A 1,153,433-nucleotide genomic window follows, 5' to 3' on the forward strand; every position below is an offset into this window, starting at 1 on the left:
AAAGATAACTCATAACTTCCCCAAATTTGTAGTTTCAAATTGGTCAATTTTAAAATCGTAGATCATGGGCATAGATTTATTTCATCATGAGCTGATTAACTATAAACACAAAAATCATGTTAAAAAACTAATGCTATCTGATGATAGCAAACGGTGGAAAGCTTATAATCGTAACCACCAAGATCAATGCAGTATTTTTTGAAGTTACTGAAATCAGTAAATATTTTCGTTATTCGTTATACTTATTATTTAAATAATAATATGGAAACATTGTGAAACAACTAAACGGTAAAGGAACTAACTAAATGAAATGATCAGACTATTTTTTGTTTTTAATTTTATTTTTATTAAACAGTGTGGTCGTCAAATTCCTTCTAATATGAATTTCTATATAATATATACAAAGTCAAAAATTAGAAATTAGAAATATTGTAAATTTTACCCCTAAAGTTTTGTTTAATTTGGGTAAAATAAATTAAGAAAAAAAAATTAAAAATAAAAAAGGAATAACTTAGACACATAATACATTTCAAATACAGTCTGATATGTAGTTTAGATAGTTGATTCCATTTTTTTAACACACTTTTTACTTTCTCTCTTTTTTTTTTTATTGTAATAATTAGAACTGTTATATTGTGCACGTTTTATAAATTTTATTGCAATCATTAAAAAATATATAGATTATAGAAAAAGATTTTTTTTTTTATATATAAATTAATAAGCGACAAGTCAATGCTTCTTTTTAGTCATTTTTTTTGAAACCTTTAAAATAGGAAAAATATTTGTACATTTCTTTTTTAATAACTTTCAAAGATTTTTTTTATTTATTTATTAATGTATTTTTTTTTTTTGGTTTTTGTGCACAATAACATTAGAACAATAATTTATCTTTTGTGTGTAATAATGAATGTTATTTGTGTTTCTCAGTGCCAAACTACTTAAATAATAGCCAATTATATTAATTGTATGTATATTAGACTTAATCCAGATATTACACAATTATTATTTATATATCTTATAAATAATATTCCATTTTCATTTATGAATCTTTTCTTTTTTTTTGCAGTACAAATACAAGTTATTAACTAATTATATATACATAACATTACATGTACAGTTGTTCCATGTTCTTATTATTATTATTTAATTTTATTATAGTCCACATTTAACTACTACAAGACCTATTCATTTATGACTAGTTTTAGATAACTTAAAAAAAAAAAGTTATTAAGTAAAAAATACATAAATTTTTCACTTTCTTACAAGATTTAATTTTAATTAATAATTTTTTTTTTTATTTATAGTAACATATATGTTTTATTATTTTTTTTTCTTCCTCCAATAATAAGTTACTAAACAGACATGGTCCTAGTTGTAACAATGTATTCACCTTTTCACCATATGAAATCATAAACACAGTTCTATATATTATATTCATAAGAATTCTCATTTTATTATTTTTTGATTTTTATGTACACTTAATAGGCTTACGGAAACCATAACCAAACTGAGGTTGGTTTTGCTATATATCACATAATGAATAAAAAATAAAAAAAAAAATTGCAAAAGTAATTAATTTTTATAAACAAAAAACTAAATATTTCTAAAATATTTACAATTTTTATGTATAAATTGTTGATATAAATTACAAAGCAAAAAAAAGCCTAAATTACAAATGCAATTATTCAAAGATCTAAAAAATAAACGTTAGAAATTATTACATAAAGTTCTATACGAAGTATTAACAATTATTGACAATTTTGTTTAATTTTCCTCTTTTATTTTGTTAAAAATGTGACAGTGATAGATACATTTTTTCTTTTTTTATATATTTATTTCAATTACATATATATATATATTTTTTTGTTTACGAAATCCTACATTATATCTCAAGTTTTAAAAAAGAGGGTACACTTTAGTATGTTTTGTGAAATGCATGGTATGAATTTTATTTTTTGTTTAATTTGTTCTTTTTTGTTTATAACTTTTTTTTTACAATGAGGTATATTTTGTTGTAAAAACCTTTTCAAAAAGTTTTTTTATTCTTTTTTATAGTATGTCGCCTTTTCTTTTCTTTTTCTCTTTCAACAAAATTAGAAGCGATTCTACTTTTTACCGTAAATATCAAGCTGCAATGAGGTGGACATCTAGGAATTTAACATTTAGAGAGAAATCTTATACATTTCTGTGCCGTCAATTACTTAAGAAATGTAATTTATGTGAAAGAAATATATATTATATAATAAATAATACATAAAAGAATTTTGGAAAAAAAAGGATTCTGAAGCACTATGCGATTGCGCTTAAAATCCTGGTTACAAAATAAATTTTTGTAGAATTTAAAATTATTTAGAAGCTTATAGAATTCAAGCCAACAATGTTTTTTTTAAATAAATAATAATATTGTCCAAATGAATTCACTTGTTGCAGATTCACGATAGTTTGTTTGAATAACTTTTTCTCTATAAGTTTATTATCCCAAAACGAGAAAGACTAGTCTTAAGGCAGAATCCTTAAACATAGGAAATACTCAGAATCCTTAAGAAAAGGCAGCGGTATTTCCTCAAAAGAAATTAAAAGAGTGCTATCCACATTTTGTACAAGATTTAGAAGGTATAAGTGTTGTAAGATTTCTTTTTTAAATAATGGTCATGTTGGCCAATGCTAACATAAAAACTCTTCTCCAAAAAAGATGTTTTCAAACAATTCATAAATCCATTCTCTAGAAAATAATGACGGCTTTCTAAATTAATATTCTGGATTTTTACAAATTTATTGAACTTCCAAGGGATCGCTACTTTAAGTTATAGTCTAGAACATCTTTTATCTAAACCGGATTTAGTTCATTCAAGTTAATTTCTATAAAATTCATAAAACAACCGTAAATTTAATTTTTCAAAAAAAGTGAAAGAAAACGCAATATTGTTCAAGTTAAGTGGATTGATTAATCAATTGAAATCAAATTTTTAAGAATACAAATTAAGATGAAAACATTTTGTACTAGTTAATTTTAACAAAAAAACTTTGTTGAAGTCTTACTTGAAGTTGAAGAAAAAATAAAGAAAATGAAATGATCATAAAGATGAACAAACATTTAGAAGTAATAATTTTAATGAAGTCATGCGATTCCAAGTCATGAGTTTAAATTCGCGAAGGATTACAAAATGACCTTTGTCAAATTGGATTAGGATAAAATAACATAATTAGGATTGAGTCTAACTTTCTTGAATATACCCTTGAGATTGGATTGATGGGCTATTTTTCAAAGGTATGTAGACGAGGAGACTAAATCCTAATCGATCTACCAAACTGGACAGGTTGGAGTCCCACAGAATGGCCAATAGATTTCTTTTAAAAAAAAGAGTAGTTAGTACTAAAGATGTAACTATACTTCTGCATGCGATGCCCACTTGGAGATATGTTTGTTATATTCATTATTTAGTTTATTGGTTGGCAAAAATAATTAGAAAAATTTAAGTAGGTGTTATATCTTAACATCCAAAGACCATCTTACAGCCGGACAAATGCGGTATTTTTTTTTTTTGTTCCAATCAATTCTTTTATTGTACACTTTCTTCTCTTCACAGTTTTTTGTTTTAAATTTATATGATTAATTCAAATAAAGTGTACGATGCAAAATGTTAACGATATTTTATTATTGTTAACATTTTATTTAATTAAACAGGAAAATAGGTGATAGCAGATAGTGACAGTTATTGTATGAGTGTAGTCAAAAATTACAATTGACTTTTAAAAATAAAGATTCACAGAAAAGAAACTAGTCAAAGAAATTCTATTTTTTGAAGAAAGATATTTACTATTATAATTATTAATAGACTTTTTAAATAAATATTTTTGTTTTTTTCATCTAGCAGTCAGTATGATTGTCGCCACAATGCATCGCTTTTATCAGCCAATGAATAAAATTAAAAACTTAAATAAATTACAATTTTATTTTATTTCTTAAAGAAAAAACCTATACAATATAAATTTAAAAAATATTTCTAAATTTATTTTTGAAGAGAAAACACTCATTATTATTTGTATTATTAATAGTTTTCTTTTTTTTACAACTAGTGTTCTAAAAAGCTTCTTTATTTTCCCAAAAGAATGTGTTTAAAATTACTCTTTATTTTTGGATTTATGATTATTTTAAATTATTCGATTGAAAAAAAATTAATTACTCATTAATCTTTTTATAAAAACTGTAATAAAGTGCATTTACAATATAATATATTGTTATTTATTAATATTTATGTTATTGTCATATTTTACTTCAATTTTTTTCCGCTCTTTTTTATTTTAAATAAATTTTTTAATATTAAAATATTCTTTTTTCATTTTAATTATTTCTTTTTTTAAATAATATTCTGATCCCTGTCTGAATGTATAGCTTTTCAAATAGATATGTTTTCATTATTTCCTTCACAACAATATTTTAACACTTGATTTTTTTGTTTCGGTTTTTATATTTACATTAAAAAAGAAAAAATAAATGGTTTAATTAATTCCAACGCCTGAAATTTATACGTTCGTTTAGGTTACCATTTTTGTTTTGTTAAACACGATTGTAAAATAATTTGCACATTATTCTTTTGTAAAAGTGAATACAATAAATAGATTTTTTACGTTTATCATTTTTATCTTCTATAAAAGTGCATTATATATTTATATAATATGTACAATTTCTTTATAAATATATTACTACAAGTTACATAGCATCTATGTAGGCTAAAGGAAATTTAAAAAAAAAAAAAAGTTTTAATAAATTAATTCAACTTGGTCATTCAATTCCTTAAAAATTACAACATATATGTATACAATATAGATGCTAACACTCACAAGTTGTTTGGAAGTTTATGTCATTCAGATTAGTTGATTACAGAAGGTTCTAGTAGTGAGGGCTAAAGAATATTTATGTATATATAATTTTTGTTATTTCTGTTTATACACATAAGCTCAATTTATTATTAGTTTACCTAAGCGAAATTTTTATTAATAGTTCTTAATTTCAGTATTTAATTCTAGAAAGTACAAAAATAGGTGGTGCTTAATTCGATGAAATTGTTGCCTTTTATAATTAAATTTTAATTAAGAATTATGTTAAGTTTTTATTAGAAATAAGTAATAAAAATATAACATAAATCTTGCAAAAAAACCTAATTATAAGAAGAAATGAAGCGGGTGTTTTTTACATATTATAAAATACGTTGAAGAAGGTAGCATTTATATAGAAAATATTTTTGTTTTTTTAAATTTCATTTATACATTCATTTTCTTAAATAGATTTACCATATTTTCCAAGTATTTTTAAAAATAATTCGAAAAATGCAATTATTTAAATCATATCATTTTAGCAGTACCTCTTTTCGAAATCAACAATTCTAATTACGTTACGATAAAGTTAAGGTATATATATTTTTGTTAACTATTCCAAAGTATATTAGCTGTACTTTAAGTTCGTTAGATTGTACCTTTTATTTAATTAAACAACTTTTTTTTTGCTGCCCTCAGACCAAGAGAATAGTGTATTCTTTTTTCTTTTAATCTTAAAGAAATAAAACAAAATTTTCGATGTTTATGCGCAAATATGTTTTTGATTTCTTGTTTAACATATTTTCCTAAATAAAAATGAAATTATAAAAAAAGTAATTACGTACAAGTTTTGGATCTTACAACGGGCGCTGCGTAGATAACGCCCGGATCCCTTTCTCACGTAGCCATGGGCGCATAACCGAGATTTTTTCTTTGTAAAAATAAATGTATTTGCGTGAATGTAGGTCGATGATGATCCGCTGGCCGCCAACATTCAGCCATTAAGTCTGCTATATCTTGTGTGCATGGTGGTGGAGGTCTGGGTAGTGATACAAAGGAGTTTTCGTCCTCTTCTTGTAGCCTGCCTAGATTCTCTACTACTTCTGAATCAGTTAGGTTTTCAAATGGCCTTCGTCTACATAAATTCAATACTTCCCATAATGTTACGCCGAACGACCATACATCACTTTTTGTCGTATATTTTCCCTGAAAATTAAATTAGATATAATCAATTTTATTTTATGTATTTTATAAAGAACTAATTATGAATAATAAAGTAATTAAAGTGACTAAATTCAGCACATATCGATCACATCCTATTTAGAGGGATGCCGAATTCTCCATTTCTAAAGTGACTATTGATGGCAGAATCACTCGATTGTTTCGGGTGCTTTTTAGTAGTTTTGAAGAAAACAAGAACGATTACTATTGGACAAGGGGCGGGCCCTGTTTCCAACGCCCTACAGCCAAGAAATAACCATCCCTCAGATAATCTAGCAGGTAGGTAAATCCTACACCCAGGTCCAGGTTCTTTCATAACTAATCTTTGTTGTAATATGATCCTCACTGGCAGCAGGGAGCCAAATATATCATGACCTCGCGATAATTATGCAATCAAACAGGGTATTCAAGGGGACAGCTGTTCCCTTTCTTCTCCTGGCTAAGGATGCACTAAAATTCTTAGGTTAAAAACCAATGCCTCCATTTCTCGGCCAACTGATAACAATTTCGTACCTCTGAAGCCAGCAAGGCCCGGTACGCACTCAAGAACTACCTTAATGTTCCGAGTAAACTGTACCAGCAAATCCTGTATTCCCAAACAAAGATTAGTTAGTTTGCAAGCCACTAGCTAGTGAGCTCTGTAAACGCAGCAATGGAATACAGAGCCTGGACCTTCCCCTTGGACAAAAATAATAATATTTGAGGAAAAATCGTTGTTACAAGACAAAATGTTCATTCCTAATTATTTTTATTTTACTCGCAGTTTGGTGTTTTTCAACGATACGTTTTTTGTGCAGTTTTTGACGATCAACCCTTATACAAGTAACCTACCTGACAGTTTTAATAAACATTTAAAGCAAATTTCATTATTATTTTTTTTTACAAACTTACAAGGAACACTGATTCACAGGCCATCCAACGTACTGGTAACGCCATACTTCCATTAACTTTATAGTAATCACTGGAGTACGCTTCATTGTCAGTTCCAAAATCTGAAATTTTTATTTGATACCCTTTACCAACTAAACAGTTTCTGTAACAAACAAAAATAACGAAAATGATTAACAGACATTTACATAAACGCATATAATATGATGAGAAAGATAACGCACGCTTTCCTTTAGATACTTTTGTATTTTTTGGAGCCTCTTTAGTGTTTAAAGATCCCATATTATATAACCAGATTTTCTGATTACAATAGAAAAAGTAAAGTTACGTACGAGATCATGTCCTTAAATTTAGTTCAAAACATAATTTGAAATTTCATTTTTTCAGCAATTTAATAGAAATTTATATATTTAACAAAAAGAAGAATAATTAATAAATAAATTTAAATGCCCACAATTGATTTAAATAATTAATTTGAAACAAATCTGTGGTCAGAAATACTCATGTTTTTTTACCCCACAGCTCTTTTTACTGTGCCAAAGTCACCTTTACTGACTAGCAGGAACTATGAGGTCAGGGAGGAAGAGGTAAATGATGATTTTCTAAAATTATTGGGTAAAAGAAAATTATGGCGGAAATGACATATTATTAAATATATACGCAATTTTATTTCTACTGCTTGATTACAAAATCAATGTGTTGTGGAAGAAATATAAGAATTCAAAATATACATTCTCTTGAAAATATAAAAAGAAAATCAGAACTTTATTAAATGAAAACAAATTGCTGAAATTACCTACTTAATTTTAATTACCATATTTCTGTTCTAAAAACGTGGCCAAATCAAATAATATTTTTTGTAAGAAAATTATGAATTAAGGCACTGACCAAATGAACTACCTAAATAAATTTAAATAAACGTTATGGATAATATGACTAGATAAGACTATGTGACGCAGTAATATAATGAATGAACATTCTTAGAGCAGAAAGCGATATTAAGAATTATTAAGCGGAATCTTAAAAAATATTAAGAAGAATGAAAAACAAAAATAATGAAACTTCTCTACAGAAATATTATAATACAATCATAATTTTAGATGAACTTTTATGGTGGTAATAGTTGCTTAAAATAGTACAATGCCAGTTAGGTATACAGTTCGGAGAGCGTAAGCGAAAGCTGCTAATGAGTCAGAGGTGTACGCGCGAGTAGTTAAAAGGCTGTGGTCAGACAGAGGGCCTGAAGACAGAAGGCAACGAAGGAGAAAGGGCTTGAAGAGACGAAGTACTGCAAATATTTGGCCACCACTATGGCTGACCAAGCATCTCACTAACACCGTACCACTAAAGTACCATACACTCCGTAAGATAAGTAAGGTAACAAACAGAAAGAGGGACTGACGAGTAGTGTTGTACACAGTAAGAGAGAAGGGAGAAACGTTACTAAGTAAACAAAACTTCCTTTGCCATTCTAGCTCCAAGCAGCCGCCTTTCCGCTGCTTTACTCTTGCTGACCAACAATAACAGTATGAATACAAAGTTAGTTATTTTATTTAAGTAGCAAAACCTGGATTTGGTTGTGCATAAATTATTACGTCAGAATAACAGTAACCCTGTATTATCGCAATTACAAGTAGCAACTTGACTTATGAATAAGAAATATTTTAATATTCGTTTTTCATCAAAGAATAATAAAATGAATAGTCTTAAAACATAATTATCAAAATAAATTCTCATAAGTTCAGTTAGTTATTGCAAACAATGAAAAAACTATTAATGAAATAAACGGTTTTTAGGAATAAAATGAAGGAAAGTAATGTAATGTATTTAATAAAGTAGTTGAATCACAGCTAGTAACATAAACAACGGACCAATATAAAATATTAAATTCAGCCAGAACTAGATATGTTCAAAGAGATCAACCAAAAACACCACACCATAACCATAACCCTCATCATGTCTTGATAACTTGGTTAATTTCTTTAACAATGCTAAATATGATTTCCATTTCAAGTGCAATTTCTCCGTTGATCTGAGCTAAACTTACTCAATAATCTTTACTCAAATTGAAATATTACCAAGGTTTTCGAGCCAAAAACCTTGGTAAGAACAATGGAAATGAGAATGGAAAGAAAGATGACTCCGCTCCTGTGAGTGAAGAGGAAATAGGTAATTAACTTTACAATCACCTGGCGTTGCCAATTGGAAGAGAAATGCGACTGTCTTGAACAGCATAAATTTTTATCTGTTTATATTTGGAAGCCAGAAATTAAAAAGATAACACAGTCAACTTTCTGTGATTTTCAGTGTAAATTAGAAAAATTATTTGAAACTAATTAAGAAAATAACGTACTCCGTGCACGAGTAGAAAACCCTACATTTTGTAAGCATGTATTTAAAAGCGTGCACAAAAACTAGATCAATAAAATAAAAAACTAAATTTATCATAAGAAGCCTTAGATAACATTCATCAAAGTTTAAACATTTCTTTAAACTGATTTTATGTTAGATGTTTTCCTAATGTGAGCAAATAATTATATACTCGTGGTAAATTAAGGGAGCGGCGAATTATATTATTAACCAACAATGGAGTTTTATTAAACTGACTATCCCAAAATGAGACAATTTACTAACCATTAATCCAAAACTGAATAAAATCTTTTCACTTTTTTATGTATGTATTCTTTATGTAAAAGAATTGTCTAAATTTGCTTATGCAAATAGATTTTTTAATGTACCAGAATTGTGACATCTCTTAATTTATCTTTATTTTTAAATATTTTCTTGCTAACATTTCAAAAAATGAAATAAAATTGATTATATCTCGAAAGATTAAGGAACTAAAATTTATCACAGCTACAATAGTCTATGTGTGCCTTAAGGATAGTACTAAACTGCAGTTTAAACTGCATCCACAAAAACAGCTAATTGAAAAACAAATAAATAAACTAATAGAAGAATTACCTTGTTGCGAGATCACGATGTACGAAATTTAAAGACTCTAAGTATCTCATGCCAGATGCTATTTGTGTCGCCATATACAGTAAACAGTTGAAGCTAAAAACATTAACATTGATCATAAACATTGAAATTATAAGAAGTATTTGTGACAACATGAATTATTGCAGGTCAAAACAATGAAATAAATATCTATCTAAAAAAAAATCTTAAGCTTAAAATAAGATGCTGTTGTTTTGTTTGTTTGGTTTTTTTAAATCATATAATTATTATTCAATAAATTTTATCTAAATCAGTCTCGTACAGCAAGTTCTAAAAGAAGAAATATAAATAAATAATTTAAATAAATTCTTAAAACAATGTCTTAATTGAAATTTATAAACATAAAGCAGAATGTGTTCACATTTCAAATGATTTTCTGGTTTCAAAGACTTACAAAAGTAGTAATGTATTCTTATTGAATAATAAATTATATTTTTATGCAAAATAATTAAATCAACGCCTTACAATTATATAATTATCATTATGAGATGTGTTATAATTAACTAGAAGTGAGATATATGATATTACCTTAATGTTTTAACACCTAGAGGTAATGATCTTGAAGTTTCAGCTGGTACATGAGTCTTTAGAAATTGTGTGAGATCTCCATGATCTAAATACTCCATGACTACACACAAAGGTTCATCTCTACTGCAAACGCCGAGCACTCTAGCGATATTCAAATCTTCTAAGGCTCCAAGTATTCTGACATCTCGATGGAAATCCAGCCTAATAAATTAAATTAAATTTAAATTTTTAGGATCAACCAAAAAATACATTAAAACTACAATTTTATAGGAAGAAAAAGAATAATTCCAACTTCATTCATGATTTTTTATTTTGCCGAGCTTTCGACCTAGAGAATAGGGCATCTTCAGAGTGTGGAATATATTTTATAATGTAGTTATTATAAAATAATTGTATTGACTGAAATTGGCATTTTTTTTTCATCCTACTGCATTAATGAATCAATCACCAATGAACAATAATTAGAATTTTATGTTTGATCTCTATTTTTATTTAAAAATATTAATCCTAACTTGTGAAGTATTATTCATTAAATTATTGTATTCTGTACTAATGGTCCCTGAAAAGAAAATAGACTGCTTTTAGGCTTCAATGAGCCTTGGCTTTCATGTTTCCATCTTATCACAACGATCCCTTTGTGGTTAATATTAAACAAATGTCCAGGATTCAATTATGAGAGGCTAAACAGAGGTTCGCCAAATTTCAAAATAGCTGGTAAAAATTTAAAAACCGTTCAGAGAATCAAACTATTTCTACCATCAGCCAGAATTTGCAAAAAATAATCTTTCATGCACAAGAATTACTAAATACATGAAAATGATTATTATTTTGTTTTTGAAATTACTTTTTATATGATGTTTCTTTCTTTTTTTAAATCAAGGAATTTTATAAAAATAAATTACTGAATCACACTGCTTCAGAAATTATTTCTAGAATGGCATGCTTTATTTGGTAGATACTTCCGTACGGGATTTCATTTTCCCTTAGTATTTTGACAATTGATAAAATACTCGCCCCTGAAGAACGAGTCTTAAGCCAGACGATAAAGAGTGTCTTAAAATTATATGAAAAACACTAAACGGTGGAAACACCTAAAATAGTTAACAAGAAAATGTACGTATTACAAATTGCAATGCTAGATAGATTGTAAAAATTGTTGCAAAATTTAAACATTTAACGCTTTATAAATTATCAAATGACTCAACTCAAAAAAAAATCTACAACCAGATGTAAGATAGTAATCAACAATACCTAACACCTAAAATGCTACAGTTAGAAATGTCTAACCAACCATTATGGAAACTGCGTTTTAAGAACTTAGTAAATTATTACCTACACTACTGGAGGAATAGTTTGGCGATCGGCTTAGCAAATAAATAAATAAATAAATCGGCTATAATGTCATTGCTGCTTTAGAGTCGATTTCACCAGTCATTTTCATTCCAGATTCACTTGGTAATTTATTCTACTTACAAATCAAAAGCTACTTATCTAAGACCAATCAAAATATGAATTTAAACAAGTATAACTTTCCGTTAGCTTAGTAACAAGGGCTTCTGAAATATAATAGCATTTGCCTCAAAATATAAGAACCAACAGTTTGTTGGTTTCTTCAGATAACAGTGTAAATATTACTCTATTTCGTAGTTAAAAGAAAATAAATGAAAAGAATTTAAAATTAACTCTAAAATTATTTTCAAACTAGTTACTTATATTTATGCATGCAAAACTTATAACTTACTAAAAATTATACCATAAATTTAAAGAAAACACAAGTCTTTGGTAAAATCAAGTATTACTTGATTCTACCACATGATTAAAGTTGTCAAAGCTGATTCCAGGATAGAACTCAAAATTTACAGATTTTTAAAAAAAATAAAAATAATAAAAAAAATTAATAACTTACTTTTCTTTTTCACTTGCACTGTGTAACAGGAATTTTACAGCAACCAGCCTTTTCCCTAGACTTGTGTTCATACCATATTCAGGAATGCCATCAGCTTCAGCGACGTACACCTTTAAGAAAGAATAAGAATAAATTGAAAATGTAATTAGGATCGCAGTGCTCGATAAAATCAACAATAAGAATAACTTTTATTATAAGTTGAATTTGCAAGCATAAATAAATTCTATAAAAAAAACAAAAATTAATGAAGAAACTCAGTCTACAAGAATAGTTTATATGTTTCTGAATATATATGCACACTCAACTGCTAGTCTTAAGCAATCAGGATACACTACTTCCTATGTCAGTAAGGACATTGGACACCCGGATTTTTTGTTCTTTTCTGCGCTCTGTCTACCTCTTTACAGACAACAGTATGAATAATCGGGCAGCAAACATTATGTACTATTAAATGTAACTTTTTTAATTATTCTAGAAACATGGCCATAGAAAAGATTGAATAATGCGAAAATTATACAAAATTGATTCTGGAATATTGGAGAATCAAAGATTGGAAAATTGTTAGGGTGAGCTTCAAACTGGAGGAAGTTCTGGAGTACTGGGGGACAGGGGCGGCTTAACCTATAGTGCAGGGTGTGCAATGCACACGGGCGCCCCCTGAGACAGCTAAGAGCATCGTCTTGGACCATCATGGTACAACAATGATATGACAGAAGCGGCCAGCCAGCGCGGTGGCGGCAGTTATCAAACGCGATAACTTAGTTAATAGTTATAGCCGCGTGGGGGGGGGGGGGGGTCAGGCCAGGGTTTCATTGCACACGGGCGCTACACGAGCTAGAGCCGCCCCTGCTGGGGGACCCAACATAATTGGTAGAAGAAGTTCAGGTGTATTGGAGATTTCATCGATGACAATAGTGTTACTATGTATCAAAGTTCCAAACTAGTCTAACTTGGGATAGTCTACCTTACTCCTAATAAGATATATCTTTGGCATAAAAATGACACATCATGAAATACGTTAAAGGTAAACAAAAAAAAAAAGTTCAACGAGAGTTCCCTCCATAACTTTAAAAAATTACAAAATATTTTTTTTAACGAGGAATAACGCCATTCAAAATAGTAATATTTAAAAACTCATTATCACATAATTCTACATAAAGATAAATAATAATTCATTTTAATATGTTGCTGTTATATTGACTAAAATACTAAGTTCCACTTTGTAAATAATTTCACCAGTGGATTAGAAAACTAAAAAAAAAAAATCCATTCAAATAAGATTTTTACCTATTTATAAGATTCTGTGCAAAGAATCAAAAAGGTTTTCTAATCTTTACAGATAAAAGGAGAGCTAAATAATAAAAAAGCAATAAATGAAAATGTAAAAATCTCCAACTTTCGATCATCAAAGAAAGAGGATTACAATAAAAGTCGAATGAATTTTAAATTATGTGTACTTACCGTGCCAAAAGCACCTTCGCCAAGCTGTGTAATCATTCTTAATCTATGCCTTGGAAATTCAGTTACTGCTGTCTGCTCTAATCTCCTTTTCAAAGCAGTCAATACATCTTGCTGGCTTCCAGGCTGTTAGAAATGAAAAAAAAAAGAGAAAAATGCATTAATAAAATACTTAAGGACTTGTTTTGAAAAAATCAAAATGTAAGGTTTTCTCCATGATGTCATTCTGCAGAAAAAAATAAATGTCCCTGCTTGTTAAAAAGATTTAGTAGCGTGCAAATGGAACATAAACTACAAATAAATTCTTAACTTACAAAATCTTATGTTCGTAAGGGTAGTTAAAATTACTTGAGACATTTGTAACCTCTGGACAATGGAAAAACAGTGTTGCACGATTGCTAATGCTGTACTGGCTCACACACATTGCAGTAATCAACTAAATCTGGCAGAAAAATTTAGAATAATCTTAATAGTGTTATACGAGGGTCGTTTGAAAAGTCCGTGCAAAAATAGAAACTACTTAATTTTTTGGGGTAAACCTTTTTTATTTTTCAACATAGTCTCCTTTTAGGCTTATACACTTCGCCCAACGCTGCTCTAGTTTGTTGATCCCTTCCGAATAATAGGATTTGTCCAAGTCTGAAAAATAGCCATTCGTTTCTGCAATCACCTCCTCGTTTGAATAAAATCTTTTTCCCGCCAGCCATTTCTTCATATTGAGGAACAAATAGTAGTCCGAGGGAACCAAGTCTGGAGAATAGGGGGGATGTGAAACGAGTTGGAACCCTATTTCCATTAATTTTGCGACCACAACTGCTGAGGTGTGAGCTGGTGCGTTGTCGTGATGGACTATTTTGTGGGCCAATCGTGGGCGTTTTTCTTGCAGCTCGGTTTTTAAACGGTCCAATAACGATGAATAATATGCACCTGTAATAGTTTTACCCTTTTCCAGATAGTCGATGAGGATTATTCCTTGCGAATCCCAAAAGACAGTCGTCATAATCTTTCCGGCCGAAAGAACGGTCTTCGCCTTTTTTGGCGCAGATTCCCCCTTGGTAACCCATTGTTTAGATTGTTCTTTGGTCTCAGGAGTGTAGTGATGTATCCATGTTTCATCCACAGTGACGAAACGACGCTTAAAGTCCTGCGGATTCTTCTGGAACAGCTGCAAACCGTCCTTGCAACACTTCACACGATTTCGTTTTTGGTCAAGCGTGAGCAATCGCGGCACCCATCTTGCGGATAGCTTTGTCATGTCCAAATGTTGATGCAAAATATTATGTAACCGTTCATTCGAAATGCCCACAGCACTAGCAATCTCACGCACCTTCACTCTTCTGTCATCCATCACCACATCATGGATTTTATCAATGATTTCTGGAGTAGTAACCTCAACAGGGCGTCCAGAACGTTCAGCGTCACTTGTGCCCATATGGCCACTCCGAAAATTTTGAAACCACTTATAAACTGTTCTAATCGAAGGTGCAGAGTCACCATAATGTTTATCAAGCTTCTCTTTAGTCTCCTGAGGCGTTTTGCCTTTCATAAAGTAGTGTTTAATCAACACACGAAATTCTTTTTCGTCCATTTTTTGAAAATCACTCGACTTCCTCGATTCAAACGAATGCCAAACACAAAGAAATACACCGATCTGGCTGAAACTTGGTGTGTGTTCTTCCAAGAGATGCTACTAACTAAACATAACCTCGATACGCGCCAGTAGTGCTATCTCTCTGACTTTGCACGGACTTTTCAAACGACCCTCGTAACTTCATGGAATAGAATAAAATTTTTACAAAGCTGTTTGAGTTCACGCAGTTAATCTCGTAACAGCAGTATTTCCTAACCTGTAAAAGGCTTTGAGCTTTGAGTGGTAAAGTTTAAGGGTACTTTCTTTTTGGAGGTAGCACATAAAGATACGATATGACAAGTAGGCCGTTCAGAAGGTGCGTCGGGTGTTAGATGTAGGAGTCCTACCCGGTGATAAAGAACCCATCTCGACAGAAACTTTATCCTGGGAAAGGTGGAAAATTTATAATAGAACAGGGTTGCTGGAGAGCCAAATCCTCGAGCCAAAGCTACTGGAAGGTAGTGACAACAGACTAGATCTCCGTATCACAACAGAAGTGGACTATTTAAATGATTAGTATAAATATAAATCTATTTTCACTAAAATTGAATTAGTTATTTTTACTTTAATAGTTTATTATTATTAATGTAAAATAAAAATGGACAGTTTGAGCATACGTGTGAATACCATTGAAACTCAGTATTAACCTAGAGTTGAGGTTTCTTAATTAAAAAAGAAAGTAATTTTGGTAAGCGATATTTTTCTCTCTTCACCTCTCACAAACTAAGGAAGATAAAGGCACCAACAAATCTACATTTTTAGGTTTGTAAGAGAACTACCAAGTTCAAAAACTACAAAAAACCGAAACTTCAATTTTTGATAACCGCAAGATAATTGCTTAATTTCGGCATCGAAACTCATCCAATTCTTTATTGTTCATGACTTTCTTAAAATAAAACTATATTTTCATTTCAGAGTGACGATTTGCACTTTTAATGTGAGTTATATATTATTTTTATGAAACTCTTTACCCGATTTAATATTAAATTTCGCAACTAATTATATTCAAATTATATTGATAGGTTTTTTTGGGATTGAGTTACTTACGACAACTAGAGTTCTACGTTAATTAAACACTGCAAACGCAGGTATTGCTGCATAGTTCTTAGGTTTTATAGTCATTTTAATAAACTAAATAAATTGATATGTTTTCAGTCAATGTAAAAATAACATTTACAATTATATATGTGACTAAAAGTTCTTTAAAATTATTTATTTATTTTTTTTAATGTTGCAAACAACAAACTAATAAGCTTTTGAACAGGTAACTCGGCAGTTCTTTTACATTCCATACTGATTGCTCGTTGTTGAAGTAAAAAGAAAAGTAATGCTACATTTTAAGTCCAACACTATCAGTTGTGGTAAACGGAGGCGAATATTTTTACAGTAAATGTTTCGTAACACATCGAATTGAATCAAACTACTAGAGAATTGGCCCTGACCTCTATCTAAGCAATCAGCTTTGTCGAGTCTAAAGTGCTTTTTACTTATTAAAATTTTTGAATAAAAACTTAACTTTGAAAGAACATTTTTCTAACAAATCTATTTGCATACGAACATTATAAAAATAAAACAATAAATTAATAGATACAATTATTACTAAAAATTAGACTAAATAGTTCAATAATGTAATTAAGGTAAACATGAAATTTTTGTTCTTCTTTTATAATGTATTTTTCAGCAGAATTGAAAAATTGTTCTGATCTTGTTATATGAACAATTGTTATAAGAACAATTGAAACTGAATAAATCTACAAAGATCTGTCATTTATTCAATTCATTTAGCATTTGGATCTCCTTTGCTTCAATTACTGGTTAAAAATAAAAATCCTCTCTTAATTACGAATGGCCAAATTCAATCTTTTTTAGATTTATATGAACATATGATTGATTCAAAATAGTTAGCAAAGTACATGTGTTTTACAATAGAAATGGAACAGAGTTGTGTGTACACTAAACAAGCACTATTTCAGCCAACAATAACAATAGAGAATATGCACCCCATTGTTTATCCTGCTATTCTTGTAGGTTTCTTATTGTTCACTATTCTATCCTCTTCTATCGAGAATATTCTTCCCCTTTTTTATGCACACCGGAAGGTTAGGTTTATTCTGCCAGTATCCTACCAGTTTTGTACTTCTAGCCTTTTCCCTTCTTCCTTCTTCTTCCACTACACTGATTTACGCGGCTACCAAGTGACATCCTCAGACCTCCATTTCCCGCCACAGGTTTCCTGAAGTCGCTTTTCTTGAAAATAATTCTCTCTACGTTGTTTGTTTTTTTTTTTTATTATTATTTCTTTCTTTCTAGTACAAAGAAAATAAGGCAACCATTGTCTAGAATCGATTTATGAATTTAAATAATTAAACGTATTAAACACGCCATACACAAAAATAATTAGGAAGGATAATTTCTGTTCTTCTATCCTTTCATTCTTAAAACGAAATCAGTTAAGTTTGCTAAAATCATAAAATTTGAAAAACAAAACAGAAGCGAGAGTAATACAAACATTCCAATTTTTCTGCAGAACAAATTCTCAATTACTTAATAATTCATTTTAACAATTAATGTCCCAAATAGTTAATTAATTAACACCAAGTGATGTATTTAAATAATACCATTTACCTAAATTGTTTGTTCATTTTTTACAAAGAGAAACTAACTAAACTAACTTACGTCTTGCACTACATTTGCTAAAGTGAAGTGGAAATTCCTACACCAAACTGATTAGATTACCTCTGATCATGAATGGTATTCCGATTCCAATCAGGAATACAATAAACAAGCATACTAAGCAAATCAAAGATAACATCCAGTACCGCGGACTGAACCATATTTTCAATTTATTAATTTTTTAATTATATTATATATATATATCTAATAAAGTTAAGTATACCTTTTTATTTTTATCTTCTTTAGAACGGTTGGTACTAGCGGTGTTCCTAAGATATAGACTGTCCTTGTCTTGTATGAGCGGTACTGTCGGGGGAGCATCGCTGGATAGCAACGGTAATGTACCTCCGGTGTTTACGTCAGGCACGGCATAGTCGTAGGAGGTATCTGCAAATCAAGAAATTGCAAGTTAAATGTGTGAAAATTAATTAACATTTAATGACTTGATCATTTCATTAGATTGATTTAGTTTAGCTTGATTGATTGGGTCAATTAAATATCTAAATATCAACTTCTCTGGAAGTCTAAATGATGATTTGATGCCTTCAAGTATTTGGATATTAGAGATAGGAGCCGGATGGTCACTAAACACACGCGTATCTCTCTCGATGGGATGGAAATATTGGCCACACGAACCTCAATGAAAAATTTGGGTGTACAATTTTATGATAATTATTTTTGTAAACGCTGTGTATCACAGAAATAGAATTCTGGAATTAAAAATCCATTAGGTTTTGACTTATAAAACTTCTAGCGATATTCGCTTGGAATTATTTAAAATTCTAGATCACTCTCCAAAGAAGCGACTACGATTCGTGCCTTATATACTGTAAGAGACTTGGAGGTGTAGTCAATTGGCGCTATACACCTTACTTCGTAAAATCGGTGTAGAAATAGTTATTGAAAGCTGTAAAGCTAAAAAGTCTGTAAAAAATTACGATGAGGTTTTACTTAACTTTTTTTAAGAGCCCTACCTGATGAGACATAGAATTAGAATCTAGACTAAAAAAAGACAACATTGGGAGAACCAATAATCTCTTTGAAGATCATGGGAAGCAAGTTCAGAAGTTCTATGTTCATTATTGGAAGTGTCTAGAAAATTTACGATGCATTTTTATCTATTGGACTTTTAGCAAAATTTTGTGTTAAATCCAAATAATACGGCCGTAATCAATTTGTTAAAATCTACATCCATCGCAGATGTTGAGTAATAGAAATTTGAGCAGGAAAGTATCGATTGAATGGTGATTACAAGTGGCAAAATACTATTAAGAACCTCATTCGCCCCTTGAATGTCGAGGACCTTTGATTTTTCTTAGTTTTGATCCATACCACTGGCTAATTAGTTCATATCCTGCAAATAAAACAACGTTCAAAATATAGACATGAATTTCGTTTATACTTTCTTACTGATGAAATCTTTCTTATTTGGTAAGCATGGTGTACCTGGTTACGTGTTAGTAAGCATAAAATTTAATTTTTTGTTCGGTACGTAAACCTGTTTCTTTATTTTTAAATTCTTTAAGTAAATAACTTTTTTCAAATTTCTTTTTTTACTGTTAGATTCTGAAAAGGGGAATGTCGCCCAACTTCGGACAGGCTTGAGGAGGACCAGGTTCGAAGCCATACATAGGATATGTATTCCTTGAGGGCCTTTACTGCTCAATGTCGATAGTGTTTGTATGCTCGTCTCTGCGTTGCAAGAAGGCCATTGAATACCACTAGGCGATTCATGATTAAAACAAGAGATTGTTGAATTGTGAACAACTTTTGACGACTATGATTCACACTGGATCGCAGATGTTTAATTGAAAAGGTTTAAATAACCAGCCCAACTTTTAAAGCACTAAATAAATAATTGAATTTTCTCAATTGACTCTATAATGTTAATAAAATACCAGAAAATTTAATCTATTAATTACCTGAAGGATGTGGAGTCTGTTTATTCAATTGGTCCCTCATTTCCATAACGACTGTGCTGTAGCTGTAGTAGGGAGCATATTTTAATGCTTGATAAGGTTCTTGATATTCGTCGCCCTTAATATCCATTAAGAGAGCAGTATCTGCGCCACCAGCAGCCATAGGTAATGTTCCTTTAGAGCTGTAGGCTTTCTCCGCTGTACCACAAGACGAATCAGAGCTTAAACCTCCTCCAGGACCAGTTGCACTGCCAAGCGCGGTTTTAGCTGCCAAAGGTGATGCAAAACATTTACGCTGTCGATGACGCGATATCATCACAAACATACAAACCGCTAGCGAGATAGACACAGCCATCAGTATCCCAATAATTACAGCCATGTACGTATGGTCGTCTTGCTTGGCCACTGTAAACAATGTACAGAATTAAGGTCTGAATAAATAACTATGAATTTTGAATAACGAAACTTTGGCAGGCAAACCAACCAGCTGGAACTTTTCTTTTTTATATTTAAAAATTCATATTCATAAATGCATTCTGCGTTACGTAAGTGGAAAATAAACAAATGCAAATAAGAGTTAGTACCTGGTATTTCCGACTGGGGACGGTTCTGCTCTTTATCCACGAACACATCGCTTTGTACCGGCAGATCTGGGTTGGGTGGTGATTCAACTGTGAAGTTACCATGGGCTACGTCTGGGGGAACAAAAAAATGTAAATTTTAGATTAACCGCATCAGAAATAAGTTGGGAATACTCATCGATATTAGCCTCAGGCTATTGGCTAATATACCTCAGGCAAGGTAACATTAAAATCTTTAGTATAAAAATAAATGATTTTTGGATTCCCCCTCCTTAAAAATTCATATAAATAGAATAAAGTATTTTGTTTGTTGGCAGATTTTTTTTTAGAATCTTTATTTCATAAATTTTGAAGATTTGACAATTGTTTGTTGCATTGCACTTTTTAGAATAGAATAGAATAGACAAGAAATTTATTATTCTGGGATGGGACCATTGTTCCCTAAGAATAAATACAGGTACAAATAGAGGCCTTAACAGTTTGGCCGTGTTTAAAAGAAAATAAATAAATAAATATTTACAAAAAGTGAAAATAAAAATAACAGCAGAAATTAAGGAAATAAATTAAAACAATTAGAATTTCGGAGGAAGCTGAATAGAAAGGAGATAACTGAATAGACGGGATTTAAAGATACGTAGATAGGGTAGGAGCATGGCGGACAGATGATGGTAAGGAGTTCCAGAGAGAGGTAGCACGTAATAGAAAGGATTTGTCAAAGGAAGAGGTACGGTGAGAAGGAATATAGAGATCAGATGAGCGAGATCTGGTATTACGGGAATGTATCAAGGATTTAAACTTAAGGAGTTGAAAATATAGGAAGGCCTTTGAGACTGGATGACTTGAAAAAGGAAAGAAGCCAAAAGATATTGGCGGCGATAGACAGGAAAAAGCCACTTCAACTCATCGTAGCAATGTGAAATGCGAGAGTCTCTGGAAATGCTGAAAATAAATCTTATGAAGCAGTTCATGAGGCGCTTGAGCTTAGCTTCAATATCACCAGAAAGACCGCCATGCACTAAACAACCGTAATTTTTACTGAAGAGATCACATCTTTGTTTCTTCACTTCTTTAAAGGAAAGGCTAAAAAAAGGCTAAAGGCAGTTTCAAATTTTCTAAATCTAGATTTATAGGGAAATTTAATTTTGTATTCTCTTGGGATATTTTTTTTTCAACAGGAATAACTACAAAAAAAAAAAAGAAAATGTCGTATTTAGTTTAAAAAACTGCAGGTCTCTAAGAGAAATTGAAATTGATTCCAGAAAATTTACTATTAGTTCTTGGAGCTCGAAACAGATCCCTGCCAGCTAACACTTCAATATATTCGGATAAAGGGAATTCCAGCTTGAATCACGGGGTTTATTGTGGAACTCGATGAAAACTAACTACCTAAAAAAATTGGTATCTAGTTGGATCAAAGTAGACTGGAATCTAAGCGTTATTCTGGTAATTTTGAATGAGAATTGTAGCAAGATTAAGATAATATTTATATCTTCACGTGACGATCCCATGATGGTCTTGAATTATATTATATATTGAACTGACTTGATGTGTTAGATCAGTGCGCGCTACTATATTTTCACCAGAATATTATTAAACACAGTTTTTTTCTTTTCATTAATTTTAATTAAAATTACAATCACTAACAGATAACAACATTATTACTAGTTCACGTTCAATTGCGAATACCATAGGTAAAGCTAAATAGACCTAGGATTGTATAAACTTTAAAAGAAATTAATCTTAACGAACGAGTTGCAGAAATGCTTAACATGAAAAAATCAATAAAGTTTGATAAACCAGCCAACAATTGTCTGCCTTTATCAGACGGCACATACCATCTTACCTGGTATGCCGTTTAATAGGTTTGCCAAGCAGGGAATGCCAATATTGCATGCACCTACAGGGAATACACGAGGATGGTATACAACGGAGTGGAATTGTATTGTTTTCATCTCCCTTATGGACATCATACACACATGAACAGAATGCCTGCATGATGGACCCCGAAATACCCTCTACGTAATATCAGGGTTTTTTTTCCTCCCATCTACTTTCATAACACAACCCTGTTCCTTCCGCCTACTCCCTGAACTACATCAGTTGTGGTGCAAAGGAGGAGAGGCAATGACCCTCCTCACTCAGAGAGCTCATCACTTTCTCTACTGATGTTCCACTCTTTTATACTTGCAAACACAAACGAATTTAAGAGCACGTATTTACAAGGACTTAGAGAATTCCAAAACTGACACATACTTCGAGTTCCTTCTAGTCGTTCGTTAACAAAAGAGATTATGCCCAACCGACCTTAACGAACCTTTTGTGAAGCTTCTTGGTGAACAACACAGAGCGCCATTGTGGAAGTGATGTGGGAACATTAATCGAAAAATATGCAAATTATTTTTTCTTTTCTTAGTCCCTTTTAATCTGTTAGTCGAGTTAGGTTAGGTTATATCAGAAGGTTAGGTTAGGTTATATCAGAAGGTTATTGTTTCAACATTTCACCTTCCGCTAAACTGAATTCTTTAGCATTTTCTTTCTTACTGCAGTTTTACCATTTCTTTCTTTTTCTCTTTATAAACCCTTTTAGGAATTTTAGACTGGTTTATTTAAAAAAACTTTAACGTTGAATGCTAATCTCATTTCTATATTGTATCTTTACTTTATTTTAACTCTAATCAGGGCCGGATTTTCCTATAAGGCTAACTAGGCTTCAGCCTACGGCCTCATTCATATTGTTAGCAAAATTAAACTTACACTACTCTAAAAACGGTGAATACTAAAACACTGAACCGAAAATAAGGAGAAATCCTACGCATATGATCAATAAACTAACATAAAAATGTATTGATTAAGATCAACGCGTTTGGCTCATTTGGTCTGTTCGTTTGTATATACTAAATTGCACCAAAGTATATAGTTCATATGTTCACTGATCGTTATGGCAAATATTATCTCTCATGTAATTTACAAACTTAAAAATGGGAGGTGAAAGGGCCTCATAAGTGGAATAGCCTAGGGCCTCTTTTCATCTAAATCCGGCCCTGTCTCTAATAAGAGAATGCAAAAAAAAATTGAAAAATCTATCAATAAAAGTAAAACAAAAACCAATAAATGTCACGAAATGTTTTTGATCTATAAAAATTTACTATATTTAGACAATTATAAGGTCTCCTTCAAAATTATCAATTCAAGACTATTAAAAACTACGAATTTCGTATTTTAGGCTGTTCTAGAAGGAATCTCTTAGGAAGAGAATTGGCGCTCCTAGGATCCTTATTTTTACTGTAACATTTATTTTAAGAAATAATTATATCGGTATGTTGATTTAGAGTAGTCATCCAGTGACTTCATGAACACTCTTAGCACAAGGAGTAATGAAGTCACGGAAAAAGTAGATCACGAGAAAAGCAAAGATTACCTGGAGAAAATAATATATTCTGTTTCTTCAAAAAATCTGAACGCGATTTGTTGTAAAGGAAGAAAAGTTGGCGAAAAAAGCGAATTAAATCTAGAATAAGGTGAGAGCAAAGTGAGATTGGATTTAACAAGAAAAAAGTCCAACTGTGGACTATATCTAGATGTTTTTCTTTTTCTGGGCTTAAAAATCCAGAAGAGATAGAAGGCAGATCAGATTTATATTTACTGCTAAGAAGAACAAGATCCCATAATAACATTACATCGAATAATTAGCTGAGAAATTCAATACGAATAAAAGATAAACAGCTCAACTACTAAAAAAAAAAAATCAATTTCTTAAACCAAAGGACGTCTATCGAAGGAGAAGAGTGCCGTGGGTCAAGTTGGTGTCAGTGAGGCGTTATCTTTACAACAACTGTATTAGACCTCAAATCAACACCAACGAATAATGAATAATTCATATGATAAAGGCTCTCCAAATGGCAGTAAGAGGGATAGAAAGTGCAAATTTAATACAACACAAGATAATTCTGAAGTTCTTGTTATTGTTGTTGATGAAGACATCTTCAAGATGTTACTATTAATTTACTTCGCAAAATCTCATGAATATTTCATTATATCTACTTTACTATGATTTATATTATATCATTTAGATATTCATTTTTCTTAAATTCTTCATTCCGGCTAAGTTAAACATCTCTATATCGACAAGATTTAAACACACTTTTGTGGCAAATAAAGTAATCATTTTTCAAATTTCCAAGACAATGTGAGTTTTTGTTTAATTCTTAATTATTTCCCAAAGAATTATCCAAGCAATTCTTTAGATACAGCAAATCTATCTATCTACCTATCTAATTGGCGTTACGACCCTTGGTGGGTCCTAGCCTCCCCAATGAGTCCATTCCATAGTTCCCGGACATTTGCAGCCGCTTTCCGATTTCTCACCTTTAGCAGGTTTCTCGTGTCACTGATGACACCATCCTCCTATCTCAACTTTGGTCTGCCTACTCCTCTCTTTCCGCCTATATCCATCTCGAGCGATCTTCTGGGAATCAATCCGCCATCCATTCTCGCAACATGCCCCGCCCAGCTCAGCCTTCCCAACCTTATCACACGTACCACATCCACCTCTCCGAACAGTTGATATAGCTCCCTATTTCGTCTCCTTCTCCACACATCTCCCTCCTTCACAGGACCGAAAATCCTTCGAAGGATTTTTCTTTCTAAGATCAGGAGCCTGTCCTCATCGACTCTGGGAATTGTCCATGTCTGAGAGGCGTACGTCAAAACTGGGCGAATCAATGTTTTATATAGCCTCACTTTCGTGTTCCTAGAGATCAGGCTACTCTGGTTTGCCTAGAGATACAGCTAAAGTTAATGTAATTAACTGAATTGTAATCGTATTTCCAAGAGATATTAACAGTTATTCAAATGGACAAAGATTCATGAAGTTAGTTACAAAGGTTTTACCCAAATTTCTTTACTATAGTAGTTCAAATATCTCTTTCTTATTCTTAATCTCCTTTTAATCCTTATTTGTTTAATTCTATTAGTTTAATTCGATTAAGAATTAAACTAATCCAATTGATTGATTGTATGATCTATAAGCTAAGAAATAAAGCGGTTCTACATTTAATGCCAATGTCAATAATGGAGGGTATGTGAAATAAAATGGACGATATGTCGATGAATGAAATTGCTGATATAAAGAAACTAATATCTAAACATGATGATTAAGTTGCTATTAGTTAACCTGAGTTACTTTTTATCATCGTACAAGAAATGGAAGCATGGACACTAGACATTGGACATGACCAAAACATATTACCTAAGAGTAATTAAGTATAACTCATTTGAATAAAAACCTTTAGCTTTCATAAATAGTGGTAAAGTTCTTTTTTTTTAAGAATTTGCAAATTTCGCACTTGAAAATAAGCGAGACTTTCGCCAATTCCTGTTTTTCAAACCAAAATATCCTAACAACTTGGTACCAGCAATAGAAAAGAGATGGGAAACTAACATGAGATGCGCAAATGATTGCTTCAGTATGTCACAAAGTCCAAGAACTAGCAGTAGAAAGTAAGGAAACGCCGTGTCTGGTCTATCAATCAAAGTTCAGCTAATATTTAATTCTGTAGTTATAAAAGTGTTCCCAGAAATTGCAATGAAGTTAACAATTAATAGTTAAGGATGGATTTTTTATACAAATGCAAGTTTTATAATCTTAAATTGTTGCGATTATTTGGATGTCAAATGAGAATCTCCTTTGAGAAATACTTTTTATGATTCCTAGCGGGAGAAAAAAACAAGTTAAATTTTGTTTTGCTGGCGCTTATCTGCCTAACCTGTAACTAGCTACAGCTAACATTATTAATCCATTCTGGATTGAGAAATTTGGACTCCTATAGCTAAGAAGTTTGGGTAAAATCTTTGTAACTAACTGGCGCTCTTGATGAATCTTCGTCCATTTGAATAAATGTTAATATCTCTTGCAAATACGATTACAATTCAGTTAATTACATAACTTTTGCTGTATCTAAAGAATTGCTCGGGGTAATCCCTTGGGAAAACGTACAATTAAAAAATTAAAGCAGGAAAGGAGAAATATACGACCTAAGTAATATTTATAATAATGGGCTGCTGTTAAATTATGTGATGTGAGTTTTTAATGAGGCATCCAGGGAGAAAATTGCGAACAAGTTCACGTTGTATGTGCGTATGTTGAGAAGCGTTAACGCGCTATGTGCTTTTGTTTTAGTCTGGGGTATAAGGGGTGCCGAGGGAGAGAAAGGGAATCAGGAAGAAGAGTGGCTATTGCCCATGCTTGGGTGGCTGCAAAGCTCTAGGTAGGTAGATATTCAAAAAAAAAAAGAAAAAAAAAGTGGCTATACAGCGGACGGTCATATCCTATTATACGGTGGCGGACAATCCCTAGGGACTGTCCAGGCTTATTCACTATTCATTAAAAACAAAACTCCATTCGCTACAATTACGCACACGAGGAAACACAGAAGCTTATTCGCTCAGAAGTTGACAGCTTCAATGTTTTATTTAATAAGCTTCACCCACTCATACTTGCTCGTCATACCAACGCACACTGTTGCGTTTAGATAAGGCCGCGATGCATTACCTTTTTTTTTTATTTTTACGGCATGGCCCTTCTCAAATCCCTCGGCGACTTTAGGTCAAATTTTTGCTACAGAAGTTCCAATTTTTTCTGATAGTTTTGTTTTATTACTTGTTGTTGTTGATGATGATGATAAGGGGGAAAAGTAAGGGAAGGGTTGAAACGCAGTCTGCAAGGGTGCCCGAGGGGAGTGCAAATTAGTGTTATTAATATTTCCTGTCCAGACGTAAAAGAGGAGACCACTTACTGGTCAAATATGTTTAGAGAGTGGCAAGGGGGGCCACTGCAAGGCAGATGTCGGTCCTTTTTATTCAACAAACAGCCCAACTGTGCCTCATCTACTGAAGCCACAAAGCACCACTTCCGGTAGCGTTCCTAGCAGGGAGAGTGTAGAAAAAAAAAAACTTTTGCGAGAATTATTTTGATAAATGAAAACAGGAATGGCTACTGATAAATAGAGCCATCTTAGCCATGGGTATAATTCCTTCTAATAGTTGCCTCCCATTACGAATCCTAGATTAAACTTAAATGCCAGAACAAGACAAAAAACTTATGCTCCCAGCCGAATGTATATTTGAGCCGTTTATTTTGAAATCGGGGCAAGTCCATTTTTGAAAAAATTGAAGATAATGGTAATTATAGATAAAACTTAGTATGATCTTTTTATCTGTAAACAATTTAAAGTCAAAAAAATTTAGAATCCTAATATTTGGGAGATGGAAGTTTTAGCTCTTAACAATATTGTAAATATGTTTAATTTGAAAATGGTGCAAGACCATCTTAGGTTGAAATTATTTAACCCTACAGCAAAATTTAACTCCGGTTGCTGTAAGGTGAAGCAAAAGTGATGGTTTAACATCATGTCTGTTTTTATCTATCTATCTTTGATATTAGTAACCAGTGATTGTACAATATTTCATAAAATTAATTATTATTTCATAATAATAAGTACATCTTAATTTTGTGTTTCGATAATACCAACACAGGGAAATTTGAGTACTATTTATTGGCTCTGAAAAACTGTAAATTGTATAACATTCGACTTATACTATCGGCTATCAAGTAAGTTGTGTTGTTTTGTGCTCGGTGTACGAAAAAAGTTTCATTATTTGAAAATTAATAACGGATTGTGGTTTATTTTATAAAAAGAAAAAAATGGCTGAAACCGATCACAACGGTAATTATAACTCTGATGCATCTGAAATTGAATTTGGTAGGTAACAAAAATAAAATAGAAATACTTTTTTGGGTAATAACGCCATTTCAATAAAATCCTCATTTGCAAGTAATTTTATTATGTTTGTAGAAATAAGACCCATGACAATCGGTAATAAAAGAAGAATCTTGGAATCAGAATCTGAATACGAAGGCAATTCGGACCAAAATGATTCAAAGAATTCAAAAAAAGAAGAATAGTTGAACTATTGATTAGTATTTCGTTTTTATTGTTAAAAAAATACTGATCCGACTGAAACACTATCCATTTAAATCAACGATTACAATAATTCATTAATTTTGAAAGCGAGGCAAGTCCATTTAGTTATAATAAAATCTTTATTTTTCTTAGCCAGCACTATAAACACTATTGGATTATAAACTTACATTATCTAACACCACAAAATACAAAAAATATGTCCATTAATATTTACCAATATTTTTAAATTTATTGAAACGCAAAACCTTAAATTTTTTCGAAATAACAAAAAAATGGACTTGCCCCACTTTCAAAATAAACGGCTCATTTGATAGTTACAAATATTAGTATTGATAAACTAGAATCACCTAAAACTAGGTTCTACGTATATTTCCTACTTATGCAAATTAATTTAGTTTTACAACCTAATTTGAAATTAATGAACTTATTTAACGACAAAATATGTATATTAGTTGCAGAAACATTAGCAGTGTGTTTGGTGAGCTCTAAAGATCTAAAGATAAGCTATATACTGATTAAGTAAGCTAAGCAGAGAGGCAATGCTTGCATACCAAAAGCAGAAGGAAGACCAGACAGTAGATGAAGAAGTGTGGAGGAGTGGTAGCATTCACTTCCTATATGATTAATTCAAAGCGCATTTACATTCGACAGGAATCAGCACTATGGTACCTTGAGAGCTGCGGTGGGTTCTCCTGCTCACCTCTTATTCCACGTGTGTCCGAATGGAAAACAGCCCTCAGAGGATATCTGCTGCTTCTACAGTAGAAAGGTAGTGGGAATTGAAATGGTATATATATACAGATATACCTGGCACTTCTGGCTTCAGCCCTTCTACTCTGGGCTTCGCATCATCCTCTACCGCCATCTCTATCTCTCGCTTACTTTCTGAAGAGATAAACTGCCTCGTATTTTCCTCTTACTGAAGGTTTTTCTTTTTAAACCTGCCCCCCAAAGAAAACCTCTACTAACACGTAGATACTGACGCTATATCCTGCGTACCACCACCAACTTATACATTCTCACTCAAAACAGTCCCAAACACACACTTTTTTTTATAAAAATAATCTTCAACATTCATTGAACGGTGCACTTTTATGGTAAATGCCCTTACTTATTTATCTAAAAGAAATTATAAAATAATATTGGTGAATTAAGTTTTTTATAAGTTTGGATGTAGAGGTTAGGATATGAACAAATATAAGTGTAATACCCAAAGCAAAAATCTTGACGCTTAAAAAGCTGACTTACGACATTTGGTGCCATATTTTTGCTACAGACGCTTTCCTTTGCCACCTGAACTATGTCATGGAAATAAGCAAAAGAAAGTAAAGTAAAACCCATTTTTTCGGGTAAGGCGGGCTTTACGTCCTCCTACCTAAATTATGTATGATGAACGGAGACGAATAGCAAACGTACTTTACTAAAAATGTTCTCCTATTAACCATTAAGTGACATCCAGCAACAGATCCCAATGCTGCAATAATCATAGATTTGTGGTCCTACGATAGAATTAATTAGTCAAGTTAATTCCAGTAAAAAATAACTGGTATATGGCAGGGCTTATTAAATTTTCGCACTGTTTTATCAAATGTTCCTGACAAACTTTTGTATCAACACATTTGTCTTGAGTTTACTTTAAATCTTAGTCTCTTTAAGCTTATTGAATTTTCACGAAGAAATAAAATTACTGACATTAATTTACTGTAGACATCGAAATACTGTACCATTAATTTTGACCGTTGTAAAAAATTGAATCATCTCGCAATATAAAAATGTTCTTCTTTTGATTATTTACTTAATTAAATTTAAAAAGGGGATTTCATTAAATTCAACTATTGCATATATAATAATAGTTTCGGAGATAAAAATAAACCTTGTTACTTATTTACTCAATACATCTGTTCATTTCTACATCTTAGAGCAGAAGTTTGCCAAACGGTTTAAAATTATATAAATGAACAGAACTTCCGTTCCTATTTCACTCTGCTGTAATATTTGTTACAAATTTAGAATACGCATTCAGATTTGACTGATCGCAGAAGGATGTGTTTAATCTCTCTAAAATATAGCAGGAAATGTCAGATGTATCAATTTTTATTGATAACTCCTCTCTTGAATTCTTTCTGTGACACTTCCTTAGATAATTAACACTATAAGCTATGAGCGAGCCAACTCCCAGCCAAATATCGCATTAAATAAGTTTACAATTTAGTTATTATATTTTGCCTCCATGCTTGTAACTCATAGGCAGCCAATCCGGATACGAATTTGTTTCGAGTTAATAATTTCCTAGTTTTTTAATTCTTTATTTTTACTCCAAGTTCATGTGTTTTCTCCCAAACTGCTTTCTTGCCGATCAAACCGAAGCTACATTTTGGCCAGCAAAACTGTTTCAAGATACATGTCCAATGCTCATTTACATAATCTCATAATCATTATCCACAGCCTATGCCAGTGATGGCGAACCTATGACCCGCGCAAGCTTTTTCACTGACCCACAATAGCTTGGCAACCATTTGTTTGTTTACGCGGATTGATTTAGATTTTCTAATTGTGTGGATAATTTATATTCTAACTGTATTTTTTTCAATCACGCGTATTGACACAAAAGCAATTTAAATGCTATCTATAACATTTAGTTTGATCATTACAGTTCTAAAACGCAAATGACGACAAATGCTTTTGTAGTATTTGAAATAAAGCAAAAGTGTTTACAAAATATCAAATAAAATGTATAATTTTACTCATATTTTGTTTGTTAAAAAAAAAATCGACAACCCAAAGCAAATAACCATATTTAGATTTTTCTTCAGATAAAACACACTTTTTGTAAGGTTTTGTTCAGTTATGTTTGTAAAAAGAGACTTCCATAGCACTTGTTTCGTCCCGTTTTACCCGTTAAGCCAACTGAATTTTAAAGATTTTTAGATTTGAAAATATTCAGTTTAAAAATTTTTAAACATAACTCTTTTGCAAATGGGCATTAGTGACCCAAGAGCTAGTACTAAAAAAAAAAAATGAACAAAATTTGACCCTCGTCTAAAAAAGGTTCGCCATCCCTGGCCTATGCAATCTATTGAGATAAGAACAAGAGACACTATCCAGCTTTACCTTGTGAAGATTTCCACTAAGTTTTTCTTATTAATTGATTGTTCAAGACAGTATTAAAATGATTACAAAATGTGCCAGTGGTAAAATTCTGTAAGTGATTATCATTTAAAACTCAAGAGAACATAACAATGCTGAAATTCACCGTCAATTTTGTAAAAACGAATCTTTATCATAAAGCGACGATTACTTCATTCTAGTGAAACCATATTTTATGTTTCGCATGATTTACAGTTAACTTAGTAGTCCATTTGCGTTTTGAAACCTAAACACACACTGAATCTCACAAAAGCAGGATTTTTTTTTTTGTTTTTATAACTACACACATTTTACCACAATCGTTTTAAGAACAATGGACTGAAGGCAATATTAAGTTAAGATTCTCAACAAACCAGTTAAACGCTAAGCATGCGCGAATCAAATCAGTAATGACAATAGCTTTTTAACCGTAATCGGTACTTGTTTTTCAACCGCGCCTTGCATTTAATATTCTTTTAGCAACAGTGATTCATTTGTTTATTTTATTTTTTTAAACCCGTATAATTCTAAATTTAGCAAATAATTGCCCATTTGAGCAATTTGTTGAATACATCAGATGTTAATTTATAGTTAAGAACAAAGAGCTTTAATGAATTTAATAAGGGAACGTAAACGCCAATCCAAGCAAAATTACCTACCTATATAGCACTAGCGTAATTTCCATAAAGCTTTGTTTGTACAAAGTTAGTATAATGTGAAAATGTTTAAAGACATGATAGTTTGTGAGTGATGATGCAAGTGAAGCAGCTATAAGCCTGAACTAAAGTTGAACCACAATGCGGAAGTATGATGAAACGCTCGTCTACCGTTTGTGTATTATAATTTAGAATAAGTGTTGGTTTCTAAACTAAAGGCTTTATTCCACAATAAGTTCAATGTGCATTTACTAAACACATATTAATTTAGAAAATTACTATTAAACTCAAACTTAATAATATCTAGCTAGATTAATATTGTGCTCTTCCTTCGGAAGTTTAAACTTTGTGCTAACCTTTTAAAAGTACTTTGGCCGCACTTTACACTCTTATTGACAGCGATAAGTTACAAAATTTTAAAACGTTTGAATTTAGGCTAAAGGCTTCGGTGATCGGATGAGAACCGGTGTATGGCTGTTGGCATAGGTTGCGCTACTACCTCCTTTGGAACCTTGAGGACCAAAGGAGGTAGTGGCGCAAAAAGAACTAGTAGGGAAGGTTTCGTCTAATAGATCCATAAAAGGGGTAGACATAATAAGTCTCTTACGGCTGCGGTGCCTTGGGGCATAGGTCCCGTCCCGTTTCTAATTCTAATTCTAGACTAAAGGCTATAGAATCTCTTGCATATTTTCACAATGCTTGCATCTTCTAAATGCATTCTAAGTTGAATGCTTTATTGAACTGTAGCATTGAATGTCCTAGTCCAAAAGCTCTTCTATTGCCTATCTTATTGAAATAACAGGGCCAAAGATTTTCAAGGTTTGTTTAAAATAATAAGATTGGTTGCAAAGTCAACTTAATCGTCAAGTGAAAATATGGAGATGATGCAGCAAAAATTGCAGCTAAAAATGTATTATTTATTAACTATTAGTCCAGAGCATGCTTGTCTTTTTTACATTTTGATAGATTTCGGATTTTCATCTACTCTCAGAGATTGAATCGTCAAGTTTGGTGTAGAGAAATTTTACTTATTCGTGTATTTAGAGTTGTCTCTTCATTACCTACCTAACAATCTAGTCCCAATACTTTAAGGCAGCCATTAAAGCCTCTCAGTAGATTGAGAGGCGAATCGTTATCGAGCTATGATATAGAATCCCCTCCGAATATGTAGCTGGACGAGGTCGAGGTAACGTATACAAGTCGAAAAAAATTGATTACATTTTGGTACTTAGCGCCTTGGTGGATCTGACTGGAGGAGAATCTTTTAGGGGACAATGATCCCAAAATCTGGTACCACAGCAAGGAGTAGAATAAATAAAAAGGGAATTTGGATTCATCACATACTCAGTGACAATCAAATTTTATATTCCGTAGCATCAAAATATAAATGAACTGACTTAAAAAAGATCTCGTTCATAAATATTACAGAGGAAGATGTTGTTAAAACAATTATTAAAATACAGTGCTCTTATATTATATGCACTAATTAGATCGCAGTCTTCAGATCTAACACCGAGTAACTCCTTTATGTTCACATTATTGTTGCCAACTTCTAATAAAATATGGCCAACACGGAAATTATGGCAGAAGGAGCAACAGTTCATTTAATTAAAATTCTTTTATTAATTGAACAAAATATATGTTTAAAAAAATTGGAAGAAAAGGATCTACTCAATTAAAAAAAAAAAAAAAAAAAAAATACAAGTTCCTAAATTAAAGAATGAAATGACAAAAACTCCGGCCCATTTTCAAACCGGTCTAAACCAATATATAGTAACTACTTTCTAGTCCAATTATCCCTTTTACGAAGGCTTTACTGCCTAGCCAGTGGTCAAGGGCTCGTAACAAGTTGGGAGTTCCCATGGGCTGGTCGTCATGTGCGCGCAAATGACTTCATTTAAGTGGACCCCAGGTGACCGCCTCTATTTCCAGCTGGCCACAAACTAACCGATACCCAGTCTCTGGGTCAAATCCCCAGCTTTTATCTCAATCACTCGCCAAACATGTGTTCCTACAAGATCTATTCTATATTCTTTTTCTTATATGCTTGTTAACAAATTATCATCATTATATATGTAATCATTTTAATGGATTCAAAGTTTTTATTAAAAAAGAAAAAAATTATATTTAACAATGAAAAATTGACTAAGAAAAGAGAAAATAAAATACAGCATAGTTAAAATTTGATTATATGTTAATTTTAATCTTTATTTTTATTTCAAATACTTTTATGGGTGTAGTTTTAAAGATATGGAACCTCCCCTGAAGCTCCTGTTTCGAAACTGCTAAAATTTTGTAGATGGTTTACTGGTACCAAAGGATAACTTAACATTTCATAAAAAAATCTAAACTCGAAGAAAATTGTCTACCAAAATTGTTAAGAGAATTACAGTGTATTTTTATCGGATGAAATTAGATTTTATATGTTTACCCTTATTTATCATTAATTCTAATTTAAGAATTTCTTCACAGAAATATTCATTACTTCAACTCCTTGTTGTATAGTTGAAATTATACCCCTAATACCTCTAGGCGCACGTCATGTCAGAAACAAATAACTCACGACGACACCCTGCCATCAAAAAAAAAAAAAAAAAAAAACGGTGACATCCTACTGATTTCAGTTCATGGGTGCCCCTATTGACTTCACCGAGCATTCTTCTTTCCCAGCCATCTTCACCACCATCGATCAGAAGAAGACCCCATGCCGGCCGGCCATACGAAAGGATCACGTGATGTGCACCCGACATTCAGAAAGATATGCCACAAGACAGTTTGTGCGTTGTAAAAAAAAAAAGAAGTAAATTAATAAAATTGAGCAGGAGTGTAAGGGGAACGAGAGATAGGTTTCCAGGTAGGGCTGGGATGGATGAGCGGCACATCGCTGCTGACAGTTTCAATATCAGCTCTACCAAACTGCCTCCCAGTGCAAGACCGCAATGCTGCCCAAGCAACGAGCTTCATATGAATGCATCCATATTGACTGAAAGCTTGAGCTTGGGTATATATACTTTCAAACCCTCCAAAACATTCAACTCCAGCCTGTATTACTGAACTGACTGATTTATTCTTCATAGATTGGAAAAAAAAAAAACAACCTTATAATTAACCGTCTATTACGAGGAGAGAGTGGTAAATAGAATCATTTTGAACCGGACTAAGTAAAAAGATTCTTGGTATAAATGGAAAAGTCCACATTATATACTTCCGATTTGACAGACAAAGAACTCCTTCCTCTCTACTCCTCTCTCACCCCAGTTCCTCCTTCTCTTTGCTAAATTAAGACCAGCTTTCTGATTTCTTTTTTTTTTTCTCCAGGGCAACCAAGTGAGTTAATTCACTCTGATCCACATCTGGCTGGGAATTCATTATTATGCAACAGTATAATAAAATTCCTCTCGAGTAAGACCCTCCCACTTCCTTCGTTCAATTTGAGTTCAATTTGAAAGGAACTCATTTTCTGAAGGTAGCAAGAAAATGAAATATTTACCTGAAGTGCCAATTATGGATTCCCCAATGAGCGGCGCCTCAATTTTATGAAAGTGTACGACTTGAATTGAATTTTTTAATAAAAATGGTATTAATGTTTCGCTTATTACAAAATACTAAATACTACAAATAAAAAAATTAACTGTAAATAGCCCAGATTCTATACAGGAGAACTAAATACTTTGTTATCCAAAATCTTTGGATCTTTTGGTCAATTTCGCTACTTGGAAAAAAGGTTTTATTAACACTACACAGGTGAATCTTACAATACACTGAAATGGACTGTGGATTAAAACCGAAAGATACTTTCCTACCACCTAAATATACTGGATTTTGGTTGAAAATTAAAATAGAAAGAAACAAGATAGATCTAGATGTACCTGTCTAACGTAAGAATGTTAAAGCAAATCGGCGCAATCGATTCTGAGACAAACAAAAAAATCGAACAAAAAATATATCAGCGACATGCTGAATATCAATTCGCATCAAACTCGGAATTGTGAAATAAAACATTTCATTTGGGGCTTGGAACCTACTTCAGTGTACTCTTGTTACATACAACAGTGTCCAACACCTGGTAAGCTGAAAGTAGAAGTCTAAGGGAAGACTTGGCTAGAACCGTGATCTCCACTTTGCACCAAACACTAAGCTAATTTCTTCTTTTTAAACAAAGTTAATTTGCGGTGATTGAGTAAATTAATGCATTTTTTGGTCAGATCGCCAATTGGTTCAAAACCAATTGGCGATCTGATATCGTGCATGTAGGCGCATCGCTTAAGTATTTAACTTAAATTTCTCACGTTATTACATGATGGAAACTGCAAGAGTTAAACGAGGGAATCGAACCCAGAAACTCATTAATATATCAGCAGCCTCACTTTGTCTTTGGGAAGACGATTCTTATTTTGTAAACAAGAAACGTTGAATTTCGCACTAATGGAACAAATTTAATCAGAAATATAGATATTTAAAGGAGCAAACTAAGTTTCAGTACTATATTAATTTAGTTTGTATTGAAGTTGTTTATATTTAAAATTTGATTTGCTTTATTTTAAGTAGTTATATATGTATCTGTTCGAGACTCAAACTTTGTTATAAAAAATAATATAACGTACTCAATCAAAAAGAAACAAACAAATTCATTGTAGGGTCGAAGATCACTTTATTGGGTCATTAAATAATTTGGAGGATGTAATGCATTTTTTCAATGGAGGATTTCATGACAACGAAATAAATGAAGAATATCACTTTCAAGCAATTTACGCTTATAAAAAAAAACCTTACCTGAATCAAATATCACGCTCGGCTACCGTGGCACATAATGTGCAATGCTTAATATATATTGCATAAATTATTTGACAGCCTTTCAAGGAAAGAAGTCAACAAAGTATTTTTGGTACAAAAACAGGAACAACTAGCTATTCTAACCCTATTTGATCTTGTAAATTCTAATCAACGTTGAAAATTTATTTTCCCTGTTTAATTTTTTGAGACAATCATTGTTTCACGAAAACACATTTACTAATTAAATAGCAGAAGAATAGAAGTTAAAGTAATCGCCTATTTTTCCACGGCGGTGCTTAACGTTCAACTATAGAGTTTAATAAGTTAGAACAAGTTTTGTTTGAACTAAAATACTAGAAGAAGTTTGTGGTTACTAACTCTCGGAGGAAATATTTATTTAAATGAAAGTTAGAGAGGGAATGAAACATGTTGTTAAGTAGCTTTGGTATTAACCAAGAGATCGTGATCACTGAAAGGCAAGTCTTAGTCCATAAGCGAGATAGTCAGCGGGAGATAAGAAATCTCAAGACAGGAATATCTTCCTAGCATTCAGTAGGCACTCTGAGAGCCGCTTACTTAGTAAGCTGTGTATGATATGAGACAACTACCGCTGCGCCACACTGTAACTTCCATACAACGCGCACTAAACACGGGAGTAAAAGCTAGCTTACAGCCACAGCCTCACAAATAATAAGACATACAGAATTAAATAAAAGTCTGGCCATCTTGTTAAAGGTGCAGCTAAAAAAAAACAAACAAAAAAAAGAACTCATTTATAGTTCTACAGTCTAAAAAGTCACGAAAATGAGATAATTCCTTTACTCCAAAAATTAATATACCCAAATCGTCTGCAAGAATATCCTACATAGTTATGATAGCCCATATTCCAGCCATATAAACACATGGTTGGAAGTTTATTTTTACAAGAAATAAACACGTAGCTATAAAGATAAGATTTATGGATCACGACTGTAGATCTAAGATGTGAGTTTTTTTGAGCTTAAAGATAAGTAACTTAATCCGGATGTTATATTTTTACGTAAAATAAAAGAAAAACGCAAGATGAATTCATAAGTGATGTACCAGGTCATTCATTAGTTCTTTCATAAATAAAATATCACCATATAATTTAAAAACAAATCAAGACGTAAAAGATGAAATTTAATATTTTGAAGTATCTTCAACAGAGTTAAATGTATTCATAATATTAAATTATAGCAATAATTTCAAACTAAATGTTTAGCTTACTTAGGTCATTTAATCAGGAATTTTTAATACACATATCAGGATTTATTTTTCTATCTTATAAGAAGAGTTAAAACAGAAATTAGGATGAAATTGTTTGAGCTAAATTACATTTTTTCGTAATTTGAAAATGCGAACGCAAGGAGATAGTTTATTTCAGTTTTGTGATTAATTGTGGAAGATGTATTAAGGCCAAACAAAAACAACACTCTTTGTACGACCTTCCAACATACTTGCCCCTACTTCCACAAATCCGTTGTTTTTATCATTTAAGTGAAGCTCCCATAATGCAGGACGTTTTCGACAGTAGAGTTAGACATGTTACTGTTACAATTGACCTGAACCAGTTGACATATAACAGTAAAATTTCGTATTTTTCCAGTACACATGTGCCAAATTTCAAGAAAATCCAAGATTGTGAGGTCAAAAATAGTCCTTTTTTGGGTTGATTTGACATGGAATGGCTCAACAGATTATTGGCATGAAATTTTGTTCACTTATATACTACACTTTACTTAGTTGTAAGTTATATACTGTAGTTTTCTTGAATACAGATCCGTTAGTTGAAAAGATATTGGGAGTTGAAATTTTTTTGGGTCATGGTTTTGCTGTGAAATGGAGCCCTTAAAACACCCACACTAAACAACAGATTATTTCTATGAAATTTTGTACTCTTACACACTCTGTTTTACTGAGTAGTATGATATAGTTTTCTTGAGTACAGATCCGTTAGTTGAGAAGATATTGAGAGTTGAAATTTTTTTGGGTCATGGTTTGGCTGTGAAATGGGTAACTTATAACTCCCACAGTAAACAACAGATTATTCGTATGAAATTTTGTGCTCTTACACACTCTGTTTTACTGAGTAGTATGCTATAGTTTTCTTGAGTACAGATCCGTTAGCTGAGAAGATATTGAGAGTTGAAATTTTTTTGGGTCATGGTTTTGCTGTGAAATTGGCCTTTATAACTCCCACAGTAAACAACAAATTATGCGTGTGAAATTTTGTGCTCTTACACACTCTGTTTTACTAAGTAGTATGCTATAGTTTTCTTGAGTACAGATCCATTACTTGAGAAGATATTGAGAGTTGAAATTTTTTTGGGTCATGGTTTTGCTGAGAAATGGGGCCCTTATAACTCGCACAGTAAACAACAGATTATTCGTATGAAATTTTGGGTTCTTACACACTCTGTTTTACTGAGTAGTATGCTATAGTTTTCTTCAGTACAGATCCATTAGTTGAGAAGATATTGAGAGTTGAAATTTTTTTGGGTCATGGTTTTGATGTGAAATGGGGCCCTTATAACTCCCACAGTAAACAACAGATTATTCGTATGAAATTTTGTGCTCTTACACACTCTGTTTTACTGAGTAGTATGCTATAGTTTTATTGAGTACAGATCCGTTAGCTGAGAAGATATTGAGAGTTGAAATTTTTTTGGGTCATGATTTTGCTGTGAAATGGGGCCCTTATAACTCCCACAGTAAACAACAGATTATTCGTATGAAATTTTGTGCTCTTACACATTCTGTTTTACTGAGTAGTATGCTATAGTTTTCTTCCATACAGATCCGTTAGTTGAGAAGATAATGGGAGTTGAAATTTTTTTGGGTCATGGTTTTGCTGTGAAATTGGCCTTTATAACTCCCACAGTAAACAACAAAATATGCGTGTGAAATTTTGTGCTCTTACACATTCTGTTTTACTGAGTAGTATGCTATAGTTTTCTTCAGTACCGATCTGTTAGTTGAGAAGATATTGTGAGTTGAAATTTTTTTGGGTCATGGTTTTGCTGTGAAATGGGGCCTTTATAACTCGCACAGTAAACAACAGATTTTTCGTATGAAATTTTGTGCTCTTACACACTTTGTTTTACTGAGTAGTATGCTATAGTTTTCTTGTATACAGATCCATTAGTTGACAAGATATTGAGAGTTGAAATTTTTTTGGGTCATGATTTTGCAGTGCAATGGGGACCTTATAACTCCCACAGTAAACAACAGATTATTCGTATGAAATTTTGTGCTATTACACACTCTGTTTTACTGAGTAGTATACTATAGTTTTCTTGAGTACAGATCCGTTAGCTGAGAAGATATTGAGAGTTGAAATTTTTTTGGGTCATGGTTTTGCTGAGAAATGGGGCCCTTATAACCCCCACAGTAAACAACAGATTATTCGTATGAAATTTTGGGTTCTTACACACTCTGTTTTACTGAGTAGTATGCTATAGTTTTCTTGTATACAGATCCATTAGTTGACAAGATATTGAGAGTTGAAATTTTTTTGGGTCATGATTTTGCAGTGCAATGGGGACCTTATAACTCCCACAGTAAACAACAGATTATTCGTATGAAATTTTGTGCTCTTACACACTCTGTTTTACTGAGTAGTATACTATAGTTTTCTTGAGTACAGATCCGTTAGCTGAGAAGATATTGAGAGGTGAAATTTTTTTGGGTCATGATTTTGCTGTGCAATGGGGCCTTTATAACTCGCACAGTAAACAACAGATTATTCGTATGAAATTTTGGGTTCCTACACACTCTGTTTTACTGAGTAGTATGCTATAGTTTTCTTCAGTACAGATCCATTAGTTGAGAAGATATTGAGAGTTGAAATTTTTTTGGGTCATGGTTTTGATGTGAAATGGGGCCCTTATAACTCCCACAGTAAACAACAGATTATTCGTATGAAATTTTGTGCTCTTACACACTCTGTTTTACTGAGTAGTATGCTATAGTTTTCTTGAGTACAGATCCGTTAGCTGAGAAGATATTGAGAGTTGAAATTTTTTTGGGTCATGGTTTGGCTGTGAAATGGGTAACTTATAACTCCCACAGTAAACAACAGATTATTCGTATGAAATTTTGTGCTCTTACACACTCTGTTTTACTGAGTAGTATGCTATAGTTTTCTTGAGTACAGATCCGTTAGCTGAGAAGATATTGAGAGTTAAAATTTTTTTGGGTCATGGTTTTGCTGTGAAATTGGCCTTTATAACTCCCACAGTAAACAACAAATTATGCGTGTGAAATTTTGTGCTCTTACACACTCTGTTTTACTAAGTAGTATGCTATAGTTTTCTTGAGTACAGATCCATTACTTGAGAAGATATTGAGAGTTGAAATTTTTTTGGGTCATGGATTTGCTGAGAAATGGGGCCCTTATAACTCGCACAGTAAACAACAGATTATTCGTATGAAATTTTGGGTTCTTACACACTCTGTTTTACTGAGTAGTATGCTATAGTTTTCTTCAGTACAGATCCATTAGTTGAGAAGATATTGAGAGTTGAAATTTTTTTGGGTCATGGTTTTGATGTGAAATGGGGCCCTTATAACTCCCACAGTAAACAACAGATTATTCGTATGAAATTTTGTGCTCTTACACACTCTGTTTTACTGAGTAGTATGCTATAGTTTTATTGAGTACAGATCCGTTAGCTGAGAAGATATTGAGAGTTGAAATTTTTTTGGGTCATGATTTTGCTGTGAAATGGGGCCCTTATAACTCCCACAGTAAACAACAGATTATTCGTATGAAATTTTGTGCTCTTACACATTCTGTTTTACTGAGTAGTATGCTATAGTTTTCTTCAGTACCGATCTGTTAGTTGAGAAGATATTGTGAGTTGAAATTTTTTTGGGTCATGGTTTTGCTGTGAAATGGGGCCTTTATAACTCCCACAGTAAACAACAGATTATTCGTATGAAATTTTGTGCTCTTACACACTCTGTTTTACTGAGTAGTATGCTATAGTTTTCTTGAGTACAGATCCGTTAGCTGAGAAGATATTGAGAGTTGAAATTTTTTTGGGTCATGATTTTGCTGTGCAATGGGGCCTTTATAACTCGCACAGTAAACAACAGATTATTCGTATGAAATTTTGGGTACTTACACACTCTGTTTTACTGAGTAGTATGCTATAGTTTTCTTCAGTACAGATCCATTAGTTGAGAAGATATTGAGAGTTGAAATTTTTTTGGGTCATGGTTTTGCTAAGAAATGGGGCCCTTATAACTCCCACAGTAAACAACAGATTATTCGTATGAAATTTTGTGCTCTTACACACTCTGTTTTACTGAGTAGTATGCTATAGTTTTCTTGAGTACAGATCCGTTAGCTGAGAAGATATTGAGAGTTGAAATTTTTTTGGGTCATGATTTTGCTGTGCAATGGGGCCTTTATAACTCGCACAGTAAACAACAGATTATTCGTATGAAATTTTGGGTACTTACACACTCTGTTTTACTGAGTAGTATGCTATAGTTTTCTTCAGTACAGATCCATTAGTTGAGAAGATATTGAGAGTTGAAATTTTTTTGGGTCATGGTTTTGCTAAGAAATGGGGCCCTTATAACTCCCACAGTAAACAACAGATTATTCGTATGAAATTTTGTGCTCTTACACACTCTGTTTTACTGAGTAGTATGCTATAGTTTTCCTAAGTACAGATCCGTTAGCTGAGAAGATATTGAGAGTTGAAATTTTTTTGGGTCATGATTTTGCTGTGCAATGGGGCCTTTATAACTCGCACAGTAAACAGTAGATTATTCGTATGAAATTTTGTGCTCTTACACACTCTGTTTTACTGAGTAGTATGCTATAGTTTTCCTAAGTACAGATCCGTTAGCTGAGAAGATATTGAGAGTTGAAATTTTTTTGGGTCATGATTTTGCTGTGCAATGGGGCCTTTATAACTCCCACAGTAAACAACAAAATATGCGTGTGAAATTTTGTGCTCTTACACATTCTGTTTTACTGAGTAGTATGCTATAGTTTTCTTCAGTACCGATCTGTTAGTTGAGAAGATATTGTGAGTTGAAATTTTTTTGGGTCATGGTTTTGCTGTGAAATGGGGCCTTTATAACTCGCACAGTAAACAACAGATTTTTCGTATGAAATTTTGTGCTCTTACACACTTTGTTTTACTGAGTAGTATGCTATAGTTTTCTTGTATACAGATCCATTAGTTGACAAGATATTGAGAGTTGAAATTTTTTTGGGTCATGATTTTGCAGTGCAATGGGGACCTTATAACTCCCACAGTAAACAACAGATTATTCGTATGAAATTTTGTGCTCTTACACACTCTGTTTTACTGAGTAGTATACTATAGTTTTCTTGAGTACAGATCCGTTAGCTGAGAAGATATTGAGAGTTGAAATTTTTTTGGGTCATGGTTTTGCTGAGAAATGGGGCCCTTATAACCCCCACAGTAAACAACAGATTATTCGTATGAAATTTTGGGTTCTTACACACTCTGTTTTACTGAGTAGTATGCTATAGTTTTCTTGTATACAGATCCATTAGTTGACAAGATATTGAGAGTTGAAATTTTTTTGGGTCATGATTTTGCAGTGCAATGGGGACCTTATAACTCCCACAGTAAACAACAGATTATTCGTATGAAATTTTGTGCTCTTACACACTCTGTTTTACTGAGTAGTATACTATAGTTTTCTTGAGTACAGATCCGTTAGCTGAGAAGATATTGAGAGGTGAAATTTTTTTGGGTCATGATTTTGCTGTGCAATGGGGCCTTTATAACTCGCACAGTAAACAACAGATTATTCGTATGAAATTTTGGGTTCCTACACACTCTGTTTTACTGAGTAGTATGCTATAGTTTTCTTCAGTACAGATCCATTAGTTGAGAAGATATTGAGAGTTGAAATTTTTTTGGGTCATGGTTTTGATGTGAAATGGGGCCCTTATAACTCCCACAGTAAACAACAGATTATTCGTATGAAATTTTGTGCTCTTACACACTCTGTTTTACTGAGTAGTATGCTATAGTTTTCTTGAGTACAGATCCGTTAGCTGAGAAGATATTGAGAGTTGAAATTTTTTTGGGTCATGATTTTGCTGTGCAATGGGGCCTTTATAACTCGCACAGTAAACAACAGATTATTCGTATGAAATTTTGGGTACTTACACACTCTGTTTTACTGAGTAGTATGCTATAGTTTTCTTCAGTACAGATCCATTAGTTGAGAAGATATTGAGAGTTGAAATTTTTTTGGGTCATGGTTTTGCTAAGAAATGGGGCCCTTATAACTCCCACAGTAAACAACAGATTATTCGTATGAAATTTTGTGCTCTTACACACTCTGTTTTACTGAGTAGTATGTTATAGTTTTCTTGAGTACAGATCCGTTAGCTGAGAAGATATTGAGAGTTGAAATTTTTTTGGGTCATGATTTTGCTGTGCAATGGGGCCTTTATAACTCGCACAGTAAACAACAGATTATTCGTATGAAATTTTGGGTACTTACACACTCTGTTTTACTGAGTAGTATGCTATAGTTTTCTTCAGTACAGATCCATTAGTTGAGAAGATATTGAGAGTTGAAATTTTTTTGGGTCATGGTTTTGCTAAGAAATGGGGCCCTTATAACTCCCACAGTAAACAACAGATTATTCGTATGAAATTTTGTGCTCTTACACACTCTGTTTTACTGAGTAGTATGCTATAGTTTTCCTAAGTACAGATCCGTTAGCTGAGAAGATATTGAGAGTTGAAATTTTTTTGGGTCATGATTTTGCTGTGCAATGGGGCCTTTATAACTCGCACAGTAAACAGTAGATTATTCGTATGAAATTTTGGGTTCTTACACACTCTGTTTTACTGAGTAGTATGCTATAGTTTTCTTCAGTACAGATCCATTAGTTGAGAAGATATTGAGAGTTGAAATTTTTTTGGGTCATGGTTTTGATGTGAAATGGGGCCCTTATAACTCCCACAGTAAACAACAGATTATTCGTATGTAATTTTGTGCTCTTACACATTCTGTTTTACTGAGTAGTATGCTATAGTTTTCTTCCGTACAGATCCGTTAGTTGAGAAGATAATGGGAGTTGAAATTTTTTTGGGTCATGGTTTTGCTGTGAAATTGGCCTTTATAACTCCCACAGTAAACAACAAAATATGCGTGTGAAATTTTGTGCTCTTACACACTCGGTTTTACTGAGTAGTATGCAATAGTTTTCTTGAGTACAGATCCGTTAGCTGAGAAGATATTAAGAGTTGAAATTTTTTTGGGTCATGGTTTTGCTGAGAAATGGGGCCCTTATAACCCCCACAGTAAACAACAGATTATTCGTATGAAATTTTGGGTTCTTACACACTCTGTTTTACTGAGTAGTATGCTGTAGTTTTCTTCCGTACAGATCCGTTAGTTGAGAAGATATTGAGAGTTGAAATTTTTTTGGGTCATGGTTTTGGTGTGAAATGGGGCCATTATATCTCCCACAGTAAACAACATATTATTCGTATGAAATTTTGTGCGCTTACACACTCTGTTTTACTGAGTAGTATGCTATAGTTTTCTTGAGTACAGATCCGTTAGCTGAGAAGATATTGAGAGTTGAAATTTTTTTGGGTCATGATTTTGCTGTGCAATGGGGCCTTTATAACTCGCACAATAAACAACAGATTATTCGTATGAAATTTTGGGTTCTTACACACTCTGTTTTACTGAGTAGTATGCTATAGTTTTCTTCAGTACAGATCCATTAGTTGAGAAGATATTGAGAGTTGAAATTTTTTTGGGTCATGGTTTTGATGTGAAATGGGGCCCTTATAACTCCCACAGTAAACAACAAAATATGCGTGTGAAATTTTGTGCTCTTACACATTCTGTTTTACTGAGTAGTATGCAATAGTTTTCTTGAGAACCGATCCATTAGTTGAGAAGATATTAAGAGTTGAAATTTTTTTGGGTCATGATTTTGCTGTGCAATGGGGACCTTATAACTCCCACTGTAAACAACAGATTATTCGTATGAAATTTTGTGCTCTTACACATTCTGTTTTACTGAGTAGTATGCAATAGTTTTCTTGAGAACAGATCCATTAGTTGAGAAGATATTAAGAGTTGAAATTTTTTTGGGTCATGATTTTGCTGTGCAATGGGGACCTTATAACTCCCACTGTAAACAACAGATTATTCGTATGAAATTTTGTGCTCTTACACATTCTGTTTTACTGAGTAGTATGCTATAGTTTTCTTCAGTACAGATCCGTTAGTTGAGAAGATATTGTGAGTTGAAATTTTTTTGGGTCATGGTTTTGCTGTGAAATGGGGCCATTATATCTCCCACAGTAAACAACATATTATTCGTATGAAATTTTGTGCTCTTACACACTCTGTTTTACTGAGTAGTATGCAATAGTTTTCTTGAGTACAGATCCGTTAGCTGAGAAGATATTAAGAGTTGAAATTTTTTTGGGTCATGGTTTTGCTGAGAAATGGGGCCCTTATAACCCCCACAGTAAACAACAGATTATTCGTATGAAATTTTGGGTTCTTACACACTCTGTTTTACTGAGTAGTATGCTGTAGTTTTCTTCCGTACAGATCCGTTAGTTGAGAAGATATTGAGAGTTGAAATTTTTTTGGGTCATGGTTTTGGTGTGAAATGGGGCCATTATATCTCCCACAGTAAACAACATATTATTCGTATGAAATTTTGTGCGCTTACACACTCTGTTTTACTGAGTAGTATGCTATAGTTTTCTTGAGTACAGATCCGTTAGCTGAGAAGATATTGAGAGTTGAAATTTTTTTGGGTCATGGTTTTGCTGTGAAATGGGGCCATTATATCTCCCACAGTAAACAACATATTATTCGTATGAAATTTTGTGCTCTTACACACTCTGTTTTACTGAGTAGTATGCTATAGTTTTCTTGAGTACAGATCCATTAGTTGAGAAGATATTGAGAGTTGAAATTTTTTTGGGTCATGGTTTTGCTAAGAAATGGGGCCCTTATAACTCCCACAGTAAACAACAGATTATTCGTATGAAATTTTGTGCTCTTACACACTCTGTTTTACTGAGTAGTATGCTATAGTTTTCTTGAGTACAGATCCGTTAGCTGAGAAGATATTGAGAGTTGAAATTTTTTTGGGTCATGATTTTGATGTGAAATGGGGCCCTTATAACTCCCACAGTAAACAACAGATTATTCGTATGTAATTTTGTGCTCTTACACATTCTGTTTTACTGAGTAGTATGCTATAGTTTTCTTCCGTACAGATCCGTTAGTTGAGAAGATAATGGGAGTTGAAATTTTTTTGGGTCATGGTTTTGCTGTGAAATTGGCCTTTATAACTCCCACAGTAAACAACAAAATATGCGTGTGAAATTTTGTGCTCTTACACACTCGGTTTTACTGAGTAGTATGCAATAGTTTTCTTGAGAACAGATCCATTAGTTGAGAAGATATTAAGAGTTGAAATTTTTTGGGGTCATGATTTTGCTGTGCAATAGGGACCTTATAACTCCCACTGTAAACAACAGATTATTCGTATGAAATTTTGTGCTCTTACACATTCTGTTTTACTGAGTAGTATGCTATAGTTTTCTTCAGTACCGATCTGTTAGTTGAGAAGATATTGTGAGTTGAAATTTTTTTGGGTCATGGTTTTGCTGTGAAATGGGGCCTTTATAACTCGCACAGTAAACAACAGATTTTTCGTATGAAATTTTGTGCTCTTACACACTTTGTTTTACTGAGTAGTATGCTATAGTTTTCTTGTATACAGATCCATTAGTTGACAAGATATTGAGAGTTGAAATTTTTTTGGGTCATGGTTTTTCAGTGCAATGGGGACCTTATAACTCCCACAGTAAACAACAGATTATTCGTATGAAATTTTGTGCTCTTACACACTCTGTTTTACTGAGTAGTATACTATAGTTTTCTTGAGTACAGATCCGTTAGTTGAGAAGAAATTGAGAGTTGAAATTGTTTTGGGTCATGTTTTTACTCTGAAATGGGCCCCTTATAACTCGCACAGTAAACAACAGATTTTTCGTATGAAATTTTGTGCTCTTACACACTATGTTTTACTGAGTAGTATGCTGTAGTTTTCTTCAGTACAGATCCGTTAGTTGAGAAGATATTGAGAGTTGAAATTTTTTTGGGTCATGGTTTTGGTGTGAAATGGGGCCATTATATCTCCCACAGTAAACAACATATTATTCGTATGAAATTTTGTGCGCTTACACACTCTGTTTTACTGAGTAGTATGCTATAGTTTTCTTGAGTACAGATCCGTTAGCTGAGAAGATATTGAGAGTTGAAATTTTTTTGGGTCATGATTTTGCTGTGCAATGGGGCCTTTATAACTCGCACAATAAACAACAGATTATTCGTATGAAATTTTGGGTTCTTACACACTCTGTTTTACTGAGTAGTATGCTATAGTTTTCTTCAGTACAGATCCATTAGTTGAGAAGATATTGAGAGTTGAAATTTTTTTGGGTCATGGTTTTGATGTGAAATGGGGCCCTTATAACTCCCACAGTAAACAACAGATTATTCGTATGAAATTTTGTGCTCTTACACATTCTGTTTTACTGAGTAGTATGCTATAGTTTTCTTCAGTACAGATGCATTAGTTGAGAAGATATTGAGAGTTGAAATTTTTTTGGGTCATGGTTTTGATGTGAAATGGGGCCCTTATAACTCCCACAGTAAACAACAGATTATTCGTATGAAATTTTGTGCTCTTACACACTCTGTTTTACTGAGTAGTATGCTGTAGTTTTCTTCCGTACAGATCCGTTAGTTGAGAAGATAATGCGAGTTGAAATTTTTTTGGGTCATGGTTTTGCTGTGAAATTGGCCTTTATAACTCCCACAGTAAACAACAAAATATGCGTGTGAAATTTTGTGCTCTTACACACTCGGATTTACTGAGTAGTATGCAATAGTTTTCTTGAGAACAGATCCATTAGTTGAGAAGATATTAAGAGTTGAAATTTTTTTGGGTCATGATTTTGCTGTGCAATGGGGACCTTATAACTCCCACTGTAAACAACAGATTATTCGTATGAAATTTTGTGCTCTTACACATTCTGTTTTACTGAGTACTATGCTATAGTTTTCATCAGTACAGATCCGTTAGTTGAGAAGATATTGTGAGTTGAAATTTTTTTGGGTCATGGTTTTGCTGTGAAATAGGGCCATTATATCTCCCACAGTAAACAACATATTATTCGTATGAAATTTTGTGCTCTTACACACTCTGTTTTACTGAGTAGTATGCTATAGTTTTCTTGAGTACAGATCCGTTAGCTGAGAAGATATTGAGAGTTGAAATTTTTTTGGGTCATGATTTTGCAGTGCAATGGGGACCTAATAACTCCCACAGTAAACAACAGATTATTCGTATGAAATTTTGTGCTCTTACACACTCTGTTTTACTGAGTAGTATGCTGTTGTTTTCTTCAGTACAGATCCGTTAGTTGAAAAGATATTGAGAGTTGAAATTTTTTTGGGTTATGGTTTTGCTGTGAAATGGGCCCCTTATAACTCCCACAGTAAACAACAGATTGTTCGTAAGAAATTTTGTGCTCTTACACACTCGGTTTTACTGAGTAGTATGCAATAGTTTTCTTGAGTACAGATCTGTTAGTTGAGAAGATATTGAGAGTTGAAATTTTTTTGGGTCATGGTTTTGCTGTGAAATGGGGCCTTTATAACTCGCACAGTAAACAACAGATTTTTCGTATGAAATTTTGTGCTCTTACACACTATGTTTTACTGAGTAGTATGCTATAGTTTTCTTCAGTACAGATCCATTAGTTGAGAAGATATTGAGAGTTGAAATTTTTTTGGGTCATGGTTTTGCTGTGAAATGGGGCCTTTATAACTCCCTCAGTAAACAACAAATTATGCGTGTGAAATTTTGTGCTCTTACACACTCTGTTTTACTGAGTAGTATGCTATAGTTTTCTTCAGTACAGATCCATTAGTTGAGAAGATATTGAGAGTTGAAATTTTTTTGGATCATGGTTTTGCTGTGAAATGGGGCCTTTATAACTCCCTCAGTAAACAACAAATTATGCGTGTGAAATTTTGTGCTCTTACATACTCTGTTTTACTGAGTAGTATGCTATAGTTTTCTTGAGTACAGATCCATTAGTTGAGAAGATATTGAGAGTTGAAATTTTTTTGGGTTATGGTTTTGCTTTGAAATGGGCCCCTTATAACTCCCACAGTAAACAACAGATTGTTCGTAAGAAATTTTGTGCTCTTACACACTCGGTTTTACTGAGTAGTATGCAATAGTTTTCTTGAGTACAGATCTGTTAGTTGAGAAGATATTGAGAGTTGAAATTTTTTTGGGTCATGGTTTTGCTGTGAAATGGGGCCTTTATAACTCGCACAGTAAACAACAGATTTTTCGTATGAAATTTTGTGCTCTTACACACTATGTTTTACTGAGTAGTATGCTATAGTTTTCTTCAGTACAGATCCATTAGTTGAGAAGATATTGAGAGTTGAAATTTTTTTGGGTCATGGTTTTGCTGTGAAATGGGGCCTTTATAACTCCCTCAGTAAACAACAAATTATGCGTGTGAAATTTTGTGCTCTTACACACTCTGTTTTACTGAGTAGTATGCTATAGTTTTCTTCAGTACAGATCCATTAGTTGAGAAGATATTGAGAGTTGAAATTATTTTGGGTCATGGTTTTGCTGTGAAATGGGGCCTTTATAACTCCCTCAGTAAACAACAAATTATGCGTGTGAAATTTTGTGCTCTTACACACTCTGTTTTACTGAGTAGTATGCTATAGTTTTCTTCAGTACAGATCCATTAGTTGAGAAGATATTGAGAGTTGAAATTTTTTTGGGTCATGGTTTTGATGTGAAATGGGGCCCTTATAACTCCCACAGTAAACAACAGATTATTCGTATGAAATTTTGTGCTCTTACACACTATGTTTTACTGAGTAGTATGCTATAGTTTTCTTCAGTACAGATCCATTAGTTGAAAAGATATTGAGAGTTGAAATTTTTTTGGGTCATGGTTTTGCTGTGAAATGGGGCCTTTATTACTCCCTCAGTAAACAACAAATTATGCGTGTGAAATTTTGTGCTCTTACACCCTCTGTTTTACTGAGTAGTATGCTATAGTTTTCTTCAGTACAGATCCATTAGTTGAGAAGATATTGAGAGTTGAAATTTTTTTGGGTCATGGTTTTGCTGTGAAATGGGGCCTTTATAACTCCCTCAGTAAACAACAAATTATGCGTGTGAAATTTTGTGCTCTTACACACTCTGTTTTACTGAGTAGTATGCTATAGTTTTCTTGAGTACAGATCCATTAGTTGAGAAGATATTGAGAGTTGAAATTTTTTTGGGTTATGGTTTTGCTGTGAAATGGGCCCCTTATAACTCCCACAGTAAACAACAGATTGTTCGTAAGAAATTTTGTGCTCTTACACACTCGGTTTTACTGAGTAGTATGCAATAGTTTTCTTGAGTACAGATCTGTTAGTTGAGAAGATATTGAGAGTTGAAATTTTTTTGGGTCATGGTTTTGCTGTGAAATGGGGCCTTTATAACTCGCACAGTAAACAACAGATTTTTCGTATGAAATTTTGTGCTCTTACACACTATGTTTTACTGAGTAGTATGCTATAGTTTTCTTCAGTACAGATCCATTAGTTGAGAAGATATTGAGAGTTGAAATTTTTTTGGGTCATGGTTTTGCTGTGAAATGGGGCCTTTATAACTCCCTCAGTAAACAACAAATTATGCGTGGGAAATTTTGTGCTCTTACACACTGTTTTACTGAGTAGTATGCTATAGTTTTCTTCAGTACAGATCCATTAGTTGAGAAGATATTGAGAGTTGAAATTTTTTTGGGTCATGGTTTTGCTGTGAAATGGGGCCTTTATAACTCCCTCAGTAAACAACAAATTATGCGTGTGAAATTTTGTGCTCTTACACACTCTGTTTTACTGAGTAGTATGCTATAGTTTTCTTGAGTACAGATCCATTAGTTGAGAAGATATTGAGAGTTGAAATTTTTTTGGGTCACGGTTTTGCTGTGAAATGGGGCCATTATATCTCCCACAGTAAACAACATATTATTCGTATGAAATTTTGTGCTCTTACACATTCTGTTTTACTGAGTAGTATACTATAGTTTTCTTGAGTACAGATCTGTTAGTTGAGAAGATATTGAGAGTTGAAATTTTTTTGGGTCATGTTTTTACTCTGAAATGGGCCCCTTATAACTCCCACAGTAAACAACAGATTGTTCGTAAGAAATTTTGTGCTCTTACACACTCGGTTTTACAGAGTAGTATGCAATAGTTTTCTTGAGTACAGATCTGTTAGTTGAGAAGATATTGAGAATCGAAATTTTTTTGGGTCATGACTTTGCAGTGCAATGGGGACCTAATAACTCCCACAGTAAACAACAGATTATTCGTATGAAATTTTGTGCTCTTACACACTCTGTTTTACTGAGTAGTATGCTGTAGTTTTCTTCAGTACAGATCCGTTAGTTGAAAAGATATTGAGAGTTGAAATTTTTTTGGGTTATGGTTTTGCTGTGAAATGGGCCCCTTATAACTCCCACAGTAAACAACAGATTGTTCGTAAGAAATTTTGTGCTCTTACACACTCGGTTTTACTGAGTAGTATGCAATAGTTTTCTTGAGTACAGATCTGTTAGTTGAGAAGATATTGAGAGTTGAAATTTTTTTGGGTCATGGTTTTGCTGTGAAATGGGGCCTTTATAACTCGCACAGTAAACAACAGATTTTTCGTATGAAATTTTGTGCTCTTACACACTATGTTTTACTGAGTAGTATGCTATAGTTTTCTTCAGTACAGATCCATTAGTTGAGAAGATATTGAGAGTTGAAATTTTTTTGGGTCCTGGTTTTGCTGTGAAATGGGGCCTTTATAACTCCCTCAGTAAACAACAAATTATGCGTGGGAAATTTTGTGCTCTTACACACTCTGTTTTACTGAGTAGTATGCTATAGTTTTCTTCAGTACAGATCCATTTGTTGAGAAGATATTGAGAGTTGAAATTTTTTTGGGTCATGGTTTTGCTGTGAAATGGGGCCTTTATAACTCCCTCAGTAAACAACAAATTATGCGTGTGAAATTTTGTGCTCTTACACACTCTGTTTTACTGAGTAGTATGCTATAGTTTTCTTGAGTACAGATCCATTAGTTGAGAAGATATTGAGAGTTGAAATTTTTTTGGGTCATGGTTTTGCTGTGAAATGGGGCCATTATATCTCCCACAGTAAACAACATATTATTCGTATGAAATTTTGTGCTCTTACACACTCTGTTTTACTGAGTAGTATACTATAGTTTTCTTGAGTACAGATCTGTTAGTTGAGAAGATATTGAGAGTTGAAATTTTTTTGGGTCATGTTTTTACTCTGAAATGGGCCCCTTATAACTCCCACAGTAAACAACAGATTGTTCGTAAGAAATTTTGTGCTCTTACACACTCGGTTTTACTGAGTAGTATGCAATAGTTTTCTTGAGTACAGATCTGTTAGTTGAGAAGATATTGAGAATTGAAATTTTTTTGGGTCATGGTTTTGCTGTGAAATGGGGCCCTTATAACTCCCACAGTAAACAACAGATTATTCGTATGAAATTTCGTACACTTACACACTCTGTTTTACTGAGTAGTATACTATAGTTTTCTTGACTACAGATCCGTTAGTTGAGAAGATATTGAGAGTTGAAATTTTTTTGGGTCATGGTTTTGCTGTGAAATGGGGCCCTTATAACTCCCACAGTAAACAACAGATTATTCGTATGAAATTTCGTACACTTACACACTCTGTTTTACTGAGTAGTATACTATAGTTTTCTTGACTACAGATCCGTTAGTTGAGAAGATATTGAGAGTTGAAATTTTTTTGGGTCGTGGTTTTGCTGTGAAATAGGGCCCTTAAAACTCCCACAGGAAACAACAGATTATTCGTATGAAATTTTATGCTCTTACACACTCTGATTTACTGAGTAGTATGCAATAGTTTTCTTGAGTACAGATCTGTTAGTTGAGAAGATATTGAGAGTTGAAATTTTTTTGGGTCATGGTTTTGCTGTGAAATGGGGCCTTTATAACTCCCTCAGTAAACAACAAATTATGCGTGTGAAATTTTGTGCTCTTACACACTCTGTTTTACTGAGTAGTATGCTATAGTTTTCTTGAGTACAGATCCATTAGTTGAGAAGATATTGAGAGTTGAAATTTTTTTGGGTCATGGTTTTGCTGTGAAATGGGGCCATTATATCTCCCACAGTAAACAACATATTATTCGTATGAAATTTTGTGCTCTTACACACTCTGTTTTACTGAGTAGTATACTATAGTTTTCTTGAGTACAGATCTGTTAGTTGAGAAGATATTGAGAGTTGAAATTTTTTTGGGTCATGGTTTTGCTGTGAAATGGGGCCATTATATCTCCCACAGTAAACAACATATTATTCGTATGAAATTTTGTGCTCTTACACACTCTGTTTTACTGAGTAGTATACTATAGTTTTCTTGAGTACAGATCTGTTAGTTGAGAAGATATTGAGAATTGAAATTTTTTTGGGTCATGTTTTTACTCTGAAATGGGCCCCTTATAACTCCCACAGTAAACAACAGATTGTTCGTAAGAAATTTTGTGCTCTTATACACTCGGTTTTACTGAGTAGTATGCAATAGTTTTCTTGAGTACAGATCTGTTAGTTGAGAAGATATTGAGAATTGAAATTTTTTTGGGTCATGGTTTTGCTGTGAAATGGGGCCTTTATAACTCGCACAGTAAACAACAGATTTTTCGTATGAAATTTTGTGCCCTTACACACTATGTTTTACTGAGTAGTATGCTATAGTTTTCTTCAGTACAGATCCATTAGTTGAGAAGATATTGAGAGTTGAAATTTTTTTGGGTCATGATTTTGCAGTGCAATGGGGACCTTATAATTCCCACAGTAAACAACAGATTATTCGTATGAAATTTTGTGCTCTTACACACTCTGTTTTACTGAGTAGTATGCTATAGTTTTTTTCAGTACAGATCCGTTAGTTAAGAAGATATTGAGAGTTGAAATTTTTTTGGGTCATGGTTTTGCTGTGAAATGGGGCCTTAATAACTCGCTCAGTAAACAACAAATTATTCGTGTGAAATTTTGTACTCTTACACACTCTGTTTTACTGAGTAGTATGCTATAATTTTTTTGTGTACCGATCCGTTAGTTAAGAAGATATTGAGAGTGGAAATTTTTTTGGGTCATGGTTTTGCTGTGAAATGGGGCCATTATATCTCCCACAGTAAACAACATATTATTCGTATGAAATTTTGTGCTCTTACACATTCTGTTTTACTGAGTAGTATACTATAGTTTTCTTGAGTACAGATCTGTTAGTTGAGAAGATATTGAGAGTTGAAATTTTTTTGGGTCATGTTTTTACTCTGAAATGGGCCCCTTATAACTCCCACAGTAAACAACAGATTGTTCGTATGAAATTTTGTGCTCTTACACACTATGTTTTACTGAGTAGTATGCTATAGTTTTCTTTAGTACAGATCCATTAGTTGAGAAGATATTGAGAGTTGAAATTTTTTTGGGTCATGGTTTTGCTGAGAAATGGGGCCCTTATTACTCCCACAGCAAAAACCATGACTATGAATTTTGCACTAATGGAACAAATTTACATTAAATCAGAAATATAGATATTTATAAGTTCTGTACTATATTAATTTAGTTTGTATTGAAGTTGTTTATATGTAAAATTTGATTTGCTTTATTTTAAGTGGTTATATATGTATCTGTTCGAGACTCAAACTTTGTTATAAAAAATAATATAACGTACTCAATCAAAAAGAAACAAACAAATTCATTGTAGGGTCGAAGATCACTTTATTGGGTCTTTAAATAATTTGGAGGATGTAATGCATTTTTTCAATGGTGGATTTCATGACAACGAAATAAATGAAGAATATCACTTTCAAGCAATTTACGCTTATAAAAAAAAAGCTTACCTGAATCAAATATCACTTCAGATATCATAATCCATCTGGCGGCAAAATGGAGTTGTAATTTAACATATTTTCCAACCCTACGATGCAGTTTAATGCTCACATTTCGTGAATGTTCAAATATTCTATCTTCCATATATGTGTAAGTTATAGGTCCTCCATAATAATACACTCCGCCCACGCTGAACATGATGTCCACCTCGGAGAATACCTAAAATTAAAGAAATAACACTGAAATCATTTTTACCTATATTCGGACATCGCACAGATAAGAATTATGAAAATTGTTATAACAATCTAACCGAAGTATTTTACAAATAATAAACAAATGGTTGGCCAGAAATAACATGAAATAATAAAATAAAGCTAGGAAAAAAAAATAGAAGTTCAAAGACAATTTCCAAAATAACGGTACTTACGAGTACTTCAAACATCTCATTTTGGTCTAACTTATAGATCAATACCTAATTTAGTATACTATCCGTTTTACTGGATTGGATGTAAATATTTAAATCGAAGACCGAATTGTATTGAGAAGGTTACATTACTATCGATACTCAGTTACATCGTAGGTTTTAGTGCTTCACTTTCTGAGAATATATAAAATCTGGATTGATAACTTATACGACTTTTTAATTACAATTCTTTGATGTTCGTTGGTGGTCTCAAGATCAATTTAGGGGAGTTATTTAAAATAAAGAGACGGTGAAAATATTAGAAAATATCCAAGAAACCAAATTGAAAACTTTCGTAGCTAAAAATCTGTGATCTCTCTAATCAGGCATTACAGTATGAAATCAAGATTATTAACAAGTCAAAAGCATTTTGATAAAATTAGGGAATACAATATTGGTTGTTGTTCTTTACTGAAGATCTTTAGTTAATGTGGGTTATAAAATTGATTTTAAGCGCTCTTCGATCCGAGTATAGAGCTCTTGGAATCGAAGACGATGGCTTACGAGATTATTTGATTAACTCAAACAATAAATAAATGAAATAAAGTAGCATTTAACAAATTTTACGAACAAATCTGCTGTTGCTGATAGAAGAAAAAAAAATAAAACAAAAATTGTGTGTTTCCTTTGTGACAAGACTTATTCTGTGTAAACAAAATTTAGTACCTTAGAGAATTCAGCCAGTTACTAAATTTATTAATGTTTGAAATACATGATGTAATTTCCAGCTTTTGGATAATTTTATTTAGACTTCAATCAAACGTAAAATTTAAAAAGGAACTTGACTAGTCAAACTCGTTTCTACGGAAACATTTTGACAAGGATTTAACTTTTTAGTCCTACGAAGTTTGCATCTATTTTTATAGGACTTAAGAATTTATAACCCGAATTCATCTGTAATAAAGAGCTTTGTAAAAAGCTGTTTAGCAAAAAGTTTTCGTATTTTAGAGAAAAAAAACACCAGTTTTTCAACACTTAAGTTCAATTTTCTTTTTGAACCTTTTTTGGGCGTTAAAACTTTAGCGAAATGTCTAAAAAGTAAAACGGAAAAGAAAATAAGGAACTTACATTACATTGTGATTTATTTTTTTAAATATTTATTTCAGATAAAATTTATATGTCGACAGATGTGTGCAATGTGCTTATGGAATTTAAAGGAAATGTTTGAAGCTTGTTTTTGAGCCAATCCCAAAAAACTTAAAATTAAAAATCTATTAAGTAGCACTTGGCTTGCAATGCCAAAAAGTTTTCCATTTTTAAGTTATGCTGATGACAATCCATACATTCACGCACATTGAGGTTAATTTATAAAATCGATTTTTAGTATAAGGATGTAAAATATTCTTATTAATATAACTAAAGAAAATAATAAATAATATAAATTTTTAATAAAATTTAAGAAAAAGATCTTATTTTTTTGGATGTCCAATAATTCGGGACGATTCAACAATTACTTCTAGTAGTTAACTTTTGTACCTGATCAAGGTATGAAAATTATAGAGGCGTAATTGTTCAACGGATCACACGTACAGATCGATAAAGCTATTAGTATCGACATATTGTAATAAAAAAATCAATTAATTTTCAAATCATTACTGTTATTAAATGGGAGTTGCACAGGACTCCCTCAATGGATCTCATTCTCCCTTTTTCAATTACATTATTGTAATAACTGTTATTAGGGTAGTAGGACGAAACTGGATGTCGCAGGTGGGGCATATCTACAGGCCCTTCATCCATATTGAAGGGTTTATTTCCATCTTTCATCTGCCCTTTTTTTTGGCACCACTCTTTGGCAAGCAAAGCTAACAAGGAGGGCTAGTTTTTTCTTTCACGAAATTCCTTGTTAGTTTTTTACCCACATCAACTGTGTCAGCTATCTCTACATTCATCAGCTCTTTTTTTGTATCATCGAATTAAACCATATTACGGATTAGTCCTGCCCATTATTCTCTCTGATAATATTACAAAATGGTATTAGCGCCATAATTTGGTTGATTTTAATTTCATTCTAACTAATATCTGAATTCTTTATTAAATTAGATGAAAGATTTAAAAATATACAGTCAAATTTTGGTTTCAAAACCATTAGATATGTTTTTACCGTTCACAAGAAAATAAATGCTTCTTTCTGAAATACTTTCTTTGAAACAAGAGTAAGGAAAACTCCTCCACTTTCATATTCCAAAAAGGACACAGATAAATTCCATTGGAGATCTACGGATTTATAATTTAAATCTAATAATTTCGCTCTTGCTCCGAATGAAGTCCTAATAAAATGTATTTTATTATTGTTTTTAATATAACGATAATTAATTTGGATTGTCTTCTTACAACCGTTGGTACCAGCTTTTAATCAGTTTATTCTTACGACTATCTTCATTATTTCTATTGCTTTTGTCGATTACATCTTAAGCTATCAGCTGCAGCAAAGGTACTGTCACTTCACAATTTTACCTATCTTCTAAATTAGGCAACTATCTACTCCTGGGGTCTTCAACCTTTTACACTTTTTAGGAACCCTGCTAGCTCGTGGTTTTCTTGAATCTCATGTTTAAGTAGCAGATAAAATAGTTTATCAAAGCTTTTTTCTACTCAAATTTGCCAAATTATTCTTGTATCTTTATTTCATCTTAATAGAAACATCTTAATGAAAAGTGAAGTAGCGAATCCCGTTTATTTCATTTATTTTCTAGAATACATTTTATGAATAATTAACTTTTAAATTTTATAATAATTAATGCGTTTTGATTGTTGTATCTGAAGCACGTGACTTTTACCGAATTTTAAGATTATTTTCTTCGTAAAACATTTATTTATATTAATTTTTTAAGATCAACTGCCTTTTTATATCCAATTTATATTAAAATTGTATTTTTTTTACGTAAATATACTTATTATATTAATATAATATTTTAATAAGACAGTCCAATATTCCGTTCCTCCATGAAATGTTCCTTGTACAGATGATTTCCATTTCACGTGAGTTCTGGCTGAGCAAATAGTGATCACTTGCTGAACTCCTGTCAACGTTCCAGGGGACTGTAGGGTTCCACGGAACCCAGGTTGAGGACCCCTGCTCTACACCATATTACTTTACTAGCAACAATCTTTAGTAGCCTGTTATTTATTTATTTTAATGGCGCGTCAACATCTGAGGTTATTGGCTTAGACGAAACCCACTTTCATTTTCTCTTTTAATTTATGTTTTCTTTCTACAAAATCTCTTCCAACCCTCTCTTCGACTTTGACTTTTACTCTTTCTTTTTTGAGATTTTTTTCTACAAATTAATTTTCATTGTTCTTCAGGAATTTCGTTAGTGCAATGTTGCGGATCTCATCAAAGAAAAAGATTACTCCTTGTTCTTGTTTACATTGAGCGTATGAATGAAACTATTCCTTAAAATGAGATTAGAATAAATTTATTTTAAACGAGAAAACAATTGGGCACCAAACACTAACTTGAATCCTTCTAGCTTCACTATTATGCTAAACCTTAGGTAGGCTTTTTGAAAGCTCTACGTAAGTAAACTACTTTCATTTAGGTTCAAACATGAGCAGTAGTTTTACTTTTAAGGCAAGCCTCGACAGTCAAAAAAGTGTTAAATATGAATGGCTAGTGCGATTAAATACAAAGTCTAGAAAGTACAAGTAAGCAAGTTGAAAGTCCCTTTTACTAAACTATAAATGCTTAAAGTAAGTATTAGGTTAAGAGCTTCTTATTTCCGGCGGAGAGAAAAAGGGAGAGGAGGAGGAAAAAGGTACATTTTCTGGTGTGGCTTCACACGAAGGAAGAAGTAGAGGAAGCTAAAAAATTTTGTTCCTGAAAAATATGTAATATCTATATGTAGGTTTAAGAGAGAAGTTATCCTACGGGTTTTAGTAGTAAGTAGACACTTATATACACTCCTAACAACACCTTGAATATTTTAGTTGCAAAGTTTGGTATTAGGCTGCCATTATCCCTTCCAAACTGTGTAGGAACCCTGTTGCTGCTGGGGAAAGAGCTGAACCATGAAGGAGACAAGCTGGCGGACTTGTTACTCGGCGCTCCTCTATAACAAGGGCAGCATCAGTTCCAGTGTATTCACTCCGCAGACAATATTCGCACGAAGGATGGAGAAGAAAGCCCAGGTAGATCCTGTCTTCATAACATGAGTCACACAGTTATGTTAATGTACAAGTCCTTCCTTAAAACACCAAACTGTCGTAATACCGGCTCCTATCTCTGAAGAGAACTCCTCCTATACCCCACTGGTGTACTTTAACTGTCCAACATGCTCCCTCTCGCTACATACACCACCCTTACCCTGCCCCTTTTCCTATTTCTCCCTAACCTCTCTTTCCCCTATCCTTCGTCCAGATATACTTTAATAAAGAAAGACAACACCTGGGACACTTTATAAACTTCTTTTTCGTTGCCAAAACTATTCTGAATAAGAAAAGTGAAGGAGAAAATAGAAAAAAACTTTTCCCATTCCAAAACAATTTACAAACGAATGACTTGAGTAGGGGCAGTCACAACTAGGAAGTAATTCCCTACAATTATTCCAAATATTTTAACAAGATGATCATAAAAATTCAAGAAGCATTCATAAATTTATTCAGAATAAAAAGTAATAAAAAGAAATTGGTAGATAAAGAAAGTAATTTTAGGCGAATGGAAGTATTTTATGTTTGTTCTTTAACTGTTTTTACAACTGTTTTCACTCAAGCTAGACAATACTTTAGAGACAAATTATCTTTTTGAAACTAAAGTCCACACAAACATCCATGAACGTAAAATTTATTTAAGAGGAATAAATTTATTTTTTAATAAAGTACGAAGTGAATATCGAGCGAAAAGAAATATTAAAATCGATTTTTCAGTCATGGACGATTACATTATTTCGCATGTGTTTATGCACTCAGCACAAAACTTAATTAGTGTGATCCTACTTCAGTATTATTAGTGCAAAAAATCCATAAATTTGATTCGCCTAAGGTAAGCTATCAAACGTAAGATAAACGCAGGTAATTTCCTTCAGTACAAAAGGTTTAAATTAGGGATTCGGCAGTAAAGAAAATATTCAAAATTACAATGTCCTTCAAGAAGTGGCGTCAGTTCTGCAAAAAGTCAATGTAAAAAGAAGCTATACCTCTTTTTAACCAGTTAAGCGTGTTTGACATGTATAATACACGTTAAATTTCCATTACGTGAAATTTCTATTACGGTGCGTTCGACGTGTTTACTCGTTGTGAAAAATATAAAATTACCATTAACTTTAAAAACTCGAAATTTTAATAAAATACAATAAGAATATTATTTGGTGGGATGTTTCCTTTATCTTACCAATAGAACTGCGGTAGGAGTCAGCTAAAAGATAAGTGGTTGGTACATGTTTGGTCTCCGCATTAGAGATTGGGGTATTATGCACACAAATAGAAGCTCTCAACCCTTGTGCAATGCCGTTTATACCTCAGATAGAGGTTCAGATCTCAGTACGAGCATGATTTCATTTTGCACAGAATTCAAAGCTCTTTTCTTCCTTGTAAAAGCTCTAGCGTCCCTAGTTAACTAGAGAAATGCATACGTGAAGCGATGGAAAATTTTGAAATGCACAGAATGCTCTATAATCTCAAGCCCCCAGAGATTGCAGAAAAAGTGCTTGCAGTGACTATTATGACGTTGTAAACTTTTGGTTGTTTTGCCCTGCGTTCGACGTGTATACACGTCAATGTCTGATTTTAATTCCGCATACTGCGGGTATTTCTTAAAATTTAATTCCACGCTTAACTGGTTAATGTCAGCTATAAAAGGTTGGACAATCAGCATTCTTTCGTCCGAGGAAGAACACGTATCCTGAATAAAAGCCTAAATAAAATCTAAGAGTAGCACCTTCAGGACTGAAAGTAAGGAGCCTGGCTGCTGTACCTGAACAATCTCATTCCACTTCTCAAGTTCACATCTTTTTGAACCAGAGAAGACTAAAATTTATCGATGTCTCTTATCCGGCAATCCGAAAGATCATCAAGCTAACCCTGTTGGTAACAGTGGTAACGGCTAATACTGACTTCTTCATACATCCTATCCACTTTTGGACCGCTAAAGAGCCCACAGTTGCCAGCACTGTTTGACAAAACATCCATTTCTTTGCGTACTTGCTGTAAGTGACCTTCAATAGAGTAACATTCGACGTTAGACCTCTCGTAAAGCCCCTAAAGACACCGATCATCTTAGCACAGACCCCTCAGTGAAACTTCAATCCTGGACAGGCCAGAATTCTGCTAATTAAAACTGGTAGCGTATCTATCAATCAACAAATAAAACGTCTTTTAAGACTAATGAACATTATATCTATGAAAGCCCAATGTATATAATTAGTACGATTAGTACCTTTGAGTTAAAAATCAGAGTAAGTCATAGTTTTGAGGTGAGACTTCCGGGTTAAACAGTGAATACGTTTCATTGGCGTACAATGGAGGGAAGTAGATGGAAAGAGCGCATTTTGAAATGAACGAATGAAACACTAGCACGAAATTTGAAAATCACTCACCACTTTTGGAACATATGTGACAATGTACGAACATAAACAAACATATTTAATGTGTTAATTAAAGTTTCAATGTGTTTAAGGAGCAGGACAGGGCGGAAAACGTATTACAATACGTTAGTTAACAAGACTAAGCTAGGCCTAACTTCGACTAGTGTACTGCACTAGTTGGATTTGTAACTAAGTGATTAGCCACTGGCTTGATTGACATTACTTCACTGATGCCTCTGCGTGCAGCCTCAGCGGACCGCACTGTTTACGAGCTTTCTACGTAGAGGTGTTTAATTAGAATATGTCCATCAACGCGTCAAGAGCACGTTTCAAACATCTATTTAGACCAGTCGCTGTCTTAAATATGTTCTTTATTTATTTTTCATGTCAGTCTTTAGTTTTCTTTTTTTATTCGTTCGTTCTTTCGGTACTTGTAACGGCTGACATTTTTAATTTTGAGTCTAGATAATGAGCTGATGAAAGCTAATATGAAGCTCTTTACTAAGAGCATAATGCATTTTACAACTGCAATATAACTAGTTACAAAAACAAGTTCATGAACAATATATTAATTAGACTGTCACATTTATTTCTTGTCGGCCACAAAGATTTATTACTAAAATGTCAGGACTCTCAAGTTTCAAGTTTCTTTGTTTAAAAAAGTAAATAAATTAGAAAATTTATCACTTAACAACTTAATAATAATAGTATCTTTGAGAAAAAAAAGTAAATAAATACAACGGGCAAGATTAGGGCAGAAAGTATGGCTACTGACTTTGAAGAAACAAAAGAGTCATCTCTAAGATATAATGATTAGAAGTTTGTGGTACTATGTGACATCTTACTCTAATTTCACCAATTAAAACCGAAGATTATGAGCTTCGATACAACAAAGAGACTTTTTCTACTGATCTGACAATTCTATTCACATTCCAAGTTTACGGCTCAATTTTTCCATCTGCTTTTAAATGTAACACGAGAGAGAAGTACTTTGATGCAGTAAATTGAAGGAAAGTCCTACGATTCCAAAAATTATTTTTTAGAAAATAAAATTTGTGAGTAACAAAAATATTACGCCCAAATCCCGAATAGGAAATAAACTAGATGATTGTTTGGGAGCTATTAATTTATTATTCAATAAATTTAATTTCTATGTAACAGAGGTGATAAGCCAACTCATTTTGGGTGACCAGCGTCGACCGAGAAAAAAATTTATTTTATAATTTAAATAATACACCGATTTTTAGAGTACTTTGAAGAAATTACGGTGTTCATTGAGAATAAGGATCTGGCCAGCTTTCCTCAGATTAATAAATGGGTTGTTTAATAAACCTTTTTTGTATTTACTACAGTTGCAAACATCAAAAAATTGTGAATATTTCTATATGTGACACGGCACCAGAGTTAAGGTAAAGTTTTCCCAAAATTTTGACAAACCGAACTCAAAAAGTTAGCAATCACTAGGACTGTACTTTACTCAGATGTTCGCAATGAATTCTTGTGTACAGATCCATAAGTTGTGAAGATATTGAGAGTTGATTAATATTGATTGATTGAGTATTGATTTTTTGGGTCATGACACTCTGAAATTGGGTCTGGCCCACTATATCTCTCTTTCGAATAAAGATATTAGTATGAAATTCTGTTCTCTTATACACTACAGTTTTCTCAGTTATAAGCTATAGTTTTTTCGTGTACAGATCTGTTAGTTGTGAAGATATTGAGAGTTCAGAGACGCTGTGAAATTGCTCCGGCTATATCTCCCCTAGTAAACAACATAACAGTATGAAATTTTATCTTCTATACATTATAATTTATTCAGTTAAAAGCTATAGTTTTTTTGAGTACTGATCCATATGTTGTGAAGATATTGAGTGTTGATTTTTTTGGGGGTAATAATTTGTTCTGAAATGGCGTCACCATATGGAATGAACATATTGGTAAGAAATTTTGTTTTGAAATATTTAGTGTTTACGTTCTTCTCGAATTTGGAATCCTTCTGTCTCGTATTGTAATACGCCGAATACACAAGCTATTCCATTCAATTAAACATAACTTCTAACTGAACAATTGTGCTTAGTATCAACACTAGAAATGGTATAGTCTAGTAATCTAGAATAAATCAATAACAATATGAATTAAGCAAAAAATAAAATTAAAAAAGAGAGCTAGAAGGAAACAGTATTAAATATTTAGAAATAATAATAAAAAGCATATTTAATAAACGAAATTAAACCACGTTATATATGTGCTGTCCAATTACTTGTGCAAACATTGGCAAAATCAATGGCTAGAGAGTTATTCTAACTGATTAAATTAATTAAATGAATACCAAATATTTCATTTTTGTGGGCGCTTTCAGTATGAAATGTTTTTTACTTTCAAATTTTATTTTATTTATTTTTAGAATTTGTTATATTTTACACAATTTAGATTGAATTTTGAATAGAAAATTTTACTCCCGGTTTGGCCGGGACTGTCCCAATTTTAAGCACTTGTCCCAGGGTCCCAGCAGGTTATTAAATACGTCCCGGTTTTAGGTTAAAAAAAAAGATTTAATATTTGTTAAATTTAATGAAATCGTTTGCTTGGGTGTAACACTGGTGCCTTATTATTTTTTAAAACGTATATAAATTTGAAATGTACTGAATTTTATGGCTTAATTAGAAATGACGAAAACTTTCTAAAAGAAAAAAACCTTCCGAGTAAAATTCTTCAACAAGTAAATAATTACTGCAATGAATATACACGAGTACAAGTGCAATTTATTATATTTTTATAAATAATAATAACATTTTTTGCAATGATTTTACCTTTACTTTTGTGACACTCAACAATGTTAATAATTTGTAATAGTAAAATATTCATAAAAGCATAAGTTAATAAGTACGAGGGTCGTTTGAAAAGTCCGTGCAAAAATAAAAACTACTTAATTTTTTGGGGTAAACCTTTTTTATTTTTCAACATAGTCTCCTTTTAGGCTTATACACTTCGTCCAACGCTGCTCTAGTTTGTTGATCCCTTCCGAATAATAGGATTTGTCCAAGTCTGAAAAATAGCCATTCGTTTCTGCAATCACCTCCTCGTTTGAAAAAAATCTTTTTCCCGCCAGCCATTTCTTCATATTGGGCAACAAATAGTAGTCCGAGGGAGCCAATTCTGGAGAATAGGGGGGATGCGAAACGAGTTGGAACCCTATTTCCATTAATTTTGCGACCACAACTGCTGAGGTGTGAGCTGGTGCGTTGTCGTGATGGAAAAGGACTTTTTTGTGGGCCAATCGTGGGCGTTTTTCTTGCAGCTCGGTTTTCAAACGGTCCAATAACGATGAATAATATGCACCTGTAATAGTTTTACCCTTTTCCAGATAGTCGATGAGGATTATTCCTTGCGAATCTCAAAAGACAGTCGCCATAATCTTTCCCGCCGAAGGAACGGTCTTCGCCTTTTTTTGGCGCAGATTCCCCCTTGGTAACCCATTGTTTAGATTGTTCTTTGGTCTCAGGAGTGTAGTGATATATCCATGTTTCATCCTCAGTGACGAAACGACGCTTAAAGTCCTGCGGATTCTTCTGGAACAGCTGCAAACTGAAACACTTCACACGATTTCGTTTTTGGTCAAGCGTGAGCAATCGCGGCACCCATCTTGCGGATAGCTTTGTCATGTCCAAATGTTGATGCAAAATATTATGTACCCGTTCATTCGAGATGCCCACAGCACTAGCAATCTCACGCACCTTTACTCTTCTGTCATCCATCACCATATCATGGATTTTATCAATGATTTCTGGAGTAGTAACCTCAACAGGGCGTCCAGAACGTTCAGCGTCACTTGTGCCCATATGGCCACTCCGAAAATTTTGAAACCACTTATAAACTGTTCTAATCGAAGGTGCAGAGTCACCATAATGTTTATCAAGCTTCTCTTTAGTCTCCTGAGGCGTTTTGCCTTTCATAAAGTAGTGTTTAATCAACACACGAAATTCTTTTTCGTCCATTTTTTGAAAATCACTCGACTTCCTCGATTCAAACGAATGCCAAACACAAAGAAATAGACCGATCTGGCTGAAACTTGGTGTGTGTTCTTCCAAGAGATGCTACTAACTAAACATAACCTCGATACGCGCCAGTGGTGCTATCTCTCTGACTTTGCACGGACTTTTCAAACGACCCTCGTATAACAACGAAAAAATCAAACAAATTAAGTTATTTATTTATTTATTTTTACCTGGCTGTCCCGGTTTGGCGTAAAAAATATTTGGTAACCCTAATTGTGCGTTTCATTTTTGTTAGTTCTATTGCTGTCGTAGCGTCTATCAAAAAGAACCCATAAAAATGTACATTGGTTGGAGGGAAATATTATTTTTCTGTAAATTTTGTAGTCCAACTTATGCTCTGGGATTCTTAGACCAATGGAAATGTACTATTGAGCTTTAGGAACGTAAAGTTTAGAATAAGAAAGTGAACACTATTTTTAGCGTATTGATAATACATTATACTTTTCGCAAATGCTTATCAACAACTGGTAGCTTTAGTTGTATTGACCACTTGGACGCCTCAAACGAACGGGGGTCGTCATGAAACAGGTGATTGATTGATGGCTACTGCGACCAGTGTTATACTGATTAAGCTTCTTCATGTAATTGCAAATAGCAAGAAAAACAACATGATGGCCCTCTTCAAATTTAAAACCTTTAAATGAAAGTGGTAAGTTTCCTTTTAATCTTCAATATTTTATAGCGCCACAGGGTGTATGTGGCTATAAGATGTTGAATTTACTTGTTGAGAAAGATAGGAACACAGTATAATGAATTTTAGTTTTAACAATGGGTTCGAAGCGGAGTGATATATTTCTAAACCCACAGGAATATTTGTTAGCTAATTTATTAGACTCTAGATACCACACTGAACTCTTATTGATTAGGCTTACTAGTGTTACATAAAGACAAGTGGTAAGCTTCATTGTACTGCAGGATGAGCCAAGAGATCGATTTTATTCTCATGTTACCAATGGGTACAATTATTGCACTTCTCCAAGCTTTAGAAACCTTTTGGTCTCTCAGCTGCAATTAAATTCTTTTTTAAAAAAAACTGTGGCAATTGACAGACAGGTTTTGATTTTAAATGATCTTTGTTTATTTCGGAAGGGGGAGCTTTCAAGAACAGTTTTCATTCTTTAATTTATTTTTGCTTGTAAGTATAAAAATACAAAAGGAACTGCTAAAATACTTGTAGACAAAACGTTTTCACTGACGACGGTATAAACGAGGCGTTGAGAGATATTACACCTGATTTAGTGTATCCTTCCTGTTTCTTTTACTTTGGGGAACCTTCTTCAGAATATCTTGGGAAGAGAAGCGTCTTTTGGTGATCCCTGATTACCGGCTCATCGTTACAAAAACTGAACTTGAAACAAATTCTAACTATTGTACTGAACTAAGCACACTTTAATTGGTCAGTGCACACTTTGTATCAATGAATTCTTTTTTTAAGCTACAAAAACTTCTAGAATTTTTTTTATTTAAAATTTTTAAATGGTGGATTTTTAAATTCTAATGCAGTGATTATCAACCACTGTTTTGCAGCACTTTTGCGTGCCGCGAAAGTTTTGAAGTGTGCCGCCAAATTTTAGAAATGCATACAATAAAAATTATATAGGGAAGGGATTAGCTATGAGGTTAGCGTGCTGGACTCCCACGTGGAGGTCCTGGGTTCGAATTCAGCTGATGACCCTAAGATTTTCTCTTCCTAGAAAGCACACTGTCTGGTGATGGGCAGTGTTGTCTCTAACGAGAGAACACTGTCCGGAGGCCTGAAAAAAGCTCCGTGCGCCAATAACCTTAGATGGTGACGCGCCTTAAATCATTTAAAAAAATAATAAAAATTGTAACGCCTTCTTTATTATTACGAGTAAAGTTTAAATTAAAGAAAAATATATCTATGGATATGTTAAAATTATTTTTCAAGTTGGTTGGTACGTACAAAAGCAGGTTGTTTTAATGACAGTTGATGGATAAGTAAAATACTATTAAACTTATCTTATTGTTAGTGTATCGCCAAATTTTGAAATTGTGAAAAGTGTGCCGCCGCACCAAAAAAAAATGTTGCAAATCACTGTGGTAATGTTTTGTTGTAGTTGTTGGGTGTTTTTTGAAAATTCTTATTGAAGCAAAATCCGGATGCAATTCTGTTTTCTTTGACCACGTTGCATTTAAGTGAATCATCTTCATGCTTCTCAAGTCGTTCTGGTGCTAATTTACCTTACTTAGTAACTGAATCTTTACTTCTTATTTGTCGCAAATACAATATCTATGTATTTTAGAGGAAGAGCAACTTTAAAATGGTTTTCCGCTTTCATGAATGTTTCTTTAAGATGGTTTAAACTTTTTTTTTCCAGTTTAAAAACTACACTTGCATCACTTGTTGAGCTACGGGGGGGAGTTATATTCCATAACTCATTCTGGAATGGAACAGTACGTATAAGCTATTCGCAGTATTTCTAAAGAAACCTTATCCCTTAATTTTCTCAATGAAGTTAGACCTGAGAGAGTTAATGGTCTAATGGATATATGCGACTTATAGACTAGGAAGTCGAATATTGATTCCTTGAGAAATAAGCTCTCTGAGCAAGCAAGTCCAACTCTCAGTCGACGGTTTCAAGAAGTATTAAAACATTTTTTAAATAAAGCTCACTTCATTTCCCAAACTGCAAACCAAAGTTACACTTTAATAGTTGGACGTTAGGTCCGCTTGAAAAAATGTATAATTTCACTTTATTTAATATTTAAATTTGTGTTATTAGAGCGCAAGTGAATGTGATAATGTTTTAAACATTAGTGGAGTAATGTTGCTAACCAAATAGTGTTGCACACAAGTTAGTTAAGTGTTATACTTGGCCAGAGTCTGAACAACATATAGAAAGACATAACTACTCCAAGAGCCCCCTTTAGTCGTAAGACTTTATAGTTGGGCTTCCCAAGGAGGTAAGCGAAAGCTCCTATATTATTCAAGACTAGTGCCTAACAACCTAGAGTAGTAGTAAATTGTTTATTCTTGGGCAGTAAAGGCAGCCAGCCGCCAACATGGAGTCTACGATGCAATACTCTTCTATCTCACACAACACATACAAGCTCTCTCATCTCATTCCACCGGTAAGTTGAGTGGTAACACCTGGGCACGCCAACAGAGACGCTACTAAACTCCCTAGAGTACGATTGGCGTCTCAACCAACACACGTAACACACTACAGTAAACGTTCGAAGATCGGAGAGCGGTATTGCAATTTCTGGCGGTGCCCCTTAGTACTAAAACAGGAAAAAACTTACAACAACCAGTGGTGGTCCGCTGCTAGCTATCTCCTTCTAAAATGTAACAAACCAGAAGGTTGTAAATGCCTAGGAATATCTCGAGGGGACGGTTGGTATACAGGCATGAGTATAACTAGTCTACATCCTGGTTTTTTTTATTTTTGAGGGGAAAGGCTCATATAGTTCATACATGGTAGGAGCTTAGCGGTAACACCCTTTGGGAAATTTCAAGGTAGGTGGATTTGTTACCAAATTTACGAATGTTATAAAAAAGAAGTAAAAATTGAATAGAAAAAGTCCTTGGGTAACGAGAAGAGATATTACAGAAGTGAAGTTTCGTACCGTAGACGGGACCTTTTTACTACCGACTGCTCTTCCTCATGTATGCAAAAACATACAGAATATCCAAAAAGGTAACACGCTAAGAAGGTGCTACCTTTGAATATAGAAAATATTATAGTATAAGGTAAGTACCATTACTTCGGCCCAGGATGAACAGCTAACATAATAAACTTACATTTCTTTTATGGTACATTACTTATTAAAGGGTAGACAAATAAAAATACCCAAAGAAATGTAAAAACCGTCTTATAAATGTGCTGAACAACTTTATACATACTTTGACATGTGTCAGAGCTGGTATATACGAGGTGTGTTCAAAAAATAAGGTGAATTTTCATTTTTCTTAAAAAATATTTATTTATTCATCGATTTTTATTTTGTCTCCTTCAAAGTAGTCCCCCTCAGATATAATACATATGTGCCAGCGTTTTTTCCAATCCTCGGAACAGTTCTGATATGCACTTTTTGGTATGTCCTTGAGCTCTCTCAGCGATTCGGTTTTTATCTCCTCAATCGTCGCAAATCTCCGTCCTTTCATGGGTCTCTTCAATCATGGGAACAGGAAAAAGTCGCAGGGCGCCAAATCTGGTGAATACGGTGGCTGAGACATGATAATGTCATTCAACAATTCCTGAGCGATGCTCATGCGACGGTTTTTTTGATCAAAATTCAGCAATTTTGGAACGAACTTCGCTACTACATGCTTCATGCCCAAAATTTCCGAAAAAATTGCAGGACATGTGCCAACCGATATGCCGACAACCTCAGCAACTTCTCTAATTGTGATTCGACGATTCTTCTCAACATTTTCATCGGTTGTTGATGTGCTGGGGCGTTTAGGGCGAGCGTCGTCATTCACATCTCGACCTTCTGTGAAAAGCTTGTACCACTTGTAAACATTTTTTTGACACAGAGTACTCTCACCGTACGCCACTCTCAACATTTCAAGTGTTTTTGAGCACTTAATTCCATTTTTTACACAAAATTTGATTCAAATTCGTTGATCCATTTTTTTCGACAGAAGAAAATCGCCGAACTCGCAAAACACTTGTCTTATTTATGCCTCTAACATACAAACTAAACATGCTATATAGCTACAACTTTGGAAATATGTTCGAGACAAGTGTACCAACATAAAAAAAAAAGACAATCGAAATTCGAATGTACGTAGCCCGCGAAATTTGAAAATTCACCTTATTTTTTGAACATACCTCGTACATAAGAACTCCAAGAAAAAATTTAGAATAGCAATTTTAGAGGATTTACTATGCAACAATAAATTAATAATAATTAAAACTGTCCGGTAGGACAGTTGTATAAGGGTTGATCGTCAAAAAGTGCACGAAAAAGTGTAACGGTGAAAATAATAATAATAAATCAAGAATTTTTATAATTATCGCAGATAATGTTGGACGCCTCAAATCATACAAATAATACGTAATCAAATTCAAAAATAAACAACGGTAACCAAACACTCATATTAAGGACGATGTTACAGATATGTTCATGTATGCACTCTAGCGTAGAGCTAGCGAACTTATCAATTTTAGCGAGAATAAAGGTTACACTTAGGTCGAGGCATTGAAAATGCACTTAATAAGATAATAGGATGAAAAAATAAATGCCATTTCAGTCGAGTAAAATTTATTCTGCCGAGCTTTCGACCTAGGGACTAGGTCATCTTCAGGGCTGTGGAACATATTTACAGTTTGTTAACAATGATTCTATTGAAAGTAATATTTTTACATTACAAGGTTGGTGTGTCTTCTGTCTTGTCTGTTCATGGACTGAGTGTGATCGGTCTGTGTGTGATATGTGTTAGGTTGTGTGGAAGTCAGTGTTGCCAATTGTCAAGTATTTCGTAGTAAGTTTGCGTATATGTTGTTTAAATTGTTCGTGTCTGTTTTCTGTCTTAGATATGTATATCATTTCTATGCCCTGAAGATGACCTAGGTCGAAAGCTCGGCAAAATAAATTTTACTCGACTGAAATGGCATTTATTTTTTCATCCTATTGAAACTACAAATCAGTCACCAAAAAGAATGAACAACAATTAATAAGATAAGTTATCCAACCATGGCACACAATGCGTTAGCATTCCACTTTGTATTTTAATAAATTTTGGGCGATATTATTTTGTATTCCCTCCATAAATTTGTATTCAAACAATAGGAATTCCAAATAAAAGTAATAGGCACTTCAGATCAACCAATTTTTTTTTCAAATTTGGAATTCTTTATCATTTCAATTAACATAAATATTATACAAGTGATAATATAAAGCAAAGTCTGCTCCTTTCCCAAAAGTTCTCTAAACGAGTTTTATAAGATGCAAATGTTTAAAATTAATACATAACTTTATGTTCTCATTATATGTAATATATAAAACGAGTGGCCGTCCAAAACACCTAATTGGCAGTTGGACAATTAGCCTAGCGATTACTTTACTTTAATATTATACATGTGTTCGAGAAAAAACTTCAAAAAAATTAATTAATTAATTAAAACTGTCCGGTAGGACAGTTGTATAAGGGTTGATCATCAAAAACTGCAGGAAAAAGCGTAACGTTGAAAAACACCCAACTTTGACAATTTTTTTCTCTTTTTCTATAAAAGATAAAATTCCCAAATTTTCTTTAAATTATAGGACAAACCCTCCTTTATAACTGAAATTTTTTTGCAACAACATAGATCTAATAGATTTCGAGAAAAAAGTTGCCGAAAATGAGCAAAAACGGCTTTTTCAAAAATTGTTGTTGTTCTTCTTCTTCTTCTTCTTGTTGTCGTTGTTGTTGTTGTTGTTGTTGTTGTTACCTTTTTTGTAAACCGCGTACCGCCTAAACGCGTGAACCGATTTTCATGAATGAGGTGTCATTCGATTCGGAATTTTTTGTAGATGTGCCTTTTGGGGGTCTCGACGCTGTACATCGAATGGGAGAGGAGTTAGCCCCCTTTATGTAAGGCCCCCTCCAAAATTATTATTTCTAATTTCTCTGTAAATCTTGGCCCGATTTTGATAAAATTTGGTAGGATGATAGGGTTAGGGCTCCCCTACGTAACATTAAAGCGGCGATCAGCTCTTACACTTGTTAAGGGGAAGTATAGCAATCTTTCAAATTATCGAGACGTGAACCGATTTTCTTGAATAAAGTGTCATTCGAATCAAAATTTTGTACAGATTTGTACTTTAAAAGTCTCGACGCCATGCCTCATAAGGAGGGGAGTTTGCCCTACCCAAATAAGGCCCTTTCTAAAACTATTATTACCAATATTTCTATAAAGCTTAGTCCGATTTTGATAAAATTTAGCACGAAGAAGTGATTAAAGCTCCTCTACGTGGCTGTGAAGTGCCATCATGCTCTTACGCCTACCAACAGGAAGTACTGCAATCGTTAAAATTATCAATGAGTGAACCGATTTACATCAATGAATTGTCGTTTGATTCAAAATCTTTGCCTTTTAGGGAGAAGTCCAGTAATCGCAGTTTATTTTTCTTGCTCCTCTTAAAAGGAATTACTGAAATCGCAGTTTAATTTTGCTATTTACGTACAAATACCTTCCTATTTTATTCAAAACGCTTTCTCAAAAAAATTGTTATTGAGGATGGTTTGGGGACCGCAATTATAATCGTTCTTTAAAAAGATCTCTACAGTAGTTACGGTTCCGACTTAACGCCTTATCAGGTTATAATGATAGAATTGCTTATACCAAATTTTAAAAAAATCTGTAAAGCAGATATGTAACTTTGCAAAATAGACAAAAAGAAAAATCTATCCAAAAGGTACAAAAATCTCCTTAACAAAAACTTACAGTTTAAAATGTTAAGTATAAGGGTTGATTAAACGCCAAAAGGTACACAAATCAGCAAGTACCCATCATTTCATTTATACTTCATTGATATGATTTAAGTAATTTTACTGCATTAACTTTTCCTTCACATTTTTAGAATTTATTAGATGTCACAGACCCTTATGCTGGCCAGTTCATTCATAATATTTTTTTGTTATAATTATGATAAAATGAGTTCTGAATTATTCTGAGTAGTCACATATACATGCATGTTAAAGTAGAAAAAGACAAAGTCAGAGTCAGCCACTGTTTAAATTTGAATCACGGATTTAACAGAATATTTCAGTCTTGAATTCGTCTTACCGAAATATTCGTGAGCACAAATAACTCACAGTTAATAACAAGTAGATTATTCAACAATTATTCATTTCTCAATAAATTGTAATTTAATTTAGTCTCCCTAATTTTACTTATAGTAAAATACTGGAATAATTAGCTGCCCTAAAAATATGCATATCTTATTTATTTTATATTACATATATTCAACATTGTGAGAAGAACAGCTACATTGAGAATGTAATTGAAGAAAACTATATTATTTGCGATAAAGCCAGGTAATTATTACCTATTATTATAAACGTTTGACTACTACATAAAATAACAATTACTTTAATCGAAGAATGAACTTAAACCGACGATTTAAAAAAATAAATAAAATAAAATAAACAAAATCATTGATGTATGTTGATATAAGCATTTTTTAAAAAAAGGTTTTGAATTTTTTAGCCTCATAATTTTTTTTTATTTTTTATAACGTTTTTCTTTTTCACCTGTAATTAATAGTTTGATTACTATAAATAACTAGATATTACAGTCAATCTACAGTGCTACTTGAACAAATATTTTGTAGATGAAAATGGCCAGCATAAGGGTCTGTGACATCTAATAATTTCTAAAAAAATGTGAAGAAAAAGTTAATGCAGCAAAATTACTTAAATTATATCAGCTAAGCATGAATGAAATGTTGGGTACTTGCTGATTTGTGTACCTTTTGGCGTTTAATCAACCCTTATACTTAACATTTTAAACTGTAAGTTTTTGTTAAAGAGATATAAGTGAGTACTTTATTAATATTCAAGTTGCAAAGAAAAAGAGAGTAAAGAACATGGAAAATAAGAAGAGATTAAAGTCCAAAATACAAAGAAATAATTGAATTCCTAAGTCTTTAATTTAATTTGATATTGGAGAGATTTTAAGAGGGAAAAACGTAGTTGCTTTAACTGTACTTTTAAAATTCAATTTTAGATTCATTGTAAATTCAACTTTTACAAACCTTTTCTCATTTAAAACAACTCAGTGAAACTTATTTTTAAAGTTTTCCAGATTTTTTTTTTTTTTTTTTAATTAATTTGATTTTGTTTTATGATATAACCTACGTTCAGTAACACTTTTCCCATTGTCTTTGCCGAGTCTTTGTTATAGTTTGAAATCTCATATGAATTTTAGGTTGTTTGTGGTTAATTACCTAATTTCGGTTACCTACTCTGCATTAAACTATCTGAATCGTTTTCATTGTGTAAAATTACACTCGCAAGTTTATTCTAAAAATAGATTGCATTGGGAAGATAGGAGCTTTAATTTAATATCCTGACAAGACCACCGAATTTTTGATACTTTCCTGCTTCGTATTATCATTTAGGTTAATACTAAATTTTCTATTTTGCCTTCATCTATAAGAAAATGTTGATTCTTGAAGATAACTTCATAAATTTATTCAAATAACAAGAATAAAAAGAATATAAGTAGGGGTTAGTGAAATACATCAAGTTAATTTAATATTCAGGACATTTATATAAATAAATTTATAAATAAGCCTGTTGCTGACGCTTCTAAGGAAGACCACGTACTTGCCTGATCCCCAAATTGTTCTAGAGTGAGTAAATTGTCGTAGAACATCTTGTCTGGCTGGATCGTAGATGGGTATTCCATGGAAGAGAGTGGGTGATACAAGAGCTAAATAATGGAGCTGCCTGGAACCGAGCGCTCAGCTGGTGGCTGCAAGAGTGGCAGTGGCAGGCGACATTGTAAGTGTTAAAATGAGATAAGCCCCTCCCTATCCATTGCATTTTGTGTAGACACTGTGTTGGAAGTGGGAACGTTCTACGTGCGCTGAATACGTTAGCCAGTCGCCAGATCAACAGGGAAGCGCCCTGCAACTTCTTTAGCTCTAGTGGTAAGGGCAACAGTATTGAATATTTAGCCAACTACTTCACTACTAGCGGCACCACCACTATTCTTGGCATTCCGCAACAACACTTATCTCTTCTTCTTCTCCTCTACTTCACAACCGTGGAAATTCTCTTACAAAATTATTCAAATGAATGTGAATGAAGATTTCAGAACGCTTTATTGTTTTCCTCTTGTTCATTAGAATATCAAGGAATCAGGGCTGTCCACTCCTAATGAATTAAATAGTTTACTTTCCTCACTTTGCACAGATAAACTTTGTATCTCTCTTATTTGAAAAAGTAAGGTAGTTTATTGATTTCTTATTAAATGAACAGATTGTTTTATTAAAATATACATCTTTCACTTATTTATTTCGTAATTTATTCTGCAAGAAGAAGCCCCGTTAAGTAACAGTAACGATAGCGCGTCTTAACAGAATACCTAGGTTCCGTCTATCAAGATGTTAAAGTGGTACACAGCTGATGATGCCCTAGATTTATGTCATACATATCTTTTACAAAAACCGCTTAAAACAACCTTCTGACGGTGTTGCGTGTGTCAGAAAATTTACAATAAAGTCAACGTTATAACACGAATTCGATGAACAAAAATTAATTAAAAGAAGCAGGCTAATATCGAAACTAAATTTCACATTATTCATTTTGAGTTTGTAAAGGTAATGCCACGAACATTGGAAATATTTTTATAATGTGCTGATAAACGAGGAGGAGTTAATTGTTCTCTGAATGGTTAGAAATGGAGATGCCATTATGTAATTGCAGAATATATTTTGCATAGATGAGGTATTCTTACAAACCTGGCATTCCATCTAAACGTTTACCTATATGAGAAGGAAAATCCATAACAAATAAGCGTCCATTACCATTCAAGAAACTGCTCGATGCTTCCAAAAGCTTATCACTCTTTATAGACTTCTATTTTCTAATGGTAATAAAACTTTTCAACTTCTTATCCGAATAAAATGTAGAAGCACAGGTCTTGAGAACAGTCCAGAAGAAATTATGGGAAAACTTACTGAATATTCTGTGTTATTCTGTGTACAAATTTATGGAATTATAAAAATATCAGTTTTTTAAAATAGTTTTTCATTCAATCATTTTTTATTTCTCATTTCGACAATTTTCGAACTCGAAACTGGATATTTCCGACCGAATTAGAATTAGGCACTGAAGAAACGGTGGCAGTTTACGCATTGCTGGATAATATCGCTGACTGTATCCCTCGTACCACTCATGGTTTTTTCCTTCGTATCCCTAACCGGTTTCGGACTTGTAATGGATGAAAGTACGTGTGAGTTACGAAAGATGAAATCAGTGATATAAATAAAGATTATTACAATTTATTGTGGTCTAAATTTAAATTGTTTCTTAAATAATGCAATTTTGATGATAAAGGAAGACAAACCCCGTGGAGTTAGCCAATCGTTTCTGCAATATTAAGAACTCAAATTGTACAAATATTTATAGAAAAAATTTTGAATATTTGAGTTTTTCTTTATCATCAAGAGATTTGTATTTGAGAATAAAATAACTTGGTTATGTCAGGATGTTGATCATCAAGAATTGCCCTAGCCCCAGCACTTTCATTCAAAAAGGAAAAGGGAAAGGGCACAGCCATATAGATTGCCAGCGGCAAGACCTTGTGCGCTGACCGGGAAAACTCAATCCTGCGTTCCGCTCCAACGGTCCAAGTCCAGATTTGAAACACCTCCTACCTCTATTCTCCGTTCGGCCCAGTATTCCCGCTAACACAAGCCACTAAGTTACAAATTAATATTCCCATCCCCCTTTTAACTAATGAGGTTCAGAGAGCGTAACAGTAACTTGGGAAGAGGGAATTACCCAGAAGGATTCTAGAAGGCAGGTTAGGCGGTGTGTTTTAAGAGAAACTGTACCAAGTTGGTGGTAATGTAGGCAGTAGCAGCAACTCTGGCTTGCCAGTACAGAGGAGCTCCCCAATTAGCTGAGAAATGATATCATCAGACGGACTAAGACAAAAGGATTTCTATGTACCATCTTTCTCATTTTCATTCGTTCTACAATTTCCCTTCATCATCCATCACATTCTATTCTCCCCAACACAATAAGCTTACAATACAATGCAATTACACAAACCAGCTCACCAACCACACACATAAGCAGACCATATCAAAAGAGTTACTGTCAGGAAGGTTTTACATCAGCAGGTTCAGCCGCGTTCTCCGTATTGTTGTTTTAATTAAATAATTAATGTAATGTCAGCAAGGAGTTATTATTAAAATTTAGAATAGTAATAAAAGGGAGCAATAGATCTACTCTTGTTTCCAAGTTGCTAAGTTTTTTTCTACCTCTGAAGCTACAGCAGAGTTTAGACTCCAATAACCAGGAACTCAGAAAATGCTTCAGGGCGGATTGATTATATATAAGCGTTACTTCATTTTCTTGTTATTGGATAAAAAGGGATGCGTTCCTTTCTGATGCGCTGATAACCACTGGTTTACTGGTCTCTCTTTTTTTATTTTTGTTTTCTTTACATTTTCCTTAAGGAAACTTAAATTTCGGCCTAGAGTCTCATCTAGAGACTTTTTATTGTAAGATATGTTTGAATGTCGAACAAGACCTGGCCTTACACCAGTGGATCACTCAACAAAGACAAAATATATTAGCAAAAAAACTAATTAACAATAATAGTATAAAAGGAAAAATCATTTTATAAAAAAGATGCCTACAGGAAATGGCACAAAATACAATAATTTGACGATTCATGAATATTAAAATGAAGTAAAGTTTTAATAATAATTTTCAATAAAAAACTTTTAAAGGTAGCCAAGGTGCGATGAAATGTAAGATAAAAATAAAGGAAATAAACAACGATACTGGTTATCAAAAAAGCATAGAATAAGAAAAAGATGGAGAATATACAGGGTGTTCATTTTAAGACGGCTCAAATGCATTTCATGCTTAAACGGTTGTTCTGAGCAAAACATGGTAGAATAAAAAATTTATAGCCCGTCACCTCTAGTTTTAGAATATGTGACTTGATTTTAGATTTCTGCCCGCATACGCGGCTGACGTGCGACCAAAAGTGAGGGTTTGCAGTTGACCCCAATTTTCATATACACACGTTTTAAAGAGTATAAAAAGTTATGGAAGAAAAAGGAAACCGCAATTCGATATCTTCAAAATTAAAGGTGCTAGGCCATTTCAAAATCTGGTATTTATTAATCATATTTCAATTTTTTTAACTTGTTATCAAAGAGAAAGAAGAGCACGCGATAGGTCATTTTTATGTATTTTTTCATCCCCTGTCTTTTGAAAATATTTCCAAGGCAGTAAAGCTAGAATTTTTCTTAATATCGGGAAATAAGTAGTTTTCCGAGTGATTTTTCTAAGAAAAATTAAATGTTAAGAGCTTTAGATGTTCTCAAGAATACACAAAATGGCTAAAAATTAATTTTACATCTGTTACAAACAAGAAGGTTTAATAAATTATTTGGTAATTTTTGGAGTGTTGCGTTTAATTACCAAAAAAATTGGAAACCTCCTGCACACATTTATAAATGATCAATATCTTTCATGTAAAGGATCAAACTTATTCCTTAGTTTATCAAATAATGCACTTTACTCAACTTGTGAAGCATATATTGAGCCTTCAAAGGTACCTCCTCTGGCTCGCAAGCCTGGTTACCTAGGAGGTTATCAACTGCTCTCTGTATCTGAGGTACCCTGTATATCTAAATGTGTACACTGACTGTTTAAAATCCCCAACAAGCACTCTAGTCGAAATAAAAGTAAGGAGGTCGAACGCTACCGATGCTACTAAACTGGCTCTATCAGCTGAATCCAGATTAAGCAGTGGTCAGGGAACATTAGTTAGAATTTCCACTACGACGAGATTCTAATAATTGTTTTCTTTTGGCTCAGCTTTTCGAGAACTTACAATGTTTCCAAGGTAGAGAGTTATCTAATAGTAATGTAAGCGCTACAAGATGTTGAGCTTTTACTGTATTTTAAACATTATTACATTTCACATTTGAGTGAACAAACCTAATTTAGTTTCCTACTCACCAATTTCTGAGGATAATAAACATCATAAAAACAAAATAAATCGTTGTAAACTAATTATATAAACCATAAATTCTAACCTGTACTTCTTTAGTGAACTGATTATTGCAGAATATATGAACCGAATTGAATTCTCTGACTCTATCAAATTCAAATTTTATTTCAATTGGTCCAACTCTAGACTCATTTTTCCAGCCAACCCATCCTTGGCCTGTCAGGAAAAAGAATTCTACAGTTAACTTCAATAATTGAATGAATCATTAATAAATATTTTATTTTTTACCAAAATATATATGTGGGAAACACACCTCTTTCATAATAGCCCATTTTAAAATTTTCTGGCCCAGTCTTGCCATCTGTCAATTGTCCTAAACCTCTTTGCAATTCACCATCCCAGTGTCCATCATATGTAACGTCGAAAAATTCCCAAACACCTCTTTTATCACCCTGCGGCATTGAATAGCTGACTATACCATCTGAAAACAAATAAAAATGGTAAATAATATTGTTCTGTTGAATTATTGTATAAAACAATCGGAGAACGGTTAGTATATTTGTACAGATAGATAAAAAGCTCCCCTTTATCAAAAGCATCACTGAATTAGGGTCTTAATAATAAACCGGATGTGCGGTGCATAATATTGAAAAAACAAAGCGTTCGTCTGGAACGAAACCTGAGATTGAGGACCTCTTTCTATTCTTTTATTTTTATTTTTTGATAAAATGAAGACAATAGGTAAGTTTTATTAATAAACATACTCCATCTAAGACAACTCGTCAACCTTCGGAGTGCTGTCATCTACAATAGTGGGCTTAGATAGGCAGCGGAAATGAGACAACAACCAGGGTAAATGAGGCGACCGAACAAGAAACTGGATCAATGGATTTCCGATTAATTTTATATTAAGCTTGGGTGAGTTCAGAAAGCAGTACTTAATGATGGATTATCGGGAAAGACTTATTGTTAATAGCGTAAGCCCTGAAGATAACCTAGTCCCTAAACTTGGTATAAATAAAAATAACTGAAATTGGCAGTATTCTTTGTTCCCATTGGATTAATATGAATCAGTCACCAAAAACGATGAACCATACTCTACAATTGGAACCTTTATACTTCCATTTTTCTACTTAGGTCGCGATTGTCTTTCAAACTTTCAGCTTCTTAATCATTCTTTTAGCATATGTTTTTTTTTAGAACTCACATTCTATTTTAGAAAGGCATTAAGGAAATTAAATTCACGTAATAATATTTGTGTTAATTCCTGTTTGATACTTGACATAGAATATATAATCTGGGTGTAAAGAAGGAATTCAGAGCACTGAATACTTACTTCTTGATGAGTGAACTGGCAGAGTACGATTGAATGAACAGAATGATTTTCAAAACCTACTGTTATAAATTAAGCATTTTCTTTCTATGGCATTACTCTATGTGGTAATGGAGGCGGCTTCCTTAGCAAGAGAATGTGAGTGAGACGGTACGAGCGTGGATGTGTGTATGAGAAAACAAGAGAGCACAGTCTACAAAGATACGGCAAGAAGAAGGAACAGTTTGTCGTGTGTTCGTGACGCTCGTTCCAAATAAGCTTAACTCGAACACAGGAAAAGCGGTCTACTCAAACCTTTACCGCCTCCGGCGCCGCTATACACCGTCGTCTCCATTCTCTCTTTGAAACCACCTTCCTCCTCCTGCTTAAAGGCCACCCCCACACGCGCCCCAGTAACTTTCCCTATTCCTTCTGTACAAGGAATTCTCTACCAACCTTGAGACGTAAATATTCACACATGTGTTTGTCAGCCGGAGACTGTACTATGTTTCTGGATTTACTTCTAGAATTGAAATACGAGCACTAAGTGTACTCTTGTCTGAAAGGGGTATGGAGAGAGGGAGAACTTGTTTTGCAAGGAGATATAGTCCCTACCTTCTAATTCGACTTAAACTGTGCAAATATTATGATCCGGATTGCCAAATGCTAATTATTACTGAACTAGTAATTGCTAAAGCTAATAGTCGCTCTTAATCAAATAAATTCCCCATTTTGAAAATTTATTTGTACTTAAATACATAGATTACTGCTTATTTAAGCACTAGTTTTGTAAATTAAACTATACTGTTGTCACAAATTTTATTAATACTACGTAGTTAATCGCAAACCTTACCTCCAATAAATGAGCCGTTCACTACACAAATTCACTTTTTTAAATATCTTAAATTTAAATGTCAAAGCACTTGGTTCAGTCAGCTTTTCATATTTATAATAAATTTTCCAATTAATGAAGATTAATACCATTAAACGGCAAAGAAAATCTTTTTGGCCATTGAATAATAAACAATTTATTTCAGAAGCCATTTTGTGTAACTCCTTGTTCTAATGTAAATCTTTGCAATTATTCAACTCAAATTTAATAGCACGCGCTGAATGTTAGCAATAAATTTATTTGAGTAGATATTATAAACGGAATTTTAAAAAATATTATAGGGGAGAGGGTGGCACCTTTGAACAATTTTAATTACTCACCAAATATTTAAAACATTTATGATTGGTAATTTTCTCCATATTTTGTGGTAGACCTGTTCTATAATTGACAGAGTTCCCCTTCGATTTCATTGTTAGTAAAGTCAGAATTGAGGAATGTTATATTTTGTAAGGTGGAAGTAAACTCGATCGAGTTGTGCATTGAACGGCTCAAATAAAGATCATCTTTTAACAGTGTAGAAATAATATTATAATTGAAATAAATTCAAAAAATGCTGAGCACGAAAATGAGAAATACCTAAGAAGCAACCAATCTATCGATAAGTTCACCTTGTAACCACTATTGAATTTCTAGCACATCGATGTCACAAACTTATTTCCAATTTTTTTTTGGAATTCAACAAACCGAGTACAAACAGATGAAAACAGGAACACATACAGAAGAGTAGGAATATGTTTAGCAATAACGCTGGCAAATAACCAATATGCTCGCTTTATACAGTAGCAGCTTGTAGGATTAACTACGTTTGTATTATGATCACATGCTTGTAGATATATATATAGTATATAGTACTTACCTTTCCAATAACATCCGTAGATTTCCACTCTCATGCATACAGTTCGTCGATGGTAACTGTATGGATAGAAGCGTATCTTGCTGGCCCATATCGGTGGGTCTAGATCCCGCTTAGCACCCAAATAAGTGTTTGTATTGCCTTCTATAACCTGCAACATTCCAACATATAACATTATCATAAACATATTATACAAAATTGCTAATAAAATGTAGAGGCTCTCCTAATAATGGAAATGACAAAATTATACGAATTGTGGAAATAGTATTTTTTTTTGCAATTTAATTGCTACAGAAATTTTCTTTATTTTGAATGAATGAGACAATGATCTAGTAATGATTTCCAAGATAAGATTTGTATAATCGAAAAATAAAATCAATTAGAATCGCCAATAGATCTCCTGAGGTCCCTTGAGGCCCGAATTTGTTTATAGGATGTAGGCGGCTGTAAATATACATTGTGGGTGTGATGAAACCAAGTTTTCAAGAGGAGGCTGCGCGCAAGGATAGCTCAAAACTAGCTACATAATAATTAGAGATGCAAGTTTTACCAGATAAAAATAACTGGACTTAATTTAATTGAAGTTATGTCTTCTTAACCAATATTTGTTGTAAATAATAAATGAACTTATTGCAAAATTGTGCAGGATATTTTCCATCAGAATTTATGCAAGTTCATTTTAATCCAAAATTGTTTATTATTTATTTATTTCTATTTTATAGTTTTAAATATTAGTTGTATCTAACAACCATCAACCTGCTATCGCACTCAAAAAACCATTGGTTCCTGCATCTCAACAACATACTTGGGACAATAGGGCTCCCGGATATATATAATTTCAATAGTGTCGAGGTTTTGCTTCAATTCAAAGCAGACATTATTGAAAGGTGGACGAATCATCTGAGAAGTCAAGATGTTAATCGTATACTGAACTCCAAATACAATCCGTTTTTTAGACAATTAACAGCGTTTGGAGAAGGTGAACGTTACATCACGGAAAGAATGCCGATTAAACAGCAAAGAGTCTTATGCCAGTTGAGATTGTCCAATATTAATCTAATAAGGATATTTCTAAATGGAGAAAGGGTTTCCATCAATGCAAGCACAATATGTGATCTCTGCAATACAAAAGAGCCTTTAACATTGGTACATTTTTTGCTGAAATGTCCAATCTACAGGTCATACAGGAAGGAATTCCTTGCTCAGTATATAGATCGCAGCGGCAATGAAGAGGACTCACTCGCGAGATTACTAAATATAATCGATGGGAATCAGTTGAAGAATGTGTTTAAATTTGTTGAGTGTGCTATTAAAATGAGAAATTTTATTTTGGACTTGTATGAGACTTGATTGATGGTTTTGAGTGCTAATTGTGTTTGTTTTTTGTTTACTTTGAAATGTTGGGCCAGACCCCCTGTATCATGTAGCTTACATAAAATACAGTATGTTTCTATTCTATTCTATTCTATTAGTTTTTTTTTTTATATTGATTGAAGTACTTGTCACAGACTGTAATTCAGTATATTATTAATATGCCATTTATAGATTAATGACGGTCTTTATGACCAAGTAATTTGTCTTTAAATGCAATATTTATTAGGGAATGGTTAAGACGTTTATTCATATTTCTTTGAGTTTTTCTACATCAATTTAAATTAAAAAGTTTTTGTTTTGATATTAAATTAATCCGTAGATGGTATAAAATCCGTAGATATGGTATAAAACTGTAACTTTTATCTTCAAATAAAGACTTCTTCTTCTTCATCTACTGTTGAATTAGGAACCTAACGAACTTCGCACGTAAACACAGTTTGCAACAGATCACACCAACTAGACGCCAGCATAGTGCTGCTATCTTGAGAACTGTTTGCAATTCACAGTTTTTAAAATGCATTCTTCCATTTCTTTGCGCCCTTAGCTTTCGTTAAAGACCAACGGAGAGGTGACCACACAATTGTTGAGTATACAGTGGCGATAAGCGAGTTTTTTTTTTTATCTCGTTTTTACTCTAGTTAAATGAATAGAAAGATCTAGCTATATTTTCTAGTTGTAAAAGTTACAAAATGAACTTTGTGAAGAAAATATATTTTACTAATTCGCCCAAAATTAATAAAATCTAATAAACAAGAATTACAAGCAATCATGGAGAAAACGCCCCTGAATATACTCTTCAATTATTTATGCTGCAGCATATTGGCAAACTGGTAAAGCAAGATAACAATACTGTTAGCTTTGCATATTCTGAATAGGCAGTACGTGCCCAGGATGGATCAACCCGGATGGTACTTAACTTTAGTGACTCACACAAAGTAAAACAAACTCTTAACGCACAAGATAAGATGGGAACTTACCCTAACTAGTATAGTAAAGCCAATAATGTGGAGGTTGCTATCGGAGAGGAACTTTCTAGATAACTATTAAGAGAAAAGAGAAACCAAAGCGGAAGAGCGACTAGTGGTTGGAAAAAGTAAAAGAACCAAGATTTAAGTTTGAGATTTTAGGCATTTACCACGTCGAGAAATAGGAAAATTGCAAAATGGTGGGAAAGATGATCCTTGGGCATATCCTGTCTTTTAACCTTAGAGGCCTGGACTTTGATTTATCCATCAAGTGAAGATTTATTTGTTGGGTTTGTTCAATATATTTAAAAAATTAGGAGTAGATGAATCTCGAAAATGCAATCAAAATTAAAATGGACTCGCCTAGTCAATTACCTTTATTTTTTTTTAAATTTCGCTTAACATTTTTCAGAAATCGATTCAGTGAAGTGGCCTTTCCAGTCAGCTTCTTCAAATTTACCATTAATCATGCTGTGCATGATCTCCGCCGTTAGAGAGAACGTGAGAAGATTTTTCCCCATATGAACAACAGATTTCAGATCATGAAACAGTCGCTCTCGAAAGATCATATAAACTACCATTTATTAAAAACCAAAAGAAACTATTTGTTCTTTCTCAGACTTTAACTTAAATAAAACTTTGTGCATAAATTTTATTTGTAGTTGAATCAAAATTACTATATTTTTTAGAAATTAAACGAGGTCATAATTTTTTTGCAGATTATCTATTATCAGATTATATTTACAGTTTTCGCAGACGAAACACACTCATCTAAGCTGCCAATCAACTCTTCATTTCATACAAAAAGTTTTTCAGATTTTAATTTATTTATTTAGATTTAGAAACAAGTAGAAAACAGAGGGTGCCGAATGTGGTGGATGATCCAATAATAACATTTCAATGCGATACACTTATTGGACACAGTATTGTGTATTAAAGTATGTTCGCATCTACGATATTGAGAATTAAAGTATGTTTGTTTACACCTATTGAGAATTAAAGTACATATGTTTACACCTATAGAGAATTAAAGTATGTTTACACCTATTGAGAATTAAAGTATGTTTACACCTATTGAGAATTAAAAGTATGTTCGCATCTATTACGAATTAAAGTATGTTTACACCAATTGAGAATTAAAGTATGTTTACACCTATTGAGAATTAAAATATGTTCGCACATATTGTGAATTAAAGTATTTTTAGTTGTTTAAAGTATTATTATTAAATTAAAGTATTATTATTGTGTACAGTTATTAATATTTACAATTTTTTTCCTTTTATTATTTTTTAAAAATCAATATCCGTAAAATACATTTAATATTAGATAAATAATATAAGAACTTCTGAAGTGGAATCCATATCTTTATATCATCGCCGCTCTGCAGGTTTTCATCCAGTAATCCCTTTCAATGAAATATTCAGCCTACCCCTTCTACCAATTTTTTTTTTTTTTTTTACTCATAATGACTGGGGTGCCAGGTTTTTTAATAACACCGATTATGAATTATGCATTCCAAGCGTTAGCCAGGAATAAAAAGTACTGGGCGAGGATTAGCGGGAATTCTCATTAAAAAAGATATGGATGGAAAGGCTGGTCGAGTATTGGTATATTTCGTTTGAACGTGAAACTCGCTATTCAATTCTCACTTTATAAAAATATCAATAAATTTAAATTATGAATAAATTCGAAGAAAAAATAATATTGATGCTTATTTATACTAAACGTATCTCTAGGGCTTCAATAATTGATAATAAAAAATATTTTTTCAAAATAAAAAATGCGACTCTTCTTATTTTTCACACAATTTTTCTCGAAAAGCTGAAAATTATTGTCGAGATTATTATCTTACTGAACGTTTTGTCATCACAATACACTCTTAACTGGAAGCAAGGAGGTGTTTAATGATCTTTGCAGCATCAGGCTTCTTAATTCCGGGACTAATTTCCAAACTTAATATCAGAAGGAACCCGAGGAAGACGTCATATACTGGCTCTCTATCGTATGTCAGAGACATTTTATATACGAGGGTCGTTTGAAAAGTCCGTGCAAAAATAAAAACTACTTAATTTTTTGGGGTAAACCTTTTTTATTTTTCAACATAGTCTCCTTTTAGGCTTATACACTTCGTCCAACGCTGCTCTAGTTTGTTGATCCCTTCCGAATAATAGGATTTGTCCAAGTCTGAAAAATAGCCATTCGTTTCTGCAATCACCTCCTCGTTTGAATAAAATCTTTTTCCCGCCAGCCATTTCTTCATATTGGGAAACAAATAGTAGTCCGAGGGAGCCAAGTCTGGAGAATAGGGGGGATGTGAAACGAGTTGGAACTCTGTTTCCATTAATTTTGCGACCACAACTGCTGAGGTGTGAGCTGGTGCGTTGTCGTGATGGAAAAGGACTTTTTTGTGGGCCAATCGTGGGCGTTTTTCTTGCAGCTCGGTTTTCAAACGGTCCAATAACGATGAATAATATGCACCTGTAATAGTTTTACCCTATTCCAGATAGTCGATGAGGATTATTCCTTGCGAATCCCAAAAGACAGTCGCCATAATCTTTCCGGCCGAAGGAACGGTCTTCGCCTTTTTTGACGCAGATTCCCCCTTGGTAACCCATTGTTTAGATTGTTCTTTGGTCTCAGGAGTCTCTCTGTGGTCTCAGGAGAAATACACAGAACATACTGTAAAAATAATTTTTTATCATTTAAAAAAATTTAAATTCATTTATTATAAATAATCCTTTCAATAACTCCTTGGTGAAATTATCTATAAAATCTTACTTAAATTTTATTAATCTTTAATGGTATAAAAATAAGAATATGCACAACTTATAGCATTTGAAAAATGAAGAAAATGGAAAAAAGGTTTCTGAGGAAATTGTATTCATTTGTTGTGATCACGCAATGTGACCGCCTTGTCAGACAGGGCACGAAGATTTCATCTGTTTCATTTCTTCGAGCTCTGTGTGTGTGCTAGAGAGACAGAGATGATAGGAGGGGAATATGAGAGAAACGACCTGAATAGGAAGGAAGATGGACAGAGGAGGGTGGTGGTCGAGCATTCTGAGAGGGAACAAACATTCATCAGAACAGTGCGTGCCGCAAGATCGGTTATCATAACTCTATGATCGCCAGACAGAAGTAATGCCAGCATTATCTGAAGAAGAGGTATGCAATCAATAGGATCTAGTGTGTCTCCGACTTTTCATTTTATAATACATAAATATGGCCATACTTCAAAACGGTGGACGATAGCGATAGGACATAACTAATTTAATTAAAGTATAATGCATAGAAATCTTTTTTCTTTTTTTTCCAAATTAACAATTTCTGGTCCAAATTAACTCTAAATTATATGGAGACGAGTTAAAAAGGGGCTGGAGCCGATCTCTGTAAGCTGCTTGCTGTAAACTATTCCTTAAGCTACTGATGCTGTACAACATCTGACATTCACATATCTGCCAAAAACGTTAGTTAATGCTGTACCACTGGGCGGTTCCACTACGACACCCACTTCATAAAGTTGCTCTCGTATCTAAGGGTATGAAGGACTTAGTTTAAACGATGTTGTGCAAGAAAGAAGTTGTATTAAAAATAATTAAGTATAAATAAGCAGTCTTTTTGTTAAACTAGGACAAAGGACGAACACAAGTATCTGGTTTACAGCTTGAAGTTCGCTCATTTTTGTTTACGCTGCGTAATTTTAAACATGTTTAAACATGCAGCTTCCGTTCCATATGTTCTTGAAATCAATTGTAACAGTTGTAAAGTGCCAAATACAACATTATGTGAAGTTTGCAGTATAAGTCACTTAACTTGCTCTTATTGTCGCTCGGCAAAACTGAGCTCGATTCCCTAATTAGCAAATTCTAAATTGGTTTTTATTCAATCCAAATTGTGATCACTATTTACTAATATTAAATACACAAACATCCTCGAAGACTTAGGCACCGACGGCTCCACCATGTTCTAATAGCTTAACGTCTGCCAGCTAGGATGTCTGATGGCTAGACTAACTAACGGCTACTAACACTGGATGGTTGCCGTTCATACTTGCATGCCACTACATGCACGTGTATGAATTTATAAATATATATTGTTTACGTGTGCAGCTATTTCTCTAAATAATTTTCGCTTATAATTATTTTTTTCCCCGGCGCATCGACGTCTACGGACATTAGCGCCTTTTCGCTTTTTTTTATTTTTTTTTTCATTTAAGGCGCGTCAACATCTGAGGGTTTTGACACCCAGAGCTTCTTCCAATATACTGCCGGCCTCTGGTCTCGTTACAGACAACACTGTTGCATCAGCGGACAGTGAGCTGTAAGAAGCTCCTAGAAAGAGAAAAATCTAAGGGCCAGCAGCTGGATTCGAACCCGGGACCTTCGCGTGGGAATCCAATACGCTAACCACATAGCTAATCCTTTCTCTGTTCGCTTATTGTATCTACTATTATTAATATTTCTTACACGAAATCAAAGAATAGCGGAAAAAACATGCTCATGTTCTGTGACGTGTATTTTATTTGATTAAGGTATTGTTCTATTCGTTTAGCTGTATTTTATTTGTTCAAAGTATGAAGATGTGATTTAAACATCAAATTTAACGCTCATTTTATCACCTAAGCAATTGTAAATCTTATCAAGTTAGTATGTTTTTCTTTAAATTGAGAAATACCATTTTTAAATTTGAATATTTAGGTAAATATCGTTCTTCAACTTAAAAAATATTTTGTGCATAAATTAAGGATTATATATTTATTAGCCTAACTCCTGGCAAGAAATAAAAAGTTTATATGCTATCAAATAAAAATAAAGTCCTTGTTCACAGCATAATAATAACAGCAGACAACATGCTATCTACATTTAATATATAAGTTATATTTACTTTTGTTCGGTTGCTTAACTACGCAATCTAGACATAGCAGAAAATCTGACGACAAATAAGCTGTTGCAGTACGCATTTTTTTTTTTAAATACTAATCAAGCTTTAAATTCGATTCATCAAAACATCTTAATATACTTGCAACAGCTCAATTCTAGAAGGCGAGGGGATACAACAGAATCGCTGAAATAACTAATTTAAGGCAAATAAAAAAATTATAACTTATCGCTATGGAAAATAGCACGACTACTATTTCTCATTAATGTACAGTTCGAATTTATTACCTAACAGAACAAAAATCATTGTTATTTACGATTTTATGATTTAGAAAACTTTAAAAAATGTCAAATTACAAATTTATATGGATATAAAAATCAGAACCAGGATGCATCTATGCGGTCAAAATGAATAGTATAACTAAACAATATGTCGGCCGGTGAACATAAAACTTTTCCTTCAAATTGCTAATAAAACTTTTGATGACTTTGTGCGGTTAACTTGAGTGTCTTCACTGTTATTAAGAACGTGATGATAATTTACAATTGACTTGAAGGGAAATGGGGGAACAGTGACCGGCTACAATTTCGACGGTCTAGAAGTAGTAAAACTTTGGCGACAAAATAATATTTAATAAATACATTAAGTAGAGCTAGCAGAGGATAGCTTTAGTACGAACTGGAGAAGAAACTGAAAGGAGTAATATAGTGTAGAATATTTCCTTTATTGGAATGTTAATCACAAAATGTAGTTTTTTAACATCCTGTTCAAAATTAAGATGAATTAGTTTAAAAGTAGTCGGCGGCAGAAATAAAGATTCCCAGTCTAGCCGGCGTTACTGGCTAGGAGCACAGAGGGGGCAGTTAAATTCCCGATTCAAGGCATAAAACCCTCCCCGCAGAGGGCAGTTAATAGTGTACTAAAACTAAAGATGAGGTAGGGAAAGAAATGTAGACGTTACAAGAAGCGGTTTCGTTCAAACAGACAGATGGTTATTTCTTGGGCATCAAAATCTGCGATATATATTATTACAATTTTCATAACAATGTATAACTAAGAATGAATAAATAACGTTAAGAAATAGTCGGTGATTATTTATCAAAACAGTAATCGTTTTAAGCATAGTTTCAGTTTTATGTTGCGATTATTTTATGAAACATTTTGAAAATTTTACTTCACAAGGCTCTGCTTCTATCTATAAAAATGAAATTACGATTATGTGTGAAATAAGCCAAATATTAAAAAAAAACTGTGGCTGTGTCATGGACGCGGCCGTGTGTTGTACGTGAATACGTTTACGTAACGGGTTATATTTTTCATATAAAATATTTTTATTTATGTATTTAGGATGAAACAATATGTCTTCATAATCGACGACCGAACACAATCTATGCCTATACAGTCCGTTGTCGATGTAGAAGCGATTTCATCATCCACTTGTATAATTTCAACTGCCCCAGCTGCAGATGTACTGACCGCCGTTGATCCGCTCGGCCGCATTCATTCTTTTACGTTCCCGGCACAGCTTGACTCGGTCATATGGTGTTTTATTATTACCATTCGATTGTTCTCGAGAAGCCCTTTCCAACCGTATACGATCTCTGTATTTAGTTTTGGCTTTTCGACGTGTATAGGCCGACATTATATATTTTTGATAATATTTTTTTGTTCTAACACCTTATTATTATATTCACTGTCACTATTTTACACTTATGTTTTATATACAATCGATAGATTGTGACGTCAGCTGACGATTAAAACTTAAACGAACATCATTGCTTCTCCGAGTCAAAAGTTATAATAATTGCAAATTTCGATACGCAGCAAAATGATCTCAAAATGGCGGCGCTTCCCCCTCCACCGCGCGCGATGCGTCACAGTCCTCGCTTATTGTAATGAATTCTTTGATCCTTTAGCTATCCAGTGGTCTAATTTAATTTTGGATGTAGATTATAGATTCGAAACTATAATGCCAAACTGTATCCCCCGATTTTGTTATCATTAGGTTTTACGAATTGCCTCCATGTGATTGCAAATTTAAAGAAGTATTCACGTCAATATAATAATAACTAATAATATTCTTCAGGGTTTATTCTTAGGTCTTTAAAATTACTACGAGAACGAAATGTTTTCGTTAACATTAATATTTTTAAATAAAAAGGCAAGTTGAAAAAGTGAAGAGTGACTTTCTTCAATTTCCAACGGTATATTTTACATTATTTATTTATCCCTGATGGAACATTAAGAAAAGAAATGGCAAGAAGTGTCATATCTCATTTCTTTTCTCTCTTTCTTGGTATAAGAAGAAAACAAGATAAATGAGAGACAGATTTCCATCGGCTAGCTAGAAGACATTAAGTATACAGTTTAGAAGAGAAAAACCATCCTATGAAATTTATCATGACTGTTCCCTTATTTATCAAGGATATGATGAACGACCATTTTTTGGCTTTCAATAATAATTGGACAGCAGCAGCACGTCTTTCCATTAAATGTTAGCATTTGATTCCTTGGCAACAATATCTATTTTAAATAAGTTTATCTACTTAATTTATTAGTTATCTTAATGAATGGGCTAATTTTTAGTAATGCAATAAAAACAAATCTATGAAAATAGCAAAACATTTCCTAATAATGATGCACGAAAAAGACAATATCACTTTGCAGTAATTTTAATTAGAGGAGAAGAGGGTGGATCACTAAATGGCAAACTAGCCGGAAATAGGGACAGAAATAGAAATTAATGACATCTACAATGTCCACTATTTGTGTAGCAATACTATATTTCGGTGCATCACTGGAAGATTGCCTGGCAGGGCTAAACCTGAGGAAACGCCTAGCGGGGTGAAGGCTACAATGGGATGATGTATCTTTCAATCGACTTTCCCATCTTCAGTCTGCAGAGCTAACTTGGGGGGCAGGATTGCATTATGGGGTTGATACTACATTATATTACACGATTGAATCAATTAATACATTATACGAAGAATTTCTTTTGTAATCGTATGCTTGTACCGTCGCTCTTTTATTACTCAGGAAAAGTAAATAATAATAATAATAATAATAATAAAATGTTTATTCATTCAAAAAATAATGCAGTAATATAAAACATAAAAAACAAAACACAAATAATGCATGGATTTTACTCCGTCTGCATGAATTGCAATAAAATTAAAAATGTTAACCAAAAAATTATAATGTTTAAAAAAAAAAATTTAAAATTCTTTTTTGCTATTGAAAAAATAAATTTTATAACTAATATAATGTGGTATAAATGAAGAAACAAAAAATTGAAATTTTGCCAAATTAAATTTTTAAGATTTTACAAAACAAAATGGCGAAAAAAATAAAATTATTTTTCTTTTAAATTAATACAAAGAAAAGAGGTCAATAATCCCATTGTTCCAACAGCCAAGTTCTATACCTGGATGCATCTCTTAGAAATGAACACAGATTATTCCAGTTTTTTCCATTTAAGAACTCACAAAGTTCTACCTCTGTGAGCACCTTTCTATTAAAATATTTAAGTCTATAAGAAGACAAAATAGGGCAGACTGCGATAAAATGCATAATATTTTCAATTTCTCGCAAATTGCACATGGAGCAAAGCTGACACTCGTCATTATTAAAATGTTTATATTTTAAGTTTAGCGCTTCACATCTAGACTTTAAAATGAGCTTGGCATCACTAAATGAAAGTGTGCTGATATAATTACACTCATAGCTCAACTTCGAATAAAACCTATGATGTACAGCTTGTCTGGCTTTACATTCGGCACTTAATTTATCATTTTGTTCTATTTGAGAAACTAAACTATTTAAACTGGACCGCCAAACCTCCAAACAGTTAGAATCAATATTTTCCGCAGGAAATTGAAACTGTGCACACAATAGCTTCCAATCATTAAACCAATAAAAATTTTTAGAGATTACTTTCGCGGCTATTATTCTAGGCAATCTACACTCTGGCAACTTAAATAACTTTAAAATATAATTGAAATGTAACTTCAGAGTGTAGATAAACATACTAGACATGCCAATCTCTAAATTTAGCACATAGTTAGGCGTATTGGGAGGTAAAGAGAATAACTTTTTGAGGAAAAACCTCTGAAGTTTCTCAACAGTTTCATATCGGGTAAACCCCCAGACCTGGACTGCATAGCACATAACGGCTCTAGAAGTGGCATAAAAAATCTTGAACTTAGAGTCTAGAGGTATATTTGAATTTGACAGCATCCCGCTCCATGTGCAATTTAAACCAAATTTAGCAGTTCCCAATTTATCTTTTAAATGCTTATCGAAAGACAATGAAGGCGACAGATTTATCCCCAAGTATTTATAACTTTTCACAATCTCTATATTCTGACCATCAAAATGCCATTTTTCAGATACAGCATGTCTTCCCCCTCTTTTTTTACAGATCATAATTTTTGATTTTTCTAAGTTGACCGCCGCCCCCACATCTTACAGTAGCAATCTAACGAGTTAATCATCTCTTGTAATACCGCCGGTTTATCAGCAATCAACACAATATCATCTGCATATAACAATGCACGAACAATTAAACCTCCGATATTTACACCACCTCCGATTGCATCCGTAATATCATTTATGTAAATGGAGAAGAGGGTAGGAGAAAGTAGGCAGCCTTGCTTGACTCCCGAGGCCGTACAAAACCATTCAGAAATACCTTCTCCGCACCAAACAGCAGCCCGTGTATCACAATACAAACGTTTAATTATATTAATGAATTTAGTTGACAAGCCGATTTGAGAAAGCTTAAAAAACAATAGATGTCGCGAAATAGAGTCGAAAGCAGATTTGAGGTCAACAAAAAACAAATACACTTTTTTCGTAGAACCCTCTTCTAATTTCAGTGTTACCAAATTTACTAAGCTAAAAATGTGGTCAATGGTTGAATAATCTTTCCGAAAGCCTGCCTGGAATTCTGTAATTACATTATGAAAATCGAGCCAGAGAATTAGTCTATTAAGAAGTAAACCAGTAAACAACTTGGCCTCTACATCAATAAAAGAGATGGCTCTGTAGTTTGTTACCAGCTTCTCGTATGCTAATCGTATGCTTGTACCGTCGCTCTTTTATTACTCAGGAAAAGTAAATATTTATTGAAGAAAATCTTTAACGAAAAACAAAAATTGTGAAATATTATTAGTTGTAACAATAATAATAAATCGTTGTACATTTTGTAATAAAATTTATACTACTTAATACTTACACGCCCCTGTAATTAAAGAGAATATAATATAATGTTATTAATACTAAAATGAAAGATCTGATAACAATTTTAAGCAGCTATTGGCATAAAATTGTCACCAGTATCCGCTAGCATTTTAATTTAAAATCATCGCAAGCAGAGACAATTTGATAAAAACACCAAAGATGGCAAATTTCATTAACAGAAGGCATTTTTAGAAGCATTGTAATTATTTATTTAATTTATTATAACAGTAATAATAAAAAGAAGTTTTATTTAAACTTTTTTAAACATTTTTACAAAAAAAATAATAATAATACGATTTTAACTTGTTTTCGTTCCAATTTTGGAATATGAACCGCCGAAGCGAGTACAACGACATTAAAGGAAGAGAACGATTGTGAAGGGCTGTTCTAAGGACTGGATGTCCCTTACCTGCCAATTTGTACACTATACTTGCATCTGATGATGGCAGCATTTACATAGAACTCTTTGAATTTATAAAACACAACAGAATAACTCTGTAAGTAATCAAAATACTAAAGACGCTCATCATGTATAGAGTTTATAGACTAGACAATTAAGAAATCAAAAACCAAAACTCAATATAACTTAAACAATGGATGTAAAGAAGACAACAAAGTAAACATTTATAAGAAGATAATCATTGATTTTATTTTGGATATATTAACACTCAAAGATATTTGTTCGAACACCCAACATTTAAATGGCTGATTTGCTAAGTGCAAGAGGCCAAAAAAACAAGTGGAAAAAATTTGTTTCCATTAAATAATGTACAGAACAGATTGTAGAGAGCCTGCCTATTTCTTTATCTCTTATAGATCTATTTTCAAATTTACTTATCTATAGAAGTACTTAGCAGGGAATCTTAAGTTAGTACTTCTCTTAATCAATTTTCTGGGAAACGTTTCAAATAAAAGTGATAGGCACTTGGCTAGGTAAGTAATGCACTATGTTCAAAGGAAATCATTTCATCTATTTATGGGAAGAGAGAGTAGAGGAACAAGTTTTCTTGTTCCTTACAAGAACAATCCAGAGCACTCTCAATGCCAAAAATTTGACACAAAACTACAAAATTTCTTCTAAAGGGAGTAATGTAAAAAGAGAAACCTGATAATTCACCAGGTACAGCATAAAACAAAAAAAAATACCTCATACGTACTTCATAGAACTTGTACGATATAATAAACTCCACCTACCGTCAAAAAATAGAAAAAGTCTCAAACATTTACTTTTATTTCTAAAGAGTTTGCCTGAAAATATAGCCAAAACATATAAGATAGCCGTTTTGTAAGAAAAGTTTAACATGACGTCACAGTAGCTTCCGGTATTGTTAACTAAGTTTACACGAAGCTTGAAAGCAAACAAGCGTCTCAAAAGCTAGGCACATTGTTGTAAAGTTTAGCTAGCAAGTTAGCTAAAAGATAACGTTGAACTCAGCTTTCAAGTCCTGAGCCTGAACTGATGAAAGCCGCCCTTTACTTTTGGACATTCACGTAAGGTGTCACAGAAAAAGTATCACGTACCCTTCCAGTAAGCTCGTGAAAGGGCTAGTCACGTCTAGACTGCCTGCTCAGAGCCCACGGGACCGCCCACACTCGCACTGTCAACACTTTACTCACATACTCTTCTCATTTCCAACCCACTATTCCAACTACTTTTACCTTTTTTTTTTATTTTCTCTTTTCTTTTCTCCTTACTTTGTGTAATCTCTCAATATATAAGCACCCTGGCTGGCACTATTTTCCAACGCCCTGAAGAATAGTAATGCTTAAAAGAATGAAATAAACGTGTACTGATCAAAAATTAAAGAGATAAAATCCTGTAATTCTTATTGAATACATCTTAATGAAGGAAGGAATAAAATTTAAACACGAATTTAAGGTTAAAAGTTAAAAAAAAAAGCATGCTTTTGAGCTTCAGTACTTATAGAAAGTGGTTTGTTTGCAATTCAATAATCCATCATTCTACTTGGTCTCAATAAATCAAGTGATGACCAAGTGGAAGTACCCTAGAAGTGCAAAATAGTTGCACAGAAAAATAAGTTGCTTCCAGAAGGTAGGTTTAGTGTATGGTTATAAGTTTGGAATAGTACTGCACTCTATAGTGCAAATATAGGTATCCCCAGTTGGAATGCAGCGTGGAGCTAAGTATTACTTCATTGGTAAAATTATATTAGTACATTATTACAAATAGCTACCGCCTCCTGTCAAGAAATTTGATTGATTACAGCATAAAAACGGCGACAGATCTTTCCCGTTCAACTATACCAAAAAGTGGCACCGGAGCTTTAATTAGAAGTCCATCCAACTAGTGGAAGCAAAAGGTTGAAGTATAACATATACCGCAAACTGGTGAGAAGGCGGATACATTAGTCTCCCCGTGCTTTGACTGAACTTGCGAGATTTTGTTTAATTTACCAGACGCAATAACTTCAGGAAGTGAAATTATTTACCTTCCCGAAGATATGAAATCTAGTTTTAACATAACCGTGACAATCCTCAACAAAGTGACCCACACTTTCATTGGGCTCACCATAAGCAATTCTTATTAGGTGATTAGATGCAGTTGCCATTGCATAAATGGTATACTAAGTTAGCGAATCCACTAAACAAAAGTTGGCGGATTGTAGTCCGCTAAAATAAACCAAGGATTTCTTCCAGGACTTCAAACCTTTTCCGCTGCTCTTTAAAAATCCACTTATTCACCTAAAAACTTCGATAGAATTTTTCAAGAATAATATGTTAGAGAGTCATTTTGACCAAGAAAGCTGCCATCTTGTGCCGCTTTATCAGCGTTCTCGTGCCGATACGAACAGGAAACCGAGATAGTATTCATTGCACCCAGAGAATTAAGAGAAGAATAGCAAGTGTTAACCGTAAGTTAGTTTCTTAGTAGGAGGGCTTACGCCTAATGCATGCGGAGTTACACAATGTCGTAATTGTTCATGCAATGCAAATAATAGATAAACTGATTTGTCTTGAGGAACAAATGAACTGACGAGGAAGTAGTTTAAGAAATCCTGTGTTATCCTGATTACAGTGCTTGTCTTAAGAGGCTAATAATGGTAGAACAAGTACAGTTTTAATTAAAAATATTTAAAATTAGGTTTTTATATCATTTAAAAAAAAATTGATTAAAACTTCTTGTTTTAATGTCCTGAATACCATTGCACAATTGGCAACTACAATATTCAACGAAGTAAATAAGCTAAAACATTCAATTACTAAGTTGGAAACATCCAACACCTACAGTGGGAATAAATTCATGAATAATTCCATTATGTGGTTAACAAGAGTAGAAATTCTGATATTCAGTAGGCAACAGTGACCATGTTCGACGGCCGTGGAAATGCCATGGAAACGACCATAGAAATGCTAGCCACCGTCATCCTCTCCCTACCTAGCTAAACTACTGGGTTACCAGGCGTCCTCTATACTCGTGGCCATAAAATTATGCGGCTAATCATATTGTACAAGACCTGATGTTGGGGGATACCAGCGACCTCCTGGGTAACAATGTTGACGTTTTGGAACAAGAAGAAGGGGCAAGAGTAGAACAATTGAAACAGGTCCCTAGTTAATTGAACGACTATACCAATAAATATACCCTTACCTTCATGTACCAACAACAAGCTGGTCCCGACCAATCAACCACTATCTCTCTCGCCTCACAACTTCCATTGTTTCTGGTAATAACCGTATTCGGCGTAGATAGGGGTCACCAACCATTGACACTCATATTTGGCAGGTCTACAAGTATTGTGACAAATATTTTTCCAAATAGTTTTGTGATTAGTTTAATTTTAGAAATAATCTCGTCTTAATGTGAGGAAAACCTACTTTAATGGTCATTAGGAGAGAATTTTCTGGCCTTTCCCATTCTGAACATTCTCTAGCCGTCTACTGTTGCCTTCCTTGTCACAGAACATTCAAGAATTTTATTACAGACTACTGTTCATCGTTTTTGGAGACTGATTCCTTTATCCATGAGGGAAAAAAATGTTTACCATGACTGAAACTGACTATATTCTTTCTTTCTTATGAGTTTTCTTTCTTATGTTCTTGAACAAAACAATAAATAGAACAGGCAGAAGCGGAAGAAGAAGTCAGAACTATGAACTGTTTCTACCTGAAGAAAGGTCCAGGATTTTGACCATAAAGGTTCCTTTATTCCGTCCATCTTAAACATTTTTAATCATTTTACTCGCGTAAAAGTAACAAAATCAGAATCTAAATACTTCCTTATAATTATATATTATGAAATAATTACTTTAAATTGTTAAGTCCATAGAGTTCATATGCACCCATTAAAATATTTCTCTTATGATTGTTGTTAATCAATAAAAATGTTTTTTTATTCAGTTGTCTTGAAAAGAGATTACAACAAAATAACTTTACGTAAGAAACAAGTTTAGTAACGTGAGCAGCTAAACCTAGTGTCAACAAGGAGAGTGGTAACAAAAAAGACAATCTGTTGGCTAAAGACAGAATTGAGTGGCTATTATTTTTCGCCAGTGATGATGTAAGCTTCCAGCTGTCTGCACAAAAACGGGTATAAATGATAACTGTGAGGCAGATAAAAAAAAGTAGCCAAATCTGATTGGTCTCGCCACGTCAATCTACCACCATGCCTGATAAGTTATCTTTCTACGTTACTGGTTAAAATTTTGTGGCTATGGTAATTAAATATTTACTACTACTTACTATTGTAAGCGAGGGGCAGGTGTTGGTCTAGTGGTCATGAACGGGGCTTTGTAAGTGGGAGATCCCCAGTTCGAATCCCCCCGCGTATGATTTACTTTTTAATTGTTAGAACAAATTGTTTATAATAAAGTATGAGCTTCCGCCCCCGTCCACGTAGTAAGTCCGATAGGCGATTACTTTACTCTACTACTGTATCGCAATCGCATCGAATCACAGTATCGAATTTTCACAGGAAATGTAGACGTACAGTATGGACCAAATAACCTACAAAAAATAAGTATGTATGACCAGGGAACAGAACAACCCCCCACATCAAAACAAAAACAAAAAAAACATCGACTAACTTTGAAATTTCAAATTTTCTTAAATTCTCTACAGCAGTTTATAATTTTATTTTATACTCGTAGATGTTCGTCCCAACATAATTTGAAAAAAGTATTTACACTTGAAAGAAGATTTTTTGAAATGTTTTCAAAAATGAATCCTACACATATATTGCACTAAAAATAATGTATTATACATGTATAAATAAAAATGATTATGAAGAAATGTAAATAATTGTTTTCTCATAGTTTTTAATGAAGGCAGGGATTTTGGGAAATAAATAATTCCATAAAATATGCTTTACAAGTGGCGATAAACCTGATAAAATTGAACTTTAAAAAAAGAAGTTTGGTTTGACAATAAAACCTTTTCTGTAAGAGTACAGCAAATTTTAATACAACCTAAGTGCATTTCTTTAAGTGCATTTTTGGCCACTAAAATCATTACACAAAATTATCTTTGGTTTTCTTCGTCCCCGCTTAAACCTTTCTCCTTTACCAAAAACAGTTAAAAACCACTTCTAATGTTTTGGTAAAGCTGCTGCAGCAACTCGGTTCTACTTATATCTGCCACCCACAATATTATAACCAAACTAATCAACTTCTTACTATAAGAAAGCGAATTACTACGCAAACAGATTCCACAAATAGGTAACCAAACTTATTCGGGTAGATCGCTAAAAATCAATAATCAAAATTTCTAAATTCTCTAGAAAACTTGAAAGAATAACGAATTGAAGGAGTTTAATGTATTTAAACTTTATATATCTATAAGTTTAACTACAGATAATGAAAAATTTCTGTAAAAAAGCGTACAAGGAAACGCAGAAGCAAAGAGTTGCTGTCCATCGCTAGAAAAATTTATTAATTTTTTTACTTTAAATTATTCATATATTTATAGGGGGGCTCTTCTAGTTCCTTTATTTAGTGGAGGTAAAGTAGTTTTTTTTAATCTTAGAGGTAAGCCATGTAACTCTGTAAATGGTTATTTATTTGATTACATTATTTGAGGCTGAAATTTATACGGAGTTGTTACAAGCCTTTAGAAGAAATAATACCATTCTTACAATTTAATAGAATGTGTATCACATATTTCCTTCACTTTGTAACAGATAGAAAAGAAAAGAAAAATGAAATAAAATATATAGCGTTATACAGAATTTACTGCACATTGCGAATGGTACTAAATTTATCACGGAATACAAGTAAAAAATAGTTACAGGACATTGTAATAAAATAAAAAGGTAAGAAAAATACGAAGGAATACAGAGCGCCGCGGTGGAGCTCTGGAGAGGAGGGAAAGAAATTTATTCGGGTCACGTCCAGTTCGGTATTATCTTGGGTCCATACTTAAATTACTTGCAAAAAAAAAAAGAAAAATCCAATTATTATAGAATTGTGAATCAGTAAGAGCTGATTTATTTCATTGACTGAACTTATAATAATATTTATTTACTTTACATTACTTGAGAAAAGGGCAGAGAATTTTGTACTCCCTCCAAACCCTTCCTCCCTTAAAGTTTTCTTCTGTGGTGTCCCAGCATTTCTCCAGAAACTTCCTTGACTCTCAATATCATCCCAGAACCTGCGTTTAAAGAGAGATAGGCCTGCAAAATCGCTTACTCATTTATTTTTATCAAAAAAAACAAATCTTGTTCAGAGAAAAGGAAGATTTTTGCAATGTTTTTGTCCTGTTTTTAATTTAAGGCACGTCAACATCTGAGGTTATTGGCGCTCGGAGCTTTTTTCAGTACACTACCAGCCTTTAGAAAGTGTCCATTCTTTATAAACACCGTCCATCACCGGACAGTGAGCTGTAAGAAACTCCTAGGAAGAGAAAATATAAAGGCCAGCCACTGATTTCGAAACCGGGATCTCCGAGTTGGAATCCAATAGGCTAATCACATAACTAATCCCTTCCCTATTTTTGCCACTACTTGGCCCATTATTTCTTTCATCGACAAGAAAGTTAGAGAATGATGTTGCATACGATGTTGAATAGCGATCATTATGTCATAGCTACTCGTATGAATAGTTCATAGCGATTCCCAAAACTAGATGCCCAAACTTCAGTAATTTCGAAGTGGTTTGACTTGAAATTTCCGACTAGAAATGCAGTGAAGTTTACAAAGTGCACTATTTGAGGTTGTTTATATTTAGCAAGGACAGACGCCTCTGCGAAAAGCTCTGCGCCTCAACTGCGCTCAGGTAGCATTACTATTCATCAGTAGAGTGGGAAACCCTACGCTATTTAAAGCTACTCTTAGTCCACAGCAAACCTAAAGAAAAAACAACAGCATACGACCTAAGATGAAAATGTAATCCCAGCTAGCTAAGCTTCACATCATTTCGAACAAATCTAGTAAATCTTCTTTCTTAATGGACACAGCCTAAACTTTTCAGGTATCTATTTGTAAAAGATATTTCCGGTTTCACAACGAGTGAGAACACACATCTTTTAACGACGATCTAAAGGTACCAAAAGCACAAAAAAAAAACTTCTCGGGAGGTACTAATTTCATAAATGATTTACTAATTGAAGCTCAAAGATAAGTAACAATTAGAGGCGTAATACGCAGAAAGCCTTACGGTTTCCAAAATTAAAAATATAATAGTGTTTAGTACAATTTGACAAGAAGAAGAAAGGTTATTGCCCATTTTTAGTCACATTTTTCTTTTATTTATATTAACTGCAAGCTTTTTACTTAGAGTCATCTTCAGGGCTAATACTAATAAACAATAGTAATGTGTTTTACATTATGCGAGTTCGCCATAAAGATGCGATTGTCTTTGGTTCTGAGTTTAAGGTAATGCCGGGAAAATGAAACTCGTAAGTCTTGAAACTATATTTCCTCGAAACTTGAGAACTTAGTGAAGAAAAAGGGTTTAAATAGAGAAGAAAAATAGTAAGTAAAAAAAATGAAAAGCTAATTGAGGTAATAATTAATTTATTTTTGCTTGCATCAAGAATGGATAAAATTGAACTGAATTTATTTTTACTTTTTAGATCATAAAGTTAAGCTTTTTAGATTATATTGTATATTATATAAAGATTAGATTCAATTGAAGTTGGAAAAAAAAAGGATGAAGTAAATTAGGTAGTGATAAATTCTCCGCTTTTTCAGTCGTTAAATGGGTAGGCTACATAAATTCATGACATGATGCATAATGGTAATTAATGGTGGAAGGCCCTTTAAACGATGATTAATACATACATGGTGTATGTGGAGAGGGTGAAGCTGAAGAGGAGAGGGCAACCATTAGCTGGAGCGAAGTGTTTTTAGAAATACATTTACCATAAAAACTGTATAAAACCACCTTTTTAGATAGGTTCGCGATTAACTACTCAGCTGAAGTTACCAACACACGTTAATTATTAACTACTGTAAAATAATGTTAGTTTGGGGGCAATATCATTGCTTTTCTTGCTCTTCTCTTGAGAACAGATTTATGTTTTATCTTCGTGAAGACTCTCGAATACAAAGAACCCAAAATTTTCTCAAAAATTGTAACACCAGTTCTTTTTTTAAATCTCATTCAACTCTTATCGATTATCAATTTTCAATTCTGCTCTCTCTTTCCTACTTAAAGTACATAAACAAAAATGCATATAGTTTGTATTTACTCCAAATTACAATTTCACACACAACTGCTCTGTTGAAAAAGATAAGGATGTTAATAAGTCTTAACAATCCTTTGAACCCACAAACAGACAATCCTTGTATCTGAATTAGATATTAACCAATACAACTAGCTGTCTTATATATAAACTTCCCTGATCTGTTAGACTTGGTTTTACAAAATTTTCTATTGTACCCTATTTGAAACTAAGCAAATTAACCTTCAATTATAAAAATAGCAATTGTTTAAAATATTTCCTAATATTTTCTCAAATATTTCAGAGAGATCAGAAGTAAATGTTTAAAGAGCAATTTTTAACCTTTGACTTCCTTATTTTAAGACAATCTACTTTAAAAATTGACTACTGGTCCATCTAAAAGAGTTTCAACTTGATAAACTAACACTGTTAAGTGCTCGTGAACACGTTTTCTTGCAAAACAAACGTAATTTCTCATACGAAGATAAAAGGAATCCTGGAAAATGATATACCGTTTGAAAGCCCATTATACAAGGAAACCTTTATAAAAAGTGCCAGCACCAAGGTCTGATAATGATCACATAAGAGCCTAATGAGTTTTCTTAAAAGTTTCGATTACTTTTTATTTTTCCAGTATCCAGGAGGAAGATTGAGGCTGTTTGGAGAATAATTTATGCTTCGAAATGGTGTAAGTTTTTTAGAAAATTTATCTGTCTTTCTAACCGTATCATCAGAACTGAATTCGGACTAAAACTTTCTGAGTAATAACATTTTTATTGCAAAAAAGTAATGATTTAGAAAAAAAAAATTAAAGTGACGTCACTCAAGAACAGTGGAAAATATAAGGTGACCAATACGTCTTTGGAGTCCACTTCAGATGTACTACACTCGGTAGACCTGTGGACAATACTTACAGGTTCACCCTGTATTTTATGATATTTAAAAAATAAAAAAAATAAAATAAACCGCGATTTATTATTATTTCCTTAAAATAATCAGGAACTGCGCACTCACTCGAAGAATAAAATAAAGTAATTGAAGTAACAGTAACAAAGTTTCTGAGAGCTTGGAATTTCCCCTCCTTCTAACTTTCTTCCCCTATTTTATTTTATTTTTTTAATTTTTTCTTTTTCCTCCTGTTTCTCTTCGTAGAAGCATACAATTACACATTCCCAACTAGACGCAGCAGCGAGACCATCCACGTGGCCGGAAAGGGCCCAAAAAGAAAACGAGCTACTGACACGCCATCGTCCTATCATCAATAAACAGTCGTAATTTAGTTTCTTTAAAAAGTAATATGTTTTTCTTATCTTTGTTATTCACTGTTTTTTGAATCTGCATTTATTTTAATCAACTAATTCTGCTTTAATTTATTCCTCTATTTTCTCGCATTCTTTACCTTTTTATTTACAATCGTATACTCTTAATTTTGTTTTAAACTGAAATGAAATCAAATTTTTCCAATTCTAATTACCACAACTTCAAGTGGCAATACGCTTAAGCTTATATTTTAAGTGAAGCACTTAACTTTTAAAACGATTGATATTAAAACATTTTTAATTAACTAAATCCTTCAAAATTAATCAACTTTAGATTAAGGTTGTTAACTTAAAGTTTTGATACATAAAACATATAAAGTATGATTATGGAATCTAATTTGGCAAGATGGAATACTTAATGTTAGGAGTTAGATGGGCGGTGACAAGTCCTGTCTGAAACAAGCTACTGTTATACATACGTCTAGTGTGTCACTATTACTCTAAGCGCGACAAAGGCTCCATATATGGTGGATATTAATTAATGCCTTCGTTATTAATATGTCACAAAGACCTTCTCCTCTCTCTCTCGGCTCAGTGATATTAGCTTAACCGATGCGACAGCTGTTGTAATTACCGACATTCCAGTGCCTGTTAAACTTAGTAATATTCCCCTAGTTAGATACGATATGGAAGAAATGCTACTCTTATTTCATCTCCAATGATCTCAGCAATTTTTCAAAATTTACAGCTAGTTCTTAAGCTTAAACTGAATATTTCATTAATGGATGATGGTACTTTTCAAAGTGAAAAATAGATAAAATAGATTTGAAAATTAAAATATAAATTATCGTCATTGAAATATGGAAAACACGTTCGAGGATGCCTAGTTGATCTTCAAAATTAGCAAAATTAGCTCTTTTTTGTCTTATTTCTTCGATTAGGTCATCTTTACTGAAGCAGTCATGCCCAAGCCGTCATGTCAGAAACGTTTTTCTTTATAAAATCACTTTGGTCAATCAAATAAAAAAAGCCACTTATACTACCTGTACGGCCTGTATTTCTCTACATTTTGGTGAAGAAATCATGGCAATCTGATGAATACAAAAAGAGATATATAAACGTTTGAAATTTCAACGAATTTGAAAACCTCCAAAATTTAATCTTTAATATCTCACGATTTATTATCATTTTCTAAAGAGCACATTGCTACTAGTGCTTCTTAAACAGCTAATTTTTCTCTACAATCCGGTAGAGAAATCATTAAATTCTGATAAATACAAAAAGAGATATAATCGTTTGAAATTTTGAACGAATTCGAAACATATTTGAATAACGCCACAATTAAATCTTAAATAACTCACGTACTATTATAACTAAAACAATGCCACATGCACTACCTGTACAGCTGTCTTTTCTTTACATTTTGGAGAAGAAATCATGGAAATCTGATGAATACAAAAAGAGATATAAACGTTTGAAATTTCAACGAATTTGAAAACCTCCAAAATTTAATCTTTAATATCTCATGGACTATTATCATTAGAACATTGCCATTTGTGCTACTTATACAGCTATCTTTTCTCTACAATACGGTAATGAAATCATTCAATTCTGATAATTACGAAAAGAGATATAATCGTTTGAAATTTTGAACGAATTCGAAACGTATTTGAATAAGACCAAAATTGTTTTGAGTTTGGGAGCCATCTCTTTTTGTAATAAATTGAATCTCATCGAATTGCGGTGGATTTTTTAAGCTCTATGTGGAACTTTTGTTAACAAAATAAATCAAAGGCCCTGGAACAGATAATGAATGATGATGAACAAAGTTGCCTTTGTAATTATCACAGCGTTGAGGTAATCAATTACCTCATTACCAGGGAGATTGTCCACTTCTGGTGGTGTATCGTCAGATTTACTTCAGAAAAACTACTTCCTCCTGGGAGGTGATCATTGGGTATTTGTGTAGGACAAGTCCATCCTCGACTTCTGTTACTACGCTCGACATGCTTGGAAGTTTATTGATTGATTAATCTCTCCAGATTGAGACCTGGAATTAACTGATCAAACTTTTCACTTTTTTGTTTTGTTTCGAAATATAATCTTTTCTACAAGCATGCCTTGTAGATCTCCATTAGTTTTACAATCAACGCCACAACATGGAAAACTCAAATTAAGCGAGACCAAATAGCACCATATGTAGATTACCCGTGTGAAGGTTAAATATGTAACCATTAAATTAAAAATTGATACTTTTTTTATAACCCACCGTCATGGCAAAAGTAGAGCATTCTGAAATGGTTTCGACCAATCAATTTTGACAGATCCTATTTTTTTTAAATAATTTAAAAACTTTCAATTTGTTCATTCTTTCTCAAAAGAATTATAAGGTTAAAGATGTAAAACTATTGAATATGTAATTAATATACAAAAAATCCACGTGAAATAAGAGTGAATTTTTAATTAATTTCCTGCAAGGGATGTTGATAGAAAACGATTACACATCAACTTGAGGAACAGCAACGATGATTTAATACTGTTCCAGCCAAGATTCTGAAATAATGGCAGCAATTTGTCATCAATGATTCACAGCATCGATGTTGCTATGGTAACTATATAAGCAATTTCAAGGCAAAAAGCTTTTCATAAAATGTATTACCCTCTTGTTGACTGTGCACTGTTTAAACTAAATCACCGTGTAAATGGTTTCTCAGAGTCAGAAATGTCAAATTTCAAGAGGTTAAAATGAAATAAATGTGATTTTAAATACAACAAATGTGTACAGTTCAGTTTCACTAAGTGTGCTGCAAAAGGTAACTGAACATTACTAATAAAACTAACATCCTGTAGTAAACACTTAATTATTAGAGTGCGTGTATAAGTGAATGAACATGCACTTTTGGTTTGGAACCAGCTTTAATAATACGGCCGCAGAATGGGATGCTGTGTGTAGTTCTCTGGTAGCAACGAGCCACAAGCGTACAGCCTGCCGATCATTAGCCCATGCTTGTTAGGCGACTCCGTTCTCACTCGTACACAGAAATATACCTCCATTCCCCCATACGACCCTCTGTCTAAACCACTGTGATCACTAATTGAAACCGAATACCATGACGAATCTGCTCTCCAATCCTGTTATTTGTTTATTTTTTTGTTTGTTACACAGTAGATGTATGGAGCATTATTAGGCGAACTTCAAACCAGTAACGCGGAAGAATCACTTGTACGTAAACTAATTTGTGTAAATCAACATGTACAATTGTGAAAGTTCAAAACAGAAAATAGACTTCTCTAATGCGCATTTTTGCTCGATAGTTAGCTTTTAATAGTGAATATAATTGAACAATTTGTCTACTTATTGCCCATATTATTACTAATACTGCAATAAATAATCCGATATTATTTGGTATGATTGTAATAGAGGCTAGATTTAGAATTTAAAAATGTCAGCGATGAGGATTTTTTTTTGGTTTAAATACATTTATGAAAAAGGTAAAAGAAACTAGCGCATTACACACTTTAATTGCATAATCGCGTAGTTCTTTACATTACAAGCGCAATCGTAGCTGTTTTGATGCAATGAAAAACTGTAAATCATCGAGTCTACTCTGCAAAAAATGCTAATTCGTTTTTGGATCCCACATCTACTAGTTTCTTTTGTTTCATTCTTGGCATAACAGCCCATGGAGGGCCATAGCCTTTTCAATTTTTCTATTGAGATTTCGAGAAGTATTATGGTTTTGCAGGCGGCCCAACGCCTAACCCACGATGCAATAGGGGAGCTTGGATTTGAAGGATACTTCCTTAAGTTCTAGTTCTCGTTAAATATATTTTGTTTTATCGAAGTGAGAAAACATACTTCCTTTATATGCCAAAAGATTTAAATATGTACTTCTCTACGGAAATGTTAACTAACATACAAAAAGAAATTCAAGAGGCAGCTTAATAATACAAAACATTTCATGGCCAGTTCTGAGCAAGAATCGTTGAAATGTTGGTTAGTCTCTAGTGAAGAAAGGAGAGCTTTAGAATGAGGAGGCAACCTGACATTTGCAAAGAAATGCCAAGTAGTTTACCAACAGACTTCTTGCAGAACAGAAGTAGATGCTGTGCACTTACAGAAACTCCTCAAAACCATTCGCAGAACTGGCTAAAACAACATAGTTGGCCATGAGGCAGGAGTTTGATGAACGCACCATCAATTGGGACACGTGGGCTAGGAGATGTAAAACTATCTTTACTGGAGTCGGACGATGCTCTGCGAAAAGAAACGAGGCAGTAAGAGGTCTGAATTGATATAACATTGCAAGAAGAAAAAACTGAAGACTTTAAAGTATAAATAGGGTGTACCACTGCAGGTGGTCATTTCTTCGCTTGATAGTAACGTAGGAATTAAGTCAAACCGTTGGCAGCAGCAGTTGTCAGATAGCATCACTTCTACATTGTATTGTATAGCTGTACATTGTCCCTAAGTGCGTACCTTCGTTGGAGTTGAATATCTGAATGAAGAGCGACAAGATAAAATATTACTAAATAAGATATGCACTTTGCTAAAAAATCATGCATATCCTGCAAGTAAAACTGCAAAAAAAATAAAATAAAATCAACAATACGATAGATTCTAAAAATAAATTGAAACAATTTTAAATTGTAAACAGTTCCAGTTTAGAATGAAATAGAACGGAAAATTTCGAAAACAGAGTTATTACTCTTGGTACATACCACTGTTGAATGAAACAACAACAGCAAATAAAAGCACAGCGTGAGTAAAAGCGAGCAAATAGCAATTTACCGTCTGTCAGACAGGAACGTCGCCAAGTAAGCTGGAGATAGACAAATGGATGTAGAGAGTCCACTCGGAACTTGCTGCAGAAGCCTAAGGGAAACTCCTTAATCCTCGTCGACGGCCGAAGTAGGGTGTACACAAGCTTTCCTCCTACACACACACACACCCAGCAACAAGCCTTCACTCGCACGGACGCACATAGGATATCAATCTAGAACGTGTCCAGAACAAGAACGCAGTTCAGAAGGGAAGAATCGACGTCCACGAAATGGAACAGGTGTCCGGTATTACTATTTTTTATTTCTTGTTTATCCTCTTTTGACAGGAGAAACTAGGATAGTTTTATTAATAGTTGCGAGGTTATTTTCAGTTGTAATATGTAATAAAGGAAATTGAAAAACAGATACTGGATAACAACTTGGTTTTCATAAATCTTGTACTAATTTTGAAACATTAACAAAAAGAGAGTTTAATAAAGTGATAAAATGTTTACATCTTGAACTGGTCGTAGTTATAAAGATATTTAATGGCCAACTTAATGATTTGAAATAGTCTTTCTCGAATACTGCACTACTAAATCAAACCAAAAGATGAGGAAAAAATATTTTTTAACATTTATTGATCAATTCAGCTGTTTAGATCTTCAAGATTGCTAGTTAAACTTCACAAATGTTAAAAGCAAAAACAAAAAAAGTGCTAAGCATGGTAAGAAGAAATCATGTAGGATGATGGTAATAAAATTGGAACTCATAAAGTGAAAAGATGTGTATTGTCTGAAAGTGTAGTATTATAGAAGAAGACAAAAAAGAAAGTTTGATATAGCAGTCATAGAGAAGATATTGAAAAACCATGAATGTGTTTCAATGCCTTAAAGTAAAACTTTAAATGCTAGTTTAATGTTCAAGTAATGCCACACTATTATGAAACTACCCTATCTACTTACTACGAGTAAGGTTTCATAGGCCTCCATGTGCTTGAGTCAACTGCTACCTTTCGCTTCAACCCATTTCTCGTCTTTCTTATTGCTTCATCCGACTGGAGCCCCAGATCTAAGAATTGCTACTAAAATGCTTCGTGCTAAATTCTCGTTGTATGCTGGTCGCTGATTTTTGACCTATTCTTCGACTGTTCTACAAAACTCCCAAGTTGGCCTACGAGTAACGTTCAGTCAGGAAATTTACCCTTAAGATTAATGAGAAACCAAGGTTCCTTTGCATGTGGTAGGGCAGGAAGAAATGTTTTTTTTATGGAGGGTAATCGAATTCTGCCGCCTCTATAAGTTAAGGCAAAATGAGAACGTTCTATCACTCAAAGAGGGGCAACTTTGGATGAATTTTCGTTTCAGGCAATTAACTGAGAAGAAATTTCATCAGTAAAGCAAAGCACATGCAGATCTGAAAGTTTTTAGAAGCCTACGTCTCCATTCAGGCTGTAGGAGCAGCGTAATCTCGCTAAATCATTCCTCCCAAAATTTAATTTAATTATTAATCAAAATTCTAACATGATACCCAATAATTGGGAAAAAATAATTATATTTATAATTTTCTCTTACCATACTAGGACGAGAATGTATCGATATCGTGCCTATTTTCCATTTTCAGTTTTCCAAAAGGAAATAGCAATTTTGAGGCCCTTGATTCCGAAAAAAATAATTTTTTACAAATTGATCAGTGTGAGTCTATTCATAATTCAAAAACGAAAAAAGCTAGCCACTAGAAAGTTGATATTTAGAATAAAAGTCACCATAGGTGATCCAAATTACACACTTTGGGCAAAATCAGTGAATTAATTTTTCAGTTTTAATTTCTCTTTTTTTAAAAAAACATAAAACAGCGAATTTTTTCATGTATGTTAGATCTATACCCTTTTAACATTTCTCTCAGAAAATACTTAAGAAATTAAGGCAAGGGAGGTTTAGCAAATTTTTTTTAAAAAAATTACTTAAGGGGAAATGTTAGATTATTAATTTTTGTTTTTGTTTTTTAGGGATTATTTTTTTGGACACACAATATGAGATAGATAGCCTTCCTAAGTTAACTTTTTTAGAAAAGTAAACAAATATTTATAGAGAAAATCGCGGACGGAGAAGTGAGTGTTTTATCACAGAAATCTCATTTTTAACACGCAAAATAGCGGATAACAAAAACATAAAATAATTTTAACATGAAATTTAAAATTAAATTTACTGTCTTCAATATACTGCACGTACTAACACAGAATGTATTGTGAATTAATGGAATTTCTCGTTATCAGTTGATATCACAATTTTAGACTTTAATGGTAGAAGATTTAGTGGAAGGGTCATTGCATTAACATGTCACCCTTTGAACTTTGTAATTCTGATTCAAATTTGGTTAATAGGCATAATCCATATTGGCCATTTGTAGTAATAATGAGCTGGCAACATCAATCGATTCCCATTCTAGCCAATATGATAATTAATGTAAATGCAGATTGAAATTCTCTTACCTATGGATTGTCCAACATAAACAATATTCGGTAAATTGAAAATAATTGTTTTATTTGTTCGTTTAATTGGTTTCTAGGTGCATTTGGATTAAGTCCAAATTACTCAAAATGACCATCGTACAAAGGATAGGCTATTCATAAAAGACTTGTTACGAGAGTAAGCAGGCTGAGATCTAATTACTCAGTTAGTGGCTCATAAACCGTACAGAATCAGTAAGAGATCTTTACAACTATGGGTATAGTGCAATGAAGAAGAAGATCTCAAATCTATAACAATAATATGCCCAAGTTACCCAAGATAAAGGAACGATATGCTCAAATATTTTGTATTTAAAAATGGGCAGCATAAAACTCTGTGAAATCTAATAAATTCTAAACAGTATTACTGAAAATTTAATGCAGTGATTACTTTTTAGTACACGTTTCTAAATGGCTGAAATTACAAGCTGAAGTATGAATGATATGTTGGGTACTAGCCAGGGCCGGATTTTCCTATAGGCAACTAGGCTTCAGCCTAGGGCCTCAAGTTCAGGAGGGGGCCTACATTCAAATTGTTAGCAAAATTAAAATTACACTATTCTAAAAACAGTGAACACTAAAACATTGTTTTAGTAATGTATCGATGTAGTGATGTACGAGGGTCGTTTGAAAAGTCCGTGCAAAGTCAGAGAGATAGCACTACTGGCGCGTATCGAGGTTATGTTTAGTTAGTAGCATCTCTTGGAAGAACACACACCAAGTTTCAGCCAGATCGGCCTATTTCTTTGTGTTTGGTATTCGTTTGAATCGAGAAAGTCGAGTGATTTTCAAAAAATGGACGAAAAAGAATTTCGTGTGTTGATTAAACACTACTTTATGAAAGGCAAAACGCCTCAGGAGACTAAAGAGAAGCTTGATAAACATTACGGTGACTCTGCACCTTCGATTAGAACAGTTTATAAGTGGTTTCAAAATTTTCGGAGTGGCCATATGGGCACAAGTGACGCTGAACGTTCTGGACGCCCTGTTGAGGTTACTACTCCAGAAATCATTGATAAAATCCATGATATGGTGATGGATGACAGAAGAGTGAAGGTGCGTGAGATTGCTAGTGCTGTGGGCATCTCGAATGAAAGGGTACATAATATTTTGCATCAACATTTGGACATGACAAAGCTATCCGCAAGATGGGTGCCGCGATTGCTCACGCTTGACCAAAAACGAAATCGTGTGAAGTGTTGCAAGGACGGTTTGCAGCTGTTCCAGAAGAATCCGCAGGACTTAAAGTCGTTTCGTCACTGTGGATGAAACATGGATACATCACTACACTCCTGAGACCAAAGAACCATCTAAACAATGTGTTACCAAGGGGGAATCTGCGCCAAAAAAGGCGAAGACCGTTCCTTCGGCCGGAAAGATTATGGCGACTGTCTTTTGGGATTCGTAAGGAATAATCCTCATCGACTATCTGGAAAAGGGTAAAACTATTACAGGTGCATATTATTCATCGTTATTGGACCGTTTGAAAACCGAGCTGCAAGAAAAACGCCCACGATTGGCCCACAAAAAAGTCCTTTTCCATCACGACAACGCACCAGCTCACACCTCAGCAGTTGTGGTCGCAAAATTAATGGAAATAGGGTTCCAACTCGTTTCACATCCCCCCTATTCTCCAGACTTGGCTCCCTCGGACTACTATTTGTTCCCCAATATGAAGAAATGGCTGGCGGGAAAAAGATTTTATTCAAACGAGGAGGTGATTGCAGGAGGAGGCAATTTTTCAGACTTGGACAAATCCTATTATTCGGAAGGGATCAACAAACTAGAGCAGCGTTGGACGAAGTGTATCAGCCTAAAAGGAGACTATGTTAAAAAATAAAAAAGGTTTACCCCAAAAAATTAAGTAGTTTTTATTTTTGCACGGACTTTTCAAACGACCCTCGTTTTTTATTATCTCTCATGTAATTTATAAACTTAAAAATGGGAGGTGAAAGGGCCTCATAAGTGGAATAGCCTAGGGCCTCTTTTCATCTAAATCCGGCCCTGGTACTAGTTGATTTGTGTACATTTTGGCGTTTAATCAACCCTTACACTTAACTTTTTAAACTGTAAGTTTTTGTTGAGGAATTATTTATTAAAACTGAGTTGATTTTTGTGTCTGATAAAAGCTGCCGTTATTAGAGGCCGTTTAGTTAAATACTTCTTTAAAAATATTTAGAGCCACCCTTTCGGTAAGAGAACATTATCTTCTCCAGCACAAAATTTACTGTAATCCTTAGTAGACGTTACGAGTATTCTTAGATCGGTGAGACCTCTTTAGGTCCTTTGAAGAATGCGGATAAAAGTCACGAAAGGAAGAATTTTAAGGACTGCCACCGTGAGTACATCCTATGTTGTAATAGGTTTATAAATAGCAGGGACTTATATGTAATTAGGAGGTGGTTAGAATTTAGATTACACTAATCATAGTAGTACATTAAAAGAATGGGAAAAACAACAAATTTATAGAAGCTTTTGCAAATGTTTTAATAAATATTAGTAAAGCCTACTGCCATTTTTGAACTATCAGAAAAGCAGAAACTATCAGCGAATAAAAAAGCATTTTTACTGATTTCCGCTCCGCTTCAGATAGATCGCTCTCTCCCAATAAAATGTCACTTTACCATTCCAACCGATTCCAGTTTATCTATCAAGGTTACACGAGAATCCATAAGCCCTTCACCCTATTTCAGTAGAAAAAAATAAGAATAAATAAAATAATATAAAAAACACAAGTAGCAACAAAACATATTTCCCATGTTACAGAACGTTGTAGCTCACCCCCAGCTGGATTTACAGAAGACATCCAAAACTCTGGATAACTGTATGACACCATCACAACCACACCCTGGAGGACACCGCCCTAAATTTTTTGTCCTTTTCTTTTTTTTATTTTATTTTATTATAACCCACCACAGGGAGTAGTGGAAGTGAGGAGGTACAAGGATAAGCCCTACAGTGGATTATCTAAATAATAAAGGAGACTGTCTGGTAAGTGAGGTTGTAAAACCTGCGAGAGTGTTTGGCATGAAGATGGTGGAGGAAACGGCAGTGGTAAGGCTCAGGATTAGGTTGGTATCTCTTCTTCCCCTTGCTCTTCCTGTTGCCTATTTCGATGTACACCTTGGCCCTGTACAATGTTCTGGGTGTTGCTCTTCAGATTCTATTTCAAGCTGCCACTGTTTTTATAGGTATAAGCTGAAATGGAAAAGTATATTTCCCACCCTTATTCACGTAATGCGTAAGCGAAAATAGGAACAGAAATTAAGCAGACCAAGAAACGGGTCATAATATTTTTTTGGGCTGAGGAGGGGAGAAACATTTATGGTTGAAACGTAAAATAATTTTTACTGTAGAAAAATATGAATTTTCTGTAAGCCACATTACAATGATGTTTTTCATGCCTTCTGTAAGAAGAGTTGGAACCGCCATTTTTCTTTCTATTACTTTCTTCTTTGTTATTCAACAACCTTACGTGAAAATCAACTTATAAATTGCTCACAGTTAATGTGAATAAAATTTTTTTAAACATGTAAATTTTGACTTTTTCCTTGAATCGCGTTTTTTTGTTACGAAAATAAATATACAGGGTACTCCATTTAAAACGCATCAATCGCTAATAACTTTTTAGGAAAGCGGAATTTCGAAAAAACTCACGAAGTAAACTATATGTTTCTTTTTTGTCTAGTTTTCAAATTTTCCACCCCCGATGCTGTATCTTCATTTTTGGCGGAGTTACAGCTAAAAACCTTATTGAGGTTTCATAAGGACCACTGGTTTTGACAATGGTTATGAAAACTACATAAAAAAACTGTGAAAAATGACGTTAACCCCGTTTCGATATCCCTAATATTAGTCCGAGATATTTAATATCAAAGTTACAATTTTATCTATTCGTGAACGGTTTTCAATATTAATTTTCCACCATAAATACACGTTTTGGGAGCTCCTCTGACTGCAAAAAATGTTATTTGCGACGCAAAGAACAAAAATAATAATAATTGAAGATTTTAAAACATGTAGTATAGTGTAATGGTTGTGGGTGAATCAGGATAAATTTGTTTTATCATCAAATAAAAGCAACCATCACATCACTTTAATGAACCCTGTATGCAAGACTTCATGACCTATGATTACGGTAAGAATATCTTGCCAGGGAGGGGCGGGTGTTGGTCTAATGGTCAAGAGCGTGGCTTTGTAAGTGGGAGATCCCCAGTTCGAATCCCAGAATCGCTTTTATTTGATGATAAAACAAATTTATCCTGATTTCTTTTATTGTTGGATCATTCCGCTCTCCGTGGCTTTGTTCATTCTGCGTGAATCAAGATTCACTTAAAGACATTCGCAGTAGTTAATTTTAGTAAGCCTGCAAGCACATTAATCGCCATCTTATAGCTCATCTGCAGGGAACAAGCTATTTTCATTAATGGTCTGCCTTTAGTTGTTACTTAGAGTGTAGAGCAAAGATGTTGACAGAAGTGTCCGACGGTTGGTTGGAGGATACAGCTGTGAGAGAGTTCTGTAGGCCTTGATTTAAGTGTGATGCATGGAGACCAGGTTAGTCTCGTTTCGAGTTTAAGATTAACTAAAGATTATTACAAAATTGTTGCGTTTAGGTTAAACTAAACCGCTGAAAGGCATTTTCAATTATAGCCATATAGGAGGTATCACTTTTTAATTTGAAGTAACTCTCATAATTGCCCAGGAAAATAAATATATTGTTCTTATATTGAAAATGTGGTGTGTTCCGCAATGCTACGAATATCATTGATTTTATCCGTCGAAGTATGCATATTTCTTTTTATCCTGACAGGTTTCGGATTTGATCCAACATCAGAGGGTCCATTAAGTCCATCACCACGTAAATTTCCTTTGAAAAAGAGTTACAATTAAAAAATAGAGATTTTTATTCCATTTTTTTAAATAACTGGCTGTTTCGAAAAAAACAAGTAAACCTAAAAATCAATTTATTTAGAAAATAAATTGACGCCATTATCAAAGAAGATTGTCTTGTCCATTTCCTACCAGGAATTAAGATTTGTTTAAAGTAAGAATGTGCAAAAAATTAATTCCTACAACCCAATAAAAAACAGAACCCAAAACCAAAATAAGTCTAAAAAAAGGGCTTGTTTGTTCTCAAGTGAGTAAAAGTTGACTGAGCTGAATCAGAAGAAAAGAACAATTTCCTACTATTCCCGCCTTAAATATATCAAATTGATGAAATAATTTTAAAAATGGCGGCGTAATTTAATTGCAGGGTGCCTAATTAAAAAAATTAGAGCAAAAATCTGCAATTTAGTTTATCTAGAAAAAGTAAAGTTAAACAAAGTTCAGTCAAAATGGGTAATCAAACGGGGACTTTTCGGGAAGAAATATTATGACAAGGAACATAATAACCGGGTAGAAAGAGATGGAGAATACTGCAAGGATCGGCGGCGGAGTGGAGTAATGCTAGAGATAAAATCCTTGCAAGAAGCAACCGTTTGGATTGGGTTTATCTGTTTGCGCTTGGCGAGGAGGGTGGAATCACACGAAGCACGCACACTGTTTAGATCGATCTTAAACTAGGAACCATGGTATTCGTTCCTTCACTATGTTAGTCGTTCCAATCCCCTCCTTTAGTGCGGATAATCATTCCCCATTACCCTTTTACCTTAAAGGAAATAACAAAAAAAGGAAAACTGAGATCTTAGGTTAACATATATTAACATACATTCTAAGAAAGTACTACCAAATTACCTTTTATATTTTTAAAGAAATATAATTCCGTTTAATGTAGCCAACAAGATATTTTACAGGATAGTTTCTTCAACAGATTTAACATGAAAAACTAAACTCTACATGATCCAATCAATCTTTCTAGTTTGAAAATAATATAATTTAATGTAAATTACGTAACTAAAGCGTAGAATCTGAAATATTGAACTATTGAGTCGAAAAAAACGCTGTGTATATTAATATTATCTGTTATAATATACATATTATCTGTCAAATAGAAAATACTGTGAAAATACCCTGGTTTTAATGGCTGTTTTTACCTAAATAGAAAACGGTAATTTCCAATTCGAATGAAAGTTTAAACAATCAACAATGTTTGAACAAAATAATTAATTTTTCAATAATTAAACAAATATATTGTTAATTAATAAAAATAAAATATGTTGCTCATATTTCCAAAGTGAACAACAAGAATGGAAACTGCTATTTACAATATTTTGATAAGCAAAATGAAATAACCCGCTTTTATGAAACAATCATAAACTATCATCAAATATCATTTAGTTTTGTATTAAAACTATCCGGTAGGGTTAGAGTTCCCCTACGTAAAATTGAAGCAACGTAATCGCTCTTACACCAATTAACTGGAAATGTGGCAATTGTTTTAAATGATCGCCGCATGACCGATTTTCATGAATTAAGTGCCATTCGAATCAAAATTATGTACAAATTTGTATTTTAGAAGTCTCTACGTTGTGTGTCTTTAAGAGGGGAGTTTGCCCCAAGCAGTGTTCTAGTGATAATATGTAGTTTATGAGATACAGAAGGTTAAGTTTTGGAGGTTTTCAAATTTTCCAAATTTCAAACCTTTTATCTCTCTTCATATTGTTCAGATTTTCATGATTTCTTTACTGAATTTTAGAGAAAAGTTTGCTCTATAACTGGTATAAATTGCAATATTCTACTGACCGTAGTTTACGAGATATAAGAGGTTAAGTGTTGGAGGTGTTCAAATTTCAAACTATTATATCTCCCTTCGCATTATGTGAATTTTAACGAATTCTTTACCGAATTTTAGAGAAAACTTTGCTCTATGTCTGGTATAAATTGCAATATTCTAGTTACCATAGTTTATAAGGTATAGAAGGTTAAATTTTAAAAAAGCGATATGGCTGCTGTCGGTTTTGACGCTGAACGCAGTAATGGAGAGATGTTAGCCCTACGTAAGTATGTCCCCCTGTAAAACTATTAATGTTAATTACTCTGTAAATCTTAGCCCGATTTCGATAAAGTTTGGCAGGAAGTTAGGCCTGCTCTACGTGAAATAAGTTATGAACGAAAATGGCCAGGATAAGGGTCTTTGTCACCCCTAATAAGTTCCAAAAAATATTAGTGAAAAGTTAATGCAGTAAATTTACTTAAATAATATCAATGAAGTATTCATGAAATGTTGGGTCCTTGCTGATTTGTGTACCTTTTTTAGTGTTTAATCAACCCTTATATTTAACTTTTTTTAACCTGTTAAGTTTTTGTTAAAGAGATTTATATTTATAAGTTGCTGTTATAGTGCTCCATTAAACAAGTCGTTGGCCCCTTCGGAATCTGCACTGTTCTGTATGTAATACTGCTGACATCTCGGGAATCACAGAACGAAAGCAATGAATTTTAGAAATTCAAGACACCTCACCAACCAAACCCAAAATTAGTTATTTGAAAGAGTTCTTACAATCTATATTCTTCTATAGTTTTTAATTATACTCCTTAATCTTTTAAATCTATATATTTAATCTTTTTAAGTCATTGTTAGTAGACAGAGTAAGTGAGAAGTAACACCTAAGTTCGTTGCGACCAAAAAATCTGCCATCTTTAGGCAATGACGTAAATTAAAATTTCACAATGCAAGCAAAAGGAATGTCTAGAATATAAAAGACTTTTGCAAAACCTTATATTATAATCAATTTTTATGTAAAAGTGGTTACTAAAAGTAACTAATTTAAGTATGGTCAACTGATTATTATTTACCTAATTTTAAAACAAAATTATAATGGGACAGGCAGAGTGGAAGAGTTATGATCGCCAATTTTTGCAACCAAATCTCCATTTCGTGCACTAATTTTGGAATCTCCAGTGATTTACTAAACACTAACTTTCTACTGGATTCCAAGAGGGACCTGCTGCTCTAAACAGAAAACACCATTTACTAGCAAACACAACAAAAGAGTGGTCTGAGGGTAGAATTTATTCAGCTACTCTGGGCTAACTTTTAGCAGTTCCCAGCGGACTTTAAGGGGCTGATTCTCTCCCTGTCCCTATAGGCTGAAACGTAAATCAGCCCAGCTAAATATAGGAAGGAAAGCAGGAAAGCGCATGGCAGGAAATACTCGTAGAACACCTACCAGTTAGCAGAACCACTTCTATTACCTTCTTCACATCAGGGCCATTCCTGGTAGTAACGCCTCTACAAAAACCTGGGGCCTTACCTTTTCACCTGTTTTAGTGTTTTTAATTACCCATACTATATACCCAGTGGTTCTATGGGGGGGTGTAGTAGAGGGCAAATGAGTGCGCCTGGTAAGTGGCGCAGAGCGAACGGTCCAGACCATCCAGATGAGCAATACGATGGGCGAACAAGGTTCCCTGCCATTGTACAAGCGAATACAGGTGCGCTAATGGCCACTCAGCGGTTTCATTCCCCCTCCTCCTACTAGCTGCTAATTAATTTGAATACGCCACTCATGCTCGGAAGTGGGGGGTACGCATCAAAGCTCTGAATATGCTCGTGTCTACATTATTACACAAATGTAACTTAAATTATTAAATACTGAATAAAATTTAAAAGTATAACTCATTAATTCTGTTTCCATGTATCCAAATTTAGTTAATTGTCTTCTTTGTCTTCCTTACAGCTTCTCTTTTAGTCCTTGTACTCTAGTATATTAAAATGTGTTGTTTTGTAATTCCTAGCAATGTTCACCAATTAGAGCGTTCAGTCAGCACCACGAAAAACATCTTTGAGCGCCTAGAAGAGCACGCTCTTACAAGCGATTAATCTAAAGTAATGTATTGTTTACGCTTCGTTTACGATAGAGAACGTATCGTATCGTCACAATGTACTAGCATTTTGATAGTTTGAATGTTCTGCCAAAAAAAAGTTACAAAAGTGTGTTTAGACGTCACGAAAAATAACAGTTTTTTTTTTTCGTGATTATCATTTATCGACTATACTTTGTCCTCCGTACATAGCCAGAGTTTTAGAAATAGTTATTAGTGCAGTTATCGTAACTTTTGTTCGGCAATTTTAATAACTAACCGATATTTTCAAATATCTTATACTTAAAATACGAGAATAAAATCAGATTAGACTTTGATAAAATAGAGATCGATTCATTACTAATTATCAACTTTCAAAAATTTTCAAATTGTAATAGTTAAACAGGGTGATCCATTTAAAACGCACAAATCGCTAATAACTTTTTAGGAAAGCGGAATTTCGAAAAACCCATGAAGTAAACTATATGTTTTTTTTTGGTCTAGTTTTCAAATTTTTCACCCCCGATGTTGTATCTTAATTTTTGGCGGAGTTACGGCCAAAAACCAGATTGGAATTCCATTAGGACCACTGGTTTTGACAATGATTGTGAAAACTACATAAAAAATTGTGAAAAATGACGTTAACCTCGTTTCGATATCCCTAATATTTGTCGAGATATTTAAGATCAAAGTTACAATTTTATCTATTCGTGATCATTTTTCAATATTAATTTTCCATCAGAAATACACGTTTTGGGAGGTTCTCTGACTGCAAAAAAATGTTATTTGGGACGCAAAGAACAACAATAATAATAATTGAAGATTTTAAAAATGTAGTGCAATGCAGTGGTTATGAGTGAGTCAGAATAAATTTGTTTTATCATCAAATAAAAGCAATCATTTTACACATCATTTTAATGTAACCCGTATGCAAGCCTTCTTGAGCTATATGGGATTTATGATATTTTGTATTGGCGGGAAGGTGATTTAGGGATGATATTGATTTTGAATTTTACAAAATCTATAAAATGGTGCAAAATGGTAAAATAGAAAGAATGAAATCCATTAAATAGGGTTGAATATGTTCAAATCATACCTCAAATAAGATTTAATGAACTATAACAGGACAATTATAAAACTTTCCAATATTAAGAGAATCTCTATTCATTTTCGAATGACGTCATAATTTAAAATAGGTAATTTCAATCCCACAAAACAGTGCTGCGTATTAAGTTTCAGAAATGGCAGTAAAATAAGCAAATATGAAATCAATAAATGGACAGGTTGGTCAAAATTTGATTGAGAGAACGTTGAAAGATCATTCTAAAAATAGTTCACTCAGCCTCCTTACAGATCTTTCAATATATGACACTATTTGTATCCTGCTCACACGTACGCACCCTATACTCGCACAAATAAAGGCATTATCACATTTGTGGGTTACAGCATTTGTCTAACGCATTATGTTGCCACTGTGTTGTACACAAACATGTTCCTGCTGGCTACCAACTATTGATGTAAAGCTACTATACTACAAAACCTTCACCCACACATTTTGATAAAGTAATTGGTAATCTCACTGACAGGACAGTTGCAACTACCCACACAGAGAAATCCTACTATTAGATTTGCGCTGCATCCTTCTAAACTCTCGCTCCCTAGGGCCTAAAATGGAATTAGTGCATTGTTAGGGATGGTAAAAAGCTACCCTTAGGGGAGAAGTTATTGTTGTTAATGTCTAACTCAACTTCAACAAAAATAAATTCAGAATACAAAACGGAAACAAATGAAAATTTGTTTTGTTAACAAGAAAAACCAAACTAAATTTTCCAATAATTATTATTTGCTTAAATTCTTCGCGGAAAAGGTTTAAGAGATTTTGAAAAATAATAATCTTTTAGACCTTAAACCTACAATAAATTCATTACGGCAATATTAAGTGTTACAGTAACTTTTTGCAAAATTATTTGATAAAGCCTCTTTCATATTTATTTAAAGGTTAGCAAACCCATGCAAAAGATTCGGTTACAAGGGACTGGACAAATCCAAATGATCCCTTAAACAGAAACTAATGTACTATCCAGGACATAGATCTATTCAAAATCCCATTATAATTACCTAAAATATTCTCCTTAAGAAATTAAAAAACTATCACAAATTTCTGCAAAATAAAACTTGTACCGCTATTAAGATTTTGAATTTTGTTAAACTTAATAGTTGAAATTACAGATATTTAGATCCCCCATTTCGCTACGAAGGCATAATATTCTCCACCAACATCAATGTGCTTAAATCTATAGCAGAGCTAGCAATGAAATATGAATGTATTTAAAAGTTATAGAATGAATGCAAGAAAATGATTACAGAAGGATTACGTGATTTTTATTTTGGTTAAGCTATAAGGATGGCAGGAGCACAGAGTGCTGCTCCATCCATTAGCAGTAGTTTATGTAAATAGTTGTATATAGTAGAGGGATGAATGTGTGAAGCGAATGTATTTATAAGTAAGAATGGAGAGTGAGTGATATTCTAGTGATAAGCACCTGATGCTGGCTGTATGGCGGAAGCCAATGCCCCCCAAAAAAGGCAACAGTTGAAATATAATTTCTAATTAATTATTTTTTGGGGGGGCATTGAGAGAGGAGTGATAATAAATTTGAAGAATTTTTTTTTTATCGACGTTTCGGCGAATTGTTTGCCTTCTTCAGGTTAAAATTGTTTGCGATTTTTGGCGTTGTGACTGCTAATCATTCCATTATTACAGTCTGGCTGAATTATCGATCAGTTATCGCTGATCGAACAGTCTAGCTAACATACTTTACTCTAAATTTATTTTTATACCATTAAATAATTAAACTAACCAGAAATCAAGCCCAGTTCCGTGCTAGATCTTCGCTTTGCAGTCCGCGCTTCTACACGTTCACATAGCTTTTATTTTTTAACTACTTTTTCATACTTTCGAGGGCCTCAAAATGTGTATTTTAGGAGAAAATTTCAAATAGATAAAACTGCACGATTGCATCACTTCCTCTGACAATATTGCACGTCTTCCATTGCATTAGTTAAGTAGTTATATTTCAAATGAACAAAGAAACTAATTCGGGTTTAACTAATTTAACGGCATGCAAGTACTTAATGGTTATTTTTGGATTTATCCCAAATTTAAATATTATGAAAGAATACAAAATTAATTGTTACGTCTTCATAAAATGTATAAGTTGATTTAACGGTCTTCAAACTTAAATAAAAAGTCTTAGTTTTTCAAAAATTTGATGCAAACTTCCTATAAATTGAATAAAATTGATTTATTTTTGTCTTAAACAGAGTTGGTGTTATAGAAGTTAAATCAGTTAAACTTATAGCTACGTTTTGAAATTTAACAGCACTTAGTTACGTGTTTGAAAACTTGAAGTTCCAGTAATGATGAACACATTGAACAATTAAAAATTTTGATTGAATAATTCGTTTCCTCTAAACATCTTGCGTAAAGCAAAACCGAACGAGTCGTACCCTGTCATTCTCTCAAAAAGCAAATCTTTGTTGGAATAATAACTTCAGTAATACTGACCTTGAAAGCTAGACAAAACAATCCATTGCAATAAAAATAAAACAAAATAATCAACATCGTACATATGATACGATTTAATGAGACATAAGTGTCGTAGAATAACGAACACTAACAGTGTTACAAATGTGGAACAATATGATCCCTATGACAGTAATAATACAATAACAGATTATATTAATATGACAGCATAACTGGGCGTTGCATAAATGTGATGTCAGTATTTAGCTTTATCTCTGTCAGCTGTCAACGAGCATATAACCAGCTATTTCCATACATTTCTTGTTACTTATTGGACAAACATTTGCTTAAAATTGTCACCCTGCCATTCTAGTTCTGAATAAATTGTTATTTATAGGAATACTCTTTTTTAATTCTTTTTCCGCCAATAATGTTATTAGTTTAGCCTTTCGATTTTGGATTTATCCCAGCAATAAACTTAAAGAATGCAACTAGATTAGGGAAAAAAGTTTTTGAAAATTAGTCTGAGTGTCTGAGTTGCATAACTTAAGAAGCGAAAAATCGTGGTAATTTCTTGTATAGACAAGGTCTGCAGAAGATCGCGACAATACAGTTTTTGGTCCACGAAGGTCATCCGCTACTGAAGGATTTCTTAGTTTTTTTGAGGTTTACACTCAAAAATGCCACCATTACTTTATTTTCACTTTGAATGTACACATGTGGACAATAAACTCTTATTCATAACTTTTCCAAAGGAGAATCAAAACCTTTTTAAAATGACGGGCGGTAAACATCTCATAATCTTTTTCTGTTGTTGTTTTCCTTCTAACAGTACTGCCAACAGAAGGAAGTTTGTTTAAAAAAAATCACATGCTCCATTAATACACCACAGGTATTATCGATATAAAATATTTAGTTTTCATAGTTTACGTTGAACTGTTGGTAATTCTTAATTGTGGCAGTTAATGACAAGATCAGTCTTTTATTTGATTCCATAGTCAATTCGCGAAGTAAATCTGTGAAAGCGCGAGTATAATCTATCTATTAAGTCAGGTTTTGGTTAGTGGTTAATTGAGTGCAGTCTACAGTCTCAGATGGTCCAGTAAGGTGCATTCAAAAACTAAGATGCCCCAGAATCTGGGACAATTGTCATATCGATATATTTGGGTATATTTTTGTTAGAAAACTTTGTATTTAGTATTCACTAGGTTATCACGCACTCCCATGACAATCTTGTAGTGACCTTGTAGGCATTTATCAGCCCCTTAGAGCAGCCTGAGAGAATAATGATCCAGGAGTAGTGGTGACTTGAAGGTTTGATGAGTGGAGAAGTTAGTGTACGGACAAGACTAAGCCGCCGTTGGTCACAAATATTGATCAATTTCTTACGTTTACATCACAATCATTTGCTTGCATTATGTGATTGTGAGAATAATTCTTGGTGGGTCTTTCAGAATGCACTAAACTTCTCATTGAGAAATTTGTAAACTATTCGCCGCCACTCTCTGATCATGTCCGATCGATAGTTGATTAATCGAGATGATATTTATTATTAAGTCTGTTACTTCAATAAATTGCAATAAAAATGGTTACTCCAGAATGAGCAACTATTCCCAGGACTTCCATTACTTGGTAATCTTGTTGAGTGAAGGTAATGAACAGTGCTGTGATGGGCAACAAGCAGAAAGGAAATAAATAAAGGTAATCGAACAGATTTCTCTCTGCCAATGTAGTTAATGTGCTATATCTAGTTTGTCGAATTAGATAAAGTAGTACTGTAGTTTCCATCCTTCAGGTCTATATCGCACTCTATAGTTTCCTCTCCTAAAGCCTCGCACCTACAGTACATAACTGATGATAGATGCTTTCTTCTAATGTTTAAACCATTTTCGTTATGCTGATTGACTAATTGGAGACACGAATATCAAGTTTTATAAAAGTACATAATGTAGCAATTCCAAAACAAGGTACGGTAGCTAATTCCCTTCTTAAAACACAATCTAAAACATTGCCACTAGGGTTGTTTATCAGAAATGCATTACATGTGTCTTATAAATGAACATTCTATAAAAGTAAACATAACGTTCCACTTTAATGTTTAATTATAATCATTATTCAATATTTCGTATTCTTTAATTCTTTTTTTATCAATCACAAAATTAAGGCAAAAAATAAACATCATAAAATTAATAGGATGAAAAAATTTCAGTCATTATAAAATTTATTCTAGGGACTACGTCATCTTCAGGGCTGTGGAACAAATGTACTACATTTCTATGATATACATATCTAAGACAGAAAACAGTCTAAATTTCAAAACTGACACCAACAATTTAAACAACATGTACGCCAACTTACTGCAAAATACTTGACAATTGGCAACACTGACTTCCTTACAACCAAACACCATCATCATACACAGACCGATCACATTCAGTCCATGAACAGACAAGATAGAAGACACACCAACCCTCTAATGATGTAAAACAGTATATTGTAAATTAGGTAAATATTTTTGTAAATTTTCGTTACATTATACATATTCATTGTAATATAATTAATTGGTAATATAACTGTTAACACACAGTAAATATGTTCCACAGCGCTGAAGATGACCTAGTCCCTAGGTCGAAAGCTCGGCAGAATAAAGTTTATAATGACTGAAACTGGCATTAATTTTTTGATCCTATTGAAACTATGATTCAGTCACCAAAAATAATGATCAATAATCATAAAACTACCTAAATAAAGAACACAAAGCAAATGAAAAATCTTTAATTAGATAAAGGGGTAGAATTAATTTGATAGAAATAAAATGCAGTTATTTTTAAATGAAGTTCATTGAGGCAATCTGTACTAAAGCGCACACGAAAATATTAAGAATAAGGAAAAACCAGCCAAAAATGCAGTGCATTGACGAAATTCAATCAAAATGTGCTTGGACGTTAGCGTAAATATACATAACTTACTTTTCTAAGACTTAGAAGATTTAATGTAAGAAATGTAACTCATAGAATGCCAAAGAATAAAAAAAAAAACTATATTAAACTTTATAAAAAATTGAGAGAATAAAGAAGAATTGAAGTAGCAAAAAATTGTTGGAGGTTTCTTTTTAAGTTATAAGTTTTGTAAGCTTCTTAGCAAGGAGATTCAAAGATTTGTTTTAACTTATCCCAACGAGATGGAAAACGTTAGAGAAAATAATTTTTGTTATTTCTTTCTTTGGAGGATAATAATGCTGAAAAAAAAAAAATTTTTAGAAAAGGATTATCCAAATAACTTTTAAGTTAAAGAAGTCCACAGTAAAAGATTAAAACAATTTTATTGGTTATATAGAACAGAGCTATTCACAAAATGAATGACCAACAGGTGCATTCTCTTTGCTCAACTGGAATCCATGGTATTTAGATAACATCTTCACCGCGCCACATAAAGCAGGAGAAAAACCAACAACATACATGAGTTGCTTTAGAATAAAAAGTTGTATACGAATATATAAAGAAAAGGAGAAGTATTTTTTTATTCAAATACTTAATAATGTAGTTGGGAATATGAGTGTTGGAGAAGAAGAGTTTCAGAATGAAAAGAACTTTGTTCGCTTCTGTAAGAAGAAATATTTTTGAAATACAGAAGTTGAGGAAGACGTTGAAGAGAAGACATGGAAGAAGTTGCGGTAGTGGTGGCTGAAAAACACACTCACAAAAAGAGAAAGAGTTGTTGAAAATTGCGTGGGTGCCCTTTACTTTGTGGAATGGTTGTAGGAATGCTATGTATTTTCCAGGCCACATTCTAGGTTGGTCCGCAAACTTTACTTGGCCACAGTAAAAATTTCAGCAATCTTAGCCAAGAGTCGCCCCAACTCTCCCGGGTCGAACTTCACCAAACCTTTCTAAATAATTTCCTCACTAATTAAAGTAAACTTCTTTTACTATAATATATAAATAAGATGGAAATTTCTTTTAGGGGAAAACAGATTGTTGAAAAATATTTCCTTTAAGAAATAGTTTTTATATAATGTTTTGGATAGTTCTGACATTTCTTACTTTGAAAATTTGTCTTAAATGTAACAGTTTAATTAATAATTTCCAGTAAATCCTTAAGATTTCGTAGAATAATTTCACGAGGTTCTGGTTTTATTTTCCGATACCCAGCCCAGACAGCATGGAAAAAGAGAAATCCAGTTGAATTCCCCTAGGGTCACTCATTACAAACAACAATGATATAACCGCAGAAATCAAGGCGAGAATAACGCCAGTGACTCTTCGCTGTTCAAAAAACTTTTGCGGTTGAAGGATTTGTCCCGCAAGGCTAAGTTAATAGCCTATAAAAGACCATTATCTTAGACTTATCGTCACATACGCCAGCGTAACGTGGGTGCAGTGAAAAGAACATCGGAGCTGGGAAAATAAAAACATTCAGAAAGATATTTGGCCTGCCTGAAGTGCGTGAATGGCGTGACTGGAAAATAAGCAAGAATCAAGAACTGAATAAAGAAGGGGAGATTGGAGATGGTTGAGACTCGTGGAGAGGACGGGGTACCCCAAAAACTATTAAATTAATACCCAGGAAGCAGAAGAATTCGAGGGCGCCTTCGACATAGATGGGTGGGTGATGTAGAGGAAGATCTCCGTCGGATCGGAGTGACTAGATGGCGGCGCCTTAGGGCCGCCGACAGTGACGAATGGGGAAAACTTGTTGAGGAGGTCCTAGTCCTACTTTAATGGCTGTTGCACCTTCTGCGCAAGGTCACTCGAAGTGCAATATGCGACCAAATTACTTGCATATTTTTTAGAACAATCGCTAGAGAAAGCACAAAATTTATTCGATTAAATTGGCACTTCCGCTTAATTGATGTTCCATAAATTTAGAATTTAAATTACATATTTAATCCCTATTAATAATTTTAATGAAAAATTTGGGAAACATATTTTTTTTAAAATGGTCAAAGTTCGGTGTTTAACTTACTTATTTTTTCAAGCAGTTTATGACGAACAAGGATATGTAATTGCCAATGTTGCAGAAGTTTTAATTATATGACTGGTCATTGCACTTAAGCGATGCAAAGAGCTTATCACCACCTTTCTAGCAGAACTGCTTAAAGATTTTCATGAAAAAACTTAACTTGATTAACCCCATCTGATTATCAAAAGTAAATTATTAACTAAAGCAAAGGCGAAATTAAGCTGTTTGGTTCAGAATCTCTCTAGGCACTTTCAAACTGTGGCCCGCTTCATTTCGACATTCCTTATCCGCCCCACGGTAAAAAAAAATATTCCCTACTTTGGTCTAACAATGAATTTATATCCACTTCCATCACGATCTCACATTTATTTCGTAATAAATTAGTGCAATTACATCTGTATTTATTGAATACCTTCTCTCATTTAAATAATTAAAACTGCTATAATTATCTCGGTAGGTTTTCTTGTGCTCTCTATTAATTCCGTTGACCTGCGACCATCTCTGAAATCCTCTTCCACAACTCCGGCGTCTTTAAAATGTTAATTATCGTTGCTTTAAATGAATTTAAACTTAATTGAAAGCAACTTCAGTCTTGCTTTTAATGTGATTAATCTGTTCAATAGTTGTTACTTGTTGCCAACTTTTCTAAAATGAGAGATTTTATTTTTTTGTGCCCATACTTAGGAGGTTTATTTTTAATTTACTTTTACTTTTAGAAATTATTGGAACACTGACAGGAAATTTAATTAAGAAATGTTTACGATTTAAAAGAAAAAGAAAAGAAAAAAGTCTTCTAACTTTACAGAAAATTTAATAAAACTTTGAAAAGCTCATTATATTTTATAATCTAACTTGTATTGAAATTGGACACTAAAATTTTACCTTCTTCAGCGATTTTTTTTAATCAATTTTAATTAAGGGGAAGATTTCTTTTGAATTCTCAGATATTAGTTCCCTCAGAGGATGTTTCCTCTGGGTATAATAAGGTAGTATCATTTGAGATTAAATGATAAATGATTCTAGCAAATAAATACTCGAGTTTTGAACTTTTTCGTCGTAGTAGAAGTGTATTATTGTCAAGGAATACCGAAGAATATTTTAAAACTCTTTTCCTTATTTAAAAAGCGATGCTGGATCCTTTTGGGCCAATTAAAGAGAGCTCCTGGAGAAGAATTAAAGAAATCTGGAGAAGAACAACTCTAGAGGAGTTCGTATTAAGGAGCCAGACTTAATTAAAATGAATAAGCTGGATGGACAGAACTTGTAGTCAGAAAGGATGAAGGCCAAGTGCCAAAGAAGTTGAAGAAAGGGAAGGAAACTGAAGATGGATGAAGAATTGCTGTTATTTTAATAATTTTAATAAAAAAATAAACTACGCCAAAAAAAAATTTGCTTACCTCTTTAGCTTTAATGTCACGATATCTGACCCATTTGCCCAGTCTGGGTCGCCAATATTCCAACATGTAAGCTTCTGCAAATTCTTGTCCTTCGCCATTACCAAATCTACCCTGGGTTTCTGTGGCCGTGATCACGTGAACAGTATGCAAATCTATTTCCAACCATTCCTTCGGCTCGGTGGTGATTTCATGTTTAGGACACCATGCGCCACCGTGACTTTCTTGTCGTACTCTGCGCAAAAAAACAATAGAATCAACATTATTATGGGCATTTTAGTTATATGAATTATTAGTGATGAACAATATTAAAATCTTCAGTTTAGTTATTATTCTAAACTGGGGCGAGGTGTTTTGTACTCCAAGTGCTCCAACTAAGAAAAATGTTTCGTAGTGGTCGAGGATTTGGAAAGGATGATGATTGTAGGGATGGCTGGGTTATCTTTGATATTAGCCATCTGCTCGTCCTCTCTATAACTCTTGTATAGAGACTCCTTAGGGAGAAACAATTTTAAGGGGAACCCATCTGGTCTTGGATCTGAGACTTCCAGCTTATAGTCCACGGCGCTATAAACTAATCAAATCACTTCAGCTTCAACGACCGGATGGTGTTCTCTCGTTACAGGCAACACTTCCTTATCGCCATATATTAAGCTGTGAGTGAATAGGCCACCTTTTCAGATTTCCTGGCTCCGGGTTTAATTATTACTTCTCCGAGTTGTGCAAGTAAAATTGAATACGTACAAAATTATATGCACCGTTGCGTGTATCTTGTGTACCGTTTACGGAATAGCTAGCGCGGTGTACGGTGGCTAAACGACTCAACATCTACAACTAAATTGTTAAGTTTGTTTATTATTAGCTCTATGAACAGTAACTACTCGCCATCATTAGAATGGTATTTAATTTGTTGAGATGTGAGTTTTGAATTTGTTAATTTATATAAATAAGAAAAATTGCATATGAATGCATCTGTTTTTTGTTTTTTTTAGTCATCGTCTCCGGGCGAGAGTTAGTTCTGTGGTGGGGCAACCCTAGCTGTAAATGGAAGAGATGCTGTAGAGGCAAAATCTAAGAACAAACTGGAACAGTAATCTCTTTTATAAAACTGTATATTGCTATTAGTTCCAAACATTTACCTACGCCCATTCGAATGCATGCAAGCATGAATCCTAAAAGGACGATCGATTAAAACAATTATGAAAAAACACAATTTGTTGAAGCCCAGACTGATAGAAGTTTTATCAAAACAATTCCTCTATTGCCATTATTATTGTGCCGAGAGTAAATAAATATCTGTTCATCTGCAATAATAAAAGCAATAAAATGATGCTTGATAAAATCAATGTAAAATAATTTCTATATAATTTAGCATTAAAATAATAAAAAGGTCGGAGAACATCGACAATAATCCTACGCTATCTTGCTGCAGAGCCCTACTGTAATTGTTTTGCTAACAGTCTCTTTTATTGCGGTGTGGATTAAATAAATGAATTAAAATTAAAAGCTTTAGATAAAACAGTTTGATTAAATAGAGAATGTGAATTTAAATGTTCAATATTTAACTGAATAAATTCAGGATATTTTCCCAGTAAACATTAGGTTGCATCAACAAAATTAGTTCTAAATTCGGTTGTGAGTTCAAAATAGAAAATGATGCCAGACCGCGAAAAAACTTTCCATTTAAAACTAAATTCAAATAACTCAACGAGAATTCATAGATTTTCTAGTAAATAGGCAATATCTACAGATAGGACATAATCATTAGTTTGATGTAGAGATTTCAAATTCACTTACATCTCGCATTGAGTTAAAATATTTATTTAATATATATTATTTTTATTAAGGAGATTATGGAATGAAGCAACACCTACATATGTTACGCTTTGGTAAAACAGTAATAGAATTCCACAATAACGACAAATAACTGCTTAATTTCGTAAAAATATATGCCCCTAAATTTTTGAAAATGCATGTACTGTAATAAAATAGAAATTTATTGTTTCGTCTCAGTTTTAACTCCTTTCTGTCCCCCAATGTATGTTAATCGCATCGCACGCATCGACCTCGGCAGTTGTCGTACTTACGACAACCTCCGACGGCTCATTGCTCCGTTTCAACCGTCAGTCCAAGTTTTGTCGTCCGAATCGCTCTCCGCAGTCTGTTCGTAACGTTTGTTCTCTGGCACTCGTACGGAAGTGTTTTCCGTTTTCCGCTATTTTCGCTACACCGCACGTTCACTGCTAGTGTACGAGTGTTCAGTTTACTACTCTTTCTATCACTCCGCATATTCAAGTGTTAACCCGTGTTCACTTCTATTCGTAACACCGCATGTTCACGGGTACGCAGTTTTCCGCTATTCTCGCTACACCGCATGTTCACCGCTCTAAAGAATATTTACGCCTATTTGGCCTTCAATCAGCTCGCCTTTAGTCAAGAGGACACAATCTACGCTCATAAAGGTATCTGGGGCCAGGGGGTGGGGGAGTCGACTCTCTTTTCCCTTTGGGGTTTCCATTTCCTTAGAACTTTGTCACGCCAGTGTCCACATCTTGGAAGGTAAGCTTTATTATTTCATTTTATTTGTATAATTTCATTTGATTGCCCGCATTAAGAACTACACCCTATTCTATACAGTCCACTTACCGCGTTTGTTTGCAAAGATCAAACATTTATGGTGAGCCAGACGGAGTGTTATATTATAGAATTGTATGTGCTGAAAAAGTTAATGAAAACCCGTTTTGAAATATGGCAATACTTTCAAAGTTTCCCCCCCCCCCGTTTATAAAAACGGGTTTTTACATCTACTTGTATAATAATTTCATTTTAAAGGCTTCTGTGGTGCCTAGATTCTTGGTTTTTCGGAATAAGTGCATAGATATATCATAAGGCTACCACTCGAACCTTCTTTCCACTGCAGATTAAGACTCTAGTTTGCAGATAATGGATAATACGTTAGGTAAATGAATGCAACACTCGGTTCAACCAAACTTTGTTAACAATTCGATCCTGGTAGTTATCTTTTTGTTTTTATTTTCGGTTCAGAAATGATTTTTGTTTTTAAACGATACTTGTATGTTTAATCTCAGGTAACAAACTCAGACCATTCAATCACCAATATGCAAAACCCTTTTTGGAAACAAATTATGTTTACAATAGCAATAATCCCGCAGGAATATGTCATTGTTATGTTGTTATTTGATCCTTTCATTTATTTAGTTGATATTTAGAAGGGCAAAAAGAAAGTACTTCTTTCTCACATATAACGATGTAGTGTGTATTCACAAAGGGCCTGGTATAGCTCACTCTCACAGTGCTTTTTCCTTTTTGCTCATGTGCTAGCTTTAAAAGCAAGCATAGGACAAAAGGGCTATGTAGTCGGGGAATGATGGTAGTCTTTCCATTCTTGAACCTAACTCATCCCTCCACCAACTCATCCAGTCCTCTAACTCATACACATATACGTATGTACAATCTTACTCATTATATATTTACGCTTCTGTTAACTCACATTTACTGACTACGTTTTCAAATAATGAACTAAATTTTATACATCATTATAATTGAAATTATTTGAGTTAACTCTAAAAATACAGCCATTCTCTTAGTGTAGCATTTTTCCAAGTTTAAACATGATTTAATAAAAGAAAAAACGCTATGTGGGGAAATTTGAGATAATGTTAGTATTTCTCTATTGATTTTCTTATTATTGTATAAATAGATTATTGATTTCCATATTATATTATTAAATGTATTAACAATAAAGAAAATTTTATATGTAGTGTTGCCAATCATAACTAAGACTATTTACAATTAACGGGTCTAATATTTTTCAAGTATTGACGTTTTTTTTTTCTTTTGAAACCGGCCTTCTTCGGAGAATTTGTTCTTATTACAGATAAGTTAGATGTAGAAGCTTCGAGCAATGGAAACATCAAAAGGTACGTTTACAACGGAGCTGTGAGCATAGATGATAGCGGAGATGGTAGCAGTGAGGCATCAACGCTTATAGAAAAACATAATACATTCAAATGTGAGCGTGCACAACGAAGCTGCGACTAGTGACTCATACGCGCTGGTATAAACGAGCATAGAAGATAGAATTAAATTTTTCATTTTTCTGCTAGCTGAACTCCAGTATCGGAGCTTCAAAATGGACGTAGAAAAATTATTTAGTGCTGTCTTTACTCATTATTTTTGGTTATTATTTTATTATTTACTTTTAAACAATATTTTGTTTTTTAAATCGTGCTTATATTTATTTTCATGTGTATTTATTTGTTTTTTCTCAATAAAACCATTACTTACCAGAGTAATCACTAGTTTTTCTTCTGTGGTTATAGGATTTCCATGACAATTTTGCAATGTTTTCTTAATTTTGACCTTATTTTTTCTAAAATATAGTCGAATGTGGGTGGACCCATCCTCACATATTCAAAAAAACGATCCGGATAATTTCTAAGTTCCTTATATAAATAGTGAAATTCACCCAAAGTACTTCGTTTTTTATTTATGGGATGTACATGATATTTTCTAAAGCGTTTTTTCTTTAAAATATACCATTTCGTTGCTGCTAAACATAAAAACTCTTCTTCACTACTCGACATGTTGCATGTATCACAGCTCCGTTGTGCACACTAATCAGCGATTATATTTTACTCTATCAGTTATCATCTCTGCTATCATCTATACTCACAGCTCCGTTGTAAACGTACCCTAAGATCATTAATGCTCTTGTAACACGGTATAGGGTACGCGAAGGTTATTATTACTCCGTAATAACATAATCGCCATAACACATAATGTTTTTAAAAAATTAGGAGCTTTAAAGAACAATTATCGGTAGCACTCTTCATTTCAAATAGGTTTATTTTTAGTTGTAAATATATCGCGCTGAGTTATTGTCAGAAATATTATATTAGCGCATAACAGTGGTTTTAATAAATGTAAATTTGCTCCCAGTGTGTTGGTGTAAGGTAATAAAGTTACAGGGCGCCACGGTAGCCGAGCGGTTAGAGGCGAGACATGCGAAGCTAAGGTGTATTGTGGTACTAGGTTCGATTCCCGGTCTTGTAGGCCTTGGATTTTATTTAATGGTTAATAAAAGAAATTTACAGTAAAGTATGTTTGCTAGTCGCCTCCGTCCGCGACACCTAATTGGTAGTTGGACGTTAAGCCCCGCCTGAAAAAATAGGCGATTACCTTACTTTTACTTTACTAATAAAGTTACAAAAATAAATATTATTATTGGAAAGGAAAAGTTTCTTAATTAATTTGTATTTTGAAATAAAAATCATGAAATTTAAAAAAATAAAATTAAAAGTTTTAAATAAAAGCGTCTACAGGAGGAGCTCCAGTAACTTGATGCTAATTACTCTGGCACTAGGATAGTTGGAACAACAGTTCATGAGGCCATGGCCACCCTAAATCATACTTCCCACTTTGTCCAGGGTCTTCGCCTCTATTCCTCGTTCAATATCCCAGTCAAAAACTGTTCATCACCCATCCTTAAGGTGTCCAAAACATTTCAATTGCTTCAATTCTATTGCCTGAAGGATGTTGTCATTTCTAATGTCCTACGTTCCTGCTCCTTACTTTATCTTTTTTTTGGATTTCCTCGCTGATCTTCTCCAGTTGTCCATTTCGGCGGTCAAAAAAATCTTCTTTTTTATGCTCATTAAGAGTCTGGTTCTGCACTGTTCAGAACTATAGTTTCAAAACTGGTGCATGAACACTGAGTGTTCAATGAAACACTTTTACTCCTCATCACTTTAAGAGTAATGCCCATTACCCTTTTTACCTTCCTCTAGTCTCGAACATCTCCGTTTTCGAGTATTAATTTTTGTACTTCTCTTATTATTATTGGATAAAATAAAATATATCTAAGAAAAGGTGATTGCTTGAGGTCCTAAGGCCTCAAAGGAGGTTCTAGTATTGTAATAAAATTACACTAGGATGTAACACTTCAAAATATAATTAAATAAATTGATTTATATGAAATTATTTACATAAAATGAACGAGAATCAATATAATTTACCTAAAAACGATTTTGAGAAGGAAGAATAGTTATTGTTAATTGTCTCGAGTCAGAGAACTTTTTTTTTCTATCAGTGTAATAGATGGGTGGCAATAGAATGGTTAGTGAGGTAAAGGTGGGATTTGTTAGAAGTGTTGCAATAGTAAACGGGATCATTGATTTTCATTGGCTATCCGGCTGTAACTAAAGGGCGAAGGCCAACTGATAGATTGTGAACCTACAGCACCTCTTCTCAGAGTAACGATGTAGACACAAATCTATTTCTCAATATGTTTTAGCGATAATTGAGTCACTAACCTCTAGTAAATAATCTTGAGGAACAGAAAGTGTGGACCTAACATTTCTTTTATTTTCTACCTCGCTGAAAGAAAGTATAATTTATTAATGTCTTAAGTAGAATTAAGCAATAATTTATAAATAATGCAATAATTATTTGCAGTTTTCAGTCAAACTAAAAAGGGTTAAATTTATTCCAAAAGCTCAAATCTACCTTTAAAAAAATACCTACCTTTAATAGGTATTAGGCCACATAATCTTGCGGGTCTTTATTATAATAATCAGCATTCAGAAATTATTCCAACTCTTTCATTACTTTTTAATAACGTGAAAGTAAAATATCGATTTCGGGTGTACAAACAGAAAATATTAACAATTCACCAAAATGTCTACCTGGAAACCAATTCAGCAAAATGGACGGCCATGTCCATTAGTTTGATTGCCAGTTAGTGCAACAGTCCAGGATGGGTTGTTTAGTGGTCAAAAGTGCTGGGCAAATAGAAGTGGCGTTCACACATATAGTAAAGAATAGGTTCTCTCGTAGTGTTGGGTCCAGCTTTAGTGTAGAGTACGTATTTAAGCACATGCTTATGTTGGAAGCTTTTATAATCATTATTTTCTTTAGTTGCAGGGTGTATTTTGCTTGTCCAACTGGGGAGTTGATTCATCATCGTTTCTAATAATAGTGACAGATGTGAAATCGACTCGGAAACTCAATTCAGTTGCATAAAATTTCCAACAATTATGTATTTCTTATTCATCACTCTCTCCGCAATGTAATCAGCAACAATGTTATTTCAGCGGTGTGCATCATCGGACAATGCACTACCATAGTGGAGCCTCTAAAGAACTCTTAGTCAAGCACTAATATTAAAATGTTTAATAAATCAATTATGATGGGGAAATCCTGTCAATCCACCCAATCTTTTCCAGCGACCATCAGCAAAGAAAAACCAATTCCAAAAACAACCAAATGGTCACTATTTACTTAAATCAGAAAAGCTTTATTGTTATTTTCATCCGCCATATTGTAATATATGTATAAATAATAAATTTAACTAAAACTCTATAATGTGCGACAATTTGCTGTGGCCAAAAAAATAATCCCTTTTCTTAAATTATTTGACTTTTCGGAAAATTTTATGTCCTACATCAGAAACTGCAGGGAATCAATTCCTTTTAGTCATATTTAATGAAAACTTGAAAGAGTTCTGTGTTTTGTGTGCATCTAACGTTTTGGAATCGTATAAAACGAATTTCTTTCAACTAATGCTTCCGTTGTCTTCTACAATCAAAGCGCTAGGCCACACTTCTCAACAAAGAAACTAATTTATAGTATTTCATCTCACAGAACTGCTTAACGATCCAATCTCAACAAATTTCCAGATATTGCCTAGTATTTAGAAGTAAAAATGCCACTGATATAACACGTAAAACTTTTATTTTAGTAAAATAAATAAGTTTATAGAATTATATAATTTGTAAGCTTAAAAGAAATGTTCAAATATTAATTAAAGAGATAAAAATAAGATCTAATTAATTCAGAAAATGAGAAAGGGTTAAAATAAAGAATGCTTGTTAAAAACACCCAAATCAAAAATTACACAATTCACAAAAACACACACAAAAATAGTAAGAAATGTCAAAATCACTTAAGCAGTTTGGTGGCTGCCAAGCGCATCATCTTATAAGTGGCACTCCAACCAACAGGACATCTTCTTATCGACCATGACGTCAAAAGTTCTTTTCATTGCAAACTTCTTCGAGTGCTGTGTCGCGAAATAATCCCTTTCTAAAAAAAGGGCTGTCCCTAAGGATTTAACTTAGGGACGACTTAGCCAGCTTTTCCTTTAGATCGTAGTCCATTAGATTCTGCTGGCTTGCTTCTAAGGACCATCTTTTTCTTCCTCTATCTTTTCCTTTTTCCTCTTTTTTTTTTTTTCTTGCTTGGAAGAGGTAAGCGTAAATAAAATTGACGGGATGATTGGAAGATTTGGAGGATGAGGTTAAAAGGAAATAGAAGTTGGTAAGAGAATTGTTAAAAGGGAAAGATGGTTTGATATTGAGGTGTAGTTTAGTTTGGCTTCGTTCCAAATAAGAACAGACCGAAGGCATCCTACTATAATCTGAAAACAGGTGAACCTTACAGGAGTGTGGAGCGTAAAATTAACCCTAAATAAGTAAAGAGAAGTATGTGAACAGAAAGAGAAAAAAGATACTGCTGAAGGCGAAATATTGGTGAAAGATGTTCAAGAGGGTGTGGGTGAAAGAAACAGTTAGCTCAGTCCAGACCAATTGGACTGGAGATATCACCAGTGGACAGACTCGGATATACTGGTCCAACTTTGATCCGCAGGATTATAACTTGGTTCTCGTTTCTTGGACTTAACGTCACCCTTCTACTAGGCGGTATTCCCTACACATGTCTTCAATACTAAAGCTTAGCTTGAAGACTCCAAACTCAATATTTCTTCAGAGTAACTTTGATATATCTTACAATATTACTAAATATTTGCCAGCTAACATGTCCAAAACGCAGTTTGTCCATCGAAATGTGGTTGAAAAAATGAATACAAATCAATACTAGTAAATTATTGCTTTTTTTTCACCCAGTTTCATCCGAAACAGGTCAAAAATATAACAAAAAAAAGAAACCATCTACGAATAGTAAAAGATTTTTGCGCGGAAATATCGCTAAGAACAAAAAGTAAAAATCGAATCAGAATGTGGAACACAATCTCGGTTGATTTAATCCAAAATTGAAGTATTGTCAACAAACGCCCCTAAAACCATTGACAAACTGCCCGTGCTACCTGGATCGCGTGCTTGTCCCATCCCTACCCAGCCTTCTCCTGATGTAAACAGCTATCATATAATTAGTTCTAATAATATTATAATTGACGCTAAACATTTAAATTATTAATAAAAATTTAGATTGACAATCTTTTAAAGAAAATTAAGTAAAACGATAAATTTTTATCTATCCCAGGCCTATAAATGTTTGGCTTCACTAAATGATTACCCTACTACCATTATGGCGCAGTTAGAAAAGGCCGGCTAGACAAATAAAACATTTTATGACGGGGACACGCTTGACCAAAATTATTGACTGGCGACACACTAAGTCCCGGAACTAACTGTTGGACGACAATTAAACCACTCTAGAGCCATAACATGAACGGAACTATGCATCTGTCGCAGTAATGCGAACTGATTCTCTACTTGGTTCAAACAAATAGTTCACTCCTTCATTATTAAACAGCTTTAACGTAAATGTGAAGACATACAATCGCAATTTTCTAAATATCTTGCCAAAAATATCTACGCAATTTCATAGATTACGGAATTAACAATTCATTTTATTTTTTTTTGTTCCCTTTTTATTACTTCCGAGGCATATGGTGAAAGCAGACTGGGTACTGCAGGCTCAAAAGACATGAACATGCTGATGGGTATGTTAGATAGATAGATTAAACTAGGGCGGCCTCAAGGCCAACAACACTGCGACCTCTTTGGATCTATTGTGGCTCCCCTCACTCTAAAGCTCACAGGCCTTGGTTTTTCCTTCCCGAGAAGTAACATACTTAGCCATACGTGCCCCTCGCACTGACACAACACGTGCAGTGCCGTTTCCTCCTCTTCCTGACAGAACCTACCGAGGCTATCGTCTGCTAGGCCCATGCGATGCATATGTTTCCTGAGCCTGCAGTGGCCAGTTAATAGGCCTACAATCATCCTTATAGCCCCACGGCCTTGACGAATTAATTCTGCCGTCAGCCTCGGCGAATAGCCTTTAATGAACTCCTTCGCCTGTCTCTGCCAAGTGGTGGCAAGCCACCACTCTATGTTCGTGGGTATGGTAGATGTTGGTCATTGTAGATATAAGGGAGAAACACTGCTCTAATTAGCACTGGTCAACTAAGAGAAGAGCTCTTAAACTAGACGCAGAAACGCCCACAAAATAGAGCTGGTATGAGGGCCAAATGTTCCTCAAACAGCTTTGGAGATTTCTTGCAAATATTTTTTTCCTTTCAAAGTTTTCATTCGTACAAAATTTAAAACAATATACTTAATCGAAGGAAGTTGCTACCAATTCCAAGATAAACAAATAAATAATCTACGACAATGCAAGGAGCATTAGTGTTATTTGATTTAAGCAGTAAAATCAAAATGCATTTCTTCCGCTTGAATGTATTTTGTATACCCAGTGTTTTACGCCAGAATCAACTCCCTAACATTCTACGAACTCCTTCCTGAAAAAGAAATATTGTTGGATTTTCTAGCTCATTATTGATCTTGGCTGAATAAATAAGTAATTCTAGAAACTGATTTATATGAGGTAATCTCATTTATATGTACTCCTTCTCATTTCCTTCTTCCCTTTTTTATTTCACATCCTCACAGGAAATAGAAATGATCAAGTTAAGGTCCAATTAATGTGACAAAAATAATAAGTAATACTTCCTGCCTGTTAGAGGAAGAATTCTTAACTTTTCTGATATTTTTCTAAATTAAATAGCCACCAGAAAAATAAACATAATTCCAATTTCCAAACAGAGGGAAGGGAAAGAGTGATGCTTTCAGAATGCGCAGGAGGAGCCTATTTGGTAAACAGTATGGATACCCAGCATCGCTACCGATTCCAGAGATTCGATTCATCCATCCAGATGCACCTTATTATTTTGATACTGCACAGCAATCTCTTTGTTGCTATAAGAGCACTTTTAAAAAATGCGAGTTGGAAGAGATTGATTCCTTACGTACAATTTAGTAGAACAAAGACGGCAACCTAGATGGATTAGATAGCCACTTTTTGTCACCAAATTCAGGTCGCCAGGCGTATGGTTACCCCCAAAGTATTAGTTGTTTACAAAAATTGTGTAATAGCTTGTAAAATTAAGAACATTAATTGTAATGTAACTTGCGAATTAGTTTGGTAATAATCTTCTTATAAAAGTTATTTATTCAGAATTAATAGCTTAATTTAAATTTACTGCAACGAATTTAAACTTTAATTTAACCGTAAAGATAATAATGAAAATATTTGTAGCGAAAATGAGAACTTCACTGCAAGAAGTACTGTTCCAACGATTTTTTAAATGTAGAAATGTATTTTTGTTTTAAGAAACGAAACATACAAAATGTTTAATTAGACTGGAGGACGTTCTATTCAGCAGAACAAAAGAAAGACACTTATTTGCAATTGCTTAACGAATAACCTTGCATGGCAATGATTGAAGCATCAGACAAGCACTCTTAAAATGCTGATGAAGGTACTTAAAAACAAAAATAGAAAAGAAATGCAGACGCAGCAGCTCTGCTGCAGTGATTGGAAATTGTTTGATTTTTGAAACAATGTGAAGCTAAGTGCATTGTCTGTGTGTATGTGTGTGTGATTGAGAAGAGAAGCAATGAATCTTGTGGATGTCGTACCGACCGCAAAATCGATTCAACACAGACATCTGTCAGTTCCGCTACGTTGGACACAGTTCCGTTCGACAGGGTATCCTTGCGTCTTCGCTGTTCACTTTTCTGACTACAACGAACAAGGTGAGGAGAGTAATCTGATTGGATTACACAGATTTGCGGTGGTAGTATGGGTAAAAGCTTAATGGAGAACTGATACTAGGTTACAGCTGATAAAAATGTGGTCGCGCGTTTCTCTTTCTTTTTTACTTTTAAGTTTAAAACTAAATTGAGGAAATACTTGGTAAAAGGAATTCAGGTTCAGGAAGACCCAGAAGAAAAAAAAATGGACAATCTTAGCGCTTACGCTTCCGTCTTTCGTAATAATATTATTTTTGATTAAATATGTAAAATAAAATAAAATTGGTAGAGCTAATATGGTTTTTCCTAGCAAATTTTAAGTTTCAGGACATTTCCATTCGGTAAATTGTGGTGAGATAAAATCATATGAGTTTCAAATTTTTCACAGAACCAATTATAAAACAAATTTATTATCAACTAATGCTACGAGGTGTGGCTATTAAATAACGAGACTATTGCTGTAAAACATTTTATTTTAAATTTATACATATTTAGTTATTATCACCTTCAATATACACCCCACCCCTATCCCTACAACGCTCCATGCGAATTTACCATTGATCGAAACAGTGCTGGAAGTCTTTTTCTGTGAGCTCCTGCATGACGCTTGCCGCTTTTTCTTTCACAACTTCAACGGGCTGAAATCGTATTCCTTTTAATGCAGATTTGATTTTGGGGAACAGATAAAAGTCGCATGGGGCCAGGTTAGGCGAATAAGGCGGATGGCCTAGAAACTGGGATGTTGTACTTGGCTTGTAACGTCTTGACAGACAATGCAGAGTGAGCCTAGTCTTGATGGAGAACCCATGACTTGTTCTTCCACAAATCGGGTCGTTTTTTTCCTTACTCTTTCACGGAGTTAAGCAAACACCTCACCGGTAGTAATTTTATTTTTTATTTATTTATTTTACATCTATACAATACACACTGGTACATGATAGATGGAGAGTGGTTTGACATACAAACTATTAACATGTAGTAATTAGCAGAAAAACAAATGGAAGAGAAAAAAATGAATGAACAAAATAAACAGTAAAATAAAAATGAATAAAATAAACAACCCTAATTTGACAATATCCATAAAGATAAAAGCCAAATAAAACAAATATAAATTAATAGGTATCCATTAAAAGTCTAAAAGAAACTTTCTCATTTTTAAACTGTTAATTGTAAATTTATAAACATCAAATAAATGATTCTTATTCTTTATAGAGAAAATACTTATTGCAGTTAATGGGTAATATTTACATAAATATCTCTCTCTATACAAAGACAATGCAGGACAGTCAATAAACATGTGAGCCAAGGTTTCCTGACTATAGTTACAGAGAGCACAAGTTGACTCCAAATTTACCTCATACTTAACACCCTTACTGTACACAATTAACCTTTTTTCAGATGACATTCGTACTTGACTCACAACCCTAATTACATCTAGTGGTACGCTATATGATAAATAGCCCTGACTTCCATGCTTGTTAACGAGCATAGAGTACATAGTACTATAGGAAGACTTGGCAATCCTCTCCAAGTCCAGACGGATCAACCTATCCCTTAAACAATGCAGAATGGCGGCTTTTTCTTTTTCAATCAATCCAGCATCTTGCTCTATCCACAGCCAGCTAAATCCGAGGTCAGCAAAGTACTCCTTCATTTGCGAAACCCAGTTGAATTTAGTATTATTACCAACTAAACCGTCCATTGTTAACATCCTGTTGTAACAAACTTTAGGAATGCGATTATTGGGCATATTCAAAATCTTTATTATCACCGGTAGTAATGTTGATTAATTATAATCGATATTTTCATCCGTTTTGGTCGTGGAAGGACGACCCAGGCGGAGAGATCATCTCCGACGTCTTCACGGCCATCTTGGAAACGCTTGAACCACTCAAAAACTTGCGCACGTGATAAACATTTATCGCCATAAACTCCTTTTAATAAAAGATAAGTTTCATTAGCGGTTTTACCCAGTTTCATGTGAAATTTCACAATTCGTTGCTGTACTACATGTTTACGGCAAAACAAAACTAACACCTCTTACAAAAACGACGGTTCCGGTCAGACTGATTACTCTACAAACACGTGAGACGCTGCAATCGAAAGAGAAGGCTTTAAAGACGCTGCACAGCTGTCGGTCGTTAGGATTTGGCGCATGCATAGTTCTTCTGTAGCAGCATCAGTCTCGTTATTTAATAGCCACACCTCGTATAAGCTGCGAGTATAAAAAAAAAGAAACTAAATCATCATAATTGCCTGTAAATGAAGTAATTGTAATTATTCTTTGATCATCAGCAAAAATGGAGAAATAAATGGTCATTAATTGAAAAGAAAGCCGAAAGTAAAAACTAAAATAGAAACACAAATCATAGATCAAAAGCGGCTTTTCGTATAAATTGAATCAGGAAAAAATAGAAACCGAAAGAATATACTCGTATATTCATTTTAAACGATTATCGTAGATTTTCCTTTTTTATCCAGGGCATATGAAACCAGTAAATCTGTTAAACATGTGCAATAAATCTCAATTAGTGTCCCATCCAATTTAATGGCTCACCCATTAAATGTAATTTTCCTGTAGTGTCAGCCTGTTACAGAATGAGAGAAGAGATTAAAAAAAAGAAGTGGAATAAACCAGAAAAAGACCCAACAAAAACGCAGGGTAGAAGGTAGAAGATGGAGAATTATCTATCTGTGATTAGTGAGCGTGTGTAGTAAATATGTGAATGAAAAAGGAGTTTGTAGTGTGTTGTAAGAGGAGATAATAAAATAGTTAATTCTATACGGATTAAAAAACAGTAAATGAAAGTGGACCCAGGTGTGCTAACGTAGCCCACAATACCCACCCACTACATACAAACTCTTTTGCAGACTTGTATGAACGGTAATGATGGGGGAAACATTCTATAGCAACAGCACTTATATCAAGTCGCCATAGCGACTAGCAAAACAGTAAGGGCCGGCCGGCCATGTTACATCGCCAAAGAGAGTATTTACTACGTCAGCCAAATTGGCTGGAGAGTACAAATGTGTGTGATACAGTAAACAAATAATAAATTCACTTCCTATAATGTTCCGTATTTTACAGTCAAGAAGGGAGACGTTGGAGGAAACAAAGAAAGCTCTATTAGCCCAAAGATTAATCTAGAAGAAAACAAAGTGTGCTGATTCAACATTCTAGTATAGTGCAGAAAGAAGTTGGAATTGTATTCTATTAAACTATAACAGGGGGATAATTCTTTGTAATAAAGATGTAATGGAAATTATACAGAAAACAACGGCAGGGAACTTATTTATTGCGCACCTCACAGGCTCGAAATATCTACCGAGCAAAAATACCAAAACAGTTCTGTGCAATGTATCTTCTTAAACATGTAATCAAGATAAGATCAAAGTATTTTCTATTATACCATACCTATATTACGAAACAATTTTGTAAGTACTGACTAGAAATCCTTAGCGATCTAAAAGATGAGTTTCTTCAATAAGTTTGTGCTAAAATTGTAAACATCATAAGTGAGGGAATGTTATGATAAGCTGAAGATATCTTTACCGTACATTATTCCCAAAAACTTATCCCTCAGTAATTATCTTTGAATTTGATTAATTTCATTTTCAGAATGTATTTTTTAAAACTATGTAATAATTTATCCTTTTTAATTTTAATTAATACACCTACATTTTTTTTGAAAATTATATTTGATTTTTTATTATTCATTAATTTTAAGTTCTTGCTAAATTCCGAATTTCAAATTTTTTAATGTTACGTGTTCCGCGAGAAAAATATATACATAATTGTGTTCCGCGTCTTTGAAAAGTTTAAGAACCACTGGCCTAAAGTATTCAGCGTTTCAGTGTAAGTTTTATAATTAATTTTCTTGGCAAAAAAAAAAATTTATTTTGCAAAAGAAAAAAGTAAAGAAAATGCTAATAAATCGCTGAAAACCACAAAAATTTATTTAGCAAAGTGGTTTTCCGATACACATTTATTTTCTTCAGAGAAGTAACTTTTCATTCCTACTAATACGATATCTTACTGCTAGTGCGACTCCTCATTTCCCTTGAATGCCACGTTGGAGGTTAGCTTAATCTACCTCTCCACCGAAACTGCTTTAAGAAGCAGTTTCCTGAGGGAATAAAATACTACAAATAAAAGTTATAGATCACATGTATGCAGGGCCGGATTTAGATGAAAAGAAGCCCTCATACAAACGAATAGACAGACCAAATGAGCCGAACGCGTTGATCTTAATCAATACATTTTTATGTTTGTTTATTAGTCATATGCGTAGAATTTCTCCTTATCTTCGGTTCAGTGTTTTTGGAATAGTCTTATTTTAATTTTGCTAACAATTTGAATGTAGGCCCCTCTTGATCTTGAGGCCCTAGGCTTATAGGAAAATCCGGCCCTGCAAGTATGCAATGAGCAGATGAAGATTATATAAAATGTAACGATGAAAATATTGAAAACATTCAATATTCACTAAAACTGGAAATCTATTCAGCAAACCAGCGATTAGCTGATTCAGTCAAAGCTTATTTGGCCGCGAGAAATCTAATTAAAATATGTAATGAGGAAGAGTTACTCGAAATTGGTTCCAGTGGTTCTAAATTTATGAAGCAAATAATTTAAAAATTGTCTGTTAATCAAATTGGAAGAAATTAAAGTCGATTTGTGTGAGTTATCCGACTTTATCATTTAGTGTTGTAAAAAGTAAAGTTGAACAATTCTTTTAATACTTTTTTTAGAATTAATTTTCTTCTACTATTGTCTTATTCACTAAAAACCAAAAGAACAAAAAAGATACGACCCCAAAATAAGTACTTTAAAAAATTCTAAACAGAAATAATGAAATCCCACAGGACTGCGTATTAAATGTCATTAATGTAGACCCTCACGTAGGAGAAAGATGCATCTGGATGCACACCCTTCTTAAAGAATTGATACAAAATAGGGAGCGCTTGTAAAAGTAGGGATTAATTTTTTTCCTTTTTTTTTCTACTTGGAATAAAAAGAAAATTGTGGAGTTGGGAACAAGATTTCATTAGGGACAAAGTTGTAACGGCAGGGGTGGGTGCAGGAGACGCTGCAGAAATCCATGCATAAAAATTACAGCTATGGAATATGTAATTTATCGTTATTTCCATTGTATAACAGAATATAAATTTTTTCATGGCATTTTTAATTCATTTATTGTTGCTGGGCCTTTTTTCACCCAAAAAAATTTCTAAATATTCCCGAATTGTAGAGGAATAAACAACAGTTAATCTAGAAACAGCAATAAATTTCCCCAAAAACACTAAAAGCAATAACTTGTTAGTTACGAAATTTGCCAAAGATTAAAAGCCGGAAATCGTAAGGTAAGTATCAACATTCAAATAATGATTACCATTAAAAAGGCATAAATAAGGAACCAGCCGGATATTAATTTTTTTATTTTGATGAAAAACTGTAAGGCCAATCGGAATTACATATTTTCTTTAATATGGAAGCAAAATCTGATCTTTAGTAATTTAAGGCGCTACCAGACAACTGCACCTGCAAGTAGAAGAACAGATTCAGTTGCCGCATAGCCTGAATTACGATAATTTCAGTATTTCGATGAAAAAACGGGAGACAACTCAGAACATTTAAAGAAAACGGCACTAAGAGCAGCGGAATCAAACTGAGATTGCTAGACGGATGCTCATCATTTCATTAGCTCAATCCAAGGCGTCTTGCAAGCCGTGCCGAAAGATACACGGTACGCGAGTAACTGTCAAAAACGGGGGTCTCCGATGTACGGGGGTCCTTTGGAATATGTAGCCTTTCCCAGTTAACGCGAGCTTTGAGAGATCCTTTGATCTCTGCAGAAAGCTTTTATAAATGTAGATTGGTAGAAAAATACCTTTTATAATAGCAAAGGCTTTTACGTAAGTGTTCATCCCGATCTTTCGGCTCTCCTCTCTCCCTGAGGGTTTCTCAGATATTCTAGTTGGTTATCAGGTGTTATGAGGACGGAATAATTCTCCAGCGAATCGTTATGTCTTCCAGATCCTTGGCGATTACCAGTGGGATGATTTTTTAGAACAATTCCAACCTTGTAGTTTTGGGCCATTTTTTGAAATATCTGGGGACGGCTTAGCTGCCTACAAGTTTCTAAAATTTACTGTACCTCTTATCCTTAATTTTACCTGGAAAGGTTGATTCCCTTATGATCTACGAGAGCCATTCTCAGAACATTTGGGCACTGAAATTGTTAAAAAGGCACTGAAATCCTCTAAAAGAAGGTTTCTTCACAATAATGACTTAGGAAGGAAGGAAGTGGCTTCAACCATGCCACTTTTCTTTCTCGAATTTCCCTCCCTGCGAGAACCTCCTTAAGTTTTTTGATCACCTGGGCGTGATGCAAGCTCTTACCAGGTACTGGGGCGGACACAATACATCTAATTAAAGGTCGCACTACAGAATATTCCGAAAAAATCAAATCAAGTTTGTCTAGCTGGAAACTTTAATGAGAGCATAGACAATTGATAAGCAAAGACAATTCATTAAAGTGAAAATATCTTCTCTTAATGGAGACAAAGAAATCAATTTAAATAAGCAATGAATCATTCTGAATTATATCTATAAGCCGGCTTGATTTCATGACTGATCAAAAGAAATATACTAGGGGCATCAGATGATGCATTGAAGGGCATAGGTCGCAAGTGGTAAGACTGAAAGAAAAAGAATTTGGCTGTGAACTCGACTACGGATGACCACTCGAAAAGTGATGCTGGACTGAAATAATTACATTCCCAAAAATTGTTTTTAGGATTAAAAATTTGGCATCTGAATCTGGAAATACCTATGGCATTTTTAATAACTGATAATCAAGAATAATTAAGAACGTGGATGAATAGTTTGTTTGGGAACAACGACTAAAAGAATTCATCATAATAATGAATCAAATTAATATCTTGTTTTCAATAAAAGATGTAATCACGAGATATTAAATATGGCCAATGAAGAAAGATATTGAGTTTATTTCTGCCTTCCACTTATTGGAATGGCCAGTTAAAGCAATAATAACGTCTTTATATCTATAATAAAGATTACGGCCGGTCTAGCTTTGGGTATATCGTAACTGGTGGCATATGTGCCACAGATACAGTCACTTATTATATGGTGCCGAAGAAGGTGTGGGTTAGGAGCCAGTTGGGACAGAATGGCAGCGTTGAAGCCGATGAAGGCAGTTTCTGACTGCACCCTCCCCAGCGTCGTCATCTTTCTACTCCCAATCTAAAGGCATCTGCTTCTTCTTCGTAATAAATGAGAGCTCTTTATTTGAGGTTACCAACAATACTTTTCCATCCCTCTAACTGAGATCCTCTTTCTTGTCTTGTACATCGTGCCCCTCTTCTCCTTTCCAACACTATAGAGTTCTACTCCTTACTTCGACGGTGTCTCTTTCCTAGATCTTTTATTGTTTTCTACGAAACTACTTCATCGTGTCTCGGCTAAAAATCGATAAAGCTCTCCGTTGTGCCAGTGCATTTCAAGTGAAATCCCTCTTCCTATTTCTTAGTTCAGAGAAAAGTAGAGAAAGTTTTCTAAAGTGAGAAAGGGCGAGTGAAGAGGGGCGGCGAACAAAGGTAATGGAGCTAGCGAGGGTGGAGAGAAGAAAAAGGCAGAAAGCACTAATAATCTGCCATTATTCTGAAGTACTGGTCCCCAGGGGTGGCCCCTTACTGCTGGGGGTGTGATCGGGCTGGCTAAACAAAATGACCATGACCCCTTCCTTGGTTCCCACTTCCACTAAATAAACGCACCACTTCTTAAATGAGAACTGGCAATCTCTTAAGGTAAGGAATGGGGAAATCAGTAAATTAAAGGCCTAAACTTTCTACGTGACCCTCCTATCAATGGCGCCCAATATAAATAAAGGAGAGCCAGACGCCTTCCAACTACCAAATTATTCAAAACTTATAGGAAACCAACACTAAAACTAGTTCACTAATCGCACGAAATATTAAAATAATGGAAACCACTTTATCAATAAATATTTTTTTGAAAATCACATAGCAAAAATGGGACATTTTCGGCAGCTCAAAGTTTAAAGAGAGAAGGAACAAATGTTTAATTTATCCAGATTTACTTCACAGCAAAATACTATAATTGTTCTGCAGAAAAAAAAACTCAGTTTTTTAAATGATTTAAGGCGCATCAACATCTGAGGTTATTGGCGCCCGGATCTTTTTTCAGTGTTCTCTCGTTACAAAAAAAACACGTCCGTCACTGGACAGTCAGCTGCAAGAAGCTCCTAGGAAGAGAAAATCTAAGGGCCAGCAGATGGATTTGAACCCGGGACCTCCGCATGGGAATCCAATACGCTAACCGTATAGTTAAACCCTTCCCTATAACTTTTTAACTTGATATTTATTTGATAATTACAATGGCAGGAAATTGCCATAAGTAATATTCTTCCTTTGTGCAACATGACTGACAAACGAGCCACCCAGTGTTGCAGTGGTATCCTTCCAGCTAATCATAAAAGACGTCTTGCAGGATTGTCAGGATTCGTTCGGGAAGAGAAAGAGAGAGAGAGAGAGAGAGAGGTGACGAACTAAGGGATTATTATGTGATGAGCTAATGTGCAATTTCATGTGGCGGAATGAGGAAATGGCGGATATGAAAGGAATTTTGAGCTCTTTAAGTAGGTTCGGTTTAAAGGGGCATTGAAAGTTTTACGGGAGTTTCGCGATTGTAACGATTGGATCCTTTGGATGGTGGAACGCTTGCCAGAACCCCATAGTTCGACTCCGCAGGTCCATATTGGGATTTTTTAGCGTTGTATACGTTGTATAGCTTGGCTACCGTGGCGCCTAACATATGATTTAGTAGTACTTACTACTAATTTTTTTTATTAAATGAATGCGAATGTATGTGTTTGAAAAAAAAATCGAATAATTGCGGATACCGGGGAAACCCAAATTGTACCTCAGAGATTTTACATCAAATGGCTCTAGTGAGTCTCGTCTTAGAAATGAAAATAATATATACAAAAGAAAATATGTTCTGTCTCCGAGAACAAACAAACAATACAAAAAATAAATGAAACACAAAATAACATTTGACTTTGTAACAGTTTGTTGTCATTAATGAAAAAGTTCATTTTGGGATGCAAGAGGAGTAAAATAGTGTAGGAGAGATATTGGGCGATGAAAATAACCGAAGGCCCTCTCAAGGTGAGCACATATCCCCAGGAAGTCCAGCAACCACTGCATCCTCAGTATTAGCTTTTATGATACTCGTCCTTATATTGATCACGTGACGAAACTTGACAAAGATAACTGCCGCAAGGCATGTAGACATGGCAATGGGTCTCTGAGATAGTGAATGTTCAGTTAGAAAGGGGAAATCTAGCAAGAGAGACAGGGAATCGTGCTGATGAGGGCAGTGCCGACAATCGTCAAATATTGCAGTCGGACTCCCCTACAAGCAGAACAGAGGAATGCGAAACCTTCTCTGCTGCCATCCACAATCACATATTTAAATGATGTCTAACAATCCCTTTTCTAGAACTGCAACTCACACAGTTCGTCCGCCCTGCTTCATGAATAAATCTGTTAATAAACGGTCCGGCTATTGCGTCACAACACAACCTTCCTCATTTCCAGATAGCAATTTGAATTTATCAACAAACTTTAAAATAATATTCTACTTTAACAATTATAATCATAAAAACAGAAACAATGTTTAACAATCAAAACTCAAAGTCCTAACCAAAATAATTTCGAATATCGTAAATTTAAAAATTTAATTTTTGAAAGGTAATCTACGTTACATTGGTCTTCTCGATTCAAGCTCACTTCTCCATCAGTTCCCATCTTGAGCATACGATTCTGTGAAACCGTACCCGGCCTCCTCAACTTCTTCTTCCCCACCGTGAGCTAGGCCTTCCCTTTTCCTTCTATATCCCGGACAAAACCCACCTTGGGTATTCGGCATTCAACCATCTTACAAACCATTTCAATTGCTTTAATTCTATACCACGTATAAATGTGGCTGTTAACCTGCAGCTCATTTATAATGCCCACGTTCTTTACGTGAATAAGTGAAGCTGATACAACATGATATCAGTAATAGACATGAGTAACGTGAGAGGAGAATTCACCCATTGGTGGAACTCCCAAAGAAGTACAGTTCACTATTCTGCACCGGCAGTTACTTCATTGAGAAGATCGCGTGGCCACCTGTGCTTCCAACCGTCTTTTCCAGTATTACCAGTATTATTTCCAGGCAATGCAGTAAGTTGGGATACTAGCGGATTAGGATTTGAGGTGATTGAAATGTGGAATAGACTACCTTTTAATAAGTAACTGGATTTCCCTGTCCATCTTCTCCAGTAGTCTAGTTCGGTGCTCAAAATTCTTCCTCTTTCATGCTTATTAAGGATTCCAAGTTTCTGGACCGTACAATACTATTATTTTTATACAATTTATTTTTTTGTTTAATTATTTTATATATTCTTTTTACTTTTTGGTTCAATACTATTAACGTTCAATTTTCATGAAAAGTGTCGCAAATTTTCATGATTTGATATCCTCTAAAATCAAATTTTTACTGAAAAGAAGGAAATTGAAGGTCACATTTCCTTAAAAACTCTAAAATGACTGTTTCCAGATAAATGTTTCGCTTCCTAGGTACGAGGGTCATTCAATAAGTAACGAGACAAATTACTACTGCTCAAAAACAGCTAAACTGATCCGTATGAAACTTTCAGGACATAAAGTTGGCAACCTTGCGATGACATCTGATCAGCTGTTCAATTATATTTTGTAAACATAACCTCAAATTTACTCAGTTAACGATGGCGAGTCCGCTCGAGAATTGCACCGTGGAAGAACAACGTGCCGTGATCAGATTTTTAGTCGCGGAAGGTGAGAAAGGTAGTAAAATCCACAAAATAATGTTAAAAATGTACGGAGACAATTGTTTGAATCGTTCGAACTTTTACAAATGGGTAGAACAGTTTCAAAGTGGCCGTACAAAAGTTTCTGACGAGCAACGCAGTGGACGACCGATCAAAGTTGGGACTTCCTCTCTCGAATCTCGGATTGACGCGTTAATTCGGGACAATAGGCGTATCACCGTTGAACTGATAAGTGAAAAAGTAAACGCGAGTGTTGGAACTGTCCATAACATTATTCACAACAAGCTGCAGCACAAGAAAACCTGTGCGAGATGGGTGACCAGACAACTCACGGACGCTCACAAAGAAACCCGGCTTCAAGTCAGTCAACAGTTGAAAAATCGATATTCGACTGAAGGAGAAGGTTTTTTCAAAAGAATTGTAACGTGTGATGAAACATGGATCCACCACTATGAGCCAGAGTCAAAACGAGCCTTGAGTGGAAGCATACGTCTTCTCCCATTCGGAAAAAATTCAGGACCCAGCCATCTGCCGGTAAAGTCATGCTTACAGTATTCTGGGATTTTCAGGGGCCAATTTATTGTGATTTTCTTAAAGGCCAAAGAACAATCAACAGCCAGTACTACAGTGACATGCTGGAAAACAAGATAAGACCTGCAATTCGAACGAAACGCCGTGGGCTCTTGACTGAAGACGTGATTTTGCTTCATGACAACGCCCGTCCACATAGTTAAGTTCCTTAATTACTCTTAATTTGTTTTCGGTTACTGACGTCCACTCGCGCTGCCAGCTACGCTTTACATACTCTTTGTTGCTAGGGACTATGTTGAAAAGTAACCAAAGTTTTGTACTGATTCAATAAACCGTTTTTGAGCAATAATAATTTGTCTCGTTACTTATTGAATGACCCTCGTATCTCTTCAGCTGTCAGATGATGGATAATTTTGTCTGTTAAGAGAGAACACTTCCGAAGACTGGCAGAGCTTTGAAAAGACAACTAGCGCCTTTTGAATCCCTTCATTGTAGCATTAACATTATTATTTATTTAAAAAATATATAGTCTCCAACTCAGAATAAATTTAATATTGAAAAAAAAAATATTAACAATAAATAACACAGGAACAATAAATTTAACCTAACTCAATTTTGACTTCTTTTCGAAGGAAAAATTGACCTCTTAAATCCTTTTATTTGCTATTTTTCTGGAGAGCCATGATACGAGTTTGGAAATTTATGGAGATGAGGTTTGTTGGAACGAGTATGGGAGGAAAAAAAAAGAAAGCATTTCCTGAAGAAATGATGGTGTGGACTGAGAGAGACAGCGTTAGAAAGAGAAAGGGTGAAGTATGTTAGAAACTGGGATATACTGGAAACGCGAGAACGCCTTTCGAAAAGTCGTTGGGGACACCCATGGGAAACGACGTGTCCCAGTGTTTACTGCCTACACTACTTTATATATATATATATATATTTGGCTACGAGGACACACGCACGGTCAACTAACATACACACACGCGCGCGCGTACTCTGACAGACTTTAGCAGACTCCACTCGCCTTCTCACTAAGGAAAGGAAACTTTTTATCACTTAGTTTCTAGTCGTGGTTTACAACCCTATTTGGTACAACCGACGCCACCTTATTTTCACGTTTTACGTACCCAGACGCACAATACATACACCTCAACCAGGCTGGGCAAGCTGTACAACGCCAGTCATCCCATTTTATGTTGAGACTTCAAGGGATTTTGGATGAGAAAATACTATTAGTATTTTAAAAGCTAAGCCAACTTTTTCTTTTACATTTATGCATCATTATTAACTTATGTCAAGAGATCATTTATGCGAATTTTGTGAATAAATTGTAATTGTATCTTTACTGAAAGATATAAATCTTTATATATTATAATAAACTCTAGTTACAAAGTTTGCACAACTGCTGGCTAACAGGTCATACTTTGGTTTGCAACATCATTTTAAAAGTCAATTACTCTCCAGGTAGCCTAAGATAAGTCTTTATAAGACCCTTATTCGACCCGTCTTAACGTACGCCTCAGAGTGCTGGGTCACCACCAGAAATGACGAGCTTATTCTCCTTAGGTTCGAAAGAAAAATTCTTCGAAGAATTTTGGATGGCAAAACATGGAGACGGAGAAGTAACGCAGAACTAAGAAGTTTGTACAGGAACGTCGACGTGGTGAGTTTAGTGAAGCTAGAACGCTTTCGTTGGGCAGGGGCAGGATACGTAGGCAGAATGAATCCCGAGGAAATACCATATAAGATAATTAAAGAAAATATATATGGTACCATATAAGGTGGCTACTTAGAAGAAGTCTGAGTTAAGGTGACAATCTAGAAAGCAGTTTCAGTATATGAAATTTCAAATTCTGCACGTCTATAAACTCTTCTCTTCTTGGTAGAGCTGGAGGAAGTAAAAAAAGACCTCGGTTTACATATTCTTCTTTACAGATTCTGTGCACGTAATTATGTGGATGTGGGATCAAAAGTTTCAGATTATTAAACAAGATGGGTGTTTGTAGAATATAATTTTCTGTCATTTTATTCATCACTCACACCTTTTTTAAACTGACATTCCAAGTTAGATCTATCGCGGCGCCTGAAAAGTGTGTATTCCTACGGCGATTTTATTGGTTCTTTAAGTGTTCAAGTTTAATTACATGAAAGAGATATTTGCAACCCAATTTCGCCCTTGTTACTCTCCATAATATTCCAATAATTAATCGATGTTTTGCCCATATTTCATTTTCTTATGTCACAAACGTTTCCTTCGTGACCATTGGTTACCGCAGCCGAGCTGAACATCTAACTCCCAAGTACCCGGAGCTTTTTTGGGTTAAGCACACTCCTAGGCAAATTCTTGCTTTATTTCACCACACAAACCCATTAAAAGTTACTCATCTACTCTTTATAACTGCCCTTCTCACACGACCATATATTCTGTACTATTTGTGGCTCTATGGAAGTCAATTTAGTCCTACTTGCTTACTTTAGGTTTCCGTGCTCCACTTTTACGATAATAATATTAACTAGAGTAATTATTACTTCTCTTTGAAACTGCCCTATGCTTAATTTTTATTTCATATGTTATCTCTAGCGTTTTATTTACTTTTATCCGTACGAAACCGACAGAATCTGACAGAAACCATTTCTCAGATATACACATATTCAAATTAGCGAATAAAGAGATCTCTAAGATTTCTGCATTCTGAGGACACTGCATTTTATGGCTGCATATCTTAGGAGGCATCAACTAGGATAGTTGTAAGATAAATGATATGCTTTTAATGTTCAGCAATGCAGCCATTCTGCTTGGGTCTGCTTCTTGAAATTCGACGCAAATTTCAAATTGAAATAGTGTTTTTAAAAAAAATCACTAAACCATGAGCGCATTATTGTATTAAATTTAGTGAGGGAAGTTCAATTTTTAATCGCTTTATAATGGCGCTATTCCTGCGCGTGTTTAATTAATTAATACGAATTAAAAAATTTAAAAGTTAAACAGAGTATTAATTAAAGCAATTTAAAGTTGACCATTATTCAATATATAATTTCAATTATTTCAATTTAAAATTTATTCTTGTGAAAATTAAAAAAAAAAAGAACTGTAAAAAATTAAATTAAAATATATCATAGCAATTTTGATGGGTGCTTTTTTTTAAATTTTTAGACTCGTAAAGCTTAAGTTAATCCAATATTCTGAACTCAATAACGTTCTCACCTTTAGTGAGTAGCTTTATTTTCGTAAGTTTGGAGTTTTTCTCCCAAATTATTGAAACGATTGCAGAAAATTCAATACTTAATAATTCGGGAGGTGTTTTCATGTATCAAACTCCAGATGAGCGCCATGGATTTTGAACTAGGAGAGTATAAAGTAAACTTTCTTCGCTTGTACAATCAATAAACTATTTTCCTATTTTTATTATTGATCTTAGAACGAATCCTTAGATTTATTTCTATGATCTATGATTTTTATTGAGCGTACAATCTTATTAAATATAAAACACGTAATAAGGCAAATGAAAAAAGGAGGGTCGTTTTATAACAAAGGAAATAACAATAAACGCATTTTTTTGTTCCTGTTTTTAAATCCTGCTCTGTAACCACAACCTGTTATTAATAAAGTTATTGAATGGCCTCGAGAGAAATTGTGGTGGCTGTTTTTCGGGAAAACAGTGGATGGTAGCCGATATTTAATATCCTTTTATTACCCGGCAAACGGGTATAGATAAAGAGAGCGAAGGGCCGAGGGACGAGGTTTTTGTTTCCGCATTAAAACAGAGCCACTAGGTAGTACTGCTAAGTCCTGTTTGCCACTGAGAACCGGTGTGAGGAAATCGATGAACAGCCGGAGAGGGTATATGCCACTACAGTAATGTATTCAGCCAGAGTAATGCTCTAGGTCCCTGTTGGCTGGAAGAAAGGTATGAATACAAAATCTCTTCTCCTTCAGCACTCATCCTGCAGAACGTCTAATGGTGGTGTTGCCAGAATTATACCACTGGTATCAAGTGACAACTTCAACAAGTAGCGCTGCTTTCAAATACTTAAATCTATTCTGTCCCTCCTGAGAGCCTTCTACCAGCTTTATTATCATGTTTTATGGACTTATCATTAATTCGACTATTTTATTTATTCTCAAATTAGAAAATTGCAAATATCTTGAATTATTGCTTTCCCAAAACATAACTAACCACCCAGCCGTTATTCTCGGTCAATATTTCAGCAATAATATAGTAACTATAATGAGGTTTACCCATTCAGCATTCAGGTAGTGCATAAAGTTACCGTAAGAATGCATAGAGATCCTGGGACTATCTGGTTCCGTTAGGATCTGCTAGTTGCACAGAAGTCGTACCTCCTTGACTTATGAGGGAAACTTTTATAATACCACATAGATTACTAAGCGGGTGTTGCAAGGCTGTTACACTCACCTAGAACTACTGTTTCCGTAACCGAGAAGAACATAGGTTTGGTTCATGTTAAGAAACTCGACCATGTACAGACAATTATGAAGATATCTCAATGATCGCCAATGCAAGGCAGATGCTAACTAGTACCAGCCGTGCATTGAAACCAGGAGACAGAGAGGAGGCATTTGCTGAGGTTACCTGTAGGATTGAGGTCTGGAAAAGCAGGTCGATACACGACGAATGTTTGGCTAACATGAGGAGATTTGTTCGCCAAAATGGAGGGTTTCATGAAAGCTAACCAGGAACAAATTAACCGCACCATTCATATATTCAGAGCCAGCACCCGACCTAGACTTAAACGGAAAGAAAACTAAACAGACGATTCAAACTTCTCTCTAGGCTTCTCGACAAACAATCGAAACTTTCATTAAGGTTTCAAACGACTTATCTACACAATGATACTGAAACCTGTATGGACATACAGAAGGGAAGCTCAGCGAAAGCTTCCATATCTACAGAAATCATTGACGACAATGGGGCGGAAATGCAAAAAGGTTGAGCAACATGCGTTAAGATAATTAATATAGGTAGATAACATGCTTAATTTAGTGTAATGCACGTTCTGTGCTTAACAACTGATAGTTCAGTGTATTCAATTAAAAATAGTTACATCAAAAATCAAAGCGTTCTGCTGAATATTTCCAAGTTTCCATCAAATCCAATCAAATACTCTTGCTTTTCAAGCCGATGCCAAAAGTAAAGCTTCAGTTGAAAAGAACTATTTGAAGCTAATAAAAACTGATCAATTCGGAAATCCGAAATAAAATATTATTCATCGAATGACTGTTTTCTAATAACCAATATAATTAATACCTAAGGAGCAGTGGAGCCATAATTGAGGAAAAGATATCCGTCGAAATCTTCAATGATTAATGTACGCTATTTCTCGGAAATAACCTTATTAACTATAAGAAATTGTTAGCTCAGTATGTTTGTAACAGTTAACTGAATGTATTAAGTATAGTTAATAAATGATAAAGTTCCGGCTTAAAGTATTAAGTACCATTTTGTAGGTTACTTAATTAAAGAGAAACGATTCCGACAAAAGAACCTCCAATTAACTCAGGTTTCAATAATCTTCCACTCTCCTCCAGTCTTTAATATATTATATAAAACACGCGCAGCTTATTGTGTGTAAGGTAACTGCAAATAGTATGCAGGTTTTATAAATATATATCGGGCACCCTTTTATATCTAACCTATAGATACAATGATGCAGCAGCAAGTTCGTTCATTCGTGAGTGAAATAGCGCCATAGTGACTACAATCATTGGCTATCATTGGATGGCCTCGTTTAGATATCTCTTTAACTGGAACGATTACTAGACTTTTATCTTAATAGTATCTCACCTTTATATTATTCTTTGGGGGCAAGGGACGGATTGGTTCTTGCTCGTTTATATTTGATTTGAGATGAATCTGAGATATGTCTGCCAAGTTTTTCAGAAATTTATTAAAATCCCTTTTAATGAAACGATTTGTTCGCAACAATTTGCTTAAAATACTTCTAAAATGCATTGTGCAGTCAAAAATAATGTAAAATAATTTAAAGGTTCTTTATCTAACGACCACTTCCAAACTAGATGCCCTGAGCTGAGGAAACGCATTAAAAATTTTCAAAATAAAGAATAACAGCAGCTACTCGCGAATTTTGAACTCCCAGTTCGAGTTCTCATTGCCCTAGATGTTCTTATACAGTCACTAACTTCAACATTAAATTTCTAAATATTTTTAATTTAAGGAAATTTACGGTTTTTAACGAGTAAAACGTTCGAAATTAACCTTTATCAGGAAGTAAATGCTTTGAAGTTAGCAGAAAGAAGAAAAATTGCTTTCAGCGATTTACACACTACAGGTACGTTTGTATATATGGCTGTATTTAGGAACGAAATATTTAAAATTCAAAAACTTCCATGGATGTACCATTAGTTCCAGAATGCAAACCCAGATGAACTGAAAGAAAAAAAAAACTACCCAACACAATCTACACTATAAACGTTCATTAAATAGCTCTGGTGACGTATATATCCACATGCAGTAATAAAAACTTCATACGCAGGCTATATAACTAGTAATAAAAAAAATATAATGCGAACTCACCGTCCGTACTGAGGTCCAACGTTGCCGCTATCGAACGAAGAACTGGCTGTGATATCGTCGTCCGGTATCGCTCCTGATTCCATTCCCAAAGGTGCTATACATTGGGCTGTAAAAGAATTATAATTAGTTTACTTTAATTGCAAATAATAAGTTATATGAGTGATTGGTGCTGGAAAATGGTTATTTTTCTGACAAATTGGAGATATTGTAACCAATGCTGCAGCCTCTCTTTAAGCTCCAAGGCTAAGCCTACCTAAAATATTTTAGGAATAAAGAAAACGAGACTTTTTTTCATTTATTGTAACTACTGAAATACAATATTCCAGATTTGGAAAAAAAAAATTATTACGTGGTTTACGAATAATCGAATAAGTTACTATAATTATTACAGCCAGCACCAACTGCGCAGTTCTTACATCAGTTGCGATTACTGTTTGATAGTTTTGTGGGTTTGAAGGCTAACCTTTTTGGATCTCTAGAAATTGTCGAACCATACTGTCATTTTGGACTGAAAGACTATTGCACTACTTTATTACATTCTTTATTACTGAGTCAAGCAGTGAATAAGCGTAATTAATAAGAAATGACTCAGTAGTGCAGTAAGTGTAGTGCTGGGTCAGCAAGTGTTTACGCAAGATGTTTTTTTTAAGTGAAGTCAAAATCTCTAGACCAAACTGATTAATTTGACTCTGATGGTGAATGAAAGTCCGATCAGGGATACAATAAATATTCGTGCTACGACGGAGACTCAAATGATATTATCCAGTACTGTGAACCTAACCACATTTTCAATTAGATGGATTAGGTAATGGATTTAAGAAGGGAGATAGACATACGAGTACTATACAGGGTGTTCATTTTAAGACGGCTCAAATGCATTTCATGCTTAAACGGTTAATCTGAGCAAAAATGGTAGAGGTAAAATTTGTTGCCCGTCACCTCTAGTTTCAGAATATGTGACTTGATTTTTGATTCCTGCCTGCATACGCGGCTGACGCGCGACCAAAAGTGAGGGTTCGCAGTTGAAACATTTTCATATACACCGTTTTAAAGAGTATGAAAGTTATGAAAGAAACCGGAAACCGCAATTCGATATCTTCAAAACTAAAGGTGCTAAAATTAATCATATTTACATTTTTTAACTTGTTATCAAAGAGAAAGAAGAGCACGCGATAGGTCATTTTTATGTATTTTTTCATCCCCTTTCTACTAAAAATATTGCCAAGGCAGTAAAGCTAGTACTTTTCTTAATATCGGGAAATAAGTTGTTTTCCAAGTGATTTTTCTAAGAAAAATCAAATGTTAATAGATGATCTCAAGCATACACAAAATGGCTAAAAATTAATTTTACCTCTGTTACAAACAAGAAGGTTTAATAATTATTTGATAATTTTAGGAGAGTGGCGTTTAATTACCAAAAACATTGGAAACCTCCTGCCACATATTTAAGTGATCAATATCTTTCATGTAAAGGATCAAACTTATTCCTTAATTTATCAAATAATGCCTGTTCAGATATAGAGAGCAGTTGATAACCACCTGGCTAACCTGCCTTGCGAGCCAGAGGAGGCACCTTTGAAGGCACAGTACATGCTTCACAAGTTGAGTAAAGTGCATTATGTCAGCCGCGTATGCGGGCAGAAATCTAAAATCAAGTCACATATTCTGAAACTAGAGGTGACGGGCGACAAATTTTTCCTCCACCATTTTTCGCTCAGATTAACCGTTTAAGCATGAAATGCATTTGAGCCGTCTTAAAATGAACACCCTGTTATATATAATTTTCAAATTGTATATTTAAAAAAAAATACCTTCATGCATCCAAAAAATTAATAAATTAAATTTATATTCTTGGTTTACGTTCGGACTAGTCTTGAAATGAAACATCTAAACACCGTGAAGCAGTATATAATGTAAGATTTTTTATTGTTTTTTTCTTTTTTACTCGTTCTTCACACTTTATGGATATAACAACTTTGCCAAGTTGGTTTGATGATAGGGGTAAAAGTCAGGTTGGCGAGGTCTATAGGGGTTTGCAGAGAGAGTAGGCGATGCTGTAGGCGGAAGAGGTGGGTTCATTTTCCGCCCATTAACCACACTCCAGTATAGGAAAAGGGATTCAGCTGAAGACCAAGAAGGTTCTAGTGGATTCGTAATGAGGGTATCTTTGAAATTTGGAAAGGTCGAAGAGAGAAGAGGATGGCAGGCTCCACAGAGAGCGCTTATGCTTCTGAATGAGATAGCGCGAGGGTGCGGAACATCTGATATTAAAGGGGCCAAACAATACCTTGGCAAAGACAATTGAACTGAAGGGAGTCGGAGAGAGAAATACGAGATGGAAAAGCAGAAGGCGCCTTGCCATCCAGATGAAACTTTGATATTAATAACAAGTTTGCTGAGGGCCATGGTATGTATATTGAATTCAAAAGGGTTTGCTTCTTCTCATTCACATATGATGTTACTAATTTACGCTGAGGCTACTATGCCATCAAACAGCAATCATTGATGATAATTCCGCTATTAAGCTTTGACAACGTAAATACCATTATATAATACGCTGACAGTTTTATACTAATTTCTATTCCATTACACGTCGTTTTTCCTGAAATGAAAAGTTATTTTCTATTTGTTTCATAAGTCTAAACATCTTTTGTCTCCCTAGCTTCTATTGATAAAATCTCAAAGAGAAATTAACAAAAACAAACTTGATTGAAACCACTCTACAAATGAGGTTGTTTCTATCGCTATAAGAAACACAAAAGATACAATTTTCTCTGTTGAAACAAAAGGAATTCACCATGCATTTCAAAAACAATGCCATTCTGTTTCCATTTGAACAGAACTATTAGGGATTGAAATATTAGCACGAACTCATATAAAAACGTTACTTTACAAACTTAAGCATTTATTAATTCTAATCTAAATAAATGTAGACTTTTGTTAGCAACTTTACATAGTAAAGCAGGCGATCACAGAGTAAGTATGTCTGGAATGAAATTGTCGGACTGTACACCATCAAAATAGTTAGTCGTATCAGGTTTCGAAACGGAAATCGAGCGATTGAAGATAGTAAACATCTTGGAAGACTTATATTAAGGATTCAATTGGCAAGGAATCAGTCCAAAAACAGAAAAAAAAACTTTTTGCCAACGTTTCGACAAATTTATTGCCTTCTTCAGAGCGTGGCTATGCGGGTTGGTGGAGTTATATAGAAAAACTGGGACATTCGATAATCTAAAACGAGTGTAACTTTATTGTGTCAATCACATCATATTTAGTCATCTCCAAAATAGTATCGGATTGAAGGGAGAGGTGAATATAGCTAAATGTGAGTTTAAACAGAGGATCTTTGCATTTTTGCCCGCAATTACAGTGGAATTGTAAAGTTGCGGTCGGAATTATTGGCTAGAAAGAGGGGATGCTAAGTGTTAATTTGAATTTAATTTTTTCTAATTTAACTGGAAGCTCTTGAGCAGTTTTTAGAATAGCTCCTTAAACCATGATATCCAGAGAATGGGATTCCATCAATTTCTTAAAAGAAGTCAGCAACTTAACAAACCTGAAATCAGAATTAAGGACTTACGACAATCGGAATCCATCCAAAGAAGAAAACTGTGAATGATAGGTACTGCCCATGAAGTTACCCAGCTGTTTCTAGACACCCGTAACGTAAGTAAAGAGTATTGTACGTATATAATATTGGCTTTCGAATGCACAAACAATAAGTGCTTAATTTGACTTAAGCAAACATTAATCACCTGCTTTTTTTTTTAATTCAACATGGTGATACATGAGTTTAATCATCTAGATGTCAAACGGAATAATTTTTCACAGTTTCGAGAACGTTCTAGCTACAATTGAAACAAGACTTTACCAATATTATATTTTGAAAATATTTGTTAAAAAAACAAAACCCTGATGGGCTTTTCTATTCCATTTAGCGTATTTGACATTTAAAAGATCAACACACATCGAAAACAAAGGTGCACTAGAGAAACCTAATCTGCGGTTAGAATATAATAGAAATATATTTGAGACACCAAAATCCCATTGTTCAACTATTTATTGTGGAACAAAATTATATTCAAGGAATAAAAAATAATGTATAAAACACAAACAAACGAATAGGTATCAACAAACTTTTAGTAAAACGCAGTAGTCTGCCTGTGCCATTTCTCTTCGTGTTTACGGGAACAAGAATCAACTATCGTATAGTTTAAAGGACCAAGCAATAGATAGGGCGATAGAAGGGAGTTTGGAAGTGGCCCTTTCACAATCAATATAGGTCACTGAATAAAAAATAACATTCGCCCCCACTGGCACAAACGTACACTTTGGTTCTGAGCGAGCAAACTAACAAGCCATAGTCAGATGCAGCTGACAATTACAAACGTGTGAATTGAATAATTAGATTTGCATATCACAAATTTAACTGTTTGGGGTAGCGCAATACTTGCGTCTGTAGATTTCCCAATGAAACTAAAAAATTACGAGGGTTTTGTAGACTTTTTTTTTAATAAAGGAAATATTCTATAACTCGTTGCAAAATTATTTGCTTTAACGTTTTTCCTGAACTTAAAGCGGAAATATGATTGGCGCTTGCACCAGTGTTGATTTACATTTACTACAAATAATCGAACGAAGATAATTGCACAATTTTTTAAGGAGCTTTTCCGCATTTTCACAATGGCAAAGATAAGAAGTTAACTCCTCACATTAAATTCACGCACGTTTTATTGTTTATAAAACTGGAATGAACATTTATGTTATTTTCTCTTACTACGATTTTTAAGATGATAAACCCCAAATTTTCTTCAAAATCTGATAATTTTTTTTTTTTTTCTAAAACAGATAAAAAATTATATATCTATATGTACGCAAAGATCAGAACGCTTAGCAGCCATATTCAAGAGAATGAACTTAAGACACACAATACAAAACTAGAACTGTTAAAATTAAACAAGGATCGATGAAAAAGCTTAAAGGTTGTGGTTCTGCAGTCATCAAAGACAGTTGGAGGTATAAATCGCCCTCAAGCAGTTCTTATTTTACTAACTATTCGCTCTACATATGTCGTTTTGTCGGAGAGATTCTGGGTTTAATACTAAATATAGCTCTGATTCTTCTACTTCATTACTATCCACCCAGTAATCTAAGATATGAGAGTACACAGCCGACTATTTTTTCAAAAAAAGAACTCATATCTCATTTATTTGAGCACTCGGTCGCCATGGAATTGAAAGAAACGCCGCAAATTCTGCAGTAAAATAAGACACAAGCATGACAGTAGCAATGGAGAGGGACTTACCCAGCGAAGTACCACACGATGAACGATATTACAAATCAAAGATGGCTGCTGAATGACAACTATCTCAGCTAATGGGATGAGAGCCATCAAAGCCTCTGTGCAAGCCTATTCTAGATGATAATAACTCACTTTAGAATTAGGCATACCCGGAAAACACATTGTTACCTTACTGTTAACAATCCCATTCGCTTATGTAACAGTGCAACGTCAGAATATAAGTTCCAACCTCTTAAAGGACACCCAGGAAAAATGGCTCTTCTCCCTAGATCGAGTGATTGATTCTGTTTTAAAAGTTAAGATATTGCTAAATAAACGGGATTTTGAGTATTTTATACCCTAGCTTTAAATTTAAAGAATTCAATCCCTACCAATTGTTGGATCTAATTTTTAAGAAGTGCATTTAGATGTGATAGAATAATTGAGTTGGTATTACTTTGTAAAAGTAAACTTTATCAACAATGTGATTTAATGAAAAACAATGTGAAAACAATATAGAAAGTTCTTAGGGAAGTAAGTTGCCGTCGGAAGAATGTAGATCTGGTGAGGTGAGTTGTTGATACTGCAGCGGTTGACGTGTGTTAGCGTTTGAATAAAGCATGAGCTGACGGCTTCTCCCTATGCGAACTCAACGTCGGCTCTTCTATTCTTCCATCCTACATCCCTCAACTGAACTGGACAGCCGAGCAATCTATGAGAGGTTAACTTTTCACACCTTACAAACATTTTTTTGCTCTGACAGCCTCTCGTATGTCTTCAATGAATCAAAAGTGCGTTAATGAAATAAAATAAAAAAGTTAAAATGCAGTAATAGGAAATTCTTCTTCTTTTTTTTATTCCTTTCCAGTTCTTCAAGTATTGACCGGAAACCTTAATAATCCTCTAAATAAAACCACATCAATCAATCTGCCGAGGATGGGTTAAGACTGTATTGAGGAGTAATTTAAAAGATTTTAGACCCTGGTAAGTGCTTTTTTAAAGATCGCTGGACTTGAAGGCCCATTAGTTTGTGGTTATCAACGCCTAGTTTTCTTATTTTTAACTGTAACATTAAACTTAAGAGAAACCGACCAAAATGGCAAAATCTTGATGTTCCATGTTGTAGAACAAAATATTGTTCAATAAAATGTTTATTTTCTCTTACTAGGTAGAGCAAGAGCTGTGTTCATGGCCAATTTTCAATTTCGATTTTGTTTTTATACCAGAAATTACCATTTTGTGATCCTTTCAATACAAAAAAATTTGATTTTATAAAAATGCTAGAGCGTATGGGGAATAAAACGCCTCACAGTTTATTTGAGTTGACTGCAGTGCTTGTTTGATTGACAGACTTATCAATTTTACTTCAGTAAAATCTTCTCCTTACGTGCTCTTCTGAATAGAATATGTATTTAGTCACAAGATTCAGGAAATGACAGCTAAGTTGGAAGATGGCTTATTGCAGAGAACAACCTGTAAAATGTATACAGAAAACGGAGATTTTTAAGCTCCTGTTTGAAATACGTGCGCAAATGTGGAAATGACGTGAATTTTCTATTAAAACTACCTTATAGACTAATTTTTTATTAAAGTATATGTTATCATCTTTCAATTAAAGCAATCATATCTATGATACACTGATAAAGCAATGATAAGAACTAATTCTCACTTGCTTCCACACATTAATCCTTAAATTTGAATTTTAAACGTTTAAAAAAAAAGAGTAAAAATTACTCAAAAATAAGCTTTTGTCCAAAATTATAAAACTGAAGACTTTTTTCTGACTCGAAATTTAACAGAAAATTTAATTAAGTTTATCGATGCGAGCTAGTCTTTTTTTCAAGAATTTCCGAAGGAAGTCTTTGAAATCTTATCAATCAGTCTTATCAACTGGAAGAAAGGAAATGCGCAAGCGCAGGAGGCTAAGAAAACCAACAATTTGAACGTTCAAGCTTTGTTTATCCGCAGAGCATTAAATTCATGATTTGTTAAACTAATTTCATTTAAAAGGCGAAATACCGGTAGTTTTAAAAGAATAATGAAAGCGATATTTTATTTATTTATTTATTTTTAATTTTTAGGATAGGCTCGTCTTGGAGCCTCAAAAATCAACGCCACTTTTATTGATTGACTATGATTGATAAGTAGCGTAAGAATTTATCATTATTGAGCAGAAATAATTTTGAAGTATTATTTCAGCGAATTATAATTTTAAGAGGATTGCTAACAAAATGTAATTGAAAACTTAAAATGGCATAACCAGTTACTTTCAGCAACTGCAAAATTCCGCTTAACTGCACTATCAATTAATACTTTTAATTAAATTTCCATTAATTAAAGAAAACCCAAAGTTAATGTAGGAGGCAAAGACCAAGAAAAGTTCCAAGTATAGTAGAAAGTTAAAAAAAAAAAAAGGCGAATAAGAAAAGTTTACCTAACTCAAACAAGTAAAAAATTTATTGGAAATTGTTTTGTAAGAAAAAGGAACTCTTGGGAAAGAGTGAAGCAGGAAAAAGGAAAAAGGAGGAAAACGAAGTGAAGTGAGGGAAGAATAAAAGGGAAACATAGTTTATAAGGCAAATCACCTGGAGAGGGGCTCGCCGGGAAAGGTGTACAGGGGCAGGAGAGAAGAATTGACGTTAGGGCGGTGAGTTAATACCCCTCGGGAGATGGACGGAGACGGATATGCCAATACAACAGCCCTTCAGTAGGCAAACCGAATTAAGGTGAGTCTTGAAATGGATAAGGGTGTTTTGGACTTGGCGCAGCCCTCAATCCTCACTGATAGTCAACTTTATCAAAGTTGAAGAGCCAACTGTGTATCTTACATAATGTCCTACCAAAATATTTGTACACATTCAGTTAGTCCATTGAATTCTTGAGTCAAAGGGGGGGAAAAAAAATACATCAAAGAAGTAAATAATTTAGGTAAGTGATCTTTTCAAACTTAGTCCAGACTCAACTACGTGTACACCGAAACATGACGAGGCCCGTTCAGCATCACAGAATATTTTGATTATATTTTTATCCTAGCCTAGATCAGTCCAACTTTCTCTTCAGTTGCAACTATATACAGGGTGATCCATTTAAAACGCACCAATCGCTAATAACATTTTAGGAAAGCGAAATTTCGAAAAAACCTACCAAGTAAACTATATGTTTTTTTCGGTCTAGTTTTCAAATTTTCCACTCCCGATGCTGTATCTTCATTTTTGGCGGAGTTACGGCTAAAAACCGGTTTGGGGTTTCATAAGGACCACTGGTTTTGACAATGATTATGAAAACTACATAAAAAACTGTGAAAAATGACGTTAATCCCGTTTTGATATCCCTAATATTAGTAGAGATATTTAAGATCAAAGTTACAAATTTATCTATTCGTGATCAGTTTTCAATATTAATTTTCCACCAGAAATACACGTTTTGGGAGGTCCTCTGACTGCAAAAAGGTCAAGAAATCTTGCATCATACGGGGTACATTGTTCTGATGTGACGGTTGCTTTTATTTGATGATAAAACAAATTTATCCTGATTCACCCACAACCATTACACTATACTACATTTTTAAAAACTTCAATTATTATTATTTTTGTTCTTTGCGTCACAAATAACATTTTTTGCAGTCAAAGGACCTCCCAAAACGTATATTTCTGGTAGAAAATTAATATTGAAAACCGTTCACGAATAGATAAAATAGTAACTTTGATCTTAAATATCTCGACAAATATTAGGGGTGTCGAATCGGGATTAACGTCATTTTTCACAGTTTTTTATGTAGTTTTCATAAACATTGTCAAAACCAGTGGTCCTTATGCAATCCCAAACCGGTTTTTGAAGATACAGCATCGGGGGTGGAAAATTTGAAAACTAGACCGAAAAGAACATATAGTTTACTTGGTGAGTTTTTTCGAAATTCCGCTTTCCTAAAAAGTTATTAGCGATTGGTGCGTTTTAAATGGATCACCCTGTATATATTAATGACCTCATAGTATATATTTCGTGATCAATCTGAAGTCAACTCATAATCAGTCGTAATTTTATTAAACATTTTAGGTACACGCACCACAAACTACACTAAAATATGTGCCAAAAAGATTAGATTGGAGGATTAGCAAATATGAAGTTGGTAGAATGCTCAATTTCAGCCTTGACAAAGGCGATGGTAAGCTTGAGCAACATCGTGAAAAATTCCCAGGTAATACTCTTGTCTATTCTCAAGAGAGTTTCGAGATTACGAGATGCCATAACGTTGATGGACATTGAAGGAATGTAGAATGATGGGAAGGAAGTTTTTCCTGTGATTTTAGGGGAGGATAAATTCGTTTTAGGAGTTATTATTTCTCGATGAGTTTCCCTAAGATTGGAAATCACATCCTGCAGCAGGTGGTGGTTAGACTATCCTGCTGCTAATTATAATTTTACAGGCTTACCATTCATGTAATATGAGAATCAAATATGGAATTGAATTCCCAAATTTGAATCAAAAATCTACAACTTTATGAATCTTAGATTTTTCCAAATTTAAGATTTTCTCGCAAACGGCTACTAAAATTTTATTTAAACATTGCATAGTGATTACAAAAACTGCAAATATGGTAAGAATTCTTTTTTCTTCAAATGTTTAGAATTTGAAGAAAATTTTTGAGCTGGACTTTTTAAAAAATAGTATTCAGAAAAAGTCATCTGTGTGTGTGTGCATACCAGATTCTTTTTCACAATGGAAACACGTGTCATGTCGTCGGTAAGTAGTTGTTCTATCTCTGAGCAAAAATTTTTAATAAAAAGACAACGTTATCTCCACCAATCAGTATATGGAAAAGGTAATTTTAATGTTTTGATGTAATTAAACAATTGAGCTCCACGAAAAAGGAAGGTTTAAAATTGCTTTTAACGGATGCAAAGAATATACTATCATCTAACATTGCAGACTATTAAGTAAATATTCCGGAAGTTTTCTAAACAAACACGGAAATAAAGTTACTGAATTCATAAATAGTTTTTTAAGCTTTTAATAGTCCAACAGTGCGAGCCAGTACTTCTTTTTGAAGTGTTACAATGAAGATTGATGGTAACTTACTATAGCTTTCTTTAAAAAAAAAAAAGAAAAAAGAAAGTCATACCTTTTTCTCAAAACAAGGTTCCTAATAGAAAAAGAGAGCTTGCACGTGCGAGCTAGAGAGAAATGAAAGCTCGGACATTCTGGGAACAAAATAATCCGGGTAGCGCAAACCTAACTTTATAATCCTCGTTATTGTTAAGATTCCATTAATGGATCAAAATGAATCGTTTAAGAAGATTAATACTCAGTCTAGAATTGTGAAGAAAAGTTAGGGAGACAAGAAGTAGAAGAAGCCGCTACTACATTTCACTTCCTCCGCGCACTTCTGATTATTAACGCTATGGGCTGGGTATACCTTTAATAAATGCTCGTATTATACATGGTGATCCATTTAAAACGCACCAATCGCTAATAACTTTTTAGGAAAGCGGAATTTCGAAAAAACCCATGATGTAAACTGTGGTTTTTTTTTTTTGTCTAGTTTTCAAATTTTTTACCCCCGATGCTGTATCTTCATTTTTGGCGGAGTTACGGCTAAAAACCCAATTGATATTCAATGGTATGGATATGGCAAGATATCCTTACCGTAATCACAGTTCAAGAAGTCTTGCATACGGAGTATCCTGATTCACCAACAGCCGTTACATTGCACTTCATATTTTAAAATCTTCAATTATTATTATTTTTGTTCTTTGCGTCGCAAATAACATTTTTTGCAGTCAGAGGACCTCCCAAAACGTGTATTTCTGGTGGAAAATTAATATCGAAAACCGTTCACAAATAGATAAAATTGTAATTTTAATCTTAAATATCTCGACTAATATTAGGGATATTGAAACGGGGTTAACTTCATTTTTCACAATTTTATATGTAGTTTTCAGAATCATTGTCAAAACCAGTGGTCCTTATGAAACCATAATTGGATTTTTGGCCGTAACTCCGCCAAAAATAAAGATACAGCATGGGGGGTGGAAAATTTGAAAACTAGACAAAAAAAAAAACATATAGTTTACTTCATGGATTTTTTCGAAATTCCGCTTTTTTAAAAAGTTATTAGCGATTGGTGCGTTTTAAATGGATCACCCTGTTTATTTTTTGAGGTTTCAATAGTCACAGCGTTAACAATTTCTTGTTATTATTAAGTCCTGTTTCGGAAGGATCATCTTCAAATGCTATTTTTCATTTTTAAGTTTTTTTTTTTTTTTTTTAACTCAAACCGATTTCAGCTGCGAAAACACGGCACCAAAAATTTAATGCGATCGTGAATATTCCTGCCTAATCTAGCCGGAACCGAAGAGAAAGTAAACAAAGGAATTAGGAGCCTATTTTTTTTTAAGGAAGAAAGAAAAAAAAAAACATTTTTCTTAATTAGAGAAAAATTACGGCAACAATAACCTGAATAGAAGTTTATGCAAGATTATCAAAACGATTAGCCAGCCAAAACCCAGTTTATGAAAGCAAAGCCAAAGCTGGTCTTCAAACAAAGGGGGATTAAATACGGTATTTAGACTTGAATGGGGCTATATAGTGATGCGACTAGTCTGGCGGCTCCACCAGCCATGGTGGCGGAGGGGAGAGATCCTGCCTTGCCGAGCGAGTAAGAGAGGGACGATTGAATGAATAGTAGCGCGATTGTGGCACAGCCAGTCAGCTGGGGAGGTGCCAATTGACATGACACAAACCCGTTCTGTCCCATACAATCCACACTACACGATTGTAACACAATCGGATGCCTAATTCGATCACCTTCATTTTACACTCACTGCTAAGATTTCTATTCAATATTATAACTACAATCATTTCACACGTAACAAGAATAATATTACAGAATTTATAATACAGTACATGATCTTTAATTTTTTTATCTCATCAACAGTTCGTTTTTTTGACAGATTTTGAGAATAAATCTCAACCCCCACAACTGTCTCACCGCGCACAGTTTTAATTAAATTTAATTATAAACATTAATTAAAAATAATTAATTATTACACCAAGTCAGTGGTTGTTGTATAAGGGCAGTTTTTACCCTGTTCATTACTTTGGACAATGAACTCTTTAATTATAAACTCCAAAAGATCGCCAAGTATAAAATAATTAGGATTCTTCCCTTCAAATATGAATTAATTAATTTTACTTCTTTTTTTTTGTTCAAATAGTTATCCATTATTTTCAATAAATTATACTTTTGTTTTAGATTATATTAAAGGGGCGGGTGTAGTAGCCTAGTGGTCAAAAGCGTGGCTTTGTACGATGGAGATCCCAGTTCGAATCCTGCGTATGGATACTTTTTATTTGTTACAAAAAAAAAAATTATTTATAGTAAAGTAAGAGCTTCCGCCCCATCCTCGAAACCTAATTGGTAGTTAGATGTTAAGCCCTGCCTGAAAGGGCATAAGTAAGGCAATTGAAGAGCTTGGTGCAAAAAGGAGTTATCTACAGTTTTTTAAAATTTTTAGTAGGGACAAAAAGCTAAATATGCTTAAAGATGTATTCCTTATGTTGTGTCTGCTGTAAGGATTAGTTAATATATTGTGATGGGGGTCATTTGGGGCTCAGTTTGAACTTTCTAGGGCATTTTTTAGGCTTGCTATAAGCACAATTTATTTTGCAGCTAACTCTTTTTTCACCAAAATCATGATTTTCAGTAAAAGTTGAGTACATATTAAGTACTTTAGTCAACAGATTTCTTGTTTTTGAGCTTTTAAGTGGCATTTTGTGTCTTGTCGAAGCAAATGTTAAGATATTTTATTATGCCTGTCAAAAAAAATATATATATATATATAATAATATCTACCTAATATAAACATTAAATAAACCTAATCAAAAAATTTTTGTTTGATTGTTGGCGTCATCTTTTCTGTTTGGAGCAAAAGAAAGTTATCTGCAGTAGAAAACTCATTTTCGCTCCAAATCTAACCTAGGTTAGAGAATAAGTAATAATAAACGAGTCTGCATAAAGACATATTATGCACCAAAAGATGTAGAATTGAACACACAATAGGGGGCGCCACTAAACACATTTTCTGAAAAAAATGTGGATAACTCCTTTTTGCACCAAGTTCATCAATTACTTAGCTTTAGTTTTGTTTGGGAATACTTTTTTGACAATTTTAAAGATTCTTTCAATTACTCTACATATTAAAAAACTTGAAATGTGTTGAACTCAATTCTCTGAAATCCTCAAATCACTTCAAATCACTAGAAGCAGCATGAGAGTAATATTCTACTCCATATTCGAAATTATGGTCCTGTAATGGCTCCGAGTTATAGACAATTTATCAAGGAAAGGAGAACACTGTTTATTAGCTGAAAATAGACTTGCGGAGAAGCGAGGATGCCTAGAAAAGGGTTTAGTGAAATTGAAATCGGGGTTATAATGGAAGGAAGTAGAATAGAACAACCAGCAAACCATTGAGATATAACGTCATCGATGGTTCGTTCACTAGAAAAGTATGGTCGATTTTGGCGTTGCTAGCTTAAATAATAATAATATACCCGCTTAACTTTAATTTTAACAAAACACTGTCTATCACCAGAAGTATGAGAAACTGATAAGAAGAGAAATTGTATTATTATTATTATTATTTCTATAAGTATACATGGCACAGACGGAACCTAAAAGTAATAACATTTACAACCTTCAAAACATCTTCCATCTCTTTACGACTGCCCCTTTCCCTAACTTGTAGTCCATACCCTTATCTTTGCAACATCTGTCCATACGCGTTCTCTGTACATAATTGAATGTGTAAGTATGAATTGAAGAGGCAGAGGTCCGGGGTTGAAGTTAATTCTGGTAATGCATGGCCAGTATGATACAGAGCCGACACTAATCAAAGTTGAGTGATTCCCAACTATTGCTCAAGTTGAACAGCTTCACTCAGAAATAGAAAATAATTAATTATTAATTAAAACATGGCACAGGGAGACCTTAAAACACAGACTCATCGTGCGGATAAGTTTGGCAATTAAATAACAACTCGAGCTATATCCTGCAAACATAAAGAAGAAAAAGAGCCTTGCAATAAACAAAGTATAGTACTTGTATATTCTATCAACATTCTAAAATATCAATAACGTAAGTGTTGTTCAACAGCTGAGCCATAAGGTTCGAGCTTTAAGCGCTCTCAGGGGTCAGAGCTCGAGCTGAAGCCTCACAGAAAGTCGGTGAGCCTCCAAAGCTCAAAAGGCTCGAGCTTTTTTTTTTTATATGAAACATTTTATTTGTACTCATTAAAAAATTCATTTCTTAAAATAAAATCAAGTTATAGCAGCTAATGAATTTTTCAAACATATTTTTGTATAAATGAATACAATAATTTCTAAAATGTTCGTTGCTCATTGTAACTGATTACTTGTCATTCCTTAAGAATGTTAAAAGGCTCGCACTTTATGAGATTTATGAGTCTACCAGGTTTGTGAGCCTCCAACTTGGGCTATAAGGCTCGAGCTCTGAAGGCTCGGACTTCAACTGAACAACACTAGTAGTTTACGTAATATGTGAAAAATGGTCGTTTGAGTGCGGAGCCTCTTCTTTAGGAAATTACCGGCTCCAGAAGGAGTTCTCATATTATAAGACCATAAATCCATCTCATTCAGTAGAGCGTACGATGAGCCATCATTACTAATAATAATAAAACCCTTGATTTGCGAAAAGTTTTAGTTAAATGAGGTTGAATACTTCAAATTGAAATATGTATTAAGGACGACTATTAGATCCATAACGAAAGCAGGTCTATTTCCTAAAACTATGACATCTGATTCAATGTTACATTTTATTCGTATTTCCTACAATTCAACTGCAGATTCAATTTTAAAAGAAATTTAATAAATAATGAAGTCCTATGTCTTCGTCATCTTATTATATCCAATGAAGACATACGAGTACTCTCTTCTAAAAAAGAGCAAGAACAGTAGACTACAACAGTATTTTGAGGATGTTACAGTAGGTAACTCTTCGCCTCTCTGACAGTAAAAGAGAAGTGCGAACTGTCAAGATTATTTGTAGTGCAGCTAGCACCAGTTTACCATTCTAATCAAACAAAATCAATGAAACAAGCCAGATAAATACAATTTGTGTACAAAAGCAGGATAATATTTAACTGGAGTATAAGTAGATAGAGGTAATGGTGCTATAAAATATGCGCCCGAATATTAGCTACTAAATTCATTACAAAGTTTTATTTTAATTATATTTCTTCCAAAAAAGAAAAACTCTCCATTTACAATAAAAATTGAAAAGCCAAAGATAGAAAATAGTTTATTTTTTAAATAATAATGCAGTGAACTGAGTTAATAACTGAGTTATAATTGAGTTGAGGATGTTAAATGAGTTAGAAAATAAGATTTCCTTTATCTGCTCTCGCTCATTACATAGTAGTTAGATTCATATATTAGAGAGAGAGAGAAAAAACTGAATAACCCGTGAGAGAGGAGGAACATGGCGGGAAGTTGGAGAGAGGAAGTAACTATCAAGATTTATATGGCATGGAAGTATGGCGGCGGTTAAAGGTGTACCGTTCGATATCGAGTAGTACACTGGTGCTTGAGTGCTCGTTTATATTTAATGAGTTATAAAATAAGGTAGGGAACGATAAAATTTCAATGTTCCAGAGACACCGTATACGGGGTGACAGGAGGCTGCAGGAGAAGCGAAGAAGAAGAACTAGTAGGCGACGGTTTGGATATAGGACTGGAGAAGAGGCACGTATGTTAGTATAATAAAGGCCTATAACAAATGTGGTCTAGGATGGGTAGCGCAATGGGAAGAGGGACATTTCACCCAGCGCCCCCCTTTATGGGCTTTGCAACTCCTCACAACATTTCCCTCCCATCACTGGAGCAATGGGGAAGGCTTATTCTCATATCCAACCGCCGTGCCTACACCAAAAAGACACCCTCTAAGGTAAGCGAACTACCCCTGGCTCTACAACCAAAACACCACAATCTTCCACCTCCAAAACCCCATTTATACAAACTTACCAACCAAATATTCAAATTTTTTTCCCCCAACTACGAGGCTTCGACTTTTCCCTATTTACACGGTAAACATCTACAAAATATTTCCAGTACATTTAATATTTTTGACTTCTATCTCACTCACACACATATATTTCTTAGATTTTTTTTTTTTAATTATCGAAGATTCACAATTGCACAGCCTTAATAGAGAGAGGCCTTCAACAAATAAATTAACTGAGGCGAGTAGAATCATCGTCAAGTGGTCACTCTATAAGACTATTTACGTAGTCAGTAATTTTAACAGAAATTGTGCTTCCAATGCTGCATTAGACGTCGGTGGTCGGAAGATTCAAACATGAGAGCTGTTCAGTTATTGGGTTTAAGATGACCATCTAGACAACAGTTAAAGATGCCACGTTACTGGACGATGATAAGTACGAAATTATTCTGCCCTATGACTGGAAAAGTTATCTTAGATCAAAGATTATGTCTAAACAAGAGTTTAGCTTATGCGAATACTCTGAGCGCAGATCAGGTGGTGATTCTATCAGACAGTAAAAGTGCCCTCCAAAAAATCAGGCATCCCGGAACTAACGCATCCCATTTAATCTTAGACACAAGGGAACTATTAGAAGAAATTACTTCAGCCAAGAAGGTAACCCTTATCTGGATTAAGGGGCACTTCGGCTTAAAAGGGAACGAGATGGCTGATGCCAAAGCGAAAGACGCGATAAACCTACCACACCTTTCCATAAATTCAATAGTCCATTCAGACCTAAAAAACCATACAAAAAAATCTTGTTACAACATCTGGAACTCAGAATACATAAGCTCTCAGCAGTACAAGGGAAAATTCTACGGGTCTATAGAGCCTAGAATCCCTACTAGACCGTGGTATCACCTCCATACTGAGGATAGACCCTTTTATGGAGTCATCTCCAGGTTAAGGTTCAACCACAATTATTCTCCACATCATCTTGGCAGAATTGGCATTAACACCGAACCAATATGTCCCTGCGATAGGGAATCCATAGCGGATGCTAATCACCTATCCCTAGCATGCCCACAGTATACGCATTGTAGAGATATCCTCTGGCAACGTATCGTCGAAGCTAAATTTCCACTTCCGCCACATCTCTCCACAATTCTAAACCGCCAAACTAACGATCTGTATGTAGATATAGTCAAATTTATCAGAGACAACAATATAAAAATTTAATGTTACCCCATCAATATTAATATGGCTAATTTGTTAACCACAAAAGGCCAAAAAAAAAAAAAAAAGATTATGTCCCAGTGGATAAGAGACTGGAAATCATCCTCTAACGAACAAATTGAGGAATATTAAGTCAACACCAATAAAGTGGTTAACACCATGAAAGAAACACTCGTCGTGAGGAGGTTGTGTTAGCCAGGTTGAGGATTGGCCACACGTTATTAACCCATGGTCACATCTTCAGAAAAGAAGAGCCACCTATTTGCTCTGGGTGTAACGTTCCTTTAATTGTACGCCACATCCTGCTTGAAAGTTCCAAGCATTCCAGAGCTGGGCAAAAGTTTAACGTTTCCTCACAACTGGAAGAAGTGTTGAATGACAACGAAAACAGCGTACAAAACACTCTGCAATTCCTTAAAGATATTAAGGTTTTTAATTCAATGTAACTATGTATTTATTAGGATGAATGTATCTATTAGGATGAGTGTATGAGTACGTATATAAATTTTATGTAAATAGGTGATTTTAAAATTTAGGCTACATCTCTATGGAATGCGAGGAATATCGAGTGCTCCACCCCAACATTAGTCAGTTAGGTTAAAAGGAAAGAGTTGGGGCAACCAATAGGTTAGTTTCGACAAGATTAGATGTTAAAGCAAGATGTTAATAGGGTTCTTTGATTCATTTTTTTTGCGCAGAATTTTGGTCTTTAATGATTAGGAGGCAATGATCAGCAGTAGATGGTTTATGGTACGATTGGCTGGCCTCCATATATCGGAGTCCTTAAGTCTGTCAAGAAGTGGAGCTGCCAAGTACTTAATTCTTTTTGTAAAAGTCTTGTATGGGTTTGTCCATCTGAATCGTTTGCCAGTTATTTGACAAGCACAAAGAAGTGCACTGTCAGGTTTGGATAACAGGAGAATAAGCTGTAAGTCTGAAAGTGAAAACTTATATTCTGGCATTTTTTTAGTATTCACTTAGATTTTCCATCTCTCAACAGGCTCTCAATACATTTAGGTGCTACTACAAGATGCGAGTTGCTTGCACTGCGCCAGAATGAGGAGAGGGAGAGATTAGCTATGAAAAGGTTAATGTGTTAGGATGTAATGGAAAATACTAAGTGTATGTAACGAAGAATGCAACTTCGAAAAACACCAAACTTGAAAGGTACCAAAGTACATAGGATAGCACCAAAACGAAAAAAGGCACTTTTGATTAATAATCTCATTGCTTGGAAGGAGAGTGACTTAATTCGACACCAATTCGCTGGATCTAAAAGATATTCCATTGCTAATATAAATCAGAAACGAACAATAACTAGACTTCATCTTACCTACAGTTCGCTGTAGATTCACTTCGAACTTTTAATTTGCACTAGATCTTAGTTGGCTTCATTACAGTAAAACTTACAACAATCCTTTACAACAAAAGCGAAAGGGTTAACCTATTAGGCTAACTCTGTCCGGTAGCCGGCAGGAGACTAAAAAAAGCTTAGGGTGCTAAGAACCCTGAATGTTTGCCGAGACTTGAATTTTTAAGAAATTAAAAGAAAAACTACAATAAAAGAAGTTTTAAGTGAAATGGTCGTGACGTAAATCCTGTTTAAAATTAATTTTCATGTAGGGAATGAAATTAAAGGTATTTTTGTCTTTTATTGGCAATAAACCAACAATAACTGGTCATTGCTAAAAATAGAAACAACTGTTACGAACGATTTAAAGGAAAAACAAAGAAAAATAAACATGCTCATAACAAGAATGCAAGTGAAAAGGAAATAAGATAAAATTCAGATTAAGTGCAGCGAAAATGAAGCAATTAATAATTTGTTATCTGCTGTTGGCAGAACGTACGAAGTTTCAGACATAACTGTTTCAAGATACTGATGCTCGTTACTGCATTCAATGTTGTATAGAAGGCAGTTGGAGCAGTAAAATTGAAAAAGTTAACAACCAGACCTTAAAAAAAAATATGTACATTCCCTGAAGGCGTATGAATGAAGAAGGGAGCGAGGCAATGAAGGCAGAAAAAGAGCAAGATGGAATAATGGCAGGGAGAAAGAGAAAGTGGCGGAGAAAGTGAGAGAAAAACGCGACATCGAGGAAAAAAAAAGACGCGCGGCTGCCTCGTTATCTACGCGAGGACAGGCCGTGATGCCTAAAGGCCAAGTGGGTAGAGAAAGGATGCTGTCCTCTGCTCTAGCCCTCTCATTTTCGGGCCCATTTCCTTGCGACAGATAAGGTCTACGCAATGGTTCAGTAGGGAAAAGATGTTATAGAAGCTCTAGGGTAAAACTGGAAAAAGCTGGATGATGCTGAGGAGGGGAAAGCAGTAAATGAACCTCCCGCCCTTCTTACATTACTACAGTATCTCAAGGTGGCAGAGATAAAACGCGAATAAGTGTGATAAATGAGTACGATGGGCGAAGGAGCTGCAAAAATTGTTTCTTTTTTTGTCTCTCGCTAATGCCACAGTCATTTTCAAAACGCACTAGAGTGCATGCTTATTAAAATATTTTGTTAAATAATGGCAACTGTGTATTGCAGTGCGCCTTGAATGGAAAAGAAATGCATTAATTTGAGTGAAACTGACGAATATCATTATTAAATCTGCCGCACAAATGCAGGCGAGTTTCTTTTGCAGTAACTAATTAATATTTGATAAGTTTTCTTCCAGCTTGAATTCTTAAACGTTTATTAAAAGCGAAATACATGCGCAAATTATCTTTGAATCACAAAATTAAAATCAGAATTTAGTATCGGATTAAGTTATAAATCTGTAGATCTTCCTTAAGTCGATAATATAATTAGTTAATATAATTAATATATTATATTAATTATATATTATATTATAATAATTAATATAATTAATAATAAATATAATATAATTAGGGGACGAAGAATACCAATGCTATTCAATCGCGACTTTGTTGACAGCAACGCAGTGTATGCGATTTTTGTTTGAAATGCCATTTCTTATTGCAATACAGTAAGTTAAGTTTAGATGACATAACCTCATTCTGGTTTCAGTCATGCTAGTTCTATCTTAACCAAGCAGAGGATTACAATGAATGTGCAGCTTCGAGGTCATTTATGACTGAAACTGCCAAATTTCGAACCAAGCATTGCTAATCTTGTCAAACGTCATCAAGCACATCCTTCTCATTAATTGATGTAAACATTTTTTATAGACGGGATGGATAGCAAATCAAAAACGTTTGGTGGCCCCTGGACAATTTTCAGGTTTGGAACGAAATTCCCAATCTGACAGTTAAAGATCCAAAACACAAAATGTACAAGTTAGTGCAGCCATTCCTCAAAAATTAAAAATGTTATGGCGAATAAAATAAATAAATCTAATACATGTTTACATTATAGGTACATATATCTGACGTTTTAATCTAAATAGGGAATAATAAAGAGTGGAATGTCTCCCCTAGGTCTTACGAGGCAGTAAACAAAGAGAGTTCACATTGTCAGGCTATGAAGTGAAGTTTAACACCAGCACGGAGCCAAGAAGACTGTCTTCAAGACGATGAAGAACTTCCTTCTGAACATTCTAGGTTTGGATGCTGAGGGATTGAACTGTACTAGAAGGGGAGCGACAATGTTTGTCAAACTCCTTATTTAATACTGACTGAAAGAAATGGCTAAATATAGTATTATTTGTATTGCAACTTGGACTTATTATTTTTGTTTATTTTTTCCAAAATTATCTCAAACAATACGAATATGTTAAATATACATTTTCAACAGCTAAAACGAATGGAAAACTTTCACCAGCTTAATTCTTGGGAAGCTCTTTGAGTAATGGATAATTTGGTAACCATTGGAGAGCTTTTGTTATAATTCAATCAGAGAAGTAGTAGCAGGAAGAAATAGGAACAAAAATAAATAAAAAAGTTTCAGCTGAGAGGGGTCACTGACTCTAAAGTGCATTCAGTTGCACTGAATCTGCTGCATCATCTATGTAGAGTGTTACGAGAGCTCACTTAGATGGTATGAATTAATAGTAGAGGAATATATGCCACTAAATGTCAAATATCAGTAGGATGAAAAAAAAATAAATGCCAGTTTCATTCATTACAAAATTTATTTTGCCGAGCTTTCGACCTAGGGACTAGGACATCTTCAGGGCTAGTTTAGAAAGTAATACTATTACATTACAAGGTTGGTGTGTCTTCTGTCTTGTCTGTTCATGGACTGAGTGTGATCGGTCTATGTGTAATATGTGTGTATACAAGACATAAGACACACCAACCCTGAAATGTAATAGTATTACTTTCTAAACTAGCCTTAAAGATGACCTAGTCCCTGGGTCGAAAGCTCGGCAAAATAAATTTTGTAATGAATGAAATGGCATTTATTTTTTCATCCTATTGAAACTATGATTCAGTCACCAAAAATAATGAACAACAAGTCAAATATCAGTTTTTAAAAGTATCAAGTCCGTAAAGAAAGTTAACAGCAAGCAATCAAGGTAGATCTCAATCATCATGTGGCGTAGATTGTGAATTTAATTATTGTGCCCCTGCTTTGTTATGATCAATTTTACATAAATTTTGCTATGCTAAAAAAAGGTGTTGGTTTATCTATTATTACTTTAAAAAAATTTGGAAGCACTAACTTGTTTAAACAAAAAATTGAAATGAGTTTTGTAACACATCATTGTGCTACAAAATAACTTGTCTTTGAACTTTATTAACGGATAATGGATAATATCCGTAATTTTCGCTGAAGAATTACTCAGAATTGAAGACAAGTTCTGAAAGGCGGTGAAAACCGTCGTTATATTGAAGAGTAACCTCAGCACAATCAAATTATTTTGGAATGTGTAGATTCTATTTTAGATCTAGCTAAAATGTGTCGTAATTTAGGCTTAATTCCTGTAGAACTTCTGGAGGTTCTATGATGTTTCTACTTCCTAGGCCAAGAGCAAGAATTGCATAAGTATAAAGGCTTAAATAGTTTGGAAAAAATACTCATTTAATTCTAAATGAAAATAAAAAAACACTTTTGGAAAACTACAGCTGTAATCACTTCTTTTTTTATTATTATAAAGATCTAAACAGATCTAAACTTAAGGGAAGGGATTAGCTATGAGGTTAGCATACTGGACTCCCACGCGGAGGTCCCGGGTTCGAATCCAGCAGCTGACCCTTAGATTTTCTCTCCCTAGGAGCTTCTTACAGCTCACTGTCCGGTGATGGACAGTGTTGTCTGTAACGAGAGAACACTGTCCGGAGGCCGGCAGTGCACTGGAAAAAGCTCCGGGCGCTAATGACCTCAGCTGTTGATGCGCAAAAAAAAAAAAAAAAAGATCTAAACTTGAACATTATTCCGTTACACATACGGACAAGTTGGAAGGTAAAGGCTTTCACCGCTAAAACTTCAGCGCGAAGCCCATGTGCATTTTGTCTTTTCAGCTGCCTTTAAGATTATTTGCTAAAGAAAAACAAAAAAAAAATCTCTATCTCCTTGCACCACTGAAAATAAAATTTAAATTGAAATAAATTAATAAAATGTACTCACATGAGTCTAGAGAATTTGCGAGAGCTGCAGTCAAAACAAGAACGGTCAGCCTGATTATCATCCTGATCGATACTTCAGCACCATCTGATGTTCAAGGCATCAGACCTACACACACAGAAATGGTAATTAAATCTTTTGATAAGGTACTGAGATTAAACAGAATCATGAGGAAATATTACAATGCTAAATAGACTAATGGATACCTAACGTATATTTCGACATTTAGAGCGAATTCTTTTTATTTACAAAGAAGGTTTTGGTAGAACCATTCTGCTTTACCGGAAGTAACGACCGATGTTTTGTGGTTATTCTTTATCTCTATTGGGGAGAAACGTTGATAATAGTAATTTTCTTGTTTTACAGTTGTAATATGAATGGTAAACTCGTAAATAGTGTAAAAAAAGGCTGATAAAATAAATTGCATTCAGTTCGAATGTAGTTGCTACAGCTTTATTTATAAGAAAAAAATATTAATAGTAAAAATATGTACTTCCAACCCTATCCATGACACCTAATTTAGTAGTTAAGTTTAAAGAAATGTGTAATCGAAAAAACCTAAAGTTACACTTACGTTTAATCGATTTCGCCGAAAGTAGTGACTAAGATCGATAATAGAGTCGAAAGAGAATAATAGAGCTTTCTAGGCTAATTGTTTTTTCGCTTTCAAGAACATTACAAAATTCGGGGTCTTAAAATTATCTATTTCAATAAAATTGATCGCAGTGAAGTTTAGGTTTATTTCTCTCAATAAGTCTAATGAGTGATTATTGCTTGTACAAATGCTTTTAGTTGATAATATCTTTGTTTTGTAAACCAAGCCACTTTTAAAATACTTCAAGAGATTAATATACAGTAAATGAAATTTACAATCTGTGTAATTAAGAACACAATAAGTAAATAAGTGAAAAATGGAATCATTCGTTGTGAGGAATTGTAACTAACCATTCAACGCGATACCCACTCTAGGACGTGATACCCACGTCTATAGTTCTGTGAGTAGTTTAGTAACTAGCTAAACACTTAAATAATTTCATGGGATTTACCAATATCGACAAATTAAGTTTTCGAGTTGTAGGATTTAAAATGGATTGAAGCTATAATTTCAATTTACTGACGAAATTCCTGATAATATTATTATAAACTGGTTGTTAGCAAGACATATTGCTAATGTAGCACATTTCTGCGGGAGTTTGTTGACTAGGATATGGCCAGCTAGTGGTTAAAATTACAAACTATGTAAACTATTTCACCGCACCTTAGATATTATAGGAGATTTTGCTATAGTTAGCACAAAATAACCAACTATAGCAATCCACTAGGAATTTGTTAAATTTTGTACCTTCAGATTATATTGGCCATTGGTACAATCGCCCTTAAAGATTAATTTCTGATATTTGTAAGTTCAACAATGGCCAAGCTTTAGTTGAATCTGAAGGCGCTATATATTTATAGATGGGTTCAACTGAATAGTTGACCGAAAGCGTTAATTACAAGAAATTGAACACAGGGGCTGATCATAGACGGTAGGCAACACTGAGAATGGAGAGAGGCTTCAAGCGATATAATTTAGGAAGGATGAAGGATATAGAAGCGTAGGGAGCTCTAGAGAGCGTGGGACACGTTAGAGAAGCCGGGGTAATCACAGGTAATAATATGGGAGGGTGGAATTCAGGGAGCGGGCTGCCCGTCAAACTGGGTTTGATGGACTGCTGAGAGGCCATTGTGGCCCGCTCGCCAAGCTGCAAGCTCTAGCATAATTCATTCTAGGAGCGGAGGCAGAGCGGAGACCAATCGTGCAGCAGGATGTGGAATCCACGATAGCCAAAGCACGCAACATGCGTACGCACGCACACCACTCGGCTATGCTTACGCTCTTGTGAACTTAGCGTGCAGTTTTGTGTGTATAAACGTTATAATCAAGTAGAGTCTCTACATAACTCAATACAAATATGAACTTTGTACTGGAGATACACTTTGTTTAACAAATACCACTTCCTAATTGAAGATATTTTGTTATTATAATCGGATAAATTTAAGAAATAATCTTTTAAATCATTAGTTTTCTGTCTTTGCATTTTTGAACAAGATGGAAATTCGTTTCTTCTTAGACTGATTTGATTTCAACTTTAATAAATTAGATTTTTCTCTCTCATTGTACGAGGTGTGGCTATTAAATAACGAGACTATTGCTATAAAACATTTTATTTTAAATTTAAACATATTTAGTTATTATCACCTTCAATATACACCACTCCCCTATCCCTACAACGCTCCATGCGAATTTACCATTGTTCGAAACAGTGCTGGAAGTCTTTTTCTCTGAGCACCTGCATGACGCGTGCCGCTTTTTCTTTCACAGTTTCAACGTACTGAAATCGTGTTCCTTTTAATGCAGATTTTGACTTTGGGGAACAGATAAAAGTCACAAGGGGCCAGGTCAGGCGAATAAGGCGAATGACTTTGTTGTACTTGAGATGTTGTACTTGGCTATAAACCGTCTTGACAGACAATGCAGTGTGAGCCGGCGCGTTGTCTTGATGGAGAACCCGTGACTTGTTCTTCCACAAATCGGGTCGTTTTTTCCTTACTCTTTCACGGAGTTGAGCAAGCACCTCACTATTAGTAATGTTGATTAATTATAATCGATATTTTCATCCATTTTGGACGTGGAAGGGCGTCATCATCTCCGACGTCTTCTTGGCCATCTTGGAAACGCTTGAACCACTCAAAAACTCGCGCACATGATTAACATTCATCATAAACTTCTTTTAATAAAAGATAAGTTTCTGTAGCGCTTTTACCCAGTTTCATGTGAAATTTCACGACAATTCGTTGCTCTACTTCGGCAAAACGAAACTAACACCTCTTACCCAAACGACGGTTCCGGTCAGACAGATTTCTCTACAAACACGTGAGACGCTACAATCGAAAGAGAAGGCTTTACGCTGCACAGCTGTCGGTCGTTAGGATTTGGCGCATGCATATGTAGCAGCATCAGTCTCGTTATTTAATAGCCACACCTCGTATGCAGTACGAACAGTTGCATAATAATAATTGAATTTTGAATAATTGAATAATTACCAAAATTTTAGTTTTTACCACTAGTGAATTCAGTAAACATGCTTATTTCGTACTATTGGAAAATTATTGGTGAAACAATCACAATTTACTCATGAGAAATACCTTTAGGAGGAAAAAAAACCTCTCCTATTTTACTCAATATCTTTAATCCTTAATCTAATTCTAAATACAGATCGGGATTTGATGCTCTAATTCTGGATATCGTTTCAAAACTTTCAAAAATGTCCAAGTTAATCTTTTCTAAATCAGCAGTAATCAAAAAGAAAAATTCTTCAATAATATAAAATGAATAAAAGTAAAATTTAAAATAAATATAAGAAAATAGCATGTTTTAATTCATTTGAAGAAGATTCAGAGCCGTAGTTGGTGCCTTACAGTAAAACGCTGTTACTAGACTTCACCGAGCTTGGAAACAGTTCATAATTTCATTAGAGCTAATTAACTTAAAACCAACTTAACGGGCAATTTTATTACTGAGACGAACTTAAACGGCGATTTATCATGCGGCGACACCAATTAATTTCTTCCCTTCTCCCGTTTAAGGAAGATTCCTCTGTAATAAATAAAAGGAAAGAATAGAGTAAATGTGTTATTATATTTAATTTCTCTGTTATTTATGATAGTTTACGATTGCTAATGATTACAATCTCCTTTAATTTGTAATTTTCATTTCATCACTTTACGTAAACTTCGTTTAACAATATTGTTTAGAATGATTGCTAGAATCGTCTGTCTAATTACTTATATTCAATCACGGATAGTAACTAGCCTGGAAATATTACATACTTTTTTTTTACTCTCACATATTTGTCAAATACAAAACAAAACAAAAATAGCGAGATGATGAATCTAACATCAGACCTTTAAAAAGTCAAAAGATTTTGATGACAATAATTTCAATTGCAATTACAAACATCTAATTCAGGCTAGTCAGTGAACAATTTCATGGCTTATAATAGATTTGGAAGCTTACGAATTGCTAAGCTGTAGTAAACATGTCTACAGTTACATTCAAATTAACATAGAAAATGGTGGACTTAAAAAGAACATCGTCCGTTATTCTCTTTTAATCATTTATCGAATTATATCGGGTCAAACGAGTTCTCGTTTAGAAGTGTTTCCAGAATCATTTGAATTCTGAAGACTAATTTTACGTCGTAAAAGATAATTGAAAAAGAGCAGAGCAATCTTTATTTCAATCTTTTACTGTAATTTTTAAAAGAATAATTTTGCCACAGAGAAGGGAATCACTTTTTTAATAATTAGTTTTTACACTCAAAGAATTAAGACGTCTAAAAAATACATGGTATGTCATTAAATAAATTTACAAATAAGGTTACTGACAAAGTCCTATCTCTAGAAAGTTTGATATTACCCTAGAACTGCTTACTAAGTACACAATATGGAATCTAATTATTGTTAAGCAGTTAATACTGTATCATAGGAGAGAGCCATTGTGTGCAAAATACATAACAAGGCCTCCTCTGGACCAGTTAATATAAACAGCAGAATGGACAATGGACAGTGTTAGTTGTATATACGGTGGCCAGAACGGTACGGCTAACGCTATTGCATATACCGGCAACCATAACAGACCACTATGTCCGTCCGCACCGCAACAAATCCTTATACATTTATGTTATCAATCGGTATTGTTTCATTCAAACAATAAATATTGCACTAAAATAAAACTCGATAAATTTTATTAAATTTACCATGTTTAGATTTCGTAATTGTACTTTTCCTTTATTGTTTGCTAATTATAATTAAATATGTACAGTTACTGCAATACAAGATTCGACTCTGATTATTACAGTTATGTTTTCAGTGGAATAAACAATTTAATATTTACAAGAGAAGGAATTTTTAGAAATCATGTACAACCAAACATCATAATCTACAATTTTACATGAAGTACAATTACGAAATATAAACATGATACATTAAATAAAATTTATCTGCATTATTTTAGTGCAATATTTATTGTTAGAATAAAACAATAAAATCTTATAAAGAAAAGACGGAAGAAAATTCTAAGCTTCATATTAAAAGTCGAGAGTAATGGCTATAATTACTTCCGGCGAGCTTTACGTCCGGCTAGCGGTCAGGTGATGGCGGTTAGCTAACAAACTTTACTAATTTCTCTTAAATATACCTTTAATCAAGTTCAATGCCATGATTTACAATCGAACTGTGGTATCCACAATAGGTCTCAGAGCTTTAGGTCTTCGCCTCTTAACACTCAGCCAACGTGGCTCGGCGCCTTCTACATAATATTGAAAGGTAACTAAATATTTAGTTGAAATTCTATTCTGCAAGAAAATTTTCTTTTTGAATCACTGTGGCAAAATATACGAGGGTCGTTTGAAAAGTCCGTGCAAAGTCAGAGAGATAGCACTACTGGCGCGTATCGAGGTTATGTTTAGTTAGTAGCATCTCTTGGAAGAACACACACCAAGTTTCAGCTAGATCGGTCTATTTCTTTGTGTTTGGCATTCGTTTGAATCGAGGAAGTCGAGTGATTTTCAGAAAATGGACGAAAAAGAATTTCGTGTGTTGATTAAACACTACTTTATGAAAGGCAAAACGCCTCAGGAGACTAAAGAGAAGCTTGATAAACATTATGGTGACTCTGCACCTTCGATTAGAACAGTTTATTAGTGGTTTCAAAATTTTCGGAGTGGCCATATGGGCACAAGTGACGCTGAACGTTCTGGACGCCCTGTTGAGGTTACTACTCCAGAAATCATTGATAAAATCCATGATATGGTGATGGATGACAGAAGAGTGAAGGTGCGTGAGATTGCTAGTGATGTGGGCATCTCGAATGAACGGGTACATAATATTTTGCATCAACATTTGGACATGACAAAGCTATCCGCAAGATGGGTGCCGCGATTGTTCACGCTTGACCAAAAACGAAATCGTGTGAAGTGTTGCAAGGACGGTTTGCAGCTGTTCCAGAAGAATCCGCAGGACTTTAAGCGTCGTTTCGTCACTGTGGATGAAACATGGATACATCACTACACTCCTGAGACCAAAGAACAATCTAAACAATGGGTTACCAAGGGGGAATCTGCGCCAAAAAAGGCGAAGACCGTTCCTTCGGCCGGAAAGATTATGGCGACTGTCTTTTGGGATTTGCAAGGAATAATCCTCATCGACTATCTGGAAAAGGGTAAAACTATTACAGGTGCATATTATTCATCGTTATTGGACCGTTTGAAAACCGAGCTGCAAGAAAAACGCCCACGATTGGCCCACAAAAAAGTCCTTTTCCATTACGACAACGCACCAGCTCACACCTCAGAAGTTGTGGTCGCAAAATTAATGGAAATAGGGTTCCAACTCGTTTCACATTCCCCCTATTCTCCAGACTTGGCTCCCTCGGACTACTATTTGTTCCCCAATATGAAGAAATGGCTGGCGGGAAAAAGATTTTATTCAAACGAGGAGGTGATTGCAGAAACGAATGGCTATTTTTCAGACTTGGACAAATCCTATTATTCGGAAGGGATCAACAAACTAGAGCAGCGTTGGACGAAGTGTATAAGCCTAAAAGGAGACTATGTTGAAAAATAAAAAAGGTTTACCCCAAAAAATTAAGTAGTTTTTATTTTTGCACTGACTTTTCAAACGACCCTCGTAATATGTAAAGTTTGTGCCGTTTTTGAACGAGTGTAAAATGAAAAATTGATTTTAGTAAAATTTCACTTCTTATTTTTCTCAAAAATAAAAGAAAATATCAAAAAATTAAGGTTCGACCCCACTTAAAGAAATCAAATCAAATTCGGATGGAAACACATAATCGAAAATATCCATGAATGTAAAACCAAAAATTTATAAATTAATAAAAAAAAAATTTAACTAGAAGACCATTTTTAAAATAATTATTATATATAAAGTACGTTTTCGGCGTAAGGCACGGGGCCAAATCAAAAACATTGTCCTTCTTTTATTTTGCTTCTATTATATTTACTTATATATTTTTTAATATATATTTTTCGTATATACTTCTTACATACTGCTAACATATGTAATAAAAATCTTCATTACATAAATCAATGAATCTGTAAACTTCGTATTATGTACGTATATTCTTAATTTCACCTTCAAGAATCCAGAGAATAAATTATGTGTTGAAAGACAAAATTAATATTATTGACTAGTTTGTACAACTTCAGATCGTTTGAATCATCAGTTTATGTTTTAATTAAAAAAACGATTTGATTTTTCTAGTTTTATTATTTAAATATTAAAAAAAAATAGTTTGGAATTGCTATTGGATGGAAAAGAACTAGTAAATTTAAAAATGAATCTTGGAAATTTCAATAATTCTTTTAAATAACGAAATCAATTTAAGAGGCAATCAAATTCAAAGAATCATTTAGCATTAAAGATCAACTTCCGGAACTGTCGTTCCAGATCGTTTTGATAAGTAATCTAAGGAATTTTTTTGCCTATATTTATAGAATATTGGGGGCGAAGGGTATTTTAGTAAAAGTGAATACTGTCTATGAGTGAAAAAGATAGGGCTGAAAAGAAGTTAGGGTCAAAGGGCTCTCTAAAGATCTGCCCATCGTCTGCCAGATTGATGACAAAGAAGGCAGCCACAAAAACATGTCTATGCAAACATTCCTATCTGGTTTACCAGGGTTTTTTCTTATTTATTTATTATTTGAAGTTCGACTAAAAGCTCCACATATCTCTTGTCTGACTAATAGATAAGTAGAGGCTTCTAACAAGGAGAGAAAGAAATATTGAACATTCTTTACAAAAGAATAAATTATATTTTTTACCTGAAGTGTCCATTTCAATTTAAGATAAAAATAATGTTGGCCCCCAGTTTACATAATGGGTTATCTATAAATAAAAATACGATTACTTTTATCTAAGTAACTGTGCCCACCTCATCTTGAAATTCGATGATTTTCTGGCTCAAATCTTTTTGAAACCAGGTGTGGGTGAGGATTTTTGAAGAAGATGAGTTATTTAAACTCCAAAATCCAAGTAAAAAAAATAACCAAGACCGCACAAATTTAAGTTACGACAGCTTTGCACTAGCGAAATGAAAAGATACAAACGTTAATGTCTCCCCCCCTTATATATAGCGACATGTTTCAGAACATTTTTTAAGACTCTTTTGTTCGAAATGATTTTTTAAAAATCGCTACATTATATAGAGGAAGAAAAAAGTTTTCATCGGAACAATACCAGGAAAAAAGGGCGGAAATCGAAACTTGAGCCCAAGCAGACGCCTAAGTATTCTTCAGTAAAGTTTTTCTTTTCATTGTGGAGTGCCCTTTAAAAAATATAGCTTGCAAGGGTCAATCACATTCACAAAGAATTTCGAATAAGAAAGACTGAAAAGGTACTTAAAGGTGCACCATTTAGAAGGGAAATGCATTGTTGTATTAAACTGCATACGGACTTCTAGGCAATCGATCTATCTGCCAATCCTTCTCGCAGATTATCTCCGTGTGTGTTTCTGGTTTCACTAATTTAAGGAAGTGTACTGGTCTTTTACTTTTCTAGTTCAAATGCTTTTACTTTCTAGAGACAATAAAGCATTTGGTGCAGTTTCTCATCCCTTACCCACGGACCGGTGAAACTTCGGAATTCTCGGGGACCGTCCCATCTGAAGTGAAATATTGGTTAGGGATGCTGTCATTCATAAAAAAAAAAAATCTTGTGTGCATTGCCCACAATCTTTTGGCCATGGCAATTCTGAAAATCATAAATCTTCTTTAAGGTTACGAAGTAATCTTAAAAGGGTCCACTTCAGGCACACTTTTTAGTCTTAAAAACAGCTAACGAGTACCTCAGACTGAGAAATCGAACATTTATTGTACAAGTTGTGGAGATTGAATTTGTAATCTTGATAAGACTTATTTTCAACAGTAGTTCTCCCGGCCTTTCCTTTCCTCGTTCGAATTTTGTATCGTCTTATTATACATACAATTCAAAATCTTTTCTTAGTGCGATAAAGAAACCTGATTTAGAGGGCAATGTGCACACAGGTCTTTAGCAATAACTACTTATCTGATGATTCGCAACATTTACACCATTTTATGAGGGCATCTTTGTAACGTTACAGCGATATTCCGTAACAAAAGAAAAATTTGTAATTGGCTTTTCAGTAGTTGAAGCTTTCATGTTTAATTTTAGATATTTCAAAATAAAGGTTAGATCAGTTTCCATATGGGTTAACCGATCAATCTATTTACCCAGACCTAAAACATATTAACCTGGGCATAGTTAAAAGTTATTTCTAATATTTTGTGGTATTTAGATATCTTAAGGGATTCGAGCGCAAAGCTAGAATACGTCTAAGAAAGATTTACAAGTTAAGAATGAAAGTTTCTAAAAGAGATTCTCATGTAAAGCATGAAGGCTTCTAAGAGACTGGTATGTATCCCTAGAAGCTCTAAGACAAGTCCGTGGGTAAACAAAAAGAAGTCGAAGAGAGGTTCATATGTATAGCTTGAAATCTTCAGCTTTCCTTCTTCAAGGAGTTGAATTCTCTTACTGAAATTTCAGCTTTTCTTTTTCAAGGAGCCGAACTCCTTCACTGGAACACTTCCTCAACACTTGCTGCTGATGTTGTCCCCTCAATCATGACGAAACCATCACAGTTATCGATCTAGTTAGAGTCATGCAATTGCCAAGCAATTGCTAAGTCTGAGGAACTCTTTCAGGAGACTCTTTCAGGCCTTGAACGAATAATTTTGTGGCAAACTTAGAGATTAGTTATGGAATTTTAGCCCTGCCTCTCGCCTAGAGTTTTTCATCCAACGTGACTGCGACTTTCTACTCACCCGTGCCATATAAGGATTCAGGTATTAGAGCGTTCTGCAGGATATCCTCAGGTTCAACCAGCTTCTAATGAAAGCTTCTTCAAGAACTCCAAGAAGTCGCATGGAAAAATATCATTAATTTGGAAGGAAATTAATAGTTGATTTCAATATAATCATTCTTAATGCACAATTCTTTAATTCAAAGGAATTAAGTACTGTTCACAAAACCATACATTCAAATAGATTAGGCTCAACTTTCAGAACTAATGAAGAGCAGCAGAGGAAACGTTTCAAAATCACCTAATCGTTGTCTCTAAGGATTAAATCGAACCTATAATTCGCAACTACTCTAATAATCCAAAAACAAATAAATCTTCACATAATCATTGATATTGTGTCTAAATATAAATCCTCTACACCCAATTACGCGATGCACTGCCCATCAAAACCTAATGAATTCAGAAATGTATATACGCACTAAATTTAAACATTTAATTTTGGTTCATTAAAAAAAAAAGTATATTTATAAGAGGACGTTATTTTATAAAAAAATGAAATGAATACGAGAATGCAATTTGCAAACAAATAATTTTTGACAGAATTAATTTTAAACATGTCATAAACAGCAGCCTGCAGTTGGCAACTGTGTAATAAGCTGAAAATATTTCACAAAGGAAACTACAGCTTTCAACTGACGTGCTCCGATATTGAATAATTCTAACCAATAATTTCAGCTAGTTATATCCTGATAGAGAAAAAATAATTATATTCCTAAAATGCATTAATATTTAACTAGTTAAATTACGGCAAATTTATATATTTATTAAATTTTAAAACTCTTCGGATTATCTCAGTCGATATTTTCTTGTTCCTTTTACTTCTGACTTTACAATATTTGGATTCCTTCTTTCTATCTTCGTAATTCGTCCAATACTTTCCATCCTACAAGTTAGTTTCTGCGAGGATTTGCCAGGAAGCCTCTAAAAGCCTTTACAGGTGAAGGAAAGTATGTATATGAACATTCAATCTAAAAAACAAATGTAACCCAAAAAGCTCAAACTTTATATTAAGTAAGGGACCAGGCAATAAATTAGTGATTTAGAACCGGAAGTACACCTTTGCAGATTTCTTTTTGGTGGAAAAAAAATACAAAATGAACCTTCCCTTTAGTACACCAAAGGTAACAACACTCTAATGAATTCAAGTCTGGCTGGCCTAAATCGATATTACAACGCATGCAACATTAAACAACCCTCTGTTGAAAGTAAAATATAAAACAATCAATGGAGCCCACAATGTATATGTTCTAATAATTACATAAAAGTAAACATTTTATGTAATTATAAATTTTAAGTAGTTCTTAAAAATGTTAACTTTGACAAGAATTCTGGCAGATTGTCTTTTTGTATATACACATTTCTTCTGTTCAAGAAAAGAATTGTTACTTTATTTTCTATTTTTAATATAAATATTTTAGCGTAGCCATTGGGAATGTATTCCCAATACATTGTGTGCAGAAATCTTTCTAAGTTTCTTTTGGTACTTTTTAAACAGAATTTGTGTAATTATATTTAGTGAAATTTTAACTTTTTCAAATCTTTATTTTCTATACATTTTATCATTTAAAAAATACTTGTATTTTTTGTCAGAAAACATACAATATTTTTTTAGAAGGGTTGGATGCATTCTTCTTAAATTTCTTTTGGATTTTCTCCTATAAAATTCTTGTCAAAGTATATATTTATAAAAAATATATATATCAAATAAAATGTTACTTTTTTTTAAGCATGAGGAACGCAGTTTGTTCCAAACATCTTGGAAATATATTTATTATTTTTTTTATTAATGTTTAAGGCGCGTCAACATCTAAGGTTATTGGCGCCCGGAGCTTTTTTCAGTGCACTGCCGGCCTCCAGACAGTGTTCTCTCGTTACAGACAACACTGTCCATCACCGGACAGTGAGCTGTAAGAAGCTCCTAGGAAGAGAAAATCTAAGGGTCAGCTGCTGGATTCGAACCCGGGACCTCCGCGTGGGAGTCCAGTACGCTAACCGCATAGCTAATCCCTTCCCTATCTTGGAAATATGTAAAGAATATAATAAAATTAAATTTTAAACAAGAATTTTTATTGCAAGATAGAAAAAGCGTTTTTTGTTCATCATAGAATCCTGTTTTTCTCTTAAAAAAAAAAGGAAACTCTTTATTAATTAACTAAAGAAAATTGATTCTCATCTACGTTTAATTCCAAATCAGCCAATAAGTTTACAGATACTTCCATTTTAATAAATATAATTAAAATGAATATGCCCAAATGCTTGCAGCCATTTCAAAATGTTTTGAAAGCAATAGGAGCGAGATAAAACAAGTTTGGAAATGAACAGAGATCCTCTAGTACGATGTTATTCTATTGGAATAACCCAGATTGTAATAAAATAAAGTTTTAAAATATTTCTTCTCAGAGGATTCTATTGCATTTTTCAATAAATGAGGTTAAAGATACAGGATTCAATAAAGTAATACGTCTTAAAGGATATAAGAAGTAATGATAGTAATAGTAAACAAAAAAGAAAAAAGATCTATTTTGGCCGAATTATTTACATCATTAGTAAAATTACAAGAACCAAGCGATAAGTAGAAATAATATAATGTGGAACGAGGAAAAAGAATGGAAGGGAAGCTAGTTGTTAAGTAGTAATCATGTAAGCCAAAGTAATAATAGTACAAGATGGATCTAGTAAGAGGAACAGTGGGGCACTTTTCTTCATTCTCTTGGCAATCAGGTGTGTGAAGAAAGAAGGTGGATGGAGTACACAGCGAGAGAGAAGCAGATGGAATAGAGAGAGAGGAGATCGAGTGTGTAGATACAAGAAGAGGAAGAAGAAGAAACTAAGGATTGTTTCCTGAGGCGAGCGGTTAGTCTCTATAATCAAGGTAGAGGCTAGTTGGCCCAAACAGCTCAGGTGTGAACTGGTCCACTGGGCCACGCTCCTCTTCCAAGAACTATTTATACCTTAAAAACTATACTTCACCTAATTGGAAGTATTAATTCTAACTTATTGGTAAATATAAAACAAAAAATTAAGCCTTTGAAGCAGACAAAATAGAATATAAATTACCAGTTGATTGGATAATTAACTAGAGGTAATCAATTTTGGGAAGCTCGCCTCTATATCAATTTGAGGAAAATATATTTAATATATAATAGTAAATAAAAATCCTATAATTGCAGAAAACCCAACAGGGGTATTAGCGAAAATTAAGGACTTGGTTAGAAAAATAACATTGTCTTATTTTAAAGACAATTCTTTTAAGAAGGTTGAAGGTCTTATTTGATAGTTGGGGCACTTACAACTTGGGTCTTTGTCAATAAAAACAATTATCGTATGATAAATAATCTACTAAAATTTAAATAATCCTAGTAAATCAAATAATCAAGGAAATATTTCTCATTTTAGAAGCCATGATAGCTAAGAGGTTAAAGATGAGGCCCAAAGCAAAGCTAATGGTTCAAATGAGAAAATGATAGTCAAATAGTATGCTAGTTGCCGTTTACTATGATTCCTAAATTAGAAATTGGACGTAAAGCCCGCCCGAAAAAATAGGCATTACCTCAGTTTTTATACTTAACATCAGAATACAAATCTGTGCTAACGCAGTTGAAGTACATACGAGTATGTTTATAGGCAAAGATATGTTTAACCAACCTCTCATACAGATGTTCAATAAACTGAATAGGGAAAATAAATAAAAAAGGGATCATAAAATAAATGATATTAAAAGAAAATACAAGAAATAGCTTTTGAAACTAGTACAATCTTGGTTTTGAACTAAATAATGTAAACAAAAATGGTACCTGAAAAGAATTGAAGAATTACGATAGATAATTATGCATATTTACAAATTTAAAATCTTTAAATCATCTTGGTTACACTCCTAGCAACTAAAATTAAAATAAAATCTCAGGCAATGCCGGTCCTCGTGCACACAATTATCTAGCGAAAAATTTAAGAAAAATATTTAGTTTTGTTTTTTATATCAACAATATTTGGAAACCTAAGACAAAGTTAACGCACTATATGGAAGCAACAATGTCACCCAAAACATATAAATCGAATGGTTGGTCCTTATCGCCATACTTCAGAATGCCTAAATTGAGGATTAAAGTTGTTCCATGCGAATGGTAAAATGTTACTAAGCCTTAGCGCACTCTAGGCTGCAGAATTGCGCCGTAATTACAGATACAAGGGAAGAATAAAATTAATATTACCAACAGCTCGAATCGCAAACAAAAACTGCTGAAATTTTCAAACTACAGCGCAGTTAGCAATGCAAAATAAATGGAGTATTTAATACGAGGTCATATAAATTATAACGTGGAGCCTTTGACAGTAAAGTTAAACACTTACAGCCTGTAACTTCATCATATCAAACTACTTAAGGAAGGCATCTAATTTTCCTCTTAAATAGATTACGTATTGTTGAGACCAATGCATTAATTAAACACCTCCGTACATGTTGCAAAAATAATGCTTCAACTGTAAGGCATCAATTAAGAGGTAAAAGACAATTATCCAATTGAGCAAATTTACTGGTTCACGATTCTTGGTATTGGGTTATTGTCATTAACTTGGTTCGTCTATCAATCAGACGAGAACTCTTCGGAAAAATAACAAGCCTTTTGGAAGGCAGTTTCTACAGTGCAATAGTCAGCTGTTAAACTGTATTTAAAATTAATTTGAGATGGTCTACTCCAGCCTCCTTCAACAATCTCTGGGTCTCTTCTTTCTAACATTTACACAGTTCACTGAGGTATAAAGCAGAAAGTATGTGAAAGCATAGTAATCGCCTATTTTTTTTCAGAAATGGCTGGCTGTACATCCAACTACCAATTAGTTATCGCAAACGGGGGCCCGAAGCACACATACATTACAATCACTTTTCTTATTTCTAGCAAAAATAAAGTAGCTAAACGTGCGATTCGAACTAGGGATCTCCCACTTACAAATGTGGTATTTCGTGACCACTACACCAACAGCACCCGCTAAATTCACCGAAATATACAAGTTCAAATTCAGCGATTTTCATCCAAACATTGGCTTAAAACTGTTTTAACTTTATTGCATTAAAACCTTACATATAAATTTACTATAAATTGAATTCCAAAATTAACAAATAAAGAATAAATCAATTTTGACACCTTGGTGCACGATTTGGAGTACTGGTACCAACTTAGTAACTACTTTGGAATGGATGTAGGTGTAGCGGTTATGAAGCGTGGATTTGTAAGCCAGAGATTGCCACTTCGAATGTCGCCCTGTAAAAACTAGATGCTTTTTATTTATTAGAAAATATATAACCGCTCATATTACTGTTCATTATTTCACTCAGTCCATGAACAGACAAGACAGAAGACACACCAACCCTGTAATGTAAAATATTACTTTGTAAACTAGCCCTGAAGATGACCTGGTCCCTAGGTCGAAAGCTCGGCAGAATAAATATATCACAACTGGCATTTATTTTTTCACCCTATTGTAACCGCTCATATTATATGAACACTTCGCTTACATTTTGACTAAGTTAAGGCAATTTAAAGACTCTTTTTATTTTAGTTTTTAAGGAAATGAATTGTTTTGTTCTTAAAGAAAAAAAAAGAAACATAAGATATCAATTCTTTGACTGTTATTACTGAAGAAGATCTTGAAATAAATTTTAAAAGAGAAAAAGAGGGAATTTTTGATGTATGTCGTTACGATTCATGAATTTATTAAAATATTTACCAGCGCGATGAGAAAGATAAGAGATTTCTAACATTGTTAAAGAGTTTAAAAGGAAGAAATTTATGTAAATTACTTTATTTAATTAACTCAAGTATAAGATTTAACGTGATTTGTGCTTTAATGTAGTTTACAAGTTATTAGTTTAAGAATAGATATATAAAAAATTAACTAAGAATAAAGAATTCAGAAAATTTAAGTTGTAAAATGTCACGCCATATGTTTAACAAATAAATCCTTAAAGCTGTCAATTAATTCATCCTGTAAGGATTCTTTTTTATAAACTATTTATTATTCAAAATAAAGTGTAATAAATCACTAACTATTAACAAGTTGCTTAATTTTACATCTCACATAATCTAAGTTACATCTTCCCAAAGTTATAATCTTTATCAATAACACGCGCTTGATGAATTTTTTTAAATTTAAACCAAAAAAAAGGAACTTGTGTGAACACGGTCTTTTTTCCTGCCACTTTGCTTCGAACTTCTAACGTTTGTGTCATACTTAATTCTCATTCATTTAAAAGAAAAATCTATCCTTCCCATCTCTCAGGAGTTTCCTTAATTGATTTTCAAGAAAAATGTTTCAAATATATGTTTTTCAAAGATTTAATGGGCTTTAAGTTAACAAATATGGTAATAAAATAAAAATTTGTTTTACTAGAATTAAAGTTTAATGGCCAATAAAAATATTATTGTATTGATGCGCTTAATTGATATTTTACATTAAAAGGATAAAATGAACAAAATTATTAGCAACTTGTTTTCATAAATTTAATATATATATAAAAAGAATTCTTCACTTTTTATAGATGTTTTCCTTGCACGATCATAGTTATTTACTTTGGAAGAGTTAGGAGCAGAATAGGGTGATAAATCTCTTGGAAAAACTATAGGAAAAAGGGGGTCAAAATAACTGCCGCTGGAAAACTAGGGGATCGTACAAATTGAAGACGAGGATGAGTTGGAAGGAATGCTGGGTATCAGAGACCGGGACCAGCCTAACAATTCATACCATTCTTGCATGGTGTCAACCAATCAACACCAAATAAATCAAAAAAAGGCCAACAGTTAGATAATATCTTTAAAAAAATGAGAAGAGGGTTCTTATCTATGAGAGGGAGAGTGGAAGAAGATTTATGTAGGAGATGGTCAGTTATCTAGATATCAATAACTTTAACTTTAAAGGCAGTGAAAAAAAAAAGACAACGAATTAAATACTCTGGTCTAGTGGTTATGAGGTAGCATTGTAAAAAGGAGATCTCCAGTTCGAATCCTGCGTGTAGCTACTTTTTTATTTGTTAAACAAAATAAGTTATTTGGTAAAATATGTGCTTACGCCACCGTTTTCTTTCACCTTGGAGTAGTTGGACGTTAAGATCCGCCTTAAGAAGAAGAAAACCTTTAAAATCTTGTGCCCAGAAATGTTTTTAATTTTGATTCATTGATTTGCTGAATCTATCTTCGTGGTACTGTAACACGTCTAAATTCTTGGCTGTAACACTGAGTCGTTTAGCTAGTCGACTTTTATTAGTTGCAGCTTTTCTTCAATGGTGAGTACCCAGATTTTGAATCACCTGGATCTAGATCAACCAAAAATTCCTGGTTTTGGCCCAGCTCTTCTTCTAGAAACCATAACTTTCTCCATTCTAAGTACATGATGAGCTCAATTAGCCCATCACCAAAACTAATCTGCCTAAACATATTTTAAGACTAATACATAGAGTGTATTGCAAAGCCTATTAGCTATTGGCTTACTATTCAATCGCTTACTTAAATTAGTAGCATCTATTTGGAGCCATGATTCTTTTAGTGACTTCCTGGGAGATGTTATTTGTGGGTGATTAACCTGATAAGGAAGGTGACTAGATTCTTGTCACTATCACTATTAGAAGGCACTGGAACCTATTTTCTCTCCCTGGGATTTTGAGCCTCTTCTAAGATGCAGCACTTTGTCTTATCTTTTATTCACAATTAGACCCATTAAAGCTGCTAGATGCAAAAGAAATTAAGGCGGAAATAGGAACTAATGGAATAGAAAGCAATATTTTTAACCCCCTCTCTTAACCTAAGGCCATTTATGAATAGATATCATGGATATTACGTAAGTTAATTAAGATCGAAAAGTATCCCAATCAGTAATTAAAAACCAAGTTATCTTTCTATTAATTCCCCTCACTATCTCTCATTCTGCTTCTAATTTCCATCCAAGCGGTTGAAAGTGTTATGGAGTAGCACTTGTGAAGGTGTTACAAGGAGCAATAGACCGCTTCATCTATTGAAGTGTAGACAGTTTAATATGGAGAAAAAAAACGAAGACTAACCTTTCATTATGTAAAGCTCCGAAGTGTTCGAAATTGGGGCAACCAACAAGATTTAATGTGTTGAAGCCTTTAGATCAGTTACTACATAAAAAAAACTAAGTTTTCTATATTAAAATGTTACTTTTTGTAATAATATCTTATTTATTATAATTTAAATTTTATAATTACTATGAATTTTAATTAAATTATAAAAGATTTTATTTTAATCTAGTGAAATAAAGTTAAAAAATATTGTGAAATATTGAATAAAATTAACATTATTTAACTTCTTTTTCTTTTTTTTCATAGTAAAAAGAATATATCATTTTATCTTTTAGATTAACCAATAAGAATCACTAAAAAAAGTTATTTTTGGTGAAACGAAAAATTGCTTCAATTACAGCTGTTATTATTGGTTAATTATTTAAATAATTCTGCCAATACATCAACTTATTCTAGTTATTTTTTGTGAGTATCTCAGTCCAAAATGGGAGAGCGCGGTGAATCCCCCCCCCCAAATTGATTATTCTCTTAATTCTAAAAATGTAGTATTCTCTAAATATATTTTTTTTTTTTACTTTTTTTAATAGTTATTCTAGGTCAAAAATATATCGACCTTATCAAGACCATTTTTATTAATGGACCTCAAAGAAAGTTTTAAACATTTTGAGACCGAAAAGTGACAAACAAAAATGGCTTTCACGAAATACGAGGGTCGTTTGAAAAGTCCGTGCAAAGTCTGGGAGATAGCACTACTGGCGCGTATCGAGGTTATGTTTAGTTAGTAGCATCTCTTGATAAAATCCATGATATGGTGATGGATGACAGAAGAGTGAAGGTGCGTGAGATTGCTAGTGCTGTGAGCATCTCGAATGAACGGGTACATAATATTTTGCATCAACATTTGGACATGACAAAGCTATCCGCAAGATGGGTGCCGCGATTGCTCACGCTTGACCAAAAACGAAATCGTGTGAAGTGTTGCAAGGACGGTTTGCAGCTGTTCCAGAAGAATCCGCAGAACTTTAAGCGTCGTCTCGTCACTGTGGATGAAACATGGATACATCACTACACTCCTGAGACCAAAGAACAATCTAAACAATGTGTTACCAAGGGGGAATCTGAGCCAAAAAAAGGCGAAGACCGTTCCTTCGGCCGGAAAGATTATGGCGACTGTCTTTTGGGATTCGCAAGGAATAATCCTCATCGACTATCTGGAAAAGGGTAAAACTATTACAGGTGCATATTATTCATCGTTATTGGACCGTTTGAAAACCGAGCTGCAAGAAAACCGCCCACGATTGGCCCACAAAAAAGTCCTTTTCCATCACGTACCAGCTCACACCTCAGCAGTTGTGGTCGCAAAATTAATGGAAATAGGGTTCCAACTCGTTTCACATCCCCCCTATTCTCCAGACTTGGCTCCCTCGGACTACTATTTGTTCCCCAATATGAAGAAATGGCTGGCGGGAAAAAGATTTTATTCAAACGAGGAGGTGATTGCAGAAACGAATGGCTATTTTTCAGACTTGGACAAATCCTATTATTCGGAAGGGATCAACAAACTAGAGCAGCGTTGGACGAAGTGTATAAGCCTAAAAGGAGACTATGTTGAAAAATAAAAAAGGTTTACCCCAAAAAATTAAGTATTTTTTATTTTTGCACGGACTTTTCAAACGACCCTCGTAGCTACACTTTCTTTCATATTAGAAACGGTGAAACTTCTTCACAAATTATCCTTCACCAAGCCAATCCACCTAATATGGATCAAGGCCCACTCAGGGCTAAAAGGCAACGAAGTTGCTGATGCTGGGGCCAAAGAGGCGGTCACATCGACTAGCTGTCCGAAACTAAAAATATTATTTCACAGCGATATAAAAAATAATTACAAAGTGAAATGTTATTCAGCCTGGCAAGGTGAATACAAAATTCATGTTCAGGGAAAAGGAAATTTTTACGCGTCAATTGAACCATTCATCCCCCAAAAAGCCATGGTTCCATGGCTTTAGCGAGGAGAGAAGGTTTTATGGTACAATAACACGGTTGAGACTAAACCACAATTACACCCCACATCATCTGGCAAGAATAGGCGTCAACATCAACGGTACCTGTTCCTGCGATTCAGAATCGGATGCTGACAACAATCATTTAATTCTGGCATGCCCACTATTCTCAAAAAACAGAGACGAATTATGGAAGGCAATTATAGCCTCAGACTGCAAACTTAAATTCCATCTTGGTGACAAAGGACCCCATAGTATACATGGAACTATTTGAGTATATTAAATCCCATCAAATACCAATATAATGGTTTATAACGATAATATCTCTCTGGCTAATTAGCAAGAACTAAAGGCCATAAAAAAAAAAAAAGCTACACTGCCCTTACGTCCCTGAAATCAACTAATCGTAATTTTTAAGTAAAATAATTTATAAAGGTTTTTCCCCCAAAAGACCAGATTAAAGTAACAAAAATTGCGCTAAGTCAAGTTGGTTTTAGCAGGATTTGAGACAAAGTGTTAGTTCAAATAGCTTTCTATACGAAATTGTTAAAACAGTTTTTGGAGTTACTGCATACAAAATATATTTATTTTGTTTGTCTTTCCAAGTCAAATCAGTCTGGTAAAAGTATCCTAAAGGTTATGTAAAGCTAATCTATCATATAATCAACTGATTTCTTCCAAATTAATTCTGGTCAACGGAAAACATTATCAAGGAGGCTGTTTAGTAAAATAACTACTATAACGGAAGAACTTAAAGCAAAATACCAAAGCGCCTTCAACAGTATCGGGAAAACACTATTATCACTGTCACGAAAACTTATTCTACATTTTGTTTCTGACAGATTTTCACCCATTTTGAATAGAAAATCTAACTTCCATTATGTTTCTGTCTAACATTACACTTGCTGATTGTTGGTTAAACTTGATTGAATCACCAATAAATAGTAAAGTAAAGTAGCTTAAGCGAGGCTTGACGTCCAACTACCAATTGCCGTACACGTGGGCGGAAGCTCATACTTGACTATAAACAATATTTACTACCAAATAAAATGTAGTCAAACGCGGGATTCGAACCGGGGGATCTACCACTCACAAAGCCACGCTCTTGACCACTAGACCAACACCTGCCTCTCGGATCACCAATATCATCAATAGATTTGTAGACTTAAGTTGCAAGCTTCTGATGGTGGACCTTTTAAAAAGTAATGCTAGACTAAGCTGAATAAGCTCCTCCCAAAAATTGCGAATAAACAGCAAGAAATAAAAGAAAAATTATCCCAATATTTTAAAGGAATGAAACGAAAAGAAAACGGAACTAAGCTTTCTAACGATTTAAATTGGCCAATTTAAACTTAAACTAGTATTGATTGGTGTATTCAAGTAATATTAACAATACTTTTCATCATCACAAAAGCTCCTAAAAGATAGGGTTACCATATATATTTTACGCCAAACCGGGACAGACAGGTAGAAATAAAAAAATAGTTTAATTTGTTATGATTTTTTCATTGTTAATAAAGTATAACTTACACTTTTATGAATATTTTGCTATTACAAATTATTAATATTATCGAGTGTCACAAAACTAAACGTATATCGTAAAAAATCACAAAAAATGTAGCTATTAAATATAAAAATATAATAATGCACTTGCATATTAATAGTAGTAGTATATGTATATTATTTACTTGTACAAGAGTATTTCTCAGAAGATTGTACTTTTTTTAGAAAGTTTTCGAATTAAATCATAAAATTTACTACATTTCAAATTTAGATTAGTTTTACAAAATAATAAGGCCCAACGTTACGTTACACTCAAGCAAACGATTTCTTTATATTTGATAAATATTAAATCTCTTTTTTTTTAACCTTTAAAAACCGGGACACATTTAACAACCTGCTGGGACACTGACAAGTGCTTAAAATCGGGACAGTCCCGGCCAAACCGGGACGTATGGTAACCCTACTAAAAGATAATAATATCTGAATAACAAAAGATATAATGATGGGCACAGTGAACTATTGATACCACAATCCCTATTTTGTATTTATTTATTTTTTTCGAATCGGAAATGGAATGAAAGGGATGCTTCGCCAGGGACAACAGCCTAACGGGCCATAGATCTCATTGTAATAATGATTGATGTGTTTGATTTGTAACATCTGCGGGGGTTACATAGGCCCTACTTTAGCAAGATCCTGGTCGATGCGTTCCTTAATGTACTTATAATACTATATGGAGCCGAGGGTGTTACAGATCTTTCAAAATAATGTGCGCCTGCTAGTTCTTCAGTAGTATATCCCCTTGCGCCATGATCACGAACTGAACACCCAACCGCTGAGGCTTATCCCAAGCACAGACAGACACACACGCATGGAAGCCTATGAAAGATTGATGCTGTAGATATACAAGTTACAAGTAAATCTAAGTCGACAACTCAATCACTTCCAGCACAAATATTCTGTCACTTTTATTTTCTTTCCTCTTCTAACTTTTGTGATATCTTATTAAGTTTTATTAAAATTTTTTCAAATACTAAGAGTCGTGACATATTTTTTAGATTGATCAAATGACTGAATTATTTTTTTTAATTTTAATATTTCGTCAACATTTTAGGTTAATGGCGCCCTGTGTATTTTTCAGCACTCTGCCAGCCTCCGGACAATGAACTGGAAGAAGTTACTATGAAGGGAAAATCTAAGGGCCAAACTGCTGGATTCTGGAATCACTTAGCTAAGATCGCAAAGGTACTTCTATATGTTCAAGATTTTTCAAAAAAAAACAGCTCATTACCTCGAACAAAGGAAATTTTAGAAAAAGAAAGTAGAAACAGTGGTTGGCATGTTTATTTTTATAATTTATCCCGTGACTCTAACAGCAAGTCGATAGCGCGAGTCGATAACGTCGAAATCTCTACACCAAACAGATTTATCTATCTCTAATGGTGGATGAAAGATCGAAATCAGGAAGGGATACAATAAACATGCGTGCGTTCGATGAACAATATCGAAGATAAAAAAGTAGAAATATTGATATTTTCAACGCTAATGTTGGAACAGATATTCTGTTCTAGTAATCGTCAAGAATAACACTTCTCTAAATTTGAAATTATTTCCAGTTTTCTGGGAAAAAAAAGTACATAATACGCTGATGATTCTACAAAAGGCAAAAAACAGTTGTCTAATCCTAAGCATTTAAAGCACAAGATTAAAAATAAAACAAAACACTATTAGTTTAAAGAGTCATCTCGAGATCAGAACTTTTTGCTCTGAACAAAATGAAGAACATGCTCGGACATAAATAAAAGAACATCGTTTTGCTTGACTAGATTTCAGTAATGGTAGAACCAATCCTGTTCTAATGAAATCTTTTCTCTATTCATTCAATTTCTTTAAAATTTTCTAGTTTCTTAAATAGATACGGTAAGTTTAACCACAATTTTTGGAATTACCTCATTTCTTTTTTATTATTATTATTTTTTTAATTGTAATAATATCTAGCAACTTTCTGTAAATGAGAGAAAGGTGATCTAGCCTATGAAATTTTAACATTTTTATAACCTATAAAAATTAATCTAAAATATTTAACATTTCTCTATTTTTTTTGTCACTACTGTTGTCTACCGAAGGCACAAAACCCTAAATATTTTCTTAAACTAACGCAGAAACTAATTTTGCACCTGTTTATTGTTAAACCAAAACAAACTATAGCTCAAAGTCTTTGTCGCTGCCACATGAAAGTAAGTATAAAAATAAAATGACAAGAAGAAAAAGAAACGTAGAAAGACACCCATAACCGAGACTTTAAAAGACAAAAAAAAGAGATCAAAGTTAAAAAACAAACTTTAAACTTTTCAAAAGTGAAACAACAAACAGTGATGAATATAGGATAATATATTCCCCCTATTTTGACATATTTTCTGGTTTTCAAAATGATTTTAAAACATAAATAGGCGCCAACCATTTTTTTTCTACCCACTAAAAATGAGCTGTTCAATGACACCTAGCTCTATTATTTAGTAACAACATTTTGTGTATTTCTATCAATCTAACGAATCACTTTAAATGCTTACATCATAATAAGTATCTAATTATAATATAGTTTCATTGATCATGATGGTACAATCCTCAGAACATCTGTAAAGCGCGGTGTAGGCAGTACAGGAAGTGGACATCGCTAACTGTCGAATCACCCCCCCACAATCTGGGGCTTCCTGGAGAGCCCAGGTAAGTGTAGGCAAGGGGATATACTATACTTAGAACCCTCTAAGGCAAGCTTTCTTCAGAATACACTTACTCTAAGAGGGTGTCTAGAAGAGCCGAGGAGACTCCATTCCTGACACACACAGACATCCTTGTGACATTCATCCTTCGGTGTAGATGATGCTGTAGGGTAGGGATGAGATGGGAAGTTAATGGTTAAGAGAGGCGGGTTGGCACCAAGGATTGATGATACCAAACTACCAGCTCCCATTTCTCTTCCAATAACCTGGGTGATTTCTTTCAAATTCAACATTTTTAATTTAAAATAATTAAAAAAGAATTAGTGTAACGTTTGTTCCGATGGTTAGAATTCTCTTAATAAGTCCAAACACACTCCAATAATACTTGTATTTCACTGTCATCTTCAGTGATTAAAAAAATTAAAAATCAAAACGAGAGATCTACAAAAACAAATGGAATAAAAATCAACTTATCAAAATTCTCTTTACTTTACGTAATCTTCGACTTAATTAAAATGGAGATTAAAATATAGAAGTTTAGAGGTCTGGCTATTCTGCACTGTAGGGGAGCAAAAATAAAAAAAAAAAAAACATTTAGAGAATCTAATGACGAGTTGCGAGGAGAAGACTAAGTACATGGTCACAACTCGGCGAGCAAGATGTTTCAGAGAATCGATCGCGGATCAGCACCGGTTTGAGGGCGTTAGTGAATTTTTAAATATCTAGGAGCTGTTCTCACTAACAAAAATGAGCTAAGCCGAGACATAGAAAGTAGAATAGTGGCCGGAAATAGGTGTCTGGGAGCGCTAAAGCGGACATTCTATAATAGATCCCTTTCAAGAAAGTCCAAATTGACGATCTACAAGTTAGTCCTTAGACTCGTAGTAACGTACGGCTCGGAATCGTGGACGTTGAGGCATGCAGACGAATCGAAATTGAACCGCTGGGAAAGAAAGGTATTAAGGGCGGTCTATGGACCAGTGGGCCAAGATGGGGTCTGGAGGTGCCGAAAAAACCGCGGAGTTAAGAGAGTTGTACGGGGAAGAGGATTTAGTGTCCGTCGTCAAGCAGGGAAGGTTGCGTTGGGTGGGATGGAGAGTGAGAGAGCACCACGAAGAGCGCTGGAGGTTCGCACTGGAGGCAGTATAGACCGAGAGGGATGGAGACCTAGGCTGCGTTGGGTGTGCGATGTGGAACAGGATCTCCGGGAACTAAATGTAAGACAGTGGAGAAGGAAAGCTGGATAGAGAGGCGTGGGGTCAGGTATTGGTGGAGGCCAAGATCCTACACAGGCCGCAAGTGCCAAAGTTGAGTTGAGTTGAATGACGAGTGGCAAAAGTCCCACAATAAGCACAATCACAATAACCAGTCAGAAGTTACCAAGACAGAATCTGAAGAGTACAAGACAAAGGGTTCATTTCCAAGACCTGGAAACCAGCATGAGTATAATAAATTATATTAAATATATAATAAATTGTATTATTTTTGGAAAGCAAACTAACAATTAACAGTTTGAAGTAGGTAAAAACCGAGAGAAAACCCAAATTCTCCTAAGAGAACGTAGTATTATGTGTTTCCAACCAAAGTTTGATTGTGCTCTCGCTATTATTATTTAAGTATTGATACATATATTTTTATAGTTAAAAAAATTCTCTTGTACAAACTAGAGTTCAACATTTTGTTGTTACAAATATGTCATCTGGAACTAATTTCGTAAAAGTAAGGTCAGAAGGGTAAGAGATTAAAATCGAATTAGTCAGCCAGTTTGTTTGTACGCTGGAGTAAGTAGTTGTACTTATATACGTATATATATATATATATAAATATTATTTAAGTGTGAGCACATGTGTGTGTGAACGAGCTGTGCGGTTAATCAATCATGAACACGAGGCTGTGACTAGTCGTACAACCAATGAAAAATGAGTCTATCCAACTCAACTTTGACCCACTGTGGCCCGTCAACTTTTCAGTTTTATATACAAGTTAGTGTGTATTCTAAGTGGCTACATACACAGCATCTTTCTTCTACTTCTTCTCTCTTCACAACTCCACATTTCGTCCAAGATTAATGGGATTATATTTTGACCTCGTGATTTTGTTGCAAAAAAAAAAAACAAACATCGGAAGCTGATTGGTCAAAATTTTGTAAAATACTTGGAATATTTCTTAAATCTCCATTGTTTTTTCAAGAGTGCTCATCGTTTTGATTATTCAGGTTCATGAGTAACAATAACAGTTTCATTCTTCTATTTTTGGGGTAATCTGACACAAAATTAAAAAGAAAAAAAAGACTATACTCGCACTAGTGTTTCTACTACTATTTTTAATAGTTCTAACGAAAACGTTTTCTTCACTCAACGGAAATTTCACTTTAAAGTTGACCTTGAGAGCACAGGAAATGATGAACTACTCACAATTGGGAGTGTCCCCAGAGCTGTGGAAACAGGTAGATCAATCAGCCTGCCTTTGCTGGACCTCCCAATCAAGTCCAGTTATTCTAGACTCTAGGAATGGGCAAAGGAAGCCTACCCGCCTCATAAATTAGAACATATTCTGAAAAATTCTTGGTGAAAAAAAAGCCAAATCTTACCCTCGTCAAGAATATTCTCTAACTCAAGAATAAAAGATACAAGTTATATTCTAACAGTATATTACAATAATTATTTGTTATGCTAGTAGTGAAGTAAAGGCGTTTAATATCATTATCAGCTGATGCATTAAATAAATAATTTAAAGACAGAAACATAGATGTTTCGAAGCTTACTTTGCATTACTAACATCGAATTAACATTTAAAATATCTTCCAAAAATAATTACATTTGCTCCACAGCCTCCTCCTACTTGAATACAAATTTCAAATCAAAAGAGATAAAAGAAAGATTATAAAATGCACTTAGCATTCGAAACAAAAACTAAAAAAAATCACTTCAACGCTAAATCCTTGACAATTTCTTAATGGCCATTCATTTTACAAGTAAATGTGTAAGGTAAAACCGTTTTTAAATCAAAAAACTGCAAGTAACGTTGCAGCGATGTTATTCTAATGCATAAAATGGAAAAGTTTATTTTAATAGGAACCGAAATAGGTTCAGTTCGTCATTAAAATATAAAAGAAGAAATGCGTACTTCTTACATTGCGGGAAAATTGAAAATGGTAGGGCATATTATGCACTATATATGTATTTAATACATATGTATTTGTAGAATCAGTACATTAAATATACAAAGAAAAAAAAAAAGATTATTTTTAGAATTAAAAGAAGAGAATCAAGACATAGTTTTAACAGCACATCATCAATCATTAATTTGGTTCATAAGATTACTTTAGTAAATTGCAGCTTGAGGTCAATGCACACAGATGTATATGGCATAAAATTTGATAAATTTAGCCTGAAATGTGGGAGAAGAGAGAAAATATGAACAAAATTTTAAAAAAAATGCAACATATTTTAAGGCTGAACTTCCTTAACAGAAGATAAGAAATTCAAATAATAAAAAAAAATTTGTTGGTTCAAACAATTATTGATTCCACAAAAATCCAACTATACTTTCAATATTGTCAAAAAATAAAAAATAAAAGAGACAAATACCATGTAATTAAGATAGAGCTGACGGAAAGGAGAAAACTATCCATATTATGTCCATCAGAGTTGCACTGAAAGAAAATCCTTCACCACACCAATTGTTCACGCGGCAGAGAGCTGAACAAGTAAGACCGGCCACTAGCAACACACTTTCCCAGTCCCTTACCGAATGTTGACTGAGTGGAACATCTGCGGCTCCAACCAATGGACGAAAACAAATGTAGGTGTAAGAGGGGAGATACACTACACTCTCCCCACCACCGTTCGCCTTACTTCTCCTACTGGGAGAACAAAAAAAAAAAAAATCAATACTAAAAAATGAAATTATTATTATTATTATTATTATTTTGTAACAAATTGGTGGTGCATGTAGGGACGTCACTTATTTCAGCGATTTATTAACATCACAAAATTTTAATGACTCGTCAGTGAGGGCAAGATTATAGTAGTCCATACTTTTTTGTAGACTGCATCATTCTAGGATGAAGTCAAGTTAACGATAATCAATAATAGAAAAGAAACTTTATTTTCCGATTTTTAAGATATGTAAGTTTCTTTGGGTTAAAAAATAATGATAATAAAGCAGGCAAGAATTTATATCAAACGTAAGATTACTAGAGTTTAAGATCAATTACTACGTCAATTTAGTAAATTGAAATACTTCATTTTAGTTAATTTATTAGTTGTATAAGGGTATATCGTCAAAAACTGCACGAAAAAGCGTAACGTTGAAAAACACCCAACTTTGACAATTTTTTTCTCTTTTTCTTTTTCCTTTTCCCAGATTTTCTTTTTGTATAAAATATTTCTACAACTGCACGCCTTTGGTACAAAAATGGGTCATACTTCTGTAGCTATGCCTGTAATGTAGCAGTTAACCTGGGAACTAGCAAAGCACTGAAAAAGGTTCTAGGTGCCAATAATATCAATTGTTTAAATTTGACAGGGCGTGTTAAATTTAGGGCATCTAGTTTGGTTCAGTGAAATGCTTCACGGTTGGCCTTCAGATTTCTTCTACAAAAAAGCTTCTTTACAGCTCACTGTCTGGTGATGGACTGGTGTTCTCTGTAAACATAGAATATTGAATTCCAAGTTTATAGAAAGTTGAGAAAGATTTCCCAAAATTTCAAACAGTTTCCGATTCTTAACATTCAAAAAGTTAGTATTAGAATCCACAAAAATTGATTAGATTCCTGGAGTATTATCGCATTACTCAGGGATTACAATATAACTCTCTGATTTTGTTTGTTTGAGGGAGCATCGACTCCCATTGGCCAATAGCGCCCCAATATGATAATAGCTATTAATATCTACTGATATTATTGGCTATTGTCAGCTGATTAACAATATTAGAAGTTTGGCACACCCCCACTGTAATCTAAAATAAGCTTTTTTACTGTAATTAGTTTTCTGAGTAAAAAATAATAATATTCACAAAATTAACGTTTTTAGCATTATCTTTCAAACTTTGTTAAATGGACCCTCGCTTGAGGATAGTTACTCTGATTTCTTTTACAGCTTATTAACAAATTTTAATATATAAAAAGTATAATTAAAAATAAAGGAACATATCGAATAAAATAATGGCTGCTTTAATGGTTATTCAACACATAACACATTAAATATACACATGTGTTGTAGCAAAATGTAACGAACTTTCTTCTAACAGATATCTATTAGCAACCCCTAGAATATCTATTAGCAATCCAGTAACTAGTAATAGAAGTTACTTAGTAAACAAACTTTTGTTTTAGTAAACACTATCCTAATGGAGTTCGTATTACTAAAGTAAAGCAAACATGTTTCTAGTGCAAATAATGAGGCCGGTAATGTTCTTAACATTAATATTTTATTATTTTAATTTTATTTCTGGTAATATAAAATATAAATGAAAAGCACCAATTGAAAGATTCACAAATAATTCCAGAATAGACAGGAAGTCAAATGTATCAATTACTAATTTGTTAGATTTAAATAAGGTTTGGCGATGAAATCAATAAAAAAAATGATCAAATGCATTATGGCTCCCCAGGATGAAGATTTATGTAAGTTATTGCCTAGCGCTGAGCCTGAGGAAGTTACGGTCGGAGCCGGAAAATGGAGGCTTCAAAAAGGAACTTCATTATGTTTTAGGGATGGTTAAAATAATTGCAAGTAATGTTTCTAAGCCATTCTGTCCTACTTGTTGCTTTCCAGTCTGCTGGCTCGAGGGTCCCATTATTCAGCCACCAACCTTTTAGAGATGTCATTAATAAATTTTCATACTTTAATTTTAAAAATAATCTTAATTTTTGATTCAAATATTCGGGAAAATAGCACAAAATTAAGAAAATAAAAAAATATCCAACTTTTGTTAATATAGTTTTTTGTTTTTTCCAAATTCGCATTTCAGTTAGCCTATGTTTTTTTTGGTTTCATAAAACAATCTTTCACGTTTCTTTTATGTAGACCCTTTGGGCGGGTACATCCTTCTCCCAAAGATTCTGCTACTATCCTTTTCTTTAGCGTCCAACTCAGTGGTCGGCATTCTGCATGATGTACTCTCTGGGATTGAAATCTGATCCTATTCAGGGATATTTTCAGCTTGGGAAAAATAGCTCCGGGCGCAAATGACCTTACTTTTTGGTGCGTTTTAAATTGAAAAAATAATAATAATAATAATAATAATAAATTGGAAATATTGAAAGAATGACGGTCGGTGGAATATTTATTTTAAAAATAAAATATCTTGTGAACCCAATTTAGTAACCAGAAAAGATACTAGTGTTTACAGACTTGGCCGATATATCACATTCGGTGTAAGGCTTGAACATACCCGGGCGTCAACCATTGATAAAAAAAGAAAGAAAGAAGAAGAAGCCAGAAGACCTTCCAGAAGAATGTAAACAAGGCGTAAATAAGACGGAGCGGTGCGGTAAGGGGGTATGTTTATAGAAATGGTGAAAGAAAGGAGCGTACCAAGAGCTCCTCACTGAGGGGTGAGGCCCAAGACACCGCTCTGTCGCCTCTATTTACTTCTTCTTCAATACTCTCCTTCTTATTTAAGCAGGAAGCAATAATTCTTTAAATAAAGTATATACGAGATAAACTGGGAGGGAGCTTTATTCCAGATATTTTTCTTAGAAATCCTTTGAGGTTGTGTGAAGCGGTTGGTACGAGTGAGTAACAGTGTCACAAGTGTAACGTCATCATTTTATTCCATACACCACGTCATAACACCATAAATTAGCGTCATCCTCTGATGTCTGAAGCGCTCTCTTTTTCTTTATTTCAAATCTTTATAGGCAAAAATAAATTACTCTACAATATGACAACTCTTTATAGATAGCTCAATTTGTAGGAGAAATTACGTATCCGTTTCCGGGCTTTGAAATGTTATAGCAAACCGAGAGCTATGTAGCTTATTAAAAAACGAGAAGCTTAAGAATTTCAGATTACACAGTCATAACAGACTGCTATCATAGTAAGAAGCTCCTAAGAATAAAAAAATCTAAAGACAGTCTACTAGATTCGAACCAGAATATCTTTGAGTTCTACATCATTTACACATTCTTTCCAAAAACTTTTCCAAATAGAAATCTAAGGAAAAACCAAATCACGTTAAACTAATAATTAACAAATTGCAGAGAAATAAAAATCATAAATAAATAATCTCCTGCAAATTTAAAAAAAAAAAACTGAAACGCCGACACGACGTTAGCTTACAGAATTAAAGTGGTACAATTAGCTGTCCACAGTCTGGAGAGGTAGTAAGAAATACCACTTAAAAAGAATCCTCCACCTAAAGAGACTTGGGAGGCAGACATTTAATTAGCAATTCACAATTAACAACCACTGCTTAAGCCAATATTAACATGATTATTAATATTAATAATAATAATAATAAATTTATTGTTTTCAAGTTTTTCACCATAGCAAGGGGGTGAGCATACAAAGCTGATAACATAAGAAACATTACAAAATATTAATCTGACAGTGCTGGGTTCTTTGAAATCCTGTACGAGCGAATCCTGTAAAATAGCGAAATTTACATAAAAAATACAATGGGTATAAGAAACCTTATTTAGACAATATAATAGAAATCTTCAGCAAATGAATGTTATGTCGGAGAATAATTCAAACACAAAAGTACAAAAGAGCCTACAATAGTACATGTTTAAGCCCTACAATAATATTGATCTTATTCTTAATCCCTCGATAGTAAATTTACAAATATTGTTTGCTTTGATATCATCTAAGCACCATAATTTTTCAAATTGGACTAAATTAGAAACCTGCTCCTCTTGAAAATGAAATAGTAAGAATTTATTTCTCAGCCAATCTAAAATTTTACATTCTGCAAAGAAATGACAAAGATCGTCCTTAGAACTAGGCTCATTACACAATTTACATTGGGTTTCAGGAAAAAATGTGTGTTTCAGTCCATTAATAAATAATCGAACAGATTTTTTAGAAGCTAGCCTAATCTGAGAAATAATTCTGATTTGAGGAATTGAATTCAGGTAGTTTCTTGGCCACCCAATGAACTAATCTAATCAGTCTAATCAGTCTAATACAGTGCCTTAAACATGATTATTATTAACTATAAGTTCTAAATTTAGTAAGTTCGTTAATTGTAAATTATTATAAGAGTACAGAATATAGTATAAGGTTTCGCAACATAAAATGTTTTCATCCTTCACTACAGAACAGTTCTTAAGACCCAAATTTCCAAACAAGGTTGCTATTTTAACAAACAAAGCACCATCATATAAAGGTATGATTATAATAAGTTGATAATGTTTCATTATAATAATGATTTGTGGTCCAGAAATTACGCTCAACACTCCATTTGAAATATGACACATATTCCCCATAATCTCTTTGAAAACCTATTCTTCCCCAAGAGTAGTTTCAAATAAAAAGAGTTTTAAAAATTAACATTCGCAATTTAGACAAAATTGGAAGAAGCAAAATCGAAAAAAAAAAAAATCAGTAAGGCTGCTTTTTGTATAATTGCAACTTATGTTATCGAATTTTCTGTTAGAATGTTTTTTTTTTTAAGGAAGTGGTTTTATTGATTTAATGAGATTATTAACTTCGGGCAAATCTCAGGTTGAAATGTAGATCTTATTGTCTAATATACGAGTTAGGTTATTTAATGTACGGTGCTGAGAAATGTTACTGTTTACAGCAAATATTCTTTATTTATTTTTCATTATAAATGAGACTACTGTAGCTCATTATTCAAAATGAACGGAGCCAATTAAATATTTATTGCAGATCAGATCTTTAGGGGCAAACTTCAAGGATGCTGCCTTGAACCACTTATCTGAAAGGTGTCTGTAAAAATAAATACGCAAAACACGAGGAACTGCACACAATACGTATATAGCTTTTTCAGTATTCTGTTTAAAAACTAAACATTCATCAATTGTGCAGCAGTGTATATAATTTAGAAAACAATAATAAAGCAGGCTCGCTTAAAAAATAATAAATAAAAAATTCTTTTAAATATAAAAGTTAAAAAGAACAAACAAGAAATAATAGATATGTCGAAAAGCAGAGGAGTATGGGTCGCCAGTGTCAATGAGATACTGTCTCCGGAAATACATTAGATAACAGACATCAGATAACATCTTTTTTTTTATTCTCTTTCTTTTCTGTCGCATTCGCTTCATCATAGTTTTCGTCTTTTTTACTTCAACAAGTTTGGTGCAACATTCTAAACATTAGATGCACAAAGCTGGGGCATTCTAAAATTATCAATAATATTTATTGCAGTTACTCATGTTTGACTATCTTACCCACCTCTCTCAACAAGAAAGCATGGTCAATGTGCAAACAAGACAAAAAAGATCAATAAACTGATACGATGTTTGACTTATCTACAAATGGAAAATATTAGTTCCTTTTAATATCGTCATAAAGAGGAAAGTTTTATTATATTTAATATATAATCAGTTTATTTAACATTTCTTTCAGGTTCGGCAACCTACAGCAGCTATCTATTAATAATAAAAAGTACTGGAATCGATATTTTCTGTTTAACCCTAATATTAATTTAATATCTTCAAGGCGGTGTAAGTGAAGGGCCGTCCCTTCTAGTTTATAAATAATTTAAGTACGAATACATCAAAGAGCCAGAGCTAAACCATTTATATCAACTAGAGTTATCATTTTAATGACAAAAGCAAAACTTTGAAATCAAAATTCCTTATCGCTCCGTGTTACAAACTCGCAATTACAACATAAATTACACACTAATTTTCAATATTTATAAAGTTTCCTACAAGTTAAGTAAAATTACAGCTTAGAAATGACCCGTATTTGTTTCTAAAGTACGATTTATACCATTGTAATTATACAGCTATTCCTTTACGAAAAATTATATTTCCTAACTTTATATTTTTATTATATATACAGGGTGAACCAGTAAGTATTGTCCATAGGCCTACTGTGAGTAGTACATCTAAAGTGGAGTTCAATGACGTATTGGCCAACTTCATATTTCCCACTGTTCTTGAGTGACGTCACTTTAATTTTTTTTTCTAAAATCATGACTTTTTTCCAATAAAAATGTTATTACTCAGAAAGTTTTAGTCTAAATTCGATTCTGATGACACGGTTAGAAAGACAGATAAATTTTCTAAAAATTGATACCATTTCGGAGCATAAGTCATTCTCCAACACTAACAACTCCAAACTAACACTGTTGTGGGCTCGTGAACACGTTTTCTTGTAAAACAAACGTAATTTTTCATACGAAGATAAAAGGAATCCTGGAAAATGATATACCGTTTGAAAGCCCATTAAAAAAGGAAACTTTTATAAAAAGTGCCAGCACCTAGGTAGAATAATGATCACATAAAAGCCTAATGAGTTTTCTTAAAAATTTCGATTACTTTTATTTTTCCAGCATCCGGAGGAAGATTGAGGCTGTTTGGAGAATAACTTATGCTCCGAAATGGTATCAATTTTTAGAAAATTTATGTCTCACTTAAGAACAGTGGAAAATATGAAGTTGTCCAATACGTCATTGAACTCCACTTTAGATGTAATACACACAGTAGGCCTATGGACAATACTTACTGGTTCACCCTGTATATATTTTTTTTAAAATTTCATTTCAACGTAAAATTAGAAATCTTTTTTGAATACTTCCAATTGATAAAATTTTCGAAATTTAAACTTAAAATTTTATAAACATGTTCCCCTAATCAAGTAGACAAGTCGAATTGTGATATTCGAAGAGGCAATTTATGAAACAAATCTCAAAAAGTAGTTCTTTTGTTTGGGGAATTTTCTTTGAACGCCAAATTTTCATCAAAACATTTAACCATCCTCAACTGTGCATTATGATTGCACATAATAATTACTTATGCAGTTTAGAGAGTAGCCAATCTACCCAAACGTGCTCTTAATCCTGAACAAATGTTTAAATTAAATGTTCGTAGATTTAAACGAGTCGCCGTGTGAGTCAACGTAATGCAGTTTAACGTAAATCAATTTTTGGCGAGAAAATTTGAAAATACCTATTCAAGTATCTCTATGAATAGTACGAGGGTCGTTTGAAAAGTCCGTGCGAAAATAAAAACTACTTAATTTTTTGGGGTAAACCTTTTTTATTTTTCAACATAGTCTCCTTTTAGGATTATACACTTCGTCCAACGCTGCTCTAGTTTGTTGATCCCTTCCCAATAATAGGATTTGTCCAAGTCTGAAAAATAGCCATTCGTTTCTGCAATCACCTCCTCGTTTGAATAAAATCTTTTTCCCGCCAGCCATTTCTTCATATTGGGGAACAAATAGTAGTCCGAGGAGCCAAGTCTGGAGAATAGGGGGGATGTGAAACGAGTTGGAACCGTATTTCCATTAATTTTGCGACCACAACTGCTGAGGTGTGAGCTGGTGCGTTGTCGTGATGGAAAAGGACTTTTTTGTGGGCCAATCGTGGGCGTTTTTCTTGCAGCTCGGTTTTCAAACGGTCCAATAACGATGAATAATATGCACCTGTAATAGTTTTACCCTTTTTCAGATAGTCGATGAGGATTATTCCTTGCGAATCCCAAAAGACAGTCGCCATAATCTTTCCGGCCGAAGGAACGGTCTTCGCCTTTTTTGACGCAGATTCCCCCTTGGTAACTTATTGTTTAGATTGTTCTTTGGTCTCAGGAGTGTAGTGATGTATCCATGTTTCATCCACAGTGACGAAACGACGCTTAAAGTTCTGCGGATTCTTCTGGAACAGCTGCAAACCGTCCTTGCAACACTTCACACGATTTCGTTTTTGGTCAAGCGTGAGCAATCGCGGCACCCATCTTGCGGATAGCTTTGTCATGTCCAAATGTTGATGCAAAATATTATGTACCCGTTCATTCTAGATGCCCACAGCACTAGCAATCTCACGCACCTTTACTCTTCTGTCATCCATCACCATATCATGGATTTTATCAATGATTTCTGGAGTAGTAACCACAACAGGGCGTCCAGTACGTTCAGCGTCACTTGTGCCCATATGGCCACTCCGAAAATTTTGAAACCACTTATAAACTGTTCTAATCGAAGGTGCAGAGTCACCATAATGTTTATCAAGCTTCTCTTTAGTCTCCTGAGGCGTTTTGTCTTTCATAAAGTAGTGTTTAATCAACACACGAAATTCTTTTTCGTCCATTTTTTGAAAATCACTCGACTTCCTCGATTCAAACGAATGCCAAACACAAAAAAATAGACTGATCTGGCTAAAACTTGGTGTGTGTTCTTCCAAGAGATGCTACTAACTAAACATAACCTCGATACGCGCCAGTGGTGCTATCTCTCTGACTTTGCACGGACTTTTCAAACGACCCTCGTACGTATGAGTAGGTATGTATTTATGTAATTGCATACATATATGTAAAAATTATTGACAACTTACGATTAAATTGCCCTGTACAAAAAAAAAATTAATAAATGAAATAAAAAAATTGAATATACTAAGCAGAAAGTAATAAATTAGGAATCGGCAATGCTTTATTCTAAACTAATTGCCAATTTAAACAGATGTTCTGTAAATTACTTTTTCTATTTTTAGGATTACGATTGTTGTAGAGAATATCAGTGATATAAAGAGAGTTAGACATACGAGACTGTTCATGTTGTTAATCTAGATATTAAATCAACTGCTATACAACTGCATATTATTCTAAATACATCACAATGAATGTTATTATAATGTATGCGACATACTTTCAGACAAATTAAAAAATAAAATATAAAAACAAGTTTTTACTTAAAAAGAAACAAACAAACCCCCCAAAAAACAAGAAGAAACATTTATAGAAATTGTCCATCTAATTTACATTATTTGAAATCTTTCAGTCTGATGTATAGATCACTACCGTATTGTTATTTATTGATTGTTATTTTTAAGGGACTGCGTACTCTCAAAGAACAATATTCTTATCTCTATTGGTCCATCAACATAAACTAATTCCGTCTCTTGTTAATTCTTATGTTTCTCATTTCTTTTCTTTTTAGACCTCTGCAACCAATTGGGTCGTATTTTGATTTGTTTTTTATTTCTCTCCCTCCTTCTCATCACACAAACACTTTTTTTCTCCCACCAAAAATTGATTATCTGAACTTATTATTGTAAATTATGACACACCGCCGATATATTTTAATCAATAAAAGCGCGATTGTAAGATTTTTTTTTTGTAATGAAACGGGGTCAACAGATTTATCATGAAATTAATAAAAATTAATTATCTATGTATACAAAAAAATTATTTAATCTTTTGTTTATAGCTAACAAGCCAATTTAGTTGTGGCCATACACGCAGTTAATTTATATACAAACTAAAAAAATAGATTTATTTTGAACTGATAACAATCATATTTCTGATAATATTCCAATTTCCTTCTGACGAAGCAAAAATTAAGATAAAATAAATATTATTTCCTCTTCCTAGGATCTTCTCACAGTTTTCTGCCTGGTTAATGGACAGTGTAACATTATCTGGTAATCGGCAATGAACTGAAGAAGCACTGGGCGCTAAATAACTTCCTGATGTTGAAGCGCCTCAATTAAAATAAATAATAAAATTATTCTTCAAATTTTTATTTGTTTCTAAAACTATCGCTCGTTTGGTTCTAAAAAGTAATTTTACAAAGATTAGAATGGATATTTTTTTAAAAAAAACTTAGGACATTAAGAAAGTTGATACGTATTTGGAATAGGGTTCTATTTGGACCTCCCATCCAAATTTTAAAATACAGAATACTGAAGAGTGATTTAATTATTATATTTTCTAATAAATTTGAGATAATTGCAAAAGATGATCTTTACAACCTCCTAACTAACAAAGCGATACATTGCTCTGAACATCAGGAACAATAACATGTCGAATAATTGAGAATTGCAAATAAAAACTACTAATGAACTCAGCTCTTGAAGCTTGTTAAATAAATAAATAAATAAATAAATAATGATAATAATAATAATGTTAGCGTACTGGACTCCCACGCGGAGGTCCCGGGTTCGAATCCAGCTGCTGACCCTTAGATTTTCTCTTCCTAGGAGCTTCTTACACCTCACTGCCGTTGATAGACAGTGTTGCCTGTAACGAGAGAACACTGTCCGGAGGCCGGCAGAGCACTGAAAAAAGCTCCGGGCGCCAATAACCTTAGATGTTGACGCGCCTTAAATCATTAAATAATAATAATAACGCAATAGCAAACCCCGTGACATTCTTCCCTTGAAAAGGTTAGCGCACGCAATTGATACCCACGAGTAGATTCAGTTTTCGATTGTAGCTTCTGGCCCTTAAATATTTTCTTTATAGCAACCCAATAGTCCGGAAATGGGCAGTGTTTTTGTAAGAGAGAACATTTAGCCTGGAACCCTGAAGTGTATTTAAAGAGGCGACAAGCGCTAATCGCCTTAAGATGTTGACGAAACTTAAATTAAAAAAAAAAAAATCAAGAGACTAAAGCAACGTCAAACCATAAAATTAACTCTGCAATTAGCGGATACTGGATTTCAACGTGGAGATCACGGGTTCGAATATAGCTGCTGGTTTCGTTAGATTTTTTCTGCCTAGTTGCATTTTACTGCCTTTGCTCATTGTGCCGGTAATGGACAGTGTTATCCAATGATCTCAGATGTTGACGAGTCTTAAATTATGATTAAAATTAAAACACGATTTAGTTTTTAATTTTTTTTGGTGACTAATATTAATTTAGATTATTAATAAACCGCAAGAATATAATGTCAATAGCGTGCACTAAGCAAGAACTAGAGCAGGCCTGAAGGGTTGCTTGCAGAAGGGCTGTCTGGGTTTACACCATCTTTAAAGTTCCATTAATGGTAAAGAGGCATTTAGGCATGCCATTAGCCTCTGGTGTAGCCGTTATTATACAGTAATTAACAATATTAACTGTTCAAAGATAGGTGTAACTAATTTGTGTCACAACCCTATCAACCGCACCCTATTTAATATACATACTACATGTAATACATTAAATTAATTATACACCTGGACTCATTAAAAAAGATGAAATAATTTTTTTTTTAAAAAATTAACTTTTCATTTTTTTCTAAAATGAAGAATAAAAAAATATTACATTCCTATAAATTATTAACTAATAAAAGAGAACGAAAACGAATTCAGATAAATATAGATACATTCATACTGGTGATTAGCGTCATAAGAATACCATGTAATTTATATTGATTGACTGATTTATGGCCAGCCAGTCATGATAATAATCTTGGTCTTAAATTCAAGATTCGTCGGTTTTACAAAGCTGTTACAACAACAGCAGGTTAATATACAACTGGTTTTCATTTATTTCTATATATTTAAATTAGTATTATAGTTTCTTTAAGCGATTTTTAAGTATATACTTCAGGGCATTATTAGAGCACGCGATATTTTAGAATTCTTTTCATTTGAATACAATTTTAAATGTGTTTTCTGTTTTGATTTTAATATGAAGCTCAATCAGTCGAACTAAAATCAGAAACTGTCCTAAAGATTTACTTCAAACTCTTCTCTCTTTTTTTTGTAATTTTTTTTAATTTAAGGTGTAAAAGCCTAGTTTCAAGTGGGTCTGCATTCATTATCGCGTACTCGAAACTTATAATTCCTAATTATCGAAAATTAATTAACAATTAATTATTGGAAATCCATTTCAAAAAAATCCACAATGTTTATGATACTTCAAATTCTTACACTTTAATAGAAAATGAAAAGTTGATACCGAAAATCAAGCAAATACATGAAGCAAAAAACAAACTTTGTGCCTCTATACTTGGAGTTAGCAAACCCAGGATCGCAAGAAATTTTTACTTCAAATAAAGATATTATAAATTAACTTTGGTTTTACGTGAATTGGCAGACTTGGTATTATAATTTAAAATATTATTTTAATTAAGGAGGGTCAACATTAAATTGAGATTATTTCGCCCAGAGCATTTTTTTAAGGCACTGACGGCCTTCGGACAGTGTTCTTTACAGACAACACTATCTACTTATGCTATGCGCTGAAAAAAGCTCCTAGTAAGAGAAAAATTAATGGGACCTACAGCTGGATTCGAACCTGTGATCTCCGCGTTTGAATCCAGTATTCACTAATCATTGAGCTAATCCCTTCCCTTATTATTATTAGATCGTAAGATGTCCTAACCCTACGCTACCTAAAGCTCTTTGGGAGCCACATATCTATCTACCTTTCAGGAGGAAAAACAAAAGCACTACGGGTACATCGTAATCTTAGTAGAAATAGTCTAATCTCTTTTACAGAATGGATTCTAATCACCTCATGAAATGAGTGGATGTTTTGTTTATGTCGCAATGGCCGCATCCAATCCTGAGGATGAAAGACTTCCGAGACAAATTTACAATCAACAAAGTTTGGATCAGCATTTTGGACTGCGGAACCATTCATGCTAGGGAGAGAGGTAGACGGTTGTTTACCAACAGTCGGTTTGGGCCCAATACAGGAAAGAGAAGCGCCTAATTTGGACAACCTATTCCAAAAATGTTAATTGTAAAGTAGGAGCATCCTCGTGGATGCCGTTCCGTGGCATCCGTCTGATACAAACATTCGGCACTTTGCAATAAAAAATTTTATAGACTACATCCAGCAAAATTGGATTTAAAAATTTAAAAAAAAAAATATTTTTGTCAAATAAAAGGTATAAAAAATGGTAAGCTACAATGGAGAAAATGATGAAGGGCACCAAAAGCTGCAAAACAAACCACTTGTCAAAATTTAGGGAAAGAAAGGATGAATTCTGTCTATTAGGAAAATGGAAGAGCTAGTGAAGCTGGCGGAGATAATCGTTAAGGCGGGGCCGAGGCCGATGTGATGTAGTGGAGCGAACACTACGGTTATGAAATATTAAAAGGATCTAAGGAGTCATAACTATAAAATACTGTAGCAGTTCTTCTTGAAGAATAAGGAGGTATAAAAGGGAGTCTCTAAGATGGAATGTGTGCAGGCCAAGCGAGTAAGAGATGTTAGACTGGGTAAGGGGGAAATAAAGGGTGTAGAAAACTAGATACACAAAGAGAGAAGATGTTAAATGGCGAAGGAGGTCTACTTTAAGGAAGAAGATGCACCAGCATCATGGGTTTGGAGACAGGCAAGGGGCTCCGAGCTGCTGGAAATATTACCACTTCAAAATTTGTTAACAATTTCCTTATAGCAATATTCTCCTTCTCTTAAAATACAAATGGGCACCAAAAAAGAAAGAATACTCTTATATTCCATTGAAGAGTTAATTTAGGAAGGCAATAATAATTCTTTATATAGTTTATAGTATAGCATGCAATAAATTTCATATTTTATAAATACAGTATTATTTAAAAGCATATTTTATAGCTCTAACTTTATATAATACCCAATAAAGAGGCATATGCTCGAAAGTCAAACATTTTATCGACAAAATTCGAGTTAATTAGTATCAATCACAGAAGATTGACAGCCTTTACTGCACAGGTCGAAAATCCTACTTTCAATCAAGAAAATAAATATTGCAAAGCACAGGAAAGTTTAACCAGCAACTCCTTCAAGAAAACAGTAAGTCAGCTAACCCTAAGAATCAGAATTAAAGAAGGAATCAGATAAAACTTTAATTATTAATGTTATTCTTATTAAAATAGCATAAAGGGTTTAATATTAATAGCATAAACGATTTAGCACATTGGTTAGGGTCCAGCGTCAGATTTTCCTTTGCTAAGAGCTCCTGGGTTGTCTGTGACGAGAGTACACTGCCCGAAGGCTGGTAGTACTGAAATAAGCTCCAGATGACTATGTCGTCAGACGCTGACGCGACTTAATAATAATAATAATAATAATAAATCAAAATCAATACTGAAACCATACTTTGATTTAATCAGAAGATTTCAAGGAAAATGTAATAAAGGACGAAAAAAGAAGTTGTGAAATTGGATTTTGAAGGAGTTCTAAGCATTTACAAAATTTAAAATCCTTCAATGCTGTCAGGAAACGGAGGATAACGGAGGAACGGAGGATAAGGATAGTTTTAAATCAATTTTGGCTTGAAATCATTAACGCGACGAAAGGTGGATTCTGAGTAGTAGTTAGAAATAGAGATACGATCATTAGTTAGAAATTACTACATTTCAATTAGTAATCTTGCTTATTACAATATTTTTTTCCCTCAAATTTGAGGTTCTAGTTTGATACCATTTTATAAATAAAATTACAATCAATAAAAACAAATAAGCGGATTCTGTATAGTGCTGCACGAGACCGAAACGAGGCGAGACTTTATGCAGTCTCGATCTCGGTCTCGGTCGCTTAAATCTCGGTCTCGGTCTCGTCGAGATATCTCGGTCTCGGTCTCGGACTAGTCGATATATCTCGGTTTTTTGAATTTTTGTTTAAGTATTAAAAATGGTTTGCTATTAATAATCTTTTCAAAAAATGTTATTATTTTCTAATAATTATTTTAATTTATAAGAATATTGTTATTGATATAAAGAAAAAAAAATGTGTGTAAAAGAAGACAACTACTTACACTTCAATGCATCATATGTTACTATTACTGTTATATATCTTTATATAATTTCAAAAAGATGTTAAAAACGCGCCAAATGAAAGACCCAGATAACATATCTGCCTCCTATAACAAGTCGATTCGTGAAATGAAAAATACACCTCCCAACAAACTTCCCGCTCTATTAGTTATGGCTGTTGGTGAAGATAAAGAATCTGATGATTCACCTTTTGACGACGACGACGACTGCATCAATATTTTTGCACCATTTGCTCAAAAAATCGGCAAATATCACCGAAGCATGGAAGACAGAAATAATTAATTATACCAAATTAGACCAAGCACCAGTAGATGTTGACATTTTAGAATGGTGGAAAACACTTGAGAATTCCTTCAAAAATTTGTCTAGAATGGCGAAAGATATTTTTAGTATCTGTGCAACTTCAGTGCCATCGGAAAGATTATTTTCGCAAGCTGCGTTGATAATGACTAATAAAAGATCTTCTCTAACTACTGACTCAGTAAAAGCTCTTTTATGTATCAATGCTTGGGCAAAGAGTATCTTAAAAACGAAAATTTGTGGCAATATTTTTTAGATGCATAGATAGTCTTTTTTTTCAAATTCACTAATTCTAAAATTCTAAAATATAATTCAAATAATATCTAAGTTCAAAGTATTAGATTATTAATTGTGAAATTTATGAAATTGAATGAATGAATGATATGAATAGTGAAATTTAGTGAATTTATGTAAAAATTAGGTAATTCGAAGGGGGCCGCCACGGTAGCCGAGCGGTGCGAGACCTGCGAAGCTAATGTGCATTGTGGTACTGGATTCGATTCCCGGTCTTAGGCCTTGGATTTTATTTAATGGTTGATAAAAGAAATTCACAGTAAAGTTTGTTTGCTAGTCGCCTCCGTCCAAGACACCTAATTTAAAACCCCGCCTGAAAAAATAGGCGATTACTTTACTTTGCTTACTTTACTTATGTAATTCGAAGTCAAATAGATCTAGTAATATTGAACGTATATAATAAAGTCGTATCTTTTAATAATTAATTCAATACCCGTAATGATTATTTATTGATAAAGTACACAATTTTATAATTTTGTAGCTAAAAATTAATATTTGAAAAACCGAGACGAGACCGAGATTTCTCGACGAGATATATATCATGTCTCGATCTCGGTCTCGGACTCGGTTGCTCAAGTCTCGTCTCGGTCTCGGTCTCGGTGCCGAGACCGAGACCGAGATTTGTCTCGTTTCTCGTGCAGCACTAATTCTGTACAATTTAAAGAGGCAAACAGTGATGTAAAATATGATTTTTTATTTAGATGGATGTCAGCGTATGGAATCGAATGTCTCGAGATTTCACGAATTTTGAAATTAATTGTGTATTTCAGTAAGAATTGCTCTCGGTACAAATTTATGAACATAATTAAAAATTACGCCTTTAATATCAGTGAATATTCCATTTATAAGTGACCTTACAGGCTAGACCAAATCTCTGGATGTGAGCTCAGTGAAACTATTCTAGAGCTTCAGTGTCGCACTTCACCGTCTTTACCGCTTCAGGCTTCGTAAACTTTGTTTAATCTTTTCAATATCTAAACTGAATCTATATTCAAGTAAATTTTTCTCTGTACATAAGTCCCAATTGACATTCATTATTGTCTCCTGTATTGAAAAATGAGAACTTTTGGTTTCTCTTACTTTTCGTAATAGAAAGAATCGATATCTGCTGATTTTCGAGTGTGATTTTTATCTGGAAATAATCGATTTTTAGATCAGGATTTATCGATTAAATATGTTATAACATTTCCAAATTAGAGAACAAAATCGGCAGGCCGAAAGTCTGGTTTTTATGTTGCAATTAGATTCTAGGTTAAAGAATACTTACAACATAAGAAAAAGTCATGCAAGTGCTTATATCAGATTTTAAAAGTTAATTTTGTCAGTCATCTATATATTTCTGGAACTATTTTATGAGCGCGAAAGTAAAATTAAATGCTCACATAAAAACCGCTTCCTCCAACATGAAGGGACTTAAAAATATAATCCATTGATATAGAAAGCCGCTCCTATAAAATGTAGAGCCAACAAACATATCGCATTTCCTTCTTTACCATATTAACTTCACAAAAGTATGTTATATCTTAGTAGAACTCCTCTCAGCGGATATAAGAGAGTCCTAAGTCTATTTATTTTATAAAGGAAGTTGCTTACTTTTAATTCTTAATAAGAGTAAGCTGAGTGACAGCTGGATGACACATCAATTTCCGCTGTAACCCTTATAGCTATAATTCAACGCCTTGTCGTCTTTTAAGAAAATAAAATTTGGATTAATCAAACTGCTACGTAGTTTATTTCTAAGCTATAAATAATTTCTTCTTTAAACAGTGAATTATTATTAAAAAAAAAAAACTGAAACTAACATGAAATATGATGGACAATGTTTTGAAACCAAAGAGATGATTTGGCAATTTCAAAAAGGAATCTTTTCTTAAAATTATTTTTTCTGCAACCATGTAGGGAAGTTCTCATTACTCAATTAAAATCAGCTGTGTAATGCCCAACTTCCCACACTAGTGGGGGGAAATTCCCATTAGTGTCACTTTCCGCACAAGTGAGTGGAAAAACTTTATTGTGCTTCCTTGATATAAGAAGTTTTGTTATTAACATAAATATTTTCTGTAAAACTCTAATAAGCTTATTTAAATTTATTTTATTTAAATAATTAAAAAACGAATATTAAAAAATAAAATAAAAATTGAAAGGAATATAGAAATAAAAATAATACTTTAATAAATAATTAGATATTTTTAATTATAACAGTTAAAAAGGTTATAGTGTTACCTTATAGAAATTTAAAATGGATTCTAGTGATTCCTGTTTAGAAAACACTCCTCCATCAATAAAAGAAACAGCAGAAAATGTAATAAGTAATGTAAATACGTAAGTAATGTAAATAATTGTAATATAACAATAAATGTTTATAATAAATAAATTACTTTTTGTAGACTGTAAAAATGAAATTTTTAATTTTTTTAGTTAATAAATCTAATGGTTGCAGAAAAAATATAATATTTAACTCGAGTGTTAAGTATTTTCCACACACTCGGCAATTTGCACTTGCACTCGCCTCGCTTCGCTCGCTCGTGCGTGCAAACCCTGCCTCGCGTGAGGAAAAGTACTACTTTCCACACTTGTTAAATAAATAACTATAATTTAATTTTAATCTCATTTATTCTTCCAGAAATAAAGATTTTTAGAAAAATGTTTTAATTAAAAATGCACTCGTATTAAAATTTAAAAGATTACCGTTAGTTATTCACTTATTTATTTTATAATATCTAATATTTATTTATAAGTGATACAAACGGATTAGCATACAGTTTGCGCGATAATGAGCTAAGAACTAAAGAGTTAACTGAACATATTTAAATAAATGTATTCTTCACACTGTTATTCTTATTACATTCTGTATTAGTCTGGATTTTAACCTTCTTTGGACTGTTTTAGCGAAAGATGGAAGCTGTAGGGTTGGTGGAATTCCCAAAATTTAGAGCAACCTAATGGAAATGGTTCTTAAAAAATCTTCTACTGTTGGTATATTAGTCTATGAAGTTGTTACAGAGGTGCGGTAGTAATTGCTTTAAATTTTTAAATACAAGGTTTTGCTTTTTTGGATGCAGTTTTTGCCCACACTAGACAGGAATATAATTAATTTTATCCTTCGCAGTTAGTGCTTGTTTATCGGGGTGACCTTCCCCTAGCTTTTTATTCGTAAAGCCAGGTTGGGAATTAAGAATAAGATAGGAATGGAAAGGGGATTAGAACAAAAATTGGGATTAAGTTATTGGGATGGAATCTGGGGTAAGGTCAACGGACAGTTGCTCCTTTAGTCGCCTCTTACGACAAGCGGAAGACACTGTGGCCCAATTCTACAACCCCGGAACCGCAGGGGTGAACTTCGTAGAGGTGGAATTGCAAGATAGACTGAGTAATAAATCGCGTACAGGATTAGCTAACTTTCTGAAGGCGGTCGTACTTGGGAAATAATGGAAATAGCCAGGAAAGTAATATCATAGGAAAATCCCATAATATCATTTTCCATTTACTCTTATTAGATTTTAGATTTGTTATTATTACTATGTTCAATAGTAGACAATCAGGCTCTGTATGATTACTTTTTTACATATTTGTGTGTACAATTTCTTTAGAATACTCCAAAGTATTATAATGATCAGTGAGTTCTTAGAGGAAAATATTGGGAAATTACATACATACAAATATTCGAAATGTACAAATATTTCAGTTTTGGGAAATATGCCCAGGAATTGTCTCAGACAAAGTTAGCAACCCTAATCGCAATACTTGTTTCTAGTCGCATGTTTTTAATCGGTTTTTGATTCATCAGTTTGGAGCAGAAAATTTGACTTTCACTATGTTTCTGTTTTTGAAAACCTTCGCTGATCCAGTACTGAGTGAACATACACAAAAAAACCATCCCGTACAGTTTGCCATTAAGGTAACCAACCAGATATAACCAGAAATAGTTTGGTTATTTTATCGAATATTTAAAACAGAAAAAAGGTAAAACATGCTCTCGGTTAAATAAGTATAAATTTAAAACAGCCTTTGAAGCGGCCGACATGTTATTAATCTAAAATACTGAGTTAGGAATTACAGAAGGGAAAGAATATTTTTTTACTCATTTGAAATGACATTCAAAGGGCATTTATTCAGTTTTCTCCCCCTGCCTTCTTTTTTTTTGCAGAATAAGCGGGAAAAACTGAGTATAAAGGAAAAGCTTTGTGATTATGATTTTAAAATTAATACCGGTATCTGGCGAAATGAAACCTCCAAATTAAGAAAAACTTCAAAAGGGAAATTCCTAAAGACTAAAGTTTTTTCCATTTCTTTTTATAATCAATTACAATATTTATGTAAATATCTTTTAATATAAAAGACTAACATTAAATTAAAGGAGCGCATTACTGAAAATTAAGACTACTTTTGTCTGTATTGTAGGAACAACTGAAGTGTGATTATTGATTAAGATTAAAGAGAATAAGTAATCGAAGCCGAAAGTGTTTTAAGTGTACACTTTTTTTTTGAAATAATTTTAAACTTATAACTTGATTAGTGAACAAGTTTTGGAAATCGGTTTCGATCATGGACTTGATGGATTCAAATCCAAAAGCGGACTAGTTTTGTCCATTACTAAGTGGTCTCAAGTTTACTTTTCAGTTGTGATCTGTTGAAATATGTAATTTTAATTTTCTTAGACTCTAGAAGTAAATATTGCTGGCATCAGCACTGTGAATTACATTTGCCTATGCATCTTTTATGCTTTCCAAGAAATGTTGGACTCATTGAATGTTAAGTGACGGAAACTGAACATCTTCGTTAATGCGATACCACTTTTAGGCCTTGAAGTAATGGACTTTATGCTTAACAAAATAAAAAAAAAGGATTCTGAGCCTTAAATTAGAGAAAGGATGTTTGAGAGAAATGCCAGGACAATCGGAATTGAGTACCATCTCAATGTCTGAAATTTTGTCCGGGCGGGACTAAAGTTTTCCTTAACAACTTGTCAGATAACAATGACTATAAATTATTTTCCTAGTCTTGGAACTATTAAAATAGCCAGAAAAGAATGATTTAGAAAAAGACTGCAGCAGAAAAAAAAGCTCATTTCAGTGCTCAGTGCTGAAATTACCTAATATGTTACACGTCTTATAAGTTTAAAAAAAAAACTGCAATTAAAAACAAGAATCAAACAAAAACAAGATGAATCACAAACAGTGATTTACAAAATGGTAAACATTGTATTTAATATTCCGTTCCGTGTTCGTCAAAAGTCTAAGCGTCTGGAACGTACAGAATGTTCTTAATGAATTAGCTCAGTTTTGTAAAACTGGAAAGATACAACGAGAAGGATTTTTTGGAATGTCTAGAAATGCAAGACAGCCTAAGGAAAATCAATATTTAGAGAACAGTTCGGGGATTAAGTTTAGGTGAACTTTTTAAGACAGGAGCTAGAGATGGCTGGGATAGATGCTCAGAAAATCAGCGACAAGAGGCACGAAGTTATATTAGCAACATAAATGAAATAGGCCCTGAGTAAGATCCAAAATGATTTGGAATGAAAGAAAGCAAATGAATAAAAATGAACTGATTTGTGTTATCTGAGGTGCTAGTCCTTTAATCGCCTTTAGCTAATGTGTAACAATTTTACAACTAATTATCTTTAATCGAAAAAGAAGACCAATATGTAAAATTTGAGATATGAATGCCTATCTCTTAAATACTAACTCCTTGGATTGTACAACAAATTTGTACTTCGCTTTATCGACAAAAACTGAAGGGAGTTGAGAATGTAGGAATGTAGCTTCTTTAACTTTAAACAAAATTAAAAGTATTGATTTTAATGTTGAATGCAATATAAGATATTTTTAAAATTTTTAAAAAGTTAAATCTTAATGGGCCAGAAATTTTCAAGACCACAATGTTTCATAGCGTGTTATGCGATACAGGAAGTCTTATGTTCAAGGCTACACATATGTCGCTATGAGACTAATTCACTGTTACACTGGTACAGAATTTCTAGACGGCAAAAATATCTGGACATAATATCTGGTGTGCGGGCAATCACTGCATTTTAACTAAACTTAGTTCTACTTAAAGAATGGCAATGACTAAGAAAATTTGAAAATAAATAATTTATTAATTTGGAGATTTGAAATAAATGATTTGAATAGGTTGGGCAATAATTGGAATGGATATTCTGAAGGAAAATCAAGTTCTAAAATTTAATAGAGGACCAGTTCTTCCTCCACACGCCTGAGTAATTAATAGAAAGTAAATTTACATAAAAGAATTACAAGAACCTAAGAATAATTAATTCAGATAGTATCCATATGAGGAATGTCATCCAGTTTCAAGTCTTCTTTCGTAGCTCTAAGCAAATTGTTAAAAACACGGAAATATACCAACGAAGATCAAATTAAAATATTTTTTTAAAATCCAACATTTGCTAGAAGTGTCTAAAAAATATGCGTAAATTAATCTTTACTGTATAAAATTCCAGTACGTGTCTTTTAAAAATCTTAATATATGACGTTTCAGTGGACTTCCTTGTTTTTAAACTGGTGAAATGATTGAATTCCAATGGTTAGGTCCCATTAGGGTAATAGCGTTGATTTTAACTGTCGTTTCTATGGAGCCGTAAGGACTTTGAACCTTCTTATTTTTGTGTTGGCTGAAATTTTACAGGCAGAACAGGCGAAACATTTCATAGTAATGCTACTCCCTTAAGCTTTGTTCAGATTTATTTTTAACTAAGTCGAACGGCCATTCTGTACTTTCGTATAACTTTGCGCTGGCCACTGAAAGGATTTAAAGGCCTGAAAAAAGTTAGCATGCGCAGGTTAATCAGGCCAAATAAGAAGTGGCACCTTACGTTCTGTGTTAGTGTTTCGGGATTGAGAATTCAACACTTCACATTCTATGTTAGTGTTACGGATTTAGGCGCCACGGTAGCCGAGCGGTTAGAGACGAGACCTGCGAAGCTAATATGTATTGTGGTACTGGGTTCGATTCCCGGTCTTTAGGCCTTGGATTTTATTTAATGGTTAATAAAAGAAATTTACAGTAAAGTATGTTTGCTAGCCGCCTCCGTCCACGACACCTAATTGGTAGTTTGTCGTTAAGCCCCGCCTGAAAAAAATAGGCTATTACTTTACTTTTAGAGTTACGGGATTGAGAATTCCACACTTCACGATCTATGTTAGTGTTACGGGATTGAGAATTCAATATACTTAAAGAAGAAAAACTCGTTTCTTGAAGCCTACCCAGAATCACCTCACCAGTCTCTTTAGAACTAAACAAATCAGACTCAACAGACTCAATAAAGGGATTCTACAACGGACATATCGGTCGCAGTGCAGTAGACTCTATAGACAATTCTAATCTAAATGTAAGATGTACTTATCTACAATTATCTTTGCTAATTCTAAATCACCGCAAGCAGAAAACTCAAAAACTATTTAATGAAAAAGCACTTCTGTTAATCAATAATTGTCTTTCTACTGAATGATTTATTATGCAAGTGGAAAAACAGAAGATCATCTGAAAGGGTACTTTTAAAGAAATCATTACGCGACATTTTTTCGAGATCACCCAAAAGAGATGGATCATAAAATGATTAAAACATATTAAAAAATAGATAGGATTTGTAACATGTTTCTAAAGAAAGTGGTTGGATTTAATAAATAATTACCAATATAGAGGAAGTCGAGCCAATTTTAGAGAAAAATCTAAAAAATTATTCAGTAGAATTGTTAATTTACGAATTTCAGTCAAAACCGTGTGAAGCTTGAGTTGGTAGCCACACAAAAAATTACATTTTAAGCTTCCAGATAAGTCGGACACCGAAATTTGATAAAAACTCATTTACACTCAATCACAAATTTACCTTTAAATATAGGAAAGTAGATCTAAAAAAAATTATTAGTTTTGAATAGAATTAAATTGAAAATTGTAAGTTATGAAAGAAGTTCACCGAATTGAACGCAGTCGATAATAATAACTGGTGATGTTTAGCAATAAGCGGACATCTGGTCAACAATAATTATCAACTGAACCGTGAAGGAATAGAAAATTGGTAGATCTAATGCTATTCCAGTGTAGGACTATATCGCAATCTCATGGAAATCTGTTTCAGAAAACCAATTAGAAGTGAACTGTATACAGACAGCTCTAAAAGCACTTAGTTTTAAAATGAGCTTTGGTACAGGTGCGAACTAGTGGGCCGCAGTTAGAAGATGTTCATTCATTTGTATGCAAACAAGACATTTCAAGGAATGTAAAGTTTTTTTCTTTTTTTTACCTCTCTCGCCACCTTTCTCGCCTTTATTACCTTTTTTCCATTTCACTCATTCCTTCGGCACGGTGGAAGAAGCCCTTATAAAATTAGCCCCCAGCGAGCGACAGTGGCGCCTTGATGTTCTATTTTGTAATATAAAGGTCGCCCCTTGATATTTCATTCTGACCTCCAAACAACTTGATTATTATAATAAAGAGTAAATTAACTTTATTTTTCATCCCTAAATTAAAATAAAATATCAACATAACTTTATTGGAAAGCATATCTCTTGAGAGGAGCCCAACTCATTTAAATTCTTTTCTTGTTTATTGACGTTATTATGATTTAAGAAGTGCCATTTAAAATTACAGTTAAATTGCATATAAATAACAGCTTTTTAAAACTTCGAATTTTAAACATATTTATCTTTTATTTTGTTTCTTGTCTTGGTGCATCGAGTGCTCAGATCATAAGCGTCCAATCATCAAATACTACCATTCATCCAAAAAATGAAAGAACATTCAATAAATTCCAGCATAAGAATTTTGACGCTACGTTACGTTCGAGTTCCTTGACGGGAGTAAATTAACCTTCCAGCGGGCGCGAGTATCTCACAGATACAGACTAAGACTAAAATAATCGCAGTTTAGTGACGGAGCGGCGAAGGGTGCTGTCCTTTAAGCAATGCTACACCCTCACGACTAGTTTCCTTCATCTTGTTTGGGGTTGTACATTTCTTTGCAATTGCCGATCCGTGCATGACATAAACTCGCGACCAATCGAGTAAGTTTCCAGATTTACCAATTATTTATATTTTTTCTTCTACGTGTCCATCAAATTGAACTATTTTCAACATTCTTTAAAAGAATATTGTTTTCTACTGACAGAAAAAGACATTGTATATCTTAGATAAGAGGAGGAAATATCTGCGAAAGCTTTCAGACAGTCTCGTGGCTGAACATGCTGATTGTAATTATTACACTTACCTATTGGATTGAAAAAATAAAAAGTACTGTCGTTTTCTGAGTCTTTTTTTATTTGTTATTTCATTATTAATAATTACAGGTGTTATTTAATTAATTTCATTTTTCTGCAACCATGTAGAGAAGTTCTCATTACTCAATTAAAATCAGCTGTGTAATGCCCAACTTCCCACACTAGTGGGGAAAAATTCCCATTAGTGTCACTTTCCGCACTAGTGTGTGGAAAAACTTTATTGTGCTTCCTTGATATAAGAAGTTTTGTTATTAACATAAATATTTTCTGTAAAACTTTAATAAGCTTATTTAAATTTATTTTATCTAAATAATTAAAAAACGAATATTAAAAAATAAAATAAAAATTGAAAGGAATATAGAAATAAAAATAATACTTTAATAAATAATTAGATATTTTTAATTATAACAGTTAAAAAGGTTATAGTATAGTGTTACCTTATAGAAATTTAAAATGGATTCTAGTGATTCCTGTTTAGAAAACACTCCTCCATCAATCAAAGAAACAGCAGATAATGTAATAAGTAATGTAAATACGTAAGTAATGTAAATAATTGTAATATAACAATAAATGTTTATAATAAATAAATTACTTTTTGTAGACTGTAAAAATGAAATTTTTAATTTTTTTAGTTAATAAATGGTTGCAGAAAAAATATAATATTTAACTCTAGTGTAAAGTATTTTCCTCACACTCGGCAATTTGCACTTGCACTCGCATCGCTTCGCTCGCTCGTGCGTGCAAACCCTGCCTCGCGTGAGGAAAAGTACTACTTTCCACACTTGTTAAATAAATAACTATTCTTCTATTGATAGATAAAATTAAAAATACCAAAGTTTATCTGTAAGATACGCGCGCCCGTTTCTGTAACTTATTAGGCGCGCCCGCTGGAAGGTTAAAATTCAAAGTAACATGTTCCTGCATTTTTTGTCTTGAAGATTTTTCGTGAATTCACAACACAAACCACGAACAGATCACTTTCTAAAAAAAAGAAACAATATCTTGGACTAACTGAGAACCTTTTTTTGTTGATAAAAAGTAAAAGTGACAATAAAAAAAAAAAAAAAAAAATTATTAAATATCTGTACGAAACTCATTAAATTAAACTATAGAACACAACCGAACTATAAAGCCCCAAATTTTCCGGTCAACAAAGTTACGACAACTAATTACGATATCTTGTAGAGACATGGCTGGCTGTGTACAGGCTGTAGTTGAAGTCACTGTAGTTGACGGTAAATTGCCTCAGAATAAACAGTGTTTTACATCAAGATCAGGCAGGTTCTGTACCATGACATTTTATTGATATAAATTACAACATAATCTACAAACCATTTAATGATTTTTTTTTTTTTTAATTGAGTATATTTCTGGTAAAAAATCTAAATAGAAAATATGCTAAATTGGAAAAAAATGTTTGTAAGTGAGGTAAGGAAAAATAAAAAGTTATACTTAGGAAGAAAAACTGACTTATTTTTCTTCAACAATACAAAATGGAAAGTCCAATTTGACCATCAAGATTAGTGCTGCACGAGACCGAGACGAGGCGAGACTTTATGCAGATCTCGGTCTCGGTCTCGTATGACAAGTGCTTGTCTCGGTCTCGGTCTCGTCGAGATATCTCGTTTTTTTTGGAATTTTTGTTTAAGTATTAAAAATAAAAAAAAAAAGAACCCAATATCTGAGGCAATCAAAATGAATAAAAAAAATGGTTTGTTATTAATAATCTTTTCAAAAATTGTCATAATTAAAACTGTCCGGTAGGAGAGTTGTATAAGGGTTGATCGTCAAAAACTGTACGCAATCAGTTTGCAGCACTAATCAAGATTCAAAAATTAATCTTTTTTTCCAGCGTTACAAAAAATATCACTGAAAATCTAAGACACCATTCTAAAATACTTTAGATCATTCCTTTATCAGGTAAATCTAGATAATAAATTCTACTTTTTCCACTTATAAGAAAAAGAATAAATTTTCAGCTGCAAACTGATTGCGCTCGTTATGTGAACAGTAAAACGTTCTAAAAGCAGGCGACATGTGATTCTTTGATATTACTTTTTCGTGACAAGCAGTGCCAGTTTGATCCCTTGAATTCGGTAGCAAATCAATTTTATGGTCGAGCCAGCCAGTGAACACCTCTAGTTATCTATCGTTTACTGTAAGCAATAAATGCTGTAAAAATTGTTCTTAATAAATAAAAAAAAATTCGAATTCTGTTGGGTTAGTGTTAATTTCATCTGAAGAAAACATCTGAGTAATTACTCGCTCGACTTCTATCCACAACATCTACTAATTTGGTTATTGGACGTAAAGCCCTCCTGAAAAAATGGGTATTACTTTACTTACTCACACGACCTGCTCTTACAATTCTTAAAGTTCTAACTCACAAAATTTTGTTTAACTTCCGAACGTTTCATATTTAATTTCTTATTACTTCATAAGGAATCTACAATCTACCCACCTTTCTCCCTTAATAAAGAAGCACCCTTAATAGGCTTTCCAACAAATATATTGGCAGTAAAATTTGTAGATTTACACGGTTGCAATCTACTAAACAAATTTTCAACAAAAATTATAGGCGTTGTTCACGAGAAAAGCTTAAAATACAAAAAAAAAAAAAATCATCCAATACTTATAAATATTATAAAAGTGGCCTGCCAAACAGTAATGGCACGTTATAGGAAAGCTCTTTCCCAGAAATTCCAGCAATGAAATAATTATAACAATAATAATAAAAAGATCCATACTCACAATTAGAGCACCAATTTTAATGATCGTAGAAGCCACATTTTCGTGACAATTACAAAAAACCAGAAAAACCTATTCAGACCAAAAACCCAGATGCAGGCCAATTTGAAAAATCCACTTTTTCAGACTTGAGGAACCCCAAAACGGATTTCAAGATCCTAAAAATCTGCACGATTACAATTTCTTCTTTCAATTTAGTTGAGTAAGTAAAAGTAATTTGTCTTAAATAGAATATTCTTGTAAATATTCATAAGTACTTGCAGAACAGACAATTGATTAACTGAAATTTGATTTTTAAAAATACTACTCTAATACGGTTCTGGAACTCTTTATTTTCTAACTTACCATAATAAATAGGATATTTTTTTGCTAATAAATAGAGGGCTATATCTTTCTTACGTATTGAAGTTATGTGAGATTAATTCAAACTAACATTTGGAAGCTTCATGATTTTAATAGATTCTTCTTGGACTCGTTTCAAAATTTACTCATTCTTTTTGACTCTCTATTTCCTCAGTGTTCGAACTATTGCCGAGAATTTACCCTAAATCGTATTTACGCTAAGAACGCTTGTTCACTGTGTTGAATTGTTACTTTATTAAATTATGTCGTTTTCATATTACACCGTATGTAACGAAATTGTTTCAGAATGGTGCAGAATTATTTTATAGAAATAACAGCACGAACAAACATACCCACAAGATCGAAATCTTAATTTTTTTTTTTTGTCCTTTACCCCTCTCACTGCTTGGAAAAACTGAAAGAAATCCTTAAGGTGGAAGTAAAAACCCCGGTGTTTTCCACGTGACACGAATAGTGGGCCACTATGGAGCCGAGGTCCATCGATTGGGCCGGTAGCAACTGTTACCACTGAATCTGTATGTTTCTATTCCAGGTTGACTATTTAATAAAACCAATTTCCTCATATTTAAGCCCTGCATTAGCATTTCTTGTATTTATTATTACAATATTTAAGATAATCTAGTTAAATTTATTAAAATGTTTAATTAGCAAAATAAAAAAGCTGGTGTGAACTTTTTCTAACTTCAAAAATTACAATAACAACTTTCCTTTAAACGTCTCAAATAAATGATCATAAAATGGGATAGAGAAGGAAATTTCGCAGACACAAATGAAGGGTTTACTTCATTGCACATCACTTCTGTAGCATAATTCCACGTCCCAAAACACTAAGTATCATAAATACTAAAAACAGATGAGCCACTTTAGCAATACTTCCCCCTTAATTGTTTAAGCACAAAAAGTAAAACTAATCGAATTAAGTAAGAACAGTATCAGCTAAAAATGGAATCAACGATAGCAGCAACATTCTTTTAGCACTTTGCTCCAAGAAAATATATATAAACTTTTGAAGGAACACCTGCATAGGCTGTAACTATCTGTGAAATCTCTATGCAGGAAATATGCCGATCCATCTCCTTGGAGGATGTGTGCACATCACGCTCGCAAACGATTACTGAGGTTTGATAGCCAGTAATCAGGAGTCGAATTGGGAGTCCTCGCATTCTGCATTGCTAGCGGGATGTGGAAAACACCATGAATGACCATTTCCTTATAGATTAGGGCCCAGATTAGATTAGATTGGTAAAAAATTATGAAATAAGGTGTAAACATTCTCCAATCTTAATTAAACTGAAGTATAATTCATAATTCAATATCAAATGCTCGCCTAGAAGTGTAATAAATTCAATATATTTCCTAAGTAATAGGTAACGTTAAAAACAAGCTATAGGAAATCAAAAACAAAACAACGTTTCTATATGAAACAGAAGGCAGCATTAGGCCACACAACTTCCTTTCATCATATGACCGGAAATGACGTCACTACTCTGAAACCCAGCAATGAAGAGAACTCTTTGTATCCATTATAAACACACAGAGGCTAGACCAGCCTACTCCGCTCATCTTCATTAGAACCAATGGGTGTACTGTTGGGCGACCCAAGAACACAGCAGCAGACCGTAATAAAGCAGCATTACTACTCTTGCTAGCACTTGGAGAGTCAAAACTCTGCGCTAGTTAGAAGGAAAGCTAGTTGTTAAGTCAAAACTTTAGTGACTTGATGGAAGACCAAGGTCTGGTAATTAACATTGGTGGATAGAAATGATAGTGCGCAGTACTCCTTGATTGGAAGTGGAGAACCAAGGCAGAAGAAAGGATAATTCCCAGCTATTAAGTGGAAAGTAAAAGCGTCCTTCCAAAGGAATAGTTAACCTACCAAGTCAATTAGGACACCTTTATCCATTCATGTTTGTTGCTACAGCTTAAATTTGTTTTGTAAGTTAACATCTACTAGTTCAGAGAAGTCCCTCGACAGAAAAATTATTTATTTATTTTAGAACTATTATTCGGGCAGACTAATAAAATGCCAAAATTCTGCTACATTGTAATAACAGAATATCAACAGATAATTTGTGGTTTTAATTTTTCAATTCTGTTTTTAAGTTCAGTTTTAAATTGATGTTTGTCAGTTACTTTCAACATAAGATCAGTCAGTCTTTATTCTTACTTTAATTCTAACTTTAAAAGTATTAGTACTTTAGCGATAGAGGGGAAGCAATATTTATATGAAAGAGAACGCCTGTTTCCAAGCTCAGAATTGTTAACCAATTACAGTCGAGTCAGCCTAGAGAGGCCTAGAAAGAGCCTAAAGACTCTACTTCAGAATCATTTACGATGGTAGACTTTATAAATTTCAAAGCGACATTGAATACCCAGTAATGTACTCGTAATACCTGCGACCAGGATCGCCTAAATCACTTTCTGATTGTGTGCCCCAATTATATGCTCTGAAGAAATAGATATATTTAGAAGTACATCAATGCAGATAAAATGTAAGTAGAAAATGTTAACAATTTACTGCAAATTTCAGAAGATTAAAAACAGTAGAAATTAATATGAATTATACAATTTTGAAATAAAGATATTTAAACTAGAGTAATAAGTAGAAATTAAGACAAAATATAGTAGACATGGGAAGGTAAGTCTAGAACAAATTTTTACGACGCAATAAATTTTAAAAGGGAGAAAAATAAACAATTTATGAAAAATACTTAAAAGTAATAATGTGTATGTAAAGGCATCGTTAATGAGATTGTTTATTTATATGGTGAAGTCGTAATTATCCAGAACAATGGACAGTTGTAAATTCCACTATATGAGTGGATACTTGTGTTTACGGTCTACTTGATTGAAATATGTGCTTACAGTTAAAACGAGCCTTGGAAATTATAGCATAATTTATTGCGAATATAAAACCAGCATCTTCTGCAAGGAAACTCACTTCTTGTATTATCACAGTATTAATTGGATTTTATGATTTTCCCATACTTGAACTCTTTGTGTTTATAATACCGGAAGTCAAATTGCAATAAATGTTCAAGTAATTAAAATCATACTTGGGTTTTAATTATTTATCAAGTTGGTTAAATTAAATTGAATCACACAATGGTTATTAAAAAGAAATATACTATGGATTTACTGCAAGGAGAGTGTTATTGACGCAGACTGCTGAAACTTGGACCTATCCGAGATGGGCTACTCCTTCAAAAAAGGAAGTGGTACTCTTAAGAAGACCTGAGTCTATCAATGATTTTTTACTTGTTAATTTTGTTTCTAACTTTAGGCCAGAACGATTAAACTACACGTTCAGCTTCTATGAGGAAGTCAGATTAGTGGTGAATGTACAGCTTAGGAGTTTACTTGAAAACAGCCTCCACTTGCACTGACACCTCATCTTCAAATTGAAAAAACAGATTTATTTTGTCTAGAAAAATGGTTCAAGTACCAGAGTTGAGTTGAAGAGATATTCTGGAGTTATTCAAAATTAAGACCATCTAATGGCAGCCAGGATATTTTAGCCAGATAGCTAAAATATGATACTAAACAGCCCACATTTTAATTTTGGAGAAAATTAATTTTTATGAAGCGGATTTTATTGACTTTTTTTGCACTTTATTTGAATGCGGTTTGATACATTCCAATATTGCGCGGTTCCTTTTGAATTGAATTCGAATTTTCTACTGAAGGATAAAGTAATAGCTCTTATTTTTGGTTGCCCAGCTCGAGACCCAGTACATTATAATTTATTTTAATGCTTAGTTAATAATTTTTAATACTTAAAAAATTTCGGGTAGCGTCAAGGCAATCAGCTGATGAGACAAGTATTCGCTGTAGGCAGGGCTCAGTTATTTCTTTTTTAAATTTGTTTTCCGGCGCATCGACGTCTGTGGCCTTTAGCGCCTACTACTCATTTTCTTTTCTCATACAAAGGCCACTAGAACTGGGATGGTACCGTATTGGCCTATCGGGGCTGCCACACACATATCTTGCTTGAAGGCAGAGTGTAAGACTTAGTTATTCTGCGAAGAATTTTTAACTTTAAGGATTAGAGACAGCAAATTTCTCACAACCCCATATTTTGAGTTTTTAAATCCAAATTGGTATCGTGCTTTGTATAAATCAGTGTTAGTTTTGGTAAAATGCAAATGAAAACTGCACTTTCTTTAACTAGCCACTTTATTTTTCTTCTCTAGATGTTTTGAGTTAACAATAAAATAAAAGTGAGAAACTAACACGACCTTCTCTCATTACTATTCCAACTCATTAAAATTGTTGACCCATATTAATTCTCGAAAACATTATAATTGATCTCCTTAACAAAAACTTACAGTTTAAAATGTTAAGTATAAGGGTTGATTAAACGCCAAAAGGTACATAAATCAGCAAGTACCCAACATTTCATTAATACTTCATTAATATTTAAGTAATTTTACTGCATTAAATTTCATTAATATTTTTTTGAATTTATTAGAGGTCACAGACCCTTATGCTGGCCATTTTAATCTACAAAATATTTGTTCAAATAGAACACCATTTAACTTAGATTGACTGTAATATCTAATCAACAAACTATTAATCACAGGTTAAAAAAAAAAAACTTTATAAAAAAAAAATATGAGGCTAAAAAATTCAAAACTTTTTTCAAAAATGCTTGCACCAACATTCATCAATGATTTTGTTTATTTTATTTATTTATTTTTATTTTTAAATAAAAATCTTCGGTTTAAGTTCATTCTTCGATTAAAGTAATTGTTATTTTATGAAGTAGTCAAACGTTTATAATAATAGGTAATAATTATCTGGCTTTATAGTAAATAATAGTTTTCTTCAATTCTCAATCTAGGTATTCTTACCACAGTGTTATATATTTGGAATATAAGATATGCATATTTTTAGGACAGCTAATTATTCCAGTATTTTACCTACTATAAGTAAAATTAGAGGGACTACATTAAATTACAATTGAGAAATGAATAATTATTGTTGAATAATTTACTGGATATTACCTATGCGTTATTTGTACTCACAAATACTTCGGTAAGAAGAATTCTAGACTGAAATATTGTTTTAAATCCGTGATTCAAATTTAAACAGTAGCCGACTCTAACTTTGTCTTTTTCTATTTTAACATGCATGTATATGTGACTATTCAGAATAAAGGGCCTAATAAAGATAAATCAGAAGAATAATTTGGAATAAAGCTATAATAAAGTACCTATTTAATTACGAAGATATAATATACATTTTATCATAATTATAACAAAAAATAAAATATTATGAATGAACTAAGGGAAGGGATTAGCTATGCGGTTAGCGTATTGGATTCCCACGTGGAGGTTCCGGGTTCGAATCCAGCTGCTGACCCTTAGATTTTCTCTTCCTAAGAGCTTCTTACAGCTCACTGGCCGGTGATGGACAGTGTTGTCTGTAACGAGAGAACACTGTCCGGAGGCCGGCAGTGCACTGAAAAAAGCTCCGGGCGCCAATAACCTCAGATGTTGACGCGATTTAAATCAATAAAAAAAAAATTATGAATGAACTGGCCAGCATTAGGGTCTGTGACCTCTAATAAATTCAAAAAAATATTAATGAAATTTAATGCAGTAAAATTACTTAAATATTAATGAAGTATTAATGAAATGTTGGGTACTTGCTGATTTGTGTACCTTTTGGCGTTTAATCAACCCTTATACTTAACATTTTAAACTGTAAGTTTTTGTTAAGGAGATTTTTGTACTTTTTGGATAGATTTTCCTTTTTATCTGTTTTGCAAAGTTACATATCTGCTTTACAGATTTTATTAAAATTTGGAATAATAAATTCTGTCATTATAACCTAAAAAGGTGTTAAGTCGGAACCGTAACTACCACTGGAGAGATCTTTTTAAAGAATGATTATAGTTGCGGTCCCCCAAACCATCCTCAATAACAATTTTTTAGAGAAAGCGTTTTGAATAAAATAGGAAGGTATTTGTACGTAAATAGCAAAATTAAAAAGCGATTTCAGTACTTCCTTTTAAGAGGAGTAAGAAAAATAAACTGCGATTACAGTACTTCTCCCTAAAAGGCAAATATTTTGAATCGAATTCATTGATGTAAATAGGTTCACTCATTGATAATTTTAACGATTGCAGTACTTCCTCTTAGTAGGTGTAAGAGCATGATGGCACTTCACAGCCACGTAGAGGAGCTTTAACCACTTCTTCGTGGTAAATTTTATCCAAATCGAACTAAGCGTAATAGAAATATTGGTAATAATAGTATTAGAAAAGGCCTTATTTGGGTGGGGCAAACTCCCCTCCTTATGAGTCATAGCGACGAGACTTTTAAAGTGCAAATCTGTACAAAATTTCGATTCGAATGACACTTCATTCATGAAAATCGGTTCACGTTTCGATAATTTGAAACGATTACCATACTTCCCCCTAATAAGGGTAAGAGCAGTACGTCGTTTAAATGTTACGTAGGAGTGCCCTAAACCTTTCATCCTGCCAAATTTTATTAAAATCGGGTTAACATTTACAGAGTTATTAGTAATAATAATTTTGAGAAGGGGCCTCACATATATGGGGCTAACTCCTCCCCCATTCGATGTACAGCGTGGAGACCCCCAAAAGGCACATCTACATAAAATTCCGAATCAAATGACACCTCATTCATGAAAATCGGTTCGCGCGTTTAGGCGCTACGTTGTTTACAAAAAAGGTAACAACAACAAGAAGAAGAACAAGAAGAACAAGAACAAGAACATTTTCTGAAAATGCCGTTTTTGGTCATTTTCGGCAACTTTTTTCTCAAAATCTACTTAATCTGGGTTGTTGCAAAAAATTACAGTTATAAAGGAGGGTTTGCCCTTTATTTTAAAGAAAATTTGGGAATTTTATCTTTTATAGAAAAAGAGGAAAAAAATGTCAAAGTTGGGTGTTTTTCAACATTACGCTTTTTCGTGCAGTTTTTGACGATCAACCCTTATACAACTGTCCTACCGGACAGTTTTAATAAAACCGTACACTGCAATGAAATATAACTTTACAGAGAAATCCTATCTAATCCATACGAAGTTTACAAAATAGCCTAAGAACCATTTTCAAACTTGAACTATATGAGCAGTTCTTCGTGAAAAATATGCTGAAGCTACCTAGATTAAATATCAAGCGCAATTTTTTATTAATTAAAAAAAAAATAATTGAACATATAAAAGACCAATTTCTGTATTCTGTTCATAGTTAGAGGACCTACCACTCAAAACGAGAGCGCAAGTTCTGGAGAAAGAAACATTTTCTGAAAGTTTATAATAATTGGTAACACCATTTTTGCTTTAACAGCTTAATTTTAATTTTAATTTGGTAACACAGTTGGTTTCTTTGTAATATTTAAAAAAATATTAATTAACTCTACAAAAGTGGAAAAACATACATATCAAGAGTGTGTGTGTGTAAGGGTGGCTAGTGAAGTCCGAGCCGTATGTTAAAAACGATTTTCCGGATGGCGGAATCACAAAGTTTCTATCCTTATTGTTTTTCTCTTCAATATGTAACAAAAAGAAGTTACAGTTAAAGAGAAGAATACAGAAAAAAGAAAAGATAAAACGAACGAAGAAAACCTACAGAAATTAAACTTTTAAAAATCAGCTACGGCCTGTTGGCATTGGATGAAGGCTCTGAGCTTGAATGGTAGACAGGAACAATAAAGAGGTCCCCATTGACAACAAAGGGGCCAGTACTGAAACGACGGACCAACACAAGAGGGTGAATGAAAGCGAAAGGGTTGGAGGTGCTTTCACTCTAGCCCCTTTTCGTGAAAGCTTTAGAAACTAGAAGTAGAGTTTTAGAGGATGGGGGAGGAGGATTCAATGTTGTTCTTTTGGCGGCCCTGAAAAGTATACATATATATATATATATAAATACACAGCAGAAGTAGGAGCCAACTGAAAATAATAGCAGCCAGTGAACAAACTGAACGAGGAAGATTTAGGGGAAAGGAAAAGCTAGTTGACTGAACGATAGGGTGGAGACATCGGCAATAACAAGAACGAAGAGTGAATGAACTTGGACAGTCTTCTTGCGACCCCTGTTGATTTTACAACTAGTACGGGAATAACACGTTGGAGGTAGGTTTCCTAATTGGAAAAGACTAGTATAAACATTAGCGAAAGAGCTCTCATTCACCGTTAGTGAACTAAACCACATTCAGTCTTACAATAAAAACTCATCGTTTCTTACTTACTTGGAAGGACTTATCTCTGCCACAATATTTTCAAGATCTTTACCTGGAACAAAAAGAAAGACAAAATTAATAATAAATAAAATAAAATCTGGCCATTTTCTGTTACCAAAAAGAGAACACATCACTTCAACATTGTAGATTCACTTAACAGGGAATCTATTTTCTTTAAAACCCTAAAAATGCAATCAGGAAATCGACAATTTTCCTAAAATTTGGAATTTTGGTATCAAATTCAATCCTAATTAATATTTAAGAGGTGTTTAGTACAAAAATTAATCTAAAATTTCACTTTTGTGAAAAGCCTAACATTATCTCTCTTTTAGCAATGCTCTTAATTAAATGTTTTCGGTTAGACGATTAATACAATTGATACAATTAATAATTGTTTTTCTTAGGATCGATCCCTCAGAATACCAAGTTTAAAGAAAATCATTGACGTCGCATTCGAGAAAATCTATTGGATTAGAATTTTCCGGTAGATTTTAGTCTCAAAACTTACTGACAGGTCCAATGGTCGTACCTAAACTAGGTATCGAATTTGAACTCTCCGCGGTTTTAGATTTTTTGAGTCACTCATTAAACTTACACAGACTAATTTAGCTGAAAAGCTCGCTACAAGTCTATCTTTTAAGCAGGCAAATCTGTTTTTGCTAAATACAAAGAAAGTTGGAACAGAATAAAGAAGATTGGGGAGTGCCCAACAAAAGGGTTATCCCTCACATTATTAACCCTCAGTGTGCTGCCAATATAGGATGTACGATGACACAAAGTTTGAATGGTAATGGCAAACACCGGGCATATTTGCACAAATTTGCTCTAACGGAGAGTGCTGTTTTGTAAAGTCTGCTGCCCAAACATGGGGACTACTTTAAAATAGAACGGAGCAAACTCATTAGGTAGGTAGTGACCACACTGAATTTATTTAGTAATTTACGATCTGGATATAAATATGTGCAATAAGTAAAACAGAATATAGTGCAGGTATATAAGGTACGTGAAGAAGCACTGTCTACAGGAAATCGATGATGTCGATGATCTTGAGATCTGAAGAAAGTGGTCCCAGGGTCACTGGCGATTCAGTCGTCTTGGAGCTTTGTCAGGAATAACAGTAGAGGCTAGAGACTGCAAAAATGGTTTAGAGCAATTAGTGGGAGCAGTATGGAACCTGTGACATGTCGTGTTGGCGAGTTGTTTGTACGAATGGGATGTTGAGGTCGCTGTGAAGAGTGAGGTTAGTCACGTAGAAAGGAGCGTCAACTATCTGAGAGTAGTTTTGATTGGATTGTCCGACCTGTCCGTATGTTTGTAGGTTTGGCTAAACTTTACAGTTCTCGTCATCATATCCACATAGAGTTGGGGATAGTGTTGTACACGAATTACCAATCGTTTAAGTTCTATAGGCAATTAGGAGCGTCATCCTTCAGTTTGTGAAGGTGTAAACAGTTTTCTACATTTATCAATAAAATTTCAATAAATAATTAAACGTAATTTTTCAGTAAAAAAAAAAAAAAATTATACAGGCAGAAGTGAGGCGATACCTGTAAAGCTAATAAGTATTGTGGTACTGGGTTCGATTCCCCAGTTTTAGGCCTTGGATTTTATTTAATGGTTGATAAAAGAAATTTACAATAAAGTATGTTTGCTAGTCGCCTCGTCACCTAATTGGTAGTTGGACGTAAAGCCCGCCTGAAGAAATAGGCAATTACTTTACTTACTTACCTAACTTACAGGCAGAAGTGATTATAAAGTTTTATTTCGATGTATGCGTAATAATAAGTTGTATTATATATTTTGTATAAATGCATATCCGTAAATGTATATTTAACTAAAATGCATGTAAAATTTTAAAATGAAATATGTAAAATAAATTTGGGTCTCTGGGGAATTCAAAAGGATATTTCTGGTAAAAACTGGATATCCAAATTTACAAGAAGATCGCAATACTTATCGCCTGGTGGGTACAGAAAGTAACCAGAGAATACAACACGAACATACAAATATAAAAGGGGGAAAAAAACACACTTTTTATAAATAGTCCACTATAATTTTTTATAATCTTTTTCTTAAGTACATATGTTACATGTTAAGAGTAACAAACATATACTGAAGGGCATGAATGCGGCAGTCTAAGTACTAAGGACCAGGGTGGCCGCCACATGTTCTGTCGACCTTACAAGACATTTTTTGAAGAGGGCAAAAATGAATACATTATCACATACATAACAACTCCATACTCTAATCATTACAGTTATCATAAACTATAATCAAATCATTTCGAAAAAAGGGAGCTTTAGATTATCGAAACAAGAGTGTCTACTACATTGGAGACATAGATGCGACACAGAGATTAAAATGGGGAGAGAAAAAATGCACAACACATGTCTCTCCTTTTACAGCGAGCATTAATGAAGCACAAAAGAAAGTAACTTACTATGTACGTAAAAACACATGTAGATACATTATAATCAGATGTAAGATTAAATTTATATGTAATATTTTTAAACCCATAAAGGCTTCATTAAGGTTGTTTTAGATGGCCATCAAAGGTGGAAAGGCAGTGTCGCCTGCTTTTTAATTACTGTTCAATTTAGAACTGCCGAAGGTATCGTTTCATTATGAGAAAATTTACGGCTGCTAATTAAAAATAAAAAAAGTTATGTTCAAAACGCAGCACGATAAAAAATTGGAGAAGGCAAAGAAATAAAGAGAATGAATGCAGACTTTATACTCAAACTTCTAAAAAAATCCCTATAAAAGCATTATCATGTAGCATTTTAATTAATAATTAAATAAATAGACGAAAATAAAAACCTTATAAATAAAGTTACTTTATAAGTGAAATAAAGTGAATACATAGAAAACCTTTCAGGAAAATGAAAAGCGACCAAATATTGACGATAAACTAAAGAAATATAAGTATAAAACATATTTTCTAACTTGAACAGGCAACAGATCCCGGGAATTTACAGTCCCATATTTTTCGCTAAAAATAACTTTGATAATATTAAAATGTTATAAATATACAAAAACAAAAACAAGGAATCACTGATGTATTCGGTCTAACACAGCAGATGGGTTCCCTATATACCCTATACATTCCCTATACTTGCAATGTTATCTCCTTTACAGTCCTACGAAGTCCATCATCGAACAGAAAATACTAGAATCAAGAACTTAAAATACAATCTAATCTATCTTGTCCAGTTTTACACCAATTTTATTGGATTCCTTTTGTTTTTGATTATAAAATTATTGTAAATAATTCGAGAAACAACAATTTAAACAACCTGTACGCTAACTTACTACAAAACACTTGACAATTGACAACACTGGCTTCCTCACAACCAAACACATATCACATACAGACCGATCACATTCAGTCCATGAACAGACAAGACAGAAAACAAACCAACCCTTTAATGATGTAAAATAGTACATTGTAAATTAGGTAAATATTCATTGTACATTATACATATTCATTGTAATATAATTATTGTTAACACACTGTAAATATATGTTCCACATCCCTGAAGATGACCTAGTCCCTAGGTCGAAAGCTCCGGCATAATAAAGTTTATCATGACTGATTTATTTATTTTATTTTTTATCCTATATTTATTTTATGTAGTTCTAACATCTGACTTCTTAGCGTCCCCGCAGCACCGCCATTTTTCAGTGCTCTGTCGTTCATCTCACTGTGCTCTGCTGTTGAGACAACTCTGACCGGGCAGAGATTTAAGAGAAGTAGGAGGCTTCTAGCAAGAGATTCTCGGCATGGAAATCAGGATCTACACGAGCGAATCTTTCGCACTTATTATTGATTTAATTTTGTCCTTAAAATAATTAATTTCACCCCCCAAAAAATCGAGTCTATTGGATGATTTAAAATTAAACTTTCGAATTAAATTAACTGAATTCTCCTTCATGTTTTAAAAAGACAGAAATTTTGCCAGCATTTCAGACATCTTTAGACCCCAGTTTCTGAGTCCAACAAGATGATGCACAAATTTTTTAAGCAAGATATAAACGTTCCAAGAATGACAAACCATCAGTGTCCACAAAATTGAGGAATCTCCTAGGTAATAATCCCTGAATCCTCTATGAAAATAGAAAATTTCTATTGTTATAATACTTTATAGGAAATGTAGGAAAATTGTTGTTAAATCTTTATTTAAACGTAAACATTTCTGTCAAAGCAAGTGAAAGGAATCGTCAGTAATATGATACGTACTCAAGAATATTTAATATCAGGACAGCGATAGAGAAAACGGCCATTTAATTAACAGCACAAGACCATTCGATACCCTTGTTTAAACAATCGACTCTTTTTTTTTCTTTTTTTAATATGATGGACTTATGAAAAAAGGGTATCTATTCTAACGGTAATTAAATTTGACCAACAAATATTTAGACTCTCCTGGTTGGGTACATATTTGTATTCCACTCCAATAAGCATCCCTACCTTTTCATTTGCTGGCAGATACTTGATTCCTTACATCACAGGGAAAGCAGGATAAAAAAAATTTATTCATTTTGTTTAAAAGTATCTGTCTTGAATATATAAATAATAGATATTAATGGATAGTGCAGGAGTTGGTCTAGTGGTCAAGAGCGTGGTTTTTTAAGTGGGAGATCCCCAGTTCAAATCACGCATATGACTACTTTTTATTTGCTAGGAACAGTTATTTATAGCAAAGTATGAGCTTCCGCCCCCGTCCACTACACCTAATTGGACGTTAATGCCCGCCTGAAAAAATAGGCGATTACTTCAGATAATATTGATAAACGTTCGGATAAACAATAGGAAATTTCCGACAAAAGAAGGCAAAATGTATGTAATTACTTTTATACGTCTTTCCTTTACCATTAACATAAATCATAAAAACGAATATTTGAACCAAAGAAAGATATAACATAGGTACTTTCCTCATAAGTTTATGGTTTCAATATTTTTCCGAAGTTTACATTTAATGCAAAACTAAAATATATGTTAAACTGCAAACAAAACAGAGTGTTTCTGTAATAAGTCCTATCTTCAAAGATCCTATTGCAAAGATTAACGAAGAATAAATCTACTTTAAGTATTATCAAAAGTAAGTTAACTCCTTCTAATTAAAATTTATTTACTTATTTATATAAAAAATAAAAATAAATGAGAAGTAAAAACAAATTAAAAATGATTCAATATTTCAAAGGACCAACATTAATCAACCTAAATCCTCACAAAAACGAATAACGGTAAAAAGGTTTTTCTTCACTTTCCTTTAAGAAACTGAAATATGATCTAATATTTAAAAATAAAATCGCTGTAATCGTGAATAATTTCTTATTTGTCTGTTGTCTGGCCAGAATTGGATCAATTCCAATCTAAAAACTTAAGGTAAATAATATCATTTATTTAATTACAAATTCACTTAAAAAATGCAATCTCTATTTCATCGAAGGGATATTTTAAAAAGTTAGAACGAGTTAGAAAATTCATGGAAAAAAAAAGATTTGTAAATGTACGGATTTTTAAAACATACAAAGCGGTCATTCGCTTTAATGACCAAGAAAATCGCGTGCACTTACTTATTCCTGTGCTTTTAAGACACGCATGTGTTGTACAGAAATAACAGAGCAGTTTCTTCAGAAATAATTAATTACTTTACCTGCTCATTCATTTTCTTTATTACAAAAAGAAAACTAGCACAGGATGTAAACAAATCCTAGACAATTTCACAAAGCCAATTGAACGAAGGTAAACCTAGTAGATCGTAAAACTCTATCACATTTAATTACTAACTGGATCTCGTTAAATATAGCACCGTAACTGTGCAAACATAAATTCTATTTTTCATTTCCTCACAACTATAAAACTGTTATTGTATTCATTTAAAAAATTACTTCCTTCATTCGCCTAAATTGACGAGCAATAGCAAAACTGATGAAAATTCTTTAAAATGCAATAGTTTTTCTTTATAATCCTTTTATTTCAGAACAGGAACATTAAAAATTTTTGTAAGATTTTATGAGGTCCCTTTTGGGTAACTGAAAGAAAATAAAAAAGGACGAGGGCGAATAAATGAAAGGCGAAGGGAAATAAGGAAAAGAAAAAAAAGTTTTAAATACAAAGTAAAGGATAGTTTTCTCTATAGACAATTGAAATACGGAAATTTAAGCGGGTGTCTCAACCACACTAGTGCAAATTAAATACTCAATAGCTCAGTTGGAACCATGAACTAGGTACTCACGTAAGTGCAATCACTTTACCGCCACCTCCGAAGGCACCCTGACCAGAAACACCAAGAAAGAACCCATCTACAGAGAAGCATCAAGAAAGCGATCACATAAGCCGCTCAAGACGGTACAGATTGCCAAAATGTGAAAAATATTTACTGTTTCGACAGGACTTAACCACCAAATCAAGTCCAAGAGACATCTCACACTTAGAAATAATAATTGATAGAGACATCTTCACACCTTAGTCAGAACGCAATCATCTCAGCTTTTCCCCCTGCTTGATAGCCAAAGGTAGCGGAGCGGTTAAAGGCGAAAACCGCAAAGCTAACATATATTTTGGTACTGGGTTCGATTCCCGGTCTAGGCCTCGTATTTTATTTATTAGTTAATATGAGAATTTAATAGTAAAGTATGTTTGCTACCCGCCTTTGCCCACCATACCTGATTAGATGGACGTAGAGCTCGCATGGAAAAGTAGGTATTTCTATACTTAATTTTTTACCTCAAAGACAACCCCATCCACCAAACTGAAGATCTGCCAATTAATAACCAACAATTTGTAGAACTGAATCCTCTTTCATACTTCAAACTCTTTTGCAAATTAATCTCCATATGGTGCGCAACAATAGCGTTGCAACACCATCCACTTTCCACCATACAAATACAACTTCTTAATGATAATTATGCTGAAACCAAAAACTGTTTGTTATCGTTTGAACTCGAAAATCAGAAGACCATGGAATAGAAATAAATAAACTTGCTGCGAACTACATTACATTATTATAAATAACAAAGCTCAGAATAAATAAAATGCACTGATATTGATATGTTTAAATGTACCTTTTTTTAGGCTTATAAATAAAGAGGAACGTTCTACCTTTGATCCTTAGAACGATTTAGTCTGAACGAAATCACCAGTGTTCATTATTGAGTGTAGTGATGTTTGGCCCAAATATTTACTCTCCGAACGACTATTTTATTTTCTTCTTTTTTTTTTTAAACCTTTTTATTGAAAGTTCACCAATTTCTTATCCAATAACCTTTTTATGGTGGCCTGTTTAGTGGGCTGGTTATATTGCTTTATTAAAATTTATTTGTTATTTACTTAAACTTTATTTTATTAAATGAAAACAGGGTTAATTTCAAGATTTATAGATTCACATACTTATATGAAAATATTCTTTAAAAAATTAGAGGAGAATAGCAAAAGCAGATCTATTACGGTTCAGCATTTTGATGCAAAACATTATAAGCAATTTTTTAGCTTTAAAAACAAAAAATTATAAGGTGTCCTGCTGGACAACTAACGCATTCATGTCAAAACCATTGGTATCCAGAAAAAAATATTTTATTTAGAATACATAATTTACAAAGTGGAGGCTGCTAAGATAAGTTAAGTTGCTAAATGACACAGATAACTGACCTGAGCTTAGATATTACTAATTAATAGCAAAACATAAATGCAATAAATAAAGCAGAAATTTAGCAGTAATGCAGTACGCAATATACGCAAAAACAATCTCTTATCGTCCATATACAATATACATCATTGGTTTTGCTGTAGCGTTGGTAAAAGTGGGAAATCTCCAGTTTAAGTCTTGCGTAGCTATTTTTCATTTCAAGTAGCTACGCAAGATTCAAACTGGGGTTTCCTATATTCATTAAAACTAGAGCTACACCATCGACATGTCTGGACGATAAGAAATTATTTTTATTTCAAAAAATGTGCTTCAAGTCCGCAGTGCTTGACTATCTTTATTTTTTTATACGTCTTAATGCGCCCTATGTTTCTGTGACCGATTACGGCGTTGATATGGTTGAAAAATGAGAGGTGATCGTTCGAAACCAGTCAGGGATACAATAAACAACATGGGTGCAATGACGAATAAAATCAAAGATTTTTTTTTTGGCATTGGCTTTCGCCATACAGCCAGCATCGTCTAGGTGCTTATCACTAGAATATCACTCACTCTCCATTCTTACTTATAAATACATTCGCTTCACTCATTCATCCCTCTACTATATACAACTATTTACATAAACTACAGCTAATGGATGGATCAGTACTCTATATTCCTGCCATCCTTATAGTATAACCGAAATTAAAATCACGTATTCCTTCTGTAATCATTTTCTTGCATTCATTCTATAACTTTTAAATACATTCATATTTCATTGCTAGCTCTGCTACAGATTTAAGCACATATATGTTGGTGGAGAATATTATGTCTTCGTAGCAAAATGGTGCACCTAAATACCTGTATAAGTCGTCAAACATTCGTTTCCTTCCTACCACATAACGTGGACATATCATTATTATATGTTTGAAATCCTCCTCTTCAGTGCAATCTACGCAAAGAAGAGAGGACCTTTTGTTGACCCTGTGAAGATACGATCCGCACACCGCGTGGTTCGCCCTCAGCCTTTTTACTTAGTAAAAGATACTTTTTAATTTGTTTTATTTATTTTTTTAAGAATTTCAATAGTCGAAGTGTGTGCTTCTTGAGCCAGGTCTAAAAAAAAAAGGGCGGTTATTAATTTTATGTTTTTTATATGAATGTGTCAAAAATTTTAGATTATAGATTAATAAGGAATCTGTAATTAAAGATTCAATTAGGGAAGTCAAGTATTTCAGTTCAAGAAACCTCCATTCAGCCTCTAAGTTCAGTCTCTTACAACAACGATCCTAAGACCACAGAATTGCCAACTGCTTAATGCCAGAACATGGCTGAATTGTTAACATGATTAACATCAACATGGCTGATGTGGATAGATTAAACTCGCCAAATTCTTGAAGAAGTAACAAGGAATAAATCTATTAATTTGAAATATTGATAAATGACTAATATTTTGAAAATTAAACAAGTAAAATATAGGATGAAAAAATAATTGCCAGTATCAGTCGTGATACATTTATTCGGCCGAGCTCTCGACGTAGGGACTAGGTCATCTTCAGGGCTGTGGAACACATTTACAGTTTGTTAACAATGATTCTATTGAAATGAATATGTATAATAAAACGAAAATTATTTACCTAGTTTACAAAGTAATACTTTTACATTTCAGGGTTGGTGTGTCTTCTGTCTTGTCTGTTCATGGACTGAGTGTGATCGGTCTGTGTGTAATATGGAAGTCAGTGTTGCCAATTGTCAAGTATTTTGTAGTAAGTTTGCGTATATGTTGTTTAAATTGTGCGTGTCTGTTTAGAAATTTAGACTGTTTTCTGTCTTAGATATGTATATCATTTCTAGCACTTTCCTTTTTTGTGTGTTGGTTTCTGATTTAAGTATTCGGCAGAATAAATGTATCACGACTGAAATGGCAATCATTTTTTCATCCTATTGAAACTATGAATCAGTCACCAAGAATAATGAACAACAAGTAAAATATGTTAAATTTAAATAATTAAAAAAAAAAAATATATTTTACATTAAAGAAATAAAGATAATAAATAACTTAATAAGTGTCTAAAAAAAAAAAAAAAATGAATAACAGTAAAAACAGAAAAAGAAATATTGGTTTGCTGAGAAGGAATCCCCCCACTCTACATATGAAGGAGATGTTTAGAAGGAATGGCTTGTACTGCTATTTTTATAGCGAGCATAAATCTTACTTAACCCCAAACTGGGAAACATTGCGAGTTTAACTAATTATAAGATCGTCTTATATAAACGCTAGGATGCGTAAATTGTCGAGGTGTAATCTAAAGGGAAGCAGCATGTAGCGGATATCCCGCAAATCTTCTCTCTCCTTTAAAAAATAGTAAATTTTTTCGTTTATTTCTAGGTTGTTTTTTCTCTTCAACTTTGAGTTAACAGGTCTTCCCGTCTTGTCTAACCGTGTGGATCTGGTTAAAAGAAGAAGAACAAGTGCTTCGGGTTTCCGTCTTTGATCTCTATACAATCCTTAACCTCACTTTGTGTAACTTTTTTGTCCTTCTGCCTTCTTTTTCTTTCCTGTCTTCTAAAAGACTTCTTCTTCTTCTTCTTTTCGTCAGTAATCACAACTATAATTGGTAAGCATGCGTTTAATTTGTATGGCAGCACCTTTCAAAAAATGTTTTTTTAAAAAAAAGAAAGTCTTAAGTTTCCAGACGCCATGTGGAATGTAAGAGTCGTTATTTAAGCAAAAGAAGTTGCTCTGCTTCTTTTGCTTTATTAATGAGCAATTAACAAACTTTTTTTTTCAAGAGTTCCTTTTAAACGAACCACATTTATTAAATGTTTTTTAATTTGCTCTTTTTCAGTTCTAAAAATGTATTGGATGTATTTTGAATAGCCAATTAGGAAAGCTGCGTCACACTATATAATTAAAAACTAGTGAATAAATATGAATTACTCTTAAAGTTCCTTACTTTCATTGACTAGAATAACTTTACACTAAATCTTAAGAAACATATAACTACATCTTTAGTCAACTTTACTTTATCTTGTCTATTCGATTAAAAGAGCTTATAAAGCTTATAATTTAAAAGTACTTCATCAGTATATTCATCTCCCTGTGTCTCAAATATCGTATGGAGAGTTAAATATGTTTTTAAAATTCTGAGTTCGAAAAAAATTGATCGACTGGGAAATTAAAAACAAAAATTTGAATTTAAAAAAATTCTATTTCCTGAGATATTTTTTCTGAAATGTTTCCGATAATATATTCTCTAAAAATTATATTAGACCACTTCTATAACATTCAGTAGGTTCAAACAGAAGCCGGCGTACGAGTAAAGGATGTAGACGTTGGCTTAAAATGAGTGACGACTGATTTTTCAAGAGGTCACGGCAATAGTTGCGTATTTAGTTTGCAGGAAAGATGTACAAGCAACAGTAATATGATAAGAGTATTCTCAGGCACCCAGGTTGCTTTTAAAGCCCCTGGATAAGCTAGATGCTCGTCAAAAAAAAAAACTGGTAAGGGAACTTATAAAAAGTCAAGGAAATAGGGTCAGGAGCATTGAGCCTTTTAGGTTTCTGGATACCAAAGTAATCTTCGGTATCTAGAAAAAGTGATAATCTGGCAATGGTGGGCTCTTAGATTAGATTAGGGCGGCCTCAAGGCCTAAGGCCATTGCGACCCCTTTGGATCTATTGTGGCTCCCCAACTTTAGTGCTCGCCCTCCAGACCTGTCCGTTTGATCAGACTCTTAATTCCGGGGAGCGACGCCTGAGTAAAGCTCACCGGCCTTTGGTTTTCCTCCCCGAGAAGTAATATCCTTAGCCATACCAGCCCCTCACACAGACACAGCACGCGCGGCGCCGTTTCCTCCTCTTCCTGACAGAACCTACAAAGGCTATCATCTGCCAGGCCCATGCGATGCATGTGTTTTCTGTGCCTGCAGTGGCCGGTTAATAGACCTACAATTATCCTTATAGCCCCACTGCCTTGACGGATTAATTCTGCAGTCAGTCTCGGCGAATAGCCCTCTAATGAACCTGTCTCTGCCCAGTGGCATGGCGTGTTCTTAGTCCATACTCCCTACTCCCTTCCCACAGTTATTAGGCTGCCAGTTAATCAGGGTGGATATTAAGAAAAAGAACTGGACCAGCGATGGTGCCAACTTAAATCTTACGCCCAGCCAAAGAAAATCACTCAAAATGCTAAGCTAAAGGATTCTACTAAGATTACTAAATGTAGTTGTAGGAATGAACTAAAGATTCGTTCACTTGTTCAACAACATTTGACAGGCATAGTATCTACAGTATAAGACTGAGGAGTCTACAGAGTACGTGGCACATTACTCCAGATTACACTCGCGTTTTGGGAGCATCGCATACTGAAGATCTTTGGAATGGATGTGATTCTAAGGGACGATTTTATAAACCGATTGGTTTTGAAAAGATACTCTAACGAGACTGTTAAGACGTAATAACCAGTACCCAGGGTGAAGGTTTTTCTATAGGGTAGGATAAGGCCCATCTAAGGACTAGGTCCAGAACCGTAGGGAACCCACATTGAAATAAGAAAACATCAACCAAACAATTATTCATTCAGACAGTCATTATTGTTATAACAGAACAGTTTAAAAAAAGGGAATTATTCTCTTAACGTCCAAGACATTACAAATAGCAATCACGAGCCAAAAATCAAGAGGATCTTTAGTTGCAGAGATGTGAATAATTCTTGATGGAATATTTATTTTGAGGAATTTTAGGGAATGTTCTGTCGTCAGAAATCAAGTTACAAAATTTTAATAGGGAAAATTGCTAATTACGAGTATTTATTTAATGCTACATTACTGCGCTAATTCTAAATTAATTTCCACGCTAACGTACGTAATACCCGAGGCTTCTTAAAGACAGGTTCTTATTGTCACGAATTTTAAACAATGTTTTCAAGTTGTAGAAATAATTAGGTACTTATTAAGGTGGCAAAACGTGTGTCTAGCTGGTCGGCTAGGGTTTACTTATCATTCCAACATCTAGTAATGCTTTCTCCACTTCAGTTATAATAACGACAGAGATTCCCACGAGGGATAAATTAGCAAAGAGGGTGGAGGTATACTACGTGCCACTCAGGGATCCCTCCCATTATACTAGTGACGAAGTGAGTGTGAGGAAATGAGAGAGGAGAGATAGAGAGGTGTTCACAGACTCACCTCGTCTACACTTATTATCATCACATTGTTAATTAACACCTTCCAATGATTCCAAAACTCACGTATCTATTTAATGCAACATTTTCTTGTAGTTAACATGCTGTTTCTTGTTATTTGTGCATTTCTATTACTCATTTGAAAAATTAAAAAGTTAAATGATGATTCATGTTTTTGGAGATCACCAGCACCTTTCTTGGCCGAATAAATTTAAAATTACTGCATGAAACAGTAACTCAATTAGCTGTGATAATTCAGAAGAGATTACAGCTAAAAAAGTTTAGCACATCAAATCCTTTCGAAACATAGTTATAGGTAAAAAATTTCTAAAAATTTGTTCGGTTGTTCGGTAATAACTAGGTGTAAAACAGATTATAGAAAAGAGATTTCTGTTTCAATAATTACACTTTAAAAGCTAAATTAAAGAGAGAGCATCGTAGTGTAGAAACGTTGAGGATGACATAGCTATGATGTTGACAATCACACCTAAATATGTTGGGTAAACAGCCTAAGGTTTAAGAACCGAGCGGAAATCTGATATTAAATAGATATGTGATAGAAAAGCCCTAAAAGAATAAAAGATAGAAGAACCGTTTAATAGCTAAACTTGATTGGATATTTGAATAAATTAAACTAGGTGAACTAGCTATACGATTAATTCCAGAAAATAGCAAAGCATTGTGATTGAATATGATTCGTAATGAATGCTACGTTCTAATGACGCCAGATGTTCGTATACCTTACATGGAGTCCGGAAAATACTTTTCTATGCCTTTAAATACTATCAACATTTCCAGTCACTTCAGCACGACTCCCATTTCCTCTGGTTCATGACGCCCAGGATATGAACAAGGAAGAAAAAGATCTCTCTACATGTAAAGCATCTTTGCAGCCTCCATTTTAAGCACTGCCCATTGTTTCACATTGACTGAACTTGTTTTAAATCTTGAGGAAGTAAACGGCTATAAGCATGAGAGGTCGTAAGTAAGCCGATAAGCTACAGCTTGCTTGCATCCCCTAAACCAAATCTGTGCTCATTTCTTCACGGTTTTATAAGCGTTCATCTGGCCAATTGGCTGAGATGCAAAGTTCCAAGAACTTCAGTTGTTTAATCGCTCTCAGGAAGGATAACGGGACCATCATGGTATAAACAAGGAGCTTCTGTAAACATTAGTCTATAGGGTAACTGCCTGACTGTGTAGATATGTTACAAGATATGAAAGAATAACTACTATAAAAAGAGTGACTTCACAACAAAGGTAGACATACGTATATATTTCGTTACAACGAACGGAAAGCAGTGAATAGAAAGAAATAAGTAAAATTATGGGAGTGAATCTATTCACCCGATATGGAGTGTTTTGTGCACAGTTAATGTCACGACAGAAAATTGTAAAACGTGCTTTTTTAGCCTTGTTGCTTTTTCCCCCTTTATACTAAAGAGTTCTTACTACCTTACACGGTGCCTTACTCTCGCTAGAGTATCTGCGACCTTAGTGCTTTGTACAAACCCTAGATGCTCACTAGCATACCTGAATACAAGTTATTCTACTGTTGCTCTAAAAGGAATTCCAGGAGGGTCGATACTGTTTATGTTAAGTAGGGAATAACAATAATACAGATCTTAAAAATCTTATAATATCCTATAAAAGCACTATTTTAAGGTTTTAGAAAAGTTTTGATATTATTTCAAAATTAATTATACGAAAACAATAATTTAATGCAATTAGAATTCTTTAAATGACTTTTATAGATTTCTAACTGTTAACTGTGGGTTATATTAAAGCCATATTTCAGTCTATTTTTTCATTTTTTATTTTAATAAGAAGTTTCAGACCACTTTATGTCCAACTTAAGAATTATTTATAGGACATGCCACAATTTTATTGGTTATTAACTGTTCTTATTTTTAAATTTGTATACTATTTTTCAATTATATTAAGTTTAACATCTCAAGCTGTTATTAATTAACATTTAAAAACTTTATATTTTATTTGAATATTTGTTAATTTCTTTTGGCCTAGAATTGTCAGTTTTTTTTAACAAAATTAATTAAACAATTTCTTAATTAAAAACTGTGGACAAAGTACGCTACCTTGGACTGCACCTAGACAAACGGTTGACATGGAATCCCCATACTACGAGGGGGTACCCAAAAAAAACCGGAATTATTTTTTAAAAGCTATTTATTTACAAATTTTTTACAGAACAACCTTATCCCCTTCAAAATACTCTCCATTACAACTAATACATTTGTCCCACCGGTGCTTCCACTGTTCGAAACATTTTTTGTAGTCATCTTTAGAAATGGCTGACAGCTCCTTCTTCGTTTTTTTCTTGACCTCTTCAATGTTGTTAAATCGGTGACCTTTCATGCCCTTTTTCATGCGTGGAAATAAGAAAAAGTCGCACGGAGCCAGGTCAGGCGAGTAAGGTGCGTGGGGCAGCGGAACCATGCCATTTTTAGCCAAAAACTGTGTAACAGAGATGGCCGTGTGTGCAGGTGCATTGTCGTGGTGGAAGAACCAGTCTCCTGTTTGCCACAAATCGGGCCTTTTTTGGCGAACACTATTGCGCAATCTTTTCAAAACTTCCAAATACAAGGTTTGATTGACGGTCTGACCTGGGGGGACAAACTCTGAATGGACTACGCCTTTGGCATCAAAAAAGCAAATCAGCATTGTTTTGATGTTTGACTTGACTTGACGACATTTTTTTGGTCGGGGTGAAGATGACGTCTTCCATTGGCTCGACTGTTGCTTTGTTTCTGGGTCATAACCATAGCACCATGACTCATCACCAGTAATGACCTTTGACAGAAAGTCTGGATCAGTTTCAAGCTGATGTTTCAAAGCACGACATGTTTCAACTCGATGTTCTTTTTGATTGTCAGTCAGAACTCGAGGAACAAACTTGGCAGCAACCCTTTTCATCCCCAAATCTTCCGTTAAAATTCGCTGAACCGAGCTCCAAGATAACCCACTACTCTCTGACAGTTGATCAATTGTCTGTCGACGGTCTGTGAACACCAGCTCTCGAATTTTTTCAACATTTTCGTCTATGTTTGGCAGTCAAACAGTACGCGTGTTTTTTCTGTGCTCTAGTTATTTTGTCTGTTTGAACGGTTATTAAGTGAGTTTTCATTTAAATTTTATACCATTTTTTTGTGTTTATTTTGATACATTTGATTCTGAACTTAATTTAGTTTTTTTGTCGAGAAAATTTAGAGAAAAATCAGTTTATTTGTTACTTCAAGGTCATCTGAAACAAAGTTTGCAGTAGAACTTAATCAGTAGAGGGGATTGTTTATATTTTTTGAGTTCAAGAATTTAATATACTTGAGTGTTTTGTTAACAAGTGGAGTGGATAGTTGTAACCTGCAAGTTGTGGTGGGGGATATAGCTCTATCTCACTCGCACCAATCCCACTGGCCCTGCCGCGGTTGATTAAGGTATCGGCCGTATTAATTTATATATATATATATTCATGCCATATTATGAGTGATGGTTTAAAAAAAGAAGCTAATAGTGTAATTTACAAGAAGAATAGTACGCCGGAAATTGATAAATCTGAAAGAAAAAGAACGCGTAGTTCACCTGATCAGTTAGAAAGCGGCCCTTTTATGAAGAAAATTAGTGCCAACGTTAATAAAGAAAAGTGCGAAATGGGAGAAAATTTAATATTAAAAAAACTGAACGAAATGGATTTGAAGCTTTCTCAGGTTGCAACTAAAGCGGACCTAAAAGAAACAAATGAAAAGTTAGAAAATCTTATAACTGAAAATAAAAATTTAAAAGAAGAAATTGTTGATTTAAAAAAAGAAAATAAGCAAGTTAAGGAGAGTTTAGAGTTTGCTTTAAGAAAACTGAAGTCGAAAAGTTTGGTAATCGCCGGTTTGCAAGACCTAAAAGAAAATAATGATTATACTCAAGAGGTGAAAGAATTATGTGTAAAATCTTTAGGAATGCATGAACCCATGATTGACAGAGCCCACAGTGTCGCACAAGGTCGATTATTATTAGTTGAGCTAGTTAGGCAGGCGGATGTGCAGGCTATGTTGATAAATGCTAAAAAGCTGAAAGGCTCTGGTATCTGGATTAACCGAGATCTTACTTATCAAGACAGGCAAAAGAAAAAGAAACTGTTGGAAATAAGGAAGAAAATAATGGCGGTAGACAAAGTTGAAAAAGTGCTAGTTAGAGATGGTTACTTGCTTTATAAGAAGAAAAAATTTTACTGGGATGAAGAAAAAGGCATTACCGCGAGCAAGGAGGATGACTTATCGCTGATCAATGAGTGTTTCGGGAGGAGAGAGCAGGCCATGGCTGTTCAATCAAAAAACTTAATTGCATAAGTACAAATTCTTTTGATAATGTTATAATTAATGAAAATTTATGTTCAATCTTAAGTTATAATGTTTCGGGATTAAAGAACAAAATAGGAAATTTAGATTTTTTTAGTTTCATTAACAGTTTTGATATGTTTTTTCTTTTTGAAACCCATGTAGAAGACAAGGATGTTGTTTATTTTCATAAATTTTTCGAAGGATTTAATTTGAAATGGGTAGGGGCAATTAGAACTAGTAAATTTGGCAGAGCCATGGGAGGTTGTTTATTTGGGATTAAATTGAGTAGCCTTGGCTCTTATTCGTTTCATTTTGTTAATATAGATAATTGTACACTAATTAAAGGTTTAGTTAATAATCAAGTATTTTACGTGTTGCCAGCTTATATCAGAGGTTCTAATTGGTGTGGCGATTTTGAAAATATATGTGATGTTATTAACAGCAATTTAATTAAATTAATTCTTATCGGGGATCTCAATGTCAGAATTGGGGATTCCCAGGTGATACCTGAGGAATCGATGGAAGGTAAATTTAAATTTAATTTAAAAAGAGAATCTAAAGATGTTATTGTGAATGGTAATGGGAGAAGATTTTTGGAAAGTTGCGAAGATCACAATTTAATTATTTTAAATGGCAGAACGCCGGGTGATGAGCAAGGGGAATTTACTTTCGTGGGTGGCACCGGATGCTCAGTCAATGATATATGTAGTGTGTCATTTGATTTAATAAATGTTATTAAGGATTTTAGAGTTATTCCCCGGGATTGGTCTGACCATTTACCCACCAATTTGATTCTTAATTTGAATATTGCGAGAAATGAAAATAAAGTTATGCCACTTTTGCCGAAACTGAAATGGACTGCTGACGACAGTAGAAATTTTAAAAATAAATTGGAAATTGCTGTTAATAACATTAAAAGTATTCCTGTTAAAAGTCAAACTGTAATCGATAGGTTTGTACAAGTAATAAAAGATTCGTCCAGTCTAGGTAGTTGTAGGAACAATATTCGTTGCTCGTCAAGTAATGCAAAGGTCCGTCAAAAGTGGCATGATGTGCAATGTACAAAACTAAGAGTTAAATCTTTTGCTTTATTAAATTTGTTTAGAACCACGAATATTGACCTTATCAGACGTATGTATGTTATAACTAATAAAAAATATAAACAACTTTGTAAAAACAAAAAAAGAGAATATTATGAAGAGATAAATAAAAAATTTTGCGATGTAAGGGATTCAAAAAGTTTTTGGAGTTTAGTTAGGCAATTGAAAAAAGTTGATTTTCTGGGAACAGTAGAGATTGAAAGTGAGGAATGGTTTAGGCATTTTAAAGAGTTATTGAATCCGCCACTCGGAGGAGAAAGCATTAGTTATGCGCCGCCCCTAATATCAGTCCCATCAATTGATAAAAAGTTTTCATTTAGTGAATTAATATGTGTATTACAAAAAGCAAAAAATGGTAAAGCGCCAGGGCCAGATCGTGTTCCCTATGAGTTTTTTAAAAATTGCCCTAGAAACTTCTTGGATAATTTATTAAATGTTTTCAACTATATCTATGAGTATGTGGAAATTCCGGCCAGTTTTGCCAAATCTATAATTTTTCCCCTATTTAAAAAGGGAGATAAGAGAGATGTTGGTAATTACAGGGGAATAGCCTTCTCTGATTCTATTGCTAAACTGTTTACAGGTATGTTGTTGTCAAGATTGAGTAGGTGGGTGAGTAACAATAGTGTACTTAACGAATTTCAAGCCGGCTTCAGAGAGGGCTATTCCACTGTTGATAATATCTTCAATTTAGCTAACATTATTAAAATTAAAACATCAATGGATGGGGGTAAATTATTTTGTTTCTTTATTGATTTGAAGTCGGCCTTTGACTCGCTAGACAGGAATGCCCTCTATTATAAATTGCATAACCTTGGGATATCTACAAAATTTATTGAGGTTGTTAAGGCATTATATAACAAAACAGAATCCTGTGTATGGACACCGCGAGGTACAACAAGTAGCTTTCAAAATGAGATGGGGCTTAAACAGGGATGTCTCTTGTCACCTTTGTTATTCTGTATGTTTATCAATGATATGCATGATGCCTTAGAAGGGGGTATTAGGGTAGCGGGAATGAATGTCAGATGCTTGATGTACGCTGACGACATAGTGATAATTGCCGATCATCCATCAATTTTGCAACATATGATAAACAGATTAGCCAATTATTGCAAACTATGGAATTTAATAATAAATTTGAAAAAATCACAAATTGTAGTTTTTAAAAAAGGTGGCAGGAAGGCACGAAATGAATGCTGGTTTTACGATGGCAATAGAATTGATGTGGTTAGCAGGTATAAATACTTAGGGGTCATTTTAACTCCGGGACTGTCCTTCGTGAAGCATTTGGATGAAAGACTTGGTACCGCAAAATTTGGAATACACTCCACGTACGATAAGCTTTTTAAAAATAATATCATTCCGTTGTCCTCTAAGTTGGAAGTGTTTAACAGCGTTTGTAGATCCGTGCTTTGTTACGCTACACAGGTTTGGGGTTTCATGCGTTTTGAGAAGGCTGAAAAGTTGTACACTTATTTCATAAAGAAGATGTTAGCGCTGCCCCTAGGTACGCCAAACTATATAGTCTATTTAGAAACAGGAGCCTACCCCCTCTTCCTATACACATTACAGTTGCACCTCAGTTATATTCAAAAAGTCCTGTTACTCCCCAATAACAGATTGCCAAAGATCCTGGCTGAGGAAATTATTATGAAAAACTGTTTTTGGCATAAAGAGTTTAAGATTACTTGCCAGAAATATGACTGGGAAAACAGTGACTACTTGATTAGTGGAAACAAACAAAGTTTTGATGGGTTATTTGAAAATATTAAAACTAAGTTTAGAAATGATTTAATTTCGAAGGCCCAAAACTCTACTTATCACACATTGTATAAAAAACTTAATATTAACTTAGAGCAGAACAATTACTTTTCTGATAAATTTAAAATAAATTTTATTAAAGTTATTTTCAAATTAAGAGGACAATTGCTGAATCTGAATTTTAATGTTGCCAGAGATGAAGCTGTACATTTATGTTCCATGTGTAACCAGTTTGCGGTTGAGGATACCTTTCATTATGTAAGCGTCTGTCCTGTACTGTCTGAATTCAGAGTAAGATGGTTAGGAAAGAAAGCACTATCTGAATCAGAGTGTATAGAATATTTAAATGGAAGCGACTGGGATAAACTATATAACTATCACATGAGAGCATGGAAGTACAGAAGTTTCCTCATACAGGAATATAACACTTAGTGTATATTAGAATGTAATGTAAATTGTGCGATAAGTTCTGGCTGCTATTTTTATATTGTAAATTTTTAAATAGAATTTGGTCAAGCAGATGGACTGCTGTCCATGCTTTTGTGTAAATATGTTTTGTTGTTTATAAGATTATGTATATAGTAATTAAAAATAAAACACTTAATTATTATTATTATTATTACTGGACCAGCGATGGTGCCAACTTAAATCTTACGCCCAGCCAAAGAAAATCACTCAAAATGCTAAGCTAAAGGATTCTACTAAGATTACTAAATGTAGTTGTAGGAATGAACTAAAGATTCGTTCACTTGTTCAACAACATTTGACAGGCATAGTATCTACAGTATAAGACTGAGGAGTCTACAGAGTACGTGGCACATTACTCCAGATTACACTCGCGTTTTGGGAGCATCGCATACTGAAGATCTTTGGAATGGATGTGATTCTAAGGGACGATTTTATAAACCGATTGGTTTTGAAAAGATACTCTAACGAGACTGTTAAGACGTAATAACCAGTACCCAGGGTGAAGGTTTTTCTATAGGGTAGGATAAGGCCCATCTAAGGACTAGGTCCAGAACCGTAGGGAACCCACATTGAAATAAGAAAACATCAACCAAACAATTATTCATTCAGACAGTCATTATTGTTATAACAGAACAGTTTAAAAAAAGGGAATTATTCTCTTAACGTCCAAGACATTACAAATAGCAATCACGAGCCAAAAATCAAGAGGATCTTTAGTTGCAGAGATGTGAATAATTCTTGATGGAATATTTATTTTGAGGAATTTTAGGGAATGTTCTGTCGTCAGAAATCAAGTTACAAAATTTTAATAGGGAAAATTGCTAATTACGAGTATTTATTTAATGCTACATTACTGCGCTAATTCTAAATTAATTTCCACGCTAACGTACGTAATACCCGAGGCTTCTTAAAGACAGGTTCTTATTGTCACGAATTTTAAACAATGTTTTCAAGTTGTAGAAATAATTAGGTACTTATTAAGGTGGCAAAACGTGTGTCTAGCTGGTCGGCTAGGGTTTACTTATCATTCCAACATCTAGTAATGCTTTCTCCACTTCAGTTATAATAACGACAGAGATTCCCACGAGGGATAAATTAGCAAAGAGGGTGGAGGTATACTACGTGCCACTCAGGGATCCCTCCCATTATACTAGTGACGAAGTGAGTGTGAGGAAATGAGAGAGGAGAGATAGAGAGGTGTTCACAGACTCACCTCGTCTACACTTATTATCATCACATTGTTAATTAACACCTTCCAATGATTCCAAAACTCACGTATCTATTTAATGCAACATTTTCTTGTAGTTAACATGCTGTTTCTTGTTATTTGTGCATTTCTATTACTCATTTGAAAAATTAAAAAGTTAAATGATGATTCATGTTTTTGGAGATCACCAGCACCTTTCTTGGCCGAATAAATTTAAAATTACTGCATGAAACAGTAACTCAATTAGCTGTGATAATTCAGAAGAGATTACAGCTAAAAAAGTTTAGCACATCAAATCCTTTCGAAACATAGTTATAGGTAAAAAATTTCTAAAAATTTGTTCGGTTGTTCGGTAATAACTAGGTGTAAAACAGATTATAGAAAAGAGATTTCTGTTTCAATAATTACACTTTAAAAGCTAAATTAAAGAGAGAGCATCGTAGTGTAGAAACGTTGAGGATGACATAGCTATGATGTTGACAATCACACCTAAATATGTTGGGTAAACAGCCTAAGGTTTAAGAACCGAGCGGAAATCTGATATTAAATAGATATGTGATAGAAAAGCCCTAAAAGAATAAAAGATAGAAGAACCGTTTAATAGCTAAACTTGATTGGATATTTGAATAAATTAAACTAGGTGAACTAGCTATACGATTAATTCCAGAAAATAGCAAAGCATTGTGATTGAATATGATTCGTAATGAATGCTACGTTCTAATGACGCCAGATGTTCGTATACCTTACATGGAGTCCGGAAAATACTTTTCTATGCCTTTAAATACTATCAACATTTCCAGTCACTTCAGCACGACTCCCATTTCCTCTGGTTCATGACGCCCAGGATATGAACAAGGAAGAAAAAGATCTCTCTACATGTAAAGCATCTTTGCAGCCTCCATTTTAAGCACTGCCCATTGTTTCACATTGACTGAACTTGTTTTAAATCTTGAGGAAGTAAACGGCTATAAGCATGAGAGGTCGTAAGTAAGCCGATAAGCTACAGCTTGCTTGCATCCCCTAAACCAAATCTGTGCTCATTTCTTCACGGTTTTATAAGCGTTCATCTGGCCAATTGGCTGAGATGCAAAGTTCCAAGAACTTCAGTTGTTTAATCGCTCTCAGGAAGGATAACGGGACCATCATGGTATAAACAAGGAGCTTCTGTAAACATTAGTCTATAGGGTAACTGCCTGACTGTGTAGATATGTTACAAGATATGAAAGAATAACTACTATAAAAAGAGTGACTTCACAACAAAGGTAGACATACGTATATATTTCGTTACAACGAACGGAAAGCAGTGAATAGAAAGAAATAAGTAAAATTATGGGAGTGAATCTATTCACCCGATATGGAGTGTTTTGTGCACAGTTAATGTCACGACAGAAAATTGTAAAACGTGCTTTTTTAGCCTTGTTGCTTTTTCCCCCTTTATACTAAAGAGTTCTTACTACCTTACACGGTGCCTTACTCTCGCTAGAGTATCTGCGACCTTAGTGCTTTGTACAAACCCTAGATGCTCACTAGCATACCTGAATACAAGTTATTCTACTGTTGCTCTAAAAGGAATTCCAGGAGGGTCGATACTGTTTATGTTAAGTAGGGAATAACAATAATACAGATCTTAAAAATCTTATAATATCCTATAAAAGCACTATTTTAAGGTTTTAGAAAAGTTTTGATATTATTTCAAAATTAATTATACGAAAACAATAATTTAATGCAATTAGAATTCTTTAAATGACTTTTATAGATTTCTAACTGTTAACTGTGGGTTATATTAAAGCCATATTTCAGTCTATTTTTTCATTTTTTATTTTAATAAGAAGTTTCAGACCACTTTATGTCCAACTTAAGAATTATTTATAGGACATGCCACAATTTTATTGGTTATTAACTGTTCTTATTTTTAAATTTGTATACTATTTTTCAATTATATTAAGTTTAACATCTCAAGCTGTTATTAATTAACATTTAAAAACTTTATATTTTATTTGAATATTTGTTAATTTCTTTTGGCCTAGAATTGTCAGTTTTTTTTAACAAAATTAATTAAACAATTTCTTAATTAAAAACTGTGGACAAAGTACGCTACCTTGGACTGCACCTAGACAAACGGTTGACATGGAATCCCCATACTACGAGGGGGTACCCAAAAAAAACCGGAATTATTTTTTAAAAGCTATTTATTTACAAATTTTTTACAGAACAACCTTATCCCCTTCAAAATACTCTCCATTACAACTAATACATTTGTCCCACCGGTGCTTCCACTGTTCGAAACATTTTTTGTAGTCATCTTTAGAAATGGCTGACAGCTCCTTCTTCGTTTTTTTCTTGACCTCTTCAATGTTGTTAAATCGGTGACCTTTCATGCCCTTTTTCATGCGTGGAAATAAGAAAAAGTCGCACGGAGCCAGGTCAGGCGAGTAAGGTGCGTGGGGCAGCGGAACCATGCCATTTTTAGCCAAAAACTGTGTAACAGAGATGGCCGTGTGTGCAGGTGCATTGTCGTGGTGGAAGAACCAGTCTCCTGTTTGCCACAAATCGGGCCTTTTTTGGCGAACACTATTGCGCAATCTTTTCAAAACTTCCAAATACAAGGTTTGATTGACGGTCTGACCTGGGGGGACAAACTCTGAATGGACTACGCCTTTGGCATCAAAAAAGCAAATCAGCATTGTTTTGATGTTTGACTTGACTTGACGACATTTTTTTGGTCGGGGTGAAGATGACGTCTTCCATTGGCTCGACTGTTGCTTTGTTTCTGGGTCATAACCATAGCACCATGACTCATCACCAGTAATGACCTTTGACAGAAAGTCTGGATCAGTTTCAAGCTGATGTTTCAAAGCACGACATGTTTCAACTCGATGTTCTTTTTGATTGTCAGTCAGAACTCGAGGAACAAACTTGGCAGCAACCCTTTTCATCCCCAAATCTTCCGTTAAAATTCGCTGAACCGAGCTCCAAGATAACCCACTACTCTCTGACAGTTGATCAATTGTCTGTCGACGGTCTGTGAACACCAGCTCTCGAATTTTTTCAACATTTTCGTCGATTCGGGCAGTTGATGGACGTCCAGAACGAGGTTTGTCATCAATCGACATGTCGCCATTTTTAAACCGAGTAAACCACTCGTATACTTGAGTTTTTCCCATAGCGTCATCTTTGTAAGCTGTTTTCAACATTAAAACACTTTCAGCAGCATTTTTTCCGAGTAGAAAACAAAATTTCAGAGCTGCACGTTGTTCACTTAAACTTGCCATCATAAAAAACGAAAAAAGAACAAAACAGCGCTGGTAAAAACAATCACTGCAGATGAACAGAACAAGCCAGGCAGACAACACAGGCAGGACTGAACTGGCAAGGAATTGCGCTATACACGTCTAGCGGCAAAAATGCGTACTACATAAGCTCCATGCGCGGCAACGCAATTCCGGTTATTTTTGGGTACCCCCTCGTAGACTGAAAAGACAAGAAACTAACCAACGCTACAAAACTTCTCGCCAGACTACTTGACGAACGTTCGAAACTTAACCTACATAACAAAAGACTACTGTTACTGCGACCTATTTGGTCATACGGCATCGAAGTATGGGGAACCAAGCGTTCCAACTCACTACGCCTTCAGACATTACAGTCAAAAACACTTCGAAAACTTCTTAACGCTCCGTTCTATGTATCTAACCTCACTATCCATAATGACCTCAAAATCCCTTTCATTATAGATCTTGCTTCTTCGAATTTCATTCCTCTACTGCAGCTCATCCTAACCCTCTCATAGAACACCTATCTTCCTCCACATTACCAGGTAATCCTCTAAGGAGATTGAAGAGAAGATGGCCTCGTGATCTTCTCTTATCGTGAGAGCAAAGCACGTTACTGGAGTGGTACCACTGGGTGCCTTCTCCACTCATGATTTCCTGTTATTTCTTTTCTCTTTCACCATATTTGCTTGTTGCAACAACTGTTGCAGTGGTAAATTACAATAAAAGATTATAAAAAAAAAATAGCATGTTAGTTTTAACATGTTGAGGGCACAGTATATCGTACTCTCCATCGATCTCTTACTACAGGCCAATAATGATATCAGGGAAGGGATTAGCTATGCGGTTAGCGTATTGGATTTCCAAGCGGAGATCCCGGGTTCGAATCCAGCTGCTAGCCCTTAGATTTTTCTCTCCCTAGGAGCTTTTTTCAGTTGACTGTCCGGTGATGGGACAGTATTGTCTGTATCATGAGAACACTGTCCGGAGGCCTGAAAGTGCACTGAAATAAGCTCTGGGCGCCAATAAGCTCAGATGTTGAGGCGCCTTAAATTATTAAAAAAAGTAAAATGAAATAATAGTACCTTAGTTTAAGTCCGTAAGTCCGGATTGGGGTTAGTAGGCCTGTGTAGAGTCAATTTGGATCGTTTGTCGAGTAGTGTTTTGGTTGTTTGGTAACGTAAGTTAAGTTAATGTATTTTGAGTCGAGTATTGTGGGTTCTCCGTGAGGCGTTTGTCGAGATAGTCCGATATATCGCATATTATTAAGGAATCTGGCACAGATAGATTTGAGGGAGTACTTTATGAATGAGGGTATGGTGTCACGTAGTGTGAGTTAGCCTAGTTGAATTTTATTCTCCATTTACGAAAGCAGGGTTGGAGAGCTAGACAGGTGGAAACTGAACCAATTAGATTTGGAATTAAGTAATAAAAAGTTGATTAATTATTATTCTTCTAAGCGTTTTTGTTTTTTTAAATTTTATTTAAGTAATTCTAGAAATATTTGCCAGCAATAAACTAGCTACTCTCCGCACGAATTCTCAGGTAACGCCTTGGGGAAAAAATAATTGAAATATTTTTTTTTCCCTTCCGTCTTCCAGCTAAAAAGCCCTAGTTAGGCCATAGAGAAAAGGGCGAAAGAAGGTAGGCCGCATGTTTTTACCCTTCGTAGGCTCCTTCTGGGACGAGGATCCAGACTTTTAATTAAATTCATAATTAATAACTATGAGGGGAAGGTTGGCGAGTCTCACCATCCCTCCACCAATTGGGTTCGTTTCTAATTTGGCCTCAGTCAGCACACTTCTTTTACCCTCCCTTCAATGCTAATTATATAGCAGCAATTATATACGGCACTCTGTAGATGATATTCTTTTGTAAACATTATTTATTTTGATGCTCTTCCATTTTTTTCATTTTATTTTTTTTTAATTTAGATAAATCATCATAATTTCGTATCTTCATTTTTCATACGTGTCCAGTAAAAAAAAAAAAAAAAAAAAAAAAAAACCTTTGAGAAATGATAGCAGCCATGGCAATTTAACGTCGTGCAGCCCAATACAATTATAATAAACTTTTACAGTTATAGAGCTCACTAAACTCTGAGGAATAACTTTCAAATTTGGACCAAAAATCCGGTTACTTAGCTACAATCGCTCCACGCACATGCTGTTTCCTATGATTCCTGTTCTGAACAAATGATCGTCTCCTTTTCTTGCAATGGAACAAAACAACAACTGTTCAACAAGAGAAGGTCATTTACATTCAATTAATCCAGTAGCGACTTGTTTGCGCCAAATCGCTTTTACGTGAAAATATCCTTTATTCATCCCACGAACCTTTCACAGTCGCAAAAACGCTAGAATAGCATTTCCCAGTTATTAACAACATCCATTAATGTCAATCTTATTCAAGAAATACCCCACTAACTTCTCACGGCTTCCTTGAGGTTTCTTTTTTAAAAATGTTTTGAAGAAATAAGACCCCATGTTTTTTGTGTAGGTAATAGAATTTTCTTTTGTTCTGCGTTGTACTGTCCTCTAACCGCTAACGTAGAAGCACTTCCCTTCTTAAGCAATGAGTCATCTACGGAAACTACAGGCCACGTTTCCCACATCCATATCCATTGGACACCCTCTCTCTTGTCATTAAGCCTCACCTTTTCCACTTGATCTCCTTCTTTGTTTCCTTATTTTTCCATCACACTATCTCACTCGCTCTCACTGAAACACACTTCCGAACCTTCCAAAACCCTCTTGTCTGGAATTATTTACAACGTAAGAACCTTTCTACTAATTTGAAATTTAAACCAGCATCAACCAGCTCTTTAATACCTTGTGAAAGTCGTCTTTGTCACAACTCGTTTACTTTAAACTCGACTACCTTTACAACAAACCTCTTTGAGCAAAGAGCAAGTAATTAAGAACTCATCTTTTGAATTTAAATTACAACTGCATTCTCATTCATTGCTTTTCACCAATAAGTTGTTATTTATCAACGAGCAAAATCTGATATGTTATGGAAGCATTAGATACTCTGCAGGAATACTTTGAAGCTATTCTGCTAGCTTCCAAAGTGAAGTGGAGTAATGTCGCCATGTTTACAGCGTCCGTAAAACCACCGTAGAATTACGTTTCTATAGGTAAAAGCCTTTTTTAATCGCTAAAGCTACGAAATTATTCTGCAAAATGGCGAAGGTATGACCACCAAAAAGTGGAAGGAACGCAGGCAATCCAGAATGCCCATTGTTCCCCGCCCAAACATCATCTCATAAGAGACATCAGGGCTTCAAGACCAACAAAACTGGCTAAAAATTGCCAAACAATAAAGTAATAAACTAAAAAAGAACACTAGGGAGCATGGCGACTCAATCGCCCAGTGCACTGAATAAACCTAGAAAGTTCGTAAAGATTACCAGATGCTACAATCTCCGGTAGGGAAACATTCAACCTCTCGAAGACGAGAAATCTAGTTTTAGAATAAACTGGACACACCTCAACAAAGCGCCGCACTGTCTCTCATTGGACTCCCCACAGCCAGCGCAGATTGGCGAATGGGTAAGCCGTATTTGAAAAGAATAATACGAAATCCCGGAAGCAACCGAAACAGAGAAGGCATCACTTAGTTGGGAGGGTGGAGACTAAGAGGGCTTGTACTAAAGTATTCGTGTGTAAGGATAGTTGGGAATGGAATTTTAGGCGATGACCGAGACGAAGGGAATTTTAAGGTCATCGTAATAGTGTGGTTAGACACTTAGAAAGGAGCACTTCTAGGATGCGTAGGATTTTCGATTGAAGGGATTGGATGCGATAAAGGTTCGAGTATTGGGCTGTACCGTAGTCAGCGAAATCATTTATGTCATACTTATTATGATGAAAAAGTCACACCAAATCCATCCATTTGTTCCATTACTTGTCTATATTATATCTTGAATTCTCCGGAAAACAAAGATGATTAATTTTTATCAATTGCGGACCATTCTACAGTGTTTAATGCTATAAACTTATACATTGCGAAAGATTTGATTTATTGAGGAGATGTTTATTACAGAACAAAAACGGAAAAGAGATCAAGATTTGATCCTTTAGACAAAACCACCTTTTGGTTTCCAATCCGGATGCAGCATGGTGCTATCAGATAATTTAGCAAACTAAAGAATACCTGGCACAAACCAGGGCACAAACTAAATTCGAACTAAATGACTGAAACTTAACTTCTACCAGGAGATGATATTAAACTACTTCACTTAAAGTAAAATTTATCTTTTAAAAAAAAAAATGAAGGAACTAGTGGGGGTGTCAAAATACATTATAGAGCCGACTGCCAGCGGGCAGGTTCGGTTCGTGAATACAGTCTTCATATTTCCGAGCTACTATATGGAAGTACGTGCCTAGACTAGACAAGCTGTGATATGATTGAAGGATGCAGCTCGTTCTTTCCATTTAAATATATATCCGCCGTCACTCTCCTGAATTTTATTATATTTGCATTCTTCGCAAGTTTAATCAAGCGTGCTGCCAATATAAGATCTCAGATTTTATGCATAAACCCTATCTACTTGAAATCCTTACATGAGTCTCGATAGGTGATTTCATTGTGGGCACACTTTCCTAAAAATCGTTGTTTTTTTTGTTTTTTTTTGCTGAAACTCGTTTTAAAGATCATTCTTTCTCACTACATCTTATTGACACATCGTAATTTTTCTCACTTTTGTCACAATTCATCATTGATTAGTAAGTAAGTAAGTAATGCTTATTCATTCAGGCGGGCTTTACGTCCAACTACCAATTAGGTGTCATGGACGGAGACGACTAGCTAACATCCTTTACTGTAAATTTCTTTTATTAACCATTAAATAAAATCCAAGGCCTAAGACCGGGAATCGAACCCAGTACCACAAAGCATATTAGCTTTACAGGTCTCGCCTTTTAACCGCTCGGCTACCGTGGCGTCTTCATCATTGATTATCGAGGATACTAAAACCCCTTCTTTGTTTTAGGTGGGTGTAGTGGAGACTGAGCTTGCTGTGGTTAGCGCTCCTGATTTTCTGACTCTTATTTTCCAATACTGTCAGAATGGTTGAGGAAAACAGAAAAAAAATGCTGAAAAGTTAAAATTAAACAAAACCCCCCAAAAAAGAACGGAAATAATGTTACTCTTAAACAAACTTTTTATGCCACATCTTGGCCTTTGTGATGACACTAGCTAATTAGATATAACAGTAAGATAAAAGAGAAGGTTATGAAATGTCGCAATTATTGTTAAATTTTATTTGGTAGGAGCACTAGGTAGATAATTATTTTATTAATAATCAGAGTTGGGCAGAGCCAGAAAGCGGAGGAAGAAATTAAAAACAAGAGAGACAAAAGAAGGTTGAAATTAAAAATAAAATTAAAAGAGAGGCAATTACATGCGAAATAAAAGTAAATGCAAAAAAATAAAAAGTCGCCTGCAGTAATTAAACAGGCATAGAAAGTTTCTCTTCAGAAGCTGTTTGTTTCTGACTGTTCTTAATTCTTTTTTTCTGTTCCATTTTATGGTCCAAAAGTATTTATTAAATGTTTATTAGCGAAATTATTATTTTACTCAACGTACAATCGCAGTAGAAACAGTTTGCTTGGAAATATTTCAATATAATTAATATCCTAAATCGTTAGTTCGCTATGAGACAATTTTAGCTATCAATCAAAGCTGTCACATGATTTGCAAAAAATGCCTTTCAAAAGCAGGGTATGCATATAAATAGTTAAGCACATTTAGGGACATTGTCTTACAGGGTTTAGAGCACAATACTACACACTATTTATAGAACATCAAATTACATAAAGAACTAATTAAGTTTAAGCTTTATAGGTGCGAAGCTTTAATAATTTCTTTTATTTAAATAAGTTATTTAAGCAAATAGTTATTCTAGCATGCAATATGTGAACAAATAAATTAGCAAAACTGTCCTTTATAAAGGAAAAAAATGATCCAATCAGGTGCCTCTATAGACCAGTCCCTTTTTATTAGTTTTTTTTTTAAGCCATAAGAAATTAATTTATATTTTTCAGGCGAGCTTTTGCGACAAACTACCGAGCAGGTGTGGTTGATGGAAAAGTGAGAAAATCCAAGTTGACCCTAAAGTCCATATTAATACAATAAATAAATGCCACAAAATATTAAGGAGGAATAATGGATTCAAAAACAACAAGAAGCTTGAATATAGCACCGACAGCAGAATATAGAGCTGTCCAAGAGTGAAACAAGGTACCTTGGTCCCTTGGTTTACCAAGAAAACAGAAGCTAACGTTCATCGAAATGGTTTTCTTGTCACCAGTCTTCAAGAAAATCTAAACTAGAGAGAATCAGAAATGAAAATGTTCAGGAATGGAAACCACCAGAAATTGTATGGGAGGGTATTGCTGGTAGAAGGTCTTCCACAGTGCGGGCATGTGAGGAGGATGCAGAATGAAAGATAGAAAGATAGATTTTGGAAAATGGAAGAGAGGTTGACTAAGACTATCCTTGGAAAAGAGCCATCCTGGAAGATGTGGCTTGTGGCAGGATGTTAACTGGCGGAGGAGGATATTTTAGACTGGGAAAATGGAGAATATCAATTTTTTTTTAAATTTTTGAATTTTGGATTGTCAAATTTTTGTCCCATTTTAATATAACATTCAAGTTATTTATATGTGTAAAATTTTATTACTTTTAATTATATTGTTGGCCTCATTTTCATTCAGATATAATTGAGTTAATTATTATATTATGGAGTGATTTTTAAGAACCATTTTTCTGATAGACGAATGAGTGGTAATTTTTTCATCTAGATATTAGACTCTAACTTCTACCGGTTTAACGAGAAAAAACTAATTTTTGGTCCCAAAATACATAAAAAAATTTCTATCTTGAACGAATACAGATTTATCTTGTACGCGTCAGCACCAAGATAAGACCAAAAACAATAGAAATATATTCCTTAGGTAGAGAGATGCACCAGAAACAAATTATTCCCTACAAAATAGAGCCACGTCACCCTTTTGAGGAGCCTCTATTTATATTAATTGCCCAAATATGTGTAACTTAAAAGCTAGTCACACTAATCAAAATCTCCTAAAAAATTTCTCAAATAAGAAACCTCTAACAAATAATTTAGAAAAATGCGCAAGTTCCTATTGAACAAATTATTACAAAATAATTATTTTTTATGTCAGTCATTTTCATTTTGTTTTCAAAATGTTGTCAGTCATTTTTGTAGTGTGAACAAAGAATGGTTTGTTTTGCCCTCCTGGGAAATCTCACTATAATAAGAAACCTCCCTTAGAAAAATCTTCCTTCTGGGGGAAATTCCCTTCCCCCCCAATAGAGGAAACGTAAAAACTGCTTTAAATCCACCCACAAATCCATTTAGAAGGAGCTGAGAAAATGGTTTCTTTTTTTTGTTTAGTTTTTCCTTTATTTGTCCAGGGTGATGTACTAGCCCCGATGGATAGAAGACAGAGGGGTTGCGGATAGAAGTGGGCAACTAAAGGAACATTGTCTGTGGACAAAAGAGTAGAGCAAAGGCGCCGAAATTCTTATCTCAGCTTATATGTCTATTGCTATGAGGCAATTACTAGAGCTACAGAAGGGCTGCCTGCACCAATCAGAAAGATGTTGGTGAGTTAGATGAATGGGGAAATGGCTGGAAACGCAACCAGCTGTTTCTCATTTGTAGTAATTTACTATTTTGGATAATAAATAAAAAGTAGAAAGATTGTCTGAAGATGATACGTTCAAAACAAAGAATGATTATCTTCTTTCCGCTTCGAGATTGTATCAGCTTCACGGTATAGATAGTTATCACTGGTAACTATCACTCTAAAGTATTTTTAGATTTATACCTAGAGGTTTCTATGTGAAAGGAGGTAACTTTTCATCTTAAAATTTGTTTATTTATTAGAACAACTTTCCTTAGAATGCCACGAAGATCAAATGAAAATTTAGAATATGAATTATCTGAAATTAAATTCTAAATTGTTTCATATTCTTCAAAAAGTAAGGAATGTATTTTATAAAAATCATATAAAATTACTTAATTTATAGTTTTACGCTATTTCGAATTTCCAAAAAATTTACTACATTTTTTTTGAAGAATTTACTAAATTTTTCTCTATTTTCTGGAAAAAAAAAAATCCAGAATCATTTCTCCTTTCTAAAATTATTTAGTCAATTTCTAAATAATGAAAAATATAACCCAGATTTAGCAGCTCTAAGCAGTATAGTGTAAGAAAACCAACCAAAATTACTAACGTAAGCGTGTGAGAAGAGCTGATAACAGGTGAATAGGAATGTTTAAAGAATGAGAAATCAACAGTTATGATGACATTTACACTCCACAAATTTGACAATACCCTGAAGAAGGTAATAATAATAAATTTATTGCTTTCAAGTTATAATTATAGCAAAGGGGTGAGCATAAAAAGCTGATAACGTAATAAACATTATAAAAAATATTAATTTGTTAATTTGACATTAGTGCTGGGTTCTTTGAAATCCTCTAAAATAGTGAAATTTACATAAAAAATACATATGGGTATAAGAAACCTTATTTAGACAATAAAATGGAAATCTTCAGCGTATTAAGATATAGTTGAAGAAGGTAATATATCTACCGAAACGTTGGTTTGAAGAAACAAAAAATTTTGTATTTGAATTTATTGATTGACCGCACCTCAATAATCCCCAAAACTTGCCAGTTTTCTAAATTATTTAACTAAAGATCCAAATCGTTTATCTCTCCTTCTATCCGACTCTAGCTTGTTATACGATATATAATTCTCGCTCCAACCATTACAGCAACTATTTCAAAGTATGAAGGAGCAAATTTCCACTGGAATCAACAAAATAGTCAAACTGATTTTGGAAAAATTTTACAGCCACTCAAGAACATCAAACATAAAAACTATAACAGTCATTTGGAATATCTATTTTATAGAAGTTACAAGACATTGAATTCTCCTCTAAGTTCCGTTTCAGTATAATTTACGATTCTATTACCAATTTAACCATTTATTGGTGAATATTTTTGCAAAATTAACGATAATGGCACTAACGGTTTCCTTTTGAGTTTTGTGGAATCATTTCAAGTTTGTATTTAACATCCTAAAACTTATTTAAAGTTTATCGATGAATTTTGATTCTAAATTTTCGGAGAGCTGGTCCCTCAATTGTTTAAACTAAACTACTCATTTAAGTCTGGCTTATTATGGTATTTATGAAAAAATATTTGATTTCTTAATTATTTATTGGTTCACTTATTAATAAAAGAGATTTTGAAAAGTTTTTATGAACATTCTTAAATGTCAAAGAAAAAAAGAAAAAACCTGCAATATGTCATTATGTCATTGTTGTACAAGAATAACAATAAGTTCCAGAACAAAAGGAAATATATTTACTTAAAATAAAACAACGGGCAAAAGGTTGAATCGTGATATATAAAACATTGGGAATCACAATTAAAATCATTTCAAGGGCAAATTAGCGAGAATGTACTTAAAGAAATGTTAACGAGTCATTGATTGATCTGATTCGGCGCCACATAAATAACAATGTAATTTATAAATGAGAGAAAAATGAGAGAGAAAAATAGAGCTCATTAAAGGTTAGAGTTTATTTTAAATACCAGAAAAAAAAACAAACAAAAAATACCGTTATTAAATACCAAAAGGGGCTGAATATATACTGGTATAATGTTCATAAAACTCTATCGATACTGCGATGTGGAAGTTAATTTGTCGATTTATTGTGAGACTAATGTAAAAATTCCATACCATGTTGAGTGGACGGAAGGTCGGTTGTCCTGAATACGCTCTTATGTCAATAGTTCAACAAATCGATATTCCCTCACTTTCATTACCAATTTACTCGACAAGGCTAGTACTGTTTACTTTCTATGCAATTTTAATCGCCAAATGCCACACTATCGAGAAAGTGTTTTTCATATCATTTTATATAGTTTTGTTAAAATCTCATTCACACTTGCAGTAAAACACTAAGTGAGGAATGATAAATTAGATATGTTTAAAAAAATCAAGTTGCATAAATCTGAAATTCCGTAGATATAAAACATATTATCACGAACAAAATATATCTCCATATGTAATGTACGCTAACAGATCGGACCCTTAAAACGTTAAATATGGCGCTACAAAGCTAAGATGTACTGTGGTTCTAGGATCAATTCCTGTTACAGGCCTTGTATTTTAAGTAATGTTTAATATGAGAACTTTTTAGCAAAGAATGTTTGTGCTAGTCGCCTCCGTCCTGATACCTAAATAATTAGGCAAATGGACGTAATGTCCGACTGAAAAAATAGACATTACTTTTTCATTTTATCGAATTTATCTAATAGCGGCAATCCTTCCGCAACTTCCGCGAACCAATTGGCTCTGCTTCATCTAGTTGATCGAGCCTTCAGTGGCCCCCCTACCAGCGGCACAAGATATATTGGCTTATAAGGTCTTTCTTAGCGGCCTAAAATCTTGGGGCAGCCCATGTTGTAGCAGCTTGGAAGACTTATTCAAGCGGCTGTTAAGGCTCACAAAGTAATAGCCTTGTAAAGCATGATATTGAAAGGCTTCTATTGAAAGCCTGCGATGCAGTACTTTGCATTGTTTGCTCCAAGCTGTGGTTAATACCTTCTTCTTCTTACTTCTAGGCAGTACAGCCCATGAAGGGCCCTAGCGTCCTCATTTTTCCAAATGAGGTTTCGAATCGTATTAAGATTTAGCAGGGTAGGGTTGTCGATCCCTACGCCAAACCCCCGATACAATGGAGGACCTTTGATTTAAAGGGTTTACTCCCTTTATCGAAGCCCTTGGGTCTGCAGTAGTGAATGTAGTGTAAGAAGTATTGTGTCCCTTCTGTACAGTGAAAGTGCATGGAGTATAGTGCTAGGAACCCGTGGCATTGCAACACGAAAGAAGCTGCATGCAACAGCGACCCACTGCAGGAAATACCATAACAACTTAGAAATAATACGTGCCTTGCTCTGAAGTTAGTTCATTTGCAGAAACAGGCTGATTCACAATCAATGCAATGCCCTAGTGGAGAGAACCAAAAATATTTTAAACAATAACGTAACTAGCAGATCCAGTGTCCCAATAAAAGATATACTTAAAATTCTTCTTTACTTACAAATAATAGATAAAGTCTGAAATATAAGTATAATGCGTACTTATAATGTTGCTAAGAAGTATCTAGACACCTTGTGTTTGTATCAAGTAACACAGCTCGTAACTTTACTTTAAGGTTTCATTTCGTGTCAGCTTCTAACTGCAAGGCTTCAGGTGGCACTTTCTGAAGATTGACCTTTAGTCATTTATTGTCCATATGTTTGTACAAGTATTACAATAAATTAACCTCATCCCCCAAAAAAATATTTTGTATTCTACAAGAAAATAAGCAAAAGTAAACAGTTTCTTGTTTGGACGAACTTCTCAAATCGATGAATTTAAGACTGGAGACTTGAAGCTTTTATTAAATACTTAACTATTATTTGCAACCATAAATGGTGGCCAGAATTGATATGAAACTTGACATGCGCTAAGTATTTGATCTGAATTTAAGATGAATTGCTTCTTTTTTGTTTTATTTAGTAAATAATAAAACCTGTAAACGTGGTTCCATTTTTCCGGACTTACTTTGGAATTAACGGGAAATCTGGTGAAATAACACAATTTTCACTTACCAACTCAAATTTTCACAATTATAATTACATCTTTCGATCTAACAATTTTATATTAATTATATTATATTATTAATACTTAATATAACGCTGAATTTTACTGGACGTGTATAATTATAACTATGTATCGGTCATAAATGACAAGCAAGTAAAAGCTTCACTTCCGTTTTTTTAATTTGAAATGCTTCGAATATTTTAAATATTGAAAATGTATTTACATCCGCATTGCTTGATAATATGATGCTTTTATCCGACTTAGAACGGATGTTTATTTATTTTATTTTTTTTTGTGATAGTACAAAAATAGTGGAACAAACTTTAAAAAATATTCAAAATTAATTTTAAAATATATTCAAGTAATTGTGATAATTTACATATTAGTTGATTGTTGCAGGGATTTATTAACACTTTTAGAAATCTCATTAAAATGTAATCAGGCTTGCATTTTTCTAATTAAAAGAAAAGAGAGAAGGAAGTAGAACAAGTTTGCCTTGTTCCTGAACAATGGTGCAGTGTGTTCATGTGATTGAATATTTTTTTTGTTTTTCTATTAAAACAAAAACAAAAAAAACAAGAAAACTAATAAATTTTCAAATTATATAAATAAATTACAAACTTTTAATTGGAAAAGTTCTAAATTTGAAACAGCCGCCAAAGGAAAGTGTACAAATACAATTATGTGGTGGAAAAGTTGCGAACAATATAAATACGTAATCATTTGCAAAATTATAGTAGCTCACTCAGTAATATCCTTTTACATTTATTTGGTTAATAATTTTATACTCGTACGTAAATTATTGCAAAAAAAAAAAGTGTTATTAGTTATAAATAATTGTATAATTATTAATTTGCTGAGTTTTTTTAGCTAACGACAATTAAGTGTAATTAAGGAATACAGTAATTATAAAATTTTTAATGCCAAAGTGAATTAGTATAAAAATAATGTTCTGTATTGCAGCTAGACGAAGCTATTATTGATATTGAGGTAAGAGGTGTATTCCATGATTCTTGATTGTATATTGCGCGTGAAATTTCATAAAAATGTTAATTTATTTAATAATTCTTTAAAGCATAATAATCGAAAACAATGATTGAAATGTTGACAGAGTCGGACGGACGCTTCTGAATTAGCTTATAAGGAACTGCTGGAGTTTGGAAGCAACGGGAGCTAAAGTTAGTAAATTCTTTTGAAATATTAGAACAACTGGGTATTTTTCTTGATTCTTTAAATATCGGATTTGTATAGACTAAACCAGCCAGTAAGGAGACCAATTAAGACTACCCAAAACGGAACCAATGAATTATTTTTTTCCCTACTGGTAAAGATCACTTCTAAAACTAAAGAAAACACTTTGTGTCTTTTACGAGGGTCGTTTGAAAAGTCCGTGCAAAGTCAGAGAGATAGCACTACTGGCGCGTATCGAGGTTATGTTTAGTTAGTAGCATCTCTTGGAAGAACACACACCAAGTTTCAGCCAGATCGGTCTATTTCTTTGTGTTTGGCATACGTTTGAATCGAGGAAGTCGAGTGATTTTCAAAAAATGGACGAAAAAGAATTTCGTGTGTTGATTAAACACTACTTTATTAAAGGCAAAACGCCTCAGGAGACTAAAGAGAAGCTTGATAAACATTATGGTGACTCTGCACCTTCGATTAGAACAGTTTATAAGTGGTTTCAAAATTTTCGGAGTGGCCATATGGGCACAAGTGACGCTGAACGTTCTGGACGCCCTGTTGAGGTTACTACTCCAGAAATCATTGATAAAATCCATGATATGGTGATGGATGACAGAAGAGTTAAGGTGCGTGAGATTGCTAGTGCTGTGGGCATCTCGAATGAACGGGTACATAATATTTTGCATCAACATTTGGACATGACAAAGCTATTCGCAAGATGGGGGTGCCGCGCTTGACCAAAAACGAAATCGTGTCAAGTGTTGCAAGGACGGTTTGCAGCTGTTCCAAAAGAATCCGCAGGACTTTAAGCGTCGTTTCGTCACTGTGGATGAAACATGGATACATCACTACACTCCTGAGACCAAAGAACAATCTAAACAATGGGTTACCAAGGGGGAATCTGCGCCAAAAAAGGAGAAGACCGTTCCTTCGGCCGGAAAGATTATGGCGACTGTCTTTTGGGATTCGCAAGGAATAATCCTCATCGCCTATCTGGAAAAGGGTAAAACTATTACAGGTGCATATTATTCATCGTTATTGGACCGTTTGAAAACCGAGCTGTAAGAAAAACGCCCACGATTGGCCCACAAAATAGTCCTTTTCCATCACGACAACGCACGTATCCCCACATAACGGTCGCTGATCATCGGAGGGTATGAGAATCTTCTAATCTGAAGTTAAAATTATCAATATATTTTCTCAACGGAAATACGGTTTTTAATTTTAATGGTACATAAATAACTGTCAAAACTCTATAAACAAAATGAGCTCTTTTAAAAAAAATCTTTTGTTGGGTGCACCCTCTCACAAAATATATTACACGAACCGTAATTATCATCAATGAAACAAAATACTAATCAAGTTGTTACATGATTTTTGCTTACATTTATCAACTTTTACAGTCCATACACAATCTCTTTTATTTTACCAATTGTTTTTTTATTATGTATTCGTTTTTAGATTCAAAAAAATATTTATTTAGTAAATAACATGATTTTCACAGCACAGTTTTGGATACGAATTGAACACATGAGTGAACAGTAAGCCTCCTAAAATTCATTCGTAACAAGCGTTGTTTAAATTTAATATTAAAAAACTACCAAAAACTGCGGTGATTTAACTTACAACTTGTGCGTCTTCATTTAAATTTTACCGTTGATTTTTCCCGTCAAAATATGTATTCAACTATACCGCATTTTAGACCGGTTTATAGACTCTAATCCACCATCACAGGTTAATTTATTAGTAATTATAGAGTAATAATCTGTGTCTAGTGATTCAAGTAAATGATGTACAGTGACTCCCATTAATATTGGGACAGTACATACAGAAGTTAAAAATTGACGAAAATTAAAAGTGGCACCCATTTATTCAAATTTTTATAAATTCATTTCATTTTATAATTACTATTAATTAAATAAAAACTATTTAAATAAGTACATAAAAATGTTTTGGTAGATTAAAAAAAATAAATATAATAATAAGTGCAAATTCTACCTCTCATAAGTGTTGGGACACTATTATAATTTATAGTTTGTCCAAGGTTTTGCCCGAATATTTATACAATTTGTAAATATATACCTTAAGCATATATTCAATATGAAATTAATAATTATATTAGTTTATATAAATCAAGCCAGGTATAACATGTCGCGCAAAAATACAAATACAACGATTGAACAAAGAAAAATTGTAATTTCTTTGCACAAAGACAATAAAAAGTGTTAGAGGGACAGAAAAACTGATCGGACCTAAAACATCTACTGCGTGGAACATCATTCAGCGTTACCAAAAAGAAAAAAGAATTGTTTCAACCCCACAAAAAGGCCGTCCTCAACTGCTCTCTGAGAGAGAGCAGCGTTATATATTAAAAGAATTAAAAAAGATCACCGACTTAGTGCTCCAAAACTTCTATGTGAAATTTTTGACATGTTCAGAGAGCAAAAAAGGAGCAGAAACAGTTCGGAGAGTGCTAAGAAAACTCGACTATCATGGTAGAGTAGCCTGGAAGAATCCTTTTGTCAGTAAGATAAATCGTGTTAAGAGAGTGAAATTTGCCGAAAAATATTTCAATGTAAATAGTGACTTTTGGAATGATATACTCTAGCGATGAATCAAAATTTAATGTTTTTCAGTCAGATGGAAGGGTTGTGGTCTGGAGGAAAGCGAATGCTGAACTCGAAAAGAAGAATTTACAGCCAACTTTAAAGGGTTTTAAAGCTGCACCTCCGGGTGGTGGTGGGTCAGTTCTGGTTTGGAGCTGAATGTGCATCAGGATTTGGAGAATTAGTGTTTATTGATGGAATGATGCACAAAATGGTTTATAGTAATATATTAAAACATAATTTGAAAAAAGTGCCCAAACATTTGGTATTTTAGGGTCTTCTAAATTCTACCAAGACAACGACCCCAAACCTACGGCTTGGGTGATACGTCAGTGACTGTTATATAATTGCCCAAAGTTTTCCAAACCTCTCCGCAGTCATCGGATCTTAATCCCATTGAACATTTATGGCAATATTTAGCCAGTGCTTTAAGTAAACGAGTAATATCTAACAAAAATGAATTAAAACGATGTTTCCTGGAAGAATAGGAAAAAAACACCACCTGAATTAACCAAAAACTTGTTTCACCTATGCCTGATCGTTTGAGGGCTCTTGTAAGTCAAAAAGCAATTATTAAATTATTACCAACCAAATATTAAATAGTAGGAGATTTTAAATATTGAACATTTAAACTCTAGCACTTCTGGTGTCCCAATATTTTTGAGTGCCTTATTTTACACTTTTTCAAAAAGTGCTACCTAACAGTTTGGAATTTCATCGATTTATACTTATATATAATTTCTACAGATGTTGCTAATGTAATTTAAAAAAAAAAAAATTCCAAACTTTTGTATGTTGTTTTCATTTTCCTTTTAAATCATTTTGTAATAGGTGTCCCAATATTAATGGGAGTCACTGTATTTAGTCTGTGGATATGATAAGAATATTTTCGTGAAATTGAGAATAAAATGAACGATATTATCAAGCACTGCGGGCCTAAAAAATATTTTCAACATGTAGTATGGAATTTGATCTACAGTTTTTGATACTCTGATCTATAGAATGTTGCAAATTGCAGTAGAACTGTTTTCTTAGTTAAATTTAATGATCGGGGTTAGCATAGTTAGTAGATGTATCAAAACATTTTATTGAATGCTTACAATTATATTTTTATCCAGGCATTCGCAACTATACAAAGAAGTATTGTAAATGAATCTGCGATCGAACTTAGAACTGATCAAACGTTGAACAAACTATAAATGTAGTTTAAATTATTTGCATAACTAGATTCAACCAAAAAAAAAAAATAAACAAAAATGAATCCTTAGATAAATCTTTTCTAAGAACATTCCAAAGTATCTTCCTCCATCTTTGGAAACAAAAAAAAAACAACTCTAACGATCTATCTTCATTGTAGAAATTATAGTAATAATATTATTATACAGCGGTTACATTGAAACTATACATAATCTATACGAAATATAAAGACAAAATCGTCTGAAGAGGATTACGAAACCATATGTTTAGTTCTACGTGAGATCATAGTCGAGCTAAACATACTGCCTACATTGGAATGGTGATTATAACGATATCTGCGCATGATTTTGAATATATACTGCAATATTAACTACTACCACGTACTAGATCCGCTCGTTATAAAATACAGTAATTCTAACTAATATAACCAAAAATATTCATATAAATGATTTATATTTTTATTAAATAAATTTTATAAAACTAGTATTCAATTCAGCTCCCAAAATATCCAATCATAAATTCAGAAAAAAGGGAAGGGATTAGCTGAAGCGTTTACTGGATTCCAACTCTGGGTTCGTATCCAGCTGCTGGCCCTTAGATTTTCTGTACCCTAAACAACTTCTTCGCGTTGAAGATGTTCTTTAAGAAGAATCATTTCTGTAGGGGAGCTTTTCTGATTGGTACTTGATCAGATATGGGTTACTGTCGTCATTCAAAGACATCATCTTCGCCCATTGCCTCATCCTTAAATCTAAACAAGAGTGACCGGTTTTGCTTAATCACTCAAGAATAGTTTCATTTCCCCACTACTTGCACGTGAGAAAGCAGAAGTGGACAGTAAAACGAGTTAAGGAAAACAAGGAGTACTCAATTTATTCTAAGATATTCCTCTGTATCATAGAACAGTAACAAAGACTGTCGCTAATGATTCTGCTATTCTCTTCCGCAACGAACCTATGGCAGCGTCTAGATGTCTGCCTTTGATAATAAAGAAACAAGTATTGGAAATATAGAAATGGATGATAAAGATGAAAGAGAAAAAATTTAATCGTCCCACTTTGACACTTCGACATTCCATCTATCCTGATGTTAAATTAGATATAATTTCCTTCCTAAAAGCTAAGCTACCTCCGCGGATTGCACATACACAAAGCAATGCTTGCACCAGCATGGGAAGAATAGGAACCAACAGGCGATTTTGCATGCTATCAAGTCTAATCGCCAAACGATCTAAACTTACACTGCAAATCAAACTTAACTTTCAGCAAAACTTTTGCTAAGACTTTCGGAGGACCAGAGATATGGATTTTAGCGCTTAGCATTCTTGTATTCGGTTGAAATGGAAGACCTTAAAGTACCATTTTTTGGGCGGCCGTTTACGCGAACTATCTTTAAAGTATATGAATATACAATATTCGGGGGATTTAACAAGCAGATGCAAGTAATGACAGCAATAACAGATTACCGAATCCAATTCTTACGATCCAAAATCCTGCCTTATCCAATCAAAAGTGTTTTTCCACCACCCAAAAAAAAAGGGTCACAAATATTTCTAAAAGCATATTTATGCCCAAGAAAGATGTCAAGTCTAGGAAAAAAAGGCAGTTTCAGTTTTGTTTTTTTAATTTTAAGCGCGTCAAAGTCTAAGGTCAAGGGCGCCCAGAGCTTTTTCCGGTGCACTGCCGACCTCCATGCAGTGTTCTCCCCTTCTGTCAAAGAGTATTACCATTATATTTCTTACGACGCGTAGTGCAACCTTTTTTTTCTTATCCCGCTGTGTACAACAATAAGTTTAATAATGCAAATATTTTTTGAATTAATAAATTCGAAATAAAAATTAAATAAGTGTAGGAGCATTCGGAGGAGTTAGAATTAGGATTGACAAGCGAATGAGACGTCAGAAGTAGAAATACGAAATATTGTATAATCGTGTTTCGAGCATAGAGATTGATATTATGTCCGTAACATAGAAAATAGGATTTACATAAAAAAGTTATTTAAAATATTTATTTTTACTACTCAACAACTAACCTTGTCCATATGTTCGTAATCAACCTACATAATTTCTAGTTGTTCGAACGTTATACTTTTTATATATCGGGAAATGAAAAAAGAGAAGACTTTCCTAAAATAGCAGTTGTTTTCTAATAGAAAAAGGAAATAATTTGTTCATTTATTTATTTTAAACAGGATGCCCTAAGGCATAAGACTTCCGCAGGAAGCAATATTATTACATTGTGTTTAATGTTTTTCCTTTAAATTAAACGAAAAAACTCACAGTACAATATAAAAAAAAACAGTTAATTTAGATTTATCAAAAGTTCAAGATTTGTTTAACTGAATGATGGCATGTTTTTGATAGTTACTAATCTTTTTCAGATTAAAAAACTTTTTTACTTTCAAGAGATTGAAAGTACCTAGATTACCTAATTTTAGTGAAACAATATTCACATTATTCCATTGTAGACGAAAAAGAAATGTACAATTTCTTTTGGAACTTCCAGAAGTTGCAAGATTTTGCAAATGGCAGATTATAAATTTATTATAACTATTATCATTATTATCAAAAGAGTAATTTGTAATTGCTGACGTTACTTGCCTTTGCTTGTTAAGTCCCCCAAATCTTGTATAATCATGTACTTTAAAGATAGTTCGCGTAAATGGTCGCCCGAAAAATGATACTTAAAGATCTCCTATTTCAAACGGTCCCGGAGATCGCAGTGGATCTAGATCTGAGCCACCGCGTCCATTATATGGATTAAAGCCTCTTAGAAAGAGTAGACAAAAAAATTGGTGCCTCATGATGCAATAAATCTTTAAAAAAAACTGTCATATCGAGATGTTAGTTCATGACTGCATGCATTTCTGTTACAAACACGTCTCCTTTTTGCTTTAATCAATGTCCAGCAGAGAACGTGATACAAAAAAACCAAATTTATAGATTTAAATAAATCTATTCCCAATAAATACGTAGTTTTATAATTGTTAAGGTTCCATGTTTTCTTTTCCATCCTGGGCATCCCCAGAGGTTACTATAAACATGTAAGGTTTCCTTTGTAGCTTGAACAACCGCCAGCCACGCGCCCTGCATCCTCCACATTCCAGCATCAAGGCTGTTCTTGACAAAGTTAAATTCTCCAAACTGTCTCCTCAGTGCTTGTCACAATACAAGTACTCTCTTTGAATATTCTACAGGAATGTGACGTATAATATATGTATATATATTGTATGTATGTATTATTATAATACACTTATTCAAATATTTTACGCATTTACAATTTCTTGTTTCAAGGAGGCCCAGTACTGTAAACTATTTTTATACCTTTATCTTGTCAAAACAATTCGTCTGATAGTGCTTTATGAACATGTACACTACGAACCGAAGAAAACCTTATGGTTTAAGGAGATTTATATCTCTCTTAAATATCTCTTCAACTGGTTTGTCTGTCATATTGATAGAATCTATTAAGACATTTGTTTTATTCCTTCCTGAAGAATTCTTCTATAAAAACGAAGGTAACATTTTTAAGATAAAAAGATGAGAATTATAATTTCGCCTAACAAATAAAAGTGATAAATCTAAATTTGCTGAGCAATTTTTAAAGTAAAAGTGGCTATTTTTGGATAAATCGCAAAAAAATGAATAAAAAAAAAAAAAATATGATAGAGAAAATTGGAGCTTTATGATTTTTGATCATTAGAGATATTTTTGCTTCACATAGAGACAAGTTTCAAAGCAACGGGAGCCTCAAACATTTATTCCTGATAACACTAAGTTCCAAAAATTTAGAAATTAAAAATCAAGAGATGTAGTCACCCAGACAAGTCCCTCTATAAGATGTTCTTCAAGGAAGAACATGAAACTCACAAATCCGATTCAAAAAGACAAGAACTGAATTGAAGTTTCAGTTAACTGTGATGGTTACTTGGATAGAATTCCACAGTGAACTCGAGTACAAAACTGACAAATTCCATTGACAGATCTAGAGAATACAATTCTTTCAATTCAAAGTTCTAAGACGAATAGTCAACGATTCTTTTCTGTGTTTACATTGATACTTTCCATAAAATCTTCAACACTCCTTATCCTATCCTTCCACCGTAATATACATATTTCCTGTCATCCTAATCCTGTATCTCAAGTCCTTTCTTCCGCTTTTTCATCCCGATCACCAACCCGATGCTTAAAACGATAATGGACACTTGATTAACTAATGGATCAATTTAGATCCTAACTCCTGGAGTTTTCTAGCAAGTAATGTCTGGTGTAGACGCCAGATGTTTGTATTTTGTACAGGATGCAATAAATAAATAATACATTAATCAATTCTACAACCGGAAGTATCTATTTCTTGAATGAATTTGAACTTATACATTTATAAATTTAATTTCAGGGCGCTAATGACCACAAATGCACTCAATATGCACAAAAAAAAGAAGAGATTTTGATGTTTCATAAAATCTGATAATGGAGAATCTTATAATTAAAAGTTGTGTGTAACTTTTTATAGAATTTAAATCTCAGCATTCAAAGTTTTGTAAAGTCTCTTAGTACACTTAAAACACTTAGTATTTAAAGGGATGTAATCAGCGATTACTTTAAGCAAGCTAATTCTTCGAGAAAAAGATTAGAGAAAAAAAATGATAGAAAACTAGATTAAAGGGTGATGATGATGACTGTTCATTGATTTATCGGCAATTCGTGATAGATGTTCTATTATTGTGTAGATATCTGCACAAAGAACAGAAATGGGCATGTTGCACAAGGTAATCAACATTAGGTAAGAATTGGTTGCAGGTGTGAAGAAAATAAATTATATTGCTCGTATGAGCCTAGGAAAAGCATGGGTTTCCCTAGGCTGTAGGTAGGTTGGAGATTCATTCTAGGTAACGCACCCTTCTTATAAAACGCGAGGCTGCGAAGAGGAGTTATGTCCCATTTATCATAAAAGCATGGGAGTAACTCACACTCTAGGTCCGCACCAAACCAGCTCACCCTCTTAAACTACCCCCCATTATAGGTACCACAAAAGAAAATATATTACTTTTTCACTGAAGACTGAGAGGGAATGAATGTACGATATATATAGGTCTTCTCAAAATCCACCCAACATATATGCCGTTATAAGATCATTTTTTGAACTTATTATAGTGTGCAGGTATATAATGTATACATTAATATAATGAAATTCAATATGACCCCTTTTTTATTAAATAATAAAGAGAAGAAAATGAATAAAATAAGAAATTTAATAAAAAATAAAATAAAAATAAGTTATTTTAATAGCATTAAATGAAGACAAAATGCGGAGTTTATTCATATTTTTATGTAACGAAATAATTACCAGTTCTGAATGGAAAAATTTGATTAGAAAAGGAAAAACCTTTCATTCTGAAATTACTATAAAAAGTTCATTCGAAATGCGGGCACAGTTCCCCGTGTGTTAATGCAAAAATTTTCCAGCCGCCAAAACAGTCTTCAATTATTACCTCCCAATATTCTACAACATTAAAGACGCAATTTAGAAAATAGTCGATAACTCGCAAATTACGAAGAAAAAAAAATCGATTGCAATTTTTCTGAAAAAAATAACGTGTTATTGGAAATGATGAAATTTTATTTATTTTCCTATTTCTGCAACAAGTGAAACTGATAAGTAGAGCATGAGGATAGAATTCACCCATTGACTCAAACTCTCAAAGAAGAAGTGCATTAAATTGCAATGCATTGGGCATGACAGAGCAAGTGGCCCTCCCGGTGCTTCAGATGTCTTAGTGGATTTTTTTTCTGACAAGGCAATAATTTGGGAAACTATAGAATATGAGGAATTTGGGGCGTGGAGTTTGGCAGCTTCGAGAATAGGGATCAAGGAAATTTCGGTGCAAAGTAGAAACTACGTTTAAGGGGACATTAGCGATTCGGCTGAGTTTCTTCGATTGGAAGTATTGGAAGGAAGAACACGATTTATTGTTTGACACAATTGCTTCTTAATTAATTAATAACACAATGAAAGAGGCGTTAGCTCAAATAAAATCGTGTTTTCTTAAACTAAACACGTTTCATAAATATTATAATACATTCTAAAATAAATCCTTACCAAATAAATTATTACTTCCAAACAAACTAAAGAAATAATCGTAAACTTTATCGACTCAGCAAAAATTTAACATGCAGACCAAACCACTAGTGAATATTTAAATCCATAAAAATAAATAATTTATGTAAGCACATAAAACTCCAATTATAGTTACATCCAAAAATAGAAAGCAATAAGTCAAAAATAAAAATTCAACATTAATGTAAATTTGATGGAGATCTTGTTTTGTAACATAATAAATAAAATAATTGTCGCGTTTTACTGTGGGTTTTTGAGTTACGTAGAAATACCAACTAAAAGGATTCTTAAAAATAATAAATATATAACATAAAATGGTGAACCTTTTTTGCTATTTAAGAGATCTCAAAATGGGTATTTCGGGTTACAACTAAAAATTGAAAATCTGCACGAATCACTTATTTCCTTACAATGAGTAAAAGAAAAAAAGCATTGGTAAAGTGCTCAAGATAACAATTTAATTACATCTTTAATAATAATATGTTTTAACACATTAAAGTGTAATAGAACACACAAGAACGCTATGATGGTCAAAGCTTTAGAAATGCAACAAAAAATTTCAAATAGTTGCATGATTAAAGCATGAAGTTAAGTTTGTTACTTTACTGAAATCGATGGTAAAGTGCTACTCCCATAGCTACTTCTACTTGCACGCTTAAGTGGGCCTTATATATTACATATATATTTATTATTTATAGGCTTATAAATTTTGTGGGAAAACAAATTGCTGGCCAACCTAATCTCTATACACATAAAAACTTATATAACATGATCCTCCCTATAAGGAGAACTTGTTATTTTTCTAATCCATATAAAATGACTAGAGGTATGAAAACTCAAGGAAAATCAATAATAATAACGATATCGATACAACATTGTCTCATTTGTGTGAATCAAAGGCGTCAAAAGTGTCGACGAATTTGCCCAATTTTTAGGATTTATAAAAATAAATTAGTATTCTTGCTTGAACCGCTGAAGAGAGTAATGCTTTATTATTATTTAATTCAATCTAAAAGTTTGTAATTTAATTTGCCTTAAATTCACTTAAGTAATGAGTCATTTTTAGTTTCACTTTATACTTTATTTTGCATTCTTTTTAAAAGGTTATTAATAAAGAACATGAGGGAAGGGATTAGCTTTGAGGTTAGCGTACTGGACTCCCACGCGGAGGTCCCGGGTTCGAATCCAGCAGCTGACCCTTGGATTTTCTCTTCTTAGGAGCTTCTTACAGCTCACTGTCCGGTGATGGACAGTGTTGTGTGTAACGAGAGAACACTGTCCGGAGGCCGGCAGTGCACTGAAAAAAGCTCCGGGCGCCAATAACCTTAGATGTTGACGCGCCTTAAATCATTAAAAAAAATAAATAAATAAATAAAGAACATCTCACAGGAGAGAAATTAGTGGAAGATAAAACAAGATTTTGTCTAAAGAGTGCAACTTGGCGATCCAAATATCCCCAACAGCAAGAGCCACTTTTTCCAGATTTTTCTCTTAAATCGCTCCATCCATTTCTTGTATACATTGTAATCATTCATCTGCAATTATTTTAAAAGAAAACTTTGTTGAGGGCACTTTTGGCAGAGAGTGCTTTCAATTTAAAGTTTCATTTTCATCTTCATTTTCTGATACGGAGCGACATCGAATTGTTTAGCTTCTTCTACCCTATCCGACTATCTGTTTTGTAGGTAATTTATTGATATAATACAATATAAATTTGTGACTAATAAAGGTGCAGACAATGGCTAACCTACTTCATATAATTGACCAAAACTGGTATCAGAGATATCTCAAATAAATTAAAATCTTTCTTAACTAAATGGCGCCAAGATCAGATTTCCAAAAAAGATCCTTATAAAAGTTCAGAAAGATCAAATGGTGAGAGTGAATTCCAAACGGTGTCTACTAGGAGCAAAACATCTTGTCTCTTATCTTACTAACTAGCTACACGTGTGGGTACGGTAACAACTTGGTACTGTCACTGATTTACAGCATCTGCCACAGGGACAGTCGCATACTACTACGGCAATGGCAAGGGTGAAAACACGCTGGGTTTAGCCAAATTTGTGTGAAACGAACTGGCCGACCTAATAGGCGACGATTTGTAACTGGGCATTTTTAAATCTAATTAATGATTTCTTTCAATAAATCTGGGGCAAAAACTGTCTTGTGATACTTAGTAAAGTTTAAATTTCATTTATTTGAACTTAAATGAAAGTTTTATCTTCAACTTAGAGCAATTAAGATTTATTGGTATGCCCAAATTTATTGGTCTTTAGCCAAGATTAGAGCATTGTTCTATTGCACCTTTTTTTAGGGGAGCAACATGAAAAAATGGGGAGGGGGGACTAGAAATTAAATTGTAAAAAAATAAATAAAATCCGATGACTGGTGCTAGACTTGAACAGCCTAATGCATCTAATGGTATATATCCTATCAGGATGAAATTACATTAGAGTCCTCTCTGTTGCTGTTCTAGCTCTAACAAGCAGCAAGCTGCTGGCAAGGTTCAGCGTAAACTCAATAACTTCAAACCGTCTAACCAACCATGTAAAACCTCACGCTAAACCGTCATTATTAATGATTAGAACAGCTTATCGCACCACCCTCAGTCTATCTTCCCTTATAATTTTATTTTACTTTTTTTACCCCTTTTAACTATCATTTTATCAAAAATCGTCCTTCATATTTAACTGCATATTATTCAAAATTCATTATAAATACAAGAAAGAAAAATATATATTAAGACCGCATAAACGTTTTTGTCATTCTTTTGTTTTTCATAAACCTTTGAACACAAAATAGAATCTGATATTAGTGTAAAACGCAATCCAACAAAAACATGAATAATTTAAAAAAAAAATTGTTTCTAATAAAAAAACTCTAAGTAATTTCATCATGCAATCGTATTTATATTAAAAAAAGAAAAAAACAACTATGAGGCACAAAGTTAAATGTCCACCTTTTATTCTGTTTTATAAAGATCTAGAAGGCTAACGGCTAAATGAATCATTTACTTTGAATATTAATTTGTGCACGAGTATTGTTTAGAATGAGGTCACAAATGGTGGTAAGCAGTTTATAGTTTAATCAATGATCGTTATGAATGTTTTTTCCTTATCGACCATTAAATAATGCTTTAATTATGGCCAAGTTCCGTTCAAAATTAGTTTATTTAAACTAATCTAATATATTTACGGCATATTATTAATTTCTGATATTTCATACAGTATCTATTGTTCATTATTCTTGGTGACTGATTCATAGTTCCAATAGGATGAAAAAGTAATTGCCATTTCAGTCGTGATACATTTATTCTGCCGAGCTTTCGACCTAGGGACTAGGTCATCTTCAGGGCTAGTTTACAAAGTAATATTTTACATTACAGGGTTGGTGTGTCTTCTGTCTTGTCTGTTCATGGACTGAGTGTAATGCACTAGTAGAATGTAAACTAGTCCCTAGGTCGAAAGCTCGGCATAATAAATGTATCACGAGTGAAATGGCAATTATTTTTTCATCCTATTAAAACTGTCCGGTAGGACAGTTGTATAAGGGTTGATCGTCAAAAACTGCACGAAAAAGCGTAACGCTGAAAAACACCCAACTTTGACAATTTTTTTTCTCTTTTTTCTATAAAAGATAAAATTCACAAATTTTCTTTATAATGTAGAGCAAATCCTCGTTTATAACTGTAATTTTTTCGTAATAACATAGATTTATTAGTTTTCGAGAAAAACGATGCGAAAAATGAGCAAAAACAACATTTTCAAAAATTGTTGTTGTACAATATCTATTTACTTTTGTAAAATGTCTTACGGACTTTGGCTGTTCATCCAGTTTATATACATATACGCATTAAAATATATATAATTATACAAAAGTGAGTTGTTTCTTTAAAGTTCGTATTTTTTTTATGCAAATTTTACATTTTCAAAGTATAATTTTTATTGTAGAGTATTGTTCATCGTTTTTGGTGATTGGTTCATTAATCCAAAAGGAATAAAGAATATTGCCAATTTCAGACACAATATTTTTATTTGTTTTTGCCAAGCTTTCGACCTAGAGACTAGGTCATCTTCAACACAGGTTTTGGTACTTAATTTACAGTAACAGATTATAATTTACATTAAATTGATATACAAAAAAATACTGATCACACTCAGTAAGTAAACAAGACAGAAGACACACCGACCTTAGTTGCAAAAATGTAAAAAATATCATTTTCAAACAGCATAAGTTAAAAAATAATTTTTCTAAACTATTTTTTAATATCAAATTAATGTAAATTATAATCTGCTACTGTAAAATACGTTCCACAGTCCTGAAAATGTCCGAGTCTCTTGATCGGAAGGTTGGCAAAAAATAAATAAAAACCGTATGACTTTCTTCCTATTAAATCAATTAGAAAGAGACAAACTGGTCGCCTGAGCCATCACCGGCGATTAGGAGAGTAAATTTTCTTGAAATTCATACATGAAATTTTGACTTCAAATTTTTATATTTTCAATTTAAAGGTACGTATTTGGATAAAAAAAATTATAAAAATCTATTTCAGTAAAGAAGCACACTTCAAGTCAGTCATTTTTTTGAAATTGATAATCTTCATGTACATATTTAACTCTTATTTATATGTTTTATGGTAATAAGTTTTTACATCCAACTGAAATGGAACTTTAGAACAAAGCCCAATTGCCATCTTCCCCAAAAGTGCTTTTTAACAAAATGTTCTTGAAAAAAATGTTTAAAATAAATGTTATAGAACTATTTGAGCGGCTAAGTGTACGAAATTAAAAGAAAACCAAAAGGATGCGCTGACCACGCTCTCCACAGACATACAGACAGACCAATTTGGATTTGGCGGACCTCAGAATGTATAATACGGTAAATACTTGCTAAAGACAATTTATAGTGAGATATTATACACGCTATAACAAGAGGAAATGAAATTTATGAATAAAATTAACAAGTATATTCATGTAGTGGTAAATGTTGGATCAATCAAGCTAGAGTGAGAGAAGCTGTGGTGTCAAAGATCTGTCTAGAGGATGAGTAATAAATACGTGTCTTCCTATAACGTGAGATGAATCTGTTTTTTGTTCCTTTTTCTTCTAATTATTGTAAACGCTCGTATCGTCCGAATGAGTTAAGGCCGGATCTGTTAACTATATATAGTCGAAAATTCAAAATGGGGCAATTTAGATGAATTAGATTATTTCTATGAGATATGATTTCCTTAGAATCTTTGTCATTTACTGTGGGAGCAAAGTATTGCTGGCTAACTCTTGCATTTTGAAACATTCTAAAGTAATATATAAATAGTTCTAGGAAATTATAGAAAGATCAGCTATGGCGTATTCATGTTTGGAATAAATAATTCGACAATTAATTGGAGTTAAAGAGAATTATTGTTAATATATTGGTTGGTCAATAGAAATGTGTAGAAACAGCAATTAGAGTCAATCTTTGTTTGTAATTGCAAATATTTTTCAAAATGTTAGGAATTACGAAAAACAGAAAAGCTATGACGTTCGAAATCACTGATTCATTATTTCTTTCAATAAATATTATCTATTTTAATTAATTACACGAGCTATTTGAGTATTAGGCAAATAATTCTGTAAAGTGACTTTGTGGCAACTTTACCGAACTAGCAAAAGGGAAGTCAAAAAAAGGAAATAACTTGCTCTAGGGAGAAAGCACAGATATTTGTGCCATTTTGGTAGATTTTAGTCACTCCGCATTGTAGATTTATGCTTTGGTAAGTATACTTATTTGTAAGATGAATAAATGATTAAATAAACTGGTTTGCTAACGGTCGGCTAGTTTTAGTAATTATACTTTATTCTTTCACGTGCTCTCAAAATGACCTGCGAAGACTTTTTTATACAATTCTTTCATTCTGCCAATGACACATGAGAAATCCAAAAACTAATCAATACTCTCTGAAAAAATACAACATTTGGGTAGAGTCAAGAAGTTAGACGAAAGAAAGCCAATAATATTTTTCGTTTAAAAATAATATCTATGAAAAAACTGCTACTTTTAAGTAAGCAAATGTTTTTTTTTTTTTTTGTAATTTACCACTGCAACAGTTGTTGCAACAAGCAAATATGGTGAAAGAGAAAAGAAATAACAGGAAATCTTGAGTGGAGAAGGCACCCAGTGGTGCCACTCCAGTAACGTGCTTTGCTCTCACGATAAGAGAAGATCACGAGGCCATCTTCTCTTCAATCTCCTTAGAGGATTACCTAGTAATGTGGAGGAAGATAGGTGTTCTATGAGAGGGTTAGGATGAGCTGCTGTAGAGGAATAGTGTTAGCAAGATCTGTAATGAAAGGAATTTTGAGGTCATTATGGATAGTGAGATTACGAGGGTCGTTTGAAAAGTCCGTGCAAAGTCAGAGAGATAGCACCACTGGCGCGTATTGAGGTTATGTTTAGTTGGTAGCATCTCTTGGAAGAACACACACCAAGTTTCAGCCAGATCGGTCTATTTCTTTGTGTTTGGCATTCGTTTGACTCGAGGAAGTCGAGTGATTTTCAAAAAATGGACGAAAAAGAATTTCGTGTGTTGAATACTACTACTTTATGAAAAGCAAAACGCCTCAGGAGACTAAAGAGAAGCTTGATAAACATTATGGTGACTCTGCACCTTCGATTAGAACAGTTTATAAGTGGTTTCAAAATTTTCGGAGTGGCCATATGGGCACAAGTGACGCTGAACGTTCTGGACGCCCTGTTGAGGTTACTACTCCAGAAATCATTGATAAAATCCATGATATGGTGATGGATGACAGAAGAGTGAAGGTGCGTGAGATTGCTAGTGCTGTGGGCATCTCGAATGAAAGGGTACATAATATTTTGCATCAACATTTGGACATGACAAAGCTATCCGCAAGATGGGGGTGCCGCGATTGCTCACGCTTGACCAAAAACGAAATCGTGTGAAGTGTTGCAAGGACGGTTTGCAGCTGTTCCAGAAGAATCCGCAGGACTTTAAGCGTCGTTTCGTCACTGTGAATGAAACATGGATACATCACTACACTCCTGAGACCAAAGAACAATCTAAACAATGGGTTACCAAGGGGGAATCTGCGCCAAAAAAGGCGAAGACCGTTCCTTCGGCCGGAAAGATTATGGCGACTGTCTTTTGGGATTCGCAAGGAATAATCCTCATCGACTATCTGGAAAAGGGTAAAACTATTACAGGTGCATATTATTCATCGTTATTGGACCGTTTGAAAACCGAGCTGCAAGAAAAACGCCCACGATTGGCCCACAAAAAAGTCCTTTTCCATCACAACAACGCACCAGCTCACACCTCAGCAGTTGTGGTCGCAAAATTAATGGAAATAGGGTTCCAACTCGTTTCACATCCCCCCTATTCTCCAGACTTGGCTCCCTCGGACTACTATTTGTTCCCCAATATGAAGAAATGGCTGGCGGGAAAAAGATTTTATTCAAACGAGGAGGTGATTGCAGAAACGAATGGCTATTTGTCAGACTTGGACAAATCCTATTATTCGGAAGGGATCAACAAACTAGAGCAGCGTTGGACGAAGTGTATAAGCCTAAAAGGAGACTATGTTGAAAAATAAAAAAGGTTTACCCCAAAAAATTAAGTAGTTTTTATCTTTGCACGGACTTTTCAAACGACCCTCGTAGATACATAGAACGGAGCGTTAAGAAGTATATTTGACTGTAATGCCTGGAGGCGTAGTGAGTTGGAACGCTTAGTCGATCCCCATACTTCGATGCCGTATGACCAAGTAGGTTGCAGTAACAGTAGATGCAAATAATGTAATAAATAAAAATGAAATTGTATAGAAAGATACTCTACAATTATCTTCAAGAAAACAACCTAAAATGTTTTAATACACTTAAAACAATTGAAGGAGCAATATAACATTTGAAAATGGTAAGCACTCAGCGCCACCTAATTCTCTCACTTTATATTTTTCCAAGGGATAGCCTCAGGGGATAAGGAGGAAATCCTTCCAAAACAGTGTGCTGTATAAACAAGCAAGAAGCACTCAGAGGCCGTCCATTAAGTTGTTTTAGAATTCACCCAACCCACCCTAGGACTCGCCACAGCCTCACAAACACAAGACACTAGGAAATATAAGCTAGACTAGTGTGGGGCTACTGCTGGCTAGCACAAATAGGATTGTGTTCTGTACATTTATGAATGAATGGAAAGTATGTAGTAGAGGGAGGAAGATATTACTCTCGCTCTGCCTCCCACTCAATCCATCTTTCCTTGTGGTCAAAGATAGAACCGTAAGTGAATCAAGTAACTATGTCAAAACCACACTGCCATTGTAAGGCTTGGCCTTCTCTGATTACATTTAACGAACAAGCGATATATTTTTCACGTGGTTAGTGCCCTATGGTGCAGTGTCACCTTACAGTATGCACACATGCAGTATGTGTACGAACACCCGCATGAGGGAAAGGAATGTTAATTATATAGTTATAAAGTCAGTCACTGACTTACAAATTAAGCATTTAAATATTTAAGACTAACCTTAACCAAAATGTTACTACGAGTTTTAGTTGGGTGAACGAGAATAAGGAAAAATGAAACCAATAGTTGAACTACGAGTATAACAAGAAACAGCTGACCAAGAAGAGGATCTACTTTTTCTTTTGTAAATGAACTCATTTTGCAAAAGAGTTGAAGGAATCAAGAAATGGTGCAAATTTTGTAATTAGCCACCCAGAGAGTAGAATAAACGACCACCCTCAGTGATGAAAGTTCTTAGGTCGCCAAAACGGAAGCAAACACAACAACTAACCCACTGTTGTTGATATGGTCACGATGCCTACGCTGCTTTAACATCAGTTATTTGAACAGATTATTCTGGTGGACAATTTGCGAAACAGAAGGTTTGTTTAACTCTTTGCGGCTAGGTGGGTTAAAAATTGTCCCACCTTTTGCTTAGCTTTTGATGTTACTCTCGATAAATCGAATTCCAAGGGACTACAAGAAAAATTCGAATTATCGAGACTTCGAATTATCAAGAAGTTTGAATTATCAAGAAGAGGGGAAAAAATTCGAATTATTAAGAGTTTTTATTATGTATATATGTATGTACATACGTATATTGAAAATACGTAGGAGCTTACCTAAGTTTTGGACATATATAGCCTCAAGTAAAATAGTAAAAATAATGAAAACGACAAAAAAGAACAAAAAAATTACATATGTATTAACATTTCAATAAATAATAATATACATATGTACCTAATTAAAAAAATGAACAGTTTTTTGATTCAATGTGGCTTGACTTAGTCAAGTGACTTAGAATTGTAGAAAGCGTTGATGGTGGAATATTGAAAGTTTTGGCGATATCTTTTCTTTTCGAACCACTTTTCACGGCCACGATACTGTTTTCTTTGTGGGACACAGTAAGGGAGACGTACTTCCCATCGTGACAAACTAAGAAAGAGAATTGGAAAGTTAAACTGGGCTGAAAGGAGAGGGAAAACATTACGCAGGAAATGAACAATAAGCGGAAAATGAGAAGTAAACATTACTAGGGAAAATTCGAATTATAAGGAACGAAAGCGGCCTCGTTCGAATTTAGAGCCTTCTCTCCCCTTGTTGTTAAGAAAAGGATTTCGAGTTATCGAGCGCATCTAAATACACTGCATTTTTTCGATTTACCGAAGTTAACAGCTGTAGAGTTCGAATTATCGAAAAATTCGAATTATCGAGTTTCGAATTATCGAGAGTCGACTGTATATCTACTTTCCTTTTTAGTAAATTAAAAAATATATTAATTTTTTGTTAAACTAAGTTCCAAATAGTATCATCCGAGCATTTATTTTTTCAGAGAAAATTGTAAAATATTGAATGTATGGCCGTTCTTTAATGCTGTTACACGCCAATTAGCAGCTAGGGAATGTCAAAGAGACTTTTGAAATATTCACAAAAATCTTCAAAACACTAATCGTAACGAAATTATAAAAAAAATATATATATCTTTACTACCAAAATATTATGAAGGAAGCAAAATCTGAGAATAATTGAAGAAATAATTAAAATGAAGAAGAAACAATAAATAATCAAATGATACAAAAGAGAAAAGATAAATCATTTATAAAAGAAAAATCATAATACGATTGTAATATTTCAAAATATTTGTATCCCGAGAGAGATAGACTGACAGAGAAAGTGAGAGAGAGTTCTTAGATCGAAGCTGAACAGTCTAATGCAATATTCTTTTTAAGATGAAGTGAAAGATATATTGCCTTTTATTTCGTTTAAATCAAGACAACCGATTCATTTATTACATTTCATGATCCTTACAACAGCGCTACACAATCATGGAGGTGGAAACAAAAGAATATTGGAAATGTAGGACATCAATATTTTGGATGATAAACAAACAAATATAACTTGTTCAACCAACTATATTCTTACATCATTCACATTATTTGAACTGCTTTTACTTATTGCTTCTCTTTTTTGCAGCGACTGAATATTTGGGCTCCAGTTCTTCCCGAATTCCCTAAGTAGGACATGGTACTTTATTAATTCAATAAATTACTCAATGGCTTTCCTATTCAGTATTATCTTCATTCATTTTTTTTCTGTCCATTTTTCGCTAATGGAAAAACACCAATTGATTCACAAACTTAGAAAATAAGATTTAATAACACCAAATTATTATTATTTACAAGGAAATGGTGAAAACTGACTTTAAACAGAAATGGAAATTTGTAAAGCCTCTTTTTACGGTTTAATATCATTTTTTTCAAATTCGAAACTATTTCTTCAATTGCCATTATGTGGTAGATTTCGGAAATCTGACGAGAGAGCCTTCCCAAATAGAATAAAAAATCAGTTATGAATATACATGATATTCTATAAGAACCAAATTTCAGGATAAATATTCTTTCAAATCCAAATGTATTAAAAATATGACTAATATTGCCTAGATCAGTGGTTCTTAACCAGTGAACCGCGAATATGGTCCAAGTTTTCCGCGAAATTTAAATTTTAAATGTATTGAAATTTAGAAACTTAGGAAAGATAGGAAAACAAAAAATCGTTCCTTTTTTTAAATTTGAATTTTCTACTACCAAAGCTGGCCTATCTTTTTAAGTCATAGTCTTTTACAGCATTTTTCCAGTGGAAGTGAATTAGTGATAGGCAAAATCGTTCATTTCAATGAACGAGTCTGAACGAGTTTTTAATTTTTTAATGTTAGTGTTCCGCGAGAAAAATATATACATAATTGTGTTCCGCGTCTTTGAAAAGTAAAGAACCACTGACCTAGATTATAAAACTGCTCAATAAAATGAAATGACTGTTTATGTGATAATCACTACATCAGTCCTCAGATTGTACTAAACAAGTATTTCGCTTGAAACAAAATTATTTAAAAGTTATTGGATTCACAAGTATGGAATGCTATCTTTTAGTTAATCATTTCCGGAATAATAAAAGTAAAAAAGTAATCTCCTACTTTTTTAGGCGGGGCTTTACGTCCAGCTACCAATTAGGTGTCGTGGACGGAGGTGACTAGCAAACATACGAGGTGTGTTCAAAAAGTAACGGGAATTTTTAAATTTCGCGGGTTTGGAGAGTCTGATTGTAAAATTTTTTTTTTTATTATGTTGGTACACATGCCCCTGAAGTACGATAAAATTTTCAGTAATATTCATTGTTTACTTCTTAAGTGGCAGCCGTTAAGGTTAGACGTGTTTTTCGAACTTGGCGATTTTTGTTTGTTAAAAAAAATGGATCAAAGAATTTGTATTAAATTTTGCGTAAAAAATGAAATAAAGTGTAATAAAGTGTGTGAAATGTTAATAAAGGCATATGGTGAGTCTGCTATGAGTAAAACAAGGATTTACGAGTGGTATAAGCGTTTCCAAGATGGCCGCGAAAACGTTGAAGATGACGAACGACCTGGACGTCCAAGCACATCAACAACCGATGAAAACGTGAAAAAAGTGAAAGAAATGGTTATGAACGATCGCCGAATCACAATCAGAGAAGTCGCTGATGATGTTGCCATATCAATTGGCTCATGCCATGAAATTTTTTCGGATGTTTTGGGTATGAAACGTGTGGCAGCAAAATTTGTTCCAAAATTGTTGAATTTCGAACAAAAACAGCGGAGAATGGAAGTTGCTCAAGAGTCACTCAATGAAGTCGACAACGATGCGGATCTACTGAAACGTGTTATAACAGGTGACGAAACATGGGTTTACGGATATGATGTCGAAACTAAGGCTCAATCGTCCCAGTGGAGGCATTCTGGATCGCCAACACCGAAAAAGGCTCGACAAGTGCGGTCGAATGTGAAGGTTATGCTCACTGTGTTCTTCGATTTTAATGGCATAGTGCATCATGAATTCTTGCCACAAGGTCAAACAATCAATAAGGAGTACTACCTACAAGTTCAACGCCGTTTGCGTGAAGCAATCCGAAAAAAACGCCCGGATTTGTGGCAAAACAATTCATGGATTTTGCACCACGATAATGCACCTGCTCACACTTCATTGCTTGTTCGTGAATTTTTGGCCAAAAACAAAACTTTAACGATGCCCCAGCCTCCATATTCGCCAGACATGGCTCCATATGACTTTTTTCTATTTCCAAACATAAAGAGAACATTAAAAGGCCGTCGTTTTACAAGCATAGATGACATTAAAAGCGAATCGCTGAAAGAGCTGAAAGCTATCACAAAGATCGAGTTTCAGAAGTGTTTCGAGGATTTGAAAAAGCGCTGGCACAAGTGTATTGTATGCGAAGGGGACTACTTTGAAGGCGACAATATTAATGTAGATGAATAAATAAATATTTTTTTCAAAAAACGAAAATTCCCGTTACTTTTTGAACACACCTCGTACTTTACTGTAAATTTCTGTAATTAACCATTAAATAAAATTCAAGGCCTAAGACCGGGAATCGAACCCAGTACCAACAATACATATTAGCTTTACAGGTCTCGCCTCTTAACCCGCTCGGCTACCGTGGCGCCTTTTCCAGAATAATATTAGAATAGTTGGAAAATCCATTCCGAGCTCAGAATTTCACAACAAACTTAACTCTCCTTAAAGAAACAATAGAATTTGACATCATTTTACCAGAATAAATTGTACCAAACTAAAGCTTGTGGCCACCTTGACGCAAAGTTTACTGAAAATCTGATGCAATTTTCGAGAAATCATCTCAATTAAGTGAACAATAATCTATTTAGTAAATTGGTTACCAATGGGGTTAATACCATGCGTGAATCTAGAGTTAGATGACTCTGTGGGTTACAGGTTATTGTCTCGTACAGCGTTAATAGAACTGCTTAACGGCACAAACTGGGAATGGTTTGTGTAATTTTCATTTAACGGCGAATAAATAATAAATTAATAAGGGAATACAATATCTAATTTTACTGGATGTTTAAAAAAATGAATTTAATGTTCTGTGTTCCACAATCTTGTGTATTAACTTACAATGATAATATAATGTCAATTATTGATGATTTTTGGTGAATATCGAGGTGCGGTCTTAAATAAAAACAACTTTGTTCTGCAACCATGTAGGGAAGTTCTCATTACTCAATTAAAATCAGCTGTGTAATGCCCAACTTCCCACACTAGTGGGGGGAAATTCCCATTAGTGTCACTTTCCGCACAAGTGAGTGGAAAAACTTTATTGTGCTTCCTTGATATAAGAAGTTTTGTTATTAACATAAATATTTTCTGTAAAACTCTAATAAGCTTATTTAAATTTATTTTATTTAAATAATTAAAAAACGAATATTAAAAAATAAAATAAAAATTGAAAGGAATATAGAAATAAAAATAATACTTTAATAAATAATTAGATATTTTTAATTATAACAGATAAAAAGGTTATAGTGTTACCTTATAGAAATTTAAAATGGATTCTAGTGATGCCTGTTTAGAAAACACTCCTCCATCAATAAAAGAAACAGCAGAAAATGTAATAAGTAATGTAAATACGTAAGTAATGTAAATAATTGTAATATAACAATAAATGTTTATAATAAATAAATTACTTTTTGTAGACTGTAAAAATGAAATTTTTAATTTTATTAGTTAATAAATGGTTGCAGAAAAAATATAATATTTAACTCTAGTGTAAAGTATTTTCCTCACACTCGGCAATTTGCACTTGCACTCGCATCGCTTCGCTCGCTCGAGCGTGCAAACCCTGCCTCGCGTGAGGAAAAGTACTACTTTCCACACTTGTTAAATAAATAACTATTTTTGCTTAATACCAAAGTTTCGGTAATTTTTACTACCTTCTTCAGGGCTATACAAAAGGAATATTACACTAATATAGATACAGTTGAAAACCAAAAAAATAAAAAATAAATAAATAAAAAGTATTATTTTTGTACAGACCCTGAAGAAGGTAGTAAAATTTACCGAAACGTTGGTATAAAGCAAAAAAGTTGTTTTTATTTAAGACCGCACCTCGATATTCACCAAAAATCATCTATCAACAGCGGTCGAAATAAACCAAAACCATCAATGTCAATTATGTTTTAGAAATTAAGAATCTTCCCAAAAATGTAACTGCGAAGAAGTAAATATTTAGTTAATTTAAAGCAATTCGTAACGGAATGGTTTTTACACTATCTACACCTCATCTTCTAGAAGAACAAGAATATTGTTCATTACTTTATTTAATAGTAGAACAAAGCTTTCCCATCTATCGATCTTCTTCTACTGGAAGAGAAATTTTGATCACTAATTCAAAATTTTGGTTCAATTGGTTTGGTTCAAGCAAATCAAAATATTTTAAAATTTTCCGTAAGCCCAGGAGATTATTTTGACTTTAATTAAATAAATTCACTTTATTTATCTAATCGAGTAATATACTCAGTTAATGATTCAATAGTAGGCGTCCATGTTTTTTTGAAATATTCTATAAAAATCAAGAAAGATCTTTAAAAAAAAAAAAAACTATTTTGGGTACATGAAAATGGTGATTTTCAGTAAAAATTTGTCATCACCAAAACGCTTTCCTTACCGAGTAAGAGAAACTAATTAGGTTAAACGTTTTATTTTAAGCCAAAGAGTTCCAGAGTCAGCTGATAATTAATAAGATACAAGAACTTCATCTTTTCACAATATTAAATGTGTAACAGAATGGCCGTTTGTAATAAAATAGTAAATAAATAAAATAAACTGTTGAGAGGATATCAAAGCAATGGAATCAGACTAAACAATATTCCGGTTGGACAAGGTCTTAGCACTTCCTCTTGTACACCGGAAGAGTAGATAAAGTCAGAATTACAGTAAGGATTTTACAGGATAAATTAGCCGGAAATAACAGCCTATTATTGTATAAACATGCCATCACTTCTAAATGTTTAATTAATTCGATATAATGGTAAGAAATAAATTACTGACTAATAATTTAAGATCATTATATTCTTCTATTAATTTAGTCTCCATGAGTTAATTGGCTTTGTCAGCCAGTAGTATTAAAGACGCTTATTGCTAACTACCTCCATCTAGTGACGTCTCTGTTGTTTGTCACTCCATTACTATCGTCTCTATTTAACCCTTTCAACTTCTAATAGATGGTATTTATACATTTGATTAAAAACTGTAAAACATCTCAATTAAAAAAAAAAAAAAACAACTGCGGGCAGTTGAGCGCCGCCCTTAGATATCGTAATTTGGTGTCCGGGCAATTGAGTCGCCACGTAGAAGAATTAATTAAATACCAACAAAGATTAGTACAAAGTGGCCCGTATCCAATGTAGCAGTGGGTAATAGTAAGATATAGAGGAATGAATGGGAAGCCTGCTAGTTACTGTGAGCGCCAATTTAAAGGGTCAGAAGTAAGGATAAAAGGGTGTCAAAGAGGGTGTTAGCTGTCTAATCTTAATCAACACTTCTTTGTCAAAGGAAAGCTCCTGCTGAAAGGATCCTACTGAAATATGGTTTGGGCATGGATGGAAATGGACATGAGCTTTAAAGGGTTTCCCAAACCCATCTTACTTGGGCCCTTATGCTCTTCTAACAGTAGCTAGACTGTTTAAGTTTGATGTGGGTGAGTTGTATTGGATAGGCAAACAAAGTAACCATTTCCGGTTTATCAAAAGAGATAAAGGGTAAGTATTAGCAGTCTAAGATTACAAATACTTTACAATAACAATGGACCAGTCTGACACATGATGTTACAACTTCTCAGCAATAATAAACCTTCACGATAATCGTCTATAATAATAATTAAGTTTAATCAATGAACATGAACAAACAAAAACAATTTAGATCTTAACAGTGGAATATTTAATCAGAGGCTCTGGTTCAAGTGACAGGAAGTAATAAGCCTCCACTACAGCATCCACATTGCTGATCATTAGGTTCTATTCCTCACCAACTGGTCCGCGTCTCAAGTTATTCAGAGATTCTAAACACTGCATTCTAAGTGAACATACTTCAACATACTAGGCAAGATGAAATCAAAGAAACAGACGTCACAAATCATGCAGAGACAAACATAGTAGAATGAAAATCTCCTGGTAAAAGAATAACCTAATCGGATCCAAAAATAATCTGATTTCTCAAAAATTACTGAAAACCTAAGCTAATAACAATTTTCTCAGAATTTTTATAAAACTACCTTTAATCTACCTTCAAACAAAATTATTTTAGATTTAACAAAAAAACTTTTATGTTGCTAATGACAAATTAGGAATATGACACTCCACATCAACAATATTGTCTGAAATATTTAAGCAACTTGAACGTGTGTTCCACAATTGACGAAAGAATTCGTTGTAACATTTTACGCACGTTAGGTAGATCATTTACAACTCATATTCAAACTAGATCTAGACATATGTAAATTATTTTCTTACCTAAACAGATATCGCCATATCAATTTCACACGAGAATTTGTGAACGAGAAAAGTCCCTGGATCTTAGAAAACTACACCTCTTGTACTCGTACTCACCAACTATGAGTGAGAACTCAACATCATTCGCACAATAGCCACCAATAACAGCAATACCATCAACATTATTAATTAATTACTAAGTTCAAACATTGCCCAAACTAAGGCCAAAACAATAACCCAACATATTCGCCACTTATAGTTACATCGGAAACGGTACATACAAACTATGAACCTTTCAAAGAAACTACACCACAAACCGCGCTTAGGACCAACATCGAACTCGGGAACAGTTCGTACACAAGTCGAAACTAGCTACCTTTATGACAACAGCGATATTTACCAACTAGTTTGACCAGACTATGATAGTACCTATATTGGACCAGAGCGGGAGAAAAATCCAAGACAGATACAAAGAACACATCCGCTCGTACAAACACAACTTACGTAAACCTTATCAAACACAGATCCAACAACACAATTACTCTGTCACATTCAGGAAAAAAGGAAGACTTAAGGACATCTTAGCAAGAGTAGAAATATACAACCAGAAATCCATTCACCAAAATATCATGAAAGCCCAAATTAACTATAATTAACTGATAATTTTGTATCAGTTGACTGATACACTCTTTAAAGTCATTCCGGACCAAACACACCGACACAGCTGAGCAAACCACACAACAAAAAGCATGAATGTAACAGAGTGTAGTATGTTCTCAACTATTAAAAGGGTTCTTTCTATTAAATATTTATTTACAAATTCATCCAATTTCGTTTTTTATGAAACAAAAATACTGTCTTCTAAGAAACTGATATAAATTGGTAACTTGGTTAGCAGAAAATTGCTTGATTGACTTGTTAGTATTTACTTTTTCTTGTGAAGTTTAAGAGATACACTTGATTAGATTTCTCGACTTGTTACTTATGACTATATTACATCAACAAGGACTAGAAATTAATTCCAAAATACTTTGATGAAAAAATAGATGCTAATTTTCAACTTAAACTCGATTAAGAAGGAAAGAAAAAAGATACGAGGATTTATAAAAAGGTATAGAAATCTATACCAAAAAACAATTTGGGGAAACAAAGAACAGTAATTTTGAAGGTTTAGAAATAAATTTCAAAAAAACTACTTGGGGAAAACCATGAATGCTAATTTCAAACTTTCAGTGGATTAAAGAATGCTTATACTCGATTGAAAAGGAAAGAGAAGAAAGAATTCATTTAAAAAAATATAGAAAACCATTTAAAAAAATGGGAAACCAAAGAATAATAGTACAGAACATTTATTCGATTAAAATGAAATTTGTAAAGAATACTATAAAAAGGTCAATCCGATTAAACAACTTGAGAAAATAAAAATGCTAATTTTGAATTCATTGCCCATCAAAATCAAAAGATAGAAGAATACATCAAACAGGATAAGAAGACAATTTGGGGAAATAAAACGCTAATTTACAACTTATAGTAGATTAGAAAGAAAAGATTATAGAATACATTAAAAACGTTTAGAAAACAATTCTAAAAATTACATTGGCAAACCAGTATTGCTAATTTTGAACTCATAGTCGATTAAAAACAATAGATCATAGAATACATCAAATAGAGTTGGAAATCAATTCTAAAAGCAAGGTGGGCAAAACAAGAATGTAAATTTTGAACTTATTCTAGATCAAAATGGAAAGAGGAAAGAAAGAATACACGGAAAATGAATCAATCCCAAAAAGACAATTAGTGGAAACAAAAACGCTAATTTATAGTTGATTAACAGAAAAGGTTAAAGAATATATTAAAAAGGTTTAAAAATCAAGAGAAGTGTTCAAAATTAAAGAATTAACCTACACTGAACGTAGGGAAAACGTAGCATTAATATTAATTTGTAAGTAATAAGTAAATGATAACATGCTATTTTCATGCAAGAATAATAAAAATACAATTGATACTAAATTAAATAGTTAATAATAAAGCCTTACCTTGTTTAAGGAATATCCATCAGCACATCAATAGATCACCAGTCCAATAGCACTTGACACTTGACACTAGTTGAAATAATTCACAACACTAATCGCACTAAAACTGTATATCACGCACAAAGTATAACTTAAACAATTTATAAAACCGAATTTCACTTTTACACATACTAAAATTCATTTAAAAAATCACGTTAAGAAAGAGACAACACTAACGAGTTAAAGATGGCCGCCGGAAACTGGCCAGGCAGATCAGAAGGTAAATTAAGGTTATCTCAGCTGGGTGACCAATTTTATTATTTTTTTTTACTTATTTTCATTCACAATCTACAAAAATAAAATCTAATTAGAATTAGGGGATTTATTTCATAGATATTTTTGGAAGTCCACTTTAAAATTATTAAATTTTTATTTAGTAATAGTTATTATTATTATTATTATTAAATGTTATTTTAAATTATATTTCTTTGTAACTGGGTGATTGCCCGTATTGTAAATAAATAAATACGGTAAATCTTAAGAATAGCTCCCCGGAGGTGTGGCCTAATTCGAAGTGATTCTGATTCGCTGTTACTATAGAACCCGCCATATTCAAATATAAATATAAAACTATTTCTTTATTTTATATTTACACTTAAATCTAGCGGGTTATATGGTAACAGCGAATCAGAATCACTTCGAATTATTTATTTAGGATTGATATTTCTATTTAAACACCCCCTGATTTATTTATTTCTTAATGGGGGGCTTAAAATATCTAAGAAGAATTAATTAAATCAATGCAAATAAAGTGTGAAAAGTCACATTTTCTTTCAGCTTAAAATTTTGTTCTAAAAAGTCACTCATTTTATTTGATATTTGTAGATTAAAAAGGAAAATAAATAGATAAATAAAAAATTGGTCTCACAACTGAGATAACCTTAATTTACCAGCTGATCTGCCTGGCCAGTTACAGGCGGCTAGCTTTAACTCTTCAGTTATGTCTCTTTGTAGACGCGATTTTATAAGTGAATATTAGGGAGTGTTAAGATGAATTTTTTTTTAAAGAAAAATTGTGTTTAGGTTATATGTTTATAAAATTACTTAAGATGCTAAGTTTATACAAGGTACAGAACAATTTCTTTCATTGATTATTAATTGTTAGAAGCTTCATAACCTTTCACTTACAAAGATGGGGAATACAATTTGTACAGTCACAGATTTGCTGTGAGTAGTTAGAGATCGTGTTGTCTTAAATCGGTGTTAGTATTGTTTGAAACAGTGCGTATTGTGTGAAGTGTAGTTTTATTTCTACGGCCGGCTGTAACAGATTGCTTCCATGCTTGAATTGTAACTGGAAACTGTAACTACAACAGATGGCTTGCCACAATTTATCCTATTTTTTCGGCTATTGTTTCTAAAAATGTTGTGAAAAGGTTCCTATTGAATTTTAGAGGGAAATCTCATCCTTAGCTTTGTACTTTACTTTTCTGCCGGCTGATATGTTCCCTGGAAATGCTCAACGTTCTTGGGCTTTTTCATGACTCAATTCCAGACATCTTTTAGATTCTTTAATTAGGCGAGACTTACTTTAAGTACAGTTTAGCGTTTATTCACAGTAAGCACGTTCTTAGTTCACGCACTGAAAATCCCTTAGTGTTTATTTCAACCTAATCACATTGACTTCAAAAAGGCACATTACAGTTTTGCCAACTGACCGGTCCATGGCCCGTATAAATTGTATTTATTAGACAATTCCAAAAAATAGAAGGGAAGCATAAACAATCTTGCCCATCTCCTTTGTTATTAAACCTGATCAACCAAAAAAAATTAATTTTCGGATCTCTGAGGCAAATGAAAGTATCTCACTAAAGTGAATTTAAAAACAACGCGCAGTTCTAACAGCAACATAATCTCCAGTATCTGATTTTGACCAAGATATCAGATATTGACATCTGATAGTGTACCTAGGTTAAAAAATTGTGGTTAACCAGATTTGCTGTTAAAATATAAAAGGTTTCTAAAAGTCTTTCCATTTAATTCATTTATTTTTGGATAATCAGCAATACAGCATCTCTACACATCTCGACACTAATCGCACCGGAATAAACAGGTTATTTTTTTATTTTTTAAACTTTTAATTGGGATAATAATTTTTTGGGAGTGCAAAGGTATCTAAAAATGTGACTCAGATAGATTAAGGAAAGCAAGATTTGTTGAAGGATTGGAGCAGTAGGAGACTGCCTGATGAGGACCCTATCAAAGATCTTAGCCAGATTGCAACTTCTCTCAAATATTATGTTTTGCATTTTTAAATTTAGTTTTAAGGAAATTATCACTTAATGAAAGTAACAGAAATTCGATTATTTTACTATCGATGGTTTATTACAGATCAAATCCGACCCATTCCATGCTCTTATAGTTTAATGGCGGATGACACAGCCAAACAACGTTCTCATCCGAAAATATACTAAGTTCTGAAATGCGGATTCCAATCACTGGTTCTCAGACATGTCACAGATTTAAGCAGTAAGCTGGTGATACTGTCAAATGTTCAATATTTGGGAGTCACATTACGATTATACGAGGTGTGGCTATTAAATAATGAGACTGATGCTGCTACAGAAAAACTAAGCAAAATCTTAACGACCGACAGCTGTGCAGCATAAAGCCTTCTCTTTCGATTGCAGCATCTGACGTGTCTGATAAAACCGCTAATAAAACTTATCTTTTATTAAAAGAAGTTTATGGTGATGAATGTTAATTACGTGCGCGAGTTTTTGAGTGGTTCAAGCGTTTCCAAGATGGCCGAGAAGATGTCGGAGATGATGACCGCCCGAGTCGCCCTTCCACGTCCAAAACGGATGAAAATATCGATTGCAATTAATCAACATTACTACCGTGAGGTGCTTGCTCAACTCCGTGAAAGAGTAAGGAAAAAACGACCCGATTTGTAGAAGAACAAGTCATAAGTTCTCCATCAAGACAACGCGCCGGCTCACACTGCATTGCCTGTCAAGACGTTTCTAGCTAAGTACAACATCCCAGTTTTAGGCTATCCGCCTTATTCGCCTGAGCTGACCCCCATATGACTTTTATCTGTTCCCTAAAGTCAAATCTGCATTAAAAGGAACACGATTTCAGTCCGGTGAAGCTGTGAAAGAAAAAGCAGCACGCGTCATGCAGGAGCTCACAGAAAAAGACTTCCAGCACTGTTTCGAACAATGGTAAATTCGCAAGGAGGTTGTAGGGTTAGGGGAGGGGTGATAATAACTAAATATGTATAAATTTAAAATAAAATTTTTTACAGCAATAGTCCCGTTATTTAATAGCCACACCTCGTATTATGTAGTTACGGCACCTTAAAGTTTAGTATTTCATGACAAATTTTAAGCAACTGTAAAATCAAAATCATTAGACCAGATATTTGCCATTCATACATGAAATGCACTATAATTTGCCACCAAAATATTAAATATTCTATTTGGACGCCAACATACTCAATAGATTAGGTCAAGCTACGACAGAAATCTCCGCTGTAAGGTACCCTCTTTTGTTTGATTCTATTTGGTGTGGATTTACTACACTAAAAAGTGGACTCTTGGTAATTTACTAAAAGGAAATACTGTTCATCTTCTTTTGGTAACTGATTTACCTAAGAGTTAAGAGAAAATATTGTCTTAAAGATCAACACATGGCTTTACACTAGCGTAAGGAACACTTAAGAACAGTTTAAGCATAGTTTAAGCTACGTAATTTTTTTTTGTTTTTGCCGGCGCATCGACGTCTGTGGCCATTAGCGCCCAGCTACGTAATTAAAAGCTAAAAATCAGTTTAGGCTGTGAAGATGATCCAGTTTTTGGATCGAAAGCTTGGCAAAAAGTAGGATTGAAATTGGTTAAAATTTCTGTTCACTGTTTGCTTTACAATTAAATAGAGTTCTTTTAAATTGAATTAGAAATTAAATTAAATATATTTATAAGATATTAACTTTGTGATATTCAAAGCAAACAGTACCATTAGGATCAATATTTATTGTTATATCTAAGCAATATTTGAAGAGAGAAATAACTCTTGTAACGACCATTCGTGTTTCCTCTACGAAGACCCTCACTACACAATGATTTTATTCATGGAGCATCGTACGAGCTGATGGATAAGATTGTTGTTTAGCTGCACCATCCACCAGTAAACTAGAGACCATGGAATGGGTGAGATGAGGATTGTAGTATACCACGGATACAGGATTGAATCTTGCAAGGTAGGAATCTTGAAAAGATGGCGTACTGAAGGGTATGGTGGTTGTATCTACTGAGAAAATGTCATCTATGTTCCGCCCGTGCCAGAGTCGTCTACTCCACCGCCTCCTCTTCACTTCTCCTTCTCTAAACTAAAGTAAAAGAGTAGTATTTTGTTCTTCTTGTAGTCGGGCAAAAGGTTGGTGAAAGGAAGGGGGGGGGGGAAATTGCCCTGTAGGAAGGTCTTTTTTGAGATGTTGAGCTGGCATGGATGTAGCCTCTTTGATTTGCATTCATGTGTATGTATTGCAAGAGAGTACTGCTCAATGGGGTATTGAGTAACTATGTATATATAAAAGGGAAGGCTGTCTACAGGAGGTCTTTTCTCTCTCGCAAGGATCTAGCGAGGCAGTTTGGCCAGGAAATGGCCTACAAACAAGTTTCCACCCCTCTCAGACTTTGTTTATGTGAAGACACAGTCTGTTAGCAAGACAGAGACGGTAGCTACAGAATCTTTTTTGAACTTCACCTTTCGTTATTTGATTCAAATTACTTTTAAATTACACTGCTTTACATACAAATTTTTTTTTTTTATAACTATTTAATGATCAATGTCAGCCAGGTAAAGCACTGTTTGTCAGACAGTTTCCATGCATGAGCAGACGGTGAACATTGAGAACAGCAAATAAAATAACGCAGTGACAGAATAGTGTTAATTTAGACAGCGCCATCTTCGAATTATGCAAGTAAAAGAGTATAACTACAGCTGGTGTCAATTTGCAATGAGCAGGAATTAATGAGATGCGTTATTATGAAGGTGACAGGATTTCAGCAATAGCTAGGTTTGTGATAATATACTAGAATATAGTATAATATCGATAGCTCTATCCCTTTCATAATCATCATCTCTTCCATTCCAGCTCGGTACAAGAGTATAACAAAGCCACTCAAAAGAAGAACATATTATTGCTTGTTTCAATCATAATTATAATTTGTTTTACATAGTTAACCTAAAAGGTTAGTGTGTCTTCTGTCCTGAATGTTTACGTATTTCTACCTGTTAACAATGAAAACAAATTAGAATAGTTAATGAGTATAAGCCCTGAAGATGACCTAGTCGCTAGTTCAAAAGCTTGGCTAAGTAAATCAAAAATTATGCCTGAAATTGGATGAATGAATCAGCCACTAAAAATGATTAACAATTCTCTATACAATTGTATTCAAGTTGCAGTGGACTCAAAATGTATACCTAAGGCTGGCAATTGATGCTTCCTCGTTACATGAAATTACTTTGAGAGAAACCAAAGACCAATTGTTTGATCCTTATCACCTGCTTTTAATTCTAGTATTCGCTATATTGAACCGATAATACTTTAAATTTTTTATTAGGAGCTGCCAGTAGCTGAGCAAATATTACTTGCAGTTAGGATGCTGCTTAATGTAGTTAGGATGGAGATTCCTGAAGAACAGGCCGGAAAACTCAGTAATTCAGATTCTAAATAAACTTGATCATTAGTCAAAGGATCTGGCCGCCTGCATTGAACGATTGAATGGTAATGTTAATTTATTTAATTCAAACACTTTGGAACCTTCAGTTAGTCAAACACGTAAGGCTATCTTTTCCTTTGTATATTAATCAGACAGACTTCTTAATTCTTACAGATGTCTTCTTAATTCAAGATTTCATTGCATATTTAATTTAATATATACCACTAAAACCTTTTTAAATTTACGGAGTTTCAAATTAAACCATATTTGTCGCAATAGAATACACTTAATAGAAATAACTAGTCTAAATTGCATCCTGCTTAGAGCGAGTCTGCAAAACAACTTTCTAGAAAACTCTTTTCTATCCTAATAATACTAGAAATGACACATTCTAATTCTAAAACAAATTAAGACAGTATTATCCAAAAAGAGCACGTAAACAAAGTTTGTTTTTTTAAATCATTAATAATCCAAATTAAACTTTCCTGTTTCTTACAAAATTCATTAGTTTGATGGACAGACGTAATGACTTTAAATTAAATAATTTGGAATGGTGATGGTGATAAATAATCATTAAAGCAGACACGGAGATCATGTCTAATTTTCGATTTCAAAACCTGATATATTCGTTTTGAGTTCCGCTAAGTTCGAAAAAAAAAAAAATGGTTATCACAAAATGTGCGTATTTGCAAATATCCCCAAACGAAGCATGGTGTGTAAATTGAGCGATCAAAATCCCTCTAGCGGAAATGGATTTATTTTACTTTTTAAAGATTTTTGAGGAAAATAACTCCAAAAATATTTGTTTTAAACTTTATGCATTCATTTCACCAACAATTCGGAGCACAACTTGTGTTAGAAACATTTGTCCAAGTAAATCTGAGACTATTGGATTGGCTTCATCTAAACCACTATTTCTGTATAATCTGGACATTATTAAGAAAAATTAAATGGATTGCAAAAATTACAAATTTGAAAAGAAAATCCGTCTACCGAGTAGATTTTCTATTTTCTTAAAAAAATAGGTCCTACAATTTTCTCTAAATATCGTATTTAAATTTCTTCTTACATCATACACCTATCCCACCATGTGCGTTACCTTGGAATGTACCTAGACAAGAGACTTACCTGGAACCCCCAGACGAGACTTAAACGTACCGAACTAAACAAACGATACAAACTTCTAGCCAGACTACTCGACAAACGCTCAAAACTCTCACTACAGAACAAACGACGACTCAATACAGCTCTTCTCACACCAATATGGACTTACGGACTCGAACTTTACCGGAACAGCTAAAAAATCCAACATCAATAGACTGCAAACACTCCAATCCAAAATACTCCGCCGCATAGTAGAGGCTCAATTCTGTGTTAGCAACCATACAGATCTCCAAATTCCACTCATCTCCGAACTTGCCAAAATCCGATATACAAATTTTCACCAAAAACTCTCACTTCATCCCAACCCTTTATCTGCAAACTTGTCGTCAATTACGCTACCCTCCAATCCTTGAAGACGCCTGAGGCGCCGTTGGCCCCGTGACCAACTGGGTGACTAATGGCGGCCATCACTGGATGACCGTCATTCACGTCTGCCAAGCTATTTATATACACTTAACGCATTTACCTATTGTACCCTGTAGGTACAGGTGTAAATCTCAATAAAAGGATAAATATAAAAAATAAAAAAAATTTCATCCTTATAGATTTTCAGTAACTTTCATTTGATTAATTTTTTCTAGAATCTGTTTTAGGCAGAAAAGGGATTTGAAATAGAGTTCGTTACAGTGTTCTTTGTAACGCCCGATTTTACTGTCATACTATTCCACCAGACTTTTTATAATAGTTAAGCTGGCATTTCTGATTTAAATTTAAACACAAGATACCATTTGATCTACAAATCGGAATCTAAATATATCATTAAATAAATTATTGCTAATCGTCTGCTCTAATTAGCTTTTATTTGATCAGAGTTTAAAAAGCTACAACAACCAACCAACTAGTTTACACAAGATATAAATTAAATTAGAACAAAAATTTGTATATTGTCTTTTTAATGGCTTGTAAGTCGTCATGTCCAACATTGCCCATTGATCAGAAGAGAATTCGCTTCTTTTTTTTTAAAAAAAACCATTAATAGTTTGGGACAGAGATTTCTTGGAACTATACCAAGTGTTCCTTTCTATTCAGAACGTTATGTTCTCGGCTCATGTTGTATGCGAGGAATTTACGTAGCATCTCTTCTATTACCAGTAGGGTGAACATAACATCCGACGGTATCTGGATTTAGATACTTACACATATGCCAATACTGTCCCGTGGCCTTCTTGTTTTTATCCCCTGTATTCTTAATGTGTGTGTTAGAATATACATACTTTATATACATTTAATTACGATGGAATATTTCCCTCACTTCTTTGAAAAAAAATGGGTTTTATATATGTTTTAGGAATTCGAATTTAGGAGTTTATAACATTTGTATTTAGTAGTAGAAAAACTTGCGACGTATTTTGTCAAAGAGAAACTCATTAAAACATAAACAAAAGCAATGTAGGTTTAAACTAAAGCTATTTAATATTAAATCTTTATTTAATGTAGAAATTAAATAAGGTATGAAATTAAAATTATTTATATTCTTTAAAAAAAGAAATTCTAGAAAGCAAACAACGCATTTTTTATATATTTTCCATTGCTACTTAAAAAAGAATTGAAATAGCGAAAGAAAAGGCTGGTCTTCCCATTTTACCGACAACGAATTGTGGTGGCATCCCTCTCTCCACTTAGAGAGTCGCAATTTCATCAAAAACATAAAGGATAATTTTCCATATCTCTCTAAACGCCCTTATTTTCTGCTTAATTAAACCGTTTCCGTCTTTTTAGCAGAGGGAAATTCCAAAGTTTTTAATTATCAAATAATTGGCCATAAATTACTGAACGCCCGCCGTGTTGTTGAAGAAGAGGAGCAAAGGGTGGTAATATAAACGACGAGACGAGCTAACAAGGGCGAGAGGACGACTAGTAGACTAGGGAAGGAGGTAAGAACTAAAGCATGGTGGTCGTACAGAACAGTTTGTGACTTGGTTTCCTACAAGAGCTGCAGGAGGAAGCGCGGTGGGCCAGAGGAACTTGAAGATAAAGAGAAATGGGTGGAGAAGGCAAACTGAAATTATATGAGAAGTCCACAGCCAGCGATGAATTAATTTCTCACAAAGGAATTAAGAATATTTGTTATTTCAGAGTATTCTATAAAAGTAATTGTACTAAGATCACATTTTAATTTGGCAAAAATTTCGTAATTTATGATGATAAAAATGTATTTTTTGATTTTTTTTTTAATCTAAAAAAAATTGTTTTTAGAATCTTTTTTTGTAGCAGCACTTCCGGTGGCGAAGTCAAGATCTAGGCAGGCTAGAGTTATTCGACGTTCAGGTTGTTTTTTCTACAAACGTTTGGTGTGGAGTGTTAGGAAATCTACCAATCGGCCCATACTTCTACAGAGAGAACTTAACTGGTGCAAGGTATCTAACTTTTTTGAAGAGACATTTTGCCAGTTCTGCTTAAAGATGTTCATCTACAACGTCGGCTAGATATGTATTTTCAACAAGATGGTTGCCCGGCACATAATGCGAGAGTGGTTCGAGGTTACCTGGACAGAAATTTCCATGAAAAGTGCTTAGGGACTCATTGTCCCATCCGATGGCCACCTCGATCTCCGGACTTAACCCAAATGGACTATTTTTTGTGGGGATATCTAAAAAATAAAGTGTACAGTAACCTTAATCCCGTGGCTTCAGTCGATGATCTGAAACGTCGAATAACTCTAGCCTGCCTAGATCTTGACTTCGCCACCATAAGTGCTGCTACAGGCAAAGCATGGGAGTCCAGAGTTTTGGCTTGCCTATCCGTAGATTGTGCCCAGTATGAACAGATTCTTTAAAAAAAATAACCTAATTTTAACAATAAACTGACATTTTTTTTTCATATTTTAAATTACCATAACTTTTGAAAAACCTAACCGATTTTATAATATTTTTTTGTTTTTTTTTTTTAGAAGCTCAAATACTATAAAAATATGCAACAAAAAATATAACGTTCCATTTGGAAAACAAAAGTTGGATGCTGTATCTCGAGATAGAGGGGTTTAAAAAAATGGGACAATCACTGAAAATAAACTAGACTAAAAATGATTAAATAGGTACGTGATTTTTATTTTTTCGAAATTTCCCGCAGTTAAAAAAAAAGTGGGTGGAGCATATAACTCCGGTCACCCTGTATATATGCACGCACATGCACGTGCGCCAAGAGGCCAAGAGAGTGAACGACGTCTATCCAGTGATGGAAGCCGTTGTCAAGAGGCAAGTAATCATCCTAGGAGATCAGCGTTATGTGTTGAGTCTGCACTGTGGATTTGAAGGAAGTGTTGTAGTGGACATGTTGTGGATCAGAGGGTTGTAATGACTGTGTAGATTTGAGTGGAGTTTTGGGTACCGAGATTGGGTTATTTCAGGAACGAGAGGAATATTTAGATCAGCGTGCATTGTGTGATTGGAGACGTAGAAGGGAGCGTTAACTATTGTTCTTAGAATTTTAGATTGTAAGGTTTGAAGTCGTTTGATGTTCGATTTTTTAGCACTTCCGTAGAGTTGTATTCAATACGTCCATATTGGGGCAAGAAGGACGGTTTATAGTTTTCTTTTGTTCGTCAGGGTCAGTTTAGAACGTTTTTCGAGTAGTCGTGAATAGAACGAGAGTCAAGAGAGAATAGATCATTGTACTAAATATAAAATTCTTCTTTAGAATAAATTTGGAAGGAACGAGCACCACTAAAAATGATTATGAACGCTCAGGGCAATTATTTTTCGTAAAAGATATAATTTCGTAGTTAGCTTAACTTTGGACAACAAACTGACCTTCTATACCAGTTAATTCCGGTTAATCGACTACACTACTTTTCCTTCTATTCTCACGAGACTCGAAGAAAACTGTTCAGAACAAACTCCTCTTCTACAAAGTGGTCACCAGGCCGCCTGGAGTCTCACCTATAATAGTAACATCAACCAAATCCTGACCAACACAGAACAAATATCACAGAATCACCACTAATTACTGGAATGGACTGCATCCATTAAGATATCCTTCATAAACCTAGACACTCCTCTATCCAAAACTCCCTCACTACTCAAGATTGTCATACTAACCAACTCTGCCGTCAAATAGGCACCTACGATTCTTCCCTCCCTTACTTCTTCCAGTAGCTGCATGTTTGTCTCTCTTTTTCCCCAGAACACAATCTCCTTGTCCCATCTTATACGACAATAAACTTCGTAAAAAGAATGAATTGTTAAAACATTAGAACTCCTTTGTAAGTTATGTAGATATTTTCAAATAAAGTTTTTATCTATTTTATTCGATCCAATGAAAATAAAAACCTAAAATTTACACGTTTACAATATTTTCTCTCACTTAAGAGAGAGTTAGAGAAAACAAATAAATAAATATGGCCACAAATACTGGACAGTTTTGCAAACAGCAGAATTGATCTACAGCAGAAATAAAATAAAAAGTGTGAGAAAAACTTTCATATTTTAGTAGTAATATTTTGAAAGCCACACAGACACAAAAAAACAACTGCAGAATTGAATAAAACTTCTGGGTCAGGTGAGACCGTACAACATACCGCACTTCCTGAACACGAATATATTTCAAAGTACGATACGAAGTGACCACGCATGCTCCACGGACCCACTAGATAGGTAACGCCACAACTTTACGGCCCAATAAATTCTCTACGCTACCATGATAAAAAAAAAAAAAAAATAGATAAATAAATAAAAAACAAACAAAAAAGGGCGTAACTGTAGTAGCTTTGCTCTTATTGAAATTTATCCGGCCAGAATTTACACATCCAAGAAGGCTGAAAGTAAGCGCCCTACTCAGCCCTTTGCTCGGGCCTCTGTTTCCCACATATTTCCTTATCCAGGCCATCATTTGGTCGTTTGTACTGCTCGCTCTACATTTGCCCTTCTATTCGACAAAGTGTTTTTCCCTATTCCACCTTGATAATATTATTATATTTTCTATTATTTCATTTTTTTTTATAACGTTTAATATTTTGTAATAAAACATTTGCCACTAATTCTTATTAAAAATTTCCTTAATTATTATTATTTTGAGTTTATTATTTTTTTTGAAAGAGGACAATTAATAGAACTTGTTTTCTAAAGGCCTTTTTTATTTTTTTTATTTACTATTATTTTTTTATTTTATTTTCACAACTGCAGTATAATTCTGCAACAAGTGAAGCTGATACATAGAACAAATACATGAATACATGAGGGAACTCATGAGAATCAAACTAATGAGAACCCATTAGTGAAACTCCCAAAGAGGTACAGTTCACTACTGTACACTGGCACTTACTGCATTTAGAAGATCGCGTGGCCACCTGCGCTTCAACCGCCTGGGTGGATTTTTCTGGTAGAGTAGTAAGTTGGGATACTAGTGGATTAGGATGTGAGGTGATTAATGTGTGAAATTTAATATAACGGGATCTTACAGCTTCCGAAACATAGAGGAACAAGGAAATCTCGGTGCAAGGTAGAGTTAGAGACATAGTAAGAAACATTAGCGATTCTACGGAGTGTTTTTGACTGGAAGGGCTGGATTCTGTAGATATTGGAAGCTTTGGCTGAGCCCCAAAGTTCCATTCCATAAGTCCAGACAGGTTTCAGTATCGTAGTGTAGATAAGTCGTTTATTCTGTAGTGAGAGTTTAGATCGCTTGACAAGAAGTCTAGAGAGAAGTTTGAATCGTCTGTTCAGTTCTTTCCGTTTGAGTCTAGTATTTGGATTCCAGGTTAGGCTTTGTTCATGTAGAGTCCTAGGTACTTAACACAATCTGTAGTAAATGCCAATATTAAATATTTTTTTCCCACTTCTTCAGGGTGTATCAATCAGATTTGAAACTAGAAGCTCGCCTCTTAGTTAAAAACTAATGTATTTTTATAGCGAATATTTAGTACATTTCTAAAAACAGCTTGGGAATGTTATAACTTGGTAGAAATTAGTGCCAAAGACAAATCAATAATTTGGCGATCCCACCGGATTCTTTTAACATCATCTAAAAATTTAGGAGTGACCACTCAGACGAATTTACCTAACTACTATTCTCAAGCAGAAAACTACTAAATATACTAATGTACTAAACATTAGATAGACAAGACAGCATACCAACGGGAATCCCTAATTCAAAACGTTCCTTCAAATTACCAGATTGGAAACCCACACGATGATAATCTTAGTTCCTCGCTGCCGAAGTTCAGTATAACTACAGTGACCATTATTTTTGTATCAAAAAACAGGACAAGGAGCAAAAAAAACCTATAAAAAATATTAATACGTTTATTAACTCGAGATCGGTTACTACAAAACAATGGCCATATAATATGGCCCATATTCAGCCGAAACTGAGCGACTACTTGCACTATACACTTATTAATTAGTAACAAAATGTAAATAGTAACTCTTGTAAATAGAAAAAATAGTCAGTCTTTTAAAATTACAGCAAATTTTGTTTTAATGTCACTTTCTTTAAAACTATACTAACGACAATAATATACAAATATATCTAATTTTCACAATATGAAGATCAGATCTTAACAAAATCATACATAAATCTTCGAAAAAATATTCATATTTTCATTAATTTCATTGAGTATAATTAAAATTTCATTGAAAAACAGTAAAAAACAGTACAAATGAATAAAAAACAGGACATTTATGCTTAAAAAAAAAAAGAAGGACAGCGTCTTAAAAAACAGTACTGTCCTGCCAAAAACAGTACGAATGGTCACCGTAAGTATAACTGAAGACTGCACCGCTAACTCCCTACAATCGTAAGGCCTAATCTCAAGATTTACCCCGCAAGAACACACGTCCTCTACAATGTAACGCTTTCATTAGGCATCGGTAATTTAACTCTTTAAAGTAGGATAGAAGATGGGATCAAGGCCAATATAAAATGGAGGGTGCAGTGCAATTAGAGAATAATGAATAATTTATCGCTTATTTTTTATTAAAAAAGAAGTAGCGAAGAATTATTTAAACCAGGCAAATATCAGGAGCAATGGTGGCCTTAATTAAATATTCAGCCGTGTCCGTCCTCAACAGTTGCTTCTTGAATTGTCCAACTTTTCTGCTCGATACCCTTAATGAGTCTGAACAAAAAAGAGCTTCTTATTCTTTTTTGCCTACAGCAGCTTTTTCACGTACATTTAACAATCGAAGAGAGAGTAAGCTTTAATCTTATCGCTTCTTTTGAAATTTATACCTCCAGCTGAATCTTCCGTCGGTGGTCTTCTTGGTCTCAGCGAACAAATTGGCAGCTAACACACATCATGAATTTCAAATTATGCACTCTTTTGTTTGTTGTAACAGGAATGGAAATCAGTTTAAAAAAACTAAAATGGTGAAACCAATTCGTGGCGGTCACCGACAGCAGGAGTGTGAGAGATATCAGATTCAGAGTGTCAGACAGGACAAAGGAATGGGGTGTGACCAGACGAACACCTGAGGCATTGCCTTTTTACACGGACGTTGAAATGTTCTGGCGGCTTGTTTTTGCTCTGGTCACCCATACCACTGTTAGTTAGCCTGTTCTTTTTAATTGAAAGAATGGCTAATGCTTTTTGATGGATGCCGCTTTTAAATATAATTTTTTTTTTGCTTGCTTTCAGAAACTTTTTTACAAAACTTTTATTTTTATACTTTTTTTTTTTTGTAATTTATTTTTGGAACATTCGTTTTAGTTTTCCACTTTCCAAGTTGAACAATGTTTTTTGTTCGAAATACACAAGCTACGCGAGTGTTGAAACGTGAGGGAATGTTCTGCAAGGACACACCTTATCTTTTGCAGAATTGTTTTTTGAGTTAGCATTGTCATTTACTAATTTATACCACGTTCATACTGATGCAAACTCTTTTTTCTTTTTTGCAAGGAAGAACCATCAATGTTCAATTGTTATTCTCACTAAATGGTTTAAAAAAATAAAATAATGAAGTTCAGAAGAATAGAAAAGTAAATCCTCTCGTTATTCACGTAACTTTTATAGTAATTTGAGAAATGATACTCGCTACAAATATTTAAATTTGCATTTCACAGTTATTTTTTAAATCTTTTCATAGCTGTTGGTTGTTATTAGAGGATGTTTTCATTGGGGAATAAAATATTCTTGTAGTCACAGACGTAGGAGATAACTTTTCAACTCTTGCAACTTTTTAAAACCCATTATTGTAACTTGATCAGCATCTTGTTACAGAATTACAAGAAAAAAAAAGAAAACCTTGTTAATAATCCTGATCTTATCAACTATTGACATAATTTTGTTATTCGAACGATTTGGTCTTCTGCTTACAGATCTATTAAAACATATATTAAATATATTGTTTTCTTTAATTTAGGTATAAAACGGAATGTCATCTTTAAGACATGAATTTACACTAAAAACTATTAAAATACAAAAACCCTAAATATATACGATATTTTTTAAAATTAAATTACAGTTTTAACAATTATTAGCATTTTCTTTTTTAAATATATAACATGAAAATACGTGCAAAACATGCCATCATGGGTCTAACTTCCACAAAAACTTTTAACATTTCTTTGGAGATTTGTGAAATTAAAACTAGACATTATTAATCTTTATTATCATTTTCTGACGTATAGTACTTTTTATAACATCTTCACTCTTCTCTACACCACTAACTAGTTCCTGAAGGGAGGACCAGAAGTATCCAAAACGTCGAACACTTACAGGAACTTTTTCTTCATGGTCCCAGCTAACCATTGAAGTTTGTACTTAATTTTTTATGAGTAAAGAATCTGTGTCTACTTTATAGGAAACTACATACCTTGAATTGGCTTGATGACGACGAATTTACACGTCATAACTATATAAGGGGTTAATTACGTGAATATAATCAACGTGTGATCGCTAGGTTCTGTAGCGCAAGCTGGCGATAGCCGCTATGATTAGGTCGCCCACAATTTTTGTTTTTGTACGAAAAATACCATGATAGGTGCTAAGCATCACTTTTATACATTTTCCAGGGGTAGCGGCACAAGCTCTAATTTTTCTGGTGCTTGGAACAAACCATGGTTTCACTTCGCCATGGTAGAGCTAGCGTTAACTTAGCACTCTCTGAGGCAAAACAAAACAAAAAACTGTCAATATTTCGACCACGAATGTAGCCCTAGCCATGATTTTTTGAGGAGATAGCTCTAGTGATTTTGACGTTGGTTTTTGAAAATCCACTAAGTAAAGTGGTTTTTCCCAGGCTTGAAATATAGAGATTTTCGTTGGAACGATAAGATTTTAGTGATATTCAATTTAAATTTAGAGTTTAAGCTTGCTGTTTCTTTGTTTTTTTGAGATAAAGACCATTTTATAAAAACCACTTTTTGGGATTCTGGGCAACTCAAAGTGCATATTTCTGGTTATACTCGAAACGAAAAACATGGAAGTAAGCCGCCGACACTTTCTTTACGTATCAAGAGTAAGTAAAAATTGGAAGCTGTGAAAGTTACACTGTACAAACAGTTCTTGGTATAACATCACCAACATTAACCATCTAAGTAACAAAATCTAGATACCCATTCGGTAAGATTGTAATCCTGCAAGTAATTTAAGTAGGTTAACTGATAATTGTGTTTTATTAGTAATAAAAGAACAATAAATTTATCTCGAGTTAAGTGGACATTATTTTAAAAGGAAGTGATCATTAACACGAACAGACTAATGAACAGCAGTCGAATGAACGTAACATTTATTAAGGGCTAAAAACTACCTTGATTAACTGCCAAAGCTTACTAAATCTGCAATGAAGATTATTTGCGACTTATCAATCGATGCGTGTATATAATAGGCCGCTTAATATTATCTTACAGAGTTTGCTCGCATTTACTCCGCGCACATAAATTTAGTACATACCCCCTCTCCTCTCACACATTTGCTCCTTTTTTTTCTCACACACTAACACATTCACATGACATTCTGTGAAAGTGAATCTAAACCTCTGGCCGTCAGGGGGGGAGTGGCACTAACCTTTATATACAGTCTCCTCCAGTGCTGTTAATTACCGACAGCCCCGTTATCTCTAAGCCACTTCATCATTCGAGATACAATCTCGCTTGCCAATTCCCCTAACTACCTCATCAACGCCCTTGTCCCTGGGGTTTAGCCTATGACCACTTCACCACCATCCTTTCATTCCTTGGGATAGGAAAAAAAAAAGAAATGTGTATATATATATATAAAATTATTTCCCTGTTTCATTAAGAATAAAATGAACAGAAAGAAAATCTTCCTAGAATGAGAGAAAGAAGTGGAAGCTGGGCGAATAGAAGTATCAGCCCATTTATACCACTATCTACTTTGAATACTTAATAAGAAAATTAAATTAGGTAAAAAAAGAAAAAGAATTGCGATTGAAGAGAAAATGAACGCAAAAGTAGACAAAAAAGTGAGAGAGTAATATTTAATTAAATCTGAGCATCTCTTGAGAAAGTATACAATAAGACCCACAAGCAATTTAGGAACTTACTTCATGAAGAAGACCATTAAAAAACAATTTAAAACCGGGTGATTCCAATTAGAAGCTGCCACTATTTGTTGAATTATCAATCTTGAATTAGATAAATCTTGAATTATTTATTGTTTGTTAAATACAAGACCCAATTGTCGGCGAGATTATAACGCTGTTTCAACATTAGGAAATCTTGGTAAGCGTACAAGCTACTTGAGGATATAATAGTCTGAACTGACATAATCTGAATGGTACTCTAAAAGACTAGCTGCTGAAATACATTCTCACTTTTAGTTAAACATCATTTAAATTAAAACCAAGCTTCTAATTCAATTCGTTGATAAATTACGAGTTAAAGTAAAACAAAAAAAATTCACAGCTAAAAGTAGCATTTAACCGCATAAATTGTTCACTTTTTAGAGTTGTTTTTGCGTCAGCAGTTCTACAGAATTTATTTAACTTTTTTCTTTAACTTTATAAACAATGATTTCCCGGAAAATGAATGAAAAATGGTGATGGAAAATATTCCATTTTTATTAATTTTAACTCGCTACAATCATATTTTTGTTTATTTTTTTTTAAATTTCAACTTAAATTGTAATTAATGGGAATTGCAAATTAAGTGAAATTCCATAAATATACTGTTCTGCCTTTTTTTACTTTCCCTTACTGGACAAGGAAAATATTCCAATCGTGCTAAATTTTTTTTAATTTGACTTTCATTGGAAATATCCTTGGTATCTCAGGTGTGTTTTTAAAAAATATCTCAAACAGAAAAGTAGAATATTAAGGATTCAATTAGCGAGGAATGGGTCCAGAACAGAAAACAACCATTAGTTTCCAGTTTTCTGTAACTCAACCAACCCGCAAAGCCACGTCCTGAAGAAGGCAATAAATTTGTCGAAACGTTGACAAAAAGACGAAGTTATTTCTTCTGTTATGGACCGATTCCTAGCTAAATTGAAGCCTTAATATAAATATTTTACGGCCACTAAAAGCTGATACAAATTCATGCAGAAAACTAGAAGATAGATGAAGCATTAATACAAATTCATGCAGAAAACTAGAAGATAGATGAAGCATTAAACATTGATTTAGGCCCACTAGAGGGAAAGGGGATCCGTCGATAATTAAGGAAACACAATCCCTTCAACCAAAATTGGGGATACTTTAACGAGATTTTTCACTTTATTTTACAGTATTGGCGACATGGTCAGCCCCCATGTGGGCTCTGTGCTAAGAAGAGGACTTGAGGAACGAGTAGGTTTTGAAGCTATAAAATGAATCGAATAAAAAAAAACACATACCTTACCCAATAACAAGTCTGGAACCCTCTTACCTTTTTGTTTTGACAATGATCAGTAAAAATTGTTATAAAACGGCTGACGTACAAACCTGCAAAAGAGAAAAAGAAGATACGTTATTAGTTTATGAACTGACATATGGTTCAGGAGGAATGAAAATGGATAACTTGACCAGCTGATGTACTCGTGAGTTTCATGAACGAGCTTCTAAAATGGAACTCACGAGTAAATACAGGTAATTTCAAGCACATGGCCGCAAAACAGACAAATAGAAATATAATTTAGATTTACTAGATCAACGTCCAACGCTGTAAAAAGAGATTGTTAAAAAAGAGAAATATTAAACAAAAAAAAACTATGTTCCGCAAAAAATATGAACAGCCGAATGACTCCCGTCACCAGATGTACATGTCGCTCTGGGTAAATATTACATACTCTGGTTATATCTGTGAGAGAGAATAAGGATTGCTTTAATAACAGAAAGCTGGCAAAAATGGAGAATTTGAAGAGAAGAGAACTGGCTGCATGTTGGAGGTGAACACATGCACAGACAGACATGCTTTGTAACTTAGACACACTTAAAAAAAAAATCCTCTTAAGGGAATAAAGTGCAACTGTATGATGCGACTAGAGGATTGCATGCACCGCTGCCATGCAGCTATAATTGAGTTTAGCACACAGTTTGTATGTCCATATTGACACAAAAAAATAAATTAAATTCAAATATAAAAACTACTTCATAAAAGTGCTACAATATATTTACAAAATAGAGTACAGCAGACTGTGTATCCATTCTCTACTATTAGAAAACGCTACAATATTACTTCCGTCCAATTTTCATTATGCCATTAAATTCAATAAAAGTTTCATTATATTGCGATCTGTCGGTTTTGTTTATATATCTTCTGTGATAAGTTTAAACCAAAAGATAATCTGTTTTTAAAAAACCACTGAAAACTGTGATAACCTGAAGTACCGCAAAAACGAAATTTCCTAGATAACTCAAACTATATTCGTTTTTTTTTTGCTATTGTCACTTTAGATTGGCCGAAAGAAATCGACAAAAAGTCTTCGGTGAAGTGATTTTCCTCTTCTCTAAGTATTTTTTTTCAAAAATAGCTCCGACATTTTTATTTATACTTCGTATACTCGTTACACTTCTAAATACCTGCCACTTTTATTGCTTAAGACTCCTCTAAAAAGGTATTCAATTATCATACTTAATGTTTCCATGAAGCCACTGGGCAATTTCCCAACTAAGTTAGTAAAGATTAAAATATAAGAAGAAATGATTATCAAATGAGAGAGCTAGGCCTAACCATTATTTCATCTAAGGAGCAAGAGTATAGAAATATTAGCGGGTCACAATAAATGAATATTCGTACGTAAACAATGGTTACAAGAGAATAGATAAAAAATTAAATAACATTTGACGAAATCGCACAGTTGAGAACAAAGAGATTAAAAAATCTGAAAATTATCAAAATAATGAATTGTTTTTACAAAAATAAGTAACAAAATAAAAAAAATAATAATGTGCGCGTACTACAATTACTAGGATCTTTAGTTTTATAGTATTCTTGGTGCAAAATCGTAATTTTTATTTAAAAAAATCAATTTAATATTCGAAATTTTCTCGATTGATTCATTTTCTTTTGCTACGCTACCCCAATCCCAGAATGACATTCTACACTTTTAGTTCTGATGTGGTTTTAAGATTTCCAGCTACATTGTTAATATAACTTAAATCAGAAAATACTTTATTAATTGTTGATTTACAATTTTTAATTAATTTGGTGGCCCTTTTCATTGATGACTTAAAGCAAGAGCCGTAATTTCGATCTGGCTCTATTCAAATCCATATTTTACAATGTTTGGCAGCTAGAAGGAGAAAATGGATGTTTAAAAAACATTCCAGTTTTTACGACAGGATTAGTTCACATCTGCCAGCTCTAGGGACTTTACAGACGCCCTAAAGGGAAATGAGAAAGAAAAAAAAAAAAGAATTTTATTTTCTTTGGAGCAAACATAAACTACAATTACCTGCTCTAGATCTGTTTATCCTTCAACTAGGATTAAGGAGGTTATTTATTTCTTAGACCTGGCCGCTAACAATTATGTTACACCATGTCTCAAACTCATCTCAAAATATAATGTAGCTTTTAAAAGATTTAGTTAAAAAGAAAAAATAACAGAAATAGGATCGTGATTAGCATATAAAAATGGAACACTCTAAATGTTAAGGCAGGATGTTTTTTGTGAAAAACATGTTTTAACTAGGGCTAAAATATACTCTTGTTTGTGGCAATACGTCAAAAAATAACTAAATTTATGTCTATTACTTCAAGCAGGCGTTACGTCCAACAACCAAATTAGGTTTCTTGGATGGAGACGACAAGCTAAGCTTATTTATAAAAAAAAAATTCATATTAACCATTAAAAATTCAAGGCTAAGGACCAGGAATCGATCCCAGTACAACAATAAATCTTAGTTTGGCGACCTCAGCTCTGACCGCTGCTCGGCTATTGTGATGTTCGCGAAAACTTTAACCTGTTGAAACTGAAGAAAAATTCGAGCATACATTAACACGAAATTAAATCGTAAGTCTAGCGTAAATGTATGCAGAATGTTGTTTGATTTCTTTTGCTTAAGATAGAAATATATTTTAAAATAGTATATCAGAAATAAATCGGTGTAAGCTAATTTTCTGTGTCATAGAATCAATATAAAGGCAATCTAAAACCAATTCTAAAGTATCTAAATTCTATTTAATTCAAATGTAGCCTGAATAAAACTAAAATAGAACGGAGAATGTTGAACGTACAAGAGTAAGGTTTAATTTTGAAACTACCCCAAGGGTATATAGGGCAAGTGGACTAACGGAAATTTAACACGTTCGTAATGGTTGTTAACGTGGTTAGTATGGGAAGCCCAGAGTTGTATATAGACGACAGTAATACAGAGAGCGTTCCCTTACATGAACGCAAGGTGCGGTCTAATCAGGCGCAGGCCAGTAGCCTCTTGATTAAGTCCAGCCCTTCTCTAACCTAATCAGTAGGCAATCCTTTGTCCTTTCCACTAGTTCTACAGAAACAAGAACTGTTGTATATGCTTTGTCGAATGTACAGCTATTATTTGTTAATCTATTTTAATTATGTAACAAATTTAGTCTTCGCAATGTGAATACATTACTAACATTTATTATAGTTTTATAAGTTGTATTGTTATAGGTAATCAGGTAAATAAAAAACCTTGGCATAGTGATGGCATATAATAACTAGCAGGTTAGATGTTGGAATACAATAAACATGACTAACAATTCTGTCACCATAAAACTGGCCAGAACTCCCCACAATTCGAACTAAATCTAGTCAAAAGTCGGGAGTGGAAAACCAATTATTATAGACCTCTTGACACTTATAATGATTAGAGTTAGGTTTCGATAGATAACGCCAGTATAATTGAAGTTATTTTCAAGTTAAGAATCCATAGAACACTGAGAGATGGAGTAACTAACAATTTTTGATAGATTTAAACACTTTTTTTGTTTTTAAAAATTTTATTCGCTGCCTACCACATAAAACATTTGGCGAAATGCATCGCAGAATAGCGAAATATCAGAGATGGTCATAGACGAACGGGCTTCGCCTTACTGAAGGGAGAAGAGCAGAAGTCAGAACTCTATAATCTAGAGGAAATAATGGAACGTCATCGGAGTAGGTCGCTAGGCCAACGCAGCTTTAGTCGGCATGGAGTCGTAGGAGTGCATTGAGGAAGAGTTCACTTGCAGATGGTTTGTACCTTAGAACATTTCGTGAGGCCCCACAGTTCAAAGCCATGTGTCCAGATAGGTTACAGTACAGTTTTGCTTATCCGATTAAGTTCACACGCTCCAATTGTGCACCAGGATTTGAGTCACTTATGACTGCGTTACTAGGGAATTGTCGCGACTACATCGTAAACAATTCTATCATGTACCGGTTCAATTGACTCTTTTTTTTATCAGCATACAAAAAATTACAGTAATAAAATTCATTTTCCATCTTAAAATTGTGAAATGGAAAAAATCTACATATCCAGATGCCAGTAACTCTATTAGCTTTTTTAGTTCTTACTTCACTTGCTTGGCCAAATTCGTAAAGCTTAATTATATGTTTTTTTTCGTTAGACTTAAATTGCAATAATGCACTTGGCACATTCGTGCAATTTTCACAGAAACAAGGCAGTTGTTTAAATCTACTTAAAATTATCAGCTTTTGTGATATAATCGTTATTATTATTTTTATACTTACAAATGTATCAGATAATTCAATTAGTTCGCTAAAAACCTTTAAATCATTATGATCTGAACTTGCTCGGAAAAAGATGGTAAAAGTAGTTTTCATTTTAAGAACGCTCCTGGACGACTAATTATATAAAATAGTTGATAAAAAATTATGTCACTTGCGAACCTTAGAGGTAGAAACAAAGAACTTTAAACCAATTAAATAATATTTCGTTCAATTCAATCGAAAAAACAATTCTTTCTCGTCAAATAGATTTTTGCAATTTTCTTGTCTAACAAGTTAAAACGGGTAAGTAATTATATTTTCTCTAGATAAGGATGAGTCAGTAAAAAGCGCCGAAATTTAAGAAATGAAATATTGTACGAGTACTTAGTAGAATGTGTTGCCAATCTGACAATGAGATCACGTCACTGTAGAACGTCCGGTCGAAACACAAAGAAGCTAATTGAATACAAAGTAACTTTCAAAAAATTGCCGACATTAAAACCAAAAAATAATTACTTACGTAAACAAAAAAGGTCGCTTTTAGTGATTTTCTGTTCATCAAGTTTTGGTGACCTAAATATATACTTAAATGCAAATTTGAAATTTTTAGAAAGACCAGTTTTTGTATAGTTAAAGACTTTTTCGAACTTAGAGGATCTCAAAAAATGGATGTTTTCAAAATAGAAGATTCTTAATACTTCCCTCTTACAGGAGTAAGAGTAAATCAGAATATACTATACAAGATTAACACCTTGATGAACTAGTTTAACACAAAGCTGTGGTGCGTCCTAATTAGTGGTTAATCAACGTTCTGTTAACATTGGACCATTAAACAAAACAGTCGTGCATAATTATGGCTAAACTGCCATAATCATCCTTTCCATTGCTAATGCGTACCTGCTACTCTGTATTGATTTGTTACCAGATTATTTCCATTTGTTCTTTCCACGTGTATTATGGCGCTATTTTCAATAAAAAAAAAAACGCTCGCAATGTCTCTTATAGTAACTCCCTAACTCTGAGTTTGGGCGAGCAAATGGGGGATACCCAGTTCGAATCCCTGGTGTAACTACTTTTCATTTGATGGAATAAGTGATAATAGTAAAGCACGTGCTCCCTGTTGAAGTCCAACTACCAAATTAGATGACGCGTCGGGGGTGGAATCAAATACTTTTGACACTGCTATCTTCTCCTCTGATCCAGAGTCAGTAATCTCCCGCAGAGATATGCAGAATCACGTTACAAGTTTAGAGAAATGGCTTCGAAGGCGGAGAATAAAAATAGATGGAGGTAAGTGTCTGCATATTTCTTTTACTCTTCGAAAAGTAGCACTGCCTCCTCTATATTATAACCAACCAACCTCTGATGTCACCCGCGCTATCTTGGGCTGTTCATCGATAAAAGACTAACATGGAACCTTTACATTCGACTTAAGAGTTAAGGAAGACAGATCAAGACTATCACTAGAGAACAAACGTCTCTTAAGTAACAGTTTACTTAAACCAATATGGACCAACGGCATCGAACTATGGGGTACACACAGTCTGAGAATTCAAACCCTACGTACAATTGTCAGTGCTCTGTTTTATGTAACCAGCAGAACCATTCATAATGTCCTCAATATTCCTTTTCTGTCCGATCAAACCTCGATCTGCTATAAAAAAAAAAAATTCAATAACACCTTATCTGCTTATCCGAATCCTTTAGCCTGTCGCCTCTCTTCCCGAACAATTCCTAACTAACCTCCAAGACGTCTTAAATGCCAATGGCCTTATGATTTGCTCAAATGAATATGCATCTAATACTAAAGCTATCAGATTCCTTATGTGGAGTGCTAATACTGGGTATTTCTTCCCCTCATTAATTATTTATTGTACATAACCATATCTGAAAAAGACTAGTGTTACATTATCCAGGAATACCCGGTTTGAGTTTCCCTGACTGCGAATAAGAATTCTTATTATTGTTTGTTTTATGTGTGGTACGTCATAAGTGAGGTACAATCTGATTTATGGAGAGACTGTTTACAGCTAAGTAAATGTTGTTACTGGGACGCAAACCCATTAAATAAATTCAATTCCAAATACAATTTAGGTAATTATTTTTTCCTTATTTATATTATTATACCTTCTGTTACTGCAAACTATTTGGTCACACGGCATTGAAGTATGGGGATCGACTATGCGTTCCAATTCTTTACGCGTTCAGACCTTACAGCCAAAAATACTTCGAAAACTTCTAAACACTCCATTCTTTGTATCTAACTTCACTATCCATAATGACCACAAAATCCCTTTCATTAAAGATCTTGATAAAACTCGTTTTCTCAAATTTCATTCCTCTACAGCAGCTCATCCTAACCCTCTAATCGAAAAACTATCCTCTTCTGCAATACCAGGTGATCCTCCAAGAAGATTGAAGAGAAGAGATGGCTCGCGATCTACTGTCATAAGAGCATACATATGTCCAAGATAATGGAGTGACACTACAGGGTGCCTTCTCCACCCGTATATTTTCACGTGATATTTTTTTAATCATGTACTACATTTTGCTTGTTGCAACAATCGTTGCAGTTGTAAATTCAATAAGAGAAAAAAAAAATGTTTAATAATTTAAAAAACAAAAATGAAAGGAATTCAGCACAATTCTAGGCCAGCTCATCTACCACAGTAGACATCTTACCATCATTTTTTGTTGTATACCTACCATATGGCATAAGTTTAAACTTGGTGTAAAGTTACTCTCTGTTTACACAACACACCAAAGTAAAAGAACGTATTATCGTCAATATTGCTGGCTAGGAGCAAAAAAAAAAGCAGAACATGAACAGTCCAAACTCTATGACAGATGCATACTGTGTATGCTGTCGGCCGTATAGCTATGTTGATGTAACTATTGCGTGTCTGGTGTCTACATACCTAGCTGGAGAACAAGAAGTTGCTGGGTGTCTACTCTAAACAAGACACATTATGATGGATGTCTAATCTATGGTAGTTCCATGTTCTTCCAACACTCTGTGCACACTGTACGTCATTTAGTGTTTTATAATTTCATTTGGAAAGTATTCTGATTTAATCAAAGTATCCAAAATTATGAAATCTTAGTCCTCTTAATAATTATTAAATTAGTTGTGTAAAACCACCTTACTAGTTTCTAAAAAAAATTAATTGTTTAACTCGGAAAGAAACAATCCGTTTTAACTCATTTGAGAATGTTTTCAGAGATTCTGATCATGAATATTGGGAGTAACGTGGAGCCATCGCAAGACAATGAATCATGAAAAAGAACACAACTCTGATAATAAGAGAGAAAAAAAAGGCAATAACCTATCCATATTCAAGCATAGAAATAATGCAGCTTCGATTTATTCAAAATATTTGGGCAGTTCAACATGACTGAGCTAAATTGAAGGGATGAATTTAGCTGGTCTTGAAATTTGAGCTAACCATAGAACGTTTCAATTTTAATCCCATCAATTACAATGAAATACAAATTCTCGTAAAGCTATTTCTGTTCGATTGTAAACAAGTAAAAGAAATGGAAACAGATCTTGCCAATACCAGCCGCAATATAATACTCTTGACAGTTTGAGCAGTCCCCAGCGAGTCTGTAAATGTGACTTTAATAAAAATAAAAATAAAGTTATAGTTTCCCATTGGGGCCATATTGTGTAACAATATATTCTCTAAACAGATAGATAGAAAAAAATAAATCCGTCATGATTAGTAAGAAGTAACTCAAGACTCCAGGAAAACCACTCAATATTCAATTTTCTGTTCGATTTTATTTTTTTGTAACCCCATAAATCAAGTTCCATTTTAGTTCGGAATTTTGCTAGAGTATTCTCATCGCTCCCTTTATGTTCAAGCGAAGCAGACAATGACTAAATTCGTCAAATTGTAATTTATTTTCTAATAAGCTGAAAATTATGTAACAGTTATCTAAATAATTTACTTTTTTTAAACAAATAGTGTCATTTATCGCCAATTCACAACTTCACATCAACTCCACCGTATTTTTATAAGGATCGCGTTACAAAATTGAATAAAAAAAAACAATTAACTTGACCAAAATAAATTCCTTAAAATAATCGACTGAACATTGTTTCTTCATGTGTCTCTCCTTGCTTAGATAAGGATGTGGTGCGATTCCTGTGGAAGTATTGATGTACTTACGATATTTTAATTCAAATAAATCGATAACAGGACATTTTATTTATTTAGTGCGCTCCCAATGAATTTGAATATTTTTAGTAAATTGCCGGACACCCACAGTGTTCTCTCTTAAAAAGACTATACACAAAAAGTCTCATACTTCTAAGTATTTGATCAAAAAACAGTTTTTTCGAGTGAGCAATAATATGGAAAACGGGTTTCTAATTTGAAACAATTCATTAATTCTTAAAGAAAAAAAAGTAAAGGTACAGGTCCTTTGGCTGAATAAGTTTTTATATTATTCCCTTTTAGACCTAGAATGAGGTCATGAAATTATTTAATGAGCGACATTATTTTTTACTTTATTTATTTTCACAACTGCAGTATATTTCTGCAGTAAAAGAAGCTGGCACAACGTGGCTCAAGTATAAACATGAGTAACATGAGGGAAGAATTCACCCGTTGGAGAAAACCCCTCCCAAAGAAGAACAGTTCACTACTGTACACAGGCAGTTACTTCATTGAGAAGATCGCGTGGCCACCTGCGCTTCAACCGTCTTGGAGTATTTCCAGGCAATGCAGTAAGTTGGGATACTAGCGGATTAGGATGTGAGGTAATTGAAGTGTGGAATTTAATGTAACGGGATCTTACAGCTTCTGAAACATAGGGAAAAAAGAAATCTCGGTGCAAGATAGAGTTTGATACAAAGTAAGGGGCAATCGCGATTCGACGGAGTGTTTTTGACTGGAAGGATTGGATTTTGTAGATATTGGAAGCTTCGGCTGAGCCCCAAAGTTCCATTCCGTAAGTCCAGGCTGGTTTCAGTATCATAGTGTAGATAAGTCGTTTGATGTTTAGTAAAAGCTTAGATCGTTTGTCAAGAAATCTAAAGAGAAGTTTGAATCTGTCTGTTTGGTTCTTTCCGTTTGAGTCTAGTAAGTGCGACATAAAATTAAAGACAGTAAAATACCTGAAAAGTTACAGCAATGTATTGGGTATTCGATTGCAAGGGTAGCATCTTTACAGTAGTGTAACGAGAATAACCAACAAAGACTTTGAAACCATTTTAATAATAAACTCCAAGAACATGGAGTACAAATAACAGCTGGATTGGTAGTGAAATAAGTGTTAATTTATTTACGTTTTCAGAAACAATTAACTTCTACTCCCTCTGAAAACATGTTTCAGAAAAAGAAAAAAATATTTTTTTTTGAATCAGAGAGGGGTGATTACGGAGTACACCACTGGTGCGGCCTGTCAACATTTCAAAAAAAAGGTTGCACAGACCTGCTTTATAGTACTGCTTCAATCAGTTAACATGGTATAGCCGTCCATTTGCGCAGAGTTATGTGAGAGAACGGTTCACTGTTAGATAAACCAACGGGTACTCACTCAGCTGTACTGTATAGTTTCATGTACATTCAGTGCGTAAGGGGCTGTGTTTAGAATGTTCCCTGCACACGTGAAAAAAGGGTGCATTAATTATAAATATATTATGTCCTACCGGTCTGTCCTGTACAAGGACCTTTTTTTTTCAGGTGAACTCTTCTATCTTTTATACTATAAAAATTAATAATTCTGTTATTTATAGCAAGGAATTCGAGGGGTTTTAACTTGAAATGCTGGAGAAGCAGTCTATCAAGAATATGAGCTGATGGCTGCCAATGATCTGAGTTACGAGGATTGGCACGATATAGAGTGAAGAGACGAGTATGATCTAAAGACAACCCAGAAAAAGCGAAAGGCCGCATCAGTAAATATATAAAAGAACTACTGAAGTAAACTATGTGACCTTTTAAGAAAACAATAAAATAATTCTGTCCGGTGATGGACAGTGTTGTCTGTAACGAGAGAACACTGTCCGGAGGCCGGCAGTGCACTGGAAAAAGCTCCGGGCGCTAATAACCTCAGCTGTTGATGCGCCAAAAAAAAAAAAAAAAAAAAAAAAAAAATAAAATAAAATAATTGGAAAGTGGGTAATATTAGAATTAAAATAAGGGGCCAATTATTACACTTAATTGTGTGGAACCTTAAAATAACGATCTGGGTAATACAACAGTTCGAAAGAAATATATTAAAAATTATACTACTTAACAAGAGAGTTAATAGTACAGAATATTTATGAAGAATTAAGCAGCCTAGAGCTGTCTTACTATTATTTTAGTACTAATAAGAACTAATACAATAGACATCAGAGATAATTACTGGCCCTTATTTTCTACTACTAACTACTAACCATTTTATTGCTTTAATCACCACACACAGACGTAAAGAAGAATTGTGTAAAGAGAAGAAAGAAACTGGTCGGGCGTTTAAGAGAGCGAGGCAACGGAATGGGTGAAGCAAGAAGAAGGATTATATTTGATTTATAAATACGATTGTAAATATATCCTATGGGTGTGCGGTTAGTTTGATGTATCGTTCCCATTGCTCGGGACATAAGTCAGGTCTAGTCCAAGCCAACGTTATTACCATAGAAGAGATTAACCTTGGAGGCCAACTTTAAATGCATCGCTCTCAATCTGGATACGCGTACAACTCTACTACACTTATCCCAGATATGAATAGAAATAAATACACTGTTTCCTTTAATTCTTAATAATGAATGCTACCGATTTTGTTTATTAAATAAGAAAATTCAGCGAGTTGGAACAAAGTGCCAGCGACAATACTATAATAATTAATTCAGGCTGATTAAAGTATGAAAGTTAAAGAATTCTGTTATTAGCAGAGAGTTGAAGAATGAGACAACCTTAGGAGCTGTATTTCATAGCCTGGTTTACTTCGATTTGTAGTCTGATTTAATACCCACGTTAAAACATATAAATTAACTAAAAAGTAAAAAAAAAGTAAAGTAATTGCTTATTTTTTTCAGGCGGGGCTTAACGTCCAACTACTAATTATTAGGTGTCGTGGACGGAGGCGGCTAGCAAACATACTTTACTGTAAATTTCTTTTATAAACCATTAAATAAAATCCAAGGCCTGAGACCGGGAATCGAACCCAGTACCACAATGCATATTAGCTTGGCAGGTCTCGCCTCTTAACCCGCTCGGCTACTGTGGCGACTTATATATAAATTAACTAATTGAAACTGAAACCAAATTTATCCATACAAAGGCCGAGAATAATGGTTTCAGAAGAAAGACTTAGGAACCTCTCCGAAAGAAAAATCGTATGATTCACGACCTTTTCTTTAAGATCGATTAGATTATTTCACAATTTGTTTACAAACTACGAACGTTTGAGACCTGTTAATTTCTTACCACTTTAGTAGGAATCTGCCCATAGTATTATTATTTATGTAAAAGTATAGATCGATGGTAGAATCAATTGCAGGAATATTTTATCGAAATTGTTCATCAATTATCGCAAGAATAAGTACATTAATTAAGAACAGAACAGATATTACGATCGTAAGTTTTATAAATAAATCACAATAGAGGCATAATAAAAAGAGGAAAAAAGTTAAACAATAAAGTAGTATGCAATGTTTATTGAAGCGAAACGAACAGGTTTTCCAATCCATCAATGGCAACGGAGTAGGTCTACCATCAAGCAGTAGTACTCAAATGGAAATATAGCATAGGTCATTTAATCCAAATAACCGACTGAAAGGGAGTTTAAGTAGAGAATGCTGAAATGTTGCAGGGGGGAAAGAATAATCAATAGCAAATAGCTGATTGGTCCAAGCACTAGGAAGGCATATATTTCTCTTTATCTCATGGAGCGCTAAATCTATGGTGAAATTACATAGATTATTTGGATTTTAATATCATGAATTATGTTTTTAAATTGAGAATTAAGAACTAAATTATTTGCTAATTGATTAATAAAACAAATGAGATCACTCTCGCAAGTGTATTCGTTCAGAGAAGCCTCCATTTATTTTACTTTTTGAAAGTTTAGTGATTATTTTTTTTTATTTTAGATATTTTTTTAAGTTGAAGTTTCTATCCTTTTACAATGGTAAAACTAGCAAAGTACCGAGAGGATAATTTTGTTTATTTTCATGTTATTAACGTTATTTGACTCGACTCTGAAATTCACTTGTTTTATTGTATTGCACGGACTGCTGAACTTTTATTCTTGAGTAGTTGTGTGTGACATTGTATGCTAATTTGGAGTAAGTACATATGAATTTTTGTTTATATGTATTTGTACTTGTTTAAAATATTTCCTAACATTTTCTCAAATATTTCAGAGAGAACAGATTTTTTCTTTTTTTTAAGTGCAATTTGTAACTTTTGACTTTCTTATTTTAAGACAATCTACTTTAAAAATTGGACTACTGGTCCATCTAAAAGAGTTTTCAATGAATTAAACAACTTGATAAACTAACACTGTTGAGTGCTCGTAAGCACGTTTTCTTGTAAAACAAACGTAATTTCTCATACGAAGATAAAAGGAATCCTGGAAAATGATATACCGTTTAAAAGCCCATTAAACAAGGAAACTTTTATAAAAAGTGCCAGCGCCTAGGTCTGATAATGATCACATAAGGGCCTAATGAGTTTTCTTAAAAATTTCGATTACTTTTATTTTTCCAGTATTCGGAGGAAGATTGAGGCTGTTTTTGGAGAATAACTTATGCTTCGAAATGGTATCAATTTTTTTTAGAAAATTTATCTGTCTTTCTAACCGTGTCATCAGAATCGAATTCGGACTAAAACTTTCTGAGTAATAAAATTTTTATTGGGAAAAAGTAATGGTTTTTTTTAAAAAAAAAAATAAAGTGACGTCACTCAAGAACAGTGGAAAATATGAAGTTAGCCAATAAACGTCATTGAACTCCACTTTAGTTGCACTACACACAGTAGGCCTTTGGACATTACCTACTGGTTCACCCTGTATAATAAGTTAGCAATATTCTACGATCCAGAGTTTATTTATTTGTTGAGGGAATCACCTTGGCAGAATGAATAAGATAATTATGAACTATTGTTCGACTATTATAAACATTTACTCTAAAGAAATAACTATAAAGAACTTTAAGAATCGTTTAGAGGTTAGCTAACTTAGAGTTTTACGCAGAAATGCCGAATTCGAATTCAGTTGGCAGTCATTAGATTTTCTCTATATAGAAGCTTATAAAAACACACTGTACATAAATATACAGTATATAAACAGTGTTTGTAACGAGAAAACAAATTGACGCAGGCCGTCAATACGCACGTGAAAAGAGCTTCGGGTATCAATTACCTTAGCTTTTGACGCAAGTTAGCCCTAATAAATAAATAAATAAATAATGAATATCTAATAAATATGAAGAAAATGCTATTCATATTTTAGCAAACTTAACGGTAGCAGAGCCAAGTTATGACAAGGCCAGCAAAGCTAAGATGTATGGTGGTATGTCAGTAATAATTAGGCATCATACTACATTATATATTTATTTACTATTACATTTTGAATTGAACAAAAAAAGTAAATTATAATACAGACAAAAAAGTTCATTTTAATGCATAGACCTAGAAAGGAAACAGTGTTCTTTAAAGGAAACGTCTAGATGATACAAAGGGTGCATATCTTCATGTCGGTTTGTATCAGTTTTATTTTAGAAACTAATCCCCAAGCAATATCTAAACCCTCTCACCTCCACAACCCTACCTGGAGGCCAGACTTCTCAACTAGATATACTCCAGCCTACTAGCCCCCCTGATACCCTAAGGTGCCCTACAGAAAAATATATCTTCTTTTGATGATGTATCATCCAACGGCCACCTTACATGATATTACCTCCGCCGCGCCCCATCAGTAGCTATTCCTATCTCGGGTTGTTAGTTACTATATGAAGTAGGGAAAAGTATTACATGTAAGGTGTACTATGCGCCTGTGTTTTCCAGCTGAAGTAGAGAGATTGCAGAAGACCGAATGGGTTTGTCAGCAACAATTTGATGGATGACACCAAGTTACTTGAATAACACTTTTTCTACTTCTACCGAACTGTGATTTTTATTATTATTATTATTTTATTGAGTTACCAGTAAATATTTAAACTTTTTATTACCTAATTATTAAAAAAAAAAAGAATTTCATAAATAATTATTGAGGTCCAGCAATCAGAAGCACCATGTTTAAAAAACCCTAATCAATTGAGTTTTTGTTTTTAACCGGGAATCTATATTTTCTCGAATTCCTTCTAAAAGAAGTATTGGGTATCAATTTTTACGGAAAGACAAGTTTCGAATCTTAAAAAGAAAATTAAACAGCAAAAACTTTTTTAAATAAAAAGATTTTTGTTTGGAGTAAGCTTTAACACATAAAAGGAAAATTAAAAAAATATATGTAAAATTCGAGTCGGGGGGCTCAAGGTACTGGACCTAGGCAGGTGAGCCCCCAACTTAACCGACAGAAAATTCTAACATTCCAATTCGCTCTTATATTCAATCTTCGCACTACTTTATCTTGAACCTACAACTGTTGCTACGGTACCATTTTGGAATCCGTAAAAGGACACGTTTATAATCTCTTAGTATAACCACCACTTCAAGTACCCTCAATCTGCATTGTACAAAGCGCGGGCAGGACCCAATGGTAGTGCTCCACCGACCGATGTATACTGTTCGGTTCCTCTGTCTTCAAAGTAAACCAGCAGAATTTTACTGGTGCAAGTCCAATAGTCTAGTGCTACTTTGTTTTATCTCCATTTAATAATCTCAGGGGGATCGATAGCCATAACATTCTTTATAAATCGAATGGACGCAAGAGGTCCATTAATTGTAATTCCCATTCTCGGATTCTGGCAGCCACATTGCTGCCAAAAAAGGATTGGAAACACACACCCAAATAAAAAATCTTATAAAGGGCATTTAATAAGGCCTACCAAGTACAAGCAATTGCCTTAACCTTAAGAGTTTGAGGATATTCAACTTTATAATGAATGTAGAAAGGAAACGAAAGTTTGACGACATATACAGGTATTTTAGATGCACCATTTCGCTACGAAGACATAATATTCTCCACCAACATCTATATGCTTAAATCTATAGAAGAGCTAGCAATGAAATACGAATGTATTTAAAAGTTATAGACGATTAGAATGAATGCAAGAAAATGATTAGAGAAGGATTACGTGATTTTAATTTCGGTTAAGCTATAAGGATGGCAGGAATATAGAGTACTGATCTATCTAGTTGTAACTTTGTATGTAAATAGCTGTATATAGTAGAGGGATGAATGTGTGAAGCGAATGTATTTGTAGGTAAGAATGGAGAGTGAGTGATATTCTAGTGATAAGCACCTAGACGATGCTGGCTGTATGTCGAAAGCCAATGCCAAAAAAAAGAAAGAAAAACGCAACATAAATTGACCCAACATAAATTTAAAGTTTTTTTTAGAGTTCCTAAAACCAAACAAATTTGCAATTAGTTTTCTAGCTGCAGTAAAATGTCTAGACACCATTAAACGTTTTAATCCATCGCTCCTTTCGACAATATTATTTTATCAAAACATCTCCTTTTTTTAGGTGAAGTTGATTAGGGTGAAAGGTAGTAGAAGAGTATTCAGAAGTAACAGAAAGATATAGATCAAGGAAGCCGCGGAAAGACTGTAGAATTATTTCTCGAAGTTGGAGAGCCTGTTGATGGCCGAAACATGATAAATGCACTATTTAAAGAAATAAGTTCACTTTTATTACTTTTACTGAATGAGGTAAAGGAAAATAAAATGTTACGATATTTTCCATGCCTTACAATGCATCGACTACATGCACCATAGAAGGCACAAAAACCAAAACAAAAGTTAAATAAACTCATAAAAGAAATTGTGGACAAGTGTTCTTTGCAACTGGTTCAGCGTTTGTACTACATAAAGGGAAACCATTTTTATATTTACGATTCCGGTGTATTATTTACAAATATGTGTGCGCAGGCTGTTGTAACTTGTTGAAATGAAAGCATTGAGAATGTAAATATCAATTGTGCATTAGGCTATTTTGAACTAACTTTCAGTTCAATAACTACGATAGTAAAATAACAAGCTATAGGAGTAGTTAGTAGTTTCCTCTTAAGACTAGCATTGTAGTAGAATGCACGCTACCATCTAGGTAGCATTTGTTCAGTACAGACATAAACGTGGTAGATTTTATTAGCGTAACATAGACGTGTACACACTAAAATACAGGCACGCAGATATTATTTATACTGTACTAATACTATGAAAGGAGTCATTGGTCTTTGGCGCACATGTATGTATGTGCAAGCATATACACATTATTCAATAAATCAATTTCATTCTACCAACAGTAAATCAGCAACTTTATGGTCCGAAAGCCGGACCAGTCAATTGCAGAGAGCTAGAGGTAATAGGAATGGTTCAAGCTAGCAGCAAAACTAGTGCTTCGCTAAAAAAAATTTAGCGACAATTCTCAAAGCACAAAAATTAAAAAATAAAATAATGATTAGTAAATAGAATAATAGCATAGAGCTAATTCAGCCAGATAATTAGATAGAAATAATCTGTATTCAACAAGAGTAGATCGTATAATTAGTTACAATTAGAAGAGAAACTCGTACCAAAAATATTATCGAATAATTATTCGAAGTTGTAGCTGAAGGAGCTAAAAAATCAGTGAACAGTAATCTAATTAACAAAGGAATGAATAGTGGCTTTTTAGATTTAGAGTTGCGTAGGGATTGGAAATAAAGAAAAACCCACTTTGGCCTAAAATAATCTAAGCTTGAGTGCATTATGCAACTTTAAAGGTACAGCCATGCATCAGAGGTGTGTGTTTGCGTAAAAGTAATAGAAGATATGAGCTACAACAGCTCGCTGTGGTTACACTTACTGCAAATAAATACAGTTAGCGGTCGAAGAGCTCAGGAGATCCACAAAATGGACACTGCTGGTGAAAGTTCGAAATCTGCACGATTAGAATATCTTCTAGCCCCAAGAGGGTGTAGTAGTGGCTAGCAGTCTGAGGACTGAGTATAACTTTAGGACATTAGGCTTGGTGGAAGATGGCTAAAAGGTGCCAAGTTGTAAGATCCGTAGAGTTCTTTTTAAGAACGGCCAAGCAGTATCAGCAAAGACTGAAGTTGCAATCTCATTTAAATTAGAATAGTTTCGTTAATTTACAATTACCAGTGAATAATATTAAGCGCTACTTCATGGCAATGACATCCCTATTAAGACCATTACTGAAACAAACAGACGTTGCAAAACTTTTTGAGATAAAGTTTAAGGGGTAAGTTAGATGCATATCTTTGCTAAAATTATATATTAAATTTACTACCCTTTACAGAATCCATCTTGAGATTATCTCATACTATAATATGGAAGAGCTCAAACTGCTTAGTGACTGCTACCGACTAAAATGTTTGCGTTTTAACTTTAACAGATAGTAATTTATACTTGAAAGGGGTGCTTGTAAACTTTCACGAATTAGTAAATACAAAATAACTAACGGAGTAGAAGTAGATAAGAAGTGTAAAAGAGCTGGCTGAGTGGATCAATAAAATGTTATGAATCAACATCATCCTTCATCAACAATCCTCCTAGGTCATAGCAACGGTAGAGAAGAGTGGTGTTTGTGATGACGTTCATCATACAGTAGATATATATATACTTTATGAAAGAGAGAGTACGTTTGGAGGTGTGATTTCACGGTGAAGATCTTATAAATAACTACCCTCTTGCCGAATAGCTTGGGTCATGGTAACAAGAGTTGCTGCTTGTATTTTGGGGTACGTCACCACAGCTAACGAATGTTTTCATTTCCCCCTTACAGATATCCCGTATTTCGTCTTGCACATCATCTAAAGGTTTTCTATATTCCATTCCCACAACTACAGGGTGCGTACCAGTTTGTCTGTCTGTTCACTAACCACATGGTTGCAACGATTGCCGGCTCTCACACATGTGCATTATAGATGACCATATATATCTAAGTAAGGTTCCCTTCCTGCAGTCCAGGATATCTTTCGTTCTACGAGGGCTGTACGGAGTAACTTTACTGTAGAAAGAAATGGCCGAATAGAAACTTGAAAAAAAAAAATAATAATCTTTTATAAAACACTTTATAAAAGTTTGTTTTGTGGCAGTTATAATTGACAACTTTTTTGAACTTCAAATCAATCAATCGATTAAAAAGAACTTCAAATTTTTATGAAGTTTATCTGATTAAGATGAAGGTCGATCGGAAATTAGATATACCCGGCCAATTCAGCAGCGCTTACAGAGCAACTAACTTTCAATTTCACCAGTACCACAGTGAAGTAAAATTATCTGCAAAAATATTTTAAATACAACAGTTAATTCAACAGGTTCGCTTGGAACCTAAATCCCTATCAACATCTACTATGTTACCGCAAATGAGCCGTTCACTGCACAAATTGTTGTAACTCCATTTTTTGAAACTACAAGTTAAGAATCAACATCATCCTTCATCAAATTTAAATTTAAATTAAGTGTCAAAGCACTTGCTTCATTTTTTTATACTTAAAATTTATTTCCCCAAAATAATAAAGATTAACTGGCGCAAGACGAGCTCCTACAGCCTCCTACGGTCTTAAATGTCTAGGAAAAAAGTAAAAGGTAAAGTAATTACCTATTTTTTCAGGCGGGCTTTACGTCCAGCCACCCAAATTAGGTGTCGTAGACGGAGGCGACTAGCAAACAAACTTTACTGTGAAATTCCTTTTATTAACCATTACAAAAAATTGAAGGCCTAGACTAGTACCGCAATACATCTCAGCTTTACTGGGTCTCGCCTCTAACCGCTCGGCTACCGTGGCGCCTAGATATCTGTGAAATCCAGGTTTAACTGCTCTGGGCAGCATCTCAGAATCTTCTTTGACCTGTGCCGTCAGTTAGAAGATATATTGTAATTTTTTAGCATCTCCAAGTGCCATCGCTTTTCAAACCCGACTACCTCAGGCGTACTCTACGTCGACAGTGTCTTATGAGGAAAACAGTCAGCTTGTGTAATTTTCGCGTGCTCAGGCAGAATCACGCCCCAAATCCGTTCGTTTTTTTTTTTTAATTGATTTGCATGAAAATTGATTTTAAGGGGAGTTCTAGGATGTCAACTTCCTAATAAGTCTTAATATTACAATCTTAATTGTAAGTTTGAAAAAAATATTAATTAAGAAATTAACTCATGTGAAGATTCACCTTTGTTGTTAATGTAATTTTTTCTTTTAAAATATTAAAACAAAAATATTATTAACGAGTATTTAACAATAAATACAAATTGTAAATATTTAATTAAGGACAAGGGATTTATAAAAGGATTAGATAGCTCAGCGCTCTTTGTGAAAATATTCTCTAAAAACAGGAATTTATTCTTTTATTCTTTGCCCTGGCCTGGTTCATTCTATGCTAAGAGTGTTTGCATACGCCTTCATTACACAAAGGTTAGCGGTGTGTGCTGGAAAGGTTGTTGAAAGAGGCAAGTAGGCGGGATACTACAGAGAATGAAAGAGAGTGCAAAGAGTGATTGGAGAGTGTGATGGAGCTGGATGGAGGCGGCAGCAGTGCAGGGCGGCGGTTCTCGGGTGCGGATCCGTAAAAAGAGAGACTTCCTTTTCCAGTCCAATCTCTTCTCCTGCATAATGCTTCCGTTTTCTTTAGGATTGATTTACTGGACGAAGGGAACTAGAAAGAACGTTACTGGACTGTTTGGGCGAAAAGAGAAGTGTAGGCGAGGAGGTTACGATCTTTAGCTACAGGCTACTCGCAAAGGCCGTCCAGATGGTAGATACCGAGCAAAGCTTTTTGTGCTCTTTACTTCCCTTACTGGCAGCCTTTTTACTTCCACTGAGCACCCGCTGCCTTGCTTGGAATTGGACGTGTTATTGCGTCTCGCAATCCTCAGAAATAAAAACCTTTTTCTCCGGGCCACTTTAAATATTCTACTTTGCAATCGATATTTTATTTATGTCTTCATTCTATTTTATTTTTTAAAATTATCTTTTTTAACCATCACAGGTCTGATTCTTAACAAATACTCTCAAAGCTCGAACACATTTCTTTCAAAATCCGAAATTTGAGTTATATTCAAATTCTTTGGGAGGATTTTTTATTTTTGCCAAGTTTTCGACCAAGTAACTACTAGGTCATCTTCAGGTCATACTGTCTATAAATTTTTACATGGTTGTTATTAAGTTGGTGTATCCTCTGTCTTGTTATGATTATAAACTGAGTATGATCGGTTTTCATTTATTGTCACTACAGGGTCATTCCATGTCAAATCAACACAAAAAAAGACCATTTTTTACCGCACCATCTCGGATTTTCTTGAAATTTAGCACATGTGTACTATTGGTATAGACTTGGAAAAATATGAAATTTTACTGTGATAAGTCAACTGGTTTAGGAGTTAAAGGGCTGTAAAGTTGCCAAAAATGGGCTGAAAAACAGGGAACCCTGTGTTTTTGAATTACAGAAGCTTTCCTAATTGAGCTACAGACTTGGGATTGGTGTCATTTTATAGCATATATAATGCCCTTTCCTGTGATGTGCGACACCATATAGGTTAGGATAAATAAAGTTTGTTAAATTTAAATTTTAAATTTTTTAAAAAGTACATATTTTAAAATTTTAAAATTAATTCTATAAATAGCTAGTAGTGTTATGAATCACCGGGCAAAATATTAATTTGGGACGACAATGGCTTCATTGTTAAAAAAATTTAAGACTAAAGCTCCTTTTCATGGAAAATATATTTTAATAAAATTAAAGTAATAAATAAATTGAAAATATTAATAATGAATCAATGAATCATAATTAATATTTATTAAGATTTAAAATATTGATTTTGAAATCATTTTTAGAATTAATAATTATGATTACAGTAATTATTCATATTAATTATAATATATTATTTTAATGAAATTATGCAGTTAATCAAATTATACAAAAATAATTCAATTCAACATCTTTGTTCAAGAACAGTCTTCTTTGGCTGAGATAACAGCCTCTTTAAGTTGGTTTAAGTCGGCAAAGGGCCTTGTGATGGCGTAGGGGGTTCGGTAAAGAGACTGGCAGCTCGTGCCAGTTTGCAACGACCCTATGGAAATCAAATCCAAACTTCACTACAACTTTTTGAGTGGGCAGTAGAAAACATCACCAACATAGACTTTGCATATTCAATCCAGGAAGACTATGTTGAATCTGAGTGTTTTTTAAAAAATCGGTTTGCTCAAGCATTGGCTATTAAAGGAACACAGCAATACCATGCTTTCATTCCCAGAAGTAAATCCAAAATATTGGTTAAAAACTTTTCTATGAACTCAGAAGCTTGCGAAATGGAAGTTTCAAAATTCCCTGATAGTCTAAAATTAGCCGTCATATCAGGTTGTATATCAGTGTAGTCTATAAAGAAACTGGTGGCTTGGCTTAGATATGTTTTAGAGAAAATTGAAGAACTTGATGAAGTAAAAGTAACTTTTCTTCATCCAGCTGGACCCTCTAAATCATCTCGCATCCAAGAAATGCCGATATTCTTTGGGTCTCAGTAGTGGATGTTTTGATAAAAATTGATCCTGTGACTCTGACTGGAAGAACTTACATATGTCCTACTAGAAAGTGATGCATGACAAACAAATGACGCCTTTTCAAGCTTAAAATATTAAAGAGATCCTATTACTTAACAGTATGTTTTACTTTGGACTTATTAGTGGAATTATTATTAGCATTATTGTATTAACATGAATTCAGAGTTGAATTAATCGGATTGGAGCTTTAGTCTTAATTTTTTTTAACAATGAAGCCATTGTGGTCCCAAATTAATATTTTGCCCAGTGATTCATAACACTACTAGCTATTCATGGAATTAATTTTAAAATTTTAAAATATGTACTTTTTAAAAAATTTAAAATTTAAATTTTAAATTTAAATTTAACAAACTTTATTTATCCTAACCTATGGTGTCGCATATCACAGGAAAGGGCATTATATATGCCATAAAATGACACCAATCCCAAGTCTGTAGCTCAATTAGGAAAGCATCTACAGTAATTCAAAAACACGGGGTTCCCTGTTTTTTAGCCCATTTTTGGCAACTTTACAGCCCTGTAACTCATAAACCAGTTGACATATCACAGTAAAATTTCATATTTTTCCAAGTCTATACCAATAGTACACATGTGCCAAATTTCAAGAAAATCCGAGATGGTGAGGTTCAGACTCCGTGTTGATTTGACATGGAATGACCCCTACATTGCTACTATTGTAACTACTCTGCAAGGATAATATGAGAGCTATTACTTATTTTATAATATCAGTTTGGATGTTGTCAGGGGTGTACAGCCAACTCAGGATTAGTTGTGCTAAAAAAATGTATTATTTATACAAAAAAGGTAAGCTGTAGCGTTAAATGCTCCTATTACAATTGATATAGAAACAAAGATCTTAATAGTCCTCTGGATACTTCTTTAAAAAAACATACTTGCATATGAAAACAAAGTTCAAGTATTTAATGTGTATAACTTTTTTACTAAAGCAATGAGACTAAGTAGTGCTTTGCAGCAAGAGTAATGTCCAGTCTGTGCTCACTAGATCTAAAATGTTATTTTAGTCAGTAACGCGAATGAATAATTTGTGAATTTGTACTGCCTTGGTTCCTGTTTATTATTATAGGCTGATGTCGTTTCGCTGGGCTTGTTTTCTTTCGTATACGAGCCTAAGAAAAGAACAGTATGTGTATTATAGAGCTAAATTTTCCTTTTCCTTTTTAAATTCACCTGCAGTTTTGTTATGTTTAATTACAGTTTAAGTTTGTTTATTTCAAATATTTTTGTATCTTGTATTAATTATTTTAGTGCAGTAAAAGGCTAACTCTTTCTGTAACATGCAACTTAGTTTAAATACAGAAAATAAATAAATAGATAAAAACTCAATATAAAATATGTTCCACAGTCCTGAAGATGACCTAATCCGTAGATCGAAAGCTCCGCAAAATAAATAACAAATCCTGACTGAAATTGGCATTATTCTTTCTTTTCTTCTGGATTAATGAATCAGTCACCAAAAACAATGAACAACGATTACTAAAAATTCTTTGCAACTTTAGAAAGAATCTACCTAACTCTTCCTCAGCGATGAGCCCTTAATAATCGGGTAAAATGTTATGAGTAAAAGTAGAAGATTTATTTGCTAGTAATCACTGTACAAGCGAGAAAATCCTAAAATACGAAAAATTCTAGACAAAATAGTGGCACTTTCAGTCAGTTGATTGCCTTCAAATTTAGAAATTCACTTCCATATTAGGTTATAATTAATACAGGGGGCTATAAGTAGTAATATCACTGTAAAGAATAGCGCAGCCTCAAAATCAATAGAATTTTCCTAGTTTCAAATAAAGTTAGAGAATTATTTTTTGGACTAAATTTGAAAATTTGATTTTAATTAGGCAACTCTAGTTTCTATATCAATACCCCCCCCTGAGGTACACAACACTAAGTCCATTTTTTCAAAATTTATTTTTTTAATCTTTCTAATACAATATTTCTTTTTTTATTACCCAACCATCACTTATGGTGCTTCTATTTTACTTATTATCGACCAAAGATTTAAGCAAAATAACTCCCATTGGCTTTCAAGTAAGAAAAAACCGCGAAAAAAACTCTTTCATTCGCTCTCCTGTAAAAAAATTTAAATTGGACATAGTGTTGTGTATCTCCGGGGTACTGAAATATTTATGCTTATTTCTCTGAAGGATAAATACATAAACAATTGAAACGTCGGCAATCTGATACGAAGTTCTGATTATTTCCTAACCTAGGCTCCTAAGCCTAACAAAACAAAAACACTACCTAGTTCTATATTTTTATTTGTAAGTGGCTCGGATTATTCTATACATTAAATTAGTTTTTTTTTTTTTTTTAAAGAATTCTTGAAGTGCTTGGTTAATAATTCTATTTCTTTAAATATATTATCCAGTCACCCAGTCAACGTACCTAGAAACATGAAATATTAAACTGGCAGAGCTAGAGACTACAGAGAATTTCCAAAAAGTTGCAAGCAATACGGAAGCTCTGTCTTAATCACAGTGGTAGGCTAAGAAAAGGTCCAAGATAAATATAACCACACGGGGAAGAAAAAAACTACATGTGGCTAAATGCCAGAGATATAAATGGTGCGAATATCCTTAAAAAAAAAAAAGGGTTCACCTGCTGTCAGCGACAATTTCAGTGACAACTGCTAAACACTGTATCTGATGATGACTATATTGATGCACTATCTCCCCTAGTTAACTGCACTACTAAATCAAAATAATAACTGCACTTCCTCTTGATAAAAACAAAATGCATTCACAAACTATAAATTGACATTCACTATTGCCAAATGCTCATTCTACAAGCTATGATGCAACCAGAGATTCTAGTACTCGTTCTAGTATAATTGCCAATGTTCGCGTGTGTTGGTAAGTTCGTGTTGTTATTTACGGTCTAAAATTGACCACACGCCAAACAGTCTGCCTACTGATAACAATGTTATTATTAGTTTGTTCTAATATTAAACCAAGAATACAATGAATTTATATTTTACGTAAGACTATATTTGTGGGATAAAAATTCAAAATTAAATATCTGTCGTGAAATGACTAAAACGACTTCCTTTTATCGCAATCATTTCAAACTTATTTTGTAAGAAAAAAATCGCTAAAAATTACAACATTTATTCGGAAAATTTTCTAAACTAAATTTCATAAAATTTGAAATTGTAATATATTTAGATCCTATCAATATTACACGTTTGAAAGTAAGGGAAGCCTAGAAATAAAAAAAAAAAGATCAGGGCTACGAATAAGGCTTTTTCCGGCCTAATAAGGCACATTATTTTCACTTTATTAGTACATTTACAACTGCAACAAATGCCATTAAAATTGCCATTAGTGTGCAATTCTTGGCGATTGTTTTAAATAGGGGGACGAAATTAGGCGAAGGGACGAAATTTGGGCACTTTACCCTAAATTTGATGAAGCTGGTTAAGTTCTCATGAATGTCATGTAAGAGCAACCACCCATTGATGGAACTTAAGGCACTTTAACAGTTAACTCACCAATCGTAACTGGAAGACACATCTGTACCAAACGCCCTTTGACCAGTTCTACTTACAGCTCCGAAGACTAAACTACAATGAAAATAAGATGAACGGGCTCTGAAGATATTTGAACGGAAGGTGCTTCGTAGAATCTATGGACCTATTCGCGTTGGGAACAATGGGAGAATCAGGCATAATCGAGTAGTTTAAGACTCTGTTCAAGGTGCCGCGGATATCTGTAAAAATCATATAACTCCGGAAGACTGCGGTGGGCTGGGCACTTAGGAGAATGTTTGTGATGAAGGAAGAATTCCAAGCAAAATAATGGAGAAAGTTGTAAAAGTTGGGCAGGCGATTAGGCAGAAACAAGGTTGCGATGGTAAGGATTATGTGGCGGGAGACGTACTGGCAATGCATGGATTCTGCAACTGGAGGGCAGCAGCCTGGAGCGCTTGTCTTGCAGAAGGCGAAGATTCTTCACAAGTTGTAGCACCATAGGTGCGCGAATTTAAGCTGAAGACACAGAATTACCCAGCACAGCGGAATCGAGACAAATTCATGGAATTTTTATCATCTATGACCCATTTATTGATAGAAACTTAGTAGCAATCAAATTCTCTTCACTAAACTGAATAATCAACCTCTGATGTGGATGAACGCGCTACGACGGATAAAGTTAGCTAAACAGCAAAAATACTTCACGTTGGTTGATTTTGACTAAAATAATTTGTCAGATCCTTTTATTGTAGTATAAAATTCCAACTTATCATTGTTTAAACTTTGTACTTGAACTTACGAGGTAGGCCATGGCCTAAAAAGTTATTTTAGATTTAGGTTTTGATTTTGGTATCTTTAAAAGATCACAGAAAAAGTCTTTAAAATTTAAGTATTCTTATAAATCTTTCTTTAACTTTGAATCTAGCCAAAGAACAATGCTGACTGAATTTAATATGCTTTCTAATTTTGAATTTTTATGGACTTGTGTTTACTCGTGTTTAAATATAACACAGTAATCATTACTCACGCAATTCGGGCGGAAAACAGATGTTCAGACCACCCGTAAAATCCTGAACTTTGAATGAATTGTTTTGGAATTATAGAAGTTTAGCGGTTCTCCAGATGTCCTAATGTAGGAAATCTAAAAATAAAAAAAGTGATAAAACAACTTTTGAGGAATTTTTGTTTTATGCGGTTTTTAATTTAACTGAGTATTGCAATAATTAGCGGTTTCTGCTTTAAGCTGATGTTATGGGCGATCGGAAATTTATGTATAATACATTATTTAAAAAGTTGTAGACTGAAATAACTCCTTGAAATGAATAAACCTGCTCGTTTTAGATCATTATCTTCTTCTATCCTTCTACTTTGTTTTTTTTTTTTTTAAACTGTTCCATTCTTAAAGGAATCCAAATATAAATCTTAAGGTGATGTCTAACATTTAAAGTTTTTATTGTGTTTATACATATCCTTGGATATGTCATGATACCAGGGTGGTATCTCATCAAGTAAGAGTTGATTGCCCAGCCAGGACATAACTCCAGTAGCCGAACTACCTGGGACAAGAGCCATGTTTATCTGATCGGAAAGTCTTTTCAACATCATGTTATCATCTATCTTCCTTATTATTATTTTGTTTTATTGCATCATCATTACAATGCTGATGATCATCATCAGCGATAGGTCGACTTTACTTTACAACACTGAACTTACTAATAATGTCAGTGAATGCGTATAGGACAGGGTTGTGACATTATGTGAGGGGATGATGCACCTTACTCCGTTCGACCTCTCCTACATAACATTATTGAATATTGTTAGCTTAATATGCCTGATTATCTCTCTGCCCTTTTGTGTTGATTTTTTGTTGTTGTAAAAGAAACCGTTCACCTACAAGATTCATTGCGACCATACAATGAGTGCGTTCCACTAAGCGCTCACAACGATCAAAATGTACCTTCTGCCGTTCCACTTGACGACCGCCGTCGTTGTGGTCGTGGCGAAAACGTCACTAATGATGTCATTATTTTCGCTCACGCGAAGCTCACAACGCCCCACCTTAAGAGCTGGGTCGAAGTGGTCGTTCAGTAATTTGGCGCAATTTTTAAAAGCAAAGATGGCGACCGAAAAAATTGTATCATGTAAATGAAAGTATTATCTCGATGAAAGTATTAGGTTCGATGTCGCACTATTTGGATGACCGTTCACTATCTTGACGAAAATAGAAATATTCCCAATTCAATTATCGATAGGGAAAACATTTACGCAGAAAAAGTATTGATATTGCATTAAATAAAAAAAGAAAAGAAGATGGCACCAGAGACGGCCCAGATTTTACGATGTTTATGAAGCCAATTTTAGGACAATTGAAGAATGGGTTTTAAATTATATTTCAGGCTTAGCCATCGTCGAAGAAGACCAAAATTATCTATTAATTATTATTATGAAATAATAAATGAACTTAAGAGAATTCATTTGATTACCTTTATGTGGAAGGCGATCCACAATTAACTGTTTTAGAAAAAGTATTATTGCTACAATAATTTACCTTTATGGAGAAAACAAAATTGTTTATCTTTAAAGCAGAGCTAGAAAAGACGGGAAGGCAGGATTATATGAAGGAATAATAAAACAGTATTATTTATATACGCCACCATAACTGTTGCATTCCCTATTGTTATCAAAAGATTTGAGGAAGGATATAAAAGCTTAAGGGAGAAAAAGGAATCTAAATAAAAAAGTTTAGAAATTGAAATAGTCGGCGAAGAAGGGTTAGTCCTTAGACGGGCTGGCTGGTGGACCACCTTGTATAACAACTATTGGAACAACGGGCATTAATCAACCGAGTACATCTACTAGGAGGACCCCGTCGTCCTATTCAAAGCAATTACCCTGCTGCAGTCCAGTACAACCGGCAGAGGAGAGCCACTACAATAATCTACAGCCATATTGTTAAAGAGTCTGCAACAAACAATGGCCATTAATGTAACTAATGTTATTTGCTATTACTGAAAAGATTTTATTACACTTCTAATATCCAAATGGTTACACTTAAAAAAATTTTTCGAATGCTCTGTCCAATAAACTGATACAAAAAATAATGTAGTAATAATCTCGCTTATCAGAAACTGACTTTGTTCATCTGAATTCTGAATAGGTGGCCACTGACATTTACAGCCCTAATTACTAAACAGTATTAAGGACAATTTCAGTCATAATTTTTAATTACTTTTACTTGGCGCCTAAACAGTCAGGACGCTGGACACATCAACCTTTAATGTTAACAGTGTAAAGCAAATAATATAATTGTAAATAAGAATACGCCCTTAAGATGTCCTAGTCCTTAAATAGAAAACTTGATTAAAACATTTTGAGTGATATTGACAATATGTTTCTCCCCTTACATTTAATGATTCAGTTACCCCAAAAAAGATGAACAACACTCCACAACTTTGGCAAGGTAGGTCTTTTTCAGTAGAATATATTTACTTGGCGGGCGCCACAGTAGCCGAGCGGTTAGAGGCGAGACCTGCGAAGCTAATATGCAATATGGTACTGGATTCGATTCCCAGTTTTAGACCTTGGATTTTATTTAATGGTTAATAAAAGAAATTTACAATAAAGTATACGAGGGTCGTTTGAAAAGTCCGTGCAAAGTCAGAGAGATAGCACCACTGGCGCGTATCGAGGTTATGTTTAGTTAGTAGCATCTCTTGGAAGAACACACACCAGTTTCAGCCAGATCGGTCTATTTCTTTGTGTTTGGCATTCGTTTGAATCGAGAAAGTCGAGTGATTTTCAAAAAATGGACGAAAAAGAATTTCGTGTGTTGATTAAACACTACTTTATGAAAGGCAAAACGCCTCAAGAGACTAAAGAGAAGCTTGATAAACATTATGGTGACTCTGCACCTTCGATTAGAACAGTTTATAAGAGGTTTCAAAATTTTCGGAGTGGCCATATGGGCACAAGAGACGCTGAACGTTCTGGACGCCCTGTTGAGGTTACTACTCCAGAAATCATTGATAAAATCCATGATATGGTGATGGATGACAGAAGAGTGAAGGTGCGTGAGATTGCTAGTGCTGTGGGCATCTCGAATGAACGGGTACATAATATTTTGCATCAACATTTGGACATGACAAAGCTATCCGCAAGATGGGTGCCGCGATTGCTCACGCTTGACCAAAAACGAAATCGAGTGAAGTGCAGTTTAAGAGAAATTTGAACATCTTCTCGCTATTTCCTGCTTTAAACAACCAACTGATAATTCTAGTTTCTGTTGCCAAGCGGTAACAGTGAGGAGTATAATTCTCTTAGAATATTAAAAGAATTATTAAAAGTAACAATTTCATTAAGTTTTCCATTCCAATTTTAATGATTAATTTTACTAGTACAGAACCATATTTAATTACGTTCTCTTTCGTATTAAATTTCAATGATTTTATTCCATTTTCTGTTTTATATCAGGTAACTTTTTTTTTTTATATTATTATTATTAAATATTATTAGTTTATTAATATAAAAGTTAAAACAATATATACGTATTTGTAATCAAGGCAAACTCGTCAAAGGAATGATCATTATCCTGTGCAGTAAATAAATATTTCCATTAAAATCACTTATTTTCATACGTTTCAAAGAAGAAATCAAAAGGGAAGAATTATTAGTGTTAGGTAGTTACGCTAAACTTGGCATTCTTCACAAATTTAAAGATATTTGGCGCGCCAATTTGAAACATATACCTAATTGAATTTGAATGCAATAAGTAGTATAATTTTAAGCTCAAGTTTTTAACAAGGTACACCCGAGACCCGCAAAGCTAATATGCATTGTGGTACTGGGTTCGATTCTCGGTCTTGGCCTTGGATTTTATTTAATGGTTAAATGAGAAATAGTAAAGTACGTTTGCTAGTCGCCTCCGTCCACGACATCTAGGTAAATGGTAGTTGGACGTTAAGCCCCGCCTGAAAAAGTAGGTGATTACTTTACTTCACTTTGCTTTTTAACAAACCTTGAATGGAAAACATCAATGTATTTAGGCATTTATGAGATAGGAGCACCATCGTCGTTTCGGATTTTGCGGAAATATATGTAATATCTTCCAAGCCATAAAGGTCTCAGCTCCTTTCGTGTTATGAATCCTAATAACTAAATTTTTAACTTTATGGAAACTTCGACCATCATAACGTAGAAATAACTTCAACTATTTAACATTTTAATAATTTTCGAACTTATGTAACATAATTTTCAGTAATAGTTTACACATTTCTGTTGTATGTAACAATATATTTACAGTTTACATGACTATAGATATATGTGCACTGTAAGTAAGATAGGCGCCACTGCCATCTATAAAATCTTGCTGTTATGGCCCATTTAACTTGAAGTTAATTATCTAAGAGTGAAAATAATTAGTGGAGGCTAGTGAAGACAGAGGAAAAGGGTAGCAGAGAGTGCTGTTGACACTTTGGGGCAAATGGGGCGTAATGGGGCAACTTGCCCCTCCGTAAACCCACAAACGCACAGCCACACTAGTGCTTGGCTTTACAGGGAAGTCTGTAAAACTTGCGCTGCTCGCTCGTATGTGCATGGCTAGCGAAAGGGCAGTGGACTGCTCTAGAATGTTAACATCCTCATACGCACTTTGACTCTATACATCCTTGGAAATATTTAGGCCCAACTACCATTAAAACAAACCACATTCTAAGCACACAATAGCGAATTCTCAACACGGCGTTAATATAAATTTTAAATGAAAAAAATAAATAAACAGTTATAAATTAGAGAAAATCTATGCGCACCAAATAAATAAATAGAAATTTCGGAAAATGAGATCAAAATAAAATGAAAGAATACCAGCATTTTGGTTTTATAACATAGACGAAACCATAATCAATAAAGTCCAACAGTTTTTTATATAATTAATAAATTTTATAATATTTTATTATAATTTTTATTAAGTGCAAGCCCTGAAAATGGCCAAGTCTATATGGCAAAAGAAAACCAAAAAATAAATAATAATTGTAATTTAAATTGGCAACAATCTTTCACCAAAAAAGATGAACAATATCCTGCAATGTCGGAAGGACTTTCTAAGTTGTCTCAATCCTTCCATAATTTATACAAATTTAGAGCATGTCTAAATTTTATTTTATTTTTAAGTTCATCCTTCCAAATATTGATGAGTCTCTTTCAATCAAAATTAAGTTAATATTATTTATGACCCAAATTCCCAACCACTTAGGCTAAATCAAAATACCATTACCATTATCTTTTAGAAAAAAGAAATGCAGTATGTTTACAGAAGGGCTGAAAGTAATTTAAATTATCTGATAAGGGACAGTAACAATGTGAGTAAGAAACAGAAATAAGAGAACTGCCCTTTCTTTAATTGGCCCATTAATTTACTTTGGAGGGCGACAATATGTCTAACCTAAACCTTTTTCTGTAATAAGCTGATCTCTAAAGAATATTCAGCAGTTTTTTTGTGAGAGTTAATTAATATATGAGCGGGGATACACTAAACAAGTGTATTTAGTATTGCCCTCTAGTCTTCTCTGAAGACACTCAAACAGAAGTAATCCAATAATTATAAAGCTATTAAGGTGGAACTAAGGATAAATGAGCCTGGATTTTCCCTCTCCTCTTTGCGTAGATTGCAATGAGGAGGAGGATTTCAAACATATAATAATGATATGTCCACGTTATGTAGCAGAAAGGAAACGAGTGTTTGACGACATATACAGGTATTTAGATGCACCATTTCGCTACGAAGACATAATATTCTCCACCAACATCTATGTGCTTAAATCTGTAGTAGAGCTTGCAATGAAATATGAATGTACTTAAAAGTTACGAATGATTAGGATGAATGGAAGAAAATGATTAGAGAAGGATTACGTGATTTTAATTTCGGTTAAGCTATAAGGATGGCAGGAATATAGAGTACTAGACCATCCATTAGCTGTAGTTTATGTAAATAGTTGTATACAGGGTGAACCAGTAAGTATTGTCCATAGGCCTACTGTAGTCCATCTAAAGTGGAGTTCAATGACGTATTGGCCAAATTCATATTTCCCACTTTTCTTGAGTGACGTCACTTTAATTTTTTTTTCTAAAATCATTACTTTTTTCTAATAAAAAGGTTATTACTCAGAACGTTTTAGTCCGAATTCGATTCTGATGACACGGTTAGAAAGATAGATAAATTTTCGAAAAATTGATACCATTTCGAAGCATAAGTTATTCTTCAAACAACCTCAATCTCCCTCCGAATGCTGGAAAAATAAAAGTAATCGATATTTTTTAGAAAACTCATTAGGCCCTTTCCTACCCAAATTTTCTTTCAGAACTTAAACTTTCAATGGAAAAATTTGGAAGAAGTAGATAAATAAGTATTCGCTTCCGACCCAAGTAATAAATTATTTAAGTTCTAGAGTGTATAATTTAGTACTGACAACAAATATTGCCAATATGCCTGGGAAGATCTAATAAAATATTTCGTAAACTGAAAATATCTCTGCAATTTCCAGCGGAATAATGCAGCAAGAATTAGTATAAAAGCCACAATTTGGTTGCAACGCGACACTGATGTTGTCAACCGTTATCGTCTCCTGAGGGCATATTTAAGGAAGAGCAGCGGTAGCAGAATTAATCAAGAGATCAATCAAGCGCTTTTGAAGCCACCAGAGTATGGGTACAGCCGCAGGGAAGTACAAACGCACGCACACTAACACACAACACATTCAGGGGATGACTTTGGGAGGGAAGGTTGCAGTTGGTCTCATCAGGGATACCTTGAATTCTCTACTTAATTACCAAGTGCTTGGTTTTCTACCAGAGCCGGAAATTTTTACTCTCCTACCAAGCACGGCTTAAAGCCCGGAACTCCACTGCTCTACCCTTAAACACGGACGAACCTTACCCATACCAGGATTCAGGATGGAATGTTAATAACAAGGGGGTGGAAAATCCATCCTCTGTTGAATGCAAACCCTCATTCTCTGTTCTCATCCTCATCAAAAACAGTAGGCGCACACCAGATTCCTGTTAATGTAATGGGAAACACAAAATTTACACCCCCCCTAACAGTTACAGTTTGGTTTAGGTATTCATACTGGCGTAACCAGTATTTGGGAGAAATACCAGAAAATCGGGTGGCTAATGCAAGCAGCCAACCTTGCTGCCACATCCGGGACACTATAGTCCCTGTTATCTATCATATAGCTCTCCCTCTTGCACTCGTTTAATAATGGAATTTAATGATTAGATCCTTTACTAATTAATTACAACCTTAATATAAAGTAATCATTAAATTAATAACGCCTAAAAATAGCCAATTAATAAGCTCTAAACACTAAAATGGAGAAATACTAACATAAAATCACTAATAAGTGATCCAGTACAGAAACTTCAAGGAAGAAAAATGTAAATATTTTTTAATTTAGCAGAAAAATAGTCTTTTCTACTTCAAGATAATTTCTAATTCGCCTTTAAAAAGTTAAATTACTTATAAAAAAAAGTCACTTTACAAATTTAATTTACCTAAATAAGTGTGGATCAAGTTCACGAATTTTTTTTCAATTTTACAATTAGTTAACAAAACTTTTGTTTTATTTGTTAAAATTCCCTTGCGAAAACTAGTTTCTTAAAATTTCATTCCTCTACCCCAGTTCATCCTAGCCCTTTCATAGAGCACCTATCTTCTTCCATATTACCAGGTAATCCTCTAAGGAGATTGAGGAGAAGATGACCCCGCGATCTAACATACTCTCATCATAAGAGCAGTGTAGTCGTATATTCACGATAATGGAGTGACACCACTGGGCGCCTTCTCCGTTCATATTCAAGATATTGTTATCTTATATCGCATTTGCTTGATGCTACAGTTGTTGCAGTTGCAAATTTCAATAAAAGATAAAGGAAAAAAAAAAGTTGAAGCGTATCTATTGATACAAATAGTTAATTATAACTAAAAGAGTTCTTAAAATATAAAAAACTAAACAGAAATAAAAATTATGACAGAAAATGAAATAATTTAAATGAAAAATAAAATAATTGAATGATTATTAATATTTCTATCTGCTATTAATATTTTTGAAACGAGGCGCATTTTTGGACAAGAGTCTTTTCCAACCGTTCTAAAGATATTTTAAACATTAGAATTGAGATTGATTAATTGACCGATTTGATAATGCAATTGAAAAATATCACTCTCCCAAAAATAAGAGTAACTTTAATCAAATTTTCTTGGGAAAATGTTTAAATAAAAGTTGGAAATCTACATATTTACAATCAGTTACACCAAGTTTAATGGAAATCCTTAGAGTCGTTTTCGAGAAAATTAAAAAAAAAAAAAAATATAGAATAAAGTGGCACTTTTGACTGACCGCATTCGATCATACACTTTTAAGTAACAGCGGAAACACAAACCATTCTGTAAAAACTACTTGTTCAGGTTTTCAGGGAATCTCAAAACGGACATAACCAGTGACAATGGGAAATCGATAATCTGCTAGATTACAATATTTTCACTTACTAGATTATGAATAAGATAAAGTAAGAATCAAATTAAACAATAATGATTACTGTAAAATCAATTTTTGTCCAGTGAAATATTTAATCGAATCTTTTAAAGGAGCCAATCAGATTCAAATAAGAGTTTACCACAATTTCTTGTCTTTCTGTTACTTTGTTTATATCCACAGACCAACATATCTTTGCTAACTTAAATTTGCTCGTTCTCATATAATTTGAAATTTATAACCAATAAAAACTAAAAGTAAAAAACATTATCCAGATGCGAATTCCCAAGCTTCAGCAGTTTGTGAAAGTAGAAATATATATAGATTTGTAGTGAGCACATTATGGTAGAAAAAGGAACACTTCAGCCAGTTGCCATTACCGAGTTCCATGGTAGTGGTCAAGAAAAATAAGTGCTTGGTGGAGAGAACTGCAATGAAAGCGCTGGTGCAGCAAAGGGGAAGTGGAAGGCGCTGAAAACCATCATTATCCGGCGGTGCTGGGTCCCAGTAGAGTTTCCTTTAGCCACTATTACAGCACCACTTATAGAGAACAAAAGACCTTTGTGTCTGTGACCAAGGATACCGCTTTTCCCTTTCAATATTTCCAGCCACACTTTCTATATAAAGTAGTGAACTTGGTCCATATAAATTATAACTTCCCTATATCATATTAGTATCATATAAAGTTATTATCTAATCTCCCCTCAATTATATACAGCCATTTCTTTTTTTAACAAACTTATTTAAGCAAACTTTCGTAATTAGTAATTGAAGAGCTTGGTGCAAAAAGGAGTTCTCTACAGTAGGGACAAAAAACTAAATATGCTTTAAGATGTTTTCCTTATGTTGTGTCTGCTGTAAGGATTAGTTAATATATTGTGATGGGTTCATTTGGGGCTCAATTTGAACTTTCTAGGGCATTTTTTAAGCTTGCTATAAGCAAAAGTTATTTTGCAGCTAACTCTTTTTAGCACCAAAATCATAATTTTCAGTAAAACTTGAGTACATATTAAGTACTTTAGTCAACAGATTTCTTGTTTTTGAGCTTTTAGGTGGCATTTTGTGTCTTGCCGGAGCGAATGTTAGATATATTATTATGTCTGTCAAAAAGAAAAATAATAATATCTACCTAATATAAACATTAAATAAACCTAATAAACAATTTTTTTTCCAAGGAATGTAAAAGAAAGTTATCTGCAGTAGAAAACTCATTTTTGCTCCAAATCTAACCTAAGTTAGAGAATAAGTGATAATAAACGAGTCTGCTTAAAGACTCGTTTATGCACCAAAAGTTGTAGAATTGAACATACAATAGGGGGCGCCACTCTGTAATTTTACTTGCAGTTTGTGCAATCTTTAAATATTTTTCAAAGAAAAGTTCAACCCTACCAAAATATAACTATGCATTCTTATTCTGTGGCAAGGGTATCGTATGATATTGATCGCATGTTCGTGATGACCCTGCCGTCATCTAAACAATCAATAGTGCACCAACCTGAATGGGTCATTTCAACGGTCGAACTAAGAAAGTTGAGATTTAGTTACCTATAGTTGCCTTAAGATGCACAGGACAAGAATGGAAGACTAAAGGAGGCAGTTCCTCTAATTCTCCAAGCGATTGAACGCCAATTTTCAACCTCTTTGAAATTACACGGATTAAAACAAGAAGAACAATATCGGGTTATACTTTATGGCAAAGATCTATCCTCAAAGATTAGAGATTTTTTTCTATAATGAATTGAAGAAATTATGAATGTTCGTCCAGCATGTGTGTTCATCAGAGTATGAGTATCAGAGAAAAGGACGTCGAAATCATCACACTGGATGATGACCAACATGATGACGAACTAAACGCTTTTGTAGAACTTATTGCTATTCTAATTATTCTGATTACCAATGTCATTGTTGGTAAATGGCAGGAAAGAAATAGAGAAGGAGCGATAAAAGCGCTGAAAGAATACGAGGTAGAAATAATTACTTGACGAAGTGATAAAGCAAAGTAGAAGTGGCCTTCAACCAATGTATTCTATAGGAACCTGCAGCCAATAACATTTTCCGCTTTTGCGTTTGTGGAGGAGGTGGAAAAGAACATAGAGAAGTTTCATGTAAACTTGAATATTCAGGGCAAAGAAGCTTTCGACCCCCAGTAAGAACTATCAAAGTTTAATGATTAGTGAAATAAGAAGGTTTAAGGAAGTATTAATGCTAAAGTGACCTCCGCTGGTAGAGAGAGTCAATCAAAGAAACGAAAATGACATCTATCGTTTCTCTGCTGTCCCTAATCTCACACGTAGTCAAAACTTTCAGATCTTAGTCGACTTAAAGTGGCTAGGATGAGGTTCCTTTTAGAAGAGTAGACCATGAACGAGCTACTAGAAAAGTGCGAGCAGAGTCACATTAGAATGCCAAATGGTAGTCCAAATTAGTTCAGAAAGAAACAGGGCACAACACAGGAGAATCGGCCTTGTAATAGAATGGAATTACTAACAAGTAAGGCTATTGAGCTAAAATCTGGATGTAAAAAGAGAATAATATTAAAAGAAGAACCAACAAACGAGGAATAAGATAATCTGAGCCCGAAAAATTGGCCTCATATCTCCGAGATCGATATGGATGGGACTAAGTACCTAAGTAAGCGTTCATTAAAAAAAATGGTTAGTTTTAAAAAACAAGATTATTTCAGTTATTAGTCGTGTTCCTTCACTTTTCATAATTCTTTTGATTCCTTAATTCTCTTTGTTCAGATTGTTTTTTTTTTTTTTCTATTACAAAAAGAAAAACCGCCAGCGAACAAATGTTACAGTTAATCTTAAATACTTCGCATAATTAATGTTAATAACTTTTGATTCTGATGTATTTTTTTTTTTGTTCTGTTTGAAAGGCCTAACAAAAGTAATAATAAAAACATTGTTTCAACAATTTAATAATTAAAAAGGCCTAAAAGAACAGCATAAACAATGGGCAGAAAAAAAAATGTAATGCCTGGACCGACAAGCTGGACAGAGTGAAAAGAGATTTTTAAATTCCTTTATTCATAAACAATATGTACAAGGTGAGTGGTAAAGAGAGGAGGCAAAGGGAAAAACGGAACGATTAAAAAAGTTTCCTTTGTCGAAAGAGAAACTCGTTAGGGGTTGGTTGAATAATTCTAGAGGGCGGAAGTTGTGTTAACCCTAAAAACTCCACCATCTAAAACCGCTACGCATTCTACCTTCAAATATTTGACTTCAGTTTGGCAAAAATATCGTGTGAGTTTTACATTATATATATATATGTCAGTGAACTTTACTTGTTACAGTAAAAGTGGGTGCCTACCACGAGTTTAAAATGTTCCTTCCTGTTTTAAAACTAGGCTTTAATAATAATACCGAGTTTAGCACAGTAAAAACAGAGGCATCTGGTTTAAGAGAAATGGTAAAATGTAGAAGTCGAGCAGAGAAAAAGGGGTCGCCAAGGATGAGGCTTTGTTGAGGAATATGGACAAGGGAGCTAACTGAGTATTGAATTATTCACACAGCAATTTAAAGTTTGAGCTTAACGCCCATATACCATGTTCGTCTTACTGCGACTCCAAAAGTCTTTAGGAAGCGGATGTATATATCTCCAGCACTAGTAGAGAAGTAGGGTGCAGAAGTTTTCTAAATGAGAGTAAGATTTCGATTTACTTCCAGTTAGCTTTATTTTATCCTAATTAATCCTAAAAAGCGAGGAGATTAAATTAATCCTTGAACTCAAGAAACAAGGACGCACGATATTGAGTTATTACTTTAAATAAATTAACCTACAATAATTTAAATAATCGGCCAATTATTGTGGTTATAACTTAATCGAGGGCTTTATAAATGAAGCATAAAGTTTGGTAATCAAAAGTGAAAATATAATAATGGCCAAGGATTTGGTAGTGGAAGGAAAATCAATAAATCTGTATAAATAAAATTGCTTTAGCGGCGTTATTTACCGATAACGTCAGCAGAAAAATTTAGAATAAACAATACAAATTATTGAGAAGAAATAAATGAACGAATAAAATCAAAAGTTAGATAAATACTCTCTCATTTTATTCAATTTATTTAAAGCGGGTTTAGAGAAAGGTGAATGCAAACTGTCTTTAAAAGATTTAATTCTCTAATCGTCTATTACAATTAAGGCGATGTGCTTGTTCTCTCTTTCTCCGCGAATTGACTATTCATGAGTGTACTACCCAGCTTCTCTTGTGACATCCCATCAAATGAATGAGCTCCTCCTTTAATTAGGAGACTTCAGCACTCATCCTGATCTCTCTCGAAACCGCCGCTTTTTCCCTCTTTTCGCAACATTCATCATCAGATGTCTACCTACCTCAGTTACAAAATACGCCTTCCAAAATATTTAATAATTTCCACTTAAATGGCTACGGGAATTCACTTGTAACCTTTTTATATTTATCCTTTTATTGAAATTTACACCTGTACCTACAGAGGACAATAAGTAAATGAGATAAATGTATAAATAAATAACGTAGCAGACGTGAATGACGGTCATCCAGTGATGGCCGCCATTACACACGGGGCCAACGGCGCCTCAGCCGTCTTCGAGGATTGGAGGGTAGCGTAGTTGAAGATAAGTTTGCAGCTAAAGGGTTGGGAAGAAATGAGGGTTTTTGATGAAAGTTTTTATATCGAATTTTGGCAAGTTCGGAGATGAATAGAATTTGGAGATCTGTATGTATTGTGTGGTTGCTAACATAGAATGGAGCCTCTACTATGCGGCGGAGTATTTTGGATTGGAGTGTTTGCAGTCTATTGATGTTTGATGTTTTTTTTAGCTGTTCCGTAAAGTTCGAGTCGGTAAGTCCATACAGGTGTGAGAAGAGCTGTATAGAGTCGTCGTTTGTCCTGTAGTGAGAGTTTTGAGCGTTTGTCAAGTATTCTGGCTAGAAGTTTGTATCGTTTGTTTAGTTCGGTACGTTTAAGTCTCGTATGGAGGTTCCAGGTAAGTCTCTTGTCTAGGTACATTCCAAGGTACCGCACGTGGTCGGCTGGTGGGATAGGTGTATGATGTAAGAAGACAGGTGGTGGAGTTTGACGTTTGAGTTTGAAGACTATGTATTTAGTCTTAGTTGGGTTAATTTTTATACGCCAGTTTTCTAACCAAGGTTCTATTGAGTGAAGGTGGGACTGTAATGAGCGTACTGCGAGAATAGGGTCAGAGTGTGTGGAGAGAATGGCAGTGTCATCAGCGAAGGTGTAAATAGAGGTATTAAGGTTAGAAGGTAAGTCGGCAGTGTAGATTATGTAAAGTAGAGGAGCTAAGACACTTCCTTGAGGCACACAAGCAAGGACAGGATAGATGGAAGAGTGAGTAGTGCCTTGGAGAACTTGAAAGAATCTGTCAGAGAGATAAGAGCTGAGTATGAGGTAATAAGTGCTAGGAAGGTTGCGTTTGAGTTTCCACAGTAGACCTTCGTGCCAGACTCGGTCAAAGGCTTGCGATACATCGAGGAATACTCCAGCGCAGTATTGCTTTCACTCGAGTGAAGAAGCGATGGTGTCTACAACACGATGGGCCTGCTGGATCGTCGAGTGGCAGCTTCTGAACCCAAACTGATGGTCCGGAATAATTTCGAGAAATCCTATAATTTCGTGGAGGCGTGGTAACAGAAGTCTCTCGAATATTTTGCTTAAGAGAGGCAGTAGGTTATCGGACTTGTAACCTTAAAATACATATTTTGTTTAACCACTAAACATGGCAACCGCCTTGAGAACTTGTTTGTACATAACCTTTTCTTTGCAGGCGCACTCCTTTATATCGTGACTAATTTAAAGAAACTAAGATATATAACTTGGCTAAAGCTAATACGAAATATATAAGTTTACTAAAAGTTATTAGTACAAAATTAAATGAGAAAAGGCACAAGAATTTTACTAAGTTACAACTCGCCCAGTTTGTAATAAAATCACTTGGAATGCGATATGAAATTTGAAGCCCAACATAGGGGCGGTAATAATTAGAACTAGGAGGACTCATTAAGAAGTTTGCTGTCACTAAACAGTGTGAATGTCGTCCGGGCCAGCCGGCTAGAGAGGGAGCGAAGGTTTACTGTTCTATATAACAGTCTAACTTTAGAGTTTAGAGTCTCTAGAGATAGCGACTGAACAGTCGAGTGATTCAATATTTAGTTGGAATATAGAGATAATCAACCCCTATCTAGTTCACGTACGCTGTTATGTGTCACAGTGTTGGTTCTAGGCAAGCCAATTTTGTTCTCCGCTGCAATAAATATTTGCACTCAATTCCATAAAGTTAAATACTGTACACGCTAAGCTCGTAATGTTAAATATTTCGGTTAATTCCCATAATTTTAAAAATGTCATCTAATTTCAAATCTTCAATATGCACAACACTGAATCGTTAATAAGTTGATGAAATGAAGTCTTCAAGGCTTTTGCCCACATTAGACAAAGAAACTTTTACTAAAAAGTGCCAGCACCTAGGTCTGATAATGATCCCTATAAGGGCCTAATGAGTTTTCTTAAAAATTTCGATTACTTTCATTTTTCCAGTATTCGGAGGAAGATTGAGGCTGTTTGGAGGATAACTTATGCTTTGAAATGGTGTCAATTTTTAGAAAATTTATCTGTCTTTCTAACCGTGTTATCAGAATCGAATTCGGACTAAAACTTTCTGAGTAATAACATTTTTTTTGCAAAAAAAAAAGTAATGATTTTATAAAAAAAAATTAAAGTGACGTCACTCAAGAACAGTGGTGAATATGAAGCTGGCCAATACGTCATTGAACTACACTTCAGATGTAATACACACAAAAGGCCTATGGACAATACTTACTGGTTCACCCTGTATATCACAGAGTGATGTATTTCATTATCTCTCATGTAATTTACAAACTTAAAAATGGGAGGTGAAAGGGCCTCATAAGTGGAATAGCCTAGGGCCTCTTTTCATCTAAATCCGGCCCTGTCTATAACTGAGGCCGAATGGCTTTATTCCAATATAATTTTTGAGATAAAGGGAGGAATCTCATTTAGTATTATAACCAATCGCTGGTTAATGTAAGGTTATGTTCAGGGTTTTGTCCGGAACAGAATTAATTATATGTATTGCGGATTTGTTTGGACTAGTACCCTTAAAATATTTTACTCTTTGGTGTTCAACTGCTGATCTAAATTTTTGTATTTAACCTGTTGTCAGTACTCTTTGAGGAGTGTTATATTGACCCAAAAAAGGTATGAAAAAATAAGACTTACACCTGTTTTAGTCGAATAATAATTAACCCGCAAACAATTAAACTAAAAACTGACACGTTTTTAGAAAATAAAATAGAATAATCTACACTTATATCTTTGAAAATATGTCCTATAATATTACTTAAAAGGAATTCAAGTCTTAAATTATTTTATCATAAAATACACACTTACATTAGTGTAATTATATTCTTCAAGTACAAAATACAATATTTATAATATATAGAATAAACGTTAAAGTTTATTTAACCAAAAATTTATATAATCGAACGATTGCCCTGTTGAACTTTATGACCTTTCGACCTAAACAATTCAGCAACCCTTGTCATTGTAGATTATCCATTATAAATGGACGTTCGCTGTCAAATTTAAGTTGGTAGTTTACAACCACAAGTCACAAGTTACCGAGTAAAAATGTCTGCCTAATGTGGCAATGACAGAGCGTACCTGACATATATATAAATAGAAATAAATATTAAATGCAGAAACCCGTAGAAAATTATCATTTTTCATTTTTCTTTGAAATTTTAAAATAATTTGTTCATTTTTCTTTTATTTTCGAATATAGACTATTATTATTTCTCTTTTATTAAATTATACTTTAGATAACTTTTTTATTGTTTTTAACAAATATGGTAAATTGAAATAGCAATTATGTTTTCAATCAAAGCAATTATTTAATTTGTTATTTCAAATTATCCAACATAAGGGAATAATTTGGAGATTTAAGCTTACTTTAAGCTACAACGGAGTCGATTTTCAGCTGCCCAAAAGTCTAACCATCTTTCTTGCAGAAGTCTCCTCTAGTAGAATCAACATGAAAACTAACAAAAGCGCACAGAATCTCCTGAGAGAATGCTTATACATAAATATGTATTTATGAGATAGGAAATTCATAGATAGTAGGGCGGATAGCCAAGTAAGTCTCGTGACTGGGAATGCAGCGACGGTTCAGACTAAGAGATGGTGATAACATCGCCGGAGTTCATCTTCCTTGTTTATGTTACTTAGCAGTAATTCTACGAGGTTACTAACTATGGAGTTTTATTAAGACGACAAGAACGTTAACAATATTAAAATGTTTATGACGGTCGATATTATCTGCCAGCCTAGTCTATTATACCGAGATATTTTTAAATTACACGGTATTTACTTTAGTGAACTGCATTTAAAAAACGATACAGGCATAAAAAAATAGATATGCACTTTAAATATATAAAATAATTGACTTCTAAAAAGATACTTAGTCTCAGCATACTTAATAAGATCTGCTTTGAACACTGCACTCTTACGATTCTCAAGATTTCAACTTAATACATCTTTTGAACTTCGAATTTTTAAACATATTTCAATTATAAATAACAATAAGGCGCCACGGTAGCCAAGCGGTCTGAGGCGGCACCTGCCAAGCTAATATGTATGTTTCGTCGGTTCAATTCAAGTCTTTCCAGTCTAGTGTGCGCATTTCACGTTACTCATTTGACGATCTAAATTGGAAGGTAGCGAATTAAGTTAGCAGGAGAAAGTGGAAATGACTTTAGACCTAATGGAAGATTTGTCGGTTATGCGTACAGAAAATTAATCTGTAGGCATTTTTCGATTAGATTCGATTCTCCACACTTTTAGCCAATGATTCTAGATTGTTTAAATTAGTATACTGAGAAGAGGAGGCTATTGTGGCGTCCTAGATTATGGAAGAATCGTCAGCGTAATTGCTGAACAGTATCTGAGCTAGTTGGTATATCAGAGGCGTGTACAGTACAAACAAACGCTCCGAGTACTTCACCTAGCGGTACACCAGTCCGTGCTATTGTTAAATAGAAGTTATAATCCAAAATGAATGAAATTATTAAACAAACCTTGGATTAATACGACAAATACAATTTCTAGTAAAACATTCAACTACAACAAACTGGTACCAACCTTATCTAATTACATAATAATAATTTTTAACTTCAAGCTTTATTATTTTAAGCAGTTTTTAAAAGAAAAAATTGGTACATACTAGCCATAAGTCCATATTAAATTAGCAGTAAATATGACTCTGAAGGAGTAGAACTATAGATCTTTGCAAGGGTGCATTTTCATCTTAATGGAGAAAAAGAAGATTTAGGCTCATCTCTCTCCATTTTGTATCTACTACCTTGATAAGCAAGAAAAAAAGAAGATAAACCCGAGTAAGCCTTGAAAAGGAAGCCGCAACAAAGATCTGGAGCAGTTCTTGAATAATATGCTGGACTTTCATTCACTTAAGGAATGGAAATTTTGAAGTTGTTAGTGCTTTCAAGTATTTAGGTTTTCTTAAATTACAATCAAGTGGAGGAATAAAAAAGTTATAATCTTGAATTGAATTTTTAAAATATATATATATTGATGCAGGAAATAAGGTTAGTGTATTTCTCAATAAAACAAGAAGCAAGTGTTGTGGTAGGAGAAAATCTTTAACACGGCTACTCTGTAGTAACAATGGATAAAGTTTCTGATGAACAGATTTAGGGCGGCCTTGTTTATTTGTATTTTTAGTAATATTTGTGTAGAAGACGTAAAGCTCATTAGGGATGCCCAGCGGCAAGTTCGAAAGACAAAAGAAATGATGCCTATAGTCGTCTCATTCTTTCACTTAGGCCCTTTCACTTGTTCCTGCTCTTTAGTACCTTAATGTATTCCTACTGGAAGGGCGATACTCTGGAGGGGATTTCGGACTCCCTTCCTTATTTCTACCGCAGCAGTACCGGAGACCTTGTTAGCGAGGCCCCCTAATAAATGCAGATCCTATTGCCTTTTCTCTCCAACAAACAGGGGTAGAGAACTAAGAAGCTGCTGCCAGTGCTGCATAACTAAGGCCGAATGGGATCGAAAAGGTAAAAGAAAAGATCGATCCTACAAGGGCAGAGGAGATTCCTTGCATTGTGGGAACGTTTGGTTTCCCCTACCTTCGGAATAAAGAGAAAGGAGCTTATCCGTTTTGCGGAAAATAAACAAAGTGATTTAAAGCGTTCTTCCTCGACCTTAATCTTTTTTTCTTCACCATTGTGTATAGATGAATGCGTGTGTGTTTTTATGTAGTTACATGCCTGCAGGCAAGTGTGAAGGGGGAACTAAGTCCCCCTTGCTTAGTTCTTCCACGTCAATTGTGTCCCTCTATTGAAAGAAAGTGGAATATAGTTGGAACGAATATTTACTATAAAATGCACTTTGCTACCGCACGTTTTAGCACCAAGGTAACAATCTAGACTTAGCATTCTTCAACACACAAATCTTATAACTCAAATGAAGTCTAGTATATAAATGAACAAATTTTGGGGAATCTAATTTAATTTTAAAAAAGAGTTCAGTCAGTTTTCCAGGCTTACTGTTAGATTTTGATCTCAAAGCAAGGAAGTTGTCAGAAATGGAAGTCCAAGCGCAAAATTAAACTATTAAGAATTAGTCGTGGCAGTAACTATTCGTAACACTTATTGTTTGATGAATAGAATGTCCTTGAATTCGGTGAGTTTTGTGACGTAGGGCGAAATATCTTCTCACTACTAGAAGTAGTTTCCATTTAAATGTCTCGAGTAGTTGGATCTGAAAAGCACGAGTTTTCAGCTAGTATTATATATGTAATATATAAAGCAATAGTACTTTATTATAAATCAAAAGAAATACGTAAAATAAAAATAAAAAAATGATAGACGAATTACTTAATAATATAAATAAATTTTGTTTCAGTAATCGAACTCCAGGACTAATTGGTACCGATAGCGCCATGCAGAGCGAGGAAAACAATAAGCCCTTTGAAATCCAAATAACTGAGAAGGTTATGCATGTAGAAAAGAGTTAAAGAGATCCAACTCTGAGATAAAGCACTAGAAAATCCGCCAGACTTAGACAAATTGCACGGAAATGAACAAATATCCTCCTAAGCGTACATCTGCGTTATCACCCTGTACGTATTTTCTAGTTTTTATTCTTTAATTTTTTATTTTATTACCATTTTTTTCTTCTTTCTTTTTGTTTCAAATATATTTCTCAAAAAGCCAATTCTGGATGGCTTTGTGCTGAATTACAAAAAAAAAGCAAAAAATAGAACTTTATTATCTATATATCAAATTAACATAGCGATTTTATAAACTGGTAGATTTTTACTTCTCACACATTATTATCCGCAAGTTTCAGCTTTGGCCAGTTTAGAAATAAAAATCCTTTATGACAACTTTTCTAAATGAATATAGTCCAACTGCACTGCTACAAAACCAAGGACAAGAGATGAGGGTGTTTTTTTTTTGCTTTCTAGCCTCGAAGAAGAACTAAATATAGTTTCGAAACTTGGGCGTAAAGGTTTTTTTTTTTTTGTTATTTCTAAATTCGCCAAAACTCAAGATTCCTCAGATAGAATGTCTTATCAAAGGCTGGGAAATAACTGCCACCATTTTTTTTTTATAAAATCAAGTATCGTAAAAACTATATAAATAATATTGTAATCTTCTATTTTTTCAGGTGATGCTTAATTTGCAACTACTAAATTACGTATCGCAGACGAGGGCGATATTATACTTTACTGTTAATATAATTCCAACAAATAAAAAGTAGCTAAGCCGTGAAGTTGGACTTAAGAATCTTCTACTAACAGACATAAACATCACAGAATCCAAGAGAACAAGTGGCATGACCACAATACATTCAAACTCCATTTTTTCCTTGTGTTTTAGAGTTAGGAAAAGGAAGAAAATTAAAAGAAGCATGATTTTAAGTGTAGGTGAAGTTAATAATATTAATAATTCTGGTGAAATGGCGTTACGAACAAATAATGATAAAATTTATGATTGACAAAATATTGTATTTATAATATTCACTTTAGTAAAGGGAAGATACCAGCTTTAAAAGGTTTAAAATGTATCCAGAGTAAGGGACCAGACCAGGGTAACAAGAGATAATGTCGGATAGAGTGCGGTATAAGTAGTTTGGTGTAAGCCCTAGGTAATTATAAGTTGTTTACCGACCTTAAGGGTCTAGCCATTAACCCTAGGGAACACCTGGGCACAGTCTAGTCGCCTAGGAAACCTAAGGTTGTACGTTGACTTTGCCCTAATGACAGTTCGTTTGAACTAAGTCAAGAACAGCCCTTTAAGTAAGAAGATTGCTACCGAAATGACAAAAGCTGTAACAAAACTAATCAACCATTTACTATATTTGGCCATCAAGATTATGCTTGAGGACACTACGAATCCAAAATTCTGCTTAATGTACCATCTTGAAGACCTCAATCAATTGCCGCCTGTTCCACATTAATATAAGGATAAAGTAACCAAAAATATATTGCGAAGGTGGTATTTCTAGAAAAAGAGAAAGGTTTGTAAAATATATAGTAATTTCAAACGAAAAGTGGATCTACAGTCAGTGGAGAGTTCTTCTCAATATAGCGCTTACACTTTACATATAAAGCAATAGCTGTCGTGGTACTTACTGAAAAGTGAATATGGCGCCTAGAAGGAGATTCTATACAGAATTTGGAAAACTAAGACCATCCTAACCTTGTACGCAATTATTGGCAATTAAACCAAAAATATATATTCATAGGACTTAAGAATCTTTCCTAGACTGGTAATATTTTGCTTACATGATGATACTAAGATTAGAAGACGTCTTAAGTAAACTGGAGCATTGTCATTACTGAGTAGAACTTCCATAAATCGAAATTACTTAATTCGAAGGAGTAAATGATCTTTTCACATTCTGTCATTTAGTATCGCCTTTGCTGCGGATTTGTGGTCATATTAGAAGCGTTTAAGCGCAAATATTATCAATCGCGTAGCAATAATTTGTTGCTAACATGACAGTTCATGAAATTATTATTCTTTAATTAGAACTGGGGCCCTTACTTGAAATACTCTGACCACACACAACCTAGAAATCTAGTGGATACATAATCTTAATATAACTTCATATATTTAGACTCAGTCCTTTCAAAATCATTTCATGTAATGTAAAAGAGGCTATTTCTCTAATATTTAGAGTTTGGTCGTTTGGGTATATTAACCACTGCATCCTCTGCAATCTTTCTCAAACTAGAGCTAATTACACGTCTTAAATGTTCCCTAAAATCTAGATCACATCACCAATAAAGAAGTTACTTTTGCTTTGGCTTGGCGTCATGTTGATCACCGACGGAATGTAGACTTAGGAGCGATTAGCACCCTAGACTGGTCTGAGTAACTATTATTCCAATTAATTATTTAATTTTACTTAAGAAGTTTAGGGTTCCTACAAGATTAGGCCCTTCAATTCGAATAGATACGAGGGTCGTTTGAAAAGTCCGTGCAAAGTCAGAGAGATAGCACTACTGGCGCGTATCGAGGTTATGTTTAGTTAGTAGCATCTCTTGGAAGAACACACACCAAGTTTCAGCTAGATCGGTCTATTTCTTTGTGTTTGGCATTCGTTTGAATCGAGGAAGTCGAGTGATTTTCAAAAAATGGACGAAAAAGAATTTCGTGTGTTGATTAAACACTACTTTATGAAAGGCAAAACGCCTCAGGAGACTAAAGAGAAGCTTGATAAACATTATGGTGACTCTGCACCTTCGATTAAAACAGTTTATAAGTGGTTTCAAAATTTTCGGAGTGGCCATATGGGCACAAGTGACGTTGAACGTACTGGACGCCCTGTTGTGGTTACTACTCCAGAAATCATTGATAAAATCCATGATATGGTGATGGATGACAGAAGAGTGAAGGTGCGTGAGATTGCTAGTGCTGTGGGCATCTCGAATGAACGGGTACATAATATTTTCCATCAACATTTGGACATGACAAAGCTATCCGCAAGATGGGTGCCGCGATTGCTCACGCTTGACCAAAAACGAAATCGTGTGAAGTGTTGCAAGGACGGTTTGCAGCTGTTCCAGAAGAATCCGCAGGACTTTAAGCGTCGTATCGTCACTGTGGATGAAACATGGATACATCACTACGATTGGCCCACAAAAAAGTCCTTTTCCATCACGACAACGCACCAGCTCACACCTCAGCAGTTGTGGTCGCAAAATTAATGGAAATAGGGTTCTAACTCGTTTCACATCTCCCCCTATTCTCCAGACTTGGCTCCCTCGGACTACTATTGGTTCCCCAATATGAAGAAATGGCTGGCGGGAAAAAGATTTTATTCAAACGAGGAGGTGATTGCAGAAACGAATGGCTATTTTTCAGACTTGGACAAATCCTATTATTCGGAAGGGATCAACAAACTAAAGCAGCGTTGGACGAAGTGTATAAGCCTAAAAGGAGACTATGTTGAAAAATAAAAAAGGTTTACCCCAAAAAATTAAGTAGTTTTTATTTTTGCACGGACTTTTCAAACGACCCTCGTAGTTAAAATATCCAAGTGATAATGCCCAGACGTTTGGGACAATAATTACGATAAATATATTTTTGATTATTATTCTATAGCTACCTTTCTAACAAATATTAGTTACCAGCGGATATTATACTAATAGCACTGCAGAGCAAATTTACAGTACTGTAGAAAACGTTTACTACATAAAACAAGGGTTCAAAAATATAGTTTAAAAAATTATAAACAAATTTTGTTTTGGAAGAATATTATCTAGCCGAAATTAAAATTTAAGAATGGTTTTGTCGGATAATGACCCTTAAGAATTTTTTTCAGTCTACGTATGTCTTCTTATTTTACGTTTATTTGCAATTGTACAGAGTTATACATCAGAAAATGAGTGTGTGTACAGGATGTATAATTCATGATGTGTCACCAAGGTAGCTCAGCGTCAAAACCGGGAGAACGTGATAAGAGTAACCATTCAGCGCTGGCACGCTCCTCTAGGATTGTAATGTTACCATATTTGAATAGTTTTCGTTTGATAAGAGTGATTTTGAAGGATTCTGGGGGAAGCTAAAACCAATATTTTTTTTAAAACAAATCATTTATAATTTACAACTGCAGAGCCATAATAAAGACTTGCAATAAAGTAAATCAGCTGATACTCTTATCATAGACGTGAGAGGAGTTAAGTGCCCAGTGGTGATTCTCTAACAGTAACTTTTTGTTACTGACCTCCATGGTCGAAGAAACCGAGCGGCCAGCGCCGCTACAAAATGTCGAACAAGATTGTTGGGAAGAGTATGAGAAGAGAGTTGATGGATCGATTAGGTTGTCCACGGAAATAGGAAAACATTTTCTTACCGAGATGATAGGAACTCCATAATGAACGGTATGTTTAGATCATTATTGATGGTCAGTAAAGCACATATTCTTCATGACTTTAAAAGGAAATTAAACATACCATACAATAAACATTTTGAATTTCATTATATTGAATGGTCCACCTAATAAAAGAAGGTTTAATATTGAAATAAGAGGAAGCTGTAACAGATTTTGATTTTAATTCATTACAGAAGCGAAATAATTTGATAGTTAATTACCATCTTTAACTAAATTCTTTTTAATTCCAATCTCGAGTGTTCCAGACAGACCAAATTGAGAACGTATGCTTTTCGAATAAGCAAACTATAATTTATTTTTTTGCGTTAAGAAAGTAATATGATTATAAAATTAGTGACCAAATCTAAATTAACCGTCACAATTAACAAAACTGGATTAAGTTCATAAATCTGTTAATAATCTAGTCGGTGAGAAGAGTTATACAAATGATCGACACAATCCGGGCACTGTAACAGAATTACAAACGTGAAATGAATTACAACTGTATCCAGCTTATATAGAGAGTCAGAGTGGACACAACATGAAATGGATGAAGTGGGTAGAGGGTATAAGGGTGGTGGGTTAGAGCCAGAGTATCAATCCATTAGAACATCAAAGAGACTACCGGTGTTGGGATGGCAGCCGCTATGGATTAACTTTGATCGTACTATGGTGACAATACGCTCACGAGGCCACATTTACAGTTGGAACAAGGATTTACATATCAATTGATTAGAATAGAGAACTAGGTAGAGGAGGGAACCTGGGCACTTATCAATGGAGTAGGTTTACGGCAATATATATATATATATATATATATATAAAGATGCGAGAGTTTCAGTCGTAGGTTTGTTTGTAGTGATTATGTACACGTCACTATGTGTTAGTTATATTTGAAGAAGCTACAACTGTCGTCTCTTTTGGTCCAGCTCATGTAGGAGTGGTCCAATATGTTTGCCTTCGGCCTTCTAATGGGCCCATAGTGTCATATTAGGCGTCAAGGGCCACATGAGTGGATGCCCCCTTCTGCAAACAAAGCGGAACGCTTTTAATGTACCCATAGACAAACCCTTGTTTATTTAATAATATAACAAAAGAAAAATGAATTATTATTAATTTTAGATAATCAATAATGTATATGGTTTCAAATTCTGCTCTACAATATTTCGTTAGCTGCCACAAATTTGTCACTTTAAAGAATTTAAATAACAAGTGCTCGGGAGGATTTATTTTTATTTCGTAAACAATTTTTCCATATTAAAAAGATTTATTATTGAAACTTAAAACTCCATCAAGGCAGTCTATCACATAAGACAATCAATATACTCGACGTGACATTTACTAGAGAGAATTGAGTAATGACCAAAGATTATGGACATGCTCTAAATACATGGGAGAGAAAACTATAAAAAAATTTACGGTCTTAATGTGTGAAGGAAATGCTTGAAGAATCAGAAAAAAATGCAGAACTTCGAGAACCCTTAGTTGCAGCCATCATTTAATGAAGAGACTTTAATGAATGGCAGACCAAAATTAAGGAGGCTAGATGAAGTCAAGAAAGATCTGGGAAAAACGAGAGTACGGAGATGGGAGCTTAAAAGTACAAGAGCGTGCAGATTGGAGGTAGCTAATTGAGGCGGCTTAGGACGTTTGAGGGCCACAGCGCCATATTATATATTTAAATCATTAAAGCTCATATTTTTTACTTTTTTTTGGTTAAAAAATAATAATAATGAAATCTAAGGAAATTCAAATTTAAAGACCCTTTTATTAATTGACTTATTTTAATAAAATTAGTCTTAATAATTTGTTCGAAAATCTTCTATAAGCTTATCTTATTTTGCGATACTAGTCGCGTTAGCCACAATACTCAAGTTCACTTTTCTATGTGTAAGGAAGTGACAGACAGCTATGTGGTTATTAATATGCAAAATATTTATTTTTTGATGCAGAAGATCCTAAGTTTTGGTTTCATCTCAATGAGGTTTCTAAACTCCTTAAGAAAAAAGGAGGTTTCTAAATTCCCTTACAGCCTCTTGACTTAACCGAAACAACGAGAAGACAACAAAAAATAAATCGGTATGCACGCAAAAAAAAAAAAAAATAAACAAAAATTGCGTATATATCGAAATAAAATATGGTTGCGTTTCAATAAAATGTAATTAGCATTCTATACATAAAGATCCGTCAAATTACGAGGGTCGTTTGAAAAGTCCGTGCAAAGTCAGAGAGATAGCACTACTGGCGCGTATCGAGGTTATGTTTAGTTAGTAGCATCTCTTGGAAGAACACACACCAAGTTTCAGCCAGATCGGTCTATTTCTTTGTGTTTGGCATTCGTTTGAATCGAGGAAGTCGAGTGATTTTCAAAAAATGGACGAAAAAGAATTTCGTGTGTTGATTAAACACTACTTTATGAAAGGCAAAACGCCTCAAGAGACTAAAGAGAAGCTTGATAAACATTATGGTGACTCTGCACCTTCGATTAGAACAGTTTATAAGAGGTTCCAAAATTTTCGGAGTGGCCATATGGGCACAAGTGACGCTGAACGTTCTGTACGCCCTGTTGAGGTTACTACTCCAGAAATCATTGATAAAATCCATGATATGGTGATGGATGACAGAAGAGTGAAGGTGCGTGAGATTGCTAGTGCTGTGGGCATCTCGAATTTTTGCATCAACATTTGGACATGACAAAGCTATCCGCAAGATGGGTGCCGCGATTGCTCACGCTTGACCAAAAACGAAATCGTGTGAAGTGTTGCAAGGACGGTTTACAGCTGTTCCAGAAGAATCCGCAGGACTTTAAGCGTTGTTTCGTCACTGTGGATGAAACATGGATACATCACTACACTCCTGAGACCAAAGAACAATCTAAACAATGTGTTACCAAGGGGGAATCTGCGCCAAAAAAGGCGAAAACTGTTCCTTCGGCCGGAAAGATTATGGCGACTGTCTTTTGGGATTCGCAAGGAATAATCCTCATCGACTATCTGGAAAAGGGTAAAACTATTACAGGTGCATATTATTCATCGTTATTGGACCGTTTGAAAACCGAGCTGCAAGAAAAACGCCCACGATTGGCCCACAAAAAAGTCCTTTTCCATCACGACAACGCACCAGCTCACACCTCAGCAGTTGTGGTCGCAAAATTAATTGGAATAGGGTTCCAACTCGTTTCACATCCCCCCTATTCTCCAGACTTGGCTCCCTCGGACTACTATTTCTTCCCCAATATGAAGAAATGGCTGGCGGGAAAAAGATTTTATTCAAACGAGGAGGTGATTGCAGAAACGAATGGCTATTTTTCAGACTTGGACAAATCCTATTATTCGGAAGGGATCAACAAACTAGAGCAGCGTTGGACGAAGTGTATAAGCCTAAAAGGAGACTATGTTGAAAAATAAAAAAGGTTTACCCCAAAAAATTAAGTTGTTTTTATTTTTGCACGGACTTTTCAAACGACCCTCGTATATTGAGTGCTTTTGGCGTGAATGGGATAAAAAAGGATACAGATGAAAAGTGTTTCGCTTAAAAATTTTAAACGTAACACTTTCCATATTTTTGAAATATTAGTGAAAAGTAGTTTTGTTTTTCCCTTGTTGGCGTTAGATTATTTGAAAGAACAAAATCTGAGAGAAAATTAGCTTCACTGACTTCCCCATTTACGAGTATATTAACATCTTTGGAACACAACCGAAAAAAACGTCAACAGTTAACCTTCAAGGTTAACACAGTATTTATGCTAGCAACCAAGAAAAAAATAAAATGTTAAAGTTAAAATTATGTAATAAAAACTAATGTAGAGCGTTAATTAATCAGAATAAGCCCTGGGAATGTAAAATTAAAAAATAATACTTAAATTAGCAATAAATTGTGTACTCTTTTTGAAAATCTGTACGCGATTTTATATTTATTGAGAGTACCTAAACTCTGACGAAATTAAGTTGACAGATCTTAAACTATTATTCAAATGTTTTGTTACCATTTGCAGAACCTAGGTCTTGACGTTGGTTTTATATTGTTAATAACAAAATACAAGAGTGCAAAATAAATGGTTTTACACGTAAATTGTTTATAAAAAGTGTTCCCGTTTTGAAAGAGTTGAAGTAAAACAAGAGATTGAATTTTCAACATCAGTATTTACTTGACAAGTCAGACCGGGAAATGGCATGTACTTAATAGAGAAAACGATCACAGACCCGGGACAAAAAGCAGCCAGAACCTAACTGTTGTCTCAACAAGCGATGTAATTAATCCCTTAGGCTTTAAGTAGTTTAAAACAGAGAGTGATGCTGTTGGGTGCTTGATGTCGGGCGGTTCTGTAGCTTGCCTGAAGGTGGCACTGCAGGCTCTTCCTCTGGGAGACTTCTCTAAAGTCGAGTGGTTTACACTGATTACCCACTAGCTTCTAATCCTTTGGATTATTGTATTACCAGCCTGACTACCCACTTAGCAACCTACCTTCTCATCTACATTGCGTCCTTTCGCTAACTCTACAATTCACCAAATGTTCCCCTTCGCTAGCACTATTTGTGTAATTTGATCAAACGGACGACAGATGTCACCAAGCATAAATACCCCTCGCCAAACTCTTCTCTACCGTTGGAATACTCTAATTTTCTCTGAACACCCAGCCACTTTAACCACTCCAGACCTAAAGGCGCAAATCAGCCTTTGATTCTTTACTCCAAGTAATTCACCCAAGTTACTCGCACCATTTAAATTTATAAAAGCTATTTAACACTTCTTTGTGTTTTAAAAATTAGTATTACATCTGATTTTCATTTACACATTCAAAAATTCTTAAAATTTAACCGACCAATTATCTTCTAATTTAGTGTAAATCCGGAATTTCAGAAAACCCCACTTCATTATTCCTATCTCTCTGAAATGGTAGCAGGTAGCACTTCAGAGAAAAGTCCACCATCTCTGGCCAAATAGACTTTGCTGAGAAAAATGCTTCAAATAATAGTCACAGGTCTCTTACTAACCACGAACTTAAAATTAGAATGCTGATAAATGTGCTTTAGAAAGCAGCTGAATACAGAAATTCTCAGAAAGTTGAGGTTAATTTACTTTGTAATCAGTTATATGATATTCAATGACAAGGTATTTACAATTTTAGATTCAAATTTTATTTTAAACTAACCCCCTGACATGAACTACTCAGAAAAGATATTTACCAGAAGTCATAATTAGTAGTAGAATAATGGGCCGACCCCTTAGGTACAATGAAATATAATTTAGTAGAAACAAGTGGCATCCACTAGAAGAGAACTATTCGGTTAATTAGTGCTGTAAAATATTGTTTAAATTAATAATTTTGGTCTAGCCTGGAAGAGGAGAATAAAACAGTACTACAGCATCTGGAGGATGGCTTTGACTATTTTTACCTCACGTTGTTAGCGATGAAAATAAAACTATTAGTTACAACTAATTAATCAAAAGTTGTGTCAGCCATTTTGTCACCGGCTCCATTCTGGTACAAAAATAATTACCATTCAACTTTTATGACGGTAATAAAGCCAGACAATTTTGGATGATAACATCATTTCAGGCTCATATTAAATGATTGTTTAAAATTAATAACTTTAAAAGCTTTTTTAAATTGAAAAAATTAAATTAAAAAAGTGAGTTTCTGAAGAACCATTTGCTGTTTCCATATTTATTGATGAGTCAAAGATTGTTTAATTTTAATGGCAGCATACAAGGAACAAAAATTGGAACAAGAATGTGCATGTACATGTTGAGAAAGATGAGGCACCTGGTATTGATTTTTTGTTCTGTTAACTTTTAAAGCCAGTAGAACAAAATTGAAAACTAAACTAATAAATACGATCTAATAAATTCTATTGGCCATCAATAATCTACAAGAGATATGTCTATACAAAAAAAAAAAAAAGTGTCTAAAAAGCTATATTTGAATTCATATTATCTTAACTGTTACGTTGAAACTGGGCACGCTTTAAGATAGAGCAGTTATTTACAGCCACAAGACATAAAATATGCTCACCAGACTGTTGAATATAGAGAAACCACACATAAAATGAAAAGTAGACATCTGCACTCATTGTTGCAAGACGAACGCATATTCTGTGCGTTCTAAGACCACCAAGAAGTTTCTCGGCGAATAATAAGGTCTAATATAGAAGACAAGTCGTTCATTCATTTTCATCACCCTACCCAACCACTAGATGATCTGTACTGCGATCTTGTACCAAGCAAAGATATAAAACTTTTACTACATATTTCATAAACGATGCATTAAATTTCAACAAGTTGGGTGATAAAGTGCTGGCAATACAGGACTTATATATGAAAAAGGAAATGTTCATTTACATGTTATAATTTTTCCCATTGAAACTAAATTTAATAATTCTAGAACTCTATCATAAAAGGCTATGATTTACCTTTAGCATCCTATTTTTTTTTTTTTTTTTGCTTCTAAAAACGAACAAGGATTTGTTCTTTGCTGTAGGGCAGGGATCCTGTATCCTGCGCGTAACATTGAACAAGTGAAAAAACAAAGGTTAGATCGCAACGCTGTACAAAATAACCAAAAGATTCTATCTAAATAGCATGCTTGTTCTCAGACATTTAGAGACCGGTTTCGTAATTGTTTTCTATCATTAAAGATAATCAGTTTTCCTGCAGAAAGTTTTGATTTTAACTTAAAAAATTTCAGAATTCCTCCAAAAGCAAGCTACAAGGATAAATTTCTGACATATTACATGGACTTTCTAACAAAAGTTTATGTTATTCAAAACGACAAATAGAAGATGGAGGTGTGTTCTAACTTTAAAGGTTGTTACCCAACATACTTTGACGCAGTGACAGATTATAGACCGAAAGTGTAATCTGCTATCTTACAATTCTAACATACTGTGTTATGATATCTTCCGTCTTCATTCTACGAGTACGTAGAATAAAATAACTTTATATCCCCTGACTTGACTTAGTGGTTAAATTTCTTACTAGAAAATTTAAAAGTAGTTTTATTTTAGTTATTTTATTTTTAGTAAAGTATTTTTAAAAGTAAAGACATTTACACATTTTCAATGCAAAAGGTACGAACAAAAAACAATAATTTTAGGTAATAAGTAATTGGTAAGAGCTTATATTCCCATCTGGTCACTTGGACCAGAGCTGAGGGGTTCAACCAAGCGCACCAATCTTCAAAGAATCCAATCTCTATAATCTAAAATACTTAATTAACCCTCCCTTTTACGTCTCTTACCACCTTATATATTCAGATCTTAACATTCCTTTTATCACTTACGCTGCTAAAGCCGATACAGATTACAAAACCTACAATCACAAGCGAATCCTCTAGGTCAAAATCTTTCTTCTAGAACTCTTCTTGACAACCCAACAAAGACGACTTGAAAGACAGTGGCCTCTTCTTTAGTGAAGAGAGTGACTAATAAGTTCAGTGTTTTGGTTTGTTACCACTGGGTAACTTCTCCACTCGTTTACTTGTACCGTTCACGTTATCATTGTTACTTATAGCGTCAACGCGCTGATTGCAGCACAAATAAAGAAGAAAGTTCATACGTTATCAAAATAAAATTTATACATCTAACCGAGTGGACAGCGTATTGACCCGAACACAAGAGTAGAGAAAAGAGTTTTATATTCGGACCTTTCTATTGTAGGGCATGTTCATACATGATCGCCTACCTGTGCTTGGCGCATGGCTAGTTCTGTTTTTGATGTCGAGCAATGAATTAAGTTCAATTATTTGAAAATTTCAAACGACAAATTATTAATTTGTTATTACCCATTAATAAGCGATAATGTTGGACTGCGAGGAAGAAAACAATTCTATTTACCAAGAAATTTAAAAGAAGCTATGATGCCAATTAATAGTAAATAAAGAAAAACAGAATCACTGATCTCTTTGTCATTTAATTAAGAAGTTTAGCGCAACAAAATAAATGGCGAAAACAGAAACAAAACAAAAAAATAAATTTAAAAATGCACTAAAAGATAATAGGGAGACCTAAAGCGCCAGGTATCCAAGTTGCCCGAAATATTGATGAAATGCGATATGTGAAATGGCCTGAAAAAATAGGCTATAGATTTTAATATAAAAAATAGGAACAGACTTTACTTTTACATAACTTTGAAACGATAAACTACACCAGTCCGTTTCTCCTATGGCACAATATTTTGGAGTTCAAGAAAAAGGATGGATGTATGATCCTCTGATGATAGAGGTTGGATGAAAACGGGTAAAAACATTTAGGATCTGGACCAATATTTATTTTAATGCCTTTAATCGATTTGTGTACCTTTTTTCGATAATTAAACCTTTATTACTTTACTTTTTAAACTGTAAGTTTTTGATGAGATTACTTATAGCACATTATCGTATTTGGGCACCTCTGAATCATTTAAAACTATTGCTTAATAATTCCGCTGTTAAGGGGTAAACATTTCATTACCTACTTAATAATTATAATAAATAATTATTTTCAATCATATTAACATCATTTAAAGCCACTTAAACTACTTTTACTCCAGTTCGAGTGTGGTGGAAGGGCTAAAAAAGCGCCGACAAACAGAAGCTGTATGCCGACGCCGGAAGTAGAAAACAGTTGCTACAGTAGAAGGATCAGATTAGGGTATAGTCGTGGAGGGGATATATTATAGGAGAAATAATCTTAAGCCATATGGGCGGTGTTTCCCATGACCGAGTATTTACTAGACACCTGTAAACTTACACCAGTCCCTGGTCCTGAAACACTGAACAGTACTAGCAAGACAAACTAACCCAAGTTCTTATAGCCAACCAAATTTTGTTACAACGTCGAACCTTAATTATTGTGGTTAAAGAAAGCTAGAAGGAAGTGAAGGGGAAAAAAATGTTTATATTTAAATCAAGAGGTAACAGTAGGAGCAACGGCAACATCCGCCAGTTGTTTCTTATCATAAACACCTTCTTGGTGTGAGAACTTATTTTACTAGATACGAGGCGCCAGTCACTCTCAAATTAAGTTGCTTAAAATTAAAGGAATTATTAACTTCTAAATTCTATACGGAATTTAAATTAGTCATTATTTTTTATTGGAGCTTTGAAAAATTGGAACGTTAAAGCAGATTAAAGTTATTTATGGGTATCTACACAGGATCTACAAAAGGTCCTCTCCTCTTTGCGTAGATTGCAATGAGGAGCAGGATTTCAAACATATAATAATGATATGTCCACGTTATGTGTGTAGAAAGGAAACTAATGTTTGACGACATATACAGGTATTTAGATGCACCATTTCGCTACGAAGACATAATATTCTCCACCAACATCTATGTGCTTAAGTCTATAGCAAAGCTAGCAATGAAATATGAATGTATTTAAAAGTTATAGAATGAATGGAAGAAAATGATTAGAGAAGGATTACGTGATTTTAATTTCGGTTAAGCTATAAGGATGGCAGGAATATAGAGTACTGATCTATCCATTAGTTGTGAGTTTGTATGTAAATAGTTGTACATACTCGTAGGGGGATGAATGTGTGAAGCGAATGTATTTATAAGTAAGAATGGAGAGTGAATGATATTCTAGTGATAAGCACCTAGACGATGCTGGCTGTATGGCGACAGCCAATGCCAAAAAAAAGGCAAAAAAAAAAAAAGAAGTTATTTATTGCGGGTAGTTAAGTATTCACTCTCCTGAGGCCAAATTTTGCTCACACGGGGGTGGTGGGCGATCAAGTGGACAAGGGGGTGAAAAAAAACTTTTCTCAAATGCGCAATATTCAACTATTTCTGCAATAATAAAATGTAAAATCTGGATTGCATAGAACTACTGGTAAAGTGCAGAGGATTTGCTACTTCTTCAGCATTTTCAACTTCTTGAGGGTAATCCCACGGTAAAAACAAAAGGAACATCCACTCTGACACCTCTAACCCTCTTAAAAAGCCTACTAAGGTTATATAGTTGATGCAAGAAGCTGAGATTGGGTTAGCTACCAATTCTGGCTCACGCACGCTCACCAAATATACGCAGTACACCTGACTAAAAACACGAACAGCTAGGAGGGAAATCATTAGCCAATAGCGAATTTACGAAAGTTTCAAACACCCAGCTTTAACACCCTTGTAAGATTTGATACTCTCCAATAATTAGTGCATATATTTCCTACTTTAAATTGGTTAAACAAAAAAAACTGAATACTTAAACCTGATAAAACAGAAATATATTATCAATTAGAACAATTCTAACTACTTAAACTAAATAGACAAACCAGAACAATGACATTTTTCAGTTGTTTATTTAAAAATATAGCATGAATAATTCATATCTAACCGAGCAGTTGTATATAAAGACAAATTACCAACAGTTATTCAATAAGCCGTACAAGATTCATTGTATTCAATTAACCAACTAAATACTAGGACTGTAGAAAAGAATATAAGAGACTCTTGTATTAATTTTGCATAAAATCAATACCAATCATTATTACAGTTTTAATATGTGGTGGGGATGTGACACAAAATAAATTTAAATTTATTCCAATTGAATTAATGGCATGATCATCTAATTGAACATTTAGTACTTTCAATTAACCCTAGTCTGCTTTTTACATCAGCTCTCTCATCTTCTATTCATTAATAATTAGGAAAAAAATAAATAATGATTAACTTTACCAACTGACCTTGTGCAGTTGGCAGTAAATTTTTTTGTATAATTTAGTTTTTATTTGCAAAGAAATAGATTTTAGATTTTGATTTTCTACCAAAAATACTGTTTTGAGGTTCCCTGGGGACAAAAAGTGGTAGCGTATTCGGAAGGGCTAAAATTTTAGTGATATTTGGATTTCGCTCAAAGACCGTGATTTTCTTAAAAATTTAATATACTAAATATACCGAAACTTATTATTTATTGCTTATAACGACGCAACTCCTTTTTAGTAAGGAGTTTGCGTTTGTGCAGTTTATAAACAAAATCCATTACTATTTCATAACTGAAAATACAAAACGTTTAAAAGAAAATAGGTTTACGGCATTTCTAACAATAATACGAGGGTCGTTTGAAAAGTCCGTGCAAAGTCAGAGAGAGAGCACCACTGGCGCGTATCGAGGTTATGTTTAGTTAGTAGCATCTCTTGGAAGAACACACACCAAGTTTCAGCTAGATCGGTCTATTTCTTTGTGTTTGGCATTCGTTTGAATCGAGGAAGTCGAGTGATTTTCAAAAAATGGACGAAAAAGAATTTCGTGTGTTGATTAAACACTACTTTATGAAAGGCAAAACGCCTCAGGAGACTAAAGAGAAGCTTGATAAACATTATGGTGACTCTGCACCTTCTATTAAAACAGTTTATAAGTGGTTTCAAAATTTTCGGAGTGGCCATATGGGCACAAGTGACGCTGAACGTACTGGACGCCCTGTTGAGGTTACTACTCCAGAAATCATTGATAAAATCCATGATATGGTGATGGATGACAGAAGAGTGAAGGTGCGTGAGATTGCTAGTGCTGTGGGCATCTCGAATGAACGGGTACATAATATTTTGCATCAACATTTGGACATGACAAAGCTATCCGCAAGATGGGTGCCGCGATTGCTCACGCTTGACCAAAAACGAAATCGTGTGAAGTGTTGCAAGGACGGTTTGCAGCTGTTCCAGAAGAATCCGCAGGACTTTAAACGTCGTTTCGTCACTGTGGATGAAACATGGATACATCACTACACTCCTGAGACTAAAGAACAATCTAAACAATGGGTTACCAAGGGGGAATCTGCGCCAAAAAAAGGAGAAGACCGTTCCTTCGGCCGGAAAGATTATGGCGACTGTCTTTTGGGATTCGCAAGGAATAATCTTCATCGACTATCTGGAAAAGGGTAAAACTATTACAGGTGCATATTATTCATCGTTATTGGACCGTTTGAAAACCGAGCTGCAAGAAAAACGCCCACGATTGGCCCACAAAAAAGTCCTTTTCCATCACGACAACGCACCAGCTCACACCTCAGCAGTTGTGGTCGCAAAATTAATGGAATTAGGGTTCCAACTCGTTTCACATCTCCCCCTATTCTCCAGACTTGGCTCCCTCGGACTACTATTGGTTCCCCAATATGAAGAAATGGCTGGCGGGAAAAAGATTTTATTCAAACGAGGAGGTGATTGCAGAAACGAATGGCTATTTTTCAGACTTGGACAAATCCTATTATTCGGAAGGGATCAACAAACTAAAGCAGCGTTGGACGAAGTGTATAAGCCTAAAAGGAGACTATGTTGAAAAATAAAAAAGGTTTACCCCAAAAAATTAAGTAGTTTTTATTTTTGCACTGACTTTTCAAACGACCCTCTATAAATAAAAAATGAACTCTGTTAAAACTCTTTCTTTATCTTTTACATAAAATAAAATAGAAAAGGATTGCTTCTGATCCTACCCATTCAAAAATAAATTATAATTTGAAAGCAACTATTGAATAATAAATTTGCCCATAGTGCTGACGCAAGAACTTCTCAAGATCATAGTTTTCACCTTATACACAGTTATCAGTATAGTCAACTGTAAGTAGGACAAACAAAATAAAAGTATCCCAAATCTTTCGTTAAATTTGATACACGGCATGAATTTGAGTAATTCAAATAATAATAGAACTTTATTAAGTTGAACTAGCCATTACATATTGCAACCAAAAGTTCAAAGTTGAAGAAATATGTTAATAAGTACACCTCAATAATTAATTTCACTTATTGCTGGTAGGATATGAAATGGTAAAACTGGACTGACGCTCTATCTAAACTAACATTAATGAATAAAAAACGACAATTGTAACAATGCCTTACTAGTACCCATATGGAACGTACGGATTCGAACTGTAAGGGACAGCTAAACGATCCAATCTCCTGCGAATTCAAACTCTCTACACCAGAATCCAATTTTGTTACTTAAACTTATACTCGATTAAAAAGGAAAGAAGTATACTCGTACATTAAAAAAAAATAAAAATCCATTCCAAAAAACAATTTAAGGAAACACAGTAAAGTAATTTTGAAGTAATAGCCGATTTAAAAGAAATATCGAATTCATTAAAATGGTTTAGAAATCATTTTTTTTTTTTAAAAAAACGAGAAACAAATATATTAATTTTTAACTTACAATTGATTAGAAACAAAACATCAAAGAAAATATAAAAAATATTTAGGACTCAGTTCCTAAAACAAATTTGGGGAAATAAAGAATTTTGAACATACAGTTGATTAAAAAGAAAAAATTATAGAATACATCAAAAAGGCTTAGAAAATACTTAAGAGAAACAAAATGAAAATTTAGAACTTATAGTTTATCAAAAATATTTTTTAGTACTTATAGTCGATTAAAAAGATAAGATTGAAGAATACGTTATAAAGATATAGAAATCAATGTAAATAATTTTTTTAGAATTCAAAATTAAATAATTAACAAACACTGAACGTACGGAATATTAATTTGTAAGAAATAAGTAAATGATAACATGCTATTTCCATGCAAGAATAATAAAAATACAATTGATACTAAATTAAATAATTAATAATGAAGTCTTACCTTGTTTAAATAATAAAAAAATTCATCTGCCAGTCTGAATAGATCACCAGTCCTATAGCACTTGACACTTGACACTAGTTAAAATAATTCACAACACTATTCGCACTAAAACTGTACATCGCGCACTAAGAATAACTAAAACAATTTATAAAATACTATTTCATTTTAAAACGCACTGAAATTCACTTAAAAAATCATGTTAATAAACAAACACGACTAACGAATTGTAGATGGCCGCCGGTAACTGGCCAGGCAGATCAGCTGGTAAGAGAAGGTTATCTAAACAGGGTGACCAACTTTTTTTTATTTATGAATGAAATAAAATCCCTAATTTGCTAATTACACATTCACAATTTAAATTTTATTTTTGTAGATTACCAATGAAAATAAATGAAAAAAAAAAGTTGGTCACACCGCTGAGATAATCTTCACTTACCAGCTGATCTCCCTGGCCAGTTAGTGGCGGTAATTTTAACTCGTTACTGTTATCTCTTTGTTAACTTGAATTTTAATAGGTGTATATAAGTGATTGTTAACGTGAAGTAGTATTTTATAAAATGTATGTAAATTATACTTAGTGCGTGATATATAGTTTTAATGCGAATTGTGTTTTAAATTAATGTAACAAGTGCTATTGGGCTGGTGATCTAGTTATTGAGATGCTGATGAACTTCTATATTCTTTAAACACTTAAAAGTCGTTCAGCAAATTAGTTTTCGTAATGTAATGTTTTTTTTCTTTCTTTCTTTTGTTTACTTTGTCTCAACCTTCAATGAGGAAGTATTAGAATCGTGTAGATTTTTGAAATGCTTGGAATGAATAATTTCCGGTCCTTGAACATAACGGAAGTAGTTGGTACAAATCCTTCTATTTGAACGTCGTTTTTTTTTTCTTTTTGTACAAATGCTGAAATGAAATTGAAGAATCCTAGCAGATATTTAAGGGATATGCTGGTTTTGTGCACAGGTAATGTTTTAGAATTGTAAAACGGAAGTTATGAGAAGGTTAGCTGGTTCACGCGTCGATAATTTGAAACGATTTCAGTACTTCCTGCTAGTAGGAAAAGCAGGACGGCTTTTTAATGTTACTCAGAGGAATCTTAACCCCATCATTCTGCCAAATTTTATCAAAATCAGAGTAACATTTATACAGTTATTAAGTTATTAGTAATAATTATTTAAGAGGGGCCTTAATTAAGTAGGGCTAATTCCTCTTCTATTACATGCACTACTTTGTAATCCCATAAGGCTCAGCTAAGTGAAATTCTAAATCGAATGACACCTTATTCATGAAAATCGGTTCACTCGTTTAGGCGCTACCTTGTTTACCAAAATGGTTACAAGAAGGAGATTTTCTGAAAATGCCGTTTTTGCTCATTTTTTACATCTAATTTCGAAATTTAAAATCTACGCTGTTGGGGAAAAAATTCAATTTTAAACGAGGACTTGCTTTGTATTAAAAAAAAAAGGGGGGGAATTTTATCTATTATAGAAATAGAGACAAATATTGTTAAATTTCGATGTTTTTCAACGTTACGCTTTTTCGTGCCGTTTTTGACGATTAACCCTTATACAACTGCCCTGCCGGACAGTTTTAGTATAGAAATCATGGTAATACAAGAGTAGCATATTTAAAGGCACGAAGCAAAGAGGTTGGAGGTGACCCATCTGTGAGGAGAGATGCAGATATCAGTCAGTGACTAGAAGTCCACTGGGGCCCCATTCTTCAAGTCCTTATTTCTGGCGCGATGGATCACTTGCCGCCTGTTCCTCTCCTTCATGCTTTCTTTCTTCCTCATTCGCCTGATTAAAGGCAACTTGCTACAGCCCATTTGTACACGTTTACAAATAACATCCGACGAAGTACACTGTATGCCATGCTACACTTTTAAATAAAAACTAACATTTATAATGTGGGTATTATGAGATAAAATTTTATTATTTAAAATATGAAAGACAAAATTCGGTTAATTTGCTATTTTGATTGATACAATACGATAAATTCACGAGTTTCACTGCAGGGGATGTCAATTTATTGCATTCGGTGAAAAATATTTTCTGCGAAAAATGGTAAGCGATTGCTCTGCAAGAGCCATCTAAATGATGACTATATTCGTCCCAAATTTCCATTAAGGGGACGTAACAACAGAACGTAGTTCTTTTTAATTTTCCTTTAATAAGCAAATAAATTAGCTTCCAAAAATCTGTGTATTACAAAATATGTATAGATAAGCAAAAAAATATTGCAGGAAAAGTTATAGTAAAGTAATGCCTATTTTTTCTCAGGCGAGCTTAACGACCAACTTCTCATATCAAACATTATATAAAATCCACGGTCTAGACTGGAAATCGCGCCCGGACAATACACTTTAGCTTTGCAGGTCTCTCCTCCAACCAGTCGGCTACCGTGGCGCCTAAAGCTGGAAACATAATGGAGCGGCGAGCAAAGCGGCGATGATAGCGAAGAGCAAAGCGGCGAAATCAAACACAAGTAAACATATGGGACCGCGCATAGTGGAGAGCAAAGCGAAGATAGAGCAACGCTATCTATAGAGAGCGATTAGAGCAACGCGTTGAGACATGCTTAATTTCTTCGCTTTCATCGCGCTCAATTTTTAAAGGTTATTGCTCAAAGGTTATGGATATTGATACATTTATTGGTTTAGTTTGTTTAAAGAAACCTCTGAGGGACCATAGTATTTGCGAAGCTGCAATAGTTTTTAACAATTAATAATTAATAGTTAAAATTAATTAACAATTAGTAGTTAATGGAGAATTCAGGTAATTTTTGCTACATTTAATTTGGTTCTCAATCCCTTAATGCTAACTTTCATCTAAATACTAGGCAAAATTAAATTACATTTTCTCGTTCTACTACTTCTGATCAGAACGAATTCTCCAATCCTACTTCTGTAGCGTCGTATTACTCCAGTTTTTCAGACGAACAACATTAATTTACGACAAATCATGGAGTAGTGATTTAATAAAATAGTTTTTTTTAATTGACTAATTTCTTTTTATCTGTATACAGGGTGTATACGGAGGAGTGGTCGAAACTTGGGGAGTGATTTTACAGCTCAGATGCAACAAAAAATATTCTCGTCAGTTTGGCCCGATTCTCAATAGTGTCCAAGTAGCAATAAAACACAGAAGTGAAAAAGTACAATAGGCAGGTGCCTAGTTAAAATTGCTACAAAAATCGGAAGTGGGAAAGAATTGTGGCAAATTTTTAGTTTCTTGACTGCAATTGTTTGAGCAACATATTTAAACGACAAAATGGAGGTTTTTTTTTCATCAAAGTTAATTAATAATAATTCAAAACTAATCAGTTTTTGGAGAAGGAACAAAAAGAATATAACCATTTTATTTTTGAATTATTATTAATTAACTTTGATAAAAAAAAACCTCCATTATGTCATTCAAATAAGTTGCACCAACAATTGTAGTCAACTACTGCGTTTTATTGCTACTTTATTTTTTACTTCCGTTTTATTAAATAATAATTGTTAAAAACTAAAATGGTTACTTTTCTTTTTGTCCCTTCTCCAAAAATTGACATTTGAGTAAATTAGTAATGAAAAGTCGGTTACGCAAAATCCCAGTTTTCTGCATTTACACCCCTCTGTTCGGGGTAGGGTTTTATTAAAAACCAAAAAAATCCATATGATCTTGAAGCTCAATAAATGCGCAACTTTTTCTGAAATTATGTGATTCCTTGATTCATTAATCATTGCAAAAATTGCAGTTGAAAATTTTAACACAAATCATCGAGAACGAAATGTTTAGACATTAAAGTAAAAATTTCATTGTTATAAGAATAGTTTTGAGGCTCTGTACTAAGCGAATTTATAGGAAATTTAATGCTCTTTCGTTTGGAATAAGCAGATTTGTTATAGGATAAAGGATAGAAAAGTTAAGGCCGTTTTTATGGCGAAAAACGCGAATATCGACGGAAAAGTTAAAAATGTAAATATCTTGGACACTATTGAGAATCGGGCCAAAGTGAAGAGAATATTTTTTGTTGCATTTGAGCAGCTGAATCACCTCCCCAAGTTTCGACCACTCCTCCGTATACACCCTGTATATTTCTTATTTTCTATCTATTTTATTTATTCTTTTCTAACCTTGAAGTAACTGCTAGGATTAATGGGGTGTTTACACAGATTTGTATTTAGTTAATTTTTCTATATTGTGCCTAACTTTTGTTGTGAGTTGTATTATTCAAAAACAATAAAATTTGATTTTGATTAATGGGGTTACACTGGGCTAGTATGTAATCAAATATTGATATAGACATTCGAAAATACGCATCAAACTTGCCAGGATGCTCCCGAAGTTGTTGGTACAAGTGATGAAATTCACCAAGTTCATTTCTAGACTTATTTATGTCATGTACACTGCAACTCCTACTACTAAGCTGCTGCAAATACCAAAGTTTCAACGAATAATTTTCATATAAAAATAGTTCCTCCATCTTGTTTTGCCAAAAAGAGAACGCGACTAAACTCGTCACTATGTGCATGCGAATCTTTGCTCGCTGCTCGTCGCTCTCTTTGATTTGAAGCAGCTATCAGCGCCGCTTAGCTCGCCGCTCCACTATGTTTCCAGCCTAAAGTAAAGCAGGTTAAACTTGCAACACAACATTTTATGAAGTTATTGCTATTCTAAAAGTAAGTTTGCCCGTTGAGGTGCAAGTATATTAACCATTTCTTCAATTCCTTTGCGGATAGCCTAACAACCCAATCTACACTAACACTTAACCGTTAAGCAATCATATGTAAACTCTTGCTCATCGTGCACACACAGAGCAAAAAACCATTCACATTTAGTAGGCCTACTGACAATGTGTTAGGCTGACAGTTAAGAGGCGGTTCGGTGTGATAAGCCTAGAGTGTAACTAAGTTTTACTCGTTAGAAAAAGATTAATATTTAATGTACAAGCTTCTGCCAGCTACCAAGGCACACCTAATTTGGTAGGTGGACTTCATGTATCACCTTAATAACGACCAAGGCCATTACTTCTTCATTTTTAAAATTGTAAATTAACGCGTGTCAACAACTTCAGGTCATTGGCGTCAGAAGTCTTTTTCAGAGCAGGGCCAGCCTGAGGATGGTGTTCTCAAAGATTTACTTAGACTTAGATTGACTTTTAAGAACGCCAAAAAATATTTGGCCATTGTTTTACACCACTACCTCTTCAATCTACAACCAATATAAGTGAAATTATCGGCATGTAGTATGCCAATATTATTTTAAATAATTTTTTCGATTATTTTAAGTAAAGTAAACGACTCCTTGTTTCCAAGATGATTGCACAATACGGTGCAGTACCCGATTGTGATTGCCAAATTGTCTAATGAAAAGAAAGCAAGACTTAATAATCTACTGAAAATTACCGAAGACAAATTATTTGCACAGATAGTATGTAATTGGATAATTTCACTGAATGATTGGAGTAATATTTTAATTAGATTAGCATTGTTTAGCAAATCAATATTGTTCAAAATAAATAGTATGTTACTTATTATTAGCAAATTTTACTTATTTGGAGTAATTACAGTATTTCAAATTCAATTCAATTATTAAGAATTACAGGAGGCGGGTGTTGGTCTAGTGGTCAAGAGCGAGGCTTTGTAAATGGGAGGTCCCCAGTTCGAATCCCGCGTAATACTACTTTTTATTTGTTAGAAAAAATGGTTTATAGTAAAGTATGAGCTTCCGCCCCCGTCCAACCTAATTGGTAGTTGGACGTTAAGTCCCGCCTAAAAAAATAGGCGTTTATAGCTACTATGGTAGAAGTAAATGTAAATTAGCACCAGCTACTAGTGTAACTGGTCGAAGATGTTCTATAGCGATAATTTAGTATTAAGGTGTTATCTAGCACTGATAATACGCATCTGGTTCGTTGAAATAATTGAAATAATGCTTATATGTAGATAGGCGATCGAATTTGTGAATTATCGCTTAGTGATAATAGTGTTTTTGAGAAGTTCAAAGACGTGAAATGAGTAGCTTGAGAACTGTAAGGGAGAACAACGAATATACCCTTGGGAGAGAAGCATATCAAGGATGATATAAGAGGATCCTCAGAGATGGGAGACCAACAATGTTGAGGATAAAATAATAATTAATTTGAAAAGAGCTAAACGAGGAAAAAATATGACTAAAGACAAAAAAGATTTATTTTTTTTCTGGATAATTTAAAGCAAAATACAAAAACCGACCGAAGAGGTTATTTCATGGTCGCTTGGTGTGTGTTATGCAAAATCTGTACCTCCAACCTCCAGGATCAAGTATGCGTAAGGTGCGTAAAAGGAACAAGGCAATGGCGAGGGTGGATAAATTAAAATTCAACAGTGAATACACCCTTAATTCACTTTGAGTGACAAAACTTCATGGTAATTTCTGGTTACGGTATGGGTAGAAATTTTGACACAGTAAAATAAGAGAGCAAAGCCGACGTCGTCATGGGGTAGGAGAAATATGTGTTGAGTTATGAAGAAGATGAGGAAAAGATAGAACAGTGGTATCCTCTGGAAGAAGTGTATGGGATGCGGAAGGTCCTACTATGAAGTACGCGGCCCATAATCTAATATGTACAGGAAGAAGGACTTGGCAGGCGGCGCTGCTATCCCACTACTGGATCTGACTCCAACTCACGTAGGCTGCCTCCTAACTTCCCAACTTGTGACCCTCCACCTCCACACACTCACACTATCTCTCGGAGCTTCACACTAAGCCCTTTCCTTGACAGAAAAACACTAACGCAATCATGTGGTCATCGTAGTGAGTTAGCCGAAGTGGAATGTTGCTCTTTCAACTACACCCAAAAGGATGCAGGGAAGGCTATGTATCCAGGAGTACGATGAGAGTCATTACTTTATTGGGTGGTTTTGGGTGGAGGATGATAGAAGCGTTGCATCAAAGGAAGACCGACCACCAGCAGCCGGCTTTGTAAGGAGGCTCCCCCAATCAAATGATGTGGAGTCAATTTGTGGAGACCAAAGTACATTAGGCTACCCCCATCTAACTTCTAAAATTCCTTAATAATAAATAAAGCGAACTTTTTTTTTCACATAAAATCTCTCTTATCAATTTCTAAAGCCCATCATCATTAGTTAAATAGAACCATATTGCTTATCAGTTATTTTTAAAAATATTATTTTTTCCAACTTCTTTTCCAGATTATTTGATTATTATTATTATTTTTATTTATTTTCCTAGCTGCAGCACTTTTCTGCTAAAGGTGAAGCTGCTGCATGTCGTATATTTTGCATATATGTATTGTATACGCAGATTGAGGGGAAAAATACACGTTCTAAAAAATGCACTAACTCGAAATTACATCCACGATGGCTTCGTTAGGCTGTAAAGTAATGATCGCGAAAATCAAATTGCAGAAAGGGAATTATTTCCTGTAATTCTAGGAGAGGAAATTCGCAATTTCTCAAGGAGATTCCCTAAAAGTGGAAGAAGACTTTTAGGATGATAGGATGAACGCTGTTTATTTAGTTCGCTACGTTTAGCAATAATTATTATTTTCAATTAGGTCGAGTAATATTGTTCGAAGTGCTGAATAATACAAGAAGATTAGAAAAAACAAAAGACGTTTTGGTCTGACGGAGTAAACCATCACTTTTTCACTAGCCAACTTTCTGAAAAGAATTATGAGAGACATTCATTTTGTAATTTTTCTGGCGTCTCTTTCATGACTTAAAATGGGGGAAAAAACTTGACAATGGACCCAATACAATTAATTTTCTAAAAAAATTGGTGTCCTATTTTTAAAATTTCTCTAGTTTCGTACAATTTTCATTAAACTAATTCATATTTTTTGGTGACTGAATCGTTGATCCAATCTATTGCCACGTTCATTTATAATTTATTCATTTATTTTTAGCCGAGCTTACGACCCAGGGACTAGATTACCTTCAGGGCTGTGCAACATATTTAACATTGATAGGTTATAATTTACATTAATTTAGTATAAAACAAACAGTTTACACAAATTACAATATTTTTTACACAATTATGACCTAAAGTAGCAGCAATTAAATCCTTTTAATGTTATTTAAATTGCAATGTAGACGAACAATGTTTTTATACCGTTTTAATCTTAAAAAAATCATTTTCGGGTAGTTCTGAGGTGATTTGTTACGTTCTAAAAACTAGATAATGTTAGTAACAAGTAGTTCTGAGGTGATTTGTTACGTTCTAAAAACTAGATAATGTTAGTAACAAGTAGTTCTGAGGTTTAAAAAAAAGTTAATAAACTAGAACCCTCAGAATTGTAATTACAGAATCCGTGGGATTGTTCACATAATTATTTTTGTTTTCTTTAAATATCCAAAACTCGAACATATTGCGTTGTGTCATCATGTTGTCGAGTTAGTTGAGACAGTACATACCCCCACAAGGAATACGAAAAAATTGACTATTTTTTTTCATCTACAACTGTCAGTCAAAATTGTATCAAACTGAGGGAGAGTTAATGGACAAAGGGAGTTAAAGGAAGGAGGTTTGTTTAGACTACGGATAAAGAGTGTTCGTCACTTTTTGAAGAGGGTGGATCTGTGAAGACCTACAACTGTTGTGACGTGACAATCTCAAATATGTGTATATACTACATGTGTATCAGTATATTGCTTAAACGTGATGTGGAACTACCCAGTGCTTCGTTATAAACTCGTTTTAGGGGTGGCTACGATAAACAATTGATTATAAAAAGAGGGTAAACAAAAAAAGAAAGACAAAATCAATTTATCTCAAATATGGTAGAAAACTAAATCCAGAGATATTAAAATCAATTTTGTATGGATATCAAATACATATTTATTTCAAATAGTTTTAAATTATATTTGTAATGTTATCTTCGTTGTTTCCCTAATAACGGCACGAAGCAAAGATTGCTTCTCTCAATTTACTCCTTTTCTCATGTCTTCATTAATGTAATACTACTGGCATCGATTGTATATTTCTATTTAAGACTCTTTCGCCAATTAGTAAGTTTTGATATGTCTTTCTTTTAATACAGATCTCTGTTTCACTAAAAAACGAACTGGTCTAGTGGAAAATATAGGAGGACTTAAGAATAAGCTGAATTACTGGAATAGTGGGCAAGTTCTTTAAAATATACCTTTGAGAAATTTCTATTTAACTGGCGGATCAAGGCGCATCTTTCAACTTTGGTATTCACATAATTTAAACAATTTTACGTTTATAATGTATTTTTCTAAATTAATGCCTACATGAAAATATTATTGCTTAATCAATAGTTTTTCATTTTTTAATGAAAACTAAATGGAAAAACACATCTGTATATTACTGTTTAATGCCAACACTGAGTCTTTTGAAATAAAAGCAACATAAATTTGATGTTTTATTCAAACTTTTCGTACAAGCTTTGCTAGATTTGTCTTTAATAGAGTTCTTTCTTATCATTCGAAAGTGTTTTATCTTGGATGGGAGCGAATCGATACACGTTGAGACCGCTAGCGTTTTAATCACCTAGGACAGGGGTCGGCAACCCGCGGCTCGCGAACCGCTTGCGGCTCTTTTATACAAATTGTGTGGCTCTTCAGCCTGCCCAAAATATATTGTGTATTTCAATTGTATTGAAACCAATGAAAATTTCATTTATTAAAGTATTTTAAATGTGATAGGTTTGAAATTGAATAGTATTATCTTAAAATACAGTACGTAATATATAGGAGCCGCCATTTTCATTCAAATACAGGTTTAGTTATTATTTATTTGTTTATTTACTTTGCAATATGTGAAAATAAATCTGTACCTCGGAGGGAAAAGGCACCATGTCCATTTTTTTCGATTTTCAGATTTTGGCATCATTTTACAAATTTTTTGTTGCTCTTTCTACAGGTGTAAAGCACTATGTCCTATGTTTACTATTAAGCGATTTATGTATTTTTAAAAAGCGCTTTGATACTTTATTACTTAAGGGTAAAAGGCACTACATGGGCATAAATTTTTTTCACAATGGAGATCAAAATAAAATATTTTAAAATATGGGAGGTTAAGTGGCCATACCAACTGTAATAATTATGGTGAAAAGTACTGGAAAGAGTACAACCGGAAAAGTGGAACAAAAAATGAATTTGGAAAAATATCTTCATTTGGCTCCCCTGTAAAATTTAATTTTTGTGACATGGTGCCTTTTCCCTCCGAGGTACAGAAATATATAAAACATTTAAATGTTATTTGAATATCATAAAATAATAATTTGTGAATACAAATGATCTACTAAATTAAAATTATTTAAGGAGAAATGGCTCTCTACTTAAAATAGGTTGCCGACCCCTGACCTAGGAGGATGATCTGGAATGAGATGAGATGATAACAAGCGGACAAGAAGATTGGAATGAGACTGTAAGTTCTTATAGTGAATTCGAGCACAAATTAATTTGGAATTTTTTAAGTCTGAGTGGATGGTTAGATTTGAAACATAAAATGGAGCGAGCCTTAACGATATTGCGGAGAACTTTCGATTAATGAGATTGAATTCGTCAAAGATTGGAGCTTTAGTTGAACCCCACAGTTGAATTTTGTACGTCCAGGTGGGTTTTAGTATAGAAGTGTATATCAGTCGTTTGTTATTAAGTGGTCTTTTGAGTATAAGATAGCGCCTGATAAACTTCAGTTCGTTTAAGTCGTATTTACAGGGATAAAAATACTGGAAAACGTATTCAGTAAAGTTGCGATAAAACATTGGAAAACCTTCTCGATCTTTAGCAATCTAAGGGAAAGTGAAATTATTGTGACAGTTAATATTTGCTGTAGTGAAATCCAACGGAACATTTTAAAACATTAAAAAATTTAGTTGAATTTCAAAACAAAAAGCCATTCGAAGAACAATTTATTTCAAATAAATTTTTGTTTTACAAGCGCTTAGAGTTCAGTTAGTTTGGTAGTCTCAATTATTTGTATACAAAAAGCCCTCGGGGGTGGTTGTTTTAAAAGTCGTTAATGTCAGCAGAGTATGTGTGGGAACATCTACGGCCTACCACAACACTGCACCAACTAACAACAGTCCTCTCTATTTATTGCCACAACACTGGCTGCACTTCACTGTAAACACTGGCGGTCCTTTCACCATACAACAAACCTCCTCTCCAACTTGTTTTTAAAATAATAAAAGTCTAATAATAGTTACAGCGAGACAATTTCGAATTAGAAACCACATTCTATTAAACTAAATACCGGTACTATAAAACTAGAAGTAGAAAAACAAGAACAATTTTTTAAAATTCCATTTTTGCTCAATTCAGCAACTGTTTTTCTCGAAATCTATAAGATCTGGGTTGTTACAAAAAATAACAGTTATAAAGGAGGATTTGCCCTACATTATAAAGAAAATTTGAGAATTTTATCTTTTATAGAAAAAGAGAAAAAAATTGTCAAAGTTGGGTGTTTTTCAACGTTACGCTTTTTCGTGCACTCTTTGACGATCAACCCTTATACAACTGTAGTCCCGGAAAGTTTTAATTATGTGAATTATTATGCGGAAGTATTTGTATTTTCAGATGTTTTTCTTTTTTTTTAAATATTCTTGGGAAGGTACAGCCTTGGGTCCAAAGAAAAGTTACACCACTAATTGCTAGGCCAAGATATACATATAAGACACGAAATTCTTGAAGATGCAACTACTGCACTTCCCTAAACGTAAAAGCAAACACTCCTTGGAAGAGAAGAATCTAAATGAAGCTCTCTGCTTGGAATTAGACTCGAAACTATGGTCTAAAATGTTAGTCTAGTGCTCTATCAGCTACTTAAAACTGTTGTAAAAAATAAATGTTTCAGTTGATAAACAAAAATGTTATAGAAAATAACTTATTCACTGAAAATTCAAGGATATTAATATTTAACTAGTCACTATAACTTAATACAGTTGGAGATCAATTATTCTTGAGTGTTCCTGATGTTATTTGATAACTTTATGATAGTTAAACTCCATTATTTTTTAGCGCAAGTACAAACTCCCTGCAAAGCTCATGAATACATTAACAACTTGTGGTTACTCATACTGGCTGTAGTGGGAAGAAGAAGACTGTCCCTTCTGGGCAATAACTTTCAGCTGTGTGAGATTTGTTGTCCTTTAAAAGCTACTTGCTTGGTCACTTCAAGCCAGCTGTCACTTATTAAGGGACGCTTTTAGGGTAGTAGCCCTTTACACTATTGCTGTACTACTGTCCCCTTGCTACCTTGGCCACTGTTATTGTTCGTAAACTCTTCAAGCCGCTTTATTGTTTTGCTATTCCAGTCCAATTAGAATTTTTCAAAAAGGGTGCTAGCCTAAAATTGGCATTAACCTTCAGCTGTCAAAATATTATCATATCTAAGAATAATTTTTTTTAACAGAGAACCAAAGATAAGCTCTTCTAGAGTTACGTTTTCGCTGTTAAAACTACATTTAAACTGAAACTACATCAAATATTAATTGTATACTTTGTAATTATTTTTAATTTTATTAAAAACATATACATGGTGATCCATTTAAAACGCACCAATCGCTAATAACTTTTTAGGGAAGCGGAATTTCGGAAAAACCCACGAAGTAAACTATATGTTTTTTTGGGTCTAGTTTTCAAATTTTCTAACCTCGATGCTGTATCTTCATTTTTGGCTGAGTTACGGACGAAAACATGATCGGGGTTTCATAAGGACCACTGATTTTGACAATGATTATGAAAACTACATAAAAAACTGTGAAAAATGCCGCTAACCCCGTTTTGATATCCCTAATATTAGTCGAGATATTTAAGATCAAAGTTACAATTATATCTATTCATGATCGCTTTTCAATATTAACTTTCCACCAGTAATTCACGTTTAGGGAGGTCCTCTGACTGCGAAAAACTTTATTTGTGGCGCAAAGAACAATAATAATAATAATTTTTCAAAGTGTAGTGTAATGTAATGGTTATGGGTGAGTCAGAATAAATTTGTTTTATCATCAAATAAAAGCAATCATCACATCATTTTAATGCACCCAGTAGGTAAGACTTCTTGACCTAACATTACGGTAAGAATCTCTTGCCAGGGTGTTAGTTTTAGTGGTCAAGAAGGTGGCTTAGTAAGTGGGAGGTCCTCAGGTCGAATCCCGCCTATGACTACATTTTATTTAAAAAAGTATTATGATTATTTTAAGTACAGTAAAAGCTCTTTTATCCGGCATTCCAACATCCGGAACGTTCTATAAACCGGCAAATTTTCAACTAGCTACGTACTCATAAAAAAAATGTGTTGAAATGGCTTTTGTTATACAGTAATTGTTATTACACGATTTGATTGTTTGGAAATACAGAAATGTAGACTATTTTAGTGATTGTTTTTGAATTGGCTCTGTTATTAAGTAGGCTATCGAATATTTGTTTGTTTACATCACCCGGCACGTAGAAGAAGTAGACACAAGTGAAATAAATCCAATAGAAGAGATGGTTAGCTGCATTAAAAATCTTCCAACTTCAAATCATTTAAGGGATGTTTCTCAAAACGATATTGAAGAGTGGGTACATGCGTGTGAAAACACAGACGTATCACACAATGTTACTGATGAAGATTTAATAAGGGCAATCACAGAAGAAAAAACAGCTGACAGTGAATCATCAGATGAAGAAATAGTTCAAGAAAAATTAAACGTTTCATGGAGTAGTGCTGCAGATGCTTTTATAACGCTGCTAACGTTTGTTGAAGGTGAGAAATGTTAATCGGCTCAGGAAGTTTTGCAACTGCATATACTTCATTCAAAATTTGTTGAAAAACGATCATCGCGTATCAAACAGTCAGATATCCGCGATTATTTTAAAAATCATTAAAACATAACTCTTAATGTACTATTATATTTAATTAATTTATATTAATTTCTTGTACACTCAGTTTTAATGTAGTACTGTATCTATATGGTAGGGCCTACTTTATTAGAACATAAAACCCATGTACAGTTCTGTATTTCACTGAGAAATGTTAAAGAATCATATTTTACATCTAATTTACGTGCGCCGAAATTAGCGTTCTATTATCCGGAGATTTTCGATATCCGGCAACATTTCGACCCCGAGGGTGCCGGATATTAGAGCTTTTACTGTAATAAGTAGGGAACGGATTCGTATGTATTTACATATTTTTTTCTAGGCAATTTACAGACGTTTTTCAACTAGAAGTATTCATAATGACACTTTTTAAGCCGTTTGAGTCTACTTTTATTTCACATATTTCCACATATTTGGATGTTATCGCATATTTATACATATTTGATTAAAATAAATAAATATTTCTACATATTTAATCAAAATATGTACATATTTTTTCATATTTTTCATTTTGGGCATATTTTCATAATTGGGAGGTGGTTGACAGGAAATGTGAACCACAGACTGCAGGGCTGTGAATCACAGTGCGTACAATGGTTATTGTAATTTACACAGAATGCTGCTAAACAGTGACGGGCACTTGTTAGTTCTTTGAAGTTGTCTGACGTTGTCTGTTCTTTCAGCTCGTTCGTTGAAGTGTCCAATTCATTTCGTTCGATCACTTAGTGTATTCTTTTTTTGGGTGAAATGCCACGAACATCGGCCTCAAACAAACAACTGGTTGCTAAATATCTTCGCGAGTTTCCAGCAGAACTTTTTCGAAGTGATGGAGACATTTTGTACTGCACAGCTTGTGACAAACGCGTTTCTTGCTCTCAACGTTTCCAAGTCACCCAACATATTGCCACCGGATCGCACATAGAGAATAAAAACAGAAAGAAAGAGAGGACGTCCTATCAAGCCTTCCTTACATCTCCATCATCAAATAAGTCTACTCTGAGTACAGATCTGTGTCGGGCTTTGGTTAGAGCAGATATCCCTTTCCACAAACTTATTTATAATTGTAAAAATGTTCTTTTCTTGTATAAATAATTATAACTTGCCCCCCCCCAAAAAAAAATCCATTTTCATAAAAAAAATGTCCATTTTACTTAAATATTCCAGAAAATATTTTAAGAAAATCACATATTTTCCACATAATTGACGAAAATAAATGCATATTTTAATTAAATATTTGGCATTTTTAAATACATAAAAATCCGTTCCTTAGTAATAAGAATGAATGCATACGCGGGATTCGAACTGGGGATCCACTAGACCAACACCCATCTCAATATTCATTCATTTTACTGTAGTTTTGTTATTTAAAAATCACGTGGTGCGATGTTTATGTGTATATTCTTTTATTTATTTCGCAATAATTTCAAATCTTAAGCTAGAGAAACTCAAGTGAATAAATAAAGACAATAAAAGGTGTTATACCAAGGTTTCAAATGATTAAATTACAGTGAAAATAACCTGCTTCTAGATTAACAAAAATTAATGAAAATTAAAATATTGAGAAGATATGTATAAAAGAAGATGAAAAGTACAAGATTTTAAAAAGAATTAAGATAAAAAAAAAATAAGTTAGGTGGACAGATATACAAATAATTAATTAATATTCTACGGAGTTTTAGGGCTGAAGAGGAATGTAGTAACTGCTAAACTAACCTGTACTACTTTTAAGTATATCATGACTATCTATGGTCATCTCTTATTAAGGATAATTTCACTCATAAGAGACAAAGAAAGACGGTTTATGATACGAAGAAAATGTATCAATATTGCAGGAGATTTTTTATAAAATGTTGGAAATGAATGTACATTTTCAGGGCACAGAGTTCAAAATAAAACTCGATTAAAGGCGAGTAAAGACTAATTTTTGTAAGATGTGAGAACTTATAATTAAAAAGCGTTAACTTTCAAGCCAGAAATTTAAATATAATCCTGTGAATTTCATATCCTTCTAAAATGTTAACTTAAATTAATACATTGGTGTGTTAAATACTTATTACACAGGGGGATACTTTAGAGATTATCCACAGCAACACTATTCCTCTACCCTAAAAATCTAGTTTAATTTTTTAGAAAGCATAAATTATTTTGGTGCCAACGTGCATGACACATTCAACGGGGCTGAGAAGCAATTTCTCTGGTAAAGTCACTTTGGTAATATCCAACTTGGCCTGTTGGATAAAAAAAACATCGCACTCTAAGCACGACATGATCCTTTTTCAATGGATTTATGGCAGACGATGGTTGTAATTTCCTTACCGTTTTCAATTATAGCAGAGCGTACACACACCCTAAGCTAAACAGCGGTAGTGCATGACATTCGCCCAAGAGTCGACTAAGAGGGGAGGTTCAGAGTGAAGGGGAGGTAAAAGAAAAACATTGAAGCAAGAGGTACACCTTCTTCTACACCGCCCTAGGTCCCGGGCCTTCCTTCGACAATGTCTTCGTTCGTTCTTGTTGCATTCTCCTAGCAGTTCGCCGGTTCACAACCCACAGAAACGTACATTCTAGTAGAGGATTTTCATAATAGCAGCTTATTCATTTTAGCGCTGAATGGATGGTAGTGACGAGGTAGGGCTTGCTAGTATAGAAAGTTAGGATTGAGTTTGCCAGAATAATGGGCAACCTTCCTCCTCCACACGAACGCACAGTCTTTATGAAAACCTAACCACTCATTCATAATAAATCATATATATAGATACGTATACTATTAATCAAATTTTAGTGTTTATTTTCCTTTAGATTTGATTTCATAATAAATAACTCCTTTCTATAATACCAAGCAAACTTGTTTGTTTAACAATTTAAAAAACAACTTTGCCAATTAACTGCGGTAAAAATCACAATCACAAATTGCAAATCACAAATAAGTACAAAGATGAACTTACTTCGTATTAGTTCGTCATCTAAACTAAAGATCTAATACGAATACTCTCAACCCTAACTCTAATTATTACACTATGAATTATATCTTCCAAAATAACTATGTTATACTGAAGTTTATTAAGCTGGGATGATAATAAACTACAAGCAGCTAAAACTACTAAACCCTACTCAATTTAGAATGTTTTCAAATTCTATTGCCTTCAAAATACGAGAAAAGAACTTGTCCCGTTATTTAAAAGTTAAAATTAAATTAAATTTAAGAAAAATAGTAATCCCCCTGTAACAAATAATGGAGCAATTTTGTAAAATTATCCAAATAAATTTGAAATCTTTAAAGTTGGTTAACCGATTTGTTGTTTTTTCGTTTAAAATTTTAGTCACCATTTAATAATAATTGATGGGCTATTAGGCACTGCGACATCCGAACGGTTAAAGCGAGGCTCGTAAAGGTAAAATGTATTGTGGTAATGGGTTCGAGTTTCAATATAGGCCTTAGATTTTATTCAATGGTTAATATGAGAAATTTATAGTAAAGTATCTATGCTAGCCGTCTCGTCCAGAATACCTAATTTGAAAAGTCCGGGTAGAAATATAGAGATATTTTACCTGATGTTCTAGTTAAGCCAGGCTAATGGTGTACCGCACTTGTCATGAGAAAGTTGTGATCTATCAATAAATATTCTGTTTGGTTAAATTGCTCGTTCTAAGTACCGCGAAGTATTTTCTTTAAACAGTTATAACCATTTACGTCCTGGATAAAACTGACAGAAAGGAATCAGGGTGTTGAGCCAACTGTTATTTTATGCGTAAACATAAAATGGAAAATGTCCTAAAATGGATCATTGCAGGTGGGTTGCTAAAAACAATTTAAATTCGGATTTTAGTCTGGTTAACTATTCCACCTACTGTTGGCAAACTACTCCTTGGACTGTGCTTATATCACCGGTTGGCAACTAAACAGGAGGCCTTTCTTTAAGGCTTAGAATATCTAGTCCTTCCGACTTCTTCGGCGTTAATTATAACAATGCGAACCCATGGCAATGCCATAGGGAGCTCCAAATTCGGGTTTCTCGGGAAAACATTAAAAATAAAAATGGAGGTATTTTAGGCGTTTCCCTATAGATGGGGCTTTAGAATACATCTTCAGTACTCCCTCATTGTCGTAAGAGGCGACTAAAAGGGTACACCTACAACTCTAAACACCCTCACATTTACAGACCACACTTATATTTCATATGCACCCCTACTTAAACCAGTAAAGCATTCTCAGCACACATTCTAGGGCTACCTTCCCTAAGAAAAAGCCCCTGATGGGGAGGAGGTAGCCCCTCCAGTCTCGGGCGTTGAAGGCTAATCACCCGCACGCCTTAATTTTTAATATCACGGGACCTTAAAGGGAAGAAAATAATTACGGATTGATACCTTGCAACAGACCCAGGAAACATCTTACTGACTTAAAAATAGGATTTTGGAATATTTCATCTCTTTAAAGACTAACTGGAGTTCAAGTCCTTCTTAATGAGATTGACCTTGCTGAAATCCAGGATAAGCTGTCCACCACACCACCACAGAATCTTATATCTGAATGATTTCTATGAAGTCTTCGAGAAAGCATTTGATGAGTGCCCTAAAATTAGCAGAAAGGTTCTTTTCGGAGACTTCAACGCTAAAATTGGAAAGGTGGTACGCTCTAGACTAGACCAATTACTGTTCTGCACAGCTAGCATGAGGTGAGAAATGAATGACAGCGGCCATAGTCTAGTTAGTCTCACGTGGTCTGGTTATAGGAAGTACAATTTCTTTCAGGGAAAAGATACATGAGCCATGTGGAGGACAATAGACGGAAACATCTTTAATCAAATTGAATATTTTATTAATTAGCGCTCGTCACAAATCCAGTCTGATAAACACAAGATTTTACAGTGGAGGTAACCATTATCTAGCAACAGCTACAATTAGAACTAGAATATCTCAGGCTAGGAAGTTTAGAAGCGAAAAGATTTACTTTCGAAAAGCTAAAGAATAATGAATTAACAAATTGCAGGAGTGATGGAAGCGCCAGAACCAGGTGAAAAGTTAATTACTCGTCCAAACATACTGCGCCACTACTCCGGCAAGAACTGGTGGCCATTAGTCTTATTCTCTGGCCATTACAGATTGAATAAACATATGCATTGCATGGGCCAGGTGGAAGACAGCCTGTGGAGGTTCTATCAGAAAGAAAAAGCAACAGCACTGCAAGTTCAGCTTTTCAGAAGAGAAAAATCTACGCCTTAATACTTTACCCAGGAGCCTCTCATCAGTTTTCTAAGTCTAATTTACCCGACAGGATATGAGAAATGTTTTAATTAGTGGTTGATACACTAATGCGTCGCTATTGAAAAGGTAACGATACTATACGCGCCAATATGTAACTGCAGATTATTACTTGGTGATTTTGCACCGTTTATAGGCCAGGATTTGGCGAGTTTGTCCTGAATATCGGGAGCAAGGGTCACAGACGCTACTGCAAAGACAATGCACCGGCTCACAAGAATAAGATTGTACGTGATTTCCTAGCCGAAAAAAGTATTGTGGTGTTAGATAACCCCCTCCACCATATTCGCCTGATTTAACAACGTGCGACTTCTGGATATTTCCAAAGTTGAAGCTGGCGATGAATGGAAGCAGTTTTGGCTCCATTTTGGGTACCCAGAAGGCTTCGACGACGATTTTGGATAGTATACCAAGAAATAACTGTACAGAGAGCTTTAAAACATTCTACAAAAGGTTGCAGCGATGTATTGACTCAGAAGGAGTATATTTTAGATAAAATTGATTAAAGATTAATATAATCCTGTTTTTATTTTATATCAGTCACCTTTTCCATGGGACACAGCATCTGCCTGGATTCGAAAAGTACGAGGGTCGTTTGAAAAGTCCGTGCAAAAATAAAAATTACTTAATTTTTTGGGGTAAACCTTTTTTATTTTTCAACATAGTCTCCTTTTAGGCTTATGCACTTCGTCCAACGCTGCTCTAGTTTGTTGATCCCTTCCGAATAATAGGATTTGTCCAAGTCTGAAAAATAGCCATTCGTTTCTGCAATCACCTTCTCGTTTGAATAAAATCTTTTTCCCGCCAGCCATTTCTTCATATTGGGGAACAAATAGTAGTCCGAGGGAGCCAATTCTGGAGAATAGGGGGGGATGTGAAACGAGTTGGAACCCTATTTCCATTAATTTTGCGACCACAACTGCTGAGCTGTGAGCTGGTGCGTTGTCGTGATGGAAAAGGACTTTTTTGTGGGCCAATCGTGGGCGTTTTTCTTGCAGCTCGGTTTTCAAACGGTCCAATAACGATGAATAATATGCACCTGTAATAGTTTTACCCTTTTCCAGATAGTCGATGAGGATTATTCCTTGCGAATCCCAAAAGACAGTCGCCATAATCTTTCCGGCCGAAGGAACGGTCTTCGCCTTTTTTGGCGCAGATTCCCCCTTGGTAACCCATTCTTTAGATTGTTCTTTGGTCTCAGGAGTGTAGTGATGTATCCATGTTTCATCCACAGTGACGAAACGACGCTTAAAGTCCTGCGGATTCTTCTGGAACAGCTGCAAACCGTCCTTGCAACACTTCACACGATTTCGTTTTTGGTCAAACGTGAGCAATCGCGGCACCCATCTTGCGGATAGCTTTGTCATGTCCAAATGTTGATGGAAAATATTATGTACCCGTTCATTCGAGATGCCCACAGCACTAGCAATCTCACGCACCTTCACTCTTCTGTCATCCATCACCATATCATGGATTTTATCAATGATTTCTGGAGTAGTAACCTCAACAGGGCGTCCAGAACGTTCAGCGTCACTTGTGCCCATATGGCCACTCCGAAAATTTTGAAACCACTTATAAACTGTTCTAATCGAAGGTGCAGAGTCACCATAAAGTTTATCAAGCTTCTCTTTAGTCTTCTGAGGCGTTTTGCCTTTCATAAAGTAGTGTTTAATCAACACACGAAATTCTTTTTCGTCCATTTTTTGAAAATCACTCGACTTCCTCGATTCAAACGAATGCCAAACACAAAGAAATAGACCGATCTGGCTGAAACTTGGTGTGTGTTCTTCCAAGAGATGCTACTAACTAAACATATCCTCGATACGCGCCAGTAGTGCTATCTCTCTGACTTTGCACGGACTTTTCAAACGACCCTCGTAGATACTTCAAAGTGGAATATCATCAAATTCAACTCAATCTGCACGAATTAAAACTGCAATTCCAAACTATAATATTATAAACAAACTTACGGAGAAATATTTGTAGTTTTTTAATTTTTTGTAAAAGCATCAAACCATTATTAGAAATAAAAGTTAACATGTAGAAACAAACTATAAAAAGAAAAAAGTGACGTTATATGTATTTTGAGTAAATCAATATAAAAACTTATGTCCATTTCGTTTGGTAATACTATGGCTGTTTGTATTAAATAAAAGCCCAGGATGAAAGTACGAAAAAGCTGGCGTTATGGCGCAAGTGAGAGCATGTTGATGTTTGATCAAGCCATCTTGGGCCCGTTTGTGCTACTCACAAACACACACACAAACTATAAAACCTTGTGCAGCAATATTTGCTCAAGCAATCTCAGCCGTCCATACGGCCTGACTACGTGACCCAGCATTCATGAACATCTCCGCTGATTTATTTGCGTTCAATTCAAGAAGCTTCCAAGGAAATATTTGGTAAAATTGCCGTTTACAAAATTCACCATACAGAGAATCTATAAAACCAATTGTTATACTTCTCTATACAAAATTAAATCCATAACAACGAAAATATTTTTGATTTGTTTTCAATTATCAATAAAAATATTAGGAGAAATCAGATGAAAATTAAATGATAATTCGGTAATTAATAATGTAAAGAATAATGAAATGAATTTAAGGAAAATTATTAAACTAAGTTCACTTTGTTTGTGCATCTATTTACCAATATGCGTAATAAATTATTCATACGCAATAGCACTTGAAAGTATCCGAAAATGTAATCCGGAAATCCGTAAGTGAAACGAAATATACAATCAAATTTTTCAGAATATGGAATGCCATTTTTTCTTAGCTGCTAATTACAGAAACTACAGCCATGGATTTATAAAAAGTTTAAAATTATTCAATGCTCTCACCACGAAAATATTTTATTGTTTTAAAATAACGCTTATTATTTCAGACGGGATTTATGATCACGTGCACTGGACGGAAGCCACAGTTTCCCGCTTTACTTGAATTTCTTGTTTACCACATTAAACAAAATCTAAGGCCAAGACCTAAAATCCTACCTAGCAATACCATACACTCGGCTACTGTGGCGCGTCACTAGATTCTCTGAAAAAGTGAAAACTCTCGTAGTCGGACAGTAATAGAGGGAGAAATTAGCTCAGTGGGGGTAGGTGTTGGTCTAGTGGTTATGAGCAAAGGTTTACAAGTGGGAGAGTATGTGATTCCGCCCCCATCCACTACACCTGATTCGTTAGTTGGACATTAAGCTCCGCCTGAAAAAATAGGCGATTACTTTACTTTTTTGATTAGCTCACTGGATTTCAACTGGATTCGATTCTAGAGCCGCTTTACCAAACCTCACTCTTTGATTTCTCTCTTTCCAAAAGGTTCTTTACAGTTCACAGGCGATGATCAGTATTGCCAATAGCTAGAAATCACTGCTAATATGCCGACAATGCACTAAAAAAAAGTTGCGTGGCAGCAATTAGTCTCAAATGTGACCGGCTCTGCAGTGTGCGTCAACTAAGGTATAATATACTATATAATAAAACTAACCAATCTTCTTGTTGTATAATACTTTGGCAAATTCGTAAAATAACTTGGTGTAAGGTCTACGTATTATCGCACTCTTACACTTCCGAGAGTGAATATGTATTAAGAATTGAAGGGATCTGATGAGTGGTGATAAAAGATGGCACTCCACAATTAAAATCTTAACTAAAAAATAGTCAATTAAATAAAATGTTTTATTTCTAGCTATACTGATACAAATATTCTTGTACGAACTAAATCATATAATTGATGCTTTCTAAGGTATTAATTGATTTTAGTATCATCAATTTCTTTATATTTAAATTAAATTTTGTATTTCGATGTATATTCTTAATTTCAGAGTGCGAACAGCAAGTGAATTTTATTTGCAAGTAAATACTTACAACTGCAAAAAATTGGTGAATCTGAACTTGAAAAATACATGAAAACTTTAGGATTAAACAAGAGCAAGATTAAAATTTGGTAGATTTAACAATAAAAATTTTAGAAGTACAATAATTTGGCTACATTAACATTCAGAGATCTTTTGCGATTGCTATGTGAATAGTATGCTAAATAATTCATCTTTAATTAGAACTAACTTAGTATAGTGTGGTTCGTAGTTAATTGAAATTTCGGAGTTGTTGAAAAGAAAAAAATACGGGATAATTGGTTGGAAGGTTGCTCAATTTTACTTGGTTGCATTTTATACTTCATGTGCCTAAATGTAATGCACATGTACAAGCCTTACATAAACCTCGTTTTGTATAGAAATAGGTACAGCAAATTAATTGAAGATTTTAGAAAATCGATTACTTTAATCTTACATTTAAAATATATCAAATTTTATAATTTAAATTAAAATTTAAAGAGCCAACCTTTCAATTCTGCGTTATTTGGTTTTCCGTTTGTAGAGAAGTTCAGCGAAATCTGTAACAAAATAAATGCATGAATTAGGTTAGGGTACGTCAAAAACCTTTAACAATCCGATATGGATTCAATAAGAGTTGAGATTTGGAGAGAGACTATATTTTATTATTTTCAGTTAAAATGCAAAAAATTTACAGAAACACTATCGGCTACGATGAAGTAAAATGCAGCTTTTTTAAAAGAGCAATTCTTAAGAAAACAAAAGACGTAATCCAAATGACAACTTTAGGACTCTTGAAATAATTTTTTTTTTTTTTATCAATTTATTAAGTTATCTTCAATCTGTATTACATATATACAATAAGTAAATCTGGAAGTGCTATGATTAATTGGTACGTGAAGAGCAGGAGGAGAGGAAACTACCCAGTGGCAGCACGCTCTACGGGATGTAATGATCTTTAGGTCTTCAGACCTCAAGGAAGTCGCGGAGCCACTGGCGATTTAGTCTGCGAGGTTGATTATTAGGAGGATTGTCAGAGGAGGCGAGGGACAGTTCAAGAGGATTGGAGCAAGTGGAGAAAGCAGTATAGAATTTTTGATATTTAATCTTGGCGAGTTGGTGTACGAAGGGAATGTTGAGATCGTTGTGAAGAGTAAGGTTAGTCACGTAGAAAGGAGCGTCAACTATCTTTCGGAGGAGTTTTGACTAAAATGTTTGTACTGTCCGTAAGTAGGTTTGGCTGGCCCCCCCCCCCACAGCACTAGTCCGTAAGTCCACATAGGTTTGAGGATAGTACTGTAATACGTTTGAGTTCAATGGGTAATTTGGAGCGTCTTCCAAGAAGACTGTAAAGCTGTTTCGCACGTTTCGTCATTAATTGTCTTTTAAGTCTAGTATGTGGATTCCACGTGAGTCGTTTGTCTAAGTAGAGCCCAAGGTAGCGCACCACAAGGAAGAGGATTGTTGTTGAAGAGGACCAGGTGGACAGGAGCCCCGCCGGAGAGTAAACGTGGCATGCTGGCATTTCTGTGGGTTCATTTTAATCATCCACTTCTTGGCCCAGGATTCTATTTTATGTAAGTGTGTCTGTAACTTGTATGAAGCTGATAAAGAATGTGTACTTGAGGCTAATATGGCTGTGTTGAAATAATTAGATTCATATTCTAATAACGATATCAGTTCAGGACATGACGTTATTTAAAAAATGTAGGTGTTTTAAAATAAATATGTGACTGCCGTGGCAAAGTAATTACTGTATTATTATTATTTTTCTTGAACTAGAGTAGCGCTATTATTCTCAATGTAAGAATAGTGGTGAAAAATAAATGAAAAAACCATCCAGTACATTCCAAGATCCACAGTTAATAATACTAACTGCAGGATCCTGGAGAGAGACAGAGAGGCGCCATTTAGGATACCTTCCACCTGATGTGGAGAGAAAAGAAGAGAAACGAGGCCTAGAGTTCATTACAGTCGGAGGCGGTGTTAATGATCAGACATTGTTCAGTCGGGGGCAGAACTGAAACAGCCGTCCAACACTCTTTCCAGAGATAACCTTTTTACAAAGACTAATCACCAGCAAGAAGCACACCTACTTGGCCATTCCATTACACAAAACATAGATCTATAGTCTAACAAAAGCAACAAAACATGGCTCCGCACTTTTCTCCTCGGCAACATTAAAAGGATAAACTAGAAGCTTTTCCTTCTAAAGAAAATATTTAGGAAAATTATACTCTTTGTTAGTTTATATACATTTCTTGAGTAGAATATATTTTTTTTTTTGCTTTAAAAAATTGCGTGATATTTAGCAGTTCTAACAAATTTCAGTTTGTACTCCATACTTTGCACTATTATTACGGAAACAGAGTAATAATGAACTTTAACTTTAAAGTAGTGCTGCACGAGACCGAGACGAGGCGAGACTTTATGCAGTCTCGATCTCGGTCTCGGTCTCGGTCGCTCAAGTCTCGGTCTCGGTCTCGGTCTCGGTCTCGGTCTCGGTCTCGGTCTCGGTCTCGTCGAGATATCTCGGTCTCGGTTTTTTTGAATTTTTGCTTAAGCATTAAAAGCGGTTTGCTATTAATAATCTTTTCAAAAAATGTTACTATTTTCTAATAATTATTTTAATTTATATATTGGTACTGAAAATGTGTGTAAAAGAAGACAACTACTTACACCTCAATGCATCATATATTACTATTACTGTTATATATCTTTATATAATTTCAAGGAGATGTTAAAAACGCGCCAAATGAAAGACTCAAATAACATATCTGCCTCCTATAACAAGTCGATTCGTGAAATAAAAAATACAAACTTCCTGGCTGTTGGTGAAGATAAAGAATCTGATGACCTTCACCTTTTGACGACGGCGACGACGACTGCATCAATATTTTTGCACCATTTGCTCAAAAATCAGCAAATATCACCGAAGCATGGAAGACAGAAATAATTAATTACACCAAATTAGACCAAGCACCAGTAGACGTTGGCATTTTAGAATGGTGGAAAACACTTGAGAATTCCTTCAAAAATTTGTCTAGAATGGCAAAAGATATTTTTAGTATCTGTGCAACTTCAGGGCCATCGGAAAGATTATTTTCGCAAGCTGCGATGATAATGACCAATAGAAGATCTTCTCTAACTTTTGACTCAGTAAAAGCTCTTTTATGTATCAATGCTTGGGCAAGGTGTATCTTAAAAACGAAAATTTGTGGCAATATTTTTTAGGTGCATAGATAGTCTTTTTTTTCAAATTCACTAATTCCAAAATTCTAAAATATAATTCAAATAATATCAAAGTTCAAAGTATTAGATTATTAATAGTGAAATTTATGAAATTGAATGAATGAATGATATGAATAGTGAAATTTAGTGAATTTATGTAAAAATTATGTAATTCGAAGGGGGCCGCCACGGTAGCCGAGCGGTGCGAGACCTGCGAAGCTAATGTGTATTGTGGTACTGGGTTCGATTCCCGGTCTTAGGCCTTGGATTTTATTTAATGGTTAATATGAGAAATTTACAGTAAAGTATGTTTGCTAGTCGCCTCCGTCCGCGACACCTATTTGGTAGTTGGACGTAAAGCCCCGCCTGAAAAAATAGGCGATTACTTTACTTTGCTTACTTTACTTATGTAATTCGAAATCAAATAGATGTAGTAATATTGAACATATATAATAAAATCGTATCTTTTAATAATTAATTCAATACCCGTAATGATTATTTATTAATAAAGAACACAATTTTATAATTTTGTAGCTAAAAATTAATATTTGAAAAACCGAGACGAGACCGAGATTTCTCGACGAGATATATATCATGTCTCGATCTCGGTTTCGGTCTCGGTTGCTCAAGTCTCGTCTCGGTCTCGGTACCGAGACCGAGACCGAGACCGAGATTTGTCTCGTTTCTCGTGCAGCACTTTAAAGTATTGTATAATAGTACAATTTCTAGCAAAAAAGTTCATAATTATGCTAAACATATACTTAAGACTTTAAGCACGTTAAGAAAAGTTTTTTCAGAGCACATCCAGATTCCAGTCCGAGTTCACACGTTACAATATCAATCACCAGACAGTGAGGCTGTACGATGCTCCTGAAAAGAAAAATATAAGGGGCCAACAGTAGGATAAGAATTCGGTATCTCTGCGTTAGGAATCCAGAATGCTAACTAATCCCTTCCCTATGGATAAAAATTATTATTAAACCGTGATCCCTTAATACCTAAGCAACTTTTTCAATGCTGTTATGAAACGACCGTTTTCCCTCTTTACAGTTCCGGGAATATTTCTGAGATTTTTGGTCAGCGTCCAAAAAAACGAAACAAACAAACAATTAAAAAACTTAGACGTTATTTTGAAACAATTAACAGGTTCTTATAAACATTAGTTATCGAGATAACTTTTATTCTGAGTATAATGGATCTTTTCAGTTGCAGATCAGCTTCATTATTTGGTCGTCGACTTGAATTGGACGGAAGTGCAACTTTAGAATGTCTCGTCAGAGAGATATCCTAAAGATGACGAAACACGACAAATATCGATTGTCAAAAAATTATCTCTGATCCAATTGAGTGATTTTGGAAGTTTTTGAATTTAACAGAATTCCTTTTTAAAACTTCCCCAAAAAAATAAGACAAAATTTAAATAAATAAATTATTAATAATTTCCGTAAAGTGGGACTTCCGTTTGATCGGTTTCTTTCCCCAAATTTAGAATTTTGTTAACACATTTTGTCCGGAGCTCTCTTAAGAAGCAGTTCCTGGAGATATGTTGCAAATAATAGTTATATGTGTGCAATAAGAATGCTACAACAAATACATGCTAATTACTTAGTTTAATATTAGTAGGTATCTTGTATGGAATATACTTTTTTTTACATGAATTTTGTTTTATGAGAAAGAAAAAAAATATAAAGATATATATTGAAACACTATATTCTTATTATGGGAATAAGTACGTAGGGTACAAGCTCTTCAAAAAGCTATAGGGGAAAATTTCATGCGCTTCCAACACTGTTGCAATATTCATCAGCGCACAGTGTGCCATAGAATGGCAAAGGGAACGCGTAGTCGTATGGTAGTATCCGAGGTTATAGCCTGTACTAAATCAGTTTAATATCTTAATCCAGGAAGGTCTTCTGGAGCTGGAGATTTGGTGGATGAGATGGTAAGGAAACTGGTAGGCCCTCAATAGGGTGGGTCGTTACAGACATCTGGCCATATAGCTGCCCGCATGTCTCCCACTGACTTACAGTGCTTGCATAAGTGGGCTCTATTGCTAGAGCCAATGTGCTGACTATCCCAACGGTTACTCCAATTTTTTTTTTTTGGATGATTTACTCAAGAGGGGAAGAAAATCTATAAATAATTCTTTAATAAAATGAAATAATAAATAAGCTAATTTCGAAATAAATGGACACATTTTTGAATTGTTAATGGTTTCTTCTTTCGACTCCTTTCTTCTTCAGAAAAAGTATTAGGAGAAAAAGAATTAGTAAAATCCAATTATTAGACACTCTTAAGCGTTTCAAAGGAAAACTAATCATTTCCACTTCACGTAAAACTGAGATATCTGAGGACAAAGTTGAAATGAAAAAAATGAAAAAAAAAAGGTATATTTAAAAATCTGCTGTGACCACTCTCATGACTTTATCTTTCTTCTGTTCACAACGTTCCAACAAGACTCACTGGCCATCCGGCCCTAGACATTCACTAAAGCATCATGAAAAGCGAAAGATAACTCTTCAGTGAAAGGCGGACGAATTAATAAATAAGATTTTTAAGGGGGAAATGTAGCAGGTTACAGATTATAAATGTTAGTATTTCTCTTTCAAACTATTTCATAATATTAACAAACATGAGGCCTGGAAAAGTATGTTTTTTAAAAATTAATTTGTTAAGTTAAACCAGCGCTAGATGCACTATTTGTAACAGTGACAATAGCTGACAACACTACAAACTCACTAATTGAGGGGAGAAGTTACCCAGTGATAACACTCCCTAAGTCGTCTCTAGGATTAGCTACTCTCTTCAGAAGATAGAAAATCGCGACGCCACTGGAGGATGATCTGGAACGTGATGAGATGATAACTGGCGGACAAGAGGATTGAAATGAGACTGCAAGTTCTGATGAAAACTTTTGTAGCGAGTTCGTGCCTATAAACGGAATTTCCAGATCTGTTAGGTTAGTTAGATTTGAAACGTAAAATGGAGTGTTAACGCTTGTGCGGAGTATTTTAGACTGAAAAGATTGAATTCGTTGAAGATTTGAAGCCTTTCGTTGAACCTCACAGTTCAATACCGTATGTCCAGGCGAGTTTTAGTATAGAATTGTAAATCAGTCGTTTGATATTAAGTGAAAGATTTGAACGTTGGTATAGTAGTCTTTTAAGTAGTCGATAACGCCTGTTAACTTCAGTTCGTTTAAGTCGAGTGTGAGGGTTCCAAGTCAATCTTTTGTCTAAATACAGCCCAAGATAACGGACAACATAGGCAGGAGGAATTGGAATTGAGTCATAGAAGATCGGAGGAAGAGTGATGCGGCGGAGAGTAAAAGTAATATTTTGAGATTTGGTTTCATTCAACTTGATTTCTCCATGTTTTAAACCATTCCTCAAGAGAAAAGAGATGAGTTTGAAGATTTCTGTGTGAAGTTACCGGATCAATGTGAGGAGAAAGTATAGCTGTGTCATCTGCATAAGTTAGGAGGACAGTTTCAGGATGGATTGGTATGTCTGCTGTGTATATTACATATAGGATCGGTCCTAAGATACTTCCTTGCGGAACGCCCGCTTCAATACGATGTTCAGCTGAATACGAGGTTCCGATTTGAGCTTGAAAGCAGCGTTCAGACAAATAGGACTTCAAGATGAGGAAGTGATTGAACGGAAGTATGACCTTGAGTCTCCAGAGCAAGCCCGGGTGCTACACCTGATCAAAGGCTTGCTTCACATCGAAAAAAACACTCTTTCTTCTCAAGGGAGAATGAAATACCATTCGATGGCACTGTTGTACAGTAGAGTTTTGTCGCTTGAAACCAAACTGATGGTCTAGAATAATATTAGAGGATAGGAGTATGGGATGAATTTGTTTAAAAAGATGTGTCTCAAGAATTTTGCTAAGAATTGGCAACAGACTTATGAGAGGAAGAAAGATGAAGTGTTTTGTTAGGTTAGGAATAGGGTTGAAAAGAAGGGTAGAGAAAATCTAGTTTGGAAGTAGAAATACATTAAGTATAAATCACAATCGCAATTAAATACATGAGCAGAAAATAGCGAAGCTTGTATTAAGTACTGGCTCTGAATGTAAGACACCATTAGTTTAAGTAAATGGCGAGTATGTAGGTAGGTAGCGTATGGGGGTCGAATCCTTTCAGAACTGGCAACAATGCCTGTGTAATTCTAACAGGGTGCCCATTCAATAACAAGTGCAAAGAAATAGGACGTTCTTGGGTGAACACTAGGGTTTATTTTTATAGCTGGCTCCATTATGTTGCCGTGGGAATTAGAGCACGTGCTCAGATTATTACACTAAGTACATAATACCTTCTTCACCGCGCGCTATCCATGGCAACTTGTAATTATAGAAATATTCACGAAAGAAGCTAAGAAGGCAGACATATTAATAAAATAATTTTTATTTTTTAATTATTATATTAGAATTGAGTCGCCTAAGTGGTACCGATGCTTAAATCGTACCTCAATGATTTCAAAAGGACTTCTCCCGACATGGTAACAGTATATAGTTATACTACAGTAGGCAGTGGCATCTGCGTTTCAATGAATTAAGACTGTTTTTGGTAAACAAATTCATTTATAGCCATTTGAGTGTAATTTCCATCTGGTGTATGGAAGCTCCTGAAGTAAGAAAACACTAGTTAAATACATTTTGCTTTCTTAGTACAAATTATACATCAATTAGTGATTTGTTTGCATCTTGATTTTTCAAAATAGTTTTGGGGCTTTATTAAGTGATATGCACACTTATGACTTATCTCGTACCTACTTCGCTTACCACGGCCGCAAGGAGATTCAAGCTAGTTTTCTGGGGTATTTGTTGAAATTCATTTTCAATAACTACGCGGGTTAGTTAGATCGACTTCAACCGTTAGAACGTTCTTTTTTTTAATCACTTAAGAATTATAATGAAGCCTCATCAATTTGATAAGAGCAAATCCTGGTGATACAATTAAGTTCGTACTGATATCGCCATAAACGGCTTTAAATCTACAGAATTGTGGCCATGTAATAGACATGTCTTTCGCAATGAAGACTTCTCTGCTTCAATGATAAATAATGAGGACTCATTGTCCAAATACCAACTCCAGAAGAGAATATTGAAACCGAAGAAACTAAAAGTCCGTCAGCCGACATGCTTCTATCGACTCTAGGGCAGTAGCCAAGTAAAAGAAACCTATTAGTCAACAGAGAAGAAAGGTAGTGAATAGGACACACTAATAATGGAGGCCAAGGATTTTAATGCCCAAAGAAGAAGAAGAAGAATCCACATACAGCAACTTTTTGAAGGAATCATTCTTTAAAGTTGGGTCATCTAGTTAATTTAAAAAAATATTTATATACTTGAATTTTATGAATTTAATTCTGCTCTTCCATAGACCTAACACGGCAATATTTCTCTTTTTAGATTGCTTTAGGAGTTGATCCACTTCTACCTTAAGGTATGCAAACCCATTTTGTGCAAGGCAGTCTTATGGCAGTCATACAAGACGCACATAAGTAGTAATTGTAGCTGTCTCATCCAAATTAAAGGGGTAAAAAGAGGCAATTATATTACCAAAATCAAGGTTGTTTTAAAGATACGCAATGTGTCAACGCTTCTTTAGCAGTTTTGCTGACGTCGCAGATATGAACAAGCCTGAAAATGCTAACAAACTTCCACTTCTAATAAATTTATCTAATTTTGAAAGATTATCTCTGCTTCAATTTACGCAAATTAGACGCACACTATTTAGAAGAGAATAATACAAAATTTACACATAACCGTGGCAAATAAAATTGTCTAATCACAGCGTTTTGAACACTTAGCTTAGGCGAGTGGAGGTATAAAGACGCAGTACGTACGAGTAATTTCTCACCCGATGTTTCGCGCAAACATTGCAATTTGGAAATATAGAGCTGAGTCTCTGAAAATGCTTACTTGAGTAACTTGCTTTTCAGCGATTTTGAATCCACAGTTTCTAGTAAAATGCTTGTTAAAGTTTCTCAGAAAATTGTCTGTTTGCATGCCAAGGAAATCATGCCTGCTCTTAATTACAGAGAATAGATTTAATAATAATTAATTAGTATGTTGCAATTAGATTTTAATGATTAATTTTTTGGGTGATTCTGTAAATAATTTATTACCTACAGTTTTTCATTTGAGAAAACTAAATTCAATGGATTTACGCACGAGCAAATCATTAAAGAGAAGTATGGGCATTTCACAAATACTGAAAGGCACAGTTCAAATTATTATAAAAATGTTTTAAATTCTACGTAAAATATAATAAAAATAAATGAATAAAATAAAAAATTACGGCGCAAATAAAATATAATCAACATTTGCCAATTTTTGTTTTCATAACTAGGTCTTAAATATCACATGGAAATTTTCGGTATATCTGTACTTCCTGCAGGAATCGATACCTGTAAGCCTTTATAAATGGGACAGTTGGTTTCCTTCCCACGCTCAACCGCACAACTCATACAATTTATTGCTTTGTGTGTGTATTTGATGGGACTAACTTTGAAAGACTATCCACGAGACATGACAAGCAAACAAAAAATTTCTGTTACGACATAATAAAACAATTAAGCGAATTAAATTACTGAATTCAATTATATATAATTTTTTTAATGATATAAAATTGAAGAAGTAGCAGAAGGAGAATCATTATTTAATTTGAAGTGAAGAAATAATGGAATGTTCCAATGACGATATATTGCTTAATGCTAGGCTATTCTTGGAGCAAGGAGTTCGCTAAGTCATTCTAATCGAATGTCTGTGGCAAGTGCAATTGCAGTTTCACAATTTATTAATGTTAATTATTGAACACATTAGATTTCCCAGATGAATGAATGAAAGGCTTAATTATAAGGAACAGTTCGTGGGCTGTGAGCGCAAATTAAAAATGAAACTCCTACGCATTGCTCGAATCCATAAAAATCAAGGACTCAAACTGTTCGGAACTTTAAATGCTTCTCTTTTTCAATAATTTTACATGTAGGATTTGGTAACATTACTTAGCAATCATACATACTTCTTTAATGTTTACAATTTTGTAAGCTCTTTACAGAGTCAAGAGTCGCTTCTTTAGATTCGACTACAAAAACTTTTTTATCACTCACTTAATTTGAACTTTATTTGATTTAAAATAATAACTTTTTTTCTTTAGTGTGGCAAAAAAGTTCATGTAGAAAGTACTTAATACGGCAGATAATGCAAACATTAAATAGCAAAAATTGTTTTGTTTAACATTTAACGTTGCCCTGGCGATGTTGAATGGAGCCATAATGTCGATTTCATCAGAAGAAATATTTAGCTTTTAGCTCAAGGCGCGCCAAAGCTGAGGTTATTGGCGCCCTGGAGCTTACGGAGCACAAACATATTTCTCTCGCTACAAACAACACTGTCCATCAGTGGGCAGTAAGCTGTAAGAAGCTCCTATAAAGAGAAAATTTAGCGGCCAGCAGATGGATTCGAACCTTTAAACTCCGCGTTGGAATCCAATACACACTAACCATTTTAAATTTATTTTTAATAAATTTTAAACAAAAGTACAAAACTTCCGAATTACAATTGGAATTCAAGACAAAATCGCTTTTTGGGTGGATACAACCTTTTTATTATTAACAATTTTAATACCTAAAAGATAAAAAAAAAATCTCGACTGAAATCAATTTAATAAAAGAAATAAATATCCTGCAAAAAAAGGCAATCCAAAGTTGTGACTGACGTGTAAAATAATATATCAAAAACGATTATGTGATTGCCTGCACAGTCTGAAGTACAGGGGATTTAAAAACTCAATGAACATTGAGCCGAACAAACTAATAGCACTAAATCTGCTGGTATTTCTCTAAAAGTCAAATGCGATTAAAGTTTCCTTTTATAAAGTCTACATATCCATATAATCCAATAGACAATGAATGTGACAAGTCACGAGGCTTCATATGAAGAAAAAAAAGAAAGACGTAAAGCATATTACCGAGGGGTTACTGTAGGATGTTTCTCGCGGTGATTGGAGGAAACAGCTGTCGTAGCGTTTAAATGGAATAGAGTTGGGTGGATGGAAGCCGCGCGTGTCTACGCCAGTTATATGGAAGCATAGAGAATAACTTAGTGCAGAGTGGGTGTCTTTATAGCGGCGGACAATATAGCAGAGCATTCGTATGTTAATGGGGGCGTCACCATTGGGCTAGACAGGAGAGAATGGTGGGTACGCTTAGGGTAGTATTCGGGAACAATAGAGCAGCTGTGAGCCAGGTCTAGCCCATGCTTCTGCCACCTTGATAACACCAACCTAATATAGGACCCAAATGGACCATTTCTATGCTGCCAAGATTCATCACTTTGCGGTAGGAAGTAATTTATCATGCTCACTACACAATACCGCAACAAATTATTTTATTCTTAAAGAATACGATACTTTTGAAAGCCAGTTCAAATGTCGCTCCTTCTATTGTTGCGTCTACAAATAAAACGCTACAGAAATAAAAACTAATTAAAAAATCTTGAAAAATCAGACTTTTAATTTCTCTTACTCCACTAAAAAAACTGAAGGCATTGGAAATTCCGGATTCCGTGCAGATTTAAAGTTACACGGGAAATATTCATTACGAAGGCGCCACGGTAGCCGAGCTGGTTAAGAGACGAGACCTGCAAAGCTAATATGCATTGTGTGGTACTGGGTTCGATTCCCGGTCTTGGCCTTGGATTTTATTTAATGGTTAAATGAGAAATAGTAAAGTATGTTTGCTAGTCGCCTCCGTCCACGATACCTAGGTAAATGGTAGTTGGACGTTAAGCCCCGCCTGATAAAATAGGCAATTACTTTACTTTTATTCATTACGAGGTTTCCTGAAAACCAAAATGTGTTTTTTACAAATTGGTAAATACCAAATGTGGGTGAATTTTTTATTATGTTTTTTTTTATGTTGTAAGGCGCGTCAACAGCTAAGGTTATTAGCTTCCGAAGCATTTTTCAGTGCACTACCGGCCTCTGGACAGTGTTCTCTCGTTAAAGACAACAGGACGGTGAGCTGCAAGTAGCTGCTAGGAAAAGAAAATCTAAGGATAAGCAGCTGGATTCGTACCCGGGACCTCCGCGTTGTAATCTAATACTCTAACCGTACAGCTAGTCCCTTCACTCGAAAAATCATATTAACTTTCACTTTAATATTTAGCTTAGGTGCTAATAGAGAATAACCAGTAATGTTTTGGACAACATCGGTTAACCGGAGGTAGGTAACACTGCTAAATCAATTATTTAATTTTTTAAGATTTCTTTCAAATACAAATCCTACAATTTTTTCTTTAAACTGTGCTATTACATACAATGCATGTACATACAATGCATGTACATTCATGTCATGTAGATTTCAATCACTTTTTCCCAAAGTAAAAGGAATTCCACTGACCGAAACTGCTCCTTTGCTATTTGGATTTTCGATTGCCGAGCGGTTAGAGGCCGGTCTAGGCCTTCGATTTTATTTAATGGTTAATAAAAGGAATTTCACAGTAAAGTTGCTAATCGCCTCCGTCCAAGACAACTAATTTGGTAGTTGAACGTAAAGACGGCCTGAAAAATTAGGAGTTACTTTACTTAATTAATATTACGGTCACTGTTCTAATCTATTTAATGTTACAAATTAATTGAAAAAATATCTTATTAATTACTTTCCATAAGAATAAGCTTAAACAAATTAACTTGTTTAGTAGCTTTTTTGAGAAGAATATTTAAGTTAGCTACTAAGGGTGTGCAAACAATTCGAACAAATAAAGGAAATGACTTCAATTTATATTTGTAACTTATAGTACGCATGTGCAACTGTTATTTATGATGTTAAATTGAACAAGAAACATTAAACTAAATGTAGGGTACACTATTTAAGTGAAGAATCGCTCTATATAAAGTGTACACAATATGGGACACATGTCGTTAGAATTTGGGGAGATACTTTAAACATTCTAGAGGGTCTTAGTCCGGCTCACAAAAGCCGACCGAGAATACTTTGGCTAGGTAATTATCAGAAATGTTACTCACGAGGGTGTGTGAAAATGTGCACATATTCACCATTGTTATCTAACGGAGCATTACTTGCAGCATTATGGTGGAAATATTTTACGACTTAGTTGTAATCAACTAATTTATTTTTAAAAAAGGAAGGAAACAGTTAATATTAAATTGAAGCGCAATCTGTGCCTTTATAAAAGTGAAAAATGTTAATTTTCAGAACCAAGTTAAGGGGATGGGAGAAGTAAGAGGGAGAGAATTAATCTGAATTGGTCAGAAGATAAGATTTGAAGCGTTCGGTTAGCTACAACAAAAGTTTTGTTTAAAATTGACTATAATTTTGACTTTAGATCACTAATAACTTAAAACACTGTTTTTACCACATTACTAAGAAGATCAACCGATTGAAAAAAACGAGAAAAAACAAAACTCTATTGAGAAAACTGACTTAACGTAACTTTGCACTAAAAAATTAGTTCCATCCGATACAAGAACTCCTTAGAAGTACAATTTTAGAGCAAATACATACAGGGTGTTCATTTTAAGACGGCTCAAACGCATTTCATGCTTAAACGGTTGATCTGAGCAAAAAATGGTGGAGGAAAATTTGTTGCCCCTCGCCTCTAGTTTCAGAATATGTGACTTGATTTTAGATTCCTGCCCGCATACGCGGCTGACGCGCGACCAAATGTGAGTTTGCAGTTGACCCCCATTTTCATGTACACAGTTTTAAAGAGTATAAGAAGTTATGAAAGAAACCGGAAACTGCAATTCGATATCTCCAAAATTAAAAGTGCTAGGCCATTTCAAAATCTGGTATTTATTAATCATATTTTAATTTTTTAACTTGTTATCAAAGAAAAAGAAGAGCACGCGATAGGTCATTTTTATGTATTTTTTCATCCCCTCTCTACTAAAAATATTGCCAAGGCAGTAAAGCTAGTATTTTTCTTAATATCGGGAAATAAGTCGTTTTCCGAGTGATTTTTCTAAGAAAAATCAAATGTTAAAAGCTTTAGATGTTCTCAAGCATACACAAAATGGCTAAAAATTAATTTTACATCTGCTTCAAACAAGAAGGTTTAATAATTATTTGGTAATTTTGGGAGAATTGCGTTTAATTACAAAAAAAAAAAATGGAAACCACCTGTCTCATATTTAAAGGTGCCTCCTCTGGCTCGCAAGCCAGGTTAACCAGGAGGTTATCAACTACTCTCTGTATCTGAGGAGGCACCTTTGAAAGCACAGTACCTGCTTCACAAGTTGAGTCAAGTGCATTATTTGCTAAATTAAGGAATAAGTTTCAACCTTTGAATGAAAGATATTGCTCACTTAAATATTTGGCAGGAGGTTTCCAATTTCACAGTTAATCTTTATTAATATTTAATAGGCCATAAGTCCGTACATATTATGAATACTTTTTATTGATAGAAAAATAGTAAAGTATGAGCTTCCGCCCCCGTCCACGACATCTAATTGGAAGTTGGACGTTAAGTCCCGCCTGAAAAAATAGGCGATTACTCTCCATACATATCTTTTGCTTTTGGTGCTTTGACATTTACTTTTTTACTTAATTAGAAATTATTTAAAGCTGCATTAATTAATAATTATTTAAACTTAAATTATTTGCAGTATTAATAGAATGATACAATGAGAAATCTTTCTTAAACATTTATCATTGATTAAGAAGATTTAGAAGTAACCAAATAAAGTCTCTTTTGTTTCGTAACAATGCAATATAAGGCCTAATCAAAAACATGTGCCTTTTACAAGAGTAGGAGGAAAAGAAGAAGGGGGTTGTGTCCTGTGTAACCAAGAGGGTTAGTAGTTTGCCTAAAGGAGGAGGAAAGCCAAAGAAGAAACGGAGGCAATCGGGAGGTAGAGGAGTGTAGAGAGAAGTAGCATATAGCGGGTACACGACCATCGCAGGCCCCCAGGGGCTGTGTAATTATTAAACTTTGCTCCTGACTTTTCATTATAAGTTGAGTTGGCGGCAGAGTGCGCCGCCGGCTGACTTGTGATCGACCGGCACACAACTTTTGCATCTTATATACCTTTCTTCGCTCCTCAAGGCTTTTCTAAACCGACACACCACCGCCAGCTAGCAGTTGCGTTCCTTTGCTAAGTAGACTACCGTAGTTTAGTTGACTTAAATCCAACCAACCATCCAAAGTAATATACAACTTTCAAGTACACTTCACTGAAAAACAGGAAAATAAGCAAACTTAGATAATGAATTTACCAAAAATGTTTCTAATTATATGCAGAGGTTTTGTGGAAACGGTGAGGCATCATTAGCCGCTAAATAATTATTGTAAAGCATTAAACTTTAGCTTATCTTCTAAATTAATCAGTAAAGAAGTATTTCCTCAAAATACTGATATTCTTCGCTTATACACTTATACACCAGTTTAACTAAAATTTTACTAAACTTCCAAATCATTTCGAAGGAAGTTCCTGTTTCTAGCTCTCTTCTAATGCTACAAGAATGTCAAATTTTCTAAACCATTGAAAATGATTTTTCAAGGTGCTCAGAGTAAGAAAATCCTATGTGAAATTTAAATATTACGGTAATTATTTATAATAAAGTATTTACAATAAATTATTTATACTTTATTAGGCACAATTTATCTCATCAAATTTACGAGTATCTACTTATGAACCGTTTATTTCTTTTCAATATGGATGGAACAAAAGGATCTGGATTCATGAATCAAAGCTTCCATGCATGTTTTTATAATCTACAAAAGCAGAACAATATCACTGACTTGGAGTGAAAGCATACTAACATCGAATATTACCAAAACTACAACACAAAGTACTGAACAAATACAGAACATAAACTTATAGATTTAATACGGTAATGTTATTATTATAAATTTGTGAACCAGAAATAAGCTGCCGATCGAATAAAAATGTCTTCCCATTTCATTGAACAATAGTGTGTCACTAAATACAGTCAGTGTTAACACCTTCATGTACACAAGAATTTTCCCAAATTCAAATGTTTTCTCCAAATTTATACTAATTTATTTATATAATATTATTTATACTACATAATTGCAATGTATTTATATGTTTGTTTCCTTCAATATAGTTAAAAAGGCTATTGAAGGAATTTCCTTCTTCGCCAACCTTTCATTTGTAGCCAATTTTGGAATATCCGGGGAGATTTTTGCAGAGAAGGGTGTACACGACTCCAGCGAGATCATATCTGAGACTTCCAGTTCCTCTTTCCTTCCTGAAGAGCTTGGCTCTCTTTTGGATTTTGAAAGCAATACTTAGAAAATAACTAATTTACTCACGGGGCATTATCCAGATAAATCTTTAATAACCTAATCTATTCAGTCAACTGTCATTTCCGGTAGATTTTTTTTCTAAAAGCTAACCGTCACTTCCGATGGTTGGCAACTAAACTAGATAAATTTCAAAGATTAACTTCCAACAGTTTTAATTTTTGAATTATTCTGTACTAAAAACAACTTTTACTTTGTTCATCACAAAACAGAAAATTTGCAGTAAAATTTCGAAATGGGAAATTATTTACAGTTCACGTAGAAGTCAATGATGGTGCGCCTAAAATTAAATCAAAATATAAACTCTAATCATTATGAATTACTAACTCTAATTAATGGGACAATTGTAAATTTGTTTAAATAAAATGTATTCAAGAAAATGTTAGAAGTTGTCAGTTCTTTGATTCCGTGTCTATAGAAGCTACTGGCTATACTCAACTTGGAAGAATTTATTCACAAATGTTAATATTATTAAAATCACAACCAGAAGGAACTTGTAGAATTAACAACGTAAAGACAACAGCTGTTACATGCCGCTGTTATACATCTAGAGAACAAGTTACAAGTGTTAGAATTGTATTAGCCGCATTGAAGTGACAATAGAACGCAGAAGTAGGTTCATGCGTATTCAAAACTCTTTTAATCAACTTATGTCGTCAAGTAAGGAAATTTTCAATGGCGGTTTCACTCCTTTATCATTCTTTCCCTGGGAAGAAAGTGGAAGATAAGGAAACGTGGAAGTTTTCACCGAATTACAAATTGAATCCCTTGGCTTGTAAGGATGAAACCAATATTTGCCAGAACTTTTCAAAAATTCAATTGAAATTTTCATAAACTTTGAAATTATTTTTTATTAAATTTCCGCTATTTGAATTAATTAGAATTGGAAACTATATCATAAGTATCTTCCCACATAAATTTACTTAATGCCATTCTAACAGTACAATTTTAAAATCTACACCAATGAAATTAAGAACAAAGAACAAAGAAAATCGAAAGGTGGTACCTTTTCTTTAACTACTTTTAATGTTGTTTCGATTGTATGGCAATTATTCTCAAAATTCTGCAATTTTTCTCTTTTAATCCCAAATTAAATAAGTTCAAAAGATGGCTTACAGATAACTGTAAGAAAGACTTTCCACTGGAAGCTGTAGTTAATCAAGAGCACATAGTCATGTTTGTATCTCTGTGTCAGTTTAATTTGTCCTGCACTGTACAGTTGTCAGTTAATGAACGAGTGAAAAAAAAGTGACTGAATCGATATCAGCATTCAGCATTAATTAAGCGTATTTTCAAAGGAATTAATCAAGCCCTCTCTTAAATGCATTAACGTTACTCATCTGAGGACATAACACCAGCTAGGCCAATGAATTCTAGATATTTCTTCATTTGAGAAAGCCAATTGAAAAGCATATTAGCAAGTTTAGCTAATCTGAAGTAGATATTCCACGGAGATTGTAATCAGACACTTCTATTTTATGATTAATTGTATTTTTAGCAAAATTCTTTCAAAATATCTAGCACTCCTGGGCCGAATCAGAGTTTCATTTGAACTTGAAGAGTCCTGCGTTAGAATTCAGCAAATGACCCTTAGATTTTCTCTTTTAGGAACACCTACAGCTCACTGTCCACTGATACTGTTACCGTCGCGTACCCAACAGGGATGGAGCTTGGCAACACCAAAATATATTTTAGGAATTTCATCCCACCCTTTTGAAGTATATTGGACTAATCACCACCCCAGAGACTTTCAAGCTGAAGAACATTTTTTTGAATGAACTCAATGCTAGTCTAAAAATTACTATAATTGAAGACTACACGGAAAAAAAAAAGGGTTAAGTCCAATTTTGACTAAAATGAATTTTTGGCATCATTATGTGGTTCAATCACACAAACTTTTCTGATGAGACAACTTAGTTGAATGTAATGGTTTTAGTCTCAGAGTCATTTTAGCCAGATAAATATAGGGTATACACTGAGAAATCAGGTGAAGTCCATCCAAAAGACGGACAGAAAGAGTGCTTAGAAAGAGAAGTCCTGCAGGTGTGGATTTCTAAGCTGTATTAATTTTTTTGTCCGGTTTTATGAAAGTTTCATTGTTGACATTTATTTTATTTTATTTCTTTATTTTTGTTGAAGTTCATTATTTTATGCTAACACAGAGCAGATATTAGGTTATATTAGATTCTTCTTGATATTAGGTTCTTTGCTTCGTGGTGTGGTGGAATATACTTTTGTGTAATATCCAATTGCAGTGAACATAATCTCTACGAGGGTCGTTTGAAAAGTCCGTGCAAAAATAAAAACTACTTAATTTTTTAGGGTAAACCTTTTTTATTTTTCAACATAGTCTCCTTTTAGGCTTATACACTTCGTCCAACGCTGCTCTAGTTTGTTGATCCCTTCCGAATAATAGGATTTGTCCAAGTCTGAAAAATAGCCATTCGTTTCTGCAATCACCTCCTCGTTTGAATAAAATCTTTTTCCCGCCAGCCATTTCTTCATATTGGGGAACAAATAGTAGTCCGAGGGAGCCAAGTCTGGAGAATAGGGGGGATGTGAAACGAGTTGGAACCCTATTTCCATTAATTTTGCGACCACAACTGCTGAGGTGTGAGCTAGTTCGTTGTCGTGATGGAAAAGGACTTTTTTGTGGGCCAATCGTGGGCGTTTCTCTTGCAGCTCGGTTTTCAAACGGTCCAATAACGATGAATAATATGCACCTGTAATAGTTTTACCCTTTTCCAGATAGTCGATGAGGATTATTCCTTGCGAATCCCAAAAGACAGTCGCCATAATCTTTCCGGCCGAAGGAACGGTCTTCGCCTTTTTTGGCGCAGATTCCCCCTTGGTAACCCATTGTTTAGATTGTTCTTTGGTCTCAGGAGTGTAGTGATGTATCCATGTTTCATCCACAGTGACGATACGACGCTTAAAGTCCTGCGGATTCTTCTGGAACAGCAGCAAACCGTCCTTGCAACACTTTACACGATTTCGTTTTTGGTCAAGCGTGAGCAATCGCGACACCCATCTTGCGGATAGCTTTGTCATGTCCAAATGTTGATGCAAAATATTATGCTAAGAAATTGGAAAAATAGACATACGTACAGACAAATAGACACAGAAGTCCCAATTTTTAAAAATATTTGTTTGATACTTTTAAGGAATACTAAAGAATGGTCATTCAATGCACTGCATAAATTACAAAAGCCTAATTCAATAAACACTGAAACTGTAACGTTTCAAACTTTTAAGTTGCTCTCCTGAAAAATCTACAAAATGGACTTGAACCCGAGTAGTCTTCAATTTAAAATCATTTATAGATTTATGATGATCCATTGACATGTGATGATTCGAAACGTTTTACTTGTATTAACGTTATTATTTAAAACAAAAAAATATCCGAGGCAGTTTTCAGGCTGTATTAATGATGCCACAAATTTTGTTTTAAACGTCATAAATAGTAAATTTGAAAAGTGCAGTTAGAGGAAGTAATGTGATCGCTAAAACCAGATTACGTTACTTCTTTTCTTAAGATTCTTTCAATTTTTATTCTGGTTTAACAGTAATCTTACAGAAAAAAAAAAAAACAATTTAAACCAAATAATACAAAAACTAAAGTATCCTACCTCAACTTTAGAGATCGCTAAGGACAAAAGCTATTCCTTCTGATAAATCACGATTCACAGATCACTGAGAATTATGACTCACTCGGACTCACAGATATCTACGAGTAGTAGTATCTCGTAGTATTCACTTACACTGCACTGGACGAACCAAACAACTAAACCTAGCAGGTACTACGATATATATTCAGAGTTAAATGTTGTTAAAGTATTTTTCTCCCTCCACGACGACTACTACTAAACCATTTAGTAGTAGCCCTCCAACTATATTCTATTGTACAGCTTTACTAATTCCTCCAGTGTGTATGCATTGGGCGGCCCTTCCACTTTTACATGTACAAGCCCCCATATGATGATGCTAAGTGACCTCCTACCACCACTTTAAATCACACGAGACACATACAAAAACATCCGAGTTCGAACCTTCACTAACAGGAGCAATAACGGATGCGCATAGTGTTACTATATAACCCTCCTGAAACTGGGATAGCATGAACTAAAGAAGGGATGGTATTTCATTACCGACGGTAACAATGGACAGACCCTGTGTGTGTCCACCTAAAACTCCTGGTCGTTTTCATTGATTTACAACGTGTTAAATAGTTTCAGTATCGGCGGGGATATTTTGTCGTTATTGTTGGCAGATGTGCCAGCAGCCTGTTTGTTATATTCTTCCACAATAATGTTGTATTATCATTGACCGTGGGGAAGGGAACATCGTAAAACATGTTTATTCTTGACATTATAAATCATCCGGGAGCTTGTGCACTTTTTTTTGAGAAGTTAGCTTTTACATTTTAAAAGAAACTACGGTTCGAGAAATATGACCTTCTTCATTATTTATTATAAAAATTTAGTACATTTTACCAGTAATTTGATCGGCCCAATATCTTTGAAAACCTCATTTTGAGAGACAGAAAGCTTATCTTTATCTTTATCTTTTCAGTACAACATTTTATTAAAACATTTTTCCATATAACATTTAATTTAATCAAAATTTAACTCAGAAAATGAAAACATAATCTTGCTTGAACTAATTTCTGAAACAAACAGCGATCTATTTTTGTTGAATTTAAAATAACTATACTTTCAAGATTTGATGATTGGGTCTGTTCAAAACTCCAATTATTATATTACTGACTTCAAATTCAGCGCAACAGTTCAAAATAAATTCACTTTAAAAAAATAAAAAATACAGAGAATTCAATTCATTTACTTCAATAAAAACTTAGAATTAGAAAATTGCATAGCTGCAGCTCAGTTGAATTAAGCGTAGTTGCAGATAGAATTAACGCAGCCAGTACGTAATTTCACCAGCTAAATGTAAAGCAGTTATAAAAACATCAAACATTTATTACTTTGCTTTTAAATCGCTCGTAACTTTAACTGATTAAAATCGTTGAAGGGAAAAAGTCTAGATCCTACAAAATCCGCTATTCATGATGAAGTTCATCCATCATGGCAGATTACTGAATCATAAATAGTTAAGAGGACAACTACTCTCGGTAGAAAGTATGTAATATGATGCACATGACGTCAGTGACCAAGATGGACATTATAATTATCGGTTTAAATAGTCATTTTTAGTGGTAATAAAGTTTACATCTTTCACTTTTATATTCAAATTTATATTGCTATCTAGTACAGCATGGAGTTGCCAGGTCTCTGAAAGCTACTGGTGCTTCAGCCTATCGCCAACGATTTACTAGGACGTGAGGGTAGTTTAGTTGCACGATAAGAAGATTTGTGTGGCATGATTTTTGTAGAAATATTTGAAAAATAAAAAGTACTAGATTAATATTAGGAAAAGGTTTTTTTATAGGTTACAGTCGTGTTATTTTTGCTTTATGTGGCGGATCTGTTCCTTTATTCCAGGCGCTTTATTTTTTTTTTAAGAATTAGATATAAAACAGAAATTATGTTTCACTTTTTCAAGACATTATTATTTAAAAAGCGTGTTATAAACTAAACGGTATACTCTCACCGAGAGCTTATTAAAAACCGTTTGTCCATGCTTTTTTTTTCTTTGAAGAGTCACGAAATCTAAGCTCAGGTCGGCAGAGAAGAACTTAGTGCTAAAACTAATCACACATGTTAGATCGCATGACGAACACTCCTTGCTACAAACTCTTAAAGTTGCTATTATAAAACTTAGTTTTAGTTGTTTAATGTATATTCAGTCTAATCCTTACATAGTCCATATGATAGCTTTTTTTTTTGTCTATATCTTTGTTTCTTTTTTTGTTGATTCTTAAATAAATATATACCTGTCAAGTTGGGGATAGATATCATAATTTAGGTATTGTGTTTGAAGGATTTCACATCGCAGATTTTACCAGCTTTCATTCCTTCTTATTCTAGTTTTACTTAATTTTTACTATATTTTAGTTTCAGTAAGAAATAATAAGCCTGCATCGTGCTATAAAATGAAAAGATTATTAAACTGATTAAAATGTATGCTCTCCTTTGAACGACAGAAAAAAAGCAATTCAAAAAAAGAAGAACCGCCACTGCAGAATCACAGCATGAAACATTAATCATTATTTTTGGAGAGTGATTCATTGTTTCAATAGGATGAAAAAAATAACTGCCAATTTCAGTCATATTTTGAATGAGCTCAGTCATATTATGAAATTGGCAGTTATTTTTTCATGCTAATAAAAAATTAAGGACTTAGAATACGTCGTCGCGACCAAATCTTGATTCCACGGTGAATTTTAGCACTTCTCTAAAGATATTCTCTGACAATAATGCTAAGTAGAATAATTTTTAAATTATTCACAATATTCTAAGTTTTGTTTCAAGCAAAAATAAAATGTATTAAAATAAAAAATTATTTAACCTTTACGTGCAATATTCACAAAATTACTTCACTTGTGACTTTTGATTTCTTGATCTTAAACAATAAAAGAAAAGAAAAAAAAACGAATTTGAAATGAAGAAAAGTGGTTTCCAAAGAAGGCATAATTACCAATGAATGGGCTGAATACCTCCGGTGGTAGAGGCAGGAAATAAGAAAGTGGGCTAAAACATGGCTTGTCACGTAACGGCCATCAGAATAAAGTGTGTGGTGCACCATCATTATCAGCACCCTCGTAGTGTACACAACCGCAAATTGTCACTTGAATACATCGTCGCATTTCAACTCTGAGAATCATAATGATTTAGAAGGATATAAAACCTACCAGTAAACTGCTATCGAGATTAGTAATAAAAACACTTTTAATTTCTTTATAGCAGAAAAGGAGTAGATGAACACGCGGTGGAGAGACCAGGTAACTTGGAATAGATTATAGGAAATAACTACTGTCAAGCCCCGTCAAGGTGTTAACTTTAATTATAAACATTCATCTTTAATTACGATGGCATTTTATTTATTTCTTTTTGCTTCAACTTTAAGGTTCATGCATCATTCACCAAGAGATGTATAATCCATTCAATATCACTTTACCCACGCATTAAAGTTTCTCTTTTAGATGTAGACGCTTCGAATTCTAGTTTGTTTAATGTATTCACAAACAGTGAACAAAATCAATTGCGATTAAAAAAAAGCTCTTTAGTTCATTACACAAAACGGTTGGGCTTCAGTTATTAAATTAGCCAGAATTAAAATTGTATTTTTTTAGACTTCTCCATTACTTAATCACTAAAACTCGAAGTAACATTCTATGACTTTCTCTCAGTAGAATTTTCGAAGTTGTTTCTCATAGATTCTTTTTTTTTCACCCCAAATTTCAATTTAAAAGAAACTTTATTTTTAATAACATCGACATTTTATATTTTAAATCAGTTGATTAATATATAAAATTATGGACATTATAAAACTGAAAATTACATCGAATTAACTTTAATTGAACCCATATTAATTTTGAGAATGTTCTAAAACAAATTTCCAAGCAAAATGATTGATGATGATGATGATGATTTTTTAAGGGAGGATGATTTGGTAAAAAAGATAAGGTAACGTAACGAAATGACACGTCTCTGTTGATTTGGTGTGGAACATAATGTAGTTCTTAACTAAGATACAGATGAAAAACAAAATTGAAATTCGTCATTAGGAGGACTTGAGGGGTTGTGGGGGAGAAAGAAACCTGTAAAAGAAGTATTGACTTTTTCAGTGCTTTTGACAGAAAATGAATGTTTTTCTAAATTTTTGTTACCAAGTTTAGTCAAAATCTTAGAAAGTTATGTATGTCAAGAAAAAATTAATTTCAGTAAAATGGTATGAAATTTTATAGAATTTAAGTAATTTTGTAATAAAAATACGATAGATTTTTAAAAATAACCTTAAAAGAGATAAATTGATCGAGAATGTTAAGGCATTAAATAAAATAACATGTAAAACAAACTAAAAAGAAATGCAATCACTTTATTCTAAAAACTAAAACGAATAATTAAATTTAACTATAAAAATAAAGAAAGATTTTTATTGTTTTAAATAATGACATAAAAAGTTACCTTACCTTTGAAAGAAAGAAACATTAAAATGCTTAAAAAGATAAAAGCCTTACAGTAAGTCCCTATTATCGTACTTAATTCCATGTTACAAGCTTTTGAGAAATAGAATGTACCAGAAGAATTTCAGGCGGCGTATACCAAAGAATAAATCAGAACTTAGAAACCGGGATATTCAGGCCGAAACCTAATTTCAATTTAGTTACCACAAAGCCCTTTAAACACAGAAGTAGATTTTTTTTTTTTTTGGTTGCCTTTGAAAATAAATCTAGCATAAATAGATCGGGCCTCAAAGTAAAGTTCGCCATCAATGATACTTATAAATATTAAGAATAACCATCGCCGTCGGCGGATAAGTGAACCTCGATGGCCTCAACTTTTCAATTAAGACTAATTTACAGAAAAATGAAACAGAAACAGATGGCCGCAAAGCTATGATGCATTGTGATACTGAGTTCAATCTTAGTTCATCCACAACACCAGATCAGTAGTTTAATGCAAAGCTCGCCTAAAAGTTAGGCATTGCTTTACTTTTTTAATAACAAAAGAGATGAATATATTTTTTGTTGTAATTTTCTTTAATGATTTTCTAAAAGTTGAACTGTGTGTCGAGTACTGTCCAGACAAGATGCTCAGAAACCGTAATATGATTAAGTTATTTGTGCCTGAGAATAGAAAAAATTACCTGCAAGATATTAATGAATCTACCACCTATTAAAATGGGCCACCCGCTGTTAATATTCCTCCCCCCTCCAGAGGGTGCCAAAGATGGCTTTAGGTACTGGATAAAAAAAAATTAAATAACTAACTTCAAACTTTTTAATGGAACAATCGTTTAATGGTGTCCCTGAGGAAGGACATAAAGGTGGCAATAAAAAATAATCCTAGAATACCTCCAAAACGATGTTTCTAACAAATGGTCTAGTTAGCTCAATCTTCTGAGCAATTACGAGCAGTTGTTTTATCTGAAACCTAATTTAGAATTGAATTAAAATTGAATATGAAATTTCATTTGTATGCCTACGTCACGAAAAGTGTCCATCAGTATCTTATAACAAAACCTTTATCTCATCAGTTGACACCGTTAAATACTTAAGAATATACGTACATAAACTGGAATCCCCATACTAGACTTAGAAGGCAAGAAAAGAAACAAACAGACGATATAAACTTCTCTTAAGTTTACAGGGTGGTCGATCCAAAGTACGAATACTTCGTACTTCGTATGAATACTTCTCAAAATTCTGATGTACAAGGCTCGTACAACGTTAAACTCATAAAACGAACAAAACTGGCTTTAACCACACGCTCCAATTTCCAAAAGAATCCTGACTCTTCAGTCCTAAATTAGCCAAACACCCTAGTTATATATCAATAATGACCCTCCACCTACGTCCTAAAATCCTAAGAAAACCCTAAGCAGTGGAGAGGTTATTTCGAAAGTTCAATTAGAGAAAAGATTTTAAGAAACCCAAGAAGCAGCATGAAGTATCATTTTATTTTTTGTACCTAAAATACTGCGAAAAAGAAAACAATATCATATCTTTGAAAGTTCGTGCAGATAATTTAGGTAGGAACAGTCAGCTTGAGGAAACTGAGCGCTGTAGATGTGAAGGAACGGTACAAACTCTTCCTCTGATTGTAAAGAGTATTAAATTGCAGTCAAAAACAAAGTACATCATTATGCTTGATGTGAATGCGTGGAATGTAAGTCATTAGGTTAATGAAGAGAATGGAAGATGAGATTAGCGAAAATTCCGAATTGCAGATAATAAATTAAATGAATTAAAGGATCAATCCATAAGGTAACCGGAAACATGACGCTAAGAAGTTGCTCTGATTGGATACGAAATCGGCCCCAAATTCACCAATAATATAAATGATTTTGCGAATGAGTCGCACGGTCATATTTTTAGGAATGGAACAAATAACAAACAGCATGGGCGATCTAAGAGACGGCGGAATAAATAGTTGATATTTATGCTGGTAAGAAGTACAGGAGTTCTATATGAAGGAATTTATTGTAATTTGGGTGGTTGTCCAGTGTATTCCACCTATGAATATTCGAAAGAAAGACTGGAAGGTAGAATGTGAGGAGAAAGAGCTTTGTGATTAAGAGGGCACATAACTTTGATGAGGCAAAATGATATTATAGCAGCAAACTCCAAGAACATAAAGGCAAGAGTTTTGCTTGCTAAACGTGGCCAGCAATGAGTTCTGCCCTCTTAAGCCTCACTTATTACTGGACATTGACAAATAGCCGGTCTTAATGGATGGGGCGTTCCCAAGAAATGTGTCCTCTACAGCCCCACATCACATGCTAACTTATACCAATAACTTTAACATAATCTCTGCAGATTATATATATTATTATTAATTGAAATTTTTAGAAGATTATGCATTTATGCCATTTATTTTGTGTATTGGAATACATATATTTTAATTTACTTGTAAATAAATCATTGAATACATTAACGAAGTCTGACAAGGTCGTCCATTGGTATCTGAAAGTAATTACAAATTCAAATAAGCCATTCAATACATAAATCATCTATTTATTAATTATCACAGCGGAATATGGCGGACAGACGCAATATTGTATTTTCAAAAATATGAAAACAGATTTCATTGAAGGTATAAATTAATAAAACAGTTTTCTGATGGAATACTGAGATACTAATTTATTCAAAGCTATAACAAGTGAATCAGCGGCAGATTAGATCAAAATGGGATTCTGGCACAATAAAATTGCACAATAATATCTTCGGCTGGATGTTGTGTGATTTTATCGACTACATATTGATTCTACTGACGAACCAATATGTTATTCTTCTACAATCAATAGAATATGTTATAATAATTTTATTTCAAGTTTGTTATGATCATATTGTAATTACTGGACTAGGATAAGTTGCAAGATAAGCTGTGCTTTGTATCTAGTTGTTGATATGGAAAGAGAAATATCAGAGTTTAATTATTGAATTATTGTCGATCTGAACAGATATTTTCTTTTAACAACCTACAATGGCTTATTAACTTAGGATTGAAGGTAGCAAAAAATAGCCCCGAATACTAATTTTCATTACATTTAGGTATACGCGAAGTCTATAGACTTTAATCTAAAGTTGGTTGAGCCTGTTTAATTGCTTACCAAATAGATGTCCTATTGGAGTATCATAAAAGAATAAAATTTAAGAAAAATAAATACTCTCAACTTGTAGGTGAAAACTAAAAGAACCAAGATCATGGCCGAGGTAAAATAGCAACCAGAGTGTAACTATCTTTTGTATTCAAGTGACGTCCTAAAACATTGTCTACAAGAATCTTGATAGGCATTTTCTAGACTAAATTCATGGACAAAACTTAAATTGATATTTACCATATTTATGCATTAAGAGGATGGGCAGAGCCCATCTTACTTGTAGTTGAGTAAGCAACAATTTGTGCAGGCAAACCCCAAGGTAATCACAGTCTTCAGTTTACCCTCTCATTCTGTTTTCACAGTGTACACTTTACAGTCGAATGCATTTCAAGAAGAAGCGCGGTTACACTGGGGAGTAACTGCAGATCATCTAGGTTTCAGTGGATTTGGTTTTGTACAGAATAACTGCACTTCTAACATTTTCTCGAATCTGTTTAAAAAAAAAAACTTTAGAATCAGTAGCTTAGGCTCAGGGAACATAACTATTAGATAGACAAGTCTAGTGGGAAAATTACTATTAAGTTACAAAAATTTAAGTAGGGAAACATTACTAGAAAGACTGGTCTAGTGAGAACATTACTAGATAGACTGATCTACTGGGAACATCACTATTAAATAGACTAGGCTAGTAGGATCATTACTAATAGACAGTGGCAGTACCAGTAGCTACGTATTAAGAAGCTACCAATGACAAGTTTTCTGGCGCCTCTTTGGCATATTGCGAGGGGACTGCCAGTCTAAGGTGTTATGTAATGCAAGGATCGATTCTATTCCTACCCAGGGAATAACGTTAAGTGTAATATGGAGAATTCTATAATCCTTATCGACTTCTTTCATCCTAAGGATCTTCACCGTACGGTTGAAGCATCAATCGCTTCAAGGTAAATATGTGCGTTGAAGCGTTTCCCTCCCTCAAACAAGGAATTTCATCAAGATATTTCATTTTCACTAATTTTCACCCAAATGTAACACGGCTTATTTCAGTAATTTATGTGTCCAACCACCAAATTAGGTATCGTAGACGGAGGCCTATTGGAAACATTCTTCACGGTTAAACTCTTGTATTAACCACTAAAAAATCTAAGGCCTAGGACCGGGAAACGATCCCAGTACCATAATAAGTAATAGCTCTGCAGGACTCGCCTCTAATCGCTCAGCTACTGTGGCGCCTGACTTATTTCTGTGTCAGGTCACTCAAGGGACAAGTGTCTCCTCTACCCTACCTCATACCTATGAAACTACCCTATAATGAACCTTCTTTGAAAAACTTTTCAAACAAAAGTTATAAAACTGGTATTATATAAAGTTCAAAGACAATCAGCTGCCATACTTTTTGAAACACTAAAAGAACGCTAAGAACTTCCAATAATTTTTATTCAAATTCAGAATTTCAGTGACTGAGTAATATTATGTAAGATCTAGATATCACAGCACACCCAAATAGCGTATTAAAGGGAAACATATATAACATGACAGATAACAATCCGTCCTTATAAAAGTGCCCTAAAATGAATGCTCCTGAGCAAATGTTATAGTTAAAATTTATAGTTGCATAACAAGTGTAAATTAAGGACTAAAAAACAAAGCAAAAAAATTGGTCTAATTTTCGAAAATCAGTTCATAAACTAAAAATCGATTAAAGTAGAATTGACCAATTTTCCAGATGATCGATTAAGTCTTAACCGCATTATCAAGTTTGAACTTTCAAGTGACTTTACCTAAATAACAGGATTTCCAACAAATACTGAAGAAAAAAGGAAAACTAAGGGAATTTTCTGCGCTTAATCTTACAAAAGGTAAAAGAAAGCAAACTGTGTACGCTACTGAAAACTAGGAAAAAAATTAATGTCTTCAGGGAGCTTCCCTTTATATCACTACAATACACCTGAATATATTTCAACGAAAACCTCACGAAGTTTTATCTTAAACTTACATTCTTGGGCTAACTTAGAGCTTTACCTTCTATCTAATGTAAATTTCATTGGATATATTTCCGATAAATATAAAACTTCTTTTTTTTTATTTTTCTAAGCCATACATGTAAGCACTTTTCTAAATACACTCTCCATGACAACTTTTTATCTATGCAATAGTTTTATAAGTAATTCGTATTCATATATTCCAAACGTCACAGAAGTATAAAGAACATCTACAGCAGCGAAATAATAGAAGGAAAAAGGAAATGCTTCTATAGCTAGTGGTTATAAAAATATGAAGCTGTTCCAAGGACTTGCATGTTAGAAACTATGTACAAAGGGGTTGCCAGTCAGCTGAACTTAAAATCCTCAAGGGATCATTCTGCTATGAAAGCCCTAGTTATACTGAACGTGTATGCATATAACAAGAACATACTGGAGTTGAGTATGTATTTACAGTCTAACTGTTATAGAAATGCAATTTTTATACAATTTTTCCATAGTATTCAGTAAAAAAAGATGGTTACAATAATTATTTATACCATTATCTAAAGAAAGTTTTTACGGAACAATGATTACACCGTTGATGTTGTTGATTTGCATTAAGAATGAATTCCATTTTGGGCTAGTAGGCAAAGATCTCGCAGGAATGTAAGGTCATAGCACCTGGTGACATTCAAAGGCTAGCTTGCAAGAGTGTTACTAAAGCCACAGAGGTTCATCTAAATCTACCATCACTACATATCTCTAACTACTTACAGGATGTAGTTAGAACGAAGAGGGCAAGACTGTTGAAGTGCCAAACAGCTCCTTATAAGAGGTTTAGCAAGAAGCTAGAAGCAGACAAGAGTTATATACAACTTCGGCAAACCTTACAATGTTCTTGTTCCTGGTAGACAAGCGTGGATATCGAGTCAGACGACTTCGAGAGGTACACTGACGGCTCCAAGATGAAGGAAGTGAGCCTACGCGCTGTCTATTGATCTGCAGACGGTGTTACTCCTAATATACTTTTCTTTAAAAATTAATTCCGAGGACTGCAAGGACTACAGGCTAGCAGGTCCAATGAAGTTTGCTGAAGGCATCAGATCACTCTTAGACCCATCAAAGAATGGATATTCAACAAGTCGCAGGAATGGTGGAGGTAATCGTGGCCAGTAGCAAACGATAAAGTATGAACAGCTACTCGTCAAACTTATTACGACATTACGAGGTCGTTGATGATAATAATTGACTGTAATGATATGCGTGATACGAGTTATTTTTTAAAATGAAATTTAAGCATGTATTATTTTCAATATATCAAAATATGAATGTTCTGGGCAAACTATTCTTAAAATATTAAATGGTGGTATCCAAAGAGGCGCCATAAACCGGGCCTTATGACAATTTGCATTGGTTAACTAACAAACTGAACATCGAGTGCAAGTGATTAGTATGATCAGGACTCTGAATTTCAACTTACTTCTGTTAGTAAAAACTTTCAGAACTAAAACTTTACTTCAGTTGAATGGCCACTTTTTCTGGTTGCTTCAAGGATGGAGAACGGCCCATGGAAGGCATTCAGAACCATCGATCTGGAAGAAAACTTGTAGAAAGAGCTAACCAACCAAGGAGCTCGTGGACTGCGTTAAAAGCTTTTAAGAGAGGGGGCGGTTCTACCGCACATTCCAGAATTGAATGTATTGAGAATTCGACTTGGGACAAGGGGCGTACACTCGTAAAGTATAATGACGTAGAGAGGAGTCTTACCCTCAATTCTGTATCGTACATTGATGGCTAAAAATATTCAATAACAAAACTGAAACGATTATAAAATCTTTAAAGAAATTAGTGAATCCATTATTAAGAAAATTAAGAAAAATTTAATAAAAATACATAAAAAATGATGTAAACAAATATGCAATTATATGCATTCCAGCTAATTGATATTTACTTTGTCTTACACCTCGTAAAAGGAAGCAAAACAATCAGACAGATATTGGATTCTGAGTTTTTTACTGCAAATGTTCATTTCACCGTATCTAGGGTACGAAAAAATGGTTTTTACAAAGTGGTAAGTTTTGTCCACTGTAACTCACAAACGAAAAATTACATTTTAAATCTAATTTCTTCACGTACCAATAAAATTTTGGAAAAATATTCTATCATTTTCTTCAAAAAAACAAACTAAGTAACCATACTTTTAACCCAAAATATTAGTGAGGAAGTTTTACAAGTTGTGACCTGTTAAGTTTTGAAAATAATGACGAATATTCACTTAATATCTTGTTTTCTTACTATTAGACCTCTTTTATAGCAAAGGTTCTATTTCGTAAGACTACAACCTCCGTTTTCTGTACCTAACTTTTATTGTTAAGTAAAACAATAAAGACTCCTAAAAACAGTTACAAAAAATTACATCTTTTGGTGGAACCCTTCGAGTAAGAACTTTGTTTAAGTGATTAATACTTGAAATTTAAACTCGGGCGACTTATGACCAAAATTTTAGTGTCAAATGTAAAATTACAATCTTAAAATATACAGATAAGTAAAATTTCAACTTAAAAGATTAAGCGCATTTTTTCCAACAAGAATTAGCAGCACAAACAATTAATATCTACACCAATTTAATTAACAGTTATACGAGTATATATTAATGACCTCATAGTAGAAAGGAAATATATTTCGTGATCAATCTGAAGTCAACTCATAATCAGTCGTAATTTTATTAAACATTTTAGGTACACGCACCACAAACTACACTAAAATATGTGCCAAAAAGATTAGATTGGCGGATTAGCAAATATGAAGTTGGTAGACTGCTCAATTTCAGCCTTGACAAAGGCGATGGTAAGCTTGAGCAACATCGTGAAAAATTCCCAGGTAATACTCTTGTCTATTCTCAAGAGAGTTTCGAGATTATATGCCATATTGTTGATGGACATTGATGGACTGTAGAATGATGGGAAGGAAGTTTTTCCTGTGATTTTAGGAGAGAATAAATTCGTTTTAGGAGTTATTATTTCTCGATGAGTTTCCCTAAGAGTGGAAAGCACATCCTGCTGCTAATTATAATTTTACAGGCTTACCATTCATGTAATATGAGAATCAAATATGGAATTGAATTCCCAAATTTGAATCAAAAATCTACAACTTTATGAATCTTAGATTTTTCCAAATTTAAGATTTTCTCGCAAACGGCTACTAAAATTTTATTTAAACATTGCATAGTGATTACAAAATCTGCAAATATGGTTAAGAATTCTTTTTTCTTCAAATGTTTAGAATTAATAAGATGCAATTACGAGTAAATCCTCATTACTGCTCACAAACAAACAGGCCCGTATCAACAGGTTTACGTCATAATTAAAGCAATTAATTATATTAAAATTTATTTATTTTTATGGCAGTTCCAGCAAGAAATACTTCCTTAATTCGATGAGTTTAACGGATTCGACTTCCTGTCAATTTTTCGTATTTTTTTTTTTTTTTTTTTTAATTTATTTATTTTCAAAACTGCAGAATAATTCTGCATCAAGTGAAGCTGATACAACATGATACATAGAATACATACATGAATACATGAGGGGAGAATTCACCCATTGGTGAAACTCCCAAAGTGGTACACTTCACTATTGTACATTGGCTCTTACTTCATTTAGAAGATCGCGTGGCCACCTGCGCTTCAACCGCCTGGGAGGATTTCCTGGTAGAGTGGTAAGTTGAGCTACTAGAGGATTGGGATGTGAGGTGATTGATGTGTGGAATTTAAAGTATCGGAATCTTACAGCTTCAGAAACATAGGGAACAAGGAAATCTCGGTGCAAGGTATGATTGGAAACAAAGTAAGGAGCATTAGCGATTCTACGGAGAGTTTTTGACTGGAAGGATTGGATTCTGTAGATATTGGAAGCTTTGGCTGAGCCCCAAAGTTCCATTCCGTAAGTCCAGGCAGGTTTTAGTATCATAGTATAGATAAGTCGTTTATTCTGTAGAGAGAGTTTAGATCGCTTGTCAAGAAGTCTAGAGAGAAGTTGGTATCGTCTGTTCAGTTCTTTCCGTTTGAGTCTAGTATGTGGATTCCAGGTTAGGCGTTTGTCCATGAAGAGTCCTAGATACTTAACACAATCTGTTGTGGGAAGAGGAGTGAGGTTTAGGTAAACGGGTGGAAGGATAGTTCGCCTTAGGGAGAATGTAATGTAATTACATTTATTTTCATTAATTTTAATTCTCCATTTCTTTAGCCAAGGCTCAAGAGATTCTATATGGGATTGGAGGAAGCGGTAGGCAAGGACCGGGTCTTCATGAGGAGAGAGGATGGCCGTATCATCGGCATAAGTAAAAAGGAAGGTACGAGGATTGGTAGGAATATCAGCAGTGTATATGGTGTAGAGTACAGGCCCAAGGACACTTCCCTGGGGAACACCTGCTCGAACTGGGTAACAAGGAGAGTAGGAATTTCCACAGACGACACTAAATAAGCGTCCAGTAAGGTAAGATTGAAGGATGAGAAAATATGTAGTTGGTAGGATGCTCTTGAGTTTGGCAAGCAATCCCCGGTGCCAGACGCGTATTTTTTTTAAAGCACAATTTTATAAAGACTATTTTTCGGACTTACGGGACCACAAAACCGACTCTTACCAAAAATAAAGACTAAGTAAAAACAAATTAATATTTGTTAAACTTAAAATTTTTTAAAAACTTACATTTGTCCGTAGAAAGGTGAACACCTGTGAACACAAAAAATAACATTCTATTAATAAATCATTATCATTTATTGAATATCATTAAATAAAAACTTTATTTACTATTTTTAAAACAAAACAAAATTTATAAAATATATGAGCGTAGCAGGGTAATTAAGCAAAAATGAAAGTTGTGAAATATATACACAGTAGCTGAAAATTAGGATTTATCAGTTTGTAAACAATTTAAAGCGCTGTAAATTTTGTGAACATGTCTAACAGGGTGGAAAGGTAAGGGGGGTAGTGAGGAGAAACTTTCTCATTATGTGCCGGAGGGTGGCTTCTGATTGGCTGTCCTCTTCAATGATTTATTACTTCACTGGGCGGAATTTTTACCACAGTTAGAGTTCAACTATTTCCTTCTAGTTGCCAATTTCTAATCTAGGATTTTGTTTTTCAAAAACTGGTCCCTTCACTGTCTGTAACTCTGTAAACAATATTCAATTTATTGGTGACATTTTAAAATTAATTTAAACTTCGAATAATATTAATGATTATCCACAAACAAATTGGGGATTGTAAATTTGATATAATTTTTTCATGGGGGCTTTACGTCCAAATACCACGAGGCAACTAACAGACGATCTTTATTAAAAATTTCTTATATTATCCATTAAATAAAATCCAAGGCCTAGACCTAGAAAAAGTACCGAGACCTATAAGATTCTAATAGGGCTGCCCAAGGCCTTCGCTACCACGACCCCATGGATCTATTGTGACTCCCACTACTCTAGAGGTCGCTCTATAGTCCATTTAATTAGACTCTTAATTCCGGAGAGCGACTCCTGGGTAAAGCTCACAGGCCTTGGTTTTTCCTCCCCAAGGATAGTTTTTCCTCTTAGCAAGGCAAGCCCCTAGCACTGACTCAACACGTGTAGTGCCGTATCCTCCTCTTCCTCCTCCTCCTGACAGAACCTACAAAGGTTATCATCTGTCAGGCCCTTGAGCATCCTGAGCCTGCAGTGGCCAGTTAATAGGCCTACAACCGAGTACTACAAAATACATCTTAGCTATGCGGACATGTTTTTCCGCAAAGTTCAAACATTGTCTGAAACAGTGAAAATTGTCCAATTTTTTTTTCCCCCCCAAATTTGAACTCCATCCTCCAGAAATCAAATAACCGACTATAGTATAATGTCCATCCAGTTCTGACATCCTTGTTACAAGAAATAACAAAGGTATAAATAACAGCATTCTTCCTTTGCAGCATTTCTTCTACTTCTTTCTTTTCCTCTTTTAACATCCCGGAGCTAGATATGGTAAGCAGGCCATCCATCAATCTGAACGAAGAAGAAGAGCTTGCTGTACAGAGAAAATTTTCGTATATGTGTCTACGGCGGTGGTTATCCCCTACCAGCGATCATACATCATATCAATATTCCAGCCGATCGGTACCAGCATGTAACTTGCAGCACCTTCCATCTACCGCTCCTCACCTCCACGTACGGCCCTCTACTCACTATCTACCACTCTTTTATTTGTTCCAACTCTACAACAGTTACTTGTAACAATCTTCAAAACTCACAGTTCTATTTGTTAACTATAAATATGATTCCATTTGAATAACTAATGACTTTATGGCCAGATATTAGCATAAATAAATGAAACCTGTACTACATCATTGTTGTTTAAAGAGATTATATATGATACACGTACACTACATATATTTATACATAGTTCATAGGTCTAGAAAAATATTATACCATAAAAAAACAGATAGACACAAAAATTATCTACATAAATAAAATTAAGGGTAAACTCCATGCTTATTCTTCTCCCTTTAAACCAACATCTCACAAATACTCTCCTATTCAATTATTTGAATTACTTGGTGTAATTCTCGTCTCCGCCAAAGTAAACTATTAATGGATTACATCACGCCATGCTCTGAATAGCTAATCGCAAAAGATTTGCTACCAGACGATCGTAGAAGCACGTTTCCAGAGGGGTACTCCTTGGACGGATGTACTTCTTCTATTTGTTAGGTCCTATAACCTATTTCCATCCCAAGTAGCGCTTCAATAATTTAATAACCAATTATTTTCTAAGGTGCAAGTTGACTAAACGTTAAGTTTTCTTTTATTTAAACGCAGGAACATACATCGTGCTGAATAATTATTTGAATCAAATCTTTTTAAAGACTCCTCTAAGAATTTTGGAACTCAAAAACTTTGTTTTCCCATTTTTATTGAAGGCAGTTTCGAGATAAAATAGAAATCAACGAGTTTCCCTAATAATCTTCGACTCTACTCGGTGCAGAACGTGTAAAGTACATCAAAATTATTAAAATAAGTAAAAAATATTTTGTAAATTTGACTATTAAATTTGTAGTTGCCGACTATAGTTGGTGGTGGATAGTAAATTAAATCAAGACGATCTTTTATGCCTAACGTCGCAAAATATTCAGAATGTTTTAAAATGCATATTTTTCTGAGTTTTTGGTGGGAGAATCAATAGTAATTTTGGTGGGAGAATCAATAGTAATTTTGGTGGGAGAATCAATAGTAATTTTGGTGGGAGAATCAATAGTAATTTTGGTGGGAGAATCAATAGTAATTTTGGTGGGAGAATCAATAGTAATTTTGGTGGGAGAATCAATAGTAATTTTGGTGGGAGAATCAATAGTAATTTTGGTGGGAGAATCAATAGTAATTTTGGTGGGAGAATCAATAGTAATTTTGGTGGGAGAATCAATAGTAATTTTGGTGGGAGAATCAATAGTAATTTTGGTGGGAGAATCAATAGTAATTTTGGTGGGAGAATCAATAGTAATTTTGGTGGGAGAATCAATAGTAATTTTGGTGGGAGAATCAATAGTAATTTTGGTGGGAGAATCAATAGTAATTTTGGTGGGAGAATCAATAGTAATTTTGGTGGGAGAATCAATAGTAATTTTAGTCCAAAAATTCAGATATGTTCTGAATCACTGGAACTTTGAAAATCTAAAATTTGTTCAACGCCATTTGCATTTTTCTTTTGTAAGTTTGCTTTTTTTCTTACTCTCTATTTAACTCATACAAAGTATTTTTTGTATTTTATGATTTTTCTGAACGCCCAAAAGTTTACAAATTAATATTAAAATAATAAGTTTATTTTACTGCTTAGGAAACTCATCGATAAATGCAATTGTAGAAGGGCTTAAAATTTACTGAAGTGCATCCTATTTGTTTGTACGGCTTCTCGGATCAGTGTCACTTCTCGGGACATGGAGAAGCACTAATAATAGCATTATAAGCCAGTAATTAAAAAAATGAAATAAAAATAAAAAGCACAGATAAAAAGGAAAATAAATAAAATAATAATAAATAAGGGGGCCATTAACGGTTGAAATCATTACATCAATAATCTTTTGTTCACCAAAACGATGATTTAAATACTGTTCCGACTGATATGTAACACTTTTTCTTTCTTTTATAACCTTATATACCAAGGTAGTATTTATTTTGTATTTTTTATAATTTTTAATTTAAGGACAGAATGAATAAGGTAGACTGTTTATGGCGGTGTCAAAATAAAGGAGAAACACAATAAATATTCTGTACAGGTAAATTGAGACTCACCTTGTCGACACCCTTCTTCCAATTTATCCAGTTTAATTTATACGAAATGATTATACTATAAATCTTTGGCTACCAAATATTTTTCTAGGTTGATTATATAGGTGGAGAATGTAAGAAGTTTGTTTTTCTTTATCAGAAGTGAACAAAAATAAATAAATATTAAAAAAAAAAGGTGATGAAAAGAAGCATAATTCGGTTGGCAAGCCCCTGCTGTCATCGGTGGGTCTGAGGATAGAGGTACCCACACAACGGGGTCCCTCTTGGAACAATAGAAGCAAAAAGGACAAGTGGTTCCTGTATAGAGGCGCGTCCTGCACGATGATTTAGAGTCTAGAGCCCTTAACGCCCAGTGACTCAGTAAATTATTAGAGACATGGGTGGTGACCATTAGTCTTACAGGTGTAGCACACCTGTATAATATAGATTCTTCTTTTCTTTTTTTTTCAAGAAATAGAGATTCGTATCTAAAACTTTTACCACTTGTACTTTTGTAAACGAATGGGATATTGAAAAAGAGGAACATAACATTAGAAGAATAGTGTTCTAGAACTAATGAAACGGTCATGTTGCTGACTTGCAAGCGCAACGAAGCGGGGGTTGATTCATGCTTGACTGGATGGCCAAGCAAAAGGATTATATTCGCTTGAATCTGGTCCAATTAGAGTTCCTAGCTTTGTGCAGACTCTCCGGGTAGAGTGTTTCTTATTTTAGAGGGCTACTGAGAGGCGGTGAGGTGATTGGTTAAGAAAATTAATTAGAAATAATAAAACATCAGAAATTCATTAGCTGATTTACTCAGCGAATTGATGAGTATTTGTAATTAAATGTGTATTAAGCGCGAAGTTTAGTTTACCGTTCTAGTCTCGAAAAATACATGGGATCATACGATGCAAAAGTTTCACAAAATGTAGCAGAGATTATTGGAGGCGCGGTATTCAAAAAGGATCAGGATGAGAAAATGAGGAATGAGGATTTAAGGAGGGTACAAGAAACCATGAAATAAAGCTTATGCTGGCACTAGAGAAGAATTAAAAAATATTTTTGTACATTAATCGTCATTTAAATGGTTATAATATAATAAAATGGTTGCCATTTAACAATATAAAAAAACAATAATACACGTTTACCAAGAATAAAAGGCAACAAAATGGATACAATACAGCTTCTAAATTAAATAATTTTATGATCAATATGGACAATTTTTTGTTACTAAAAATAGTTTTGTAATCACACATAAAAACATAGATATAAGTGTTTAATATTTATAATATTACTGGTGCAATGTCATGTACAATGTTCAGCAGGGAGATTAAGCCGTAGAGGAATAACGAGTTTAAGGGAACCAACAACAGGGAATATTGTAGTACATTCTCAATTTGCATAATCATACAACAAATAGAGACGCACATACTTGTAATAAAAACAATTTATTCTACAAAATAAAATTATTCTTTATTCCATACTCTGCGATCGTGAGGTTGGATTGTTTATTTTTATTCTCTTATAATTTCATATTTGTATGACTAAAATGGAATGAAAGTTATTTCATTATTCTTTAAAGGAATTAAAAATGTATATTCAAAATGGCATTAAAATTTAAACTAATAAACTTTGGTATTGTCAAATAAATGTTAAAAGAGGCAGGTAAATAAATATCTTCTTAAAAAAAGAAAAATCGACTTAATACCAAAGCAAAGTTACAAAAAAATTCGATCTCCCGTAATCCCTAGCAATGTGTACATTTACGAAGATATTTCAAACTACGAGTAGCTATATCTTGGAAATACAATAAATGAAAAAATAAAAATCATTTCATCTCAAAAATTGGTCATAAATGTAAGCATACATGACTTTAATAGTTTTCCTTATTCAATTATCAATTTTCTTATAACATCTAAGGTTATTGGCGCCCGGAGCTTTTTCCAGTGCACTGCCGGCCTTCAGACTGTGTTCTCTGTCCATCACAGGACAGTGAGCTGTAAGAAGCTCCTAGGAAGAGAAAATCTAAGGGTTATAATAATAATAATAATATAAAGGGAAGGGATTAGCTATGAGGTTAGCATACTGGACTCCCGGGTTCGAATCCAGCAGCTAGCCCTTAGATTTTCTCTTCCTAGGAGCTTCTTACAGCTCACTGTCCGGTGATGGACAATGTTGTCTGTAACGAGAGAACACTGTCCGGAGGCCGGCAGTGCACTGGAAAAAGCTCCGGGCGCTAATAACCTCAGCTGTTGATGCGCAAAAAAAAATAATAATAATAATTATTATTATTATTATTTAGGAGAAAAATTGTTTAATACCCATTACTACTACCCGGTTTTCTTAAGGTGCTCGAACATCTGTGAAACTAGAACCAAACCCAGAGTATTTACAAGTGAAACAACAATCCTTTTCCGCAGACAAAATCGGGCGCAGAAAGCGGTAAGCTAGAACCCAAAAATCTCTTGAGTAATTATGTTTAAATTCAGTTTAAACTGGCAATTAAATAGATTATCCGCTTAGAAGTCCATCGAATTTAAATTTATTGGTAAAATAGTGTGCTTCCGTTATCATAGTGAACATCATCTTAATTTGCCAGTTGAATGCGAAGCCTGTCTGAAAAATAGAAAAATGTTGGACTTTCTCGTCTTAAATTAAAACTTTATTAATTCTAGCTAATTACAAAAGTGAAAAAGTAAAGTTTCCCATGAAAAATTTTAATGAAAAACTAATATGGCAGCCCGCATTTGGTAATATTCCTTTGGTAATTCATTAAATGAAGTTAGTCAACTGAAAGTTTCAGTAAACGAAACACTTAAGACCTATTTCAAAACATTTATCAAACAAATAGCAGTAAAATAACCATTTTAATTGATGAATGATCACCTAACCAATATATTGGTGATAAAAGCTGCGAAGTCGTTCATCTAAACGGGATATCACATTTTCTTTCTTTGTTTTTTATTTGATACACAATACGCATGCGCAAAGTATTCAGCAATAAACCATTTTTTTTATTGTGTGAATAAGGCAAAACTTTACTTTTAAATTTGATAAGAGTAATACTTCCTTACATCAAAGAGAAAAGAAAAGCCATTTAAATAAAGCTGAACCAAAACGGAAAACATTTTCATCCAGTTTGAAATGTAATAAGAAAAGTTAACGTCCCCTAACGATTAACGAAAGTCCTTATCCAAATTAAAACTTCAAGAATGGTAACTGTAACAGATTTACCTGATCTAATTCTTTATAAAATCTGTAAACTTACAATAAATTTAGAAAAGATAAGTTATATTTATTATAGGTTGCTTAAAGAACTAAAGAGATAAGAGAAGCGACTTGAAGAAGAAACAGGACCGGAGGTTGGCAGAGCTTGTTAGTCTAACGTCAGCTTCTTTTTACCTGCTTTCTTAGAGCAGCCCTTTACCTTTCACAAGAACTCTAGACAGAAGTACAAAATAAACAGATGGCTAAATTCTCTTCCAATGTTTTCCTTCTTCATTAAACTTTATACTAAAAAAAGTAATAAAAACTTAAATTTATAAAGCTCACTTTTTACCATCCTTTCCACCAAAATTTCATTAGGGCCACCAGAAATAAACAATGCGATCTATTGAAATCAGTTGTTATCCATCCTAGGCTAAGCAAACCAGTGCAGTATTCCACCACTCAATAGTAGAGTATTAGGGAATTACGAGCGATGGAAATACAAATTCAATTCTTTCGGCCAGTTGAAGGGATTTATACGGAATGTGTATACAGAAATCTTGCCTTAGAATGCACCTGTGACACATGAAGATAGTTCGGCAGGCACAGTGTCAACTTAAATGTAAGTTTGAGATGCGTAGGGATTATGTTGGACATTACCTAGACGCTGGGATGGCCAACCTGCGGCTCACTTTGGCATTGTGTGGAGTTTTAACAGTGGCACGCTAAGACTTATTGTCAAATTTTTAAAAAAATAATAATATCGTCTTCAGAGGGAGGGGATTAGCTACGCGGTTAGCGTATTGCATTCCCACGTGGTGGTCCCAGGTTGGAATCCAGCTGCAGACCCTTAGATTTTTTCTTCCTAAGAGCTTCTTAAAGCTCACAGTCCGATGTAATGAGAGAACACTGTCCGGAGGCCGACAGTGCACTGAAAAAAAGTTCCGGGCGCCAATTATCTCAGAAGCTGACGCGCCTTAAATCATTTAAAAGAATAAAAATATCGTCTTCAGGCACTTTGTCAAAATCAGCATGATTAATCTGTACCAAAAAGGAATAATAATCCAAATTTACACGATTTGGCTGTCACAGATATTGCTGTAGATTTGGATGCACATGTTTGTGAACAAATGTTTTCTACTATGGACATAATAAAATCAAAATATCGTTCAAGAACTGCCTAATTATGTTAGCATCCCCAAGAACTAATCTTAATATTGTTGACTTGGTACAGAAAAACTTCGATTCAAAAGTCACATTAATTAAGTAATAACTGTTTCATAATTATTTAGAATTAAATATTTCAAGTTATTCATTTTTATTTTGTACCTAATTTAAATCTCCATCTCTAAGAATAAAGTGGAAAAAAAATATTCTATTTGCATAAAAACCCAATAATCAGCGTAAAATTAACATTTTTTCACCTTTTTATATCTTTTAGCATGTTAGAAAAGTTGGTAACGGACGCATAATCATTTTCTTCAGATAGTGTCACTATTCACAAAAAGGTTGGGCACTCCTTAACCTAGAAGACCATACTTTGAGTAATGCACAGGTGAGAACGTTTTAGAGTGGACATTCAGCAGGAGATGTTTATAAAGTTAAATATTTGAAAAGATAATGTGACGAAATTTGGCAGGGTTGAGGGTAACCAGGGATAAAGTTTGAGGTGAGAATTGGATGACAGTTATAAGGTGTTCTTAAGGCATTCGTCTCAAATATATCGCGATATAGGCGCCACAGTAGCCGAGCGGTTAGAGGCGAGACCTGTAGAGCTAATATGTATTGTGGTACTTGGGTTCGATTCCCGGTCTAGACCTTGGATTTTATCTAATGGTTAATAAAAGAAATTTACAGTGAAGTATGTTTGCTAGACGCCTCCGTCCATGACACCAAACTGATAGTTGGACGGTAAAGCCCCGCCTGAAAAAATAGGCGATTACTTTTTCACTTTACTTTTTATATCGCGATATAGTCATGAAGGCCGATACAATTTTAGTGTAAACTTTTGTTCTAGTATAACTAATCTGTGTAACTAATCCCTAACAAATTACTACAGAATGTATTCGACATAAAAATTAATTGAAGCCCTGGAGATATAAAGGAGGTAAATAAAATTTATATTTTTTTTTTTTTTTTTTTTTTTTTTTTTTTTCTTTATTTCTGCAACTGTACATATATACAACAAGCAAAATTGATGTGTGAATAATGTACATATAAATAAATATATATACAAATTGGCATGAGCGATGTGAACGGCGACCATCCAGTGATGGGAGCCGCTAGTTCGCCAATAAGGCAATCTTACACAGCAGCCATCCTAGGAGGCCGCCGTTCTGCACTTAAATGATCGCGCGGCCACCTCCGCTTTAGTCTTCGATGAGGATTTGAAGGAAGTGTTCTTGAGGATAGGTCACGGATTAGGGGATTAAAATGGAAGGATAGTTTGGAATGAAATTTTGTGTAGCGGGATTGAAAATTTATATTCATTATTAAAATCAATAAATTGCTTAAAAATATATCTGTTTACAGTTAGACTATCTCAACAGCGTTAAACTCTGGGACACCAAATACATACATATGTAGCAAGAGAAATCAATAATACAATTGGTCTAGGCATATTGTAGCTTACAATGAGAGAGTGTGTGGTTGTATTGTGGCATGCACTTAATATAATGGAAGCATTACTAGCTGTATGGCGACGCAATGTCGGTGATTAGTAACGGGGCGAGTCAAATCTTGATACACAGTGTGTTTCGCTCAAGAAATATCAATATAACGTGCAAAACATTAATTTGAGGTAGTTGGGACATTCTGTACGCCGCCCTTAATCATAGTAATGTGCTATTACATTATTCCCAGTTAGTCAGCATTTTCTTAGCAAAATAAAAACTAACTGGTATTTCGTTTCATAGAAAAAAAGAAGAAAGTTGCCTAGAGATAGTTTTTTTAGCAAATAAAATTTTTACAGCCGTAGACATTATTTTAATACTACTCGAGAAGCAAATATTAAAATTAGTTTTAACAGTATACATTACCATAATCCATGTTCGATAATCTTTTTTAAAATGATGCAAATTTTTATGACATTCTCTAATTAATTTTTAGAGTGGTAGTACAAGGTATCCGCGTTTTTAAACAACTGTAGCAGTTTAAAAGCTATGGTTTTTCTTAACGATGTTATTAAAGTACCGTAAATCGAAAAGATTCAATATAAAACAGAAGAAAGATTTTTTTTTTTATCTCCTAATTTAATGTTATCCCTAGTTTTACTACCAACTCAAATAGTTGAGTTTGCAACATAACCCGCAAACCTATACACTTTCTTAGCAAACGCCAATTTACTTCATTTTTTACATTCACATGGAAATTAGGGCTTTCTTTTGCGCTCAGCGAGAAAATAACTTGTCGACTAGATCCATTATTTACACTGAAAGCTGTAGGTGATTCATCATTAGATTGTTTTATAACGGGAAAAATTTCTACACTTTCGAAGCAAAGTTGGAAAACTGAAGGTAGCAAGCAGGGGATTAGTTAATATGAAAATGCGTTTCTAAAGGCAAAAGAGTTATTTAATAATTTACAGCTTTTACGCCTTTTTAAAACGCTTAAAAGCGCGCCATTTTATAAATAAACGACGTTTTTGGTTTGAGTAGACTTTTTTTTTTTTTTTCAACGCAAAATTCACTCCACTATACATTTATTATTTATACGATTATTTAGATTTGTAGCTGCTCTGGTATTAAGCCACCACAAATTTTCCTCAAGTTTTAGTTTTAAAACAAAAAGTAATGAAAAATGAGAATAACAACTAAAATAAAATATTAAGATAAAAATTCCGTTCATTAATAAAAGAATTTATTGCAATCTTTTTAGTGCAGTGCGACCACTGAGATTTGCTTTCTAGTTTCGTCATGGATAATTTGTGTACGTCAAAAATGTTTCAAATGAATTCTCCAGTTAGGTAATTTGTCATAGCTTGCTAAGGCCACGCAACACAAAAAATATAATATATTATAATAAAAATACAAAATATTAATTTTGTATTAATATTTCTTGATCATGACAGCTTTTTTATTAAAGCTACTTTATTAAATGTTTGTTATTATTAGTTATTTTTATTTTTTCTATATAAACAACTGTATTGCCAGTACAGTAAACCACAGGCTAAGAATTTCATAATAAGTATGGTTTTTGGGGGAAGGAATTAATCGAGTGGTCGAGTGGATTCCAACGTTTCTAATCCAGCAGATGGCCCTTAGATTTTCTCTTCCTAGGAGCTTCTTACAGCTCACTGTCGTGTGATGAACGCTGTTGATTGTAACGAGAGAACACTGTCCAAAAGCCGGAAGTGCACTTAAAAAAAAAACTGCTGCGGGCGCTACTTAACCTCATAATAAAAATACGAGGGTCGTTTGAAAAGTCCGTGCAAAGTCAGAGAGATAGCACCACTGGCGCGTATCGAGGTTATGTTTAGTTAGTAGCATCTCTTGGAAGAACACACACCAAGTTTCAGCCAGATCGGTCTATTTCTTTGTGTTTGGCATTCGTTTGAATCGAGGAAGTCGAGTGATTTTCAAAAAATGGACGAAAAAGAATTTCGTATGTTGATTAAACACTACTTTATGAAGGGCAAAACGGCTCAGGAGACTAAAGAGAAGCTTGATAAACATTATGGTGACACCGCACCTTCGATTAGAACAGTTTATAAGTGGTTTCAAAATTTTCAGAGTGGCCATATGGGCACAAGTGACGCTGAACGTTCTGGACGCCCTGTTGAGGTTACTACTCCAGAAATCATTGATAAAATCCATGATATGGTGATGGATGACAGAAGAGTGAAGGTGCGTGAGATTGCGTCGTTTCGTCACTGTGGATGAAACATGGATACATCACTACACTCCTGAGACCAAAGAACAATCTAAACAATGGGTTACCAAGGGGGAATCTGCGCCAAAAAAGGCGAAGACCGTTCCTTCGGCCGGAAAAATTATGGCGACTGTCTTTTGGGATTCGCAAGGAATAATCCTCATCGACTATCTGGAAAAGGGTAAAACTATTACAGGTTCATATTATTCATCGTTATTGGACCGTTTGAAAACCGAGCTGCAAGAAAAACGCCCACGATTGGCCCACAAAAAAGTCCTTTTCCATCACGACAACGCACCAGCTCACGCCTTAGCAAAATTAATGGAAATAGGGTTCCAACTCGTTTCACATCCCCCCTATTCTCCAGACTTGGCTCCCTCGGACTACTATTTGTTCCCCAATATGAAGAAATGGCTGGCGGGAAAAAGATTTTATTCAAACGAGGAGGTGATTGCAGAAACGAATGGCTATTTTTCAGACTTGGACAAATCCTATTATTCGGAAGGGATCAACAAACTAGAGCCGCGTTGGACGAAGTGTATAAGCCTAAAAGGAGACTATGTTGAAAAATAAAAAAGGTTTACCCCAAAAAATTAAGTAGTTTTTATTTTTGCACGGACTTTTCAAACGACCCTCGTAAGTATGGTTGGGTCAGTTTCGAAAAAGGAAAAGTTACTTTTTGCTTCACAAAGAAAATTAGTGATTTTAAATTTTCACATTTACGACCAGCTGGATGAGGTTATTAAGATATATATGTCACTAAAAATCTGCATTAAAACTTACGAAGTTTCCAGTAATCGAAGATATTTTTGATAATGTCGAAAACGTTAAGGATATAGAATGAAAGAGGTGGGAATTTAATTTCATTTAGTGAACAGCGCATAGCCACTTTCCAACCAAATCATCAAAACCCAGCCTTGTTCTCAAATTTGTTTCTCCGCAATTTTTGAACTTACGCACACAAAATATATTATAATTCTTATATTAAGAAAAAAACTCGCTCAAACCACAGACTTCAAGTATTAAGCTCATTTTCCACCATAAGGCACATTAGCAAAACGTTCTCTGCTGCAGTCATGGAAAGAGCTAATAGTCCGATTTAAGACGAATGGCAAGTTAGTTAATATCGAGTACCTAAGAAGAAGTGATTTATACATTTATATAATTATTTTAAAGTGGAATTCAAATTCAGAAATCACTTATCTAACAAAGAACCATTCAGCCATTTTTTTTTTTTTTGGGTTGTGAACAAACAAAAATAAACTTCGCTTCCCTCAGAGTAGATTGGTGGCCATTTTCAGAAACAAATCTACTGAACAAACCAAAACGACAAACAAACATGGCTTTTTCCACTACTACTTGTAGTGACATCACGCACCAGACGTCATTCTCTGACTCACTTTAGATGGAAAATAATACTATAAAAAAAATAAATATGGAAAATTTTCGAGGATTTTTCCTGTCAATACCAGAATATTCTACTTTTCACCTGCTTTGTGAATTTCACCCAAAAGCCTGTGTGAACAATTGGGATTTTGTTATATACTCGTACACAAATGACGTAACACTTACATTTTGTTTTTTTTTTTGCTATATCGAGATAGATACCAAGTGCTACTTTTGTATTTATTAAATAAAAATATAATAAAACTTAGAAGTGTCCTCTGACGAAACTATTTTGATCATTGATTTAATTTCAATCGCTGGTTGACCTAGTTTTTGGTCTAACAACACCTGACTTTGAATTGTTATTTGCCAGAGAGGGACTTTTATTTATTATTAGAGCGTTTTATTAAAAGAAATCTCACGGCGTCAGGAGCCTTCAACTGTACTGCCGTCTGCGGTAGCGTTTACCCCAGAAAATATGTCAAAATACTGCTGTAACTGACGTAAGCTGGAATCAAAGAGCTCTAAGTGCGTAGAAGAACCACCACTTGTGTAATCCTTTCTAATTAGGGAGACTTTCAAATTAATCTTTTAATTTTTTAGTCCAGCAAGCATTAATCGTGTGTATTAAAGGCTACTTCTTTTTATTTTAAGTGAATAAATATTCAATTAAGTGGTGTTAATATTAGTTGATAATGAAAATCTGTTCTCGCGTGGAAAGTTGTCTACTAGGTGCAAGAACAGGATACTACGAGGGTCGTTTGAAAAGTCCGTGCAAAGTCAGAGAGATAGCACCACTGGCGCGTATCGAGGTTATGTTTAGTTAGTAGCATCTCTTGGAAGAACACACACCAAGTTTCAGCCAGATCGGTCTATTTCTTTGTGTTTGGCATTCGTTTGAATCGAGGAAGTCGAGTGATTTTCAAAAAATGGACGAAAAAGAATTTCGTGTGTTGATTAAACACTACTTTATGAAAGGCAAAACGCCTCAGGAGACTAAAGAGAAGCTTGATAAACATTATGGTGACTGCACCTTCGATTAGAACAGTTTATAAGTGGTTTCAAAATTTTCGGAGTGGCCATATGGGCACAAGTAACGCTGAACGTTCTGGACGCCCTGTTGAGGTTACTACTCCGGAAATCATTCATCCATGATATGGTGATGGATGACAGAAGAGTGAAGGTGCGTGAGATTGCTAGTGCTGTGGGCATCTCGAATGAACGGGTACATAATATTTTGCATCAACATTTGGACATGACAAAGCTATCCGCAAGATGGGTGCCGCGATTGCTCACGCTTGACCAAAAACGAAATCGTGTGAAGTGTTGCAAGGACGGTTTGCAGCTGTTCCAGAAGAATCCGCAGGACTTTAAGCGTCGATTCGTCATTGTGGATGAAACATGGATACATCACTACACTCCTGAGACCAAAGAACAATCTAAACAATGGGTTACCAAGGGGGAATCTGCGCCAAAAAAGGCGAAGACCGTTCCTTCGGCCGGAAAGATTATGGCGACTGTCTTTTGGGATTCACAAGGAATAATCCTCATCGACTATCTGGAAAAGGGTAAAACTATTACAGGTGCATATTATTCATCGTTATTGGACCGTTTGAAAACCGAGCTGCGAGAAAATCGCCCACGATTGGCCCACAAAAAATTCCTTTTCCATCACGACAACGCACCAGCTCACACCTCAGCAGTTGTGGTCGCAAAATTAATGGAAATAGGGTTCCAACTCGTTTCACATCCCCCCTATTCTCCAGACTTGGCTCCCTCGGACTACTATTTGTTCCCCAATATGAAGAAATGGCTGGCGGGAAAAAGATTTTATTCAAACGAGGAGGTGATTGCAGAAACGAATGGCTATTTTTCAGACTTGGACAAATCCTATTATTCGGAAGGGATCAACAAACTAGAGAAGCGTTGGACGAAGTGTATAAGCCTAAAAGGAGACTATGTTGAAAAATAAAAAAGGTTTACCCCAAAAAATTAAGTAGTTTTTATTTTTGCATGGACTTTTCAAACGACCCTCGTATGTTTTTTATCCTGCCAAATGTAATAAGTATAGGGCTATGTCTTACAGCTTATTTTTATTGGCAATTTTATTAATTCAATGTTATTTGAAATAACCTTCTTCTTTTTTTTGAACTCAGAGAACTACAAAACAAATATATCGTGTAAAAAACTAGGAAATTATTATTGTTTTACTAGGTCGCAATACTTTTTCTTACCTAGTATAATAAGAAAAAGAAATGCAGGAAAAATTTAATATTTTTCTCATGAGAAACTTTGATTTTACTAACTCGTTCCAGCGAGCACGTATGTATGTAAATATAAACTTGAATAAGGGTAGCACACTCTATTGTCAAATAAAAAACGATTCTTGCCGTAGATACAAGAAGTAATATGGCTATCAATATTCTCTGAGCATTTATTTATTTATTTATTTTTTAAAAAAAACAATAATACTTTGTGATTAAATGGCACGATAATATTAGGCTCACTATAAGAGGCCTCGTATATCTGTCCATCTGTATCATAGTTCCCTAAATGTGGCTTTAAGTATGTTTATTTTTCAATTAATTGTTGCCTCATTATTTGTATTTTGTATAATGATTCAAAATTGCTTATTTACTGATATCAGTAATTTGTTGGAATTAATGATAATAATGAGTTCGTCTAAACCACTGGCGGTGCCTTTTTAGATTAAATGATATGTAACTAAAATACATGGTCTGTCTACTGCATACATAGTTCGTTCTTTTTCTTTTCTAGATTGAAATCTTCTCCTTTCTGTCTCAGTCAGTTCCCCCTAATTTATTACTACTATGTATCTCTAATAACCTTGAAGCTGCAACTCCTCCCATTTAACTAAAAAAGGATTTTGGCAATTACTTTTAAGCTCTTGAGTCGTTTTACCTTCTAGTGCTAATAGCAGGGCATCAGAATCTAGGAAACCTATGAACGATGTGGAGGCTGATTGGAAATCCAGCTCCTGCTAATCTACTTGGTTTACACACTCTCTACCTATTATTATATTATAATATGGGGTTTGTGGACATTTGATTCCGAATTGTCCCTCGTGCATAACTATTTTCTCGAACGAAGTAATGCAATCGAGTTCAATTTCAAATTTCGGGTTTTCTCGAATCCTTTTTTTTTTTTTAAGGATTCTGTGAAGATTAAAAAGTGTTTCTTCGAATAATTAGTTGTGGGAAGACAAATATCTGTAAAATAGAAAACCAAGGACTCTGTAACCTTATATTTCGATTCGATTCCATCAGCAATTTTGGCCGTAATTTAAAATCAACGCTTCATTTTTTGGATCCACGTACCGGTAAAATTCAATTAAGGGCACATTAAAAACGTTAAAATTGAATTTTTCTGGAAATAAAATGTTTTAAATAAAATATTGAACTCCACTTTAGATGTACTACACACAGTAGGCCTATGGACAATACTTACTGGTTCACCCTGTATAAGGCATAAAACCGGACATGAGACAGCTAAAAATGTGAATTTTTCACCCAACATGCGTAAAATTGTCTATATTGTGGAGCGAACCAGGTTAAAGGAATTTTAGAGTAAATCTCCGAGAAGTAAAAAATCCAGTGAAGTGGTTAGATTGGATTGTGAGAAAAAGGTCTCCGTTCCGGAATGAAAGCTAGCAAATACTGTCCAAGTAAAATGTCACTGTCGATAGATTAACTTTTTTCTTTTAACTTTTAATTTTAACATTTAAAAAAATAATAAAACCTAGACCGTATATTGTACTAAAATTGTAATTTTAGAGGGATATCTACTTGCCTCTCTCCTGTATTTTCTGAACTTGGAAAAACTAGATTAATAAATAGGATTAATATGAGCCTTTTTTTAAGTTTCAGATAAGAATACTATATCTTAATGAGTACTGAATGAGAATGGATACACACAGTTCAAAAAGGAAACAGTTGAAACCATTTCAAAGAAAAGAAAAAACTGATAATCGCTTCAGAAACTTTCCGGTACACGGTACACAGATTTTAATAATAATAATAATAATAATAATTATAAGGGAAGGGATTAGCTAAGAGGTTAGCATACTGGACTCCCACGCGGAGGTCCCGGGTTCGAATCCAGCAGCTGACCTTTAGATTTTCTCTTCCTAGGAGCTTCTTACAGCTCACTGTCCGGTGATGGACAGTGTTGTCTGTAACGAGAGAACGCTGTCCGGAGGCCGGCAATGCACTGGAAAAAGCTCCGGGCGCTAATAACCTCAGCAGTTGATGCGCAAAAAAAAAAAAAAAAATAATAATAATAATAATAATAATAATATGATAATTTTTTTTTTTTTTTTTTTTTTTTTTTAGAGGGGGTGAAATGCTACTTACGCACACTGTGCCGGACTCCCTCGCGGCCTACCGGCTAAAACACCCCCCCTACTGCCGGACCTAGCCTGGATTCACTGTGATGTCAGCATTACATCAGGCTAGGCCTCAATCCTGCCCCTAGTTAGGGGACCCTGCCCAAATGGTGTTCCATGTCTCTTTTTTTGGAGACGAGTACTTCTCTTGCAAAACCAGCCACTAGCGACCAATTAGTTCTGCAAGAGAGCATCGCCTCCACCAACACCTCAGGAGTCAACCGCCTGACCATCGACTCCAAATCTCTTCGGAGGCGACTCCACCTTTCACACACAAAAAAGGTGTGGTAGGCGTCGTCTCTCACTTCTGGACAATATATGCAATCTTCTTGACTCTCCTTACCAATAATAATAATAATAATAATAATAATAATAATAATAATAATAATAATAATAATAATAATAATAATAATAATAATAATAATAATAATAATAATAATAATAATAATAATAATAATAATCCAGTTAGAACCGTAATACCACAGGTAATACCAAAGAAAACAGGTTCCTCCCTTGCCTGCGGGCCGCGAGGAATTTGAAAAAAAAGGAAAAATAAAAAAAAAAAATATAATAATAATAATAATAATAATAATAATAATAATAATAATAAAGGAATTTTAGAGTAAATCTCCGAGAAGTAAAAAATCCAGTGAAGTGGTTAGATTGGATTGTGAGAAAAAGGTCTCCGTTCCGGAATGAAAGCTAGCAAATACTGTCCAAGTAAAATGTCACTGTCGATAGATTAACTTTTTTCTCTTTATCATAGGACAACTGTCCGGTTCCAGTAAGAACCGTAATACCAGATACAGAAAACAGGTTCCTCCCTTGCCTGCGGGCCGCGAGGGATTAAAAAAAGAGAAAAGAAAAGGATAATAATAATAATAATAATAATAATAATAATAATAATAAACAGAATCGTGGAAATGTTTCAAGCGAGGCAAACATCTGTGAGTGCAGTTATGTTGTACTCGTACATCTTTAGAAACACGGCCACATGCAAACTAGTAACCAGACTTGTCGGGCAAAGGTTAGCCTAGTAAGAGAGCGATTATCTGTAGAGAGAGTAAGAGACTGCAGTAATCCCAGACTACCACGGCCAAAGATTTACTGGAAGATCCTACTTTCAGGGCGAACGTCAGACGAAGATACAACTACTCTTAATTCAGGTAACAAACTGCTTGCTAAGAGTAGAAAACAAATGGAATGTTTTATAATTAACTATGGCGTATTGTTTAAACGTTTAAGGTAAAAGCTGTTCATGTACAATAGCCGAGGAATTAAATAAGAAAATCTAAATCTAAAAATCTAAAAAAAAAATTGTAATCTGAACACTCAAACGACTTATCTTAAAGCAATTAATTTTTCTTGAAAATTATAATCAGTATTTGAAAAATGTGACTTCAATTTTATCTCTACATATTCATAGTAACTTTGTAAGTCCTAGAAATATTACGAGGGTCGTTTGAAAAGTCCGTGCAAAAATAAAAACTACTTAATTTTTTGGGGTAAACCTTTTTTATTTTTCAACATAGTCTCCTTTTAGGCTTATACACTTCGTCCAACGCTGCTCTAGTTTGTTGATCCCTTCCGAATAATAGGATTTGTCCAAGTCTGAAAAATAGCCATTCGTTTCTGCAATCACCTCCTTGTTTGAATAAAATCTTTTTCCCGCCAGCCATTTCTTCATATTGGGGAACAAATAGTAGTCCGAGGGAGCCAAGTCTGGAGAATAGGGGGGATGTGAAACGAGTTGGAACCCTATTTCCATTAATTTTGCGACCACAACTGCTAAGGTGTGAGCTGGTGCGTTGTCGTGATGGAAAAGGACTTTTTTGTGGGCCAATCGTGGGCGTTTTTCTTGCAGCTCGGTTTTCAAACGGTCCAATAACGATGAATAATATGCACCTGTAATAGTTTTACCCTTTTCCAGATAGTCGATGAGGATCATTCCTTGTGAATCCCAAAAGACAGTCGCCATAATCTTTCCGGCCGAAGGAACGGTCTTCGCCTTTTTTGGCGCAGATTCCCCCTTGGTAACCCATTGTTTAGATTGTTCTTTGGTCTCAGGAGTGTAGTTATGTATCCATGTTTCATCCACAGTGACGAAACGACGCTTAAAGTCCTGCGGATTCTTCTGGAACAGCTGCAAACCGTCCTTGCAACACTTCACACGATTTCGTTTTTGGTCAAGCGTGAGCAATCGCGGCACCCATCTTGCGGATAGCTTTGTCATGTCCAAATTTTGATGCAAAATATTATGTACCCGTTCATTCGAGATGCCCACAGCACTAGCAATCTCACGCACCTTCACTCTTCTGTCATCCATCACCATATCATGGATTTTATCAATGATTTCTGGAGTAGTAACCTCAACAGGGCGTCCAGAACGTTCAGCGTCACTTGTGCCCATATGGCCACTCCGAAAATTTTGAAACCACTTATAAACTGTTCTAATCGAAGGTGCAGAGTCACCATAATGTTTATCAAGCTTCTCTTTAGTCTCCTGAGGCGTTTTGCCTTTCATAAAGTAGTGTTTAATCAACACACGAAATTCTTTTTCGTCCATTTTTTGAAAATCACTCGACTTCCTCGATTCAAACGAATGCCAAACACAAAGAAATAGACCGATCTGGCTGAAACTTGGTGTGTGTTCTTCCAAGAGATGCTAGTAACTAAACATAACCTCGATACGCGCCAGTAGTGCTATTTCTCTGACATTGCACGGACTTTTCAAAGACCCTCGTACTTATACATTATACTGAGATGACAGTTAAAAGTGTAGCCTGCTCCATTCTTGCAACACAAGTGCCAATAAATGATTTTTATAAAATGAAAATGTCACAAATAAACGTTATTGAATTAAATTAGTTTAATTAAAATCGTTGAAGGCGTTCTAGAGAAAAATGAAAAAATAAAAATCTATCGATTTGTAATAATATAGTACTTCCGATCGATTAATTTTAATCAAAAGCTTATAATGAGTTCTGGTGGCAAAAATACAAATATCAAATTTGAAACTTCTATAATTTTCCGCTTTTAAAGTTTATGCTGATCACAATGATTAGTAAAAGTCTTTTTTTACGGATTAAGGAGCCTCAAAACGTGAATTCAATTCGGAAATTTAAACGATTGCATAAATAGCTATTAGATTAAAGAAAACAGATTTGAAAAACATTATATTGGCTAAACTCAAATAAATATGACTACAAAACCGACAGCATTTCAAAAAAGAAATTCCAAGCTGTAGTAAAGTATTTAATATTTATCTGGTACGACAACAATTTTGTTATATTAAGATTCTAGAAAGATGATGTTATGTACTGCCAGGAGCAGTAGCAGCAACAGCAAACAACCCCAATATGCACGCCTCAGGTGCATTGTGGCACCCTCGGAAATACCTTAACGTGAGCTTATATCCCTGAAAAGGAAGGGCAGTAATACCGTCTTTTACTTTGGTAAAATGTCATAGGTGTATTGATTCTTCTTGGACTTAAGGTGGCGAGGAAGAGAACTTTATAGCAAAAGGGCGGTTGTGTTTAGTCAACCGTTTTAAGGATTTTTGGCGCATAAAAGATGAACTTTGCAAAATGCAGAAACGAAAAAAAAAAGCGGTTTTACCCGAGAATGATTAACAGATCTACCTGGAGGCAATTTTGCTTTATTACTTTTGTAAAATAATTGTTTTAATAAAAGCGGTAAAAGTTTGAAGAAAATCTATTGAATTAAAGTGAGAGTTTTCCATTGATGTGAATTATGTTCTTTATCTTACTAATTTTAAGAGACAATATTACAATCGTGAAAAAGATTTCCGATTTTGAGTTTCTATAAAAATCACATGTTTTTGAGCACCAGAATCAATACATATTTGCTACCCCTACATATTGAAATATTCCAGTAAGTCTTAGAATTTCACAAAAAAGCGATGGAAAAACTCCCAGAGATGATGATGAGGTTTCTTAGATGTATAAAAGGGGAAAACCAGAAAAAAAACCAGGTGAGTAACACTAAAATTAGAGTTACCCCAAATTAGGGCTTGCAGAAGAAAGAATCAGGTCTGGGTCGCCAAATACATTAGGAAATAGATAGGTCCAAGACGGTTTACAAGGTTTAGCCAAAGAGTTAACAAGTTAACGAGAGGTGGCCAAGGAGAAATTAGGATGATGATCGGAGAAAAAGTGGCAATAGCCAGAGGAGAACTGGATCAGAAAAGACCTGTTCACCTGTCTGGGAGAGACCAATTTGTAAAAAATACTTTTCCATCCTCAGGAGTCATTTAAACCGATATTACCACTGGAAACTCAAATTCGAAGATCAGATTACAGTAGAGTAGAATGAAGTACCAAAAAAAGGGACTGAAATTGGCTACGATTTCTGCACCCTCTTTGATAATTTTCAAAATTGTATTGAAAAATTAAAAAAAAAATATCACTATTTTTGGGTAACCATTTTTCCCTAAAGTTTTTCCTCAGTGGAAAATAGCCGTGCTAATGCTACTTTGAAAATCCTTTTCCATTAGAAGCATTAGAAGAGAGATCACAGGAGAAAGCAACATATGCTGAGTATGTAAGGTCTTGGGGAGATTAGACGAGTTATAGTCCGAGATTTACTGTAGTACATCTAATGGCCGCTACACTTACAACTCACAAACCCCATTATCAGAGATGCCCTCCAAGATCTGAGCAAACTTGTCCTCTTAGAGCAGAGAGCCATGTTAATATTTAGTTAATACTATAACGGAAGGGGCACTAGCTTGTCTATCTTAAAGATAATTCCATTTCTGTTAATCAGCTTTGAATATAATTTTTTTTTAATTTATAGTTTTTGCCATAAAGTTTTTTGCTTTATAGCAAAAAACTTTATGGCTTACTTCGGGACTCTGTATTCTCCTGTCCAGAGTTACTTATTTGTACTGAGAACCCGAAGAATGCCGCTGTCCCATTTCGGAAAGAAATACATTCAACGTTGCTTAATCTTTCTCAAACAGTATCTTTCTCTAAAAAGGTTAATAAACACGTCTTAAGTTCAAATGAATGGTACATTTACTACTTTAATACAACTTATGAGAAATGATGTGTAGTACAGCATTTTATGTAATGGCGGTGAATGTAAATTTTTTAAAATGTTAACACCAAACTGCGCTGATGGTTACTTAAATACAATAAGCATATAAAGCTTAAAAACGTAGTCAAAGCTTCTTCTTGCTCTAGTAGGAGAGACACAACACGGTTTAAAGGTTTATAACTAGCCGCCAGGCATTGTAAGAGTCGTGTAGTTCACTAACTGCTGTTTAGTGGCAACAGCTTCACTAAAGGGAATATAATATTACCTCGGCTATTTTCCTATATCGTGTTTTAGTACTGCGCAAAGTCAATTTATGTATAAGCTGAGATGTCTAAGAGTTTCTTGAATAGAGAAGCACATAAATTGTTTTTTGTTATACTACAGGCAATTCTGCAACTATAAACTTAAATATCTTTTACTTTAGCCATAAATAGCTTCTGGGGCAAACAAAATAAAACTGCATGTTGTGAAACGACATACAGTTTTTGAAAACTGTAATTTAATCACAATAAAAGTGGAATATAACTCCATTAGAAGTACTTGGTTATTTAACTATCTAGCAAGCATTTAAAGCTAATATAATTACTTCACATTTACAATTACTTATTAATATTTACCAAAAGATATTATAGTTTTTGTTCATTTTTGGTTTGAATGGTTGATTTTTTAAATAATTTTGAGGAATATTATTTAACCTTTTAGAGAAAAATCTTTCAGCCATTTAAAATTTCGCTACTTTCTATTTGGATGCAAGTCCCTTTAAGAAGAACTGAAGTATATTCGAGCTCACTAACAGGGGACATCAAAGTATTCAACACAATATTTTGCTTATCAGAGGCGCATCGATAATTTTATTATTTGGTGAATTTTTAAAAAGAGAATTAAATCGATTATTTTCTTTTTAAAACTCTTCTTTCACCCAGGATTCTACACAGTCAATTTCATAATTCAGTCGTATTGAATCTGTTTACTAAATAATTTAAGCAGCTTGAACTCTTTAAGCTATGAAATATACACAATTGATGGAAAAAGCCATTAATAATTGATTAATTATATTAAACTTATGACGCTGTGAGTATCTTGGACGACTCCACGACTGATGGACGGGGTCCGAGGAATTACTATCTTGCTAAGCCAGGGAAAACTGGAGCCAAATCTTTCTGAAAGAGTTACGAGTTTGTAGTTTTTCAATATAATGATTAATTGAATAATTTTTGCAATGAGGATTCCTCATAAAATAAATATGTTCATAGCGGACATCTTTGTGACTTAACTCGGTTCCTTTGAGTGGGAGCTTATAAGAGAGGGTTAATTCATACTAGGGTCGCCACAGACATCATATTGGCTTCATTGGCAAGTCCTACTAAGAAGTTAACCTAAGACACGAAAAGACTATTTGGACAAGATAAGACATTCTGATCATAATATAGTCTGGGATGCCTGGTCATTTAGCACAATTGAGACAACCGTCTGCCTTGCTCAGGAACCCTCCTCCTCAGTGCCCACAAAGGAACTTAGCCATTTACGGCGAAAGAAAATGCCACAGTATTGAAGCCAAGAAAGCGTTGGAATTACAGAAATAGTTGCAGCAACCTTGAGGGTGAAAACCTTAGGTCGGAGAAAGGCTAGTTCATTATTAGCCACTCAGTAGGGCAACAGTATTATTGCCACATTGCTGGAAGGCAATTCGGATGATTGTAGGCTTCTTGATGAGCCACAGCAGAATAAACCAGATGAATCGCAAAGGTCTGTCTACGAATACCCCTTTTATGTTTGATAGAAAGAGTTGCTGTATTAGATTAAATAGCACAGCGGTTCTAACTGCGTTTTTCTATTATGTTTAGATTGCCGACAATTCATGTTTGATGAGAACAACCTTGGGATAAAAGTGTCATAATTCATCGCCAGACATTATCACACAACACAGACTATCACTGGGCCTTTTGCGCGTGATGTTAACTCCGATCTCCGATCATGAAGGGAGTTCCAATAGACCTTTTGCGGCTGGACTTCGCCTTACTGCCTCTCTCTATAATAGCTGCAGAATTCGTCGCATTACATTAATAAATTTACCTTACATTTAAAAGAAAACTTTAAAAGAGTAGATGACTTTCTCATTAACTAAGTTCTAATTTTTCTCAACACATTGACTCCATAGTGACCTGCTCATCTGCACAGAGGTAACCTGCAACTTTGTTAGAGACATCCTTCTAATCCAAGGCCTTTGGCCAAATAGTTACATTATCTTAGTTACCTGCACCATTCTCACCCGCAATCTGACCTTAATGTACCTATGACTCTGAACTAATCTGCGAACAGAATTCTGTCTATCATTCTTTCTATCTCAACCAATCAGTATCCACAACCCACCAATTCTTCATCCGCATCGTAAGTATCGTCCTTACACCCTCCCTCATCGCCTCTCAACCTAGAGAGGCTCTAAAAACTGACTCGTTTCCCTCATCATGTTCACCTAGCTGTGCTACTGAGCGAGCAGAGATTTAACGGTAGTAGAGTACATTTTGTAAATACATTTTTACTGAGCATGCAATGTGTAATAAGGAGATATAAAATGTGATTAGGCCCACAGTGCTAAACAAAAATATAACATCAGCAAATAATGAGTTCATTTTATTAAATTTTATCGTTAGAAATTTTAAAGTTAGTTCAGGGTATATTAGGATATTAATTTAAACATTTGCCTGTTACAATATGCCAGACTGATAAGTAGTTCCGATTTGAACAAAGTTAGAAGTTCATAACTCAATTCGTTGGTCCACAAGCGATTGCATAACAGATGTACCTAATCGGCTCGGGTCACACCTCCTTCATCAATCATCACTAAACACAAAGACACACACAAACATGCATTAAACATGACCATCATGCGTTAGAACAAGCGATGCTAACATACACGGTCACAAATATATACCTCTAACACAACAAAGTTACCATAACATACACAGAGAACGTGTTTATGGACGATGAATCAGGATTATTCCCCTCCTCATTCTCTTACACAGAGAGACAGAGAGACACCCTCACTAGCTGACCAGGTCGACATATATCCCGATTTAATATATGTGTGCACCGCGCCGCACTGTGGGTCTCATTTCGACCATTCCACTACGGCACAGGAGAATAACTCTACGCAAACTTTACTAATATAACCAGTTTAATCAAAATTTCGACGGTAAAATTGACCAAAATAGGCGGACAAAAGTTTGTGGACACTTTATTAGGCTATGAATTATGTTTTTTTTTGTTTTTTGATTTTTTGTTATTAAAAGTTATTTCTATTAATAGTTGTAACTAGAGGTGAACCTTCTCCAGTGAGAATCAGTTTTGTAAAATTTGAAATGACAATTTTAGTTAAACTTCGTGTCAAAGTACAGCTGTCTCACTCTGGGGGAGCTACACGACTCCGTAGGGGCTTAGGATTCAGAGCAGCTAGCTCATCCTCAAACGAATGAATAACCATAACAATAAGGGCCTACTTGTAAGCTCTCACTTGCAAGTCGAAGTCGTCCTCTTCTATGAACATATGCTAATCCCTATCTTGAGTAGTCTGCAACCTTGAGAACAGTTCTATAGACCCATCAGAGGACTTACAGTGCTCCGGGCGCCAATCTGGCTTTAACCGCCCGCCCAAAAATTTTTTGAAGTTCAAAAAGCTAAAAAATTAACCTCGGTCAAATCGCGCTGCCAAAACAGAATATGAAGCACCAATTCTATCAAAATGGAATACTAAATCTGAGTTATCTACCACATATTCTGTTAACAAAGACGAAAACACAGATAGGCCGTCTACTGAACTTTTTGTCGCAGTGATCAGGGAACCTTATGATATAAATTTCAAGTTTTGATCGCATTTACTTTCATTATCAGCAGAAACATTGGCGTCTCTAGTAATTTCAGTCGACCCCACTCTTCCTGCTTCAAGCTTTAATAGTATATTTTTTTTTTCCTCAACATTCTCACTACATTGCGTGCAATACTTACCGCGTCTTCTTCCTCCAATCATATAGCACTTCTTCGAGTCCACATGGTATTGCTCATTATGCTCAAAACATTATTAATCATATGGACTTTCAACGTGCTTTATTCATCAACTTTTGTTCTTGTGGTAGCATTTCTGGCTTCTGGTAAATGCTTACCACAAAAAAACCAACTCAGGAGCACTTAAAATGATCAATCTACATTCAATAGATTGATTTTATATGACGAGATGATGCAGTAAAACAGTTATGAAGACCCCTGTTTGAACGGTTTTCAGCCTCAATTTATCCATCTAAATGTTTATTAAGATCAAGTATTTTTGAAGGCTGTTACATAAGTCTTCGTTCACTTAATAACGAAACCAGAAGGTAGATAGGTTTTCATGTCCTTATCTGCGAACAGATACTAGTCAGATTTCTGTTGAAGCCAGCTGGAGAAAGGCAAATAAATGGGCAACAAGATCGAAGACCACAGCGCAGGACAAAACGCATACGAACTGCAAAAACGAAGTTATTTTAAATGCTAAAACCTTAATAGGCTGTCGTATAATGCAGTTGATCACAATTCTAAATAGCTGTAAATTAAAGTAAGTAAAGTAAAAGAAAGTAAGAAATTTTAGTTGAGAAAAACAAAAATTGAGCTGGCCACATTATGCAAAATAACTAACCATCGTTGCAATAATAATCAAGCTTATTATTGTGGTAGACAAGAGGATAGGGCTACAGTCTATTAAAAGTGCTAGTCTATAATTTGCTGAGACGCCTTGAACTAGGTATTATTAATGCATAAATTGAACCCTGGTTATAGCGACGATACATCAAAGATGATTCAGGAATAAAATAAAAAAAAAATCAAGATTAAAAACAAAAAGGTATATAATTCTAGCTCCTCACCTAATCAACATGATTGGGCGCCTCACATAAACCTTGGCTCATTATTGAAGGTTATTCTCTCCTTCTCTCAAATTTTCTCTCTCTTTCTTCCACATACAACACAAACACACTTACATACAAGGAAAAGAACTTAACAAGCCGACGGTGTTTTTTTTTTTAAATATTTTAGAAGGTGTAAAACACCAGATATCTTAACTAAGTACGCTCATTAAGTGCCATTAAGGACGACATAGTTGTTTGTGTAGATGGTGTTTTTTTGAAATATTATTTGTGGGTGGATTCGAATTCAGAGATATGAAATAAAAAAAAACCTTTGAAGTCGATTAATTATTTCTTCATTGTTATAATCATAGGAATGAATCAATTTTCTGTTTGTCATCATATGAAAAGGGACTTATTTGTGTTTTTGATTATTTTTTGAATACGTTAGATTTTTTAGACTTTGATTCGACGATAAACATATTATTATTTTAACTTTATTCAACTTTTGCATGTATTTACCTATGATACAGATCGGCATTAATTATTAAAAAATCATATCCGTTCATGTTATGTTCCAAAAATTCGGTTCTATTTCAAATTTTAATCGGCTGAACAAAGCTTTACTTTGACTTCCTCCGTTTGACGCAAAAATAGAATAAATTTAGTTTTTATATCTCAGTTTAGCCTTAAGACGGAGTGTTTTTGTTTTTTGTTCTGGACCGATTCCTCGCTCGTTGGATCCTTAATAAAAAAATTGCACAGTCACTAAAAGCTAATACAAATTCATAGCTGTAAAAAAAAAAGTAAGGTTTAATGTCCTAATTGGTTGTGGTATTTTTTTGTGCATTAAAATTTTAAAATCTTATTAAATTGCAAAAAAAAAAAAAAAAAATAGTTACTTAGTCCCCACCTCACCAATTTTTCAGTGAAAAGGTCAAGTAAGTATTTTTTGTAATCTGTTTGATTTCGGAGATATGGGGGGATTGGCCCCACAGTCCCCTAGTGCAATGAAGGGATTGTCTCCTTTAGGCCTTTACACTTGTCCTGAGCGCCTTCAGAGTTTTGTTTGGAGGTTAAACTCCTACTTCCTGAGACGGTCAGATGGCCTAGACCCAGGGGTCGGCAACCCGCGGCTCGCGAGCCGTATGCGGCTCTTTAAACCAAATTTTGTGGCTCTTCAGCCTGTCCAAAGTAAATTGTATATTTCAATTTTATTGAAACAAGTGAAAATTTCATTTATTAAAGTAAAGATATTTTTTCAAAAATAGTTTTAAATGTGATAGGTTTGAAATTGAATAGAATTATATTAAAATGCAGTACGTAATATAAAGGACTGCCGCCATTTTCATTCAAACACAGGTTTAGTTATTATTTAATTGTTTATTTACTTTGCAATATGTGAAAATAAGTATATAAAACGTTTAAATGTTATTGGATATCATAAAATAATAATTTGTGAATACCAATGATCTGCAGAGTTTGTGTACACTATCATCCTTTCGGCTCTTAGTAAGGTTTATTAAAATTATTTAAGGAGAAATGGCTCTCTACTTAAAATAGGTAGCCGACCCCTGGCCTAGACCCATTCAGGTTGGTGCTCTGTTGATCGTTTAGATTAGTTTACGCAGAGGGCACCACGAGCAGGCGATCAACTTCATACCTCGCAAAAAATAAATAACCTCTTTGCAATCATCTCATTTAGGGAGATATCAACTTTTTTTGTTTCAAATAATGGAAAATGGCGCGACATATTTGTAGAAGCCAAATATTTTTTTTTCATTTAGAACTAAGTAAAAGGCTTAGAGATGAAATAACTTTTAATTCATTGAGAAAATATTCTCCCTGAAAATTTATTTCAGAAAACAAAACCATAGAATATTCAGTGTCAGTAAGCAGGGGGTTGTTTGTTTTTTAAAGTTTTTTTCTTAATTCGCCGCTGTTGCGACCTTTCAACGTTTCTAAAAATGAGCATCTGGTCCACTGGCTTAAAAGCAACTTTCACAGTTCTGGTCTAGAGTAATTCTCTTTTACGCGACTAGGATTTTTTTATTTATTTTATTTTAAAACAGCGATTTTTAGAACTTTTGTTTTATTGTTGGCATCCTTTTAAATAATGTATAAACTTGGGGAGTTAAAGGTGATAGGTTTGTAGAATGTTAAGAATGTGTTGAAAGAAAGTTCTTCCTTTAAAAAAGAAGAAGAAGAAGAAGAAGGAGTAAAAGGAAAAACTAGGAGTGAAACTCGAAGCATGGAAGTTCTTAAAAATAAATTCACGTGGGCACCACCTCTTCGGGAGGGTTGGAGCCTGCCACAAAAACTTACTTCTTCGTCGGCTGACACTGGTGGGTACACTTCATGGAAAAGTCTGTGAAAGTTTTAAATGAAAAAGTAGAGAGTGACAAGTTCGAACCCAACACGAGAAAACCGTGATTAAAATTCATCACTGCCTTTGCTATCAGCCCTTTTGTTTAATACTCTTCTGAATATTACAAAAGGTTCTGGAAATTTATTCATACACGATTGGCTAGCTAACTATAAATTTATAATCTTATCTATAATATTGAATAATAAGTGAGAATATTCATTTACATGAATAGTAATAATTATGATGCACAAAGTATGATGAACTCGATAAAGAAAATACAAATAAATAAATAAAATTAGTTGCAAACTTTGTGCAACATCTCAATTTATTACCTCCCAGAAAGACATTCACTTTAAAGAGAATTCCAGCTAGTTCTTACAGGAAATACCCATTTTAACGAACCCTGAGTCTTCCTCACCTACACTGAACAATACGTCTATTAGCGTATGCGCAATTTTACCGAAATGATCTTTCAGTATTTTAAAATCTCATTGAAAACGACTTCTATGATTCTAGTAAAACTTCACATAATGATTGCAAAACATATAAATCTACTACTTATATGTATTTGAACGATTTTTACATTATAATTTGACGAAGGGTAGTTCAATAAGAGGGAGCGGATAGGTTCCATTAAAAAGGCCATTTTTCGGGAAGGTACGGTAAGGATCAATCAATTGTGAACTGTTAAGAGGGGTGAAATGTATCCTTAAATATGGGTTTAGTTTGAAGAAAATTCTTTAAAGTACCTCTATTTTAAATGGATAGTTTACTTTCTGAAAATGCAAAGCAAGTGTGGCATATCCGTCAGTCCATGTTTTGTTCTTCCTCAAAAAATGTTTCTACTAAAAGAGCGCTGTTCTCTTAGGTGCAGCAGTTCTTTGATAGAAGTGTGAGATAATAAACAAAATTAAATATGATATTTATATTAATTTGATAAGCAATGTTACAAATAGTATTTGTTTGGAGACAGAAAAATCGTTACTCTTAACACTTCTTCAGGGTATTTGGCGTCCCTGCGGGTGACTAGTTTCACGACATTAACAAAGCTATAACCCTAAACCTATACCCTAAACATTCACAATATTTTTTTAGAAATCCTGCAGAGATATTTTAATGGGAGCAACAATTTAGGTAAAGCAAAATTATGTAGCGGAAAAAAATGTAGTTGAGTGATACTTCAATTATAGTTTTACGAAGAACCTTAGTTTTAACCTTATCTAATTAGTATATCTTATCTTCTAAAAAATCTACAAACCTTCCTATAGCTCATAAATCTCCCTTGCAACCACAACATTTATCTCAACTACATAAACACGATTTTGCTCAAGGAAATCAACAGAGTATGATAGAGCTTGATAGCCTGAAATCAAGAGGATTTACCCAATACAGCTAAACAAGAATCAGTGACAATAGGCTCATTTTAAGGGGTTTGGCCTTCTGTTCGGCCCCACTTATGGGGAATCCGAGCGATCTACAGGTGTTCTCCTCTTACAGATAGAAAAAATTGAATTTATAATCTTTTAAATTAGATCGGAAGTTACGGGACAATTGTTCACCTTCCAAGAAGCAATTAGAAGAATTTTTAGGAAATTACTGACTTCCGAAGATCAAAGAAACTGATCAAATTGAACTTTTGGAAAAGCGCGCTTACGCTACAAATTTTATGTGACATCAGAACGAGGCTGGCCTTAAGCGTTTTTGAATAATACTTAAATGAAGATTGCGTTTCTAATGAATTAATAAGACCAACATTGTTTGGAATTTAGCAGGGAATTCAATCCTGGAGAAAATCAGAGGCTTCCGCCTTCTAATAAATTACTTCTAACTCTTCTTTAATATTTATTTCTCTTCCATCATTCAACCGTCATATCTCAAATAATAATTATTTTTTAAAATGGGAAAATAAATTTTAAAAATAAAATCATTAAGAATAAAAATGTCAACCAAAAAAATAAATAAAATTGAAATGGGAAATACTTAGCTTTGATCGTACCGAACTGATGCACTTTCAAGACAAACTTAGATGATTACATTGTGACTAAACAGAATATATACAGTTTAGACATGAGTCTAGGGCGGTTCTGGTTTGTATATGGAGAGTACAGTGTGTATATGGTGTAAACTGAGTGGCTAAGAATGTCCGACAAACTGCTGGGACTTCAACTGCAATTTGTAAACATCTCCTATACTCTTCAGTTTATATTCCACTAAGCCCTATATGCCTTAGGGTTCTATTTTACGTATTTATTTATTATTGTCAAATAATGCTTTTAATTTAATCTCTTTTTTTAGAAAAAAAAAAAAAACTTTGTGGTTAAAATAGAATGTTTCAGCAATGGATTGTTTAAGCTCAAAACTCAATTCTCTGGTGTACAGGTCCTGTCGCAGACGACAGTACAATAAGAACATCCGAAAAGTGTTGTCTCAGTTAGTACGTACATTCTAAATTTCCCTTTACTTCTTAATTAGACTTCTCAATACTTCATAATTAGACTGGTGCTGGATGTCACATACTTAAATGAATGCTTGCTAGAAGAATTATGTTTAAGAGAATTCGCATATTATTACTTTAGACTGATGAGCATTGCCCATAAAACCATAATAGAACCCGGATGAAGCGAATTTACAACACTATCGATCTCTATCAAAGGGTTTCTACAGATGTAAGTACTTTGCACATTATTTAACGCAAGCAAATGTGATGCGAGTGATATTTGAATAAGACTTCATAGCGTTGGAAGATGATTTCGAGACCAGTGGCGCTTCAATCGTTTAACGGGAGTATTAGTTACTCTTGAAAAGTGATGTGATAAGAAGAGGAGTGTTATGATAAGAAGTGGAATCTTTGATAGCGGAGTTTTATCAGATCGGATACTTGCAATCAAAAAAGTAAAGTAATCGCCTATTTTTTCAGGCGGGGCTTAACGTCCAACTACCATTTACTAGGTGTCGTGGACGGAGGCGACTAGCAAACTTACTTTACTATTTCTCATTTAACCATTAAATAAAATCCAAGGCCAAGACCGGGAATCGAACCCAGTACCACAATGCATATTAGCTTTGCAGGTCTCGCCTCTTAACCAGCTCGGCTACCGTGGCGCCTTACTTGCAATCATTATGTAGGGTTTTATTAGAGACATAATTAGCATTAGTATTTTTTTGGGCGTTGGTACTTTTGGATTTTGGATTGTAAGGATTGGATTCGGTAAAGATTGGAAGTATTAGCGCGTAACAGTCCGTAAATATACATACGTCGCATCAGAGTTTTGTATAACGTAACCTTACATCTTTTTGTTCTGATCAAGGTTCCCACCGGACACTTTAAAGAAGTTTCATAAACTGAGATCTGAAATCCAATTCGCACAACTTAAAATGAGCTTTTACGAGGGTCGTTTGAAAAGTCCGTGCAAAGTCAGAGAGATAGCACCACTGGCGCGTATCGAGGTTAGGTTTAGTTAGTAGCATCTCTTGGAAGAACTCACACCAAGTTTCAGCCAGATCGGTCTATTTCTTTGTGTTTGGCATTCGTTTGAATCGAGGAAGTCGAGTGATTTTCAAAAAAATGGACGAAAAAGAATTTCGTGTGTTGATTAAACACTACTTTATGAAAGGCAAAACGCCTGAGGAGACTAAAGAGAAGCTTGATAAACATTATGGTGACTCTGCACCTTCGATTAGAACAGTTTATAAGTGGTTTCAAAATTTTCGGAGAGGCCATAAGGGCACAAGTGACGCTGAACGTTCTGGACGCCCTGATGAGGTTACTACTCCAGAAATCATTGATAAAATCCATGATATGGTGATGGATGACAGAAGAGTGAAGGTGCGTGAGATTGCTAGTGCTGTGGGCATCTCGAATGAACGGGTACATAATATTTTGCATCAACATTTGGACATGACAAAGCTATCCGCAAGATGGGTGCCGCGATTGCTCACGCTTGACCAAAAACGAAATTGTGTGAAGTGTTGCAAGGACGGTTTGCAGCTGTTCCAGAAGAATCCGCAGGACTTTAAGCGTCGTTTCGTCACTGTGGATGAAACATGGATACATCACTACACTCCTGAGACTAAAGAACTATCTAAACAATGTGTTACCAAGGGGGAATCTGCGCCAAAAAAGGCGAAGACCGTTCCTTCGGCCGGAAAAATTATGGCGACTGTCTTTTGGGATTCGCAAGGAATAATCCTCATCGACTATCTGGAAAAGGGTAAAACTATTACAGGTGCATATTATTCATCGTTATTGGACCGTTTGAAAACCGAGCTGCTAGAAAAACGCCCACGATTGGCCCACAAAAAAGTCCTTTTCCATCACGACAACGCACCAGCTCACACCTCAGCAGTTGTGGTCGCAAAATTAATGGAAATAGGGTTCCAACTCGTTTCACATCCCCTCTATTCTCGAGACTTGGCTCCCTCGGACTACTATTTGTTCTCCAATATGAAGAAATGGCTGGCGGGAAAAAGATTTTATTCAAACGAGGAGGTGATTGCAGAAACGAATGGCTATTTTTCAGACTTGGACAAATCCTATTATTCGGAAGGGATCAACAAACTAGAGCAGCGTTGGACGAAGTGTATAAGCCTAAAAGGAGACTATGTTGAAAAATAAAAAAGGTTTACCCCAAAAAATTAAGTAGTTTTTATTTTTGCACGGACTTTTCAAACGACCCTCGTATAGCACTGCAATTTTTCAAGTGAACTTTTAATAGAAGAAAAATATCCATGCAGACTGTCGTTTAAACAAAAGATCCGTAAAGGATAAGGCTTTGCATTACTTCTTACATACAACAATACCTTCGCGATAGTAGGTTGAAATTATTTATCGGTATTTATGAGGTACTAGAGACTAATTATTTTTCTGCGGTATAATTTAGTTAATATAATAAATTAATTGGACTGCTTACTGATTTTATAATATCTACGGTAAATAAGGTAAAGATGGTTAAGTACCTACATAAATCTGGAATCTTTATTGGAGCAATATTGGTGCTAGATAATTCAGTATGAAGGTGAGCATAATTTGGTGCTAATCATACGCTTCAGAAAATATGGCCCAAGGGACCATACCAGCTGGCTAGCAGACCCATAGCTTATAAATAATTACATTTAAACTACGGTGCCTTGTAAACATCTATACACACACCACCCGTGCTTATAAATTGAAAGTAAGCAGCGAATAGCTTCCGTTGTAAATCCAATTTCTACTGAGAAGTGGATTTTTATTTTTTTTCTTTTCGTCAATTTTATTTTGCAATTGCATACAATAGGACAATAAGAAACAAAAATGGTGAAAAATTAGAATATATATGACGAGTTTAATAAATAATAAATATTCAATAATTTCGTGGCTTCTTGACTTCTGAAGTACACTTTACCATTTTTACGTTAGACTCCTTAGAGAATTACTTTACTGGGCCCAAATTAAAGAGAACTCGTTATCAATAGCAAATACCCATCTTTATGATAAGAGAGATAGAGATTAAAAAAAAAAAAATCCGTCGTACCCTAGCAATTGGCGTAGGTTCTTGGTCCGGTATAAAGGGCCTATTAGCATACCGAAATTACGACAAGAGGGGAGATGGTCTCTCCTATACAGCTAATGATCACTTGAAAAGTTTAAAGACTGTCCCTCCATCATGTGACCACTACTTGCTGTAATGATCTTTGGGGGGTTATCATCCCCCAACCGCCAGCCGTGTTCTGTATCCAATGTTAGCCTTCATCGTTGAATTGGGTTATTGAATATAAGTGTGGAAATAAGAAGATTCTATTCTGAAGAAATGCTCCACAAATTGAGTTGGATGTAAAACGATTAAAGAAAAAATCAAGCTAGTACATGGTATGTTCTCCATATTTCTTCGTAAAAATTAATATTAATGTTAAAAGCTTTATTTACACCCCCTTTATAGAGCAAAAACCTCTCTTTTTGCAGGTTTACCAATTAGAATTGTATATTCTAAATTACTTTATTAACAAATATACAAGGTGACCAGAGTTATATGCTCCACCCACTTTTTTTTTAACGGCGGGAAATTTCGAAAAAATAAAAAACACGTATTTAATCATTTTTAGTCTAGTTTATTTTCAGTGATTGGCCCATTTTTTTAAACCCCTGTATCTCGAGATACAGCATCCACAACATTGTTTTTTCAAATGGAACGTTATATATTTTTTTTTTTGCATGTTTTTATATTATTTGAGCTCCTAAAAAAACTAAAAATATTTTTTTGAAATCGGTTAGGTTTTAATCGGTTTGAAGAGATTCTTTAAAAAAAAAAAATAACGTAATTTTGACAGTAAACTGAAATTTGTTTTTCATATTTTAAATTATCATAACTTTTGAAAAACCTAACCGATTTCAAAAAAATTTTGTTTGTTTTTTTTATGAGCTCAAATACTACAAAAATATGCAACAAAAAATATAACGTTCTATTTGAAAAAACAAAGTTTGATGCTGTATCTCGAGATACAAGGGTTTAAAAAAATGGGTCAGTCACTGAAAATAAACTAGACTAAAAATGATTAAATACGTGTTTTTTATTTTTTCGAAATTTCCCGCCGTTAAATAAAAAAGTGGGTGGAGCATATAACTCTGGTCACCCTGTATATACGTACAAATTAAGAATAGAACCGATAACAATTAATATAAATTCACTAAACCAGAAGATTACCGTACGAGAACAAAAAATATAAAATAATTAAGCGAACTGTTAATTAAATAATATTAATTAACAGTTAAAATAAAATATACAAAGTGAACAAATATTTATCAAAATTATACAATTTTAATTTATTTTGTTAGTATGTGTAAAATAAACATAAACATTCAATATGAATTGGCGTCCATTCACTGACGCCAAGAGTGGCGCCATTCACTGACGCCTAAAGTGGCGCCATTCACTGACTCCAAGAGCCTCCGGACAGAGCTCTCTTGACAAAACACTCCATTATCAAAATCGTAAGACGTGAGTGTCTTCTAAGAAGAGCATTTCTTTTATGGAAATTACTACAATTCTAATAAACAAATCTTCTCCTAACGTAGATTTAATAAAAATATTTTTTTAAAAAAAATTTTCTGACTTTCAAGACTTTTTTTTATAAGCTATCTTAATAATATTGCTTTCACGTATGTAATTATTATAATAATTGTATGTAATTCACGTAACTATATTTACTTAGATATTTCCTAACGAATTTATGTTTTATTTATGAAAATTTTATCTTTTGTGAAAGCCATTTCTAATAATTATTGTATTTAAGTAGGTTTAGTAAATGTTAAAATAAATTATCAATTCTGAAAAAGCACATATAGATAATTAGATAAAGACAATAAAAGTTCGAAAGCTTCTTCTGTAGAAAGTTTAGAAATATTGAAAAATAAACATTAAAAATACACAAGACTAGAAGATAATTATTTTTAGTTAATTAAAGAAATAATACAAGACATTAAAAAAAATAATAATGGTGCTTGGAGCTTTAGTGAAGCAGTAAAATTTATTTAAGTAAATGACTTATTACTAGTGTATTTATTTACTTAATACCAGGGAAACACGTTTTGAAATTAAACAAGAAAATTTGTTAAGTATAAAAATAATTGCAGGAATATTGAGTACTGCTATTGTGAGGCTATAAAGATGGGGAGTGCTTCCTACGAGTATATTGCCATGGATTTAGGATGAGTAGATGAAAATAGTCGCAGAATAGAATTTAAAATGGGAATTGAGTCAAATGGTCCTCAGTCACAGCGAGTAAAGATCTATCTTAGTCGTATGTTAACGAGTGTTAGAGTTAGATTGGTGCTATTCAAATTAGTGATTGGACATAAATAAAATTAATATTGTCCATTGTTTTTGGTCGCTGATTCATTAATCTAGTAGAAAGAATAGAATAACGCCAATTTCAGCCATTATTTCTTCACTTTGCTGAGCTTTCGACCCAGGTACTGGGTCATCTTCAGAGCTGTGGAACAATTTAGAAGACGATTTTCAGTCTAAATTTCAAAACTGACAAGAACAATCTGAACAAAATATGGGACAAAATACAAAAAAAAAAAAATCATTTAATAGTTGGGAACACTGACTAAAATCTCATCCAAACACATAAAAACCTATTACAAAAGCGATTAGTGAGAAGGCATACCAACTTTATAATAATGTATTGTCAATAAGCCCTGAAGATGACCTAGTCCCTAGCTCTGCAAAATAAGACTGAAACTCGCATTATTCTTTTCTTTCTAAAATTAATTGGCCGGATATTGAAACCCGATGGAAGTAAAGAAAAAGAACGGTAGGAGAGAAGGTACTAGTACACTGAATTCCCAGATTTTGGGTTCGAGTATATCCGCTGCTCTTCTTTGGATTTTATACAATCACAATAAACGGTGATGGACAGTTTATATGGTACGGAGAACATTGTCTGGTGGCCGACAGTGCGCTGAGAAGGCTACGGGCAGGCGTCAATGTCATTAGAAGTTTATATGCCACAAAAAGATATATATTCATTTGAAACTCAAATCTTTTACAAACAGAAAGCTTAAAACAAAAGCGACTCTACCGCTATGTTCTTTCAAATAGTCAGAATGTATCAATTACAACTGATAATCATTTTAAGTAAAAGTTAGAAGAGAGTGTTTACACCTTTGTTAGTCCAAGTTCAGTCTATATTTAAAACACAATTTTTCTTTCTCACAACTTTATTCAAAAAGAAATACTGTAATTACCCCCCCAAAAAAAAGAATTGTCGCTTTAAAGTTTATTTACTCACATCGGCCCGGTGTTTGTTAGTTTGGGCCGTTCTATTTAGTAAAGCCAGAAGAGGAAACCAGTGCCAAGAATGGCCGACATAGTACGAACATTAAACACTGGGAGATATCGTGCCGACCAGCACTTCCGGCCAGACAAGGGACACTCTGGAATTAGTTTGATTTTTTATTTATTAATCGTTTTCTTTCTCTATTTTTAAATCATTGACTGGATGGATTTGAGTTAGGTTTATTTATAGAAATTAATGAAGCCTCACCAATATGACCAAATGTTTTACGTCGGGGAGGATGTGATTATATACGCGAGCTGAAAGGGACTCTGCACCAGTTTATAACCCTGTCCGAATATTAATAATTCTTAAAAAAAAGAAATCCTTAGATACCCTGGCAATGCGACAAGAAACATGACTTATTTTTTATGCTTCTTTTTTTAAATACTGCTTTGTAAGTGTTTATAAATCAAAGGAAATGAACAAATTTGAAAAAACTAAATTTCATTTCCTTATATCTAACAGAGAAGGGTTCAATGATTCACATCTTCAGAGATAAATAAAACTAGTACACATTCTTTCGAACTGTAGTCAATTTTAAATTTTGGAACATACAATCTTGTCCAATTTTTGTATGGACATTATTTGATTATCGAAACATGTAAACTTAATCTCAAAATCTATTAATGTTACCTATTTAAGTTTAAATAGGTAGCGCTTCAAAATCTAAGATTAATGACTTCCGGAGCCGCATACCTTTTCCTATTATTTATATTTGATTTCTAGGGGTGCAGTTCATGAGGTTCTCAGAGATTGGATCTGGAGAGAACATGAAAAGTACTGGGTGATGCTTCCTGGGGTCAAACACAGCAAGAGGGTTATGCCCTTGTTCGGCAAACAAAGAACCAAAGTGACTCTAAGTTTGGGCAGGAAGGTCTATTCATAGGGTCTTTTGGGTTTGGACAGGCCTATTCATAGGGCACGGAAGGTTCAGGAAACACCTGCACAAGGTAGGACTTATTAGTTCGGAACCGATGTGTAGATTGTGCCAGGAAGAGGAAGAAACGGCCTCTCACCTGTTATTCGATTGCTTTGCAATCGAGAGACTGCGCTACGAAATCTTTGGTACCTTGAGACCAGAGGAGATTGTAGCTCAGAAGGAACTGGTAGGGAAAGCCCTCAACCTTCATAGAAGGGGAGGTTTCATCTACTAGACTTTAGGGAAGGCACAATAAGCCTCTTGGTGGCTGCAGTGCCGTGGGGCATGGGTCCCGTCCCGCCATGCAAAATCTTAAATCTTAATCTTATATTTGATTCTATGCTGGTTAAACTTAAACGGAAAAAAATACCATATCTTTGATACAGAGCAATAAAGAGCTTTTAGTAATTTTTGGAAGTTTTGAAAAAGCTATGCTTGTGGTATTTCGTGTCCTTGAGTAGTTGGCCTGTTAATTTGATTCCTCAGGAGTGCAAGAGGAGACTTCAGCCCAGGCAGCGATAAAATAAATAAATTCAAGGATAGTCATCTTGAAATGAGATTAATTATAACTTGAGATGATTAATGGTATTAATGACGATGACTTTTACTTGGATGTAAAGTACATAATGTGATAAATAAATCATGGCTAACCTTAATTCAGAATTTTAATAAGTATTAAATCAGGCGCAGTTTAATGCAGTTTAAAATTTGAAGAAGTAGGGTAAAGTCGGGTGAGATGGCCAATCGGGAGAGATGGCCAACAGCCGAAATTTAACCGAAATGTCGTCCGACGGCGCTGAGTGACCTCTCCAGCGATTAACGTTCATATTTGACTACAGAGAGTATATTTTGGTCTGCGTCAAAGTGTTATTAATTAACTCAGAGAATAAAAACATTATCGTCTCAACAAAAAATTTTATTATAGTCCTACATAAAACATAAGAAGAAATAGAATTTAACATAATAAAGGTATGTAGTCTTAAATGCAGGGTGATATTAGTTCCTGAATCGTGAATCTTCAATCCATCATCCCAACCAAGCCTTTTATAAAGCTACTAATGCCACAAAACCCTAGGCCTCATCAAAGATTTTGGCCATACCCTATTGTGCTTCTCTCTCACAACAAAGTCGCCCTGCTTTTTTTTAAGAATTGATCGAACCATCACGTAGATTACCAACGCCAGGAGCTTCATTAGTCTCAGCGTTCTCTCATTTTCCTGCCTTTCCAGGCATTTATCTGAGAGGGCCTTTCCTGATCGATTATAAATCTGGAGATCTGGCTCTACAAATAATTCTTACTCGCTCTCCATTCACCTCTATTCTTTCCAAGAGCGCCAACTTTCTTGTAATTTTCCAGATTCTGGGTAATTTTTTAAGGAAGTGGACTAAATTTTGATATTATTGATTTGTTTAAGCTAGCATTGTACAGTAATGAATTAACTTTTACTGCCTTTTTCTGCTGTTATTCGCTCTCATAGATGAGTTGATACCATTAATCATCTCAAGGTATAATTAATCTCATTTCAAGATGACTATCCTTGAATTTATTTATTTTATCGCTGCCTGGGCTGAAGTCTCCTCTTGCACTCCTGAGGAATCAAATTAACAGGCCAACTACTCAAGGACACGAAATACCACAAGCATAGCTTTTTCAAAAGTTCAGAAAGGTGCAAGCAAAATTTAGCTTTCAAATGTTGTAAAGCCTTAAAACGACTAAACTAAATTCTATTTTTGACGTACTTCTAAACTGAATCTGATCTAAGCTACGTAAAAAAAAAAAAAAAAATCTCAATAGCCAATCATTGGCGATAATGGTTTAAGCAATCATTTAGCAATTATCCCTTGGGAAAAAAGATAAAATAAATTCTTTGCACTTATTGAACAAAGTCCGTTTAAATTAAACGATTGGCAACATTCTAGAGCTACAATACGATATTCTAAAATGGTAAATTTACCTTCTCCAAAAAAAAAATCAAAGCTATAATTAATAACTTTTGACGTCAATTAATTCAAATTGTGAGAAAATTTCGCACAATTCAAAATATTGTAAACAGAATAGATTGGGCTAATTTAAATAAAGTGAATGTTTTATATAAATGTTTTTCACATTAATTAACTATATAATCAGTGCTGAACTCAGACGGCTACATAAATTTAATAAGTACAACCAATTATTAGTGCATCAAACATTAACAACCACCAATAACAAGAACAAAAAAAAAGAAAAGAGAAAAGAGTATAACATAAATTTTGTTTTTCAAACATGTATTAAAGTGTTTGAACAGTTGAAGGTTAAACGGTGAAACCATACAATTACCTCTCGTTGGAGGTGATATTGTTTTTGTTTTATGGGCCATGTTATGTCTCGTTCAACTGCTTGCCGGCTTTAACTTCTTATGACTTGTATAAAACTACTATAATCTTCACGTAGCGATGAAGAGGGGGCCTGTATCTTGAAATGTTATTTGCGTATATTTCTTCTTTTTTTTTTTTTTTTTGCCCTTTAAAATGGAATTTAAGAATCATGATTTTTACCGCTCTTGCCTTCCTCCAAACTACATTTATGTACGACTATAACATATTTAATTATATTAATCTTGTACACATACTCGTATATACCAGTATGTATTTACGAACATAATCGGAATTTCATAAATTTGGAAATGTTAAAGAAGAATATGATTTAATTCATTTCAAATTAAATTCATAATTTAAACAAAAATATTTCTGAAGGCCGCCATTGCAGTGGGAAAACTCAGGGCACCAATCAGTTTAAATTTTAAAAAATTAATTAATGAAAGTTTAATTTCTTATAATTATAATTTTTTTTTTGCATTGTGACAAGATTGAAATTTTAAATAGTTGAACAAATAAATAAATGAACATACACTGGGCCAAAAAAGTCTGTGAACACTAACCTAAATTTTATTACTTTTATTATTATCTTAGTAGAAACTTCTTTTATTTCCAAATGAAATATACTATTCGGTAGAGGGGAACCAGAGTTTTCATTTTATATTCAATCTTTTATTTTTATTCAACAGGAATATCACAATTAGATGTTTAACAAAACAACACCTCACACGAATGCAAAAAAAGTCTGTGAACACTTTGCAGATAATAAATCATTCTTACACATTGTATGTGTATTATAAATTTTAAATACTTGTAGGACCTCCTTTGTTCCCTATCACTTCCAACAAGCGAGCTTTCATCGATCCAACTAATTTTGTGGTCGTCAACATTGGAATTTTATCCCATTCTTCTAAAATGGCGTTTTATAGTTGTTCACGGTTTCTTATTTCTCTTTTATTTATTTGGCGGCTGATTTCATCCCACAAATGTTCAATTGGGTTAAGGTCTGGCAATTGTGGAGGGGTGTTTAGGTGCCGGGGTGTATTATATAAAAGCCATTCCCGAGTTTTTAGTGCGGTATATTTCGGGTCATTGTCTTGTTGGAAGACAAACGTTCCCTCCAACCCTAATTTTTTTGAACTTTCTCTTAAATTGCGTCTTAATATATCCACATACACATATTGGTCCATCATACCATTAATTAGATCTAACTTGCCCACTCCTTTAGCACTCATGCACCCCACACCAGAATGTTGCCTCCCCCATGCTTAAAAGTAGGCTTCATATTTTTCATTTTCATAGCTTCATTTCTTTTTCGCCACACTTTTTGTCGTCAATCAGACCCACATACATTGAATTTCGACTGATCTGAAAAGATTACGGTTTCCCAGAAACTAGAAGGCTTAGAAACATATTCTTTCGCGAAATCCAATCGGCGCTTACGATTTATTTTATTGATAAAAGGTTTTTTCCTTGGGACTCGACCGCAATAATCGTATTCATGTAATTTATTTCTAATTGTCTGCGGTGTAACGCTTACACCGTAATCATTTGATAATTCTTGACTGATTTTTTGAGCGCTTGTCCTGGGTTATTCTCGTAATGAATCGTTTATGAAAGGAATTAAGTTTTGGTGGCCGTCCACTGCGTGGCCTACTAATCACATTTTCGTACTTTTCGTACTTTTTAATTATATTATGCACCGTTGAAGGGTTTTTTTTGAACTATCTTCCCTATTTCTCGAATACTTTTTCTTTCATTTCGCAACCTCACAATAAGTTCACGAATTGGTTTGGGAACCTCCATATTAGTGGTTAAATGTATACTAATTAGATTATTTATTCACAAAACTGACTGTTGTGGTTTCTACAATACAATAGAGAACTTTGAAACTTTATTCAATCGTTTTTCTGTTTGTTATTTTAATGTTTTTACACATTTATACAGCTGTTCACAGACTTTTTTTTGCATTCGTTTGGGGTGTTGTTTTGTTAAACATTTAATTGTGATATTCCTGTTGAACAAAAATAAAAGATAGAATATAAAATGAAAACTCTGGTTTCCCTCTATCGAATAGTATATTTCATTTGAAAATAAAAGAAGTTTCTACTCAGATAATAATAAAAGTAATAAAATTTAGGTTAGTGTTCACAGACTTTTTTTGCCCAGTGTAAGTTTAATAATCATCTAATAAATTACTCGGATTCCGATAAATTATCTTATTCACACCATATTTGCCAATTTGTTGATGATTCACTTAAGAATATCTCACAACCAAATCAATAATCTTGAGGAAAACAAAATGTAATTCACTGAGTGATTAATAATTTATACATATTTTTAAATTTGTCTATTTTTCCATTTTTAATTTTAGTTCTAATGATAAGCTTCAAATGAGTCAGGCAAAGCAAAGGTCAATGAATTACAACATATTGCTTCACTTGATTAGCGCAATTTTAACTATGCAATTTAGAATTTCTTTTGCTATTAGCAAGAGAATATACTGCAAATATTGCAGATTTTTTTACTATAAGTTTTAAAAATTGTGGTCTCTGAGTGGTTGAATTAACAAAAACGGCATACAGTTTTTTATTTTGAATTTTGGAACTTCGGTAAGAGATTGTAAATCACCCAATCTGATTTACATTCCTCGCTCCCTGTTTTAAACTTTAACTCATTTATTTACCTCTAAGCTCGAAATCAAGCAAAAGTTTATTCACTACTAACACGAAGAATAAGAAGAAAAATCTTTAAAATGGTATTTACCTAAACAGCCTAGGACAGGAAATAAATTTTAAAAAGCCTTACCTTGGGACTATTATCGCAATCAAGGGAGTAAAGATGTTATAGAAATCTCTGGAGACGTAATTTGACAGTTAAAAATACAAGTTTTGACTCTCAGTTCCCTTTATACGCGTCATAATTCAAATAAGGACTCGTTAGCAAAGCTGAAAATCTGGAGGGGTTATAATGTGGAACTTTACTCTGGAAGCGGGAGAGGTTAGTCGACCCATGAAATATAGACCTTCAGGGAGGCGGCCCTACTGTTTGGTAACAGGGTGCCTTTTCCTCACTGTACGCTTTTCTAAACTTTTCCTTACGGAAAAACCATAAGGGTTGTGTAATCATGGGAAATAGAGACAAACGAGCCGAGCACGGGTACTGTTTGCCAGAGAAAATGAAATTTTATGGTCCCCGAGCGGCTACAACCTTGCTTCTCCTCTTTCCAAGCCCCACCTAGCTTCCATCGCATAGTCTACCTTCTTCTTACCAACAGCATCCCCACCACAATCTTGCCTATATATATATCGAGGATCATATTATAAGTAAAAACACGTGAGAATGATGACTTTTTTCTTTGAAACAATTCAGCCGAAGCCCTCTCTTCTCTGTCTGTTCAGTTCTCTAACAGAAATATCTACTCATTCAATTAGGAGTGGAGTTCAGGAGCTGAGCCTAGCAGCCACCCTGAGGCAATGTTTACTCAGCGATTAGCCAATTAAGGGTAGAAGCAACCTTCGTTATCTTTCCATAGTACTTTCTATTTGTCCAACTCCAACTGCAGAATACGATCAATGTATGTTATTCTTTATACAAACACTTCATACGCCCTCTCTAAGAAAAATAACAATGACAAGTTTTGGCCACGTAGTTATTCAATTTAATCAAGATTATTATAATGAATCTTCTTAAGTTAGACTAACTTCATTTAAGTAGGCTACAGACTTAGCCACCCAGCCGTTAGTGGTTAGGACTAAATCCTACAACTTAGTGACCCTTCAGATGTGCGTTGCTTTGGCCGGAGAACAGTTTCCTCGCCTCAAAATGCCGACTCTTGCTAATATGTTCTAGTCTACTTTATTAACTATTAGGTTCCTCTAAAGGAACTTACGACAAATTTAAGGGTAAATCACAGATTTTTAAGTTATATTTTGCTATTTTTAGGGCATAAAGAAGATGCGAACCATCATTTTATTAAGAAACGTGGAGTAATCGCCTATTTTTTTTCAGGGCGGAGCTTAACGTCCAATTACCAATTAGGTGTCTTGGTCGGGGGCGGAAGGCACATACTTCATGATTAACAATTTTTTCTAACAAATACCGAGGATCTATAAGCGGGATTAGAACTGGGCATCCCTCACTTATAAAGCCAAGTTTTCGTAACCACTAGACCAACAACCACCCTTAAATATTTTTATTTTACTTAATGCACTCTGATTAGACCTAAAATTGTACCCTGCTTGCGTAAATTATTATTTAATATATAGTTAATAACTGTATAAGATTCACTTATGTGAGTATGACTCCAGGCTCCGCAGGTAAAACACTATCCTCTATCGTTCAATAATCCATTTCTACAACCCTCATCCTTAATAAGCACTTTTAGGTCATAAACTAGTCCTCGACACCATGAGCTAGAACAGGGATGGCGAACCTTTGTGGGTCAAATTTTGTTCATTTTTTTTTGTTTAGTACTAGCTCTTGGGTCACTAATGCCCATTTGCACAATAGTTAAGTTTAAAAATTTTAAACTGAATATTTTCAAAACTAAACATCTTTTAAATATAGATAGAATATAAATTATTAGAAAATCTAAATCAATCCGCGTAAACAAACAAATGGTTGCCAAGCTATTGTGGGTCAGTGAAAAAGCTTGCGCGGGTCAGTGTCTGACCCGCGGGTCACAGGTTCGCCATCAGTGATCTAGAACACCCTCGATGATGTAAAAATTTCTTCAGTAAACTTGTTTAAGTTCGAATCCTCTATTTTGGATATCATCCCTTCATCATTTTACAGCAAGAATTGTCTTCAGGGATAAACAATAAATTGTTTCGAGCTCTGAATCTCCAATAGAAACTTAATTTCGGAAACGCAGCAGCACAAACTGGTGTTTTTCCCTAAGAGCACTAGAAGAAAGAGCATACGATAGTAGATTAACCATCCAGACAAACTACAGAGATGGTTCTTTAAATTGCTTAACAATCCTTTCCCTAATAGACCAAGGGCTAATGCTCCATATTATTAAACTAAGTTTAAACGTTTATTAAAAGGTTTCTTGTTTTTCTAAGTACATTACTTCTGTATAGACAGTTAACAATCAGACAAAACATAGATAATTAATGTTGCCTGCCAGAGGACTGGGCGTGGTTACGAATAGAAAATTGATTCTAAACAGACAATGCTGTAGGGCAGTCACGCCCATCTGTTAGACAGATATTTCTAACAGAATGAATTGTAATTAAAATATAAAAAAGACTAAATAAATTTCAGCCTGCACTATACAGGTACAATCGTGTGTGTTCGGATGTAAAACATCATTCAGATTTTAAATCTATTTAATATAAAGCATTATTACTGTTTTTAAGTAAGCATTTGGCTTATTTATTGCGCAAAAAGTGGTTAAAGAGTAAATTATCACTTTAATCTGTAAGTAACAAGTGACAAATAGACTCAAAATGACCTGTTCCCTATTTTCACATTCTCGATCGTATTTTGTTTGTTTTGGGGTTTTGTAAGGTGCGCAACAACAAGGGTCCTTTGCACCTAAACTATACTGTAGAATAGTCACTTTACTACACAGCCTAACCTACACCTAGTCAATCTGATCGATACAAACCTAACGGTTGGCCTAACTCCTATTTTCTTCTAACCTGACTAACTAATGTTGGGGTGGAGTACTCGATATTCCTCGCACCCCATAGAGATCTAACCTAAATTTAAAAAAAAAACTATTTACACAAAATTTATATGTACACTCATATACTCATCTTATTAATTACATTCATCCTAATAAATACAATCATCCTAATAAATACAATCATCCTAATAAATACAATCATCCTAATAAATACATTCATTCTAATAAATACATTCATCCTAATAGTTATATTCCTATATATACATTGAGTGGAGTACTCTATATTCCTCTCACTCATTTACAATCCTAAATCTATTTACATTTACGCAGCCCATTCATACGCGTGCCAGGGTGCCAATCCCGACACAGACCCACCCGTCCTAGAAAGCAGTGGCTCCCGAGAAAGTGCAGGAAGACGTCCTGCGAGACAAGAAGACGATCGTATTTTAACGCTTATCCCACACAAACTATTAATTAAAGCAATAAATACATAACTAGCTAGCACATATAAAAGTGTATAAATGCTATAAAAACGAAGTTAATCATAGTTATAGCTAATTTAAGATAAGGTTAAACTACAGAGAATAGCATTTTAAGATTTGATAAATCTAAAAAAAAGAAGTATAACTATGATTTAATTATAGTTTGGCTATTATAAACCATTATAATGTGCTCTAAAACTTTATGAGAATGTTACTTTCCTCACAGAGATAATATTTAATCGAATATAATTCAGTTAATGTTTTTTTTGAAAGATTCATCTAATTAAATGGCGATTATTTTTTGAAATGGTGGCCGTAAAAGTAAAAATACTTCATAAATTTATAATGAATTTCAATACTTAATTGCATTAAACGTCCGTTCGTAGGATCATTCCAATTTGGAGCCGGATCGCTCAACTTCTGTTGATGAATCTGTATTCGTATTCAAACGTCCTTATCAAAGAAAGTAAAGATATTTCAAGAAGCGAGTCCCCATGGCTTGACCAGGGGATTTGTATCCCCCTCAAATTTTGGTTGATTTGATTGACTTCCAAAGAGTTACAAGATTGTGCTAATTATGTGGAACAAGGGATCAGATAGAAATACAGAAAAAAAAAAAAAAAAAAAACTGCAGATGTTGGTGACCTCATGTGTTGACGCGACTTTCATAAAAAAATTAAATACAAAAGAAATATTCAATAAAATAATAATAATAATAATGTGAAAAAAAAATGCTTTACAATCGTCGGGATTAACCCTAAGCTTAATGTCAAATATCTATAGAGACGCTGCCACAAGTATGCGCATTCTTAGACTTTTAGCAATGAGATTTCTGTTCGTTTTTCGTAATAATAATCAATAATAATAATAAATAGTAATAATAATAATAGCTGCTAACCCTTAGATTTTCCCTTCCTAGGAGCTTCTTACTGCTCACTGTCTGGTGATAGACAGTGTTGTCTGTAACGAGAGAACACTGTCCGGAGGCCGGCAGTGCACTGAAAAAAGCTCCGGGCGCCAATAACCTTAGATGTTGATGCGCCTTACATGATTAAAAAATAATAATAATAATAGCTGCTGACCCTTAGATTTTCCCTTCCTAGGAGCTTCTTACTGCTCACTGTCCGGTGATGGACAGGGTTGTCTGTAACGAGAGAACACTGTCCGGAGGCCGGCAGTGCACTGAAAAAAGCTCCGGGCGCCAATAACCTTAGATGTTGATGCGCCTAAAATTAAAACGAAAAATAATTATAAAGAGAAAAAATTTGTAAGTATATTTATTATACAATGTTTACCAAATCAGCCCAACCTATAAAATAATTACGATAGTCTGTTTAAAAGAAGAAGAAAAGTAGGATTTTTATGACATCATAATTTCTCTAAAGCTTTTAAAGTGATGATGTAGATGCCGCCAGTTGGTCGGTTTACGATAAGTAACTACGCTTATCTTCGGTATGTATAAAAAGAAGAAGATATGAAAGGACAAGCAGGACTGAACATGATCAACTTTATCTCAGGAATTCATACTTGCACAATGTTCTCTATTTTCCTGCTCAATCTGACAGCTCTTTTTACTCTTATCAATCCAGACAGATAAACTGGCATGTTCACACCATAACATGTTCGCACTTGTTCATCTTGTTCTGTGCAAACTATGATGCGCTTGCAATACATAATTTAAAAAAAGAAATTATCAACTATTTAGCGTGCCTAAATCTACTGTATAATTTTAAAAAATATCGTCTTATCTTCGTGGGGCAACATTTTGAAATATTTTTTCCCCGCAGTACCACTGAGATATACGGGTCCTAATCTACATGATTAAACGGTTTATATTGTGAAAATTTGTTCAAAAGTTGCTCTAAAAATTATTACGCCTGCTGAAACTTTGTCAGACTCGCCGTCTTTTTCGAATGACAATTAATTGAAACGTCCAACAAACAACAGACTGGTGTTTTTTTCTAACTTTGCTCTTAGAAACAAAGATTCCTATTAAACACTAAAAGTTTTGCTATCATATACGTTTGTTAATTAAATTAAAAATACCCTGCTTCCATAAATTTGACAATTCGGCTGCCAATACTTGCTTGGATACGATGCAATAACTGCCTATTGGATATAATTTACGCTGATGATGGTAATCGACTTAAATGAAGCTTTTTTTTTTTTTTGATAATATTAGCAATACGCCAGTAATTGCATACATCAATGCAAAAATGATAACTTGAATAATGCATTAATATATGCAGTTTGTAAAGTGGAATGGAGAAAAATGGGATATGAACGGAATATTTAAGTCAGTATGAATGGAATGGTGGGTGACTGAAAATGGAGTATTACGATTCTGGATTGGAGAGTTTAAATTCGAAGGAGATTGGATTTTTTAGCTGCTCTTAGAGATCAAACCAGCTTTTTTTTTTCTTTTTTTTTTAATATAAATAAACTTTTTGGGCTTAATATTAAAAATTGATAGAATATTATTCTAAGGGAAGGGATTAGCTATGCGGTTAGCGTACTGGACTCCCACGCGGAGGTCCCGGGTTCGAATCCAGCTGCTGACCCTTAGATTTTCTCTTCCCAGGAGCTTCTTACAGCTCACTGTCCGGCGATGGACAGTGTTGTCTGTAACGAGAGAACACTGTCCGGAGGTCGGCAGTGCACAGAAAAAAGCTCCGGGCGCCAATAATTCTAGATGTTGACGCGCCTTAAATCATCATTAAAAAAAAATATATATTCTAAATTTTTAACAACAAATAAAAAAAAATTGTAAAACCATCCATGAAAATATTTCTACCATGTTTAGGCACGAATCGCATGACACCTTGGATAGGGTGAGAGAAATACTAGGAAGAAAGAGGAACTGCAAATCTGGAATATCTCGCTTTCTAGCTCCGTTAGCTCTCTCTCACTTTTTTGTCAAACATCTTCCCCAGACGTTCTGAAAGGAACTTGCACTGAAAGTGCTCACATCGCCTCTTCCCAGTTGTGGAGTGCATCTTGAAGTGTTAGAAATCGGACTTTAGAACCGGAAATCGGCCCCTAAAATTGTAATATGAGTAAAGGAAGACAGAATATTGCCAATTTCAATCATTAATTTTTATTTTTGCCTCTTCAGAGCTACTGTTATTTATGCACTCTAATCAAACATGGCGTATAAAAACGTAGGGCAGAAGATTTACCGACCTAAAATACAAAAAGAAATATTATAATCTTCAATAAAATAATCACTGAAGTTGACCTAGTCCTTAGGTAGGCCGAAAGCTTGGCAAAAATAAAAATTAAGACTGAAATTGACAAATTGATTTCTCCCTTTTGGATGAATGAATCAGCCATCAAGAACAATGAAAAATACACTACAATAAAACGTACGTAGTATGAATTGATTAATGTATATCGTTTGAGCTTTTTTACGATGAAAGAGAAAAACATCTGCTTTCTGAGGCACCGTTAACAAATATTTACTTCGTTTCTGTATAAATTTTGAATTTCCATTATGAACTCTGAAAATCCTTTAAAAAGCTTTCTCTAATCGATTTCGTTTATATTGATCCTATTCTTTGTGCACGCACTTCTGTAACGGGGTGATATTAAACTGAATTTAATATGAAAGAATGTTAACCAGTTCGTTCTTATTCACTCAAAATAAAATCCTTAATATTAGAAATAAATCAAGTAAGTTCTTATCAATTTCAATCTGAAACGATTTCAAAAACAAGTATCTATTGTAAATATTAAAATTTTATTTTTTCTAAACGTCAAGAATATAATCAAACTAATCTTCGTTATGTAAATAAACAATGAGCTAATATATAAAAGGAATTAATAGAGTTACAGAGTGGATGAATGGCAAGCAGGAGCCTGAGCCTGCTGTTCTATTCACGTAACACATACATCCATCTTCAGATATATGAGTGGAATGCGTATGAATGTAATTTTAACAAGTATGTATATACGTGTATAAAGCTATATATGTATACTGGGTGCATATCACTAGCAGCCTACTTGACATTCGTGACAAGCGGTTTTTAATACGCCAACAGAAGAAGCCGCCATGTTCGTCTTTTAAATATTATTAGTTGACTTACCACTTCAAAGACGCATGTATATCTTTTATAGTTAAAATACGTATCTATTGGGAAAGTAAAATTTCTTCTTCCAGCCAAAATGACTTTATTTCTTGATGTATGTTAGTGAGAACCAAGTTCTTTCATTGATGTTTTGGGATGGTAATAATAGTTTTTTCCTACGCCCATGGGCTATGTTCGTTCATGTATTAACTAAGTGATAATTTAAGACAAAAGAGCTGTCTCTCAATAGCCAGGAAGCGAGAGAGGAGTTTAAGGAGTGAAATTCATGCAACTACAGGGATGTTTGGGATGTTGACCCAAAATATAAATTTTCTGCATAACAAAAAACAAAATGTAATCATGAATAGAAAAAAACTACTGCCTAAACTTGCTTCTAAAATAAATGACAAGATACGTGTGGATATTCCTTATTTTTTAGCTAAGGGATAGATTCCAAGTTATTCCACAATCTGACGTCAGCCGGCATAAAGTATTAAGGGAAGAAACACCAAATCGATAAGTAAGAAAGCTGAACCCCCTTAAGACGATTCCGGTTGATTTAGCCAGAGCACCGTGCGTCTGATAGTGGTCAAATGAGGTGGGGATAATGCTAACCCCCTGGGTCTATAGAGGATGCTCTCAACTTCATCCAGTCCTAAAACATCATCCCAGTAAAGACTACTTGCAGCATCTCCGTTAGAAATTGAAAGAAGGGTTGCACAAAAGGGTTCTTGCAATCATTTGAAACAAAAGAGGGTACTACCCGTTTGTGACTCTTTTTTTTTTAATTAGTAGTTGCTGAGAGTGATTGGAAATCTAATGAAGTCTGAAATAGCATCAGCTTATCTTGCATTCATTCCGCTTTACTTAGTTAACAAAATAAACAAAGCTTATAAACAAATTCGATGCAAGAAGAATATCGTACTGGTTATCAAACTTCAGTTATCAGGAAATTGATAACTCACTTTACACTCATTGCAACTCTTAAAAAACAAAAAGAATTCATAAAAATTTCAAGAGTCCCAGATATTAAAATAAGAAACGAACAGAAATACAAAAATAACGAAATTCAGTAATCGTTTGTATGCATCAATTTACAATCTAGACGTGCACATTGCATTGTATTGCGTAAAGATTTCAATTATTTGCAATTTTGCATAAAACAAACCCAATTTTCTCATACTTTTAAGTTCAAATAAAACAATTATTGTTGGTTAATGATGTTTTTAACTTTTATAAGAACAACTAATGATGGAATGATGTATTATGTGAGAACTAGTCCATGAAATAAATTGTTTTGAAATAATTGTTTAAATAATGACAGATATAAATATTTTTAGTTAGAGTGTTGTGTCATCCAATGTTACAAAGAAGACTGGGCCAAATAACTTTTTAGACTGTTTTAAAAATTTAATGTTCTTTAAGGAAGTCTTCAAATCATTACTGATTTTATTAATTACGAGTATAATTTCGTAAATCTGTCACATCACAATTTTATTGTAATTTTGCTAAGAAAAAAGTAACTCATAGTAATGAAGTAACTCATAGTAACTCATAATAATGTATTGAGATTTAATAAAATTGGCACGATTTTTGCAACTCATTACATCATAATGTCATTCCTGTTATTTCTTGCAACGTGAGGCAATCTCCAGCTAAATGAGCCAACCGAAAATGCTACTGCGTTAAACAAATTTTTGCTTGAAAACGGATAAAATCAAGGCTAATTATTTTAACTTGATTTTTAATTTATAATAAAAACTATATGTGGGCACTACTAATTAATACTACAAAATTTATCTGATTAAATACAGTTTCTTGCTGATATTAGTAATTTTTATATTTTACTATAAAAATTGTGAAAAAATAAAGAATTAGGTCGGAGAACGACTTCTAAGAAATAAGTTGGTTGCCTTGAGGCAGAGGTTGGAAAACGCTGACTTAGACTTCAGTTACGCTGTCTGATTATTTTACTTCCTTTTATAGCCGTGATTTATTATTTATTATTTTTTACCAGACACTATAACTGAATCGTGATTTTATGAAAGGCACATTCCAGGACGAAATGTAGTGACCAAGCAGAACATCGCTGAATCCTCTGAATAAAAATGTTAAGCAAAATTAGCAGAACATAGGCGCTATTTTAGCTGTAGAAGGGACCTCGCTCTATGTTCATCACATAGAATATATTAATGATAAATCATATTGTATAATAAATAACAACGCATTTCGCATATATTTCAAAACTTAAATTAAGCTTAATACGCTAATAATAAACAATAATACAAACTTTGAAGCCAATTAAAGAAAATTTCGTACAACTCAAGAAGACTTTACTGTATGGGAGGAAGGTGTGCATATGAAGGATGTCCTTACGGTGAGCTAGCTGCTCGCAAAGGGAACTGTAGCAGAGCTGTCTTCTTGAATAATAATATCTATAGAGAAGTGTTGGTATTGTGTAGCATTCTGAGCACGTAGTTGCTAATATAGTGTGCCAAAGGCTGAAGAGAGAGAGAAACTACGAGAGAGGCCACCCTCTGGTTCTGGCGGAGTAAGTAGGAGAAGGAAGATAGTCGGCCAAGGTATCGCCGCCCATCGCGAGATCTGCACACACACACACACACACACACACACACACAGAGAGTAGCGACAGCGGCCGCATCTACAGTTTTGAAAGGTAGTTCTCAAGAAGAGGAAGTAAAGAGAAATGTAACCAAAGCTCCCAAACAAGGGAGAAAAATGTCTCTTCCATTTTACCGTATGTTCAATTTGACGAAAGTGGGTTAGGACATCCTTGAGGAAACTTAGCCAGCTTTGTATGAGAAATCCTTCTATTCTGATACGAATATAAATATTCTTTTTTAAAATTTTTATAAACTCAACTGCCTTTTTTCTATATGAAAATGTAAACAAAAATAATATTTTTTTTATATTTTTCATATTTTGGAAATATGAAAAATATAAATTTCCTTTTTTTAATTTCTCTTTTAAATGCAAAGATTTTTGATTTCGTGTTTTCACTGTAAATATCCGTTTCCACGTTCCCTGAGCAGGAAAAAGTGGTTTCCAAAAATAAAGGGTGCGAATGAGTCAGATTCACTCTATCTACTGTAACAATCGCAGTAAATTCCAATCAGATATTTCGCTTTGGTGCCAAATACATTGCTACAAGAGGTTACATCAAATTCGATAAACTGGCAGTACCAATTTGATAAATCGATTTTTCACTTTTTTTAAGGAAATGTCTCTAACGCCAGAACGGGGTACTCGTGATGATCTTTAGAATAGAAGCTACATTTAAACGGCGACCATCTACGATATACGTACTTTTTTTTTTAAATTGCATTAAAATTAATGTTGCAATAATGACTGACTTTATAATTTTTATTTATCACATTTATTAATTTATAAATATTTAAATAGGACGTTAAATATACTTTTTAAACTAAAAAGTTAAGTATCTCATAAATGAATTGTTGTATTTTATGAATAAATAATGGTACTACTTCTACGAAGATCAATATCACGCTGAAAATATGATTGTTTTTTCAAATTTGTGCATGCATTATAGGAACACAAAGAGTTAAAAGCAGCCTAGGAGAGAACGTATCAAAAATAATTACGATCAGATCCACATTAAACTGTTAACCGCTCTCTCTCAATTAATTGTGAGAGCACAATTGAGGTGGTTCGGGCATGTAAGCAGGATGGAGGAGGATCGGCCACCTAGGAAATCTATGGAGACTAGAATCACCGGCAGGAGATCCAGAAAAAGAAGAAGGATCAGTTGATTGCACTCTGTTAAGGGAGGAATCAAAGGACGAGGATTAGGATGGACAGAGTCCAGGAAGTTGTCGATGGATAGAGATAGATGGCGTTCTTTTTGTCAAACCACTATACCGCAAGGTAGATGAGGAGGGGACTAAGAAAGTAAAGAGCTTAAACTAAACTAGAATAAAAAGGCAACAAGAAGAACAAGAACAATTCCTGAAAATGTCATTTTTGTACCTTTTAGGGAACAATTATTCTTGAAATCAATTTGAGCAGCGTTGTCTCACTACAATTACACTTATAAACAAGATATTATAGTATTTATTTTAAAGAAAATTTGGGAATTGTATCTTTTTTTTAGGAAGAGGGGTTGGGTGATTTTCAACGTCTTTTTGTGCAGTTAATGACTATCAACCCGGTACATCTGTCCTCCCGGACAGTTTTAACTAATATTTGGGAAAGCTTTCACCCCAAAATAACATTTTCCCGTTCCAATTTTTTGTTTTTTTTACCAGAAACGCATACGGGACAATTTTTGGAAATGAGGTTTACATTTTCCATCAAATTTTTTCAAAAAGAAATATTGTGAGTACATTTTGATTGGTTGTAGTATAAAAGTTTCCTTGTAGAATATGTATATTGATGCGGTCAGATGTTATTTTGCGCATTTTCAACTATTTACTGCTAATTCATTTTACTTAATACAACTATTCCCTCAAAATTGGTTTATACAGGATGATCCATTTAAAACGCACCAATCGCTAATAACTTTTTAGGAAAGAGGAATTTCGAAAAAACTCACGAAGTAAACTATATGTTTTTTTTTTTTTAGTCTAGTTTTCAAATTTTCCACCCCCGATGCTGTATCTTCATTTTTGGCGGAGTTACGGCTAAAAACCTGATTGGGGTTTTATAAGGACCACTGGTTTTGACAATGATTATGAAACCTACATAAAAAAACTGTGAAAAATGACGTTGTTCCCGTTTCGATATCCCTAATATTTGTCGAGATATTTAAGATCAAAGTTACAATTTTATCTATTCATGATCAGTTTTCAATATAAATTTTCCACCAGAAATACATATGTTGGATTTAGGGTTAGCAGCTGGATTCGAACCCGGGACCTCCGCGTGGGAATCGAGTATGCTAACCACATAGCTAATCCATCCCCTGATAACATTTATTATTTTGGTTATTATTTATAGAATAAGTTGCCTACAATAAATAATTAAAAAAGAATATTTGTGCATAACGGATAATCGAAATCCGAACGAATGCATATGCTTCAGTTTAGCTGGAAAAAGTTAAGAAGTAATTACATGTAAGTAATTCAGAGGATAATAACACGAAAGCTGTAATAAAGCTGCATTTAGACAGGATTCAGGATTATTTGTAGGCAGATTCTTTGCACACATCACAGACAAATATATAATACTAATGCGAAATTATCTATTTTACTTTCTGCCATTTCTTTGTGTTGAGCCACAACGCACAGAATATTTCTAAAGCACCTGCTGTCAAGGACAACTATCCTGTACCTACAGCTTGAATGAATGATCGTCTTGCAGGACCATAAAGAAAAAAAAAACAAAAATCACGGCTGCACAGAAGAGTCCCTGCTTCCTTGCTTTTGTTCTTGTTCATGTCCCTCTACATGTTCTTCCACAATACACTTTCTTAATCTTCTTCTCAAGATTAAATTGTTGCTTCCATTCTGAAGTGCTTATCTTCACAAGCTGCTAGGTCATTGGAAGAAGGGCTGGATTTGGTTGAATTATGTAGAATACAAACGAAAGATATAAACTGTGTAAGGCTATATTACTCAACTTAGAGTACAGTAGGAATTTTATTAATTTTTTATATATTGTTTTAGTTAGAAAAATCAATAATTTTTTTAACTTCCGTGTAATAAAATAATCCGTTATTGAACAAAAAGGAGAGTTTCATAGAAAATATAAGTATATTTTTACTAGCTGTATCTCTCTTGACAAGTTCGAAAGATCGATATTTATGAAGAGAACCGGACGTAGACAATTAGGACCAAGAGTTATTTAGTAGCCCCCATAGTCTGGACATTCCCTAAACGGTGAACTAGTAAAGCTATAGACAAAGAGAGACTGGAGGAAAAAAAAGAAGAAAATATTCCGTTAGTGCAGGGTTAATAATGAGCACAATATTGGGTTAGTCTGACTGGACAGCCGCTATAACAACCACCAGATCTCCCAGTTAAATTAAACAGTTTTAACTCCGAGCCTAACACTTAACAATAAAGCTAGCAGTTAAAATACAATTTTACTAAAAACAATGCAACGTAATACATATAAAGCTTGTACTACCAGAGTCCATAAATTGCGAACTCTAAATAAACGGAGCAAAATAAAAATCGGTTCTAATAGAGCTCAAAATGGAGGTTTCATTCAATTTATCCGGCAACGCTTCTAAAGTTATGTTATTTAATTTTTTATTAAGGCTATATTTCCTTCATTTCGGTTGTGTCCGCAATGTGAACAATGCACTAGTTATGAAAATTAGAACATCAAAAGTTATGAAATTTAATCAATTCTTAAGCTGAGTTTATTTTGAAAAAAACATTTGTAATAAATCACCAAAAAATGAAAACATTAAGACGATAATAATAGAATTCTTCTGTATATTGATGCACGTATGTGAAGTAGTTAACCGTCAAATTAACATTATTTATTGCACATGGTAACTGAATACACAAAGAGCTGCACGTATGTACCAGGACATTTCGTTCGTAGAATATATGTGAAATGCATATTATTGCACCAAAGAATACTAAATAAGGAGGATATCCTTAAGAAAAGGGAACAATATCCAAATTTCCATTTGGATATTGAATTAGTTGATTCTTAATTAGATTACTAGTTGTGTCCATCTTCATGTTAATTATGGAGACGAAATTCATTGCAGATACAAATTTGATTATTTTTTTTTAATAAAACAGAAATAAGAACAGGTTTTTCTGGTAACTTGGCGATGAATTTGTACACTTTGTCATACCAATTGCTTTGGGGAGCTACGATCTTGGAGGAACGAGGTTGTGAATTATTTTCTAGCATTCCTTATTTCATTCAAGTGTCGGTAAGCAAGAAGCGAAAAGTTGGTCGAAAAGTTTGAGGGCCAATTTAAAAAAAAAAACAAATTTAGAGATATTACTTGGCCAGAAAGTTCTGAGCTCTGAGTGTATAGAGCTGCGATAAAAGAACCTCTATGGTCAATTCGACGGTAAATGCTGCTTCCGTTGAATTTACAGTGCCTTCAGAAAAGCATCAAGATGTCTTCATCTAGATTTGGATTTGATACGATTGGAGTGTTACTGCTCAATAGAAATAAAGGTCACAGAAGTCTCAAGGGATGAAATCTCCCAAATTAATAATATTATCCTGTACATGCAAATATCACATAAAATACCTACAGAGGTGTTAAGCTGTGCTATCACAATTAATCATAAACTTAACTTCGGCATACTCTAGCTCATCATCACACTCTATCGCCTGGAATAAGCGGCAGGCTACTAGAGGGGTTTGTATAAGCATCGTATAAGCATAAGTATAATACAATAATAATAATAAATTTTACTACAGATTCACGTACCTTGCAATAACACTCAATACATGACATTGATATTTAACTGTAATTCCTCGACATTATTTATTTATTTTTTTATTATTAGTGAAAATAATCTAAAACACATAAATTCATCAAAATATTAGCCTGAATTTGGCCCACATTCTCCACACATCTGTCACCCAATTCTGACTTCCCAGTTCCAGCAAATATACGGGTGCTTTGTTATTTATAAAGCAGTTTTGTAAAGCTTTCTTACAGAATATTCCTTTTAGATTTCTAATTTTGCGTTTCCCATTGATGGCGTTTTTTTCCCGGAAATGTATGTAGTTAACAGCAGCTTGACGAATAATAAAAAAAGATCATATTTCTCAATGGGGGATAACATTTCTTTCCAAATCAATACAATCGTAATAGAAATAACATTGAATCATTCATATAAGTAATATATAATTTGTAATGTCTGTTAGAAAATATTATTGGCAACTTTTAATATAACGATTTCCTTTGTATCTGTCTTCGAAGTTATAACAGAATTCTATTTCAGTAATGTTCTCCATACTGAGCTTTTGAATAATAATTATTTTTTAAATTTTTACTTATAATTTGATGTGTAACACTCACTTGGGTTTCGCTTACCGTTATTTAAATTTAAAAAAAAATGTATAGAAATTGCTTTGCGCTTAAAAAATAAAAATAGATAAATAAATAAATAAAAAAGTAGTTAAAACATACAAAATATAAAATATAAATTTTTTTCTTCCTAGGAGATTCACACTACCTCCATTGATGGACAGTGTTATCTGCAACGAGAGAACACTGTCCGGAGGCCGGCAGTGTACTGAAAAAAAACCTCCGGGCGCCTTAAAATTAATTAATCAAAAAAAAAACACTTTAAAAAATAGATTTTGTCTATTTCTTTAAAATTTTAACAAAAATGGCAATTACATCATTTTTTCCTTCAAACTTATTCAAGCGTTAGTGAGTTTATTTACGTACATAACTATGTATAACTTTTATATGAAACAATTGACCAAGAAAATTCTATTATTTGAGAGGAGGCGGTAAGTTTTTCCTCTGATGTGCTATTACTGTTAATTGTACTGGCTTACCACCTCTATAATATTAATAAGAATCAAAATATGGAACTGAATACCCAAATTTGAAGACAATCAGCTGACAGAAAGTGCCAATATTTTGAGTAGAATTTTTCGTATTTTAGGAAATTCTCGCAAACGGCGCCAGTGATTTTATTTAAACTTTGTATTGTGAGTGAAAACACATAAATCAATAAGTTTTTCGAGAAATGTTTGTCTCGGAAGGTCGATTAAAGGATTAAGGCAGGATAGACTCCTTCTAATTATATATAACTCAAATGTTCAGAGTTGTTTAAAGCCAATTTGCGAGATAGGACTTAGAAAACAGCGGCAGGGGATATTCGAGGACCCGTTTACACCCGATTTTTGTTTGTGTTTAACTCAACTACTTTATTAAGTTTTCTTTTTTAATCAAAAAATGATTTCGTTAAACAAAACAACAATAACGGTATAAAGGCGTTGCCAACAACAGTATGTTGGTTATTTAGAGAGAAAATGAAATCTGATGTTTATTGTTGTTCATTATAATACATACTGTTTTTATATAGCCAGCCGATTCTTACCATGTATTGTTCATGGCTAGGAAAAATATAATCTCAAATGCTTTTACAGGAAGGTTTCCTGCCCTTTGCGGCACACCTGGGCTTACGCACTTCACCTTTTAGTCATGAGGCTTAGACTCACACACCAATACAGAAAAGGGATGGTTACGATTTCCCTTTTGTGTACTAAACTGAGGTTACTGAAAACACTGAACAATTACCCTTGTAGTGAACAAAAGCATACTTCCGGGATCCTTCTACTAAGCATAATTACCCCAACGGAAGTCACAATTTAAATAACGATGATGCTGAAGGTTCATAGGGGCGATCCCTTTGTAAAAAAGGAAAAAGAAAACCCTCTTAACTGTTATTCATCTGCATAAAATGGACCAGCCCACAAAACATTTGTGCCACGTCCACCATTTGATAAAATAAATAATCCCTCGGGCAGACATTCTATTACTTTAAGAGGAGTAAACACAAAAATCTAAATCAATTTTGAAATAATCATAATTCAAAACAAAATGTAATTCAAATTAATTTTTTAAACCAATGTCACGACACAAAACGCCGTCAAAGTGTCTTAATATTTTTCGAGTATGTATTTATTTTAATTTTTTGTATTTTAAAATGCGTCAGCATCTGAGTTTATTGACCGCTGGAGCTTTTTTCAGCGTACTGCCGGACTCCAAACTGTGTTCTCTAGATACAGTGTCCATCACCGGACAGTGAGCTGTAAGAAGCTCCTAGGAAAGAGAAAATCTAAGGGTCAACAACTAGATTCGAACCCGGGATCTCCGCGTTGGAATCCAGCATTCGCTAACCCCTCAGCTAATCCCTTCCCTATCATTTACTTGCAAGGAACAAAACCATGAATCAGACATTTTCCTACGTTTTTTTTCATAAAATTTTGTGCAATTTTACAATCTTTTTTTGTTATAAATATATAAATATGCAGACTGTTTTAATTGATGTTTACATCTTCCATTAAAGTGGAGTCGTGATGCATGCAAATATATAATTTATCACAATTAAATCTTCAGAGTAACATGCCAACAATAGATCGATAATTATAAAGTACAAAATCGATTATATATTCTTTTAATGGAGAGTATATTTTAAATTTAATCAAAGTCTACGTCATAAAGGATTTTTTTTTTAATGAATAATAATTTGCTTACTATCTCGTACGTAAAAGGAAAGTATTGATGGTAAACGTGCAGTTTTTACAATTTGAGTTTTAAAAGAAAATATCCGTATTAATGACTTAAAGTTTGTTTTTTTTTAAATTGAGCTGGCTGAAAGTGTAACTGAATTGAAAAATTTCATTATTTTGAGACTATTACAAAAATTGCAATTATGATTTTATTAAACAATTTTGAGGAGTAAAAAGTAACATAAATGTGCAACTTTTATTTGGATTACTTTCTTCGAAAAATCGATGTGTACTTCTAGAAAATGGAGTGAATAGATCCCGTGTAATGCGGCACTTTTTGTCTAATATATTTTTTGTAGATGTTGAATGCTGTTGATCATACATAAAGTTACACTATAAACTTTCTGAAAATATGTACATTTATTGTACTTATCAATCTTTACAATTGTGCTCAATTGCAGTCTTCTAGCTGCATTTATGAAGGCGATATTGTGTAAGGTGTATTAAATAAGGTTTCATTTCCTACATATTTCTAACTATTCTATCTTCTGTCCTATAGGTCATCTCTGCGAAAGTTTGGACTTCTATTGCATTTTCAGAGAATTCATCAAATATGTAGGGGGAAAAATTATTTAAAATGGATTTCAAGGAGAAGTAATTGGCTATAATAAAGTGACTAATCAAATTTGATCATTTAAGATGTGAAATGTGGGCGGTTTGATATGAAAACAGCTTAACACTAACAGAAAATGTACTTCTCTAATTGTACTTCTCTTACAGGTTTCCCATTTTTAATATTTATATTCGCTATTGATATTAAAGTGTTATTAACTATACCAAAGAAGTAATTAAAACTTGGTTCAAGCAAGGAAATTCAGTTCTTTCGATAATAGAACTTTTCATGAGAGAAAACAGGAAATTTTCCAAACATTATTAGAGAAAATAACTTTTAATTCCAGATAATTGCAAATGGGGAAAAAAAGCATTTACTTTGAAAATAGAAATAATTAATGGGAATGGAATAAATTAATTCACTCGAGTCTAGACTATTTTTTCACGGTAGAGAAATAATGCAAGTAGGTTGTCTTCTAATTTACATATTGTAATAAAAACTAGGACCTGGCCAAACTGACAAAGGAGGAATTCTTTGACCTTGTCCTTAGGTAACAGAGGGAGATAAGCGTCAACAATCATTCCCTCGTGTAGCCATTCATACAAAACTCTAGACCAAAGTGACTGGCATAAAATTGAAACATATTTCAACCCTTTTGTACAATAACAGCTGGGATCTAGGGGTAGGATTGTTGAGAGGAATAGTGGAAGTCAGTGGGTCGCTGGCAGCGGCACGTAGCCCTCGATGACAATAGCCGCAATACTAGCTGGAGACGGGCCTTAATCCGAGGGAGTTGTCCCAAAGGCTAGACTACTTCACAACAACCAACAACAATGGCAAGCATTTGACTCCATTTAACGGGATTACTAGGGAGATGTCGTGGGATGGTTAAAGGGGGGGAAGCGATGTGTTTTTTTTGGTGTCTTTTTTTTATAACTTCTTTTTTTCTTTTTTTGTAACATACTGCTGGAGTAGGGTAGTCTGACAACACGCTGGTAGACTTTGAAGGGTTGAACAAATTTAAGACTAATGGATGCGTTTGAATGAGAAACGTGTCGGCTTAATACAAAAATCATGTTATACTTTGTGACCCGGAAATAATTCTATCTCCCTCCATTCTATACACAGGGTATTAGTTATAAATCACCCAAAATGAAGTCATTGATGCTGAGTCCAAAAACTTATGATGGATCTAGTGCACACAGAATTACAAAAAAGATCGCTTAATCTAACATCCTGGGCTCTCTTTCAGCCTGTAAATAACGCTCACATTTTAGTTCTATCAAGGAGCTACATAGCAGGATTTCTGAGGCACTTTACGATTTTGTAACTTAGAAGTTACATCCTGAGGCCTTTCCTTAAAAAAGTTAATGCAATAACTTAAACCTTTACTTGAAAGAGTTTAACAATGAAGAGATTTTCAAAAAATTCTTAGTAAAATGAAAAATCTATTTAGTGAAGTGGTTTCGGCAGTGAAATTCAAGAGTGCTCATCGAAGCTGAAGATGAATACATAAGAAATTAGATCAGCATAAAGCAGTGATCATTTTCTGGTTCCAAGATTTAAAGAAGTCCAGTTTAAGAAAATGTAAAGTAATTGCCTATTTCTTCAGGCGGGCTTTACGTCCAACTACCACCAATTAGGTGTCGTGGACGGAGAAGATTAGATTAGCAAACATATTTTACTATAAAGTTCTCTATTAACCATTAAATAAAATCCAAGGCGTACGCCTGAATTCGAATCGAATAACCACGGTGCGTAAGAAATCTAGAGGAAAGAAATATCAGATTAATTGGCGAAATTAGGTTCTTAATCGAGTAGCTTTGTTGCCAAACTAGATTAATAAATAGAATAGGAAGGATGCAAGGAACCTAGTGGTGGTACTGTCTACCGGCACAGAGTTAAACTGAAGAGTTTAAAGGGTCGTTGAGGCACATACCTTGGGGAATGACCGCGCTTAGTGCAATGTACAACTTAGGATCTTGAGAGTGAAGGTGATTCAGGAAGACAAGTTTATAAATCTGTCTCTGACGAATTTCATAAGGTACTGTGATGAGACTGTCGGGATTAAGAGCAACCAGGATGAAGATCGAATGAGAGAATTAGATAACAGGTAGGACTTTCTGTCAGGTGGGGAAAAGGTCCTCTCTCTCGTGGCCTAGGCTCGGTGCCTTAGGATATCCCTTCTCGAATAATATTCTGCAGACATTCGAGTTTTCTCATTTAAACTATAATATTGTGTTAAATATATTCGCTAAAGGAAGCTTTTGAAATCCACCAAAGAAGTGAAACTCTCTGCAGGCAACTCTAGCCGGCGAAGGCTAACAAAAAAGGAACCAGTTATAGGAAGAAAATCACTTACATGAAAATCATTTAAAAAAGTTATGCATTACGAAAAGCTTTCAGAGTAGCCGCTCAAGCAATACAATAGAAATAGCCCGTGCTACTCACCCTTGCGCTGTCTTCACTAGGGCCATGATTTAGCTGAGAAGAACTGGATCTGAAGGAAACTATGGACCAGACGAAGGGTTCCAGACCAGTTGCCTAGCTCCCTGTGCCGCCAGTTAGTCGACAAGGTTCAGTCCGGCTAAGGAAGGACATGATGTCCACTCCCTTAGTATGGTACTAGATTTCCACCACATTTGGTCTCGGTTCATTTGTGTTTGTGTGGGTGCGTGTGTGCGTGTCACACTCTCTCACTCAATCTTATTCTTTCTCTTTCTAGTTTGGGATAAATCAAAAACCTGGGCGGAAACTTGGTGAAGATATTGAGGGGCAGAGAGGGGAAAAACAAATAAATTACCCTCCAATTGTCACGCTGTAACAAACAACAGGAGTTAAGGGTAGCAACGTTTCTTCTATTCCTTGCTGAAACTCACCAGGATCTACTTCTCTTGGCTCACAAAATAACGAGTCTGACAAAAACTTTGAAGAGATCTCAGACAAACAATATTGAAGTACCGGAACAAACAAATAATTGTAGAACTTTAAAGCCAGCAGTAGTAGAAATATGGTACCGCAACTCATACCGAGTTTCTTTTACATTAAATTAGTTTTTTCAAATGTTTAATTTATAGGTAGGGATTCTCTTATAGGAGAAACGTGGAAAAGAGAAACTGCTTTAGTCGTACGGCCAACAGACAATCGCAACAAACATGCAATACACAATCCATTTAAAAGAGACATTGCAGGGATATAAAAGATTCTAAAGCCCAGAAATCCATATAATAATTAATAGCTTGTCACGTTTAAACTTGAATATTTCTCCATTATTTTTGAATATTTACGCAATAGGTAAAATAAGCGGTAAGAATAACTACAAACAAAAATTTCTCCACTTCATCAAAATAATAACACAATAAATTTCTTAGTGACAAAAGCATTAGAATTTTTGTTGAGAGTTAGATTTGTGATTTAAACAATGTTGCGGTCGTTTCCCACCAATGCGTTGCCTTGTTAAAACTAATTCACCATTTTGAAAACAAATAGTAAATAAATAATCGTGAAAACGATTAAAGATATAAATGAAAGATTATTTTCTTTTGTCACTAAAAAAATGATACCTTGAGAACGTCTCCATGGGGACAATTAATCATAATTCACTTCCTATTCAGCAGTAATACAATAATGATAATCTGAATTCAGGTCTCCCTTCCACCACGTGGGAAATCTGGACCATAGTAAATGGATGTGACAAAAATAGATGTGGTAAAAAAAAAAGAAGGAAAGTGGAGAAGAAAAAAAATAATGAAAAGAAATGTTGGAATGATCCCCAGCAAGTACAGTGAGTGGCCTTCCAGCTGACAGAGGACAGCGAACAAGAGAGGGTCTGAGAACAAGGCTACAGACAACCATTAGGGTATGGTAAAAACCAAAGGATCTCATTAATCAGAGTTTAGTCCTATAGTAGTACCACCTAATCTTCAAGATCACGTAGAGGGGTGTGAGGAACGCTCGCGAGGATTGATGTTAACAACCAGATGAACTTGCATTAGTGAAACGTATTAGTGCCCATTAACTTGATGACACAAAATGTACATATACACTTTAAACGTCTGCTCAAAACTTCTATAGCCTTATTAATATTCTTATTTACTTATTCAACGATTACAAGAGAGGAGGGGGGTCTAACACTTTAGTAACACACTATTCAGTAAAATGTAAACTATATCATTAAGGTAAAACTATCATTCGTATGGGAACAAGTTTGGAAACATGGTCTAATTACATGATTCCGAACAAAACTATTAAGGAAGATTAATAAACGTTTAGTAAATTTGAATGAAACTAATACATTTGAATTAAAAATAAAACTATAATTCAAAATAATGAGGAGAAAATTTCATTAATGATACGTCAGATTCAGAGATATTTGTTATTAGGGAGAGCTAGGGATCAGATAAAGAACTCTTGGAGTTGGAATTGTTAATCTTAAAGTGAAGGACCACGTTTAAAGAAGTAATGCATGCATATAGCAATAGAAAGGGATAAATAAGTCATATTAGTCCTCTTAATTTAAAAATTTAGTTGATTCTATTAACAATAATATTAACCAAAAACTTTCAGTTTAAAAAGTTGATTACAAGAGCTGATAAAAAGGTTCCAAAATCAACAAAAGATAAAAAATTTCAAACCGAATAATGTTATCCCATTCATAAAAATCGATTCTGGGATATAGGAACCACATTGTTTACTAAACAGTAACTAGAAAAATAAGAACTATTTCTGAAAATGCCATTTTTGGCCACGATTTTCTCAAAATCTTTTTTGATCTTCAGAACTTAGTTTGAATTGTTAGGAGAGGCGAACACTACAGACTATCTATGTTATGGTCCAATATTAGAAGGAGCAACTCGGAGCTGGAAAGAGGTGTTTAAAGAGAATAATTTAGATTAAAGAGCTAAGATTTCTAGGCTCTGGTGATTGGGTTACTAGCAACGCATGGAAAGATATATAGGATGTCCCGAAGGCGAAAGACTAGAGATTAACCATGCCTAGCATGGTTGAACGATTTGGGTCTTTAGAAGGAAGGCAAGGTCCAAGGTCGCAGCACCACAAGAAACAAGAAGAACATATAACTAAAGAATATTCTTAGCTAGCTCATGTGCTGTCACTAGACGTTACCATCACCTTGAAATAACAATGCGTTCGTACATCGTTAAGTGGAATCGTAAAATAGCTAATATAATTTGGGTGTCGAGAAGTTAGCCTAGACTCTGCACAACATTAACCTACTTAATCTTTCCTTTAAATCGTACGGAGCCAATTCTTCAGGGACTTCAGCGTCCCAACCGGTACGAATAACCAATTACCCCGAATCTCGTAGGGCCAGCAGAGGTAGGCGATGTGGGAAACTATTTGGGTTTAGCGAACCCACAATTAAACACCAGCTCATCCTATCCTAGCTCATAAACCTACTTTTAAGCAACAACGTGAGGGAGTCATAATAAATTTTTTAGGTCTTAGTAGATTTGGCTTGTATAACCACTTCCTTTGTAATCTACATCTACTCTGCCGAAATGAGGTCCTTCAGAAACAATATACTCTGAGAAAGCCAATTTCTTGGTTCTGAAAATCTTCTTTTTACAATGACGAACGTTCTCAGTCATGTTTCACTTACCAACGTGAAAGAACCCTTAACGTAGCTCAAGAATTGAGTGATGGAAACAATGAAATTCAAGTATAAACTTATTCAGAATACCTTCTTGTATTCCAACAGTTAATTATAATGTATGAAAAAACAAGTAATAAAACAAAATAAATACAAAGTTCATCTTACAAAACACTTAACTGAACTACATTACTAGTTGCATATTGCTGGATGACTTCTTTACGGAACATCTCTTACTTTTCAATAAATGCAATATATCATTCACTAAAGAATTTCCAAAGGAATGGAGGTAGAGTGATTCACAATAGGAGTAGAAATGATATTGGATGTGAAGTAATGATATGAGAGGGGGAAGAATGTAGAAATGCGTAAAACTGTGTTGACATGAAAACGATTGGGGAGAAATATTTCTCTTACATTCACTTGGATATTGACAACCACCAAGCTGAAGAAGAATGGGGAAAAATGTATTTAGGTTTTTTTACACGGTTCTTTTTATCTGAAAAGATGTAAGTCGTTGAAAATTACGGTCCAAATAAGTAACTAGAATGCGATCGCAATATTAACCTAAGCGTCAAAGAGAAAAAAGAAAAATACAACTTTTTCCAGGATTATAATATGTTTCTTTTGTTACAGAGCAGACCTACGCCTAATCACCTACATGGAGAAGCATTTTCATTTGGAAAACTAGAGGAGTTGCCGTCATCTTTACGGATTTATCTCACACCGTTACGATAATAGTCTAAAAATACCCACTATTAGTCCGCTTTTCATAAGACAAGCAAAACAAGAGAAGCAAATAAAATGGTCCTTGCTGTACGAGGAGAAAATGAAAAAGGTGCTTGAGGTTTGGAAAACAAAAACCCAAAGCGTGTGAACGGCGACTGAAAGAAAAAAAGAAAAACCTCAGAACTGATTTAAGTTATAAGAGGAATCGGAAACAGTCGCCCAAATAAAAGAAAAGGAGATTTAGATGGTTTGGTTGCATGGAGAGAATAGAAAACATGGGATGCTAGAAGAAGCGAGGATTCAAGGACGCGCACAACTTAGGTGGCTGAAAAACTTGAAGAAGGTGTAGCTTTGAGAAGAGAACGCAAAAAGTATCCCAGAAATTCTAAAATAAAGATGAGCTCTGGGACAAAAAGCTCCCAGAAAGAGAAAGAAATGCTATTTGTGACCAAGTCACATTTTCGAACTTTGTCTGAAGCATAAGGGCTAAACGTTTGAGTGTGGTGCATGAACAGAAAATCTGAAAGTTCTGCAGTCGGCTGAAACTAGACATTATGGAGCCTCTTCACTGAATAAATGTTTTCACTTTTCCAGAAAAATATTTGTTTCTGAAATATACTTCTCACTGCCTTTACTACGTGAAGAACCAAGAAAATTTTATTATCAAGTCATAAAAATAAGGGCGGATTCCAGCCCACCAGGGCTACAAAAGGAATAACCAAAGAGAACGGACAAATGAGAATCACATATTCTTTTCAAAGAGGGAATTCAAAGCTTCACCGTCTTTAGCCATCAATGATGCGCGTTCATCTAAAACAAATCATATTGCTAGAGACGGTTTTTAATTTCTACTCAACTCTCCTAAATCATTTTCAACCGTCTTTGAAATTCGCCAATCGTGTTTATTAAAGTTAATTTGTATTTCGCCTTCAATCGAGTTTAAAATATTTTACTTAAAACTGCCAATTGTACATAAACAGCTCTAGTTATTTTATGTGTGCTTATTTAATCCTCTCAATAATGAATTCAATTTTAACATTGTTTTGGGATTGTTGCCTAATTCCTATCTTATTTTCTCAATAACAGCCATTTGCAGAATAAGGAACTTCTTAAAAATTGAAGATTAGTTAGTTTGAATTTTAAAAATAACCCAAGTTACTCACTAGGATAGTGATACATACAGAGAACAGAAGAAAAAATTAAAAATAAACATATTTTTTCCTACAACAAAGTCAAGTGCGGTGATAATGAACTTGTACCATTTACAAGCAATCATCGCATCGGCTAGATAAAAACTGTTAAGTGCACTGAACACTCCAAGTGTGACATAATTGATTCTGTTTTTATATTATATCTGTTTCATATCTAAAACAAACTTATTGCCTTCACTAACTCTCATATAATTAATGAATCACTAAAACAATTAACGATTTTCTTAAACAAAACAAAATCGTATACTGAAGAATAAACTTATTACTTGCGTTCAAAAATAATCACTTTTAAACACATTTATTAACACAATTTTGAAATTTGGCTGGCCGGAATTGAATTTTTGTAGCATTTGGCGTTTTTGCTTTAGTTTTTAATGGTTCCTTTAAAGTTAATATGTATGTATAATTTGAAGTGTGAAGTGAGCAATAGTAAGTACAATTTGTGTACAAAAACTACGATAAAAGACTCACCAAATTTTATTAGTTCGAATTAGAAGGTTTCTTTCCATTTACAAACCAAAAAGTTAATGGTTTACTTTAGTTATTTTCGATTGTCTGGTTTTGTTTTAGAAATGCCCTTTTTTAAGTTACTGCGGTCGCCTTTCTCTCCATCAGATTTCTTCAATCACCGTAAATAAGGCCGATGCATTTATTGGTGTAATTAAGATGATTAATCGTTTATTTTACTACTCCTTATTAAGTATCTTCTTTCGCACGATTTGTTGTCTTTTCTCTGTTGGACATGCAGATTTCGCACGATCCTTTTTTGTCACCAAACTGAAGCTGCAATTTCTTATAAGGATTAATTAAACGAAGAGGAAAAGAATGTACAAAAGTAAAAGGATCAAATAAAGATTTAAATTTAAAAGTATTTGCAGCGAATGGAGATGTAGTAAATTTGTTAAATGTTCCAGTGTTTTGTTAAGCGTAACTCACTTAAATTCTTTGCGAGTCACGGGAGGTCCTGAACAGGGTTAGAATAAACCAGCAGACTGGCCTAATATCCTCTCAGTCACATATCATCCACTTATCGGACAGTCTCGTCGGTGAGTTGTCTCGTCTACGCTATCAAATTGCTCCAATGATTGGTGGACATTACTAAGCCAGATGAAGTACTTCAACGACTTCGACATGTTATGGGGACATGTACTGGCTGAACGAGTCAGTGAAATTTGTGCTCTCCTATCGTACACTACATGCCATCGTTCTGCATTCTTATGGAGTTCCCTCATTTCCGCTGCTGAGTGACATTTAGTGGATAGCCTGCTGTCAGAATTTGAAAAGCCGAGTGCTATGATCTATTAGCTCTCAAATAGATCTGCTATAAACAGCCTATTCATGACATTCAATTATTGTAAATAATGATTATAACGATGTAAAACAACGAATTTATTTATTAAACTTATGAGAATTGACGATAAAATTATTATTTCACTCACTACGATCACGCCAACCGCTTCTTTAAAATTTTTGCAGCATCACCAGAAATTGCGAACAATACCTCAGTATAAGTATTGCAATCGCATCACACTTTCAAGTTAGGTTATTATCAGAAGAGTATATATTGAGATTTCTCCTATCAGAAAAAAGTAATAATAATTTGTTTTAGAGCAGTATGCGTCTATCAGAACTAACAAAGTTCTAAATTGGTATTAAATTTTAGCCTCACTCTCGCTTGCGTTATTGTCGACCGAAAATACAACATTACAGGGAGTTTAGGTATCCGCAAAACATTAAAACGTGAATTTTTGATATACGCCTGTCGTTACAGAGCGGGATCGCCCGATACTGATATCAATAATAGATTTTTCATTGATACGTATTATTATTTGTAGTAAGAAATTGAATAATAGCTTTATTTTATTGTTAATAAAAAACCTTTCCTACACCAAAAAAATGTAGTGCATCAAATAAAATATATCTGGTAAATCAAATACGATAAAATTTGGTGTGCATCTCACATGCATTTTTACAGCAATAATTACACTTTTAAGGCACCTCGGTAGCCGTGTGGTTAGAGTCAAGACCTGCAAAGCTAAAGTGTATTGTAGTACTGGGTTCGATTTCCGTTGTAGACCTTGGATTTTACTTAATGGTTAATATGAAAACTTTTAAGTATGTTTGCTAGTCGCTTTCGTCCACGACACCTAATTGGTAGTTGGATGTAAAGCCTGACTGCAAAAATAGGCTTTACTTTACTTTAATTACACTTTTAAAGACCAATTTCTTCTCACGTCAGATTTTAATATGTTTAGAATTATAAATTCAGGTAACAAATAAGTGAGACTGGCTGTAATGACAATTAACAATTATTACAATTGTTTACTCATACAGTTGTGGCTATTTTAAAAAGTAAGTAACATTTTATTTCATGAAGAAATAAAAATAACTTGGTCCATTACTTGGGAAACTGTGATAAGTCACATACTTGTGCATAAAACGTAACGTCTAACCGTTACTGATTCTTCGTTTATAGATATGGTCATGTGTTCATGTATCTGATTCACAACACGTTTCTAGCAGCAGATGACAGTGTGAACTGCCATTGTGTTGGCTAGCGAGGCTTCATGTAATGAATCATCATCTCTTCCCCGCCAACCTCATGCCTCGCCGATCTGTACCCATTTGGCCTCTCCTAATCTATATTTTGATAAATGTCGTCTTGTTTAGTTCCATGAGTGTATAATAATAAATGTACGTGGCCTCACATACGCCACAATATTAGAATTGAAAGAGTTTAATGCGAAAATTACATCCAGGAGTAAATTGTGGGAATTGCTTAAACTGTCCTTTTTAACCTTCCTCAGAATATAGTTCTATTAAATGTGTGACGCATCTTTATATTAAGGAGAGAGATAGTCATCAGGATGTTGACAGCAACAAAAAGGCGCAGATATCTTTTGAAAAATAAAATTTAACAACAGATATTCTCGTTATCAGATATTTGTTTCATTACAAATAATTTATTTTTTTAACTAAATTTAGATATTAGTTCGTGATCTATATCATATTAAATAAAAATTTGTGGATTAACTTATTTTGGCTAATTTTATCCGTCATAGCACGTATGTTTTTCCTTTTTCTGAAACATCTTTATTTCGTCTATTCTATTGATGAAGCATTATTATATAGATCTTTCCCGTTTTCCATAAAAATGTAGAACTAAATCAGACCATAGTTTACAAGTCACATTAATAGAGCGGTGTGGTATGGTCACCCCAAGGTCTACCAACTTGACAGAACGAAAGCAGAGCTGAGAAAGATTACTGCTCTAGTTAAAGGGTACTGTTTCTTGAGCAAACTACATAGAATGGGACTAGATGCGCTAAAAGAACGAATCTCCGCCCATTTTCTGAGAGAATTCCACTCGCAAACGATTTCTAAAATTTGGAGCTTGTTATATAGACTTGGGGAGCCAAATAAGAAGTTTTAGAATGAAACAGGGCTGATTGGAACTGTTTTCTACGAGGAGCACTAAGGGCTTACTCATGGCGTAGTGCACATTTTACTTCTTGTGGGGAGGTCCTTATCTAAGAGTTTACGTTAACTGATTTACATTTGCTACAAAGTTTTGAACAATTTAAGATCATTGATGCAATTACTGGCAGAATTTAAAATTGAGTATCCATTTCCCTGAGCGCCCCTGCTGTCTGTCGATCATCAAAACAGTTTACCAGGTCTTCCAACAAGGAAGAGTCTCCCCACATCTGCTTAACCTGATAAGGTCTGCTGAAGAAAATTCTTAAGTAGTGATTCGATTAATCCACAATACATGATCACTGAAAGTAACACATTTTGGAATGCACTGTGGAAAATCAATACATTGCAATTGTTACTTCACACACGAAGCATTTGCCTTTGGATTCACAACAAAATAGTAGTTACAAGACATTCAATAAAATAAATGCAATAATTGCATCTTCATAGGGCGCTTATTTAAAACATTCAGACATCAAAGAATGTACTACCAATACTTTTTATCAGATGAATTTATTAGCCCACTCATCTGGAATTGAATAGAATCAAATAAATAATGACAATAAAGAGAGTGATAGAGAATAATGATGTTATTTCCAGAATTGTCATACTACAGAATATGTTTAGAGAAATACGTATATTTTGAGTTCGTTCACATCAGGAACACCTGCCCCAAACTATAATAAAGCAATTCGTCCAATTATTTAATATTTACGTAACTAATCATATCATTAGAACGGAAAGTTCTGAAGACCAATAAGAGATTCTCCACCGAAATATCAATGCAAAACTGATAATATACAAACATTTAAAAGGACAATTAAAGAAAAACAAAAAAATCTGAATTATTAAATATTAAAATGCGCTACAAAAAAGAGCACCTGACTACAAATCAGGAAACGAGTTAATATTAGTTTTGTACTATTAATAGAATATACATTTCTTTAACAAACTAGAACATTAGTTATTTCATAAATTGTAAATATAGTTGTACTATACATATCTCATAACTTATTATTTTAGAGAGCTCTAAACTATTTGCGGTAACCAGCATCTTTCAACTTTCAAACACGTAAATCTGGGAAGATTATAAAAACAAAAATATGAAAATAGTTATCTATCTGGTTATGGTTATGTGTGTATATATATATATATATATATATGATGTATATAGTTATATATATACACAATGTTTATGTACGGGTGTGTTCACAATGGACACAAAATATCTCTATCCATTTCACCCTGTATCATATTTAAATGTGCTACACAGTGTTCGGCCATTAATGCTGTCTTAAATATAACCATAGTAACAGATGGGCAGACCAAACAGATGACACATATTTTTTTAATTTTGTTGAATATATACAATAGGCAAAAAAAGTATTTGCACACCCTGTTATTTTAAGGTTTCATATAAAAAAAATTCACTTTTTTACCCAAATTACGTTTATTTAACTTCTTAAATCAAACACTATAAGATGATAAATATAAATATGCAAAAGAGTCAAATAAATTAAGTATAAACCACATAATGTTATTTTATACTGCAAAAAAAGTATTTGCACAGCTGTAATTTGGGATCTCTTGACATGTAAATAAAACAAATGCCCTAACAAAAGAGGATTAACGTCACCTTTGGTACTGTCTATACTCTCTTTACTAGATTCATTAGTTTTTATTGTGTTTTCAACTAGTGCAATGAGATGGCTCCAAAATCTAGAAAAATTCTTGTGAGTGTGAGACAGGAAGTGCTTATATTACATCGTGCTGGAAACAGTGATAGAGAAATCGGAAATAAAGTAAATTTATCGTTTTCAACAGTGAGGTATATCATTGAAAGAGGAACAACAGAAAATAAGCAGCGAACAGGTCGACCAAGAGCCTTAAATGAACGGGAGAGGAGGAAGGTCGTCAAAGACGCGCTGAGGAAACCAACTCACAGCGCTCAAAAACTTGCGCATGACCTGGCGTCTTGTTCAGGTAAGACGGTTACACCTCAAACAATAAGAAACGTCCTTCACAATAAAGGCATACGAGGCAGGCGACCCTTAAAAAAGCCATTTATTAGTGAGGTTAATAGGAAAAAACGTCTTGAGTTCGCCAAAGAATTTGTTAAAAAACCTGTTGAATTTCGGGAAAAAATTATTTTTTTCTGATGGAAGCAAGATTGAGGTTTTTAAACCACAAAATATAATAACAATCTGGAGAAGAAATAAAACTGGTTTGAATACAAAAAATATATTAAAAACTGTTAAGCATGGAGGAGGATATATCTTGGTTTGGGGCTGTATGGCTTACTCTGGGGTGGGTAATTTAGAAGTTATTGAGGGCATAATGACAGCTCGGTCTTAGGTGGAGGTGTTGCGAGGCAACTCGAAGGCAAGTGCTGTAAAATTAGGTTTGGAGAACGATTTTCATTTCCAGCAGGATAACCATCCAGAACATACGGCCAACATTACAAAAGAATGACTCCTTTATAATGCCCCAAGAAGATTACTGACCCCACCTCAATCACCAGACCTCAACCCAATTGAAAATCTGTGGCATATTCTGGACAGGAAAGTCCGCCAGACCTCTATTACAAGTAAGGAGCACTTAAGACAGGTGTTAGTTGATTCCTGGAACAATTTATCAGATGTGGTGACAAGAAATTTAGTTGAATCAATGCCAAGGCGTTACAAGCCGTAATTGAAGCTAAAGGGATGCACACTAAATATTAAGGACAAAGTTATGATTGGTTATGGGTCAACCAAATTAGTTTTTGCAATGTTTAACTAGGTGTGCAAATACTTTTTTTGCAGTATAAAATAACATTATGTTCTTTTTACTTAATTTATTTGACTCTTTTGCATATTTATATTTATCATCTTATAGTGCTTGATTTAAGAAGTTAAATAAACGTAATTTGGGTAAAAAAGCGAATTTTTTTTTATATGAAAACTTAAAATAACAGGGTGTGCAAATACTTTTTTTGCCTATTGTATATATAAAAAATTAATTAAATCCTTAACGCAACTAATTCTTCTTTATGCTGCCATTATGTTTTTTACGAATATTTATATAATATAAACATTTATTTATTTTACTCAGTTTTTCATAATTCTCCCTGCTTTTCTGGTTTATAAGAGGGAAAAAGAACGAACAGTCCTAACATAAACCAGTGCACCTCTGAAGCTTTGTACCGCCATCACTCGAAGATTTCAAATCTATTTCGTTAAAACAAAAGGAAAAATCTGCGAAGGTTTCAAACCAAGTACCTCTTATAAAAAAATTCTACTGTGAAAATCAGACAAGAATGCTTTCCTTCAAATAACTCTCTGATACCTGTCACAGAATGTTACAGAGCTTCAATTCTTTTATCAAGACGTCATATTTGGTCGAATCCTGTAAAAAAAAAAGAAGAAGAAGGTCCTTCACTACATCTGCCTTCTCTCATCTGTCAAGGGAATTTATTTATAAGTATATTTTTAAAGATAGAACTGACACTTTGCTTCATGCACTAAATATTTCCGTTTCGAACTGACTTTGGAATGATACTAGAGAGCGTGTAAATAAATAAAAGAAAGTTTAATGCTGTTAAAATGCTTGCCGGCTATAAATGACCACATCACAACTGTTTCCAAACATCATTAACAACTTTACTGTAAATAGCTTTCAAAAGATATAGTGGACAGCAGTGCAGCACATTGCTGGGGAATATAACTAAAATTAGACAAGCATTTTCACTAATTAAACTGTACGTATTTGACTTATAGAATTAGCTGGTTACCAAGGAAAAAAAGGGCAAAATAATAATAAACTGGAACAAGCAAAAACGTCTTACTAATTGGTTGGACACGTGGCCAAATAGAGCTGCGTGCGCCTGGTGGCCTAGTGTTGAAGGTGTACGACACGTGTGCAACACCAACCTCACTTCTTCATCATAACGTCCTTCCCCCACTACTCATAATATATATTTTGCATTTATGATAGTGTGCCACAGTTTTAACAGTAGTTTTGTGATCTTCGACTCTTATATAATAGTTAAAACAAAAATCTAATTAGAGGACCATTGGTGCACTCAGCTAAGACCCACCAATTAAATGCCGTATTCAGTTTCATACCCTTGTTACTTCCTTATGCGTACCTTCCGGCCAATACCTAGAAACTGGAAGTGAGCCTATAATGAATGGCTGTCACAGCTTTCCGCGTCTTCTAGAAAACAACTCAATTTTCTTTAGTATTTGCATATTAAGTGCGCATGTAAAAAAGAAATCTAAAACTTACTCCCGGGAAATTGACTTTTTTTTGAGAATTTTAGGGGTTTTGTAATTTTAAGCATCTCTCTAACGTATCACGCAATGAATATACAGACTTACCCACTAATAATATTTTAAAGGATCATACAATGTACCCCAAATATTTTAAATTCGACAAAAACCTAAAACATACCTGCTAAAATACTTTTCAAAACAAGATTCGCGTTTATAAGACGGCTCAAATGCATTTCATGCTTAAGCGGTTGATCTGAGCAAAAAATGGTAGAGGTAAAATTTGATGCCCTCACTAGTTTCAGAATATGTGACTTGATTTTAGATTCCTGCCCGCATACGCGGCTGACTGGCGTCCAAAAGTGAGGGTCGCAGTTGACCCCCTTTTCATATACACAGTTTTAAAGAGTATAAAAAGTTATGAAAGAAACCAGAAACCTCAATTCGATATCTTCAAAATTAAAGGTGCTAGGCCATTTCAAAATCTGATATTTATTAATAATATTTCAACTTTTTTAACTTGTTATCAAAGAGATACAAGAACACGCGATAGGTCATTTTTATGTATTTTTTTCATCCCCTTTCTTCTGAAAATATTACCAAGGCAGTAAAGCTAGTATTTTTCTTAATATCGGGAAATAAGTCGTTTTCCGAGTGAGTTTATTGACGGCTGGAGCTTTTTTCAGCGTATTACCGGACTCCAAACTGTGTTCTCTAGATACAGTGTCCATCACCGGACAGTGAGCTGTAAGAAGCTCCTAGGAAGAGAAAATCCAAGGGCCAGCAGCTGGATTCGAACCCGGGATCTCCGCGTGGGAATCCAATACGCTAACCGCATAGCTAATCCCTTCCCCTATATAAAATTATTAACATTTTCTTGATAAAATTTCAGTTTTCTATTTATTAATTATTAATATTTGTATTTTTCTTTGTTTATGCTTTTGGTCGCAGTTACTACGATATTGTATATTACTATTATACGCTGTAAGTTACCCCTCTAACAGAGAGGTTAGATGCCTTTTAAAGTGATAAGAATTTAATGACTCAAACATTCGCTAAAGCAAAATTGTCAGTTGGAACTTAGAGAATAGCAGTTAGAAAAGGTCGCCATCTTTATTTACGAAGTAAATAAGAAAGTATAAAATTGTGCCAATGTTAATGATACGACAATTTATTTACTATTATTTATGGTTTTATTCCTTATGCTGATTGTCTGCAATGGTTTCAAATATTGAATAACATCTGAAGGTACTTCATGAGGATATGAGTCATGCATAACAAGGAAGGCAAGTGACAAAGGCCCCGTATATTTCTTTTGTTCCTTCTAAATTTTACTTCGTTCTTTGTTCCCTTCTGCGCTACCTTAAGGCTAAGGAACACTAAAAGCATCAACTTTGTTTTTTCTTTCCCCTCTCAGAGGAAATTCTCTGAATATATCCTTCATTTTAGTTTTTTGGTGGATATAACGAAAGTCTATGTCAATATATAATACACATATAACATATAAAATCTGAAGCGTACACCATCTTGACTTCCTTTTTGCTGCAATTAATAATGTATAACATTTTCTTGATACATGAAATTTGTATAAGTGTTAAAAACAAGTCTATTCAGAAAAGTGACAAAATTGGTAGCCTGATTTTCTCTAGTATTAGACAGCTGCCCGGCTGGACATCACACTGATATATTAGGGAGAAGTGTTAACACAACCTGCCTTCTTAATCTGCTTTATTTTTCTGGTTTTTGTTTTGTAACAAAGGGCGGTATCTCCAAGATGGAGAAGGAAAGCAGGAAATCCAAAACGCCTATTAATCCCCGCCCATCTCACACCTCATACGAGACACTGGGGCTTCAAAACCAACAAATAACATACAATAAACTAATCAAGTAGCGGACGAGACACTAGGGAGCATGGCGACTCAATCGCCCAGTGCACTGGATAAACCTAGAAAGTTCTGGTAAAGATTACCAGATGACACAATCTCCGGTAGAGAAACATTTAACCTTTCAGAATAGACGGGGCACTCCTCTACAAAGTGCCGCGCAGTCTCATTGGACTCACCACAGCCGGCGCAAATTGGCGACTGGGTAAGGCCACACTTAAAAAAGATGGTACGCTAAATTCGCCTGTCCTCTCAACACCAGAACTAACTGGATCTTGCTGAAACTAACCACAGCCGTTTTAGACAGGACAAGTATTTCCTTAGCCTGACGGCAATTAGCTCGAGACCTCCACCGTTTCCGGTGTTCCTTCAAAAGTCACTGCTCCACCTCCGTTCTTCAACTTTATACAGCGATAATGAGCTGAGGAGTCATTGTTATCAACGCAGCTCCTTCCTTTGCTGTTTTATCAGCAAGTTTGTTACCCGGAATCCCGAAATGACCAGGGGACTAAGCTACCGAAACAGTATTCAAAGCTCCCAACAAATTGAGAGCAGCATGGCAAGAATTAACCGAAATTTGGTTCTTACCAGGTGAAGCCACAGCTTTAATTGCAGTCTCTTTTCTGGTTAAATGTTTTAAATAAAGTGGTTTTAAATAATTTAAAGAGAAAGTGGTTAGGGCCATTTAAAAGAAAATTACAAAAACTGAACAAACCTAACACTAATGTGGTAACTTCCGGAAGGTCCATTTTTTTGTTCAAAAAATTATTTGCGTATCTACGCCGCATTAAAATACTAAATTAGTATTTACTACGATTTTCAATTTTTGAATTACGCTGGCCACACATTTAAACAGAGAACAATTTTTAAAAAACATTTTATTTGCTCATGCTCCAAGTTAGAGAAGTTATTGCAATCGTGCTGATTGTGGATTATGAGTAGGGAACGGATTCGTATGTATTTACATATTTTTTTCTAGGCAATTTACAGACGTTTTTCAACTAGAAGTATTCATACTGACACTTTTTAAGCCGTTTGAGTGAGTCTACTTTTATTTCACATATTTCCACATATTTGGATGTTATCGCATATTTATACATATTTGATTAAAATAAATAAATATTTCTACATATTTAATCAAAATATGTACATATTTTTTCATATTTTTCATTTTGGGCATATTTTCATAATTGGGAGGTGGTTGACAGGAAATGTGAACCACAGACTGCAAGGCTGTGAATCACAGTGCGTACAATGGTTATTGTAATTTACACAGAATGCTGCTAAACAGTGACGGGCACTTGTTAGTTCTTTGAAGTTGTCTGACGTTGTCTGTTCTTTCAGCTCGTTCGTTGAAGTGTCCAATTCATTTCGTTCGGTCACTTAGTGTATTCTTTTTTTGGGTGAAATGCCACGAACATCGGCCTCAAACAAACAACTGGTTGCTAAATATCTTCGCGAGTTTCCAGCAGAACTTTTTCGAAGTGATGGAGACATTTTGTACTGCACAGCTTGTGACAAGCGCGTTTCTTGCTCTCAACGTTTCCAAGTCACCCAACATATTGCCACCGGATCGCACATAGAGAATAAAAACAGAAAGAAAGAGAGGACGTCCTATCAAGCCTTCCTTACATCTCCATCATCAAATAAGTCTACTCTGAGTACAGATCTGTGTCGGGCTTTGGTTAGAGCAGATATCCCTTTCCACAAACTTATTTATAATTGTAAAAATGTTCTTTTCTTGTATAAATAATTATAACTTGGCCCCCCCCCAAAAAAAATCCATTTTCATAAAAAAAATGTCCATTTTACTTAAATATTCCAGAAAATATTTTAAGAAAATCACATATTTTCCACATAATTGACGAAAATAAATGCATATTTTAATTAAATATTTGGCATTTTTAAATACATAAAAATCCGTTCCTTAATTATGAGTTTCGCCAAAACAACTCCATTTTGAGGTTTCTTGAGTCCAGAAAAAGTAGTCTACATACACACTCATACACAGATAAATTGGTCTATACAATATGTGTCTGTCTATTTGTTGGCATCTTAATTCAAGAAATGAAAACTCGCGATATGTTTAAATTTGATGTCTGTATTAGATGTCACCAAGAGATTCAGCTAATAAACTAATGCAACCTCAAAATTAAAAAATTAAATTAAATAAAATTAAAGTTGAGCGGTTGTGTCACTTTATTGAATATGTTTTATGTTCGTAGATATTTTTTTCGTTCCCAGAAATTATAAAAAATAATCTGGGGAATTATTGACCATTTATATACGATATGGTTGTTACTAACCGTTATCCACGATTAAAAATGATGAATCAGTTATCAAATACTATAATTACGCCTAATTGTTCGATGGGAGAACTTTTTAGAATGGTTTAAGCTTTGATAGAATTTAAAAAAAAAACAAAAAAAACTTTTATCAAAAATACTGTGAAAATTAAAGAGACCAAGAGTAGTGGGTTTTTAGATTTGGTAAGCTTTAATTATGTTCTGTTCGCCGCACAGAAATAGCGTGATACTTAATATGAAGTTGTGTATTTCTAGGCAAGTATGAATAAGTAAAAGTTCCAACGTGTACTTATTTCTCTCTAGCTGGACTATTTGGCATGTTGCAGCTAATAATGGATGGTTCTGAGGAGTCACGGTAGCCAGCGATTAGAGGCGGCACTGCAAAGCTATTTTATATTCCGTGGTATTGGGTACGATATCCGGTCCAAGCCTTAATAAAAGGAATTTATAGTAAAGTATGGTTGCAAGTTGCTTCCGTCCCGCAATCTGGTAATTGGATGTTAAAGCCTGTCTCAGAAAATAGGCATTACTTTCTATTTTCTTCAGTGGATGTTTCTGATTGGATGATGGATGGTTCTTCACACCAAAAACACCGCCGTATTCGCACAAAAGAGCGGTTCTATCTTTAATTTTATGGAATTAAAGTAAGTTTGAAGTTCCAGAGACCAAGAGATTGTTTTTAAAATGAGTTTTGAGTTTCAGACTCAAAAAAATAAAAATAAAAAACCGCTGAAACGTCCAGGTCCTGCAAGAGGGTCATTCCTTGCAGCCAGCTTCCACCGTTCTTCCTAGATACCCATTTCTTTTAAAGGGCGCTCTTTCCTTAATCTTAGGAATTATCTTCAGAATAATAATAGGGAGGGCGTTGAAAAAGAATGGTGGTTGGCTCTAGATAGTGGTAATCCCTAACTGACCGTCTCTACCGTTTGTCCTAGAAAGAGGATTCAATAATCTTTTTCAACCCGCGTCACATCGAATTCTACATTCTGTCTGGCAAAGCACTAAGTTTTTAATTATTCACAAAACATTCATTTTCAAAACATCTTTTTACTCTTTCGTTATTCAAAGTGTACTACCCTTCGATCAAAAAATATCTAATGAAATCTAGACTCTTAGATTACTCTTCGTGTACCATCTTCACGTGATTAAAACATTAACTCTTATCTTGAAGGAAAGAGTGACTGTGGCTGGCTGTAGAGTAAGATCACTTACTACGTGATCAAGAGACTTTTCCTCTCCATTACCTTCCAAAATACTTTGGATTCTTCAGATGACCAAAAGTTGGCCGCTAAATTATCAGAGACTGAATGTATGCTCATTCCAATTAAATTTCCTTCCTTCAAGGAAGTACCAGAATAAGAGGAGGCCGACATTGGGAAATCACTGCTCCCTGATGCCAACACATCCCTGCTTCCAATGCTTTAAAAAGGAACATTCTTCTCTATCAACAGTTCTAAATTCGGGCAGGTAGACAACCCGAAAAGAGAAGGGTTGAAAGTCTAGCCGAGGCACTCCGCTGGCGGAACTGCTTCCTAGAGGATCGGAGTGAGTTATAATCGATAATGATGCTGTAGTTGCTCTGTTCTCAGCTAGCATAATAGATTTATTTGGTAACATTATAAAGTGTCTCTCTTACAAAAATTAAACTAAAATTTCCAAGTCGTGTTTAACTATGAAGACATTTTTCACTTGGGAACAAGTAAAGTGATACTGAATATAAAATGAGCACGATGCTCTCCATCATTTTTTAAACATTAAAAATAATTATATTCTATATTATTAATAATAAAAACAAAATAAAATGAGATCGTAATTTTAGCTTCTGTTAAGAAATTCGGCGGACAACATAGGCGTGATATTCGTGACTTCCAGCCGTCATACAAAAGACTTACGTGATATGAAAAAACAAGTAGAGTAGCCCACCAACATGAACCGGCGGCACGATGTTCACTGACGAAGAGGACAACCACCACACTCTTACAGACACACTGCCGACGAAACTCCTTTGGACAGTGTCACTTTGAGACACCAGTAGGATAGTAATGGGAGTCATGTTACTGAAGTAGCCCCACGTTTTGCCTTACTCAAATACATTATTTATAACAGTGTGTTTCTTAGCAGGAGCTTATTTTTAGTTAGGCAACAATGAATACATTTGTAAAATAATAAATACACTTATTAATAAAAAAAACGAATCATTTTGAGTTGCTCTACTTTAAAACCACTAGCAAAATTTTCAGGGAAATAATTTATTAATTTTTTTACACAATCACGGTCCAGAAGTTAAGATGCAATTCATTATAGGGTATCAAATCATTAATTTTAGAAAAAAAAATGCCCTAAAAACTGTAATTATTCCCCCCTGGAAAGTACCGTTCATCTGGCAGATAATTAATAAAACGAGCCCCAATTGAGTATGATTATAGTTGCGATATTTTAGAGAAACACTTCTTTAACCCAGCAACACACAATCCAGACGTGCTCCTACTAATTCATGATTATCTGGAATTCAAGCTTGGAGGCTGCCAGAAATTCATTATTTTAATTTTTCACTTACCGGCTATTAATTTTGGTTGTTTAAACAGTTACTTTTTTTTTTATGAACAAAATTGTGAATCTAGTGAATGAAAATAACTTGTGTTTAGCAAAAAAAATTGCGAAAATGGAGTTCATTTTAATAATCTTTCTCAATGAAGCACAAAATAACTCCCTTCCTTCAATAGATCTGTTCTGGGTTGAAGGCTTGCAAGGTGTCCTTTTCAGTTAACATTACTAGATGCATCACAAGTACATTAACAGGTTATTTACGTAGGTTACTAGTGGCAAGTAGAATATTAAAGATTGGTCCTTATTCGATCGGTAAGTGTATTAGAATAAACTTGATATAGAATAACTTGTTTTGAGAAAACTTCTATAAAAAGAGTTTAATTTTTTTACAAAACAGCAATTTGCATATAGAAATTACAGCAGATTTACTTTCAAAAAAAAGTTCCATTTGCAAAATCAAGAGTTGAAAATGTAATTAGTACTTAGTATTGGATAATATAGCTGATCTTCCGTCTCACTTTAGACAACAAGTGTATTGTGAGACAAAAAAATAATTGAAAACGAATTCACTACCCCCAAACTGTTTAATCAACCTTTGACGATACATTAAACTTCGAACCCGGTCGTTGATGCTGCAAATATGGATAAAATCAGCGATTTCAAAAGAGTTTTTCCTAAGGTCTTGTAGAGAAACACTGTCCACACGATCGGAAGTACATTCTTTGCGTTATAAATTTAATGTGATGATGTTTGATACTGTGATGATATTGACTTCGTTAATAAAATTAAATAACCACGAATGATATTTTGAACAGATTTATTAATTAAATTAGAATTTAGATTATTTATTTTTATATAAATACATTCAAAAATAGGTTTTAATTCTGTTATTTTAACAAACACAGTAAAGAAACTTAAATTAACCGAAACTGTTGTGAAAAATTATTAAATTCAAAGGATTTCAAGCGCAAATGTTTAATACTGACTCGTTTTCTAAATTATAAAATTTAATTGTGATGTTTTTTCTTTAAGTAGATGAGATATATCAATTTGTGTGGTTTCACTATTAGACAATCCTAGATAAACATTGAACGCACTAGTCAAAGCTGTCACGCAATTTTTATTAAATGAACGAGTTTTTTTCATTAAGATGTACAAAGTCGATTTTGCAGAACTTTTTGTTTTTCGACCATTGAGAGAACATAACCACATGTACTTTGAAAACTAATTTAGAAAGTTTGGCCCTATAATATTTCCATCGTAAGAACAAAAAAAGCAATACTGCGAGTCTTCTTTGAACGGAAACCACATTTATCTTCCTTAATAAAGCTTTATGTTCAATTCCATCAAATTAAACCACCAAGTGTTTCTCAAATGTACTGAACAAAGCTGAAGGCTGAAAAACTCTATTTCCTCCCTTATCCAGCAAGAGGGATACAAGTCAGAACTCTTAATGCTTCTTACTTCATTCTCACTGTAAGTTCTGTGATGGTATTGGGGGGGAAACAACCAATACCTTCTTATAGAAGGCTTGAGAAGATGGTAGAAGCCTTGGGCCTGTCTGCGCCGTAGGCAATGAAGAGGGTGAATGATTCGAACGATATCGGTTCTAAAGACGGATTGTGGTCTGCAAGTTTGAAAGGGAGAGAGAGAAGACAGTACTGCACTAAAACGCTAGAGACCTTTCTACCGTCAGAAGGGAGTTTTTACGTCTTAGCTAACGTTCACTTCTTATAGTTAAAGGAGTTTTAAAGGCAATAGCTTGTAGTTTCTTTTACAGTGACATTTATCCTTACAGTTCTAATACTTGCTAATAAAATAAGGAAGAAACCAAATTGTTTCCTAGTCGTTGAAATAGCTTTGAAGGTCTATTCCAGATTTTCAGTGTTGAGGGCGACAAAAAATGCTCACAATGGCCAATATGATAAACATAACTCAACGCGTACTTTTTGACAGTTTTAGAAGTTAGGATTCATTAATGTATATATGTAAAAAACTTTCCTAATATGTAAAAAACGACACTAACATTTCGAAATACATTCGCTGCAGCAGCACGCAATATGCAACTATCATAAAATTTTTTGTTGTGACGATAATGTTTTTATTCTCTGAGTTAATTAATAACGCTTTGACGCAGACCAAAATGAAGTCACTGTAGTCAGACATGAAGGTTCATCACTGGAGAGGTCACGCAGCGCCGTCGGACGACATTTCGGTTAAATTTCGGCTGTTGGCCATCTCTCCCGATTGGCCATCTCACCCGACTTTGCCAAAAGAGAGAAAAAAATTGTCAAAGTTGGGTGTTTTTCAACGTTACGCTTTTTCGTACAGGTTTTGACGATCAACCCTTATACAACTCTCCTACCGGAAACAGTTTTAATAATAACAATTTTTGAAAATATTATTAATAACAAACCATTTTTTCATTCATTTTGATTGGCTCAGATATTGGGTTCATTTTTTTTTTTCATTTTTAATACTTAAACAAAAATTCCAAAAAACCGAGATATCTCGACGAGATCGAGACCGAGACCGAGACCGAGACCGAGACGAGCACTTGTCATACGAGACCGAGGCGAGATCTGCATAAAGTCTCGCCTCGTCTCGGTCTCGTGCAGCACTAGCTCACATAGAATTCCATACATCAAGGTACAAATACATCCTCGTACAACAAACTTAATTCCTAAAGTTGATAAAAAAATAATTTTATATAGTACAATATTAAAAACGCCGATAAGAATAAATTACACTTAGAGAAACTCTCAGGAAAGGAAAAGTGGAAATTTTACCCACCTTTTTGTTAGCTCAATAATGTTTCGCCTTATTTTATTTGTTTTTTATTTTAAAAAAATCTGTATTTAGAGCTCATGAATATGAAGAAATTCTCGCATTTGGGTGACATTGCGTGACAGATTAATTCATTCACGTTTTATGGGATCGCCCTTACACGAAATACTAGTTTTTAGAAATTGCCTTACATAAAATTTGGAAAAAAAAACGCAAAAGTACCAACTTAATATTTTGTTAGTAATTAATAATCACAACGGTAAGGCGGTCAAACAAGATGGCAAGCAAACAAAAAGTTTTATTAAAACATTTTTTGTACAATGTATTCTCTAAACGGTTAAAAAAGTTTTCAGTTTTTTTTAACTTCCTGCATTCTTGCTAGATTTATCATTCATTTTTTTAAACATTTTTTGGGAAATACAGAAAAGCTGGTTATCTGCGGGTTCAAATGGGGGGGGGGGGAATCTTGATAATATACTTATTTATCTAAAAAAAACTATATTTGATTTGCATCCAGTCATCCCTGGTTTTTCTGATTGTGTGGCGCCATACTAATAGTATGTCACTGAATATCAGGAAATGTTTGCTTCGATATTATTCGACTATTCTATAAATAATATATTTGAAAAGGCAGTCGTCGGCTGATAGTTGTTACATATGACTAGTCATTTCACAAGATAACAATATGAGTCTATGAAGAAATAATCTACTAGGTTTTATTAGACGTTTTATTTTTATAAACAAAATAAAGAATATTTAGTGTTCTCTAATGAGATTTATTTTGGAGAATAGACTGGTTAATTGATTTCCATACTAAATTCTCCTGTTGATCGACTGAAAAGAGGTCAGGAAAGGATATTTAAGAATAATTGGCTCCCAGATAGGTTTACAAGCTTCCGATATTCTAAAAAGAATCTTGATGGATGAATTCATTTAACTCATTTAATTTTAAACATTTGAACAATCAAATAGATTCCACCATCCTACTAAAGAAAAAGATCACAATAAGCAACAACCTCTCATAGTCAAGAACTTCTTCCCATCATCTACTACTAGAAGCAACTAATTCCATTGGACCTTTCAAAACAGAATCAAGAGCAGAGCTAAGAAAATGCGAAATATTGTTGTTCACATGAGTCTGTCATGGTTAAACTATGTATATTCAACTACAATTGAACTATATTCAACTACAATTGAACTATATTCAACTACAATTGAACTATATTCAACTACAACTGAACTATATTCAACTACAATTGAACTATATTCAACTACAATTGAACTATATTCAACTACAATTGAACTATATTCAACTACAATTGAACTATATTCAACTACAATTGAACTATATTCAACTACAATTGAACTATATTCAACTACAATTGAACTATATTCAACTACAATTGAACTATATTCAACTACAATAAAATTGTCCCTCATAGGTTCAGAAGAACTCTAATGCAACACCAACTTTTACTTAAATAAGTGAAGGATTGTTTGTTTGGTGCTTAGAGAATATTTCTTTCATCTAAACACATTTATTCTTATCTGTTTGTGTTTATGCATAATTGGATGATAATTACTAACTGATTATTCAATTTTTTGAAATATTTAATCATTGAATATATGTATTTATACTAATATGAAGTAACAAATTTATTCTCAACAAACCCAAACCAAGAGTCGAATTGAACGTACTTTTGTAAAACAAAAGCCTGTAATCACTAAGCTTCAATGCACAAGCTAAACTTGTAATTTATTTTGTATTGTTCAATCTCGTTAAACTAATACAATAGGCACTGCCTAATCAGAATGCACTAATTCTATACTTTACACACCACTCAATTAATATTTATCACTTTTCTCTAAAAGAATTTAAGTTCGTGCTATCCCATAAAAACTGACGAAATTAAAGCTGCAAAGTTGTTTTTTCATTCTGATAAACACAACGATTGTGCAGCGTTACTTTGACTATTACTCAAATGTAGTTCAAAATATCTTCTCCTATTAGAACAGAGGAGTGCGGTTCAATGAACTGCTTTGAAAGCTTCTTAACATTAAGTTTGAAATCAAATCTAGTCTGCTACTTTAGAAACAGATCATGAAATGTTATGTTTTTATTAAAGTAGTTAAATTAATAAAATAAAGGTAATAGTAACCGTCTGGTAAAACTATCTAGGTAAGGAAGTAACCGTTGCCATCAATTGGTAAACTGATGCCCGCGGATTCCTATCCAGCATTATAAGCAAGGCTGCTGGTAACCAGCAAAATGAAATATTGGATACTAACTCGCTCGGTCTACACTACCACTGAGCCACAAAACAGTCACTAGTGCACAGACAGAGAGAGAAGTTGAAGAAGTACACTTTTACTGCACGTTTGAAATTGATTTCCAACGGTTGCACCTAACTAATTCCATGAGAACGCAGTCTGGACAGGGCCAGGTTCTTGGTTTTATTTTTATAATGGACAGGATAATTGTGGGCATAAATCGACTAATTTAAAACGTTGGCCTTTAGTTTTTTCTTGTTTTTAAAGAATTTCCAGTATCATAGTTCTATTTCCTAGACATCCTAGGCTCTCCATAACCAAATATTTCACAGAAAGAACACATAATTGTCTAAGTATTTCTTTTTGTTTTTATTTTTTTGCTCAAACAGCGAGTGTTTTGAATACCAAAGTTGAATAATTTATTAACATTTCTAAAAGTCAAGTTTAATAATACATTCCGTCGAAAAAGCTTTAATGTTGCCGAAATAGAATCAAAAAGTATAAGATTCTTACAGAGGAGAATAAGTGAAGTACAAGATATTTAAGATATGTCTGTTATTATTCAAAAATAAAATGAAGGGCAGCCTTGATAAAGAATAACCGAACGAAAGACAGTAACATTTAAATTTGCAGTTTCCAACACGAAATTTTCGCGAAAAATCTAATGAATTTTTCTTATAATTTTTATAGAAACATAAAACGAATTCTAAAAGAGAAACATCTTATTTAATACATCATTATTAAGTCAATGAACATCAGTGTGACTGCTCGACTATAACGAGTTTCGGTATACCAAAACTGCGTACTGAAGTATCACACCTTAACGTTGAGATAGCTATGAATTAGATTACTAGATTATCGCTATGAATTAGCCGTCAAATTTGCCTAGGAGAAAAGAGTAGAGTGCAAAGGCGCTTGTTACAAAAAGCAGAAACGAGAACATGACCATGGTTATCGCTGGTCATCCAGGTAGAAGAGTTCCTAGCGATCTATCTAGCAGAAAGAGGTGCCTGCTTAGCAACTATTAGCTTAACCTAGACACACGATTAACTCTATGCGCTACAAAGGATTAGCTGAAAATTCATTATCAGTTCAGTGAAGTGGGCAGCGAATTCTTGAAGTCCATTACCTGCTTTAATGGATTCGTATTACAAATCTGGACATAATTCGAAGACGATCCGAATTGTTGCGGGTAGCAAGATTCAAATGTTAGAAAATGAATTGGCTGAAAATGCCATGACTTTTCAGCGTAATAAAAGAAAAGAATAGAAACAGGTAAATTATAAAATTCCTATCTCCTGAAGAGCCGACTGATCAAAAAAGAAAATTAGGATTTTTATAAGCTGACGCGTCGAATAATAAAAATAATCATGAAATAAAAAAATTCTTTCGACCTGGAAGCGTTCATAAGTCACAAGAGGAAATATATTTTTTATAATGGAGAATTGAAACGGAAGCCGGCCTTGCTCTGAAAAAGACTACGATCGACAATAAACCCAGCTGTTGACGCGCTTTAATTAAAAGTAACAATGGTTCTAAAAATATATATATATCTCAAACAGAATTTGATAAATTAATTTCTTTTTCAGCAACAATTTCGGAGTCTTAACTTGAATCAATTTTATGGTTTTGCATAAAATATTATTATATAATAAAAAAATAAATATACATTATATAAAGCATTAAAAAGTGATAATCTAATTTAATTTAAAAGATAAAAACTCATTTATTCAGGATTATTAGTTAGATATTATTATTATTAAATCAGTATTTTTTTAGGACTGTTGGAAAGTTAAATTAGAAATCTTTATAACGTTCATTAAATTTGAGATACTTTTTTACCCTTATATTTTTAATTTTAGAATAAAATTTTTAGCTTTTTTACCTCCTTTAACCATGATACTTTATCGGTTGCTTAGCAATAATGCGCTCCTGAGAAAGATGGTATCATTTTACAGAGGTTTTTTTCTTTTAACAAAAATCATTAAGTTCGGGATCCGAACATTGAAAAACCTAACACCCAACACGAATCCAACAATAGAAAGAAGTAAACAAATGTGTATAAAGAAAAGTTAATTACATTGTAAAATAAATATAAATAGATTTTCTTACTTATTTTCTTTTAAGTTGTTTGTCACATGTAGATTGAAGACTATAAGTAAATCCAATAATCTGTACTCCTAATCTAAAGCTAGCATGCACTCGTGACTCAACTTAACAATTGATACTTTATTTTGTTTTTTAATTTAATGTACATTTAAAATTTGGGTCTTTTACTAAGCGCCTTTGAATTTTACTCTTTTCTCCTAGGCAAATTAGACGGCTAATTCATAGCTATAATCTAATAGTCTAATTCATAGCGATCTCAACGTTAAGGTGTGATACTTCAGGACGCAATTTTTAGGTACGCAACTCGTTATAGTCGAATAGTCTCATTGAGGTTTACTGACTTAATAATGATGAATGAAATAAAATGTTTCTCTTTTAGAATTCGTTTGCGTAAAAAATTATGATGACCTTTTGTCCATTTACTATCTTCGTTCCTACTGTATTTTGCTAACCGTACTTTATCTCTGGGTTTTTCCTAGAGATAATGCAATATTTTGCACAACATTGCGCGATATTATTTTAAAAGAAAAATAGGAATAAAACTATGCCAAAATATTATTGATATCTAGTAAATGGTAGTTGGACGTTAAGCCCCGCCTGAAAAAATAGGAGATTACTTTACTTACTTATTGATATACTTTTTTATTCGTTAAGTAAAAAAGTGTACCGGCATCAGTTTATAGTCGAGAAGATTTTTTTTTAGAGATCTTTTATCTTGATGATAGCTTTAAGGCAATGTTTTGGCTCTTCAAAACTTACGTCGAGCTATTCATTGTAAATAACGAGTCTTATAATGACTCTTAGCCAGAGTTCTTTTTTGCAATCTATACCATAAAAGTATTATAGTAACGCCTATTTTTTCAGGCGGGCTTTACGCCCAGCTCCTTCGCGGACAGAGGCCTACAGCAAATATACTTATTTTATAAATCATTAAATAAAATCCAAGGCCTAGACCGGGAATCGATCCAAGTACCACAATACATATTAGCTTCACGGGCCTCGCCCCTAACCGCTCAGCTATTGTGACGCCTCCATAAAAGTAATATATTTCCCATAAATGGAAAAATGGACAAAATAAACATTTAACAAAGCGTAATTACTAAATTAAATGGAGATCATTTTTGTTTCGTTCGTAAAGTAAGCCTAAAGTCAGTGCTTTCCACTTTATGGGTTGCAACTGTTATCAGAAATGATTTCTAAATAAGTCGCAAAATTATAAATATTGCTCAGATAACTTAATAGGTTTAGTATTAGGCGTTAGTAAACATATTTCCACAAGCATAGGAACGAAATGAAGAGCAGGTAATTGAATGCAACCTACCTGTAGTACCATGTTTACACTAAATTAACCTGTCATAATCTGATATCCAGGCAGAGAAATTTCCCTGTCTGAAATTAATCCCTAACTATGCAAGGTAAACCGTACAAGCTCTTCTAATTCAATAAATTGAAACTGCTTATCATCATCGCCGCATATTTAATAAAAAAAAAATTATTAAATACCAGTTTTGGGCTTCATAATTTTCACAAGTTCATACAAAGGTCACATAATAATCAAACAGCATTCGCAACTAAACTAGCTGGTGAATTAAATATTTATTTGTGACACAATTTGTCTTTTCTACTGGGAAAATGAAAATCTGCCGTCGTGTCAAACGTACCTTAAATATGGATCCATTTGCTAATCATTTATGGAAGCAATCAGTTTAAAAAGATGAGTATAATGGTTGATTAAACGACAAAAGATACACAAATCAGCAACTACCCATCATTTCAGTGATATCATTTAAGTAAATTTACTGCATTAACTTTTCATTAACATTGTTTAGAATTTACTAGATGTTACAGACTCTTATGCTGTCCATTTTCAAATATAAAATATTTGTTCAGTAAAGTGTAGCACCAAATTAACTTGGACTGATTGTAGAAAACATACATTGTTCGGTTTAAGTTCATTCTTCGATTAAATTGGTTGTTACTATACTTTTATCTGGTAGTTATGCGGTCAAAATAATATGTAATTAATAATTAGTATAATTTTTTAATTAAATTTTAATGTACTTTCCTTCAATTACATTCTTAATTTAGATGTTCTCCCAGCAATATTATATACGAGTATAATATACAATAGATGAAGATTTGAATATTTTTAGTATATTGCTAAAATGCTTTACTAACTATTTACTTCTTTACAAACACTCAATTAAAGAGACTGCATTTAATTATACTTTAGAAATGGTTTTTTGTCAAAAGCAGATATTTATTGGTTATTAATTGTATTATATGTAATTTGCGTTCTCGTATTCTTGGATACTAGTAAAATTATTTAAATAATAATATCGTTATTTAACGGATAAAACATAAGCTTTTTAATAAGTTTCTAAAGGGCTGAAATTACAAGCTGAAGTAAGAATGAAGTGTTTGGTGCTTGCTGATTTGGGTATCTTTTATCGTTTAATCAACCCTTACGCTTAACTATGTAAACTGTAAGTTTTTGTTGAGGATATTTTTGTACCTTTTGGATAATTTTTTTTTAATCCGTGATTTGAAGAACTTTAAATATATCTAATAATAAATAAATATTAGGATATCTAGAATAATTAGGCTGATTTATGCTTGAAATAATTGCCCTGCCACTTCTTCTTTCCACCAAATTATATTTTACTCATACTCAAACTGATTGTAGACATATTTAGATTATTTTCTTAACTAAACAAACATCGCCCTAACATGAATTTCACACATGATTAAGAGAACGACAAAACTCTTAACTTCCTGGATATCACACTTACTGTAAGAGACAACAACTTTGAATTTGGAATATTCAGAAAGCCCACGTCTACTGACACTATTATACACAACAGTTCCTACCATCCTATCCAACAATAGAAAGGTAAAAATATCAATTCCAAAAAACTATTCGGGAAAAACCATGAATGATAATTTAAGACTTTCAGACAATTAAAAAGAAAATATGAAAGAATACATCAAGGTTCATAAATTAATTCCAAAACAAATTGGAGTGGAAATAATGCTAATCTTAAGCTTATTCTCGATAAGTTTCATCTTTCTGCCAATTAAAAAGAGACTTTTAAATAGTACATCAGAAAGGCTTAGAAACAGTTTGGGGAAGTATGAAAGGTCATTTTCAACTATTTGTTAATTAAAGTGTGAAAATTAAAGAATACATCAAAAAAGCAAAGAAAATTATTTGGGGAAACAAATATTGGGCAAGCAAAGATTAAAGAAGACATTATAAAGGTTAGGAAATAAATTTTAATACTTTTTGTAGTATTCAAAATTAAAGAATTAACCACCACTGAACGTTGTCGAGACGTAGCATTAATATTGATTTGTAAGTAATAAGTAAATGATAACCAGCTATTTTCATGCAAGAATAATAAAAATACAATTGATACTTAAATTAAATAATTAATAATAAAGTCTTACCTTGTTTAAATAATAAAAAAGTTCATCAGCACATCAATTGATCTACCAGTCCAATAGCACTTGACACTTGACACTAGTTAAAATAATTCACAACACTATTCGCACTAAAACTGTGTATCATGCACTAAGTATAACTTAAACACAATTTATAAAGTATCACTTCACTTTAACACGTACTAATTTTTACTTTAAAAAACACGGAAATAAAGAGACACTAACGATTAAAGATGGGCACCGGTAACTGGCCAGGCAGATCAGCTGGTAAAATTAAGGTTATCTAAGGCAGTGTGACCAACTTTTTTTTTTTATGAATAAAATGATTTCATTTTAATTCGCTAATTACACATTCACAAATTACGTTTTATTTTTGTAGATTATGAATGAAAATAATTGAAAAAAAAAAAGTTTGTCACTGCTTAGTTAACCTCCACTTACCAGCTGATCTCCCTGGCCAGTTGCCGGCGGCAATTTTTAACTTGATTTATAACTTAAATTTTTCGTTACTTTGTGTCTCTTTGTTTACGTGACTTTTAAATAAGTGAATATTAGTGATTGTTGAAGTACAGTTGTTCTATATAAAATGTGTTTAAGCTATAATTAGTGCGTGATATTGGGTTTTATTGTAAATAGTGTTGTGCATTATTGTAACAAGTTAAGTGCTTTTGAGATGCTGATGAAGTTTTGTATTCTTTAAACACTTAAAAGACGTTAAGTAAATTAGTTTTGGTAATGCAACGTTTTCAGGTTTTTTTACTTTGTCTCACCCTTCCTATGTGGAAGTTTTACAATCGAGAAGATTTTCGATATGCCGGAAATAAATAATTTCCGGTCCCTGATTATTACGGAAGTAGTTTGTACAAATCCTTCTATGTGAAAGTCTTTTTCTTTGTACAAATGCTGATATAAAATTTTTCTAGTAGGTATTTAAGAGATATGCATGTTTTGCGCATAGGTAATGTTTTAAAATTGTAAAATGTAAGTTGTGGAAACGTTTGCAGGTCCATGCTTCCTTAATTTTAAACGATTTCAATATTTCCTGCTAGATGGTGTAAGAGCAGAATGACACTTTAATGTTTCGTAGGGGAACCATAACCACAACAAATTTTAACAAAATCATTATATGATTTACAAAGTTATTAGAAGTAAATATTTAAGAGGGGTTCTTACATAGGGCTAACTCCTCTATTATTATATGTACAGCAGCGAGACCCCCAAAAGGCACATCTACATAAAATTCCAAATCGAATGACACCTCATAAATGAAAATCGGTCCACGCGTTTAGGCGCTATGTCGTTTTTGGCTACTTTTTTTCACGATATTTATTAAATCTATAATGTTGCAAAAAAAAAAATAAAAATAAATAAAAAAAAACTCTTGTAAAGGATTTGCCCTATATTTTTAAAAAATTTGGGAATTTTATCTTTTATATAAATTGAGAAACTAGAAATAAGTTGTTGGAATTTAAGAACTAGGATCAGATATCATGTACAATACACTTCGGAATCCTTTCAGAAACTTAAGACACTGAGGAGGGTACAGGCTGAGAGAAAAGCGAATTTTCTTGACTTTTTCATAACAAACTACATATCAAATTATTTGTATTCAAAGAATAGACAAAGTTGTTATTTATTAGAAAAGGTCATCTGAGTAGAAGCAGTATAGTACAATTATCGAGTTGGTAACTAAATCTAATGTTTTATACTCAGGTAGAGTTCATATCAATACTGGATATTCCAACTAACTCAGAGCCATAAAACTATCATCTACACAAAAGTTCAATTGTCATAATTATTTCGAATTTATTTTGGACTGTACATTTTATTACTATATATATCTAGTCATTTTTATAAACGTTGCTTACAAAGGGATAATAACATTTCTTACGTTTTAAAACAATTTAAATCTTTTCTACAGCTCGGTACCAGAATGGATGCTGAAATAAGTTTCAAATCAGACAATTTACCTATAACAACAATAAAATAGAAACTCTTAAACCGTTTGAACCCACGTTCATCCCTGACTCCTTGATTTACGAAGATTAACAAAACAAAAATTTGCTAAGCACAGACTAACAGATCTTTTCTTAGATTAAGCGCTCAACACCTCGCTGTAATCAACATTCCTGTTTTTTTTTGTTTTTTTTTTTTTTTTTAACAGGTTGGAAGATGGCCAGACTATCAGGTGAACTAACTCTGGAGACGGTCACAACTGACCACGGGAAGGACAGTCATTCCTCAGATCTACCACCAACCATATTTAGTATTTGCCAGGATTTGAAACAAAATTAGCTCTGTAACCACTGAAGTGTTTCAATTTTCGAATCTACAGCGAGAGTAACTTATCTATCGCTAAGCTCACCATCCCAAATATAAAAAAATGTGAATGCCATTTAAGTATCAAGTAATAAATCAACTCAGTTAAGCGCTAACTTAACAGGACATGAACTTGTACGTTTTCCGCGAAGTATTTCAAACTTAAATCTCATCTTTAGAAACTGGTTGCTAAATTAGACATACATTCGCGCCCCACTTTTATTTGCAATATTTTACAGTGGCAATTGGTTTCAGAAATAATTTAGGGGCCCAAGATCGTGGGGTTACATCTAAATAACTTTTTTTTACAACAATGGAAATGTTCTACTATATGGTAATGATTTTATAATTCATTAAAAAGAAACTATTATCTGCAAACAAATTAAAAAGTTTCGATTTTCTTTAATCGAATCCAAAATTGAGCCTTCAGAGGTTTCAGCTCGTTAAGTTGGTCCTACTTAGCAAGCTGCAGGATTTCAGTATAATTTCTATCTAATTTATGTTTGTACTCAGATTGATCGCTAAAGTAAGCTATTGTTTCTCTAAATACCCCTAATATAACCTTTGGTTCTTCTCAAAACCGCTTACATTTCTCTTAGTGTCTTCACTAATCACACTAAATCCTACTTCAATTTACATTCAGATCTCCCGAGAGTATAATTTTGCCCATAATTCCAGAGAGATAGTTCAACAACAGATGAAGCTTTTATAATATAGACAAATCACTAAAGAGTATGGCACCAATAAAAGCCATTATTTCTAGATTATTAACAAGAATTAATATCACTTCTCTATTGTATTATCATTGGAAGTGATATTTCTAAATATTGTAACATAATATATTTTTGCTTATTATAATTAGATAGGATTTATTTTCCTAAGCGCTAAAATATTCAATATATCTTCAATGATTCAACTAAAATTAGTTCGTAAAATATAAACAAAAGCCTGTAGCTTTTACATCCTACTCAAGCTGTTTGTATAGAAAGAAACAATGATCTCCCTACATCCAGAAAAATGATAATGTTAGCCGATAACCAGTGGTGCATACTAAATGCTACAGAGTCAGAACTTAAAGACACAATTTAAATTGTATAAAACTTGATAAAACTTACAGTCAGCACAATTATATTTAAGCAAACAAACAATAAAAAGAAATAAATAAAGTGGTTTGTTACTAAAATTTAGTAAATAATAATATTGGCCTAGATTTAAGTATTTAAATGACGGAAAAGAATCTAAATGCAGGGAGTTAATGGCCTAAAAGGGGCGAATGTGAGAAGAAATTAAGAGAATTTGAGGCTACCTTAGCCTTAAATCGAAAAAAAAAAACAAAGATGATAACTTTAATAAATTCAAAATTTTGTGAAAAAGTGTAGTTAACAATTGAGCGATCAAAATAATACGGAATCAAAATGTGGGAATAATTAAATAAAATTTTTATTTGAATTAAAAAAAAACTTGAATCTCTGATAATGATATCAAACGTGCTAATCAATTATATCAACAGAAATATTATTAAAGTGAAAATCCTTTAAAAGCTTAAAAAATACATGTGTATTATACATTAATTAGTAATTAAAAGAGTGACAATACTTTATTGATTGCAAATTTAACAATTATAAATTTTATTATTGTCAATTATAAAGTTAATTTACTTTAGATGAAGGCAAAATGTATTTGAAAAGAAAATAAAGCAACTAAACTCATGACAAGAGTTTAAATGAATTTTTAATTAATTGAAATTAAATTACAGTCCAAACAACACTGTGCTCTTATTTTCTCCAAATGCTCTAAATAAACATTTTTCTACATTTAAATTCAATATTTAATTTATTTATATTTAGTTTTTAAATTTAATGTAATTATTTTCCAATATCATCATTACAATTAGAAGTTAGGTAACGCTATTTTTTTAAAACTCATAAGTAGACAATTATCAATTTCTGATTTATGATAACTTATATCCATAGCTTTAGATGCATGCTTTTCATTAGCTTTAACTCGAATGGAGAATAATATTAAACCTTATTTTCCCCATGATAACGATAATGATCCCTCGTTTTTAATTTGTTGGATTTAAGATGAACTAAAGACACAATTTATCAATTTATTAAATACTGTTGGCGTAAAGGCTATTTATTCATAACTGACCAAAACTTAACAATTCCTCAAAAATAATATCAAGGCCTAGTCAGGAACTGTAAATACGTATCTTGTAATTATTAATTTCATTTTGAGTTCTTTCGCAATTCAGTACGAATGAATTTAAAATCTTTTTAATTCAATTTAACAATTATTAAGTTTAATACCCGAGAATTTACGGAATTCGTTAACCAGAGAATCATAGATTGAGTTGACGAAATTAAATAATATTTGCAGAAAAGACTAAGAGAAGTAATTGATGCAGATTTGTTTCAGATTGTTATCAAACATGGATTAAATAAAATCCCTTTGTTTTTTACTCGTGAATTCAGCTGTTAGATTCAGGTATTCACAGAAATTATTTGTGGTATTCGGTATATTATGTGAAGTTTTGGACAACTACCTCTGTAATGCCTAATGATAAAGTAGTTTGAACTGACATTTTTTTTTCTAATAACTCAATAACAGTTTAGATTTATTTATTTTGATTAATAATTGACGAATTGCAATTTACCGTTAATCAAATCAGTTCTTTTTTGTAACATTGCGGACCAATGTCTTCCAATGATTTCCAAAAGGAAGGTAATTTTTCACCATATATCTCTTGCGAATGAAGAATTATATCGGCCACAGATACTAGAGAAAAATGTCACCAGTCTTCTGTAATGATCAGAGGGCCCTTGCAACAATGAATGGATGAAATATAAAATTGGAAAAGAAAAATGCTTTCCCCCATTATCATACTTTCTTTTTCGCTCGTTTTTATTTTGTAGGAGTTTAGTTTGGGCAGGAAGCCTCTTCGCCATACCAATATTGATTTAACAATTACAATGCTCGGCCAGGTATAGCTCACCTTCTGATCGCCGTTATTTTCTATTTGTAACAGTATTAGGAATATCGTCATTTTTTTTTGAATTAGCTGTTTACCATTCGCACTTTGCGTAAAAATACTCCCTTACAAGTAAGTCGCTGTTACGTTAAAAGCTGTGCGATTTTTTTAATTCTAAAATTCGATATTTCAATTTTTAGTTAGCTGCATAAAACCATTTATTTACAGAAAAGGAATATATAAACTTAATTTCTTTATAAAATATAATAAATAAATTATTATCTATCTCACCTTAATATTTATTAGTAAAACCGTCTTAAGTTGAGTTTTTAAATACGTAAGAAAAAATTAAAATTCCCAGCGTTGCAAGAAAAAAATTAAAATAAAAGAAATAAAAAGCAAAAATAAGTCTTACTTTAAAAATAAGTTTATAAATCACACTCACAATAAAAACCTATTAACAGAGGTTCTTCACAAAAGCGTTCTAAAAGAAAAACTAATTTAATTATAGTTTTATTTTTTGTCAAATACGTATGAGAACACTTCGCGTAATTATCTAAACGCACCAAAGTTTATTTGTCGGCAAGCTGTACACACGACTCTGCTGGCGGTCAGATGTACACTAGTCCGCTAGATGGAGCTGAAGATGCATTGAGTGGGGGCGGATACCGCGCATCCTCAATCTGCTTCATCTTTCCTCCTGCCGGCAACGATACGCGGCGCTGCCCGCACTTTTTATCCTAGTTCATGGCTAACTAAAGAAGTAAAACTCTTGTGAATCCATTGCCTTAGTTTATTATGTATTATTTAAAACAATGTATGACTTTTCCAAATTGATAACAATGAAAAGGGGAAGGGAGCCAATCTTTTACAAATAATAATGATAAACGGTCTACATCCGCTTTAGATAATATTAAACAAATAACCGCACAGGTCTGTGGTAGCGGACCGGTAATGAAGAAGGATGAAAGATGCTACTAGTTAGTTCATCCTCCGCTAGTGTTGTACACCCTTCTGGCTTAAGACTCGTGGCGGTTAAAATAATTAGTGTACCATTATTTGACTGAAAATTTTATGATAAATTGTTTTTGTCTGAGATTATATTTCAAAACATAACAATAGCTGGAGCTGGGCAAATTCTAAGGCGGAAGAAGGAAGTCACAGGGAAATATCCAGTCTTACGACTTAAAAGGGGGAGCTTTACCATGAGTAACTGCATTTTTTTTAAGAACTTTTTTTAGATTTCATTATTATACTTTTCCCAGTTGAGAACACGATTTCTATCTAAATTAATCTCCCTAGTAGGTATTTTTATTAACACATCAGGCCTCTGGAGATACATTTTTTTACATTCGCGCCCTCTGCTTTTTTTTTTTAATTCAGTCCAATCAATCCATTCCTTGCAAATTTATGAGGCAAAACTACTGTAAACCTCATAAATTTAAATATAGAGAATTGAAAATAGTCTATAAAAGACGTGCAATGTTGCAAAGCTTCTACTTTACCGCAAAATCTTTTTCCACACCTGGAGTTAAGGTAATTTATGACATCCAACCAATCTCATGGCATGATCCAAAAATTATTTCATTCCTTGCTTTCAAGTTTGAAGACTTACAGTTTACTGTTTTGAGAAAAACTGAGATAAAAAAGAAAAGAAAGAAGTCTTCAAAATCCAAATTATTCCTGCCCTTTGACTATATTTGGAGGTGTTATCATTAAACTGTTCGGTACCTCTACAATGTGGTAGAGGTGTAATCGGCCAAGTTAATATTTTATTTCAGTTAATTATTTTATAAATAAATTATAACGTGAGAAGATATTTCCGAAGTTTGGATAGAATAATGGAACCGTTAGGAGTGGTCAAATTCCCGTTAGGGAGACATAATAGTACCCATTGTTTCTTAGGATACATAAGGGCTAATCTTTCCAAAGAGTAAAGAAGTAAAAATCAAAATATTGTGAAAGTGATATTCTGCCCTATGACAGCCAAAGTTCCCCCCCACTTATTAGCCATATTTACAACTACAATAAATGTTGCATCAAGTAAATTTGATCATACAGGTTAAATTCACATGAAAGTCGTGATAAGAGTAATTATCCATTGGTGAAACTCTTTCTCAGTGGAATAACTCACATCAGTAGATCCCTAGGCCACTTCCACTTCAAACGACAAGGAGGATTGTCTGGTAGGTGAGGTGAGGAGAGTTGTACAAGAGGATTAGGATGGAGAGCTATGTAGTAGGCTGTGAAAGTTGCGGTAGCGAGACTTTATTAGATCGGTTACAAAAGGGATGTGAAGGTCAGTGTGAATGGTCAAAGTTAGTTGAGATCCGAAATGAAAGTGATAAGTTCTATGGAGCAGTGATGCTGGTAGATGACTGTCATGATGTCACAAAGCTTGAGATGAAGTGAACTGATCTGATTGTCACTCTTCAGCTACAAAATTATGAAAGTGCTGAAGTGCTCCCATAATGGTTGTAAAGTTTATTCATTGGCAAAGTTAATGGTTATTTAAAAACAAATTCTGTTTTTTTCAATTATATGTACATTTGTTTCTAACTTATGCCTCTTCAGGCAACTAGCAAACATACTTTACAATGATTTTTGGTGAATATCGAGGTGTGGTCTTAAATTAAAACAACTTGTTTGCTTTATACCAACGTTTCGGTAATTTTTACTGCCTTCTTCAGGGTCTCTGCTGATTTCAATGGTTCAAAAAAAAAAAAACCATCATACTTTACAATGAATTCTTTTATTAACCATTAAATAAAATCCAAGGCCTAGACCGGGGTATCGAACCCAGTACCGCTATACATCTTGGCTTTGCGGGCCTCGCCTCTAACCGCTCTGCTACCGTGGCGCCACTCTCTCTTAAGTGAAGTGGGACAATTATCCGATAACAACAGCCCGATAATGAAACCATTAATAATAGAAAATTAATAATCTTAGGATTGCAAGGCAGTATCTTCTAAAATAGGGACCCGAACATTCATGTCTGATGTTAGTATCAATTCACAAGAATGTTTTCGATAGGCTGATATCTATCTTGTACTAATGGTCGTTGGTAGTTTTGAGTGAGAAGGGTGAGAAGAACTACAACAATATCTATATTCTGAAAGTTTCAATTTTCAAGATAAATTGGGTTAATAACCATGTAAAGATGAGATGTTACAAATAATTTTATTTTTTCAATTCAAGGGTAAAAGTGATAGCAAAGAAATGCTTAAATACGTTTTCTGACTTCCTTGCTGTTACAGCCCATGAAGAGCCTTAGCCGCCTCAAGTTTTCAATTGAGGTTTCGTGAAGATCTAAGAGTTTGCAGGGTAGGTTCGTGGACCCAATGCCCAATCTCTGGATACATTCGAGAACCTTGAATTTAAAAGGTTTACTCCCTTTGCCGAAGTTATCTCCAAGGGAAGGTATCCCTTGGGTGTGTAGTGTATGAGCTTTGGTGTGAATGTAGTGTAAAAAGTATTTTGTCCCTTCTGTACAGTGAAAGTGCATGGAGTACAGTGCAAGGAACCCGTGGGATGGCAACACCCAGGAAGGTGCAAGCAACAGCGACCCCCTTGCGGGATAACTGGGTTTTACTTAACAAAAAATTAAAAAGCGTGGAATACTCAAATTAAAGGCTTGACTTAAAAGAATTTTCAGACTACACACGCGTATCGAGTGTACAATTGCACCTGAATTCTAACATGTAGATCTCATTGGATAATAATAATAATAACACAACATTACTGACAACAATGTTCATTCAAGTACTACAATCTAAATCTTTTCCAACATAGTTTGTGTGCCGTCTTGGTATTACAACGTAGTTAGTTTTAGCAACACCATAACTTCACCAAATTCCACTAACTTGGTTTAATGTTTAAATTGTTATAATAATTTAACAGGAACATCCAAACGATTTAACCTTAAATATTTATTAGAAGCTATAAAAATAAATGTATACAAACAATTATCTACGAAGTGAAGGGTAGAAAAGCTGCTCGGTAAACTATTTCATTCAAATTACTATTCACAAGAACAAGAACAAAGTTAAAATAAATTTGTAATCTAACTTTCCTTGCATAGTTTACAAAGTGAAGTACATATCTATCTTTTACTCTGTTGTTTGTGCTTTAAAAGTTTGTAGTAGTTAAATTTTACTAATTGTATACATTAATTACAGACTTTGATATTTAATTTTTATAATAAATATTCTTCATTATTGCTTGTAGTAATTTTTTTTCCAAATGAAGAACAAATAAATAAAATCCATTTTGATGGCAGTGTGGAGAAGCTAAAGTTTAATGCATTATTGGATATGCGGTTAGCTGAAGTAATCTGTAAGATGTGTGCAATGGTAGCTTTCCAATTTCCGATCCATTAGGCTTGCCCAAGGTTCCCAATATATTGAAACAAGCAGACAAATATTTCAACCTTAAGATTCAATAATACTTTTTATTCCTTATTTCTTTTACAATCAAATAATTCAAGATTTTATTTATTCTGATTCAATGTAGTCAAGTTTAATTTGGTTTTAAAAGTTTTCAGTAGTATCCTTTAAAAGGACGCAAACTTTGTGAATATAAAACATTTCAATTATTTCCAAAATGTTACCCTAAAAAACGAGTCACCAATTAAACATTAAGTAGATTACTTTTTAATTCTTATTGGTCTTACTAGCCGTTATACCATTATTGACCTAGACCTACGCCAATAAGGCTTTATAAATGCAATTATGGTTACTCGCTTTAGGACTATTGTTTACTCTAACATTGCTGAAGTCAACTAAAAATAAGGAACCAAATTACATTTAGATATGTAAAACTAGATAGGTCACAACCATTGGAATTCTGGTGAATTAGTTAACGATTTTAAAGGAAGCAGTGAGTGAAATTTTATCCACTCTAGTTAATAAAATATTAATTTTAGGGGTTAGCCAATTATGTGTTGTTCAATATTAGAGCCAATTATCTTTTAGATTAGGTAATAAAGTTTTGAATTACCTGCTTTAAGGAAGTGAATTTGTGTAACCATGACAATTAGAAACTATCAACAGAAAACTTTTAGTTTTAAAAGGGTTTGATGAAATCCAATAGTTGATTAGTAAATAAATCAAGCGCCTAACGCTTCATTCATATTTAAGCTCTTTATTTCAGTCACCTAGAAGCTTCTAAAAAAGCTTAAGTAGTTTATTAAAATTTGTTTCTAATTTCCATCCCCGTTCTTATGAACTAAATCCTCAAACCAATTCTTGGACTTTCTAAACATTTAACCAATCGTCTTTTTACAAAGTATTTATAAAACCTGAATCAACAGGGGCGTCAGAATCCTAATCCCAATTAGAAATATTTATTTATACAACAAAATGTTACAAACTATCAGAAAAATAAGAGATTTTTAAATTATTTCACTAGTAAAATTTAAATAATTAATTGCTACCAGATCCTTAAAATAAATCTAATTATTACGAACGTATAAAACTTTATGGCAGTTTGGCGAATAAGTTACTTAAGAATGTTGCCAGGGATAGTTATATTTTTCTTATATGAAACTCTATACTTTTTAAAAACTTAGTTCTGGCTTCCCCCACCAACTAACAAGGTCTTCTTTAATAAGGTACGTAATCGGATAAGTAAAAAAAATAAAATAAAGTAAGTTGCAATAAGTGACACGTACAATATTCGGTTATCATCGTAACTAACAGATATTAAATTTTGTCTTAATCTTTTGCTGTAAAGGAATGTGGAAGTAATAGAAGAATTTAAAGGAAGCGTTGATAAAGTGAAACTAAAAGAAGTAATTGATGCAAAGCAACTACAAACAACTACAATACTTGTAGTTAATTTTGTTAAAATTTCTTTTATCCTTCAATTAACAAATTTCCTGCGCTCTCATTTCCGATTTTCCCAATACAAAAACATCATTATCCACTCATGGCAATCCCCCATTGGTGGACCACTAAAAACACATTAAAATTTCATTGTTCTGTTTTGCCAGGACCGACAAGCAAAATCCTAATGCATGTATTGTCAATCTACATAAAAAATATTCATTCTTCACCCGGAGTTCCTCGAACCCATCAACATGAGACAAGTCCTTCAAAAAACTAAGACAATCCTCTTCCATTCAAAGCTGTCCGTTTCTCGTCTTTACTTGAATGGCTTCTCTTTTTTTCAATTTTCCGTCCTACGCACGATTCTCGCGTAATTATCCTGGTTTAAACAAACTCTCCTGCATCTCGTCTATTTGTTTTCCCTAGGCCTTTTCAATTTTCCATTCAAAATTTACCAATTTTATTTTAACATCCTTCCCACAAGTCCAAACCAACTAATCCGCAGCTTCTCCATTATTACCAGATAAGTTTCCTTAGTGTTCATAACAAGTCTAATATTCTCAATTTTAATTATTCTTTTCTTTTTTTTTATACCTACAAAAGTCAATTTCGACTGCCAGCAGGTAACTTCGTAGGAGTTTCTTCGTGGTCTACGAAGCTTGGCATCTCTGAAGATGATTTTGGGAAATGTAACTTGTCGTTTTTTAAATAATATCACTGCTCCAGAATACTGGTTGAAGTAGGGCAGACACTTTCTCTATTTTTTTTCAACTAATCTTCTTGATATGTTACTTTCGTTCGTTCTGAATACTAATGGACCTTAAGTATTTGAACTAATTTCAATTTTGACCTGCCGTCAATATTCATTGACAAGTTCTGCTACGCCTTGGTGTCCGCCATTTTTAAGTTCTTAATCCCTATATACGAGTATGATTTGCAAAACGCCTTTTTGGATGAAACTGTTAAATAATAAAAAAAAATATTTAAAGAGTGAAGAATTATTTAAAGTGAACTCATAATTTGCTTCCTAAATAATTAAATAAATAGAATGCTTTATAGTTTGTTTTTTTCAATTTATGAAATTCAAATGGGGTCAAAAGTAATTGTACAAAAATGTACAATTTATAAATATATTCTGAGGTAGCGGGGTCCTCTTTCAGACATTTCTAAAAGATTAGGTTATAAAATATGTAGGCAGTCTAGGTAACATATGTAGATGCAGTTCAGGAGTATTCCTGCAAATACACTCTACACATGTAAATGTGCTGGAGTGCAATACAGCTATATCGCATTTTCCAACTCTGCAAATTACTATTTACGTCGCAAAAATTAAGGGGCTAAATATAGCATTCTATTAATATAAAATTTTCATTGTAATAACCCTAAATTAGTTCACAAACAAAATATTTACGAATAAAATAATGAATAGACAGAGCCGCTTTAGGCTCTAGCACAATTAAAACAACCTCTTCAAGACATCTTGCTTCCGAACTTTAGAAGGAGTGTCGCAATCATATCCGCGATTCCTGACAAACTGGAACAACGCTTGTACTGGCGAGATGTGGATACAAGCACGCTTAGCTGAAAGGAACAATTAGTCTACATAGGAGTATGAAATGAAGAAGTTAGCTAATGATGAACAGGAGGATGCAGTTAGGTTCTGTCTATAGGAAACTGTGTAACTATAGTAGCTTTTATAATTCCAGGTGCAAATCATAGCCGATCTCATTACCGAGAGGTTCACACTGGACTGGTAACCAGGCAAAGATCTGCCTGGACATTTAAACCAGTAACAAGATCTGAGGTATTTCTAGCCTGACAGGTTTCCTTGCGGAACATTGTTGTCACACATTGCATCTAATTACATCTGGGTCCTGAATTAAACACTTGATGGCACCAGTAAATTTTGTGGAACGATGAAGGAAACTGTGAAACACCTCCTAAATGACTGTGAAAGATTCGAATATCTAGGAATTACCACGTACTGGAGTGTACAATGATTCTGGGATTTCTCGGACATCTGGAACAGTTGGTGTTTTAGTTTTTGCCTGGCACCACTAAGAAGGCCCAAAGGATCTTATAGGTCGCAGACAAGGTCATACCCCCCCGCCTAAAACTAATCGTGAAATTAACTATAATAACATTGCTTTAATATAGGAAATTTCATGTCTATGTTAGTTTCCATCTTACAGAAATTCTAAAAGTCATAATTTAATTCACAATTAAGGAATCTTTTTTAATTAAACTTACAAAAAAAATTAACTATAAATGTTTATTTACAATGGCCGACTTAACATGTTTCTGTTTAAAAGAGTTGTGAGAGGAAAAACCATCCTAAATGAGAATGATTACTTAGTGGAAAGTTAAATAAAGAAAAGAAGCCTTCATAGGGGCTTTGGAAATGAAAAGTGAAACAAATAAAACAATGGCGTTAACAAAGAAGTCGCCTTAAGAGATAATTCGACCATGAGTTGAAGGAACACTGTCTGAAAAACACACAGAACACAATTGCAGATACAGGCAGAGAAGTGAACTCCATTTGCTTTCAATCGAAATCAAAAATTAGAACGTAGAAGAAAATTTTGGTAACTTATATGTCAATAATAAAGAGAGATATAATGTACAGGAACCTTACAATGTTTAAAACTTACGTAAGTAACATTATAACTTAACTCTACAAATATCCAGTGGTTACAGTGATCAAAAATATAAAATCCAACTTTTTCTGATTTCATTTTTTAGCCCTACATTGATGGTACATAATGTTTTTTAAATAACCTGAAGGTAAATAAAAAAACACTGGTTCTTGATGGGCGACAAGCTGCCTAACCCCAGCAAACAATAGAACTTTTTCCAGTCCGCTGAATACGTACGCTCTTGTTATAAAACAATATTTGCATTGGCTGCGCAAATAAACAATGTCCATTTTTCACCATTATTTTCTACTTAAATTGTAGACAAATTTAAGGTTTGAGCCATAAAGTTTAACAGAACATCGTCTGCAGTTATAAGATATAATATTGTACAACCCGCTTTATCATTTTTCTGAGTAAAATTTATATATATCTATTGGCAATACTGCTTATCTAATTTAAACTTTAGGAGCTTTTATTTTATTTATTTATTTTTTCTCACCCAAAAAATCCGTTTATACATCACTACATTATTGTTTACTTAAGGTGAAGTAACAACAACAAAAAAATATTATTTTGTTACAGAAATAATTAAAAGTAAACAAGACTAGCTGATATGAAGTTTATGTCATCGTCGTGGTGATGATTTTGAAAGAAGCTCCCCTCATTTTACCGGTTAAAATTTTAATTAAATTGTTGCAAACATAGACAGCAATGATATTGAAATAAAATATAGCTAAAAGTAATTTTATAACGTTAATTTTTAGAAGTAACAAATTATATAATTGTTAGGGAAAATAAATTTCTTGTCTGGTTGTTTCTACAAAATCTTAATCTGATAGTAAAAATTTGCAGAAAAAATTGTTAAAAAATAATTTCATTTTTTAAAAAAATATTTATACATTTTCAAATTATATTTTTAACGCACTGAATATAGAAGCTAATAGTTGTGAAATAAACTGAATATTTCTTTATTGCGTAAAGTGCATAATAAAGATTGTACAATTTAACTAGCAGCCAATGCAAACTTGATCAGATAGAATGTGTTCGCAATGAAAGTTACAGCTTTCAGATCGCCCAAATTTTACTTTTCTACTTCTGTTTTCTGTTTGGTTTACTTTATAGCAATAATTATTCTTTGAATTGGTAAGAGGATGGTGCCAACACAGCAACTCTCTCCGCTCCGTCGACTGGAGTCGATGGTCAAATACGCTACAGTGTCCCTCGGCTCCACACTATTTCCCGATGGAAGCTGTAAAGGATGTAACGTGGGAGGAGGAGGTGCCATCCGAGAACGAGGGGCTTTGAAGTGACGAGATGGCGCTAATGACCATGCTGTCGATGCGCCGGAAAAAAAAAATTCATTGAAAGGTATATTTAAGATGTTTTTCATTAATTTTCCCTCCATAGGTATTTGACAAATTAAAAGATTATGCAATAAAAATTCCATAAGAAAATATCTATTCAAATGTAATTACATTTATTGGAGTTTCTTATTTATACTTTAAGGATAAACAAAATTAGGTAGATTTGTATTATTTATTCTTTGTAATAGATGTGATAATAATTGTAATAGATTATTTTTCTTTGTAGCATTCTTTGTGATTACATTAACATTAAAACTGCCTTTATTATGTATCTTGTTTCTAGAGCAACTTTTCTCAATTTATTTGAAATGAACAGCGAATATGCAATAATTTTACGATCGGTTGGAGCGCTTATTATTCATAAATATTTAAGTTAGTTTGAAACATTGAAAATTAATGTATCTGCCAAGGTAGTAATTAATGTTCTAATCCTAACTATGTCCCTTTAATAAGGGACAAACTTGGGAATGAACTAATTAATTTTAATTTATGTAAGCTAGAGTTTGGAGGGTGTTAGTAAGTATGTAGTGCGGTTATGGGGGTAAGGGATATTCCAGGAGAGAACTTGTGATACTTGCTGTGAGGCAGCGGGGGTGGCAGTGTACTGCCCACGTAATGATAGGCGGCTGTGGTGAGGTAAGAGGTATAGAAGTGATAGAGGCGGCTTTTCCGTCCACGTCCATCTCTGCCGCTCCCGACTTTGGCTTCTTCCTGGCCTCTGCTCTACCTATCCGTGTGTCGGAGGCGGCGGTAATAGCAGCAGAGCAGTTCAGTGGCGACATAATATCTCCAGAGTTTATAACAAACTGTATTCCCGTACACTTTGCGACTTTGTGACTAAGCCATACTTGTGCGAATACATACATTCTCGGGTATCGGGCCCATCAAAAGGCAAACCTCACTTTACTTGTTCCTTTTAGGACGGCTCACCATCTTGGTCTTGGTAAAACTTCTCTTCAAACCACATTCGCTTTCATGATCAATGGCGATAAACTGTTGAGAAGGGTCTATGCCCGCTTTGCAACTTATTCACTTTCTATATGTGATATTGTAGCTATGTATGTTCGTATTCGAAGCTTTCGATCTAATAATAGCTTTGACCAATTATTACTAAAGTAAACAATTAGGTTTACCTTCCAGATCAATAAACAGATTGAAATAATTACATTAATGAACAGTATGTGAATAGAACGTATTACAAGTTCATGAATAGTAGTTTTAAAATAATATGATTTACTCATGACTCACTCATCACTGAAGGAGGACCCACTGATGGATGTAATCCAACCAATTCTAGATATCAAAGAAGATCAGTGCCTTTTTAGGCAATAGAAGTAACTTTCGACGACTCCTCTCTTGAGGCTATCAGCAAAGAGCTATTGAAAAGATGAGTTCAACGCACTTAGTCCGAATAAATGTACATTTTTTTTTTATCCTAAAGAAGAGTAGAAGTTATTAAGAAATCTTAGTGGACCAGCGACCAATCAAACCCAACATAACCAAGGGTAGGTATTCGTAGGCAGCGGTTTTTGTCTTCCTTTATTTAGAGCGTAGAGGTTGGTAGTGTTTGTTTGGGACTTTTTGATAATTTATCAATGAAAAAACCAGGATAGTGTGCAGAAGTATAATGGAGAAAACTTGTATCTATTTCCTGAGTGCAAGACAAGATGGTGGTAAGGGTTATGATCACCTATGGAGTAGATTGGGCAAATATGGTCAAGTTGGCTACTATAAAGTAACCAATGAGGAATGTTCCTACACCTAGCTTGCTTTTCCATGTCGGTAGAAATGATTCCTTGACCGTGATGGAGGTTTTCATCGATCTTACACCTCTCCAGTGCTGATTAAGAGGTAGGCGAAGGAGCCATCTTCAAAGTCGCTAGAGAGAACATTGGAAGAACAATAGTACCTCTAGATGGGCACAATAGATCTAAGTCGCAGTGCTACCGCGCTCCCACAAAATACCTTAGTAATAGCAGATCGAAATCCGGTTAAAGGACAGAATAACAGAGTTGTTAATCTCGAACAAAGAATAAATTTTTGGTAATGCCGAGTTTTCCCTAACCTCTACATTATTACAATGTGTCAGCGAAATATTGCAAAATTGTGTTTATTAGAAAAAAATAATGAAAATTTATAATTATCTTTTCTTTCTTTTTTTACACAATGCGAATTTAATTAGTAAATAATAGGTTTTTAATGGAATAACGTGGCAGGCTGTAAGCTTCTGAGAGAGTGGAAATAATTTGGCGGTAGAAAATGCAATTTTAACGGTTTATTTGTGCAAACAGCTGGTGGACAGACGTGGAAGCGAGAGGGAAGGTGTGTATAAACTGATATTGGTTGGTGTTGGTGTGGAAAGTTGCAGAATATGGTTTGTAGCCGGTATAAAGGTGAGTGGTAAAAAAGAGGCTAGAGGTTAATGTTAGGTAAATATTTGGAGGCGAGATTATATTGATAACAGGTGAATCCACAATGCCTCCAGCTTGCCGCTGGTCCACCAGCAATTTTAACATCATTCTACTACCAGCGGCCAAATAACGGCAACAGCCTAAATAGAAAATGGAATATAGGCTTCAATTTTACTTTACTGCAGAATATTTAAATAACACGTTATTGGCTTTGATAAAATTGTATTTTGTAAGATTTAAATTGAAATTTTAATTACTGCAATTCCGTATAAAAAATAAGTAAAGCAATGCTTTTTTTCAGGCAGGCTCTACGTCCAACTACCAAATTAGGTGTTGCAGACGGAGGCGAATAACCTAGAATGGGAATCGAATCCAGTACCACAATACATTTTAGCTTTGCGGGTGTTGCCTCTAACCTCTCGGCTACCGTCGTGCCTAATATTGTTGTTATATATATATATAAAAACATGAGCCAAGCATCCTACAATTAGGCGAAGGAGTTCATCAGAGGCTATTCGCCGATGCTGACCGCAGAATTAATCCGTCAAGGCCGTGGGGCTATAAGGATAATTGTAGGCCTATTAACGGGCCACTGCAGGCTCAGAAAACACATGCATCGCATGGGCCTGGCAGAAGATAACCTTTGTAGGTTTTGTCAGGAAGAGGAGGAAACGGCACTGCACGTGTTGTGTCAGTGTGAGGGGCTCGTATGGCTAAGGATGTTACTTCTCGGGGAGGAAAAACCAAGGCCTGAGAGCTTTACCCAGGCGCCACTCTCCAGAATTAAGAGTCTGATTAAACGGACGGGTCTGAAGGGTGAGCTCTAAAGCCGGGGAGCCACAATAGATCCATAGGGGTCGCGGTGACGCAGGCCTTGAGGCCACCCTAATTTAATCTAATCTAATCTAATCCTACAATTACCGCGATCTGTTGTAACTTATATTTTAATACATAAAATTGAATGTCACACAGAAAGATGCGCATAAGAAATTTGCAATCAAAATTCATTAAAATCCTACCAAGCTTTATCTTTAGATTCTACACCATGTGCATAATATAGATTTAATGAAAATAAAGCATTAGTTCTTGGATTGCATTTCCTTGCATAATACAGTCCAAACGAATTCTAAACCCCACAGCAAATCTCTCAAAATTAACCTGCAATTGGATAGGGTTTAGACTGTATGTACAAAGTTGATTTCTTTTTAATCAACAGAAAAAGAATTCTTCAGAAGCACGATAAAGAATGTCCAAAAAGACATTTCTTTAAAAATTCGTGGAGACGAATTTCTATCTGACAGACTTTTAACTTGCGATGCCAAGAACTACATAGAGTGTACTTGAAAAATAGTGTTATTTTTCTTTGGCCAACCTCTGCCAAGTTTGGACCAAGTACCAGCGAGATATTTCTTTTCTATAAGCTTCGCTAAGATTGTTGTACTTGATAAAGTCCAGCTTCTTTTACACTCACCAAGTAACTTTACCGAAGTTGAAACTGATGAAACTGAAAAAAAAAAAAAAAAAAATCTAACGCGAACACCGTCACAACTTTCTCTTCCTGCAATTACTAAAGAAAGTCCTAACCTATAAATTTCATCTAAACTTGGCATTTCAAAATACATTTCTTAACCAGGGTCTCAGAAACAAATGCGAGACGGTTTAGGAGATGAAGTTGAAATCTCTGTACCTCTGACAATGGATGAAACCAGTTAGCAAAGTTAAATTTAGTCTTAAGTTAAAACAGAAACAGATAATTTGCTAATCTAATTGCCAATCCTACAACATACATACGTACATTGTTATCAGCGTCATCAGATACAGGTACACTTCACTTATTTAATATTTAGTAATGTAAGGTAATGCCCATTTTTTCAGGCACGTTTTAGGTCCAACAACCAAATTAGGTGTTGCAGATAACGGACATTCTTTATTGTAAATTTCTCCTTTCTAACCATTAAATAAAATCCAAGGCCTAGACCTGGGGGATTGGAACCCACTAAACCAACAATACGTATTAGCTTTGCGGGCCTCGTCTCTAACCGATCGGCTACTGTGGCGCCTAATTTTAACACTAGTAATGCCCCAGTTAGACTTCATTAATTTCATCAAACTACAGAACTAACGTTTCAATTATTAAATTAATAATTAAATGAATGTTAATTAAAATTTTGCAGTTTATTTTACTTTATTTTAATTATACACTGATGTATAATTAATTTAATAAAGTCTTTTTTGCTTGGAAGTAAGTTAGGGACTGGAAAACTTTATTTATCCCGTCCTACCTTCTCTTCTATCTTTCATCCCTTCATCCCTGCTTATATTCTACTCTCAGGATCGACCACGAGCTAAAACAATAACCCTTTCCTCTTATTGGAGTCCTCAGAGCTATGTATTCAACCTTAAGAAAGCTACATTTGATTTTCTTTCATGCTTTACTACTTCAGCTTTATTCCCTTAAGTAAGCCCAATATCAATTGTTCATCTAATCATTTGAGAAGTGTTGTGAAATGATTTTGAACATAAAAATACGAAAATATTCTGATAGCCGTTCCAAACTAGTCGGAGTTTTGGATAATTGCTTTATTGATTTATGTTTGATTTAAACGGAATATACCAATTATTCATATAAAGAGAATTTCCTGAATGCTGAGTAAATGTTAATTAGATCAATTTTTAAGGAAAAGAAATTAAAAAATATAAAGGAATCTAAATGAAGCAGTTGCAAAAATGTAGTTAAAAAAAAAGTTGACTGAAAATGGACATTATTAATAACAGAGAATTATTGTTCCACTTGCCAGAGAGACATGTGCAACTCCTTAAAGAGTGCAACACCTTTTCAAACCAATAGAGATGCGACCTCCTGTTACCCTAAAGAGATGGCAACCAAACACGGGCACAAGCGCTCTGGACCAGTCCTGCCCTAAAGAGGACTCATTAGGTCTGCAAGGATCGTTGACTTTTTAACCGTTCATTGACCGTTCATTTACGATCGGTGCACCGTGTGGACGCAAGAAACATAAATTGTAAATAATGTGGAATATAACTTCAACTCTACATTCCAGCTAGTTGAAATGTAGAGCGGTGCAATTAGCCGATAGTAGGAAAAAAAATGCTTGGTTAACTTGTTTTATTGAGTTATAAATTTACGCGAAACTTTAAGCCTGAAATTTAAAGTTATTATTATTTTATTATTAAAGGGGAGTCAATATCAAAGATCGTTGGCGTCCATAACATTCACAGCGCTTTGTCGGACATCGGGCAGTGTTTTCTCATTAAGAAAACATTGATTAATCTGTAATTTTAGCAGAGAGCAATCAAAACAATAAATAATAATTTATTTTAAATGATTTCCTGTCGCTTAATCCTGACAACTGGATTAAGAAGTAAGTTGGTAAAATAGTTTTTTCTTACAAATAAGACCTATTACAAACATTATTCAGTTAATTTGATGTAACTTTTACAAAAGCTACAGCTAAAATTAATAATCTAATTTATTAGGAATCTAATCTAAGCTGATTCCTTCATCCAGTTATATTAGGTTTTTTTTTTACAAGTTTTATAGAGACTATGAAACGAGGATACTGCCGCAATTCTGTTGCTCGTTATGACCTAGTAATGACGCATCGAAACCTTTAAAGCCCTCTCTTATTCTTTGAAGAATGGTTTCAAAATATGAAAATCCAACATACAGAAACCAATGTTCACTTTCACCCTCTGTTGCATTACTCTCTGTCCAGTTCACGGTAATCTAAAACCAAATTTCGTTCTAATGTCATTCGGTACCCAGGGCTGTTCATTGGCAAGAAATTCAATAGCCCCACATAAACAAAATCTGGAAATGATTGGACTAAACAGATAGTATCGAGTATTCAATGAAAGAAACTTTCATTAAACGAACAACTAATATATGCCTTCAATTTTGGACATGAGAAATTGAACTCTAGTGTTCAACCAAAAGTCCCAAGTACAAAATTCTTCAGTCCAAAACCGTCCCTTCAATGGTTAAATCTCCCTTTAAAGTTACCAATTCAACCATTCACAGAGACCTTGAACGATATGCCTTTAAATAGCCTAGTTATCTCATGCCGTAACAACAGTGTCCATAAATCTCACTGCGAGGCTCCCTAATTTTTTAGTCCTCAATCTAGCATTTCACAACATACCAGATAGCCTAGAGATTTCCACGGAGTGTGCGGGTTTACGTGAGTGCAGTTTTAGCAGTATGACTTGAGTTGGCAATAATTTTACTTCCTTCGGTTTTATAGAATTAAATATTTGAAAGCAAAAGACAATATATACAGCATTTTTATCAAATCTAAGAGTGTAAACAAAACCTTTTACTCGCCTGATAAATTTACCTATCTCTAAAAAAAATCTCATTCTCCAGCTGACAAAGCTACTTTCACCGATCTTTGGAAGAATTATTACACAAAAATAACCATTTGACTTTATAAATTAAATAATACCTACGGATAGATTTCTTTACAATTTTGTTGATACATCAGCAGATAATTACCAAATATGTATCACATTAAATTGTGCCAGTTTAAGTCAATTGATTTCAAATGTATTAATATTCCATAGATGTCTTGATAAAATATAAATAAAGCTTTATAATATTAATAGAAAATATCAATAATAATAAAAAGTAAGAGGTAACAAAAGTAAAAATACCCATTAGGCAATATTCGCTAACGACTTTTATAAGTTCAAAGATTTTTCCATTTTTCTACCTCTCATTTTCCGAGAGTATAACAGAACATACTCCGAAAGCCTGAGTAAAAACTTTTTTCAACCAGCTTTTTTTTTTTTTATTTATTTATTTTTTTCTCGCAGCAACTAAATCTAAAAGAGCATTATGAAGCTAGTACATACATAAACGTTGTTGGGTTTTGATTCTGTGATGATGTTTTTGCATGATAAAACTTTAAAAGGGCCTTCTCTGGTAGCGAATGTTTTTACAATGTATCGAGGGTCGCTCGGAGATAAGGCATGTTCTCTAAAATTTATATAGCCTACACGGTTCAACAATGGATTAGCATTTCCAGCCCGCACTCTGATGGCGAGAGAGAGCTGAGTTCTGCTTCTGTAGTCTCTGTATGAATGGATTGTAAGGTCATTAACTATTTTCGTACCAAAGGTTAATGCTTCAACTTAAAATTTTAAAATAATTTATGTAATGACATTAACAAATTCAGAAAAAACATTGCATGTTATGCTTTTACTGAATTTATTTTATATTAAGGTCAGCTAAAAGAGTGTCCAATGTCTCCAACTCTATTCAAAATATACATTCATATCGCTCTGAAAAATGGAATCAAGCATGCGCTTGATTAATGCACCGATGGGCATTACAATTAAGAATAATCTGCATCTCCACAGGCTGCTGTTTGCAGAAGACCAAGTGATAATAGCCCAAGATAAAGATAAAGAGGACCTGGAATATTCTTAAAATGAGGCTATAAAAACTGAGGTATAAAGATTTAGCAAAAGCTGAGTATGTGACGACAAGTAGATCTCTTGCTCTTGATGAGATAAAAAACCCAAGGGTTGAGAAATTCAAATATTTGAACTCTGGTCAACAGTAAGGATGCTTCATGTAAAAATGATATATTGCAAAGAAATGTAAGCGCAACCTGAACCCTGTTTTATGAAGCGGCATATTCTAAATGGAACTAAAAAGACAATATTTGGTCAGCATCGGACAAAGTATACTACTGTATACTACTGAGACTTGGACCTTGAATAAGGGTTTAAGGAAAGAGCTTATAGCTTTAGCTGGAGAAGGGCAGCATGAATATCAAGGCTTGAAAGAGTGAGAAACGAAGAAATAAGAAAGATAAAGGACGTTTCAAAAAAAAAAAATTGCTGCAGAAGTAAAAAGAATTGAAGATGGAAGAATGGCTAAGGAAATGCTAGACTGTAAAGCTGAAGGAAGAAGAAGAAATGGCAGACCAAAGAACAGATGGCGTCCAAGAAAGCCTCCACGGTTAAAGACTGAGAAAAGAGGATATCCGGAATAGATCCAGTTGGAAGCTGAAATTAAAAGAAATATTTGGTTGTGGAACTCCTAAAAAAAAAAGAAAAATGAAGTTTGTGTTGACGCAATTCAGAAGCTAGGTTATCAAATATGCAGAACGCCAAAAGAAGTGGAAGACTGGCTAGTTACGACTACATCAAAAATGGGTTTTTGGTAAATCATCAGTTGACTGGAGAAAAAGGGCTTCCAGTCGCGTTTCCTGACATTAAATGCAAAGATCGCGACAAAAATGAAAGCTCCCCTTTTTAAGGAAGTCCTTTGGCGACTACTTTAATAACCTAGTATAATTGGTATTACCAAAAAATGCATACCGAATTCGTATTTGTATTTTCACTTAAATTGATAAGTTGGAAAAAGACTTGCATGAAGGTAAAACACGGACAAAACACACAATCTGTTCACTTATCTTTTTTAAGGTTAAAAAGCCATCTAATACAGAAATAAAAAAACTTTCCAAGTTGTCAGGATTGAACGTAATGCTGGTGCACGTCATGACTGGTGACAATTGAAGTGAAGTGTCGCACCTGGCCTTTGCGTATCTCAAGTCTGGTGTCACTAATGCGGATTTCCTTTCCATTCTGCCAGACTGGAATACACCGTCAGTTTGACATTACCTCCTCCTCCACTGCTCTCTTTCAGCTGGCACCCCGTCTATTTGTGGAAAAAGCACATTGTATCACAACAGTGTTTAGATTTTGTACCAAGAAGACTCCATATCTTTCTGACTACCTACACAAGTTTTCTTAAGAGATTATTTGACAAGGTAAGCACGGCATTGAGCAGATTTTGCTGTGAGAACCAACTTCAAGGCTTTATTTCTATTGTGTGCGCATAATATAATCCAAACCTTCAGGTACTTTGTCTCAGGACTTACTAAATTATTTATTAATTGAAGATTTATTTATTTTTTTAAATAAAAACAAGTGAAATAATCCGAGAATATCTCGTTTACTTGTTGCAAGCGGCCATGTTTATTCGTCATTTTCTGAACGGTTGCCACCAAAGGAAAGGAGACGATAAACAATTCTTACAACTTCTAGCTACGAATAAACGCAATACCCAAGTCCGAATTAAACAAATATTCTTGCGAAAATCACATGGGAGCCACCTCAGGTCTAATTTGCACCTTTGCAGAACTCTAACCTAAGTATCCTATCTTTTCCATGGCATGAATCGGTTCATAAAATCACATAAGACTTCTTTTTTACATCAATTGTTTATAACAAATAGATATTAAACCTACTCGCTTCTATTTAGAATTCGAACTTGAACTATACGGAACAGCAAAGCGTTCAAACCTAAACAGAATCCTAGCTCTTCAATCAAAATTCCTTCGGGAAATCACTGATACTTCCTTTTATGTGAGCAAACATACCATCGACATTGTCCTGCGAATTCCTGGCCTTGCCAAGTTCGGCTATATCAAATTCCAGTCCCTGATCTACCTACATCATAATCCCTTCAACTTGTCCCACTTCCCTTCAAATCCTTCTCTTAGGCTGAAGCGTCTGTGACTTCGCGACCATCTGGTCGAATGATAAATAAGGTATCCGTCGAATTCAATTTCCTTTAACTACTTATGATGATCATCGTATAATGTCCTTCAAGACATTTTGTTATATTTTTATTATTCTTATCATTTTTATTTTGATTTATTAACTTGTTAGATAATCGTTATTTTAATTGTGCCGGTGCGCGAAAATATTAATAAAGACAAAAAATAAAAATAAAAATGAGAAAATTATCGATGGTAAAACTTCGTAGACGAGAATATAAATCGTTGAAAATAGTCGCCATTTATACTGAACTATCTAATTGTTATAACATCACATTATTTTTGTATTGAACTGTAGATTCGTTCAACATCTCTTAGTAATTTTAGCAAATTGATTCGCAAAGAGTTATACATCTCATAGCAGCAACTTATTGTCTTGATAAGTACTATATCAGCAGCACATTACGCTGTTACCTTCTCAGATTGCCTACGCCAAGTGATGTACTGGCATTTCGACCACTTTCATTAGCTTTCTTCCCTCTTCCATCTGACAGAATGAATTCTCTCATCTTCATAAACTAGGTGAAGAACCTTAGGAAGGAAAAGTGGTTAACATAATTATAGTTAACACCAAAAATGTTTATTATTTATTTTTCTAGGTACAAACGTTTTACTATTTTCTACAAGTGAGTTGACTTCAAAATTAAAACAAATAAGTGTTTGCCAGACAGCCAAAGTGGTAGATTTTAAAGAGGTTTAACCATAAATATTCAACACAGGATTGCATAGAACTCTGTCCATTTTAATTTCTTGAATCTTCAACTAAAATTCACTTTTTTTAAAAATGTTTTTTGCCAAATATACAACTGGCATGATTCCAATTGATGATTATTCTCATAAACTGGACGGAGTAAGAAGAGATTCGGATGAAAAATGCCAACATGTTTAGAAACCCTTTTAGCACAAGTCTCTGAATAGAATCATTAATGAGCATTACAACAATTGCTAACTTGAGAATTGTATGACTTTGTAATTTCAAATGAAAGTAACAATTACCTACCACAAGTCAGTAATTAGCACCGACATTTCTATCGATCTATCCCAGTTGCATCCCTGCTACTAACTCAATGTTATTGGGGTTATATAAACGCACTCTAAATTTAGTTTACTTTTGTAATCTAAGCTAGTAACATAATTTGTTTTAGCAGAATTTGGGCTCATTTATATTAATTTTTTTTTTTTTAATCAATTTTTCGCCAACTGATAAAGTTTAAATTTGTCCAAAATTCATTATTAGTTTGATCTTCTGGTGGTTGAAATGAATGAGGTTGTCTCAAAGAGAGTTTTCGGGTTAAATCCCCTTCGAAGTTAGATGCAACTGATTATTTATTACTTTTATTTTCCGTATTAAATCGAATAAGTATAACCAATTTCATTTTTTTGATTGCGTGGAACAACTCTAGTTACTATTCGATTCCAATGGTCAACAATGTATTTAGCGAAGAAAGTCTTTTTTCCAGTGACGTAGTTCCTAGCTGCGGCACAATGATTGTTACAGCATTCTCTTTACCAATTTCGTTTCATTCTCAGCGGAAATAAGAAACTCTCTCGAGCCACAGGGTCTTCCGTTTAGCCTTGGGATTTATCATGACTTCATATTTCATGAGATTTACTAAATAGTAAATGCGTATGCAGCAAAATAATACATTATTATCTTGGCGAAATGTTTCATGCATTTTTTTTTTTTTTTTTTTGTATTGCATTTGGAACTATGCATCTAGAAGTAAATGCGGTGCATACTTGTTGATGCTTTTTCACTTTATACATGTTGCCAAGTTTCCGAGGATGTGTGCCTTCTTCAATGGCCCTGTAAAATTTTCGTTTCGCATCGCAGCCACCAAAATCGCACACACTTCCAAACGAGCTTTAACGAAGTCTTGTGCGATTGATACAATTATGATGAAGATTTCAACAAAGTCATTGTGCTCTCTACTGCAAACTTTTTTATTTAAAGCACCCAAAGGAAGGAGAAATATCCTTCTATTTCCTGCTTGTATTGAACCAAAAGTTTACAGAAGGGTTGCTGAATGGAACTCATTAAACAATGTTAGCAATGATCAGATATGAAACAAGTCGATAAATATTAACATGTGGGCGGAGACATTCGCTGACGTGAAGAGTGTTGATGACAGCTAAGAAGGTAATGTGTATATAAATAATTTTGTTGATATCGTGGTGAATAGAAACATATACACAAGAGAACGTGTGTGTGTGGCCGAGCTGGAGGGATAAAGCATTGGGATACGAAGAGCTCCCCAATGAGTCAGGAACAAGTAAATACTATTCTGATATTTCCTTTACTTACCACCCTTCTCCACTTTTAGAAATGGGATTTAAAACGTGACATGAATATTTCAATAGAGTGTCAACATTGTTTTTAAGAACATTAATATTTCCACCACCAGTCTTGGTCTGAAACCACCCTTCTAGCGGCACTACCCGCGCTACTCCACCGTCCTACCGTCCTCCGCTCGACAGACGATAGTACAGATAAGAGAAAACGCTTGCCCTATATCGGATTAGACACTTGTCCGTGACTAGCATTACAAATAGGCCACTTTATACTTTCATAATAATAATTTTCATTCAAATATGTGTTTATTTAAAATTAAATATATATAGCCCAGGTCTGGAAAAGGGTGGAAAATAATGTTTACTGATCTTAACTGTGAGCAAACAGATGGTGTTTCCACTTAACAAATTTTCATTTAACTCTTTATAGAGCAAATTCTTTAGTCAGCACTCCTGAAATCAGCTAGTCTATAGTTTTCTAGGTGCCAATAAATTATCAAATTTGACATAGATCCGAGGTGAAAGACAGATATTACTTCGCTCCAGTAATGGTAAAAAAGGGTGTCGCTAATGATATTCGGCCCAAATTGGTTGCACAGTATGCAGACAAAATTGAAAGCAACACGGAGTAATCGAATCGCATGGCCAAAGAAATAGCCGAGATAAAAGCAAGAAGTTTGAAGGATGGTTAGAAATCCTAGCTTGAGAAAGTGATGGTGGATCTCAGATGACTACGATGAGAAAGTCGACCAGGAGAAATCAGTTTAGGCTAACCTAAACTCGGAGTTATTAATTTAAAGGAAGTAAAGTTCTTTTAGGATAATAGAGCTAAAATAGACGCCACGGTAGCCGAGTGGTTAGAGGCGAGGACGGCAAAGCTAAGATCTATTTTGGCACCTGGGTTCTATTCCCGGTCTAGTTCTTGGATTTCATTTAATGGCCAATAAATGGAATTCACAGTAAAGTACGTTTGCTAGTCGCCTCCGTCCACAATACCCAACTTGGTATCTTGGTATCACTGTCCACAAATACCGTATTTCTCCTTAACATTCCGATCGCTATAATTACAGGCAATCCTGAGGTCGTTATGGATGAAGCCTTTATGAATTATCTGAATTGAAGATTTAAAAGTAACTATAAAAAAAGTCTATTCTAGGAAAAGACTGAATAAATTATTACTTAAATTGCCAGGACTTCAAATTTCTCTGAACCCAAATTTGATATTCATACTTAACAAGTGTTCTTGAGGATGCATTAATAATTTGTAGCTTGGCGCTTCGTGGGACCTCTTATTAAAGTTTTTCCTCTTATTATGAGGATTAACATGTCGTCTAGTATTTACACTGTCTTCTCTTACTAAGCTGCCTTGGGCACAATCGCGCCCTCTGGCAGTTGGGCGCCCTCCTTTCTTGAAGTAGGTTTCAGTACTCGCAGTTACCCTCTAGAAGGTATATTTACTGTTTGAAATAGAACATCATCTTCGTGCAAGAGGAATTCTGGCCTAGGATAATCCATTTACTAGAGCACGGCTGGACTTACAGACTTAGTTATCCTTACTTCTTATAAAAATTGAATAAATAAGTGGAAAAAGTCTATTTAGAAATGTGAAAGAAGCAGTTTTATAGCAGCGAGGGTTAGCGAGCGTTGGTGGCTTTATATTTCTTAGAATTATATGACAGTAAGAAGTCCAACAGCATGCTAATAGGTGAAACCAATGATGGCGCTACAGCACCGGGTTACACATCCAAAGTTATTGGAATCGTCAAAACGATTTATCTGGCATTGATATTAAAGTAAATAGCCTAAACCAGGGGTTCCAAAACTAACGTTTCCTCCTGCAATTTTGTTACAGTTTAATTTTATACTTTACTAAACCGCGTTAAATTTAATGGATCACAATTAAATGATCTATATTTGTAAAGCATTAGAAAAATATAGTATTTATTTATGACTGTGTAATTAGGTAATTCTGGTCTGCAAATTTTTCAAAAAACCCTTCTTACCTTGAGTCATTATGTGCACTTACGTTATGTACATAAATTTCTCACACTTTAAAAAGATATTTCTTATACAAGATTTGCTCCTCGTACGATTACAATCCTATACTTTGGAAAGCGTAGCCGTATACGATTCCAATTTGTTTAAATTAGTTAATTAAAGCCAAACATTCATTTTATTTTAAATACTTGCCACCGCAAATTTGTTAAAATTGCAGCAAATTTTATCTACATATTATTTACCACTTCCTAGAAAAAAATTAAAGTACCGTTTTCTGATTATTATTAATTTTTTTGCTTTAAAATTTAATAGTTCTTAATTGTCGTTAATAAACGGCTATTACAATATAAAGTAGAAAATAAAGATATACTCGTTAAAGGAACATAAATGTTTATTGTGCCGCCATTAATGACAGCAATTACATTAGAAAGTAGTAACTTATGATTATTATTATAGTAATGGATTTTAAGATAACTAGTAAAAGTTAGTTGTTCTAAAAAAGGATATTTCATATCCTTCAGATAGCCACAAATGGTGCGGTTAATCTGAATTTATTTTAACATTGGATCCTATTTTTGTATTTATTTAAATTTTCATTCGTAGTTAAGGTTTAACCTTCTGTCTTCAAAGGCTTAAAAGAGGATTAGAATAAAAAACCTAATTTTTAAAAGCACGCATTTTTACTTTTCTTTATACTTTGGTAAAGAAAATTCAAGTTTTGCCTAAAATATCTAACAAATGTAGTTTTAAAAATGTGTGTTCACACGTGTGGTTGTTTGTGTCAGATGCACAAAGACAGATAAAACAAAAATAAGAAATCTTTAAATTAAATTTGGGTCATCAAGAGATTAGGAAAAATTCATCAATCACAATTCCTCGACCGAAAATGAAATTTTGCAGGATGAATTTCCTAATACAGTTTTCCTTCCCCTAATTCTGAGGAAAGGATAAGGACACGTTACATATCTTCAATTTTCTGCTAAAAGAGAGATCTGCCCATAGTTTCGATAAAGATGAAACTAGACATTCAGCAAAGTAAATTTAATATTATTCAATCGCTGCTTTTAATTATGGTTACAGATAAAATGCTACCTGAACAAAAAGCAAGGCCCCGGCCCGAACGCAATCAGTTTAATTACAAATTAAAATAGTCTATTGAAAAAGAAAAAGTCGATAATGAAATGTGTATTTATATACTTACAGTTAATATAAATTATTAGTACCTGCAGCTATTTAAAACAGGAATGCGTTTCCGTTTAAGAAAAAGGACGGCTTTCCAAATGAATGCAATTATTCCAAGAGAAATAGTGAAGTTTCATTATTATAATCGTCAAGTACATAAACGTCAATCAAGAATTTCGTCCTTGATTTCATGGACTTCAAGTTGTGATACACTTGATATTGCGAAATTACACTTAATTAGACTTCTAAATAAAGATAAATATTAGCTATAAATTCTGTTGAAATTTTGTCGGCATCTTTAAAGGAGTGAACATAAATTGGTACTGTAAACGTAAAGTAAATGAAATACATATATATATCTTTAATTGGTAGAAATATTTGTTATTTTATAGTATCTTGATGGTTTGACAACCAGACCGGTTATAACCTTTGCACTGTCAGGTGTTTTTTAAATAACCTATTGCAATGAAAATCTATTTTTTCTTTATTTTTCCTCTATTAACAATAATGTTCCAAACATTTGTCGATTTTATTTTGGAATTCTGTATAGTCCCAAATTTTTCCGCACGAGTTGTTACTTAGAATCACTCTACTATGCGGTGATTTTCGTTTTACAAATATTTATTTTTACATTACGCCAGTAGGGAATGGATTAGCTAAATGGTCAGCATACTTAATTCTCACGCAGAAATCCCGGGTTCGAATCCATTACCATCCCTTAGAATTTCTCTTTCTAGGAGCATGTTAAAGCGCACTGACCGATGATAGACAATGTTATGTGTAACGAGAGTTCACTGAACAGAAAAATCTGTTAGTTTCTATAATTGTTGGTTTCAAATAATTATTTGATTTTTTAAACTAAGTTCATTTTTAAAACTTAGTCGCATGGGTAGAGAAGAATATTCTGAATATTGTGTTCCCAATATCTCAATTTTGAACAATTATCGACTAGGACAGAGGTCGGCAACCTATTTTAAGTAGAGAGCCATTTCTTCTTAAATAATTTTAATAAATCTTACCAAGAGCCGCAAGGATGATAGTATAAAAACCTCTGAAGATCATTTGTACACAAAAATTAGCCGCATGCGGCTCGCGAGCCGCAGGTTGCCGACCCCTGGACTAGGATCCTTTTGAAAATCCATGCCTCCTTTATAACTTATGACTAAAGAGAAATTAATATTTTCGGTAATGAAGGAATTGAAGATAGTTTTCCAGTCTATTTGACATCGGTCTCTTTGTGTTCACAGTGGCAAAAACTAATTAAATGTGAAATTGAAAATTCGGATATAGCCTTTGATTGCGATGCTAAATAACGGCCGAGTTCCTGAACTTGCCACTTTCTCAGCAAACGCTATTATTAATGCTTTTGATATCAAACTAATTATTGTCCATTATTTATTTAATTTTCAAAACTGCTGGTCACAGAAAAGGAATTATCCTTTTTTTTAGCCTTTAAATACTTGACATCAAACACATTCTCTCCCTGTAAGGATCAGATTAGTGTATTATTTATTTCAGGATGGTTATTGTTCAGTCATTATTGACCCCGTACGGAGCAAAGCACATTCGCCCATCTCTGGACCGGCTGTTAGTGACGTTAAAAAAAACGTTAGTGTGTTTAATCGTTTGCCGGTTGTACCGTTCGACCGTGGAGGGCTAAAACATATCAATCGTGCTGACATCGACATGTCCCTTGGCTAGGCAAACAGTAATGTTGTTTAGCAACCCTTTCCTTTTTTAGGAAAGAATATTGTTAAAATGAAGCGCTAAATTTATTTACAAAAGGTATACCCTAACTTTATTCTTTTTGTGTCTAGCCAACTTCAATATTAAGTTTTTGTATTTTCACAAATACACGTCAAATCCAAATTCATTAATTACTTTATAGAAGTTCAATTCCTTCTTATTCATGCTCATTTTCTTGACTGGTTGGTTTCAAAACATGAAGACAATTACCAACCAACAGGATCTATCTGGCTTAATTTTCCTAATATTTAAGTATTTGTTAACGGAACTGAAATACTTACCTAACTAGCACACCATGAAAATATTCACTGAATGGCTAAGTTTAGTTACGTACAGCTAACGTTTTTAAAAACAATTTCAGATCTCTAGAACAAGCAATTTAATATTTATAATTTTTAATCGCCACATTCCGAAATTCTTTGCTGATTCAATTAATCCTCCGTGATATGTTTCCAAATGGAATCCCCCATTACCCTATGTTACTCTATAGAATTCTCTTCTTTCTGGTCATCGCAATCCTTTAATTCACCAGATTCCAGCCATGTTCGGTCTACTCCATTCAAGAACGAAGATGAAGGAAGCACGATTGCGCTAATGATTAATTATACAAAAAATTATTATAAAATACATGCAAGAATAGGGGAAGGATTTCTGCTAAGTCCGCTTTCATCATAATTCTCACTCTTATTGCAGAGAGCTCGCTCTCACCGTATTAATTTCAAATTAAAAAGAACTAATAAGTTTTTAGTATAACGTTTTTTAAAACATTCAGATACTTGACATAATTTTCTTCATTAGAAAATGCATTTATCAATGCCAGAACTGAATATTCAACAAAAATGATTCAAGTGTGTTACAATTCAGTAGTTTCTGTCTGCTTTTATGTGGGGAAAGCAAATTATAAAAATAACTTTCATGAATAGAGCGAAGTAAAATAAATAAATGTTTCACCATATTTGGTTAGTACTTTATTTATTTGATTAAAACAGAACTTATTTGGTTTATCTCAACCATACAGGCACCTTTAATGCTCTGTTTCAATTCCTAGATGAGAACAAAATGTTTGCCATTAATCTTATACTTTAATAAAAGGTTAAACTATGCAATTAAATAAATTAAATTAATAAATGCTATTAAATTATGGATGTAACATTTCGATTGTCCCAATAAAAGTTTTTTTTAAAAAAAATGACCTTTATTGCAGTTGAGGGTTCAAAAATAACGTTTTAAATAAATATTTTTAGAAGTAATCCGCTTGTTCTTACCTAAAAAATAAAGATGAACTTTGTCTTGGCGAAAACTAATCTTGGGCTTCATTTTCAAACTGAATCAATTAATTTTGTAACTTATTTAATAAATTAAGTTGAATAATGAGGTATAGGACTGAACCTAGGATGTTTAAAAAATGAAAGTAAAGCTATTCAACTAACCTAGTGTAACATAACTGAGGCTCCCGAAGGACAAGTTTATCATTTAATCATCTCCAACAAATTGAAAATTTTGAACAATTTTTTCAATGAATTTTTTAAACCCTTAACTGAGGTAACGAATTTTCCCTATACTTTTAGTACTCATATTGCTCTACAACTTTAATTCCAGACATAATTCTATGAAAATGGAATTTTGAGAGAGGAGATTAGAGATTTCTCTTTATAGTACTATTTCAGTACACTGTACTTAACTTTATCAAAGACGATAAATGTATTGGTAACTTTCATGACTGGATTTTCCAAATTTCTAAGTTTTTATCTTTTGGAAATGCAACCAACGATACCAACTAAACTTCGCATATAAGTATATTTTCATCAGTAGATAATTTTTTTTTAAAGGAAAATTGTATGTAGGACATTACACCGGTAACTTGTAGTTTTGAAATCGGAATAACTAAGAATTAATTAAGTTAAAACCTAGAGAATAGTTAGCAGAGAAAGTCAAAGTTTACATTAGATTGATTGTTTTTATGATTCTGTCTTTGGAACAGTTGGGTAAAAAAAAACTTTGATTATAAACAGTTATGATGATATGGCTCTGCATTAAACTTCACAAACTTTTTTATAATACCCTGAAGAAGTTAGTAAAAATTACGGAAACGTTGGTATAAAGCAAAAAAGTTGATTTTATTGATGACCGCATCTCGATATTCCCCAAAAATCATAAATAAACATTATATTTTATTATATTACTAATTTAGTTTTAATAATTGAGGAGTTGCTAAGACATGAGTTGTGAATAAAAAGTCAAACAGTATTATACTTTTTTTCAAACATTTCCTAATCAATATTTAAACTAATGCATTTGCTTTTACTGCAAACAATAACAAATTACTATTTTATATTAATTCCTTAAGATAAGATTAGAAGTTGAATTATAATTTATATTGTGGTAATATTAGTTCCAAATGATACGCTATTACAGGACTATAATTGGAAGTAGTTCTAGTGTACGTGTATGGAATGTTGCATTATTGAAGATGCACTTATATAGAGCATTCTGACCTGCAGCTTGATGCACCATATCTGGTAATGGCAAGAATTGTAGTTGCAACCTACCTGGAAATGAAACTAGCGTATCTAATTGTTGAATCTCGATCGTACCTCACCTCACATAGTATTGGGAAAAGAGTAGATTTGTGCTCAGTTTTGTATTTATAAAATGTAATTAGGTTTTAGGAAAAGAGACTCTGACAAATTAAAGTGTGGCTGAGTTTGGTTAAAAGTAGATTCCAGAATGTGAGTTTGTGGCCCGTAGTTCTATAGGATCTTACACGGATCACTCCCTGACTCCTTGTTTCATATCCTTTGCAAGACATTTGGTTTAAGAAGGTAGTACTTCTATAAGGACGGTTTCCCTCTCTAATATCAAATGAATATTATTACAACCTTTCTTTCTTTTTTTGAAAGGTTATCTTTCTTTGGTAAATGAGGTATCTTGGAAAAGTAAATATCTACTAAAATGTTCTTTTAAAGGTTATACTCGTATGTTTAGCTATTTCTTTGACTTGTGCAGATCACTTTATTAGTAAAATTTGTCAAGCGAAGAAGCAAAAATCGAAATTTTGGGAATGAATAAAATTCTTATCAGTACTAAAGAAGAGATAGCTTTGTATAAAATACTAGAATGGGACTTCAGAGGCCTACCATTCTCTTTCTGTCAGAGGTGTCCTTAATCAATTTTTTTACGGAAAAATTGTTTCCAATAAATGTTGCAGTCCAATGTGAGTGCAGTCACTAAACCAAATTTAAGAAAACTGATGATGCCATTTCGAGGTAATTTCAAATAAGAGTAAAAACCATTCTGAGGTCGCATAGTTACAGTCGGGTTTAGTAATAGAAAAGTCCAAACTGCTGGGTTATCATGGCAAGTTCCCATCGTAAAGTCTTGTCACATCCTTATAGCGTCTTGATGAAGGGAATAAGCCGGGTTTCTTCTCAGGAATCTGACGATTTTAAGCAACCAATGCCAGGATTTCAGCTATTTTTATTGTTTCTGTAGTTTCTCATCTATCATAGCTGGGGGTTTCACTTAATTTTATAGTACCTACTGTACCTCATTATCATCTATTTTGGCTTCCGTTTCCCCATAGTAATACTTCTTATTGTCCGAATGTTATGAGATAACACTAAGGGATTCTTCTTATTTTACTATCATCAATATTTATCTTGCTAGAAGAAGACAAATTACACGCCATTCAAGTCTGTCGCTGTTTGAAAATGGAAGATAAAAAATACATTCATAACATACCTAAAGAATACTGGAATCGAAGATGAATTAAACATGATTTAAAGCTATCTCTTGTAAATCTTCATAACTTCAATAAAGTTAAGAGAGAAAAACAAAACTACGAATTTTCAGCTTTAGTTATAAAACTTCATAACTTAAACGTGACGATAATCTTGCGCAGACCTTTCATCTATAACTAAAACGTTAACACTCACAGTTACGGTTCAAAAGTTTTCTGCACATTCTTAACTGTGGCGTAAGAAAGCAACTTCATTTGAAGGGCATAGAACCTCTTTGGAAATGCAGCACATTTACCCAGGGAGTAACATTGAATGGTAAAAGTTTTGCTTGACTTTCATTATTCCGTTAATGTAGATTATAGCCACTTAGGAAATCGACCAAGTACACAAAAGTGTTTGTGTTTGTATGTGCTCTTGTGTGTGTTTTTGGGAGAGTCAAACTTTGAATTGTTTGTGTACACTTGAAAAGGCCTTCCAAGATTTAATTATCAAATAAACTCTCTTACGTTATTTTCTGATACTCTAAGTAAACTCTCTTAAAATAGTAGCTTGGATTTTCAACTTGTAAATTAATTTTCAATTTTCTCTGTAAAAGTTAAAATAATTTAATTTACTCTAAATAAATATTAATATATATTTGATAAATATAAGCTGTTGTTTTTAATGATTCCCTGAGAATTAGTTGAATTCCAACAAAATTATAAACTTTGTCTACTTTAGCAGCATAATCTGTTTAATTTGGTTTTATTTAGGAACTCTTAAAGAATTTCAGAAACATTGCTAAAGTAAATTTAATGAGAATTGTTATTTGTGCCGTGATATACATTTTATACAATACGGCCTTTTAAATCGGATTCATAATATCAAACTTTTTTTGAAACCTGACTGACAGAAATTTTGTTAAAATTTTGGCCGTTGACTAACATAATTTTTTAATAAAAAAAAATATTATAATTTGGCTTATTTATTAACAAAAACAATAATTGTGAGCCAGTAAGCCTCTAGGCTATTATACTTGAGGATTGTCTAGGAAGATTCTAGATAAAAGGAGGGGAACATTTGGATTAAGATGAAAGGGTAGATTCTTGTAAAATTTATTATAAATGTGATTGGATAAGTTGTTGAAGAGAGGTTATGTTTTCCACAATGATTCTCCAGAGGACCTCTTTTCCTTATTTTCCTTTATCTTCCTTTTTTCCCCCACAAGATTTTTAAAGAATGATGAAAGCTAGAGAGATGGTGGACGGTTGAAGTTATGAAGAAATGGAAATCGCTTTTGAAGTGAGCAATTTTGACTGTGCTGTGCTTCGCAATAAGGCGGCTTACCCAGTTTTCAGAACATATATCTCAGGAGTCATGGTTTCTGGATGGTAGCTGTGAGCTACAATCACGTTCTAATGCAGTAGAGCTGTACCATATTTCCAACTAAGATAATTTCAGCACCAACACCCTGATAAACTAACTACTTAATTTACGAATCCTCTGTTCAACTATACATTAAACTAAATGTATAACACTAAAAATGAATATGAATATTAAATTCTGTTATATATTTAACTTCAATAAATTTTAGATGAAATAGTCTAACGTAAAATACATATAAGAGATATATTAATGTACTTATTGCCCTACATAATAATGTATGAACAATAGCCCAATAAATTATAGTAACAATTTGGAGCTAGTCCTAATGTTCAGTACTGTTTATATTTAAAATTTAACTCGCGTTTATAACTCCATAATATATGTATAATGTGTAACTGTAGTTTATATACATATATACTAAGGTACAATCACAGCTTAACGGTAAAGCCTGGATTATGTAAACTGCCATATTAATTTTCATGAAGCTGAGGGGATATATTCTCTTTTTAACCCTTGAACAGACACTCTCAGATAGTCTCAAGATTGTATTTTTAGATATAGAATAATACAGGAAAAATGTCGCATGCTTTTGTGTCTGAGGTTACACGCAATTCATCCAAGTTATTTATTTGGTTAATTTTACGGTTTTTATATGTTTTATTTTCGTAAGTATGAGGGAGTTTTGACAATCGTACAAATTTTGGGTTTTTCCATTGCAGATGCATGATCTTCTATCAGATCAAGTAGGTAAAATAATTCAATGTTCTTTACTTACAAAGAATATTATACAACTTTGATCATAAATTAGACTTTATTTTGTATTTAAAATGGCCTCACAAATTTTGAAGCCTAACTGCTTCAGCTAAATGGGTAAAAGAATTATGAGACAAAATGGCCACAAAGTGTATATTTATACCTAATATAAAGTGTATAACGCTAAACTCTTGCAACTGTTTGTTACCTTATAACTCACTTCACGTTATATAATAGAGATAAAAATAAAAACCCCACCAAGATGTGAGTGTATATAAGTCTGATTGAGTAATATGGATTGGAGCTTATGTGCTGCTATATCCTTAAGGAGTTTAGCGAACATACGTACAGAGTTTGGTCTCATCGCTGCTAACTATATTAGCGCTAGAGTTATATCGATTGGTTCCCGTGGGAGGTAGGAAGACTGATTGGACCTCTAGGGAACTGGCCGAGACCTAACCACTAGGTCACCTGCACCACACATATCTATTATCACACTACTTATACTAGTTATCTGCACTTACACACACAAATCTAGAGAGCTCTTCACGTCAGCTTTCTAACACTCTTCTGAACTCTTTCTTCTTTATATAAACTAACTTCTTACTTAACTAACTCACTGATAACAATTCCAACACTGACTTCCTTTTAGCCAATCAATTTTAATTTTGTTTAATAACTATAATTTATATTATGACAAGATGACAGCACTAACAAATACAACACTCATCAAGTGTTGATCAACCCGGAAAGCAGCCGGGCATAGCCGACGCATAACGCAACCGTAGGGGCACAGGAAAAGAGAAATCAGCCAGCGCAATCTCGAGAATTTTAGTGAATGGAATTGTCTAGGATAGGAGATCACGAGGCCAAAATCGTTTTAGACGTCTTGATGGATTATCAGGATGGGTTATGAAGGAAAGAGTTCGTGCTGTATAATTGGGATGGCAGGGATAGGCTTCTGGGGAAATTGAGGAATCGTGAATGGATCGTTTCAGTGACAAAAGGGATATTTAGGTCTCTGTGAAGGATAAGGTTAGTGACATGACAGGAAGCATTAACAATACGGCGGAGGACTTTTGATTGGAAGGATTGGATGCGGGAGATATTGGAGGGTTTAGTTGAGTCCCACAGCTCTGATTATTTAAAATAATTATTTCATTTTATAAATTATACAAAATATTTTAAATTATGATTTTTAACAGATAGCTGACGCTCCTTTCTACGCCACTAACCCCACTCTTCACATCCCAATCGTACACCAACTTACCAAGGCGAAGTATCACAAGTTCCATACTGCTCTGTGAGAAGTCCAGACGGGTTTAAGGAAAAAGGTTTAGTTTGTTGGATGTGCTTAAAAATTTCCTTAGTTTGAACGGAATTAGTTACCAAGAACTTTTGGAAATAGTTTAGCTTTTTACTTTAAAAAAAGAAAATACTTAGATATGAAATAGATAATTAAATGATTACGACAATTCGTGGTTTCTAAGACAGGTCATTCTATCGAGGAACGTTATTAGTTCCTCCTGGCATTTTGAGTAAATTTCACATTATTTGTTTTTAATTGTTTAAAGAATAAGAATAAATTTTAACAAAATTAACCATTTCTTTCAACATTTAACAAAATGAGCGCATTCACCGACAAACTTTAAACGAAGAAAATAAAATATTAAATAAGTTTGATTTCATTCAAAGTTAGTAAACTTTTAAATAATAAAAAAATGGACGTTTTGTTGTAATTTCGTGAATAATACACTTGAGTTAGAAAGTAGTGCTGTTATGAGGAGGGAGCGGCTAAAATACACAGGCGTGCACAATAGCACCGCTAGCTAGCTAGCTGCTAGTAGGCAAGCTGCAACACAATGGCTGCCTATACACTTGTCCTACAACGGGCGAGCTAACAATACTCTGCTCCGCCACTCGGCCCGATATGCCAAAACCTACCCACACCGCGCTAGCCAACCTTCAATAGCCGATAGACTTACTTCAACCAACTTGCGACTACACTAAACTAACAGAATGTTGTGTATTTACTTTTCTTAGTACAACCAATCATCATTTCTGTTTCATAGTTGTAAATTGTTTGCTGTAGTTTTGTTGTTAGAATCAAGATTTACTTTCAATATTACTGTCATTTCTTTTATAGCTAGCAATTTTATGGAAATTTAATCAGAATATATTTTTTTTTTGTAGTGAAGATAATTTAGAAAATAGTTAAATAGGTAAATTTCCGAAATGATGTGATGCTGTCTGCCAAAAGATCTATGTTCCCTTGAAGCCAGTGTAGTCTCCTGAAGAGATCTTCCTTCAATTCTTTGCCAGTTTTGCTCGCAATTCCATTCCCAAACATCGCTCCAGAAAGTAATTTTAGTTTCCTAGAACCATCTCTGCCAAAACTGTATAAATTTGTACATTGTACAGTGTGGTATGCGGTCAATAATCTCGCTTCGATGTACGACGATGCTCAATACTCCACCGAAGATATTCTATGATAAACCACTTTTCATTTAGTAGAGTTACAGGTGGTTTGTGAGCAGTATGATTTAAATCTAGCCAGTTTCATTCGCTCTTAAGAAAACGGTCTTTAAATTTCAGTGAGAAATAAAACTAAAATACTTTTATTTATAACTCCGTTTCACTATAAAAAGTAGATATGATTGATTCATCTAATCATTCTCTTCAATAACTCATTATTAATAACAATAACAATAATAAATTTAAGCCCCTTCGGCATTCGCAAACAGGTTTCCGCAGTTGAAACGAATAAAATAATTTCTTAGATTAAAACTTAAACAAGTTACACACAACGGTAAATATATTTTTGCGTTAATTGGAATATCTTCAGGAATATCGCTGCTATGCCTTTAAAAGGTCTGGATCCAAAGATAATTCAGGCGATAAAGAGTATGAAAAATAAGGAATAGCTATATTAGAGAACACCACTATTATTATTATTAAAAAGAATAAAAATTCCTGGGGAGGAATAGAAAATGTGGGAGGTCCCCAAATTCTTTAAATTAAAATTCCAGAAATTCTTCATAAGATTACATCAAAAAATATTTTTATCTTTACTTATTTTAATATCTACTTTTATACAAATTATTCTGTCATCTGGTGCTATTTTGAAATTGTAATATTTAATTTTAGATTAGAATATATCTTAATTAATTTAACTTAAAATTAAATCGATATATAGTTCGATTTTTGAATTTACATTAAAAAAAAAAGGTTAAATAAGTTAAACGAATCAATTATAAATTTTGACGAAGATTTTAACATGATTTTGGAAAATATGGTCAAATTTCTGTGACAATATTTTGTCAGGCGCAGAACAGAATTTCCTTATCAAACATTGAATCGAGTGGCTGGTTGTTTTCGCATAGTTTGAGGAGTCTTTCAACCAACTATTATCTTTCTCTTGCACACAAATATCGATCCAATCAAGTTCCAGAATAGCTTCTGGGAAGTTCATCTGGAAATTTGATGCTTAACAATTTTGTATAAAATAATATAAATACATATATACACACTTTATACTTATTAGTACCTAATTATAATGAATACGATATTAGCTGAATATTGCAGCACTCCGCCATCGAATGCATTATTATTATTATGAGTTATTCACGTTATAATTGGAGTATGGTGGCATACGTTTCATTCCATTTTTAAACAATTTGAAACTTTTCTAAGATGGACATTGGACAAGCCTAAGCGCTTTGAAAACCTACCAACCCCAGCTACATGTTTGAGGTACATGGTGAGGTTTATAAATTGCTTTGCTCAGTATTTTGAATCCTCTCTCAGACAAAATGCTCAGGGTATTCCTGTAAATAAAAACAAGTAAGTAAAGTAATGCCTATGTTTTGAGCCGGGCTTTACGTCTAACTACCAATTAGGTGTTGCAAACGTAGGCGGACAACGAACATACTTTATTGTAAATTTCTTTTTTTAACCATTAAATAAAATCCATGTGTATCGAACCCAGTACCACAAAACATCCTTGCAGGTCTAGCCTCTAACCGCTCGGCTAACGTGGCGACTAACACAGAAATGTTTGACTTTTGTATTGGGCTTCGAGTTTGAATTTAGGCACAACTTGAGATTTTTTGCTGACGGTTAAGCCATCAGGAAATATCGATCCCTTTCCTGTAATCAACATTATTGTTTGTTTTAATCTGGTTTTACTAGGGTTTTAAGTGTACTGAATCTGCAGCAAAACTCATACAACAGTGAATTAGAGAAAAAGTCACTCGTTAGATCCGTACTTTCCACTTTCAAACTCTGCCTCTAAGCCACATTGATACTTATGGCGTTACTCTTCTTAAAAGGAAACTACAGACGTTTGAATTGAAAGTGGTAGTCTGGTGGGTACAAAAGAGTTTGATATACGAAAACGTATATTTATTGATATGAATTAACTGGCAAACTTCAAACATTACAGTACAGAAATTACAATTTTATATAGTTCATCCGTTCGTTCTAAAAATAGAAGACCTCAAGTTCACTATTTCGGTCAATATATTCTAAGGCAAATGAGTTTATATTTCTGATATAAATGTTTAGAAAATTACTGCCAGAGTTTACCTAGAATATTTACTGGATAATTCTCTTGGTCTATTTATTCTTCACAATTTCATTTTTAATGAATTTTTGCATTACTAAGCAAAATTAGAAGCACTGGATTTGCGGTCGGTACCGTCTGCATGGCCACTCTCTACTTTTAATATTTTCTTTGTTTTCCTCTTCAGAAACTACTAAGATTAGAAAGATTTTAATTATTACTCTCAAAAGGTTACTTTTGCTAGCTGTTATAACTATATAAGATTTCAAACTTGCCATATAACTATAAGTTTTTCACACTTGCCATTTCCAAATTTTCAATATCCTTACCACACATGTCTACCTGTCGAATGATAGATTTATCTAGCATTAACTTTGTTTCGAACACTAATGATTATTTTAACATATTATGATCTAATCAAAAGCAATCAAATAATTTGAATCAAATTTAAATCCTAGATGATAGATTTATTTAATATATATTTTATTAATTCAGTTTTTTGATATTTAGAAAAGGAGCGAGCTTGAATATAAATTGATCAAAGAATCATCATTTAATTGAAAATCCCATTTTTTATTTATTTTTATTTAGATATTTATTTATTTTAATGGTAAAACCTATCACAGCACAGAAATATAATTAATTCAAGTTAGTTATGTTCCACAGTTCACTGAGTATTTCTGTTATTAAGTTTAGAACATTAAAATTTGATTTATTCGCAGATAACTATTATCAGTGTAGACAAGGCAAAGTTATTATTATTGACATTTGATTGATTGACAGTTAAAGACTTTTAGATATTTTTTTTTGTTCATATATTTTAAGATTGGTAAAATCTGTTAATTTATTGTTAAAAGAATAACAGAATATTAAATAACTTTCGATTAATTAATAATCTTGTATACTCGTAGTTATCGAAGAATATTTCATTGCACAGTTTTGTATTTACATGATTTTTTTTTATACTAAACAAGTAAAGTTTGTCGTTTGCCATGCGGAATTACCCGGATGGAAAGAAGGTGGCGAACACGGATTACTCAACGAAACACAAGAAGTTTGTTTCAATTCTTCATTTTCACCATAACTTCTTGAATGTTAGTACTAATTAGAATGAGAATTTAGAAGACTAAATAAAACACTTTTATTAAATATTGTAAAAATATAAAGCCTTGAGGATGTAGAATCGACCAACTTTAACCCTCTGCTGAGTTAAGAAAGAAGACCATCCCTTACTTATGTAATGATTCTAATATCACGTTTCAACAAAATCAATAAAGAATTACATAATTTGAATTATTTATAGAATCTAAAAGATTTCCCTCTTTTTAAAACATTATTCACGAAAAAAAAATAAACAAAAAGTTATTAAATAATTTTTGGAAATAATAAATGTGAAATGATCCTCTTGAAATGAAACTATGTCAGCTGACATAACGATTGTAAAACTGCTTAAGACAACTTCAATGAGTAGGTCAAAAGTTTATCACTCTTAAGTTTAAGGAAAAAATTGTTACATCACCGAAAAAAGTAATTGGGTTATTTATTTTTAGACCTTTTTTGGTTCAATGGAAATCCATTTTCTCTTCTGATGTTATAGATCAAATTTTTGTAGTTGGATTTTAATTGAAAATCTTAATTAATTTACACTTTTTTGATTTCTTTTAGCATCGAGCACAGAAAGCATTGGCTAATTATTTTCTAGATACTAGGTACTAGGTAAATCTAACGTCTCAATGACGCTGTAGCAGAAAATTAATTTGAACTTAAAACTGAGTGCCACTAAAAGATGTAAATAACATTTATTCTTATATTCTAGCCGTGCTCTTTGGAAGAATCGTCCGCAATATGTCTTAGAAGAGATATAAATCTACAATTTCCTTAGATTAATTCAGTCATTTTAAAATATTGAAGTAAAAGATATTATTAGGGCGTCTAATGTCCAAATTGGGACGTGTTTACAGCCTAATATTTTATGCTATACTCAACATTCAAGAAGTACCTAAAAAGTAATAAAGATAACTATAGGGCCCCCACCAATAACATTCTAACAGATCGTAAGGCTCCCTAAACTCTAATGCCTTCAAGCATTCCTTTCAGAGTTGAAATCTCTCAAACTTGATGAATGTAGTATATATGTTACTGTGATTGAAGAATGTCACTTGGTGAACGTTGATATTCACTTAGTCGCTTGGCGTATGTCCTAATACTTATACATTCATACATCACCGATGGATGTTGACAAGCAAAGATATGCTTTGGTGGAGGTCGAAACGAGAAGCCGTCTGTCGTCAAAACCTTTTTTCTGCGGCGATTGAGGCCACGTAGCATGTATCTATTTGCGATACTCTGGAACACTGTTGTTGGTCAGTCTTTTGCAAGATTTGCTGGTACGTGCAACGTTTTCTTAAAATAGGTTAGGTTAGAATGTTACTGTTTGTTTTAAGTTCAAAAGTTTATTTGCAAGTACTGTTGCATAAACTTTCTCCTATTTTCACTCCCAGGAATTCCATCTTCACAATTCCGTCACTTGCGAGTTGATCATCAAATTCGGTGTAGACGACGGACCTCCACTAAAACTTTTAATAGCCTTCTACACAGGGATAGATAATTCTGCGTATCTTCTTGTTTACAATTTGGAATGCCTTAAACTCAGGGACAACCTTCTGCATTCCCTTCAACTCCTTTTAATTTGTCTCCGCCTACTATTTTAATTTAAATTGTTTACAGAGACGAGGCCTGGCTGGGTAACACGACATGACTTGGCTAACTCCTGCGTTCCCAATAAAATATTTCCATTTTAGTTACACATGCGTAAATCCAAGTACGCACATCAAGTTCTTTTAAATATTTTGTAATTTCTATAGCGAATAAATCGCAAAAGCTCTTTGAAAAGAACAAATTGTAATCAGAGGTGGAAATGTAATTTGAAAACAATAATGGAACAGAAAAAAAGGAGATTAAAACTGAATTTATCATTTAGTTTTCAAATTTAATCGCATCCAGTTAATCTTTCACTGCATTGCAATATTCTGATATGCACGCTTTAATGCACTTACCAATTAATAAAAAACATACTAATTTTATAAGGGAACAATCATTTACAAATATTTTTACATACAGTTATTCAAAAAGTACAATGTATCATCCATTCAAAGCCAAGGGATTATGATATAAAGATATGTATTTGATAAATAAATTGGTTATAAATTTGAGAGTAGGAGGAAAACTAACATCGCAAAATCCGGCGCTGGATTTCGATCGCCTGTTGAGAGATTTTATCTCCTGGCATTCAACATTAGCACCATGTCACTTATATGTAACGTTTTTTATTGAATTTTAATAGTTTTGATATAGTTTATCATTAATTAAGATCAATGTTTTAAATAATATTTATTGGAGAATATTCATTAATATTACAAAAAATCTTGCAGACTTTTCAGCATTATTTATTTTTTATCATCAAAGGCTATGTCAAGTTAGTCCACAATTTGATTATCGCAAATGGAACAAGAAAAATTTATTTATTTATTTTTACGCTTTCTTTTGGCATTGGCTTTCGCCATACAGCCATCATCGTCTAGGTGCTTATCACTAGAATATCACTCACTCTCCATTCTTACTTATAAATACATTCGCTTCACACATTCATCCCTCTACTATATACAACTATTTACATAAACTACAACTAATGGATGGATCAGTACTCTATATTCCTGCCATCCTTATAGCTTAACCGAAATTCTCTAATCATTTTCTTCCATTCATTCTAATCGGCTACACTTTTAAATACATTCATACTCTGCTATAGATTTAAGCACACAGATGTTGGTGGAGAATATTATGTCTTCGTAGCGAAATGGTGCATCTAAATACCTGTATATGTCGTCAAACATTCGTTTCCTTTCTACTACATAACGTGGACATATCATTATTATATGTTTGAAATCCTCCTCCTCATTGCATTCTACGCAAAGAGGAGAGGACCTAAGAAAAATTTATGTGTTTATTTTTAATTCATTTGGTAATTTCCATCCCGTTTATCAATATGTGTAGAATAAGAAAATATGTATGAAGATATTTAGGAGTACGGCGCTTTGTGAACAGGAGGAGAGAATCTGGGTAGGATAGCACTCCTTATAGGATGTCCATTACGTGTGGAAGTTGGGATGTTTTGTTTTTGTTGTAAGGATGGGATGTTGAGGTAGTTGTGGATTTAAAGGTTTGTAACATCGAATGGAAATTGTGTATCAAAGTAGTTTAGATCGGAATGTTCTATACAGACCGTTTGTTTGTAGATATGGCTGAACCCTACGGCTGTAGCCCCGTAAATCCACATAGATTTCAGCACAACATGTTTATTTATTAATCGTTTGAATAGGATTTGTAATTTAGAGGGTTTTACTGATAATATTTAAATAATCTATAAAAGATTACTTGTAGAACTTCAGCCGAAACTTTATTGGTATTAGGTTTAATGTTTAAACGTGACACTTCTCAAGGCGATTTTAGAAGCTGGTTTCTAAGAGTCCCAAAGGGCTCTAAAGAAATGAATTCTCTTATTTTGAGACGTCACGGTAACCGAGCGATTAGTGGCGAAGGGTAAAACACATTGAGAATATGATACTGTACTGTAGTACTGTGTATTATGAGACTGGATTGGACTCTCGGCCTGTGATTTTATTTGTTTATTGATTCATAAAAAGAATTTATAGTAAAGTAGGCACTACTTTGATTTTACTTAGTTTCCGGAAAGCGAACGGAAATTCTGTAAGCTGTGCAACGTGCTTCCGCAATGAAATTCTATTAAAGGGATTTCCTCGAGCTTTTCTTTCAGTTTTAATTATATATTTTATTAAAGATTTTAATGAGTTCATTAATTAGTGAAGAACAAATGCTTGAGATAATTTCACTAATAAATTCTGCATTCTAATTTGGCCGCGTTAATATTATGAGTCTCTTTGGAAATGAATAAGTAAAATTAATGTTTAGGTTAGCTTTAGCCACAAACTCGTTTATAACGGCTATAAGCTCAGAGCGGTAAGCTTTAACTCAAGCGTTTGCTGTTAGCAAGCACCTTTATTTTCAAAATTCATTAGATGTTCTACATCCTACCGTCTAGGCTAATCATGTATTTACACGTGTATACTCATTCCGCTCTTGTAGACCTTTTCTTCAATTATAATCATTATAAAGCGGTAATTTGTGTGGGCGTTATGAGTTCTCCATGAATCGTACCATTTTACTTTAAATGGGCAAAATTTTAAAGGCAACTGAATTTTGTATAATTTCCTAAAGTCAAGCGTTCTCAGATACTAAAGATTTTTAAACAAAAAATTTAATTCTTTCTTGCCCTAAATTTCATTGTTTGACGCGCTGAATACTTTTATCCAATGAAATTTCTCAAAGAGGGACTCTGGAGTATGCTGACTTGGTTGAGAAAGTGAATCTAGTTCCTGAAACTGCTACTATAACTTCCTGCGCCTGTAACAGAGAAGAGTCTAGCCAACTCGACTTTAAAGTTGAAGTTTTTTTAAAAAGCCTATTACGTGGTGATGTAAATTGTTGATGATGTCAACAGACTCTCTTCCGAATGGCCAAATCACACTAATAGAACTAATAGATACTAGGAAATTGCCATTCAATGGTGCTAAATTACTGCACCTAAACAGCATTACAATGAATAGATTTTTGAAGTTATTAGTGAATATTTTGAAAATTAGCCCGAGTCTGTGACATCATCAACAATTTACATCACTACTTTGTTTGTTTGTTTTTTAATGAAAATCCAAGAGAAGTTTATCATAACTTTAAAATCCAAAATGGATTACTACCTACACCTATCTTCTATATGTTTATAGAAGCTAATCAGAGAAATAGAAATTTTAAATATCTCAACAAACAGAGAAGTTTTAGTTCAGATTGTTGAATAGATCTTTTCAATCAATGTAGTGCCCTTGATGTAGTCAGAGATTAGTTTTGTACTACAGAATCAATAAGAACTTAAAATATTTTACCAATTAATAGAAGCTACGGATAAACTTACAACAAAATTGGAATCATTCGTATGCTGCTAATTTTGAGGATCTAATATCAGTTAGTCTGGACATTCAATGGAAAATAGAAATGGTATCAAATGTAACAAAGATTTCATAATTTGGTAATTCAAGATATGCATAAAATCACGTTTATTTATAATCGTAAAATTAAATCTATTAAAATTATTGAATAAATTATCATTATTTATTAGACTTTATAAATACATTTGTTATTTTGGGCAGGTAACTAATTTTTATATACAAATAAATATAAAAAAACAATCTTCAGTTATTAAAGTTAGTTATGGATGTTGGGAATGTAGCTGGAGATTGTAATCCTGTTATCGCTAGTACACCATGGTTACAAGCTCAACAAAATATTAATATTTAGTAATAATAGAGTTATCAACTTTGTTTTAATTAACCGAACGTACGTGGCCGAAGATCTCTTAATAACTAGTTTGGGGCGGATATCTTAGTTATTCCGTTTGTATGCTATTATCCAATTATAAATTAAAATGTTACCATGTAGCAATCGTTAAATAGTCGATGAAGATTATTAGTAATTTTACTATTATATATGTTTGTGTTTTGAAATATCAAATAGTCGGATTACGTATTACATTTGATTTGGGCCTTCCCATAGTTACTCGGAGGAGAGATGTTTTATTGATTCCCAGATGAACCCAGAAGAAATGTTTCATGCACAAAGCATTTATTTAGCATAGTTTCATAACTTAAAGAGCTTATTTACTCAATTTATTTTTCTAAATTTTACTATCAACGAATGCACTTATTTTTTTGAGGAATTTAATTTTCATTATCTGGTAAAAAGAATATATACCCTACTTTCTGCAGTAATCCCTAAAAATCCGAGTAATTGAAACAAGGGACTTGTTAAAAGAGAAGTTCTCTAGGTGTGCCTTAACAGGTCCAAACGTGGATATCTAGGCAGCTCTGTTCATGCGGTTCAATACTTGGTACAAGAGTGATCACGGTAAACTTTAGGCTTCAGTATAGCATTCTCATTTTGCAAGCAACACCATGGTGCTAATCTGTTTCCTTAAGAATGTCTATTATTTATTTTATAGGTCTGTTGATCACTGGCAGTTACTTGTAGCGGGCAGTGGACTAGCCACTACTTCAGGGAACATGAGACTCAGGAAACATTTCATATTTATCCCAGCAAATAAAAAAAGAACTGACTCCATCAGCATCTATCTGGACTGTATAGTTATGATTGGACAGAACCTACGACAGAAACATCACCTCTTAGCTGCTTCAGACAAATATAAATAATTCAAATACTTGTCTCTAACTGAAATATAATTAACAAAAAGGATATTAAATAATTGAATTTGAAATATTACCGGATAATGAAGAAATAGCTGGAGTAAGAAGTATTCTGTATGAGAACACTCCGTGGATAGATAATGTAGAATTAGTAAAACATGGATGTGAAAACGCTAGAGAACGCATTTATCAACTGATATGGTAAAGAGTGCAAAGTTAATTGATTTGGGTCCAATCTTCAAAATGGCAGGCAGATCAATGACAACCAGCAACGCCAGCAAGGTTTCCAGTCGTATCCAGATTGTGCTCTAGTCTGGTATAAAATACTAACGTCTTGGGTGGACAAGTCAGAAAGTGTTTACCAATGTCGCTAAACATTTAACAAAACTTCTTAAATAGGCCAGAGGCCTTCCTGATCTAATAAAGTATATGAGGGACCACCATCATTTCCTGTGTTTTTATAAAGTTTACTGATACACTTGCATTGTGCAACATCAGTAGTATACAGTGATGATTTATTGTCAAAATTTAGCTCCATCCTGCGCCATTTATTAGCATTATGTGATTCCTAAAATCCCGAAGTGATTGGTATCATCAGGGTTTTAGTGGCTGCCAGAACTACCCTTGAAGAACCAACATCTGTAGCTGTACTTCCAATGGGATACTGTAGCCGCCATTCAAATAGGTACCCTTTGCGAACCCACCTTTATACTTGGTAATTGAAATTATTAAATTTTAATTCAGTTGCTCTGAAACTTTCAGTTCTGTTTTAGTTAAAATTAATCAAGATTATAATTTATTAATCAAAATTTCATAAATTTATTTGCTTAAACTTTAATTAATATCGAACTTACAACCTTTATATTTTCTGTAACATAAATACTAAATAGAAAAGTAAATTTGAAATTCCATTATGTTTGTAATTTAATTACCATTAAAAATTAATTTTTAATTTGGGTATAAACAATCAAAATCAATTACAAAGTAATTAGAACAGTATTCAAGGTGGACTGAATTATTAACTCACTATTGTGGGTAAACTGTTAATTAATCGAACATACAATAACTACAGACATCGATGCAATGTTATATGGAAAGTATGAAGCACGATAAACAAGGGGGTCAGAGGGGCTTAAATCAATTCTTCCTTCGTCAGGGCTTTAATTGAAATATTAAAAGGTATTATTTAAGTGAAGTGAAATTTCCAATTGAATTTTCTCGTTAAAAAAGAAAAAAAAAACTGGAAAGACGTGTTTGTTTGTAGATGATGTAAACTTGCATGAGTGTTGGTACGGTGCTTGAATTGAATGAAGTAACACACAATCATATTTCACTAGATTGATGGACTTACGTGAGCACAAACACACCTGGGTGGCTAACAAACTTGTTGTATCCACTTGATTAGAACATACCCGGCGATTTAATTAACAGGTATTAGGTATATGGTAAGGTAAATTCGTTAGGATATCACATCGCTTGAACCAATATTAAAGGAACTTCATTACCTCTTACAGTAACATCATAGTCTGCTGGATGCTGCCATCTTCCATCCTTGGACCAAAATGAATTTCTATATTTTTCCAAGGTTACTTTCCAAAATTAATTATATGTATTACTAATAATAATGTAGAAACTTTATATAAAAATTGATTTGGAATCATTGTATTAGAATTATGAAACTTTTGTAAAAAATTACTTTTGAATTCCAGGTCCAAAACTTGCAAAAATGGCGATGCTACTCTCTTACTCTAGACTGGCTCTAGGTGGCTGAAATTCCATATTGGAGAGCTCTCAACAAGATCGCAGGTAAACATTACGTTGCTTATGATTGCCCCCAAAAAAATTACTCACTTCTTATTCGACAAGTTATGGAAATATTGTTGAATGCATCGCTGTATCCACAATGCTATAGAAGACACAATTGTTGTCATTCATAACGTCAGCAAATTCTTTATTTCTGGACTGGTTTCGGATTTTATTCTATCTTCATAAAATTGTCAATGTTTAATCAAACATTTGACTTCTACTCATGAAGTTTTGGACTTTGTTTCAAAAAAAATAGTCAAACAAATTTTTGATAATTTCACTCCAAACTCAGCAGCTAATCAATTTGCACAATTTAATTGATTTCAACCAATATTCTTAAGATTGTTTCATCCGGTAAATTGGACTAGTGATAGTGGAGAAAATAGGAGAACCAAAAGAGCTGTATGACTATCTGGAAATCTGGGTAAAAAAAGGTTCGGGACAAGAAGAGAGGATAGAAGCAACTGAACCTGAGGATAGAAGAGCCTGAAAGAAGCAACTGAACCCCCTCTTCAAAAAAAAAAAGATAAAAGGAAAACCAGGAGGTGCAAGCAGCCGTGGAATGAGATGGTTGGATGATATGCTGGCAATGGGATGCTGAGAGAAGCCAGTATAGTGTGAAGTGGAGGAAGCTAGATGTATACCAGAAAAAAAGGAAGTTGAAAAGATCAATACCAATTTAGATCAATGGTTATTTTTGCCAAAATATGCGAAGGGCTGACAAAGATCCTGTGCTCAATAATAATAAAAAAATGTTCATCGAAAAGAAGTCCATGGCTAAACATAGTCCACATTATTTATGAGCACTGAACCCACATCTGGACAGCAACAATCCAAATTCAATCACTTCTTATAAATCAGCTTAAAATGAACACTATATCTTTCAGTAAAATGTCCACTTATTCTAATAAAAATTAACTTAAACTGATCATCCTTCTAGTTAGGTCCAGCGGCCACAGATGAATGCCTCCCTTTCAATATGCGAGTAAAAGCCCACCCTTCTGTCCGATTGAAACTAATGATTCTCGTTACGGAGTTCCTTTCTTTTTAATATAAACTACATTGCGCCTAGCTTGAACAGCAGGGTATGGTTGCTTTCTCTCTTCCCCTAGGTATTTACCGAAATTACTAACCGAGCTCCTCGCGGCTGCTTCACAAACAAATTGACTACTGTTAAAAATCCCCTCAGAAAACAACCGACTGATGTACCAAAGTAATGGATGGTAACCGCCTTATCGACGTCGATTTTTTTATTTTATTTTTCTTATTAAAAGCTAAAAAATGTAACGTTTAAATGTGCATTGATTAATTAGAAGATTAATAAATGCGCTTGACTCGAATAAAAAGGTTACTTTTAAATTACACTTTTAATTTATTTTGTTTTCTGAATGTTATTTTTAGAAAGAATGTTTAATATGGTTGTAGGTTGCAGCGAGAATTACACAGATTCCATTATAATGGGAGTAAATAATTCTTAGATGTTACTCTTGCCGTTCAACGAATTTACGCGGTGAAATTAAAGAATTTTTTTTATTAAATGAGAAATGACTTGGGTACAGAAGTTGTTTTTTTCCTTTAAAAAGAAAAGAAAAAAAAACACATGAAGAAAACAAGATAGACTACAAAAAGAATTAGTCCTTTAACTTCTCCTGGAGTAAGTAGAGCCAGAAACTGCATAACTTACCTTAACTGACTTGTTCCCTATATAGTAGCGTAAAGGAACCTGGCCATATTAATAAGCGCAATTAATTCTGTATACGGTATATTGAAGATTAATGAGAGAATCAGCATCATCCCATCTAATGAGAAAAGTTAAGCAGAGATAGAGAGATCGCTTTCACCACTAATACGTAGTGAAATGTTACCAAGAGTCCTTAATATTGACAAAAAGACACGCCAGCTAAGATCAGCTCTTTAATTCTAGCAGCCATTCGCCAACTCCGCTTGACCTATAGGTTCCAAATCCTACAACCTTTTCTCGCCAGGATGTTTGTGAAGTTTTGCTTTTTTTAAGGAACCACTAGTCTCTAGTCACCGCAGTCTACCTACTTTGTAAATGGCTTCAATATTCCGCTTGGCTTGCTGAAAAGTTCCAACAATGTATTGATGGCACAGAATTTTTCAGTCAAGTAATAACTTGAAACATTTTTGTGCAACGATATCTCACTACTTATAGTATTTACTATAAAGACTCCACTTTATTTGTATATTTACAACTGCAACAATTGTTGCATCAAGTAAATTTGATCTTACTGGTTCAATTCACTTGTAATGTCATCATGGTTAGAGCAATCACCCTTTCACAATTCCAAACTCTTTCACAATGATTTAATCACAATAGATCTCTAGGCCACTTCCGCTTCAAACGACGAGGAGGATTGTCGGGAAGGTGAGGAGAGGAGAGTTGTTGGACAAGAAGATTAGGATGGAGAGCTAGGTGGCTTTAACTATAAAGAAACGTAATAATCTTATAATACACAATGAAATAAGCTAAATATATTTAAATAATAATGCAAACTGTTGTAATAAGATTTATTTTCTGAATAAACAAAAAAGTTTTGTAAAATCTTGATAACACAAGGGTGGTGTAAAAAGAGTCTTTAAATTGAAAATAAAGAGGAAAAGCTAGGGAAAAATAAAAGATAAAGTGAAAAACAAAACAAAAAAGAAATAAACAAAGAAAAAAAGAGAGCACAAATTGAAAAAGAGGAAAACATAAGCCACGTAAATGTGTTTATATATTTTGCTGGGATATTATGGGCTCGGAGAAGGAGTCCAATAAAAAGTTAATCCTATATCTCACTCATTTATTCACTTACTCTGCGGCGGGGGCCGCTCCGCTGGAGCCAGAGTTACGGGTAATCAAGTTAGTGAATCCCATTCAACTCCCATATTTTACTTGTTATAGGGCACTACTACCTACAGCTCGCTAACGCACACAATGGTCGTATTTATTTTGCCAATAATATCTAGGCTACTTTATTATTCGCTTATTTATTTTTTGAGTTTTAACGAGTTTTAGTAGGAAAGATGTCATTCCAAGCAAGGGAACCAAATAATGCCTTTAAAACTGAAGAGCTTCAAATGGGGATAGCAAAGCACTGTTAGCAGCTTGGAGGCCGTTCGGTATATAGTACAAATATAGCAAAAAAAACAAGCTATCTTGATAAGTTACCGCAGAGGAAAATGTTTATTTAATTTCATTTTTTGTGAGGACCACTTCTTGCACTAGTTTTATTTTAATTTAATTTTAATTTTTAGATTTAACTTTTATTTTAGGGTGCGTCAACATCGGAGGCCAGACAGGACATAAGACACAACAGCCTTAATTATAACAGTGTAAAAAAAATATTATAATTGTCAATAGCATAACCCCAGAAGATGACGAAGTCCCTTGGTCAAAAGCGCGGCAATAAAAAAGATGGAAATTGGCAATATTCTTTCTACCTTCCTTGAAAATAAATAACATTATCATGTTTAGTTTCAGCACGCTGGTTACCACAAGCTTTTAGAAGTTTTCATTCCTTTCTCATCCCTGAGTAAGGCTCGAGTCTTGTATCTAACTTGCTAACAAGTAACCACATTGAGTAACTACAAGTCCAGAGTCACGCCAAAACTTCTTCTACAAAAATATTCAACTAACCTCTTGTCCCGGTTAAAATGTGTAGAAAGCTAAGTTTAACCAAGAACTTTTTCCAGGGCACTGCCGTCCTTCCTAAAGGAAGCTACTATGGAGAGGAAAATCTATGGGCCTGGAGTCCAATTTGGAATTTCCTCTTAGGACTAACCACTGAGCAACCCCTCCTCTACAAATTACATGTCATAATGTTATGTGTTTATCAAGCGATGCATATAAATTGAGTATGCAATTTTGAAGTTTCTGAAATAAAGTTAATTAAAAGAAATAAATGAATACAAAACCAGGTTGAGGAAGAATAACTTTTTAATTCTTGCACTAGAGGCGCCACTGTAGCTGAGCGGTTAGAGGAGAGACCTGTAAATCTAATATGTATTATTGTACCGGGTTCGATTCCCGGATTTTATTTTTATGGTAAATAAAAGAAATTTTAAGAAAAAGAAAAGAAACCTAATTGGTAGAGTTGGACGTAAAGCCCGCCTGAAAAGATAGGCAGTTACTTTACTTTTTACTTTTTAGTATTGGATGAGTTGTTTGGAGTTTTTTATGGATTGAAATGCTTAGAAATATATAGTTTAAAAAATTATTCTTTAAAAATTCTCAAAATCTAATAAACTCTACATAAAAAAAGCAGTTAAGATTAATAGAAACAGTACCGCCTGCTCGTTTCATCTGGGAAAAAATTATGTTATGGCATCATGTAATTTCCTAAAATTGAATTGTCTATTTTGTAGAACATAAAAATGACATTAAATTTTCTACTCCATTGACTTAAGGAGGTAATATGAAGTGGAACTGTCAATAGTGCTTTGGCAAATTGCTTCGGTTGTAGTCAAAAATTATTAGACCTTTTTATTTTTTATTTATTTCTGCTTCAAATATACTCCTAGTATTACTATTTTCATTGTTTATTTTGGTTCAACTTTGTTATTTTTATTGCAATGAATATTTCATAGTGTTCGTAAAAAGCGTTAGTACCTGAATGAATTTTTTATTAGAAAGAGATCACTTTATCAAAAACGATGATACACAAGTGGGTATATAGTATATACATGTTGAAGTGATCGTTACCTCTATCCCGGCTATCATAAATATCGACAAGCAATCAGTAGAATGGGTTCTGAAGTGAACATACAGCTGGAGCAAATGTGTGCGTGAAAGACATGTATGAACCTGTCTTACAAAGGAGTGACCGTAGCCCCTTATTGTACGGGCACATCCTCTACTAGGCTGGGCTCCAATACTACCATCTCCAGCCTCCCTGCCATCACTCCTTGGGGAGCGCTTAACACAGTCAACTGTTGCTCCTACAGTATACCAACAGACCAGCATACATTAGGAGCAACTGCTGGCTAGACAACGGGTTTTGTATTTAACCGCCTCTACACTTAGTGACGCCTCATTCTGGAACTCCTCCTGCCACAACTAATTACTGGCTATTATCTCACTAAATAACAGAACAACTAATTGATTAATAGTCACATACGCTATTATAATGTCTCATTACTTTTTATACTGTGTTTTTCGTGTTTTATAATTATTGTTACATCTCGTTAATTGTAAGATGTAATAAAAAAAACTTCGGCATTGCGTCAGATACATCAGAAAATCATCAAATCCAAAATCATGCGCGTTGGGAAACGCCATCGAGTATATTTCAATCTCATAGAAGACCTCTGTTCTCTCCGCCTAACCTTTTTTACTGGAAGGCATCAAATAATATCTCGCCTTCATCTCCGTCAAAGAAGCTCCTAGACCCTTTTGCGTACAACTCAGCATTATGAGGCAGACAGACTTTGAGGCCTTTTGTAACAAATTACCATTTTGTATCAGCGGTTTTCCTCCTCAGTATGATGGCAGTCACTAAGGCTAGCCCTACCTTGTTCCTTACCCTGACTTTTGTAGATTTCAACTATACTTCTTTCTCTAAGGAGCCTGTACCTCAAATGTGAACATGTTACAAGAGTGCATGTCGCAAGTTAGCCCTAAACTTTCTTTTATCTAAGAAAATTAATGAGTTCACACATCAATTTCTCCTCATAAAATTTGGCTCAAAGTTCATGATTGCCTTTTCTCACTTCGTCTTGCTCAATATTTCCTGAGAAGAATCATTTAAAAAATAAAATAAAATCAGTCTGAAACATTTTGCACTACTACTCGTATCTCTCCTTCCCAAATTTTCAATTTTAATATTTTTATTATTTTATTTAGAAATCGTACAAATAGCCAAAATAAATGTACAACATAAATAAAGCAATGGCAGAGCCGTCGCTTGAGAACACTGCTTAAATATATATATATATATTAAAAGATACAAAATATTCAATAAAATAAACAGTAAATAACTTAATAATTTCCTTCCCATTTCATCGAGATACAAGATACAGCTTTAATCACTGCTGTGCTTGGTACAGTTAACATCACTTTCGCTTCGACTGAAAGTGGTTTTAAAATAAGCTATATCAGCAATTTTTGGTGAGTGTTGAGTGCAAAGATTGTTCTAAACTGTGTTAAAATTCCAGAAAAGGTTATCGAGTAGTTCGTTGAATATTAATGAATTTAATTTTAATAAATTATATTGTATACATCTTCATTTGTAAAAATTCTACTGCAGTAGTGAAAGTAAATAAAGTTAAATAAATGAGTAATTCTTTTGATTTTAAAATTTTTATTCTGTCTTGTATTAATTAAGCATACCTTTAAGTGATTTACCCCATCAATTTATGATGAGAAATATCTATTTTCAGGGTAAAAGCTATTTTTCCAAACCTACCCTCCTAATGTCATAATTTAAAAGTGCGTGTGCGCGCGCAGCAAAACCATTTAGGGCGGGGAGTGGCCATCAATCAGTGGTTGTCAGAACCAGGCTTCCACTACAGTTACTATGTCCAGGAAGGGCGTACGCCCAAATGGTTAAACAGTAGGAAGAAGTGATTTTAACCACGTGTATCACACGTGGATTATGAACTGCGGTGAAAAATGGGAAGAAAGTGTACTTGGAAAAGATATTTAGGTGTGATTAGTTCTAATTAGTTATTAAAATGGTCAGGTAAAAATAATATTCCTGAAGGAACAGCATTCTGTAGATGATAGTTGTATTGTCTGGAGTTATGATTATTTTTTTAAATTTATAATTTGAATTTGGGCAGCACAGTTATTTCAAATTTTCCTACCATTTATTTATTTATTTTGGTACATTCCCTTACTTTACCGCTCCATTTATCAATTTCCCTAATCTTTTTTGAATGATGTTTCCTTTTGCATTGTTTGTCCACTTCACGTATCTCGGTTCTCGTAGGAAAGCCTTCTCACCTAACCGCAGCATTCCTCTTTCTATATTCATATTACTATTCACAAACTAAAACTTTTTCTAAAACTTTAAAATCAAATTTGAGACTTTGAGAATATATGAGTATGCCAGAATGAGAAGATAAAAGAGTTTTTTTTTTGGCCTCTCATGCCAAGCGAATCAGCCAGATACATATATTAAATTACAATGCTCTGAAGAAGTGTAGAACTCTGAAGACCGTAAGATATTGCTATTGTTTTTAAGGTATCAATGATGTCACCTGCAATGGCAAAGTGACAGGTGATTAATTGCTTCCTTTTCATTCGTATAAGAGAACATTCGTATACCAAATATCCACCAATCATTAATTTATGTAAGTAAAATTAATCTGAAATATTTGACGTGTAAATAAAACCTGATCTTGATTGATTGTCAAAACAAAACAAAACAAAATTATTTAATATTCACGTTCAACTAATATTACTTTGTCTTTTTAAATCGCCTTTCTTCAGGAACGATTATTATATTTACTTTTATTTTGATGTATTTTTAGCTTAACAAGAAATACGTGAGGAAAATATCTAACTTGCTAACAGATTGTTAATAGATTTTACCCGAAACGGGAGTTTTTAATAAATATACCACCAATCAATCAAGCTAAAGAATATTAATAAACAATCTGGGATGACTCATACACGGCCAGTTTTGATCTGTGTGAGGCTGGCCAGGGCCAGGCGAAGGGTATATAAATTGTGTTGGTAAGGGTAACGGCACGTTAAAGGAAGGAAATAAGGTCTTATGTAAATCATAAGCTGCTCATCCATCATTGTATGTGAAGGATCAACATATTCCCGAACCGACATAATATCTTCTCCGTATAACGACCAATTATTTTTTAATTTCTTCAAAACTTTTAATATTTCTTTTGCCTCATTAGAATTCTAATAAAACTTTTAGTCACAAATTTAAGATATAATTTATATTGTTATTATATAAACCTTAATTCTTAGAGAGAGAATTTATGGTTTCTTTTCGGAATGTCGAGATCAGAGACTATTTACAGATTTTCTGACAGCTTGGTACCGAGGATTTACCTCTATGTCGCTTATATAGTTCGAAACCCATGGAAAGGATATAGATATCTCTGTAAATAGTATGCTAACAGCTGTTTGGATCGGTGAGAAATAGTTTAGTACTGGGAGAACCTCCTACCTTTTCCAAGATCTTTATCCATACTTCTGTCTTCCTTGCCATGAGGATTGAATGAAATGGAATGGAGCTAAGGCTAAAGTTAGTGCAGAAATCCTTCTATTGCTGCACTAATATTATTTAATTCCTCAGTTCTCACTAAAAATGCATTATCCCTAAACTCGAAGACCGTTTAGAACATCTCTACTTCAGTGGTAACATTTCTACTCAATTTTTATGAAATCAACACCAGTATGGTAAGCAAGAAACACATCTTTGATTACGTAGCTTAACCTGCTCCCTTGCTGAAGTACTCTTCTTCAGGACACACACCTTTACACGTTACATCTTTCACAGATGCCTACTGCTAACAACTATAAACTCTAAAGAAAGCTGCTATTTATGTTGGTGAAAATTTGACTTCTTTAAGTCACTTGCGTTTCATTTCTTTCCAACAAAATTACGCAACATTCTAAACATAAAAGTTTATCCAGAACAAAATTTAAAAACTTGTTAGAATTAAGCGAATTGAGGCTCGCTCCCCAGCATTCAGTACCAATCTGGAAGGTATACATCATACTATCTTTTATTCCCCAAATTTTCTTTGCTCATGCAACTATTTGATAAAGTGGTTAAAAAAAATGTTCTAAAAAACTTCTAAATCTGCGAAACAGTAACCCACAGCTCAGATAGGTTAATGCAACCGAACTTGAAGGTTGTAATTTTAAGACTAGCTTTAACTCTGGTCTGTAAAAGAATAAAAATTAACCAACTTTTTTATTTTCCTGCCTGCCCCAATCAAATATAATTATCGCGAAGCTTCCAACATAATTCGTTGATGGACGGCGCTACAATTTAGCCAAATTATACGCATATATATTTTATTTAAAGTAATTATTACTTAGGATCCAATTATGATAATGTCCTATCTTAGTGGTCATAATAAAACATTAAAGACTTCCAACATTTAATGAACATCATAACATTGTGAAATTTTATAGTTAGTTATTTGTAATTAGTAGTGATGTCAAGTAATTTTAATCATTTGCCAGATGAATTATTGACTTTTGTATTTTATTTTTAGAAGTCCAATTAATTAGACTCATCTTGCCGCTTATATCTTCTTTTCTATTCCACAATTTCGTTACAGTTTGTTCCTGATGAATATATTCTTAATCTTCCGTTTTCTCTTAAACAGGCTTACCATGCGCCTTAGTTTTGATTGAGATTGCTTCTTTTTGAAGGCACGCATCTCGGCTAGAGTCTCGGTTTTTTTAATATTTAAAAATCAAAAAACTTCAATTGTATGTGTGCGATGAACGCTGTTCTCAAAATTATAGTATTTATCTTTAGCCGGCCAAGCACATCTGCACCTTTTGAAACGATATTTACAATGAAGATTAAAAAATTCACGGTCTGAAGAATGCGGTAGTTAGGATGAATCAGCAGTAAAAACTTGTATTGTGCTGCGAACTCTATTGTGATCTAAGTTGCTTTTAATTTGTTGACGCAATCAAGAAAAAGTGTGGTGCGAAAACTATCGCAATTTTCTCTGACTACAATTCTCATGATACTAGCTTACAAGACTAGAAACTTGCTTCAACTTGCTTCATCATTTTAAATTGTGATTTCATTTTAACAGTCCTACATACCACGATTTCACGTACTTTTTTCTTGTAATTAATATTCTTATTTTACAAACCACAGAGAAATGAACTAAAAATAAAACATAGAACATCAATTTATCAGCTCAACATTTTCGAAATACTTCTTGGCGCAAACAATAATGGAAACATGTAAGTACCAAAAGATAAAATGAAATATAGACACCATTTCATATAAGCAGTCCACAGATGATTTCGAAAAGCTCACGATTACAATACTTACTTTTTTTTGAGGAAAACAAGAAAATGATTAAGAATTTTCGTAAAACATTTCGTGCTGCGATAACAATCAATAACCTTTGAATAACATGCTATTTCTGATTAGGAGTGACTTTTTTTTTTAAAGAAAAGGAATTCCTAAAAGTTTATCCATTTTCCTAAAAAGTTTTGTGTCTACGTTATACATTGCAATGCAATACAATTTCGAAGTGTGCGTTAAAAATTGTCACCAGGTGTTTTCTTTTTAAGTTTTGGAATACTTTTTTGAGTTAGTTAAGGTTTTATCTGCCTCTGTCGGTTTTCCTCCTGTATCAGTGGTTTTGTCTTCGTTGTACATAGGTTCTCCACGAATAAGTCTCAAGTTCTTGTCCATAAAAGTCTTTTATCGTAGGTACGTAGGTATCGTATTTTCAGCTCCCTGAGGATATTTTCATTCTTTAGGAACCACAGTGCTCTCAAGAGGTTAGCAATACTTATTATCCAGACTTTTTACCTGCCATTCATAAGGAGCAAGTGTAAATCAGTGTAATAGTCTGAGTATAGATGGATACAAGTGTCTTGAGCATTAAGGTTTAACAGGTGATCGTCTGTTAATTAGACAATTACAGATTAGAACAGTCTGAGAATTTGGTAGGCCTTAATATCAGTGTTATGCCCAGAGTCCAGGTTAGTCTGCTGTCAAATATAAGAGTAACTAAAAATGGTGATCGGACCTTTATATGGTCTCTTCAATTATAAGCAGATAGCGTAGGAGGTGTTAATTTCTGTTTTAGACAAATTCTCGAAGATGTACCTGTTTGCGATAAAATAAAATATTATGGTAAGTCTTCTGTTAAACAAATATCTTAGAAGGTAATGCTAGTTAAATTTTCTAAGCATTGAATCTACAAGTAAAATGATTTCAGTCAAAATGAAAGGACTTTCTTACAATTGTCTTTTCATCCAATCATCCTTCAAGAGATAGTACTGCGGGTCGAGCCAGGTTTGTAGGTAAATATTTGGGGCAAAAAGTTAATAAAAGTCCCAAAAAAACAATTAACTACTAAAAAATAATGGACTTGCTAATTAGTGAGAGCTATAAGTAAGTTAAATATGTTCTGAAGAAACAACCAAGGAAATGATGCGAGTTACCAGAGGGCCGATATCAGTAATCAAGTTACCGGTTGTGTGATGTAAGCAAGGGGCTGCCGAGTGTGTACCCCCTCGAGAGGATGAGAAGTAAGGCTAGGTCATTAGTGCGATATCATCAACACAGTTCATCCATCATTGGAACTGCATCAAACAGGGCTGTTGGCGTTACAACTTGCTGATAACATTAACTTCATGTTTGAAATATCATTCGCTTCCTGTATGATTTTACAAACTTGTCCTTCTTGCTGTTCCTTCACTACATTAGCTAACCTTGAAGCCTCTAACATTACATGATTTTGTAAGGAATCTCAACAAATAAATTGCAAAAAATATATTTTTTTAAAAATATAGATCACTAGTGTTGCTCGAGACCGAGACGAGGCGAGACTTTATGCAGTCTCGATCTCGGTCTCGGTCTCGGTCTCGTCGAGATATCTCGGTCTCGGTCTCAGTTTTTTTGAATTTTTGTTTAAGTATTAAAAGTGGTTTGCTATTAATAATCTTTTCAAAAAATGTTATTATTTTCTAATAATTATTTTAATTTTTATATATGTGTAATGAAAATGTGTGTAAAAGAAGACAACTATGTACTTACACTTCAATGCATCATATATTACTATTACTGTTATATATCTTTATATACTATAATTTCAAAAAGATGTTAAAAACGCGCCAAATGAAAGACCCAAATAACATATCTGCTTCCTATAACAAGTCGATTCGTGAAATAAAAAATACACCTCCCAACAAACTTCCCGCCCCATTAGTTATGGCTGTTGGTGAAGATAAAGAATCTGATGATTCACCTTTTGACGACGACGACGACTGCATCAATATTTTTGCACCATTTGCTCAAAAATCAGCAAATATCACCGAAGCATGGAAGACAGAAATAATTAATTATACCAAATTAGACCAAGCACCAGTAGACGTTGACATTTTAGAATGGTGGAAAACACTTGAGAATTCCTTCAAAAATTTGTCTAGAATGGCGAAAGATATTTTTAGTATCTGTGCAACTTCAGTGCCATCGGAAAGATTATTTTAGCAAGCTGCGATGATAATGACCAATAGAAGAAGACTTCTGACTCAGTAAAAGCTCTTTTATGTATCAATGCTTGGGCAAAGAGTATCTTAAAAACGAAAATAGTGCGAGACCTGCGAAGCTAATGAGTACACTCAGTACTGGGTTCGATTACCGGTCTTAGGCCTTGGATTTTATTTAATGGTTAGTAGAAGAAATTTACAGTAAAATATGTTTGCTAGTCGCCTCCGTCCACGACACCTAATTGGTAGTTGGACGTTAAGCCCCGCCTGAAAAAATAGGCGATTACTTTACTTTGCTTACTTGACTTATGTAATTCGAAGTCAAATAGATGTAGTAATATTGAACATATATAATAAAATCATAACTTTTAATAATTAATTCAATACCGGTAATGATTATTTATTAATAAAGAACACAATTTTATAATTTTGTAGCTAAAAATTAATATTTGAAAAACCGAGACCGAGATTTGTCTCGTTTCTCGTGCAGCACTATAGATCACTCTATCCCATTAGAATAAAAAGAAATAAATCTGAAGCTCCAAAAACAAAGTATTCATGAATCTGGCAGAAAAGATCTGAATGAATAATTGTAATGCAATGCGACCTTCGATTGCACTGTTACACCATCCGGGAATAAAATGCCAAATTTCATTTAAGATTATTCTATAATAAAAAACGTAAATAACAATGGTTTTCATGTAACTGATCATCAATTCGTAAGAATCTTTTTTTTAAAAATAATCTAAACATGCAGAGAAAATATGAATTTTGAATTTAGCAGCGTTTTCAAATTGACAGTTCTATAATAAAAACTTAGTTTTTTCTTTCTTTACTGCCTGTTGTTACAAAGTTACGCCTAACTAATACTTGGTGCACTTTGGGACTTTATCGCTTGTAGTAACATGTAATGTTACTGATGCATATTTGAAATAATGCATTTGTTGAAAATGCTTAGTCAGTATACCAAAATTATGAATTGCATATTATATTTAGGGCGCATTTTTAAGCAATTCCAAAGACAAAGGACTTTAGCAAAATGCTTTTTATCAACAGAGAACTCATCTTTAAAAAAGGAAGACGAATAGATTTCCACTTAAAGGTTGCATTGAAAAGGTTTGATTGAAAGTTAAAGACTCACCTTAATAATTGTGCATAATTCCTGAAACATTACTGAACGCAGTTTCCTCTTTTAGGAGGGAAGTAAATCACCAAAAATGAATTATTACTTTTTTTTATTTATAATAAGTGAGCCTAGTTATATATCAATTCTGCCACTTTTGTGTTTAAACTTCAATGCAGAAAACTATGTTTCACAGCACAGAAGACGAGCTGTTCTCCAATAAAGGCAGGCAGAAACATCACAATTATGTCCCAGAAAGAAAGCCATAGGACAAAAAGTCACAATTGAATTATTATAACCTGTAAAAAATTCACATCATTTTATTATAATTACATTATATACAATAATAACAATAATTATTATCAGTAAGTATAAGATGGTATCATTACGGTGATCTGAATAAATGAAATAAATCGAAATCCTATTAAATTGGGCTATACAAAAATTGTTACTCTAAGAAATGATGATAGCATTTTTCATGTGACTTTTCCAGGATTCGAAGATGATTTTTGTTCCTATCGACAAAAGCTTGGAAAAAAATAATAGAGATTGAAGCGATTATTTTGAAGCAATAATTTTTTTTTTTTCAATGATTTAAGGTGCGTCAACATCTAAGGTTATTGGCGCTCGGAGCCTTTTTCAGTATACTGCCAGCCTTCGGACAGGGTTCTCTCGTTACAGACAACACTCTCCATCACTAGACAGCGAGCTGTAAGAAGCTCCTAGGAAGAGAAAAACTAAGGGTCAGCAGCTGGATTCGAACCCGGGAAATCCGAGTGGGAATCCAATACACTAACCGCATAGATAATCCATTCCCTTTGAAGCAATAATTTCTTTCTTTTTCAGATGCCTCATTCGTCAAAATAAGATTAATTTAATTCCACAATAACAATGACAACAAAAATATTCTCTTTTTCATATTATTTTTCGAGTTACCTTGTAAAATCAATGTTAAACCAAGCATTAGTTTTGTTCAAGCAGGAATTAACAGATCATTGGATTGCAGTTTACATTCATTTTTGTTTTAAAAATAATACCTAAAAATAATTCGCTTACGACAGTGGTTTATATCTTCTACATTTATAGATCTGTGCACAAAATAACTATAGTTTATAATTGAGAAAAACAAACTGTACAAGAGAACAAAAGTTCATACGAATACGTGGTTCACAGTGGTAGATATAGAACGGCCATAATTTTACAGAATTTCATGACCCAAAATATTTTCAACCCTTTATATCTTCTACATTTATAGATCTGTGCACAAAATAACTATAGTTTATAATTGAGAAAAACAAACTGTACAAGAGAACAAAAGTTCATACGAATACGTGGTTCACAGTGGGAGATATAGAACGGCCATAATTTTACAGAATTTCATGACCCAAAATATTTTCAACCCTTTATATCTTCTACATTTATAGATCTGTGCACAAAATAACTATAGTTTATAATTGAGAAAAACAAACTGTACAAGAGAACAAAAGTTCATACGAATACGTGGTTCACAGTGGGAGATATAGAACGGCCATAATTTTACAGAATTTCATGACCCAAAAAATTTTCAACCATTTATATCAGTGGTTCTTAACCTTTTCATAGACGCGGAACACAATTATATGTATATATTTTTCTCTTGGAACACTAACATTAAATAATTTGAAATTCGGTATTTAGCAAGAACTTAAAATTAAAAAAAAGGAACAATTTTTTGTTTTCGTATCTTTCCAAAGTTTCTAAAATTCAATACATTTAAAATTGAAATTTCGCGGAACACTTGGACCATATTCGCGGAACACCGGTTAAGAACCACTGGCTTACGACATAATTCGTTGATGAAACCAAAAATATGTTGACAATAAAAGAAATAAATAATAAATGAATAAATTCCAACAATATCATCAAATATTTAATTAAAGTGATTAGAAATATTATTTATTCCTACAGCTGTAACTGGTATACAGGTAACAATAATATCGATCTGCTACTATATCATCATTCTACATTATTCATAAGTGTAAATGACATGAGCAAACTTGTCCATTAACGACGTCCGCAGTTTGTTGTATGGTTTCGTGCGTTTGTTACATACCTACATAATGTATACGTACATGTATAGAGCGCGCCACAACATGTGAACGTGCAGAAAGGTACATGTTCAAACGGCGTAAGCGATCCACGCGCATTTTGCCTAGGGATTATAACTGTTCGCAAGCTGCATGTTCGTGTGGCAAGCCGCAATTGTTGAGACACCCTTGCCTATACTACCACCATTACTAAAATAATCCTACAGAGTATAAATCCTTAACATTCCTTCTCATATTCTCACCGGAAGGTAGTATGAATAATGTAACGCAGGTAGTCTGGTAATTAGTGTGATTAACCTGGATTTGTTTTAGCAAGTAGCAACGTGTCACATGGTAATTACTAACTTACACTACTTATCCGGTTTATAAAGTTTTCTTTACGACGGTTATGACGTTTTTTAAGACTGTGGTATAGAAAAATTGTGTAAATAAAATAACTAAATTTAAAAAACGTAAAATCAAATAATATATCAAAGAAACTAGTAGGGTTGAGTGTATATTATTAATTTTTTTTTTTTAATTCAAAAATGCACTCATTCCTCAAAATTCCTCACTCGTAACCACCGACCCGGTTGTTACTAGAAGAGCCTTCCAAATTAATGTAGCTAATCTTGAAGTATAATTTTATAAATGAAATATTAATTTAAATGAAACCAAAAGTAATTTTATCTTCTTTGTTTTACGCAGAGATGTAGTAGCTCCCTTCTACTTCAACCCAATTTCCCAATACGGAAAGATTAAGGTTCTTGGGATTATACATAGACCGTCGATAAAGACAATACAAGGCATTACATGGTACTACAAACAAGTACCGCATTGCTTATTAGGATAATGCTCCAAACAACAATCTCCACCAAACAAAACGCTGATATACTTAACAATTATTGTACCAACTATCTAACCTTACGAAGCCTAACTAAGGAACGTTGAAAAGTACGGACAATATTTCTACAATATGTTGAAAGCACATTGTATAAAATTTATTGTTATGGAAAAAAGAAAATAAAATTATATAACTTAGAAAACAATAATCATGGAGATGACCTTTTCACAAGCGTAGGGAAAGCGCTTTTCATTTCATGTGGTTGTTTTGTAGTTAACAGTGCGTTATTAAAGGAACATAGGATTATTTAAATGTTGTTCAAACAAAAGACAGAAAGGGCAAAGAGGAGCAAGAGGAACTGGAAAACAGCCCTAACAAGGTTGACCCAATTGTATATACGAAAAGAGTACCTACGGGGATACACAGGTGGTTCACAAACCTTTTTAACTGTCTAGTTCACATGTACATAATGTAAATACTGCAAGACACAGAGAAATAAGGGACACTTTTATTCGTTGGACAATTTTAAAACGTGTTCGGCATTCTACCACATACCTACAAAGGAGAGAGAAAAAAACTCTATGTTTGTCAAGTTCGCCCACCTTTGAGGCTAAAACAGATCAAAGTAATAATTAAAATGTTAATTATTGAATAGAAATAAACCATTAACTTTCTCCAAATTATATTATTTTACAAAACTACTCGTATTTACATTTTTATAGAAAATTAACAACATTATATTATTTCAAAGGAAGTTCGCCAACTGAAGTATGCATTAATATTAAATATGATTTCCCGGATATAGTTACTAAACATTCCCGCTTTTTGTATTTTTAAATCATAAGTGGCTTACTTGAATTTCCCGAATTCCTGTTGTACTGTGTCATTTCCTACTTATTACTTTCATAATCCCTCATTACTTTCTACACTTCTGTAACAGGAAATATTAACTTTGCTTTCAACGGAAATATGAGATGTCAAGCAGGAAAAATGTGCTTAAAGAATAAATATGTTTCTGTGGGATAGAAAACAAATCAATATAAACAGAAACACCAAACGAAATTAAGTCTAGAACAAAAGTAAGAACCGTACTTTGTGTTGGAAACTTCTTGCAGAACATGATCTTTCGAACACTCCGTTGACACTACAAAGAACAATTTTTTTTTCTCTCAGCCAATTCCCACTCATCCAAAATAACCTTCTTAAATTAATTTTTACAAAAAAAAATATTTTAGATAAAAGTTACAGAACTATGGGTAACTGATATACGAGTTGTGGCTATTAAATAACGAGACTATTGCTATAAAACATTTCATTTTAAATTTATACATATTTAGTTATTATCACCTTCAATATACACCCCTCCACTATCCCTACAACGCTCCATGCGAATTTACCATCGTTCGAAACAGTGCTGGAAGTCTTTTTTCTGTGAGCTCTTGCATGACGCGTGCCGCTTTTTCTTTCACAGCTTCAACGGACTGCAAATCGTGTTCCTTTTAATGCAGATTTGACTTTGGGGAACAGTTAAAAGTCACATGGGGCCAGGTCAGGCGAATAAGGCGGATGACCTAAAACTGGGATGTTTTACTTGGCTAGAAACGTTTTGACAGTCAATGCAGTATTAGCCGGCGCGTTGTCTTGATGAAGAAGCCATGACTTGTTCTTCTACAAATCGGGTCGTTTTTTCCTTACTCTTTCACGGAGTTGAGCAAGCACCTCACGGTAGTAATGTTGATTGATTATAATCGATATTTTCATCCGTTTTGGACGTAAAAGGGCGACCCGAGCGGTCATCATCATCGACGTCTTCTCAGCTATCTTGGAAACGCTTGAACCACTCAAAAACTCGCGCACGTGATTAATATTCATCGCCATAAACTTCTTTTAATTAAGTTTCATGTGAAATTTCACGACAATTCGTTGCTCTACTACATGTGTAGTATCATGTCTTCGGCAAAACGAAACTGAAACACCTCTTACACAAACGACGGTTCCGGTCAGGCAGATTTCTCTACAAACACGTGAGGCGCTGCAATCGAAAGAGAGGCCTTAAGCTGCACAGCCGTCAGTCGTTGGGATTTGGCGCATGCATAGTTCTTCTGTAGCAGCATCAGTCTCGTTATTCAATAGCCACACCTCGTATATTCTCTAAGTGAAGATAAAATCTGTTATTGACCATTAAAAAAAAAAAAAATCCTTATGTACAAAAGGAAAAATGTTTCAAATAAAAGTTTTAGATCTTCACATGGGGGGACCAAACCAAAGGAGTCGTTTATTTGACTGAGACCTTGATTCCGATCTTGATACTTTCTAACTTCTTTACTCCTCTTTTAATCTGGGTCCTCTCTTTGTTTCAAAACGACTTGGAAAAACATCAATCAGGTAGCCGAGCAGTTACAGGAGAGGCCATCAAAGCTAATATAGACTGTGATACTGGCTTCGATTCCCGGTCTAGCTGTTGGATTTGGATCAATGATTTACACGAGAACTTTGTAGAGTAAAGAATATTTGCTAATCGCCTCCGTCCACGTCACCTAATTTGGTTGTTGGAAGTTAAGCACGCATGAAAAAGCATGAAAGAAAAGCATTACTTTACTTTTTACTTTGTGTAAGCGTAAGCTCAGCCAGTTTTGCTCATTATTTTCAATGTCGAAATTCGACCTTAATCTGAGATTATCAACTCTGCCTCTCTTAATTTTATCTTCTACTATTTTTAAGTACCGTACTTTGGATGCTTGGATCTTAGAAATATGTTTGCTAATCATAGTCCACTATTCATTGGTTAGGATTGGAAGGTACGTGTATATATTTACAAACCATTTTCTTATCTCTCATCAATTGAAGAAACCACTTCAGACACCTTTGAACATCCTGCTTCCTAATCACTCGATGAGATCTCAAACAAAGAATTCGTTCTCTTAAGATTCTTAAAGATTTCACCTTGTATTACTTCCCTCTTCAAACTTATGACTTTAATTGTATTGACATTCTTCATTGCCTTCTTCATCATTCTTGTTTTAAACAGGCTTGCACTCACGTTTATTACCTTCACTTTTCCTTGTAATAACTTTAATTTTTCTGTAGGTTATTCTGCTTGCCAATCAAATTTATGAGAATTCAAGAATTTTCAGGATAACTTTGGTCCACACCTTTAATGTAGGTCCTATTCTATTTAAATCCTATTTAAATTTAAAAAGCTCAAAACTAGACTCTACAGTCTACACAAAATATTCGATAAAAGCAGTCTTTTCTTTAGAAATAAAATAATTAATTAAGTGAACACAATGTCTGAACACAATTTCATTCTTCAATTAATTTTCCCCTTATTTTCTACAACCAACTAACAGTAGATAGACCAATTTCTTGCGCAATATCAATTATTACACTTATCAGTCGAAGGGCAGATGCTACACCGACTGTTACAAGTGCATCATTGTCAATATCTCGCTGGCTGCATCTGACATTTTTCCACTTGGTTTGTTAGTTACCCGTATCTGTTATACTCCCTTTCTTGAATTTTAAAGGATATCACCAGATGACACCCTTATCTCATACTATTGTTAAGTACTGCCCTCATTTTTTAAACGCTTCACTTAGTTTGGATTTGTAAATTGAATCAGGAAAGATCCTACCTATCTTTCAATTAATTTAGGGTTTTTTGTTTTGTTATGTTTTTTTTAATTCAAAACATTAAAATTCATAACGTACAAACCAAACTAATTGAACAAAACATTGCTGAACCCTGAATCCATAATTTCGACCAATAGGTCTTCTCGAAACCCTTCGATATCTTCAAGTCCTTTCAATCACAAGTCCTTCTCCTTATTGCTAACGCTCTTTAATATGACTCCATTTAAATGACCACAGAAATCTCAATATCCTCTTCATTACCGAGAAAATCCACTCTTGGTTCCTTAACTTCCGCAAGAACTTAGCTACCCATCACGCCCTGTCCACATCCACCAATCCCGAAATCACTCTAAGTTCTTGATACAACGTCCACGGAAACTTCTTAACACCTTCCTTCGTATTCTATAAGAGAGTTCTATCGAAGAGTACCAGCACCAGCAGTGACGGGCTTTTGCTGTGTTCTAGAATTAACTGTACAATCTGTCTGTGTATTCAGATTTTCATTTGTAAAGTTTTCTTGAGGAACTACGAAGGCACCGGAAGGACGAATGTTGGGTTGTGCAAACGAAACGACTAACGTAGGACCTGTCAAGAGTCGTAGCAGTAGCAAGCTTTCAGCTCATCACTGGTCACCACTCAATCCCTTAGACGATTTCCCCAAATACCTGTTGTGTGCAATATGTAGGTTATGCAGTGGAACATCTTTAAGTATTCTCATTTCTTTGGGCTCAAGAGATTATAATTGGTGAACTACTGTAAAGCCCATAAATTATTTAGACTACTTAGCTTAGTGTTCTCTCGTTTCTGCATTGTTTCTCTTTGTTAGCTCGCTTCTCCAACGACCTAAAATGATATGATGGTGCTTTAATTCATAGCTTTTCCATTTTGAATATAAAGTTCCACACTCTCGCATTATTCGAAATATTAACAGCTGGAAACTTTAATAATTTTAAAAACCTATTATTGAAACCCAAATATATTAATCACTGGGTTGATATTGGTGCTAGACTGGACCCTCAGTCGGTAAACTTTATATTTTCCACAACTCTCCATATAAAGTGATTAATGATTTAGCCAGTTGCAATTAGTAATGAAAGTATGTGGTGGAATGCAATGTTCGGATTCATTGGAGCGTATTATTAAGCAGGCGGTGAGATCGCACATTGTGGTCGTACATGCGCGTGAATCACCGCTCCAGAGATCTGCAGAAGTAGTAAGTAACAGCACTCCGATGGGGATATGGTGAATGGAGGTTAAGTCCGGACCCTCTTCCATTATTTCGTATATCGTCATACAGCTGTTGTCCCGGGAGGCTGTTAGGCAAGGGTAAGTAAGCAAGCTAGATAGAACTAGTAGGGTCCGGAAGGTTTCTGAGCGATGACCTTTCAACAGGAGGCCCTTCCTGACCTAAATATCAATATTTGTGTACAAAAAATTACCTCCTAAGGGATTCTCCCTAGCAAAGATAAGGTTCGTGTTATGTAAATACAATCGATGATTGATTAACTTTCAAAATATCTTGATGGTTATTGTTACCTAGTCCATGAACGCTATCTTTTATCTCCATTGAGAAACCGGATTATAATTAAAATTATAAAAATGATTTTTAAACGAAAAATTTTTGAAACTCGATGTGTATCTGAACTGAAGTTTTAACAAGTCAAACCTGGAGAAAACATTTAAATTGTCGTATTCATTTCAAAATATTTATTTGTGACACCACGGTCTTCTCATATTAAACGAGTGATTCAATTTAGATAAAAAAAAATGTAATTATTAGTGCCAGTGTCATCTATCAATATTTTTGTAGTAAATAATTATCAGTACCATACATGAATTACTTTTTTCTGTCAGGCTAGAGATTTCTTGTCATTTATGATGTTCACAGAAATTCTACAAGTTTTCATGATTACGATAAATCGTGAAAACGAAGATCGTAAAAAACATATAAATTTAATAATTGCAAAATATTAAACAATTTAGAAATTCAATAAAAATATATTTAAAAAAGAGATGATGACCATTCCTACTCAGGACAATTTCGTGACGAGAAAACGTGTCCTAATAAAACAATTAAAAGATTGGAATTTTTGTTATCTCATTATTGATGTCACTACATAAAACAGTTTGGTCAGCATTGTGAAATTTATAACTTATTAAACATTTATTTTCGTGAAAACATGTTTCACAAGTAGGTCAACTAACTAATTCATGTTTTATCTAATACATACAGTGACTCCCATTAATATTGGGACACCTATTACAAAATGATTTAAAAAGAAAATGAAAACAACATACAAAAGTTTAGAATTTTTTTTTTTTTTAAATTACATTAGCAACATCTGTACAAATTATATATAAGTATAAATCGATGAAATTCCAAACTGTTAGGTAGCACTTTTTGAAAAAGTGTAAAATAAGGCTCTCAAAAATATTGGGACACCAGAAGTGCTAGAGTTTAAATGTTCAATATTTAAAATCTCCTACTATTTAATATTTGGTTGGTAATAATTTAATAATTGCTTTTTGACTTACAATAGCCCTCAAACGATCAGGCATAGGTGAAACAAGTTTTTGGTTAATTCAGGTGGTGTTTTTTTCCTATTCTTCCAGGAAACATAGTTTTAATTCATTTTTGTTAGATATTATTCGTTTTTCTTAAAGCACTGGCTAAATATTGCCATAAATGTTCAATGGGATTAAGATCTGGTGACTGCGGAGAGGTTTGGAATACTTTTGGGCAATTGTATAACAGTCACTGACGTATCACCCAAGCCGTAGGTTTGGGGTCGTTATCTTGGTAGAATTTAGAAGACCCTAAAACACCAAATGTTTGGGCACTTTTTTCAAATTATATTTTAATATATTACTATAAACCATTTTGTGCATCATTCCATCAATAAACACTAATTCTCCAAATCCTGATGCGGACATCCAGCCCCAAACCAGAACTGACCCACCACCACCCGGAGGTGCAGCTTTAAAACCCTTTAAAGTTGGCTGTAAATTCTTCTTTTCGAGTTCAGCATTCGCTTTCCTCCAGACCATATCCCTTCCATCTGGCTAAAAAATATTAAATTTTGATTCATCGCTAGAGTATATCATTCCAAAATTCACTATTTTCATTAAAATATTTTTCGGCAAATTTCACTCTCTTATCTTTATTTATCTTACTGACAAAAGGATTCTTCCAGGCTACTCTACCATGATAGTCGAGTTTTCTTAGCACTCTCCGAACTGTTTCTGCTCCTTTTTTGCTCTCTGAACATGTCAAAAATTTCACATTGAAGTTTTGGAGCACTAAGTCGGTGATCTTTTTTAATTCTTTTAATATATAACGCTGCTCTCTCTCAGAGAGCAGTTGAGGACGGCCTTTTTGTGGGGTTGAAACAATTCTTTTTTCTTTTTGGTAACGCTGAATGATGTTCCACGCAGTAGATGTTTGAATTTGCGGGTAAAAAAAAGTTTAGACTAATATCAAACAGGTAGAAGTGAGGCCTGATATTCACAAATGAGAATTGACTTTTTGTCCACTCTTTTAGTAACAAACCTTTGTATTTTTACTAGTCGACCTTTGATAAGTTTTAGTCACGTGAACCTCCGTTATAGTAGTTATAATATGTACAATATTGGTAGTTATGTGTACAATATAAATGTAAATATGAAGTGAAACACACAATGAGTTTCTAAAACTATTTCTTTGCAATTTAGAAACTGAGCATAACATTACATTTTAGTGGCAAAGAGAAGAAAACGCTTCATCTTTTTACCAAATTTTGGTATGAATAAAATTTACTGCAGTTATTAGTTCCATTTAAATGGTGGAAGGTAAAGTTGTGATGCGTTAAAACTTTTATAATGCGCTCTTTCTTCCATAACTAATTTCACCTGGATGCACTTTTTCCTTTTTACCAATTACCAATTTACCGTATCGTTGGAGTTACCAGTATTTTGACATAAGGTTGAAATAGGTGTATACCTAGAATGAAAAAGAGGTACCTTCAACAAGGAAAAAAAGCGTAAGGTAAAGTAGGACTCACAGAAAGCAAATTTAGGCAATGATAGTGAAGGTAATTTTCCACTCTGCCTCCATCATAGAGCAGGTAAGTTGCATTATGAGTTTTAAAGAGTGAGTCTTGGTGAATGTACACTGTTATTGAAAGAAATTCTGCAGGTAATACTGGTTGGCTCTTCAGCGCTGTTCGTACAAATACACCATCTCACAATACCTTTATCAGCAGCATTGAAAGTCCCCCTGCGCACCCCTCCACTCAGTAGACATCCTTTGAAATGTCTACAGTAATCGGCTTGTCTCCTTTACTTCTATCGTTCGTGCATTATGATTGATCGCTACCTTACCCAGGACACCCTCTACATAGATTCTCTTGTACAACAAGAATACAATATAATACCTTACCACGTCTTCTATATACACTTCCTTTGATATAAAGTTATTGTGCTACTTCTTAGCGCTGTTAAAACAACTGCCAACTTAACAAAACACTCTCAGTTGAAGTCATATAGAGTAAAGCTTTTTTGTTAATAATATTTACTTTTAAGCCGGAAAATTAATACTAATAGTAACGTTAAATTAGAAATTACGATTTTCTTTGAAGGGCTGTAATTAGTACGGTAATGTGACTTAGTGAAAAGTTTTCTTATTAATTGATTAAAGGAGATTAAACGCGTAAATTCCCTATGTGTTTTCTTTGCTCCAAGTGGCAGTTTACCTCTCTATTCTTCCTTACAGCAGGGTGCATACTTACAAAGATTAAAATTTAAGAAGAAACGTTTTCAGCATAAAGAGAATGCTCTATAAGAGGTATGTGCAACACACGGCCCTCGATGTGATTTAGGGCCCTTAAAAAAATGTTCAAATGTTACTAAACAGGGGTTTCAGAAACAAAGATATTTTAACTTATATTCAATATAAATTTTATATGTATATATATTTTTTGCTAATTATTATAAAATATATATACAATAGAAATAGATGAAAAATATTTGTATATAATTTTTGTAAGTGAGGTCAACCTCTGCAGACGGACATAATGTCCATGCATTGTGTGGTTTTTCTTAGTTTTCTGTTCTTTATTCTTTAATATTATTTTGTATCGTTATTGAATATAATTAACACACATTATTATTATTATTATACAATAGAAATAATTATAAGAACCTTAAAAATGATGGATATCAGTTCACATTCAATTTTATTATTATAAATATATATACCAAATCCGGCCCGCGATTTGATGTGATATTCGTTTCCTGGCCTTAGGTCTCCTCGTACACATACGTTGCACATGCCTGCTCTATAATTCAAGATGAATCCCCTCATGTCCACAGGTTCGGCTTAGTTAGCTCAGAAATCCTGTTCAGATTGTACAACGGCCTGTTTTTCTTCTCCTTCAATTTTTTTTAAAGGCGCGTCAACATCTGAAGTCATTGGCACCCGGAGGTTTTCCGCCAAAGGAAAGGGATTAGCGGAGTGGTTAGCATATTAGATTCCCACGCCTTGATCCTGGGTATGAATCCAGATGCTGGAACTTAAACTTTCTTATATTTAAAGCAGTTTTATTTTTTAGTTTTTTGATCGCTTGTCGAAAAGGCAACTATCAAGATTGCCTGTTGGTTCCAACCCTTGTAGAAAGCTGTGAGAATTCCAAGTTAATCATTAGCCCAAATGTAACTCAAGGTAGGGTACTATGTAAGAAGTGGAAAGCAATGATTTTATTTTATTTGACAACAGAAGGAATCTCTAAGAGTAAAAGTGGTGTGAATTCATTTTATATTGAGGGTAGAGTTCTTGACGGTATCTAGAGGCTAAGATAGGTTCAGCAATGATAGGGAAAAGAAAACAACAGTATCATTAACGAAGGATGAAGGTCTGTCTGTTACTGGGATGCATAAGAAGAAAATAATTCAAAATAAACTAACAATATACTATTATTATTTATGCATCCATGTTCGAAATCTCTCTGTAATTTGACTAGCCCGAGGTGACAATTTGGTTCAAGAATCACTGTTAACAGGTAACCTCTTCTTCAGAACATCTTTAGAGCAATAATTCGAAATTAATTTTTAAAAATAAAATTTTTGGAATCAGACGAAATAATGTCTAAAGAGATTTAAATTAGAATCATTGGTTCAAATACTTAAACTAACATAACCAATAACTTTACCTGATCGAAAAATTTGGATGATAATAGCCTGTACAAGTATTGATAAATACAGTCTGAGCTAATATTCAAAACATATTAACACTCACAGTGACACACAATCCTAAATTCAACAAACTGCAATTTCGATCTTAATTAAATTCTCTTTGCACAGCGTAAACCCATTTTTGAATTTTGGTTACCTGCATTCTCTCTCTGATATTAATTAGAGAATGTAAAAGTAGCTGTAAAAGTAGAATAACTAAACATCAATTGAGAATACAAACAATTATAATTGCAGTTGTATTATTAATACAAAATTGACTTTTACTTTCAAGATGATGGATGTTGTTAAGAAAAAAAAGAAGTCTAAATGAAATCAATTTGTCTATAACTTAAAAAAAATATTGGAGTGTTTATACCATATCAGTTAGACTATCGATTTTACTCTGTATTATTTAAATCATGAAACTGTTTCTGGAATACGCCTTCTTTTTCTATTTTACCTGATGAAACATCCTTTATTCTATAATCAATAGAACCCTAATAAATATTTGACTACAAAGTTATCTTAGTTTCCACTGTCACGAATTCTGTCCACATATTCACATCTACATTCACCTGCATTACAGCTGGAACTCCCAAACGCACTGTTGCATTCTTTTTTTTTTTTCAGAAGTTCGATTAAAGTTCTTATTTTGATTTCCATCATTACCTTCGTCATACTGTTACGTTTTTCAGTTATTTATTGTTTTATTTTAGTAACGTAGCAGAACCTCTTCCAAAATGTCTTCTTTCTCCCGCCTGGGTGAACCCCAATCCGCACCATGTATCTAAAACTGTTTGAAAAGTCCTTTGATACGCCTAGGTTCCTTGAAAATCGTCCGGCTATTCGTAGTTTTTCGTTCTGTTATAAGAGATTTTTGTTTACAAGCTTATGAGTTGTTAACCCTACACCCAACCACCAGGTCCTGGTCATTTGAATTCGGAGTTTCCGTCTCCTAGGCCAGTCAGTTTCACAGAGCCTGGCCAGCTCCTTGGTTTTATTTCAGAGTCGACTTCACCACGGGTTTGAGGCCCATCTCCTCAGGGTGCAGTTTAACGTCTTGCCCAGGACGCGTTCGGTAGTACAGGGAATTTATTCTGGTTCCATTCCAACCAATTATTTATTTACCTAAATATAAAACGCACAATTTGCAATATATTCTTATAATTTATATTATTTTTCAATGTTTTTTGTGGCTGATTCCTTAATCCCAAAGGAAGAAAGAATGTTGCCAATTTCAGTCATTACATTGATTATCCTGATATACTGATTATAATATCTCAAATTAGCAATATTCTTTCTCTCTTCGGGATAATTTATATTATTGTTCGTTTTTGGTAGCTGATTCCTTAATCCCAAAGGAAGAAAGAATGTTGCCAATTTCAGTCATTACATTGATTATCCTGATATCCTGATTCAAATGTCTGAAATTGGCAATATTCTTTCTCTCTTCGGGATAATTTATATTATTTTATATTTTAAATGAATTATTAACTCCAACGAGAGCACATATAACATTAGAACTGATTGTGCTACCATTGTATATAGTTTTACTGAAAATGAAGAAGCAAAGTTTATTTCTGCTTTGAAATGACAATTGAATAATCATCTTTACAAAATAAATTCTAAATGATTGTTGTACAGAAATCAGAACACCTCTGTAGTAATTAATACCACTTTGTGTTATGGAAAATGATACAGCTGGTTTCCATTTCTCGCATTAAGTTTGATATATTATTGTTAATAAGGTATTTAGTTTTCCAAATGTATTTCACTAAATACATGTGTACAATATGTAAGAGTAGAATATAAGCCTATTGTATATCAACAATGATTGTAATATGAGAATAGATGGAGAGCAATAAACACGTCCGACGCAAATCCTGTTTGCAGTTGAGGAGAGTAACCGCGACCAGGTGCTTACGTTCCCATTATTGGAAACCGTCATCCCCAAACCTCCTCTCTTAAACACTCCATATATGTACATAGAGTATATATATATATATATATATATTAAACTTTCAATGGACCATGGAGCTGGTTCATACTTCATACTGTTCGCCCGAAGGGCGTGTATCATTCATAATGTCTGGGATTGAGGTCTATGGCTAATAGATATGGTAATCAGTAAAAGAAAAAACCGCTAATAATGCCCTGGGAAATTAGAAAAAATGAGTTCAGACCATCTGTCTTCTAAAAACCATTTTGAATTCTTTGAAATTGGTTATCCACCAACATTAACATTCTTAACACGATTTTGACATAGAGTCCACACTTATTTTGGAGATTTCTCTAACCAAAGGGAAGATATTCTTTTTGGGTACTTATACAGTGCTTCCGTTACTCAGAAACGGCATTTCTCAGGAAAGAGAAATTATAGTGCTAATAATTAATTTTATTAGCAAGGGCTTGGAAATAGTTTTAACGCTGTTCTGTTGAACATTTTCGGTATTTATAATTTTTTCAAAACAATAAACCATTCATTTTGAGCAACCTAAGTTAATTTGAGTACTATTTTAAAGAAGAATGTGTAAAAGGAGCAAGGTGAGAGAAGTAAGTATAAGCACCTGCGGAATTTGAAGAAGTAGGTCTGGTCAAACTGGGTTAACGAGGACTCTTTTAAAAATACACTAATATAATAATAATAATAATAATAATAATAAAAACTGACAAATAATTGCTGGTTATAACAAAAAATATTAGGAGAGTTGAACTCGTTCGTTTTTCAATACATGTACTCGTACGTATTATACAATAAGGGCCAAAAAACATGTTTGGCTATTTCAGCATTGATCAATGGATGTGAGCTGTTTACAGGGATGGCTGATCGATAGAAATTTAGGGCTCAAGAAACCGTGATGTGCAATTTAGAAGACTAATTTTGTCGGAAGATATTGGTACTGTCGGTTCAGTCCGGGGCACTATAAAATTATCCGCCAAGAATCAGCCTAGAGAATACCAAATAAGAGAGAAAAGATCATGGTATTATAAAAGGTGATTCCAAGTTGTAGAAAACGCAAAAGTTGCTCATGAAGGACAAAAGTATCTCTGCAATAATTGTTACATTCCAACTCATCCTGTAATTTTGATACATTCTATTAGCTAAAAACTTCTCATTTTTATTTTTGTGAATTCATATTTTATTAATTTCAAATGAAAACGCACTGTTTGTAATATTAATTATTAATTAAAAACTTCATATTTAACTGCACCTATATTAAAGAATTTTTAGTGAAAGCTTATATCGTTGACGCTCAATGGGAACTGTACTTTGGAAAATTCCAAACAACTTATAATTCTGGGTACTAATGGGTTTTTAACCAGTATGAAATAAAAATGATGTACTTATATATTATGTATCATTCTGGCCCTTGCAGTTTGAAAGTTCCAAGAGACGCAGATGTAAATCTCCACGGGTACCCGCTGGATCTAGGCCAGTTGGTCAGTATCAGAGAGATCGCCAAGTGCTGGTTGCTCAACTACCGTCGTCTCTCAACAATGGACTAAGCTTAGTTAGCAGGCATCCCATTATAGAAACCTAAATGCTCTTTAAAAAAAAGTTATTTCTTGCTATCGAAAGAAAGAAGTAACTATTTCTGGCTTCGCTATTTCATTACTTCTCAATCAATCCCTAAATATTTTTTTAAAAAATAACCCTAGCTTGAAATGTGTTTACCACCGATATAAAACTTTGAAATTTTCAATTAATATTAAACAGTAAGTGCTGCTCTCTTCGACATTACAACACTTTGACTCATCACCCATTTTTTTTTTTTATTACCAAATGGACAGAGGGGTCACACATTATATTGAACTCTAGAAGAATTCCTCTTGGTGGCCTGGTCTACAGCCGCCCAACTATGCACGTTAATAATGTACATTGTCACCCTACACACATATATTTATTGCGGTTAATTAAAAATTTAGGCGCAGCACCAATAAATCAAGCAGATGTCCAGGACCTTTGTCGGCTCTATATACATATTATAAGACTACAAGAGGTTTTAGACCGCCGGGTTCTAGTCAAACCAATAGACTTACTGACGTATGAATAGAATTCAACTAATATGGATTATACAATTTCAACTCATTCCTATACAATTGTATATAAAACGATTTGTTGAAATATTGTCAATATTAAATTCAATGCAGGAGAGCCTTTATTAATTATATAGCTCCTAATAAATGTCAACACTATTGATTTCATGGAGTGATCGATTGTTCTTTATTAGTATATGAAATTCTCTCTATTACGATTCTTATAATAATGTAATATTGTGTAATTTTTGATTCCCAATATTTTTATTTAAATTGAACAAATGGCTTTTCAAAAATTGTTCAAGCTGAGTTACTTTTATAACAAAATTCATAGAAGAATTCAATACTCGATTATTCTTGCTTTTTAGAAGTCTGGGTTACCAATAATTAAAAATAGTAACTTTTTCTTATATCCATAATTAACAATCGCTTCTACAGAAAACTTTGGGAAGATCAGTAATCAAGATTTGCATTGACTATGATCTAACGCTAGATAATGAAGGACTACTAGCGATTTATCGCGGCTGATTCCTTACAATATTCAAATACAGTGGAACCTCGCATAACGAGTAATTCGCATAACGAGTAAAACAAATTGATTCTTATAGCGAGCGATGTTTCGCATAACGATAGTTTTCTACTGACATTTCGCTGACTGCGCAGTTTTCGCTGACTCATCGAAAATTGCGCATTCTTCGATTAGTCATTCCTGTTTACGCATATGCGTTTCATATTCTCCACGTATCTAATGCACTGATACAGTCGAAACCGAACTTCACCGAATGAGTGGTGTATAGGGAAAGTCCATATAGTGACATTTGTGTTTAAATATTGTAACGAAGTTGACCTGGGCAGAGAAGAAAGGCTTAGATTGTTCTAGGGGTCATAGATCGAACATAGTCAAGAGCTATCCACAGAGGAACTTGTTGAGTTGCAACACATTTCACAACAAGAATTGGTGGAAGAGAATTTATTAGACAAAGAGGAGAAAATATCAGAGGAACAACAATCTTCCAGCGCAATAAGAGAAATGTTGAAAGCATGGGAAACTGTTGCAACACACGTAGAAAACTATCACCCGAATAAGGCTGTGGCTATGCGATCTATAAATTTATTTAATGATAATGCTGTGTCACATTTTGAAGACATTTTGAAGCGACGGCAGAAACAAGGAACATTGGACAAATTTATAATTAAAAAGGATTAATTATGTATGAACATATTTATCTCAATTAATATATGTATGTAATTTATATTATATTACATCATATGTACATACGAGGGGGTACCCAAAAAAAAACCGGAATTATTTTTTAAAAGCTATTTATTTACAAATTTTTTACAGAACAACCTTATCCCCTTCAAAATACTCTCCATTACAACTAATACATTTGTCCCACCGGTGCTTCCACTGTTCGAAACATTTTTTGTAGTCATCTTTAGAAATGGCTGACAGCTCCTTCTTCGTTTTTTTCTTGACCTCTTCAATGTTGTCAAATCGGTGACCTTTCATGCCCTTTTTCTTGCGTGGAAATAAGAAAAAGTCGCACGGAGCCAGGTAAGGCGAGTAAGGTGCGTGGGGCAGCGGAACCATGCCATTTTTAGCCAAAAACTGTGTAACAGAGATGGCTGTGTGTGCAGGTGCATTGTCGTGGTGGAAGAACCAGTCTCCTTGCCACAAATCGGGTCTTTTTTGGCGAACACTACTGCGCAATCTTTTCAAAACTTCCAAATACAAGGTTTGATTGACGGTCTGACCTGGGGGGACAAACTCTGAATGGACTACGCCTTTGGCATCAAAAAAGCAAATCAGCATTGTTTTGATGTTTGACTTGACGACATTTTTTTGGTCGGGGTGAAGATGACGTCTTCCATTGGCTCGACTGTTGCTTTGTTTCTGGGTCATAACCATAGCACCATGACTCATCACCAGTAATGACCTTTGACAGAAAGTCTGGATCAGTTTCAAGCTGATGTTTCAAAGCACGACATGTTTCAACTCGATGTTCTTTTTGATTATCAGTCAGAACTCGAGGAACAAACTTGGCAGCAACCCTTTTCATCCCCAAATCTTCCGTTAAAATTCGCTGAACCGAGCTCCAAGATAACCCACTACTCTCTGACAGTTGATCAATTGTCTGTCGACGGTCTGTGAACACCAGCTCTCGAATTTTTTCAACATTTTCGTCGATTCGGGCAGTTGATGGACGTCCAGAACGAGGTTTGTCATCAATCGACATGTCGCCATTTTTAAACCGAGTAAACCACTCGTATACTTGAGTTTTTCCCATAGCGTCATCTTTGTAAGCTGTTTTCAACATTAAAACACTTTCAGCAGCATTTTTGCCGAGTAGAAAACAAAATTTCAGAGCTGCACGTTGTTCACTTAAACTTGCCATCATAAAAAACGAAAAAAGAACAAAACAGCGCTGGTAAAAACAATCACTGCAGATGAACAGAACAAGCCAGGCAGACAACACAGGCAGGACTGAACTGGCAAGGAATTGCGCTATACACGTCTAGCGGCAGAAATGCGTACCACATAAGCTCCATGCGCGGCAACGCAATTCCGGTTATTTTTGGGTACCCCCTCGTATGTATATAATTTTTTCGAAATAAATGTTATAAAAAAAAATTTTATCAATATTTTTTTTGCATGGAACCAATTATCCCCTTTTATTTTAATTTAAATGAAAAAAATTGTTTCGCTTAACGAGTATTTCGCTTAACGAGTAAGGTTCTGGAACGAATTATGCTCGTTAAGCGAGGTTCGACTGTATCTTTTAACCTCTAAATCTCTGTCATGTTGGCAAGTATTAATACAAGACATTCGAGTAATTTGATAAAAACCAATAACCTGTGCCAATTTAAATGGAAGTGGCCTAGAGGCCTATTAGTGAGGATGCCTTCACGAAATAAAGAGAAAGAAAGGGATTCGCTAAGTGGGTAGTGGGCTGGATTCCCATGCTAAAGATGCCAAAGATCGAATCCTTAGATTTTCTCTTCCTAAGAGCCAAGAGGATTGGCAGAAGAGCATCGAGGAGGCCAAGGCTCATTAGTGGGATGTAGCACCAATAGAGATATATAAACAGCTTCTTCCAGCTCCCAGCCCGGTGATGGACAGTGTTGTCTGTAGCGAGTGGCTAGCAGGGCACTGGCAAAATATTTTGAGGCCTTAGAAGTTGACACGCCTTAAGTTAAAAGAAGAAAGAGATTGCCATTGGTTGATTATTCTTATACTAATCAAGTCAAGAACCACTTCATATCATATTTTCTTGTTCAGCTCTATTCTTGTAGTTTAAATATTACTAAAAAAAATTGCTTATTTATAAAATTTATATTTGAAATATTCGATTCAATGTTGGTTTTCAAAAGACAATTCAAAAGAATGAACTATACTTTTCCTTTCCCTCAAATGTTGAAAATATCTCAACTATTTTGACTGGAGTTCTCGAATAGAGTTTTGAACTTAAAGTAACCAATCAAAACATCCTGTCTATTCAGAGCATCTGCTTCATATCGTATTAATATGTAACTCTATATTAACTATATTATCAATAATGTTTTATTGAAATCAAAAAGGACTCATGAAAGTCAGCAGAAATAGTTGACATTTTGCCAACAATCATATTTAAGACAGCCAGATATATAGTGACGATCAAAGCGAGTGACGTCACCAAGATAAATGAGCTCTGCAAGAGCCGTCACACTTTTATGGATCCAAGTCGTGAATGAATTATGTTTGAAAAGTAGAACATTTAATGAAAATATTAACTGTCACACTGGGGATCTTCTTTGAATAGTATAGAATAATATTTTTTAGATTTATTACGGACATAAAATTTTTCTAAATGTGGGCACGAATGATAAAATATATGATATAAATCAAGGTGGCAAAATAAACAAACAGAAATCTTGGTAGGTGCGGCATAAATTTAGTTTAATGTAAAAGATTTTACTTAAAAATATATTGCCTAACAAATGGTGGGCAAATGAAATACATCTATTTCCTATGAATGAATATACTTTATTTTATAACTGAGATGCATAAAAGATAAACCAGATGCAATAAGAAAACTGGCTTGTTGCCGTTTAGTATTGCTGCAATACTAAATTTAATTAAGAAGACATTACTTAAAATATAAGAGTTAAAAGAAACTTCTACAGATCATAATTATAAATCAGACAAAACAATATACGTAAAATTTGATAAAAATTGAAAAACCAAAAAAATTCCTGTAATTTGCAGCTTTTTTAAAAAAATAAAACCTATCAAGCTCAAGTAATTACTTCCATTAAGATCACATACCATTTCTGTTTCTGATGAAATATCTTTACCAAAATAAAGTAAAAAAAAACTTAAAATCTCTAAAAATGGCGCACCCGCCAAGAAAATGGAAGACATTTTCTGTTTTCCCTGAATTACATAGTGAGCAAGAATTACATTTTATCTGAGGTGTGTAAGGTTTGTACTTCAGATCTAGCAGCCAGTCTCGTGTTTTAAATTTTTGACCCTATTTAATGACAGTCCAAATTACTACTCAAGTGATTGTTTTTTGATGAGAACAGACTGTACTTGTTGTGGTAAGGCACTGGTTTTATTCAAATATTTTTACTAATGCAGATCTTGTTTATGACAAGAGAAGGAAGCGTAATATTCCTCTGACTTTGGTGCACAGAGCCTTTAATCCAGTGCCAGCCTGTGGACAGTGTTCTCTCGTTGCGGCACAGTAAGCAATAAGAGGCACCTAGAAAGAGGCAATCTTAAGACCAGAATTATTAAAGTACTTCTTTAAGTTTTATTGACAAAAGAGGTTAACAATGAAATATTTAAACGACAGGTGTTTGTTCAGAACTTGTAGGCAGTTATTTATCCGAACTTCAACAAGCATTTATAATATTCACAAAATACTATATACAATACGTGTTTATCTAGAATGTTTAATAAAGTACTTTTTTAAGAATAGTAAAGTTAAATGTTTAACAATAATGGTTAACTAAAACCAATAAATATATCATAAAGTTACAGTAACAAAATTGTAGTAATATAAATATACAAATAAATTTATATAAAGAAAAGATTATTGGTTACATGTGCAGGTAATAAAGTTATTTGATCAGCTGTATGGGATGTAGATACAAACACGCCTATGTTTCCTATATGCTTTCTATTCAATAAGCTCTCATGATTTATATACCTGCTGCATGTTCCAGCCAGTCATGGGACAGCCGACTCTGCAGTCTTAATACTACTTACTTCGGCTTTATTGCCTCTCTTATTTATTTTCTCTTACTATGTAAGAGTAAATGTGGTCATCGAGTACAAATTTTGGAAATTAAGTTATTTGATCTTAATTTGGAATTAAGTTATTTTTACAGAAACGTTTTTTATTTATTTATTCGGCCCTACAAACTTTCACTGAGGTTGAATTGTTGACTGAACTTTTGCCAAAAACTGTGATTTTCATTTCTTCATTTTTGCGGAATATTTAAATTTAATAGAATTCTGACAAACTTCAAGTGTTGTGGAATAATAGACACAATTCTTCTTTTAATGACCTAGGAATAACCCAAAATAAGTAATCATTGAAACATTTAGAGAGATTTTTGTTTTTTTTTAATCAAAATGATACAACGTCTGCAATAAAATGCTAACTGAACTTATTAGATTGTTCTAAACCAGAGATGTTAAAATCATTTTAACACAGGCCAATTGGTGCTACAGGCAAGATTCACGCGGGCTACATTACATTTACAAATCTTGTTAAATTTATATTCTAAAGTGTGGATTTAAGAATATGGATAGAATAAATAAAATATTATATGATTGTATTTATAAAACGAAAATTATTCTTTTTTTACCCGAAACTTGCCAGCGATTTCCTCGTACAAGTTTTGCTATATCTGGATTCAAAGACTGAGAACCTAAAGATTTATTTTAGGAATTCCTACTTCTTTTTGTCTTTTAAAACCGAATCATTCTGGAATTCCGTTTATAGTGGTAGATATATCGCTTCCAAACGTCGCCGGAACTGAGTCAGCGTGTTTATACACGCCCGCAGGTCTTCAGGTAAGGGACTGAACCACATGTGTACTCGTCTTCAGTAGCTAGATGGTTAACAAGGGAATGAATTGTGTGTACGGTATTGCCTTGATGTCCCCTAAGCGATATTTTCTTCGTAACAATTTTTTCTGTTTTCATTTTATTTCAGAACAAAGTGGGCCACAAAAAATCACCTCGAGGGCCGCCAGTTTGACACTCCTGTTCTAAATAGTACAAGTACTTAGCTAGCAACATTAACTACCTTTCAGCGGCTAACAACACAGTTCGTAAAGTTACTTAGGATAAATTCTCAGTATTTATTATAATGTAATTGTTGATACGAATGTGAGCTATATGAATCAGTTTCGCCCTAATACTTCTAATTAGTTGGCATCACAAAAATAGTAATTGTAGTCAAACTTTAAAGTAACCCCTCCCAATACGTCTTGCTCGCCATCAAATCGTACTGCGACGAAGAGAATACTTTCATAAAAACGCAGAAAACAAATCGCTTACCGACATAAACCCATCTACTGAACCAAAAAAATGAGTATGTTCCTTTGCTCTACATAAACCCAAATTCAAACAAATCGAACACAAATATCGCCAAGAAATAACGAGCTAGAAAGCCAGACAGGTAGAGACGAAGAATCAGTCGTAGTTTATCGTATTGAATTTTGAAGAAAAGCACAAAAAATTAGATAGATTAAGTCATCACTTATAAGACCCAAATTAAAAAAGAAAACTGCGGTATTTTCCTTAGCTGCAAGAAAACCTCAATGCTTACGAGTTCCTTCAAAACAATAATCCTAAAATTTGATCTTTAACTCACTCTACATCTAAAATGAAATATTAATTATTTTTCAATAATCTTCTACTAAGTTAGGTAGATAGATAGGTAAATAGACAAGCTCACCACATTCATACTACTTGAGACATTTGTGGCGTTCAAAATAATAATTAAAAATGTGCTAAACATAGTTGAAGATTATTAGGTCTGAAAATGGTAACTTCTCACCACAAGGAACTTTTTAAAAGATTCAGTTTGTTTAACTTTTATTTATTTACTTTTTCTTAAGGAACGTTTGAAGTTCTTGACTAATAGCAAACCACTACCTAGTGATTAATGAATTTCCTGTCCAATACTTGCTTATTTTTTTAAAAAACTATTTGCAGCAAAAAAATACACTGATTTTTACTTTATTTAGTTTTTAGTCCTCAGAATATTTTATAACTAGAAACTATTTATAACTATTAGTAAGTCAAGACTCCGGATTCAGTAATTTCACTGGGGCATAAAGTCCTCTCACTTCTTTTTTCTAAGCCAAAAATGAAGTATTGCGCAAATTTCGTTTTTAAAATTTGAGTTTTTCACCCAAATAAACATTTGGTGGAAAACATTTTAGTGAATTGTACGTAACAGTTGTGTGTCCATGAAGTGATGATTCATATCAGTTTAGTGATGAATTATTTTCAGGTTTTCCCGATATTTAGGGTAATGGCTGCCCACTATCTTTTAAACCATATATATAATTATTCATCGTAAAAAATAAAACTCCAACGGGAAAAGAGGAATTGCCAGAAGTTTGTAATTGTATGTTAGAAAGAAAAAGTATTATTAAAATAATTGGTCGATTATTATTATTATTACTCTCTATTATTAGTAATAATAATAATAACGTATAAAATATGTGTAATAATATACGAAATTTATCAATTAAGAAGCATCACTATCTGTAATGATTGGTGTCAGAACCTTCTCAGTTTCCTTTACGCCTCCGAGAGTTTATTTTCCTTAACAGGCGGGGACTGTCCATCAACCATATACTCGTACTGAAGAGATGCTACGGATATCTAAGAGGAGCACGCTTGGTACCATCGCGTGCCAAACCTGTACATCACCAATCTCCTAATCACTTCTTCAATAATAAAAAGTAGTAATCGTTTTTATTACAAGTGTTCAATACTTTTTATGATTAGTAGTATCAATATATCATTTTTATATGCTAGTTAAATACATTTTTTGAGAAAAATATAGTTATTTTCAGAGAGGGTAATGTGATTTTTTTTTTGCGTTTATTTGTGGTACAATCAGCGCGTTAGCGCTTTAAGTAACAATGATAACACAGTAACAAATGAAGCTAACAAGTGGAGAAGTTACCCAGTGGTAACACTCCAAAACATTAGATGGTTAGTCACTCTCTTCACTTGAGAGGAGATCACGAGGCCACTGTCTTTTAAGGTCTTATCGGGTTGTAAGGAAGAGTTCTAGAAGAAAGATTTTGAGCTAGAGGATTTATATGAGGTAGCAGGTTGAAATGAAGTTTTCTGTATCGCATTTTAGCGTTTTGTGTGACAAAAGGAATGTTAAAGGCCAGTGTGTATAGTCAGGTTGGAGACATAAAATGGAGCGTTTCGAAGCATTTTAGATTGAAGAGATTGAATCCTTTGGAGATTGGAGCGTTTGGTTGAACCCCACAGCTCTATTCCATCAGCCCAGATGGGATTCAAAATAGAAGTATAAATCAGTCTTTTGTTGTCCAGAGAGAGTTTTGAGGGAATTTCGTCTAAGAGTTTTTTAAGTAGTCGGTAGCGTCTGTTTAGTTCTGTTCTTTTAAGTCTAGTGTGAGGGTGAAAAATTTCGAAGCTAAAATGTTACTTATCAAAAAAGATTCAGTTCAAACTGATTTTTCCGAAGAAATTAGCAGCTCAAAATAATAAGATGCGAGGTTACCTGGCCAGCTTCATTCACCTGGGTGAGCGTAATGTGTAGCGTAAAGGCTCATTGTTCTACTAAGTCGGGTTGTTAGTTGTTGAAAAAGTTACTGCGCTCACTAAGCGATAATGTGAATTAATTGATAATTTTGCAGATAAAATCCTACAGCATGGACTCAACATAATAATTTTCTCTTCAAAATTTATCGGTGTATGCCTAGCCAACATTACAAACAACTAGTGTGAGCTCAGCTAAGACTATGATAAGACAAAGGCACCGCCCTGCCTACACCTCTCCCACTACCTGGTTAATCTCGACTCCAAACAACCCACTAATGACACAGCACACTTAAATGTGCGTACCTTAATTGACATCTTATCTTGTAAACGTTTAGCCACTTCGTTCAACCAGGCTAAGAGGCTTTCCTCACTCTATCCAGTTCTACTGTCCTACTCTTTCTATTTACTGCGGGCCAGACTCTCAGTTAGGTGCTAGCCGCCGCTTTATCTTGATCTAAAATTAATTTTTACCACTGCAAACCTTATATTAAATTAGTTTTTTTAATCTTTTTAAGAATATACCGTCTTTATAAATATATAAAAGCGTATCTTGCGGAGCCTTCCCCTCCGCCAGGGCCTGTAATTAGAAAGGGTCAATGGGTTCTTCCACCTTTTTAAAAGACGTGTTGAAAATTAGCTTCTAATGATGTGCTTAAAATGGAACACTGATTTCCACGTCCTAAAGGCGAACAGGTAGAATACTCATTTATCTGAATTATAATAACGCTTGCCCTTTTCATTTTAGAATTCTTTTAATAGCTAATTCTTTTTTAATATAATTTCAAGGTGTGATACATACGATCGATCGCTTTTCTCTTTTATTTTGCTTCAAAGGCCGACAATACTGGATTTCCTATTAAAAATAAACTAGTTTGATAAGTGACAAGAGCAGTGGTTTAGCGATTCTCGTTCATCTGGTAAACTCAAAGCCCTGGTGAAACAAACCTGGTTCTAGCCACTCTACTATTATTTATAACAATAGCATTAATATTTTATTTTACAATGAAGTAAAATAAATGAACGAGAAATCAAAGAATGGTACCAAGTTTATCTGTTTCCAGGAGATTGTCTAATACTAAGAAGAAAATTAAAAAAAGATTATTCAAAAAGAAACTACTACTGTGAATGTGAAGAAAAGTGCTAAGCAGAAATTTGAATTATTTCGAAATTAAAGTATTGAATCAGCTCATATAACATATTTATTTCGATTCATTTAGTGCATAATTAAGGAGAAAATAACTCTTTTAGTATTTAGCTGATAATCTTGGATATTGAATTCGACCAGGGGCCAGCCAAAGAAGTCTGACAGAACAGTAGTTTCGGCCAAATGTGACACCGTCTTTCCCTGATCTGGAATTAAGTACGAAACGTATTTCTATTTTTCTGCCAAACTATGGAGTAAACTTAAGCTATTACTCAGCTCTCATTTTAAACAATCATCGGAGCTCCAATAACTAAGTGGATTTTATTGTATCCCTGGCTGGTTTCACATAAGTGAAGTCGAAAGCTCTTCACCAAATTGATTGAAAGTCCTAAGCTGGAAGAGGGATGCAATAAACATGCATGCTACGTAGAGATTTAATATATTACAGACATAATCACATTTTGAATTATTATTGAACGAAGCTGGAAAATTAAAAAGCAATTCCACAAGACAGAATTGTTTAAGCAGCAAATTAAAGAATACAAATCAGTATTGAGGATTCAGTCCACTTTACAAAACTCAAAAGAATAATAATAGAATAACAATAATAATAATAGGTTCCATAACTCCTTAGACTTTAAATTAATAGAAGAAGAATGTTCGGCGACTGCCAGACAAAGTATTTATCAAAAACTTTTATCAGTTCTCTACATTGCAGGTACCATTGTTGCCATCTTCAGGAGTTTCTTTGGAGATGAAGTGTACGCTTTAACTAGAAAACTAATATAATCATAAATGACGTCTCAGGAAGTTTAAATGACAGAAATCACTTTTATCAAAGGAATATCAAGGAAACTAAGAGAAAACACTTCCTTTAACCGCCTTCACCAGGAATGTCAAACTGGCGGCCCGCGGGCCCTCGAGGTAATTTTTTGTGGCCCCCTTTGTTCTGAAAATAATATGAAAATAGTAAAAAATTGTTATGAAGAAAATAGGGCTCAAGGAAGACGGGGCCCTACCGTACACACAATTCCCTCTCTCGTTAACTCTTTAGCTCTTTTAGACGAGTATACAGGTGACCCAGAGCATTACCTGAAGGCCTGCGGGCGTGTATAAACACGTTGTTTCAGTTCCGGCGACGTTTGGAAGCGATATGCCTGCCACTTTCAATGGAATCCCAGAATGATTCGGTTTTAAAAGAAATTAATTATTCTATCCATATTCTTGAATACACTAACTTTAGATTCTAAATTTAACAAAATTTGTAAATGTGATGTGGCCCGCGTGCATCTTGCCTGTAGCACCAATTGGCCCGTGTTGAAATTGAGATTGACACCCCTGGCCTACAAATTCCAAATTCCGAAACATTTTTAACAGTGCACTGACTACCTGAAAATTTTATTACAATTTTTTTGTTTACATTATTTTATCTGACTTATACACCATTTATTCTAGTTTCTAGTGATTTTCTTTTTATTATCAAAATACTAGTTACTATTAATACTGTTTGATCGTAAACTTACAAGAATAGAAAACGAAAATGAACAATGATAAGCAATTAATTGTAACTTGTTTTCTGTACCGAAGGGGATAGAACGCTTTTAAGAGACCGACCTCCAACCGATCGTACGTACAGCAAGGCGTGTGTTGGACTCACCTATAAGGTACATATTTCAGCTTGACAGCAGCCTTATTGGGTACCACCTGATCTAGAGGCGCTCCTACATCTACCGCTGTACCCCTTTCTCAACCTCATTTTCTCACGCGGTCTTTCACCATCTGGGAGTGGAGATTAACCCAGCATCCAATAAGTATATGTGCATCTACTATATCACAACAATCTCACTCCTCTCCCTATCACCCCCTACTGCTGCCTTCATAATTAATTATTACCGTTTGGTACAGTATATATATTCTATTCCATCGGTGCACAAGAGTGCTGTTTATTAAAACAGTGTAGGAACGCTTAATTTGTCGCCATTTGTTTCAGTTAAAGTACGAGCGTTTCACAGGGTAGTGAAGGTACAAAATAAGTGTGAGGTAGAACAGAGTATAGGAGGGTGGCAAGCTTTCTCTCTTTGACGGTGACGAGGCAAACTGGTGTTTTACTAAGAACGGAAGTGAACTGTACAAAACTGAACGAGTTAATTAAAATCTAAATTAACATAACACATTTAATAAGAAGTGTACAGACTTCACGCCTCAGTATTTGTTAGATAATTAAGTGAGTTTTGTTAAATTCCGAATCGTTCCGTTTCCCAGTTTGCTCGTTACTAACTCTGTCCAACTGGAACTCATGTAGAATTAATAATCTTCGACTACAGGTGTGTGATTCATTATAAATGGAAATAATTTTCAACCAAACTTGAAGTTAAATATATACGAGTATAAACGATTAAGAAATACCTACATTTCAACTGTTTCAACATATTTTTTTGTTTAATCGCTAAAGTTTTATATACATTTTGGGTGTTTGTTACTTAAAATCAAACCAAGATTTTGTTTCTTTTAATTAAAACGTGTTAATAAATGAATTTATTGATAGATTGCTAATTCGGCAATGTTTATCGCTAAATTGCTGCAGATGTCTAATACTAATGTAGTAGTGCTTTCCTGTTGTAGTAATTACTGTAACTGATAGTTCTAAGTGTGTCCACCCTAGATTTGTGACATTCCTTATTAGCATGAAATGATAAGAACAATTTTTCTCAGAGAGTTCTACGATTTAGAAGAGAAAAGGATATTTAGTTCCCACCCGAAACACTTGTTTTCAGGTTCTTCTATTCTCGAAACATTTAAAACATATAGCACATAATGGTCCAAAAGTTAGTGTGCTAACAATTTCTGCTACCGAAGTTGGCATAAATATCGGAATCAGTGCCCCTCGGCTCCATACTGTTTCCCAGGGAAGCAGTATAGGATGTAACGAGGGTGGAGGAGGTGCCATCCGAGCACGAGGTGATTTTAAGGGACGAGACGGCGCTAATGGCCACGCTGTCGAGGAGCCGGAAAAAAAAAACAAAGAAAAAATATCGGAATCCAATTAGCCGTCTAGTATCCCAAAAAATACAGTGTCCTTCCAAATCGAAGTTCTCGAAGGAATCGTCAATACTATTGGCTAGGTTTTCAATTAAGACTACATTATAACTTTTATTTCAGAACTAATCCGCTTCCGCTTCTTTACCTTCCGCACTAATCCATCCTAATCGCGTATCTCAAGCCTTCTCTAGCACTTTTCATCCCGAAAAGTGCCATTATCTACGTAGTCTTCTAGTTTGATCAAACTCTCCAGCAACACCTGGCGACTCTCAATACTTCTCAACGAATTCAGGTCACATTATATAGAGTTGAAATTCGCCAGATGTACATATGTATTTTGTACTGAATGCAATTAATAAATTTATTCTTCATTTAAAGAAAGAAGACTTTCAGGTTTTGACAAAACATTAACTTAATTTACAAATAAAAACTTGCAGATAATTATAGTTGCAGTGGATTATATTCAAGAAGTTCAAAGGTTAGTGTAATTATATAAATAGAGGAGAACATGAGTATAAAGCAGAATTAATTAAATTTAAGAGGTAGCGAGACTTTGATATAATATCAGTAGTATTTGAAGTAATTCTTGTAATATTAACATTGCACTCACCTTAGCCACTCCAGCTTGGTTCTCTCTGAATGTAGTTCATCAACCATTCCCTTTGCTGAATCGGAATTTCATCTGAGTTAGTTTTAGCCTGTATGTACTGCTTACTTCACTCAAACTAGGTCTAGAATGTAATACCACATTGACTACACCAAGATGCTGAAAATTTTTCTCGTAATATAAATGAATATAGGCTCCAATTATATTTAAAAAATAAATGGGTTGATGCAGGGCGCTATTAGCAAACCTAAATCAGACATAAGTTAATAATTATTGATTAGGAAATATCTTAGCTGAACGGTATATAATTATTTATTTGTATACTTCTTGATTCACAAGGAGAGCCATTCAGTCCTTCCTCGGTTACCTAACATTAATTTCTTTCAAATTCCGTCTTTATTTCATTCAGTTACTTCCTTTTTATCTATCTTCTCCTTCGTTATTATTAATTAAAAGACGCTAGTTGCTTAACCTCCTACAGTGCAGATGGTGAGTGAATGAATATAAATGAGAAAGTTCAAATCAATTTAAACTTGCAAGGTGTAAGGCGATTTCAAATATGAAAATGTGATCTGGGAGATTATGATTACTAGAAGTGGCACAAATGGCTACTACAAAATAATAATAACATCTTTACTGGATTGTAACACCATTGTGGATAATTATTATAGTTTATGTCTTTGTATATTTAGAGCTAGCTTACGTAGTATAGACAGGCGAAGGAGTTCATCAGAGGCTATTCGCCGAGGCTGACCGCAGAATTAATCCGGCAAGGCCGTGGTGCTATAAGGATAATTGTAGGCCTATTAACCGGCCACTGCAGGCTCAGAAAACACATGCATCGCATGGGCCTGGCGGATGATAGCCTCTGTAGGTTCTGTTAGGAAGAAGAGGAAACGATACTGCACGTGTTGTGTCAGTGTGAGGGTCTTGAATGGCTAAGGATGTTACTTCTCGGGGAGGAAAAACCAAGGCCTGAGAGTTTTACCCAGGAGCCAATCTCCAGAATTAAGAGTCTGATTAAGCGGACGGGTCTGGAGAGTGAGCTCTAAAGTCGGGGAGCCACAATAGATGCATAGGGGTCGCGGTGGCGTAGGCCTTGAGGCCGCCCTAATTTAATCTATTCTATTATATTCTATACGTAGTATAATTTCTAAATTGTTGGGTTTAAACCATTGCTTCCAAAAATCTAATAAGCACTGACTAAAAGAAAATATAATATTTTTTTTGGTTGATTCAATCTTTGACAAATTAGACAAATTGGTCAAATTTTTTGGTAAAAATTCACAATTACAATTGGTTGATACTTCATGTTACCCGAAGCTTGTTAAAGTCAATTTTTTTTTTTAACATGTAAACAAATTTAACAATTTTCTTTTAATCTAAACAACATATAGATTTTATTAGTGAGTAAATCTTTAAAATTCTCAGATGATACATTCGGCTACAGATAAAATGACGTAGATGGAGGATGTAAACGCCAAATAACAGTTTCTATTGGCTAACATTTACCATTACGCGACATTTCTCGAAGGTGTTGGGAACAATCTGAGCATAAAAAGGCGATCTTCTCCTAGATTTGGGTAGAACAAGACAGTCCATCGATGTGACATTCTGAATATGAAAAGGTTAGCAAATCAAAAGTGTTAAGCAATTTCCAAGCTTTAGTTTTTAATCGTGCTCTCGTATCTGTACGAAGTATAACAAAATACTCACCAGTGATCAGGCTGAAGTGTTTATCCACAGTTTTGACCAGGAAAGTTTCTGAGTGGAAGAAAAGGATCCGGAAATACAAACATCGTGTTTCTGTATGCAACTGATTTGAGATAAACTGAGCTTACAAGTCCTTAAAGCACACAAATTCTAATTAAGCAGGAAACATGTAACTTTCCTTTGTGTAAATCTAATTTATTAACTTATTGTTACTGAATTTGTAAAAAATTCAGTAACAATAATTATTTCATTTAAAGTTTAACTATAAAAATCAACTTATCTTCTAACAGTTTGTTTTAAAAAGGATTTAGTTAAACTTGATACCAACGTTGCACATGTAAATAGCAAATATTTAGATATAAAATAACGTTTTCGAAGAAAAAGATTCCTTCAAAAGAAGCATCTCCTTTTCTTCTTTTGAAGGAATAAATAAGAATGAGGCCGGCCGGAAAAGAGAAGTGAATAATCTGAAATAAGAAAGAAGGGTGCATAAGAAATCCTCGAATAATAAGACCAAGTTATAATAAATAAACAAGGATAATTCTTCTGTGAAGGATTTATTTGTATGCTAACCCTCAATGTTTTTACGGGGTTTCGTCTGATCAATGCAATCTACGTGCATATCAAGGCAATGATTATGGTTTATTTATATTGATAATTGTTTATATTATCTAAAAAATTGTAAACATTCACTTAATGGTGAGTTTGCTGATTGATTCATTGAAAAGATTTGCTACTTACATTCACTCTGGGGCAGTTATTATTTTCTCTAAATTACGATGTGTTCAGATATTATTAATGTTTTGTGAGGGAGTTATTTGCATCAAATATTATTATTATTTCTTTATTTCTCTTTGAATAAAACAATAAGTATAAAATATGGATTTGATTCGGCTACATCTAATCAGTAGCTGAAGTTTGCTCTAAATAGAAACAACTTTATCTTTATAATTACTTCTTGGACGACGCTCCAAATTACCCATTGAACTCAAACAACACTATTCTCAAACCTATGTGGACTTACGGACTAGAGCTGTGGGGGGTTCAGCCAAACCAACAAACATACGGGCAGTACAAGACATTTCAGTCAAAACTCCTCCGACAGATAGCTGTGACGCTTCTTTCTACGTAACTAACCTCACTTTTCATAACGACCTCAACATCCCATTCGTACACCAAAGTTCCATACTGCTCTCTCTACTTGCCCAAATCCTCTCGCCTCCTCTGACATTCCTATCGGTTCTCCTCGCCGACTGAATCGTCAGTGGCCTCGCAACTTTCTATGTGACTAACCTCACTCTTCACAACGACTTCAATATTCCCTTCGTACACCATCTCGCCAAGACTAAATACCAAAAATTCCATACTACTCTCTCGACTAGCTCTAATCCTCTTGTACTGTCTCTCGCTTCCTCTGACATCCCTAATACTCCTCGTTGACTGAATCGCCAGTGGCTCTGCGATTTCCTTGAAGTCTGAAGGCCTAAACGCCATTATTCTCCTATCTCTCCTCTCTCCTCCTCGTAATCTCCTTCTCCAATTCTCCTCCTCCTATTCTCCTCTCTCATATAGAGAGTGCTACCGCTGAGTAGTTTCTCTCCTCCCGCACCAGTTCATCACTCTCTCCATATTTACTTATTGTATACAATGTATACAGATTGTAAATTACAAAATAAATTAAAAAAAAAAAATTATAATTACGAATTATGGAATATAAAACAGAATATAAAAAATGGTTCTCATTAGGTTTGCATTAAAAGATTTTTTAATATTAATTTAAACTCATCGACTTTTTTCTTTCCATTAAAGTTGCCGTGAGTTATTACCAACTTGAAGAACTTCCGAAATTTTTCTCAAAAAAATATTTATTTTTTTCAGATCTTTGGAAAAATGTTGCTTTAAACTTTAAATTGCATTAGATTTGTAACAAAGTCATACACATAAGTCATGGGATAATAATTTAAATTCAATAATTTGGTTCAAATTCCTTTTATATATTTATCCCTAAATATTACTTCAAATTTGCAAGTTACCATATTATTTTAAATGTTTACTTCACGCTAACTTAACTTTGGGTGCCCATAACCATTTTGAAAAGTTTCAATTACTATTCCTTCATAAAAAAAGGATACCTGCCGGACAGACGGTTTAAGGCATGGAAACAGCAACGGAAAGTGCTGAATTCCTTCTACAAGAAAATGAAGCATCATTTCCTAAAAGGAAATTTTCTTTAAGGTGGAACGTAATCTGTGCAAGCTTAATGGAAACCCAACTCAACGAAGCAACAGTTGCTTCACTTTACGGATTGAAACACAACTCAACTTCATTCTAGACATGAAGTACAAGAGGGAAAAAATTAATAATAAATCTAAAGTAACATATGACAGAGATAAATTGACAGCTTCCCATAACAATATGTAAACACTGTGAAAACTGTACAGAATAGATTAGCATTTATTTCAACCACAACTTTGTAAAATAGTCACGTTTAAGTATGAAAAATGAAATGTATTGTATATAAATTTGTTTTTCCTTTTAGAAAACTACAATATAATGTGGCTACTGGGATGGATAAGATAGTTGAATTATTTTTTTTATTCGGGAAGAAAAAAAAAAAACTCAGGAGGGGAGCAATAGTGAAGGAGTACATGAAGAAATGAAGAGCGAGTGCATGAAGCACAGATGTTGTGTTATTGAGACACAGAACAGTGTGTGCCACTTGGTCCAACACCGAGCTGCAAGTCTGGTGCACACAAAAAAGGGGAATATAGTAAGCAACAGTAGAGGAGGGTTCCTTTCGTAGATTTATAATGTTATCAGAGCGGAATGGGAGAGAAACTATGATTCGCCCTATCGTGAACACTATCTTAGAGAAATGAATAGAAAAATCTTAGTATCCTAAGATTGTAAGGCGGGGGAAAAATTGGAAGTAATTAGTTTACTTCGTGGAGAAACCTGAGACACGTACTAGATCATTTCGTTCAACGCTAGCTACACTATAAGTTGTGTGACTGATAAAAGTATAAGCCCCCTTTTAAGAAATACTTTCAATTAAATGAAGATGAGATACGCTTGCAGGTGGCTAAGTAGGATGTTGAAAATAAAAAGAATTTAAAATAATCATTGATCTCTATTATTTAAAGTTATGAAATTCCCTTTCTGAACATCATGTATACGATACATTCTAGGCTACACATCCTGGGCTATTTTGAAGCTACTTTAAGTAAATCCTTTAAATCATAGCTAAATGAACTTTATTGTATTAGTTACCACCATTAGTAGTTTACTAATGCATCGATACTATCAGATTAAATTCCCAAAAATGTTTAAGCACATCATGTTGAGTGATGTTTCCATTTCAACTCTTATTAGTTGCATTAACCATCGTAGCACATTAAAATTCTTATCTTCCATATTTCAATTTTGTTGCAATATTGGCAGATTATTGACGACAACCTCTTTCTGCACGCTCACCGTACATCTCCGTTAATATCTTTTAACTTTTGATTTCATTCAGCCTGATTTTGAAAGACATCTTATCACATCTTAGAAGATATACAGACTCAATACTCGGAAAAATTTATAAACAGCGACCGATCGAAGTGTTGCTTCAATCAAAGAAGGCAGCCGAGCACCTTCTACTGATAGGAGGAAGCAATGGTGTTCATATTGTTGAATGCTGGTACGATGCTTCCTGGAGCCAAACTGATAGCCTTGAAGGACTTTGGAATTTTCAAGATGGAGCATTAATTGTTTTAAAAGAATACAAATAACGTACAATAATTAAAAAAGAAACTGTTTAAAGAGAAGCAATAAATAAAATGTAATTATTTAGCCCGACTTGCCTTGGCAATGTGCTTTAGTAATATTAGCCCAACAATATTGTGTATGTACATTTGGTTAGGGCTCCCTTCGGCACATTCTGCGCCTCACACTCTACCACTTCCCAAAGAACATAACATCAAGGGTGCCAAGCATAGACATTCGGAATAATGTTTTTCTACTTGAACATTGGTGTGCTCGTGAATGTAGATATGTGTCTAGTGTAAAAGGGAGACCCTTCTTGCATTAACCATACACCCTAACTAACTCCAGCAAACCCGGCCAAGATCCAAATGAGTCTCAATGTGCAGATGTAATCTCAAAAAGATGGCGCCCAGATACTATCCAATGTTACTCTAATACTATGTATAAAAGGGTCCACTCTCTCCTCCTCCTCCCCCTTAGGAAAAAGAGGAAAAAAAGAGCGCTATAGCCTCATTGCATAAGAAAGTACATCAGTAAAGTTGGTTTGGCATTGAGGAATTCAAAGTAGCAAGCACTCAGTGTGGGGGAATATTTCTACCAGAGAGTATATTGGCTTCTTTGCTAATTATGCTGGAGTATTTTCAGTTCGACAATTAAATTTGTTTTTCATTCCTACTATGTCAACAGTTTTCATAAATATGGATCCAGATGCTGCGTTAGGTGGTATTTTATGCATATATTCTTGAGCGGGTAGTAGAGTTCCTAAATCCATATCTAAAATCTTTACTATCAGCATAGACCATATTTTACCCAGCATTCATATTTGCAGAACTTTGTTAGAACTAGCCAAATTCTCGCAGGGTTTGAATAACCTGAAGGATAAGTGGTTGTAACCAGTGATGGCATACTAAATTTTAAGGAACCGGTTCCATAAAGTCAAGTGATATCTAGGAACCTAGTCTTTATTTTTTTTAAGAGTGAAAACAAATCACTTTCCTAGCCTCACTTTGCTTTAAAAATACCATTTTTTCACACAACATATTAAAATACAAAATCTTCCTCTGCAATCTACACTATTTCGACACAGATTACGGTGCAGTTGGAATTTTGTGTTAAAGAGAGAAGCTTTAAAGGTTTTACGACTTTTAATGAATCAGACAACTGAAGCATTTACAGATGGACACTTTGCACAGTGGTTCAGAGATGCAAAATAAAACAATTTTTATGAAGTGTGAAGAAACTCACTTTAGTGGACTCTATTTTGAATACCTAATAGTGAGTTATTCATGTTGGAAATGTTTACATTAGTTGTTAGAATGATTTGTTACTCACTTTTTTAAGTTCAATCAAGCATCTATATTCTAAACAAAAAGTCTGTACAGCAGCAAAGACAAAATTTCATTTTAATTTATTCAATTTTTTTCTGCTTTTAAAATTTGCGAAGAATTAATACTATCAAAATATTTTATTTTTATATTTTTCAGCAATCTTAGTTATTTTTGATTATACGATCAAATAATGAAGGTTTTATTAAGTGCAATCAATGAGGTATAAATCTCCGTCTTTTTTTCTTGTATTTAAACTCCAATCTAAATATTTTGGATTACGTTAACTTGTGTCTGTTGCTTATATTTCACTAACATCGAATAAAAGTATCAAAAGTTTGTGCTGTTCAATTAACTGAACAAACCCATTTATTTCTCCTGCCAAAATTATAATAATTATTATTTCAGTCTATTACCAGTGATTCTGTACACAAATTTTTCATTATGGAGGAACATGGATTGCTTAGAGAAAGTTTAGAAGGAATTTGATTTTAAATATTTTTACTGCATTTAATGCGAAGATGAAGATTCAAAATAAAAACTCCTTCTTTAATAAATGAAAATAGGCTGGAAACATAATCACACTGTTATATGCGATGTAAAATAACAGTGACTCACTGACAAGTAAAAACAATAACTGAAAGGGTTCCACTTTTGGAAAATAGAAAAACGAAAGAAAAAAAAAAGAACTTTAAAACATTAGAAAATGGATTAAAAAAAAAAAAAAAAAATCTAGAACACAGAACCAATTCTTTTTAGAAACTAGTCCAATGTTTGTAAAGTTAAATAATGTCTCTTAAAAAACAAAAAAATCCTCTAGGATATTCTTGTTGCTAGTTTGATCCAAAGCTGAATACCCAAGGGAATAGAAAAGGCAGCCTCCAGACAGACAACCAGGGCTTAAGATTGATACAGAACTGGCGGCTGTCCATTCCTCTGGGAAATAGAGCTACACCTGTGTCACTCTTGTATTTATCCTCACAAGAGCTCATCTGAAACTCAGTTTGTGAATCTCATGGAATATCTACAAGAAATAGAGAAGAAGAAAATAAATTTAAAATTTCTAAATGAGACATCACTTATTTAAAAGTTTAGTGTAAAGAATAACTTAAATTACAGCTGAAATTTCTGAATATTTTCACCTTTGAATAATCAAAATTAATGAAACCAAGAGAAAAGGTACTTATTTTCAAAAAAACAAAAAACAAATTTCTCCAATAATTGAACGTAATGTTCAAATTAATAATCAACAGTTAGAGTGATATATTTAGAACTGACATTGGACCAAAATTTATTGTGCGCATCACTTTTAACAACGGTAAGAAATTAATTGTTACATTCTTTCCACCTCTGAATCGGACTACTAATTTTTTATTTTCTCTTGTTGGAAATGAGACTAACACTGCATCAGCATGGAATTTTCAAATGGCCTATCAATTTGCTTAAACATCAGAGAATGCTAAACAAATTCTTGAGATATGTCTTATATTAAGAATTTTATACACATTTTATACAGGAATAGATGTACGAGGGTCGTTTGAAAAGTCCGTGCAAAGTCAGAGAGATAGCACCACTGGCGCGTATCGAGGTTATGTTTAGTTTGTAGCATCTCTTGGAAGAACACACACCAAGTTTCAGCCAGATCGGTCTATTTCTTTGTGTTTGGCATTCGTTTGAATCGAGGAAGTCGAGTGATTTTCAAAAAATGGACGAAAAAGAATTTCGTGTGTTGATTAAACACTACTTTATGAAAGGCAAAACGCCTCAGGAGGCTAAAGAGAAGCTTGATAAACATTATGGTGACTCTGCACCTTCGATTAGAACAGTTTATAAGTGGTTTCAAAATTTTCGGAGTGGCCATACGGGCACAAGTGACGCTGAACGTTCTGGACGCCCTGTTGAGGTTACTACTTCAGAAATCATTGATAAAATCCATGATATGGTGATGGATGACAGAAGAGTGAAGGTGCGTGAGATTGCTAGTGCTGTGGGCATCTCGAATGAACAGGTACATAATATTTTGCATCAACATTTGGACATGACAAAGCTATCCGCAAGATGGGTGCCGCGATTGCTCACGCTTGACCAAAAAACGAAATCGTGTGAAGTGTTGCAAGGACGGTTTGCAGCTGTTCCAGAAGAATCCGCAGGACTTTAAGCGTCGTTTCGTCCCTATGGATGAAACATGGATACATCACTACACTCCTGAGACCAAAGAACAATCTAAACAATGGGTTACCAAGGGGGAATCTGCGCCAAAAAAGGCGAAGACCGTTCCTTCGGCCGGAGAGATTATGGCGACTGTCTTTTGGGATTCGCAAGGAATAATCCTCATCGACTATCTGGAAAAGGGTAAAACTATTACAGGTGCATATTATTCATCGTTATTGGACCGTTTGAAAACCGAGCTGCAAGAAAAACGCCCACGATTGGCCCACAAAAAAGTCCTTTTCCATCACGACAACGCACCAGCTCACACTTCAGCAGTTGTGGTCGCAAAATTAATGGAAATAGGGTTCCAACTCGTTTCACATCCCCCCTATGGCTCCCTCGGATTACTATTTGTTCCCCAATATGAAGAAATGGCTGGCGGGAAAAAGATTTTATTCAAACGAGGAGGTGATTGCAGAAACGAATGGCTATTTTTCAGACTTGGACAAATCCTATTATTCGGAAGGGATCAACAAACTAGAGCAGCGTTGGACGAAGTGTATAAGCCTAAAAGGAGACTATGTTGAAAAATAAAAAAGGTTTACCCCAAAAAATTAAGTAGTTTTTATTTTTGCACGGACTTTTCAAACGACCCTCGTAGAAATAGAACATTCATTTGTATCTGTGATAGATACAAAATAAAACATATTAATCACAAACTGCCCAATGATAGCTTTTATTTTAGATTTGAAGAGAACAACTATGACATTTGCATAGACTTCGCAGATTTTAAAGTAAAATTAACTGACTTTCAACAGATTTTCAATGACCCTCTAACTGTTTGCCAGAGAATGTAATCGTCAGTAATGAATTCAACGTTTAAGAGTGAATCTGGTTCGAGCTGTATGGTATGCTAAACCTAAATAGTTTCAGTCAACTAACTCATTTGAAATTTATTGTTTATGTGGTTCAGGCGAGGGTACGCAGAGAGATGCCAAGATTCTGAATAAGTGGCACGTTCATTACAAATAATGTCCGGAAGTCAACACCACGCTTGAGAGGCGTGATTCAAGACAGTTAGGCATTGTTAGGAAATGCTAAGAGAAATATTTGTTATTTTAAGAATCACAATAAAAACTAAAGCCTTCTTAAAAAGGTAAAGAAGATTACTTAAAGCATTTGTTATATTTTTTTAAAGTATTTATTCGCTTCTTTTTAATAATAAAGCATTTAAAATTTTGCACATTATCGGATTATTCCCATTACTTAAGCTTCTTTTGTTTTTAACACAGAATATCAGATCAAAGTCTTGCTAATTTCAAGGATGAAGAGCAAAGACATTGGTTCATTAATTTCTTAATGATTAATCTTTGCCAATGTAATTTGTTAGAAGTTTGGAACAAAGAGGAACCAACTCAATTGAAACTCGAGGTAAAAGGAAATTTAATTTAACGCTGAAGAATAAACAAATTTAGATAATCCAATTTTTGTAATTTTCTTTTGATTAAATAATTTTTGTTACAAATATTCATACGGTCTATGTAGTAGATTTTTTATACATACATTCAGAATTCCCATCGCATAAAATCTAAGAAGAATCCCTAAAATATATATTTAAGTATATTATAATAAAGTTATAATTACAATAAATTATAATGAAGACAAAAGTAACGATTAGAAAATTAAGAAAACATAACTGAAGAACGGTTAAAGAACAGAACAAAAAGTTAACTAAAGAGGAGAAGATAATATTGCATTTAATGTAATTTCTGTAACCAATGCTCTATTAGTACAGGATAAATCCCTGAAAACAAAAACTATACTCACTAAGAATGAAAATATAATGAAGAAATAATTTGTATAAAGAATTTGCTGAAGAAGCTTAATAATTATTACGAATCACATTCAAAACCAATAAATATCTTGATAGTTGTTGCTGTCAGATAACTGCAAGAATTTTGTATTCAAAGAAATCAAACATATTCCGTCAATTGAAGTTTCTGTTTCTTTGCAACTTCTTCACTTTTTTATCTCTCTGTACATTCGGTTTCCTTTGAAGTAACCTTATGTTGATACTTTCTTTAAATTGTCATATTATAAATTATTATCTGCCCCTTTTTTGTTTATGCTGTTTTACTTCAGAAATACCTACAAAGAAATATTGTAAGATGTGTGGTGCGGTCAGTACAATGGCTTTGACTTTTATGTGGTCCTCTTTTTGGGTAATGATACCCCGCTGGGACTGCTCCCAGACCTTTTACATACTCCAATAGCAGAGTCATTTTCAAACCGCAAGTAGAAGTCTAAGAGGCAACCTACAAAAGTAAGGTTACCAAGCAAAGCGGCCCTGGCTGTGGTCTAGTTGAAGTGGTTACCATCAATGGTTGCTAAGTGATTTACCTAGACTAATTGGTCTTCCTTTTGCTGCCTGTTACGTCAGCTAAAAGTTTATAATTTATTACACACACAAAATTTTAAACATTTTTTTTTCCAGCACCTGGATCTTTGGAGTAAAAAAAAAATCAATAACGTTTTTATAGTAGTTTTTTCGCAATAGTTGTGGCGTAAAAGTAACAGTTGTAATCCACATTTCTTTAATCCATAATTGTGTTCTATTTAAATTCCACCTTTTAACTGATATTTTGTTTAAAGTTCCTCCATGATCGTGGTTTACTAAGTAGCCTCTTTCATAATGTTTGATCAGAATTAATTTGGAATTATTCGGTTATGTTATGAATTTTGGCTTACCGAAACCGCTTTTACCACATAATTGACGCGCTTATTAGTGCTACGAGTAATTAAAAAGATAAATAAATACATTTTAGTTTTATTTGCTCTCCAAGCGTATCACTTTTGATAAGAAAACTGTTTTAACAAAACTCTTCCTCTGAAAACGTGGAAAACTCAGCTGACCTTAGCGTCGTGTCGATACATTATTCTGGTCTTGCTGGGGCTAATTTCAAAAACTCTTTGTAGAGGACTTACCGGACCCTCATTTTAGTAACAGAGCTACTCCAAATAATATAAGGGAGCAATTTAAAAAAAAAATGAAGGCGAGAGGTAACTTCTTGAAGCGATACACAGAATTGTTTTGACGATCTTGAGATCCTAAATTGCTTTTCTTAGTTTGGGATACTTACGTAGATTTCTTTCAGGTATTTCAGGAAACCTGGATGCCTTGATATGCTTTTTATTTACTAAATAATGATTAAATACTCCTACAGGGCTGATTCAAACGCTTGTGGAAGACTCATTTACACTACAGTTTAGACTATGTTTCTCACCAAGGTATCTTTAGGCGGATTTCGTTTATACATAAAAAATTATCTTTCTAATGAGAAAAGGTGTTTTTCTGTTCGAACTGTTTACCATTATTATTTAATTAATAATTAAATTTATTAAAACAATATAAAAAAGATTTTGTTTCTTAAATATGAATTATTATAGTATTTATTTTAATACTGTAGCTATTATACACTTATTCCCTGATTCTCAAGGTACTCTACACAATTTCTCTTTTACACGAGTTTTAAAATATGGGATTTTAAAAAAACATTCTGCTGTCACTTTTTAATTTCGTTCGCTTGGTAACATTAGCGTTAATATTTCTTACCAATTTTTTAATTTCAAACTATTCTGAATTCCATTTATTCCTATTTAAAAATGGGAATCCATTTTGTATCTACAGTCAAACTTTACAATCTTAGATTTCTGCTGGAAAAAATTATGGCCAGATGTAGTTGAAGATATGAATAAGAGATATAAAAGCTTCACTCAAAATGAGGAGGTCTATAAAGATTTGACCAAAAACCAAACACAATTGTTAGTTGAAGTTGTTTCTAATTTATCTAACATCGAACTGGAATCACATCAAATACTATCGATGAAAGGGTATCATATCAATCAGGAAGAAAAGGTTAACAGTCAACGAAAGTGGTTACTGTAATTAAAATTTTTAATATATATTTTTTGTTTCTCTATGTAACATGAATTACCTACATATACCTATATTTTTTGTCATTTTTTGAATAGACCCTGGATTTCTAAGAGATATGTATTTTATTTTATTTTACAATGAAATTAATGAATGAATTATGCACATTTTCGTTTATTTTCGATTTACACGGTTTTACGTTTAAAAATGTATGGTTTCGATTGACACGGTTTTCTAAGGAACCTACCTTCACAGTGTAAATCGGGGGATAGTTGATACCTATTTTTTATTTAGACCACCTAAGCATTACACACCAACTCATCATTTGTTATTTCTTCAACCGGCCGACAATATCCGGTGTTATTGTTACCACAGAACAGTATCTACCTGCTCTGAATCTTTCCACACTTAGTGTTGGACCAGAGGAGACTAAATGTCGCACCACTTTGGCTTCACAAGTCATCAAAGTCATAAAACTTATTCGTCATGCTCGTCGGGTGGTCTACTTTACTTGGTCAACAATTGCAATGGTTTTTAAAAACTTAAATTAACATTTGTGTGAAGTTTTTGTATTTGTGTTGTTGTGTTTTAATTCTTTTTGGGTGTCGATGATTTTCAGAATTTATTTGTTCTGTTTTCAAACAGAAATTTGTATTCTGTAAATACTGCAACTGTTAAATGGAGAAACTGTTAATTGTTCTCAACTAATTACTTATTGCAATCTGCATATTTTTACAGAGTTCAGTTAATGCTCATTTCTATCTATATATCTATATAAAGATTTTATTCAAACGAGGAGGTGATTGCAGAAACGAATGGCTATTTTTCAGACTAGGACAAATCCTATTATTCGGAAGGGATCAACAAACTAGAGCAGCGTTGGACGAAGTGTATAAGCCTAAAAGGAGACTATGTTGAAAAATAAAAAAGGTTTACCCCAAAAAATTAAGTAGTTTTTATTTTTGCGCGGACTTTTCAAACGACCCTCGTAGAAATAGAACATTCATTTGTATCTGTGATAGATACAAAATAAAACATATTAATCACAAACTGCCCAATCTCCTAAGTAAATAAGTTTAGTGCAATTATTGTGCAGATCTTTGTACCTTTTAGATAGATTTTATTTTTGTCCCATGACTTGAAAAACATTAAATATATCTAATGATAAATAAATATTATGACGATTGCAATAATTCCCCTGCCACTTGTCTTCCGCCAAAATACTTTACTCATACTCAAACCAGATGTCAAGATATGTAAATTACTCTCTTAACTAAACAGACATCGCCCTAACATCATTTTCACGCATGAATATTAGAACGAGAAAAGTCCCTGGATATCGCACTTACTGTTAGAGACAACAACTTAGAATTCAGAATATTCAGAAAGCCCACGTCCACTGACACTATTATACACAACAGTTCCTACCATTCTATTCAACATGAACTAGTCGCTCTCAGACACCTGACAGACTGAAAACTAAACCTCTAAACTGTTATAGTGTTGTTTAGTTACTGGTATTAATTGCCATTTGATATAAAAACGTATGTCAATTTGAGTTGAAATACTAAATTGTATAAAACCCTAATAAAGAATATCTGGAACAATTCTAGAGTTCTTTCCGTTGTAATAGTAGAGTTATTACATAAACTATGAGTGAGAACTCAACATAATTCGTACAACAGCCACAAACAACAGTTAGATCACCAACATTATTAATAAATTACTTAGTACAAACACACATTGCCCAATCCCAGGCCAAAACAATAACAAACCCAATATTTTCGCCACTTTCACTTACATCGGAAACGAGGCTTACTAACTATGTAACCTTTCCAAGAGACTAGGCCACAAAACCGCGTTTAGGACCATCAACACTGGGAATCTGTGCACAAATCGAAACTAACAACCTTTATGACATCAGCGGTATGTCCAGACAGTGATAGTACCTACATTGACCAGAGCGGTAGAGAAATCCAAGACAGATACAAAGAACTCATCAGCTTGTACAAACACAACTTACTCAAACCTCCTTATCAGACACAGTCATCTACTGGACAGTATCAACAACACAATGACTGTTATATTCAGGAAAAAAGGAGACGTATGGGTATCTTAGAAAGAGTAGAAATACACAATCAGAAAGCCATTTACCGAAACAATATGAGAGCCCAAAAACCTATAACTCTGATACACTCTTTAAAGTCAATCCCTACATGAAATGAACTTGAAATCTATAGAAAATGTAAACAAAAATCTTCCCTCTAAGAAGGTTACGAAATGAAGATCTAAGATCCATATAAACCGGAAACTTCTAAGAATCAGTAAGATCAAGGAAAGTGCTAGCTCGAAGTAACTCTGGACAATCAACACAAAACCGTAACAATAACAACCCAACTGAGATAATTGTAGCCACTTATTAACATAAAGATTAATGAACACATTATAAAGATTTAGAAATCAATTTAAATACTTTTTGTACTATTCAAAATAAAGGATAACCAACTATGAACGAAGTCAAGACTTAGCGTTAAGATTAATTTGTAAGTAATAATTAAATGATAACATGCTGTTATCATGCAAGAATAATAAAAATATAATTTAAAATAAGTACTTGATAATAAAGTCTTACCTTGTTTAAAGAATATCCAAGTTCATCAGCATCTCAATAGATCACCAGTCCAATAGCACTTGGCACTTGACACTAGTTAAATTAATTCACAACACTATTCGCACTAAAACTGTATATCGCGCACTAAGTATAACTTAAACACAATTTATAAAATACCACTTCACTTTAACACGCACCAATATTCATTTAAAAACCCACGTTAATAAGGAGACTACTAACTATGTAGTTAAAGATGGCCGTCGGAAACTGGCCCAACGGATCAGCTGGTAAATTAAGGTTATCTCAGCTGAGTGATGTTTTTATTTTTGTTTAATCTATGAATGAAATAAAATCCCTAATTGGCTAATTACACATTCACAAATTACATTTTATTTTTGTAGATTATGAATGAAAATAAATGAAAAAAAAAGTTGGTCACACCGCTGAGATAATCTTCACTTACCAGCTGATCTCCCTGGCCAGTTAGTGGCGGTAATTTTAACTCGTTACTGTTATCTCTTTGTTAACGTGACATTTTAAGTTAATATTAGTGATTGTTAAAGAGAAATTTCATTTTATAAACTGTGCTAAAGTTATTCTCAGTGCGTAATACACAGTTTAAGTGCAAATAGTGTTGTGCATTAGTGTAACAAGGTACGTTCTCTTGGTCTGATAATCTATAGGGATGCGGATGAAGTTTAATATTATTTAAGCACTTTAAGGACGTCTAGTAAATTAGTTTTTGTATTGTAGCGTTTTCAGGTTTTTTTTTTTTTTTCTTTGTCTCACCCTTACAATGTGGACGTATACAATCGTGCAGATTTTTGATATGCCCGAAATAAAAATGACGGAAGTAGTAAAATCTCATTTTGTACGTTTACAATGGTTGTATGGCCCAGCCAAGGAACAACGATGAGATTAAAAGAGATGAGTAAATAAGACGGATTAAAAATATTGAAAGCGTAAATGATTTAGATCTAACAACATTAAAAGGTAAACTATTAAAATTACAGGAATAAAACTATCCAAAATCACTAATACAATAATTAATTACTTAATAAATCTAAGACTATGAATCTAAATGCTTGCCATTTTGTTCAATTCACTGGGTGACTTCATCTTTACAAAATGTCTTAAAAATTAATTTATTGAATTTTCTACTTATTGCTTTTATCAGCCACTCAAAGAAGCAATAAATGTTGTTTAAAAAGACAAAAAAAAAAAAAAATTAAACAGGAATGAATTTATTACGAGCTGTAGTTAACAGTATTATTAAAAAAGTGCCTCCGCACTTAATACTGACGCCATATCCTTTTCTTTTAAATAATTAATTTGAAGTTTATTGATTTGCTTAAATAATACCAATTTATTTATTTAACTCTTGTAATAATTGTATTAATACTTAAGTATTTAATATTAAAAACGATAGGTATAATATATTAACCTCATTAAAGATATTGAGCTTCGATCAATTCCTTGTGTACATTCCTTAAAATTCATTTCAGTTGGCCAGAAAAAAAGTTCCGTTTTCTTCGTTCCCTAAACTCCTAACAAATTGAATGCATTATTCATTCTACATTTATTCAATTTTTACCTGAATATATAGAATTCTTTCTAGTAAAATCTTCTCCACAAAAATTTCTTCGGAAATAAACTGGTTAAAATGCATGCCAATATTCTTGTGTACATTATCAATAAGCTACGATACTCAAAACGCGATGGTAATGTAAAGCTTTAAGTAGATTATTCCAGAAATAGTTATTGTATATTTGACTATATAAAAAATCTATTTAATATAAAATCAATCTTCGACTTGAAAGCTCTCACCTGTGCCATGAAAGCACGCTTAAAAAAAGTAAATAAATAAAATTAAAAATTAAAAAACACGAAAGATGAAAACTCCAACTTGAATAATTCAGACAAAAATTTGTGGGAAATTCCAGGCAATGGTCATAAATAAAGAAGAAAGTACAGGAAAAAAAACTATGAAGGAGATGACCATAAGATGTTTGGAGCGGAAAACAGAGAAGATGAGAAAAGATCACGTGTGAAGGGAAGGAGATCACGTGTATGTAAGGTAGTAGAGGAAGTTGGAGAGACCATGGTTCCTCCAGTGTGGATTTAGTAGAGTTCTGCGTTTCGCCTAACACCTGGGACCGGGAGTTACCCAGCACAACCCGGGTTGCCAAACAAACTATATTGACTCTAATGTAAAATATAACTCCATACGAAACACATAAGCCGGCTATTCTCATTAAATTTTATTTAAATATAACTTTACCTTCTTGCGTCCCATTTTTACTTGTGAAAATCTCATAAAAGTAAAATAGAGAAACTTCTAACTCGCTTACAAATCCTCCTTACGTCTGAACTAAATTTGTTTATTGCGTAGTAAAAGATTTTTTTTATACTTATATATTTTTATGTAGTCTCCCGACAGAATGCCTGTTTGTAGACTTATTTATTCGATGCATTGTTGAGTATTTTGGCAAATAGACAAACTGAAGGAAATTATGTATATTGCTATTTTCTAGCTTTACCTTCTCCTCAGTTGTTACAGTAAATGTAAGGTCGTGCCAGATCTTTAAACGTGATTTTCTCCTGAAATATGCATTTATTTGTCTCCTCGCTCTAAAAATAATTTCCTTAGTATTTGACTTATGAAAGACTTATTTTGACCTGGAAGGTGAATCCAGAATTCCTATTGGATCTTAAACAATTTTTTCATAGCGCTTATTACTTACTCGTATTTTATCAAAAATCCTACTTCACCACCCGTTTTTCGCCTATAAGGCTTCACTTAAGGCTGACATCCCGCAAGACAGCGTTATATGGCATAACATAAATTCCGTTTGATCTACTTAAATATGAGGTTTTCTTTCTGTTTGAAACTTTTGTGTTTGAAGAGAAGTATTTTTTAATCTTTGAAGAACGGATTAAAGATTACTCACTAATCTGGGTCCCAGCTGTTAAAAAATCAAAATTTGGTGGAGCTAGTGAGGGGTTAATAATGGGTATTAATAAGTTGTTGATAAAAAATAATAATGTTACATTTAGCACTCTCATTCATACTCCTGTAGTTGAAGTAATTTTTGATGTTAATAGTAATTACTACATAGTGCCTGTGTATTTAAACTTCAATAACTGGAGTTGTTTAAATAAATTTAAATGCGTCAGACACAAAGGAATTTTGGAGTTTAGTTCGTTCATTTAAATTTAAAACTTTTCATTTTGATAAAAGTATATTGCCATTTGAATGGTTTCAGCATTTTAAAATTATGTTAAATCCCCCCTTGAATGCTATTAGAATTAGTTATGCAGAACCATATATAATAAATCATACTTTGGATGCGCCTTTCTGTATGACAGAGTTTGTACAAGTGCTCAAAAATTTTAAAAATATTAAGACACCCGGTATAGACCAAATACCATAAGAGTATTTTAAAAATAGTCCTGAATTTTTATTTATAAAAAATCCTCTCAGTCTTTAATAAAATTCCATTTGTTCTGCAGACACCCTTACTCATTCTAATACTCTGACATGTCAAGCCAAATCACACTTGAAGCCTTTTGAAATGTACGCGTTCACTTTGTGAACTAGTAAACACATGTAAACTGATAAACTGACTGTTTATAATCGTTTTTACGATCGATATGTAACTGTGAAATCAATCAAACCTTCCAGTATTCAAAAACTACTCAGACGAATGGTCAACGCTCTTTTCTCTTTATTTTTAAAGAGCCCCTCCAACATCTCTTACAGCAGAGTTAATCCACTTAGTTCCATTATCTTACTCACTAATCTTACCTTTTCACCAAAATCCAGAAGCCCCAAGTCCTCTCTCTTCCACTTTTACACTGCACCAAGAAGCTAAAAGCGGCGATTATCGCGTTATCTCCTCGAGTAATCAAGCCAGACCTTATTTCCTTGAGAGTTCCAGTGACGCCAGGTATCTTTTGCACTTTTTACTCGTAAAACCTTTGCAATAAAAATATATTCTTCCCACGACACCTTATTGGTAGTTAAGCCCCACCTGAAGAAATAGGCGATTACTTTTACTTACTTTTTTATTAAATAAATTTTGTATAAATAAATTAAAAATATCGCTTCCTTTTTGAGGCTGCTTAAAGAAACCCGAATCATGTTTTGCAATTGCAAGATTTGTATCCAGAAAAAAAGAAATCACTGATGTGCAATGCAATCCGCTCTGACGATCATTGAACTTTAAAAATCTACAATATAATCTTTACTATCTATGCTTTAAAACCAATGTAAAGGTGCCATCAGAGAGTGCTGACGACAACGCGACACAACCTGAATGTTAGGTTACAGTCTGGGAAGGTTTAGCGTCACTTTAGTGTTTACGTTACATAGAGTGTTTTCATAGTGTTTAACGACGGTGACATATGTATAAACGAGTAATTTATTTGTAATTTATTCTTATTTAATATAAAAATTTAATAGAAAAGAACGTTCTGTAGCCGCCTCCGTCCAGGAGGTACCTGATTTGGTAGATGGATGTAAAGCCTGCATGAAAAAATAGGTATGTTTTACTTTTCTTTACACACTAGGAAAAATCTTTAATTGAAAGAACAACATAAAACTTGAAATAGGAATATCATGTTAGTACTTCACACTAGATTCATCGCAAATAAATAAAAAGTCTAGTAATTCCAACAAATATAATTTAAAAAAAAAAAAAAGATATCTTAAGAAGGAGCAGAGCTAGCTAAGGGCGTAGTTAGTGTCTGAAAGTGCACATCTCCTAGTAAAGAAGAAGAACCTAGGTGAATGCCGTTCTAATGTTTATCTTAAAGGTTTTATGCGAGAATGGAGCTCGTGTGGCTCATCATGCTGTTTGCTCTGCTCTAACCACTATCACAGCTTACATACTTACACACGTACAAACATTCCACACACATAGTACGCCGCAGCTATAAAGAGGAACATATCTTCTCATTGTGAGAACCCCAAGGAACAGAGCATATTGCCTCCATGTTTGTTCGGAGGCTCATTTCTATTGAGAACCGTTGTTAAAAGCGAGGAAACTTAGCATTTCCGGTTAGATAAGACACCAAGCCTGCACGCACTTAATAATCATTTAAATAAATTATGTTTACACAAATGGTTTGCATTATCTCTGCTTATAAACTGGTGACATTTGTAACTGGTATGATTCAATGAATCTTGAAAAGAATTACCCGCATTTGTTAGCAAAACAAAAATTTTGATTTATTTTTGTTTCAAATAAATGATTTATTTATAATTTAATAAAGAATATATTTAAGCAGTGTTCTCAAGCAGACGGCTTTGAAATTGCTTTATTTATTTTGGCTTAGTATATGATTTCTAAATAAAATAATAATAATTTAATAAAGTTGATTTAGCTTCAAGAAGTTTCTGAGCTAGGAAAGTTTGATAAACCTGTGATAATTTTAAATTTTGAAAATCACAGTGCTCCGTTTTTTCTAAACCACAGAGAGTGTCCGTAACTCTTTTAACCTTCAGCCGCATAATTTCACTCAATTCTTACTCAATTCAGTACAGAAATTCTTAGCGATTTGTCTTCTTCCAATAGCACGGCATGGAATTAAAAATCTTCTTCCAATCCCAAAATTCCTGCCCCAAAATTTCCACAAGCCCATACTTGGTGAACGCTTTGCAATATATATAGCGTTGGGATTAAATATCCCATCAGCTCTCAGACATTGCGCTCGAAAGTACGTTGGCTTACTGGAAGCAATTGTTGGAGGGGAAGGTTTAAGTTGAATTCATTCGCTGGATCGAAAATTTTTGGCAACCTAACTGCTAGCAACATCAGCAAAAGTTAATCATTTAATTTAAATCTCTTGACAGCAAACCATAATTTAGCATTCAGTTTTTATTACCGTAAAAAATGAAGCAATATTGATTAAGTTAAAATAAGTGTCAGTTAATGGGGAACAAATTAAATTTACTCATCTATCCAGCTAGTTATTATAGAAATGCAATAATTCTCATCAATTTAGTTATGTTGCGAACCCTCCGCTAAATAATCCCAAACTCATTGGGGAATTAACTAGATTCGATTAACTCCTTGTTTGTTAATTCAGTTATACAAGCAGTATTGGCTTCAGGTCCATAACTAGTACAGTGAGTAATACATAGAATCGGTATAGATTAAATTATATTCGGCACTATATCGCTGCAAATTTATCTGTTAGAGTTTAATTTAAACTGCCAAGTTAATATGCAAAACACTACTGAACTTTTTTGTATAATAATCTGAACGTAAAAATTAATTAAAACTTGATCAGGTTTAAAGCTATTTGTCTGAATTTAGTGGCTAATTAAGACATTGACCAAATTAATACCTGTATATGAATCATATCATTGCTTGAACAATATCTACACCAGTCCAATTATAAGCAGTGCAATATAATTTTAACAATTTCTTCTAACTTTGAGTAAGACAGAATTAAGGTGCCGAACAAATAAAGGTGTTTTGGCTTGAATATTTGGCTAGAAGTTATGTATTAAAACTGTCCGGTAGGGGGGGCAGTTGTATAAGGGTTGATCGTCAAAAACTGCACGAAAAAACGTAACGTTGAAAAACACCCAACTTTGACAATTTTTTTCTCTTTTTCTATAAAAGATAAAATTCCCAAATTTTCTTCATAATGTTGGGCAAATCCTCCTTTATAACTGTAATTTTTTTTGCAACAACCCAGATCTAATAGGTTTCGAGAAAAAAGTTGCCGAAAATGAGCAAAAACAGCTTTTTCAAAAATTGGTCTTGTTCTTGTTGTTGTTACCTTTTTTGTAAACAACGTAGCGCCTAAACGCGGGAACCGATTTTCATGAATGAAGTGTCATTCGATTCGGAATTTTATGTAGATGTGCCTTTTGGGGGTCTCGACGCTGCACATCGAATGGGAGAGGAGTTAGCCCCTTTTTTGAAAGGCCCCCTCCAAAATTATTATTACTAATTACTCTGTAAATCTTGGCCCGATTGTGATAAAATTTGGTAGGATGATAGGGTTAGGGCTCCCCTACGTAACATCAGAGCGTCGTTCTGCTCTTACACTTGTTAAAGGGAAGTATAGCAATCGTTTTAAATTATCGACACGTGAACCGATTTTCATGAATGAAGTGTCATTCGAATCGAAATTTTGTGCAGATTTGCACTTTTAAAGTCTACACTATGCCTCATAAGGAGGGGAGTTTGCCCCCTTATATTTATACATTGTGTGAATCTTTACAAATCACTTGTTGATTTTTAGGACATTAGAGCTGATTGTGATAACATTGAAAAATATAAGAAATATTTTCTAGCTGTTTGCTCTTAAAAGCGGATGTTTATTTTAATGAGGAATATGAAAAAAATATTATCCTTAATACCAACTTCCTTTTCAATTAATTTCCGCTCTGTTTATAACATTTATTTCTTGAATTTTTAGCTACTTGTTTCCAGAGATAAAAAATTTATTCTAGAGTGGAATTTGAAAAATAAAACATACACAAAAGTAGTGTGGATTCGTGCTAAATACTAAGAACAAGCGACGCCTCCTGGCAAAATAAGAAAAACATGAAGAGCGCCTTACTTTGAAGTTCACCGTAAGTTTTTTTATTTATATTGTCACGAAATGCCCCTTTTTGGGGGGAATCCGTTCGCATTTTATCCCAGAACAAGTTATCCTCAGTTTAACCCTAATGCATCACTTTTAGGTCTCCACAGTGTATGAGGCTGGAGGTTGCATTATGATTCTTTTCGCTTTGATGAGCGTTACATGTTTATAGATACGTCTATCAAAGCCTACGCAACTATCATGCTGTAAACATCATTTATTCATTTTTTTCGGGTCATTTAATTAATTTAATTTCATTCATTTAAAGTTCATAATCTTAAATTTAAATTGTTTAAAGAATAGATATTAAAATATTGATTTCTAATGCTACTTTCTTTAAAAAATAAGAAGTGTTATCGCATAGAAAAATGAACAAAATATATTATTATGTAAAATGAATAGACTTTGAAATAGCACTTTAAATAGAGCTGCGCCACATGTAAACATTCCGTTCAAATCAAAGAAAGTAATTGGTACAGTTGAATGACAGTTCTGTAAGACAGTGTCCCCTTACAGGGCAATTCTCCAAGTACACCACAATGGAAAGAATCTGCAAGTGGACAAGTTGATCCTTTATCCAGGAGATTTGTCCAAAAGTAAAGCAATAGGATTACTCTTGTCTCGGTTAATACTCGAGCAATGTAATTTGCTGCATACAGGAGGTACCTAAATCCTCCCAGTATAAGCTCCAAATCTTAAACTAAAAACGAAAAATATATAAAATAAACAGATTCTGAAACTCAAGATAATTATAAAAACTGTACTTATCTTAGTATAGGTAGACTTTAAATCAATTTATATTTATAATTAATAATTTTAGCAATATCTGCTGGAATGCGGAAGGGATTACTCCATTACACCTTTCAAACATCGTGTTCTCTTCTTGCATTAGATACTTACTGCTAGAATAAGTTTGAGTCAACTAATTCGTCATCGACTGGTATATCTTGTGGCCTCCTCTCTTGAAGAAAATTTGATCAGGTTGGCATCCCGGATTTACAGAGGAAGTTCGAACAAATTCTTTCTCATAGTATCTAGTTCTTACGTTGCATCTTTCTAACAGATACTCTCGTTCTAAAGATGTCTCTATCTACTTTTCCGTGCACATTTAGGATGGCGTTCCTCAGGGTAATATTTTTGGGCTATTTCTCTTCAGTGTGCTCAAATCAGATTTTCAAATTCATCTTAACATCACCTACAATTATGCAGACGAAATAGCCATCATTTTGATCACAATTTTCTTTTATCTTACAGCAATACTTACATGTTGTAGAACAGTGGTTTCGAAAATGGAAAATCACAGAAAATACGCAAAAGTGCTAAATATATGTCTTACACTTTTGGAGAAAGCTGCTCTCTTGTTTATTTGAATCATAATACACTTCCTTGCATTAGATAATTCGGACTCTATATTGATAAACAATGGACATGGAATCCACACTTTGGTTCAAACATAAGAACCAAAGAAACGCAACAACTTTCTAGCTTGTTCATTCGACAGACGTTCAAAACTAACACTGCCTAACAAAATATCGTCATACAAACCACTACTACTGAAACCGATTAGGTTCTTACGAACTTGAAGTATAGGCGATAGCCTATCATTTCAATAACTGTCGTCTCCAATCATTGCAGTACAAAATTCTTCGCTGAACAATCAGTGTTTCTTATTGTTTCTTTAACAGAGCTATTCATAATGATCTTAACATTTTTGTCAAAGATGAACAATTTCGTCAAAGATAAACAAAAAGAGCATTTTAATCTGTCAGCTCTTAACTCAGACATTTCTTGACAATCCCATTCAACGCTTTACTCAGCTGCGCAACACTATAAATAGTATATATAGAAAATGCGGTTACTTATGCATTGCTGGATAAATTCGCTGATCTTACTCGTCAAAGTGCACATGTTTATTTATTGTAATCTTGACCGGTTTAGTAGTGATTGAAGGAGTTAACACATGTGTAATTAGAAACGGAAGTATAGATAAGTCGTATTCTCTACACCAAAATTTTTAATAAACTTCTGATCGATGAAAGTCAGGGTTACAAAAAAAAAAGAAGTTGTACGCGATAAAAGCTGGTGATGACGACAGCTTCCGGCTGTTTTACTTCAATTTTGGAGAATATTGAACTCGAAAAGAGTAAAGGGTTATCACCTACTTCGTCCTTCTAAATTCCATAAACGATCCAGAATTACGTTTCCCAATATTATCTATTTAACGTCTAAGGTGTTCTGTCATAGATTGCTGTTGGCCCACAGATTTGGGAGTTATTAATTAGAAATTTGGAAGTTAGAAATATTTTTCTATAGAAGTTTGTCTGCGCAACTTCCTTTCAAGAAGAAAAGAAAAGAAATTGCTTTAATGTTTACAATGGAGATATTGCTTTTGCGTTGGTTTAAACCGGAAATCTATTTCCAGCATTCAGGAACCCCCCTCCAACTCGCGTACCAGATAATCTTTTATAGAGAGCAATACTATTAAAAAGTTCTTTTAGCTAAACGCACAAATCTGTTATGCATTTACCATTTATGAACAAACCCAGGTGGCGTTACTGTTCAGAATATAGCCAGATGACCAAAGCGTACACAAAAGAGCATCCACGGGCCAACAGTTAAATTGCTCGCAATAATAGGCTAGCAGGAGTAAAAATGCCTTTCTAAAAAAGGAATAAAAAAGAAAAAAATAGAAAGCAAAAAAAAAATGCTTCTCTTCTATATAGCCATTAGCAATGAGCGAACGTAACGGGGGTAGCCCTGGGTTTTTGTTCGAAAATTGACGACCATTTATCGGCCGATCGTGTCTTTTGTACTCCATCACAAATGACATATTACTTTACCTCTGAGGGTAACGCTGCGAAAGATATAATAATTTGTTTAAATTCTTTTATTACATTCTGAACTTACGTATTATTCATCTGAACTAAACAAAAAAGTTATTGGAAAAACTGTACTAAGGGAATGTCTTGTGAACCAACAGGCAAGAATGTACATAAACACCAACAAAATACACAACACCCAGTTACGTAATAACAGAGTGAGACAGCGTGTGGAAAGATTAACACGTTATCTTCTTCCTGTACTTACTTCGTCTCTTGGCACGCTCCTTGGACATTTTGGTACTAGATTCCCATTGATAGTTCTGTGGTGTAGTTGGTTTCCTCTAGCTATCTTCAAGATTAAAGCATTGACGTCAAATTTTGGTTAACTATTGAGTGATAAATACAAAAGATTACTGACAAGATAAGAGATTTGTTTATTTGTCTTTTTTGTTATCATTAAACTGGTGGAGGAAATTAATTTTAGGGCGATATATGTTCAAATTGTCAACTATTTTTTTCTTCTACTTTAAGCAGAAATGCAAACTTTATGGGTGGAATTTTTGGGATAACAACCCTAATTCAAGACAAATCACGCCATAAGCTCAAACTAAGCTCTTTACCAAAATCTTTGCACCAGAAGTGCAACTATACAAAAGCAATTTTCAGTTTTTTTTTAAAATTTTTATTTTCTGTTTTTAGCAGTTGTCTCAAAAATGTCTCCAAAGAATTTCTTTATTCTCCTCGAAATCTTTGCTCAAATAAAATTATTATCACTTTTCTTCGAAACTTCTTCCCAGGAAAATAAGCTTTTTCTTACGTTTAATGAACAAACTACATCTTACGTTTACCTTTTAAGGGTTCGAAGGATTCTTTGGGCTAGGTTTGTTAGTGTATCGTTTTAAGTTCAAAGAAAGAAGAAGTTCATTTTGTGACTCAGTAAATTATTCTTTGTTTTACAAACTTTACTACAATTTATACAGACTTCTCCACATTTACTTTCTCTTTTCAGAAAGTGTAACAGAAAAGGGTAATTGTCATTTTTTTTCATTCATTCGAATTCTTCTTTGGTTTGGCTATCTCCCCCGGATTGCTCAGGGTGCATTCCAGTTTTCTGCATACTTTGTCTTTTTACTACTGTGAAGGTTACACCATTATCTGTCTGACTGACTTCCTCTTTTATTTCTGATTATGATCAATAAGGAGGCGCTTATGAAAAAAATAAAAAAATGTGTTTTTTCGATCTAATCTATTAATACAATTATTTCTGCGACCAACGATTTAGTTTCTTTAGACATAAAATTAGCTCGAAACTTTCTAGGCAGGAAGGTTATGTATATTTATATGTCCTCCGTGATGTCACTATTCCCGCTCATAAATTGTACACGTAACCGCACGAACACCACACGCTTACGCACCCTAAATAAATATTAAAAACACCCCAGGATTGTTATATATAAGTATAACACAGTTCTAGGGTGGTTACAGAGAGGACTTATGGATTCTGTTGCAGTGACTCAACTAGTAAATGGTTTGTTGGAGGCAGCCCTTACTCGAAGCAACTTTGAGACTCGGGAGAGTGTGGCGTCACATTATTAGATCGTTTCACTAGCACATTGGTCCTTGTTATTGAGTTAAGTCAGTTTTGGCTATAGACAAACCCTTCTTCATTTTGCTAGTATGATTTGATCATATTATGTAATGCCGCTGTCCTTTAGGGATTAAAATAACCTAGATACAATTAATGAAGGTTCAGCCAGAATTAGTGATTCTGTAACGTCCAAGGAATTTTCAAATGACAATTATTGAAACAAATTATTTACTAAATTAAAAAAACTTTTGTTCATTTCTAGCAAAATTTCATTAAATTTCAAATTTCATTAAAAATTAAGTCAACTTTATTAAACCCTTACTTTGTTCCGTCTTTTTTCTCGTTATTTTTTTTTATAGTTTAATCTATAAAAAATCTATTGCCTTTATCAGCCATACTCAACTAGCATTCATTAACCCGTTCCACGCTGATTTATGACGTATCATACTTTCACATCACAGATACAGTATACATATTTTTCTCACCAGCAATCTCTTATAAAGTTTCTAATTCTTTAAAGTATATGTTTCAATTAGACTAAATTTTGTCTTTTTACCTCGATTCACATTTTTCGTTTAGGTTAAAGTAAAACACAAATATAAGGGTGATCCATTTAAAACGCACCAATCGCTAATAACTGTTTAGGAAAGCGGAAATCCGAAAATATAATCCCACTAAATAATCTATGTGTTTTTTGGTCTAGTTTTCAAATTTTTCACCACCCATACTGTAACTTTATTTTTGGCGGAGTTACGGCCAAAAAACTGATCAGGTTCCATAAGGATCACTAAATTTGATGATGATTATGAAAACTACATAAAAAATTGTGAAAAATGACGTTGGCTCCGTTTCGATATCCCAAATATTTGTCGAGATATTTAAGATCAAAGTTACAATTTTATATATTCGTGATCGGTTTTCGATATTAATTTTCCACCAGAAATACACGTTTTGGGTGGTCTTCTGATTTCAAAAAAAGTTATTTGTGACGCAAAGAACAATAATAATAATAATTATTGAAGATTTTAAAAAATTTATTGTGATGTAATGGTTGTGGGTGAATCAGGATAAAATTTGTTTTATCATCAAATAAAAGCAATCATCACATCATGTTAATGTACCCAGTATGCAAGATTTCTTGACCTATGATTACGGTAAGAATATCTTGCTAGGGTGCTGGTCTAGTGATCAAGAGCGTAGCTTTGTAAGTGGGACATCCCCAGTTCGAATCCCGCGTATGACTACATTTTATTTAAAAAAGTATTATTATGTATGATGTATTAAGTATTATTATGAATGACTACATACGCCGTAACTCCGCCAAAGATGAAGTTACAACATAGAGGGTGAAAAATTTGAAAACTACACCAGAAAACAAATCGTTTACTTCATGGGTCTTTCCGGAATTACGCTTTCCTCAAAAGTTATTAGAAATTAATGCGTTTAAATCGAACACCCTGGATATACTTAAGTCTATCTCCTGCTGACGGAATATCAAGTTTCAGTCGATTGGTAACTGGCATCTCAGATCAGTTAAGAATTAACTTACTTGGAATTAAAATGTGTTTACAAAAATAATACTTATTTCATTTAAAATTCGTAGCAAGTAATATAGTAATGAAATTCCTTCTTGAATTAAATACTTAATAACAAAATTTTATGTATTTGTAAATATGCTTGGCTAGGGTTCTGTCGTTTGTGTCAAAACAAGAATTCACTTTTTACTGATCAGTCACTCTCAAGTCTACTGCAGCATTAAACCCAAATAAGTCATGCATTTTTATTCATTTATTGTAGAGGTTGTACAGTTGAATGCGACGTGTGGCCTTGGCCAATAGATTCTATAGAAACAACAAAATGCAAAAGAAGTGATACGGAGCATGTGGCAGCTGGGTAACAATGAGAGGAGGTCGTCACATATTGAAGTTGGGATGCTGATGTGTTCATCTGGCCACGTGGCTATCGGAAATAGAACCATTGCAAAGAAGAACCAGATCTGACGACGGTCTTTGCACTTACTTGTTGGCATCGTGGGAATATGTCACAATTTATTATTTTTTAAAACTGTACTCCTACAAAGGAAAACAAAGCATTTTCAACCAGACTACTGTTCCGGAACGATACTAGTGTTTACCCTTAAATAATGTTATGTGATACGATAAGTTCAAAACTGCTATTTAGAAAAGCAGTTAAACTTATTTTAATGGCTTTTCATAAATTAAAAAAGTTATTCAAAGTTTAATGAAATGTTGGCTTAGGAAGCATATTCCAAAATTAGCCTAACCTGGTATTCCCAAGGCGGTTAGGATGGACGCCAAAAATGAGCATACCCTCACTTTTTGGACCCTCCAATAACTACAGCATTCTTGCCAAATTTTCGAAACTCAATTTTTACATAAAATGTCAAATTGGTTTCAATTTAACACGGAATGTTTTTATTAATACACAGGCTGTATTTGTGAATATCTCGAAACTAAAAAGCGCAGATTATTGGAATTTGTATTTTCCGTTTTTGTACAACTGTCGCTTTTGATACATTACGTTTTTTCTTTTAAATTTCGCTTATTATTCAACCACCAAATTACCAATCACTTTCATTTAAAACTTTTTACGGAAAAAATTGTTTTTCGCTGGATTCTCGAAGAGCTATGGAGTTAAGCGTCTTTCTGAAGAACTTTATCAGAACAGTTTGCTGTATCATTAATTCAAAAATCAATACAACGGGTTGCGTTCGAGTAGTCGTTATGAGTGTAAGATCACCAGTCTCGTAAGCCTCTTTGTTATTTGTACAATAAAGTACAATATGTACTAATCGCTTCCGTTCACGATGACTAATCATTCAGTAGGCAGGAAGTTCTGCTTAATTGGAAAAGAAACAAATTCGAATCTGGATGAAATCGGCCAACCAAAAATGCGATTTTTTCCACATAAAATGTTTTTAACTTTATTTGAAACATTAGGAAGGCCTAATTGGGTGTTGTTTAGGAAATATTGCATGATTTGCTCGGCCTAATTTGTCTGACAGTTCTCGAACTGTCGAGAGATAGAGAAAGAGAAGTTAAGGCTCACATTAAAAGAGAATCCATTAATGAAACATTCATAAATCTTACGAACCAATCCTGCAATTTTCATCCCAGAATTTTATTTCAGATTTAAGACAATTTTTAATTTTGTATATGTAATGGTCGAGGCGAAACTTCGGTGAATTTTACATATATTTTTGGTTTTTGCCTATTTTCCTATAACTAAGGGTTTTCGTAACATTTTATCTTATACATTTTCAAAAAATTAAATTTTTATGATTTGGTTGTGATAATTGTAGATTTGGCCATCTTGACAAACATACTTATGTAAAATCTGTTCCAATATTTACAATAATTTTTGATTAGAATTAAAAAAAAAATGGACCTAACGAGATAGAAATTTGATAGTGAATTCGCCAATTTTTAAACTTAATTTTAAGTATAAATTACAACTTAATTTGGATACTACTTGTAATAAACTCTTAAACTTAATTGAACATATTTTCATGAGAATTATTGCGGCTGAACCCGACCGTGCAATGTAATTAGTCGACACACACATAATTATATAATTACAGATACCACAAATGCCTTTCCGCAGCAAGAATTTTATGCAAACATTTTAAATTACATTCTTGGTTTTAAACGTTATTAATGAAATTCTTTATTTAATACATAATAAAGAATTATTTAATGTAGAGAAAAGGTTAATATTTATCAATTATGTTTTTATGCTAATTTAAAATTATGTATCAGAAGATAAACGAAGATGGAAGATGAAATTTTTGTTAAATAATGTATTGTGGGAAGATCCCAAAGGAATTTATATTATAAAGTGCATATTGAAGTAGCAATTGTGGTAGTCAGTAGTGACGCAGTACAGCCCAATTGTGCACATCTGTCGACCTTTATACTCTGTGGGTTTGGGCACGATGTGAACGCATACCGCTCGAGACCTCTTGTAGAAACCATTCCATGTTTGCCTCGTGTAAACATCAACTTTCCAACCAAGGGCGAATTCCCTTTTTCACTAGTGTATTATATAGAGCACAATTAGTACTTGTACTCCGTCTATCTAGTTGTCCGAACCACAAAATAAACACATAAGGTACGTTTGAAGCCTGCGTACGTCCGACTGCTCTTATCTTCTAACAAAAAGCGTCCCTTTGGGTTTATATCAATTACTTCATTGTTATACTAAAAAACTAATGGTTTACAAGACTCAGTCTTAATAATGTTGTTCAATTAATAAAGTGAAATTATTCATTTGATAAAACTTTTTAATAAAATTCTCTAATTGCACATGTTGCATCTATATTTATAATATTCATACTTAGCACTGTACTTTCGTTTTCCGTTAAATTCTTTAGTTACTTACTCTTGTGCTAAAAAGCAATCACAAGATTTTGGTCCCTCCTCGGAAATATACGAAGACCACAGCCTTATTCAAACCTAGATTCGGTAAAAGGACATCTTTAGTACATCTTCTAGAAGGAAAAAATTTCTATTGACTGTTTAGCAGGAGTGTAAGGTACTAAAGAAAGGAAGCAAGGCTTGTACTACTCCCCAAGATGGTTATCTTCATGAGGTATGATAAATTGTTTACCATTTATCGCCAGCCTATGAAGAGAAAAGTGAATGTAATTTGACTGGACAATACTCGTCGTCAAAATTTTTTTCCAGACATTCTATTAATTACTAAAAATTTATATGCATAATCACTGCAAGTGCTACAGGCTCTAAAACCTCGCCACAGCATTCTTCCATACCTCTATCAGCATTTGCTTGATCCAAAGCGCGGAGTTCCTCATAATCGCTGGCGAAGGCTGCAAACTTTGCCTTCAAAAATTACCTTTAAAACATTATCTTTAACCAGTTAAGCGTGTTTGACGAGTATACACGTCAAACCAAATCTCTATTACGGTGCGTTCGACGTGTATACTCATTGTGAAAACTATAAAATTGCCATTAACTATAAAAACTCGAAATTTTAATAAAATATGAGTATTATTTGGTGGGATGTTTCCTTTATCTTACCAATAGAACTGCCAAGTATTTTATACGGAGGTGGGTGGAGGGAGTCAGCCAAATGATAAGTGGTTGGTACATGTTTGGTCTCCGCATTAGAGATTGGGAATTAGGCACACAACTAGAAGCTCTCAATACTTGTGCAATGCCGTTTTTACCTTAGTTAGAGGTTCAGACCTCAGTACGACCATGATTTCATTTTGCACAGTATTCAAAGCTCTTTTCTTCCTTGTAAAAGCTCTTGCGTCCCTAGTTAGCTAGGCAATGCATACGTGAAGCGGTGCAAGATTTTGAATGAGCACAGAATGCTCTGGTAATCTCAAGCCCCCAGAGATTGCAGAAAAAGTGCTTGCAGTGACTATTATGACGTTGTAAACTTTTGGTTGTTTTGCCCTGTGTACGACGTGTTTACAAGTCACTGATTTTAATTCCGCACACTGTGGGTGGTTTTTTTAAAACTAAATTCCACGCTTAACTGGTTAATAGTACTAATCTAAAGAAATAACCCTTCTTTTTTTGACAACCAACCATTTCCAAGAAAACAACTTGATAGGTATCAAGTGCAGTGTCTATAAAAATTTATTAGAAAGTTAATAAAAATCTTTTATGAATATCTGTCATTGAGAGAAAAGATAGAATGTTGAACATTGGACTCTTTGTGAGAAAAGATTTGTGATTATTGCCTATAAAAAGCAAACTCAGGGTAGTGAATCATGCATATTGCGGGTGCCACACTGGACTGTAAAGAGCCTGAAGGCAAGATTGAATTAAACAGTGAACTGAGGGGATGTCGAGGCGACCACTAGACAACAGCCGTTAACAGGATTACTAGAGAAGTAAGCAAGCGGCTGCTCTAGGAATGATGTCTGCCTGCGGGATACTTTAATGAAAGATTTAAAATTAACAATGAAGATAGATTTAAGAATAAATTATATTCAATCCCCTGCTTCTTCGCTTTTAGGGCAACTAGCTTTCCAACATCGTATTAGAATCACTAAATTTAGTAATATATAGTCGTATTCTACAAAGGAAAGATAAAACAGTACAGTCTGAATTTGAGTTATTACGAGAAAACTTTATCAAGATAAAGATATGAAAAAAAAGATAATAAAATTGCAAACGACGATTTTCTACTCATCTCTGAGTGGAGCATTCAGTGGTATATGAAATTTGAACAATAACAGCAGAGAAGAAACACTGTTAAAAAAAACAGTTTTTCAACGCAAAAATTGTTAAGTTACTAAAAAACAAATTCTAAATCTCGCGATAAGATGAAATGATTCACAACATTATCCTTGATGGATGTTGCAGCCAGATCCACTGATTCATGCTTACACGTTCAACATATTCACCCGATCATAGCTCCACCTCATCAAGTAAGTCTATGAATTATCAAACAGCAGTTTGGGTGATTTAAACGATATTCCCTACTACAGCAAGAAACTAGAAGGAGAGAAAAAAAGATTCCATTCACATACTTGAGAAATCTAATCAAGGCGTGTTGTAGGGTGCGATAACCCCCTGTATGACAATGTAATACTAGAGGGTGATGCCACTGTTTAACAAAGCCCTAAACAATGGAAATCTTGGCCCTTCGTCTTCTCTTCAACTATGTTTTTTTACTATTTCTTTTTCGTTTCATGATAAACACTATTTCGCACTGGGTAGGATTGTAGAAGAGTCGGACACCCTGGTGGGCTATCAAAGATTGAATGAATAATCAAGCTGGGAGCTAACACTAGTCCCATAGGGATCCATATACTTTCTCTGGATATAGTTGATGATATTGGATGAGTCAAACCAGAAACTTTACGTAGTTAATGATCCATTGAAATGAGATACACCAACTCAACTTAAACTCACTATTTTTAAAGAGTTGAAACACTCCAGGGATTCAGAGTGTACTTTGTCTTTCGTGTACACATCTTCGTTTAGTTTAATTAGTGCATATTTCATTCTTTATTAGCCGGCAGCTTCTGATGGTACTGATCGGGTTGAATTTTTTAATTTAAATAAACAATGTTTCTCATATTTTATGTGGTTCGCCAAATAACCTTACGAAATAAGCATCAGATATTGAAACAAACTTCATTCTATTCTAAGCATTGTTGCTTTAATTAGGAAAATCTGTTCGAACCTTTAGCAATTTCTCTTTTATGTTTTTGGCATGTTAGGCGATATGGCTATTCGTACATTAATCGTCAGATGTTAAAAATCTGGGACTAGACTTTTTGTGATAGAATGGTGAAACATGTTTTTGGGAGGCTCTGTTAACGAAAGACTGGTGTTTTACCTGAAAGTCACTTCAGATTTTACTCGGGTGTTCCAGAATGGAAGGAATGTCTGAGGCGACAGTGCACTTTGAGGTTCGGAATCACTTGGTGATGTCTTTTGGGGCGTGGACCCCTGTTTCAAGTCTGATGTCTACGCTATTCTCTGATGTGTTTCGGATAACGGTCTCCCAACAGCACGGTAAAAAGGGTTTTCATCTGATCAATGAACTTCTTGTGTTTCCAATTCCAAACTGGTGTCTGGAAAAGAAAACTTCTTTTCAAAAATGTTCTTCTAGTCTTGGTAACGGAGCATGTAGGATTTCGGACAGAAGTTAGTACCAACTATTGGAGTCTTATTCGATGCATGCATTTCGGGGTTCTAGGCGTGAACAGCATTGCAGCGTTGATCCTAAAGGATGAACTCTATGGGCTGTCGACATCCCAAAAAAATGATTTCGGGATGGTCCACGGTGATTAATGAGATGCTATGGGGCCTTGGACCTCTCATAGGTAACTAGTTGGTTCCCTTATTGGGGACAGGTAGTCTAAGATGGCTTTCATGTATCTCTTAACTTGCAAGTTATCCTTAAACCAGTCGTAATGAAATCCACTTGGTGATTAAAAGCCGATTTCATCGCAATCAACTAAGCAAGCAATAAACAGGCTTTGCTTCGGGTACCATTCACTCGGAATTTTGAATTAATCGTTTAAAGATTTCAGCATAACCCTGAAGTCAATTATTCAGGTTTGATTTTGTTCTAGTTTATTATGTATGTATGTTATTTCCTTAAATTTGCTGGTTGTGGCGATTATGTTAATAAAGGAAATAAGAACTATTGCAAGGAGTAATAAACAAAAATTTGTTAAAATTTTAAAGACTCTTCAATACTTCAAATGGATATATATCAACAAATTTTATTAACAGTATCCAATGATAAGATTCTGCTAGAGTTAGAAAACTGTTTACCAGTAATTTCTGTTCTCTGAAGAACTTTGTAGAAATTTCAAGTAAGCAAGAAAACTTATACCTACGAACATAACTTTTGTAATTAATTAACTAATTAAGGAGTTATTTTTAATAAAATTACGTCGCAAAGGTTTTAGTGAAATTGAAAAAAAGTTTTAATTTGTTTGAGATAAGCATTTGATTTGGTTGAGAAGGGAACAACTTTTTTATATTTCCGAATTTTGGAAGCAATCAAAAGTAATGGAACTCACAAAACTAAAACAAAAAGTTACACTCATTGCAACTGTAATTGAATAATTTTTAAAAACTTTGACCTTTTACTGAAAATTTACTTAGTTTTTGTAATAATAAAGAAATTTCGCAATTTCGTTTTTAATTTTTTCCAGCAAAACTACAAATGTCACCTGTTTTGCCCAAAAATTTCTCGTCTTTTGTAAAGTAAAAATTACAGTGACCTTTGTATTATTATGTCTACGGTGTTTTAGCTATGTTAGACAACTTTAATCACCCATCGTTCAACACCGTGTTGTGCCCCTTATTGATATCTTCATCTGTAGTTGAAGTTTTGATTATCTTCAGCTACCCGTTTCTTCACTTTTTGAAATGAAGGGGCGGACTTCTTAATTTCATCCAACTTTGGAATAAAACAGATCCAAGTGATCATAGCTTTATGTCAGTTTGAAGTTAGTTATTTTTGGAAAGTGTTACATCATAAATAAAAGATGGTTTCATTGAGAACAAAGCCATTTCTGTTCAAAGCTGAATATTAATATTTTTCTCAAAATGGAGGGAACCTACTCTAAACTACCCGAAAAGCCCACACCCTAACTACGAGTAATAATGATTTCAGCAATCAGGGATTTAGGGTATGTGCATTTTAAGGTTGTCAATTGGTGCAACTTTCCGATTTCGCAGCATCAACTGAGAACCTGATTCCCCTCGTACACCATCTCAGTTTGGGTCTGCCCTCTCTCTTCGTGAGGTCGACTCTTTCTTTCGAGACCATTCGCATCCTAGTGAACCTAACTATCTTAATAACATCTGACACACCATACATATTCAACATCTCCATATAGGTTCTTCTTCTCCAGCTTCAAAACTCCCTGACTGGTCCTAACGTTGTTCTTAAGATTCTTGTTTAGAACGTCGAAAGGATCCTCTCATCACTCTTAGAAATCGTCCATCGCTGAAAAGCACGATGTAAAGTAATGTTTTTTTACAATAGGATCTTCGAAATGCTAGAAACAAGGCTTTTTAAGGCATTACTTTATTTAAAGTGAATTTTTTGATTTGCTGAGTTTTTCAGTCGCTTACTGAAATGCTAATCCCATTTCTCTAATTAAATATATGTTTGTGGAAAAATCAACCAATAAAAAGTTGTAATCTACATTATCAGCAGTCATCGTACTAACTTTAAAGAGTAAGGAAAACATTACAGATAAAACTGAAAATTTAGCAAAATGTCACTTTTGGTTGATTGAATTGGGTCGAAACCTTCATTAAAAGCGGAGTTTGCAAGCATGAAAGAGAATATTTTCTGGCCAGCAATATTTGCCTCTTGCGCTGTTAAAGAGAAAAGTAAAAAATTGTTCGACTCAAACTGCGTTATACTCAAGGCGTGTATAATTGAAACAAAATAATAAATTAAAATTCATAAACATTTTAAAATTATAACTCAAGATAAAAATAAATAGATAATAATTAAGAGGGCACTGATGCTGTTAGTTAATAAACACAGCCTGCGCTACACTGAGTGGGTTCATTTTAGGGCGGCAGAATTATGATGAAGTTGCTTTGAAGTTGAATACTCCACTTCCATTGCACAGCCTACTTATTCTAATTCTGTTGCTTTTCATACCTTCCGCTTTTCAACCAGAGGCTGCTGTTCTCTTCTTCCACCGGCCGCTAATGGAAATCTCATGTTTTGCCAATATTCTCTATTGACAAACTTCTATTTAGTATTTTAAATCCATCAACATTCACGTTATATATTTTATACTGCATTATTAATTTTAATATTTGTAAATTATTCTATATTCTATTAAAAAAGAAAAAGTAATTTTAATTCAACATTCATCATTTTATTTAAAGTGGTGATAATGTGCTACGACAACCGTGCAGTACCTCATTTTATAAACATAAGACTGTAATTTTGTTCAGGTTAAAATTAAGCGAAAAATGTACTTGAAAATTTAAGATTCCATTAAGAAATACTGTAAGGAAAGGTAATTTTAGTACTCTTATGATATAGGGCACTTCAAATCAAAATCATCGTTTGTTTAGTTTTTTTAAGATTTAAGGCTCGTCCACATGTGAGGTTATTGGCGCCCGAAGTGCTCTGCCGGCCACAGGACAGTGTTCTCTCGTTACATGCAACGCCGACCATCACCGGACAGCTCACTACAGTGAGAAGCTCCTAGGAAGAGAAACTCTAAGGACGAGCAGCTGGATTCGAACCCGGGATATCCGCGGGGGAATCCAATACGCTAATCGCTTCTCTTCAAAGTCATAGTGTTTCGAGAAATCATTTCCAATTACTTTTCCTGTAATAATGAGGACCATTGAGATTCTTTAAGGACTATGTTCGCCAGATGCGGAGTGGCGAAAAGATTAGTTACCCGTTAATGGAAGATGCTTTACCAAAGAATTTTTTTAATCTGTATGGGATTTGCTACATAAAACAGGCAATAAAAAAAGCAAGTCAAGCTTTTTTGGTCAAAAGTTGCGCCGCTATCGATTTGAAGAGATAAGTTATTCATTTTTATTCGCGTTTATAAACAACTGACCGTGCATTTAACATTTGTTTTCTACGTCCCATCATTCTCTTAGTCACGAAATTTAAACTAAAATCAACAGTAACTGCGATGAACCTCAATTTAAGAACATAAACCTTTTTTACCGTAAACAATTTTTGACTGAGTATTATTTTAATGCTAAAAAAAAAATTATTAGTAAGAATATGTGGAGGATTATTTGACGTAGAATCCTGGGAAATAGAATTTTTAACAAGTAGATAACTTGTGGTAAAGTAAACTCATCTATTATCTCGAGATAACCACCGAGCACCACAGCATCCGTCCTAACTTTGTATAAATACGATCAGCATTTGTGACTTACTCACAGATCATTTTTGCTGCTTCAATTGTCAAGGTATGTCGAAATTCTATTTAATCATATTGCATGTGTCTTTTAAATGTACTATTTATTTTGATTTAAATTTCAAGTTACCTAATTATAATTAAAATTCTATATATGTTTTCAATTTGACTTAAAAGTTACGACTATTGGGAAAAGATTCTATAATCATGTAATTTTAAATTTTGAGTTCTTACCTAAAACATTTTTTTGAGGGTTCCCTATTTTCAAGGAGTGCGTTTTTGAGAATGTGGCCACCAAAAAAGGGTAAATAACAAACAAGTCATTTTTGATAGTTAGAATCAGTGGCAATAATCTTTTGATTAATCAATTTTAAGCTTTTAAAATAAATCATTTTTTCAGAAATTTCATTTTACTGATTTCATTTATTGGCTGTCAAGTGCTTATTGTAGGTCAAAAGTTTTTAAGCGAAGCATTTTCCGAGAGAAATGCTCCTTGAGGCGGTTCTGTTGAATAAGTGAGGGACGTAGTGGTGCTTTTCTCTGGAGTCCTTTAAGTGAAATGTACGGGCTCATTACCTTTGTATTACTTTTGGAAATTTAATCTATAAGTAAAATTTTAGATTTCTCGGAAGATCGGTTTAGCGGAAACATCAGTTTTTATTTTTATTTTATTTTTTTAATTTTAGTTTTATTTTTTCACCTAAAATAGTTTCCAAAAGTCCAAACAACAGATTTTTCGTTTGTCTGATAAATTGATTACTTCTTCTTCACACATATATTTCTTTAATATATTTTAATATTTTATTTATTTGTCTGTTAGATAGAATTGAGAAACTCATCAATGCATTTTATCGATGTATATCTGAAGATAGATCCATTGAACTACCTGTTTTTAGAAATAGGTTTGAATAACCCATCAATAATGTACGATTTTTTTATCTTTTCCTTTAGTTGATTGTAGATTTCACGGAGTGTTAATTAATCTAATAAAAGCCGAATCTATTGTAAACGAAAAGCTTTAATGTGGCTCCCATAAGTGATAGGTGTCCTTAAATAGAATTCAGCCGCCTGTAAATAAAAAACATCTCATAATTACGAACAAAGTTGAACTAAGATATCTTAGAGTTTGCAGATCAATATTATGCCAACTATGTTGTTAGGCTGGGATACCAGCAGGGACGCCGAGAACCCTGTAGAAGCGGCTGTCCCCTTTCAGTGATGTGCTCCTTTAAGAAAAAAGGCATTTTACAATTAAATAAATTTTAATGTTTCTTTATTTTTGAGCCAAATGCCATTTATTTCCGTTCTTAGTTCTCTCTAGTTTTTGACAATCTTGGTTTTATATTTTTAAGAAAAGACTACATTCTACCTAACCCTACTTTTTCTATTCTAGACCCTTACTATGACACTTCTTCCTCAACTTCTTTTGGTTAAATCCTATTTCGCGAGTGATCTCTTACAAGGTTTTTACCCTTTCTCTCTTTCCATGCCGCTTTAGTTCTTCTTTTCAATTCTTGACACGTTAGAAAAATGCCTTCTTTACTCCAAATCTTCTTAGGTCTTCTTGCTCTAATCCTTTCTCACCTCAAAAGCAAACTTTCGATCCTCTTTCCTTTCTATCTGAGTTAAAGAGATGTTTAGCGGAAACCTTTTACCACTTACTCCAAGCTACATATTAGCAGATGTCGGAATCTCTTCAAATTTCTCTATCACCAAATAAACACTTCATTTTCCCTGTCAAATTTACAAATTTATCTATTTTAATTCAAACTTTATGCACTTTTCAGCAATAATTAAATTAAATTCATCTGAATTGAAATTTATTTATTAACAATTAGAGGCAAAACAGTTTCGTTTCAGGACAACAGCCTATTTACAAATTTAAAAAAATAATAATTTTAAAATACTTTAAGATAGTAGATGGGACGGGACCTATGCCCCAAGGCACCGCAGCCACAGAAGACTTATTGTGCCAGTTAAAATACCTTAACTTAAAAGTTACTTTATAGCAAGATTTTCTTCAGCCATTGATGTTTATATCTTTTGTACAGCATTGTGCCATTCTTATATATCAAGATTTTGGTTACATGACTAGGTACACTGTTCGAACATCACTGAATAATCCTTTCGATTAAGTTATAAACTTTAGTAGACACATTAGCAACATCTAGCGTGCATGTAGTCAATCGGTGATCCAAATTCCATGTTCTGAATGTGAAAATTGGTCATTTAAAATTTATACACGACAGATATTTGTATGGAAAAGCAAAGAAAAATTAGACACACTGCGGTAATCTTATTTTTTATTAGTTTTTTTTAAAGATAATATTGTGTGTCATACCTTCGCCTCATTGTTACTTTTATTCTTACTTACTTATTTTTATTCTGTAAAGGATCTTTATGCCACATTGTATTACTAACTTTTCTTAATTAAATTGAATTTTATCGAACTGTTAGTTAGGTCACCGATCCAATCAACATGAGCGTATCAACAAGTGCAAAAGATCTACTATACCTCTTCGATAGGCCAACAGAACCAGTGTTTATGCCAAAAGGTGATGTTAATGCCGTTTTCGATGTACCAGAAGAGTATCTGGTTAGTATGTTCAATAGCTAAATAATTTAATGATTAATTATTCATTAATATTAATTTTTAAATGTAACAACATTCACTATTAGGTTGATCGCTACAAGCCTCTTGGCCCCGAGGGACTACTCAGTAGATTTGGTGGAGATCAAAAAATCCCAGTTAAGAAGATTACGTTGCCTGATCTGAGTTTACCTCTGCAAGTTGGAAGAAGAGAAAACTTTTCATTGTTCTTACCATATCACCGGAAGTGTGCTGCGAGGCTAATCGAGATATTTATGGGTAACTCATGGCCACTTCTTTGTGCAATTATTTCGTATAGTTTTATTTAATGACTGAAGTAGGCGTCATATTTTTTCTCATACTAGGATAATTTTGTGAATTTTATTCAAAAGTAACTCAAAATAATTGCCTCCTACAATCTATGCCGATAACTCAATAGTCCAAGTTAGGCGGCAACTTATCAGAAAGCAACAATTTCTGTTGTTATATTCTTATATTACTGTTAAACTCAACACGAGACTAACCTGGGCTCCACATTTGACACAGAAATTATGATAGGCCAACTCTCAGATAAGCTCTATCCACTGATTCACCGAAGGACACCTCTGAAAATCTAGGCATTAGCAACCAACTAAACTCAATTACTGAATAAGCCTGGAAAAAAAGTGCCCTGTTCACCTTGGAAGTACCGTGGTTTATGTGGAAGGAACCAATAATAATAACAGAAAAGAGATGTCCACCGACTAATGACACCTAAAACTTAAATACCACGGGACGCAAAAACCAAGGAAATCGAATATAGTTCGTACATCCATATCTTTACAAAAAAATATGCAGCAATTCTTACACATTGTAAATGTAATACAGCTACTTACCGTTCTATTCTTCATTTATAAATAAGTTTTAGAATTACAGTTTCGAGATATTAATCATAAAATTTTAATATAAACTTGTAATTTAATTTCTTTTCGTCAAAGGTTTTGATTACAATGTTTTAAAAGCAAACATAGTTATTCGTTTGAAATACTGTAAAAGCTCCTTATTCGCGCTTCCTTCATTCGCGTTTTCACTATTCGCGGATTAAAAAAATGCGACCCAATTCCTATATTCGCGGAAGTACACTATGATAATAAAAGGATTCCAATAGGTATCCAACCCAATATCCTTTGTAAATGCCGACAAATGGACTAATAAAAAAAGTAAAATAGATCTTAGTATTACAACTTTGCCTAAAGTATGTTGTTAAATGATATCGCCGAGGACTTTGACATAAGCCGCCTTCGCCGCGATCGGTGTTTTTGAGAATGTAAACGCACAGAATGAAAGCAATTGTTCGTGATCCATTAATAGAAAAAAATGGAAGTGGCGTTGTCATTATGGATCGAAGACCGCATCCAAAAAAAGGGTGCCCCTGAGTGGTCCAATGGTCCGGGAGAAGGCAAAGTATCTTTACGCTCATTTTAAAGAACCTGATGATAATTGTAGTGGCAAGTTCAAACTTTGACTGCAAACAAAAGCTTTTAAAAACTGCCGAGCAAGAGAAAATTACAAAATTCTTCAAACCATTGCCTAAGCCTTAAGATAATTAATCAAAATGTTCAAAAACTTCAATTAAATTGATTTTTTTATATATTTGTTTTTTTTTATTTTGTCACCTAGGAACGTATCCCCTATAATCCCATATAAATGACCATTCCGTATTCACGGTTTCTGTATTCGCGGCATATTTATGGAACATATACCCCGCGAATAAAGAGCTTTTACTGTATTATACTTTTTGCAATTATATGAAGTAATACTAGAATCCTCTATTTTCTTTGCAATAGTTATCATCTTAATACTTTTCAAATTACTCCTATTAGATTCATACTTTACATTTTGGAACCAACTCCAACTTACTTGCACGATTTCAATTGACAACAATGTTTTAATGTTTGAATGACTGCTAGAATACTGCTCTTTCATTCCTGGCTACGTTCTAATTTAGTGGAGTACGATAACTCGTTACTTTGCCGAATACAGTTTAACCTATGGTTCAAGCTCCTTATCTTCCCCTCTGCCGAGTTAACTTAAACATTAAATTAATTTTAGATTTCACTTCACCTTATTCAGACAGGGTCTTTTTAAATTTCAAGACTATCTAGAACTAACGTTCTCTTCAATTTAGCCATTTTAAAATTGTTTTTTCATTTATATTTCTTGTGATTTTGAAAATTCACGTATTTAACAGATACACAAGAGTTCGGTTTATATTAGAATTAATTGAAATCATTCTACAATTCAATTAGTATTCTAATAAAACTTTCAAAAGGAAAAAATTCTAAAAAAGAAGATTTAAAAAAATAAGTTTCACTCTATCTTCATGGAGCTATCTGCGGTTCTACTTTTCATTTATCAAAATTCTTGTAACAAAGTTGCAGATGTTCCTCTACCAATAGGCTTACCATACGTTCCGGTTTGACCGGGATGGTCCCGGTTTGAGATCCCTGTCCCGGCGTCCCGGTCAAACTTGAACAACACCGACACCCCGGCCGATCGTTCCCCCGCGCCCATTTATTAATATGTTTTCAGTTCTTAATAATTTTGATTGCATTTTAAATATGAAAAACACAAATTAAGCGAAAAGCAAAACGAAAATGAGCCTCTTCCTCCTCTGCGTCCCGGTTTGGCTCTTCGTAATTATGGTAAGCCTATCTACCAATCAATTAAACTTTAAGAAAATGATTAAGAAATTAATACAATTACCAAACTGAATTCATTTGACTTTATGTAATTTTGTTTGTAGGTATGCGTAATTTGGAGGATTTCATATCAGCATCAGTTTACTGCCGTGACCGAGTCAATCCTTACCTTTTCATTTACTCCTTATCCGTCGCCATTCTACACAGACCCGACACTAAACATCTACCGATACCATCTTTGTGCGAAGTATTCCCAGATAAGTATATGGATGGGGCATTATTTGCCCAAGCTAAAGAGGAAACCAACATTGTACCAGGTGGACAGAGAGTATGTTTATCTATTATTTTTTTTATTTTATTTTAAATGTGTTTGTTTTATATTCTTTGGAATTTTGTATTGGTAGGGGAAAAGTACATTCTATAGATAAAAACTTGGTCATAAAATTTTTCTAACACTATTTTTGAGTGAGAAGCAAATCTAAGTTTGTGTAATTAGGTAAAAGGAAGGAAGATTTTGGCCAATTTCAGTCATAATGATTTAAATTATTCCTCCTCCTCCTGCTGGCAGAACCTACAAAGGCTATCATTTGCCAGGCCCATGCTATGCATGTGTTTTCTTAGCCTGCAGTGGCCGGTTAATAGGCCTACAATTATTCTCATAGCCCCACGGCCTTGATGGATTAATTCTACAGTCAGCTCTGGCGAATAACCCAAAATGAACTACGCCTGTCTCTGCCCAACTAATCGGTTTTGAAACCTACTCTGAACCCATAGTTTGATGGCCGCACTCTTAAGGCACTTGGAGACCCCAATATAGGGCTCCGGGCCTACGTAGTCCACCGCAGCGCCTTCACGGGCCAAAAGATCTGTCGCTTCGTTTCCCTTGTGATCTGAATGACCGAGTGCCCACTCTAAAAAAACTAATTTTGTTTTGTTCATTAATTTCTGTCAGGGCCCCCATACCAGCCTAGAATTGTCCTGGTAGAAACCAATAGCTCGTAGAGCAGCCTGGCTGTCCGAGAAGATTACGATCTCAGAATTAGTTATTCTTCGTCCAGAACCAAATTGCAGCTAGCTAAGACTGTATAGTTTTCCTAGGCTAACTGAAAAGCTATATTTAGGCTTACCACGATGATTCCCAAATATAGCTTCGTTAAGCCTTTTAAAGTCTAATATTTCAAAGTGCTGCTACCCACCTCTATAGCATTTGAAATTTGAAGATAATGTATAATTTAGCTGTAAGTGAACTATTGCAAGAGAAAGCCATGTTGAAACTTCAACCAGATTTCGGACACACTTTATTGCTAAATGAACTTCTTTCTTGTTTCAGCAACCGCTGGAAATCCCAAGAGATTATACTGGATCTGATTTGGACATAGAACATCGAGTAGCATATTTCCGTGAAGATTTAGGCATTAATCTTCACCATTGGCATTGGCACTTAGTGTACCCAAATGATGCAAATAGAGATATCGTTAACAAAGACCGAAGAGGCGAATTATTTTATTATATGCATCAACAGATTTTAGCGAGGTTTTTTTTACTATTCATTAAATTATATTCTAAAAAAAATTATGCATTTCATCCGGAGAAAAAAATATTTTTGTATAACTGTTGTAGTAATAAAGAATATTTCTAAAAAATTAGTTTGTTCTTGTTCTTAGATATAACTTCGAAAGATTGTGCAACAGTCTCGGACGTGTCAAACGATTGATTAACTGGAGGGAGGATATGGAAGAAGGATATTTTCCAAAACTAGACAGTTTGGTATCAAGCAGAGTGTGGCCTCCAAGATTTGCCAACACAAGAATTAGGGTATGTGCATGTTGTTAGTCTCTCTAACAATATTATACATCTAACTGAATGTATATGTATCTACCTGTAATGCATTAAGACCAAGTATTAGTAATGTTTATGGATGTTTTTTTGCTTTTGATTAATATTTCTTTAGTAAACAAAGAGCTATAATATCATAAATTACATTTATGTTCTTCTGAAGTTAAGATATGCATTTATTTATATAAGCTTACAGTAGTAATTCCTTTAGTTGTAATAATGCATGTAGTGACACAGAATTAGAAAATTTAAAGTCAGAAAAAGAGGCAGTGAAAGTTTTAAAGAATTAGAGCCAAATAGACTCAGAACAATAGAAGCTGCTCAAGCGTCAGATTATATCAGGCTGCCCGGGGCATTCAATCGCATCCAGGAATTGAATTCACTCACTGAGGATTCATTCTTACAGTTTCTTCAAGACGTTACTCTACTTTTCATTCAGTTTGGCCAATTCTTTTAGAAATAGTTATTGTAATTTACGCTTGTTTATGAGTTAGTAAATTTATCCTTTCTACTATTTTGCCCTTCAGAATTCCTAATCAAATCTTAATTTCCGCTTGTGACTATGAATCATTAGATGCCCAAATCTCCATTTCGAGGCTGTACTATTTGACATAAACCTCTTCTGTGAAAAACACATATTTTTCAGTATTAAAAGGCGTCACAATTATAGAATTAACAAAGAACTATAATTCTTCTATTTTATAAAAATAATTATACTTCTTCCAAAAACTTTTGGTTGAATTACATTTAAAAAAAATTATTACTTTCAGGACATAAATCGTGAAGTTGATCAAATTAAATTTGACATACAAGATCTTGAACGTTGGAGGGATAGGATATTTTCTGCAATCCACAGTGGTGTAGTAGTCAATGTAGGTTACCTAAATGAAAACACTGTATGAAATATTGCTGCAATTATTCAGTAAAAAAGTAAAAAATTAATCATATTATAAATTTTTGTTACAGGATGAAGGAAAATCTGTGGAATTAACTGAATCACGTGGTATCGATATCTTGGGTAACATAGTAGAGTCTAGCGTCATATCGGCCAACAAAAATCTGTACGGAGATTTACACAATCTTGGTCACGTTGCTATTGCACTCTGCCACGATCCGGAAAATAAAAATCTTGTACGTAATACACTTGCAATTCTCAGAGTTGTGAAAAAATTCACTCAGGTGGTGCGGTGCATACTTGAGTTAAAAGTTTTTTTTCCTCCAACTATCGTAAAACTAGTAACAGTTAACACTGGGTAGTTCCCAATGCCAACAATACACATGAATGAATTTATCTTTTCCTCACCTTCTTTTGCTCAATTCTTTGAAGTGATTGGAACAATATTCCAAACGAAATAAAACGGACTGGAATAGACAGTTTGAAAACCTACAGAATTTGAAAAAGAAATATTAGCACACAAACTCTCCCAGCTAGTGATACCAATTAAGTTTCTTACAGCTGATGGCCCAACACTACTTCTTCCAAGAGTTTGTGTCTTGGAGCATCAAGCGATTTTGATTCTATGCAGAAGTCTCTCTCTATTTCTCTCTTATTTTATTTATTTTATTTTATTTTTTTTTTTGTAGGAAACGTTCTCCGTCATGGGCGATACCGCCACTGCCATGAGAGATCCTATATTTTACCGTTGGCATGCTTTTATTGACGATCTTTTCCAGGAACATAAGAATACATTACCTAGATATACGGAAGATCAGGTAAGCTTATCCGTAAATGGAAAATAAAATTTTGATCATATAATTGTTTACCAAATTGTTTATTGTGTTTTTTTAATAATCTCTTTAGCTTAACTTCCCCGGAGTTCGAATCAAATCAGCACAAATAATTGGAGAAAACTTAAGTCCAAATACGTTGGCTACATATTGGCAAAAGAGTGATGTAGATCTGTCAAGAGGACTTGATTTCACACCTAGAGGTTCAGTTTATGCTAGATTCACTCATCTACAGCATGTACCGTTTAAATATAAAATCGAGGTAAACTATAAGTTAATCTTGTTTGCATGAACTAAATTTTGATCTTTTATATTTTATCCTTTAACGACTGTTCTTCTTCGACCATCGAGTTCTTGCAGTTTGCAGATGAGAATTACGTAATTCAAACTGTTATTTAAGATTATTACACTATTACAAAAATTTTCTAGATAAATTAAAATGGGAAATATAATTTTATCTGCGAACATGTGTTCTTGTAATACCTTTAAAGACAAAAATTTAACTCAGAATCAGTGGCGTATCTTCCCTATAGCCTCCTAGGCTAAGCCTACCCAAGACATTTTTATGTAAAAATAATTCTGAATAACGAGCTTTAAGAATAAACGTTTAAGAAGTATTCTGAAGGCAGCCGCTTTAAGCAGTCTCCTACATTAGCGCAGTTCTTTTCTCCTGTTTTCATAGTCTTCAGGATCCAATGGTTAGCCATTTGGCTAAGACCAAAAGTTGTCTGGAAGAGGAAGACCTCTAATCACATTAGTTTTGAAGTTTAAAACTTTATTACTATTTTTTCGCAATTACACTCCAGTGTCTAGGCAGAAAATCTGTTTGTAAATTTCGCAGGTGGACATAACAGCTTTATTGTTGTTTTAGTATATAATTTATGTTTTTTTGCATGCGTCTCAGGTGAATTTACAGTTAGGGAGGGGAATAGTTCTTAATTATTATTTAGATAGAAATGTAAATTTATTTTTTTGTGCAATGCTTAAAACTTGGGTTATTTCATTAAAACTCCCAGGTTAATTGTGTTGGTTGATTTAACAGGTTGAAAACAATGGACCACCAAAAGCAGGCACTTTGCGAATATTCATTTCACCAAGATTTGATGAACGCCAGCTGCCTATGTTATTCAGAGATCAAAAGAATCTTTTTGTTGAAATGGACAGATTTAAAGTAACTTGTGAGTATAGCATTAATAGCCAATGGAGTATAATTTTAACAGCATTACTACTAAGTAGATTAGGAAGCAAAAGCCATTCGGGCACAGTATTGCTACTGTAAACATTCGAAAACCAATTCTTCGGTTAAAATGGCTTTGAAAACTACTATATTCTTGAAATATGAATATCCTTTTCTGACGTACATTTCTAAATTTTAGTGAAGAGTAAAATGAATATTATTGAAAGAAGTTCTGAAGACTCAACGGTAACCATTCCATTTGAGAGGACATTCCGCAATTTGGATGCCAATCGGCCAGATGAAGGCTCCAGGCAAGCTGATCAATTCAATTTCTGTGGATGTGGCTGGCCACATCACATGTTAGTGCCGAAGGGAACCGCTGATGGATATCCATGTACACTTTTTGTTATGGTTTCAGACTATGAACAAGACAAGGTAGCCCGTTAAATCATTATTAATTTATTAATTTTTTAAAATTAATTATGAGTGGTTTAATGAGTTTAATGTCTGATAAGATTTTAATTTGCTCTATTTTTCTATTTTGTAAACTATTGGTCCACAAGCTTTATGAGTTTATTACTATTACATAACCTGTTTATTACTATTATTATTACAGAACCTGCAAGCATTCTCATTTGCAAATAGTTTTTATTTACATACATTATCTATCACGGAGTGTCATTTCGGAGTATCGGAGTATTACTTAAGTTAAAAAAGATCTGTAAAACACGATAGTATTATTGTTATTGTTATTTTCTTCTGTTAGGAGGATGCAAAGACACCGTCTGCAGGAGGTTGGTCACAGCCGACCTACCTGCTAGCTTCATCATTAAGAAAGGGTGAAAGAATTTCCGCAAGATTTGTGCGGTGTCCAAAAAAAGAATAGCTTTTTCCAAAATTTGGCAGTTCATTAGCCTTAGGCTCTAAATCCTTTCTGATTCAAATCCATAATTTTTGTTCTTTCTTTCGGAAATTCCCCGCAAGTTTTTACTTCAACAGCTAAAAATCCCATTTCGCTAAATACTTTGCAAAAAATACTAGTTTGCATTTTCTAGACATTAAACGGAATTCAGGTATTACATTATTACTTGTCCAAGCTAACCTTGCTAAACTTTATAGTGAGTGTTCTGCATGCTTTGGAGTTAATAACACATGTACGTTCGTTTTTTACTTTAAAAACGCATACATAAAAAGACCTCTTTGAGTAACCGTCATCTCATGGTCATTAGACAATCACAGCAAAAAATAAATAATTTATTTCTTAAATATAATTCATATTTCTAGCACATGATGTTTAATCCACTTTGTTTAATTTGTAGGTTTCTGAGTCCAGAACTGGTACCTGTGATGATGCATTTGCTTACTGCGGTATCAGGGACAGTGTATATCCTGATAAACGTTCAATGGGTTTTCCATTCGATAGACAGCCTAGAACTGGTGCCAACGATCTTAGACTATTTATGACGCCAAATATGATAATTCAAGATGTAACAATTGTTCACAATAATAGAACTGTCTCGCCTAATATGAACATGGCTGTTCAAATGAATAGACCATAATATTGGAATGTAGAAATATGAATTTACGACTCTTTTACATAATTTTTATTTGCGTATTTTGAAGTAGTTTACTATGTTTTTATGAAAATAAATATTTTACATTTTTTTATTCCTAACAATTTGTTTATTTAATAATTTTTTGTTCTTCTCAATGCGCTTCTAACATACTTGATTAAGTCCTTTCTCAGAGTATGAGAGTGCTACTCTGCACTTATTACTATTGGGATGGCATGAATAGGTGACTTTCGACCTAGATTAATTTTTTTTTTTCTACAATCTTAACATCAAAGGTTGGTATGTCTTCGGTGCTGACTGTTTAGGTACTTTTTTGTTAATAAGTATAAGCACAGTAGCACACAGTGCTCCATTTTGGTTTATAAAAGCAAGAAGTAAGGTACACCTACCGCAAATAAAAGTGCAAAAAATCCGGTTTACTTAATGTTAGTTAAATAATATGGATTAATCGTTATTGCAGCTTATTCTGAGGAATATATTTTTTTACAGTTTGTAGAAATATAATTTTGAAAATCTTTATATTCCAAGTTAAAAGAAATTCCTTGAAGTTAATTATTAGTTTTTTATTTTTGAGTTAGGCGCCACGGTAGCCGAGCGGTTAGAGGCGAGACCTGTAAAGCTAATATGTATTGTGGTACTGGGATCGATTCCCAGTCTAGGCCTTGGATTTTATTTAATGGTTAATAAAAGAAATTTACAGTAAAGTATGTTTGCTAGTCGCCTCCGTCCACGACACCTAATTGGTAGTTGGACATTAAAGCCTGCCTGAAAAAATAGGCAATTACTTTACTTACTTAACTTTACTTACTATTTTTGAGATGGACAGCACTTTGGTCGCAGTTCTCAGACAAGGACAAACCAAAATATTTTTTAATATTGTATTTCCCGTCAAGTCTCAAGTCTGAAATACTTCTTAACTGATTGCTACATTGACAGTTCTACAGAAATAGAATCGATACAACTAAAATGCAGTTCCTAATTATTTAAATAATAAATAAAGGAATAGTAGTTTGTTTTTTACTCATTGACCAAATGGCGTCTAGACCATGTAATCAAGCTCCAAGGTCGGCGTGCTGTCTTAACAAGAAATAGAACGTGATGACATTGTCCATCACAAATTAAAACGGACTCACTCTCTGACAAATAGCATTTCCCATCACTTCTTCCTTGTTTTTTTGTCAGTCAGTGATTAGGCACCAGTCCAGTGAGCAACTGATTGCCTGGGCCAGTGAGACAATGCCCAACTTAGATCGCTTCTGGCTGTTTCTCTATCACAATTCATATCCCTTTTATTTGCTGTTTTCTACAACACAACAGCAGCAGCAGTAACAGCCGGCACAACCTACCTTCCAATAGAAAACAATCTGTAGCCTCCAGGCATGTTCAGTTTTGTAAACTGTACTCCTATAACGTCACTGCCATTCAATAAACTACTAAACATAATACATTACAACTTCTGAATTATTTATTACGTCATTTGGTCCACCTGCAGCTGATCTGCCAGCTAGTCAGATGGCACTCTATTGCACAAAATTTAGACCTTGTCTCTCAATTCTCTTAATTTGAAGCTATAGCTTTTCTATTATTTAGCAATTAAAACACAAAAATAAAAACACTTGAAAAATATTGCCACAATTTATTGCATTTTTGCGAGTTATTGGCTGGGTAATGGTACTTTTTGAACGATTAGCAGCAACATCACTTAGAAAACACAAAACCATCTTCACTAGTAAAAGTAACTGGTCAGCCTTAGCTTTGTTAAATGAGGATGGTTCCTAAGTACTTAGCGTTCATTCTACTGTTGCTACTTAGCATAACAAGCGTTTTTCTGAACGGTTTCTTTTGCGGTGTGGTTGAGAGAAGCCATCGACCTGGAAAAACTAGGGGGATTAGTTTTTTTTAAGTATTGCTCGACAAGGATTGGGTCCATTGCCATTTTTAGTTAATCTGTTTTTTTTTTAAAAAAAACGTCGCTAGTGATCTGTACTATATAAAGAACTTTTAATGTTGATAAACTTGCAAAGGAAGCCACCAATAGTGGGGAAATGGCTAATTATAAATTACCACACACCGATATCAAGGGTATAATTGCAAAAGCAGCACTACAAAAATGGCAGACAGATTACAATAATGGTGATAAAGGTAGATTCTATAAAACTATGGCAGATCAGTTACCTAGACAACCATGGTTTAAGGGAACTGTCACTAATAAATGGGTTGTTACGACAATAAGCAGGCTGAGAGCGAACCACGCGGTGTGCGGATCGTATCTACACAGGATCAACAAAAGGTCCTCTCCTCTTTGCGTAGATTGCAATGAGGAGGAAGATTTCAAACATGTAATAATGATATGTCCACGTTATGTGGTAGAAAGGAAACGAATGTTTGACGATATATACAGGTATTTAGATGCACCATTTCGCTACGAAGACATTATATTCTCCACCAACAGTTATGTGCTTAAGTCGATAGCAGAGCTAGCAATGAAATATGAATGTATTTAGAAGCTATAGCCGAATTAGAATGAATGGAACAAAATGCTTAGAGAAGGATTACGTGATTTTAATTTTGGTTAAGCGAGAAGGATGGCAGGAGCACAGAGTGCTGCGCCATCCATTAGCAGTAGTTTATGTAAATAGCGGTATATAGTAGAATGATGAATGTGTGAAGCGAATGTATTTGTAGGTAGGAATGGAGAGTAAGTGATATTCTAGTGATAAGCACCTAGACGATGCTGGCTGTATGGCGGAAGCCAATGCCAAAAAAAGAAAACAAAAAAAAAAAAAACTTTTAAGAATAAATATATTACATCAGAATTGAAACATAAAATTGGGCGTCTGTAATACATAGTTTAATCGACGATAGCAGAGCTACAATTGATTTTTTTTAACGATGAACGTGAGCGCGTATAATACAAATACGAGGTGTGGCTTTTAAATAACGAGACTATTGCTGTAAAACATTTTATTTTAAATTTATGAATATCTAGATATTATCACCTTCAATATACACCCTTCCCCTATCCTCTATGCGAATTTACCATTGTTCGAAACAGTGCTGGAAGTCTTTTTCTGTCAGCTCCTGCATGACGCGTGCCGCTTTTTCTTTCACAGCTTCAACAGCGGATGGCCTAAAACTGGGATGTTGTACTTGGTTAGAAACGTCTTGACAGACAATGAAGTGTGAGCCGGCACGTTGTCTTGATGGAGAACCCATGACTTGTTCTTCCACAAATCGGGTCTTTTTTTCCTTACTTTTTCACGGAGTTGAGCAAGCACCACACTATTAGTAATGTTGATTAATTATAATCGATATTTTCATCCATTTTGGACGTGGAAGGGCGTCATCATCTCCGACGTCTTCTTGGCCATCTTGGAAACGCTTGAACCACTCAAAAACTTGCGCACATGATAAACATTCATCGCCATAAACTTCTTTTAATAACAGATAAGTTTCAGTAGCGGTTTTACCCAGTTTCATGTGAAATTTCATGACTATTCGTTGTTCTACTACATGTCATGTATCATGTTTTCGGCAAAACGAAACTAACACCTCTTACACAAACGACGGTTCCAGCCAGGCAGATTGCTCTACAAACACGTGAGACGCTGCAATCGAAAGAGAAGGCTTTACGCTGCACAGCTGTCGGTCGTTAGGATTTGGCGCATGCATAGTTCTTCTGTAGCAGCATCAGTCTCGTTATTTAATAGCCACTCCTCGTATACCGGTTTTAGTATAGGTCTCACCGATTGTTTATTGTAGCTAAGTGAAGTTACAGATCGTTTCCTATGAGTGCTTCAAGCCATTGGAATATTGTTTATCCTGCTCTAATACAATGGTATTATGTCAGAGGTAGAGAATTTGGATTCATTTAATGGCATTTGCATTTATGGTTTACAACTCACGTTCCCAAAAGTGCATGTACGAGTAAGTTGCCTTAGTGTAGAAGGTCGAATGTTACTGTTTAACTTTTCCAGAGCTTTGTCCAGGTGGTGAATTTGGTTTTGGTGGTAGATTAAAGGTGTTTTTGTGCGAAGAATACTGTGAATTCTGCAACTGTCGCTATGAATGAACAGCGATGTAGCTTAGTGCGGTGGAACTTCTTACCTTATTGCACTTATTTCCTGTGACCCAGACATGGTCAGACATTTTTATGCCTTATTCCTCTCTTACTGACCTTTCGTCGAAAAAAATAAAAACATTAGAATTGCGTAAATATCCGGATACAGTTTTAATTTTGCAAATACCTTTACGAGTCGATTTAATTTTGTTTTCCACACGAGAGTATTTATGTGCGTAAGCATAGGTAATTAGAAATTAATTATAAAAACAGGTATACATAGCTTACATTTAAATCATGATAAAATTAAATAATCTATTAATGTTACTAGCTTAGTTGAATTTTAACTATCACACTTAAGACGTATGCTCAAGAACAGTGGTTCTCAACCTGTGGTCCACAAGAACTAAAATTTGGTCCGCGAAACACTTGACATTTTTAAAATAATAATATATTTATTTGACATGCGGCCGCGTGTGCGGCGACGCGCGGTGAGTGGGACGTCGAGCGAGCGTAGAGCGCCTAAGTCATTCCTAAAACATCAGATCCAACTGTAAAACCAGTTTTTCCGGAAAAAGTATTTGCTTTTCCGCTTTAAAATACAACTCAAACACGGAAATATTATTCCAGAAAATCTATAAAATTACATCTTCGATTAACTAATTGGGATTATTGAGTTTAATTCTAACTTAATTTGATTTGGCTTCCAAATTCTCTAAAAAGATGAACCTTCAAAAAACAAATATAAAAAATATTGGTACAAACTAACATAGTACCATTATTATTATTATATTGTGGCGTTCCATAACAAAATGGAAATATCTGTTACCTTAGATGTTTACGTGATCAGTAAGCAGACAGTACTCATCCACTAAAAATAATAATCGTTAAGACAGAAGGCAACATTATTTAATGAGATATTTTAGAAGGATCTGTAGAAATTACCAGCCATTACAGAGAACGTTAAAGCTTTCCTACTGGTGTTCAGTTCAGAACTAAACCTTTGTTTGCTCATTTCCTTATGTTGGGTCACGCAACCTCTTCCTTTTATATATGTATGTATACCATGATGTGAAATCGATTTTGTAAATACAAATATTCGTAGAATATTTTTCTTTATTCTTTTTTTTTCCAGATCTCATTTCTATTTTCGGATTTACTTGTTTTGGATTCACTTTAACTGCTGTTAAAAAGTTTAATACAATCTTAAAAAACTTTTCTAAATTTGGATTTCACTCAAGATAAGTTCCTACGCGAGAGACTAAATCCATTTTAGAAAATTGTGGAGAAAGTACGCTACCTCGAAATATACGTGGATAAATGGTTGTCCAGAGAATGCATATTCTATTGACCGAAAAGACAAGAAACTAATTAATAATATTGAATTATTTAAATGTTAATTAAGCATGATCTCCAATGGAAACCCTAAGAATAGAAACCAACAGATAGGTTAACCAATCCCTTATGTCAACACGTGCCTCAATGTCTTTTCCAGAGGTGATATAATCTATTCCATCAACTGTTAGGACTTCGGTTGGATCGTCAACCTGGAAAGGGGCAAGGAAAAATAGTATTCGCAAAGTATACTGCTTTCATTCTTGGAAATGAAAGTATTTTCACTGTATAATAAATTACCTATTTGATAAAAAATACGGCCTTCTATGAAAAAAAGTGTCACATCGGTAGCTCTGCACTAAATTATGCACTACGGTTAATCGCACTTGCAATAGAACCGCATATCCCTCAGTTCTTATGTTCATGTTAAGCATGATAAAAATTCATAGACTGAAGGTGATTTTTACATTTTAGGGAAATGCAACTAAGATCAATATGAATATTGAAGCTTCATAAACATACTCTCAACAAACTTATAGAAAACCATAAATAACAATAATTCTACCATAAATAACCCTCGTAGTTTAATGAGCGTACATAGTAGAAAACCATCTGCGGAGTATAATATTTGAGAAAGGGTTAAAGATCGTAATTAAGTACAGTTCAACCCTTGCCTAATGTAGAAGATGCTGGTGACGGGTAGATCCCAAGAGTGTGATTGCCCAGCATGGTACGGTCCTTTCCGCTAATAGTACCGCTCTCCAGATTTGCAATGGTTGTACTCCTAAAAGCCAAATCTTGTCTAAGGACTAGTTCGGACCTAAACAACATATCTAATTAACTTAACTAAGGCTTCAATGTTACCACTACCACATATTAATTACTTAAAGACGTTACTTACTCTGAGTGCGACCATAATAACCCTATTTCTACTTACACCATGTTAGATATATAGATATACTAGAATCTGTGTGGGCATTACTTAAAGAACAAGTCACAAAGTAAATGAATCATAAAAAAGCCATCGTAAAACTTTTCCTTTTTTTCAGTTAAAACAAAAAGAAGTTTTGGGAAATGTTTAATGGAGATTAAGGGAAGACAAACAGCGAAATAAGTCATCATTAAATGGGAGTTCACCAGAAGAAGCTTAAAAGATTCTTCCACTTTGTTCTCCGCTCTTTTTTGAGTTTATTAAATTTATTAAATGCTATTGTAAAACTTACAATACTTAAGTTTGTGCTTTCATCTCACTCAAACTTACACTCTTACATAATTTGCGCTTTTTTATACTTCAAAACTTTTGTGGCTTCCGAATTTGGAGCTTAGCATTTCCAACTGTTAGACTTGCCTATTTCATTTTAATATGATTAAACTTTATATTATTAGTGTAGCAAGCCTACGTCACATTATTGTATTTTCAGCCAAACGAAATTCATTTACAAAAAAATATTAACAACAAAGAGAATATCTAAATAATTAATTTAATTATCCATTTTTTAAAACTAATTTAAATGTTTAAAAATTAATTTTTCCATAATAAATGAATTATATTTTGTTTTTCTTATATCAACGTACATTTGGTCTGGCTAAATGTCATATTCATTCTTGTTACAATAGAGTGGACAGAATTAGGTTCCATTCTTCATTATAACTGGCTGAAGATTGTAACATTCAGGTGTCTCCGCTTGACGCAACAATTCAATCCAATGTACATTAAGCAGTAATATTTTCATTTTGTCTTCTCTTGAACATGGCTGAGCGATTAGTATTTAGTATTGAAAGACAAAAAAATATATCGACAAAATATGAATATGTATAAACGAGTACTATAATTGCTTATGTTTTCGCAGAGATAACACCAATAGGACCAACAGGAGATACAGCAATCAGAAATATGAAGGATATGTAAAGCTCCCAATCTTTATCTTTATCTTTCAAAAATCCATTTAGAAAGCTGCAATTGTGCACACTTGTAAAGGTAAATGGGAACTATAATTGTACACATTTTTTGGAATGTTTAAAGTTTAACTTTGTTTGGTAAATTTTATTTTCGAAAAAACGATTTAATTCTTTTTTAGTGAAATAAAGATAAAAATCTATTTTGATTCTAATGATTCAAAAATGTGTTTTAGTTCATTATTACATTGTAAGTCAATCAGTTCCATTTGGAGATAATAAACAAATTGGAGTGAATCTCGCGGGCCATAAAATTATTTATGGTGGGCCACATGCGGCCCGCGGGTTGACTTATGGTTATTCGCTTCAAAAATAAATTTTAAATGAATCGCACTCACTTGAAACTTTCAATACCAAATTTTTCTCGGGAGAAAATATAAAGTACTCAAAACTGAAGAAGAGAAATATTGATTCTGGTTTACTGATTGATTGTTTGATTCTAGGTTCTCGGGTGAGAACCCTCAATCTATAATTTCAGCTCCCTTTCAGCTCCAATTAAAAAAAAAAAAAAAATCCTAGATTTTGGAAATGTTTTATTAGGACATCACCAATCATTTGACAAGAGTATTCTCGGGTTTCAAATTCTTCTTTTAATGACAGAACCCTCAAGAGATTGTCTCCTTCCCGTAGAATATTAATCATTAACTTGCCTAATGAATGTGCATTTCCCAGCGAGGGAAACTGTTATCCTTGACTAAACGTCAACACCCTGGCACGCGTATGAATGGGCTGCGTAAATGTAAATAGATTTAGGATTGTAAATGAGTGAGAGGAATATAGAGTACTCCACTCAATGTATATATAGGAATATAACTATTAGGATGAATGTATTTATTAGGATGAATGTATTTATTAGGATGATTGTATTTATTAGGATGATTGTATTTATTAGGATGAATGTAATTAATAAGATGAGTATATGAGTGTACATATAAATTTTGTGTAAATAGGTTTTTTTAAAATTTAGGTTAGATCTCTATGGGGTGCGAGGAATATCGAGTACTCCACCCCAACATTAGTTAGTTAGGTTAGAAGAAAATAGGAGTTAGGCCAACCGTTAGGTTTGTATCGATCAGATTGACAAGGTGTAGGTTAGGCTGTGTAGTAAAGTGTCTATTCTACAGGATAGTTTAGGTGCAAAGGACCCTTGTTGTTGCGCACCTTACAAAACCCCAAAACAAACATAAACGTCAACAGAATTGCAACACCTAATTTCCGCAGGCTGGAAATCAAGGATTATAAAAACATAATGGTATTTAGGTGGGAATTAGGAACGGAATAATTATAATTCAAGAAATTCTGCGACAAATAAACAAAACAATATTAATTTTGAACTGAATTTTAATCAAACGGTAGAGTAAAATACAATAAGTGAAAATCGAAAAAATAATATATTTAATAAATATAACACATATTTATGTTATATCTAAATCGATAAATAGTAATAAATCAGACAACTGTTATTACAAGAAAAACAATTTTCTGAAGATTGGAAATTTTTCAAACCAAAACCCAACACAGATAACTAATTCTTTAGGAGAGAAAGGTTGCACATACCAACAGAGATCGGTATTTATTGAGAAATAACTTTCAAAATACACATTTATCATTTTTATATCGTAACATTTATTTATTAGTTTCATTTCATTTACAGAAATCAATTCTACTGAAGATTAAATTTTTGTTAGTATATAGAATGATTGTTTTGATTTTTCTTAAACTTTCTTTGAGTAATATCTTTAACTTTGTTTGTTCGAAATTATTTAGGCAAAATTTAATATTATATCTAGTCAGTAAGATTGGCCTGTTGATAATGAAAGAAATGAGCAAACAATGTCATTTAAAGGAACCAAAATAGATGGCAGCGGCCGAGATATCTAATCGCTTCTACGAAGAATTCACCTGTGCTTTTAAAATGCAAAGACTTTTACAGCTGCATATCTTTTTGATTCCTTTGGTGCAAACTATTTTTTATTTCATATTTATTCATTAGTTGATACATTGATCCCTCAAAACATTACATCTCGGTAAAGGTTTTCCTAATTATCAATCCAAAAACGCCTTTGCTATATTACTAACTACACTTTTTATTACTGTTCATTATTTTTGGCGACTGAATCATAATTTCAATAGAATGAAAAATTATTGCCAGTTTCAGTCATTATTAAGGAACGGATTTTTATGTATTTAAAAATGCCAAATATTTAATTAAAATATGCATTTATTTTCGTCAATTATGTGGAAAATATGTGATTTTCTTAAAATATTTTCTGGAATATTTAAGTAAAATGGACATTTTTTTTTATGAAAATCGTGAAATGGTGGAATGATTGCATTTCTCGAGAACCTCACAGTTCAAAAGGAATGGCTTTGAATCCACATCAGCATCACTATCAAGTTTTCCAATAACTGCATTGGCAATATACCTGCCCTCAACGTCAGTGGTTTCATCAATTGACACCCAAATCGGTCCATCTTTGATAAGTTCTCGAATTTTGGTTAGTGTACCTTTATAGACATCTTCCAGGTAGTTTTTCCTCAGAGCGCTCTCGTCAGGCATTTTTTTCCCAATATAGGTCTCTAAGAATCCTTTGAAATGAGGATTTTTAAGTTTGTGGAAAGGGATAGCTGCTCTAACCAAAGCCCGACACAGATCTGTACTCATAGTAGACTTACTTGATGGAGATGTAAGGAAGGTTTGATAGGACGTCCTCTCTTTCTTTCTGTTTTTATTCTCTATGTGCGATCAGGTGGCAATATGTTGGGTGACTTGGGAACGTTGAGAGTAAGAAACGCGCTTGTCACAAGCTGTACAGTACAAAATGTCTCCATCACTTCGAAAAAGTTCTGCTGGAAACTCGCGAAGATATTTAGCAACCAGTTGTTTGTTTGAGGACGATGTTCGTGGCATTTCACCCAAAAAAGAATACACTAAGTGACCGAACGAAATGAATTGGACACTTCAACGAACGAGCTGAAAGAACAGACAACGTCAGACAACTTCAAAGAACTAACAAGTGCCCGTCACTGTTTAGCAGCATTCTGTATAAATTACAATAACCATTGTACGCACTGTGATTCATAACCCTACAGTCTGTGGTTCACAGTTCCTGTCAACCACCTCCCAATTATGAAAATATGCCCAAAATGAAAAATATGAAAAAATAAGTATATATTTTGATTAAATATGTAGAAATATTTATTTATTTTAATCAAATATGTATAAATATGCGATAACATCCAAATATGTGGAAATATGTGAAATAAAAGTAGACTCAAACGGCTTAAAAAGTGTCAGTATGAATACTTCTAGTTGAAAAACGTCTGTAAATTGCCTAGAAAAAAATATGTAAATACATACGAATCCGTTCCCTAGTCATTATAAACTTTATTATGCCGAACTTTCGACTCAGAGACTAGGTCATCTTCAGGGCTAATTTACAATATACTGTTCTACATCTTTAGAGGATTGCAGTGTCTTCTGTCTTATCTGTTCATGGACTGAACACTTTTTATGCAAAAAATCTTAAGCATCACACAGATCAACAGATTCTTTCCACATTTCCCGGACCGATCCATGCCCCTCAGATTCCATGCTAACTTACAAACTATTCAACATTTTTTTGCTAACGCAACTTTTATTAGAAGCAACGTTTTAATAATGCCCACTTATAGATAAAGTTGACCAGTAAAACATTTCAGTATAACAAATCTTTAATGAACAATGCTACAAATACAATAATATAAATGCAATGTAGGTGCATTAAAAAACAAAAACAAAAAAAAAATGTTTTAGAATATAATTTAATTAAAGTATGTATTTCGCTCACCATTAATTACATTCTGAATTGCGGCTGTCATACTAAGGCTTTATGGAAGACAAAATAAATCCTAGACTTTAGTGGAATAAGCAGCCAGTGAGCTGTCCTGCAAACAATTTGACAGTAACAGTTAGGCACTGGCAATAAGTCCCATTAAATCTGCAGCAAACCCCCGGGCCCTTTATACCAACACTGAAGTGGCACTATCCTCTGTTCTGCCTGTAGAACAATTTACGTCTGCCGCATATGGGGCCCCCGTACAAAGCACAAATGGGTTCCAGCGACAGATAAATCAATCACTCCTATTATCGCAGATGCAACCTCTCCTGCACAAACAAATTCAATAAATTGAAATATTTTATTAAACAAATTATTCTTTTTTAAAATACAAACAAAATCAAGTTTTGGTTTTATACATTTTTATTGCAACCGATTCTTATATTAAAATAAGTAAATTGAATGTAAAGCGGTGGATTTAGAAAAGACAATTATGGTAAGACATATAAATATATTTTCTGGAAGTGTAAATAGATTTACAAAAAAAAGAAAGTTATTTATCCAAGTTTTAAAGTAAATACTATTTACTGCAAATTAAAAGTTTGCTTTGATATTTGCAGAAATGTTCCAAGGGTATATTACTAACTGAGCATAATTATTTTATGTATTTTCATAAAAGCGCTATTTAATTGTTTTAAACTGAGTTTTTTTACAAAGGGTTGGATGCGATTTTTGATACAATATTAAACAAAGTCAAAATCTGAAAGAATATAAAATAAAAACTATACATACAGTTCTAATAAACAAGAAAAAGAAATCTAAAACTAAACACGAATACACACTTTTAGTATTTATTTATTTTATTTGAAATAGATGTTTGACTTATGAAAAATCTAAATACAACTACAAATTTAGTTGTAATGTAAACTGAAACTCTAGAAGAACAGCTGCACAAGCATTAATTTGTTTTATTTAAGATTAGTACGAGGTGTGGCTATTAAATAACGAGACTGTTACTGCTACAGAAGAACTATGCATGCGCCAAATCCTATCGACCGACAGCTGTGCAGCGTAAAGCCTTCTCTTTCGATTGCAGCGTCTCATGTGTTTGTAGAGAAATCTGTCTGACCGGAACCGTCGTTTGTGTAAGAGGTGTTAGTTTCGTTTTGCCGAAAACATGATTCTACACATGTAGTGGAGCAACGAATTGTGAAATTTCACATGAAACTTGGTGAAACCGCTACTGAAACTTATCTGTTATTAAAAGAAGTTTATGGTGATGCTGATGAATGTTAATCACGTGCGCGAGTTTTTGAGTGGTTCAAGTGTTTCCAAGATGGCCGAGAAGACTTCGGAGATGATGCCCGCCCGGGTCACCCTTCCAATTTGTTGAAGAACAAGTCATGGGTTCTCCATCAAGACAACGCACCACCTCACACTGCATTGTCTGTGAAGACGTTTCTAGCCAAGTACAACATCCCAGTTTTAGGCCATCCGCCTTATTCGCCTGACCTGGCCCCATGTAACTTCTATCTGTTCCCCAAAGTCAAATCCGCATTAAAAGGAACACGATTTTAGTCCGTTGAAGCTGTGAAAGAAAAAGCGGCACGCGCCGTGCAGGAGCTCACATAAAAAGACTTCCAGCACTGTTACGAACAATGGTAAATACGCATGGAGCGTTGTAGGGTTAGGGGAGAGGTGTATATTGAAGGTGATAATAACTAAATATGTATAAATTTAAAATAAAATGTTTAATAGCAATAGTATCGTTCTTTAATAGCCACACCTCGTATTTTACAAATCTTGCAAGGGTGTTAGAATTATATCTTCATCTCGTACATTTCTTGTAATTCATCATTTCTAAGTTAAAATCCGGGAAAATCTTACCAAATAACTAACAATAAGAGAGCTTGCTGCAAAATACGAGCTCGAATTGTTTCATTCTTTTATGAATATATCTTCCAGGAGAGTAATTTCCTTTCTGAGAGCTCAAACTATTTACCAGTTCTTGGTTTTATTTTATTTTAAGAAAGTTCATATGATTTTTTTTAAAATATTTTTTTAAATCAATAGTGTTTAAAGCTTATGAAGGAAGAATAGCGGAGGAATCAATCCCTAACCTTAGAAATATAGAAGAAGGAAAGAATAATGCCAAATTCAGACATTATTTTTCATTTTTCCCAAGCTTTCGATTTAGGTACTAGATCTTCTTCAGGGCTTAATATTAAAATAATGCTTTTAATAAATTGAAAATTGGAAATTTTATTGTATACTTATTTTCCATTCTAATTTCAAAATTCTATTATCACGATTTTTGCCTTTTAAATTTTATTACTTGTTGAAAAGTCGCCTACTTTCGCCATTTGCTTCTTTATATCTTCTTTATAAATGTCATCCAAATTTAGGAGATTATTGGCAAACAATAAAACTTCAGAATGAATAATGATATAAAATTCTCTTAATTTTTTTACGAATTTATTAAATAATTGGGCTGAATCCCTTGAAGCAAAGAATAATAATTAAAAAAAAAAAAATCAAAGAGAAACCCCCTTAAGTTTTTTGGATGTAATTTCTGTCCGTTTGTTAACCAATTTAGATAAAGTTAGTAAAGAGATAGAAGGATTTACAAGTGGTTTTTAGCTATACTGAAGAGATCCTGAAGGATATACTTGTTTTTCCTCGATAAAGAAATTGGGTCCTTGCTAGCTCTAACCAGCAGTTTGCCTTCACTTTCTGACAAGATAATTGGCAAAGTTATGAAGCGATAGGAAAGAGTCATTCTATATTTACGAATCAAGCAAGAAAAATGATATTGAAAATGATATTTTAACAATAATTTATAAAAGTTTATCGCCAAAGTTTATTATTATTGATATTATTTTAAATGTAATTATAGTTTAATTGCTATATCACTTAATAAGTGCATAATGCGATTTAAATCAGAGGCTTACCCACAATTAATGTGGGAGATTTTCGTTTTAGAAGTAATTACTATAAATTTTCAATTTAACACTATTCTTTTTATTCAGAATAGTCCATTTTCTTATAATTTCTAAAATAATTTAGACAACGTGATCTCTTTAAAATAATAATCATTATTAGTGAAGTTATTATACATTTTGGAGGTTCATATCTAGTATTATAATCTGTAATTGCTTGAATAAAATAAGGAAAAAACTTCGCTATGTATGTTTCTTATCTAATAATGGTGCCCATGATTAAATGTATTCATTAAATAATTAAGAAAATAAATTGAAGATTCCAAAATGAAACTTTCTCCAAGCAAGCAATTCTCCTTTGAGCCCCGTTCACCTGGACCACACACATGGAACACAATCAACACATCGTAGGGACAAACAAACATTTATGTTTTACGTGCACAAAAACAAAACCGCTTTTAGTGATACAACATTACAAAATCCTTTATATATATATTTTTTTTTAATTTAAGTCAAGACAACATCTGAGGTCATAGCCTGCCTTCAGACAGTGTTCTCTCCTTACAGGCAACGCTGCCTATCACTGGCAATTAGCTGAAAGAATCTCCTCAAGAAGGAAGAGAAAATCTAAGGGCCAACAGCTGGATTCGAAACCGGGATCTCCACGTTGGAATCCAGTATACTCTGGCCAAAGTAATTTTATAGACCAATATTTTGTGAAAGGTTGGTGTATCTGTCTCACAGAAATAATTGTAACATTCACAGGAAACGTCGAAGAAATTGGTCGCTAAACTATTTACTGGCAGCGCACTTTCCTAACGTTCAATTTAGAAATTTTTTAAAAATAAATAAAATAAAAAAATTAGAAAATATAAAAAATAAATTAATTAAATCACTTTTTAAAAAGGAGTAGTTGAGAATTAATGAAAATAATATCAGTCTCTATGATTTTTAAATATATTCTGTTCAAGCAAAAGTAAATAGTTATATGCTTTAATATTATTTAGTAATACTTAGTAATGTTTGGAGAACTGTCTAACAAAGTAAGCCCATGTTGAAATAAGGGCAAAGTAAACCTCTTAACGGGCAGGCGAGTTCTAATACCTTGCGGTAATACAAGAGTTTCACTTCATCATATCGTAGTCCTCAGACAGGTGGACTTTACTCTCTGACTATTCCACAATACTCCGACCACAAAACTTGTAACCAGAGACTTCTGTTCACTCTAGAGAGAAGTATGCCACAATGGCTCTTCACTTTTGACGTTCTGAGGTCACCAAACACCACAAACTTCTCACAAAACATACCGATAAAGTTGGTTGTCATATACCTTGGTACTTTTGTGTGGATTTAATTTATAAAATCATTATGTTGACTTTAATTAAGCTAAATTTATTATTATTCCCTTTTAAACAGATTGTTTAATATAAAACCTCATAGGGATAATACTTCTTCAGGGATCTTCACGTTCCTGCGGGTTCCCCATCATTTCATCATTTCAACACTTACGTACTCTGACAATCCTTAATACTCACATACCATTTTAGGGCCTGCAGTGGTTTAAAGAGGGTGTAACTATTTGGGGTTTAACGAACCTACAGGCGATATCCAGCTCCTTACCACACTACTACATAAACATATTACAAACACTTCACGAACTAGAACATGCATACTTTGACAGTCGTACAAAAAATATCTTTTCAAAATATAAGTTTAAAAAATATTATCAGAAGATTGAGGAAGACGACATGCTGTGATTATCTGAACCTAACGTAATCTTTGGCCTCAGCTTCATTCAACAAAGCTACAAGGACGATGGTCCTTTTTTAGAAAATCTACTGGGAAACTTTGCTTCATGCAGGTTTGCTAGGGGGTCAGAAAGAGGCTCTCTCAGGACATGGTCTTGGAACGCTGTCTTCCGTGGCATTAGACTATGTCAAGGGCATCAGTTATCTGATAGTAACCAGGCCCATTTTAATCATCCACGGAGACTATTTCAGGTCCTAGACAAAATTTTTTTAAGTGCATCCTAATACTTCTCCGTAACATCAATTCCAGTTCTACTCGTACATCTATTTCAGCGCCTGACTAGAATTAACAGCAACGAACCCTTAAAACAACTGCTACCTTGCAGATCATCATGCATCATCGTAAGAAAGAAAGTCACGCAACTTTAAAGAAAAAGAATATAAATACTGCTTTTAGATTTCGATAAAAACCGAGGAAGGATTTTTAGCAATCAGGAAGAAAGAAGGAATAAAATTCATAAATTAATTTTCGTAGAATTTCCACAAATTTATGACGAAAACTCTTGGTAAAACCCAAAGCAAATCTCCCTGTACATTAAAGCCGTTAACAGAAAGCCATCTTAAGCTTGCACAGATATGTGGATATAGATTTATAACAGTAATCGCTTAAAAACCTCTCAAGCTATGATGAATACCCATTCTTCAAGAGAAATAAAACCAAAAATTCAACATCTAATAACCAACTTAATCAAATCACATCCTATTTATTTCTGTATTTTCCGATAAATATTTACAAGTGAGAAGTATTGTTAATGATAGTAGGAATAATGTTAAGGAAAGGATTAGCTATGCAGTTAGCGTATTGGATTCCCACGGGGAGATCTAGGGTTCAAATCCAGCTGCTGGCCCTTAGATTTTTTCTCTTCTTAGGAGCTTCTTACATCAACGTCCGTTGATGGAAAGTGTTAACTGTAAAAATAGAACACTGTCCGGAAGCTGACCTCCGACGAATTAAATTTAAAAAGAAATTATAATCCTTTCAAGATCCTCAGATAAGTAACAAGGTGTGCGAGATTGACCTGCGTATTTCCGTACTTCTCTTTCTCGATAAATATTAGAAATAATTTATGATTCATACTGTAAGGGAAGAGGAAGTTAAGTGAAGAGCGTGCAGCCATCACCGACCGTTCTTGAACTTTTATAACCACGCCGGGCTGATTTCCTCCAGGAAACTACCTTTATCGACAGTATATAGTGCAACCCTCTCGCTAACTACATAGAAGTGGACCAACCTATCTACCAACCTCGTCTATGTTATTCTTACCACAAGAGATATCGCTTTGTATGTCGACCCCAGCAGGATAACTCTTTCAAACTCCTCATACCATAGCAGTTTTTTTTTGCCCAACACTATTCACCAAGTTTCCTAAACTTCACCTCAGGTCCCGCCTACAACCAACTAATGTTATATACCCTTTTTCCGCTTTTAAACAGTGTTTGCTCCAATGATGGCGTATTCCTTCACCTTCTAAAGAAAAATCTGCTACTCTCCAGGCATTATATGCTCCAGTAAAGGAAAACCTCTATTTTTTCTTTCTTTCTTTATTTATTTTTTTTTTTACATCACTGCAGTAACCTTAACAAAAACTTTGCAGATGGGGAAAAAAATCATCTCCTAAAAAAATATCTCCATACTTTTTCCAAAACCATTAATATTAAAACAAACTCATTAATTCAATGATTAAGACCTAGTCAGCGCTCAGAGCAAAGAGAAATTATGAAAATACCTAATTATTTAAGCCTATGATCTCATTAAAGTGATAAACTGCCAATTGTAACCATTACTTTCAGTAAGACAGGAGAATCTGAAAAATTTAAATTAAAGATAATCTAGAAGATAACTTGGTCAAGAAAAATTATTAACTAACATTGTTAAAGATAAACTGGGCATAGATGTCAATTAATTGGGGAACCTTTCAAAAGATGATGTTAAAATAGAAGGACTGCTTTTGCCTGACCTTGTTTTTCAAATTATTTGATTGGTTTCTAAGATTTGTAACGAAGAAAGGAGAGTATGAATGAGGTTATCTAATTCTCTTATCTTCGCTGAAAACCAAGTTATAAGAGAATATAGATTGTAGGGTTTGTGGACTTTATGACGTGTATGAATAGGACAATTAGGGATTCATAGCTAATTATTTAAAACAATAGAAGTATGTCAACGATGTTGTTTTATTTTTGGTTCAAAGAAAAGTTAAAAAAAAAAATCGATCACCCGTGGGACGATCTCAGGACTTATCCTTCTTAAACGAGTAAACGCGGACCCAACATCAGCATGATTCCCAAGTTTTGTGGATAACTAGCATCCTTAAAACAACTGAAGGTACAAAGAGATAAACTAGATAAATTTTCTAAACATTTGTCAAGAGTGTAATGTTGTATGGATATGAGACTAGAACTATAAATGCTCAGAAACAAAATTGATTGCTGAAATGATATTTGGCAGAGAGCGTAGAAAGTATGAACTGGCTATCAGGTCACGATAGATGAAAATTACCTGAAATAGTAACCTGCAGAAAGAAAAGCCCAGAAAAGTTTGGGCATATTCTCAGGTCGCAACAAGAATTATGTGCTTATAAAATGATTCTCTTGGAAGGCAGTGTAATGTAATGGTAGAAAAAATAATAATAAGGCAAACTGCATTCGAAGTTAAAATAGCAGGTTGGAATGAACTTGAGTTACTGAAATTGCTAGATCAGCGTGGAAAATGTGATGTCCAGTATGCTGAATAGCTAAACACACTTTACTGTACATTTCTATAGATACCATTAAATATACACCAAACCAATGATATACCCAGAAACACAATAAATCCTTTGCAATCCGCCCTCCTTAAACGGTCAACTATCGGACAACCCTAATTAATTTTATGACATCTAAGGATTTATTCAGAAGACAAGAAAAAGTCCTGGATGATTATGAGCGAAAATTAAAGACGCCGATGACAAAATACTGACGGGTGAACAAGCAAAGTTGAACATAAGGATGTCTAAAAGACATCTCTGCTTGTTCACGAGCTTGTGTAGAGCAAATAATCAAAATTTTGTCAATCTCCAGCCAGATATAACTATACAAATAATTTCTGACAATTTTAAATAAATCGTTAAAAACAGAACCGTTTTTTAAACACCTCCTTGCTGTGCTGAAATATAGATTGTACTCCTGGTTACTACGGTATCGTACCGTAGACTGTTCGGACTGAAGCGGAGTATCAGTTAGTCTGTTGCGAAGTGTTTTACAAAAGCTAAGATAGCTGACGGATGACTTTTTTAAATTTTTCTTCGGAATTCATGAATATTACACTTGATTTCCGTTCTTATTACTTTTAAATGTAAATAAGACTTTTTAAGTGTGAATAACTTAAGAGTGAATAAAATATTCCGTCATTAATGAACAAGTTTAAGTGTTTGAAATGAGGTATGTTGACAGTAAATACTAACGCGTAAAGCTAATTTCGAACTGAGGGACTAGTTTAAATTAACAGGGTACTGTTAGTATGGCTGATATAGTTAGTTGATTGGAGGATAGATTAATGATGCGCAAACATATAATCACCTCTTGGTCTAGTTGGGAAACCGGGGTAAGGTCTAAATCATGGCGGTAACTTGTCTCAATAATGCATCGTACAATCAAACTAGCGTACACCATTTCGCTGGCGCCCATCCTACCACCCACATACAACTTCTAGCTCTCTAACCTTCCACATCTCATAGTCCACCTGCAATTCCCTCTCTCTATCTCTTTCATTCCCTTTTCCACCATTTCTCTCACAGTCCAAAGGCGCAATTGAATTTCTGAAGAGTCTACCGACTAGGAGAGAAAAGGTATTCCACTCTCACCTATACTGTTAAAGGCAAAGATGGGCGCCCCAACCAGCATCAATTTTTGATTACAGTTCCATTCCGGGTATTTCTCCAGAGGCGCCTATACTAGCCAGCAACATTCATGCTAGCTCTATATACGTACCAATGTAGGCCGAATTTTCCTGGAAATTGTTCAACTAATGGAATTTTAGTTTCATCTTCAATTTATAAAAATATTTCCATTTATTTGTTATGCACATAAATTCATATAAAGTTATACTTACGTTAAATAAAAAAATTAATGAAAAATATTATGTCCGCTGCCATTGCCAGTAATAGAAACAATTGCAAGTCCAATAAACATCAATAAAAATAAATAATTTGCAAAACATTTTGATATTAGTTTCGCCGCCAAACAAAGGACGCCATAAAAAAAATTATTAGTCAAAATTGGTCAAAGAACCAATCAATTTTTCTGTAGATTAGTTAAATTTTTGAAAACGAGGAAAAAGACATTTTTAAATTTGGTGTACCGTTTTGTATAGATAGGATTCATAACTATTATTTGAAACATATTAATTTACAGAAAATATGGGTAATTCTGAGTGCGATGATTGGTTAAGCATTCCTCTAACGTGCCATCATTGTTCAGTAAATGTCTTGCCAAGTAATAGTTTTAATAAGAATTAAATTTGGAATTAAATATCTAAATTTAGAGAACAAATGGCTGACCGGAAATTCCACCCTGGTGAATAGCCTTTTTTCCCGATTTCCTCGCACAAGGCTTCTAAAATTGTATTCAAACTTGTTTATGGTAGTTACGAACACAACAAACTAAAACTTCTACTTAAAACTTTTTTTTTTTTTTTTTGAAAATACAATTAAGAGTGCTTCTGAGAGATGTGATGGGGAATTCAGATAGAAAATCTAAGAATTTAGATTCTTCTAAAGTGATATGAATTAAGTATAACTTAAATGGTCGAAGTTTAAAGAATAAAATTGTGAAAATTTTTTCCATCTATATTCGTAACTGATATCTATTCTTAAGCTAGGCCATGATTACAACTTCGCGATATAGAACTTCGAATCCTACTCCGAAATCGACTGCTATGGTTTTACATTAATAAGTGTTCCGTTTGCAGTACTTGACAGCAATTGTGACGTTTATCGATCACACTCGGCAGCCTTAAACTGCAAAGCTGATAGTTGTGCCCTAATATCTACCAAGAACAAGAAATGAATCTGGCCTTTTGCAGTTTTAGGCAGCTGGTTGGTTAGTTCTGGGACTCATCGCTTGCTGTTATGCCTGTCCAAACAGTTTTTCCTCAATAAATATTAAGGGTCTCAAATTTTTGGAGCGTTACGGCTCCAAAAGGCACAAAGATTAGGCTTTCTTCGTTTTTTTTAGGTCACAAAACGCAAAACGTTCTAAAAGCTGCCTAAGATTTCTTATTATCCATTCTTTGCCTTCTAGATATAACCTAGTTATTCAAATAGAAACATCCTAAATTTTTGCACAAGTTTGTTCTACTTTAATAGTTTTCAATATTAAATAGATATCAATCATAAGACTCAACAACCTTCAATTAAATATCATCCAGGATTAATAATTTAAAACAAAAAATTATCATATTAAAGTGGATAAGATATAACAAGACAGTTTAAGTTTCTGGTAGGCTCGACGTAGCTTTTAGTGTTTTGTCTCCAAACACATTCTTAGCAGAGTGATTCTCTAGAATAAACAATGATAACTTCGTTCAACCTTAGTCAACGTTACGTTTCTAAATATGGTTTCATACAAGGAAATGCTAGATTATGAAAATTTTGTTACTGTTATTCAGCAAATAGGAGAAGAGAAAGAGAGAAAAACCAAGGAAGAATGGAGGCTCTAGATGAAAAATAAGAGGCTATTCAGAGAATAGCATCTGATTGGTGCCCTAATTGAGGCTTGGGAAACAGCTCGTCGCTTCTCAATCAGCAGATTTCCCTTGGGTGTCATTAACCCGCGGGTCTCGCAGCACTTCCTAACCTTATAGCCCAATAGCACTTCACTATCTCTACCTTGATTACACCCAAATCTTACACCATCAATTAAAACACCGCCTCCGCTAGCAGTAACACACTACTACTATTACATCCGGCCGTATCTTTTCTACTTCCTATGCATCTTCTCTACAGGTCTTACTTGTTGGCTAAGCTTACTTCTGCTGGGGAAATTAAGCTAAGTGAAACGAAAATGCTATTTTCCTTGCTAACCCTGGCTTCCACTTTCAGTTTTCCTAGCTCCCAACAAGGTAGGAACTGGGAGAAGACCCTCTGCAATCTATATCTATATATCTGTAAGGAGGTAGAGGCAGCAGTAGATCAAGCAGGTTGAGTACATTGCCTTCTGCCTCGTTTTCCTTGCTGCTCGCATTTTCCAAGCGACCATCTCACATTATTGGTATTTACGCCCTTCTTTCTTGATAAAAAATCCTCCCTTAATGTACCATTAAAAATTATGTTAAACTGATTAGTAAATGACTATCATGTACATAGTGTGGACAGTTCCCCGTTCAATTACAATTTTATCTTGTAGGATACAAAGTTGCTGAAACGCAAGTAAAAGTCATTTTTTAACCAAATTTACTATCATTTCAACATCAAACTGTATATTGTAAATTAAAAAAAAAAAATCTCTTACAACAACCATTTTGATAATCATAAACTTTTGGTAAGATTAAAACTGGCTTCTTCAATCTGCAATGAAAACCATTTTTTTTTTTTGCGTTAATTTTTTGCTACAATCAGCGCGTTGGCGCTATAAGTAACAATGATAACAGAGTAACAAATGATAAGTAACGAGTGGAGAAGTTACCCAGTGGTAACACTCCAAAATATTAGGCTATTAATCGCTCTCTTCACTGGAGAGGAGATCACGAGGCCACTGTCTTTTAAGACGTCTTGTCGGGTTGTCAGGAAGAGTTCTAGAAGAAAGATTTTTAGCTGGAAGATTAATATGGAGATTGCAGGTTGAAATGGAGTTTTCTGTATTGTGTTTAGCAACATGAGTGACAAAAGGAATGTTAAGGTCAGTGTGTATAGACAGGTTGGAGTCAAAAAATGGAGCTTTTACAATGGTTCGAAGTATTTTAGATTGAAGAGATTGTGTCCTTTGTAGATTGGAGCGTTTGGTTGAACCCCACAGCTCTATTCCATACGCTCAGATGGGTTTCAAAATAGAAGTATAAATCGGTCTTTTATTGTCCAGAGAGAGTTTTGATCTATTGTCTAAGAGTCTTTAAAGTAGTCGATAGCGTCTGTTTGGTTCTGTTCTTTTAAGTCTAGTATGGGGGTACCAAGAAAGTCTTCGTTCTAAGTAAAACCCAAGGTAGTGGGAAAACAATTTAATATTTATTGGTCGTAATTCTCAAGTTTACAAATCAACTAAAGCTTTAATCCAAATCTTAAAAATGTAACTGTAATAATTCATTAAAATTTGCCACTGTCTGCCAGATTTCAACATAAATCTTTTATGTATGGTCTTTAAAAGTGTATTTAAATTAAAGTAATAGCTATTTTTGCAATCAGGCTTTAAGTTCAACTACCAAATTAGGTGTCGTGGACGGAGACGACTAGCGAACAAGTTTACTATAAGTTTCTCGTATTAAACATTAAATAGAAACCAAGGCTTAGATCAGAAATCTGACCCAGTCCCAAAATACATGTTAGCTTTGCGGACTTCGCCTCTAACCATACGAATAACGTGGTTCTAAGTGAAATGTATAATAGTTCCAAAAGAAGGCCGGTTAAAATGTTCATGAAATGAAGAGGGAATGACGCTTCCGGAAGACAGTCAAAATTAGTTAAAGTAAAAAAGTGCAATGCTGCCTAAAACGAGAATAAGTTTCATTTTTGTGAAGTACTGCTGTTTTCAAATGTGATTGGAGAATTATTCGGTTGGAAAATTAATTATTTTAATATTATAAAGGAAAGCAGTTATATTTTAACTGAAATTTATAAAATAAGAATATCTTAAATTTAAAAATTTTATTTAACATTAACTTCAGAGTTTTTTTTTTAGGTTTATTATTATTACATCGGTATTTTACATAAACTTTTAGAGGTAGCTAACGTAGAAACAATAAATCTTTAAATAGTAGTTACATTTATTTCAACTGGAAAGTTTTCATGTTAGATTAGGTTTGAACGTAAGTCAAGTAGGGTGGATACGCCTTGGAGGGGCGAAAGCTTTTTGGGCCGAAAGAGTAGGAACTGATAGCCGCATATATTCAGAGCGCTTAGATCCTTAGCAATAGGATCAAGTAGCGGCGGCTTCTGCCTATGGAATAAAGATCCAGATGGGCAAACTTTTAATGCATCCTTTAAAAGAAGAACTAGGTGAAGTTTTACATTTAGAAAAGGAAATAAAAGGACGAAGAGGAGCCGGCTGAATAAAGGAGAAGAAAAATTTCTTGTGATTTCAAAGTGAACAAGTTTGGAAAATATTTTATAATTTGTACAAAAAGTTTGTATTAAAGCCCTATTTTTCTTTTTCTTCTAGCTTCTCTTTCTTTCTCTTTCTCTTTCTTTTTTTTTTTTAAAAAAAAGGTTTTGTAATCCAGGAAAAGGATCCCAACTGAGGTTATCGTTGTTGTTTGGGGAAAATTGAATTGGCGTGAGGATAGTACGATTAGGATAGGCCGCTTGCTTGACAATGGAAAATCAACTTTAGCAGAAAGGATACATTCTGTAGATAGAATATTTCCTTTGTTCAATATCATCGGATATATTGAAAGACCCGAGTGAATGTCTTTCAAATAAGAAACACATACTTCCACGATGACCGAAAAGAATTTACTATAAAGATAAAAAAAGAGAACAAAAAAATGAATAAGCTGAATACAGTACAAAATGCTTTTCTGTTTAAAGCTACATTGAGTTTTAAGAACTTCATTAAATCAACAAAATTTAAAGACAATATTTTGAATTTGTTTTTCAAGATAATTCAATCTACTTTTTGTCTTTCTTTAACCAAATTGGAAACTTCTAGGTTGAACTTATCGTCAACTTCTTTTTCTTATGCTTTTCAAGACCGGTCTCACAAGTATCCCTTCAAGTATATTGAGGCCACTCACTCCAAGCCCACCAGAAATGGTTTCAAGTTATTTCTAAGATTTTTTTCCTTTTTTCTGAGGAAAGAGTGATCTCAGGCTTCTGCCTAATTGCTCCTGGATGGACAATATTCTGGATTTTTATAAGAGATTGGAGTTCACCAAGAAATTTCAAGGATAAACTGAGGGAAATCGACCATAGCCTTTGGATAATGGATATTGTGATTAATTAATTTCATAGATTGTTCACAGGCATGGGTTTCTGAATCCAGGTATGTGTCAGGATCCAAAGGAGACTTGTATAGGACAAATTCTTTAGGACGAAGTTTTCCAGGCAGATTCATATGAAATAATAAAATGCTACCAGGGGCCAGGAAAATTTGAAGGAATTAAGGATCTATTCTGACAGTCAGGAAGCTTTAAAGGCTTTTCATCTGGCACTCCAAGGAAAGAGAATACAGAAGAAGTCAGGATCATCTTGTTTGGCAAGAATGGTTTAGAGCAGTGATTCCCAAAGTGTGCGCAGCTGCTCCCCGGAGCGCCGCGGAGCCGTCATAAGGGCGCCGCGAAATATTCAATTCGCGAAACAATTCGGCAATTTTCTTGGAATTTCCAACTCTCGAATTTTATATCCAATTTTATTCCGAGATTTGAGAAGTTGTGTAGTGAACATCAAGCCCATCCATCCCAATAATAATTTTAATAATGTTAATCATCAATGGACGTTCAATAAATTGTTTGTGAATTTAAAATTCGTGTTTAATTTATTATTCAACTAACCTAACCACATGGTGGTAGTCCCGTCTCGATATGGATATTACCGAAAAAGTTGGAATTGGATATTTTATATTATCCCAATGAAAATAGTAAGTATCTGTTTTTAATTTCTCTCTGTTAAATGGGTAATCGCTTGTGAAAAGGAAAGTTTTCCAATTTTTCAAGAAAGTCAAAAATTTAGAAAAAATCTTATGTATTAAGGGCGCCGCGGGAAAAATCCAATTATTTAGGAAACCGCAAACCGAAAAAGATTGGGACCCTCTGGTTTAGAGCCTTTTGGATCCTTGGACATTCAGGGATTAAAGGTAACGGAAGATCTGGTAGAGTTGCAAGGGAGGGAGAGAAGACTTGCAACATAATAAAGATTTCGAGCAAACTGATGATTTAATCACGGTGTAAAGAGGGCATTAAAAAATTATTTGGTGTTTTATACCAATACTTGTAAGCTCTCTTAGTTATATCTAAAATAACTAAACGGTTAAAATAATAATATTTATTCTTTCGTAAAAATAAACGTAAATTCATTTAGTAAAGTAAATTAATTACTTAATAAAATTAAATAAGTGTCTTTCCTAATATTTATGTTTTCTACGTTGTTTTTATAAAAATAAATTCAGAATTATCTCACAACTTAGTTAACAACTGTCAGTAGATGAAAGGCCATGAGATTTGTACAATAATATTTAGGTTCAACAATGGAATCAAATCTTATACAATAGCTATAGCTTTATCCGATTTATAGAAAGCCGACTTACAGAGAGATTAATAAAACAACCCTTCCACGGTTATTAGATTTATTGGTATAAATCAATGACTCATTCGGTCAAATGTTAACAGCTTAAATGTCACAGTCAATAGAGATTTTCTGACCCATGGGTTACAAAATTTGTTTGTGAGCAGTATTTATAAAATTTTACTTAACAAAAAATAATAAAGTAAAATCAACTTCGCTTTTTTTGTATTCTTCTTTTGATTTAAGTGAAGTCGATAAAATATTTCTAAAAGGAGATTGTCTGAATAAGCCAGCAATTTGTTGACATTTCTGGATCGGTTGAGAAATAAGTCCCGAGATGGAGCTATTACAGTGCAGTAACCCTCTTAGACTCGACTCAAAATACTAGCTATCGTTTCAGTGGACATACCTATGCAGTATAGAGCATGACAGTTTTATGAAGGACAGTTTATTTGCCATGAGAATGTCTTGAATATTAGTAGCACTTCGCTGATTTATTTATTTCTATAGACACAATAGTATCAAATAATTGCTAAGAATTTCCTGATTTCCAATGGTTAAAAATAAAGAGATCCTCTCCTATTCAAACTGAATATCGAGGACATTGCTCTAATAAGTTGTATCTCACCAAAACCAACTGAAGTATTAGAATACACAATAAAAAAGCGAATAATTTGGGTTGTACAACAAATGCATATTTGCTAGCAGAAGGGTTGCTCTAATAATGAGCCTGAGAATCTCTTGAACAAGGTGAAGATGTTCAATAATACGATTATTAGTAATACAGATTTAATTAAAGAAGATATTAAAGCTAGAAGAGAAGTTGATAGATGTTTTCCACATGTTTGACTATAAAGTTTATCTATCTCAAGCAATTAAGAAGAAATACTTAAGGCATACAATAACTAACACCAAGATAGCTAATTGTCTTTTACTGTGATGCACATTTAGCTAATGGAATAATTATGAATAAAGCACTAAAATATAAAAGTTTTTTTTCTTTTTTCATCAAGTAAATAGGTGATTACAGCATCAAAATATTATTAAACTAAAAATATAAGGTAACTGGGGGAAAGCTTATTGAACAAATGGCCTCCAAAATTCAAAATTATTCTGTGGCTTTCTGAATTTAGTCACAAGTCACCAGCATAAGGCCGTTGGTTTAAAGACTATTTTTATAAAATCGACTACGTCTTTTAACAACTTTTTAGAAAATCCACTATCTCATTTTTTCTATGGACAGTTAAAGCAAGAATTGTTGGAGAATAGTATTTAAACGTGTGACCTGCTATTCAGTTCAGCTAAATAATAAAACGAACCTAGTCTAAGCAACTGAAGTGCTGATAGAAAAATAAAATGCTGGCTATAATTAAATTCCATCCTTTTTAGCGAATTTCCATTTTATTTTAATTTGATCCAAGTTAATTAATTCTATACATACCTTTTACAAGTGAAAGCAATTAATACAGTAAATAGCGCATTGAGTATTACCATCTATGTGGATTTAGAGTGGACGAGCTACAGAATTACCATCGTCAGACAATTCATATTTAATTTCCCTTATCTTGTCCTTCTTCGTTTTAAATCAAAAAAACACGTCCTTTAATTTTCCTTTTCACCATCAAGACCAAAGTCCTTGGCAGGCAGAAAAAAGGATGATAAACCAATGGCAAGAGGGGACTTTGTCGGTGACTGGCTCCCAAACCACTTATTCTTCAGCAACTTTGTTGGAATATTAATTCCATGAGAAGGACCACATTATTCTCTCAGCACATAATAACATTCTTTGTCCTCTTATCTCGGTTCTAAATAATTCCGTTTGTTTAGTAAATTAATTAAGATGGCTTCCCCTTTAATTCTCCCGTACCTAGCTAACAGAGGGAAGGAGAGAAATTGAAGTCTTCTGTTTTTTTTTTATTAACTCTTGATTTTTGGCCGCAGCAGAGTGTACACCACTTCAAGAAAATATCAAAGGAGGCAAAAGATAGTTAGAGGGTTATTTTAAGGCTGAATGCACTGAGTTTAGAAAGGGTAAGGATGTATCTAGTGGACCAAAACACCAGCTTCATACTGCTTACAGCTCAGGTCCTCCATAATTAGAAATAATAATGATGTATGAAGAATTCATCTTTCAAGATTTTAGCATAAAAGATACTCGTCGGAAAGGGTTATTACTAATGCTCTAACTCGTGCCTGAGATCCTGCGGCTTAGAGTCGCATGTGGCTCACATATTTTTTTTTGCGGCCTACTGAACTAAATTGAATTAAAAATCTATTAACAATCTAGTTAAATTGAACTATCCTCTTTTTTAAAAAAATAATTTCTTTAATAAAAATAAATATTTATATGTATTAATACGTTACTTTTAACTTAAAATTTCGGCAAATTTAACTATCGTTAATTCGAAAGGAAAAAATTAATTTAAAAACATGTTATTCATCCTTAGATAAATTTCAGTTTGAACCCTCGTCATCCTGGAATGAAGAATGTTAGTTCATTGTTTTTTTTTCCTTTGGACTTCTCTTTTTGTGCGATCCGTGGTATTGTGGAAGTATTGATACTATAATCGATACTATCGATACTATGTCCTGTAAAGGCGCACTTTCGGACCAGAAGAGATGATAAGCGATAGAGGCTTTGGGAGAGAAGCCCAATATCTTCCCTAACGCGACGGCGCGGTATTAAAATTTAATAAAGAAATTATATTAATGTTTTGCTAATTATAACAAGTTGGTTAATATCTCGTTGGATGATAGTACGTGATTATATATTGACATAATAATAAATATTCTGAAGTATCCTTAATTTGCCAGCTTTCTCCTCCCTCATTCTTACAAGATGCCTAATCATTGAAAGCCTTATTGCACAAAGATCTTTCTTATATTAAGCCTAATATCTTAGTTCTATATATCAACAACTTCCGCTGTTCATCTTCTCCTGTTGCATAGAGGCTCATATTGTTGCCACAATTTATCTTTGTAAAACAGAATCGTTGAGTTGAATAAAATCTGATTCCTTAAGTGTCATTTAAGGTAATCATCTTTCACAATGTAAAGAATAAGAGATGTGTTTGAAAAAAAAGTTGCTCCGAATGGCGAACGGCATTTCTAACCAACAACTCACTTAGAGACACTTCTAAAAGGTATTGACTGGTCTTTTCACCCAGCGCCTCCTGTCACTGTATATATATAAGACTAGCTTTACTATTCTATCTTTACCTTTTCTGTTGAGAAGCGTCTGATTGCGGTATTGTAATGCTGATTAGACAGACACTGGGCGATGCCAGCAGACGGCTTGTGCTTGGTTGAGGCTTGCCAGTTGTGGGAAGGGTGTCATCCCACGGACTGTGGATGAATATTTCATAGGCTTCAAGGGTGAAGGAACATCCCTTCTAAGGGTGGAAAGCTTCTTCCCGCACCCTCTATTCTCCTCTAGGTGGTTTTGCGAAACTTGGAAGGGTGAACAGCAGTATTATACACTTCCATTGAGTGACAGACGTCTGACCAGGCACTGCCACGCGCTCCACTAATTCCTTTACATTATGAATTGTAAATCCGTTGTTTAACGTTTATTAACTGAAATAGAGAAAGATAATTCTTACTATTTCTTACTTGGTTTCTGATTTATTTTTTGTTTTATTTATAAAAATAACTTTGTAAATCAAAGACTGATCTTTATTTGTATCGATCGCTTATCCGCCTTAAGAAATATGTTCTCTTATTAATCTATATAATTAAGGCTCGAAAACTACGTACAACTCTACTCATTGACGTTTGAAATTTTTCACTATTCTTACAGCTTATTTTCAGCAAGTTGCAGTTCGTGCAGCTTTAGAGAAAACAAAAACAAAACATCTAATAGACTCTGAGAACAGAATTTTTTTTCGACCCTTCAGATTGCAATTGCTGCCTCTAAAAATGAAAGATTAACAGATAATGCCAAGAGTCCAGAAAAACTTGGCTCAAAAGAAAATTGCACTAAAGGCAATATGTGAGAAATTTCATCTTGCATTTGCCTGCAGCGGAACAGAACTCGACGCAGAAATGTTAAGAATAGTTTACGATTTATGAGGAAAAGAAGGAGCGACCGCTGAATGCTTCAGCCAGAAAATGTAACAGACATTGTGCGGGAAAACGCTTGAAATTAACCGTTACAGATTAAGCATTACTGATTAGACAAACTAATGTGGCTTTTATGTCAGCCATAGTTTAAATATTAATTTTTTTGGTAGAGCCTTTTAATTACAGTAAATTATTTATTCAATTCGAACTATTTTCCTCAGCTTTTACAGATTTTTTATTTACTGCCCATTCATTGGAAATGGAAAAGCAATTCACACGAATGTTAAATCAGCACGGATGAAATAACCAAAGTGCCCAAAGTTTTCATGCAACATAAGATGATAATCATGCAGAATATATAAAACAGATTCTTGATATGAATTAGGAAAGCGAATAGCTATAGTCATACAGTGCAAGTGGCCCATTAGTTTCTCAGAGGATAGGTTATGTACGAGAAGGTTTATTGCAAAGAACAGTATAGCACTTCACCATAAGCAACTAATTCAGTGAGTGCTGGAGAACCTAATCAATACATAGCTGGAGCAATCAACAGAATGGAAATGCACCAAAAAGTAATAGCTAGATTTGGTGAGCCGTAGAAGGGTAGATGTCTGAAGGGTAATGCAGAGCTTCAGTCCATTCTTGGTCTTGTTGAGTAATGTTTAGTTGGAGACAGCTAGCTACCACCAACTGGAGATGACATCCCACCTAAGTACTGCCATTGCTCTCTCTTTGTTCGTCAAAACTCATCCAGGAAGCACTAGCAATCTGTGGCTCAAACTATCTTGCAAGACGCCCAACGCCATGCCAGCTTTCTATTATGTTCTTGAGAAGTTGTGTAACTGTTCGCAGCCATCTACAAATCCCTCTGTCACCTTCTACTTCCAAGTTCACATTAAGTCAATTGAAAATAAATATAACATACTATTAAACAAAGTAAAAAATTTGGCAACTTTATTCTATAAAAAATTAAAATTAAATTATTTAAAGAAGCAATATTATTTGGATTACTCAGCAGATTTAGCAGGCAGCCAAGATTGCCAGCAACAAAGTTTTGCCATTAGTCGAACATGTTGGTTTTCTGTGCAATAAAGGTATCTGGAGATCCAAACCTAAGGTTAAAAGTTTCTTTTCTCAAAAGCAGGTTAAGCAGAAACCTTTTCCCAAATATATAAACGTTTCCATAATTGGTAAAAGGTCTAGAATAAAATCGTAAGATTCTTTTCGAGAATAACTCAAAATACTTGCACTATCTCGGAAAAAATTTGCATTCCTTTCTATCTTTTAAACTCAACAGAAATAATTATTATAGTTCCACATAATCCAAAGGTAATCATAACCCATCTTTAGAGATTATCTTAAAATTAAAAGTGTTCAATTTCGTAAATCAATAATATGGTACTGCAAGAATTGAGAAGCTATAACATAGAACTTTTATTTAAACTCGCAAAGCATCCTTCTATCTACCACTTCGGCACTTATTTGAAGGGAACCGAAGTTTGAAGAGTGACTTATAAAATTTATAGTAAGCTCATTTAGGTTTGTCAGATGTGGTGGCGATGCAGGATTTACCTACGCTTAAGCAGTGACGGACAAAGGAAAGCACATTGGTGGAGAGGTGAGCTGTCTGGTGACGCGGGCAATTCTTCAAAAAGCCTTACAACCCAATGATAGTGTGCAATAGAGATGAGTTAGCGTAGCCTCTTCTGCTAAATCGCTTTGTCGGAGGGGTTTTTGGCAGGAGGAAGTAGTGCGGAAGTGTTGGCAAGGTAAAAAAACTGGTAAGAATGCTTCATTCCATCTTGTAGAACACCAACCAGGGAAAACAATAAGAGAATTTTCAGCTCCATAATTGAGGGTATCTTATTGTACGGGTCGGAAACATAGACAACCTCTCAAACTCGCATGAGAAAGGTAAAAACAGTTGGAATGGAGTTTTGGAGAAGGTGTGTAAGAAGATACGATATGGATTAGAAATGAAGAGATTTTGAAAGAAATGTGAGTAAAAAATCTATCTAACAGGTGGAAAGGAAGCTGAGATGGTACGGACATGTCCGTAGGATGAACCTAGGCAAACGGCATGAGAAGAATCCGAGTTGGATCCCCCCAGAAAGAAGACGAAGAGGAAGACTAGCGCGTCAATCGCAGGAGGAGATCGAGAAGGTGATGATGCGCAGACATGGAGATTGGTTGAATAGGAAATTATAGGTAGACTAGCTGACTTGAGGGGTACTCATTCTCTGTTACGAGAACCATGATGCCGAGTTCAGAATGTGCTGTTTTTTTATTAGGATTTTGTTAATAAATATGTATTTTTTTTTTAATTCTGGAAAATTTAATGGAACAAAGGCTCTCTAAAACAAAATTATTAACAGCTTTTGCTCCAAGTAGGAATTTCTCTTTGTACAGTTATTTTTAATAAAAATTATTGCATGTAGAAAATATGGTTTAGCATTAAAAAAAAAAAAAAAAAAATTCTTAAAACTTATTTTACGTTGTTTATTAAATAACAAAAAACAAAAAGCTTTCAAATATTGGCAACTCGAAACAGAAACAAAAAAATAAAATATAAAAAAAAGTTTAGGTGTTGTGAACAAAGAGCCCGCTGCAGTCATAAAGTATATTTTTGTCACATTCTACTTACACCAGACAAAGATATTGCTTCCAAACGTAAAAAAAGGCACTCATATGTGAGGTGGTCGTAAAATGGCTTTGAGGGTTGAGATGTTTAGCAGGAAGTTAGAGAGAGAGGGTTGGCGAGCCAAACTAGGAGTCTGGGAGACAGATTGTTATGATTCTCTTTCTCTGGCCGAATCTCCTCCGGATAGTAGCAAGACCAAGCGAGAAGTCACGTTCGTACAATAAAACATACTTCATTATTAGCAATGACTGGGGGTGCCACTATGCCAAGATGTGTTGCTGGCTGGACTTGTAGGAACAATGGTTACTCACTGGATAAGAGAAAAACGCAGTTTCATGTGTTCAGTAAGTTTTGTTAAAAGAGTTGAACGTGGTGTACGCGAGTGAAGAGACATACCGCTAAAGTAGATGTGTATTTGTGTGCAACGAACCAATGAAACGCTGTTGCAATTTCCCATCTCTTCACTTTACGATTTTTTTTTTTTTTTGTTCTCTGTGTGGTAAAAACTGGGTCTAGAGAGATTTGTTTCAACCACTGTTAGTAAATGTAATTTTGCATTTTCTCTCTAAAATTTATAAACGTTAGGAGTTTAGAGAAAATAAGGAAACTAACCGCGACATAGTTTAGTATTACTTTCAATTCATCTATGTTTTTTATCATTCTAATTAATTTAAATCAATTAAGTGCATGTACAATGAAATTCTCAAATGTTCGCTTACCTATAGAACGATGATTGGATGATGACTTGACGGTTTGTTGTGATTCACCCTCATATTGCTGTTTGCTTCGACGCTTCGGTTTTTAAGATCATTAGCGCCCTCTTTTCATTTGCCTTCTCTAGCCGAGACTCAGGAGCTAGACTAGGCTGACAAGTGCGTCAGTAGTTGAGACAGTTACCTTCCTAGAGGCCAACACAAATTAATAACTTATAAATAATAATAGTAATAAAATAATAATTTTTAAACAAATAATGTGTCGGCCCAGAAACACTCCTGACTATATGGTTAGGTTAGAATCAGGACGCTTTCCGTTGAGTTCAAAGATATTAAAAAAGAATTCTTAATTATTGGAAAAGAATTTTAAAAAGGAGCGATGATCGACTTCCTAAACTATGTTTTAAAAGACTTAAAGATCTACATAATCTGGATGGTGTTAAGGCGGAGTGGAATTGGTTTGCACAGCTACAGAATTGGCTTAGTATGTTAGGAGAACCTGAAATTGCATATATTGAAAACATTAATCATTTAGATGCTAAAATTCCAGATTTAATTACAAAATGGAACAATCATGCCGTTTCTGTGGATATTGAAAGAGTGCTTCACTCTGGATATAACACTATCTATAGAAATATTAGTAACTTGGGATTTATTGAAAAATATCTGGGATTTAGAACTGCGATTGATAAACTTCGAGTAGTGAATCAGTTGAGAAAGTGACAAATCTATTAAAATATAGTACAGCAATAGTGGATACCATGCTATTGATGCACTAGCATTATGTACACTGTGTAATTTAAATGCCAATGAAACGCTGGAACACTTCTTAATCCATTGCTCTCTTTACTCTCCTATTAGGAATCACTACCTGGGTGACCCAGTGAAAATGACCACATTTCTTTTTTGAATAACTGTGGTGGTAACACTGCTACAGGGACGAACGCGCGCTCTATGGTTAGTAGAGACTTGGGAGATTCCTGTTATCAACATTTTAGTAATCATGGAACGTTACACTGCAAAAGAACGAGCATTTTGTGTAGAAGCGTATTTTCGAGATAAATCGGTTGTGAAAGTTCATAGAGCGTTTCGTAAACAGTTCAAAGTTAAAAGTAATGAATCTGTTCCTACGCGAAAATCGATCCTCAGGTGGGTTGAAAACTTCCGTGAAAGTGGCAAGACGACTGATAAGATTCATCCAGGTGCCAAAAGAACAGTTCGTACACCGGAAAACATCGGAAAAGTTTGCCAAGCAATAAAAATTAGTCCAACTCGTTCCGCTTGCCGTCACGCAGCTTCTTTAAAGTTATCAAGGGAATCTGTGCGTCGAATTCTAACCTCAGACTTGAACCACCATCCATATAAGTTGATGATCACTCAAGAGTTGAAAGAAACTGATTACCGACAGAGATTACTTTTCGCCGAAAACATGTTAAAGAAATTGGACGATGGTGAGATTGATTTAAATAATCTTTTAATGAGCGATGAAGCTCATTCCGAACTCTCTGGATCGGTAAATAAACAAAACTTTCGGTACTGGGCAAGTGGTAATCCCCAATTCATTCCAGAAAAACCGTTACATAGCCAACGAGTTACAGTATGGGCCGGTGTAGCGTCGTGGGGAATTATCGGACCGTATTTTTTCGACGGAACCGTCAATGGAGAGAGGTACAGGGAGATGTTCCTCATCCCCCAACTCCGCCGCAAACGTCGTTTGAATCGAACCTGGTTCCAGCAAGACGGGGCACAACTTGTCACACCGCCGCTCTTACACTTGCGTTGTTGAAAGAAACGTTTGGAATTCGTTTATTGTCACGTTCTTCAGATTTCGCTTGGCCGCCTCGCTCGCCAGATTTGACGGTTCCAGATTTTTTTCTGTGGGGGTATTTGAAAAGTCGTGTTTATGAAACCAAGCCCCGTGATCTAGAGGATTTAAAATCGAGGATTAGAGCCGAATTTGCAAAAATTTCGGCTTCCATGCTGAAGAAAGTATTCAAAAACTTCGTTAAACGATTGGAAGAATGTAAAGCCCAGAACGGTCACCAGTTGAAGGATGTAATATTCCATAAATAATCTCCCATGTTTCTACTTTTCAAAGATTTTTTTGTTACTTTTATATCTGTAATACTTTTGTTGTTATTAAAGAAATAAATGTGGTCATTTTCACTGGGTCACCCTTTAGAACGGTATGTGGCGGATAGTGTAAGTGATGGCCAAGCATTGGTTAGCTTGTTGACCGTTGCCTCTGAGAAACAATTGGATGATCTTTACTACTATGTTACTGAACACCACATTTGAAGCAAGCCCCTTCATATCGGAGAACTGGTGGACTAGGAGGGTTCGAACTTTATTTGAAAAATTGATCAAGAATAAATATTGTAATAAAGGATTAAAAATACATTTCTATTTCCTAACTTTTAGCAGGCACTGGCGTTGCTTTGTGATGTAGTAAAAGCTTTGATGATATGATAGCCAAGGCCGTGCAACATCGAAAAAGTAGTACCTTTTTTCAAAAGTATGTAAAGGATCACGGGCATGGTAGATGTCAGAATCTAACTGATGGCTATTAGGAGTAAAAGTAGGAAAGTGTGATTGACAACCACAATTATTTTTTTATAAAAGCGTTTGAAAATTAGTCTTGAATCTAACAATTTTTCATTAAATATTATTAATTATTTCCTTATCAATACAAACGGTTCTTCTTTGTTCTATTTGCTTTCTTCCCTGTAAACTTTATTGAGCCTACTTTGGAAGCGGGCGACGGCCATGGCTCATATTCTACAATTATAGAGTTTAATAAGTAATGATAATAGATATATGAATACATGAGGGGAGAATTCACCCATTGGTGAAACTCCAAAAATGGTAGAGTTCACTAAAAGTAATCATAAATTAGAAAAAGTAATTGCGGAAGAGACCCTTGCTAGAGCAAGCTGACTCTTGAGGAGTCCAAGAGTGGCCTCTCGATGTTCCCTTAGACTCTGGACTCTCCAGACATGGCCGGCTAACTTCCTTTTTTCTTTTTTCTAGTACCAACGCCATAACTTTATCTTCTACCACAATTCTATTTGTTTCTTATTTCAATACTCACTCTACCTTTCCTCTTTTGGGAAGATACGAGTACTATGATATTGAGTCCCATGGCCCTCTAGGCTGATCAATCTAAAGGCTATTGTTTCACTGAACAAGGAGGATATAGCGTTAATTTTTAGGAAGCAAGTCAATTTTTAAAGAGAAACTCCTTAAGTAGGTTATTCGTTCGATGAAATTCCCAGTAATAAGGAAATTCCTTTAAAAAAACGGCATTTTGAAAGATAACAGATAGCGAGTGACAGGTTATGTCTGGAAGAAGGCATTAGTGCATGTAATGTGTCTGAACGAATTGCTAGTTTGGCTCAGGGTTTGACTCTTTGGGGAACAAAAATTATGTGCTTTCATACGTTGCCCAGGAACCTCTCACCAACCTCCTAATTGAAAGGCAGGACCGAAGGAGGTGCTCTAATTAGTGGGTACTTTAATAGAACCACTGGGTCGCAGTGGCGAGCGCATCTTGGCCAACCCCCTTGAAATCTAATTATTAGTTGGGTTTCCACTCTAATGTGTAATTTTACTAGGTATAAATGTTCCTTTTTTAAAAAAGTATTATTTTTCTGTTTGCCTAATTACAGCCACCATAATGATTCTGCCAACAGATTAGTCAAAAGGAAATTACGTTGATTGACTGAAAAACTAATTTTATGGCTTCTGGTTTCCAAAAGCTGTAGATAGGAGCATTTTTTGATTAAATGTTCCTTGTTTGGATGGATATTTGCTTCTGGACCTATTAAATTAATTGTAACATCAAAAAAGAGAATTTTATCTTATTTTGGCCATTATTTTATAGTTTAAAGATCCGTTGGAAAAAGACTTACGCTTATTGGTTTATCAATCTTCATTTTCCTCTTAGCTTTATTGAATAGTTGACTGTTGGTAGTAGACGGTCAATAGAAGGGTTTGAAATATTAGAACAGCTACATAGTAATTGGTTAGAATCGTATCAGTTAACCATACAATTTACTCTTAAAATATTCATTCCCATCTACTTACATCGTGACGAGTTAGTTTAAACAAACAGGCATGACTGGTAAATGTCTTAGGATTGAGAAATGGATTGGTTAGTTTTGGTTAGAAAGGAAGGCGGTCCCCTAGCTGGCCGTGAAGTGTTGCGGCAGAAAGCCATTGAGATGGTAATAGGAAGCCAAAAGGTAGGTTGATGGAGACCTCATGCTGAGTGTAAACTTCGTGACGTGGGGGTGTCTGCAGGAGTTGAAACAATTACTGGGCGACCGACCTCAACTCTATTCTATTGGAGGTTTAGAATTTTTGTTTTTATAATTGCGTGGGTGCTTATATATCTATGTACGTACATATGTATATACATTTCTAAAAACAAAATATTCAAAGTCCTTATATTCATGACGTATTTTTGTATAAGACATTAAGTTTTGGCTCAAATTTGACTTTGCCAACGAATGATTTGGTAAGTTTACATAATTTTCTTTCCGTGTATTTTGTGAATGTTACATTGATCTTAATTCTTTGTTTGTTTTTACTTTTTGTTTCAGAGCTTGCTTATAAATAAATATTGACGCCAGAGACATTATATTCAATTTCCGAAAAAGTGGCCTGCTATTGCTTCGAGATTGTCGACTCAGCATCATTCTAATAATTCTTTTCTGCAATCTAAAAATTATTTTTGTAACAGTTTCAGCTTCCCAAAACTCAATATCATAGACCACACTAGCATAGTACAAGCTGATACAAGCTCACGAAGAGAAACATTCTCTCTTAATTCTCTTATAATGTAACTATCAAGAGACAGTGCAAATATAGGGATATGTTTTCCTGCTTAGATTTGGGCCCATTAATACTTCCGGAATCATTACAGCTTCCTTTTCTTTCTGCGTCTGAAGATATTTGGCACTAAACACATTATTTTTGGTTTTCATTTGATTAATATTAATTGATTTGATAACACTTCATGAAGAGCAATATTTTCAACGGCAAGTTTAGTAGCCATATAAATATAATTATCTTTAACCATAAGCGACATCCATGAAAGTCATGATAACTCTTGATAATCTCATCTAACATTATAACGTAATTGGTCGAGCGATTTCTTTGTGGATACACAACAGTCTAAAAAAAACAAAAGTTGAGCGACAGATAGATTATCTTTCTTTACTATTCTGGAAATATTTAGTTTCTGCATGAAGCGCTTAACAAGAAAAAGACGGAAAGTGCTTTGTAATATAGCAAAGTTTCTTCTCTCCAAAGTGGAGGAATCTGTTTATTTGGAAGGATAGTCTGAGAATAAAATGTAGTTCTATGTTACTATAGGTCACCGATCGACGATAATAGAGATTACGAGAAATTTAAAAAATTCTAATCGAACTGCTTAATGTGCTCATAAATCGATACCAACTGAATAATTTTTACAGTTATTTTAAGCTATAAAGTATATTATCTACCAAGTGGCATGTATGATTTGATGGAATTTCATTTTGGGAGCCGACTCGCCTACAAAACTGTGGAGAAAGTGTTGCTAATTTTACAGGACAGCAACAATACAGTCTCCAAAAACTACAACATTGAGCTCAACGATAGGCGACAGCGGGAAGGAACCATTTATTTTAGCGGGAAAACAACCTTCCGCTGGCCACAATACAACATCGAATTCTAAACTATACCAGTGTGGTGGCATCACTGTTTGTTGCCGTTCGCTTGTTTTCAGCGACTCTACAAACGTTTAGGCAAGCATTGTTTGATGGATAGCCGAATAAACACGCGCGGAATTCAACGTGGGCTATATATGTATATTACCAGGTGGCCAGGACCACTGGAAGCGACAAACGCAGTAAGCGGACATGAACACAGAGAAATACCTACAACATGCCGCAAATAGAATGCCCTGGAATATTCCTACTGGTTATTCATTCGTACTACCAATATATGTAGGTACGTACACAAATAAAACATATTCAGGCGTAAATATATTATTTAGGTTAATTACATTATTGTAATGATAGATGCTTGAAACAATTGTTATTTCAGATTTTAGATGTTCTAATGGTATTAATCAATAGTTCTTTTTTCTTTTTAATTTCCCTCTTCATACAATTATATACAATAAGTAAGAGTAGGAAGGGAGAAAATACCAAGTAGTAGCATTTCCTACAGATGATTATGCTGATGATCTTCAGGATCTCAGGATCACTAACGATTCAGTCAGCGTGGTGGATGTTAGGAATGATAGGAGAGGCGAGAGACTACGAAAGGATTGGAACAAGCAGTGAAAGGATGGAATTTGTGATATTTCGTCTTGGCTAGTTATTCTACTAGAATGGGAGGTCGTCGCGAAGAATAAGGTTTGTCAAATATCTTTCGGAATAGTTTTTAATTCGGAATGCCTGTAAACTGCGTATGTTTGTAGTTTTAGCTGAAACCCTCAGCTCTAGGCGGTAAGCTTTCATAGGTTCAAAGATAGTATAGTATAATAAATCGAACGTTTGAATTCTACAGGCAATTCGGAGCGTCGTCCAAGTAGTCTGTAAAGAATTTTCGCTAGATTATTCATTGTCAGGCTTTTAAGTGTCGTCTGTGTTTCTCTAAGAAAAACCCAAGGCGCCACGAGGTCTCCGTACAAGGAAGATCGATGTTGAAAAGACAGGAGGATAGGAGCATCCTCAAAGAATACGTACTCGTAAATGTGCCATACGGTGGGTTCAATTTTATTCTCCACTTCTTTGCCCAAGATTCTATTATTTTATGAGAGACGGGAAAAGAATTAGTTACGTGGATTTCTCTAAGGAAATCCCGGTTTCGAATCCAGCTGTCGGCTCTTATCTTCTTAAAGCTCCGATGGTAAACAGTGTTGTCTGTAATGAAAGATGCCAATGATCTCAAATGAAGACGAGCCTTAAATTAAAATAAATAAATGTAGCAAAATACTGTAATTAAATTGAGTCAAAGAATACAAGTGAAGTACTCGTAACTACCCCCGGGTAGAACGATGTCAAACAAATTTCTCAAAACGGGTGTTGATAAATTCAGAATACATAAATTTTGTTAATAAAGCAATAAATAAAATAGTGTTTAAAATAAGAAAATAATTCAGCCATGAACGCATCCGTATACTCTGCACAGAGTCCCTTTAAACTGCGATCTCACTATCTTGTACAATAACGCCTGAGTAGCTAGCTCCTAGAGATAACAAATAACTGTGCAGTAGCATCTCCTCGTCCTAACCTATCTTCTACTAACTAATAGCTACTTGTATACTCAACACTAATTGGTTAGAATCTCTAGTGCTAATTTAACAATGTACAAACAATAAACTAAGTTGTCTTGAAATCTTCCCTCTAAACTTACTTGGCCTAAGATGAAGGGTTTACCAAAGCTTCTCTTAGCAAACAAAAGTGTCAACGAATTGCTGTCTCAGCTATTAATAGTTAACTAATACGTCACAAGAATGAGAAATGGAGTGCAATCAAGATGGATGCTGCGATCTTTACTAAGAGATCACCAATTTTGGAGATCAGCTGAGAAAAATGTTTTAAAAGAAGGTTTAATGGTTCAGAAAATGGAAAAATCAAGGTGAATAAGCAAAATTAGCAGCATATAACTTACACTCAAGACGTAAAAGATGTCCTTGCGGTTACTTAAATAAAATTGCATTTAAGATGCGCCGACATTAAGTGCAAAAGACTTTACATTGACAAACAAACTAAAGTGGCAACCTCGTACAACACTCAAACGTAAAAAAATGTTACCACTTACGCGACTATTTGACAGACGTTCAAAACTATGACCAACAAAATGCTCATTTACACCGCATTACTGAAACGGATTTGGACTTAAGAAATATAATTTTGGGAATCAACAAGCATTCCACTGTCTATCTACCGCCACCAATCAGTACGGTCCAAAATTCTTTGCAAAAACAATCCATATTATGTCTGCAATATACTCATATAAATGTAGTTTGTTCATTTAAATAATTTTTAAAATTTAAATAATCTACAATTATGAATAAATGTATGGGCTCGAAGTGCAGAATTGCAATATGTATTAGCGAAAATTTGGATGTATTACAAAAAAAATGTCTTTTCATATTTTCTACTTGATACGAGAGAATTGATCCAACAATTCGCAATCCTTTCTTCAGAGATTAGATTCGAACTGTATCAAAGATGTTGGTCTTTCCAAGGTTGAACTGGTTAGGACATAGCGGACGAAAGAAGTCACAGTTAGATCTTAATAGAAAAATAAGGATATTATCTACGTCTTGCTAAATGAGCCTTTAACTTCCCTTTGCAACCTTATTTCTTTGCAAATCTTTATTTTCAACGCTAATAACTAATAAGAGAGAAAAACAAAAAATCGGCTGGATGTCCAGTCGTGACATGGTTGATGTCTTATCATGCAATGAACCATTTGTTCGCGTCTTTTCTTGAAGATGGATGAATGGCTGGTGGTCAGAATAACGAAAACAGGCCCGGATGAAATTTATAATCACTCAATTTAAATTAATATTTTCGCTTTCGATTTTGGTTTATGATTTAAACTTTATGTGCTTAAGATTATTATGTGAAAAAAGCATTTAGAATGCACATATACTAAAAAGATCTTTGAATTAAGTGTTTAAACTAATTCTCCAATCAGATATTTAAGACATATGATTTTAAAAAGTAAGTAATGCCTATTTTTCTGGTGCACTTTACATCCACCTACCAAATTAGATATTACGGAGGCGACTAGAATACGTACATTACTTAATTAATTCTTTTGATAAATTATAATTTTAGTACTTCTCGCAATAAGCATTTAACAAAAAGTACGGCCTAGACCGGGAATCAAACTCAATACCACAATATTTCTGCGGGCCTTGCTTTAAACCTCTCGGCTACCTTGACATCTAAGTGGTTATTAACAAATCTATCCTATTCTCTGAAATATTTGTTATAAACATATTTTGACCAAAAATAGGATTTAAAATTCAATCTAAACAACGAGAAACACTTTCCATTTAAATTCTTTGTAATTAAAATAAAATTGAATAAGTTTTTACATATTTTTGTGTTTAAAAAATAAAAATAAAAACCAGATTGATACAAAACTGATTTCTCTCGAATGAAATTGGCTGGTTAAAGTTTTTCCTGCGATTTGTCAAAATGTCGTCGTCATGTTGCACGTGTTGCCGACCATCCATTTTTGCAACAAATCCACTTTTAATTGGCCACAGAACAGTGTAGAAATGTTCCAGATAAATTTGTTTTTATTCTCTCTCATTTAATCGAGATGATTAATATTTGAATGGCTGAAAATTCTATTTATTTTAAAATTTCTTTTTAACCAAAAAGTTTTATAATAATGAAATTTAGCAATAGAAGTTTCATCATGCAGAAATAATGGTCTACAACTTCCTTCCACTGCATTAAAACTCTGAAACGAGTATCCATTAATCTAATAGAGAGCATATTTATTTAAATCTATTTTATTATTTGCTCTTCCATATTCAATTAAATATAACTATGAATAACTTATATAATTACAAATTCAAATTTAAATAATAAAAATAACTTTCGTCTTATAAATAGCAAGCAGTTTGGAGTAAGTCAATTGCTAACCGCAGCTAACAAGTTTGTACAAGCAAGGTTTGCTTGCGGTCATTAAGTAAATATTTGCATTGGTCAACCTTGTTGTTAAGGGCAACGGCAAATCTCTTTTGTAAACAAAGCCACTTCGACAGTGCAACTTTAAATTACCCAAACAATATGTTCAACTTGTCTGTAAGTAAAATAATACGAAATATCAAACAAAATAACGCACTATTACTAGTTTTTTTAATTTGTTTAACTATAAGACTTGTCAATGTTTAAAGTCATTGGATCAAGAAGCTTTTTTTACAGCGTGCTGCTGGCCTCGGGACAGTGAGCTGTAAGAAACTCCTATCAAGAGAAATTGGCCAATACCTGGATTCGAACCAGGGATCTTCGCTTGGGAATTTGCTAATCACTGAGCTAATAGCTATCCAACTGTTATTATTATTATTATTATTTTTTAATGATTTAAAGCGCGTCAACATCTAAGGTTGTTGGCGCCCGGAGTTTTTTTCAGTGCACTGCCGGCCTCCGGACAGTGTTCTCTCGTTACAGACAACATTGTTTATCACCGGTCAGTGAGCTGTAAGAAGGAAGAGAAAATCTAAGGGTCAGCAGCTGGATTCGAATCAGGGACCTCCGTGTGGGAATCTAATATGCTAACCGCATAGCTAATCTCTTCCCTTGTTATTTTTTTTTTTTTTTTTTTATGATTTCAGGCGTGTCAACATCTAAGGTTATTAGCGCTCGGAGCTTTTTTCAGTGCACTGCCGGCCTCCGGACAGTGTTGTCTGTAACGAGAGAACACTGTCCATCACCGGACAGTGAGCTGTAAGAAGCTCCTAGGAAGAGAAAATCTAAGGGTCAGCTGCTGGATTCGAACCCGGGACCTCCGCGTGGGAGTCCAGTATGCTAACCTCATAGCTAATCTCTTATTTTATTTTTTTTTTTTGGCGCATCAATAGCTGAGGTTATTAGCGCCCGGAGCTTTTTCCAGTGCACTGCCGGCCTCCGGACAGTGTTCTCTCGTTACAGACAACACTGTCCATCACCGGACAGTGAGCTGTAAGAAGCTCCTAGAAAGAGAAAATCTAAGGGTCAGCTGCTGGATTCGAACCCGGGACCTCCGCGTGGGAGTCCAGTATGCTAACCTCATGGCTAATCCCTTCCCTCTTCCCTTGTTATTATTATTATTTCTGTTATTGCGAATGCATCATCTTTCGTGAACCCTGAAGTTCACCTGTTATTGTAGATGATGATGTAGAATGGGGTTGGATCAATTAATTTCTTAAGATTAGGAGCAATATATATGTATCTGGGTACGTTGTAACCATGACAACTCCAATCATTCTTCTTCAATCGATCACCTTAACAGCATTTTCCAATAACCAAGCAGAAATACAAACTCTAGAGATGAAAACATTCATAGAATTTCCAAATAGAGAAAACAAAGTGATTATACTAGCTTTACTGCTGCGATTCTCTAAGGACAATAGCAGGAGTTAATGCAAACGTTTCCAGTCAAAATACGGTCCGAATAACCATTATTTTCTCAGAAATATTGATATTTTTAAGATTTGGGTCAAATTAGGTTGTGCAGGACAATTGCTAGCCGCGATCGCACGGGATGAGATAATCCGAGGAATATGTTTCTGCAATTAGCGTGCAATTCGTATTATTTAAGCAGCAAATTGCATTCTTATGGGCAAAAGTTCAGGTAATGCAGTTGATTGGTTAATATTCAAAGGGAGTCACGTATTAAATTAAAATTAAATCCCAACGAATGGACAATATTTCTAGTTCTATCTTTTAAACAATAAGTTTCCTTCCTCATTGAGCGTACGCTTCCGTTTTTGGTTAAGGGAAGCAAACGTGGAGAAATACAAAGAATGTGGAATAAATACATAAATTTTCAAAATCCATACCGTTGCCAACTTTCTATTCCTTACGAAAAAAGCCTAGCCGAAACCATAATTTTTTATCTTAAAACATAAGTTTGGTAAGTTCTAAGTCAAGCTGATGATGGCGCCCGAAAAGCGTTTGCTGACTTGTGTACTTTTGGGAAACTTGAGACTACTTGAAGAAAGTCAACTTGGTTTCGTAACTCACCAAAGATTTATTTACACTGTTCAAAGTTCATTTTAAAAGATGACATACACGTTAAAAACGGAAAAGTATTCTGCTACATATTTGAAAGTTTTGAGGAAGCGGAAGTCTTATAGAATAAATCCACCTCCAACAAATGAAAAATATCGTAATAAATAAGCTAAAAGTTACACATAATGGCAAATCAGTGGTTATATATTTATATATTTGTTTGTCTGTGTAATATATTAGAGGTGCCATGAGTAGATTCAGTGTTGATTTTATATAGCAGACAGATGTAATAAAAACAAGTAATACAAAACCAAAACCTATAAATCAAGAACTCAATTAGTCTATGTGGGATGGATCAGTGTTAGAAACAATAACCTTTGTTTTTACGAGTCAGTTCGTGTAGCTGTCCATTGTAAATGGTCGTAACAAACCAGAATATACGCTACTGTCCTTCCATTACTGTCTAGAATCTGTTTGCAACCCCCGTGGCCTCATACAGTTCGGCTCCCACTACCACGTCGTCATTCGTTGTTACTACAGTGCAATGATTGCCGCTAAGAAGAGTATAAAACATAGAACGTCAGAAATAACTGTTTTCGTACAATTTATGTGGTAGTAGAAAATTATTTATTTTTTTTAAATAAAGGTTTTAATTAGGAAATATAAATCAATAATTAGAATCGGGTTCAACAAATATGTGCAAATTATGATAAGAAATAAAATCGATTGAGAATTTCACTCGATTCTCATTTCTAGCTATTTCCAGAAATCTAGTTAATAAATTATTTTCAGACTTGAAATCTTTCTCTTGCTGCCTGCTAGTAAAAATATTTCTAATTCGTCGTTTTCTAAAAGGATTTTTTTGAAAACAAGTTCTCCAGGTATTGAATTCAAATCAGCCTCTTTATCAATCAAGTGTTCCTTACTAAAAAAAAAAGAGTCTCAAGTCTTAAGTTGAGGTTTCGAAAACAGGCAAACTAATAACTATCCCTTTTTTTTTGGATTAATTATTCATTTTTTGTTTATCCAACAATGCTAGACTACATTAAAGCAGGGATGCGCTCACATTGCAGCCAAAAGAAGTTATTTGTATTTGTATTTAGCCCACGTTTTTTTTATAAGGTCCAACGTTTCTCTGCCTGGCTTTTTGTAAAGTTAAAACCTCTAATCTTCAATCGCTAGAGTAAAACTATTTAAAAGATATCAATTATAACATTTTCAAAGTACAAGCAATGGATTTTTATTTGATTTTTAATATTTTTAATTCTTTGCGAGGAGATACAAAGCAAATAGAAAATAATTAAAATTAAATAATTATTTTTGAATAACAGATAGTAAATAATTATTTAGTTTTTCAACGTTATTAAAATGTCCTCTCCTCTTTGCGTACATTGCAATGAGGAGGAAGATTTCAAACATATAATAATGATATGTTCACGTTATGTAGTAGAAAGGAAACGAGTGTTTGACGATATATACAGGTATTTAGATGCACCATTTCGATACGAAGACATAATATTCTCCACCAACAACTATGTGCTTAAATCTTTAGCAGAGCTAGCAAAGAAATATGAATGTATTTAAAAGTTATAGCCGTTTAGAACGAATGGAAGAAAATGATTAGAGAAGGATTACGTGATTCTAATTTCGGTTAAGCTATAAGGATGGCAGGAGCACAGAGTACTGATCCATCCATTAGTTGTAAGTTTGTATGTAAATAGTTGGATATAGGAGAGGGATGAATGTGTGAAGCGAATGTATTTATAAGTAAGAATGGAGAGTGAGTGATAAGCACCTAGACGATGCTGGCTGTATGTCGAAAGCCAATGCCAAAAAAAAGGCAAAAAAAAAGAAAAGTTATTAAAATTAAATTACGAATATTATAGTTTATATTGACAAAAAAATTGAGTATTATTTAGTATTATCTTTGATTTTACCCGTCTCAAACACATTTTCAATTATTTAGAAGCTTTACCTAGCTGATTAAACAGCGCTAGTTGAAAAAATAAAGAGGTAGATCAAGCGTGCTGTTTTTCGACTGGCTTACTACATATACACATCTTACATCTTCCCTTTTACTAGATGCTTTGACAAGAGGGGGGGAGGACAAAAAAAAAAGAGAAAAACAAAGGCCAAAGGAAATTGGAGTATAAATCCAAGAGCTTTGGGCGTGCGAAAGTATAGGAAATAGCAGGCTAGGACTTGGAACTTCCAGGCGGGAAATGATACAGATCTGGGGAATTGGCCAAACCTTGTGTTCTGATTGGCTGGCATATAATATTCAATTTAGGTGATCAAGAAGTGTGGAGTATTTTTTTGTTTTTTGTTTTAATACTTATTTATTTTTAGTCGTTAATTTAGATTTTTATTTTGCTTTAAAAATATTAAAAAACAATATTTCAGGGTTCAGAGAGCAAAAAACTCTTCATGATGGCAGAATCGGAACGGAATAAATTGAAATAAAATAAGGCGAGAAATATTACGATTCGCCGGGTAGAATTACCAAGCTTTGCGCTAATTGAAGTACCATGAACCAAAGCTGCTGACCAGAAAGAGAAAACATAGTTCTAAATCTATTCTTTCTAAAAATAGCCTCAGTTCTATAAAATTGGGCACACTAAGATTTCCTTCACCTCACCTTCTCCTGATCAAGGATGCTGGTACCTGATCTTCTCATTACAGGAACTTTCTCCTCATTTCCACAATCAGATAAAAAAAAAAAAAAAATTCTGGCATAAATTCTTTCTTATGGAAATATCCTGGATGCCCAGGATGTGAGCTGAAGAGTGACTGCACATTAATGGCCGAGACATATCGTAAATACTCATTATCAACTCTACTCAAAGTCCCGAAAACTCACCCAAAAAGGCGACGCTATCCTTCCTGAAAGTTTGACTGAGGTACTGAAACTAATGATGGCGAGGAAATCGCCTAATATAACTACTTAAGGTACCTTACTTTCCGTCTAACTTAGAAGTTCTTTAGATTATTGAGGGCTAAGAAATACTACCTCATAATCTATAATTCGTTTCTCAAATCAATATGGACCAGTTTACGAAAGAACCATGTACGTACACTCATTAAAACTTTAGCGTTATGAAAATGTTCGCCAAATAGACTTGCTTGTTCTTTTTTTTTTCACAATAGGCCAACATATAAATTGTAGATATATAATTCATTTTCTTCGCCACTGTCTCCGAGGAATGAGTGATGTGCCAGCTAGCTAAGAGTGTTGTGAGATTGTTGCCGCCGGCTTGATGAGGTTGGCTAGTATAAACAGCAGTCTGTTGTAATGTAAACTTAGATTAATTGAGTCGGCCACTTTTAATGATAACAACAATTCGGTTTAAACCTTCTGCATTAACTTGCTAGACATTTATTATTTATATAAACGTTTTAATTGAAAATATATTAATTGAAATATTAATAATAATTACTAAAGAAGCTTTGCTATTCGTTTCTAGTGCACGTAATTGTTACTAATTCCATTGTGAAGCAAATAAATCGCAAACTACAAAAGCGTTCTAAAAAATTCTTTTCAATTAATTAAATGATGAAAGAGAAATGTGTTTTCTTAGACCACCAGCTTTAAATTAGAATAATTAATTTGAATTAGAATAATAGTAGAACCTTTATTTAGCTTAAAATACTTCAAGAGCATGTAACAAGAGCGAACAGAAGCTGATATTACAAACTTATCTTGGTACAAGCCTATCTTCCTTCGCTCATGCCACAACAATCTTCTCTCGAAATACTGTTCTCTAAATTGATATTTTCATAAATGGCCGATCCTGAATTTGTATGAACTTTCTCATCCTCTCTCATCAAGTATGAAGTGCTATTCGCACCAGAAATTAGTGGACAAGAATAACTTTACAAATACTGCTCATAAATTCTTGCAAACAGTTTTAGTCTTTTAGAATTACTTTACCATCGTAGAAAAGAGTTGCGAATGTCTTTGCCTATTTCAGATATACTTGTTTACGTTTTCTTCTTTAATACAACAGTGATTTAAAAATAAATGTAAAGTACAAAGGGTAAAATGTTGATCAATAATTAGTAATTACTTTAAATTTGTCCACGACAGAGTCAAAACAAGTTAATTCTTAAGTATGGCAATTACTTTCATGAAAAAGACTGGGAAATTAGGAGAAAAGGAATGGAATTACAACTTTATTGGTCTAGCACAACATGGATATTGTATTTATCCCTTTGTTTGCTAACACAAGCTGGATACCTGCCTTATTATACGATAAATATAAATGATCAAGTTCTCAGAGAATCTTTGAAGTTGTAAAACATAATGAGAAAATAATGTAATAATTTGTTCTTCATAAACAATGGAAAACAAATTATCATCAAAGTTGGTAAATAACAAAAACTTTTTGGAAATGGAAAGTTCATTTTTGTTTTTTAGGTTTGACAATGTAAAATAAATTATTATCCAAGGTTTTAGGGTTACATTTTTGATGCTCTGTCTCTTAACACCTGATTAATGCTTAATTAAAAGATATGAAAACATTAAAATTCCACTCTCTTTCTCGTAAACCGGATTAATAGGAAAAGAGGAAATTTGTGGTGATAGATCTTGCAACCAAAGGCTTCACCGAGTCAGCGCGGATACTGAGCAAGATGTTAAGTGTTCGAGCTAGACAGTTGAAGGTGTCATCTTACCACAATTTATTAATTATTGAAATGAAGACATGACAATTTGCGCTAATCACTTCAGCAGTCGATGCGTTACAAAAATCCAGACTGGTCTGTTAAGGGCAATCAATGCAATTGCTCTCAACCAGTTAGTGCCAAATTAGTTTTTCACTTAGAATTTGATCAAGCTTATAAAACTCAAATTAACTAATGGCGGAGTTTTATTTAATTCTCACTGATACAATAATCAGAAATTAGCAAATAGGAGGCCAGGCCATGCGGTTTCTGTATTAAAATTTATCCTATTGAAAGATCCTATCCCATAGTTAGGAATTCGGATTGCAATTATTACCTGGAACTTAATTATTAATTGCAAAAATGCAATAGTAACTAGTATCCTCCGTCTTTTGTTAGACATGAACTTTTATACAATTTTTCCAAAATATCAAAATAAATGTTCTAAAGAAACAAAACGTAGACAGTTGGCTTAACTTTTTAGTAAATATAAAAAAATGTTTAATAACTTACTGAGAAATGAAATATTAAAAAATAGTTTCAGTTATCACTAAAACCTTTTGTTACGTTATAAGTAGATCAGTTAAATCTAAGTTGAATAAGGTGGAAAACGTTAATAAACCCAAAGCTATAAGTGGGGTTTTAACCCTGATCTCTCTACATGATGTTCGTGTCATACGCACTGCTTTGTGTCTTACTTGGTGAGCTTACCTCACACATGCCAATGAAATGTCATTTGATAAGGTGTACCATGTAGACAATGTCTGTAGATCTGAAATGCGGGAGTAACGGGAAGAATGTTGCCATCAGCCGATGAAACTTATTCAACTTATCTAAAACGAGGCGATTTTAGATGGACATGCTAAACTCTAAATGAAACAAGGGGAATACAGCAGAGATCTGACTACCAATTAATAAAGCAGAAGTTTATCTTCTGAGGAAAGTTTATAGTCCCTACAAAGTGATAGAATTCAAATGGCAGCTTTACCATTATTTCCATTCGTCATTGCCGATACGGCATCGTCCACTTTGTCAAACTGATTTTTAATTTCATCATTATGTGCAAAAAATGCCAAGCGATAAGTATAAGGCATTAACTTACAAACATGTATTCTACAAAATACAAACAATACCTACAATAAGTTTAGTAAATATAAAACAGAGTAGACAAATCTGTGCAAATCAAATAATAATGGGTTTAGTGTTTAAGTATTGCATTTAGTATCCAGGACAAAGTGTAGGTAGCAGTGTCATCTGCATACTACCTACGTCAGTCTTATGTATATCTTTACAGCTCGGTTTTGCAGTAGATTTGTGAGGAAATCAATTATAGATCAGTGAAGGGCTCCAGCAGATGAGTCTCAAACTCGAGAACGTAAGAGTTGATACAGTTCTACAGCCCACCAAACTGCGCCAAACACCATTTAGTTGTTCATCAAACCAAATCAGGCTGCTTCCATTGATCAAACACGCCCGGTTACATCATTAACAAATCTATTTAGTTGGACGGTAGTGAACAGTCTGATCTGAACCAGAACTGGTTATCTTGGAATCTGGTCTGATGGACAACGAAATGACCGTTGACCGTAACCTATAGTATCTTTTAAATAACTTACACAGTAAGCTAAAGAGGCTAATCTCAGCATAGAGCATCACTGAGGCGCCACGGTAGCCGAGCGGTTAGAGGCGAGGTCCGCAAAGCTAAGAAGTATTTTTGGTGGTACTGGGCTCAATTCCTGATCTAGACCTTGGATTTTATTTAATGGGTAATGTGAGAATTTACCAGTAAAGTATGTTGGCTAGTTGCGTCCGTTTTTCGACTCCAACTTTGGCAGCTGTCCGTCTGAAAAAAAAACAAAAAACAAAATTTGATATTGACGTTTATATCACTGGGCATATTGGCAGGTTGGCAAAAATCAGAAAAACTTAAATTTAAAATATTGGAAGCTGAATTTGAAAAATACTAATTTTCATATCTTCATAGGTACGAGGGTCGTTTGAAAAGTCCGTGCAAAGTCAGAGAGATAGCACTACTGGCGCGTATCGAGGTTATGTTTAGTTAGTAGCATCTCTTGGAAGAACACACACCCAGTTTCAGCCAGTTCGGTCTATTTCTTTGTGTTTGGCATTCGTTTCAATAGAGGAAGTCGAGTGATTTTCAAAAAATGGACGAAAAAGAATTTCGTGTGTTGATTAAACACTACTTTATGAAAGGCAAAACGCCTCAGGAGACTAAACAGAAGCTTGTTAAACATTATGGTGACTCTGCACCTTCGATTAGAACAGTTTATAAGCGGTTTCAAAATTTTCGGAGTGGCCATATGGGCACAAGTGACGCTGAACGTTCTGGACGCCGTGTTGAGGTTACTACTCCAGAAATCATTGATAAAATCCATGATATGGTGATGGATGACAGAAGAGTGAAGGTGCGTGAGATTGCTAGTGCTGTGGGCATCTCGAATGAACGGGTACATAATATTTTGCATCAACATTTGGACATGACAAAGCTATCCGCAAGATGGGTGCCGCGATTGCTCACGCTTGACCAAAAAACGAAATCGTGTGAAGTGTTGCAAGGACGGTTTGCAGCTGTTCCAGAAGAATCCGCAGGACTTTAAGCGTCGTTTCGTCACTGTGGATGAAACATGGATACATCACTACACTCCTGAGACCAAAGAACAATCTAAACAATGGGTTACCAAGGGGGAATCTGCGCCAAAAAAGGCGAAGACCGTTCCTTCGGCCGGAAAGATTATGGCGACTGTCTTTTGGGATTCGCAAGGAATAATCCTCATCGACTATCTGAAAAAGGGTAAAACTATTACAGGTGCACATTATTCATCGTTATTGGACCGTTTGAAAACCGAGCTGCAAGAAAAACGCCCACGATTGGCCCACAAAAAAGTCCTTTTCCATCACGACAACGCACCAGCTCACACCTCAGCAGTTGTGGTCGCAAAATTAATGGAAATAGGGTTCCAACTCGTTTCACATCCCCCCTATTCTCCAGACTTGGCTCCCTCGGACTACTATTTGTTCCCCAATATGAAGAAATGGCTGGCGGGAAAAAGATTTTATTCAAACGAGGAGGTGATTGCAGAAACGAATGGCTATTTTTCAGACTTGGACAAATCCTATTATTCGGAAGCGATCAACAAACTAGAGCAGCGTTGGACGAAGTGTAAAAGCCTAAAAGGAGACTATGTTGAAAAATAAAAAAGGTTTACCCCAAAAAATTAAGTAGTTTTTTGCATGGACTTTTCAAACGACCCTCGTATTAAAAGTGTTCAGCTAAAAATATTTTTTAATAATTAAATAATAACTCTTAATAAAAATAATGGTACATTGGCATTTAACAGAAAGTATTATTCTTTGTGATTTGTAACCGGAAGGGGTTAAAAGTTTGGGAAAGTTTACTCATTTATTTGATTAGTGGGGGTAACGTTTTTCAAGGGCAAAGAGCCGACGCGAGAAAGAGGAACAAGAGAAATTAACAGACAGCTAATTGGAAGTTGGTAATAAATCGAGTGGAAGTAATATTGTTCGGATATAGATCAAAGGCTAACATACCTTTAGCAAAATACCTGGCGGATATCTGCTCAAACTATAGACGTACTTTGTTGATGATCTTAGCTATTTCAGTAATGCAATGTATGCTATAATGTAGATGAGATTATTTGAAGTGATATATATAATTTAAATTATTCGAATTGTTAATTTATTACTTGAAAATAAACGTTTAAACTCAATATTATTAACAATTTCTTATTTTTATTTATTTATTTTTTTTACAAAGATTTGAGGCTAGTAAAAAAAACGTTCTGAAATTGCGGATCTCAGTTTATAAATTTCAATAAGAGAAGAATTATTTTGTTTTTACACATATGGAAACCAGAATTTTTAGTACGGTTACGCTATACAGAAGACCAACATTTTGATTCAATGCAGTGCAAAAATTTGAGACACAAAGGATAATAACAGTAAGTAAGGAATGTCTTACACTTTGATATCTCGGTGAAATTGAATTTCTAGTACAAATAAGGAAGATTGTCCACCCTCTATTTCCGTGTACACATCTTCAACAGAACAAGTGTTCCGAGACCTCTATACTATCTACCAACATCCACTAACACCTTCTCTACCTCATATGAAGGTAGAGTACGGTTACGGTTATTACGGACCAGGGCGGGTGTTGATGATTCGATAACGTGAGGCTGTGGTATTCGATTTGGTCAGAGTCAATTTTTCCAATAATGAAGTTAAAGGGCTTTGTGATAACTAGATTATCTGCAGCTTCATTTTACTTTAGAATTCTATCGACAATTTTTTTGTGGAAATCTTTATTATTATTAATTCAATCAACTCTATTCAATTTCTGACAAACTTTTATGAAATTATTCGCCTCTAACGGTAATTATTAGTTACAATAATAACCAAAAATACTTCATCACATTCTTTCACTTTAATTTAAATCTGAGTGGTTTCAAAATAAGATGTAACTTCAAAATTATTAAAATATACAGTGGAACCTCGCATAACGAGCACCTCTCTTAACGAGTAATTCGCATAACGAGTAAAACAAATTGATTCTTATAGCGAGCGATGTTTCGCATAACGATAGTTTTCCAATGACATTTCGCTGACTGCGCAGTTTTCGCTGACTCATCGAAAACTGCGCATTCTTCGATTAGTCATTCCTGTTTACGCATATGCGTTTCATATTCTCCACGTATCTAATGCATTGATACAGTCGAAACCGAACTTCACCGAATGAGTGGTGTATAGGGGAAGTCCATATAATGATATTTGTGTTTAAATATTATTGTGTTTATTTTGTTATCCCTCTAACAAAATGGCTTCGAAAAGAATTAAAATAACGTTAGAATTGAAACGTAAAATCATTGAGAAACGAGAAAATGGTATAAGTGTGGCTGATCTAGCAATTATCCCCTTTTATTTTAATTTATATAAAAAAATTGTTTCGCTTAACGAGTATTTCGCATAACGAGTAAGGTTCTGGAACGAATTATGCTCGTTAAGCGAGGTTCGACTGTATATGTAGATACTTTCTGAGATCTGCTGAGTCTTGTTTTTTGTAACTTAGTGTGTGTTTATATTTTTTTGGGGTGCCCTAGGCATCGAGTTGGATCCTAAACTACTCAATAGAAAATATTGTATTAACTCACACATTTAATCCTCACACTGGTTGAGGATTAAATCTTAAACTTGCCAGCCGCGTTGCAGTTCCTCCTCCATTGCAGTTAGAGAAGGTTTTTGGAGTTATCCTTCTAAATTACCCGCCCACCGAATACGCTTAATCTGTATTACACAAATCGCGGGCATTACCAAAGTAAGTACATCACCTGTACATTCCTAAATTCCACGCTGTTAACACTGATCCTACCGAATTACATTTATTTTTAGCAAGTGGCGAGCCACTCATGCATCAAGCGGTACAATGTTAGTTACATCTTTCCTGTTTCATTCGATAATCTAGAAAGAATTGTTAGCTTTAACACTCTATATAATTCTCTTTAATTCAGCGCAAGAGTTAAGTTGGTTCCATCTATTTTCACTTCTTGTAATTCCCACTCTCTGATTCTGGCCGCTCAATAACTGCCAGAAATTAGCAAAACGGGTTCTGGCCGTTTGAAGGATTAAGCCAAATCCATCTTGACAAACTTCACTTGCTTCTTGCTTGTTCTTGCTTCTTCACTATCCTGGGGATTCCTTGATGTCTCGAAACCCAAAACTTCATCTTTCGACCTAATTTACTGAGTCTTCTTTTATATATTTTCTTTACGAACTTCGATGTAAACTCTGATTTATACTGATTTAACCAGTACGTTCTAAGTAGCCTGACTGGAAAAATTCTTACACCAAAAACCTGTTGAACTCTAGTTTACCTCAAGCAACATTTAGAGCGAGCAACATTATAGGATCGCCATGACCCTTGCCTGAAAAACAGTCGTTAGACGCCCCACCGGATGATCTTCACATCCTTACCTTTCACCTACGGCTTCAGTGAGACTTGTGCTTTCCTGCCAAGTGCTGTTTGTGAAACAGACCAAGTTTCCTGACTCAGTATCTGTACAAACTCAATTTTTATTCGCTCAGTCTCTTAAGTATGGACCTAATATTTCTTAAAGAACTCCTACTTTTACACACCAAAGTCTATTTTAGTAAAAGTTTTCATAAACTCTGTACGCTCTCCTCTAAAAAGTTTTAACCACGCGCTTCAGCCATTATCCTACAATTACGACTTCAAATCTTCAACCTGAATGACCACATCCAACGGCGTCAAATAAGAGTAACTTCTCCTGTTTAACTGTGTATAGAAACATAACTAAGAAAATGAAAGTCGTAGGAATTTCAAATTTTAAATTTCGACTCAATGCCATTATTAGAACAGGAAATAAGCTATTCTGTTCAATCTAATCGGCCAATTAAATTTCAGCCAGCCAATCTGCCTATTGGCCTAGTGAGTTTTCTTAAAAATTTCGATTACTTTTATTTTTCTAGCATTCGGAGGATGATTGAGGCTGTTTGGAGAATAACTTATGCTTCAAAATGGTATCAATTTTTAGAAAATTTATCTGTTTTTCTTACCGTGTTATCAGAATCGAATTTGGACTAAAAGTTTCTGAGTAATAACATTTTTATTGGAAAAAAGTAATGATTTTGGAAAAAAAATTTAAAGTGACGTCACTCAAGAACGGTGGAAAATATGAAGTTGGCCACTACGTCATTGAACTCCACTTTAGATGTACTACTCACAGTAGGCCTATGGACAATACTTACTGGTTCACCCTGTATAATATAAACTGCAAATTTTATTTGCAAAATTTTCTCTTAAAACGATACTTTTGGGAATTGGTGGTGTTGTTACGCTGCGTTTAGGGTGTCATTTAAGTGTACAATACTGTCTAATTACATGCATAATATTAATTAAATCATTTGTTACTGAAATCCCAAATTTGTACAAAATTGGTGAAAAAAGTGCCACTTTATAGGGTATATCGTATTACGTCAGAATTTCTTTTTTCTCTTAAGTAATTGAATTCTTACACTATTTTGTAAAATTTACTCCAAATTATTTTTCAGGATTCTCCATCCAAAAGGTTGAACAAACAGCCGTCTTTATCATTAATTTTTTATTTATCTAAAATGTTGAAGATCTCTTATTAGCAAGCAGAGCACTAAGTCATGAAGAGGTTCACCAAAAAAATTGTTCCGTTACATTTGCAAATATGTCCGAGTAAATAAATGGAAAACAATCTATTTATATACACTTTACATCATTAGTGAACTTAATAAGAAATGGTGGGCAAGTGAGACATTGAATCTGGTTGGAATGGTTTGGAGAGGTTCTGAAACAAGCTTTTGGTCCAGAGAATTAGTAGGGAAAGTTTGCTGTAAGTAGTCTTGTTTCCGAGCCTGCGGTATACTGGAAGGGATGGCCCAAGGTTTTAGTCGAATGAAGTAGTATAGAGAGTAAAGTACTAATTAGGGATGTGGACTCCAGCCATTCAATAGGACCACCAGCCTTCTTGTCCGCCACTCCCGATGGAACACATTTTCATAGAGGATCTGAAGGGTGGGCCTAGTCTGCTAGCCAGCAGCTATCGCCCATTGGCTTAATCAATATTAACATCTGCTTTTCTCTATCTCTTTGCTTTTTACTACAAACGGCCCCGCATTTTCTCTGAGCTCAACTTTCTCGGCCGTACGCTCAACATCCGAATTACCATTCGCTCTCTTTTTTAATCTCCTCTTTCAAAGTTAATACTTTGATCACAATCAGCTACGGATTTATTCATAGTATTGTTAGTGAAGGCTGACGTCATCAGCCTGTGCTACATGACGCTCTAACTAATTCGGGTATTAGCAGAAATGGATTAGGCCCAGCAATAATATCTGTTCAGATATTTATTAATGACAAGCTAATAACTGTGACTAATGGTTACTAGCTAACGACGGTATCCAACTAGGAAATCCAACCTAATCAATCAACTTAAGATAATACCTTACTCAAATTGGGGAACATACAATTGCATAGGCAAACATAACGTTGCAATCACATCAGAGAGAAATTTGCTTATTGTTACAACAGCTGATTATTAACTAAATCAAAATTATAAATAATAATTGAGGACATTGGTCTTCCAAATTCACTTTCTGAAAATAACTGAGTTCTTGGTAAGAAGTACTCGTAGTTGTCAATTTCACCAAACTATCTGTTTTGAGTCAGAAAAGTAAGTTTTTTTTTGTTCCGCAAAGTATCTGAAAAAGGAATTTTGCCGGAAGATGAAAACTGTAGATTTTGATTTAGTCCCAAAAGTAGACAAGAAGACTAAATCTTTGCATCAAAGTAGTAGAGGGCGGGTAGAAGTAGGGCAACGTTTGTCAAACTGAGAAATGAACTCTCAATTATTTGTTTTTGTTTTGTCTAAATAGTTCCATCTTTAGACTAATGATGGTTTCCTTTGAGATTGAAAAGAAGTAATCTTGGTTTTTCTTGACTATTTAGTTGAATAACCAGATTGTCGAGAGACAGTTTCCGGTATTTTTCAAGCATCTTGGTCCGAAATAATTGGACTGAGATACCCTGGCGTTGATTTCACAAGACCATTTACATTTCTTTTTGCGGCTTTCCTATTTCTATTAGGCAAATAGCAAAAATGATTTTTTTTTTTTTTTTTTTATGATTTAAGGCGCGTCAAAATCTAAGGTTATTGGTGCCCGGAGCTTTTTTCAGTTCACTGCCGGCCTCCGGACAATGTTCTCTCGTTACAGACAACACTGTCCATCACCGGACAGTGAGCTGTAAGAAGCTCCTAGGCAGAGAGAATCTAAGGGTCAGCAGCTGGATTCGAACCCGGGACCTCCGCGTGGGAGTCCGCATAGATAATCCCTTCTCTAAAATCTGTTCTTGTAAATGCTTTCACATGGAAGCCTAAATGTTGTTTCTTCGTTGTTTTTATCCGGAATGCTCCGCTAAAGGTGCCGCATTACTTACAAGTCTGGTCAGATTTCTTCACTCAGGATCCTGCGGAATTCTAAATAAAAACTGATATTATTTACTAAACTAGATGGAAGTTTCAGGGTTGCAGATGTTTCAGATTGAATGATTGGCTTATCAGTAGGTACTTATGAATAGGGTGTGAAAAATGGAGATGTGTAAATGGATTGATTTAAATTTGTAAATTGACTTTATTCTATTTATTCTCTCTTTCTTTCATATTATCCGGGACAAGAAAATTTGCAATGTCTTTACAGTGGGTTTGGATGGGGTCCATTAACCTGGCGGCACTTTGGTTGAATTTTGAGACAAAACTTTTGCACCGAGCTCGAAACACATTGCACTCTTATGCACCACCAAAAAAAAATCTAAATTCGCCAAGGAAAAGCCACAATAAGCAATTAAAGTTTTTTTCCCGCCAAAAAAAATTTGGCCGGATTTGATTGAAACTTACTTCATTATGTTAAGTACACTTTGCACTCCATTGCACCACTTAAAAAAATTCATTAACTTTAATAATTACGGAGATATGGCCATTCAAAAGATCAAAGGAATTTGCCGCAAACACTGAATTTCGAACCGCGACTTAGTATACAGGTAGAGGAGAGCTAGCACCAGCTAGAACCACAAAAAAAATCTAATAAAATATGCACACATTCAGAAATATAAGGAATTAAAGTGCTAAAAAAAGCATTAACTTGGCGGCACTTTGGTGGAATTTTGGGTAAAAAATTATTGCACCCTGCTCAGAACACTTTGCACTCCTATGCACCACCAATAAAAAAGCTAGCACCACCAAGGAAAAGCCTCAATTTTCCATTTAAAGTTCCGCGCGAAATTTAAATTCAAAAAAAATGAGTCTTATTTGCGGGAAAATTGGAGCGCTTTTTTCCAAAATAGCAAGTACTAGTATTAGAACAACTAGCCCCACACAGGAAATGCCAAAAATTAGCATATTTTCAAAGTAATTTACAAATTATTCAACCGATTTTCCCGCCAACTTACCTTTAACCGGAAGTGCTCTAAATTGAATTGAAACTCATCCTATTTTGTTCATGGTAGCTAGCACCAATATGCACCACAAAAAGAAATTTTGAATTTACACTAAAAGCTGATATATTGATAATAAAAGATGCACTGACAGACGTGACCATTAACTTTGCGGCACTTTGGTGGAATTTTGAGAAAAAAATTATTGCACCCAGCTCGGAACACTTTGCAATGCCAATAATAAGCCAGCAACACAACGGAAACTGTAAAAATTCACCAATTGTACGCCAAATATAACTTTAACCGGAAGTGCCCTAAATTGAATTGAAACTCATTCCATTTTGTTCGTGATAGCTAGCACCAATGTGCACCACAAAAAGAAATTTTGAATTTACACTAAAAGCTGAGATATTGATAATAAAAGATGCACTGACAGACGTGACCATTAACTTGGCGGCACTTTGGAGGAATTTTGGGTAAAAAATTATTGCACCCTGCTCAGAACACTTTGCACTCCTATGCACCACCAATAAAAAAGCTAGCACCACCAAGGAAAAGCCTCAATTTTCCATTTAAAGTTACGCGCGAAATTTAAATTCAAAAAAAAATGAGTTTAATTTGTGGGAAAATTGGAGCGCTTTTTTCCAAAATAGCAAGTACTAGTATTAGAACAACTAGCCCCACACAGGAAATGCCAAAAATTAGCATATTTTCAAAGTAATTTACAAATTATTCAACCGATTTTCCCGCCAACTTACCTTTAACCGGAAGTGCTCTAAATTGAATTGAAACTCATCCTATTTTGTTCATGGTAGCTGGCACCAATATGCACCACAAAAAGAAATTTTGAATTTACACTAAAAGCTGATATATTGATAATAAAAGATGCACTGACAGACGTGACCATTGACTTTGCGGCACTTTGGTGGAATTTTGAGAAAAAAATTATTGCACCCAGCTCGGAACACTTTGCAATGCCAATAATAAGCCAGCAACACAACGGAAACTGTAAAAATTCACCAATTGTACGCCAAATATAACTTTAACCGGAAGTGCCCTAAATTGAATTGAAACTCATTCCATTTTGTTCGCGATAGCTAGCACCAATGTGCACCACAAAAAGAAATTTTGAATTTACACTAAAAGCTGAGATATTGATAATAAAAGATGCACTGACAGACGTGACCATTAACTTTGCAGCACTTTGGTGGAGTTTTGAGAAAAAAATTATTGCACCCAGCTCGGAACACTTTGCAATGCCAATAATAAGCCAGCAACGCTACGGAAATGGTAAAAATTCACCAATTGTACGCCAAATATAACTTTAACCGGAAGTGCCCTAAATTGAATTGAAACTCATTCCATTTTGTTCGTGGTAGCTAGCACCAATGTGCACCACAAAAAGAAATTTTGAATTTACACTAAAAGCTGAGATATTGATAATAAAAGATGCACTGACAGACGTGACCATTAACTTGGCGGCACTTTGGTGGAATTTTGGGTAAAAAATTATTGCACCCTGCTCAGAACACTTTGCACTCCTATGCACCATCAATAAAAAAGCTAGCACCACCAAGGAAAAGCCTCAATTTTCCATTTAAAGTTACGCGCGAAATTTAAATTCAAAAAAAATGGAGTTTTATTTGCGGGAAAATTGGAGCGCCTTTTTCCAAAATAGCAAGTACTAGTATTAGAACCACTAGCCCCACACAGGAAATACCAAAAATTAGCATATTTTCAAAGTAATTTACAAATTACTCAACCGATTTTCCCGCCAACTTACCATTAACTTGGCGGCACTTTGGTGGAATTTTGAGAAAAAAATTATTGCACCCTGCTCAGAACACTTTGCACTCCTATGCACCACCAATAAAAAAGCTAGCACCACCAAGGAAAAGCCTCAATTTTCCATTTAAAGTTCCGCGCGAAATTTAAATTCAAAAAAAATGAGTCTTATTTGCGGGAAAATTGGAGCGCTTTTTTCCAAAATAGCAAGTACTAGTATTAGAACAACTAGCCCCACACAGGAAATGCCAAAAATTAGCATATTTTCAAAGTAATTTACAAATTATTCGACCGATTTTCCCGCCAACTTACCTTTAACCGGAAGTGCTCTAAATTGAATTGAAACTCATCCTATTTTGTTCATGGTAGCTAGCACCAATATGCACCACAAAAAGAAATTTTGAATTTACACTAAAAGCTGATATATTGATAATAAAAGATGCACTGACAGACGTGACCATTAACTTTGCGGCACTTTGGTGGAATTTTGAGAAAAAAATTATTGCACCCAGCTCGGAACACTTTGCAATGCCAATAATAAGCCAGCAACACAACGGAAACTGTAAAAATTCACCAATTGTACGCCAAATATAACTTTAACCGGAAGTGCCCTAAATTGAATTGAAACTCATTCCATTTTGTTCGTGATAGCTAGCACCAATGTGCACCACAAAAAGAAATTTTGAATTTACACTAAAAGCTGAGATATTGATAATAAAAGATGCACTGACAGACGTGACCATTAACTTGGCGGCACTTTGGAGGAATTTTGGGTAAAAAATTATTGCACCCTGCTCAGAACACTTTGCACTCCTATGCACCACCAATAAAAAAGCTAGCACCACCAAGGAAAAGCCTCAATTTTCCATTTAAAGTTACGCGCGAAATTTAAATTCAAAAAAAAATGAGTTTAATTTGTGGGAAAATTGGAGCGCTTTTTTCCAAAATAGCAAGTACTAGTATTAGAACAACTAGCCCCACACAGGAAATGCCAAAAATTAGCATATTTTCAAAGTAATTTACAAATTATTCGACCGATTTTCCCGCCAAATATAACTTTAACCGGAAGTGCCCTAAATTGAATTGAAACTCATTCCATTTTGTTCGTGATAGCTAGCACCAATGTGCACCACAAAAAGAAATTTTGAATTTACACTAAAAGCTGAGATATTGATAATAAAAGATGCACTGACAGACGTGACCATTAACTTTGCAGCACTTTGGTGGAATTTTGAGAAAAAAATTATTGCACCCAGCTCGGAACACTTTGCAATGCCAATAATAAGCCAGCAACACAACGGAAATGGTAAAAATTCACCAATTGTACGCCAAATATAACTTTAACCGGAAGTGCCCTAAATTGAATTGAAACTCATCCTATTTTGTTCATGGTAGCTAGCACCAATATGCACCACAAAAAGAAATTTTGAATTTACACTAAAAGCTGATATATTGATAATAAAAGATGCACTGACAGAAGTGACCATTAACTTGGCGGCACTTTGGTGGAATTTTGGGTAAAAAATTATTGCACCCAGCTCGGAACACTTTGCACTCCTATGCACCACCAATAAAAAAGCTAGCACCACCAAGGAAAAGCCTCAATTTTCCATTTAAAGTTACGCGCGAAATTTAAATTTAAAAAAAAATGAGTTTTATTTGTGGGAAAATTGGAGCGCTTTTTTCCAAAATAGCAAGTACTAGTATTAGAACCACTAGCCCCACACAGGAAATGCCAAAAATTAGCATATTTTCAAAGTAATTTACAAATTATTCAACCGATTTTCCCGCCAACTTACGATTAACTTGGCGACACTTTGGTGGAATTTTGAGAAAAAAAATTATTGCACCCAGCTCGGAACACTTTGCACTCCTATGCACCACCAATAAAAAAGCTAGCACCACCAAGGAAAAGCCTCAATTTTCCATTTAAAGTTACGCGCGAAATTTAAATTAAAAAAAAAATGAGTTTTATTTGTGGAAAAATTGGAGCGCTTTTTTCCAAATTAGCAAGTACTAGTATTAGAACCGCTAGCCCCACACAGGAAATGCCAAAAATTAGCATATTTTCAAAGTAATTTACAAATTATTCAACCGATTTTCCCGCCAACTTACCATTAACTTGGCGGCACTTTGGTGGAATTTCGCGCGTAACTTTAAATGGAAAATTGAGGCTTTTCCTTGGTGGTGCTAGCTTTTTTATTGGTGGTGCATAGGAGTGCAAAGTGTTCCGAGCTGGGTGCAATAATTTTTTTTCTCAAAATTCCACCAAAGTGTCGCCAAGTTAATGGTAAGTTGGCGGGAAAATCGGTTGAATAATTTGTAAATTACTTTGAAAATATGCTAATTTTTGGCATTTCCTGTGTGGGGCTAGAGGTTCTAATACTAGTACTTGCTATTTTGGAAAAAAGCGCTCCAATTTTCCCACAAATAAAACTCATTTTCTTTTAAATTTAAATTTCGCGCGTAACTTTAAATGGAAAATTGAGGCTTTTCCTTGGTGGTGCTAGCTTTTTTATTGGTGGTGCATAGGAGTGCAAAGTGTTCCGAGCTGGGTGAAATAATTTTTTTTCTCAAAATTCCACCAAAGTGCCGCCAAGTTAATGGTAAGTTGGCGGGAAAATCGGTTGAGTAATTTGTAAATTACTTTGAAAATATGCTAATTTTGGCATTTCCTGTGTGGGGCTAGTGGTTCTAATACTAGTACTTGCTATTTTGGAAAAAAGCGCTCCAATTTTCCCACAAATAAAACTCATTTTTTTTTAAATTTAAATTTCGCGCGTAGCTTTAAATGGAAAATTGAGGCTTTTCCTTGGTGGTGCTAGCTTTTTTATTGGAGGTGCATAGGAGTGCAAAGTGTTCCGAGCTGGGTGCAATAATTTTTTTTCTCAAAATTCCACCAAAGTGCCGCCAAGTTAATGGTAAGTTGGCGGGAAAATCGGTTGAATAATTTGTAAATTACTTTGAAAATATGCTAATTTTTGGCATTTCCTGTGTGGGGCTAGTTGTTCTAATACTAGTACTTGCTATTTTGAAAAAAAGCGCTCCAATTTTCCCACAAATTAAACTCATTTTTTTTTTAATTTAAATTTCGCGCGTAACTTTAAATGGAAAATTGAGGCTTTTCCTTGGTGGTGCTAGCTTTTTTATTGGTGGTGCATAGGAGTGCAAAGTGTTCTGAGCAGGGTGCAATAATTTTTTACCCAAAATTCCTCCAAAGTGCCGCCAAGTTAATGGTCACGTCTGTCAGTGCATCTTTTATTATCAATATCTCAGCTTTTAGTGTAAATTCAAAATTTCTTTTTGTGGTGCACATTGGTGCTAGCTATCACGAACAAAATGGAATGAGTTTCAATTCAATTTAGGGCACTTCCGGTTAAAGTTATATTTGGCGTACAATTGGTGAATTTTTACAGTTTCCGTTGTGTTGCTGGCTTATTATTGGCATTGCAAAGTGTTCCGAGCTGGGTGCAATAATTTTTTTCTCAAAATTCCACCAAAGTGCCGCAAAGTTAATGGTCACGTCTGTCAGTGCATCTTTTATTATCAATATCTCAGCTTTTAGTGTAAATTCAAAATTTCTTTTTGTGGTGCATATTGGTGCTAGCTACCATGAACAAAATAGGATGAGTTTCAATTCAATTTAGAGCACTTCCGGTTAAAGGTAAGTTGGCGGGAAAATCGGTCGAATAATTTGTAAATTACTTTGAAAATATGCTAATTTTTGGCATTTCCTGTGTGGGGCTAGTTGTTCTAATACTAGTACTTGCTATTTTGGAAAAAAGCGCTCCAATTTTCCCGCAAATAAGACTCATTTTTTTTGAATTTAAATTTCGCGCGGAACTTTAAATGGAAAATTGAGGCTTTTCCTTGGTGGTGCTAGCTTTTTTATTGGTGGTGCATAGGAGTGCAAAGTGTTCTGAGCAGGGTGCAATAATTTTTTACCCAAAATTCCTCCAAAGTGCCGCCAAGTTAATGGTCACGTCTGTCAGTGCATCTTTTATTATCAATATCTCAGCTTTTAGTGTAAATTCAAAATTTCTTTTTGTGGTGCACATTGGTGCTAGCTATCACGAACAAAATGGAATGAGTTTCAATTCAATTTAGGGCACTTCCGGTTAAAGTTATATTTGGCGTACAATTGGTGAATTTTTACAGTTTCCGTTGTGTTGCTGGCTTATTATTGGCATTGCAAAGTGTTCCGAGCTGGGTGCAATAATTTTTTTCTCAAAATTCCACCAAAGTGCCGCAAAGTTAATGGTCACGTCTGTCAGTGCATCTTTTATTATCAATATATCAGCTTTTAGTGTAAATTCAAAATTTCTTTTTGTGGTGCATATTGGTGCTAGCTACCATGAACAAAATAGGATGAGTTTCAATTCAATTTAGAGCACTTCCGGTTAAAGGTAAGTTGGCGGGAAAATCGGTTGAATAATTTGTAAATTACTTTGAAAATATGCTAATTTTTGGCATTTCCTGTGTGGGGCTAGTTGTTCTAATACTAGTACTTGCTATTTTGAAAAAAAGCGCTCCAATTTTCCCACAAATTAAACTCATTTTTTTTTTAATTTAAATTTCGCGCGTAACTTTAAATGGAAAATTGAGGCTTTTCCTTGGTGGTGCTAGCTTTTTTATTGGTGGTGCATAGGAGTGCAAAGTGTTCTGAGCAGGGTGCAATAATTTTTTACCCAAAATTCCTCCAAAGTGCCGCCAAGTTAATGGTCACGTCTGTCAGTGCATCTTTTATTATCAATATCTCAGCTTTTAGTGTAAATTCAAAATTTCTTTTTGTGGTGCACATTGGTGCTAGCTATCACGAACAAAATGGAATGAGTTTCAATTCAATTTAGGGCACTTCCGGTTAAAGTTATATTTGGCGTACAATTGGTGAATTTTTACAGTTTCCGTTGTGTTGCTGGCTTATTATTGGCATTGCAAAGTGTTTCGAGCTGGGTGCAATAATTTTTTTCTCAAAATTCCACCAAAGTGCCGCAAAGTTAATGGTCACATCTGTCAGTGCATCTTTTATTATCAATATATCAGCTTTTAGTGTAAATTCAAAATTTCTTTTTGTGGTGCATATTGGTGCTAGCTACCATGAACAAAATAGGATGAGTTTCAATTCAATTTAGAGCACTTCCGGTTAAAGGTAAGTTGGCGGGAAAATCGGTCGAATAATTTGTAAATTACTTTGAAAATATGCTAATTTTTGGCATTTCCTGTGTGGGGCTAGTTGTTCTAATACTAGTACTTGCTATTTTGGAAAAAAGCGCTCCAATTTTCCCGCAAATAAGACTCATTTTTTTTGAATTTAAATTTCGCGCGGAACTTTAAATGGAAAATTGAGGCTTTTCCTTGGTGGTGCTAGCTTTTTTATTGGTGGTGCATAGGAGTGCAAAGTGTTCTGAGCAGGGTGCAATAATTTTTTACCCAAAATTCCACCAAAGTGCCGCCAAGTTAATGCTTTTTTTAGCACTTTAATTCCTTATATTTCTGAATGTGTGCATATTTTATTAGATTTTTTTTGTGGTTCTAGCTGGTGCTAGCTCTCCTCTACCTGTATACTAAGTCGCGGTTCGAAATTCAGTGTTTGCGGCAAATTCCTTTGATCTTTTGAATGGCCATATCTCCGTAATTATTAAAGTTAATGAATTTTTTTAAGTGGTGCAATGGAGTGCAAAGTGTACTTAACATAATGAAGTAAGTTTCAATCAAATCCGGCCAAATTTTTTTTGGCGGGAAAAAAACTTTAATTGCTTATTGTGGCTTTTCCTTGGCGAATTTAGATTTTTTTTTGGTGGTGCATAAGAGTGCAATGTGTTTCGAGCTCGGTGCAAAAGTTTTGTCTCAAAATTCAACCAAAGTGCCGCCAGGTTAATGGACCCGTTTGGATGTTATATTTTCAAGTAATTTAGCTCTAGCCATGTCTGTTAGTTGACTTAAATCAAGCAAAACTGTATGGGATATTTGTGGACTTCCAGCGCGCTTTTGATTGCATTCCGCATGCAAAACTTTGGGAAAAGTTGAATGGAAATTCTATTTATGGTAAATGTATAAATGTAATTAAAGACTTATCTGAGAAAGCCGTAATTTTCATTGATAATGATGGAGCCACAACAAAGGAGTTTAATGTATCACAGGGCGTGCTTCAGGGAGAAAATCTCTCCCCCCTCCTATTTTCGCTGTACTTGTGCGATATTATTCAGTTTTTCAGGGATCACGGGGCGGTTGGTGTCAGTGTTAATGAAAAAAATGATGTACTTATGTTACTGTACGCTGATGATATCGTCATTCTGGCCTATTCATGGCAAGACATTCAATTTAAGTTGGATTTGTTGCACAAGTACAGTGAAGCGAATCTTTTGAAGGTTAATGTGGATAAAACGAAAATCTTGCCTTTCCATAAGGGAGGAAAACTGGGAAAACATAGGAAGCTTTTGTATAATAAAAACGAGATTGAAGTTGTCAGAGAGTTCAAGTATTTAGGCGTCATTTTTTCATCTAATGGTAAGTTTAAAAAAGCAAGTGACCACAGTAAATCGTTGGCTGTTTCAGCATCAAGTAGGGTTCACCATATTTTGCGTAAGGGCAAGTCCGACTCTTGGGAAGCCAAAGAGAGGTTGTTTGACTCAATGGTTGCTAGTGTTTTACTGTATTCAGCCGAGGTATGGGCCGCTCCTTATGTCGACTCACTTGATAAGGTTCAAACCCACTTCTTTAAATCCTTATTGCAGCTGCCCAGAACAACTCCTGACGCTTTGGTTAGATTTGAAACTAGCAGGGTACACCTGGATTTTCAGGTATTTGTCAGACTGATCAATTGGTGGATGGTCATGTTACAGATGGGTGATGATCGTATACCTAGATTGTGTTATGACAGATTGTGTAAATTGGTCCACTGTCACTTAATGCCCTTTAACTGGTGTAGTTCTCTTTTGGAGCATCAGATTTATGGATGTCTAACAACTTTAATCAGGTGAAAAAGAGTAAAAAGAATTTAATTAATGCATATAAGTTAGTATTGACATTAGTAGAATCTATAACTGTAGATATAACAGCTACATCAGATTTATCAGTAGTTTTCGTGATGATGAATCGTATTTAAGGTTAAATTCAGAGTTTGAGTTTGCTAAAATTCTTTCACAAATTAGAGTAGCCAATGAAATATTTCCACGGATTATTTTAAAAAATAAAATTTACAAATTTAATCCTGAAATTAACTGCAAGCTTTGCTCAGAAAATTTGCGAGACACAGTCGCCCACTTTCTCATTGAATGTAAATTCTTCAATAGTTACAGAACAAAGTACATTGGCCAGTACATTTTGCCTAATAATTATTGTCTTTTAGACCAGTTAGATCGCCTCTTAAATTGTGTAAGTGGAAAACAATTAAAATCTGTTGCTGTGTTCATTAAAAAATGTATAATAATAAAAGAAGAACTCCAACGTTGGCTATAATTCTGCTCGATATTGATGTATATAGTGTAATAAAAAGATAATTGATAATTAATTAAAGGAATACTTTTTTGTTTTGTTCTGTATATTATAATTAATTTGTTTATTTTTGGCTTCTTTGTATTTTGTATGATTATTGACTATTAAACCTAGGCTAGACTCCAGCTTTTATAAAAATTGTATTTTTAAAAAAAAGCAAATAAAATTTATTATATATATAAGTAATTTAGCTCTAGCCATGTCTGTTAGTTGACTTAAATCAGAACGGCAGGAAATTAGGAAAGAGCAAAAAGTTTCTCAAACTAAATATATTAATAAATGAATTCATTTTAAATAAAGAAGTTAAAAAAACTTTTGCCTCATTATGTACCTACTATAAAATAACTTCTAAAAAAAAGAAAAAAGAATGCAATTAACAGAATCAGCTGTTGTTTATAGCTTTTAATTAAAACTGATTCCAAGTTGGTATGTCAGTGGAGTGTAGTCAAAATACGATATCCAAGTGGGCTTTTAAACTGCAGTACATGTCCGGCACCAATATCGTAGAGGATGCAATTGTAAGCGGATCATGTTCTACAGCTGCAGTAGGTGCAGTTGAGTGCACAATAGAATCCAATATGTAGGTGAACCACTCAACTGTGAATTCACCTTCCACGGCAGAAATGTTATTGTTGACGCTATATTATTTTTAACTTGAACGTCATTTCCAAGCTATTTTGGTTTTAACTATTCAGTTTTAGTATGGCTTTTAATCTTTAAATTATTAAAGGATTACTTTTATTATTCTTTACTCACTTTTGCTACTGCATTTTCAATATTTTCATTGCCATGGTAACATGATTTTTTTTAATTGCTTTTTGGAATCGGCTTCTGCCATCCAGTCTGCGCCATTGGCTCATATCTCTGATCACCCACTACTATGATTAGTGTAATCTAATTTCTACCTTCTTCTTACTTCTAAGTCTCCACTGAAACAACATAGAAAGCACTCTCCATCTTTATAGCCCCACACTAGCAGTACTCAATATTCTTAATCTTTTACAACCTTCGCCTTTCAGATAACAACTATTCGAGAACAATCGTATTAATCGTAAGTCTATTGAGGATTGAAGTTTAAAAACAAATTTCCGCAGAAGATGATGTCCTCATACCGAAAATCCTTTTCATCACTTACATAAATCCTCTCCCTAAACCTTCTCATGTCAACCTTGCCTTGTACGCTGTTTAGAGAATGGACACTATCTCCAACAGACTTACTCTTGCTACCAACAGACTAACCAAATTCTGCACTAAGTGGAGAATCAGAATAAACCATGATAAGACTAACGCTATACTCTTTACCAAATGCAGACACTCTTTTAATCGACAAATTAGACAAAAAAATTCTGTGATCCTGTGCTCTACCCAAGTTAAGTACCAAGGCCTAATTTTGGTCAACAATCTGACTTTTACTACGCACGTTCAGGACGAAGTAAACTCAGGCAAACTGGACTACAACGACTATTATTTCCTCTATCCTCACGTGTCACCAAAATGACTGTGACTAACAAACTCCTCCTTTACAAAGTGGTCATTAAGTCGCTCTACGCCTGCTCCGCCTGGAGCCTGATTTGTAGTAAAAACATCAAGAAACTCCAGGACAACACAGAATAAATTTCTCAGACTTGCGACAGACTCTTCTCGACGCACTAAAATTAACCCACTTCACGAGACTTCATCCATTATTCCCGTACACTCCTATATCCAAAATCGTCTGCTCAAACTCTTTTCCATCCTAGATTGTCATCCTAATCCACTCTGCCGCAACATAGCCTCCTACAGATCCTTCTATTCCCTACAGGACACAAAAGACTAAAACAGATACTCCTCTAACTTTCTGCACTAGCTGCAAGTTTTTCCTCATTTTCCCTGCATTCTTATCCTCCAAATCTTAAGCTCTCCACATACCATAGTAATGAAGGTTATAATGTATTCTTCATTGCCACTTCATGTCTGTATTTATTGTACATATTTATAATAGATATAGATAATAATATCTATCTATCGAATAGATCTCAAACTACATGATGTCGTAACCACTACTCTACATGTAGCCAGTCCTTTTTTAAACCATGATCATATAGCTAATCCGGGCATCATGTACTTATAAATAGCACTCTTGTTGCCGTTACTGCAGTCTGCCTGTCATTTCTGCATGGTTTGCTTTGTAAACTTGGGTTTTAATAACGGTAACAGGTGGTTTTGTAATCTTCCGACATTAATGGTAGCCTCCTTTTCAAGCTTGTCCACCATTCGTTGGCTCCTACGGCACATTTTGTGGCAAAACTAATGTAGGTTTCTTCCTCTTTGAAGGTGGTTCTGAAATCTCTTCGACGATATTATTGATTCCTATAGGGTAAATGCATAAAAATTAGGCAATTCTAGTAATGATACACTGTTTCTCTAACAGCGTACGAATGCCTACAAAATAGCCATCAATTCATAAGGATGTTTACATGCGGCAGTAATTTAATGAATGTTATAAACTTGTATGATTGAAACTGATACGGCATTTCTCTCTCTCTCTCGCCCTAAGTTGCTGCCTTCATTAAGTTCAATGAAAGCTTCCCTCTTATTATGAAATCCTATTGTTACAACATCCATAGAATATCTGCTGGCCTGCAGCCATGTCAGCATCTTGCATCTATTTGAATAAAAGTATTTAGAAACTTCTCATTTTACAATCTATTCGAGATAAGGGCCGCTTTTCACAATCAGATTTATATATATATAGAAAGGATTAGGTATCGTAAATCCGCTCTCAAGTTTCTTATCAAATTCACTGTTACATATATATATATATATATATTCGCTAATAGGTGGGGAGTGATTCGTTGACTAAAGCAGAGTTCCCCATATGCGAGATAAGGGACTAGTACAGCTTCCCTTCTTTCATAGAGAATCAGATGTCAACAAGCTATTAGTAACTAGCTGCCCCTATTATTTAATATATAATCATCATACACGGTGCTGATGACTCTGAAATGTTTATCACTATTATAGATCTGTCATTGATGATCACTTTGATCTGAAATAAGCTTTCATGTTTACGTCCTTCCATCGCTTAATTAGGAAACGTCAGATAAGTTACAGTTAAACTGTAAGGTTAATTATTGATTCGTTGATTATTTTTTTAATTTAATTATATCCCTAATTAATTTAAAGTATTAAATTAATATTTCTTGGAGGGTATTAAAGAAATATTAAAATTTTGGAGGGTTATTGCGATCAGTGGAATCTCTCTGTGAACATGGCCAAATCAAAAATAATGATCTTTCGGAACGGTGGAAGGTTGGCTTCTTCGGAGAAATGGTATTATCGGGGTCAAAGAATCGAGGTGGTGAACAGATACAAATACCTCGGCGTCATCCTAACTCCTCGCCTATCCTTTTCTGCCCACCTAGAAGAGAGAATCTCGGTAGCCAAACTTGGTTTAAATAGAGTGTGGCATAAGTTCATTTTGAATAAAAATGTCCCATTAGACGCTAAACTCCAAGTTTATAAAAGTGTTTCGCGTGCTGTGGTTTGCTATGGTGCCCAGGTCTGGGGTTTTCAGTGTTATGATTTATTAGAAAAATTTCAGAGATTCTTCATTAAGAAGTTATTTTCTCTTCCTTCTTCTACGCCAAATTACATGCTTACAATAGAATCAGGTCTGGAACCTTTTGAGACTTACACTTTATCTTTGCACTTTAAATATGTTCTTAAAATTCTTTCTTTTCCTGATAATAGACTTACTAAAAAAATAGCTCTCCAAATTATCAATAAAAAACTTTTTTGGTTCAAGCATTGGCTCTCTTTGGCAGGGAGTCAAATTTGTACTCCCATGGCTTTGAGGGCTGCCTCGCTGATCTTCCGAACTGGCGCAGTCAGCTTTTCTCTCTTGTTTCTGCGATCAGGGAATCTCTTTCTGAGCAGTCATTAAACAGAGCGGTTATGTCCGAACGTTTTCCTTTATATAGTTTCTTAGTTCGTGAACATAAAGATTGCGTAACGGCCTCTTTTCATGATAAACTAAACATCCTTGATCTGCGTTGGTTTTTCAAGCTCCGAGGAGAGCTTCTGTATTTGAACCATAGGCCTTGGTTAGATAGAGACTTTGACGAAGAAAAGTGTTCTCTGTGTAATTATAATGTTCGCGAGGAGATTTACCACTTTCTGGGGGAATGTCCTCTACTATCTGAGTTTCGTCAAATTTATTTCGTCAATTTATCTCCAGGGAGGAGATCATTGGGTTCTTGTCTGGCCAGGTCCAACCTTGCCCGCTGCTACGCTATGCTCGCCATGCCTGGAGGGTCAGGTATCACTGGCTTTCTGACATTATTTAGAATATACCTTATAAGATAACTCTAGAATTTTTGAATTGTAATTTCTTCATCATTTATTTATTTTATTTTATTTTTATTTATTTTTATTTTTTTTTCCGAATGGTAATAGATAATTTATTTTTGTTTAAATTTATATTGTTTATTTGTACTCTTTATTCACTTATTTTACTTATTATTTACTTATTTTTTCTTTAATTGTTCATGCAGTAAACTCTGGCAGACGGCATTTGCCATTGCCTATATATTATGTTTTTTTCATAATTGTACTGTACAAGTCTTAAATAAAAATAATAAAAAATAAAAAAAAAATTAAAGAAATTTCCCTCTTACAGTATTATACGATACCATAAAGCACAGTTGGACCACCGATTTTAACTTGTTTTGTTTTACTTTTTCTTCTTCAGCAGATTCTACATGGAAAAATATTGGACCAATGGTGTTTTATCGAGAAGGCTTTCGGAACCTGGAAACAAGTATTTTAATTCGTACAATAATCATACTGTTGACCATTTTTCTTTAATCTTTATTGGGTCTTTTTTGACAACTGTAAAATAAGAACGTGAAGTATCAATACCATATACGAGGTGTGTTCAAAAAGTAACGGGAATTTTTAAATTTCGCGGGTTTGGAGAGTCTGATTGTAAATTTTTTTTTTTATTATGTTGGTACACATGCCCCTGAAGTACGATAAAATTTTCAGTAATATTCATTGTTTACTTCTTAAGTGGCAGCCGTTAAGGTTAGACTTGTTTTTCGAGCTTGGCGATTTTTGTTTGTTAAAAAAAATGGATCAAAGAATTTGTATTAAATTTTGCGTAAAAAATGAAATAAAGTGTGTGAAATGTTAATAAAGGCAAATGGTGAGTCTGCTATGAGTAAAACAAGGATTTACGAGTGGTATAAGCGTTTCCAAGATGGCCGCGAAAACGTTGAAGATGACGAACGACCTGGACGTCCAAGCACATCAACAACCGATGAAAACGTGAAAAAAGTGAAAGAAATGGTTATGAACGATCGCCGAATCACAATCAGAGAAGTCGCTGATGATGTTGCCATATCAATTGGCTCATGCCATGAAATTTTTTCGGATGTTTTGGGTATGAAACGTGTGGCAGCAAAATTTGTTCCAAAATTGTTGAATTTCGAACAAAAACAGCGGAGAATGGAAGTTGCTCAAGAGTCACTCAATGAAGTCGACAACGATGCGGATCTACTGAAACGTGTTATAACAGGTGACGAAACATGGGTTTACGGATATGATGTCGAAACTAAGGCTCAATCGTCCCAGTGGAGGCATTCTGGATCGCCAAGACCGAAAAAGGCTCGACAAGTGCGGTCGAATGTGAAGGTTATGCTCACTGTGTTCTTCGATTTTAATGGCATAGTGCATCATGAATTCTTGCCACAAGGTCAAACAATCAATAAGGAGTACTACCTACAAGTTCAACGCCGTTTGCGTGAAGCAATCCGAAAAAAACGCCCGGATTTGCGGCAAAACAATTCATGGATTTTGCACCACGATAATGCATCTGCTCACACTTCATTGCTTGTTCGTGAATTTTTGGCCAAAAACAAAACTTTAACGATGCCCCAGCCTCCATATTCGCCAGACATGGCTCCATGTGACTTTTTTCTATTTCCAAACATAAAGAGAACATTAAAAGGCCGTCGTTTTACAAGCATAGATGACATTAAAAGCGAATCGCTGAAAGAGCTGAAAGCTATCACAAAGATCGAGTTTCAGAAGTGTTTCGAGGATTGGAAAAAGCGCTGGCTCAAGTGTATTGTATGCGAAGGGGACTACTTTGAAGGCGACAATATTAATGTAGATGAATAAATAAATATTTTTTTCAAAAAACGAAAATTCCCGTTACTTTTTGAACACACCTCGTATATATAAAAAAAATTAATAATTCCTGCTGATGAAAAAAATGATAAAAAAATAATCACCGATAACCTAATTTACTGAAACTAAAAAGAAAGACAACACGTGTAAAAATCGCAAAAATCAAATTTATTGACAAATAAACCGGTACGACGAAAAGTACAGTAATAATTTTTTAAATCTGTAAAGAAAATTAATAAATTTAAACAAAAATGCCAAAATAAAGTAATAAATAAATAAATAGATAAAAAGTAAGATAAATGAATACTTTGCTGAACAGGGGCTCTTATCATTGAAAACGATAGAAAAAGTATATGGGAAAATATAGAAAATATATTTTTCTACTGCTAAAGTCATACGATTGTACGAATAAACGAATTTGAAGGAGGAAATAGAAAATTTAGCATCTGATCATCAACATCATTGCTCTGAATTCAAAATATTTATTATATTAATAATAATATATCGTATAAATAAATAATTACGAAGGTCATCGAATGAATTTGTTGGGATGTGAGAATAATACTATACAGTCCCAAAAATTCGTTGTAACGATGTACATTTTGAATTAAAAATCTAAACGGCAGACATGCCACACTCTTGTTTAGTAACTAAGTTTGAAATTGTAAGATATATTTTTTACATCGTAGGGCAACTAGAAAAATGAAGCAATAGCTGAGAAATTCATTCAATTTTAAACGTAAGTTAATTTACTAGTATTTTGTTCAAGAAAATTATTGCATAAAAAACGCTACAGTAATGAAGGCAATGACCCACTAAGTTCTAACATCCATTGCTGCAAGACAAACCCATATTGAGCTGGGAAGAGGTAGGGCAAACCCATATGTAGATCTAGGAAAGAGACGGACACGAGAGTCATGTATCATATGGGATTCCCTCGCTAACTAGGACTAGAGGTGTTAGCTGGCCGCACCCTCTCATCGTTCCTCTTGTACTACGCGTACCCTGGACAGGAAATTGAATCTGCCCCGTGTACATTTGGGGTGGATACTGTTAGGGGGCAGTTTATTATGGCATTACCGGACATGGCCGCCACACCAGTGTTGGCCATATCATGACGACCGTATATCACCTTTTACCCAATATGTTTTGTGCTTCAGGTTTAGTGTATATATATATATATCACTGTATATGTTTATAAATATTTAGAAATTGTCTGTGAAAGTGTGCCCCTTGCACTCGCGTATATATTTTTCTTTTTTTTACAAAAAAAGAAAAATTATTCACCCTTCGCCACATCCAAAAAACACAGAACTGGCCAGACAAGGTTTTATCAACGTTGCACTGTGTTACGTATATTTTTGGAGGGAAAGAGGAGAGTGGGCCGTAGATAAGGTCACCAGTTAGATATATTCCTGTATATATATATTCACAGGCATAAATTAAACTTTGATGTCCAGTTCAGTGGTATACCTGTGTTATCGTTCATACTTGTCGTAAACCTCAACACGCAATGGTATTAAAAAATAACCTACGAGTTATTTAAAATATACATTAGTTTAGTATTTAAAAAAAAAAAAGAAGAAAATCTGATAACATTTGTTTAAATGAATTCAAACGAAAACGGAGGCAGCTCGCATCACGTTTCCCCACCTACTGTAGAACTCTTTTAAGTAGGCTGAGACTTAACTCTTTGTTACCAGAGAAAATTTATAAATATTATTTTTCCACACATTTAAAGAATATTCTTAACATCACCTGCAAATAGCATCCAGCAGAGTTTTCTACAAGAAATTTCTCAATAATGGAATCACCACTTCCTGGGAAGGTTATTAGGGTCTCATGGTCGACAACCCCCTAGTCTGAAAGTACAATCAATACTCTTGAGGATTACCTCCATAATCACACTAACCAATTTGGATCTAAAGAGGAAATTAGCAGGGACCACGATTTGGGTTTAGCGTGCTCGCAAGGAATTTTCTGAACACCTATATGCTGAACCAAAGATCCTGCAGAGGTCTAGGACCTCCTACCAAAAATTAAAAAAATATATTAATTTAAAAAATATTTTAGCGATCAAATGCAGTTAAACTTAAATCGTTTGCAGAAATCAAACATTGCGTTGCGCAGGCGTAGTTGAACCGTCACTACGAGGGTCGTTTGAAAAGTCCGTGCAAAGTCAGAGAGATAGCACCACTTGCGCGTATCGAGGTTATGTTTAGTTAGTAGCATCTCTTGGAAGAACACACACCAAGTTTCAGCCAGATCGGTCTATTTTTTTGTGTTTGGCATTCGTTTGAATCGAGGAAGTCGAGTGATTTTCAAAAAATGGACGAAAAAGAATTTCGTGTGTTGATTAAACACTACTTTATGAAAGGCAAAACGCCTCAGGAGACTAAAGAGAAGCTTGATAAACATTATGGTGACTCTGCACCTTCGATTAGAACAGTTTATAAGTGGTTTCAAAATTTTCGGAGTGGCCATATGGGCACAAGTGACGCTGAACGTTCTGGACGCCCTGTTGAGGTTACTACTCCAGAAATCATTGATAAAATCCATGATATGGTGATGGATGACAGAAGAGTGAAGGTGCGTGAGATTGCTAGTGCTGTGGGCATCTCGAATGAGCGGGTACATAATATTTTGCATCAACATTTGGACATGACAAAGCTATCCGCACGATGGGTGCCGCGATTGCTCACGCTTGACCAAAAAACGAAATCGTGTGAAGTGTTGCAAGGACGGTTTGCAGCTGTTCCAGAAGAATCCGCAGGACTTTAAGCGTCGTTTCGTCACTGTGGATGAAACATGGATACATCACTACACTCCTGAGACCAAAGAACAATCTAAACAATGGGTTACCAAGGGGGAATCTGCGCCAAAAAAGGCGAAGACCGTTCCTTCGTCCGGAAAGATTATGGCGACTGTCTTTTGGGATTCGCAAGGAATAATCCTCATCGACTATCTGGAAAAGGGTAAAACTATTATAGGTGTATATTATTCATCGTTATTGGACCGTTTGAAAACCGAGCTGCAAGAAAAACGCCCACGATTGGCCCACAAAAAAGTCCTTTTCCATCACGATAACGCACCAGCTCACACCTCAGCAGTTGTGGTCGCAAAATTAATGGAAATAGGGTTCCAACTCGTTTCACATCCCCCCTATTCTCCAGACTTGGCTCCCTCGGACTACTATTTGTTCCCCAATATGAAGAAATGGCTGGCGGGAAAAAGATTTTATTCAAACGAGGAGGTGATTGCAGAAACGAATGGCTATTTTTCAGACTTGGACAAATCCTATTATTCGGAAGGGATCAACAAACTAGAGCAGCGTTGGACGAAGTGTATAAGCCTAAAAGGAGACTATGTTGAAAAATAAAAAAGGTTTACCCCCAAAAATTAAGTAGTTTTTATTTTTGCACGGACTTTTCAAACGACCCTCGTAAGTGGCTCTTGTTCATATATTTTCAAATCCAGCAATGTCCATCCCTGGAACTTCGGCATATCTTTTATTTCAGAAATAATCTGCTCACTTTCCACACTAATCAATCTCGTCATCATAATCTTGTAGCTCAATTAAGCCAGGACTACCTTAGCCAACTATCTTCGCCGCTTACTATGGAGATGGCCGAGCGATCTCTTGATTTCAAAAGCCATGTCCTAGCAGCTGGAGAGTTCCAGCAATGACTGGCGTCTCTCTTCACGTCTCACCGAATAAAAGCGAATAACTAACTTTGCAAGAAGTATATTTGTACAGGTTGAAAAATAATAATAATAATAATAATATTACAAAATCAAGGGAAGGGATTAGCTGAGTGGTTAGCGAGCTGGACTCCCACGCGGAGGTCCCGGGTTCGAATCCAGCTGCTGACCCTTAGATTTTCTCTTCCTAGGAGCTTCTTACAGCTCACTGTCCGGTGATGGACAGTGTTGTCTGTAACGAGAGAACACTGTCCGGAGGCCGGCAGTGCACTGAAAAAAGCTCCGGGCGCCAATAACCATAACTGGTCAACATCATAAAAAAAAAAAAAAAAAAAAAAAATACAAAATCTTTTGTGTAATAATTTGAGACCTCACCCGAACTCTGTTCATGTAGTTTCAGTTTCCAAAATAATTAAACGAAATAAAGTCAACTTGAAGTAATAAATAAGCTGTTAAAGATAAAATTTTGCAAACTTAAACTTTGAAACCACTCAATTGGAGCAAATATCATAATAAGCTTTGATAGAAATTTTGTGGATAGTTAATTCAAAAATGATATTACATAAAAATTTATTGAATTTCACTTCTGGGATCTGAATTTTTCGATCAATTATTTACGTCTAATTTGTATAATCAAAAATAAAAGATGTTTATCTTCCAACCCATCTAGGTTTGAATTCAGGATATCCGAAATAAAAATGGGTCCATGAAGTACTTTTCATTTATATTAAATTCAAGTTTTTTATTTTTAATTTCAGGGAAAAATTAAATTTCAGTAAATAACAAATACAAGTGGAATTTATCCTTTGAAAAGTTGTAGAGTGCAGAAGGTAATAAAAGAAGTTTTCTCCTTGTAAAATAAAACACGTTTCCCCAGTTTTATGGGATGTTATAAATCCCAAAATAAAAAAAATTAAAAATTTAACGGAGTAATTCTGTTGCGCTTGAGAATCATTTCAACTTTTTCCTTTTCTCCTCGCATTTACCTTACCTGTAGTAGAAGTAAGGAGAAAGCGAGGCTTAGTATGAGATTTCTGTTCATTCAGCATTCAGCGGGTGTATTTCAATTTCCTGGTAACAATTATGATACCAGCTGAAATCTGGTGAATGTATACCATGAAGAGAAAAGAGTAGGGAATGGTTCAGATGGAAAGTATTCTAGCTGAAATGGACCCACTTTAAAATAACAATGAGTACAAGAAGGAGCAGTAGTTCTCCTAGATATATATATATATATATATCTATTTGAGCTTTAGTAGAAAGGTTATATAAAAGAAGAGCGAGTTCAGAGCATTGTTCAAGATCAAACATGGACCCTGATGATTTCTTCATCCCTCTTTGTATTGCTTTGTAAGTACTTCCCCAGAGAGTTTTGCTCCTTTACCTTTCATCTTTCTACCATAAATATGAGAAGTTCTCACTTTTCTTGTCCGCAAGAGAAAAAAAATTATGACCTGAACATTTTTACTTATTAGTTTCCTGCTATTTTTTCTACTTTCTTGCCATTTTAACCGTAGGAAGATTTTCAGATGTTGCTATACTTTTACTACATAGTTAAAACGTGATTAGAATAAGAGTGTTGAATTAAACACATTTTCAAAAGGGTTAACAAAGGGTCAAGGGTTTCAAGGGTTAGCCCATTACTAACCAAAGATCAAATGGGTGCTATGAGTTCTATGGGCAATTTGGAGCGTCGTCCAAGTTGTCTGTAATGAAGTTTCGCACGTTTTGACATGCCGCTTCCACTGTTAGGGCAGTGAGTACGTCAACTAGTCGCAGGTAATATGTGAGTTTATATCGGAGGGCTAGAGCTAATCATTTGATAGGACCCAAAAATACTGTAGAAATGGAGAAGCGAGAAAATATGTAGTTCAAATTGTTTTTAAAAAGGCCTAAACTCTGATTTTGATAGCTGGACGTTAAGTGACGTCTGAAAAATGGACATTAGTTTACTTTAATTTTTTCTAAGACAATGTTGGACACCATCAGAGATTTAATCTGTCAATGCATTGTTAAGTGAAATAGAAACACTATTATCTTCCTAACAACGTAAGGATATAGCCGATCATGAAGAAATTGGATAATAAATTAAGGATAAACGCCCCATACTGCCTTCTTGCTCTAGACCTGTAAGGAACCTCCTGCCTTTTTTCCCCAAGAGATGCTAAGTAAGTCGCAAAGACAGGCGGTCAATCTCAATATTTATAAACGTATATCATTCTTCACAAACGACTGTTCATAGAAATTATTCAAATGAACCCATAAAAATGAAGCATGACAGGTTTACTCTCCTAGTAATCTGTCGGGGCTCCCGTCCACCTGTCCTCTTCAACAGCAATCCTCTTCCTTGTACAGATCTGGTGCGCTACCTTGGGCTCTACATAGACAAACGACTCACGTGGAACCCACACACTAGACTTAAACAAAACGTGCGAAACTGCTTTACAGAGTACTTGGACGACGCTCCAAATTACCCATTGAACTCAAACGCTTAATATACAACACTAACCTCAAACCTATGTGGACTTATGGACTGGAGCTGTGGGGTCCTGCCAAACCTACAAACTTACGGACGGTACAAACATTTCAGTCAAAACTCCTCCGACAGATCTGACACTCCTTTCGACGTGACTAACCTTACTCTTCACAACGACCTCAACATCCAATTCATACACCAACTCGCCAAGACGAAATATCACAAGTTCCATACTGCTCTCCCCAATTGCCCTAATCCTCTCATATTGTCCCTCGCCTCCTCTGACATCCCTAACAATTCTCCTCGCCGACTGAATCGCCAATGGCCACGCTACTAACTTGCAGTCTGAAGACCTAAACGTCATTATTCTCCTTCAGAGGGTGCTACCGCTGGGTAGTTTCTCTCCTACTGCTCTTCTAAATAAATAAATGAAGAAATTATTCAACCTCAATCAGCCAATCTAAAATAAATTAAAAAACCTGTCAACATTCTTTCAATCTCTGTAATTTTGAATCCTTACGATTCAAATCTGTCAATCATCATCGCGTCACAATTCACACTCATTACATTAATTTTCCCTCATCTTCCACAGTAAAGTAATGCATATTTTTTTTTTTAAACAGACTTTAAGTTCAACTATCGAATTAATTGTCGCGAACAGAGGCATATAAAGAACATACTTTACTAGAAAAAGCTCGCATTAAACATCAATTAAAACCCCCAGGTCTAGACCGGGAATCGAACCCAGTACCACGATACTAGGTGACCAGGTCGTCTTAGTGACCAGGCCACTGGTTCCAGAAAAAAATTCGCCCCCAAATATCAGCATCATTTACTGAATCGATTTTTGTTTAGTTTTTTGAAAATTCGCAAAAATATCGGGAAAATACGATTTTTTTTAAAAAATGGTACGCTTAATATTCAAAAACAACTCTATATCTGAATTTTGTACCATTTTTCTAGGTTCCAGATATTTCTTTTCAGATGGGTTGCATTTGCTATTGATTCTTGCTTTCAATGTACGAATGAAACGTTACCCCGCCCTGGAAACTATTAGCAATAAATTAAGAACTCTCAGCAACTGGTGAAATATTAGCTAATTAAACGCTGGCTGTTTCTTAAAAAGTGATAACACATATTAGTTTTAGCAAACCATGAAAGACAGTGTCTGAATGTAAGGAACAATTTTATGGAACAAAATAAATGTTTTCAAAAGCCGGACGAGTGTTGATTCGTTTTCATTCAATGGAGGTTTTTTTTTTTTAAGTAGATGAATTACTGCCGGTTAGGAAGAATTGGGGTCTATGTCCAGGCGCAGGAAAGAGATGAAACATGAGGCTGATACTCTGGGTTTCTATTCATCTAAAAAGGAGGGTTTCCAGCACCCACATATGGCGGTTCCATTCACTTAGAAGTGTTTCTAGCTCTTTTGGGAAACCTTATATCTACAGAGTAGATGAAACCCTTGTAATTACTTCATAGTAAAGATTTTATAGTTACCCACAAAATTTGGAATTAATGTTAAAATTTTTAATAATTCTTAAAATTAGCTTCATGTTGTAATGATACAGCCTTTTTTTGTTTATTACTGTCGCTATTTCTCATTCTTTGCTTTTAAAAGTGGTTTGATTTAATCTAAAAATGCTGACGTTCACCGTCTATGTTTTGTTACGAGCTTCGGCAGCATAAAAGATTAGCTTCAACTAAAGTAAGCCAAAGGCGCTGCAAATCAATTTCATTCATTAATCTTAGCCAGAACTGGCAATACTATTGCTGGGTACCAAACAAAGATTGATTCATTATTGATTACCAATGAAGTAAAATTAGATATCACAAGTTGTTGCAGTAGCTCAATTTTATGAAAAATTTGATCAGTTTAAGCTCGACAGTTTTTAATTATTAAAGCATTCTTCAAATCAGCAAAAATTGAAAAGTATAGATTTTATTTCCTAATTAATAATGATTTATAAGTCCGCGAAGAAGTAACAGACACTAAATACTGACAAAAATTGACAGTTACTGACTTCTCCATTTCAACTATTTGACTGACGGTGCGAGTCTACAATGCACAATAACCAAGAATCAGACAGGTTACCTGAGCAAGGAAATTTCTTGCTAGCACAAACACTACGCATGCTCAAGTTAACTAACCTAATTGTGTCCTTAGAAAGGTGCTACAGCATTGTGTGGGCTTCTATATGCTGATTGGTAACTGTATAGTGCAGGTTGTAAACTATTACTACCAATCAAATCGCTTACATTGATTGAATAGTTTACTTAATCCATTGAATTAAGCTCAGGCCTCACCATCGCGGCTCAATATTGTATCTGTAAAAGGAAATCTAAATTAATTGATCTAGTTTAAAGGAAATAATAAAATTTTTGTGATAAAAAATTGGACAGAAATGATTTTATAGCTCCACTTTGACTTTTTAAAAATAACAATGGGATAAATAATATATTTACAGGTGGCCCTTACGGAACCACAAAAACGAACATAATTAATGCAAGAGATAAATAGGGACGTATCATTTCTAAAAGTCAATAAGTTGAAATTGATTACGTAGAGAATTATTCAACGCCACCCGAAATCTTCTGTTATGAGATTTTAAGTACTGATAATGACACTAGTGTTAATTGGCACGTTAAATAAGAGTGGAAAAGACAAATTTAATAAACCTTCTTGCGTAGAAAGGCGAGTTAATAGAATATTTAACAGCTTAAATGTACATTATTTACACATTAACTTCGCTTTACGATTGTATCTCTCTCTTCTGCTTCGCCTTCTTATTATTTTTTCCTTTTGCCGTTGGTAAAAGAAGCGAAGCTTGAAAAGGGATCCTGTTTATTATTAATGAAGCTCTATTGTACGTTCTAACTCAGCAACCCTACATTACGGTTTTGTTAAAGCAAGGGACGAGTAACGCCTCTATTTAAATTTTCCATGCCCATGAAATGTGTAACAGCAGTGTGTTCTCTGCGACTGGAGGAGGGTTGTAGGAGAATGGCTGTACAACCTGAATAGGGTAAGGGCTAACCAGTCCAACAAGAATCAACGCAGAGAACCTTTTGGTAATATGAATAGAATACAAGGAATTTTAAACAATACGTTACAAATAGCATCCTCAATTAAATGACGTCACTATGTAATACTGGTCGAATCTTCCATTCTTAATACTTCAATTACAGATATTTGGTCAATTTTTCAAAAAAAAAAAAAAAAAAAAAAAACATACCGCCTAGAATAACCAATTACTTCTATCCGCAAATCTTTGGAAACACCAGAACACTAAATCGGATTGGTAGAATGTGTTCAGTTTATTGCACTCTCATTGGCTGGTATTAAAAAAAGATGGCAACTAATATCGAGTAATCCACCCCAATTTGGAGTTGGTTTGTTACATACATAAATATTAAATTATGTTCTTTTGGTAGGGGAGAGGGGGTACGTTTGAACAGAATTTACAGTTTCTGTTGCAGAGTGCACAGAATCGTATTATTGGACCTTTTTATTTTGTTTTCTACAACTTTCAAGTCTTCTTAACAGATCTATATCAATAAATAATTGGTACTTTACATACATATCTATATTTTTTTAACTTAAACATTTTGTGTCAAATGTTAATATCTGCCCCACTGGTGGGATACCTTTGAACACAATATAAAATAGAAAGAAATGATATTACTTTACTCTGAATCTACCTTCTAACAGTTATTTCTCTCACTACTACATTACTTTCTCTTTTAAACCACTGATATCTAGTTCAAAAATCAAGAATGACTCAGTTCGGGATTGTTGTACCCGAGAAGTGATGGGTTTAGGAAGTTTGAACAAAATATTCGGTTTGTTGCGCTTCTTAATGTAAGTTCGGACCACTTTCCCCTTCTCTGCGATTAAACAAAAAAAAAGTCACGGTGATGTTGAAATGTGGTGCCCCTCTCCTTCCATAAAAGAAAATGTAATATCCAACACTTTTTGCAAGCAAATAGACTTTTGTAAATAATAGATTTAAAAATACGAATAGACTAACAATACTTACACCTGGTCCACTACAATCTTCAAAATACATTTCCAAAGCTCCTACAAAACTTTTACTTCCACCTTACAAAATATATCATTCCTCAATTCTGGACTTTACAAACAATGAAAACGAAAGGAAACTCTGTCAATTATACAACAGGTCTACCACAACATACGGAGAAAATTACCAATTATAAATGTTTTAAATATTTGGTGAGAAATTAAAACTGTTCAAAGGTGCCCCCCCTCTCACCTACATTAAATCTTTTATTGGCTTGAAAGTATAAATTTGAATAAATGGTAAATTTGTGTAATTGCTAGATCGACTAAACCGACTAGTGATTATCCGCAGTTCCCTTAGGGAACATAGCTTGATGCCTTAAAGCAATTCTAAAGGCGCTAATAACCTTAGTAGTTGATGGGCCAAAAAAAAGGTTTAATTTTGATTTTTAATTCGTCCTTCGAGTCGTAGACAAACATCAAATGCAATTTTAACTTAGTTTTGAAATGCCATGAAACATTGTTCACTCTCATTTTTATTCTATATGAAACCAAGTATGGTTGATGGTGTTCAGTTGTCCTCCTGTTAGAAAGTCAACTTTGTCTAAATGATTTCTCTGGTTATAAACAAGGTGGTCCATAGTGCTCTTTGAACACGTCTTTGAGTAACATAACAATTTTACTACATTCAAACTATTTATTTGTTTTACATTATTTTTTACAAAACACAAGAGGCGAATTTATAGCACGGCTATATCCGGCGGAGAAGAAAGTAGTAGAAGCGTAGAAGTCATGATGAAGAAAGAAGTGAAAGAGGCTGCGCTATTCCTCAAATTGAATATTGGAAAAGATAGGGCTGGTTATTTTCCACCCATATATTGATAAATTGAGGTATTAAAAGCCAACAGTAATTGTGCATACCAATATGTTGGTTTTTTCCAGCCCTCATATAAAGTAATTGGTTAATGTGCAAACAAGGCCACAAAAACAATAAATAAATAAATAAACAACCGAAGTAGAGAATGGAACGTCCATTTCGAGGAAAATTTCCATAGTCATTGTCAGTTCGTCGTCTTTGGATTAGAGATAGTTTCCCAACATTAAAGATTATCCTCATCGTATAAAATATGCATGTTTAAAGCGAATCAACCAAAAAAAAAAAAGTGCAGTTAAAACATGTAAACTGTCAGTAACAAAAACAGGTAATGCATCATAGTTGTTTCAGAGGGAATCCTGCGCGTTACATTGTCCCCTTCACTAACAGATACATTCGGTAATTCTTCCCACTTTGTGCAACTCAGCATCATCAAAAACTAAATCATTAAACTCTAAAATTTATTATATTTTATTGCATTATTGACTATCTTCCAACAAGTGAACTGAACGAGACAGGTACGATACAAATAGAAGAGTTCATGCAATTTCTAGAGCTGGGGTTTCCAATCTTAGCCAGATAGCTTCCTATCAGGTCGTAGAATAATTTCGGAGAGCCACAGAATTAATTTCTAAAAAAAATGAAAAGGCCTAGTAACTGGCTAGGAAGTTAAAAGTGAATGAAATGGCGTTCTTAGTAGATAAAGTATTTACAAAATCGAGGGAATCTCCAACACAAAGAAAACCCAGCTTCTATTCATCACCCCTAAGCTCTCACTAATCAATAAATATTAATTACCTATGTTAATGAAAAATGAAATTAGAAATCAAAGAGATTTTTAGTTCTGAACAATAAATTTCCAATAACCTAGCAAACTGTATCTTAGGCTAGATGAAGACAAATTGTTATGGAAGAAGACTGAATTTAAGCTTTAAACGTTCAGATCGCATTGTATTTCAGGATGGGGTTACTCCAGTTGTACTATTTTGTAATTCATAGCCTAAAGCCTTTTTAACTTAAGCGCCTAAACAAGACTAATACCTCTGGATAAAATGTCACTACTATTCCTAGCGTGTTTGCTGCCTTTGACAGTATAATTTTTTAGGTTCGAGTATGGTTAACTTCGTAAAACTCTTCATTATTTTTGATGGCTGATTCATTGTTACTATAGGATGAAAAATTACTGCCAATTTCAGTCAGATTTTGAATTTTTTTTAATTAAAGAAATGATATACATATCGGCCATAAAACAGTCTAAATTTCTAATTGTTGTTCATTCTTTTTGGTGACTGATTCATAGTTTCAACAGGATGAAAAAATAATTGCCATTTCAGTCGAGATACATTTATTCTGCCGAGCTTTCGACCTAGGGACTAGGTCATCTTCAGGGCTGTGGAACATATTTACAGATTGTTAACAATGATTCTATTAAAATGAATATGTATAATATAACATATTTTACATATTCATTTTAATATCGTTATATTATACATATACATTTTAATAGAATCATTGTTAACAATCTGTAAATATGTTCCACAGTCCTGAAGATGACCTAGTCCCTAGGTCGAAAGCTCGGCAGAATAAATGTATCACGACTGAAATGGCAATTATTTTTTCATCCTATTGAAACTAAATTTCTAAACTGACATGAACAATTTAACCAACATATACGCCAACTTACTACAAAATACTAGACAATTGGCAACACTGACTTCCTCACAACCAAACACATATCACACACAGACCGATCACACTCAGTCCATGGAGCAGACAAGACAGAAGATACACCAACCATTTAATGATGTAAAATATTACATTGGAAATTAGCCCTGAAGATGACCTAGTCCCTAGGTATAAAGGTCGGCATAATAAAAAAAATGCAAAATATGACTGAAACTGGTAGTTATATTTTCATCCTATTCGTAAAACTCCTTTCGAAATTCTAGAGATATCAAAGCATCTAAATTGTGTATTTCGTAATCCACTTAGATTTTAGGTAAATTTTTGGAATAATTTTACCTTTTGTGAGTTTTCTTTTAAATAAGCGCTCTATTTTCGCTGAATTAAGCGAAAACGTCCTTTATCCAAAGGCATTACACGGTGAAAATGTCAATCCCAAAGAATATTGGATGCCCAACAGCATTCAAATTAAAATGGCACTTAGGTATGGTCAAAAGAGCAAAGGTCTTTGCATTTACTAAAATTATCCAGTTTCCTCACACTAACAAGAAATGAGAGCGTGTGATTTAAGAAAGAGCCAAAGGGCGATGCAACAATATGCCAGGATGTCTGCAGATATCGGTCCACCTTAAACTCTCTAGTTCATCATTTCCCAACGCGTCCAACTCTGTTAGTTTAGTTCTACTAAATTAAACCGCCTACAATCCGTTTGGGGAACGATTGATTTCGATTTTTTTAAAAAATTTAAACGCTTGCTAACTCACAGGTCGAAGTACCTATATTCATTAATTTAAACTGATTAATCTACTATCTCTGATTACGTACTATAATCCGAAACCAATCAGGGGTACGATAGATAATTTATCTGATAAAGTCAAAGATATATTCCAGTTCTACAGATCTAACCACATTTTCAGTTTTTTTAGATGGTAATCTGTTGATGTGTAGATTAATGCATAAGAATGATCTTCAGCGCGGAAACCCTCAATGAACCAAAAACTTTATTGATTAACCCGTTGCCGCACACTTTTATTTTGATGATCGTGCTCAGAAACACACTTTTTTTTTCTCAATTGTTTATGGCTGCCAGATGGAATCAAGTGTAAGTTGTATGTTTGGAAGTAAAAATTATCACATTTGGCCACGGTTTTTCCAAAAAACCTCTCGACGGCTATAACCGTCATTTGCTCATCATGTCATTTTTTCTCTTTCCAGAGCAAATGACGGCTATGACTGTCGTGACGACTATACAGCATTTGCTTTACTAATTCAATAATTAACTAGTGTATGCGTTAGTACACTTCGTACTAACGCTGTACTTTTTTTTATTAATTAAAATGTGCACGACGGCTATAGACGTCGTTTGCCTACATATCAACAAAGATGGGACGGCTATAGCCGTCATTTGCGGCAACGGGTTAATTAAAAACCCAAGAATGATGGAACAAATCAAATAAAATTTTTTATTTTGCTTAACCCAAACTTAAGTTAAATAAAACTAATGATGCTAAAAGCAGATCATTGTTTTGCTCAAGTATTTGCTCATGTATTTATAATTTTCCAATACCATAATGAGGGAACTGTATCGCCCTAATTAAACTTCATCGCTCCTTTACTCCTTTGTAGGCTTTAATGCCCGTGAAGGAGCTTCTTTATTAAGCCCCATTTATGACTGGATGGATGCTTTCAGTTCTACTTTATATCATAATGTTAAAGCGGATTACAATCGTGTTCATTCCTAAAAGCTTTAATAAAACAAAACAAAAGAAATCATTTAAATAAATATATGGTAGAAACAAAATTGAGGCTGGTAATTTCAAAATATTTCTTACTGATTTAAAAAAATAATAAAATAAAATAGAAAGGAAAAAGTTGATTGAACAATATGGTAGGATGTAGGGCAAGATTGCCGCCAGCAGCGGGCGAGGCAAGCGGAGGATGCTGTAGCCCTTGTTACGGTGTTGGAATAGAGCACGGCTTATTATTATTTAAGGCTAGCTGAAATTGGCCCTATACCCGCTTCTCCGAACAAGCTTCGCTGGTCCGTACTCTCTTACATCGTAAACATATTTTAACCGCTGATTATGACTGCCTCTCTTGCAAGTAAAATACGCATGCGTAATATCCATAACCTTTCCATCCCCTAGGTAGTTCTCTCACTCTTCCATACCGAATCGACCAGCCCAGCGCTCCGTCTGCTCACTTATTAAATAATAATCATATATCAAAATTTATTTGTATTGTATTTTCATTGTTATTGAATTATTAATGTTGTAAGCAAATATTAGTAAACGAGCGTTTTCTATATGAATCCCACAAAGTTCTAAAATTAAGAAGTAGATCGCTGGGTTTTTCGTTAGATTCCCTTGTGCAAAGCGTTTTCTTAACTTGATCTTCATGAAGCCCAACTGCTAATAGTTTGAACCAGCTTTTTGAAGTCTTTTTCTTCAGAGTTTATAACTGTTAAAAGTGACCCTTCCACCTCACACAAAACATGCCAGGTGACATCACAATCTCTAGGTTTTGTGTTTTGGCATACCCTAATGTTTGTAATGCCTGGAAAATGCTAACTACGAATTAACAAACTACTCAAGAATTAAGAACTCTGCTATTTATTATTACTATAAATATATACATAAAATAAATACAGAAGTATAAATGTATTATACATTTTAACCTTCTTAACTAGGGAAGAAAGAGAAAAGTTAGGTGAGGAGGATTGGAATGCAGGGGAAAAAGGAGAGGAAAAACCTGCAGCTAGTGTAGAGAATTAGAGCAGGATATGTTTTAGTCTTCTGTATCTGTATGTTGTAGAAGGATCTATTGGAGGCTATGCCGCGGCATAGTGGATTGGGATGGCAGTCTAGGATGAAAAGAAATAACAGCAGACGATTTTGGATATAGGTGTGTACGGGAATAATGGACGCAGTCTCTTAGAGTGAGTCAATTCTAGTACGTCGTGGAGAGTCTGTGGCGAGTCTCTGAAATTTGTTTTGCGTTATCTGAAGTTTCTTGATGTTGCTACTACAAGTCAGGCTCCAGGCGGAGCAGGCCAAACTACTCATAATTAGAATGATTAGAAGAGAAATTAGCTAATTTTCAACGTACTGATTCCCGAGGCGGAGATCCCGAACTAGTGTCCCTTAGATTTTCCTTACCTAGCAGCTTCTTCTCCTAGATTAATAAAATCATTAATTAATCTCCTAGATCAGGGGTTCCCAACCTGGGGTGCTCGCACCTCTTAAGGGTGCGGGACGATATTTTAGGGGGTGCGAGAAAAGTCCAGGTAATAGGATATTATTATTATTATTATTCAAATATTTTTCATATTTTCATTTCTTTTGCACATATTTCAAGGAAATTATTATTTTTTGTAAAGTATACTTTCTTTGTGGCGTTCCGCGAGAATATCCCGCAGAGAGAGGAGGAGGAATGCGGATATAAGAAAAATAGTAGAGAAGCTCAGCACAGTGAAGGAAGAAATGGAAAAAAGGAAACTGATATGGTTAGGCCACGTGTTAAGTAGAATGCCGAAGACTGTGACACAATGGAGCCCGCTCAGGTACGCGGAAAAGAGGCAGGCCTAGGAACAGGTGGCAAAATGGCATCGCAGAGCTAATGGCTGGACGAGGGCTGTGCGAGCAAGACGCGATGGATAGAGAGTACTGGAGAAATAGTATAGATTGAATAGGGTAACTATGGCTCCTGCAGTGCACTACATTGTTGGTATATGTGTGAAGGGAAATTGGTCTGAGGAAACCTCAAGGTTGAGGAAACAATCCTAAAAAAAAAAAATACTTTCTTTGTTATACACTCCATGTGTTTGATTTTTTTTTGTTGCATTTATCCTTGAGGAAAATATAAACAGGAGGTATGAGGTTCGAGTGACATTTCTAAGGTCATTCCTAGATTAATTTAAAAAATCAGAAAAATTTCATTTATGAGTAACTATATTGTAAATATATTGCGGCATTCAAAATTAATAGGTTACATTAACTTATGCATATATGAGGCTTTATATTAGATTTTAGATATATGGGTGGGTGTACGTTTAGTGGTTATGAGGCGTGGATTTGACTACTTTTTATTTGTTAACCTTAATTTTGGTGGTAAAACGTTGGGCCAAAAAAAAAATTATAAAAAAAATGGCGATTAATTTAGATAGAATATTTGAGCTTTGAAGTTTAAAATGAAAAAGACTTATTAGAAGTCAGATCTAGCCATAATTGACCAACCGACGGTTTCTATCTACTATCATAGAGGTCATAGACCTCCTAAGACGGCCTATGTCAAGGGTTGCGAAGAATTAGAACATCCACAAGTTGGCATTGTTCATTGGGGTATTACAATAACCATGAGGGAATTGAGTGCGATTGAAATCGATTATATCGTTTGTACAGGTTGTGTAGTGTATTGGAAGTTTATCGATTAATCAAAAGGTTTAGAACTAGAGTAACTAGAGTTTATTCTTTGTATAATGGTATCGTTTTTTGTCGCTTCTTCATTGAGTTTTGCCCGTTCTCTGGTTACAATAAAGAAATACTTTTGTTAAGAGATTTTATTGCTCAAATTGTTACTAACTTTAAAGTTCCAGTAAAAACAATAGACGGCTGGGAGTTTTGGTAGTAAATGGTTGCATGTTATAAAGATGTCTTAAAAAAATGATTTTTCTTCCATTCTTTTTACTATTTCATGCTTCTACTTCTGGCCTGTAGCGTGACACATGATCTTAACTCTAATAACTAAATTAATTCAGTTAGTTTTAAAGGAATGGAAAAAAACATACTATTTATTCAGCGATAAGGAGCTGATAAACTAGAAAAAAAAAAAACAAAGTCAATAAATAATTGTTTGAATCTACCACATCCTTTAGATGCATACAGACCGACACATTATTTATTTTTCAATCCTAAAGCTCTTAACCAGATGAATGAGAAATCTGAAGAGTACATTGAAAATAACTTTAAAACTACAGAGGCGAGTTTTTATCTTAAGTAATTTATATTTTTGGTAAGAGGTATCCACAACTGTCCTTACTGCGGTTCGCTGCTACGGACTTAGACCGTAAATACAATACTTTTCATCTCGGATAGCAGGCAACAGGCGCCTTGAGAGAGATAGAGAGAAACTAAAGGCAGCATCTCCTTATGATTTATCGATCTTGCTTCTAATTCCTTCCTTTCGGCGAATAAAACAAAATGGAAGATTTTTATTGAAATGTTTTTCTAGTATTCAACATTCATTCATAATCATATCCCTTTACCCTTAGGCAGAGTGAGCTTTTAAGTTGTGAAGTCTAGACTAAGAGTGGCTACCTCGAAATAGACTTCGTTCTCAGATCCAGTCCTAACCTCGCCTCCATCTGGATGCCTTTTTCCCCATTTCTATCTCGGCCTTCTTTTATCCCTTCTTCTGCTTTTTTTCCTCGTAGACCCCCTCTTAAAGGGCGTCCAGAAGCCATCCACAGTACGTGTCCAAACCAGTTTAGCAGATTTTTGTTTTTCTCGTCTCATTGTTTTATGAAATAAATTTTAAAACATTAATGCGAACTTTCCGACCATAGTCATGATATTCTATTGAATAATCCATCCTTTAGGCCATCAAGGGTTACCATGCCGTGACTCATTGAGTTGAGGAATTCTTGTACAGCAGCTGTGACGTCCATAATATCGTTGAGTCAGCTGAGAATGAAATAAGCTTTGGATTCCAACAAATGATAATCTGAACTGATGCCAGTACGGGATGTAGACCAACATGAGCACCATGTGTTATAATATTTAAAGAAACTCATTATAATCATACTTGAGAAGATATAAAGAGTGTGATAGATCCATTTTCTAAGTAACTAAGTTTGGAAACGGGACTTTGATAGCTGAGTTGCAGTCTCGCATGAGACCCAATTCAAAATTATAAGGTTTCAGTTTTCAGCAATTTTTGAGTTTTCGAAATATGTGCTGCCACTTACACCATTTTATAAAAAAAAAATAAATCATTTTTCAAACTCAGCGGACCGCAATACATTTATCCGCTAAATACAAGTCGAAAACTTGAACGCAATACTTATACTGAAAGAGGAAGTTAAAAACTGCATTTTTTTTTTTTATCTTTACGAACATTGACTACAGTTAATTACATTACTTCTTTTTTTTGTACACATTTGTTTGATTGGAATTCATAATTCGATAAGCCGTTAGATGTAGGATGCGCAATTTAAAGAGTATCATGTGAATAATTTACGAAAAACATTGAAAAATTGCTTCAGTAAGTCGCATTTCGATTTCGATCAAAATCAGCGTCCAAATAGAGTATCAATAATCAAATTTCTATTACTTTTTTTTCAAACACTTAGGTATAATACCTCCAAAAATCCTTAATTTACAATAAAAACAAAATGGTCGTACCTTGCTAAGATAAAATATGATATGAAACGAACAACTTCTTTTTGTACACATTTCTTTAAAATTCATAAATCATTACTAGCTAGATCAGAGTGATTTGAAGATTCCAAGAGCTAAAAAAATATAAATACTTGAAGTAAAGATAAATCTATTCAACAGAAATATTTTTTTTAAAGGTTTTATGATAATAGATAGCAAAAGGAAAACATTAAAGGCAGTAGAAGACATTCCTTAACGCCATCATGTGTTATACAAATAAACAAACATAAAATCTAACGCTAGGCGTCTCTTGGCTAATATTGAGAGAAAGTTGAGTATAATCTAGTAGTTAGGTTAGCACCTGATATAGAGGTGAACGATAAAGGAGACAGATGAAGAGAAGTTTCTTCAGAGGGTTGCACTGTTTACACAAGGGAAGGTCAGGGTGTGAAGAGAAAAACAGCCAAAGGCATTCCTCCCCATTCAAGTCTACATTAGATACAAGTTTGTTTTGGCCGGGGTGTAGGTTTTGTTCAAACATAGGCGCCTCCACTTCCGCGCTTGGTCGGCAACCATCCGACCGACGGATGCCAAAAATCTGGGGACGTTAAGGTCTAAAAACTCTGGAACTGTTTCCTTACTTTTAACAAAAAATAATGATATATAATTTAGTCCACTTACTGAGGGCCATATATACATTATTCCATTTGCTTAAGTACTATTGACAGAAAATAATCAATACCACGCTAAAGACAGGTTAATGCCATGCTTATTTCGTCGACATTTCAGTTAACTAAATTCTTGACTTCAAATAATAGTAGACGAAAATTCTAATAAAATGTTTATTGCTATCAAAACATTTTTGATGGAACGTACAGAATTCTGTAAAGAGCAAAACATTTATGTGAAACTTTCTTACGGTCATCTGTTTGTACAGAATCAACTCATCATAATGAGCTTTAGTGAACTTGATCTATTAGAAAATTGGGTAAAAAATATTGCAACAAACACAGATTTATGGAGACTGGTAGTCAGAGCTTCTAGAATAGAAGTTGGAAGTTGCTTTGATGGACAAAAATACAAAATATGTATAATAAACTTTCCAGGATCAAGCAGAATGGTGTAAAGGAGAGGATTATGGGTCATAGCCTTGACAAAGATCTATCCGTATTTAAGAAGGTTTAAAGGAAATCCACCAATGAAATTAAGGTCGAGGAAAACTGCTTAAAAGTGAAATTCTAGGTAGAAAAAACAGATTAGTTATGTTAGTTAACTATAAGAAATATAATTGGTCAAAAAATTCTTCAGATAAGGTACATAAAGTCGAACATAAATTTTGTAAAATAAATGTAATATTAGTGTGGACAATAATTTAATGTGTAACTTCAAAAAAGAAGCAAGAGTGAAATGGAATAGGGTACCCTACGTCTATGAGAAAGCTCCGCATTAAGATTACCCCTTTTGGAATAAATAAGAAAATTTTCTGTGATTCTGTCTCGAGCTTATGCAATGAATTATACTATTTTATCTTAATTATGGATCTTACAATGCTCTACATTGGGCACAATATTCATTCCTTTTGGAAAAATAAATCGCCTGCTCACCATAGCGACCAGTTCATATACAATATTATGTTCACAGAAAGTACATACAATTATTTTCGTTATATATATATTTTTTGAAAAGTCTATTTCAATAAATTTCCATGTTTTGATTATAGGTTTAAATTCTGAATCTTTTTTCCAAGACTACTTTGAATACAAGTCAAGCGTTCCAAGTCTAGGGCGCATAACTTCTGCTTTCAAAAAAAAAAAAAGATTCTGTGTCTCATGTTATCTGTGGTTTTGATTACTGGATATAGGAGGTAATCGAAAGGCTGATAAGAGTCTTCAAGAATAAGGCTCTTCACGCTGCGTCAATAATGCGTTATATTAGATACATTTTTCCGCAACTTTGATAACAATGGAGAATTTATGAAATCTAAAATAGTAAATAAAGATGTACATTTTATATCTAAGAAGATAGCTGTTAGATTAGTTTAACCAATTCTACCGCTTTATTTAATGAATTTAGTCCATTATCTACCTAATGGCGGAAATAAAGTTTATGTAAGAAAAATTATTTTTACAAAGTGAAAAACCATTTTAAAAAGCTTTTCCTAAAAGAAAATTATCCATTAAATTGTTTATAATTATGAATTAAATTTAAAATTTTCTTTATTACATGCATAATAAGCAAAAAGACAAGACACAAACGGAAGTGATTATAGTGCTAAGAATTGGTCTAAATGTTATGTCTTCAAATATAAATGAGATAGCTAATTATTACTTTCACAAACTTCACTATTTAAGGAAAGTATTGTGATTGGTGGAATTTTTAAAGTTGAGATTTTCCCCAGAAATAGCCTTTTCGAAAACTTTTTTTTTACAAACTGTTAAAAATGTGTGTCCGACATTGAACTGTGTGGTTTGTACTTTTCATTTTTATTATTCCAATCGGGTCCAGCGAGGGACATGGTAATAACCTTTTGAACAAAATCAGCAACCGAAAGTATTAATTTCAACCAATTTTTAAATGTTATAGATTTTCTTTATAGTTGGTGTAATAACCAACAATAGCTTGTAATTGTTTTATAATTATTGATGTTTATAGTAATATATAAATATATCAATGAATGTTGATAAATAATACAAGAATAGAAAGTAAAAATGTTAAATAACAAAACGAATTTATATATTTATCGCCATTTCAGTCTAGGGACTAGGGACTAGGTCATCTTCAGGGCTGTGGAACATATTTACAGATTGTTAACAATTATTCTATTAAAATGAATATGTACGAGGTGTGTTCAAAAAGTAACGGGAATTTTTAAATTTCGCGGGTTTGGAGAGTCTGATTGTAAAATTTTTTTTTTATTATGTTGGTACACATGCCCCTGAAGTACGATAAAATTTTCAGTAATATTCATTGTTTACTTCTTAAGTGGCAGCCGTTAAGGTTAGACGTGTTTTTCGAGCTTGGCGATTTTTGTTTGTTAAAAAAAATGGATCAAAGAATTTGTATTAAATTTTGCGTAAAAAATGAAATAAAGTGTGTGAAATGTTAATAAAGGCATATGGTGAGTCTGCTATGAGTAAAACAAGGATTTACGAGTGGTATAAGCGTTTCCAAGATGGCCGCGAAAACGTTGAAGATGACGAACGACCTGGACGTCCAAGCACATCAACAACCGATGAAAACGTGAAAAAAGTGAAAGAAATGGTTATGAACGATCGCCGAATCACAATCAGAGAAGTCGCTGATGATGTTGCCATATCAATTGGCTCATGCCATGAAATTTTTTCGGATGTTTTGGGTATGAAACGTGTGGCAGCAAAATTTGTTCCAAAATTGTTGAATTTCGAACAAAAACAGCGGAGAATGGAAGTTGCTCAAGAGTCACTCAATGAAGTCGACAACGATGCGGATCTACTGAAACGTGTTATAACAGGTGACGAAACATGGGTTTACGGATATGATGTCGAAACTAAGGCTCAATCGTCCCAGTGGAGGCATTCTGGATCGCCAAGACCGAAAAAGGCTCTACAAGTGCGGTCGAATGTGAAGGTTATGCTCACTGTGTTCTTCGATTTTAATGGCATAGTGCATCATGAATTCTTGCCACAAGGTCAAACAATCAATAAGGAGTACTACCTACAAGTTCAACGCCGTTTGCGTGAAGCAATCCGAAAAAAACGCCCGGATTTGTGGCAAAACAATTCATGGATTTTGCACCACGATAATGCACCTGCTCACACTTCATTGCTTGTTCGTGAATTTTTGGCCAAAAACAAAACTTTAACGATGCCCCAGCCTCCATATTCGCCAGACATGGCTCCATGTGACTTTTTTCTATTTCCAAACATAAAGAGAACATTAAAAGGCCGTCGTTTTACAAGCATAGATGACATTAAAAGCGAATCGCTGAAAGAGCTGAAAGCTATCACAAAGATCGAGTTTCAGAAGTGTTTCGAGGATTGGAAAAAGCGCTGGCACAAGTGTATTGTATGTGAAGGGGACTACTTTGAAGGCGACAATATTAATGTAGATGAATAAATAAATATTTTTTTCAAAAAACGAAAATTCCCGTTACTTTTTGAACACACCTCGTATAATGTAACGAAATTTACAAAAATTATTTACCTAGTTTACAAAGTAATATTTTTACATTACAGGGTTGGTGTGTCTTCTGTCTTGTCTGTTCATGGACTGAGTGTGATATGTGTTAGGTTGTGTGGAAGTAAGTGTTGCCAATTGTCAAGTATTTTGTAGTAAGTTTGCGTATATGTTGTTTAAATTGTTCGTGTCTATTTTGAAATTTAAACTGTTTTCTGTCTTAGATATGTATATCATGTATCACGACTGAAATGGCAATTATTTTTTCATCCTATTGAAACTATGAATCAGTCACCAAAAAGAATGAACAACAATTATATATTTATTTATAGACTAATCCGTAAGATTTCTTTTATGCAGATTAAAATACTCAACTTAATATTCAGGTACGTAACGCTGAATCATGCACAGTTATAGAGCTAAAATAAAGTTTAATTTCGAAACGGAATTACAAAAAAAATCGTTTATTTCGAGAAATTCCTGTGAGATAAAGTAGACATGCCTCTTCTTCTGCACTTCTGGCCATCGTACCGATTTTGCAACTATACCCTAGGACTAAACATACACTGCTATCCCAAGCACTTGTCCAATAAAAGCTCTGCAGAACAATGGTTGTGTGCTTCCGCTTGGGTATGCCGAGCTTTAGTTCTACGAAGTTGTACACTTTACGGAAGACCCAATAGATCTGTAGATGACTGGGTGCTGGTACGTATAATTACCAATCCCAGTAGATATCTGCGTCCTTGGATTTTTTTTTTTTATCACGGTAGATGCCGTAAAATACAAATGAATGGTAAAACAGCCGGTGAAAGATGTTCTAGAGAAAAGTAATGTACTGGGAAGGCTGTTATAACGCCAACCAGTGTTCACTTGTTTTATTTTACCACCGTGGAGGGCGTGGGATCTCAGTTAAGCGGTCGCATATACTTAGCTAAGTAGGGGACGCAGTGGAGGAGTAATTTAATTTAACCAAAACCGCACCCAATTAACTCAGACTGTAATATCGGCACCAATTAATAGCGATAGGTCATAAATTATGCATAAGCAATTGTTCGAAAACAATAGCGCCGTCAGTGGCCGAGTTAATTGGCAATATTCAAACTCCCTGACTTCCGAATTCAAGCTACATTCAGAGAGTTAGTATAGTAATACTATGGTGTATAGCAGGTTGAGGAATATTTTCAATACGTGTTGATTATTGGGCTTTCAGTTTGGGCCACTTGAACATCCCTCTACAGTAAGAAAGTGCTTGACTAGCAATGCATACTCTCCATACCCTAAGGAACCTATCTTTATATCGTAGCCGTTCTCACCCTCAGAAATACTGATAACTGGCGGAGAACTTAATAAATCGAACATTGCCTCCACCCTATAACCATCTAGCCTGTTAATATTGAGCAAGTGGAGAAGTGGCAGTAGTTGTGTCGGTTGCCTTATTTCCTGGGGGTGCAGTGATGCGCGTCAAACACTACTCTAGAAGAAAGTACTTGGTGTTGGCGGCGAGGGAGCTCTGCCATTACTGTGTGTAATCAAGTTACCCATTATTGTGGTCTGGTCACCTCCACTTTATTCACCACACTACACTGACGAACATTTCATTTTCTTTAATAAAACTCATTGCAGCAGATTTGTTGCTTGGCATCCCCAAGATATTATGATAAAATTGCAGTTTTTATTGATTAAAAAAAAATTGTGCACAATGGAAATATGTTAGTTCTGATCTTACATTTTCAATTTACCTGCCTTCCACTAACTATTACCAATACTGACCTACCAGAGATTAAGCTGATAAGAACAGATACTACACTTTGATCTTAGCCAAAAGGCCGAGAAGGGTACGATATTGATGTCCTAAATGGACGGATACTTTGAAACGTTTGTATTCATTTGTACTTCGTAAGAAGCAAAAACAGGCGCCAGGGTAGCCGAGCGGGTTAAGAGGCGAGACCTGCAAAGCTAATATGCATTGTGGTACTGGGTTCGATTCCCGGTCTTAGGCCTTGGATTTTATTTAATGGTTAAATGAGAAATAGTAAAGTACGTTTGCTATTCGCCTCCGTCCACGACACCTAATTGGTAGTCGGACGTTAAGCCCCGCCTGAAAAAATAGGCGATTACTTTACTTTACTTACTGACCTACCGACTTCCACACAGGTTCGTTATCTAGGGCTCTACCTAGACAGCCGTCTAACCTGGAACCCTCGCGCAAGACTTAAAAGACAAGAACTGATCAGACGTTACGGACTCCTTGGACCGAAATCCTCCATGAACGTAAAAAACAAACTTACACTTTACAAAACACTACTACGACCAATATGGACATATGGAGCAGAATTGTGGAGCTCCGCCAAACCATCCAACATCCAACCTATCAAATCTCTCCAGTCTAAAGTCCTTCGCCGAATCGTTAACGCACCATTCTATGTCTCCAACCGTACCCTCCATCATGGTCTCAATATTCCCTACGTAAATGAGTTAATCCACAACCGATTCCTAAATTTCCACAGCAAACTCTCTGTGATCACCCAAATCCTCTGGCTCAATCACTATCCACATCGTCCCATCCTGACAATCCTCCAAGTCGCTTAAAACAGCACTGGCCACGTGACCTCATTGCCTACTAAACCCCCAATAAGTTCCTAGAGAGTTCCAGCGCTGCTGGTTTCTCTCATCCCGTCATCCTGGTTGTGGCACTCAGCCAGCTCTGTGGCACAATCAAATTTTTTCTTTGTACTACTCTTTTGCTAGATGTATAAATAAATAAAAAACATTTTCAGTTTAGAATTTGAAAAAGAAGAGTCAAAGAATAGTTTACAACTATGAAAAGAAAACATAATCATTTCCAGAAAAGTGGAAATCTTTCAGAAAAATAAAACACTTTCTGAACGTCTGTATTAATAGCAGATGAAACACAGTGATGACTTCTAAAGAAGACAAACTCTTTAGAAAATTTAAAAATAAAACACAAAAATAATACGATCTAACAAGACTTTAATAACATTATTAAAGCGGAAATTTATTTTGAATAATTTATTACTGTTTAAAAGTCTTTACAACTATTATTTATCAAATTTAATGTTATTCTGTATCATAATAAACTAGCTTATAATTTATTAGAAGGATAAAACTGGTGTTCTTCTTCGTTCGAAGTTGTTGTATGTAACACGAGTTTAAAAATATAAACATAAATAAATGGGGATCACATTCCAGTTTCTTGGAAAATTTAAAGCATGGCAAAAGTGGGGGAAGATGGAAGGAGAGAGAAAAAGGTCCAATTTGACAAGATGATAATAAATCTAAGAGAAACCCTCCCAATAATGCCAAGCCTTGAATAATCGGATAAATCTAGCTGTATATCTTTTGTAATGATTTACTGCGTCACGACGGCCTTTTTGATTCTATATTTTATGATATGCCTAATTTATCTGCGCGTTATTAATGTACATACTTGAATTACTTAACATTTTTTACGTAAGTACCAAATGTAAAAGTTGAAATGAGCATTTCAATGCTACCAAGAGTTGATTCTAGGGAAATAAAATCAAGTTAGCATGTCTTCTCACAAAACCATTAATGTAATAATTAAAGATAAGTACAGATTGCAATATTTTTAGAATCTCTGGACCAATATCTGCTAATAGCCGCTGATAATCAATGGGAATATAAAATGACTTGAGTTCTTATCACATTAAGCGCGTCACAAGTTCACCGAGAATAAATTAACTGGATGAATGCAAGGAAACATTGAAATGTCTATCACTTCATTCAAAACCAATAATTCGCTGATATAGAGGATATATCCACAATATCTTCCTTGTCCGAAGCGATAGTCTTTGAGAGGAGCTGTGTGGAACTCAATCATTCACCTGGCGCTCCGCCATACTGTTCAAAGTTTTTGAAAAGTTTGTCATACTGATCGTCAAAAAGTGCACGAAAAAGCGTAACGTTGAAAAACACCTAACTTTGACAATTTTTTTCTCTTTTTCTATAATAGATAAAATTCCCAAATTTTCTTTATAATATAAGAGAAAATCCTTCTTTATAACTGCAATGTTTTCGTAATAACATAGATCTAATAGATTTGTAGAAAAAAGTTATTAAAAACTGGAAAAATCGACATTTTCAGGAAAATCTTCTTCTTTTTCTTGTGTTACTTTTTTTTTTAAACAACGTAGCGCCTAAACGCGTGAACCGATTTTCATGAATCATAGAGTCTAATGAAACAAGACTCTATGAGAGGATTCTGTTTGTGAAATAGAAGATCTGAGAGGCGCTAATGACCTCAGTTGTCAGTGCGCCCAAAAATAATTATAATAATGAAAGCGCAGAAAAAAGAAAGAAAGAATTATTATTATAAAAGAAAAGGATTAGTTCAGAAGTTAGCGTACTGGATTTCTACGTGGAGAAATTCCAGCTGCTGGCTTTTTCTTTATCTCTCCTAGGAGCTGCTTATAGTTTATTATCCAGCGATGGACAGTGTTGTCTGTAACGAGTGAACACTGTTCGGAGACCAGAAATGCGACGAAAATAGCTCCTATCTCACTTTAAATTAATAAAAAAATGTAAAAATGGGTGGACATTTTATGCCGTAACAATTTACACTTACATTTCTTCTTACAGAACCCAAGCTTACTGCGAAGTTAACATTTTTTCCTTAATCTCAAACTAATCGTACACTGGTTGGCTTTATGCCTCAGTGTAGGTATTATTTATGTAATGCAAATTTCTAATTAATTTTTTTTAATGATTTAAGGGGCGTCAACATCTGAGGCTATTGGCGCCCGGAGTTTTTTTCTGTGCACTACTGGCCTCCGGACTGTGTTCACTCTTTACAGTCGACACTGTCCATCACCCGACAGTGAGAGCTGTAAGAAGCTCCTAGGAAGAAAAAAATCTAAGGGTCAGCAGCTGGATTCGAACCCGGGATCTCCACGTGGGAATCCAATAAGCTAACTGCATAGCTAATACATTCCTTAAAATTATTATTGCTACAGTAATTTGTTTTATAATTTCACCTAAACAAATAAAGCGTTTCACTCTTCAGCTTATTCATTAATAATAGCAGTGCATTTTAGAAATTATTGTAGATATAATGTTGATGTGGATATAAAAGATTATAAAATTATACAAAGTTTCACTTCATGATAGGGCCTGTCATCTCAGAAGGAACCATTCGATCAGTGAACAATAGTGCTGAGGAGAATATTAGAAGGAGGGTCGGGACTTTGGCGAAGGGTCTGACGGTCAGATTAAATATATTTCTGATTTCCATTAGACGGGCGCGTATGCCATTTGGGGGCAGGATGTGGTTCGCTGTTCGGAGGCGGTCGGTAAGAAGGGTGATCAACATAATTTCCAGTACCGGCCAGCATCAATCACACACAGAACCCCCTCGCTTTTGCGACTATTTAGACGCCTCCCGTTGCTAACACTACACATCCCATACCCACTTAAACTGCCTCCCTACTTGCTCATAACTTGCCTCTACTAATGGCTGGATGGAGGATGGAACTTTCTCAGCCGACTGTTATTGGTCCTATGGTTTATGCCCGATTTATGAGACACGTGAAGACGCATTAGAATTTCACGGAACACTAATGAAAGTCTGACTCAACCTTCACTATGTCTCCCCGACTATTTAACCAATCCACCCCATTCTCTGTTTGTCGCCCCCAAACCGCAATTTGCTATTTATCATTAGGAATACCGTTAAGTTTCTGGGAATATCGTCCGCAATATTCATTGCAGCATTCTCTTATTCTTCTAGTAAGAGAAGTTACTGTAACTGTTCAGATCTGGAAGAACTGGAACTATCCGTTATGAAGCCCGCTTAGTCCAGCAAAGTTGTTTTCCAAGTAGTTCTCTCGTTTTCTAACTGTCAGTGCGCTTATGAATGTCTGAGTAAAAGGAAACTAATGCCTATACTTACAGCAGGCTTTATGTCCAACATCGCGGATGGAGGCGACAAGCAAACGTACTTCTCTATACATTTTTTTTAATAATCATTAAATAAAACCCAAATTAGACCGGGAATTCTCCAACATATTCCAAGCTTTACGGGCCTCTAACCGCTCGGCTATCGTGGCGCTCAGGTGGTATATTAATAATGATATTGTCTTCTAACAGGACGAAAATGAGCCCGAATTACACCTGACGATTGTAGAAAAACCAAAGCTTCTCTTTAATAGAATATTTGTTATATTTGCGTTCACTACAAACTTTAAGAGATTATTACTTCACTCGTTGTTATACTACATATTTTTTAGGCACCACGGTAGCCGATCGGTTAGAGGTGAGACCTGCGAAGCTAATACGTATCGTGGTACTGGGTTCGATTCCCGGTATTAGGCCTTGGATTTTATTTAATGGTTAATAAAAGGAATTTACAGTAAAGTATGTTTGCTAGTCGCCTCCGTCCGCGACACCTAATTGACGTAAAGCCGGCCTAAAAAAATAGGCGATTACTTTAAAGAATATTTTTTGTTTATTTTATCAAACCTGTCCTTGAAATATCAAAGAATGCTCGTATACATTCAGAATATCAAATAACCATCACAATACCGACAGTTAACTAGAGCTTAAAAAGTCTTTTAACAATATAAGAAGTAAATAGACCAAGCTCATTATTCAATTAGGTCATCTTTAAACAAACTAACAATTACAAAATGGTGGACATTTTCACGTCTTTATTTCATTTGTCAAACCAATGTTATAATGTACACCTTGCTAGCCAAGTTGACATTTCTAATTTTGCGCAGCAGTTTGTCTCTTGAGAGCGGGCGGACAAACTGGTTTGGCCTGGAGCAGCAGGACTGCTGGCGTACTAGTGTAAGTGTTACGAAGGAACGGCGATACTCCCGGGCTGTCGGAGCGGATGGGGACACGCTACTTGTACCGACTCTAATAGGTGTTACCACCACAGCTATTAATAGCTGTTGTCAGACCTAAACTCTATTATCTTGGCATTTACACATTATTGTACATTAAGTTGTCTTCAATTTCTTCTTTTTTTTTATCCCCCCTAAGTTATCTGTCTTATAACTTAGCTAATAGTTATTCTAACAAATTTCAGCAAAATCTTGAAAGCGTTAGATATTAAAGTTAGAAAAGTATTTGCTCAGGTGGGCAGGAAGTGCTTGAACAGTCCCAATATCTTTCAATTACCACTCAAAAAACATCGCAAGTGGTTTTTATGCAGAATTATAAATTGATGGAATACTTAATTTAACAGAGATTTCAATACCACGAAATATTTTAAAATATTCACTATGAAATTCTTTCTTTTTATTTATTTCTTTTTATTTTTGGTACAATCAGCGCGTTGACGCTATAAGTAACAGTGATTACAGTAGTAAGAATTAGAGAGGTATACGAGTGGAGAAGTTAGCCAGTGGTAACCCTACAAAACATTAAACTGTTAGTCACTCTCTTCACTTGAGAGGAGATCACGAGGCCACTGTCTCTTAAGGCGTCTTGTCCTGGTTGTCAGGAAGAGTTCTTGAAGAAAGATTTTTAGCTAGAGGATTTATATGAGATTGCAGGTTGAAGTGGACCGTGTTTTAGCGACTTGAGTGACAAAAGGAATGTTAAGGCCAGTGTATATAGTCAGGTTGGAGACATAAAATGGAGCGTTTACAATAGTTCGAAGTATTTTAGATTGAAGAGATTGAATCCTTTGGAGATTAGAGCGTTTGGTTGAACCCCACAGTTCTATTTGATTTTTTGAGAAAATAAAATAGATTTCTTATACTGCAGTTCTCACAACTTCAAACACAATTTCAGGACTTCTCTGATACTTTTATTCTAAAAGAACTTAAAATTCGATTTCCTAAACCTAAACTTAAAAATAGTTTTTTTTTTTTTTTTTTTTTTTTTTTGTGATTTAAGGCGCGTCAACATCTAAGGTTATTGGCGCCCGGAGCTTTTTTCAGTGCACTGCCGGCCTCCGGACAGTGTTCTCTCATTACAGACAACACTGTCCATCACCGGACAGTGAGCTGTAAGAAGCTCCTAGGAAGAGAAAATCTAAGGGTCAGCAGCTGGATTCGAACCCGGGACCTCCGCGTGGGAGTCCAGTATGCTAACCTCATAGCTAATCCCTTCCCTACTTAAAAATAGTCTTACCAAAATGAATTAGATAAACAGATGAATTTAGGACTTTATATCCACAGAATTTATTTTTGTTTCAGCAGAGATGAGATTATCTTGAGATTATGAATCTTAAAATAAACCATTTTCCTGACCTAGAATCTCTCTGAAAATCGTGTTATACATGACAACAGACTTTTATACAAATTTTCCTGTTTGATAAGCAACGTATTCAAAAGACTTACTATTAGTGAAACATTAGAGAGGTATAAATATGCGAACTGGACTCAAAATCAAATTGTTTCGCCCTACCAAAAAAGAAAAATTTGTGATCTACCTTTCAAAAATTCACTGATTAAAATATCCCATATTGAATCACAGAGCTTTTATAAAAACCGCTTGGTCAAAATTAGGGTAATCAAATAGGATATTTCCCATGAAAATCCACCTTGATCGCTACACATTCCAAAAAAATGGGTGTTTTGAGGTAATGACAACGGCTATTTAGGCAAGTATTGAATGTTACAACTAGAGCAGAGCAGACTTTATTCTTTATACTCACTGAGAAAAACGATGGAAAACCTAGGAACCATCAGCTAGTTTAGCCAGAGAAAGGGTGTTTTGGGGTATGAGAACGCAATGAATAAAAAATCTGATATTGTGTTTCGTTACAAGTATTTGCTAATAAAATTTAATTTGAAATTAAGAATTAAAAAATTGTTCATCACTTTTTTAAAAGTTCATTTTTTGCTTAAACTTTTTTCATTATTTCTCACTATTACTGATATAAATAATAACAATTTATAAGAATAAATTGTTAATAATGGCTTGAGCGATAATATTGGATAACTCTCCCATGGGCGCGACTCCTTAAATATTATGTTGATATTTTCAGTTTCCTATTTTCAGAAACGGGACGAGTCGTCTGCAGTTGGGTTCTGAAACAGGGTAGAGGAATCAAGCAGGAGGGCAATATTCAGCACTTAATGCACGCTAAGGTATGATTCAGAGAAGTAATGAAGAATTTTGATTGGAAGGACTGGATTTGGCATGAAACCGGTTGAATACCAGAAAATAATGGAGCGGTAATTTTGATAATTTCCCAATTTAAGGACTCATGTTAAGTGGTCGAGATTGGGCATAATTGGGGCAGTTGTTCGTAGTAAATGGTCAGCAGATGTTTGAGAAATATTATTCCGATATAAAGGGAATTAAAAAAATTATGCATTGGCTTTTCATGTAAAAAAACTGCAATATTTTTAATTTCGTAAACCAAATGACCCTTCCTTTTTTGATAATAAGATAATGAGGTAGAGGATAATGGAATCATCTGACGCCTAGTCTGTCACGGTGTTCAGTTAGCCTCCAGCGTTAAACCAGGCGACTTATTGTCGGATTTGAAGCTTGCTACTGGAGTTATTTTTATAAACAGCGTGGAGGGGAAGAAATGTCAGTGTTAGTGTAGAAGTCATAAGTCATTTTGGAAGTAGAGGTGTGCGGGGAATGTATGGTGAAGTGAGATAGAAGGAGCGAAGGTAGAAGAAGACTGGTAAGAATGAGTGGGCCAGCAGTGAATGAAGCCGAGACGAAGAAGAGTGTGGCCAATTAGGAACGTCCGCTTTACAGATAAAGTGTAAAGCGAGTTGTCACTGTTCATCAAGGTGTGCGTACGCATGTGTGCCCGTCTGCGGGTGGCGGGTACGTTTAAATCACAGTTAACGTTGACTCAGCTTTAGAATAATGCTTTGGCCAAAAAAGCTCCTTCCACTATAAAAGCTCATGTGTTAAGAAAGTGTTTTATGTATTTATACACATGGTGTGGGTTAGTTGTAACACGATCAGAGAGTGTCGCATGGAGAGAGAGAGAGAGAACAGTGCTTTCTGAAGGCAGTCCCACCTAATTTTTATCTCCAGCTTCTCTTCTCTTTACGGAAGGAAGGACGGTAATTAGAGCAAAGCATGCGTCGTTAAGGCACCGCCCAACTTATTTACCACATCAGACTCGCATTCCTCTTCTTTCTTCTTACTACAAATTGAACTCCCTAAAACTTATATATATTTCTAAAGAAATTACCGAATATTATTTTGCCTAAAATAGTACGCTTATACTTCGAACTTCAGATGAACTTATCTTTATACTGGGTGCGGCAGCACAACTTCCTTTTTTCAAAACAATAAAACCCATTGTATGAATCAGAACATTTTTATTTGTTTTTTTTTATAATCTAGGTGCATGCCTAAAGTTTTGAAGATAAAATCAGATAGGGGACGTCCCCCATTCTCCATACACTGAGTAAACTGATTTCTGGCGTTTGTCATGACTCTTGACAGCGTAGCAAGCGTTATGTTGGCAATTTCTTCCTGGATGGTGGTCTTTAAAACTTGCAGGGTCCTTGGACGGGGTTCACATAAACACGGGATTTCAAAAAACCCAATAGAAACAAAAATCACAAGGGGCCAAATCGGGAGAGCGGGCCGGCCACTCCAAATCGCCCCTAATTGAGATGTGAGGCGCTCCCGGGAAGTGTTCCCTCAAAACAGCCAAATCGATGCTCTTGCCGTGGCACCGTCTTGTTGGAACCAAATGTCCCCTAAGTTCACCTCATCTAGCTGTGGGAAACAAAATTCCTGTAACATGTTTACATACCGGTCCGAATTCATTTGTCACTGCGACTTCATTTTCCTCAAAGAACCAGGGGACCAATTATTCCAGCTGAGGAAATTGCACACCACACGGTGACTTTAGGTGAATGCCTTTGATGCAATTCAATATCCAGGAAGAAATTGCCAACATAACGCCTGCTATGCTGGCCAAGAGTCATGACAAACGTCAGAAATCTGTTCACTCAGTGTATGGAGAATGGGGGACGTCACCTATCTGATCTTATCTTCAAAACTAAGTAAAACAAAACTTTAGGCATGCACCTACATGATAAAAAAACAAATAAAAATGTTCTGATTCGTACAATGGGGTTTTATTAAGTTTCGAAAAAAGGAAGTTATGCTGCCGCACCCAGTATAAGGTTCATATTTCTATCAACATAATTTGTATATAACAGTTCATAGTTATGTTGAAATTATTTTGGTTAGACATATCCAACCGTTTCTTTTGGATCATTTTTAAATAAATTTTTATTATATTTTATCAATTTATTTTAAGCGTTAGCCGTTTTTTTTGTAGCTGTTTGTTGAGAATTTTTGTAATTTTTAGGCTGAGTTCTCTTTCTGTTACCTGTAGGTACTAACCAAGCAAAGAATTGTGATGGTCTCCAATTTTCAAAATTGAGATTTTCGTTTAAATGATGTCCATTACTTAAATAAAAAAGAACCGTTTAGGGTGAAGGGACCAGTAATTGACTGGGCACCAGTAATTGACATACCAGATATAAACTGGTATTATAAGGGATATGAGCCGTTTTTAGTGGTGATTCTTTCAATTTCGTTATTGAGAAGCCTTTAGGCAGCAGTTCCAGAAAAATATTAATTATTGGAAGGTTCCTTGGTATCAGTGGAAGGTTATTTGTGTTAAAAGTTCAAAATCAAGGAAAAAACAAGCCGTTGCTAAGGAGGATTGATAAGAAAATAATTTTTCTTTTTTCTTATTTTTCGTTTATTTGTTCATATATTCGAGTGGTTATCAATGTTCTGTTATAATTAGTATCACTTGTAGATTTCATTTATGTAGTTTTTTTTTTAATTATAAGAAGCATTGAGGATTAAAATGGGGCTGTCAATCACTGGTCCTTGAAACGGCAATCTGCCCGGTAATTGACATGTATGTCAATTAATAGTCCTACAGCTTTTTTTTTGAAACCAGTGATTGACTTCCAGGGAAAATGATAAGATAGGTTGATAAATTTTATTATAATTAAAAATTCAATACATTGTAAAATAAAATCATTGATAAAAATCGGCAACATAAAATAAATAGTAAAACTTCCAACAAAATATGTTTAAATTAATGAATTAGCAAAAGTACGCCTTATTTCAAGAGGGCATGCAGAATGATTATTCTGTACAGAACAACAATGTATGAACAACAAACTGGAATAGTCGAGATCGCCGAACAGTTTCACGAGGCCAACGTGAATGATAAAAACGACGCCTACTTATCGGAGTTAGAAAATCTCTCATTCTCCCTCAGTTTTGGGTCCTTGCCACATTCCAAAGAAGAAAGGGAGGAAATGGCTGAACCATAGAATTCCATCAAATAAAACGGCCAGGGGAAAAATGAAGCTCCCTCAAGAGAAGTACCAGGTGCGAAATTAAACATAAGTAGAGAAGTTGGTGACTTAGTGATGTTACACATTACTTACTTTTTAATCTAGTTTTTTTTTCATTGATGTTTCATTTATTTATTACTGTTGTAAGTGCGAATGCTTACAACCTGAGGCGGGACGCGATTAACGTGCACACAGTGTATATATAAATGAGCCCAAGAGGTAACTCAGTAATAATAAACAATCAAATACTGTTTAGATGCAGAAAATAAGAATGAATTACATTCAGATAGTTTGGTTTCGAAGTAAATGACACTGGCAGCACAGATTGTGGAAAATATTAGCGAAGCGCTCCAAAAGAAGGGAAGCGTAGGAGAAATTTTGTTCACTAGAAAGCGAACCCAAGGACGCGTAGATGCCATCAGTAGCAACGTTATAGGCGGAATGGATAAAACAAGGATGTGACCACATAGTCTAATCGGAAGTAGAGAGTTTGGTAAAGTGAGAACCAAAAAAAAATTCCCAAAAAGAGGTTTAAGTAACAAAATATTTAGCGGAAACTAAAGGATAAGAGAGCGGAAGAGTTGAGAGAAAGAGATAAAAGCGAGCCGACAGACATTGTGTACGATCTAACATGTATGTTAGCTAATATCTCCTTGGCACTATTGAAAGTAAGGGCTGTTATTCAAATTACCTGTCTTGGCTTGGGGAACTTAATTAAAACTGTCCAGTAGGACAGTTGTGTAAGGGTTGGTCGTCAAAAACTGCATAAAATAGCGTAATGTTGAAAAATATTAGATTATTTAGGTTTGCCTATTTAAAAACTAATTAATTATAAGACCGATTTTTGTTATAAATCCAATTGAAAAAGTGATTTAGGTGATTTAAGTGATTTATTTAGATTTAAAAGTGATTTTGAATGCATACCTTATGTCGTTTCATGAATATATTTGTATGTCAATTACTGGTCCCACCCCATGTCAAACACTGGTTCCACCGAAAATTCGGTATGTCAATTACTGGGTCATTGACATACTTCCAAAAAAAATCATTTTTGGTTGACATAAAGATCGAATTTACTGCTTTTAAAATATTAATAAAATAAAATACATCCTACTGGAGCGGTACAATTTTACAACCTACACCTGGAGCCAAAATAACGGAAGTTATTCTACCTTAAACTCGAATTTTTTCTTAAGCAGTCAATTACTGGTCCCTTCACCCTATATACGTTTTTAAGATTCGCTGAGTTTACAAACTGGACTCTAAGTGCGTGGAAAGTAAGGTCACAAAGAGAATCACAGAAAGTTAAGATCTGTTATTTTAGTTTAGGTTCTATCAGATCAGACAATAATAAGCTTTTGGCAAAAAAATCAACCCACCAGAAGTTACCTATTTCTATATATTTTTGTGCTCCTAAAAAAAAAACGGCTTCTCAATTTTTCTATTGCTTTATTGTGGATCTTTTAAATTTGTCTGAAACATTTGCCCAGGAAAATTGAAGTAAGAGCATTTTGGGTGAATAATGGGAGGAGTTTTCCGTATGAACTGCCATTTCACCACCAATACAATATTTAAAAAAAAAAAATAAGTAAAAGTAATCGCCTATTTTTTCAGGCGGGGCTTAACGTCCCGATAGGTAGTCGTGGACGGAGGCGACTAGCAAATATACTTTACTGTAAATTTCTTTTATTAACCATTAAATAAAATCCAAGGCCTAAGACCGGGAATCGAACCCAGTGCCACAATACACCTCTAACCGCTCGGCTACCGTGGCGGCGCCACGTACAATATTAATACAATTATATTAATTTCCGAATGGGTAAAAGTTTTCTGTCTTTTGTGTTAGGCCTATCTACAAGACTGATTCGAAATTTTCTCTCAACTATCTTTTCAGACTAAATTCTAATTCAACCAAACTTTAGGTACATTTAGAGAAATTTGTGTGAGTTGTAATACCAGAAGTTGGTTTGTTGCATTTTTTGTTTTGCTTTATTGTGCTAAAATTTCGCTTTAGACCGGTGTTTCCCAACGTGGGGCCAGGGGGGAAATTCGAAAATGGACTCGACACGACTTTAACCCTTTCGCTCCGGGCCATTTAAATGCAATGCTAGATATCGGTGCCAAATTTAACAAAAAAAGCAAATTCTTAAATAATTGAGGTAAATAATTATTAGGTATAATTCCGTTTGACGAGACCAAAATATCAACTGGGTGATTGGCGTCGTCAAGTAAACTTCGTCCGGGGTTTACCGCGGAGCGTGCAGTCTGCCGCGGGGAACCTCGGACGTTTTAAAAACTCGCTAAACAGCGCAGTTGTTGGCACTTAATTGGCCCATCGCTGCATATCAAATATGCAGTATCAAGAAGAACTCGCAGAATTGCAAAATGATGAGTCAGTTAAAACTTTATTTAATATAAAAGGAGCGATGGCATGGCTTTGTGAGGAAACAGAAATCAAATACCTAAATTCAACCAAATGTGCAAGAAAACTATTGCTACCGTTTCCATCTTCATTTTTAGCTGAATGTGGATTTAGTGCTGTAAATGATTTACTGGTAAAAAAAAGAAATCGGCTGGATATAACACAACGTGGAGACTTGAGACTGAAGCTAACCAAATTGGAACCTAATATAAAATCTCTGTGCAGCAAGCATCAAGCGCAAGGATCTCACTAAATTAAAATAATAAATTGATATAGAAAAATCTGTATTAAAATTATTTGGAATTTGAATTTCAGTTCTCCATTATATGTTTTGAAATTTTACTTACTATGTTTTGTTAACAATTTCATAGTGATTTCTTCCTAGAACCTATCATTTATTTTTCTTAAGTGAACGAATCAATTTTTTAATGTTAAAAATTATGTATGTTACATAGGGAGGCATAAAAATTTTAGAAAGGTTTAAGGTGGGGCATGACACAAAAAAGGTTGGGAAACACTGCTTTAGACGCTAGGATACCCACAGTTTTTGTTTACGTCTAAAGAAAATAACAACAATAATATGGCACAAAATTAAAACTAACTTACTATCTTTAAACATGATAGAAACCTGGGCACAACAAGTCTCCAACAAGAAAATCCAATACGATTAAAAAAGAAAGCTGAATGTTTTGTGAAACTAAGAATAAGAAAGACGCATTCAATTCAAAAGCACACCACAATCTAAGCGAACTCATTATAAAACACATAAAGTCATCTTCGTGGCAGCTTGCAACACTAACTTGAGTTTAGCACAAAGATTGGAGGAGAAAATCTATAAGGAAATCCATCTTTTCCCTTGGCTCTCTTATTATTTATTTCCTTATATTTTTCTTTTTTACGTCACGAATTTTCTGATCCTCTTCTCCTGGTCTGAAAAACCGTTTGATATAGTTCTTGCTCTATTGCAGTTAATTTGTAAGAGATTTCCGCAAATTAATTTTCTTGCGACGTGACTTTGTCAAAAAGCGTTGCAAAATTCATTTTAATAGTTTTTTTTAAAAAAAAGAAAAAGCTGTGAAAGAAACGCTGTTCTTTCTGTTCTCACTAACTAAGCTAATTTTTAACGATGGCAAAATCAAAAATACTGCCTTTGTCGCTGCTCGCTTCCATTCTACATGTCTCGTCTAGAGTCTATAAAGAAGACTGTTATAACTTGTAGCAAACCTCTTTTCTTAAATTAAGTAAATATAAAACAATATTGAAACCTACACAGGTGCAATTGTCACTGCAACAGGTTCCCTGTCATGTGGCATGTGAGCAGTTACAATCGATTGGTGACTATCCAATGATCGATCAATTATTGAATACTACTGTCGGGACAAACGCGAGGGCTAGCGACGCTTATAAAATGCCTGGAATTGTCGGATAATGTTAAAGAATAGAAGTTGGTTATTGAAACGGTTGGCCCGAGCGAAGAGTCGAAATATTTATTGGTTTAAATCGAGATTATATTTTAAACAAATGGTACTTTTAGAGCGGAATGATTGGTTCTGTTACAGCCGAAAGAAGGAACGTTTTTGGACTTGCTGTTTGATATCTACTTCTGTTTTTTCCCTTGAACAAACAGCTACAGATCGTGCTGGGCCTTGCTGAGACCTTACTCGGCAATCTTATTCAAGTCTTAACGAGAACCACCATTCTCTATCTTGTAGCCATCGCATTCCCCTGGATCTTCGTCTGCCATAGGATCAAAAAGAACTTCCTTGGGCTCCATTGCTTCGCACGTCTTTGACATATGGCCCAGTTCCTCTATTCTTCTGGATTTTTTAAATTTGAAAATATCGTAGTTCATTTAGTCTAAATTCTTCCAAATTCTCCATTCACTCATTTAGAAAACAAACCCAAATATTTTCTTTTAAACAAAACCTTTAATGCATTAACTGAGTCATTAAACACAGCCCAGGATTCAGAGGCGTAAATCACTGCAGGCCGATTCAGTTTTAAGCTGCATTTCGATTATTCGTGGCATATTAACATTAAAAAAATGAAATATGAAAATGATATTGCATAGTTAGCACGATTATTTAATCCAGTTCGATAAATTGAGTTCTTTATTTTCAGATAACTCCCCATTAAATTAAGCCACAAATTATCAATTTGATAAAACATTTTCCAATAAAACCACAACAAAATAAATAAATTAAAAAAAATTGAATTGATTTACACATAAATTGCATGATAATTACTAATTTGTGAAAAATAATAAAGTGTGTTATGCAAACAATCAATACTCTTATATATTTGCATCGAATATGCAGAAAAAAAAAGTTAAGCAGCGAACGGCCAACAGTAACAATGATGGCGTGCTGCGGCCTGGGATCATTAAAACTTTAATGGCTACGACGATCCATCAGTGAGATAGGCTGGCCTTTCTGAAACATTAATCCATCATATACCCTCTTATCCTTTCGATCTATAAAATTAAAAGTCAGGCAGTCCTTATCGTCCGCCTCACATAGATATGCAAGTAGCCCCTAACATTCATTCCGCGCATAAACTTAAATCGTATAATTGTATAAATATGAAGCTATAGAATAACTCGGCGATATTAAATATTTACACGCTTGGAAAAAATGATTAATTTAGACGACATTTTGTTTAGCTTTAGACGTACAACAGCCATTTATTTTACAGGAACATAGGACCAAAAGTTTAACCAAAATACTGTGAGTGGGTTAAGTTTTAAAAATTATTATTTTGCCATTATTTCCGTATAACGAATACGAGGTGTGGCTGTTAAATAACGAGACTGATGTTGCTACAGAAGAACTATGCATGCGCCAAATCCTAACGACCAATACTGTGCAGCGTAAAGCCTTTTCTTTCGATTGCAGCGTCTCAAGTGTTTGTAGAGAAATCTGTCCAACCGGAACCGTAAGAGGTGTTAGATTCGTTTTGCCGAAAACATGATACTACACATGTAGTAGAGCAATGAATTGTCGTGAAATTTCACAAGAAACTTGGTAAAACCGCTACTGAAACTTATCTTTTAGTAAAAGAAGTTTATGGCGATAAATGTTTATCACGTGCGCAAGTTTTTGAGTGGTTCAAGCGTTTCCAAGATGGCCGAGAAGACGTAGGAGATGATGACTACCCGGATCGCCCTTCCACGTCCAAAACGGATTAAAGTATCGATTATAATTAATCAACATTACTACCGTGAGGTGTTCGCTCAACTCCGTGAAAGAGTAAGGAAAAAACGATCCGATTTGTAGAAGAACAAGTCATGGGTTCTCCATCAAGATAACGCGCCAGCTCACACTGCATTGTCTGTCAAGACCTTTCTAGCCAGTTTTAGGCCATCCGCCTTATTCGCCTGACCTGGCCCCATGTGACGTTTATCTGTTCCCCAAAGTCAAATCTGCATTAAAAGGAACACGATTTCAGTCCTTTGAAGCTTGTGAAAGAAAAAGCGGCACGCGTCATGCAGGAGCTCGCAGAAAAAGACTTCCAGCACTGTTTCGAACAATGGTAAATTCGCATGGAGTGTTGTAGGGATGGGGGAGGAGTGTATATAGGAGGTGATAATAACTAAATATGTTTAAATTTAAAATAAAATGTTTTACAGCAATATTCTCGTTATTTAATAGCCACACCTCGTAATTTAATAATTCAATTTAAAATTGTTATTCTTATTTACATAAGAATACTTTCCAGTGGGGTTTTAAGAGCATGGTATACCTAAGAGTTTAGAGCGCGATTCATTTACTTTTCTGTGGGTTCAAAACTATCAACGTGGCATTTTTGTTTGGAATAAGATCCAAATTTTCCTTCCTCATTACATTATTTAACATCCTAATTGGTAATTTAAAGTGGAAATGGAATTCTTATCAAAGAAAGCCTACCCAAACGTTACCTGCCACTTAACTTTAAATTCCCTTTAAAGGTCATTTTAACCATTATTAAGAAAGACCCAAATGCAAATAAATTGGAAAAATATTTAAACAGTTTTTGATCATTGATCGCAATTTCCTGTCTATGGTTCATTACGGTTGGAGCAGAAACGGAAACGCTTAATTAATAAGAAATTTTAACAAATTGGGAAGATCCATTAATAAGCACAAAATTCAGCAATAATGTTTTTAAAAACAGTGACTTCAAATATTTACTTCATTTACTCGAGCCAAGTTTACAGTTTATTAAGAAATCTCAGTTTTTTCTAAGATCAGCTGTTAATTTAATAGAAATAAATGAATAAAAAGAAACCAAACAAATCAGATAGACATTGCAGGATTCTGCGGCACTGGAAATTATGAAAATATTGAAAAATCTTTTGTGCGACTCCAGGCATCTATGCAAAAACCCAGAAATATTTTGAAAAAAAAGAAAAATTAAGGATATCAATCACCACCAGGAAAAAAATGGCTCAATTCGTGCAGAACTGTCTTTAAATCCTGAATAAGTTCACAAACAGCAAGAGTGAAGGTATCGAATATTCAGAACTGACTTTTAGTTTCAAGCTTAGGGTTTAAGGGCAATCAGTTTATCGGATTAAGTAGTATTTTTCGCTCTGTAAAGAATTTTAGATTAGCATCTTTTTTTTATGTGAAAATTGATTTTACTTTACCCAAACGTTTTTTGAATCGTTGGGGAAGTCAACAGCAAAAATGTGAGGTTGAAATGAGAATTGAGAACTGAACTTATTTTGTTTTTGTTTTCTGACGGAGTAGATGAATTAATTTCATCCTATTTAATATTGTTATAGCTCTAATAAAATATGAATGTTGACCTGTGAGCTAAGTAATATTATTCCATAAGGCATCCAGAGCAATTTCAGCCAGGTATTAGCCGAGGGAGAGGCTAGCTGACACATCCGGCTGTACACCACGAATACAAGGCCCGCACCATTCCACTCATATCCGATCAAGCTTATCTCTAATTGAATTTCCAATCACCTCCGCCACAGCTACTGAAGGCCGGTCGCATATGTTCGGCTCGCTACCACCACCACTTTTGTTCTCCAACAAACCCCTGAAATTCCCACACAATGTTTTTTGCTTCATCAATTTAGAAAAACTTTTTTTGGGTTTTTGTCCACCCTGTGTTCTACAAAGTACACGGTTTCTAGTGAAAAGCAATTAGTGTTTTAAACGGAATTCTATTGGCCAGTAATTGGTTTGTTGAGGAAATACAACTTGGAGTTGAAGGATAAATTAAGAACTCTGGTTTGTACACTGTCCAGAGTTCGACTGGATTTATTATCTTTATTGATTTTTTTCGACCCTAATGATTTTTTAATAATAATAATCTGGTACAAACATATCCACACGACATTCTCCAATTTTAAATTCGCTATTAACTTGGACTTTTCGTGAACCTCACTTGTCTTTAATCTACATTTACCAGAACTTTTGAGGCGAAATTACTGTCTCAGAATTCCTCTCATAATGATGGATTATTAGAGAAACTATGCTTAAACAAACGAGTACGGCCTATTATCTTAATAGATGGTGGGCATAAGTTTAATTGATAATTCCCGTCAAGAAATAGTTATCAAAAACTATTAAGTTAAATTTATCATTATTACCGCAAAAGGTAAAAACACAGTAAAATGTATTATTATAATTTATTTATTATAGTGGAAAAACTATTCTATGTAAATATTTCTTTTTCTGGAAATACATTACAAGAAATAGTTGTGATCATTTGTGTACAACTACAAGTTCGTAGATAAAACTATATCGAGTAGACCAGGTTCGGCCGACTGGACAACAGCGAAGCGATCGTTGGTCGATCATAACCGACTGGAGGACGATAAGGATATTGAAGAGCCCTTATCATTATCTTCCTCTGGATATACACCAGATTATGATTCCTTGGTTAGTAACCTGGAGACACAGGCTTCTCATGAATGGTAGGACAATAAAATAAAATATAAATCTGTATTTTCCCGTAATTACTACTCAAATAAGAAATATTATTAATAAGATGTTACCTAGGGAAGGGATTAGCTATGCGGTTACCACGCGGAGGTCCCGGGTTCGAATCCAGCTGCTGACCCTTAGATTTTCTCTTCCTAGGAGCTTCTTACAGCTCACTGTCCGGTGATGGACGGTGATGTCTGTAACGAGGGAACACTGTCCGGAGGCCGGCAGTGCACTGAATAAAGCTCGGGGCGCCAATAACCTTAGATGTTGACGCGCCTTAAATCATTAAAAAAAATAAATAAATAAGATATTACGTTGATTTAATACCCTTTTCCTGATTATTATTAATTAAAAGTTTGTATATATTAAATATCAAGATTTAATCAAGTAGATCGCCACAAATTTTTCAAAGAAAAAGTCAATCCTATACATAAAAAGCTGGCCACCCCTGGAATAGAGATCATTTTTCAAGAAAACTGATGAAATTGACAAAATCTATTGTTAACTCGTGACTTATTCTCGCTATTATCAAAGTTGTCACTCAAAAAAATGTCTTTAAATTCCAATAATAATAATAATTAATATTTAAATTTTGCCATTATAAAGTTTATAAAATTCAAAAATTAAATTCTGAACGAATACAATACTTCCTGAATGAGTAAATAACAATTTGAATTTCCTGTGCAAATTAATAATAACTTTAGTTTGAATAAATTTTCGTAAATAAAAGTAATGAGCAAAGAAAGAGATCTAAAAAAATTCAACTGCTGATTTCGTAATCGCTAAAAAAAATATAGAATAAAATGGATCGAATTATTCCAAGTACTCGATATCTTAAAGGCAATTTCTAAAGACAAAATCGAATTTAAAAATTTTCTTATTTGAAGGTCTCTCGATGCTGAATTTATTCACAACCTTCAGACTTTCTAACCAAATTTAACGCCACTTGACATTTATTCAATGCTTTCTTTGACATTAAGTGGCACTACTGGGAAAAAAAATTGAAAAATTCAACTAAAGAATATTGGGAGAGAACTGGCAATGAATTGAATTATCCATCTCCTTTAAATATTTTGACGTCTGATATAAAAGATTTTAGAATATTAACTGAATATACACTGCCGGTCAAAAGTTTAGGAACACCTCAATTTTTTGAGAATATTCGATATATTTTGGAATAAATAACATAAACTAACATTGTTTTTCAACAATGAAGCTTTAATATAAATATGTTAACAGAAGTACACAGTTCAATATACGAGGGGCACTATTTATATTTTGAGCCTAATAATAAAAAAACAGTAATTTGTCATTGAAAATGACTTTATTGTTTTTCAAAATATTCTCCTTCATGATCTATACTCGTACACTTCTGCATGCGTTCGAACCACTTGTCAAAGCATCCTTTCATTTCGCTTGAGACACCTCCAAAACATGGTTTTTGAGTGCATCAACGGCTTCTTCTGTCGACGAAAATCGTTGTCCATGTAATTTATTCTTGACGTTCGGAAACAAAAAGAAGTCATTTAGTGCCAAATCAGGACTGTACGGCGGATGACCCATTAATTCGATTTTTTGAGTGCTCAAATAGTCGGTTGTTAGACGAGATGTGTGTCAGCTGGCATTGTCTTGATGAAGAATGATCCGACGGCGCTTGTTTGTTTTCCTTATTTCATCGAAGACTTCCGGCAAACAAATGGTTGAGTACCATTCAGAATTGACCGTTCTACGTTCCTCTAAAGCAGAGGTTCTCAACCTTTCTAATGCCGTGACCCCGCAATACAGTTCCTCATGTTGCGGTGACCCCAAACCAAAGAATAATTTTGGAGGCTACTTCATAACTGTAATTTTGCTACAGTTATGATTCGGAATGTAAATACCTGATATGCATTATGTATTCTCATTGCTACAAATCAAACATAATTTAAACGTAGTGATTAATCAAAAAAACAATATTTAAATTATATATTGAGAAATATTGATTACTAATTCCAATAAAATAACATTAACGGCCAAAACGGCGTGCGTTCCAGCTGAATAGCGCTGCTGCAGACGGTAGCGCGGCTTATCAGCGGCTGAAGCCATCGGAAATATGTATTTTCCGATGGCTTTAGGCGACCCCTGTGTTTTGGTCGTTCGACCCCCGCCGGGGTCGCGACCTACAGGTTGAGAACCACTGCTCTAAAGGCACTGTTGCCACATGACCAGTTTTTCCGAAAAAACAGGCGACCGTTTGTTTCGAAGTGCTTCGAGCGCGAACAACTTTTGTTGGATTTGGTTCATCTTGAAACACCCATACAGTCGACTGCTGTCTAGTTTCCGGCTCATACGCATATATCCATGATTCGTCGTCACCTGTTACAATCTTATACACGTCTTTTGAAGCACCGCCATTGTACGTATGCCTACCGTGGGTGTAATTAGGGTTTTGAGTGATTAAAGCTTATTAATTAATATAAATAACAGGTGGTCTTAAACTTTTGAGCGGCAGTGTATATTTTGTGAGTTTCTAAGTTCTTTATCTTTTGATCTTTTGCGTAATGAAGTATTTTGGTGCGCAGAAGTTAGAGTCCCAAGAAGTTGGACTTATAAATAAGATCCGTATGGGCTATACTAGGATTAACTTTGAAAAAAACTATGGTTGAACACCCACTAATACTTCAATTCAATACGCTCTAACCTGTACATTTTTTTTTCAATCCCATTTAAAGAATATTTTATCTTTACTAAAATTATCCCTATTATTAAACTTAAATAGCACGTTAGAGCTCAGGATGCGCTAAAAGATTTATTTTTTAAATTATATAACTAAAAGTTACTATTATGTAGATCAGTATTCTAAACCCTTAGAATTCTGAATGTTGAATTTCTGCATATGCCGGCATTGTAACTGACACATTTAGTTATATTCTGTCACTGTACTGAAAAAGCTAATTCTTTTTCAATCCGCTTGAGCATGATGGCTTATTTTGTGCATTTTATTTATGCACCTTCTTAAGATAAAGTCACTTTGATCAATTTCATATATCGCGTAATCATAAAATTATTTGCCAATTTTAATAATTACTTTTTTTTTTTGAATGAAATTCACTTATATTAGCAGGGCACCAATGCTTGCCCTGAGAGCTTCAGAGCTTCAAGACAGTGTAAATCGATACAGGTCGCGCGGAAATGTAATAATATTGCACGAACTTAACGACTGCAGAGCTAAAAGAAAACTAGGTCAAACATCAAGAAATTGAAGACTGGACAAATATAATCACAAGAAGGGCAGCAAGCAAGTTTAGATTACGTTATGGTATTGATATTAGATTAAACATTTTTTAAGACGAATAACATTTAATTTGTTTAATACGGTTTCACAACTAACTAAATAGTTAATCGATCTGATTGTTACATCGTTCTCGATCTTTTAAAAGACACCTCGACCGAATGAAAGTTATGACCATTGTATTTATATATAGAAATCCATAATAGGTATATGAGTTGGACACCACAAACAACCATCAATAAGACGTCATTGTACAATGTGCAGAAGAGCAACAAGAGGGCTGCTGTATATATATATAGTTGAGTTCAAATAGTGAATAACCTACAAGCTGTTACAGAGTGTACAGAGATGGGCAACTTTATTAATGGCGTTCACTTCTTCCACATTCAAAACGGCGTACAGTTAGCCATTTGTTTTCTAAATAGTCTTCCAAGTGTAGTCTGTAGGGCTGAGCAGAATGGATGGATACTTGGTAGTAGTAGAGGGTGAGAACCAATGAGTTATGTATGTTCAGCTTCCTTGGCAATATTTCCTCCCTGGTTACCACCCATAGTTTCCCTCAGGTTACCAATTTCATTTATCAATATTTAGTTAAAGTCCAATATTGTTTACTAATTAACGTAGCTAATTATAACAATCGCTTATATTTATTACTTGCCCATGTTTAAATATTAATTAAGAATACAGAAGAATAACAGTATTTCTCTAGGTTGCTTCCCTCCTGTTTGCTAAGCCTCATTAACCAATCAGCTTGCTATGATTGGATTCACTCGACCGATGTTCGCGTCGGCCTAGGCTGAATGGACAATCAACCAAGAATCGCTTCGAGTAATTTCGAAAAGCATGCAAGCCATCCCTTACATTTAAAGGCGGTTAGAGGCAAAACCATTAAGCTAAGATGTATTGTGGCATAAGTTTCTGATTCCAGGTTGAGGGTCTTAAAAGAAAATTTATAGATAAATACATTTGATGGACGTTAAACCAGCCTGAAGAAAATATTACAATTAATTACTTTTCTTAAGAGACAAAGATTTGCCACGTGGAACTGTAGATGTTTTCTTAGAATTAGCAAAGGAAGTTCTACTCCTGCAGGAATTACTTAAAGGTCGAGTAATAAGGATCAGCATTTATGAGGCAAAATGCTGCCAGCAATCAATTTTCTGAGATGACTTTTCTAGCGATAAGTTGGTAATGAAACGGCAGAACTTACGCAAAACTTACAAACATAAGAGATGGTTCTGCCCTTATATAGCAAATTAAATGAAATTATTTTCTTTAGGCTCATATTTTATACAAAAACTGAATATTTAACATTATATGAAGATTTAGTTCAATTAAAGATATACAATTGGGCGTAGTATAATACAGTGCTCTAATCATATGCTAATTTTTTCTCTTCAGCACGCTATTATTTATAAAATTTTAATTTGATCTTTAGTTGGGAATAAAACTTTAGTTTAAATTCGTAAATTTTAATATTAATTCCAAAGTTTAGAGCTTGTAATTAATTAGGAGCATCTAATAATTAATTATTTGAATAGATAAAGTTATATAGATCATTTCTGTTTAGATAAGGGAGTTGGAGAGTTGCACAGTCCTTTGACAGGAGGAAGTTAATTAAAGAACAATTACGGCTTGCTGCCACAGACAGGACAAACCGACACAACTACTACCACTAACCTCTGCTCCTCCTTCAAGTCTGCTAATTGTAAGTTGAAATAATTCTTATTTTGGTTTTAGTTAACCATCTATTTTTTAACAATTTTTATTTAAACCTTTTTAGTGACTCATTGATTCGATATAATTCGCGGTTTTCATTGATGATCTTTCTTTGAAAAGGAACCTAACGTTGTACCTCTTCGCGGATGAAACACTTTTATATCACATTGCAGAGAATGAACACAATAGTGTGAACAGGCAGACAGAAAACCAAAATGAAATAACTAAATATTTCCATAAACATGAAATTAAAATTAACGAAGAAAAAACCGCAAGAAGGAATGCCTCCATTACTCTTCAGTTACAGACCTGTTTTGGATAATACTGCATACAGTGATGCAAAAGTTCCAAAACTATAGAACAACTATTCCCCTGCAGCAACAATTAGTTTCCATCTCTCAGCAGTCCTGCAATGCAATCGCTTTGAGGCTATAATCTCGACTTTTCTTAAGGGTAAGCTAGTTATATTGCCCAATAGTGGCGAGGCCCGCACAGATATGAAGTACTGTAATGGTATAGAATCGATTCCCGGTCCAGGCTTTGGATTTGATGTAATGATTAATAAGAGAAGTATACTAATTATTTAATAATCTTCTCCATCTACAGCAACTAATTTGGTAGTAGTAAGTAAAAATAGGCATTACCTTACAGTAATTAACTATAATTTAACTTTAATAGACTTAAACCGACAATGCTATTAAAAACACTCTCTAAACTTCTCGACAAACGATTGAATATTTCACTGAATAAAAAAACAACTTATCTGACAGAATTCTGTGAAAGAAACTTTGTGGCTCCAATAAAGAAACCACAGAATCCAATTCTACCAATCAAAAATGCACCGTCGAATCGATAGTGTTTCTTAAAGTTTTTTTTTTCGAATAATTCTTTGTACAAAGATCTCTTAGTTCTCTAGTGGCCAAAGCTTCAATATTCCACTTTTTATCTTCGATTTCAGTTAGTGGAATTAAGTTCTTTACGCCTTATAATCCACTTTAAAGGCGAGGTCGCTGAGATGGGCAGTTGCGCTTGATAACAGGACTGATGTGAAAGTGATAACGAGGATAAGGTGTTAAATAGTGTAAATGCACTGTCTTCCCTTGAGATATTAGAATAGAGTGAAATATAGATTTCCAATTTAATGTTAAAGATTGATCAAATTATTGGCAAAAATGTTAATATTTTGAAGTACGATGTACTATGCATTTAAACTGGTAAAAAAACAAATAATGCAGATGGGGAAACCTTTGCCTATTTTAACCAGTATATGAATGACCAGGTATTTGTAAATTACAGTTTACTCTACCAACAGGATCATCAACTAGAAGGTGGACATTTGTTTGGTGAGCTATGTAACAAATAGCCATGTAAGTCCTACCAATCAATAGGGTTGTTAGAAGTTAATGGGCCGTGGCCATGTTACAGGTAGCTGCAATTAACAGTTGGTATGTCATGGACCGATCTGGATACCTAATCCGAACTAACTCTTTTAGTAGGCCACCAATTTACCTACATATACTATACAAACCAATGCAGATGTTATTTTCAACAATCTTGTTTAATTTTTATGTCCGATTTATTTATTTTGATTTATTTGTATTTTATTTTTTTTTTAGAATTTGTGATTAATTTAATAAAACTTTAGGAGCTGGTAGACATTTGTTTGCCTTCGTAAACGCTAGAACAGAACATTTCACTTTTTCATAGCACATACGATGCTGTTTACGCAGGATGGTATTTTTGAACAACGAATATCTGAAGGCGACTTAGACTGAAAATATTATCACTTTAAGAAATGATTCACTTACAAGTAGGCACCAATAAACTTGAATGATTTCAAATTCACCATTTAAAAACCTGATAATCGTAATTGTGAACAAATATGCCGAAACATTGAGTACAGCAGGTTAGAATTTTAAACATATAGTGGATAATGCGATAAAGAATATTGAAAACATCAACAGTGATCGAAAGAGAAATTTAAAATTTAGAAAGTTAAAATTGACTATGTTAAAAAAAGTAATAAGAAAGAGCTTCTAAGTTGTCCAATATGGGCGTTCAAATAGGAAAAATTAGTTCAGATATCAGTGAACAGCCACGTGAAGATGTTAGATCCGAATCCAGCTTACAGTTCTTCTCAGGAGATAACCTTTTATTCTTAGGAGCTTCTAGTTGATTGTCCTGAATTACCTTTCCAAGGCAATAAAGTTTTTTTTTGACTCCATTAATCTTCTTAAATGTTTTCGGAAAAGATTAGTTCGCAGTTAGAATTAAAATGGCGACTGAATGTGACCGCCTCTGAAGAAACAAGAGGTCAAAATATGTCGTTTATAGCACTGTTCCACTGACTTACAACACGCGTAGAAAGTAACACACAGTGTATTTATTACTTTATAATTTACTAAAGAATTTTAATTAGTGACTCCGTTAATTGCATTGTAATTTTAAACTTTTTATTAATTAGTAATCAATCAAAAGGATGAATCAATTAACAGGAAAAAATGAAAGTATTAATTAGAAGTAATGGATAGTAAAATGGAATCTTTCAAATCTGCCATCAACGGTGCGCACCTAAAACGATCGTACTTGAGGTGCTTCCTTTGGCAGCAAGCTTTCAATATTTCTGTCCACTGCAAGCAACGGAAGGGCTCTCGCAGTGTGGGCGAGAGACGGCATGAATGAGAGTGTTGAGGAACGAGAAGGGCCAAGACTCGTGCCTTTTATTGTTCACTTAATTGAACATGTCAATCAAGACTGCCCCTGATGTTACGCCATCTTGATAAATTATCGTTAAATTACACTTACTTTGCTGCATCTCTTCTCTTTTACAAAAGCACGCGCACCAACACCCCGCTCAGGCTTACAATCTATTTCCATCTACCTAGTTGGAAAGCAAAAGGTGTTATACCGAACAGGCGCCTCCTTCATGGCCATTTTTCCGCTTCCCAAGAGAAATAATGTATCTTCATTAAATAACAAGTCAGAGTGTGCAAGTGATAATTAATCTTGAAGTTTGCCCTCCATTTTTTTGCTCCTTCTCGTATTTTTCTTCTCTTTTTTTTTTTTAAAGTAAAAACGTAGTTGTGATTAATTATTAAACTTTTACGCCTGCTTACAAAATGCAATATTATCCGCCAATGTAGACCTATTACAAACATTTACTGTTGTTCAGCCTTCTACTGGTTTGTTGTTCACATGACCCGTAGACAGACATGAGAAATAGTTTTTTTAAATGACAAATATACATTATTAGTGGACTATCTTACAACGAACTTTCTGTTTTTCTCCATTATTTTTCCCTTACCTATTTTATCCCATTTTTTCAGAACCATTACGATAAGTCAAGAAAAGAGTTTCACACAAATCTCTTTTCTGTTTTAAAAAGCTCAAACTAGGAGAAAGTGCTGTTGAAATGACCCGAAAAATGAATTGCTAGTGATAAAAAAAACATAAATCTTTGATCCAATCCTGGAAAAAAAAAAACGAAATGTACCAAATATCAACTCTTAACTATTAAGTTAAAGGTTTTCGACAACTTAAAAGACTCTTGGCGATAGATCTGAACTGTCTCTAGAAAACAAAAGAATAATTTTACACTACCTACATCTGGGTGCACAGAATAAAGCTGTGGACTTCAACAATCTCCAAGGAATTCAATCTTTACAATCTAAAGCAGTAAACGCTCCATTTTACACGTCTCTAAGCGGATTACAGATATACGAGATCTTAACATACCTTTCACCAATCACGGCACCATAACCCGATAAAGGTAACTCTACTTCAGTCTGCAATCACATGCGAATCCTTTAGTCCAAAATCTTTCTTTTTAGAACCCTTCTTGACAATCTGACAAGACGCCTTAAAAGGCAGTGGCCTCATGACATCCTCTCCAGTGAAGAGAGTGACTAATGGTTCAGTGTTTTCGATGGTTACCACTGGGGTAAATTCTCTATTTGTATCTGTTACTTTTCACTGTTATCATTATACGTATATACATATGTATCGTCTTATATCGTCTGCGCTCTGATTTTAGCATAAATTAATAAGAAAAGGGATTAACAAGTTGAGGACAAATGTGAGTTGTAATTTAATGTTTTTTATAATAACAAATTGAGAAGAGAACTCATTTATAATGTAGATTGTAGCTGGAAAACCTCCAATACGATCTATGGAAAAGCGATAAATGAAAATCACAAAACTCATAAATGGCACAAAACATTTCAGATTGCTCCGAAAGAAAAGGAGTCTGTTCACGGCATTAGTATCCGAATCATTTGTACTTTACATTATGAATTTGGAAACCCCTTGAAGAAATAGCAAGACAAAAGAATAATATTCTTTTTGCTATACTTTTAAGTAATCATAGATTCACGCAATATATATTTTAGTTTTCTAGTTACATTTTTAAATACGCTAATTTTCGAAAGTCATCAATTATTTGGATTAATTCAAAAACGATTTCGGGAAACAGAATATAGCTTAAGCACTTTAAAAAAAATAACAAAAACAACGGCTAAGCATAACTCATGGGCTGAAAAGTCCCGGGCCTAACAAAGAAAACACGTTTTTTTTTGTTCAAAATTAGCTTTATTCATCAACGTAATTTCCATCAAGAACAACGCAATCATTCCAGCGCCGCTCTAACATTTCAATACCACTTTTGTAGAACGATTTATCTTTTGCCTCGAAATAGGCCTCAGTTTCAGCGATAACCTCTTCATTCGGGCGAAATTTCTTACCGGCGAGCATTTTTTTTTTAAGTCTGCGAACAGCCAGTAGTCGCTGGGAGCCAAGTCTGGCGAATACGGTAGATGTGGGAACAATTCTAAGTTCAATTCATGTAGTTTTGCCATTGTTTTGATTGACTTGTGACACGGTGCGTTATCTTGATGAAACAAAATTTTTTTCTTTGCCATATGCGCTCGTTTCTTTGCAATTTCGGCCTTCAAACGCACCAATAACGCTATATAATATTCACTGTTGATGGTATTTCCCTTTTTAAGATAGTCGATGAAGCCATCACCACGCACATCCCAGAATACCGAGGCCATAACCTTTCCAGCCGATTGTTGTGCTTTCGGCCGCTTTGGACGAGGTTCACCAGTTGCTGTCCACTCAGATGACGATTGTTTTGATTCCGGAGTGAAGTGGTGGATCCATGTTTCATCCATTGTCACATATCGACGCAAAAATTCCGGTTCGTTACGTTTAAACATGGCCAAACACTGCTCAGAATCATCAACACGTTCTGGTTTTTGGTCAACAGTGAGCAAACGCGGCACCCACTTTCAACAGAGCTTTCTCATAGTCAAATGCTCATGCAATATAAAACCAACACGTTCTTTTGTTAGTTTTAGCAGAGATGAGTCCATAAAAAATAATTTGTATTCCTTTAAGTCCCCAAATATAAAGTGACTTAATACTGCAAACGTTATTTGGAACTGCAATGAAGCTTTTTTGTTGACAGAGAATCATCAACAAAAGAATACATTGACGAGAACAAAAGTGTTGATCAATACTGCTCTGTGCTTCAATAGAAAGTACTCGAGCATTGCCTTTACTGTAAAGAGTTAGCGCATATGCAGGTCACAGACTATTTAACTTCCTTATAATTCATTTACCAAAGTATAATTTTAACCTGTGTGTAACTACGAAGAAGTTGGAAAGTTAATTGCCGGAACAAAAGTTTGATAAAACATACGTGGAAAACATGCAGGAAAAACTAGTTCTCCTTTCAGTAAGCATATTTCATAAAGGAAACATAAACTGCAAAAGTTTATAAGTTTACTAAGATGACTGAAAACTGTTTTAAAAGATTTTCAATATATTTTTTTTGTTTATCCGCTGATACAAAAGATGAATGAAATGATAATATTAAATTAAACTTGCCGAACCGTTTTACGGAAAATTTCACGACTAAGGCAAATTATAGCATTTTAAAAGTCTTTACAATACAGAATGCAAGAGAATCGATCAAATATTGACACTGAAGTATGACAAGAAGAGCACTTGAATTGTGAAAAATCCAATATAGAACAGACTAGTTCTTAAAGTCAGCTGTTGCGATGAGGGATTTTTAGTTTCGGTTTGTTTACTTACTCTATTTTCTAAACGCTGTTTTGATGCCCAGAAATTAAACACCTAACGATCGACATAGGCAGTAGCGTTACAATCTAACGTTGAAGTGGTGTAAGCAAGATATTATCAAAAATGTACATAAAAAACTGAAGACAAAGAACAAAACAGATATTCAGGGACTACGCACAGCAAATAACCTAAGGCAGAAACTAAAGAAGAATAATCTCATTTTTAACTTAAGCAGACAAAGGCAAGTATACGATAACTTTAACACACTCTAATCGAAACCGAAATCGAAACTAACTTTAAAAAAATTTGCTTTAGATTTAACCACATCTTTTACCTTGCTAATGACAAATTAGGGACTGGACACTCCCCAATGGCAATATTGTCTACAAAATTTAAGCAACATGAACAAGTGTTCCACTATTAAAGGAAAAATTCGGTGTAACATTTTACGCACGTTACGAGACCACTTAATGGATACCACCAACTACTAATACTCAAACTAAATGTAAAATAATGTATTAATAAATTATTTTCTAGACTAACCAGATATCGCCCTAACATAAGTTTCACACATGAAAATGAGAACGACAAAACTCTTAACTTCCTGGATATCACACTTACTATAAGGGAGAACAACTTAGAATTTAGAATATTCAGAAAGCCCACGTCCACTGACACTATTATACACAACAGTTCCTATCATCCTATTCAACACAAACTAATCGCTCTCAGATACCTGACAGATTGAAAAACTACACCTCTTGTACTCGTACTGACCAACTATGAGTGAGAACTCAACATCATTCGCACAATAGCTACCAATATCAGTTATACCGCGAACATTATTAATAAATTACTAAGTACAAACAAACATTGCCCAAACCAAGGCCTAAACAATAACCCACCCAACATATTCGCCACTTTTACTTACATTGGAACTTGTAGAAACAAAAAAGGATAATTTTGAACTTATAGTCTATTAACAAGAAAAGATTAGAAAATACAACAAAAAGTCTTAGAAACCATTTAAAAAAAAATAATGGAAAACAAAGAATGATAATTTTAACTTATAGTAGATTAAAAATAAAAGATCAAATAAATCTAAAAAACTTAAAAATCTATTTCAAAACAACTTTTGGAAACCAAGAGGGCTGTCTTAACTTATGGTGGTTAATAAAAAAATTATTAAAGAATACATAAAAAATGTTTAGATTTCAATTCCGGAAAAACAATTTGGGGAATACCATGAATGCTAATTTAAAACTTACAGTCGATTAAAGAGAAAAGATTTTTGGTAGTTGTATGTAAAGCTCGCCTGAAAAAATAGGCATTAAGAAAAGGAAGAAGAGAAAGAGAAAAGATTTAATATTACATCAAAAAGGTTTAAATAATGAATTCTAAAAAAACAACTTAGGGAAACAAAAATGCTAATTTTGAACTTATAGTCGATTAAAAGAAAAAGATCAAAGAATACATCAAAAAAGGTTTGAAAGCAATTCCACAAAACAAAGAAAAGTAATTTTGAAATAAAGTTGATTAAAATAAAAGTTTAAAGACTACAGTAAAAAGGATTCGAAATCAATTCCAAAAAAAAACTAGAGTCCTAATCGACCTTTTAAATAAAAGAAGAGATCAAAGAATAAATAAAATGGATTTTGGAACCAATTCAAAAAAGAAAAAACAATAAACTAGGGATAATTTTTAAATTGTAGTCGATTAAAATGAATATAGAATACCTCAAAAGGCAAAATCTTTTTCCAAAATGAATTAGGGAATTAAAGAACTTTAATTTTCCTCTTATAGTCGATTACAAAGATCAAAGAATCAAGAATAAACCAACAGTGAACGTAGTAAAGACGTAATGATATTAATTTGTAAATAATAAATGATACCATGCTATTTTCATGCAAGAATAATAATAATATTTAAAATACGTAATTGGTTATGATGTCTTACCTTGATTAAAGAATACAAAAGTCCATCAATATCTCAATAGATCACCAGTCCGATAGCACTTGACACTAGTTAAAATAATTTACACTATTTGCACTGAAACTGTATCAGGCATTAAGAATAACTTAATCACAATTTATAAAATAAAACTCCACTTTAACATGCACTAATATTCGCTTAAAAAATCATGTAAATCAAGAGCCATTACTAACGAGTTAAAGATGGTCGCCGGTAACTGTCCCGATAGATCAGCAGGTAAATTAAGGTTACCTAAACAGGTGACCAACAGCTTTGTGTTTTTTTTTCTTTATATACCATTCACATTATGCCAAAATAAAATGTAATTAGTGACTTCCTATTAAAAAATTTTAAGCTGAAATAAAATTTAAGCTGTGTATTCATATTAATTTTTTTTATTTTTATTTCATTGATTTAATTAGATTTTCTCTGGTACTTTGAAGACAACATTAAAATATTTCTATATAGAAATAAAATTCCTAGTTCTTTAATTACACATTCACTAATTACATTTTATTTTTGTAGGTTATAAATGAAAATAAACGAAAACAAAAAAAAAGTACGTCACTCTGCTTAGTCAACCTTGATTTACTAACTATTCTCCCTCACCAGTTACCGGCGGCCATTCTTAACTCGTTACAAGTGTCCCTTTGTTAACGGGGGTTTTAAAGTGAATATTAGTGTTAAAGTGGTTTTATTTTATAAATTGTGTTTAAATTATTTTTCGTACGCGATATACAGTTTTAGTGCAAATAGTGTTGTGAATTATTTTAACAAGTGTCAAGTGCTATTGGACTGGTGATATGTATGAGTTACTGATGGACTTTTATTTACATATATTCTTTAAGCAAGGTAAGAAGCTTCATTACCAATTACTTATTTTAAATATTTTTATTATACTTTTAAGGTAATAGCATGTCATCATTCAATTATTACTTACAAATTAATATTAATCCTTTGTCTTGACTAGATCAGTGTAGATAAAATCTTTAATTTTGAATACTACAGAAAGTATTTAAATTAATTTCTTAACTTTTTTCATGTGTTTTTAATCCTTTCTATTTAATCGACTAGTAGTTTAAAGCTAGCATTCTTTGTTTCTCTGAGGTTTTATGGAATTGATGTCTAAACCTTTTTCAACTATTCTTTAAGATAAGTTCAAAACTAGCATTTTTATTTCACCTAATTGTTTCCTAAGTCTTTTTGATGTATTCTTTGTTTTTTAATCGACTATAAGCACAAAATTAGTATTTTTATTTCCCCACGTGGTTTTTGGAATTGATTTCTAAACCTTTTTAATGTATTCTATTTAATCGACTAAATGTTCAATATTAGCATTCTTTGTTACTCAAATTGTTTCTTGGATTGGGTTTCAAGATCTCTTAAACGATTACATCTCTAATCGTTTCTTTTAATTGATAGTAGGTCCAAAATTAGATTTTTTGATTTCTTATGTAGTTTTTTAGAATTGATTACTGAACTTCATATCGTCACCTTCTTAAAGGGAAGATTTGCTTACTTTTTTGAGAACCATATTATAAGAATAGTAGATGTCTGTAAGTCGGTGAAGGCTTGTCAATATCTGAGTTGTCTTTTGTTAATGAAGTTGTGTCGTAAGTAGCTAACATATTCGTTAGAATAGGTTTAAGTCTGTCCATAGAGTAGAAATTGAAGAGTACAGAGCTTATTGTTTTCTGAGATAGACTCGCGAAAATGGTATTGAATGGTACTGTAAATGTTATTGAGTCACCCAGAAAGTTAGCAAGAACCAAATCTTGTAAAAAAAGACCGTACGTTACGTTTGAATAATGTAATTTAGAGTGTAAGTCTACCTAATTTTGTTAAGCAGTCCAACGTGTTGAAGTTGTCAAATACATCAGCTAAATCAAGAAATTTAGCTGCTGTCTACTTTCTGTTTTTTACTTTATTCACAATATGTTCAATTACTCGCTTAACTTGATGTTATTTGATAAATGCTTTGACCTGTACCCAAAATGGTGAGATGGTATTTAGTGTGAGTCAGTCAAATTATGTAATAGTTGTTAGCAGATAAATTTGTCCAGCTTATTTAAATTAAAACGTAAATATCCAATGCTTGACTTACAAGTAATAGTCGACAGGAGTACTTTATGTTGGTTACATTACTCTAACGTTTTCAAGTTGTCTTACCAAGTCACATCCTTCCTATGTGGAATTATTACAATTGCGCATGTTTTAGATATGACGGAAATAAATAATTTCCGGTCCTTGAACATGACAGAAGTAGTTGGTACAAGTCCTTCTATGTAAACGTCTTTTTTTTTTTTTGTACAAAGGCCGAAATAAAATTAAAGAATCCTAGTAGGTATTTATGGGATATGCGGGTATTTTGGGCGTAAGATAATGTTTTAGAATTGTAAAATGGAAGCTGTGAGAACGTAAGTAGGAAAAACTGCATCATGCCTTGTTCATTTGTACTGCGAAATAATTGTTGTTAAATTAATAATGAATATGTGATTCTAATCGTTTAACAAATAATGCTTAAATAAATATAAATTTTAAACAGTACACTTTTAATAGTAGAGAACATGCTACACGCTGATTATATTCATGTTTTTTTGTTGTGAGGTTTGCTCAGCTGTGTCGGTGTGTTTGGTAGGGTATAACTTTAGTGTTTCTGAGTAAGGTTAATTCGGGCTTTCATATTATTTTGGTAAAATGGATTTCTGTTTGTATATTTCTAACATGTCCGTAAGTCTTCTTATTTTTCCTGAATGTAACCGAGTCATTGTGTTGTTGATTTTGTCCAATTGATGACTTTGTTTGATAAGGAGGTTTGCGTAAGTTGCATTCGTACGAGCTGATGTGTTCTTTGTATCTATCTTGGGTTTTTCTCCCGCTCTGGTCAATATAGGTACTATCATAGTCTGGACAAACTAGTTGGTAAATATACTTCTGCTTTCATAAGGGTTGTTAGTTTCGATTTGTGCACTGTTTCCCAGTTTGTTGTTGGTCCTAATCAGGGTATTGAGGCCTAGTTTGTTGGAAAGGTTACATAGTTTCTATGTCTCGTTTCCGATTTAAGTAAAAGTAGCGAATATGTTGTGTGGGTTATAGTTTAGGCCTTGGTTTGGGCAGTGTTTGTACTTAGTAATTTATTAATAATGTTGGTGGTATAACTGTTATTTGTGGCTATTGTGCGAATGATGTTGACTTCTCTCTCATAGTTGGTCAGTACGAGAGGTTTAGTTTTGATCTGTCAGGTGTCTGAGAGCGACTAGTTGAATAGGATGGTAGGAACTGTTGTGTATAATAGTGTCAGTGGACGTGGGCTTTCTGCATATTCCGAATTCTAAGTTGTTGTCTCTTACAGTAAGTGCGATATCCAGGAAGTTAAGAGTTTTGTCGTTCTCATATTCATGTGTGAAATTTATGTTAGGGCGATGAAAATAATTTACTTATGTGGTAAATCTATTTTCAGAATGAGCAGCAAGTGGTCTCTCCAATTGTATTATATGTACTTCAAAAGCTTATCTCCGATTGCTTTCAACTTAATAAGGTTTATGAACTTCTTAGCAAATTGACAAAATTATCTAAGAAATACACAATTCTTTTCAGCAACAGTTTACCTTAGAAAGTAAAACATTCTGCTAATATCCAAGCTCGAATCTTGTTAATTAACACTTTCTGTCGACTTTGCAAGTTTGTACTGCCAGCTTTCCTTTATTATGAAATGCTTTAATACACACATGGTTGAAATTTGTATGTTTATATTAGCGTGCTTTGTTAGGACGTGAGACACGCCAACGTTATTATGTATTTAGGCCAAACAAACTAAATTAGTCCAACTGTAGTGCTATATTTTATTCAATGTATTGAAATGAAACAGCCTGTATACTATTTCAATATTTAATTTTATTAATTTGTACATTCACGTTCTAAAACAATTCTGTTTTTCGAGAAACATTATTCATGATCGTTCGAGTCGGGTGCCTAAAGGTAGAGGTGCCCTAGTTCGAGAGGGCCCCTAACCTACCCAATTGTTCATTATGCTTGATATTACCTGTGATATGTTAAAAATGATTAACGCACAATAACTAGCTTTTCTTTCAATTTTATAGGCAAAAGACAAATTACTGCATTATATTAACTGAACACATGTATAATTGAGATTCGTTCAACTGAATACTGCTTAAAGCAATATTTTGTCACAAAGCTAAAATATTTTTGTATTTCTCAGCCTATTACTTTATTGCTGTAAGGCAATGCAGTGGTCGTAAAGTACGCGCCCATATGTAGGCGCGCTACTCTTAGATTTGCTCTTTCCCAGAAGTCTTCTGGTGATGGGCAGTGTTCTCTATAACGAGAGAATATTCTCTAGAGGCTGAATATGTATAGAGAATTCTCTTAGCGTCAATTGCCTTTGATAGGAAGCTTAAGTTCGTGGACCAAGAATACCGAACAACTTAATACAAACTCGTGTATTAGAGGCCATGCTTATGGTCAAACATTTTAATTCAATTAATTATAGAATTAATACAAATAACTTAAACTACATATGAATGCACATAGACAAAACCTAATCAAAAATACCACTGCCATAGTCAGTAATCACCTTTTTGAAACCACAAAATAGAAAAACCTCGTCACCATAACTCGCTTACGCTCTACATATCTATAGAGCTACTGATAAGGTATCCACGTTAAAATGTGCGACACTTCGATAAAACCTTTTTTTTTTTTATCATCCAAATTTCAAAAGATATTTATATTAAAGAAGATAAAAATAAGGTCCAGAAGTAATCAATATACCTTTAAAATAATATTAAATGAGGCGCCACGGTAGCCGAGCGGCTAGAGGCGAGACCTGTGAAGCTAATACGTATTGTGGTACTGGGTTCGATTCTCGGTCTTAGGCCTTGGATTTTATTTAATGGTTAATAAAAGAAATTTACAGTAAAGTATGTTTACTAGTCACCTCCGTCCAAGACACCTAATTGGTAGTTGGACTTTAAGCCCGCCTGAAAAAATAGGCAATTTCTTTACTACTTTACTTACTAATGTTACCCTTCATAAATAGGAGCTAGGTGTTAGTTGCGTTTACCGCGATTACTCTGGTTTTGCATCACCAAACCTGCTTTTACCAAAGTAAATAATTATCTCTGCGTTCCCGTAATTCCGTAAAAAGATTCTTTAAAAACATTTACAGCATAACGCATTAGTAACGTTTATAGCAGTCCAGTAATTTACATAGACTGGTGTGCATGGCATTGGTGAATAGGTGCCTGTAGTTTGTTAGGGGAACCTGTCCATATATCGTGCGGCTCGAAATGTAAAGGCAAACGTTATAGCCGCCGGATATCAGAACTATATGACGTTGAAATCTGCAACACCAGTGGCACTGTCTTTTTATCAGCTCGCACTGACAGAAGCGAAAGAGACAGAGTGAGAGGTGTTAATGAGCCGCACCAACCCTCGGGAACAGGTGATGATGATGGACGACTTTGTGGCACACATGTTCCATCATCTGCGCCACCGGATTATTAATGATACCCTATTTAAACAAATAGGTACTTGCGTCACGTTATAGTTATTCGTCCAATAAACCGTATTCAAAATTGTTCTACCTAGCATAGATCCATTGATTTAAACGAAATATTTTTAAAACAGGTTTTAATTAAATTTTACCTAGAATAACGTAAAGTACTGATCTTTAGATGGGGAGTTTTAAATGGATAAATTAATGAAGTGGATTTTTTAAATTCTTCTGAAGTGATAATTTTATATAGTTCGGTTGTGTAGTAAGAAAGCTTTAAATAAGTTATATTTTAGTGTACTGCAAAAGAGGGAAATATTCTAGAAAATATTATAACTATCTAATGAGACACTGCATCACGATGTAAGATGGGTTTTCTCATTTGCAAGTAAGAAAAAATAAAAAGTTATTGAAAAATATATGTTGTGGATCCAGATTATACTCAAGATAATGTTCAAGTTGAGTTTATTGTAGCATAATTCGTTTCTGCTTAACAATACATGTTTGAACATACGTCAATAACTCTTAAAATATTGACAATTTTAATAGTATTTACCACATTTTATCTCTTTCTGAATTCAAAACCAAATAACCAAATAAACCAGCAAATTAAACATAAAAGTCTGAATACTCTGTTTTTAAAATACAAAACCGAAGTTAGGCTCTCCAGGCTCTATAAAGGGTTTCACCTGGTTACAGTTATTCCAACGCTCTCTAAATTAGAACTTATTTCCTGCACTAACATCCTCCTTCTTGAAACGATCGGAATGTTTCAACGAAATTAGAAATGAGATTCATCATCAATGACGAAATCCCCTTTGGGAGTTCCGCTCTTACTTTTTGATGTATTTATATATATTTTATTTATTTATTTATTATTATTATTTTTGGTGAATGCGAGTCAATAACTAAAGACACTTGAGTTAAATACCTTGTGATTGAGTCCACATGATACTTTGTCCATCTAGGACAGTCTGCAAGATCTCAGGATACTTGGGTTGCCAGTCCGCCGTGCTAGCAGTGAGCTAATACCTTTAAAGCAATTAATTTGGATTAGGTTTTTTCTATTAATATTGCACGCCGTCATCTGAAGGTCAATGGCATCGGAGTCTTCATATAAGAGCTCAAACGGCTTTTGTGTAGTCAGCAGCAACAGCTTCCGGATACTTAACGCTCTCTTTTGTTATAAGACAAGATTTAGTTCTCGTTTAAAATCTCAGGGAGCTATTTATGTATTTTTTTATTTTATTTATATTTATTTTTTTGGAAGAGGGAGTTACTGATGCTGTTTTATCCTGAAAGAAAATTGTACACTGAGTAGCTAGAAGGATATTAAGGCTAGAATTAGATTAGGCTGATATAATTAGGGTGGTATAGCATGCTATAATCCTATAATACTATAATGCACAATTACAATCACTTCAAACCTACTGTCACAAATCTCATTCACCTTTTAGCTTCCGAACACATTCAAATAATCCTTGTTGCTACAACTGTAATAAAGTTTCATTGATCTTTTATAACTAATCTCAAACTTCAATAATCCTGAAAAGCTCAAACCGCCACATAGATTCTGTCGAGGGAAAAACGCGCATAACACAGAAAATAAATTTAAAAAATAAAAATAAAGCGAATACATAATAAAATGCATCAGATACCTCTACTAATTTCATTCAATAAAATTTCAAATCATCTTTGGTCTTATAATTTCAAAAAGCGTCCCCCTATTTTTTTTTTTTTTTTGTAAAGAACGTAATACTACTTCAAGCTTATTGATTGCTACAAGAGTAACGCTTAAAACATTAACGTTTGATTAAATATTAATAGTTTAACCCAAACTAGCGGGTTTAATTCCCAAATGTATCTGTAATCTCCCCTTTCATATAAATAACCTTCATTTTAGATTAGGGATGTTTATTTAATAATTGCACCAAGTTGTTGTGCAATTATTCTTCCCTACCATTATTAATATTAGTTGGATATTAATGTCATGTAATCGAATGCATGCTAAGAATAACGTTGGTTGTTTTTTGTTAAATATTTAAAAATGAATAGCCAATTTGACGTGAAGTCCCTCTGAGGATGGAGGAGAATAAGCTTATGGCCAACCTTTAAGGTCCAGCATATTTATCGATTCAGTTAAATCGACTCAGAAAGTAGTTTTTTGTAAACATCATTAAAACATCTCATTAGAGATGGATCTAAGCCTGGTTGTAGTACTGATATAAGAACTCCTAGCATTGACTGAATTACTTCATTCTGTAGAAGAATCAGACATAAACCACACTTTTTTTTGTTAAGTAGTCTCTTTAAGCCAAATTTTTAAATCACTTTAAGCCGAGAGAAAATCAATCAGTAGCTTTCTATATGCCTTTTACAAACCCTACAAAACTATCGCCCCTGATGGGTTCCGAATCAACATTTTTGTTGACAGTCAACAGAGCTCATCGATAATGATGCAAGTTGTGAGCCTGTCCACTCCACAAAACCGGACATTCATGCATTGAGCGAACACCTAAAAGTTGTTCGGGACGGATAGGGGGAAGTAAGGCCCATTTCCTCGTTACCCGAAATTCCCATATGACCTGCATTCTGTATAGTAGAACGCCATTAATAGAAACTTGCATTTACTGACTCCTAGATCATTCCAACACCAGGTCTGAAGGCTAAAACATAGTTCTGGAGCTCTTGACATATAATAGTCTAAACGAATTTCAGCTAAATATTTCCTCAATATAACGTTTACTTTTATATGAAAATTAAAGTATACGTAGACCGTTACACTTTAGTTAATGCACAAATACATAGACACAACACTTGTGTTATACGGTACACATTGTTGGGTTACATCAGTGGCTGGCACTTTTGCTTGTATAATTACTACGGTCACAATCCAATTAAAAGTTTTGATGTGACTCTGCGCACCCCCTTAACAATTGCCACTGCTATGGACACGTCCTAAAGGCATTCTAAAGACCAACTTTTTATCGCTCCACAATCTAAAATACTGTTCCAATTATTCAAATAAACCAACCATAATAATCTAATTGAATTTACAACTAATATTGATTTTATTGTTTGCTTTTTTAGTTTTAAATTGCTTCTCTATATTATTTATTTAAACTTTTGTAGATTCAATAATTTTTATTTTGCTAATAAAAAGTGATTGAACAAATTTCCAACTAGATTGTTCAGTGATAGCGAATGATTTGCAGTTTTGTTGCGGGCATTAAAGAATCGTTTCTCACAAGTGATCTTAGGCTATTTATAATGGATCGACGACAAATATCCAAGTGTTTTCGCAGTCGAAAATCCCATTTCATTTTCCGAAAAGTGATGAACTATAATTGTAACGAAACTATTCATCTAAAAACTATTTTTTCTGTGCACATCCAGCCTCCGGACAGTGTTCTGTGTCGTTACTGCCCTTCACCGGCAGTGAGCTGTTAGAATCTCCGTAAGAAGGAAGAGAAATTCTAAGGGCTAGAAGGTGGATTCGAACCCGGGATCTCCGCGTTGGAATCCAGAATACGCTAACCACTGAGCTTATCCCTTCCCTAATTATTTTATTATTACTGCAATTATTATTACTATTATTTATTTATTACTATTATTTTTTTTATAAATTCATGACATAAGGAGTAGGTATAAAAACCTGCAACCACGTGATAAATAGCGCTTTCCTGCTTAACTGCAGCTAAAATCAGATTTTATAATAACAAATATTATTCACTAATTCAGGCCAATAAAATCGTACCCTGCAACTTTCCTCATAAAATGGTGCTCCTCAACATTCAGCTCCTTCCCCTCAGAAGCTGAAAATCTTTTGTAGATATTAATTAGTATATCTTAATCCTGCTGAAAGGAAGTTACCCCCCTTCTATTTCTTAAAGGGTGGGTGATTTATATTCATTTCTCCTTGCAATTAATTGCATAAATTCCTTCACCACAGGAAAGAATGGGGTAATTAAAATAAGGAATACAAATGAGGTCAAACAGAAGGGAGCTACTTGACTTAGGGTATACGCCGCCGTGGTGGTTATGGAACACTCAATCTTATTTCTGACGCCGGCATTCGCTAAAGAACAAGAATAACCCTGGCTGAAAAGAAGAACGCTTTTCTTAATTTTTCTCCCGGAAAATTGAAATTAATTAAATACCGTATAATTATCTCTTTGTTCTATAAGAGAAGGTGGTCGTTAGTGGAAGGAAGATGAAGGCCTTGGGTACGGCCAACATTGCTACCACAGAATAGTAAAGGAATGGAACTCCATCCCCACAACACTCATTTCCACAAGGAGGTTATTAAAATGAAATTTAATGAACGAAATTGAATTTTATGGTTTGCCTGATGGAAAGAGGGTTACAACATTGCGGAGTGATGCATCAAAGAAGTTTTAGCTTTTATGAAAGAGAAGTCACTGTCTCTAAAAGCTTCTCTTGAAAAAAAAAAACCAACATATTTTGCTCTTGGTAGTCGGTTTTCTCAGAACTGTTGAAGAGATCATTTTCATTAGAACCAAGATTATCTAGTAATACTAAGAAACTCGGCCTGAAATCTGAGCCGATGGTTGTAAAGTATTTTGGAAACATTAAGAGGATTTTGTCAATTTTCTTTAGAAGCAGTTCTTCGAGAATCTTATAATGAGACTTAACGATCGCTAACGAGTGAAGAAATGGTGCATTATGTTTGATTTGAGCATCAATATTGGGAACCTTCCTTTGCAACGGATGTAGGTTGTTCATAAAACAGAATTTTGTATAGCAATACAGTAAGGAAGGATTTATATCTTTGTTTTCCTTGGATATTGGGTAATTAAAGAATTTGGATGCAATTAGAGTAAGGAGTAATATATTAAAATTGATCTGGTTTTGCTGCAGTGGATTTTCGTTTTCAGTTATTTTGGAATATAAAGCAAAAAAATTGTAAAATTTAAAAGATAGATAGATCTAAATATTATAAGAAGAAATTTTATAATAAGAAATATTAATTCCGAATATGTGAAATATGGTGTGGGCAGCAAGAATTTGGAATTTTAAAAAATCAAGTAAATAAAGTCTCTTGAAAAAATAGAATCGAATACTGGATTCATTAAAGGGGAGCCTTCCCCACGTGAGGCAACCACCCTCTCTAAAGTATATCTTACTCCGAAATTTTTACATTTACATTTTTTTTTGCGTTTATTTGTGCTACAATCAGCGCGTTGGCCCTATAAGTAACAATGATAACAGTGAACAGTAGAAGTAAATGAGTGGAGAAGTTACCCAGTGGTAACACTCCAAAACATTTAGTCGCTCTCTTCACTTGAGAGGAACTCATGAGGCCACTGTCTTTTAAGTCGTCTTTTCGGGTTGCCAGGAAGAGTTCTAGAAGAAAGATTTTGAGCTAGAGCATTTATATGAGATTGTAGTTTGAAGTGGAGTTTTAGCATCATGAGTGACAAAAGCAATGTTAGTAAGCATAGTCAGGTTGGAGTCAAAAAATGGAGCGCTTACAATAGTTCGAAGTATTTTTAGATTGAAGAGATTGAGTCCTTTGAAGATTGGAGCGTTTAGTTGAACCCCACAGCTCTATTCCATACGCCCTTATGGGTTTTAAAATAGTAGTATAAATCTGTCTTTTGATGTCCAGAGAGAGTTTTGATCTTTCTTCTAACGAGTCTTTTAAGTAGTCGCTAGCGTCTGTTTAACATAGTTCTGTTCTTTTAAGACTAGTGTAGGGAGCGCCTGCATTAAATTTCGAATCGAATGAGACTTCATCCATAAAAATCGGTTCATACGTCTACAATTTGAGACAAATTTTAATTCTTCCACTGAGTAAATGTAATAGTAGAATCTCACATTAGGGAAACCCTGATCCTACCCAATTCGGGCTAAGATATTAAGAGTTGTTATTATTAATAATAGTTTTAATTAAATTCTCGGCACTAAACTGATTATGGATCATTATCCTAAACTGAACAGCAATATAAAAATCATGAATACCGCTGAAGATAAAAGAGAAAATATGGCTTCCATTGATCTGATAGATAAGTAATCTTAGGAGAAATATTAGATCTGTGTCATCCACTAACTTCGAGAGCAGACAGAAATAATGGTTCAAATATGGAAGTTATAGAGTAAGAACGATACAGATTTGGGTAAAATCAGGAATAAAGAATTTCGCAGCTCCAAACAAGAGAGGAGAGCCGAACGATGCGTTCTAACTTGGGATGTGTACAAGGTTTTGTAGGTGGAGACATTAATGGGGTTTCTTCTTAGACCAGCTATTTCGTAACTTTATTGAATTGAAGTCATTTAATGTAGACGAAAGGAAGAATACAGTATCACACCAAGATCCTAAACAATTAGAACCTGCTCTAAATAAAATTACTTTAAACTGTTTACAAAATGAGATTTCCTAATAATGGAATCATGTTCTTACCAGTTAAATGATGCAAACCAGCGCATTATAATAACAGTTTGGCGGATTACAACAATATAGACTTGCAGTGTTTAAAATTTACAAAACCTTACCTTAATATAATTGCTAGCGCCTTTTCTAACCATGGTTTTTTGGTTATGGTTGGTTAACATTGTGCATTTCCTCGGAAGGGGCGCGAGCATGTACTATCTTAACACCAATATTCCCTAGAGAATAGAGATCAACGTAGGGAAATTGCATCCATTAGAGTTTAGGCGGGTAAGAAGCTTAGTATCGAGTTGCAAGTTTGCTTTTACAAACCTCCTCCCTTAGACGTTCTTCACCCATCCGCAGTACCCGCCAAAATATTCCCTTCCACTTTGTTGCCACGCTACTATACCGCCAAGACCCCTTGTATCGCCAGTTTATTTATTATCATAAAGGGAGAAAAAAAAAAATGACTTGGGTATCCGATCGATAGCGAGTTCCATTTAATTTTTACCGATTAGCAACAACGTGAGCTTAATTAAACCTAGAAGATTTGCAAAGAGAATTATTTTTGACACTGATGCAGGCAAATTACGTATACTGTAATTATACGAGTAATTTTGGGCGAATCCCAACTTGATTATTTTACAAACGCCAATAAAAGTACAATAGATAATTATGGCCAAAAGCTTATTATGGTTCCTGTTTTCTTTTATCCATAAAACTATTTGAGAAAACTCTTCAGAAATTTTAGCACTCTCCATGATTGGCTGAAGACCTTGAAATATACGATTAAAAAATCTATGTGATCGAAATTCTTCTTTAAGAAAAATAAAAATCAGAGAAGATTAATTATTTTTCATTTACAATTATACACAAACCTCAAAAGAAAAAACACTAATTCGTCTAATTTATTTTATTTACTTATTATTATTTTAGATAGGCTTAGCTCCTCCAAGGTCAAGATGGGAATCGAACCAAGTACCACATTACTTCTTAGCTTTGGCTGCAGTGGAGCTCAAATTTTACTTTACTTTTGCAAAATATTAGGAAAAATATAAACAAAAAAGAGGTTATTTTAGATAGTTTTCTGTCCTTTCGATTAACCTTCCATAAGAACTCTTGCACTAACAGCTCTAACACTTCCAAAATATGTACCTAAAGATAGATGATGTGTGCGATGATTTGAGTTTAGCTTCACTTTCACGCCACAATACCTTGCGAAAAACCAACGTACCCCTATAAACCATTACACTGGAGTAGCTTATTAAGCTTTTTGGGGCTTATCCACTCAATATTCACCTCTCCATTAATCTTATTTTCAGTGCAAAGATTTTTTTTTTATATTTCTTAAAGAAGAATTTCGGCCGCACAGAAGTTTGAACTATTTGTTTCAAAGTCCACGGGTCTTCCTGGAAATGCACTAACTTGTGATGTAAGCAGCATAAATACATTAAACCAATTTAAAAGAAAAAAAAAAAAATTGTAAAGCATTAATTAAGTATATTAAATGGTGCTTATGGGTAAATAATGTTTTCTATATTTAACTAAAAGCTGCTGGTACTTGGGCGGTGGTGGACTATTAAAACTGGGTATATTTGTAAATGGCCGAACAGTATTCATATGGTGAGCTGAAGATTATTTTTAGGCACTAATCTTTGGTTAGGATAAAAATATATCTACTCACATGGGTTGTTAGCGTTCTCACATTAATATAAAATATGTAAAATTGTGCAATACAGCAACTGGGCCGGAAGTAATCTCCACTGGGTCCTACAAGCTCACTCTCTGGGACATACAAACCCATTCCCATGGTGGTGATTTACTGGCCACTAAAAATAAACCCACAGTCAAAATACTGTATAATAAGGGCTCTTTCTGTCCTATAGCCCTTCACTAACACACCATCATCTCTGTCTGAACAGCCTTGGGTTCAGTTTAGTGTTGAAGCGGGGATGTTCAGGTTCAGGGGAGAAAAGTCCTTGTGCTGTCCAGCTTTCCAAATCCCAGACTCTACAGAGAGAGGTCCAACGATATACACCAAGCCACACCATCGTTGCAACTGCCACACGTTGCAAACCCTGCCCGGATTAGAATGTAGGTTTTACTTAATCCGTGGATGGTATCAATTAATATTTTATACGGACTTTGGCCCACCGGTAAGGGAGTTACTACGCAGACCGCAAGTATAAAACTGGCAACTTTCTGCCGTTAGTTGGGGGTAGGGATTGGATTTGTGGTAGACGTAATTTGGTTCTCTGCATTCTGTTCCCTCACTTGTGCAGTCATTACCTCTCTCATTCTTCATACTGTTTGCTTTAAATTCCAGAATCTGTTGGAATGGTTTATCTTTAAGTACTGTTTTAAATACTTAAATTATATAAAGTAGGATAATTTTTATTTTATCTGAGGCTTTTACTCAAAGTTAATCTCCCTCTAAATAAAGGTGAAAAAAAAATTGATATAATCCCTTACTTTAAAAAAATAAAATAAAATCTTAGTTATTTTCTTTATATTAATGAGTTAAGCTGACTTATATTAATTTTTTATTTTATATATATATTAATTTCCTTTCACTAGCGTGATCTTTAAGGCAGTGCGAGACTCCCTTCGGACACATCTAGTTCCATTCCGGCAGCCTTTTCCAATTTCTTCAAAAGATTTTTTTCTGCTTGGTTCCTCCACACCGTCTTCGACTCCAAAAACCAGTGGTTGTGACACTTATGCCAAAGCAGACTCGGGATTCATGAGTAGGCTTGTCCAATAACGTCATCTATTCACATAGGTCACCAATTAATTTTATTAAAATCTCAAAATAATCGTATACTTTGTAACTCATACTTAAAACTGATATTAAGAAGTTTGAATTTTTGTAAAGTTCGAGTGCAAGGAATCACCTCTATGTTTGATAATAAAAGAAGATAGTATTATCTTTAATTATCAGAATCTATTTACATCATGCATTAAGATGAAATTACCAAACATTTCTGTTCAAGTTGTCTTAGCTTCTCAACACCTGAGGACTTTCTCGCTTCGAACTTATTTATCCAAGAATTTTTTCAATGAAGACATTTATATAATGAGTTCTCTTAACATTGACAGTGTAGCAATTAATATCTTGGTTAAGGTCCTTAAGTCAATCACCAGGGTGCACAGTTCGTGTGGCTCCCAGAAACTGGATCTGGAGAGAACATGAAAAGAACTTGGTGAAGTGTCCTAGGGTCAAACACAGCAAGTCTATGATGCCTTGGTTGTGTAAAACAAAGAGCCAAAGTGACTTTGCACTTGGGCAGAAATCAGATTACTCTGATCACAAGCCTATTCACAGTGCATGGTAGGTTCAGGAAACATCTGTACAAGGTGGGGCTTATTAGCTCGGATCCGTTGTACAGATTCTGTCAGGAAGAGGAGGAAACTGCCTCTTCCTTGATGTTCCTTGAGCTATGAAACCTTTGGATCTTTGAGGCCAATGGAGTTGGATAGTAGCGCAAAGAGATCTAGTAGGGAAAGTCATCAAACTCTTTAGTAGGGGAGGTTTCGTCTACTAGATCCAAAGAGAAAAGGCCCAATAAGCCTCTTATGGCTGCGGTGCCCCGCTATTTTAATCCTTAAGGTCTTTAAGTTAGTTTTTCATTTCCTTTGATTTTTTTAAGAAAATAAACTTTTCCAGAATCTGATCTAATCGTTGTGTGATTTGTTTGTTTAGTGAGTTTAAGCATAAATACATAAATAATGTAAAAAGGAGCAACAAATTATGTAAATAATATTTTAACATATTAGTATCGTCTACATAAATAATTACAAAGATCAACACTACAACTTCATTAGTTACAAAGAAAAATCAATTTTTACTCCTATGTGAAGACTGATACAAATGATCTGAGCGTCCTGGGATTGAAAAGGGTTGTTCAACATTAATGGAATGCAGGTGAATAGATTCTATACTCCAGCCAAAGAGTGTAACACATGTACAACACCCACAAACTCTGTATAAATACATGTGCTTGGTCCATTAATACAAGAAGAGGGGCCATATTTTACATTTCAGCAGGTGGGCAGTACAAAAGCTCTCATACTAATAAACGGAGAGTAGAGAGACGTCTAAGGTGAACTATCCAAGTGTCTGAGTGTTGGAAGTTGTTGAAGCTAGGGTTCGAAGCTAGGGTTAACATGGTGCTGTGAGTTGAACCTAAGCTAGGGATTTCTAGGACCTAATTCATCCTGTTTGGTCATTCAAGACTAGAATATAAATCCAAGGGAATCAGTGAATAGAAGTAGCCAGAGTTTTGGACCTTCTCCTGTAACTATACAGTTCTCAGTGCGTGTACATCAGTGTATAGTAAGCATGAATGTAAAACTGGACGGTGCGGATAGCTTTGTGCTGTTGTCAGCTCTACCCAGAAGCACACTCAACATGCACACACGTGTACATCCCAGAAATGCGCACGTCACTCGCCGAAGAGATGTAGAAACTCATTAGCTAGAACACTCCCTTCACTTCAACATACATTAACATTCTCTAAAACTTGGTGCAATTTCACATCACTGCCGCTGCTTTACCTCTACGTGAATTCATCTTCGTCTGTCTTGTCAACACACCCTTATACACTAAACAAAACTAATTGAATTTGTCCTTTGTTACTTAATGTTGTTAGATTCACTCTTGTTTTTTTTTTCTTTGCAAAATTTTGGTCTTATTTAAATTTCTCTCCTCTTTTGTTGAGGGAAAATGGATTTTGATTCAACGTGTACTTATTCACAACTGAACCCAAAAATGATACCCACTTGTCCAAGTGCATTTTGACTATTTATATTTCTAGTTTTAACTAATGCTTCCCTAAAAAATTAAGTTGAATGGTCTCTAGGCCACTTGCTCTACAGGCGGTGCTTTGTTTTTTTTTTTCAAAAAGAGTGGTATCAACTGATTATGTGAGTAACGGAGGATTGGAAAGTCTGGATTTAAATATTTAACATCGATTTTTGATAGTGCGGAGAGACGGCAATCCCATGATGAAAAGTGTTCGTCTGTCGGCTGACTCTATGATACAGGGCATCTGGGTCCCTAGATTAATGATTCTCCATTTTAGGATTATGTTTTCAGAATGATCTTTGTGTGTATGTGTTTTCCGTAAATGGGGGCTGTAAGATAAATGTGTTTGCCGAGAAATAGGTGATTAGGGGATAATTTTTTGAAATAGAATTGAAATTCCACGTTGTGTAAGAAAGCGAATAGTTCTGAAACGATCAAAGCCAGGACATTTAATCAAAGGGAAGATTTCTTTGACATGTTTCACGTCGGAGATTGAATACTTTAGTTGGTAGAGATAAGGCTGTCAAAAAAGAACTTACTGAAGAAATGAAAGATGGATCTGCGAGAAAGAGGGTGGGGTTCGCACACTTTCAGTAGGAAGTTTCATAAGTTACCCTTTTTCTCTGTCAGATTTGGCCCAGATAGCGTTATCACAATGAACTGGAGGAGAGCCACCTGGAAAGGAAAGAGGCTCCTCGTGGCTTCCTCTAGGAGCTGTTGGATTTGGATAAGAACAAGGGAGTTCTGAAGTGCGCCAGTTCTCTTTTGAACGTATTTCTTAACTTGTTCATTTCTCTACTATCCTAATTCTTTGCCGTAAGGTGTGTAAAGGAAGCGGCTAGGAATAATTAGAAGACTCTTCAGTGATTATATAAAAAAAAAATAATAATAAGAACATGTTGATACGTAGAAAATCGCTGGATTATTTTGTTTTAATGATTCACTGCTAAGTCGAGCTCGCCAGGGCACTTGAGCGGTATCTTGGCGACATCTGATGATCTGTGGGATTGATGTTTTTTTCAACTTCTGGTCGAACACTTTCTGGTCGACAGAATCTGTGAATATTGAAGGTTTATGTGGTTTAAGTAAAAAGAGGACGTGGAGTGTGAGTATAGGAGGGCTTTGGTCCGCAGGTTGCTTATATGATTAGTGATATCAGGGATTACAGGAAGATATTCTTTTTGGGCTGTGGGGCCAATAGGAAGATGATGCGGAAGAACATATAATGAAGGAGTTTTTTAGTAAGGATATAGAAGCATTTTTGACCTCTTGGCGTCGACATTCGCTTGCCTGACCGTTGGTTGGCCACTTGTCACTGTAATAGCCACCAAGATAAATCTTGGACTAACGGTTTGGAAGCTTGATATAAAAAGATTTTAAATATTAAGGTAATTTGAAAGGAGTAAAGAGAGGCAATAAAAAAGAGAGGTGATGAGGTTTGTAAATCAGAGGAGGTGGGAAATGAAATGGGATTTTACATAAAGCTAACTGCGGGAAATGGGTGAAGGAGTTTCGGATATGTACGGTTGTTCCACCAAAAAGATCACTGGGGTAGCCAGTATTTCGCAGATTAAAGCTACTCGTTTATGCTTGTCACGGTGCAGTCCAGCATTCCGCAGGAAGCAGACGATGGGCATGAACTTGTTATTGCTATAAGTATTTATCCGTGCGATCGGGGAGAAGTAGGAGTTCTATAAATTTTTGAATGAGAAATAATGCGAAGCATTTCTGTACAGTAGATGTAAATCAATGCGGATATGTATTGCTGATTTGTTGAGGAAGCAAGTTGATGTTGGTTTCATTTTTGGTTATGATGTCTGTTGTCAGATTGCTCTGGTGGTTTACATCAAGAGAATAGCTAAGTGGAATAAAAAGTAACATTTTTACGAACAATTATAAAAAAGAAAATAATTTTTTTAAAATAGAAATTTAATAAATTATCACATTACATGAGACTAGAACACAGAAAATAATGTATAAGGACATATTAATCTAGATAATATATCTAAAAATCTATATATCATTAAATGTGTTGGAAACAATATATAAAATAGGCGATTATAATTGTACCATTATAGGAAGATGAATGTAGCCATAGCTGGCAGAATGCCATATCTTTGTACCAACCATTCTTTTATTTTTTATTGATATTTGATACTATATATATATATATTTAGATAGATGGGCATGAACTTGTTAAACACTTGTTTTGGATAAGTTATCTTTGTCGTTCTTAGTTTTTTGTTTTATTCCAAAATCGATTAAAGCAAGAATGTATATACATTGAAAAGTTTAAAGGTATTTCAGTTCAGTTAATTGAGAGAGCCAGTTATTAATGATTAATTGTTTTGTTCTACCATCGGTCAAACTAATGATTTATTTATGGTAAAACTTTAGTAATAACAGGTAAAGTGCGTGGGGCTAGCGATGGATGTCCTGTTCTGTTCTTTAGTTTCTTGTGAGTGTACTGGGAAAAATAAACTGTTCTAGAAAAAGGTTGGGATAAAAATCTTCTGAATTTTATGAGACTGGATGAATACATGAGGATTGGATGCGTCTTTAAGTAAAGTTTTGTTGGAATATAATAAGGAGCAAAGAGGATTCGTAGTATTTTGGATTGTAAGGACTGGAAGCAAACACTTTTAGCGAATCACTGCAACTCTATTCTGTAGGTCACAGCGAGGTTCTCACAAGTAAAGAAAAGATTAGATCTTTCAGCAAAAAGTGTTAAAATTGGGATCGAAAATGCGAAATCGCCACTTGCTTTCCATTTCTTACTGTCGTAAAGTAAAGTTATGCCTATTTTTTCAGGCGGGGCTTAATGTCCAACTACCAATTAGGTGTCGTAGACGGAGGCGACTAGCAAAGATACTTTACTGTAGATTTCTTTTATTAACCATTAAATAAAATCCAAGGCCTGAAACCGGGAATCGAACCCAGTACCACAATACATATTAGCTTTACAGGTCTCGCTCGGCTACCGTAGCGCCTATTTCGTACAGTTGTACTGTTGTACAGTTCCGAGGCGTGCGTTATCTTTAAAGCAGACCAAAATACTCTACTACGCTTCGAGAGGAAGATACTCTAAACTTGTGAGAGGCCCATTTTCGGAGCTCTTGACCTGAAGCAAAAGAACAGGATTCCATCATGGCAAATGATTAGATGACCAATAATTCGCATCAAGATAATACGGAGAAATAGACGCCGTAATGGTACAATGGGTAACTTAGTACGCTGCAGTCTTTATCACGTGTAAAGAACTGGAAGGCTGCATCAATAAACAGGAGGAAGGACTGCAGCAAACAAAGGCGTAGCTCCGAACAAGCAGAAGAAATGGTACTGCCGTTTGAGAGATTTTTCTAAAAAACTGTATTGTCTAACCCATTGTGGCACCTATACAAATATGTAACAAATTTTCGGGTGAGATTCCCGATCAAAAAAAATAAATAAATAAATAATATCTCAAGAGCAGCAATAAAAAGTAAAAAAAATCAAGTGAAATTCTTCTAATGTTACACGTGTAACATTACGATGTGATTTGGATGCATTAAGGAAGAAATTGTTTCCTATCTAAGTACAAAGTGAAGGAATGATAATTATATTTGTTTTAATTAAGGATATCTGCGAGCAAAGTATGAGAAGTTAGTGGCACAAAGTAGTTGTGGAATTGGCATAATGTTTATTAGGTTTGCTTTAGACAGCAGAACAACCATTCACCAGCTACATAACTCATCCGACACCACAACTCTTGCCTTTTGATTTAATTAATTCTGTGAAAACGATTTGTTAGATCATAGTAAGGTAAAGCATTAATTTGTTTTATATAAAATACAGTTTGTATTATTCGCCTGGGAACACATTTCCAAACACAAATACGAACTTGTAGTGAAGATAACGCTTGTTTCTGTTAGTTGAATCGTTTAGGATTTACTGTTATTACAATATAATTACAAATCGAGGTTTTACGGATTTGTTTTTAATAAGTAGCGGCGTATAAAATATTTAAATTTTGTCTTAATAAAGTCTCTGGTATGGAAACTCACAAGACTTATAGAAAATTTTTAAAAAAGTACAAAATTTAATTTATAAAGTGGTACTTTTAGTTAAGGTATTTTGATCACAAAGTACGTATTGTGCGCCCCCTGGTGGGTTCAAAGATCAAATTTATACTTCAACTTTTCTGTGATTATTAAATTTTTTTTTTTTCTTCACATTTTCTGATTCAAGGGAACTCAAATTGGTTTCTTCCGGTCAAATATTACTAATTACTAATTATTACTAATCTTGATTATTTAAATATTACTTAAGTTATTATTAAATTTCAACATTTTTTCCTAAAAATAATAATGCTCTTCTTTTAGCTTAGATTCTAAGTCCAATTTACCAAGATTTTGTAGACGGAGTATTTTTTAAACATGCTGGAATTAATATCCGATAACAAATCTTAGTATCCATAGAAACCAAAATTCTAAATCAGGACATTATGTAAAATTTCAGCAATTCAATAGTTCATTTAGTTTTTCTTACAAATTTCCAAATTTTTTTAGTTTTATTTTTTTAACAAATCATGGTGAGTCTATAAATTTTAAAGTTTTGGAAGAGAAAAAGATAATTTGTAAATACAGTGAATTCAAATTTTTGGTTTTGGTCCTACATTTAATTTCGTCTATATTTCTATTATTTCTGTCTGTGTCAACTGCTTTAATGGCCAGGGCTAAAATAAACAAAAAGTGCTGCCTTCATTTCGAAAATGAAATGTAAAATTCAAGGAAATAAACTCTAGGTTGATATTTCTTAAAATTCTATCGAAATGATACCTATTTTTTTTAAAAAAGAGAAGTAGCAAATTTATAATACTTAAAAATTGTGACGTCACATTAAATTAAACGTTACTTACTAAACAAAATGATAACATTGTTACATAAGTCGAAACTTCATTTACTACATAACTTGTGCTTCTTTCTCTATTCGAAAATTAGGTTTTCTGTTTCAATCAAGAGCGTGGTAAGGAATTCGTAGGACCGGATACGAAAACAACGTTTGCATCTTGTCAGCTGGAAAGTGCGTCATACTTTCTCGTCCATAAATATATGTTTCTAGGGTATATTACGGTTCGGGAAAATTGAAATGGTCGAAATGCATAAAGTCTACAAATAAAAGTTTAGAAATTTTCAAAAAAATAACCATGGCTGGGTGCCGTTAATGCCCGGGGTTCGACAGCAATGCAGCCACTAACACAACGGTATCTACCTACTGATCTCAACTTATTTTAACTATTTCTGTAAAAAATTACAGTTTATTGTTTTATGAAAATTCAAATATTCTGTATTCGTCATTTCAGAAGGAAATCATTACTTTACACCTTGGCCAGACAGGTGTTCAAGTTGCAGACCCTTTATGGCGGCTAATGAGCACTGAACACAATATTGCCATTGACGGAACACAGCTACCTTGTCCAAACGATTGGGATTTTAGTCCCATTAGCGAAATGTGTCCAGAAATACTGATAGGAATAGATTGTAAAAAAACGAATGGAAATTATGAACCAATATTTCAAGAAACGCGTGATGGTAAATTTTATGGCAGGTCAGTATTGATTGATCCGGATCCGGAAACTATAGGTGAGCTTGTTGGCGGTTTTGAAGGACCAAATTGATATTTTTATTAAGCTAATTTTAATGGCCTCCTTTTTTAGAATATTTTGTTTTTATTAAATCACTAAAATATCCGTTATTAAAAGATCATTTCAAAAAAATGTAATCGCAAACATCTAAAAGAAGTTAGATGATCGAGGCTGCAAATTTATAATTGCTTTACCTGTACTCAGAACTGAAAATATTGATCAGATTGAGCAAAATTGATCAGCTCTGTAAAATGTTTTGATACCAATTAACTTTTTTTTAAATATTTAATTATTTTTAAAGTTCTGTCAGCGTTAACTATTAGTAATAATGACAATAATATTGACATTATATAGGGAAGGGATTAGGTATGCGGTTAGCGTATTGGATTCCCTCGCGGAGGTGCCAGGTTCGAATCCAGCTGCTAACCCTTAGATTTTCTCTTCCTAGGAGCTTCTTACAGCTCACTGTCCGAGAGGACAACACTCAGTGTTGTCTGTAACGAGAGGACACTGTCCGGAGGCCGGCAGTACACTGAAAAAAGCTCCGGGCGCCTGGAAACATAGTGGAGCGGCGAGCAAAGCGGCGATGATAGCGAAGAACAAAACGGCGAAATCAAACAATCTCAATAGATAGCGTTGCTCTATCTTCACTTTGCTCGCCACTATGCGCGGTTACATATGTTAACTTGTGTTTGATTTCGCCGCTTTGCTCGCCGCTCCACTATGTTTCCAGCCTTAGATGTTGACGCGCCTTAAATCATTAAAAAAATAAATAAATATTGACATTATAACCCACTCACTTACTTTGGGGAGAAGTTACCCAGCGCTAACATTAGGATTAACTTCTTAGCGTCTGAAGAGCTAAAAATCGCGATACTACCAGCGATTTATTCGCGTTGGAGAATGATCTGGAATGTAACGATAAATGACGTTCACGAAGTTTGGAATGAGACTGTAAGTTTTGATGAAAGTTTCTACAACTAGTTCGAGCTACTTGATCTATTTATATCAGAATATCTAAAGGTAGGACAGTTGCCGTTTAAATCCAGCTCCACCCCTATCTGCTAAAACTTAATTAGGTTTAAAATTAAAATGTAACTATCAAATTTTAGGAAGATTCAAAAGACTGTATGACCATGGTTTGTACATGAGTTCTAACTTTCTAACTTCTGACGACAGTTGTGGCAATTTGTTCGCTAGAGGATTTATGTCAACAGCTTCCATGATGAGACCTAGAATTTGTGAAAGAATCAGAAGAATGTTGGAAGAATGTGACCTTCCAGAAGGATTTATCATTATCAATTCGCTAGGAGGCGGAACTGGCAGCGGTCTGACTGCTGCATTATTGAATACTTTACGTATTTATTACAAGAATTTGGTCCAGTTACAAGTGACTCTATTCCCAACACCGCAGGTTAATTACACAGTATTAGTTTGTTTGTTTTTTTACATTACGCCGTCAATTTATTGCTTCACTTCTCGAGTCAACTTATGTTTAACAATTTTCATAATCTTTCTGTACCTTTGACGTACAAATTTCGAGGATTTTTTTTTTTATGAAGTTTGTAATTCTGATGCATAACATTTACTGTCCAATATACGAGTATTGTACCAAGCAAAGCCTATTTCGTATAATTCACGAATAGGCGGCTCTGCGATCTATCGCTTCATACCAGGTCAATTCAAGGCTAGTATGGGACTATCTGGGTGCCCTGAATGAAATTAGTGACCGAAATAAGGTCTTTCTAGTGTGGGTGCCTGGTCATTCAGGACATAAGGGAAACAAAGCGGCAGATTTATTGGCCCGGGAAGGCCTGCGGGACACTTCGTTGGCCCGGAGCCCTATTTTGGGGTTCCGAAGTATGTGAAGACTGCGGCCATTAACTTATGGATGCAGAGTAGGTCTCAAGAGTGGTGGCTTGCCACCACTAGGCAGAGACAGGCGAAGGAGTTCATTAAAGGCTATTCGCCAAGGCTGACGGCAGAATTAATCCGTCAAGGCCGTGGGACTATAAGGATAATTGTAGGCCTATTAACCGGCCACTACAGGCTCAGAAAGCACATGCATCGCATGGGCCTGGAAGATGATAGCCTCTGTAGGTTCTGTCAGGAAGAGGAGGAAACGGCACTGCACGTGTTGTGTCAGTGTGAGGGGCTCGTATGGCTAAGGATGTTATTTCTCGGGGAAGAAAAACCAAGGCCTGTGAGCTTTACCCAGGAGCTGCTCTCCACAATTAAGAGTCTGATTAAACGAACGGGTCTAGAGGGCGAGCTCTAGATTAGGGGAGCCACAATAGATCCAATTGGGTCGCAGTGGCCTAGGCCTTAAGGGCCCCCTATTAGAATCTTATCTTATGATTCACGAATACACCTTTACACTTCTCAAACAGTAACATCTCTATCGATTGAAAGTCCTGTACCAAAATATTAATCTTCCACAAATATTTGGTGGTTTAGTGGTAACAGGAACGGGAAATTAAATTAATAGCATTAACATGATATTGTAAAAAAATATGCTATTATTTAATGTCATTAAGTACACTTTATAATTGTCAAAAGTGTTTTCCAGAATCTCTTGAAATTAGAATTTTGTCAGAAACGTCTACAAATGAAAAATATAGTTTTTAGTAAGAACAAAAAGCTTGCATGCTTAATTCAAAGGAAATCTTTGCACCGATTTCAAGAAAATGGTCAAAAGATAGCAGTTTTATAAAAATTCCATTTCTGGATTGCGAATTCTGATATAAACATTTGTTTTTTTCTAGTTAGTAGCTAAATCCTTCCAGTTTTGTATTAGAGGTTGGTTTCCATTTCAACATAAACTCATAGCACATTAGCCCTTCTACTAAAACATAGTTCTACCGACTGTATGGCCTTTAAGGTGCTCCTAAAAGTATATTTATCAATATGAATAATCTGATTCAAAGCATCGGATACTCGCATAATCCAAGCTCCTTCCTTGCGTTACTTAAATAACCGCTAACTTAACCATCATGGAACACCATCTTTCTTAGCATTGACCATCTTCATTCGCCCCCTGAATCGAAAAATAAACTTAAAACTAAAGATAAGTTAACTTCAGGCTTTCCGTTTAAAATAATCAATAATTTTTACAAATTTATCGTTTTTAATTTTTTAAATCCTTATTTTAAAATTTCAAAAATATGTTTTTTTAGGCAACTACTGTTGAACCATATAATTGTGCACTGCATGAATACAAGATGAATGACAATTCATGCATAATGCTGATTGATAACCAGGCGTTATTCAATGCTCTTACACCAATGAGGAGATCTAGCAATGGATTTGAGGCTGTAAATAATATAATTGCACAATTAGTCAGTAATCTAACGATAGGTACTCGTTTTAAGGAGATATCAGAAGGGTTGATAAGTTTAAGAGATCTTCGGTTTCTTTTGCATCCAACAAAGAATCTAAGATATTCTTCGTTTTCCTACAGTCCATTTACATCAAAGAAAACTTACAGGTAAATTATGCTCACTTAGAGTGAACTTATTATACAAGCCTTAGGTAATAGAAATTAATAAGTAACTATTTCTTTGTTTTATTTAACTAATGGACAGGGAAGGGATTAGCTATGCGGTTAGCCTATTGGTTCCCACGTGGAGATCCCGGGTTCGAATCCAGCTGCTGGCCCTTAGATTTTCTCTTCCTAGGAGCTTCTTGAAGGACACTGTCCAGTGATGTATTCTGGACGTTTCCACTTAATAACTTCGTTGTTAAATAAATTGCAAGGCTAATAGAAGAAGTGCTTAAATAACCTCTTTCGTTCGAAACAATCAGTATTTAAAGTCACTAAGAGACCTGTTTTATTCCTAACTAAATAAAAATACTATGCACCTTCAATTATTATTAAATATTCTTAATAAAACTAATTTCAAGTTTCCCATTTGGGGGTGCCAAATTAAAGTGCCAAACGTTACTATTCTAAAATCTAATGCCGGACAGTCAGTAGAATTGGAGTGCTGATGCTTTTTTCCCGGGCACATCGACTTCTGCGGTCATTAGCGTCTCCTATCTTTTTCACTTATTTCTTTCCGTTTCCTTTCGAGCTTACGTGGTAAGTTCTGATGTTATGATACATAAGGACACTTAGTTTCCTCTGCTTGTCAGTTCATGTCCTTCTGAAGCCATGTTAAAGATGCATTGTTATTGTTATTTTTAATGAATTAAATTCGAGTGTGAATAAAAGATTACCCTTAAAAAAATCATATACTTCTCAACTTATATTGATTAAAAATTATCGTTTTAAAAATCTTATAGCCAAGCAGGGTAATGCTATTACTTTGAATTTACTTTAAAAGTTATAAATTGGGAAAATCAAGTTACTTTTTTCGGTGAAAAGTTTAAGAGAACTTCATAAATAAACTTTGTGCTTGTGACAGAACTTTCATAATAGTGTAAATTGTAAATAATTAAGGGATAATTAATTAACGTTGTACTTCAGGTATGATAAGTGGTATGAACATGAACTTACAATCGATTGCTTCACTGAAATCAATCAATTGATCAATTGCCCAAATATTGAAAAAACTCCAAATCTAGGGACTTGCATGATCTATCGTGGAAATTTAAACTATTTCAAAGCTAAAGAGTGTGCAGGTAATTATTTAAGGCAACTAAATGGTGGGCTACAAACTGGCGTCAATGTGTGTGTAAGTCAGAAAAACACATATCACCTGGATGAAAACAATATGCCAAAGGCTGGAAATACTGCTTGCAAACTAAGCACTAATTTGGCATTGAAAAATATTTGGGAAAAGACTTACAATAATTATACAACTCTCTTACAAAAGAGAGCATTTTTACATTGGTATGAAAATGAACGTATGACAAGCTGTGATTTCGATGGTGCTAAGGAGAAACTGTGTATCTTACTCGATGAATACAACTTCATGCTTAAAAAATAATGCTTTTATTTATTTATTAATTAATGTAAGCTATTTTGTAAATTACAGTATTAAACTGCTTAAAATACGTATTTTTTTTTTTTTTTCGGCGCATCAACTGCGAGGTTATTAGCGCCTCACACTCTTTCCTTTCCACTCGAGCTAGAATGGCGCTTGCCCAAAATACCCAGCATCCGAAACAACGCCTTTGAATGGTCAAAGGCGGAGGGAGCTAAGGAGGTATGGTATTATGGTCTTGACTTACTCTCTTTACCATCGCATCCGACGACTGGGAGAAGTCAGCCTAACATTTCGCGCCATTCTCTAGCTAGTATCAGGAGATTGCTTACGAAACCATTACCTAAGCACTAACTAAATAAATACATTCATACCAGAAGATTCATTCATACTAGAAAATACATTCTTATCAATAAATACATTCATGATAATAAATACATTTATACCAGCAAGTACATTCATACCAATAAATACATCCTTACTAATAAATAGGTTTATACCAGCAAGTAGTTACATTCATACCAATAAATACATCCTTACTAATAAATAGGTTTATACCAGCAAGTAGTTACATTCATACCAATAAATACATTTTTACTAATAAATACATTTATACCAGCAAGTACATTCATACCAATAAATACGTTCTTACTACATTACACGCTTATTAATAATACATACACGCTTTCTACATTCACTCTGGAGGAGTGTACTCGATATTCCACTCCTCGCTTAAGATATCCTAACCTAACTGATCTAAATTTTACTATACAAGTTACTACTCTTCAAAAAGTCAAGCAGTTTTCCTATATAAGGGGAACCCTCTTTTAAAATTGCCCGCAAGTTACATGGTAGCCCTGTTCTTTGTCTCTTTCCTTTAAGGGCCTGACACTCTTCTAACATGTGGATCACGGTCAGACTCTCTCTACATAGTGGGCATTTCGGCTTTCTTCCGTTCACTAGCAGGTATCCGTGGGTGACTCTTGTGTGCCCAATTCTAAGTCTGGTGAGCACTACCGACTCTCTACGTGGGAAGTTCTCTACTATTTGATTAAGCACTTGTGGCTTAATTTGCTTCAACTTCTCATTTAAGAGATCCCATTCGGACTGCCACTTTTTAAACATGGAGTACTTCGCAAATGTTTTTAAGTCGGCCGGTCTGACAGGAATGGCTAGATCCGCATTTGAGCAGGCAGCCTGTTTGGCCGCTGCATCAGCTCTCTCGTTTCCAGCCACCCCTATATGACCTGGTACCCATACAAAGATTACCTTTTTATCATATGTATTCAGATTACGCAATGTAAAATACGTATTAATATATTTTAAAATGTTTACTCGCCGAGTTCTGGTAAAAATATCTACAAGGCTTATTATAACTCGTAATATTAATGGAATTTTAGGGCAGCGGTCTTCGAACATTGTTTGAACTCAAATTCCCTAAGATAGAAAAAATGAATAACGCGTTCCTCTATTGTTTGTGCAGAAATCTATAGTGATAAATGTGCAAATTCGTAAAAAAAATGTTTAACCATAACCGCCATTTCATGGCTCGGGTCTTTGGCCTCTTGTTTTCGATCTCATCCACAACTTCATTTTAGAAAGTTTAAGGCCTTGCGGAGATTCTCCATTTATCAGATCTCTGACTAAATCATCCTACCTTTCCAGTCGCCCTCTCTAGCTTCATCAAGTCTTCCTTCCCTTACTTATTCTTTCCATGTCCTTCTAGGGCGGCCACTGCTTCTTATCCCCTACTATTTTTGCTGCATAAAAAGCCTTCTCGATTCGATTTTGGACATTCTACTAATGTTTCTGTATCAGTTATGTTGTGTCTTTTGGGCTATGTGTCGTAGACATTTTCTTATAATCACATTCCTAATTCAATTCCCCTTGGTCTTTCTCAATTTACTTAAAAGCTCAACTCCATTACTCGGGGTTTTCCTTTTTAGCTTGGTTTGAGTCCAAGACTCAGTATTTATTAAGGAGATATAAGGTGATAGTTTGGGAGTTTTGCATTTCCTTCATATTTCGAACTGCTATATCTCCTGTCCTATTGGGGTAATCTCTACGACAATATGTACAATTATAGCACACTTTTACCTCTCCAAATGTGCATAATTGCAGCTTTCTTTTTTTTTATTAAGAAGATATAAGGTAATAAAGTTTGGCAGTTTTCCATTTCCTTCCTATTTCTATTTGCTACCTCCTGTCCTATTGGTATAATCTCTGCGGAAATATGTACAGTTAGAACTCTTTTACCTCTCCAATTGTGCATAATTGCATCTTTGTAGCAGTATTTATTAAGAAGATATAAGGTAATAAAGTTTGGCAGTTTTCCATTTCCTTCCTATTTCTATTTGCTACCTCCTGTCCTATTGGTATAATCTCTGCGGAAATATGTACAGTTAGAACTCTTTTACCTCTCCAATTGTGCATAATTGCATCTTTGTAGCAGTATTTATTAAGAAGATATAAGGTAATAAAGTTTGGCAGTTTTCCATTTCCTTTATATTTGGAACTGCTGTATGAAAGAAAGAATTGTTTAAAATAAAAAACGTTTAAAGCGAAGGAATTTTCAATATCTTAGTTGTTGAAATGAATACTTTATTAAAAACACTATTACAATTATTAACTTATATTATAAAATACATATTGAAATATAAACTGTAGCAGACATACTCTGTTCGTGATAACACGGATGGCAAGCTGGGCTGTGGTACTAGCGCTCACAGGTGGGCAAGTTCAAGCAGGAGCCCCCGGCACTGCTCTTGTTGCGGTTGTATTAAGCCGTGATAAAATATACTCTTGGGTGATTAAACCTGCTTGTTTTAGTAGGGGGATGGTTGTGTTTGTTCTTCCACCATGTTGCCCTGGAGGACCAGTCCAGAAAGCAGAGTCAATGAAAACTAAGCATATCCAAACTATCATTACATTCTGTACTGGGTACTGAGTTTTTGATCTTAACTCGTTCATGCTGTCAAAAAGTTGTAATAACAATGGATGCCATTGGATGTTGTTGAAAAGGTAGTTAGTTTTGATAGAGCTGAATTGTATCGCTGATTTGAACTCAAATAAACTCAATATAATACCATAACTCAATGTCAGAAAATGTGGTTATACCCACAGTGCTGTCATTGATTTTATGGGTCGTAACGCAACGAAAGACTGCTTTCGGTCTTTCATCCTCCATCAGAGGTTGAAATCAGAGGATTTCGACTTCACTTACGATTCCGCCTCACACGGAGCGTACCCTTGCTATCATCCTACTTACTTTTTAAATTCTCCCAGTGAAAATCGCGTACCCCGGGAAAATTTTGAGGTCCTATAAAAGAGGTTTTCATGCCTAAACTTGAAGCAAGGATGTCGGCCATTTTATTCCACTCCACTTCAACTGGTCCCGGCATCATATTACTCGGCTACTTTTCATTTATTTTCTGAATTCCACAAGAATAAACTGCTATATAACAATCTGTAAGCTCGCTTTGTCAGGAGGTGTTCTGCAATCAACCGATCTTAAGTAAGGAAACAAAAAATGTGTGTCCATGTCGGATAAAGTAACTCTATCAGAACTTATTTGGCGTTGAGGTTTGTCCGGCGGATGAAACAACAAAAATATTGGAGAATTATTTTCATCCTCTTATTTCGCAGAATGACTTTGCATGCATAAAAGTGCAATTAAGTGTAATATCAATGCAATTTTTCCCCCAAAGAGAACAAAAACAAAAAATGGACTTCATAAATATAAAGAATGTTCTATAATACACGGTTCTTTTCAGTGTTTTTGGTGTTGCCTCATGTTTTACCACTTCTTCTCCTATTTTTTCTCCAGTAATTTCCTCACGAGGTCATTTGTCAAGATCCTCGGTACAAGTTTTTTTTTTCTCTCTCTCTCTCTGCCGGGATATTAAAGTGAATTAATGGAAAATGACTAAAGCAGGTCTCGACTACAAGAAGGGATGCTGAGAATGTACCGCGCAGGGTGAGGTGGTAGTTAAATGTGGCCAATGGCTTTGAACTGGTTTCTTTCCCAGTTCAACACGAGACTTTTAAAAACAACCACTTTTCAGATAAATAGCTGGTAGGATTAATTAAACTGTGCCTTGAATTATATACTAATTGCGCGACGTTTAATTTTAACGCCGCATAAAGAAGTCAACAGCAGCAGGTTGCTAGCCAATAAAAACTGTTTATTTAGGGTATCGTTCATTTTTAAGGTTGTTTGTGAATTTCCATTTTATAATGACGCCACAGCCGGTTTGATACTTTACTTATATTGTTTGTATTCAACTACACTGTTGGTTACCCAGGCGACTTTTGGTAGGAGACATCAAGTTGTTGCTTTGTAATAAGCGATGATTACCTAAAATTATTCGAATTATTGTAAAATTTGATATTTATAATTTGGCGAGAAGCTTTTATTTTAATTTAAATTTGCTCTCTAGCCCAATGGTTTCTCTAAATTTAGTTATTATTTTTCTTAAAATTTGATCAGCGTTGTTGCAAAAAATTACGAATATCTTCGTAAAAACGAGAATATGTTCTATGTTTAAAATAAAATATTGGAAATTTGTGGATGGAGGCGACTAGCAAACATGCACTATTAATTTACACTACTATAAATTGAATTAAAATGAAATAAAATCCATGGTCTAAGCCGGGAATTCAACCTAGTATAATAATACCACTCGGCAAAAGTGGCGTTTACTTATAAATAATGCGATTATATGAAATTTTATAAATTCAGTTTTTACCCGAAATTCGTTTCTGATTTTATCTTACCATAAAAAAAACTAAAATTGAATTAAATAAATATTGGAGAAATATTTAAATAATTACCTTTATAAAAAAATTTACACGACTAACAAAACTGAATCAAATAAAGCAAACACAATGTAATTCAATTTGGCACTGTGCCAACAAACAAAGCAAATTGGAAGGTCACTTTTTCCTTTTTTCCCATTGCTTGTTCAAATGAATGTACGAATTCCATGTACCAGGTAAACATATAAATGTGAATGAATATGTGATTTTTTATACCCACTGCGTTTTCTCCTTTCGCCCATTTGCAACCAAATAGATTCTAAGTTTATATTATTTTATTTTTAAAGTACACAGATTTTACAACCGAATTTAGCAAACCAAATAAATATTTATTTTATTTATTTATAGCATCTCTAATCTAGTGAAAAAATCTATAATAAAATTTAAAGAAATCATTAAATTTCTCTTCTATTAACTCTATGAATTTTCATATAGCACATGGAATTTAGGAAACATTATAATTTCCTAAATTTCAGGTTGTGGGCTACATTTCCTACTGGGAGCAATTTAAAAGCTTCTATTTTTCTCAATACTTCATTTCTATTGTATTTACATCATCCGCCATCGTGATCCTGACAATTCAAAGTCTATATTCGGTGAGGGAGAAATTTTTAGACTCTAAAGTGATTAGTTCTCAACCACCTTCAAGATCTTTTTATCCTAGGTGATATGAGCAGACCTTCTACTGCTCTAATGCCTTCTAAATCTAAAATAACAGGAGTATTACCCGGAAACGAAGCTAAAAGATGGGATTCATTTTTATCCAATGTCCTACGGGTGGCAGTGTCCATTTTGCTCAGGATAGCCAAATATAATATGGCGTATGGAAACTCAATATTATAGAAAACTTTAAAATTTACTCGAAATTAATTAGGATTTTCGAATAATCTAGATTTTTTTTTTAATGATTTAAAACACGTCAACATCTGAGGTTATTGGCGCGCATTGAGCTTTTTCCAGTGAACTGCCGGCCTCCGAGCAGTGTTTTCTTGTTACAGACCACACTGTCCATCACCGGCAGTGAGCTGTAAGGAGCTACTAGGAAAAGAAAATCTAAGGGGCCAGCAGCTGGATACGAACCCGGCTCCTCCGCGTAGGAATCGAAGACGCTAACCGCACAGCTAATCCCTTCCCTTCCAATTATTATTAACCATTAAATAAAATCCAAGGCCTAGACTGAGAATCGAAGCCATTGCCACAATACTTAGCTTTGCGGATCTGGTCTATAACTGCTCGGCTATTGTGGCGCCTAATTCTCAAGTAACTGTACGTCTTTCAAGTAAAACGTAATTGTAATAAGTCTTTCAGTCAGAATTTTAGCTAGTGCATGTCCATTAATTAATTTTTTAATTCCATGTCCAGTTCGTAGCATTAACAGAACTCAACTGGGAATTCAAATAACCACTTTCGGCCTAGCTCATTGAGTCGAATCAATTTTACCAACAAATAAAAACCCTGCCGAATAACTCACATTTATTGTAGGAGGGTGTAAATTGGATGGGAAAGAGTGGGTACTAATCAATTCAAGCTCTCCGGGGATCTAGCAGTGGACGAGGCAGAGACACCTCACTTCATTGCCGCCTCCATTCGCCCTCACTCTCACTGGGTGCCTTTAGAGTGAGCTGGGGGCAGTTGTAGCCGAGTCACTCATTTCCATACCGTTCTATCACTCCACCGCACATACACACTCCTACCACGCATTACATCTAAACTCCCCGACGTGACTCTCCCCCACCTGGGGGCTACTCTAGAGGGATAGTGAAGAAGAGCTGCTACTCTGGGTGCTTTGCCAATAAAAGATAACTCTGTGAAGAGAGTGAACAGTAGTTGAATCAGCATTCTCTAAATTAGCAACAAACTTCAGAACTGTCATTTAAGCCAATAACATTTAATACTTTATTGTGTTCAATATTTTAGATTGTTAACTTTTCCTTGATTGAATTCTATTTAAACATTATCAGCAAAAATGGTGTTTTGTAAATTTTTTTATTTTTTCAATACCCCTCTAGTTCACTTCAGTTGATACATTTACAACTTATTCATCTTTCTAACAACTAAAGAAGCTTGGTACACCGAAACTTAAAGTAACAATAAATGTTAGGGAAGGGATTAGCTATGCGGTTAGCTTACTGGCCTGAGGTCCCGGGTTCGAATCCAGCTGCTGACCCTTAGATTTTATTTTCCTAGGAGCTTCTTACAGCTCACTGCCCGGTTATGGACAGTGTTGTCTGTAACGAGAGAACACTGTCCGGAGGCCAGCGGTGCACTGAAAAAAGCTCCGGGCGCCAATAACCTTAGATGTTGATGCGCCTTAAATCATTAAAAAAAAAAAATTTTTTTTTAAGACTTTTATCTTCTCATGATTTAAGGGCTAATTTTATTGCGGACTACTACATATTTATAAATTGATTTCAGCTGAAAACCAAACTTTTACAGTCCATTTTGACCGGCTTCAGATTTCAGGAATTGTGTACTAAAATTGACTTCCCCTTTCACATTCTATGTCACACGCTTCCCTGTGACGTTGACCGACTTATAATGGCTAATTTGCACTTAAGTGTATAATAAATATCATAAATTTAAAGTCTGTTACATTACTACAAACCATACACCCACTAAAAGGGAATTTAATTAAAATAATGGTGCAATTTTATAATGAATTACAATAATATTTTGCCCTAATAAAACTTTGTTTAAGTTACATATTTGCCCACCAGAGTGCTTTTACATTTCTATGAAATAATAGCTAAGTTTAATAAATGCGGGGGTGCCTGGGGGATGTGAATAAAATTGTTATTTGCCTTATTATTAATATTTTTACACATAACATCTCTTCGGATGTCCATGTTACCTCGAAAACAATTGGTAGATTAACAATAGTAACTGAATTTTTCAAGTATCGTGGTGAATTAAGGACGCCCCAAACAGAGAAAGAAAATACTAAAGTAGTAAATAAAATGGAGAAATTTTGGATGCTCATTATAGATCTGAAGATCTGCTCTTTTATTTGAAACATTTTTATAGAAAAATATTTTTTATGACTGTTTTGAGGCAGACGAGAGGTTTTCCTCTAAAATTTCATTTTATAGAGACTCGTAATTTTTATATATATATTTTTTTTTAAATTTATTTAGTAATTTACTATCTGAATACATGTACACAATGAGTAAATGTGATGAACTGGTGCGGGAAGAGCAGGAGGAGAGAAACTACCCAGCGATGCACTCTCTATAGGAGTATAATGACGTTTAGGTCTTCAGACTGCAAGTAAGTCGCGGGGCCATTGGCGATTCAGTCGGCAAGGAGGATTGTTAGAGATGTCAGAGGAGGGAGAGACTGTACTAGGAGGATTAGAGCAATAGGAGAAAGCAGTATGGAACTCTTGATATTTAGTCTGGGCGAGTTGTTTGTACGAATGGGATGTTGAGGTCGTTGTGAAGGGTGAGGTTTTTTTATAATATCTAGGTACTAAAAGAAATTTAATATTAAAGTGAAAGTACACATTTTTCAAAACTCTGTAAAGTGAAATTACCATTTTCTTGAATAAAAAGTAAAATCACCTATTTTTTCAGGCAGGGCTAAACACCAATTTAGGTATCTAGGACAGGGGACGGAAGCACATACTTTACTATAAACCATTTTTCCTTACAATACGCCGTACGCCATAGGACGTACCCGGTATTCGAACTGGAGATGGGAGATGTCCCATTTACAAAGCCTCACTCATGACCCTTTCGTTTCCTCCCTTTTACCCTTTCCCCTTTTTACTGAAAATATTTTGTAGTTTTTACCTTCTTTTTTTTTTTTTTACGTGAATACGTTTTTAAATTTGCTATCATATGGAGGCAATCCAAAAAAACCTAATGATAACAAAATCGGGGGATACAGTTTGGCATTATAGTTTCGAATCTATCGGCTACATCCAAAATTAAATTAGACCACTGGATAGCTAAAGGATCAAAGAATTCATTACGATAAGCGAGGACTCTGACGCATCGCGCGCGGTGGAAGGGGAAGCGCCGCCATTTTGAGATCATTTTACTGCGTATCGAGATTTGCAATTAGTATAACTTTTGACTCGGAGAAGCTACGATGTTCGTTTAAGTTTTAATCGTCAGCTGTCGTCACAATCTATCGATTGTATATAAAACATTAGTGTAAAATAGTGACAGTTAATATAATAAAGTGTTAGAATAAAAAATATCATCAAAAATATATAATGCCGGCCTATACGCGTCGAAAAGCCAAAACCAAATACAGAGATCGTATACGGTTGGAAAGGGCTTCTCAAGAACAATCGAATGGTAATAATAAAACACCATATGACCGAGTCAAGCTGTGCCGGGAACGTAAAAGAATGAATGTGGCCGAGCGGATCAACGTCGGTGTCAGTACATCTGCAGCAGGGGCGGTTGGAATTATGCAAGTGGATGATGAAATCGCTTCTACATCGACAGCGGACTGTATAAGCATAGATTGTGTTCGATCGTCGATTATGAAGATACATTGTTTCATCCTAAATATATAAATAAAAATATTTTATATAAAAAATATAACCCGTTAAATAAACGTATTCACGTACGACACACGGCCGTGTCCATGACACAGCCACACGTTAATTTTTTTTTTTTTTACACAAAGTCTTTTCATAAAAATTTATTTACTTAATTCTCAATAAGAGAGAAGAAACGATAAGAGGATGAGTATTTGCTCCAGTTTGTAATTCTAAAATGTAAATTTTATTGTTATTTGGATTAAAATTCTTTCAAACCTGAGTAATCATTCGCAAATCAGTAACACAAAACAAAAAAAATAACAATTTGTCTAGAGATTGTTCAGTGTAGAAGTTATTGTTATTAGGATGTAATTTAGTTAGAGGGTTGGATGTAGGCGACTTGGTTGGCCATCTTAAGCCAGACTAACGTTACCATTCTGGAATAGCAGCCCACTAATAATATGCAAAGTAGATTTATTCTCTACCTCTACACCCTACTTCGTACCACGGTCGAAAATGTTGTCAACAGTAATTCGTTAACATCAGACGTTCGCCCTTCCGCCCATCATATTTCTAACTCGATAAACAGAATGTTGGAAATTGCTAGACGTATCTCTTCCTACCATTTCCTCTTCCGTTGTCATCATTTTTTCCCCGAAGTTATTTCAATATTCATTTTTCACTTATCTTTCAATAAACTAGATATCATCAAGGTTACCTTACTTCATTTTCTGTTATTTGATATATACGCGTATAGATATCATACTATACACATATATTTGAAAGGAAATATGTTGGACGCTGTTCTGATAGCATTGAGAAATATTGGAATACTTTCTGAAAACAAAGTATATCATTATTAGAGCTATCTATGGATACCCTTTCATTAATTACTTTTTGTATCAAATTTATGTATTCGTTATACAAGGATTAATCACATCTTCGAAGAGATCGTTGTGCTTATAGCCATTTGCAAAGAGGAAGAATACCTTCTAGGTTTATAAGAGGACACTGGGGCGATAAAACTAACGAAAGACTGGATAAGCTTGCAAAGAAGGCCAAATACAAGGCAAAATGGAAGATTATAAAATCACCTATATTATTCTTACTTACAAAGAAAGCCATTTAGTAATGGCAAGCAGACAATGGGAACATTTTAAAAGTTCCATGATGTCCAAATTACCCAAACGACCATGTTTTAAAGGGCAAGCTATGAGTAAAAAATACTGTTACGAGAGTAAGCAGGCTGAGATCTAATTACACAGTTGGTGGCTCATAAACCGTACAGAATCAGTAAGAGAACTTTACAACTATGGACAGAGTTGACAATGAAGAAGAAGATCTCAAATCTATAACAATGATATGCCCAAGTTACCCAAGAGAAAGGAACGATATGCTCAATACTTCTTAACAAATATTTTGAGGCGCCCTTTCGGTGAGAGGACATTATCTTCTCCAGCAACTTCTTTGGACTGGAATCCTTGAGTATTCTTGAATCGGTGTAACCAGAAGTGACGAGCGCGACAGGGCCAAAATATCTGAGAACTGTCGACGTGTGGCTATAAAGATCTGTCGTAATATGTTTAGAACGATAGATGTAGAGCAGGTACTTAGATGTAAGGATGAGTTAGAATTTAAATTACCCTATTCATAATAGTGGGAGATTACAGATATTACAATAGTAAATAACGCAGCTGGGTTGTAAAAATGAAATATACTAAGTAAATGTTCCTAATTATTATAATTGTTGCTATTATTATTGACATTCGCGCATCATGGTCTCTTATTTGGGATCTTCACGCAGTAAAACATTTTCTATACAATTTGCGAGGGTGTATGGCCGTTATTGTCCACATTCTGAATCTAGCTGCCAGCTTTCTTATCATGTAAGAGGTTGAAGCGGCCGTACTCTTAGAGAAACACAATTTAATAATAAAATAAAATAAAAGAAACGTGGAGTACTTCTAAAAAAAATAAATAAAATCTCTTTTAAATTGCTCACATTATTAAAATGTATAAAACGCTTTAACTAATCTGTTTGTTAGGTTTATTTCAACAGATTAAACTTACAATGTTAGAATGTTTAACTGAGTCTGGCAAGAAGGAGCTCTGTATCCAAGTGTAGCACACCCTAGTAGTACACGGGTGAGTGGTTGTCAGGGTAGCGGGGTGTAAGTGGTGAAGAGATTCTCTTTGCTTCCGGAAATTGTGCTGCCGTTGAGGTACCAGGGTGTAGAGCCGATATCTGGCTGCACAGTTTCCTGTTTTGGTTATCTCACCCAAGCTCTGTTCCGTTAGTAGCAAAACCTCCCTAAATAACCCCTCACGCATTTAGCCCAGTATAGCAGACATTAACTCAGCACATCGGATACCGTTAGTGGAAGAGGTGGTCTTCCTAAAATGGTTACAACAATCAAACATATACCATTTCTTACCTCACACGTTAACTCCTCCTCCATCTTCATGCTCTGCCACCCCTTATGTGTTGGTGGCTTTAACTGAAACATATATCTAACTCAACACTTGCCTCGCTTTAGATTTTCATTGCTTTTTTTTTGTGTGTGTATGTGAATGTTTCTTAGATACTGTAATACAGTTTAAAGTTTCATTAGTTTCTGTTACACAGCATTCAAATGCATTTAAGTGCATATATGTCACGAGTTTAACTCAAATAGTGCATTAACATTTTCGGAGGAAGGGACTTCCTTTGTTAATTTCCAGGCAATAGCCTACATCTTTGAGAAGAAACCGTACTGTATTGCAGCATTCCTCCTACGTACAACATCCCGTATTACTGTTGTAAATCAAATGCATTATCTGTCAAATCTATTTTCTCATCCTTATACTTAAGTCTCTTAGAGTTTTTCCTTCTTTTTTTTCTCACTTTCTCATGAAAACAGGAGTTCCGCAGGGTCGTATTTGGGTCTTATTTTTGTATACAGTTTACACTGCTTTCTTTGCATAATAGTACAAGAAATTTGACGTTGTACTGTTATACTCTCTTACGATTCCGAAGCTATTTCAGTTTCTAGAAATTCCTCAAGAACATAGGATGATCATAGAAAAGTAGCGCAAAAAGTGGAGGTGAACGAACAGAAATTTATTGACCACATTTTTAAACTTCGGCACTCATTCAGTTAAATTAAACAATACGTTGGTTGCTACTTCTGACAAAGTGTGCACCTTTGGGTTACATATCGGCAAACTAACTTAGGGTACGTTTACAACGGAGCTGTGAGTATAGATGATAGCAGAGATGATAACTGATAGAGTAAAATATAATCGCTGATTAGTGTGCACAACGGAGCTGTGATACATGCAACATGTCGAGTAGTGAAGAAGAGTTTTTATGTTCACCAGCAACGAAATGGTATATTTAAAAAAAAAAAGATGTAGAAAATATCATGTACATACCATAAATAAAAAAACGAAGTACTTTGGGCGAATTTCACTATTTATATAAGGAACTTAGAAATTATCCGGATCGTTTTTTTGAATATGTGAGGATGGGTCCACCCACATTCGACTATATTTTAGAAAAAATAAGGTCAAAATTAAGAAAACGTAGGAAAAATTGTCATGGAAATCCTATAACTATAGAAGAAAAACTAGTGATAACTCTGAGGTAAGGTTATATTGAGGAAAAACAAATAAATACACATAAAAATAAATGTAAGCACGATTTAAAAAACAAAATATTGTTTAAAAGTAAATAATAAAATAATAACCAAAAATAATGAGTAAAGACAGCACTAATTAATTTTTCTACCTCCATTTTGAAGCTCCGATACTGGAGTTCAGCTAGCAGAAAAATGAAAAATTCAATTCTATCATCTATGCTCGTTTATACCAGCGAGTATGAGTCACTAGTCGAAGCTTCGTTGTGCACGCTCACATAAGAATGTACTAGGTTATTCTATAAGCGCTGATGCATCACTGCTATCATCTCCGCTATCATCTATGCTCACAGCTCCGTTGTGAACGTACCCTTAGAATCCTTACACCAGTTTCTGAAATGAATGAAAACTAACAGACGATTTCGTGTGCTTTTAATATTATTCGATAAACGAACTAAACCTACTTTAAACAAACGCTTTGCTGCGAGCTACATGTCCCATCAGGTTCCGCTAAGCATTCCAATCTTTACCGAACCCAATTTTTGACTATTCAAAATATGTACTACAAAAGTCACCAGTGCTCCTTACTCTGTCTCTAATGTAGCCCTAAATAAAAACCTATCAATTCGATGTGAAAGGGGAATTACTCGATTATCGATAGAACCCTTTCATGAAATGCAATTTTAAAAATATAATTATTTTACCTTTGACCTCGAACATTATTTACATGAATTTAAGTAACTAAATATTTCAGACTCATGACTGGCTTATTAATTTTCTTATTCATTTAGAAACGTTTTGAACACATTTAGAAACTATCTACTAGTCAATTCGGAAACGGTGGAAATCCCGAGCTGACTGCCGTAAAGGCTAAGGATTTTCTTGGCCTGTCGAAAACGGTTATGGTTGGCTTTAGCAGGTCCCGTATCCGCCAGTTGGTTCAGGTGTTGAGTGGACATGCGAATTTAGCGTAACATCTTTTCAAATTTGGCCTTACCCAGTCGCCAGTTCGTGCTGAGTCCAACGAGACTGTGCGGCATTTTGCAGAGGTGTGCCCCGTTTATTCTAAAACTAGATTCCTCATCTTCGAGAAAATGTTTCCCTATCGGAGATTGTGGCATCTATTAATTCAATGAACTTTCTAGGTTTATTCAGTGCACTGGCGATTGAGTCGCCATGCTCCCTAGTGTCCTGTTACTACTTTCTTAGTTTATTGTAATGTTAGACGGACTTGTTGGTCCTGAAGCCCCGGTATCTCTCATGAGATGAGGGGTGCGCGGGAAACAATGGGCATTTTGGATTTCCTGCGTTCCTTCCCCTTTTTGGTGGAACCGCCCTTTTAATGCAATCCTCAATTCAAAATGATTAAAAAGCTGAAATAAGAGCGCATTTTCTAAATGTTGTGACCTGTAAATTTAAATGTTACAAAGAGTATTTTTTCTGATGGTTTTTAAAACTTTGGTCCTTACAAAGTAATATTGTACGTTACTTTATTTTAATTACAACAAAAAATAAATAAATCAAAAATCTGCTGAGATATTAAACTAATTCTAGTAACTAGCAGAATTGTCAGAAATGTTTTCAACCTTAATATTTCTAACAACTGACAGACAATTTGAATTTACCCATTCACACAATCCACTATCCTGGATCCTTTGTTAGAAATAAAATGGAAATTGGAGAGAGTTTGGCTAATAGATCTGCCATTATTGACAAACAGTCTATACTTCACCATCATTGTAACTAAGGCAACACATGCTTATTGATTGGATTTCGAGTTAAAATCTCGAACTAAATAAACAAGATAACTGATGAAAATTTAAATCACTTTATCCTTCAATGTTTTATAAAATTCTATGTACAATAAAGCAAAACAGATTTAATAAAAAGATCTCCTTCCTTAACTAAATAAACGAAGCCAATTAGATAGGTATAACGCCTTGAAATATAATGATCGGATGGAACACGTCTCGGATTTACGAAAATAAGAAATGATGCAAAAATTTTTCCTCTGGCTGATTGGCTATATTTTCAATGTAGAGTATTGGAAGAGGCGATAGATTGTTGTATTACCTGAACTTCAATTTGCATTATTATTATTTCCCGCTGTAATTCGATATTGAAAATAATTTATTAACTAAAATATCGAATATCTAGACAATGATTTAAGAAAATTTGCCATTTACCACTGTTGGATGATTGTGTTTGGCCATCCTTTGTATCTCGCCACTTCGGAAGAAGTCTGTATTTAATTATAATGCCTTATAAACGTACGAAGTACGGATGTCGGTGTAATGGTTATGAAATGTGGATTTGTTATCGGGAGATCACCAGTTCGAATCCCGAGTGTAGCGACTTTTTATTGATTAGAAAAAAATGTTAATAGTCATCTGATGATCGTTTTTGGTGACTGATTCATCAATCCATTAGGAAGAAAGGATGATGCCAATTTCAGTCATTATTCAGTTTATTTTTGCCTAGCTTTCGACCTAGAGATTAGATCATCTTCAGGACCTAAGCTATTGACAATTATATATATTCGTATATTTGATTTATTTTAAAAACTTCAAAATATATAGTAAAAGTGTAAAAATTAATCTCGACCTTAAAAGTGATTTTTTTGGATACAAAAAAACAAATACAATTGAATCAGAAACTATTAAACGCCAATAGCACAGTTAGTTGAAAGAAACGAATTAGAATGGACAAAATTTATTATGACGTGCATGAAGGTAGTTAAGGATCGATGTTACAGGTGGGACAGACCAATAAACATTCATGTACTTTGATCAAATGTTCGCGTAGGGTAGTGCCAGCTACCTATCGGCTAAACTTCAAACTACATCTTCAATTACCATACAACGCCTATTTTTTTTTTCTATTAGAATCGTTTTTTGATTGATTTTAAGAAAGTATAGTTTTCAAAATTATTACATATTTTCTTTTTAAATTTCTGGTAAATCGCAAGTTGAATATTTGTTAAAAATTTTGGTTAAAACATTTAAGCATCGTCAAATTTTAAATTTGTAATTTTTTGTTTGATTAGAATTTAAACACTGAAAAAGTTTTTTTTCTCAGTGTTTAAATGGGAGGTTCAATAGTGCGATAAGAAGTTAATGAGTGTTTAAAACATTTTTCTAGAAAAACAAAATTCAAAATGAAAGTGATAGGTTTTTATTTTTCATTGATACGAGGGTCGTTTGAAAAGTCCGTGCAAAAATAAAAACTACTTAATTTTTTGGGGTAAACCTTTTTTATTTTTCAACATAGTCTCCTTTTAGGCTTATACACTTCGTCCAACGCTGCTCTAGTTTGTTGATCCCTTCCGAATAATAGGATTTGTCCAAGTCTGAAAAATAGCCATTCGTTTCTGCAATCACCTCCTCATTTGAATAAAATCTTTTTCCCGCCAGCCATTTCTTCATATTGGAGAACAAATAGTAGTCCGAGGGAGCCAAGTCTGGGGAATAGGGGGGATGTGAAACGAGTTGGAACCCTATTTCCATTAATTTTGCGACCACAACTGCTGAGGTGTGAGCTGGTGCGTTGTCGTGATGGAAAAGGACTTTTTTGTGGGCCAATCGTGGGCGTTTTTCTTGCAGCTCGGTTTTCAAACGGTCCAATAACGATGAATAATATGCACCTGTAATAGTTTTACCCTTTTCCAGATAGTCGATGAGGATTATTCCTTGCGAATCCCAAAAGACAGTCGCCATAATCTTTCCGGCCGAAGGAACGGTCTTCGCCTTTTTTGGCGCGAATTTCCCCTTGGTAACCCATTGTTTAGATTGTTCTTTGGTCTCAGGAGTGTAGTGATGTATCCATGTTTCATCCACAGTGACGAAACGACGCTTAAAGTCCTGCGGATTCTTCTGGAACAGCTGCAAACCGTCCTTGCAACACTACACACGATTTCGTTTTTGGTCAAGCGTGAGCAATCGCGGCACCCATCTTGCGGATAGCTTTGTCATGTCCAAATGTTGATGCAAAATATTATGTACCCGTTCATTCGAGATGCCCACAGCACTAGCAATCTCACGCACCTTCACTCTTCTGTCATCCATCACCATATCATGGATTTTATCAATGATTTCTGGAGTAGTAACCTCAACAGGGCGTCCAGAACGTTCAGCGTCACTTGTGCCCATATGGCCAATCCGAAAATTTTGAAACCACTTATAAACTGTTCTAATCGAAGGTGCAGAGTCACCATAATGTTTATCAAGCTTCTCTTTAGTCTCCTGAGGCGTTTTGCCTTTCATAAAGTAGTGTTTAATCAACACACGAAATTCTTTTTCGTCCATTTTTTGAAAATCACTCGACTTCCTCGATTCAAACGAATGCCAAACACAAAGAAATAGACCGATCTGGCTGAAACTTGGTGTGTGTTCTTCCAAGAGATGCTACTAACTAAACATAACCTCGATACGCGCCAGTGGTGCTATCTCTCTGACTTTGCACGGACTTTTCAAACGACCCTCGTATTGTGCGGATTTATACATTTTTTTATGAACAACAGTTTTTTTTTTACTCTATTTAATTTACACCTGCCTGTTGGCAACAAGTAAATCGGATTATAATATATAAATAAAACCTAGCTTGAAATATTTGAATGAGGGCCATCCAACGATAATCATCATGAGTCGACTAACACAAGATGCCGTTGAAGGTAGTAATTTGAAGGATGCCCTTTTTTATCGTGCGATCAGGTGATCGCGAGGCCATCGACACTTCAGTCAGGGAAGAGTAGTTTGGGATAGATTGTTTATGAACGGGTTGAAGTGTTGGAAAAGTCTGGAATGAAATTTGGTGTAACGGGGTTTGGCCAAGGACAAGGACAAAAGGGATTTTTAGGTCACTGTGGATAGTGTGATTGCTTACGTAGAAAGGAGCGTTTAGGAATGTACGTAGGATTTTCGATTGAAGGGATTGGATGCGGTTGAGATTGGAACGCTTTGCAGAACCGTGCAGTTCAAGTCCGTATGCCCAGATTGGGGGGGCTAGTGGAGCTGTGTAGATTTCCTTTTTGTTAGTAAGAGACAATTTGGAGCGTTTGTCGAAGACTCTTTTGGCCATTCAGTAACGTAAGTAAAGTTCCTGACGCTTGATGGGGGGTTCCAAGTAAGGCGTTTGTCGAGTAAAAGTCCAAGATAACGCACCTTATCTGCCAGAGGAATAGGAATATGGATGAACAACAGTTATGGATCTAATTTTTTTATAAAATTTATGGACGTAACTGCAAAATTTCGAGAAAAGTTACAAAAAGAGAAAAGAAAAATAATTTCTTTATAAAGCGGTTTTCCGATTGAAGGACATTGACTAATAACTTTCTTTTGTGGTATTTATTCAAGGTATAAAATTTGGGTTTACTGCTAACTTTCGAGCAAAATACTCGTACACTTGCTAACACTGATCGGCTCAACCAACAAGTTACCAAAATAAATATATTCTCGATGTGCAGAAACTTGTTGTAGTTTTAAATTATATTCAAGGTTCCATTATTCATTTGATAAAGAAAAAAAAATCTCCTGCTCGATCTTTGATCAAATTCTATGAGATTTATTTCTTACAGATCACTTTAACTTTTTGCTTATTTTCTTCGCTTATTCGCTTTTATTTTCAAGATAGTGAGAGTGGCCTGACGTCATTTCCAATTTGATAACAATTTGACGATTTTCTGGAAGTATTTTTGCCAAATCCTCCCACTTCAACCAGGTTCTATCCCTTCTTAGGGTGCCTTCACCCTAACGTTGTGTGAATGAGATTAGCCATTCTTCTTGCGTTCATTGGCAGCTGGCGGTCGAACCATTATAGCCTGCTCTTTTCAGTGTTAACCTTAGTGGTTTGATATATACATTCTTTCTTATTATGGTGTTCCTAAAACGGTTCCGCTGTGTCTTTCGCTTCACCTTCCAAAAATGTCTCATCTCAGTAGCGTCAATTTGACTATTATGCCCCTTAGCCACTGTCCAGGACGCCATTGCGTAGGGGAGAATGAGAAAAAATGCCGTCTAATAAACTAACATTTCTTTTTTTGTATTCTTTGGCACCTGACTACGTTTGTGCAATACTCCCTTAATGGCATTGTACATAAGTTCGACTGTACCACACTTTATTTCTCCTTCAATAAAACCAACTTCGCTTAGGTGAGCTCAAAGAAACGAAATGCTTCATCTGTCCTACTGGCTTACCATTCCTTATTACTCCCAATTTTTGATGTTGCTTTTTCCGAACTCTCATAAATTGGGGTCTTTTTTTGGAGTTGAATGATCATGTTAATCTATTTTGAAAACTCCGCCGTCAAATTAACTTCAATTATGGGGATTAATGGCAGTGGTTTCCAGCTTAATCTGTAAGATTTACATAAAAATGAGAAGGTGCTGTCAAGACACTCGAATTCTTTAATTCTGCACCATTATTATCATTTTGTGCTAAAAATTCTAGATTCAATATCTCTATAAAAAAATATTTATTTTTTTTAATATTATAAGAATATTTTTAATTAACAATTATTTGATCACCAAGAAGTTGAAAACATGTAATATATCTTTAAAAGATTTATTATTTTTAAGAAGGAAAAATAAGTGAACATCTAGTAATTCTATCTTGTATTCACTCTCCTTCAAAGCTTTAGAATCGGATTCGAAACATGGAAATTGGTTACAAGAAGGATAACGGAACCTTAGGCCTTAGCCTTTCCTAATTCCATTTACTGACTACAGGGATAAGGGGAAAAAACAACCCTCCTTTGTGTTGGAAGTGAAGGCGAACTCTGTTATAGAGTAAAGAATGGGTGTTGGTGGATCAGGTTTGGCTTTGTCCGTTATGGGTTTTTTTACAGGAAGGGAGGAGAGTGTTGCGGTTTTACTGTAGTTGCGGTTCCTCCTTCTTCTTTTTTTTAAATATGTAGACAGAGTGTAATCTCAACATTAAGGGGCCCAGGTGGTCTTAGCCTAGTAATAAGGACGCTCCGAGGGGAGAATTTCTTGCTTAATAATCACTACTGCGCCAAACAAATGATGCGGATTAAGTAAATATTTTTCTATCTCATACTTCCACTCTCTAACATGCATTTAGTACAGAGAAGGGAGAGTTTCGGTCGCATTAAGGTTTGTCCTAACAAATTTTCTTTATTAATATAAATCCTACATTTTAATAAAGCTGTAATGAACAAAACTTTCCAGTAATCTGTTAAGGTTTTAAATTAAAAAAACAATTTTAATGATTTATGTTGACTAAATTTGAGGTTAGCGAATAGGAATACCAAAGAATCAATTTATATAGAGAAGTAAACCACTAAATGATTTAAGATAATTTTACACGTTCAATGATAATCAGTAATATTGTCAAAATGATGGAGATAGACTACAATTGCACCAATACTTCTTACAAAACATTCAAAAATCAGCAACTGCAATGTAAGACAGAAAATTGAGTTGAAATCAGATCCTCTACACTACTATACCAGGTAGATGAAAAAATCTAAAACAAGTCCGGAACATAACAAAACATGCGAATAACAACGAATAAAATCAGCGATATTATTGAGTACTACAAATCCAACAACATTTCTAAAAATATTATCAAGTATTAGTTGTGAATTCCACTGTTGATGCAGTAGTATTAAGTGCCAACACAGGTCGGCGGTATCGTAACTGTGCCATGTTACTACAAGTATCCTTCTGTACCATATTTGAGATCCAAAAGGTGCTCCTTTCTCCAGGTCCCTCCCAAAGAAAAGGCTTCTAAAAATTAAATATTTTGTTTTTGTATCGCCATGTCTAGAAAGGAATGGTAAGCCAGTAGGACAGAAGCATTTCGTTTCTTGGAGCTCACCTAAGCGAAGTTTGTTTTATTGAGTGCTATCTGCTGATTCAACTTTTTTTCTTTGGGCTTCCCTAGAAAACCTAGTTGATTATTGTTTTTACCCTCCTTAAAACCGTTTCAACTTCTTCTTAGTAAAAGCTCTTGCGTCCCTAGTTAACTAGGCCGTTGCATACGTGAAGCGGTGCAAGATTTTGAATGAGCACAGAACGCTCTGTAATCTCAAGCCTCAGAAATTGCAGAAGAAGTGCTTTTGGTTGTTTTGCTTTGCCCAAAATACACGTTGTAAACACCTCATTGTCTGATTTTAATTTCGCACACTGTGGGAAGTTTTTTAAAACTGAATTTCATGTTTAACTGGTTAAAAAGATAATAAATTTTTGGTATCCTTAGATAGATGAGCTGCAAAAATGCATGAGAAATTTTGTTGAATAATATTCCCATATTTATTGCATTCAGACGATGAACCAATGGTTGATTACTTCTTGCTTTATTTAAATGTGCCTTCAATTCTTTTTTTTTAAAACATATTAAGTCTCAGCTTATGCTTTAACTTGAACTTCACCGTTTTCCTCAAGTCCTGTACAATTTTTTCTGTTGCAGTTTCGGAAAAAGGACAGGTGGAAGCGCTAGGAGGCCAATCGAATGTCTCGTATTGGAAGCTTCAGAAATGATATTGGTAAGCACTTTTACAAATCATTCAATTTTATTATTTTGTCTCACTTGCTATCGTGCAGATATTACAATCATGCAGATATTACAATCGTGCTATCTCTACTAATCTCTAATCATTAAAAAAATTATCACAATCTATAATTTATTATTGTGTACCGTATAAATCTTGAAACTTGAATAGGTTGTGGATTTCTAGATGGCACATTTCTTCGGCTAAGCCACTTTCAATGGCCATTACCGGACATTGAGCTGTAAGAAGCAGCTTGGAAGAGAAAACCTAAGAGACAGTAGTTGGAAACCTTGGATCTCCGTGTGGGTATCCAGTGCGCTAACCCAGCTAATTAATCCGTTAGATTTAGCTGTAAATATAACTTAAGTGAAGTTACGATATTACAGCACATCGAAGTAGGTAATTACTGTCGGATGCGAAGACTGCCTTTTCACCGAGGATCTAACCTTCAATTGATTTGTTTAACATTGAAATGTTTGAGTTTTGAATTGGGCTTCTACTTGGTATATCGTAATAGTCAGCAAGTACTATAATCTGATAAACCATAATATAATAAACGATGACAATAGCAGAAGGACCCTTTTGGGCCCGAAGTAAACCTGTGCTTTGCTTGATTTTATGATCGTTTACAGGATTCTTATATTTACAGTAGCTTTGCACAGGGTTTAGACTCTCTATTGGGACGGATGTTGGTCTAGTGGTCAAGAGCTTGGCTTTATGAGTGCGAGATCCCCAGTTCGAATCCAGCGTATGACTACTTTTTATCCGTTTTGCGTGAACTTCCTTCGTTGCTATATTGGACTCCAGACATTATTTATTTTCACATTACCTCTCTTCCAATAACTCCTTTTTTCTAGAGGCAAGTTCGTTTAATTGGGGTCAGCCAAGTTTAGAACATCTGGAAGCGTGGAAGGAGTTAGCGTTGGTTGCACCAAGGTGTGCTAAGATCCCTAAATGCCGGCTCATCATCCTCTTTCTAAAAAATTTACTACAGATCTATATTTTGGGATTAATTTTTTGTAACCTATTCCTTCCGAATTTCATGCTTAGACATTCAGTTTCAGATGTTAGCCATTTTATTCGCGATTTTAAATTGTACATACCAACATTAAAACAGAAGGAAACTTCCAATGTGCAATCCTAGTAATAACAAAATTTGTTTAAAAATTAAAAAAAATAAAGAAAAAAGAAAAGACATATATACATTCTTATAAAAAAGTATTACAAGAAAAGTTACATAATTTACTTCGTACCTAATTCTAAAAGTTCCACACAGAGGGCAGCGAAGTTTATATTCAGCCATGAAACAAGCTTTTTAATATAGTTGCACTGAACAATGTTGGAAACAAAAGAGAAGAAACAAATATTAAAATTATTCCTCGGTTTTGTCCAAGATCTGCAATTCTTGTGTGAACTAGGAAAATCGTATTTGTCGATTTAAAAAGGGCTCATTTGGCCTTAACTGCTAATTTTCCGAAAAGAAACCTATTTACAGTTGATGTTATACTTTATAGCCTTTTACTTTCAAATTCGAATTATTCCCAGCATTTTTTGTACTAAGAACTTTTACTAAATACATTTTTAGATTTTTTAGATTAAGTCTAACATTATTAGAAATGAGTTCATATCTATATTAGATCGTTACCGGAAACTTACTTTTACGATTCCTCGCTAGCTATGCTCACGTTTGTTTTTATGGTTTCATCAACATTTGTTATGCTATAAGTAACGCTTTCACTACATTTAAATTCGCGTGGATGTAGTCAAAAAAACAAACTCAACTCAGAGATAATTGCTAGCAGGAGGCCGCTGGCGTTTTAATCGACTGGGAGCGTTACCAGGGATGTTGAGAGATGAGAGGTAACAGTCTAAAGGATTAGAGATGGATTGCAAGGATCGATGGAAATTTGTATTGGGCGACAATGAAAATTGTGAGATTAAGTGCTTTAAGAAATCTAAAGGTTTGCGCAGATGGTTAAATTTGAAACGTAGAAAAGAGCTTTAACGATTGTTCGGAGGATTAGAGAGGTTATAATCTCTGAAGGTTTAAACCTGTGGTTGAACCTAATCAATTCCGTACCTTCATTGGTTTTAAAATCATATTGTTTGTTGACGTCTATTGTTTAGAGAGAGCCTGGATCTGTTGTTATTTTTTCAAATAGTCGGTTGAGTTCTATGAACTGCTCTAGCCTTAATCTTTTGACGATCTTTGAAGGGATTGGGGTTAAATTATAATAAATTGGAGGGAGGGAGATGCGATGGAGGGTGAAAGTATTATTTTGGAATTTGGTTTCATTAAACTGAATTTTCCCATTTTTTTAAACCGTACTTCTAAGGATCTGGGTTGGGATAAAAGGTTGCGTTGTGCTACTCTTAGGTCGCCATTGAATAAAGACAGTCGTCTGCATATGTGAGAAGGATAGATTCTTAACGGGTTGAGTTGTAAGTTGGGTTTACATAGTACTGAATGGGATCAAGGATACTTCCTTCAAGGAGAAAGAGAAAGACCGACTTGCTTGAAGGAGCATTGATCAGAAGGATTTTAGGATACGGTAAAAGATAAATGGAACATTATCCTTTAAGTTTCAGGAGCTATCCCAGGCTCCATGGTCGAGTGAAGGCCGGAACTGAAAAAAAGTAAAGAAAAAAGTCATTCTTATTAAATTCAGCTGTTCACTCAGTTTATTTAATTTTTTCCTATCCGGTAGTAGAAGTGTTCTACTTCCCATTAATCCCGGGTACGCATGCGCCTGGGCTATATCCAGCGGGGAAAGATATTTCCATTCAAATATGAAACGAATACCTCAACACTTCTTCCTTGCTCTAAGTTCGCCTGTCGCCTTCAATCCTCCACATCCCACCTTACACCATTACTTCACACACTTTCTGGTTTCTGGTAAATCAATTAAGTGTAAAAAGGCTTCCCGGCCGCCTGATGAATATTTAAAAACACGTCTTCTGCTCTCCACTTTCAGCACCTCCTCTAGTTGGACGTAGCGATAAGAAAGGTGACGTGCCACTTCGCTAAGTGGAGAAGGAGGGAAACGAACCTCTTTTTTTTTACTTATTTTTCCTTCTTCTTTCTATCCAGGACCCTTTCCTTTAAGGAAACATTATTATTTTACTCCGTTCTCGATATCGCAAAAAAAAGGGTGTCCTTTTATGGTAAAAATGGAATAAGTAAAGAATGGAAATAGGGAGAAAAATAATCTCCGTTAATTCTGATATAAGCTCATCACCGAAAAATGAAAATAAAAACTTGGTAGTAAAAGGTATAGAGATGAGATTTTAGTTTAGGTGACGGTTATCAGCTTTGGCAATAGTTAATAATTTTATATAGATATTTAATTAAAATATCTTAAAATCTTATTTAACCGATCGATACTGCCGCGTTCGTCAAGGGCAGGCCCTTTGTCCTTTATACCCATAAAAGCTGGAGTCCCTCAAGGAAGCCTTCTAGGCCCTTTCCTTTTTCTAATATACACTGCTGACTTACCTCTATCCAAAATACAATAGTTTCAACATTCGCTAACGTACTGCTATTCTTTCATCCCACTCCGATCCGGTCCAAGCCAGTCAGAACATTCAAATCCATTTAAATTTTCTCGAAACCTGGTTCCGAAAATGGAAAATAAAAATTAATGAGCAAAAATCAGTACACAATACGTTTACTTTACGAAAACCTGTGAGTCCACCAGTTCGACTGAACGGTGTAACGATTCCTCCAGCTGTCGTAGTACGATACTTAGGGTCTGTACATTGACACGTGGAACCCACATACTCGACTGAAACGACAAGACGTGAAACTACAAGCTACTTACTAGACTACTTGACCGCAGATCTAAACTTGACTTGAGTCACAAACTGACAATTTACAAGACACCCATATGGACATACAGTGTGCTCAACCAAACCCTCTAACTCCACACGCCTACAGTCACTACAGTCTAAAATCCTACGGATAATCCTGAATGCTCCATACTACATTTCTAACCTTACCATCATCCACACTGACCTTCACATCCCTTTTGTCTCTGATCTAATAAAGTCTCTCTATCGCAAATTTCACAGCCTCCTAGCTCTCCTCTTGTGCAACAACTCTCCTCTCCTCACCTTCCAGACAATCCTCCTCGTGGCTTGAAGCGGAAGTGGCCTAGGGACCTATTGATGTGAGTGTACGTAATATCCACCGAGAAAGAGTTTCACCAATGGGTGATTACTCTTATCACGACTTTCATGTGAATTTAACCTGTATGATCAAATTTACTTGATGCAACATTTATTGTACATAGTTGTAAATATCGTTAATAAAGTGATTTTTTTTTTTTTTTTTTTTTTTTTTAAATAGAAACGGTATTTATTCCTTTGAAAATCAGAGGAGCGGTGACAGTCTGATTTCGAAGATTTTTTTTCCAATTTAAGATTCTTTGATCTCATTCAAAGCGAAATTAATTCATCCAAATAAACACCGGATGTTGAGAGAAAATTTTGCAGATATCTTCTTGCTCTTACGCTACGTCAAGGTGTAGTCTGTAAGAAGCTATTGGACAAATTTAGTTTCATTTCATTACTTTTATTACAATTGATTTATTTTCTTTAAAGATTTAAGGCGGCTCAACATCTGAGGTAGGACCTCCGCGTGGGATATAGCTAATCTCTTCCTTATTTTGTTATTATTTTGCACTTATACAACGAACTTATACAATGTACGAGTATAGTGAGCTAAAGAGATGGAGAGTTAAGGAGTGTAAATATTACATGCATGGGCACCCAGAGTCATTAGTGTAGTGGAGGACGACCATCCAGTGATGGAAGCCATTAGTTCGCCACGATGGCAAGCTTACACAGCAACCATCCTAGGAGGTCGGCGTTATGCGTTGAGATGGTCACATGGCCACCGCCGCTTTAGAATAGAATAGATTAAATTAGGGCGGCCTCAAGGCCTACGCCACTGCGACCCCTTTGGATCTATTGTGGCCCGTTCGTTTAATCAGACTCTTAATTCTGGGGATTGACTTCTGGGTAGAGCTCTCAGGCCTTGGTTTTTCCTTCCCAAGAAGTAACATCCTTAGCCAGGACAAACCCCTCACACTGACACAATACGTGCAGTGCTGTTTCCTCCTGTTCCTGACAGAACCTACAAAGGCTATCATCTGCCAGGCCCATGCGATGCATGTGTTTTCTGAGCCTGCAGTGGCCGGTTAATAAGCCTACAATTATCCTTATAGCCCCACGGCCTTGACGGATTAATTCTGCAGTCAGCCCACCGCCGCTTTGGTGTGCAATGAGGATTTGAAGGAAGTGTTGCAGTAGACATGTTGTGGATCACAGAGACTGGTGACGTAGAAGGGAGCGTTAACTATTGTTCTTAGAATGGACTAAATCAGCCAATAGAAATTGCCACTTTATTCAATCATTTCCTTTTTAGTTTTTTAGTTTTTTTTAATGAATTTCCTCATAAAAAAAGAAAGGACTGTAAAGATTTTCATTAACGTTCTTAAGCTCAAAACGCTAACTTTAATGACTGGGCGGTTATGTTGGTCAACATCCACTTGGAAGTCGATGAATTACTGATATAAGTGCTACACTCTGTCGGCCTAGGCCAACACGCTTGTCGTTATGCATTTGTTTGTTAAAAAATTGCAGTTCATAGAAATAAAATTATGACGTATCAAACTATTGTCTGAACTCTTTCCAGTTTTTGAGTTGTGGATAGCGGTGCCCCCCCAATCCAATATGGCAACCCAGACACTTTAACCGTCGATTTGCTTACAGGTCGGGAAAACCAAACAATCTTAGACAATTTATTCTCTTAGAATTTTGAAATATATAATATTCTAGTCGTAAATAAAAAAAAACAGGAATTTGTAACAAAATAAGCACAAGGTTTTAAATTTTCTTATCCTTATCAATTGCTTTATATCAACGACATTTGTCCCAAGAGGCCTTGGTACGGTTATTACAAATTTATACATAGTGCAATACTAAGTGGGTATTAAAGGAGGCCCGTAAATTATATTAATTACCGAAATTGAAACGGCCTCTATAATACCGGTAGTTAACCACCTGGGTACCAGACACGTGGCAACGCATACTACTTCACCAGCCGGGGAACATGCTACATTACAAGCTGTTTGTATCCCTGAGGAGATCATCTGTAATATATATGTGGGTTGTTATTTTTGTGGAATGTAATCATTTCCAGAAAGCAAGATTGAAAATGTAATTTCCGCCACAATAATTTAGATTTTTTGAATCAAGATAATTTGTCGAATTTTGGTTATTTTGCAACATAATGGCTATTTACTTGACGATCTTATATGTTAAAATCAACCATTCACGATTCAAAAAGGAATAAAATGATAATTCCATTCTGTGAACAAACAATATCAGCCATAGTGGATGTCATAGAAATCTTAAAGACAGAAAAGATCAAATTCTCAGGGGTAAGTGACTAATTCTAGCACGAATTCAATGAATACCGATTTAAGTAATCGAGGAATACATTATGCCCAGATTCAGCACTTCTATCAGCAGCTGTAGAACCAGCACTAAAACTTTCAGGTGAATAATTTGAGCCCAGTAGGCGCCACGATAGCCGAGCGGTTAGAGGCGAGACCTGCAAAGCTAATATTAGTGCTGCACGAGACCGAGACGAGGCGAGACTTTATGCAGTCTCGATCTCGGTCTCGGTCGCTCAAGTCTCGGTCTCGGTCTCGTCGAGATATCTCGGTCTCGGTTTTTTGAATTTTTGTATTAAAAGCGGTTTGCTATTAATAATCTTTTCAAAAAATGTTATTATTTTCTAATAATTATTTTAATTTATATATTGGTAATGAAAATGTGTGTAAAAGAAGACAACTACTTACACTTCAATGCATCATATATTACTATTACTGTTATATATCTTTATATAATTTCAAAAAGATGTTAAAAACGCGCCAAATGAGAGACCCAAATAACATATCTGCCTGCTATAACAAGTCGATTCGTGAAATAAAAAATACACCTCCCAACAAACTTCCCGCTCCATTAGTTATGGCTGTTGGTGAAAATAAAGAATCTGATGATTCACCTTTTGACGACGACGACGACTGCATCAATATTTTTACACCATTTGCTCAAAAATCAGCAAATATCACCGAAGCATGGAAGACAGAAATAATTAATTACACCAAATTAGACCAAGCACCAGTAGACGTTGACATTTTAGAATGGTGGAAAACACTTGAGAATTCCTTCAAAAATTTGTCTAGAATGGCAAAAGATATTTTTAGTATCTGTGCAACTTCAGTGCCATCGGAAAGATTATTTTCGCAAGCTGCGATGATAATGACCAATAGAAGATCTTCTTTAACTTCTGACTCAGTAAAAGCTCTTTCATGTATCAATGCTTGGGCAAAGTGTATCTTAAAAACGAAAATTTGTGGCAATATTTTTTAGGTGCATAGATAGTCTTTTTTTTCAAATTCACTAATTCCAAAATTCTAAAATATAATTCAAATAATATCAAAGTTCAAAGTATTAGATTATTAATAGTGAAATTTATGGAATTGAATGAACGAATGATATGAATAGTGAAATTTAGTGAATTTAAGTAAAAATTAGGTAATTCGAAGGGGGCCGCCACGGTAGCCGAGCGGTGCGAGACCTGCGAAGCTAATGTGTATTGTGGTACTGGGTTCGATTCCCGGACTTAGGCCTTGGATGTTATTTAATGGTTAATAAAAGAAATTCACAGTAGAGTATGTTTGCTAGTCGCCTCCGTCCACGACACCTAATTGGTTAACGTCCAACCCCGCCTGAAAAAATAGGCGATTACTTTACTTTACTTTACTTATAATTTGAGCCCAATGCAACTGAAATATGCACATACGAACTGACGGGAAAATTAGGTGGAGCAGCCTGGTATCGAAACGTCTTCGAATTAATGGTTCACTTCATTTTCAAGTTATAGCTAATGAAGCTTAATTAGAAAGATAAAAGCTTAATTATGTTGAGTAAACCAACAATTTTTGAAATATAAGATGCATGAAGACCGACTTTTGAAACATGGTAACTGGCAAAAAAAAAATTAAATAGAATTTTCAGAAATTGGAAGTAGCTCATCGTAATCATACTCCGAATCAGATGTTTAGTTTGGAAATTTGAACCCACAAACAAATAAGGGTTTCTGTCTACGTTAACTCATGCCAGCCCACCTGAAGTTATTTTTTCAGAAACAATAAATTTCAGATCTCATAAACAACTTTCAATACCTCAGATAATAGAATAAAAAAGCACGATCGCAATACTTTCTCTTGCTGAGAGTGAGAAAATTTAAATAAAACTACAACAGTAAGAGAAATTTAAGATAATTTCTCTGAACTCTAGCGACAAACCTACTGAACCAGTAGCAGTTCACAATAATGTTCTTAGGTTGCAGCACTAAACTAAATCGTTAAATTAACTGGGGGTACACTACTTTGGTAAATCTTAAATATTTTCTTACAAAATATTAATTTGCCTTGATGATTAAATGTTTTTAATTAGAACATTGAATTTATCTTAGGAAATGCTAATTACTTGACAATATTCGCTTGGTAATTGACTTGAGGACATCAAATCATAATTTCTTGCAATGGAATTTCTCTACTTAAATTCTGTCGTTCTGTACAATTTAAATTCCATCTACGTATATAAATAAAAATGTAAATGATCGTTTGTTCAAAATCATAGATCTCCGAAAGTTCTTCGATTGCTTTAAAATTTTGATACAATGTTTGAATACGGGCGTGTTTTTATATACCTGTGACATGTAGAAACTTGCTTCTTTTTGTAAAACAGCACCATCTGTTGGACGTAAAAACAACACACGCTATAATAAATATTGTATGATTCCATTTCAATGTTTCCGATTGCATTTTTAAAGTGAATGTTCATAGATTTTAAAAGTGCAACAAATAGCCCTGAATCCACCGGCTACAACGTCAACTGCTTTCTTCACGTTATGTCAAAATGATGCGTTTGCGAAAACACTGCTGAATTCGGAAATGCTTAAGTATTACACATGGAATGCGAGTAGAAAACCACTTGAACAACGCAAGCGAGGACGAGGAGAGCGAGTCAACGGACAACCTGGCACATTTAAAGAAACTACAATAGGCAGACTGTTCACCGTGCATTTCAACCAAGATGAATGCTTCTTTCTATGCATGCTGTTCGTAAATGTGCCTGGTATTGGAGAACGATTGAATTTGTGTGTATCCAAATCAAATTTATGCATTGTTTGCAAACATATTGTCCGCCTGCTCTCCTTCATCTCAGGGGGAAATATAAATCGCACATGGCTGAAGATAGTTTTCTTCGAATACGCAAGGAAAATTCAAATATGAACATGGATTTTACAGGGGAAATCTACAACGAAGCGTTGATAATGATTGAAGATTTGTTGTTAGTAATTGTGAACACAGTTCTTGATCAATTGGGAATGCCATCACCGAACCAATCTTCTGCTGCTTTACAGCAACAATATACAGCTAGTATACAAATAATGGCAGGGGACAGTATCTGTCCTAAATACAGTTTCGAGACTCCATTTCAGGTATGTATTAAACCGAGGACTGAATGGAGGGTGAACTGGACGGACCAGTACAGGAAGGGAGGCACTTGGTTTACCGATGGCTCCAAGATGGACTGTGGGACTGGGTCTGGAGTGTATGGGGTTAAACCCGAGGTACTCATTGAGAGATCTCTTGGGAGATACGCCACAGTCTTCCAGGCCGAGGTTTTTGCTATTAAAATGTGTGCTGAGGAAAACCTGCGGATGGAACCTAGAAATAGGGTGATTCGTATCTTTTCGGACAGCCAGGCTGCACTGAAGGCTCTCGTATCCTTCAGAATGACCTCTTCCCTGGTTTGGGAATGCAGGAGCTAACACTCCTTTTATCGGTCCAGAGCCTGTCCTGGGGATCACCAGGGGGTCGGTTCGTGCGGCTCTCAGAGAGTGGATCTGGAGGGAGCACGAAAAGAACTGGGTGATGTTTCCTGGGGTTAAACACAGCAAGACCTTGATGCCTTGGCTGTGTAAGCAAAGATCTAAAGAGACCCTGTGTTTGGGTAGAAATCAGATTACTCTGATTACAGGCCTATTCACGGGGCACGGTAGGTTTAAGAAGCATCTGCGCAAGGTGGGGCTTATCAGCTCGGAGCCGTTGTGCAGATTATGTCAGGAAAAGGAGGAAACGGCCTCTCACCTGTTGTTCGATTGCGTTGCAATCGAACGTTTGCGCTATGAAACCTTTGGAACGTTGAGGCCGAAGGAGATAGTAGCGCAAAAAGAACTCGTTTAGCAACCTCTTTAGGAGGGGAGGGTTCGCTTACTAGATTTAAGAAGGGGCTGGCACAATAAGTCTTTTGTGGCTGGGGTGCCATGGGGCATAGGTCCCGTCCCATCTACTATCTTAATCTTAATCTTAATACAAATAATAGTTGTACTACGTAACTAATATAATCTTCGCGTTGCAATCCAGTGCATAAATTCATTATTTCAAGTTTTACTCGTATCTCATGAGATTTTTTTTAATTTTAATTATTCAATACAAATTGGGAGTCATTTACCAAAAGTTATTTCCAATTTGAAATAATCCAAAGAAAATGGAATTCTTTAATTAAAAAATCTGGTCACATTTGATTTAAAGGAATCTGAGCCTTATTTATTTTTTATTTTGTTACATTTTAACTATATTTTACATTCTTAAATAAATATAAGGTTATTAGTATTCTTGTTATTTTAACAAGTCCTTCTTTTAGTTACTAAGGTTGGCGCCCTAGGAGTGGTCTTCCTACCTAAATCTGTTTAGCAAACTCAGTCCATCTCCTCGTTTATCCCTTCTCTCCCTGATTGCCTGGTTCCACCTTTCCTCCTGCCTATTTTGAGAAACTCAGTTCACTGATGTAATGGACCATGGAAGCTGGAGCATCCTTTGTAGCTGAACGCACTTGCTTTGCCTTTCCTTTCTAGTTTCTCCCAAACAAATTCTTTGAATAAAATATAAAAAATATTTTATGTAATATACTTTTCCCCACAGACCTTCGACAAAGAATCCACACTTTACATTTCAGTTCGCTTTTAAGATACTGCGGCACTCCCTTAGGTTTATACAACAGTATCAAAGAAGTACACCAACAACGAAAGAACCTTCTCTTGTTCCCAATACAGAGCTGCATATTCTTCAGGATGTAGGGCATTATCTTTGCTCTTTTCTTGTATTTCCCTATTGTTTTTGCTGTCTTGATCACCGATATCATAATCTCATACAGTATCAATTTCAGATAATTAATATACTTGACCTTCTTCATTCATTCCAAAACAGCTTCTAAATCTCCCTATATTTTGGCTCCCAAACCTATTGTAAATGGATTTAGTCCTATTTCTGGCATTCTTATTTGAATTTGCAACTAACAATATCTAAAACCAGAGCTAGTAATATATTGAATCTGAATTTTCTTCAAGTGGAAAATATGCCTCTCGTGATTTCAGTGCTCTGTTTGTTGCCATAGTTACCATCAACTGGTAATTTTTTGTTTTTTCAAATAGAATTATCCATTACATCCTAATGTTTGAATATTACATGTCGTCTTTATTATTCTTCTGTCTAAAACTGGTAAAAACATCAACGAGCCCAATTATGATATGATTTGGTTTTAAGGACCTTAAAGTCCATTTATTGGTCGCTGCTTTTCAAGTTTAAGAAATATTTCCTAAATAGTTTCAAGATTCTGTAAATGAGAGTTTAAGAGGTACAATAAGTCAAAGGAACATTAAATTGGCAGGTTGTTCAGTTTATTTTACTTATTATTCATCACCTAAATAAAATTGTATACAGGTGTGTCGTTAGAATCTCTAATTAAACAAATGGAGTTTCACAATTTGAATGTAAAAGGTCGTACAATCAAAATATCCAATTATAAAGATGTCCTCAATACCCAATCCATTTCCGAACTAATCATTTTCACTTCCTAAATTTTCACAGTCACCTAGCGATCCTTTCCAATCCTACTGCGAAAGCTTCATCTACTTCCTCCTATCCTGACATTAAACCGACGTTGGTCGCTGAGTACCCTATCCAGAGGAGCCCTTCTTTCGCCAGCTTCTTTCAACACGCAAATCCTGATAATTTGTTATATAGTTACCTGACATTTACATTAATAAATACATTTTAAAAAAACTTAATAAATAACTTTTATTCTCTATCCTCTATTCATTACAAGTTTTAAATTATTATTACTATTATTTTACATTGATTTATTTATTTTACAATCCTGCCATCATAATGCTTTCCAATTATCGTTTAGAACAGAGTTCACCCTCCTTTTCTTGCATAGAGTACCGCGGATAACTGACGAAATGACCAGTGCGGGTCGCAGAATCAATATGTACAATACTTGCAAGTCAGAAGAAAAGCTCTGAGAAAAAGAAGAAAAACTAAGTTCAGCATTCCGTGTTAATCATGGGCGAGTAGCATGCAATGCACAAAACTTAAGAGAACCAACATATTTATTTACTGAAAAAGTTATCAAAGAAGGCGACTTTAGCAAAAATTTAGTTACATCAGACCTAGTGAGCATAAATCGTTAGAGTGATTTGTGAAACTGACGTTTGGCTTTCAAGATATCATCATTGATTTGAAATTGCAGCATCCAATCAAGTGAATTGCTTTCAAATGTTCATCAGTCAATCTCGTTCGATATGCTGACTTCACATCTTCAGTTTTGGAACTGTTAACTCACAGTCACACCATACACTGAATGCCTTAAAATAAACAAGTAAATCTAGATACAATTTAAAATGGAAACTAATAAATTTAAAGCTCTTAGACCCAGAAGGTCACAATTTAAAATGGAAACTAATAAATTTAAAGCTCTTAGACCCAGAAGGTCACAATTTAAAATGGAAACTAATAAATTTAAAGCTCTTAGACCCAGAAGGTCTACACACGTGTGAAGATCTCCTACTATTATAAAACATAATATTTAAATGAATATTGTATGAAAACGACTCGCGTTCCAAATATTTTATCAAGCAAATCCAAGTACCGTCGGCGAGCCTGATAAACTGGCGTCGCGGGTTGGATTAGGTTGAACCGCGGGCCGCAGTTTGGTGACCCCTGGTTTAGAAGACCAGTAATTAGTACTCGAAAAAGAGGGATATGTTAGATTACAAGTCACTTCATTGATGGCAACATACTCGTGCTCTGAATTGTTTATATCTAATTGTTTACATGCCAACCTATCTTTATGGTAATCAACATTCGCTTTAAAGCGAGGAATTGATTCTTTGTTAATCTCAATAAGTGGTGCGGAGTTAGAGCCCACGTCATTGCAATCACATAGTTTCACGTAAAATAAGTCATTAAAATGCTTTCTATTTGGATCTGGTAAATTCCTTAAACTAAAGTTTGTAATAAATGTTAATTTTAGTGTTAACAAGTGAACACGTGTTGTTGTTGTAGAAGTCATAGTCATGATGAAAGTTTAGTGTACGAGAAGTCATATGAAAGCTCGTACTACGCTGACAAAGCGTTCATCGACAACAATGTGCTCATAAAAACTTGTTATTTAATTAATGAAAACTGTATAGACAATAACTGGCCATTTTTTAAATAACTTTAGTTTACATCTATTCATAAAGGGATACGTGCCTTTGCATTTATTACCGCACAATAAATGCGCATTTTATTTTTTATCTAATTTTTATTTCTAAAAAATATTATTACAAAAGAAAAAATATCAGCAAAAAAATAAGTATTTTTGTTTTTCGATACCTTTTGTAATTAATTAAACAAAAAACTTTTTGAAGTCAATGAACAATAAGCAAAAGAGATGGGAGATAAGGTCAGCGCAAATACACATGCACTTATAAATATGTACATACCTACACACTCACATGCATGTGCACCCAGAGGCATGAGTGGAGTGAACGACGACCATCCAGTGTTGGAAGCCGTTAGATTGTCACGTTGGCAAGCTTACACAACAACCATCCTAGGAGGTCGGCGTTATATGTTGTGATGGTCGCTACCGCTTTCGTCAGCGCTGTGGATTTGAAGGAAGTGTTGTAGTAGACATGTTGTGGATCAGAGGGTTGTAGTGACTGTGTAGATTTGAGTGGAGTTTTGTGAATCGAGATTGGGGCTATTTCAGAAACGAGTGGAATATTTAGATCAGAGTGTATAGTATGATTGGAGACGTAGAAGGGAGTGTTAACTATTGTTCTTAGGATTTTCGACTGTAAGGTTTGAAGTCGGTTGATCGATTATTGGGGCAAGTAGGGCGGTGTATAGTTTTGAAGTCAATTCTTCTGAGCTTTCCATGTTAGTAGTTTATCAAGATGTAGTCCGAGATATCGTACTTGGTTAGTAATTGGTATAGAAGTATTGTGGAAGGAGAGAGGAGGGAGAGCTTTCTAGTTTAGAGTGAATACTATGTTTTTTAGATTTCAGTTCATTTATTTTGATTCTCCACTTTTGCAGCCAAGGTTAGATATTTAGGTGAGTTGGAGTGCATGAATTGCAGGATCGTCCTCGAATTTGAAAGTAATTTCTTAGATATAAGTGTATAAGTTTTGGTCTAGAGTACTATACCTTAAAAAAAATTGTCAATTCTGAGCAGGACATAGTTATAAGGAAAACATTTATTGAGCATTACCCAAGTATTATCTAAACTGAGGAACTAATACAAAATAAATTCTCTTATCGTTATCCAAATCAAGAAGAATAGGTATAGATAAAGCAATAGATAAGGGAAGGTTATTTCCTACCATTTTCCAATATACTTCTCGGTAAAGCTCAGAATTTTCTGAGCCAAACATTTCATTCATTATGTTCTACATTAAATAAATAAATTGGTAATCACAATCAAATTTTAAAGAATTTCAAATTCACCTAAGAGAGTGTTTTCTCTTAGAAGTTAGAATCTCTAAAGTTTAGTTGTGTTTAGACAAATACTTGAAACTTAAACACATTGATTACTTCCATTAGAATGCTATTCCAGTTTGGGATATTAACAATGCAAATCTTCCATTAAATCTTCTCTAGTTTAGCAAACAATTCAATATTAACTCTTTTAAGATAATTATGGAGTTATCATCAATTACTAGTAAAATTACAAAATCACGTAATCTGGAATTGTAACTAATTTTAAATCATAAACTAGTTAATCATTGATATTTATTTAGATAAGTTTTGATCTTTTAATTAATATCATTCATTAACAATCTTTATTTCTTGTTAGTAAAATATAATTATTAATACGTTAAATTAGGGAAGGGACTCAACAACTAAGTTGTTAGCTTAGAATCCGGAATGGAATTCAGTTTTCCTGGCTTACCCTTAGATTTCTCTTCCTAGGAGTTTCATCCAGCTAACTGTCCGGTGATGGACAGTGTTGATTGCCTGTCCGGAGGCCGGCAGTGTACTCAGATGTTGGCGCGCCTTAAATTAAAAAAAATAATAAATAAAATTAAATCCACACAGCTGACTTTTTTCTGCAGAAAAACCATAAAAAAATTATCCTATTTATTTTCAAAATGATCGCCGTCAAAACCAACTAATTTTTTTGTAAAAAGAAAAACAGGGTAATCATAAATTTGGCAAAGGTTTTTCAGAAAGATACAATCTTTTCCATCTCAGAAATATTTTGAAGAAGATTTAGCTTTATTATGGCAACCATTAAGATAAGATTCTAATAGGGCGGCCCTTAAGGCCTACGCCACTGCGACCCCATGGATCTATTGTGGCTTCCCTCACTCTAAAGCTCGCCTTCCAGACCCGTCCGTTTAATCAGACTCTTAATTCTGGAGAGCGACTCCTGGGTAAAGCTTACAGGCCTTGGTTTTTCCTCCCTGAGAAGTAACATCCTTAGCCAGGACAAGCCCCTCACACTGACACAACACGTGCAGTGCTGTTTCCTCCTCTTCCTGACTGAACATACAGAGGCTATCATCTGCCAGGCCCATGCGATGCATGTGTTTTCTGAGCCTGCAGTGGCCGGTTAATAGGCCTACAATTATCCTTATAGCCCCACGGCCTTGACGGATTAATTCTGCAGTCAGCCAACCATTATTTATATTCAATTAACATTTACAAAATAATAAAGCTTGCTACTTATGGACAAGAAGCGTTTTGATAAGTCAACGACATCGATATAGAATAGAATAGAAAAGAAATTTATTATTCTGGGACAATTGTCCCCTAAGAATAAACACAGGTACAAATAGAGGCCTAGAGAAAAACCAAGGCCTGTAAGATATAGATCGTTTTGGAAATGTACAGTTTTCTAGACTGAGTATCATCTCATTAGAATTAACCTGGAAAACGCGTCATTTATGTATACAGGGTGTCCCAAGCTATCTGGATAACGACTTTTTCTTGGAAACTAAGATAGCTAGAAAAAAACTAAAAAATACGTGTTCCCTTAGTTTTTTGTTAGACATCCAAATTTACTTTGTATTTTTTTTTCGGTGCTTCCAGAAGCGAGATACAGGCACCAACTTCATTTTTTCAAATGGGAAGGTGCGTTTTTTATTTCAGAAATAGATTGCTCTATTTTTTTAAAGAAAAATTTACTTGAACGGTTTTTTTCTGTGAGCGATATTTTACAAGTTATGAATGAAAACATGACTCTTATAAGAAATTTCAAAATGATAATATTATTACGGTTTTTTGATTGAATAAGAAGAAAAGTACTATTTTATTATAAATTTTACTCCTCATTAATATTACAGATCATGCTCGAAATGACCTCCACCATTAGAGATGCATAGACATGCTCTTTCCTACCAATTGCCCTTACTGCCAAAGAAATAGATTCGGCTTTAACCGAGTTACAGGCATCTATTATTCTCTGCTTTAGTTCATCTACAGATGCCATCCCGGCTTGATTCTGATGCACCTAGATTTAGAAATGCTTTTAGGTAAGCAAAAAAAAGGAAAGAAAGAAAAAAGTTATGAATAATCACCTTGTTTTTCAGGTATCCCCAAAGGAAATAGTCCATAGATGTCAAATCCGGTGAACGAGATGGCCACTGAATAGCCTCCGTGATGGATATAACACCATCAGGCACGTAAAGAGATATCTCGATAGGCAATTTGATGGGCGTGTTATATCGACACGGGGGGCGATTCAGTGTCCACCTCGTTAACCAGATTTGACACCTATGGACTTTTCCTTTGGGGATACCTGAAAAACAAGGTGATTATTCATAACTTTTTTCTTTCTTTCCTTTTTTTTGCTTACCTAAAAGCATTTCTAAATCTAGGTGTATCAGAATCAAGCCGGGATGGCATCTGTAGATGAACTAAAGCAAAGAATAATAGATGCCTGTAACTCGGTTAAATTCGAATCTATTTCTTTGGCAGTAAGGGCAATTGGCAGGAAAGAGCATGTCTATGCATCTCTAATGGTGAAGGCCAGTTCGAGCATGATCTGTAATATTAATGAGGAGTAAAATTTATAATAAAATAGTACTTTTCTTCTTATTTAATCAAAAAACCGTTATAATATTATCATTTTGAAATTTCTTATAAGAATCATGTTTTCATTCATAACTTGTAAAATATCGCTCACCGAAAAAAACCGTTCAAGTAAATTTTTCTTTAAAAAAATAGAGGAATCTATTTCTGATATAAAAAACGCACCTTCCCATTTGAAAAAATGAAGTTGGTGCCTATATCTCGCTTCTGGAGGCACCAAAAAAAAAATACAAAGTAAATTTGGATTCCTAACAAAAAACTAAGGGAACACGTATTTTTTAGTTTTTTTCTAGCTATCTTAGTTTCCGAGAAAAAGTCGTTATCCATATAGCTTGGGACACCCTGTATATCTTGCAAACACTAAACCATATAAGAAATATATGAAAGCTTATAAAAATCCACTTGAACCTATTTTTTTATATTATGTCATTAATTGAAGCTGATAAAAATATTGAAGCGATACCGTGTTTCGGATCAAGATACATTCAGTTAATTGCCCGCAGCAATAAACTCACTATTATCACTGAATAGTTTAAATTTATGTTCTCCTACTAACTGATTTAGACAAAAAATAAAAAATTCAATTCAATTTAAATTTATATATTCATTTTAATTAATTGGTTTAGTAAGCAATATCAACAATTTCATTTTCACGGTATAAATTTTTATGATATTGATTTCTTAAAAGAAATATTTTCATTAATTAATATAAGTACTCCCACGTGTCCACCCACACGTGGCATTCAAGGAGGCTTAGCCACTTGTATTAACATTTTAATTCTATTATTTCCAAATGAGTTCTAATCCTAACATAATTTATTGTGTACAAAAAAAAAATATATATATATATATTTATAAATTCGATTCTGTTATCAAGATTAGATGTTCACTAATTCTTCTTGTCACCACATGTGTTCCTATTTCAAGGATTTACACCTGTTTCATGCGATCACATGTGCTTTTTTGCGGCTCACTTTTCCATAAGGATATGTGGTCATTTCCTCCTTATTTTCTAGTGTTTCTTTTTATTTGATTACTTTTCTGGAAAAATTTAAAAAAACAATCTTCCAAATATTGTTCTTAATCAATTGTGAGATCTTTTCTGTTTTTACAGCATCTCGCAGGAAGGTTCGTAGCCTCCTTAACCACTATTTGCCATCCTCTACCTCTACTTTTCTATTCCCATACTTCTTAAATGCGAAAACCACGTCATTCAGCTAACTTCTTGGTCTTCTTCCACTTCTAAGATTACTTGGGCAGCGTTTACCTAGTTCTTTTATTTGAATTCTTCAGTTTTTCATCCAAACTCTTATATCTTGGGCAAAATAACAGTTCTGCTAGCGTTTACTATTCGAAATTGAGGAACTTGGAACCCCCACACTAGACTTAAAAGTACAGAACTAAACAGACGCTATCGACTACTTAAAAGACTCTTAGACGATAGATCAAAACTCTCTCTGGACAACAAAAGACTGATTTATACTTCTATTTTGAAACCCATCTGAGCGTATGGAATAGAGCTGTGGGGTTCAACCAAACGCTCCAATCTCCAAAGGATTCAATCTCTTCTATCTAAAATACTTATAACTATTGTAAACGCTCCATTTTATGTCTCCAACCTGACTAAACTCACTGACCTTAACATTCCTTTTGTCACCCAAGTTCTTCCTTCTTTCTTCTAGAACTCTTCCTGACAACCCGGACAAGACGTCTTAAAAGACAGTGGCCTCGTGATCTCCTCTCAAGTGAAGAGAGTGACTAATAGCCTAATGTTTTGGAGTGTTACCACTGGGTAACTTCTCCACTCATTTACTTCTACTGTTCACTGTTATCATTGTTACTTATAGCTATCATGGCTATCTTAAAGGTCTCATGGCTATCTTAAAGAAAGCAATTACAGCTGCAGACCGAGTGTAGAATGATAATACAAATCTGGACCTAAGGGTCACAGCTGCCCTGAACAAATCAAGCTACAACCTTAAGGAGAAACAGGTTAAGGTCTTCCACATTGGCTTTTCCTAATATAGCTGTCCTACTAATATTGAATATAAATTCAATTATATATTTAGGAGAGACAATTATAGAAATAGACGCAGTGCTTAGAGAACCCAGCTGCTGGCCTCTAGATTTCTCCTTCCTAGGAGTTCTCTATAATGAGAGATCATTTAACAGAGTCTGGCAGCGCACTGAAAAAAAAAAAACCTCCTGGACACCAATGACCTCACATGTTTATTACAGAATGTAAATCTGTAATACTAGTAAAATATAAACCGCTTTGTAGTTTTGTAATTATCTTTATCGATATTGCATTGTAAAAGTAGTAACGCCGAAGCGAGTAATATCCATAAATATATAAGAAACAACGTTGAAAAGGGCACTTGGCCGGGCAGGGGCTACTTAGCAACTCCTTATTAAGCTAAACAATGGCTATTTTTTTAAAAAAAAGATTGAAATCGTTATTTTCAAAAAATTATTTATAAGTAAACGCAATGAATTGAAGTTTTATGAATAAGAAATAATACGGTTTCACAATATTTATCTTAAAATAGGCACAGCATTCTTACTATGAAACAAAAGCATGTACGGGTCAGATGTCAAGACGCTTATTGGCCATTTTAAAATTTATAATTTTTTTTTTTTAATCAGGTCTGGTAGTCGGGTGTGCAATGAGAGTTTGATCAATTTTTTCCTTCACAATCTAGGTACCTCTTTCTCATGTCATATCTAGCACATATTTATGGTATAACTTAGGGCTTGACCCAATTTTTTGCTTTCTATGTAGAGGCTTGCGTTTCTCAGTGTACTTTCGGATATTCTCATTCAAATTTGTTACAGATCTTGTAGTATCATCTAAACAGAGTCCTCTTCTCCTTTGCTGATGAATAATATAGCCATTGAATCTCCTAATTCGGATCCATTTCCACATACTCATATCTTGCAGAATCACCAAAATTTGTAAAGTACAAGTGAATTTATACGTAGATGAGCCAATCACTTTCCATCTATGTTCCCACTTATCTAGTCACTTCTTGAAATCAGATTACACATCCCCGCGCCGACACTACTAACTACTGAAAAAGCTCTCAATTTGAAGTCTGGTAAAGCAAACACATATCTTTAACCACAAGCACAACCACAGATGAAACCTAATTTGGTCTTGGTAGTTAGAAATATGGGAGTGAAACGAGCGCTCCAATATCTACTAAATCCAAACATTATATAGTTAAAAATTCTTCCCCGATTGACTAAAGCTATAATTGTCTCTAGCAGTACTGTCCGTAACCATCGCTATATACCAGACATCAGGATTATAGTAAAATCAACATCTCACTTTTCAAAATGATTTTTCGCCAGTGAAGACTTTAGGAGACTCCTTGTCGATTGAGGATTACTTATTTTTGGGCCTATCTTCTCGAGTATGATTACTTCTTTTAAAGGTTTTTATTGATGTTATCTATTTGATGTAGATTAGCACTCACTGTTTCCTAGGATACTATGATGTTTTACAAAATGAAGTATAAATGGTCTCCATTCATTATCCAACAAATTAATATTTAGTTAATGCTGAAAGCGGTTCATTCAAATAAATTTCTGCTCCAGAGGTTTTCTTGAAAATTGATTTTAGCGAAAATTTAGTTTTCTTCAAGATTAATTTATGTTCGAGTCCTGTCCAGTCCTTTGATTTGGAATTCCAGGAGCCTCCGGTGAGGTACAGTGTTGTCTTTAACGAGAGTGTACTATCAGTGACCGGTTGTGACTCCGGATTTTAATGCGCTTTAATTAAAAAATAAAATAAAATAAACATTGTACAGGAATAAAGATAATTGATAATTTCTGTCAATTTTTTTTATCCCTGCCAAGCTTTCGACCTTGGAACTAAGTCATCATCAGAGCTTACGCTTGTCGATAATTACAATATTTTTTACATTTTTAACATCAAAGGTTTGTCTGTATCTTTGTACTTTAGAGTTAGTTTCTAAACAGTTAGTATAATTATTGTTGCAATTATTGTTATTAATTACAAAAAATGTGGGGAAAAAGATTGACACTTCTAATTGAAATTAACGATTTGTTTGTTTCTCTTCGTGTTGAAAAAACTAATTACAACTTGATAAACAATCATATTCAGTTGAGAAGCTTTTTTTAATAAAGTTAAGTAAAGCGAAGGGATTAGCTATGCGGTTAGCGTATTGGATTCCCACGCAGAGGTTCCAGCTGCTAAACCTTAATTTTTCTCTTCCTAAGAGTGGTGAAACCTGTTTTTCTTCCGGAGAAACCGCGATCGCAACGCTTCTACTTCCCATATAGTTAGAGAAATTAAATTTTATTAATAAATGAAACTTTAAATACCTCAGTTTTAATGCTAGCATCCCAAGTTAATATGTAAAAACTAAAATACTTGTACATTTTTTTATATTCTTTCTTCTATAAAAAAAAAAAAATATTTACATTCCAGGCTTGTACATATATAAAAGTCTTACAGACTCGATTAGTAGAAGAACCAAGGGAGCTAATTGAGAGCAGTTGTTGCATACTATGGCAGGTGGTAGTTCATGCAATGACCGCTAGATGGTAGAAGTGTACGACGAGTATTCAACTCATGAGTTCCTTCATTCAGTTGTGTACTTGTCCGTCGTGCTTAGGAGCTCGCGTCAGATTCCGCTTTGATTATTACGTATTTTTAAAAGGAAAAATAAGTGAGATTTTTTTTTAGTTAAATTTTATTTAGTTATCCGGGTAGTGTCATTCGCTAGTTTTGGCTTTTTATTTCTTAAGTTTTGTTTTATTTTTTTTGTGGAATTTATCAGAGGATTTTTTTAATCAACAGTTTAGTTTTGTAAGTTGTATCTTATTTATTATGAAGCTTTTATCTGATGATTTCTTTTTTTGTATAATTGAATTATGTCTATTTATAAATATTTTAAAAGATAATGAAAGGCACTGCAATAAAACTCATTCAACAATTTAATTAGCAAAACTTTTTGACATTTTCTTGTACACTTTTCACAGTTGTTTCAAATCTTCACTGAGTGTTTGGCTCAGAATACTGGAATATATTGTAGATTTCGTCCGTCTTAGGAGGGGGGGACTTTAATTCTGACAGGATTTATCCACCATCCATCTCCGGGGAGATATATTCCATCGCTTCATGTTACCATGTGTGGACCGAAACTAAGTGAATAGAAGATACAAACCACCCAAATTTGACGATGGATAAAATTATCTGCAATTAATCAAACTTAATTAAAACCTGTTTACAAAATTGTATCATTCAACTTTAAATTCTCTTGCGTTTATCAGTTTGATATGGAAATCGCTGCTTCATTTGGTCATTTATTGCTCCTATATTTGTTTCAATTAATTAAAAGAACAAAATTATTTCATCTTATCTATTCTTGCTTTGCTGTCAGCAGGAATGTTTCTGATGAAGAGGAATTTAGGACTACTCGATTAGATACACAACTATCAAATAACAATTTTAATTTGACACAGATCTGTATTATAATAAGAATGATTCAGTTTTATAGGTCAGCGTTTTTTAAAAAAAATAACAAAATTTACCTTAATTGGCAAAACGTGTATTTTGCTCATTTACACAAACCCAGCTGTTGGCTGTTTAAAAGTTAGAAGTAATGTTTGGATTTTTATTTAAACTATAATTAGAATGAATCATTTACATACATTTAGCATTCATTAGAATTAATTAATTGTTTTTTTTGGAGGGAGATAGTATTTAATACTTTGCGGACTGTTCGCTAATTTGACTTTAAATTAATAGAATTGGATCCATTTAACTGTAATAATTTTTATACTTACCCTCATTAGTATTAATTTGAACGTTGTGAACACAGGTTTATGATATGTTCAAATTATATGAACTCAAAAAGAAATGTTTATCTGTCGGTGCGCCGTTCAAAAAAATAAATAAAGTTGCAATATCTAAGGAGCGGCAATTTCTCTCTTAGAAAAATTTCAAAAATTGTCTGTGAACACTGTCGAAAACATTTTTACTAATACAATTATTATAATTTCTTAATAAAAATTTCCGTTAAAACAGAAAAAATAGCTGAATACTTTTATTCAGTAAAAAAAAGACACTTCGGCATAACCGATATTGTTCAAATTTGGAATTTCACTTATCCATTGAATTTCTATTATTATTATATGTCGTTGGAGGTATTTAAAGAAAAATTGATTTAATAAACTTAGCATTTTTGGTTGGCTGAGTTTCTCTGAAAGTTGATTACCGACACTCATTCGAAAATTGAATAGTGTTCCATTTTAAGAACACTTATCGACCAATTTTTTTTTAAAAAAAAGCCCTTCCTCCTCTGACACAAGGCGGATCTTGTACAAGTACTGTGAATCAGAAATCTCCACACTTTCTACACCTTCTCTTAATAGCCTTTAAAAAAGGTTAAAAATAAAATATTTTAAACAAATTCTTTTAGTATTTTGTAAAGAAATTAAACACTGCATCAGAAATTTGATTGTTTTAGAGGTCAACGCCCATTATCTCTTTTCCACTTATGTTTACTGCCTTTGCCATTAGATTTATATAATTAATAAGCTTTTTCAAGGTAATTTGTACATCGAACTCTTTTTTAGAAGAAAGGATTGTTGGGTTTTAATTGAAAAATTATAAAAAATAAAAGCTTTTATTATATAAAATAAAATTATAAAAGCTTACAACTCGTTTTCGCCAAGGCTAATGTAAGATGTTAAAATAATCATGGTTTTCTGAAAGAATTGATTAGGTACATAGAGCAGCATTAAGACAAGGCTAAATGTTTTGATTTATTTGGTCGCAGTCTCTATATCGTTGTTGTCAAAACATTATCTGCTATGTTCAAAAAGTATAACTTTGAGATATTGAATAAAAACGTTCTCCTGTAAAATTGTATATGATGCAGATTTTTGAAAACTTATTTAAATTAAAGTTATATATGTTAAACGTTATTTTATTTGATTTTTAAGTATGCAACTGTAATAATTTACTTATTATTACCAAATTAGAGTAATTTGTGCACATAGCAGATTATAAATTAGCAAAAAAAAACATGACTAATTTACATTGATGTTGAATAAAAACAAACTGACAAGTATCAGACTTATACTTTAAACTATCATAAAACGGATGGTAGTCTCGGCCAATAAACGGTTTAAGTTCCTGTAACTGATTGAACTTAGATCGAGTTATTTCCATTGGGCCGTCATACAATGTTGAAGGTTCAGGATACTCTCGAGGAAGACGCCTTCCTTGAGGAAGTATTATATAATCATGTGGGCAGGCGAAATTTGAAGTACATTCCACTATTAGACCTGTATAAAAATCCTCTGATATCATTCACAGTGGGATCACCCTTTTTTTTGACTAGGTCTGATAGACTGAAAATTGGTGGTTAGATGTTCGTTATCTTATTTGATTACGTTAGTTTTCTTAGTTTTTGTTTGACAATATTCTGGCTGATGCACATAGCATATTAAAACTGTCCGGTAGGACAGTTGTATAAGGGTTGATCGTCAAAAACTGCACGAAAAAGCGTAACGTTGAAAGACACCCAACTTTGATAAATTTTTTTCTATTTTTCTATAAAAGATGAAATTCCCAAATTTTCTTTATAATATAGGGCAAATCCTCCTTAATGACTGTATTTTTTTCGTAATAACATAGATTAATTAGTTTTCGAGGAAAACGATTCCAAAAATGGGCAAAACAGCAGTTTCAAAAATTGGTCTTGTTCTTCTTTATCTTCTTCTTCTTGTTGGTGTTCTTGTTACCCTTTTTGTAAACAACGTAGCGCCTGAACGCGCGAACCGATTTTAATGAATGAGGTGTCATTCGATTCGGAATTTCAGGTAGCTGTGCCTTATTTTAGCGACCATATAATCACCGTAGAGACACATAGTCTTTTTATACGGAAATTTGGTTACTAAACTAGTCATAATAGTCTAAATGTCGAAATCTCCAAAACAGTGCACATAGCAAACATTGTTTTGACAACGACGATATTTTAACGCCTGATAAAATGTAACTTAATGTTACCTCTCTAATTTTTTATAAATTTATTTACAAAATTGTTGTTTCAAATTTAACGAATTTATTAATTCAGGTGTAAGCAATTTCTCGTACTGCAATTATAAAGGTTCAGACACAAAAATTGTCTTTGAGTTTCAAATTTTTTGAGTCTTACCTACACTATACAGTTTTTTTTTTTTTTTTGGAATTTAGACTTTCCTGGAATCCTCGTACGAGACTAAACAGACACTTCAGCCAACTGAAAAGACTATTAGACAGCTGATCAATACACACTCTGGGCGACAAAAGACTTCTGTATTAAATGTATTAAAGCCCGTTTGAGCTTACGACATCGAACATCGAGGCTCAAACCTTCAAAGAATCCAGGTCCTTGTAGTCTAAAATTCTTCGCTCTTTAGTTGGACGCTTTTTTCTGTGTCATCAATTAAACCATTTCTCGCAGGCTTATACATTCCCCTTTCGTCACACAATTTGCTAAAACCCTTTACAGAAAATTCCATCTTAACTTCTAATCTGCTCACAGTCCACTGGTAGAACACCTTTCTTCCAAGACACTACCAGATAACACTTCTAGACGTCTTTAAAGACTTGTGGTCTCGCTATCTCCTCTCTCATGACGAGAATCCATAGCGTAATGTTTTTTGGAGAGTTACCACTGGGTAACATCTCCACTCTGAGTGTATTTTGGACATTATAGGTTATCCTTGTTGTTTATAACGCAATAAATGCGTTGATTGTAACTAAATAAATAATTAAAACAAATTTATCAATTGACCTTGCGCATAAGGAGGCTTTAAGGCATAGCTAAATGATTTTTATTACTGTGGTCGCGAATCGCTCTAAATGTTAGGGTCCAAATCTATTGTATTATTGGTGTAGTGGTAAAATATACATCGTAATTAGTGTTCTGCGTTAGCTGTGTGTATGACTAACAAAGTTTTAGTTCTCTTAATGTCCCTTTGTTTTTGTTCCAACAGAGACTCAAAGGGAAACACTTCCGAGGGCGTATTAATAATTAAAAAATAATAATTGTCCCTTTATTGTTCAGTTAATGAAGTGTTAAATAATTATATAATTCTCCATTTATTATTTCGTTAATAAGCTTCTTCGGGAAATAGATGGAAAATAAACGAGTCTAGTTGTAATAATTATTTTTATTATTTTCAATAATAAATTAACTTTTTTATTAACTAGAAAACGGAAATGTTTTCTCTAATTATAAACCTAATGATACTAATTTGAGATATCAGTAATTGTCTGAAAACACAGTGAATAATGTAATTACAATGTAACTACACAGTTTAGAATATTTTGGTACTTCGTTATCATAAAATTAGCTACAAGGTTTTACTTCTTTTTTTCGCAACACGTTGCTCCTAATTTATCTTCCAAAATACAGGTGTATACATTTTATTTAATTTATTTATTTTAGTTTAGCTATTTTTCTGCTAAAAAAAATTTTTGCGCCATTTCGAACCATAAATTTTACTTTAAAATAAACAATTTGTTATTCCTGAATTTGAAATAACTTTTGCGAATAATGTTTCTTATATTCTTTTCTATAAAAAAATTTAGAAATTATTTTCAATAAAATAAAAGATTAAAGTTCCATGGCCATATTATTGGAATAAAGTTCTGAGACAAAAATATATATTAAGATATTTCATCATAACAAGGCAGCGTATCAGCCAAGTTTTATATTACCAGACAGTCCTCTAACTACATTTCTAACTTACTTTATTTTTGCTGCAAATAATTTATCACTGGTTTCAATGTTGATCTTCTATTGTAGCTATATCTTACTGCCTTGTTTTTTTATTCTTATCAAATATAATTAAAACATTTTGATTTATTTATGTTATAGTACGAGTATTTATTCTCTTAAAATAATATTTACTTTCTCTTTTACTCGGTGAGAAAAGTTTTATGATCTCGTTAAATTTTGGATTTTAAGTTTTTGCTGAGAAAATCCCTACTCAGCGAGCGAAATCTTTTCAACGGGGTACCTGTTTTTTAGACTGGAGTTTTCTATTATTTGAGATCTTCATTTAATTTCGATTTTCTTAAACTGAGCGCACACATTTTTTACATAGGTCTGCAGTAGTTATTTCAAATATTTTTCTAGCCAAATTGGTAAGGACCATTTTATGGAAAGGGGTGGTTAGTTTTTTTCTCTAAAGCACTATTTTAGTACCTATGAATTATATGTTATTAGAGAGAGCTGAATATTTTGTTGAAATTTCGAGTTTAAGTATTTGGGAGACTTTTAAAAATGCCTCATTTATTATTATTATTTTTTTTTTTTCTGACGTTTTAATGGACGGTAACTGAAACTCTGGTATACATTTGTACTTCTTAAGAAACAAAAGGTACATATATTATTTTTTATTTTATTTTATTTTTTAATGATTTAAGGCGCGTCAACATCTAAGGTTGTTAGCGCCCGGAGCTTTATTCAGTGCATTGTCGGCCTCCGGACAGTGTTCTCTCGTTACAGACAACACTGTCCATCACCGGACAGTGAGCTGTAAGAAGCTCCTAGGAAGAGAAAATCTAAGGGTCAGCAGCTGGATTCAAACCCGGGACTTCCGCGTGGGAGTCCAGTACGCTAACCGCAAGCTAATTCCTTCCCTCATTTATTATTATTATTATTATTATTGAGGCGCCACGGGAGCCGAGCGGTTAAAGGCGAGACTGTGAAGCTAATATGTATTGTGGTACTGGGTTGGATTCCCCGGTCTTAGGTCTTGGATTTTATTTAATGGTTAATAAAAGAAATTTACAGTAAAGTATGTTTGCTAGTCGCCTCCGTCCACGACACCTAATTGGTAGTTGGACGTTAAAGCCTGCCTGAAAAAATAGGCAATTACCTTACTTTTATTATTATTATTGTACGTAATTATTAATTGCTCTAATCTTCTTATTAACTTTACGAAGAGATTATAATGAATAATTCAGTTTATGAAAATTCGTTTTACGGTACATACAATTTTGCAGAGGCACATACTAGGTTTTCATCTAATAAGATTAGGCTTGGCTGAATCGTAGTTGCATGCATTAGTACAGGGATAATTGCAGGTTCGAAATTCAGACATCTATGTCTAATTGAGCGGGTGTTAAGTCTATTAGGCTACTTGTTGCCCGAGGTGAGGAAAGTGGATCATATATTCACGGCCGGTATATTTGGCCAGGTGAAATAAGATTATCATATTTTGCAGGGAGATGTAATTTTTTTAAAAAAAAGAAGATTTTTTTTATTTTGACTTATTTGTTTTATTTTTAAGAGACATAATATGCAGCGTGTTAGGCTTGTGTACTGCAAATACTGCATATAACCTTCCTAAAGAAAAAGTAAAAAAGAATAATGCCAATTTCAGCCATTATTTTATTATTTTGCCGAGCAAGGGACTCGGATATCTTCAGAGCTTATGCTATTAACAATTATAACGTCTTTTACATTGTTACATTTAAGATTGGTGTGTCTTCTGATTTGCAGAAAAGATTATAATTGTAAATAGCATAAGCTCTGAAGATGAACTAGTCCGTAGGCATTATTCTTCCTTCCTTTTGGATTGATGCTTCAGCCACCAAAAACAAAGAACGAAGGATCAAAAGTATTAACATTATTAAATGACTTCCAGCCGAGGTAATTGGCGAAAAGTGAGAGATTGTTGTTACTAAAACATTGATGCATGTATGGTATGGTGATTGTTTTGGATAGATTTATGCAGCATTGATCATTCGGAGAAAAACCTTGGTCGAACGATTGGAGTCGGTAGATATCGGCATGTTTGGTTAAACTCTATAATTCAAGTTCATAAGTTGAAATAGGTTTTAGTAATGCTGTTAGATGTACAGTCTTACTTTTGATTGCCTATAAAATAGTCGAGCTGTCCTGTAGTTGCTTTTATTTAGGTTTTATTTTTCGAGCATGGAATCTTGATTCCTATGTCAGTCGTTTGCCTAAAATTATAAGCATTTTTCTATACGCAAAGGTAGTACCGATTTAGATAAACTGAAGAGCAACTAGTACTTCTGAATTTAGGGTAATTAGTTTTGATTTTTTTTTCAATTTTCTATTTCACTTTTGGATTCAAATATTGGGTGATGATTCCACAGAATGAGGAGTCAGAATGGGTATATCGTCAGCGTGAATGAATACGTTCGGGTGACGATTAATTGAAGATTCTGAAACGTATACGAGTACATTGAAGAGAATACTACCCAGACGGTATAAGCAAGAGAGCTAGTAAAACCCTCTCTATCATAGCTGTATCTGTTAGGAAGATATGTCCACAATAAAGAGGTAGTGTGCGGAAGAATTTGTTTTAAAAAATCTGATTGGTTTGAATGATTACAATTATTAACCAGTTGAAGGGCGCTCCTTTTCTCATACGTCACTGAAAGCCTCCCTTGCTGTTATTACTTCTAGTTTTCCTTGTGGATATAACTATCTACAGCAACATCTAAACTTTATTAAGATAATAATATTATTTAACGAGTTTTAATTTATTATTTATATTTTACTACAGGCCCGTTATGAACTGATCACGCGTGTAGATCGTGACAACAGTTCCCTACAAACATTTATCACGCTTAAAAATAATAATAATAATAATACCCACATAGAAATAGAAACACAAATATAATCATTCAAGACAAAAGTTACATAATTTTCTAACTTAGACATTTTTAAGCGTGACATATGCATGTGCAAGGATATATATATTAAGTAAATATGGTACATGTTTCGAAATATTTGTTAATAAGTATCCAAGAGAGTGCGTGATCAGCATTAATATCCTACATTACCGTGTATTTATATGAAACCTGCTCTGCAGATTATATTTGAATTATAACATTTAGTACATGGATGTTTTGCTTGTTCAGGATACTTCTAAAAGAAAAGTTTTTACCTTGATTATGCCCATTACTTAGCTTGTCAAACTTTTTTGTTTGTCTGTTTGTAAGTAAGAAATTAGTTTTATCATTTCTTTAAAAAAAGTGGAAAGGTTTTATGTGTCCAAGTTTCACCAAATTGATAGCTGCAGCTAAAAATATTATTCGTACAAATTTGAGAAGATAGAGAAACTTCATAAAGTATCTCCTCTCTTCTGAAACTTCTCAAAGTGTTGGAAAAACAATTTTTTCATTATTAAAGCCACCTTTTTTTCAATGATCGTCTCAAAAAAACAACAACACCTAATTCAAATATAGAACAATATGATGTAAATATTCAAATAATTTACTCTTAGATAATTCTTTTTCTTCCTTTTTTTAATTTAAGGCGCGACTACGTCTGAGATCTTTGGCACTCGAAGCTTTTTTATCAGGGTAGAATTCAATTAGAAATAAAACTGCAAGCATGAAGAAAAACTGTCGACCAAATACTAGATATTCTAGACTAGCGATCTTTTCGTACAAAATCTGAGTTTTTTTTTTTTTTTTTTAAAACACATCTTTATTTTTGGGACTAGAAAATAGTCACACGGAACCATGATTAGCGAATATGGAGGCTGTGGCATCATTACAATGTTGTTTTTAGCCAAAAAAAAGTCTTATATCAAGGATTCTATTAGCTAGGAATCGGTCCAGATTAAAAAACAACTCCGCCTTTTGCCGAAACGGTTCGGCAAAAGACGGAGTTTTTTTTTGTTTTGGACCGATTCCTCGCCCCAATTGAATACTCATTACAAAATTTTTACGGTCACTAAAAACTAATATAGTACAACCTCGATTAACCAGGCTGACCTCCGGCTATATCCACCCCGGAAAACTGAAATCCCGGTTAATCCGAATTCACAGTATTACATAGTAATTCATTACTGTTTCGATGTGGATTCTATCTTCGATAGATAAACAAAAATACGTTTACGTTTAGCACCAGTTTTCTTAACGGATTCCATTGCGTAAGTGAAATAAAAATTCGACCAAAATGGCAAACGAAAGATGTTTTCTGTAGGACGAACTGATTAACACTGAAGACTAGCTTGAGATTAGGCCGTGAAGTTGAAAACGTAACCATTTACGACACGTAAATCTCATGGTCTTTTGTAAGACCGTGGTAAATCCTAAGAAATTCAATACTAATTGCACCATATTTTGGATTTTTACATACATACATACATAATGACCCTTCAAGAAAATCAGGTATAAAAGAGTTGCTGCCACGCCTACAATTATGCTACATCGGAAGACAAAAATTTTTCCTGTTGCCACCGAAAATTAACTTTTGTTTCGGCGCCGATCCAGGTGTTCTTATGATGACTCAACATGATCCCGGTTAATCCGAATCCCGGTTAATCGAGGGCCGGTTAATCGAGGTTGTACTGCATAAATTAAAAAAAATAAAAAAATTATGAATAAACAATGAAGTGTGGTCAGGTGCATTATTGTGGTGCAAAAGCCATGAATCGTCACAAAACCGAGCATCTTTCTTCTGTTTGCTTCACGCAAACGGCGTTGAACTTGTGAGTAGTACTCCTTATTGAGCGTTTGATTTTGTGGCAAGAAATCATGGTGCACTAAGCTGTGTATAGCATAAACCTTGGCCTAGACACCAGTGGTCGACTTTCAAAGAGGCATCACGAAGTGATCCTCTTTTCCGATGCAGAAGGCCGTTTCAGATCTCACGTCCATTTTAACTGCGGTTATAGGTATAGAAAAAAAAGCAGAGAAGTTGTAAATTTTCTTAATACAGTTTAACATTAATGATTCTAACGAAAATAGTTTTACGAGTATAATAAATTTTCGCTACCAAGTTACATTTGCTACATTAATATTATCTTCTTTTACAACGGTTTAGTATTTGTCTTATCATGCACATATGGAAATGTATTTGGTTAACTGGTGAGCTGGTTTTATAAGTGCACTCCTTTCATCGCCGCGGCGCTACTTTTTTTGGCCGTTATCTATATAATACCGTTGTGAAATCACAAAATGCTCTCAAGAACTCGGTAATAATCAACTTTTAGCAACTGCTAAATATTAAAGAGATTGTATTTTGCTCGACTTATTTCACTCGAGTGAATTAAATAATTTCAAGATAACGTTTATGTTCTTTCACTTGCTACTGTAACAGGAATTCTTGATATCCTGTTGGAATCCTCCAAATGGTTTCTTTTTGAAATATTTTATTTGTTTTCTGGGAATAAAGAATAACTTTTATAAAATGAGGTAGTCATTTTTTGTATATTTACATGTTCTTATGCACAAACATTAGGTGCTCCTAGAGGAGCCAAGTCTAATCTAGTTAACTCAAAACTTTATAAAAAATAAAAATGTTTCCATCAATATGCTTTAAAAAATGTAATTGTAAAGTACATGGATTACGTGTATTATATAGAAATGCCCACTTCAAACACAATATTAAATGGCTTAACTCTCCTACATCTGAAATAGAAACACAAATCCATTTGTTTTCTGCATTCCCTATATAATTTTTTGCTTCATGATCATAAATTCGACTCCATCCCGACTGACCCAGTGGATCTGTTGTGGCTCTCTCTGATTGAACCTTTCGTCTCTTTGATTAGATTGAAGAGATGGTCCTTTCAACAGGCATGAGTTTTTCTTCCGTACTCCGGGCTCCATACGCACTTCACCTACACTGATTATCCATTAATTTTTTCAGTGATGAAAATATGATCACTCAATCGTCAAGAGGGACTCGTCAAGAGGCCTAAAATCGTTCTTAATGGCTTCCTTGCCTTGTTGCAATTCTATTGTAATAAATTTTAAGCGGTTGGCTAACGGTTTCGTTGCTTCTGGCCTATAATTTCACCCACCATTACAATTTCTTAGTTCTCGCTTTGTTGGCTGACTGCGGCAGCATTAAAGAGAGAAGGTGTTAAAGAAAGTCTCACATTCTTGGATTAAAACTGTCCGGTAGGACAGTTGTATAAGGGTAGTAGTATAATGAGAATTCTTCCGTACCTGGTAGATTCATTTGTCCTAATTGCCTGCACACAACAATTTTTGTATATTAGTTTTTCAGGCGAGCTTTATGTCCAATTACCAAAGGAAATCGAACCCAGTACCACAATACATGTTAGCTGTAAAGGTCTCGCCTCTAACCGTTCGGCTACCGTGGCGCCTTAACAGTATGTACCAATATTTGTTAGAATTTCCATTCTAGTCAGACACCGCTTTCAATAAACTTCTTAGAACTTGAAATGATTCTGAGGAATCATTTTGTAATTGAACATCCTTATCTCATAACTTCAGCAGCACTAATTTATTGAAACTAGTTTTGTTAGAAAAACTATTTAAAGTTTTCTTAAGCTAACCAAGTTACCAGAATTATCGGATAAGCATTTGCATTCAAACGCCCCAGCTTCTTTTGTCTTAGAGCCACGCCAGAACCTCACTGAGTCAAAAGCTTAATTATTGATTGACACTTTATTAATGTTGACTTTAAAACTTAATGAAGTCTCGTTTCCTGACTCATTCATTTGTAAACATATTCTCTGAAACAATATCATTAAGAAATTGATTTTCAAGGGGAATTTGATCTCTTCCAACATGCTTTAATATCCTGTATTACCTGTACCAGCGCAAATAAATCTGCTATTTAGAGAATTTCTTTAAGAAATGAGATAGAATTGAAGATTCATTTCGGCTACATCCTCCATACAAATAATAAGCACGCTGCGCTACTGCTCAGTTCTGAACTTATTTTCCTAAAATTTAGTACATTGTAATTTGATGCTAAATAATAGATAAATAAAAGAAAAAGTTGTAGTGGGGTGTAATGATGAGGTTGCCAAAGTAAATAGTAAGAGCTGTAGAACAGTAGCCGTGTGGCCCTGAAGTGTACCTTTGTGCTTTGGAAGACATTGTCTGCTCACAATTGGGAATTAATAATACAGGTCCCTGTGGGCACATGATCCTTCTACACAACCTCTTCATCTTCTACGCACTTGGCATTCTCCTACAGTTTTCACTTGTGATCCTATTGTGGAATTAACTATAAAACACATCATGTCTCAGTTTAGTTCATAAGAATACTCTTTTTTAAATTCTCGGCTTTAAGTACGTCTACCTTAACTTCAATTCTATTGACAACAAACTGGAACTCATTCATTGGAGTAATTTACCTGAAGTATAACAATTCTGACTTTTAGTTCTTGGTAGGACTTAATAATATTAACTTGCTGGAATGTACAATTTTAATAATATAAGAGCTATCCATTATGTCTTTACATTGGACCACTCTGAGGCCTGAATCAATCTTAGCTAAAGCATACCTCTTAATGTCTCCAAGAAATCTGTTTTTTTTTTTTTGCCATAATTTTGCAGTTTCCATCTTGACTAATCTCATTCTTGGACGTCAAAATGGTTCCTAAAGTCTAATGACCTTTACTGCTTAGAATCAATGTGCCCAAACTGGCCGATTACCAAATCCCCTCATTCCTGTGTAAAAGTCCAATTTCAAAACCGTTTTTCAATGCAGCAGCCATCATAAAAATAAGATCTACTCGTACATCATTCACAGTACGTCGAACCAATGCAATACTAATCGGTTGCTGATTTTGTCTTACTTAGTCCCATTTCCAGGTTCTCCATTTTCTCACTTCAGCATTGATGTCAAAACCTTCAACTTCTTTGCAATTACGGGCGACAATGTCATATTAACCAGGTTCACAGCCTTTGCTGGTTACTTCTAAAGCCATTCTCTGTTGTTATTATTATTATTGTGTTCTTTTTAAGGTGCTCAACATCTAAGGTCCTTCGCACCTGATAATGTTGCTGAATGACACTACACTAGCTCATTCTAAACTAAAACAATCATTCTAATAAAAAACACTCATGCATATAAATACATTCATCCAAATAAATACAATCACACACATTAAATCTAATCGCGATTTGTGATGGAGTACTTGATATTCCTCGCATCACATTCATAACCTAATCTAAGATAAAAACATGTTTACATACTTTCATAATTAGAGACTAGCATAGTGTCATATGAGACTATATAAATCTATATCTTCAAGGTATTGCAAGACTTTCCTTGCATTGCTTTCATTATCGTCCAGTATCTCTTTCATGCTATTACCCATGTTTAACTTCCGCCTAGCCCATGTATATCTGGTACATTCTACGAAAATATGATGGACGGATAGTAGTACATTGCAGGTTCCACATATGGGTTGCTGCTCACCTCTACAGATATAGCCATGGGTTAACATCGTATGGCCTATTCTTAGTCTTGCAAGTATGACTTCTTCGTGGCGGGACTGTCTACTTGAAGTCATCCATTTCAATGGTGTGGATTTAATATTTCTCAGCTTATCCATTCTCTGTTGAAATCTTTTGAATGATATGAGACACTACCTTTATTCTGAACAATAAAAGTTTATTTCTCAGATACTGGCGAAGTTTCTAGTTTAAATTTATAGAGATAAAGAAGAAAGAGCTCGAAGATAAAGGAATTTCTACGTGTAAAACACTTGTTAACCTTTCCACAACCTTTTACTTAAAAACTCTTCGTTATTTCAGACGTTATTTCAGATGGCTTGGCATTCATTTTTCTTCTTTCGAGTCCTTATTTTCCCTTTTCTTAGTTTCTAGCTGCACCAATGATAATTTTCCTTTTAATTCTCTTGTCTCACTAAATTTTCATGTAAATTGTTAAATTATGCTAGATTATTAAACATTGAATATTAAAATGGAAAACATTGTAATTTACAAAATTGTTTTAAATATATTTATATCTTACAGTTCTCTAACGTTTCAGATAATGTTCTTAGTTTGACAGTCTTTCCAGTTACAATTTTATCTCTAATTAAAATATTTACGATCTATTAAAAATATATAAAACATTAAAAAAAAAAAATGTACATATTTTTACGATTCATTTATTGGCTGAATGTCGCTAGCCTTCGTTTAATATTGAAGGGACGTTGATTACTTTTTTAAGAGCAGCAAACCGTAAATTGCAATCATTTTTATGATATTTTCCTCTTCATTAATGTTAGCACTTATTCTGACATACCCTCACTTGTTCCTCTATGTTAAATATATAATCCTTTGAAGTCCATCTTTATGGCAAGTTTTTAGGTTTTATTCCTTAGATAAGAACTTTGATTTTTTTTTTTTTTCTCACAGCGCTTTTTTTTAATTTGCTGTAGTTTATGCAGCATTTAGAATTATAATCTCAATTTAGAGCTCAATGTAAAGCTCAGATTTTTTTTTTGCGACCCAATTTTCTTTTTAAAAATTTGACGTTACTTGAATATTTATATCGCTCGAATGTGACGTGGGGAAGATTACTCCATATTTTTAAAAATGTATGATTTATTCTGAAAAATGTTTTATAGAAAATTCTGAGAAGATCATCTTGTACGCTAATCATCATTTAAATCCCCAGACTTTAAAGTAAATTACTAGCATCTAACAAACAAATTGCATCATCTAAATCAAATACATATATCATTTTACCACAAGAGCAAATAAATATCGTATTAAAGTCACCATTATTTTATTGTTGCATTTATTGCAAGTTTCTATAAATCTAATGAAACTGGGTCTCTCAATTGCTCCTAAATTAACAGCTACAATATGATTTAAATGATTAAGCGATCAATTGTCTCACTTTTTAACTCATATAGAAAAGTAACCATTTTAGTTTTTAACAATTATTATTTAATAAAACGGAAGTAAAAAATAAAGTAGCAATAAAACGCAATTGTTGACTACAATTGTTTGTGCAACTTATTTTAATGACATAATGGAGGTTTTTTTGATCAAAGTTAATTAATTAATAATAATTCAAAGATAAAATGGTTATTTTCTTTTTGTTCCTTCTCCAAAAATTAACGTTTGAGTAAATTAGTAGTGAAAAGTCGGTTACGCAAAATCCCAGTTTTCTGCATTTACACCCCTCTGTTCGGGGTAGGGTTTTATTAAAAACCCAAAAAAATCCATATGGACTTGAAGCTCAATAAATGCGCAACTTTTTCTGAAATTATGTGATTCCTTGATTCATTAGCCATTGAGAAAATGCAGTTGAAAATTTTAACAAAAATCATCGAGAATGAAATTTTTAGACTTTCAAGTAAAAATTTCATTGTTATGAGAATCGTTTTGAGGCTCTGTACCAAGCAGATTTATAGGAAATTTAATGCTCTTTCGTTTGGAATAAGCAGATTTGTTGTAGGATAAAGGATAGAAAAGTTACGGCCGTTTTTATGGTGGAGAACACGAATATCGACGGAAAAGGTAAAAAAAATGCAAATATCTTGGCCACTATTGAGAATCGGGCCAAAGTGAAGAGAATATTTTTTGTTGCATTTGAGCTGCTGAATCACCTCCCTAAGTTTCGACCACTCCTTGGTATACACCCTGTATATTTAATGTGCATATCAACCGTACAACTAACTCTCTTCCGTTAAACAAATAATTGAATAAAAAATGTAAGCAAGGTTCAAAAATTAAATAGATAAAATTATGTCTTTACTTTAAAATAATGCATTAAATTTATTCCCCGGAGAATATTATTTGTTGAAACAGTTTTTAAGATAGTTTAAGTAAAAAAGACGCTTTAATTAAAAAAAAATGACAATTTAATTATTTTAACTAATTTGCTGAGTTATTCTGCTTAATTAAAATTAGAATTAAGATTGAATTAAGTATAGAGCATTAAATACATTAAATTTAAATAACAGTTATGATAATGTAGCTAAACATAAAACTAAACCAAAAAAATTTTTACAATACCCTGAAGAAGGTAGTATAGTTACCGAAACGTTGGTATGAAGTAACAAATTTTTTTTTTTTTTAACTCATCTGCATTTCAATAGATCACCAGCCTAATAGCACACAGCTTGTTACACTAATTCCCAAAACTATTTGTAATGAAACTATATCATGCCCTAAGTATAACTAAAATACAATTTATAAAATAGAACTTCATTCAAAAATCTCTAATATTCACGTAAAAAACATGTTAATAAAGAGACATGTAAATTAAAATTTTAAGCTGAAAGAAAACATAAGTCGTGTGAGTGTTCACAACAGATTTTTCTTTATTTAATTTAATCATCTTTGATATTTTGAAGTTAACTTTAAAATAAATCTTTTGAAATAAAATCCCTAATTCGCTAATTAATTAAGAAAAAAAAAAATCAAATAATAATAAAACTGAAGTTGGTCACACTGCTTAGATAACCTTCACTTACCAGCTGATCTGCCTGGCCAGTTACCGGCGGTCATCTTTAACTCGTTTGTTGTGTCTCTTTATTAACTTGATCTTTTTAAGTGTATATAGTGCGTGTTAAAGTGAAGTTATATTTTGTAAATTGTGTTTAAGTTATTCTTAGTGCATGATGTACAGTTTTAGTGCAAATAATGTTGTGAATTATTTTAACTAGTGTCAAGTGTCAAGTGCTATTGGACTGGTGATCTATTGAGATGCTGTTGAAATTTTATATTATTTAAACAAGGTAAGACTTCATTATCAAGTACTTATTATAAATTTTAATTATATTTTTTTTAATCTTGCATGAAAATAGCGTGTTATTTATTTATTATTCACAAATGAATATTAATGCTACGTCTTACTGCGTTCAGTGTGGGTTATTCGATCTTTTCTTTGTAATCGACTGTAAGTTCAAAAATAGTATTTTTGTTTCCCCAAGTGGATTTTGGAATTGATTTCTAACCTTTTTTAGGTATTCTATAATATTTTTCTTTGTAGTGGACAGTAAGTGGAAAATTAGAATTCTTTGTTTCCCTACTTCTTTTTTGAAAACACTTCTCAACCATTTGATATTTTCTTTAATTTTTTTTTTGTTTTTTTATGGTCTAGTTAAAAATTATTCCTAATTGTTTTCTGTTTTAAAAAAAGGTTTCTAAATCTTTTTTAAGTATTCTTTCATCTTTTCTTTTTAATCAACTATAAGTTCAAAATTAGCGTTCTTGATTCCATATTTTTTTAACATTTTTTAATAGATTTGCTATCCTTTTTAATGTGTTCCACAAACGTTTCTTTTAATCAAGTACAAATTTAAAAAATATTATTGTTTCCCCATTTTGTTTTGTGGAATTGCTTTCTAAACTTTTTTTGGATGTATTCTTTGATCTTTTCATTTGAATGAAATAAAAGTTAAATATTGCTTTACATTGTTTTCCCAAATTATTTTTTGAATGATTTTTGCCTTTTTGATGTATTCTTTATTTTCTTCTTAATCTACTGTATTGTTAGAAGGCTGTGTTTTTATTTAATACATCTCGAAATTCATTCGACGAATTTGTGCGTTTCTGGTGAACGAAGAGATGTTCAGTAAATTGTATTTTTTTTGTAATGTCCAGTAGTTTGGTCTGTCTCTTCTCTGTCATCCAAATTTGACAGAGGTATGCCAGAATAGGTTTTAGTAGTGTCTTGAATGTTATTGTTTTATGTTAAATAAGTGGCCATAACAGCCTCAGTTAGGTTATGATTCTTGCAGTTTTGTGTTGAAAGAGTTACGTCGATGCAGCACACTCTTTGATCTTTCTTATTCTAAGTGATTTCTCTGTAGTTTTTAGGGTTCTTTATCTTCATTTTGTAACCTTCTTAGTGGGAAGATTTTTGCTTACTTTTTTGAGAACCAGTTTGTAACAGTAGTAGACAGATGTCTGTAAATCAGAGGTTAATGTCTGAGTTGTTGTATTTTGTTAATGACTTTGTGTCGTAAGTAGCTAACATCGTTAGAGTAGGTTTAGGTTTGCCAATAGAGTAGAAGAGTATCTAATGCAGTAAAATTACTTAAATAATATCTATTGTTATAATAATTTCATTAAACACATGCATTTTCGAACGTTTTTAATTTACTGAAATTATGAGCTGAAGTGTGAATAAAATGTGTTGGGTACTTGCTGATTTGTGTATCTTTTGGCGTTTAATCAACCCTTGTACTTAACTTTTTAAACTTTAAGTTTTTGTCAAGGAGTACATATTTATGTACGTGTTGTGCGCATGTATGTACGCAGTAAATGTGTCTACAGAGCATAATTGATAGAATGATGAAATATTCTTTAAAAAAATGTAAAGTACTTACGGGATGGTTAGTTGGCCAAACAGTGAATAAGGAAGTACGTGATGATGTAATATTCACTTGTCGAAGAGTGTGTAATTCCCTCTCATTACTGTTTTACCCCCTAACAGGTGTAAATAGTTAAAAGTAAGAAGAATGTTTTCAAATAAAGAGGTTACAACCATAATTCATCAACTAACACTTGGGTGATGCAAAAACTCTGAGGTATTAGCACTAATTACAGGTCGCTAGCTGAGTTTAGTATTCGTATGGAAATTCATTAACTTATCCATATGTCACTGGCAGAACTATGTTCTTCTAATATTATTGATTATAAATTAAAGTTCTCTGAACACTAACTCGAACTACCTATTACGAGAATTCTTTTGGTTTTCTACACGGTTTTTTGTTTGTTTAATCAAAAACAGAATTTTATAAAATACTAGCTGTACCCGTTCACACGTTGCTGTATTTGAACAAGAAGGCAGTTTGTTCGTCAGTATTTCCCATAAAATATATCTGAAGATATTTGTGATCAGCATTTGGCAAGGGTAGTAGTGATCCAGCATGGTGATAAATTTGCCCTTGTACTTTAAATGTTGGCATATAATTTGCGCTAACGATATTCGTTGCTCCGAACGATTTCATTTGGAAGCATGAATTGTACTTGCGTATATTTTTAAAAAAAATTGTTTGATTGACTTGTTTCACCTGATACTAAAGTTAATAATGGTTTAGGTGGTGAACGCAAGTCCGGTAACTTTACTTTTCCACCTGCGTAGCACATATCTGGTGTTTCATTTTTAAATTTTTGAGCACCACAATACGTAGGCTTTTTATCCATTTTTCCAATAATTACACTTGGATGAAGACTGTAATTGTAAAGGGGATTGTAATTGAAACCACATAAATTCAAATAAGTATGTATCGTTCGTCTTGTCTGAGTCCTGCGAATTCGATTCCTTTGCTGCCTTGCTTGCCTCTGTTCACTCGTTTCTAATGATCGAGCAAGAGCAGTGTGAACTCGATCTCTTTCTTGCCTAGCTTGTCTCTGCTCACTTGTTTCTGAAGCTCGTTCTTCTCTTCTCCTTTTTGCTTGATTTGTAGATCGACCAATGGCACTTCGCTTTGGTGGCATAATTGTGGGGTTAAATAAAACGTATTTCCAATTATTTTCTTCAGCTGGAAATCAATAATATTTTTATTTATTCTCGTATTAATAATTTATTCTCGTATTAATAATTGCAAAAAACTGTTTTTCATGGTTACACTTTTAACAAATATTACTAATTAAAGGCTATTTTGATATTTTTGGGATATTTGTTCGGGAGCACCTAGAGCCCCAACTCTGATTTAAAAAAAAAAATTCAAAAACATTCCCGGGGATATGCCTGATAATTTCCCAAATTTTCACGGCGATTGGGTGTATGGTTTTTGAATCTATCGAGTACAGACAGATAGACACACATTCATTTTTATATATATAGATTGAATATTGTCCAGATTGTAATGGAATAACTGCAGCATCCAATTGAATTGATGTAGTTTGATTACTGGTTTCATGTAAGACATTCAGCGGTCGCTTAAGAATTTCCAAATTGTCTTCAAAATTCATCGATATTCTAAGAGTTGCCTTTGGCTGTTATAATCCTAAACGTTTCTCCAGCGCTTTATCTTTTTTATCGATTAAAAAAGCATGCTCTCTTTCATACTAGGAATTGTATTCTTTTAATGAAGAGTCAGAATTAAAATTCAAGAATTGTTAAATATTATTCGCTGAACAAATTGAAAATTTCTTGTCAATTAAAAGCAGTTCCAACCCTATTAATACTTGCTTCTTTCTTAATATCTTTCCATCTTTGAAAAGGTACATTAAACTTAATTGAAATTACAAAATATAACAGGAAGGTTATTTTAAATGCTATATACCATGGTAGATAAATGAAAGGTCATATTGTGGCAGAATTAAGGTGTAAATAAATAGAATGGGTAACACTAAAACAGGTTATTTATTTAAATTGAAATACCAAAGCAATTATTATAATATGTGCTTTATTGAAAAGCTATACTAAAAACCATTTAACATGACTATTTTAATTGCATTTCGTTTTATATAGCAGCAGACGACCGACTTAACATAAAACATGGCGGAATTATCCAGTAATTAAATTGAAGAATGTTATATGAAAGGCTCCTTAATATATGGAGAAGCTTTTGTTTTTATGTTTGCAGAATACTTAAAAGTTATTTTGGTAAAATATTATTGACTGTAATTTATTAGTGTACACACAATATGTACTTAAAATACATTACATTCACATGTGCACTTTACTGATGTTTCCGCCTCGCACATCACTTGCTGACTCGTTTTATCTAACCTCGTAAAAACATGCAGTAAACTGTTTAGCTAATCTCTGTATTATATTTAATTCAGTTTCAGCGTATTTAATAAAGCCTTACGATTTTCATTATGTATACAAACGGAAACTATTATATAATAAACAATAATAGTAAGGGAAGGGATTAGCTATGCGGTTTGTGTACTGGACTTCCACGCGGAAGTCCCGGGTTCGAATCCAACTGCTGACCCTTAAATTTTCACTTCCTAGGAGCTTCTTACAGCTCACTGTCCGGTGATGGACAGAGTTGTCTGTAACGAGAGAATACTGTCCGGAGGCCGGCAGTGCACTGAAAAAAGCTCCGGGCGCTAATAACCTCAGCTGTTGATGCGCCTTAAATCATTAAAAATAATAATAGTAATAAGCCAGGAAGGGATTATCTCAGTGGTTAACGTTATTGATTTCCACTCGGAGATCCCGGGTTCGAATCTAGTTGTTGACCCTTAGATTTTCTCTTTATAGGAGCTTCTTACAGCTCACTGTCCGATGCTAGACAGTGTTGTTCTTGTAACGAACAGTTGACTGAATAAAGCTCCGGGCGCCAATAACCTTAGATGTTGACGCGCCTTAAATCATTAAAAATAATAATAGTAATAAGCCAGGAAGGGATTATCTCAGTGGTTAACGTTATTGATTCCCACTCGGAGATCCCGGGTTCGAATCTAGTTGTTGACCCTTAGATTTTCTCTTTCTAGGAGCTTCTTACAGCTCACTGTCCGATGCTAGACAGTGTTGTTCTTGTAACGAACAGTTGACTGAATAAAGCATCGGGTGTTCATGATCTTAGATGTTGACGTGCCTTAAATTTTGAAGAAAAAAAAGCCAGAATTCAATTTAATTTTAATTTACATTTCATTTGATGTAATCATTTTTTTTAATTTTTTTTTTCTTTTTAACATTATTGCGCATTTTCATTATTTCATTTCCGGTCAAAAAACCTTAATATTGAAATTAGAAGGGCATATAAACTTTCAGCTTTCTAGGTCTCCTAGCTTTTAGAGATATTCTGCAATCAACCCGTACGCTAAGAATTGTTCTCATATTCAGAGTAAGCTGGCATATACGATACTCCTGGCATTCCCGAGCTCTAAAATTTGAAACTTTCTCTTAAAACTGACAAACTGGTGAATTTGAAATACTTAGTTGAAATTATCTGAATTTAGGAAAGAATTGGGGTAACACTTATTTCTGAATATTTCTTTAATCCTCTTCGCTAATAATTGATCTTTCTGCCTGAACAACTCTTCAGTGTTTGAGCTTGCTTGGAGTAGGCGTTGGTTAAAAATTTCTCTGCCAAATATTTTAATTCTGAATTTTAGAAAAGCATAAAGTAAAAATGAACTAGAGAAGGGATTTTCAACCCTTCTACACTCTTAGGAACCCTTCGAGTTCATGGTTTTCTTGAATCTCATGTTTAATTAGGAGATAAAATAGTTTATCAAAGCTTTTATCTACTCAAATTCGCAAAATTATTCTTGGATCTTTATTTATTCTTAATAGAAACATTTTAATGATTAATGAGGTAGCGAATCAGGTTTTATTTTATTTATTTTCCAGAATACATTTTATGAATAATTAACTTTTAAATTATATAATATAATGATTGGTTTATTATATTAATGCGTCTTGATTGGTGTATTTGAAGCACGTGACTTTTACCGAATTTCAAGATTTTATTTTATCCAAAAAATATTAATTTATATTTATTTTTTACGATCAACTGTCCTTTTATATCCAAATTATATTAATATTGTAATTTTTACTTAAATATTATATTAATCTAATATTTTAATAAGACAGTCCACTACCCCGATCCTCCGTCAAAAGTTCCTTGTATAGATGATTTCCATTTTACGTGCGTTTTGGCTGAGCAAATGGGTTCACTTGCGGAACCCTTGTCAACGTTTCAGGGGACTGTAGGGTTGCGCGGAACCCAGGTTGAAGTCCCCTGAAGTAGTAAAAAAAAAACTTTATTTCTTAGCACATTTGACTTACATTTTTGATGATTTGAAAAATGTACCAAATTAAGAAAAGTTGAGCAGTTTTTCTTTGTTTTCTCTCGATTTTCATTACCATTAAGGACCTGTTTAAGCACTACTACTACTTAGTTTAAACTAAATCTAACTGGGACATTGTAAACTTGCCTATGCTGTTCTCATTATTCCAGAGTTCGAGATGATGGCAAGAATCATCTGCTATGCCGGGATGATTCTCATGTAAGGTCACCATCATAGTAGAAGAGTTCTTTCACGACTAAGAATCTCAGTTGTAATGAGTTTTGATGCGTTCTAGCCTGATCTTTATAAACTGCTTATTTATTTTTTTAAACAGTTACGTTACAATAACAAAGTTTAAAATGTAGAAATCAGAAGGGAAATATGTGTTCGGATTCTCTCTATAATCTAAAAATTACCTCGTTATGAAATTCGATTGTAGGGTAGTAGTTTATCGATTATTAGTCACCGATTTTTATGAAAGCTGTGTAATTATTTAAATTATTCTGCATTTTTTGTTTTGTTTTTCATTTAAAAAATGCTGCTAAGCTCGTAAATTGTCTGTGACTGCTGTCATTTTAATAATAATTATAAGTGATTGTGAAAGCCTTGGAATCAGCAGGGATGGCTGAAAATAGCGTCACTTCTAATACCTCATTTCCAATCAGTTAGTATAGATAATGGTTATCCTTAAATAAGGTGGATCCTTCAGTCCTGTTAACATCCTTTCTTACTTGTTAGCGTCTCCTTTTTGCCCTTGTTCGCGTGTGAAGTTTATTTATTGAATACTGAACATATAATTGAAATATTTAAACGTATTTTCCACCTAAGTATTACTAGCATAGAGTCTTCTATAATGTTTTTTATAAACACGTTGTTCGTGATTCCCTTCCAGAAATGCAATGTGTTAACTTTAAAGATTTTATCTTTCGAATAGCCTCATCTGGCACACAACCAACATACTTAAAAAGGAAGAAAGTGGATATTTAAGCTTTTCTTAGAAGGTATTATCGGTTATAGCTATTTTTGGCTAGCCGTTTTGCTGTTTTAAACTAATAGTCATTTTTTATTTAAAATAGTATAAAATTTGTTGCTTTTTCAACACCAGCCTTCTTTATTTAGCTTTTCTCTCTCTTTTTTTTTAGTTATTTATTTTTAAAACGTTTACATTTTACTAAATATAGTAAATGTGACCATTCATCGGTATTTCATGCTTATAATTGTAACAGCTCAATCAAATATGTAATAAATAATTATATTAAATACAAAATATACTATAAACCACGTAAATATTTCGCATAAAATAGTATATGAAAAATAGAATTATTTGCTTCTTAATCCGGTTTTCCCTGTTAGGATTTCCGTCAGGTCACCTCCTGCCTCCAATACTCACTATTTCACTGGTCACCCATTACCGGACCTCGTCCCTCCAGCTGCACGTCGATTTCAATCAGTTTCTTTTTTTCTTTAATTCCACTTTCCTATGGATTTAGGATTAGTTTGATATTAGTGACATTTGTAGCTTTAATTGCTAAAAAATCAACTCATACATTTACACAGTTGAGGCTTCGTTCATTCGGAACCAATGGTCCAATCGTTAAAATTTTTCTAGGAACGTTATAGAGCATATTATTTTAAAATGTGTTAAAGTACCCTGCACATTAGATAATTTTCAAATAATTTCAAAATGTACGAGGGTCGTTTGAAAAGTCCGTGCAAAGTCAGAGAGATAGCACTACTGGCGCGTATCGAGGTTATGTTTAGTTAGTAGCATCTCTTGGAAGAACTACACACCAAGTTTCAGCCAGATCGGTCTATTTCTTTGTGTTTGGCATTCGTTTGAATCGAGGAAGTCGAGTGATTTTCAAAAAATGGACGAAAAAGAATTTCGTGTGTTGATTAAACACTACTTTATGAAAGGCAAAACGCCTCAGGAGACTAAAGAGAAGCTTGATAAACATTATGGTGACTCTGCACCTTCGATTAGAACAGTTTATGTGGTTTCAAAATTTTCGGAGTGGCCATATGGGCACAAGTGACCCTGAACGTTCTGGACGCCCTGTTGAGGTTACTACTACAGAAATCATTGATAAAATCCATGAAGAGTGAAGGTGAGTGAGATTGCTAGTGCTGTGGGCATCTCGAATGAACGGGTACATAATATTTTGCATCAACATTTGGACATGACAAAGCTATCCGCAAGATGGGTGCCGCGATTGCTCACGCTTGACCAAAAACGAAATCGTGTGTAGTGCTGCAAGGACGGTTTGCAGCTGTTCCAGAAGAATCCGCAGGACTTTAAGCGTCGTTTCGTCACTGTGGATGAAACATGGATACATCACTATACTCCTGAGACCAAAGAACAATCTAAACAATGGGTTACCAAGGGGGAATCTGCGCCAAAAAAAGGCGAAGACCGTTCCTTCGGCCGGAAAGATTATGGCGACTGTCTTTTGGGATTCGCAAGGAATAATCCTCATCGACTATCTGGAAAAGGGTAAAACTATTACAGGTGCATATTATTCATCGTTATTGGACCGTTTGAAAACCGAGCTGCAAGAAAAACGCCCACGATTGGCCCACAAAAAAGTCCTTTTCCATCACGACAACGCACCAGCTCATACCTCAGCTGTTGTGGTCGCAAAATTAATGGAAATAGGATTCCAACTCGTTTCACATCCCCCCTATTCTCCAGACTTGGCTCCCTCGGACTACTATTTGTTCCCCAATATGAAGAAATGGCTGCGGGAAAAAGATTTTATTCAAACGAGGAGGTGATTGCAGAAACGAATGGCTATTTTATAAAAGGAGATTATGTTGAAAAAGAAAAAAGGTTTACCCCAAAAAATTAAGTAGTTTTTATTTTTGCACGGACTTTTCAAACGACCCTCGTATTACAGGTTTAGAAAATTATCTTTTTTGTTTGAGCAAGAGATTTTGAAGAACTTTAAACAAGTTTTTGTAGCCGGCAAATTCCTATCATAAAAAGTGTTAATGGTCTATAATAACAATTATTACTATTATTTTTTAAATGTACATATGTACAATAAATGTTAAATGTACAATAAGAGAAAAAAGTAGATGATCCTTGCAAGTACACAAGAATGGAATTGTCTTGAAAATGAGTTGGTAATGAATTATGCTCGCGAATAGGAACGTGCCTAGGCAATGTAGTGAATGGGCCTGATGATCTGCCTGCTTTCCTTGACATCGATCAACATCCACATAGTGAGCATTGTTTGCATTCAGCATTCCACTGGGATTGAATCGATTAGTCAGTGCGGTACTGTTTGTACATTATATGCGCGATAAGATTCCAATTATTCGTATAACAACCTCAGTTCATGGTCCAGTAATAGGAATCTCGATTTTTTTTAGAAGTAAACCTTTCTTCTCTTTCAGTTTCTTCAAGTTAAAGCATTTGTAACTATTGCGTACTCTCTTCTATGAACCCGAATTGTTCTGCAGTTTCCACTAGCGATGAAAAAGCTTTTTGTATTGCTGCATTCTTCCTTTTTTCCCCTCTGTTCTGAGCCTCCTAAATCTGAGTCATTCTTCGTAGTTGTTTTTTTTCCCGTTATCTGTCAGCAGGATTTCGTAAATTCAGTTTGTTCCTGCTTGTTATTTTTCAATTTTTTATTAATAGGCACGTCAACATCTGAGCTGTTTTCAGTACTCCGCCGGCCTCCAGGCAGTGTTTTTTTTTTGTTTCACAGACAGCCCTGTGCATTAGCGGACAGTGTGCTGTAAGAAGCTCTTAGAAAGAAAAAAATCTAAGGGCCAGCAGCTGGTTTCGAACCCGGGATCTGCGCGTGGAAATCCAATATAACGCTATGCACTGAACTAATCCCCTGCTTTGTTACAATTATAATTAATATTAATTAAAATATCATACTCCTTGCATTTATATAAATTGCTCTCTTGCTGTTAACAGAATATATACTTGTGTAAAGAATACTACTGCGGTTTTTGTCGTGTTTTCATTAGATTGCCAGCTAGTTTATACGCCTGGTTTGAACTAACCAAAAATCATCTTAATATTCGTAACTTCTCAAGTACTTTATTTTTTATTATTTCTTTTTCCTACCTAATCGTCGGCACTTATGTTTAATATTAAATAACATTCTGTGCTTAGAATATTTGTCCTCTAATGTTCATGAATTTGCTCTCAAATTCATTGCAAACTTCAGAAAAAAATTCTACCTTATTGATCGCTTTCATTTTTGCTCCGTTATTTTACAAATAATGCCGCCAGCTTGCAGATCCAAAAAACAAAGTAGTTCACTGGCCTCATTGCTTTTAAGATTATCACTTTATTATAAACATAGATGTTATAATACCTATACTTAGTTTTAAAAACTTCTAAGAACACTTCACGTAATGTGTCTGTGTGTATATGTATGTTACATGTGTGTACGCACATTTCGAATTCCATTAATAATTTCGTATATTAGCTAGTTAAACTTAACGGAAACCGTTGGATTCAAACGTCATCGATAAGGATCAATGACCGTATAAACTTTAAATGATTGTATACAATTACATTTTTTTTGTAGTTTTTTTTAGTGAAGTTTTTATATTAATATTATGATTTCCCTTACTTATTGAACCAAGATGATAAAAAGAAGTATTAAGATTTAGGTTGAAAGTGTAATCCCGTGTAGGTGGTGATTCGGTTATTAATTCAGGAACACATGTTACCAACTTTATGTTCTTTAGAGCTTTTTTCCCAATAAAACTCAACTTTATTAAAGTTTTAATTTTAAAACTTAAAACATTATTAATTCAATTATTTTTTTTAAAATTAAAAATCACCTGATGTAAAATCTTTTCCTCTGGCTTTTCAAAATATCAGAAGCAATAACCACTTTAGTGCTTAATTTTTAAAATACTCTTTTAAACTTTAATAGTTAAAAATTAATTGTTAATTAATTAAAAGTTGAAGAAATCATTGTCTTTAAGCAATTTTGCAAATTTCTATCCTATTGTTGGATTTATTTCAATTTACAGGATAATTTTGAATAGTGGAATGAGCCTCTCTACGATAACTCTGATGATAAGGCTCTGGGTTACACTTATTATTTGATTACAGAGCATTATTAGTTATGTTTCCTTTCTGAAGTTGGCCAATCGTGAAATTAAATTCGAAGCTTCTTCTAGGTCTTTCGTAGATCTTTGCTCATTATCTGTTAGTAATCCTGCCAACCTAAACTTACCAGATTTATTTGTAAGTTCAATGAGGAATTAGGTGAATTATCCACAAAAGTTACCGGGACCTGTTGTGTTTCTGTCTGGTTGCCAAGTCACATTGAAAACGTGGAAAATGAAAAGCTGCAAGAAAAGCTACTTCATTTCAACCAAATCAGAGTGTACGAATCTAGGATCTGAAATTTTATTTCAAGAGAATTTTGTTAGAATTTCCAACTTAGAAAAAATGACAAAGAATATGGGATGCTGCTGGCAAAAAGTTGAAGGCAGCAAAGCTAAGTGTTAAGGCCAATTAAAGCCATTTCAAGAAATGAAGAAAAGAAGTGAAGCTATCAAAAACCGATCTCGTTCTAATTTTTTATCAGGTGACAAGCCAAATCCAAGTCCTTGGTGCCGTTCAAATCTCACTGCAAAACATTGTGTTAGTGGAATTTTGTAAATCTGCATGTCCATCGAGATAGAATAGTGGTAGTTAGCCCTGAAATATTAAAGATTCGACGGGACATGGTCCCAAATTATTACAAAAATTAATTTGAGTTCTTAAGACAGCAAAATTTATTATTCTTATTTTGAAATTTAGGTTTATGAGTGACAGCATTCGAAAACATTTAGATTATTCCATCCGATATTCATAACCTTGTATTCAAGTTTGTAGGTATGTAGATTTTATTGATGTCAAAGAATTTACTAGAATGGTTGCTTTTATTTGCATGAATGTTTTATACGAATGAGTTTAATTTTCGCGTTAAGATGTAAGAAATATTTTGTCCAAGTGCTAATGACTTCCGGTTACCTTAGGCGCTACGGTAGCCGAGGCGAGACCTGTAAAGCTAATATGTATTGTGGTACTGGGTACGATTCCTAGTCTTAGGCCTTGGATTTTATTTAATGGTTAATAAAAGAAATTTACAGTATGTTTGCTAGTCGCCTCCGTCTACGACACCTAATTGGTAGTTGGACGTAAAGCCTGCCTGAAAAAATAGGCAATTACTTTTCTTTAATTTTTTCCGGTTACGTATAAAATTGATAAATGGTGCAAAGAATCTCTGGTTAAACCATCATAAATAAAGATACGTGGAATGTTAGTTACCAAATATTATGGAGACATTCAAATCAATCGAAATAATTATAAATAATTTTTATTTTTCAATGTACCTCTACTTTTGAAGTACATATAGGCGAACTAATAATATTAAAATAACATCATCTGGGCGCTAATGGCCACAGACGTCGATGCGCCAAAAAAAAAAAAAAAAAAAAAACTGTAATTAGGTTAAAAAGTTCAAAATGATGTGATCATTGGTTAAAACCTTTTACTCATTCAAAACTACAGAACACAGAAAATAGTTCTGTTTCCAAATGCAACTGACAGTAACTAAAAGTTTTCAATCCTTTCAGAGAGCAGCTGCTATTCAACTTGCTCCTTTTCTCAACAGTCCCAAACTCCAACAATCTAATTAAAAGATCTAAAACAATCTTGAGCCGCGTGAAGCTTAAAAAAAAAAAGAAAAGAAGATTAGTAAAGACTGGAGTGAACTGATCAAAGATTTTAATCTTAACTTCTGCGAAATCATTTCGTAATAAAAACTTATTGCTAGAGAACTAAAAAAGTAAAAAAAAAATTATAAATGTACCTTCTGTTTCGGGGAAGGTTAAATTAAAAGTAGCGCTCCGGAAAGTATAAATGCAAATTGGTTTTGCACTTTAATTAATATTAAATCAGAAATGGAATATTACAGAAAAGGCACTTTAAACAAGAGACAAACTTCACCGGCCCCTTTATCCGCAGCCTCTGAAATGGATATTTCCAGAAAAATGATTAAAATATAGGTGACTGATCTGTGTATAATTTGTTTGAGAAATTGAAAGAGAATCATTGCAGCCTTAAACGACAAAATAGGGGGTATTTTTGTAATGAGCTGGAAAACGAACTCTGCAAATGCCTTTTCGGGCAGTTGATTTAGTCCATAACATCATCGTCTGAAACATTGAAGCCGTTTACGTATTTCATAGGAAAGGAAATGATTTATTTTTTGCGTTAATCAATAAATAATTTTGTTTACAAAGTTTGCAGTTTAATTTTGCTGGAAAAAAATTGAACTAACTTTAGTTAATTCATTATTTTATGCCTCAAAAAGAAAGAAAAAATGAAACAAGAGGATAAGAAAAGAAGTTTTGCTTGGCCGAAGTTGTTAATCAAATTATCTATACAGACATGAATCTTTTATTTACTCTTTAATAAAACCAGCTAAACCAGGCGACCTGTTGATTTTATTAATTGTTTGCAAAATTATCTTTATAATACAAGAGATATATACCGTTCTACTCACTCGGCACGAAATCTCCGAAACTGCAAGTACCACAAAGTTGAATATGTTCAAAGCCCATATACTTTACTGAATGTTGTCTCTATTGATCTGCTGGAAACGTTATACCACAGACGACTTCTCATATATGGGAATTGCTCTTAATATTAACACATATTTCGCCAGAGCGAAAGCGCCGAGTGTTCAGCTTGTATAGTAAAAACAGAACCTACTTATATCGCAGCATAAATAATTGCCATTAATAGAAAAATTAATAATTTATTTTATTTTTGTCCAAAAACAAGGGATCGCCGTCTCTTTGGATTAATATTTATTTTATTATTTAAATCATCCTAAAATGAATGCAAACTTACGGTTCTTAGCGAGTACAGTCCTAACGAAGGAAGTGGACAACCATTTTTTACAGCGTTTATGCTGGTAATTTAAATTACAAAAACATCATTGGTAGGGGCGGGTGCGTTGGTCTAGTGGTCAAGAGCGTGGCTTTGTGAGTGGGAGATCCCCAGTTCGAATCCCGCGTATGACTACTTTTTATTTGTTAGAAAAAATTGTTTATAGTAAAGTATGAGCTTCCGCCCCCTGACCAAGACACCTAATTGGTAGTTGGACGTTAATTCCTGCCAGAAAAAATTGGCGATTAATTTACTTTACATAAACATCACTTAACATTAACACGTCCCATGTAATTCACATCTTAGAGTTGCAGTATGCAGAGTAGTTATTGTGTAAAACAGTTTTTGGGATTAGTACCTTCAGGTGCACTCTAACCAATTATCATCCATCATTCAAATTTACAGACGGCTTACGTCCAATGAGAAACATTGACATTTAATGAACCCAAAGTAGTTCATGTTGGTCGCAGTAAATTTAGTTTTTATTGATCCATACTCTCTTTAAATTGAAAGCTAGGCCGGTACAGTTAGATGGCTCTAAATATCTTTCGCGCAAGATCTTTGCCAGAACTTATTCCACCGCACGCGGAACTTAGTAGATTTTGTTACTTAGTAAAGAGAATTGCACATGCTAGTCAGTGGGAAGAGGGCTGATATGGCTCAAAATTGTGAGAAGGAAGACTTCTCACATTATGTCCTTAGACCTATCAATAGACTTAAATCAAATTAAAAAGGCAGGACTGGAATAGGTGCTTTAACTCATGATTGAATAATGTGGCCTTAATAATAATTAAGGAGGATAACAAGAAAGTGGTCGCTTGGTACAAAACTATACTTAATCCAACAAAAAATCAAGCACATTGCCCTTGTGAAATCTCAGTTTATATTTTAGTGTTTCAAAAAAGTGTAGGACATCTGCCTAAAATGACAACATGTGTCCAAAGAACATCATAACTTCCAATGCTCTGTATTTTTAATAACTCGCCGACAATTCCTTTCTTACATAACCAACTTGGTCATTAAAAAAAACGCAAGAAGAAATACAATTACCAGTTGTAGTTGGTTCCTATGCTTCGCTGCCATACATATACTTGAAAACATACGGGGTCCTAGCTAAAAATATTCACACACCTGAACTTATAGAGTTGAGTACCGTTATAGAGAATAATAACAATTGTTAGATTTTATTTTGTGCTCGCTGCACTCTTGAGATTAATTTACTCAAACTGAAATAGATGTTCATTTTCTTCTGCTGCTTTTCTGTGCTTATTATAAAGCAGGCCGCTATTCCTTCATTATTTAAATTATTTTTTTCGGAGAGTAAACAGACTGTAACAGATTGTCCCTTCTTAGTAAACATTCCATTTAGCTGAAGTCAGTCATTGATTTTCTTCTAGAATTCACTCATTATAAAAGAATTAGGAAAGTGGAGTGCCTTCAGTATAAGAGATGCTGCAGCTTATGAAAGCTTTCATAAGCTTCAGTTAAATGATGTTTCAGTCATTGCTTTATGTTATATTAAATCTAGTAAGAACAATATTATTATTATTATTTTTTAGCGCATCAACAGCTGAGGTTATTAGCACCCCTAGCTTTTTCCAGTGCACTGCCGGCCTCCGGACAGTGTCCTCTCGTTACAGACAACAATATTATTATTATTTTTTTCTTCAACTCGGAACATTGAGTCGTTTTAATTCTTACCATCATAATTTATTTTTGTAAAACTGTACATCACATGCAAGGAAAGACTACTTTAAATCCTTTTTGGGAGCTGCCATAAAAAATAATTGTCAAAAAATGAATTTAAGTGGAAGTAATTAAATCTACGTATGTGCATGTTAAGTGTACACAAACTTTACAGAAATCCTATATATCTTTTTCTAGAAATCAACTAAAATTATTAACAAATCAGTTTAATAAAGAAATACGTACTTTTAGTCCAGGAATTCTCTTCATAGTAGAGGAAAAGATAAAACCGTTCATTATTCATAAATGACCCTTAAAAGGGAATCAGTGCACCCTATATCTCCTTAAAATACTTAAGTATGTTCTGGCAAAAAAAGTTTCCAACAAAAGTTCCATATTTTTATGTTTGTAATCCCTGAATAAATTAGGCTGAAATTAGTAGGCCCCTTATTCCAGAAAATCTCAAAAAATAAATACTGAAAATGCTTTTCAGTAAAATAAATTATTTTGCTTCAAATGTAGAAATTAAGTCCCAAATTTGATTCTGTTTAATGTAAAATGTGTGGCCAGATAGGGCAATTGACAGAATTCGCACTTTAGAGGAATGCTCAATCACTTCCTCTCCCAGAAATGGGCTCTTAATTACATGTTTTCTGAAAAAAAATGTTCAATTAAAACAATATTCAATTAAATTCATATATCCAATCAATGCACAAACTTCAAAGAAAACCATTCCAGTTATTTTATTTTTTTTTTGGTGAAAAACTTAGAAAATTGAAAACTTATTTCAACAAAGTGGTACTTCTCCGATAGACGATATGTCCTCTGTTAGCACGTAAGCGAAATATCTAATTAGAACTTGATTCTATCGGTTTAGAATTTCGGTTATTATTATTGGTACACATGCATGACTATGGGAGAATGCAATTTGTAAAGAAAACCCTCTCTTCTCAGCGAATTCCAAATCGAAAACCAGTACGATTACATAATTGTGAAGAACATGAGTAAATGAAATGTTTATTTAAGATAAATAAGTGAAAAAAAAATTGCAAATAAATATGTACAAAGATATGGCTAAGAAACGATTCCTTAACTTAAAACATTGAAGAGTCAAAATAAGAATTGACATTCTCACAGTTATTTCTATCTTTTTCTTTAGTTTAGATAAACTTCTTTTATTCCGCTCTGATTCACTTCAGATTAGTTTTATCACTCTTAAAAAGATACAATATGACATATTTTACTTGAATTCTAAATGTAGTTATTCAATAAGAATATAACATTTTGCTCATCTCCAGGTTTTGTAACTTACATTTTTTTTCTGTTTCACTTTAAAATCCCCCGTCGCCCATTTATGTTAATGGTGTACATTAATTTTATTCGGACATGGGCAGGTTAATTTAATTATCGGACGCTTGTTTCGTGGCGTTGGGAGTAATTATTCTCTTTGCTTTTGTGGCGGTGAAATAGTGGATTTTCGGTAACGTTTCTATATTTTATTATCTTTTCATCAATAATATAAAATCAATGATAGAATTAAAAATTAACAAGCAGGAGCCCTCTTTTGAAGAATAGATTGCTTCTTGCTAAGTTATAGAATACCATATAAATAGACAATGTTTCTTACCAAGGCTACTTATTTTTTTCATGGTTATTCGCTCTGGCCATCCAGGTTAACATCTTAGATCTTTTCGAAGGTGCCCTGCTTCAATTAGTCATCTTTATCTGGTTTTAGGGTGGCCACCGCCGCTTTAGCCTGCGATGTAGATTTGAAGGAAGTGTTGTAGTGGACATGTTGTGGATCAGAGGGTTGTAAAGGCTGTATAGATTTGAGTGGAGTTTTGTGTATCGAGATTATTTCAGAAACGAAAGGAATATTTAGATCAGAGTGTATTATGTGATTGATAATTTATGGTAGTCCATATAAATATGATTTAACAATCTGCTTAGGGAAGGGATTTGCTATGCGGTTAGCGTACTGGACTCCCACGCGGAGGTCCCAGGTTCAGATCCAGCTGCTGACCCTTAGATTTTCTCTTCCTAGGAGCCACTTACAGCTCACTGTCCGGTGATGGACAGTGTTGACTGTACGTAACGAGAGAACACTGTCCGGAGGCCGACAGTGCACTGAAAAAAGCTAGGGGCGCCATTAACCTTACATGTTGACGCGCCTTAAATATTAAAAAAAAAAAATAATTATCTGCTTAATAGCAGACAGTATTTCTTAGCAAGGCTATTTATTCTAAAGAAATACTTTTAGTCAAGGAATTCTCTTCTCAGTAGAGGAAAAGATAAAACCGTTCATTTTTCATAAATGGCCCTTAAAAAGGAATCAATGAGTCCTATCTCCTTAAAATACTTAAGTATGTTCTGGCAAAGATACTTCGCTTACGTGCCAACAGAGGACATATCGTCTATCGGAAGTACCACCTTGTTGAAATAAGTTTTCAATTTTCTAAGTTTTTCACCAAAAAATAAAAATAACTCGAATGGCTTTCTTTGAGACGTAGAAGGGAGCGTTAACTATTGCTCTTAGAATTTTAGACTGTAAGGTTTGAAGGCGGTTGATGTTCAATTTTTTTGGCGCTTCCGTAGAGTTGTATTTCTTAGGTCCATATTGTGGCAAATAGAGCGGTATATAGTTTTCTTTTGTTCGTCAGGGTCAGTTTAGAACGTTTGTCGAGTAGTCTTTTTAAAGTTTTGAATCTCAGGTTGAAGTCAATTCGTCTGAGCTTTCCATGTTAGTCGTTTGTCAAGATCTAGTCCGAGATATCGTACTTGGTTAGTAATTGGTGTAGAAGTGTTGTGGAAGGAGAGAGGAGGGAAAGTTTTCTTCCTAGAGTAAATACTATGTTTTTTAGATTTCAGTTCATTTATTTTGATTCTCCACTTTTGCAGCCAAGTCTCCAGAATATTTTGGTGTGATTGGAGTGATTATTTTATATCTAAAAATAAACTTTAAATGAAATATACAAAATCAATCATGATTTGCAAATATAGCAGAGCTAGGATTGATTAAAGGGAGAGGAGAATTAGCAATGGAGTATAATTTGTTTGTAAAACAGTCTGCTAGGGGATGGGGTTGTAATTTGATGTCTGATATTAATTTTCAGAAAACGTTGGCAATAAAAAATTGAATTAAAACGGAAGTGGCATGGGGCCGCGCGTTTGGCCATGTGGCTTTACTTATTTCCAAGTTAATGAGAAAGCAATTGATATGCGGGCAATGTTCTCTCGTCGCCGTCTTCTTCTAGTTGTAATTAGTCCTGGCTGTTAGGTGGTAGGGGGCAGAGGAGGCTGTGTAGGAGGTTGGGAGGCAGCACTAGCAACAACCGTTTACACTTCTGCTAGTAGGGTAATAAACTAGAAACGCTGCTGGAGGTGTAACAAGTTGTGAACTTGCTGTACACTGGTAGGAGGAGGCATCTAACTTACCAGCACAGTACTCTGGCAGAACACACTCTCAAGGCTTCTTGCTCCACTAAAACCAGGCTTACAGTCTTTCTTATCGTAATATTATCGTATCGAATCTCCCTTTATTTCCCACTGATTCCCAAAGTGTAACTTGCATGCACTTCTTATCTTAAAACTGTCGTATTGAAAAAAAAGTACCACCTTATTTCAAGGAATGCTTTAGAAGATAATTACAATTCCATTAAACCTTTGAATCAATAAAAAACAACTCCAAAATATTAAAATTAATTTGATAGAAAATAAAAAAATTTCTGATAACTTGGAAACAAATATTGTATCATCACTTCCCCGATTCACGAGGTCTCTTGGCCATTGTTGGACATAGCTCTACGTTCACCCTTTGTTCTCAAATAGCTCTGAATAAGTTACAATTTGTTGTACAAAGGGAAGGGATTAGCTATGAGGTTAGCATACTGGACTCCCACGCGGAGGTCCCGGGTTCAAATCCAGCTGCTGACCCTTAGATTTTCTCTTCCTAGGAGCTTCTTACAGCTCACTGTCCGGTGATGGACAGTGTTGTCTGTAACGAGAGGACACTGTCCGGAGCACTGAAAAAAGCTTCGGGCGCCAGTAACCTTAGATGTTGAAGCGCCTTAAATCATCATTAAAACAAAAAATTGTTGTCCAAATTTGCCTTTATGAACTAATTTTGAGGTTATTAAAGAAAATTTCATGCTAGCTATTAAACAAGTATTCCTTGTTCTCAACCAATTATTATTATAAAGTTAAGAAATTTAATAATTTAAGAAATATTAATTATTTTATTACCACTTTTTCATATCTCTCGTAAGATAAAAATAAGTATAATTGGAAATATTTTGGATTTTGAGTACAAACCGAAATAAACTTTTGAGTGTCCTTTGAGCACAAAAAAGAAGAAGTTTTTACAAATTAGGTTTGCCTGTCAGAAACGTGTACAAAAATAACTAAAAAAAACAAAAAAAACGCAAAATCGAGAGCGTTTAATTTTATGTTTCTATTCTAATATAGGTTTTACTAAATTCGAAATGCGGATTTTCCCGATTTCCAACATTTGTATTCTATTATAGCTAGAATTTATATGAATGAAAATATAAAAATTTAAAAGTTTCATGGAAAAAAACCAGCGCGATAAGCCATTTTTGGGAATTTTCAGTCTCGATTTTTGTTTTAATTAAGAGCGCTAATCAAGAAATTACTTCTTCCGGTGTTTACACTCAATTTGAATGTAGTGGGTTTCTTTTTTAGCCACGATTCCTCTGCATCAATAATTATAATTCTCTGCCATTATGTTAAAAAGTGTTTAAAATAGCTCAAATTTTCTTCATTTTACTTAATTTTTATTTACTTGTTCTTTTAATGCTGTGCAATTTTACTTTCATTAAGTCTGTCATCAGGTAGTTTTGAATTAATTTTTATATTTATAACAATTTTTGCCAAGATAATATCATTAAGCAAAAGTAAAAAAAAAAACGATCCTACTCTTTCGAGCCGACTTAGCCACCTAATTATGAACCCGATATATTGTTAAAAGTTCCTTTTTTCACGCCCCATCATCTCGAATAATGACGTACACAACTATATTGTAGTAAATTCTAACTAAATTATTTCTATATCCAAACTCCTAATGAATATCTATTTTGGGACTTGTGACCTTTTGCATTCGTATTACAAGTGTTAATTGGAAGGTTTTTAGTTGTAACTCGCTTTCAATTATGTTTCAAAGTTTTAATTAATTTATATATTCCTATGGTTCGTATAACAGCTACTAGAATAATACATTATATAATATATTTTTGTATAAATGGAATACAGCTGAGGGAGCTGCTTTTATAAAACCTAAAGCCACTGCGACTTAAATTACCAATTGTGGCTCAGTTTAATGTCAGGCGTTCAGAGTTTGTTGAAATAATATAATTTGATATAACAAAAATTTAAGTAAATAAAACTAAGATATCTTGGGTAATTTAAAGGTCAGTCCCACTGGATATTTTTTGATACTTTTCTAATGGTTTGGTGCCAAGTAATATTTGTCTTCGGGCAAACTCTTTTGACGCGTGCAAATATAAAATTCTATTTAAAAACTTTGGCGTTAACACTCCATAGGACTTTTGATTACGGCTATAATTACAAATATAATCATCAAATTGAATCATCTTATTTTGAATTTTATTTCGTTATCTAAGGTATAGATTCACTTCAGGTATTTTAAATGTGTTATTACTAAGGAACGGATTTTTATGTATTTAAAAATGCCAAATATTTAATTAAAATATGCATTTATTTTCGTCAATTATGTGGAAAATATGTGATTTTCTTAAAATATTTTCTGGAATATTTAAGTAAATGGACATTTTTTTTAATGAAAATTGAATTTTTTTTGGGGGGGCAAGTTATAATTATTTATACAAGAAAAGAACATTTTTACAATTTATAGTAATTTATTAGGAACAAAATAATTTGTCTTTACAAGTTATAATGATTTATACAACAAAGAACATTTTTACTATTTATAAAAAGATGTGTTAAATTTTCAATTTTGAAAACTTCACTCTTCGAAATTGTTTGCAACCACATGAAATTTCAAATGTTGGAACGTAAAGTGACGACGATCTGGGTGTAAGATGGATTTGTAACGACTAAAATCCTTTGAAATGAGGATTTTTAAGTTTGTGGAAAGGGATATCTGCTCTAACCAAAGCCCGACACAGATCTGTACTCAGTGTAGACTTACTTGATGATGGAGATGTAAGGAAGGCTTGATAGGACGTCCTCTCTTTCTTTCTGTTTTTATTCTCTATGTGCGATCCGGTGGCAATATGTTGAGAGCAAGAAACGCGCTTGTCACAAGCTATGCAGTACAAAATGACTCCATCACTTCGAAAAAGTTCTGCTGGAAACTCGCGAAGATAATTAGCAACCAGTTGTTTGTTTGAGGCCGATGTTCGTGGCATTTCACCCAAAAAAGAATACACTAAGTGACCGAACGAAATGAATTGGACACTTCAACGAACGAGCTGAAAGAACAGACAACGTCAGACAACTTCAAAGAACTAACAAGTGCCCGTCACTGTTTAGCAGCATTCTGTGTAAATTACAATAACCATTGTACCCACTGTGATTTACAGCCCTACAGTCTGTGGTTCACAGTTCCTGTCAACCACCTCCCAATTATGAAAATATGCCCAAAATGAAAAATATGTACATATTTTGATTAAATATGTAGAAATATTTATTTATTTTAATCAAATATGTACAAATATGCGATAACAATCAAATATGTGGAAATATGTGAAATAAAAGTAGACTCAAACGGCTTAAAAAGTGTCAGTATGAGTGAACTTCTAGTTGAAAAACGTCTGTAAATTGCCTAGAAAAAAATATGTAAATACATACGAATCCGTTCCCTAGTTATTACATAATCTTAAAAATTTAAGTTACATATTAACTGCCCCATGAAACTCTAAAATCTAATTTATGTAATTACAGTCGACTCTCGATAAATCGAAATCCAAGGGGCTACAAGAAAAATTCGAATTATCGAGACTTCGAATTATCAAGAAGGGGAAAAAAAATTCGAATTATTAAGAGTTTTTATTATGTATATATGTATATTGAAAATACGTATGATCTTACACAAGTTTTAGACATATATAGCCTCAAGTAAAAAAGTAAAAATAATGAAAACGACAAAAAAATTACATATGGTATTAACATTTAATAAATAATAACATATCTATGTTATGTAGGTACCTAATTAAAAAAATGAAGAACAGTTTTTTGTTTAAATGTGGCTTGACTTAGTCAAGTGACTTAGAATTGTAGAAAGCGTTGATGGTGGAATATTGAAAGTTTTGGCGATATCTTTTTTTTTCGAACCACTTTTCACGGCCGCGATAATTTTTTCTTTTGTGGGACACAGTAAGGGAGACGTACTTCCCATCTTGACAAACTAAGAAAGAGAATTGGAAAGTTAAACTGGGCTGAAAGGAGGGAAACATTACGCAGGAAATGGACAATAAGCGGAAAATGAGAAGTAAACATTACTAGGGAAAATTCGAATTATAAAGTGGGGAAGCGGCCTCGTTTGAATTATAGAGCGTTCTCACCCCCTGTTGTTAAGTAACGGATTTCGAGTTATCGAGCGTATCTAAATACACAGAATTTTTTCGATTTACCGAAGTTAGCAGCTGTAGAAATTGAATTATCGAAAAATTCGAATTATTGAGGTTCGAATTATCGAGAGTCGACTGTAGCAGGCGCCATATAAAGTTAAGGTAGGGTTTGAACCGTTAAAAGAGAATGCAAAACTGAATTTCTGTTGTACTGGAATTGATTTTTTCGGTAAACCCAATAGCGAAGCAGTTTTTAAAGCTTTATCCTAGCTTGCTATCCCCAGCGATGGTCCAAAACGCTAGTACAACAGCATACAATCTGATTTCTATGCATGGAATGGTTTTTTTACAAATCATCGTTTATCACATCGTTTATCGTTAGTACAAACAAAGAAGAACTCAGCTGTACTGAACGTAGTGTCATTATTTGTTCGCTGTGCTTGCAATATTAAAGAAAATGGCACGCCATATTTTGCACTTTGTTAGACCATATTTAATTAGTTTAAAATATTAACACTGTTACATTAATTCATAATAATCGCGCATCTCCTGTGTTTGGTGCCTACAGCTTGAAAGCAAAATATTCCTATTTTAGGTTATTTACATCTTTGCTTGAATTGCATTACCTTTTTATTCATGGCTATTGCTGCAGTTAGTGAGGCTAAGCGTTATGCCCGTGTTGTTTAATGTATATTAATAAATCTGATGTTAAAACTGAGATGAGTTTCTAATGTTACTGACTCCCAAATTCTAACTTACAAATTTTTCTATCAGTGAGTTGACAAGGGTAGTTTGAGAAGGTTGCATAAGTGCAGTTAAATTTTCTTCCTTACACTGTTAAACCAGTCTCTAAAAATTGCATGAATATGGTTGATAAAATAGAAGTAAACCTTTCATTTCATATAAATGTGAATTAATCACTAATCATCTAATTCTGCAAATAAAAGTTAGTTAAATCTTCGCAAGCATGTTTATTGCATCCCTGACCAGATCTAGACTTTCATACTACAGTGTAAGCAAGTCTAGAGAGCTAGATAGTAACATAGTTGAAGTCAAATTCTCTCCACCAACCTGATTTATGGTGAATATTGATGTAATTGATGAAAGTACGATCAGTGATACAATAAGAACGCGAGCTAGAAAGATAAAATCAATTATCCATCACTGAGAACCTAACCTTATTTTCAACACAATTTAAATTTGTTTTTAATTCATATTTTAGCCTGAAAAGTGGAGAAGTGGTAAATGTGGTGGAAATGTAGCAGCAATAATCCGAAACTTAAATTAGTTATCCAGATTTGAGAAATAAAAAGTGTAATTAAAAAGTAGATATTTGGTCGATAGATTGGATACAGTAACCAAGGTCATAACTAGAAAGACAATTGATTCGGCTCCTAGACAATCCTCAATTTAGCGCAATATTTTTACTATTACTACCACTAACATTGTGTGAATGGATTGAATGAGGGTAATGCAATCACGTTGGCAGATTGCATCATTAATATGTGCTTATCGTAGTCATCATTTTCGAACGTCATTTCCTTTATTGCCTTTTTATTTATTCCGCTTTTTTAATTGACCACATTTCCAGTCATTACAGCCAAGCTCTACGAATGAGATAAGCCACCAGGGTGGCTCTTTTTATAACCCGGGCTAATTTCTTTATTCCAAATCATCACCGCAATGGAATAAATTGTTTCATTTCTTTTAATTTTTTAAACTATATTCTCTCTTTTTTCTGAGCATTCTCACAGCTGATGCAAAACTAAGGTGCTTCTTGAATCTATTATCAGTTTTGACTTTGGGGTTTTAAGAGTACAATAAACGCCTGATTTTCAGGCTAGGTAATAACGTCCAAAGAACCAAATTACGAGGGTTGGCTGAAAAGTAATGCACACATGCTTGCCGAGCGCGAACGAAGAGCTTCAAAAAGCGCGCGAGGTGGCATTTGGAAGTCACATTTCCCCTTATTACGTATGTGCAGTTTGAACTCGCTGCGTTCAGCCAGCGTATTTTTAGACGCCGAAGTATGGACACGTGTACTGGTGCTATGTCACTGCGAGTTAAACAGAGTGCTGTTATCGACTTTCTTTTGAATATTGTGACAGGGGACGAATCATGGGTCCATCAATACGACCCAGAAGAGAGAAGGCAGAGCACTGAATATCGACATGCGTTTTCTGCTCGGCCGAAAAAGTTCAACACACAACCGTTCGCGAAAAAATTCTTCTGACTGTGTTTTGGGAAGCCTCATCAAGTTTATGTGACCAATTTTCTGAAACCAGGGGCAACGGTAAATTCTTCTCGGTACGTACAGACTCTAAGAAACCTCCGACGACGAGTTTGTCGTGTTAGAGACAGCTTAGACAGGTTAGAGACCAATAATCTTGTAACACGACAACACTCGTCCTCACACCTCGCGCGAAACTGCAGAGGCTCTAAAAAAACTGAAGTTTAAACCAATTCCACACCCTCCTTATTCCCCGGATCTTGCCCCCCCGCGATTTTTATTTGATTCCTCTACTCAAGAGATACCTCAAGGGTAATCACTACTCCTCAGATGATGAGGAGAATGCAGCTGTCAATTCCTGGATTCAAGAAAAGTCAAAAGAATTCTTCAGAGACGGAATGAAAAAACGTGTTTCACTTTGGAAGAAATGTATTAGCGTTAATGGTGACTACATTGAAAAGTAATACATAATTGTGAAGCTTAAGAATTGTACTTGAATACACTTTTTGTCCGAACTTGATTACACTTTTTCCCCCCTCTCCTAGCATGTGTGCATTACTTTTAAGCCAACCTTTGTAGTTGTCACGGACAGCAGCAGAAGCTACTGTTAATATTTTCTTCCAACAAATTAAAGCTACACGCGGGATTCGAACTGGGGATATCCCATTTATAATGCCTCGCTTCTTAACCACTAAATAGTTACCCAGCTGTTGGATTATTTAATTTATTAAATGAGAAATTTACGTGAAATAGGTTATGCTATCCGCTATCCCCCATGACATCTGATCGGTAATTGGACGTTTCTCCCGTTTGAAATAATAAGCATTACTTTACTGCTCCTTTTTTGTTTTTAAAATATAAATTTGCTTTTGGGTGGGAATTGGAAGTACCCACTCTAGAACCCTGAATAAATTCTACTTTATAGGTTCTAAACACCCAATAAATCCAACATCTAGTGCCTTTTTTAACCTTAATCTTCTTGCTCCGTCTTGAGAGGGTATACAACTCAATTTCACGAGGCCGTTAGAAAGCTTATGATCATCGTTTAGCTTTATTTTAAAACGCGCTTCAGTGTTAAGTACCCATAAAATAGGTAATTATTTATGTTAATGGATCTTTTTATTTCCTAATATTGCTCTAAGGACGTACTCTGAACTAATCAAATTTATTAAGTTTTTTCCCCTAAAGTTCGATTTATATTGATTTTTTTTAAAAAATAGGTCTCTTATCTACACAATACTTTCGCTTTATAAAATTGTCAACTAATTGATCGATTTTCTAGTTAAAAGAAATACTTTGATTGGAATGTGATTCCCAGTGTTTAAGTATGTTTTATAAAATTGAATCTTTTGAGTCATTATCTACGAGATTTTTTTTTCTGATTCAGCGGGCAAGCCTCAAAAAATACATTGAAACAGAACTCAGAAAATTTGAACGTTCGACTCTTTTTCCAAAGTTCATAATCTTATTATTGATTGTTTTACTTTATATTAGTTGGTTATTTTGACGAGAATAGAAAAATGAACTTGGGTTCTTCTTTAAAAGCTTTTGCTTACTCTAATATTCATAACTTCTTATCTGTATGATTCAGCAGTTTCAGATATTAGTGATAGTTCAGTCACATTAAAGAAACGCTGACTGATTTTAACATATGCTTGTCCTGTCTAGATTACAGCTAGCAAAACACTGACGAAAAGGCTGTAGACTATCAAAAATAATGCACTATGAATCTACGATACACTGACCGCCCAATGGTTTAATAGGAACTCAGAAATAGACTGAGAACTGGACATTCAAGGCCATTTAAACTCACAAGACCAAACTAACGGACAAAGTTCTTCATTCATCCTTTACACACTGCCATCAACATCTCATTACCACCTACCTTGGCGAGCCTTAAGAAGACTGAAACCAATACTGTGCCAAGATCTGTGAAGAAATGAACTCTATTTGGAATATGTTTCAGTATTTGTAAAGCCCTTTATGAGCTGGCCCGCATTTACGAGGGTCGTTTGAAAAGTCCGTGCAAAAATAAAAACTACTTAATTTTTTGGGGTAAACCTTTTTTATTTTTCAACATAGTCTCCTTTTAGGCCTTTACACTTCGTCCAACGCTGCTCTAGTTTGTTGATCGCTTCCGAATAATAGGATTTGTCCAAGTCTGAAAAATAGCCATTCGTTTCTGCAATCACCTCCTCGTTTGAATAAAATCTTTTTCCCGCCAGCCATTTCTTCATATTGGGGAACAAATAGTAGTCCGAGGGAGCCAAGTCTGGAGAATAGGGGGGATGTGAAACGAGTTGGAATCCTATTTCCATTAATTTTGCGACCACAACAGCTGAGGTATGAGCTGGTGCGTTGTCGTGATGGAAAAGGACTTTTTTGTGGGCCAATCGTGGGCGTTTTTCTTGCAGCTCGGTTTTCAAACGGTCCAATAACGATGAATAATATGCACCTGTAATAGTTTTACCCTTTTCCAGATAGTCGATGAGGATTATTCCTTGCGAATCCCAAAAGACATAAGCCATAATCTTTCCGGCCGAAGGAACGGTCTTCGCCTTTTTTGGCGCAGATTCCCCCTTGGTAACCCATTGTTTAGATTGTTCTTTGGTCTCAGGAGTGTAGTGATGTATCCATGTTTCATCCACAGTGACGAAACGACGCTTAAAGTCCTGCGGATTCTTCTGGAACAGCTGCAAACCGTCCTTGCAACACTTCACACGATTTCGTTTTTCGTCAAGCGTGAGGTTATTAGCGCTCGGAGCTTATTCCAGTGCACTGCCGGCCTCCGGACAGTGTTCTCTCGTTACAGACAACACTGTCCATCACCGGACAGTGAGCTGTAAGAAGCTCCTAGGAAGAGAAAATCTAAGGGTTAGCAGCTGGATTCGAACCCGGGACCTCCGCGTGGGAATCGAGTACGCTAACCACATAGCTAATCCCTCCCCTTGTTGTTTTATTACAGTAAACCCAAGCAAGGTAATTTTAATTTAATATTGATTCCCTTTATAAACTCATTTTCTTGTAAGTTTACTTCTAATTAATTTGGTCATCATTCAATGCCTAACTTGTAAGTAATATTTTTAAGGGTACCATTAAATCACAATCAACTTTATGTGAAAATAGTTTGTAGACACATTCTAATGAATTTAATCGAAAAGCTTGTTTTAATTAATAAACAAGCGGTAAAATACTCGAACCATTTTTGTTAAAATTAATATTTAATCCTAAATTATCAGAGATTAATTGATAATCTTGTGTTTGTTTCAGGTAAGTTGCAGTTCCTGTCCATGAGATTACTGTAAGTTACAGATGTTCACATATTCTAATTAATTTGCTTAACGGAATGATGAGATAAACAGAATCCTGTAAGTTATAGTCGTAACCGATGTGATCCTTAGACGGTTTATCTGAGCTAGGCACAAATTAGGTCTTCGTTATTGAATTCCCATGAAAGGTAGACTTACTTGACTAGACAGCCGAGGTATTATCTCTGCCATACCGGAAGGAGCGTGTGAAAAGAATATTCATAACGAATACAATTACTTCTTCTCCTTTATTAATACTATAAAATCTTTTCTCGGATAGATATACTCAATGAATTACCTAATCATAAGAATCTGTCAACGGAAATTAAATTTTTGTTTTGTGTCTTATTTTTATGTAAATGCAGTAGGTGTTATTATTACTCTTTTATTTATTTATTTTTTTTAATTTTCAGTAGAAAGTAGTTAGTTATAAGAAATAATAAAAGGAAGGATGTGGAAACGGAAGTTCTAGCATTGCCTTGCTGGTAGTTAACATACAATAGGAGTCGAGATACGTAGTTAGCTGTGTGGGTGTAATTCAACGCATAATTTGTTTTTATGCGTTTGTGTCAGTTTTTTAAACACTTTAGACAGTAATATTTATCTTTAATTATTTTTCTAATATAAAGTGCTGAATATTGAAAAAAAAGAAGTATTGTTGAGTGGCTAGTTTTGCTTGATACTAACAGTTTCTTTTGAATTTTATTGTTATTTGGTGTTTCCCAAATACTACCTGAAGACTGCTTATTTCAGCATGGACTGCAGAGAGACGTCAAATCTATGATTTTTTTTTTTTTGCGTTTATTTTGCTACAATCAGCTCGTTAACAGTGATAACAGAGTAACGAATGAAGCAAACGAGTGGAGAAGTTACCTAGTGGTAATACTCCAAAACATTAGACTATTAGTTGCTCTCTTCACTTGAGAGGAGATCACGAGCCCATTGTCTTTTAAGGCGTCTTGTCAGGTTGTCAGCAAGAGTTCTTGAAGAAAGATTGTGAGCTAGAGGATTTATATGAAATTGCAGGTTGAAGTGGAGTGCACAAGAAGCTAAAGCGACTTGTGTGATAAAAGGAATGTTAAGGTCAGTGTGTATAGCCAGGTTGGAGACATAAAATGAAGCGTTTGCAATAGTTCGAAGTATTTTAGATTGCAGAGACTGAGATTGGAGCGTTTGGTTGAACCCCACAGCTCTATTCCATACGCCTAGATGGGTTTCAAAATAGTAGTATAAATCAGTCTTTTGTTGTCTAGAGACGGTTTAGATCTATAGATCTAAGAGTCTTTTAAGTTGTCGATAGCGTCTGTTTAGTTCTGTTCTTTCAAGTCTAGTGTGGGGGTAAATCTATGATTTAAAATAAAATTTTAAGAATCTATATAAATTGTTACTAAAAACGATGTACTGCTTTGAGCAGGCTTGTAAAATAGGGTTTATATCGTTAAGGAAAGCAGAAGTACAAACCATTTCTAAAACAAAAGTTTCAGGGTATTTAGACACCTAGTTGCAGCCAAATTCAATGAGCTCAGAAATAACTCAACCATTACAAATTGGACTATCCGAATTAACATCTCAAGGGATTCTGCATTATATAGTAGTACGCACCAAACAGTTTTATTTTTATTTTTTATTTTTGGATTTTACTAACTAGAAGACTAATTCACTTTGGCATTCCGCCTGGCTGCGCAAGCTACAAATTATCTAGAGTTTCATAAACTTTTAGTGGCTTGTGAAACTAACAGAAGGTTGAATAAAGCTAATAAAGCAAACGCTTTGTTTTCTACACAAAGTGATTCCCTTGAAAGTTTACCTTTTTGGTTCCCAAATATTGAAGTAGTTTTTTATTATTCATGCGCATGATCATTTTGCTGTTTGCATTTATGGTGTTCTAGAATTTGTGTAGATTTGGAAGGCAAGTAGCGATTATTTTAGACTTGGGGATAAGATAAATCTAAAGGGAAAATTAAATTGTAAACAGCAGTAAACTGTATTAAATATCTGAGCTTCTCACCACCAATTATATTATATCATATTCAAGTGTGCATGCAGTTAGAAATAAAAAGATCCAAAAATTTCACTTGATAGGAGTTCACATCCGGTGTTTGTTTTCTTTCTAATTAAATATTAGTTTCCAATAAGTTTAGATTACACTAGCGAGGACACTCGCTGCTACAAGGCTACAGTCTTGGGTTTTCAAGGCTGGTAGCTGATAATAGGAACATCAGGGGATTGGCGTGGGCGGAAAGGCTGGAAGATTTGAAACAGAGTAGAGATCGTCAGTGATTTGCAGGAGATAGTCGGATTGGCTCGGCTGGATGCTACAGGAATTCGATAAAAACAGTTCCATTGCTCAGCTCTGTAAGTTCAGATCGGTAGGTTATTACTGTGTGAATAAGTCGTTTGTTTTTTTAGTGATAGTTCGTAGTAATTTCTTATTAATATCATAGGTTCCTCTTGGCATGATATTCAAAGGAAACTTCGAATTTTAGAAAATTATTGCTCTGAAAATGGTCTAAAAGTTAATAAGGAAAAAACCGTAATCGTACCTTTTAAAAAAAGTGTAAAATTAGCAAATGTTAAAAAACTCTATTTCGAAGGTTCACCAGTAAATACCAGTAAGACATTTACGTATTTAGGGATCCCTTTCTCGTCATCCGGTAAATTTGCTCGTTCTGCAACGCACTTTGTCTCTAAAAGTTCCCTTTCTGTCCCTCTTGTTCTAAATATTCTCAGCTCGGTAAAGAGTGACACTTGGCAGTCCAAGACTCACTTGTTCGATTGCTTGGTCGCAAGTGTTTTAATGTATGGCGCCGAGGTCTGGGCCGCACCATATGCAGAGCTAGTCGAACGGGCACAAATAAAATTTCTGAAATCTCTTTTACATCTCCCGCGATCAACACCTGATTTCTACGTTCGTTTAGAGACTGGAAGAGTTCATCTCAAATTAAGAATTTTTAAATATTTATTAGGATGGTGGCTCAAACTTCTATTGATGCCGAATGATCGACTTCCGAAAATTTGTTACTGTAAAATGTTGGAACTCCAAGATAATCGAAAGATCCCCTTCAATTGGTGCCATGAACTTAGGTTATATTTACTTGAAATAGGAGCTGATGATATATGGAAATCTCAAGATCCCAACCTCCTATCCTCTTATCTCCCCAACCTATTAGAATCTTTTAAAAATAACCTTATCTGTAAAGACGTAACCAAGGCGGTCACATCACCATATAATCCAGTTTTTCGAAATATCAGCACTTTAGGACTTGGAGAATCTTATTTCTTTTTTCATTGCCATATAAACAAATTAAGGGTAGCCAGCCAATTGAGGTTATTTGGAAACAAGTACTGCAGAATCTTCCTTGATAAGGTTTCACATAGATTTAATCCTGACCAACCATGCAACTTATGCGCATATGAATGTGATAATTTAGAACACTTCCTTTTAACATGCCCTATGTTGAATTGCTTTAGACAAATGTATCTTTCCAACCATATATTTTACCCCATGGACGATAATACAATGCTAAATTTATTGACAATAGAGTCTTATAGCAAATTGAATAACATCTTTTTTTACGTTCTTAAATCTTTAAAGCTAAAACATTTTATGCAAAATCAGTAGTAGTTTTATTTTAATTGATTTATTTTATACACTCTCTCGCTATTTCTATTTTTATTTTTACTTTTTATTTTATTTTATTTTTTAATTTTGTTTCTTTTTCTCTTTTCTTTAGGTAAAATGATATTATCTCCACCATTTACATATTTACTCTTCTTGGTCAACAATAAGTGTCAGTTTATTTTTGTAATTACTTTTTAATATTATTATTATTTATATTATTTCAATTTATTTTGTAAATTTCTTTCTTTAGTACTTTGTAAATCGACTCAACCCTTGCTGTAAGAAAATCATAAAGGAATAAAAAGATTGATTGATTGATTGAATTTCGTATTAATGTTATTTTAGTTTGTAGCGTCATGCCTTGTCTTGCAAGTCTGAACGGAGGTTAACACGGTAGTAGATTATCATTAGGCCGATTTTACTCTACGTCTGCTCCACCAGGGGCCTGATTTGTAGTAGCAACATCAAGAAACTCCAGGACAGCACAGAACAAATTTTTTAGACTCTCCTCGACGAACTAGTCATTGACTCACTCCACGAGACTGCATCAAATATCCCCGTACACTCCTATATCCAACATGGTCTGCTGTAAGTCCTTTCCACTCTAGACTGTCACCCTAACCCACTCTGCCGCGACATAGCCTTCTCCAGATCCTTCTATTCCCTACAGACACAAAAGACTAAAACACATACTTCTCTTTCTACACTAGCTGCAGGTTTTTCCTTCCTTTTTCGCTGCATTCTTATCCTTCATCTTAACTTAGCAGTTGTTAAGAAGGATACTATGTTTTGTTCATTGACACTTCGTATATTTTTTTATTTACTTACTTATTTATTTTTATACATATTTATATTATAATAAAGATCTATTCTATTTCTACGATAGTAGATTTTAGATTGAAATTAAAGTTGCTGAAAAACAGGTGTGATAATGAGCTAGAGTTCAATCTGTGGGTTCGTTAAACCCAAGTAGTTGAACCCAAATCATTTATCTATCTCTGCAGGACCTAATGTATTGTATATTGAGCGAGTGTTTGAGGAGTCAATGTGTTTTTCGTGTTAGTCTGGGATATCTATAGGGTCTCGAAAATCTCAGTATGAAGAGGCTAGTCTACATCCTTATATTGGACTACATTGAATAGTATTATATAGTAATAACCAGAGCTGTAATAACTGTAATGTTCAACTGGCCAATAATAATTGGACGATTGATGGACATTGAACATATAATAACGATATAAAACGTAGTATAAAATTGTGCAGAATTGTGGAAGGGATTCTGGATTAGATCTATTGGCATTTTTACGGAATCAATACAGACTTGATCAGATCTTTCTCTATTACCGTATAGCCTCTATTTTTAGAGGAGTAGAGAGCCGTCAAATAAGACAAGCGTCTTAATTGCCACACTCAGACCAGGGAGTGTCTAACATTTACCCTCTCCTCAGTTACATTTTCGCGTTAATTTTTTATTTTACACTTTAGTAAGTGTTAAAGAAAATTGCTTGCGTTAGTATGGCTACCGTTTTCCTATACCTCTAATGGCTACTTATCTAGACTTAGGGCGAGAATGCTTCTCATGATGGCCTACAGCTTCTAGCATTTTGAGAACATAATTGGGAGCTATTGTAGATATGGAATAGATAAGACCTCGTACGGAAACATCTAAATTCTTGAAGGATTGCTTCCTACTTGTTCACAAGTATTTAGCTAAAAGTATTTTCATTATACTGGAAACATATTTAACTAGTAAATTTAATTTAATACTTTTTCAGGAATATTTTCAATTAATTAATTAATTAAATACTTATTTTATGACACTTTTTTTTTTTTGTGATTGCTAATTTTGCTTTTATAGTGGATATATTTAAGTAAAATATTTATTTATATAGGCGGTTTGAAAATGAAAACATCATTTTATTTAACTAAGAAACAATACATAAGTAAAAAATAAAATAATAAGCGTTTTTTATGAAGAAGTTCAGTTTTATAGTTTGAACCTTGATTTACAAGCCTCCTAATCGAATTCCATTGGATATAAACCTATGCTCTGCATTTAATCTATTTAATCATTTTGTTGCATCTTTTCAATAACTCTTGTTGTGACATGCGAACTGCGATTTAGGACTACTTCATACCCCAAAACCCATTGACTTCAGCTCTGAATAAAAATCATTATTTTGTCAACTATTCCGTGAATCTTTTATTTTTCATTTCATGAAATTTCACTTAAAAAAGTAAGCTTTCCACAGTCTTATTTTGGATATGAGAAAGTTTTCTCGAGGAAATATGAAAATATGCTGAGGAAAAAAGCATGTTTTTCTTATGTTGCCTATTTCTCTGAAAATCAATTTAATGCTTTTCAAGAGCTTCCAAAGAGATTAAATTAGGTTATTAGCAAGGGAAATATTGTCAAAACGAGATATCCTACAGGTGTCTTATTCGGAATACATAAGCTAGAGTTGAGGAAACGCCTTAGTAGCAGAAATTCAACAGATTTATCTCTCCATTCTTGTTCGTCCTGTAAAAGAGGTCCGATTGTCTGTAGCAGATAACATGGACTACTCGCGTTATCCAACAGTGCCCATTTTGTGCAAATTGAGTTACGTTGAGTATAGATGAGATGTGGAGTAGAAGCATCAGGGAAGCTCGTTTTGTTTGCGTGTTAGATTTGGATGATGCTGTTGTTGCCTGCGGGTAGTTTATAAAAAGTAAAAAAAAGTAAGGGGACACTTTTAAAATATGTCTTCTTCTGGCATTAAGAGATCTTAAAATAACGCCTGGGTTACAGTTCAGAGCAAATGTAGATAGTTCTTTGCTGATTGTTCTTTTTAAAAATCAGCCAATTGTCCTACAGCTTGCAACTGCATAAATCTTTGCTAATGACGAAGCATTTTCACGCACAGTGGAAATTTACAGCGTAATGTCACCATGTAAATGCCTTTGATAAAAAAGAAATCTAAAATAAGAAATAGGAACAAAACAAAGGAAAGAACATTAAATAAAAATAATAGTAGGACGTAAGAATAATGCGATGTAAGAGTAGGACATGGTCCGCCCACTGGCCAATTAGTGACCTCACTACACTCATTAAAGAGTGTCCCATACTGTGGGCTAATTAGTGGGCCCGATCTGGACATTTTATATGGGCCGCAATTCGTCACACGGGACAGCTATTACACTTTATCCCAGTCTAATAAGCTGACAAACATTTTTAATTTCGTGAAGTAAATTTTCTTTTTCTTTTTCAATGTTTATTAATTGCCTCACTAGTCATTATTTATTGAGACACGGGGATCTTGTTCCCCCCAAACACTGAAGCCAAACCTACTTGGAGGGAGGATGAATGAAGTTTCTCTTTTCTGTCCGGTGCCCCATAGTTGTCGTCTTCCGCATTGGTCCAAACAAGCCATGCTGCGATTTAGAAACGGTAATGCCGCCGTCGCACAAGAATACCATTTTGTTCTTTTCCTGATATATCTGCATAGATGCTCTATATCAGTGATTCCCAACCTTTTTTAGTCTACCGCCACCTTTTCAAAAAGAAAAATACCTCTGCCCCTTTTCAGCTCCCCTTCTTGAAAACAATAATCTAACTGTAATCCATAGATTCCCAAGTTTATTGGGTCGTAGTCAACTTTTTCAAAGAATGATTCGATAGCGCTCGGGTCTTGGGTGAAAAACAAGAAAGATTTTGAAAATTATTTTATTAGAAGGTATTTTAACAATATTGGTGTATTGCTCAAAATGTGGTTAAGAAATATATATTACTAAAAAAATGTAATATTATTAGTGAGAGGGCTGAGTCTGGTGTAATGACACTAATTTTTCGATATTTGGTGCCATTTTTGTCACCAACAATCTTAAGTCTTCGCTTAGTTCTTTTGTTTGCTAGTAGATTGAAGACTACGCTAAATACTGTTTCGGCTAAATTTGACGATGGGGATGCAATAAAAAACTTTCTGATTGTAGCCCATACGGCCGGATATAATACTGAAGAAATGGATGCCAAAATTCTTGATATCCATTTTTTAATTTCAATTTTAACACTTCGCTTGTTGACAGTTCTATTAACTCCTCTGCTGACAGGTTCTACGACCCAATCTGGAATGATCATGTTGTGGACATCCCAAAATCCATTTGTAAAACCTTCTTTAAGTGCTTCCCAATGCTGGCAATCTTGTCATGACCTACGCACGGCTTCTGCTTTGGCTCGTTCCATTCCCTAGGAGGGCGTCGGCTAGTCCTCAACGCCCCCTAAATTTGCCTTTGACTAAAAACGTCCCCCTAGATCTCTTCAGCGTCCACCGGTGGGCGGTACCGCCCCCGTTAGGAACCACTGCTCTAGATTAATCAACCTTATAATGTGAAGAAAAGAAGAATTTATTGTGACGACGTCTCGCAGCTCTAGAAAGAAATCTCGCCTATTCACAAATCCGGGTTCTCTATCAGTTTTTTTTGTGTATTACCTCCTTTGTTAACTTTGTTAGCGTAAACCTATACATAATTTGTTTCCGTTTCTTTTGTGAATTCCTCTTTTTCTTTTTTAAGGCGCGGCAACATTTGAGGTCATTGGCGCCGAAGCTCTTTTTTCAGTGCACTTCCGGCCTCCGGGCAGTGTTCTCTCGTTAGAGGCATTTCTAGAAGAGAATATCTATAACGCGGAATCTCCGCGTTGGCATCCACTAAACCATAGTCATAGTGCTAATCCCTTCCCTTTGTAATTTGTCAAAAAACTCTAACGTTCAGCTGGTTCTGAATTGCTAAATTGCCGTTTTTCTGGCAGCCATTGTTACATTAATTTATTTAAGATTGTCTAAAATCTTTGAGTTAACTGACTAATTTAAATTCACTGACTCTAAATTAGCTACTTTAAACTCCAAATTTCACACTTTCTTCTGTTTTCCTGGACTTTCATAAACACCGTTTTCTCAATTTTAACTTGCATCCATTTCAAACTCTACTAAAAGCCCCAGGATGATTAGGAAGAGCTAATCATCTGCAAGGTTTTTAATAATAGTATCACTACAAATGGGGCCCCCAAATTTGTATTCAAGTGCTAAGATTGAATAGCGATATATTCACTTTACCCGGAAATACACGCCTGATTTCATATCGTGACGAAAAATATCTTTTACAGTAACTATACAGTTGCCAAAATTTGACAGCGCAATATTACCTGTTCATCGCTAAGAGGAAGTAAATAATTTGTTACTAGAAATAAATGGGCCGGAAGGCGCAGATGTATTAAGTAGGCACATATGAGAGTTTAGAGAGAGATAGAATGTGGGAGGAGATAGGTACCAGAATATTACCTATCAGGTAACAGACCGCAATGTAAATAGCATGTGTTTATCTTTCATCTTATGTGCTGTTAATCAAAACCGGACTATATATGAAACTATTCATCTTCATCAGCTCCTACATCGCGGTACATATATATTTGTCTGCGCACATTTATGTACAACAGTTCTCAAGCAAATGTAAATACCATAGCTAGCTATATTTTAAACTATGTAAAGATAAAAGCTAATCAGTAATATTGGTTGTATTAATGCAAAACGTTTTAGGTAACCTTACTCCTAAGCATCGCCTAAAATGTTCTCACCTAATAAAGTAGATGAATAGATAGATAGACAAATTGCTTTATTCTGTCGAAAAAAACCTCAATTAAAACCTGTAAACCTTTACAATTATTATTTTACAAATAAACTGCACTTTCAATCAAATTCTGTTTACTAAAGGAAAAGCAAATGTTGGCATGGTAAAATACCGTTAGCCAGAAGTTCAATTATTGTTGTAAAAGTTATAAAATGACCGAATCACTTGTTGCATTTATTTAGTTTCTAACTAATTACTAAGTTTAGTAATTATACATATAATTATAATTGAATTCTTTTATTTAAAAAATTCCTATATTGCCACGCCACAAAAACATAATTATACGATAGCTTCCAGTATTTTTCCATTGGGTAGTTCTACTAGCTAGCTGTTCAAAGCGCCACGGTAGCCGAGCGGTTAGGGGCGAGACCTGCGAAGCTTAGATGTATTGTTGGTTAGTGGGTTCGATTCCCCGGTCTTAGGCCTTAGATTTTATTTAATGGTTAATAAGAGAAATTTACAGTAAAGTATGTTTGCTAGTCGCCTCCGTCCACGATACCTATTTGGTAGTTGGATGTAAGGCCGGCCTGAAAAAGTAGGTGTGATGTGATAACAGAAGAAAAAAATATAATTTTTAATTATAAAAATTATAACTAGTGGTGCCAGTCAGACGCTAGTGCCGCGGTCAGTGCACGGGCAAAAAGGGACCGCCCGCCAAAGACACACCGCTTTCAAAAGGGTCATTATACGGTCAGTATACAGTGACTACCTGGCTACAGCCCTTTGACAATATCCAACACCTTTCACCGGCCTATTCAAGACTAGGGTCAACACACGGCAAGAGATGTTTGAGTGTGACCCGTAATTACAAGACTTGTCAATGTGTGGTGAGGGCTATATATGGTCTCTCTACAGGAAGTGGGGCATCAGTCGATGATTATTCTTCAGATTTTTACCACCGTAACCTCAAGATTCTACCAGCGAGTTACACCGCGAGCGCGTCCCTATCTAAGTGTTTAAACATATATGTATTCAACGTCGTTATAGTTGTGCATTCTAGTTACAATTTAAATCATTCTAAATTATTGTTAAAATATATATATTTATTTTCCGAATATCAACTCTTTATCTATCTATCAAATCTCTAACTAATTCCCGCATCATAAACCTCCTCTTCAAGTCATCTGAACCCATTACATAGGCATTTTTTTTTCTTTCCTAGCTGTTCAGTTGATAACGTTTTTTTTTTCATAAAGTATTTAACCCTATAAGATGCTAAAATGCAACATATTGCTAAGATGCATCCTTTTCTTGTTTTAAAGTACACAGTGAACACAGTTTTATTCTGTTATAAATGTATCTTTTACAATTAAGATTTAGAATATCAACTCTACACTTCCATTATAGTTTGAATGTATTTTTGGCCCATATTATCTTTAACATAGTTAACATCTTTAAATAGTACAATATACAGCCCATAGAATACAGTTTTGGCGGCCATCTCTTTACATTACTCTATAAACATTTTTTTATAGTTGTCTATCGTCTTCGCAAATTCTAAATCCTACTTATCTAACTCTTTCAAATCTAGTGCTAATGCACAGCCATATTTAGTACCCAGCTCTTTACATGCCTTACACCATAAAATATTATTATTAATTACTCCTGTAGCTATCATAACCTAATATACGAGTAGTATTTACCGGAAATTAGATCTCTAGGTCCCATTTCATAGCGTTGGAAAACATTATACGCTAACCACTGAGTTAATCCTTTCCATATACTTGGTTGTTATTGTGTTTACTGCTCAAGTTGAGATCACTTCCTTAAACGTATTTTTACGAAATATCAGTTCTAGGGTATTCTAGGAGGGCGTAAGTTATTCACATTAAGTTGTTCCTAACAGCTCGTTGTAATTCAATACACCATTTAGTTTTTTTTTTTTTTTTTTTTTTTTTTTTTTTTTTTTGGCATTAGCTGTTAAGCCATAGCCACTTATTATTCCTACACGACCAAAAGTTGCCACCCCTGGCCGGTATTGGTCCCCCCTCGCACTCAATCGTACCAATTATGCACACTAAGGATTCTAATTCTAAATCTACACTATTACTATACAGCCACTGCAATAAATACTTTCATTCAAATAAATACAGTCATACCGGTAATAAATAATATATATACATGCAAATTATATAATACACTCATACAAAACCGTATATGCTTTATAACACTCACACACTCATACATACGCACACATAAGAATACTTTATAAGGGTGGAGTACTCGATATTCCTCCAACCCATTAGACTTAAACCTACAAGGAAACTGTGACTAGATATAAACGGACATCAACAATAAATTAATCATTCTTATATTTATAAACACCTAAAAAAGTTATTAGTTCTTGCAGAACTACTAAATTATCTGAGAATATGATACTTTCGTAATTGAAAGGACACTCTAAATATTTTAATATTTTATTGAAAAAGATGTTTCTATCACGTGAATACTTATTACATGTCATGGTAATGTGCCTAAAATCTTCAATCTGTTGACATTGTTCACATAGAGGGGAAGGACACAGCCCCAATCTATTCATGTAGGCCTTACAGACTGCATGATTGGCTCTTAGACGACTTACCATCGTGACCACCTTTTTATCCACACTTAAGCCCTTAAACCACACTGTTTTTTTAAGAAATGGGTGCATAGATTTATAAAAATTGCCTTTAATACCGCTACTATACTTCTCTTGCCATTTTTGCACTACCAACTTCCCTAAAATTCTTTTTAAATCTTCTATTGGCAAGGAAATGTAGTCTATTCTCTCACCGTTAACTGTTGCATCTTTTGCAATTGAGTCCACAATTTCATTGTTCTTCAAACCACAGTGTCCCTTTACCCAACCAAAATTTACTATAATCCCATTTTCCTGTAATAAACTCACCGCGTCTAAAATGTCATTAATTATAAAATTATTTTCAAAATAGTTTCTCACGTTAGTTATTTTTATAAGGGCACTTTGGCTATCACTGATTATAGCAAAGCAGTGTTTCTCCTTCAAGCTTATATGTTTAAGGGCTAAAAGAATCGCAGTCAATTCAGCAGTATAGACCGATGCATATCCATGCAGGTTGGCCATTTGAAACAAATTTTTCTGTGGATCATAAAAGGCACATCCCACTTTCCCATTCAGTTTTGACCCATCTGTGAAAATGGCATAAACACCGGGCCATAAATTTTCAAGAGTTTCTTGAAATACTATTTCTTTAATGTTAGATGGATATTTGGCGAAGTCCCCTATTAACTTTAAATCAATATCTAACACTGCCAGTTTATAGCCCATTTAGAGTTATAAAGGACAATTAGACGATCAGCACAAGTTAACGTTAAAATAAAGTTTATTAATAAAAATCTCTAAATTTTTGCGTTAAGAGAAATTGGTGAACGCGTTTACACCAGACTTTTTCCATAACCTTAGACACACCCAAACTGAAGTAATTTCGCTTCTTTGTAGAAAAGACAGTGGCAAAAAAAAATAAATAAATAAATAAATTATAATAATGTACATCTTTTGCATTGCGTTATAAGCAACAAGGGTAACAATAATCAGCACATATCAAAGTGGAGAAGTTACCCAGCGGTAACACTCCAATAACATTTTACATTCTACTGACTCTCTTCAACAGAGAGGAGATCGCGAGGCCACTGTCTTTTACAGACGTCTGGAAGTGTTGTCTGGAAATGTTCTGGAAGATAGATGTTGTACAAGTGGATTGTGATGTGTTTGAATGTTAAGATGGAATTTTCTGTAACGTGTTTTAGCAAGTGGTGTGACGAAAGGAATGTTCAAGTCTGTGTGAATGGTTTGATTGGTGACGTAGAAAGGAGCGTTTACTATAGAGCGAAGAATTTTAGACTGCAAGGACTGGATCCTTTGCAGATTTGAGCGTTTGGTTGAACCCCACAGTTCGATGCCATAAGCTCAGACTGGCTTTAATGTACTTACATATATAAGTCTTTTGCTGTCCAGAGTGAGCTTTTAAAATGTAACTTGGCTTTCCATCCTTATAATTAACATGAATAGATTTTACGGTCCTTTGCCGTGGTGCAACAAATGTACTGAATTAAGATATGGTAAACTGATTAAAAAAAAAATTCTTTCATTAAGATTTCACACGTGTCTCCTTCATAAGATTAGGAAGTTTGATTGCTTTAAGCCAGCCTCCAAACATGTTTCATTCATTAAAAGATTCATCCTCATTCATACAAGATTATTCATTCAATGTTCAGTAAGATTTGAATCACAAAAAGTGTTACAAATTATGGACGAACAAGATTTTACAAACAATTTTAGTGGTTAGGTGGTATTCCTGTTTGATTATTTTATTTAGTGAATTTAGTATCACAACAATGCCGGACTCCTGACTTAGTTCTCACTTTACAGACAACGCTGCCTGTCTAAGACAGAATTGTAGCTTCTCTCGGAAAGAGACTGCCTAGAGACTGCTCAAAACCCAAGACATCCGCTTGTAATTCCTAGCGGACAATACCTCTGAGCTCTAGCGGGTTTTAGAGGAAGATCATAAACATTTTTGTAATATTTATTCTAAGTTTTCTGCCAAAATACCCGTACGATTTCCTTAACAGTTTCTTACCTTTGTCCAGATTCTTGCAGTTTTATTTCGAACATTCCATTTCCATGTAAAATCTCTAGAGACATTGATTTCCAAAGTTCTCGCATTAGGCAATATTGAAAATATGCTACCCTTAGTACAACTCTCTGTATATTGTTTTACTGCGCCAATTCCACTGAACAATTAGATGTTTTAGGCTATAAAAAAAAAAATCCCTTTTTCAATCCAGTTTTGTCTTGGATTTTATGTAATATATTATTATGAAAAATTAATAGTACAAGATTATCCCTGATAGGTCCTCGTTTTCGTCAAGATACAAAGAAACTAAAGTATTAATACCTTGCAGACGTATGACTGTGTATATAATGTATATAAACTTACAAAACAGATCTCTCTAAACTTTAATTTCTCCTTTTAAATAAAATAACTATTAATTAAAAATAATATTAATAATTTCTCTTTCGCTAATTGAATTTAGAAATGCACGATTATCAGAAGTGTCAAGATCACTGGTGATAAATTAGTCTTTTAGTCTGAGACACGGTCTTCCAAACTGGCCTTAGGCGACTATTTTACATAAATTACAAAAGTTCCGACGCAGAAAATTGATTTATCAAAGGCGCCTATGAGGCCACTTCTCACCAGTAAGACTTAATTATGCACTACACCGGTTGCCTTTAAACACCTTTGCTGCACACATATTATTTCTCTGCATTTATTTATGTACCCTCGTTCATTATTATTTGTTTAGATATTTTGTTCTATTTTTAGTTAATATTTATTTTTAACATTATAAAGCAATTAGGCTGTATCTTTGGAATTATTAAGATGGTAGTGAAAAGTAATTAATTTATCACTTTTAGTATTCCAACGACCTAACGGAAGCGAAGACTTCAAAATTAACTTTGAGTCGCGCAATCGCGCTTCTTCAGCACATTGTAAAACACTGTCGCTCTCTTCTGAAATTTTGTTCATTGAACTTTTTTCAGAATTTCTGTGTATATTAAGTATATTTTGCAATCCAAGTTATACTCTAATATGTAAACATTTCTAAAAGAATACTTCAAAATTGACTTTGATAGAAAGCATTTCCCGAACCACTGCAAAAATCTACGGTACTCAAAGGGTTAAAGTGTAACTTGCTCGCCTATTGGCCTTTCGTTTTCTTTCGGAAGTACCTAATTTGAGAAATTGGCCTAGAGGACTGCTCTCCATTATTTTCTTATTTATAGAAGATTTCTGCCTAATTCAATAGTAGATTGATGACTACTCTTCCAATTCAATCAAAGCTATGTTCAATTTATTTTAAAAACAAACTTTGATGAGAACTCACTCCGCTTGCTTCTCTTTCTGCCATTCTCGAGTTATGAATCTCGACTGAACAGGGAACGGTTTAGCTTTTACACTTCAAAGTGCCCAAAATAAATTGCACTAGAAAAATAAAATAAAACAAAACACTTTTAGGGACACAGGGGGCCTTTAAAAGAATATTATCGATGATAACTCTTTTGACATGATTCCAATACTAAGAGAAAGTTACAACTTATTTTTTTAAATTTAAATAGATTTGTGAAATAATAAGTTCAAGTTTGGGCATTTACCAAATTTCGAATAGTAAATAAATATGGTTTTTTGTTGTAACTTTTTTCATTAAATTGTTAAGTATTAAAACAATATCAAAATTAATGAAAATTGGACTTATTTTTAGTTACATTTATCTTCAAATATACTGGTGGTCAAAATTAGCGCACCACTCACTTTTTGTTTAGTTAAAATTAAATAAATTATTTTGCGCTTTTGTTTTGGACGTACATCACTTGTCTAAAGCGATTTAGGGAGACAAGAGGTCATTCAAGAAGAGATGTACTGCAGAGAGAGAGACGATAGGTACATCCGGCACCTGGCTTTGCGAAGCAGGAGTATAACGAGAAATGAGATAAAAAGTCTCATAAGGCAAGTCCGAAATGTTTCCATCTCCAGCAGGACTGTTAGAAGAAGACTTAATGAAAGTAACCTTAGAGCCCGACATCCTGCTCGTGGCCCTCTCCTTAACACAGTTCACAAAATGACCAGGCTTCAGTTTGCACGTGAACATGTGAGTTGGACTTAAGACAACTGGAAGAGAGTTCTCTTTACAGATGAGGTAAGAGTAGGCCTAAATTCTTCAGATGACCGTAGTTACAAATGGCTTATTTTTTCAGCCAACAATATTTTGAAAGTTCAAAATTTGCACAAATTGGAAATCATAAAAAAATAAGGGTGGTGCGTTAATTTTGTCCACCAGTGTATTTATGTAACCTTATATTTGGCAATTTTTGTATTCATAACTTTAAATTTGAAATTTCTTATTGCTAAATAAATATATTGTTTTAAAATTTATATTCAACCAAAAAGTACAAAATTGATTTAGAAAGATTTTAATAAATGCAGATTACTTTGCTTCTCATTTTATAAAGTAATATATCATTCTATTTTAGAATTTAAAAAAAAATCATTTAGTTAAATATAACTTAATCTTTAAAGTCCTGATAAGGGAGCGGTGAAGTATTTAAAGTACACAAAGGTATGGGAGGTACTTCTGTATCTTAACATCATTTCTAATCCGTCTTTACCAAGTCGTTGCATTGGTTGAAAATTTCTTTAGTGAAATGTAAATCTGTGTGAGAACTTTGCCGATTGTGGACCATCTGTAGCAGAACTGTATCTCTTCTTCTGGAAATTATGAATATGAAATTCTTCGATTACATTTAAGGAAAGAAAATATATATACTTTATCTAAAACTGTATTTCTTATTGTCAAGAAAGAGAGGCGTTCATACTTATTGATTTATATTTTATGAGTTCTAATTGTAACATAAATTTCGTCATAATGTAGTGGCTGATTTTACTCTTTATAACTATTTCTCCCACATTTTAGCCACTAAATTTTAATATAAATTAATTTTTTTGCGGCGCCTAACGCGATCCTATTGGCCATGGTGAATGTCAGATGTAAGTTTGTCGGCTTGTTCGGTGTACGTAATAGTAAAGTAATCGCCTATTTTTTGAGGCTGGGCTTAACGTCCAACTACCAATTAGGTGTTGTGGACGAAGGCGACTAGCAAACATAATTTACTGTATAGTTCTCATATTATCCATTAAATAAAATCCAAGGCCTAAAGACCGGGAATCGAACCTAGTACCACAATACACATTAGCTTCGCAGGTCTTGTGTACGTAATACGTCGTAGTTCTCAGCATTGAACATTTAAGGTAATGTATAGAATTAGTTTGGTTACACTTTCTACGTCCTCAAATTCTTAATGTAAAGAATTTTTGAGTTCATTAATGCCGCCATTGTGGACGTTTCAACAACACTGAAGAATGTGAATTTGAATTACGTAAATCAGTTTGTTTTTTTTAGGTTTTACTTAACTCAGGAGAAAGTGAGCTATGTTTCCCATTATGCTATCCTGGTCAGACGTTTCAATAGTTTGACTTAGGGCGTGTTTCTAGACTCAGGTAGACTTACTGGTGGTCCATTCCAATCTACCTGCTCTTAACTCTTAGTAACTCCCATTTTGGGCGATATGAACGCTGCTATTCGGGCTTTAAGCATTCAGCTTTTGAAAAATTGCAGCTAACAGAGAATCTGGCGACCACTTTTGACCAGAGACAATGTCCTTGTCAAGAAGAATTAAACTGTAAATCTCTCTACCACTATTTCAGAGTATTGTTAACCAGAGAATCTGGCGACCACTTTTGACCAGAGACAATGTCCTTGTCAAGAAGAATTAAACTGTAAATCTCTCTACCACTATTTCAGAGTATTGTTAACCAACAATTAGACCATGAGCTGCTTCAAGGTCTACATGAAGAAAATCCTTTAGTACCAGTTCAAAAAGACTACAAAGCGCCATCAGTACCGCAGTAGACTACACCACCATCCACAACTAGCTCATCACTCTACGATCAGACTGTAGACAAATTGCAAATTTCGCAAAGAAACAGCAGGAAAATGTGCCGGTAGATATTAATCTATTTCAACTTTCAACTATGTTATCCCAGCTTAAGCTTAATGAGATTCAGCTTTTATCATACCATCCTTTAGCCGCAGGGCCTTTGCTAACCATACTTAGTTTGTCAGTGTGAGCTGAATTATCAATGAGGCTTGTTTTTTCATTTTTTTTTTGCATAGAGGTTTTTTTGCTAGTGGCGAACTGTAGTAACTGAGGATTCTGCAGTCGGCAGATCGTGAACTCTGTCTCACTCTTCAGGGTTATTTCCACTTCTCCTAAATGCAGTTTGTTGTTTTGAATCACCTCCGTGTAATCAGAGTCTCTAGCTTCCAATCTTCTTAAAAATTTTTTGAGGTTTCAGTTGCGCTTAATTGAATAATGAATCAATGATTTTAATCATGATTGTCTAGTAACAAACAGAACTAACGAACCTCATTCGTCCTGCTTTATTTTTTATTTCTTTAATTCTCAATTCTGGAACTGTTTTATATATTGTTGTATTTAGATCTGATGTAGAGAAAGTCAGTGATAGGTAAGCAGCTTATGTAGAATACACGCCACTTTTCAGAGGTTTTTGCGTGACAAGCAGCAAATTAATAAATATAAGCGCTGTCACATAAAAAGAAAAGGATTATTTTTTATATTTCCTTCCTAGCTACCTATTTGGTAGAAAAAACAATTTTTAAATATTTTTGCAAAGTTTAAAAAAATAATATAATTGCAAATTATACTTAAAATCTACTTCAAATTGTACATCTACTTATTAAACGTTTATTTTATATTGAAAAATATACATCCAATTAAATATAATAGAATAAAAAAAAATTGTTTGGGGCTAAATTGCATAAAATTGAAGTCTTTTCCTTTCCAAGCAACTCGTACATTTTAAAGGGAATTTTAAATCTGATTGTCTTAACAAAGAACGCGCTTGAATACATTTTTTCGTCCAAATATTTTAATCAAATTCCAAATGCTAAATCATATTGATTATAACAAATATCAGAAACCACAACCATACTTTAAATTACACAGATCGAGATAATGAATTTTTTTTTATGATTTAAGGCGCGTCAACATCTAAGGTTATTGGCGTCCGGAGCTTTTTCCAGTGCACTGCCGGCCTCCGGACAGTCACTATCCATCACCGGACAGTGAGCTGTAAGAAGCTCCTAGGAAGAGAAAATCTAAGGGTCAGCAGCTGGATTCGAACCCGGACCTCCGCGGGGAGTCCAGTACGCTAACCGCATAGCTGATCCCTTCCCTCACTATTTTTATTATTAATTTAAATTAAGTGCCATTTTCTAAAATAAAAAAAAAAATCTAATCTGGCAACCCCGAATCAGTTTTTAAGATAAAACAATGTTTGAAGCAAAAGTAATGGATAGCCTCTAAAGGCAACTTTTAAAAAGTATTGTGTATATTTTATAAATTTAAAATATAACTAAAAAATTAAGGTGAATATTTTGAACGTGATATTAATGTTGACTTTCTCACTCATACGAGATTCAAGCTTTAATTAGTTTGCGCTAATCAAGCAGACTGCCAGCGGTGGCTTTAGTTGCGAGACATGCTTTCACTTAATCCACGGGGTTTTCCCGACAATTCATGGTCTCAACTAGTCCCTAGGTAATTTATGTACCAACTGTGACGTTTCCAACTGACATTTATTTCTAACACTTTATTCTGACGTTTTGTCTCCAAGTAGAAAATATATTAAACTTATTAAATTATTTGAATAATTTTCAAACATAAACTTTGTAAATTAGTTTTTAATTGATTGTTATTTATGTAAAACCCCTTCTTGTTCTTTGTTCTACGGAAGTCATTGACGTTTAAAGTTCCATTGACATGACCGTACGGTTTTACTTTTTGGTCGGTTTCCTGTAATGAGTGAGGGTGGAGACCGGTGCATGAGGAGAGTAGTGAGGTAGATAACTATTGGACTGAGTTTTCAGCGTGATTTTACAAAAGTCTAGCGAAATTTAAAGGAACAGTAGCGAATGTAGATAAATGATAGCGACCTTTTTGATGTGGAGAGTTTGTCCAATAAACTCCTTAGAATTACCTTTCTCGATTTAACGTTTAAAATTTTTTAAAACGCTGGTTTCTCGAAAATTAGAGTTATTCGTGTGAATTTTCACACAAATAGTTTGTTCCCACTTCGGATAGAGTTGTAAATATTAATTATATAACCATTATAGTTAAATAAAAACGAAGTTAAATGTAAAATAACAAAAATCTGATAAATAATATGGTACAAAAGCTACAATTCAAACTAATTTTGTTAATAAATTAATGCTGGAATTACCTTATTACCTTATTATAGGTAAATGTGATCCAGATAATCATATTTATTGCGTAAGAATGCAACAAAAACACTGGCTTCTAATTGGACCAAATAATCTCTATTATTATATAGACATGTAGCCTGAAGTGTGTAGTGATCGGCCCATAACGAGGCCATTAAAGAACCTTTAGGCACTTGTTGATTAACCTGTAATGATACTATAAACTGGTTGAATATATGTAAATTTATTTTATTTTTAAAACTTGAGGTAAAGGTGTTGAGATATGTGTTGTTTAAAAACAGAAACTATATTTTTTTCGCTGCAGGCGTTTACTTTCTCAAGTTTACATAATTTATCCCTGCCAATAATTTATAAGTTTCTTTAAGCAACTTATCAACAACTACTACATCTTTAACCACATCAAGATGTGAAGTCTCAATTTCAGCCATTATCACCTTGTTGTCTGTTCTCTATCGCCAATACCATGTTTTGAACTTGCGGTACGTATTTCCGCAACATTATCTCTCATTGCATGCAATAATTATTTATTTATTTATTTATTTTATTTGTCTTAAGGGCAGAGCCCTATACAAAGAGGTTTGGCTGTACTACAAAATATATTTATATGATACACAAATGTTAGAAAGAAGCACATAAACAGAAGTCAGGAAAATGAAAATTCGAAAATGAGACCAACTTAAAAACCACATAAACTCGCAATGCCAAACAAAAATACCTCTAATCATTTAACATAAATGATCTCAATTTCAGTGCTTCAACAAAAAAATTGAATAAATTAATTACATTTCTCTTGCTTGGTGACTGTAGGATCAAAGGAAACTCAAAATATTGTATATCGTTAATAATAGAACATAAATAAACCGCTCTTAATGAAGAATAAACAGGACAGGAAATTAGGACATGGTACAAATCCTCTTGTTCATGAAGGCTGCATAGGCTACATAATTCTGGTGGATGCAATAATTATTGATTAATGCGTGAAAAAAAAAATAATAATAATAATTTTCCGTATTCGATCTGTAGCGGTTGCTTAAATCATGAAGTTGTGTTAAACCGTTGAATTCCTTTGTAAAAATGAGGAACATCCATTGTCAGAATATACAGGACATTATTCTGACATCCAATTAGCAAAGTAATGAATAAAATTTTCGATAATCTCTAGAGCATTACTTTGAAACGCATATTTTTCAACCAGATCGGCGTTCTAGATTTGGTTTGGATTCGTCCAATATTTCATTCCTTGCTTGGGTATTGATTGCGTCATTTCTTGTTTTTTTCCTGTTCCAATATTTCTAAATTCAAAACATCCATTATCGAACAGATTATCGATTGTGACACATTTGGTAGTTAACAATATAAATATTAATGCAGTTGGACGATTTTTATCATTTCAAGTGTTAAAGATAAAAATGTTATAAGAATTTAATTATTACCTTAATACGTAGTCACATAATTAATTACAAAAAGTAAAGTAATGCCTATTTTTTCAGGCAGACTTTACGTCCAACTACCAAATTAGGTGTTGTGGACAGAGGCAACTAGCAAACATTCTTTACTACAAAGTTCTTATATTAACCATTAGATAAAATCCAAGACTTAAACTGGAAATCGAACCCAGTACTACAATACTTCTTAGCTTTACAGGTCTCGCTTCTAACCGCTCGGCTACCGTGGTGCCTGTAATTAATTTTATTTATATGTATATTTTTTTTAAAGACGTCGTTTTTTACCATTTTCCTCATGCAAAATTTCACACAAAGATTCATATAATAATAATAATAAAGGGAAGGGATTAGCTATGAGGTTAGCATACTGGACTCCCACGCGGAGGTCCCGGGTTCGAATCCAGCTGCTGACCCTTAGATTTTCTCTTCCTAGGAGCTTCTTACAGCTCACTGTCCCGGCAGTGCACTGAAAAAAGCTCCGGGCGCCAATAACCTTTAAATTTATTAATCAAGCTAGGTATTCAAAGTAGTATTGAATGCGCTTCTAAGGATGAGTCATTAGGTAAAATTTATTTCCATGATTTTGTAATTGCATTGATGTTAGCTGTTTTTTCCGTAAGAAAAGTTGTGACTTCCAGATTCCATGTTCCGGACCGAAACTGCCAAATTAGTGAATAAGTTCTGCGATTTTTTAAGCGGTACTTTGCCGCACAAATTCCAAGATTCAAGAAATTTTAATTACTTTCAATACAATAAATGTAAGTTATTCACACCCACACATTGAGGATTCATACAAAATTACTATAATTAGGTTAGTAAATTGTTCCTAATGATGTTGCTTTTTTATATCGCATTAAATTAATCAAATCTGATGTTAAAAAATCAATTTCTCTATGGCAAATTAATTTTTAACATAAGATAAAGGATCAATTATCTTCTTTTTTTCATAGCTTTGTATTCTCAACATTTTTATTAGTTATCATAATTAGCTTATCTCAATCATAATTTGTAAAAGTAAGTAATGTGAAAGAAGTTATCTGTTAAGTTGGCTGTGGCTAATTTGAAGCCCGAGGGGGATTTGATTTTATCTAGGGCTGTAAAGAACTCCTCTAAATTAACATACAAATCAGCTAAGTAAGAACCGGTTATAAGGTTTGGCGTCAATATGTTTACAACTCCAGTTTGGGTAGTTTTCTCTAATTAAACTTGCTTGGAAATTTACAATTTCTACTTAAATTTGGGCTCTTCTTTGGAAAGTTCGGTATTTTACTTTTTATTTTTAGTCTAAAATAATAAGTATTAAATAGGATTTACTGTAGATGAGTAGATTAGTTTTGCTTTCTCATCTGCGTAAGAGAAAAGACTGTCCGATCCATATTAGATATATTAGATTGTATGTATTCACAAACAGACTACATTGTTTTCAAGTTCTCGTCGGACACGAAAAAATGACCTCTACAATTACCTCTATGAGCCTACGGATTTGTAACATAAGAATCTGTATTTATGCGTGCGCAGGTGTACGAATACAAAATTGGCAAATATTTCAATAGAGTAACCAGTTTAGTGTTGATTGTAGCGATAATGCAGAAAATTCTGTTATTAGAATTTTGAATTATGAAGCCCGTAGTTACCAAGTAGTTGACAAGGTTGGCTTGCATTAGAGATACAATCTAAAATTAGAGCCCTTATAAAAACCCAACTGAATGAAAGACACAATCCCGCTACCTGGACATGCCATTCAGCCACCGTCTACGTGTTACTAGTATGTTAAACTCCCAGTTTATACTATAATTGCCTTTACATTTCTCATATAACCAAGGCCTTGACCGGGAATCGAACCTAGTATCACAATACCTAGCATTACGGGCCTAGCCTTCAGTCGCTCGGTTGCTGTGACGCTTTGTATATAATATATGTATTGAAACATTTCATTTCAATTTTACCAATATTATTCTTTATAATAAGATCAGTTGAAATTTTGCTGTTTAAAACAACAAAAAAGAATTCCCTTGTAATTTCGTTATAAATTCTGGCTACTAACTTCTTTAGAAAACTATTCCAAGATGTGAAGCGTTCTCAGATCAAAGTAGACGGTCAAAAATAAAATGAAACTTTTCAGCATCTAAACTTTTGAACCACGAATAGTTTCCTTAAGAAATTATTTTTAAACTTTTTTGTTTTGAAATGTTTAAGTTCTTTGTAAAATCTAAAGATGAAAAAATTATATTTACATTTAAAGTTTAAATATTTATTTTATTAGCTTTTATTAAACTTTTTGAAATTGATAAAGATTTGATGAGAATAATGGTCACAGAATGGTGAGAATCTTAATATGCGCTCTATTAACTTGATTAAGTATTCATGGCAGTTGTTGAAGGCAACGAATTCCAACATAATGTGATAGAAATGTTGCTATTTACAGACAGTGCATGATATTGGAATTTGAGAGGAACAAATAGTCACAAACAATAAGCAGTTAGGGTAAGGGGGACCCTCCCAATTCATCTTTTAGCCTAAAGCCTCAAGAATAAGTGCGATGCATCTGTTGTGCATTTTTGCTAAAGTAGTTGGAAATAAAGTTAAAAATCAGCTCTATTAATAGTTAAAAATATTCGATATTAATTTACTACGATTGGAATTATTGAAAATTGCTGACTAAAAGTTTCTGGAAGATTAATGGTTCAAGGGAAATGGTTTTTCTTTGTCTTTACAAGTGTCAAGGGGCTATCCCGGATAGAAGGGTATGTGATTTGAAAAACTTGTCCACTTTCTTGTAGAAATTTTGGAATTTGAAAATAAGGTTGATTGGGGAAAACACAAACATCTTAGCACAATCATCTATGATCCGCGGTAAAACCTCTTGAAACTGGGAAAATTTTAGTGACCCAGTAAACAATTCTCAATTATGACGATCGGTAGGTATTCTTTTAGAAGGTACTTAAAACCACTGATGAAAATCACTTAAACATGATTGGTACATGTAGGGCATCACTTCCTTCCAAGGTTGCTTCGGTAAAGAATGTTGGTTTCGCTTTATAATCAACTTTTGGGTCCAGCTACTCCATGTGAAGCTAGTATTTTTTCAAATGACATCCATTCTCAGTTCATCGTGATACGAAAATTGAGAATCAGCTTTTTTTTTTTTAAACCAGCCAACCATCACCCGAATATCTCAAAGCTTACAGAGATGATGAAACAGCATCAAGGAAGTCATTAAACTGATTAAATATTCTTAATTAAGTAGGGTTTCATTTTATTTACATGGTTTTTATTTGTCTGCTAACATTTTATGATTTCTTTCAAGATATAATTAAGCATATTGGATTATCCCAAGTGACCCACCAGCAAAAATGTTTTTAAACAAAAATTGATAATGACCCACTTGTAAGAAACGTTGCCGATCACTCGGCTAGATCAATAAAGCGGGTTAATATATCACAAACAAAAAATCATAATAGTAATATGTAAATCAAATCAGACAGATAATACAACAGTAACGTCTAAATGATTGACAAATAATCTGGCATAGCGTGGGAGCGGCAAGAAGATGGAGAAAGTGAAGAAGGTAAATTGATTGGTCCGAGAGTGACGCTTGGAGTGGAATAAAGGATGGAGATGACGCTTGCTGATGACGAGAGGAGAATGTCAGACAGTGGTGTGATTGAGTTGATGTTTTGGAACTAGAGGAGATCTTGGAAGGATCTTTCTTTAGTCTGAGAGAGGATGAAGCCTGTATTTAGTGTCTGGCCTTGGTACGTTCTCGCCTCCTTTAGTAAGTTTAATTTCTCTCATCCCTCAGAAGACTGCAGTCTTGAATTATAGATTTTCTGCTTTGAGTTTCGCCACAATTACATGAAAAATTAGTTTTTTACAGATTGTTTCATTTAGGTGTTGTTAGCTTCAGAGCCAGTTACAGTGTTGTGCACCAACAGAAATGTCGCTTTTCTGGACAGACTTTTGGATTTTTTGTGCTTTTTTTTTTTGTTTCAAAAATAACTACTAAGATTGCTCTTTGTTTACATGAATTGGTTCATGAACCTACACTTTGTTAGAGGGCATTTTTGGGGGGAGAGCTTGGAGGGGCTTCTAGTGACACATCCTTGTAATTAGTAGTTTAGGATAGTAGTTAACGGCGACTCATATATTCGGTATTATGTCATTTCCTGTGTAAAAATAACCTCCGGAATTCGGTAAGTTAAGTCTCAGTGAGCGTGGTACTTATCCCCGGGGATATGAAAACTTTTTGGTATTCACAGCTATTTGTTGAACGAGTTGGTTAAGTGACTTGATGTAACCCAATTTACCTGTCACTACAGAAGAGGTGTTTTAAGCTGCGATAGTAGGGCCTAAATCCGGTAGTTCATTATGCACCTAAAAAAAAAGTTAATTTAGATGAACTTTTTTTCAGAAATTTTTCATTTTATTTGTTTTATCGCTAAGCTTTTTTTCTACGAAAGGAGATTGGTCCATCTACCAGGGCTGTGGTAAATATTTTACAGAACAGGTTACTGCAATGTACATTTATTTAAACTGCTTTAGCGTGAGAACCTTGTAATTCTCACACTGTTCTGGTGAGCAATAATTGCATTCTAGATTTAAAGACGAGTAAGTGGCAGTACCTTTTGAGTTGGTCATACAATGATTTGGTAGCCGAGCGGTTAGAGGCGAGAACCTGCAAAGCTAATATGCATTGTGGTACTGGGTTCGATTCCCGGTTTTAGGCCTTGGATTTTATTTAATGGTTAATAAAAGAAATTTACAGTAAAGTATGTTTGCTAGTTGCCTCTGTCCACGACACCTAATTGGTAGTTAGACGTTAAGCCCCGCCTGAAAAAATAGGCAATTACTTTACTATTTTTTTTTTTCACTTGGTATTTATCGCATAATTCTTTTTTATTTATTTATTGATTTCAATTTAAAGCGAGTCAACATCTAGGGGTATATATGAGCCCGGCCTCCGGACAGTATTCTCTTGTTACAGACGATTCAGTCCAGCACAGGACAGTGAGCTTTAAAAAGCTCCTAGGAAGAGAAAATCTAAAGGCCAGAAGCTGGATTTGATCCCGGCATCTCTGCTTCGAAATTATTTGTAGCACGCCCTTCCATGTTCGATTACCTAATATAATTTCATTCTTGGTGGAAAAATATTGAAAATAATCCAAAATCTAAATACTTATTTATTATAATCAATGTACAGTAGGTACATTTATTTATTTTGCAATATAAATTTTTAATGTGTTTGTTGCGGTAAATATTATGCGAATATTTCTGCAATAAAATTTATTTCATGGACTAAATAAATTGAACATTATAATGAAATAATGGCAAACATATGTTGGAATTTTAAATGTACGACCGTTGTACATAAAACCATTACAAGTCTGCGTGAACAAAGTGCAATACTAACATACACAGAACATTCTGTTTCTGTTACAAGAACAAAGAAGCTGGTTTGCTCATTAAACATTTTATTATCCCAGAGTATACACTGTGGATCTCTCTCTCTCTCTTTTAATTAATCTCTTTTATATTGAAACGAAAATCTCTTGTTACTAAAAAACACTAATGTTCTCACTTATGACGTCATAATTCCTGCTCTTTTGGTTCACACTTTCCTTTTTTAACCTCCCGTTTAGTTGTTTTATTTCATTACCGGCCATAAAAATAGAGGCTTGTTCACCAGGTGTTTTGGTTTTTAATTAATAATTTAACTTTTGCTTCGCAACAACTCCAGTTAACCCTAATGTTCTTAAAACAAAGTACAGGAACTTGTCAGATGATCGGCATTGAATTTACCATTTGAAATAATAGTGCATGTTTATAGAAACAATAAAACAACATTTGATCATATTTCTATAGGATAAACATAATATCAAGGTTTATATAATCTACAGTTTCAATACACTTACCGGATATAGTGTTGCGTTATTATGTAATAAGGAGCATATAATACACAACTCTAAATATGTCATTTAGAGTATAACTCGAATATATACAGCGAGGAAAACAAAATCTAATCTATTTACATTACATAAACCTAGTGTTTCGCTCCTATTTGTCGCCGCTGCAATTTGTGGAAGAATAAATAAATGTAAGCAAATCTATTAGGTGCTTGCCCATTATTCTGGATTACTTTTATTTTTATTCTAAAATTAAAAAGTAAATACATTTTAAAAAACACTATACCGTTAGCACATCTTAAATTTTTATGCAAAATCTTGTCCTGAAATAAAACCCTCCTATCATTTTAAATGGAATTACATGACTTCTCAGTTTCGAATTTCTTTCTTTCTTTGGTAAAGTATTACCATTGGTAGAACCAGTCAGACAGAGGTTGATTCATCAGTGTGGTTGTATGATTTTTGCTTGAATTGCTTCCGATAATCTGACTGATGACTGATTGATTTAATTAATTTTTTTTTTTTTGGCACATCACCAGCTGAGGTTATTAGCGCCCAGAGCTTTTTTTGCAGTGCACTGCCGGCCTCCGGACAGTGTTCTCTCGTTACAGACAACACTGTTCATCACCGGGCAGTGAGCTATAAGAAGCTCCTAGGAAGAGAAAATCTAAGGGTCAGCAGATGGATTCGAACGCGGGAACTCCGCGTGGGAATTAATTTTAGTAACGATTCTAATGGCAATTTTAGATCAAAATATATTGCCAAATTATACGCAAAATACGCCTTAATTTAACAATAATAAATCCTTAAAAAAAGGGTTAATTGATATTAAAAGCCAACAAGAATATTTTGAAGACATTCAATATAAAAGGTATTATATAATCTAATGCCTACGTAAAAATGGATAACAATTTATTCAAAATTAATTACAATTAATATTATTCGTATTTATCAGGTAGGAGCGTTAATCTTAATCACTCGTGTATGCAATAATAAAAGTACTATTCATCCAAACAATTGTTTAATTAAATACCCACGGGAATTAAGTACTGAAAATATTATTAATGTACCTTTAATGAGTAATAAATCAATAATTCTAGTTTAATAAAAGAAAGTATAACCAAAAGGCAGAGGGTTCTTTGTGTAATTTTTTTTAACGAAATTTGTTTAATTAATACCTTCATCATATTTCATTTTAAATAGATCATCACTGAGTTGATAATTTGTTTTTTTATTATTGAGTTTTGATTGGCGCTCTCACTTTGTAGGAGAAATCAAAACCGCCAGAATCTTTATATGAATGCAGTTTCCTTTTGAATGGCACCTAATCTACCGAATCTTGTAAAATTTACAAATTGTAAAAAAAGAACTTACCGTTATTACCTCTAACAAAATCTAAGGTTTTGCTTTCTATTAATGTAGGGAAACAACGAGTAAAAAAATAACCTTTGAAGTCAAACTCAGACGTTTGAATTAATGCTACATGTTTAAGAATAGCTCAATAGATTTGTATAATTTATGTTATAAAAGATGGGAACTTCTGTATTTCGTAAAATAATGATGAAGGTTATAAATATCGGCTACTATGGTAGTGTGTTTTTTGGGTGTTCGTGTGTCTATTATTGTATGTACATTTTCTTCTGTTTATTGAGGTTCTTCTTAAATGTATGGGATTACCATTAATAGGAAAACTGGATTATTAATTAAAAGTAATTGACAGGTAACTACAACTTTATCATCTTTTTCCTCATTTATTACCAGTCCTAAGAAGTTTCGAGCCCATATCAGTCTAGAGAACAACTAGAAATGATCTGAAAAGTTTGCTGAAAAACACCATTTTTTACGTTCGTGATATTTTCTTATTTAGAGATTTTTTTGACTTGTTATAATTTTAATTTTCCTTAGAGTAGTGATAACTTCTGGTACTGGTCTTATTATTGACTAATTTAATTTAATAATTATTTTAAGGGAATTTTTATTAGAACTAATCAGGTGCACGGCAGCCAAGCGGTTAGAGGTAAGACCTGCAAAGCTCCTGCAATTAATGTGGTATTGGGTTCGATTCCCGGTCTAGGCCTTATTTTAATGTTTAATGAAGAACTTTATAAGTAAAGTATGATTGCTAGTTACCTCCATAAACGTCACCTAATTTGCTAGCTGGACGTAAAGCCTGTCTGAAAAAAATAGACATTAACTATAATAAGAACTACTCTCAAGAGATGTTCATTAACACTTTATAGTTTCGTGCTATAATGAATAAGGGATTTTTCAGAATTATGTCCGTAGAATTGTTTAACTATCTGTTTTGGACACACAAAATTCTTTTCTACTCTGTCAATCACCCACTCGCCTTAAACTACCAGATTACGAAACCTCAGGATGAACCAGGAAAAACTGATTCCAACCAAAGCAGAATTGGTGGGACGTCGCCCGGGATAGAGTTGGGGGCAATTCTTGAGGCGGAGAAAAGAGGAAGATTGTTTTCAAATGCCTAAACCAGGGGTCCACCAACTACGGCCCGCGGGCCTTATGCGGGGCCCCCTGAGAACATTTACCCGGCCCCCGCCGCACTTCCGGAAGGGGTATCTCTTTCATTGGTGGTCAGTAAGAGGAGCACTATATGTGGCGGTGCCGCAAAGCGCTGCGTCGCTCATGTACAGCACTACTTCCGATGACAGTCACGGCTCCGAAAGCAGTGTAAAATAACAACAGAAGTTGAAAGAAAGGCAAAGCACTATAACTAAACCGGATATTGGGTCATCTCATTAGCCAAAAGCAGGTCCATAATTCCCACAGAAATACTGGGCAGTTTGTTGATTTAAATTTACTTGTTCTTTATTTGAAATATTCTATTTGTTCCCGTTTTTTTTTTTTTTTTTTTACTTTAAAATAGTTTCTTTTATAGTCCGACCCTCCAACGGTCTGAGGGACAGTGAACTGGCCCCCTGTGTAAAAAGTTTGGGGACCCCTGGTCTAAACGGTTACGACTGTATTTGTATATTTAATTGATGAAGGGTATTATTATTAATTTTTTATAAAACGCTATTTTCATATCTCATTTATATTTTATTATTTTTTAAAAGTATTTAGTCACTATGACACTGCAGTGTCTTAAAATTTTGAATAAATAAAGCAGACTATAATAAGTTAATAGATAAATACAAAAAATCCGGTGAATGATTACCTGGAAACAGGATAAAAAAATGTTTGCCTAAATTTAGAATATTATCAATGTGCCACCTAAATTAATGTTTATTTATAGCGAAATATTTATTCTAAAACTCGGATTGTGGTCAGTCATGTCTGACTGCCACTATAGTTCTGAAAGCACCTGCAGAAAGGCCGACAGAATGTTTTAAAAGCTTTCAAAAAAAAAGTTTAAGTGCTTTACTGTGATATTTTACCAAATGTACAGGAAAGGGCTTCATTTTTGGGGGGAAAGCGGGGATGTTAGAGGGGATAAATGTGGAGTAAATGGTAATCACTGGAATTTGGAACAGCTAAAGAAGAAGAAGAAGAAATAGATCATTGATTTTAAACAAGATAAATAGCTCCATATGTTGCTCAGCAATTTATAAAATTCTAGTTCATGACGTAAACTTAGAAATAACCGTTGAAATATATAAATGAATTTGAATAATGCTCGTCACGCCCACCAGATGGCAGAGAGAGAGCTGTAACAAATTCTTCAGTTTTTACAAAAGGATGGAAATTGAATTAGCTATTTCTCGTGTAGGTGTCTCTCTACCTTATTAATATGAAAATTATTATGCGCTATTTTATTATGTGCAAGATACCCCATTGTCTCCTCTTGTTATATTAATATTATTATTACTTTGGTACTTTTTTATTGAATAATTTTTAAAGTGACTTTCCATTTTTGTACGTTTCCATGGGTACAGCTGTGGGATTAAATTGATTTGTTCCTGTATCATTTTTTTTTTTTTTTTAATTAATGGCTTGAATGTTAAATAACTATAGCCACATGATGGATGGTTTATTAAAAATAATTTGCTTTTGGCTATAAAATATTAGATTTAGGTTACGTACGTACATAGTTTAACATTAGTTCTTAATTCTGTTATATTTTATTCTCTCTTACTTGTTCATAAGAGCGCTCCTGAATGATTTTCAAAGAGATAATTGGATCTTAAAATTTTCTTTATTTATTTTTATTAAATAATCAGTTGATATAAACAGCACATAACGTGGTCGTTAGCGCTAGCGTTGATATAACGTAGTTGCACATATCGGTTGATATATGTATATTTCTTCTTATTCTTGAACATTGAAGCATTTGTCCTGAGTTAATCACATAATATCTGTTTTAAAGTTATGTAGTTTTGTTTTTGTTGTATTTTGAGTGTGTATAAGAAAGAGAAACCCCGCAAGGGGTGCCTGTTCCATGCAGGTACTTGGGGTGTAACGTCCCCACGGGTTACCACAGTCGCTCAGTACACCGTGTACCCTCACCAGAACTGTACACAAACATTTACACCGTACATACACATTCTACAGACCAAGGCACTAACAGTTTGCACCCTAGGGCTACCATCCCTAGGAAGCCACCCCGAAAGGGGTGAAAGTCCTATTACTTTAAGAGGACTCGGGCGCTGAAGGCCAATCACCCACTCGCCTTAAACTACCAAAATGAATAAAAAAAAGCTGGACTGTCTAAACGGTTACGACTACGTCTACTGGCTAAAGATTTTAAATTTGCCGAATGGAATGTTTTATCACTCTACAAACCTGGAGCCCTTAATATGCTCTAGATATACCTAGAGCAAATTAGAAAATATCGGACTGACATTACAGCACTTCAGGATGTGAGATAGTAGAAGAAAAGGAGAAAATTATCTATTACAGCTTCCATGAAAGACAGCACGCTTTTGGGACTGGTATCGTGGTATAAGTAAGCGGCCAAAGCATCAGACAATCGACTTTAAGGCTTATGGCCCCAAAATATACTATATTCGCCGAAGAGAAATCTTGTTCAAAGCATTTTTAGCGTCTACGAGCCAAGCGAAATCATTGAAGTCGCTAGATACAACTTGGAAAAAGTTTAAATGTTTAAATATTTAGGATCAGTGATAACAGCGGATAATGACATGCACCAAGATATAACCCAGAGACTTATTGCCGCCAATAAATGTTACTATGGACTCCTGATACAAGTGAAAAGCCGTTCGTTACCGCGATCTAGAAAGTTGCTGCTGACCTAGTTCTCAAGTCTTAACACATGGGTCAGAAACACGGTCGATGATTAAAACCATAGATTCTAAAGCCAGTATTAGTTTTAGAGAGAAAAGAGTATTCCGGAAGATATATGCGCGGCCAAAGAGTACAATGAGTGGAGAATAAGAAATAAGGCCATGAACTGGTCAGCTTGTGTAAAGAGTCTAGATGTGATGAAGTACATTTGATTGATACTGAGATGGGCGGGCAATGTTTGTTTAAGGATTGATGAGACCCCAAAGAAACGTTTTAGCGTAGAAGTAGCCGGTGAAAGGAAAGTGTGAAGACCGAAGCTAAGTTGGCTAGAGTGAGTGGCGATCTCTGGGTATCAGGAATTGGTAGGACGTCGCCCGGGATAGAGATGAGACAATTCTCGAGGCGGCCAAGATCCAGTAGTGGATGTTGAGCTCAGGAAACAGGAAGATTGTTTTCAAACGCGTAGTTCCTTTCAGCTGCGTATTTCCGTTAAAAATTCAATTTAAAGAATTTAATTGGTCATAAAATATTAACATTTTTTTAACTTCTTTTTTACGATAGTTCATAGTTCTGACATCCTTTCCTATAACATAAGAAATGAACAAATAAAGTTTAACTCTTATGATATCAATATAAAAACCATTTTAACACATTAATTGATTATGCCATAAAGAACTTATAATCATCACTTGAAGCTTTTTATTATAAAGACTTTAACCATTTAATGGATTACCATTAATTTGATTAGCTTTTTTATTATCTTTAAATCACACATTCATCATTTTAGTTTAGTTGTAAGGAAATAGCTTTCGGCATGATGTTTTGCATGTTAAACGCGCATGGAAGTATAATCATTTCGACCATCAGTATGATTCATCATTTAAGAAGAAAATGACCTACGTAATAATCTCAGGAAGGGTTTTTATTGAATTAAACTGTTGTTATCAATTTATAAAATGATGTTTTACAAGAGTAAATTTCCCTGTAAATAGAAGGCCAATCCACACATCAGGCCATTAAATGCTGGCGCCATTTTTTAAACACCAGTTAAAGTGTTCAGTGATTGACTTAAAAGTGAAACAAATGAAATTATATTAAATAATTATCTTACTGGTCGACTGAAATAAAAAACGTTTAAGGCGTATTAAAACGTAAAGGCTATTAGAGAACTTATAATTGGGGCCTTATATTTACTAATTCCTTATATAAGTAACTAGGAAGAGAAGGGATTAGCTCAGTGGTTAGCTTATTGGATTCACCTTGCGCAGATCCCGGGTTTGAATCCAAGCTGTTAGTCCTTAGATTTTTCTCCTTTTAGTATTTTCTTACAGCTCACTGTCCTACGATGGACAATGGTGTATTGTAACAGAGTACATTGTTCGGAGACCAATGGTGCTCCAAATCCAGGACCCAATGACTTCAGCTGTTACCGCGCATTACGTTAAAAAGAAAATACTTATTGACAAGAAAGAAAACTTCAAGGAAATGGCTTCTGAAAGAAATGACTCAATCAAGTTCATTAGGGACATTTTTTAAATCAGGTATCGATCTATTGGAAGCAAAACCGTAACTTGAAAAAGTTTTTTTACATGAATTTGTCTATCTCCCCCCCCCCCCAAAAAAAATAGAAAAGGTTTTTTGATTTCAGTTTGAAATGTTAGGCTATCTTGATTCCAGCTTGATGCATGTCTAGAGTGCATTCAATTTGCGGTTTGCTCGCCACTGTATTCCAAGACATCGCAACATGTCAAATTCTTTGGGAAATAGCTTTTTAGAAGAGTAGATTCAGGGAGATTAAGAATGTGTTATAAGGAAAACCAAACAATGTGGTCTAGTTCTAGTAACGGTGAATAATGAAAATTGGAAGAGCAGGCTACAAAAAGCTGTTGCTGATATCATCCATTTAGGCTCAATTTTGGTGAAGTGTGAGCCGGCCTGAAATAAATGCAGCAATGTACTATTATCGCCAGAAAAACTAACAGCATTTGCTGATAAATCTTGCTTTTTGCTTTAATAACATTGAAATAAACATTTGAAGACTAACATATAAATAAATCACCAGTTTTACCTCAGAGTATAACAGTGCAGAAGAGTGGACGCTGTAGAATAGAAATGAAAACAAACGACTTCCTAACCTCAGAAATGGACTTTCAGACAAGGTCCGCAAGAATTTCTAAGCTTGATAAAATAAGAAAAAAAAAGTGTGAAGAACGAGCCAAAAGTGATAACAGAAGGTTCCTAAAAAATGGAAAGAGAACGTCCAGTAATTGTTTGAAGGGCAAATATGGCTGTGGGAAACTGAATAAACAAACACTAAATTTCATGTATTTCAAAAAAATAGTTGCACTATAAAATTTTGAAATACTATCGTTCATTTAATATTTAGTTTCTATTTCAGCATCTTTTGAAAGAAATAGTTTCCATTAAGCAGCAATGAATAAATATTATTAGAGCATAAGACGGAATCCATGTTTGAAAGCAAACGTCGCTTTCCAATGTTATTGCTGAATCCAACATTGCAGCAAATGCCCACCTTTTATTTGTGGTCTATGTCATGTGGTGTGCACTCGTGGTCATGTGGCTGAACCCCATAACTTTTGGAATGAAAAGCTTATACAGGATTTTCTGTACTAGATAGTAAAATTATTTGATTATCTCAACAGCGTACCAGTTTTTAACTTTAAATTGAGAGTCTAGTTTTAAATAATGGCGTGAACCTCTTTCTCTAATTGAAATAACTTAAGTATATTTTCTGTAAAACAATGTGATCAGTGAAATGTGATATCAGTGAAAGCAGTAGGTCTTCAAGTTGCTCTCAGGATCATTTAATAAACTCAATCTTCCCTGAGAAAGGTTTCAAACTAAAGTGATAGTTCTAACAAACATTTTTATCCAGGTCTAAATGAAACCATTTCCTTAATGAGCAGAAATTGCAAGAAAAACTCGGAAAAGTCATTAAGCACAGTCACAATCTTAGCGAAATGATAGAATTCTAACTCGGAATCGATCAGGAAATTTCATCCTCAAATATTACACTCTGGTTAGAACCGTACAATTTCCTCAAATACCACTTTAAAAGGTAGCTTAATTGCCCTTTTTTTTAGAATCGTAAATAAAATTAACGGCCAGCCTAAAGACTGTGATTTATAAAATTTAAAGAAACTGTTTACGAAAATGTCGCTGAAAAGTGAAATCTCTCTTCAAGAAATTAGCATTTTCTGAAAACCAATGTTCTTCAAAATTGGATTATCAGATGCATATTTAGTTCCTATAAAATACAATAGTACAAGTGTTGACCCTCCTAGAGACCCGTAAATTTTTCATTAAATCATTGTGAAAATTTAAAAGTTTCAGATCTATAGTTACGGTTTAAATCTTAGTTCTATAGAAACGTTTTGAAGCCATGTTCGAGAAACCTGATTTAGAACAATCGGTCTATATATCCGGTTGGCTCGTTTTGTCAAAATTCTTATCGTTGGGTTTCAAAAGCAATATTTTAAATTTCTGCAATTTTTCAGCTTTTTAGTTTATGCTGACCAGAGACACTCTGACCAATTTGGTCAACAATTCCTTCTTTTTCTACGCACTCAGGGGACGACTTCGGAGGGTAACCAAAAATATTTATTTTATATAATAGTGATGATAAAATAGTTCTTTTATTAATTTATTAATATTAATCTTTAGTTTTACTAAAGAAAAACCGCATTTTGTTGACAATAGGTAATGCGAATCATAAAAACCATGTAGGTTGTTCAAAATAAATAAACTCAGAACGCAGAAATAATGGAAATTCAAATTACCAGCTTGTCTTACCCATAGACATCATTAGCCAAAATATTTCCAGAGCACGCGTGCAAAGTTCGTATAAAATTGGGTGTTAAATACTACGCCGAAGGTAGGAAATGTGATGTAATTTTCTTTCGCTAGCAAAGTTGTAATGAATATCGATCTGCTAAAAGGCAAATTGTTTTGTCAAATTACATTATAAAAGCGGAAGTAGGCTGCGAAGTAATGGTAATTCTAGCCGACACGCAATCACTAGGATGCAGTTTACTTTCTACTCGCCGCCTTCTGTAAAATTATTCAACAATCATCACCTCCTTCAATCGCTCAACTAAAATCAACCATTTTAATATGATAAACAATTTTTTTTTTAAATTTTATTTCGAATTTAATTGCCAGTAATGTTAGCAAGGTAATGAGAGATCGTTCGTTACAATTCAATGATCCTTTTAAGAGTAAATTACACCAGAATATGCCTTGGGTACAATTTTTCCCTGGGGAAAACGTTCCAAATAAAAGTGATACACCTACTGGTACAATGAGCATGCCAAGTTTAAAAAAAAAATAATCATGGGTTTCGTTTTTGAAAAATCTACTGAATCGATTTTGTCGCTTACGTCTAAACAGCTGAGTTTGCCCAAAAAGTCTCCGATAGTGGCACTGATCGTTATTAATTATAGACTTTCTGCGATATTCCCGTTTTACTCACACACTTACAGCAAAAACCACACACAAACGCACACAAGAAGTTAGAACAGTGAAGTTAGGACCTTTCTCCTTTAGGTACTTAAAGTAAAATTTCCAGTTACAGTAACATTAGGAAGAATATAACTAATTAATTGCAATAATAATCGTATCAACTGTAAAGAACTGATCTTTACTAAAATTAGGTACAGTTACTGCAATTTTTTAACTTAAAGGCGCCAATGGGGAGTCTTGATACTTGATAAACCTACTTAGATGGATCCAATACTTTGTTTTGAATAAGTTTTTGAAGAACTTTGAATTCAGAAAAGTTCTGTGATATCTAGCTTCTCTTAAAAGTGAACATTCTTAACAGTAAAACTGCATACGAGTTAAGCCTTATTAACAAAATGTGTAAGTTAGAATTTTGGAAATTGCAGTTGGTTTTTACAATCACTTATTTACTATTTTGTTTGTTATTGATCATGTGTTGGGATGCACATTGCATGCTAAATATTGATTGACGGTTTCAGATTATCAAACATCATTAGGAGTTGAAATATCAGTTTGTTGGAGACTTTTACAATATTTTTCTGATTCACTTCAGTTGCCTATTCAGCATATGATAGATTTTTACTAAATTTATAAGTTTATAAAGTGATGTTGTTTTAAAAATTTTAGAGGAAGCCAAATTTTAGAGAATTAGTCATTGTGTAACTTCAAAAAATTTTTGTATGAGCTGGCGTTTGCGTAGAAAAATACGAGTCAGTTTGAAAGCTAAGTATATAACAACAACATGGTGGTATAATTTTTACCATAATGATAGGAAGTGGACGTTATCTCGTTCATCGAATGGCGCCGCACGCTACTGAGGGCGCCACGTGCAACGCTGCCACATCAGTCTCCCGGATCGTTCAAATGATCTCCATTTAGTTAATTCCATTTTCTTTATCTCTAGACAGAGCAGAGCTACCTTAATACGCTTATATTTCTTCAGTTTTTTGGGGGGGAATTAATTTCTATTTTTAAATATCAGATTTAATTATTATAAAATCTTGAACGACTTGTCCTTATTAAAATGTTCAAAATTCTAACCACATATGTTATTTAAACACGAAATTTAAAAACAGTCTACCATTGGACAGTATTGTTCAACGTTTTTGGTTACTGAAACATTAATTCGAAAGGAAGAAAGAATATTGCCAATTACAATCGTTTGTTCAGAGAAAGTTTCCTGCTACTCGAGGAAAATGGCCATAAATCTACGTTCACAGCGTAGAGACGATATGTACTGCTTTAAGGCGTGGTAAATTAGTCGAGGTTAGTCATATGAACAAGTTTGATTAGTGGCGTTCAATCATTTGCTGTCAAAATATAGCGGTTTACAGTTATTGCTATTCTTGATGTGAAGATAATTATAGATTAGTACAGTGACTGCTAGTTGCTGGCTCTTCAAATGTCAATTTTTAGACTGCCTGTAGGAATGGTTTTAGATCTTGTTTTGTCATACTTCTATGAACTGGTTATTCACAGCTTTTTATCTCCAACTTTGATCTTGAAGAAGTTTACTTACAAGTTAGTTTCATAAGTTTATCTTGAAACTTCTTTTAGATTTTACAGCGAGACGTATAATTTATTTGTAGATTTCTTGTAATGTCTGTGCAGTATCATAGGATGAGCCGTCCTCTAATCTAGTTCGGCTTCCAGGTCTCTCCTCCGACCTTTTTAATTATAATAGCTTCTATTTCTTCTGTGTATTTTTTAGAAATGGAGGTTAGAATAATTATAGGAGGCACTGAACTAGAATTAGTCTAAAGGAATGTTAAACCGCTGATTTTATCCATCGTATTGGGTATTTTGGGTATTGCGTATTAGATTTGAGTAACTTCGGAAGGGTCTTCTCAAGAATATGCTTCCCTTTTAAGTGCCCTCCCTGAAAATGCAGAAATCACTATAATAGAAGAATTTGAAACGTTTTAAGTGTTTTCATTAGTTTTATTGAGCTTCACGAACTTGTTATTATGAAAGTAGAATTCTAGGTGCCATTAAAGAAATGTTAGTTCTTTAACATTCGTAGCATTCCGTAACAAATACTTGGTAAAAGTTAAATTGCTTTCTTGAGTTGTAAATACTTATAATAAAAAAGTTACAGCATTTTCACATTATTTGTGTTTTTTTGTTCCAAGTGAGAATAATTTTAATTCTTGGTGTTCCTTACAATGTTAAATCTTTATGTTGCGGTTTTTCAAGCTGCCAGTAGCTGTATACAGTGTATCTTGACAATCATAGCTAGTAGAGTTTTGCGTGGATGCTTTAAACACGTTGTTGATTTAATTTGAATATTATTTACATAAACTGTTAGATTTTTTTACTTCATTTTATGTAATACTTTCTTTTATTTTTGTTGGCCACTTGTTAGTGTAACAGCAATGGTTCTTTCTTACCATTGATATAAAGTTTTTATAAATTCGTGATTTTATCTTGTGGCATGTTTCGCATAAAATATTTTATTATACGTCTGAAGTCAGATCCTAGATCACCAATTATGGATTTCTTAATTTATTATTATTATATTTTTTTAATTTAAGTCGCGTCAGCATCTGCAATTGACTTCCGTTACAGACTACACTGTCTATCAAGGAACACTTGCTGTAAGAGGCTCCTAGGAACTCTAAGGGCTCGCAGTTGGATGCGAATTGGGAATATCGGCGTGGAATACCGGCTTCACGGAGCTAATCCTTTCCCTCCTTAAGCGACTTTTACAGAAATGGAAATACGATTCGTACTTCTCTCTAGCTTTCGATTAGTTAATTTGCTATTTTTAAAAATTGAGTTGTTTCACAAACAATTTGAAACTGTAAGTAGCCTCAGTTGATGAGTCAACAGGCAGAAGTGTTCGTTTAATTTAATGTTTTTAAATTTCATTGGATTATTTTAGAAATAATATATTAAGTATTAAGGAATACTTTTTCTTTGAGTCTTATTATTTTACCACTATTTATCAATACACAATTATGGTTTTAAAAAAAAAAAAGGGCATCGATTATGACCGATGAACGCTATGAAACCTTTGGAACGCTGAGGCCGAAGGAGATAGTAGCGCAAAAAGAACTAGTAGGGAAGGTCCTCAACTTCTTTAGGAGGGGAGGGTTCGCTTACTAGAACTAAGAAGGGGCTGGCACAATAAGTCTTCTGTGGCTGCGGTGCCGTGGGGCGTAAGGTCCCGTCCCATCTATTATCTTATCTTATGACCGATGAAAACTCGAAATCGACCATATCACAATAGATTTCTCACTTAAGATGTGAAAGTGTTAGAAGAAGATACGCCGATTGTACTATAAGCACATTCAAAAAGAAAACCTTGTCACTTGAACAAACTTGTAGAACTGTTGTTTTGAAGATAATATTATATTTCCGTAGGAGAAGTGTTGCGGTGAGTGCCTTTCATGTATGGGTGCCGTGCAGCCATCCTAAATCAACATTTACCTAGCTAGGATTGTGAATACATTCCATGTTTGCTACTGCTGCAACACTTAGACCTATTTCTGCAATTTACAAGGCCTCTTGTTCACACATACCAATATATTGTTTGAAAACATTAAATTTACTTACTTACTTATTATTATTATTCATCGTTAAAGAAAAAAACCCGACGCTATGCGACTTTAAATCCTGTATGCCTTTCTTCTACACCCACAAAAAGTACAGCGACTGACCAAGTCTAGAATGAAAATCCAGAACCGAACTTGTGCCACCAAAGATTCACAGTTGAACTAACAAATCGAACTACAATTTCAAGAAAAACATCCGGGGATCCTTCACTAATTATTTGAATCTGCTTAATATTAACATTGGATCACGGCGTTGACTTTTTTTTATATATTTATTTATTTTTTTAAAGCAAAATTGTAGACGTTACATAGATTACTCCCTACAGTTAATTTTTTTTTTTTGTAATTTATATGAATTACTATTTCCGGCATCATTTCTACAATTACTTTAAGTTAGGAGGACACCGAGTTTTACAAATTGGCACGTGTAAATGTGTAGTTTCCTTGGTCGTATGAAAGAATGATGAATTTCCTGATTCTAACATTTTGCAGAACATTTCATGAAATGGGCAAACTCGCAAAAGAAATAATTTCTTTCAAATCACTTCCGGTGAAAAAATGGTTGATACTCCATTTTGTGGTTAATTTATTATTTTTATTTATTTATTTATACACACATCGTTAAATTTATTCGTTATCCGAGAGACCATTTCCATCAATAAACCGGTCAGAGAATGAAAATTATGTTTGAAAACAAGTACTCATCTTCCGCCACTTCGAAAGAGAGTGGCGGCTGTTACTCTACTCCAGCTCTGTAGAGAATCATATGGTTACGGGTTAGCTGAAACAAAGAAGGCTGGAAGCCAGAGTATTCTGTGCAGAAGATCGTTGCAGCAACACTCCTTTATAAAAACAACGCTACCTACCTCTTGTCTACTTCTTTCACTCGGCCCAAGGAATTGGACATGAATATAATATAAATATATAAAAGTTGTTTAGAAAATCAGAATCTCCAGAGTGTTAACTTTTTAATGATTAATATTCCTTCGCTTCACTTTTGTTTCTCAACCCTTCACTAACAGTATCATCCCCAAGTGCTTCTCCAGTTCAAGTTTGAAAGAAACTTTTCCCTAACTTTTAAGTTCTTTTCCAAAACTTTACAAGTGTGTGTGTGGGTAAAGTTAAATTTTCTTTACAAAATCCTGTGATGAAGGATAAAAAAAAAATCCAAAACTGGACAGTATTAAAAAGAAAAAGATAGAAAACTGGACGGAAAAATCATAGACAATAAAAAAATAGCATAGCGTTTACAAAAATCTCTGGCCATTTTCAGCAATTTCAAAATCCGTTAATATAAATTCATAATATAAAGCAATAAATGGATCCTTTTGGTATTCTAACTGGGTAGCAGGTGGTCCCAAAACTGTCTCTTTGTTACCTGCGCTTTTTCTTATACTTGGATATATTTTTATTCAATAAAAACAAAACCACAGACAAAAAAAACTCGTTTTTTGCTCACCAGAAGCGCGTAGATTTCGGTAGAAATATCCATTTTGAGTTCCTGTAAGTGCGCAAAGTGGTTTCTACCAATTGGTCTGCGTAGCCTACTTCAGGTTGCTAAAAAGGAATGTGCCCCTCATAACCAAAAAAAGAAAAATCCAAGGAAGTTTGAATTTAATATTTTCCTTAGAAGTTGGTAAAAATATGGTATATAATAAATAAATAAATGGAAATAATTTAACGCATAAAGGCATATATTTAATTCGTAAATTTCAGAGATTTTTATGACATATTTGAGCACTATGTTCACGCGGAATAATTTTTTGTTTATTAACAACTGATTTGATTCTAAGATGAAAAAAAAACTTAATATTAAGACAGTTGGGTTCAATGTGCTCATTCCAGCCAGTTCGGCTTTTTCTTGGACAAATATCTTTTGAATTACCCCTTTTTCTTGAGGCTTGTTTTCCAGTTGGTCGTCCAACATGGGCTTCAATAGATTAACGCTTCCTCTTTGAACTAATTCATGATTTGTTTATCAAAAATTCTCAAAGAAATCCACGTAGGTTGTTCAATACTTGGTGGAGATGCCAATCCATCAAAATCAAAATTATCTCCGCTTTCGTATCTGCGTAGGCAACTTCATTTTCGAGGCTGTTCTGATGCAGTTTTTGTGCCGATATGTTAATATGTGTGGTGTAATGTCTTTGATTTAATGACAATATAATGTAGAACAATGTATTATTACATACAGGGTAGTCTAGTGTCTATAAAAGCATGATTTTACATGAATAATGGTTAGCCAATAGAGGAAAACGATTGATATGATTTGATGAACTGTTTTTGTACATTACAACTATACACATGCACTTAATAGATGAACCGGACTACAATAAATTTGCATTATATGACAAGATACGAAGTAACAACTCTGTTATCTTTTAACCTTTTGTGGTTCAATCATAAAAAAAAGGCCTCTTTCTCAATTTTGTACACAAATATTGAAATTAAATGATGGTTATGGTTTTTTCGACCGTTGTTGATAGATGATTTTTGGTGAATATCGAGGTGCGGTGAATGTAGAGCTACGAGTATCATCTTAACTGTTGTTGATATACTCGTAGCTCTACATTAAACTTCACAAACTTTTTTTATAATACCCTGAAGAAGGTAGTAAAAATTACCGAAACTTTGGTATTAAGCAAAAAAGTTGTTTTTATTTAAGACCGCACCTCGATATTCACCAAAAATCATTGAAATTAAATTTAATTAACAATAGGTTTTGGTCGAGTTGGGTCTTCCACTGCATTGACTTTTTTTTTTTCTTGAGTTTTTAGAGATTTTATTAAAATTAGCTTTCATAATTTTCTTCGAAATTTTTACACAAATAGAACGCAATTTGTTCGGTAATTTTATAGGCTATTACTTTACTTAGGCGCCACGGTAGCCGAGCGGTTAAGAGGCGATACCCTGCAAAGCTAATATGTGTTGTGGTACTGGGTTCGATTTCTGGTCTTAGGCCTTGAATTTTATTTAGAAATTTAATACTAAAGAATGTTTGCTAGTCACCTAATTGGTAGTTCGACGTAAAGCCCGCCTGAAAAAATGGGCAATTACTTTACTTGTTCGGTAATTTGAAAACATTCGAAACACATTTTTCTGAGAAAATTCGTTGAGGGCAGTTCCGGGCTTTTTTCTGAAGTACCAATTCTGTTTAATTTATGAACTTATTAAGTATTAGTGAGATTAAATGTGTATCTGAAATTGCAAGTTTGAAAAAATCAGCTGCCCCCTAAACTGAAGATATTTTGATTAAAAGTTTTTTAACGATTTTTTTGAAATGTACCTTAAAAAAAATGAACTTTTTCTAGTACAGACTTCAACATTTAAGGATATTTAACAACATAAACTACGATAAAAGAAATACGAGGGACTATTTGCTCCAGACTTTGTTCCTTGTTCCTTGCAAAAGAGAAAAGAATTAAGGAATATATCTTGACGTTTTGAACGTTTGGTAAATCAATTCATATTTGTCTTATCTCTCAGAGGAAATTAAAGGTTGGCTTTGTTCTGTTTGATGTTAAAGAAATAAATAGGTTTTTCATAGAAGAATGCGATGAAGATTAGCGCTTTAAGTGGAAGGAAATGGGGCTTCATGAAGAAGTTTCCTGATAAAAACTCTGGGTTGGTGAAGAGGAATTTTCTTTTTTACCTTTGTTTGTTTTGCTGGCTTTGTCTTTCATGAGATTAAGATTTAATAAAGATTTGTTTGGCTAAAAAGGTCATACATTTAAAAATATTGACGTAACACCGAACTGTATGAATACTTTTGTGAGGTAAAATTGGTAAATTTATTTTTTGTTTTATTAGCGGCTTAAAATTTCAGTGAATACATTTTTTCGAAATGGATTCTTTGTCGAGATTACTTAAATTTTAGAGGGGAAAAAATTATAATTTCCTCACTTTATTAATTTCCAAATTATAGCCTGAATAATTCTGCCAACCAGAGTGTATGTAAACTTTTGTCGGTCACTGTATGTACTCGTACACTTAACCATTTCTCTAAAAAACAAAATCGCTAAAACCTGTTCAGAAGAACCAGTAGAATTTCCAGGTAACTGATTCGCTTCAAAATTAATTGCTTATAATGAGTTGAAATAGCATATTAGTGGGAAGAATTAGTGGAATGGTTTTTTGGTTATCAGTGATTTCAGATTATATTTTACTGGTACAACAGGTGGAACAATCAAAACCTATTTGTGAAGGCCCATTGGTTTCTCTTTGAACTTTGAAATTCTAATACGATTGTCACTATCGAAGTTAAATGCTTCAAATGAAACTCAGAAATGACGTGTCTGACATAAACTATGTACTTCATATGTTACTGTAAACATACACTGCTCCACAAAAAAAGTGGCGCACTTTAAAAATGCGTTATTTTTTTTCTCTGTAACTTTTTTGTTCTACATTTTATTTTAGTTAGCAAATATAAGAAGTATAAAGTTACGGGAGGGCTAAAATTAAATAAAAAATGATCTAAAAGAAATGAAAACCTTTAATTTAACAAAAAAGTACTTCTCGGCAAAAAATGAATTTGAAAAAAAAAGTATTTCTTCCGATTAAAAAAGAGAAAAAGAATTTTAGTGACGTGTATTGCTCGCATTACTGCATCCAATCTCCTCGGCATACTCCTTATTAAATTTCTCACGAAATCTTGTGTTAATTCCTGCCATATCTCCACCAGAGCACCTCGCAACTCTTCTAAGCTCCTGGGAGGATTATTTCTCCATCTTAATCGCCTACCCAGCTCATCCCGAAGACGTTCAATTGGATTTAAATCCGGGCTGCGTGCTGGTCATCTCAGAATACGAATGCAGTATCGTGGAGATATTGAACAACACAGGCGGCAGTGTGTGGTCGGGCATTATCTTGCATAAAAATAAAATTTTCCCCAATAAATGGTGCACAGGGTATCACATATTGCTGCAAAATTTCACTCACATACAAATCTGCATTCAAGATTGCCCTGTTGAACACGTGGAGCTCAGTATAAGCCCCCATAGAAATCCCAGCCCACACCATCACTGAACCACCTCCGAATGGTAGTCTACCAGAAATATTGCACGGAGCGTAGCGCTCCCCAGGCCTTCGGTAAACTCGTCGCCTTCCATCAGGTGCGTAGAGAGCAAAACGGGGCTCGTCTGAAAAGAGAACGTTACTCCAATCGTTCTCAGACCAGTTGCAGTGTTCCCTAGCGAACTCTAGACGGGCTCTCCGATGGTCTATGGTGAGCAATGGTCCTGTGGCTTGCTTCCTAGAGCGTAAATTCATTTCAGCGAGCCTTCTTCGTACATTTTCGGCACTGACTGAAACTCCACGAACAGTAAGCAGTGTTTAGGCTGTTTCAGAAGCAGTTGATGTACGATTTCTCAGATTGTGACTTCTAATAAATCGGTCATCAAGTGCTTCTGTGGCTCTTGGTCGACCCGAACCTTGTCTGCGAGTGCAGAGGCCTGTCTCCCGGTAACGATGGATGGCTCTACGGACAGTGATCTCAGGCAACCCTAACGTTCGTGCTGCGTACCGCTGACTCCGTCCATCCTCAACTAATGCAATAATACGAGCCATTTGCTCTGCTGTAATTGAGAGTTTGCAATGCTTTCAGCTTGAAAAAAGTCAATAAATTTATTTACTGTTGAGGTAAAGTTCATGTTGTTGTTTACACGAAAAGACCGAAGGGGATTAAACGAGGAATTGCTTCTCTATTTACAAAAAACTTTGGGCCTTGATTCGATTAATTGTTCCCTGACAGTTTATGAAAATAATTAAAACTAATAATCTTTCCCCAAAATGTGATAAAACAAAAAATAAATGCTTTTTTCAAAGTGCGCCACTTTTTTTGTGGAGCAGTTTATATTCCATGACTTAAAAAATAAAAATTCAATTTAATTTTATTGTTATTATTTGATGGCTTACCAAAACTAGGTAGGTAGGATTGCATCAATGTTGTAATTAAAATTCAAAATTCAGCATTCATAATTAATGCAATAATCGATAGATTAAATAGATTGCATTTCCTGGAGTGCAGAAAAACCTCGCCTAAGGATGTAGGAAATTAAAAGAAAAATAAATCCGGTATTTCTTAAAAAAAAATACCAAACAAAATTTATAATTTATTGTATTCTTTAGCGACAGCATAGCGGCCCCATTTATCGCCACATTGCACAGTTAGCCTGGTTAGTAAGGGCAGGGATTGACGGAGCTAGTTGACCAGTTGGACGTTCAGTCCGAGATGAACGGTGGTAATAAATCCATATAGAGAACGTAAAGCACACCTGGAGACCACGTAGCTTGCCAGTGACCTCCATTGTTTCCTGTCAATGCCGACCAGATCGGCTTACTTCCTAGCTATTAAGTATTGTTGGCCATCAAGTAAATTAGTGTTCTGTTTTTATAATCGTTGAACCTTACGCCTAGAGACACATTTTTTTATTTGATAAAATTTTAAAATTCATAATATGAAATTTACGTCAATATATTTGTCATTTTGTCTTGGGTTTACTATTCTATTTATGTTTGTCTTCCGCTAAAAGTGTATATAATGATAATGGCACGATGTATACTCTCCTTAGGACCATTCGACCTACTTACTTCAACTTTCCCCGTAGGGGGGAAGTGGATTAGCCACTTCTTCAGGGTACTTGGCGTCTCTGCGGGTATCCCCAGCCTAACAACAATGAACATGAGCAACATATACTATTACACCCCAATACATATTTACACAGTAAACATAGGGTATAGTCATCTGTACAAGGAGGGGCTTATTAGCTCGGAACCATTGTGCAGATTGTGTCAGGATGAGGAGGAAACGGCCTCTCACTGGCTGTTGTTCGATTGCGCAATAAAACCTTTGGATATTTGAGACCAAAGGTGGTAGTGGCGCAAAAAGAACTATTAAGGAAAGTCCTCAACCTCTTTAGTAGGGGAGGTTTCATCCAGCTCCAGAATGCGAAGGCACAATAAGCTTCTTGTGGCTGCGGTGCCGTGGAGCATAGGTCCCACCCCGATAATCTAATCTTAATCTTACTTCAACTTTTAAATAATATTTATTGAATGGCTAGGCTGAAGCTCACAGCGACTTCCCTGCATATTATTTCTTAAATATCCTTTCATATAAAGGAAGAACTAATTAAAAGGAAAGTAATTCTATTTCTCACTACACTCACTTACGAGTAGTATTCTAAGTTGTGGGCGTTCATTGAATCTATTTTACTTTAAACATTTATTTCTGTACAGTGCGACATGTCCTCGAAGGGCGTTTTCTCCATCCGAACTCGACTATTAAAGTTGATAATTATCTAAGAATTATTGCTGGAGTACTTCACTCACCCTTGGCTTTTGAGCAATCGTTTACACAATGATCCCTTTTGTTAAAAAAAAAAAAAAGAGTCATTTCTATCTCAATATTATTGTGAACTAATGTCATTATGGTTGTTTCACAAGTCATTCTAAGTTCATCTATTAACTTAAGAGCCCACTAGAACCTGACATTATGGAGTTTAAAAAAGGAACATCTATTTATATCAAAGAAACAGTCCTTCTAAACGACTTCATTCAAATATATCGGAAAGATAATCTACTGAAGGGTGTAGTATTATAACATCATTAAGGCACCGCTGCATTATATATAATAAGGGTAAATTTATTGAAACGTGTGTTTGGTTAAGTTTAGGTATTATTATTTTATTTAATTAAAGCACTTATTAAAAAAAGAAAAGTCTAAGTACAATCCGGACATTGGACAATAAGCGTCTCAGTCTGTGTTTCAGTCTTTGTTTCACTTAATTCGTCGTGAGGAGGCAAATAGTTCCACTGGGCCAATCACCGTCAAACTGGAGCTAACTGCACTAATCTGGAACTATCAGTTTCTTCTAATAACTCTTTGATATATAATTACAATCCCATTGATTACTATTAAACTGTTTGCATAATAGAAAATAATCAATATCGCAAATCTACATTCTTAATTTATATTAAAAGAAATATAATGCAATACTGAGGTCAAAGTGAACTTCCTTTTTGCGGTTTTCTTAAAAGGTTATACAGGGTGAACCAGTAAGTAATGTCCATAGGCCTACTGTGTGTAGTACATCTAAAGTTGAGTTCAATGACATATTGGCCAACTTCATATTTTCCACTGTTCTTGAGTGACAGTTTTTTCTAATTAATTAAAAAAAAAAAAAAAATTACTTTTTTGCAATAAAAATGTTATTGCTCAGAAAGTTTTAGTCCGAATTCGATTCTGATGACACGGTTAGAAAGACAGATAAGTTTTCTAAAAATTGATACCATTTTGATGCATAACTTATTCTCCAAATAGCCTCAATCTCCCTCCGAATGCTGGAAAAATAAAAGTAATCGAAATTTTTAAGAAAACTCATTAGGCTCTTACGTGATCATTATCAGACCTACGAGCTAGCACTTTTTATAAAAGTTTCCTTGTTTAATGGGCTTTCTAACAGTATATCATTTTCCAGGATTCCTTTTATCTTCGTATGAGAAATTACGTTTATTTTGCAAGAAAACGTGTTTACGAGCACTCAAGAGTGTTAGTTATCAAGTTGTTTAATTCATTGAAAACTCTTTTAGATGGACCAGTAGTCAATTCTTAAAGTAGGCTTTCTTAAAGTAAGGAAGTCAAAGGTTACAAATTGTACTTTAAACATTTACTTCTGATCTCTCTGAAATATTTGAGAAAATGTTAGGAAATATGGCCTAATTGTCTGTTAGTTCTATTAGTCTGTCTGGTTGTAAATTTAGCGCTTTAAAAAATATTATTATTATCGTGTTATTGAATGATACAGTATGACAATGTGGGATACAATAAAAAGAAAAAAAGCAGTTCAGTGACAGATTACATTACACCCATTGTATTACACTAATACACTATAAAATAGCGGTAGGGGTCCTATGAAAAGATGTATTAGATTATAAGGAAGTAGAAGTAGAAGAATCGGTACAGAGGAAGAGAGAACTGGTGCAGCAGATTGTCGGCTACAAGATGAGGGTAGATGAGAGTTAGTGAAGCGGGCCATCACGATGTGAGAATTCTAGACAAGTCTCTTGTGCAGTGATTGAAGGACGGATACAGGCAATGAGAGTCACTATCTGCTGCTGCTGTTGCTGCATTAGGGGGGGCGTCAAGTAGTTATTCAATTACACTGTCGTCTGCTCCTTTATTACCATACATGTCCCTACAGTCCATTTAAGTATCTGAGCAAATTATTGTTATTACTGCAGAAACTCAGACATTTCGTTGTAACTCTAATTAGTTATGTTCTATCAGCAGTATTTAACAATCTTACTACCGTTATGTCTAAAGGGAACTTAGATGAAATAATAAAAGAGTGAAGATAATTTCTTCAGCACTTCCATGATTTCAATATTATGTAGGAGGGGTTACTTCTAAAGTAACATTTAAATCGGAGGTGGAAAGTTGTTGGAACGATGAAAAGAAAGATCTTAATGTCTTCAACTCTCAAACAATTTAGATTCCTATCTCAATACTTGAATAAGTTAAATTAATTTAACTCTGTTAGGACTTTTAATTGTACTTCATTTAGTAATGGTAATAATTTTGCTTTATTCTATCTTTTTTTCCAACTTAATATTTAACTGCAATGGAAATTATTCACTTTGTAGAATTGCATGTTTGCATCTCTGGATATTACAAATACATCACACAACAATTACACTATTGAAGCACAGGAATAAAAGTACATCTTATTGGAGAAACTATAAGAAATGATATAACTTACAATCGTTAGAACTTGCGGGGTTATGAGTTGGTTGAGTTACAGAAAGAACTAAGAACCACAGAATGGAGAGCAGGTGGAATATTCCCAAATATAAAGGGATTTATATGGGGAATTTCGGTAATGACTAGAAAGTACTATAAAGTGATGAGGGCGAATAAAATAGAGTAGTAACAATGTTTGTTTTGAGAAACGACTAGAAATTGTAAAAATTTTGAAATATATCAATGACAATTGATGACTTCAAAAACTATGAGTGAGTTTACAGCTGTGTAGAAGCCTAGCTTCAACTGGCGAAAGTAAAGGAGGGCTTAAAGGGATTTTGTAAATGTTTTGGACATCCTTGTTCATCACCGGGCAGTGAGCTGTTTAGAGCAGGAAGAGAGAATGTAAAGGTTAGGAGCTGGGATTCGAACCTGGAATTTACTGGTGGAATACAGTACGCTAACCGCGGAGTTAATCCCTTCCCTTGCATTCTGTTAATGCTATTTTTTCCTTAAAAATTAATTGCTTTAAATCTTAAATTTTACAAATGAACTTAATTTCCACATTTTCCATAACATACCACTACACTTTTTGGTTTAAAATCATCACTGGCAGCTTATACGAAATAACTATACTCTTCTGCCATTTTATATAACTTCAGGAATTTGAAAACATTATTTGTGTCAAACTTCAATGTTTTTTAAACTTACTTCAACATGTCTGAATGTAGTACTTGTGGTGTAAACAAATTCTCTAATTAAATACTGATTTTATTTTTGCATTTAAACTAGAGATCGATTAATATCATTCTTTACTTGATTTACATTGTACCATATTGATTCTTAAAAGATTACTTTTATACTAACTTGAAACTGTAAAACTAGAAAGTCATAAATACTTTGCAAATCATCCCACACAGAGGGAAGGTGCTATTATACAATTATAGAATAGTTCCAAAAAAGTAATAAAACACAAAACAAAAATACAAGCAAAAGACTAACTAACAAACAATTAACTATTCATCAATAGTTTTAAATTAATTAAAGTCAAAAAATAACTTTTAGAGCAGTTTCGAGAGAGAAGACGGATTTCTCACTGACGAACATCGCGATAGGACATCCCTTATAAAACGGGAATGCTTTTAAAAGGAGCGAATTGAATTCTGTTCTTATAAAATTTTCATTTGAATTCCCACTCTCATCTCTCTTAACCAGCCATGGATTATGCTACGTACCAGGACATAAACTGCAAACAACTCACTAAATACCCCATTGAGGATTGAGGCTAGACTTCCATAATCTCCTCCCTTCGGCCCAAAAATATTTCTCAACATCTTTCTTTCCCATAAATTCTAGACGCGTGAAAAGCCATGCTTGTGAATAAAATTAAAATTAATCGCGAAATCGGCTCGAAATTGGTTCTTTAAATTATATATAATGTACTCATTAAGGATTGTTACTTTTATTTGAAAAGCTAATTTTCCCAAAATAACCTGCGAATCAAAAGGGAATGAAAAAAAAAAACCTGATTTTGATTGGACAAACAGTGGAATCATTTGCCAGAAAATACTGAATGTTTAACTAAATAAAAAAATAAAAAAAATCAAATTGTATAGATGATAACTTCGTTAGGGGCTCTTGTATCCAGGCCACTTAAAACTCTTATAGGGCAAGGGCACTTAATACCACTTAACGAAAATTGTAACCTTTGAGACCTCCATTTAAATCCAATAAGAAGTTATTCAACTGTCCCATTGCTATACAGACTTCATATTCTTTTAGTCGCTTTTATCCCAGTTCATTAAACAAAGAAAATATTCAAAATAATGGCATTAATTAAAATTATTTCGTAATAAAAGTTCGAAGGTGATTTCTAGTTCTTCTTATTTACTGTCAATGTTTTTCAGTTATCGAGGAGAGTATCAATGATTAATTCTATCTGCTAACTTTAATAAAACGCGGAAATATCTCTCAAAAAATAAATTCAAGTTTTTCTGGCTCCCAAAGGTTTCTCCGAGGGACGGCTACCTTCAGTGCGATTGTATTTTTTAACAGGTCTGAATGCTGGTTTTTTCTCAGTCCAATTTCTTTTTCTTTTTTTTTTGTAGCAGAGGATGTAAATTTTGTAAAAGCTTCTTCCAAGTCCCTTCGGTATCTTGCGATTATATCTATTTCGTCCGCAAGCACTACAATTTGTACCAGTCTCTTAAATATTGTGCCGCTGTTCTCTGGCATCTCGCCTCACCTTTTCAAGCATCAAATTGAAAAGCAAATTATTATATTGTTTTTTTTTTAAAGTAAAAATTTTATAATTTTCTCAAAAAAGGAAATTTATAAGATCGTAATATTTCCGTCTTCTAATGAGAATATTTCACTAAAATTACATTTTTTTGTTGTAAAGAAAAAATAATGTATGTTAATAATTTTTTTTTTTGTAGAATCCATCTTGAATATAACATTCATGAAACGAAATGGTCAGAGCAGGAAACTAGAAAGCAATGAGGTTAACCGCGAGCTCTATGTTGATGTATAATGTAGCCAGAGAAATATATACAAGTTCCCATTTCCCTGCTAGACCAAACATTTATGTTACTTATAATGTGTTTTATTATATCATATATATTTATATATTGTACATACGCTCTAGTGTGTGGGTATAAATACATAAGGGAGTCTTCCAACAAACCTGTTTTGTTTTAATCCAATTAAAGATTGCGTTTACGAGTATAAACCCTTTTAATGCATGATTTGTGCGGCAATATGTTTGTGGTTTGATCTGTTAAGTAGGAGGGTCGTTTGAAAAGTCCGTGCAAAGTCAGAGAGATAGCACTACTGGCGCGTATCGAGGTTATGTTTAGTTAGTAGCATCTCTTGGAAGAACACACACCAAGTTTCAGCCAGATCGGTCTATTTCTTTGTGTTTGGCATTCGTTTGAATGGAGGAAATCGAGTGATTTTCAAAAAATGGACGAAAAAGAATTATAACAGCTGAGACTGATTGCACTTTTACGAACTAGTTGGAAACTGTTCTTAAACCAAAATGAGTATGTTGCACTTGAGTTGAATTGTTTCGGCAGGTATAGAATGTTCAAGTCGCCATTAATGGTCTTACTTAAAGATTATTTCTCGCATTATTCGGACCCCCCATCAGAAACCTTAATTATTTGCTATTTAAAAAAAGAGATTTGTAAACACAGTGACCCCGCTGTCAGTAACGCTTCTGCCATTGTTGAGTTCAGAATTGAAGGAAAAGAAATAATTTCTTGCACGAGAAAAATTATAAATTACTTTATGAAAATGACAGACAATATGACGTAAGGGAAACTGCAATTATTTTTACAATTGTATTCTTATAATTAAATGAAAACTCTTTTTTTCTACGGAAGAAACTTATAAACTACGCTTTTCCGGCGCCGAAATAAATTTCTGGCTTTTAGTTTTTAGCGCATCTTTATAATTTTGTTTCTTTCAATTTAATACCTCAAACGTTAACCTATTTCACATCTACCGTCGTCCTATTTTCTGACGCTAATTAAAGTAATTAGTAAAGTAATTGCCTATTTTTTCAGGCGGGGCTTAACGTCCAACTAACAAATTAGGTACGAGGGTCGTTTGAAAAGTCCGTGCAAAGTCAGAGAGATAGCACTACTGGCGCGTATCGAGGTTATGTTTAGTTAGTAGTATCTCTTGGAAGAACACACACCAAGTTTCAGCCAAATCGGTCTATTTCTTTGTGTTTGGCATTCGTTTGAATCGAGGAAGTCGAGTGATTTTCAAAAAATGGACGAAAAAGAATTTCGTGTGTTGATTAAACACTACTTTATGAAAGGCAAAACGCCTCAGGAGACTAAAGAGAAGCTTGATAAACATTATGGTGATTAGAACAGTTTATAAGTGGTTTCAAAATTTTCGGAGTGGCCATATGGGCACAAGTGACGCTGAACGTTCTGGACGCCCTGTTGAGGTTACTACTCCAGAAATCATTGATAAAATCCATGATATGGTGATGGATGACAGAAGAGTGAAGGTGCGTGAGATTGCTAGTGCTGTGGGCATCTCGAATGAACGGGTACATAATATTTTGCATCAACATTTGGACATGACAAAGCTATCCGCAAGATGGGTGCCGCGATTGCTCACGCTTGACGAAAAACGAAATCGTGTCAAGTGTTGCAAGGACGGTTTGCAGCTGTTCCAGAAGAATCCGCAGGACTTTAAGCGTCGTTTCGTCACTGTGGATGAAACATGGATACATCACTACACTCCTGAGACCAAAGAACAATCTAATCAATGGGTTACCAAGGGGGAATCTGCGCCAAAAAAGGCGAAGACCGTTCCTTCGGCCGGAAAGATTATGGCGACTAACTAACAAAAATGGCATTTCGAGTATGTTAACAATACTACATCACATGAATGCTGATTTTATTAAACCTAAATCAAACTTTCTATAAATTCCCTGAAATTAAACCGAAATATAATTAGATTTCTGAACTAAATTCTGGAAACGTTAATTTACTGAATCGAACTCAAAATATTGTTGACAAATGAATAATGACGGACTATGGGGAGTAAATTAATTGAACCTTTGGCCACTAATTCACTAATTAGCATAAATGAAGTTATTGATTTAATCAATACAAAACTCAACTATTCATATGGCATTCCATCAATTAGGGAATAAAGAATATAGAGTCGATGTCATAGTTTTCACATTCCCATATTGTCGATATATTGTGCAGAATATTTAGTATAGTTTTATAATAAAAACTTTGTATAAGTTCGTATGATACACAGTATATTTGATGCATTATTCACTTTTGGTATTGAAACTGTTCATTTCATCTAAGAATGAGCACTAGTTTCATTCCTATGGAAGTTCTCACTTGACCTGCTACTATTACAGGTCTTTCTTTACGTTGAGGACCGGTTAGTTGTCTTCCAGAATCCTGCAGATAAATGTGTCTATAATTAGGAGACGTTCGCCTAATTTTTTTTAGTGATTGCAAAGTCCCGATGCACAACTTTGAAAGCTCCAACTGAAGCCATAATACTGTTAGAAGTTTGAATGGACCTGAGGGAAACTGTAGACGGTGACTCTGTCTGGTTTACACAGACGGTTTTATTATCATGGAAGGCATTAATATTGGTGCCCCGCCCCCTTTATTTTGAGATTAATTCATTTTCTAGGTGAGCTTAGGTTATGGGGCAAGTTTCCTAGCGGGTTGCAGTGCCAATGAGATCTTACTCTACGAAACTTCCTGGACAAGAAGATGGCTAGTTAATCTTATTGCTAACTGGGTCAACAATATTTTGCTTGTGTCTTCTGCACTTGCGCGGGCTTAGCAAGAACGAGGTATCTTATTATCTGTATGCAGCTATACGAGGCCAAAGAGACGACTTATGAACTCTAATTTGAAAGTTTTATTGAAAAATGAGTTTCTTTAAAAGAAAGATGGAAACATTCGAATAAAACGGTACATAAAAATGTCCCATTATTTTAGAGATCAATAAAAGTAATCTCCAATACGTATATATATTTTTTAATTTTCATAAAAAAGAGCATCATTATAATAATTTCGTTAATAATTCGCATTTGATTAAAATAAATATATTATGTATAAATATATAGACTTCGTATATTTAATAAATTCAAAAGTTATTAAGGATGAAATCGTTTATTCATCAAAAAGTTTAAATTATGTTTCATACAATCTCTTATTAATAACGTTATTAATAAATAACATTGTTCTTATTTTCAGTTAACTAGTGTTCAACCTCTTGGAATCTGGGGGATGTGGACTTGTGTCAGACATTAATAATCACAACCAAATGTTTTGATTTTATGCTCTGATTGTTTGTGGTTATGTCCCCGAGTAGTTTGAAAACTAACATCAATCTGGGTTTGTGGTGTGGCATAAATTATATACCTAGTTTATATTGCATTTATCTCAACTTGAAGTTTTAAAACTTCATAACTGAAATTGATGTTGTTTTTTTTTATCTCTTCCTCTCTGGCTGCAATTCAAAGCTTGTAGTGAAAGATGAAATCGTTTTTGAGAGAATAAATAAAAATGAATTGTTCAAAAATCAACATCGGAGCGGATGTTAGAACCGTTCTGCTCTTTATAGTGGCAGGTTGCTTTCAAAGAAACTCACTTTTTCAATAAAATTTTCAAATTAGAGTTCACAAGAGATCTCCTCTAGCTCATGAAAGCCGTCTCCATGATCTCGTAAAGCTGCATTCAGTGTCATAGTCGACTTGATCGAACTTTTTTACTTCAGCTACGTTTCCCTTCCTTCCTTTTAACCTTTCATTGCTGAGACTCAAAAAATACTTTTAATAATTATATCAATTTCAGCCTTTGCCTACACGAAAGTCTTTTGCCCTTTCGTAGGTTCTTACAATACTTAGGTTAGGGTTAATTTATTCCTTATAGAATTCCTTCGGATTATTTAGGACTTTATAACTTCGTAAATACATCATCATGAAGAGCGGATTGCTCAGCTATCAAATGTATCTTTATATACATACGTGGGAAGATTTCTCTAACAGACAAAAAAAAATTTGCAAAGGAGAGAGATGAACGCATTTAAGTCATTAATAAGATATTGAATGAATATAGTCTCAACACATAATGGAACAGAATCATGATTGTCATGATTGTTGAGTTTGCATAGACAACTGATGAATGAGTTTTTCCTGCTTTGTAAGTTGTTTTGTTTAGAAATCAATTCTTCCACATGGCCCCATTAACTTTTTTTTTACTTTAAGATCTCTTCAATGGCTCATTAACTCATAATTTTGACTATCTAGCAATACTTTACAGCGTAATTTTGAAAAAAGGAGTTATTGTGTTCTTTAAAATAATCTTGTAACCATTATTACATTTAGGTAAGTGAACAGTTTGAAGGCGGAATATTTAATTCAATTTTTATTATTCTTATTACTTATTTTAATTGCTCCATTTTGGGAAGTAAGCAATACTGTATGTCAGGGAAGGGATTGGCTCTGTTGTTGGCGTTCTGTATTCTCACGCGTAGAAACCGGGTTCGAATCCCTTAGATCTTCTCTTCCTAGGAGATTCTTACAGTTCACTGCCCACAGGTCGGCGGTGCTCTGAAAAAAGCTCCGGGCACCTCAGATGTTGTCGCGCCTTAAATAAGAAAATATAAAGAACTGTTAGATGTGTTTTCATTTTATAGGACAACTAATTAAGCAGAAGCGCCTCTTTGTGAAATCCGATCTCTACAACAGTTTACTACAAAAAGTTACAGTTAGGATATCCACCAGACTACTGTAAACTTGTCGCTACTAAAATTGAAGAGAACAGTTGTGGCTCGAACAGTAGCCACCAAGAGGGGGGGCTAGCAGTGGAGCCAGCACACTCTGTGCACGAGGGATGAAGGTCCTAACGTGACCGGTCACAATAAATTACTAACTTCCCTCACTTCTCCATCCGAGAATTTTATTCCCATCATATCCCCCCGCACTTGGCTCTTTCTACCCTTCCAACTGTGGTTTACGTTGTGCTTGGAACCCTTTTCATAAATTAGAAATAGTGTACACGCTTGACGGAAGCAAAGTGAAGTTGGTATGCAGCCCAAGCCCAGGGTTGAGCCAGTTTACGGTGGCTGTCTTTCTATTAAAGAAATTAATTGTGCACTTTCTTCTGTCGTACGGTGTAATAACGAGCAGAAAATACGATTTGAGATTTCAAAATTAGCCTGTTAGACTAATCTGGTTGTTAAATTTCTTTGTGCTACAGTAAACGTTTAGGCGGCTATTAGTAACAATTATGTTGATAATGGGCCGACCTTCTGTAGACCTTGTGTCCATAAATAGCTTTCCTATTTCGATTTTGAATTAATCACTTCCTCCCATCGTTTTACGATTACTTCAAGTTTTTAAAAAATAAAGTGAAATAAATATAAAAAATGCAAGAAATTATATTTATTAATAATGTTTCTCGCGCAATAATTTTTATAATTGATTGTAATTTAGCATATTTCACCATTGGTATACGTAATTCCTAGTATTGTTATCGACTTATTTGCAATGGCTTAGTTTCCTTTTAGGCTATAAGGCTAAGCCGACCGTGTATTTGAGCATGAAAATCATTTTAAATAAAGAGCTCTAACGGAAACATGAAGCTTGAACGTTCAAGAATTATGACAAAGGCTGGCGCTTTCGAAACTTCCTCCAGTAGCGCATTTTTGTACTCTATTTGTGATTATTGCTTGATATTCTTAACCACCCGAAGGGTAGCCTTTCGGCTACCTCAGAAGGTTTTCGAAAAGGTTAGGCAGCTGCAGGAACTCTGTAATTTTGCATTAAATTGAATTTAAGGGTTCTATTTCAATCCATTATCCAGTCAGTTCCCTCATTCGTTCAGCTACTTTCTTGCTGAATTAGTTCTTATTTATTTTTGTATTTTAAAATTAATTTACTTTTAAGTAATAGTTAGGTAGTCTTCTCTCGCCTTCTGAATTGGTTTTGGATTGGTTCTTAATACGGTAATTGAGCAAGTTCAGTCAAAATTTTCCAAACTAAACATTCATCAGTTTCCAGCTAGGTACATCACAAAATAAATTTAAAAAAATGGTAACTTTTAAAATGAATGAGAAGAGGAAGAGATTTTATTGATATACTCATTAATGATATTTCAAAATTACAATTATTCTTCTACGAATTACTTGATTCAAAACAATAATCTATGAGATTTTATTATTTGTTTCTTCCACAAGTTGACCGTTCAACTAGATTTGTTTGAAGATTTGCCGTTACTGGAATATAGCAGAGGATATAAATAAACTACAGCCGGATGGTGACTGAGGCTGGCTCCAAATGAGAAGCGCTCTATCTGGCATTGATCAGAGATCACGTCATTCAACTCTGCTACTTCACTAGAATTGTAATCACCTTTTTTTTTTCTTTTTTTTTCTATTCAACTCTTCAACAACGCACAAGGTAAACTCGTACGTCCGTCAATAGTTCAGTTGCAGAGTAAATGTTTGGAACCTACAACTGCTTGACATTTCCTATATCGTTTGAATTAACGACACATACATTTGATTAGCATTTAGAAGTTTTTTCTCTTAAGAAATTAAGAATATATTATTTTGTTTTCATGTCATTTATTTCAAGATTTTAACCATGATAATTCAGTTAATTGAAAATGTAAATATTATGATTAAATATTTATTTTCAACTAGATTTACTTTCAAAGCAGCTGGAAAAAAAACTTCAAGTGTCATAATAGAACATTACACTAATATTATTCTTCAAGAATTCAATGGAATTTATTTTTTATCATTTGGCTTAAGTTACTCTTAAATTCAAATTGGTCATATTGCTTACTAACATTGCTTCAGACAAACCCTCCTCAAGACTATTTGAGATACCGTTTCTTGCCTCTGTCCTTGGATGGCGTAATTTCTTTTCCTTATTTTTTTAAATATTTTTATTTGAATAAAAAACATTCAAAAAATCCCGATATTTTATTTATGCTCTTAGTTTATTGTAATCTAGCATTTATTTGCAATATATATTGATTTCTTGTCAGTTGCATTCACTTTCCGTTTTCACTGAATAAATTACTGCAATCCTTTTTCATTACTGGTTGCATATAAAACAATCAGATATTGACAGTACGTGGGAAAAACCTTGTTTACATTCACCATTTAAACAGAAAATGTGCACATTTAATTAAACTGCAATACTGACCATGATAACAACGTGTTTCAACATTTTTACTATAATTTTTAAAATGCAACTTACGGGGTTTTTTTCTGCATTTAGTTGAAGGTAAAACGATTGAATAGTTCTCGATATTTGATTTTCTTACTGACGTCATGTTTTATTCATTGCGAAAATGAAGTAGGAAAACTGCTTTGAATGGAACAAGCTTCTTGAAGTTGATTTTTCCATTAAAAAAAACTAGATTTCAAGTTTGACAAGATCACAGTAATTTTACTTAGAAATCAGAAAAAGTAAAAAAGATAAGAATTTAAAAATCAAAGTATCCCAGGAGACAAAACATCCAATATTGTCTTAGTTATAGGCTGAGGCAGAAAATGAACACGGTATGAACGTGTTGTACCATGTTTATGGACTATAATTTTTATATCAGAGACTGGTTCCTTGTGTAAAGGAAGGATCGGTGGACAGAACTTAGAGAATTACAAGACCAGAACGACTGTGGTGACGATTTTGACATTAAAGACTGCCCTCACCCCAGCTTGGGCCGATAATTATGTTGGCATTTCGCAAGGAACTAGAGGCCAAAGAACTGAAAAGAATTTCGTATTTCCATCGACTCTTAAGGCTCCCTGCTAGATCAGCATCCACAGCATAGATAACGAAAGCCAAGTAATGAGTTTGCCAGGACACATCTTTGGGAATTAAAGAAGACTATTGTCACGGCCAAAGAAGGCCAACCTTTTCATACATCTTAGAAATGCCAAGGCAATTATTTTTCGTTGAGTGATTGCAGTTTATGATGGGAACAAAATGAAGGCAAAAATCTCTGCATCGAACTGATTAATCAAGATCTGATGAATGTTGATATTCCGAAAACAGTCAGGGATACAATAAACATTGGTGCTGCATAGGATAAAATCAAAGATATTATACAGCACTGCGGTCATAACTAAATTTTTCAGCTACTATCTTTGCTCACCATCCTGAGTAATGGAAGAAAAATTATCTAGTCTGGCATCAGACTAAAGAAGGAAAACAGCAAAATCAGGGGATTCCAAGTGCAGTGGAAATGCCCTACTTTCGCATCCTGACAGGCCAACCTGCAGAAGAAAGATCTTTTTGATGTTGGAGATGTCGATATTCCAATATACCCTAAGCTACAAGAACGCTAGACAAATTTAATGCATCCACATCCTCTAATCTTGGTCAAATTTGAGGTCTCAGGAATTTGGAGATTTATATTAAACTATTATTTTTTTTACAAAAATACGAAATGTTAAGTTAGCAGATTTACCTTTTATCTTTATAATTGTTAAATACTTTGAAAACCTCAATATTTCGATTTAACAACGAGTATCTAACGCGAAATGTATCTTCTTTTTTTCTTTCAGTTTTTGGCGGTTTCAAATTTACTTTCAAACTTTACAAAAAATCAAGTCGTACACGACAACTTGTCATAATTTTTAGGAAATCTTTTACTTGTTCAGGCGGGGCTTAATGTCCCACTACCAATTAGGTGTCGTGGACGGAGGCGACTAGCAAACATACTTTACTATAAATTTCTTTTTATTAACCATTAAATAAAATCCAAGGCCTAAGACTGGGAATCGAACCCAGTACCACAATACATATTAGCTTCGCAGGTCTCGGTCTTTTTCTAGTTGATTTTAGTTAAGGAAGCTGCAATTTCTGACGATATACGAGGGGGTACCCAAAAATAACCGGAATTGCGTTGCCGCGCATGGAGCTTATGTAGTACGCATTTCTGCCGCTAGACGTGTATAGCGCAATTCCTTGCCAGTTCAGTCCTGCCTGTGTTGTCTGCCTGGGTTGTTCTGTTCATCTGCAGTGATTGTTTTAACCAGCACTGTTTTGTTCTTTTTTCGTTTTTTATGATGGCAAGTTTAAGTGAACAACGTGCAGCTCTGAAATTTTGTTTTCTACTCGGCAAAAATGCTGCTGAAAGTGTTTTAATGTTGAAAACAGCTTACAAAGATGACGCTATGGGAAAAACTCAAGTATACGAGTGGTTTACTCGGTTTAAAAATGGCGACATGTCGATTGATGACAAACCTCGTTCTGGACGTCCATCAACTGCCCGAATCGACGAAAATGTTGAAAAAATTCGAGAGCTGGTGTTCACAGACCGTCGACAGACAATTGATCAACTGTCAGAGAGTAGTGGGTTATCTTGGACCTCGGTTCAGCGAATTTTAACGGAAGATTTGGAGATGAAAAGGGTTGCTGCCAAGTTTGTTCCTCGAGTTCTGACTGACAATCAAAAAGAACATCGAGTTGAAACATGTCGTGCTTTGAAACAACAGCTTGAAACTGATCCAGACTTTCTGTCAAAGGTCATTACTGGTGATGAGTCATGGTGCTATGGTTATGACCCAGAATCAAAGCAACAGTCGAGCCAATGGAAGACGTCATCTTCACCCCGACCAAAAAAATGTCGTCAAGTCAAGTCAAACATCAAAACAATGCTGATTTGCTTTTTTGATACCAAAGGCGTAGTCCATTCAGAGTTTGTCCCCCCAGGTCAGACCGTCAATCAAACCTTGTATTTGGAAGTTTTGAAAAGATTGCGCAATAGTGTTCGCCAAAAAAGACCCGATTTGTGGCAAACAGGAGACTGGTTCTTCCACCACGACAATGCACCTGCACACACAGCCATCTCTGTTACACAGTTTTTGGCTAAAAATGGCATGGTTCCGCTGCCCCACGCACCTTACTCGCCTGACCTGGCTCCGTGCGACTTTTTCTTATTTCCACGCATGAAAAAGGGCATGAAAGGTCACCGATTTGACAACATTGAAGAGGTCAAGAAAAAAACGAAGAAGGAGCTGTCAGCCATTTCTAAAGATGACTACAAAAAATGTTTCGAACAGTGGAAGCACCGGTGGGACAAATGTATTAGTTGTAATGGAGAGTATTTTGAAGGGGATAAGTTTGTTCTGTAAAAAATTTGTAAATAAATAGCTTTTAAAAAATAATTCCGGTTTTTTTTGGGTACCCTCTCGTACTAATAAATAAAACCAACTTGTTTGTCACTAAAACTTTTGAGATTTAATGTAACGAATATCTAAACAATATTCTCACGAGTGGTTTATTAATTAATTAATTATTTTTTTTAATTTATGTATTCATTTTATGAATTTAAACAAAAATCTATGCATGTGAAATAAATTACCATATTACAAATTAATGTGCGCGTGTAAATGATACAAGTAACTCATGCTAAACTAAGTCTACCTTCAGGAAGTGGGCGGTTTTCTTCACATACTTCTTTTCTTGTCAATCTACGTATATTTACTTTAATGTATCATTAATTAATATTTTATAAACTGTTATAGAATGTTTTATTGTTTTAAAATCGACTTATATATATTTAAATTCGTATGAAAATGAATTTGCATTCATTTTGATAGTTTTTTCTTTGAAGTAAAGTTATTCACTGGTCAAGATTACTGGAGGTCTCTTTGCTGTAAGTTTTAGGCTATAACTGAATCTTATTCTTCATATTTTAGGTAGACATTAATGAGTTTAAAATTGGTTGTGGATTTTTAAAAAAATAATTGGTCTGAAGATCTTGATGATGTTTCTTGATCTTGATCTTGATGAGTTCAGTCAGTTCTGTTCTGGCAAGGAAAGAACTTGTAGCTGCCCTTTTTCTTGTAGGCGTGTTAGTACTCGTATAATTCATTCCCATCAAATTTTAGCAATTGAACTTCTGTATGTAAGAGCCGTAGTTAAAAGTGTTGCTTTTATTTTAACAAGATGTTTACTGCGATTTAGTTTCTGTATTAGCTTCCCACGACGACAATTGTTGCAGGTGGTGTAATGTTAGATTATGTAACTAAAGTATGTATTTTTAAAAAAATCTTGTCTCTCCTGTTGCTACCATCACTTTCGGGCAGCATTCCTGATTTTTATCAGTAACTCTATTTTGTTATTTTCCCATAGATAATAATTAAGACTCCTACGTCTAACTAACGATGTCAACCGAATCGTTTAGCAAAATAAAAGACCAGTTCTTCAATGTTTTTTAAAAAAAAAGTATTAATTTCAAGTGATATTTAAGAATATTGCAACAAAATTCCCATTTCCTTAATAGATCGCCTTCTGTAAATATTTATATTGACCTCTCCGGAATACCGTGGGTGACGTGAAAGCCGGCCATCCAGATCTCAGATATAGATCTGATCTGTGTGAAACAATTCTGTTAACAAGTCACAAAAAAGCGTTAGAAAGATGAGTGGGCGTAACTTGAAGTTTGACGCCTACATAGGCCAAAGTCTATGAGCTGGTTTTTTAACCGAAACTAGTCACTAAACTGTGTGATTACATTAATTTTGTCTTAGTTTCACTTCTAAAACATGTCTTCTTAACGATCTTACATTGGTCTTGTTAAGATCCGTTTTGGATAGGTGCCATCTCCTTCCAACTTCTTATCTCAAACTATCTTTGAATGTAACTTGAAGTAAATGTGGTACGTGTTGCGTTCGCTTTTAACCGGACCTCCAACTTTCGTCTTGTAATTCATAAAATATGCGTTATTCATATAAAGGATTAAACACCTTAAAGCTTTATAATTAAAGGTGGACATTTCACGCTGAAATAGCTAAACCGCAGAAACATGTTCAGTTGAATTTATCATGTGTTTTGCTGAAATTTTAATTTCAAAAACAGATCCTGATGTAATATATAATTAATAAACGTAAAATCAAATTGTTGTATCTTAGAACATTTTATTTTTGAATTCGTGATGGTAATGTTGCTATATTTAAATGAATAATGCATGATTGGAATGGCTTGGAAGAATTAATTGACACCAGAATGAATGAAACCAGAATTATATACTGCATTTAAAGAAATTACGTAGCCTAATGTAAAAACTATGTCACAGGTACTTCTCCCAAATATGATTAGTTTTAACAAAATCTTTTAATATGTGAATGTGTGTGTTTTGTGTGACGAAGAGATGAGAATTCTAGATTGTAAAGTGACGTTACAAAGTGATTGATTCAGCGCCAGTGCAGGTGACCAGCGCATTAAATAATTGCATTAAATGATAAAAACTGCTAAATCTGTCTGAAAAGACTATTGTGGCTGTCCTATCTAAAGTTGCTTTCATGCTGAAACAATCACATTACTTTCCAGAATGGCTCTATCAACAATACTCCTTACAAAATTATGTCATTCAAGTTTACACATCAATTTCTTCAAATTTAATTAGTAGTTTACGCAAAATCGTGTCCTGTCGAACGATTTCATACAAATTCGGAATCAAAGCAATTCATTTAATCGCCAAGAGTAATGGATTAGAATTAAGAGGGAACATTCTAATGAAGAAGCGCTTTAGAGAGAATCCTACCATCCCAACTCCTAAGTGACTAATCGATTTTTAATATTTCAAATAATATTGCTCTTCATGTTTACTTTTTTTTGGAAAATCTGGAAAAAGTGAAATTTGATTTCACCATTAAATGAGCCGTTTACTGCACAACTCGATTAACTCCATAAAACAAAAAGTGGAGCAATGCGGTGAAATAATGTACATTGTTTTTTAAAAATTCAGTTTATAATATAAATTCAAATAAATTTACCGATATCATTCAGCGCTGCTACTGAAATTTAGTTGAATTATTGCAACGATTTAGATTAAAACATTAGTTAATCAAAATGGCTTCAGAAATAAATTATTTATTATTTAATGGCCGAACAAATTTTCTCTTATAATGGTGTTAACCTCTGTTATTTGGGAAATTTATTATAAATATAAAAAGCTATGACTGAACCAAGTGCTTTCACCCTTAAGTTTAAGATATTTCAAAAAAGTGGTGTTAATCGATTTGTGTGGTGCAGTGAACGGCTCATTTAATAATAGTTCCTTCCTATATTGGAACAAAATCGAAATTTACAGTTTTAAACTTGCCGATATTAGTGGGATAGCAATTTGAAGCATTTGGCTTGCTAAAAATCTTACATAGAGAAAAATGAAGTAAAAACATTTTCGGTGATGCACAACAATTTGATTGCTACTATTATACACAATAGAAAGTCATTATTGAATTGCAATTGAATATTTACTCAATTTACAAAACATATATAAGTCTTCCATGGATGAACTTCAGAAGATATTACTTTGTGCATGAAACATACTGCAAGCAGTAATAATAATACTAATAATGATTTTTCTTGCACTTTTTAACGATCAGTCCTTACACTACTGTTCTATGGACTGTTTTAATAATAATAATAATAAGGGAAGGGATTAGCTATGCGGTTAGCGTACTGGACTCCCACGCGGAGGTCCCGGGTTTGAATCCAGCTGCAGACCCTTAGATTTTCTCTTCCTAGGAGCTTCTTACAGCTCACTTTCCGGTGATGGACAGTGTTGTCTGTAACAAGAGAATACTGTCCCGGAGGCCGGCAGTGCACTGAAAAAAGCTCCGGGCGCCAATAACCTTAGATATTGACGCGCCTTAAATCATTAAATAATAATAATATAATAATAATGACAAAAAACATAAAACAGAGGAATGCACTTTAAAAAAATAATGATAAAGTGAATATAATAAATTATATGGGCGCTATGATGTTTTGGGGTGCTGAGTTCGATTTCTAGTTTGAGACTTAGATTGTATTTATTGTATGAAGTGTTAAGATGTATATATATTTTTTAACTACAGCCATGCAGGGTTGTTCGAAGTATGTTAAAATATTAACACATATCATAAATAAAATAACATAAAGATGTGTAAAAAAAGGGAATAAAATGGGAGACAAGAATCATGAAAATAAAAGTTGCTAAGATCTTATCTAAGGACGTTTAAATTAGATAGAATTTATTTATGTTGTACATAAAGCTAATACATAGTGGTATATTTAGAGTGGCTACAATATGTTGGCCTTCTTGTTAGAGGGTCACATGTGTGTAATTTGTGCGGCTGTGTTCTAGTAGTGGAACGGTTTTTTTTTTCCTCCTTTCCTCCCCCTTTTGATTGTAGGAAGAAGGATGATGTTCATTCAGTTTTCGATCTGATACGGGACGACCTGCCTGACCACTTCAGATATCCGCCTGATAAAGCTTTGAAAATGGTCGTGTGGCACAAAAGTCAACTAAATTATCTTGGAACACATGGGGAATCTTCCGACAAGGTCATTGGCATCATTCATTTTTAATTGAAGGGAGAGAACTATGGTTGGTAGTATTTTCATTGATAATATATTTTGGATTTGGCGCTTTAGATTTATCTTTTTCACTATACCTTGTGAGAAATAATTAATTATAAACGTGCATTATTATTTTGCGTTTGCACATAAAACAAACTTTTTGAGGTCCCTGAAACAAAAACGAAAAAGGTACAAGATTCCTTTTTATATTTTGCTTGGGTACCAACAGAGTTTCAAAATCGACCAACCTTTAGTACCAAAATTACGAAGTGGCTTTCCCAGTTTCTTCTTTAAGGCTTTCCTTAAAAAACACCTTTTTATTTACTACCACCTCCAGAGCTTTATCTCGTTCCTTTAAAGAAAATCTCAATTAAATAGATAAAATCAAAAAGAAAAATAATATTAACGATGCGAAATTGACGTAGATATTAAAAAGAATATTAATATCTTAAACAATTACAAAGAGTATCTGCACATTTAGTTAAAAAGGAAGAAAGCTTTAATGGCCAGTTGAACTGTTTGCCAGAACCATTGAGCGTCCTACTTGTACAACATGAGTGATGGCCTAAGAATTAAATGTGTATTCTGGCTCTTCCACTGCCTCTGACATACATACTCCATCTGGGTCACTTTTAACATTTATCCCTTGGATTTTATCATTATTTATTATTTTGTTTTCATGTTTAAAAATTAATACTAAGTATTAATAATAGCGCGTCAGGATTAAATTTACAAAATAGAAAAGTAAAATTAATTCGTTTTAGTTCTTTTACTTTTTTAAATTAAGGGGCGTCAAACTTTGAGGTCATCCAACAGCTAGAGCCTTCACACATTAAAGTGCACATTTGTCCTCTCATAGCGACAACGCTGCAGTCTTTTCGAAATTAGATACAAGCCAGGACTAAGGATTGAAGATTTAAAAAAAATTTGTGTTGACTTCATAAATAAGTTCGATTGAAATAACCCCTAGTTTAGTCTTAAGAATTCCCGTAGGGGAAGTGGACTAGCCACTTCTTCAGGGTACTTGGCGTCCCTGCGGGTATCCCAGCCTAACAACAATGAACATGAGCAACATTTATTGTTACACCTCAATACATTTACACAGTACACATAGGGCATAGTCACCCTGTACAAGGAGAGGCTTATTAGCTCGGAACCGTTGTGCAGATTGTGTCAGGATGAGGAGGAAACGGCCTCTCACTGGCTGTTCGATTGCGTTGCAATCGAGTGATTGAGTTATGAAACCTTTGGATCCTTTATACCAAAGGAGATAGTGGCGCAAAAAGAACTAGTAAGGAAAGTCCTCCACCTCTTTAGTAGGGGAGGTTTCTTCTACTAGATCCGAAGGGGATGGCACAATAAGCCTCTTTTGGCTGCGGTGCCGTGGGGCATAGGTCCCACCCTGATAATCTAATCTAATCTAGTCTTGAGAATTAAAAATTGGTTACGACTAAAATTTGCTGATGGATTTCGTTTCAGGGATGGATGAAAAAGTGACATTATGAATAACTGAACGGTTCATTCGCAAAGCTAATTGAAGTAATGTATTTGATTCCGAGTCTTTACCTTGGACTAATGTTCGTTGTACAAAGTGTATGGTAAATTATATTATCTATCTGCCTCCACTCAGCATTTGTTCAGTACATGGACGTAAAACCTGCCCTGAAAAAGGTAGACAAAAAAACAATTCATGTCTCAACAATTTTTGAATAGAATGTTGTTAGCCAACGACATCCAGCTTGTGAGACAAATGCTCTTCCTGGACATGTGGAAGGCAAATTTGTTCCCAGAAGTGGCTGCGGCAATCAAAAGAGGTTCTTGCTGGTCTTTTCTACTACATCCATTAGGAGCTAGCTTCCGAGCAGAGATCTTCTGTTTTGAAAAAAATGTTCTTCATCAGTGTGCTGAGTGAGTCTTCTAAAAGAAAACAACGTAGAAGCAGCCTAGATGAACGAGACCCACGCACTCCTGCGCGCTACCACTAAGCAGTTCTTTTCAGTTAGTTTACTATAGAATGAAAGCGAATTATCCGTTTATTGCATCCATCAGGCACCTATGTTACTTAACGATATCTCTTTAGAGAACTTCTGCTACATTATATTTTGTAAATGACGCTGCTTAAGACATTCTGCACCATATTTTGCTTCAGTTTCCATATCGAATCATAGAACTAGCGTGAATTCACCATTTCCATCACTAAACAATAAAATGATTTCTATTGACTCTGACGTAGTGAAATGCTGATCTAACTATTTTCAGTTTTTTAAAAAAATGCAAACTCACGGTGATTTCAGCAGAACTTTTGTTTGCGTTCTTGCAAACCACTGAGTCAGCTACGGCCCTTAGATGTATTACATTAGCAAGTGCAAGCTAAATGTTAACTGTAAAGAGGATGATACTTTTAAAGAAATGTAGTATCATCAGCGAGAATCCTCGATTATATTTGAGTTGCCATAAATATCAATCTGACGATTTACAAAAATAACTCTTATTGGAAAAATAAGAATAAAACAAATAAAATTTCTGAAATTAGACTTGCAAAAAAATATACTTACTGCAGCTGACCTTCCAGCATATATTTCGATTAGCACTATACAAGTTCTATTGAAGAAATTATTACGGGTCTTCAAAATGCGAGCATTTATTAAGGGTTCTTCAGTAGGCTAAGGGAATTAAAGAGTGTTTCGAATGACCGAAATGTTTTCCGGTTAGAATAATGGCTTGAGATATAATGTTTTTGAATCATTAAATCGAATGAGATGTGTTTCAGTGTGTGCTAAACGTTAGGATGTCTCTTAAAATTCTCTTAACCGCTCGGTTACTTTTACATCCAACTATTTGCTCATTAAATCTTCAATCAGAGTCTGCTAAACTGTCCGAGGGCGCCAGGCACACTTTCTTTTGTGAAGAAAGAAGTTTTCTCTTTCACAGAACCACATTGTCCTTCACGGGCCAGTGAGCGGAAAGAGACTCCAATTAAATCTAAGTGGGGCAAAATGGATAAGAAACCCGGGTATCCCCGCTTGGGTACCAATGCTCTGAACCAAAGAACAAAAAATGAATTTTTGCTTTTCGAAAGTGTGTAACTTTGAAGTTACCTTTCTTTTCTGCCTTTCTCTTTTTCCCTGCACTTCTTCCTGTAATCGTCCAGATCTTCTACCGCTGATCACTGAGAGATAAACTTTGGCGTATTCTGTAAGTTTTTTTTTTATTTTATTTTTACGTCTCAGTTTCTGAGTTCCATTGACACGATAGATATAGGTTAAGTTTCGAACGTTTGCCAAGTAGTCTGGCGAGAAGTTTGCAGCGTTGGTTAGTTTCTTGTCTTTTCAGTCTAGTATGGGGATTCCATGTCAATCGTTTGTCTAGGTGCCGTCCAAGGTGGCGTACTTTGTCCACAGTTGGTATAGGAGTTTGGTTCAAGATGATAGGAGGTAGTATTTTCCGTCTGAGAGTAAATACTATAAATTTTGATTTCGTAACGTTAGTTTTGATTCTCCATTTGAAAAGCCAGTCCTGTAAGTGGTTGATGTGTGTTTGAAGAGTTCTTGTAGCGATAAGGGGATCGGAATGAGGAGAGAAGATTACAGTATCGTCAGCAAAGGTAGAAAGAATGGTATTTGGATGTTGAAGTATGTCTGATGTATATAAAGCTGTATGCTTTATGTATTTAATTTTTTTTCAACAACCCAGATTTAGGTAATAGATTTTTAAATATTGTTTTCTTTATTAACGATTTTATGTTTTAAATTCCTTTTTGTTCGTTCAGTTAAACTACCTGCACGATATTGAATCAGGACAGCGAAAAGCCGATAATGGTATTAAGTAAGGAACCATTTGTGGTAGCGAATCCCAATATTGGATCCATATCTGATACTGGGGTTGTTAGTAGCAACTGCTTTCACAGACATCTTAAATCAAACGCATTTTTTCCCAATAAACTTTGACTTCGTCATTATTACTCAAGCAATGTGAGAAAGATAAAGATCCACATTTTGTGCCCTAAATTTCTTTTCCAAAATTTATCACCTATATTTTCTCTAAACATTTCCGTGTTGGCATATATCGGCTCTCTTTATCTTGTGTTTAAAAAGAGATAGCTGACTTTATTGAGTAAAAGCTAGCGCAGGCGGTCTTAACCGCGGTGGTTTGAGACATTAAGCTCAGCAAGGCCTTTTTTGTTCGTTTTCCCAGTATGTGGTAATTTCACTAGCTTCTCTTTACCAATAACAAATTTGGAAGAGAAAAATGACTTAAATATTTGTGTCTTTAAATTTGTTTGGTTGTCTCGGGATGGGCAATTGTTTACATCTTAAACTGGTTCACATAAATGCGGCCTTACCTAGTCACCAATCTGCTCAGGATGTGGTGAGGTCCAATGAGACCGTGCGACACTTTGTAGAGGTGTGTCCCGTTTATTCTAAAACTAGATTCCTCTCTTTGGGAGGTTAAATGTTTCCCTACCGGAGATTGTGGCATCTGGTAATCTTTAATAACTCTCTAGGTTTAATTTTTTTTTTTTTTTTTAAAAAAAAAGGTTTTTAAAAAGCCTCCTACTTTTTATCTTTTAATTCAAAAGTTAGATGAAGGAATGATTATTTGTTCAACTGAAGCATGGTCGCATACGGTTACAAGCTGGTCAATTTGCATCCTTTCACCAACATTAACATCCCTCAAACCTAACCAGAGGCATGATTCGCATTATGCGAGATCTCACGCTGTATAAATACTGCCGACTGTCCCAAAAGCAAGTCGATAATGAAAGACTTTTACTGACCAACACAAGCGTACCACGACTCCAGTGAAGAATCAATTTAATAAAAAGTGAGTTCAGTAAAAATTATTTGCAGCAAGAAGGTCTTCCACCTTCGCTGCCAACTTGTTACACCAGAAAGAATTCATATCCATCATCTAGACGCTGCTAACTTAGGAAAACAAATTGAGAAAAAATATATAAACGAGCTAAATTCAAATTATATTATAATTGAAATAAAAATCTTCACTTTAATTTCTTCAGATATTACATTACATTAAACTATTTCTCATTTATCGGATTGCAGATTGTTATTTTTCTAAACACTTAATGTCTGTATTTATTTACCATGCTGCAGCTGAAGTCGGTCGACCTTTCCATTCTGGGATAGGTTATTGTTTAATTTCAAGGCTTACTTAAATGAACTTTCTTTGCTGAATTGTTTAGGATATTGATTAAATAATTTTCTATTTGATAAAACTTATTTCTTTTTATATTATTCATTTATAAATTTCAATTCTGTTCCTTTGATGTCTATAATGCACTTTTAAATTCAATTTTTATCTGATGTTCTTCATGCAAATTAAATAGAACATCTCAAGAACAATGAGAAAAGAGAAAAGCCTAGTTTTTAGACTTGTGTGTTAGTGTAAGTGTATACATATATAAAGAAGCTACGATATTGAAAACTGGTACCCTTTGTGAGTTTGCTTGCCTTGAAGTTAGCTCGTATATATGTACTTACGCAGGGTTTGGGCCTTAGTACTTTATGCCTTACGTAGCTTATAGAAAGTTCCGTGTAGGTAAGTGCTTGCAGTTGCGGCAATTCTGTGCAAGGTGGGTGGAATGGCACCTTAAGGTAGATATGCGCCACTGCCTTTTCATGCCGAAATTCTCCATTCTTGTTCCGGCTTCTTCCAGGTAGTAATCTCCTTCCTTGATTAAACTCAGTTTTAAAATCCATGCATACACAGAAATATAACCATTCTATATAAATTTTTTTTAATTCTGGTTTTAACATCCTTAGTAGATAGATAGATAGATAGATAGAAAAATACTGTATTTTGTTTTTTTATACAAAAACATTACAGGGGTTCTGTAATAACAGAAATAAAAGAACAGAACATGTATATACAAAACAAAAACAAAAAATAGATACTACTATGAAACAAACTATAAACAAAACTAAAATGGACTTTTTTTTAAAAATGAAAAAAATTTTACTTAGTATTCCTATATAATAATATCTGCATAATATGTATATATAATGATTATCTTAAATTTGTTTTTAATTGCATACATATATTATATTTAATGTTAACTAAGGCATCTACAACTACCCATCAAACCTCATAGCCTTCATAATTCACTCATTTATGGCAAATGCTCTAAGCTTTAGAGCGCCAGTAACGTAGTAGTAGAGATCATCTACTTGTCTCTCAGAGGCAACGGTCAACATGCTTACCAATGCTTGGCAATCACTTACACTATCCGTCACATACCGTTCTAAGTAGTGATTCCTAATAGGAGAGTAAAGAGGGCAATGGATTAAGAAGTGTTCCAGCGTTTCATTGGTATTTAAATTACACAATGTACATAATGATAGAGCATCAATAGCATGGTATCCACCATTGCTGTACCATATTCTAATAGATTTGTCACTTGCCAATCTCAACTGACTCACTACTCGAAGTTTATCAATCGCAGTTCTATATCCCAGATATTTTTCAATAAATCCCAAATTACTAATATTTCTATAGATAGTGTTATATCCAGAGTGAAACACTCTTTCAATATCCACTGAAACGGCATGATTGTTCCATTTTGTAATTAAATCTGGAATTTTAGCATCTAAGTGATTAATGTTTTCAGTAAACGCAATTTCAGGTTCTCCTAACATACTCAGCCAATTCTGTAGCTGTGAAAACCAATTCCACTCTGCCTTAACACCATCCAGATTATGTAGATCTTTAAGTCTTTTAAAACATAGTTTAGGAAGTCGATCATCACTCATTTTTAAAATTCTTTTCCAATAATTAAGAATTCTTTGCAATATTTTTGAACTCAATGGAAAACGTCCTGATTCTAACCTAACCATATAGTCAGGGGTGTTTCTGGGCCAACACATTATTTGTTTAAAAAATTTTACCTGAGCTCTCTCCACAACGTTCAGATATCTACTGCTCCAAATTTCCGAACCATATAACAAAGTTGCCGAAACTATAGCGTCAAATAGTTTAGTTTTAGGCTCCCAAGATCGGCTTTTACTCTTTGATAAAATATTAATTACCTTGGCTATTTGAGGGGATGTTTTACTTAAGAAATATTTAGCAGCATAACTAAATTTGGTATTTGCACAGAATGGAACTCCCAAGTAAATATACTTAGTTTCAAATGTCAAGGGCTTATCCTTCCAATATAGACTTTTAAAAGTTCTTGGCCTATTAGATCGACCAAACGGGATAATTTTCGTTTTTTCAGGATTTAAAGTAATGGAATTTTCACAACAATACTTCTCCAACACTTTTAACTTTTCCACGCCATCTCTCCATGAATGTCCGAATATGAGAATATCATCCGCAAAGAGCAACATTAATAGCTCTTTTCTTGAATTTACACTAAGACCTGTGAGATTATATTTTTCAAAAAACTGTATTATATCGCATATGTATAGCACAAATAAAAGAGGACTTAAACATTCACCCTGAAGAACTCCCTGGGTAATATTTATCTCTTGACTATATCTGTTATTTATTTTTAAACATAATGTGGCGCCATCATACATGTTTTTTATTATCCTTATCAATTTTCCGCTTAGTCCTAGATTATACAATTTAAACCATAATTTTTCTTGATTCACCGTGTCAAACGCTTTTTGAAAATCAACAAATATTCCTAAGAAATAACTCTTTTTTAGTCTGGTATGTATGTTGAGCATGGCATTCAATGTAAACAGATGGTCCAGACACCCTCTTCCTTTTCTGAATCCAGCTTGTTCTTCCGGAAAAATATTGTGCAATTCAGCCCATTCATAGATTCTTTTACTTAAAATGCTAGTAAACAACTTACTAATACAGTTGATCAGAGCAATTCCTCTATAGTTATCTGGTAAAGATCTATCTCCTTTTTTATGGAGCATTGTCATCTGAATTTTCGACCACATCTTGGGAATATTTTCTTTTTCAAGTATTAAATTAAACATATTTAAAATATAGTGCTCCCACATGGGCGTTAGATGTTTGTAAATTTCGTTAGGTATTTTATCTAAACCAGGAGATTTCCTATTTTTACATTCCTTTATTGCCAATTGTAGTTCCCCTAGATCAAATTCCTTATCCAGAAAAGGGTCAAGGACAGAGTGGAAAGTATTACATAAATTAATTTTCGGGGGGTACAAATTTTCAAAAAATTTACTCCAGGTTGCCAAATCTATAACATTTTGATTATACGGTTTTATATTATAATACTTTACTAAACTCCAGAACTGTTTACTATTCTTAACATTAGAAAATTCATTTATTAGTTTAAAATTATATTTTTGTTTTTCTTTTCTAACGGTATTTTTAAACACTTTCTTTATATTTAAAAAATCTGTAAGTAAATATAAATTATTTATATTTTGCCTGTACTGTTTATATTTCTGTTTGACTTCTTTCTTAAGCAGCTTCAACTCGTCGTTAAACCAGGATTGATTATTGTTATATTTTTTAGGACAATCTACAATCTTTCTAGAGACAATCATGCCGCAATTTATTAAGGATTTGTAAACCGCTACAAGAAAATTTGAATTTAGATCATCTACATCAGAGCTATAGAAATATATATTATGGCAATACAAATTATTTTGAAACAACTCTACACTATCAATATTCCATTGGACAGATTCGTAAAATTCGGTATTAGCACTTACTTCGCCAGGACAACTTCCAGCAATATCAATATTAAATTCAAGTTGACACAGCAAATGACAAGATAGTTCAGTAAAATTAATTACTTTAAAATCTTTAATTATGTTTAATGATGCCAAATCAGCCCAAACTTGGTCAATAATACTACAACCAGTGCTACTGACGTATGTAAAATTGGCTGGGGTATCCGAAACGCTTCTACCATTGCACACAAACATTCCTCTAGACTCCATTACATCAATAAGCTTGCTACCTCTGAGATTAATTTTTTTATCTAAGACAAATCTCTCCCCAGTAATATTAAGGCCTTCAAAAAAATCATTTTCAAAAGAATTCAAATTTCCTATGCGACAGTTATAGTCCCCTCCAAATACTCTACATATATTACTTGAATATTTCACTTCTAAATCAAACAAAACCCGATCAAGAGACTCAGTACAATATTCAATATCGGCTGTAGGTGGCCAATAGAAATTTCCTAAAATAAACTGCTTGTCTTTTAAAGAAAAGCGAACTATAATATAAAGCTGGGTAATCTCGATAATTTCAACATCATTAATAAAATTTTGAATTAATACCAGCAGTCCGCCGCTAGCACGCCCTCGAGACTTATCTCTGATAGCTTTACTACAAAACACATTATATCCGGTTAAATAATTAGGTAATTTCACTTCATTCAAAGCCCAAGTTTCTGTTAAGCAAATTACATTTAATTTACAGAGAATATCTATTTCCTTATTATCTAATTGAAACAGATTTTTAAAACCATTCACATTCCAATAACCAAATGATAGATTTTCAACATTAAACATTGATTTATTACATATATTAGAGTTACCTGATTGTTCAAAGACATTAGACGAACCTATTCTTTGCTATTTAGCCTTATCTTTCACTGCATTCACTTCTTTGACTCCCGCCTCAGTTTTCTGTTCATATCTCTTAATGAAGCTCTCTATTGAATTGAATTTTCTTAACGGAGGAGAGGTCTTTGATTTCGCCTTCCGCTTAGAGGATCTTGGGGTTCCTCGGTTTCCTTTATATACAGGTCGAGGGCTACCTTTCTCCGTCGAGCTAGTATGAGGTAACACAACTTCTTCACTTGAAATAACTTTATCCACCTGAGAAATACTTTCAGAATTTAACGATACCGAACTGCATTGGACCTCGCCGGTTAGTTTAAATAACTTTTTACAATTCTCAACAGAGTATTGGGATCCATTAACAACGAGTTTATTTCTCCTGATATAAGCCAGTTGATTTTCTTCCCGAGCCTTAAGCAGATATGGCACTAATTGTTTTCTATCTTCTCTCACTTCCGGAGAAAAATCCTCTGAAATAGAAATGTTACTGCCCCTTAATTTTTTTGCTGCCTTGAGAATTTCAAACTTTTGCCAAAGACAATGTAGTTTAATAAGAATCGGCCGTTCATCTTTAATTTTGCCCACTCTATAAATATTACTGATATCAGTTGACATCAATGAAATTTCCAATTTAGTCAGAAATATATCTCTCACTAACTTTAGAAGGTCCGATGTAGTTTCGCCTTGCTCTTCTTTTATGTTAAATAACATTAAATTATTTCTTCTTTGAGATTCTCTTAAATATTTTACTTCACTTTGTGTTTCATCTAAAACTCTTATTATATCGATTTGTACGCCCTCCAAATCTGAAACTCGCTGCTTAGTGTTTTCAAGTTGTTCTCTATAAATTTGAAATTGTTCATTCCCTTGACGAATTTCAACCTGTAGACCTTTAATTAAATTCGCTATTTCATCTAATGTAATTTTTTCAGCCATATTCAGTTTATTAAAAAATTTCAAATTGAATTAAAATAAATTTAATATCAGAACTCTCAAAGGTCAGTAAATTTGTTAAAATATAATAAAAAGTAAGAAAAACAAAAAATATTATGTTTGCTTTAGAAATATTAAAGATGCGAAGCTGGGTTCAAATAGTAATTGTTTATTTATAATCCTCGTAACTTCTAAACAAATATCCCTTCCACAGTCACTACATCGGTTCACTACTATCCCCTCCAACTCACTAATCACTGCTATATGTAATAAGTTACCTTTAATTAAATATTTCAATCACTTATATCTCAAAAACTGTTCCACAAAAATACTTGAAATTTTACCACAATAACGGATGAGTTAAAGTGAACGTACTTATCAAAAATCACAACTTAACTCCTCGTATAAACAAAGTTACACTTCGAAAAATACAGAGCCGATCTTACTCGTACCAGAGCTAATACAGAACTCTAACATCCTTAGTAAAGTAAAGTAATGTCTATTTTTTTCAGGCTGGCTTTACATCCAACTACCAATTAGGTATCGTGGACGAAAACGACTAGCAAACATACATTACTGCACATTTTCTTTTATTAATCATTAAATAAGATGTAAGGCCCTGACCGGGAATCGAACCCAGTACCACAATACATATTAGCCTTACAGGACTTGGCTCTAACCACGCGGCTACCGTGGCGCCTAACATCCTTAGTGTTTTACGAGGTGTGGCTATTAAATAACGAGACTATTGCTATAAACCATTTTATTTTAAATGTATACATATTTAGTTATTATCACCTTCAATATACACCCCTGCCCTATCCCTACAACGCTCCATGCGGATTTACCATTGTTCGAAACAGTGCTGGAAGTCTTTTTCTGTCAGCTCCTGCATGACGTGTGTCGCTTTTTCTTTCACAGCTTCAACGGACTGAAATCGTGATCCTTTTAATGCAGATTTGACTTTGGGGAACAGATAAAAGTTAAGGGGCCAGGTCAGGCGAATAAGGCGGATGGTAAGGCGGAACTGGGATGTTGTATGTTACTTGGCTAGAAACGTCTTGACAGACAATGCAGTGTGAGCCGGCGCGTTGTCTTGATGGAGAACCCATGACTTCCACAAATCGGGTCGTTTTTTCCTTACTCTTTCACGGAGTTGAGCAAGCACCTCACGGTAGTAAAGTTAATTGAATGATAATCGATATTTTCATCAGTTTTGGACGTGGAAAGGCGACCCAGGCGGTCATCATCTCTGACGTCTTCTCGGCCATTTTGGAAACGCTTGAACCACTCAAAAACTTGCGCACGTGATAAACATTCATCGCCATAAACTTCTTTTAATAAAAGATAAGATTCAGTAGCGGTTTTACCATGTTTCATGTGAAATTTCACGACAATTCGTTGCTCTACTACATGTGTAGTATCATGTTTTCGGCAAAACGAAACTAATACCTCTTACACAAACGACAGTTCCGGTCAGACAGATTTCTCTACAAACACGTGAGAAGCTGCAATCGAAAGAGAAGGCTTTACGCTGCACAGTATTGGTCGTTAGGATTTGGCGCATGCATAGTTCTTCTGTAGCAACATCAGTCTCGTTATTTAATAGCCACACCTCGTACTCCTGTTATCCAAAATCTATCAGTGTTTTGTCACATGATTCGATCATATTTGGCTAAATTAAAAATCACTCTGAAAAATTAAAGATCACTATTTTACCTAGAGTTTTAGGTAATGAATAGTTATTTATTTAACAAGTGTGGAAAGTAGTACTTTTCCTCACGCGAGGCAGTGTTTGCACGCACGAGCGAGCGAAGCGATACGAGTGCAAGTGCAAATTGCCGAGTGTGAGGAAAATACTTTACACTAGAGTTAAATATTATATTTTTTCTGCAACCATTAGATTTATTAACTAAAAAAATTAAAAATTTCATTTTTACAGTCTACAAAAAGTAATTTATTTATTATAAACATTTATTGTTACATTACTTACGTATTTACATTACTTATTACATTTTCTGCTGTTTCTTTTATTGATGGAGGAGTGTTTTCTAAACAGGCATCACTAGAATCCATTATAAATTTCTATAAGGTAACACTATAACCTTTTTAACTGTTATAATTAAAAATATCTAATTATTTATTAAAGTATTATTTTTATTTCTATATTCCTTTCAATTTTTATTTTATCGTTTAATTTTCGTTTTTTAATTATTTAGTTACGTTAAATAAGCTTATTAGAGTTTTACAGAAAATATTTATGTTAATAACAAAACTTCTTATATCAAGGAAGCACAATAAAGTTTTTCCACTCACTTGTGCGGAAAGTGACACTAATGGGAATTTCCCCCCACTAGTGTGGGAAGTTGGGCATTACACAGCTGATTTTAATTGAGTAATGAGAACTTCCCTACATGGTTGCAGAAAAAATGTTTTTACATTTTCTTCTTCTCAGATTGTGCAATAGTTGGCTGGGTCTGCAAATTCAATTTGGTTTAAGAAATTTTATTTTTTTTGCGTTCCAGTTTCCACTGATATTTTCTTTTCTTAGAAACGTTGAGCAGTAAATCTTTCTGGAAGAAAACTGTGTTTCTGAAACCAAACCAACTAATTATCTACATTGTTACAACGACCAAACATTAAATTCAATTATTTCACCAGTTTGTCCTTATTATTTTGTTCTTTCAAATGCAAGAAAGTGGAATCGTGAACGTCTCCAATTCCAGAGAATATGTTTTTACCAGAAAAACAGATTTAATAATTTTATTCTTAGCCTTGCTTTAAAAATGTTTTTAACGAATGCGTTTGTGGACCATGATTGTGTATGAGACCATAATAATGAAAAATAGTCAATCAAAGGAAGAGTTTATTTTAATATGGTAGTTTTGAGTAAAAATTTCCGTAAAAGGCCAATGTTACTGTATTTATTATACTTTTCAGTTTCTTTTAGTAAATTTTCAAAGATTTCGTTTAAAATTCGCACAGAAGCTAGGTACAGCTTATTGTCCTATCCAAAATTAATTCAAATTTCAAAAGAAATTAGATTTTTAAGGGTCTTCTCTTGGAATTATCTGTAACAGCTTCACATGTTTTTTTCTTAAGAGGTTCTTGTAATATCATTGATATAGGGAGTTTTGGAGCAATCGTTTGAGATTACATTAATAAACTGCAGCCACATAGCTCTTTATTTTGGTTTATTTTTTCACAATGAATGCTGGAATGCTAGCAAATTCACTGCCCCCCCAACTTTATACTTCAAACAGATTTCCCAATAGCTTTTTATTTGTCTCTATCACCGAATGTATGTATGTAGCATTGGAATTAAAGTAATACAGAATGTAAATTTCACTAACCTAGTACATTTAGTAGGAGAATATTTAGATGATTTATGCATGATGCTTTAGGGTCTATGGGTATCAGCTGGTGCCCACGAGTCGTACGTTACAGCTGGCATTTAGTTATTCCGCGACTGACTGGACTGTCTCTGGCCATCTGATTATCTCTTTCCATATTAATTTGTTCCAAATGTTTTCATCATTTTTATTAACTGTACTTAATGTTTTAGGAGTAATTTACAGTAAATAATATTAACGGAGACGTAGTTGCAAACACATAATAACTTCGGATATTTAGAATTTTATCCTTTAGATTTTTTTTCTGATTTATTCCATTTTTTTTGTTTAGAAATTAATTTCTTTTAAGAGACTTTCTTTAATTCATTGCATCCTACAACTAATAAAAGTGAAAAATATCGAACTATTAATCGTGCAAATTATCGATTTTAAGTTTTCCCCGGAAATATCGATTTTAAAAACCTTTGAATTAAAAAAGAAGAAAAATTTTTTAAGATCCGATCTGTTAGAGTGTGATTAGCATAATACTAAAATAGAAAATTGTATTTATTGCTTACAAAGGCTTGGTCTTGTTACATAGTTTAGTCAGTACAAAATGATGCAAAAATAAACTTTTTAAGTTCTCATCTTAAAATAAAAATAAAAAGAACTCTTCTGTACAAATTGGAAAAGTTTTTAATTTTATTCACAACGCAAATCATCATTATATTCTTATATTCTCTATAAATTATAGAGAAGCATTATAATTACTAAAATAATCGACTAACAAAAATCGTAGTACATCATTTTAGACTAAGAATTTCCTTAATTTTAGACAATTAATCAAAAATATTTGTATATTGTTAATTTGTTTTCATCATTTATCATTAGCAAAGATTCCATTGTGCCTTAGAGGCGAAATGTAAGGGGCAAGCAGCTGGATTCGAACCCGGGATCTTCACGTTGGAATCCAGTATCGTTAATCACTGAGCTGATCCCTTCCCTAGACCATTATTGTTACGATATTATTATTATTATTTGTTTAATCTTTCTTATGTATAAATGAAGGTTTGCTGCAACACTGTAATGCAATCTTTTTTCACTTCCAATTCTATCCGTGCTGACTGTCTCTCTTTTTTTGTAGAGATTTTATAATGTTTAAGAAAAATGCAGGTCCCTTCTAGTAAAGACTACATATGGGGGTGTTCTAAATGTTTATCATGTATAGCTAATTAAGGGTTGTTCTAATTTTGGTACTTTTCCGTTAGCCGGGCGCAAATGACGCCAATTGTGAACCAAACGCGAGCCAAGTCAATGGAAAAAAGTCGAAAACGTTCAACTATAAACAAATATTAATGAATTGTAAAGAAAACAGTTTTACCCAATACTGATTTTCGCTTGCGCCCGGCTAACGGAAAAGTACCCTAATTTTTTATTTTTGTAGTACAGATAGTCTAAAAAAAAATGTGTTCATTATTTTCTAATTAATTACGTAGGCTTGGCATATTTCTTTCCCAGCTGTGAACATACTGAGGAAAATTAAAGTTTAGTTTTACAAACCAAAGGGTTGAACACACACACACAACAACAAAGAAAAAAAAAGTAAAAGGGTTAGTGTTGTTCGAATGTTATTGTATAGTCTATCCAGAGATACATTGCTTAGAGTTGTTTACTGATGGTTATGCGGTGAAGTTTAGGTTACATTACATATTACAGACTTCCATTACCAAGTTATTAATGGTAAACAAACTACTGTGGGGAAAATATACGAAAAAAACAAAACTCCCACAAAAAAATAAGGGAATAAAAACAAATAAGGGTAGACCAGTTGCTTGTTGCTGTCACTAGACAGCGTTACGACCGTTTGTTTTAAACACATGGCTCTTTCCCCTTTATTGACAACAAAATTTGTGGCGATTTTAAAATGAAATTATCCCATTACATCTCTCTCATTTATTCGATTAGAATTCATTTGCATTCCAACTAATTCACTGGATTAAAATCAGAAATATAAAATGATGTGTTCAACAGTCAATTTCGGTTCAACATCAGTTGATTTTTACAGTTATTGCACAATCAGAAATCACAGTCATTCAGAGGAAATAAACAACCAACTTAAATCTTAAAAAAGGAGCGCCAATCTCTGAGAGCAATAGTGTTTTGCCGTCCTCTGGAAAGTGTTCTCTTGTCACCAAGTTGATGATGAATGGTAAGTTGTTGAGACTCTTGGTTAGAGAGAATCTGCAGATGAGAATTTTCATTTAAAATCGATACTTCCAGCTTCTGCGTTGGGAATCTGCTATGCCATCACTGAGCCTTTCTCTACACTTAACTATACCATAAATTTGTGAATACTTTTTGGAATAAGTGACATGATTTCCTGTACCAGCACCTCATATCTGCTACAGGCTTTCTTGAATTCTGTTTTCACTGTAAATTAGTAGGAGTTTCGGAGGTTGCTGAATTTTGTCTAGAGAATCTGCACGGTATTGTCACGTATAAGATCAGCTATTTTCCAGTACCCTTTTACTATCCCTTTGACCATCCCTTCGAAAATACTTGTCAGCCAATGCCATTTTTCTGATCTAATATCAAGTTAACCTGTCCCTTTAATGGTACCCTTAGTATTGTTTAGTAATACGATCTTTTTGATTCTAACATCGTGTAAGTCATCACATTATAAGACCTTTTTCTTGTTCTTGAGAAAATGTTTTATAAGTAATGGTAAATTAATAAATATATATCTGTTCTTTTTATTTAAATCATTTTGCTTTTAACTCATCGTTTTACGGCTTGCTTTCTTTCTCAAGGCATAGCTTTCTTAATGGCATCTTTATCAAAACATGAGTTATTAGGTGCTATTTAATGGTAAAGTGTAACAGAACTTTAGTAACTCACTAAATGTAAGTTAGACGATACTAGTACATGATAAGGAATACATGGGGATTTTGTATTTACTTGATCATGTATGTTAGACGTATTATTTCACACTTCTTAGGCGTAGATGGGTGGATTACTTAATAAAGTTATCAGTGCGTGTAATTTTGATCAAATTACACTTTATCTTAATGTTTCATCTTATTTTTACAAGTATTTTTTTTATAAGTGCATTTTATAATATATTCTTCCATCTATTTTAAGGAGAAAATGGTATTGGTCGTGGCTGAAATAAGTAATGAAGATTGTTCGATGTAAATAAGCTTCTTTCTACTTGCCTGAGCTCAGAACTCAAAAAATAAATAAATGTTGGAATATACAAAATATTATGCGAGTGATTTGGACTTAGTATTGGTAGAAATCCAATGTTAGTTTTGTCACAGTAATACCAATGACTCTAATTTACGACGGCCAACTTTTCTGTATTCGTTGGAGCTTTCTCCTACAAATTCGAAAATTAAATCAATGAAATTGATTAGACAAATGTGGCTTAACATATTATGAGCACAACTTAAATTTACTGCCATTGTAACTATTAAAATTTATAAATAGTTCGCCACAAAGTTATCGTAAAAAGAATCTTCCCAAAGTATAGTTGAGGAGAAAGTATTTACTAGTTTCATTTAAAATTAAGTCATTAAATTCCTGGATTTAAAGCGTCCAGTTCTGGATTTTTGCCTCCTACGACATTATCCGTTCGGGATCTTTCGCTTGTTCTTTCTCTCGTAATCTGCCCCCCGAACCAGAATTACATCTTTTCATCGATTCTCTGGAGAATGTCTCTACTTTGAATAGTCATTCTTAAACCTTAAACCTTATTCTTCTACTTTATCGAAAAGTCTACAAGACGAACCCCTCCGAAACTTCATCTCTTTGCCAACAATATTTTGCTCTTTTTTCTCCTTTTAGGAGTCACCATTTCACTACAGAACATCATTGGGTTATTCTCCTTGCCGCAACATTTCTCCAGGCCTCTCTACTCCTAGGACGAACATAGATAATTAAGATATGCTAAATTTTCTATTTTCTTCCAAGATTCTCGTAGTTCTCTTTTACTCCGAAAACTTCAATACTCAATTTGCTTAAATAATAATTGTGAAGCTAACAATTCTTTTCAAACCCAGCGCTGTCTTAAACTGTCATTGCAACGACAACGATCATTTCTTAACAGAACTATCCATACCATTGGCCATTTAATTGTTCTTGTCCTTGACGCGTGAAATAATTCTGAAGGGATTGTCCTCTTCAACGCTGTCGCTTCAGCCAAAAACTTTTCGTTTGAGTTTTGCGCTGGATTTTATTTAATGGTTAATACAAAAAAGTTACAGTAAAGTATGTTTGCTAGTCGTCTCCATCCACGACACCTAATTAGTAGTTGGACGTTAAGCCCCGCCTAAAAAAATAGGCGATTACTTTACTTTACTTTTACTTTTAATAATAATAATAATGATAAATAGAAAATAAAAAAGAGTCGATTTTTTTGGATATCATATAAAAGGTCAATAACTTTATGGTTGTTTAATACAAGCAAGATCGGAGATATAAAATCGGAGATATTAGTGAGTGCGGTTCGCCATTTTTAGTATACTCCTGTAGTCTTTATAATAATCACAGCTAATTGGCTTTCATTTAAGGTAGAACAGGGTTTTCATCGTATCAACAAATTGGATGGGCTGACTGAATTTCCAACTCTAAGCTGACATATTTTGTTTGAAACGTTCCTACAACCCACATATTCATTCAATTCCTACAATATAATGCTGGAAATCATAATCCACTTGCCGAATAATGTGGTTTTATAAAGTGCGTTGGCATGATATAGCACTCCCACTCAAAACATGGAATTTACTTCATTAACTTCTCGCGTCACTGAATGGACCCATAAAAAATACACAAAATCAATTTATAACTTAAACAAAAAATCTTTAAATTTTGTTTGTTTGTTTGCTGAAATTTTATGCCAATTTAAGATAGTGTCACTCCTTTCAAATCGAAAAGTAATTATCTTGATGAATTGACAAATAGTAGATAAGTATTTGATTTATGATAATGGCTGAATTATATTTATTTATGTTCATTATTATCAGTATTTTGTTGGAAGTTATAAATATACGGGTATTCTAATACTTCCGATAGCTTTAGCCTTTATTTTATGTGTGTAATTATGAAATACAGTTTTTCCTGCTTAAATTTCAGCGAGCTGATTTCGTAAATGCTTGATCATGTTTCAGAGCGACATTCTGCGTTTGTTAATTAAAGAAATTTATAAATATAAACAAGAAATGTTTTAAACTAAACTGAATAGAGCAACAGGAATTATTTGGGTTTCTCTTCTATCTGTCTCTTCTATCTGTCTCATGCTGTTACAATTACATTACTATCTTAGCGATAATGCGTACATTACTTCTACATAAATATAAATTATATTTTAAATATTAGTAAAAGAAAACTACACGTCATGTTTCATTCGTACATGATTAAAAATGCTAACTACATCCTTTGTCAATTTGTTTTTTAAATATTATACTTTTCTGCGAGCTTGCCGGTATTTCAAAAAACTTTACTTGTTGAACACAATGTTGCACTTACAATGTTACCTCATTGTCTTAAACTTTGGTGTATTCTGCAACGAATGTTGGCATTTAAATGCAATTTGTTTGAAGTACATATGGTATTTTATGTGCCAGAACTCTTAAAGTATTGGTATTTACGATATTTTTCAAAAGGTATAATAAATTTTTTGCTGGAATTACTAAATTATGCAAAATAAATGGCTAAGTCTTTGAGTTTCAATGTTCTTTTAATATTTCATTAAAATTGAACAAGAATGGAAAGTTGAAGGAACTTTTTTTATGGCCTAAAGTCCCTTCTCTTAAGTTTATACTTCAAAAATTAATAATGCAACATATTTGTGACAGAAATCTCATCCACCTGTAAGCTGGTGCTGGTCTAATTTATTCTTGATTTATTTTGTTTCTTTTCTTTTTTGCTTTATTTTTCATTTTACAATTTTATCACTTTCTGTTACTTGCTAATTGCCGATTATTGCGATCTGTCAAATTTTCGATTCGACTTGCACTAGTCGATCAGTTTTGAGAGCTCATGAACAAAAAAAAAAAAGAGTCCCTACTGTGTTGGTCTATTTGTGATTGGAGTTTTGACGTCAGCAAAACTCATAAACAAAAAGTCGCTGGAAGTTATAATTTTAAATTTAATGTCTAATTTTGAGATTACTATCAGATAATTTTTACAAAATCGGCCTCCAAAGATGCTACTCTACTCTGAATTGAACTGTATTTCGTTAAAAATTAATCAAATTATTTACCAAAAAATTAGCTATTCATTTCCTTTTAACTAAAGGACAACTTTTATTAGAAATCAGTCCAAGTCTATAGATTTTTCTCGAAAAGTTTGACAAGTTTCTGTGGCCTGTATTTAATGTTACACAAGACTGGTTTTTGTCGTCTTATATTACTGTCAGACTGAACATTCGATCTACAGTTTCTAGTTACTTTGTCCACAGTGATTAAATTACAAATAAAACTTTTTTTTTGTACTATATTATAATCAAAAATATTTTATTGTATTGAATTAAATTACTATGAGCCACAAGTACACATCCTTCATCAGCTTCACACAAGTTACAGACACACTTACATAAAATAGAACCCTGGGCCAAGAAGTGGCGGATTAAAATGAACCCACAGAAATGCCAGCATGCCACGTTTACTCTCCGGCGGGGCTCCTGTCCACCTGTCCTCTTCAACTGCAATCCTCTTCCTTGTACAGATCTGGTGCGCTACCTTGGGCTCTACATAGACAAAAGACTCACGTGGAACCCACACACTAGACTTAAAAGACAAAGCAATGACAAAACGTGCTAAACTGCTTTACAGACTTTTTGGACGAAGCTTCAAATTGCCCTTAGAACTCAAACGTTTAACATACAACACTATCCTCAAACCTATGTGGACCTACGGACTAGAGCTGTGGGGTTCAGCCATACCTACAAACGTACGGACTGTACAGACATTTCAGTCAAAACTCCTCCGACAGATAGCTGACGCTCCTTTCTATGTGACTAACCTCACTCTTCACAACGACCTCAACATTCCCTTCATAGACCAACTCGCTAAGACCAAATAACAAAAATTCCACACTACTCTCTCGACTAGCTCTAATCCTCTCGTACAGTCTCTCGCCTCTACTGACATCCCTAACAATACTCCTCGCCGACTGAATCGCCAGTGGCCCCGCGATTTCCTTACAGTCTGAAGAACTAAATCTCTCCTCTCTCCTACTCATATTCTCCTCTTCACATTCTCATAGAGAGTGCAACCGTTGCGTAGCTTCTCTCCTCCTGCTCTCCTCCCGCACCAGTTCATCTTATTCACCTCCTATTTACTTAGTGTATATGTATATACAGATTGTAAATTACAAAATAAATAAATAAAAGAAAAAAAAATTACTATGACTGACTTAGTTCGAGTAAATGCCGTTTTAATCTAATCCCTTTAAACTGTCTTAAAATGCTTTTACGCCAAGTGAAGAGAACACATTTTTCTAGTTCCAACATAAGCCGAAGTCTTCTAATTCTTAATTATTTTAAATGTTCGTGAATTATGTATTAGAATGCTCGCACGGTTGGAGTAAACAGGTATGTTAAAAAAGAAAAATCGTGTTTTCTTAGAACATTAATACGTGTTCGGCTTGGCATAGAGTTTGGAAGAGCATTCTAGTCAGTTTTTAATTCAATTATCCTGATTTCTCCTAACAAAGACTCCAACATTTTAGTCTTATTTCCTAGTCTTTTTATTTCTTTATCCGTTTCTAGACATAAATAAGAGTAAGAAATATTATTTTCATGTTCTTCGCATGTCTTCTCTAGTTTTCAGTGAAGTTTTTAAGGCCAGCTCATCATAATTTATTATTATTGGCCTACAATTTACAAAGACAACAAATAAAGAACGATAATGTCAATTAACTTATTACGAGTATTTTTACCTCAATAGGTGTAGCCGACTGTGGTGAGTGCAAACGTTTTTAGCCATATATTTCTCGTTAATCCATGGAACTGAAATCCAAGGTTGGATACAACAACACATCCCTAACTTTGTGGCCTCGCATGTGCACCAAGGCTCTTTATATTAGATGTATATAGTTTCAACAAATTTAACTGTATCCTCTTTACTAGGCTATACTGTATCATTACATCTGCATATGTACTATGTAATATAGCAGCTCATAAACCTGTCTGTAGTATTTGATATGTGGGTAGGTCTATTGCAGATAAGAGATGTCGGTATTTAACTTCCCAAACTTGTACAGATATATATATCCATATCTGTTTGTTTAACTTATCGTACACTTATAATGATCTATATATAATTAATAATATATAATATTTACTTTTGATTTATAACATTAGTAATAAATTAGGTGTTGAAGGGGATCTGGCTCGGGGCTGAAGATAACAAAATCCCACACAGGAAATCGTCATAATAAATATAATATAAACCATGAAGATAGGCAAGTATATTTTGAGGCTTACGATTCACATCAATTATACATTGTTTATCTATGTTCTCATACCACTCATAATGGTGAAATCTTAAATTTTATATATCGGTGTTTTTTATCTTAAATATACACTTTGAAATGGCGAGCAGAAAAAAGCGAATTTTAGAAAAAAGGTTAAACGTGTATGTTTTCTTTCCGTAGATCATTCGTAATGACCCTGATCTTAGACCGTTTGTATTTGGGTTTTTCGTTTTCCAAAATTGTAGTAAACTGTGTATTGTTTGAAAGCTGCGAAGGGGTGCTCTACTGCAACTTAGTCATCCTAATCTTTTAGCCGGCAGTACTGTTTTGATTAATTGAATGAATTTAAAGAATTGAATACATTTAGATATTCTGTTTCATTCATTTAAAACTTTTTCTAGTAAAATTGAATTTTCTGAAGAAGCAGATATTCGTTTTCATGCTGAAGTGCCATTTCTCTGAAATTTATAATCCTACCGATTTCTATACAGCGTAAATGCTGTTATCCTCTATTTTCTAAGCTACTGTTTGTATCTCCAACAGCAGGATCTTATTTTGACGTTAGGAGCTTTCTGTATCCAAGGAAACTTATACTGCTGAAATGCTCTACCTTCGGCACTTACTCTCTTCCCAATTTCTGTATCTTCGTTTACATATGCACCCTGAGGTTCTAAAACATCGTGATCTGGACTGCTCTTTTCATATCCTTTCCCAATTAATTTTTTGATCTTCATTGCGTTCCCTTTCCTATTCTAATTTACTTTGCCTTTCTCGTTGCTGATCGCTGTGTTCACTTCAATCAGCCACAATTTCAGGATGGCCAAATTGGTCATTGTTTGGAGGTACTTATGGCAATCACAGCAGCCAAAAGACAAACAAGTACACTAAACTAATGCCTATTTTTTTAGACGGGCTTTACTTCAACTAAATTCGGTCTGTTTGACTGAGGGGTAATAATAATAGTACTTAACTGTAAAGTACTTTATACTAGTAACTAAAGTACTATAGTTCTTAACTATAATAATAGTACTTTACAGTACTTAACTATAAAGTGTTCACATTTTTAATTAGATAAACTCCAAATCCTAGACTTTGAACCGAACGCAGTATCACAATACTTCTTAGTTTTACAAGACTGCCCTCTGAACACTCGGTTTCTTCTGATAACTTCTTTCATTAAAATTACAAAACAAAAAGAGAGCTTTAATTACATACATGCAGACGAATCGAATGCACTTAGTCTAGAAATTTCTTGACTATAATTCGCGGTTTGAAGGGAGTTTCTGTACAGTTTAAATAGGCCTCTAACCGCTAAAAATAGCACCCTCATCCATCCTGTACAATTAAAAAGCAATGGGAAATCGTACTATCCAGAAATTGTTGATTTAGAAAGGTGAAGTTCACCAAGATATTACTTTAATTTGCTCTTTGATAAGTGCAACGGATAAAATAGGAAAAAATGCAAACGATTTCATTTGGAGCACATCCACTTACAAAGATATGTACTCTTTTTATCTCATCTTCAGAGAACGTAAAAGTAGAGAATAAATACAAAAATCTTGTTTTGTGATTGCCCAGTAAAGTAAGTGAATGCAGCTATATAAATTTCACGTAAATCGTTCTTTAACAATTAAAAAAACAAATAACAGCAATGCGGGAATGTCCTCATGAAAGTCTTTAAAAAATTCGTAGTTTAATAATAATAAATTAATTAATTGAAAAAGGTCGATGAATTAAGGCAAAATTATAGTAACGGTTATGAATTGGAATTCATAATAGACGTCTAGGCATTAATTAATTTAGAACTCTTCATTAATTTCAAGTGACCGAAGTTTATCGATCAAAAAAATTGACCTAGAACATAAATTATTTCAAAATTATCTATGGACTCTGTTTGATGATCAAAGCGTTTACGTCATTTTTTTAATACAAAAATTAAATTTTTAAATTGTAGTTATCTATTTATTTATTTTTGAAGGGATTTCGTCTAAAAAATTATTTATAATAAATTATTATTATTTTTTTAGTATTGTCTATGTGAATATGTAGGCTTCGTGACCGTAAATTATTAAACTAAGGATTCAAGATTGGCGAGGAATCGGTCAAATAAGTTTCTGTAACTCAACCAACCCGCATAGCCACGCTCTGAAGAAGGCTATATATTTGTCGAAACGTTGGCAAAAAGACGAGTTGTTTTTTATTTGACTGATTCCTCGCCAATCTTGACTCCTTAGTTTAATTGTCTATGTGCTGAAACCTACTGTGCAAGTATCTGTTAAGAATAATTATTTTAGGAATGAATGCATTTCAAAGAATGAATGTTTAGAATGAAATTTTTTATTTGTATGAATGAAGAGTGAATGAGGCTGAATCTTCTGTAAAATACAGGGATTTGTGATTAGAGACAAATAAAACTATTTCAGAGAGGTTCGTGAATAAGGCGCTTCACTTCCACTTTAAGTTATTAATTTGAACCGTTCTTGTGTCAAGTCCATCATATGGGTCCAGTTAAGTGGATGAAGCATATCCAAAAATGTCTTTAAGTAAACTGTCTCTCGCCAATTTGAAACTTCCTAGGCAGTTCTAAAAAAAATTATTTTCTAAAATGCAAGGAGATATTTATAAGGAGATATGCTATTTTAATAAGCTACAAAAGAGCACCTTTTAAACAAATTAATAAACACTTTAGTGTTAAAAACAGCTGGTGCTTCTGTGCGAATAAAGGTACTACATGCGACTATATGCAGGAAGTGACTCACGTGTAACATGTATAAATACGTGAGCTTAAACACCCCAGTATTATTACTACTAGTTACATATGGTAGATATTATGTACTGACATCATGGTAATTAGGACTAACCGTGCGTGTAAAAAGTTATAAAAAACGATAGAAATATGTTTGAACTATTTCTCTGACTCGCAATGACAAGAATATATTAAATATTACGTGACTTAAGAATAAATATTCAATAAAAAGTTATGGCAAAAAGTATAAAGATTCTTATTCTATGATTCATTTTGAAATGGCTATTTACAAACAAAGGGAAAGATTTTACAACATAATATTAAAAGCATTTTTGCATAAATTCTATTATTCATCTGAATTTGTCTTAAAATGTAGCGGATATGTGGGTTTTGTGGTCGTAAAATTTGCCGAAAAATATATCCAGATGTACTTAACTTATCGGTCCATCATACTTATTTAAGGAAAAAGTTAATGTTATAAAAATTGTGCTTCCTCGATCACAAAGTTTCTCATCTATCATCTTGTTAATATTTGCAAGTAAAGGCTAACGCCTGCTGTTTATGGCTATGTTTCGATATTCGATAAAAGAATTAGTGAAAGGTAAACGAGCAATTTTAAAGCTATTTAAAAATTTCATGTACTTTTTAAAGTACAAGGGATAATCACTACCAATTTACTGAATCGATACTAAGTAGATTGCACTTTTCGATTAGATGTTATTTTCTCTACCTTCCTCACGTCATTTTTCAACAGAAACAGCTCTGGAACTCTTTGAGATCCATACTTTATCCCTACTCTCACAATTTAGTCTTAAAACACTTCTTCTTTTTTTTTTAATTTAGCATTCTTACTAAACAAATAGCTCTTCAATTTACCAATATTATTATTATTTTGGGAAGCGAGTTTAAACTCGGGTTTATTTTGATATTTTGTAATAAACTCTCTTTCTTCTTCTTTCTGTAGAAACTTTATAGGTACTCAAGCAATTAATTAGTAAACCGAGCGGCCTAACTTTTCCCTTTACACATTCATTTGGAGTGTGAACATTGATATTAGGTTTAAAATTAAAGCTTCTCAGAATAGCCCTAAGGTCCGAGAGAAACTTCTGCCCTTAAACAGCTTTTGACTAGATAGAGACTTTGATGAGCGAAACCATTGCCTTTTTGAAGAGTACAATCATATCCTGGGAGATTGTCCACTTCTGGTGGTGTATCGTCAGATTTATTTGAGAAAAATTACTCTTTCCTGGGAGGTGATCATAGGGTATTTGTATAGGACAAGTCCATCCTCGATTTCGGTCACGTTAGGCTAGTCATGCTTTGGTTTAGGTATTCAGGAACTCTGACAATTAATTATAACTTTAAATAGAGAATTTTAGTTCATTTGATTGATTTAATTTGTTTGTAAAATATTATTTTAAACTATTTTCTCCTTTACTTTTAATTTCCTCTTTAAATATGAAATATCAAAATTAAATTTTTTGAATATTAACTGTAATAGTCAAATTTATTGTTTAATTTACAGATCATTTTTAATTTTTTTTTCATTTAATTATTGTCAACTTTTGTTGGTGCTATCAGTTATCTTGGTCAGGCTGCATTTGCAAATATCTAATTATTAATTGTGTTTTTTAATACTGGGTTATATTATTCTTGAATAAAAATAATTAATAATTACGTTGCCCTTTTGGGTCAGCATGATATTTTTGCGCGTTGCGGTAGTCAGATTATAAACATATTTTCTTTCTCTCTTTTCTAAAAATGAAAGATCATGTTTTGTTAATTTCCCCCAAAAAAATCCCTTCCACATTCTTACTAAAAAGTGACCGTACAAATTTATGGCCAAAAAAAATTAACATACGCTCGTACGATAATTTAGTATTTAAGAGGTGTTTTTTTTTCATAGCCCTGAAATAAGCGTAAAATTGCGAGAGTGTATACTATAGTGAGTGTAACAAAAACTAGCCTCTCACCTAAATAAAGATTAGCTAGAGCAAAATGTCAGCTAACTCTCTGCCAACTTATGTCACAATCTACCCTCTAGTCTCTCTAACAATGTTCACCCAACTTGCCCTAACTTTTAGCCCTGTTCAAACTCGGTTACCAACCTTACTTACCTACCTACCGCAATACAAAAAGCACCTTGTGTCTATTCTTCCTACTGTACTTAAAAACTCTTTGGTAGTATTTGCTCTCTCTACCCCTTGCGCCAGTTACAAAGTGTGCCTCTGGCAGCCCTATTAATCATATCACCGTACTTTTTTACCTCCTCTTTTTATTTCTAAAACAAAGACCTCTCTTTCACTCGCTTCTGACCGCAAGATTCATTGTCGGTGTAAAAAAGTTTTAATTAAAAAGAATTAATGGACATTTTGCTATTTGAACAAAATCTATTTGCTTCTTTTTGTTCCCAAGATTTATGCTTGGCAATTACTTCTATGCTAATATTCTTTACATATATTTTAAATAATTTTTGTTATTGCAACTTTAAATTTATATTATTTTTATTTGATAAGACGTCAGCCTAATAAATTTCATTTTTTGTTTTGTTTTGTGCAGATCAGTAATCGTCTGGGCGTCAAAATATTGGCAGTGAAGTTAACCTAAACTCCAATGCTGACTTAAGGTAAAGCATACCAATTTTTTAAAGTGCTTCTTTGTAAAATTAAACCTTAAAACAGATTTGTTTCTACTATTTACACTTTCCGTACAAATCGTACACTTTTCGAAACTAAAGGTTAACCAGTCTTAGTTAAACTCTTAAAGGCTAGATCAGTAGAAGTGTCCAAAATATCTACAATTCTGGATGTACAATCAATCTACAAGCAGTTGATTGTTGCTTTTTATGGAATCTCTTGTCAGCTATTCCTGGCACAGCTGAGTCCTATTATTGAAACCGTGTTCACAGATATTTTGCGTATATTTTTTTCTCGCGTTTTACTCAGTAATTTTCTCATTAATATCTTTAAAATTAACAAACTACTGACCGTTTAATTTACATTTCATAACAAAATTCATTTTTAAAAGAGAAAATGTTTTAGTGAACGCGTTATTTCAGAGTTGGAAAGTTTAAATAACTCTCACTTTAAACAGTTGTTTTTTACGTCAATCAATAAAATGATTGTTTAATAAGTTTCAAGTTTACGTTCATTTTAATACATTTTAAGTTCTTCCTTATTTTATGTGAATATACCCTAAACTTGAGTTTGTATTGTTGTAATAAAATTAAAAGATGATTACCCAACATTCTCTAAATATAAACCTAGCTTAGACTTAATTTTTACAGCTTCTCAAAAAAAAAAAAAAATTAATTCTCAATACTTATTCTTTTCCCTTTTTTGGTCATTCTTCGTTACAATTCAATTATAGAGTAACTTTACTTAATGTAGGAAGAATTAATTATTTGCTGAAAATACAAAAAAAAAACTCAGAAATTGCAACTAGTTGAGAAAAACAACTTCAAAATTCTTTACTCGAGTTAGAAATTGACTTTCAGAAGTCACAAGTCGGATGGACAAATAATTCACTCAAGTGTTTACCTTTTTACTGAGTTTGGTTTATTTGAGAAAATCTCTGGAATCTGAACAAAATTAATCAAGAAATTCGCATTTCTGAAATTTCCATCCATCAAACTTGAATCAATAAAATGTGCCTTTTTTTAGCAACATTCTAGTGAATTTTCTAGTGCTGCACGAGAAACGAGACAAATCTCGGTCTCGGTACCGAGACCGAGACCGAGACCGAGACGAGACTTGAGCAACCGAGACCGAGACCGAGATCGAGACATGATATATATCTCGTCGAGAAATCTCGGACTCGTCTGGGTTTTTCAAATATTAATTTTTAGCTACAAAATTATAAAATTGTGTTCTTTATTAATAAATAATCATTACGGGTATTGAATTAATTATTAAAAGATACGATTTTATTATATATGTTCAATATTAATACATCTATTTGACTTCGAATTACATAAGTAAAATAATCGCCTATTTTTTCAGGCGGGGCTTTACGTCCAACTACCAATTAGGTAGGTGTCGCGGACGGAGGCGACTAGCAAACATACTTTACTGTAAATTTCTCATATTAACCATTAAATAAAATCCAAGGCCTAAGACCGGGAATCGATTCCAGTACCACAATACACATTAGCTTCGCAGGTCTCGCACCGCTCGGCTACCGTGGCGGCCCCCTTCGAATTACATAATTTTTACATAAATTCACTAAATTTCACTATTCATATCAATCATTCATTCAATTTCATAAATTTCACTATTAATAATCTAATACTTTGAACTTTGATATTATTTGAATTTTATTTTAGAATTTTGGAATTAGTGAATTTGAAAAAAAGACTATCTATGCTCCTAAAAAATATTGCCACAAATTTTCGTTTTTAAGATACACTTTGCCCAAGCATTGATACATAAAAGAGCTTTTACTGAGTCAGAAGTTAGAGAAGATCTTCTATTGGTCATTATCATCGCAGCTTGCGAAAATAATCTTTCCGATGGCACTGAAGTTGCACAGATACTAAAAATATCTTACGCAATTCTAGACAAATTTTTGAAGGAATTCTCAAGTGTTTTCCACCATTCTAAAATGTCAACGTCTACTGGTGCTTGGTCTAATTTGGTATAATTAATTATTTCTGTCTTCCATGCTTCGGTGATATTTGCTGATTTTTGAGCAAATGGTGCAAAAATATTGATGTAGACGTCGTCGTCAAAAGGTGAATCATCAGATTCTTTATCTTCACCAACAGCCATAACTAATGGAGCGGGAAGTTTGTTGGGAGGTGTATTTTTTATTTCACGAATCGACTTGTTATAGCAGGCAGATATGTTATTTGGGTCTTTCATATGGCGCGTTTTTAACATCTTTTTGAAATTATATAAAGATATATAACAGTAATAGTAATATATGATGCATTGAAGTGTAAGTAGTTGTCTTCTTTTACACACATTTTCATTACCAATATATAAATTAAAATAATTATTAGAAAATAATAACATTTTTTGAAAAGATTATTAATAGCAAACCGCGTTTAATACTTAAACAAAAATTCAAAAAACCGAGACCGAGATATCTCGACGAGACCGAGACCGAGACCGAGACTTGAGCGACCGAGACCGAGATCGAGACTGTATAAAGTCTCGCCTCGTCTCGGTCTCGTGCAGCACTAGAATTTTCTGTACAAGATTTTCTGTACTTAGCCTTGGCCCTGATGGGCATTTCGTTAATCAATTCTTTAAACAAACATTCCTTAAACAAAATGCTTGATACAGAAAGTAGTTGATCTATATTCGTGAAAAGTATCATTTTTTTAAAGAAATATTGTTATAAGTTTTAAAAATAAGTGAAAATAAACTCAGTAAAGTTTGTATTCTTATAGTCAAGTCTCAAGGACTTAAGGATACGAAATAAAAAGTTGGAGTTTCCCGTAATTTTTTGGGCTTTTACGAGACTGTTCACACACACACACGTCAAGGGACAATTTTCAGATATCTTTTTTAAGACTTATTTCACCTTAAAACGTCTACATCCCTTTCTAAACTTGAAAAAAAATCTAATTGACTCGATTGCTGTGCTTTTTCTTAAAAGAAGTAACAGAAGTAAAAATTATCTTAAGTAAAACTAGCACCATTTTGGCTGGCTGCAATTAAATTTTTTCTTTGCTTCGTAAATATTATTTTTCTTTAATTATTTACTAATTATTTCAAACATTGTATAAAACAAATGTTCAGTCCTGAGAAATGAAAAAAGAGTTTATATTTTAATTAACCTTTAGTTGAAAGCCAACTGCAATTTGAGTAGAGGTTTGTTTTATTTTTTTTATTTTTTTATATATTTGTAGAAAGAAGTTTGATTTCTTTAAATTATAAAATTACCTAAAAAAAAGAGTTAATTAATACAGTTTTCTAAATACATATATATCTGTATGAATTTATATACCTCTCTTGGCAATATTTAATTTTTAACGCTTAACGGTTTTTAATATTGCTAATGAATTATTTTATTTTTATTAAAATTACCTAAATAAATAACTTATTTTTGAAATTCACAATTCAGTAAATATTTATTTCTACATTTTATTAAGTAATAATAATAATAATAATAATATAATAAATTAGAATTTAAACGTTTTGTTAGTGAGAAACAAGGTTGAATACAATTTTAAGGTAAAATAAACAGAAATTTTGTGAAACATGAGTACAATAAATGATGCTTATGCTATCATTTTCATACTAAATTATCTTTCAACAAATCATCTACAATACTGATACAAATGTATTATATAATAAATATATATATCTATTAAATTGTTTTACACAATTTGTATAGTAGGAAATGTTTGCTATGAATATATATTATCCATTTCCAACGAAATATATTAATAGAATTTATTTTAACCTGTCAAAGCCAGCAACAGTTAGTGAATGGTTTTTGTTTGGATATATATGTGTGTAAATAATAGCCCCTAACTAAACAATGGCCGACCAGCTTAATGTCTAACTTTAAATTGTGGCTAGCAAAGCAAAAAACATTTTGTTAATAAACTTAATCCATTGAGGTAGCTCTATTAGAAGTATTAAAGCAAAATTGTTTAATTTAATTATTTCTAATATCTAAAGTAGTGTTTTTTTTTTTAAATACTAATTTTTATTTGAACAATTACGTAAAAAATTAAATAATCTCTGAATAATTAAAGATTAGTAGTTCAGTGTAGTGTTCCTTAGAAGAGAGGCGAGCGTATGCATAGAGATTCGATCTATGACTGTATGTTAATAATGATGGCGCTGTGTCTAAAAAAAGGGCCACTTTCTAGCCCTATCTTACAACTTACAGCTGTTCAACAGTTTGTTGAACAAAAAAGAAAAAATATCTTTCCCTTAAGTATCAACTTGGGAGATAAGTTGATAATTTTTCGACTACACTAATTATCACCCTGCTGTCCTTCTTTACAACATGGAGGTAGCGAACATTAAAAAGAAAAAATAGTTTTACATACTTCACTAATTGATTATGTGTTCCCAGCCAGTATTATAGCCAAACTTAGTTTCAACATCATCAATTAGTATCTCTTTTTTAAAAAGTTAGAAAATAAATTCCAATTTGAAGTTTCTTGTGGCTTGCTAAACGTTCGAATTGTAAATAACGCTGAAGATATGGTAAGACTAGATAGCATTTCAAGCCTTCCAGCATTTCGCTTTAGTTTGGAGTTCAAAGGAAAATATCGGAAAATTTCTTCCTCGACATGTCGCAATGATACTGGGAAAAAAGAACCTTGAACTAAAATAAAAACTATAGCCAGCTACATTATTGGTGTAATAAGCAATAATATTGATTGTATGAGAAAATTACCATGTTGTTAAGATGACAAATATACCTTTACTTCTGTGTTCTATCTATTGACAGTTCTATCTCTTCGTCAGTCAGTTTGTTTGTTCTACAACTCTGTTTGCAGCAAGTTTATTCGGTCAGAAATCATTGAACATGGCAGTTTCTAATTAGGTTCCTTTTAGAGTCCTTAAATTTGACGCTCACGCTTTAACTCTTTGAGGCACACGATTTTAAAGAAAATAACAGCCCTAGTTGCACAGAATCTCTTTTATTATAAAAAAATGGAAATAAACATTCATTTCCATTATTTTCCATATGTAATCATCCCTCCCAAGTAATCATCACTCTCGAAATAAGAAAAAAAGCAAAGAAAAAATTAATACCATTTCGATAGTCCTTTTTTAGTGTGGGACACTGGTATTGTATAATACCACTATGCAACTAATGCTTTATATGATGTTCATTCAAACACAACTTTTTACCAAAACAAAGCGGAACTTTGCAGACAGTACAGCGCTGTCCTTCAGCGCACTGTTCCTTGAAATGTTTAAGTTCCATGTTTTGACCCAATTTTTTATAAACAATATATGAATTAACAACAGCTGCATCAAAATAATAGAACAGTATGCGGTGCCACCATTTTTTACTGCTATCGGTCAAGTTTATAATTGATATACAATTTGTTTTTCACTTATTTACGCATTTAGCATTGGTGCCTAGCACTGCCAACTGAATGAAAAACTTTAAATAACATATTAAGCTGCATGTATGAATAACTTCAACTTTTCGAGGAGGGTTAAAATACATATCGTATATCCCACCATGCAGCAAAAGGTGGGATAGTTTTTAACCCACCTAGCCGCAAAGAGTTAAAAGACGTTTTAGACTTACTCATTTTTATTGGACTGCTCAAGAAATATAGAATTATCAAGATTCTCTATCTGAGGAGATTATTAGGTTTTTGGATCTGGTTCCTTCTAGTTTTTGCGAGACAATGAATGATGGTACTTGTGCTTTGAGTTGACTGGCTTACTCATCAAATCCCAACTTGGAAAAACAAAAGCAATTCATCAGTCCTTTCGAAATAACAGAAGTATTTACGCTACAGTTACAGTAGTTGCATCTTCTATGCTGATTACACTGTGAGCATATCTAGTTTATTTATTTTACCGATAGATCTGCAAAACACCTTACTCTTCATGTGAAATTTATGTTATAACAGCCTACTTTCTGGGGGCGTGTCTTTTTGATGTTTTAAAGCCAACATCTCTTCCAGAATATTATATCTCTCTATATAACATTGTATCTCAATTTTACTATGTAGCCAATAATATTGGAAATGGCCCAATAATGTTTATTGAATGAGCAATAGTTGGTATTGTGTCAGGCCACGGTACAATTTATTGTGGGGACGTATTGCACTATTAGAGAAAGAGAAAAAAGAGAATTTTACGGAAAGAATGATAGGATAGAAGAGAATTTCCATTCTCTCCGCCAGTTATATTCAGTGTCCCTAATGGATCGTAAAGTACTTGTTCAAAACACATCCCTACATTATGCTTAGTATAGATGGCCGTGTCCTCTAGCATAGCCCATATCTGTAGATTATACTATTGCCATGTGTCAAATTTTAATATTTTATTATTTAATATAAATTTTTTTATTGTTACTTTTAATGCTACGTACTAAAAGTGTATGAGTGCGGTTTTATTATTTACTCCACCTTCTCAATTTTCTTATTATAGTACTAACTACTGTTTGAAGTTATTATATTAGTTCATTGTTTTTTGGTAGTTAATTCATTAATTCAGAAGGAAGAAGGGTATATTGCCAATTTCAATCATTTTTTATTATTATTATTTTGCCGAGCTATCGACCTAAGAACTAGTTCATCTTCAGGGCTTATGCTATTTATAATTATAATCTTTTATACAAATAATACCCAAACAGTTAGAAGACGCAACAACCTTAGGTGTAACAATGTAAAACACATTATAATTTCTGTTTTTTCAGGCGGGCTTTACGTCCAACTACCAATCAGGTGTCGTGGACGGAGGCGACTAGCAAACATATTTTACTGTAAATTTTTTTTTATTAACATTTAAATAAAATCCAAGGCCTAAAGACCGGGAATCGTACCCAGTACCACAATACATATTAGCTTTGCAGGTCTTGCCTCTTAACCGCTCGGCTATCGTGGCGCCTAAAACACATTATAATTGTTAACAGCATAAGTCTTAAAATATAACCTAGTCCTTTGCTCGGCAAATTAATTAAATAATGACTGATATTGTCATTTATTCTTTTTGCTTTCTGTTATGTTCTTGCAAAAAACGGGCTTTTCTCCCTCTCTCTTCAACCATATAATAATGAGGCAAGGAAGGGATTAGCTATGCGGTTAGCGTACTGGACTCCCACGCGGAGGTCCCGGGTTCGAATCCAGCTGCTGACCCTTAGATTTTCTCTTCCTAGGAGCTTCTTGCAGCTCACTGTCTGGCGATGGACAGTGTTGTCTGTAACGAGAGAACACTGTCCTCTCCGGAGGCCGGCAGTGCACTGAAAAAAGCTCCGGGCGCCAATAACCTCAGCTGTTGACGCGCCTTAAATAATTAAAAAAATAAAATAATAATAATGAGGCAATTATTTAATGGAATATAGAGATGAAAGTTTTACTTGAATTGTCCAACTAAAATGACTTATCTATAAAGGTTAATTACATTTATTAAACTATAGCGTATTAATTAATGATGGAAACGCAAATATCTTGCTGATTTCTGTTTTAATAGTTTAAAACAGATGACACAAGAAAATTCTAAACCAAAATTAAGGGAATTAAGGCTCCTGTACACACATATGCTTGCTATCTTAAGAGAAGTTTTGCTGGTTAGCATGACACAGAACGAAGGAAAATGTCTGCTCTATTAGAGACATCTGTCTCATTAAGAAGTAGGGGCCTGTCCCTCATCTGTCCAAGTAAAGGCTGCGAAATGTTACCATTAGTTTAATGAATGTGTTCATTCATGTCCTCCTTACATGATCATAGTAACCTAAAAAAGTTCATTATTAATCATTGATTCTTTTTTCTGGCTGTAAAAATAATTTCTTTTGGATATTTTAAGAAGTTTGTATTTTTATCGTTTGCTCTAAATACAAATTTAGCAAATTAACCAACCAATTTGCAATTTTCAACTTATTTTGTGGAAAAAGTGAAACGTGAATCCCTGAACTCTATTTATTGTTTTTGTGGTCTTGTTTGGACATTAACCATTATTATTTTATGAGGTCTGGAAAAAACCAACATATTGGTATTCTCACTGCTACAGTTGGCTTGGAATGCCTTAATTTACCAATACATTGGTGGAAAAAAACCAGCCCTATCTTTTTCAATATTCAATTTGAGGAATCGCGCAGCCTCTTTCACTTCTCTCTTCATCATGTCTGCCACTCTGAACACTATTTGCTTTTGTTTAAATTTGGGCCGGATTGATGGTGCAAGTCGGTCAATGCAAGAAACTAAAAAGACAAATTTAAGGAAAAATCTCAGATACTTCTGACTTTAGAATAGCTTTTTGGGTTGAGCGAATCTAGATGTCGAGATGAATGAGGGGTATGATTGAAAAAATGTCTATGCACGCACCCTATCTGTATTTATCTGAACGAAATAACTGTATGATGAAATGTTGAAGTTTGCAATTGCATAAACAGCTGGTACCCATAAATTGCAATTAGAGAAGAAATTCTATGAGTTTGCCCAGCAGGTTTCCTGTTGTATCGCGTTCGAACCAAAAATGTTTCAAAAATAGAATTTTTTTTAGACTTCAAGCCAATCGCAGAATTGTTGTGTTTCAATAAGTCACTGGAAGCTAATAGAAACTAGCTTGTAATCGTTCTCACAACATTTACTTACGAATTAGACTGAAGGTGATTAAAAATATAAAAAAACAGACTTGCTTCTAAGGAAAATGTTTAGATTTTTGCATTTCTTAGGATCTGTAAGATAACCATTCAAACTATCAAGTAATGTCCTGAAAAAAGTTCTTCCTTACAAATATACTCGCATTTAGTAAAATTACTTTAGTTTTTTTCTTTATGCATAATGTACAATGATAATAATTCATCCCTCACCTACTCTTTCGATCTTTCGTTTCTCCTATCCCGAAATAATTTAGCTTGAAATTGAATAATACTATTTACAGTATTCCTAAACCTGGATCGTGATTTTTAAACAAAATGGACTGAAAGTATTTAATTGCATTTTTCCCCTTTTATCATTTTGTGGGATTTCTGGGATGTAGATAAAGTTCCAAAAATTAATTAAAAAGATTACCACTTAATCACATCTAATTCCATTTTCATTACTATTCAATTGTATTTAAAAACGAATTGCTAGCTTGGAATTTACTCCTTTTTTAGGAAGGAATTATTTCTATTTTTTTTGAAGTTTTTGTAATAATTATTGCTCTTACGTTTCTGTTACTAAGATGCGTTATACCATTATTTATAAACTGTCTTTATAAGTACGTAGGTGTAGAAACGCTTGTTTTCTGTGCCACCAGGTACCAATGATATATCATAGTCAATTAAGTATTTGGAAGTATTCTGCCGTTGTGCTTCCTTTGATGGTGTAACTTCTACTTCTGCTGGCATTGCATTGTCTTGAAGGATGGACAGCCTTAGTTGTTAAGTTTTTCCGCCCATTTTTTCGCCATTTACATTGGACAATTAATTACAACAGTTAATATGCAAAAGGAATAATTAATAATGGCATAATCTATTCTTGGGAAAGACTCGCCCACTGGCCTGCCTTGATTGATTGTACATAACATATGCTTATTCTTCCAGTTACTCCATTAGGGAGTCACGAGGCGTATCAGTCGTCTTGGTGGGTTATGAGAAAGAGTAGAGGAACCAAGCTGGAGGATCAGTGGGTTAGGACAGGGGTCGGCAACCTATTTTAAGTAGAGAGCCATTTCTTCTAAAATAATTTTACTAAATCTTACCAAGAGCCGCAAGGATGATAGTGTAAATAACTCTGTAGATCATTTGTATTCTCAAATTATTATTTTATGATATTCAATAACATTTAATTGTTTTATATATTTATTTTCACTTATTACAAAGTAAATAAACAAATAAATAATAGCTAAACCTGTATTTGAATGAAAATGGTGGCAGTCCTATACATTACGTACTGTATTTTAATATAATTCTATTCAATTTCAAACCAAATCTCATTTAAAATTCTTTTTGAAAAAATATCTTTACTTTAATAAATGGAATTTTCATTTGTTTCAATAAAATTGAAATATACAATTTATTTTGGACAGGCAGAAGAGCCACAAAATTTGGATAAAAGAGCCGCATGCGGCTCGCGAGCCGCGGGTTGCCGACCCCTGGGTTAGGATGATCGCAGAGAGTGATTATAAAACTTTTTATATTTGGTTTTAACCACTTCGGAAAGAGAAGGTATACTGAATTCAGATTTTACACATAAAGGGGAGCAATTTACAATTGTTTTTAGAGTTTTTGATTGAAAAGACTGGATTTTGGATAGGTGCTAGAAGGAATGATTGATCTTCCATAGTTCAATTACGTATTTATACATGGGTTTTACTATCGTTAAGTAGACCTGTCGTTTGTAATGCAACGATTGTTTCGATCGGCTTCCAAGTAACCAGTAATGGTTGTTTAAATTGTTTGTTTAGGTTTGTTGCAGACTCAACAAAATAAACAAACAAAATTACAACAGAGTATACGTATTAGATGAGCTGCTCGCTTTTGCAAAACATAATATACAGAAGTTTACTCGTAAAGGTAAATAAATATACCTTCAAAATTACATATTATAATTGTATTTACCACATTTTATCTCCTTTCTGAATCCAAAATAGAACAAAGCCTGTACGCTAATATATTTTGAAAACTACAAAAATTAAAGAAAAAAAGTTCATACCACAATAAAGGCTCTACTCAACCATATTAAAACAGGTCGCCTGGTTACACTAACCATCAACACGATCTTCAGCAAAAGCTAAAATTGGGTGCGAGACGATTACCTCAGTGAAGTCCAAATCTCTACACCAAACAGATTAATCTACCTCTAATGGTAGTTGAAAGTCAGAAACGGTCAGGGATTCAATGAACGATTGATAAAATCAAAGATCTTATCTTTGTTGTCGTATATGGAGGAACCATGTGAGATGTTTGTCGATGAATAAATAAAGAATCTGAAGTAGAATACGTGGTCAGCAATTGGAAGTAAAATACCAATCAGTTACAGAGAAGGTAGTGTAATTCGTCTTAGAATAAAAGTTAAAATATTGGCTATTTATTTCATTAATTTATATTCGCTTCTGAAGAAATAATGTGGAAATTATGGGCAACTATGCTTTTAACCTTGCCAAAAGCAACCTTCCTGCTACAAAGTGACTTAGTGCCTGTGTTTACCTAAACAAGTAGCAATGAAGCTTCCTTCTATCCAGCCTTATAAACGATCTACAAAGATAATCATTGGATCTATTTTTCTCTTGGTCTTTCTGATTTTTTTTCCGCCCCAGTCACAAGAGGAGCTTTGAAAATAGTAAACTACTCAACTTGATTGTTAAAGGTCATAAAATAGAGTGCCCTTACAAAAGTATTCTTTCAGTCATTCTTGGTTCTATCGTATTATCTATGAAATGAAAAGATAGTTTATGTAGTTCCAAAATGAAGGAAAATTTACAGTTAGTTTTTATTGTAGTTTATTGTTGTTCTAGACTAAATTTACTGAAAAAGTTTCTTTCACTTTTTTTTATGCTCGTTTTCCTTTTTTGATTCTTTTAAATTTTTTTTTGGATTGTGAAGGAAGCGGCCAGTTTTCACACTTTCCTTTATATATTTCAAAATATCCTTAAGATTTGTTAGCTGTACTGTAATCGAATTATAGAGAAGTATTTAACCATGTGTTTGACAACTATAATTTTATCTTTAATTCTTTAAATTTAAGAAAATTTTGTATTTAAAAAATAGCATCTCTTTGAGAATAGAAGAATATGTTTAATACCCAAAATTTCGTTTCCTCATTGTCTTTGTGAAGTATTGCCTCACTTAGTTCAAAAGAATGATTCGAATTTCATGTTTTATTTCGGCTGCAAACACCCTATACCGGACTGCATACTAAATTATATTATAGATTTGGTATAGGCGTAGGTATGTAGCAACATTATCGCCCTAAAGGGATGCAATTAGCTTCTGGCTTTCCAGGTTGGGTATCTTCATCTTTTCCTCGACGATCCTTTATCACTTTGAAGCGGGATGCCTGCGAGTAGCCCTGGTTACTGAACCTCCCTCCTTTCGGCATTGGACATAAATCAGTAGATGTCTAGTATCACTAAAGTATTTAGACATTATAATCGCATCTTTCTTTTTTTCTTTTTTTTTAAAGAAACCTCTTTCTATGAAGGTGTTAACGCTCCTAAAAAGGGGTTCTAGGTCTCGAAAATGGTTTCAAACTTTATCCTGCTCCTTAGTTTCAGTACTTTCTCAAACTATATTATATTTCCAACGCATTTTTTTTATTTATTTTTTACTCCAGAAACATTACCGCAAGTAATAGAAGTTCTATTAAAGTTGTGAGGGTGAAGTTCGAACTTGAAATTATATTGAAAGTTTAGTGTGAACAATCCGACTTTTTTCTCTTACTCTGTAATGTCCAAAGTTGTTACCAATATATTTTTTTTTGCAAACTTATATTCCCATATTTATTACGATGTAAAGTTTGTAAATTCGTATTTACTAAGAAAGAAGTGAGGGAAGTCTAACTCCATGCAACTCCGGAACTCCTATACTACCTATTCACTTATAAATCGTAAATAAATAAATAATTCAAATAAAACTTCTTTTTTTTAATTTATTTTGTAATTTACAATCTGTATACATTGTATACAATCAGTAAATGAGAAGAGTATGATGAACTGGTGCGGGAGGAGAGCAGGAGGAGAGAATCTACCCAGCGGTAGCACTCTCTATATGAGAGGGGAGAGTGTGAGGAGGAGATTACGAGGAGGAGAGAGAAGAGATAAGAGAATAATGATTTAGGTTTTCAGCCTACAAGGAAGTCGCGGGGCCAATGGCGATTCTGTCGGCGAGGAGTATTAGGGATGTCAGAAAAAGCGAGAGTCAGAACAAGAAGATTAAAGCTAGTCGAAAGAGTAGTATGGAATTTTTGGTATTTAGTCTTGGCGAGTTGGTCTATGAAGGGAATGTTGAGGTCGTTGTGAAGAGTGAGGTTAGTCACGTAGAAAGGAGCGTCAACTATCTATCGGAGGAGTTTTGACTGAAATGTTTGTACTGTCCGTATGTTAGTAGGTTTGGCTGAACCCCACAGCTCTAGTCCGTAAGTCCATATAGGTTTGAGGATAGTTGTATGTTAAACGTTTGAGTTCTAAGGGCAATTTGGAGCGTCGTCCAAGTAGTCTGTAAAGAAGAAAATAAAACTGTAGATCTAGTTAAATGATTTTTTTTTCCTTTATCTTTTATTGAAATTTGCAACTGCAACAACTGTAGCATCAAGCAAATGCGATATAAGATAACAATATCTTGAATATGATCGGGAGAAGGCACCCAGTGGTGTCACTCCATTATCGTGAATATACGACTACACTGCTCTTATGATGAGAGTAAATCGCGGGGACATCTTCTCTTCAATCTTCAGAAATTTTAAGAAACGAGTTTTAGCAAGATCTTTAACGAAAGGGATTTTGAGGTCATTATGGATGGTGAGGTTAGAAATATAGAATGTAAATTTAATTACGAAGTTAATTAAAGTTAGTTTAAGTTAGTTTTAATGTCGGACAATGAACTATATATTATTTTAATTTCTACTAGGCTTTTCTATTTGTCTATTTCTTGAAATTTACCGCACAGTTATTAGAAGACAACTTTAGGAATCGATCAGCTTGCTATAACTATCAATCCTGCATCAATGTAATAGCTGTAATTGGGTGGATTATGCAGCACCGGTGTGATGAGGTCAAAATTTGATAGAGCTGATTGGGTGGCTGCCATTATTACCTGTGAAACTGTGGCGTAATCCAGGACCCAAGGCATCATGGAGGATTCCTGCCTACATTAATGTAAAATATTTAATAAACTTGAACCTGACTAAATGAGTTGTTTCCATTTTACCATCTGTATCTTACCATCCATGCGTTTCTATTGAAGAAGGCTCGTGATAGATAACCGATTGCTACTTACCATAAGCATAACAAATGCAGATATCTCAATGCAAAACACTAAGTGCAGCAGTAAATATGCTGTAGTTTGACCTTTCAGTACATCTGACTAAGACAACTGCTCATTAGTTATTACGCTTCATGCGCTGCCATTAAAGTCACAAAAACCACGTAGGCGGGCCTCCTCATACAAAAAGGTAGGAACCTTGACGATAACAAGTCCAGGCAGAAATTTACTTTGTATTTGAGCGTCTCATTGTATAAAAGCTCTTGGCGAGCTAGCCTGGTACTTTGATTTGTAAATAAAAGAAATAATTTGAGTTCGGATTTAGTAGGAGGTAATCTAGTAGTTTGAAAGTATAGATCTTTCCAAGCATTATGTTATGCTACACAAATCTCACCTGAAGCATGTTAGGCACGTTCCTCCACAGTAATGTAAATATAATAAAAATGACTGGGATTGATAGCAGTTTACTGCCTGCCCTGCATCAAGCTTAATAATTTATTGTCTGGAGGCTATAAGGAGAAAACGCAGACCTCTGTTTGATTGAGTCCACTTTGTTAATAGTTTTTACTGCGTCATTTTGATTCTGCTTTAATTTAAAGAAGTGGTTCGTAAAAGTTGGGTTCCAATAGCTATCATGCACTGTTGATTTGCTTCCCTTTAGGATCCACGACTGAACCTATCTAAAATATTTTAAAAAAAAGTAAAATGCTTTGTTTTATCTTTTACAATCATTTAGCATAAATTTTTTTTTTGCGTTTATAGTGCAACAATCAGCGAGTTAGCGCTATAAGTAATGATAACAGTGAACAGTAGAAGTAAATGAGTGGAGAAGTTACCGCAGTGGTAACACTCCAAAACATTAGATGGTTAGTCACTCTCTTCACTTGAGAGGAGATCACGAGGCCAATGTCTTTTAAGACGTCTTGTCGGGTTGTCAGGAAGAGTTCTAGAAGAAAGATTTTGAGCTAGAGGATTTATATGAGATTGTAGGCTGAAGTGGTGGAGTTCTCTGTATCGTGTTTTAGCAACTTGGGTGACAAAATGAATGTTAAGGTCAGTGTGTATGGACAGGTTGGAGACATAAAATGGAGCGTTTACGATAGTTCGAAGTATTTTAGATTGTAGCGATTAAATGCTTTGGAGATTGGTGCGTTTGGTTGAACTCCTCAGCTCTATTCCATACGGCCAGTTGGGTTTCAAAATATAAGTCTAAATCAGTCTTTTGTTGTCCAGAGAGAGTTTTGATCTATCGTCTAAGAGTCTTTTAAATAGTCGATAGCGTCTGTTTAGTTCTGTTCATTTAAGTCTAGTGTGGGGGTTCCAAGAAAGTCTTCGGTCTAAGTAAAGCCCAAGGTAGTGGGCAACGTTTACTACTGGTAGAGGTGGTAGGTTATAGAAGAAGAAGAATAAATTTAACTTAATTTAATTAAGTGCACTTATTTTTAATTACCGTTTACGATATAAACAAATTAGTGTCTACCAAATAAATTTTATACGAGTACAAGCAAAAAAAGCTACCAACTGTTTAGTTAGCTGGAATAACGACAGATCTAACAAGTAGCCGTCTGCACTGTGCTGCCATCTTGAGTTATTACCTCCCTCAGTAAACATTGTTGTCCTGCGTTCTATTTTAAAATTTCATTAATTTAGAGAATTTTCGTGTGCCCTTAGCTGGCTAACAATGACCATCGATCGATGAAGTTAATCGATGCTCTTGTAAAAATAAATTTTCGATCTCAATTAAATTGATATTTATACTAACCGAATGATCTGGCCGTATTTTCAAGTTGTGAATTTTACTAAATTAATTTGCCTAGAAGATTTCTTGTTATCATCCTGTTATAACAGAGAATCAGCGAGGTCATTTGAAGAAAAAGTCCATTAGAATTATTTGAAATTTTCTCTACTAATTCATCGTATTGTTGCGATTGTGACACTGATAGGATCTCAATTCTATTCTATTATTTGTAGTCTGCAATTATGCAGGCGACATTTAATGCACGAAATAGTTCATACATTCTATATTTTATTTCTAATATAATTATTTATTAAGATCAAAAGAAGTTTTAGTATTTGTTTGTATCAAGTTTTTGTCCATACAAATTTATGAAGACCAATAGACGCCATTAAAGCAGAGCCTGTAAAGAATATACCAGAAATGTAGTAGGTATTTTGTTAGAGTAGAGGTAATGAGTTATCTAGAGGAGTCCGCCCATGTGTCAATTGATTGTACACAATCGATTTTCTCACATTCAATTTATCCTTTCTTCAATTCACATTTCACTCAATCTAGCAGTCTTTTTCCCTCATTTCGTCGGATAAGTGACCAATGCAATCATCTTTACACAATTTATCCATTCTACCTGAACTGGACGTGCTTCAATTAAATCATTTCCAGAAGAAAAAAAAAATTTGTTTACTTATTCCATTAGCTCTTAACGTCTAGATATGAAATAAAATACTCAATTAGTTATATAAAGTACTTCATAACATTGACCACATTTTATGTAAAAAATTATAATAAAAAATAGAGTATGCAAGTGCAAAAAATAACCAAAATTAATTATAATTTATTCAAACCACTAACAAATTCTCTTGATAAACAATAAATAAATAAAATATACTTAGAAGCAAAAATAAATAATTTTGTTTCCGATTATCTCATAATGAAGACACAAATCTTTTCAATCATTTCAATTTCGAATATTTTAGAATTTACACGATTAGCTATCGTTGTCTTTTGAATTTAACATAAAAAGAACTGTTAGTTTAAAAAAAAATAACAAAAATCAGTGTTCACGAGGTGCGTTGTGTTTGTGTTTTTAAATAACATTATTTTATTCTAATATTTTAAACCTCTAAAGATGGCAGCCAATGCTTTGACGAAAATGAAAAGTTCGAAAGGAAAATTGTGTTTATTTATTTTTAGCTTTTACCTTAAAAGTGGCCAATAGCAGTCAAAATTATTATAAATATTTGAATCCAGAATTAATAAATTCGCTTAAAAACTGCAATACTTCTGATTTATAGCTGATAAGCTTTTATAAATGTTAGGGCAACGAAAAGTTAACCCCAACGCATAATGGAGAAAATTTAAGTTGAAATGTTAACTTCTCAATCATTAACATGTACAACACAGCCTTAATTGGAAAACTCAATAAGAACCCTTAATTTATTTATGTGCTACCGTATTTTTAAACAGGACTCTCTCAAACCCAAAGGAAGAAATATTTCTGTAAAAATTATTATAGAGTACACTTACATCCCTGCAGATTAGTTATTTCTAAATGCACCGAACAGATATGATAATCTACTATTTAGAAAGTTAGCATCCTGGGCCAATTATCCGCATCATTTTCAAATAAACAAATTCAGGAAAGCGATAATCCCGCATTGAAAGAAATAAATCCAACGGTTTAACCGTTTGAATACTTTCAATTTAAAAAAAAAATGATGTAATTCTGTAATTGCTTCTAACTAAGTTATTAATAATTTTTTCACCTAAAGGTTGCGTGGATGTGACTTTTAATTATATTTGTTTTATAGTGTTTGGAATTTTTTTATTTAGTAACTCTTAATTAACTTTTCTTTAGAATGTTATAATCAAAGTTGATGAACTTTCCTATGTTCATTGTTGACTTTTATTGGTTTTAGTTGTTGCGGTCTAAACTGGAAACTAACAGAAACTTTCTGGTCTATATAACCTTCCAGTTTGCTCGGTTCACCAGGTGAAAGCTTCACTAAGTTGTAATGATAGTAACCAGAATGTCATTCTGATGATATTGGTGTTAAGAGGGAAGCGACTGAAGTGGGATAAAGATAGAAGTGTATAGAATGAGAAGTTCCAGTTATTGGACGGTCGCTCTAGGAATGTCCTCTTGCAATTTGCCGGCGGTGGTGTCACGCCTTGCACCCACAATACAATTATTTACTTGGTTTACCACTTTCATTTACCCCTTTGCAATATTCTTCAAGTTTTCTAATGAAAGTTTTCATCTAAAAATCAATAAATTGACTGCAACTACTTTGTTTAATGTTATTTAAAATTTAACTTTCACAGATTTATTATTAAAGACAAATTCTTTTTTACTCAAGGGACTATACTCACAAACACACTCAACAAATAAATCGCACAATTTCCGTTTATTCGTTTACTATAGAATAATAATTGAATTTTGAATGTGCACATTTCTGCAAAAATGTGCACTGTATAACAACCAAAAATTATAGGTGTTATTACCTAAAAAATATGTATAAATAACTACATATTGTACACGCTGAACTTCTATAAACACTAATTAAACCGTTTCTATAACATTTTGTGTTTAATTGGGACTCAGATAATGATATTGAATTGGGATCTTACCAGGACATTTGCAATCAGTTCAAATGAATTCAACAGCAGATATGCGGTGGTAGAGTGGCGTCAAATTTTGAAAAAAACAGTTATAAATTAGAACCTTACTTGGCAATCGAACTGCATCAAATTTGAAAGCGTTCGGAACTTCCATTCGTACAATCGATCTACTTGAAAAATCCATCCTAAAAGTTAAAATAGAATATTATAATAAATAAATAGTCCACTAATATCCACGCTATTATCCTCAACATAACAACTCCCTTGGAACTGTTCATAGAATATCGGGTGGTCCTGCACCCCAAGGAATTGCAGCCCTTCCTCCACCTTCCTCTTTGTATTCTTGTAGATGTACGCTGGTATTTTTTTGAAGGTATCATCTCCTGTGATCTTATAACATGAAGTAACATATCATACTGCACCCTACTGATTGCATCGCTGGCAAAAACGTCTTCCTTACAAAGTTGGCTCTAGGTTTTACAAATCTGCACAACGAAGAAAAGAGTTATAAGCACCTTTATTGTTCTTGTACGAAAAACATCACCTTTATCCAAGATGCACGGTTTTTTACCAGTCGTTATTGCGTATTATCTTCTCGAAGATTTCAGAAGCTTCATATTGCGCACTAGTTATTCTCGTACAATATGACAGTATTATAGTGACGATTCCTTTCCTCGAGACAAAGTATCCAAAGGGGCTGATTCCACTCTGAACGAAACACTGTGGAGATATCTTCTGATTTATCATGTCTTTGAAAAAGCTATAAGGTTAAGTTAATTTCGGCGTAGGCACCCGGCCTAGTTAGGGTCATGATTTTCGCGACTAGTTATTTGTGGAATAAATTTGATGACCTAAGTAACTGTCTCAACAGATTTAAAAGCTCAAAAGACCAAAGGAGATATGTCCTTCGGATCAGCTACCAGGTCCTCGTCACCAGGCTGAGAGTATTTCCTCGGCCAATGCACAGTATACTTCCAAGAAGCTCCCCCACATCTAGCCATAACTAGTTAGCAAGCGTCCCAGACTAGAAGTCTATGTGGTATGAATATTAACTAACGACATCACCAAGGTCACGAAAATAAAGGAAGAAACAGGAGGTCGAAAAGGAGCTACTTCTGATGAATTCTGAACTTCAAGTGCAGTACCCAAGTTAACGTTATCTTTTTTAAACACTTTCTTTCTTTATTTTATTTTATTTTCGTTGTTCCCCGCCCAGATGCATCACTTGAAATGTATTTACATGCCTTAATTCGTTCAATCATTTTACAGCGCGCACTACTTCTGCTAACATAAACATTTTTTAAAAAAAAACCACATTAGGGTCTTAAAAACTTTAATAATGGTAGTAAAAATTATAATATTTATTTGTTTAATCATTAGTTTCTTCAAATAGAGTTAGGTCAGTACAAAATCTTATACAAAATAATAATAACAATGAAGACAAAATAAGAATGTAAAATAAAGAGCAACTTCGATTACGGAATTAGAACAAAATACTAGACTTTAATTATATAATTATAAAATTGAATAAAAAAATTGAACAAAAGGCATTTTATTGGAAACAAAAACAAATAGAAAAGAAAATTTTTGATATTAGAAAGAAAATAAATCAGTACCTCGGAGGTACCCAACACTGAGTCCATTTTTTCAAAATTTCTTTTATTAATCTTTCTAATACAAAATTATTGTTTTTTATTTACCCAACCAACTAGTGCTGCACGAGACCGAGACAAGGCGAGACTTTATGCAGTCTCAATCTCGGTCTCGGTCTCGTCGAGATATCTCGGTCTCGGTCTCGGTTGCTCAAGTCTCGTCTCGGTCTCGGTACCGAGATTTGTCTCGTTTCTCGTGCAGCACTACAACCATCTGTTAAAGTGTAACTATGCTACTTATTATCCACCAAAGATTTAAGCAAAATAACTTTCGTGGCCTTATAAGTAAGAAAAAACCGCGAAAAAACCTTTCATTTGCTCACCTGTAAAATATTAAAAATGTGACATGGTGTTGAGTACCTCCGAGGTACGGAAATATATAAAAAATAAACTAAAACGAAATACTTAGGGTGAATCAAATAAAATAGATAACGGGAAATAATTAATTTATAAGATCCCTTAGGGACATGGCGTGTAGAAAATAATTATAAATATTGTTCATTTTTTGAATGTGATGGAGATCGCTTAATAGAGAGCTGAGGGAGCATTTATAGTCATGTAAATATATCGATCTTAAATGATTTAAAGCTGAGCAACTAATTAAAATATGGTACAACGATTCTGGCACTCGGCTACACATAAAACGCATATATCACTGGCCATGATCGAATAGTACCTACCAGCGATGGAGACCCTTAATAAGTTGTCAGAGGACCACCAAATTTGCCCATTGAATTTAATTTTTTTTTTTTTAATTATACCTAAGTCGAAGATAACTCTGTGTTTCGCCAAGCACACTCACAGTCCTGTATATTGCATTGTACTGAGAATTAAGGGCACAATTTATATCCAGTTATATACAATGATTTTTCGCTCTCAGCACCAAGTCAACGGTGCGCGAAATCTTGTTGCAACCATAAATTATCAGCACCAAAACCATTATCAATAGCGATCACAATTGTGAGGCCCAGTTGTAAATCCAATGACCGCCCCTTCCGTGCTGACCGCGTTCAAAAAAACAAATCATGTGCTGCCTTATAAAAAATAGCCTTATGCATTGATAATTACGTTGTGCTTCATAATGTGAGAATTTAAAACTAGATGTAGAATTTATTTCAGAGAAAGTTTGAATATTTCAGTAGTTTGTAAACAAATTAATCGTTAACAAAATTATCACCACATGAAATATTAATTTATTCAAGGCAATATTGAAACCTATCTAAACGGAATAGTGTGGGCTGTAGATTGTATTGACATTAACATAATATTTATTAAATGAAAAAAAAAAAAAAAGAAGAGAACTTAACGATAATTTCTATTCAATTTAAAGCGATGACAAACGGAAATTTAAACGGTCACATTATTTGTTTGGGTTCAGTTCATACAACTGGACGACACTGATACACATTTAAAGAGCGTCACAAGTTGATACATCCCCTTTGTATTTATTTTTAAATTATTTTATAAATATTACCGCATTGAACGAATATGGACCTCTCTTCTTTAACATAATGCTTTTTTTGTTGGTTTTTGAATGTAATCAAAATGTTTATTTCAATTCATTCGACCTCTTTTCTCTTACTTCTGTTAGACAAAAGGAAAAATGGTGGTTTGGTCAAATTTCGATTGTGAGTTCCAGAGCGAAAGCTTTAGCCTTAGTTTAAAACCGCTGTTTTTAGAAAATGACCTCTCTACCTGTATTTATTATTATTATTATTATTATTTTAAGGTCATCTAAGGTTATTGACGCCCGGTCTCCGGACAGTGTTCTCTCGTTACAGACAACACTGTCCATCACCGGACAGTGAGCTGTAAGAAGCTCCTAGGAAGAGAAAATCTAAGAGTCAGCTGCTGGTGTATTAAGGAACCAAATAGCTGAGCGGTCAGCGAATACTGGATTCCAACGCGGAGATCACGGGTTCGTATCCAGCTGCTGGCCCTTAGATTTTCTCCTCCTAGGAGGTTCTTACTGCTCAATGTCCGGTGATGGTCAGTATGGTCTGTAACGAGAGAACACCGTCCAGAGACCGGCAGTGCACTGGAAAAAGCAACCGGGAGCCACTAACCTCGGACGATGACGCACCTTCAATACGAAAACGAAAAAAAATCAACAATCTCTTGAACATCTTTCATATTTGACGTACATACATGCATTATAGTAAATTTAGTTTTTTAAATTCAAATTAAATTGAGAACGAAAAGTGAAAATAAGATTTGATATTTGAACAAGAAAAATATCCTTTGAAAAATTAAAATGTCCAATTTGAAAAATCAAAAGCTACCTAAGACTACCCCTTTTTGGTGGAACCGCCCTTTTAATACATTCTACAAGACTACCAAGTCTATTTTATCCACAAATTTGAAAAATAAATTATAAAGTTCTCTTAAAGAAATGCATTTGTTGTATTTGGTATTCGGCCATGGGTCACCCTCCGAGATTATGCGGATTAGGAGTGTATTCTAATGGATTCCCCTGCGTGAAGAAATATTGTAGGTTAACTGTCTTACACATATGATTGGTCTGAGATGCACATGTTGTGTCAGTGCGAGGGGCTCGTATGGCTAAGGATGTTACTTCTCGGGGAGGAAAAACCAAGGCCTATGAGCTTTACCCAAGAGTCGCTCTCTGGAATTAAGAGTCTGATCAAATGGATGGGTCTGGAGAGGTGAGCTCTAGAGTGGAGAGCCTCAATAGATCCAAAGGGGTCGCAGTGGTGTACGCCTTTAAGGCCGCCCTGCTAGAATCTAGTCTAATCAGGTGCAAATTAGTAGTGTGTTTGTATGTTCGAGTGTATGTGAAGACTCTAAAACAAAAACAAATTGATAGAAGCTCGAACCTTATGTTCCCTTAGGCACCCTCTTATAGCTGAGAATTGTATGTATCTCCAGTACTGATACATTAGACGACTGGACTAGAATCACGGAGTTACCTGGATTCTCGGTGTTGACGTAAATAATGTACTCCAAAATAAAGTGCTGCATACATTAGCTAATTTAAAAACTATGGAACTATTATAAAACAGATTCGAGAGAATTTGATTTATTCTTATTTATTTATTGCTGAGTCGCAATCAATGAAAAACCATTTAAATGCGAGTGACACGTGTATATAGCATTATTATGAAAAATGGTTATTTCGGTAATTTAAATCACTGAGGTCCCCAGGGTTAAGCAGTGGGTGGAATTGTCCGAATTGGCCTAACGAACAACTAAGGAACGTTCCATTCGTAGTGATGCACGTACGCACGTTGTGATTATTTGTAGCCGCCCGGTTGTATGGTCCTTGCGTTGACAGGGCAATCTGTCCCCTGTCTAACCGGACCTAGTGTAGAGTGTAATACAGGCTTGCGCCCACCATGTACCCGCAGGGTTATTCAAGTCCGCCTTGTTTAGAAATAAATTAAATAAATAAACCTGTAAGTTTTAGGAGCTTCATCTACGAGTAGATACTTGGCCATGTTGTGGTTGATGTCATGTCTCTCATCTATTCTCTACGAGAAGACAATTTAGATCTATAATCAATTTCTCTCATAGCAACTCATCTTAGAGCAATTTTTTTCTCTTTTTTTTAATATTTCTTTTTTATTTCTGTTGTCATTTATTTCATGCCAGATTCTTATTACGAAAATGCTATGGAAAATTAAATATTTTATTACCTTAGTTTAAAAAAATTAGTCGAACTTGGTTCTCAAAAACTATATACTTATATTTTTTGCAATAACCATCAACTACCTTAAAAAAAGAATTGTTATTTTAAATTCAATACGATTAAGAAGCATTTGTTTGATTTTTTTTCTTTGTATATTCTTTTCCTATTAAATAATCAAGGAGTTAAAATAAAATTCAATTACTTAAGTTCACACTTTTATAAAAGCTTCATTTAAGAGGATGTAATTGACAAAAATAACTATACAAAAGGACTATTGTTACTTAATAATTGCAATGTAATAAACTTATTCTGGACATATTATTTATGGAATAAACTAACTTGAATTGAACCCTTCAGGGAGGAAGTGGACTAGCCACCTCTTCAGGATATTGGCGCCCCTGTAGAGATTCCCGCCTAACATCATGACCAACGCTATACAGTCGCCCTAAATACTCACAAAGAACCTTAACAGTAACTAGTTGATGTACACAACCATTTGGATTTATCAAACCTACTGGTAAACTCTAGTCCATTATCATGCACTTACTACATTATACATTTAGCACTTTACAGACGGTCAAATTCTTTTACCTCAATCCTGAATTTGTTGGGAGCTAGTATAGATTTCTTATAAAGCAGTGGATTATACTGGATTGCTGCATCTTTTGCTGCAGTCTAGTCTAATTTGAATTGAAAATATTATTGCCATAGTCATTATCATTGTAAAAACATTATAATTAACATTAATACCAATAAATATTCACCAAAGTATGGTACAATACACAAATTTGTAAATACCAATAGCTGCATCATAACTGCTCTAAAATGAATTAAATAAATGAATTAATCCGTATTAAACGGATCAAAGTTACGAGACTGCTGTTCAGAACAAACTGCAATGAGAAATTTTCTGAAAACTATTGAAACAAAAAGGAAAATTATCTTTACAATTTAACTGGCGCTAAACAAGAAAATGATTTCCAATTTTGAATAATCAAAGATTTTCTTGAGAAAGTTTGAAAAAATAAAAATTTTGGGTAATGAAGAATCAGTTTTAATAAAGAAAATGGAAATTTTGGGTAATGAAGAATCAGTTTTAATAAAGAAAATGGAAATTTTGGGTAATGAAGAATCAGTTTTAATAAAGAAAATGGAAATTTTGGGTAATGAAGAATCAGTTTTAATAAAGAAAATGGAAATTTTAAATATTGAAAAATAAAACCAACTTTTTTTTTTATTAAATCACATCTTTTGACCATTTTGTTTTAAAGTACTTACCTATTTCTATCAGATTCGGAAATTTAAGAGATTTACTAAATCCTAAATACTATTTTCGAACTAAATTCATAATTTATAAAATCCAGTGACTTTAAATTATGAGATTTCTAAACTGTAACATTTTGAATTTTTGGTTTCTAATAAAGGAAGTGATGATCCGATAAACCTGCACGAATACGTCAGCGGAACGATTGAACTTTTGATTTTTTTTAATATAATTTGTAGAAATTATACATTGTAGAATAAAATTGCAAAGCTTGTCTTTTTCGGAAACCTTTTTCGGGTGTTTTTCTTTCATAATGATACAAATACTTATTTCTCTGCGTGGAAGATTTTGATTCTTTCAGTTTTATGATTCTCCCTAAATCGCATTAATTCTTTCTTCTATTTTGAAAAAAAAAGGAAACGCGTATAAATTATTGCACTGTATCTTTATGCAAGTGAGAGATTTGGCAACAATAGAACCCTGAAACAAACTACGGAAGAAATGTTATTTTTTAAAAAATCCTACAAAATTAAATTATCATTCGCAAAAAATATAAAAAATAAATAAATGAACGGATAAATTAGAATAAACATGAGGCACTTAAAATCGTAGATGTTCTTCAATTTAACATAAATATTCGTAGCATAGCACGACACAGCAGTACGTTTATGGGATTTCGTCTCACGTACCAAGAGTGGGAGGACGTGCCCAAACTCCTGTGAGATATGTTTGAACCCACGTTCTAACTACAAAATGCGCATAATACAGCGTCGAGCAGTGAGAAATCTAGCCCTAGGATAAAAAATATGCTACCTTAAAATAGCTATTGATTGAGATTTACCAAATCCTGCATCCCTTTCATTTTTTTCAGATTTATTATTTCCCTAAAGCGCCTTTTATTTAACAGTTCTCAATGGCCCAAAAGTAATGAAAATAAAAATGACATTGTCTATGAAACGATATTTAAATTGGAAACCAAACGATATTCTCTTTTTGTTAGAAATGCTCAAACATTTTTCATTTTTACGCCATATTTTAAAACGTAATTTTTTATGGAAGTCAATTTCCTTATATTTTGCGGTACCTGAAGGTTTCACTATTATTCCTCGGCTATAATTATCATGAAGTACTTAGTTCTATTCAGGTTATGATACTTTTTTGCGATTTCCATCGGAATGGTGCATCATGTAGTTCTTTATTTCTCTCTTCTTCAGTCATCTTCCACATTATCGATGGCCATTCCAGATAAAGCGAACTCACAGTTTATTGTTTATAAAATACCCAATTAATAAAAATACCCAATCCACAAATTTTACATAAAATTTGTTAAAAAAAAAAAAAAAAAAAAATTAATAGTATTAAAAAAAAAAATGGATTTTAACAAATGATGCACTGGTTGCAAACGAGGAGATCGTAATTCAGCTGGTTTGCCCTACATTTGTCTCTTTCTAGAAGATTCTTACAGCTCACTATCCGATGATAAACAGAGTAAAGAGAAAACACTGTCCAGAGGCTGGTAGTGAACTGTAAAAATGTTACGCCAATTCGCCTTAACTTAAAAAAATTAAGTAAAATTCTCTAATAATGAATAAAATACAAGTAAACCTAAAATATTACCACTATTCAGCATATTATTGAAGGCCTTTCAGCACCCATAAGTTCTCAAATTATTAAGCTAACTGAACTATTTAAAATTATTAAATCTATTATAACCATAAAAGTAATCCAAAATAAATTTAAAGAAGACATTCTATAAAGTAAAGTAAGTAAAGTAATCGCCTATTTTTTCAGGCGGGGCTTTACGTCCAACTACCAATTAGGTGTCGTGTTCGGAGGCGACTAGCAAACATACTTTACTGTAAATTTCTTTTATTAACCTTTAAATAAAATCCAAGGCCTAAAGACCGGGAATCGAACCTAGTACCACAATACATATTAGCGTTGCAGGTCTCGCCCCTAACCGCTCGGCTACCGTGGCGCCTTACATTCTATAAGTTCATTTTTGTAACTGGATATTTCCACATCTTGTATTCATGAGAACAATTTCACCAATAATGTAAAACGAATAATGCTTATAGATGTTTGATTACCAGTAAGAAGGATAAAAATACATGCTCTAGGAGTCTACAAAGATGATTAGTTTCTCTCACTAAAGCCAGCAACAATTTACCATTCTGTCTGATCACCAATACCCTGCCAATGAGGCTAGTTCCGTTCCGGCTCTTCAGGAGATTTTGTTCCGATTCCTTTATTTGGAAACTTACTAACAAAAGTACTGCATTCAGTGTAAACAAAAAAAAAAAAATCCCAAATATGAAATCTATTGAAAATACGGCTAGCTAGAGTGTAGTGATGTATCCATGTTTCATCCACAGTGACGAAACGACGCTTAAAGTCCTGCAGATTCTTCTGGAACAGCTGCAAACCGTCCTTGCAACACTTCACACGATTTCGTTTTTGGTCAAGCGTGAGCAATCGCGGCACCCCCATCTTGTGGATAGCTTTGTCATGTCCAAATGTTGATGCAAAATATTATGTACCCGTTCATTCGAGATGCCCACAGCACTAGCAATCTCACACACCTTCATTCTTCTGTCATCCATCACCATATCATGGATTTTATCAATGATTTCTGGAGTAGTAACCTCAACAGGGCGTCCAGAACGTTCAGCGTCACTTGTGCCCATTTGGCCACTCCGAAAACCACTTCTAAACTGTTCTAATCGAAGGTGCAGAGTTACCATAATGTTTATCAAGCTTCTCTTTAGTCTCCTGAGGCGTTTTGCCTTTCATAAAGTAGTGTTTAATCAACACACGAAATTCTTTTTCGTCCATTTTTTGAAAATCACTCGACTTCCTCGATTCAAACGAATGCCAAACACAAAGAAATAGACCGATCTGGCTGAAACTACTAACTAAACATAACCTCGATACGCGCCAGTAGTGCTATCTCTCTGACTTTGCACGGACTTTTCAAACGACCCTCGTAAATTGAATTAGTTTTATATTGATGAATGTTCGCGTCAAAATAATTTGAAGGATAGCTTTTTCATATATCAAGTAAGAAATGAAATTTAAATATAAATATATAAAGAATATACACGGTGACGTATATACATAAATTTGAGTATCCTTTATATTTCATTCTTATTTTATCATTCGTCAACACGAATAAAGAGCCGTGATTTATGTCTGTATTACGTTGAACTCAGTGACACGGGTACAATTTATCGTATCCGAAGTGGAATTCCTTTGTACATACGAGTGTGTGTGTAAGAGAACTAGTTTTCTAGGAGTTTTTATTTTTATTTTTTACGAAACTAATAACGAGCAACAATAATACAAAAAAATCTGTCTACTCCTTATAGTTTTAAGTGCTTCACTGTCCAATTATTGAAAATTTATTGCAATATTCTAATTGATTAATGTTATTATTTGAATATTACTTAGATTTATATCTTTTTTTTGATTAGGAGAAATGCTTAGATTACGGAAATAGGGCCTACGAAGCCCAATTATATCACGATTAACATTACTTTAACCCATCCATAAAAATTTTAAAGTGCGATTCAATCAGCAAAATATAAAAATGAATAATTAAAAGAGGTCAAGTGTGAGTTGCTAATTTGTTGTTCCTGAATATTTTAAAAAGTTATTAAAATTAAAAAAAAAAAGAAATCAACGAAATCAATTCAACAGACGTAACCGCAAAGATACGAGTTAAAGGCGAATAAAAATTTGTTACTGTCATGACATAGTCATTAAAATAGTCATATATAGTTAAATATTTTTCTTGACAATATCATTAAAAAAAATAATAATAATATGCTAAGGATGTGAAGATATACACTCAGTAAAAAAAGTCTAAGTTATTTCATGAACAAATATAAATATTAGGATTTTGTTTATAAAGGAAATGTATTTTTGCAAAGTTTATTATGAAGTTTATTTTCCATTTAATAATAAACAAGAAATAATTAATTTTAGTAAGTTAGTTACAAAATCTAGCAATGGCCTCAAAATTGAGAGCAAAAAAAAAGTCCCTGCACACAAATTTTTTTATCTGATATTGTCCACATTTATTTATTTCAATAACTGGTGGGGCCACCTTTGTTTCGAATTACTTCTCTCAAACGACTCTCAGCATTGAGCTGACTAACCTTTTCGTCAATTCGGGCGTTAGTTTCAGCCATTCTTCTTTTAAAAGGGATTTCAGCTCTTCTCTGTTTTTTATCTTGACTTTTCTGATCTGACGTCCCAATTCATCCCAAAGGTGCTCAATCGGGTTCAAGTCTGGAGATTGAGGAGGGGTTCTGAGCAGACGGAGGGCATGATATAATAGCCATTCTTGAACTTTTTTAGCTTTATGCTTGGGGTCGTTGTCGTGTTGAAATAAAAAAGTGCGGTCTAAATTAAATTTCTGCGCGCTTACCTTCAAATTTTTCTTTAAAATATCCATATAAACATATTGGTCCATTATTCCGTTAATCACATGTAGATTTCCCACACCACAAGCACTCATACAGCCCCACACTAACACGTTACCACCCACGTGTTTAACAGTAGCGACTAAATTTTTTGTTTTTAAATGTTCATTTGTTTTTCTCCAGACTTTTCCTCTCCCATCTGACCCACGAACATTAAATTTACTTTCGTCTGAGAAAATTACGCGTTCCCAAAATGAAAATGGCTTATTGATATGCTCTTTAGCAAATTCCAGTCGAAGGCGCTGATTTTTTTTACTAATATAGGGCTTCTTCCTTGGAACTCGCCCATGATATCCCCATTTTTTTAGACAGTTCCTAATGGTCTGGGGGGTAACATTAACATTGTAGCCACTATGGATCATTCCAGCAAGTTCAACGGCACTGGTTTGGGGTTCTAGTTCAACAGACCTCACTAGTGCCCGTACATTGATTCAAGTTTAGAAGGACGACCAGAACGGCACCGATTTCTCACAGAACCCAGCTCTTGAAATCTTTTGACAATATATCTTACACTGGAGAACCCTAAGTTGACCATTTCTCCTATTCTTCTATAGCAGGTATGTCCCGAGTTTCTTAAAACAGCAAGTTCGCGAAATTCATTATACACTTCCGTTTAATAAGATTTTAATTTAAAAATAGCGCACACAATAACTGAGAACGTTTCATACTAACACTATAAAACAGATAAATCTGAGACAAAAGTGACCTTTCATCTTTATTTTGATTTTATTCAACTGTGTGCAGAGACTTTTTTTGTTTATGTATTCTGGTTTATTTTTGTTATTTATGAATTATTTTTTTCAGTTATATTCTATTGATATTTCACTTATATATCAACAAACTAGATTAATTTCTGTTTTAAACAACATATACTTTATTCTCGTTATCCCATCATTAACACTATTTTAAGTACTGCGAAAAATTCTCTTATGGATGTGCAGAGACTTTTTTTTACTGAGTGTAGTTGGGCTAAACTTTATTGCTGGATGTTTAGTGGCAAGTAAAAAGACATTCTAAATTGAACTAACTGTGATTTTCTGTTAATAACCGGTGGTAACAAGTCCGCTGACTTCGGTAGATCAAAATACGTATTCATTAAAGTAGCTCAAAGACTAAAAATCTGCTCGAATAAATTTTCCCACTTTTGTGAAGAGCTAAAGGATTTATGTATTATATAATGTCATCTAATGTGTAAAGGAGATAAAATGGTTGCAGCCTTTCAATTGTAACGATGTAACGTTACAACTTCCGTTTCTAACGAGAATTTTCTCGTTTTGTCATGAAAGTTTATCAGAATTGCACTTTAGTACTATTGTAATCCTAAATAGAATGAATTGTATTCAGTGTAATAGCAACTTACTTCTAATTTAGTCACCATGTTAAGAAGAGACTTCCCAACAAATTGTCCTTTACGGTTAAAAGGTACATGAGAAAGGTTCATGACCTTAGTGCCCTAGACTTCCCTAATTGGTAAACGTTACGCCCTCTACTGTAGAAATAAATGTTTTTGGAGCCGAGCACTTTTTATCTAAGGTAGCCTAAACCTTTAAATATCTGTGCGATAAGAAAATGCTTCTTTAAAACGATAATTAGTAAAATCTAAATTATTTACCCTTTCTGAAATAGAAAATGGAAATCAGTGAAGGTTTTTTTTACTTTGTCTAATTTAAAATACTTTGCTTTAATTTGGTCTTTTATCGTACTAAGATCTCTTAACGACATAAATGTGTATGACCAACCGGTTGGTGGGTAATTTTGTTAAATTGTACTGATTTCGTTTTCCGTTATTAATTTTTTTTTTTTTAATTTATTTGTTTGAGGTGTGCCAACAACAGATGTCATTGGCACTGAGGAGCTTCTTTTTAGTGCACTGCCGGTCTTGGAACAGTGTTATCTCAGTGTTAAAGACAACACTGTCCATCACGTGCTCAGGAAAAAAAAATCTAAGGGCTAACAAGATTTTTTTTTTTTTTTTATTTAGGGCGCGTCAACATCTTAGGTTATTGGCGCCCGGAGCTTTTTTCAGTGCACTGCCGGCCTCCGGACAGTGTTCTCTCGTTACAGACAACACTGTACCTCATCGGAGCTGTAAGAAGCTCCTAGGAAGAGAAAATCTAAGGGTCAGCTGCTGGATTCGAACCCGGGACCTCCGCGTGGGAGTCCAGTATGCTAACCTCATAGCTAATCCCTTCCCTGGCTAACAAGATTCAAACCCATTTAATGTCCGCGATATAATCCAGCTTACGCTAATCACTGCGCTAATACCTTCCCTAGTTTAATGTTATTATTTTATAAAGTAATTTTTAATCTATTTCAATAATAAATAAATAATGGGCTATTTTTTACCTATAGATTAAATAAAACGCGCTTCAATAGGTTTGAAAGTGCAGCTAATTACAGTCTGTGTGTTTGGTAACACTTTTACGACAAATCCTAAGCCTATTTCAGGAATAACGTTGCACAAGTCCCATTTGAATACAAATAACGAATTAACTTTAAATTTCCTTTTACAGTGATTTTTGCCCACATGGATTTGTTCAGGGTCTTTGTCATTCTAATGTTGGTTATACATGCATCGTTAACGCGTTGCAGAACTTCTGTATATAAATCCTTCATTAATGCGCAAATTGCAAATGATTTTCTCCTGCAATAACCACAAAATTCCATTTTATAGGTAAAGAATAGAACAAAATAATTTGGCATTAACGAAGTGATTTACAACAGTCCTTGAATGTTCGGTTTGCTGCAATCCCTCTAGGTTTTTAGTGGGAATGTTTGTAAACATTTCTTTCCTTTTTTTTAAATTTTTTAATAATTTATTCAGTTACAATCAACGCATTTTGCGTTATAAGCAACAATGATAACAATAAATAACAGAATAAAAGAGTGGAGAAGTTACCCAGCGGTACCACTCCAAAAACATTTTACTTTCTACTGACTCTCTTCATCAGAGAAGAGATCGCGAGGCCAATGTCTTTTAAGTCGTCTGGAAATGTTGTCTGGAAATGTTCTGGAAGATAGATGTTGTACAAGTGGATTGTGATGTGTTTGAATGTTAAGATGGAATTTTCTGTAACGTGTTTTTGCAACTTGTGTGACGAGAGGAATGTTCAATTCTGTGTGAACGGTTTGATTGGTGATGTAGAAAGGAGTGTTTACTATAGAGCGAAGAATTTTAGACTGCAAGGACTGGATCCTTTGCAGATTTGAGCATTTGGTTGAACCCCACAGTTCGATGCCATAAGTCCAGACTGGCTTTAATATACTTACATATATAAGTCTTTTGTTGTCCAGAGTGAGTTTTGATCTGTAAACATTTCTAAATTTAATATTTACAGAACGTGTAAGTAGGAGGAATTTATCTAGAAATGGAAGCTGTGTTATAATGTATTATTCTTGTTAAATTCATAGATATATGTAAATATTGCTCTCCGACTGGATAGTGAAAGATGAGGCCAAAAAATTAAAAATATAATAATACTGGAGGGTATGAAATTGGGTAAACTGCATCATATTGCATCGTGCAGTAACAATGAGAAGCGCCTACAGCAGGGGTGAGCAACCTTTTTAATCAATGGGCCAATTTAAATTTTAATTTTTTTTGGCGGGCCGCACATAGATTAACTCTTATTAATAATTTACGAAACTTCGTACGATACGCATCGCGTCCGTATTGCATGTTTGAACAAGCCATCGACAAGTGTGTATCTCGTCACAAAAAAATCGCGCAGACGCGGCGCGTTCGTATTGCATGTTTAAATACGTCGTCGACAAGTAACTCGCCATAAAAAAATATTTCGGTTTAGTATGTACTACCATTCTATTATAATTTATTTTATAACAATATATTGATGGGAGAAAGTCGATAAAATAAGTTCAATTTTAGAAATGCTTGGCGGGCCGCAAGCGGCCCGCGGGCCGCGTGTTGCTCATCCTTGGCCTACAGGAAATAAACCAAGAAACTGACTGTAGACCTCAGTTGAGAGATTATCAATCATGAATGATTTTACCGTGATAGTAATTAAGATATTTACATTAATATTGCTCCAATTATTCAGGCCTTATTTCTATGAGAATTATTTACAGAGCATTGAGCAAGTGACATTCGTTACATCTTGGTTACAAGCCTCATTAAACAATATTTATCGGCTTATCTAGTCATAATTCACTCATTCAATTGACCAAGAAATTTTATCTCGTCAAGAATATATTTATTTAATTTACCTAATAGTATAAAAAAAAACAAAAAATTAATAATTCGACATCAGCCAATGTGCGAATCTTCTGATAATTTTATTCATAATAAAATTTTATACTAACTGCACACTATTTCCATTGTAAAAGTTTAATAATTAATACAAGGAGATGTGAATGGCTGAGAAGAGGCATTGTGGCCTGGGTACTTGGCAGCAATAGTATAAGAATAGAAATTAGTGAAGTGGAAACCCAGTTAGTATTGTCCGTTATCGGCAAACTACCGCGACCTACCTCATGGGTATGTACCGTGTGGACTACCGCCAATTCAACCTCTACTTTATTTCTCTTTTATTTTCAACTAACTTTTCATTTATTAAATTTTATATATATTCACTGGATTATAAACGGAATTTTCAACTTAGGTAAAGATTCTTCGAAAATAGTTTAAAATAATATTTGTATTCATATGAGTCCGTTTATTGCACAAATCGATTTTCTCCCCTTTTTGAAATATCTTAAATTTGAGTGTCAAAGCACTTGGTTTTGACACATCTTTTTATATTTATAATAAATTCCCCAAATTATAAAGATTAACATTATTAAAAGACAAAATTTGTTTGGCCATTGAACTAGAAATAATGTATTTTAGAAGCCATTTTGTTTAACTTTGTGCTGTAATGTAAATCGTTGCAACAAATTGAGTAGCAGGCGCTGAATGATAACGGTAAATTTATTTGAATATACGAGGTCTGTCTAAAAAGTATCCGACCTTTATTTTTCCCTCGCAAAATAAAGACGATAGCGCGGCGCCACTGTACTCAGTAAAGGAAGACAGCTTCATGCGTATGTGTGAATTTTGTCACCGCCTTCCAGCGCGTCAATCGCTGCAACGTGTTCGTCGCAGTACCGATTCTCCAACTTCCGGATCCGATTCTCTCAAGATGGCTGAACGTGATGAGCAAAGGCACTGCTGCATCAAATTTTGTCAAAAGCTTGGTGATTCTCGAAGCGAAACAATTCGTATGATTCAGCAGGTGTTTAGAGACGAAGCGATGGGTGAATCACAAATTAAGGAGTGGTTCAACCGCTTCAAAGTAGCCGCACATCAGGGGAGAGTGACCAAGTTGTTGTTGCCGGAACAAAAGGACCTCCGTTTTGAGGTTGCACTAACTCCCGCACGGTCAAGCGACGATCTGCCATCACCAAATTTCGCACAGTCTCTACAACGACTGCAGTCCTGGGAAAAATAAAGGTCGGATACTTTTTAGACAGACCTCTTATATTATAAACAGAATTTTAAAAAACAATGTACATTATTTCTTAGCATTTCTCCATTTTTGTTTGTTTTTTGGAGCTATTCGAATTGTGCAGTGAGCGGCTCATTTACTAGATTAGAAGAATTGGAATATTCTGATAAGTTTTTTTCAGAGCTCCAGCTGCCCCAACCATTTAAAACCCAAAACAAAACTAGAAATCTTGAGACCATAATATGGATTACATTTATTTTACAGTCCCGCTGAATCAGATGATACTCCAAATAAAGCCACACCTTGAGCTGGTCTCTTACTCTCCAGTACGGTAGCACTAACATTTTAACTAACCGTTAAGAAATTCAATTTAATACTCTAAAGGTTTATGTTTTCCATGTACCCAACTTTTATTGCTTCTTCTAGTGGGCGCAGGTTATCAAATTCATTTACGTTGCTAGAGCTACTGCGACATGTTTTATTACCGCAAGTTTATTTATTTCTTATTTTATAACATTCAGAAATAACTCAATTTTTCATATTGTACTCACATAATTTGACAACCATTTTTATTAATTTCAATACTTGAATTCATACTTACTTTTTTATTGTACTGCACAGGTCACTCTTGAATTTTAAAGCTACTTATGAAAAATCGTACAGAGTAAAGTGTCTCTAGTTTTTTATTCAATTTTAGTGCCTTTGTTTAAATAAACTTTTATGAAAAAAAGTACGATATATAAGAAATATTAAATTTTATCATTTCAATAATTGTTGCTTATTATGGAGAGTTTTCCATATTTATTTATTTAATTTCAATTTAATAGAAATATTTACAACTACAACAAATGTAACAAGTAACTTTGTTGTTATTAGTTCAGTTCAGTTGAAACACTTGTTAGAATAATCACCCAGTGGCAAAACTCTGCAATATTAGAACTCAGTTGAGTTTTACTAAGCATAGTCAAGAAATGGTCTATTTTTTTCTTAAATTTTGCATAAGTCCAATATAAATAAATAGTAACCTTTCATTACAGGTTTGAGACGAAATTTAAAACGAAGTTTTCTTGTTGTGTATACTTAGGAAATACAATTTCTTAATTTCCATTTCATGTCACACCTTGAATTACCCAAAGTAATATGAGACAAGCTTCTTTAATTATGAACTTTTCAGTGTAGGATGAGATATCCAATTTCTTCCCAACTGGTAATACCCCAATTGTTCATAAAAATTGGTTTCAAACTGAACTTCACAATATAAATTTAAATAGTATTAGTGTTATATTCCGTACTTATTATTTACTTAGTACTTCGTTTCTGTATCAGATAACCATTTTCTTAATTCATTTTCATTTCGTAACGATTCTGCACCTTTTTAAGCTATCATCAGGCCAAACACCGATGGTAGTTATATTTGATGTATAAATAAGAGATTCTGTTATTTTATCTGTGAACTTTGTACACAGTAAAACTTGGGCATTATTTCAAATAAAATAGCAAAATTGTGATCTAAAAATATATGTTATATATTTCAAACATAAAAGACTAATATACAACTGCGTACTCAAACCGATCTGGACTTACGGACTCGAACTGTGGGGTTCAGCCAAACTTTCCAATTCACAAAAGATCCAGTCCTTCCAATCCAAAATACTCCGTCAGATTACGAATTCTCCATTTTATGTCTCTAACTCTACCCTCCATAACGACCTCAAAATCTCGTACGTAACTGACGAATCTAAATCTAAATATAGAAAATTCTTTGGCACTCTTCCATTCTGTACCAATCCTCTTGTTCGAAATCTCGCCTCTAAAACGATTCCAGATCGTCCTCCACGACGATTGAAATGCTGTTGGCCTCGTGACCAGCTTCGATAGTACAAGAAACTCCAGCAAGAGTGTTGCCGGTGGGCAGCTTCTCTCCTCAAGCTGATCCTGTCATGAAGTCTTCTTTTATCATATTCACTAATTACATTTTATTCTTAGTAGATTGTGAATAGCATATAAATTAAAAAAAAAATATATACATATATATATATGTATATTTCAAATTCCTGAATGAAAAAATTTATTAATTTTGATTTTTAAATGAACCGCTCATTGCACAAATCAATTAACTGCACTTTTTCAAATATATCTTAAAGTGTCAAAGCACTTGGTTCAGTCATAGCTTTTTATATTTATAATAAATTTCCCAAATAATAAAGATTAACACCATATAAACGACAACATTTTTATGGAAATTAAATAATAAATAATTTATTTTAGAAGCCATTTTGATTTACTCAGTGCTCTAATGTATATCGTTGCAATAATTCAACTCAAATATAGTAGCTGCTACTAAATGATAACGTTCAATTTAGTTGAATTTATATTATAAACGGAATCTGAACAAATGTGTTATTTAGTGATCAGTTAAATCGCCTGTTGATTAATATTTTATAATAAGGGAGCTTAAATTATTGACAAACTCAGATTTCGCCTAGCTTCTTGTGGGTTACGTTCGCACTAACCATTTGCTGAATAAATTGTTCATGTGTGCAGAGCTATCTCAAAATAGTATTTTCTATGGTAAATAGATTTCTAGGAGGCCATACAAGTAAGCAATGCTTACTCTAAAGTAAGAATACCTTCTCTTTGGCAAAAAGAATGGGTAAAAGTACAAGCCTATTGCTTGAAATAATTTTCAATATATTTCTTGTAAGTTTGCATTGTTTGAAATTACTCGGGCTATATATTTTCACCATGTTTTTACTAAGAACAAGCTGGATAGAAGAGGCTCGTATATCCGGTTTCGTGCAATTACGCTAATCTGAGAGTACTAATAGTTCAGTGAAGTATTTAACCCTAGTAGCAATTAACTCTCCTGTACTGACCGCCTTTCTGCTTTGTCTCGGCAGGCCCGTTTTACCTCTTTCATTAAACTTGTCAGACTTACCATATTCACACTTACAAATTAACTCGCTAAAGTTTTAATTTAATTCAATATGCTCTTGTGCAAATAAATTAATGTAAACAGATGTGTGGACATTTATTAATTAGAAGTTTATCAAGTTGCTAGCTTCTTTTTTAGCAGTCTGTACAGAATTAAATTTTTCCTTCGTCGATTTCATTCAATGTGACGTGCTAATTGTCTTTAATGCTGGCCAGTTTTGGTTTTCCTCTCAGCATCAGATTTTGTGGCCAATCTTGATGGTATAGATCACTTGACTGCCTCACCCCACTATACTGGCGCAGTAGTAAGAAACCTATTTTAGTCAATGCAACTTCTAACAAAAACATTACATTGCCTGTTTAGCCATAATGAGGAGATGAACGAAAAAAGCGGCTAGACTTTGAAGAATAAGCATGCATGGGGATCACCAGGAGTTCGGTTCGTGCGGCTCTCAGAAATTGCATCTGGAGGGAGCAGGAAAAGAACTGGGTGATGTGTCCTGGGGTTAAACACAGCAAGACCATGATGCTTTGGCTGTGAAAGCAAAGAACCAAAGAGACCCTGTGTTTGGGGTAGAAATCAGATTACTCTGATTACAGGCCTATTTACGAAGCAGGGACGGTAGGTTCAAGAAGCATTTGCGCAGGGTGCGGCTTATCAACTCGGAGCCGTTGTGCAGATTATGTCAGGAAGAGGAGGAAACGGCCTCTCACCTGTTGTTCGATTGCGTTGCAATCGAGCGTTTGCGCTATGAAACCTTTGGAACGCTGAGGCCGAAGGAGATAGTAGCGCAAAAAGAACCAGTAGGGAAAGTCCTCAACCTCTTTAGGAGGGGAGGGTTCGCTTACTAGAACTAAGAAGGGGCTGGCACAATAAGTCTTCTGTGGCTGCGGTGCCGTGGGGCGTACGTCCCGTCCCATCTACTATCTAATCTAATCTAGCATATGCATAATCATTATCGACCATCATTTCGAAGCAAATCATCTATCTACTTTATGTCCACACTTTTAAGAACTGAATTTACTTTATGGAAACTAGAATTATATTTATAGAAATAAATTTTTCACGTCAGTTTTCACGGTCTGTAAATTGTGAAATCTATATATTTTTTTTTATAATTGAGTACCTCGTACATTAACGTGTGCACCGTTTATACCAAGAACTAGAGTTTGTTTTCCTAGTAAATGCCATGCATATTAGAGTTATATAACGATTGTCTATGCTTCTGCTCTTCCTGAAGCCAAATTATGAGGCTGGTAGAAGGTTTTAGTTCGCCAGATTCACTCTAATCGACGCCTTCAACATTATACCTAAAAGATTGCCATAAAAGTTGTAGTCAAGACTAAAGGCATCATTAAGGCAAACATCCACAATGTGAAACAAATTATAATTGTTCATAAGTAAAAAATCCCTGAAGATGACCTAGTATCTAAGTCCAAGATCCACCAAGATATGCACCAGGCACCAGCGACGGCTCCAGGCGGGCTCTCGCCCAGACCCTTCTGCGCTCATCGCCGCGACCCTCTTACTCATCAAGACATAATGATGATATAGTAATAAACCCTGTAATTAACAATACTGCAGTCAAGACTACAACATTAATTAACACACAGCTTATTAATCATCTTTGTCATTGACGGCAGAGTATAGGCACGACGCTACAGCGCCATCCATTTTCAGGGCTAGTTGCAATAATCTTTCCTTTTCTTGGATTAAATGAATCAGTTACCATAAAAGATGAACAATCTCTCGAAATGTTTAAAGTTAACATGATGGTAGGGAGATGGGGCTGCAAGAATCACAATCATTTGGCGTTTTTGTTTTGTTTGAGTAAGGACCCAATTAGGTAGGTTTTTCTCTCGTGAGGAAATGTGTCTGAAGCTTAGATACTATTGAAAATTACGAAAAGATTTGTTGGAAAAGGAGAATATGATTTATCATGGGCTAGTGTCAGCCCCTGGCGAAGTTTGATGGCCAGCTGCTAGTAAGTTCATCTGTTCTGAACGACATTAGTAGGATGTCTAGTTAGGTATATTATTAGTAACGTAGAATCTAGTAATTAGTTTTTAAGAATTAAAGTTTCTATTACTTTCTTTCAGCTTACTATTTTGATAGCTGTAGAAGCAAATTTCCAATCTATATATAAGTACTGATTGACAAAGTGTTCTTCAGAACTTACTGTGCCAATTGAATAAAGTTCAATAAGTAGAAATATAATTTAAATAGACAAGAGAGAGGTCTTACGCCTGGATAAGTTAACTTCAGCTTGAAATTGTACGCATTGGATTGGTCAAAGTGATTTAAATCTTCCATTTAAATATGGTTCTATTGAAAGCCGAATAATCAATGAATTGAAATGAAATAAACTTTGACTGACCGTCAATATCAGTAGAGGATTGTAATGCAATTTAACTAACATTGGTAAATTGCAATCGGACACGGATATTTATATAGAAAAATCGATTTTTAAAGAAGACATTTTATGTACATTTAAGGCGCAACAAGTATTTTTCAAGAAAGTGTTCTCTCGTTACCAGTTAGTGAGCTGTAAGAAGATAAAACCAAAGGGCCAGCAGCTGGTTTCGAACCCAGAATCTCCGCATAATTTTGTTATAGTTATTTTTATTATTTATCTCTAAATGAGGAATAGAATAGAATATTGAAAAAGAAAGGATAAGTTAGTAATTTGCAGATTTCTTTCTCTCTCAACTCCGCCTTACTGAATTCTTCTCTTTTGTCTATTATGTTTCAAAATGTTCTATCTCCCTTTTAGAAGAAAGATTAAAAAAAAGAGAATCACTAAAATTATTAACTCTAAAATTAATTAGATTTCATATGGTTTCTGTACAGTAATATGTTCCAGTGTTCTACGAAAATCTGATATAGAAACAATTGACAAAATAGCTTTTACCAGATAGTATCCGTCAGATATTTATCTGTAAAGTTTATTCACTTCCATTAATGGAAATTACAGCTTGGTCGGGTACTTCATTATCTCTGAGGCCAGCAGCTACGGTAGCCACACATTATCAATCTATTGATAAAACTAATTGACTTTGGTTAATGTACCGTCGACAGACTGTGTTTTCCAGAAGACAAAATTTAAGATTTAGTCGCTCAGATGCACTTACTAAAACTGATTTAGACGTTACCTACTGAGTGACCACGCCTTTTACTTAAATAAAATAAATAAATGTGGTAACTCCTAGAAGATAGTGCTTCAAAATGAAAGCCAGTAATACTTGAAATCAGAAAACTTGGGAAAATGTTTGCAATTTCTGTGTACATTTAGGATTGATCATGAGGATTACGAACAGTTTTATTTTTTAAATAGTAATCAACCTTTCTTTGCCTATTAATTTTCGCTGTATCGGCCAGAAACATTTTGGTACCACTACCTAAGATGTTCGTTCGATGGTTTAAACATACCGTAATTCTTAAAACTGTTTTGCTAGGTTAAGGAAAACTGTTAGTTGAAGTAAAAGAAAGTGAGGATGTGTTTTAACCTTGATTTCGTTCCCATTTTGTAGATTTTACTATGATTAAGGTCCCAATTTTGAACTTAGCAACACTTTTTCTTTAAGTTGCAAGAAGTATTGCAAGCATCCTACGTTAAGTGAATCTGCACTTGAACCTTACTTCAGCTAGGTCAGTTTCAGCGATCAATAATTAATCACATAGAAAATCTATATATAGATTAGGTAGTGAAATGGAAGTAGAAGCCATTGTGTCACCTTGTCTATGATAATGATATAATTACGTCAGACTTCATAGTGATATTCAGTTAATAGAATTGTGTTTGGTTTAATGAAAACGTTTAATGGGGACTAAAATAATGCATAGCGATGGTGCATATAGCCTCTTCTTCCATATAGGTGATCGAACGTTAAGCAGTCGCTTAAATACAAACCAGAAACCTTTTTTTACCTTTTTGTTCTTGCTCTCACCAACACTAAGGACGAATTGTTGCGTTCCGCTGTTTTATTGTTATAAGTTTTCACCTAAAGTGAACTTTTCGAGGTATTTAAAAATTTTAAGAAATAGTTTGGGCATGCGAGAGTTTGTATGTCTGTTCTCTATTAGTCTGTCTACGTACAACCGCCTTGAAGAAGCCAATATTCTGCATCAGTTTTAGCGCCATTAAGTTGAAGAAGAAGTGTCATTAAGTTTTGTTCTTTAATGGAAAGTCGAAAACATGTTATTGGACGAAATTGAGTTTGAGAAGAATGTAGTTGATTTTATCAAAAAACAAAAAACAAACTCAACATTTCGAAATTATACGCATAAAAGTTGAAATAAACATCAAATAATTTCAGGGCAGATACTAAAAACCTTTCCTAATTTTTGTAATAACTTTCTTTAAATTATAATTTAGTAAATTGGCCTAAACAACGTTTGTTTGGTTTTTCAAAACCTATTGTTTCACTCGTCAGCCAGAACTATGTATATAATAATCGATAGAACTAAATATCTAACAATTATGATGTAATTTGAAACTCAAAATACTAAATAAAACAATGCTGCTCGTCAAAACTTCATTTTATTTTCAGTTTTCTTTACATAAAACAAATATTTCTTTAAAACAATTACATATATACTTTACTGTATGATATAGTATACATTTTGGATTTGCCAAAATGTAGGTAAAAAGGAAGATCTTTAAATCTATGACGATACTCGAATAAATTAATTGCTCTAGTTATTACAGTTGATTACAGAACCATCAATCTAAACTCTGAAATTACCTTGACATCCAAAGTGCCCGCATTAAACCGAATCCTGCTGGTCCCATAAGTCAATCAAGGACGAATCTCTTGATTGTCGTTGACTGCAACAGTCCAAGAATCCCCATGTTTCAACGTGGAACTGTGGTTGACCAGTAATTAGGCCTATCATGATTCACAAATCAGTTCTGCTCCAATCGATCAGCTGCAAAAAAAGATTTTTAGTTTGACCTTTTCATTAATGTAGTTTTGTAACTTTGATTTGTAATTGTTCCTTGGACATTTCATTTTGTAAATCTCTGTGGGACGGATCTGGTTAGGCCTCCTTTTCAAATGTAAGTTTACTATATTTTATGGAAAGATCACTTTTATAATACTAATCAGGATTGAATTCGAAGCAGAATCCGAATCTGAACGCTATCATCTACCCGGCATGTAAGAATATCTAGAAAGACTACTTCTTTTTTTTTAACGTTCGTAGATCGTCTATTCTGATGATTTATTAAAAATTATTTTCGAAAAAATGGATTTCATGCCCAGCCTCTTGGACGTCACACTTTTTTCAAAGTATAATTATTTTATTGAATTTTTACTACATCTATAGGCAATTAACTAACTCAGAGTAACAATTCCCATTTTGGAGTAAACCTTAAAAATTTAGTTGGAGCATGTCGTCAGAGAGTTCACCTAGATGTTTTAATTTATTATTTATTATATTTATTTAATCTTTTATTAAATAAATGAAAGAGACGCCAGAATTGTTTGCTCTGAGGAGAGAATGAGAGGGTGAATGAACGTGGAATTTCGGACAATTAATGGGGTCGGCAGAAAATATTCAATTAAAATTCTGCAGAATGTTGACCATCTACGAACGGACTTATGTCTACTAAATTAAAAGTCGGGAATGAATTATAATTAAGAAAATTTGTAGACTACATTATGCTCTTTGCTCAGTGTAATTAGAAGAAAACTAATCAATAATTGAATTTAATAATGCGTGATATTACCAATTTAAATATATTTATAAATGGATCTTTAATAATAATCTTGAACTTATCGGACTAATTATGATTTTAATGCTTAGTTTTATTTAAAGCCGTTTGCACTTAGTGAGCAATGCTAAGTCATAAAGACGATTATTCATAAAAATCTAGCTAAATTAGGTTTGTAATAATTCCAGATTTTTACTTTTTAGTCATAAACCTGTGCGATCTAAAAAATAATTTGAGAATAACAAGGATTTAACACCTAGGTGAGGGTCCGAAAGGCAGACTTCAACGTTTTCAATCATACCATGTCTTTCTTGTTTCTATTTCTTCTATCTACTCCAAGCGTTTGGTTTATCTGGTGAGAGTAGAGGATTTTTGTTTTCCATTTCAATTACTACTGACAGGGGTAAATGATTAATGTATCGTTTCTTTTTTAATTTATGAAATCAAACAATGATCAGATAAACGAAGGTCAGATACTCTGTGAAACACTGAGTTCCTTATGATGAGCTAGAGTTGAAGAGGAATTGCGAAAATAGCCGAGAAATTGCACCTAACTAATTAGTATAATGGTTAAGGGCAGCTTATTAAAACTGTCGTCCGATACGAAGGTTGTATAATGGTTGAGATCGTCAAAAACTGCACGAAAAAGCGTAACGTTGAAATGCACCCAACTTTGATAAATTTTTTTCTATTTTTCTATAAAAGATGAAATTCCCAAATTTTCTTTATAATATAGGGCAAATCCTCCTTTAGAAATATAATTTTTTTGTAACAACCCAAATCTAATAGATTTCGAGGAAATAGTTGCCTAAAATGAGCTAAAATGGCATTTTAAAAATTCTTGTTCTACTTTTTCTTGTAACTTTTTTTTGTAAGTAACGTAGCGCCTAAACGCGCCAACTGATTATTTTGAATGAGAAATTTTATGTACTAGATATGGCTTTTTGAGGTTCTGATAGTATATACTTTAGGAAGGAAGTAGAAGAGGATTTCGATTAACCTAATAGAAAAGATTAATTAATACATTAGAAAGGTTTAGAAATCAATTCCAAAAAAAAACGACATTGGGAAACAAAGAATGTTAATTTTGAACTTATAGTCGATTAAAAAAGTAAGATTAAAGATCAGCTGGGAGAGTAAACGAAGGTTATCTAAGCCCAATGACCAAATATTGTATTTTTTTTTTCTCTCTTAATTTGCCAAAATAAATTGTAATTAGTGACTTTTTATTTTAAAAATAATCTAAAATTTTAAGCTGAAAGAAAACATAAGTCGTGTGAGTGTTCTTTTTATTTATTTGCGTTAATTTAATTTAATCATCTTTGATGTTTTAAAGTTGACTTTAAAATAAATCTTTTGAAATAAAATCCCTAATTAATTAAGAAATAAATAAATACAGTTGGTCACTCTGGTTAGATAACCTTCCTTTACCAGCTGATCTACCCTGGCCAGTTTCCGACGGCCATCTTTAACTCGTTAGTCGTGTCTCTTTATTATCGTGACTTTTTAAGTGAATATTAGTGCGTGCTAAAGTGAAATTCTGTTTTACAAATTGGGATTAAGTTATTCTTAGTGCGTAATATACAGTTTTAGTGCGAATAGTGTTGTGAATTATTTTAACTAGTGTCAAGTGTCAGGTGCTATTGGACTGGTGATCTATTGAGATGTTGATGGAACTTTTATATTGTTTAAACAAGGTAAGACTTCATTATCAATACTTATTTTAAATTTTAATTATATTATTATTATTCTTGCATGAAAATAGCATGTTATCATTTAATTATTATTTATAAATTAATATCATTACGTCTTTACTACTTAAGTGTTGGTATATTCTTGATTCTTTGATTTTTTACTTTTTAATTGACTATAAGTTGAAAATTAGCATTCTTTGTTAGCCCCATTCATTTTTTCCAATGGATTTTTAAACCTTTATAATGTATTAAAGTCTATAAGTAACAGGTCGAGAAGTCTTTCCGATTGCATCACCTTAAACTTCACAAGAAGTAACTACTAATCCGGTAACAGTCAAGTCAATTACTACTAAGCAAGTTACAAAATTATGTCAGTTTCTGTTTAGTGTAATGGTTGTAAATTACTACAAGCGTATTGTTAGAAGGCTGTTTTTTTATTTAATACAACACCAAATCCTGGTGAACAAAGAGACGTTTGGTGAATTATTTTTTTGTATTTCTTTAGTTCTTTGGCCACTCGTTAATTAGCTGTTATCCAAATTTGTCAGGGATAATTCAGAATAGGTTTTGGTTGTGGCCTGTACGTTATTGTTAGTGTTTTTATGTTAATAAGTGGCTATAATTGTATCAATTGCGTTATTATAGTTGCAGTTTTGTGTTGACGTCCACAGTTACGTCGAGTTTGTGTCCTAAGTAGCTAACATCATTAGATTAAGTTTAGATCTGTCCATAGAGTAGATATCTGTCCATAGATATAATAAGCACAGGGCTTATTGCTCCCTGAGACAGACTTGCGTGAATTGTCGTCGATTACTGTAAATGTTATTGAGTCTTACCCAGAAAGTTAGATTTTGTTTAAAGAATCGTATGATTTAACTAATGTAATTAAGAGTGTAAGTCTGCCTAATTTTGAAAAGCAGTGCAGCAAGTCAAAATTGTCTAATACATCATCTAAATCAAGTTATATATCTATCTCTTTTCTGCTTTATTCACGATATGTTCAGTTACTCGCTAAACTTGATGTTATTGATAAATGCTTTGACCTGAACCCAAATTGGTGTGAATCAGTCAATTTATGCAATAGTGGTTAGCAGATAAAGTCGTCCAGCTGTAATTATTTAAATTAATTCATAAATATTCAATGTTTGAGTTACAAGTAATAGTCGACAGGAGCACTTTTTGTCAGTTACATTACTCTAACGTTTTCAAGTTTTCTTTACTTTGTAAATAATTTCCGGTCCTTGAACATGACGGAAGTAGGTGATAGAAGTCCTTCTATGTGAACGTCTTTTTATTGTACAAAGGCCGAAATAAAATTAAAGAATCCTGGAAGGTATTCAAGGAATAAGGTATCTTTTGTACGTGCGTAGGTAATGTTTTAGAATTGTAAAATGGAAGTTGTGAGACCGTAAGCAGGAAAACTGAATCATACCTAGTTCATTTGTACTGCGAAATAATTGTTGTTAAATTAAATATTGATAAATATGTGTTTCTAATCTTTTATCAAATGATGCGTAAATGAATAAAATTTTAAATAAAATACTTTTAATAGCAGAGATCATGCTTGTTATACTATCTTGGTTTGGCCGAACAGTTGGTAATTACCGCTGTTGTCTTAAAGGTTGTTAGTTTTGAATTGAGCACTGTTTCCCAGTTGATGGAAAAGTTACATACGAAAAGTTACTCGTAGTTTGTAGGTACCGTTTCCGATGTAACTATAAGTGGCGAATATGTTGGGTGGGTTATTGTTTTGGCCTTGGTTTGGGCAATGTTTGTACTTAGTAATTTATTAATAATAATAATGGTGGTATAACTGCTATTTGTGGCTGGTGTGCGAATGATGTTGAATTCTCACTCATAGTTGGTCAGTACGAGTACAAGAGGTGTAGTTTTCAGTCTGTCAGGTGTCTGAGAGCGACTAGTTGAATAGGATGGTGGGAACTGATGTGTATAATAGTGTCAGTGGACGTGGGCTTTCTGAATGTTCCGAATTCTAAGTTGTCTCTTACAGTAAGTGTGATATCCAGGAAGTTAAGAGTCTTTTCGTTCTTATTAATGTGTGAAATTTATGTTATGGCGATATCTGGTTAGTCAAGAAAATAATTTGAATATGTCTACATCTAGTTCGAGTATGAGTAAGTATGTGGTCTATATAAAATGCGCAAAATGTTACACCCAATTCTTTCTTCAATAGGGAATGTCCAATTCCTAATTTGTCATTAGGAAGGTAAAAGTTATGGTTAAATCTAAAGTTATTTGGTTTGAAGGTACTTTCGGTTTTGGTTAGATCAATTAGTTGTTCAACACCAAGGATTCAGATTCAAATAGCGAGGAATCGGTCCAGAACAAAAAACAACTGTCTTTTTGCCAACGTTTTGACACATTTATTGTCCTTTACTATAATAATAATAAAAACAATTTACGTACGCAATATTAAGAAGACTTTAATAGTTTTCTTAGAAATTAAAGTTTAAATAATTGGTCAATTAGAAATTGAATAGACTATTCAGAAACGAGTTGGCATGATTTTCATTTTGTTTGCAATGTTGTGCAAATACCTAGGTGGTATAGCTGTTTCAAACAGTCCACCTCCTGAACAGTCATTCAAATAACTGCAGGACACTGGCGTAATCCTTATTTTTAGTTAAAAGTTCAGTTACTTAAAGTTAGTTAAGTTAAAGTTCGGTGTTCAAAGAAAATTTGTCAATTAATTTTGCTTGAAAGCGAAAGTCAAAATAATGTCTAAACAAGTATCGTAAGGAATTTTAGAGATTATAAAATATTTTATGAGTACGAAGGGTTCAAATTTATAATTATTCTCCCGAGTCTAATTTATATAAATGCTCCTAAAAGCAACACATTTTGAATTTACTGATTTATCGGCACTTACAAGATTATACGGAGATTATAGTGCTTTAGAAATAACTAAATTATTAATAAAATACTTGCAGCTTTATTGCTGAGGTTACTTAAAGCTGTGCATAGTGCACTAAGTGATATGAGAGGTTGTTATATATATGATACTTATGCACACACGGCTGTAAAACTGATTAATTATGGGGTATTATATTTAATGGTTTAAGGTAAGTGTAACATTATGTTTAATGAATGTTCGCGGATACCCATGTTATTAGTATTTTCTGGATTTAAGATAAAACATTTATTGCAGCTTTACTAACCTTAAAATTGATTACCCTTTTGTGCATTTTATACCATAAATTACATTTACAGTTAAATTTTAAGTTTTCTTAAACGTAAATTTGGGGGGGAAACATTCTATGTTTTTTGCTAAATAAGTTTAGTCTATTTGCTTTTCATGAAGAGTTACAGTTTTGCTCACTCTATAACCCAAAAGTTTTGCGAATATTGCTAACAACTAATCGAAATAAGTGCTATTAGCTAACAAGAAATAAGTCGATTTATCCCATCACTGTCAAAAAATTTGACTCTGTAGGATAGCAGGTGTTTGGCGAATGCCGTTTATTATTTCTTATTTTTTTTTTTGCATAGAACCTCAATGATTGAGGTTCTACCAGCAAGAAAGTTATCCAGTTTTTTTGAAAAGGTTAGTTGGAGATGTAAGGAATATGTGGGATATTGAGCTATGGGTAAAATGGGAGCAAAACTTTTATTTTATAGCCTCTTTTATCGGTGGATATTTTTTCCCCATCTTAGCATACAAGTGTTTATTATGAGTTGTTCACTGTACAAGTCGATTAACTACGTAAAGCAAAAAAAGTGGAGCAATGCGATGAAATAATGTACATTGTTTTTTTAAAATTCCATTTATAATATAAATTCAAAATTAAACGTTATCATTCAGCGCCTGCTACTGAATTTAAATTGGAATTATTGCAACGATTATACATTGGAGCACGGAGTTAATCAAAATGGCTTCTGAAAGAAATTATCTATTATTCAATGACCAAAAACATTTTCTCGTTTAACGGTGTAAATCTTTACTATTTTGGGAAATTTATTTGAAATATAAAAAAGCTATGGTTGAACTTAATACTTTGAACTTAGGATGGAAGATTTGCGAGGAACCGGTCAAATAAAACAACTCGTCTTTTTTGCCAACGTTTCGACAAGCATTTTGTCCTCTTCAGGCCCTGAAGAGGACAATATACTTGTCGAAACGTTGGCAAAAAAGACGAGTTGTTTTATTTGACCGGTTCCTCGCAAATCTTCCATCCTAAGTTTAACAATTTGCGGTCACGAAAATTATATATTAATACTTTGACACTTAAATTTAAAATATTTCAAAAAGTGGAGTTAATAGATTTTTGCAATGAATGGTTAATTTCTGTATGGTTTTTGATTTAAAATTTATTTTTGTATGGATGTATGTTACTTAAAATTTAATGAACAAAGAGATATATTTTGTGAAGATAGTAAAAAATAGTGTTGATTAAAGCTATAATGTATTAAGGCGTTCTATAAATTTTGGAATTGTTAAATAAACTTTTCTTGCATATTCTTTGATACCATATTAGTAGTTTTTCACCAGAGAAACTAAAGGCAATATGAAAGTGTTTAATAAGAAGTTAGTTGACTTTATCTATCAGAGCGTACTTGTATTTTTATGTTTTTGACTGTTTTTTCAACCATTTGAGTTCAACTGTAATGGGAGGCAGTAATATAAGTGAAAGACAAGTTCTCTAAGACTAACCAATGAATCAACTTTTGATGGTGGATTTAAATCCAAAACCAGACACCTATTTAAACATGTGAGCTATTACGGAAAAAACCAACCTGCGCTGCGATATGTTGGAAACCTCCTGCCACATATGTAAGTGATCAATATCTTTCATGTAAAGGATCAAACTTATGCCTTAATTTACCAAATAATGCACTTTACTCAACTTGTCAAGCATGTACTGTGCCTTTAAAGGTGCCTCCTCACATACAGAGAGCATTTGATAACCTCCTGGCTAACCTGGCTTGCGAGTCTCAGGAGGCACCTTTCAAGACACAGTTCATGCTGCAAAAGTGCATTATTTGATAAATTAAGGAATAAATTTGATCCTTTACATGAAAGATAATGATCACTTACATATGTGGCAGGAAATTTCCAACATTTTTGTAATTAAACGCAACTCTCCCAAAATTACCAAATAATTATTAAACCTTCTTGTTTGTAACAGATGTAAAATTAATTTTTAGCCATTTTGGGTATGCTTGAGAACATCTAAAGCTCTTAACATTTGATTTTTCTTAGAAAAACCTCTCGGAAAACTACTTATTTCCCGATATTAAGAAAAATACTAGCTTTACTGCCTTGGCAATATTTTTGGTAGAAAGGGGATGAAAAAAATACATAAAAATTACCTATCGCGTGCTTTTCTTTTTCTTTGATAACAAGTTAAAAAATTAAAATATGATTAATAAATACCAGATTTTGAAATAGCCTAACGCCTTTAATTTTAAGGATATCGAATTGCGGTTTCCGGTTTCTTTCATTACTTTTTATACTCTTTAAAATTGTGTATATGAAAATGTGGGTCAACTGCGAACCCTCACTTTTGGTCGCGCGTCAATCGCGTATGCGGGCAGGAATCTAAAATCAAGTCACATATTCTGAAACTAGAGGTGACGGGCAACAAATTTTTCCTCTACCTTTTTTCGCTCAGATTAACCGTTTAAGCATGAAATGCATTTGAGCCGTCTTAAAATGAACACCTGTATATATTTTTTTTTTAATTTTCACATGCAAAACCTTTTACGCTAAATATCGTTCCTTTATTCTCAAAACATATATTTCTAAAAAATAAAAATGTACTTATTGGCCTATTACCTACTTCATCTTGCTTAAAGTTAGAAAAAAGTAAGATTTAAAATAAAAATTGTAGTTAAGTTTTTTGGTTGGTATAAATTTGCTAGCATGGAAAGCTGAGTGAGTTAGAGCGGGTAGCAATTTGTTGCTCCTAGAGAGAGGAGGTGATAAGCCGGGTTGAGTGATTAGAAGTGTCATGATGGGAGCTACCACAGAGTGAGCTAATGTCACCATTTCTCATGATTGGTTAAGGGGGTGAAAAATTGAAATTATAACAGGAAATGAAACTGATCCATTTTTCTCAACCAAGTTTCCCGTTCAAGTTATTATAAGTCCATATTAAATAACTGAGGGAAAAGTTTTTCTTTTTTTATTTTCATTTAACCTTCATACAAGGAAATATTGTAATGGTGTCTAATTTCCACCTTTATGAAATCTGGTAAAAGTGGTTTTAATGAAAAGTTTATTTTCCTCTGTTCGTGTCTCTGTATCGTGCCGAATTTGGTATTACTTTTAAGGAACACCATAGGTATTCACTGTCAATAGTTTGGTCAAAATCCAACAATAGAAAGTGACTCTTTAATGAATCGATTTTACACTTTTTGGCGATTTTCCCTAAAAAGATAATCAACGTTTTTGTTTTAACTTTAGTGTAGGTCTACAATTTTTTGTTTTTAACACTACCCTCTCCACCCAAAACATCATTTTTAAGCACTTCTGGGACGTGTGAATGGTTAGACTTCCATTTTAAGGAGCATTTTAGCGCGATTTGTGCTACTATCTATCGTAAAATAGTTCAAGTTTAAATGAATGGCTGAATTTTTGACTTTGATGTTAATACCGTTACAGGAAGGGCGGATTCTCGTAAAAGTTTTTTAATTTTCCGCGAATTTCTCGAATAACCAACAGTCTGATGACTTTAACTCGGTATATTACTCGTATTTATCCTTATGACAATTTTTAGCTTCTGTTTATTTTATTTTATTTTTTTTTCATAAAAGTATATTTTAGGGTGGTTCAGAGGAGATATAGGTTTTCTTTAAAAGAACTTTTCCACGCTAGAGAGTGGTGCATAAGAGCGTTGACGCGAATGATTTTCAGAGAAACAGATTTATTAATGTAAAAAACGCTGTTACACTATAATTTATTTAATATGCATCATCACCAAGCTAATTTCTAGAATGAATGATAACATGGTAGCTGGACTTGATGAAAGATGGACCAAAGAGTAAAGTCTTAGTTGTTAGCGATGATTTGGCGGATATTGAATCTTGGAGATCCAAGAGATTAATTTGGAAGTTTGTACAGTGACTCCCATTAATATTGGGACACCTATTACAAAATGATTTAAAAGGAAAATGAAAACAACAGACAAAAGTTTAGAATTTTTTTTTTTTTAAATTACATTAGCAACATCTGTAGAAATTATATATAAGTATAAATCGATGAAATTCCAAACTGTTAGGTAGCACTTTTTGAAAAAGTGTAAAATAAGGCTCTCAAAAATATTGGGAAACCAGAAGTGCTAGAGTTTAAATGTTCAATATTTAAAATCTCATACTATTTAATAATTGTTTGGTAATAATTTAATAATTGCTTTTTGACTTACAATAGCCCTCAAACGATCAGGCATAGGTGAAACAAGTTTTTGGTTAATTCAGGTGGTGTTTTTTTCCCATTCTTCCAGGAAACATAGTTTTAATTCATTTTTGTTAGATATTACTCGTTTTTCTTAAAGCACTGGCTAAATATTGCCATAAATGTTCAATGGGATTAAGATCCGGTGACTGCGGAGAGGTTTGGAAAACTTTGGGCAATTATATAACAGTCACTGACGTATCACCCAAGCCGTAGGTTTGGGGTCGTTGTCTTGGTAGAATTTAGAGGACCCTAAAATACCAAATGTTTGGGCACTTTTTTCAAATTATATTTTAATATATTAATATAAACCATTTTGTGCATCATTCCATCAATAAACACTAATTCTCCAAATCCTGATGCACATTCAGCTCCAAACCAGAACTGACCCACCTCCACCCGGAGGTGCAGCTTTAAAACCCTTTAAAGTTGGCTGTAAATTCTTCTTTTCGAGTTCAGCATTCGCTTTCCTCCAGACCATAACCCTTCCATCTGACTGGAAAACATTAAATTTTGATTCATCGCTAGAGTATATCATTCCAAAAGTCACTATTTACATTGAAATATTTTTCGGCAAATTTCACTCTCTTAACACGATTTATCTTACTGACAAAGGATTCTTCCAGGCTACTCTACCATGATAGTCGAGTTTTCTTAGCACTCTCCGAACTGTTTCTGCTCCTTTTTTGCTCTCTGAACATGTCAAAAATTTCACATTGAAGTTTTGGAGCACTAAGTCGGTGATCTTTTTTAATTCTTTTAATATATAACGCTGCTCTCTCTCAGAGAGCAGTTGAGGACGGCCTTTTTGTGGGGTTGAAACAATTCTTTTTTCTTTTTGGTAACGCTGAATGATGTTCTACACAGTAGAAGTTTTAGGTCCGATCAGTTTTTCTGTCTCTCTAACACTTTTTATTGTCTTTGTGCAAAGAAATTACAATTTTTCTTTGTTCAATCGTTGTATTTGTATTTTTGCGCGACATGTTATACCTGGCTTAATTTATATAAACTAATTTAACTATTAATTTCATATTGAATATATATTTAAGGTAAATATTTACAAATTGTATAAATATTCGGGCATAACCTTGGACAAACTATAAATTATAATAGTGTCCCAATACTTATGAGAGGTAGAATTTGCACTTATTATATATATTTTTTTTAATCTACCAAAACATTTTTATTTACTTATTTAAATAGTTTTTATTTAATTAATAGTAATTATAAAATGAAATGAATTTATAAAAATTTGAATAAATGGGTGCCACTTTTAATTTTCGTCAATTTTTAACTTCTGTATGTACTGTCCCAATATTAATGGGAGTCACTGTAGCTACAGTGAGCGGTGATTCTCTGTAATCGTGCTTACGTATTTATGCACCTCTTGGTGTTAGCCTAGGGCAAGGAAGTAATAGAATGTTAGGGACATTCTAGCCCTAGCCCTTCTTGTAACTTTTCCTTACGCTGTTGTTTTCACTTCTACTGAGACACACTTCACTTCATTGACACACAATGCGGACATCTACATATAGAACATTATCATTTTATATTGTTCATGAGAATTAAGAACGTTCCTTAACATCGCAGCATCGTCGTTTTCTAAATCTCTTGAATGATTTCTTTTTAACATCCGTTTACCGACAACTCAAATAGAACCTTCACGACCTTAATTGATATTTTTGTGATGGAAATTGATTTCAAGGTTTAGTTCCAAATGTCAAAATCCATAATTTTTTGTGAAGCTTTATTAAAACCAACTGACATAAATAAAAGTCAAAAGGAAAGTTTTGTGGGCGTTTCCACTAGTTTATACATGTATTTAATCTAAAAATTATAGTTCTTTCAATTGACAGCAAGCAAATTATCTTCCCGAAGAAGACGATGGTGTTTTTTAATTATCAGCAACCTTAATTTTGTTTCTCTAATCTGAAAATTGAATCAGAAATAACAAATTATATTAGTTTAGTTGCAAGTATATTTAAGTTAATAACTCACAGGTACTTAATTTTATGGAAATAAAATTTGTTTAAAAGGTAGTAAGAAATAAAAATAGTGCCAGTTAAAATTTGAAATAACAATAAATAGAATTTATTGACTGCGCTCTAACCAATGGAGTAAAGTGTAAAGTAAAATTGTAGCCTATTTTTCAGATAGGTTTAACAGCCAGCTACTGAACACCTCTGTGTTGGGCGGTGGTTAGAAGCACATAGCTTACCATTACTATTTACCCAACAAATATAAATTTAGCTGTTATCTCCAAGTCTCGAACTTGGCTCTCTCAATTTTAACTCCAGGCTCATAGTCTCTTTAGAAAATTCTTTTCTTAAATGTAAAGTAATGGGTAGTATATTTTGACTCTTTTTTTACAATGAATTTGAAAAGTACCCTTTTTAATTTATTTGGCTATTCGCATAAAAACAGATTCATTAAAAATACTTATATAAATTTTTACACTTCAAAAATAAATAGAAATAAGTATTTCTCGCTAAATCGATTAATAACAGTTAATAATAATTTCGATTATTTTTCCTACTGAAGCTATTTTTTCTCTCTCAGGTTTCTCTTATTTTAAACATTTTATTTTTTTATCGTATTTCGTGTAATTTAGTGTTTATGTAGGAAATAATTCGTCCAGTTGACAGACAGACTTAACAAACACTGCAAGAGATCCTCCACTCTGGAGAGAACCAAGTTAAATGAGTTAAGTTTTGTTTAATGTGTGCACTTTGAGCTTAGTTTGATAGCGTCCTTTGAAACAATCTTAGATAGCACATCTTTATTGTTTGTGAATCCAGTTATTATTTTATTTTTTCGTAATCTGTTCATTGCACATTTCTTAAATCTCTAAGATCTCTGTAAAGTCAATATCTGAAATGCTTCATTGTGAACTACAGTGCCGAACAAAAGTCTGCATAAACCCTGAAAATTTGTCTTTTATCTCGGTCGGAAAGGATTTCTCGCGTGGCTTCTTTGAATAATGTTTGCAATGTTACGATATGAAAATCCTTGATTATTTAATTTAACTATTAATCTGGGTTCTGACACAGGAATTTCCTTTCTTTGGTGAACCATTTTAAATAATAATAAATTCTTAACTAACTCAGATCCGCCTATATTCACGTTTCAACTAAAACTAATAAATTTGTAAATATTTAGATTTACCCACCCTAACTAGTAAGTATTATTATAATATTGAATGTAACAATTCTGTATGTGGACTTTTGTTCAGGCGTGAACTCCGATCTTTTTATTTATATCGTATGCAATGGGAGATGGCAGAGGTCTTTTCATCTCTCATATATATATTTAGTAACAATAGTTACAAATGTTTAAATCACATTTTTTACTTTAATAATTCTTTAATTTGAAAATTCCCGAAATATTGTGGTGTATGTAGGCTTTTGTTCGACACTGTATTTTGAGTAAAATTCCGAAGTCTTTTCGTCATAATTGTAATTAACTTTAGAATTGATGGATTATTCAGTAGGATGCAGTTCTTTATTCATTGTTGGTCAGTGACAAAGAATAATTTTGTTTGTTTATTTTAAACATTACTTTTAGAGACGGTAAAAGAAAAGAAATCTTATCTTACAAATATCTTTCTGTATTCAAGATTTGGTTTCTTATTTACTCAAAAGATGTTGAAAAATTTCTAGAATATTTAATCGATTTTCTAGTCGCTTCTAGTTTATAAACTATGATGACTTTGATAATGAATTGAAATAAAGAGAATCTAACAAGCTTTTATGTCTACATTAAACATTAAACAATTAAAAGTTCGCACTATAGTCTCGACATTAATCTGATCGTAGATTGAATCTGATCCTTAAGTGTAAACCAGCAGGATTCGCGAGATTACAGGCAACAAGAGCAGATCTCCCTAAAATGGATATGGCGTTTTGAGTCACCGGAACATTGTCAAGTGCATCCCTAATTAAAACTTCAATTATAAATATTTATGTATATTCCTTTCATCCGAGACAAATATCTTTGCACTCGACTGAAAATAGTGTGCCCATGAAAGTTGATCGTGTCTAACCTGAAGAATAGTTTTGAACATCGAAATATGTCCTGAAATATGTGAACATGTTAGTTTCCAAAACAACCTTGGCTAGAAAATTAGAAAGTTACTTTCTAATAGATGCCACCGGATGTTGCACTTTGGCGCTTAGTTTTTATAAAAACTATTACAAATGGCCTTTAGAAATGTGCATGTAAAGTTCGTTTTGAATTGTCAGAAGTAACAGATAAATATTTTATTTTATTATACATGTTTAAGAGATTTAAGAGAATTTTGAAATTCGAGCTGTTGAAAAGGCTACGTTGAAGGCGTTCAACTCTTGTGGTTTATTTACCTCCAGATTGTTGTACAGAATGTTCTAGCATACTTCTTCCTCTATTAAAGAAATTCTTCTTGTCTGGGTGCAGAGTTTATTTGGTTCTTAGGGTGTCCAAATTGCGGCACCTTCCCATCATCGGTTCCGAACCAGCTCTTTGCTGGTGTTGTTTGGCCACTGATGACGTGTTTCCGGACATGGTCTGTTTCCTAGCTTTTATTCTCAAGAATTTGTTGGTTGTCGACAGATAGTTCTTTAGGATTGTTTGTGAGGTGTGTCATGAGGACCTCTCTGGATCTTACAATTGACAATGTGGAGAATTAAGGAGGCACCACTGCAAAGTAAGGCTTCTACTTGATCCTTTCTGTAGAATTAGTGAGACGTAGGGAGAAATATCCACCTCATGAAGGATTGTTTAAGATGTGTAGATGCTAGGTTTAGACTCTTTGGTCGTATCCTGAAGGAACTTGGACGGTTGTCCATTAATGTTGTTGCTCGAATAGTCCTCCCGGCTTCTGTTAAATCTTAGCGCCGATCTGGGTCTGGACTTTTGTACTATACTAGGATGTAGTTGTTTTTCTTTCCTTAGAGTAACTAATAGCCAGAGGTTCTTTGGATAGCGTAGGGTTCCCTTAATTATTCAATATTTGTTGTTTTCGTGATTTCGTTATTTTGCATTCGTTAAATAATTGTTGCATAAAAACTCTTTATCTAAGAATAATTATGCACTTTAAAAAATATATTTAATAAAAATGCTAAATTAATTACCATAGCGTGTAAATAAATCTATGGCAGGTTAATCCTATTTTTTATGTAATTATGCATTTATAAAATTATGCCCGCTTCACATTACAACTATATATTTATGTATTTAGATGCAATTTTACTTTCTCTTATTTATTTATATGTATTCAGAAATGTGTAAATGTTCCACAAAATATATCTTTATGCTTATGTAGCTAGCAGTAGACAGTTTATCTGAATGTATATATTGCGCGTCATTGCGTGTGCGGTACATAACACTGGTGGTAGAGTCGAGATATTTTATGCAACCATCACACCATGATTAGCATAACCAACTGTATACGGCTGTATATAATGTATAGACTAGCGCACCAGCATCTCCTCTCTCTCCCTACCATAGCTCTAACCAACACTCACATATAGAATACTAACACGAAATTAGATTCTGTCATGTGTTCGCTGCTGCTTATTTGTAGGCTATCTATCCGTTTATTAAAAAGAATTTTTTTTTCTTTTAAAAAACTGCAAATATCTTTGATTATACATATTACTTTTTACTTTATAAAACTACAAACCAACATTTTTCCGCTAACTTTTGCAAATTACTAAGGGTCGAATAGCATCTAAATCATTCCGCCAGCTAAGTTCTCTGCCAGTTATAATAATAGTTTTTACGTTTACTGTTAGGTTAGACCGTCAGAAACGAATTTGGTTTCTCATTTCAATGGGGTGGTGAAAGATTACCACCTTCTGCTACCGTTTTTTCTTCAATTAGCTGGTTTGCTTGGTCTTTAAGAGATCAAAGTAGGATTTATTAAAAAAAAAGTAAAGTAAAGTAATCGCCTATTTTTTCAGGCGGGGCTTTACATCCAACTACCAATTAGGCTGGAAACATAGTGGAGCGGCGGGCAAAGCGGCGATGATAGCGAAGAGCAAAGCGGCAAAAACAAAAACTAGAAACAGATAGTGTTGCTCTATCTTCGCTTTGCTCGCCACTATGCGCGGTCCCATATGTTTACTTGTGTTTGATTTCGCCGCTTCGCTCTTCGCTATCATCGCCGCTTTGCTCGCCGCTCCACTATGTTTCCAGCCTTCGAAGAGCAAAGCGGCGAAATCAAACAGAAGTTAACATATGGTACCGCGCATAGTGGCGAGCAAAGCGAAGATAGAGCAACTCTATCTATTTCTAGTGTTTGTTTTTGCCGCTTTGCTCTTCGCTATCATCGCCACTTTGCTCGCCGCTCCACTATGTTTCCAGCCTTAGGTGTCGTGGACAAAGGCGACCAGTAAACATACTTTACAGTAAATTTCTTTTATTAACCATTAAATAAAATTCAAGGCCAAAGACCGGGAATCGAACCCAGTACCACAATGCATATTAGCTTTGCAGGTCTCGCCTCTAACCGCTCGGCTACTGTGGCGCCATGATTTATTAACTATATTCTTGTATAAAATATTTTATTAATTTTATAATGGTAAAAAAACAAAATCTGTTATTTCACAAAGCCGAAGAACGTCAATGTCTGTACCTCGCCTTTATTATGAACTTTTAATCTTACCTAAGTTATTCTAACCGCAAATACTAGATGGAGTTTATTTTCTAATTGTGAAAATTGCTAAATGAATACACTACCTAATTTCGTCGAAAATTAATAAAATATATATTTTAATAAAGATATTAATAAAACAATTCCAAAGGAAAATGCAGGTGCATTCACGGAGAAGAACAAGCCTTTGATTTATATTTAAATACAAAAGGCTTGGAGAATTGCAAAGCATTAGCAGCCCACAAAGTACTGGGTGTTTCTTCTGCGTGAAAGCAAATTTAGTACAAACCTTATTGAATTCATAATTACTTTAAATAATAACTCAAATCTTTTGTGATGGTTTTTTTTGTAGAAAAATGGAATATCCAGAATTAATAAAACAAGGAGCTGTAGAGGTTTTCTTTCACACATTTTTAAAGGAAACATTAACATTTAGAATGTTCTTTAAAACCTTGATAGCTCCCAACTCGGCCGACACATTATTATAATGTAGCAACACTTTTTTATACTGATTCACATTTTAATATATAATAATATCTTATTGTGTGTTTACCAACAACTCTGGGCGTTCAGAATTTACATAAAATTACATTAGTATTCATATTTTCTCACTTGTTTCACTGTACACTTCTTTTAGGAGAAAAGAAATAAGACTTGTTAGTGTGAGAACATATTATGCTGGACTAGATTGTTTCAAATTATGGTACAAAAAGGAAAATCCATTGCTGTAGTAGTTATAGTATTTAATACGATTTGTTACATCTGCCATAATTAATTGGACGTCTAGTTGTTTGCATCATAATAAAAATATTCCTAGTTAGTAAGAAGTAATTGGTCTACACTTTATGCATAACCTATGATCATTTCTGTTGCAATTTTCATGTCAATGCCCTTTTTTTTTTTTGTGGAAATGATTTTGTTTTCCAAAGAATCTTATCGCAACTAGAGCTTTCCACTTTTCTTTCCGTATCTCTGGATCTTTTCATTGTTTTGGGGATGTTGCTTTTAATGTTTCTTTAGCCACTAGCTAAAACAAACACTGTTCGTCTTCGATCACTGTATTTTCTTTGCTGCAACTGTGTTTGCTAAAAATAAACAATTTTAAATAAACCATCATTATCATTTAATAACGGAGTAACTCATTACAAGAAGTCATTTTTCTGCAACCAAAGAAAACATTCACGCTTCTTTGAAGCGTCATTGAAGGAATTGTATTTAATAGAAAAAAACAAATAGAAAAAGTTTTAATGTTCAACACTTCGCTATAGAAACGCGCCTATTTCATAAATGGTTATAATATTATTGTTAATTTGAATGTAATATAAAGAAAAAAGATGGAGGTAATTTAATTTGTTAGAGGAAGTGAAGTACGTGCCACGTCATATAAAAATGCATTCAAGTAAATAATGCAATCATTCTAAAGCACAGTCACGTTAATTGTACAAATGAATTACACTTCCTCCCTTTCAGTGCTCGAAGATCCTTTTAAGAAGATACAGCAAACTAAAGTCATTCATTAAAACTATTATTAAGATATTTTGCAATTAGTGAGATGGTGAAAGACTCAACTGATCACATATTACGTCTAACGGTTTCTAGAGTGTAAATTTAATTTCGCTGAATGAATTTTCCTTTTATTATTTAATTTAAGACACGTCATCTCATCAGTGCATCGGACAGCATTTTCTTTTTACAAAACAGTACTATACATCGCCAGATATTAAGCTGTAAGAGGTTCCGTGGAACAGAAAGCTAAGGACTGACGGTTAGAATCTATACTCAGAATCTACGATAACCTTTATTCAGAAAGCAAAATAATAATAATAATTAGGAACGTTATTGCTTAGCTACCGAAGTCAGTGAAGTTGGTTCGAATCCAGCTGCTGTCCCTTGGATTTTCTCTTTCTAAGAGCTCACTGCCAGCGATGGGCAGTGTTGTCTGTATGAGAGAACACTGCCGGTAGTGCTCTAAAAAAATAAGGTTCCAAAATTTTGGTTACATTATCGAAGTAAAAAACTAGTTAGAAATATCACTCTTCATTGCATCAGCTTCAGATTTACGGAAGTAAATGTAGATTTTCTGAACCATCTTGCTTCAATACTTTTAAGAGAGCAAACCTACATTTTATAAACCACAAATTAGTTTTTTTTTTTTTTACAAGAATTTCGACATTACTGGTTAAGAGTGCCGCTTAGGACGGAAACATTCAGTAAGATTTTTCGTTATAACAAAAAAAATTTGATAACTTTTAGAGATGAAATGTTAATTTACTAACGGAAAGGAGAGTTCTGATCACTATTTAGAGATCTGTATCCCAGAGTAACAATACAATCTGCCCTGGACTAACTTCTCTTGTATTACTACTGCAACAAACAAGCCTCCACGCGCTTACCGTTGTTACACTGGGTTGTGGCCTTCATTAGGACTTTGATTGCATCAAGACTGAGTAGATTAATAGTAGTTGTAGAAATACTGGCAAATATTAATTAAATGAAAATTAAATTAATTGAGGACTCCTGTACTAGTTCAAGACTTCTGAGATACCTCATTTTCATTCACATAAAATACGCTTTCTCTGTGCAATAGTCTGCATAATAAGTGCATAATAAATCTCCTATTTCAAGAATATGATTATGCAAAACCAAGTTATTGGATAAATCCATTATATCCGCGAATCATCTGTGCTCTCAGTTTTAAGTGATATCCATTAAGAATATTCAGATCGTTAGTTTCGGACACTAAATATGTGGTAAACGAGGTAAATTCTAAAAAACGTCTATACTAACATTTCTTTATGCCTTAAAACAAAAACAAAAAACTGAAATGTAATGAAGTTAATACCCAATAAATGCTTCTCTTTTTTTTATATAAAAACGTAAAAATAAAAAAGTATTGGTTATATTAAAAAGTAATTAGTTATTCAACTAGTGCAATATCTTATTTAAATAACACTATTTATTATCTTCGAGTTGTTTAAATAATTAAATCGTTTCCGTTGATTGGATACTGTGTTATATATTCACAATACAAAATTTCTATATTTAAAACTGATTGATTTATTGACCAATAAACTAGATAAATAAAAATAATTCGTGAAGTTCAATGCACTCCTAACGTGCAGTTCCATTGATTGACGATCCGTGAAAAGGCTTGCCAACACCTCTCTCATTCGGTAACGTCAAAGACGAGGTTCCTTACTGAATGAAAGCTTTAATTTAATTAATAATTAAAGATATTAATGAAATCACTTGATATTTTAAGATACTGTACATTAACATCAGTATTATGTTGTGTTGAATGTTTAATTGCCATACAAAAGATTCTGGATATTTTGTCTAAATATAGACCATTTAATATCTTTACGTTGCGTGTCATTTGTCTCAGTTCTACCGTAAAATTGTTTCCTAAATTCGAGATGGGTTAATTTAAAGTTAGCTCCAAATTATTGTGTTTGTTCACATTCTTTTTTTCTTTTTTTTAAATTTTGTTCATTTGGTTTCTATCTATTTTAGCTTTTATGAATAATTTATTTACAAATATGTACTGAGAATACAAAGACCAAAATGTCCCACTTAAAAAATCTATTCTTCATAACCACTGGACTAACTTCCGCCTCCAAAAGAATCATTAAATGTTGCTAAAATTTTAAAATTTTTATTATCTTGACTGTCTTGAACCACTTTCTTGTTCGCAATAAAAAGGTAAAAGAAAAAAAAAACAAATCTGAACTTCAGTTTTAATAATGTAGACTTGGCAGAGTGAAAGATAAAAGAAAAATGATACTGGCTCACGAAAAAAGAAGAGTAAACATTGTGAAGAGTTGGGAGGAGCCGGCGATCTGGTGAGCAGGTTTCCCCGTTTTATGGGCCGTGAGTAATAGTTGAGCAGATAACGCTGCTACCAAGATTTCGCCCAGCCTCAATCCACCCACCATCTCTCATCTATACATCGATCAAAACTCTTTTATATAGAACAATAATTTATAGCGTGATGCATTAATCTGAAGTTAGAAGGTCTATTTATATTTTTATACCTAAACGTTCATCATTTGGTAATCATTTTACATTATATTAATAAGCACATTTAGATATCGGTCTTGTAAAGCAAGTCGTCAACCGTTTTTGTCGTAAAATTTGCTTTTAGTTACGAACGAAATCGATGAAATTTGTACGTCGTAATCAATTAGACAGTTTACGTTTCTGACGAACAAATTAAGCGTTAATGTGAAGGAAAGAGAATAACTACGAAAGAGTTGCTTCCATTGTGCAACTATAACTGAATTTCTGTACTTATCTCGTTATAAATCCACTTTTAATATCTTAAATTTAATTGTCAAAGCACTTGGCTCAGTCATAGCTTTTTATATTTATAATAAATTTCCCAAATAATAAAGATAAACGCCATTAAACGATAAAACGTTTTTGTCCAATTTTGATTAACACCTTGCTCTAATGTAAATCGTTGCCCAATAATTCAACTCAAATTCAGTAGCCGCTGAATGGTAAATTTATTTGAATTTATATTATAAACGGATTTTTTTAAAAAAACAATGTAACATTATTTCATAGCATTTCTCCATTTTTTGTTTTATGGAATTAGTCAAGTTGTGCAGTACAGCTCGGCTCTTATGACGAACCCCTTTTTAAGTAGTATTCAAAAAAATAAACGAAAACTGTACGAACGAAACTTGCAAATGTGTGTCATGGATACTATTTGATGCTTTTTAAATACAAATGCTATCACTTTGAGAGCAGAAACGTGTTGACGATACAGTTTACTTATTGAGGAGGTGCGATTAGAGAAGAGAGTAGTATAATGGCGAGTAATTCAGCATTAAGGACTTGAAATGATTTTTCCATTTCCAAAATAGTTGCCCACTTTTTATATAGTTGTTCTGTACGTTTGGTGCCTTGAAATAGGGATTCATTTGTAGAATTTATTTTTAAAAATCAATGTTATTAGTCAGAAATCATTTTTGAAAAAGAACTGTCCATTTTCTCGTCTATTTTTTCAAGGTGTATCACTATTACGACATCTTTTCTGTAAAAAGTACTTTCACTACTTACAAAATATGGCAAACCGTTAAAATTTTAAAAAAACAATCACGTACGAAAATAAAGTATATTAACACGTGTAAAGCCAAGCGCGTATAAACATTTTTTTTTTTTTTGCCCGGGCTACTAAATAACTGTTTATGAGATCAGGGTAGTGCGAGATCTGTTTTTTTTAAAGTACAAGCATGTTACAGTTAGTTGCCGTACAGCCAAAATATTTAATAAAATCTCTGTTTTTTAGGGTCAAGTATAAACTTTTGTTGGTTAGTTTGGAAAAAAAGATTAAAAGATATTTCAACGGCGAAGTAATTAAGGAGCTAGGATTTTATTTTACTTTATTTTGTTGCGATTGTTAGAATGATAACTGTTTTTGTTTTTTAAGTAGAAATGTTTTCGAATTTAAAGACTGTGAAGAAGATATGTAGCTAATTCAAGTCATCTCCTTGAGATTATGTAAATTCTGGCGAAGATTGCAATGCTAGAGAATAGCTTAAACAGAAGTCTGTTAAGAACTATTCCATACATATGTAATATCATACTAAGTCCTGCTCTGGACTGCTTCGTCTTGTAATACTTGTCAGATTATGCTTGAAACTTTTGCGTTCATCTAGTAGCTGATTACTTCACCAGCAAAGTGCCTTGCACTCTTTCCAATGACATAATAGTAAGTGGCAGAAAAGTTTGAACTTTGTGTTGCGGCATGCGTAATCCATATCTACCGAACCCAAACAGTGGGTTAGTTATGTTCACGCACTTTACCAATGAAAGTGTATTCTTATAAACTTCGAACAAGTGTACATTTCGTGATCGGATAGATTTTATTCTTTAGTTGAAAGCAAGCGCGCATCAGGTTCTCTCCTAATTCGGAAGTTGGAAGTGTTGCCAACATAAACATTACAGCTAATCCAAGCATTCTACGGATTAATACAAGTGAGCCAACCCCAGTCAGCTGCCAGTTTAACGTTAATAAATTAATTTTAATATGACTTTATTTAAGTATGTGCCTTGTACATTTAAGTTATCTAATTAGAAAGATTGACCTAAGATTTTACTTCTGAAAAATTTCATAAAGTAATGAGAGCGAAGTATATTTCGAACGAAAGGAACATTTCATTTATGCGCAATTTATGCTGACGTAACAGGAAACCATTGAGAAGTTATCTGAAATTCCAGAAACCATCCTATCGGTAGATAAACTGCTTACGTCGATATATATGATTACCTTAGAGAGCAATTCAGACATATCATTTAAAAATAATATATGAACTAAAGAATCGATACTCTACCATCAGCTCAGTACATCAATTCAATGCAATAAAAAATAAAGTAATGTAATTGCCTATTTTTTCAGGCGGGCATTACGTCCAACTACCAATTAGGAGTCGTGGACGGAGACGACTAGCAAACATACTTTACTGTAATTTCTTTTATTAACCATTAAATAAAATCCAAGGCCTGAGACCGGGGAATCGAACCCAGTACCACAATACATATTAGCTTTACAAGTCTCGCCTCTAACCGCTCGGCTACTGTGGCGCCTAATTCAATGCAATATTGTTACTCGTTAATTTTCTTCAATAAATACATAGTTACAGGTTATTGAAATATTAGAAATAAATATTACAGAATTGCCTCTTAGTACAAAGTGATTTATCATTAACTCATGGAATTTGCCGTAAATTATGCATTGAAATGTACTTAACCCAGAAAAACTGGGAAAAGTTTACTTACTTTAGACTAGAGATGGAGATTTAGTTCTTCAGTATTTAGGTTCCATTAAATCCTTACCACTGAAATTTAAAAGAGAGTTGGAAAACACAACAGAAAAAGGCTAAAATCATATTGCCATCTAATGCGAATGAATAGGAAACGCTGGCCCTAGAGAATCAACTACTTCAGCTTACCAGAAAGAAGAAAACGTGGTTGCGCTAAAAAGAAACTATGGAAGGAATCGTAGCGAGAAGACTAAAAGATAGAAACAGTGGCTCTTTGGTTTGATTCTAATTCTTATTTTTTATTTATCTATTGAAATCTACTACTGCAGAAAAGTTGTTCCGCAACAAATATCCTGTTGAAGTAGGCGAGAGAGGAATCATCTCTCAGTAATGACTCTTCTGAAGCAATATGTAAAATTACCAACCTCCATCGCCGAGGAAATCGCTGCCATCACTAGGATTGTAGGGAATAGTAAGAGCTGCGTGCTGATGGATTAATGAACCAGGATGATCAGATAGAGGCGAGGATGGTACTTTGTGTTCCGTGATGATATTAAGTATACTCTTCTATTAGCATTTTTGCTCTATATTCGACGAATAATTTTGGTCTTTATTGATTGAATTTGGTAGATATTGGTAGGTTTGGCTGAACTCTAAACTTGAAGTCCACAAGTAAATATACGTTTTAGAAATAATTGGTTATATCTTGCGTTTTGTTGGTCATTGTTTGTTTTCAATTAGTCGCTTTAATAGGGAATATTTTTTTTTAGTTTCTGTCGGAATCCTAATTATAATTGTGTGAAATATTAATTATTTTGTTTTTATGTTTGTCGATTACCCCAGGGATAAGTTTAGTAAGGTCCTCTCCTCTTTGCGTAGATTGCAATGAGGAGGAGGATTTCAAACATATAATAATGATATGTCCACGTTATGTAGTAGAAAGGAAACGAATGTTTGACGACATATACAGGTATTTAGATGCACCATTTCGCTACGAAGACATAATATTCTCCACCAACATCAATGTGCTTAAGTCTATAGCAAAGCTAGCAATGAAATATGAATATATTTAAAAGTTATAGAATGAATGAAAAAAAATGATTAGAGAAGGATTACGTGATTTTAATTTCGGTTAAGCTATAAGGATGGCAGGAATATAGAGTACTGATCCATCCATTAGTGGTAAGGTTTATCTAAATAGTTGTATATAGTAGAGAGATGAATGTGTGAAGCGAATGTATTTATAAGTAAGAATGGAGAGTGATTGATATTCTAGTGATAAGCACCTAGACGATGCTGGCTGTATGGCGAAAGCCAATGCCAAAAAATAGAAAAAATAATAATAATAATAAAATAAGTTTAGTATTAAACCTCAGCTTGTGTTGTAGCATAGAATGCTGTGGCAATATTTATTCCACGAAAGAATTTTTAACCGTAGGTTCTAAACCAAAAACGCTAGGATTACATATTTGATCAAGTATGTTATAAATACAAAACTATTAGGTGTGTTAAAGTGGATAAAAACAGTTAATGATCCTACATCAATTAGTTACAAAGCTGACACGGCTCACTTAAACCAAATTTATAACAATATAATCATCATTCAACCGAGAAAACATCAGAATTAGGATTATCTGATTGTATCCGAAACAGAAGATAACCGCCCCTCAAGAATCTAAATCCTTATTAGATCAATTACTGAAAAGGGGCACACTTACGTGCCAAAATGTTTAACACATTTACCAAAAACCTCAAGAATTACTGCCCACAAACAACTCAAATTTTTAATTGAATGAATCATTCTTCATATCAACTAACAAATTCCAAAAGTATAAGTAAAGAGAAATAATATAGTAATAGGAAAAATGAAAAAGGGCAAAATGGTGATTTCAACTTTGAGAGGATGGTACGGGGACACCCAAACTTGATCGTTTTTAGACGACAGAACCTATTTACCTGTTCCAGCCGGTATGAGCTGGCGTATCCATCCATACCACTTCTTCAATATTTCTTAGCAACCACCAGAGGAAGTTACGTAAATCACTATATAAGGCCACTATATGTTATCTGTCGAGTATTCTGTATTATCCAGCAGCACCAAGCTGAAAAGGAATATTGCTGTTGACGAGTTGAATATAGTAAAACTATCTTGTATCTATCCTGTTTTTCCATTATACTGATCGATGCATTTGGAAAAACTTGTTTTTCCAATTTATACATTTTGCAGTAGTTTGCTATAATTTAATAACCATTAAAATTCTCTCTCGTATATTTTCCTCGTTAAACATATCCCACTTCTGTTTTTCTTTAATTTTTTGCACGCCATTAAAGTTTTATAAAAATCGAAAATTCATTAATTTCTGATTTTGTAGAGAATGTTAATTATTATTACATTAAAACTTTCCGGCAGGACAGATGTAAAAGAGTTGTTCGTTAAAAACTGTACGAAAAAGTGTGACGTTGAAAAACACCCAACTTTGGCAATTTTTTTCTCTTTTTCTAGAAAAGATAAAATTCCCAAATTCTTTTTAATATATCGGGAATATCCTCGATTATAAGTATAATTTTTTTGCAAAGATGTTGGTTAGATTAGTCGCCAAATATGAGCTAAAACATCATTCTCAGTAATTCTTCTTCATGCGTGAACCGAATTTCATGAAATACTTTAAGTAGGTCTTGACCTAGTACATAATTTAGGAGGGAAATTTGCCCCACGTAAGTAAAGCCCTCTCTAAAATTATTACTAATAACTCTGTAAATCTTAGCCTGATTTTGATAAAATTTGGCAGGTTAAAGGGTTTCGAGTTCCGTACATAACATTAAAGTGATTGTTTAGTGATGTTAGTTTAATGGAAAGACATTTATTTATTTTATTTTGATTTTTTTTTTTTTAAGTCCAAATTTAAAAAAGTAAAAAATGATTACAAGCATTTAACTTATTTCTATAATATGTATCCTTCATTCTAAACAATTCAGGGCTTCTAAAAAAAATTTGTCGGTTGCCCCTTAAATAATTCAATAATGTTCCATTAAATAAAATGGGCCTCAACTTGCTTCCTGAAAGGATTCTGGAATTTTCGGCTCGCCACAGAGGAAGTTCTAATATTAGACACCAACTACTAACACAAAGGAAACCTCTTAAAGAGATGCCAGTGAGCTATTCGCTTATTCAATTTCATTTATCATACATTTATATTATCACAAACATGGTGCAAGTTTAAATTCCATTAGCCGTTATTTCCGCTTAATAAAATAGATGATTCGGTGTTTTTTAGCGTGGATTTAGCATTAGATAAATATAAAGTAAATTGTTTTCATGTTTCTTAGCAATAAATGTAGTTAACATTAGAGAACATTGCATATTTAATAAAATTGGTTCTAATAAAAAATATATATGTATACTCTAGACCGAGCAAGGGAAAGAAAATGCCATTTCAAACACCCACACTTCCGTTGCAGAGCTTTAGTTCTTTTATTTACTTAAATTTATTTTTTTTTCAATTAAAGAAGTTGTTAAGTAAAATAGTTAGGGCGAAGCAAAGAAAAATGTTTAACAAAATCACAGAACTACAATATTTGAGGACCAAGAGAGTGGGTGAACTTATAGAAGGGTAGATGAGAGAGAAGTTTCTTAAAGTTCTATTGCAGGAGATAGTCTCATCAAATGTAATTTATTTGAAAATCCAGAGTCGAAAAAATCGAAACCAAGAGGCTAAGAAAGAAAATTGAAAATGAAAAGGTCATCAGGAGAAGTAATGTTTATTTTCCGTTATTTCACCAGTGAAAATAACCATCGTTTTGGTTGACCAACGCTAGAACATAGGAGGTAAAGTTTACAAGTCAGAACCAGGACGAATGGAATTCTAATCCACAGTTCTTAATAGATTTCTTGTAGAAAGTCGGATCAGTCTGGATGTTGTTGTTGTCTTTTAAAAGAGAAAGGTAAATCATCTGGAATCAGTGAGATTCCAGCCATAAATCTGGCTTCTATGTCATACTTTTATATTTTATACCCAAATCCGGCCGCCACTAAATTGTCTGGGTGGATCTATGTTGCATAGAGTTTCCTCTTTCAGACGTGAGAGTTGGTGGAATGAATAATTCTTTTGGGAATAGGACAGCGTTATCCCTCATCCAAAAGTAATTTTGATAGATTTGATGGTGACTAGCCTAGTATATGCTGTCCAGCATTATATTGTTAATATAATCGACATCTTCAATTTGGGTGGTGGAAAGAAACCAATTGGAAATCTAATTGGATTTTCAGTTGTCAGACTGAATTGACAGGCAGCGTACCAGTTCTGAAGTCTACGAGAGCTACAGCAAAAGTATTGCTGGATTTATCTCTAAAATGTTTTGGTGTATGAAAGATAAAACATAGTTTCCATCAATGATAATTCAGCGTTATTATTCAGCGCTTTGTTTCAAATTGTGAACAAAGTCACGGAATCATTCCTATAATTTCAGCTCCCAATTGTGAACAAAGATTAAACCTATTATTTTTTTCTCATTACCACTTACAGGACTGGCTTTTCAAATGGCGAATCAAAACTAACGTTACGAAGTCAAAGTTTATAGTGTTTACTCTCAGACAGAAAATCCTACCTCCTGTCATCTTGAACCAAACTCCTACACCAACTGTGGACAAAGTACGCTACCTTGGACTGTACCTAGACAAACGGTTGACATGGAATCCCCATACTAGTCTGAAAAGACAAGAAACTAACCAACGCTACAAACTTCTCGCCAGACTACTTGACAAACGATCGAAACTTAACCTACATAACAAAAGGCTCTTATATCTACTGTTACTGCGACCTGTTTGGTCGAAGTATGGGGATCGACTAAGCGTTCCAACTCACTACATCTCCAACAGTCAAAAATACTACGAAAACTGCTTAACGCTCCATTCTACAATTCTAACCTCACCATTCATAATGACCTCAAAATCCTTTTCATTACAGATCTTGCTAACACTCGTTTTCTCAAATTTCATTCCTCTACAGCAGCTCATCCTAACCCTCTCATAGAACACCTATCTTCCTCCACATTACCAGGTAATCCTCTAAGGAGATTGAAGAGAAGATGGCCTCGTGATCTTCTCTTATCGTGAGAGCAAAGCACGTTACTGGAGAGACACCAGTGGATGCCGTCTCCACTCATGATTTTCTTTTATTTGTTTTTTTATCAAGTCAGATTTGCTTGTTGCAACAAACGTTGCAGTTGTAAATTCCAATGAAAGATTTTAAAAAAATTAAAAGAAAAAACAGCATTTAAATGATGATAAAATCTCCCTTGAAATTATTATTTCTTTTTTAAATATAATATTTCAATGCGCAAAAAATATTGAAGTTGATAGTGGCATAAAAATGTAATTTCTAAAAAAGAGTAATAAGTAAGCTCGTAATTTTTCTAAACACAGAAGCTTAAAAAGTTTTTAAGCTACAAGAAGTTGTATATCTTAAACACAAACCAATACAAACTAATTTTTGAAATTAGTCACTTTATATTTAAATAATTTTTTAAAAAAGCTATTTATATTAACATAAGAGGGACACAATTTATTATGGCCGAAAGTGAACAGTTTTAATTAGCATTCAACTGTATGGATGTACCTTATTGGTGTTTTATCTGGCTGCATTTTATTGCCGCTTATATCTCTTGCGGTTTATTATTATAACGGTATATTCATTCATATATTATTAGATAAAACGCCATTTTATTGTAATTAATGTGACATTATTAGATCTTTATGCTTTCATAAATTTTATTTCGTATATTTAACAATGACCTTTGACTTGTATAAATTATATTCTTGCTGAACTATAACCTTAAAGTTAAATAACAAAATAAATAATTTCCATTAACTACGAGAGGGCTGCCTTTTTGCATCGTACCTATTGACGGAACTTCAATTAAGGAAGTGTAAAACAATAAACTTCCTGTAAAAAGGAAGAAAAATTCTTTATAAATCCCGGTTTTCTCGTGAATTTCGGAGACAAAAATTTCTTACATTTACAAACCGCAAAAACGCTTTTGGTTTTTTTGAATCTTCATTCACCATGGATTTGGAGCTACAGTTATTGTTCTGTTGATAACCGCACACAATCCTGTGGAGAGAAAGGTGATTCGCAAAGCACCAATTTAAGTGAACATACTTTTAGAAAAAAAGAACATATGGCTTTTAATAAATATATATTCATAATCAAGTTCAGGGTACTGGAACTGTACATATAATTGAGAACAAGATTTCAAGTCTGACAAATGTTCCATTTAGATCCTTTAATATGGAACAGATTAGATGATATAAAAATTTAAAAGGATAGTTTCTCTTAGTAAAGAGAGCGACCATAATCGTGAACAAGTTGCAGACTTACAGGTGGAGAAAGGTTGTTTGTACTCTACTCCTTTAAAAGCTGTATTACATTTCTCTCAATATGGGTTACTTTTTTGGATTTTTTTTTTTTTTTTTTAAACAGGACAAATTCCTTTTTCTTGTTTGTCATGACTAGATACTGCGTTTGGATTTTGAGTATCCACCAGAAATAGAAGTTTTGAAATCTCCTGAACGCGAAAAAGTACTTTCTTATTATTATTTCTTTTTAAATCTTTTATTGTAATTTACCACTGCAACAGTTGTTGCAACAAGCAAATATGGTAAAAGAAAAAAAGAAACAAAAGAAAATCATGAGTGGAGAAGGCACCCAGTGGTGCCACTCCAGTAACGTGCTTTGCTCTCACGATAAGAGAAGATCACGAGGCCATCTTCTCTTCAATCTCCTTAGAGGATTACCTGGTAATGTGGAGGAAGATAGGTGTTCTATGAGAGGGTTAGGATGAGCTGCTGTAGAGGAATGGAATTTGAAGAAACGAGTGTTAGCAAGATCTGTAATGAAAGGAATTTTGAGGTCATTATGGATAGTGAGGTTAGATACATAGAACGGAGCGTTAAGAAGTTTTCAAAATATTTTTGACTGTAATGCCTGGAGGCTTAGGGAGTAGGAACGCTTAGTCGATCCCCATACTTCGATGCCGTATGACCAAATAGGTCGCAGTAACAGTAGATATAAGAGTCTTTTGTTATCTAGGTTAAGTTTTGAACGTTTGTCAATTAGACTGGCGAGAAGCTTGTAGCGTTGGTTAGTTTCTTGTCTTTTCAGTCTAGTATGGGGATTCCATGTCAACCGTTTGTCTAGGTGCAGTCCAAGGTAGCGTACATTGTCCACAGTTAGTATAAGAATTTGGTCCAAGATGACAGGAGGTAGGATTTTCCGTCTGAGAGTAAATACTATAAACTTAGACTTCGTAACGTTGGTTTTGATTCTCCATTTGAAAAGCCAGTCCTGTAAGTGGTTGATGTGTGTTTGAAGAGTTCTTGTAGCGATAAGAGGATCTTATTTGAAAAAAAATTAAATCTTATTCAGTTACTGAAAAGCTTCATTTTTCTTCAATTATATTTTTTGTTTTACTAATTCTCAAAGTTAGAAGAACATTTAATTACGTAAATCAGTGGTTTCCAAAGTTTCCGGTACTGTCGCCCAATTTGGTAGGATAAATACCTAATACTTTTTAAACTAGAAATAATGCGATCTGGCCAAATTGCCAAAATGGAGTTTTCAGCAATAATATAAAATATCCGTTTTTGATGGTTCCTTCTGTTCAAATTTTATAGTTTTGGTGCACCTATCGGACCTGACAGAATACTTTAGGGCAAAATACGTCTTACTGAGTAGTTTTTCGCTATGATTTGGTATTTCATTACCCTTTTTTTCCCTTGATTTTGGGCTCTTGAACTTAGCAAATTAGCCATTTAGTTAAATATTGGATGTTCGAAGAAATATCTTTGCGTGTTAATATATCCAATGTCTCCATATGGCATAAAATCAATGATTCTATACTTATAAATATATACGTTGTCCTCTTTACATCCATAGTTAAAATTATTGTGAGTTTTGGTTTTTGCTTTCTTAGTTGTCTAGACTGTAAACCCGATACATGACGAGCGTCTTTAGTATTTTGATTACTTACAGAGTTAAGATAACTTACCTGTTGAGTTTTATGAATTCAAAGAGTTCTGTGTAAATGTTGCCATCATCAGATGCAAGAATAGGGTTTAGATTGGCAGGTAAAGAACATCCAGTCGCTAGAACAGCCCTCCACAACCGTTCTCTTCCTTTAGAATTGTTAGCACATTCCATAATTAGGTAGTTGGCTTCTGCTATAATTCCAGAAGTACTCGAACACTGGTGAGATGTTTCCACCCCAATCCTGGCTAGATGTTGCGGCGAATAATTGTGGTTAAACCTCATTCTAATGAGTGTGCTAATATACTTCCTATTGTAGTTTTTGTATCTGAAAAACCATGATCTTTTTGGGACACTAGTTTGGATGGCTGTGTAAAATTGGCCTTTTCTCGCCTTTGTCAATTTGTATAACCGCTGCCATTCAGTATAGCACTCTGCTTTTGCAATATTTTTAATATCGGAGACCAACATTGAGTATGGAGATGTACGTATGTTGTAGAGAAATCGCATCCTTGGCTTTGCGATCCACAATTTCATTTCCTCTTGTTAGAAGTTTTTGTTCAACTATTTTTATGTTTACAAATTTTATATTCATGGTTTATTAATAATTTGACTTTTATAATAATAAAACAAAACCAAATTCAATGATTGAAGAAAATACCTCATTATAAATAAAAATAAACCAAACTAATGTCTAAATTTTTAAAACTTACGAACGTAATTGTTTAATCTTGCGAGGGAAAATGGAAATAGCTTTGTTAAGGGGTTAGCATTTTGCTGGTGGGTCGGCGATGCGGTTAAATAGTAGGAATTTTGCCCCCATGTGTTTCATGTACTGAAGTAATTAAGTAGTAGCGATAACTTTGGCCCTAGAGACTCCCTTGGGATGAATGTATTAGAAATTTAGGTTTAAATTTACTTATAGGCCTTTTGGGAGTGACTAATACTAGTTCCATTGTTATTAATATTATGTAATACTTTGTTTTATAGATTATATAAAGTGATTCATAAAAATTACAGCTTTATTGCAGGAATTTAGCCCCAATTAGAATTTCAGAATTTATTTAATGAATTAGTTATTTAATTTCTGATCATTAAAAAAAATTTTTTAAATAAATTTTAATAATTAAATAATATGAGTGCTTTACAGAAATATCATTGTAAAGAATATTTTCGAAATTAACCTGGAACGATTTTAAAGTTGTAATTTCGTCGTAAATCCAATATAATGTAATGCTTATTTTAGGTCATAGCATAAATTTCCAGTTCGGCAATTAAGTTCTTCTTGAGGAGCTGGTCAATTAAATTTCGAGCCACTCTCAAAAACTTTCCTTCCTTTCAGTTTTGCTCGCCTTATTTAGCTGATAACGAAAATTACGTTTCTCATTCACAAAAATACGGTTGTCTAAATATCTAATCACAGTGGTCTAAATGGATTATTGAAGAAATAAGACAAATTTTTCTCCGACGGTATTTAAAATGTATCAAAGGCAAATTGTGCGTAAATTGGTAATAGTCAAGGCATGGCTAACATACGGCCAGCGTAATGGGTTTGTGCGGCTCTCGATAATTCTTTCCATATTAGCTATTTAGCTTACAATAATTGATCGAATGGATTAGATTCTTTATTTTATTTTTAAAAAATCCGTTGTAGTGATATTGTACAACTTTTGTACTTGTCTTTTGTAATTTTGATACTTCATACGGCTCATGAAAAAAGTTTTCTTTCCTAATCGGCCCGGAGGCAAAAACTGTAGGCCACATCGGGGCTAGACAGTTATCGTAATTTTAGTTCGGTAGCATATTTAGTTTCAAATATTAAACCCTTTGGCAAACGGTAGTAAGATTATATCCTGCCGTAAGAAAAGCATGTCACTTCTTCGTCTTGGAGTTCTGACATTCGCTTCCGGGGCTGCAACTTCCTAAAACTTTCTAATTCAAATCAAAATACACTGGTCAACATTTATTGCCCTGAGAATTCGTTCAATTTCGGAGTACTTTGTCACTCTCATTCAGTTTCTACATTCTGATACATTAATTATGTTAAAATTTGTGTCTTGCTTCCATACATTTAGTTGCATCGTTACTTTTATCCGCCATAGCACAATTTTTTTTTAATATTTCTAACCGGTTTAGGATTAACGATAGCTAGGAATGGAGGATCCGATTTGGACGTTCTTAAAAGAAATACAAAGCAAGGAAGGCAATAAAAATGTTGCACCTGTTGCTATGGGATACCATCTTTTCAAAATTAAACAAAAAAGTAATTTTCGAATCGATAATTGAACGCATTCTACTTAATGTGGTGGAAACGTTGACTGTCTCCAGAAAAAAAAAAAAAAATGAGAAGAGGATGAAGAGTATGGTGTTGGATTTTTGGAGGAGATCTCTGAGAAGAGTCATGGATGGACAAGATGAGAAATGAAAGGTACATAAGAGAAGTGGTGGAAGTAAGAGAGAATTTCCCGAAATAGAAATCGAGCTGGTATGTTCACATTACGAAGATGGCACCGAGTAGGGCGGCCAGATAAGATTTATGAAAGGGTGCCCGCCGGGAAGAAGAAAGAATACACAGATGTGAGAGAATGGAAACTCTTGAGGAAAGTCACGGACCGGCATAACAGGTAGAAGTGGAGGAATATCTTCACCTAAACCCTTAAGAGAGGTGATGAAGTAACTCCAACCGGTTTCTGACTCAGAATCAGCAAGTGTATTGTATGGCAGAAACGTAGCAGAATTCTCTTAAATCCATCTCTGATAATGAATGAAGATCTGTCACTGGTCAGTAAAATTGAAAAAATACTTGCTACTTCTGTCATTTAATTAACGATATCATCCAGCACATATCCGTATTTATTGATTATTTCGTCAGTATAATCAACAGTAGCTTTACATCATGAAATCGTATATCCAATATTATATTCCAATATAATGTTGGTAATATGATCTGATATTGAACTGCGTTAATTAACTAATATCAAATTGCAAATACAATAATGTTAAATGCAGATTTCTTGCATTGTTGATGGTTAATATTGAATTACATAAACCCTTCTGTGATTGCTATTATTGAATTCATTATTGCTTTTTCTTCCGACTGCAGTCTGGGAATAGAAAACTATTAGTTTCTTTCTTAATAGTTATTTTGCTACTTATATGAAAATTTAAACGATTTTGCTTGAAATATTGTCTGAATTTATAATATTAGCTCTATAGAAAACCTTTTAATTGTATCACCCGTTCTCTTTGTAACTATCTGCGCCGAAAGTCGATTTATTATCGTTTATGTTACTTCAGACCGAATAGTTAGCTCTTTTTTTTATTTATTTTTTTTTTTTTATTTTTATTTTTTGGCATTGGCTTCCGCCATACAGCCAGCATCGTCTAGGTGCTTATCACTAGAATATCACTCACTCTCCATTCTTACTTATAGATACATTCGCTTCACACATTCATCATTCTACTATATACCGCTATTTACATAAACTACTGCTAATGGATGGAGCAGCACTCTGTGCTCCTACCATCCTTCTACGAGCTTAACCAAAATTAAAATCACGTAATCCTTCTCTAAGCATTTTCTTCCATTCATACTAATTCGGCTATCGCTTTTAAATACATTCATATTTCATTGCTAGCTCTGCTATCGACTTAAGCACATAAATGTTGGTGGAGAATATAATGTCTTCGTAGCGAAATGGTGCATCTAAATACCTGTATATATCGTCAAACATGCGTTTCCTTTCTACCACATAACGTGGACATATCATTATTACATGTTTGAAATCCTCCTCCTCATTGCAATCTACGCAAAGAGGAGAGGACCTTTTGTTGATCCTGTGTAGATACGATCCGCACACCGCGTGGTTCGCTCTCAGCCTGCTTATTGTCGTAACAACCCATTTATTAGTGACAGTTCCCTTAAACCATGGGTGTCTAGGTAACTGATCTGCCATAGTTTTATAGAATCTACCTTTATCACCATTATTGTAATCTGTCTGCCATTTTTGTAGTGCTGCTTTTGCAATTATACCCTTGATATCGGTGTGTGGTAATTTATAATTAGCCATTTCCCCACTATTGGTGGCTTCCTTTGCAAGTGTATCAACAATTTCATTCTCTTTTATACCACAATGACCCCTTACCCACAAAAAATTAATGCAGACTCCCTTCTCTTTAAAAATGGCAATAGTTTCTACAATCTCTGCGATAATGTGATTCATTCCTGCAGACTGGTTGTGTATATGTGATAATTTACACAACGCACTCTGGCTGTCACTAATAATGGTATATTTTTTCTCCGACAACGAATAAATATATTTTAAAGCCGTTAAAATAGCAATTAGCTCCGCTGTATAGATGGATGCCTCATCTTCTAATTTAATTATCGTAAAATAGTTCCGAACCGGATCATACACAGCACTTCCGACTTTATTATTGATTTTGGACCCATCTGTAAATAAACGATATGAGCCCGGATAATGGGAAGAAATGTAATCTTCGAAGGCCGCGGTTCTCCTCTTTTCCGGTACCTTTATCAAGTCGAAGGAAGTGTTAACACTTAATTCGCTCAATAAATGTTCGTATTTTAAGTTGTACACATCTAACTTATTATTAGAATATACCTTATCTCTAAAGGTAGAGATTCTAATAAAACTTTCTGTGTAAATGGGGCCTTTCTTTTTTGTCCAATATTTGTGAGTGAGGACTTCGGTATTTAATTGGCTTATTTTATTATAAATTATCCGGTTCGTGGCTAATTTTTTTAAGACATATCGATCGGACAGTAATTCTATTCTATAAGCGAGCGGTAATTCGCCAGCCTCTGCGTACATTACGTCCACAGGTGTGCTGTTCAAGAATCCGAGACACAATCTGATACATTTATTTTGTAGTACGTGAAGGGGTCGCATAACATACTTGCAGGCCTGACCATACAGAAAACACCCGTAATCCAGTACCGCTCTTATTGTGGCCCTGTAGAACATTAGGGACACCTCCGGGTCCGCCCCCCACTTCCTATGGGAAAAGGCTCGTAATGTGTTAAAGTACTTTTCTATTTTTAGTTCCACGGTTTCGATGTGTTTTTTCCAATTAAGTACTTTGTCCATTGTCAACCCTAAGAATTTTGCGGACATTTGGCATGGAAATTTCCAGTTCGCCAGTACCATCTCACCGGAGAGGCCCAATCTCCTCTTTCTAGTAAAAGGGCAGAGAACTGATTTTGGTTCTGACAGCGACAGCCCGTTCAGAAGTGTCCAGGATTTTAGGTTTACCATAACTTCTTCAAGCGCTTTTTTGCTAGTTAGCTCTTACTCTACGTATGTTGAGGATCAAACGGGTTGATCATATTTTTGCAGTTTTTACTTTAGAGTTTCACCCTATAAGTTCCTTGTTTGTGTTTCTCGAAATTGTGTCCAGTAATGAATGTAAATTAGGAACAACGTTCGCTTAGCATAAGCTGTAATTCAAATTCTAAATGTATCAATGAACACTACAGCAGTTTTTCAGCATGAAGTTTATAATATTGTAAATAACTTTCTTGTGGAAAATGGCTATGCGAACGAACTTTTCAATTCAATTGCATAAAAGTATTCTCACTTGTTTTCAATGGCACCACTTGTTGCTGCAAACTTCGACCTCCTTTCTTTCTTTAGGATTAAATATTTCTTCAGTTTTAGTTGAAATAATTATTTATTGTTAGATAATGCCGCAGAACGAACATTGAAAACAAAATGAATAAAAAAGAGAGTTAAAAAATAACAATATAGTTTATTCCTATTCCACTACATATTTTGTTTTGGTTTGGGAAATGGCTAGTCTACTCTAACGAGCCTAATAATAAGACCAACTTGTAAAAGGGCCGTTGAAGAACGGTAAGAGGCAATTGTAGCGCGTTAAAGTTAGTGGCTGGTATAGCCTGTGTGTGCTAGCTATGGTAATGATATTGACCGATAGAGAGCGTGCTAGTGTTAGCGGCAGGATGTTCCTTTCACTGTGTCCTGTACACTTGGGGGTAGAAGTGTGAGCTATACATTTGCATCCCACTTTGTAACAGACATAACTGTGTATGTACGAGTCCTGTCGGTAACACCACTTCTTCTACAACCGCTCATGAATACGTAGAGAACTGTTCCTCTTTATCCTACCCGCCACGCCGAGGATCATCATGAATAAAACAAAGACACCATAGATATACATATTATGAACTTCCTTTCCAATAAAATACTAATATTATTTATGTTTTTGCTCCTTCATTTCCAGAAGTAAAACGCTTTATTGGACAATAAAAATGAGTCTTAATTTTAGATCAACTGCTTTAAAATTATTAAACATACATCTTTTACCTTCGGTAAAAAAAGAAAATAGTTATGTCGTTCAAATATTTTATTTTTTATCTTTACCCAGTTATATCCGTACTCAGTGTACCATGGATTTGTATTTCTTTTTAATATCTCCTATAATAATTCTAGAACACAATGTTCTAATGTTAAAAGCGGATGTTCAAGTAATCAGGAATAAAAAATCAGTTCAGCAAATTAGGGGTAAAATTAAAAACAAATTTAAATTAAGGATTCAAAATTGGCGAGGAATCGGTCCAAATAAAAACAACAACTCGTCTTTTTGCCAACGTTTCGACAAATATATTGCCTTCTTCTGTAACTCAACCAATCCGCGTAGCCGCTTAAGTTTCAATAATTATAAAAACTTTATTATATTTTATTTATTCATTTTTGTATTTTTATATCACTGATTTTAAATTCTCTAAATTGTTTGTATTGTTTTATTTGTAATATTCAGGCCCTGAAGAAGGCAATATATTTGTCAAAACGTTGGCAAAAAGACGAGCTGTTGTTTTTATTTGGACAATTTGAATCCTTAATATAATATTTTTACGGTCACTAAAACCAATATACAAATTTAAATAAAACCTATAAACTTTTTTCGAATGTTTCTAATCAAGCGAAAGACGCACACATTTTCATATTAGATTATTTTTTTCTAATATAAGAAAATCGTGGAAACTCTTGCGCCTGAGAACCGAGGCTATCGAAATAGTGCTTAGCCTGCTCTCAAGATAAATCGAGCTCAAGCCAAGACTGCTCTTAGTATCTTGAAACAGCCAGCGTCCTGGCATCGAGCAGATATGGTCACATCATTTCATGGCTTCGGTTCTTCCGTTATCAGTCCTTATCTGGGGAACTCTTCACCTAATACTTGCTAACGAGTTACAGGAAATCTTCTTGCTTTGCTAGCTCTATTTAGCATTATGTTGAAAGTGGGTGGCCGGTACTCTTGAGTTTTCTGTTAAAAAAAAAGTAAAGTAATAGCTATTTTTCCAGACGGGCTTTACGTCTTATCTACCAAATTTGTGGGTCGTGTATGGAGGCGACTAGTGAACGTACTTTACAATTAAATTCTCTTATTAACTATTAAGTACAATCCAAGGCCTGGACCTGGGAATCGAACCCAGTACCACACTTAAAGCTTTGCTGGCCTCGCCTCTAACCTCACGGCTACCGCGGTGACTTACCCAGTCTTTCATGTTTTTGCAAAGGTTTATCCTTCTCTTAAAGTTTAACTTTCGGGTCTATGAAGACTTTTTTTTTAAAAAAAAAAAGCTTCTACTCAGCGACACATTTCTAATTAAAGTAAGTTATAATAATTAGAGAACACTGTATATGTTCAGTCGTACACAGCTTTCCTTGGCGGCCCTTTTAACTTTCCTGCCATGCTTTTTCCCGCGTTTGGTTCCCGCCAAACTCCTGTAGCCTCGCAACTTATAACCTTTGCTGTGTTCTCATTTCTGTTCCTTCCAGGCTACAGTGCATCACGTTCATCGGCAAGAAGAAGGAGCAACAACCGCCTTCCTGTATCCTTTACATTCTTCTCTTCAGCATCAGTTTTTCTCCATCTTCATCTGCAGGGTTGTCTCGGTGTCTTTTGTTTGCCCTCTTTATGGCCCTGGCCCTTCCGGTCTTGACCCCACTTGGTGTCCAACCTTGTCAAGGTGGTGGGGCTTACATAATAAGGGCACTAGAGATTAACCCTCTCTAAAACTCTCGCGTCTTCTGCTTCTGGGTGTGGGCCTCTTCGCGCGCCTACAGTACAAGTATTCGAAAAAAAAAAATGGTACTTAAAATTTCAAGGGCCCAACATCTATCTACAAACGTTTTTGCTGCTTCAGTAATTATCGATTAAAGTTTGTAACGCACAAAATACGTGAAAGGGTTTAGCTTTCTGTTTGAAATCGATTAAATTTATCAATAGTGGCCTACCATTGTGCACTATCCCAAGCTAATTGCCTTAAACGTTCCCAATCGTCTTTTAGTTAGCCATATACTACAGGCCATAGCTCTAAAGCATATTTCCAATGCTGATGCACAAATTTTTGACAAAGATTTAAACTATTTGACAGTTTAGTGTATTACCTAGCTGTATGAGTTGGCTAATTTTTATTATAGTGATTTTAACCTCAGAATAATTGAAAATAGTTCATTTTATAATTTGGCTATACAAATACAAAGTAATGTAAGTACTACAAAAGTAGTTTTCAAGATAGCAATTTCTTAATCTAACGACTGTCCTTCTTTAACATTCTTCACTTAATGAGATCATTAAAAAAAAACCTTTCAAATCATTTGCTGCCCTAAGTTAGAATTTGTTTAATCTAACAAGACAATCATAATTTAATGAGATAACCCTGGTCTTTGAATGACTTACACATGCGTTCTAACCTTTCCTACGATCGTTGGGCTGAAAGATTGAAATATAGTTCATTTCTTTGGTTTAGATATTAGATCTTAAATGACACCATCAGAAGAAAACTTCTGAGATTTTTAATTTTTTAAATTATCCCTTACTAAACAATATTATTTAATGATTTTAGTAAATTTATACCGAGTTCTAGCTAACTCCTTTCTGTTCTGGCTCGTTCTGGATTTTGGTTGTTGGAAGACAAAAACACCTTAAGTTCTACTGTGACTTCCTTAAAAGTCCGAGTTTGTAGGATGGATTTTAGTATTTAATATTGATGAAATATTAAATTGTGCGTAAAAGTGTTTCGAGTTGAGATGAGCTAGATTCTGCATGTGGTTTTGGTGAGACAAATAATTGCACACCAACTGTCTGTCTATGCTGGTCTCAGCCTTACTGCAGTGATTCTTTGATATGTCCAGTATAAGCTATTGCTGATTTAAGACTGGGGTAACCGCAATAACGACATAATCCATGCGCATGATGGGGTGCTTAAAAGAATGTGAAAAATAATGTTACGAGAACACATTTATGTCACAATTAGGCTACCCAGGAGGCTAATCATTCCCTTAAAGCAGATAGACGAATTCTTTGCTTCAAAATATAATACCTGTCTTATTTCCTCTATTTTTTTAAACTTTTTTATATTATTTAGAATAAATTGTGCGACTATATAAGTATAAATAATAATCTTTCATTTATCAATTACTTAGCGAACAATTGGCCTTCATTACTTTTGAAATAATTCAAATAATAATAATAATAATAATAATAATAATAATAATAATAATAATAATAATAATAATAATAGATAATTTGAAAATAATTCACCCAACTGAAGTAGAGTTATAACTGGCATGTCAGCTATAAGAAATTTTCAAATATTTACTGGCCGTGTTGAGTCGTGCACACGCGTGCACTCAAACTCGATGCAACATACACTGCATGATGAACCAATTATTTTTCGATTACAGGCTCTCAGACATTTTCATTAATCGTTCGTAAACAAATTAAGTTATGGATCACCTGGTTAACGAAGTTCTGATTCAGGATTTATGCTGAATTAACGGTAGGCTTTTCTACTAGCTTCTGGCGACGGTCATGGTGATTTTTCTCTCCTGGTATGTTCTGTAATGATATTTGCAACTCAGTTATTTCTTTATCTTTGAAATGTTTTAGTTTTTCAAGTCCTATTCTTTTTTTCTTCATAAGCAGCAACTTTAAATGCTTAATACATATGTATATTTGATAGTGATCATTTTTCAGGTTAACCTCCATTGATAAGAATATTAAGAGTTGTTTTATTTGTCTATTATTAGTGACAATTACTTTAGAGGGGATGTTAGTCTAGTGTCAAGATTGTGGCTTTGTAAGTGGAAGAATTCCCAGTTCGAATCCCGCGTATGATTACTTTTTATTTGTTAGCAAAAATTCTTTGTAGTAAAGTATGAGCTTCCGCCCCCCGTCCACGACACCTAATTGGTAGTTGGACGTTAAGCCCCACCTGAAAAAATACGTTATTAGAATAATTGACACCAGTTAGAAATAATAGAGGTTTTGTAAAAAATGCATATTTGAACACTGTTCACTTGAATAAACTGACGGTTTACAAATCTTGCAAAATTTAGTTCGTAAATTATTAGGAAAATTAAGCACCAAGTAATTATGTTAGTTTCTTTAAATTCTAAGATTTTTGAGATTGCGTTGACTTGCGTAGTTCCTACGTTCCATTCTTGCGCTAATAGTTTCTAAATGTACAATCTCGTTTCTCTCTAAGTAGTTGTATTTCGAGAGTATTATTCACTGACGCCTCGATATGATTTCAACCTAGAGTCCACAAGCCAGTACTACTTTCGTAGAGCTAATGCCTCCTAGTTTGTGCTTAGCTTATCTATCTGCAAATAGCTCAGCTCAAAACTAATTCCATTTTCTTCTACGAGGTAAAATATATCTTGAAAAGATCCTCACACTAAAGCAGCAGTTTACACTAAAATTACCTGCTTTTACAAATATTCAGAAATAATATCTGATTTTAACCATTCGGAATTAAATATCTCAAATTCTTTAAACTGTTTCTTTAGTATCTATGAATAGATCCACGAATACTATATCAACAAAATCAAGTTTTAACAGAGAAATTACAAAAGACATGTCGAAGACAATGCTCACATTTCATTCGAGTTCAAGAATTAACTAAATACCAGTCCCATAAGATTTCGCCCTTTGGGTTAAACGAAAAGTACAATAATTGTAGGTACACAAAAAACGTTTAAACAGAAAACCTTTTGTAAATTGGCTTAGCAAATTATTTTAGAAAAAACATTTAAACTAAAACCGTATTTTATGAATACTGTGAAAGGTACTGCATAAGATATAACGACATTTAACTTAACTGAAATAGCTTTAGTTAGTTTTTGCGATGAAATAAATTGAGTGTGATCATTTATTGGTGGAAATTGTGCGTTACTTTCTAATTCTGCGAAAATAGAAAATTATTTTAACATTTTAAAATACATAAATAAGTTATGTGGGTTGCACTTTAAAACCTTTTACCCACTATTCATCTAAAGTTCTGTTGCATATGGTGAGAATTATGAACAGTACCGCTGTGTCTTTACACCTCAGGCTATTACAGCTTTTGCTTGCTCCTAAACAGCACGACCGTTATATATTTCTGTGAAACAAAAAAAAATACCTAATAACATTCTAGTTATTTTCAAAATGTCGTATTTTGGTTTTGTGTGTGTCAGGCTGATCATATTGTAATTTTATTTATTTTTATGTAGTTATATAAGTCTAGGTAAATGGGCAGCTGTAATATTGCCGTCCACAGCTGATCCCTACCATTCTTGTACTTGCTGCAGGCCAAGATAATGTGATTGGCTTCGGCTGTTGATTCTTTAACGCATGAGCATTTAGGGTCTAGGTATGCCAAATGATGAGGCTAGTAGTTGTGATTGAATCTCAGCCTGCTCGTTGATACAGTCAAATCTATATTCTGAAAAAGCTGTAAACCTTGGTTTCACTGGTATGGAGGACTATATAAAAGTAGTAATCTTCCTTTGACGATTTTTAAAATCGAGTAAATTTTAGTCCATTTATTGTAGCAGATCCTCTTAGAGAATATTTTTTTAAATCTGAAGTTGTTATTGATTCTACTGGTGTTTCTTGGAGAAGGGTGGCTAATTTCGCGCCCATATCGGCCTACGCATTTCCAACCTATCCGCAGTGTCTTCTAAATTTTACCAGATACACAAATCTAACGTGTCCAAGATAAAAAAGAAAAAAGATTCACTACCAGATAGTTTTAATTTTTGGAGAGCGATCATAATGACCGAATGCTGAAAAGATGTGAAATAGACAATAGACTGTAAATACTGAAGGTTATCGCAAAGTTTGAAAAGAGAACAGGTGTCAGAATGGGAGTCTTAAACTCAGCAATTTGAACCGTTTTGATTTTTAGACTCGTCGGAATAAAAGTAAAATAGATGAATTGAAATTATGAAACTACTATGCACTAGATTTAGTCAGTCAAAATTTAAAAACTATGTTTTACATTGAACTAGGATTTTGGAAATAGTCTGCTTTATTACTGATTAATAAAACTTTACACGTTTAATTTCATTCCTAGTAGATTTAAAAAATTGTTTTCAATGTACGACGTAAAAATTATATTCTAACAAGTGCGTATTCTAGAACTCCACTTCAGAGAGGCTTTCATTTTCGGGCCATTTGCATCAGTTCCGGCCTTTAACCTACTTTCTCATTCACAAAAAAAGAGGTTTTCTTTTATTGTTTAGGTTCTAAAATTATCGCGTTTTTTTTTTTTAAATCGTGTATTTTGCATGCAAAGTTCTCGCCATTTTGATACTTAGCCCAGCTGGCTACTTGAATTTATATACCCAACGTTATGTGACTAAGAATCCTGTAGAGATGGAAGTGTAGAGCTTTAAGGAGTCACGGTTTCCTACTTCTCTCTTCCAGCTTCTGACCTCGCCATTCAATGTGGCCCTAAATAAGGCAGTTGGTAATCACCCTACGAGATAATTAATCTTGATTCTATAACCTTTGGATTTGTGATACTGTTTTCAGTAATGCTATTACATTTCTTTTATGTATTCACGCACTTTACTACATTTATTTTACAACATTACTAATTGGTTGTTTGACGCGTTAATTTAATGATATTCACAAATGGTTGATTGTTTAATGCATATTTAGAGAGCAAGAAATCATCAGAGAGAAAGGTAGCAATTTCTACTAATTGCAGATAAAGATTTATTCGCTAATCTTCGTTAGGAATTTATTACGAAATTATTATTTTATTTTTATTTTATTTATTAATGTTTATTAACAGGAATATTTTTACATAGGTGTATATATACAATAATTTAACATTATTATTGCTTTGGATATTATCCGTCAGCAGAGTTGCAAATGCGAAGTTACATTTTAAGAATCAATATAAATATAATAATTAAAAATAATAATAAAAAACAAGAAAAAACACTTATTAAAGGAAAAAAAACTCTGTTTTTTGATGAATATTAATTATAATTAAATTCTCTAACTAATAGAGATCTATAATATAATGCCTCTTTCAAAAATCCGACTAAGGCAGTCCAGTTTTGGCCGTTCAGAAGGTTTAGCAGCTCATTTTCTGATAAGGAATATTTATTAAAATATCTATATCTATATGGCTTCAATATGGGACAAATAGCGATCAAGTGCTTTACATTTTCTATTTCCCTGCAGTTACAGAGAGAACAAAGCTGACATTCTTCTGGCCTAAATGGTCTATAATTTAAATTTAACAGCTCACACCGAGCCGATTTATTACGAAACAAAAAATACTTATGTACTGAGATTACCAAACCGAGTAAATACTGCAGCAGATTAAGTAGAGGCATTGAGGTTTGTAGGAAAGCTGAAGTTAGAAGATTCTCATCATCTCTTTTCACTATGTACAAGTAATTCTAAGTCTGATATCTGTTTAGTAAAGTATTTAAGTTTTTAGTAGCGACTTATTAAATTCCAGGTTATAAATATGTGATCTAATTCATTTCTGTTGTATTGTTCAATTTTTAAATAATTTTTTCTTGTGATTTGTTCTCTTTAGTTCTTTAGTACAGAAAATAATCAATGCCACCGATGTTTTGTACACGTAAAAGAAAACTTTGAAAGCAATTCTCGCTGATTGATCTGAGTTCAATACAATTGAAGTTAAGACATTACATTGCATAGAAGAAATGCAAAAACATGCTCAACTATCCTATAAGATCTGCTGCTTTATTATTGCGAATAATATTTATAAATTATAATATAAAAATAAAGAAAGAGTATATGTAACAGGTGGTCCTTATAACTCTGTTGTTTTGGTTTGTGTACAGGTTGGAGGCGGCAGAGAACTTTGAGGGCTGCCCAGGAAGAAGCAGTTGAACCGGAGGCGGTAGCCGTCTATTGCGGACAAATCTGGTGGTGGGAGTTGCGACCGCCTCAGTCTGCGTCTACCCTTTAAACTGCTGACATGGACACCTGCACCTCATGTTGACCATGTCCTTGCAAGTTGCATTACTCCTTACATCTGTCCTACTGCATTTCTTTTCAACTACTTTTGCTCTTGAACTCGGTCAGTCTAGTCATTATTTTTTATAATTTTTATTTTATTTCAATTTTTTTTTAGATACTTGTTTTTTATTTTTACATGAAAGTGGCGTCAAAATGACAAACTGTAACATTCTACCGGCTATACGCCAAAAATCAATGAACAATTTAACAATTCTGTCCGAAGAGATAGATAGCGTGCCTCACATGTTCAAAATTGCAGGTCAAATGGAACAGTTCTGGTTGATTTGCCAAGAGGAGTATTTCCATGTGTTGTAAATAAGCGTATCGTAACTCCAGTGCGAATCCTCTCTGACACGATATGGTGTCAGTTCTAATCTTGTTATGACTGAAATTATCTAATTGTTATGGATAAGAAAATAAATGAGAGCAGCCTGAACGCTGAGGGTGAATCACAATGAAACATCTGCATAGACTGACGTCTAAAGAGACGAAAAAAATATAAATTTGCTTATCGTATGTTTATAGAACGAAGCAAATTTTGCAGTATCCGCTGATATAGTGATGAGCTATGGTGCTATGCGCCCAATCGCAACAAGTGCAGATGATTCGACATGATACATGTTATAAATAAATGAACAGCATGAGGGGAGAATTCGCCCATTGGTGAAACTACCAAAGCACTATTGTGCATTGGCACTTATTTCATTAAGAACACACGGTCACTGGGCTTCAACCGTTTAGAAGGATTGTTCGGAGGAGTTAGATGGGAACTGGGGAGTTAGGATCTGAGGAAATTGAGGCGTTGAACTTATCGTAGCAGGATCTTACAGCATCAGAAAGAAGCATACGGAACACGGACATCTCAGTGCAAGATAGAGTTAGGATACAAAGTAAAGAGGCATTAGTTATTCGACGGAATGTTTTTGACTGGAATCATTGGGATTTTGTAGATATTAGAAGCTTTGGCTGATTCCCAAAGTTCCACTCCGTAAGTCCAGGCAGGTTTGAGTATCATGGAATAGAGATAAGCCGTTTGTTGTTTAGTGAAAGTTTCGATCATTTGTCGAGAAGTCTGGAGAGAAGTTTGAATCGTCTGTTCAGTTCTTTCCGTTTAAGGTTAGTATGTGGATCCCACGTAAGACGTTTGTCCATGAAGAGTTCTTGGTGCTTAACACAATCAAGTTCTGAAACTATTAAATCTCTTTTCTTTAAAAAGGTTTCTTTAAAAAACAAAACAAAAACTGCATTTAAAGAGGCGCATTTTAATTTTATTTTAATTATTTATGGTTATTTTCAAGAGTTAAGTGGGGGCGTATTGATTTGAATTTATTACTGATGAGTGGATCCTAATTATTAGATTTATAGCTAATAAATTTGGGTAACTGAAAAGTATTCCAAACTTAATGATCCCGTTGGGCATAATTTATATCAATTGTTATAAAAGTGATTTAGTATCCCAAACGAGGCAATTAGCTCATTATTTAATTAAAACATAATTTATTTTATTTATGCGCAAAAATAAATAGATCTATTTTATTCGGTCATAAATTTAGCCATTAATTGCTTCGAAAAATTAATAGAAAATCTTTTTTCTAGCTTTTTATAAAGCAAGAGCCGGTGACAATTTGCATTTTACGTTTTGGTGTATTTAACCTTTAATTTTTAGTATTTACAACTATGCAGTCAAGAAAAGCAATAAAAGCTTATGTCTTCTTATGAAGCCATAAATTTAGCCATTAATTGCTTCGAAAAATTAATAGAAAATCTTTTTTCTAGCTTTTTATAAAGCAAGAGCCGGTGACAATTTGCATTTTACGTTTTGGTGTATTTAACCTTTAATTTTTAGTATTTACAACTATGCAGTCAAGAAAAGCAATAAAAGCTTATGTCTTCTTATGAAGCTATTAGTCTTCTTTAGTATCAATATCATGGTGAGCAAGCAATTTGGTTTGAAATGATAGATACATTGAATTCCCCATTCAAACTTTATGCTTTGTCAGGTAAAGCATGAGGTAGTGAATATTTAAAAATTGATAAAAGATAATATTCTAATCAGTTGTTTTAGTTTTACCCCAATTAGTTCAACAGATTTCTTATCCTAGAATAATAAGTTTTCTACTCTTCAAATGGTTTGAGTATTCAGATTCATTGATCTCTCAAGACGGTGATCAGTGTGTTACGCGGCTCAACGACCATTGCAAGACATAGCTCTGCTTTATTTCATAGTCACTGTCTACAACCTCTCTCCACTAAGTTCAAAGCCAGAAGACGTTGCCTCTGCATATGTTGCGGTTCTCCCAGCTTTATTTTGGCCATTATCCCGTCAACGTTACTTACTTTTCGTTCATAGTCCGCTTCTATGAGTTACGTCAGCGTCTGTCTAAGAGTATCCGAAAAACACGAGGCTCAAAACGCTAGTTATTTTGTCCTCTTTGAAAGTACTTATATTTCTAAAACTCTTTTTTTAATGAACTCCTAATTTATTTGTGGCTGCAATAGTGCTGTTTATGTCTGGCTTCATCTCTTACTTCTTAGTGAGGGTAATTTCTTAATTTAATCATAAGGGTGGTCTTTAAACATTCAATATGGCTACACGCCTTTAATGTGCAACAAAAATTTGAGTAAAATTAAATCAAGTTTCTTGTGAGTCTGTGAACTTGTTCTAAATTTAGAAAGGATGTTATTTTTAATAACTTAAAAGTTTAATTGAAGCATAATTCAAACTATACTGCATAAATTTTACTTAATTGTGGTAAGCACTACTTAACTATTCGTAAAATTTATATGTCACTTTTCTTTAGTTTATATAGTGAATAATTGTATCGAACTTACCCATCTGAAATGCTAAATGTTTAAACAGAACGTCAGCTATCTGAAGCGGAAAGCACTGAGCTAACATCGTGATTGAGTGAGGTTGAAAACTTAAGTCTTGAAAACTTTGAGAAAACTTTGTAGAAAAGTTGGTGATTCTTTAATTTGACAGAGTACATGTTGGCTTCTAGAAGATTTGGTTATTTTCCTCTCTTCAATGTTTCTAACAACATTCGTTACTGGTGTTGATTGTACGCTGTTGTTTCTGTTGTATTTAGGTTACCGTACAGTTGTAAGAGAAGTAAGCACAGCGAGAGCTTCTAAATTTCGTTTAGTTACTGTTACTCTTAAATAAATACAAAAAAAATCATTAAAATATTATGTACCTTAGTATAATAAAATCCAATTTCACGTAAATCGGCTTTAGCTGGAATGCTTTTTTGCTAATCAAGTTCAGAGATTGACCGAATTTTCTGAAAATCAGCATCAACTTTTTTCTCGCACAATGTCCATCAGCTGGAAAACTAAAATCCAGAATTTAAATTTAAGAGGGAGTAGACGAAAATGGAAGATGAAAGAAGGCGTTACCTATGTATATTAGTCTGAAAGACTAATTGTTAACATAATAATTAATTAGATATTAAACATATTAGTAGTTATATAAATATTTACTTACTTACTTACTATCTAGTTCGACAGTCCTTAAAGTAGGCCCTGGACCTCCTCTACAAGTTTTTCCTATTCGTAGCGGTCTACGGCTTTAAGGCGCCATCTTTTTACTCCAACCCGACGAAGGACTTCTTCCACATCATCCAGCCATCTAAGTCGAGGGTGCCCTCGAATTCTTCTGCCTCCTGGGTTTTTTTTAAACATTTTTCGGGGCATCCTTCCTGCAGGCATCCTATAAATATTTAGGAAAAAATAATTTTGTCTTAAAAAAAAAAAGTTTATGATTTATTTATTTACAGCAGCGTTATATCCGGCGTTCGAATTTAATAGTAATGTTACAATCTTGGAAAGAAAGGCAGATTTAGAGCGGCCGACATGCGGCGGATCGGATCCCAGTAATGTCAAGTCAAATACAATCACAATCGTACACTCGAAGGCAGATTGCTAGTGACTGAAGGAAATTATTAGCTACCAGCTACAGAGATCATGAGAAGGACAAAAAGAGATCCCAAGTCTGGTGGTTAGTGGTTGGTTTGCGGTTAAATGCCATTTCCAGTTAGGCTAGTTTTATAAAGAGAAGGAAATGAATATTTTTTTGGGGGTATTGCTTTTTCTCTTCGGGCATTTTGGGCCTTATGCAGGAGTCATATTGTAAGATCCAGTTTGGGTAAAATTGAATTAGATTAATACTAAAAAAGTGGATAAAAAAATAATCATTGTTTCCTCTTTGTGACTTAATTGTTGAATATTTTATTTTGAATATTGTTTGCTATCGTTTCAACAAATGAATCGGCTCCTTTATTGGTATACATAATAGCGTTATTGTTTTATTTGATTGTTAATGCACTATCGCCCAGTAGTATAGTTTTGTTTAATATGATTTTGAAAATAATTATTTGTTTTGTCACGAAACTTTGTAACTTAGGTTCATGAGATATAGAGTAAGAGAATGTGGTAACGAGTTACCAAAACAGATTTCTTTCTGCTCCCGGTTACCACAAAGTTCTCTTCTGCCCTAAATATACGATCTCTTTGTAATCTTACGCACAAATAGCCGAAAAATATGTAGAAAGCAATGTTGTAGGTTTATTTGTCACTGCAACAACGTGTGAGCTTCTTAATTTACAGTTATCTTTTTTCTTTTGAATGGAATTTCATATTAAATAATAATTTTTCCAACATTTGCTCACAACTTGTTTATAAATGTTTTGAATAGAGTCTAATAAAAGGACGAAGCGAGAGAGAGAGAAAAAAAAAAAACTCAGTACCTTCCCAAAGTCGTGAGTTAACGATATTCAAACTCCCCCTCATACAGGGAGACTTTTGTCTGGTATAGTTGACATCTCTGGTGCTAGTTTCCTGCTGCTGGCCCATTGTGTGAACCTGGCTGAATGTGTAATGATAAATGGAATCGTAGACCATTAGGGTTAAACGATCCTTGTAATGAATGACCTCATTCATTCAATTTAAAGAGAATCCAAAGTAGGAGGCGAGGCGTTAACATTTCCAAATTTTGTAATTTAAATATTTATTTAATAAAATATTTCTATTTTATGACCATCATGCAGCAGACACACTTTTTATTTAAAGGAATTTTATTTTATTTTAAACTTTCGAAAATAAAGATTTAAGAAATTATCAGAACAAGCTTACTGGTTAAGAATTATTATTTCCAGAAACATTTAAACAGTTAAGCGTGAAATTTAGTTTTAACCCCCCCCCCCCACACACAGTGTACCGGAATTAAAATCAGACAATGCTATGGGTTTGAGATTACCAGAGCATTCTGTGCTCATTCAAAATCTTGCACGGTTTCACGTATGCATTGTCTAGTTAACTAGGGGACGCAAGAGCTTTTTTACAAGGAAGAAAAGAGCTTTGAATTCTGTGCAAAATGAAAAATCATGCTCGTACTGAGGTCTGTATCTCTATCTAAGGTAAAAAACGGCATTTCACAAGAGTTGAGAGCTTCTATTTGTGTGCGTAATTCCCAGTCTCTAATGCGAAGACCAAACATGTACCAACCACTTATCATTTGGCTGACCCCCACCTCCGTATAAAATATTTGACAGTTCTATTGGTAAGATAAAGGAAACATCCCACCAAATAATATTCTTATTGTATTTTATTAAAATTTCGAGTTTTTATCGTTAATGGAAATTTTATATTTTTCACAACGAGTATACACGCCGAACGCACCGTAATAGATATTTGGTTTGACTTGTATTCACGTCAAACAAGCTTAACTGGTTAATTAGGATTGAAGAAGTCACTCTTGTAAGTACTTACTTAAAAATGTTAACTTAAAAAGTAATTTTAAGAGCTTTCGCCATATAAAAACGAACAAAAAATCGAATTTTCAAAATAACAAATTTAAGCACCTCTATTAAGATTATCGCACAAAAATTGTTACTGAAACGGTGCCTCGAAGTTGGCGTGGATTGTGGTACCTTATTGCTGATAATTGGGTACTTTACTTTAAAGTTAAGGCTAGATTATTATCTTTGTATGATTACCCCAAATTTTAGCTCAACAAATTTTCTATTGTTTTTAGGTAAGGCTAGAATTATTTTCTAAAAGCAACTTGTTCCCTAATTATTCTCTTAATGATGGAAAAGGAACGCTTCCTAACAACTGCTGATTAGTAGTTTTGAATAAAAAAAGGTGAAGTTATTTCATTAAGTGCACGAAATAAGTTGCAGTTGCGTGTGTTCCTTCACAGGAAACGTTTATCAACACCTACACACTTGGCGGTTAGGAGCTCCTCCACTACTACTTATACATATTTTATGTTGCGTAATCACCATTTCTTCCAGACGGACAACGACTTAATAGTTACAAATAGCAGGAGTGATAGATTTTTAGTTTGGATAAAGAAGTTGACATTTCTAACAAACATATTGTGAAAATTACTAGATTGATTTGATGAATACGCTTCTTTTATTTTTTTTTCTTTTTTTTATAATTCCAACTTGTGTCAATCCTTTAATATTTAACGAGCAGTGACACCCGATCAAATGAAATATATTTAGTGTAAATATTTGTATGGAGAACTAACTTGATGATCTGTCATCTAGGAAACCGTGTTCAAATAAGAACACGTCTGCCAACGGTAAATATTTACATATAACATCATGGCAAGCAGTTCTAACTTTCACCTTCAAATGCTCACATTATCCAACTTAATATCATTGATAATGATTTAATAATCGGATGAAAAAGCGTTTTATTGCATTATTGTCATTTTGAAAAACACTTTTTAAGAAAAAGATTTTTAGCTTTCATTGGTCTCAGAAATTAGGACGTAATATTTAATGTTTTAGATGATTAACTTTATTCATGTAGTTATTACTTGTCAAGTTTAAGTAATTACACGTAGTTGTTCGACCAAATACAGATGAGGAAGGCGTAACCTTGGCATACTCATAAATTGAACGCCTCCGATTCAAAGTACATGTTTAGGCCAAGTGTTTAAGAACTCAGCTAGATCTCTACGGGCTTTCTTTTGGCATTGCAATGATATTTAAAGAGGTGTTAAAATTCTTTGTTCTTTTTTTAATGCTAGGACCAATCTAGGAGAATTGAACTGGGCTTTATTAAACTGGTTGAATTAGCCGCCCATGAGGTGAAGCGAGGTCTTATTTAAAGGTAGACGATTCAGAAATTATTCATGTTTTGTTTTTTAAAGTAATGAAAAACGAGATCAGATCCAAAATCCATCAAGCATAAGATTTCATATCCTATCCCTCCGTCACTCTTAGACAATTGTTTGTATTCTACGCTCTCCTATTTTACATTCATAGGGTTGAAAAGTTATAGCAATTTGCTGCGTAGATGGACTTTATTTAGGCAAAAAAAAAAGATCAAAAAAACAAGTATGAGATTAATAATTGCTGCTAGCTGTACAAAAGCTTTTTTATTTTTGTCGTTGATTTACATTTTTCGTATGATACTTCAACTTTGCCATGTTTTAGCTGTTGATGCAAATATACTGTAGGTAACATAATAACTCCATTATCCATAGAGATAATTCAGTCAAGCGTTTTATTTAAAACATTTTTGTTCTTGATAAGCATTGAGATTGACTTTTATCTAAAGCAATACTTTGAAGAATTAATTTTTGGTATCCATTGAATGGCGATTGCTATCTTAACCACATAATGGACAGAAGAACTTCCCAAAATACCTATTTCTGCAATTTCTTCTTTCAACCTTTAAGAGTAGAAGAAAAATCCGTGACTTTTTTACTTTTGCTATCTGATTGCGATTTAATGATAATATAAAGAATGAATTCTTTCTTGGTCACTTCTTCCGCGGTTGGATCTGATGTTGTATTTCAACCATCATTCTTTGTAACCAATCTTAAATCTGCTGTAATGTTATAGAATACTATAGTTTCCTAGAAATTCTGTCCTCTTTCAACACCCAGTTGGAAATAAGGGTCTGTCGCGGCGGTCTGCAATATGGGGACGTCACACAGTACGCGATATCTTTATGTGAGCGGGTCCAGTTTGGTAGCTTTCTTCTTGAGAAGTAGTGGTGCGATTTTTTTGTTATTTGTTTTAATTTTTATATATTGAGTATGAGCTCGAACGAAGAGCAACTCCTTCTGCTATTAGCTTTGCAAAGCAAAAAAAAAAAAGAAAAGACGTAGTTGGATGCATGAAATCAATAAAAAGAGAGAACAATTAGGGGAATACCACCGCTTATGTATCGAACTGGAGTCACATGAAGGTAGGTTCTTCTAGAATTTTCGTATGTCGCGAGGATGAAATAAAAAGTGAGTAATAAAGTTTCTTAACATTGGAATCTTTATTTCGCATTACTAGGTGGCAAGGTGGTCACGTTGAAATCTGTAATTTTGTATTACCAGATCGCTTGTCGTCGCGACAAAGACTAGACCGCGTTCTGTTTGGCAGAGATGATGCAACATTGTGTAATATAACTAGACTTCCTGACCGCCTCGGTCGGAGATCGTTGCCCTCAGTGACAGACCGCTTTCTGAGTGTCCGGGGCCTAACTGCTTGCCATGATGCCATCAAATTGTTGCATAATATCAGTGATTTCATACGTCCATAAGTAGCCTAATTTTTTGAAATGATTTTTGATAATTGATTCATCTGGTTTCTGTAGATTAGTTTGATTACCACTTGTAATTGAATTGTTTGTCGTCATTGGACTGGTAGTATGGTGGTGACAACGAGAAAAGCTTTTAAAAGTGGAATTCAAATTTCTCTGGCCAATATTCATCCGAAAATTGGTGACGTGAGTGATGAAGCACATTTTAATGAATACTCTTCAATATTCCGCAATCATCATGTTATTGCTATATAATGTCCATGGTCTTCCTGTCTGTTATCTTCTATTTATCATTTAATTTTAAATGTTCTAATTTTTCTTAAATTAATAACTTTCATAAGGATAATGTTCTGATAGGAAGTGAGTTATAGAAAAGCAATAATAATTTTAGACATGTGCCATCTGATATTTGGAAGATATTTTATGTGAAGAAGAATGAGTGAGAAGGCTGATTGGTCCGAAAGAGCGCATTCTAAAACACACCTGTCCTCTGTCATAGGGTTACATTTGGCCGCGTTTCTTGCTATACTGCCAGAAATGGTGTGGTATGAGCCATAATATCTTTAGCCGGCCATGTGTATGTGTGCAAGTAGATGGTTCGCCAATATCAAGGCTTGGTGGTTTGGCGATGGAGCCGCATCTGTCGCCACAAACCACCCAGCCGCTTTCCTGCTTGCTCAAGCTCCCAAGCCTTAAACCAAACCCTCTTTCTTATTATATGAACTAGCTTCACTTCTCTCTTTTCTTTATATATTCTTTTCTTTTTGTCTTGCTTCTTCTTCTTCTTTGTGTCTTATTCAAGAGTCTGAATACGATGTAGCCTTACCTTGAAATGAATGTTACACTGACACATATAAGCAGAGCTCTCTAAGTATATTGTACGCAGCATTATCTTTCACTTGACTTTACTGTTCTACGTAAATATGCTTTGCGATTTATGTATTTAATGTGTATGTAATTAATTCAAAAATCTTCACACCGGAATAAATTAAAAATACAAATAAAGAGAATTAATGAATTTAAAACAAACAGTATTACTCTTTCTTTTTTTTGTAAAGTGAAGAGAGATAAAGAAGTAAACTCCGAATGGAGGACTTTGCATCTTCTTTGCGCTGCCTTTCTCTGAGATTAATACTTTTCACGCATTTTTTTTGCACATGGCATACATTTGGTGAATAAATCTTTACTAGGCAAAACTTAGAAGTTATTTGCACCGAGTGAAACTCTTAAAAGTGGGCTAATTTCAATAGAATCGGCACTTTATTTTCTAGTACAGCGAGAACGAAATAACTTTACATTCATAACTGTGCTTGCTGGTGATCGCTTCGACTTCGTTTAGTTTAGAGACCTTTACAAGCCCTTTACATTCATGATCCTTAGTTTTAACTGCGTACATTACTTTGTCCAGCGAGTCTGGGTAGAATAAAAGAGTAGTAGGGAAGGGATTAGCTATGAGGTTAGCACACTGGACTACCACGCGGAGGTCCCGGGTTCGAATCCAGCTGCTGACCCTTAGATTTTCTCTTCCTAGGAGCTTCTTACAGCTCACTGTCCGGAGGCCGGCAGTGCACTGAAAAAAGCTCCGGGCGCCAATAACCTGAGATGTTGACGCGCCTTAAATCATAAAAAAAAAATGAAAAGTAAAAAAATAAAAGAGTTGTTTCGTATTTCAGAACCTCTTTTATATCAAAAATCTGTCGGCAAGAGTATTTGTGTCATAATTTTATATTACTTTCTTCAAATTTTAGGCACAACTAAAAAGTAAGTAAAGTAAAGTAAAGTAATCGCCTATTTTTTCAGGCGGGGCTTAACGTCCAACTACCAATTAGGTGTCGTGGACGGAGGCGAATAGCAAACGTACTTTACTGTAAATTTCTTTTATTAACCATTAAATAAAATCCAAGGCCAAAAGACCGGGAATCGAACCCAGTACCACAATACATATTAGCTTTGCAGGTCTCGCCTCTAACCGCTCGGCTACCGTGGCGCCTTTTAGGCACAACTATAATCGTTTTAATATTCATGAAAGAATAATATATACTTAATGCTAACTTGCTAACTATACAAGAAAGTTACTATATTGCTGATCAGAATGGTACTGTTTCCTTGCTCAGTGTGCAGTATCATGGACTCTAGCCAGCCCTAAACAGAATAATCCTAAAATGAACTTATCCTATTAGAATTAAAATACTTTTATAAATTTTCTGTCGATCCCGTCTTAAAAACGTAATCTATTTATCCAACAAACGTTCTCTGCACTAACTTCATTGATAGCAAAGAACAAACTCTCCTTTCTCAATCTTTTTTTGGGAAAATTTAGAATAAATAGATAAATGATCTCCCTTAAATTCTCAAATTTCATTCTACCATTCGGCCTAAATTCCTTTCAGATATTTAACTTATATAAAATATGAGATACTTCTTTGTTTGGAAGATCTAAAGTTATTCGTGGACAGAACCTTCTATGCTAAGATTGGTGATTTTGTGGCTCCATAGAATGTTAATTACTAAAACAATACTGGTAGGGGATCAGTGCACTGGACTCCTACGCGTTTGGATATCCTGTGTATTTGCTTTTTTGTTTTGTTTTTTTCTCCATGTCCGGTAATTGACAGTTTTTCACTAACAAGAGACAAGATAGTGCACTAAAATAGTCCTCGGGCGCTAATGACCTAAGTTGTTGATGCACCTTAATTAAAATAATTATGTATACTACTAATGATATATAAATATGCAATTCAAGCAATTATTGTCACACTTAATTAATACAGTAAAATTTTCCTTTTCTTTACGTTTCCAGTGGTCGTTGTCCATTTCCGAATTTCGGGAAATATTTTTTCATTCAAAAGAGATCTCTCTATGAACTTTTTATTATAATTTAGTTGGAAGTTTGACTTGATCTTATTCAGTATAATGGAAGAAAAATCTCAAAGGAAAAGTGAATTAGTCACTTATTCAGGAATCTTAGCGACCCTGCGGATATGCCAGCTTCACAGTACTCAATATTAACACTCTCTCAGCTCTACATAATGTCGTTTAACCTGCAGATACCGTTGGTGGTTACAGGTATTTGGGTTCAGTGAACTCACAAACACTAGCACCGTGATAGACCATGATATCATTCGATCCCCATGCCTGATGATCAATAGCACAGGGGTGACTATGTAAAGAAAGGAAACTCCGTGTACTTGCCCAGATAGCATGTGTAATTAGTTGAGATATCAATGTTGTAGGAGGTCTCTTGAAGGGGTTATCAGACACTTAGGAGTGATTACCTCAACTTCTGGTTCCTGTCTACCGTGGAAATCCTCCATAGTGTCCTGGCTTCGAGTGTTTCACACTTCCAACATCTTAATTTGGGGTATCACCTTAGATCTTTGCGGGATGCGTTGAACAATAAGGAATCCCCCAACTATCGGTTCCCCTCTTTGTTCATAGAAAGCGTGGTTCCGTTAATTTAAAGGACTCATATTCAGAATAATTTGATAGCATTTGTTGCACACGTATCGCAACATTTTGGTCCAATGGTGCATTTCTGCCCTACATTGAAGTACTTTCTCCAGTAAAAAAAAGATTCAATGATAATTAGAGTTGATAACAGAAAGAAAAAAAAAGAATAAATTTAATTTAGCTTTTTTAGAAGCAAGTTCAGCTAAATAATGTTCTTCGTTTTTCGTGACTGATTCATTAATCCAAAAGAAAGAAATAATACTTCCTATTTCAGTCATATTTTTTTACTTTTTGCCAAGCTTTTCACCTAGGGACTATGTCATCTTCAACGCTTATGCTTATTGTATTTTTTACATGTTACAACTTAGTTTGCTATATAACCAATCAGTACAGAAGACACCTACCTTGAGTGTATCAATGTAAAAAAAATATTCTACTTGATAAGCATAAGCCCTGAAGGTCGCCTAGTCTCTAGTTCGAAAGCTTGGCAAAAAATAAAAAAATTGGAACTGAAATTGGCAGTATTCTTTCTTCTTTCTAAACAATATAAATTCATCTTATTAATTAGAAATATAGAGTTACTTATTTAGGAAACAGATAACAGATTGTATTAAATATGATTATGAAAAATAACCAACCGACAAGTGTATATCAACGAGAATATTTTGCGTAGGTTTTTAACAAGACACTCCTATTCTAGTTAATGTCAGTTTTCCGCTATTGCACATTATATATATAATATTTTTTAAAAAAGCCCACGTAAATGCCTTGACAACACCCAAAACTATTCAAAAGATTTCCATTAAATTGTCCAGCTTATTTAGTTTCCAAACATTATCAAGATACTTTATTTTTGTACAAGATGACAATAAAGTTGTTAAAGTAAATTTTATGTGCCTATGTTGGTCTAGTTCTGTGTCCACTGGGGTTTAAGTCCATTCCAGTCGAAACTTGTAAATCCTATTCTTTCTCTCATCAGTGAATGCTTTCGACCCAATGAGCTGTGCTGCTATTTTAATTTAAATAACAGATTAACATCCAGACAAACGTCTTTTTTACAACTTCTGTGTTTCGAGGCTCAGGAGTCGACTTTTTATTTACCGACTTTATTTACAGCTGTAAACCAAATATTTGCCGTTAGGGATCTTTCTTTTTACTGCGTTCAATCGCAGACTATGGGATTAAGGATTAAAATAGCGGGGCACTGCAGCCAAAAGAGGCTTATTGTGCCTTCTCACTTTGGATCTAGTTGACCAAACCTCTCCTACTAAGAAGGTTGAGAACTTTTTCTACTAGTTCTTTTTGCTCTACTATCTCCTTTTGATCTCAAAGATCCAAGTTGGATTCTGTTAAGCTACTATTATCGCCGTCAGTATTTGGGTTTTGGTCAATGTCATCAACCAGAAAAAAAAAAATTAATATAAAATCACATCTATGATATTCAATTTTTCTCGATTTTCTCCGAGATCCCTGAAAAAGGTAACTTACTTTTGATTATTAGGTACACCTCTCTAAATTGCCTTGATAGAACGATGCACCTTTTCTATTCCACATTAAGGCTCTTCAATCACTACGGTTTCAAACTCCATTGAACCATGAGCAAACAACCCAAACGTTTTGTCGCCATTCTAAACAAAATGAAAACACAAGAGAATTTAATTCAGATTAGATTTCGTGTGGCTTTGCCAGATAAACTTCGGCTCTGCTCCTTAGATGGTCTACTGTGACAGCATCTTAGCCAGTCCTGCCTGTTTGATTAGACTTTAAAATCTTATAAAGTAAAGCTTGACGGCTGAAGGTATTTTATTCCCAATCAGTGGAACTCTTGTTACACTAGCATTTATCATTGACACAGCACACACAAAGCTATCCTCGCTTTCTTTGGACCTTTTGCTACACCAGTCTCTCTTGTTAGTCAGGCCCAAGCAATGCATGTACTTCCTCAGCATACGCAGTTGGCAATCAAAAGTGCATCCGAAAAGGGCACCCGACCTTGGAACTTAGGCAAGTTGCTAAAAATAAACTTTTTTTCGCCTGCTTTTGGCTTGAGGTTTCCATTCTTTGATGGCAGAACGCCTGAAAATTTCGTAATACCGCCACAACTCCACTACGTCGTGAATGTTTTTGCCATGAAAGAATACTTTGATTTACTGCCCAACTATTGCTAGTATGATCTCCGAACAGTCCCTAATTGGGTATAAACTGATCATAAACCTTGTAGCACTTAGTAGGATTGTGGCCACCTGAGTAGATGAGTCTGGATTTACTTTATTTAATACAGCTTAATAGCGAAATGTAGTTTGCACTTGCTTATGCTATTTTTGAATCTCGTTTTAGACAATTGATCTTCAAATATGACTAGAAAAGGATCTTTCTTAAATAAATTAAAATTAGTCGAGGAACAAAGAATGTAAATGGATATTTAGAACAGGAAGAAGTGCTGCAATTAGTGGATGCCACAATGTACCCTTTGGACAGGGGTAGATCAGCTTTCTGGCCAACCAAAGTGGGAATTAGAGCTAATTAGTGAAGGATTTAATTTTCGTTACAAGTTCTGTGCTGAAGACTTCTGGCCAATATACTCAACTAAATCCAAACCCATCTCCACCAATCATTGCTATTGATGCGCTTGAGCAAAACGAACCAATAAGATTACATTTGAAACATTACGGCAAGTGGTTATCGTGCATGTTTCCCACATACTTTTTTTGTTTGCAATATTGCCAACTGAAATGTAAAAATCGCATTATTTGGGATATTTGTATCTTGGGATTTTAAATTGACAGCGCTGAAATTGAACACTACCACATTTTATGCTTCCCCGGTATTTACCGGAAATTAAATCCACCATCTTTCAAATAAGGGTCCATCTAAAAGTGAATTAGTAAGAACCAATAGAAAAGCTTTTATTAAGTGTGCACCAGGATTAAAGAACTCGGTGAGGGTAATGCTGTTATCTTGCAGAAGCAGACTGTCGAGCCAACCAAACTCGACCGCGCCTCCCGGCCAATAGCATACACTTACAAAAAGCTCCTACAGATAGTTATCAAGTGTGGGGAGGTAATTGAAAGCTCTTTTTATTAGAAAATTGTGGGCATTATTGAATTTTAAAATCTCCTACTAGTTCTATTTAACTTTAAATCCATTAGGCAGATTTTAAGTAATCAATTTTGAACTCTATTATAATGAATTTATTACGATTGGTTTATTTTTGATAATGTAAATTATACCATTTTGAAAGAAATAGTGTGCTGCTTCAATTACTTCGATAGAACGTAATTGATAAATTAAATTAAATGTCAAAATGTAAAATTAAATTGAATAAATATGCCTGAGTAATTTAAGTAAAGCAGGTAAGGTTTTTCTAGAAAAGTCTGGGAAAATACTGCAGAATCACCATATTGTGTGGATAACGTTAACTCATGTGTTACATCTTCTTTTAAGAGTTGAAATTTGTTTTACTTTTACCAAATTACGAGACATTATTACTTATTGATAAAGGATCAAATTTTATTTTGCCAAAATAGTTCTGACTTTGAAATTGATTTGCGACACCCTAACGGTTACCACTGGTAGTCGGTATTTAGTAAGCGTCCTTCCGGAAGGGGCACCACTTTCATTGGTGGTCAGTGAGAGGAGCACTGTATGTGGCGCAAAGCGCTGCGTCGCTCATGTCCAGTACTACTTCAGATGATGCGTCACGGCTCCGAAAATAGTGTAAAACAAATAGCAGAAGTAGGAAGAAAGGCAAAGCACTAAAACTAAACCGGACATTGACCATCTCATTAGCCAAAAGCAGGTCCACAATTCCCACAGAAATACTGGGCAGTTTGTTGATTTAAATTTACTTGTTCTTTATTTGAAATATTCTATTTGTTCCCGTTTTTTTTTTTTTTTTTGTACTTTAAAATAGTTTTTTTTATAGTCCGACCCTCCAACGGTCTGAGGGACAGTGAACTAGCCCCCTGTGTAAAAAGTTTGGGGGACCCCTTTATAGTGGAACGTATCTGGTGCTGTACATCTAGAATAGCTAAAGATTAGAAGAAATCAGAATTGATCAGTGGATGCAAGAAATACGGTTTTTGGGCTCAGTAGAAAGTAGAAGGCTTAGTATCTGGAGGATAAAAGGTGGCCAGAGTTGATGATTATAGGATTATTGGGATGCAGGAGGAAGAGAGTAAAGTCGATATTGTTTGGAGTTCTAGATTTAACATAGTTTGATATGAAAATAGTTACTTTAGGAACTTCTACAAAAATAAGTAAATAGGAAAAATATTGTAGATACCGGTAGTTCTCGTAGGGAGATCAGTTCGGGTCATTTTAGAACTGAATAGCTTTATTTTGTATTATGTTGATTTCAATAGACTAACTTAATTGAAAGTAATGATTGATTTTACGAAAAGTTTAATCTAAAATCTACAACAAATATTTTTATACAATGAATATAGGACACTTATTTATTTTTTAAAATTGCTCAAATATTTTTATCAGATAGGTACAAATTTGTTGAATACGATAGAAGATAATGGGGTAGATAACTAGGATGGCTCCACCTCTTTAGTTGTAGTGGTGCTAACTAATTTTCAGTTTTGACATCGGGCATTGAGCATTAAATCAAGCAGCTTCCTCTCGTGATCCCTTTCCTTCCTACCGGAGGACTAAAACATTTGTAGTAATACCTGGGCGGTCACCAAATAAATCAACCCCTGCTATTCCGGACATGCAGATAAGCACCACTCTCGACTTGCCGAACAATGGTGATAACAATGTTACTATATTCGATCTTCGTTTGATAATATTTAACACACACAGACAAATATAATGATTTATTTTTTTTTAATTTTTGGATAGGCTACCGACTTATTTTACTTTTTGTTAATAAAATATGTAAAACAGGTTGTTTCCTGGAGTTTACATGTTTTCGAAAAGAATGATGAGAGAAATAAAGCAGCTGGATTTCGGTCGGTCTGCTTTGAAACCTTTAATGCTTTATTTTTATCATTAAGTTCCAGTTCAAAAGGAGAGTAAAATATTTATTATATGCTGGTTATATGACCACTGCGATAATATGATTACCCGGAAATTGCCTATCATTATGTGATCTTCAATTATTAATTTTCACTGCATTCGGACTAGGATATCGATCGCTATCATATTGCGCATTTCTAGCGTTTTAGTTTTAATTTGCCCTGCATGAAAAACCTAGGAATACTAGCGCCATCTGTCCAGACACGCGATGCTAACTGCATCGTCAGTCATCTACATACTCAGAAATTAGATATCAAGAAAATTTGAAAAAATTAAAGGTAGAAAACAATAATACTTTTAAATATAATGAAACGGGTTATAATTTTAGTATAACATATAATTTCTCCCTATGATCAATCAGTATAACTTCCCTTACGGCAGCGAATTTAAACGTAGAATATTCGAAAATATATCCGACATTTATTGCTGAACAAACTTTTAGTTTTTATTTTTAGTGAGCAATGCCAGACTTTTCTCAAAACTAATCAGTTTTTATTTTAACGACGCTCCAGTTGTGTTCTTTTTCAGCCAAGGTAGAAAATTGTTGGTTGTAGAAGTATTTTCATCATCCTGCCTTAATTTCTTATGTTCTTCCATTCTCTACAAGTTTCCCTTTAGAATTAATATCTTTTTTAAATTACTTTGTAAAGAAAAACATTAGAAGGTTGTTTCACAGTGCATATTTGCATTAATTCCATCGTAATTGTATTTTTTAATTTCATTCTATTTCTACTTAGTAAAAAACCAAGATGATATAAGAAAATAAAGACTTTTCAAAATCATGTTGAAGGTGAACGTATTATAAAAAAAAATATTCTAAAATGTGAAGTCTTTAAATTCCTTCTTGGCCTTTGCATTCTTGCAGTTTTACGACTTTTTAGTTTTCTTCGACTCAAAAATCCACATTAAAAGTTTCAATTATGGCAAGGATAGTCACGTTGGCTATTCTACTTTCAATTCAAAACTTCCTGGGATAATGTTTCCTCCTCAATGAAACTATGTACTCTAATTCTCTATAACTATTAGCAGTCTCCAGTAACTCACCAAAGCGATTTCCCATGTTCCTACTTGCATTATTTTTCTCTTTGCTTCATTTATCATCGGCACAACTGTTAACAGTTTACCAATAACTCTGTAGTCATCATTGGAAGCACCACAAATTATTCTCGGCCTTGTTCCAATATCCTTTTTCAGTTCCAGGAGTGCTCCGTTCGCAGATTTCCCACATTTCATCCATGAACTCCAATAAGTAGCTGCTCTTCCTCTAAAATTAACTAACAGTTTTAAAAATTTTACCAAGAAAGGTTTATTTGTAGAGTTCTGAGGGGCATTAGCCCGTCTCACTTCTTTATGGAGTACAGATTTTAACACACTAGACCAATACCCTGAATTTCTGGGCTTCCAGACCTTATTTTGGATACTACTTGTAAGCCAGGTTCTCCTAAGAAGTCCTCTTCTTATCTTTGAACAGATTTCTTACACTTGGTAGCCCGGTACTCCGAGAATTATTCCTTGTCTTTTGATTTAAGCAGCTAAAAGATATGTTGTAACTAAAGCCAATGCCTGAAATACTTTGGTTTAGCTAATCTAGGCTTACCGTCACATCAGATCTTAGTTTCAGTGGATTAAATAGTTTAAGTCTCATTCTCTTTTGAGATAGTAAGTGCTGACAACAGTAACGTATTGACAAGATTATATTCTTTCGGGGATTGCCTCTCTCTGATTTGGTTGTGAAGCTGGCAGTATTTGCTGAAGTCGATAAGCAATTTTCGGGGTCTGGAGCCATAATGTAGCTGAAGAAATATCAATTTAAATTCTTTTAGTCTGACCTAAATAGACATTAGTTACCAAAAATATTCTTTTTTGGGATCTGATCTCCAATATCGTAAGTACTAACTTCATCGCGATGTACTTCCACATCCAATTTCTGTTTGTCAGAATACCATAGAAACAATTGAATTAAACGTATTCAAATTCTAGAAGATAATGATCCAACTAATACATATAATTATCGTTTAGTACTAAATATTAATAATTATAGTCAACACCTTGCTCACTGCTGGAGAAGTTCTAATTAGATGTTGACATCTTATTACTTGTCTTCTACAGACAACCAGGTCACATGTGAAGTGACAAACTTTAAATTAATCACCTACATCATCGTCGTCGTCACCCTAAGAACTGTGCATGCAACACCACAAACCTTCACAACAACACGGCCAAAACGTGAAAGCCATAACTACGAACAAACTTCAATTCTCTTTCCACCTATCTCACACAATTCGACAGATTTATTTGTCCTTTAACCTACCTTTTCTGACATTCCCTAAACTTAAATTGATTCTATTTATTTAAACAATCAATAAGTACTCGCTCACGTTCAATCTTAACCATGAAATAATTAATCCAACAGGAACCCAAACTGTTATAAATCTTAGTAAGATACAAATTGAAAATCTATCATGCAATATGCTTGCTAATTGTGCTGTCGTTTCCATGTAATTATAATGATAGCTTAATTAAACTATCATCAACAAACATAATTCGCTAATTTAATTAAGCTATTGGGTCTTAGTAAAATTTCCAGATTAAGTTTTTGGAAGTTAGAACTTTAAGAATTAAATAAATAGACGCTTGCAACAACTTTAACTACTTATATGTTTTTCGGCACTTTTTTGTCTTATTTCTGTTGCGATTTCAGGGTCTATTGTTCCTACTCTTTGTGGGAAGAGATGGCCCTATATGTCTAACTAATGCAAACGCGCTGAAGAGAATGTTATGTTATCATCGCAACCTCATTAAACTTTCAGGAATATTCAGGTTTACTATTTCCAATAGTCAATCATTTCCTGCCATCCAACTTGGAATTGAGAAAGATTGGTTTCTCCTAAGCGTTTTCCAAAACTTCCTATTTTATCTCCACAATACTGGAGATAAGGGATCCCTTACAGGTATCTTTTTTTTTTTTTCAGGGCCCTTCGTTCATTTATTTACAATTGGACAGAGCATTACACAGGTAAAACTGATCATTGAAATACAAACACACATAAATTCTAATTATAGCCAAAAAATTTAGAAACTAATCGAGTAACCCAAGTCCATTGTGTACCTGCGCATGGGAGCCAAACGTAATATCATTTCCACACCATTTCCAAAGAAAAATATATTAAATAAATAAAGATTCCTTGATATCCTGATGTACCAAATGTATATTTTGGTTAAAAACTCAATTCTATAAAACTATACGAAAGTAAAGTTGTACAGGGTGACCTTCAAGATCTATTGCGCCCTACTGATTGGTAATTGGTGGCACCCTCAATTACCCCCTTCAGTCAAAAAGATCTAAGAAATCTTAGAATCAGAGAGAGTTCCTGGGAAGGAATTTTTACTCCAGCGCCTTGTAATTTCCCAAGAATCTAGGATCCTCCTTGAATAAGGGGATCACAGTCTGTCAGGAGGTAAATTGGAGGTTCCTGCATCTCCCCGCAGAATCTGTAGGTACACAATACAGTGCAGACCCAACTATTAGGTGCCCTCTGAGTGGAAACCCTCAGGTTTTTGCGTCTTTTTTTTTTTCACTTAAACCAATTCTGGATATTGTTTGTCCAGAAATATCTCTTTCTAGGAAGGCTGGTCCTAGAGTGTACTCCTATAGACCTCCACCTTTCCCTTTAGCTACTTCTGGAGAAAACTAGCGTTTCACGCAAAAAGCAAAAGGCCTTAGTAAAAGAGGTTTGGTGCCTTTCTTCACCATCTGATGCTACCTGCCAATATTTCTGCCAATAAAGTGATTGATTGGTGGATTGCCAGTTTTGGAGCTCAATACGTTAATTGAGTCTAGAGCAATCGGGAAGAAGGATGACAACCTCCTGAACCTGAGTTGAAGTTAAATCCAAAGCTTCTTGTTATTGAGTGGATTTCCGTTTGAAGATACAATGAAATTGTGACATGGATTTCGTGTTCTTGGCTCTTTGCCCGTTCACGACAGCCCTAGTATCCATCAGGAGTCTTCGTTCCACCCTTGCACCGTTTAATCGTGTGTGTTTTAATGTCGGACGGATTCAACGCTTCATTTCCATTTGGTTCTCATCCTCAAAGGCGAGTAAGATCTTAGAGAGGACCTAACATTCATGGATAGCCGCCTGTTCTTGCTCCTATTGCTCCAAGTCTATCTACTGCCTTCCTTTCACTCTGAGGACAGTCTCAACCAATTATTTAAGCGTTTATTAGTTTAAACTGTTATTGGGTGAAAAAAAAACTATTTATTTATTTGAATTAGCAGGCCATGGAACATGTAAGGTAAGAAAAAGATAATTTTGATGGTCGGCGTGATACTGTCCAGTTTGGTTGCTCATATTTGACTCAAATCCGGTAGTACCTCCGGTTGAAACCGTCTTACCACATCAATATCCCTCTATCTAGAAGAACTTCCCCCACTTTCCGGACGAAATACCAACCTCTCTCTGGCACTCAACAGCATCACTCGATTAGAAGTCGCCCGGATTTTTTTTTACAAGTCCTTTCTTATCTTATCTCCCAGTTTATGACCTTCTATAGAAATAAGAGTTGAAAGGGAGCATAAGTTTTCTGTAAAATGTGTGGAAGGAGGCTCGATAGGGTTGGATACTTGAGGGGGCTGCAGGAGGGTCGGCTGATACTGTCCTTTCTGTAAATATATAAAAGGTTACTTCGCTGAATAGATAATCGATTTTCTATATTCACTTTCTTCCTTCAATATCTAATTCACTTTGTAGGTAAAATAAAATCGATAACCTGTTACCAAAGTAAAAATAAATGTTTATTGTTAAGGCAGAAATGATTCGAGAATAATTAAAAGTACTATTGAAAGAAATGATTCTTATTATTGATTATTGATTGGTTATCAAAGTATCGTCTGTGAATATTAAGTAAACTGTAATTATTATTTCGTAAGTAGAAAAATTAAAGAAATAACTTGAAATTTGAATACTATTTTTTAATTTAAAGAAATAACAATAAATAGTACGGAGAGGATTAGCGGATACTGAATTCCAACTTCCGGAGAACAATTGTTCGAATCCAGCTGCTGGCTCTTAGATTTTCTCTTCTAGGAGCTTCTTACAGCTCACATTCCGGTGATGTACAGTTCTTTATCTAACGAGAAAATACTGTCCGCAGGCCGGCAGTGAACTTAAAAAAGCTCCGAACGCCAATAACCTTAGATGTTGGTCGCTCTTTAAAAAAATAAATACATTGTTTTCTGGGATGAAAATTAAAGAATTCCACAAATCAGAATACTGAACTCTTAATTTTGGTCGTTGAGAATGTTGACATCTCTCGCAACTTCTTTGAACGGGACTAAGGCTTGTTAGAAGCGATTTTTGAATGGAAAAATTCTGTCCTCAGCAACATTCCATCGCTGGTATGTATTTTTAGATTCCATGTAGTCTATATTTACTCTACAAGTAACTGCATAATTGCGTTTTTTTTTTGAGTCTACAGAATTTTAAGACACAAAAGCCTCCCTTCTTCTTAAACGTTTTGATCTCCAATTACCAGCTTATCGTTCATACGAATTATACTTTGCTTGTTCTTTGTGTGAATGCACTCTTTTAACTATTAGTCTTCATGATTTTATTTTTAATTAATAAAATTTGAGGGACATTATAATTATTTCACAATATTATCTATTTATATTGTACTGTTTTTTTAAGTAGCTTTAATAATCTGTATAGAACAAAACGAGTATACTTCAAATTCATTGTGACCTAAAGGTCACAACTGAGGGATGAACTTTGCAAGCAATATTTATTGCCCTACCTGAAGGTCACTCAGTATAAAAGTGAGTTAGGTGTCAATTTCTTAAAATTTAGGGAAGGTTTAATAGACAAAACAATTATTTCTCCCGTAACTCGTACGAGAAAGTACTAGTACGTGTTTCGTCGACTTTTATAAATTAATTGTTTATCTCGTAAATTTAAGTTCTGATGTTATCTTGATTAAAAAATCGCAATGGCCTGTTTTTTGGGTCTAAATGGATGAGAAATTTGGTTTTGCATATTTTCCTTGAATATTGCTGTGGCTTCTAATTCTAGAAGTTATCGGCTGCAAAAAATAATTAATATAAATCAAAATTACGACTTTGATGAGTGTTTTCCCTGATATCGAGATTGGTTCGAACATTTTCTTTGAACAACGTATGTTAAATGGTAACTATTGCTTGGATTTTTTAAGTTTTTTAAATTTAGTAGCCTAAAATGTAATGTATCGCCTACTTAAATAAAACCAAACGTGAACAATAAAGATTTCTTTTAGTAAAGAATTTTTCCTGCAACCATGTCGGGAAGTTCTCATTACTCAATTAAAATCAGCTGTGTAATGCCCAACTTCCCACACTAGTGGGGAAAAATTCCCATTGGTGTCACTTTCCGCACTAGTGTGTGGAAAAACTTTATTGTGCTTCCTTGATATAAGAAGTTTTGTTATTAACATAAATATTTTCTGTAAAACTTTAATAAGCTTATTTAACGTAACTAAATAATTAAAAAACGAATATTAAAAAATAAAATAAAAATTGAAAGGAATATAGAAATAAAAATAATACTTTAATAAATAATTAGATATTTTTAATTATAACAGTTAAAAAGGTTATAGTGTTACCTTATAGAAATTTGAAATGGATTCTAGTGATTCCTGTTTAGAAAACACTCCTCCATCAATAAAAGAAACAGCAGAAAATGTAATAAGTAATGTAAATACGTAAGTAATGTAAATAATTGTAATATAACAATAAATGTTTATAATAAATAAATTACTTTTTGTAGACAGTAAAAATGAAATTTTTAATTTTTTTAGTTAATAAATCTAATGGTTGCAGAAAAAATATAATATTTAACTCGAATGTAAAGTATTGTATTTTCCTCACACTCGGCAATTTGCACTTGCACTCGCCTCGCTTCGCTCGCTCGCGCGTGCA

General features: G+C 34.0%; 4 protein-coding genes, 4 long non-coding RNA genes and 1 pseudogene across 37 annotated transcripts in view; 5 read left to right on the top strand and 4 right to left on the bottom strand.

The window, feature by feature from the left end:
- Window positions 1–789: 789 nt before the first annotated feature.
- Window positions 790–556,944, bottom strand: LOC141449739 (discoidin domain-containing receptor 2-like). Of its 12 annotated transcripts, none has more exons than XM_074119461.1 (20): window positions 556,757–556,944; window positions 504,635–504,778; window positions 455,597–455,620; window positions 421,679–421,730; window positions 185,129–185,233; window positions 162,081–162,186; window positions 132,237–132,468; window positions 83,995–84,142; window positions 81,248–81,415; window positions 81,020–81,168; window positions 56,234–56,441; window positions 20,623–20,733; window positions 20,042–20,443; window positions 18,343–18,506; window positions 13,820–13,942; window positions 12,359–12,468; window positions 10,453–10,653; window positions 9,889–9,981; window positions 6,928–7,069; window positions 790–6,021 (listed from the first exon to the last, which is right to left on the bottom strand). In XM_074119461.1, the coding sequence occupies exons 5-20, from the start codon at window positions 185,187–185,189 to the stop codon at window positions 5,713–5,715; spliced, it is 2,727 nt and encodes a 908-aa protein (XP_073975562.1). In that variant the 5' UTR covers window positions 185,190–185,233; window positions 421,679–421,730; window positions 455,597–455,620; window positions 504,635–504,778; window positions 556,757–556,944; the 3' UTR covers window positions 790–5,712. The 12 variants fall into 12 exon arrangements, with proteins under 12 accessions (XP_073975562.1, XP_073975558.1, XP_073975561.1 ...); XM_074119457.1 differs by having other exon boundaries at window positions 556,603–556,944; XM_074119460.1 differs by lacking the exon at window positions 504,635–504,778.
- On the top strand, window positions 316,651–324,727 carry LOC141449743 (uncharacterized). Of its 2 annotated transcripts, XR_012455664.1 has the most exons (5): window positions 316,651–316,839; window positions 320,569–320,792; window positions 320,871–320,967; window positions 321,340–321,503; window positions 324,322–324,727. It is a non-coding gene; the product is annotated as an uncharacterized lncRNA (long non-coding RNA). The 2 variants fall into 2 exon arrangements; XR_012455665.1 differs by lacking the exon at window positions 320,871–320,967 and having other exon boundaries at window positions 316,659–316,839.
- On the top strand, window positions 419,833–421,319 carry LOC141449742 (uncharacterized). The gene is made up of 3 exons (XR_012455663.1): window positions 419,833–420,051; window positions 421,026–421,082; window positions 421,162–421,319. It is a non-coding gene; the product is annotated as an uncharacterized lncRNA (long non-coding RNA).
- Window positions 556,945–616,247: 59,303 nt separating the features above from the next.
- On the bottom strand, window positions 616,248–666,445 carry LOC141449745 (uncharacterized). Of its 5 annotated transcripts, none has more exons than XR_012455667.1 (7): window positions 666,159–666,386; window positions 665,903–666,073; window positions 663,539–663,641; window positions 648,330–648,459; window positions 646,938–647,088; window positions 646,617–646,860; window positions 616,248–616,516 (listed from the first exon to the last, which is right to left on the bottom strand). It is a non-coding gene; the product is annotated as an uncharacterized lncRNA (long non-coding RNA). The 5 variants fall into 5 exon arrangements; XR_012455669.1 differs by lacking the exon at window positions 616,248–616,516 and adding an exon at window positions 629,284–630,095; XR_012455666.1 differs by lacking the exon at window positions 616,248–616,516 and adding an exon at window positions 637,030–638,564.
- A 75-nt stretch (window positions 666,446–666,520) lies between these two features.
- On the top strand, window positions 666,521–697,191 carry LOC141449744 (phenoloxidase 2-like). Of its 3 annotated transcripts, XM_074119470.1 has the most exons (14): window positions 666,521–666,638; window positions 669,535–669,691; window positions 687,959–688,097; window positions 688,181–688,370; window positions 690,877–691,100; window positions 692,103–692,305; window positions 692,437–692,587; window positions 693,379–693,480; window positions 693,575–693,739; window positions 694,193–694,321; window positions 694,410–694,598; window positions 695,379–695,514; window positions 695,713–695,948; window positions 696,833–697,191. In XM_074119470.1, the coding sequence occupies exons 3-14, from the start codon at window positions 687,981–687,983 to the stop codon at window positions 697,070–697,072; spliced, it is 2,082 nt and encodes a 693-aa protein (XP_073975571.1). In that variant the 5' UTR covers window positions 666,521–666,638; window positions 669,535–669,691; window positions 687,959–687,980; the 3' UTR covers window positions 697,073–697,191. The 3 variants fall into 3 exon arrangements, with proteins under 3 accessions (XP_073975571.1, XP_073975570.1, XP_073975572.1); XM_074119469.1 differs by lacking the exons at window positions 666,521–666,638; window positions 669,535–669,691 and adding an exon at window positions 685,411–685,553; XM_074119471.1 differs by lacking the exons at window positions 666,521–666,638; window positions 669,535–669,691 and adding an exon at window positions 685,534–685,553 and having other exon boundaries at window positions 687,963–688,097.
- Window positions 697,192–706,959: 9,768 nt separating this feature from the next.
- LOC141449751 (uncharacterized) lies at window positions 706,960–830,013 on the bottom strand. 2 transcript variants are annotated; one of them, XR_012455673.1, is made up of 6 exons: window positions 829,672–830,013; window positions 781,020–781,196; window positions 749,009–749,068; window positions 730,832–731,013; window positions 726,629–726,985; window positions 706,960–708,585 (listed from the first exon to the last, which is right to left on the bottom strand). It is a non-coding gene; the product is annotated as an uncharacterized lncRNA (long non-coding RNA). The 2 variants fall into 2 exon arrangements; XR_012455674.1 differs by lacking the exon at window positions 726,629–726,985 and having other exon boundaries at window positions 706,961–708,585.
- On the bottom strand, window positions 797,684–797,816 carry LOC141450564 (U2 spliceosomal RNA; annotated as a pseudogene).
- Window positions 830,014–830,313: 300 nt separating the features above from the next.
- The window catches only part of Ddr (discoidin domain-containing receptor 2), a 671,237-nt gene continuing 348,117 nt past the window's right edge, over window positions 830,314–1,153,433 (top strand). For 7 of the 9 annotated variants that reach the window (XM_074119472.1, XM_074119475.1, XM_074119477.1 and 4 more), the window contains exons 1-4: window positions 830,314–830,538; window positions 878,311–878,386; window positions 1,041,076–1,041,142; window positions 1,129,264–1,129,502. In XM_074119472.1, coding sequence (XP_073975573.1) covers window positions 1,129,418–1,129,502 — 85 coding nt within the window. In that variant the 5' untranslated portion in view covers window positions 830,314–830,538; window positions 878,311–878,386; window positions 1,041,076–1,041,142; window positions 1,129,264–1,129,417. Of the gene's footprint in view, window positions 830,539–878,310; window positions 878,387–900,510; window positions 900,743–946,043; window positions 946,075–1,041,075; window positions 1,041,143–1,129,263; window positions 1,129,503–1,153,433 lie in introns of those variants that run through there. The other 2 variants (XM_074119473.1, XM_074119474.1) reach the window with 2 other exon arrangements.
- On the top strand, window positions 850,825–856,964 carry LOC141449749 (uncharacterized). 3 transcript variants are annotated; one of them, XM_074119484.1, is made up of 5 exons: window positions 850,825–850,972; window positions 851,744–852,023; window positions 853,138–853,439; window positions 855,202–855,512; window positions 856,494–856,964. In XM_074119484.1, the coding sequence occupies exons 1-5, from the start codon at window positions 850,970–850,972 to the stop codon at window positions 856,954–856,956; spliced, it is 1,359 nt and encodes a 452-aa protein (XP_073975585.1). In that variant the 5' UTR covers window positions 850,825–850,969; the 3' UTR covers window positions 856,957–856,964. The 3 variants fall into 3 exon arrangements, with proteins under 3 accessions (XP_073975585.1, XP_073975586.1, XP_073975587.1); XM_074119485.1 differs by having other exon boundaries at window positions 853,243–853,439; XM_074119486.1 differs by lacking the exon at window positions 850,825–850,972 and having other exon boundaries at window positions 851,850–851,988.

Source organism: Rhodnius prolixus, unplaced genomic scaffold, assembly GCF_049639745.1.
Source record: "Rhodnius prolixus isolate KJV_2025 unplaced genomic scaffold, Rpr scaffold_2, whole genome shotgun sequence".
NCBI lineage: Eukaryota > Metazoa > Arthropoda > Insecta > Hemiptera > Reduviidae > Rhodnius > Rhodnius prolixus.

Excerpts from the sequence above, each read along its gene's own strand:
- LOC141449739 (XM_074119460.1), bottom strand. The coding sequence starts at position 185,189 with ATGATAATCAGGCTGACCGTTCTTGTTTTGACTGCAGCTCTCGCAAAT. Across the intron at positions 132,469-162,080 it reads GTTGGACCTCAGTACGGACG|AGTACGACAAGAAAGTCACG; the intron begins GTGAGTTCGCAT and ends TTTTTTGCGCAG. Across the intron at positions 81,169-81,247 it reads AATGGGCTATTATGAAAGAG|AATTCTTTTTCCTGACAGGC; the intron begins GTGTGTTTCCCA and ends AGTTAACTGTAG.
- LOC141449744 (XM_074119470.1), top strand. The coding sequence starts at position 687,981 with ATGAGCGTATCAACAAGTGCAAAAGATCTACTATACCTCTTCGATAGG. Across the intron at positions 692,588-693,378 it reads TTGCCAACACAAGAATTAGG|GACATAAATCGTGAAGTTGA; the intron begins GTATGTGCATGT and ends TATTACTTTCAG. Across the intron at positions 693,740-694,192 it reads ATCCGGAAAATAAAAATCTT|GAAACGTTCTCCGTCATGGG; the intron begins GTACGTAATACA and ends TTTTTTTTGTAG.
- LOC141449749 (XM_074119484.1), top strand. Across the intron at positions 853,440-855,201 it reads CTCTATTCCCAACACCGCAG|GCAACTACTGTTGAACCATA; the intron begins GTTAATTACACA and ends ATGTTTTTTTAG. Across the intron at positions 855,513-856,493 it reads ACATCAAAGAAAACTTACAG|GTATGATAAGTGGTATGAAC; the intron begins GTAAATTATGCT and ends GTTGTACTTCAG.